At 34.0% G+C, this 1046801-nt stretch overlaps 5 protein-coding genes and 1 long non-coding RNA gene across 7 annotated transcripts; 2 read left to right on the forward strand and 4 right to left on the reverse strand.

Annotated features, from left to right (window-relative positions):
- Positions 1–51962: 51962 nt before the first annotated feature.
- lft (Limb expression 1 family member lowfat) lies at positions 51963–748460 on the reverse strand. Its single transcript, XM_085811015.1, has 4 exons — positions 748033–748460; positions 276598–276761; positions 63369–63509; positions 51963–60801 (listed from the first exon to the last, which is right to left on the reverse strand). The coding sequence occupies exons 1-4, from the start codon at positions 748214–748216 to the stop codon at positions 60382–60384; spliced, it is 909 nt and encodes a 302-aa protein (XP_085667141.1). The 5' UTR covers positions 748217–748460; the 3' UTR covers positions 51963–60381.
- LOC146998543 (uncharacterized) lies at positions 452410–458258 on the forward strand. Its single transcript, XR_015039322.1, has 3 exons — positions 452410–452483; positions 455027–455116; positions 458122–458258. It is a non-coding gene; the product is annotated as an uncharacterized LOC146998543 (long non-coding RNA).
- An 88579-nt stretch (positions 748461–837039) lies between the features above and the next one.
- jumu (Forkhead box protein N4 jumeau) lies at positions 837040–930124 on the forward strand. 2 transcript variants are annotated; one of them, XM_085811016.1, is made up of 7 exons: positions 837041–837338; positions 837551–837608; positions 879174–879910; positions 887989–888031; positions 901761–901950; positions 911368–911606; positions 916715–930124. In XM_085811016.1, the coding sequence occupies exons 2-7, from the start codon at positions 837591–837593 to the stop codon at positions 916979–916981; spliced, it is 1494 nt and encodes a 497-aa protein (XP_085667142.1). In that variant the 5' UTR covers positions 837041–837338; positions 837551–837590; the 3' UTR covers positions 916982–930124. The 2 variants fall into 2 exon arrangements, with proteins under 2 accessions (XP_085667143.1, XP_085667142.1); XM_085811017.1 differs by lacking the exon at positions 837551–837608 and having other exon boundaries at positions 837040–837338.
- Positions 930125–943956: 13832 nt separating this feature from the next.
- On the reverse strand, positions 943957–945593 carry LOC118180551 (THAP domain-containing protein 2-like). The gene is made up of 2 exons (XM_085810314.1): positions 945231–945593; positions 943957–944448 (listed from the first exon to the last, which is right to left on the reverse strand). Exons 1-2 carry the CDS (start codon positions 945381–945383, stop codon positions 944179–944181), a joined length of 423 nt encoding a protein of 140 aa, XP_085666440.1. The 5' UTR covers positions 945384–945593; the 3' UTR covers positions 943957–944178.
- A 40467-nt stretch (positions 945594–986060) lies between these two features.
- Positions 986061–1003819, reverse strand: LOC118193958 (uncharacterized). The gene is made up of 3 exons (XM_035365128.2): positions 1003668–1003819; positions 995727–996102; positions 986061–986349 (listed from the first exon to the last, which is right to left on the reverse strand). Exons 1-3 carry the CDS (start codon positions 1003710–1003712, stop codon positions 986225–986227), a joined length of 546 nt encoding a protein of 181 aa, XP_035221019.1. The 5' UTR covers positions 1003713–1003819; the 3' UTR covers positions 986061–986224.
- Positions 1003820–1017938: 14119 nt separating this feature from the next.
- LOC118193959 (uncharacterized) lies at positions 1017939–1028706 on the reverse strand. The gene is made up of 5 exons (XM_035365129.2): positions 1028661–1028706; positions 1022278–1022785; positions 1019322–1019522; positions 1018768–1019234; positions 1017939–1018052 (listed from the first exon to the last, which is right to left on the reverse strand). Exons 1-4 carry the CDS (start codon positions 1028691–1028693, stop codon positions 1018795–1018797), a joined length of 1182 nt encoding a protein of 393 aa, XP_035221020.1. The 5' UTR covers positions 1028694–1028706; the 3' UTR covers positions 1017939–1018052; positions 1018768–1018794.
- Positions 1028707–1046801: the final 18095 nt, after the last annotated feature.

The raw sequence follows: 1046801 nt of genomic DNA on the forward strand, positions 1-1046801 counted from the left end.
GTTTGTGTAATTTCCAGTTCATAGCAGTCACTACTACTGTTGCTGACAAGTTGGGGCCTCGCAACATCATAAACTAAATATTAGTAGATTGACCCGAGTTTTAAATCCCAAAACTACTCCAGCTCTTTCTTTCTCTATACATATATATTGTTGGGAAATGCATTGTAAAATCATCAGTTTATGAAGAAAAGATATTTTTAGTCCAAAGGGCCAATTTGCCTTGAAGGACTATTATTTTCGTTTTGGCATTTTGCGTTGGTTCACTATACATGTCCGATTCACTTTTCATATTGTTGCCACCAAATATTATTGTACTGTATTATATTTAAATAAATTAAATAATGAAGAATCTGCATAAATGTATGTATGTTTCTCGCATTGTGATAAAACAACGGTACCTAGAGCCATCCAATTTTGAATAACCTACGTTTCCACCCGAATATGGGAATATCTGAAAGCTTAAATTTGGAATGTGGAATTTGTTTTATTATAGATTTCATATTTCGTAAAACTTTAACGAATTTTTGATTAACAAACTCAAGGATTTCAAAGCGAGCAATGGCAACACTGTACGGAGGGGGGGGGGGAACCTTTTTATCTCCAGCGCGTGAAATTGTGTATCGGAAATTCTTAAAATATGCTCATTTTAAAATTATTTTGCGATATTGCTGTTGAACTGAATTTTATGGTTCAAGTGCGAAGAATATGATGTTTAATAATAAAGGTAACACACATAACTTTAAAAAATAAATAAATAAAAAAGAAACAAATAAAATTCCTTTGGACGTAATTTAAAATCTGAAACCTTTCAGATTAAAAAAAAATTTTTTTTTTTCTTTAAAAATATTGCAAAGTTTTATTCAGTGGTAATTTTCATCTTTACCTTAGCGTATCTTTTTGTAAATCCCTTTAATAGGAAAATAACAAACAAAGAAATTATCTTGGTTTCTATTATTTGGAGAAAGTTGTATGCAAATTTTTCGAAAACGTAGACTTTATACGGATATCAATAAATTACGGATTATTTCTCCATCTAATGTGCTTAATATGTTTATGTCCCAAAATTTTCACGAAAATACTAAGTATTGTCCTTTAACATGTTTATTTCCAAACTGTATTTTAGTACCGAATAACGTTTGCACGCCAGTTAACTAGGTTAATATTTAAATAATAATAACGGTTAATATTTTCCAGGCTAGTTCAGACATCATGACTATTATTATTAAAGAAATATATTTAATCAATAGAAGCATGATAAATGTAATTTATAAGAAATATAATCAATATGCTTTCTAATTATTTAATATATTATATACATAATTTTTATAACATATACATTATACTGAAAAGCTGTTCATCATGAAAACATTTTATTACCACATGAAGCTGGACAATCTAATACACAGCATGGAAAGTCACTGTACAGCTAGCATTTCGATCACAGGTGATGACATATTTTATTATTTTATTATTATTATTATTATTTCTGTTTTTTTTTTTTTTTTAGCTAAAAGTTTGTAACACCAATTTTTCCCTTCTTCGCTGTATATCACACCTGCTGCGATGTTTCTTTTCTTTTATTTATTGGAAAAGGGAAATTCTGTATTTTGAAGATATGTCTGCCATAAGAAAATAAAAGGCTGCTGCAAAATCCATGTTCTTAGCTGTAAAATAATTCAAACTACATGAGTTTTTATAATCGTTTCTTTGATTTTATCCGCCAAAATATAATGTAGCTAGAAATGATACGTTACTATGAAAATAACTCATAAACAAATTTGTTTTATTGCAGTAATTATTAAAAAATATGGTAAATAGTAAAAAAAATATAGAACATAGTAAATATAGTAAAAAAATATAGAATAGATTGTATAACTATAGTGTAGTAAATGTGCGATGAATAGCCCGAATTCTACGGCTTAAGGTAACAGTCAAAACGATTCGTTTCTGTAGTTCAGTAAATTTGTATTAGTAAAGCATTCTCAATCATCTGAGAATCTAACTCTGAGCTGGGGACATTTCCTCTTTTATTATTATAAAAATAAATATTAAAAATGAAACATTTGCCCTTTTATTATTATAAAAATGAACATTAATAATGAAACATTTCCTCATTTATTATTATAAAAATAAACAATAAAAATGAAATATTTTCCTCTTTCATTATTATAAAAATAAACATTAAAAAAAATTCGAAGGCTTTCAGACTTTATATTACACGCAAAGGATCGTTTTGTGTGTTAATTTTACTTCTTAAATATCATGTTCATTGAACTTAAACCATAAAATTCAATTCAATAGTAATATCAGAAAATATTTAAAAAGAGCATGTCTTAAGAATTTCCCAAACACAGTTTTCAGCGCGCTGGAGATAATGTCCCCCCCCCCGTAGTGTTGCTATTGCTGGCTTTGAAATCATCGAGTTTGTTAATAAAAATTCGTTAAAGTTTTATAAACTATGAAAAATATAATAAAATGAACTCCAAATTCCAAATATGGGTTTCCCATATTCGAGTGGAGGAATACGTTATTCAAAATTCGATGTCTCTAGGTACCGTCGTTTTTTTCACAGTGCGAGAAATAGATATACATTCATGCAGATTCTTCATTATTTAATTTATTTAAATATAATGCAGGTATTAAATATAATGCATAATATTTGGTGGCGTCAATTTGAGAAGTGAAACGTTGTTTTATAGTAGACGACAAAAAATGCCGAAACGAAATTAATAGCCCGTCTGGGCAAATTTTTCCTTTGGGCTAGCAATAAAACGTTTCCTCATTTATTATTCTTATGTATAATTATTATTATATATTATATAATAATTTATGCGCTAATAAATATCTAAATAATGTATATTTTTTAAATCTGAAGAAATTGAAGTTTGTATGCAATTTTATGTTGCGCTGAAATAGTTATTTAAAATTTACTTATTATTTGGAATCCATTTCTAGAACTGAAAAATCTTCTCAAAAAGATGATGTTCTAACACATGGTGAAAAGAGAGGAACGAAGCGAAAATAGTTGAAAAATCACTGATATCATTTTCCCTAGTTTCATTTAAATAATGAAATTAAAATTATGCAAATCTTTCGAAATTTGTATAATTAATTACATTCGAAAATTGTACTTCCTAGAAATACGTGAAAAGTCCAGGAAAACAAACCCTATAAAAATCCTAATAAAACGCATGTGATTAAATTTATAAATAGATAGCGATTCATCGTTTTTAAAAGTGTCAGGAGACTTACAATACTTTATGCTGTAAACTTTGACTGAAAAACTATCACGTTCGTAGATCACGTGGTGACTCAAAGTGGAGTCCGTGAGAAAAAATGAAGGAAACTTGGCCCCCTGCTCCCACTCTCCGAGCAGCATCCGGAGTGGGACTCCGTCGCGTCACCAGAATGGCATTTTCGCTCGCACTTACCTTACACCTTCCCCTGCCGTCTGATCACATATTTCCGCCACTACTTACCGGCAGGAAGGCAGAGATTCAATGAAAAAGAGAGGGAAAAAAAAATCCTGCTGTAACAGACACATACCTTTCTCTACCTACTCATCTTGTCTTAAGCACACATAGTTAGTTGTATTGCAATATTCACGCTGTCCAAAGCTAGTTGGGTTTTTAAACAAGCAGGAAAATTTTATGAAAAAAAAGCAAGCTTTCAAACAGAATTACTCAATATATTAAAAGATATATAAATAATGTTCCACCAATCCATTGAATTGGGCGAGAAAATTTTAGACTTTTGTTAGAAAGATAGATCATCCTTTTTAGCCCAAAGGGCTTTAGCCCAGAAGGCGTTTTCGTTTTGACATTTTGCGTTGGTTCACTATAAATGTCAATTCACTTTTCAAATGGCTGCCGCCAAATGTTATCGCCGTGTGTTACGGAAATTAAATAATGAAGAATCGATATAAATGTATGTATGTTTCTCGCATTGTGATAAAACCACGTATCTAGACGCATAAAATTTTGAATAACGTACGTCTAGACCCGAATGTGGGCATCTGCGAGCCCTAATTTGGAAATTGAAATTTGTTTTGTTATCGATTTCATATTTTGTAACACTTTAAAGAATTTTTGATTAACAAACTCAAGGATTTCAAAGCGAGCAAAACAACACTGTACGGAAAAAAAATGAAAAAAAAAAAAAATTATCTCCAGCGCGCGAGACTGTGTATCAGAAATTCTAAAGATAGGCTCATTTTAAAATTATTTCTCGATATTGCTGTTGAATTGAATTTTATTGTGTAAGTGCGAAGAACACGATATTTAATATATAAAGGTAACACACAAAACGTTAAAAAACGCACCTTTGGACGTAATTAAAAATCTGAAAGCTTTCAGATTTTTTTTGTATAATTGTTTCTTATTAATTTTTCAATATATTATGGATAAAAGACATACATGAAGTGGGTTTGTCTAATTTTGATTAATGTCATAAATAGTAGAACAAACAAATACAGATTAAGAAACTGCACTTCGATGGTTGTCGAGAATGAAATTTTTATTATTCTTAAACTTTCTTCCACTTGGTTGAAGTAGTTCGAAACGTCTGTGCGTTGATAAGTCATCAAAAAAACTACAAACATATATTGAAAAGGAGATCTGTCACAACGTCAGCTTCTGCCTTGTTAAGTGTATTAAACGTTTTCTGTACGTAAGCTTAAAGTGTTGTAAATTTCTAACTGTTTTAGTTCTTAAATGACTGAAATTAAACAAAACGTATTATGATTATAAAATTCGAAAGAATCTCAGTTTCTTTCATCGAATCTCTTTACAAGATATTGTTGCGTGGGTTAGGGTTCGTAATGAATTAAATGTACACAGAACCGGTGATAGCTTGATAAAATGTATTTTCACAAAAGAAACACTTTACTGTTCTGAAACTTTCCACAAAAATACTCTTCTGAGTATCCCACAGCACAATCAGTAGTTACTACTTTAGACTACTAAGAACGTTAAACGCAGCACAATGCAAAGAGCATCTAAAAGGCGAAGCTCACACGGAGATCTCTCAATACTTCGAACTCAACGTTGAACTAAACAACTGAGAACTTAGACTCTATAATTGACCGAGCTATTGCGAAGAGCAACATTGCCGGTTCCAGAATTAAAGCCCAAGGGCACTTGACATACAGAAATCTGGATGTGGAGAAAATCTCAGATGAGAAAACGAAGAAAAGGGGAAGAACAGAAGTACCAAGAGGAGCAAGACAATCCAATCAGACAAGTTCGCAAAACGTGGCGAGCGATCAGAGCTTTCAAGAAGAACCCAAGACAATGCAAAGCAATGACAACAATGAGAAAGATATACTAGAGCAACGGTTCCAATGACAAATTCAAATACAACAAAACAACCTCGATCAATACTACTAAATAAAACACAATTCAATACAACTATACAACATAATTTAATACAACTATACAACGCAATTCACTACAGCAACTCAACAACCTAGGCTACCTAGTTACAACACTACTATTTCATCACAACAATGCGAAAAATCTCACAGCACTAGTTTTTATCAATCTCCAAAAACAACATTTAAACTACCGAAGAACTTCAATCAAAATCAGATAGATGCATTCCAAGTATAAACAGCTACCAACTGCGGAGCTAAGTGATAAAGTTGTCGTCTCCTCCCATGAAGGTGTGAGCTGCAAGTGGTCTGAGGCTTCTATCTTCGAAGAGAATTTCATAATTAAAGACTTTGGACAGCTTTGTTGAAGAATTTTTCATTAGATTTTCTGATGTAATCTGAAATCGTCTCAAGTTTTAAGTCTCTACGTAAAAGTTCATTGCAAATAAGATAGTGTGAATCAATAATAATGCGCAGAAATTTGTTTTGCACTACTTGTAATTGATGCAGTTGAGTTTGAGTGACCGTGTTCTAAGCAGAAGCAGCATAACAAAGTATCGGTCGAATGCAAGTGGTATCAATATGTCTTTTGATGCGCAAGCTAAGAATTGAATATTTTCCAATGACCGGGAGAAATCAGCACATTATGCCCATGGCTTTGCTCTTGACACTTTTAATGTGGTTGGACCATGTGAGCGTTTGGTTCAAAATAATTCCTAAATATTTGGCCTTTGTGACCAAAGGAACAGCTTCTTGAAAAAGGTAGAGCTCTTTAAAAGCAATGTTTTCTTAGTTCTACTGAGAATTTAAAGTTGTGACTTGGTTGGACATTGGTTTTTACACGCCAGTTTGTGCACCAGTCTTCTACAGCATAGAGGTAATTTTGCATTTTGTGTATTGCATGATTAGCTTAGATAGATTTAATTGCAATCGCCGTATCATCGGCATAACATTCTAACAGAGAGTAATGGTATCATCGGTATAACCATGCTAACAGAGAGTAATTGTCCAAATCAGGGTGTGGAAAGTATGATATGTAGAAAAAATACAGCACTGGACCTAGACTTACTTGTGGGACGCTGGATCTTATAGGTCTTGAGTTAGATTTTTCATTTCCTTGAGCGACGAACAAAGTGCAGTTCTGCAAAAAGAAGAAGATCAGAAGAATGAGTTCTCTGGGAAGTCCCAAATTGATAAGCTGGAAGATGAGCCCCCTCATGCCAGACGCGGTCAAAGGCTTTTGCCACGTCCAGTATAAGGAGCGCAACACTTTGCTTGTTATGGAATGCAGATCCCACAAATTCTACAATTCTAACAAGTTGTCGAGTAGTACTGAAGTTTTTTCCTGAATCCGTACTGATCATTAGGTAGCAGGTGAAGAAAAGGTTCCAATCTTGTAAGTATAAATCTTTCATAAATTTTGCCAAGGCTGGATAACAAACTGATTGGACGATAGTCATCAGGTTTGGTCACATCCTTACCCGGTTTGGGAAGAAGAAAGATCTTGGCGTGCTTCCAAGGATCAGAGAAATAGTTGAGACTAAGACAAGCGTTGAGAATACTGGCGAATTTACTGATAAGATTTCTAGGTAAGGGTTACATGGCATTTTATTAGCAATTTGATCACTTCCAGGAGCTTTTTTTCCAGGAGCTGAGATATCTAATAATACTAGTAGCTAGCAGCTTCGCTGCCAGCCTTCGTCTGGCTTTTAAATGTACCGGAAAAATGGCTGAAGGGAACACCAAACGTTAAATTTAAAAACTGCATAATTTTACTCTGCAGAAAAACTTCATAAAAAAGTTATTACGCATAACAAAATTACAATGAAATAAGCAATATCCCTTAATACAAATATTAATTATCCTAATAAATAAATTAACCAACCTCCCTTTGCAAAATCTTAAGAAAAGAACTTTGTTTCCTAAAAAAATCACTCAAAACTTTCTCTCGTGATTTCTAGCGAGAGTTCATAGTTCAAGATGACGTCACTCAGCCATCGGATCTCAGCAAGAGTTGAGTTGCAACATCCTCCCGCCCGGAAGGACAATTGCTGTAATTGTCCTTATTACATTCCAGCTCCATCGGATATAGTAGTTGCACTGGTCTTTTAATCGTATGGCCATTGGACAAGCGGACAGCACAGGCTCTCACCTTGCCATCTCTCCCAGGAATGACTTCCATTATGATGGCCATCTTCTACATCAGCCTTTGAATTTTATCTTCATGCACTAATACAATAGCTCCTTTCTTCAAGCAGGTTCCTGTTTTCGCCAGTTTGGAATGATGAGCAGAATTTAAATTCATCAAATAATCCTGCCTCCATTTTCGCCAGATTCTTTCTACCAGTATCTGTTGATGTCTAAATCGACGTGTAAGACTTTCCTTTGTTGAAGTTAATTTAGAGCTTCCTTCGGCAGTGACAGTAATCGTCTTCCTATTAAGAAGTGACCAGGGGTCAAAGATTCTGGGTCTACTAGATCCGAGTATGTAAATGTTAAAGGTCTGGAGTTCAATATAGCTTCCACTTCTGTTATGACTGTCCGAATCCGGTAAAATATTACACGATTCTAATCCTCTAATTTGTACTTCACAACGATCATATAATTTTCGAAGTGCTGTCACATCGCAAGACCTTTAAACCGGAGTCAGAGTTAATAAATTGTTCATGTGGGTATCTATTATTAGTTCTTTGCGTCCGAAGCGATCTTTTAATATTTTCAAAGCCTTCTCGTAATTCTTCGCTGTTAACGTCAACCCTTGTATTGCAGTTTCTGCATCGGAAGTAAGAATTGACTTTAAATAGTTTAATTTATCTACTGCATGTAGTCTTTCGTTTTCGTGTACAGCTGTCTCAAATCGTGCCCAAAACCCGGGCCAACTGCACACATTCTTTCCCGAAAATGTTTCCAGGGCAAGTTTGGGGAGTTTAATTTTGTTTTGCGATTCAGTGACAGTTCCATATGAAGTTGAATTAGCGCTATGTGGATTAGTATCTAAATATCTTTTCGCGCGTAATTTCCAAACAATAATTTTAGTTTTACATTCTTCTCTAGACATTATTTCATCTTCTAAATTTGTTACATCAATTAAAGCTTCAATACCATTACCCGCTAAGATTAGTTCTTCTTCTTTACTAATTAACTGAACGACCGTTTCTTGAATTACATTTTTATCCCCCTCATTAGCAATTTCTGTTTCTATCTTATTTATCAGCCTCGTAACTATTGCTCTTATAGCAGATCGTTTCTTTTTTAATTTTTCTAAATCCATGTTTTTTCTTAAGCAAAATCTATTAAATTTCAGTTCAAATTCAACCCAATGGCTCCACATTATGGCGCCACAATATTTATATCCTTATCGTTATAGTTATTTCTAACTAATTAATCAAGGTAAAACAAAACTGCTTACCTTGTTCCAATGGGTTCTGCCAGGGCCATAGGGTGCAACTGAATTCTTCTGTGCATCTCTATCTGCAAAATCTTGAAGGGGATAATCCATAAATGATAAATACTTTCTTTACACAAACATATTTAATGAAGACGCAAACGGGTTACAGAATATTTACATAATGAAAAAGTTTAAATGTTCGCACGACGCAACGCGCGACTTCTCAGTTCCGAGTTCTCGTGATTTCTAGCGAGAGTTCATAGTTCGAGATGACGTCACTCAGCCATCAGATCTCAGCAAGAGTTGAGTTCCAACATAAGTACACGAAGCGTATTTGAGTTCTTATGTTTCATTATTTTACGAGGGCAATCCCAAAAAAAAGGTCTCCTATTTTTGGGGGACGTGGAGAAAGTTTTAATACGGTTGTTGGCAACACTGTTGTGAGTGGTGCCTTCTGCACTACCACATAAGCACGCAGGCGCTTCGCTCGGATGCTCAGTCTTGGCTTGGCAGCCATTCGAAATGGAGCTTCCGATAAACGTTACCGCCAAGTGCAAAGTGCGCGCAGTTATTCGATTTTTTAACACAAAAGGCGTTAAACCAGTTGAAATTCACTCAGAAGGGCAATTCAGAACCGGAGAAGAGGGATGTTGAGCAAGGGTGTAAGCATTCTCCACGACAACGCCCATCCTCACGTCCCTCGTCAAACCGTCGATCTCCTGCAAAATTTTGGTTGGAACGTCAACACACACCCACTCTACAGTCCGGACTTGGCACCCAGTGATTTCTATCTGTTCCCTAAGTTGAAGGAACATTTGTCTGGACGGCGGTTCTGCTCCGATGATGAGGTGAAAGATGAGGTTCAACGCTTCCTGAAGGGCATGGCGGCAAGTTGGTATGACATGGGCATTGTAAAACTGCCACAGCGTCTGAAAAAAATGCATCGACCGAAATGGCGATTATGTTGATGTGGTGTATTTAATTATGGCAAAGCACACGAGGGCTATCTGCCTAAAGGGAGGGATGCCTTTCGTGGAGGACTTTCTAAGGGAAACTGGCTCGTATACACGTTACACATGAGGAAAACCACGAAAACGCCCATGCAGCCAGCCCGTTCGCGGGATTCGAACCTCAGACCGAACTACCAGCGATTATGTTGAAAAATAAAGCATTCTTCAATCTTTAAAGTGATGTAGCAATTATAGAAAATAAACGGTTCTTTGTATATCTAAAAATATAGGAGACCTTTTTTTTAGGATTGCCCTCGTACATATCACTGGCCATGTGCAGAGAATGTTTACACATTTTTAGAACGAATTCCGGGCCGCTTAATTAAGGTTTAAAATTAAAATCGTATTTCTTTAAACGTTCGATTCGATCGTCTTTTTCCTGCACGATACATCTGCATCGTGATTTCCATGCTTCGTAAATTTTTCAGGGGTATTGATTTCCATTTCTCTTCCATCAATCGAGTGCATGGATCTTGGTGGGTTAGCTTTTCAATAGACCAGTGGCATGATAATCTGTACACCAGCGGTTCTCAGCGTACCAAACTGAAAAACTTTAGTGCCACCACTACATCTTAGAATGATTATTTTTCAATGGTTGATTTATTTAATGGAAATATTAAAAAATATATATATATTGTCATTTGCACAACTTTATTGGCCATTTTTAATAAATATGCACACATAAGAAATGTTAGATTAAAAATTGGTTACTATTTTAACTATCAAAGTTTAAGTTATAATACTTAAATTCTAAAATTTAGTGTGAAATTTGAGTCTTTTTAAGGAATATCAGTTTCTTTATGTCTGACCTTATTTCATTTAGATTTAACTGTGAATTAGGTTCCCCTTTTAATTTCATTCGGTATTTATTTTTTTATATAAAACATGGAAGAAAATCCTCGTTCACGAAAATACGTTGAGAAAAAAGGCAATAAAAATGTAATGACGTTATTTTAGACGTCTTTAAATTCTTTTTTTTTTTTTTTTCGGTTCAACCAAAAGTTAACAAGTGTGTTATTTTTGAAATCTTCAATTCAAGTTCGATCACAGGAAATTTTATCAATTGTTTCTTTTCTTTATTTTTGAACTTAATAGTTAAAAATACTTTGTTTCTTTGCGTACCATCTATTTTTCTTTTGCGTACCACTTTCGAATCACCTATTTTTTTCTTGCGTATCAGCAGTGGTACGCGTACCAATAGTTGAGAATCGCTGCTATAGGTGAAACCCAGGGAACTTCAGGGGAAACCTCTGCTCCATGAGTTTAAAGAAATTATTTACACGAAAGGCAAACAACTCGAGTACACATTGTTTTTTTACAATATTTTTAGTATTAATTTTTAATTATATATATATATATAAATAATTAAAAATTTTAAATGTGTGTGTGTAAGATAAAAAATATGCAATATGTAAGACAAAAAAATTATGTAAATCAGTTTTATAATCTAATTTAGTAGTAGCCTCTCCATTCCTCTTTCTTAATTCGGCTATTTCCTCTGTATTCTAAAAAAATTAAAAACATTTCTGGATTGCGTCATTTGTATATCAATCCATCTTGCATGGCTGCGCAATGCTGATGACGTGGGTAATTCGGAATCTAAACTCAAAATTTTGAGAACTAAAACCTTTCTGACCTAAACCAAAACCTTCCTCTTGCCGATCTTCTACACTAGATAAATGCTTCGCTTGTATCTCTGTTGCTGTTTAGACGCCATTTCATTTCGCTGTGCTCTCTCTCTACCGCAATAGTATAAAAAAATCATTCAGCACAGTCAAAGTCTTCACAGAGCCTCTTTAATAACCACAGGTCACAAATACCTAGCTTCCGAAGCAACTTTATAAATTCAGCTACAATTTTAATATTCTACAGAGATTTTTGGCTAGTCTTAGCGATAATAGAAGGCTTCACCAGTTGAGTACAAATGCTGATAGTCATATAACAGGCGGTACAGCAACTCAGCTGTTGATAAGTAAGGTACCGCAATAGTATTAAAAAATGCTAATGTTCTGGAAATCGACACGATTAGAGTGCCAAGTGAATTGTGGCCACAAATGTGAATTTAAATAAAATGAAATTTAATCTGCCTCGACTGCCAAGTTTCATATTCATTAGAAATTATCAGTCTACGCAATCACAATTCTTTCTCTTAAATAGAGATATACGTTCTAAGCTATCAAGTATCTACGTCATCGGTATTTTCTGCGTTTCTACGTTTCAGTGGTTCTACAGTCAGTGCTTCTAAAGTTTATTTTCATTACATACGAATGTATATAAAATACTATAAGGTACTTCTGCCGCCTTCTTGACATGCCTTCGTGGTGTGGCACTCTGCACGCTAGGCGCATATTCCAGAGGTCCGTGGTTCCATTCCCGGCGAGGACGTTGGTCATTTTTCATCTTTCCTGCTTCCAAAAAAATACCTAATGTCTCTACAATACAACACATTTTCTTAAAGCCTAGAGGAAGGCAATAAGGCTAGCTGAAAACAATTATGTGAAACTAGTCTAAATTAAATTACAGAAACGACGTTAAATTATTTAACTAACTGCCTCAATATAAAAGATACAAAGTACTTACTTGTCTGGTTTGTAGATTTAAAACTGATACTTGATGCTTGGAATAGGAAGATGCTATTACTACACATAGAGGACGTTTATGAACACGGTTGGTCCAGACACTTTATCGCACTTATCCAAACACCGACACCGTACAAATTTTCGGACGCAAGATGATCCAATATAACAAACTGATCACTATTCAGAACTGCACAAAAATGGGAAACTTCCATGTTTGGAAGAGGGATAACTCTCGGATGAAATTAGCTCATATTGTTACGAAATGTCCAGGCGCGGTAAGATGGCTTCCCCGCAAAGCAGTTTTAGGGTTGCCATAAAATGGCAAAGGAAGGCAGAGTTGCCACATTTGACGAAAAATCGGCCATTTGGCAACAAAATTGGCGATATACCGTGGACAGATGGAGAACCTTCTGGAACGAATTCTTACCGGTTTAGCCCAGAATGTTCTTGAACACAAGCCAAAAAGTATATAAACCCTGCTGGTACGCGGAGAGTGTGCGGAGTTAGAGAGTCCATCGAATTCACAGTCAGCGAGTGGCGAGTTGGTCGTCGAGTGCACCGACAGAGTCTCTTAAGCACCGTTCACATGCAACGCTCCTTCGCACAGCTGCCGTTCGCAAGAGGAGAAAAAGGAGACATGAAATAGTTTCGTCTTTAGGACAGCACCGTTCACATGCAACGCTCCTTCGCACAGCTGCCGTTAGCAAGAGGAGAAAAAGGAGATATGGAATAGTTTCGTCTTTAGAACCCGTTCAAAAGACCACCGTCTTCCTTCTTCTTTACACCTAAGCCTCTGTGAACAATCACGTCTCCGAATTGGCAGATTTCTAATACTGTTTACACATTTTTAACGTTGTTTGGTGTTGTTAATTTTGTAATCTGTACTTTCGCAACTGGTACTTGAACTTTCGTAATGGTTCCTGAAAAATATATGCTTTCTAATTATTATTATTTTATTATTTCATAAGCTGTTATTTAGTTCACTCTTGGTGCTTGTCGCTATGGTTAAAAGATGGTCATGGATTTTTAAATTGCTTCCCGATAAGATATAGAACTCAAACTTTGTACATACACTGCTTGTGGATGTGATGTCACGCTTTTGATTTTTAGAGGATTAGATTTTTTTCAAATTTAAAGTTGAAACGACTTTTTGCAAATGTAAACAAATAAACTGAGAATCTCAGAATATTATAGTTTGCACCATAGTACACTGTGGAGGAAAAAAAAAGTGAAATGAAATTTTTAGCGTATTTTTTTTTTTTTTTTTTTTTTTAATATTTTGGGAGAATTTTTGAAAATCGTTCATATTTTTAGACTTTTTGATGCCCATTAATTTAAAAATTTCATATCTAAAAATATATCGGTTACAAACTTCCAACATTTTCACAGCCTATAAAACAAACTTTTCGCATTTAAAAAAATTATAAAGGAAATTAATTGGATGATTTTTTTACTTTTTTGAAAGATATGCAATGAAGCAGCATGGGAAATATTGGTTCTTCTTGGGCATCAATTCGAAACATCGGTTTCAAAGTAATAATCTCATTATACTGCACGATTTTTATGACATTATTTATGCTATATAAGTTGTTATTATTGCCAGTTATTAGTTCAGCTTGAGATTGAAGATATTTCTGAGTTAACTTTCTCTTAAGATGCGTTTTGCACTCCGTTGTGTTTAACGCTCTTATTAGATTGAAGCATAACTACTGATTATACTTAGTGATATTCTAAACAATTGTACGAGTATTTCTGTGGAAAATTCCAGAACTTTGAAGTGTTTATGTTGATAAAATAAATTTAATTAAGCTATAATCGGATTTGAGTGCAATGACAATCATTTACGAACTATTATCAATCTATTACAAACCCGTACCCACGCAACAATATTATAATTAATTAATGTAATAAAATTGTTTTGAACGTGTTTTACAAAACAAAAATAGGTAAAGAAAAATTCTGCTTGCGTTTTATGAGTTTTTGCAATTTTTCTGGCCACATAAGGTTTTAAAAAAAGGGTTTGTAATTTATGTTTATATTTACCAATTGAATAAATAGCACTAGGTTTGATTTATATATATATATGTTTATTGAAATTCAGTAATAAAATTTTAAAGATTTGAAATGATTAAATGTATATTTAGACAGTTTGTAGTCTTTAAACTGCAAATGCAAACTGAGAAACCTTTTGCATTTTATCAATAAATCCTTTTACTTAAAGTCCTAAAACATATACAAGTATGGAATAAATTTTTTATTATTTTTACTGCTTATTTAAAATTATATACTTTATAGAAACAAGGATGGGTTTTGCAAAATACTGAAAGGAAACAATTACTTGAAATGAAAATGTGACTGAGATCATATTTGTTTTAAAAGATTTTAGATAAAAGTGTATTTTTATTTTTTTTCTCAGAAACTAATTCATTAATTGCAAAATCATTCCTTTAAGTTATTAAAAACACTCTAATAAATACAATAAAAAAACTGGGGGGAGACATTGAAAATTGTAGGAGAAAAAAGACATTTTAATTGTAAAATTTTTCTTCAAAAATTTAAATTAAAAAAAATACTAGCAAAAATTTTTTCCAGCTTAAAATTGTTTTGTCTCACAAAACCATTTAATAATATTCATAAAAAGTAGATGAAAAAGCTTAAATTTTTTTTTAATCATTCAAAAGGTACCGAGTCCCTTGTCGCGTTGAAGCCGATATGCACTTGTCTTAACTTTAATTTTAATTTGAACGATATTTCTGGAATACCTAGCATCAGATAACCTTGTCTTTATTTGTCTATAATTTTTGTATCTTGTACAGTTCTATCTAATTTTGGGGAGTATGCTATCACATCCCCAGACATCTATCAGCGCGATTGTTTCGCTGACAGTCCAGCGAGCAGTAACTAAAATTAAGTGAACGGCGCAGTATAGTACGGGAAATCTCCCCATTTGCCCTGCTCCCGAGAGGTAAGGAACATTCAACTAAGTTCTACCTCCAACTCGGCGAGGCAGTTAATGCTTGTCCCATGTGAACGGGACACGGTGGAAGAACCGGTCTTCGCTACCAGTCGAATCTGCTCTTGTGAACGAGGCTTTAGTGTATCGCTGTTAGTGCATCGTTGAGAGAGTGTGTTAAGTTCCGGAAACGACTGAACCGAAGAGTCGGAAGCTGTGCTCTGTGTGTCGTCGAGTGCATCGCGAGTTGTAGCGTAGAGAGTCTCGAGATTACGTGGAATTCCGAGAACGACCGAACAGAGTCGGGAGCTGTACTCTGGTGCTTTGCAGTGAAGCTGTCTCCACCGTTATAGACTGATAACCTGAGGGCTCTGGCGCTGATTGTTCCAGTGAGTTTATAGTAGATCTTCGACGACTGTAAAACGTGACTTTGGAGCTGTCCTGTTTAATACCGGCCAATAAAGTGTGTTTCGATATTCCACCAAGTGCTCTCGTAGTTATTCACAAAATAACGTAACAACTGGTGTCAGAAAATAACGCAACAATATTAACAAAACTGATCTCGGACGTTGATTTTATTTAAAAATATTTACAGACGCAGACAATCTGAGAAAACTTTATAAATGTTGCTTCGGTCAATGGCGGTCCACGTCTTAATAGATGAAATTTTTGTACTTCACTGTGCGGAAATACTTGCGAACACGGGACGGCCCAACAAAACTTTTTAAGATAGTCAATGTCTTTAGACAGTAACATCAGTCCACTATAATACACAGGACGGATGCCCAGTTTTTCTAAGACACCTGTAGATTTTTCATGTGTATAAATTGACAGCTGTACAAGATTTTTTATCTGTATAAATTTCCAGTTGATGACAGATATAAAAACTTGCTTCCGTAAATGCTCATCCCATCGCGACCACTAGCTTGATAAACAGGCTACAGCTTGAAAGGCGTGTAACAAGCCCGGACTTTTCATAAGTTGATAGCGATTTGATGTCGCCGAAAATTCTCGGATGAAATAAAAACATGTGCGTCTTTTTCTCATTTTTTTATTAAAACTCCAATGGGGAAAAACATATTACATATTTCGAGAATACCTTAGTTTTTACAGACAGAAATATACTCTGCAGACGTAGAGTATCTGGACCGTAGCAAGTCTCCAATCATTTTCATCTGCTTATGTTTTCTGCTCTTTAACGTGTAAACAAATACCGGAGAGGTCAGATCCAGAAACCTATTGGAAACTTACAGTTCCGGTTCGATTGTCCGGAAGACGCCCTTGGCAGAATAACTTGGCTCTCTCTCATGAAAAAAGAAACCCTTAATTGCAAATACATACTATAATAGTACAAAATACATGGCCAATTATCATTCGACAGGTTTGCTAAAATTTAAAAAAATCAGTCCTAAAACTTTGCAAATGCAACGTATATTAGTATAGGCTTACAGTTATACCACTGCCCCGCAAAGCATCGCGAAAGAAACAACTACTTTAACGTATAACTAAAAGTAAAACAAAGTCAAACGTTTTCAGTTTTTTCTTCTTTACTTGAATCACTTTATTCTTTTCTGTTATTGTTTTTATTTTATTTTTTCCCTTATCTTCAGTTTTTCTTTCGCTTTCTTTTCCAGAGTTGTAGCAGTAGTTCTCAATTTTTTTAGGCCTTTTAAAATACTACAAATTATCGTAAGCGCACTATATACAAATTTCTGACAAATATATTACAATAATTTAAGCCAAATATTACAGAAAGCATAATGCAATGACAAATTAAAATGAAGCATACCTTAAGTTTATTCATTCTTGTGTTTGTTAGAAACATAAGCCTGATATGTTCCAGTGATTTCTTAAATGTCTGGGCATATACTTGAAAGTCAAACTGTCATTAACTCGCCAATAAATTGAAGAATTCCTCCCTTTTTATACTTAATTGTGGTAAGGGTAGAAAATCCTATTTCATATAAATATGAAAGGCCCACCAGCGGCCGAGCGGTAAAGTCGCTGAACACTGGTAGTTCGGTCCGAGGTTCGAATCCCGCGAACGGGCTGGCTGCATGGGTGTTTTCGTGGTTTTCCCCATGTGTAACGTGTATACGAGCCAGTTTCCCTTAGGAAGTCCTCCACGAAGGCATCCCTCCCCTTAGGCAGATAGCCTTAGTGTGCTTTGCCATAATTAAATACACCACCACCATATAAATATGATGTTGAAAATTGTAGTAAAATATTCAAAGCCTTTTTGGATATTGACACATGTTCTGTAGCTGTTATTGTGATTAATCCGCTAAACATGGTAACACAGCTTAACATGGAAGGGACACCATTTGTGCAAATGTCAACTCACAACTTCCATGTTAACTGCCATTTATCAAGACAGTTATTTAAAATGTAAAAAAAACGTCCTCACCTTTTGTGGACGCACTTAATTCTTTGCGAAAAAGAAACTGATTTACTAGTTCATCTTCATTAATGAAACGGATGAATGCTAAGACTTACACCTTGTTGGTAATGTCGGTTGACTCATCAACTTGCAATGCAAAATTTGACTACTGAAGTTTATCACTATATTCCATTTTTTATCCGATATCAGAAAGCATTTCCATAATACAGCTGTCAAGTATATCGTTTCACAGAAGAATTTTGCTTATTTTCTTTGCTGCTTTATGTTTTAGCAATATGATGACCGTCTTTTTGCATGCAGGCAAAATAAGCAACTCGCCTAAAACATGAGATTTCACACTTTTTATTACCAGTTCTGAGACTGAATAAGAAGCGAACTGAGGTTTACCAGAAACAGCCATTATACTTTTAAAGATTTTATCCCTTTTATTTTCTGTTTAGCCTATCTCTTGAAAAATCTTACAGATTTACCTTAGAGTGTATAGGTTTAAAACGCTCACTCAATTTACTAAGAGCTAATGATTCATTGCCATTTTACATTCACATACTAAGCATAGCTGCAAAGGATGATCTTCACTTCCGGTCCAAGTGAAACCAAAGCTTAAATAACGTTCATTATATTTGCGAGTAGGCCGTGATTTTGTTTTCTTATTGCACTTAACGTTTTTTCACTTCCAGAATCGGATTCTTCAACATCACGCTTCATTTTGTGAAATCTCTCGATTTTATTCGGAAGTATTTGTTTGGAAATAAGCAATATGCACATAACATGCATTTTGAACAATGCAATGCCTTAAAACTTTTCAAATACTGCAAAACAAAACAAACAAACAAACAAAAAAAAAAAAAAAAAACCTGCTATTGAAGTATTTGAGAACAAATAAAATTCAACCTTTTACAGAAGCAGAGAAAGGTGAGTTCCATTGATCAACGGCATTAACACCAAATAATGTGTCTAATGAAAAGGAAAAAAACTGCCGCAGTTAGCTTCTGACAATTTAGTAATATTCCCGAAAGTTGTTCAGGCTCGGAATAATACAAAATGTGGTCAGTACGAGTTCTAACAACTCTCGAAAGTGAAGGTGCCGTTCTGACCTCTTCCTGTTTAGATGAGTAATTACTTGACTAGTTTCCGCGTTTTTTTTTTTTTTTTTTTTTTTTTTTGGCATTAGTTTGAGAGCAGAAAAGTCTGTAGTAGTTCTTATCTCGGTTCATGGCTCTGTCGGTTAACAAACGTGATTTCGGAAAAACATACACTTGCCACCCATCCGAACATTGAACTTACCGCTCATATACGCCTACACGGTTGCCAGTCCGTGTTACGTTTTAGTTTATATTCTCGAAGCAGGTGTGGCAGACTAAGGCTGCCCACGCGTATTTGCATGAGAATGTCTTTCCCCGTCGCTAACTGATAAGCAAAGGAGTCTTTTCTTGATTATTATTTAGTTATTTAAATAACAGCAGAAAGAAACATACAGGAAAATAACCAGTATATTTACCACATTGGCCTTGCGTAATAGAGGTGGCTGAAGAGCCTTTAGGAATCCTCTTTTGAAGTTTAAAATGTAATTGAAACCGTACCTGAAAATGGAGATGTTTGAACAAAAAGGCAGCTTGCGGGTAACAATGGCCTTTGAGTGAGTTTTAATACTTCTTTAGAATTAATAGTCAGGTATTGCATATGCAAATGTAAAACATTATTCCATGTGCTTCGCACATATCTTCCAACATGACCTAACGTGACTTCTTGTGTGTCTATGACTTAAAAGCTAAAGAATTGTTCAAGGGTATCATATGTTGTTCAAGGGTATCTAACTAAACAAGAACTAAAGAATTGTTCAAGAGTATCATATGTTTTTCTTCAAAACGAGAAATGCTCATTATATAAAAAAGGGGGGAGAAAGAAAGAAAAGAAAAGAAAAGAAAAGAAAAGAAAAAAAAAACGTTTTGGGAACCCATTTTGACTACGACCGCTTTTTGTCGATTTTAAAAAGCAACCGTTTAGAACAGTTTCTTACGCTTTTTTTTAAGATTCTCAACTCGTAAATAGAGAATTTTCTGTAATCTATCTATCTTTCTATAATTCTCTCTTGGGTCCCGGAAAAGGACGATGTCCACTATTTTCCAAAAAAAAAAAAAAAAAAAAAGTCTAAAATCAGAGATATTAATAAAAACTCCGAAAAACGTAATTTTCGCCTTCATTTTTACGAGAGGCAACAGTCTCGCAAGCTGGAGATGAAAATCTGCTTTATTTCGAAAGTTGTTGCCACTGCTCGCTTTCAAATCCTTGAGTTTATTAATAAAAAATTTGTAAGTTTTATGATGAAATAAAAATAGCATTGCCGAGAATTAAATACATTATTCCCGATTCCAGAAATTCGTGGGAAGCCATTTTCGACTATTCCCATCTTCGTACCACTTTAATCAGCCGAAATATTAATTAAAAACTCTGAAAGCGCTAATTTTCGCGCTCACTTTTCCGAGTGGCAACAGTCTCGCGCGTTGGAGATAAAAATGCTTTATTTCGAAAAGTGTTGCTACTGCCCGCTTTCAAATCGTCGAGTTTGTTAATCAAAATTTGTAAATTTTACAAAATCTATATGTATAAAGAAGCATGTCTGTTTGTTTTTTGTTTGTTTGTTCGCGTTATTGATTTCCAATCAATTATAATCAATTTTTGTCATTTTTAATCGATTAAAATTGAATATAGGTGAAATATTGGATGGAATTTGAGCTTTTACGACCGTTTGATTGGAAAGACGAAAATCATAAAACTGCGTGCTAATGTTGCTAATGTAATGCGCGTCGTTTTTGGCCAAATGTAATATTCAAAATTGGGTTGTGCATTAGATTCGAGTGCAAAGTTCGCCGATGACGTCAACCAAATTTAAATCGTAACAATGGATTACTGTATTTCTCGACTAGATTTACCGTTACATTTATCGTTGACACATTATTGCATAGAGGATACAAACTGCAGAGTACGTAGTCACGAAAGGGAGGGCAAACAGAGGAGAATGTCATATGACGCTACTTTCAAACGTAAAGTAATTCTTTATGCTGAAAAAAAAGGGCAATAGAAAGGCAGGGAAGAGTTCAACGTAGCTGAGAGCAATGTTCGCTTGTGGCGGCAACAGAAATTGGCACTGTTTGCAACTAAAGCTAGTAGAAAGAAATTGACTGGCCCTCGCAAAGGAAGACACCCTAAAATTGAAGAAAAAGTTTTGGAATTTGTACGTGAAAGGAAGAAAATGGAACAACCTGTGACTAGTGACACCGTAAGAAATAAAGCAAAACAGGAGGCTGAAGTTCTTGGAATACCGAAACAAGAGTTTAAGGCTAGCCGTGGATGGGTGGATCGGTTTATGAAGCGGATGGGCTTATCTCTAAGACGCCGTACAACAATATGCCAAAAGCTTCCTGCAGATTTTGAGGGAAAACTACTAACATTTCAGCGGCATGTCATCACACTTCGGAAGGAAAAGAATTTTTCAGTGGGGCAAATTGGCAACGCTGACGAGACGGCAATTTGGTTTGATATGCCTCATAACTACACCATTACGGAGAAGGGGACTAAGGAAGTTATCATTAAAATTTCGGGATGTGAAAAACAACGCGTAACAGTGATGCTGGCAATAACAGCAGACGGGTGCAAACTTCCCCCTTTCTTAATCTTCAAACGGAAAACAAGCCCTAAAACACCTAAGAATGAAAATCTGTTCTCAGATGATGTCCTGATTCGAAACCAAGAGAAGGGGTGGATGACGGAATCATTAATGCTTGATTGGCTCCGAAATGTATGGGAACGCCGTCCCGGTGGGCTCTTCAATCCACCATTATTGCTTTGTCTGGACCCATTTCGTGGTTATCTCACCGACGACGTAAAAAAGAAGACGCACAGCCTAGGCAGTGATCTTGTAATAATTCCTGGAGGGATGACGTCTGTATTACAACCACTGGACGTTAGTATAAATAAACCTTTTAAGGGGTACGTTCAGTCGGAGTACGAAAAATGGTTTTGTGAACCAAACCGTGAATTGACCCTGATAGGAAAAATTAAGCGTACTGCACCGCACATTGCTGCACACTGGGTTTCTGCTGCCTAGAAAAGCATCGAAGATCCAATGATTGAGAAATCTTTCAAGAAATGCTGCATTTAAAATTCATTGAATGGCAGTGAAGATGACATGCTCTGGAACGCCGAGGATGACGATGATGACGATGAGGAAAGAAGAAATGAATCTGCTTCTGACGAAGAGAGCTGCGAGGATTCCAGTGATGAAAACATTAGTGAATAAAGACGATTACTATTAATCACTGTTTGTAGAAACTGTTAGCTATAGAAATGTTACGATTTATTTCATGTTCATATTTTACGATACGATTCATATTGTAACAGCTTTAAATAATATTAAAATCTTGTAGTTTAAATAATTTAAATAGATGAACATTAAGGTATTTGTGAATGGCAATATTTGAAACCAGACTCGAGTGCTTCGTGCGACTCTCGCACGAAGAATGTAATTTATTTTTAAATGTTAGAATATGTTTTCTCTTTTTGCTTGTATGTCGCCATTATTTTGAGTGTTAAATAAATGTTATTGCTGTGTTCCATCATTGGAGTTGCTTCATTTCGCCAAAGAAGCATCACAGTCTTAATTATTTTGGAGGCACCGACCGAGATCGAATAATCGTGCGTATTTTTATGTTATTAGTTCATCACTGAACATAATATTAGTGATACCAGATTATTACTTTCTGTTCATAAAGAATTGCTTTATTTTATTAGTTCATCACTGAACATAATATTAGTGATACCAGATTATTACTTCCTGTTCATATAGAATTGCTTTATTTTATTAGTTCATCACTGAACGCAATATTAGTGATACCAGATTATTACTTCCTGTTAATAATAAATTATCTTATTTTATTACCGTATTTGATATTATATTTAATATTCATTTTAGTTGTCCATACGGTAGATATTAATATTGCTCTATGTTATTATTCTTATTTTAATCACAATTAATGTGGTAGAGAGAATGAACTTCATATAATTTAAATATTTCATTTTTGAGCTATTTTGAGGAAATATAAGGAACACAGTGTTCGTCAATTTTAAACATAGAAACAATGTCTTACTTAGGAAGAGCTCGTAAGGAAGATTTGCGAAATCTCGCAGCTCAACTGGGAGTTCATGTGACTGCAGATTTGAAAATAGTTGATTTAAAACAGAAAATTGTTGAAAGTAGAGATTATGATGAAGACTTCGTCAAAGGAGTCTTAGACACAATAATAGAAGAACGGAAAGAGAGGGAGGAAAGAGAAGAACGTAGGAGACAGGAAGAAGCAGAAGAGCGGAGAAGGAACGAACAGTATGAATTAGAGAGATTAAGACTTGAAGCAGAGACAAAGTCTCAAAATACCGGACAGATCCGGCCGAAAACGGAGCTGCGTCACCTTATGCAGAAATTCGATGACAAGAAAGGAGATATCAGTCTATATTTGCTATTGTTCGAAAGGCAAGCAGAATGGGCTAAAATTGATAAAGAAGAATTTGTATCTCATTTACTAGGACTACTTCCTTACGAAGTAACCCAGTTAATAGCTAGAGAACCCTCCGATAAAGCTAAAGACTATGAACACGTGAAACAATTATTGTTAAGACGGTTTAAACTGAGCCCGGAAAAGTTTAGGCAGAAATTTATGAAACATCAAAAGAGTACCGAATCCACATGGGTGGATTTCAATTATGAAATAGAAAATTATTGCAAAGAATGGGTGACTGGTCTAGGAGTTAAGAGTTTTGATCAGTTGCTAGATTTGATGGTGCTTGACCAACTTAAACGTCGAGTTCCTCCTGAAATTCGAGATCATTTTCTTGATGAATGGGTAGAGATGATTTCATCTAAAAAATTAGCTGAAAAACTTGATGCCTATGAAAACGTTTGCGGAAACTTTCAAAAAAGGCCTGTAGTGGATCGGCAGAAAGAAAGATACAATGCACTAACTCAAGGTAAATTGAGCTCAGATAATAAAAATAAAACTGAAAAAAAATTGTCATCAGGATTTAATTCGCAAAACTGGTTTCATAGACCTAGAAGTCCACGTCCAGATGATAAATATGAAAAACGAAAGACTCCACAATGCTATCAGTGTGGGTTCTATCAACATTTAAGACCCCAATGTCCAAAACTTAAGAATAGTACTGAATCTCCTGCTAATCTTAACAGAATTAGTGCAAAATCAGAGGATAAATTTCTATTACCTTATACTAGTATGGGTTACGTAAATGGTCATAAAATTCCTATATTAAGGGATTCAGGTGCTAGTATTGATATAGTTTGTCGCAAATACATTACGCCGGAAATGCTGACAGGTGAAAATGTGTGGGTGCAACAGCCATTAGATTTGAATCCAACCTGTTTACCATTGGCTGAGATCGAACTAAATTGCGATCTTGGGCGAGTAATAACTAAGGCTGCCATTATTAGAAATGAACTCGACAAAGGGAGGTATTTATTAGGCAATCGAACTTTTGCACTGTTGAATAAACAAAGAAAGGAACCTGATAGTCATCCTTATCAGGTTAATGCCGTCTCTACTAGATCTCAAAGGAAAAGAAAAATAGCTGAAGAGAAGATCTTGGAACCGATGAAGGAAGAAAATAAAGCATCCAGAGATGTCTTTGAAGAAGTAAAATCACCGGAATTAAACGTGGAAGATGTTCACGAAAAACTAGAAAACGATAAAGAAATTAATATTGGGAATCATTTTGCAATGCAGCGTTATCATCATCTTTCGGCTTTTGATTTAATATCAAAGCCGCTACTAATAGACGAAGAAAACAATTGTCGAAAGCAAATGACAAATGAATATTATCCGAAAGGCACAGATGAACTGAGGAAAGGCTTTGCTGTGAATTATAGCCGAGGAACTGGTCCACCATGGAAGAGATCTAGGCGCCGTCAAGGAAAAAAGGAAGACTAATTTAATCATTTTGCATCTTTTTCTACTTAAATGTGGTGTAAAAATATTTGTTTAAAACTTAAAAATTTTGGCCTGAAATTTGGAAACTTATAAGAGAAATTATCTTTTCTCTTTAAGCAATTGAGCAAGCAGAGTTTATTAAGCTGTCAAATTTTACAGAACTTTTCCCTTCGGCAAAAGTCTCTCCGTTGGGGGAGAGGTTGTAACAGAAATGTTACGATTTATTTCATGTTCATATTTTACGATACGATTCATATTGTAACAGCTTTAAATAATATTAAAATCTTGTAGTTTAAATAATTTAAATAGATGAACATTAAGGTATTTGTGAATGGCAATATTTGAAACCAGACTCGAGTGCCTCGTGCGACTCTCGCACGAAGAATGTAATTTATTTTTAAATGTTAGAATATGTTTTCTCTTTTTGTTTGTATGTCGCCATTTATTTTTTCGAGTGTTAAATAAATGTTATTGCTGTGTTCCATCCTTGGAGTTGCTTCATTTCGCCAAAGAAGCATCATAACATTTTACGACCGTATATACGATAGTGGTAATTAACAATGATTGTTTCACATAACAATAGCCCACTAATAGGTTAATTCTATGCTCTGCTACTTTATGTATAAATCCATTGTTGTATAAAATATGGTATCTAAATTTAAATAAAATTATCACACCACTGATTGATAGTTTTTATACAAATCCATATTTGTATAAAATAAGATTCAATAAATTCCTCATACCGTTGATGCGCATTACATTCGCCGACAAACAATTTTTTTATTATTTAAAGTTTTAAAATGGGGATGCGCATTAGATTCGATGGCGCATTAGATTCGAATAAATACGGTAGTTTATTTTTGTATCAAAAATTTTTATATGGGTTCCATATCGCATCAGACTGAAAAATGTATGACTATGAATCGTATTTTTTGCATCGTTATTAGAGAAGGATTACAACGGTATCGTTCTCTCTGTTGTTAGATACATTACTCTCAATCTAGCTTAACTGGCATCGGGTACTTTAGCTAGAGTTATATAAAGTCTTTACATTTGATAGCAAAAATTAAATGAATTTACCAAATAAAAAATGGCCTTTGTTCGTTGAGTTCACTCCTGTTAATAAGGTGTTTTTGTCAAATAAATTATTATAATCGAAATTAAAAGTAAATTGCTTTTAAATTTCAAAACTCGTATCGCAATCATCTAATCTCACCGAATATAATAATCTTCCAACTGTTCATACTAACCTCGTATTAATGTCTTTAATATTAATCTTTCTCGCAGGATCAGACAAGAGGTTCCCTTCTTCCCCAATGGTGGGCACTAGCCATTATAGGCATTGGCCTCTACTAGGGCAAGACGCAGTGATCACTTTATTGTGGAGGCAGCTCCCCAGGTGGACCACTTTTGCCTTGTATGAAGGGACTGGGCTCACCAGCGGCCTAGTGTTTAAGTACCTGAACACTGGTAGTTCGGTCCGAGCTTCGAATCCCACGAACGGGCTGGCTGCATGTGTGTTTTCGTGGTAGTCCCTCCAGACCAGTATCTGCTGACATTTACATATACTATTTTGAGATCAAATTATTTAAAAAATCGTCTTTTCGATTCAGGAATCTCTACATAGATGACACTTCCGCGCATTTTGACAACAATAAAGAAGACTCAACTGAGATGAATTCGGTTGATCTAAGCATCCGGTTCACAATTGAAATTAAATTTGCTAATTCTCTTTCATTCCAGTATATTCTAATTATCTATAATAAATCCGATTTCAATAATACTCTTCCTTTCTTTATATTCCAATTCTTCGCATTAAACATAATTTGGATAATTCTCTTTCTTTCCATTCTATTCTAATTATTCGCAATAAACCAATGGTACTAATTCTTGCCGCACATCGCTTTTTTTCTTACTGTTCGCCTGTTTTTCTCAAGTCTCTAAAACATTTTTATCTTGTCATCAAAACAGACATTACACCCAATAAACTTAGCATTCTTCTGTTTCATCGATCTGACCGTTATAAAATTGCTCAGATTCTGTAGAAGTTGAACCTTCAGGTTATTTTCTCGTATATCAGTTGTTTGTTGTTTGATTCTTTGATTTAAACTCTTGGGGAAATTTAGAGCATACCTTCTCCCTGTGCTTTGGGATTAAAAAAATAATATAATAATAAAATAATAATAATAATAATAATAATAATAACAATAATAATAATAATAACAATAATAATAATAATAATAATAATAATAATAATAATAACATTAAAAAAATCTGAAAGGTTTCAGATTTTAAATTACGTCCAAAGGGGTTTTTTCCAATGTTTTGTGTGTTACTTTTATTTATTAAATATCATGTTCTTTCCACTTAAACCATAAAATTCAGTTCAGTACACTGTAAAAAAAAATCTGTAAGGTTACTAAGAAAACTCATGGAAACTGGGATGCCATGGGTTATTTGAGTAACAGAAACAGGTGTTTTCTTTGTAACATTACAAGAGTTTTGCCTGTAATGGTTACAGATCTTTTTCTTGTAATATCACAGCATATAGTTATGTAAGTAGAACATATTTTTCTCATGTAAATTCCCAAACGATATATCTGTAATGGTTACATATTATTTGCTAGTAATATTACAGCAAATAATTATGTAAAGAGAACATATTTTTCTCATGTAAAATCTCAACAGATATATCTGTAACCGTTACAGGTTATTTGCTTGTATTGTTTCAGCAAGTTATTATGTGAGTAGAAGATACTTTTCTTACGTAAAATTCCAATGATTGTATCTGTAAAGGTTTCAGATTATTTCCTTCTAATATCTCATTAAGTAATTATATGTGTGTAGAATATATTTTTCATAGATGAAATACTAAAGGATATGTCTATGAAAGTAATAGATTTTTGTCTAAAATGATGCTTATTATAATAAAATACATTGAAATCAATATGTTTTGAGTAAAACAATGATATCTGTATGTATATATATCATTTTGATTAATAATCGATTTGAGCTTAATTTGATAATTAAGTTCAAATTGATATGCTACTCCTTACATTAAATTACATGTATATCCTTTATATAAAATAATGAAATGGCATCTGGAATTTATATTTAGCCTGTAAAATAGCTGAAAAAAAAACAATATGCTTTATTTGCATGTTTTAGTGTCAATTACTAAGATATGTTCTAGAACTTTCTTTTTAGTAATTTTAGCTAAAATAGACACATGTTGCTTTCGATTTAACTTATATGAGTAAACATGTTGCATGTTGATATGATCATATTATTACTGTAAAAGACATTTTATGAAATATTTCTATGAAGAACTCATAAAAGCTGTTCTTTATGTTTCAAAAATATTATATTCTCTCCTTCTAAAAAATGACATTTTCAGTAAATTAGAATTCAACATAGCAATGAACTTCATTTTGTTACTACAAGGAATTCAAAATTTTGTTCATAAGCTTGCATTACAACGTCCAACTAATCTTTTTATTCTTATCTGCACTTAGTGCTTGTCAACAGTCTGCTATTGTTTGAAATAATAGATGGTAAATGCATAACGTTTTTAACTTACCTTCAAATAATTTCCTTTGAATTAACAGATAGAAAGAAGTCTTTCATTAAAAGCCTAATGTCATGTTTTTTGAATAAGTATAAAACTTCACCAACTGACCTTAATTTTCAAAGCCTTGCTTCCATTAAAATTCTTAATGCTCAATACAATTATGCCTTTAACAAATTTGTTTCAAAAATTAATACTTCACTTTATCTTAAAATTTAATGCATTTTAATTTTACTTATAATTTTTTACAAACATGATATGTAATAAATTTAAGCTTAATATTTACCATTTAGAAAGTGATACTAAAAAAGTATTCCTATTTATTATAAAGTTCGAGATTTGCATACAAAATTGTGAAATATACATGTGACACCAGAAAACAAACTTTTTGCCCTATATATATATATATATATATATATATAATACAGCATGTTAATTAAGAAGTTTATTGAATTTATAATTTTATTGTGAAATATTATGAAGCAAATAATATGCTAATTAAAATACAGAAGTAAAAATAATTTATTACTTAATTCATAAACTTTACATAAAATCTGAAAAAAGAATTAATTAAAAATAACACAATACACAATATAACATTTCATAAAAATTCGCTTCGACTGCTTGGAAAAAATGAATGGTTTTTCCCTATTTGTAAACCATGCCTCCTAAATAAAGAAAAAAACATTTTTTTTAAATCATAACCATGCTCTTAAAAAGCTTATAAAAATTATTTTAATAGATGTTTTAAACGTGTGCTTATATAACACTTTTAAGCATATTTCTTTATAATATCTTAAGAAATTAAGAAAAGCTTAAATTCTTTAAAATATTGGATTACAGTGAACCGTCTCATTACGACAAACTACCCCTGTCAACCACTTTTTAAACTTACTCAGCATTCCTCATAAAATAACTAATTAGTAAACATAACTTCTCTAGGATGCCCACTATCATTGAAGATCAAAATCTTCAGGAATCACGTATAGCTAGCTTAGAGAAGGTTCATTATACAAAAACAGCCAATATGCAAATCTTTTCATATATGAAGCCACCATAGTTATTAAATATAATATACTGTATACTTATATTCAGAATTCATAACTTGAATAAATTTCTCGAACTATTGTAGCATTCGAAAAATATTGTATTTATTACCTTAAATTTCTAAAACAATATTACATATTCGTCCAAATGAATCACTGGGACTCGGACAACATTTTCCCCCTAGCTTTCTTTTAGCACAGGATTCTGAATATGTTTTAATGATTTTGGTAATGTTTGTCATCCTTAAGGCGCTCACAAAACGAGTTACCCTAAATTTTTCGTCCGCATAGTGGTCGTTTTCATCTTACTAACTGATTTGCTAGGGGATTTTGGGTGCATGGCCTATCATTGTTGAAACAATAATAGTGAACAGCTTCAAGGAAATGGGGATATCTAATGCTCTTGATGCCATATTCCCACTTATATTTACTAATTTTATCTTCCGAAAATTGAGGGGGAAAAATTAGGCGAATAATTTAATTTCCAAAGGACACAGTCACAGTAATAATATAACAAATGAAAAGTAATCATGGATAAACTACTACTATCACAATATTATTTCTTTAAAAGAAACCTATAGTTCAATAAGAATACATAAAATTGCAACATCTAATAAGTTATCTCATTTTCTACTTCTTTATAATTTGAATTTCTTTCATTCTCATTGTTGTTCTTGCAACTCCTTAGGCCTCAGATCATACATAAATAATTAGAGAAGGTGAATATGCAGCTGATATGGCAAAATTGCACAGTGAATGGCAGTTGGTATTTGCTTTAACTATCACAGATTATTTTTTTATTAGCCTGACATAATATTCAACAGTTAGAAGAGAAAGATTCAACAACGGGGCCTTTAGTGTGCAAAAGTTTGCCTTTGTTAGTATGACGAAAACAATCATTATGTCGATAAATCAATTTTAAAATCTTGGGATCTTCATTTTCTGAATGCATTAAAAAGGGGAAAATTCTGCAAATATTTTTTGAATTTTGAGAATCTGGTTCTAAAGCTGCGTGGGGTGGAAAATGCAACGCAATACTGTAATTCTGAAGATCATTGCTCGTGGTAGTACAAACTGAACGGTGATAACTTGCATGCTGTAGAAGACGACACAAATTGCAGTTCCAGATGCATTAAATGCTTTGAGGTCTAGGGAGTAGCAGTGGACAATAATAAGAAATTCAAAGTATAGGGAAGTAGGAATGAAAATTATTATTATCAGATACTGAAATGTTAATGTTACTAAGCATTCTTATTGGAATGTAGGTCTCTTTTAAATAATAATATGATAGTTACCAGTAGTTCATTCATGGATATTTTTGATTGGTTATCTTACTGTAATGATCTAACTGTAATCACATCCTGCAAAATTAAATTGATTGCTTAATTTCCCCCCTTGATTTTCATACTATAATATTAGTAAAAAGGAAGAAAAACGTGTGCAAGTAAACATAACTCCTCTTTCTCTCTCTCTCTCTCTCTCTATATATATATAGGCATGTATCTTCGTGTGCAACTAAGCAAAACAAATGTGAATTTTTCTTCTTTAAAAAAAATTGTGTTAATAAATATGATGAGAATTAAGTTCATTTTAAAGACTTATGACACATGAAATATACATGATCAAAATAAATTAGAAAATTATAAATTACGTGTTTAAGTTGCAATTAATTCAGTTGTCATAATTAATACTAACAAAACCAAGCATCATATTCCCATTCTGCAAAGTATAAAAATTCTTCTGCAAAACTGCAAAACCAACACTTTGGTTTATTTGATAACTTTCAAATTCCCTCCTTTTAGAATTTATAACTTTAATTTTCCACAGAAATTTGTTTTTGATTTTAAAAACTTTCACTGGCATAATTTCATTCACTTCTGCATGCATTAATAGATGCAGAAGGTTTTTGTAGCTTACATAATTTTAAACCTTATGTAACCTTACGCAATTAATAAATAATTTTAAACCTTATGTAACCTTACGTAATTAATAAATAATTTTAAACCTTATGTAACCTTACGTAATTAATAAAAAATCAAAACATAGATTAGAAACTGCATAAAATTTCATTAATAATTACTACTAGTGTCACATGAAATGCTATGAAATTAATCAATAACATAAGAATAATATAAAATATATAGAATTAATATTCCACATGTGTGAGTTTTGAAGTTTTACGTTAAAAACTTTTCTTTAAATAAATTATTTTTTAAAAAAGGTTTTTCGTAATTAGAACTTTCAAATCGACTTCACTAGTCTTTCATAACATTGCTTTTCTTTTATTAACAAGAAATATTGCATTCAGTTATTTAATTTAAGATTTCCAAAAATAATGCTACTGAAAGGCATGAATACTTACTTAAATTTGAAATTAATTTGGTTAAAATAATATTTAAAAAAATTAATCTTCATATCTAAAACATCAGACCTTCATAAATTTCTTTTATTTGAACGAGGGCCCACCAGCGGCCGAGCGGTAAAGTCGCTGAACACTGGTAGTTCGGTCCGAGGTTCGAATCCCGCGAACGGGCTGGCTGCATGGGTGTTTTCGTGGTTTTCCCCATGTGTAACGTGTATACGAGCCAGTTTCCCTTAGAAAGTCCTCCACGAAGGCATCCCTCCCCTTAGGCAGATAGCCCTAGTGTGCTTTGCCATAATTAAATACACCACACCACACCATTTTGGAATTATGACATTTTCGTAAGAAATTAATACCAGTGAAAAAAATAATATTATTACACTAAAGTATAAGGTCGATTCTCGACCGCGTTGTTCAAGTTTTTGTAATTTTATTTCATAACACACTCGTACATAAACATATTATTAGACTGAATTATAAACCAAGTATAATTAATCAGGTAATCCTAAAGAAAGAATAAACTAAACCTAGTGTTCACTTCCATGCCTGTCGAATTAATTTCTACCTTTTCGTTGCCCTGCGTTGGCAACATGCTTTTGAGATTTGTCGTTCGTAGGATTCGGTCGCTAAAAGCGTAGCTGGCCTGTAACGGTTGTAATTATTATTTTATGCTTATCTGTACTTCTGAATTATTACTAAATGTTTACGTGTGAATGTTATATTATTAAATGTATTCAGTTTGGTTGAAATAGACCGAGAGTGACTGAATTTATTAAGTATAATCAAAGTCGAAACTGCGTCATCCATGTCGGCGCCATTCTAATACGAAATACGTAAACATCATTTGGAGGCACGCCGACGAGATCATATCAAGAATTCGTCAGCAGTTCAAATACAGATAAGTGATGATTTTTTAGTTCGATTTACATCTAAATTTGATTCTTGAAGTTTTATATCTATTTTGTATTGATTTTGATTTTGAACTTGAATACTTCGATTACTTATTATAAATCAAGCTACTGTCATTAGATTGCGTGGTAGGGCAAAAGCGGCCTTCACAAGGCTTCAGAATACTATTTTTTCCAATTTATCTAAAAATGAAGTAATTTTGCATCTAGAGCGCTTAGAGAGGATTTATTCAGATTTTGATAAATTTGATGCCCAATTACCAGAAGAACAGTCAGAAATTGAAGATTTTCAATCGAAGTATTTTAGTTTGAAACTTCAGTATAAAAATTTATTAGATGTATTAAATGCGGCTAATGTGCCAAATGTTACAAGAAATTCTAATATTAGTAACTTTAAGTTACCTAAGTTGAATATTCCTATTTTTTCGTGTAACTTTAATGACTGGATGAATTTTAAAGATTTGTTTGTTGCAACAGTACATAATACTTCTTTATCGAATATACAGAAATTTCAGTATTTAATCGAATCACTTGCTGATGAACCAGCTTCTATAATTAAACATATTCCGTTATCAAATAATTCTTATGAAGAAGCATGGGCAAAATTGCTCGCTAGGTACGATAAAAAGAAACAAATCGTACAATCGTTAATTTAAAACATTTATGGATCAAAAATGTATTTCACAGGTTGATAATGTTAATTTACGGCAATTAGCTGATACTTCCGATGAAGTTATCAGAGGTTTAAAAGCTCTTGGTGACAAAGCAACTTCTAGGGATCCATGGTTAATATTTATGTTGCTTCAAAAGGTAGATTCAGAAACTCGAAAGTTATGGGCACAGAAAACAGCGGAAGATGATTTTCCTACATTGGAATCATTTTTTGAATTTTTAAATTTAAGGTGTTCTTCTCTCGAAATTATCATAAATAAAGAAGCGGAAGCTAAAGTTGTTGATAAAAGTAGTAATGTTAGTTCTAAAACATTACAGAATTCTAAATTTAGTAATACTAAATGTTCGAAATGTAACGGACTTCATGCGTTATATAAATTCGTTAAATTTAAGAATTTGGATGTTACTGCTAGAAAGAACTTTGTATGGAAACGAGAATTGTGTTTTTTATGTTTAAATTCACATCTAATCAAAAACTGTAATTCACAGTTAAAGTGTAATTTGTGTAATTCAAAAACGCATAATAGTTTGTTGCATGAAGATATTAAAGCTAACAACGTACAGCTTTTAAAAGCGCCAAATGAAAACGAAAGCACTCCAGAGAGAATTTCGAATGAATCATGCGAGGGTCAAGGTCAGGTAGTTGTCAGTAATACGATTCAAAATTGCAACTCGGCGATTTTGCCTACAGTTCTCGCACTCGCATTTTCATCCAGTGGCGAAACTATCGAAATTAAATTATTGCTGGATTCCGGAAGTGAAAGTTCGTTTATTTCTGAACGAGCTTTTCGAAGATTAGGATTAAAAAGGACAAATGAAAGGTTACTTTTGCGTGGAAATGGCGGAGTGCCAGCTTCCACAACTCGTGGTTCTGTTGATTTTAAAGTTCGGTCAAAATTAAATAATCAAGTAATTGATGTTAACGCATACATTTTGGATAGGTTAACTTTGCCATTGCCGGAACAAGTGATTAATGTAAAGCATATAGAATACATTAAATCTATTCCGTTAGCGGATCCGAATTTTGCTCAACCCAAAGAAATTGATTTGATTTTAGGAGCTGATTATTTTTTCTCCGTTTTAAGATGTGGCCAAATATATGGTTCGAAAAATGAGCCTGTAGCTCAAAATACAATTTTCGGTTGGGTGATTGCTGGGAAGGTCGGAAATAATATGGAAGGCCCAAAAACAGCAAATGCACACTTCATAAAGTTAGAAGATAATATAAATATTGATTACGAACTTAAACGTTTCTGGGAAATGGAGGATATTGTCGATGTTGGGAAGAAGGAATTTCTGACAACTGAGGAACAATTTTGTGAATCACATTTTCAAAACACTCATGCTGTTAATTCAGATGGGCGATTTGTTGTAAAACTTCCATTTTATAAATCGCATTTGAAGTTGGGTGATTCAAAACCGGCAGCAATTTCTAGGTTGCGTTCCATGGAACGAAAATTCAAAGATAATCCGGAATTTGAAAAACAGTATAAAGATTTCATACGTGAATATGAACAGTTAGGACATATGACCGTTATTAATGATGATTTATCTAACAGATCGGATACAGAAAAGTTTTATCTTCCTCATCATGCGGTAATTAAACCTTCTAGCACAACGACAAAATTAAGAGTAGTTTTTGATGCATCCTGCAAATCTGAAAATGGTATATCATTGAATTCTCTTTTAGGGGTAAGTCCGAAAGTACAAAGAGATATTTTTGAGATTTTGATTAATTTTCGATTTCCTAAAATTGTTTTCACAGCCGATGTGGAGAAGATGTATCGTCAGGTGATGGTAGCCCCTGAAGATCAGAATTATCGATTGATACTTTGGCGATACAATTCCAGTGATAAAATGCGCACGTACAAGTTGAAAACAGTTACTTATGGTCTTTCCTCTGCTTCATTTTTAGCAACTCGATGTCTGAAGCAGATAGCTTTAGAGTCTAAAGAGGAATCAGATGTATCTCGTATATTGCAAGAGGATATGTATATGGACGACTTATTGTCGGGTGCAAATACAGTTGATGATGCAGTATTTGTCTGCAAGGAAATATCTTCAATTTTACATGCACGTGGTTTCGATTTGAGGAAGTGGAATTCAAATTCTGTAGAATTCTTAACTGAATTTAAGGAACATTGTTCATTGAATTCTGATTTTGAGATATCTCCTAATTCGAGTTCGAAAGTCTTGGGACTTTTTTGGAATTCAACTACTGATACCTTCAGTTTTAAAGCTACACTGCACATCAACACACCTATAACAAAAAGACGCATATTAGCAGAATCTGCTCGCATTTTCGATCCTTTAGGTCTCTTATCTCCTTGCACTATATTGATTAAAATATTCTATCAAAAACTATGGTTAGTTAAAGGCGACTGGGATTCAGTTGTTCTCCAGCATATCTCAGATGATTGGTTTAAATTTCAAGAGACATTCAGTCAAATCAATAATTGTGAAATTCCGAGATGTGTCATACTTACAACGGACAGTATTATCCAACTACATGGATTTTCTGATGCATCCTCGCAGGCTTATGCAGCAGCCATTTACTGTCGCCAAAGGTGCAATGGTACGCTTAAGGTTAATCTTTTGGTATCAAAGACTAAAGTCGCGCCTATAAAGAAAGTATCCATTCCTCGATTAGAACTCTGTGCTGCGTATTTGTTGACCAGATTAATGAGATCTCTATTGAACATTTTAAAGAAGTTTGATTTTAAAATCTTTGCGTGGACGGATTCCAAGGTAGTTCTGTCTTGGCTATCAGCTCATCCACGTAAGTGGAAAACTTTTGTGGCAAACAGAACATCTCAAATCATAGAAGTGATACCTATTAAACATTGGAATCATGTTCCCTCTAAACAGAATCCTGCAGACATTGCTTCTCGTGGTATTGAACCTCAACTCCTACCAAATTGTACTTTGTGGTGGAATGGTCCACCATGGTTGCGTCAGGAAGAGGAAAAATGGCCTGAATATGAATTAAAATCTGAAGATGATGCTGAAGTAAAGGCCGAACAAAGATCTGATCCTATTTTTATTTCTCATATACGTGAACCGAATGATTTATTAGCTAATTTGTTCGAGCATTATTCTTCGCGTTGTAAAATTGTTCGTATTCTGGCTTACTGCCAAAGATTTATTACTAATTGCAAGAAGCATCATGTTACTCAGAACATTTCACGTAGTGGCATTAACTCCAGCTGCCTTATGCCGCTAACATTTCTAGAGATTCGAGTAGCAAAAAAATTCATTATTCGTTGGATTCAGAATCATTATTTCAAAGATGATTTACAATGTGTTAAAGAAGAGAAACCTTTACCCAAGAAGAGCCAACTACGTTCTTTGTATCCATTCGTAGATAAAGATGGTCTCTTACGGGTGGGAGGACGTCTTCGAAATTCATCTTTAGCATTTAACATCAAACATCCTGTCATACTTCCTTCTCGACATAAATTTAGCGAATTACTAGTGAAAGAACTTCATATTACTTACCTTCATACTGGTCCTTCTTTATTATCACACCTCATCAGACAATCTTACTGGATAATTGAAGGAAAGAAACTGATACGCAGTTGTGTCAACCATTGCTTAATATGTCATCGATTTAAAGCTGCTTCAAACCCGCAATTGATGGGTGACTTACCTGAACATCTTTGGAACGATGTGACTTTGGAACGACCTTTTTACGCATCTGGTGTGGATTACGCTGGTCCTATTACCATGAAATTTAATAAGGGTCGTGGCTCTAAAACAACGAAAGGCTATATAGCTCTGTTTGTTTGCTTGTCGACTAAAGCTGTGCATATAGAAGCAGTCAGTGACCTGACGGCAGACTCGTTTATCGCTGCACTTAGACGTTTCATTTCATGTCGCGGTGCACCACGGCACATTTACAGTGACAACGGTACCAATTTTGTGGGAGCATGCCAAAAACTACAAGAACTAAATCAGATTTGGTCTTCCTTGTATGACACGGAATCGGTTTCCCGAGAACTAACTAAGTCATCTATTGAATGGCATTTTATACCGCCTGCTTCGCCCCACTTCGGAGGAATATGGGAAGCCGGCATTCGCTCAGCGAAATTTCATCTGAGAAGAGTATTGAAAGAGACTATTTTAACCTACGAAGAGTTCTCAACACTACTTACCCAGATCGAGGCTATTTTGAATTCACGTCCACTTACTTACGTGAACGATACTGATATTGACTGTATTAATGTTTTAACCCCTTATCATTTCATTACAGGTGATACTTTAACTTCCTTTCCAGAGAACCATCAGAATTTACGCACAAGGAGTTCTAGGTGGGAACTTGTACAGAATCTACGTCTGGGATTCTAGAAGCGATGGAAAAAGGAATACTTGACTTCGCTTCAGCAGAGATCCAAGTGGCAGTACAACAGACCCAATATAAAAATCGACACGGTGGTTCTTATCATCGAAGATGGATCTCCACCGCTAGCTTGGCCTATTGGACGGATCATCGATGTCCATCCGGGCAAGGACGGCTTAGCTCGCGTAGCCACTGTCAAAACTAAAACTGGTGTTTTCAAGAGAGGAATTAATAAACTTTCACCTTTGCCTGTGTATCAGGACTAAACCTGATAGGGTGGGAGTATGTTCACTTCCACGCCTGTCGAATTAATTTCTACCTTTTCGTTGCCCTGTGTTGGCAACATGCTTTTGAGATTTGTCGTTCGTAGGATTCGGTCGCTAAAAGCGTAGCTGGCCTGTAACAATTGTAATTATTATTTTATGCTTATCTGTACTTCTGAATTATTACTAAATGTTTACGTGTGAATGTTATATTATTAAATGTATTCAGTTTGGTTGAAATAGACCGAGAGTGACTGAATTTATTAAGTATAATCAAAGTCGAAACTGCGTCATCCATGTCGGCGCCATTCTAATACGAGGTACGTAAACACCTAGTAAGCAAAAAATACTCAGAATTCTAAATATTTACATAAACTTTTCTCGCAAGGTCTGGCGGAAAAAAGATGTCAAACGTTCTTTGGTCAGACGATTGCAAACGAACGCTAACATACAATGTCTCACAAAAGTGATGGGACACTTGTGCTTTACAAAAGGAAACTGTAGTAAAATAAATTAAGAAAACATGTAAAAATTTTTTGTGGGTGTGTTTCATATTTAAATTTCGTAACAATTATAACATAACATGCATTTTCTCAAAATATTAAAATATTAATTTAATAAAAATATAATTGTTTAGAACGGAGCAAAAAATGGCTCACATAAGTGATGGGACACTTACTTTTCCATCAAATATTTATCCAAAAATTTTACTTTTTAAAAGGTTTTAATATTTTTTGGATTTCCTTTTACTTTTAAAACATGATTTAATCTTCTTGGAATGGATTTGACTAATTTTTTTGTGATTTTACCCCACTCTTCTTTAAGCACCGATTTTAATTGTTGTTTTGAAGAAATGGTGTGTTTGCGAATTCTTTATTCCAAGTCTTGCAAAATATTCTCTATGGGATTTAAGTCTGGAGATTGTGGTGGTGTTTTTTTTATTTCAGAATAGTTATACAGCAGCCAGAGTCTAACGTTTAAAGCAATGTGCTTGGGGTCATTGTCCTGGTAGAATTTAAAATCGTTAAGAAGGTTCAATTTTCGTGCTGAAGATTTCAAATTTTGATTTAAAATGTCAATATACTTGTACCAATCCATTATACTGTCAATAAAAACAAGATTATCAACTGCAGCGGACGACATACACCCCCATACCATAACTCCTCCTCCACCATGTTTTACTGTTGGCACCAAGTTCTGTTTACGAAGTTCTTTTCTGGGTTTTCTCCACACCAATATTCTACCGTCAGAACCAAATATATTAAATTTACTCTCATCAGCAAATATAACTTCATTCCAGTAATCAGAATTCTTATTTATGTTGGATTTTGCGAAAGCCAGTCTGAGTTTTCTATTCTTTTCACTTACGAAGAATTTTCCCCCGGCTGCTCCACCGTGATATCCAGCAGATCGAATTAGTCTTCTAATAGTCTCAGGATTAACAATTACTCCATATAATTCTTGTAAATCAGCAGAAACTTTAGGAGCACTCATTCTTGGATTTTTTTTAATATTTCGAACGATAATTCGCTTTATTCCATTGGATAGCTTTGATGGTCGGCCAGGTCTTCTTTTATCCTGAATCATATGATTCTTTTTATATCGTTTAATGATCTTGAAGACTGTTGAATGACTCAAGTTAACTGTTTCAGCAGCTTTTCTTATAGATTTTCCATGTTCAATATGCAAATTAATAACTAATTTTCGAACTTCAGGCAAAGTTTCTTTTCGTTTAGCATTCATGGCTGCTCAGAGCTACCAAACACAAAAATTCCAAAACAGACTGAGAAATACTGCAGACGATTTTATAAATTATTGCCAATTGCTTTTGAGTAAAAATAAAAACCCCAAAAAATATTTTTATTGTAGTACGTAGTAGTATCTAATGGTGTCCCATCACTTATGTGAGCCATTTTTTGCTCCGTTTTAAACAATTGTATTTTTATTAAATTAATATTTTGAGAAAATGTATGTTATGTAATAATTGTTACTAAATTTAAGTATGAAACACACCCACAAAAAATGTTTACATGTTTTTTTAATTTATTTTATTACAGTTTCCTTTTGTAAAGCACAAGTGTCCCATCACTTCTGTGAGACACTGTAATTAATTTGTTTTCAACAACCACGTTACCGGTTCAATTAAATACTACAACAGTGATTAAATTTTGGAATAATTAGTTATAAATAATAATACGGGCAATTTAAGGCGTAATTTATCGGATGCACAATGACAAAATACTACTATTAGATCTGCATTTGGAATAAATATTTTGCACTCTTTCAACTCATTAGACATTACGAACACTGATATTAATTAATCGCTAAGCTTAAACGTTTAAATACTTACTCAAAACATGTAACAGTGCAAAGTGCATGAGAATAATCTGCATAAAATGAACAAAAAAATATTTCAAACAGTAATTGTAAACATTTTCTTACTTACCTGCTCTATACAACCAACATGCATTCAGCCATGTTTTTTCTGCAACTAGCTTTCAAACACTTTTCTCCTGATTGGCTAATTTTCAGTCAGTCACGTGATTCTTCCGCGCGGCTTCTGAAACATTATCTGTAATGCTACAAACAAATCTGCTGTACCCGCCACAGTTTGCTTTCAACCTGTTACCATTACAGGAAATTCTTGTGTAACTTTTTGATTTCTGTAACTTTACAAAATTTTTGCCTGTAAAGAGCGAACTTTTTTTTTTACCGTGTAGCAATGTCGCAAAATAATTTTAAAATGAGCCTATCTTTAGAATTTCCGATACACAGTTCCGCGCCCGCCGTAGTGTTGCCATTTCTCGCTTTTAAACCGTTGAGTTTGTTACTCAAAAATTCGTTAAAGTTATACAAAATATGAATCGCTAACAAAACAAATTCTAAATTTCAAATTTGGTGTTCCATATGCCCATATTCGTAGGAGAATTACGTCATTCAAAATTCGATGGCTCTATGTACCGTTGTGTTATCACAATGCGAGAAATATACATACATTTATGAAGATTTTTCATTATTTAATTTCTTCAAATATAATGTAAAATTCTAATTTAAATTTGGGGGCAACAGTTTGAAAAGTGAAACGGACATTTATAGTCATTCAACGGAAAATCGCAAAACGAAAACAATAGTCCTACAGGGACAAAGTCCCTTTTGACTAATAATTATCGTGCAAATAAAAAAGCGTTAAAATTTCGCCTCGGTGAACATGAATGTTTTACGTAGAATGAAGAAATAAACACATTTTCGATAGCTAATCAAGAATGAACACTTCATTTTTTACCATTTTTTTACTTTCTATGTGAAAATTTTTACTTTCTATGGTTCCTGTAATAAATTATCCATAAATCTCTTTCAACTGGTGGGTTGGATTTCCTTGAAGCTTTTCATTTTCATGAATATTTATTTATTTTGTTTAATGACATTAATTCCAATCTAATCCTTCCTAAAGTTTAGAAGGTTATTATTTGAAACTAACCAGTTATTTATAATTTCAGCCTTTATTATAACTTCTCTTTTCCATTTCCTCGCCAGAATGTAAATCAGTTAGACAGTAAGTTAGCTGAGGTTTTAGGATTGTAAGACAGAACATGTTTCTGCGCCCCGTCGCCACATTACATAGTTCCTGCCAGCTCTGATAAGTTTGTAATTATTCGGCTTTGCTTTCTTGTTGACGATATGTGAATTGTTACGCCGGTTAAAGTTGATAGAATTGTTACACGGCTAAATGAGCTAGCTTAGATTTAAATTTAATTATGAAATCTTTGACTACTAATATAGGTTTTAAATTTTGAATTTGACTGTTTATCACGAGAAGTGCATTTTATGTTAAACGGTCTGTTTAATAAAATTGCTTATTTAAACTTTTTCAAGTCTGTGTTGTTATTTCAGACACAGCATTAATTCGCTTTAAGTCTGTTAGGAATTTGGACTAGTTTACGCTCCCAAAACTCAAACTGTTTACTTTTCAGAAATATAATATCTTAAAATTTCATATTTCATTACGGTTTTTCTTTTCTGAACAGACTATTCTACTTTTTTTTTGTGTTTATAGTATATGCATATATTTCGTTATTCCAAAACGACATTCGGATCCTTTATTTTAGATGCTGGGTTTACTGAAGTCAGTTAGTATCGTTGCCACATGTTTTAAGCAAAGACATTTCAGTACTATAACTATTTCTTGGTTATGGTTCATTTCCATTATAACAGAAATCCTAATTCTTCCCCCCCTCAGAATATCAATTAGATTATTCATGTGCATCAGTTTTCTAATATCGCAAGAAAACTGATTAAAGATTACTTGCTGAAATGTTTCCCCTTATTTTCATGTATTCAGTTAACAATGCACTTATAAGTTACAAGTAAAATTTGTATATTCCTCTGTTTAAGAAGTTCGCGGAAAATGTTGATAGAGGAAATTTACGAAAAATGTAATCACTTTGACACCTTAGAAGTAATATTCATCGAAACAGACAGACATGCGCCCAAGGGCTTTCGCTGTGCCTAGAGGTACTGGTAAAATGCCTGTTTTGGGGTTACCATATACTAGGCCCACCAACTGTCGAATGGTTAGACCACTGAATACTGAACGTTCGCTCTGGGTTCGATCCCACGCGAACGGGCTGGCTGTATGTTCGGCTTTCGTGATTTTCTCCATGAGTAACGTAAATACGCAAGTTTTCCTTAGAAAGTTTTCCACGAACGCATCCCTCCCTTTAGGCAGATAGCCGCCGTGTGCCTATATTCGAATTACCTAACATCACCTAACATTGTCAGAAACCGCTTGTTAAATCATTTTGGATAACTTGATTGTTTAAAAACGCTGATCATGTGGAACCAGTTGGACAGAAAAGAACGGAAAGCTCACAGAATAAGAAACCTGACAGAAAAAGTGATTCTGACGTAATAGGAACTTGTTTCTGACTTCAAAAACGTTTCTTTGTTAAAACGTCTACTGTTTAAAATGCGGTATCACTCCGAATGATCGAAAGATGCTTTAACGCTGCTTACACTATAGGACGAAACAAGACATCCTGAATGACGTCCCTTCGTACATTTCTTTTACAGAAAATTATAAAGCACAAATGGTTCCAACACTCGAAATGCATCGCTTTTGTCGTGAGTTATATCTCCAGACGAGTTATAAAGAAATGGAAACAACACGCTAAAAAGTTTCAATTCTCTAAGGAAACAGCAAAAACTAATAACTTCTCCAAAAAATTCCCAAGCCCTGATTATCTAACAACCCTCACAAAAGATAACAAGATTTCCAAGATTCGAAAACGAAAGAAATAAAATAAAAATATTTAACTCTTTAAAATATCTGCGCATCATCATTGATAAAAAGCTCAACTTTATAGAGCATCTAGACTGTATTATAAGCAAGACCTTCAAAATCACAACCATTCTGAAAAGAATGAATGGAATATGATGGAGAATGAGAAAAACCAACCCAAAAACTTGTAATGTTCCAACCTAGAATTTACAGCTAAATGTGTGGAACTTTAAGAACTGGTAAGCGAACAATAGAAACAGAAAGATAGAAACGTAAACTCAGGGTTAATTACCCTTTATTGCTCAAATAAAGTCCACAGTCGGTTCTCGTATAGAAAAGCCTGGTTTGAACTCAAGAATTCTAAGAAATAAAACTTAACTAAAAAGATATAGCCGAAGCTATCACAAATCTACAGGAGTTGGCCTCTTAACGCTAACTAAACGGCGAAGCTACCAAGGATCTAAAGTACGGCCGAGTGTAGAAATAGCTCTAGAGAGAGTATAGCCAAAAGGCGAAAGCGTGCTGTTCAGAATCTCTGGCTCTCTAACTCAGTAGAACTTCAACTTTAAGTACTTGCTCTTCCTTCATTTGCATTTAACCGCGAATCTGAAAACATTTTCTGGCAGGAAATTGTAAGCTGAAATTAAGAAGGATAGGAAAATGGCTTTAACTCAAAATTAACTCTTAAGATAAACCTTACAAGCTCATCTACCATACTGTAATCGAGAAGATAATCCTATACGGGGCAGCCATATGGACAGAACCGATGACAAAAAGAAAGCAAAAAAAGTTTCATGCAATCCAGTGGCCCTTCCTTCTCAACTACACAGAAAGCTAGAGAACATCAGGTTCGGCCCTTTTTCAGGTCGGTAAGAACACACCGCTTTTTATACGAGTTGAACAAGAATTCCACAAGACAGCAAGCAGTACTGTAACTATTACAGAATAGCCGCTACAACTTAATAGAACTACAGCAAAGAATTACGAGAGATCGGCACGCCCATACGAGCACCACCCAGAAAAGAAAATTAACATTCCATTTAGCATAAGAAAAAGAATCAAACGAATAGAAATCTCTCCAGTTCTATACAGATGGTTTCAACCTAGAAAAAGGTAAAGATAGCGCAGTCAAAATCTACTTATACCCCCATTTTGACAATTGAACAGCAGTTCGACTTAGACCAATAAAACAGTGTGTTCCAAATGGAATCAGTAGCGCTCCTGGAAACAACAAAATCACGAATTCCCTAAAAACATTATATATCTTCAAAGACAGTTTTTCAACAATGAATGCCATTGCGAACATGCACCACATATCAGAATTAATCCAAGGGATTACAGAAAGAACTTCAAAATCATAAAACACTTCAACACTAATTTGTCAATTGGCTGAAAGCACATGCAGGTACAAAACGCAACAAAGAAGCTGACAGCCTCAAGAAGCCCCTAGCCAAAGAAGCAGCTAAGGGTCAAAATGCACAAAACTTATCAGTAATTCGATTTACTGAAAGACATCTGGAAGTCGACCGAAGTCGCAGGCTCTTTCTTCAGAAGGTCCCACCGGGATAACGCACCAGCGAGGCGGTCCACGGAGGTACTCACTGAACATAGCATCGGACCCAAAAGTTCGACACCTCCCTCTTGTCGTCATACATCCAATGTAGAATGTTTAGTAAACACTAATAATAAAAGATCAAGTCTTTGAATACAATCTAGTACCTTAGGTTAACAATCGACTAAAAATTCTCCTGGATTCCTCATCTACAAAATATTAAACTTTGTACAACATCAATAGTTAATTGCTTACGACGTGTAATATATATAATTGGATATAACTGGGGCTTAAATCTCCAAATAACACGGACTCTTGTAAAAGCAATTACAACAAAAGAAGTCAATTACAGAGCCGGAATTAGGGCACAACCAATGAAAGCGAGAAAGATTAAATGCTTAAATTCAATTCAAAGGCATTTTACTCTTTGCAATACTCGATGATATCGCGCAACTTCAAATATAGTACGTACTTGAACTTCATATTTTAGCTGCTACCCTTTCACTATCAGTAAGTGCAGAAATGGAAAGCACCTACCTGAAAGTCCTAAATATTAACCAAGCTGTAGAATTTAAGAATCAAGTCTCTCAACCATCAACTATGATTTTCAATAGAAAAACAATCCCAATCTCAGTCATCCAGCACTTCGCTTTAACAAAATAAAATTCCCCATATCTGATAGAAATCCAAATAGTTCATCTTTAATTGCATATACTTATGGATCAAAAACTTGCAAGGTTTATCTTAAGATTTTAACAGTTCATTTTAGTTAAAGCTACTTTCCTGTCTTCCTAATTTCAGCTTACAATTTCCAACCAGAACGTGTTTTTAGAATCGCTGTTAATGCAAATGCGTAAGAGTGGTATTTAATCGAAGTTCCACTGACTTTCTTTCCACTGTTTACTGAGAGGGAGCCTCAGATTTTCTGACTAGCGCGCGTTTGCCTTTTGGCTACGTCTGTACTGTGCTTGGCTGTATTTCAGGCCCTTGCTAGTTTATTCGATATTTAAGGGCCAAATACTTAGACTTTTGATAGCTTCGGCTACATTTGTTTAGTTAAGCATTAGTTAAGTTTTATTTCTTATTACTTTGAGTTCAACCCTTAGTGGAGGCTTTGCTGTACGCTCTGAGAAAGGAGCCAACTGTTAAATTCTTATTTTGAGAAATAAAGGGTAATTAATCCTTCTTGAGTTTACGACTCTATTCCTGAACTAGAGCGATTATTCACTTAAAGGAGCCAACTGTTAAATTCTTATTTTGAGAAATAAAGGGTAATTAACCCTTCTTGAGTTTACGACTCTGTTCATGAACAATAGCGGTTATTCGCTTATCTGTTTTTCACGAGGGTCCTACACATTAAGCTGTTAGATAAAAAGGTGGAACCCCCCAAACTGAAGAAAAAAGTGGTTCAGAAGTGTATTTTCTAACTGCCCCTTCAAGTATCATGAAATGAAAAAGTCATCTTCATAATAATAGTATTTTCCAGGATGAATTGTCAGCCATAAAAGCAGCAACTGAAATAGCCATCCTCAAAAATATCAACGAATATAGCATAAAATCTGACTCCCAAGCAGCTATTTTAGTGTTTAAGAATCTCTTACCTTCCTCTACATTGATTTCCGACATAAATTCTCTTTTTGGCTAAATTCCAAACTATAAAATTCAAATTTCATGGATCAAAGAACATAGTAGCCGTTTTGGTTATGATCAGGCACATGAATTAGCCAAAGAAGCAGCTCTTAATCAAAATAGAATTTAAATCATCCTTCTATGATTTCGTTCAAATTTCAAATACCAACTAAAACAACTTGCTTCAAAATATTGGCAAGATTTGTAGAATAATGCCTCACAGGGAAGACGCACATATAATTTAATTCACAATATAAGCTCCACATCTCTTACTCGAACCCTTCGTTAAATTACTATATAACAGGACACTGCTTTTTCTCCACGTATTTCTACACAAGAAATATGGTAGACTCCGACATCTGTATATTGTTACGAAATGAACAGGCGGGTGAGATAGCTTCCCCGCGAAGCAGTTTTAGGGTTGCCAGAAAATGGCAAAGAAAGGTAGAGTTGCCATATTTGGCGGGAAACCGCCCATTTGGCGATATTTGGTGACGAAATTTGCGATATACCATGGACGAATGGAGAAACTTCTGGAACAAATTCTTACCAGTTTAGCCCAGAATGTTCTCGAACGCAAGCCGAAAGCTTTATAAACCCTGCTGGTCCGCAGTCAGTGTGTGTGTGTGTGTGTGCCTCGTCGAGAGGGCGAGTGAGTGTGTCTCGCACAGAGTGCGAGTTAGTACCGAGTCGGTGTCTCGTCTCGTTCTTCCTTCACGTTTGTACGGGGTTCGCGTCGCTTTGGAGTGAATAATGATGACACTTGATGAAGTATCGAAACACACTTTATTTACACATATTAATCAGGACAGCTTCAAAATACGTTTTTACAGTCGTCGATGAACTACTATAAACGCGCTGACGAGATCAGCGACACAGCCTTCAGGTTATCAGGCTATCACGGTGGAGACAACTTCATGGCAAAGCACTAGAGTACAGCTCCCGACTCTGCTTGGTCGTTCTCGGAACTCCACGTACTCTCGAGACTCTCCACGCTAAAACTCGCGATGGTTTCGACGACACACCGAGCACAGCTCCCGTCTCTTTGGTTCAGTCGTTCCCCGAGCTCAACACGCTCTCTCGACGATGCACTAACCGCGATACACTACGAGACTCTTTCGGTGCACTCGACGACCCATTCGGCACTCCCTGCCCGGCTGTCAACTCGATCGACTCCGCAGGGGTTGACTCGCTAGACGAGACACCGACTCGATACTAACTAACTCGCACTCTATGCGAGGCACACTCATTCGCCCTCTCGAAGAGGCACACACACACACTGACTGCGGACCAGCAAGGTTTATATAGCTTTCGGCTTGTGTTCGAGAACATTCTGGGCTAGACCGGTAAGAATTTGTTCTAGAAGTTTCTCCATCCGTCCATGCTATATCGCCAAATGTCGCCAAACGGGTGATTTCCCGCGAAATGTGGCAACACTACCTGCCCTTGCTATTTTGTTGCAACCCGAAAACCGCTTTGCGGGGAAGCTTTCTCACCGCGCCTGTACATTTTGTAACAATATGCAGAATAAAGGGAACTCCTGATCATTGCACTTTCTCATAACTGAACTTATAACTCTCTGCCCCTTAACTAACGCTAATCATACACACTCTCCCAAAACTGATCTCCTGACATATCATAGGTTTATAATTGAACTTAAACATCAATATCCTAATTTTCAAAAAATTATATAACGACTTTTTTTATATGGCCTAGATCTATGTCAAGTATAATTTCCTCATTTTGCATAAATTTAGTGAACTTTTACATCTTGTGAATACGTTGAAAAGGGTTCCACATATGAACTTTATAAACTGTGATAACTTGCTCGAACATACCATTTTAAGAACTTTTTTTAAAATTGTGTTCGTTTCTTGTCAAAATTATTTTCTGCTTTCTCAACTCCTTGAGCTCTCAGATTCTTAACTCACTTTGTTTTTTGATGATCGATTTTACCTCATAGGCACTTGAGTACTATTAGCACAGTTCATCATAGTACTATGTTCCGAGAATGTATTTTATTTATCTCCTATGTATCTGTATTTTCTCGTTACATCAAAACAAATGTTCTCAATTTAATTTGTAAATTTCAAAATGTATTGAAATTGTATTGCAATCTCATTATTCCCTAAATCAATATTTTTAATAAATGCTGGATGCCGGGTTTTCAGTATGATTGTGCGATGTACCATACATAACATGTAAACTGTAGATCCCTTGGAAAGCTTCAGATGCTCACCTCGTCAGCGGAACTCAAACGTTTCTATGTGAGCTCTTACAAAGCTTGCAATTTTCTTTAATAGTTAGCATGAGAAGGCATAACCAGTTGACCCATGGTATATAGTAGCTGTTGTTTCCCATTCTTTTACCTGTACCTATAGAATGTCTAGGATTCTATGTGGTAGCCTGCAGTTATGCAAGCCCTCAGGAACTCGAACAGCCCAAAAAACATATTCATCATTTCAGATATATCCAGAATTTCAAACATATCCAGAATTTCCTACAAAACAGGAAAAGCATATTTATTTATAACAACAGAATAACTGAAAAATACCAAGAAAGATGCTGCTCACAGGGTTCATGCCTGAATCTGGACTTATAGAACTTAACTTTCAACTCCCTCATCAACTACTACTGGCTAATCCATTCAAAGGAATAGCTTTTATGGACGATGACTGCATTTATCACAGTACAACGAACCAGAAACCGAACAGAAAAAAAAAATTACTAGGTTCTGTAAAAATCTAAAATCAACCATTAGCCAGAAAAGGTCTAAAGCCGTAATATTTCCCAAGCCTTCCCAAATCTGCAACAGAAGGTACGAAATTAAAAATTACTGATAGCATCAAGTTACCTAGCCACTAATATTTTAGCCATTGACTAAAATATTATCAAATACCTGGCCTAATCGTTGATACTAAATTGGATTGAACACTTAAAATTCTTTAGAAATAAAATCTCCAAAACTGCAAACATCTTCCGAAATACAAAAGGATTAAACTGGGGATAAGTCCATATACCCAAAAGAGTCTGTTCAATGCAATTACTGAAAAAATTGTACCATACGGGGCAGAAAACTGAGCTCAACTTCTTACCAAGAGAAAGGAAATACAGCTGCTGGTCATATACAACGCCCGTTCTTACTATTGAGGATTACAAAGTGCTACAGAACAACATCAAATGCGGCACTCTATGCGCAGGTAGGAATTCCTCCACTTAGCATATAACCGCGCAGACGGAACACACTAAAAGCACGGTTTAAGGCTCAAAAGGAGCTGTTCCATAAAAGATACAGTTTTCGAACATTCCAGTTATGAATATCCTTATAATCCATATAGTAGAAGGAATACGGCAATAAACCTAACAGACTACTACTTCTTAGCATATAAGCTCTAAGATAGAAGAAGAAGTCGGGTGCACATACAGGATTCATCGTAATTCCCAAAATACGAAAAGTCAAATTTGGAAATGAATAAAACAGTATTTTCCAAGTTGAGTTACCGACAATAAAAATGGCCTTAGAATACTCTGCCGGAAATGAACTCAGAAAAGTGAAAATAAAATATATACAGACAGCCAATACATGATTATAGCTATGAAAAATATTAAACATAATAGTTCAATCATCCAGAATAACTATCTCAAATTCCGATACGTATCCTACAATTTCATTGTGAAATCACATGTGCGTGTTTCTGAAAACAGAGAAGCAGATGGCAAAAATGCCCCTACCGACATAGAAGCAGATTTAATAACTCCATTTGGTCCAAAGTCCAGCTAAAACCATCTTAAATGCCTGCGGGAAGTATGGGAAGAAGAGTGGAAAAACAGTGGTAAGGGGGGGGAGACATTTCCAATTTAAAACTCACAAAAATCAAAACAGACAGAACCAGTACGAATCATTTGATCTTTTTTTATGACATAACATGGCACCTTTCCAACTGATTTTTACCAACAAAACATATCTCATTCCGAGAAATGTATATGTGCAGAAAAAGGTGACCCCCCAACCACTACATCATCAAGTGCCCATTAACAAGAACTATCACTTAAACCTTCCAGAGACCAACATATACGATTGCATACAAATAATATTAAAAACCAAACAACTAAAGTGAAAAATAGAACTTTCAAATCATATCCCTCGCTAGTGGTAGGGGTAGAATTGTGCAATACAAGGAATCCTTTGTCGGCTTTGGTTATGCCCGTTAAGTCTAGCCACCGTATCAGTATGGTGACTAGCGACCTGATTGCATACCGTTGCGCCAGGGTTCGAATCCCAGAGAAGGCATGTAGGAATATAGTGTCTAAGTACTTTATGTGTCTGAGAGTACTCAAAATACTCACAAGCAGAGTCTTTTCGAATGGTTTGGTGGCAAAGGCGAAGAGAGGTAGAATATTTTCGGATCCGTCTCCTGAGATGCTCTCCATGAAAACAGAGGCGGAGCTGTAAAATAAGAGCGGTGAGACTAAACAGTAAATTCCCTCTTAATCAGTTTCCAGTTAACCGAATCTCCGCTTTAACCGGCCGTAATTTAAGTACAAAAATCAAAAAATGAGCAAAAAAATTTAAAATTCCGTAATTGTGTATTTTAAATATGAATTTAAAATAAATAAACTAAAAAAAACTGTACATTAACGGTATCGTACATTCCTTTTAATTAAAAACTAAAAGGGTCCTGGAGTATGAATGGGGGAAGGTGTTGACTAGAAAGCAGTACAACCATTCGGATTTGGAAAATTTGATTAAAATGGCAAGTTGTAGTAAAAGAAAAGTCGTTGTTGTCTCGAAAGGCGGTTAGATGCATTGAAAAAATGGATCTATCTATTGTTTCCTCTTTTGGTGATGGTGCGAGTACTGTAAGTGATTGGAAAAGAAGAAGAGGCAGTCACCGCAGTTGAGGAGACCGACTTTTCTACTAACAACTTTGTGCCGTCATTCAAATGTCTTAGTATAGATGCTAAGATGTTAATGTTGGAAAAGTGGAGTGGTGGCTGACCGCTGACAGTGATCTTCGGCAAGAAACATTTTTAGATGACGACAACATTGGAGCTGTCGGCGATACATTTTACGATGACGATGACTCCGACATCGATGACAATGCGACCTCCGTCATATCACATACAGATGGACCAAAAGCATTGAAAATGTTTTCATGCTATGTGGAACAACACGCATCGGATTCCTTCCCTGCTGTGATGCTTTAAAAAAAATGGCTAAATTAAGCAGCGAGTCGACGAATTCCCAACCTTCAGCAGAAAGAAAATTACTGAATATTTTAAACATTCCTTTAATGGTATATAAGCCTTTTATAATAAATTGACACATTTAATAAATGCTTTAGCTAAAAAAAGTAAATTTACATCAATTAAATATTTTTTGTTTTTGTCCTTCTTCGCCTTAACCGGCTTAACCCCGATCCCATTTAAGTAGGGTATACTGTGCCTGTACAACCAATGGTGAAATTCTAGTTCTCCGTCCTTTCCTATAGGTGTGGTTTTATCTTGTAGAGAGTACACGAATGTTCTCTAAAAATTCAATTCAATTATTTCAAATTTAACGCACGTAATGTGATTTCGCCCCGAACATTTTGAACGGAGGAGTAGAAGATTAATTTGTTACCAATAAGAAAAGACTCAGACAAAACAAATGTAAGAAAAAGCAACTTTTATTCTTTGCGTTTCTGTACACGGTAAACAAAAAGAATCAGCATTTTATCACAGTGTGGCGCGAACCCATTTTCGCAGCACCCTACATGAAATAATATGAAAGACCTATGTACAGACACACACACATTTTTGGACATCATAAGCGAAAACTCCCGACAAAGGAACTTCGGGAACGAGGATGAAATAAAGCGAGGATGCTTGCCGACTAACATTGCCCGCAGCTACTCAATAAAATAACAGTTGTTTGAATTTTTTTATTAATTTAAAAATTTAAGTTCTCAAAGTTCATGGAAAACTAAGATTGTTAAATGACATTTAGGCACATTGTTTTCAGAAAATCGATATCATATTTGTATTTTACAGAAACATGAATTCTTAGCATTTATACGGAAACAGATAATAAGGAATTCTTATTATTCTGAAGGAAACGCGAATTACTTGTAATGCATTAAGTGACCATCTCCCTATTAAAAACTTAGAATTACGGCTAATCAAATCTCATTATTTTCTTCTTAAAAGACTTCTTAGTTTGATATACATTTATCATAACATCTGCAATTCCCAATACTTTTTCGGAGCTTTAAATTCATAAAATTGCTATGAGTAGGGAAAATTTATTTACTGGAAGGCTATCTTAGTTAATCTTAATGCTATTTGGTTAATTATTATTTATTAGAGTGTTAAAATGCAAACCTTATTTTTGTAGCAATAGAAATTAAGTAATTTAAAGAAAGTAACTTACATTTTACGATATCTTTAGCTTAATTTCAAAAAAGAGCAAAAATTATGATTTTCATATTTAAGCAAAAAGGTGTAGGGTGGGCCTAAGAGTTCTTAAAAGAGGAAATCTACATTAACCAAAAATGGCCAATTGTACGGGATGTTCATACTTTTTAAAACGTTGGTGAAATAATTAGAGAAAAAAGAGAAAGTATCGACACGAAAAGTTCCCTCTTCAGAATGCTCTTACCGCTATTTTTTAAGTAAAAGCTGAAAATGAATTTGTAATTTACCTTTAGTTCGCCTAATAGGTCTAGCTAAGTTACATTATCGAAATAGATAAGTTACACGATTGAAATTCCCATTTTTGGATATATATATATATATATAGAGAGAGAGAGAGAGAGATACATACATACATACATACATAGATGGATTTATAAAGCGATTTTAATTCGGCTTATGTATGGGTTTTCAATACTGGCTGAATTTTTGCCGTGAAATCTTACCTCTCGTTTATAGCCAAAAATATATGTTATACACTTTTAAGCTAATATATACAAAGGGATTCTTTTGAACCCAGTGCTGGACCTTTTGACAAAGAAATTAATATTTACAGAAATATTTTAAAAATGGAAACTAATGTTCAAATATCCTTCAAATTTATTAGCTAGAAGTATTTAAAGGAAGATGGAAGATAATCTACGGCGTATGAAAGGTAAAATATGTTCTCTCTCTCCTTAAAAAAAAAGTGTTTAAATTCATAAAAACTGAGCAACTAATACGTGTTATTCTCAATCTAACAAGTGGTTAGACAAGGTCGGAAGGGAAAAGCAAAAGAGGATGATTCTCGAAAGACAGATAAAAACGGAGCAATTGCAGGCCATATCTTAAAGCTTCGCACGTAATTTCATAGGCTATAAAAATTATTCAAATTATACATAATGTTATTGCCTCAGAGGCGCACGCTCCCTCTTTTTAAATGGTCCAGCATTTGGGTAATGATCCGCGTTTTCGTCCTTCCACTTCAGTCCGATTGTAAATTTTTTAACCGGGATGTTATTAAAAAATAAATAAGAAGGCATTTCTTTCTCTCAGCATAGCCAATTCTTTGTTTGGTGTACGAATTACACAATGAATACAGATAGGCGTAAACACTGTTTTGTATTCCTCTCATTGAATTCAACGCAGGTGCAACTCGCAACAGTTTAAAGAAAAGAATCAAAACAATTGGCCCTCAATCACTGCGGATGTCCTTTTTTACGAATGTTGTAACATCTTTGGCTCTATTACATTCCCAGTTATTCACTGCCATTGGCTCATTGCATATTCTAGACATTACTAGCAACTTTAATGCATTTTACCATAAATTCAAACTACACCATTCTGAATGTACACAGTGTCTATAAAAGTTCTTTTCAAGCTTTTATTTTCCAACTGTTTGTTGCAGATGTAGACTTCCATTTGAAAAAAAAATCTTTAAATAATGAAAATATTCACGTTATGGCATTTTCAAATTAAGAATATTTGATGTGGACTAATAATTTCCTTGTGAGGCCAATTAAATTATGTACACTTTTAACTGCACTTCATGTAAGCTTATTTCCTCGAATTTCATTAGAGATATATTTCTCATTCAATCATTCCAGTTCTCAATTCGCGAAATCCTATACATACGACATAAAAACTCATAACATCTTCATTAAAAATTGTAAAATACAAAAAACTAAAACACCAAAGAAAATTATCATTTTTTTTTTTTTTCTTACAATTAAAATCAGTTTCTACGTCAAAACAAGCAGTTCGGCCAGTGGTCAGAAGGACCAAATTTACGCTGCACAAAATTGAAAGAACTTTTGTCCCCACTGGGCTAAAAGACACTGAAGTAGGTGCACTAACTAACTTGATTCACTATTTTACTAAGAATTTCAAATGTAAACAAATAGCGGTCTCTTTAGGCCTAACGGCACCAAAACTTTTAAATTGGTGATAATGTTCTAACTATTGCATGCAGATTAAATAAAGACATGAAAACCTTAACCGGAACATAAGAACAACATAATTCAACAACTTTTAAAGCAAAAAATGCACAATTTATCAATATATAAGAATAAAAATACTGAACTCACTAAGCCGGGTAACAGGATGGGAATATATATGCTCGGTGTTGCCGATTTCAACGAGAACATGAGGTACACACCTAGATTTTATATCCGTACCATATACAAGATTTCAACGTTCTACAGCTATTCGTTTTTTAGCTACGCAAGACACATACGTCAAGAAAAAAAAATCTCTTCCGAGTCCATTTTACATCCATTTTATCATCCATTTAAAAAAATTGCCTTATTCTATCCGTACGTACAGATGTAACAAAAAAAAAAAAAAAAAAAAAAAATCGTTTAAAGGAATTCGAGAGTGGTCAAATGGATATTTTCGTTGAAATAGCTTTCGTTGAAGGCCATGTTGCTAGTTTCAGACAACTCATTAGACAAACTCCTGAGAGTAATATTCTGCGGCGTTCCGTTATTCCGTTATTATTTAGAATTTTAGCCAAATAAACAATTTTTTTGCTACATAGCAAAATAGCTTAGAAACAAATCTTACATTATTTAAGAACATACTCAGACAGTCACTCCCAAAACAGTCAAGTTAGGCAACGGAAATAAAGTTGGTTAAAAACTGGCCAACTGCCAGATTGCTCATATAACTTTTAAGCAGATCCTATTATTGGAATCTCAAGACCTTATTGGTTCTATCTCACGTGGACCTAAATTTGCTTACGTTCGAACTCTCTGGAATATATAACAAGAAAAAAAGTGCCAATCTGCAGTAGGAAGACTTAATGAAAGTTATGGTTTCAAATCAAACAAGAAGCAAGAAATTCATGTTAACTGAGATAATGGAAATTTTTTTTTTAAATAAAGAAGACGTTTAAGGAGAAGAAAGAGCAAATGAAAAATAAGCTACTAATGATAACCGCATCCGTAATAACTCCAAAAGTTTTAAAGGCCCACCAGCGGCCGAGCGGTAAAGTCGCTGAACACTGGTAGTTGAGTGCGAGGTTCGAATCTCGCGAACGGGCTGGCTGCATGGGTGTTTTCGTGTTTTTGCCCATGTGTAACGTGTATACGAGCCAGTTCCCCTTAGAAAGTCCTCCACGAAGGCATCCCTTCCCTTAGGCAGATAGCCCTCGAGGCTTTGCCATAATCACACACACACACCAAAAGTTTTAATCAATTTTTTTTTTCACTGACATGACGTTTATTATCTATATTCATTCTTAAAGATTCAAAAATTATATCAGAAAATATTATTATGCATATTGCATACCATTTTGTATGCATTTCGTTTTCTTTTTATTTTGCCAATTTTAAGCTCTTGCATTTGTTATAAATTATTTATCAAAATATGAAAACATAAAATTTCGAGTCTATACGTTCAATTCTTTTACAGAATTATTATTTAAATAGTGTACTTTATTGTAGTATGTGATGTAAACAGTTTGATATCATGGACCTTATAAGAGATAGACTAACCTAGTGGGCGGGGCGCGCGTCATCGACATGTCCGCAAGAAAGAGTAGGGACGATTTGGTTTACTTTAACACTGAAACCTATGGCGTTTGTATCACATAACTGTTTTTAATTATTAAATGTGATATATTGTATAGTAATGAGATTATGAAAGTCACAGTTTTTTCAAATAGGATTTAATACATCTCATTAAAGCACGTTTTACTGCATTTCGCGCATTTTTTTTTTTCATGCGTAATTCTTGTACAAACATCTTTACTCTGATAAAACGGTAAAAACTCTAAGGACAAAATTTATGAACTTAATTTTGCGTAAAAATAAAGTAAAATTAAATAAGATTGATAGTACGTGATGCTTTGAAATAAATAAGGTAAAATTAAACAAGATCTGATAATTTTTTTTTTAATTTAATGAACATTTTCAGGCAGTGAATTTCAAAACTATAATAACATTACAAAACGATTATTTATTTGATTATATCATCATTAAATTATTAACATTAAAGTGAATTATTTATTTTAGTAATTTATAAAATTCGGAGCATAAAATTTTCTAAGTGCAATGAAGGGAAAATAAAGAGATAAAATAAAATCCAGAAGCGCTCAGATTATATATTATGCCCAAAAGTAACCTTTTTTTTAACGTTTTGTGTGTTACCTATATTTATTGAATATGATGTTCTTCGCCCGTAAACTACATTTGAAACATAGCCTGTAACATTTGAAAAGAGCATATCTTTAGAAATCCCGCACTGGAGATAAAAATATTATTTTCCGTACAGTGCTACCATTGCTCGCTTTAAAATCGTTGAAATTGTTAATAAAAAAATCCGTTAAAGTTTTACAAAATATGAAATAGATAATACGGTTAAACAGAATTTTAATATTAGTATTAAATGTATAAAAATTAAGGAGTCAAATGTGTTTATCACTATGATGTATTTTGAAATATAATTGAAATAAAATTCCTTTATAGAACTCATCTATAATTTTAAAAAAAGCAGCACAATTTAGAATTTTAAACAAAACTTTCAAAAATTATTTTTTAAATATTTTAGTATTTTTTACCAATAAAAAGCACAAAAATTGCTTGTTTGAAATTTTCTATTAGTTCGGATTAAAAATATTATTTTCTAAAAGAATTAGTTACAAATTTCCTTACAGCATAGGAAAAGCTAAAAAAAAATCCAGCCCTGAAAGCATGCAATAGTTCTATATAATTCTTTGTAACGCTAATTACGCTTCATAAATATCTTAAACACTTAAAAATAAATCTCAGTTTCAAAAATTAAAATATGGAGAAATTTTAATTTGTGAAATGAGGCGCTACAACCAGCTTTTTCTTGACAATTTATTATAAAATAATAAGCAACATTGCTTGTTAACCAAGCTTGTTAAATTTCTGCAAGTCGTCCCTACTCCTCCGGATGTGATCAAGGTGACAGCCGGCAACGCCTCAGACGAAAGGGAAAACCCGTTTGGGTTAGTCTATTTCTTATAAGGTCCATGTTTGATATATGCGCAGTACGTAATTAAAAAGTAGACAGCATCCTCGCTTCGTATCCCCTCTTTCAGTTTTCCGCATTGTTTAAAAACTGATTAAAGATCACAACATTGTAAAATTGTTTTTACAATGACACATTATTTTAAATATGCAGAATTTTGCACAAATTCACCCGAATGAAAAACAAAAAAGTCGCTATAAAAATTTGAAATAAATAACTTCCTTCGTTAAAAATACTAATTATTTTTCACAAAAATTTGAAAACTTTTGAAAAACATAATTTTACATATCACTAATAAAAGAACTTAAACAACATAGCAAACACTGGTTTCTATTCATAAACTTACTTAAAAATGAATTGCTTAGCTATAATACTATTTCTGTATTGCAAATGACATACCAACAATAATGGCTTCAGTACAATGTCCGAGATCAGGAACTGTCGGGACTTCGGCGGTTCCGGATATGGAAAATTCCGGATTTAAAATGGTCTTCACTTCTGGAATCTAATAAAATGACACGCAGACGTGTCAACATAGTTGCTTCGCTTATTGTTTATGCGAGACAGAAGAATGCTAACCCCCAACAAAACCAGAGCCAGTGCGTCTGCACTGGGGGGGGGAGGCAATTTTTTTTTTAAATTTAGATGAGCACCGAGCAGCAAAAACTAGGCATGGCAAAATTTTTAGAGCTTAGGAAGGTATCTGTCTGCAGGATTTAGGACCCATATTTACGATTAGGAATTTAAAATTGCACGGAAAGGCAAATACTAAATGCATGCGAAGGCCCTGCCCCTCCTCCCCACAACCACTGAAGCTTCGAAACAGTAATCCGGCCCAAAGACAACACAACGCCAATCAGTGGATTGTTCTGTGCGATTCCCTCCCTAGCTAGCAGCGTTTTGGAAGTTAGACGCAGGAGTCTCAGTCGGAAGAAAGATCCAACTTGCTTCTCTTTGCTGAGCATTACGTTCTCCATTTCTCGATTTTATAAGCGTAGAGAGTTTTCTTATTTACTTATTTTTTAGGTGATGGTCAGGAGATTGGGATACTAAACTATTCCAGATACTGAAAGTCCGGATTTCGAATTTTGTACTGTATATGAATCTCATTGGGTGAAATCTGTACTACACACTACACATTTAAAACATAAGAATGGAAAAGAAATCACAGTAATGCGTAGATAACACATGTAGACATAAGAAAAATAATTCTTGAATAAATGAAAGCAACGAAAAAAAAAACTGGGCTATTATTTTGCAGAAAAGATAACAAAATATAGGCATCATGTGAACAGTTTTTAGTTTTAATATCTTAATTTTGAACAAACAGTTTAACAAGTTGTGAAATTAATAGCATAAAGATAAGAGAAGTAAGGGGAAAATAAAATAGATACATAACAATGAAATAATTAAACGAACAACAGTTGTTGGATTAAAACATGAATGTTCTAATGATGCTTAAGGGTCGGCCGTTTAATCTCATAAAACAACATAAAAATTAGAAAGTGGTAAAAATTCTTTTGTATGCGATTAAAAATTAAAACAAATAGTACTAGCCTTTAAGACGGCACTGAACTCAGATTCAGAATTCTTAGCACTTTCTAATCTTTACTCATGTTGAAAGCTGTAGTATATGAAGATTTGTAAAAAAGCAAACATTCCGCGAATAAAGCGAAATAAATTATATTAAACATAAGCTTAAATAATATTTTTCTAATCTCACAAAAGACCACCGAATTAAATAATTAATTCAGCACTGGTCAATAATTCGGAAGAAATCAAATCTTGCGCGTTGAAAAACCCTGTATATCAAAAGTTCTGTATCACTACAGGGTAGAACATTTTTCGGCCAATTGGTTCAGTTTATCAGTGCACCCAAAAATGCATCCGATTGTCCGACGAAACATCCAGGCCTGGTTTCATTCTCAAAAAATAATGGACATTCTTGAAGTAATAATAATAATAATAATAACAAGGTATGAAACGTGACAGACTATAAAATCAAAATGCATAATAAAAGCAAATGTTATTTTATTTACATCAGATGCTGATATCACAAGGAAGTTGAGGAAAAAGCAGCACTTGAAATAAGCTTTTTGGATAAAATTTGATTTTTAGGGGCGTGCTTAATTCTGTTGAAGCGGAGGCAGAAGTTCAAGATACTTGTGGGTGAATTATGTTCGTTACAGATGGATCTTAGCTAAAAAAAAAGCTGAAAAGCCCCTTGCCTGAAATATTACTTTGCTACATATGTCGAGAACACCTTTGACACTGAAATAAGATATAAAGTTGCTTATTTTTTAATTTTTTTTAATCACAGTGGCAGAAAACAAAGACCGGTAGTTATAACTAGCTGCATTTAGTTGGAAATCGGGCAATCTGAACTGCAAGGCACTTATCACAAAATGTCATGGTTGGGTTGGCCTGTATAACCACGTCCGGGACATGAAGATACGCGGAAGAAAACAAAACAAACAAAAAAAAAAAAAAAAAAAAAAATTCAGAAGTCTTTTATATATACAGGCTGTGTATCACGACTGGGACTAAAGAAATTTCTTCTTATTTTTATCCTAATTATATATAATATATTTATATAATATATATAATATTTATAAATATTCTGTTTTGTGCCTAATCCACTTAGCTGAGTCCATTGACAGTGTTCACCTGACTGCAAGCAAGCATTAGAATGTCTCTCTTCTCTTTGGGAAACCTTAATTCTCGACCAGCCAATCGAGCAGCCTCTAATTCTCTTTCTGCACTGGCCAGTTCTCTGGAGATGACCCCGGGAGATTCCTGCTCCCTAGCGATCCAGTCGAGGGCCATTTGAGACCTCATGTCATCATCTAAAGCGCGATGAGAATAATGAGCCACTACTTCTTGGCGCGAACACTGGCGTTCTCGCATAGCTTTTAGACTGCCATTCCAGTGCAGGAGCTGAAAGACTGTCATGAGCTCTTGGAACTCCAGCATGGTGCGGCCTTTGTTCGATTCCAACATGAACCTGAAGGCGTCGATTCCGCTATGAGATCGATCCGTGTCATCTGGGTTCGTAGGGAGCTGCAAAAGTAATGAAAAATATTGTCATAAATAAAAATCGCAGTTTAATTCACAACACGTTTCACATGCATAGGGGACGCGGAGCCAACTGATACATTACAAATGGTGATAGAAAATACATGAGAACAGATAAAAACAAGCGAAACCTCTATAACTAAGCCGAAGTATGCTATTTATAACCCACATGTTGTACTCATTTTTTTTTTTTTCAATTACATCAGGCCAAAGGCCATATTAAATCAACGAACTACTGCAACTGCGTCTGTAAATCGTCATAATAGAATTAGCCCTATAGCCTTAACTTCCCAAACAACAGTTTGAGTTCTTGAGTAGTCATGATATACCTTTGGGGTAGTTATGATACATAGTTATTCATTAACTTCCACAGATAATATGATGAGCTCTACGGGCGCATTGCACATCGGTCACACATTTAAGTTTCATTCTTCTTAAAGCAACGTTTCTTTGTAGATATTTTGAAGTCTTTTATCGAAGCAGTAGTAATGCAGAAGCAGCACTTTGTATATTTGAACGCTGCAAGAATTTGCAAAAATACAGTGTTTCAAATGTTGTTACTAAGGAAGATCATTTTGCAGTCTGAGAGAAAGGGATCGTTGACAGTTAAATCTAGAAAAAGATGTAAACCTCTTGAAAAACATATAATGGAAGTTGCCACTTCCCTTGTGGCAAGATCATTGGATAATTTTGCTGGTCTTAGCAGGGCAACATGGAGTTACAAGGGAATTGGTTAGGCTAAATTGCAATCAATGTCATAAAATGTCCTGGAAAACGTTATTAAATTTTTTCCATCAATCAGTTGCCAAAAGTTGTAAGAACTAGGGGATTTAGGAAAAACAACAAAATGTTTACTGTTATGTTATTAACAAAAACATAAATTTGGAAAAAAAAATCATTCTCAGATTTGATTTGAGATGAGTTCTACTTTAAATAATTATAAAAAGTCAAAACTGTAGAATTTGATGTTTAGACTTATCTTAAAAGATTCAACGAAATCTAGTATCTTTCCCACACACCACTGTTAAGTGGGAACTTTCACATACGCAAAACGTTCACAATTTTTACTTTTGAAGAAATCTAACCAACAGAACTTGTCCTGTTACATAACAGTGAGATCATAATACGTATACTGACCAGTTTTATCATTCCGTAACTCTAGCAACAAAGATGTAAAATTAGGACAATTTCTATGCTACGTGAAGTACTTCCTCGTGTTGCAGGGCTGACAGAGACACTTTTACAGCAGTACTTCATGGCAGGAGGTTAATTAGTTGTTATTTCCAGTTTCTTGAGTATCTCTCTCGACATCAGTCTATGGAATCTTTGGTTATGGGACTACCGCATGTCGCAGCAATTGCCTAAGAACGCCTAAGTTGACATGTTAATTTTGGCCACACATCAAGGAGTAATTACTTCATCAACAGATAGCTTAAGTAGATTTGTTGGGTTGTGAAAACTTTTATAACAAATTAATTTTTTCCCCTCTGCTATGTACTTTGAGGAAAAGAAAATTATCTTTTACTTCAAAGGTAGTCTTTCTTGTTTTTTCTTACATGTTAAATGCATATGTATGATATGAAATGCAATCCCTTTTGCATAACATGAAATATTCCCCTACAGACAGTTTCTGAAAACTTTTTTCCTTCTCCTCATCATAAATTCTTCTCCCGTATTTAAATTAGCATATAGTCGAAGGAGTAGTAAATATAGTCCTAATACTGCGTCATCCTTGAAGTTACGATACGAAATGATATGCCACTTTTGTATTGGAAAAAAAAAATTACAAACAAGCACAAAATGAATTTAAAAACAAAGATAACTTACTTTTTTGGAATAATTACATGGGAATAAAAATGAGGCTAAAACAATTTTAATATCATTACAGTAGCTTTTACGCTTTTTGTTTGAAAATAATTTGTAAAATGTTCTCAATAATATATATTTAATATTTTGTTTAAAGATCAGAAACGAGATAGTCAAAATGACACCTAAAAACAGTTGAAAACATGACAGAGGGAATAAAAAAATATTTCATTTTTATGATGGTTTTTCCAAGAAACTTAATACGTTTTTGTCATTTTAATGATATTATAATAACATTATCATATTTGTTAAAAAGTCGTCATGAAATTCGCAAATTAGTGTTATCAAATTTTTGCGGTCAAATTTACCTTAAAATCGTCAAAATGTTTATGAATCGCCGAATTTAGCACTTTATAACAAAATAATTGATACTGCAAAATTTTAACGTAATAAAAAAGAATATTCAAACTGCCTCCCCAATGTTTATTAAGGGTCGGCGCTTTAAATACACATACGGCGTCCAATAGCCAAAGCAGCACCTTTTTTGGAGCCTTTTATAAAAAAAGTAAATTTCACGAAAAACGAATTTCAAAATCGTAAAACTTGAAAAATTTTGGTAAAAACTGAGCCATTTTGGGTTTTTTCTGAAATAAAAATTAATGAAGAGTTAATTAGGAGGAGCGAAAAATACACAGTGTCACACAAAAACCAGATGCATAATACTGTGTAAAGCCAATTAAATTTACCTTGAAAGACGATTTGGCTTCTTCAACAGCTTTCTCGATGAAATCGTCTGATATCCTTCGAGAAGGGTGTTCATTAAAGACTGAATTCATTAGAGCTATCTTTGCAGCACTCCGCCTCGCTTCGGCTTTTGTTGGGCAATTCTAAAGCAAAATAAACAGGTGATTAAGTTTTGCAAGGTTTACAACATAATGAGAAAATTAATTGCAACAATTACGTTAAGATGAATTGATAAATTTTACAGCTTATTTTAACTGTTACATTATAAAAGGAAAGGATTATCAATTATCTAAAATACCGATATTATATTTTTAGAATATATCTTCGAGATATACAAATACAACAATAGCAATGAAAGGGTTAAGATTGAAGATAATCCTCACTGACGAAAGTCTTGTATAAATTTCATGTATCAACAATATTAAATATACACCCATCTATATCAAATAATAAAATATCCAATACTGTCAGCCTAAGCCGATTAAGGAGCATTTTATATACAGCATGCATTAGCATTTATATACAGTATGCATAGCATAGAACCTAGATGCATATTGAAGAGGAAGAATTCTGATTGCGTAGCATGTTAAAATATTGGATCAGTAACGACTGACAAACTTGGCAGCCAAGTAAGATTAAATAGTCATTTTTATTTCAATTGACATTTGTGGCCATAATTCAATCATGCCTATTTCCAGAATATTTACATTTTGATAATGTTGCGAGAGAAAGGAAGCAGAATGAAATAGCATCCAAGTGGCACAGAGGGTGCAAAAGTGCGCAGTTATACAATGTGCAAGCTCATCAAGGGAAGGTTTTGGTTTATGTTAGAAAGGTTTCAGTTCTCAAAATTTGGAGTTCAAGTCCTGACACGTCATTACCGTTACGGCAGCCATGTGACAAAGATTAATCTAGAAATGGCACAGTCCAGAAAAATTATTTCTATTTTTAGACTGCAAAGAGGAAATACCCAAATTAAAAATGAGGAATTAAGATTCTATATCAAAACATTTAATATTTACTATAGCAATGCTCAAAAACCCTATTTTTAATCCTATTCTATAATAATTTTTCGAAATTACTTCATTCGCGTAAACATTCTTAGCCACAATTCAAAATTTTAACGTAAATTAAAATTATAATTATTTACTTTATAATCTTCCCTAAAAGTAGTTTAAAAAATCTCAAAATTCTTCACGCAATTTAATCAAACTTAATTATGAATAATTAAATATTTAGATAATATGAATTTTTTTTAAAAATTATTTTCTTCGTATTTATATGAATATTTATGTTGAATTCAAGGAGTATGCTCAAGTTGCTGGCCGTCTTCCTATCTTGAAAATCTTAGCCGATATTTTCAAGATTCTGCGGAATAACTTTTCTGCTCCCTTTTTCCCTGCTTATCGAATATCGGCTACATAAGCTTAAGATCAAAATCTGGAAATAAAGTCTGCGGCCCATTTTTAGAACACGTGTCAAGTCATTAGGCTTTTCGAAGCAGGAAATATGAAAAAATGTGCAATGCCCTCGCCGGGATTCAAACTCCGGACCTTCCCGTTTGGTAACCAAACGTACTTTCCAGTTATACCTTACTTTCCTACTGGGCTGGGGAGGAAAGGACTGGGAAGGAAAGAACCGAATCGCCAAATCCTGGTGGTGATGAATTGTCGTCCACCGAGTCAGTTAAGCTTTCAGAAGCAGGAAACATGAAAAATCTGCAATGCCCTCAAAGGGCTTCGAACTTTGTTTCCAATTGCTAGCTTGACCAGTTTTTCAGTTATACCAAGGAGGTACGCGGTAAGGAGGGAGGAAATTCCTTATCCACTCTCTACAGACATTTTAATAGCAGGACATTTTACATTCCTCTCTCTACAGACATTTACAGACATTTTAATTAAGGACATTTAAGAACTCTCTACAGACATTTTAATTTTAAGTCTAGGGCAGTGATGGCGAACTTTTTTGAGGCCACGTGCCATTCCGTTTAAAATATTAAATTAGAATCCTTCATAAATCACCTCAAAATGCTTAGATCTGAAAACTGAAATCTATTTAGCAATGAAAGTATTAAAACTCACCGACAGTCTGCAATAAATTTGAATTCGTTTAGCAAACATTAGCTTCTTCAACTTAAGCGCATTCGTCTTAGGTCCTATGCCAGGGGCATTATGCGATAAGTAAGTGAAACGTTCTAGAACAGACTGAAACACTTATTTAAACTACATAGTATCATTTTATTGTGATTATAGATTAAGGAAGTAATATTTTAGTCGCCTGCCGGCTGACAAGGCTCTGCGTGTCGACTGTGGCCACGCGTGCCATAGGTTCGCCATCTCTGGTCTACGGTATGAATTTTTTTCCAGGTTTTAGTTCTTTTTCTTCTTAGCAGAAGAACTGCTGAAAGCAGAACTAAAGTAATCTTAGTTAACATAGTCCTATGGTTAAAGCATAACCACAGGACGAGAATCTGAAGCCGAAAGAAGGGGATTTAAGTTTAGTCACGTGACTCTTTCTCCGCTCTTAGTGGTCTTAAATGGAAAAGATCGCTTAGTTCTAGTTGTTTTTAACACGAAAAATGTGTTTTGTTAATATGTAATTTATTACATATTGAATACACTATCCCAGGATCAATTTATATCCCAAAGAGATGAAGAAGGACAAAATTTGCTAAGAATTTATATATTAAGAATTACACACACACACGCGCGCAGTATATAAACTTAATTTTTCCATCCTCTGAAATTCTAATAAATAACAAACAGGGAAAAGTATTCATCATATTACAATTTTTGTGTTATGTTGCAGTACAGTCGCGTCGACAGATTTTTAACACCCGAGGTAAACATAAAATTGCGTTCTAAATAAAAATTGCGTGATATTTCTTTAATCACTTTTGTATTTATTTAGTTAAAAATGTTTTAATTTTCCCCCAACTGTAACTCATTTTTTTTTCAAACGCGAGCGTTTTATTAACTCAAACTTCTGCTGCCATCAACATATATACATACCAGAAATTTGTAATTTTTGTTCTTTTCTTATTTGTTCAAATCTCGGGTGAGATGGAAAATTTTAAAATGTTTAAAAAAATTAAAATGAAAGTTGATACCTAATAGTACTTAACTACAAACCTGCTATTTTATAGTTAAATATTAAAAATACTAAGTATCAATTATGATTTTCAAACGATGCAAGTCGCACTGAAATATTTAAATAGAAATCGATGTTCATTTCAGGCCCCCTATTGGCAAAAATTCAAGCTTGAACTGAATGGTATTAATAACACACACAAAATGCGATCTGAAAATAAAAGTTTATATCTAATAGTACTTAATTAATTCCAGTTCGCAATTAAGTGCTTTAAAGTATCAGATCTTGTTTATCACAGGACGCAAACATTAACTGCCTCATTAAAACATTTAAATACCAGCTGATGTTTATTTTAGACCTTTAGTTGACAAAAGCCCACGTTACACGCAGCGCAATTTATGGTCGACATATCACCAAAGATTGCTTATCCACATGTACAACGTTACTGCTCGCTGTTCAAATACACGGTTCTCTCCTCTGTGAAAACATTGGGTAATGTGGTGATGCTACTAGTTGAGATCCTGCCCACAAATGAGACGCTTCCGATATACACAGAAAGCGCATCTTTTCACTTACTAATTGGACTACCCTTTCTTTCCTAGACGTGGACTAATGTTGTACCCCTGAGGCTCTTAGGTCGTTATTACACAGTCTAATACCCTTCTTTCCCCGAGACAGGTTGAGGAGTGTAAATGAAGTGCCTGAAAGACCAACTCCGTTTATCATGTAGGAAGAGATTGGACCGGCTGATCGCGGTCAGAGGTATGATCCTGTAAGATGGTTATAGTCACTTCTGGGAGTGTTCGATCGGCGGGTTAGAAAACACGGCAATACCCTTCTTTCGAGCTCGCCCCTTTGCTTTACTATTAAGAATACTAATGGCCGTCTGATGCTAAAATTTCGAATAATCGTATGATTAATTTGATTGCTCCTTTCTCCTTTTGTGCATTCAAACATCATTTGTTTCGATTTTTGTTTCAGTTCTTAGGCATATGCATTAACTTTACTAAGAAGAATTAAATTTGAAAATGTCGGGAGTATGATTCTTTTTATTTAACATACTTTGACTTTCTCTGAGAACGTAAACTAGCATCAAAATCCTAACAGACGTTAAACGAATCATAGCTGTGTCTGAAGTTATCGACAGAGATTTGAGAATATTTAAATAACCTTTTCATTAAATCAGAGCTTGAACATAAAAGCACGTCTCCTGCGTAACAAAACCACCACCACTGCTGGCGATGAAAGTAGCAAACTTATAAGTAACAGCATATGTCCTACATTATAGCAAAACAGGCACTTTTTTAGACAGGTGTTTATGAAATCAACGCTTGTTTATAAAAAAATGTCTGTGTCTTATAGGTCATATGCTGCTGAAACTTAAATAACAGTCAGAATTTAAATTAAAACGTAGACTAGTAGTCAAAGACTACACAAGTAAATTTAAACTGAAGTTGACTCGAAACTCTAACCGGCGTAACAGTTTAAATGAAGGCAGCTAATGACGGAAAGCCGAATAATTACAAACTTATCAGAGCTGGTAAATCTCAGAACGTGGCCTCGAGAGGCAGAAACACGCTCTGTCATATAATCCCCAAACCTCAGTTTAAATGCTTTTTTTTTTGCACCAGATCATTCGTGATTAATGAGCAGGCGTTTTAACCCACGTTCATTCAACTTACGTGAACTAGTTGCACGATTTCCTCTCGTATTTTGCCTTATGTAATGAGCATCGCTTAGAATTGAAACAGCTCATTCATAATTTAGTCTTTATATAGTTTATTACCAACTAAATCTTAGACAGTTATATTATCAACTAAATCTTTGAGAAAAGCAATTAATTATTTTATTCCTAAAAATCACCCCACCAAAAAGTATCTCCTCCTTTTCGTCAATAAATAGGGTAAAGTCGATTCAGTTCAAAAGATCTGCCATCGTAAATTATGATTTGGGGGTTCTTTCCGTTTTAACATCACATTTTACATTCTAAGACTATTTTTAAAATGTATAGTATAATTTACAAGTATAGCACACAGCACTGCTCACGATCAAGGAACAAACCTGGTTAGCGCTGAGTTGGGAACAAAATTGTCTAGAGTGAGTTGGGAAAAGGCTTAACAGAGACATTACCAGTGTAAATACAAGGTAGTTTCCTTTAAACAGCCTTCCATAAATGGTATTTTTCGTCTCAGGCAGACAGTTCTCACGTACTTTGCCATAATCGAGCCAATTACGAAGAGTTAATTTCCAATATGCAGAACTACATATTGGAAATTATGTGTTTTATGTGTGACCTTGCAGAACTACATACAGGAAATGCGTATGACACATATAAATTACATATTGGAAATGCACATGTCCATGCAGAGCTACATATTGGAACTTATGTGTTTTAAGAAATTATGTGTACGGAAATTACATATTGAAAAAACTGTGTTTCACATTTGAAAAAAAAAATGTGCATTTTTTTTACTTTATGAAGATCTTGATGTTCTGCTAAATTAAAAATGATAATGAAATCAAATTCTTATCCTCTTGCTCATGCGGCCTCACCAAGTGGCCGAGTGGTTAAGACCACTGAATACTGGACGTCACTAGGATTGACTTCCCTCCAGGGTGTCAGCTATACGGAGTTTAGATGCATGCGAATGCATTGGAAGATATTAGAACTATGACAGTGATATGAGTTCTGTTGAACTGACGCCAAACATAAAGGAAACAAGTTAATGATAGCAGCATTCAAAGATTTACAGATTCAGTTGACTTCTCAATTAGAATTAGTTAAATATGGGTAACAGCACTGGGAAATAGAAGGGAAATGTGCCGCTGTACTTCTGTTGCTGTGGAAAATACAGTCTATCATAAGAAAAGCTCTCGCCAGTTAGTCTGCAGCTGTCTGTTGCCGTAGAAACGAACCTTGAACCTTGAAAAGTAAATCTTCAAGACATCCCTTACTTTTCAGTTTGCCATCTTGGCGCATTTAAAAATAAATTGGCAACCGTCGGTTCGCCCTATTTGAAATATACTAGCCCTGTTGCTATAGTGAGCGCTCCTCTCCAGACACTGTGGCGGGAGATGTTCTTCTCGTAGACAGACAGTTACTTACGCTATAGACGTGTTTGGAGTAGGTTGCATACGGCTTAACCATACCGCAGAATACTGGTAGTTTTATTCAGTTTCGAACTCAGACGAATGGGCTGACTGCCTGGTGTGTTTTTGAGAATGTAACGTGAACATGAGAGTTTCGCTTGAAACGTTCTTGGTAAATATAGTTTCGCTTGAAACGTTCTTGGTAAAGGCATTTCCATACGGCTTTCCTGAGTTTTGCCCATTTTCAAATAACCTAACTTCTTGAAATATGCGCTTTCGCTAGTTGTAAATCTTGTCTTTATACTATGGCGATATTGATTCTATGCAGTGTTGTTCCTATGCCTGTATCTGCTTTATGCTGTGTTGATGCTATGGTGAAAACACAATGTCGCTTGACTTAAAGCCTATCACGACTCAAAGCAGGAGACAAATATGTATTAATCATCCTACTGATTACTACAACATTCTCACAATTCTTTTTTATCATTTCGGTTATATAGTAATGATTAGTATTGTTAGCATACCGGTGTTGGGTGTAAGCCGTACGCAGTTCCGATCATGTGAAGCCCGAGAAACTTTTATACCTTAGTTAAATGTTTAAGTATCCGAAAACTGCACCACTTTCCGCTGATTCTTTTATTTTGTCTTTCAATCGGATGGAGCGTACGAATGAAGATACAATATTTTCCATTCACGCTTTATATTGCATTCATATACCTTATGTGATTCAAATATCGACTTTAAAAACACCCGGTGGCGTTAATGCTAGGAATCGTTGCTCAGGATAATTTTTGTCTAGGATTATACCTCTCCCTACTTTTATGAAAACAAACTGCCAAGGTGTAAAAAGAAACCTGAAAGCTCGAAAGTTAAATACAATGCAATCTTCAATTCGCATTTTTTTTCCTTTAAAATATTCAGTTGTCAATAACATACTGTTTGCCCCGCCCCCAAAAGTTTGCGTTGATATATTTCCTTTTGAAGTACTACATATAGTCAAGTTCCTTGTTGACAGAAAATTTCCCTCTACATTGTCAGAAATCCCATCTTCACGTTAGCTTCTTTAATAAAGCAAACGCCTCTTGTCTAACACTTTTACGTACATGCCCATTGTTGCAGCTTATGATTATTTCTTGATCATTCTTTGTTAAGAAGAACGGCATCATCCAACCTTGAGCCACAGCAGTGCTTGGGCGTGGCATATCAAGACCATACGACATGTTGAAATCAACTTCACCTCCTCAAATGTTATGGGAGCTAAGCCAATGAACGTAGAATTACCGAATTTTTAGTTATTGTCAAATTTTCGTGTTATTGAGATATGGGAATGATAATGGATGTGAGCCATCAATAATTCCGAATTATCAGAATTTAATGATGTAAACACACGCAGAAAATAATATACGTGAAGTAAAAATATTTCACACTACGCAGTTCTCATTTCAGATATTAAAAAAGAGATCTACGAAGTATTTCCTGAGGCAAGGGCGGCGACACAAGGAAATGATGTAAGAATTATTGGTTTTCTGATAACTTTACATTATGAGAAGACAGTTTGTTTCAACTGAAGTTATAATGTTCCATTAACTTTTCTTTTTAAGACAAGTAGTTTTCTTTCCAATTTAATATATTCAGAATACAGAATACCGATGTTCAAAACAATGTCTAAAAATGGGAGCAGCTGAGTATGAATATTTGAGAAGAGTAATAATGATTTTTATGAAATTTACTGAAGTTTAAACTAAAATATGGTTCTAAGCTTCAGCATGTCGCTATATTTTTACTTCCTTCCTTGTACGAAGTAGAGGAAGTACGTAATCACGAAAAATTCCGGGTTTCATATTTCAACGAAAATATCAGTTTTGACCGCTATCGAATGCAATTTAACGATGTTTTTGCCTGACATCTGTACATAAGGAAAGAATAAAGGACTCTTTTTCCCAAAACGAATTATAAAACTGATTAAAAATGGATTCAAAAGAGATTTATTTTTCGTGCCGGCTGTGCGTAAGTATGTATGTATGTACCTCTCATAACTTAAAGACGAGTAGCCTCAGAATGTTGTATATAGAATTTTGTATATAGGACTGCAATACCATGTAGTTGTGCACCTCCCTTTTCGGTTGCAATCGCCCGCACCAAAATCATATAATTATATATATATATACCTACTCTATTACTCGGCTCAGTGAGCTCAGTTTCGTTATTCTTATATGTTGGTAAATTGCACATTTTTTTCTTTAAAAATGAATTAATTATATTTTTCTTATCTTCCAGTTAAGGTTTTTATGTCTTTAGTTAATCCGCATGTAATAGTTGTAGAGTTATCAACAATTTAAAAGTTGTTTAAGTGCGGCTGAGCGTAATATTTCTTACCACAGCCATATCTGTTTACATTTGAGCAGAATAGAATTAAGTATTTCTGGACCTCCAGTGTCTTTTTGCCAAGTGGGAACAAAATGAAACTTTTCGTTTTGTGCACCGAAAAATCTGCTTTCTTGCCTGCTGGCTGAATTGCTTGTTTTTGTGTAGAAACTATAATTTTAATTGTAAAAAAAATTTTTTTAATTGTATTTGGTGTTTTATGTTTTTCTATATCTTTCAATTTTTAATGAAGATATTGAGTTTTATCTGTTTCTGCCTTGCCGCGAAGTGAGAGCTGAATTAATTGAATGAGAAATATATCTCTAATGAAATTCGAAGAAATAAATTTAAATGAAATGCAAGGGAAAATGCATGTAATTTAACATTCCGTACAAGGAAGTCATGTGGTGTACACATCAGATTTTTTCTTTTAACTTACCACATTCGGCAAGAGACCACATATGTTTCCCTACGTAGACACAGCTCTTATGGTTTTTTCATTTTGTTCTACTTTCTACGTAACTGAAGGACATGGCTTTATTTTACTCTACAAACAAATTTCTTGACAGAAGCATACACTAGTAGACCACCAGGGTAGGTTTTCGCTGAACACTGGTAATTTACTCCGAGTTCACTTCCTGGCAAACGAATTAGCTGCTTGGGATTTTCGTTTTTTCCCAATGTGTAATGTAAATAGAATACACTGCCTTTAAAAAATGGTACTTTAAAGACATTCTTTTCCTTACATATATATATATCCCTTGTTTATTCTCACATAATCTATTGACCAACCAATCAGTTTCCGCCCTCAAATTCTTAAAAACTGCAAATTCTTCCTTACTGAAATTGAGTGTTGATACAGTAATTTTGTTTATAAACATATCTTGACTGTGAAGATCTGATTGAAATAAGGCAGTGTCATTTATGTTTCAGTTTTATTAACGAAATGTTATTTAATTTAAGTCTTTCTTTTCTGCATTTTTTTTTTTTTTTCCACGAGGTTCACTCATTCCAGAATTCATCTAAATTTTGAGTGGCAAGCAGTTTTACTGTAAAATTTAAAGATTTGCTAATACGAGAGTTTGGCCTGCTGCCTTGTCGATTAAAACACTTCATTTGTATTATCCTGCTCTGAAAACTGTATATTGAGGTTAGACCCTGTTTTGGTGAGAGTCCGTTTATGTCACGGTCTATCTAGGAAGCTTACAGTCTCTAGTCCAATTAGATTTAACTTGTTGAATTCATAAGCACTGTGAAAAGAAGCTTTACGTTTTAAACCAGGTACAAGTTACCTGGTAAATTTGTGTCTGTATATTATAATTTAATCACTCACAAATTATGAGGTAAAATTAAGTATTTTAATTTTGCATATGTTTGGCTGATGGTTAGATATTCTAGTGGTGATACTTCACCTCACAGAACACATGTAACACCTTATTGATACTGCAATTGACCTAGCTAAGCTATATATATATATATATATATATATATATATATGAAACCCACAACAGGTTTATCAAGACTTAATATTTATATGAGACATGGAGCTGAAATGATGGAGTATTTATTTTATATTCAACTTAGGAATATTATTCTTTATTTCTTACAGATAGAGCCGGAACAATGATAAGGCAAGTGAGGGACTTGCCTCAGATGAAGAGCTACAGGGAGCGCCAGACTGATTAAGAACAGCTGATTATTCATTTAAAAAAATAAATTATGTTTAGAAATAGGATATTAAAAAAATTGTTACAACTATTTACGATAACTTGAAAATATTATATCCTGATATTGCTTTAAAGTGAATGTAGTAAGTAGCAAAATTGTTTGAATATGAGTTAACTGATTTGCGTTTTTACTTTCTACAATCAAGTTTTGTTAAGCCACCCAATCGATAGTAGTGGTTAGTGACTCTGATTGCCATAACAAAGAGCTCGGGTTCGAATCCCGGAGAAGGCATGGATGTTTGTAAATGCATAGTATCTGTGCGGCATGGAGGCACTCTAAATACGCGGTGAGCCGAAAGTTATCTCGAGAGGTTGGTGGCAGGGAAAGAGTGATGAGAGACACTCGGAACCGTTCCTCGGAATGCTCTCCCTCAAAACTGGGGACGAAACTGAACCAAAATCGAGCTGTCGCCTATATGGTTCTTAAAAGTTCATGCCGACGAACGACAGGCGCATTTGAGGCCTTGCCACGATGAATGTTGCGGGCTTGTGCAGACCATTGTCAGGCAAATGAGATTATTAACAACAAAAACAAGTTTTTAGTCCAAAGGCGCTTTATCCCTGAAGGACTATTGTTTTCGTTTTGCGATTTTGCAATATAAATGTCCATTTCACTTTTCAAACTGTTGCCACCAAATGTTACCGTCCTGAATTATATTTGAAGAAATTAAATAATGAAAAGTCTGCATAAACGTATTTATATTTCTCGAATTGCGATAAAACAACGGTACATAGAGCCATCGAATTTTGAAGGACGTAATCCTACTGCTAATATGTGCATGTGGAAGCCCCAATTTGAAATTAGTAATTTGTTTTATGATCGATTTCATATTTTGTAAAACTTTAACGAATTTCTGAGTAACAAACTCAACAATTTCAAAGCGAGCAATGGCAACACTCTACGGGGGAAGGAAACCTTTTTATCTCCAGCGCCGGAACTGTGTATCGGAAATTCTAAAGATAGGCTCATTTTAAAATTATTTTGCGACATTGCTATTGAACTGAATTTTATGGTTTAAGTGCAAAGAATATGATATTTAATAAATAAAGGTAATACACAAAACGTTAAAAAACGCCCCTTTGGACGTAATTTAAAATCTGAAACCTTTCAGATTTTTTTTTAATACAGTGTTATTAATTCTACGTAAGGAGTTCAGGATTTTTTTTATTACAGAAACAATCCATCTGAATTAAAGAAAAATTAAAGACATTAATTTATTATGAAAAGTAGTGTAATTTCACAGCAATGTATACGTTGTTTTTTAACATTCAACTTTATTATTGAATCTTAAAGTACTGACTGATTTATGTAAAAGTGACATTTTACAAATTGAATTTAACCAGGAAACTTATGCCGCCGACATCTCATTAATGTAAATTAAAACTCTTTCCGCAATGACTACTGTTCGAAGTTCCACTGAAATTCAGACTGATTCAAACTTCGCAGTGACAAATTTCAGTGCTTGGACAGCGCGGCAGTTGTGTAGCAGACTCGATGTACAAAAATGCATTGGCATGACATCAAAAAATTATATAATGACTTATGAAAATGAAATACATTACATTAAAAGTTCTACTTTCGCCACCGCATCCAACCATTATTCATTAAAATGTACCTTGCTCCATTTTTCATTACAATGTTTGCCTTGTACGAGACATGTAGTCACATTTTTGTCCTGCTTTATCCATTTTAAATTCCCTCAACAACTACAATCTGAGTTTTTCTTACTCTTATTCACGAAATAGTTTCAGTTATTATTAGACTTATTCAGAAAATCGTCTCCTTAGTTCAATTTTCTGTCAAAAAGTGAAACAGTGAGACATGGTTCCACTTTTCTGAGTTTTTTCCAATAATTTAGGGTTAAAGATATTAAAAAAAAGTTTAAATTTTGAGCTTTGTAGTGCAAGAATTAATAGAATCTTTCTCCGTCAATTCTAAATTAATTGACAATAAAGACTGCAAAATCGCAGATTACTGCCAAAACAGGTAACATCCTCCGTCTCCAAAAATATCAGCAAGTATTATAGAAAGTACTGGTAAACTCAAAATAATAATAAAAAATTATTAATAAATAAATTAATAATAATAATAAATTGTTAATAAAAATAATAAATTGTTCTCAAAATAATAATAATAATAATAATAATAGCAAAGTAAGTTTTTATTCATTAATACTTTTGGTGGACAAGTAGATAAAGCTGTTAAACACTGATAAGTTCGACTTAATTCCGGTTTATATCCCGGAAAATGGATATTTTCCTGTATTTTCCTCCGCGCAACATAAATACGAGACGAGTTTCTTAGAAAACACTGTGTGAAAGCATTTCTTCTTTTTTTTTTACGCAGCTAGCACTCGAGTGTTTTTTCTTAACCAGTTAACGAAGCAGAATTAAAAGCTTAGTTCATCACTAACAATTTAAAATTTAAAGTGAAACAGAAAATCCTTATTATGTATCTTACATAATTTTTAGCTCCTCATTATCGCTTTACATTTATATAAGTGAATCAAATTAATATGAGATCTCACCTGGACTTCAACCTCGGACCTCTAGAATACACGCCGAGCGTGCTGACCGATTCACTACAAAGGCATGCTAAGAAGGCGGGAGAAGTAACTTATATATTTCTCCTTTTAAAGGGCGACTGGGGTTTTAAGGGACCCAATCGCCCAATCCTTGTGGTGGAGAATCATCATCCACCACTTTTTAGTTCGGGCGCCAATGTAGAGACATTAGGTTATTTCGAAGCAGGTGACATGAAAAATGTGCAATACCCTCGCCGGAACTCGAAACTCGGATCTCTCGAATACGCGCCCAACGTGCTAACTATTCCACCACGAAGGCATGCTAAGAAGGCAAGAGAACTTACACTGCGGGGAAAAAAAAAAAAAAAAAAAAAAAAAAAAAAAGAAGAAGAAGAAGAACAGTCGGACAATTGTATATCTCCCCTTCTATTGGGCCAATAGACGAAATTCAATTGGCCGAATTGCTTATTTTTGCGTAGAAATTGCAATTTTAATTGCAGAAATTGTTTTTTTTAACTGTTTTAACAGTTTAGTTTAAATATCACGCTGAATTTTTAAAAAATTACGCTGATTCTTAATGTTGGACTTTGATTTTTAATTGTTTTAACTGTATTTGGTGGTTTATGTTTTTCTATAGCTCTCAGTTTTTAATGAAGATATTTTGAGTTTTTGTGTATTTTTCCCTTGTCGTGAAGTGAGAACTGAATTAATTGAACGAGAAATATATCTCTAATGAAATTCGAGGCAATAAGTTAAAATGAAATGCAACAAAAATGAGCATAATTTAATGTAGACCATAGAAAGAAGTTATGTGGTGTCCGCAAGAAATTTTTTTTTTTTTTTTTAGTTACAAATACAATGCTCTTTGTAATATTATTATTATTACATCTAATTTGCAAAACTGAGTATTCGAATGACGTTCAGGTATATTTCTTTATTTCATAATTTTGTTATAATTTATTGGTTACGCTTTAATAAAGACAGATTTCATTATTGGTAACCTGTAACTGAGACTAAAAAACAGAAAATAAAATATAATTAAAAGAAATTTTTAATGCACTAAGCTTTTATTTAAATTGGATACGACAATCAATGCACTAAAAGGAAGAAATTAATTTATCATACATTTTAATGGGAATAACAGATTAAGTAATTCTATTTACATAATTCATTTACAATTTTTATATCGCGAATAATAATAGGGTGGTAGGCCATGATAAATTTGAAAAAAATCTGATGAGTACACATCACATGACTTCCTTGTACGGAATATTAAAGTATACGCTTTTTCCCCCTGCATTTCCGCCATTTAAACTTATTACCTCGAATTTCATTAGAGATATATTTCTCGTTCAGTTAATTCAGTTCTCACTTCGCGACAAGGGAAAAATACACAAAAACTCGAAATATCTTCATTAAAAATTGAGAGCCATAGAAAAACATAAACCACCAAATACAGTTAAAACAATTTACAAAAATTTTACAATTAAAATTACAGTTTCTACGCAAAAACAAGCAATTCGACCAGCAGGAAGAAGGCAGACTTTTCGGTGTACAAAAGTAAAAGTTTCGTTTTGGTTCCACTCAGCAAAAAGACACTGAAGGTGCAGAAAGACTTAAGCGGTTTTGCAGCTGAGGTTGGTGGTTCGGTAAAACCATGGAAACTAGTCCTGCGAAAATTTTGGAAATATAACGCTGATTTTTGTTGTTTGACTTCTGAATTAGTATTTATTCCGCGTGTTATTGTGTCTTACTTATTTCACTGTTTTAAGTTTCAAATGTCAACAAATATGGCTCCTATAGTTAACAAAAATTAGGCTTAGCGGCATTTAAACAACTTTTAAATTGTTAATAATTCTACAACTATTGCATGTAGCTTAATTAAAGGTATGAAAACCGTAACAGGAAACTAAGAACAATATAATTAAATCATTTTTAAAGCAAAAAAAGCACAATTTACGAACATATAAGAATAAAAATACTGAGCTCACTAAGCGGAGTAACATAGTGGGTATATATACTCGTATATATATATATATATTTGGCCGATTGCAACCAAAAAAGGGATGTGCACAACTACATGTTATAGCAGTCCTATATGCAAAATTTCAACGTTCTGAAACTACTCGTTTTTGAGTTATGCGAGATACATACATAAGTGCAGACGACAAACGCACGAGAAAATCTCTTCTGAATCCATTTTAAATCAGTTTTATAACTCGTTTGGGGGAAAAGAGTCCTTCTTTCTGTCTTTGCGTACAGATGTCACGCCAAAGCATCATTAAATTGCATTCGATAGCGGTCAAAATGGATATTTTCGTTTAAATATGAAATCTGGAATTTTTCGTGATTAAAATACTTCCTTTACTTCGTACAAGGAATTAAAAGATAATACATTTGACAGTCAATTAAATTAAAAGATTTCGTTATTACGCTTTGATTATTCGGGATATAAAATTGTAGATAAATTTCGTAAATATAATTTGTTAAGCTATTATTCCCATTAAATTATTTGATTAATTATGTTTTTTTCTTTTAGTGTTATTATATCCATTTTAAATACACATTTATTGTATAAAAACCTTTTTTAATTGTATTTGTTTTATGTAATTAGTTTTATATAGCATATTTTGTAAATTAAAAAACTGAAAAACGGTTCTTTTCAAGGTATGATATCAAAATTGAAATAAATGTTTATTTTGCTTATCTGATATATCTGTGTTATCATTTTACAATTAAAAACCCAAATTTATTGTAATGTCCCATGAAACGTTTAGAACTTAGACAGAGTTTTCCCATGAAAAACTTTTAGGAAACACTGCTCTATTTATATATTAGCTACATAACTCTTCAAGGGATGTTATCGCCATGAATGTGAGTATTGAAAAGAACTGAATGAATTATGCATAATTCTTGTAAGCAAATATATGTAGTGTTTAGATATTTGCCAAATACCAAGACGTAGTACGTAATAAAATAATACCAAAGTTCTCTAACAGCGCATAAACCGAATAAATTATTTTTTTTATTTCATTTAACAATAGAGTTTTATTAGATTGTAATAACGAGTATTATTTGATTACAAAACTGATGTGGACCCGACATGACTTGCTTGTAGTACCTTGTAGTACCTTGTACGTCACCACCAGTGGTCTGAAACTCAAACTGCTTGCGGGCCGAAAGCAGCTGAAGGATTTAATTATTTTTAGTAAAATATTTTTTAAAAATAAAACTAAATCTTTTTTTATGCTCCACTTCATTTAAACTTATTTTCTCGAATTATTCTAACTTAATTAACGGATCTCTCAAGGTAAATTTAAAATGACATCAAATATAGAAAATTTTGAAATTAATATTCCAGTTAATTTTTGTCGTACAAGAGTCAGACTTCTCATATATATATATATATATATATATATATATATATTTTCATAACGAGTATAAAACTTATTTAAATAGATGTAGAGGAACCGGGAAATTGCATTAAAAATTACTTCGTTATCTGTCAAAAATACTTTTTCTTTTTTTTCCCTTTAAATTTGACATTGACAAAACATGAATACTTACGTCATTTAAAACTCTTCTGTAACCGGAAGTACACTTGAGTGTGACCAACGATTGCGAAAATAAGGCCGAGTGACGACCTTAAGCTCTATAAAGGGATGGGTATATATAGATATGCTTGGTACTGCCGATAGCAATAAAAAAGGGAGGTGCACAATTAGATGTTATAGTTATCCCATACACAAAATTTCAAAGTTCTCTGCCTAATCGTTTTTTAATTATAGCAGATACATACATACATACGTATGTACGTACGTCATTATAATCTTCTTTGAATCAATTTCAAATACAATTTTACAATCCGTTTTGGAAAAAAGAGTTTTTCTTCTGTTCGTATACAGACATTATGCAAAATAATCGTCCAAATGGAATCGGGAACGGTCAAAATAAATATTTCCGTTGAAATATGAAACCCGAATTTTTTCGCGATTATAATACTTCCTTTACTTCGTACAAGGAAGTAAAAAAGAAAGCAAAATATTTGCATGATAGTGAATTTCGATTATCAAAAACTACATTTTTGAGTTTCTATTTAAATTTCGTGGTATGTAAGAAATGTTCTCATTCCTTATTGCATGCCTTCGTAGTGTAACTGGAAGCATATCCAGCTAGCAATCCGAAGTTCGAATCCCGGTGAGGGTAGATTAATGCTGATTTTCTGTGTTTTCGGGTTTCAAAACCTTCATAACTCAACAAGTATACGTAGATGGGTATAAATATTTTTGCATGGGTATTGCCTCTGTAGAAAATGGCATGTGATTAATGTTACCTCTTCTCCTTCTCTCTAGTGCAGTTTCTACTCATAACCGCTTTCTAAATTAATACAGGGTGATCGAAAGGTTGCGCATATGAAAGTTAGCAACGCACTATGCAATTTTTTAAATTATACGGTTCTCAAAAATTCGTGCAAGATTCGCATAATTTCACTGGATGTGAGGAAGTGATATCGTATTGCTGAAACAACACTTACATTCATCGACTTCAAGAAACGCAATAAATCACATGATGATGTCTTGATACATTACACTCACTGTTCACCGTATTTTCAAATATTCTTAAACTAACATTCGTTACTTTTGGGAAAATGACATGTTCGCCTACCAACACAAAGAGTACTAATGCAGCCGTCGACGTCACCACCAGTGGTCTGAAACTCAAACTGCTTGCGGGCCGAAAGCAGCTGAAGGATTTAATTATTTTTAGTAAAATATTTTTTAAAAATAAAACTAAATCTTTTAAAACTAAATTTTAAATTTTATTCATACATAACTATCAAAAATACATAAACAATACTAATTACACTAACGCAAAGGGAAAAATTCAAATTTACATTTATTTCCGATCTGAAATATAAAGATTGGTACTAGCTAGAAATTTCTGTAGGTTCCATTTTTAATTTCTTCAAAAAACAACATTCAAAAGTATTGGTACTGTTACGTGGTATGGGTTGGTAATGGATCGAACGCACACAGAAACAATGACACCTTCATAAAATCTGTTTTCTCAAAAGAAATACTTTAGAGTTCTGGAACTTTTCACAAATGTACTCGCACAACTCTTTTCAATATCACAGAGCACAATAAGTAGTTACCATGTTAACTACTAAAAAAAAATTAATGCAATGCAAAGCGCATCTAAAAAGCGAATCTCGCGCGAAGATTTCACAATACTCAGAACTCTAATCTGAACTAAAAACTGAGAACTGATGCTCTCTCCGGTCTTATATAGTTTTTCCATGGCCACAGAGAAATTTCCAATACCTTAGATTTCTCGAAATTGCTAGAATTCATATACAGTTGCAGTTACAGTAACATATAGGAATTAGACCAATTACAGTTATATAGGGATCAGACCAAACTGTAGACAAGTTCGGCAGCTTTTGGAAATTTCTCGCCAAATTTGGCAACAAAAAATAGTCTCCCAAACATATAGTCATCTCACTAATTTAACGAGATATCCATTTACCTCAATGTTAAACGGCTTGCTACTGTAACCTTTTTTTTTTTTTTTTTTTCCCGGCCCAGCTTTGCTTTCTTAAGACGTTTCATGTTACATTATACAAAAGGTAGTAACGTTTTAAGCATAATTTCACGAATATTATTCACAAATATAGCAAATTCAACTTTATATCGGTACTGATATAAGGCAGATCTAATGAGAAGTACAAATAAACGAGATTTATAAGTCGTACGTCAGTTTGTCTCTATAACAATATTGTAACGTTTTTCTTCTGACACCAGTTGTTCGTACGGGGTTCGTAGATTTGGATTGAATAACGACGACACCTGATGAAATATCGAAACACACTTTATTTAGCCAATATTAATCAGGACAGCTCTAAAGTCACTTTTTACAGTCGTCGAAGATCTACGATAAACACGCTGGAATAATCAGCGACACAGCCTTCACACTGTCAGGCAATGACGGTACAGCTTCTGACTCTGCTCGGTCTTTCTCGGAGCTCCACGGTATCTCGAGACTCACCACGCTACAACTCGCGCTGCAATCGACGACACACAGAGCACAGCTCCCGTCTCTTCAGTTCAGTCGTTCCCGGAGCTGAACACACTTTCTCGACGATGCACTAACCGCTATACACTAAGAGACTCTTCGATGCACTCGACGACCCACTCGGCACTCGCTGCCCAGCTGTCAATTCGAACGACTCCACGGACTGACTAATTTGAGACTAACTATCTCGCACTCTCTTTCCGCGTACCAGCAGGGTTTATATAATTTTTGCTTGTGTTCGGGAACATTCTGGGCTAAACCGGTAAGAATTAGTTCCAGAAGGTTCTCCATCTGTCCATGACATATCCCAATTTTGTCGCCAAATCGACGATTTCTCGCCAGATATGGCACCCCTGCCTTCCTTTGCCATAAAATGGCAACCCTAAACCCCTGCTTTGCGGGGAAACCATCTTACCGCGCATGTACTTTTCGTAACAATATGAACAGCGCAGCTGTGCAATCAGCCAACTAGTTAGAGATTAAATCGAGAAAAGCATACATCAATAGTAATACCTCTATTAAAAAAACAGAAAAAATATACTGAAGCGCCACTAACTGTTGGCTAGCTAACTAAATTTATTTATTGTACGGAAGTGGGAAGTTGTCCCACCTTACCTCAGTTCTGTAAAGTGGCATACAAGCATACAGTAATTAAAGCACCAACTTACTCTTTCTACCTGTTTTCCATTCTAAAGTAGTCGCGTGCATAAGCTCAATCTATAGCTTTATTGCTATAGAACTGTAAGCACGGTATTTACAATAAATACGTAACTGGAATGTATTCGCGGGCCGGTAAAATTGCTTCGAGAGCCGCCAACTTAGGCCGCTGTGTTAGACGACAGATGGTATGTTGCCATAGATGATACAAATATTACAAATGGAATTCAATGTATAATAAGACGAGTATTTGATGTGCGCCAATATGTTACCTTTCTTTATAATCTATGCCTGTTGCTGTTGTGACTAATCTCACTTGTCTTACCCACGAAGTTCATCGTGGTAAGGAGTACAAGATTACGCCTATCGTTAGCAAGCCCAGTTTGCCCAGTTCCATCCCAATTCGAAGGAGAGCACGTTGGTGGGTGGTTTCGAGGGTCATCCAACCTTCTTTCCCTACCACCACACCACACGAGAGGACTTTCGGCCTGCCATATATTTAGAATGCATACCGCAAAGACACTATACATTTACTAATAAAATGATCTATGCATTCTCCGGAATTCGAACCCGAACGCTTGGGTACGGTAGTCAGGGTCACTAACCACTGCCTCATTTGGGCGGCTAATCCATACCTCAGTTACGAAACTTTAAAATTCTGTATCGAAAAGTTGATAACTTATTTGCTTCTCCCATAAGATACGAAAACAAGCGGCGTTTTTCCGATGTCTTGTGGGGGTCCACCAGCGGCCGAGCGGTAAAGTCGCTAAACACTGGTAGTTCGGTCCGAGGTTCGAATCCCGCGAAAGGGGTAGCTGCATGGGTGTTTTCGTGGTTTTCCCCATGTGTAACGTGTATACGAGCCAGTTTCCCTTAGAAAGTCCTCCACGAAGGCATCCCTCCCCTTAGGCAGATAGCCCTAGTGTGCTTTGCCGTAATTTAATACACCACACACCACACCGATGTCTTGTGGGCACAACTGTAAGTGCTTGCAGAATTTTTACAATTAATGTTTACGCCACTATATATGTGTTTTCTGAGTAATGCTAAGGTCACCCATTTGACCCCTGATTAATTTTAAAATGAAGATGTCTGGGCCATTGCTGCTCACGAGGAAAAGGAAGCTTGACAGCAGCTTTGTGAATTTATTGCAATAGGGTCTTTGGAGTCTTCGCAAGATGAGACTAAATAAATGATGTCTAGTAAAGAAAACAAAGCGCTTTCGCCTTTATTCGTTTCCAGTTAAAAAAGACTAAAGTAAAAGCCGGCTGTCGCTTAAGAAGACAAAACAAATTTTGCCCATTCTTTATGCAACATTGAACTTGTTTGCGAATTATTGGACAACATCTGCAGCAAACGCGATTAAGCGAAACATTAAATCTTAGGTGCTTCTTTTTTAAGAAAGCAGTCTTCGTGACTTCAAAAATTTCATGGGTTACGAAGAAAAACATGTAAGTTAAGTTAGGCTAATGCATACATATCGCATTATTTTTTTTATCTATAAAAATGATTTAATTTGAAATACTTTTCTTTTAATTTTTTAATACTAGTTTTCTTTCAGATAGCTAGAAGGTGAAAATTCGGAGAAAAAACGCTTTTGAGTTGGTTTAAGTATTATTATACTTTAAGCTTTTACGGTACAACAGTAATTTTAATGCTGTAAAAGTTAATAACCTGCTCCATTTCATTAACCAAATTACCAAATTCCTCGGAAAAATAATACACATATGTAAATCAAAATTAAAATTTAAATCATCAATAGCCCTTTAAGTCCTCATTTTAATTTGATTACTTCTCATACGTAAGATAAAAAAAAAACACGTAAATCAGAAACATAATTGAAATTAGCAATAGTCCCTTAATTCCTTATTTTAATTTGAGTACTTGCCCTCTTTATTTTAAAAGTAATAATAACTTTTCTGGATTGCGTCATTTCTAGATCAATCTATATCATATGACCTTTTACATAAAGATAATGATGTAGCTAATTTCGGAACTTAACTTCTCAAAATTTGGAGAACCAAAACCTTTCTACCTTTGTTTTCCCTAAACCACTTTTTTTCTATCTCTGTTCTCGTAAGACGCTGCTTGATGATTTTCTTGCTCTTGGAACGACATCTAAAATATAACTTTTCTGAAACAGGCACCTTTAGTGTGCCCAATGAAATGTGGCCGCAAAATGTTTAACTACAATAAAACAAATATGATTTAAATCTGCTAAGACTTTGCATCTATACGACTTCCCAGATCCCCCTTCAATATGGATCATCTATGTGTACCTGTATCATCATATGAGATATATATATTACACCTGATGTTAATTTCTATAAAATATTTTGTTGTTATTTTGTGGTACTGTAATAATGTATTGCTTTTATTTATTTGTTGCATTTTATGTAATAGTTTTCGGGTGTATTTTTGTGAAACTGAATTTTGGCCACGTATTGTAGTTGCAGATGTTTACCTCTTATGCAGAATTTCAGATGTGATTTTGATAGAATTAATGTTTAAGTTGTGAAACTAGATATAGGAAACTAAGATATAGGCAGAAATTCTACTGACGAGCCTTAAAACGTCGATTTTTTATCGCCAAGCTGGCGACATTTGACATGTTTCTGACAGTTTCTAGAAAATACATTTTCGAAGCAGTAGAAGCGATTTTTCCGAAGCTTTTAGAAGGCTGGTCTGTATAAATAGGGCTTTGACAGGTGACAGTTATTTAACAGATTAGCTGAGTTACTCCAGGGACCAGTGTTGTTCAATTAGCTAGCCGAGTGAATCGTAAATTGCGTTATAAAGTTTACTCGCTGAGTGATATTGGCGATATTTCTCGCATTTTAAGAAGCCGCCGCTCTAATTGGTATAATATATAATAGGTAGCGATGCGGTTGTTATATCGATGGACTTTTCGATTCCCAGAGAAGGTTTGGATGATTGTAAATGTATGGTGTCTGTGCTGCATGGGTGTTTGGTGGCAGGAGACGAGTGGTAAGAGATCTTCCGAGCTGTCCCTTTACCAAAATATATGCGAAGCTATACAGTTTTTGCAATCAAAATTTACAATATAGTTTAGCTATACAGTTTTTGCAATTAAAATTTGCAATATAGTTTAGTTATACAGTTTTTGCAATTAAAATTTCCAATATAGTTTAGCTATACAGTTTTTGCAATATAGATTAGTTATATAGTTTTTGCAATTAAAATTTCCAATATAGTTTAGCTATACAGTTTTTGCAATATAGTTTAGCTATACAGTTTTTGCAATTAAAATTTGCAATATAGTTTAGCTGTACAGTTTTTGCAAGCAAAATTTGCAATATAGTTTAGCTATACAGTTTTTGCAATTAAAATTTGTAATATAGTTTAGCTATACATTTTTTGCAATTAAAATTTGCAATATAGTTTAGCTGTACAGTTTTTGCAATCAAAATTTGCAATATAGTTTAGCTATAAATTTTTTGCAATCAAAATTTGCAGTATAGTTTAGCTATACATTTTTTGCAATTAAAATTTGCGATATAGTTTAGCTATACAGTTTTCGCAATCAAAATTTGCAATATAGTTCAGCTGCACAGCTTTTGCAATTAAAATTTGCAATATAGTTCAGCTGCACAGCTTTTGCAATTAAAATTTGCAATATAGTTTAGTACAGTTTCTGCAATTAATTTGTAAAATCACTGGTAAAGTTCTAATGATCCATCGGCTTCTTTCTGTCCTATGTTAAAAAGCGTCCGCCTTATCTTTGCGTTCTGAGCTTTACAGCTATTTGCTTTGTTGTATGCTATTATCTAGCGCAATAAATTACCAATGTCTTCCTTCTTACTCGTATTTGGAGAGAATTATTGAAGAAATTTCCACGAGCCCACAGCTCGCAACAATATCCTTCTGGCAAGTAAGGATAATTAATGTACTACCGTGTGTATGGCAAAAGCCATTTGTGAAGCTAAACCTAATTAACTCTCTAACTGTATTTGCTTAAGGTTGCCTGATTCGACGAATTAATATTTTCATAAATAACAAGAGTCTTCACTAAACTTCTTAACACTTAAGCGATAAAACTTAACCAAAATGTTTATTGAAACTACGTCTTTGCGGCAAAATTAAAATTTAGCAAACATTAACCATACTTCTACGTGAAGTGATTTTATTAACTCAGATATTTAAATAAGTGCAATGCACAATTTAATTTTCAACTACTAAATAATTCGGCTTCAGCTAATGTTGGTTCCAACCCTGCGCTTCAAATAAATACAAAATTCACTCATCCCATTTACGGGTCGGTTAGGTGGACTAGGTCTAGTTCTGGTTTCAGATTAAAATAGCTATACTGATTGGCTGCCATAGTATTTTCTTCACAACATAAATGCACTCGTTATTTAAACTCAATTTAATTAAAGGAATAACATGCAAATAACTTGCTAGTTAAGCTAACCTCATAAGACGGAGTTTAAAAGTACAATATCCTTAAAATGAACGTAATCAATACGAAGGTTTTTAAAATCTGTTATTTAAACTCGTTATTTAAACTCAATTTAATTAAAGGAATAACATGCAAATAACTTGCTAGCTAAGCTAACCTCATAAGACGGAGTTTAAAAGTACAATATCCTTAAAATGAACGTAATCAATACGAAGGTTTTTAAAATCTGTTACTTCTGTGTGAGTTTTCGTGAATGGAACTTTCTCTTTTATCATATGCATAGTATTTTTTAAAGATAAAAAATATTGAAATGAAAAGTGAAAAAAAAAAAAAAATGTGATCTCCATTTTCAGATTCTAGTTAAACACATAAAAGTGTCCTAAACTGAAGAGTTACGATATGACTGCAAGTTAAAGAATTCATTTATAGAAATTTCAGATACAGAATTTAAAATTATATGTTTAAAACATTGATCCCTAAAGTAAGGAAAACAAATTTACTGTGATATTTTTTCATTACAAATGTGGAAACTTCTTCAGTTATCTTATAAAGATAAATTTAATTGCTCAAGAAGTATCTCTGCATCTGGATCGCTTGCACACAAGACTTGTAACAAATATTTCCCACAAATAAACTGCCAATAATTTCTATTTTGCCAGAACAGGAAATTCGCGCTGTAAAAAAATATTATTTTCTTCCATGTCTTAAAACTAATTTACCTTAAACTTTTTTTTTATTATTTATAGTGAAATAAACTTATTACAAGTAAATTAAAACGATATTTTACAAGATTTATTGCAAAGCTATGTTGAAGCAAGAAATCTTGTAAAATACCGTTTCAGTTTAGCAGAAAGAGACGTCATGCGTATAACTTTTTTTTTTTTTTTTTGGTTAAAATTGACATTGTCATTGATATGACTTAATTTGTGGCAATTAGTAGATTTATTAAATATGCTAATATTGCGTACTTTAATGCTCTTATCTATAATAATTAGACAAAAGGAACATAACAATGAGTTCACTTAACAATGCATTTGAACTGACTGAATTATCCTGTTTTCATGAAGAAATAAAATGACTTTTCCTGCAAAGCATTAAAAAAGAAAAAAAAAAAAAAAATACTGCCGTAGGCCGAGGTTAACATGCAAAACGAATCGTGAAATGGCTCACATAACCATTTTTTTTCTTAGTCAAACACGAAACAAACGTTCCAGTACACGTGTTAAGCAAGGAAAAAGAGATAATATATTATTTCTCGAGCTATACAACAAACCAAAAGCTAAACAGCTACAAAGCTAACCGCTTCTGTTATTTTGTAGTTTAAAACCATTTAACAAAGACACAATATTAGTATTTCGAAATAAATTCTTAGAAAAAGCCGTGCACTGCAGTTTTGAGCTGTTGACAGCCGATAGCTGGTTTTCTTTACTTTGGAATTTTAAATTACAATAAAAAATTATAAACAGAGTTTTACGTAGACATGCATATATTTGAATGAATGTATGCATATTTCGAACGAAAGGACTGCGGTTATTCCTATACCTTTAATTTTATTATCCCCAAAGGGACATTAGTTCCAAATGGGATATTAGTCTCGAAACTGCATTTTGCGCTGACTCACTATAAACGTCATATCACTTTTCAAATTGTTGCCACCAAATATTATCGCCCTGTATTATATTTAAAGAAATTAAATAATGAAGAATCTGCATGAATATATGCATGTTTCTCTCACTGCTATAAACAACGGTATCTAGAGCCATCAAATTCTGAATAACGCAGTCCTCCACCCGAAAAAGGTCGAATTTGTTTTACTTTCTATTTCATATTTTGTAAGATTTTTAACGAAACGCGAGACTGTCTACCGGAAGTTCCAAAGATATGCTGTTTTTAAATATTTTGTGATTTTGGTATTGAACTGAATTTTATGTGGCGTAAATGAGAAAAAAAAAAAAAAAAAGTTTTGTAAAGCCATCTTAGTAAGAAAACTGAACATTGATATGATGAATTAAGAAAAGACTGAGGAAAAAGTGGAAGGTAAGTGGAAATGTGTGTAACACCATACTGGTAGACTGCAGGTTCAGCGAGAGCATAAAAAACCTTAACAAACCCTTTTGGACGACCGTTAAAATCTGAAACATTTCAGATTTTTTTTTTCAATTACCTTCCTCATATTCTAATATTTGCGACAGAATGTCTTCCATAGAATAAACTTCCCTTTGTAATTACATAAAAATACTTCAAGCATAATAGCACAAATATTTATCGCATTCCACCTTATGTACTTTCGGTGTGTAAGCCGTAAGGACTTCCAGCTCGGTTGCGGACACGTAACCGACAAGACATTTATCTGACACGGACATTTATCAGCCGACAGGATATTTATTGATAGTAGGTTTAACTAACAACCCGTTTAGTCGAAAGCACGTTCAGCTGACAACGCGTACGTGTAGGCAAAAACATGCGACAATATCTCAATAATATTTTTCTATACTTATCTGCCCAAAAGGCTATTTTTTAGAGATATACAAAGATGATTTATAGAAAAGTGCCACATTTTTGTCTTTATTTATAGCTACAGAGATAAAGATTTTGAAAATTAGACAGAAAAGCAAACTTTTTTTGGCGTACATTTTGAAATAAATTTTAAGAGAGATAAGATATACGTCCCTAAATTTCAGCATTGGGAGGACCGAAACGTGTTATATCGAACGCAATGGAGCAACAAAGCGAAAACGAATCTAACGTAACCTGGCTAGGTAAATAGTAATGAAACGCTAAAATATTAAAATTTTGAAAGAGTTGAAAAATTATTATTATTATTAATTAATTAAAGAAGGAATTTTTTTGTTAATGTGAAAGGGTTCAAAGAAATCCAATTTATTAATTGCAGAAGGTTTACAGATAATTTACATTTAATCATAAGTCAAAATTATGATTAAATGTTTAAACGAGATTAACTATCAAACATTTATATCTCCAACATATGATCATATTCTCTTTTATATTCATATTCTCCAACATATGATCCTCGAGAAATTTCAAAGTCTTTCAGTCTGACCGATATATTCCAAGCCAAGATATGCTATAAAGATATGCTATAAATCCCAAGTATATAATCAAGACAAGATATGCTATAAATCCCAGATGAAATAAAATAAGAGATGGGATCTAGAGAGAGATGAAGAACGAATTTTCCTGATGGTTGGTAAAAATAATTTGAGAAATGAAGAATGAATTTTACTGATGGTTGTAAAAGTAACCTGAAACACCATCGACAAGATATGCTATAAATTCCAAAAGAAATAAAATCAGAGATGGGATTTAAAGAAACGAAGAACGAGTTTTATTGATGGTTGTAAAAATAACTTGAGAAACGAAGAATGACTTTCACTGATGGTTGTAAAAATAGCCTGAGAAATGAAGAACGAATTTTACTGATGGTTGTAGAAATAACTTGAGAAATGAAGAATGAATTTTATTGATAACTGTAAAAATAACCTGAGAAATGAAGAACAGATTTTATTGATGGTTGCAAAAGTAATCTGAAACATCATTATTAAACATCGCTTTCTTCGCTCTTACGCCACATAAAATTTGACAGTAAAATCACAAATTTTTTTTAAGTACTTTCAGAATTCCCGATACAGTGCAAAACATTGCCGTACATTTTTCTATTTTTTTTTCAGTCTTTTCTCTGTTCCATCATATCAATATTCAGTTTTCGTAACAAGATGACCTACATAGCCTTTTTTTTTCTTTTTAATTTGATTATTAAGCATCACTTTCTTCACACTTACGTCACATAAATTTCAACAGCAAAATCACAAATTTTTTAAAAGCAGTATATGTTTAGAGTTCCTGATAGAGTGTTAAGTGTAGTCATTAAATTTTTCAATCTTTTTTTCATATGCTTAGTTTTCTTAGCAAGACGATTTAATAAACTCTTTTTCTTATTCTTTTCATTATTACCTTTTTTTTTTAAAAAAAATTTATTAAACATTACTTTCTTGGCGCCTACGCTGCACAAAATTCAAAATTCTACAGTAAAATCGAAAAACATTAAAAAACAGCATATCTTTCGAATTTCTGATACATTTTTTAAAATATTCGCTATAATTTTTCTTTAAAAATAATGAATAGTCATAATATCCTTGTATTGGGGTGTCGCTATACATACTCGTTATACTATCATTTCTTTAAAAACAATACATGGCAATAACATTTGTTGGAATCATCCTTTTATTTAAAAAATGATATGCATAAAAATGTGAAAGTCGAGACTAATAGCACCTCTTTAGTTAATAATTAACAATTGAAATAATGTAGAAATAACGCGTAAACGTTTATAAATTAATAAAAATTAATTGTAATTAGTGGAATGATAAATTAAACTAATGCATCCTAAAAATGAACTGAAATTAAAAAAGTAAATAAAAGTTGTAGAGGATTTTTTTGGAAGCTGGAGAGAGGAAAAATTAGCTATCGCCTTCGCCGGGAATCGAACCACGGGCCTCTGGAATACCAGCGTGCAGAACCACTACACCACGAAGGCACGCTAGGAAAGTGGGAGAAATACCTTATATAAAGTGACTGAATTAATGATTACATCTCATCTCGCGGCAAGGTAAAAATACATAAAACCTCAAAACATCTTCATTAAAAACTGTAAAATACAGAAAAATATAAAACAGCAAATACAGTTAATTTTTTTTTTTTTTTGGCAACTAAAATTAGAGTTTATATGAAAAAAAAAAAAAAAAAAAAAAAGAAGAAGCCAGATAGCAGAAGACAGATTTTGTGCACAAAATTGAAAGTTTACTTTTGGTCTCTTTCAACAAAAAGACATTGAATTTGGTGCACCAACTGCCTTAATTCGCTATTCTACTAATAATTTCAAATGTAAACAGATTGGGGGGGGGCTAGAGCCATCTTTAAATTGTTGATAATTTTACAACTATTGCACATAAGTTATAAAAGCGATAAAAAACTTACCATATACCAAATTTCAGCGTTCTACGACTACTCGCTTTTGAGTTATGCGAGATACATACATACAGACGTCACGAAAAACTCTGTTTTGAATCCATTTTAAATCCATTTCTCAATTCGTTTTGAGAAAAAGAGTCCTTTATTCTGACGTACTTACAGGTGTAACGCAGAAAAATCGTTGAAATGGTTTACAGCCCGGTCAAAATGGACATTTCCGTTGAAATATGATCCCCTCCGGTTACAATACTTCTTGTACAAAATTGCTAAAAGCAGTACAAAGAACCAAGATTTATCCAAAATCGTCCTACATTCCAGGCTTAATGACAGTTCAATAGATGCATTATGTTTTTTACGAAATGATTTCAAAAATATGCATTTAATAAATTAGTTTCTGTTGATAGATTATATTATAGACTACACAACAAAAGTTTTATGTGATATTTACTCTTCTTAATAATAATACTGTGCGTTTTGTTCTTTTATCGTATTGTACTACTGTAATGGTTTATTTTTTATACTATATTTTTTGTTTCTATTGGTCTAAATTATTATTTTATTACTTTTATTAATAATATTTGACTGTAACATTTATTCTTCTATTTTATATTTTTATAGTTTATGCATTTGTTTGTATAAAATTAATAAATATCAAAAATATACAACAGTGTTTTTGTACCTTTTTTGAAAAATCTCTTAACACCAGTATTCCGGTATACAACGTTTAAAAAATTACCGAACGCGGGTAATGTGTTTTTGGTCCGGTACTGCATTCACTAGGTAATATATTCAGGATAAAAGAAAGATTCTGAACAGTATATATTCTTCGCAGTCAGAATAAAACTGCTTCCTTATATTTGCTTCTAATTCCTTTACTAAAATCTTAATGAGGTGAGCAGATTGTATAAAAATATTCCTCTTTCAAAACGGCGAAAGGAGATAATCTTTCCAGATGTGCTGAAGTTTTCCTGCGTATTTTACTCTACTGAAGGACAGCCCACCAGCGGCCGAGCGGTAAAATCGCTGAACACTGGTAGTTTTGATCTGCGTTCGATTCCAGAATAAGGGGCTGGCTAGCTGGGCGTTTCGGTGGTTTTCCCCATATATAACGTGTACACGAACTCGTTCCCTTAGAAAGTCCTCCATGAAGGCATTCCTTCTCTTAGGGAGATAGCCCTAGTGTGCTTTGCTATAATCTATCGAACCAAACCTCTTTCGAAGGAAAGTGAGCCATTAGATTCAGTCGCTAGCATCAGCGTCAGTTTATTGGAATTTTCTGTTATTACTGCAATTTAATTACACTGCAAAATACCGGAATAGTCTAATCTGTATCTAATTTAAGCCCAAATTTGTGTTTATTGCTAAAGACATAGACATTTAAAGATATTCCGATTCTTTGGACTAACTGGATTTTCTTTGAAAATTTAAGAGACTTTTATTTTTAACGCAAAAGTAAAAATATGATTTCTTCTTCAAATGTTCGCTTAATTGTTTTTTCTTATGTAAACGCAATGCTTGAGACTTTGAATAATATTGCTTATTGCATCCAGAAATACTAATGTCACAGTTTTCATACGGCTTTTTTAATATAAAACAAAATACGTAAGGTTCTCTTCGGAAAGAAGAAAGGGATAACCTTTGATCTAAAACTTGTTTACGAGTGTCACTTTTAAAACATATAATATTTAATTACAGGAGGCAATAATAATTTGGCTTCGGACGAGTGAGTTGCTGCCAAATAATTCTTTTGAAACATTTTACTTCATTTTTATTTATTTGTTGTTGTTTATCAGAATTGTAAACAGCCTCTGTGGCAACATCAGATGAACTGACAAACATGCATCGGCGTCTAGATAGCAAGAAGCTTTACGTCAATAACAGAAAATATGTCAGACACATAAAGGAAATAACAGTAGATGATGTCGACGTTGATGACATAAATAAGCCCTTTGAGCGTCATGGTGAACATATAGAAGAACTATCTGAGTAACTATCCAAAGAAGACAGAGAAAAACGAAGCCGACTCTGCAATCCTGACAGCAGATCAAAGCAAGGGAATGCTGCACTTATTATTAATTATTAAAAAGCATGACAGAATTTCTGTAGCAAAAGCACAAATTGAGAACCATTAAATGAAAATTTTCTAATTCTAAACATTATGTAATTCAGAAATGGCCGTGATGCAAATTCCATACATATTTCCATCATATTATATTATATGTTTTATCTAGATTAAGGGGTCTTCACCCTTTCTCGCTCTAGAGCCACATCAATAAATTCACAAAGATCCGCAGGCTGTCAAAAAGTAGTGTTGAAAATTTGTATGAAAAAGGGAGGTTTGTTTTGCAAGACTACAATTGATTTTAAGCAAAGAGATAGCGTTACATGTTTGTATATATATATATATACATTGGTTCCCAAAAGTCAAATGGAAATCGAATTAAAATCTTTTGCAACATTTTAAACTATGAAAAAAAAGTATAAAGACGTTTGTCCAGTACAATGTTACAAAATGCATTTACAATTAAAAAAAACTTACATTACTGGCGGGAAATGGTAATTACTTTACTTTTAATGTGAAATTGACATTGTTTTTGCTCGATTAAAGCTTCAATATCCGGTTTAATCTGTGTTGTTGCAATTCGTAAAGTTTCCTCCAAATCTCTGTCTGTCAGCCGTTTTTGACTTCAAGATTTTCATTTTACTAAAACGTTGTTGACATATGTAGGTACTGCCAAAGTTAGAAAACATGAAGAGTGCATGTTATTGAATTTCTGGATACATTTCTTCAGTCACCGTACTTGGAATAAAAATCAATTAATGTTAGATTTTCAAGAAACTTGCATATTATTGCAGTCACACTGTAAATATATAAATTCTTATTGAAGTTTGGGAGGAACACTTCCAAGGTCTACTGAAAATGGCGACATTCTCATGAACATTCCATTTTAACGGAAATCGGAAAATATGCTTTTGAATTCCTCTTTCAACTTTGAAATGCATTGTACATAATTATTTGAATTCTGTATTGCAGAGTTCACACTCTTTATCAGTTTTGGAAAGTGAGTGGAATTCTTATTTAGCAACTGACTTTCCCACAAGATTAATTTGGTTTCAAAAGCTTTCACAAAGTAACAAAGATTATAAACAAGTAGATCTTTTTCTAGTAAGCGGTAGTTGAGATGACCTGTAATATCGACAAGAAATGCAGTCTCTCTACCATTTTTCATCACTGAAGTCATGAATAGATTTCTCTTTAGATTCCATAAATTGTTGAACTTTGCTCTTCAAAGAAAACAGACGCTGAAGCATGTTTCCTCGGCTCAACCAACGTACTTCCAACGTTATACACAACATCACCATATTCAGCTTCTAAATCACTCGAGAGCTATCGAAATTGCCTGTGTTTAAGATGCCTTTGTGCCTTTAGACGGAATGAAATTAACCACTTTTACAACAAAGATAAGAATCAACCTTTTTTATGGAATTGAGATTTTACGCGTAGTCAAATTTTTAAATTTTAAAATAACATAATATAAAGTGAAATTTTTGAATTTTACGTCCTTGGTTCACATTTTAAAATTATCACTGACTGCAACGCTTTTGCGTAAACTTTAAATAAAAAGGAACTCAATTCGAGAATAGCCCGATGGGTTTTATATCTCCAAGATTTTGACTACGAAATTGAGCACCGTACCGGCTCAAAGATGGCTCACGTGGATGCCCTCAGTCGCAGTCCATGTTGCATGACTATCCAAGACAGTGTCTTTCTCCAATTTCGCAAAGCACAAGAAACCGACGAGCATATTACGGCTATTAAAGCTCTCCTTCAAACAACGCCTTTGTATGATAACTGTCTCGTTAAGAACAATCTCCTGTGCAAAACCGTCAACGGCATTGACTTACTTACGAGGCCACTTCGCCGTAATCCGCACTCAAGAACTTTTAAACAAAGAATATTTTATCCCAAATCTGAAAGAAAAAATTGAGAGGTGTATCCATAACTGCATCCCATGCATCCTCAATAATCGAAAGCGTGGCAAACAAGACTGACTACTGCATCCCATTGACAAAGACGACGCACCCTTGCACACGTATCATATCGACCACCTAGGTCACCTTGCCACCACATCAAAGAAATACAAACATATTTTGGCAGTTATAGACTCGTTTGCTAAATTCGTGTGGCTTTATCCGACAAAGTCTACAGAGGCAGATGAAGTTATCAGTCGGCTGGAAACTCAAAGATCAGTCTTCGGAAATCCTTCACGGATTATCTCTGACCGAGGTCCTTCATTCAAATCCACTGCATTTGCAAACTATTGTGACACACAGAGAATAAAGCACGTTCTTATTACAGCTGGCCTCCCACGATCGAACGGTCAAGTTGAGCGTTTGAACTCCATTATTATTGTTGTCCTTTCTAAACTCTCCATAACCAACCCTGAGAAATGGTACCGCCTATGTTCCCGCCGTGCAACAAATCATTAATTCGACTTTTCAGCGTAGCATCAATTCCACTCCTTTTGAACTTCTCTTTGGGACTAAAATGAAATCGCAAAATGACATCAACATCGCTGCTCTAATCGACGAGGAGATCAAATCTGCATTCATTCAGCAACGTGACGATTTCCGTAAGGACGCAAAACAGCAAATCTCTAAAGTGCAAGACGAAAATCGCCGTACTTATAATTTGCGATGAAAACAAGCACAAAAATTTCAACTTCATGACCTCGTGGCAATCAAACGAACTCAGTTTGGCCCTGGTTTAAAACTCAAACAGAAATTACTCGGACCTTATAAAGTCACCAAGCTCAAACAAAATGACACATATGATGTGGAAAAGTGTGCATTTTTCGACGGACCATCCAAAACATCCACTTGTGCTGAATACATGAAACCTTGGTCCAACAATATTGAACGTATCACTTGATTTTTATTAAACTGTCAGCATTATAGGTCCTCCTGTGTTTGGACACCTGAGAACTTTCTAATATTTTTTTTTTCCTCATATCAACTTTTTAATTCATTTTGTTATAACTAATGTTCTTTTTTATTTTTAGTTAACTGCTGTGGTGTGTTTAATCTATGTTTTTGCTCCATTTGTGTAAGTATCGCTCGTATATTGTTTCATTAATTGTAATATCCTAATGTAATCTATGTTTGTGAATAGTAATAAATGTGTGTTATCAACTATGGTCGTTGCCTTTCCCCACAATAATGCGAACAAACACACAGACATTCTTCTTTATATATACATAGATTTTGTAAAACTTACAAGTTTTTTATTAACAAACTCTACGATTTGAAAGCGACCAGTTGCAACACGTTTCGAAATAAAGTATTTTTACCTCCAACTACAACTCCAATTACAACAGTCTCTGTTGCCACTCGAAAAAGTGAGAGCGAAAATGAGCGCTTTTAGGGCTTTTAATTAATATTTTGGCTGATTAAAGAAAGTCGTATGAAGATGGGAACAATCGAAATTGCTTCCCATCAATATTTGGAATTGTGAATAATGCATTTAATGTTGCAATGCTATTTTTATTTCATTGTAAAACTTAGGAATTTTTTATTATCAAACTCTATGATCTGAAAGCGAGCAGTGGCAGAACTTCTCGAAATAAGAAGATTTTTATCTCCATCGTGGGAGAGTGTTGCCACTTGGAAAAATGAGGGCGAAAATTAACATTTTCAGGGTTTTTAATTAATATTTTTGATTTTAGCTTTTTTTTTTTTTTTTAAAGTGGACGTCTATCTTTCCCAGGTATTAACCACATTTGTTATAAAGAGATAATATTTTTTATTTATTATGATCTCCGTCGTTAGGCGCTACACGAAAGAAGGGATGCCGGAAGAAAGCTGCTAACATAAACTGGTAGGACTAACTGTAACAACGAGGATGCCCTCTGGTGAGTAGCCAGAAAAATACTTCGGTAAAAACCAAGTAATAAACCTCAGACTCTTGCTCTGTAATTTTCTTAAAATGTAATGCCCGTGTGTTACATAAACCTGTAAATAAATTGTTGTTAAACTATAAAGGACTCTTTTATGATCCCATACAAAACGAACCTTTTCATAATAGATAACTAAACGAATTCCAAATTCGAAATTTGGGCTTCCAGATGCCCATATTCGGGTGGAGACGTATTCGAGTGGAGAAAGATTATTCAAAATTGGATGGCTCTAGGTACCGTTGTTTTATCACAGTGCGAGAAACATACATACATTTATGCAGATTCTTCATTATTTAATTTCTTTAAATATAATACAGGGCGACAATATTTGGTTGCAACAATTTGAAAAGTAGTTCAGACTCTTAAAGTTTTCCACGCAAAATGCCAAAATGAAATTAATAGCCCTTCTGGGCTAACACACTTTGGGCTAAAAAAATCTGAAAGATTTCAGATTTTATATTACGCAACTTTTTATGTGTTACCTTTATTTATTAAAAATCATGTTCTTCGCATTAAAACCGCATAAAATTCAATTCAACAGCAATTATCAACACAAAATATTTAAAATCAACACAAAATACTTAAAAACAGCATATCTTTGGAACTTTCGATACACAGTCTCTCGCGCTGGAGATAATTCCCCCCCCCCCGTCCCTTTAGAGTGTCGCCATTGTTCGCTTTGAAATCGTTGAGTTGGTTAATCAAAAATTCGTTAAAGTTTTACAAAATCTGTAATAGATAATAAAACAAATTCGAAATTCAAAATTCGGGCTTTCAAGTGCCCATATTCGATTGGAGGACTACGTTATTCAAAATTTGATGGCTCTAAGGACCAAGAATGTATTTATGCAGATTCTTTATTATTTAGTTTCTTTAAATATAAAACATAGCGATAATATTTTGGCGGCAACAGTTTGAATCAATGCAGAAAGTGGAACGACAGAAAATGCCGTTTTTAGACAAATAACTCTTTTGGTCTAACGCCCCTTTAGGCTAAAAAAATTTGAGCGAATTTTAAACAGAAAATTGACTTATGTTGGATTATTTTGATTAATTACATGGGGAGTTATCATTAAAATTATAAACAAAAACAGAAAATTACAGAAATTAATTTTAACATATTTACACCACTCTTGCTTTTGATAACGTAACTCAAATTGTGTTTTATCAAATTTATAATCTCTTATCAAGATATACACAAATCTCCAAAAATAAAAATAAAGTCATTTTAAAATACGTCAAAAGAAAATAAAAATATTTATCTTAATGTCACATTTTAAATAATGCAATTTTAATCCATTTATTGGTAATTTAAGTAGAATATCGTAACAACGGTATTCCATTAGGCATTTTATTAAAAACATTATTTTGTTTATTAAATGTCTCCCTGATCAGTATAGTGATTAAAGCATTTTGTTGGGATAGGGGTCGAATCTGTAGGCAGGCTTGATCCGCGCATCAAGGAAGCATTTGAAATACAAGCGAGCCTATTGAAAGCTTTGATAGTACGGGAAAAGAGGTATGCGTATTTCACTTAAATTGCGGCGGAACGTCTCCTTTCTCACAGGTAATAAGCTTACTGTGGTGCAGCCTTGATAACATTCAGGGCAATGAGACGGCTAAACGACCTATAGGTATTGGTCATTAATAACAATATACTTGTTATATTGGTTTTAAAAGTCTCCAAAAGGATGAAATCACCAAACTAAGTGAAGCCCAGCATAAGAATTCATATTCCAAAAGAGGAAGAATTTATTTTTGGTATAACAAAATCGGATGTGGAGACACCATATAACTTCCTTGTACGACCTGTTAAAGGTTTTCTGCTGCACTTCATTTAAACTTATTTCCTCGAATTACTCTAATCTGAATAGCGGATCCCTGAAGGCAAGTTGAAAATGATATCAGATATTGCAAATTTTGAAATTAAATATCCCGGCTTATTTGTGTCGAACGGGAGTTAAAATTCTTATAATTTTGTTTTTATCATAAAAAGTATAAAATTCCCCAAATACAAGTATAGGAACCGAGGGACAACATTAAAAGCTAAATTTCGTTATTTGTTCAAAATTAATTAGCCGAAAGAGGCAATTCGCTCCCTTTTCGGCTAATTTCGTTTTGGCATTTTGCGGTGATTCACTATAAACGGCGAATCAAGATTTAAATTGTTACCACCAAATATTAAAGCCCTGTATTATGTTTAAAGAAATCAAATAATGAAGAATTTGTATAAATGTATGTTTGTTTCTCGCACTGTGATAAAACAATGGTACCTAGAGTCAACAAATTTTGAATAACATACGTCTCCACCCAAATGTGGGCATCTACAAGCCCAAATTTGGAATTGATTTTATCATCTATTTCATATTTTATAAACCATTTATGAGTTTTTGATTAAGAAACTCAAGGATTTCAAAGCAAGCAGTGGCAACACTGTGCGAGAAAAAAAATTAATCTCCAGCGCGCGAGACTGTGTATTAGAAATTCTTAAAATGCTCTTTTATATATACATATACAAAAAAATATACAAAAAATATAATCATTCCAAGAATTTAGCGCATTTTGCCACTGAAAATTTATCAGTAAATACATAAAGAAAGAAATTTAGAACCACTTTTTCACAAAGACCTAAAATTAAAATTCAGATAAATAAAATAAATTTAGAAAATGCTACATACGTAGAATTACTATTCTTTAAATGCTAAAAGAAAAATTAAAATAAATCATCACAGGATAAAACAAGGTTTATCAGCTAATTCTGGGTACAGAAAAACAAGAATTTTCGTATGAAAGAGGTATTGTAATCGATTTCCATGTACCCTCCTCCTGACGACGTTATATCGGAGTTAGTTGGATTCCTCTTCTTTCATGTTCTTTATAGGTTTTTCTTTGGATTGTTTACTTTAATTTTTCTTTTAACGTTAAAAGAATTCTAATTCTACGCATAGAGGATTTTTTTAAATTTATTTATTTATTTGAATTTGAATTTTTGGTCTTTATGAAAATTTCGTTCTAATATATATGTTTGGTACAGCGGTCTGCAGTGAAAAAGAGATTTACAAAACTAGAGGTTCTAGCAGTGCTATATACAAAATTTCAACGCTCTACGGCTAATCGTTTTCGTTTTTGAGTTATGCGAGATACACACATACATGCATTAGTACGTGCGTATGAGACTTCACGAAAGTATCCACTTTGAAGACGTCAGACGTCACGAAAAAATTCATTGTGGATCCATTTTACAGTCCGTTTCGGAAAAAAAGTGTCCTTTATTTTGCCCTTATGTACAGACGCCACGAAAAAAAAAATCGTCGAAATGAATTCGGGAACAGTCAAAAGGGAAGTAGGTGTTTAAAAATACAAATTTGGAGAGAAATCGCCACACTGGTATAATTTATACAGCTCTTTATTTAAAAATAAAATAAAAACTTATAAAACGTAAGCACGATAATAATAAAAATATAAAATTCCGTAAATCTGAAAATTTCTTAAAAATTAAGAATTTCCAAAAGTTAGTAGATATGCGAAGAATTTTGCTTAGAAGTTCTTGTTCGTTCCACACGCCATGACTCCTAACTGTTCAATATATAGGTAATATATATGACTCCTAACTATTCTAATATATAGGTAATATATAGGTATTAATATACACTTATTATTTTAATATATAGTTATGATATTTAACATATAGCTATTAACTTATTTCGTTTGCGTATTGAAATAATAACCTAAGAGAAATAATTCTTATGATTAGCAAAATTTTGTTGCTTTCGAGTTAATGACGAAAGTACATTTTCACTTTCGAACTATCTTCCTAGGGAAATTGTTTGATGCGTATTATTCTATAACGGAAAATATCCTATTAATTATTTTTATCAATAAAAATTTATGCGCATACATACATATACTTATTTAGTTTAAATAAATTAATTCCGCCGATATATTGACGTCAGGTATGTCTACAGCGTAGTTAAAGTATCGTTACATTAGGTTACGCAACCTGATCATTTATCATCACCTCCTCAAACGTTTTTGCTGTTGCATGAGACCTAAGATGGTTTCGGTGATTAACCATTTCCCACAGTGTGGTTTAAATAGATCTGATTTTTAATGTACGTAATTGGTTCATTTTATGATAGATCCAGTTAATAAGCTTTAGAAATATTTACAGCGTTATTGCAATTAATGAAAAAGGTTTCAACACGCATGTTACCTGTGTTGGTATAGAATAACTGTTTGATTTTATTACAGCTTTGCAGTAGTTAGTTTAATATTTTTTACTATCAGCAGCTATGCTAAAGTACAAATATCTTTGCAAAAATCTCAAAACGTTTAAAGACTACGACCTTCCCATCTTGAATCGCATCTTAATATTATTATAAAATTCAGTACTTACATATTAACGTATCCACCTTAGTAAAAGTCGCCCAATTTCCAGAATACGTCACACTCTGGCTACTGTGCGCATCGGTTTTAACAAGCAATGTCGTCATTTTCGTATGCGTTCTTTTTATTGTATTTCAAGTTCCAACGATTTTTATAAATAGATTATCATATAATTAAGACACAAGAAAACGCCGAATAAGTACTAATTCAGAAGTCAAACAACAAAAGTCAGCGTTAATTTTCAAAATTTTCACAGGACTAGTTTCGATGGTTTTACATAATAATAAATGGGTTTGTTTGACTTCTGAATTTGCATCATTTTGCAAAATAACTAAAATATTTTTGAACTAAAATCAGTACAGCAAACAATTGTTTTGAATCTACTCTTAAAAGCTATTGCTCCGAAACTTCCAGGAAATAAAAGAAATGAAAACCTACTCTTAAAAGCTATTGCTCCGAAACTTCCAGGAAATAAAAGAAATGAAAACCTACTCTTAAAAGCTATTGCTCCGAAACTTCCAGGAAATAAAAGAAATGAAAACCTACTCTTAAAAGCTATTGCTCCGAAACTTCCAGGAAATAAAAGAAAATGAAAACCTACTCTTAAAAGCTATTGCTCCGAAACTTCCAGGAAATAAAAGAAATGAAAACCTACTTTCTAAAAGGGATTTTTGAAATATAATATAATAAAATTGTTTTTTAGTTCCTTGTACGAAGTAATGACGAAAACTTCCGGCTATTATATTTCAACAAAAATATCCATTTTGACCCGCTGTCGAATGCAATTTAACGATGTTTTTGCGTGACATTTGTACGTAATAGATAGAACAAAGGACTCTTTTTTTTCCACCAAATGAATTATAAAACTGATTTTAAATGGATTCAGAAGAGATTTTTTCGTGACGTCTGCACGTACGTATGTATGTGTCTCGCATAACTCGAAGACGTGTAGCCTCACAACGTTGAAATTTTGTATATATAACTGGTATAACACATAGTTGTGCACCTCCATTTTTGGTTACAATCGGTAACATCAAAAGTATTTAACGTTTTTATGTACATAAATATGTATACTCCTAGATACGCATTATTTTATTATATAAAATTTGACTGAAGACAAATATTTGCGTAAATAAAAAAATCGGATGTGTACACCACATGACTTCCTTATATGGAATATTAAATTATATGCAATTTTCCCACATTTCATTTAAACATATTGAATTAACAGTTAACGAATTTTGAATTAAATCTACTTCGTCGATAGAGCTTAAAAGAATTTTGAATTAAATCTACTTCGTCGATAGCGCTTAGACCACAATAAATTAAATTCACTACATTTATTTACTATAGCGACACTTCGGCGCTACGTTCACTTAACAGCATTAACATTCATTTTAAAACTCAGAGTGCACAAAAATTATATCATCTGAAGAATTACCATAAGTTCTATTCAAATACAGTGCACAAAAATTATATCATCTGAAGAATTACCATAAGTTCTATTCAAATACTATAATAAATCTAAAACGATATATAAAAGAAATCAAACAAATAAAAAAAAAACTTTTTTGCAGACGATTCAGCGCCGATTACATAGTGTGCATGCGCTACTAATTAATTCAGTTCTCACTTCGCGGCAAGGCAAAAATACATAAAACTGAAAATATTTTCATTAAAATTTTACAGCAATAGAAAAACATAAAACACCAAATACAGTTAAAACAACTAAAAAAACAATTTTTACAATTAAAGTTACAGTTTCTATATAAAAATAAGCTAATAACTTAAATGTTAATTTCATCATGAATTAAGCATAATTTAATTCGCAATAATAAAATAAGACGTTACTTTGTTGTTGGGAAGCTTAGTTTCTCTAGATTGGCAACAAATCCACTATTCTGGTAAGTTTTAAATGTAAACAAACATGGACGGCATACTAATTAACAGAAATTAGGCTTAGCCGCACTTAAAAAACTTTTAAATTGTTGATAATTCCATAATTATTGCATGTAGGTTAACTAAAGGCATTAAAACCTTAAACGGAAGATAAGAGCAACATAATTCAATCATTTTTAAAGCAAAAAAATGCACAATTTACAACTATAGAAGAATAAAGTAACCGACATCACTGAGCCGAGTAACAGAATGATACTTTTGGTGCGGCCTATTGCAAGCAAAATACATCTACATTTTATAGCAGTTCTAGATACAAAATTTCAACATTCTAAGGTTACTCATTTTTGGGTTATACGAGATACGTACATACGTACGTAGGCACAGACGCCACTATAAATTCTCTTCAGAATTCATTTTAAATCAGTTTTATAATTTTCTTTTTTTTTTGGGGGGGAAAGAGTCCTTTATTCTGTTCTTACGTACAGATGTCACGCAAAAACATCGTTAAATTGCATTCGATAGCGGTGAAAATGGATATTTGCGTTGAACTATGATGGCTGAAACTTTTCGCGATTACAATACTTCCTTTTTTCTTCGTACAAGGAAGTAAAAATATGGGCTACTGTAGTTCGACAAAGAATGTTTAAACGTAAACTTGATATTATATAGAAAGCGCAAGCGCAGGGTTCCTACTCTTCTGTATTGTTTTAATGACTTTGAAGAGTTTTTTTAGTTGTTTTGTCTGATAACTAAGGAATCTTAAAAACGCACCTTCCAAGGATCATCAACTAAGTAATAGTTCTTCTCCTCCTATACTGTGATGCCTAATTATCGGCAGTGTTTATCACATCTTGCATGGAGGAAAGGTGGGGTGTAAAGGCTCTGCAAAATATTATTCAAATGCAGTTCTTGAGCGGTTCACTATCAATCTCTGTGTTGTGACTAACATTTATCATGCTAACTGTCAACAGTGGGCGCAGTACAGGCCCATGCGAATTCCACTTTCTTTGTTTAAGGCAGAACCGCGGAATCATTTATTCAAAGTTCTGGAGCAGTAATTTACCTTGTCCAGCTCTTTCGCGCCGCCATAAATCATTGGATCGTGTCATTTGCACGCTGCTCTGACTCTCCAACAAGGTCCTTTGGAATGATATTAATTACTCGTCAAGTAGAAATACCATCCCGAAGGAAAGACCTGCGAATCAGAGAACGTTGCATGGAATTTCAAAACACGCACTCCAATTAAATGGTATTAACAACATGACCCTAAAAATAATGCAAAAACTAAGCCGTCTAGGCGAGCAATTCAGCCGTAGAATGGTATGTAAAATGCCTCATCAAATTGTGCCCCTCTGTTTAATAAACTTCCCAATTTTCTAACTTCATAAATTTTCTAACTCTTTAATAACTTTCCAATTTTCTAACTTCATAAATTGTCTAACTGTTTAATAACTTCTCCAGTTAGAGTCAGTTCCCGATTAACAGCGGTATATCTACGACTAACCCGACAGCAGTTAAAATTACAGAAAGAGGAAAAATGTTTATTATAATTTGACAGAATAATACCATTTACAATTTACCGATATTTTCACGCAGTTTAATCCCGAAAATAAGTTCATCGGATTATGCAAATTAGTAATTGAAATAAGAAGAACATATTATAAATAATGGGAGAATAAACATCGTTAGAAATGAAGGAACTAAATTATAAATGACTATAAAGAACAATATTTTGTGGTGGATTGGACTTGTAAATTTTGGTCTTTTCACAGTTATCTGGTAGATGCTATTTACTGTGCTCTAGAAATAACATTTTAAATTGCGATAAAGAATGGGGAAAAAAAAAAAAAAAAAAACGCATTCATTAAGTTTTGTTATCGTATTCAAAATGAAAGGTTAAATATTTAAAAAAAAAAAAAATTACAATAGTAGACTGCGAAATAAAACGGCAGAAAAAAAATTCCGTTAAAAATTTCCGTACAATCATGCAATTACGGAGTACACTGTTCTTGATCAGTCATTCATTGGACAGTTTCGGAACTTCGTGTAATTTTTTTCACAAAGTCTTCTCCGTGTTTAGTTATGTGTTGTTTTTTTAATTACACAGCATCTTAAATAATGAAAAAATATCTTAACATACAAGATTATGTGCTGAATTTTAATATACTTTTTTTTTTTTTTTTTTGGAATTGTAAAAAATAAAAAATATGCTTTAAAGCATTTTTTTAAATTTTAAATTAAGTTAAAAATCAAAGCATTCTAAAGAAATAAAATATTTTGGATAATTTGAAAATTTCCTGTTTCCTTGCATCAGCAGTTTGTAATGGCTGATCCTTCTAAACTTTAATCCTAAGAGTAAGTGGCGCCCTCTAGGTGGAGGAATAGCGTTAGTTAGAGAATGGCTTTCGGCAGGAGAGGCCGAATGAATGTTTAATGCAGTGATCATATAATCAGCAATTCTGCTCTAATTACGATAGTTTTGTGTTTCTATAAAGTATATACAGCCTACGTTGTGTGTTGTAAATAAATGAGAAAGTTAATATAAGTGTCATTAATTATGTACAAGACACGCCATCAGCCACAACTGCATTTTACAGTGTTTTAATTAAACATGTGTTTACAGTGTTTTAATTGTTTTAATTTAATTGTTGAGACAGCGAATATTATGTGATTAATGTCCACTGACGTTATACTTAATTTAATCTTTATGGCAATCACTGTGAAGTAATTTTATTTCATGAAGTCCAATACAGTTTTAGGTCATTGCTGTCTCGGGACTGATTAATTGTTAGCATCTCCTTCACTTGCATTTTCAGTATCGCTCTCTGTCTCTTTTGCTGCTATAACATTTGAAACGATATCCGCATCAATCACGCATTGAAAGCTCGGCTCAGCTGAATCGCCATCGAACCATTCCTCGAACATTTTCGAAAAATTTATGGTGTGCAGCGCCAGTTATTGAGTTGTTTGGCATACAAATTTCTTGCACAGAGAAAGCTCTCTATGCATTAGCCCAAAGGGGCAATTTACCCAGAAGAGTTTATGCCAAAACGAAATTAACGAACGAAAAAAAAAAAACGTAATTTGGTTCAGATTAAACGGCGTTTCACTTTTCAAATTGTTGCCACCAAATATTAGAGTCATGCATTATATTTAAAGAAATTAAATAACGAAGAACCTGCATGAATGTATGTATGTTTCTCGCACTGTGAAAAAACAACGGTACCTAGACACATCTTCTGAATAACGTAGTCCTTCACTCGAATATGGGCATCTGGAATACCAAATTTGGAATTTGTTTTATTATATAGTTTATATTTTGTAAAATTTTAACGAATTTTTTAAACAAACTTAACTATTCCAAAGCGAGCAGTACACGGGGAAGGGGATTATCTCCAGCGCGCGAGTCTCAGCATCGGAAATTCTCAAGATATGCTTTTTACTTCCTTGTACGAAGTAAAAAGGAAGTATTGTAATCGCGAAAAGTTCCAGGCAGCATATTTCAACGAAAATATGCATTTTGACCGCTATCGAATGCAATTTAACGATGTTTTTGCGTAATATCTGTAAGTAAGGACAGAATAAAATACTATTTTCCTTCAAAAAAATTATAAAACTGCTTTAGAATTAATTCTGAAGAGAATTTTTCGTGGCGTCTGTACGAACGTATGTACGTACGTATCTCGCATAACTCAAAAACGAGTAGCCTTAGAACGTTGAAATTTTGTATATAGGACTGCTATAACATGTAGATGTGCACCTCGTATTTTGGTTGCAATCGGCCGCACCAAACGTATATAAATATATTTATATATATATCCACTCTGTTACTCGACTCAGTGATCTCAGTTTCTTTACTCTTATATGTTTGTAAATTGCACATTTTTTGCTTTAAAAATGATTGAATTATGTTGTTTTTATCTTCTGGTTAAGGATTTTATGCCTTTAGTAAATCTGTGTGCAATATTTTTAGAATTATCAGCAATTTTAAAGTTGTTTAATTGCCGTTAAGCCTGTTTTTAATGGCGGCCATTGATGTTTACATTTGAAACGGGAGACTAGTGGATTTGTTGCCAAAGATAACGCATTCATTTATTATTGTCAATTAAATCATGCTTAATTCTTTCTGGATTTTTTTCTAGGAAATAAGTGTTTGAGATTTACTTCTTAATTTTTAATATAGATATTTTGAGTTTTTATGTATTTTTGCCTTCTCGCGAAGTGAGAACTGAATTAATTAAATGAGAAACACTCAATCGTCTGTGAAAAACTGGTTCCTTTTTGTTTTGTTTGCTTAATTTCTTTTATACATCATTCTAGCTTTATTATAGTATTTGAATAGAACATGTGGCAACGATTAGATAATTCTATTATATTTAACTTAGTTTCCGTTATATAATTATAAGTTAACTGTTATATAATTATTAATACTGTTAAGTGAATCTAGCGCCAGAGTGTCGTTATGGTAAACAAATACTAGAGTGAATTTTAAAGAATGCATTTATTCTATTGTGGTTTATGCGCTGTCGGCGAAGTAGATTTAATTCAATCCAATAAGTTTAAATGAAATGCAAGAAAAAATGCGTATAATTTAATATTCCAATACAAGGAAGTCATGTGGTGTACACATCAGATTTTTTTTTAATATTTTGTCACATTGCTGTTGAATTGAATTTTATGATTTAAGGGCGAAGAACGTGATATTTAATAAAAAAAAAGTAACACACAAAATGTTAAAAAACGCCTCTTTGGCGCCATATAAAATCTGAAAGCTTCAGATTGTTACTTTTTTTTCCTCTGATTTCCACAGATGAAAATTAAAAATAAGAAAAAAACGATTGAAGCATTTACGATCTGCGATAAAGATAATTTCTAGTAATTTTATTTGTAATGTTTGTTTTTTACGCACACTCGTGCACAGCGTAGAATGTACGTGCACTGGCAGGCACGGATAATCCGCCCCTGGATAATCGAAAGTACACTGTACAATAAATATATATATATACGAGTCGCAATATTCACAGCTCTGTGTTATCGTAGTCTATCATTACTTAAATTCATAATAATATGTAACACAAATTCATGAATAATATGTATAGTAATAAAACATTCTTATTAATATTTTAAATTTTTAATAATTCTTTATGCATATGTTGTAAATTTGTTGAATGCGCATACACATATATGAGTTATATCCAAGGCAAAATGCATGGAATGTAATTAAAATTATATAACAGCTGACTGTGGAAGGAAAATTTTAATTAATATACTCTTAAATTTACCTTAACAGTTCTTTTTAATTGACAAATTAAATTAATTCCATTATCTGTTACAAAATAATTACAGTGAACCCTCCAGTTCTGACCTCATCTATAGGCGACACTTTTGAAAAAAGATCGGAATTTTTGAGAATATAAATAAACTTCGGTTCAACCACATCCACAGGAACCAAAATTTTCTGGAGCCGTGGATAATCGCATTTAAAGAGGCCTTACTGCCCTTTCAATACTACAAGTATATTAATCTTAATAACTGCATTTGCTGCATTGTCTTTGAGAGTAACGGAACCGTAGCTCTGTTGCTTTACTACATGAATATCTTATAAACAGGCACGATATAATAAAAACTTAACTCAATTCAGCTGTATATATTTTATACATGCAAGAAATTATTCATTATTCTGCTTAGAATAAACTTCTAAAACAAATATTTAATAAATATCAGAAACCGAAACCTATGCCAGATCAATAAGGACCACTCCGTCTAAACCCTTTATCAAATGAGTTCGCTTTATCAAAGTATTCGCTGTACAACAGATTCGTTGCGTATTAGAATTCGTGGATTTGCAGTAACTGATGAAAACACTTGATGGAGAATCAAAACACAATTTATTCGCCAGTATTACACAGGACAGTTCCAAAGACACGTTTACAGTCGTCAAAAAATTACGATGAACCCGCTGAAACAATCAGCAACACAGCCTTCAGGTGGTAAAGACAGCTTCACGGCAAAGCACTAATGTACAGCTCCCGACTTGGTTTCGCTCTCGAGCTTATCTCTGAACTCAAGCCATTACTACTGCACTCAACATACTACTCTACTAATTAAGACACAAAAACACGCCGAATAAATACTGATTCAGAAGTCAAACAACAAAAATCAGCGTTAATTCACAAAATTTTCACAGGACTAGTTTCGATGGTTTTACCGAACCATCATCTTCAGCTGCAAAACCGCAAATGAACAAGATAGGAAATAATGTTTAGATAAGATAAGAAAGCCTGGACGAGAATAAGCAAGTGGCGCCATCTGTTGGCGAAACCAGAACTAAAACATAATTTCTCTAAAAGCCGAAGGCAAATTTGGATTGGAATTAGGATCGTTAACTAGAACAGAAAGATTTTTATGAATGTGAAATGCCTCTAGAAAATCCAGTTCTCCAATGGAAGATGTTTTTTGAATAATTTTGGCAGCAGAAAAATTGAAAGTGTGATTTTCGGACCAACAATGTTGAGCAACAGAAGACTTCTGTGTTTCCTTTTTTCTAACATATGCCTCATGTTCTTTGACGCGAAATTTTAAGGCTCTCTTAGTTTGGCCAATGTAAATTAAACCGCACTGGCAAGGAATCCTATAAATACCCCAGGAATTCATATCCGGAATGGGGTCCTTGAGTATAGAAGTTGGAATTTTATTGATGGGAGAGTAAACAACACGAAAGTTAAATTTCTGCAAATATGTGCAACTTTATAGCTAATTGATGGAAAGAAGGGAATGACAACAGAATTTTTATAATTAGAATTTTTATATGGTCCTTCGTTTAAGAGTTTAGTGACACCATCGATGTAAGTGTTCTTATCCATGACGACTATCTGGCCACCTTTGTCGGCCTTTGAAATGACAATATCCGGGTTAGAATGAATCTCGCGCATTGTAGCTCTTTCTCTCGCAGTTAGATTTGGTTTCAAAGGTTTATTATTGAATTTCACATTATGAGCGATAAAATGCACACATTTTGTTTTCCAAAATAAATATTACAAGCAAACTGAGGGATTAGCCATGGGAAGCCCCCTCAGTCCCATCCTGGCTGATATCTACATGCATTATTATGAATCAAAATTGTTTGAAACTTTAAACTTCCCGGCATGGTTCCGCTACGTAGACGATACTTTTACCCTGTTTGAAGGTAATAAAAATGATTTAAATAGAGTTCTTTCAACAATGAATTCTATTGATCCTGCTATTCAGTTCACTTTTGAACTTGAGACTTGCAATTCTCTTCCGTTTCTCGACATTCTGGTCACACGTAACACATCCAACTTCAGTACTACAGTTTACCGTAAACCTTCATCGGTTTGCCTTCCACCACACTTTAAATCATGTCATCCGACTAAACAAAATTTAGCTTCATTTTATTCCTATGTTTTCCGTGTTCTTCAAGTTTGCTCCTCCAAACTAGCCCTTGATGAAGAACTAAATTATTTAAAAGCAATAGCTATTGACAGGGGCTTTTCACCCAACATTATTAATCAAGCAGTTAAAAAATTCTCATCTCAACACACTAAAAGCCACACTCTTATTTTAGGAGATTATAAAAATTCTGTTGTCATTCCCTTCTTTCCATCAATTAGCTATAAAGTTGCACATATTTTGCAGAAATTTAACTTTCGTGTTGTTTACTCTCCCATCAATAAAATTCCAACTTCTATACTCAAGGACCCCATTCCGGATATGAATTCCTGGGGTATTTATAGGATTCCTTGCCAGTGCGGTTTAATTTACATTGGCCAAACTAAGAGAGCCTTAAAATTTCGCGTCAAAGAACATGAGGCATATGTTAGAAAAAAGGAAACACAGAAGTCTTCTGTTGCTCAACATTGTTGGTCCGAAAATCACACTTTCAATTTTTCTGCTGCCAAAATTATTCAAAAAACATCTTCCATTGGAGAACTGGATTTTCTAGAGGCATTTCACATTCATAAAAATCTTTCTGTTCTAGTTAACGATCCTAATTCCAATCCAAATTTGCCTTCGGCTTTTAGAGAAATTATGTTTTAGTTCTGGTTTCGCCAACAGATGGCGCCACTTGCTTATTCTCGTCCAGGCTTTCTTATCTTATCTAAACATTATTTCCTATCTTGTTCATTTGCGGTTTTGCAGCTGAAGATGATGGTTCGGTAAAACCATCGAAACTAGTCCTGTGAAAATTTTGTGAATCAACGCTGATTTTTGTTGTTTGACTTCTGAATCAATACTACTCTACTACTGAACTCCATATACTCAAGATACTCCCCTATTTCGCGTACAGGCAGGGTATATATAGCTTTTGACCTGCCTTCGAAAACATCTCGCGAAAACCGGAAAAAATTCGTTCTAAAATGTTCTCGCTCCGTCTATGACATATCGCTAATTTTTTCGCCAAACGGTCAATTTCGCGCCAAATCTGGCAACCCTAAACCCGCTTTGCAGGGAAGCAATCTTACCGCAGCTAGGCATTTCGTAAGAATGACATTTCAAGGAGAGATGAAACAGGAAAGAGGGAATCAGTTGGAAAAGGGAAAGGACGAATCAGCATTATTTTGAATTAAGGATGAATCGGGAAAGCATGAAATGACATTAAGCCGATATTTATCACACAGCGGCTGCGAAATATTTTCTGGCACTCCCCCCCCCCAAAATAGTAACAAAGCCAAGGAGCTATAATGTAATTTTCAGTTTTCAATGCTAATCTTAATTTTTATCCAGTGTACCATTTTACATATACACTCACCAGCGATCAACCTAAAGACTGTAAAGCATTGGTAGTTCAACACAAATTTAAAAACAGACTGGCCGTATAGAAGTGCATCGAGGAGTTTTCCACATATGTAACATGAATTTAAGCCTTCAAAATCTTCCACAAAGGTATCCCTTCCCTCAGACAAATAGTCCTCGCGGTCTTTGCCAAAATCTAATCCGATTCTACAAATATATCTTCACTATTAATTATCTGTACTTGATACTTGTGGGGTTTGAAGAATTTTTCAGTTGCCAGTCAGTTAGTTCTCTTACCCGGCACACGACGACGGACCTGAGACTGACGGAGCTTTGGATTTATTTCAAATACTAAAGTTTTATTGCAGTAAGCAAACTAAAAAGATATAGTGCGAAATCTGAATCTATAACTGATTTTCAAATGCAATCTTGATTTGTGTTTGACCTACACAATAAGCTATAACGAAAATGCATTTCTGTTATCAACGCCCATATTTTATGAGTCACAAGGATGATTTTGATTACCCATCCGGGGGGGAGCGGGTCTGAGACAGTCACAACGACAATTTCGAGACGGGTACGTAACAAAGATTCACACAGTAGATAATTCTCTTAAGCTGATGATTAGTGTATTTACATACCACTTGTTTTTGAATTACATATGGCTCTACTTATACACTGACATTTATCTATGCCTGTTACGTTTTCTGTAAACATACAATAACATTTTTTTGGAAATTTTAAAAGCTTGCAATTGCAAAATTAAGTAGGTTATACATTTCTAAAATGATTCCGATAAAGAATTTGAAAATAAAAAAGCAAATCTTTTGAAATAAACATTTCTGGCAACAGCTTATTATATGAAATGAGAAATGTCGTCACTTACTATCAAATTCATTCTTCTTTTAAAATGTCGTATGTGAACAAGCTGTGGCTTGAAGGATATGTTTTTACGTTTTCCGAAAAGAAGTATTCCTATTCCACAATTCCAATACGTTGTGAAATGCGTGGTATTAAAATTTCTAAATGCAAAATTAGCAACATTATTCATGAGAATGGGAATAGTTGTCATTCATTACGTCTATATGGAAAAGAAGACTCCAAACGAATACCCCGAAGAGGTACGTATTGTTTCTAAAGTTACATTGTTGCTAACAATAGAAAAATCGCTCATGTAGAAATCAATTGCGAAGTCTTTAAATACATTTGTAGCAATAATAAATAAAATAATAAACTGAGATTAAAAACTTAAAAGTTAAAATTCACAATGTTCACCAGCTTTTGCGATGCATGTGGCTTAGCATAAAGACCAATTTGTAGAACCCTGTATGAAAACTAAATAGCAAGAAATGAATGGAACACATTGTGACACTTGCAAGCATGGATTTACTTAAATGACTGCAACAAAAAAACAAAAACAAAAAAAACAAAAAAAAAATGTTTATTTACAACCGAAAAGGAAGAGAAAAAAATATACAAACCTTATTTTGTTAATGCAAAGAAAGTTTCAGTAAGGGGGTTTTTGATTGTCGCAGGATTCTTTTTTAATGAAAAATTAAAAATAAGAAAAGCCGAAAAATGTTAAAATTAACGTACTATTTAGAGAGAGTTTTACGCGTGTTCACAGTTTTTTTTTTTTTTTCTTGTTTAGAAGAAAGTTTTGGCGAATTCACAATTTTTTAAATCATTGTTAAAAAAAGTCATTTTCTTAGTCTTAAAATACTGAAAAAAAAAAAAAAATGAAACAAATATTTTCTTCCAATGAAATTTTCCTACTTTGCTACATTATCTGAAATATCTTGTACGCCAACCATGTATAAAACTATGAACATTTGATTCAAGACGCACAGTTTCACTGTTGCTAAAGGTATCATGTTATTTTCCCTCGAAAGAAAATTAGAACTTCCTATAAAATCCATTCTTGAAATATTGGTCCTTTCTCATATAAAAATATTAGCTCATCGTACAATAAGAATAAATATTATAAGGTTGGGGAGATTAATTTAATTTAGCTAACAGTTTATTTTTATTTTAAAGCAACTTTCCTTACAACTATTTTTGAATTACTAGTAATCAAACTGCTGTGATGTTGAGTATTCTGGACATGAGGCTTGTTTACGCCGACTTCTACGAATCAGAGCCTTCATGCGCGTTAAATTATTCCGTGAGCCATTAGGCAAACTTAAAGCATTTTTATTTTAAGCCAGAACCTGTTTTGAGTTAAGCTAGAAGGCATCTATAAAATTATATTGAGTGAATAAAGGGTCTTTTACACTTTTCTTCTGAATTTCTGTTCAGTGGGGCCAAAAGTTAACTTTAAATTCTTATCCATCGAGAACTTTGTCTTCTTGCCGGTTGGACGAATTGCTTGTTTTTGTGTAGAAACTCTAATTTTAATTGCCCACTCCCCAAAAAAAAAACCTGTTTTTAACTGTATTTGGTATTTTAGGTTTTTATGCATTTTACAATTTTTAATGAAGATGTTTTGAAGTTTTTACGTATTTTTGTATTGCCGCGAAATGACAACTGGATTGATTGAATGAGAAATATATCTCTAATGAAATTCGAGGAAATAAGTTTAAATGAAGTGCAGCAAAAGTTGGGCATAATTTACACAAGGCCGTACAAGGAAGTCATGTGGAATCCACATGAGATTTTTTAAAATTTAAAATAAAGCCATTTGTGCGGGAAATGAAAGCAGAATGGGCTTTAGAAAATTATCTTTGTAGTTCATTTTAACTTTCTCCAATAAACATTAAAAGGCAAAATAAAGATGTGTATGATGATTTACACATAATCATCTTTACAGAATTAATAAATAAAATGCTAACTGGTGAATACACAAGAAACTTTTAATGACAAATACCGAATAAGATAGGACTGCTTATATACTAATTCAAAGGCCAAAAGCAGCAAAGAAAGGTAAGTCACTCTCCGAAATACAATCTACAATCCAACATTTGCTATATTAAACTGTAAAGGAATTAAGAATTTAATGTATGTCTACTTTTGGATTTGTATGAAGATAAGTAAGATAAAAACCAGGAAAAAAAATTATATTCTAGAGCTTTTAAGTTTTTAGCCCACAGGGCTTTAGCCCAGAAAGGCTATTAATTTCATTTTAGCATTTTGCGTTGATTCACTATAAATGGCGGTTCACTTTTCAAATTGTTGCCACGAAATATTATCGCCCTGTGTTATATTTAAAGAAATTAAATAATGAAGAATTTGCATAACTGCAGGAATGTTTCTCGCAATGTGATAAAACAACAGTACCTAGAGCCATCCAATTTTGAATAACTTAATCCTCCTCCGAATATGTGCATCTGGAAGCCCAAATTTGAAATTTGGAATTTGTTTTATTATCGATTTCATATTTTGTAAACCTTTATCGAATTTTCGATTACCAAAATCAACGATTTCAAAGCGAGCAATAGCAACGCTGTAAAAAAAAAAAAAAAAAAAAAAAAAAGGGGAGCATTTTAATCTTCAACGCGCGAGACTGCGTATCGGAAATTCTAAAGATAGACTTATTTTAAAATTATTTTGCGATATTGCTCTTGAACTGAATTTTATGGTTTCAGTACCAAGAAAATGATATTTAATAAATAAAGATAACACACAAAATGCTAAAAAAGGCCCCTTTGGACATAATTTAAAATCTGAAACCTTTTTTTGGGGGGGTAGCGCGCAAAGGACGTTGTTAGCCTAGAAGGGCTATTAATTTCGTTTTGGCATTTTGCGTTGGTTCACTATAAATGTCGGTTCACTTTTCAAATTGTTACCACCAAAATATTAGAGCCCTGTGCTATATAAAGAAATTAAATAATAAAGAATCTGCATAAATGTGTGTATGTTTCTTGCACTGTGATAAAACCACGTACCTTGAGTACATTACATTTTGAATAATGTAATCTTCCACTGAATATGGGGAAATTTGTTTTATTACTGATTTCATATTTTGTAACACTTTAACGAATTTTTGATTACAAACTCAACGATTTCAAAACAAGCGATGGCAATACTGTACGGGGGGAACCCACATTTTTAACTACAGCGCGCGAGACTGTGTGCCGGAAAATTTCTGAGGGTATGCTCATGCAATATTGCTGTTAAATTGAATTTTATGGTTTAAGTGCGAAGAACATGATACTTAATAAATAAAGAGAGCACAAAAAATGTTTAAAAAAACGCCGCTTGGTGTTAATGTAAAATCTGAAAGCTTTCAGATTTTATTTATTTATTTTTTAACATATAGTCTTTAATAGTGAACTCTTTTAATATCACTGCAAAAATATAAAACAAATCTCTACTAGGAAAGGATAATAACATTTAAATTCATCTGGTTTTCAGAAGAAACAAAATCATTAGCACACATTTTTAATAAATCTCGGTCATCGGCTCGTAGAACCTTTTTCTTAGAAACGATTGCGTGGTGAAATAATTACGATTAAAACAGTAACTATCTTCAGATCATTTTCATTTCTACGAATAATATTTAAGGGATCCCTTTTCTCATTCAAATACAATTACAATTCTTAGTAACACATAGAAACGAAATGTTCCTGGAATTAAACCGCAAATAAGAATCAATGATACCATGGTAATTAACGCTGTCTTACGTAACATTCTTTAAGAGTTGGTCAATCGGTATATTTTTATATCATCCTCTGTACATTTTATTCCTCAGTGCACACTACATATACTTTTTTTTTCTTAATAATACCCGACACATGAGTTATTATTCCTTCCAATAAATAGATGAGTAAATTTTTTCTTACTTATTCACATTGCATTTCAAAGAAATATCATGTTCCTCCTTTTCTTTATGAACCACATCTTTCACGTTTTAAAGATGATGATTTCAAATTATGTAATAATTTTTGACAGCCATGATTATTTGAATAAACCCTATTCCTTTACACTAGATAATGTTCACCGTTACTTTTTCTGTCAGTACGTAGCAATGCCTTTTACAGTAAATATTCTTTACTAGTCTTAATGAGGTGAATCTCTTACCTGTTAATTTTCTTATACATTCTTCGACGAATGCTTCTGAGGATTACTAGATATATTTTTATTAACACTAGCCATTGGCCAATTTTTCCACGAGTGTTTATCTTTAATACTGAAACAGTCTTATGAATTTTGTATATATGTTAATAATTTTAGTGAAACTATACGTAAATTGTAGTGTCATCTCTTGTATAATGTAACATGAAAAACCTCAACACGGAGAAGCATCGCTGGGAAGACAGAGTTACAGGGATATATCCATTTAATATTGAGGTAAAAGCGTTAAGCTGGCGATGGTTTGGGCTAATATTTTTTATAGTCAAATTTCCGATTTGGAGACATTTAAGTCCTATACCTATATAACTGTCATTGGTCCAATCCTTATATAACTATAACTTTTCTTTTCTTTTTGCCATCGACAAAACAGCTAGCCGACTGAGTTAAGTGCTCTTCAGCCTGATGGACTCGACAATAACTGGAGCTTAGTACTGTATCCTCTGGAAGCACCACAACATGAATGAAAGTGCACGGTGGAGACTAAGGGGAAGTGCATGGTGGGGACTGTTGAGACTAACGGAAAAGTGCTGATGAAAACTTACCTTGAGCACTGCAAAGTTGCTGTTGCTTGTAAGGAGGTACTGACATTATCGAGTACAATGCGCTCATAGTTGTAATACGTACTGACAGTTATACAATTAAATTTAAAAAAAAAATTGATATTGTAGATGCTCCATTACCCAAAGTTTTGCAAATTGGTACTATATTACGTAATTCTGCTAATTCAATATATATTTTAGTTACTTTTCACTATTACAGTATATGTTAGGCATACAAATATAATAAGGACAGGATATAGATATAGGTACAGCTGGTAAATATAAAATCTGTTCAAATACATTACAAATCATGAAGCAAAACAAATTACAAATGAGGTTAATAACACTTTGCATGTATACATATTGCCTTTACATTATGCAAACACTAATGGCAAGTTATACTGGCAATATTGCAGACTCCTATATCCATATTATGCACTAATAGTAATTAAGTGAGGGCTGAATCCAGAGAACTGCATTAACATACATGATGTCATAGGAACTAAATGAATTAAATAAATTCGACAAAATACGTGTGCAGACTGATTTACGGAACATACATTATACTTGTAACTGTATCCTGCCCTATGTAACTGTGTATGCCTTCCAGCAATTTAGAGAAATCGGAGATACTGGAAATTTCTCAGCGGACGGGGGAAAACTATGTAAAAGCGGAGACAGCATTAGTTTAGTTCACAGTATTGAGAGACTATTATGCGAGCTTATGCGCCGTTTATATTTTCTTCTGTTTAACGTTTTTGGCAATTCGAAGTGAGAACTGTACTGATTGTGCTCTGAAGGTGAAGAAGAAGAGCTGTGCGAATACTTTGGTGAAAAATTCGAGAACTGTAAATTGTTTCTTTTGGGAAAATAAATTTTATCAAGCTGCCATTGTTGTGTGTGTGAATTAAGACCATTACGACCTTTTTAGCACGTAGCAATAGAATTTAACTGCCGAATATAATTGTTGGAAATCATGAATATCTATTGGCTTCACAGCAAACTGAATTGTCTATCGTGTAAATAAATAAGCGGTTCTCATACTTAACAAACTTGAAAATCGCCTTTGATATTTTGTTGGATCTTTCATCATTAGCTTCATCCCTTGGCCTAGCACAAATGTCGCTAAGTTTGGCGACTTTTAGTGAATTCTCGCCAAATCAGCGAGATAGCCATTTCCTAAATGTTAAATAGAGTTGCCTATGTATTATTACTTTTCCCGCAGACCATCGTCTCTCTTACAGAAAAATACAATATCATATATAATTGCACTAAAATCATCTATCTATGCACAAAATTCGTTACAATATTATATTTTAGAAACTGTTATCCTGAAAATAAAATATGTATTTAAAATCATTATTTATATTTTTTTTTCCTGCAGTTTATTGCAATGCTAACATACGATCAATTTCCGTAGACAACATACTTGAGTATTTTTGAGTAATCTGAAATATTTTTTTGCTTTTTATAGAAAATCTCTTGACATGCTTCTTTGCATGTCATGCCATACTCGCTTACACACTTTTAGACTTTTAGTTTTAATGAGAAATATATTTATTTTCAGGTCTTTTTTTTTATATAGTTTTGAGTACAGGTTGCTATTGCTATTGCTATTAGCTTTATTGTTTCCTCTTTGATTCACAAGAGAGATAACCAGCACATGACGACGTGGCACATGGCTCAGCACATAACGTGAAATGCTCTTGTAAGTTCGCAGAAGCACTACCAAATTATTCAAAAGAAAAAGCAATGGTTTAGGCCAATAGCTCACTTTGTCTATCTCGTGGATCTTTATTTCCCCAGATCAGTGTATTGCCATTAAATTCTTAATAAAAATAAAAGCATCTGGCAGCTGCTCATAAACTCAGCCCTGTCTCTGTTATCTATGGCTTCATTCGGAAGCAGGTAAACAGGACAAACAGAAACTAATTCTTTTATCATTGTCTGAATAGTAACAGCTTGAAGGCATTTTGCTAAGGAAGAACAATTGACCTGTAATCATCGGAGGTTAGAAGAGCAGCACCTTTAAAGATATGATCAATACTACATTTATACTTCTTGGCGATTATCTTCGAAACTTCAGCAATTTCACTTGAATTCAGAAATGTTTATTGTAACCGAAAATAAACTAGGTGATGATTATATCAATCATAAAATAAATACATAAGTTATAAGTCAACTTTTTAATGCTCACAAGGCCCTGGTGGAATCCAGGATAGTTAATCCAAGATGTGGCGGAATCTAAGATGTGAGAATAGTCATTAGTATTTTTTTTTATTATTAATATTTAGACGGTGCTTTTTTTGAGGGGGCGGCAGTTGTTTTGAGGGAAAGAAGACATTTCGGAATATATAGTCCCGCATCTATAACCATTTCGGGATCCACTTCATCACAGAACATAACCTCTGCTCAAGTGTCGCTGGAGCTTCTTCATTCCGAGTTTTTAACATTATTTTTAGAATTTTCTGCTTTAATATTTCCAGTTAGCTTTAAGTTTTTTTTTAATTGCATTTACTTTATCAGTTTAGCAATTTCTTGTACAGAAGCGCGGTTTGCTTATTCTGAATATTTAACGCAGTTTAAGTGCCTACTGAAAGAGCTGCGACTCGCCTCAGGTCAACAGCTAGATAGGGCGCGAAATTGGCAATGAACATTTAAAAAAGAATTACGGTTATTTAAAAAGAATATGATTGTTAATTTTCAACTTTGAAATGATCAAGAAGCACTTTCTTAAGACACCGTTTAAAAAAAAAAAAATTTCACTAACATTTATTTGTGATAATTTTGAAATATTGCATTCAAGCTTGATGTTCTGTGTCAAGTATTAAGAAATAAAACGTTGTTAACACTATTTACAATTATTTAAAAGCATTATATTTTTCACACTGCTTTCATTCTAGTTGCTATATGCCCGATTGTCTGATTTATATTGATATGTTTTGCAGCCGTCTTCTCCAACATGACATCTTGACATGACTTTTCCCCAACGTAAGTTTCACACACACCAACTTCTCCAACACAACATGAGCTTCACCGTTAACGTATGACAGCATAGTATCAACATAATAAGCATCAAAATTATTCAAATGTGATGAAATGCTAATACAAAATATTCAGCAAAATTATCAAAATATTATATTATTATTTCACTGCTATGGGGTTCCTACTTCACATCTTTTTTCAAATGATTTTTTGGAAAGGAAATAAGGATTAAAAATAATAAAACTTTATTAAGAGAAGACGTAAGGACGTCAATTTGCTCTAAAACTTCTGTGGTTTCACAGTAATGCATACATTATTTTCTAATATTGAAATTTATTATTGCAACTGACGCAGTGAAGTTGATTTAAGTTTGTGTTAATGAGCTTCTTAGACTAAACTTGACAGGAAATGCAACATTACCTACATCAGTAATTCTCCTCTGTCACTGTTGAATTTCAACTGTAGCTCTTTGTGGTATTTACTTTGCCATCGTAAGCTTTCCAAAGTAGGTGATCTTCCAGCCCAAGGATTGTTCAAACAAATCTGACACACAGAAATCATTGAATTGACATCACGAGATTAAACACTGATGTCTATAAATTAGACGTACCTATCAAATTCTTTTTATTTCTTTCGCATAAAGCTTGGCCTTGTGCATTTTTCATTCCAAAGTTTGCCGGTGGATCAACATACAATTTTGAAATTTTGACCTGGATGCGACCATATTTAATTCTATCATTACTCTGCAGTTAGATTCATGTACTGTTATTGGCGGAATAGACTGCTGATACCTTAGAAAAAAATCTTTCATCTTCTGTTAAGTCTGAAATGTAAAGACAGAAGGTAAGGCAACAATTTTACCATTTGTTCTATTGCTTATAATGAAACAACAAAATGAATTTTTATTATCAAAAGCAAGGAACTGCTTCTGCTGCGGAAGAATTAGGACAATACATCTTGGCTTATTCTGAGATAACTGGTATTAAGACTGCGAAAACACCGGTATTTTCCGATATTAGTTATATCGGAAACCATATTACTCATATTGGTAATAATGATAGTAAATACGTATGGTTTTATTAAAATAACTGTGACAAATTGTACAGTGAAAGGTATAAGCAAGGAAGTGTGTTTTTGATATGGAAGAATTAGGACAATCCCTTTCGACTTATTCTGAAGTAACTGGCATTAAGACTGCAAAAACACCGATATTTCCCGATATTAGTAATGCTGGAAGCCATATTTCTCATATTGATAATAATGATAGCAAATACGTATGGTTTTATTAAAATAGCTGTAACAAGTTATATAATAAAATTTTTTGTTAATATTTTTATTTAAATAAAAGTAATAAAAAGTAATAAGTCATTAATGACCTGCGATAAGCAAAGGCTTCGTTGATCACCTGTGGCCGACTGAATAAGTCTGCTGAACACTAACAGTTCGATCCTGCTTATAAATTCTGTTGCGTTATTTTCTTCCTTCAGTACACTCGTTACGTGGTTCGTGATTTGGAGTGAATAACGACGACACTTGTTGAAGTATCGAAACACACTTTATTGGCCAGTATTGCCAGGACAGCTCCAAAACACGTTTTTACAGTCGTCGATGAGCTACTATAAACACGCTGACACGATCAGCGACACAGCCTTCACACTGTCAGGCAATAACGATGAAGACAGCTTCACTGCAAAGCTCCCGACTCTGCTCGGTCGTTCTCGGAATTCCACGTACTCTCGAGACTCTCCACGCTACAACTCGCGATGCACTCGACGACACACAGAGCACAGCTCCCGACTATTCATTTCAGTCGTTCCCGTAGCTCAACACGCTCTCTCGACGATGCACCAACTGCGATATACTACGAGACTCTTTCGGTGCACTCGACGACCCACTCAGCACTCGCTGCTCGGCTGTCAACTCGATCGACTCCGCAGGGATTGACTCGCTAGACGAGACACCGACTCGATACCAACTAACTCGCGCTCCAGACGAGGCACTCTGACTCGCCCTCTGGATGAAGCACACACTCTCAATACTACCACTCTCCGCGTACCAGCAGGGTTTATATAGCTTTCGGCTGGTGTTCGAGAACATTCTGGGCTAAGCCGGTAAAGCCCATATCACACGGCGTTTGTTTCACACGAACAACTGTTTCGGACAATTTTTCTGCCTGGTTTACTACTGAAAGAAAAACGTGCGACTTTTTCCTTCCTTTCGAAAAAAGTTGCAAGTTGTTCGTTTTCAACCAATCAGCTATCAGCGCCGAATGCTGTTAGCTTGTTTGTAATGGAGAACCAGTTTCCCCTGTGTTAACCCCAAAGCGAGCTGTGGTGACTGGCTGTTGTGACAAAGCAGAAAAATTGTTCCAAACAGTTGTTCTTTCGAAACAAACCGACGTGTGATAGCAACCTAAGAATTCGATCCAGAAGGTTCCCCATCCGTCCATGGTATATCGCCAATTTTTCGCCAAATGGGCGATTTCTCGCCAAATGTGACAACCCTGCATTCCCTTATTATTTTATGGCAACCCTAAAACTGCTTTGCGGGGAAGCCATCTCACCGCGCCTAGACCTTTCGTAACACTACTAAAAACCGGTGGGCTGCAGGCCTACTGTCTTGTTTTTGCTCAAGTATAGCCTGAATATAAGGCAATTTCCCTTAGAAGGTCTTCACGATGCTACTCACTTACTTTGATTTCATCAACTGACCAAACCAAATGTAAATTTTAAGTTTTCAATTTGATTTAGTTATTTAATAATATTTAAAGTGAGAGTGAAAAATCAATATCTCGTATTTTATATAATTTTCATCTCGTTTTATTACATTTATATGAATACGTGAAATTTATATAACATATCAATTGATAAATCATTAATAGGTGCTGAAATGAAGCAAATATATATAAAATCTTTTGTATGCTATTTGCATCAAATTTAACACTGCAAGAAACGGAAAAGCTAAATAAAAGCCATGGGATCAAACTCTGCAACAGCACATAAGGCTGCAGTTTTAATACTGTGAATAACATGTGTTCGAATCCCGATTAACTGGCCGGGTGCAAGGGTGTTTCCATATATTTCTGAATTTGTAACATAAATGCCAGTAGAACCAATGCTAGCACGATAAAATTTATTTACACAAAAGAAACACTTTACAATTCTAGAACTTTCCTCAAAAAATACTCTTACAGTTCTTAATACATGAGTAGCGCCGACAACAGAGGCTGGCTCGAAAGTGTGGTTGAGGAACTTAAGAAACTCCGTATGAACTCGGTGTGTAACCCGGGTGCTCGGTAAGTGAATTTGTATCATCTTCAATGCGACTTTTAATTGTACTACCACCCCTTGCCTAATATGCGGGTTCTCAGAGGACTCCAGCCCATGCAGCTGCATTAAGTTCAGTACTACGCATATAATCTGTTCTTCTCTTCGGACTTATACAGTTTTTCCCGGCCGTCACGAAATCTCGAGTACCTTTCATTCGTCGAAATTACTGGAATGCGTATATGGTCAAAGTTTCAAATAAGGGCAGGATACGGTTACAGTTGCATATATGAATCAGTTACAGTACCAAATAGAATTATACGGGAACCGGACCAAAATGTCCACAGGTTTGGCGACTTTTCGCGATTTAGCGACAAAAGTTAGTTTCCAAAACCACTACCAGCTTGGAAATATCTCGCCAATTTAGCATGACAGCCATTTATCTCAATGTCAAATAGACTTGCTCCTATAACCTATTTTTTCCAGCAGAGCTTCGCTTCTTAAGGCAGTTCATGTTACGTTATACAAAAAATACTACAATTTTACACATAATTTCTCTAAAATTATTTACATATGTAAAAAATTCGTAACACTATTTATGCGCTTTCAGTATTATTTGTTATTTATCAGGAAGGTATTTTTTAACGTTTTTCATTTTAAAATCATAAACCATTATTTACATCATTCTTCCGACTGTATATGACTCTGATTAGGATAAAAATACTGTAAGACTTATTTAAAATAATTACCATATATGAATACACAAATGCAGAGATTTTACTAATTTAATATTATATACGGGCGCAAATTTACCATTTCGTTTCCAGATGATAAAATATCTAAGTACGGCGCTGTGTACTGATGTTATAGATAATTCTAACTTTCTAGGAGTATTTCCAAAAGGGAAGGGGGTTTACTAATATTATATAAAACTTGTAACTAATTATTATAAAATGTAAGGGGATAATTCTTTTAATACTTACCAGATTTTTAGTCCAAAGGGACTTTGTCCCTGAAGGACTATTGTTTTCTTTTTGCGATTTTGCTTTGATTCACTATAAATGTCCGTTTCACTTTTCAAACTGCTGCCACCAAACGTTAGAGTCCTGCATTATATTTGAAGAAATTAAATAATGAAAAATCTACATAAATGTATGTATATTTCTCGCATTGTGATAAAACAACGGTACATAGAGCCATCGAATTTCGAATGACGTAGTCCTACTGCTAATATGGGCATGTACAAGCCCAAATTTAAAATTTGGAATTTGTTTTATTATCGATTTCATATTTTGTAAAATGTTAACAAATTTTTGAGTAACAAACTCAACGATTTGAAAGCGAGCAATGGCAACAATTTACCGGGGGGGGGGGAACCTTTTTATTTCTAGTGCGCGGAACTGTGTATCCGAAATTCTAAAGATAGGCTCATTTTAAAATTATTTTGCGACATTGCTATTGAACTGAATTTTATGGTTTAAGTGCGAAGAACAAGATATTTAATAAATAAAGGTAATACACAAAACGTTAAAAAAACACCCCTTTGGACGTAATTTAAATTCTGAAACCTTTCAGATTTTTTATTTTACTTTATTTATTTATTTTTATTCTTGATTTCAAGAATACTACTTACTACTTTCTCCTTAAATATGCATCTCGTAGATTGTGCTTTGCTTTTAATAGACTGTTAACAGTTTTTGTTTAAATAGTTTTATAAATATATTTATCAGCAGAATATCTTTACAATTAAATGTTAAAGTTTTTATATATTTATATAATATTTAGTATCATTATAAAATTAGATATATTTAATAACTAGATTTCTTCACAGTAACATTCACAACAGTTTACGAATGAATAAATCCTTCGTTTCCAAATACATTTATAATTTGATAAATATTTACATATTTTGTAAAGGCAAATGCATACTTTTAAAAAATATGCATAAATACTCATATATATTTAATATTTTTCATTTTCAGCGTGTGCAAATCTTTAATTTCTGTGTTTTCGCTATATTTTACGAGTAAAGTAATTAACAATTTAACATATATGAGTATTTTTTACGTAAGAAATGTGTATAAATATTAAATTGAATGAAAATTGCATGCATTATTTTTAATACACACTCAAAGTCAGTTTTCTTTGGAAATTCCACCACGAAGGCATCTCATCTTACCTTACGCAGATAGCTCTTGCATGTTTTACCCTAAAACTTATATTGATATACCACAAATCGCTGTCCACATGCTCTGCATGTACTCGCTTTGGAGCCCAAAGCTCAGCAGCACAGCGTCAGAAGTGCGGGGATGGCATCTCCTTTTATACTTACCTCCGTGATACACACATATACATGTACGCACATATATACATACACACGTGCATACATACATTTTTGAATCCGGTCCCATTAGCAAAAAAGTACTACTTTTTTTAGATAGTACCTGGTTAATTCGCCCCCGGTTAATCGAAAACTGAGTATAGTTGAATTTTATTCGGGAGATGGAAACAGAAGAATTTGTTCTTTTATTAAACTATTATATTCAGTTTGGTATCTTGAACTGTAATAAAAATTAATCCTTAATAACTAGCATACTACTATAGAAAACGATAAAAATGCCCCAATACGGTTATTCTTAACAGCATATATAGTGTTATTTTCCGGAGAGAACGATATAAGAATTCATGTTATTACATTCAAATGGCTGCCGTCTCTTAAAGTATTTGCATCAGCTGCTGAAGAAATCAACCGAGCGTAATGAAAAGTTCATCCAGTTTCCCATGCAGATGAATCACGGCTTTTCAGTTAGATCGGGACTTTCTAGTCAGAAGGCCAGGCTCAAAATAATACGACATAAATAAAGTTTATGCCAGAAGCGACTGTTGCTTTAATTTCGCTTCTGTTTCGCTCGGAGGCTGGCTACATGTTCCTAACATACACGTATACATTCCTCATTTTTTCAATACAATTTCTTCTGCTTGTACGACAATTATCGGCCGTACGATCGCCATTTGCATAGAAAAACAATAACACACGATGCTGCAGTCGTACTACAGACGTCCGGGCCATAAATTTCATACCTCATGTAAATGAACGCTCATTACTCCAATAAATAACAGGGGATAAATCGACACAAGTACCAATTAAATTATTAAATTGAATTCCACGAGATTTACATTCGACGTCATTTGTTTATTCCCGATAAAAATTCTCGGATCCGAGGAAGAAATAAAAAATAAAAGAAAGCTGTTCAAGCGATGGAAAATGCCTCTAAAAACAGGTTCGCAAGGGGATACCAATGAAAACCATCCGTAAATCAAGCCATCAAGAAAGCTTTCGGCACTTATAAATCTTTGGTTGGAAAAAATAAATAAAATATATATTTAGAACATTCCGCTGCTGTCACAACATGTGATTTGTGTGGTCGCTCACCCCGCATGGGGCACCGCCGGATACTGGCAGTGATGTATTGATTATGCATTTCTGCCGATTACGATGAAAATCTATTCCAATATCAATTCAAGTCGGATAATAAGCCAAAGTAATTTCGGCACTTCAGTACCAACATTAGATAGAATGAATACATCCACGTTTTGTATGTGTAACAAAATTTAAAAAGTTCACAATTTAAAAAAAATTAAGTACATAGTGCGCCATAAGGTTTAAAACTAATTTTTTTAACAGTGGCTTAAGTCTGTTAAATGATATTTCACAGCGTTATTACTATATGATATCTCAACTAGCTTTTTCTAAAATACCGTTTGTTTCGGATAGAATTTTCTATGTAATCATCGTTTGCTTTGTATGGATATAAGATAATAAAGTAAGATAACGTAAAACTAATCTGCTATCAAAGATTCCAAAGCTAAGGAGAGAATAACAGTTTTGCTGCAAAGTACGGAAAAATACCAACAAGACATTTCATATCCTTCGTAAAGCATACGCGTGTGTGTATGTATCGCGTTTAATATATGCAAATATGCATATGTGTATGCATTAAACAGGATCTATATTTCTTGTTGGTACGGGCGACTTTGGGATGGACGGGAAGATGTTGATAATGAACCTAGTAGAAGTCGCCCTCAGCAGTCTCAAATTCATCACAACACTGAAAAAATGCAAGCGCTTTTGCTGAAAAATCGTCCCTGTCTCTTTCGGTGATTGTTGATGAGCTTAACATCAGTAAAGTTACTAGTTACTGCTAAAAAAACTGTTAAGCAACATCTTGAAGGAGAAAAAAATTCTTTTCTCTCCCTGACTCATTGATTGACTCATTGATTGCAGATATGTTACGAAATACTTAAGCCCAATACAATATGCATTTAGTCAAGGGCAGTCTACTTTGCATGCGCTTAGAGAAGTTAAGAATCAAATTCTGGAAAATAGGTCTGCTGGCTATCATACAGCGTTTATTTCCATCGACTTAAAAAGCGCTTTTGACACGCTGTGGTGGCCAGCGGTTCTTCAAGCCCTGCGCCTAGCTAAATGCCCAAGAAATATCTATCTTACTTTGGAACACTACCTTTCTGACCGATTGCTAATAGTACCCCATAATAGTGGTATGGTAGTGCAAAATTAAAATCAAGGATTCCCACAAGGCTTGTGTGCTGGGCCTCCTCTTTGGAATATAACATTAAATGGTATATTAACCAACGCGTGGACAGAGCACACGCGCATCATTGCGTATGCCAATGATACTGCACTCGTCGTTCGGGGTAGAACAAGAGAACAACTTCAGACCAGCGCCCAAGAATCCTGCTCGCTATTTCATCAGAGATGTGCAGAAATTAAACTAAAGATATCTGAAGCAAAGTAAAAAATACTTCAAAATACAGTTCCCAAAAAGGGAGGTACGCTCGCAAGACAACCAAAAATAACTTTGAATAATCATCGACTTCGAATTGTAAAAGAACTGAAATACCTAGGAATAGTATTTGATATCAAACTAAATTGGATACCACATATTATGGAACTGAAGAAGAAGACGCTGGGAATAGCTCAGCAATTGAAGTTCATGAAAGGTCACAAATGGGGTCTTAACCCGTACATACAGAAGGTATTGTATAAAACAGTAATTGGAAAAATTGTTACATACGGGGGGCGTGTTTGGTCATTACCTATGCAAGGTCGCAAGATAAAACATCTCCTAAGCATACAACGACCGTTCTTACTGAATATTACTAAGGCATTTCGTACTTCCCCAACTAAAGCACTATGTGTATTGACCGGTCTGCCACCGTTGCATCTTAGTGTGGAAAAAGAAGCGACTTATCAAACAGTCGCCCAATTAGGCCAACCAGCAACCCTCCATGAGGATAATTATTTCCCAGCGGAATATGAGAAAAAGTTGATCCGGCTATGTGATCATCCAGCGAAACAGGGAAAAGGGGGGAACATTAATCTCAAGCAAAATACCAACATAACGGATGCCGATTTAGTCTATTATACAGATGGCTCCAAAATAGATGATAACACAGGCTGTGCCTACATAGCCCTGCGAAACCTGGATACGCTAACACTTTGGAAAGGTCACCTGGACACCAATAATAGTGTGTTCCAGAGTGAGGTGTTATAAATTGACCGGGGACTAACCCACATCATACAGGAGCAACATAATGGAAGCTTCATATTGACAGATAGCTTATCGTCTCTGCATGCACTCTTAAATACAGTGCACTGTTCCCCGCTCATAGCAGACATACAGTCGAAATTACATGACAACAGTTATTTAAACGTAAAGCTGCAATGGATAAAGGCCCATGCTGGCCAAACAGGATACGAGCTGGCGGATCAGCTAGCCAAAGAAGCGGCGCAAAACATAAATGCTGAACAAATTAAGATACCTTGGCCAATTTCCTGGCTAAAGAAAAATCTCACGCAAAAAATCAAATCCCTGTGGCAGGAACAGTGGAACTCTGACGACACAGGACGTCGTGTTCATTATCATATTCCCACAGTAACTTACGATCGCCTCATAATACATGCTCAGCTTGTACGGTATATAACGGGACATGGTCCTTTTCCTGTATATTATGAAAGGCTTGGCATTACAAATACGGCACAGTGCATTTGCGGTGAGTTGGGCACACCCGAACATTATGTAGCTAACTGCCCACTAACAACTGATTTGCACCTGCCGATCCCGCCAACGAATGAGCAAGCATTTAGCAGGTTCATGATAAATAACAAGCATGCAGTACGAAAGATTAACAAAATTGTTAATAAACTTATGGACCTCGGCACTGACCTGTGTCAAATCTAATTTTATATACGTCTCTAAAGTATATCATAAAATAAACTATTTTGAACTGTGCTAAAACTAATGCAAATAAAAACTAAGAATTATCCCTTTATGTGGACTCCCTCGACTACATTTATACTGAATAATTATTTTAGTACAGTAATCGTTTTGTATCAGAGAAATTGTGTATAGTATTAATTGATTGCATCATAGTTTTGAAACATTGTAATAGAGTAATCGTATTGATGATCGTATAGATGATAAGGTTATTACTTTTAATGTTTACCTAACTAGTATAATTGATAGCGGAATAGTTCTGTTACTAAATAGAGTAATCATATTGAATAAGAGTAATTGTATTGTTTTATAGCATCATTGTGTTAACTGGTATGGTATGATTAATCATTGTACTTAGTAAATGCATAGAATCACTGTACTAAATTATTATATTTTAGTAATCACAAAGAATCATTCTATTGAATCACTGAATTGTAATCAACAAATAAAGTGCAAGTTATACTGTACTGTACATATTTAACAATTGATTTCTTTACAAGTAAATGTAACATCAATGCTATAATAGGTACTTAAATGACTATACCCATATATTTAAATGTTATTAATAACATATATAGTATTACTACAAATCTGAATATATATATTAAATCACTGAATACTTGTATCGTAATCTTTATACTTCAGTCACTGCATATAATTATTGCTTTGGTACATGTTCTAAAGAAGCAGTATAATATCACTGTATTGCATCATTACATTATTTATAATATTCAGTGTGAAAGGTAAAACTGTACAGTACATAATTTATAATTAACTGCTTTCAAGTAACATGTAATATCATTGCTGTAATGATTAATTAATGGTGTAATTTAAATGTTTGTGTCACTTGGGTAGTGAGGTTTATAATATAAATGGTATTTTTATTAATTTGAGCAATAATATTGAAATTTTGAATAATTATATAGATTTTTGTTCTAATAAGCGCATAGAACTGTTGTATTGAATCATTGCATTTGAATAATCGTATAGAATCATAATATTGAATTATTCATGAGTAATCGTACGGAATCATTGTATTGAATTATTTATTTGTATAGTATTTCCAATGTGCAAGTAAAATTGTACTGTACATATCTTATTTTTGAATTGCTTGCTAGTAATATGTAACATCATTTCAGTAATAAGCACCTATATGAAAAAATTATTATTTTGATGTCAACATGGCATATATGATTAATAATATGAATAGTATTATCATTAATTTAAGTAATAGTATTGAATCATTGTATATTTATAGTGAATGATTGTTTTAATATTCGCATATAATCATTGTTTTGAATCATTGCATTTTAGAAATTGTATAGAATTAATGTTTTTATAGTGTATTTATAGTCTAAGTGCAATTATTCATTTAACTGTATTAATATCCAATTTTAATATAATAACTGTGTCTTTAGTAGTAAGCTGTAATACACTGACTACCAATAAGTATTTGGACACCTGTGATAGAAAAGAAAAACTAACTTTATTTAAAATCAATAGTCAGTAGAGCCTCCACAAGAGGTAATTACAGCGTGGACCCTCCGGGGCAAACTTTCCACAAGTCTTTGTATGACAGCTAGTGGTATTTTCTTCCACTCGACTTGAAGAAGACATAGAAGTTCCTTCACCGATTTTGCACGGGTAGTGCACCTCTGAATTCGGCGATGCAGCTCGTCCCAGAGGTTCTCGATAGGGTTCAGGTCTGGACTCTGGGCAGGCCACTCCATTCGATGAACTCCATTGGCACCATACCAAGCCTTGGTTAACGTCGAAACATGACAACTGGCATTGTCGTCCTGAAAGTAACAGGGGTCCAACCCGTAAAGCTGCCACAACGTAGGAAGCACATTGTCATCCAAAATAGTGCAGTAGGCATCGGAGTTGAGCTTACCATGAATGGGGACCAAGGGTCCCAGCCCATACCAGGAGAAACAGCTCTAGACCATAATTCCACCTCCGCCGAACTTGACTGTTTGCACAATGCATTCTGGCAGGAGACGTTCTCCAGATAGACGCCAGACCCAGACCCTGCCATCCGAACTGTAAAGGGTGAACCTTGATTCGTCACTCGAAAGAACCCGTTTCCACTTATCTACGGTCCAATTTCGATGTGCTTTGCACCACATTAACCGAGCAGCGCGGTTGGACTTTGTGATCAAAGGCTTATGGGCCATGAAAACCAAGCACGACCATGAAAACCAAGCAGATGTGCTTCCTTACGGATGGTATTCATTGAAACAATACTCCCGGATGCCTATTGAAACTCCTCGCGGATGAGGGCCATCGGTTGGGTGCGGTTCTTCCGAATTTCTCTGCACAGCACTCGTCGGTCTCTATCTCCCAGTTTCGTTGGTCTGCTGACTCGGGGCACATTCCGAAAATCACCGCTCAACTTCCACTTCTTAATCACATAGGCCACTGTCGATTTTGGGTACTTCAGATTGCTAGATATGTCCCTTAAGGATCGGCCACATTTGTGATACCCGATAATTATACCTTTCTCGAAATCAGAGAGCTCCGAACTGCGAGTCATCTTGCATGCGACTAAAGCTGATGCTGTTTCCTACACGATATATACCGGCGGAGTCCGTGACGTACCTTAGGACCGAAGATATCGTCATTTGCATAGGTGTCCAAATATTTATTGGTAGTCAGTGTATATAAGTTAACAATGACATTCAGAATAATTAGGGACTTATGTGAGATCTAAGCATTTTTATACTTCTCCACTATAAATTTTTAAGTTGGCAATGTATGAAATATAAGCATTTGTATGTTCTTCGGTTTTTGTATACTGAGTTTAAATGCTGAATTTTGCATTCCTCCTTCTTAAATTCATATTAACATAAAATTCATATTAACAATGTCGTCTCTTATCAATCACAACAGTATAATATAATCATTATGTATGATATATCTTCTTTATGTATTGAATTGTAAACTTTATATGTAACTTGCTAAAACTTCTTGCTAGGGTATTGAATTGTAATCTTATGTGCCACTTGCTAAAGTTTTGTTCATAGCTCATAAGTACTGTGTTCACACAGATGTAACCATTTTTAATATCTATGTTTTGTAACACTAATCAATGTGCCCTATGAGTGGATCTCGTGTGACCCTAACATGAGTCAGCTTTAGATAAGGGTGAACGTGGCGCTAAACCAATTAACCATAATGGTAAAGGGGTGGTGCCCACGTCCTCCGTCACTAAATTAAACTAAACTAAACTGTTGATAATTCTATAACTATTGTATGCAGATTAAGTGACCTTAACCGAAACATTAGAACAACATAATTCAATTACTTTTAAAGCAAAAAGAATCTATTTAAAAATAGTCGTTTATTCTTTTCGTACGTACAGCTGTCAGGTAAAAACACCATTTAAATGGATTCGAGAGCGAACAAAAATGGATATGTTCGTTGAAAAATTATAACCGACATTTTTCTCGACTACAATACTTCCTTTACTTCGTACAAGGAAGTAAAAATGATTCTACGCATAAACAAAGTTAACAAGTAAAGAATTATGCAAACTGATGTAATTCTTAATATTGCATTACAGATGAAGCACTGCAAGTTCTTCATGATCAAGAAACCAAGAAGGAAATTTCTTTCTGTAAAAGGGGGAGAACATAAGTAGACAATTTCAGAGCAGAACTATTATGGACCTTCTGAAATATAACATTAAGAGCCTACTGAAATAAATGGAAATTACATTGGTTTAACATAACGAAAAATTCTCAAATTGAAAAGATTGGAAGTGAACAGAGGTCGAAATCATGGATAGGCAGTGGCATATCAATAACCTCAGGTGAATAGAGTGGATTCAGCTCTTCAATGGCAACGCCGTATACTGCTTCAGGACTACCTTTAAAAAGAAGGAGGTCGCGTTAGACTATTTTGAAATTATGTTTTGGAACATGGACCTCGGATAGAACCAGATGAGGAAGAAGATCAAGGATAACCAGGTCTTTCACCTCCAATGGAAGACTAAGGAAATTCAAATTAAATTGAAACGAAAACACTTTGAAATTGTGGAGATACACAACGTGTGTAAATATTCTCATAATTAAGAAATCAATAAATTCCTATCGTATCCAGCATTGATGGTATTTTAAACATTCTCTTAATTTTCTTATGTTGTTTCGGACTGAACTCTGAAACGTAATAAAATTACTTGCATAGCAACCTAGCATTTTGCATAACTAAAGGCACTGCGTAATCGATTATGTTCATTATGCGAGGCGTCACTATACATTTCATACTGATACTTACAAATTTTAAGTCTTTCACACTTCTAACTACGCCATTAGATAAAAACAACTGCTCAATTTATGTGGATAACGTTTGATACATTGCATTGCATATGGAAAGATTTTCTTATTATTAATATAGTGTCTGGTATCCTGTTACACCATCTTAAATTTAGAAAACGATCAGTTAGCATGATCCTACTACTAGGTATTGATTGACGTCACTTTTATGCAGCATATGAATACGACTATTTTCATGCTGCACAAGTGTACCAAACCTTCGCTGGACTTGGGAAATGTTACGGAGTTTTGAAAAGTAATTCAAAGTTCCTGTAGCGAAGCGGTATCTTAACTTTAAATTAATAAACCTAAGAATACATCACTGCGAGTGGACTGTAAATTCAACCTTTATTCGCGGTTTGAACTTTCGAACACAACACAGCACAAAGTAAAAACGACAGAGTTACAATGATCGGTTTTAAGAATGCAAGAACAAAATGCGAGCTACGCATACAATCTGCGCATTGCGAAATAATATCTAACAGACAGGCAGAGAGCTCTGGTGGCCGAAACATTCCGCCCGGCGTTGAAACTTCGTTTCAAACTAAATAGCTTTTACAAAATGAAATTATCATAACAATATTAAATTATGCAATGAAACTAAATTATTCTCAAAACAGATGCACAGAAGCCTTGATACAATTCAGGAACTTATATAACTAAAGCAAAGTACAAAGTTATAATGTTTTAGGAAAAAAACTTAATCATTGATAGGCAAAACACTAAGTTTGTGAATTGGCCTTTTCAAAACTCCGTTAGCGGTTTTGATCTTCACGATACGCACAATATTATCTGAGCTAGGAAAATCTTCCTGGTTTTCCTCTTCGAGACACAAAGCGCATTAAAGCGGCAATAAATGATTCTGATGTAAGATTACCTACTAATTCAATATGTATAGCTCTTGTAGTAAAACACACGAATACACAAATGTAGCATTTCATTGGTTTTACTCCTCGACCTTGCCTGGGCTTCACTTGAAATGGCCCGGCGTAGTCAATTCCAACTTTGGAGAAAACCTTTGACGGAACGACTCTAGACGATGGTAAATCAGACATTATCTGGGTAGATGTTTTAGCTCGTACACGATGACATTTCACGCATTTCCAAATCTGTTGTCTTACAACTGACCTAGCGTGGATTATCCAATATTCTCTTCTAATTACTGATAGCAATAGCAGGGGGCTAGCATGAAGATGAGATTCATGAAAATGATTCACTATAATCTGTGTTATGTGATGTTTCTTGGGCAACATAATAGGATATTTTCTGTCCTGCGCGATGTTGGATTGTCTTAATCTTCCTCCAACGCGTATAAGTCCATTCTTATCGATAAAGGGGTTCAAAGAAAGGATCTTACTATTTGAGTTTAACGGTTGATTCTTTTTCAGAAAATTATATTCATTAAAAAACTCATCTATTTGAACTACTCTAACAATTGCATTTCTAGCGTATTGCAATTCTTCGGTTTTAAGGCAACCCTTAATCCTTGTTGCGGTAGATTTAGCTGAATTATTCGCAAACCGAAAACACCATGTGATGATTCTTTTAAGTTTCAAAAATGATGAAACTTCATTAAGGACTGGAATTTGCGAAGCGACTGTTACAATTGAACAAGAAATATTTTTCCGTTGTTCCCTTAAACACTCTTCTGAAAATGGTAAGTTGATAGAGAACGGAATATTATTTGAATTAAGCCACTGAGGACCTGTCCACAACAAGTCATGAGTAGAAAGCTCTGAAGGCAAAAGACCTCTTGATGCGCAATCAGCTGGATTCTCCTTTCCTTTTATGTGATTCCAATGCGATGAAGGTAAGACTGATTGAATTTCTGAAACGCGGTTGGCTACAAATGTTTGCCAGCGTGTTGGTTCTGATTGTATCCAGGACAAAACTATCATTGAATCACTCCATGCGTAAATACTGTCAACATGAATTTGCAATGAATTCTGCACAGCTTGAACCAAATGCACTAATAGAACTGCAGAGCAGAGTTCTAAACGAGGAATAGAGATTACTTTCAGGGGAGCTACGAGAGTTTTTGATGTTAGTAGCTGCACCGAAATTGAAGAATGATTTGAAGACTTTAAATAAATTACTGCGGCGTAAGCTTTCTCTGATGCGTGACAGAAACAATGAAGTTCTACATTTGTAGATTTGGGCAATAATACTCTCCTAGGAATATGAATGGATTCAAGATTTGCGATATCTTCACAATAGATTTTCTATATTTGATTGATTTCATCTGGCAAGGGATCATCCCACGAGATTTGTAATTTCCATATGTCTTGAAGCAAGATTTTTGCTGCAACTATAAAAGGTGCTAACCAACCAAGTGGATCAAAGATTTTCGAAATAGAAGATAAAATTATTCTTTTAGTAGAACACTCTCTGTTTTCGAGATTTCCAAAGTGACAAGTAAACTCGTCTTGCGTTGGATACCACTCCAAACCCAATAATTTTATTGATTTAGTATCAACTACTGTACATGAAGAATTTGAGTTCCGAGCACTCAAAGCAGTTTCCAAAATCGAGCGATCATTTGTACACCATTTATGCAATTGAAAGCCACCTTTTTGTAAAAGTTCACTCAGTTGTGAAATTAACTCTACTGCGTCTTCTACTGTGTCTGAACCAAATAGGACATCATCAATATAACAATTGTGTAATATTATTTCAGCTGCCTTTGGGAATTTAGTTCCTTCCTCAATTGTTAGTTGTTTGAGTACGCGAGTAGCCAGGTATGAAGCGGAAGTAGTGCCGTACGTAACTGTGCACAACCTGTAAGTTTTAATCGGCTTCGATGGATCATCTCTCCAAAATATTTTTTGGTAATCGCGATCTTCATCGTGAATTTGAACTTGTCGATACATTTTCAATAAGTCGCTAGTAATGGCTATGGGATAGCATCTAAACCTCAAAAGAATAGTAAATAAGTCGTCTTGCACCTTGGGACCATTCATTAGAGTGTCATTAAGCGATATCCCTGATGTAGTTTTGGCACTAGCATTGAAAACGACGCGTAGTTTTGTGGTAAGACTGGATTCTTTTAGCACGTGATGATGAGGTATATAATAATGAAAATTTACTTTATCTGGATTATCATCGGATAATTCTTCCATGTGTTCAAGTGATAAATATTCGGACATGAAGTCTTTATACTGTTGATATACTTCAGGAGTTTTTATTAATTTTTGTTCCAGACTAAGAAAGTTGCGAAAGGCTGATGGTCTGGAATTACCTAACTCATTTCTTTTAGGCTTGAATGGCAGTTTTATTGAGTAACGACCCTTTTCACTACGCACGTGATTTTCCACGAAATGATTTTCACACAATCTTTCCTCTTTAGTTAAAGGTTTCGATGTGGGAATTTGTTCCAAATCCCAAAATGATTTAACTAATTCCTCCGTGTTTACGTTTAGCGTATTGACTGAAACCTGCTTACGGTTTGGGAATTCAAAATGTGTAGTTCCAGCAATTATCCATCCTAACTTAGAACAACATGCAAATGGAAGATTTTTGCCCCTTTTAATTACCTCGCCATTTATTAAAGTAAGGAATACATTAACTCCAAGTAAAATATCAATTTCTCCCGATTCATGAAATGTAGGATCTGCTAAAGTTAAATCTTGGAAATTTTCATATAAATTCAAAGGTAATGTTACACTTGGAATGTTTCCTGTAATTTTGTCTATTATGTAAGCGGATGTTGAAATTCTGTAATTAGTATTAAAATGAGGTGTAAACAACAACTCAACTTCTCCAGTAGTAGTTGTATTGAAAGTACCTAAGCATGACACTAATATCTTCGAATCCTTTATGCTCAATCCTAAATTGATAGCTGTTTTCCGACGAATGAATGATTTTTCACTACCTGAATCTAGTAAACATCTACAATTTATGAATTCATTTTTTGAGTTTTGAACCTTAATTAAAGCAGTACACAAAAGTACATGACTACGTTTACCATTAGCATGAGCTCCAAAATGTTTATTTTCATAGTTGTTTGCACAAACAGTTGGAGAACCCTCACTCAAGTTGTTTTCTGGTTTAATTTGCGATTTCGGAACAAACACTTGTGCTTCCGATGAAGGGAATCTAGATGCATTTTTTGGTTTGAAATTATTTTCTAAATGCAAAATGCTATGATGATGCTTAAAACAATGCTTGCAGGTGTTTGCACTCTTACACATTTTAACTTTATGGACATTAGACAAGCAATTAAAACAAAGTTTATTAGTCTTAACAAACTCTATTCGGTTTTGCACTGGTAAATTAAAAAAATTAGAACACCTGTATAAAAAATGATCTTCTTTACAAAATAAGCAGGTAGAATTAGTAATCAGAGAAGTAACCCTATTATACACTGGTTTATCTGATTTATGCGTTTTACTAACTAAAGGTTTACTGTTCTGTAATGTTCTAGCGTAATTCTTCAAAAATTCTATCAAGTCATTCAACTTTGGTATTTCATCTTTTTTTAATTGACGCTCCCACCACAACTTTGTCGAAACGTCAAGTTTTTGCAACATAATATACAACAACAAAGTATCACTAAAATTATCTATCCTTTGATCTAATATTTCCAATGAGCGAGTTATTTCGTTTACGTTATCTACTAAAATTAATATCGAGGATGCAGATTCCTTTTGTATTTGTGAAACGTTAAGAATTCTTTTAATAAAAGCAAATATCTGTTCTCTCTTATTAGAAAATCTCTCTTCTAGTAAATTCCAAGCAATACTGAAATTTTGATCAGCTATGGGAATTGACTGAATAATGCAATAAGCATCATTTTTCAAAGAACTCTTTAAATATTGTAATTTTTGAGCTCCAGAAAGATTTGGATTGTTGCGAACACTAGCGTTAAATAAATCTTTAAATGTTATCCATTCAGTTAAATTTCCGCTAAATGTGGGTAAAGATAATTTCGGTAACTTTAAACTTTCAGAGATTGATTCAGGTACGACAGGTTTGTCGCCATTTGCATTTACTACCTTGTAAATCTTTAACTTACGAATAATTTTTAAGTGAACCTCCTCAATTTTCTCTAAAATCGACTGTTCTTCCTCAACGAAAGTGTCTATTTTTTCATCATCACAATTTGTATAAATTTCTCTAAATAGAGATCTTCCTTAAAGATTTTACATTTTTCTAAGATTAATTCAGCTTCAGCATTATCTAAGTTATCATAATTTATTCTCTCAATGAATTTAGTTAACTGTGTTTTCAAAATTTTCTTTCGCTTTTTTTCTATATCTGACATTTTGAAAATATTCTAAATTCTGGATTTTACTAATACTTTAAACACAACAATAGTAGCAATAAGGAAATCTCAAATGCAATTAAAATGCGTTAACTATTTCACTCACCTTGAACACTGTATCCATTCCGTAAGTCTTGAGAATTCTAAACCGAAATTGCATTATCAACTCCATTACGGACACGTAGAATTCTTATTCACAAGCGCGGGTTTTTCTCGAAGCTCCGGCGTATGACGACCAAATAATGTTGCGAAGCGGTATCTTAACTTTAAATTAATAAACCTAAGAATACATCACTGCGAGTGGACTGTAAATTCAACCTTTACTCGCGGTTTGAACTTTCTAACACAACACAGCACAAAGTAAAACGACAGAGTTACAATGATCGGTTTTAAGAATGCAAGAACAAAATGCGAGCTACGCATACAATCTGCGCATTGCGAAATAATATCTAACAGACAGGCAGAGAGCTCTGGTGGCCGAAACAGTTCCGGTTTGGTTTTTGGATGAGAAGACTTTGTAGCATATTTTCATGTCACATTTAATGAAGGCAGGATTCAAATTATTTACACGAGAAAAATAATTTAACCGTTATAATAAAAATTTTAAAATAATATGAAAAAAGTCCAAATTCGTGGTTTTATTTGATATTTGCAGAAAATTTTTAAGTTCTAGAAATCTGGGAAAACCGTCAGAGTCGCGAAAATAAACGTGGAAATTCGCGGCGCGACATCTTACCACAGTGGATATTCGTAACTAAATATGTACACATATTTTAAAGGTATTTTAATACCAACTGAACCTTAATTTCAGAAAAGGCAAAAGTAACCATTTTTCCTTCCTAAATTGCAAACCTCCAAAAATTAAAAGGTCAGGCGCATAATGTGTGAAGGAATGGCATGAAGTATTTTTGCTCAGACCTTCTCGGAAAACACACGTGTATCACGGAGGATGTTTCCTGCTCCTTTAACATCTCAAAACAGTATCTTACCCCTTTTTGATCTCACCTTAGCTAATACTAAAAATCATATTACCATCAGCAGGGTAAAATTTTTTACATATCGCTAAAACGTTTAAGAGTACAAAGAAATATGAGCACGTTAACAGAAAAACTTTAGTAGCTCTTTAATTTACTATAAAATTACTTTATTTAATAAGCGTGACATCGCAAGAAATTGATGTACCCTCATGCATTTGTTTTCTCCCGAAAAATTAAACAGATGCACACAGTTTAACTCTTCAGACACCTTTCGTTTCACTATGAAAAAAAAGAAACAATTCTTATTAAATAATATAAATTATTTATTTAGATATCCAGAAATAGAGGATTCATTCGCCATCCACATTCAACAGTGAATACATAAAGCAACACCTGTTATGCATACCGCTTTTGGTTTCACGGAAGCGTTAAAAAAAAATATGCGAGAAACCGATCATGGCAAATGCTAATTCCGTCAGACTTTGCCAAACTCTTTTGCTAATATTTATCAAATCAGAACCGGCAGCGGAATACTAAAGACAAAGGTCACAGACTCTTTACTCCCCCCTTTCCTGCATCTCTTAATGACAAACCTTTGTCCCCCTTCTTACCTTGATGATGACTGTTCCTTCTCACCGCTCCTCAACCCGTCAAGTCGGACGGCATGTCCAGCAAAACCAGAAGGTCACTGGCGAAAACGGCGATCGCATTTCAATGAGCATTCGAAACTCAAGTGCCAAGCTGCGCGTGACAGATATCCCGAAACGCGGTTTCCAAGCGATCAGGAAGCGATATTCCATTTCAGATGCGAGTTGCCTAATTGGTTCCTCCCTTATCAGGCTGTAAGATGATGGACTCCCTTTTAATGCATTAAGCAAGTTCCTCAAGGGGTTGCTTAACAACCGGGACAAGGAAATGGAGGAATCGAATAGGAGATCTGTGACAAGTCAATATTTTTTTAATAGAAACACTGATAGTGCAAGAAAACAACGAAGACTGCGAGACACGTGCTCTTTTATAACCAAGCCATTCACTTCGCTCATTAATATAACGTCAAGGTACGTAAAGGCGGGAGATAAGCTGGTGTACGCGAAACCTAAAATTGGCAAAACTTCCACCTTTACGTCATAAATTCAGAGCATGCCATGAAAATTACGTATTCATATATACTAAAGTACAAGGTAGGGGACTACAGAATTATATGCCTAAATAAGGTGACGTTCTTAGAGAGGATAACTGATTTCTTTATTTTTTATGAACTGCATGGTATAGTTCTCATAAAGTAAAAATTATACTTTTATTTTCTAGTTGAAATTGTATTTTTTGTTAGTAAGGCATTCGTTTTGGTTTACATGTTTTGGTACCTTTTAAAAGACACTTCGATATGCCACTGAACGAAGACTGCGCAGTGGTATCTAAAAAGGTTAGAAATGATTAAAGAGAGCTTGCAGGATAAGAAATAATACTACGATACTTTTTGCAACCTATGTGTTTATAACCTTATATACTTTTTATAACCTATGTTATTTCTGTAATAATTCGGTAAAGACTTTCGAAAAAATTATTTATAAACTAAGCCTAACGCTGCGGAATGAACCACAGATCGTCTAGTTCTAACCAATAACACTGCATGAGAATGCTCAGAGATTCCTTACACTCCCCTACCTAGCAAATGATGTGCGTAGATGAAGATTTATTAAGAAAAAAAAGGGGGTCCAAGTATCTCAAATTCACAAACTGCTTATTGTCATTGTTTTCTGAAATAGCATGTCGCTAAAAAAACTTTTCTGGAGATGTAAAGTACATGACAAATTTACAAGGATTTTAGCTACGGTTAGATGCTCACCTCATTTTCTCATCATGTACGTTGTTTTGAGGGAGACTTCTTGGTACCACCATTTTCTACTGAATGGCATCTTAATTTTAGGATGAGCATTTTTTCATATATGTCCTATTGCAGTAACAATGACATTACATAAAAAAAGTATTAATGAGAGCTATGCTTTGAGCAGTTATATCACTAAATAATTTAATGGTAACTGCTGGGATTGTATGGTAGCACATCGTTTGCTTAAACATTATGCATAACAAAAACGTGTCCATCTCCTATTTTAGTTCGTTGTACATAACAATTATTACGAGACGCAGTAGTACAACAAAATAGCGTTATTCAGTTTTCATATCCCTTGCGATTTTTGAAGGGGGGAAAAAATCTTGCTTTTACTGACCCAGTTCTTCAGTGAGATGGAGTCAAAGCATGATATGCCAAGTCCTGTTTTTGTGAGTGATGGAATTGATCCACTTCTGATAAGGGAGATATTTAAAAAAAAAAAAAAAAAAAAAAAAAAAAAAAAAAAAAAAAGAATCTGATGCGTACACCACATGACTTTCTTGTGCGGAATATTAAATTATACGCATTTTTTCTTGCATTTCGTTTAAACTCATTGGATTGAATTAAACCTACTTCGCCGACAGCGCATAAACCACAATAGAATAAATGCATTCTTTAAAATTCACTCTATTTGTTTACCATAGCGACACTCTGGCGCTAGGTTCACTTAACAGTATTATATTTCTTTCATATAATAACTCAGAATGCACAAAATTTATATCATTTAAGGAATGATCTAATCGTTGCCACATGTTCTATTCGAATACTATAATAAAGCTAGAAGGTTGTATAAAAGAAATTAAGCAAACAAAACAAAAAAGAAACATTTTTTCACAGACGATTTAGTATTTCTCATTCAATTAATTCAGTTCTCACTTCGCGACAAAGCAAAAATACATAAAAACTCAAAATATCTGTATTAAAAATTACGAAGTAAATCTTAAACACTTATTTCCTCGAAAAAATTCCAGAAAGGATTAAGCATGATTTAATTCGCAATAACAAATGAAGGCGTTATCTTTGTTGCTGCGAAGCTACGTTTCTCTAGATTGGCAACAAATCCTCTACTCTGCTGTTTCAAATGTAAACAAGCAATGGCCGCCATCAAAAAAATTATTAGGCTTAGCGACACTTAAACAACTTTAAAATTGTTGATAATTCTAAAAATACTGCATACAAATTTACTAAAGGCATAAAAACCTTAACCGGAAGATAAGAACAACATGATTTAATCATTTTTAAAGCAAAACATGTAAATTTACAAACATATAAGAGTAAAGAAACCGAGATCACTGAGCCAGGTAACAGAGTGGATATATACTATATATAAATATATTTATATACGTTTGGCGCGGCCGATTGCAACCAAAATACGAGGTGCACATCTACATGTTATAGTAGTCCTATATACAAAATTTCAACGTACATACGTTTGAGTTTTGCGAGATACGTACGTACGTACATACGTTCGTACAGACGCCAAGAAAAATTCTCTTCAGAATTCATTTTAAAGCAGTTTTATAATTTTTTTTTGAGGAAAAGAGTCTTTTATTCTGTCCTTACGTACAGATATCACGCAAATACATCGTTAAATTGCATTCGAAAGCGGTCAAAATGGATATTTTCGTTGAAATATGCTGCCTGAAACTTTTCGCGAATACAATACTTCCTTTTTACTTCGTACAAGGAAGTAAAAAGGTGTACGAAGTAATAAGGTTCTTCCCAACTTTCTTTGAAAGACTGAAAAATAAGGACTTATTGCTCAATTGTAACGTTACACACATTTTGTCCGGGCATGGAGAGTTTAATGTTTACCTTGAACGGTTTAAGCTGACGTCTTCCAACTTGTGCTATTGTTATCTGGGCATTCAGCAAAAAGTCTTCCACTTACTTTTTGATTGCCCTTTGCATAATTATGCAAGAAATTCATTAAAATATAGACTGAAATTAATTGGAATAAACTTAAAAGTCGTTACAAAGAAAGAGAATGGCATCAACTGGTGAAATCCAGATTTAGACACTCCAAAAAAAAAGTTCGGGCTTTGAGAAAAAGTTATCAACATGAAGATATACAAGATGACCTTAAAAAGGAAAGGAAAACGAAATATAAAAAGCTACTAGCTGTGTATAAAAGAAAAGTTAAAACAAAATTGAACTATAGTTACATGCTTTTTTTGATAGTACGGAATATCATGATCGGGCATATAAAACTGCTGCCTGAAAAATTAAAAAAAGGGTTATTTACACACGCCCGGAAAGAATGAAAGGGAGTCAAATTAAAGAAATCCATGAAGAGATTGTCACTAGGACCCTGGGCTTGAAAGGTTCAATAAGGAGACAATTTGTTTTGGAGAATGTGAGTGACGATGGATGTGGTGCCCCGGAAGGGGAATTCGCCACAAATGAGAAAGCGTCGGCAATTCGAAGCCTAAGGAATAAAAGCGCCCCCGGAATTAATAATATTAGCCCAGGGGTAATTAAAAGATTATTTTACTTTTACCCGGAATTTTTTTAAATTTTATGTAATTGTTGCATACATTTCAGTGTCTTTCCGAAGGTGTGGAAAATCGCCGGTTTGATCCTTATTCCAAAAGGAGAATGCTCCTCTAGACCCATATGTTTACTGAAATGCTTTAGCAAAGTCCCGGTCCCGGATAAATTGATTATAAATAGATTGAGTCATTTCATCACCAAAAATGGACTGATATCAAACCGAAAATATGGATTCGTCTTCGGATGATCAATTGAAGACGCACTGTATCAGCTTGTAAACTACCTGACTAGCCACAAAAAAAGAGTACCACGTCGCGGGTCTGCCATTCCAAGCCACGATGTGCTGTGATTATTAGCGATTTGCTTTAGCGGCGTTTTCTAGCCATTAGGCTTTTTCTTGCCGATTTCCTACAAACCATAGCTCTCCCTGCGCGTTACAGTATTCTGTGAGCCGTTAGACTAATTTATTACACATTGAAATTATTAGCTGTTACGTTATTCTGTTAAGTCAGAAGTGTTTAGCTTCTTGTAACCCAAGTTGAGTCATTTGTTAATTTTATGTTTATACCCTTCTCCTGATTTCTGTTTTATTTCACAAGACTAGAAGATAATTCTTCAAGAGTCCTTTTAAAGTCTAATTTGTATGTTCCCAAAGAGACATAGAGTTTACAAATTGGTCATGAAGATCCTTCGCATTTGATGGATTCTGTGACTAAGAATGTTGTTAAGAAAAAGCACCTTCGAAATCTGTAACCTACAGATTAGCCGATCATAACAGTTTCCAAATTTTATATTAGCCTATGAAATTAGTAGTTCTGCAATGGTATGGTGTTCTTTACGCATCGCAATTTTGTATACAGCTTGTACAGGTATGATACTACGAAAGCATTCCTTGTAATTGATACCTTCTGAGCAAAGGTATCATTTTGCTATTTTAATTCTTCTAATTTTGGGTAAAATAGTCATGAAATTTATCAACCGTGTTTCGATGACAGAATTCGAAGTGGCATTTCTGTTTAGTAGGTGGTACTCTAATGACATAAATAGTGCACAGGCTTTGGCATGCATGTGGCGCATGCTGCATTATTTACATTTCATGACAGCCAGTATCTTGTAAACTTTTAAGAAACGTGGTATCGCATTTACATGATTTTCGATTTTTAGTAGCGTTCTGGTAGATAACCTGATCCTATTAATTTGAGCTTAAAATACACGCATCAACATTATACAAATGGCCAAGTGTATAATACTTCAAAATGATCAAATAGAAACCTTGAGTCAAATAAGAATGGTGTAATTACGAGCGAAAATTTTTGTTTGATCTAATAGTAATTCGATTAATCTTCATTACAGCTGGCATTGTTACAGATTTGCATGCTGTAAGAGTTTCATTAGAGCTCAAGAAACAGCTGCTCCTTTCTCTCTGAGAGTCCGGCACAACTTTTTTTTATTCCCTTTTCGATTTTACTGATGACAACGCTGTCAAGTAAAGTAACATCTTATTTCGAGCTCGAGACAATGAGGTAAAACAGCGAAATATTGCTCGGGTCACTGACCCGCTGCTACCGCCAAAGACACAAAAGAGTAAAGTGCCATTCCGTCCCATTCAGATGTCTGTCTCGTTAAACTCCCGCTTCATTTATATCAGCCGGTTTTAATTGCTAGCGCAAAAATAAAATAAAGAAGAGGAGAAATTCGTTCAAAAGACATCGAAAAAGAGAAAAGAGTTATCCTTTCACTAACTTCTCAAAAGAATTGCATTTACGATTAGTGATCTTGATATATTTCAATCATCCCTTTTACTATTCGCAGTTTTCAGTATTCCATGAAAGGAAAAGTAGAAGCAAATTAGCTTTAGGTATAATAATATTACCAAGAAGTGATTTGAATAGAAGATAATTGCGCCACCTATGCGTAGCTGAAATAAGTAAGTACAATACGTCATGACTTAAGTCCGACAATCCGGCATGTTCGGGATTTAGGCGCCCAGCTGCAAAAATGGATTTTTAGAGCTGTTGAATGCACTGAAAAATGAACAAAAAATTGTATATAATAATTTTGTAAGCGGATTTAATGATAAGAACTTAATTACAAAATAAATTTATTCATAGTTTGTTACATCTATTTAATTTAAACTTTGAAATTATCATTACTGCCAGAGAATGAATATTTTTAAAATAAAGTCCGAATAGTTACCTTCTTCATAGATATCCCTTTTTTTTAAAAAAAGTCATTTTTAGAATAAGAATATTTATTATCTCTTCACTATCATACATAGGTCAATCTGAAATTTTTGAAATTCGCGCAAACGATAAGTGGCACAAAAAAATTAACGGTTAGTTTTAAAAATATGAACTATTTTAGCCTAGCAGAAGATTTTGTATTGGCCATTGGCAAGTAATTTAGCGTAGAATAAATTTTAGACAAAAGGAAAAATACAGTTGATGCGAGAACATTATGACGCTACGGTTTTCTATGATTTTAAAGTGAGGTTAAATAAGAAAAATGTGTTCAGTGTCTACAATTAGCATTTAAAAATGAAGATCCATCTCGTGCTTATTGTATTCAGATGGTTTACAGAAATTCACAGAGCTCACAACTCTCTTCAGGATGAAGAACATATAGGAAGGCCGTTGTCAGCAATAATCCCGGATAATGTGTCTGCTATACAGAAAATGTTAATCGATGATAATCGCTGCACCAGCCAAATGATACAGAAGGAATTAATATTGGATCTGTCGCCATACATAAAATAATTCATGAAGAATTGCATAGGAAAAAACTAGTTTGCCATTGGGTCCTTCATAATTAAACTGACCACCAAAAAGAGAAGCGTGTCAGAACCAGTAAGAAACCCTTAACAATGATAGTTATCGCCTTATTTCTAAATTTGCAACTGATGATGGATCCTACAGACCATTTTTAACGTTCCAGCACGTCAAGAAAATAAAGTATGGGTCTTGCAAGATGATTCCACGCCTTGCAATGGTGAAAAGACAACGTGCCATGAAAAAAGTAATGTAAGCCGTTTTCTTTAGAAGTACAGGACTGGTCAAAACCTTCAAGCTGGAAGACAGTCACAGCTAATTGGTACACCACAAAGTGACTTTCAGAAATTTTTCAAGAAGTGAATATTAGAGGACTCATACTCCACCATGACAATGCATCTTCTCATTAAGCAAGATTGACAGTAGAGTTTCTTGAAGAAAAACACATCAAGGTGATAGAACATTCACCCTATTCATTCGATCTAGCTAAGTGTGACTCTTGCCTATTGTTTAATCTAAAAAAGAACTTACGTGGACGTCATTTTCCTACCGAAGATGAGGATTAAGGAGGTTATAAATGCATTTTTTTCATCGATTCCAAGAAATGAATGACTTAAGGTGTTAAATCTTTGTAAAATTCGCTTACAGAAGTGCATTGAGGGTGGACAAAACTACTTTAAACCTGAGGAACGTTAGAATTACGGAAAAAACGTCAAAAAGGAAGAAGACACATCGAAAGTACATCTGAAGATCTGCATAAAAGAAAAGTAGTGCAGTGGATTTCTCCTTCGGAAAGTTCTTTGTGAGGTTGGAGTTTGCTCAGAATATCGTTTCATGTCTCGAATAATAATAAGAAATGCTTAACAGCAAGTGTACGAATGCGATAGAGGCAGGATCGTTGCCTCTATCTACACAGAATATTCGATTGCTGCCCAGGTCTGCACAGTCTCCAGATCTTTACCCATTGAAAATCATTGGTTGCTGAGAGACTGGCTCGCCACCCTTCTCCAGCTAATACAGTTGATGAAGCATGGCATAGACTTGAAGGAGCATGGTATGAGTTGCCTGTTTCTGTCAACCAAGCCCAATTCGACTCCATGCCTAACCAGGTAAGGGCCGTTTTAGATGCCAAGGATGGCAGCTGTTTCTACTAATTTTGCAACTCTGTAAACACCTAAACTGCTTACATATTTAATCATTTTATCTTCATGCCATACTGTTTTGACACAATAAATATCTTTTTTGCGTTTGCTTTCCTTCACGGTGTTGCAATTTTAATGGCCAGCAGTGTATCAATTGAAACTTTAAACAAAGAATTAACAAAAAATGAAAAAAAATATGGGAAGCAATTTCTGACCCTTACTAATGCTAGTAGCGCTGCATATTACGTTAGAATATCAGAGAAAAGGATGCCGTATCATCGGCTGAGCCGAACCACTGAATACCAGACTATCGGACCTTTATTCTCTACCAGGCTACCTCGAATGTAAGGCAGTCTTAGATGTAAGACAATCTTGTAATAGTTTAATAATGCTTTATAATGGAGTAAAAACCACTTGCATGCAAGAAAGTCTCACATTTGTAAGCTAGATATATATAGATATTGTACACAAAATAATTAAGACATCTAAATAACATACCATAGGGCAAAACTAAGTAATATATTTTAATATAAAAACTAGGGAATAAGGGATGAATTACTTTCACAGATTAAGCGTTCTAAAAACTTGATCACGAACTTTATTTCTGTAAATATTGAACTTACACAACTGTTTAAAATTATAGCATTTCGCCAACTAAGGCTGAGAACTTTACGACAATACTTTCAGCACTGGCGAGAGAAGAGGGGTTAGATTTAAGTTTAGGTTTAGTTGTTTACGGCAAAGCGCACTCGAGCTATCTGCTTAAGGGAAAGGATGCCTTCGTGGAGGACTTTCTGAGGGAACCTGGCTCGTATACAAATTACACACGGGGAAAACCACGAAAATGCGTATGCAGCCAGCCCGTTCGCTTGGAATCGAACCCAGGTCGGGACTACCAGTGTTCAGCGAGTTTACTGCTCGGCAGATAGTGGGCTCGGGAAAGGAGGTATAGAATGGTTTTGAAAACACAAATTCATAAAATTTAACTGCACTCTAATAATTTAATGCAAACCTTTCTTGAGGACTCTTAAAATGTTAATAACTAATGCTATTACAATGTTAAAAACTATGCATCAGTGTTACTTTAAACGATTTTTTTTCCTTTCTGGTAGGCTTCATAAAGTTCCGTATCTCATTTTGAGAAGCTTTGAAAACAAAGCCTGCAGCTATATTTTCTAAGCGCCTTATATGCTTCTAAATATTAGGTGAGTAGTAGAAACAAACATGCCATAGTCAGCTAAATATTAGGTGAGTAAAAGAAACAAACATGTCATAGTCAGGTAGTCAGGTGAATACAATAATTCTTTACGCCCAGAGTGGTTAAAATATCTCGCAAAAATGTAAAGCCAGACACAGGGGGCCAAAATAAATTGATTTTGTAAATAATGTGCGTGTGCGGAAATGACGGGTTGAATTGGTATAAGTAGCTGTTGAGCAGTAAGTAAAAGTTGTCTTATACAAGTGTGGAGATCGTCGATATGCATTTTATCTACGAGGTTGTGGACAGAAATGGAGGAGGTACTCATAGAAGGTACAATGAACAATTCCTAAGTATCTTCGTTTCCGTTAAAAAAATATCTGTTCACTTTCTTAATTTAGAAATTTTGTTAATTCTGCTATTTTGGAAGATTCTGCTTATTCTGTTCACAGGATAAGATTGATTTTGATTGATGTAAATGGCCAGTTAAAAATGAATAAATAAAAACTATAGTTCGCGAAGCAGCGCTGTTTTGAAGTTTTCCAAAATGATGCTACATTTCGTCAAAAGATTTGCTTTTGAGGATAAAAAATTTCATAACCAAAATAAACCAAAATTAACCAAAATAAATTAACCAAAATGCTAAGTTCTTTGCCTTAACTCTTTCACGTCGAAATCGTCCGTAACGCCTCTGAATTCAAGTATTGGCAAGTTGCCTGAATACCTATGTCCATTTTCTACTTGGTACTTCCCCCCCATCACGTTAGCGTATGACCCATTGGTTTCGGAAGTTGTTACAAGACATATCAATCATTCTTTTGAAACGACTAAAGTAACTCTCTTATTGGAATGAACCTTCTTTTATTTAGCGTCAATGTTTAGCTATTGAAGCTCGCAGTTACAGTCATGTCCTAAAGGGAAACTGCACAGTGGGTGAAACCGCACAAAGATCCCCAAGAGAGAATTAATTGCTCCACTTATGTATATTATGTTAACACTGCAGCAGTCTGCTAGGCAGGAGGAAAGAAATCCATTCCAACAGAAGTTCGTATACTCGGTCGTTTCAGATGCTTGAGCGGAGCAAATTTTGGCCTCTCGTGAAGCGAAAGAATTAACTGTCGTTCCCGATGCACATAAAGGCGATCATTCCGAATTGATCTGCCCGCACGTCTTCCAAGTTCTCCCCTTTTATTAAACGAATCAGCAAAATCTATTTTGCTCTTCATTTTTATCTTTACTGTAACTATCTTTAACGCATATATAGTATACATATGACACCATAAATCTTGTAAATGTTACGCTAACAATTATTTATTTTGGAACTCCGCTCAAGACAAAATACGTGCTTCGTGCAGTATTTTTTCATTTTTTTTAATTGCACAATTTTGAAGAATGAAATAGTAGAGCTTTATCGCAGATAATTTTAACAATGAAGAGTTCTGATGTGAACAGCTCTACTGATGCACATTTCTTTTACTGCAGTGCTGAACTATATCGAGATTTACTATTCATGGAAAAAGTGTTAAACTTTAAAAAGTGTAATTATTGATAAGACCATACGCAATTTTGTGAAAATAAAATTACCATCTTATAAGGTATTAGTACAAATTATTTACACAGGACTTGTTATTTCACAATGTAAATTCCAGCAATGAAGCATTTTTGCCAAGCTTGTGTGCATGAATAAAGTGTCAAATAAGGTAAGCAGAAGGAAAGAAAAAGTGATACATTGATGTTTTGGTTGTATATTCTGGTTTACAGTGAGAATTAATTCCGCTCTAACCAAAGCTTATCACGGAATCCCACGAGGGACCTCACATATCATCAAATTGGTCCACCATAAAGGTGTATACCTGAAAGAAAAAGTGAGTTTTAGATGATTTTATATAATTTTTAAAGCCGTACAACCGAAATAGTGGTTAGTGACTCTAACTTCAGTACCGAAGGGCCGAAGTTCGAATCCCGGAGAAGGTATGGATGTTTGTAAATGTATGTGTTAAATGTTTATCTAAAGTGTCTCTTTCTCCCCCTAGAGGGCGCCAGAGGTTCCATTAGTGAGAGAAATTAAAACCTTTTTTTTATTTTCTTTTTTTGTAAACAGTAGATAGTTCGGTTTCGAATCCGTGTGATGGACGGATAAATTGTTTCGTACAGCCATAAGAGGAAAAGAGAGGCTGTACAAGAAAATGTATTTAAATATTAATTTTTTACTTTTTGAATGTTTTGTGTAAATAAAATGTGATGTCAAGAAATAGAATTGTGGTTTTTCTGTAAAGAAGATTGCCAGCTGAAACATCACGTCAGATTCAACGATGCATCAGAAAAGGTAAATGAATTTACTTCTTGTTTTTTAATCAGTTATATAAATAGAACCTGCATACGTCAGTGGATTCTGACAACTTCGATCAACAGTAGTTGATTAATTACGTAATAGTATGTGTGTCTGCGGCATGGGAGCACTTCAAATATGTGGCGAGTCGAATGTCCTCTCGAATGGTTGGTGGTAGGCTCTTGAAAGGATTTTAGATACATTTATATTGAAGCCTTTATACGATAAAACATTATAATTTCATATGTTGAATGGAAATTTCTAAATCGCAGCTTTTGGTGACTGTATTCATATATGCAACAAAATTGTACAGGAAGTAAATTCTGTATATCAAATATGATACATGAGATATGCGGACAGTTAGGTACAAAAATAAAGGAAATGTATAGTTAAAGAGAAGAGCCACAGTTTAGCGACATTTATTGAGCAAACTTGATACGGCACAGTTGTCAATAAATAAATAAATAAATAAATAAATAAATAAAAATAAAAACTTAAATCAGGGTTGAAATCAAAATCCTTAGCTAACGTTGACATATATTAATGAATATCGATAACTTTAAAACAATCTTATTTATCTAAAGAAGGAATTACAGGATAGTTTTACCAGAAGAAAAATTTAAAAGACTGGAACTAAGCGATGCAAAATAGATAACGTATGTATGATGACAAACTCAAAAATACCATACACACGGCTCATGCAGAATAATACATAAATTACCAGTTCTTAACATTAGGAATTCAAAAACAGAATTTTGCAACGTGACTATTACAAATTTTAAACAAGTGCAATTAAAGAAAAACAAAAGCTCTAATCGCAATTGAGAATAGGAACTATTGAAGATACTTAAGGTATTTTATTCTTCCATTTGTGCCTTTTACTGACAGAAACGCCTAATGGAAAATGTCTCTTATACCGTCTAGCACCAAACAGGCTCGGCACATATAATACAACCTGAGGTTGAGAAAAACCCGCAATATGTTAATATCTACACATTAAACAAATTAGCGACGCTTATTACAGATCCACTTGAATACGTAAGAGAGGAAGTCACAATCCAGCGGCTTTTTCCAGCCCACTCTACTCTTCCTATAATAAGCTTTGTTTTCTTAGATTTAATCTAACAGAACATTTTAATTGAGTCAATTTTAATTTTTTCGTCTGACAGGACGTATAGTATTATGATATATAATCGGGTCCTAATGTCAACGTACCTGGGAAAATATCTCGCTAATGGACTGCTAGTAGTCATTAAGAGATTTCAAACTGCGTAATGATATTTGTAAAGCATTCCACATGACTGTGTTGACTGAGAAAAAAGTTTAGGAAAGTCTCCAATTATGTGAACTGCAATATCACCGTGAGACAAGTACACCATACAACTCGTTCGCATACGACTTCGGATAATCTTATAATCTTTCTCTGCTAAAATTAAAACCTATTTGAATAGAATGAAAAGTATTAGACGAACGAGATATATGCCAATTTGGTCTTTAATACAAATAAATCTAGATAGTACATTAAAGAGTTAAAGCAAGTGTCAAACGCAGGAAAAAATATAACTAAATTAGCTACTATAGTGTTTGTTGGCAAGAAAGAAATTTTAGTTTTTGATGTAAAATAAAACTCATTTTTTAATATAAAAGGTGAACTTTATTCAGTCAAATATCGTTCATTCTGTTTGGCGACCTTTTGCCACCTTTCTGGTAAATTCCTAGTTCCACGTTCGTAGAACTTCTGGTCTTCGTCAGCAAAAAAACTCAACTAAGTGTGATTTGAGGTCATCGTTATTAATAAAATTTTTATTATTTGAGAAGTTTTGTAAACATCGAAATAAATATAAAATTGACAGCAAGTGCCCTAATCCCCAATCTCCCTATAAAAGGGAAAGTTTTCTTTTCTTTCTTTAAAAAAAAAAAAAAGAGAGAGAGAGAGAGAGAGAGAGTTCCCCCCCCCCCATTTCTTCTCTCTCTCTTTTTTTTTTTTCCTCTAAAAGAAAGAAAGGAAAAAGAATATTCTATCCTAGCCTATTCCTCCAATCTTTTTCTGATGCAGTTTAGCTTTCGAGATGATTTGTGATGATTCAGCGTGCTTCAACCATGACCTTTTTCGAATGTGATTGCAGACGATAAATTTTCACCCCCAGTGATAATTCGTTTAAAAAGAAGGGTCGACTGCATTATGTTTGAAATTCGTATCGCAAATGTTGAATTTTTGAATTAAGTGAATTTCTACGAGTCCAAAATTGCTTACGTGATTTTCATTTGTTGCGTGCGATACATTTAACCCTTTTCGAAAACTCGCTCCGTAGTATGACGATTCGATTCAATTATGGCTTTAATTTTTGTCATCATCAACTTTAGAAGCGCAGCCAGAACGTTGGTCACCTTCAAGTGAAGAAATCTCCAGAAGTTAATTTTTAAACCAATTCCGACACGTGCGTTCTGTTAAGCAATCCACACCATAAACTTCACATACTTCTTTATGAGCCTCAGCCTCTTTCTTGCCTTTATGAAAATGAAAAAAATTAAATATGTCGAAAATGTTATTTTTCTATCCCGCGTTAAAACTTACCGTAAACTAACAGTTGTACACAAAAATACACAGAATTTATTTCTATAGCAACGTAAAAGTGAAAACATCCAAATCTCAAAAGAAACAAAATTATAAGATTGACAGAAGACTAACAAAACGAATATAACGCTATCTCTTTCAGCAAACCGAAATTACTTTCTTCCCAACGCAGTATTTTCGTAAATACCAGTGACATTGTAATTAAGAAACGTTCAAGGCGTTTTTAAATAAAGTCTTCTGGATTTTCTAATTATTGCGTATGAAGTAAAGAACGATATATTAGAAGTTATTATTTCTATGCGGGATAGCAGCACTTTAAAAGCAGTAACGTAAATATCGTGTTACAACTATTCGAATTACTACGCTACAGAAGTTTTCAATGCCAAAAGAGATCCAGCTTATTCAAGAAACAAACAAGAGATCACATTTCCTGAACTGAAATTATGCTACATACCCAAATAATAACAACAAAATAGTTAAAGTGGAAAAAAAAATCTGCAAGCTTTCAGATTTTTTACATTACATCCAAAGGGACTCTTTACATGTTTTGTGGGGTATTTTCATTTATTAAATATGTTCTCCGCACTTAAACCATAAAATTCAATTCGACAGCAATATCGCAATTTTTTCCAGAGCTGTAATATTTGGTGGGAACAGTTTGAAAAGTGAATCGACGCAAAATGCCCAAACGAAATTAATAGCCCTTCTGAGTTAACGTTCCTTTGATATGATAAATTATGATATGATAAATTAAAATTTGATATGAATATGATAAATTCAAATTAGTGGATTAATAATACTGAAAGAAGCAAAAACCTCATAGATTTCACGAATCATTACAGCAGCGTTACATACGACCATCGGCGTAAGATTTGATATTTTATTTCATTAATTTAGTACAGTAAATACAGCATTAAATTTTAAATTGAAGGCATTTAAATATAATCAAATAAATACCGTTTAAGTACCGTTTTAAGCAGTTCTCTAGCAAAGAAATCTACTTATTAGCATTATCCTATCCAAATTTCTAGCTTACTTTGCTTTTTAGTACATAAAAGATAATGTTTTTGTCATCAGCAGCGGCACAAACGATTTGTTCAACTGATATAAACAGCACCAAAGGGAAACTGTAGCTCAGATATTTTACTTGTCTTCAAGAATATCTGTATCTCGAACTTCTTCATGTTGGAAAAAAAAAAAACATTATTCTCGAGTTTTTAGAATAAATCCTACGACATTTTTCTAAACCTATTTTAAAATATTTTCTTTGGAATTCTTGTATTTCATATTTTCGATTCCTGTGTCATAGCACTGAATTAGTAATTGAATTTTATTCCCTCTGTCCACGCAGGGGAGAGTGGCTGAGTAGATCACAGTGGCGTTAGGACTTGTTTGTCAGTAATACTCAGGTTTTAAGTCAGTAGGAGTGTATTCTTTTTTAGTTTCTGCATTTTGTATTATATAGATTTTTATTATAAAAGGGAAGGCATAGGAGGCTTGTAACAATGCTCTGCGTGGAGAATTTTCTATCATCTTCATTCTCCAGTACAATAATGACAAGTCAGAGAAAGAAATTCTTTTCTTAAAATTATAATTTTTCTAAGTTTCTAGCTTTTCTAACTAGCGTTGAAACAGGATACAAACTGTAGAGTCATTAGCTTACATCGATGCAGGAAAATGAAAAATGAGCAAAGTCCTCGCTGCGACTCAAACTCCGGACCTCTCGAATACACGTCGAGTGTGCTTTCTGTTATAACACGATGGCAAGCAGAAAGGAAGGAGAAAATACCTTATATACTTCTCCTTTTAAAGGGCGTCTGGGGATAAGTAGACCCATTTGACAATGTAGAGAAAGTTATAGAGGGCGCTGTGCCGCCACGTATGTATAGTTAAATTAAAGAGTTTAAAAGCAGCGAGCTGATAGAGTGGTTGGGTGTGGTGATGTAGAGGAGTGGTCATGGACTCCCAACAAATCTGTAAGTATTATTTGTTAAAGAGATTTTCATTCATAAATCAGAATTAGAAGAAAGGAAGTGTATTTATTTCACCGCAGCTTGACACGATGTGACTATGAATGAAATAAATGTTTTTTATGCGAAACACAAATCCTGGTAGTGATCCTCTTTTAGTTTGGACGCCACTTTTATAGCCATTCGAATTTTTTTCGAAGTCAAGAAATTGAAGAAATACGTAATGCCCTCCTGGATGTGTTTCTAGTTACTCCACGGAGAAAGCAGGAACAAAATACCATATAAAACAAGTGAATTTGCTTGAAGCTCAAGTCAGAAATATAGCTTCAAAAGAGTGAGAAATTTCTAAAAATAAATTAAATCTAATTCACCGAATGCAAACATTGGGGCAGATATGAAACCAATTGCAGACGATGTTGACGAAACAGAATTCCAAGCAGATTATAAAAATGTTACGTTCAAAGGAAAACACACTGCATATCTTTTTAAAATTCTCTGAAAACATTAGGGCTGAATTATTCACATCGATTGATTCACGGAATATTATCTAGTCCGTGTAAGACTTTAAATAGGCGCCAGACTTTGCCACTGAATAATTTTTGCTACGGTTACTTTTATACTAGGTATCTGACTAAAAAATTTCATTTAAACCTGGATAAAGCTTGCACTTTTAGCTGAAAATAAAACACCGTTAACATATCATATGTTAATTCAGAAATCAAACAAACAAAAATCAGCGTTATATTTACAAAGTTTTCACAGGACTAGTTTCGATGGTTTTACCGAACCAAACAAGCAAACTGAGGGATTAGCCATGGGAAGCCCCCTCAGTCCCATCCTGGCTGATATCTACATGCATTATTATGAATCAAAATTGTTTGAAACTTTAAACTTCCCGGCATGGTTCCGCTACGTAGACGATACTTTTACCCTGTTTGAAGGTAATAAAAATGATTTAAATAGAGTTCTTTCAACAATGAATTCTATTGATCCTGCTATTCAGTTCACTTTTGAACTTGAGACTTGCAATTCTCTTCCGTTTCTCGACATTCTGGTCACACGTAACACATCCAACTTCAGTACTACAGTTTACCGTAAACCTTCATCGGTTTGCCTTCCACCACACTTTAAATCATGTCATCCGACTAAACAAAATTTAGCTTCATTTTATTCCTATGTTTTCCGTGTTCTTCAAGTTTGCTCCTCCAAACTAGCCCTTGATGAAGAACTAAATTATTTAAAAGCAATAGCTATTGACAGGGGCTTTTCACCCAACATTATTAATCAAGCAGTTAAAAAATTCTCATCTCAACACACTAAAAGCCACACTCTTATTTTAGGAGATTATAAAAATTCTGTTGTCATTCCCTTCTTTCCATCAATTAGCTATAAAGTTGCACATATTTTGCAGAAATTTAACTTTCGTGTTGTTTACTCTCCCATCAATAAAATTCCAACTTCTATACTCAAGGACCCCATTCCGGATATGAATTCCTGGGGTATTTATAGGATTCCTTGCCAGTGCGGTTTAATTTACATTGGCCAAACTAAGAGAGCCTTAAAATTTCGCGTCAAAGAACATGAGGCATATGTTAGAAAAAAGGAAACACAGAAGTCTTCTGTTGCTCAACATTGTTGGTCCGAAAATCACACTTTCAATTTTTCTGCTGCCAAAATTATTCAAAAAACATCTTCCATTGGAGAACTGGATTTTCTAGAGGCATTTCACATTCATAAAAATCTTTCTGTTCTAGTTAACGATCCTAATTCCAATCCAAATTTGCCTTCGGCTTTTAGAGAAATTATGTTTTAGTTCTGGTTTCGCCAACAGATGGCGCCACTTGCTTATTCTCGTCCAGGCTTTCTTATCTTATCTAAACATTATTTCCTATCTTGTTCATTTGCGGTTTTGCAGCTGAAGATGATGGTTCGGTAAAACCATCGAAACTAGTCCTGTGAAAATTTTGTGAATCAACGCTGATTTTTGTTGTTTGACTTCTGAATCAATACTACTCTACTACTGAACTCCATATACTCAAGATACTCCCCTATTTCGCGTACAGGCAGGGTATATATAGCTTTTGACCTGCCTTCGAAAACATCTCGCGAAAACCGGAAAAAATTCGTTCTAAAATGTTCTCGCTCCGTCTATGACATATCGCTAATTTTTTCGCCAAACGGTCAATTTCGCGCCAAATCTGGCAACCCTAAACCCGCTTTGCAGGGAAGCAATCTTACCGCAGCTAGGCATTTCGTAAGAATGACATTTCAAGGAGAGATGAAACAGGAAAGAGGGAATCAGTTGGAAAAGGGAAAGGACGAATCAGCATTATTTTGAATTAAGGATGAATCGGGAAAGCATGAAATGACATTAAGCCGATATTTATCACACAGCGGCTGCGAAATATTTTCTGGCACTCCCCCCCCCCAAAATAGTAACAAAGCCAAGGAGCTATAATGTAATTTTCAGTTTTCAATGCTAATCTTAATTTTTATCCAGTGTACCATTTTACATATACACTCACCAGCGATCAACCTAAAGACTGTAAAGCATTGGTAGTTCAACACAAATTTAAAAACAGACTGGCCGTATAGAAGTGCATCGAGGAGTTTTCCACATATGTAACATGAATTTAAGCCTTCAAAATCTTCCACAAAGGTATCCCTTCCCTCAGACAAATAGTCCTCGCGGTCTTTGCCAAAATCTAATCCGATTCTACAAATATATCTTCACTATTAATTATCTGTACTTGATACTTGTGGGGTTTGAAGAATTTTTCAGTTGCCAGTCAGTTAGTTCTCTTACCCGGCACACGACGACGGACCTGAGACTGACGGAGCTTTGGATTTATTTCAAATACTAAAGTTTTATTGCAGTAAGCAAACTAAAAAGATATAGTGCGAAATCTGAATCTATAACTGATTTTCAAATGCAATCTTGATTTGTGTTTGACCTACACAATAAGCTATAACGAAAATGCATTTCTGTTATCAACGCCCATATTTTATGAGTCACAAGGATGATTTTGATTACCCATCCGGGGGGGAGCGGGTCTGAGACAGTCACAACGACAATTTCGAGACGGGTACGTAACAAAGATTCACACAGTAGATAATTCTCTTAAGCTGATGATTAGTGTATTTACATACCACTTGTTTTTGAATTACATATGGCTCTACTTATACACTGACATTTATCTATGCCTGTTACGTTTTCTGTAAACATACAATAACATTTTTTTGGAAATTTTAAAAGCTTGCAATTGCAAAATTAAGTAGGTTATACATTTCTAAAATGATTCCGATAAAGAATTTGAAAATAAAAAAGCAAATCTTTTGAAATAAACATTTCTGGCAACAGCTTATTATATGAAATGAGAAATGTCGTCACTTACTATCAAATTCATTCTTCTTTTAAAATGTCGTATGTGAACAAGCTGTGGCTTGAAGGATATGTTTTTACGTTTTCCGAAAAGAAGTATTCCTATTCCACAATTCCAATACGTTGTGAAATGCGTGGTATTAAAATTTCTAAATGCAAAATTAGCAACATTATTCATGAGAATGGGAATAGTTGTCATTCATTACGTCTATATGGAAAAGAAGACTCCAAACGAATACCCCGAAGAGGTACGTATTGTTTCTAAAGTTACATTGTTGCTAACAATAGAAAAATCGCTCATGTAGAAATCAATTGCGAAGTCTTTAAATACATTTGTAGCAATAATAAATAAAATAATAAACTGAGATTAAAAACTTAAAAGTTAAAATTCACAATGTTCACCAGCTTTTGCGATGCATGTGGCTTAGCATAAAGACCAATTTGTAGAACCCTGTATGAAAACTAAATAGCAAGAAATGAATGGAACACATTGTGACACTTGCAAGCATGGATTTACTTAAATGACTGCAACAAAAAAACAAAAACAAAAAAAACAAAAAAAAAATGTTTATTTACAACCGAAAAGGAAGAGAAAAAAATATACAAACCTTATTTTGTTAATGCAAAGAAAGTTTCAGTAAGGGGGTTTTTGATTGTCGCAGGATTCTTTTTTAATGAAAAATTAAAAATAAGAAAAGCCGAAAAATGTTAAAATTAACGTACTATTTAGAGAGAGTTTTACGCGTGTTCACAGTTTTTTTTTTTTTTTCTTGTTTAGAAGAAAGTTTTGGCGAATTCACAATTTTTTAAATCATTGTTAAAAAAAGTCATTTTCTTAGTCTTAAAATACTGAAAAAAAAAAAAAAATGAAACAAATATTTTCTTCCAATGAAATTTTCCTACTTTGCTACATTATCTGAAATATCTTGTACGCCAACCATGTATAAAACTATGAACATTTGATTCAAGACGCACAGTTTCACTGTTGCTAAAGGTATCATGTTATTTTCCCTCGAAAGAAAATTAGAACTTCCTATAAAATCCATTCTTGAAATATTGGTCCTTTCTCATATAAAAATATTAGCTCATCGTACAATAAGAATAAATATTATAAGGTTGGGGAGATTAATTTAATTTAGCTAACAGTTTATTTTTATTTTAAAGCAACTTTCCTTACAACTATTTTTGAATTACTAGTAATCAAACTGCTGTGATGTTGAGTATTCTGGACATGAGGCTTGTTTACGCCGACTTCTACGAATCAGAGCCTTCATGCGCGTTAAATTATTCCGTGAGCCATTAGGCAAACTTAAAGCATTTTTATTTTAAGCCAGAACCTGTTTTGAGTTAAGCTAGAAGGCATCTATAAAATTATATTGAGTGAATAAAGGGTCTTTTACACTTTTCTTCTGAATTTCTGTTCAGTGGGGCCAAAAGTTAACTTTAAATTCTTATCCATCGAGAACTTTGTCTTCTTGCCGGTTGGACGAATTGCTTGTTTTTGTGTAGAAACTCTAATTTTAATTGCCCACTCCCCAAAAAAAAAACCTGTTTTTAACTGTATTTGGTATTTTAGGTTTTTATGCATTTTACAATTTTTAATGAAGATGTTTTGAAGTTTTTACGTATTTTTGTATTGCCGCGAAATGACAACTGGATTGATTGAATGAGAAATATATCTCTAATGAAATTCGAGGAAATAAGTTTAAATGAAGTGCAGCAAAAGTTGGGCATAATTTACACAAGGCCGTACAAGGAAGTCATGTGGAATCCACATGAGATTTTTTAAAATTTAAAATAAAGCCATTTGTGCGGGAAATGAAAGCAGAATGGGCTTTAGAAAATTATCTTTGTAGTTCATTTTAACTTTCTCCAATAAACATTAAAAGGCAAAATAAAGATGTGTATGATGATTTACACATAATCATCTTTACAGAATTAATAAATAAAATGCTAACTGGTGAATACACAAGAAACTTTTAATGACAAATACCGAATAAGATAGGACTGCTTATATACTAATTCAAAGGCCAAAAGCAGCAAAGAAAGGTAAGTCACTCTCCGAAATACAATCTACAATCCAACATTTGCTATATTAAACTGTAAAGGAATTAAGAATTTAATGTATGTCTACTTTTGGATTTGTATGAAGATAAGTAAGATAAAAACCAGGAAAAAAAATTATATTCTAGAGCTTTTAAGTTTTTAGCCCACAGGGCTTTAGCCCAGAAAGGCTATTAATTTCATTTTAGCATTTTGCGTTGATTCACTATAAATGGCGGTTCACTTTTCAAATTGTTGCCACGAAATATTATCGCCCTGTGTTATATTTAAAGAAATTAAATAATGAAGAATTTGCATAACTGCAGGAATGTTTCTCGCAATGTGATAAAACAACAGTACCTAGAGCCATCCAATTTTGAATAACTTAATCCTCCTCCGAATATGTGCATCTGGAAGCCCAAATTTGAAATTTGGAATTTGTTTTATTATCGATTTCATATTTTGTAAACCTTTATCGAATTTTCGATTACCAAAATCAACGATTTCAAAGCGAGCAATAGCAACGCTGTAAAAAAAAAAAAAAAAAAAAAAAAAAGGGGAGCATTTTAATCTTCAACGCGCGAGACTGCGTATCGGAAATTCTAAAGATAGACTTATTTTAAAATTATTTTGCGATATTGCTCTTGAACTGAATTTTATGGTTTCAGTACCAAGAAAATGATATTTAATAAATAAAGATAACACACAAAATGCTAAAAAAGGCCCCTTTGGACATAATTTAAAATCTGAAACCTTTTTTTGGGGGGGTAGCGCGCAAAGGACGTTGTTAGCCTAGAAGGGCTATTAATTTCGTTTTGGCATTTTGCGTTGGTTCACTATAAATGTCGGTTCACTTTTCAAATTGTTACCACCAAAATATTAGAGCCCTGTGCTATATAAAGAAATTAAATAATAAAGAATCTGCATAAATGTGTGTATGTTTCTTGCACTGTGATAAAACCACGTACCTTGAGTACATTACATTTTGAATAATGTAATCTTCCACTGAATATGGGGAAATTTGTTTTATTACTGATTTCATATTTTGTAACACTTTAACGAATTTTTGATTACAAACTCAACGATTTCAAAACAAGCGATGGCAATACTGTACGGGGGGAACCCACATTTTTAACTACAGCGCGCGAGACTGTGTGCCGGAAAATTTCTGAGGGTATGCTCATGCAATATTGCTGTTAAATTGAATTTTATGGTTTAAGTGCGAAGAACATGATACTTAATAAATAAAGAGAGCACAAAAAATGTTTAAAAAAACGCCGCTTGGTGTTAATGTAAAATCTGAAAGCTTTCAGATTTTATTTATTTATTTTTTAACATATAGTCTTTAATAGTGAACTCTTTTAATATCACTGCAAAAATATAAAACAAATCTCTACTAGGAAAGGATAATAACATTTAAATTCATCTGGTTTTCAGAAGAAACAAAATCATTAGCACACATTTTTAATAAATCTCGGTCATCGGCTCGTAGAACCTTTTTCTTAGAAACGATTGCGTGGTGAAATAATTACGATTAAAACAGTAACTATCTTCAGATCATTTTCATTTCTACGAATAATATTTAAGGGATCCCTTTTCTCATTCAAATACAATTACAATTCTTAGTAACACATAGAAACGAAATGTTCCTGGAATTAAACCGCAAATAAGAATCAATGATACCATGGTAATTAACGCTGTCTTACGTAACATTCTTTAAGAGTTGGTCAATCGGTATATTTTTATATCATCCTCTGTACATTTTATTCCTCAGTGCACACTACATATACTTTTTTTTTTCTTAATAATACCCGACACATGAGTTATTATTCCTTCCAATAAATAGATGAGTAAATTTTTTCTTACTTATTCACATTGCATTTCAAAGAAATATCATGTTCCTCCTTTTCTTTATGAACCACATCTTTCACGTTTTAAAGATGATGATTTCAAATTATGTAATAATTTTTGACAGCCATGATTATTTGAATAAACCCTATTCCTTTACACTAGATAATGTTCACCGTTACTTTTTCTGTCAGTACGTAGCAATGCCTTTTACAGTAAATATTCTTTACTAGTCTTAATGAGGTGAATCTCTTACCTGTTAATTTTCTTATACATTCTTCGACGAATGCTTCTGAGGATTACTAGATATATTTTTATTAACACTAGCCATTGGCCAATTTTTCCACGAGTGTTTATCTTTAATACTGAAACAGTCTTATGAATTTTGTATATATGTTAATAATTTTAGTGAAACTATACGTAAATTGTAGTGTCATCTCTTGTATAATGTAACATGAAAAACCTCAACACGGAGAAGCATCGCTGGGAAGACAGAGTTACAGGGATATATCCATTTAATATTGAGGTAAAAGCGTTAAGCTGGCGATGGTTTGGGCTAATATTTTTTATAGTCAAATTTCCGATTTGGAGACATTTAAGTCCTATACCTATATAACTGTCATTGGTCCAATCCTTATATAACTATAACTTTTCTTTTCTTTTTGCCATCGACAAAACAGCTAGCCGACTGAGTTAAGTGCTCTTCAGCCTGATGGACTCGACAATAACTGGAGCTTAGTACTGTATCCTCTGGAAGCACCACAACATGAATGAAAGTGCACGGTGGAGACTAAGGGGAAGTGCATGGTGGGGACTGTTGAGACTAACGGAAAAGTGCTGATGAAAACTTACCTTGAGCACTGCAAAGTTGCTGTTGCTTGTAAGGAGGTACTGACATTATCGAGTACAATGCGCTCATAGTTGTAATACGTACTGACAGTTATACAATTAAATTTAAAAAAAAAATTGATATTGTAGATGCTCCATTACCCAAAGTTTTGCAAATTGGTACTATATTACGTAATTCTGCTAATTCAATATATATTTTAGTTACTTTTCACTATTACAGTATATGTTAGGCATACAAATATAATAAGGACAGGATATAGATATAGGTACAGCTGGTAAATATAAAATCTGTTCAAATACATTACAAATCATGAAGCAAAACAAATTACAAATGAGGTTAATAACACTTTGCATGTATACATATTGCCTTTACATTATGCAAACACTAATGGCAAGTTATACTGGCAATATTGCAGACTCCTATATCCATATTATGCACTAATAGTAATTAAGTGAGGGCTGAATCCAGAGAACTGCATTAACATACATGATGTCATAGGAACTAAATGAATTAAATAAATTCGACAAAATACGTGTGCAGACTGATTTACGGAACATACATTATACTTGTAACTGTATCCTGCCCTATGTAACTGTGTATGCCTTCCAGCAATTTAGAGAAATCGGAGATACTGGAAATTTCTCAGCGGACGGGGGAAAACTATGTAAAAGCGGAGACAGCATTAGTTTAGTTCACAGTATTGAGAGACTATTATGCGAGCTTATGCGCCGTTTATATTTTCTTCTGTTTAACGTTTTTGGCAATTCGAAGTGAGAACTGTACTGATTGTGCTCTGAAGGTGAAGAAGAAGAGCTGTGCGAATACTTTGGTGAAAAATTCGAGAACTGTAAATTGTTTCTTTTGGGAAAATAAATTTTATCAAGCTGCCATTGTTGTGTGTGTGAATTAAGACCATTACGACCTTTTTAGCACGTAGCAATAGAATTTAACTGCCGAATATAATTGTTGGAAATCATGAATATCTATTGGCTTCACAGCAAACTGAATTGTCTATCGTGTAAATAAATAAGCGGTTCTCATACTTAACAAACTTGAAAATCGCCTTTGATATTTTGTTGGATCTTTCATCATTAGCTTCATCCCTTGGCCTAGCACAAATGTCGCTAAGTTTGGCGACTTTTAGTGAATTCTCGCCAAATCAGCGAGATAGCCATTTCCTAAATGTTAAATAGAGTTGCCTATGTATTATTACTTTTCCCGCAGACCATCGTCTCTCTTACAGAAAAATACAATATCATATATAATTGCACTAAAATCATCTATCTATGCACAAAATTCGTTACAATATTATATTTTAGAAACTGTTATCCTGAAAATAAAATATGTATTTAAAATCATTATTTATATTTTTTTTTCCTGCAGTTTATTGCAATGCTAACATACGATCAATTTCCGTAGACAACATACTTGAGTATTTTTGAGTAATCTGAAATATTTTTTTGCTTTTTATAGAAAATCTCTTGACATGCTTCTTTGCATGTCATGCCATACTCGCTTACACACTTTTAGACTTTTAGTTTTAATGAGAAATATATTTATTTTCAGGTCTTTTTTTTTATATAGTTTTGAGTACAGGTTGCTATTGCTATTGCTATTAGCTTTATTGTTTCCTCTTTGATTCACAAGAGAGATAACCAGCACATGACGACGTGGCACATGGCTCAGCACATAACGTGAAATGCTCTTGTAAGTTCGCAGAAGCACTACCAAATTATTCAAAAGAAAAAGCAATGGTTTAGGCCAATAGCTCACTTTGTCTATCTCGTGGATCTTTATTTCCCCAGATCAGTGTATTGCCATTAAATTCTTAATAAAAATAAAAGCATCTGGCAGCTGCTCATAAACTCAGCCCTGTCTCTGTTATCTATGGCTTCATTCGGAAGCAGGTAAACAGGACAAACAGAAACTAATTCTTTTATCATTGTCTGAATAGTAACAGCTTGAAGGCATTTTGCTAAGGAAGAACAATTGACCTGTAATCATCGGAGGTTAGAAGAGCAGCACCTTTAAAGATATGATCAATACTACATTTATACTTCTTGGCGATTATCTTCGAAACTTCAGCAATTTCACTTGAATTCAGAAATGTTTATTGTAACCGAAAATAAACTAGGTGATGATTATATCAATCATAAAATAAATACATAAGTTATAAGTCAACTTTTTAATGCTCACAAGGCCCTGGTGGAATCCAGGATAGTTAATCCAAGATGTGGCGGAATCTAAGATGTGAGAATAGTCATTAGTATTTTTTTTTATTATTAATATTTAGACGGTGCTTTTTTTGAGGGGGCGGCAGTTGTTTTGAGGGAAAGAAGACATTTCGGAATATATAGTCCCGCATCTATAACCATTTCGGGATCCACTTCATCACAGAACATAACCTCTGCTCAAGTGTCGCTGGAGCTTCTTCATTCCGAGTTTTTAACATTATTTTTAGAATTTTCTGCTTTAATATTTCCAGTTAGCTTTAAGTTTTTTTTTAATTGCATTTACTTTATCAGTTTAGCAATTTCTTGTACAGAAGCGCGGTTTGCTTATTCTGAATATTTAACGCAGTTTAAGTGCCTACTGAAAGAGCTGCGACTCGCCTCAGGTCAACAGCTAGATAGGGCGCGAAATTGGCAATGAACATTTAAAAAAGAATTACGGTTATTTAAAAAGAATATGATTGTTAATTTTCAACTTTGAAATGATCAAGAAGCACTTTCTTAAGACACCGTTTAAAAAAAAAAAATTTCACTAACATTTATTTGTGATAATTTTGAAATATTGCATTCAAGCTTGATGTTCTGTGTCAAGTATTAAGAAATAAAACGTTGTTAACACTATTTACAATTATTTAAAAGCATTATATTTTTCACACTGCTTTCATTCTAGTTGCTATATGCCCGATTGTCTGATTTATATTGATATGTTTTGCAGCCGTCTTCTCCAACATGACATCTTGACATGACTTTTCCCCAACGTAAGTTTCACACACACCAACTTCTCCAACACAACATGAGCTTCACCGTTAACGTATGACAGCATAGTATCAACATAATAAGCATCAAAATTATTCAAATGTGATGAAATGCTAATACAAAATATTCAGCAAAATTATCAAAATATTATATTATTATTTCACTGCTATGGGGTTCCTACTTCACATCTTTTTTCAAATGATTTTTTGGAAAGGAAATAAGGATTAAAAATAATAAAACTTTATTAAGAGAAGACGTAAGGACGTCAATTTGCTCTAAAACTTCTGTGGTTTCACAGTAATGCATACATTATTTTCTAATATTGAAATTTATTATTGCAACTGACGCAGTGAAGTTGATTTAAGTTTGTGTTAATGAGCTTCTTAGACTAAACTTGACAGGAAATGCAACATTACCTACATCAGTAATTCTCCTCTGTCACTGTTGAATTTCAACTGTAGCTCTTTGTGGTATTTACTTTGCCATCGTAAGCTTTCCAAAGTAGGTGATCTTCCAGCCCAAGGATTGTTCAAACAAATCTGACACACAGAAATCATTGAATTGACATCACGAGATTAAACACTGATGTCTATAAATTAGACGTACCTATCAAATTCTTTTTATTTCTTTCGCATAAAGCTTGGCCTTGTGCATTTTTCATTCCAAAGTTTGCCGGTGGATCAACATACAATTTTGAAATTTTGACCTGGATGCGACCATATTTAATTCTATCATTACTCTGCAGTTAGATTCATGTACTGTTATTGGCGGAATAGACTGCTGATACCTTAGAAAAAAATCTTTCATCTTCTGTTAAGTCTGAAATGTAAAGACAGAAGGTAAGGCAACAATTTTACCATTTGTTCTATTGCTTATAATGAAACAACAAAATGAATTTTTATTATCAAAAGCAAGGAACTGCTTCTGCTGCGGAAGAATTAGGACAATACATCTTGGCTTATTCTGAGATAACTGGTATTAAGACTGCGAAAACACCGGTATTTTCCGATATTAGTTATATCGGAAACCATATTACTCATATTGGTAATAATGATAGTAAATACGTATGGTTTTATTAAAATAACTGTGACAAATTGTACAGTGAAAGGTATAAGCAAGGAAGTGTGTTTTTGATATGGAAGAATTAGGACAATCCCTTTCGACTTATTCTGAAGTAACTGGCATTAAGACTGCAAAAACACCGATATTTCCCGATATTAGTAATGCTGGAAGCCATATTTCTCATATTGATAATAATGATAGCAAATACGTATGGTTTTATTAAAATAGCTGTAACAAGTTATATAATAAAATTTTTTGTTAATATTTTTATTTAAATAAAAGTAATAAAAAGTAATAAGTCATTAATGACCTGCGATAAGCAAAGGCTTCGTTGATCACCTGTGGCCGACTGAATAAGTCTGCTGAACACTAACAGTTCGATCCTGCTTATAAATTCTGTTGCGTTATTTTCTTCCTTCAGTACACTCGTTACGTGGTTCGTGATTTGGAGTGAATAACGACGACACTTGTTGAAGTATCGAAACACACTTTATTGGCCAGTATTGCCAGGACAGCTCCAAAACACGTTTTTACAGTCGTCGATGAGCTACTATAAACACGCTGACACGATCAGCGACACAGCCTTCACACTGTCAGGCAATAACGATGAAGACAGCTTCACTGCAAAGCTCCCGACTCTGCTCGGTCGTTCTCGGAATTCCACGTACTCTCGAGACTCTCCACGCTACAACTCGCGATGCACTCGACGACACACAGAGCACAGCTCCCGACTATTCATTTCAGTCGTTCCCGTAGCTCAACACGCTCTCTCGACGATGCACCAACTGCGATATACTACGAGACTCTTTCGGTGCACTCGACGACCCACTCAGCACTCGCTGCTCGGCTGTCAACTCGATCGACTCCGCAGGGATTGACTCGCTAGACGAGACACCGACTCGATACCAACTAACTCGCGCTCCAGACGAGGCACTCTGACTCGCCCTCTCGATGAAGCACACACTCTCAATACTACCACTCTCCGCGTACCAGCAGGGTTTATATAGCTTTCGGCTGGTGTTCGAGAACATTCTGGGCTAAGCCGGTAAAGCCCATATCACACGGCGTTTGTTTCACACGAACAACTGTTTCGGACAATTTTTCTGCCTGGTTTACTACTGAAAGAAAAACGTGCGACTTTTTCCTTCCTTTCGAAAAAAGTTGCAAGTTGTTCGTTTTCAACCAATCAGCTATCAGCGCCGAATGCTGTTAGCTTGTTTGTAATGGAGAACCAGTTTCCCCTGTGTTAACCCCAAAGCGAGCTGTGGTGACTGGCTGTTGTGACAAAGCAGAAAAATTGTTCCAAACAGTTGTTCTTTCGAAACAAACCGACGTGTGATAGCAACCTAAGAATTCGATCCAGAAGGTTCCCCATCCGTCCATGGTATATCGCCAATTTTTCGCCAAATGGGCGATTTCTCGCCAAATGTGACAACCCTGCATTCCCTTATTATTTTATGGCAACCCTAAAACTGCTTTGCGGGGAAGCCATCTCACCGCGCCTAGACCTTTCGTAACACTACTAAAAACCGGTGGGCTGCAGGCCTACTGTCTTGTTTTTGCTCAAGTATAGCCTGAATATAAGGCAATTTCCCTTAGAAGGTCTTCACGATGCTACTCACTTACTTTGATTTCATCAACTGACCAAACCAAATGTAAATTTTAAGTTTTCAATTTGATTTAGTTATTTAATAATATTTAAAGTGAGAGTGAAAAATCAATATCTCGTATTTTATATAATTTTCATCTCGTTTTATTACATTTATATGAATACGTGAAATTTATATAACATATCAATTGATAAATCATTAATAGGTGCTGAAATGAAGCAAATATATATAAAATCTTTTGTATGCTATTTGCATCAAATTTAACACTGCAAGAAACGGAAAAGCTAAATAAAAGCCATGGGATCAAACTCTGCAACAGCACATAAGGCTGCAGTTTTAATACTGTGAATAACATGTGTTCGAATCCCGATTAACTGGCCGGGTGCAAGGGTGTTTCCATATATTTCTGAATTTGTAACATAAATGCCAGTAGAACCAATGCTAGCACGATAAAATTTATTTACACAAAAGAAACACTTTACAATTCTAGAACTTTCCTCAAAAAATACTCTTACAGTTCTTAATACATGAGTAGCGCCGACAACAGAGGCTGGCTCGAAAGTGTGGTTGAGGAACTTAAGAAACTCCGTATGAACTCGGTGTGTAACCCGGGTGCTCGGTAAGTGAATTTGTATCATCTTCAATGCGACTTTTAATTGTACTACCACCCCTTGCCTAATATGCGGGTTCTCAGAGGACTCCAGCCCATGCAGCTGCATTAAGTTCAGTACTACGCATATAATCTGTTCTTCTCTTCGGACTTATACAGTTTTTCCCGGCCGTCACGAAATCTCGAGTACCTTTCATTCGTCGAAATTACTGGAATGCGTATATGGTCAAAGTTTCAAATAAGGGCAGGATACGGTTACAGTTGCATATATGAATCAGTTACAGTACCAAATAGAATTATACGGGAACCGGACCAAAATGTCCACAGGTTTGGCGACTTTTCGCGATTTAGCGACAAAAGTTAGTTTCCAAAACCACTACCAGCTTGGAAATATCTCGCCAATTTAGCATGACAGCCATTTATCTCAATGTCAAATAGACTTGCTCCTATAACCTATTTTTTCCAGCAGAGCTTCGCTTCTTAAGGCAGTTCATGTTACGTTATACAAAAAATACTACAATTTTACACATAATTTCTCTAAAATTATTTACATATGTAAAAAATTCGTAACACTATTTATGCGCTTTCAGTATTATTTGTTATTTATCAGGAAGGTATTTTTTAACGTTTTTCATTTTAAAATCATAAACCATTATTTACATCATTCTTCCGACTGTATATGACTCTGATTAGGATAAAAATACTGTAAGACTTATTTAAAATAATTACCATATATGAATACACAAATGCAGAGATTTTACTAATTTAATATTATATACGGGCGCAAATTTACCATTTCGTTTCCAGATGATAAAATATCTAAGTACGGCGCTGTGTACTGATGTTATAGATAATTCTAACTTTCTAGGAGTATTTCCAAAAGGGAAGGGGGTTTACTAATATTATATAAAACTTGTAACTAATTATTATAAAATGTAAGGGGATAATTCTTTTAATACTTACCAGATTTTTAGTCCAAAGGGACTTTGTCCCTGAAGGACTATTGTTTTCTTTTTGCGATTTTGCTTTGATTCACTATAAATGTCCGTTTCACTTTTCAAACTGCTGCCACCAAACGTTAGAGTCCTGCATTATATTTGAAGAAATTAAATAATGAAAAATCTACATAAATGTATGTATATTTCTCGCATTGTGATAAAACAACGGTACATAGAGCCATCGAATTTCGAATGACGTAGTCCTACTGCTAATATGGGCATGTACAAGCCCAAATTTAAAATTTGGAATTTGTTTTATTATCGATTTCATATTTTGTAAAATGTTAACAAATTTTTGAGTAACAAACTCAACGATTTGAAAGCGAGCAATGGCAACAATTTACCGGGGGGGGGAACCTTTTTATTTCTAGTGCGCGGAACTGTGTATCCGAAATTCTAAAGATAGGCTCATTTTAAAATTATTTTGCGACATTGCTATTGAACTGAATTTTATGGTTTAAGTGCGAAGAACAAGATATTTAATAAATAAAGGTAATACACAAAACGTTAAAAAAACACCCCTTTGGACGTAATTTAAATTCTGAAACCTTTCAGATTTTTTATTTTACTTTATTTATTTATTTTTATTCTTGATTTCAAGAATACTACTTACTACTTTCTCCTTAAATATGCATCTCGTAGATTGTGCTTTGCTTTTAATAGACTGTTAACAGTTTTTGTTTAAATAGTTTTATAAATATATTTATCAGCAGAATATCTTTACAATTAAATGTTAAAGTTTTTATATATTTATATAATATTTAGTATCATTATAAAATTAGATATATTTAATAACTAGATTTCTTCACAGTAACATTCACAACAGTTTACGAATGAATAAATCCTTCGTTTCCAAATACATTTATAATTTGATAAATATTTACATATTTTGTAAAGGCAAATGCATACTTTTAAAAAATATGCATAAATACTCATATATATTTAATATTTTTCATTTTCAGCGTGTGCAAATCTTTAATTTCTGTGTTTTCGCTATATTTTACGAGTAAAGTAATTAACAATTTAACATATATGAGTATTTTTTACGTAAGAAATGTGTATAAATATTAAATTGAATGAAAATTGCATGCATTATTTTTAATACACACTCAAAGTCAGTTTTCTTTGGAAATTCCACCACGAAGGCATCTCATCTTACCTTACGCAGATAGCTCTTGCATGTTTTACCCTAAAACTTATATTGATATACCACAAATCGCTGTCCACATGCTCTGCATGTACTCGCTTTGGAGCCCAAAGCTCAGCAGCACAGCGTCAGAAGTGCGGGGATGGCATCTCCTTTTATACTTACCTCCGTGATACACACATATACATGTACGCACATATATACATACACACGTGCATACATACATTTTTGAATCCGGTCCCATTAGCAAAAAAGTACTACTTTTTTTAGATAGTACCTGGTTAATTCGCCCCCGGTTAATCGAAAACTGAGTATAGTTGAATTTTATTCGGGAGATGGAAACAGAAGAATTTGTTCTTTTATTAAACTATTATATTCAGTTTGGTATCTTGAACTGTAATAAAAATTAATCCTTAATAACTAGCATACTACTATAGAAAACGATAAAAATGCCCCAATACGGTTATTCTTAACAGCATATATAGTGTTATTTTCCGGAGAGAACGATATAAGAATTCATGTTATTACATTCAAATGGCTGCCGTCTCTTAAAGTATTTGCATCAGCTGCTGAAGAAATCAACCGAGCGTAATGAAAAGTTCATCCAGTTTCCCATGCAGATGAATCACGGCTTTTCAGTTAGATCGGGACTTTCTAGTCAGAAGGCCAGGCTCAAAATAATACGACATAAATAAAGTTTATGCCAGAAGCGACTGTTGCTTTAATTTCGCTTCTGTTTCGCTCGGAGGCTGGCTACATGTTCCTAACATACACGTATACATTCCTCATTTTTTCAATACAATTTCTTCTGCTTGTACGACAATTATCGGCCGTACGATCGCCATTTGCATAGAAAAACAATAACACACGATGCTGCAGTCGTACTACAGACGTCCGGGCCATAAATTTCATACCTCATGTAAATGAACGCTCATTACTCCAATAAATAACAGGGGATAAATCGACACAAGTACCAATTAAATTATTAAATTGAATTCCACGAGATTTACATTCGACGTCATTTGTTTATTCCCGATAAAAATTCTCGGATCCGAGGAAGAAATAAAAAATAAAAGAAAGCTGTTCAAGCGATGGAAAATGCCTCTAAAAACAGGTTCGCAAGGGGATACCAATGAAAACCATCCGTAAATCAAGCCATCAAGAAAGCTTTCGGCACTTATAAATCTTTGGTTGGAAAAAATAAATAAAATATATATTTAGAACATTCCGCTGCTGTCACAACATGTGATTTGTGTGGTCGCTCACCCCGCATGGGGCACCGCCGGATACTGGCAGTGATGTATTGATTATGCATTTCTGCCGATTACGATGAAAATCTATTCCAATATCAATTCAAGTCGGATAATAAGCCAAAGTAATTTCGGCACTTCAGTACCAACATTAGATAGAATGAATACATCCACGTTTTGTATGTGTAACAAAATTAAAAAAGTTCACAATTTAAAAAAAATTAAGTACATAGTGCGCCATAAGGTTTAAAACTAATTTTTTTAACAGTGGCTTAAGTCTGTTAAATGATATTTCACAGCGTTATTACTATATGATATCTCAACTAGCTTTTTCTAAAATACCGTTTGTTTCGGATAGAATTTTCTATGTAATCATCGTTTGCTTTGTATGGATATAAGATAATAAAGTAAGATAACGTAAAACTAATCTGCTATCAAAGATTCCAAAGCTAAGGAGAGAATAACAGTTTTGCTGCAAAGTACGGAAAAATACCAACAAGACATTTCATATCCTTCGTAAAGCATACGCGTGTGTGTATGTATCGCGTTTAATATATGCAAATATGCATATGTGTATGCATTAAACAGGATCTATATTTCTTGTTGGTACGGGCGACTTTGGGATGGACGGGAAGATGTTGATAATGAACCTAGTAGAAGTCGCCCTCAGCAGTCTCAAATTCATCACAACACTGAAAAAATGCAAGCGCTTTTGCTGAAAAATCGTCCCTGTCTCTTTCGGTGATTGTTGATGAGCTTAACATCAGTAAAGTTACTAGTTACTGCTAAAAAAACTGTTAAGCAACATCTTGAAGGAGAAAAAAATTCTTTTCTCTCCCTGACTCATTGATTGACTCATTGATTGCAGATATGTTACGAAATACTTAAGCCCAATACAATATGCATTTAGTCAAGGGCAGTCTACTTTGCATGCGCTTAGAGAAGTTAAGAATCAAATTCTGGAAAATAGGTCTGCTGGCTATCATACAGCGTTTATTTCCATCGACTTAAAAAGCGCTTTTGACACGCTGTGGTGGCCAGCGGTTCTTCAAGCCCTGCGCCTAGCTAAATGCCCAAGAAATATCTATCTTACTTTGGAACACTACCTTTCTGACCGATTGCTAATAGTACCCCATAATAGTGGTATGGTAGTGCAAAATTAAAATCAAGGATTCCCACAAGGCTTGTGTGCTGGGCCTCCTCTTTGGAATATAACATTAAATGGTATATTAACCAACGCGTGGACAGAGCACACGCGCATCATTGCGTATGCCAATGATACTGCACTCGTCGTTCGGGGTAGAACAAGAGAACAACTTCAGACCAGCGCCCAAGAATCCTGCTCGCTATTTCATCAGAGATGTGCAGAAATTAAACTAAAGATATCTGAAGCAAAGTAAAAAATACTTCAAAATACAGTTCCCAAAAAGGGAGGTACGCTCGCAAGACAACCAAAAATAACTTTGAATAATCATCGACTTCGAATTGTAAAAGAACTGAAATACCTAGGAATAGTATTTGATATCAAACTAAATTGGATACCACATATTATGGAACTGAAGAAGAAGACGCTGGGAATAGCTCAGCAATTGAAGTTCATGAAAGGTCACAAATGGGGTCTTAACCCGTACATACAGAAGGTATTGTATAAAACAGTAATTGGAAAAATTGTTACATACGGGGGGCGTGTTTGGTCATTACCTATGCAAGGTCGCAAGATAAAACATCTCCTAAGCATACAACGACCGTTCTTACTGAATATTACTAAGGCATTTCGTACTTCCCCAACTAAAGCACTATGTGTATTGACCGGTCTGCCACCGTTGCATCTTAGTGTGGAAAAAGAAGCGACTTATCAAACAGTCGCCCAATTAGGCCAACCAGCAACCCTCCATGAGGATAATTATTTCCCAGCGGAATATGAGAAAAAGTTGATCCGGCTATGTGATCATCCAGCGAAACAGGGAAAAGGGGGGAACATTAATCTCAAGCAAAATACCAACATAACGGATGCCGATTTAGTCTATTATACAGATGGCTCCAAAATAGATGATAACACAGGCTGTGCCTACATAGCCCTGCGAAACCTGGATACGCTAACACTTTGGAAAGGTCACCTGGACACCAATAATAGTGTGTTCCAGAGTGAGGTGTTATAAATTGACCGGGGACTAACCCACATCATACAGGAGCAACATAATGGAAGCTTCATATTGACAGATAGCTTATCGTCTCTGCATGCACTCTTAAATACAGTGCACTGTTCCCCGCTCATAGCAGACATACAGTCGAAATTACATGACAACAGTTATTTAAACGTAAAGCTGCAATGGATAAAGGCCCATGCTGGCCAAACAGGATACGAGCTGGCGGATCAGCTAGCCAAAGAAGCGGCGCAAAACATAAATGCTGAACAAATTAAGATACCTTGGCCAATTTCCTGGCTAAAGAAAAATCTCACGCAAAAAATCAAATCCCTGTGGCAGGAACAGTGGAACTCTGACGACACAGGACGTCGTGTTCATTATCATATTCCCACAGTAACTTACGATCGCCTCATAATACATGCTCAGCTTGTACGGTATATAACGGGACATGGTCCTTTTCCTGTATATTATGAAAGGCTTGGCATTACAAATACGGCACAGTGCATTTGCGGTGAGTTGGGCACACCCGAACATTATGTAGCTAACTGCCCACTAACAACTGATTTGCACCTGCCGATCCCGCCAACGAATGAGCAAGCATTTAGCAGGTTCATGATAAATAACAAGCATGCAGTACGAAAGATTAACAAAATTGTTAATAAACTTATGGACCTCGGCACTGACCTGTGTCAAATCTAATTTTATATACGTCTCTAAAGTATATCATAAAATAAACTATTTTGAACTGTGCTAAAACTAATGCAAATAAAAACTAAGAATTATCCCTTTATGTGGACTCCCTCGACTACATTTATACTGAATAATTATTTTAGTACAGTAATCGTTTTGTATCAGAGAAATTGTGTATAGTATTAATTGATTGCATCATAGTTTTGAAACATTGTAATAGAGTAATCGTATTGATGATCGTATAGATGATAAGGTTATTACTTTTAATGTTTACCTAACTAGTATAATTGATAGCGGAATAGTTCTGTTACTAAATAGAGTAATCATATTGAATAAGAGTAATTGTATTGTTTTATAGCATCATTGTGTTAACTGGTATGGTATGATTAATCATTGTACTTAGTAAATGCATAGAATCACTGTACTAAATTATTATATTTTAGTAATCACAAAGAATCATTCTATTGAATCACTGAATTGTAATCAACAAATAAAGTGCAAGTTATACTGTACTGTACATATTTAACAATTGATTTCTTTACAAGTAAATGTAACATCAATGCTATAATAGGTACTTAAATGACTATACCCATATATTTAAATGTTATTAATAACATATATAGTATTACTACAAATCTGAATATATATATTAAATCACTGAATACTTGTATCGTAATCTTTATACTTCAGTCACTGCATATAATTATTGCTTTGGTACATGTTCTAAAGAAGCAGTATAATATCACTGTATTGCATCATTACATTATTTATAATATTCAGTGTGAAAGGTAAAACTGTACAGTACATAATTTATAATTAACTGCTTTCAAGTAACATGTAATATCATTGCTGTAATGATTAATTAATGGTGTAATTTAAATGTTTGTGTCACTTGGGTAGTGAGGTTTATAATATAAATGGTATTTTTATTAATTTGAGCAATAATATTGAAATTTTGAATAATTATATAGATTTTTGTTCTAATAAGCGCATAGAACTGTTGTATTGAATCATTGCATTTGAATAATCGTATAGAATCATAATATTGAATTATTCATGAGTAATCGTACGGAATCATTGTATTGAATTATTTATTTGTATAGTATTTCCAATGTGCAAGTAAAATTGTACTGTACATATCTTATTTTTGAATTGCTTGCTAGTAATATGTAACATCATTTCAGTAATAAGCACCTATATGAAAAAATTATTATTTTGATGTCAACATGGCATATATGATTAATAATATGAATAGTATTATCATTAATTTAAGTAATAGTATTGAATCATTGTATATTTATAGTGAATGATTGTTTTAATATTCGCATATAATCATTGTTTTGAATCATTGCATTTTAGAAATTGTATAGAATTAATGTTTTTATAGTGTATTTATAGTCTAAGTGCAATTATTCATTTAACTGTATTAATATCCAATTTTAATATAATAACTGTGTCTTTAGTAGTAAGCTGTAATACACTGACTACCAATAAGTATTTGGACACCTGTGATAGAAAAGAAAAACTAACTTTATTTAAAATCAATAGTCAGTAGAGCCTCCACAAGAGGTAATTACAGCGTGGACCCTCCGGGGCAAACTTTCCACAAGTCTTTGTATGACAGCTAGTGGTATTTTCTTCCACTCGACTTGAAGAAGACATAGAAGTTCCTTCACCGATTTTGCACGGGTAGTGCACCTCTGAATTCGGCGATGCAGCTCGTCCCAGAGGTTCTCGATAGGGTTCAGGTCTGGACTCTGGGCAGGCCACTCCATTCGATGAACTCCATTGGCACCATACCAAGCCTTGGTTAACGTCGAAACATGACAACTGGCATTGTCGTCCTGAAAGTAACAGGGGTCCAACCCGTAAAGCTGCCACAACGTAGGAAGCACATTGTCATCCAAAATAGTGCAGTAGGCATCGGAGTTGAGCTTACCATGAATGGGGACCAAGGGTCCCAGCCCATACCAGGAGAAACAGCTCTAGACCATAATTCCACCTCCGCCGAACTTGACTGTTTGCACAATGCATTCTGGCAGGAGACGTTCTCCAGATAGACGCCAGACCCAGACCCTGCCATCCGAACTGTAAAGGGTGAACCTTGATTCGTCACTCGAAAGAACCCGTTTCCACTTATCTACGGTCCAATTTCGATGTGCTTTGCACCACATTAACCGAGCAGCGCGGTTGGACTTTGTGATCAAAGGCTTATGGGCCATGAAAACCAAGCACGACCATGAAAACCAAGCAGATGTGCTTCCTTACGGATGGTATTCATTGAAACAATACTCCCGGATGCCTATTGAAACTCCTCGCGGATGAGGGCCATCGGTTGGGTGCGGTTCTTCCGAATTTCTCTGCACAGCACTCGTCGGTCTCTATCTCCCAGTTTCGTTGGTCTGCTGACTCGGGGCACATTCCGAAAATCACCGCTCAACTTCCACTTCTTAATCACATAGGCCACTGTCGATTTTGGGTACTTCAGATTGCTAGATATGTCCCTTAAGGATCGGCCACATTTGTGATACCCGATAATTATACCTTTCTCGAAATCAGAGAGCTCCGAACTGCGAGTCATCTTGCATGCGACTAAAGCTGATGCTGTTTCCTACACGATATATACCGGCGGAGTCCGTGACGTACCTTAGGACCGAAGATATCGTCATTTGCATAGGTGTCCAAATATTTATTGGTAGTCAGTGTATATAAGTTAACAATGACATTCAGAATAATTAGGGACTTATGTGAGATCTAAGCATTTTTATACTTCTCCACTATAAATTTTTAAGTTGGCAATGTATGAAATATAAGCATTTGTATGTTCTTCGGTTTTTGTATACTGAGTTTAAATGCTGAATTTTGCATTCCTCCTTCTTAAATTCATATTAACATAAAATTCATATTAACAATGTCGTCTCTTATCAATCACAACAGTATAATATAATCATTATGTATGATATATCTTCTTTATGTATTGAATTGTAAACTTTATATGTAACTTGCTAAAACTTCTTGCTAGGGTATTGAATTGTAATCTTATGTGCCACTTGCTAAAGTTTTGTTCATAGCTCATAAGTACTGTGTTCACACAGATGTAACCATTTTTAATATCTATGTTTTGTAACACTAATCAATGTGCCCTATGAGTGGATCTCGTGTGACCCTAACATGAGTCAGCTTTAGATAAGGGTGAACGTGGCGCTAAACCAATTAACCATAATGGTAAAGGGGTGGTGCCCACGTCCTCCGTCACTAAATTAAACTAAACTAAACTGTTGATAATTCTATAACTATTGTATGCAGATTAAGTGACCTTAACCGAAACATTAGAACAACATAATTCAATTACTTTTAAAGCAAAAAGAATCTATTTAAAAATAGTCGTTTATTCTTTTCGTACGTACAGCTGTCAGGTAAAAACACCATTTAAATGGATTCGAGAGCGAACAAAAATGGATATGTTCGTTGAAAAATTATAACCGACATTTTTCTCGACTACAATACTTCCTTTACTTCGTACAAGGAAGTAAAAATGATTCTACGCATAAACAAAGTTAACAAGTAAAGAATTATGCAAACTGATGTAATTCTTAATATTGCATTACAGATGAAGCACTGCAAGTTCTTCATGATCAAGAAACCAAGAAGGAAATTTCTTTCTGTAAAAGGGGGAGAACATAAGTAGACAATTTCAGAGCAGAACTATTATGGACCTTCTGAAATATAACATTAAGAGCCTACTGAAATAAATGGAAATTACATTGGTTTAACATAACGAAAAATTCTCAAATTGAAAAGATTGGAAGTGAACAGAGGTCGAAATCATGGATAGGCAGTGGCATATCAATAACCTCAGGTGAATAGAGTGGATTCAGCTCTTCAATGGCAACGCCGTATACTGCTTCAGGACTACCTTTAAAAAGAAGGAGGTCGCGTTAGACTATTTTGAAATTATGTTTTGGAACATGGACCTCGGATAGAACCAGATGAGGAAGAAGATCAAGGATAACCAGGTCTTTCACCTCCAATGGAAGACTAAGGAAATTCAAATTAAATTGAAACGAAAACACTTTGAAATTGTGGAGATACACAACGTGTGTAAATATTCTCATAATTAAGAAATCAATAAATTCCTATCGTATCCAGCATTGATGGTATTTTAAACATTCTCTTAATTTTCTTATGTTGTTTCGGACTGAACTCTGAAACGTAATAAAATTACTTGCATAGCAACCTAGCATTTTGCATAACTAAAGGCACTGCGTAATCGATTATGTTCATTATGCGAGGCGTCACTATACATTTCATACTGATACTTACAAATTTTAAGTCTTTCACACTTCTAACTACGCCATTAGATAAAAACAACTGCTCAATTTATGTGGATAACGTTTGATACATTGCATTGCATATGGAAAGATTTTCTTATTATTAATATAGTGTCTGGTATCCTGTTACACCATCTTAAATTTAGAAAACGATCAGTTAGCATGATCCTACTACTAGGTATTGATTGACGTCACTTTTATGCAGCATATGAATACGACTATTTTCATGCTGCACAAGTGTACCAAACCTTCGCTGGACTTGGGAAATGTTACGGAGTTTTGAAAAGTAATTCAAAGTTCCTGTAGCGAAGCGGTATCTTAACTTTAAATTAATAAACCTAAGAATACATCACTGCGAGTGGACTGTAAAATTTAACCTTTATTCGGCGGTTTGAACTTTCGAACACAACACAGCACAAAGTAAAAACGACAGAGTTACAATGATCGGTTTTAAGAATGCAAGAACAAAATGCGAGCTACGCATACAATCTGCGCATTGCGAAATAATATCTAACAGACAGGCAGAGAGCTCTGGTGGCCGAAACATTCCGCCCGGCGTTGAAACTTCGTTTCAAACTAAATAGCTTTTACAAAATGAAATTATCATAACAATATTAAATTATGCAATGAAACTAAATTATTCTCAAAACAGATGCACAGAAGCCTTGATACAATTCAGGAACTTATATAACTAAAGCAAAGTACAAAGTTATAATGTTTTAGGAAAAAAACTTAATCATTGATAGGCAAAACACTAAGTTTGTGAATTGGCCTTTTCAAAACTCCGTTAGCGGTTTTGATCTTCACGATACGCACAATATTATCTGAGCTAGGAAAATCTTCCTGGTTTTCCTCTTCGAGACACAAAGCGCATTAAAGCGGCAATAAATGATTCTGATGTAAGATTACCTACTAATTCAATATGTATAGCTCTTGTAGTAAAACACACGAATACACAAATGTAGCATTTCATTGGTTTTACTCCTCGACCTTGCCTGGGCTTCACTTGAAATGGCCCGGCGTAGTCAATTCCAACTTTGGAGAAAACCTTTGACGGAACGACTCTAGACGATGGTAAATCAGACATTATCTGGGTAGATGTTTTAGCTCGTACACGATGACATTTCACGCATTTCCAAATCTGTTGTCTTACAACTGACCTAGCGTGGATTATCCAATATTCTCTTCTAATTACTGATAGCAATAGCAGGGGGCTAGCATGAAGATGAGATTCATGAAAATGATTCACTATAATCTGTGTTATGTGATGTTTCTTGGGCAACATAATAGGATATTTTCTGTCCTGCGCGATGTTGGATTGTCTTAATCTTCCTCCAACGCGTATAAGTCCATTCTTATCGATAAAGGGGTTCAAAGAAAGGATCTTACTATTTGAGTTTAACGGTTGATTCTTTTTCAGAAAATTATATTCATTAAAAAACTCATCTATTTGAACTACTCTAACAATTGCATTTCTAGCGTATTGCAATTCTTCGGTTTTAAGGCAACCCTTAATCCTTGTTGCGGTAGATTTAGCTGAATTATTCGCAAACCGAAAACACCATGTGATGATTCTTTTAAGTTTCAAAAATGATGAAACTTCATTAAGGACTGGAATTTGCGAAGCGACTGTTACAATTGAACAAGAAATATTTTTCCGTTGTTCCCTTAAACACTCTTCTGAAAATGGTAAGTTGATAGAGAACGGAATATTATTTGAATTAAGCCACTGAGGACCTGTCCACAACAAGTCATGAGTAGAAAGCTCTGAAGGCAAAAGACCTCTTGATGCGCAATCAGCTGGATTCTCCTTTCCTTTTATGTGATTCCAATGCGATGAAGGTAAGACTGATTGAATTTCTGAAACGCGGTTGGCTACAAATGTTTGCCAGCGTGTTGGTTCTGATTGTATCCAGGACAAAACTATCATTGAATCACTCCATGCGTAAATACTGTCAACATGAATTTGCAATGAATTCTGCACAGCTTGAACCAAATGCACTAATAGAACTGCAGAGCAGAGTTCTAAACGAGGAATAGAGATTACTTTCAGGGGAGCTACGAGAGTTTTTGATGTTAGTAGCTGCACCGAAATTGAAGAATGATTTGAAGACTTTAAATAAATTACTGCGGCGTAAGCTTTCTCTGATGCGTGACAGAAACAATGAAGTTCTACATTTGTAGATTTGGGCAATAATACTCTCCTAGGAATATGAATGGATTCAAGATTTGCGATATCTTCACAATAGATTTTCTATATTTGATTGATTTCATCTGGCAAGGGATCATCCCACGAGATTTGTAATTTCCATATGTCTTGAAGCAAGATTTTTGCTGCAACTATAAAAGGTGCTAACCAACCAAGTGGATCAAAGATTTTCGAAATAGAAGATAAAATTATTCTTTTAGTAGAACACTCTCTGTTTTCGAGATTTCCAAAGTGACAAGTAAACTCGTCTTGCGTTGGATACCACTCCAAACCCAATAATTTTATTGATTTAGTATCAACTACTGTACATGAAGAATTTGAGTTCCGAGCACTCAAAGCAGTTTCCAAAATCGAGCGATCATTTGTACACCATTTATGCAATTGAAAGCCACCTTTTTGTAAAAGTTCACTCAGTTGTGAAATTAACTCTACTGCGTCTTCTACTGTGTCTGAACCAAATAGGACATCATCAATATAACAATTGTGTAATATTATTTCAGCTGCCTTTGGGAATTTAGTTCCTTCCTCAATTGTTAGTTGTTTGAGTACGCGAGTAGCCAGGTATGAAGCGGAAGTAGTGCCGTACGTAACTGTGCACAACCTGTAAGTTTTAATCGGCTTCGATGGATCATCTCTCCAAAATATTTTTTGGTAATCGCGATCTTCATCGTGAATTTGAACTTGTCGATACATTTTCAATAAGTCGCTAGTAATGGCTATGGGATAGCATCTAAACCTCAAAAGAATAGTAAATAAGTCGTCTTGCACCTTGGGACCATTCATTAGAGTGTCATTAAGCGATATCCCTGATGTAGTTTTGGCACTAGCATTGAAAACGACGCGTAGTTTTGTGGTAAGACTGGATTCTTTTAGCACGTGATGATGAGGTATATAATAATGAAAATTTACTTTATCTGGATTATCATCGGATAATTCTTCCATGTGTTCAAGTGATAAATATTCGGACATGAAGTCTTTATACTGTTGATATACTTCAGGAGTTTTTATTAATTTTTGTTCCAGACTAAGAAAGTTGCGAAAGGCTGATGGTCTGGAATTACCTAACTCATTTCTTTTAGGCTTGAATGGCAGTTTTATTGAGTAACGACCCTTTTCACTACGCACGTGATTTTCCACGAAATGATTTTCACACAATCTTTCCTCTTTAGTTAAAGGTTTCGATGTGGGAATTTGTTCCAAATCCCAAAATGATTTAACTAATTCCTCCGTGTTTACGTTTAGCGTATTGACTGAAACCTGCTTACGGTTTGGGAATTCAAAATGTGTAGTTCCAGCAATTATCCATCCTAACTTAGAACAACATGCAAATGGAAGATTTTTGCCCCTTTTAATTACCTCGCCATTTATTAAAGTAAGGAATACATTAACTCCAAGTAAAATATCAATTTCTCCCGATTCATGAAATGTAGGATCTGCTAAAGTTAAATCTTGGAAATTTTCATATAAATTCAAAGGTAATGTTACACTTGGAATGTTTCCTGTAATTTTGTCTATTATGTAAGCGGATGTTGAAATTCTGTAATTAGTATTAAAATGAGGTGTAAACAACAACTCAACTTCTCCAGTAGTAGTTGTATTGAAAGTACCTAAGCATGACACTAATATCTTCGAATCCTTTATGCTCAATCCTAAATTGATAGCTGTTTTCCGACGAATGAATGATTTTTCACTACCTGAATCTAGTAAACATCTACAATTTATGAATTCATTTTTTGAGTTTTGAACCTTAATTAAAGCAGTACACAAAAGTACATGACTACGTTTACCATTAGCATGAGCTCCAAAATGTTTATTTTCATAGTTGTTTGCACAAACAGTTGGAGAACCCTCACTCAAGTTGTTTTCTGGTTTAATTTGCGATTTCGGAACAAACACTTGTGCTTCCGATGAAGGGAATCTAGATGCATTTTTTGGTTTGAAATTATTTTCTAAATGCAAAATGCTATGATGATGCTTAAAACAATGCTTGCAGGTGTTTGCACTCTTACACATTTTAACTTTATGGACATTAGACAAGCAATTAAAACAAAGTTTATTAGTCTTAACAAACTCTATTCGGTTTTGCACTGGTAAATTAAAAAAATTAGAACACCTGTATAAAAAATGATCTTCTTTACAAAATAAGCAGGTAGAATTAGTAATCAGAGAAGTAACCCTATTATACACTGGTTTATCTGATTTATGCGTTTTACTAACTAAAGGTTTACTGTTCTGTAATGTTCTAGCGTAATTCTTCAAAAATTCTATCAAGTCATTCAACTTTGGTATTTCATCTTTTTTTAATTGACGCTCCCACCACAACTTTGTCGAAACGTCAAGTTTTTGCAACATAATATACAACAACAAAGTATCACTAAAATTATCTATCCTTTGATCTAATATTTCCAATGAGCGAGTTATTTCGTTTACGTTATCTACTAAAATTAATATCGAGGATGCAGATTCCTTTTGTATTTGTGAAACGTTAAGAATTCTTTTAATAAAAGCAAATATCTGTTCTCTCTTATTAGAAAATCTCTCTTCTAGTAAATTCCAAGCAATACTGAAATTTTGATCAGCTATGGGAATTGACTGAATAATGCAATAAGCATCATTTTTCAAAGAACTCTTTAAATATTGTAATTTTTGAGCTCCAGAAAGATTTGGATTGTTGCGAACACTAGCGTTAAATAAATCTTTAAATGTTATCCATTCAGTTAAATTTCCGCTAAATGTGGGTAAAGATAATTTCGGTAACTTTAAACTTTCAGAGATTGATTCAGGTACGACAGGTTTGTCGCCATTTGCATTTACTACCTTGTAAATCTTTAACTTACGAATAATTTTTAAGTGAACCTCCTCAATTTTCTCTAAAATCGACTGTTCTTCCTCAACGAAAGTGTCTATTTTTTCATCATCACAATTTGTATAAATTTCTCTAAATAGAGATCTTCCTTAAAGATTTTACATTTTTCTAAGATTAATTCAGCTTCAGCATTATCTAAGTTATCATAATTTATTCTCTCAATGAATTTAGTTAACTGTGTTTTCAAAATTTTCTTTCGCTTTTTTTCTATATCTGACATTTTGAAAATATTCTAAATTCTGGATTTTACTAATACTTTAAACACAACAATAGTAGCAATAAGGAAATCTCAAATGCAATTAAAATGCGTTAACTATTTCACTCACCTTGAACACTGTATCCATTCCGTAAGTCTTGAGAATTCTAAACCGAAATTGCATTATCAACTCCATTACGGACACGTAGAATTCTTATTCACAAGCGCGGGTTTTTCTCGAAGCTCCGGCGTATGACGACCAAATAATGTTGCGAAGCGGTATCTTAACTTTAAATTAATAAACCTAAGAATACATCACTGCGAGTGGACTGTAAATTCAACCTTTACTCGCGGTTTGAACTTTCTAACACAACACAGCACAAAGTAAAACGACAGAGTTACAATGATCGGTTTTAAGAATGCAAGAACAAAATGCGAGCTACGCATACAATCTGCGCATTGCGAAATAATATCTAACAGACAGGCAGAGAGCTCTGGTGGCCGAAACAGTTCCGGTTTGGTTTTTGGATGAGAAGACTTTGTAGCATATTTTCATGTCACATTTAATGAAGGCAGGATTCAAATTATTTACACGAGAAAAATAATTTAACCGTTATAATAAAAATTTTAAAATAATATGAAAAAAGTCCAAATTCGTGGTTTTATTTGATATTTGCAGAAAATTTTTAAGTTCTAGAAATCTGGGAAAACCGTCAGAGTCGCGAAAATAAACGTGGAAATTCGCGGCGCGACATCTTACCACAGTGGATATTCGTAACTAAATATGTACACATATTTTAAAGGTATTTTAATACCAACTGAACCTTAATTTCAGAAAAGGCAAAAGTAACCATTTTTCCTTCCTAAATTGCAAACCTCCAAAAATTAAAAGGTCAGGCGCATAATGTGTGAAGGAATGGCATGAAGTATTTTTGCTCAGACCTTCTCGGAAAACACACGTGTATCACGGAGGATGTTTCCTGCTCCTTTAACATCTCAAAACAGTATCTTACCCCTTTTTGATCTCACCTTAGCTAATACTAAAAATCATATTACCATCAGCAGGGTAAAATTTTTTACATATCGCTAAAACGTTTAAGAGTACAAAGAAATATGAGCACGTTAACAGAAAAACTTTAGTAGCTCTTTAATTTACTATAAAATTACTTTATTTAATAAGCGTGACATCGCAAGAAATTGATGTACCCTCATGCATTTGTTTTCTCCCGAAAAATTAAACAGATGCACACAGTTTAACTCTTCAGACACCTTTCGTTTCACTATGAAAAAAAAGAAACAATTCTTATTAAATAATATAAATTATTTATTTAGATATCCAGAAATAGAGGATTCATTCGCCATCCACATTCAACAGTGAATACATAAAGCAACACCTGTTATGCATACCGCTTTTGGTTTCACGGAAGCGTTAAAAAAAAATATGCGAGAAACCGATCATGGCAAATGCTAATTCCGTCAGACTTTGCCAAACTCTTTTGCTAATATTTATCAAATCAGAACCGGCAGCGGAATACTAAAGACAAAGGTCACAGACTCTTTACTCCCCCCTTTCCTGCATCTCTTAATGACAAACCTTTGTCCCCCTTCTTACCTTGATGATGACTGTTCCTTCTCACCGCTCCTCAACCCGTCAAGTCGGACGGCATGTCCAGCAAAACCAGAAGGTCACTGGCGAAAACGGCGATCGCATTTCAATGAGCATTCGAAACTCAAGTGCCAAGCTGCGCGTGACAGATATCCCGAAACGCGGTTTCCAAGCGATCAGGAAGCGATATTCCATTTCAGATGCGAGTTGCCTAATTGGTTCCTCCCTTATCAGGCTGTAAGATGATGGACTCCCTTTTAATGCATTAAGCAAGTTCCTCAAGGGGTTGCTTAACAACCGGGACAAGGAAATGGAGGAATCGAATAGGAGATCTGTGACAAGTCAATATTTTTTTAATAGAAACACTGATAGTGCAAGAAAACAACGAAGACTGCGAGACACGTGCTCTTTTATAACCAAGCCATTCACTTCGCTCATTAATATAACGTCAAGGTACGTAAAGGCGGGAGATAAGCTGGTGTACGCGAAACCTAAAATTGGCAAAACTTCCACCTTTACGTCATAAATTCAGAGCATGCCATGAAAATTACGTATTCATATATACTAAAGTACAAGGTAGGGGACTACAGAATTATATGCCTAAATAAGGTGACGTTCTTAGAGAGGATAACTGATTTCTTTATTTTTTATGAACTGCATGGTATAGTTCTCATAAAGTAAAAATTATACTTTTATTTTCTAGTTGAAATTGTATTTTTTGTTAGTAAGGCATTCGTTTTGGTTTACATGTTTTGGTACCTTTTAAAAGACACTTCGATATGCCACTGAACGAAGACTGCGCAGTGGTATCTAAAAAGGTTAGAAATGATTAAAGAGAGCTTGCAGGATAAGAAATAATACTACGATACTTTTTGCAACCTATGTGTTTATAACCTTATATACTTTTTATAACCTATGTTATTTCTGTAATAATTCGGTAAAGACTTTCGAAAAAATTATTTATAAACTAAGCCTAACGCTGCGGAATGAACCACAGATCGTCTAGTTCTAACCAATAACACTGCATGAGAATGCTCAGAGATTCCTTACACTCCCCTACCTAGCAAATGATGTGCGTAGATGAAGATTTATTAAGAAAAAAAAGGGGGTCCAAGTATCTCAAATTCACAAACTGCTTATTGTCATTGTTTTCTGAAATAGCATGTCGCTAAAAAAACTTTTCTGGAGATGTAAAGTACATGACAAATTTACAAGGATTTTAGCTACGGTTAGATGCTCACCTCATTTTCTCATCATGTACGTTGTTTTGAGGGAGACTTCTTGGTACCACCATTTTCTACTGAATGGCATCTTAATTTTAGGATGAGCATTTTTTCATATATGTCCTATTGCAGTAACAATGACATTACATAAAAAAAGTATTAATGAGAGCTATGCTTTGAGCAGTTATATCACTAAATAATTTAATGGTAACTGCTGGGATTGTATGGTAGCACATCGTTTGCTTAAACATTATGCATAACAAAAACGTGTCCATCTCCTATTTTAGTTCGTTGTACATAACAATTATTACGAGACGCAGTAGTACAACAAAATAGCGTTATTCAGTTTTCATATCCCTTGCGATTTTTGAAGGGGGGAAAAAATCTTGCTTTTACTGACCCAGTTCTTCAGTGAGATGGAGTCAAAGCATGATATGCCAAGTCCTGTTTTTGTGAGTGATGGAATTGATCCACTTCTGATAAGGGAGATATTTAAAAAAAAAAAAAAAAAAAAAAAAAAGAATCTGATGCGTACACCACATGACTTTCTTGTGCGGAATATTAAATTATACGCATTTTTTCTTGCATTTCGTTTAAACTCATTGGATTGAATTAAACCTACTTCGCCGACAGCGCATAAACCACAATAGAATAAATGCATTCTTTAAAATTCACTCTATTTGTTTACCATAGCGACACTCTGGCGCTAGGTTCACTTAACAGTATTATATTTCTTTCATATAATAACTCAGAATGCACAAAATTTATATCATTTAAGGAATGATCTAATCGTTGCCACATGTTCTATTCGAATACTATAATAAAGCTAGAAGGTTGTATAAAAGAAATTAAGCAAACAAAACAAAAAAGAAACATTTTTTCACAGACGATTTAGTATTTCTCATTCAATTAATTCAGTTCTCACTTCGCGACAAAGCAAAAATACATAAAAACTCAAAATATCTGTATTAAAAATTACGAAGTAAATCTTAAACACTTATTTCCTCGAAAAAATTCCAGAAAGGATTAAGCATGATTTAATTCGCAATAACAAATGAAGGCGTTATCTTTGTTGCTGCGAAGCTACGTTTCTCTAGATTGGCAACAAATCCTCTACTCTGCTGTTTCAAATGTAAACAAGCAATGGCCGCCATCAAAAAAATTATTAGGCTTAGCGACACTTAAACAACTTTAAAATTGTTGATAATTCTAAAAATACTGCATACAAATTTACTAAAGGCATAAAAACCTTAACCGGAAGATAAGAACAACATGATTTAATCATTTTTAAAGCAAAACATGTAAATTTACAAACATATAAGAGTAAAGAAACCGAGATCACTGAGCCAGGTAACAGAGTGGATATATACTATATATAAATATATTTATATACGTTTGGCGCGGCCGATTGCAACCAAAATACGAGGTGCACATCTACATGTTATAGTAGTCCTATATACAAAATTTCAACGTACATACGTTTGAGTTTTGCGAGATACGTACGTACGTACATACGTTCGTACAGACGCCAAGAAAAATTCTCTTCAGAATTCATTTTAAAGCAGTTTTATAATTTTTTTTTGAGGAAAAGAGTCTTTTATTCTGTCCTTACGTACAGATATCACGCAAATACATCGTTAAATTGCATTCGAAAGCGGTCAAAATGGATATTTTCGTTGAAATATGCTGCCTGAAACTTTTCGCGAATACAATACTTCCTTTTTACTTCGTACAAGGAAGTAAAAAGGTGTACGAAGTAATAAGGTTCTTCCCAACTTTCTTTGAAAGACTGAAAAATAAGGACTTATTGCTCAATTGTAACGTTACACACATTTTGTCCGGGCATGGAGAGTTTAATGTTTACCTTGAACGGTTTAAGCTGACGTCTTCCAACTTGTGCTATTGTTATCTGGGCATTCAGCAAAAAGTCTTCCACTTACTTTTTGATTGCCCTTTGCATAATTATGCAAGAAATTCATTAAAATATAGACTGAAATTAATTGGAATAAACTTAAAAGTCGTTACAAAGAAAGAGAATGGCATCAACTGGTGAAATCCAGATTTAGACACTCCAAAAAAAAAGTTCGGGCTTTGAGAAAAAGTTATCAACATGAAGATATACAAGATGACCTTAAAAAGGAAAGGAAAACGAAATATAAAAAGCTACTAGCTGTGTATAAAAGAAAAGTTAAAACAAAATTGAACTATAGTTACATGCTTTTTTTGATAGTACGGAATATCATGATCGGGCATATAAAACTGCTGCCTGAAAAATTAAAAAAAGGGTTATTTACACACGCCCGGAAAGAATGAAAGGGAGTCAAATTAAAGAAATCCATGAAGAGATTGTCACTAGGACCCTGGGCTTGAAAGGTTCAATAAGGAGACAATTTGTTTTGGAGAATGTGAGTGACGATGGATGTGGTGCCCCGGAAGGGGAATTCGCCACAAATGAGAAAGCGTCGGCAATTCGAAGCCTAAGGAATAAAAGCGCCCCCGGAATTAATAATATTAGCCCAGGGGTAATTAAAAGATTATTTTACTTTTACCCGGAATTTTTTTAAATTTTATGTAATTGTTGCATACATTTCAGTGTCTTTCAGAAGGTGTGGAAAATCGCCGGTTTGATCCTTATTCCAAAAGCAGAATGCTCCTCTAGACCCATATGTTTACTGAAATGCTTTAGCAAAGTCCCGGTCCCGGATAAATTGATTATAAATAGATTGAGTCATTTCATCACCAAAAATGGACTGATATCAAACCGAAAATATGGATTCGTCTTCGGATGATCAATTGAAGACGCACTGTATCAGCTTGTAAACTACCTGACTAGCCACAAAAAAAGAGTACCACGTCGCGGGTCTGCCATTCCAAGCCACGATGTGCTGTGATTATTAGCGATTTGCTTTAGCGGCGTTTTCTAGCCATTAGGCTTTTTCTTGCCGATTTCCTACAAACCATAGCTCTCCCTGCGCGTTACAGTATTCTGTGAGCCGTTAGACTAATTTATTACACATTGAAATTATTAGCTGTTACGTTATTCTGTTAAGTCAGAAGTGTTTAGCTTCTTGTAACCCAAGTTGAGTCATTTGTTAATTTTATGTTTATACCCTTCTCCTGATTTCTGTTTTATTTCACAAGACTAGAAGATAATTCTTCAAGAGTCCTTTTAAAGTCTAATTTGTATGTTCCCAAAGAGACATAGAGTTTACAAATTGGTCATGAAGATCCTTCGCATTTGATGGATTCTGTGACTAAGAATGTTGTTAAGAAAAAGCACCTTCGAAATCTGTAACCTACAGATTAGCCGATCATAACAGTTTCCAAATTTTATATTAGCCTATGAAATTAGTAGTTCTGCAATGGTATGGTGTTCTTTACGCATCGCAATTTTGTATACAGCTTGTACAGGTATGATACTACGAAAGCATTCCTTGTAATTGATACCTTCTGAGCAAAGGTATCATTTTGCTATTTTAATTCTTCTAATTTTGGGTAAAATAGTCATGAAATTTATCAACCGTGTTTCGATGACAGAATTCGAAGTGGCATTTCTGTTTAGTAGGTGGTACTCTAATGACATAAATAGTGCACAGGCTTTGGCATGCATGTGGCGCATGCTGCATTATTTACATTTCATGACAGCCAGTATCTTGTAAACTTTTAAGAAACGTGGTATCGCATTTACATGATTTTCGATTTTTAGTAGCGTTCTGGTAGATAACCTGATCCTATTAATTTGAGCTTAAAATACACGCATCAACATTATACAAATGGCCAAGTGTATAATACTTCAAAATGATCAAATAGAAACCTTGAGTCAAATAAGAATGGTGTAATTACGAGCGAAAATTTTTGTTTGATCTAATAGTAATTCGATTAATCTTCATTACAGCTGGCATTGTTACAGATTTGCATGCTGTAAGAGTTTCATTAGAGCTCAAGAAACAGCTGCTCCTTTCTCTCTGAGAGTCCGGCACAACTTTTTTTTATTCCCTTTTCGATTTTACTGATGACAACGCTGTCAAGTAAAGTAACATCTTATTTCGAGCTCGAGACAATGAGGTAAAACAGCGAAATATTGCTCGGGTCACTGACCCGCTGCTACCGCCAAAGACACAAAAGAGTAAAGTGCCATTCCGTCCCATTCAGATGTCTGTCTCGTTAAACTCCCGCTTCATTTATATCAGCCGGTTTTAATTGCTAGCGCAAAAATAAAATAAAGAAGAGGAGAAATTCGTTCAAAAGACATCGAAAAAGAGAAAAGAGTTATCCTTTCACTAACTTCTCAAAAGAATTGCATTTACGATTAGTGATCTTGATATATTTCAATCATCCCTTTTACTATTCGCAGTTTTCAGTATTCCATGAAAGGAAAAGTAGAAGCAAATTAGCTTTAGGTATAATAATATTACCAAGAAGTGATTTGAATAGAAGATAATTGCGCCACCTATGCGTAGCTGAAATAAGTAAGTACAATACGTCATGACTTAAGTCCGACAATCCGGCATGTTCGGGATTTAGGCGCCCAGCTGCAAAAATGGATTTTTAGAGCTGTTGAATGCACTGAAAAATGAACAAAAAATTGTATATAATAATTTTGTAAGCGGATTTAATGATAAGAACTTAATTACAAAATAAATTTATTCATAGTTTGTTACATCTATTTAATTTAAACTTTGAAATTATCATTACTGCCAGAGAATGAATATTTTTAAAATAAAGTCCGAATAGTTACCTTCTTCATAGATATCCCTTTTTTTTAAAAAAAGTCATTTTTAGAATAAGAATATTTATTATCTCTTCACTATCATACATAGGTCAATCTGAAATTTTTGAAATTCGCGCAAACGATAAGTGGCACAAAAAAATTAACGGTTAGTTTTAAAAATATGAACTATTTTAGCCTAGCAGAAGATTTTGTATTGGCCATTGGCAAGTAATTTAGCGTAGAATAAATTTTAGACAAAAGGAAAAATACAGTTGATGCGAGAACATTATGACGCTACGGTTTTCTATGATTTTAAAGTGAGGTTAAATAAGAAAAATGTGTTCAGTGTCTACAATTAGCATTTAAAAATGAAGATCCATCTCGTGCTTATTGTATTCAGATGGTTTACAGAAATTCACAGAGCTCACAACTCTCTTCAGGATGAAGAACATATAGGAAGGCCGTTGTCAGCAATAATCCCGGATAATGTGTCTGCTATACAGAAAATGTTAATCGATGATAATCGCTGCACCAGCCAAATGATACAGAAGGAATTAATATTGGATCTGTCGCCATACATAAAATAATTCATGAAGAATTGCATAGGAAAAAACTAGTTTGCCATTGGGTCCTTCATAATTAAACTGACCACCAAAAAGAGAAGCGTGTCAGAACCAGTAAGAAACCCTTAACAATGATAGTTATCGCCTTATTTCTAAATTTGCAACTGATGATGGATCCTACAGACCATTTTTAACGTTCCAGCACGTCAAGAAAATAAAGTATGGGTCTTGCAAGATGATTCCACGCCTTGCAATGGTGAAAAGACAACGTGCCATGAAAAAAGTAATGTAAGCCGTTTTCTTTAGAAGTACAGGACTGGTCAAAACCTTCAAGCTGGAAGACAGTCACAGCTAATTGGTACACCACAAAGTGACTTTCAGAAATTTTTCAAGAAGTGAATATTAGAGGACTCATACTCCACCATGACAATGCATCTTCTCATTAAGCAAGATTGACAGTAGAGTTTCTTGAAGAAAAACACATCAAGGTGATAGAACATTCACCCTATTCATTCGATCTAGCTAAGTGTGACTCTTGCCTATTGTTTAATCTAAAAAAGAACTTACGTGGACGTCATTTTCCTACCGAAGATGAGGATTAAGGAGGTTATAAATGCATTTTTTTCATCGATTCCAAGAAATGAATGACTTAAGGTGTTAAATCTTTGTAAAATTCGCTTACAGAAGTGCATTGAGGGTGGACAAAACTACTTTAAACCTGAGGAACGTTAGAATTACGGAAAAAACGTCAAAAAGGAAGAAGACACATCGAAAGTACATCTGAAGATCTGCATAAAAGAAAAGTAGTGCAGTGGATTTCTCCTTCGGAAAGTTCTTTGTGAGGTTGGAGTTTGCTCAGAATATCGTTTCATGTCTCGAATAATAATAAGAAATGCTTAACAGCAAGTGTACGAATGCGATAGAGGCAGGATCGTTGCCTCTATCTACACAGAATATTCGATTGCTGCCCAGGTCTGCACAGTCTCCAGATCTTTACCCATTGAAAATCATTGGTTGCTGAGAGACTGGCTCGCCACCCTTCTCCAGCTAATACAGTTGATGAAGCATGGCATAGACTTGAAGGAGCATGGTATGAGTTGCCTGTTTCTGTCAACCAAGCCCAATTCGACTCCATGCCTAACCAGGTAAGGGCCGTTTTAGATGCCAAGGATGGCAGCTGTTTCTACTAATTTTGCAACTCTGTAAACACCTAAACTGCTTACATATTTAATCATTTTATCTTCATGCCATACTGTTTTGACACAATAAATATCTTTTTTGCGTTTGCTTTCCTTCACGGTGTTGCAATTTTAATGGCCAGCAGTGTATCAATTGAAACTTTAAACAAAGAATTAACAAAAAATGAAAAAAAATATGGGAAGCAATTTCTGACCCTTACTAATGCTAGTAGCGCTGCATATTACGTTAGAATATCAGAGAAAAGGATGCCGTATCATCGGCTGAGCCGAACCACTGAATACCAGACTATCGGACCTTTATTCTCTACCAGGCTACCTCGAATGTAAGGCAGTCTTAGATGTAAGACAATCTTGTAATAGTTTAATAATGCTTTATAATGGAGTAAAAACCACTTGCATGCAAGAAAGTCTCACATTTGTAAGCTAGATATATATAGATATTGTACACAAAATAATTAAGACATCTAAATAACATACCATAGGGCAAAACTAAGTAATATATTTTAATATAAAAACTAGGGAATAAGGGATGAATTACTTTCACAGATTAAGCGTTCTAAAAACTTGATCACGAACTTTATTTCTGTAAATATTGAACTTACACAACTGTTTAAAATTATAGCATTTCGCCAACTAAGGCTGAGAACTTTACGACAATACTTTCAGCACTGGCGAGAGAAGAGGGGTTAGATTTAAGTTTAGGTTTAGTTGTTTACGGCAAAGCGCACTCGAGCTATCTGCTTAAGGGAAAGGATGCCTTCGTGGAGGACTTTCTGAGGGAACCTGGCTCGTATACAAATTACACACGGGGAAAACCACGAAAATGCGTATGCAGCCAGCCCGTTCGCTTGGAATCGAACCCAGGTCGGGACTACCAGTGTTCAGCGAGTTTACTGCTCGGCAGATAGTGGGCTCGGGAAAGGAGGTATAGAATGGTTTTGAAAACACAAATTCATAAAATTTAACTGCACTCTAATAATTTAATGCAAACCTTTCTTGAGGACTCTTAAAATGTTAATAACTAATGCTATTACAATGTTAAAAACTATGCATCAGTGTTACTTTAAACGATTTTTTTTCCTTTCTGGTAGGCTTCATAAAGTTCCGTATCTCATTTTGAGAAGCTTTGAAAACAAAGCCTGCAGCTATATTTTCTAAGCGCCTTATATGCTTCTAAATATTAGGTGAGTAGTAGAAACAAACATGCCATAGTCAGCTAAATATTAGGTGAGTAAAAGAAACAAACATGTCATAGTCAGGTAGTCAGGTGAATACAATAATTCTTTACGCCCAGAGTGGTTAAAATATCTCGCAAAAATGTAAAGCCAGACACAGGGGGCCAAAATAAATTGATTTTGTAAATAATGTGCGTGTGCGGAAATGACGGGTTGAATTGGTATAAGTAGCTGTTGAGCAGTAAGTAAAAGTTGTCTTATACAAGTGTGGAGATCGTCGATATGCATTTTATCTACGAGGTTGTGGACAGAAATGGAGGAGGTACTCATAGAAGGTACAATGAACAATTCCTAAGTATCTTCGTTTCCGTTAAAAAAATATCTGTTCACTTTCTTAATTTAGAAATTTTGTTAATTCTGCTATTTTGGAAGATTCTGCTTATTCTGTTCACAGGATAAGATTGATTTTGATTGATGTAAATGGCCAGTTAAAAATGAATAAATAAAAACTATAGTTCGCGAAGCAGCGCTGTTTTGAAGTTTTCCAAAATGATGCTACATTTCGTCAAAAGATTTGCTTTTGAGGATAAAAAATTTCATAACCAAAATAAACCAAAATTAACCAAAATAAATTAACCAAAATGCTAAGTTCTTTGCCTTAACTCTTTCACGTCGAAATCGTCCGTAACGCCTCTGAATTCAAGTATTGGCAAGTTGCCTGAATACCTATGTCCATTTTCTACTTGGTACTTCCCCCCCATCACGTTAGCGTATGACCCATTGGTTTCGGAAGTTGTTACAAGACATATCAATCATTCTTTTGAAACGACTAAAGTAACTCTCTTATTGGAATGAACCTTCTTTTATTTAGCGTCAATGTTTAGCTATTGAAGCTCGCAGTTACAGTCATGTCCTAAAGGGAAACTGCACAGTGGGTGAAACCGCACAAAGATCCCCAAGAGAGAATTAATTGCTCCACTTATGTATATTATGTTAACACTGCAGCAGTCTGCTAGGCAGGAGGAAAGAAATCCATTCCAACAGAAGTTCGTATACTCGGTCGTTTCAGATGCTTGAGCGGAGCAAATTTTGGCCTCTCGTGAAGCGAAAGAATTAACTGTCGTTCCCGATGCACATAAAGGCGATCATTCCGAATTGATCTGCCCGCACGTCTTCCAAGTTCTCCCCTTTTATTAAACGAATCAGCAAAATCTATTTTGCTCTTCATTTTTATCTTTACTGTAACTATCTTTAACGCATATATAGTATACATATGACACCATAAATCTTGTAAATGTTACGCTAACAATTATTTATTTTGGAACTCCGCTCAAGACAAAATACGTGCTTCGTGCAGTATTTTTTCATTTTTTTTAATTGCACAATTTTGAAGAATGAAATAGTAGAGCTTTATCGCAGATAATTTTAACAATGAAGAGTTCTGATGTGAACAGCTCTACTGATGCACATTTCTTTTACTGCAGTGCTGAACTATATCGAGATTTACTATTCATGGAAAAAGTGTTAAACTTTAAAAAGTGTAATTATTGATAAGACCATACGCAATTTTGTGAAAATAAAATTACCATCTTATAAGGTATTAGTACAAATTATTTACACAGGACTTGTTATTTCACAATGTAAATTCCAGCAATGAAGCATTTTTGCCAAGCTTGTGTGCATGAATAAAGTGTCAAATAAGGTAAGCAGAAGGAAAGAAAAAGTGATACATTGATGTTTTGGTTGTATATTCTGGTTTACAGTGAGAATTAATTCCGCTCTAACCAAAGCTTATCACGGAATCCCACGAGGGACCTCACATATCATCAAATTGGTCCACCATAAAGGTGTATACCTGAAAGAAAAAGTGAGTTTTAGATGATTTTATATAATTTTTAAAGCCGTACAACCGAAATAGTGGTTAGTGACTCTAACTTCAGTACCGAAGGGCCGAAGTTCGAATCCCGGAGAAGGTATGGATGTTTGTAAATGTATGTGTTAAATGTTTATCTAAAGTGTCTCTTTCTCCCCCTAGAGGGCGCCAGAGGTTCCATTAGTGAGAGAAATTAAAACCTTTTTTTTATTTTCTTTTTTTGTAAACAGTAGATAGTTCGGTTTCGAATCCGTGTGATGGACGGATAAATTGTTTCGTACAGCCATAAGAGGAAAAGAGAGGCTGTACAAGAAAATGTATTTAAATATTAATTTTTTACTTTTTGAATGTTTTGTGTAAATAAAATGTGATGTCAAGAAATAGAATTGTGGTTTTTCTGTAAAGAAGATTGCCAGCTGAAACATCACGTCAGATTCAACGATGCATCAGAAAAGGTAAATGAATTTACTTCTTGTTTTTTAATCAGTTATATAAATAGAACCTGCATACGTCAGTGGATTCTGACAACTTCGATCAACAGTAGTTGATTAATTACGTAATAGTATGTGTGTCTGCGGCATGGGAGCACTTCAAATATGTGGCGAGTCGAATGTCCTCTCGAATGGTTGGTGGTAGGCTCTTGAAAGGATTTTAGATACATTTATATTGAAGCCTTTATACGATAAAACATTATAATTTCATATGTTGAATGGAAATTTCTAAATCGCAGCTTTTGGTGACTGTATTCATATATGCAACAAAATTGTACAGGAAGTAAATTCTGTATATCAAATATGATACATGAGATATGCGGACAGTTAGGTACAAAAATAAAGGAAATGTATAGTTAAAGAGAAGAGCCACAGTTTAGCGACATTTATTGAGCAAACTTGATACGGCACAGTTGTCAATAAATAAATAAATAAATAAATAAATAAATAAAAATAAAAACTTAAATCAGGGTTGAAATCAAAATCCTTAGCTAACGTTGACATATATTAATGAATATCGATAACTTTAAAACAATCTTATTTATCTAAAGAAGGAATTACAGGATAGTTTTACCAGAAGAAAAATTTAAAAGACTGGAACTAAGCGATGCAAAATAGATAACGTATGTATGATGACAAACTCAAAAATACCATACACACGGCTCATGCAGAATAATACATAAATTACCAGTTCTTAACATTAGGAATTCAAAAACAGAATTTTGCAACGTGACTATTACAAATTTTAAACAAGTGCAATTAAAGAAAAACAAAAGCTCTAATCGCAATTGAGAATAGGAACTATTGAAGATACTTAAGGTATTTTATTCTTCCATTTGTGCCTTTTACTGACAGAAACGCCTAATGGAAAATGTCTCTTATACCGTCTAGCACCAAACAGGCTCGGCACATATAATACAACCTGAGGTTGAGAAAAACCCGCAATATGTTAATATCTACACATTAAACAAATTAGCGACGCTTATTACAGATCCACTTGAATACGTAAGAGAGGAAGTCACAATCCAGCGGCTTTTTCCAGCCCACTCTACTCTTCCTATAATAAGCTTTGTTTTCTTAGATTTAATCTAACAGAACATTTTAATTGAGTCAATTTTAATTTTTTCGTCTGACAGGACGTATAGTATTATGATATATAATCGGGTCCTAATGTCAACGTACCTGGGAAAATATCTCGCTAATGGACTGCTAGTAGTCATTAAGAGATTTCAAACTGCGTAATGATATTTGTAAAGCATTCCACATGACTGTGTTGACTGAGAAAAAAGTTTAGGAAAGTCTCCAATTATGTGAACTGCAATATCACCGTGAGACAAGTACACCATACAACTCGTTCGCATACGACTTCGGATAATCTTATAATCTTTCTCTGCTAAAATTAAAACCTATTTGAATAGAATGAAAAGTATTAGACGAACGAGATATATGCCAATTTGGTCTTTAATACAAATAAATCTAGATAGTACATTAAAGAGTTAAAGCAAGTGTCAAACGCAGGAAAAAATATAACTAAATTAGCTACTATAGTGTTTGTTGGCAAGAAAGAAATTTTAGTTTTTGATGTAAAATAAAACTCATTTTTTAATATAAAAGGTGAACTTTATTCAGTCAAATATCGTTCATTCTGTTTGGCGACCTTTTGCCACCTTTCTGGTAAATTCCTAGTTCCACGTTCGTAGAACTTCTGGTCTTCGTCAGCAAAAAAACTCAACTAAGTGTGATTTGAGGTCATCGTTATTAATAAAATTTTTATTATTTGAGAAGTTTTGTAAACATCGAAATAAATATAAAATTGACAGCAAGTGCCCTAATCCCCAATCTCCCTATAAAAGGGAAAGTTTTCTTTTCTTTCTTTAAAAAAAAAAAAAAGAGAGAGAGAGAGAGAGAGAGAGTTCCCCCCCCCCCATTTCTTCTCTCTCTCTTTTTTTTTTTTCCTCTAAAAGAAAGAAAGGAAAAAGAATATTCTATCCTAGCCTATTCCTCCAATCTTTTTCTGATGCAGTTTAGCTTTCGAGATGATTTGTGATGATTCAGCGTGCTTCAACCATGACCTTTTTCGAATGTGATTGCAGACGATAAATTTTCACCCCCAGTGATAATTCGTTTAAAAAGAAGGGTCGACTGCATTATGTTTGAAATTCGTATCGCAAATGTTGAATTTTTGAATTAAGTGAATTTCTACGAGTCCAAAATTGCTTACGTGATTTTCATTTGTTGCGTGCGATACATTTAACCCTTTTCGAAAACTCGCTCCGTAGTATGACGATTCGATTCAATTATGGCTTTAATTTTTGTCATCATCAACTTTAGAAGCGCAGCCAGAACGTTGGTCACCTTCAAGTGAAGAAATCTCCAGAAGTTAATTTTTAAACCAATTCCGACACGTGCGTTCTGTTAAGCAATCCACACCATAAACTTCACATACTTCTTTATGAGCCTCAGCCTCTTTCTTGCCTTTATGAAAATGAAAAAAATTAAATATGTCGAAAATGTTATTTTTCTATCCCGCGTTAAAACTTACCGTAAACTAACAGTTGTACACAAAAATACACAGAATTTATTTCTATAGCAACGTAAAAGTGAAAACATCCAAATCTCAAAAGAAACAAAATTATAAGATTGACAGAAGACTAACAAAACGAATATAACGCTATCTCTTTCAGCAAACCGAAATTACTTTCTTCCCAACGCAGTATTTTCGTAAATACCAGTGACATTGTAATTAAGAAACGTTCAAGGCGTTTTTAAATAAAGTCTTCTGGATTTTCTAATTATTGCGTATGAAGTAAAGAACGATATATTAGAAGTTATTATTTCTATGCGGGATAGCAGCACTTTAAAAGCAGTAACGTAAATATCGTGTTACAACTATTCGAATTACTACGCTACAGAAGTTTTCAATGCCAAAAGAGATCCAGCTTATTCAAGAAACAAACAAGAGATCACATTTCCTGAACTGAAATTATGCTACATACCCAAATAATAACAACAAAATAGTTAAAGTGGAAAAAAAAATCTGCAAGCTTTCAGATTTTTTACATTACATCCAAAGGGACTCTTTACATGTTTTGTGGGGTATTTTCATTTATTAAATATGTTCTCCGCACTTAAACCATAAAATTCAATTCGACAGCAATATCGCAATTTTTTCCAGAGCTGTAATATTTGGTGGGAACAGTTTGAAAAGTGAATCGACGCAAAATGCCCAAACGAAATTAATAGCCCTTCTGAGTTAACGTTCCTTTGATATGATAAATTATGATATGATAAATTAAAATTTGATATGAATATGATAAATTCAAATTAGTGGATTAATAATACTGAAAGAAGCAAAAACCTCATAGATTTCACGAATCATTACAGCAGCGTTACATACGACCATCGGCGTAAGATTTGATATTTTATTTCATTAATTTAGTACAGTAAATACAGCATTAAATTTTAAATTGAAGGCATTTAAATATAATCAAATAAATACCGTTTAAGTACCGTTTTAAGCAGTTCTCTAGCAAAGAAATCTACTTATTAGCATTATCCTATCCAAATTTCTAGCTTACTTTGCTTTTTAGTACATAAAAGATAATGTTTTTGTCATCAGCAGCGGCACAAACGATTTGTTCAACTGATATAAACAGCACCAAAGGGAAACTGTAGCTCAGATATTTTACTTGTCTTCAAGAATATCTGTATCTCGAACTTCTTCATGTTGGAAAAAAAAAAAACATTATTCTCGAGTTTTTAGAATAAATCCTACGACATTTTTCTAAACCTATTTTAAAATATTTTCTTTGGAATTCTTGTATTTCATATTTTCGATTCCTGTGTCATAGCACTGAATTAGTAATTGAATTTTATTCCCTCTGTCCACGCAGGGGAGAGTGGCTGAGTAGATCACAGTGGCGTTAGGACTTGTTTGTCAGTAATACTCAGGTTTTAAGTCAGTAGGAGTGTATTCTTTTTTAGTTTCTGCATTTTGTATTATATAGATTTTTATTATAAAAGGGAAGGCATAGGAGGCTTGTAACAATGCTCTGCGTGGAGAATTTTCTATCATCTTCATTCTCCAGTACAATAATGACAAGTCAGAGAAAGAAATTCTTTTCTTAAAATTATAATTTTTCTAAGTTTCTAGCTTTTCTAACTAGCGTTGAAACAGGATACAAACTGTAGAGTCATTAGCTTACATCGATGCAGGAAAATGAAAAATGAGCAAAGTCCTCGCTGCGACTCAAACTCCGGACCTCTCGAATACACGTCGAGTGTGCTTTCTGTTATAACACGATGGCAAGCAGAAAGGAAGGAGAAAATACCTTATATACTTCTCCTTTTAAAGGGCGTCTGGGGATAAGTAGACCCATTTGACAATGTAGAGAAAGTTATAGAGGGCGCTGTGCCGCCACGTATGTATAGTTAAATTAAAGAGTTTAAAAGCAGCGAGCTGATAGAGTGGTTGGGTGTGGTGATGTAGAGGAGTGGTCATGGACTCCCAACAAATCTGTAAGTATTATTTGTTAAAGAGATTTTCATTCATAAATCAGAATTAGAAGAAAGGAAGTGTATTTATTTCACCGCAGCTTGACACGATGTGACTATGAATGAAATAAATGTTTTTTATGCGAAACACAAATCCTGGTAGTGATCCTCTTTTAGTTTGGACGCCACTTTTATAGCCATTCGAATTTTTTTCGAAGTCAAGAAATTGAAGAAATACGTAATGCCCTCCTGGATGTGTTTCTAGTTACTCCACGGAGAAAGCAGGAACAAAATACCATATAAAACAAGTGAATTTGCTTGAAGCTCAAGTCAGAAATATAGCTTCAAAAGAGTGAGAAATTTCTAAAAATAAATTAAATCTAATTCACCGAATGCAAACATTGGGGCAGATATGAAACCAATTGCAGACGATGTTGACGAAACAGAATTCCAAGCAGATTATAAAAATGTTACGTTCAAAGGAAAACACACTGCATATCTTTTTAAAATTCTCTGAAAACATTAGGGCTGAATTATTCACATCGATTGATTCACGGAATATTATCTAGTCCGTGTAAGACTTTAAATAGGCGCCAGACTTTGCCACTGAATAATTTTTGCTACGGTTACTTTTATACTAGGTATCTGACTAAAAAATTTCATTTAAACCTGGATAAAGCTTGCACTTTTAGCTGAAAATAAAACACCGTTAACATATCATATGTTAATTCAGAAATCAAACAAACAAAAATCAGCGTTATATTTACAAAGTTTTCACAGGACTAGTTTCGATGGTTTTACCGAACCAAACAAGCAAACTGAGGGATTAGCCATGGGAAGCCCCCTCAGTCCCATCCTGGCTGATATCTACATGCATTATTATGAATCAAAATTGTTTGAAACTTTAAACTTCCCGGCATGGTTCCGCTACGTAGACGATACTTTTACCCTGTTTGAAGGTAATAAAAATGATTTAAATAGAGTTCTTTCAACAATGAATTCTATTGATCCTGCTATTCAGTTCACTTTTGAACTTGAGACTTGCAATTCTCTTCCGTTTCTCGACATTCTGGTCACACGTAACACATCCAACTTCAGTACTACAGTTTACCGTAAACCTTCATCGGTTTGCCTTCCACCACACTTTAAATCATGTCATCCGACTAAACAAAATTTAGCTTCATTTTATTCCTATGTTTTCCGTGTTCTTCAAGTTTGCTCCTCCAAACTAGCCCTTGATGAAGAACTAAATTATTTAAAAGCAATAGCTATTGACAGGGGCTTTTCACCCAACATTATTAATCAAGCAGTTAAAAAATTCTCATCTCAACACACTAAAAGCCACACTCTTATTTTAGGAGATTATAAAAATTCTGTTGTCATTCCCTTCTTTCCATCAATTAGCTATAAAGTTGCACATATTTTGCAGAAATTTAACTTTCGTGTTGTTTACTCTCCCATCAATAAAATTCCAACTTCTATACTCAAGGACCCCATTCCGGATATGAATTCCTGGGGTATTTATAGGATTCCTTGCCAGTGCGGTTTAATTTACATTGGCCAAACTAAGAGAGCCTTAAAATTTCGCGTCAAAGAACATGAGGCATATGTTAGAAAAAAGGAAACACAGAAGTCTTCTGTTGCTCAACATTGTTGGTCCGAAAACCACACTTTCAGTTTTTCTGCTGCCAAAATTATTCAAAAAACATCTTCCATTGGAGAACTGGATTTTCTAGAGGCATTTCACATTCATAAAAATCTTTCTGTTCTAGTTAACGATCCTAATTCCAATCCAAATTTGCCTTCGGCCTTTAAAGAAATTATGTTTTAGTTCTGGTTTTACCAACAGATGGCGCCACTTGCTTATTCTTGTCCAGGCTTTCTTATCTTATCTAATCATTATTTCCTATCTTGTTCATTTGCGGTTTTGCAGCTGAAGATGGTGGTTCGGTAAAACCATCGAAACTAGTCCTGTGAAAACTTTGTAAATATAACGCTGATTTTTGTTTGTTTGATTTCTGAATTAGTATTTATTCGGCGTGTTATTGTGTCTTAATTATATCATATGTTCCTTAATATGGGTTTTATGTCGCAACATTGAATGCAGTATCATTCTAATGCTAATCAGAAATTTAACCCTGATTATTTCGATTTTTTCCCCTTTTTTAGCGGGATTCGAGATATCGAAAATAGACTTTATAACTAGCTGTACAAAAGGGAAAAGAAATACGAAAGGCCAGTTTTTAGTCACTATATTAAAACTCAGTCACTTTGTTTGTCAATTACGCAGATCTCCCCCCCCCCCTCCTTTTCGAGACTTCTGACAAATTTCCAGGCATGTACGCTGCTTTCCAGAAATTCTGGAAATGATACATATTTGCCTATTTGAAAGTTAGAAAATTTAGAAAAATTAGAAAGAATTGACAAAGTTAAAAAATTGACGAAAAGAAAGTAAGGCTAGAATAATGTATAAGATGTTCGAAAAAGTCTGCTTACAGACTTTATTTTCTTAAAAATATGAAAAGAGTAAATTATCTTTTTAAAAAAATAATTTGAAGAAAATAGTTTCCGTTCAAGGAGGGAATCATATAAATGCAAAATATAACATTTCACATGAGCCCCGCACAGCAAAATGTGAAACCAGTAAAATGTTCATAAAGCTTTAAACACAAAATATTGTGCATCTTTAAGTGAAAATTTACAGGCGTTATTAGTAATTAACAGCGAGCCATGTAACAAAGCTGATAGTTTTTTTATCCAGTACAGGATCATTAATCGCTAAAACAAGGTAATTTAGTTTTTGAGCTTCTTCCTTTGTTCAGGTCGAAATCACTCAGCAACAAGCAGTGAAAAACAGATTCAGAGCCGAATACCTCTGTATATTTTACACACAAAGGAAGGAAATTTTTATGAAATTAAAACATAATAGCATAATGAATATTTTACTTCTTCCCTTCCTCCCCCATCTACGGAGATTATATAAAAAATTTGATTCTAATTTTACAGAATTCATCCATTTCCAATGCTTAAATTCCTATTCATGTCAGCTTTTACCGAATAATCAATATCGCATCTCCCCTTGCGTATTTTCTTGGTTTAAGTGATTATCAGTTCAGTTAACAACTCAGAGATTTGTGATATGAATTCCAGCGAGTCGGTGTTACTTTTTCATATTTCCTGGCCTCAAAAAATCTAATTATCTAAATTATATATGAAAGAAACAACATGTATGTATAAATTTACGTTGTTATTTTTTCTTTTCCCCCCCCCAGACAAGAAGGAATAAAAAACAACAAAGTTATTTTCCACATATTGTTGTTTTTTAATTGATCTAAAACTTTGAACAATTAATGAAAGAAAACAGCATTTAGAACCTTCGAGATTTCGCAGCACACATAAGAAGCCTTTACATGACACGCATGCGCGTAGGCCCTTGGATAAGAAACCGTTCTGTGCTTCTTTATCAAGCGAAAAAATATGACTAAGTACCGATAATATTATATATGTATAGGTAATAACAGGTGTCCAGAAGTTAAGAAAATTGGAACGGCTAAAATAGGCAATAAAACTGATCGAAATGGGCAGTAAAAACCGTTTTATTGATGGTTCAGAAAACGTGAACACTGACGACGAAGGGAAAATCAGGCATTTGTCCTCTGCGCATCGTTCTGACCGTCATGGCGAACAGATATTAAGACATCTGCTTGAGAAAGAGATTTAATCGTCTTCATTTTGCAAATGAAAATCAGGTACCATTTCCTTAGGGTATTCCTCCCCCCTCGAAAACATTTCATAAAAATGTGATTCTAGTATGATGTTTTTCCTTTCTACGTCTATTTTTTGAAGAAATCCTGTCATATCAGCGGTGATACCGTTATGCATTGATTAAAGAGTGTTGTCCAAAATAGACTGATTAAGCGCCCTTGTGTTATCCAATATTTTAACGCCTGGAATCATGTGTTATTATTATTACAAAAGAAAATTGCCTCTAGTAAGAATAAGAAATGTTGTCAAATTAAGAGCAATAATATATATATAACAGAGTCGGGTATAACTCATTTGCAATGTAATTGATTATTAGTTGAATTACAATGCAACTGCAAATACAAGTAATTCCATTGCAATATAACTGAATTACTTATATTTGTAATTACAAAGCAGTTGCGGCTACAATTACAATTAAATTAATTACAATGTAACTGTCATTTGACATCCTTCAACTACATTGTAATTGTAATCATAAATTCTGCAATTACAATTAATTCAATTACAATGTAATTGTATTACAAATCGTACAATTAGTTACAATTACAATTACATCGTAATTGTAACTGTTGTTCATTGAATTATAGTATAATTTAATTATGAATTGTACAACATAATTACAACATAATTATAACTGCAGTTATACTTCAATTAAAATGTAATTGAAGTTTCAAAATTTATAATTACAATTAAAACTACAATATACTTATAACCGCAGTTATAATTTATGCACATTAAATATAATTACAATGTAATTACAATTAAAATTATTAGTATTCGCGGTTTATTTTAATCCTGAGGTAGGAGCAATATTTTTTATTATGCTTATTTCTTTCTACCTGAAGCTACGGAAAATAGTTCACGCAAGTGCATACATCCAATTGTTAAAAAAAATAATGTATTTTAAGTATTTATTGAAAATATGGGTTACATTTAATACATGCTTATTTCAAATTAATATTGTTATCGCAAGCTGAAGTTCGCTCAATAATCATAATCTCAACAGTTGTTGTTGTTACCAATCTCACTTGTCTGACAGTGGTCAGCACAAGCCCATGACATTCATCGTGGTAAGGAATGAAATGCGCATGTCGTTAGCAAGAGCCTTGAGCACACCACACAGGTGACAGCTCGACTTTAGCTCTTCCGCCCCAAATTTTGAGAAAGTGCACCCTGGGGGAACACTGTCCGAGAGTCACACACCCTCTTCCCCTACCAGCAACCTCTCCAGAGGACTTCCGGGTCACTGCATATTTAGAGCGCCCCCATGCCACACAAAAACTATACATTTATAAACATCCATGCCTTCTTCGGAATTCAAACACGGGTCCTTCCGTTCGGCAGTCAGAGTTTTTAAATCATTATATCAGTTGGGCAGCAATCTCAATATATTGCATTGATATACAGACGAAGCTTGTAAGGCATTTTCTCCCTTCTTACCTCCTGCCTTCGCGGTGTAACTAGAAGCACGTCCTGCTAGTCCTCGGAAGTCCCGAGTTCGAATTCGGGTGACAGCACACTGCACACATCTCTACCTCCATAAAAAAAAATCTAACGACTCTACGAGCTAATTAAGCGACTTAAACTTTGTATGAATTTATTTTACAAATGAAAAAGTTAACAGATATCACAGATCTTTCTGTTTTAGGGGCATATGTGTCTGCTGTGTGTATAATAACAGCACAGAAGACGATTTGCTACGTTGCGGGTACCTCCAAAAAAAACCAGTTGAAAAAGATATATGTATATAACTGCATTAATAGTTGTATTTATAAAAACAAACTTGACTGGGAAACGTGCACCAACGTTTTTGAAGATACGGCACAAGCGATGGTGAGCAAGGCGAAGGAGGTGGCGGTTTGAATTTTGGAAGTAGCTGCAAATGCAACGAAAAGTCACTGTGTTTTGCGTAGACAGACATTAGTTACCCCCGCCCCCCGAAAAAAAAGTATCTCAGTATTTAAGAACTTCTATTTTGTAAAAGCTGTAAAGTTGTAAAAGTGATCAACTATCTAAAATCTGAAGCACTCCAATCCATATTATTTAAAATTATTTACGGTGAAATAGCACTCTACATACTGCTCTTCTTGTACAGTGAAGTAAGACAACTAAATTAGGGAAAAAGATTTGTGAGGATAGTTTGAACTGCTCTATTGCATTTAGTTTTATTATCATCAAACAAGTTGGGGCAACATTTCATGGAAATTTCAATAAATTATACATCGATAATGAGTGCTGCTCAGCAGATACATTTACTATTACATTTACTGCTATTACTATTGCATATTTACAAGCCATCGTCCTTATTTTAATTATACATATTTGAGGGCTCAGCAATTCGAACAAATTAGCTTGCTTCAATGCTGAGTTCTAAGTCTTACAAGAGCCATGTATTCGGCATGAAAAATCCAACCTGCATCAGAAGGTCTGGATAGTTTGATTTTTCTCAAGATACAAAAGTAGATGGAATTACTTAAGTTATGTCGCAGCTCGCAACAGTCGTGGACCCAGTTAGGTTAAAAGAAGATTTAATGATTTAAAATATACTACTACCTGATCTTAATACCATTTAAGTTTGTTTATTTTAACAAACACTCAATCGAGCTGACTTCAAGAAACACAAGGCTAACTTGCTTAGCTTTTATTTTAGTAAAAGAGCTTTCAGCGATTAAACGCAGATACGACAAACAGTACCCCAGCAATCTCTCCCTCTTTTACTTTACTAGCCCAAAAGGGACGTTAGTCTCCCGAATGGAATGTTGGTCTCAAAACGGCATTTTGCGTTAAATCGCTAAAAACGGCGTAACACTTTTCAAATTGTTGCCACCAAATATCATCGCCCTGCATTATATTTAAAGAAATTAAATAATGAAGAATCTGCATGAATGTATGCATTTTTCTTGCACTGTGAAAAAAAATCACGGTACCTAGAGCCATCAAATTTTGAAAAAAGTAGTCCTCCACACCCAACTTGTGCAACTGGAAGACCGAATTTTGAATTTCGAATTTAGTTTATTATTTAATTCATATTTTGTAAAACTTTAACAACTTTTTCATTACCAAATTCAACGATTTTAGAGCAAGTGTAACGTCAGTACACCCGTTACGGGTGAAAGAAAGACAGGTTGTCTTTTAAATTATTTATTTGATAAACTAAAATAGATTTCTTGATTAAAACATAAAAATAAACTGATCATTACAGCCCTAAATCATACAATATCCGCTAACGCAGATTGGACGCAAAAAAGCGTCCTTTTTACTGTAGTTACAGCATAAAAAAGCTATTGTTCTACAGAAACCACTGGCGTGGTTTAGAACGTAAAAGATGCGTCCTGTCACCTCAAAATCACATGAAGAACCCTTACACAAAGATTTCACTCGTTTTGTTATCTGCGAAGAGAAACATAATTAGTTCCTTGTGTCCGGAAACTCCCAGGGGGTTTTATCTGCAGTCCTGCTTTTTGCAGGTATGGTCCATTTCGTCCGCGAACAAACAGGAAGTTATAATTCAGCACCTGTGCCCGCGGGGGTGCTAGTAGCTGGATCGTCACACAAGCAGAGGCAACACTATACAGAATAAAGCATTTTTATCGCTAGACTGTGTGAATGACATTATATGACATTTAATAATATGACAAGATTATGAAATTTAATAATTAAAGTAAACGCAGAAAACGTTAAGAATAAAAAGATAAAAAAGTGTTTTGTAAAGCCATCTTAGTAAAAAAACTGAACACTGATATGATGAACAGAGGAAAAAAAAAATTGTATGCGATTGTGAATTCTAAACGTATACCTGTATGCTGCTTTTAAAATTTTTATTATTTTGTTGTTGAATTGCATATAGCGTTAGTGCGAAGAAAATGATGCTTAATAAGTAAAGCTAAAAAGACAAAAAAAAGGGGGGGTAGTAGAAGTGAATATAACAGCAGACTGATAGACTGCGAGGTCAGACAGAGCGTAAGAAACCTCAACAAAATTTTTGGACGATCGTTAAAATCCCAAAACTTTCAGATTTTTTAATTTTTTAATTTTTTTTTTTGTAAGTTTTGTTTGTTATTATTAACTTTCATTTCATCCAAATGAAGACAAATATCACAAATATACCACAACAATCTCTCTTTCTGTTTGTAGTACCTGTATTTCATTTATTTGTAGGTGCAGCAAGCGGTTGTATTCAGTTTCTGCTAAAATAAAATCTACATCAATTAACGTTCTTTTCCTTGCGGCCAATTTTACCGTAACATATCATTTTTTCCCACAACAATATAAATATTTAAGAAATTCTATCTAGAAGCTTCTTATACATATCACGCTGAGCAGTAAGTCTCTCCTGTAAAGAGATGGTAATAACCTTATCGCTCGTTATACATGAGTTAAAAGCCGATCATCATCAGAGGCCAGAAGTTAAATGAGGTCATGACTAGAAATCTTCGCACGATCAGTGTCAGATAAAAAACAGGGGGGGGGGGATAATTAATATTTAAACAAAAAATATTAATAACTTACACACTTTTAATAGATAATTTATAAAAACCATAAGATAGCCGTTTCAAATGAGTTCTTGTTCTTAATTAATATTTGGCTCCAAATTGGACAACTACATTAACCAATAGCTTTTTAAAAGGGGGCACGCCCACAAGCACTTTAGGACGCAACAGAGGATATTTTTTTTGATTGATGAACAAATGAAGGCGATCTCTCAAATTGGATGTTGGAATTTATTTTTTAATTTCTTTTTTATTAATCAGTTCGGTAACAATGTTCCAAAAGTTATTAATTGATGAGCGATGAAATCAGAGTAACGTCATAAAAAATAGATAGATAAATAATAATTCAGATTTCATCTCTTTGATAATTTATTTAGACTCCGTGACGGACAAGCTGTCATAATATAGAAAGCCTCACAGCCTCCACGTGTGATCGAGGGGCCCGAAATAAATTATGAGGGCCCTTTCTGTTGTTAATTTTATTATCCTCAGCACGCAGTAATTGGATACACGTGCTCGCGTGGCCAACATCACGTTTCCATCTTCTGATACTGCAAAATATGATAAACAAAAAGTGTTATGCATACAAAATTCGTAGTTTTAATTATTAGGGCCCTGGGGTAATTAAGCAAGATAAAATTTTATTAAATCTATCTATACGGCGTAATCGAGTTATGATTTGAGCACTTTATCTTAATCAATAAGCATTAAATCTCAAGAGAGCTCACATTTTTGCGTTTCTTGGAGCACGACTGTACCGACGAACAAAGATAATTAAATACTAACTTTTCCTACTTCAGAGAAAGAATATTTCAACACAAAGGAATATATAAATTCGAGATTTAAATACTGTGTATATTTACAAGTAACAAATCAATAAGTACCCGAGAAACATAAATTTTTGATATTTAAAATACGCAAAAAGAAGTTTGTGATAAAAATTATCACAAATGCAGATGACAACATTGCTGATTACAACTTTGTTGGAACTAGATTAACATAGTCAAAGTGTTGGTGTTATGTTAAACACAGCAAAAGCTTCAGTGTTTCAAATGCAAATTGTAAATAGGTTGTGGAACGAAGATAAACGGAGTGAAAGCGAAGTCATCAACTAGATTTTTGTGCAAAAAGTCTAGAAATGAATTTTGTGCAAAAAGTCTAGGGAATGATAGTCTAGAATGATGAAAGGGATAAACGGAAAAAAAAAAAAAAAAGGTTGAGAACCACTGATCTGTACTATTATTGGAACATTCAGATTTCTCTGCCAACTTCATAGATCAGCAGCAGACAAACAATGACATCGGATATAAGGATCAAAACCTCCTGACATGCAACTTGCACAGTTCGGCTCTCATTCTTTCCAGCGATATGAAGCTGACATATAAACTGTGTGTAGTCCTATAAGTTAAACCCCTAGAAAACGTATGGGTTTCCTCAACAGATTTTTGTTTCAGTCTGAAATAGTTTCACTTCTTAAACTTTGATTCAAAATATCCGATGTGGACACCACTTGACTTCCTTGTTCGACCTATTAAAAGGTACACACATTTTACTGCATTTCATTTAAACATACTTCCTTGAATTTTATTAGAGATATGTTTCTCGTTCAATTAATTCAGTTCTCACTTCGTGACAAGGCAAAAATACATAAAAACTCAAAACTTCTTCATTAAAAATTTTAAAATACAGAAAACATAAAACACCAAATACAGTTAAAAACAGTTTTTACAATTACTATTTCTACGCAAAAATAATCAATTCGGAAGGCAGATTTTTCAGCGCACAAAATTTAAAGCTTACTTTTGGTCGCATTCGGCAAAAAGACGCTGAAGTTAGTCCACCTATTGACTTAATTCACTACTCTACTAAGAGTTTCAGATGTAAATAAATGGCGGCCTCGTTAGGTTTAGCACCACTTTTAAATTGTTGATAAGTCTACAAATATTGCATGCAGATTAATTAAGGCATAAAAACCTGAACCGTAAGAAAAACATTATTCAATTACTTTTAAACAAATGCACAATTTACGAACATACAAGAATGAAAAACTGAGATCACCGAGCTGGTCAACAGAGTGGATATATATATATATATATATACACACACACATTTAATGCGGCCAAGATTATTAAGCATGACTGATAATAAATATATTACAATTCTGAAACTTTTACAAAAGCAGAAAATTTGTTGTTAACAAGCATTAACATATTGTTTACTGGTGTAATGTTAAGTTCACGAACTTCTTCAGTTCATTTGCTCGGCCAGTGTTGCCAAAATCAGACCGCAAAAATGCCCATCCATCAAATTCGCCAATGTGTACTTACAGGTGTTACGTCCATTTTTACAATCCGTTTTGGGTGAAAAAGAAAACCCTTTATTATATCCGTACGTCCAGGTATCAAGCAAAACATCGTTCAAATGGATTCGGAAAGTGATCAAAATCGATAGTTTCGTTGAAACATGATAGCCGAAATTTTTCGCGATTACAAGACTTCCTTTACTTCGTATAAGAAGGTAAAAGCGATATAAATAATAAATTTTGAGATCAGGAGAACATCGTAAAAATTAGCTTAGCAGACTGAACTTCTTCTTTCCCTCTTGCACGCTATAACATTTGACTGATTTGCAACTGGCATAATTTATGTAGTATGTGCTTAAACATGCTCGGAAGTTTCAAAAAGATTTCAACAGGGTTTCCATAATGGCAATTTTCTCTGTCGAGTAATAGACATAAAATTTGGTCATCTCCCTGAATAGATATGATACAGTACAGCTATAGGGTATTTCTCCCGCCATCTTAGCATGCCTTCATAGTGCGGTGGTAGGCACGCTTGGCGCGTATTCGAGAGGTCGGTGGTTCGATTCCCGGCGAGGGCATTGCTCATTTTTCATCTTTCCTGCTTCGAAACAACCTAATGTCTCTATAGTGGCGACCGAACTAAAAAGGTGGTGGATGATGATTCTCCACCACCAGGATTCGGCGATTGAGCTCCCTAAAACCCCAGCCGCCCTTTAAAAAGGGGGAGTATATAAGGTATTTCTCCTACCTTCTTAGAATGCCTTCGTAGTGTAGTGGTCAGCACGCTCGGCGCATATTCGAGAGGTCCGTGGTTCGATTCCCGGAGAGGGCATTGCTCATTTTTCATCTCTCCTGCTTCGAAATAACTTAATGTCTCTACGCAGAAAATCAAACAATTACAACACACCTCTAAAAACAAACATGTAAAACTGTCTTTCTTAATTATAGGATAATTATTCTCATGGAAGTGTAATTTTAATGTATTAAAAATTATATATGCAAATATATTCTTTGAATGTTTCAACGAATATCGGAAATGGTTCATTGGATTAGTGAATGCATTTTTTTGGATAAATAAATATGCAATGTTAGGTGTAACTTATGCATATATTAATTGAATTGCCAAGTTTATTCTACTACAGTTAAAAATCTGCATGATGTAATTTTTAATTAAAAAACTGATTTGGTTAATGTTATTAATATTCTAAGCCTTAAAAAATGGAAAAATTTCGCAACTTACAAGAAGTTTTGTTATAACGTCTTCTCCCAGCAAACCTGGGAGTTTCTATAAATCCTATCACGCAGCAATTCGCTTCAGAAAAACGTTCGCGCTTACGCATTGCTATCAAAACAGAACTCTTCTTTACATGATAAAAATGAAACTGGAACTAATAAAAGAAGCAAAAAGTAGTGTGTTCGAAAAATATACCAAAAAAGAAGAAGCAAGTCGGTGCAATGTCGTGGTAGAGGTAAGGCAGACACCACTCTACTGCAATTTATCAAGATCCGCAATGTAAGGTATGTGGCAAACTTCTTAAGCGAGTAGAAGTAAAAAAAATAAAGGATCATTAATTATTAAGAACAGCCACTCCCTATATTTGGGTTTTAAACACACGTCTAATAGATCCTTTAACCATTTACGTTGGACACAACAGCCTCTTGCATAGGAAAAGCTAATTTTTAAAACATTTCCACCGATGCGTCACATTTACTTACACAAAATGGCGCAGCCAGCTGCATGGATCATTTAGCATAGGCGAGTCAACATGAAATGATACACTGCAAAAGTAAAAGCAGCACAAAAAAGTAATTATTTACGATGGCTCTTGAAAGTGAGAATTGCGAAAAGATACTGCTTCTTGATTCTGCGCCTAAGCAAAACATTTTAAGCTATCACATCTAGAACAAAGTTTAAATTTTCAAGGTGCTCGAGTTCAATGTGAATTCTTGTTAGATAACAGTCTCTCGAAGTTATCTGAAGCGATCCAAAAATTTTCGTTGTCTATAACTTGGTTGTTGCGTGCAGATTTAAGTATCGTGACCGGAGCGACCCAATATTAAGGCAGTGATTGAGCAGTTGCAATAGGCAAGATACTCGCTGCACTCAAGGTTGCGTGTGGAACGCGTGTACTGATAGGACACTACTATTAGTTGAAAGACTGAACTCAAAGAAATTAACATATGAAGCATCAAATTAGAAATTAACATCAAAAGCATATGAAGTTTAGCTGCTTTCTCTAAGGATTTTCCCGTGAAAAGTAGCCTACAAGTAGAGAATCTCGAAACGCCCTTGCTATCAATATGATACTGAAAACCAATACAGGGAAGGGAGGGGGGAAAGAATAGGAGGAATAGCGTTTTAAAATATAATTAATGCTTTAACTACGAATGCTTCAAACTTAACCGATCGATTTTTCAAAGCATATAGCAGACATTCAATTGCTATCAAATAATATCGGGTTTTAACGAAAGTTTCCCGCCACCGCAAATATAGCTTGCGAAAACAGTTCACGTTGACGTGTTTAATTATATTTTGTCAAATAATTTTTGGAATTCGAAAGAAAGAGACTTTCTTTAGAGCACTGTGTTGTGAAATTTGTAAAAAAAAAAATATATAGTTATCATTAAGTACGAGGTGTCTGAAATGGAACTATCACACTACCAGATTAAAACCATTATTTACTTCCAGCTCTGTTGAAAAAAGTCAACTACGGAATATCACCAAATCATGTGTACAGCTTTAGTTACTACACATGATACAACTTATCATACTGATGTTGTATCATATGACATTGTGAAGGTTTGGTACGGAAAGTTCAAATTTAAGGACTATGACATTCAAGAAGCACAGCGCTCTGGTCGGCCTCTTGATGCTGATGAAGCCCGCCTGCGAGAACTTGTGGAAGAAGATCAGTTTGCAATTACTCGAGAGCTTGCTACGGAGTTAGACATTAATGCCATGTCCATTAGCTATGAATTGCGTAAACTTGACGAACAAGCTCAATCGATGGGTGCCGCATGACCTGAATCAAGCAGATCATGACAGACGTGTTCGGCACTGCACTAAACTGCTCGAATATCAACGCAAAGACAAAATTCTGTCCGGATCGTCACTTGTTATGAAAAATAGATTTACTTCAACAACAAAGGTGGTGTGGTGTATTTAATTACGGCAAAGCACACTAGGGCTATCTGCCTAAGAGGAGGGATGCCTTCGTGGAGAACTTTCTAAGGGAAACTGGCTCGTATGCACGTTACACATGGGGAAAACCACGAAAACACCCATGCAGCCAGCCCGTTCGCGGGATTCGAACCTCGGACCAAACTACCAGTGTTCAGCGACTTTACCGCTCAGCCGCTGGTGGGCTCTTCAACAATAAAGGCCGAAAAGTGCTGTGTCCGGAGAGCCCGTCGGCAGCGTGGCAAAGTGCAATTTGACTAACAAAAAGATCATGCTTTGTATATGGTGAGATTGCCGTGGTATTATCCACAAAGAGTATTTGGAAAAAGGTAAAACCTTCGACAGTAAGGTGTACTGCGAGATGATAGTCTGTATTGATGCTGCTAACAAGGAAAAACGCCGAACTGAGTTCCGGAGGGGGGGAAAAATTGATCAAGATAATACATGATCACATGTGTCTGCATTCACCGGCTAGAGTCTGTACGGACTCCAACTGTATTTAATTTCATATATTGTAACACTTTTAACGAATTTTTGATTAACAAATTCAACTATTTCAAAGCGAGCAATGGCAACACTGTGCGGGGGGGGATTTTATCTTCATCGAACGCGACTGTTTATCAGAAATCCTAAAGATATGCTATTTTAAATATTTTGCGACATTGCTGTTGGATTGAATTTTATGGTTTAAGGGAAAAGAACATGAAATTTAACAAGACATTAAAACACGCTTTGGGTGTAATACAAAATTTCGAAGCTTTCATGTATTTTTTTTAATTAACTTTAAACTGCATTAACTTTAAACATAGTTAAATTCATATAAATTGTTTCATACTTGTTCGACTGCTCTACAGAAACCAAGTTTAGTAAGTTATCGCCAAATGTGCAGTTGTGAGTTTGGATAACTTTGAGTAGCGGAAACTGTTTCATTCAGGCCACAGCTGATAGGAGTCGGGTTACTTGCACGTGTTCCTTAAGTGGGAGACAAAATTTTTGGCTGAGAATTCACTTTTTTCCTTTCTGGCTCAATATCCACAGCTAAAAGTGGACATCACTGGCGCGGGCAACCAACTGTACTGAAAGCATAGCCAAACGGGACTGCAGGGGATATTACATTCCTCGAACCGACATTGCGTATAGAATCAACACTGCACTAGATCCACAGCTTTTAGAGTCGGCACTGCGTAGCATCGACATGGCGTACAAGTGACACTAGCACAAAATCGAATCGCTATACACTCCACACCGTAAAAATGAAATTTTCATATTCGTTAATTCACATTTGTTGTCTGCACTGAGACAACACAAGCATAGGGCCAACACTGTGTAGAATTGACAGCGGTACAGAATCGACAGGACAGACAAAACAGGATGAAGTGACTGGAACACCAGAACGCCACAAAAGTTCGCAATGTTAACATTGTTTACAACACATTGTTAATGCGTTAACTCCTCGTTAACAATGTGTTGCAATGTTAACGCGCAGGATCTATCTAGTCCCTCGGCGTTAACATTGCAGCTCCATCCCAATTTTAATAAAAAATACCCAGAAAGATGGATCAAAAGGCTTCCTACTCCTCTTCTACTAACAAACTCCTTGACAGTACTTTCGGCTGGCTAATATTAAGTGTCCCCGTGCAGCACATACACTATAACACTTACAATATACAAGCCTTCTCCAGGTTTTGAATCTGAAAAACGATACTGCAACCAGCATGGCTAACAACTGTAGCGATAGAATCGACAGGTTTGAATATACAAGCGGACAAGGTATCAGAATTTCACCGCTGGTGGTACAAGTACAATCCTATTGCATTAACTCTGCAGCCCCACTTTTGTTTTGATGGAGAACATCTCGAGGAACGATTCAAGAGTTTCTCAACTCTCTTCTACTACCACTAAAACACTAGAGAGTCTTTCCGGCTCACCTATAAGTTGAATGTCCCATGGCGCACAGATACTGTACACTTACAAACACCCATGTCTCCGAGATTCGGACCCGGGCACATCGGCCAGCCTTTATCGCTAACCACTATACCTATTAGAGACGCGTATTATCGATCCCGGCTTAAGTTGGACGCCACGGCGTACAGTGAATAATCGCATGAATAGACATGGCTAATATTTAGCAACGGCGCATAATCAAGGGGAGTTTCATTAAATTATTATTTTTAAGGTGCTTGCTTCAAATATATCCCGCCTATTCCTGCCTTAAGTGCTTATGATTTAGTGTGCTGAACACTGGCCTAAAATCGATACTGACATAGAATCGAAGCCGGAATAGGATCTGCACTGGCGTATAATCGTCAACTACGTATATAGACAAGGCTTATAATTAGTAAAGGTGCTGTAAGAGCGCTTAGGTAAAGAAAGTGCCCCGAACACTCGTTATTGCTCGAAATGACCTCTTACGGACCGTCGGAGTTCCGTTCTTCCTGGTCGGAGTCACCTGGCGGAGCTTCCCAAAAAGAAACCCAAAAAGACAACATTAACGGAGCACGGTGATAGAAGAAAACTGGGAGACTGACTTGGTATGAAATGACGCGTCGTCATTACTCTTAAACATGTCCCCATTTCCTTTTTGGTGCGTCTTTTTTTTTTTTTTTTTTTTTTTTTTGAAATTTAACGTATTCAATAAGTTGATTGTTAAGAGTAGGTCTGTCTTCGATGAAAAAGCAAGTGCTACGGTACATAATCAAGGAGGAAAAAATTTGATTAAAATATTACTTTTAATAGTACCTGCAAAAATAGTAATGACACCGTAAGATCGACAATGGTACAGATTCAACATCAGCATAGGATGTCGATCGTGTTCTGGCACAGCTTGCCGATCTTGCGCCGCATTCCAGTTACTAATTTAATATAATCTATTGGTATAAGATGCAGCCTGAAATTAAACATAAATTTGAAATAGTCTGATCTAAAATGAGATATCCTTCTTCATACTGGTCATTACTTAGCATACTGTCAAACAGAACCTGTTATACAAAAGCACATCTACAGCTCAAAGAGGCTTATCATAGAAAACACATTAAAATCAAGTCAATAAATCTGTTTTCGAATTAATTAGAGAAGGAAAAAAAATTGTGCTTAATTTGATTTCCGTACTCTTTCGCAGACGCGCACATTTAGAATAGAAGACAAAAGATAGGATGTTTTATAACATTATACCATAACTGCTAATGCACTGCAGCGAGGAACACCAGACAGCTACAAGCATTTTAAGAGGCATCGCAAAAGCTAGTTGAGCAATAAATCTTTCTCCGAATTAATTCAGCTGCGAATTTCTCACGTCGCTCATTTTACAGTTGGGGAAGAATTTTTATGAACACCACGGGAGGCATTAAACTCTAACCATTCTGTTGTTAATGGGCTCCGAACATGAAGCCATTGTGAAGCAATACAAAGAACCGAATCCTTTAGACCAGACACGGTATCAGCAAGAGAGAGAAAGAAAGATCGTAAAGAGAGCAGTGCCACCGCCTTTGGCAATGTTTTCCTCTTAGTTGCATTCATTTATTTATTTACTTTTCATTATTTTTTCTGCTTTTTAAAAAAAAAAAAACAAGCTGCGTTTTTGGTCTTATTGATTAGCAGCCTTTTTATTCCTAAACGCGATCGACAGACTCAAACTTGTCAATCGACGAGAGGAATAGATGATTATACGGTGCAACGGAAGCTGATTCCAGTAAACCGTTTTATGCGATAACGTTTTTGCTTTTCAGCAAAGGAATGAAACTAGAAATTAGTAATCACCGTTAAAATAAAAATTACTATGGATTCTCTACGTTACCTGATTCAAATGCAGCCGCAGCTTAGAGGATCCAGCCGTCGAAACTATAAGAATGAATATAACTCGAGTTAATTGCCATTACAAACACGCGCATCAGTTTTATAACTATTGAAAGAAAAGGTATCGTATAATAACAAAACTGCACGAGGACAGAAAGAACTGAGGGTTATAAATGTAATGACTACGCGAATCTTTGTATGAATCCAACAGTTTCAATTAAAATAATTAAATCCTAAATATTTTTATATGCCACAAATAGTAATTAAGTGAAATCAACCAATGTAATTTTTTACTTACTTACCATCAGCTGAGTTGCTGTACCGCCTGTTATATAACTATCAGCATTTGTACTCAATTGGTGGAGCATTCTATTGTCGCTAGACCTAACCAAAAATCTCTATAGAATATTAAAATTTGTAGCGGAATTTATAAAGTTACTTCGGAAGATGGGTATTTGTGACCTGTGGTTATTAAAGAGATCCTGTCGAGATTTTGACTGTGCTGAATGATTACTGCAGTTCCGAATGGTCCGAGTTCGAATTCCGGAGAAGGCATGGAAGTAAATTGTTTGTCCCTTCATAAGATTTAACGGTGGCCGTATATTAAGTACCTCCATAGTAAAATGACCATCACTTCTGGTCTTTGTAGATGCCAAAGCCTAAAATGGTTAGTGCCCGCCATTAAAAACAAATTTAACAATGCTCCTGACAGTTTTAATTAATCGACTGGAAAAAATATAAGTGCTCAGTTTAAGATGAAACTACGTTTCTAGAATGATTTTTAAGGGGAAGATAACTGATAATTTGTCCTTCTTGCAAGGCACAATTGCATCTCTCTGGCTCTTTAAATGTGGTTCGCGAGCTACAGGAGGTTGTTTGGCCCCTTAACACTTTCATTATCATGTTTCTGAGCAGGTTATATTTAGGTATATCCCATTAAAAATCACTGGGACATCTCTATACCATTACCCCTAGGAAACTACTCTTAAGTAAAAGAATCAGATTTCAGTAAATGTGTGCCACATAAAATTAAAAGACATTGTATAACAACACAGAATAAATAACAATAATGTTTAAAAATAAACTGGTAGTGAACGGGTTAAATGTGGTACGCCTGTAGTAAACATTCGATTATTTCTACCTACATAATTACATTTTGAAATAGATATCGTGCAACTCCAATCTTCATTAACAATCAAAAATTTATTTTTTTAAATTTAATCCATTTCAAATAATTCCAAATGCGCTACTCGACACAGTAACAAACAAACTGGCAAAAATTTTCTTTTCTGCAAATAACTACCACGGCTATGTCACTTTTAGAGCAGGTAATGGCCAGCGAGAGAGCACAAAATCAAATACGAAGGTCAGTTTAAAAAATAATACCCTTTTTTTTTTTTTCTCTCTATTCAGTTTATTTCAGGCTGTTTCTCTTTACTTTTTTTTTTTTTTTTTAGTCTACCTGTTTTTCATTCGCTATTCAATAACTATGATGATTTGCTATTTCCAGCAAGATGCTATTTTTATTAAATTCCCAAAATAGTTTGAGTAACCAGTGAATAAACTTCTATTTGGAAGGAGAAACGTTGTTCACGCAAGAGAAGCTTTTCCAGTTTGAGAAAGAATTTGAGGTTTGTTGGTTCTGAAGCAAGGTGAAGTTCATCACGTAAGTGTATGGCTCATTGGTTTCGGGAGTTGTTAAATGACATGCCAATCATTCGTTTGAAGCGACTAATATAGCTCTCTTATTTGAATGAACCTTTCATCTCCTTTGTTTAGTGTCAACGTTTAGATATTGATGCTCGCAGTTGCAATCCTATCCTAAGGAAAAGCTGCACGTAGTGGGTGAAACAGCACAAAGATCCCCAAGAGAGAAGTAATTGCTCCACTTATGTGTTGTTAACACTGTAACAGTCCGCTAGGCTGGTGGAAGGAAATTCACTCCGATAGAAATTCGTATACAGGTGCGTTTCACATGTTTGAGGCCTCTCTCGATGCGAAAGAGTTAAGTGCCTCTAGTAAACGTTTCGTGCGTACATCTGTTGCGTATTGTCAATGGACTGGCTAATTTTTTTCATATCTAGCTCCCATTCGGTAAAAATCCCGGCACACCAATGCAGTATGTACATTCTATAACACAGAAAGCGATGCACCAATGTGTTATCAAAATGGAACGAAAACTGATAGATATAATACAAATATATTAAAAATATCCCGCTGGGCATTGACTCGTAGAGTTGGTGGATGTCCTCCTGCGAGATTGTTTTCTATATACGTTTCAACTGGCGAGTTATATTGGCACGATCCAGGGACGTTCACATACGCCTGCTTATCAAACCCCAAACGTGCTCTGCTGAGGAGAGATCTGGCGAGAGCGCCGACTTAAAAAGTATTGGAGCAGCACGGAAGACAAGCATTAAGGCCCGTCCACACGAGGACGCTCCCGACGTAGTTGACGTAACTTTTTTGACGCAGGCGTAAATTCGTAGGACGCAGAAGACGTAAAACTGAGTACGCTCCTGTTCAGCTTTTTCGCCCGTGACGCGCGCGTATAGCCAATAGCCGACCGAGTTCTTATCACGTGTCATAATCAGAAAACCTTCTTGCTTACCCGTTTCAATATGGCGTCAGAGCCACACAGAGATGAGTTTTTGCTTAGAAATATAACTGTATACAGCAATAAAATAATCAGCATTGTTCACGCCCTCTTCAGATTTCTCAAACCGTACATATTAGTATACATTTAAAATTCTCATTAAAGGGGAAAACTGTATACTTATAAAGCAATGATCCGACCAGTATATCCATATGCTTCACCTATTTATAATACCGTAAGTAATAGGAACCTAAATAAATTACAGTTTCTACGAAATCAAAGTTTCTGCCTTACAAAATTCTCCTTAATTATTATAAATATTGGCTATATCATGTGTAATAAAAACCTCTATAAATATCCCAATATTAAATACACCAAAAACTAACTTCAATATAATAACTTCTAAAATAAAGCAGTTGACTGTGAAAGAGTATTCAATAAAATACAATTACGAAATTTTGGAGGAAAGTTACAACTTGTGTCGTACAGCAATCATTTATTGAAGTTTAATTAAATTACCTTTGCAGTGACTTCTACTTGTTACATTATTTTTCACAGGCACTGCTATCACAGATAGCCGAGTGGTCAGCGCACTGCTTTGGTGGCGGAGGAATGGAAAGGTGGCAAGTTGGAGCCTCACCCGTAGACGATATAATTCAGTTAGCTTTTCCCATTTTGAAACGTGTTTCTTATATTTAATCATGAATCATTATATTCTTATTTTACCTATTATTATTGTTTTCACTTCTTATTTTATTCATTATTATTATTGTTTTTAATTTAGTTTAAAAATGTGCAGTGCAAATAGAAATCCTTATGTAAAAATATATCTGCATCTCTTTATAATATATCATCTATAAATTCTCTCTTTATTTTTACTTTATTGCATATTTTATCATGCACATAATTTCTCATAAACTGTCCAAAGTTTGAACCTCATTCTAAATTCAAAAATAAATAAAAAGAAAAACAAAAGACCAATGGAGAGCGAGTTAAAAAAATATGAAGTTGGTTTTATTATATGGTGGATGGTGTATATAAAGAGAATTAAGCAATTTAATTCTCTTTATGTACTGTATTCCAAACCAATTTTATAAATCCTAATTTTTATACGATATAGAATCTGCAAGTCTGTCAAACTGGTCGATACTCATCCTGAAGGAATTAAAAAACAAGTAATATACCCCCCCCAAAAAAAAATTAAGTCAATTCCTACTTAGGTCCACAAAGAAAAGTTTAAAAATACAAAAATAAATAAATAAATAAATAAAATACAAACATAATTTTTTTAAATTAAAAATTAAAAAAAAATTAATTTGTGAAAAAGCTGTATTAAGATCAAGTGTCATTCACTGCAAGTTTAAAAAATTGTTTTGGAACTTGAGTGGATGAATAAAAAGCATTTTATGTACTGAAAATTTGAACAAGATATAGGGAGAGTGTGAGCTCATAGTAGGAATTTAATATTTCCGGATATTCCTTTCGCAAACGAGGCAGTAAAAAAAAAAAAAAAAAAAAAAAAAAAAAAAAAAAATCTAAAATATCTTTGAACAGGTCGCTCTAAGTAAATCTTTCGGACCCATTCTTGCCATTTTTTGCGGTTTTGCCTCTGCTTAATAGTAATTGCACATAATAGTAAAGTTTCAGCTATAAAAAAAAAAATCATCTGATTCGGACAACTTGCCGCAAACATACAGAAGAACAGCGAAGTAATAAGATACAGCTCTGTTGACGCTATATTACAGCGTCAAGGGATTTTTGCGCAAAATAATTATATTGGTTAAACGCACTCTTCGTAAGCATACTCGTTTGGACGCTTTTACGTAAAAGCGCGTTCGTCAGCTACGTTTCGAGCGTACTCGTGTGGACGGGCCTTATTTAGAAAGGCGTGCCGTGCACGGTCGAGTATTATCCTGTCGAAAAGTAAGCCCAAGGGATTCGTTAAAGAAGGGCAACACTACGGGGCGTAGAATCTCGCAGAAGTACAATAATTTCACACTGCAGCCCTTCAACACTTATTGTTTCCCATAGCCAGATGTAGAATCTATTCTTTTCTTTAATGTTCAGTGTTTTTTCTTTTTAACTGTTTAACACCAGCATTGTACTTTACTATTTTTTAAAATTATTATTATTATTATTATTATTCTAATTTTTAACATCAGAGTTCTGTAACTTTGCTAGATATGTTAAAATAGCTTCTCTTTACTATTAGTTCGTTTATGAAAATTTTGTCAAAATATGTTTATTCATAAATCATGTGCTCTTTGGTTGTGGTGTATATGCTAGTTCTTTAAATCAAAAATCTCAAAGTCCAAATTTCCAACAACCATGCCTAAATTTCATATCAATGCTTTTTTACATTTTCCCTCCCAAGACATAATTGTCATCTCAAATCATTTTTCTTTTTCTAATCGTACGAAGCACCTACTGCACAAGGCACAATAGTCTTCATAACAAAAACATTCATTTTCTTATGACTGTCGTTCAATTTACCACATGTGATCCCCTACCCGTCCCTTCGCTGTGGCGTGCTGATAGTGGTTTCTTCCTTCTGTGGGATGGCATCATCCTGTTCGTTGTCCTACAGAACAGCTTTGGTCAGGAGCCGTCTCTTCGGGTAGAGCTGCCTGCTGTAAGAGTGTCACGGATAGCAACCAAAGGGTTCCGGCTATCAAATGAAATGGCATCCAGCTCCAGCTTGTCGGACTGTGTGGCGGATGAGTGGCAGGTGAGCAAACTTCCTGTTACGAGGGCAGTTGTTGCTAATATCGATCCGGAGAAGCAGTTATTACTTCACTACCTTGTTCGGCATTTCTTACAATATTTCTAGGGTTCTGAAATTGTTTTCATAGCTTAGACACTGTCTATTTATATATTTCACCGCTTCCATGATTGCCTGACTTGCTTCTACACAGCCGGTGATTTGACACTTCACAGATTTTTCTAAATGATATACACTTCGGAGCCGTTAAAAACCGTTTAGACACCTGAAATCAAACGTTGTATTGTAGAAATTCACTCAGATGTTCATTTTGCACAAAGCGTTTGATTCACTGTCAGAGGCGCAACACCTTGATTTGTATATCAGAAACCGTTTGACTATTTTTGATTAAATAATGCTAATTACGCTAGTCTTTCACATATTTCATGCAAAATGGATTACGTTGATTGGATATTTCATGGAATATCATTTTTTTGAGTATTGAAAGATAAATTTGGATATAAAAGAATTAATTTGTAGAAATGTTTATCTTATTCTTCCTTTGCAGATAAGTTTTAGAAAGTCTTATTGGTATAACATAAATTTAATTAAAATTTATGATTATACATAAATAAATCCAAACATTTATTGTTTGGATTACATGGTGTGTTTTTAACACACCATTCAATTGTTGCTTCCACCGTCGGCATTAAAGCTAAAGTCTTCGATCTGACACATCTCAGGTTTACCATTAGTTTAAGTTCTTTAATTTACTTTTCAAATTAAAACTTTGTTTAGCTACCTTAGTTAAGTCTAGCAGTTAACTAAGGTAGCTAAACAAAGCAGCTAACTAAGGTAGCTAAACTAGCAGTAATGCGTCGAAAATTTTGCAAAGACACTAATGGCGTTTTTGCTCCTACAATCTTTAATGAATTTATGGTTCCGGTACAAAAAAGTCAAAAAGGGTCACCTCTTTTGTTGCAGACGCGTGCGTATTAGCATCCTAGTATGCAATACATTGTTGCTTTCTCATTAATATTTATAGCATATATATTTGTCGAACGCCGTAAGACTGCATATTGTGCATATTCATCTACTTTTATTTAATAGCTTTTCAAAAGTAAATAATACGCTAGTAAAGTCTCACTTGTTTTGGTAACATACATTAAGTCAAGATTCCTAACTAAAACTATCAGCGACTTATTGCTAAGTCTGGGAAAGTATAACAGAGACGTGCTAACAGTGTAAAAGACCTTTTAATTAAGAACTCAGTAAATGAACAGAAGGCACTCCCGGTGTTTACAAATCAGCCAGCATTTATGGCGCGAACTCAAATGTAGAATTTTAAATTGAACTAAATCCAAGTGTTTATTAGCCAGAGGCTACGCAAATGTAGCTAAATGCGCAAGTTGGCCCTTAACCTCCCCCGGTGTGACAGCATTATTTGCAAGAATAAAGCAACGCCATAGACAGGAATGATTATCGTAGAATAACACTAGTAACATGGCCTTCTTCAGTAGGAAGAACACGTTCTCACTAAAACAATCCCAAATCCTCACTTAAATACACGCTAACTAATTTGCATTCTGGCACAAAAACGAAAAGCGAGAAGAGACAATACAGGTTCGGAACATAAAAAACATGTTAATAAACCTTACACACTGCTTTTGTTTTCCTGTTACAGTGGAAATTTTCCAAAATTTTCGGACTACTACGTTCATTTCATTATACTTCTACGAATTTATCATTTGTACTGTTTCCAAGAGCAACCATAGCTTGAAACATATTTTTAATTCATTTTCCGCATTTATAATATTCCCTCCACGCGTATTCTCGTGGTGTAAATGGTTATCACTTCTAACTGGAAAGTTCAAGATCCATGGTTTAAATCTCAGGGAGAAGGCAGATGATTTTTTCATTTCATGCTTTAAAAACCTAATGATCCTTACAAATGACAAAATAAAAAATAGGTTAATAAATAAAAAGCAAGTTTAATTTTAAAATATAATCTCGGAGAGAGGAGATATGGATAACTGGAATGGAAAAAAATCGTTTTAATTTTATGCTGTCTGCTTAAATTTATTTTAATTTTATTTCTTATGTCTTCTTAAATTTATTTTAATTTTATGCTGCCGCATTACTGCTAGTTTAGCTCATTGCTGGATTGATACCGTTAATAATTTTATCGCTTTATCAGCGATGAATTCATTATATCATTTTTATCCTAAAAGGGACATTAGCCCCGAATTGGATTTAGTCCCAAAAAGGCATTTTGCGCCAAAATACTTAAACGCGTTGTATGACTTTTCAAATTGTTGCCAAAAAACATTATCGTCCTGTATTATATTTAAAGAAATTAAATAATAAAAATCCACGATAGCGTATGTATATTTCTGGAACTGTGAAAAAAAAACAATGGAATCTAGAGCCATCAAATTTTAGTAACGTAGTCCTCCACTCGAAAATGAGCACCCGGAAGCCCGTAGTTTGAATTTCGAATTCGCTTTATTACCTACTAGTTTTACCTGCGGCTTCGCTCACGTTGATGTCCTTAAATTAGTTTCAACTCCGCATGGATTTTAAAAATACACTCCACGTAAAATTTCAAAATAAAGAACATTCGAGCGGCTTAAAATGATAAAACATAATTTTTTATCGCACACAGAAAAATGTAATGTAAATGCAATTTTTCAAGCAACAATAACAGAAATATATAACACGAATGAATAGATCTTTAAAAAAATACGATATAAAACATTAAATATATCACAAAAGTCGAAATGTTGATAATAGTTTCAAGTCGGTAAGTCAATTAGAAGTTATTAATTTTAAAATGATTTTCCACGTGTAAATCCGTGAACTTTGACTTTTCGCCAATCCAACGGTCGACTGGATACCAGTTCCCCCCTCCGTCGCTTACGAAGCACAGCTTGTCAACAAAGAGTTAACAATAGCAAGCGGAGTATTGTTTCATCTGCGATTAAGCTGGAAATAATTAAGCGACAAAAATAGTTACACCAACGTTGTTCCTATCATTCAGAGAACGACACAAGTTTCTAAATTTCGAGAAATTTGGATAATTAGATCAAAAGTTATAATTTTCATCACCAATTCATTGGACCCACACGGGAAAACTGAAGAAAAAATCCCTAATGTCGCTATTGAGTCGCATTCAAATTAGCGTTTTCAGAGTTTTTAATTAATATCTCAGTTGATTAAAGTCGTACGAAGATGAGAATGGTATCGATGAATTCCGACGAATTTTTGAAATCAGCGGAATTTTTGAAATCAGTCTCGAAATTCGACTAATCGCCGTTCCATAGATATTTGTGAAAGTATAAATTGGCGCGTAGCCAAATCCCTTTAATAGGGAAAAACCCAACAAAGTAAGTGAAAAATGTAGGGGGAAAGTAGTTTTTAATTAATATCTCGGCTAATTAAAGTCGTATGAAGACATTTTATAGACATATTACCTTTTCTAATATATCAAAAATACTTTTTGAAAATTTCATGATAATCGGTTAAGTAATAAAGGCGTGAAAGCATAACAAACAAACACACAAACGAACTCACATTCGCATTTATAATATTAGTAAAGATTTTATATTTTAGAAAACTTAAACGAATTTTTTATTTACAAATTTAACGATTTCAAAGCAAGCAGTAGCAAAACCTTACGGAAAAAACACTTTTATTTCCAGAGCCCGGGACTGTCTATCAGAAATTCTAAAGATAAGATATGCAGCTTTTAAATATTTTGTGATTTTACCATTGAATTAAATTTTATGTGGCATAAGCGCCAAGAACGTGATCTTTAGTAAATAGAGTAAACGCACAAAAAACAATAAAAAGACAGAAAAGAGTTTTGTAAAACCATCTTAGTTAGAAAACTGAACTGAGAAAAGACAGAAAAATGTATGCCAACATTTACCCCTGCATCCAGAATTCTAAACTTATATTGTTATGTTGCTATTAAAATTTAATTTTGCTGTTGAATTGTATATGGTGTAAATGCGAAGAAAATTATGCTTAATAACAAAGCTAAAAAGCCCCCCTTCCTCCTAAAAAATGGATTAGTAGGAGTGAGTGTAACAACAGACTGGTAGAGTGCGAGCTTAGCGAAAGCGCAAGAAACTTTAACAAACCCATTTGCGCAACCGTTAAAATCTGAAAGCTTTCAGATTTTTTCCCCTGTATCCCTTGAGCGCTTGGACTTCGACAGTCTTCCACGTAATCAATTCATTTCTATCTATCTATAAATTGTAGTACAGGAAGTTTCATCTTTTAAACTGCATGAAATCGTCGTCTTACTGGCAAACAGCATGGACACATCAAACGTTTCCCTTTCGAAAACATTAAAAACTTAGTCTTCTCTTCCCCTCCTCTAACCAAGCAAGCCTCAATCAAGTTCTGAATTCAACCAACACCCAACTTGCGATTTCACCACTTTTGTATTATTGTGTAATGAATCATCACTCGCTACCTCGAACTGTGATCTGCATGATGGATGTTGTGCTGCCAAAGAAGAAAGAGGGGGAACAGACAGGGAATTAATCATAGCTGGTTAATTATGCTGGTGGCTTAGAATGGTTTTTACATTGTAGGATACTAAAACTGATCTATAACAAAGCCTTCAAAAATGTGTTTTATGAATAACTAACTCTTTACATTGCTTTTCGCCGTTCACTGCAGTTATGTACGACTTGAATCTATAAACAACTTGGCTTGATAAAACATAAAAAAATCCAGGCACTTTGCCATTTTGTTGAATGTCATGCTCAATGTTCCTTGTTGACCTTCAGTAAATTTCAGTGAAGTCGCAGGTATTTTTCACTTGAGGCAAAAAGGCAAATGCGCGCCGCCCCTTAATATAGTGCAAGGTGTCCGGGTGTTTGAAAGGAGCAGAAAAAGAGATATATACACGGTGTTTCAGCAAATCGGTAACAAACTTTCAGGAGAGATACAATACACCTAGACGATGAAAAAATAGTCGAAAAGGCTTTCCTGGTGCGGTAGTGACAACACAAAACAGAAGAAAGGAAGTGTCACATTCTGCTTCTTGGGCGGGTTATGGATATATGTTTACGTAACGTGGAACGTGAACTAAATATGGGCTTCGCTTAAAACCAGACATTTAACGACACCAACACTTTATTAACAAACAAACAAAACAAGAACAAATGGTTAACGCAAAAATAGAACCCACGTTTAACATTACGCTGGCATACAAGCGGGTTACCTTCATTACTTCGCTACCAACAGTCTCTTCTCTTCCTGGTAAGTCACGTGAGAGAGAAGCGTTGCAGGCCGTTCGGCTAAACTGCGCATGCGTGGTCATCACGTCATGACAGGACGCATACGAACAGAGTGAGAATATATGTTTATTTGCTTAGTACAGCAGAAATCAAGAAATAAGAACAAAAATAGGGAACGATCGTCATCAAGGAGTTCGAAATTAGAACCCCGGACCCTGATGCAGGCTTCACATCTCCGGCACATGGAAGATCGGATGTTCTGGGAAATTCTGGGCATCCCCAGCAGTTGCTATGATGCGTGCAAGTTCCTCAGCACTTCTAACGTAAGTTTCATACACCAATGTATGTCTTGACGTACCTGCAGAGGATGTAATCAATGCAAATGAGGTCTAGCGATATTCCAGCCAATTCATCGGACACCCCTGTCCATCCCATGTTGAGGATACATTTTGACTACCTTCCTTGATGACCATCGTCTGTTTTTGTTCTTATTTCTTGGTTTCTGCTGCACTAAGCATCATAAACATACATTCTCGTCCTGTTCGTATGCTTCCTTTCTTAGGTTTTGTATCGCCACTAATGCTTGTACATTTGTATGTTCTGAAAATTATGAAATCATTTGAAGTATTTAAAAAAACTGCTTTTAATATGTATCATACAAAAGAGAAAAGTATAAATGTCTTGATGAACATAACCCATATAAAATTTACAAGGATTCTTTCTTTTCATGCAACTACAGAAAACTAACTGCGAAATGTTTTGAAACGCTGTTACGTACGAGATGATGATATTTTACTAAAAATAATGGTATCTTACTTTTCTGAAAAATAACACTGATTAATATTATTTTCGACTGGATTTTCTGTTTAAACAATAATTATTAATATTCTTGCGACACAATTATAGTCGGCAAGGTAAGAACTATCTAATTTTGTCACTTTTTTTAAGGCAAAGATCTTTCAGGACATTACTTTCATTGAATTTAAAACAGAAAGAGGGCCTCAAATAAAACCAGAAAGCTCACCTATGAAATCTTCACAAAGGTTAGCATCAAAAGAATAAGGACGGATTATTTCATTTCGCAATACGAAGGAAATTTTCTACTTATTATCAACGGTTTTTTAATAAAACCATTAAATGTTGCTGGAAAAAGGCTGTTTTTTACTTCGTTGTACGAAGTAAAGGAAGTATTGTAACTACGAAAAATTTCGGATATCATATTTCAATGTAAATATCCATTTGTTACCGCTCTCGAGTCCACTTGCATGATGTTTTTAAGTAACATCTGTACGTACAGACAGAATGAAGCTCTTGTAAAATGGGTTCAAAAGAGAATTTTCCGAGACGCCTATATGTACCTACATATGTATCTCGTATAACTCAAAACTGAGTAGCCGTAGAAAGTTGAAATTTTGTACAGGGACTCCTATAACATTGTGCATCTCCCTCTTTGGTTACAATCAGCCGCACCAAACATACATATATAGATAAGGTTAGTATAATTGTAGTAGAATGAAGTAACTTGAAGCATTGAAAATTGAATTTTGGAAAAAAGAAAAAAAAAAAAAAAATTCAGGAACACGAATTTACATCATAAAAAATTGAAGGGAAATTTTGAAACTGAAAAAGTTGAAATGGAAACTTTTTAAAATGAAAAATCAATCAATAAATGAAGTAATTATTGTCATTGCACGGAAATTGGTTGACTTTTTCAAGTGGAACAAACCATCTCCTTGTCAATCAACAATAATTAATAAATGCGAAGGTGTTTTGTCTTTTACTCAAGTAAGAATTATGATGCCAAACTGGCAAGTTGAGTTTTAGCCAATTAGTTAGATTGACGGTGAGATGAAATTAGAGGACCCTGTATAATTCATCACGAAAGTGGTGGTCCATTTCTCTTATTAATTTTTTATATATCGTGAGATTATTGTCAAATTGAGTAGTTGTAAAAATGTTTTGCCAATTTAAGAAGTAGTTGTAAAAATGTTTTCGATCTCACTTGAGTAATGTGTCCCCCGACACCCTCGCCCCCGTGAGTGTTAATTCAAAGTAAGCTTTATAAACATAATAAACAAAATATAGTCTTTGAAAAATTTATGAAATACAATTCAAACTAATCATTATAAACATAATAAACAATGCAATCTTTGCAAAATTAATGAAATAAAAAGTTGAAAAAATTTGAAAGATATTTACAGAAGATGTGTTCGTGTCTGTTGTCCTATCCAGAAGGAATCTGGCATGCGAACCAAGAAGTAGAGAGAAGCAGTGAGGGAATCCTGCACCATTACACTCGGAAATCCTGAGAAGCTATTTTTGGAATGCGGGAGGGAAATGGTTGTTGAGCTCATTTTGTGAGTACAAAAGGCGTTTGTTAACATTTAAGTTATACTGACTAGTTAAAGGAAATTAATTAGTTTCTAGCCAATTGTCGTAGCGAAAAGAGGAAAAAAAGAAGAGAAGTCATCTTTATTGCTAACGGGCTATTTAGCAGTCTTAGAATAGTGAAATAGGCTCATTTCTTCAGTAAAAGCAGTAAAGAAAAGAAAAATCCAGAAACAGCGAATTTTTACATAAAAAAAATATACAATACAATTATTTCAGTAATTACACTATTTGTAATTCCTTTAACAGACAGTCATCCAACTTATACCGCCTTTACAGATTTAGGAACAAATTTTCATATCCCTATCAGCCAAATGATTATGTTACGGTTAAGATTTTTACATCTTTTTAGTTAATTAATCTGCATGTAATAATTGTAGAATCATCAACAGTTTAAAAGTGGCGCTAAACCTAACCAGGCGACTATTTGCTTACGTTTGAAATCTTCCTAGAACAGTGAATTAAGTCAGGTGGTTTAGCAACTTCAGTGTATTTTTGCCCAGTTAGACCGAAAGTTAACTTTCAGTTTTGTGCACCGAAAATTTTGTCTTCTGCCTGCTGGCGAAATTGCTCGTTTTTGGGTAGAAACTCTAATTTTAATTGGATAAAAAATTAACTGTTTTAAAGTGTGTGGTGTTTTTTTTTTTTTTTTTTTTTTTTTTTGTACTTTGCAATTTTTAATGAAAATCGAGTTCTTATGTGTTTTTGCCTTGCCGCGAAGTGAGAACTAAATTGATTGAATTAGAAATATATATATCTCTTAATGAAATTTGAGGAAATAAGTTTAATTGAAATGCAGCAAAAAAATTTGAATAATTTAATAGGCCGTACAAGGAAGTCATGTGATGGCCACATGCGATATTTTTCAAAAGCTGTCGACATAATATATGAAATTTTAGAATCGACAAGTGTAAAGTAGATTTCCATATTATCTTTTGCATTAAAGGATATGGAGAACTGATAAGCCTAATCTGCGTGTAACATAATTATGCAATATACATCTCGTAATTCTGTAGTATTACGAATATTGTATTTCTGTTTTATTATGTAAATTGCATTTAATATTCCTATTATATATTTATCTTATGTAGGCCTATTGAATTTATATTTATACTGTAATAGTTATAATTGTGTAAAATATAATTAATCATTTAAATGATCAAGTTTTTACATGCTAAGCTTTTAGTTCAAGTGCAGCAGAAAAATAAAAGATGGTTACTTAATTCTGGCTAGAGCTGAGTAATGTACTCTTATTTCCATTGAATGAACGATTACCACATGAGATGTAGTTTTAGGTTTTTTATTTATTTTAACTAACATTTATTTTAAGTTTAAACTATCTTTCCTGTCAAGCCTTACTTTGCCCTGGAATTGCCAATGCCAGAGTATGTAAATTTTAGTAGATCGCGCAAAGTATTCAGATTTTCAGCGGAAGTAAATTTGAGTTAAATAGAACGGAAACGAGTTCGTAAGTGTGCTTTCTTGCTTCACGAGCGTGAAGGTGGCTAGGTAGAAATTGAAGAACCGCGCGTTTCGACCTGTGTGCTTGCCTCGGCAGATAGTTGAATCTTTCAACTTAATATTCAGAAGTTTGCTGAAATATCATCGGTATCTTAGAACGCGGTTAGGTTAGTTACGTTTAGAGAGCCTCGTAGGTAGTAACTTGTTATTATTCATTTTTAGTTTCTTATTTTTATTTTACCGCCGGGTCGGCGTAGTTTTTGAGCGTCAAGTGCACGCATCTGTAACTTCTAAAGTTGAATAAAAAGGAGTTAAACCCTTCTTAAGAGTTTTGTGTACTTTCCAGTTCATAGCAGTCACTATTATTGTTGCGTGTAGGTTGGGGCCGCGCAACACCAAATTGGCGCCCGAACACTTGTCGAACTGAAATGGCCGAAAACTGGATGGAAGCTTCTGGAAAAGTCCAACAACAAGAAATGGCAAGCCAATTGGAAGGATTTGGATACCTGGTCCAGACGATGAGAGCTTCAATCAAGTCAAACGTCAATTTCGACGGAAAAAATTCGGTGGCGATATTTCTAGAAGGCCTCGAAAATCATTTCCAGCTCTACCCTGTGCCTGAAAGACAAAAAGTTGCTATTGCCACATCTGCACTAAGAGGAAAGGCCTCGCTATGGTGGAAGAATATAGGTAAATTTTTATTAGGGGAATTCGGAGGCCAAACATATACCTTTGAAAATTTCAAAAAATCATTATTAAAGGCCTTCCCCATAGTGAAAGACCGAGCACAGCTAGAAGCCGAACTATATAGTTTTTATCAACGGAATATAGAAGAGTTGACGGACTTTATTCTGCGAAAGATTAAGCTGACGGATATGCTGTATGGGAAGAAACCGGACGCGGAGATTGAAATAATCTTACCAAGATAGCTGCTGTTCAAGATTACTTCGAAATTAGAAACCCAAGCACATTGCAGGAACTCTTCGAGTTGGCGGTCAAGTTCCAAAATCGCAGAATAGCGGAAAAAGCTAGAGGGGCATCGTATTCTCAAGGTCTCCGTAGGCAATCTTCAAACGAGCAGACCAGAAACGCAAATCGCTCTTATGGGGGAAAGAGCTATCAAGCTAACTCATCGAAGCTCGAAGGTCAAGGCCCAAAAAGGAAATTTGAAAACAACCGTCCGCGTACCCAGAAGGCAGAAGTTGAAAGGAAAGCTTTAAACGAGTAGAGGGGCCAGTAAAAGCGAGGGTCCAGACCCCGGAAGTTTCGAAAAAACCCTCAAGAAGATACTTAAATACGGTTGTCGTAAAAAACTCACAATTACCGATTATACAAGTCCTGGTTGGCGATGTACCAGTAGAAGCCCTCATCGATACAGGGGCAGAAGGTAACTTTATGAGTGATAAATTTTTTAAGAAGAATTTTAATAGGTTACGATTATTTAAAAATAAAAACATAGAAATCATAGCAGCGCAAGGACAAACTTGTCAATGTATTGGCAAATTATCATTAGAGATACAGGTTAAAGATGAAAGCCTTAAAGTATTAATTTTTGTAGTAAAAAATTTGCAAAGTCCACTTATTTTAGGTATGGAGTTTTTAAAAGCCGCAAAGGCCAAACTGAATTTTCAGGAAAGTTCTATTGTGCTGGAGATGGATCGGAGGGTGGTGGAACCAGTGGAACAACCGCAAGTCGACCTTAGCCATTTGAATGACCATGAAAGTCAAGCCATCCAGCAAGTGGTGAGTACTTTTTCGAATTTGTTTTCAGAACGGCCTGGTAACTGTCAAATTGTTACCCATGATATACAGTTAACTGCCGACAAACCCTGTAGGACTAAACCTTACCGCTATGATAAACAGAAAGAACAAATCATCGCAGAACACATTCAGGAAATGTTAAAGAACCAAATAATAACGCCCATAAATAGTGAGTACGCGAGTCCAGTCGTACTATGTAGGAAAAAGAAAGAGTTTCCTCCTTCGGATAAAAGGGCTTGGAGGTTTGCTATCGATTACAGAAAGTTTAATAGTGTTACTAAATTCCCAGTTTACCCTTTGCCGGTTATAGAGGAAATTATTAGAAAGATTAAGTCCACGAGATACATGACTACGTTGGACTTAACGTCTGGCTACTATCAAATAGCTATGAGACCCGAAGACATACATAAAACCGCGTTTATAACAAAATCGGGGACTTATGCATTTTTACACATGCCCTTTGGGTTGTTTAGATTCTAGAGATACAATTATCGCTGAACTGAAAGCTGATCCTGAATTTGGAAGTATCTATGCATATTTGAAAGACCCCGAAAGCTTTGAGCACACAGATATCGATGTGATAAGAAATAGAGCAGAAAACTATGAAATAATAGATAATTTATTATTTTATACGAAAACAACAAACGAAAATTTCGAATACAAACCAGTCATCCCAGCCTTGCTTCGATTATGCATTTTGAAGGAATTACACGACGCGGAAACAGCGGGTCATTTAGGGGTCAGAAAGACTTTAAAAAGGGTACGCGAGGCGGTATATTTCCCGCAATTATACAAAATAGTAACTGCGTATGTCAGGTCCTGCAATCAATGTCAGTTAATAAATGATATTAATTACAGCCCGGCCGGGTACTTAAATAGCATTCGCGCTACATTTCCGAATGAAATTTTAGGCATAGATCTTCTTGGTCCTTTCCCCCAGAGTGAGTTAAATAAAAATCGTTTTCTTTTAGTAATTATAGATCATTTTTCAAAATGGACAGAAATTGTTCCACTTAAACGCGCGTCAGCCAAAACAGTCGCAGATGCATTCTTACACAGACACATTTTAAAATACGGTGCACCGATAAAAGTCATTAGCGATAACGGTAAACAATTCGTTAGCCAAATATTTGAAAACATTTGCACTGGACTTGGCATACGCCATATCAAAATGGTTCTGTATAGACCACAGGCAAACATAGCAGAAAGAATTAATAAAAATATTGTAAAAATAATTCGAAGTTATGTTAGCACACATCACAAGCGCTGGGATGGCTACATAAATGAGTTAGCTTATGCTTTAAGAACAGCAAATCACGATACTACGGGAAAAACGTCCAAAAAGATGTTCAAAAACTCATTGACCAGGCGGTTAAAAGCTCGGATACGGCAAGAAATAGACAAAAATTGTACTATGATAGAAAACGCCGTGAAACAGATTTTAAAGTTGGAGATAAAGTGTTGAAGCGGAAATTTTCTTTATCAAGTGCCCCAGACAATTTTACTGCAAAGTTAGCTCCAAAATTTGAAGGCCCATATGTAATTCAGGAAATCAAGGGAGTCGTATTGTACCTTAAGAACAAGAGAGGGGAAATCTGTAAAGCAAGTCCCGACCAGGTGAAAAAATATTATAATCAAAATGAGTTTGAAATCCTTAAAAGTTTCTTGCAGGACTCAAGCGTAAAAGAAGTGGAAGGTCAAGAAGTAACGTCACCCGCTCCACCACCCAAGAAGCAGAGAACTGAAGAGAAACCTAGCCCTTCTACAAGTCATGCGACGGTACCGAAAAGAAGAAAGGAAAACGTTCAGACTCCAGCATTTAAGAAATACAAGAAAGCAACGTCGCCGTGTAAAGAATCTTTGGTAAAGAGGAAAAGATCAGTTACAACGTATCGCAGTAGAAATTCTGCATCGAGGAAAACACTTCCAGGGCCAGATAGTCAGGAGCAAACAAGGCCGCCGTTCACGAGAACGAAAAGACAGCAGGAGGAACGAAAAGACCACCACCAACAGAAGAAATTCAAGCACGATTCCAGACCGGAAGACGCCAAGACCAGCCGTCCAGAGGCAAAACGGAAAAGACAGCAACCCGACGACTACCACTCCAAGAGGCCTGCATACAGAGGGCACAAAAGAAAAATCAACATGGACGAAACTCGAAAAACACAAAGGAGACGACTGACTTCGATGAATTCCATAACGCGGGAGCAGTTCTGCCAGAAGAGGATGTCGGAGTTCCAATCATCGAAAACTCAAAGATAAGTTAAAATCTTCTATAATTTTTTTTTCTTTTGTTCAGAAATGTTATGCGTAAATACGAAGTTCTATGTTGTGACGGAAGTCAGTGTCTCGGTTGAGACTTAGTTTTCTTTTACTTTATTTAGCTAAGGCAAAAGTATTATTTTCTTTAAGTATAAAATCTAAGAACAAGCAGTTTCTGTTGGTCGAAAGACTAATTCTGTTATGTTAAAGCCAAAATTTGGCCGAAGATAAAAGTAACTTCGTATTCTTGTATTAATAAGAACTTTAGTTTCAGTGCCGCCAGCTTGGCGAAGAATGAGTAAAGTAAAAATTTATTTTTCTCTTATTCATTTTATGGTAAATTGTAAAAATCATATGTATTAGAATTTTGTAAATATACGTAAATACTTGAAAGTTATGTAAAAGTAGAATTTAGTCTAGAAACATAAAATTTTAGATGCTAAAAGTAAATGCACAGAAGCAATGAATTCAAATTTAAGTATTAAACTGTAGATAAAATCATGCTTTAGAGCGAAAGCCTGCATGTCTAAAGATGAATGAGGGGGAAGTTAGAATGAATGTGTTTTGTAGGCTTCTCCACCTACACTTGAATTTTAAGAATGTTAAAGTAGCTCATCGAGTTGTAGAATGTCGAGTAAGGTGTGTCTATTTGGTCGTTGAATTCTAACAAATCATTGTGGTTAGGGGAAGTGTTGCAATACTAAAACACGAATATTCCCGTTTGACACCACACATGGTGGAGAGCCAGGGTAAAGTTAAATTCATGTTTGAATACTTGAATGAATGTGAAGTAAGCAGTGACTAAGGAAAATAAATTGTTCAAAAACAAAAACTTATTCAGTGTCAAGAAAGTGTAAATTATAATGTATTTAGAAAGATACTGATACTTATTCCTTCCAGATGCTGGAAGGAAGAGAACAGATTGATTGCTGAAGTCCAGGAAAGGCTGCTGTAAGAAGAGATGATAAAATGATTATCTACAGAAATTTATTCTAATTTTTTTTTTAGAAAACTGTTTTATGTAAACGAGGCTCTTAGTTCAGAATATGGAACTTTTCAACAGGTCGTTTCTAGGACCTGCTTCCAAGTTTACCAAATTCTGGCAGCGGCAAATGTAGGGTTTATATTTATTTTAACTAACATTTATTTTAAGTTTAAACTATCTTTCCTGTCAAGCCTTACTTTCCCCTGGAATTACCAATGCCAGAGTATGTAAATTTTAGTAGAACGCGCAAAGTATTCAGATTTTCAGCGGAAGTAAATTTGAGTTAAATAGAACGGAAACGAGTTCGTAAGTGTGCTTTCTTGCTTCACGAGCGTGAAGGTGGCTAGGTAGAAATTGAAGAACCGCGCGTTTCGGCCTGTGTGCTTGCCTCGGCAGATAGTTGAATCTTTCAACTTAATATTCAGAAGTTTGCTGAAATATCAGCGGTATCTTAGAACGCGGTTAGGTTAGTTACGTTTAGAGAGCCTCGTAGGTAGTAACTTGTTATTATTCATTTTTAGTTTCTTATTTTTATTTTACCGCCGGGTCGGCGTAGTTTTTGAGCGTCAAGTGCACGCATCTGTAACTTCTAAAGTTGAATAAAAAGGAGTTAAACCCTTCTTAAGAGTTTTGTGTACTTTCCAGTTCATAGCAGTCACTATTATTGTTGCGTGCAGGAAAGGTGGAGTTTAGAGTGCGTAACGCCCCTTCATCTATTAATTACCATCTTTCTTCAAATGGGCGAGAGAAAGATGCTCTTCTCATAAAAGGTTATGAGATAATTACGTTCAAATCTGAGCAAGAAGTATTATTCTCATTGATCACAAAATGGAAACTAAGAGGAGGGAAAGAAACGAAGCAGAATCGAGAGAACCTTTCGTAGGGGGAAAAATGGCAATGCAGCGAGAGGTGAGATTGAGTTCTTCACGTGACCTTAGCTTCCGCTCCCAGTTACTTGCGCCTTTGGGCTATTTCTCTCGCCCACTCTCCCGCTCACCCGGTAACTCTTGTATTTATTTTTGTAGTCGTCGCATAATCGTGCACTGCACAAACTCTTCCGGCGTCCGTTCTCTCAGGTGAGCGTGAAGGCTGCCAATCACATCGCACATGAGTAGCTGCCGCTTTAGAAAACAGGAAAGTGACAAGAAAGTCCGGGACGGCGGTCACAAACGGATGGCCCATGTTTAAACGCAGCAGTCTATAATAATCGAAAATGAGAGTTTGATCGAATTAAGGTAGTTGTTATCCTGTCGTCTGATCTAGATGAAATATATCCCTTTTCTTGTTCTGCGAAGCTAAGCTATTTGGCGATAGGCTGTTACTTTTAAGTAATATTAAACAGTTTTACTTGTGACGATAACTTTGGTCTTCAGTTTTTTAGGTAATGGCAAAAATGGTCTTTACAAAAGAACTTTTAGCTGTTGTGATAACATTGGCTTAATAAGCAGTTTAACCGTTTACAGTAACACTGGTCTTACAAATAGTTTTTACTTACTAATGGTAACACTAGTCTAACAAACAGTTTAATCGCTAAAAGTTACATTGACCTTACAAGCAGTTATTAATCGTTAATGATAACACTGGTTTTAACAGCTTAACCGCTAACGGCAACAAATGTCTTATAAACAATTTGTACTCATTAATGGTCAGAATTTTTTTACCTGTCACTGGTAACAATGGTTTTATATGATAAGAATTTTTACTCGTTCATGAGTGCAATAATTTTATAGAATTTGTTTTACTCGTAAACGATAATACTGGCCTTACAAATGGTTTTCAAGCTTCAATCATAATAATAGCGTTACAGATAGATTTCAAGCTATATTTGTAATGATGCCCTAAAAACTCTTTTATCCATTAATGATAAAAATGTATCAAGATATAATTTTTACCCTTTAAAAATTATAACACTTTTATAAAAAAATTTTTATCCATTAAATCTAGCAATGGTCTTACAAACTTGTCATGAATATTATTGTTATAAACAGTGCTCTAACAACAACAATAATGGAATTAGCAACAATTTTTACCCGATAGAAGTAACAAAGGTTTTTCAAATAGATTTCCACAAATTAATGGTACCGATGACCTCCCAGATAGCTTTGTCAATCATAAAATAACTTGCATGGTCTTATGGTATCACCAAAGTATGAAATTCAGTATTCTATTCCTAGACATTTTATATTATTTATCCTATTCTATTCCTAGACATTTTATAGAATGCCGAAAACTGACTGGCAATGTATGAAATGATTAAACATTTCACCAATTGCCTATAGACTGCTAAATGAAAAACCTGCAAAATATGAAATACATCTCCGAATCGAATTCCTCTTCAATCAGTTACAGTTGCTCAGTCCAGTGGAAGAGGCCCAGGGTTCATCCAACATATGTAATAAAATGCCAAAATAAATTAAATATGTTTGCGTGGAAGTATTGATGAAGTAAAATTCAAAATGTCATTCAAGCCTAAAATGTTGCAACAAGTTAAATTTAATTTTTAATTTTTCCTAAAAAAATTACATTTTTATATTTTCTTTTTTAATGTATGTATTTTTTGTAAAGTTCATACAATGGACACTTTTATTTTGTTTGCAAAATAAAACTATGTGAAATTCAAAATAAAATTATTTCCTTTCTTGCAGCAACAAGTAGGTTCACATTTTATTTTATTATTTTTTAATAAGAAAGACATAAATTTTGTTTTCGCACGATTTTAATTGTAGAAGGGCTATTAGTCTCGAAACGGCATATCACTTTTCAAACTGTTGCCACCAAATATTACCGCTGTGTATATTTAAATAAATTAAAGAATGAAGAATCTGCGTGAATGTATGCCCAAATGCTCACGAAACGTGTATGTGTCTGTAAATGAAAAAAGGCCCGTTTGGGCGTAATATAAAATCTGAAAGCTTTCAGATTATTTTTTTAAACGTATTTTGAATACAAGTTTTTAATGGCAATCTTGCATTCCCCCCCCCTCCTTCAAAATAACATTTGTATCTTTGAGGAATGAACGCCTTTTAAAAAATAGCCTTATCACGACCTTTTATTCATACTGCCCTAAAGAGCATTTGTATGCTTAGGTATACAAATGAATGCCCATAGAATTCCTAGGTATTATATACAATGCCTAGCCAAAGTGTATAACAATTCTCGTATTTCATAACTTTGCCTAAAAACGCCAGCGTTTCATGCTTCGCCGGTAACATAAACAAATTTTGACCTTTAACGGTAACTCACAGCCGTCTTACTGTAAACAGGTTTTAATCATTAATTATTTCATCTTTTCAGCATGTAAAGTTAGTTTAATTATTAATGAATTATATTTTAATTTGGGATCATATGAATAGCAATCTAGTAATTACGTCTTCCGTTTTTCACTAGGACGTAAACATTGCAAACGTTTAATAAATCTCTAGAAAGTTATTCAATTACATCCTTAGAGAGCTCTGCAATAAGAAGAAATATCACAGACGCAATATATAATAAAATAACACAGTTAAAAGGATATTTTTTCTCGTTAAAGAAGAAGAACCTACACAGCCAACCCTGAAATACAGTTTTTTAATTAAAAAATATTAATCTATGTTTGAATTTCAGCCTAATTTTAGTGCCGAGCTACATTCAATGTTTCAACGTAAATATAGTTCGACCATTTCAAACGCAACCTTCGCTGGCATTCTGCCAAAACCCATAGCCTCGTGCAAAAGGGCTGTTATTACTTGCTGCGACGTGAAAAGTCACTTGAAGACCTCCGGGAAGAGAGAATTTAGATATGTTCTAGGGAAAGAAAGTCGCCATCCTTCCACTCTTATTTTGAGAACAATTCGGTCCGAATGGCGCATGCGTGTTTGTGCTCATGGTCGCGGATGAAGCGGTCGAGCTACACTGCTGGCCACCCAAATTGCAACACCAAGAAAGACAAGAGATATCACAACAAAATTTATTTAGTAGATAACATGTTGACCAAGTATCAAATTTATAGACTTCTGTGAAGTGTGGTTCCTTCCAGAATCAGTAGCCAGAGTAGACGCTTTTGTTGGAGATCACCGCTGCCACAGGCCTCGGCATTGATTCAAAGAAACTTTTGATGTGTTCTTGGGGTACAGCAGACCAAGCAGCTTCCACACGTTGCCAAAGTTGATCTGGTGTGGCAGCTTGGAATCTAATCTGGGTCAGCAACCATGGACCACATGTTTTCTATCGGCGAAAGATCCGGACAGCGAGCCGGCCAGGGAAGCAGTTCAATCTGGCTATTGACGAAGAACCCTTGGACAACGCGTGCCACGTGTGATCGCGCATTATCTTGTTGAAATATGGCTGTGGGCAAGCCCTGAAGGTAAGGAAGGACAACTGTCTCTAACACCTCGGAGATGTAGCGCTGGATGTTTAAAGTACCGGCAATGCGTATTAGAGGAGTGCGAGAGTGATATCCAATACCGCCCTATACCATAATACCCGGTGCATAACGCAGCTGTTCAGCATCCTTTCTCCACGGTGTCTCCAGACTCGAATCCGACCATCGTGGTGTTGCAGACAGAAGCGTGACTCGCCAGTAAAGACAATTTCATTCCATTCTGCCGTCCACATCCTTCTTTCATCGCACCACTGGCGGCGGAGACATCTGTGATTCTGCGTCAAGGGTAGACGAAGCAATGTACGTCTTGCGGACAGACCACTCTGCTGTAAACGGCGTCGAATGGTACGCGCAGACATTGGATGATGCGTCACAGACCGAATGTGCTATGTTTCGTGATGTGACTGAGCGATACGTCACTGCTATACGCACAATGTTCCTGTCATCACGTGAAGTGCTGCACTGAGGTGGATGCGATCGAACACGTCGGTCCGTCCTACCCTCCTTTATCCAACGATCACATATCCGCATGACAGTTGTTTGGTTTAGTCCAACACAACTACCGATTTCCTTGAAAGTTAATCCACACTCTCGGTAGGCTACTATCCTTCCTCTGTCGAACTCCGATACTTGATCAAAAGATGATCGCTGTTTACTACGAGGCATTATTGATGATCTTTTTTTTTTTTCTTTTAAACCAGAAGGAAAACGCAATTGCCGAACTCGGAATCGTCGAAAACTCCAAGCCTTAAATAGCGCTTTGAAGTGGCGGCATTGGCGCGCGTGATGTGCGTCTGCGCTGAAATTATAATCATTTGCACATCTCACCTCCGCTAATGCATGTTGTAAATTTCATGTTATTTGCATGCTTCCTTCAAGGTGTTGCATTTACGGTGGCCAGCAGTGTATATCCATGTTAGAGCAAGACTGTGAAGAGCAATTAGACGATTATTGATAGATTTGTTGCCAATGGAGAGATAAGACTCACGCTATTTGTTCACTCACGCGCAGACTATTTGTTGAATTTGTCTCCAATTCGCGAGTCCCTTATACTTTTCGTTTGCGAGAGCGCGTCTATACGCAGAGATAAGAGGTCGTATGAATTTTGCTCCCACATTTTGCTTCACGGTGAACGGAATATTCAGCCTTACAAGAGATTTTTTTGTATCTGCAGTTACAGCAAAGCACTAGGACTTCAGTAGTGTAAGTTTCATCATTATTCACTGATTATTTAATTAATTTTCTAAGTATTACTGTTCTGGCTTGTGTTCCTGACCGTTGTTACTTTAACACAGTAACGCGGTTACCCGACCCTCCTTCCTTCTGCTGATAAGAAAAAGGAACTTTAGCATTCTCCCCTCCTCTCAGTCTCGGACACAGGCAGCGCAGGGGTGCGCTTGTAATCGAATACTATTCTAAATCCACCCCTTCCAAATTCGCTTTTATTTTATTTTATTTTTTTTTTTCTTCAAGACAAGAAGGAAAAGATTGTCAATCGCCATCTTTGGCCATATAAGAGTAGTAATCATCTTACGACAGTCAGTGTATTTGATTTTTTTTTTTATTAGTACTACACATCATTCGTGCCAAGTGCGTGTTTGCATTCAGCTCAAGCAGTATTTTCCTCTATTAGTGCTACAGTGCAATTCCTCATCAAGTTCATATCTGTGAAAGTGTGTGCATTGCTTAATGCAATTTCTCATCCAAGTTCATATCTGTGAAAGTGTGTGCATTGCTTATTTTGAAAGAGATTTTAACGCTTACGAAGTATTTACCTCTTACATACCCCAGTCCGAACTAGTGCTATAGCACATACTCAATATATGTAAAGAAGATTTTTGAAATTTCACCATACATATCCTTATTCATTATTAATACCGGAAGTTTGTGCATCGTGTTCTCGCAGTACGGTACATACTTTATCGGCAGTGTATGCGATTTGATTGTACATCTCCTCATTCAAGTTTAATGCTACGAAGAGCTCCAGTATTAATCATATTATTCAGTGCTTTGATATAGTGCGTGTGAATATTATTCAGTACTTACTTAGGGCAGTGAAAAGTGCGTGTATTGTGCTCAAGTATTCATCTTTTTTTTTTTTTTTTTTTTTTTTTTTTTTCAGTGTACAGAGCGCGTAATTTTTATTCAGTGCTTACCGTGAGTGTGTGCATACGTTATTGCTCTTTCTTTTTCTTTTTTTTTTTTTAATCTTTTCTTTCATAGTGCTACAGCGCAAACTCAATATTTATGCAAGATAATTTATTTGTGAGATATCTTCATTCATCTCCTAATCAAATTTTCAGTGCTGTGAAAGTATAGTGTTTTTGCAGTTATCTCATCTTATAGTGCTATAGTGCATACTTTACTGTCAGTTTATGTGATTTGATTGCGCATCTTCTCATTCGAGTTTAGTCCTAGAAAGTGTGTGCATCGCGTTCTAATAGTCATTTAGTTATTATTCAGTGCTCTGTAATAGTGTGCGTGATTATCAGTCTGTGCTTACTTAGAACTGTTTAGTATATAAGGTTAAAGTGTGTGCGTCACATTTTATATAAAACAAATATATATATATATATATATATATATATATATATTTTCCTCTTATAGTGCTACAGCCCATACTCAATATACAAGAAAGTCTATTAGCTTATGAGGTTTCATTATACATCACCTCATTCACTTTAGTACCGTGAATGTGCACACATTGTGTTCTCGCAACTATCTAATCTATTATTGCTACGGTACATGCTTAGTACTCTAGCCCAAGTGCATGCGATCTGATCGTGCATCTCCTCATTCAAGTTTAGCGTCGTGAAGTGTGTTCATTGTGTTCCGCTACCTTTACTTACAGTGCTATCGCGTAAACTGAGTATTCCTGGAATATTGCAGGTGCATGTGTATCCATCATTTATCTCATCATTCGTTTTTTATGCTCTGAAAGCATCTTCATTGTGTTCTCTTACTTACTATGCCTTCGGATACTCCCTCATCACCAGCCGGCACGGAGCATAATATTCAACATTCTCCCCCTTCTGTTAAAGGTGCTGCTAGCACATCGACACCTAACTCCAGGTTGGAAGCAATTAACCACATCTGTAACCAACTCCAGTTATTCATCTTACAAGCAAAGGAATCTCGCAGACTAAACGCTTCTGAAAGAAAGCAATTTACATCTTTTGTGAACACCGTTCGCATAACGTTAACGGAACAAGAGGTTTATCTCGCCCAGCTACAGGGACAAGTCTTGGCTCTGCAACAATAGCAACTCGCACCCAGTTTACAGCCATCTCACGAGAATCCTCAACATCATGAGTCTTATCAAGCAGTGGAATCCTCAGCCCCAGAAGAACAGTCCACAAAAGAATATTCATTCACTGAGGTGACACGAAAGAAGCGGAAAACTTCTCCACCTTCAAGATCTTCTCCAGTTCCATCGGAGCACGTTCTATTATTAAGGTCAAAGAACTCCACACGGACACCCGAAGAGATTAAAGCTCAACTTTCGGCAGATTTGAAACCCTCCCAGCTAGGGATCACTTTAGTGCAGATTCGGCCGACAAGGTCCAGAGATCTTCTCATCCGGTGTCGAGAAAAAGCTTACCTGCTACGCCTGAAACAGGCAATCGAGGACAGGCCAGCACTACTAGAGACACTTGAATTTCGGGAGCCCAAGCCAAGAAGGGAAAGTGTAATTATTTTTGGAGTACCTGAGAATCTAGGAAAAGAAGATCTAACAGCAGCACTTGTAGACCAACTGCCCAATTTCAATCCCAGTGCTTTTCAAATACGAGCAAGCCGTTCCGGGCAAAGCGGAAGGAAAAACTGGGTGATAGACATAGACCCTAAGTCAGCAGAACACCTAGTTAAGCTAGGCCGTCTTTTAGTGGGTTTTGAGTCTTGTCCTCTCCGTCCGTACATTAGGATCATACGCAGTTACAACTGCCAGGAGTTCGGTCACTATAGCAGGAACTGTAAAAACCCTCCAGTTTGCGCGAAGTGTGGTAACAGCCACCCGACGCAGGAGTGTAGCCCGGGAAAAGCGAGTTGCACTAATTGCTGCAGTAGTAATTCTGAAAAGGGGACCTCTTTCAGCACAGATCACCCAGCTACTTCAAGTTCCTGCCCAGTGTATGGAGCTCATTTCGAGAGTCTGAGAAGGACCACTGCAAAGAACTAAACCAAGATGACACTAAACAAACATATAGCAGGTCTTCGATTTTTACAGTGTAACTTGCAGAAGTGCTATGCAGCAACTATAAATACGCTGCAAGTAATGACACATACTGCTGCCAATGTTGGAATCTTCCAAGAGCCATACGTTTACAACGGAGTGACTCCTAGTGTTCCAACACACAGCAGAACGTTTCTCTCAAAGAATCAGCTGGCTGCGATTATTTACAGTGGCCCTCTCTCCCCTCTCCTAATGAAAATCACAGAGCATACAGTCTCCATCAGACTAGACACTAGTAATTGCAGCATTGATATTATTGCTGTGTATCTACCCCCGAGCGAAGATATTACCTCTCTATTAGAGGAACTTAATTCTAACCTTCTAACTGGGGCATCACACCGTATCATAGCAGGAGACTTTAATGCCACCAGCCAACTATGGGGTGCTGACTCGGAGAACCGAAGGGGAATTGCGGTACTCGAATTTTTAGACAGTAAGCATTTCATTGTCATCAACGCTCAGGACTCACCGCCTACCTTTGAAACATCTAGAGCTCGAGGGTGGCCAGATCTAACAATATCAACTCCCAATACAACTCCGTACATACAAGATTGGACAGTGAGTGACCTGCCGTCACTCAGTGATCACAAAATTATTACTTACAGGCTGGATACTCCTATAGACTACATAATAAAGAAAAGATTCAAAACGGTATTTGGAGGACATTCCGTTTTACGGGAACACATTCGAGCGCATGTAGAGAAATTTATCAAAGATTTCAACAACTGCCAGGACAGAAACTCCTTAGATAATCTCTACGACTTACTAGTTACAAAAATAGTGCAAGCTGCCCATAAAGCATATCGTTTGAAATCTGTAAAGGCAAAACACTCGATATCCTGGTGGTCACCAGAGCTTAACACAGAGAGGAGCAGAGTTCGAGCACTTCGCAGAAAAGCACAATCCACGGTAGATCCATATCTACGGCAACTCAAAATGATAACATACAATAAAGCCAGAGCTTTATATAAAAGAAAAATTAAAGAGGCCAAGTTAATCTCATGGAGAACTTACTGTAGTAATGTCACTAAAGCCTTTGGACCTACTCAAAAGATAACATGTAACAAGGTGTTTCGTCCTACGACCCTTTCGCCTATGGTGAATAGCACTGCCTCATCCAACATCGAAGTAATCAGTGAGATCATAAATGCAGTTTTTTCTGATGATGATGAAAAAGATTTCTTAGAGGAGCAAAAGGAAGCGAGAAAAACATATAGTATGAAATTTCGCCAAGTTACCAGGTGAGACGAACTCCCTCCTACGCAAATGGAAGTGGATAACATCATACGTACTCTGGCACCCAAAAAAGCTCCAGGTCCGGATGGAATTGATAATATCATCATTAGAGAGATACACCGGGAAATCCCAAAACTATTCCTTGCGGTCATTTCAGCTTGCTGGAAATATCAGTACTTTCCTAAAAATATGAAGTTGGCAGAAGTGGCGTTATTCCTAAAATCAGGCAAAACTCCGGCAGAACCTACATCTTACAGGCCAGTCTGTCTACTGCCAGCGCTCGGTAAGGTATTGGAAAGAGTAATTCTTTACAGATTGGACTTCTTCCTGCAAAGGAACAACGCCCTGCATCCCAACCAATATGGATTCCGAATGGGCAATTCAACTGAACATGCCATAAAAGACTTAATGGCCACTATCAAACAGAACAAGGATAACAATTTGCACTCACTGGCAATAGCCATTGACATCAAGGGAGCCTTTGACTCCCTTTGGTGGCCAGACGTAATAAATTTGCTGCACAACATGGCGTGCCCAACAGCCATTATTACCATCCTTCGCTCGTACCTTCAAGATCGAAGTGTACAAGTAACATCAGACAGCGGCATTTATGTCAAAAATGTCTTTAGAGGATGCCCACAGGGGTCATGCCTTGGACCAACACTGTGGAATATAGTGGCAAACTCGGCATTTCGTCAGTTTGAGAGCGTAGAATACGCTCGAATCATAGCCTATGCGGACGATTTTATGCTAGTTGTGGCAGGAAGGAGTAACCTCGAAATGAGATCTCAATACTGTCTTGATCTGTTCTCCCAATGGGCCAGAGCACATAAGCTTCAGATTTCGGCAGAGAAAACTAAAGCTTTGCTCATAGGACGCAGCAGACAGCTAAGACGCAACCCAAGTATTAAACTCCATGAGATGCCGGTAAAATGTTTCCCCCGATTGAAATATCTTGGGCTATTACTCGACAACAGACTTTCTTGGATGCCACATGTCAGGAATCTTAAGACTTGAATTAGCATCCTAAGCAACAACATGAGACGCATGACTTCACATAAATGGGGTATCTCATCTAAGCTACTAAAAATTTGGCATAGAACCATTACAGAAAGAGTAATAACTTATGGAGCAGCAATCTGGGGTGGCGAACTTACCTCTCATATGAAAAGATCGCTGCTCTCTATTCAGAGACAGCAGCTACTTCAAGTATGCAGGGCCTACCGTACCATGTCAACACTAGCCCTACAACAACTAGCAGGAATTCCTCCCCTAGATTTGATAGTAGAAAGGGAGGCAGCTATCGTAAGGGTTACCAGGCTGGGTCAAACTTCAACACTCTGGGGTCATAGTTATCACCACTCGGACTACGAGGAGCAAAACAACTGCAATAACTTTCATCCAGCAGCTTTTAATCTCTCTGACGGTATCAGTATAAACGACCAACCAATTCAGAGGTACAGTAATAACCTTTTCACAGATGGCTCCAAAACTGAGAACGGCACGGGCAGCGCCTTCTGTAGACTAGAAAATGGAGTTGTAATTTCGAGTGGAAAAGGAAATTAGGCTCGAACAACTCGGTATACCAAGCAGAGCTTCTAGCTATCAGTGCTGCAATTAGATATGCGAACACATGTCAACAGGAGAAATTCTCCATACTCAGTGATTCGGCATCAAGTCTGGCGGCTATCGCAAGTCAAAACAGCCGGAGTCCATTGGTATACAGAATTCAGAAACAGCTTCTGACAATGCCTATTTCGCAAAGACCCACTTTAAAATGGGTTCCCGCTCACACAGGGATTCAAGGCAATGAAGCCGCTGACCTACTGGCCAAGCAGGCAGCCAACTGCACGGATATATTAGAAAGACCAACTAAACTTCCTTGGTCTCATATTAAGCGAACAACTTTGACAAGTCTGCTACAAAATTGGCAAAGTAGATGGGCAGAGGTAGGACAAAGGACATTTCGCTTACTGCCAAAAGTTAACATGGAAATAAAGACCCACTGTGCTAGCCTAACACAGTTCTTGACAGGTCATGGACCATTCCCAGTATACCTGAACAGATTCAGACTTAGGGATACTCCTTTCTGCGAATGCGGAGAGGAAGGCGACACGGACCATTATTACTTCCATTGTGTACATACAAGAACCTGGCACTTGAAGAAACCAGCGGACTGTGCCTGGGCAATGTGGACGACTAACACACTCAAAAACAGAATAGCCCTTGATAAAATAGAGAAAATCTCAGGACACTGCCTAAGCAGAAACAACCGTGGATAATACGAGTATTATAATGTTTCAAAAGTTCAGAACTTAAAGCAGATAACCAGAATAACGCTTAGTGCCTTGCAGTTAACAATATGTAAAAACTGTTATTAGTTTATAATATTCAACCTTGTTACTCTGGAGTCTTCTCCGCCGTCATGGTATATAATTCCGTTTGGTTCATGTCCGTGGTCGGAAGCCATCATAGCGGTGCACTCACTCACTCACTTTTCGTTTGCTTGTTTTTTTATTCCAAGAAAATACTAGTCTTATGTATCATAATCTTGACTTCCTTTCTTTAGAATAAGGGTCACGTTTGGCTTCGTATAATTTCGATCAGGAGTTTAAGCTCAAATTCAAGACCGAACTTACAGTTCACTTATAAATAGGGAAATTGATATCCATTTCGCTTATGCAGGGCTTAATTTCTAAGATTAGAAGTGACGGAGCTCTATGGAAGACCGTCAGTAAAGAGGAACAAGAGTAAATAAATAAATAAAATGACTATTAAACTCATTCATATTTTAAAAATTAAATAGTTAATTATTATCAAATTAATGAATAGCTATTTAATTAACGTGTATAAATTGTTATTTAATCAATAATTATTATATAATCAATTAATTATAATTTAATTGATAATTATTAGATAATTAATTATTATTTATTGAAATAATTAAAGATTGAAGTAATTAAATAATTAAAATTAAATAAAATGTAAAGAGATAAATTGAAATTAATTAAGCGATTTTTAATATAATTTTATTGTTAAAATAAAATTTTCAAGATAAAATTTCTACTGAAATTGTTATTCAGTTACATAAAAGAAGTGTCGCAGCCTTCTTATTCAGGGTTCCAGTGCGTTCCGGCTAGAATTATGATTTATTACAATACGATATCCGGTGGGCTCCGGCCCACTTTAAGCTCTGATCGTAGAATATTCATTGGTAAGAAAACGAATTATAAATGGCTGTAAATAAAATTTTCCGTGTCATAAAATGGCAAAAATCCTAGTGTCCTGTGGATTTCACCAAGAAAAGGTAAGCGGAAAGATTTTTTTATCAAATATTGTTAAATGTTGAAGGTAAAAATAAGAAATTGCAAATTAGAAACACAGACAATAATTCAAAACATCTTGAGGTAGTTTTTTTTTAACATTCGCATAAATTACTTGATCTTAGATTGAAACGAAACAGGTACCTTTCAAATTTACTGTAACCAAATAAAAACTGAAAGTAAAATTAATAGAGAGGAAAGACTCTGAATACAGTCTATGGTAAACAGAAGTAAAGAACTTTTTTGTGCCCTCAGTATTACAAGATAAAATATATTCCTCATTTCACTTAACTAAAAGCTTTTTATAATGAAAGAACTTCCAATATCTCTTTGGAATGCTAATATCAATGGATAAATGTAAGTCATCTTTAGCCAAGAAATCAGTTGCTTCATTTCTATAGAATCCGTGATGAGCATGCACAGTGCTTAAATTGCGCCGGAGTCCACCGGAGCCCGTGGAATCTTAGAAACCCAGCGCGTCTGAGCACACAAACATACAATATGTATAAAGATTTTAAAAAATGATAGAAAGCCAAGCTGTATGTAGAAAACAGCAATAAATATGTACCTTCCCGTCAGAAAATTTCAGGTTACTGTCACACCCTAAGTAATAACTTAAAAATTTAAAATATAAGAAAATATCAAACAAATATTTAAAATCTGCCGAAAAAAGCAACTTTAGATTGGAGTAAATTGTAAATTTTGAAAGAAATTTGTAACTAGGAATCGATAGTATTTTATTCAAAATCTGTGTCAATATAAGACTGTTTTAAACTAATTAAAAATTTTATAATTTGTCGTAGATTTCTGAAAGTAACTCGTAACCAGGAATCGGTAGTTTTATTGAAAATCTGCGCCACTATAAGTTTTTCCCCCTAATTTAAAATTTTATACTGGCATATTTCTATTACAATTAGATCAAAGAAATATTTAGCTTTCCTTTATTAAATAAAAATAATATATTATACGTGCATACTACTGCCGATTCATAAAAGTAAATATTTAAAGAATAACATAGTAACTCACAAATAACTCCAATTATAAAAGTTCTAACGGCACAGCTTTAGTATAGCCCACTCGGAATTTTAAACAAAACAAAACAACAACAAAAAATCAAAATCAACTTTTTAAACAAGTCAGAGGATTGCCAATGGGCTTACATTCCAGCACCTCGATCTGTAATATCTTTTTATTTGTCAAAGAATTTAACTTCCAAAAAAATCTACAACCGCAAGAGTTAAATTACTACAAACACACCTACAGATTTATTGATGACCTTATTACAATTAATAATTTTGGTAAAATTGAAAACTCCGACATTTATCCGAATTGTCTTAAACTTAATAAAACTAATAATTCACAAAATAGCATAGACTTTCTAGATCTTCAATCATTAACTACAAAAAAATTTTACTTTTTGACAAAACAAGAAACTTCAATTTCAATACTAACAAATTAATAAATTGGAACTCCAACATATCCAAAAAAGTAATTAACAATACTATAATTAATCAAATACAACGAATTAAAACTATATGCACAGATGCAGTGGATTTGCAGCGCGAGGTTGTGATCCTTATCGGGATTCTCAAAGATAATCTGGTTCCCTTTCAGTTTGTCAGCCATTGCTTTGGGAGAGCAGGCGTTGGATACTCACTCTGGGTCATTTAACTGATGGGGATATGGTGATTTGTTCCTGGACCTGAGAGGGCGGTGTGGGTTGGATGACTGTCAGTTGGGGGATTTGTATATGGTGTGATTGCTCAATTGTATGTATTGTAAAAAGCTGATTGTCTTCAGACATGTGCTGTTACTGTGCTGTTACTAGGGAAATGGGCCTATTTCCTGCCTTTGGACTGTCTGCTGGCTCTTGGACAGCGGGGATGCCTTTTTCCTTTCTTGAATTCTTGGTCATTGCGACACGACAATTGGCCAGAAATTAATTGATTTCCATTCACTGGTATTTTAAAAAAAATCTTAACAGACGGTCTCTCTCAGATGGGAACTCCACGGGATACATCCCTCGGGGGGTCCGGGTCCCGCCCACTACCATGGATTTCTTCACCCGGGTCTTGCCGACTGATATAATTCAAAGCCCCTGCTGCCGCTGAGAATTTTCGGACGCCCTGCACTTCTGGGTCGGACACGGGGAGAGCACATTACCAGCTCCCCCACTGGAGGGAATGTGAGTTGCTTAGTGCCTTTCTGGCCTTTGTGTCTTCATGTGCATTCACTGATCTTGTTTATATTGTTTTCTATTTTATTTTTATATTATTTTTATATTGTTTTTGTGTTCTCTTTGATTTGTTTTTGCAGGGTTTGCATTATTTGTCTTTTTTATAGTCTTCTATGTTTGTTTCAACTTTGCTTTGATTTCGATTTCATAGTGACGGTTTCCGGTGTTTGATTTCTATGGATAATGTAGTACTCAAATACATAAAGATGATAGTGTCGGGGACGGTTACTCGAGTTTTACAGGATTTCTCTACAGTGGTTGATTTTTACTCCGGATTGGGTTGACTAAAGTGCTTCATGAGAGTGGGTTCTTTGAGTGACAACTATTCGCGAAAATATTTGGCCTGACTGGAATTGCCGGTTTGGCTTTGACTTATAACTCGAGTAAAGACGAAACACTTTCATATTTACGTATTTTTATCAATTATTGATCGTTGAACGGGGGTTGGTTTGTTCCCCTTGAAAAGTCAACTAATTTCCGATCAATGACAATGATTACATGTTTTAATTTTTACTTTTACAATTGTGGTATTGTTCTTCGTGATGATTTGGCTCCAGTCCCCGTTGAAACATTGTTAACATTTTGCTTTCAAATTACTTCAAAACATCTTTCAAAATGTGGCTTACCAGTGTGGGTGCACACTTTTAAAATGGTTCTACTTTAATTAAACTTAGGAGATAATATAATCAATTAATCAATACTGTTTAGGAAATAAATTATTATATATATATATATATATATATATATATATATATATCGCCAAGAGCTGCGATAAATGATATGATCTGGTAACCCATACTATTCACCAAACGAAATGTAAACACAAGGAGGTTAGAATAGAAGGAGGGAAGGTTCAACTCAAAAGGTGAAGCTTGGCGGCCATGTTACTGTTATCGCTGTGACTTGTGCAAGGAAGTCCGTAATTACAATATTTTTTCTTCTTTTCTTTTTGAAGCATGTCAGCTTGTGTTGTATATGAATGCACAAACAGATTTTCGAAAAAGATTCCTGAGATTACTTTTCCCGCGTAAGTATTGATTTTCTTTTTTTTTATGTAATAAGTTAGGTAAAAAATATTACAATGTCATGTTGTTTTCTTTCCAGATGTGAAAAAAAGGACTTAATAATAATCAAAATATGTTAAATACATTTTAATGTTTCTGTTTATAGCTGGCATCTTTGTTCCTTAACATACAATGATGTATGCTAGAATTTAAACTGTATAATTTGAACGTTTTAGGTAATTCGTTTGATAATTTTCATGAAAAGTAAGACACCAATTGTTACTATTTTATGAATTGTAAAGGTGTTAAACAAAGTAATGCTTTTCTTTATGTATTAATTATTATTAATTTTTAAGTTTTGTGAACTGTTAGGAATATAATTTGTGCATTTGATTAAGATAAACTAACTTTTCTGTTGTTAAAAAAATTTTTTTTGCATAAATTTACAAATTTGTGGGAAGTATAGCGATAAAAGTAAGTAAAATATTTACACAACTGAACATGTGGGAAAGATGTATCCAAAAATATAGGTATAGGTATATTTCTGTAATTCAGCTTAATTTAAGGCAATTTCTTTGAGATTCATAAATATGAAACGCGCATAAACTGAAATCACTGAATTCACATAAATCTGTTTTATTTTATTAATATTTATTTTCTTGTTGTTATAAGGTTGTTGGTTGTGAAAAGAATCTATTTAAACTTTCATTTAAAAAAAATGCAACTTGTGACTATTTTTTTAGAAAATTATCTGCTATTAATTTCAGGTTAAAATTATTTTAAATGATTCTTTAATAAATTACAATATTGTGAATAAATCAGAAATATCACTTCTTAAAGGAAAAATTGGAAAGTACACCCAACAGGTTGCTAATAAAACCTAAACAAATTCTTGAAATATGCAGAAACATTATTTTTAAAGGCTTTAATGTTATGCACATGCATTTAGATTTCGAAGTATTTCTTAATGATGTTCTGTACGTAGTAAATTACGGATATCATCTTTATAACTTTAAAACAAAAAACTAACAATAGCGAAGCATTTCATTATAAATTTTACATATTTTTAGTGGAAAATACATGCACGGAACAGCTTAAAAACACGTACGTTTCACTGCCGTAATGCAATATTTTGAAGTTACAAATACGGACGCCGCTTGTTCGGTGAAGTTTCATTCCCTGATAGTGGAGGAAACTGCGAACCCTCCCTCCTTCTATTCTAACCTCCTTGTGTAAACAAGAGGGTGGAATTACGGTTACAGCTAATTTAGTAGTCAGTTACATTTATTCAATTTCTATACAAATTACCGACATATCCGTTTACTGAAAGTTTAAGGCACGTGCCCTTTATTCCTACTTTTCCGGTATAGATTTCTCTTAAAATTTGTCTCACGCTGCGTTGCAGGAGGAAATACAACATTTTAAATTAGAATTCTACTAAAATTAATATCTAAATACACAATTCGTAACACTGTTATTGGCGATTGTTTAACGCTCAGATACCGTGAATACTATTTTGTATATATTTTTTTTGGCTACTTGAGGTGATATTTTTGCGTTTAGTTATTGCTTGCTCTAAAACTGCTATTAGTGATGTTGTAATTAAGTATCAGGAGATTATAAAGGAAAATTTAAGGTGGGAGTTTCCAAACAAGCGTAAAATTTTGGAAACAGATATTTTATGTATGAATTAACAATAGAGTATGAACGTTTTAGAGGATTTTTGATGGATTGTCGATTATTGAAGGATAACGTTTTCTGTGGAAAATGTAAGATACCATGCTGGTTAGTTAGTCAGAAAAAGTCATCGAATGGTAGCAATGCAGAGTTTATTCAATGTCTGATTTTTAAGTGAAAAGAGATTGCTATTCACATGGGCAAAGCCAATGCAGTGCGCGGTGCCTAGTTTGTGCAATTCTAGGATGTTTTTTTAAGTGAAAATAGATCGATGTGTACATGGGCAAAACCAATGTAGTGCGCAATTCCGAGGTTGTGCACGGTGCCTAGTTTGTGCAATTCTAGGATGTTTTTTCAAGTGGAAATAGATCGATGTGTACATGAGCAGAGCCAATGTAGTGCGCAATGCCGAGGTTGTGCGCGGTGCCTAGTTTGCGCAATTCTAGGATGTTTTTTAAGTGAAAATAGATCGATGTGTACATGGGAAAAGCCAAGAATTCTAGTATGCCTGCCTACAGAGAATATAATGTGATTTAGGAATTTAAGAACTTGTTTTTCATTAATGTGAAGTTTAAAATTTTTAGAAAATAATGAAAATTGTCTACTTACTGGTATATAAGGGATTATGTTGTTACGTAGCAAAACGTTAATTTGTAAATATGATAAAATTGATATGTTCCAGAGTATTAATTAAAAAAGACTTTTTTTATTTGTATAAATGCTAAAGCTTAAAAATCTTTGAAAATACTGAAGCTGTATGAAAGACTGCGACGTTCTTTATCGTTGTAATAACTGGTAGATTTCGCTTACTGTATCATGATAATTTTAAATATAAACAATTTATTATACTTATTATCAGTTACGCCTAAGCTCAGAAATGTAAATTTAAAGAATTTGATGTTAATAATAAACAATTCATTATTTTTTTAAAAGAGAAAATAGAAATTACGCGTAGCATGGAGAATACATTGTGACGTCACACCAAATTATTTATTAAAGGTGAAATAGCTAAAGGTTTCTGATATTGTTTTTAAAATTACATCCTTTTAACCTTAATCATTTTTATTAATCATTTCTTAATATTTATTTCTTAAAAAATCGTGTATAAGAGTCGTAAACTTATTTCTATTATCCACGATTTCTGGTGAACCATTTTTTGAAACACGGAGTTTCGTCGAAAATCTGGATGGCAACGATTTTTCAAAACAACGTATTTCATGTGCTTTGGCGCCAAACCAAATTCGCCAAACTTTGAAGGTGGGCTAAAGGTGTTCCGCTCTAACAAAATTTCTACATTTTTTTAAGTTTAAAAAGCATAAACAGAATACTATCAAGCACTTACATATTAACCCCGTCGACCATGAAAGTCAGTGAAAATACCGTCAAACTTGCGCCAAATGTTCCTGCGGAATTTTGAAGGAACTGACGTCTGTTTATTTAATAAACAATCAGTATTCAATCCGTTTTGTTTTTGTACTTCGTAAAAAGGCTTTCGTCCGTTTCTACTATTTGGGTAGACCCTTTGATTTTACCAAAATTTCTATTTAGAATTCTTACAAGCGCGAACTTCCCGCAGATAATTTTTCCATTCTATTACTTTTTTGTCAGCCATATTCAGCTGACTACATCGCGTCCATTTATACGTCTTTTTTTTTTTTTTTTTTTAAATAGGATTCCATTACTTTGAGAATATCCACTGATTGTTGTTCTGTACACGACATAACCCAAATTTCAAGCTTATTTTTTAAATGTTAAAAAAAAAGTAGTAACAGTTAACTTATATTATACATGGCTTAGGGAAGTGGTCTCAAACTCAAATGCGGGTCAAATTCTTGATCTGAAAGCAGCAGACAAACTAGAAGAAAATTTATTAAACAAACTATAAAAAATTAAACATTTTGAACAAAAACATTTTAAACAATAAATAAATGAATAATAGAAAACAAATTTTAAATTTCACTTACTGAATATTTATCAAAACATGCATGAACAACAATATTAATAATAACGCAAAGGGAAAAAATTCAAATGCGCTACCAACTATCGGCTAGCAAACTAAATTTACTATTTATCAGCGTGAGAAATTCTCCCACGTTACCTAATTCGTGTGGCGTGGCAAAGACAAAGCCACAACCTATGCGTTCTACCTTTTTACTTCCTTGTACGAAGTAAAAAGGAAGTATTGTAATCGCGAAAAGTTTCAGGCAGCATATTTCAACGAAAATATCCATTTTGACCGCTATCGATCGGTCGCAATTTAACGATGTTTTTGCGTGATATCTGTACGTAAGGACAGAATAAATAACTCGTTTCCTCCAAAAAAATTATAAAACTCTTTAAAATTAATTCTGAAGAGAATTTTTCGTGGCGTCTGTACGAACGTATGTACGTACGTATCTCCCATAACTCGAAAACGAGTAGCATCAGAACGTTGAAATTTTGTATATAGGACTGCTATAACATGTAGATGTGCACCTCGTATCTTGGTTGCAATCGGCAGCACCAAGCGTATATAAATACTATATTTATATATATATCCACTCTGTTACTCGACACAGTGATCTCAGTTCCTTTACTCTTATATGTTTGTAAATTGTACATTTTTTTGCTTTAAAAATGATTGCATTATGTTGTTCTTATCTTCCGATTAAGGTTTTTATGCCTTTCGTAATTCTGGAAGCAATATTTGTACAATTATCAACAATTTAAAAGCTGTTTAAGTGCGGTTAAGTTTTAAATAACATGGTGGACATATTTGTTTACATTTGAACAGCAGAATTGTAGATTTGTAGCCAATCTAGAGAGACTAAGCTTCGCAACAACAAAAATAACGCCTTCATTTATTATTGCGAATTAAATCATGCTTAATCCTTTCTGGAATTTTTTCGAGGAAATAAGTATTTAAGATTTACTTAGTAATTTTTAATACAGATATTTTGAGTTTTTATGTATTTTTGCCTTGTCGCGAAGTGAGAACTGAATTAATTGAATGAGAAATACTAAATCGTCTGTGAAAAACTGTTTCTTTTCTGTTTTGTTTTCTTAATTTCTTTCATACATCGTTCTAGCTTTATTATAGTATAGTATTTGAATAGAACATGTGGCAACGATAAGATAATTCTTCAAATGATATCAATTTTGTGCATTCAGAGTGTCGTTATAGTAAACAAATATAGTGAATTTTAAAGCGTGCATTTATTCTATTGTGGTTTAGGCGCTGTCGACGAAGTAGATTTTATTCAATCCAATCAATTTAAATGAAATTCAAGAAAAAATGCGTATAATTTAATATTCCGTACAAGGAACTCATGTGGTGTACACATCAGATTTTTTACTTTCAACTGTAGCCGCACAGTCCATATCTTTGCATCTCTAAAACTATACATAATTTAAATGTAATCGCGGGCAGTATGAAATGGCTGAATTTAAAACCACTGGCTTATAGAATGAATCGAGGTTATATCGAGCGAAAACTCAGATGTCATGAGTTACGTCACGCTTATCTAAAAATGGTGCTAAATGTTAACTGCCACTTGGCAACAGTTTCACTGTCGACTAGATAATACGTAAGTACTTAATATAAAAACGCATGTTAGCTATTTGAATGTAATTAAAAACTATAATACAATGAAGCTTTCAATGCTTATGTCATTAAATGCTTCCTTAAAAAAAACGAAATTTATTTTGGATGCAGACGGTAGTAGTATACACAGGAAGCAGAACAGGAAATTTTGCATTCGATCTGCCATAGGAGGCTTGAAACTTATTTTATTTGTGATACTTAAGGTAAGAGACAACACTCGCTGAAAAATATTACTAAGAAATTCAAGTTGAAATGATTTTCGAAGCAATTAAACTTACGTATAGTCAGAAACGTACACTGAGGACAACAAAACAAACAAATAAATAAAAATTCTATATCTCCCGTTCTACTGGGCTGATTGACGAAATTCAAATTGCGTTTTTCATGTCTCAAAAGGGTGACTTCAGATATATTAGATGTATATATAGCATTGTTCTAATATAGGTATTTTGACACAAAATCGGACCTTTTCTGAAATGGCATGCCAATTGTTTTCCATATTTCGATTCTACGACTCGAATTGCCTAAATATTAAATTTTGTAAAATTTGGTATGAATACGGAGAAAATCAGAAATTTATCTTGGCGTATTTTTTCAATTAGCGCTATATATAATTCACTTGGTGAACTTCTTAACTTAAAGCAACTTATTTTCCTTTCCTTTTTTTCATTGTTCACGAGAGGAACAAAGGTCATCTTTCATACTTTCAAATTATTTTAACAAAGTGCTTAAATCACATTTGGAGTCATTATCGCTGATAACAAATATGCCAAAATTCAGAACGCGCCAATATGTAAATTCACGTATATCTTAGCAAATTTTGAATAAAAACACTAATTTTTTGCAGGAATACTTAGAAATACATCTACTTTAAGATGATGGTAAAAATGTTTAAAATAAATAATAAAAAAGGAGTGAATTTTATTTCGAATGAACCTAAATTTCGAAATGTGAAAGGAAGATTGAAATAAGTTTAATAAAAAAGAGACATTAATAAATATATATCAAATTCAATTAACATTGAGGTGCTAAAATTTTGAAAGCTAATTTTTTAAAAACTACTCCACGATGTTTACAAAACTTGGCAGTTTGGCATAATTTGAGTCGTAGACTCGAGGTATGGAGAAAATTGGTAGGTCATTTCAGAAGAAGTCCGATTTTTTGTCAAAGTACCTATATTAGAACAATGCAATATATAAATCTAATATATATCCTACGTCGCGCTTTCGAGACATTCAAAACGAAATGTAATTTCGTCAATCGGCCCAGTAGAACAGGAGATACAGAACTGCCCCACACTTTTCTTTCAGCAATGTACAGTTATAATACCGAAGATGAAAACAGTAACATCTTTTTTAGGTGCCAGAAAAGGAAAACTAGCTCAGATTTTTAATATTACCAATTCACGATCAAGCGCGGATGGCACATTAACCAGGCCTTGTCTAAAAGAAGATGTTTAGTTTGAGTATTTCAGAACGACGAAAAAATTACCACCGCAAATTATGAGCATCAGCCAAAACTGTCTATGGAAAATGTTAAGAACAGATACAACTTCCGTGGAATAGTAGTGATAGCAAATGATATAAGAATATTTAAGAGCTAAATTTTATCCACAACAGCATATATATATAATTTAAAACTCTCTGACCGGCGAGGCCTACGACCTAAAATATTTTTGTGATGTCTGTAAGAACGTATACGTGCATCTTGAAATATGTCCAAGAAATCAAGGTAATATAATAAATGTACATAAATCCAAGTATAAAGTACCACTGGCATTTTGGCATTAAAATTTAGAAAATACTTCTTTCTCATGGCAGTTTTCGGAAATTTGGGCTTTCTACCTGAAACTACATTCCGGTTTTGATTGTGTGTAATCTGAAATGAATAAATAATGTTAAATTATCCATTAAAAGTAAATTTAATTTTTAACTTCGGCATTGATTTATGTTATACGTAAACAAATTAATTTTTTTCCTAGAATAAACTGCTTTAAAATATAGGCAAAATATTAATAGCATTTATCGATTAATGATAAAACGGATTATTCCTATTCCCAGGTTTTTCAAACTATCCTCGAATTAGAAGTGATTTTGAGTTTAATTGTGGACATCTTTCTTCGTATTAACTCCGGTAAATCTGGACTTGGTTTATGAACCGATATGAGTTATATATAAAACAGCCAAAATGGTAAAAATGAATGGTAAAAAATACATATTAAATAAAAACTGAGAATCCGAAAATTTACATGCTCGCAAAAATATTTCTTTCCGTTGAGGCATCTAAAGAAATAACAAGAGGTCACGCAGAGATTCCATAGCTTATCACAATCGAGCAACCTGCTGTTAAGCCAAATACAAACAATAAAAACACATGCATTATTATAATAAAATGCGACGAAGGCGGTTGGAGCAACAATCTACCGAACATTGAGCGACTCATTTGGACCTCTGCAAGCGGCCGTAAAGGCTTCGAGAGTCGAAGGTCGGGGAATTTTGCTAGAGAAAAGGGGAAACGGTCGAGATTACGCAAACGTCTGAGACGCGGACACCTCCTCAGCTGGAAGTCCGTGGGAAAAAATTAAAAAGATCTGGTTATGAGAGACGTGAGGCTTGAAGGGGTCAAGAGGAGTGTAGGCAGGTGTCCGTTCTTATCCAGACAAGTCGGCGCGCTCAAACTTTGCTAGGGAAGAACTCGTAAATTTACCACCACAAATTCAACCTGAATATTGAATAAATAATTTTGCAAATTTACTCTTAGAACACCGTAATATTGCAAACAATAATTGTTTTGGACAGTTCTCTTTGACGTACCTTTTTTAATGTCAGTAAAAGTTTTTCAGCTATTTTGTTTAATACAATTATCTTCATGTAACTGAATTTAATTGTTCCCTTCTGTTCGCCGATGCCCTGACTGTTGAACCAGTTAAAACGCATATTGTTATAAATGCCAAAACAAAGGGAATGGTTTGGAGAAATGTTTATTTCCCGAACAAATAAAAAAAATTTAGCAACAAAAGTATTCATGCATAATTGACAAACCGGGACACCTATCTTATTCGGTTATCAAATACATTTGCGAGAAAATAAACGACACTTTAATCACAAAATTAAATTTAATAAAAAATTTAAGAAAATTATTCCAAAGAAACATTCTATACTGTTAATAAAGGCAATGACATAATTTACCTAATATCAACTTTTATAGTTTTGCCCCATATAGCACGGAATAGCATGTACTGGCGGCTCACACAGTATATTCATTCATTACCCGTAGCCCATGACCACCAGCGGCCGAGCGGTAAAGTCGTTGAATACTGGTAGTTCGTCTAGGGTTCGAATTCCGGCGAACGGACAGGCTCCATGGACTTTTCATGGTTTCCCCGCGTGTAACAAGTATACGAGACAGTTTCCCTTAGAAAGAGCTCCACAAAGGCATTCCTCTCCATAGGCAGATAGCCCTTGAGTACTTTGCCATGATCAAATAAACCAAGCGAAACCAAATCATTAGTAACCCATAACACTTATTTCGGAAGTGATTCGGTGTACCCGGAGAACATTTTAAGATTTTCGAGAAATACTTCTAGAATATATTAAGCATATTCCAGTTTGAAATATACTTTTACACTTATAATATATATGAATATGACATAATAGCAAAGGAAAAAGACGGAGAACTGTTGATGCATAGTTATGCTAATATTGAAGAGGAAGTATTCAGATTGCGTCGCAAGCTAATGTTTTGACTTAGTAAATAAACCTTGGCAGTCGAGGCGATTTTAATTCCATTTTCATTTCCAATTGACATTATGTGGCCACAGATCACTTGGCACCCTAATCGTGCCTGTTCAAGAGCATTTACATTATTGATATTATTGCGATAGGAAGCAGCGTAGCGATATTGCATCCAAGCACAGCACAGACAGAAGCTGAAGCGCATAGGTATGAAAAATGGAAGGTAAAATCCTAGTATACGGTGCAGCCTTGGCGCGATTTTGAAAATTATCGCCAACACCAAAAATGACCCAAAGAACGTCTAGGTATATAGTATACACTTTATACTACCACTATATACATAGTATATACTACGTATAACAATATATATTTCTTTGAATAGCCCGTTTACTATTCATCCTATATGTCCCGTTTTTACTGCTCATCATAAAGTTGCCAAAAGCCGCCAAATCTCGTGTGCACCGGATACTAGGATTAAACCAGATGGAAGCACGCGAAGAGAAAAGTTTTGGTTTACAATGGTAGTTTCAGTTCCCAATAATTACGTCATCAGAGCTGCGCCATGGACCTTATAAGACATAGACTAACCCAGTGGGCGGGGCGCGCGTCACCGACATGTTGGCAAGAAAGAGTAGGGACGATCTGGTTTACTTTAACACTGAAACCTATGGCGTTTGTATCACATAACTCTTTTTAATTATTAAATGTGATACGTTGTATAGTGATGAGATTATGAAAGCCACAGTTTTTTCCAAATAGGATTTAATATATCTCATTAAAGCAGTTTTTACTGCATTTCGCGCATTTTTTTTTCACGCGTAATTCTTGTACAAACATCTTTACTTTGGTAAAACGGTAAAAACTCTAAGCACACAATTTATGAACTTAATTTTGCGTAGAAATAAAGTAAAATTAAATAAAATTGATAGTACGCGATGCTTTGAAATAAATAAGGTAAAATTAAACAAGATCTGATATTTTTTTTTTTTAATTTAATGAACATTTTTAGGCAGTGATTTTCCAAACTATAATAACATTACAAAACGTTCATATTTATTTGATTATATGATCAATAAATTATTAACATTAAAATGGATTAGTTATTTTAATAATTCATAAAATTCGGAGCATAAAATTTTTTAAGCGTAATGAAGAAAAAGCGTCAAAAGTGTTTATCACTATGTATTATGAAATACAATTGAAATAAAATTCCTTTACAGAAATTGTGCTATAATACTCATCTATAATTTTAAAAAAGCAGCACAATTTAGAATTTTAAACAAAACTTTCAAAAATTCGTTTTTAAATATTCTAGTATTTTTTACTTATTTAAAAAGTACTAAAAAATTTTATTTACACCAATAAAAAGCGTAAAAATTCCAAGAAAAAATTGCTTGTTTGAAATTTTCTATTAGTTCAGATTTAAAATATTATTTTCTAAAAGAATTAGTTACAAATTTCCTTACAACATAGGAAAAGCTAAAAAAATATCCAGTCCTGAAAGCATGCAATAGCTTTATAATTATTTGGAACGTTAATTATGCTTGATAAATATGCTAAATTTTTAAAAATCAATCTCAATTTCAAAAGTAAAAATATGTAGAAATTCTAATTTGTGAAATGAGGCGCTACAATCAGCTTTTTCTTGAGAATTATACACGCTGCAATAGGCAACCAATGTTAAAATTTCTGCAAGTCGTCCCTACTCCTCCGGATGTGATCAAGGTGGCAGCCGGCGACGCCTCAGGCGAAGGAGAAAACCCGTTTGAGTTAGTCTATTTCTTATAAGGTCTATGAGCTGCGCAGGCCGTAGATTGATCTAGAAATGACGCAATCCAGAAATGTTATTGCGAATTTTAGACTAGAGAGGGAGAATTAATGTTTTACCGTTAGTTTAAATTATAATTTTGATTCAGACATTTTTAACCTTACATATCCCCTCCCCCTTCAAAGAGAAAAAGGCGTGGCGACAGAAAAGCCTTTTTAAAAGAAAGCATTATAGAATTAGCAAAACTAGGTAAATACAAAAGTGAGAAAAAATCACAAAATTTTGACATAAATAATTTTTTAAAGTATAAATCCTTACAGATATCATTTTAACAATAAATTCAAATTGAAAATTCTGTTGAAAATTAAAAGTTTTCAAGTTCATCGTTAAGAATGTCCTAATTTTTCTCAAAGTCCACAGCTCTGTAAAATCTTTGCTTAAGCATTAATCATAATCAATATTTCGCAGTCCTTAACCTGAAAATCTTTCATAAAAATTGATCTTGCCAATATAAAACCAAATTTTTTTTTTACAGATACATGAAATTTTAATTAATTATTTATGATCCACATTTTCTTAATTGTGAAGCAATGCAAAATATAATTTAGAACTTAATACATAGTAAGTAACAAATTCAGTGCAATAACGAAATAAACTTTGATAAAAATGGGCAAATCCTCTACAATGCAAATCAACGTGATAACTTGCTGATGGCTGTGGGATGCTTAAATACAATTGCACATAGAAATTGTATTTAAGATTTTATTGATTTTCTCCGTTCCTTAATAAAGTAACTGGCCTCTAGTATTGTATAATTATCAAATTTTATAACTATAAAAAATCTTCAAACTAGTTAATTGAAATGGAAAAAATATATAAAATTAAAGATATATTAAATCCTACACTTCCCTACAATAATAATATGGACCACATAATTTTGTGAATATAAAATAAGGAAATAAATTTCATAATCATATCCATTTAGGTGAGGCTTTTAAAACTTTTTCATATACAAAAATTTCAAACACATCCATTAATATTACAAAATCGCAAAAATTTAAAAATTTTATAATGTAATTAAATTTTTATTTGAAATAATATACTATTATTATCTAAATTTTTAATTGACTTATTTTGTACAAACTGGAAGACCCCACAGCTTTCTCCTAGCTACACACTTCCAGCTATTTGGGCAGTTACTTGGAAAGGCCTCCGTTCCTTTTATAAGGTAACTGGCCTTTGCGAACTGCTTTACAATACCCCATTTATTGAAAAAAAAAAAATAATAACCACACTCCACTACATTAAAAAATATAAATTATTATATTCGAAAAAAAATAAAAGTGGGAGCCTTTAAAGTTTATCTAAACATATTACGATAATTCCTTTTTTTTTAATCAGTTAACATAATTCCATACTATTTATGATTTCTATAATACAACTCAAAAACACTATTTGTTTATCATATTTTCTACTAATTTTTTCATAATTATTTCAGTCACTTAAAAATTTTTATCAACAATTCAAAATTTTCAACATGAATTCAACACATCGATACCATAATATGCTTCCCTATGAATAATTTAAATAGCTTAAAATTCGTTACTTAATTTGCTCACACATACTTATAAAAAATTAGAAAAATTAATGAACAAGAATTTCACATTTTCGCAAAACAGCACAGTCAATTTGCAGAAATTTTAAGCAAACTTGAAATGAAAAGTACAGAATTCGTAGCATAGTAAATAATTTTGTTCCCGAGTTAGATAGATTCACACGAATGTGACAATTTTTGAGCTGTTGAAAAAGCGGAAACGCAAATAATTTTCTGTCGCACATACTTGCAGAGCTCAAACTCGGATTAGTGAACTTAACACACAGTAATGCTGAATCTCCTAAAACGGTAATTCACTGATGATTTAGAGCACTTTTTTCCCCCTGAATACTGTAGAGATGGCCGAAGCAAATTCAATATTCCTTTTCACTAGACATTCAAACTTATGGATTTATCACGTGATTATTTTTTGAAACACTTGCAAAACACCACAACAGAAGGATGATTAGGTTATTTTTTAAACACTGAAAAAATAAATTTGACGATTCACTTCTTTCACATTGCCTTTGGATTTGTCACAAAGCGATGATTGGAAGAGATGAATAAACTTTCCATTGAGGTCTCAGGCTGCAGGAAACTATCCTGTCAGGATTGACATAATAAAAGCATAGAAAAAGACGGAGCACTGTTGATGCGTAGTTATGCTATATTGAAGAGGAAGCATTCCGATTGCGTCGTAAGCTAATGTGTTGACTTCGTAAATAAAATTTGGCAGTCGAGGCGATTTTAATTCCATTTTTATTTCCTATTGACATTATGTGGCCACAGATCACTTGGCACCCTAATCGTGCCTGTTCGTACCATTACATTATTGATATTATTGCAATAGGAAGCAGCGTAGCGAAATTGCGTCCAAGCACAGCACAGGCAGAAGCTGAAGCGAGGTAGTTATGCAAGATGGAAGAACGCGAAGTTAAGTTTTCGTTTACAAGTGGTAGTTTCAGTTCCCAATTATTACGTTATTAGAGCTGCGCAGGCCATAGAATAATCTAGAAATGACACAATCCAGAGAAGTTATTGCGATTTTTAGTATAGAGAGGGAGAATTAATGTTTTACCGTTAGTTTAAATTATAATTTTGATTGACATATTTTTATCTTACATATATATGTAATAAAACTGCTCCATTAGATGTAATAAAACTGCGTTATTACTAAAATAAGATGACTTGGTGAGAGCTGCAAAGGATTGGCGTCGGAGTGACTGCATCATAACTTGAAGACTTTGCTGCGTAGTTATGGATGCATAAACCAAAAAAACTTGCAGACATGGCCTAAATTCCACAAATAATTTTATTTCTGGATAATTATCACTGTGCATGCGCTATGCATCCGCCAATTTTGTACAGATTACATCTTGCTGAAGGACAAAAATTAGAAAAGTAAACACTGCGGCAAGGCGACACAATCGTCTGGAAGCAGAAGGGAAGACAGAAGAAAAGGGTTGCGACGCAGTTAAGCTTTTATTCCGAATTCTCATGTGTAACGTGTATACGAGCCAGTTTACCTTAGAAAGTCCTCCGCGAAGGCATCTCTCCCCTTAGTCAGATAGCCCTAGTGTGCTTTGCCATACTTCAATAAAACAAACCAAACCAAAACTACACACTAGATCACTAAAGCTAGACTACTAATAACTGATATATATTAATTAATGAAGGTTAATTTCGTTTTCACTAACGGCTTCCATGAGCTTTCCCTTTTCTCTGATCTCTCTCTGGGTCTCTCTCCTAGAAACTAAACTTTTGGCGCCCCTTAGATTGAGAGTTAGCGCCCTCTATGCATTTCGTTAGTTGACGTTACCCTTACAACACACTAATAGTAACGTATTCATTATTTACTTCTTAATATTATTCCTGAATACAAAGTGGAGTAGTTAAAATTTAATGTAAAACTGGTCGATGATATGAAAAATCACAGACGTAATTCAAAAGTTCAGCACTGATGTTTTTCGTAAAAGTAAGGTCTATATTTGAATTACCTAAAGAATTTTGGATACTTGGTTGGTGTTATGTTACGGTTGTTATGGTTGAAGAGCCGTTTCATAAAACTGAACGCTTTCTTATTTCTTTTTATATCATAATAATAGATGATATATCCTTGTCGACGCCCGCAACTTGTCGCACCGCTGTTCTAAAGACAAAAAGTTTTAGTTTTTATTGACCGATGTTACACTTTTATAAGCCACAATTTGTCACAAACAATGTAAATATGCCCAATTTCATTATCTTTAAAGTTTTGAGCAAAATATTGTCGACACAACTGATCAATCTTTTTCATTTGACAGACACCGTTAAAGAATCTCTCCACTACAGTCGAAAGGTCAAAAACTGGAAAACAGTTGCTAAAAGAAGAAGTCTGGAAAAGACTTCTGGAGAAAGCCAAGGACCAGCGTGGGCTGTCGAGCCAATGAAGAAGAAGAAGAATTTACTGCGTATTAATATAATTTCATCAAATAAAATTACTGGCACTGTGTTTTACGTAAATTTCTAGTAATATTAGTATTTCTTACATGATGGCTCAAAATTTGCTTAATAAGACTATAATTCCTACAAAATGATTGATATGAAGGAAATAAAACACAAAGACTTATATATTTATTAAGTTCCTTTTTTGTGTATCGTCTAATAATCTACAGAGAACAATGAATTTATTTTATAGTCTAAAAATAAATTTTAAAATTTCATTAAAGTGTATATTTAGGAGATAATATAATCAATTAATCAATATTGTTTAGGAAATAAATTATTATATATATATACATATGTGCGTGTGTGTGTATTTACTTTTTTTTTTTTTTTTACTTTGAGTACGAAATCAAAGAATTTAACTTCCAAAAAAATCTACAACCACAAGAGTTAAATTACTACAAACACACCTACAGATATATTGATGACCTTATTACAATTAATAATTTTGGCAAAATTGAACACTCCGAGATTTATCCGAATTGTCTTACACTTAATAAAACTAATAATTCACAAAATAGCATAGACTATCTAGATCTTCAAATCATTAACTACAAAAAAATTTTACTTTTTGACAAAACAAGAAACTTCAATTTCAATACTAACAAATTAATAAATTGGAATTCCAACATATTCAAAAAAGTAATTAACAATACAATAATAAATCAAATACAACGAATTAAAATTATCTGCACAGATACAATAGATTTACAACGCGAAATTTTGCTCCTTATTAAAATTCTAAAAAATAATCTAATACCCATTCAATTTATTAACCATTGCCTTAAAAAAGCAGGCGTTAAATACTCACTCTAAATCAATTAACTGATAGGGATATGATAATTTGTTCCTAAACCTGAGAAGGCGGTATAAGTTGGATGACTATCAGTTGAAGGATTTGTATATAGTGTAATTACTCAGTTGTATATATTGTAAGAAGCTAATTGTCTTCAGACTTATTCTGTTACTAAAAAAATGGGCCTATTTCATAATCTTTAGTCTGTCAAATAGCTCTTTGACAGTGAAAATTAATTTTTTCCTTTCTTAAATTCCTAATCGTTTCGACACGACAATTAGCCAGAAATTAATTAATTTCCATTCACTAGTATTTTCAAAAAAATTTTTAACAGAGGGTTTCACTCAAATAAGAATTCCACAGAATACATCCCTCAAGAATTCCAAGTCCCACCCACTACCATAAATTACGTCACCCAAGTCTTACCAACGATATTATTCCCCCGCTGGCTCTAAGACACACTACACTTCTGAGTCAGACGCGAAGAGAACACTTTGCCGACTCCCCACTATAAAGAACGTAAGTTAATTAATACTTTTTCTGGCCTTTATATCTTCATGTACATTCACTTTTCTAATTATATTTTTTATTTTTATATTATTTTTTATTTGTTTTTACAAAGTTTGCATTATTTATCTTATATTTTGTAATCTTCTAATGTTTATTTCAACTTTATACTTTGAATTCTATTTCAATAATGACAATTTCCAATGTTTAATTTTTACAAATAATATTGAACTCAAATGCATAAACACGAGGGTGTCGGGGGACGGTTACTCGAGTTTTTTCGAAATTCACTGCAGAAATTGCTTTTCACTCAAAATTGAATTAGATAAAATGCTTCATAGGAATAAGTTCTTTGAATATCAGCATTGGCTCATAATCCCTTCTATTTACGGAAATATTTGGCCTGACTTGAATTGCCGGTTTGGCTTAGCCTTATAGCTCGAGTAAAGACGAAACACCTTCGTATTTATTTATTAATTATTGTTCATTGAACGGGAGTTGGTTTGTTCTCCTTGAAAAGTCAACTAATTTCCGATCAATGACAATGATTACATGCATTTAATTTAATTCTTGCCTTTAATTTATTCCTTTTACAATTGAAATTTTGTTCTTCATAATGATTTAATTCCATTCCCCGTTAAAACATTATTAACATTTTACTTTCAAGTTACTTCAAAATATCTTTCAAAATCTAACTTACTAGTATGGATTCACTCTTTTAAGATCATTCTACTTTAATTAAACTTAGGAGATAATATCATCAATTAATCAATATTATTTAGTAAATAAATTATTATTAACTTACTTTGCAGCAATTACGCAAGTAACTTGTTTTCGCACTAAATGAATTTAAGATCATACAACATTTGATATATATATATATATATATATTGTAACTCCGAAAATGAACTTTCAAAAAGTACCATCCTAATTCGTAAGTAACTTAGCACGCTCTACTACCATAAAGGAAATAATAGTAAATAATACAAATTCAGATGGTGAAGGAAGATTAAGGGTAAAAAATAAACACAATATTTATTTGGTACTACTCATCTCATTATTCCAAACAGAAGCCAACCTATAATCTTGCCTTTAAGCAAATAATAATTGACCGAATTGGTGAAATACTTGGAGTCAAGTCTCGTTAGGTGACACTGCTATCAGACATAACAAAAGCTTACCTGAAAGCTGCCAAAGCAACTGCCTCCCGGTAATGTGACGTAGCATACATAAGGTGGATTTGTTGATGGCATAGATTCGTATATCACCAAGGCTCCGTTCTTTAAGTCGGCCCCCCTCGCCAGCTTCATCTGCCAAAACTCTTGCAATGCTTCCACCACATTCACTGAAATAAAAAAGCACATTATTAAAATACATTACAACTATAATTTAAAGAAAAAAAAAGACACCAGTCATAACATAGTCTGTAATTTAAAAATAATAATAACAATCAAAAATAAATAAATAAATTAGGTCATTTCATCTTTTAAATTAGCTATGTTTCTTTGTCTCCTCCCCCCGTTTTCTTTTTAGCTTAAAAGGGGCTATTAGTCTCGAAGTAGGATTTCGCGTTTGTTCACTATAAAGGGCGTATCACTTTTCTAATTGTTTCCACCAAATATTATCTCCCTGTCTTATTTTTAAAGACATTACACAATGAAGAATCCACCATCCAATTTGACGGTCAATCCATCAACAGTCATCAATTCATTGACGGTCTAGAGCCATTCACTAGCATATAACATGCATTAAAATAATTGTGTCACGGAATCAGCACGAATTCATGAATATTACTAACATGAATAAGGGCATTATAGAATATAATAAGGAATACTAAAATTAATAAGTACAATATGCACAATGAATAAGGACTCTATACATTTCCTCACATACACACATTATTGCCACAACACTTTATATAAAAATTAAACATGCTAAAACAATAAAATGGGAAAAAAAAAAAAAAAAAAGAGGGAGTTTGAGTGTTTCAGTTTTCCAAAAAATCCTGTGATCCGAGTACAAAAAAAACTATAAATATATAATATGAATCAAAGCTAACATAAAGCCTTGCATGAATATTAAAGAAAACTGTATCTAAATGTGAAAAATGATTTACTCCATACAGTTATAAATTTATATGCAAGATTATGTCCCTTTTATTACATGTATATGCAATAATGAACATTGTAGAGTTTTTCTTGTCGGAAAAAAAGGTACAGAAGCTTTTTTTTTTTTTTTCCCTGTGAAGTGCAAGGCGAAGAAAATGTTTTGCCATGCAACTGATTTGGTGAGGTAAAGGAATCATTTAAACAAATAGTATATTTGTTGTTCAAAATAGTGTAATTGGATAAAGTAGAATTTTACATTTACTTAACAGTACTTTTCGTAGTGATTGAGATAATTGAGCATATCTTTGTTTATTATTATGAATTGAGAAATTGAAAATACAGTTAATTACAGATAACATAACGATAAAATTTATAAATTTACTATAAACAAAAGGTATTTTTGTTCAGTTTAAAATGTAAACTATAAAAATCAGCATGTTTTCTTTAAAAATATACTTTTTCAAATTATCTTAGATGCTTTTAATTTAGTGCATAGAAGCATTAATTAGTTTTATCTTACTGAAAAAGGATTCTTTCTGATCACTTAAATTAAATAAATTAAATTAATTAAAAAATAATCATGCAGGAAATGAACTGAGAGATAAATTTTTAACTATGATTGACATTCCAAATCCTATACTTAGTAATAAGTGATACATAAAATATACTAAGTGATACATTAAAAAACAATGACATTTTCTTATTTCAAACAACTGGCCATTTAAATACAAAAAATTGTACTTGGAATGTTTTATTCATTAAAAATAAAAGTCAGGGTTAAATAAGCGCAGTTTTTGTCCTTGAAAACTGTCTACTGCAAGGGCAGTTTAAGACCAGCCTAATGAAGCTTTCATTTTATTAATTTTTATTTGAATTGAAAATTTTCAGCAACAAATAGTCGCTTCAAATTTACTAGTTAAAAAATTGCGAGGGCAAATAAAATCTCAGAGAAATATCATTGTAATTTTGCTTTAGATTTCTGGCATTCATAAATTAAGATATCTGAAAATTAAGAAACACCGAGAAAAAGCATGACTTTATAAAATAAAATACATTTACCAGTACTTTTGTTCTAAATGCTAAAATGATCCAAGCCGCATTTCCTAATAGATAGGCCCACCAATGGCCGAGCGGTAAAATCGCTGAACACTGGTAGTTCCGACCTGGGTTAAAATCCAGGTGAAGGGGCTGGCTGCATCGGCGTTTTCGCGGTTTTCCTAATATGTAACGTGAATACAAGCAAGTTTAACTTAGAAAGTCCTCCACGATGGCATTCCTCCTCTTACGCATATAGTCCTAGTGTGCTTTTCCATTATAAAACAACCAAACGAACCCTAAGTGGTAATTACACAACAGTTTAGCAGCAGCCATGATAAAATATCTACCTATCAACATGTAGAATAACCTTTTCACTCTAAACTGATTACTGATCACTTCCACTTGCTACGAAATGATTAACTATGTCTTAAGAAAGAACAAGAAATAATTCAACTTTTTTCATATAAAAAAATCAAAATATTAAATATTAGTAAAGGGCGTAAATAGACCTATATGTGAAAGCTCAGTTAACCCTCTCTAAGGCGACCATTTACGGTTCGAAGTGATTTTTTATTCTATGAAGCTGGTCGTCTAGGAAAGATGAGATTAAATGCTTTCAAAATAATTCCGGTCACTTATGGAGGTGAAGAAAATGGTTCTCAGTATGTTATAAAAGTTCAATCAATTACTAAAAAAAATGTAGAGTAAAATATATCCTCAAAATTAAATAAAGCCTTTTAAAGTGCTTATAAGAAATCTCGGTACTATTCCGTTTTGAGGACCGTAAAAAAATTGCATGCGCAAAAGCGCCAAATCTAGCAAACGCGCCCATTTAACAGCGCGCCAAATCTAGCGTACGCACTGATTTCAGATTGCTTAAGTTTATATAGTTCTATATTTCTTAAGGCGACATTGGAATACCAGTTTAACTTTTAAATCCTTTTTTGATATCCTACGGATTTAACAATTTGGGAATTGCCCATGACGAAAAGTCTGCAATAGAATTTTGGGTAAAGTGCAGAATCACCCACTGCTTGACGCATTTTTAAGAATTGCACATACTCGGTATCCATGTACACATCGACCTATTTTCACTTAAAAAAAAAAAAAAAAAAATCCCAGAATTGCACAAAAATGGCACTGCGTACACCCTTGACTTTATCTATGTACACATCGACCTATTTTCACTTAAAAAGTAAAAGAAAATTGACAAAAATCCAATTGTTTTTATCCTTGCAAAAAGCGTAGCAACACTGTATTGTACAACACTGTGTCCTTGTAGCAACACTGTACGGAATAAAACATTTTTATCTCCAGCGCGCGAGACTGTCTGTCGGAAATTATAATGATATGCCATTTTTAAATATTGTGATTTTGCTGTTGAACTGAATTTTATGTTGTGTATGTGCGAAGAACGCGAATTTAATAAATAATGTTAACACATAAACCGTTAATAATAATAATAATAAAAGGCATCTTACGGACCAAACTGAATATTGATGTAATGAATTGAGAAGACTGTGGGGAAAAATAGAAAAATGCGTGCCAACATTTAACACTGCATCCGTAATTCTAAACATATACTGATTTTAATTTTGTGATTTTGGTGTTGAATGATATATAGGGTTAAGTGCGAAGGAAATAGGGCTTAATAATAGAGCTTAGCACGGGTGAGTGTAGCAACAGACTGGTAGACTACGAGCTCAGCGACAACGTGAAAAACCTGTAACAAACCCTTTTGGGCGGTCGTTAAAATTTGAATTCTTTCAGATTTTTTTAAATTTATTTATTTAGCCATGTCTTTCCAGTATTTTTAGAAATATCTGCACAATTTTCACGAATTGCTCCACATCAAAATAAGAGTGTCGTCAACGTGCTGAAGACAAGGAGCGTTACATTAAATAATGATTCTAAACAAATAAAGAAGCTCTTTATAATATTTGCAACCAAACACAATTTTAAGGACATGAAATAGAACTCGATAAATTTTCTTAATCATTAAACGACATAAGCATATTGCAAAGTCATCATTCACCGTTGGTCTATCTGTTATTGGACTTGCTCTGCAGGAATTCTTTCACGATGAAGAGCGGAAGAAACACACATCTTTCTCATGCTGAAAATGTTATAAATAACTAATCCAGCATTTCATAGAATGCAACAAAGTAGTTCAAGTTCTAGATAGGAGACGACAAATGCGGAAATCGGTAGCAAAACGAGCGCTTGATTGCCACAACTGACATTGGAATCATCATATTCACATTTGCATATGAAATAAAAAGACGCAGACTAAAACCCGTAGTTGTGTGCATCAATCAACACTTAGTGACATCAATGATAGACAACCGTTATTCTTACCACTGTCAATGCCTGACGGAACAGTTATCATCACAAAACGCAGCTTGAGCTAATGACATGTCGTTCACACTTATCTAAACCAACTTACATGCATATGGATTCCTATGGTGGACCGTTCTTCAAAAAAAAAAAAACTAAAATAATACCGCACATTATAGCCTCATACGGATAAATATATCTTTTTACACATTTTAAGCCAATAAATGCGATTACATATTAAAGATAAATAAATAAATAAAAACAAGACTTGCTATTTACAACATATGTTTATTTACATGATTATCCACATAAACTGTTTTTCGGTTAAATTACACACACTGGTATTATTATGACGTGAAATACCAGCATGCTGCTTCGTATTTGCAAGGTATATGTATCTGATGGATTCAATACATTTTAGATAGAAAGAAACACGGAATTAATAATTAAATCTGTAATGTTTCTAATTACTTTGTGTGTGCTTAGTTTAGTAGAAACCTTGCTGAAGTGAGTCAAAGTGTGCAAATGAAAACTTCAGAGAAAGGTTAAATTCACCCTTTTATTATCTCAAACTAAGAACACAGATGGTCCCTTCCTCGGGCTTACGAGAAGCCTCTACTTGGGCTTTAACTCAAGAAAATAAGAAACGAATCTAATGCTTAACTAAACTGAACTTAACCGAAGCTGTACGTAGTTGGCCATTAATTAAATTGACCAGCGAGTATCAGCAGGCAGGTACAATACGGCCGAGCTTAATCAGCTTTAAACAATGAAGTAGCCCAACGGTAAACACGCGCCACTAAGGACTCCTAAGCATTTCTGCTGAAGTAAGCGAAACTACTTCAGCAGAAATGCTTAGGAGTCCTTAGTACTCTTTCTACATCATTCACATGTAACGCGATATTAAAAAAACTTATTCTGGTTGGGAAACAAGAATAGACAGCAAAGTATGTTTAAAATTCAAATATAACTGTTAGAAACTTAAAACAACCTCTACAAATTCCTTATCCATGTTTCCATTAAAATTCAGCTTTTATTTTCCATAAGCCGACCAGCGGCCTATCGGTGAAGTCGCTATACACTGCTAGTTCGACCGGGGTTTGAATCCCGGTGAACGGCTCGGCTGCATGAGCGTTTTCGTGGTTTTCCTCATGTGTAACGTGTATACAAGTCAATCTGCTTTACAACGTCCTCCATAAAGGCATCCCTCCTCTTAGGCAGACAACCCTCGTGTGCTCTGCCGTAACTAAATAAACCAACCAACCTTAATTTCCATGATGAAACATGATGAATTAGTTAGCAAATTAAATATAAGAAACTTAAAAATGTTAGGCATTTATTACAAAATATAATGAATAGTTAAAAACCTTCTTTCCTTTAGGTATTATTGCTACGCAAATGAAAGAAAAATATGAACGAAATATGAATCTAAATCCCTCAAAAACGTTGATAGAGTTTTAGTCTGAAGTTCAAAGTCCAGCTATGCAGCTAAGAATTACACTAGATATATAAAGTGTTTAATTAACATAGTTATTTATTATAAAGACGGTATAGTGTTTAGGGGAACCTACAGCGGTACCAAAGAATCGGGTTGGAATCCCGGAGAATGCATGGATGTTTTGAAATATATTGCGTCTTTGCGGCATGGGAGCGCTTTACATATATGACGAGCCCGAAGTCCTCTCGTGTGGTTTTGTGGTAGGGGAGAGGGGTGGAGACCCTCGGACACACTCCCAGAGTTGCTCTTCCACAAAATTGGAAGTGGATGTCCAACCTCCTTGAGGCTCTGACAACCATTCTTCCCTGAAATTCATAGACAAGACAACAACAACCGCATTGTGTAGTGACTTCTAAAGGGGAAGGGTACAGTTATGTCTCTACAGAGAATGATAATTAATAACTTACCACAGATGGATAGATAAAATATGGATTCATAAATAAATTTGTATATAAGGCGAGTGGCAGAAACTATTTCTGCAAGGAAAGAACAGATTACTATGACTTTTCTTTCATTTCTTTTTTAAAAAGTTTTTATTCATTGGTTGTTATAGAAAACATGAGTTATAATTTACTTGAATGCGGTGAATGCAGTGAAATTTATTTCTTGACGTTTTGAGAAAAAGTTCTGATTTTCCCTGACCTTTCGAAAAAATTTATATATTCTCTGATTTTTTAAGATTTATCATGTGAGTACGAATCCTCTTATCACACTGTGTTGTTCAAGAAATTATCATTTAACCTATGTGACAAAAACTCATCTCTCATTTCAAATGCATTGCTGATTTCTGATTTTTCTACCAATCCTTCCAGATTTCTCTAAGCACTATCTTTACGAAAATAATATAACTAGTTTTAATAACTCACTTGCAAAGCCAAACATTTAATTGTCAATAAATGCTACAGTATGATAAATAAAAGGAAAAAAATCAGATGTGGGAAACTTGTGACTTCTTTTTACGGCCTATTAAATTATACACATTTTCTGCCGCACTTCATTTAAACTTATTTCCTCGAATTATTCTAACTTAATTAACCGATCTCTCAATTGAAATTGAATATCTTGGTCAATTTTTGTGGTACGGAAGTCAAACTTCTTATAATTTTATTTCTTTATAATGAGCATTAACCTTTTCTAGATAAAATATAGGAACTGGGAGAACGCATTAAAAGTTAGAGTTCGTTATTTGTCCGAAATTAATTTTCTTTTTAAATTTGAAAATCTGAAAACATGAATATATTCGTGATTTAAAATACTTCTGTGAGTAGAAATATATGACCAACGATTGGAAAAATAAAAGCCGGGTTAGGACTTTTAGGCCGGGTAAGAGGGTGGGTATATATGTACAAATTTGGTAAAAGGGAGGTGCACAACTGGATGTCATAGCAGGCTCATATACAAAATTTCAAAGAGAGAGTTTTGCGAGATACATAAATACATACATATGTATACGTACGTACGTACACACGTCACGGAAAATATTCCTTTTGAATCAATTTATACCTATTTTGAAATCCGTTTTGGAAAAAAGTAGTCCTTTATGCTGTGCGTACACAAAGTCATCGTCTAAATTGATTCGAGAATGGTCAAAATGGATATTTCCGTTGAAATATGATACCCAAAATTTTTCGAGATTACAGTATTTCCTTTACTTTATACAAGGAAGTAAAAAGGCTTACAAATACCAGAAATTATCTTATTGCCAAAGTTTAATGAAGTCATTACAAATTTTCTCATTAAAAAAAATATATATATATAAAGACTTGCACATAGCAAAAAATATCTTGATCTTAAAGTTTCCTTTTCTCTTTTTGAAACCACGGGACAATTTCAATAGTGTAATCAAAAATATTAATAACAGGTTTAAAAACATCCACATTTTGCAGACACTCTGACACCTTTCGACTGTACTAATTTAGAAGTCAAACAAGAAAAATCAGCGTTATATTTTTAAATTTTCACAGGACTAGTTTCCATGGTTCTACCGAACCATTATCGTTCCTTTGCGCTTTTGCAGGTGAGGATGATAGTTCGAAAAAAACCATCGAAATTAGTCCTGGGAAAATTTGAAAATATAACGCTGATTTTTGTTGTTTGTAATAAATTTGATTTGCTGATTTTTGTTGTTTGTAAATAAATTAATATTTGTTCGACGTGTTATTGTATCTTGTAATTCGACTGATTAGACAATTTCGACTGATTAGACAATTTCGACTGATTAGACCTTTCGACTGATTAGACAATTCTGAAGCAAAAACATAGTTTTTATCCAATCCTATCTAAAATACAATATTTGCGTAAATCAGTATTAAAAAATAAAACCTGATGTGGACACCAGATGACTTCCTTGTACGGAATGTTAAGTTATACGCATTTTTTCCTGCATTTCAATGAAATTTATTTTCTCGAATTTCATTACAGATAAATTTCTCATTCCATTAGTTCAGATTCTCACTTCGCGACAAGGCAAAAATACATAAAAACTCAAAATACGTATATTAAAAATTGAAAGATATAGAAAAACATAAAACACTAAATACAGTTAAAACAATTTTTTAAAAAATTTACAATTAAAATTACAGTTTCTACGCAAAAACAAGCAACTAGGCCAACGTGTAAGAAGGACGATTTTTCGGTGCACAAATCTAGAAGTTTACTTTTTGGTCCCATCCAGAAAAAAGGCATTGAAGGTGCAGAAACCAACTTAATTTACGATTCTACTGTGTTTCAAATATAAACAAATGGCGTTTCGTTTAGACGTAACTCGTCACTTAAACTTTTAAATTGTTGAGAACTCTACAACTATTACATGCAGATTAACAAAAGGCATAAAAACAACCGGAACTTAAAAACCCCACAATTCAATATCTTTTAAAGCAAAAAATACAGACTAAAAATTTAAAAACTAAGGTCGTCAAGCCAGGTAATAGAGTGGGAATATATAATATATATAATATGTGATAATAACTTGGAGAGACTACTGCATAATTAGAAAGATGACATCCGAAGGAGAGACTAGTAGACCGACGTAGCCGACTGAACATAATCTCTATTCCTGGACATTCACTAATTATCGAAATATATTTTTCATCATACATGATCATGGGCGTAACACGCAAGAAACGATTTTATATAGAGTACCACATTTTTAATAACGGCATAGTTAGCAGTACGACAAAGTTTAAGTGACGAAATGAAATAGCGTCCAAGCGGCAACAAAGCTGCAAGCTAACTGCGCATTTATTCAATATGGCAATCTGTTAAGAGAAAGGTTTGGGTTTAGGTTAGTACAGTTTAAGTTCCCAAGGGTTTAAGTTTCGAAAAAGCTATGTCATCAGCGTTACACAAGCCATATGTGAGATGGAATGATCTAGAAATGACGCAATCCAAAGAAGTTAATATATTCAGGAGTAGGAATTTTGATGGCGTAGAAGTGTTGATCCATAATGACTAGAAAATTGGAGGCGATGGCAGATTAAATCTTCAGTTTTATTTTCAGCAACATGTTGCGGCTACACACAAATCGGCACATTAAATGTGCCTGTTCCAAAGGGCTTACATTTTTGATAGATCTGCAGCAAAAAAGAAGCAGTAGACAGACTGCAGTCCAGCTAAAGCAAAGCGTAGAAAGCAAGTGCATTATGTTCAAGGTGAAATCTTAATTCAGATTGAGTTAGTTTTGGTTCTCAAAGCATTTTGATTGGATGGTTAATATTGCTCTAAAATTACTATTGGCTGTTTGAGTTTTAGTTTCATTTACATCAGCAGAATTAAGTAAGAGTCATATGACATAGATTCTTCTCGAAATGACACAGTGCAAATAGAGGTTACTATTTTAGAATACAGAAGGGAATTAGCTTTCTCTGATAATTTAATATTTTACATATTCTTTATTTTTCTTATATATTTTTTTCTTTCTATTTATAGTCGCGTTTTTCTTTTCTGACACCAGTTGTTGCGTTTTTCTCTTCTTTATTTTCTTCTTTCACGTTCGTACGTGGTTCGTAGATTTGGAGTGAATAACGACGACACTTGATGAAGTATCGAAACACACTTTTTACTTTTTACACTATTTACCAATATTAATTAGGACAGCTCCAAAACACTTTTACAGTCGTCGAAAATCGACGATAAACACGCTGACACGATCAGCGACACAGCTTCTAGGTTATCAGGCTATCACGGAGGAGACAGCTTCACTGCAAAGCACCAGAATACAGCTCCCGACTCTGCTCGGTCGTTCTCGGAGATTAACACGCTCTCTCGACGATGCACTAACCGCGATACACTATAAGAGACTCCTTCGGTAAACTCGACGACCCAATCGGCACTCGCTGCCCGGCTGTCAACTCGGGGGGGGTGATCGACTCGCTAGACGAGACACCAACTCGATACTAACTAACTCTCCGCGTACCAGCAGGGTTTATATAGCTTCTGGCTTGTGTTCAAGAACATTCTGGGCTAAACCGGTAAGAATTCGTTCCAGAAGGTTCTCCATCCGTCCATGGCATATCGTCAATTTTGTCGCCAAATGTGGAAACCCTGCCTTATCTTGCCATTTTATGGCAACCCTAAAACTGCTTTGCGTGGAAGCTATTTCACCGCGCCTAGACATTTCGTAACAATATATATATAGGATTGGCGCAGCCGATTGCAACGAAAAAGGAAGATGCACAACTGCATGTTTTAGCAGTCCCATTAACAAAATTTCAGCGTTCTACGGCTACTCGTTCTTGAGTTACGGGAGATACATATATACGTAGGGAAGTCAAGGAAAAAATCTCTTCTGAACCCATTTTTAAAGCCATTTTACAATTCACTTTGGCAAAGAATAGTCTTTTGTTCCATTCGTACGTACAGATGTCACGCAAAAACATTGTTCAAATGGTTTCGTGAGAGGTTGAAATGGATATTTTCCTTGAAATATGATACCCGAAATTTTTCATGATTACAGTAGTTCCATTACTTCCTACAAGAAAGTAATAATAATTTATAATCGTTTTTGAGTTTTCCTCGCAAAGTTTATGAATAATCATAGTGGTGCCACTGTTTGATAACCAGTATGTTAAACAACGAAAGCATTCCTTCAGTCGGTACAATACAGTAAACTAGTATAATAGTGCTCATTCCAAGTTTTGCCTATAAAATATAACAAAATAATGCAGTGAAACCTCGAGATACAAGCACCTCTATATACGAGAAATTCGAGATACGATGAAAGTATGAGTGAAATATTTGTCTCTAAATACGATTATTGACTCGAGTAACGAGTGAGGCTATTGATAAGTGTGGCGCCATTTCCCGATCCGGATCGACTCGGGGAATCCCAGGGATAAATAGATCTTTTAAGTCCTGGGGGAATTCCCTCGTTAGATCACTCAGTGTTCTTTGATCTATGTGTTTGTGTGCTTGTGAGTTAATTGTTTATTACACCTAATGTGAAAATAATTATTTCACAACGCCAAGAAGATGGTTGCCTCAGATAGTGCTGCAAAGAAAAAGAAGAAAGTCATGGCCATTGAAATTAAAAAAGAAATCATACATAAACATAAGAGTGGTGTAAGAGTGACGGAATTGGCGATGACTTTGCGACCTTTCGACATCGAGGATCTACACTATTTTGAAGAAGCAAGAAGAAATTAAGAAACTTGATGCAGCCAAAGGAGTTACCGTTATTTCCAAGCACCGTCCAAAACTCCTAGAAGATATTGAGAAGCTGTTGTTGGTGTGGATTAACGAGAAGCGGTTAAAAGGTCGGTGTCAGAAGCTATCCTAAAGATAGATAAATTACGGTTATATTATTTACCAGTGTTATTTATTAGAAAAATTGATTCTTATGTTAATATTTTTGGGGGTGTGGAACGGATTAACTGGATTTCCATTATTTTCAATAGGGAAGTTTGTTTCTAGATAGAAATTTGCTATACGAACTCAATGCATGAACGAATTAAACTCGTATCTCGAGGTTCTGCTGTATCACGATAACGATCTTCAGGCGTGTCGTTCAAGTTTCCGCTGGTCTGTCGATTACGCTTTAGTAAATGGCAGTTCTCTTAAATCGAGTTTTAAGTGGCAAAAGTAGCATATAAATACGAATTCAGCTCCCAATGCTTCATACTAATATTATGTGACAGATTTATAAACAAAATATCCATTTCACTCATGTATGTTACATACAAAAACTATTTAAGTTTTTATTTGCTTGTACGAAAGAAAGGAAGTAATCACGAAAAATTTTCGGGTATCGTATTTGAATAGAAATATGCATTTTAATCGTTTCCGAATCCATCCGAACGATTTTTTTGAGTGACGTCTGTACGCACGCTTAGAATAAAGGACTCTTTTTTTCCAGAATGGATTTCAAATGGATTCAAACGGGATTTTTTCGTGATGTCTCTACATACATATGTACGATTACCTGTAGAATGTTCGAATTTTGTATATGAGATTGCTACAAACATCTAGTTGCGCACCTCCCCTTTTTTACTGCAATCTCAAATTATGGCGATGTCAAATTAAAAAAATTAATAATAATTTTCGACAAATAACGAAATGTAACTTTCATTGTCCGATTCCTATACTTATATTTGAAAAGGTTTTATACATGTTATGAAAAAATAAAATTATAAAAAGTTTGACTTCCGTTCGACAAAAATTGACTGGGATATTTAATTTCAAAATTTGCAATTTTGATATTATTTTCAAACTTGCCCTGAGAGATCGGTTATTTAAGTTAGAATAATTCCAGCGAATAAGTTTAAAACAAATTGAAAAAAGTGTTTCATTTAATAGGACATGGAAGTCTGATGTCCATATTAGATTTTTTTTAATCAGATAATTTCGAGAATGTTTCTTAGATAGTTTCATAGATTTCTTTCACTGATAACGTACTCTTTTTTTTTAAACATACAGTAATTTCTTCTCCTCCTTTTTTCTATAAAATTTACATCTTCCTTTCTTTTAAAAAAACGACAAATAAAATATGCGAAATCAGTATGCGAGGGAAAAAAATTCTACTGGTAACTAAATAGCAATTTGCGTAACAACACAAATTATTCAGCCCCCCCTAGACCTATATTAAAATACTGAGGCACTCCCTCCAGCAATTTAACGACTATTTCTATTACCTGTGACGAGTATTCCAGGATCTAACAGATACGGGAAAACACAAAAACCATAAGAAACAGAGGCCAAGAACCATTAATCATAACTTGAAAGCCACATTTTCTCGATGGTTTTCAAATTACATCGCTCCACACGCCATCTAAAAAAGAAGGCAATAAATAACAAAAATATAAATAAAAGCCCTGTCCCAAGAGTTCTCTTTTTAGCGTCCTTCGATGGAACAAAACATATTTTTATCAATTTAATAGGCTCTATTAAAAGCAGTGCAAGATCAACGCGTTCTTCTTAAGTTGCTCTTAAAAGAAAGTGAGACATTTAAAGATTTGTGCAAGTATACACCTGCTAATCTCGATGGCCACCCTTTTAGCATTCGGGAAGGAAATTCCTTGAATATAGTACGCTGAATGGAGTTATAAATCCAATTAATATGAATACATGAGTACCCGCTGTTGGTGGGATAACTTCAATTTAAATTGCACAATGAATGATGTCATCACGGTACTTTAGAGGCAGTTTTGCGAAAGAAGAATTTAGCAAACAAACAGTGATATTATTAAGAACACGAACCTCCTAAGTTAAACTGAAATATTTCTACCATCCATACTGCTCTACGCAGCTATTCATCTACGGAAATTGAATTTTTGATCCAAGACTTCGTGAACACAATAATTAACAAATAATATCGGACAATCATTCATTAACACCTCTTAAAAATTACTGAAAACAGTTAGGTACGAATATTTAATATTTTTATTGGTTTTCTTCGAATGATATATATGAAATAATTGCAGTAAGGAAATAATGGAGCAGTGTTGATGCGTACTTAGATTCATATTGAAGAATTCTGATTGCGTAGTATGCTAATATGTTGCCTTGGTAATATCTAGAGAACTTGGCAGTCGATGCGGTTTTAATTCCATTTTTATTTTCCAGTTGACGTTTGTAGCCACAATCACTTGGCACTCGGGTCGTGCCTTTTTAGAGAACATTTACATTTTTGATATTATTGCAATAGCATGCAAGATAATGAAGTTACATCCTAGCACAGTAGAGAGTGAAGCTGAGAAGTGCGCAGTTATCCTATATGGAAGCACACGAAGAGATAAGTTTTGGTTTGATTTAAAAAGTTTCAGTTTCGAATTATTACGTCATCAGCGCTGCGCAGGCCATGAAAAAGTGAATGATCTAGAAATGACGCAACTCAGAGCAGTTATTACGATTTCCAGAACAGAGAGGGAGAATTAAAGAGTTTACTGTTAGTTTAAATTATAATTTTGATTCAGATATTTTTTATCTTACGTATAATTAAAATTATAATTTAAACTAACGGTAAAACATTAATTCTCCCTCTCTATTCTAAAAATCGCAAATTTCTAGATCCTTCTATGGCCTGCGCAGCTCATGGACCTTATAAAAAATAGACTAACCCAGTGGGCGGGACGCGCGTCACCGACATGTTCGCAAGAAAGAGTAGGGACGATCTGGTTTACTTTAACACTGAAACCTATGGCGTTTGTATCACATAACTCTTTTTAATTATTAAATGTGATATGTTGTATAGTGATGAGATTATGAAAGTCACAGTTTTTTTCAAATAGGATTTAATATATCTCATTAAAGCAGTTTTTACTGCATTTTGCGCGTTTTTTTCACGCGTAATTTTTGTACAAACATCTTTACTTTGGTAAAACGGTAAAAAATTTATGAACGTAATTTTGCGTAAAAATAAATAAGATCGATAGTACGTGATTCTTTGAAATAAATAAGGTAAAATTAAACAAGATCTGATAATTTTTTTTAAAATTTTAATGAACATTTTCAAGCAGTGATTTTCAAAACTAAAATAACATTACAAAACGATCATTTATTTGATTATATCATCATTAAATTAACATTAAAGAGGATTATTTATTTTAGTAATTTATAAAATTCGGAGCATAAAATTTTCTGAGTGTAATGAAGGAAAAAAAAAGATAAAATAATATCGAGAAGCACTCAGATTTTATATTACACCCAAAAGGAACCTTTTTTTTTTTTTTTTTTTTTTTTAAACTTTTGTGCGTTACCTACATTTATTGAATATCATGTTCTTCGCCCGTAAACCACATACATTTGAAAAAAGCATATCTTTAGAATTTCCGCACTGGAGATAAAAATGTTATTTTCTACAGAGTGTTACGATTGCTCGCTTTGAACTCGTTGAGTTTATTAATCAAAAATTCGTTAAAGTTTTACAAAATATGTAATAGATTAAAATAAATTCGAAATTCAGCCGTCCAGATGCTCATGTTCGGGTGGAGGATTACATTAGTCAAAATTTGATGGCTCTAGATACCGTCGTTTTTGTCACAGTGTGAGAAACATGCATGTATTCATGCAGATTCTTCATTATTTAATTTCTTTAAATATAATACAGGGCGATAATATTTGGTAACAACAATTTGCTAGGAGACACGGCCATTTATAGTGAAACAGCGCAAAATGCCGCTTCGAGCTAATAAATTAAATTAACAGTAAATAAAAAAAAAATCTTATGCAGAACTAAAAATAAATTAAAAAAATAATTACTATAAAATACAAGCAAAATTAATTATTATGGTTAAATACAATTTTAATATTAGAATTAAATGTATAAAAATTAAGATGTCAAAAGTGTTTATCACTATACACCGCGAAGATGACATCCGTCCTAGTTCTTGCCGTACGGAATTGAACGCCATTTCTGCGGAAATCAGATACCTTGGCATACAAGGCCTGTTGTTCAGTACATATTAATTTATTTTGTTACAAGATATTTTGAAAAGCACAGTATTACATATGAACACTCTTATAACATAAATTAATACTATATATTAGTGAAATTATATTGTATGTATACACATATATGCATTTGGCAGTGCATTAAATGAATGCTACATTTGGTATATACGTAAATAAGTCAAATGTGATACATTTAAGTGATGACAATCAATGTGGAAGAAATATTTTTACACTACAGAAATATATAGTGTTTATTACTATGATGTATTATGAAACATAATTGAAATAAAATTCCTTTATAGAAATTGTGCTATAATACTCATCTATAATTTTAAAAAAGCAGCACAATTTAGAATTTTAAACAAAACTTCCAAAAATTCGTTTTTAAATGTTTAGTGTTTTTTACTTATTTACACTAATAAAAAGCATAAAAATTGCAAGAGAAAATTGCTCGTTTAAAATTTTCTATTAGTTCAGATTTAAAATTTTATTTTCTAAAAGAAGTAGTTACAAATTTCCTTACAGCTAAAAGCTAAAAAAAATCCAGTCCTGAAAGCATGCAATAGCTTTATAATTATTTGGAACGCTAATTATGCTTGATAAATATGCTAAATTGTTAAAAATCAATCTCAGTTTCAAAAATAAAAATATGTAGAAATTCTAATTTGTGAAATGAGGCGCTACAACCAACTTTGTCTGGACAATTATACACGCTGCAATAGGCAACCTCTGTTAAATTTCTGCAAGTCGTCCCTACTCCTGCGGGTGTGATCAAGGTGACAGCCGGGAACGCGTCAGACGAGGAAGAAAACCCATTTGGGTTGGTCTATTTCTTATAAGGTCCATGGCGCAGCTCTGATGACTTAATAATTGGGAAATGAAACTACCATTGTAAACCAAAACTTTTCTCTTCGCGTGCTTCCACCTTTCATAATTACGCACTTCAGTTTCTGTCTGTGCTGTGCTTGGACGCAATATCGCTACGTTGCTTCCTATTACAATAATATAAATAATGTAAATGTTCTTGAACAGGCACGACTAGGGTGCAAAGTGATCTGTGGCCACGTAATGCCAGTTGGAAATGAAAATGGAATTAAAATCGCCTCGACTGCCAAGTTTTATTTACGAAGTCAACACTTTAGCTTACGACGCAATCAGAATTCTTCCTCTTCAATATAGGATAACTACGCATCAACAGCAGTGCTCGGTCTTTTCCTTGCTTTTACTATGTCATATATAAGCAAATAATTTAACTAAATAAAAAAGGAAAAAAAAATCTGTACGGCCAAAGTGCCTTTTTTGAACGTTTTGCGTGTTACCTTTATTTATTAAATATGTTCTTCGCATTTAAACCATAACATTCAATTCAACAGCAATATCCTATGTTTAGCATAGCTTTAGAATTTCCGATACACAGTCTCGCGCGATGGAGATAAAAATGTTTCCACTCCCCGGGTACAGTTTTGCCATTTCTCGCTTTGAAATCACTTAGTTTGTTAATCAAACACTCGTTAAAGTTAAAAAAAAAAAAAAAAAAAAAAAAAAAAAACCAAAGAGATAATGAAACAAATTCCATATTTCAAAACTGGGCTTCCAGATGCCCACATTCGAGTGGAGGACTACGTTATTAAAAGTCTGATGACTGTGGGTACCATTGTTCTTTCACAGTGGAGAAACATACACACATTCATACAGATTTTTCCTTATTTAATTTCTTTAAATATAATGCAGGGCGATAATATTTGGTGGCAACAATTTGAAAAGAGAACCGACATTTACGGTAAACCGACGCAAACTGCCAAAACAAAATTAATAGCCCTTCTGGGCAAATTGTCCCTTTGGGCTAATAAAATATTTTTACGTTTGTTTACACCAAGGAAGGGCTTACATGCGTTAAGATTATAGAACCTTTTAAAAAACTAAATCTCATGTGACTAGCACATGATCTCCTGCGATGTTTTAAATAGCAACGAGCTAGTTTTAAATAGTTTTAAATAACAAATAGCAAATAGCAATTAATATTACCAATTTTGGCTGATCGCAGCTAAACAAAATCTAATTTGTTGTTTGAAGGTTCGCAAAACGAAATTTTAGATTACATTTTATTAGGTATAATTATCCATGTACAAAAACTGATTTAAAAATCAGTTTATTTCGCTTTATTAAAAATTGTATTAAACAGTTTAATAACATAATTTAATTAATTTCTCATTTAAAAAATCAAGTGTTTATAATATATTTAAATTAAACACTTGGAAACGAATACTGTAATTTAATTTTTGTTTATAATATTTCGACAGTGTCAAAAAATCTAAATTTATTTTGATCTGTTCGTATATCGCCGCGATATTAGGTATGCTCGTTAGTGCTCGTAAGCTTCCGGAATTAAGCTAAATAGTGACTTCTGCGTTTTCCAGGATCCGTGAGAGGTTAATAATAAGATGCAAATGATGTTTACGAATTTCTTATTTGCTTTTGCGCCTCGTCGTCATCAACACTACAAGAAAATTAACAAGTACATTTTTTGGTAACATGTCTGCACTGCAAGATTTCTGAAGTTCTGCTTATGGAACGCTACTAAGACAATCATTCTCTTCTACGATTTTGTCTTATAAATAAATATCATGTCTAGATATATATTAGAAATAGCCTTAATATGTATTTCATTATTTTTAATTAGTGATTCTATATTTTTCCATGAAAAATCTGTTAAGAGTTCCAAGTAATATTTTCGATTTACAATATGCAGTCAAAATGTATCATGTTGTTCTCCTTTATGATTGCATATGCATCTTAAATGCATATGTAAGTTTTAATTTGAGAAATTTTATATTATATCATAATGTAATTTTTCCAAAAAATCTGTAAAAATCTGTTAAAAGTTTCGAGTAAAGTATCACTTTCAATTTGTCAGTTTTAGTATGCCGTTCTCATTAAGTTATAAATATACTTAATTGAAAATAATAATTGCGGATTGTATTTTAATACAGTTTATAAGGTATTTTCTCCCTCCTTCTAGCATGCCTTCGTGCTGTAACGGTAGCACACTTGGCGTGTATTCGAGAAGTCCAGGTTCAAGTTCCGGCGAGGGCATTGCACATTTTTCACATCTTCTACTTCAAATTAATCTACTGACTCTATAGTGGCCTCAGAACTGAAAAAAGGTGGTGGGCGTCGACACCACCAGGATTTGGCGATTCAGTCTTCTAATCCCTAGTCACCCTTGAAAAGGGAGATTATATAAGGTATTTTCACTCTCCTTCTAACATGCTTTTGAAGTGTATAGCATACTAGGCGCGCATTCGAGAAGTCGAGGTTCGTGTCCCGGGGAGGACATAGTTCATTTTTCATGTCTTCTCCTTCAAAAAGCTAATGACTCTACAAGTTTTTCATTAAAAGCCATCATGGGATTCAAACAAAGTACCATTTTCGGTTGACCATTAAAACTGTTATCAGCTTCCCGTAAATTACCATTCCGGTTGTCTAATTTTGCCTAAAATATAATCAGATCTTTAGGTTACTACAGAAAGCTTAAATATGTAAAACAGAAATTTTTGGAATTTTGATATTAGAGCTATCGTGGGTGAAAAAATCGTCACACACATTTGCACAGACACACATGTATAAATATATACATCATAGTAAAAATAGTAAAAGCCCGTTGTGGAGCTTGTGTGTTACATTTATTTATTAAATATCACGTTCTTCGTACTTAAACCATAAAATTCAGTTCAACAGCAATATCGCAAAATAGTTTTAAAATGAGCATATCTTTAGATTTTTTGATACAGAGACTTGCGCGTTGAAGATATTTTTTTTTTTTTTTCTGTACAACGTTGCCATTGCTCGCTTTGAAATCCTTGAGTTTGTTCATAAAAAATTCGTTAAAGTTCACAAAATATGAAATCGATAATAAAACAAATTCCAAATTTCAAATTTGGGCTTCCACATGGCCATATTCGTAGAAGGATTACGTCATTCAAAATTCGATGGCTCTATGTACCGTTGTTTTATAACAATTCGAGAACTATACATATATTTATGCAGTTTTTTCATTATTTAATTTCTTCAAATATAATGCGAGACTCTAACATTTGGTGGCAACAGTTTGAAAAGTGAAACGGACATTTATAGTGAACCAACACAAAATTGCAAATCAAAAACAATAGTCCTTCAGGGACAAAGCCCCTTTGGACTAAAAATAAAAGGGTAAATATTTGATTAGGTATACATTTAGAAAAATCAGTTTTAACACATGATCAGTTATACCTAATAAAATATAATCTAAAGGGAGGTCAGTGTGCTGTCCACATCAAATTTTTACTTTCATTAAGCTGGTCCCAAATTCGATAGTAAGATTTTAATGAAAAAGCACGAATAAGGATCCCCGCAAAGCGTTTTAAATATTTTTTCAATGATGCCCTTGTGCCTGTGTATATGCATGTGTGTGACGATTTTTTGTCGAAGGTAATTCTTACATCAAACTTCTAAAAAGTTCTATTTTCCGCATTTAAGCTTTCTGCATTTATATAGATTTGACTAGATTTTGGGTAAAACTGGACTACCGGAAGTGGTACTTTACAAAAAGCCCATAACAGTTTTTGATGGAAAACTACATTAAAACATATTTAAAAAACTCTTTCCAATTTTACTATTCAAGACTTTTATATCAATGGGAACAGCATATTAGTTTCTGGTTAAAATTGATAAAACCGGAGGTGCCACTTTAATATAGTTCTGAACAGACTTTCGTATAGCAAATATAAATAGAATAGTAAATAAAAAAAAAAAATAAATAAATAAAAAAAAATAAAAAAAAATGTATGACAACACTTAACACTGTCGAGAATTCTAAAGATAAGCTACACTTAAAGATTTTGTGATCGTTAAGTCACTGATCCGTGAATCAGAACACTATATGATCAGAGGATTCAATACACTATTGAACAAGAATTTCCCCACGTGGAAAACAAAACTGTCACCTACCAAAAGCACCTTCTAGGCAGAAGCGCACTCACTAGTAGTGGCAATAACTCATGCAGCAAACAGTATACGCTACAATGCCAGCTACTACAGCGACAGCCTTTCAGTGCTCATCCCATCTGAAATCCCGTCCACAGTTCTCTTGTTATCAGTAATATTCAAAGGAACTTAGGCGCTTCAGACACCTGAATTTTCACCTCCACTTTTTGGATAAAGACAAAGGTCGGAAATCAAATAAATGAGCAGCAGATTCATAGGCAAAAGAGGCAGCTCGCAACATTAGAGCAAATTCACAACATCGACCTCTACCAAACTCTCAACTCAAAAGAGTCCTCAATACTTTGGCTAAAACAAAATGGCAAGACGAATGGGACCAGGCAGCACAAGACCATCGCGCCTATCTATTCTTTCCAAAAGTCAACAACAAAAGATGTACTTCCACTGTTCAGCTAATATGCTATATTACAGGTTAAAATCTGTTAAGAGTTCCAAGTAATATTTCCGATTTACAATATGCAGTCAAAACGTATCATGTTGTTCTCCTTTATGATTGCATATACATCTTAAATGCATGTGTGAGTTTTAATTTGAGAAATTTCTTATTATATCATAATGTAAATTTTCAAAAAATCTGTAAAAATCTGTTAAAAGCTTGAAGTAAAGTATCACTTCCAATTTGTCAGTTTTAGTATGCCGTTCTCATTAAATTTTAAATATTTAATTTAAAATAATAATTGCGGATTGTATTTTAATACACTTTATAAGGTTAGAGGAAAGAAAAAGTTGGTATTTTCTCCCTCCTTCTAGCATGCCTTCGTGGTGTAACGGTAGCACACTTGGCGTGTATTCGAGAGGTCCAGGTTCAAGTTCCGGCGAGGGCATTGCACATTTTTCACATCTTCTACTTCAAATTAATCTACTGACTCTATAGTGGCCTCAGAACTGGAAAAAGGTGGTGGGCGTCGACACCACCAGGATTTGGCGATTCGGTACTCTAATTCCTAGTCACCCTTGAAAAGGGAGATTATATAAGATATTTTCACTCTCCTTCTAACATGCCTTCGAGGTGTATAGCATACTAGGCGCGCATTCGAGAGGTCGAGGTTCGTGTCCCGGGGAGGACATAGTTCATTTTTCATGTCTTCTCCTTCAAAAAGCTAATGACTCTACAAATTTTTCATTAAAAGCCATCATGGGATTCAAAGAAAGTACCATTTTCGGTTGACCATTAAAACTGTTATCAGCTTACCGTAAATTACCATTCCGGTTGTGTAATTTTGCCTAAAATCTAATCAAATCTTTATGTTACTACAGAAAGCTTAAATATGTAAAACAGAAATTTTAGGATTGCGCATATCAGCGCCATGTTGTGTGTGATTTAATGTGCTCTTAAATTTGTGTCTATAATTTGGTAAATGTGAATCTTTTTCAAATTTATGTGCTTGTTTTACATTATATTTGTGTTCCGACATTGAAATAAATCAGTGGATAGAGCATGCAAGTCTTTTTCAAGCGATTTGGATGGTCTGAAATTCCGGGGCTGGCTAAGCCTAATCTGCGAGTTTGTTTATGCCTGTTATTTACTTGTTGTTTGAGAAACGGTATTTAGTGGACTTTCAAGCTGTATGAGGTTAATTGAATGTTTTATTAGGACTTTTCACATATATCTTGAACTTTTTTAATGTATTTTCTTCCATTCTTAATGTTTTTAAGAATCTGCTCAATTTGCATACAGCCTATCTATAAAATTGGTGTGCATTGAATTTTAATGTGGCGTAAATTAAATTGAACACTTATTTAATATTGCTTATGTATTTTCATACCTATATTTAACTTCATTTGTTTGTTAAATTCATTTGTTTACATGTGTATAGAGTTTTGCATCAGTACAAGTCTTTTGGCCCGCTGGTGAATTTTTGCATTGAGCTTACTTTTCAAATGAATTATTTTAGAATACGTTTTATTTGATTTCTTGTGTTTTTAAATATATTGTTCATCTTTGGGATTTGTTTTGCTTCCCATTATGTTTTTTTTCTTTTGATTGAGATTCTATGGGGAGCCCATCACTTTATTTTTCTGTATTTCAATAATTTTTGTACAAATTTTTTAAATTGTAGCCAGTCTTATGGCAGATATAAAACAAAAAGAGGAGTCTAGGACCGACTGTTTAGCAGAATCTGATGACAATGTTTTGCCCACTCTATCGCATGATAAGAGAAACGAAGTTGGCAGTGCTATTATGTCATTGGTTCGACAAACTCTCCAGACTGTGAACGTACTAAGAGAAAAGAAAAGGGGAAGAAATATCTAGATGCCATATCCGAAAATCTTGAAAATACTAATGCCATGGCAGCTAATCAATGCTTGAAAGTTATTGAAGCGGAAGTGTCAGCAAGGGATACTTTTGATGTTACAACTACTAACGATTTTTCAAACCAGAATGAACTTAGAGTGATGCAAAAACTGGAGCTTCTGCACGATGAAATTCTATTAATTAAAGAATTTGTGAGACCGAACGTGGCAATGGATACGGATGAAGTGTCAAGGGGTAATGATGAAATTATTTTATGCCCTTTGAAGGAAGGTGTATCTGCACTCGATGTACTGGAGAACTTACCGGCCCCTGAATCCCTTGGGGTTCATCCACGTAAGAGATTTGTTAGGAGAAATGGTGATGTACTAAGATTAGGCTCCAGCGAAGAGGTTTCACGGCTGGATGCGCAAATCCGCTCTCGAAAAGAATGTAATGAGATCATTCGTACAAGAAGAAGATTTATTACTCCTAAGATTATCATCTATAATGTGCCTAAGCACCTTTCAAACGATGATTTAGTAAAAGCCCTAAAGGGTAACTGCAAATGTGGTACTGAGAAATGTGCAAGTTTTCTTTTTGAAATTCGGAACAGGAGAGACAATGATTTGAGCCACAGGATTTTTCAGATTTTGCCTTTATGCCAAGTTGGTTTCGTGGATCACCGAAGTATCTCCATTGGATGGCGCACCTATGATGTTAATACTTTTATAAGACCTAAACAGTGCCTAAACCGTCAGGAATGTGGTCATGTTGCCAAATTCTGTGGAAATGCTTCAGTCTGTCGTTGGTGCGCTGGCACACACAGTTCGAGAGAATGCCAAAATAAGAATCAACACTGTTGTATTAATTGTATTACGGCTAATAATGTGACTCGCATTGATTCTGATACTGCTCATTATGCCAATTCAAAGGAGTGTCCTATCTATAAAAGGGAGTTAAATTTCATTAAGGCACAGACGAATTTTGACACAGGATTTTTTGGTGTGTAATGAACTTTCTATAAGTTCATTTTCTATAACTCTCTGGTATATTTGTTTTCAATAATTTGTATGTTTAAAGTTCAAATTAATTATTATTATTAAATATTTTAATGAGTTAGGGATTATTTATATTTTACACTAATATAACATGGTTTTATTTTTTATGAGTGGATGGACTCCCTCATTTTAATTTAATTGATGTATATTCTTAACATTAATCTTAACCACTGTAGAACCTCTGCGTGTCAGCTCCCGATGGTCGAAAATTTAATTTAAAGAAAGATTGATATTTTATTAATCCAGGAGCCTTATTTGGTTCGGGGCTTTTCAACCGGAAAACTGGAGAGCAGTTATCAAGGAGAGGGGAAGAGCCGCCATTCTTTTTCCAAATAGCTCTATTAATTTTTTGGTAGCCCATGTGGAGGATACTATAGTGGCAGTACGTATTTACGACGAGGGGATTGATCTTGGTGTAATTTCGGTCTACTTCTCGCCCGCCGAGGACCTTAACCCACACTTTTTGAAACTGGAAGGGATTGTTAGTATTTTTGATAATTTTATAATTTGTGGTGATTTTAATGCAAAAAATGTTATATGGGGGGCTAGATTGAACGATTCCCGGGGACTGTTAATTCTTAATTTTATAACTCAAATGAACTTGATTCTTTTTAATGAGCCGGATTCCCCTCCTACATTTGTTTCCTCGGTTGGGCAGGGGGGGACCGATCTTGTAATCGGATCCTTCTCCTTGAATCAGTTTGATATTCAGCTTGATATTCTTGATGAAGAATCACACAGCGATCATCGTTTTATTTTGATTGATATTAGAAAAATTGAAATTTTGAGTTCTGATGACTATGTTATTTCGGCTGATAGCAGGCGAATTTGCTCCTTTTGTAATAAACTGAAAAAAGAAATTACTTAATTTGAATATCTTCTCGGAAATATTGACTTTAAAAAAGACTTAAATAACTTTGTTTTTGATCTGGAAGAGTTTTTGATTCAAATATGAAAAAACTTTTAAAATCTAGGACGAAAAATAAATCTTTAGCCACTTGGTGGAATGACGGACTGGCTCGTACTCATAGGAGAGTCCGTGCTGTGAGGTCCAGATCTCAGGTCAGGGACCTTAATTGCGATGAAAGAATTAAGAGAAATATTGAATACAAAAGAGAACTTGCATTATACAGAAAACTAATTCGTAAATCTAAACGTAAGTTTAAATACATTAAATTTCAAAAAATTAAAAATTATTATGACAAACCTTTTAAAAATTCTACTAATAAGAGCAAAAAAAAATATTTTTTACTCGACAAGTGATTTTTTGAATCCTCAACATTATTACGAAAATATACTGGATAATGCTCTTGATTTTGGTTTTTTGTGATGACACAATTTGCTTTGATGATTATGCTGGCTATGAGGAAAAACAGTTCACCAGGTCCGAACTCGTTTCTGTTATTTCCGCGATTCGATTGAGGAGTGCACCGGGTCTCGACGGGATCACCCCGACTTTTATTAAAATATTTTTTGATTTCTTCCCTGGTTTTCTTTTAACACTGTTTAATAAATGTTTAGAATTACACACATTTCCTAACGCTTGGAAACTGGTTAAGATTATTTTGATACTGAAGGAAGAGAATCGTTTTCGACCGATTTGTTTACTGAAAGTTTTTGCTAAAACTCTTGATAAGTTGATTACAAAAAGGATATATCACCATTTATTTATTAATAACTTAATTTCAGAAAGACAGTTTGATTTTGTCCCTGGTAGGTCAACAGAGAGCACTCTCTACCGGGTGGTTGATTTTATAAGATATAATAAACCTAATTTGCACGTCGCGGTGGTTGGTCTCCGTCGATATTTCCGGTGCCTTTGACGCCGTTTCTTGGCCTTCTCTTCTTTTCTCCTTGTGTAATACTGGTATTAGCTCAAATAGTTTCGGACTCGTTAGGGATTTTTTGAATGATAGGATTACAATTTATAAACCGAATAACATGATTGAAATTAAAAGAAGTATCTTCAAGGGTTGTCCACAAGGGTCTTGTAGTGCTCCACTGTTCTGGGGCCTCATAGTCGATAAATTTTTAAAGACAGAATTTGATTCGGGTGTCGATGTGGTTGCTTATGCGGACGATTTGGTTTTCCTAATTACAGCTGAATCATTAGAAAAAGTTGAAAATAAATTTAATAACATTATGATAAAATTTAATTTTTAATCAATGGTGCACTGAGGAGCAAATGAAATCAAATGCTGCCAAAACTAAATGTTTGGTCGCCACACTCGGCCCCCTAGATTAAGATTTAACGGTGAAATTTTGAAAATCAATCAAGAATTTAAATATTTAGGTGTTTATTTGGATTCAAAACTCACAATTTTAATTATCATCTTAATTATATTCAAAAACGAACTGATTTAATTTCAAATTTTTACAAAAGAAATTACCCATCCAATATCTTGAATAAAAGAAACGATATTTTAAGACTTCTTTATAATAATGTTTATACCCATTGTTATGTATGGAATTACGGCTTGGGGTCGCAGGGCAGGGGAGTTACTACACTTACGTACGAAACTGAATTCCATTCAGCGGAGCTGGCTTCTCGCGCTCACCCGTTGTTTCCACACAGTCTCGAGTGAGGTGCTTTGCGTCCTGGCGGGCACTCCGTCTCTCTCGATAATCTACAAGTTTGATTATGATAAAACTATATTAAGAAACAATATTTCGGAGTTATTTAACTATGATGAAATCCCAGTTTTTGCTGACTCATTTTCTGTCTTTAATTTACATGTGATCCATCCGGCAAACCGTATTTCTATCAATTATAATATTTATGATCCTTGTTTAACGGAATACCAAATTTTTACTGATGGATCGGGTTATGAGGGCGAGGTGGGTTCGGCTTTTGTTGTATATTATTTTGATACTGAGATCTATCACTATAAATTGGGCCTTGAACAATATCACTCTGTTTATCAAGCCGAGCTCATCGCCGTCCTCTATGCCCTTAAATGGATATTGAAAAGTAATTTTGCAAGAAATTCTAACCTCTATATTTTTACAGATTGCATGTCTTGTTTAAATGCACTTTATAATGCAGAAAATAATAATGGTCTGATTATCGATATTAAAGATCTTTTCCAAAAACTATCCTTATCCTTTAATATTAAGTTTGGTTGGGTTAAAGCCCATATCGGAATATACGGTAATAAGAGAGCGGATGTGCTCGCAAAAGAGGCTGCCATAGGGAGTGTTTCGGGGACGCCTTATGTTCAGGGTTAAAAAAAAATAGCAACTAAAGTTATTTATTCGTTTTATTTTAAGCAATGCCAGTTACAATGGAATTCTTCTGAAAGGAAAAGTCGCTATTTGAAACATTTAGAACTGATTAGGAAAAAAAAAATAAATAAATATTTTTAACGATTTTGAAGTTAACCAGTTTCTGACCGGACATGGGCGTTTCCCGGGATACTTCGCTAGGTTTAAGATACAGAACGATGATAAATATAAACTATGTGATCTGTTTGGTGATGCTAAGCATTTCCTCGAGGTCTGTCCCTACTTTGATGGCTTAAGAAACAATAAAAATATTGATTTTGAAAATCCCTTTTTATGCTATAAAGATTTCGCACAATTATGTAAATCTGTGATGAAATTTATTGACGGTGAGCGCCGGGCAGTGGGAATCAGTGTATGATATTTGCATTTTATTGCCATCACTAGTTGGTATATTTTAATAATTTATTGTTACTATTGTTTGTGTTTGTTATTCGCTTTTTTGTTTTTGTCTTTAGTGTCTGCTCTTGTCTAAATGTTTGTATTTGTTCCTTTTCTTCACTTTTATGCTTATAATTATTATTTACACATGATTATTCTCATTTAGATATTTTATGTTTCATTTTTTCATTTGTTGAAATGGGCATGGCCTGTCATGACCATAAGACCAACTTGTTTGGTTAGGCGGGTCGGGCTGCGCCCGCTTCTGATACTGATACTGATATAGGTTATAGCTCATTTCCAGTCTATTTCCATAAATGATGACTGAACAATATGGACCAATGCATGTGCGGCAGCACGGGAACGTTCGAGCATTACCTGATGAGTTGTCCACTGACATCCAGCTACTATCTCAGATTTCTAAACAATGCAGATGATAGAATCCCGTACCAACCCTATATCATCAAATAAAAAGCACTCGTCGCAAAAATCAAGGCTATCGTGGATGTCCTGGCAGCACACGCGCTGGATCTCTGTGATATTACTTTAAGTTCTCCTTTTGCGTAGTCGCACAGTACAGCTCTATAGTTATATGCAGTGTTTTTGAACATCACACCCAATATTACTCCTTTGCATTCCTTGCCAAAACACAGTGTGAAGCGGATTCTAGCGCAGCGGGAAGCGTGGAACTACACCTGTCTAACTGTCAAATATGGCAGCAAAGTATTGGTGTCCCTGTCTTCCATTACCTTTTACGTGTATGAGAAGACTGAATAATAAAAAAGTGAGTAGTATTTATAACTAACATTGAGCCAGATAAACAAATTAGATTTTATTTACAAACGAGAAACCGGAAGCGATCGTTTACTTAACCCTTTCGTCCCAAACGGTACACATGTGTACAACTTATACTTAAAAATACCTGCAGGACATATTTAACATTATATCTAAACGAAAAGTGTACCACTATGGTATTTTAAGTATCACGACATCACGCCAGTGTAAACAACATGCGGATTTCAGTAAATGTAAGGTTATGTTTGTTAATAAACCAGTGAGTGCCTGTATTATATATTACTGTAAATTTATGCAAGAATAAACTTGATTTTATACATAATTTTATTCTGTAATACTTATAATGCGTTTAGAAAAGAAATAGAACATGAGGTAGGTATGAGTTATTTAGAGTCTAGAAATTATTTATCGTTTTGATTATCTAGTATATATATGTGTACCAACCGGTATTATTACCGGTACATATGCGTACTATTATTTATTACCGGTACATATGTGTACATTATTGGCACATATTATTACCGGTACATATGTGTACCCTAATTTAGGCAAATTATTGTTACAGACATTAAATTATGCGGCTTTGGCACATGCATGGCCAATCGCAATCGCCTAAGAAAAAACAATGAAAAAATAACGAGTAACCTTATAATAATATAAATTGCTTTTGTTTTTGTCTGAAAATCTATTAATCATAGTTAGGGATGAAAGGGTTAGAGTTGGGTGGTATTCCGCCAATTCTATATCTTGAGATAGGCCATGTGCTGGCCAGTTGACAGTTTTTTTTAGGTATAATATATATATGCATCAGTTCCTCCTACGAATGCGGATCTCATAAATTTCGAAATAAGTTACATATCTATGTAAAGTGAGAATTTCTTTATTTACTTAAAAAAAAAGGACATTGCAGTATGTTGTTTCTGAAAAACAGTGCAGTTCATTTACGTTAAATTATTGCGCAGTATGTAAACCAGTTGAGTTATTACAATGAAAAACAACTGAAAAATTAGAAATCTACAAAAAAGTTTCCAAAACAGTCGATCCCATTCGTTTTCTGTAATTTATGTAGCTGACCATTCAAACTATCCTTGAAACTAACATTGAAAGCTGAGAAGAAACCCAGGCCCAATCATTTACCAATGATTGCAACTTACTAAAATAATTTCGACCTTTCCTACAAAAACAAAAAATAAATTGTCATTCATTTTAATTTGCAATTTAAATTAGGTACATTTAAAAAAGTAATAATTTTAGCTTGACACCAAATGCTAATTAAAATTCAGCTGTACTTTACTTATAGTTGGAAGTCATCAGTCTTACTGTGAATGGATGAGTCGAGCTACAAAAGTCACTGATTTACTTCGAAATAAAAAGTAGCTTTCAGCTTACATGGAATATCTCTACTTCTAATCTTCTCTTGAGATAAAAAAAAAAAAAAAATCAGAACAAAGTTTAGTTTCAAAAGAAAACACTTTCGTATTATACATTTTAAGTTCCTGAATGAATACTTGAAGCAGACAAAAGATCTTCCACGAAGATAAATAATTGGTAAACAGGAGCCTAGCATATCTCTCCTTAACCCACGGGCAAGAAATCAAATTTCGAAATCCGAATTAAAGGGACGAAGGTAAACATAATTTACGTTTTTCTATGAGGCTTAAAGAATTTCTGATACTATAGCTAACAGATCTTGTAGAACGGTAGTCCTAAATACAACCTGTTAGAGGAACATTGACTTCAACAGAACACTTTGTTAAGAGCTTTTAAGGGAATGATGACCTTGGGCAAAAGTCAAGTAAATAATTATTGTTGAAGCATTTCTAGTGATGAAGAATCTCTTAAAAGGTCACCCGGAAATAGTCCGCCTCTTAGTACATCGGCTTAATGTCTTATGAAGTGGTACATAATCCAAAATCGCAGGCCTAAAAAAAAAAACTGGAATTCATTGATTCAGAATTCGTTATTTAAGTTATAAACGACTTATTTAAAAGTAGTCCAAAAGTCTTATTTGAAAAAAGTAAATGATTTTTTTTAAATTTATAAAACGCATATGAAGCAAGAACTTGTGTGAAATATAGCTTGTGGTGTTGCGTGGCCCCAACTTGCCCGCAACAGTAGTAGTGACTGCTATGAACTGGAAATTACACAAACTCTTAAGAAGGGTCTAACTCCCTTTTTATTCCACTTTAGAAGTTACAGATGCGTTAACTTGACGGTCACAAACTACACCGACCCAGCGGTTAAATAAAAATAGAAAAGTAGAACTAAAAATAAATAACAGGATGACTAAATAACGAGGTCACTACCTAGGAGGCTCTATAAACGTGACTAACTTAACCGCGTTCTAAGATACAGCTGAGATTTCAGCAAACTTTCTGAATAAGAAGTTGAAAGATTCAACTAACTGCCGAAGTAGGCACACAGGCCGAAACGCGCGGTTTTTAAATTTCTACCTAGCAACCTTCACGCTCGTGAATCAAGAAAGCACACTTACAAATTCGTTTCCCTTCTATTTAACTCAAAATACTTCTGCTAGAAATTAGAATACTCTGCGCGTTCTACTAAAATTTACATACTCTGGCATTGGCAATACCAGGGGAAAGTAAAGGCTTGACAGGAAAGATAGCTTAAAATAAATGTTAGTTAAAATAAATATAAACCCTACAAGCTACCAAAATCTTATAGAAATTATATATATATGTATGCAAGATAAAAAATATTTAAATCAAAATTATAATTTAAACTATCGGCAATCCCTTTATTCCCTTCTCTATTCTAAAAATCGTAATAACTTGTCTGAATTGCGATATTTTTAGATCAGTCGATCTCGCATAGATTGCGTAACGCTAACGACATAGCTGATTTTAAACTTGAAATCAAAATTTTGAGAACTGATACCTTTCTAAACTAAACCAAAACCTTCTCTTGATGAGCCTCCATACTAGATAACTGTGCACTTTTGCTTCAGCTGTCTTGCAGTCAAGACGCTACTTCGCTACCTTTGCTTTGTTGTGCTGCTAACTAAGCTGTTATCTAAAATGTGATACTCTGTATAAAATTGTGAGGTACGTACTGCACCCATGATTATGTGTTCCGAAAAATATGTTTTCGATAATTAGTTCGTGTCCAGCAGTAAAAATTGCATTTAATTCGTGTGTCTACAAGTCTTGTCTTCTGTTCCTTCTAATAGCCTTTGGAAACATCTGCAAATCCTGAATCGAAGCAGGGAGCTTACTGAAACTATGCTCATGTGTGTAGAAGATACGACAAGACTGAGAAGGGTTCAATTACCCTTTATTTCTCACAGTTTACAAACCAGATACAAAGACCAGCACTTATGGTCTAAATAAGAAAATAAGAAGTAAAACTAACTTAACTAAATAAGAACTAAATTAGGTACTTTACAAAGACTAGTAACGCAAAGATTGACCTTTAAATTTCACGTACGTAGTGAGCAGAATGCAGGAAATTACAATACGCCTTCAAGTATCAAAGCTAACTAAGTTCTGGCCTTAAAGGCAAACGGGAACTTTACGTGCTCGTTTATCAGACCATGACAACAAGTTTGACGTAGGCAATTGTGTCCGAAATTCTACTCGTGCGGTGCTGCAGGAACATAATCGACACGCAAAAGAGGAAAGTCTATAGCGACGTTAACATGACGTATTAAAAAAAGTACACATATAAAGAAACTAATTATGGTTACAGAAAATTTCAAAATTCCTTCCATCCATCTCAGCGCATGCTGCACAATGTCGAAGCATAGATGCACGGACTGGTTCAAATATTGGCCATGTGCGTCACGAACACGTGCCATCACTTGCACGATCCTGAAGACGAGGTCGATGTCAGATGTTAAGGGTGCCTCGTATACCAAAAACTTCACGTATCCCATAAGACAAAATTCCCGACGTGAAGTGAGGAGATCGTGGTGACTCTCAGTTTCTCATAGCACAGCGTTTTCTACGGTAGATGTGCATGTAGTACGTTGCCGACAGACGATCCTGAAGACGAGGTCTATGTCAGATGTTAAGGGTGCCTCGTATACCAAAAAGTTCACGTATCCCATAGGAAAAAATCCCCGACGTGAAGTGAGGAGATCGTGGTGACTCTCAGTTTCTCGTAGCACAGCTCCTTCGATGGTAAATGTGTATGTAGTACGTTGCCGACAGATGTGGCGATTTACTCGGAAAGCTCCAGCCTCACGTAACCGGTGGTGCAGTTGTTTAAACAATGGATGACTTAGCATAAAGCGGATGACTTCATGACTTAGCATGGATGATGGAAAAAGAAAATGGATTTCACAGTTTGGGATTTACTTAAGCTGAGGAGGAGACAGTGAAATTACTACAGGTAAAAGAATTCTTCACTGGCGAAGTTTTTGTAGAAATAATCCGGAAATGATCATGTATTTTACCAATTACTCCGATACACCAAAATGACGTTGCAACCTTAGATCTTGCCAAGAAAAAAATTGATGCCTGATCTCACACTTGGTTAGAAGAATCGTCCCTAAATTTCGTTACAGCTGTAAAATTTGTCTACTGTTGGTGCCACGAACTGAGATCAGTTGAGTTTTGTAATATGCAATTAAAAATGAACCACAATACAATCATCAAGCTGGAACAATTATATACGGGAGGTTTGCGCTCACGCCTTGTTGGGTAGACCTGAAATGGGTGGAAATAATAGAACAGTAGAGATTGACGAAAATTTAATGAATTTTTGATTAACAAACTTAACGATTTCAAAGCGAGCAATGGCGACACTGTATGGGGGGGGGATATCTTCAGCGCTCGAGACTCTGTATCGGAAATTCTAAAGATAGGCTCATTTTAAAATTATTTTGCGATATTGCTGTTGAACTGAATTTTATAGTGCAAAGAACGTGATATTTAATACAAAGGTAACCCACAAAACGTTAAAAACGCTCCTTTGGGCGTAATGTAAAATCTGAAAGCTTTTAGATTTCTTTTTAATTGTGGGTTTTTTTTTTTTTTTTTTTTTTTTTTTTTTAATATGTTACATTGATTTCGAATGTTACCCCTAGGCAAAATTTAAGTTGCTGCCTTTATGAAATACCATTTCATAATTTTTACATAATGAAATACAGTATGCAAATGCGAAATAATATTTAGCGTCCAGAACTTAGCCGCAGAAAGTTTTGAATAATTCTATAAGGATTGCAGGCAAATTAATATATTTGCCTGCAGTTTAAATATTTTTGTATACAGTGTAAAACTGGCTTATGTTTAGAGCTGGTGAATGAACTTATGGAAGAATTTAATTAAGAAAGATAATCATGGACATATTATCTAACATACTTATGTATAAAGCATAAAACTGGCTTATGTTTAGAACTGGTGAATGAACTGAATGAATAAATTACTTAAGAAAGACAATCATGTACATATTATCTAACATATTTTTGTACAGAGCGCAAAACTGGCTATGTTTCGGAATTATACTGTATAACTTTAGTTTATTACTGTATAATTTTAGTTAATTATACTGTTTAATTTTAGTAGTATTAATTCGACAACATACTCTATTGCAACAATAATTTTGTTTTTATTTTATTATAGTAAATATCCAGTTTATGAATTACATTTATACAATTATTTATAGCACAGTTCTATTAAAATTCGTTATTATATTTCATTGTAACGCAAAATAATGCATACATTTTCTGCGTGCATTGTAATCTAAATTCTGTTTCTCACTGATATTTCATCATTATGAAAACTTATTTAAGACATTGCAAATTTTGTTTTTTCCCAAAATAATGTTAACATTTATTTTTACCGTCATTCGGAAATATATATTAAAAATATAATCAATACAGTCAATACTTATCAAAGATATATACACATTATTACGCAAGACAGAAGTCGAGGTAAGCATAACAATACCAGTTTTATATACCTGATTTTATTTTACCATTTTATTCCAGTTATCATACGGCCTTTCTGAATTTAAATAAATTGTTATAATTTATATTTATTTTCTCATATCTATCTTTATTATGTCCTCATTTATATTTATTTTTCGATTTATTGTCGTTGTTGCTGCTAATGCTCACTAGTCTGACCTATAGCTAAGCCAAGCCCATGAAATTCCTCGTGGAAAGCAGCGCAAGTTACGCCTGTCCTTGATAACAGCCTTGAGCACCTTACAGGTGACAGTGCGATTTTAGCTTTTTACCTCAGTTCCGTCTTCCCCCCCAATTTTGATAGAGAGCATCCCGAGGGGACGGGTCCGAGGGTCTCCCAAACCTTTTCTCCTACCACTAACCTCTCGAGAGGATTTTCGATTCTCCGCAAATATAGAGTGCTCCCATGCTGCACGGACACTCTACATTTACAAACATCCATGCCTTCTCCGTGATTTGAACCCGGGCCCTTCGGCATGGCAGTCAGAGATGCTAACCACTATACCGGTTGGGCGGCGTCTTTCGATATATACTTCTGTATAAACCTGGTTTAATTATTCTATATAAAAAATAAATTTCAATTCATTAAATATTAAGTTTTTCTCGCTGACAAGAGTTATTCAGTAATCAAGTTATCGTAAAATCAGTAATGATAACTTTTGATAAGACAAGAAAATTATAATTTAGTTATTTGCATCAAAAACAAGATAAAAACAAAAAAACGAAATTTGAATGAAAACAAATAGTGAGTTTGAAAAGTGAAGAAAATGTGTAAAATATGAAAATTTCATATCAATTAAACTGTAACTAAATTAAACGGATCTTTAAAAAGTTTAACGATCCGTCTAGATTCTCCTTAGGACACATTAAGTACAATTACTGCAGTGACGTCACAAACTCCGAGCAAAAGTCTTAAGTTACTTCATGGGGTGCTAATTAAATTTTTATTTAATATATTTACTTAATGAGGTGTTAATTTTTACCGCTTGGCCGCTTGTAGGCCTATTACTTACTAAAAATTTAAATTTCATAAACATGCATCTTCCACGCCGTCTCAAAATTAACCAGTTCTCAGAATGTTGCCATTTAGCATATGGTAAGATCTCTAATTTTCAAAGTTAACCGATCTGTAATTACTTAACAAACTGAGAAATTTAAAAGCAATACACTCATTTTTTAATAATTTGCTCCGACGTGCAACCCCAGCGGCTGTCAGTTTGTAGGTCACCGACTGAAGGCCTTCAAGTTCAAATGTCACCTTCGATATAATTTTGTTGATATCTCTAAATTTGCTGCGTTCTTTTACACTGATAACTGTAATCTGCAAGGATCATCTTCGGTTTAATCTTATTTTATAATCTATCTGATAAAAATTTTAAATCCATTTAACATACGGTATCTCCAAACGGTAATGTTTCCAGATATTTGCAACAATATGTTAATTAATAAAAAGATTTCCTAACGCCATATACGACATACCTGATGCGAAACCTCCTTATAAGTGAGATTATTTTTATAATAATTTGCTTGCATTATTGATGAAATTTATGTTTTAAGTTCTTGCCAAAATTATGATTTATTTTTGCATTTCCAAATCTTTATACAAAATCTCCATTTAACATACGGTATTTCCAATCGATTATGTTAATCAAAAGATTTTCATCTTTTGATTAATTAACATATTGCTGCAAATGTTCTGAAACACTGATGATCATCTAGTGAATAAAACATGATCATTTAGTTAAAAAAACATATGATGATCTAGTAAAAAACAACTGATCACAACATGATCATCTAGTTAAAAATAATTTATCACAACATGATCATCTAGTTAAAAATAATTGATCACAACATGAACATCAAGTTAAAAAAATTAAATTAATAATTTTACGCTTCACCTAGGATATACTGATATTAAAGACATAACAAAATTTAAACAAGGCTTTTTTTGCGATTCTTTTTTTTTTTTTTTTTTAATCAGAAAAGGGGGTAGAAGGTAACCAATTTTCTTTATGAGCTGGAAGAGAGGGAAAAAAATTGTATATTTGATCGATGCTGAATTCACAAGTGACTTTGAAAAACTATTGCATCTCCAAATGGTTCATTGAAAGGGTGGAGTATGCAGTTTTGACTGCGGTTACACCCTGTCCTTAGATTACAAAACACTCAGCAACAGGAAAAAGAATTAAAAATACTTAAAATATATTTTATTTGCGTTGAAGGGTTAGAATTCAGCTCTCAGAAACAGTAAGGTATAAAAGATTGATATGCTGTTTATTATAATCATTATAAATTTTCAAATGTTACCGTTTTCATTTTGAAGAAACACTCGCCGAGACCGAAAACATCATTAGCTTCTGTGACAAAAAAAAATCCATTATATTTATTTTCTTCCATCATAATTACTATCAGAAAACAGAATGAGTAATTTAGTAAAACAGAATTAATCGTTAAAAAATTATACATACTTCTTAATGCTAATTTTGCGGTAAATTTTATAACACTTACATAAGAAGTGGAATTTATAAATTCAGATCTTTTGTAAATTTCTGAATGTGCAAGACAAAAACTAGGCCGTCCATCGAACTCCCTTTAATACACACGACAGATAAAAATATCAATGAACCATACGAAACAAATTGCTGAATGTATTTATTCAAACGAATCATACGAAACAAATTGCTCAATATAACTAATGCTGAATATATTTCAGAAGAGTATTTTTGAAATTAGTACTTCAGGTTACTTATGAAGCTTACGTTTCCATTTCTTTTGTTAGTCCAAAGGGACAATTTGCTCTGAAGGACTACTGATTTCGTTTTGGCATTTTGCACTGGTTCACTATAAATGTCGGTTCACTTTTCAAATTGTTGCCACCACATATTAACGCTCTGTATTATACTTAAAGAAATAAAGTAATGAAGAATATGCATTGCATGTATACTACTATACTTTCATTGTGATAAAACAACGGTACCTAGAGCCATCAAAATTTGAATAACGTAATCTTCCTTAGAATATAAGCATGTAGAAGCCCTAATTTGAATTTGAAATTTGTTTTATTATCGATTTCAGATTTTGTAACACTTTAACGAATTTTTGATTAACAAAGAAAGAAGAAGAAGAAAAAAAAAAAAAACTTTTATCTCCAACGCGCGAGACTCTGTATCGGAAATTCTAAGGCTTTGCTCATTTTCAAATTATTTTGCGATATTGCTGTTGAATTGAATTTTATAATTTAAGTGCCAAGAACGTGATATTTAATAAATAAAGGTAACACATAAAACGTTAAAGAAACGCCCTTTTGGGCATAATGTAAAATCTGAAAACTTTCAGATTTTTTTTTATCATAATACTAATAATTATTTTGTAACTTTTTATATTTGAACTAAAATATATATAGAATAAATATACATTGAAAAAAAAAAGGAATTTCTCAATAATTAGTTATAATAACTGGACAATAATAAACTGTTATTATAGATTTTTAATTCATTAAAATAAATGTATTGTAATAAATAATTATCATATTTTTTGATAAGCTACATTTGTCTGTTAATGCTGATACATTTAAGTTATAAAAATGCTATTAATTTTAACGTTAACCGTCTCGCCCAATGCATCTATAAGATATGAGTATGGCCTAAAAGCAATGTTGTAATAAGAATAAGAAGGTAATTTTTTAGAGAATATATTTGCATTATAATAACGAAATCAGTTTAAGAACTTCAATTTCTCACACCCAAACCTGCATTCATTACGTCCAAATTATCGATAAGTCATGCCAAAATAATAATAATATTGGCCTTGCTAACAAAGAATTTAATTCAAAATTTTGCTCCAAATAAAACAAAATAAGCTATCGAAACAACAATTCTTTCTTTAAGGTTCTACTGTCAGCTGTAGAAAAATAACCACAGAAAGGAACAGCGATTCTTAGTCATTTTCAACATACTTAACCTCCCGCACCTCTGACCTAGTGATACAGTGAGTTATTGGGATTTTCAGTTACTATTGTTGTTGTTGTCGTGTCCACATTACGTGGAACAATGGTTGCCACAACCTACTCCGAAGACAGGTTGGACTTCTATTCCCCCCTAATTTTGAGGAAGAGCCCCCGAGCGGAACCGTGGGTTTCTCACCCCTTTCCTCCAACACCAATCCACACGACAGGACTTTCGGCTCGCCGCATATTTAGAGTGCCGCCATGCCGCTCCGACACTATACATTTACAAACATCCATGTCTTACCCGGAATTCGAACCCGGTACCGTATTGTTCTGCTAATATTCACTTAGCAATGCAATTTATCTATGCTTTTTTATGTTCCATAAAAACCATCATGGATGAAACCATACAAATTTTTGAGCGGAATTTTCAACATTTCAGAAGGCGTATGGTTCCCTCATTGATTTTAACTTCCTTGCACGTAAAGTAAAGGAAGCACTGTAATCGCAAAAAATTTCGGGCATCATACTTCAACGAATATATCCATTTTGACCGTTCTCGAATCCATTTGAACGATGTTTTTTGCGTGGCGCACGGAGAGAATAAAGGACTCATTTTTTCCAAATCAGATTGTAAAATTGATTAAAAATGGATTCAGAAGATATTTTTTCGTGACGACTATACGTACGTACTTATGTACGTATGTATGTATCTCGCTTAAACAAAAACGAGTAGCCTCACACAGAACGTAAAAATTTTGTGTATGGCACTGCTACAATATGGAATTGTGCACTGCATTTTTTTTTTTTCAATCGGCCGCACTAAACGTATATATATATATAGTTAGATACCCACTCTGTTAACCGGCTCGGTGAACTCAGTATTTTATTCTTATATGGGGGTGAATTATGCATTTTTTGTTTTAGAAGTGGTTGAATTATGTTTTTTTTTTTTTTTTTTTTTTTTTTTTTCCCTTATGCTGCGGTTAATGTTTTTATACTTTAGTTAATCTGCATGCAATAGCTGTTGAATTACTAACAACTTAAAGGCTGTTTAAGTGGTACTAAGCCTAACGAGGCCGCCATTTGTTTACATTTCAAACTCTTAGTCAATTGGTGCACCAACTCCAGTATCTTTTTTGCCAAGTGGAACCAAAAGCTAACTTTCAATCTTGTACACCGAAAATTTTGTCGTTCTTCTCGATGGCCGAATTGCTTTTTTTTGCGTAGAAACTCTAATTTTAATTGTCAATTTATTTGTTTTTAACTGTATTTGGTAACAAATTGACAATTAAATTCAACCAAATTAAACGAAAATTTTCTATATTTTACAGTTTTTAACGAATTTTGAGTTTTTATGCATTTTTGCTTTGCCGCGAAGTAAGAACTGAATTAACTGAACGAGAAATATATCTGTAATGAAATTCGAGGAAATATTACATTCGAGGAATAAATTTAGATGAAATACAGCAAAAAATGTGTATAATTGAACAGGCCGAAGAAGGAAGTCACGTGGTGTCCACATCAGATTTTTTCTTGTGGGGATACCTTACAGGACAGGCTATACAAATAATGTGCAAACACTAGAGAGGGATATTAAAGAGAAATATTACTACGCACCAATCTACAGGTACTCCACAAAGCGGCCCCAAACATGATAAAAAGACCATGTTACATTATTGAACAGAGCTACTATTTTGAGTATGTGTCTTATGTCGAATTGTAGTGTTACGTTTTTCTTCTGACACCATTTGTTACGTTATTTTCTTCTTTCACGTTCGTACGGGGTTCGTATGGATTTTTGATTGAATAACGACGACACTTGATGAAGTATCGAAACACACTTTATTTAGCAATATTAATCAGGACAGCTCCAAAACACTTTTTACAGTCGTCGAAGATCTACGATAAACACGCTGGAACAATCAGCGACACAGCTTTCACACTGTCAGGCAATGACGGTGGAGACAGCTTCACTGCAAAGCACCAGAGTACAGCTCCCGACTCTGCTCGGTCGTTCTAGGAACTCTCCATACTCTCGAGACTCTCCACTCTACAACTCGCGATGCACTCGACGACACACAGAACACAGCTCCCGACTCTTCGGTTCAGTCGTTCCCGGAGCTCAACTCAACACGCTTTCTCGACGATGCACTAACCGCGATACACTCAGAGACTCCTTCGGTGAACTCGACGACCCACTCGGCGCTCGCTGCCCGATTGTCAACTCGATCGACTCGAGACAATAACTATCTCGCACTCTCTAGGCACACTCTGACTGCGGACCACCAGGGTTTATATAGCTTTCGGCTTGTCTTCGAGATCATTCTGGGCTAAGCCGGTAAGATTTCGTTCCAGAAGGTTTTCCATCCGTCCATGGAATATCGCCAATTTTGTCGCCAAATGGGCGATTTCTCGACAAATGTAGAAACGCTGCTTTCCTTTGTCATTTTATGGCAACCCTAAAACTGCTTTGCGAGGAAGCCATCTCACCGCGCCTGGACATTTCGTAACAGTATGATGCAAGGCAATAAATATTAATAACAAATATTCTACGTCTTATAATTTCTGCAGTAAAAACCAGTAAACGTTACTTTCTTATTGTGATGTACGAAACTTTTCAGTCACCCTGTATTGGTCACCCGATGGTACGTCACAATGACGAGAGTGTAAGAGAGTGATATATAAGGAATACAGGCAAAGAAGTAAAATTGTTCGCAGGCGCTTTATAAGCATTTCAGTGCAATAACGAATAGTTATGACACAAAGGACGCATTTGGATGATTTTTTACGTGGTAGAATTATCGGCCGTCTGGAATGTGGGCGTACCCAACTGGAAGTATCAGACGAACTTGGAATTGCCCAGAGTGTCATCTCCAGGCTTTGGCAACGATTCCAAGGTGATGGTAATGCGAGTAGACGTTACAGCACAGGTCGCCCCAGAGTTACAACGCAGAATAAGGACCGGTATTTGGCAGTTACTGCCAAAAGAAACAGGCGGAGCACAGCCTCAGACCTGTCACGTCAGCTCTCTTCAGCCACTGGTACGACAATTTCAAGGCAGACCGTGTACAGACGCTTAGGGCAGATTGGTCTATATGCTCGTAGATCTGTCAGATGCGTTCCACTTACTGCAACTCACTGTCACCTGCGGTTAGCCTGGAGTAAAGAGCATGCATTGTGGACACCGCAACAGTGGGCTTGTGTGATGTTTTCCGACGAGTCCAGGTTTAGCTTGCAGTCTGATTGGCGCCGGACGTTCATATGGAGAGCTCAAGCTACCCGTTACCACCAAGAAAACATCATTAAACGACACCGTTGCGGTGGTGCAGTAGTGCTCGTTTGGGGTGTAATTATTCTGGGTTCCAGAACTGACCCGGATGTTCAAATTGGAACCATCACAAGCCAAATCTATCGGGATGTCATTCTGGAACAACATGTACGTTTGTTTCGGGGCGCCATGGGCGCACAATTTGTGTTTATGGATGACAACGCCCGTTCTCACCGTGCAAACATCGTAAGCGAGTGCCTTCAATCGGAGGATATCACCCGTATGGACTGGCCAGGATTCTTACCGGACTTGAATCCAGTAGAGCACGTCTGGGACATGCTTGGCCCACGAGTTGCAGCCCGTCAACCTCCTCCTACATGTCTACCGGAACTTCGGAGAGCATTGCTTTTTGAGTGGTGTAATATCCCCCAAGATCAGATCGGTAATTTGATACTCAGCATGCCTAGGCGTTGTACGGACTGTATTGCATCGTCTGGGAGACATACAATGTATTAACAATCATACCAACCATGTAATATTATTTTTTTGTAAATAGTTTTTTTTTTTTTTTTTTTTTTTTTTTTTTTGTTATTTGCTCCAGGGAGGAAAAAATCGCTAATTTTTTTAATAATATCAAACATATAGCATTTTTTTTTTTTTTTGCTCTTTACCTTTTGTTTAACAAATAAGCTTTACAAATAAGTCAAATTTGTTTTGCTTCTAACTCTTCCTTTGCCTGATTTTGCATTATCCTTAATTTATGGACATGAGTGTATTTCGGGTGCTGACCATCCGAAATGATTCCATTAGTAGGTGGCCCACCAGCGGCTGAGCTGAACACTGGCAGTTCGGCCCGGGATTCGAATCACAGTAAATGGGCTGGCTGCATGAGGGTTTTCATGGTTTTCCTTATGTGTAACGTGTATCCGAGCCAGTTTCCTCAGAAGAAAGTTTCTTAAACTGTGGGTTGCAACTCCAGTTGGGGTCGCCGGACCTGCAGCTGCAAAAACTTTATCAATTTTGATTATTCTTATTATAATAATTTTACAATTACCAAATATTTTCACATAATGTATCTGAAAATAGATAAGGATACGACAATATAGAGAAAGAAAATATAAAATGTTTTGACTCATTTTTTTAAATAATAGAAACGTTCATTTTACTTTAAAAATTAAAGTCAATGACCTAAAACTGCAATAGTATATTACGGTACAAGTGAAGAAACTGACAGTTTCACTCACGCGTGAGGCGGATTTGCGCAATGCTTATGGGGTTCCTCAAAATTTTCGCAAATGTTATGGGGTACCCACGCCAAAAAAGTTTAAGAAACCCTTCCTTAGAAAATTCTCCACGAAGGTATCCCTTCCCTTAGGCTGACAGACCTCGAGTTCTTTGCCGTAATCAATTAAACCAAACTATTTATAAGCAAGACAAACGAGTAAAGTATGCATTGCTGTTAAATGTTGATAGTTTTTTTTAAGACTATTTAAAAATAAAATGCACTAATGTCTTCACGGCGAACTCACAATGGATCTACATCAATCTTTATGAATGAGTCAATTTTTTTTAATATTATTAAATGCATATTTAAATTCGAAAGCTTCGTCACACTCTAATTGGGAAACAATATACTACAGCACAATACTCAAGCCTACAGTGAAAACCGTGCATATATAAAGAAATATAAAGTCATTATTCGTTTTACGCAAACGTGAATGTTAAAATAAAAATTTAAATTCAGTTGCGTGACAAATTACAATCCTACGTGCAACTGTTATTCTAGATCATGTCTGGCGTGAGTGTATCAACAAGTCATCATTTTGCGACTTGTAGCTCTGTCCTACTAAATCTCTAAATTTTGCATTAAACAGTTATAACACATATATGCTCTACGTACCGCACTATATAAAAAAAAAAAAAAAAAAAAAAAAAAAAAATTCTGTAACGTTACTAAAAAAACTCATGGAAATTGGGATGCCATGTGTTATTTGAGTAACAGTAACAGGTGCATTCGTTGTAACTTTACAAGGATAGTGCCTGTAATGGTTACAGATCATTTTGCGACATGTAGCTCTGTCCTACTAAATCTCTAAATTTTGCATTAAACAGTTATAACACATATATGCTGTACGTACCGCGCAAAATACATTGAGCTTTTGTTGCATGATCGCCGTCTTCATGCGAAGTGGCTGATTAGTGGCGTTAGGGCTATCAGTTTCTCCTTATATCAAGGTTTACCGCGCTTATCTTTGAATACATTCAAAACTTGAAAGCTTTGTAATCATTTCAGTATAAAACTAAGAATACTGCTTTACTGCTCAATACAATGATTTGACATCATTTTTTATCTTTTCTACTAATTTAATCCTACAGTTTGGATTTAAAACCAAGCATATGGATCACTAAAATACGTCACATGCTTACGCAGAAAGTTTACAGCATGAAAAGGGTATTTACAAAAAGAAGTTACAAAAAGAAGTAGACACGATAGCTGTCTCTGTTTTGCATCTCATATCTTCCTCCGTGAGCTTGTCGAAAGAAATCGTGGCATATAATGAAGTAATTTTCCAGATATCATCACCTGCTTTCACTTTATGACGCTTGAAGAAGAAATTTAATTTACCCTCCCATGTCCAGACATATTTTAATCATTTATAAAGCTTTCTAAATTTCTGTCACTTTATATGAAATTTTTGTTCTGCCACCTAGATAATTCTTTTCATGTCATAATGTGTTTACATGGAATGTGCTATGGAATAATGCAATGTAACAACAAGTCGACAAGATCGAAAAGGAGAGGCCTAACGTTGGCCACCGACTTGACCCCTTGCAAATGACAGTCCGGGTTTTACCCAGCTCCGTTCCAGCTTTGATATAGACGGGAAAGAGATCCAAAAATCTTCTACTAGTCTTCCCTACTCCTCACCTCTTGAGGAGACTTTCCGCTCGACGATATTGTTGTGTGTTTTTAAACCGGAAGAACACACATATTTACAAATATTTTGGATCTCGTATTCAAGACCAAAGATGTGGCAACCAAACCGATTACGGTGATTTCAGGCATCGAATTCAGGATAAAAGAAAAAATGTTAAACGATTTGCTTCCTTGTACGAAGCAAAGGAAATACTGTAATCACGAAAAATTTCGGATATCATATCTTAACCCAAAATATTCATTTTCACCTGTAAGGATCTTAAGTTTGACTAACGTTTATTTTATTTTAAATCTTTACTATCACTTCGTATTTTCTAATTCCGGCCAGAATTATAAGCGTGAAGGATTTTATGCAAAGTTTGTCTGGCGAACGCCAAGTACTTAAGTTGTGGCTTTTTGCCAAGCAAGAGAGAGAGGAAGCAGTGAGTTCTAAGCAGGCCGCTTACCTTAGAAGTTACGCAGTTGCTATTTGCCTTCCAGGCCAGAGGTTTTAATCCTCTTGATAAATTAAACGTATTGTAGTGTTCACAGTCTCTGTGCTACATACGCTTCCTGTTATTATAAGGCCAATCTTCCACGTGTATTATTCTAAAGTTAAATTAGAGTTTAGTTTTATTTTTTTACTTTTACGTTAGACCCCGAGTGGCGGGTCATTGTATTCCGAAGTACGGAAGTTATTGTATATAGAGAAAAATAAAGGGTTTTGTATACCCTTCGTCTGTATCCTGTCTACGTACTACAATTAGTGAACATAGCTTTAGTAAGCTCTCTGTTCCTAGTCAGGTCCTTGTATGTTCCCGAAGAAGGTTAGAAGGAACATTGAACCTGATAGTGGCGCCCAACGAAGAAGAATAACCATGGCCGAGTTTCAAGAAGAACCTGTGCTGCCTGCAGAAACGGCTCAGAATCCAGAAATGCCAGCTGCCGCCCTGGAAGGATTCGGTTACATCGTCCAGACCATGCGCGCTTCGATGAAACCAGAAGCAACGTTTAACGGAAACTCACCGGTAACCAGTTTTTTGGAAAAATTGGATGACCACTTCATGCTCTACCCCGTGCACGAGTTTCAAAAAGTTACCTTAGCTACCAGCGCTTTGATGGGCCAAGCGCTTAACTGGTTCAAATGTATCGGCAGAAGTCTCTTGGGTCAAGCAGGAAGTCCCACCTACACTTACGAAAATTTCAAGACTGCCCTACTAAAAGCCTTCCCTGTTGTAAGGGATCGTGCGAAATTAGAAACGGAACTTTTTAGTATATATCAACAAAGAATCGAAAACCTCTCGAGCTTTATTTTAAGAAAAATTCACGTTTTCAAGCTCTTGTATGGAAACCGTCCGAATCCTGAAATAATTCAAGTGATTTTGCCGAGGTTACTGCCCCAAGTGCAAGACTTTATTGAATTAAGAAATCCGACTACACTGGAAAAGTTATTTGAGCTAGCAATCCAGTTTGAAAGTAGAAGAACGGCGGACGTCGAAAGAAGACGCCAATATCAACAGCGAAACCAATTTGGTACGCCAAGACTACAGCAAACTCAAGCACATGGCTACGGAGAAAAAGCGAATCAGTGGGCAAGGAAACCCGAGCATTCAAAAACAGCCGGCGAACGTCGACAGTTCAATAGCAACCCAGGAAAAAAGTCTCAAGGCCAGGGGAAAAAGAAGGAAAGCACGGAAAGGAAAAATAATTTAAACTAAAACGGATTTCTGCGGACGAGAGGGTGCGGAAATCCGAAGGCCACGAAAACCCCTCTTCCTACAAGTTAAATAAAGTAATGGTGAAAAATTTGACTCTTCCGAAGATTGAAGTCTTGGTGAATAATATCCGGCCACCGCACTCCTGGATACCGGCGCGCAGTGTTCCTGTGTGGCAGAAGTCTTTTTTAGAAAGTATTTTCGCAAATACCGCATATATAATGCGGATAATACGACAGTATTAGCGGCGCAAGGAGAAAAATGTAAGTGCGTAGGTAAAGTACCTTTGTATATCCGTATCAAGGACGAACAAGTAAAGGTGATGTTTTTTATAGTAAAGAATTTGCAAGCACATTTAATCTTAGCAATAGACTTTCTTTCAGACGCACAAGCTACACTGGATTTTAATGAAGCGTCCCTTAAGCTGACAATGAAACCAGTGCGTGTAGAAAAGGTTGAACCGCCAAGGTTAAATCTTGACCACCTGCCTAATGACGAGCAAGATAGAATCCGACAAGTGGTAAGTGAATTTGCTTCGTTATTTAGTGATATTCCAGGATTTACTCAGGTTACTAACCATAGTATTGACACCGGAGATGCATTGCCAGTTCGTCAAAAACCATACCGGTATGATAAGAATAAGGAAAAAATTATAGAATGGCATATTACCGATATGCTACGTAAAAAGATCATAACGCCCATCTCAAGTAGTTATACTACCCCGGTGGTTTTATGTAAGAAAAATAATGACTATCCTTTGGAGCATCCAAAAAGGTGGAGATTCGCTATTGATTACCGTAAATTAAATTCCATAACGAAATATCCGGTATATCCGTTGCCGATCATAGAAGAAATTTTAAGGAACATAAAATCAACCAAATTTATGACGACTTTAGACTTAACGACTGGTTATTTTCAAATAGGGCTGAGGCCTGAGGACGTGCCTAAGACTGCTTTAATAACCAAGTCTGGCACTTATGCATTTTTGCGTATGCCGTTTGGCCTTTCAGGCGCCCCGGCAACATTTCAGCGATGCATGGACATTGTGTTAAGACCTGTTCTTGGAAAGTCCACATTTATCTATTTAGACGATATCATTATTACTAGTGATAATCTAGACCAACATGTACAGGATTTAAGACAGGTGTTTTCTTTATTAAATGAGGCCGGTCTAAAAGTTAATGTCGAAAAGTGCAAATTTGCAGCCCCTGAATTAAAATATTTAGGTTACAAAATATCTCAAAAAGGGATCGAGACAGATGAATCAAAAATAATCGCTGTACAAAAGTATCCGACTCCAAACACGGCAAAGAAGCTCTCTTCTTTTCTAGGACTTTGTTCATATTATAGGTCCTTTATAAAAGATTTTGCGGCTATCGCTGAGCCATTGTTAAAATTAAAAAGGAAAAAGGCAAGATTCTCGTGGACGGCCGAAGCCAATAATGCTTTCGAAAAATTAAAACAAGCATTAACGCAAGCCCCTGTGTTAAAATTTCCTGAAAAGGATGAAAATTTAGAAATTTCAGCGGATGCTTCGGATTATGCGGTAGGAGCGGTACTTTCGCAAAATCAGCAGCCTGTGGCATTTTTTAGCGGAACTTTAAATCAAACACAAAGAAACTATTCCGCGACCGAGAGACAGGCACTTGCAGTTCTGTTAGCAGTGCAAACGTTCCGAGTCTATTTTGGAAAGGCGCCGATAACAGTATACTCTGATGCGGTGGTAACTAGATTGTACTCAGGGAAAAATTTATCCCCAAGGTTAATAAGATGGGCACTCAAGCTGCAAGAATATAATCTGGTAATCAAGCATACCCCCGGAAAGGAAAATATCGTAGCAGATGCCCTATCACGAATGAAATTAGACGAACAGGGTAATACCGTAAAAGTTGCAATGCTTACAGCGTGTACAATAAATTCCCGAGAAACTGTAATAACAGAACTGGGTAAGGATCCTGAGTTTGGAAGTATTTATGCGTATTTGAAGGATCCTGAAAATTTTAGCCACCAAGATATTGTGGCGATAAGAAATAGGGCGGCCCATTACGAACTAATAGATGGTCTATTATTCTACACAAAAACTACGAATTCCAACAACGAATTTCGACCTGTTATCCCAGCTAGTCTTAGATTAAATATCCTGCATGAGCTCCATGACAGCCCTTTAGCTTCTCATGCTGGTATTCGAAAAACTATCCAACGCGTACGCGAGGCAGTCTACTTTCCTGAACTGCAAAAGTTAACAAGGGCGTATGTCCAGTCCTGCCCAACATGTCAGGCCGTTAATTATATTAATTTCCGCCCGGCCTGGTTTCTAAATAGTATTAAATCCGAATTTCCAAATGAAATAATTGGCATCGATTTATTGGGCCCTTTCCCAAAAAGTCAGTTAAATAAAAGTCGCTATCTCCTTGTTATGATTGATCATTTTAGTAAATGGACCGAAATTGTTCCCTTAAAACGAGCCTCCGCGAAATTGGTTACCGATTCTATTTTAAATAAATATATTTTAAAATACGGGGCGCCCCTAAAAGTTATATCGGATAATGGTCCTCAATTTGTAAGTAATATATTTGAAGACATGTGCCAAAAACTGGGCATACGTCATTTAAAAATGGTCCCGTATCGGCCGCAATCAAATATAGCGGAACGGGTCAACAGAAATATAGTGAAAATTATCCGTAGTTATGTTAAAAATTTTCATAAAAGCTGGGATAACTATGTCAATGAATTTGCTTTCGCCCTTAGGACCGCAAAACATGATACAACGGGCAAAACTCCTGCTGAGTTATTTCTAGGCAGAAAGATTATAACACCGTTAGATAAACTATTTTATGTGCAACAAAGAGCCCCAGAATTTAAAATGGGTGATATAGAAAAACTAATAAAAGAAGCAAAAAAGAATACGGAAGTAGCACAAAGAAAACAGAAATTATATTATTATTTGAAACGACGGGGAGTAACTTATAAAGTAGGGGATGAAGTTTTAAAAATTAAGCATTCACTTTCTTCAGCACCACAAGATAAAACTGCCAAATTTTTTCCACGATTTGAAGGACCATATGTTATAGAAAAAATAACTCACGCTGTTGTAGTGTTAAAAGCCAGAAATGGTGAAACCTGTTCCGCAAACATTGATCAAATCAAGCCCTACTTCGATCGTAATAAAATGCAAATCTTTTCAGATCTTTTGCAGGATCCGGCACGGCAGACACCGCAGGTACAAGTTCCAGAGGTGAAAAAACGACAAGTACAAGGGCAAGCCAATGAGAGACAGAAGCAAGTGAAAAGGAAAATTGCCCCGCGGAAAAATGGAAGGTAACAAGAAAAAGAAGCCGTTCCACCGTCCAGAAAACAGAGTTCACGAACACCCCCAGAATGAAGAAGGGAGAAGGACGACGTATGTGAAGAGGACCAGGAGAAATGACGGCAACTATAACCCGGCTTTAAAACGGAAGATCTACTCATCCGACAGAACTCTCCGCAGCAAAAGTCGCCGAACTGCGGAAGGGCCATCAGCGGCGGAGGAAAAAGTACAAGAAAAATTTGAACGGCCAACAACGAGGCCCAAGCAGGATCACGACAGAAGTTTCCCGGTTCCGCCAAGACCAGCTGCCATCAAACGGCAAAGACCACAAGCAGAGGAGAAAAGGAAAGTATTCAAGGGCGGCCGTACTGGTGAAAAAAGGAAGCTTCCAGAGGAAAGCACTGAAGGGCGAGCCCGTACAAGAAGGAGGATAAACCAAGCTACTATCTGCAGTACCTTTAAAGACTGGGCCCCGAAAAGGATGTCCGAATATTACAAAGATAAGTAAAATTTTATGTTACTTTGCAAACTTAAGTTAATCTTTCATTCTTACTGCAAGTGGCAGATTTCAAGAAGTTTTACCTCATGCGAGGTCTACCTTTATCGCCAAAAGGGCGAGAAATGAGTTGTGACCGATTTTCGTATTATGTTTTTAAATTACTCGTGCGTAAAACTAAAGTTGATGTATAATAGCGTTGTGTAAAGACTTAAATATTGTAAAAAGTTACTGTATAAATTTTATTTAAAACATTCTAGCAAGAAAGAAGTTTTAGTCTGAAAGACTTTTTGAAATGTAGTATTATTTCAATGTAGAAAGAATTGGCACTTGCTTTGAAAAGAATAGAAGTTAACAATGTACTACTAATGTATGTTTTCAAATGTGTAAAATTAACGGCATGTTGATATGTTCTTATATACATGTGAACTGTTATTTTAAATGTTAAGAAATACCGTGATATGGTAAAAGTGAAAGTAATGTTAAAAATTTGTTATTCGTGTGACTGTAAAGATTAAATCATGGCGAATATGTGGTAAAGGTTGAATGATGTAGTTAGGCTCTCTGACGCTACACTTTAGAGTTAGCCACTTTTAGAATAGTACCTCAGGGTTTAGAGTTGAAAGTAGGGTGTGTTAAGAGGTCTCGTTCTGTTGAATTTTAACACGTTAGTGTTTTGATTGTAGGAGGAAGTGTGGCACACGTAGACAGAAACACATTCGTGTTTGGTGTTCTTTTACAACACATGTCAGAGAGCACGGGGAGAGATAATTAAAATAGTCATGAATGAAATAAGAATGTTAAGAGCAGTATAATTCTATATGTTACTTGCCATGTCATTGTGTAACATTTCATTAAACTAGTTTTCCTTCCAGATCTCTGGAAGGAACCAGAATTGAATAAAAGCTCCTGGTTAGATGCAGTACAGATGAAAAAAAAAAGATTGTTGTATATCCTGGGAGCTGCTATTGTAACAAATTTCTTTCTTTTAAATTTCTAGTTTCTAGCTAACTTGTGTTTGTAAAAGGTTGGCCTCGCGTTAGATTCTAGAGCTAAAAGTTTTCAACAAGGTCGTTTTAGACCTCAGTTTCAAACTAATTAACTCTGGCGGGAAGTATGTAAGGATCTTAAGTTTGACTAACGTTTATTTTATTTTAAATCTTTACTATCACTTCTTATTTTCTACTTCCGGCCAGAATTATAAGCGTGAAGGATTTTATGCAAAGTTTGTCTGGCGAACGCCAAGTACTTAAGTTGTGGCTTTTTGCCAAGCAAGAGAGAGAGGAAGCAGTGAGTTCTAAGCAGGCCGCTTACCTTAGAAGTTACGCAGTTGCTATTTGCCTTCCAGGCCAGAGGTTTTAATCCTCTTGATAAATTAAACGTATTGTAGTGTTCACAGTCTCTGTGCTACATACGCTTCCTGTTATTATAAGGCCAATCTTCCACGTGTATTATTCTAAAGTTAAATTAGAATTTAGTTTTATTTTTTTACTTTTACGTTAGACCCCGAGTGGCGGGTCATTGTATTCCGAAGTACGGAAGTTATTGTATATAGAGAAAAATAAAGGGTTTTGTATACCCTTCGTCTGTATCCTGTCTACGTACTACAATTAGTGAACATAGCTTTAGTAAGCTCTCTGTTCCTAGTCAGGTCCTTGTATGTTCCCGAAGAAGGTTAGAAGGAACATTGAACCTGATACACCGTTCCCGAATTCATTCGGATATATTTTTTTGAGTTCTACGGCTAATCGTTTTTGAGTTACATATTATACGAGTGAGATACATATTATACGTACCTACGTCACGAAAAAAATCACTTTTGAATCCATTTGACAATCTGTTTCGGTAAAAAAAAAAGAGTCCTTCATTATATGCGTACGTACAGTTGTTACGCCAAAAAATAGTCAAAATGGATTCAGGAATGGTGAAAATGGATATTTCCGCTGAAATATGATACACCTAAAACTTTCTATAGGAAAAAAATCTGCATGAAAAAGGCCAAATAAATAATGATGCTATTTCGTCAATCTGTACCAACTCTTTTTTTTCCCCTGTTAATGAGAAGGAGCGCCGATTATTCACTTCTAGAATTCACCCCAAATCATATCAGAACATTGTATAATGTTGTATGTCTTTCAATCGTGCTGCCTTTAAATTTCAGCTTAGAAAAGCTTTTCAGCTATTTCAGCAGAAAGTACTTTTAAAGGCTGACAGTTCCAGAATCTGATGATTACCGTCTATCTTTATATGATTATAACCCAACGTTGTAATTCATCTTACACTACATTATCTATGAAGCGGATAATATTTCTGAAAGAAAGTTTGTGTCAGGATTTATGAAGGAATGCGGTAAAAATAGTACATATAACGACAAGAAAATTCACTTAGTTTTTAATAAACATCAATCATAATCACTTTTTTACAAAGTTAGGATAAAAGGGAGTGGCAACACGTCGATAGTTCTGAAAGTCTTCATTAACACAGGTACACACTTACAATCCTTCAGTATAGTAGCCTTTCATGTCTACTATCTTATTCTAAATTAATGGAAGGCGTAATGCATCTTCACATGTCGATGACCCGCAGTGACGGCTACATTCCACGGATAATATCCCGCCCTATTGTTGTAATAGATCCTTTGCAGCGGTTATGTCATTTTGGCGAGGAGATCACAGTCACATGGATTCATTACTGGGTGAACAAGGCGGGTGTTCCTGTACCTTCCACTGACACTGTTATGATAACGCGCATAGTCAAGAAGGATAGAATTCTTCACAAACAAGTATCGTCGAGTGCTGAACAGACGATGTCTCAATTAACAAATTGTATCATTCTCTATAAGAATGTGCGGTATCATAATTGGAAGCTATGGCATGGATGTTCTACATCAATGGAGATGGGAGATACTGGAATACACGCCATACCAGCTTTTCTATCAGGGCATGTTACTCACCCGATATGTGGACGCGTAAATATGATATCTTTGCCAAAATGAAAAAAAAAAAAAAAAAAAAATCAGTGTGAAGGATCCATAACAACAATAGTCAGAAGGCTACTCTTACTTTAGTGAGGTCACTGGGAAACATGAAAAGAAGTGGACACGGTGATGATACGAGAAGCCTTTCAGCAATTTGGCAAAACTTGGTAAACATGGCAAGCAATTATATCGAGGAAGTATAAAACTATAGAAATAAAGCTTTTTAAAAAATAAATACCGATGTGTTGTCGCTACTTTAGAGGGAATGTTCAACACTTATAAATAATTAAATTTTGCACTTTTTTTAAACTTGATAAAAATACAGTTATAAATGCAAAGAATGAAGAGAAATTCAGGACAAAAAACATTTATTCATATTAAGCTAACTGATTTTAAAGCTATCATCAGTGATCGACAGCGGCTTTAAAAACATTATCGTTTCAATAATTGTATCATGAGAATGTTGTATTGTAATCAGAGAAAATTATTTAAATTTGATGATCTCGGGTAGGGTCGACACATACCATTTAACTACCAAGATTACCGTACATGAAAAGTCAGATTTGAGAATCAGACAATGGAAAACCTGCTAAAATTCATTTTAGTCAAAATATGGATTATTATATTCACTACACTTCTGCCGAAGATATGAATACGTTCGTACTGCTTTCATAGAAATCCGATTTTCTGGACTTCAGAAAATCCTTGAAGGAGTTTCTCAGATTTGCGTCATTGTTAAAGTGATTCCTTACCAAAAACGTTATCCAAATGTTTAAAAAGAGCAGCAGAGATCTGGTAGGTGCACCGGATGGGTAACAGTCTCAGAATGTAAGTTATTATTTGGACTGTTATTCTCCAGCATTATCTCAAACGAATATAACTTTACCTCTATTGACGAATATAGGCTAATTAACGCACAGTTTTGGATGCATTTCATCAGATGGGTGCAGTGTATCTCAGCGTTAATTGTTTCGACTCATTTAAAAAGGAATAGCACTAATCAGTTATTCTTTCCTTGGATAAGGTTGAATCTCGACTTTTGTTTAGTGACTGACCTCATCAGCATCTGGTCATTTAGAGAAGGCAATGATTTTTGTATAAAATCCATTTCTGTCGTACATACTAATTATTTTTCTCAAAAATTGGTGATTTTGTGATCAGAACAGTGGCATATTATCCGGGAGAAAACAGAAGTGTGAATTCCCCAGAAAAGCGTTTAGTCGTTTTCAGTGAGTTTAAGGAAATCCATTTATCAAGTTTCTGGCCTTCCAAAGGGTTTTTAAGTAGAGTCCGACCGCGTCAAACGCAATCTTGGTTGACATTCTGCCAAAACACTTAGGATCGTACAGAAGGGGTGTTAATTATGCACCACAGAGAGAGGAGGTCACACGAGATTTCGCTCTTCTATGGAAAGTAGGAATTTATGGTACTAACGAAGAAGGGAAGTCCCCGTGGAAGTCGTGGGATGATCCTGTGGTCAGTTGTCTTTCGCGCCTTTATTTACACTGATATATACACTGATGTGCAACGCTGGAAACCAAAAATGTTGAAAATTTTCCCTCGTTAACATGTGGATTTTACGTGAACAGTGCATATTTCATTGCTTACTTTTAAAAATAAGATCCTAATATTAATGGAACTACTTTTTTTCAATCGAAAAATTCTTTCTGTAGTTAAAAGGAGGAAAAAATGGTCAACACGTATATAACCCAATCTGAGGCAGGACTCCCCTAATCCGAGTTGATTTAACGTAATATTTACCAATGCTGTGATCTTTTATGCAAAAATTATTTTCGTTCTTTTTTCCTAAATGAATTCGTGTTTTTATTCCCACTTGAACTGTATATTATAATGCATATATATATTAGCTCTGAAAATAAATACATAATAAATAATTAAAATACATACATAATATATATATATATATATATAATTATTTATTATCGTATAGTTATTATAATTAATTATATTAATGTGCAAATATTTTAGTTCAAAGGAAAAATACAATTATTAATTATAGTTTCATTATAATAATTACTCACTATCGTAAAACTATTATAATCAATTATAATCATTAATATATTAGAATTCATTGCAATGAAAATCATACAATAAAATATAATAATTATAATAACAATTATTATACAATAATAGTTATTTATTCCGCTTTGTCATAAAATTATGTCTATAGCAAAATTAAATTTTGAAAATACCTATATTTTTACCAATATATAAATAAATATATAAATACACAAAATTAAACGCAAAGAGTTAAATACAAATGACGATCGACATATTGTCTGAGATTACTTAAAAGTAATTTTCTGCCACCATAAATTTGCGCTCTTTGACTGCAGCAAAAATCAGAAGGGGAAAAAAAAATCTTTACTATATGATTCATGCTCCATCCACCCTATTTCATCAATAAATAGGTCCGAATGGCGCATGAGTGTTGTGCTCATGGTCGCGGTCGGCGCGGTTAAACTACAGCAGGAAATTTTTAAGTCGTCCAAATACAATTCCTTTGGTATTTGCCTTAGAATTAAACGTGAATCAGACTTCAAAACATTCGCAGATCATCATTATCCAACTGAAATTTGAAATGTCGCAACTGCTACATTTCAGAGATCATACTATTAAGGTATTTTCTTCCTCCTTTCTGCATGCCTTCGTGGTGTAACGGTAGCACACTCGACGCGTGTTCGAGAGTTCCAGGTTCAAGACCCGGCGAGAGTACTGCACATTTTTCAAGTCCCCATCTTCAAAATAACCTAATTACTCTAGAGTGGCGCCCGAACTAAAAGGTGAATGATGATTTTTGCCCACCAGGATTTGGCGATTGGGTTCGCTGATTTCCAGTCGCTCTTTAAAACAAAGGAGGTACGATATAATGTATTTTCTTCCTCCTTCCAGTATGCCTTCGTGGTTTAACGGTTAGCATAGTCGCGCGTATTCAAGAGGTCCAGGTTCGAGTTCCGGTGAGGGAATTGCTCATTTTTCATGTCTCCTTCTTCAAAAAAAAAAAAAAAAAAAAAAACCTAATGACTCTAAATACTGCTAGAAGGAAATTTAACTAATCGTCGCTATATGGTTCCATTCATACTGTCTCAGTCGAAGTTTTTTTATGTTCGTGCTATCTCCGTTGGGTTGTGGCCAAGAAAAAGTATCCGTTTTTGCCTTATTTCTATGTTTTGCTCCATTCATATATCCATCAAGAACTGAAATGATTCCACAGACACGTGCAGGGATATTTAAACTTTAAAGTTCAAACATTGGTATTATCTGAAAGAGTTTCGTAATTCCAGAATCTGGTATTTTATGGGTAGGAATGTAAAACAGATCGCGCGGTCAGTGAACTTTATAATTTTATGAACATCTAACTCGATACTTGTTTCATAAACCGTTATGAATCATTATCGTCTTTTTCAGAGATAGTAGATGCCGCTTACTATGATCGTGGTTTATGTTATTATTTAGATATTATTATCGATTTGCCGAAGTCCCGCCCATTTGTATACGAAAACATGGAAAATATACTTCGTTTTACTGTGATCAACAATTCAGTTAATATGATCAAAATATTATAAAATATTTTTTTAACTGTAAAGTAATTATAGATTATAAAAATAGCAAATGACAGAGAAATGTCGCTAAGTATGATATTAAGTCACCAACATACTTGGTTTCGATTTTAATCAACAATTTAAAATTAAGAGCTCACCTAGCCGGGTAAGAGAAAGACTCTCTCTCTCTCTCTATATATATATATTCAAGTTTGGTTCAGCCGATTGCAACAAAAAAAAGAGAAATGCACAACTATATGTCATAACATATGATATATATAATATTTCCACGTCCTACAGCTAATCGTTTCTGAGTTATGCGAGACACATACATACGCACGTACAGACATCAGAAAAAAAATCCCTTCCGAATCCATTTTAAACACCTTTTACAATTCGTTTTGGGGGAAAATAGTCCTTTATTCTCTCCGTGCAAACAGATGTCACGTAAAAATACCGTCTAAATTCAATAGCGGTCAAAATGGATATTTTCTGTGAAATATGTACCCAAATTTTTTCGCAATTACAATAATTCGTATACAAGGAAGTCTAAGGAAGTCTATTATAAACCGATTCGTGGTGTTTCATCATGTTTAAAAAATATATCGCACAAAAGTATAGTTTATACCTCCTTTAAGAAACAGCTTCGTTAAGATAGAACAGATAACAATCTTGTCTGTAATAGAACAGACAGAACTGCTAACAGTTTCGTTCAAGAAAACGATTAATGAATATTAGATAACGCCTATCCGTCGTAATATAATTTGATATACAATATTATAACAACAGAGTTAAAAAAAGAAAAATTTTCTTATAAGATCTGAGGTACTCAAAACGCGATTAATGCTACACATATTAGCGATAATTCGATATCAAGATATTCGATATTCCAAACTATATCAAGATCATTCGATATTCCAAACTGTAAAAATGCCACAAATTTAATTTCCAATGATGAGTTATGAAGTTATACTCTACCCCAGAAAAGTCATAAATTTACGTTAATTAATAAACTATCAGTTTACTATTTCATTATTACAGTAGGTGAATCAGAGAATCCTACTGAATTATCTTCTTCGACAGACATTTCAAAAACTTATCGATAAAATAGAGAAGATTAATAATTTATTAATCGATTCTGGCCAGGGCAGAATTTGCGTATAAGCTACAGAATCTATAGCTTAGGGCCCCCGCTTTCTTGGGGGCTTCCCAAAACCCTCTAGGTATCCGAAAATAATACTTGGCACTGACATATAATATCTGGACTTATAAAGGGCCCCATATCTCAAATAGCCGAGGGCCTTATCAAGTCTAAATCCGGCCCTGATTCTGGCAGAATACAGTACTACTATAAGAATACCGCACTCTAGAAAAAAGTTTGAAAGAATACATAAAAGGACAGCAGTAGACGATATTCAGCTATTTTGAGCAAGAAAAATCCATTATTTACAAACTTATCCATAAAATGTAAATACACAGGTTTTCAATTTTTTTTTTTTATAATTTTTAATTTTATTTCCTTACTCAAAAGGCAAATTTGCTCAGAAGGGCTATTAATTTCGTTTTCTCATTTTGCGTTGGTTCACTATAAACGGCGTTTCACTTTTCAAATTGTTGCCACCAAATATTAGAGTCCTGCAGTATATTTAAAGAAATTAAATCATGAAGAATCTGCATGAATGGATGAATGTTTTTCGCACTGCGAAAAAACAACGGTGCCAAGAGACATAAAGCTTTGAATAACGTAATCCTCCATTCGAATATGGACATCTAGAAGCCCAAATTTGGAATTTGCTTTATTATCTATTTCATATTTTGTAAAATTTTAACGAATTTCGATTAAAACCTTAACGACTTAAAAGCGAACAATGGCAACACTGTACGAGGGAAAAAAATTATCTCCAGCGCGCAAAACTGTGTATCGGAAATTCTAAAGATATTATCATTTTAAAACAAGTTTGCGATATTGCTGTTGAACTGAATTTTATGATTTAACTGCGAAGATTTAATAAATAAAGGTAACACATAAAAACTTTTAACACTCCTTTAAAAAAAAATCTGAAAGCTTTCATATTCTTTTAAAAATTAAATTAAATTTCTTTTTAACTGTCTGAACGAAAACTATATTTCTTATTCCACAGAAGAATATTTAAAAAAATTTCGTAAAAGCACATATAAAAATTTAAATAACTGTAACGGAATTTCCGTAAAAAAATCAGTTATGAAAGTACTGCATAAATTTATTTCATACGATCGTGATCCCCTCTCCCTCACTTCCACGAATTCGGTTAATTCGGCAGCCTACTTTCAACTACGTCATAGCTCCCAGTTTCCTGCAGAGGGGTGACCACAAAGTTTTGGAATCTATGGGATTGCACCAGAGTTAGTTCTCTTCTAATTTCAATACTCATTTATTGATGGAACGCAACAAATTTCAGTCGCAATTTATGCAGGTTCCCTCGTCCTTTTGGACAGTTATAAATGACATGCAGTCCCCAGCTGGTGATTAGTGCTGAACCTGAACTTGGATGATAAATGGATGTCCACTTTCTAATATTCATAATGATTTGTCTAGGGCAACACAATAGACGACGTTCAATCCTCTCTACCCACCAATCAGCTCATTTCCTTCTTTTTTCTACTGCAGTTGGTGTTTCCCAAGATGCCTGCCATTTGCTTCCACTCGCTTAAAATTTTCAGAAATAATTTTGTTGACGACGATAGTATATCCTCGGTAAGCAAATACTCGATATATAATGCGACAAATTTCACAAATTTCCAAAAAAAAAAGTATGAGATACTTATTAACAAACTCTGTGAAGATTAATGATCGACACTCGCGTTACTGAAGAAATGCTTTTTTACCTCAAAAAGCCGGAAGAAAAATATACAGTAAAAATAAATAAATAAAAAAGCAAAAGCTGAGCCTTTAAGAATATAACACGGTTTCAGACACAAACAATGAAAAGAAATATAAAAACAAAAGAGGATGTTATGTAAATGGCACTCCCTTCGATGCCAGTCTGAAACTCCTGAATCTGAAAACTTTGACAGAATTTTGAATTCCAATTTTGACAGAATGAAGAAGAAAGTCATTAAATGTCATTATTCTCTCTAATTTTTCTTTAGGCCTGCCTGATGCAGAAATACAACTACATAACATGTGAAATGTATCATTTGGATTATTGTGAATGCACTGTTTATTAGATCCTGTAATCGTTCTCTCGAAAGCAGGTTGATAAGGGGAGAGAGGTAAGAGACTCTCGGATTCATTTCCGAGGTTGTTCTTTGTTGAAATTGGAATGGACCAGGGATTTTACTATTTTCAAGCCTTTGGGGACGTACGACAAACGTTATTCTTTCCCTTATTGTCGGTTCCTGTAACAGTATTATGGCAGTTGTTTTTTTTCCCAGGAGGAGTATCAATATTATTGACCATGCGTTATATTAAATAAACCCTTGCCAAAGGCGGGGTTATGTCATTAATATATTGCGCGTACTGCAAAAACATGTGCCGCAAATATAACTTCCTATAGAAAAAATGGGTTAGGTATAATTCAAGATATAATACAAGAACGTATACATAATTTAAGCAAACTCTTAAATTATTGCAATTAAAAGGGGGAAAAACACGTTAATCAAAAGGATTTTTATTTTTACTAATAAGTACGAGATATAATTATTTTTTGAAAATTGGTGATTTTTGCTTATAATTCAGAATTAGAAAGTATGCATAATTGCAAGTAAAAGGGAAAAAACACGTTAATCGAAAGGATTTTTATTGTTACTAATAAGTACGTGATATAATTATTTTTTTGAAAATTGGTGATTTTTGCTTGGGACAATAACTGACGCAAATTTTTAGAAATTTCGCGGTTAGGAGGATATAGTTTTTCAATGCTTCTCACAAAGTGTCCTCTTTTCTTCATTTGGGTCAATCTCTATTGCAAAATCAGGAAGTTCTACTGGTTTTTTCAATAATTCGCTTAACTTTTGGAAGGCAAAGGCGCTTTATCTTCATCACAATCGAGTTACGTTATAAGATCATTCAATTCTTCCTTCGCCATTTCTCGATTTGATTTCTCTTTCTTCATATCTGAAAATGCTTCGTCCCAGTTGCTTTTGTATTTTGTAGATTTGTTTGGTTTCACTTTCAACCGATGGAAATTCTCTAAAATTGTTGATAAAGTTGATATAAAATTGATATTATGAAGTATGGCTAAAGTTGGTAAAGTTGATATCATGAAGTATTCAATGCTGACTAATGTTGGACCACATACGAATGGAATTCTAGGCAAATTAATGGAAACAATTAAAATAAAGCCATATATACGAAATCGCGTTTAGAGTTAGAAATCAAGAGTTTAGAAAATAGCTGCACCGTCCCTTTGGTTGCCTCTTTTTTAGACTTTGCCTTTTACATCTTTTTTAATACGAAAGTACAACCTCTAAAAGCACAATCCGTCCAGTCATGAAAGTTGAAACCTCATTTAAGTTAAGAAGCTGTTAGTATAATATGCATGCAATTCTCACCTCTTTCAGTATCACAGTGTATTATATCGTTAATACTTGTCTTTTGTTATTGCTGCCATTATTATTAGTCCAAAAGGGCTTTGTCCCTGAAGGACTATTGTTTTCGTTTTGCGATTTTGCGTTGAATCACTATAAATGTCCGCTTCACTCTTCAACCTGTTGCCACCAAATGTTAGAACCCTGCATTATATTTGAAGAAATTAAATAATGAAAAATCTGCATAAATGTATGCATATTTCTCCCAATGTGATAAAACAACGGTACATAGAGCCATCGAATTTTTAATGACGTAATCCTATTACGAATATGGGCATGTGGAAGACCAAATTTGAAATTTAGAATTTGTCTTATTATCGGTTTAATACTTTGTAAAACTTTAACGAATTTTTGACTAACAAACTCAATGACTTAAAAGCGAGCAATGGCAAAACTCTACCGGGAGGGGGGTAAACCTTTTTATCTCCAGCGGGCGCGGAACTGTGTATCGAAAATTCTAAAGATGGGCACATTTCAAAATTACTTTGCGACATTATTACTGAAATGAATTTTATGGTTTAAGTGCAAAGAACATGATATTTAATAAATAAAGGTAACACACAAAACGTTAAAAAAGCGCCCATAATAGTTTGTTCATAACCAAATTAAAAGTGAATAAAATCCGAAGTTGGAAAAAATAATAGGGGAGTCGTTGATTACTTTGTAATCGGGGATTATGTAGTCTAGACCAGGGTACTCAACCATTTTTTTCCTCATGCATCCCTTTCAACCATTGCTAAAAGATCATTTCCAACCGTTCCAAAATTTGAAAAATGCATATATATTTATTTAAATTTAGATTATTTTTGTGTTTTATAAATAAGTAATGTAGATTATTTTTGTGTTTAATAAATAAGTAATTAAATTATTTTTGTGTTTTATAATTTTTGTGTGTGTTTTATGTGTTTATAAGTGTTTTATAAATTAAACAAGAAGAAGTATAATGCATCAAGATCTTACTGTAACAAAATTTCGTACGTAAATACCTGTTGATCCGATCTGCAAATAACTAAGTGATGGCAGTTAATGAAAGAAAAGCTGGAAAAACAGATCGTAGCAACTGGGATTCGGTTGATGTATAAAAAAGAAGAAATTCCAGTTCCAGGACGTAACTTCCCGTATTGCTGTCTTCGACTGTATAAACCCCAGATGCACCACGTTTTGCATACTGTGGACGAACCCGATGCATTCACAGTACGTGTACATGTAATCAGTTGAAAGAGGACGTGCAGTCGGCCTAAAAGAAGCAGCGCACTTAGGTCTAAGGATCACTCTTCATATGGGTCAGAGCGATACCGCCGTTCGATAGTGTTAGCAGTAGTGGTTAAACAATGACAAAGCGATAACAAAAACGTAAGGACACAGCGATCATCAGAGCGGCTCTTGCAGCCCCTAATTCGATATAATCAACGATCCGACTTCTAGACGAAACATCAGTGACCGCGCTCATGAGCTTCATGGCGTCGACGACCCTCTTCCTTGTGCACACCATTTAGTGGATATGCAGTAGTGCCGGACTCATTCGACATGGAATCGCACTCACTAGACTAATAATATCTTCAGCGATGACTTCCGCTTCGAATTAAGTTTAGCCACGACTATCAGTGAAGAATTGTCTGCAGACGTACAGGATACTAGTAGGATACTGAACTGACTGTCGCTGGTAACACTACACGATAACACAGAGTTATGGCCTGGGACGTCTTTGTGCCTGAAAAATACTTCGCTAGCCAGCTAGTTCATCAAATTTCTTCCAAAAAAAGCACGTTTGGTATCTGATGAGCAAGTGCTTCTGACTATCTCAGGATCGCCAGTCTAAAATATTTCGGTTACACTGGGGCTCATTTCAGCTAAAGGAGACTGGCCGGGTAGATGCTGCTGAAAAACAAGGTTTTCTTCAGAGCTGAGCGAGATAAAAAATTTCAACGTCAGATTTATCGAAGCTAGTCGACACGTGAAACAAACTCCGTTAGCTCATATAAACCCCCATGTGAACGGTCACAGAACGGTCTCAACAAATGGAGAAAGTTTGGCAAGAAATTCCGCAGAAGATCATCCACCAACTCTATGAGTCAGTGCCAAGCCAGACAGCAGTTTGCATAAGGGCCAAAATTGAGTCATCACCTTATTGATGTATTCGCTATATGTAGCTGCATCTCCATGAGGGGATGGACATTCAATTCCTCCTAAATTTCATTCATTTCTTTTTCCGTACATATACCTCACAGCTACGGAACTTTATTCCATCTGGATAATTCTTTCTTGGTCTCTCTTATTTTATTTATTTCTTTATTTATTGAGGAATATCTGTCCCTTAGAGTGTATTTTGCCCCTGGGAAGATGTAAGGAGTCCCTTGACTAAGAACACAGAGGGTATTTTTTTTTTTTTTAAATACAAAAGGAGAAATAACTCAAATAAATATAAATAAATAAAAATTTATAAAATAAATATAAATAAATAAATATAAATAAATATAAATAAATATAAATAATAAATAGAAAATATAATAAATAGAAAATATAATAAATATAAATAAATATAAATAAAAATAAATAAATAAATATAAATAAATAAATATAAATAAATAAATATAAATAAATAAAAGGAGAAATAAATATAAATAAATAAAAGGAGAAATAAATATAAATAAATAAAAGGACAGCACGTTAGTCTGACACTTGGAAGAGCCAGAGTTCGAATCCCAGCCAGTGCAACAATGATATTTCGTGTTTCTTGCTTTAGAAAGCCTAACAGATTCTATAAACAGAGTGTTTGGCATCTTCAGCGACAATGTCATACAGTATTTCAGGACCATCTTGAAAGCGAATACACTTGAGGTAATTTAAACCCCTTAGGCAACTTTTTGACATTTGGACTTGACCATATGGGGCAAATGGTGAATGACAGCTAGTTCTTTACCATCCAATGAAAGTCTTTTTTTTTTTTTTTTTTTTTTTTTTTTTTTTTTAACGCTGTTTCATGAATTCAAAATCTGGAATCGGTTAAATTATTCCCATGCAAATCTTACGCAAACTGTGACCCGTGCAACGAATAATTTACATAAGCAACGCTATTGCAGAGCGTAATATATCTGTTGTGGGAGACGCCACTGAATTTAAAGTAAACCACCAAATCTCATGAAATCAATCCGCTCATCCTCAGGAAACAAAACCGAGGGTGAATTATTAGTATTTCGTAACGTTAACCACCGCTCATGGACCGTTGTTGGAATACAGAATTCGGCAAACTTTAATTCTTTTGAGTGTTCCAAGAAAGAATTCAGTAAACCCTGTAAATTAAAAGTTCTACAGTGCTCTATAATGTCAGACCCAAATAAAAAGAAGTTCGGATAATGAAACGTTTCACGGACTCTGGAGTAAAGAAATAAAAGGCTTAGGATAGCGAAAAAGCATTTAAAGAATAGAGCACTTTCACGTTCAAATGAGCTGCTGGAAAAGGCCCGCGCGATGGAAATTTCCTAACTATTTACGGCGTGATTAGACACGATATAGAACTGGAATCGGGACACGCCCCGTTTTCTTTCTTCCTTCGGAGGAAGAAGTACTCTCGAAGAAAAAGCGGCATCTACGCGATCGAAGGGTGAAAAAAGAGCGATTCCGAACCTGTTAAAGACAGGGGATGACGCAAGACGTCTCGGTGTCACCTGTTCCGCCCCCTCCAGATTTACAGCTCTTTTAAAGAGCAACAACCTCTTTCTCACTCTCGTTTTGTTTGACCACCAATCTCAGTCTCAACCCCCCAAACCTTTCTTTTTCTCTTTTTTAATCTTCATCGAAGAAAAGAGAAAGGAATCGATGAAACCGGATGTATTGATTCTGTTTCATAGCTTTCAAAATTGTAGTCAAATACGCAGAGATGAGAAACCAAAATCCATCATTTCTTTACGTTTCCCACTTAGGGCCTAACTCCAGGGGTAGGGCCAAACGTTAGGCCTTGTCGGTAAGAACCGCATGTTAGAATTCAGAAAAATTGAAGAACGGTAACTAGATTTATAAAGAGACGCAATTGACTTTCATATTATTAAAAAAAAAATAAAACAGATATTTAACAGAAACTCAATTTTTTATCGAAATCCCCACCCCCAACAGAAAAAACAATAATTTTCTTCTAATTTCCAGTACTTCATTCCTTCCAATGATTTCGTTTGTCAACAGTTAATTTAAAAAGAACGAAAACATAGCGATTTTCACAATAAAAACAAAAGCTTTTTCGAGTGAAGAAACTAACATGCTTCTTTACACTTAGCTCTAAAACACGTAAGATGGAAATAAACGTTCCGCGGGTAAACTTGCAAGCCAATGTACGAAAACAAACTGACGAATCTGCGGCACTTTTGCATAAAAGATAATAGTTTCCCTGTACTTCTAACATATGATCTAGCATCCAGAAGAATTCAACCTAAATCATTTAATAAATTCCTTAAATGCATGCTGGATGATATGTCTTATTTTTTCCCATGCAAACTACAAATAAATATATTTGTAGGGCTACCCATCTTAATTTGAAGTATATCGTCAACGCAGCCTATCCTAATATAGTTAATCGTTTCACAGAGCACAAATAAAAGAGTAAGACTTTAATACGCAACGGCTTTTCTAACAATGCTTTGAAACTAGATATTAGTTAAATTATGCAGGGTGTTTTAGAAAATCGGTTACCAACTTACAGCAGAGATACAGTACACCTACATGATGAAAAACACATTGTACAGTCTGAAACGCTTTCCTGGTGCGGCAGTGACGAATGAAAACACAAGAAAGAAAGGACATGAACAGGGTGAGAATATACAAATATATGTTTATTATGTTTAGTGCAGCGGAAACCAAGAACTAAGGACAAAAACAGACAATCGTCATCAAAAAAGATGCTCGAAATTATGTTCGAAACGTATCTTCAGCATGGAATCGGAAGACGTGGTCCGGTGCATTATTAGCCAGGAAGATCGCCAGAACTCGCTTGCATTGACTACTTCCTCTGGCGGTACGTCAAGACATTAGTGTATAAAACCCCCGTTAGATGTGCTGAGATACTTGCTGCACGCATCTTGGGAGCTGCTGATGTCCGGAACGTGCCCGGTATTTTTTAGAACATCATATCTTCCACGTGCCGGAGATGTGGCCTGCATCAAAGCCTGGGATCGTAATTTCGAACACCTTCTTTGATGACGATCGCTGTCTGTTTTTGTTCTTATTTCTTGATTTCAGCTGTACTGAGCATAATAAACATGTTTCCTCCCCCTGTTCATGTTCTTCATTTCTTGTGTTTTATGTTGTCACTTCGTCTAGGTGTACTCTATCTCTCCTGAAAGTTTGTAACCGATCTTCTGAAACACTCTGTATATAATGACGTGTAATTGCAAAGCTACATATTAGCTAAATGAGAAAAGTACACAAAAAATCTGCATACTTGCCAAATGATATATGGTAATATATGGTATTCATATGATTTGGTTTGTTTTATTTGATTATGGCAAAGCACTCGAGAGCTATCTGCCTAAAGGAATGGGGTGCCGTCGTAGAGGATTTTCTAAGGAAAACTGGCTCGTATCATCGTATTCATATATGATGACAAGCAGCTGAATTAAGTGGGTTGAATACTGTGTATAAGATGCATTCTTTTGCTACAAATATATTTATACAAATAGTATATTTATAGTAAGCCAACAAACATGCCTGCATCTTATTTATCTTTATCAATTTTGTATTGGCAAATACTAGATCGATTTAACTTTTTCATTTTTTAAAATCAACAGAAAAATTAAAAACACGTAGACAATTTAGTTAAGTGGGTTGAATACTGTGTATAAGATGCATTCTTTTGCTACAAATATATTTATAGTAAGCCAATAAACATGCCTGCGTCTTATTTACCTTTATCAATTTTGTATTGGCAAATACTAGATCGATTTAACTTTTTCATTTTTTAAATCAACAGAAAAATTAAAAACACGTAGAAAATTTAGCAACAAGCTTAGCTTTAACTTAAACCATACTTTTCTGATGCTGCACTTTTAGATTACCTTTTTTACGAAGCCTTCAAAAGTTATTTTAATGGAAAAATTTTAGAATTTTTGAATTTTGGAAAAAAATTTAATTTTTTGAATTTAAATTTAAAAAAATTCAAATTTTCTGAATTTTGGTTTAATAAGTATTTTTTTTTTTTTTTTTTTTTTTGCGCCCTGTTTTGCGTAATCTATTACCAAGCTAGAAAAAATCTTACACGCGCAATTTTTTCAGGTTTGGAAAATCTTCAGACAAACATATAAATATTTAATTTTACAGAATTGTATGTCATCTGACGGGAAGAAAAGTATTGTTGTAATATAAAAACAAAAATCCTTTTAATTAATTGAAATAGAAAATCAAATAATTAACAGCGATGCTCGCTTCATGCGTACAACTTACACAATTTTATAACATATAAAGAACTTTTACAAATTAAAAAATCCTTTAACACGAACAAAGCTGAAACTCGAAAATCTCCATTAAGATAAAACTATTCCGAGAATACTTTCAATAATCGTGGTATTGGGAACAGTTTTATTGATCCCTACAAGTTTGATAGTCCATTAAATATACTATATCATGCATATTTTCCCTATTACAGACATTGTTGTTAAAAGTTACGACTACTCAAATAAAAAATAAATTAATCCCCAAACTTCACTTTCTTACGCTCACGATAATGACTTCAATATCTGAAGTTAAATGAAACATATAAGTGTTAGATAAAGTTCGAACTTTAATTTGTCAAACATCTAAGTCTCTTAATTAATGTGGTTATTAAAACTTTTTTATTCTAAAATAGTAGTATACTTATATTTCTTATATATTATTTCAACTGCAAAACTGAAACTGAAGTTTATTGCTCAACCGCCATCAAAACCGAAACTTTTTAAAACCATTCTTCATCATTGTTAATCCGATATTAATACCACACTCTTGCTGTTCTCACGCCTATCTTTGCCCAGCTAATAGCTGCAGGTACACTGCTCAAAAAAAAAAAAAAAAAAAAAAGTGACAGTGATTGATATATCTCTCATTCTACTGGGCCAATTGACAAAATTCAAACTGCGTTTTTCACGTCTCGAAAGCGCGATTTAGGATATATACTAGATTTACATATAGCACTATTCTAACATAGGTATTTTGACACAAAGTTGGACTTTTTCTGAAATAACATACCAATTTTTTTCCATATTTCGATTCTACGACTCAAATTATGTCAGAATATCAAGTTTTGTAAAAATCGTACGAGTAGTTTTTAAAATATTAGCTCTCAAAATTTTAGCTCCTCAATGTTAATTGAATTTGGCAAAAATTTATTAATATCTCTTTTTTAATTAAATTGTTTTGATTTTTTCTCTCACATTTCGAAATTTAGGTTCATTCCAAATAAAATTTACCCATTTTTTGTGTTTTATTTTTTAAATTTCTATTTTTAAATAATTTTTATAAATTTTTCGAAAAAAATTTTGAATTATAAGATATAAAATTTTTACCATCATCTTAAAGTAGGTGTATTTTTAAGCATATCTGCAAAAAATTAGACTCTTTTATTAAAAATTTCCTAAGATATACACGAATTTGCATATTTTCGCGTTTTGAAATTTGGCATCTTTTTTTTGGAGCGTTAATAACGCCAAATGTGGTCTATGGATTTTTGTTACAGTGAATTGCCACAGCTATTTTTAAGCTTAAATTTCAAGTAAAATTTTACGGAGAATTAATTATATGACATTTTTTCCCTCAATGATGCGTATCAATATTTATTAATACTATATGAAATGCTATTTTGTTAAAATTATAGATGATATTATTCAAAATTTTAACTATCTTTTTTTAAAATTCCTATCTTTTTTTTTTTTTTTTTTAAATAAGAGTAAATTTTTGTAAGTGTAAATTTTTACCTTCGGCGTTTTATCGTCAGCTACTTTACTTCGTTTAAATCGAATTGTCTAAAACTGAGAATTTTCGTTTGATGTTTATTTGAATTTTATGATATTAACTGCATAATTTATTTCTAAAAAAACTGTTGCTTTTGAAGTGGCTGAAAGAGCGGCTGATACTATCATCCATATTTTTAAAGCACTGTATATTTTTATAGAAACATAAGATTTAGAATAATCATTTTATAAAAGTCAAATTATGATATAAACATACAACCCTCTAGAGACTGAATTAGTGGAAGTTCACTGGTTATGTAGAAATGATCTGCAGCTACTTAATGGCTGGGTAAGTCAGCAGATTCTGTGGACAAGTAAGAATAATTATATAAACGACACCCAACATTCTGGATTCAATTAACAACGAGGATACGATGTTTATTAAATGAATTTAAGAAGTTTTAAAACATAAAAAATCAACTCATTTTTTATCCTAAAATGTATTTTTGTGCGTAGCGTATTTTCATTATATCCTTAAAATTCTAATTTAGAATGTAATTGTCAAGAATTGAATCCTAATCATCAGTAATATAATAAGTAATTATTACGGTTATTAATAAATCCTTCTTATAAAGTAATTGCAAATACTTCAAAAAACTTTCTGTCTGAATGCAAATATTTTTCTGTGCAAATATTTTTAATTTTATATTAATCAAGATAGCACACGATATTATTTATTTGCACTTTAATTCTTACCGTCAGTTCTAGTAGAAGTTACAAATCAATTATGTTTAATTAAGGATTGGATTGGATTATTTAATTATGGCAAAGTACTAATAATTACTTATTATATTACTGATAATTAGAATTCAGTTCTTGACAATTACATTCTAAATTATAATTTTAAGGATATAATGGATTTGATTGGATTATTCAATTATGGCAAAGCACACGAGGCTATCTGCCTAAAGGGAGGGATGCCTTCGTGGAGAACTTTCTAAGGGAAACTGGCTCGTATACACGTTACACATGGGAAAACCCACGAAAACACCCATGCGGCCAGCCCATTCGCGGGATTCGAAACTTGGACCGAACTACCAGTTTTCAGCGTCTTTACCGCTCGGCCGCTGTGGGCTATTTAATTAAGGAATGACCATCTAAGTTTAGAAACAGCGTACCGTAACAGCAATTCAATTATTGGCGCCGTATCTTTTATGTTACTCCCGATTGGCAAGCTACATGATTTTTAATGAGTATTCGGGTTTTGCTAGTAACTTCACTTGGAAATCGTGCTTAAACTAGGTTAGTTGGTTATTTGAACATAGAAAGAACATGGGAGCTATTTGATTAAGATGCTTTCATAGAGAACCTTTGTAAAGAGAACCTAGAAAACTACGAAAACCAACCATACAGCCTGGGTTAGACTTCGCAACAAACAATTAGTATTTAACAATCTTCAAGTGCTAGGCAACTGGTGAGGCTCCAATTAAATCTCCAATTTAATATTTTATTTGTAAATATTTAAAATGTTGTTGTATTCTTAGACACAAAAAGCAGAATTTAAGTTTTGTTAACTCGTTAGTAAACTACCAAGCCGTAGTGCAAATGAATATTCAATTTCTTTTGCAATAATTGTATTCTCTTAATATTCTTGGAATATGAGCTAAAGAAGGAACGTTCTCGGAAGATTAAAGAAGTGTTTAATTCCAGTGATATTAGGTTTGTCCTACAAGCTCAGGATCAAAACGATTCTGCAATTGCCCGAGTAGTTGACTTGTAAATGGCTGTGAATTAAGCAGATGACTTTTAATCGTACGTTATTCAGTCAGAAAACCTATTCCAAATGTTTTGTATTGCATGACAATGCATCTTTTCATTATTCAATAACCAGTCGGAGAACCGCTTGTGTTCCGAAAATAAGTATGTGTACTATTTCGTCCTGCATGTTCTTCAAATTTGTCTTCTTGTGATTTTTTTTTCTTTCCCAAAAACTAAAGTTGCCTCTCAAAGGAAAGTTTTCTGACATTGAAGAGACAAAAGGAGTATGACATCTACATTTAGAGGCATGTCAAAAACAGATCTCTACAAGCCTTCTCTTCCATTACATGTTGTGCAGGCAGACAAAAAATTGCATCAGCGTAAATTCTATAATCTATTTTTATTACACTCTGATTACTTTATTAATGTTTCAAAAAGTTGGACGCTTTTGAATATACTTTCAGGATACTTCAAAGAATTTAGGCGTTCAAAGAGAACACACTTGGACGTGTACACCAGCAAGTACCATCAATTGAGTTTGTGTTAGCAGAAAAGACAAAAACGATATCCTTGCAGATTAAAGTGAAGAGCGACTGTTTTTAGACTATATGGTTGTATAAATTTAAATTACGTTATAGAACATCACATCATATCACAAATGGAGAATCCCATGATTTTCTCAGTCGAATTATTTGAAGATTCAGGAGTTTATCCAGTATTGTATGTGGATGTCACCTAAAGGCGTTTTTTTCACCTCCTGATGAAACAGCGGCCGAGCGGTAAAGTCGCTGAACACTGGTAGTTCGGTCCGAGGTTCGAATCCCGCGAAGGGGCTGACTGCATGGGCGTTTTCGTGGTTTTCCCCATGTGTAACGTGTATGCGAGCCAGTTTCCCTTAGAAAGAACTCCACGAAGACATCCCTCCCCTTAGGCAGATAGCCCTAGTGTGCTTTGTCATAATTAAATAAACCAAAACCTCTTGATGAAACCAGTCTTTACTTTCATCTCATACCTTCAAAATGTTTAGCCTCTAAAGACTGAAAAAGGCTCTGAAGAAATACTTCGTGAAAAACTTTCTAAGGTAAACCAGCTGTCATACACGGTACACATGAGAAAATCTTATGATATTTGATTCTTGCGATTTCAAAAATAAAATATTTGACTAAAATATGAATAAGATTTTAAGAAACCAAATGTAGGATAAAATTGTGTAAAACAATGGGCACAATGATAAAACTGTTTAAAGCAGTGTATGCAAGTCATCCTAAGTTAAAATGTCGGTTATACATCTCTCTTATTTATACACAGTGGTGGCCAAAAATGTGGACACTTTTGGAAATTCTTATGTTTTTGAGCTTTGTATGCTTATAGAAAATGTTACCTTTCGCAAAATGCAAACTTGTATATATCATTTTAAAGAGAATTTATTACTGAATTCAATACAAAACACAAAATTCAACTATTTGCAATACAAAAAAAAGTTATATATACATTAATATAAATAAAAAACACAGTTATGAAGTGGTTTGTAAAGTCTAGCTTTCCTGGCCAATCACTGTTCTTGTTCTCAGAACCAATCAAATGTTAGTAACTGCCAGTAGAAGCTGACATCATGTTTACACTTGAAACAACTCATTATTTTGCTTTGTTCTGTAGAAGGAGGACCTGTTTCTTATACACTGCAATTACAAGTAGGAATTTTTGTAAAATTTTTTAATATTTAGTCAAGAAGCAATGACATCAAATAAAAGAGTAGATTGGACACCTAGAAAGAGATGTAATATTATTGTGTTACGAGAAAGTGGTCTTTCCTATGCTGAAATTGCAAGACAGGTGGGTAGTTCAGTGACTACATCTGGAATCTGAAAGTTTTGTTTACGATATCAGAAGACAAATTTAATAAAAAACGAAGAAGGAAAAGGCCGAAAAAGGTGCACCACATCTATTGATGACAGAAGAATAAAAAGACTATGTCTCCAACATAGAAAAATGTCATCAGCGGCCATCAAAAGTGATGTGAATGATGCTGGTGTTTCTGTCAGTTCAAGAACAATCAGGAGAAGATTAACAGATGTTGGTCTGAGAGGTAGAATTCCACGAAAAAAGCCTTATCTTAATTTTGAGCAACGAAAAAAAAGACTACAGTGGGCAAAGGAACATATTAATTGGACAGATGATCAGTGGTCACAAGTTATATGAAGTGATGAAACTAAAATATCGTTATTCGGTAGTGATGGGCGAAAATATGTAAGACGTAGAATAGGAGAAGAGCTACATCCTGGCTGCATTCAAGCAACTGTGAAGAACCCAGTTAGTGTTATGTTTGGTCATCATGCTTGTCAGCAGATGGTATTGGTCGCCTTCATGTTATCGATGGGACACTGAATGCCAGAAAATACATTGACACTATTCTAGAACCAAAACTTCTACCTTTCATCAGAGATCTCTTTCCCACAATGCTTCGTTTATTTTTCAGCAGAATTCTGCTTCTTGCCACACGGCCAAAATATCGAAAGAGTGGTTTCGTACAAAGAGCATTAAATTGTTGTCATGGCCAGAAAACAGTCCTGACCTCAATCCTATCGAAAATTTGTGGCACCGTTCGAAAACTCTTGTCCGAATGAGGCGCTCATCAAATAAAAGGGAACTAATTGAGGCTATAATTGTTTTCTGGCATCATGTAATAACGAAAGAAGAACTTAAAACTCTTGTCAGCTCAATGAAACGTCGATGTGAAGCTGTAATCAAAAATAAAGGGTACCCTACGAAGTACTGATAGCTCACTGCAATCATCACTATCTAATCTATAACTATTATCGTTTAACTTTTTTTGTATTGCAAATAATTGAATTTTGTGTTTTGTATTGAATTCAGTAATAAATTCTCTTTAAAATGATATATACAAGTTTGCATTTTGCGAAACGTAACGTTTTCTATAAGCATACAAAGTTCAAAAACATAAAAATTTCCAAAAGTGTCCACAATTTTGGCCACCACTGTATATCTTTTCTGAATGGAACGTTTTTTGAAAGGCGTGTTAACTGTGCTTTACTGTATTTTCTTTTTGAATATATGCAGTTTTCGAACGCATCGTAGTCTGGGTTACAAAGTATTCTCCCGAAAGAAACGCAATTCAAATAAATAAAATCAAATTCTGGGAAATTTACATTAATAAATATATTTAAAATGCTCAGTTCGAAGGCTTATAGAAAATTTTAAAACAATTATCTGAAGAGACAATGCAACACAAACAATTAAAATAAAAGCACAAAAATTTAAAAATTACTTAAAATAATAACTATGACAAAAAATATATATAAAGAAAACTATTCGAAAAAAAAATAAATAAATGCTGTACCTTTATTTACGCAGTTCGAATAGGTAAATAGAAATTTTTAAAACAGTTATTCGGAAAGAAACATGCAATTTAAACAATTAAAATGAAATTCGAAACAGAAAAAATTACTTAAAATAATATGTTATAATTAAAAATCTGATGTGTACACCACATGACTTCCTTGTACGGAATATTAATTTATACGCATTTTTTCTTGCATTTCATTTAAGTTTATTAGATTGAATTAAACCTACTTCGCCGACAGCGCATAAACCACAATAGAATAAATGCATTCTTTAAAATTCACTTTGTTTACCATAACGACACTCTGGCGCTAGGTTTACTTAACAGTATTATATTTCGTTCATATTATAACTCAGAATGCACAAAATTTATATCATTTAAAGAATAGAATTATCTAATCGTTGCCACATGTTCTATTCAAATACTATAATAAAGCTAGAACTATGTATAAAAGAAATTAAGCGAACAAAACAAAAAAGAAACAGTTTTTCACAGACGATTGAGTATTTCTCATTCAATTAATTCAGTTTTTACTTCGCGAAAAGGCAAAAATACATAAAAACTCAAACTATCTGTTTTAAAAATTACGAAGTAAATCTTAAACGCTTATTTCCTCAAAAAAATTCCAGAAAGGATTAAGCATGATTTAAATAATAAATGAAGGCGTTATCTTTGTTGTTGCGAAGCTAAGTTTCTCTAGATTGGCAACAAATCCGCTACTCAGCTGTTTCAAATGTAAACAAGAGCAATGGCCGCCATCAAATTAGGCTTAGCGGCACTTAAACAATTTTAAAATTGTTGATAATTCTAAAAATATTGCATACAGATTTACTAAAGGCATAAAACCCTTATGATAAAAACAACATAATTCAATCATTTTTAAAGCAAAAAATGTACAATTTACAAGCATATAAGAGTAAAGAAACTGAGATCACTGAGCCGGGTAACAAATATATTTACATACGTTTGGCGCGGCCGATTGAAACCAAAATACGAGGTGCACATCTACATGTTATAGTAGTCTTATATACAAAATTTCAACGTTCTGAGGCTACTCGTTTTTGAGTTATGCGAGATACGTACGTCCATACGTTCGTACAGACGCCACGAAAAATTCTCTTCAGAATTCATTTTAAAGCAGTTTTTTAGTTTTTTTGGAGGAAAACAGTCTTTTATTCTGTCCTTATGTACAGATATCACGCAAAAACATCGTTAAATTGCATTCGAAAGCGGTCAAAGTGGATATTTTCGTTGAAATATGCTGCCTGAAGCTTTTCGCGATTACAATACTTCCTTTTTACTTCGTGCAAGGAAGTAAAAATATAATGTAAAGAATATTATTTGGAAAAAAGGAACGATGGTGACTTTTTTTCCTCTTACGGGAAAGGAAACTAGGTTGCCATATATTAAGAAGTTCGCCAAGTGAACTATTCTTGGCGCAAACTGAAAAAAAAAAGTGCCAACCTAAATTTGTGAATTTCTCCATGAATTTCGCTCCAAATTTTACAAAATTTCATAATTTCATATTTAGGCGTAATTTGAGTTGTAGAATCGAAATATGTAAAAAAATTGGTATGTCATTTCAGAAAAAAGTCCGATTTTGTGTCAAAATACCTATGTTAGAATAGTGCTATATATAAATCTAATATATATCCTAAGTCGCGCTTTCGAGACATGAAGAACGCAATTTGAATTTTGTCAATCGGCAGTAGAACGGGAAATATAGAACTGTCCCCCCCCTTTTTTTTAGCAGTGTACAAGAGGGTGGGACACCAGGATTTGTCGTACAGGTACAGATGGCACAGCACTAGCTGTATTGTTTCACACGCATCCCAGAGGATGATCTAAGGGTACCCACCATTCTTTTCCTAGCACAAAAACACTGTAGAGGACTTTAAGCTCACCAGTATTTTAAGTGCCCTCCCATGCAACACAGACACTATACATTTACAAATATCGATGTCTTTTCCGGGATTCAAATCCTCAAACAGCATCTTCAACCAATTTCTTGATCAGAATGGCGCTCGACTAATATACAGCCGGCCGCCTCTTTTTATCGCCAGTCGTAATGTTATTAATAAGCAAAAAGTACGCTTGTAATTACTGAATAATGAGAGCGCATCTTACCCAGATTTAGCTACGTATGTTTACATTAATAACGTTGTGCCAAAAATAAAGAAATGAATCAGTTGGCAATGATCGCATCTTCCTTGTATAAAACTATCCTGCCCCATAATTTAACATCATCATCTACGTCAGACCATTTTTCTCATATATACTATAGTGGCAAATTAATTGGCAAAAAGCGATTTTTTTTAATAATTTAGGTACATACCTTCACATACAGTGATTATAATAAAATTAATAGGACCTATGTCCTCCTTCAGTGGAAGTGATATCTAGAATGCGATTGGGCATTCTCGACTAATCATGTGCATATATATATTTTTATTCTTTTCAAAGGAAACACTTTTGTAGCCTTCTTTATCATGCGCTGTTTTGCCGTGTAATCCATTTTCAAGATGTTTCTTGAGAATGTACCGAAAGCTTTCGACCTTCTGTCAAATATCGAATTGTGGCATGGGACCAAGCCTTGACGAAATTTTTCTCTAAAGGTATTCAAGAACGAAACAATCCTCGGCTTTAAAATTTCTATTTACTTCGATGCATTTATCATTCCCCCAATAAAAAAAAACCTAGACTTCTTGTGTCATCTACAATGAAGAAAACCACAAAAAAATTTGTTTTTGAGGGCATTTTACAGTTTGTTATGTTGACGTCTTAGTAATTCAACCTTCTTCTTTTAACAGCGTTAGATGTATAACCATGAAAAAATTAATGAGACTTATTGCTGAAAATGATTTATTGGCTCACAAGAATCGTTTTCGCTTCATTTGACGAGTCAAAAGTTGTTTTTTAATTGCCTTTCTCGCCTTGCATTTAGTACTGAGAAGTCTACGCCACACATTTGAAGAATGAATATGAATACAAATAGATAATAGATATCTTTTAAGGTCTTTGATAGCTTTTGGAGGATTAATACTGCCATTCAGGAGCAGGAATCGATCAGATTTTAGAGTTGTTTTCATTTTCTACTCACGTTTACCCTTCTTTTCTGGAGAAAATGATCCAATCTCATTGCGTCTCCTCAGAATTCGAGAAACATTCACTTTTCCAACACCAACTGCAGAAGCAATATTTCTTTCATGGATATATATGACAGTTTAGTGCGATCATTTTTGCTCTCTTTCCTACATTCATTTTTTGGTACAATTGTAGAGTCATTAGTATTTTTGTTAAAGCAGGAAAGATGAAAAATGGGCAACGCCTTCGCCGAGACTCGAACCACGGACTTCTCGAATACCCGGCGAGCCTGCTGAACACTACACGAAGGCATGCTAAAAAGGCCGGAGAAATATCTTATAAACTAAAATGATCGAATGCAAAACGTATTTAAAATATATGCAAAAATAACTTCCTCTTCTCACAGAAACAAGCTTAAAACTGGTAAAATAATCCTAGCATAGTGTTTAAATCAGTTCGAAGTTGTTGAAAGCAGATATTCAGGAGACATTAAGACAAATAAAAGTGCTTTTAGGGACCTTTTGATGCCAGCTGGCAGCCAACTAAAAATTCTGAGGAAAAATCACTTAGCCCCAACTAATTTGCACGCTATAGTGTACATATGATGAAATTTTTATGATGATAGTTTCACAGAAGAAGCAGTTGATACATTTCTGTTTTCTTGGCATAGCACTCTCTAAAATACATATTGTTAAATTGGCGCAAAATGCAAGCTCCGTTTTCCTTAGTCATAAACGCAGGTTCATTTAGTTATGACACCCTTACAGGTTATGAAGGAAGGCAGTTTACAATGTGTTAGTTGAGCAGAGGTAAGCATGATATGAGCGAAGATTATGTTACTGGTAAACTAGATTAAGATTAGTGAGAGCTGCTTCATTTCTCAGTATATTTATACAGATGGGATCAGTATATTTACTGCATATATTTCTCATATTTCTCAGTATATTTATAATATAGTCAAACACTGCTACGCAATGAACCCGATTCATAATACACGAACTTTTGCTCCCGTATTCCTATACACTTAATAATATTTTTTACGGGTATAGCAAACATTCAAACGTATGAAAACGTTAAAAGCGAAAAACGCTTTTAAGTTATTGTTCTTCTATCTTTTAATTTTTAGTCTCAGCCAGATACAGAATACAAATTTATTACAGAGTTCCAAGATCATCTCACTAATTTTTTTAAGTATTTTGAATAAGTTTTTTTAAAAGCAATCTTTCATTATTTTTTCAAAATAACATTTGTATTTTTGAGGAATGAATGTCTTTTAAAGCCATTTGTCTTTAGCCATACCATGGCCCTATTCTTTCATACTTTGCCTAAAGAACATTTGTAATTCTATAGAATACCTAGGTATTATATACAAACAGATAAAGTATATAATAATTCTCATATTTCACACTTTGCCTAAAAACTCCAGATATTTTATAGAATGCCTGAGTTTCATACACATACAACAATCGCATACACACAATACATACGTAACACAGAGACTTCTTAAATTTCCCTTCTAAAATCTTAACACTTTAAGAACATTTAATATCTTTACAGGGCCGAATCAAAACTGTTACAGGCTCTAAGCACTTAAAAGATTTTGGTGCCCCACATACATTTAAGCCAATCTTTTCCCTATCCCTTTTGTCTAGGTTTTGGTTAGCTGCACTATACTACACAATCAACGGAAAAATAGCGGCAATGGGAAATTCTGTGGTGCCCCTTGGCTTAATGCTATTTTACTTAGTGGTTAAACCGCCTCTTATTTTTAGAAAATTTGTAATTTTAAGATTGCTATCTTATGAGTCTTACAATTTCTAATTTTATAATTTTTTAACTTAAATACCCGCATAATCTCTTAGCTCTGTTTCACGTACAAGGCTAAAAATTAAAAACATAACTGAGAGTTGACACCAAAACAGCTGGTAAGATAAGATGAATTCCTTTCACAATTAACAGAGCCTTTTCTTTTTCCTTCGATACAATAGAAAACAAATCATTTAGAAAGCAGGAACAGATTATTAAAAGGGGGGAGGGTGATGACAGAAGAAGCAGAAAAGGAAGAAAAAAGATAATTCTATATTACAAGAGAAGTAGGTTACATTTGAATGTGCTTTGCAACAGCGGAAATTGAATTCGTAACTTTATGTGCATTGCATTACAAAATAGCTCATCTATTTGAAAGCAACAGCTGGAATAAAAAAACTAAAAGACAACTACGTTATTGGAAATGTACTTACTTTCTGACAAGAAGTAAATGTCCAGGGTTGTCGTTACTCGTTTACTTGCTTCCTTACAGCGATTTTTCTTTCACCCATATGTAATGGACGTTGTAATCTGCCACTCACGCTCTTCTGCATTTGTCCAATTATGGCAGGAGAGCAGAGGCACAAGCAAAGTCATTAAGTGTAAACAGTAATTGAATGGGGGTAAACCGACGTCAAGAAGTCTTTTGGGTCAGCCGTAAACAATAAATCTACGTACTCGGTGCGGCCAGGGACACCTCTGACTCGAAGCCGTGGTTTACCAGTTCTGACCCAAGGTGTGACCCTCCTGAATTTTCTCACGCCCGCCCCTTCTCTAGAGAGAGGATAGGTGTGTCCTTGAGCCCTCTGTCTGCCTGTCCACCAGCTTCGCATTATACGGACGCATCCGGTTGAGTCTCGCAGGTAGAATTCGTCTTTGGGCGCAACGCCGGGCATTAAAGGGGGCAGCATTTCGCGAAGTTAATAGCTCTATTAATCCAACTAGCCAATATAAAAGAGATCTGCGCAGCTAACTGCTTCCAATCCAGTCATGATAACAAATGAAAAAAGCTTAAACTCAAATTCTGTTTATGCAAGCAATCTAGCTAAGCTAAAAATTTTTCACAAAAAGAAAGAGAATGCCCTAAACTAAGAAATTAATACAATCATGATCAGGTGATGCAGATGATGTGGTGCCCTCCTCTAGTCTATCCTAACAAACTAAACAAAATTCTGCCTGTGTGACACAGAAAGACAATTAACTTCTATTTTGCTGATTTTCAAAAATACCTTAATTTCTTGCATTATTTACTGAACTATCAGGGGCACAGGTGCTGATGTACAAGAATTCCGACTCCAGGTTCATAAACCGTATCTCGGCATATGAATGTTTCAATGTGATTAATTATTTATGCGAGCACTAAGTGAAAGATGCTAATGAATTAAGGTAAAGTACATGAAGGCCGCATGCCGCCTCCATGAAGGACCGTGATTTTGTGCTCTTCTAATGCGTAACATTCTTTAATTTATAAATTTCTTATGTTTGGTACAGCGAAAGAATTTTTCACACAAGTAATTTATATGCTTTCATACCTTAAAATATATTATTAATATTCTAATAAAGTTTTAGTATTTCAGAATCATAACTTAATTGTCATACAAAAGATCCACTAAGCTAGAAATAGTTATCAATTTCAATTTATGCAAATAATGTTACGAGTTGAAATGTGCCAGTCAGAGTTGTAAACGCGCATGCGTTAAAAAAATTCAGCGCACAAAGAAAATTGACAAACACACACACAAACACGCCACTAATGAAAATAATAGATAGATAGATAGAAGTGTGTGAGGGGAAGGACACCTAATATACACAAATAGCAAGCATGCACTATCTGTTCACAGAATGTTTCTCACACAAAATACTAACTGACGGTTTATTCTATTGTAAAACACTGTAGTCTCAATTATCCGTGCTGATGACGGGGAAATAGGTCGTGGATAGTTGAAAAACATGCATGATCCAAAATATCAAATTTCACGCTTACTATATGCATTTATTTCTTTAAAAATCAGTAAATTGTTTTTGAGAACGTTTAAATATCTGTCGAATTTTACTGCCTATTTTTCTAAGTGCTATTTTATCTTTGCATTCGAAACTCCTTTGGTCGATGAAATCTGTTAGATTTGTTGTTATTCTTTAGCTTCAATATACTACTTCAATGTACTTCATTCTTTAGCACTAATGTAATTGTCAGCATCTTTTTGTACTTTCACACTCAGCCTTTTCTGTTCTTGTGATACATGAAACGATATTCGCATCACACAAGCATTAAATGCCCGACTCAGTCAAATCGCCATCGAACCATTCCTGGATGTTTTCCTAATTAACATTTTCGAAAAATTTAAGATTTTCATTTTTTTGGTATAGAATTTTAACTACTGCCTCGATTTATTCACAATTAGAAATTCAACACATGCAAAAAGAATTGTACGAGGTAATCGTTGAAACTAAACCTAAAGACGAAATTCAGCGGTTTTTAAGACAAGCGCGTGAGTGTTTTTTTATACACTTTTGCGCATAGCGTGCGTACAGCGTCCATGTGCAATGCACGGATAATCCGCATCCGGATAATCGAAAGTACACTGTACTTATTATTGCATTGTTATTATTTATTATGTTTACACAAATTCGAATAAATCTGAAAATGACATACTGCACTTTGGAAACTAGAATTTGATAACGAGTGACGAGTACTTTTCATTTGATGTGCCTTATCTTGTGCAAATCAAAAGGAAAATGACAATGATAATTATATGCGTGGATGAGGAGCGTCTTGCCAGGAGGAAAGCGTAAGCGAAAATGACGTAGCATTTAAGAGGAAGAAGGGAGGGAGTGAAAAAGTTTCAGTTCTGAGTTAAAAAGTTTTGGTTTACAATTTGGTGATTGGTCAAGAGGTATCTGCATTAAGTGTTACGTAAGATCGCATGATTAGTTTGAATGACGCAGTTTAGACTTACAGCGCTATTTTTAACATAGAGAGAGGAAGTCCTCATATTAAATAAAAAAAATATCCAATTAAAATCACAAGTTTTCTTTCATATTTTTTTTATCTTACATATATCCTATGGGAAACTTTTTAAAAAGAAAAAAAGAAGTGATTTTAAAATAGAATGGTTTAAAGAAATAGGTGAAATAGAGACACCGGTAAAAATTAATTGCAAACTCTACTGTGGAAAATATATTTTATACGTCGAAGAAAATTGGGATATTTGCATTTAGTATCGTGAAGGATACAGAAATAATTACATGTTCCTTAAAAATAATAAAGAAGCTATACATCCTCGGTCTTTTTGGTCGATTTGCATTTAATATCGTGAAGGACACAGAAATAATTACATGTTCCTTAAAAATAATAAAGAACCTATACATCCTCGGTCTTTTTGGTCGATCTGCTTTCTTCCTGCTTTAGGTGAAACTCACGAAAAACTTACCATGACTAGAATCAAATACATTAATAGAAACGAGTTCTTAAATGATCGTCAATGCAGATTTTACACACGATTTAAGCCTCTTAATGCACTTGTAAAGAACAAAAAAGTAAATGATAATAATAGAAAAGCGGGAACTCACACAGCTGTCTTAAGCCTGAGGTTATCATGAACTACCTGGAAAACCGTGAATTACTATTGTTGTTGAGGCTAATCTCATTTATCTGACTCAATCAGAACAAGCCCAAGGTTTTATCGTGGCAAGGACTGCAAGACTGCGTCCGTCGATGGCATAAGCAATGAGCACCATATAGGTGACAGTACTACTTTGCCAAGTTCCAGTACGACTTTATCAATACTCACTACTAATTGTGAGTGTGACCATATAAGTAACAGTATGGATTTCCCAATTTTGAGGATACGCATCCGGAAGGACTGTTATAGGGTCTCCCATAACTCTTTCCCTACCACTAGACCACCCAAGAGGACTTTCGGCTCGCCGTATATTTTGGGTGCCACCATACCGCATAGATACGATACATCAACAAACACCCATGCTTTCTCCGGGTTTCGAACAATGGCCCGTTGGTAGGGGCAGTTAGCATCACTAACAGCATCACCATCTGGGCAGATAATTAGTTATCATTCATAATAATGGAATAATAATAAAAAAAAAAGAGCTGTCCTCAAGAATCTAGTGCTGATCCTCTTTTATGGAATAACAAAAACCAATTTCGATTTCTCAATCATCATAACACATAACAAGACACAGTCCCTTCGCAACGTTTTAGCAGCTAATGTCATTTTTTTCAAAAGATTCTTTATTAAGAAAAGTCATCTTGTTCTTAAAATTTGTAAAATTATAAATCTACTTTATACTGTGGGAAAAATATTTGCCAATCCTCTTAAATATTATGAAATTTATAGAAGTATGTTTATGCTTCTGCTTCTAAAATACCATTATTTTATTCAAAAGCATTAGAGACATTAAGTATTTTTTTTGGAAGCAGGCAAGACGAAAAATGAGCAACGCCTTCGCCGGAAATCGAACCACGGACCTCTGGAATACGCGCCCAGCGTGCAGACCACCACACCACGAAGGCATGCCAAGAAGGCGGAAGAAATACCTTATAGACTCGCCCTTTTAAAGGACGGCTGGGGTTTTCTGGGGACCCAATCGCCAAATCTTGGGTGTGGAGAATCATCATCCACTACCCTTTTAGTTCGGGAGCCACTGTAGAGACTTTGGGTAATTTGAAGCAGGAAAGATGAAAAATGAGCAACGCACTCGCTGGGAATGGAATCGCAGACCTCTACACCACAATGGCATGCCAAGAAGGCGGGAGAAATACCTTATAAAGCTTCGACATAGTAGCTTTATTTAATGAGCATAACGTGTAAGGACTTAATTAAGACATTATTTTTTTCATAATCAAATTTATGAATGTTATATTGAACTTTATGGACTTCGTGAACTTGAACTTAATGAACTTTATTTTTAATGGAATTCCATTTCATTTAAATTTTACGCTTTTATTCCTCCTTCGTTTAAACATATTCCAAAATTCATATTTTTAAATTATGTATTATAATATGAAATACGTAAATAATTTGATTACCATCACTTAAAATGAAAATAAATCTGTTGTGCACTGATTGGATGTGGAGAAAATACCTGTTAACCACTCGTAAAAACCAAATTTCTCCATTCATAGTCAACTGAATTGCACTCATAGGCTACGGTAGCGTATTTTACTTCTTTCTCTGGCTCCTTAAAGTAGAGTCTGTACGAGAAATGCATTCTTTCAAATTCATAATCACCTATCATGAATATTCAATTCCAATATGGATATTTTCTCTCTCCCAAGAAGCAAAGCGCTTCCTAGCCTCCTTTACTTCCTTCATTATTGTTTTCCTGCATATCTCACTGGAGGTTATATAAGTTACATATTGCAAGGTTCCTTTCTCACTGGAATTTTCAAAGGCAAAAGGGAAATGTTTTTCAGCCGTAATCGAGTATTTGTATTGAGGCATGTTCTTCGTACTTACTGCGCTTCCACATTCATATTTCAACAAAAGAAACTTTAATTTAGCTAAAATCTTACATATTAATTAAATTAAATTTATTTTAAAAGCCGGCGAAATTTTGCAAGCACTTACTAAGAGGCAATAGGAAAAATAGGATCACCACAACAGTCTCTTTCAAATAGTACTTGAAACACTGCATACGCACTAGCACTAGCAAATTTGCGTAGCAAATATTTTCCAGTACATTCAAAGAAAAATCACCCCCACGTGACGAAAATTCTTTCACACGAATACCTTCATAAACCAAGATTAAATAAATAAATAAATAAATAAATAAATCTGAAAGTTTTCAGATTTTATATTACTACGTCCAAAGGGGCCTTCTCGCGCGCTGGAGATAAAAATGTCCTCCTCCCCTGTATTGCTATTAAGTTTGTTAATAAAAAATTTGTTTAAGTTTTACAAAATATGAAATTTTAAAATAAAACAAATTCCAAGTTTGGGCTTCCAGATGCCCATACTTGGGTGGAGGATTACGTCATTCAAAATTTGATGGATCTAGGTACCGTTGTTTTATCACAATGCGAGAAACATTTATGCAGACTCTTCATTATTTTAATTTTTTTACTTATAATACTGGATAATAATATTTGGTAGCAAAAATTTGAAAAGTGATACGGCGTTTATAGTGATTCGACGCCAGATGGCAAAACGAAATTAATAGCCGTTCTGAGCTAACGCGCTTTGAGATAAAAGAAAGTCTAATTCGAAAATCAACGCTATCAATCAAAATACTTTATGATCCAACAGATACGAAAGAATAACATATGGTGGTCGAATGTAAAGCTACAATTATGGACATTATTGCCCATGGTTCACATAAATAAACGATCAGGCACTAAGTTACAATGCATCATCAAAAGAAACGGTGCTGTATTTAGAGAAATGGGGAGGAGTAAGGACTCATATTCTGGTACTGCCCACCTACTGTAGATACGTTTAATGGCTAGTTCCCAAGAGAAAGACCTTCCGCTTCACAAATGAAGAAAACATTAAACACGACCCGCAAATGGATTCATCTGAGATCCTCAACAGTCTCAGGTAAACGAGATACTCCGGTCCCCTCGCACTGTTTGTATAGACTTAGAAAGCGATTAAAATTATATATTTATTTTAACGTATCCTCATTACGTAACGTAACGTATCCTCATTTACATTATATATATAATTTTTTTTAAAGCTAGGAAGCCATTGATTTAGTTCAGCTGGTCATATGGCTGATATAAACATTACAAAATCTGCACAGTTTTTAAACATTGTAGGATAAAGGAATACGTTACATAACGTGATTAATTAATTACATTGTAATAACAATAAAGCTTTTTGATGCCCTAAAAAATCTTCAGCGGATATCACACGACTTTCTTATACGGTCTATTAAATTATACGTATTTTTTGCTGCACTTCATCTAAAATTATTTAATCGAATCATTATAACCTAAATTAACCGATCCCTCAAGACCTCAAGTTGAAATTAATCGATCCCTCAAGTTGAAAGTTGAAAAGGACATAAAAAATTGCAAATTTTGAAATTAAATAACTCCATCAATTTTTTATTACTATTTTAATTTCAGTCTAATAAGAATGTATAAATTTTTTAGTCCGTTAAGGAGGTTTTAATTAGGAAGGTTAAGTTCCTTTTATGCTTATTTTATGTAGTTTTAGCAGTGTTTTATTATGATCAGCAGCGAATGTGTCGAGGAATAGTCTTTCAAGCAAGAATCTAAATCAATACTTAAATATTTAGTTTTGAATTGTACTTTGAACCAATTTTTCAAACTTCTAAATATTTACTTATATCTTCTAATAAGATTTGTACGTTACCTATGCTTCGAAACTCTTTTGGATCAATATCTTCCTGGCATGGAGTTTTACAATTGGTTCTTGCATGTTCAGACGACAAACACATTCGCTTATATTAATTATCGCTAATTGATTGGAAATTGGTTTCTTTCCCTTGAAAAGTCAACTAATTTCCGTTTAATAGTTTTCTTTACATTCGTTTTTCCAGTTTCCATAAATACACTTTTAATTAAACCAATTTTTCACTTCCTAAAGAGAATACTTGAATTTTTTACTACACTACGATTGTAGTTCACTTTATTAATTTTCCTAAGAGATAATCTAATAATTGTTCTCCTACATAAATTCTTATTTTCTTACTTAGTAGCTTTAGCGCAAGTATTAGGCTTTTTAAACACAAAGTAACCTAATTTAATTAGTTCATAGTGTTACCTTTATTCTTATTTCCATAGTCCTAACTAGTAACCAGAATACGAATTAGTCGTTAGAATCAAGGTTTTTATATGCTTTAATGTCATAGCTTTTAGCAGCCTTACCTTCAGTTTCACGTCCTATTGCCAGCTCTGCCAGTGATTATTCTGGCTGTAGCCATTTTCACTAGCCGGCGTTAAAACGCTCTGTTAAAATATTTGAGCCAACTTAAGAAGACTATTTTGTGTAGTCACCGACTTTATTATTTATTGAATTTGAATTTCAATTTATGTTAATTTAAATACCCGAAAATTACCTAGTTTTGTTTGTAAACACAAGTGCTGCCTTCTATTAAATTTAAATAGTTAATAAAAAGGTTTTTCTTACCTTCACAAGACTTTGCCATTTAAATTCAGAGTGAAGCGATAACTCGCTTTTCAGCCTAATAGGTTCTGCAAGACATTAATTTAAACTTCTACACGATTAAAACTCTACAGATTTCATAAATCTATGTTAAAAACATCATACCTAAAACAAAATCATCGTCCAAATTAACCAATGTTCAACATTTTATTTAAAGCTCATTTATTATACTGACATCTGCACCACGTTCCTACCATCAAATAGCTGCTCCCAATCCATTTTAACGATCCTGTCGGATTTAACACCAATATTTAGCGAGGCATAGTACCATTTTACTCAGACGTACTAATTATCGCAGATATGGAATTGCGTTAAATGAATTTTTCCTGCATAATGTTACGCACACAAATTATTCCAACAAAATTTATTCACTTCAAATTATTTTAGGCGCTTCTCATCTGCAGAAGCCGGATAAGACAGACAGACTGCTAAAGAGAGGTAGTTCGACTCTCCATGCACAATATAAATAGAAGATGATTTTCCTTAGAAAGTCCTAAACGGGACAAAAAAAAAAAAAAAAAAAAAAAAAAAAAACCACTTTGCTTAAATTAATTGGATAATCAATCATCATGGTAATTAGTGGAGCCGACTGCCATATTGCTTCGCCCAGTTCGAATCCCGGAGAAGGTGTTTGTAAATGTACGTGTTTTTGCAGCATGGGTATATTTTAAATCTGTCGAGCCGCAGTTTCCTTTGAGAAGTTGGTGATAAGAGAAGAAAACAAGAGAACCTCTGATTCTGCCCCTCGGGGCTTTCTCGGTTAAAATTGGAATGGTACTGACCAAAGTCATACAGTCACTAATTGAATGCAAAGGCCAACGAAAGGCGCTTTCTCGTTTCACCCATGCCATATAAAGATCTATGGCTATAAGCCAGGGTATAGAGATAAGCAGGAACTCTAACCAAGGAACTCTAATCATCAGCACTATTACTCAAAAAAGCAGCAGAAATTTCTAAACGGATTTTGGAGGCTATGGAACCAAACACCTCAATCGACGATTCCCTACCAATTCTTACAGAGTGCTTACCATAAGTACAGTAGATCGAAATTCAGTTCTATTAATTTGGTTCTAGTTAAGAGCTTGAAATTGCATAATGAGATTGAAGCTTAAGACATTGACCTTGTATTTGTTTGTAATTTATAGACTTCAAACCTTTTTTAGCTCAACACCCTTTCCCATAGATTGTTTTTACTCAACGTCCCCTTTTGAGTGATGTATACTGCAAGAAGATGTTACTCTCGTTGAATGGATATTACTGCAATTAGAGTTTTATGGTCATGTATTTAGAATTTTAGACTCATAAGTTAGCAATTTTCTTTTTTCATGTTTCTTGCACTTAAGAAATGAACATTACATTGTAGAGTCATTAGGTTATTTCGAAGCAGGAGAGAAAAATGAGGAATGCCCTCGCCGGGACTCGAATCACGGACCTCTCGAATTCGCGTCGTGCGTACTGACCACTACACCACGAAGGCATGCTAAAAAGGTGGGAGAAATACCTCATAACATATACAAAACTTGGGCCAACACATGCGACATGATTTGGTACACCTCTTTTGTAAAGACTCTAGAATCCTATCTGTGTGAATCTAATTTAAAATCTCTTTATACCCTATCAGATTGCCAAGCACGTTATCGCTCTCTCTGCGAAAAGTAGTACAAATTCCTATGAAATAATGTTCTTATTTTACACTTGAACTTAACACCGGCACAACTTGTGCGTATAAATCAAACTCTGCCACTTGCGAGTGTTAAATTACAGATATTTGAAAATATAATTTATACACTAATTTGCCTAACAGACTTCAAACTTTTTAATACCGCGATTTAACTTCGCGTGGCAAAATGGCTGATGCCGGAATACTAACTTAGTGCAGCTGGGAGAGAAAATGTATAAACAGTGCATCGCTGACAAAAGCTCTATACCTAAAAACCTTCAAAACCTTCGCCTTAAATAGTCGTGCCTCATTTGCATCTTGGTGAGGGGGAACAGCAAAAGAAGTGACAGTACACTAAATTATAAGGAAATGAATTAATTAACATAAAATATACCTTATAAATGAGAGAATGAAATGTTTGTATTATGAAGTAACTACAACTCAACGGAAGCTTTGTTTAAAAATTTTGAGGCAACTAAATTTTTTTAATGTGTCCTTACTGCTCATTTATGTAGGGAAAATCATGAACACACCCGAGCAGTCAATCCTTCACCGGGGTTTCGAGCCTGGGTCAAACCACCAGCATTTAGCAGGATAAGTTAGTCGCTGGGGAGCAGTTGTTATTGTTATTTTTCAGAAAAAGCATTCATAAACAAACAAAGTATAAAAGCAACACACATCCTGTTCCAAGTATTTCGTAAAGACCAATAAAGATTTTAACGATAATGTATCTTATGTTTCCATCTGGCATGTATTCAGTTCAGAGAAGCACAGAGATAAGTTCTACGGCATTATCGTAGGTATTTGTTCCTTCAAATTCTTTCAATAATTGATCTTCACTGCGTTTTCGTTTTCTTCAGGTATGTAATAAATAAACAAATAAACAAAATAAAAAAATTCAAAATGAAGAGATTTTATGAATACAGCAAAACATTGGCTCCCAATCTGCGCTCGGTTCACCAGCGACCGAGCGGTTAAACTGCTGAACACTGGTAGTTCCGCTCTGGGTTCGATTGTTCTGATCAGTAGTGTAATACGCTAAAGCATATAAAGCTAACGGTTTGATAACTGAAATTCCAAAGAAATTTTATGTAAGGCCAAGTTTTGATAATATTATGTGCATTCTTGGTAACTGAGAATAAACTGAACTTGTGGGAGACTGCCGGTAGGTAGCGCATCTGACTCCTTATAATGTTTAGTACATTTGTGAGGTTGCGTAATACTTACTGCATTTTTTAAAACACAAAACAATTATTACAATTACGAGAAGCTCTTTACAAATATATATATAGCATGGATAGCAAAGAACAGTATTGTAAAGAAGTATTGTCCTCGTGGCGTGAATATCCTGACAAAGAGGGTCTATCTAGAGCATTCTTGGTGTCTCTAGTCGAGAGTTTAGGAGTACTCTGACGTGTTATTCCGATGGAAAATATCTTCAGACTGAATTAGATTTAATTTTTCAGTAGTATTTTATATCCTCTGATTCGTTATATCTGGAACGATATCAGAGGAAAATTAAGATCTGTGGTTCGTCAGCCTTCCTGAAATCGAGAGACTTTGACGACGGACACAGTGAAGAACGCTAAAATTTCTTGATACTGGCCGTGAAGTTACGTCTCTTGTACTGTCAACTGGAAGGAATTACCGCGTCTGCGACATCAGATCCATGTCGTGTGACACGTCGTAAAAGCTTGAAAACAAGGTCTTGCGGGGATCGCACACACGGTTTTCTCATATCTGTGTGGTCCACCGCAAACTATTATGGTAAATTTCAAAGTTCTTAAAATATACTTTCATTCGGTGATTATTTTCATTCCTTTAAATACTGGGTAGTCCATAAAAAATACTGAGCTTCTTGCTCGCCTAATGTTCATTTCTCAAGGTATACGAGTCACAGAGGGTCATGGTGAACGTCATTTGACAGCTGAAATTTGAAGCTGCTAGCGGTGCAAAAAGGGTGTTGGAATCCTAATACTCAGCAGCAATGTCGTCAAGATAAGAGAACTTTCCGCAAAACTGCGCTATATTTTACAATTTTATTTCTATAAAGAGACAAATATTGCGCAGGCCCGTGAAGATATGGTCTAAGATGCTCAAGATGCCCATTGCTACTTTACTGCAGCTTCTCTGCGAGTTGCTGCCGCCGGGCAGAAGGACAGATTTGGATCTGTACTGTCGATAATTAGGGCAATTAGCGCACAGAAATTCAAAAGAAACAGCCGTAACATTTTAAATAGAAGGGTTCCTGTATACCCCGCTGACAATGCTAGACTGCATACATCTTTAACGACGCATCAGAAACTGAGAGAGTTTGCATCCATCGTATAGCCCGGCCTAGCAACGTCAGATTATCATTCCTGTCTCTACTGAAATCTCTGTATGGTGTTTAGTTAGTTTCAAAACAGTCCTCTGAAAACCACGAGTCACATTTTGTTTCTCAGAAAAGACAGACGTTCTAAATTGACGAGATAACGGTTTTTCCAGAAATATGGCAGAAAATCTTCGAATAAAACGGTGCATGAGAGGTTTCATAATGTTTAACTCTTTCACGTCGAAATCGCCCGTAACGCTCGTGCATTGAGACATCGGCAAATCGCCTGAACGCTTACGTCCATTTTCGATCCAGTGCTTTCCCTCCATCACGTTAGTGCATGGCTCATTGATTTCGAGAGTTGTTAAATGGCATGCTAACCATCCTTTTGAAGTGATTAAAGTAGCTCTCTTTTTTTGAATGAATCATGCCTCTCCTTTGTTTAGCGTCGACGATTAGCTATTGATGCTTTCAGTTGCAATCCTGACCTAAGGGAAAACTGCACAAAGATCCCCAAGAGAGAAGTAATCGCCCCACTTATGTTACTTATTGTTAAAATTGTAGCAGTCTGCTAGGCAGGGGAAGGAAATCCATTCCAATAGAAATTCGTATAATTCGTTTCAACAGAAACAAGAGCAACAGAAATTCGTCAGATGTTTGAGGGGAACAAATTTTGCCCGCTCTCGATACGAAGGAGTTATATGTATTCTCAGTTTTGAATTCCAAAGGCTCAATACTTTTTAGACTGAGCCTTTGGAAACAGTGACTTGCGAGGCAAAATAGTGAGCCTTTGGAAACAGTGACCTGCGGGGAAAAGTAGTGAGCTTTTGGAAACAGTGACTTGCAAGGAAAAAGATAGTGAAGAAAAGTGAAAAAATATTGAAACTTTTCCTCACTATCTTTATCCTCCCCGAACATTATTTATTTGCAAGAGTGGTCAGAGATGCCTCGCCATACAAACTGACTCTGAAAAAGGCTCCATAAGTAAAACAATTTGAGAACTGCTCCAGTAGATATAAGATAAGCCATAAATATCAAAGTTCCGCATCGTCCGAAGGAAACCAGTAAGTGTAATCTGCATTTTTTTCCCTTCCTTTTCCAGCTCATCTAAACTTTGCGATGAATATTGACTATATCGAAAATTAAAAACAAATCTACGCATAACACTTCTCATACAAATGGTATAAATATTATCAATTTTGTGCGCCGAAAATCTTGTCTTTTTACCCGTTGGACGAATTGCTTGTTTTCCCGTACAAACTCTAATTTTAATTTTAAAAATTGCTTTTTAACTGCTTCTAACTGCATTTGATGTTATAGCTTTTTCGGTATTTTACAATTTTAATGAAGATGCTTTGAGATGTTATGCATTTCTGCCTTGCCGCGAAGTGAGAACTGAATTTATTGAACGAGAAATAGATCTCTAATGATATTTGAGGAAATACGTTTAACTGAGGTGCAGCAAAAAATGTGTACAATGTAGGAGGCCGTACGAGACAGTCATGTGGTGTCCACATCAGATTTTTTCTATCCTGAAATTTGTTCATATCTTATGTTTTTTGTTATAAAAAATTTTTGTTTCCTGGTTTGGCAATAAAAGAATAATTTATGAATTGATTGCTGCATGGAAAGATTGAACTGATTTGATTTAGACTGAAATGTTTTCATACATTTGCTTTTCAGGGATATACAGAATTTATAGATTTTGCTTTGGCTGCAGCCCGCTAGTCTCTGGATGGAAATGAGATCAGTATGTCAATCAGATCACATACATGGGGAACGAAATGTCTCTCGTAAAACAGTTATCCGACAATTCATCATTGATGGATGTAGGGGATATATCTGATGTGGACACCATATGATTTACTTGTACGGCCTATTAAATTATACGCATTTTTGCTGCATTCATTTAAACTTATTTCTTCGAATTTCTTTATAAATATATTTCTTAATCACTTCACGGGAAAGGAAAGATACATAAAAGCTGAACACATCTTCATTAAAAATTGTAAAATACATAAAAACCTAAAAAACCAAATCTTGTTTTTCAACAGTTACATTTTTCAGTTAAAATTAGAGTTTCTATGCAAATGCAAGCAATTCGGCTAACGCGCAGGAAGATGAAATTTTCAGTGCACAAAACTGAAAGTTAAATTTTGGCCCCGCTGGGCAAAAAGACATTGATATTGGTGTCTTTTTGCCTAATGCAAAACGGATTTAATTCACTATAGAGTTTTAAATGTAAACAAATGGCGGCCTCATTAGGCCTGGCGCCATTTAAACCTTTAAACTGTTGAACTTTTAAACTATTGCATGCAGATTGATTACAGGAATAAAAGCTTTCACCACATAATTCAACCACATTTAAAGTAAAAAATGCACAATTTACCAACATATAAGAATAAAAATACTGAGCTCACCAAGCCGGGTAACAGGCTGGAAATACAAATATATATGTTTGGTGAATGCAATTGCAACGAAAAAGGGAGATGCACAGCTGATTATTATAGCAGTCCCATATATAAAATTTCAGCATTCTACGACTACTCGAGTTTGAATTAGCGAGATACATACATACATAGTTACGTACGTATAGACGTCACAAAAAAGTCCATTCTGAACCCATTTTACAATCTGTTTTGGAAAAAAAAGTCCTTTATTATGTCCGTACGTACAGAAGGCACACACAAAAAATTCTTCAAATGGATACGAAAGCGGTCAAATTCCATTAGATATTTTTGTAGAAATATGATCCCGAAATTTTTGGCGTGACTTAAAATACTTCCTTTACATCATACAAGGAAATGTAAAAAAAAAAAAATAAAAAAAAAAAATAAAAAAATAAAGATTTACTGATACAGAAAAAGAACCTACTGCAACTAATTGCCAAATTCTAGTTCTGAAACCGACATTTTAAAAGCAATTCTGCGCGAGACAGATTAAGCAACAAGACGCTTATCGAAAAACAAAAACATACTTGAAACATACATAAAATACAGTGTGATCAGTCTGAGAATACAGGCAACACGAAATTTCTCTTTTTTTATGTCATATTCTAGTAATTCGAGTAGAGAGTTTTAAAATTCCTTAAATGCAAGCGACTTAATTATAATAATAATATTTTCTTATTATTAATATTTAAATTGGCATCTAGCTACTGTAAAATACTATTCGTTCGTACTGAAGAGTTACTTTTACACACCCTTTCATACGCCTTTAAATATAGGCATTTCAGGGAAGTATTTGCGACATGCAATGTTGCAATATTCTATGAAATGCATCAGCGGTAATGATACTGCAAATGAGATTTATACTGTTTATGGAGTAATTGTTTAAGTGTTAAGCCAATTTTGACTTCGTTTAGGAGGTTTCGAACTGGTAATTTTAATCTAGAAGATAAAGACCGTAGCGACTGTCTACTACACTTCACATACCGATCTCATGCATTGGTGGATGCTTTCAAACCGGTGCTTTCAAACTGACGGCACATGAAACTATTTCACGTGGACCACTAATACGTTTCAACTGTGTGTTTGTTGCAAATATAGTACCTCTAGTTTTAGAGACTTATGAGATATGAATTATTTTTATGTGCACAACTGCTACTGAATGAAAAATTTGATCTGGACACCACATGACTTCTTTGTACGTCCTATTAAATTATACACATTTTTTTCCGCATTTCATTTATTTCTTCGAATTCTTCAAATTTAATTGAAAGATCCCTCGAGGCAAATTGAAAATTACATAGCAAATTGCAAGTTTTGAAATTAAACCGCCCGGCCAAGTTTTCTCGTAGGGAAGTCAAAATTCTTGGAATTTTATTTTTTCATAACGAGTATAAAACTTTCATATATATAAGTATAGGCACAGGAGACCTCATTAAAAGTTAGATTTCGTTACTTATCGAAAGACAACTTTTTTTAAAATTGCCAAAACTTGCGTGGCGACATATGGATATTATACTGCCAAAACATTGACATTTTTGTTATTTAAAACACTTCTGTAATTGGAAGTGTATGGCTCTGATCAAGGATTAAAAAAATAAAGGCCGAGTAAAGGACAAAGTATTTATATATATATATATAATTCATAAAATAAAGAAAAAAAATCTCTAATATATTACTAACTTTATTAGTAATAGCTCTTTAAATTTCTTCTGTAGTTGTTTATATGGCCCTAGCATCAGCAATGCATCAAAATTTCTCTCGACAGCGACATTTCTAGATCAGTCCATACCTACGACGTCATAACGCTGATGACGTAACTAATGACGTACCGAAACCGAAACTTTGACATAACTAATTCGGAACTTCAACTCAAAATTTCAAAAACTGAAACCTTTCTCATGGCGAGCTTCTATATTGGAGAACTGCACTCTGTTGCTTCTACCTCTATTCCCGTTAAGACGCTCCTTCGCTCGCTGACGCTTAAGACATGTCGACTAGCCTCTGCTAGCTAATGTCCACTGTTTTAAAAATATGGTCTGTATAACATTGTGGGGTGCATATCGCACCCACAATTATGATATGAAATGAAAAAGAATTAATTATCAAAGAATATCAAAGAATAAAATTATGCGTGTAATTTACGGCTATGGCTGTCTTCGAGTATCAGCTTGCTAACTACACAGCAAAGACTCTCTAAGTTATTACAACGCAAAGAACCATCGCCAATCCGTTTCAGCTTTCTCTAAGTCATATATATACACATTTCTTTCTGCCGATTGCAATAAAAAAAAAGAGATGCACAACTAGACGTTATAGCAGTCCCATATACGAAAATTCAAAGTGTCTACAGCTAATCGTTTTTGTGATATGAGAGATACATAAGTATGTATGTACACGTAAAACAGACAGCAGATGTACAGACGTCGCGAAAAGAACCCTTTGACTCTAATTTAAATCCATTTTACGATCGGTTTTGGAAAAAGCAATCCTTTATTCTCTACAGATGTCAGCCCCCGCCCCCCCCAAAAAAAAACTTTCAAATGGATTCAGGAACGGTCAAAAGGGCTATTTTTGCTAAAATATGATACCCGAAATTATTCGCGATTATAATACTATCTTTACTTCGTACAAGTTAGTAAAAAGAGACAGACTGTCTCTAAATACTTGTATACCAGGTATTACATGCCTAAAACAATGACTGAGGTTAGGTGAGAGAACTTTCCACGTCGGTGAAATCAGTAAATTTAGCTTCTCAGCCTTTCCTTAAGTCGATCACTAGCTGATTAAGTGGATGCGAAAAATAAACGAGATAGTTTCCAGTGTCTAACTGGGTCATTTAATTTACGTATTTTATTAGGTATTTTCTCCCTCTTTTCTATCTGCCTTCGTAATATAATTGAAAACACGCTCTAAGCGTATTCAGGACATCCGGAGATCGAATTCCGCTGAGGATCGGAACGGGATTGAATCAGCATCGCGGATTTCTTCAGTTTTCTGACGTCAAAATAATTCTAAAAAACTCTACATATTTTAAAAGAAGCTCATAACTAACGCTTAAATTTACAGATCACACCTCAGAAATACCTAGTTTTTTTTAAATATTTTATTATTTCAATAGTTCTAGTTACTAAAGCAAGATTACATTTTTAAAAGATAATTCAGGAATACATTTTAGTTTAATTGTATCTGAATTCGAAAAAAACGCTAAACATATATTTTTAGAAACCTGCAGCAAACTTAAAATAATAAAACATCACCCAAACTTTCCCCTTATTTAAAAAGATATTCAAACGTAGCTATTCATTCTACTGAATAAAAACTAAACAATTAAGATTGGTTCTGAAAAATTTATTAACAATTTTGCTTGTTTACAAATAACTTAAAAAAGAGGAAGTTAACATCTGAAAGGGCTCAGATTTTAACGATCTCCCAAAAGGGGTCTTTTACAGTTTAATATGGTTTACTAGTACAGATTACGGATATAGATGGCTCAGATGGAATAGCAAAATATTTTATAGCATATCAGATGAATATGCATTTAGACTAATACGAGAATGTTATACATTTTCTGTATATTTAAAAAGGGAAAAATACGCAATGCCATTCTATAAAAATATTTAATTTTTTTCCACAAAAATATCCATTTTGGCTGCTATCGAATCCACGTGAACAATTGTTTTGCATAACATCTGTACATACGGACAGAATAAAGGACTATTCATTCCAAAGCGGATTGTAAAATGGATTTAAAACAGATTCAGCAGAGATTTTGTTCATGACATCTGTTCCTAGGTACATAGGTACGTAAGTATGTATCTCGCATAACTCAAAAAAGATTACCCGTAGAACGTTGAAATTTTGAATATGGGACTGCTAGAACATGCAGTTGTGCAGCTCTCGTTTTTGGTGCAATCGGCCGCATCAAACGTGTATCTACCTACGCAGCTATATCTATGTACGTATCTATCTATCTATATATGATAAAATCCAACTGAGATGTAATGCCACGCAGGAATCTTGATAACGTAGAATTGTTGATCCACAATGAATAGGAAATTGGAGAAGGCAGATTGAATCTTCTTTTTTTATTTCAGTAAACATGTTGCGGCTACAATCGAGTTGGCAGAAAGCTTACATTTTTGGTTGGATTTGCAGGAAAAAAGGAGCAGACAGATTGTAGTTCAGCTATGCCAAAGCGTAGCAAAGAGTGCGTTATGTTCCGGGTGAAATCTTAATTCAGAATGACTGAGTTTTTGTTCTCAATGCATTTTGATTGGATAGTTAATATTGCTGTAAAATTACACTCACGTCCATAAATTAAGGATAATTCGGAGTCACGCGGAAATCGAACTCTAAAATAAATATATCACCTGTAAAATCACTACACACATCTTCAAGAATCATATGCAAATTTCAGGAAGGAAGTAACCAGATGACACCGATGGTACGTCGTAATGACGAGAGCATAAGAGAGTGATATATAAGGAATACAGGCAAAGAAGTAAAATTGTTCGCAGGCCCTTTATAAGCATTTCAGTGCATTAACCGAATAGTTATGAAACAAAGGACGCATTTGGATGATTTTTTTACGTGATAGAATTATCGGCCGTCTGGAATGTGGGTGTACCCTACTGGAAGTATCAGACGAACTTAGAATTGCTCAGAGTGTCATCTCCAGGCTTTGGCAACGATTCCAAGATGATGGTAATGCGAGTAGACGTTACAGCACAGGTCGTCCCAGAGTTACAACGCCGAATGAGGACCGGTATTTGGCAGTTACTGCCAATCGAAACAGGCGGAGCACAGCCTCAGACCTGTCTCGTCAGCTCTCTTCAGCCACTGGTACGACAATTTCAAGGCAGACCGTGTACAGACGCTTAGGGCAGATTGGTCTGTATGCTCGTAGACCTGTCAGATGCGTTCCAATTACTGAAACTCACTGTCGCCTGCGGTTAGCCTGGAGTAGAGAGCATGCATTGTGGACACCGCAACAGTGGGCTTGTGTGATGTTTTCCGACGAGTCCAGGTTTAGCTTGCAGTCTGATTCTCGCCGGACTTTCATATGGAGAACTTCAGGTACCCGTTACCACCAAGGAAACATCATTGATCGACACCATTACGGTGGTGTAGGAGTGCTTGTTTGGGGTGGAATTATTCTGGGTTCTGGAACTGACCTGCACGTTCAAATTGGAACCATGACAAGCCAAATCTATCGGGACGTCATTCTGGAACAACATGTACGTGTGTTTCGGAGCGCCATGGGCGCACAATTTGTGTTTATGGATGACAACGCCCGTCCTCACCGTGCAAACATCGTAAGTGAATGCCTTCAATCGGAGGATATCACCCGTATGGACTGGCCAGCATTCTCACCGAACTTGAATCCAATAGAGCACGTGTGGGACATGCTTGGCCCACGAGTTGCAGCCCGTCAACCTCCTCCTACATGTCTACCGGAACTTCGGAGAGCATTGCTTTTTGAGTGGTGTAATATCCCCCCAAGATCAGATCGATAATTTGATACTCAGCATGCCTAGGCGTTGTACGGACTATGTTGCATCGTCTGGGAGACATACAATGTATTAAAAATCATACCAATCATGTAATATTGGTTTTTTTGTAAATAGTTTTTTTTTTTTTTTTTTTTTTTTTTTGTAATTTGCTCCAGGGAGAAAAAATCGCTAATTTTTTTAATAATATAAAACATAGAGCATCTTGTTTTGCTCTTTACCTTTTGTTTAATAAATAAGCTTTACAAATAAGTCAAATTTGGTTTGCTTCTAACTCTTCCTTTGCCTGATTTTGCATTATCCTTAATTTATGGACATGAGTGTACTATTGGCTGGCTGAGTTTTAGTTTACATCAGCAGAATTATGTAAGAGTCATATGACATGTATTAATCTCGAAATGAGGCAGTGCAAATAAAGGTTACTATTTTTTGAATACAGAAGGCAATTTAAGCTGCTAATTTAATCTTTTACATATTCTTTATTTTTCTTAGACACACACACATATATATATGTATATATATATATATATATATATCTTAATAAACAGTGGTATTGGAATAACTGCACACTTCTGCATACTATGTCGCCAAACATTTATTTAAGAAAACATGATTAAATTCATATTCATTTGAAATACATAAATTTAGAAATCAATTATTGTTACATTTTTCTCTCGTGTGTCTGAATTTAATCTAAATTTTGCTGAAAACATGCGTTATACCCTTTCAAGTAACACATTTTTAGATCTAAATTCTTGTTTCGCTCTGTAAGCTATTTCCTTTATTGTCTCCTGATTTCTGATCAGAAACAGAATCTGGGATTAATTTTTTATAGCTCTGTAGAGTCATTAGAATATTTTGAAGCAGGAGACGGGAAAAATGAGCAATGCCCTCGCCGGGACTCGAACCTGGACCTCTCGAATACGCGTCGGGTGTGTTACCGTTACACCACGAAGGCATGCAGAAAGAAGGCACAATATGTTGGGTTAGGTGGTCGGGCTGCGCCCACTTATGGTACCTTATAGTTAACTCCCTCGTAACATTTTCTCTTGACCGCAAATAAAATGTCTGGGTTTCGTGTGTCTTCCCATTTCTTCGATTTAAAAATCTTGAAGTCCATCTGTAGTTAATTCCTCCATTAACATAGTTTATAGAGCTTCCTTTTGAAAGCGCTTAGAATGATCGAATATGGAATGATACAGCCAAGTACATCCAACTTGTGCCTGAAGGACTTCCCTCTATAGTTAATCTTTCCATTAATATACTTTACGACGTTTCTTTCCTTGAACGTATAGGAGACCGCATGCAGGACAACATCATTCCGTCGCATCAGACCTAACCATTGAATGTAAAACTTGAGAGGATTTCAATTACCAGTTCCTTGCCTGTGCCAGACCATTTCACTTATCACAGGTGATGGGGGCATTCCTCGCTGGAGTAGCGTATGGCGTGTTGAAAACGACCTCACAAATTTGCTAAGCAGCGCGTGACGAAACGTTCAGGTTAAAAGGGGTGGGAAAAGAAAAGAGAAAGAAAAAGGGGGCAGTTTCGTCAGCTACTTTTGCAAGCTGTTGGCCAGAGCAAAATCGTGATATTTGTTCTCGCCCTCCTACGCCAAATTCGAACTCGTTTCCGGACCTTTTAGAATAAATAAAAGCAACAAAGCGAACCACGAACTGGGAAGAAGCCGAGAGGGTTAACGGGCTCTCTTTGACTCCCTGAGGCAAAGTAATGTAAAAACGAGGGAAAAAAAAAAAAGAAAAAAGAAAAAAGAAAAAAAAGAAAAAAGAAAAAAAGAAAAGAACTCAAGAGCGCACTTAAGTGCAAATGCTGCATTTTTTCTCGATTTGTTACGCGGCTAAGAGAAAGTTTTATGGTTTTCTTGCATGTTTAACATCGAGAAAGGAACCCGGCTATTCGTGATGATAAATGCTTTCTAAAAGCTCTTACTCGAAGCTCAATTACGGAGCAATTATCAGATAGGTTAGCAACCAATTATCAGATATTAATATGTCCTATTCAAGGAACAATTATTATTAGTTATCAACGGGAGCAATTATTCGATTGACATTTATGAGCTTTGGCCGAGTCTAAAAGATACGTAAAGATTCTGTGAATGAACTTAAAGATGCTCATGTTTATGCGGAGTTTAGAAAACATTTTTTTTTCACGTATCTTATTTGATCTTAGAAATGTTCATGGCATAGTCGAAAATGATTACATTACTTTGCTATACCGGCCAAATATCATCCATATATCATACACTTGCCTAGCAAATGTTGCCACTTCGCGAAACATAAGATGGTTAATTTACATTCCCTACACCTCGGGCATCATCAGTTCTCAGAGTGTTGCCATTCAGTACAACATAAGTGTTTACTATATCTTTCACTTTTAATCACGTTGTAATTCATTAACAATCAGAGTAATTTAAAAGCAATAAACGCATTTCTTAATTATTTAACACGCTAAACGCGTCAATTAGTTAAGCATTCATTTTATTTTTAATGACATATTTAACTGCTATAAATTTTAAAATATTTAGTAAATATTATATATTGTTTTTAATTTCTGTAAATGTTTTAGTTCTGATTATATTCTTGTCTTCGTGAACTGTTATAATGTTATTTATTGTTTTTATATATTTGCTGAATAATTTTAGGATTTTTGTGTAATTAAATTTGTGGCCAAGTATTACATTTGTAGTTGCGTATTGCATTTGTCCTATAGAAATTAAAGATGTTGTGTATCTGCATTGATAAATGCTTAAATTATAAAAATTTTTCAATTAGAAGCTGAGATACAGGCAAAATCTCTCCTGACCGAACTTGGGATAATATTTTTCGCCAAGCTGGTTCATATTTAGCGATTTTTCCCTTCCAGAAGGCAATACTTCCAGGAAGCAATACTATGTAAACACAGCTCCGACATCCAGTAGTTTAGTTCGTTCAGGTACTTCAGAGTTCAACAGTTAATTGTTTCAGAGCCTTCAAAAGAATTAGTTAAGTGAATGAGTTTACTCTTAGTATTTTTGTGTTCTCCTTCAGCTGTTTACAGCTGTTATGTTTTCCCTGTGTATTTATTTTAATTGAAAAAAAATGTCAATTTCTTCCTACTCATATGACGCAGTTACTGAAAACATCTCGGTGAATCCGTAGCTCGTAACCACATCCAACTGATAATTTTTACGAATATGCCTCGCAGCCGGTATAGCCGTTAGTGACCCTGACTGCCGTAGCGATAGGTCCGGGTGCGAATCCCACAGAAGGCATAGTTGTAACTTTTAATGTATTCTTTTTAGGAGGCAATAGTGGCCCCTTATTAGGTGCTTCCATAATGAAATGGCCACCACTTCCGGCCCTTGTAGTGGCACAAGACTAAATGGCTATTAAATAAAGCCCCCGGTTATTAACAAAATTTTTACGAATATTTACAGCTTATTTAAATTCATAAACATATTTATAACGCCATATATGAGATACCTGATTAAGATTTACAAAAAAAAAAATTTAAGACCAAAATTTAATAATCATTGGTATAGTAGAAGAAATAGAGGTAACCGATGATGAAAAAATTCAAGCATCCCCCTACCTCAAGAAACGCATTTTGTTTACCTTTCACCCAATTTTATACGGTTACACTATTAAATGTGAAGTTACAGCTCACCAAAGCTACCATAAAAGGCTGACTTCCTAACTAGGAATGCACAACCAGACTAAAATCCAAAATAAAAATATTTATTAACACGTCAACCTGACAGTCACACAAACTTGAATTGAGCAGAAGTTTCCGGATCTAATAACGCTAGCTTCTGGGTAGAATAACAGCTTAGCACAAATTCAAAGTAAACTGAAGGTAATTCAGAATATTAGCAAAGCCTTGACTTTCACTGCACTGTAAAAAAAAAAAAAAAAAAAAAAAAGGTCTTTCTTTACTGGCAAAAGTTTTGTAAAGTTACAGAAATCAAAATGTTACACAAGAATTTCCTGTAATGGTAACAGTTTGAAAGCAAACTGTGCCGGGCAGCATGTGAGCAAAATGTACACTGCTAAGACAAGGTCTTGAGTTTGGCCAATGACAATCCAGATAAGGGTCACCATTAACTCCGCCCACATGAGGGATGTCACATTTCTGACGTTTGTTTACATTCTGCTGTTCGCCGTTACGAAGTGCGTTCTTTGAATGAAAAACATTTTTAATCTGCAATGTAAATTTGCTCTAGAGATGCTACTTTGAAAATTTTTCTTTAAAGTATTATTTGCTTACTGTTCTAGAAGGAATATAAATTTATGTCTCAAACTTTACAAAATTTCTTTCTACATGCGTGTGTGTGTATATATGTATGCATAGCACATGCACAAATACATATATTTTCAATATATAATCATATGTGAATTATATGTATCAATATATGTGTGTGTATGCATATAAATATGAGTGATTGTATGTGTGTATGCGTGTATTCATTTTACAGGATGTCAGATTTCTAGCGATTAATTTAGAAAGCTTTTTTCTCTTCATTTTTCACACCTTCACATTCAGTTTTTTTTTTAAATAATTAAGATGAATGTGTTCATATTTAATATTTCTTCACAACTTGATTTATCACTGCATTTATTTAATTTTGGATAAGGTGGAATGTGAATTCGAGCAGTATATGATTTTTAATAGTAGAATAATTTCTCTAAAGAAGCTTTTGCTTGTTTTTATTTTTTAATTCCTTTAAAAGAAAATTACTTAATAATATTAGAAATAATTTATCTATTACTCCTTACACATGTCTTAAATATATTAATGGAAATTTTCATTCAATAGCTTTATAAATTTATTTTATGCAGTATTTTAATTAAATAAGAACTAGTATTGATAGATGAATTTCCATTGCTTTCCTTATACATTTAGTTTAGAATTCAGTTTTCAGTGGATGTAATTATTCTCCTCCATGGCCTTCCACGCACAACCCAAAAGCGGCTGACTGGAACGCTGATAGTTCGATCTGAGTTTGATTCCAGGTGGATAGGCTGGCTGCATGAACACTTACCTGGTTTTCCACATGTGAAAACATGGATATGAGTGTTTCTTTTTTTTTTTTTTTTTTCTCTGCTTAGAAAATTCTCCACAAAGACATCCCTTCCACATAGAACTTGCATGCTTTCCATAATCAAATAAACCAAACCAAACCAACCGTCGAAGCAAAACAGTTCCTCAATAGACATTCTTCATATCTGTCAAGCAAATGACATTCACTAATACACACTAAATCAAACTCGGAAGTTATTATTAATTATGCTTAGAGAAACAAAATACTTAATACCAGATTTTGTTGATTAATTTGCATTTTTAGAAATAGTTGAATAAATTTGTTACCTTTAATTAATAGAGTGAACCCTCTCTAAAATGACCACCAGCAGTTCTACACGATTTTAATTTTGTGTAGAGCTTGTCATCTCAAAGAGAAGATGTTCAGTTCCAGAATTTTTTGTATATTGAGGAGAAGTAGTCAGCTTCAGAGTTGATCACAAAAAAGAGGTTTGCCATGTTATAAAATGATAATCTGTTCCTAACTTTTTTGCAGGGTTTGGTTTGGTTTATGTGATTATGGCAATGCCTCGAGGGCTATCTGCCTAAAGAGAGGGATGCCTTTGTGGAGGACTTTCTAAGGGAAACTTGTTTGTATACACGTTATGGGGAAAACCACGAAAACGTCCATGCAGCCTACCTGTTCGCGGGATTCAAACCTCAGACCGAACTACCAGTTGCTAGCAATTAATTTCCTTTATTAAAAACACATTCCGTCAAACATTACCGTTCAAACATTAATTGTTAGATACTTGCTTCATTCAGAAACATTACCGTCAACATTACTGCTCAAAAACATTACAGTTCAAATTATTAGCGTTCTAAAAAAAACTGTTGTTGCCAATCGGGAAAATACATTTTAAATAAAATTAATACGTTGCGTTTACATTCGGGCATCCTGACTTTGTTACGACCTCGGAACATTAAGAACTTATACTTAAAAAATTAAACCTGTAATAACAATGTTTATAGTTCGAAAGTCTTTAATTGTCATATAGATTCACCGTCATTTTCTATTCTTTTTCCGTGTCTTAGTTTTAGTAATATGCGGCGTGTTGTTATCGTTATCCCCAGTAACATTAATGTCATCACCATCATCATCGTCTTCTGATTCACTGCCATGACTTTAATTGGCTCACATGAGCTGTCGTACTAAAGAAATGTCCTTTCACCTTCTCTTCTAATTGAGTCACTCTATAGGTATTACTTGGTAAAACTTCTGTAACTACCAAAGGTCCTCGATACTTTTGTTGTGTTTTGGTTGATTCTACAGTTGATTTAGGTACTCTTCTCATAACTACTATTTCTCCTCGTTCGAATGTTAAAGAATTGCTTTTCTTCTTGTCATAATTTGCTTTCATTTTCATCTGCATATTTTCAATTCTCTTTCTAGCTTCATTCTGTAAAATTACTGGATTCTCCCATTCATTTGCGTCTTCATCTGTAATCATCCTCATCAATCCGTCGTTAAATTTTAGTGAATAACCGTGAAGCATTTCGAAAGGAGTTTTATTTTTCATATTGTTTAGATTTCTTTCGCATTCCTTAATCTTTTTGTCCCAGTCTCTCTGATTCGGATTTTCCATACTCGTTTTAATCGTAGGCAAAATTGTTCGATTTGCTCTTTTCACCATTCCATTACCACTTGGATGTTGAGTTGAATTGAGTGTATGATTGATTCCATTATTTTGACAGTACTCTCGAAATTCCTTCGCTGTGAAACATGTTCCTCTATCGCTGATAATTTTTTCTGGTAACCCAAAATCATCTACAAAACTCTTCAATGCAACTAACATATACTTGGTTGCAGTACTTTTTATAGGATATAAGCGTGTAAATCTCGTAAAATTATCAATTATTACAAATAATTCTGTATTTCCTCTTGAACTTTTTACGTATGGTCCTAAATGATCTATATGCATAATTGCAAAAAGTCTTCTACCAGGTCTAATTGGATGCAGTACTCTTTGTTTCTTACCACTAGGCACTTTATTTACTAGGCATTCGAAACACACCGAAATGTGACGCATAACATATCGTTTCATTCCTTTAAACCAGTTTGATTCCTTGATTTTGGCAACAGTTCTGTCTGCTGAAAAATGTCTCAAAATTTTGTCATTTTACTACAATACCTTTTCTCATCGATTTAGGTATGACATATAACAATTTCTCCTTTTCCTGATCTTTTACTTTACGAAACAATCGATTATTCTTCAAGACATAATTTTCAGTTACATATTTCTCTGCATTCGTTCTATCATTTATCTTTTTCTTTTAAAAGTCTATTAATTTGCGTAAATCTGGATCTGAATTCTGAATCATAAGAATTTGTTCATCTATCGTTAGCGTTAAACAAACTTCCAAGTTGTTTTCAATTATAGAGTCTAAAGTTTCTTCTGGTCAACTGGCGATCGGCTCAATGCATCTATGTGACTCATTTTTTTACCTTGTCTGTGCTTTATTTCAAGATTATACTCCTGGATCAGATTACTCCACCTTGCTATCTGAGGATTTGAAGTTTTCTTCGCGTTTAAATAAACTAAAGCTTGGCAGTCTGTAATTACCGTAAATCGGATTCCAATTAAAAATTGTCGAAGTCGTGTCAAAGTCCAAACTATAGCCATTAATTCTAATTTGCTTGAATGATAATTCTTTTCTGGTTCAGTTGTTCCTTTACTTACACAATAAACTAAATGCCACTTTCTATCTTCACCTTTTTGCAACAGCATTCCCACCAGCCCTTTGTTGCTCGCGTCTGTGTGCACTTCAGTCTCTGCTTCCGAATTATATAACGCTAGTATTGGTTCATTAGTTAAATGATCCTTTAAAGTACTGAATGCTTCTTCCTGATCTTCGTTCCAACGAAATGCTTCATCCTTCCTCGTCAGTTTCATTAGCGGCTCAGCTTTCTCTGCATATTTCGGTACAAACCTTCTAATGAAACTTGCAAGACCTAAAAATTGTTTAACTTCATGTTCATTGGTTGGTTTAGGAAAGTTTAATATGGCTCGTACTTTTCTTGGTCCAGGTTGCATACCATTTGATTTTATTAGAAACCCCAAATACTCAACTTCATCTTTTCCAAATTCGCATTTTGTCAGTTTCATTGTCAGCATTGCTTCTCTCAATCTATCAAACACTTTCCTAAGTTTTTCCATCATTTCTTCCTAAGATTTAGCCGGAATTAATATGTCGTCCAAATAGCACAATACTTCTTTATTAAGCAATGGACCTAAAACTTGATTCACAAGTCTCTGAAATTCTGCAGGAGCATTAGCTAACCCAAAGATCATACGTTCAAATTGACCAGTATCATCTGGAGTGATGAAAGCTGTTTTCCGTTTCGCTTCTTCAGTTAAAGGAATCTGCAAATATCCATGAGCTAAGTCCAATGTAGTGAAAACTTTACACTCACTAAGACATTCAAGAAGATCATCTATCTTAAGGAGTGGAAATTTATCTTTAATAGTTTGCGAATTCAACTTTCTATAATCTATCACTAATCGTAATTCACCTGTTCTTTTCCTTACGAGTAAAACTGGACTAGCATACGGAGATCTTGTTTCAGTAACAATTCCATATTTCTTCAATTCATTTATTATCTTCTTTATAGAAGCACGCTCTTCGGCATTGGTTTTATACGACTTCATGCAAATAGGCTTACTCCCTTCAATTTCTTTAATATCCATTTTTGTTAAGTTTGTACACCCTAATTCCTCCATATTTAATGCAAAACAATCTCGATACTCATTTATCAAATGTAAAACTTCCTGTTTTCTTTCTGGCGTAGTATTGTTATTAACTTTAATTTCTTCTAAAGTAATCGGTCTCCTAAACTTCTTAATTTCATTTATTATCAGTATTTCCTTTTGACTTGAATTTTCAGTTTTCTGATCTGAACTTGGTTCAACTAATTCTACTACTTCCGCTCTACCGATACATTGATTCTCTTTCAAAATTAGTTTTCGATCGCTGTAGTTAGTGACTAGTATCACTGTTTCTCCCTGTATTACTTCCAATAATGAGCTCAACTCATCTTCCGATCCACTTATTAAAACATAACCGTTATTTATTTCATCAATTTTTAACTTTCACGAAATTAACCGTATTACTTTCGATTTGAGTTTCTTGGGAAGCCTTCAGTTTAATTCGCGGAGTGTTGCTATCATTTTGCAACTGTGAAAATGGGCAGTCATTAGCATAGCGTATGTGCAAGGTATCACCTTTCTTGGCGTATGCAATATGTGGTAAATCAATCCATGTTCGACCAACTAATAAGTCGCATGGTTGCGTTTCATCTCCTACAATTAGAACTGTAATGTCCTTTCCTTCCACATTATCAATCTTTAAATTAGCAGTTACTTTTTCCAGTGTTCTAGCGGCTGGTTTACTCTGGTTTCCAAAGCCAAATAATTCCTCCACGTCAGGTTTTATAATAAGATTCCTCTTAGCCGCAGACTGTTTCAATAAACACGAACTAGAACCCGTATCTATGCAGTAATTTCTTCTCCATTATTGATACGAGCATGCCGTTGAGTGCGTACGGGTTCGTTACGAACTGAATGCACAAGTCCGATGAAAGATTAACAAAAAAATTTATTATTATCACAAAATTCTCAAATTCCCTCAGATATTCTTTCAGTTTTACAATATCTCACAGTAGTTATCTTCTAACTACTCAAACGTTCAAAAGAACTTAATTCAAAACAGCTAGAGAAAGCTAATCCGCGAATTCGCTACAGTCAACAAGAGCAGTTTTCTAAACAACAACAAACTAAGTAACTACCACGAACTGAGAGGTTTTCCTCCTTTTATTAGATTTTAAAATCGCGCGCGAGAATTTTCTAGTACTTTCTCGAAATCAAAAAGAGATATTTATTAAATGTTACATGCACGCGCTCTTGTATTTTCAATTTTCCGGCTTAGCTTTCTTTTAATATTCGTCACGCGCTGCACTGCGCGGGAAATAAAACCATTTAATTTACAATTCAACTAACATAAGCTATTTAAATACCAAATCCGTAACAATACTTTAAATACACAGCTGGTGAAACACCTGAATTCTGGTCCACGGATGAATTATTTTTAACATTTGTCAAGTCTGGATTCTTAGACGTACACTTTTTAAAAGTATGACCCTTTTCATTACATTTCCTGCAAATAATTTCTTTTTTAGATTGAGGACAATCCGTCGCTATATGTCCATAATCATTACAATTGAAGCATTTCGGCTCACCCTTTTCATTGCGGATGCCAGAATTATATTCCCTTTTCCTTTCGTCTGTTTTATAAAATTTATCTCTCAGATTGTATTTATTATCAAAACTGTTTTTAAAACCCACTTTGAAATTACCATCTGTCTGCATGGAATCGTTAACATTTCTGTGTCTTGAATACTGATTATAAGATCCTTCATAAAATTTAGAACAAAATTTGGGCTTAGAATTATGCCTAAAAGTTTTACTTTCTACTTGAAGTACTTTTATCCCTGCCCGAATATTTTCATAGTCATCTAGTTTTTCAGCCAACTCTTCAGGATTAATGAATTTAGACCAATCATCAATGAAATGGTCTCGGATAGCAGCGGGGACCCTTTTCTTTAATTTATCCGTAATAGTAAGTTCTTTTAAAGAGTCAAAATCTGTTACATTTAATCCAGCAAGCCACTCTTCAAAATAATTTTTTAATTCAAACGTGAAGTCCTTCAACGTATTACGCATCGTTTTAATATGATCAACGAACTTTTGCCGAAACTGTTCAGGGCTTAAATTTTCTCAGTAGCAGTTGTTTAACGTGCTTATAGTCGTTAGCTTTTTCTTCTGATTCACGGGGAATTAATTGAGTTATTTCATAAGGCAATAGACCCAACAGCTGAGAAACCCAGTTTTGTTCTTCTAACCCAATACGTCGTGCCTGTCTTTCAAATAAAACTAAATAAAAACTTATATCACCTTCATTCAAATCATACTTATGCATTAATTTACTCATATCACAAATATTACTCCTACTAACATTAGAAGGAACAGAATCATTTACATTACTACTTCTGATTTCCGCTTCTATTTTCAATTTTTCAAGTTCAAAAGTTCTTTGCTTATCTCTTTCTATAATTTCCATTTCAAATGCTCTTTGCTTATCTTTTTCTTTTTCTAAAATTTTTAACTTTTCCCTGGCTAAACGATCATTTATAATTCTATCTAGCATTTGTTTAGTAAAGGCTTCGTTATAATTCTTACTATTCAAAATCATATCTCTTAAGCCTACAATTTTAATATCAGAAGGGACATCTACATCAAGTTCCAAAGCAATTACCGTTCAAACATTAAGTCGCATTTCTTGCCTCTTGCCAAATAAGCCATCTTAGACTTCAATTTTCAAATAATAATACAATAATTATACTTAAGTTCTTTCCGTTTAATACTTAGACATAACATAAACAGTTTATAAATTCACATACCTTTCTACTTTCAGTTTTGGCGAGCTTCCGCATTCAGTTTAGGCTTAACGTACATTAAGGCAATACGTTGTTAAATCCTAGATAATAATTCTAGTTGATCCCACTTCTGAAATGTTAGCAATTAATTAGTTCCTTTATTAAAAACACATTCCGTCAAACATTACCGTTCAAACATTAATTGTTAGATACTTGCTTTATTTAGAAACATTACCGTCAACATTACTGCTCAAAAACATTACAGTTCAAATTATTACCGTTCTAAAAAAAACTATTGTTGCCAATCGGGAAAATACATTTTAAATAAAATTAATACGTTGCGTTTACACAGTGTTCAGCGACTTTACTGCTTTCCACTCGTGGGTAGCTTTTTTGCAGGGAAGGAATGGTTTTCTAAGAGTAGGACATAACATATCAGTCTAAATAGTCCATGTTAAGATTTGATATAGGAAATGAATAATGTTGAAGCTGAAATTAAAATTATATAAATTTGAATGTTATGCATGTAATGTGAATCTCAAATTTAGTTTCCTGCGATATGATTTTTTTAATGTAAAGATCAGGCTCTGGTATATTGAGATATATATGTATACATAAATTTAAATATAGCATGAAGTCTTATATTTGAGTATAATACTGAAAAATGTTAGACATATGAGAAAATAAATATATGTTTTCTTCACATATTACGGAATATTCATTCCTGACTTAAGGGAACATGAAGTTACACAATTTCAAATCCACCAGAAAAATGTATGATAGTCACAAGTTTGGCAAAAGATCCTTTTCTCAAATGATAAAAGGCTTTGGAGAACATAAATGCTAATTAGAATCCACATAAATGCACTGTATTAATTTTAATACTGTTTTAGCTTCTTACGTATTATCCCTTTGAACAGCCAAGTAGCATGATTTATTGCCAATTATGGATGACTATACCCTTTAGTAATTCCATAGAAATGATTGGCGCTTGGTTACCATAGCCCAAATTTCCACAAACGATCGGAGGGATAATACATAAGTATCCTATTTTATATTGACACGAATGAAAACTAAATTTTTTATCATATACCTTTCTATTAATTTTTTTTGTTCCTTGGTTTGGTTTATTTAATTATGCAAAGCACTTGCGCGCTATTTGCTTCACAGAAGGGATGCTTTCGTGGAGGACTTTCAAAGGGAAACTGGCTCTTATACACATTACACCTGAGGAAAACCATGAAAGCGCCCATGTAGCCAGCGCATTTGACAAGAATTGAAACCCGAACTGAATTGCTAGTGTTCAGCGACTTTACCACTTGGGTGCTGATGGTCTGGCCATCACTGCTATTAAACTAAAATTCATCTGTATTTATAAAGGGCAAATCAGAAAAATGCACACACTTTAATTAATAAAAGAAAATTCTTGTGCTTTAGTATTGAACTTAATTATAAGTTAATTAAATCATACATATCAAAGGTTAGGCTAGGTTTAACATAATATTCCTGAATATGTACCTGTACAGTTACTTAGTACCTTACAGTTAGATAGCTCAGTGTTACAGCGGTAGCCATTAACAGTAGATACATAGCACAATACTGACCAGTTATTTGAACAATGTTTAGTCGATATGTCTGAGGGGACTGATGGACATTCTGCTAAAATTTTTTGATGAAGGACCTCTAGCCTAACCGATTTACTATACTATACAACATTCCTCAAAGTACTCCTATTCCATTTTGGTTCACTGTCATGTGTCACATATATGTGAGAGTACCAACATGTTAAGGAAATATCATACTACATATTATAAAGATAATTCAACTTTGAAACCAATATATAGATATCATCTGTTAAAGTCCGTATGAATTTTTCTGACATATCTTGTATATGAAGTTGTACTTTTCATTAGTCCCACCTTTTAATTAACGTAGAGGTACAGAATATATATGAAACTGAACTGATAAATTTTCATATCTATCTCTTTCATTTGTTTGCTTTTCATATATTTTTTAATAGTTTTATTTTTGATGTTGCTTTACATGACATCAATTTAAACATAAGAAAGCAGAGAACAAAAGAAATTCACACTGAAAAATTTAAAATTAGTCTGAAGAGTACTGATGTAAAATAAATAGTGGATAATTTATCAAAATTACATAAGAAAGCAAATAAATAATTAGCATATTCAGATTTTAATTACAAGTAAAAATTTTATATTCCTAGCAGTAAAAATGCACATATTACAATGTTATTCATTTATTACTCACAACCAACTCAGCAGAACTCGTCAAATTTTTAAAATGTCCCAAATTCTGGCAACCATGCTCACAACAATCCTTTAAGAGGGCAATGTCGCCGTTTTTGTATATATTCTTTGTGTTGTATTTCAAGTTTCAACAATTTTTATGAACAAATTGTGATATTTTTTGCCTTAATTTTAAAATATGCGCTTTGGAATTTGCCAACAATGGAAATAACTACGGTGAAAATTCAAATTATAAAGAATTAGAAATGAGATAACTTATTAGATGTTGCAATTATGTGTATTCTTAGTGAACTATAGGTTTCTTTTAAAGAAATAATACTGTGATAGTAGTAGTTTATCCATGATTACTTTTCATTTGTTATATTCCTACTGTGACTGTGTCCTTTGGAAATTAAATTATTCGCCTAATTTTTCCCTCTTAATTTGCAGAAGATAAAATTAGTAAAAATAAGTGGGAATATGGCATCAAGAGCATTAGATATCCCCATTTTCTTGAAGCTGTTCACTATGATTGTTTCATGAATGATAGGCCATGCACCCAAAATCCCCTAGCAAGTAAGATGAAAACGACTACTTTGCGGACGAAAAATTTAAGGTAACTCGTTTTGTGAGCGCCTTAAGGAAGACAAACATTACCAAAATCATTAAAACATATTCAGAATTCCGTGCTAAAAGAAAGCTAGGGGGAAAATGTTATCCGAGTCCCAGTGATTCATTTGGACGAATATGTAATATTGTTTTAGAAATTTAAGGTAATAAATACAATATTTTTCGAATGCTAGAATAGTTCGAGAAATTTATTCAAGTTATGAATTCTGAATATAAGTATACTGTATATTATATTTAATAACTAACCTTCTCTAAGCTAGCTATACGTGATTCCTGAAGATTTTGATCTTCAATGATAGTGGGCATCCTAGAGAAGTTTACTAATTAGTTACTTTATGAGGAATGCTGAGTAAATTTAAAAAGTGGTTGACAGAGGTAGTTTGTCGTAATGAGACGGTTCACTGTGATCCAATTTTTTAAAGAATTTAAGATGTTCTTAATTTTTTAAGATATTATAAAGAAATATGTTTAAAAGTGTTATATAAGCACACGTTTAAAACATCTATTAAAATAATTTTTATAGGCTTTTTAAGAGCATGTTTATGATTTTAAAAGAATGTTTTTTTCTTTATTTAGGAGACATGGTTTAGAAAGAGGGAAAAACCATTCATTTTTTCCAAGCAGTCGAAACGAATTTTTATGAAATGTTATATTGTGTTATTTTTTAATTAATTCTTTTTTTCAGATTTTATGTAAAGTTTATGAATTAAGTAATAAATTATTTTTACTTCTGTATTTTAATTAGCATATTATTTGCTTCATAATGTTTAGCAATAAAATTATAAATTCAATAAACTTCTTAATTAACATGCTGTAAGATATATATAGGGCATAAATTTTGTTTTCTGGTGTCACATGTATATTTCACAATTTTGTATGCAAAGCTCGAAATTTATAATAAATAGGAATACTTTTTTAGTATCACTTTCTAAATGGTTAATATTAAGCTGAAATTTATTACATATCATGTTTGTAAAAAATTATAGGTAAAATTAAAATGCATTAAATTTTAAGCTAAAGTGAAGTATTAATTTTTGAAACAAATTTGTTAAAGGCATAATTGTATTAAGCATTAAGAATTTTAATGGAAGCAAGGCTTTGAAAATTAATCTCAGTTGGTGAAGTTTTATACTTATTCAAAAAACATGATATTAGGTTTTTAATGAAAGACTTCTATCTGTTAATTCAAAGGAAACTATTTGAAGGTAAGGTAAAAACGTTATGCACTTACCATCTATTATTTCATACAATATCAGACTGTTGACAAACACTAAGTGCAGATAAGAATAAAATGATTAGTTGGACGTTGTAATGCAAGCTTATGAACAAAATTTTGAATTCCTTGTAGTAACAAAATGAAGTTCATTGCTATGTTGAATTCTTTAATTTACTGAAGATGTCATTTTTTAGAAGGAGAGAATACAATATTTTTGAAACATGAAGAAAAGCTGTTCTGAGTTCTTCATAGAAATATTTCACAAAATGTCTTTTACTGTAATAATATGATCATATCAACATGCAAGAAGTTTACTCATATAAGTTAAATCTAAAGCAGCATGTGTCTATTTTAGCTAAAATTACTAAAAAGAAAGTTCTAGAACACATCTTAATAATTGACACTAAAACATGCAAATAAAGCACACTGTTTTTTTTTTTTTTTTTTTTTTTTTTTTTTCCAGCTATTTTACAGGCCAAATATAAATTCCAGATGCCTTTCCATTATTTTATGTAAAGGATATACATGTAATTTAATGTAAGGAGTAGCATATCAATTTGAACTTAATTATCAAATTAAGCTCAAATTGATTATTATTCAAAATGATATATATACATACAGATATCATTGTTTTACTCAAAACATATTGATTTCAATGTATTTTATTATAAAAAGCATCATTTTAGACAAAAAATCTATTACTTTTATAGACATATCCTTTACTATTTCATCTATGAAAAATATATTCTACACACATATAATTACTTAATGAGATATTAGAAGGAAATAATCTGAAACCTTTACAGATACAACCATTGGAATTTTAGGTAAGAAAAATATCTTCTACTCACATAATAACTTGCTGTAATAATACAAGCAAATATCCTGTAACGGTTATAGATATATCTGTTGAGATTTTACATGAGAAAAACATGTTCTTTTTACATAATTATTTGCTGTAATATTACACGCAAATAATCTGTAACCATTACAGATATATCGTTTGGAAATTTACATGAGAAAAATATGTTCTATTTACATAACTATATGCTGTGATATTACAAGAAAAAGATCTGTAACCATTACAGGCAAAGCTCTTGTAAAGTTAGAAAGAAAACACCTGTTACTGTCACTCAAATAACCCATGGCATCCCAGTTTCCATGAGTTTTCTTAGTAACCTTACAGATTTTTTTTTACAGTGTGTCTAATCACCTGCAAAGAATCACAGGAAGTAAAAATTTACAAGCAAAACAACAAGCTAACTACAAACGGCAGATATACAAATTCGAGTAACAACAAGCATAAGCTGCCAAACGCTTTTTGATACACCAAAAAATACTTAGTTTAAACTAATTTGCGCTCTATTAGAAATAGAGGGAAGTATAAAACAACCAAAATAATAAGATTTAAAAAATAAAATGAATTAAAATAATTTTTAATCAGAATAAAATCTTACAATCTGTTTATTTTTACAGTGATTTTTGTGTCAAAATTTCCAGATCATTAAACTTTTTTTTCTTTTTTTCATGCGTAATTGCTATCATAATTCATAAAATTCTTTGACTTTACCTGACTTCTTCACTATTAAAACTATAAACGTAAAAATTATACTTTAAATTTTACTTTAGCTAACACCTTTATTTCATGTTAATACTTTTCTCTACCACCTGTTTCTTTTGGTGGCCTTCAGCAGAATACAAATTATGATGAGTTTCAACAGCGAGTGAATTCGTAATTTAGAGAGAGAGATCTGTGGCAACTTGCTCATAAGCTTAAACGTATCTAAAAGTGTACAACACAATCCAGAGCATTCAGTATACATTAAATCTATTCAAGCGTAAGTGTTTATACATTTCAACATATACACGAATTTTTTAGAATACATCAAGGGATAAACTATATAATGAAATATTCTGCAGCATAGTTAAGTCTATTAGAATATTGTTGCGTTCTGCGGGTTCGTGGATTTGAAGTCACTGACGACAACACTTGATGAAGAATCAAAACACAAATTTATTAGCCAGTATTAGACAGGAGAGTTACAAAGACACATTTACAGTCGTCGAAAAACTACGACAAACACGCTGAAACAATCAGCAACACAGACTTCAGGCTACAACGGTGAAGACAGCTTCAAGGCAAAGCACTAAAGTACAGCTTCCGTCGGTCGCTCGCTCTCGAGCCAACCTCTGAACTCAAGACACTTCTACTGAACCCAACATACTACTCTTACTCTGCATACAGACAGGGTACATACAGCTTTTGACTTGCCTTCGAGAACACTATAGGGAAAACCGGTAAGAATTCGTTCTAGAATGTTCTCGCTCCGTCTATAATATATCGCCAATTTTCGCACCAAATCTGGCAACCCTGTTTCTTCTTGCCACTTTCTGACAACCCTAAACCCGCTTTGCGGAGAAGCTATCTTACCGCAGCTGGGCATTTCATAACAATATATATGTGTTTGAAAGTAATTTAATTGCATTTTAAATGTATCAGTGCAAGTTTTACCTGCAAGTAAGAGTAATTAATCGCATTTTGGTACGTTTCTAAATGTAAGTAAAGCCTTCTGTTCCAGCATGATTGTTTTGCAATGCATGCTGTGTAAAGTGTATTCCAGTATCTACAATTTTATAAAAGAAAAACTTGTCTTGAGCTAGAACAGCAGCAATGCTTTAAAATGCAATACTATAGTTGCCATAGTGCTTTACAACGCAATACACTAGTTGAATTTTTAAATCAAATAGTAGGGTTTAAGACAGGGCCCATTCTGATAAGGTATTTTTGTTGCTACACGGATGAGATTTGATACAGTGCCACCTTATGGCTTGTCGAAACAATGGTATTTCCGCCCTCTCTCAACTGTTCCCGAGACTTCCACCTGTAATCGATCTGCATTTATGATACGTGATTCTGTAACTGTGAGTGGAAAATGAAAGACGAAATATGGAAAATGAAATGGTGAAAAAAGTGAAAAGTGAAAAAGGTCTGAAGAAAGTTCTCAGGGAAATTGCATATATTAACGCTAATGCTGATAAAATTTAACCCTTTCGCATAGTATATGACTCCTAGCTTAAAACTGGCTACTGCGAAGTACATTGCTGAGTCTCACATAACGTTTAAAAAGTAACGCACATATTTTCTTACCGCTGCCTAAACCGTAGTTTTGTAACAGTATGTAAATATTTCTATGAATTCTTGCTTTCATATTTGCATATATTCTGTAAAAATATAGAATCATACATTTGTCAAAACATGGAATCATCTATCTCAAACACAGAATTCCATAGAATCATATACTGTGCCAGAATTCCATAGAATCATATACTGTGCCATATGGCACAGTATATGATTCTATGGAATTAATGTAAATAATCCTATAATTTATGCAGTGTAACTTCTAAGCTTATGACAGACTGTTCACTCGTAGCAACATAAGATTCCAATGTATTTCCTACAAGGTCTTGTATGCCCGTGTAACTAATATTTGTTTAAATTATGCCTTTTGTCAGCCTTCTCAGACCTTAGTCGTGGAGCAAAAACAGTAGATTTTCTCCTGCAAAGGACGCGCAAAAATAGTTTAACCATAATAGTTGTCCTCACGGGAGTGCATCCGGTAAATTGCAGTAGAGGAGTTTTATCAAATTAAAGTTGTATTACAAGATGTAGCTTTTAATAACCATTTTATTTAAGTTTTGCCTCTTGTCTGTATTGTTGCCGCCGAGAAAGGATCGCTGACTTCCGAGGACTCACGTTTGAATCTCGTACAGGGCATGGATGTTTATAACCGTATAGTGTCTACGCCGCAAGAAAGCTTTCAAAATAAAAGACAGCCCAAAACCCTCTTGATGGGCTGTTGGCAGCCCCGTAGTGCTCTCTCTCTCTCTCTCGGAACTGCAACTGGGCGGAACTTTAGCAAGGCAAAGAGGATAGATACCTTATGCCTATTAGGTATCCTCTTTGCCGATATACGAAGATATGCAAGTGCCAGCACTGCTTCAGCTTGTGCTGTGTTACCGCAGTTTAGACATCTATTAAGTGCAAGGAAGGGAAATGCATCTAGAAGTTGAGCAGATGTAATTAAACAGTAAATTATGTTTAACCTTCTTCTGCGTTTTGGCAGAGTTCTGAAAGATATGTCAAAATATTAATTACAACAGATTTCTAAAAATTTACATTATTTTTTTTAATCTTAGCTACAAATCTGTAAAGATTTTACTTTAATTAACCAATTATTATGACTGAAACCTTTATTATACCTTATTTCCGTAGTTTTCATCAGAATGTAAATTAGTTATTAGAATACTTAAGTCGAGGGTTTTGAATTTTTTAGTGTTACAGCTTTTGGCAGCTTTAACTTGCAGTTTACGTCTTATCACCAGCTCTGCCAGAAATTGTTCCGACTTAACCAATTTGCAGCCTACAAAAACGCGCCGTTAATATAATACAGCTATGTGGAGGAGTTTTGTTTGTAAATGGTATTTTCTGATAAATGAACAGATTTAATTAAAGATAATTTTAACCTTCGCAGAAGTCTGCCATCTTAATTCAGGCTGGAGCGATAAATTGCTTGCCAGTGTAGTAGAGTCTGAAGGACATTGATTAAAGCTGTTACACAAATCGAACCCAACACTCGATATGAATCGTAATATGTTGCATTTTTATGTATATTTCTTTTTGTTTGTAACCGTTCCTGTGTGCTCTGTTAATAAATCCTTTTAAAAGCTAGCCGGCATTAGTGTCTATTGAGGAACGGCTACAAAACTAAAATTTATTTTAAATACAAATCCTATTTTGACTATAGTTTCATATTATACACAAAGCAAACAGGGAAAAAGTTATTAGAGACACTGAAGTATTAATAAATTCTAAGACTCATGCAAAAAAGACTAAAAATCATAATGGTATCTGTCACGAAAGAACTTTGTAGTTGCAAGTAGGACTGGTTCAGTAAAACTTATCAAATTTAATTCACTTATTAGTGGATTAAGTAGGTGAAAACTAAAATTTATTTTAAATACAAATCCTATTTTGACTATAGTTTCATATTATACACAAAGCAAACAGGGAAAAAGTTATTAGAGACACTGAAGTATTAATAAATTCTAAGACTTATACAAAAAAAGACTAAAAATCACAATGGTATCTGTCACGAAAGAACTTTGTAGTTGCAAATAGGACTGGTTCAGGAAAACTTATCAAATTTAAATCACTTATTAGTGGATTGAGAAGAACAAATCACCTTTCCCGACCCTCCCGAACAACACTCTTTCCTTTCTGCTTGTTTTTCTTTTCCTCCCTCCTCCTTCTTTCTTTTTTGCCCCTTCTGTAAATTTTATATATATATATATATATATACAAACATATGTAAGATAAAATTATATGAATCAGAATAACTAAAAACATTAATTCTTCCTCTCTATTCTAAAATCGTAATAACTTCTCTGCATTGCGTCATTTCCAGATCACTCTATGGCCCGCGCAGCTCTGATGACGTAATAATTGGGAACTGAAATTGCCAAATTGCAAACCAACACTTTTCTCCTCGCGTGCCCCCATCTTGCATAACTACGCACTTCAGCTTTTGCTCGCTACTGTGCTAAGATGTGATTTCGCTGGCTTGCTTTCTATCCCAACAATATCAAAAATGTAAATCTTCTGTGGAAAGGCACGACTAGAGTGCCAAGTGATTGTGGCCACAAATATCAATTGGAAATAAAAATGGAATTAAAATCGCTTCTACTGCCAAGTTTTATTTACGAAGTCAACACATTAGCTTACGACGCAATCAGATTACTTCCTCTTCAATATAGGGTAACTACGCATCGACACTGCTCCGGCTCTTTTCTTGTGACTTTATTATGACAATTAAGCCGGTAGGATAGTTTCCTGCAGCCTGAAACCTCAATGGAAAATTTAATTCAGCTCTTCAAATCATCGTTTTGTGATAAATCCAAGATAATGTGAAAGAAGTTGAATCATCAAATTTGTTTTTTCAGTGTTTAAAAAAAATAACAGATCATTCTTCTGCTGTGGTGTTTTGCAAGTGCTTCAAAAAAATAATCACGCGTAGTGTTTACAGATTGAAAGTAATCTCTCGCTAAATTGATGAGAAGTTCGAATGATAGTAAAAAGGAATATTGATTTTGCTTCGCCGATGTCTACAATATTTAGAAAAAAAGTGCTTTAAATCATCAGTGTGTTACCGTTTAGGAATTCAGCATTACAACGAGTTCAAGGTCGATCTGAATTAGTGTTTGCAAGTATGTGCGACAGAAAATTATTTGCACTTCCGCTTTTTCAACAGCTCAAAAATTATTACATTCGTGTGACTCTAACTCAGGAACTAAATCATTTAATATGCTGCGAATTCTATAGTTTTCATTTCAACTTTTAAATTCTGCAATTTGTTTTGAGAAAATCTGAAATTCTTGTTCATTAATTTTTCATAATTATGTGTGAGCAAATTAAGTAATTAATTTTAAGCTATTTAAATTATTCATAGGGAAGGATATTAAGATAAGTTTTTATGTTTTTGAAATTTTGTTGAGAATTTTGAATACGAATTTTATAATTATTCTAAAAATGAAGTAGGTGTAAAAAATAAGTGAAATTATTACAGATATGTAATATGAAGTTATGGTAAATGCATGTTAAAATTTATGGGTTATTGTGTGTTAAGTATAGTATGATGAGGGTGTACTGGTTCCTTCAACAGAGGCCTGTAATTACCTCTGTACAGTTGTTCCTTTTGACCCTCTTCATGCAAGATAATGTTGGAGGCTCTCATTTTATGAATGCATGTAAATTTTTTATATTATTATTATTATTATATTTTTTTATTATGGAATGTATTAGTGCAGTTCTCAAAGGCCAGTTACCTTAATGCAAGGAACGGAGGCCTTTTCAAGTTAACTGTCTAGGCACCCTGGGCCACCAGTGCAGAGAACACACTGGTTAGCTCAAGAGGACAGCCCTATTGATGGATATGTTTGTTTAGAAGTATTGCGAGGCTTCCAGTTTGGTAAAATCAGGAATTGTAAATGAAAGATGATAAAGGTGAAACCATAAATTCTGAAAATCTTAATCCTATTATTTATGATGTTAAATTATAATTTATCAGTATGGATATAAGTATCATAAATATTTATGTGCATTACATTTAATTATAAGTAATGATTATGTAAAAGTTTATTTTGTGATATTCTGTGATATCAAGAACCTTCCCTGAAGAATTATGATTATGTGAATTCTCAAACAAAAAGACTTTTGGACTGAAATGCTGAAAAATTCAATAGGACTCTAAAAATTAAAAATTTATTTAAAAAAATTGATATTTATAAATTATACTTTACAGGACAAAAATTTTATGATTTATGTTTTTTTTTTTTTTTTTTTTTTTTTTACATTTGCTAGTGTTTTAACTCTTTCTCTTTAAAAAGGCTTCTCTGTCGCTACACCTTTTTCTTTTTGAAGGGGGGAATATGTAAGATAAAATTATATGAATCAGAATAACTAAAAACATTAATTCTTCCTCTCTATTCTAAAATCGTAATAACTTCTCTGCATTGCGTAATTTCCAGATCACTCTATGGCCCGCGCAGGAAGATGTAAAATAAAAAAAAAAAAAAAAAAAAAAATACGATGGCTTTGCTCTTTGCGAACCAGCAACCTTTAATTGCTTTTCTGCAATTCAGGATCGTCCCCTAACCCAGTACCTGCTAGAACATTCACGCCTATTACATAACCTCCTCATATAAATGCTGCGTCATAAGTTTTCTACATTTTTCTAGAAGCTACTCTGTTACATAACCATTCATATAAATGCTGCGTCATAAGTTCTCCTAGATGATGCCTTCTCGCCTTCGTCCTGCTAACGCTTCCGCTATGCTCCTCTTTCTTTGTTAGAACGTTATGATGTATTAAAGTTTAAAGTCAGTCGTATCTAATAGTTCAATTACTGAATAAGTTATTTGATTAACTTCATCTGGAAAAAGGCATCTGCTATAAATTAAAATAAAGATATGCTTGCTGTTAAAAGTGAAAAGTCCTGAGTCGTCATTTTACTCCGTGTTTCAATCACCCCAGCTTCGTTAACCATCTGCCAGAACGTGTAATGGAATAGCCTCACCATTCGCCCACGGTGTGTTGGAATAACTGAAAACATTACATATATATGCAAACATTCAAGAAGTTTGCTAAGCATGCCACCTGAACTGAAGCATTATAATTATGAAGAATGTTTAGTCTATTTATAGTTTCGCACTATAAATAGACTATTTGCCTTTTTAATGATTTGTATGGTTATGAATTACAGCTTAAGGATTTCTGAAGCTTTTCCGCGTCGCTTTCCTTTTACCGGGGCAAATAATGTTCGTTACCCTAGGTATAGATGTATGTAAATTAGGAATACGACTGGAAACAATTGCTGATAATAAATCATAAATGATATTCTAAAGCAATTCTTTTGGTAGGCATACGAATATAATTCAAGCACATATTAATTACATTTATGAGTTCAAGCACATGTTAAGCCATTTATGAGTTCGATGTGCTTATTTGTTTTTACAAACATATTTATGAGTATCTGATATTGCAAGACACAAAGCTTCTTCAGTGTTTGTTCATATAAACATTCATGGTTTCTATAGATACACACTCCAAAATTTTCTTTACATGCGTGCAATCACGGATTTCTCAGAAACTGTGAATTTTATGATTTTGTGTGAAATGATACATAATATCATAACGAATCATAAATACAAAGGAAAGGTTTTAAAAGCACTGCATATAATATAAATCTGTAGCATGAAACAATAAAAATGGCAATAATATGTTATAAAGAAAGTTAACGGTAAAAGAATTGACTCAGAAAGAAAATGGCTTACGCACATATCACAATGTATTTTCATATTAACAACAATGTTATAAACAACAGTTTAGGGAATTAAGTTCCACTCCCTCTAGCAATGTAGTTTTCAATGCATTTTCAGTTCTAGTAGGAGGATGTCTCCGTGCAACTGTTTCTCCAAAGTGATCTCATAAGTCCTTTATTGGGTTAAGACACCACCATATTGAACTTAACTCAGGTTACCCTAGAACTATCTAGGGGGTGCTGGTCAAGATCAGGCGATATTGCTAGCCACAGTGTTCACTTAGTGTCTTCACTTTCAAGGAATTCGTTAACGAGGTTTGCTCGATTAAGGAAGACCATTATTACATACTATAAATGAAAAGTCAGATCCATATGTACATCTAAATGTCTAAACAACGGTTCACCAGTTAAGAGAATGTAGGACCTTTGTTGGTCATCCAGCACAAATTAATTGTGTTGTTGTTGTTGTGACTTAGCTCACTTGTCTGACAGTAACATCAGAACTGCAAGACTGAGTCTGTCATTGGTAAGAGCCTTGAGCATCATAAAGGTGACAGGACGACTTTGCCCAGTTCAACTTTGCTCAGGGTCGCCGACCCGAGGTCCGAGGGTCGCCGACCCCTCTTTCCTTATCATCAACCTCTCAGAAGGATTTTCAGCTCGCCGCGTATTTAGAGTGTCGCCAAGCCGCACAAACATTATACATTTAGAAACATCTATATCTTCTCTGAGATTCGAAGCTGGACCCTCCGGTACGGCAGTCAGCGTCTCTAACCACTATCCCGGCTGAGAGGATCAATTAATTGTTCTTCGCACCAATTAGAGCGATCCCTCCAGTGATGAAATTGTGATCATCTTTGGTGAGTCTGTGTATTTGAGATAAATCATAATTTTAGCCGGAGTGCACCGTAGCCCTAAATAAAAGGGCTTCAGTATATTTTTTTATGTTAACTCTAAATTCGGCAAACAAACTTCATTTTAATAACAAATACGCTTTAAGAAATTGATTCTAACTTCTGAAAGCAGGCCTGTCTTTGCCTTGGACACAACTTTGGACAGAGGTTGAGACTTTTAAGGAAAGAAAAGCCCTCACCCACAGGTGACCTAACGCTTTTATTTACATTTCAGAAGCTGTTTGACACCTTTTGATTGGATAATGCTACTTAGGCACCTTTTTCACGCACTCCGTGCAAAAATGGATTCCATCGATTGGATACGTCATGGCGGTCGAAAAATTTAAGAATCTAAGTCGAGAAATTTAAGAGTATACACTGGCGGGAAAAAAAAAAAAAAAAAAAAAAAGACAGCTACTCGGCCGATTGACAAAATTCAAATTGCGTTTTCAATGACTCGAAAGCGCGGCTTAGTATATATTTTAGATTTATATATATTAGAGATTTATATATATATATTAGAGCATTGTTCTAATATACATATTTTGTCACAAAATTGGCCTTTTTCTGAAATGACATCTGTGAAGTTCCTTCCCCTAGTGGAAGACTTTTCCGAAACTTTTTCGCCTCGATGCTGAAAGACAATAAAAGGAAGTGACGTAGCTAACTGGAAAAACCGGTCGGGTCAGACTGGTGGGAGTGACAAGGAGACTTGAGAACTTTTGGAGGGGACCGGCAAGCATGCCGTTTGAAAGGAGATAACTTGAGATCTAGTGATACTTCACGAAGAGATAACAGATGCAAAAAGATATCCATGAAGGCAGAAAATGGCACGCTTTAGGCCACGCGTGCAAAGAAGGTTTATGAAATCTCGCCGTGTTATAAAGTGATCAGCCAGTGTGTGGTCAAAAGTGTTCATCAGTATTACTGTGTTGTGTGTCGGCGCAACGTGTTGGTGATTACATTTTACAGTGTGGAGTTAAAGCATTATTCGACATTTTCGACTATCGGGATCAAAGGTAAGTCCCTCTCAATTTCTTGGGAAGCACAATATATAAATGAAGAGAGCTCCCTCCCTATAATTACTATAGTAACTGAGAAAAATTTAAATTGTGTTAATGTCGGTTAATAACATGATTAGATTGCCAGGCGTTAAAGCCAATAGACACTTAGAAAGTATATTTGATATGCAAATAAGGGATTATGATTCTTTTTGTTATTAAGGAGATAGTATATGCTAAATGAATGTTAAAATAGTTCAGAAATATATCAGAAATAGTTTTGGAACATTTAACTGTATGCTCATGTTACTAATTAAGGTCGAAAAGATTATCTGTTTTTGTTGTTGCCGTATTTCGACAAAATGTTTTAATCATTAAAGTTAATGGGTTGATTAAAATTAATTAGTTTAATGATTTGAGAACAGTAAGTAAATGTTTGTTTCATTGCCAGAATATGTAAAGTATTATTACGGCGTAAGGCCAAAGTATTCAGAACTATTTCGTTTTATACTAATTCAAAAGCTAATATAATTTTTGGTATTTATGTGTTAACAATATATGGTGAAATATATGTTAATAGTGTAATATGAGAAAGGTATTATTCATGATTGTGTGCCCTAATGATAATGTTTGCTAAATGAATAATGGTAGTATTCAGTAGTAATGAAATATGTATGTTTGCCTGTAAAATCAAGTGTTATTTATGTGTTGTATGTGTAAAGCTGTAAAATGAAATATCAGATGTTAATATGAGTCCTAAAAGGAGAAATAGGGTGTCAGAAGAATCTGGTGAAATGATTAAGAACATGTAGGCTCAAATTAAGTTAAAGGAAATGGAACTGCAGCTAGAAAAGTGTAAGTTAGAGGCAGATGCGGCTAAAGACCGATTAAAAGAGATGGAATTTCCGGAAAGACAATTAGAGAGAGAACACGAGATAAAAATTAAAGAACTAGAAATTCAGAGTAAGAAAATAAATAAAGGAGGAAGTAAATCGGGCTCAGAGGATGAAGAAGTTTCAGATGCTGAGAGAAAGGGAAATGATTTTTTGAAACATTTAAAAATAATGAAAGGAGTTATGATTGACACGCCATCTAAAGCTGAGGAATGGCCGTTCTTTTTCCATCATGCCGAAATGATGTTTAATCTCTATAAAGTTCCTGAAGAACATAAGGGGAAAATTATTTTGCAGAGTTTAAAAACCAAAGTTAAAAACTTGATCGCAACTCTGGGTGAAAGGGATTTAGATAACTATATTAAGATTAAAGACACAGTATTGAAAGAGTTCCAGATTACCCCATTACAACATAAAAAGAATTTAGAAAAATGTGTAAAAAGGTATGAGGAAACGTATACTCAACACATAGCGAGGATTGAAGCAGCACTTGATTTCTACTTAGAATCCAGAAAAGTTAAGACTTTTGATAAAAGAGAACTTTGATTGTCGATCAAGTAAAAGATCAATTACCCGCAAATGTTAAGGCGCGTACACTTAAAAGAGGTAGAAAAGTGATTATCTCCGTCAGAGCTTGCTAATGATTTGGATAATTACGTTGCAGCAATGCCCAGGAATAATACGAGTGCTCAGGAAGTAAATAAAATGGGACCAAAACAGGAACTTGTAAAACAAGGGGGAAAATTAGGGCGACCAAATAAGAGTAAGGGAAATTTCAGTTCTGATTACAGGGTCAATAAAGAGAAGTATAAGGAAATAAAGACTTTAGAACCTCAAGAAATGGTGCAGGCAAATAAGAAAATTCTAAAATGTTTTCAGTGTCAGGGGGAAGGACACATAAAACGTTTTTGTCCAGCGATAAACCGGATAGCGAAACCCAAGAGAAGAAGCGAAAAAGAGGATACGGATGAGGTGGAAGCAAAGGGATTAAATAAAATATGCGTAGGGTTGAAGGTAGCTAACTATGCAGAAGAAATTCCATTAACTAGGGCAAGTGAGGAATTACCTAGGATAGATCTACAGATAGGCAACGCTAGGTTCAAAGGAGTGATTGATAGCGGAGCAGAGGTTACCGTAATCTGGAAATCGGTAGTTCCACAGAAATATTTGGAGCCTGGAGGGAAGATATGGTTACAATCCGCCGTAGGACCCCAGATGGAAACCCAATTAGTAACAGTACCTATCAGTATCTGGTCAGGAGAAGAGGATGCACAGCCTTATGTAAATGTTCATGCAGCAGTAGTGCATAATTTGAACGAGGAAGCGCTAGTGACGCCTCGAGATTTTAGACTTCTCAGGGAGCAAAGAGATCTATACTAGGGAGAAAATAAGGAAGAAAAACTAGTATTGAGAGTTGGTCAGGTATTGAGTAACTTGGATGGAAAGGAATCGACAGACCCAGAAAAGGTCCGTTACGAGGTCGAAGGTGAAACGGAAATAGCTCGAACTACACCGTTGGTAAGGAATAAAGAAGAGGGGAAAGTAGAATTGGGAGACAGTGAGCAAGGCTCAGCTGATAACCCACACCTATCGCAAACTCAACGTTTTAGACAGGAGCAAGCGGAATGTGGTTCGCTGAAAAGAGCGTTCATGGATGCACGTAATAACAAGAATGGGTATTAGCTAGAGTCAGGACTTCTGTACCATACAGGAAGTATCAATGGGCAGCGATGTAGTCAATTAGTTGTTCCTCAAAGCCGTAGGAAAGAAATCATGAAGTTGGCTCACGAAAGCTTACAAGGGGGCACTTCGCAGCAAAGAAGACGGCGGAAAGGATTAAAATGTTGTTATGTCGTTTTGGTGGGAAGGATTGTCAAAGGAGGTGCGGAAATGGTGTGAAGCTTGCAAGGAATGCCAGTTACGAAGGAAAGTTAAAGTGAAGGATAGGGCTCCAAATTACAGCCGTAGGGAGGCCAGAATTTCCATTCCAAGTCATAAATGCGGACATTTTAGGGCCGATTGAACCGAAATCTTCTAGAGGGCACCAATATGTGTTATTTGTTTGATCAACACAGCATATGGCCGGAGGCAATTCCACTAAAGGCGGTGACAACGAAGGCTACCTGTGACGCTTTCATTGACATTTTCATGCGAACAGGAGTTTCGAGAATGATCGCCATGGATAACGGAACGAACTTTAAGGCTAAGCTAACACAAGAGTTTTTAAGTAGGTTAGGGGCCTCGCCAAAATTTTCTACGCCACGCCAGGTTATCCGCAGTCAAACGGGCTAGTGGAAAGGTGGATTGGAACAATGAAGTCAATGTTACATCAAGCGATAAATACTCAAGGAAGAAACTGGGATAAGCAGTTACCATATTTGTTACGGGCTAATAGAGAGATATCGAATTCAACTACCGGAGTCTCACCATTTTTGCTAATGTATGGTCGTGTGCAGTTGGACCATTGACGATACTTAAATCGAGTTGGGTAGATGAGACGGTATTACCACAAGGAGTTGGGGAATCCGTTACTGAATATTTAATTTCTCTTCGAAATAGGTTACAGGATGCGGAGAAATTCGCTAAAGAAAATTCGGAAGCTAAGCAGCAGAAATATGTTCATCATAATTTGAGATCTCAGGAAAGGGAATTCGAGATAGGAGATGAGGTAGTAGTACTGATACCAACGTCAACAAATAAACTTTGCTCGAAATGGACAGGACTTGGAGAAATAATTAAGAAAAGGTCTCCACATTCATATTTGGTAAAATTGCCGGATGAATCTGTTAGACATTTGCATCAAAATAAGTTGCGGAAATACATACAACCCATAAATGCAGTCGGGATAATCTATGAGGCTGACACAGAATTTGGAGAGGTGCAGCATGCGCCTATTCAAATAAACCCGGAAGTAGAAAAACTTTTAGACAGGATTTGTGTTTCAGATGAATGGAAACATTTAGATAGGTCACAAAGGGGTCGGTTGAGCAAATTGATCAAATCTTTCCATGTAGTGTTTGACGCGGAGATTAAATGTGCTAAGGTAGGATCCCACAGTATCAGGTTAGAGCGGGAGTTGAAAGAAAGCAACCTCATGTTTACAAGGTACCGGAGGCGTTGAAACCACAGGTGGAAAAACAAATTGCTGATTTGTTAGAAAGAGTTTAATTGAAATTTCCACAGCAGAGATCGCTTACCCTACTGTGTGTGTGGCGAAACGGGACGGAAGCGTACGTTTATGTTGTGATTATCGAGGGCTTAATGCGGAAAGTCAGATAATCCCGTTTCCTATGCAAAACGCAGAATAGCTTCGGTATAAGGGGCAGCACGTTATTTGTCTACGCTAGATATTCTTAAGGGGTATTGAGAAATCCCTATGGAGAAGAAAAGTAGACATCTGACGAGTTTCGTTTCTCCGAAGGGTCAGTACCAGTAGAAAGTGATACCATTCGGTTTGTCAGGTGCTGCCGCAACCTTCCAAAGAGTTATGAACCAAACTCTTAGACCACATAGTGATTATGCTGAAAGTTTCATCGATGATATAATTGATTATTCGTCAACATGAGAACAACATCTTAAACATTTAAAAGCTGTACTCAGTACCTTACAGACATTGAACTTTGCGGCTAATTTAGAGAAATGCTCTTTCGGCAAGTCGGAGGTAAGGTATCTAGGTCACATAGTAGGCTCGGGCAGACATGGCCCAGATCCGGAGAAATTGCAGGTCATTAAAAATTTGAGGCCACCTAGAACCAAAAAGGCATTAAGATCAGTGTTGGGGTTATATAATTACTATAAGGATTATATTCCGAATTATGCAAAAATAGCAAGGCCATTAACTGATCTTACGAGAAAATTTATACCTAATGATATACCTTGAGGGTCTGAAGCCGAGAAAACATTCAAAGAATTAAAGGATGCATTGTGTGCGGCATCGTCTTTATATACGCCGGATATACGGAAACCTTTTGAAATTAATACAGACGCTCACTAATAGGTATTAGAGCGTGTTTACTGCAACGAGATGGATATGGGAAAGCTAGACCTATAACGTTTGCTAGCCAAAAATTAACTAGTGCTCAGTCAAAATGGAATACTATAGAAAGAGAAGCGTATGCAATTATTTGGGCATTAAACAAATTCGAAACTTAGACATATGGAAACAAAATTTTATTGCATACAGACCATAACCCATTAAAGTACTTGACTGAAGGGATACCTCGGAATGCTAGACTACAGAGATGGGCTTTAGCTTTATCTAGATTCCAAGTTACTGTATTGCATAAACCAGGAGCTAAAAACTCCGATGCAGACGCATTGTCTAGGATCCCTCACGAATGTATAAGTAACCAACAAAGGGGAATTAAAATTGAAAAAAAAAAAAAAAAAAAAGGAAGCTAATGTTTGGTATCATATAAATTTTTTTGGGTGTGTGTTTGTTATTGTAACACCAGAAGAGATAATGTTCAACGCTAATATGTCAAAGAGTACATGGATATTGTAACGTTCATTTATTTATTTATTTATTTATTTTTTGTATTACTGTGGTTACTCTAGAACAGGTAATATCACTACTAATATGTCATTATTGTTTCATTGTATTATTATGGTAGCTCTAGTAAAATAATTATTCATTACAGAAGTGTCAGTGAGTTGTTTTGATATTGCAATGTTTTGTTTGTATTGCTATAGAAATTTGGACATGTGCAGTTTTTATGTTTATATGTGTTATTTATTTATTTATTTACTTTTTTGGTTGGTGTTTATAACTGTAGCATGACCCCTTTTTTTTTTTTTTTTTTTTTTTTTTTTTTGCTCTCTGGTTCCACTGTGTTTACTTGTGCTGTGCCCAGAGAAAGAGGGATTACCTGGTAAGGTTCCAAGTAATGATGGTTTCAAATTTTTCGACTACGTCAGAAATATTTATAAACGCATGGAGGTAGGAAGTAAGATGGAGTCGCCCTAAACAAGTTTCTCCCGTACCCTGCTCTGAAGCACCGGCGATCCCTACGTGGTGACCAAAACATTGGGTCATTTACCATTGAGTTCAATGGGATTTGACGCGTTCGGATGTAAATATTTTGTAATTACGTCGTAAATATACATATAAATGTATATATTTTCTTTTTCTACAACACTTCAGAGTCCTAAGTATGTGAAAACAACATATTTTTAAACAACATTTCATTCTGAACGGAATTAAATGCTATACTTTTCACAGGACAGTTTTCTCAGAATGGTTTAATTTGAATGAAATATTTTCACAAGTTTTCGTTAATTACATTAGAAAAAAAATTAAGGTAATTCGATTTTATTCGGTTAAGGTACAAAAATTAAGATCAAAGTTTATTGTAATATTAATATTAAAATTATGCATTATTTCTTTTCTATTTATAGAGCTTCTTCCTAAAATACTTTCTTAAATATGACATGATTTTTTGGCTTCTGAGGCATCTTTTAAATCGAAAAATATAAGTCAATTTATAATTAATGCTCTATTCGTTCGGTTCATTTTAAATTAGAGAATTATTAGGAATTAGCGAAATACTTTAAATAGTACTTGACTTCCTCTGAACATTTTTGAAAGGGAATAAAATAAGTTTTTTTTTTAAGTATCATTTAAAACTTGTAACTGAGTTATTATAAAATGTAAGGGGAATAATTCTTTTAATTATACTTATCAGATTTTTTTTTACCCTTCATTTCAACAATCGGACCATTCATGATCGGACCTCCTTTGGCAGGATATACAAATGTTTTCATCTGCGTCGATTACCCTATTTTCAAATTCTTAATAAGCTGTCTTGATGATGTAGCACGTTCACATGGTCATCTTGACCGCACATGGTACTTCCGCCAAATTCGCAAATGTATCCCTCTTCTGTTCCACACATTTGTGTAAAACTGTACATAATTTTACACAAATGTGTGGTTCCAAATCAAGGGAAAGCTAACTTGTTGGCATATCTGTGTGTATATTTATTAATTTTAACGAGGGTTGCAGCATTTGATGGTAATTTTATTTTTAATTAACCCAAATAAGTAAAACGTGTAAGCCCAAAGTGATTATTTTTCAGATATATAAAATTAAAACGATGGGTTTAAAATGAGCAGCAGTAAAGCCTCTCCTCTAAAAAATTTTAAAAGGTACATGTTACAATAATATATGGATGTGAAAAAAATTTGTTTTATTTAAAACATTTTGACGTTTGGAAAATAAAATAAAAGTAGCGAATACTCTATCAAGAGTATCGAAAGACGTATACAATTTTAAATGTACCGTAAGGTATTTTTCATTCTTTAAGCATAACATTTTTCTTAAAATCTATATTTTTGTAGTGCAACAGCTTAGAATTTTATAAAACAAATTCGTAATCAAAATCGCTGTTGTTACTTATCGAAAAATAACCAAGATGTGATTTTTGCGTAAATGTCACTAAACTATACAAATTGCTATTATCTATCACACTATGAATGTTTCTTTCATGCGAAAGTGTCGCTTTTTCGATTTCTATGGAACTGTCGTGTGTCGAAATACTATCAGAATCTTGTCAAGCGAGCTTCTGAATGTAAACAAAGAACACCCCATCTGGTGACCCAAGCTTCAAAGCAGTGCTTCACTTTTAGCGCGGGTTGGCCCCTCCTCCCTTTCCTACCTCCATGTATAAACCAGAGGGGAGGTGTGAAGTTCCTTCTCCTAGCGAAATACTTTTCCGAAACTTTTTCTCCTCGAAGCTGAAAGACAATAAAAGGAAGTGACGTAGCTAACTGGAAAAACCGGTCGGGTCAGACTGGTGGGGTGACGAGGAGACTAGAGAACTTTTGTAGGGGACCGGCAAGCATGCCGTTTGAAAGGAGATAACTAAAACATGTTTTTGCGCGCTTTATATTGTATATAGTATTTTTTTTTTTTTTTTTTTTTTTTTTCTTATGGATAACAGAAATTTCGTTTTGTGGAATATTGTGTACCATTATGTGTAATAAATTAGTGGATAAAGTTTCAAAGCTGATGAAGATCATTTTCCTGTTATGGTGAATGCACGAAAAGAACCCGCCTCGTGTCTGAACGGGCGCGAGGTGTGACAACATCGCAATTTTTTTCCCTTACTTCGATTCTACAAGTCAAATTATGCCTGGATATTAAATTTTGTAATTTTTGGTGAGAAATTTATTTATGGAGAATTTTAAAAATTTATCTTGACACATTTTTTTCACTTTGCGCCAAGAATAATTCACTTGGCGAACTTCCCAATTTATAGCAACCTATTTTCATTTCCCTTTTTTCCATTGAACACGAGAGGAAAAATAGTCATCATTCGTATTTTAAATAATTTTAACAGAGTACAGTACATTTATCGCTTATAACAAATATGCCAAATTTCAAAACGCGCCAATATGTAAATTCACGTATATCACAGGAAATGTTGAATAAAAAATTCTAATATTTTGCTGGTATGCTTAGCAACACGTCTACTTTAAGACAGTAAACATTTTATCGATTTATTTTCAAAAAATTATAAGTTGCGCTTTCGAGACATGAAAAACGCAAGTTGAATTTCGTCAATCGCCCCAGTAGAACAGGTGATATAGAACTGTCCCATCCCCCCCACAGTGCACATTACAAATTTAAAATGCTTTAAATTATAGCAATTAGGTAGATTATTAAGAAAGTACTCTTTTTAAATTATTAAGAAGTGTATTTATAAATATCTTTTCCGTTCTAAGGTAATAAATATAGAGGTAAAATATGAAAAAATTTTCTCGTAGATTGTAAGGATCTTAAGTTTTACTAAAGTTTATTTTCTTTTAAAACTATACTATCCTCTCTTATTTTCCACTTCCGACCAGAATTAAACACGTTAACTTGTTTATGCAAATTGTACTTGCTAACGCCCAAGTATTTAAGTTGTGGCTTTTCGCCAAGAACAGAGGTAGAGAGAAAGTGAGCCACCTTTACAGCCAGAGGTTTAGTCCTCTCGATATTTAAAACGTATTGTAGTTTTCGGCAGTTTGCGTACTACAAACGTAATAATTTAAAAGGCCAGTCTTAGTGTTAGGCATTTGTGTAAACTATTCAAAGTCAGCTCTTATTTAAAATTTTAGTTAGTAGTTTTATATTTTTACGTTCAGACCTCAAGTGGTTGGTCTCTGTATCTCGAAGTGCGGGAGCACACAGGGATAAATAGAAAGGGCTAGCTCATTTCTTTGTTCGACTCCTCGCCGACGCGAGCCTAATGGGGGGGGGACTTAACAGGCAGTAATCTGACGTCACTGTGATGCCACCTGTTCCGATTTCCCGCGTTTAAAACTGTAGTTTCAGTCAGCTGCGTAACGATTTTCTAGAGGTTACATATCCCAAATTAATTTTAATCATATATATATATCTGTTTTCTAATAATGTATATACGAGTATTTAAAATAATTTATATATATGTAATTTTAGTCAGTTTTTATTTTAAATTCTATATTGTAAAGTATCGTTTACGTAATATGGCTTTTTGCGCTGTAGTAACGTGCCGTAGCACTTACAGAAGTACGAAAGGATGAGATATTTTATTTCATGGACCAAAGGATCCAAATGAGAATTTGCTTTTGACGAAAGAATGGATACACAAATGTCAAAGACAAGATTCTATTAATGTGAAGAGCGGAAAAATCTGCAGCGAACATTTACTATGCAGTGTTTATGAAGCTGATATGAAAAATCGCTTGTTTGGATAGCCATAAAAAGAAACTTTTGAAATGGAATGCTGTGCCGAAAGTAAATTATGATGACAATAATAAATCGAAATTGATGATGACAATAATAAATACAATGTTAATGATTTTGAAATAAAACTCACAAATGAAAATGTAGATATTCCTGAATGCCCTAAGTTTAAGGATAAACAAGAATGCATTGATAATTTGAAGAACAAAATAATATCCTTAGAAAATTGTATTAAAGTATTGAAAAATAGAGAAAAGAAAAATTTTAGAATGTTTGTTCAGCGACAAAGAAGGTGGACGACATCTAGACAGAAATTGGTATCAGAAATTAAAATCTCAAATAGCGAAATTCGGGGGGGGGACACAAATCGAAGAATTTGGAAAAATGTCTAAAGCCTATTTTTATAAAGACGCAGATTAATGCATTGCTGAAAAAGAAGTAAAAATCAAGTGGACTAGTGAAGATATTTCACGTTGCATTGTCATAAGACCTCTGTCATCTTAAAGCTATGATTTTTGGAAAGAAAAAAAAAATAAGAAAAAATTGGAATATCTTTACCTAGTATTAGCAAATTAAAGATGGTGCGCTAAATTTTAGTGTAGTCCAAGAATTCAAAGTGACGTTCTTACTCTAAAGAAGGAAAGAGGCGAATATTTGAATTCTGTAGAAAAGAAATGCGTTCTCAGTTTCGACGAAATGCATATAGATTGAAAACTCTGCTATGACTCTAAACTGGATTAAGTTCTCGGTTCTTTTCAAAATGTGCAGTTTGTTTTAATCAGAGGTCTCATTTCGCGCTCTGCCTCAAATTACTGAGAAACCACGTTTTAAATAAAGAATTTGTTTTAGAAGATGGAACTGTTTTAAATTTTGATATCATTAAAGAAGTTTTAAATAGAGATTGAGAAGAAATCAAATTGTGCCACACAAAAAGTCGCTCCAGAGAAAACATTATTTTCAAAAAGTACCGCAAAAGGTATACTCCACCTCACAGGAAATCCAAAAGCATCTGACTTCTATGAGTTAATCGATAATATCTTCGGTATTATGAATAGTACCAAAATAGTACCAACAAGAATAACAAGTATTTAACAAACTAATTTTGTTAAGTACTTGTTAAAGTTATTCTTATTGTATCCTTTGTAACTAATTCTTGATTAGATTTTGTGCTAGATTAGCATTCTAGATAAAATATAATAGTATAAAACATCAAAGTAATTGGCATAAAAAGACCTGCTTCCTTTACTCACACTTTTGAAAAATTAAATAACTGTTTTAGGTACTGTGAGTAAAGCTATTTTGTCAAAATTAAGGTAACAATCTTACATACATTTATTTAATTGTAATGTAGATATAAGTATAAATTACAAAATTATTTTAAAAATATCTATTATTATATTGAATCGGAAGAGAATTATAATAATGTAAAATTTTAATTTAGGCAAAAAATCAAACGTAGGTTAGGAGAAATGTTGCCAAATATGTCATATATGTTTAAAACTATGTCAATGTAAAGTTGTTTTTTGAGTAAATTTAAATAGCAGCTATTATAGTTATCTTAGCAATATAAAAATTCTCAGTTAGCATGCAGATAAAGAAATGATTAGAAATAAACGTGCATTGGATAAAAAAAAACCGGCAACTAAAAATAAAAAAAACCACGGAACTTTATGTTAAAAGAGTAGCACATTTTATCTATTCTTTTAAAATTGAGTAAGTATTATTAAATTTTTTAATGGTTCAGTCTAAAATGCATAAAGCAGTAACATTGTCTCTTCCAAATTATAGCTATCTTTCACACACAGCTCATTTTAAACTCTGGTTCAAAAACGCTAATTTCCAAGCTGTGAATTGCGTCTCCGCGCTCAGTGTCATCATAACTACGTCATCACTTCTCACTTTCTGCTTCAGAGGGAAAAGCTCTATCAGCTGGCCCTTCTCTTCTAAGTCCTGGGGAGCACCTGTAATATTGTGGAAAATAAAGGGTAAAGTTAACCCTTCCTGCTTTGTGTTGTCCATTCCACACATATTTGAACTTAGCTTGAATAAGCTAGGGCTAAAGGGCTATATTGAAACTAAATCACGTTTGCATAATTCGAGTTCAGAAAACAAAACATTTATTTTATATATTTTAAAGAAATAACATTCTGAAACAACATGTTTCATCTACACAATCAACCGACGCTTTCACCAGAGCATTACGCCATCAAACTTGGCACACATCCAAAAGTACAAATTGAAGAATTACAGAAGCGTTGTTGCCACACATGAAAAGACATATAGTCACAAACTTCACACAATAATAAAACAAAAACACACTTTTGAAAAATAGACAATAATAATAAAAATAGTAATAATAAAATTCTTAACAATATTTTCTAGATTATGCAACATCCTCCCTTTTTGAGTCAGAAGCAAACGACTCAAAAACATATGTTATCCTATTAAAAAGGTCTAGTACATTAGGGTTCTTAACAAGCCGTCCTGACGACGTAAATTTCTGTTTCATATGCTCTATGTCAGTCTGATCGTTTTTCTTATCGCCGTTAACGTTAGGCTCTTCAACTAAATAATTTTCATCTATTTGTATCTCTAGTGGATAAATACGCTGAACGGGCCTTATGAAAATCCCATTCTGAGTTTTTAGTTTAACTGTTCGAACTTTGAGATCCCGACCAGGAATTTTCTCTATAATTTTACCCAAAGGCCAATACAAGCGTTTTTTGAAATCATCTCCTATTAAGACTATCTCCCCAATTTTAGGCAACCGGGTTACTTTATTTTGTGGTTGTTTTATTATTAAGTGCCCCAAATAGTCTTTTCGGAAACGGTTCCTTAAATCTTTAAGAAGTTTTGTGCGGTATTTAATTCTTCTCAAAAAAATGCTCAGAGTCAATTTTATCTATATCTGCTACATTCGAAGTACAATTTTTCAATTAAAAACATTGACGGGATAGCATCTTCAGAGTTCTCCGAAATATATGTCAAAGGTCGAAAATTAATTACCGACTCACAATCGCAAATTAAGGTTTCTAGTTCTTCATGATAAAACCGATTTTCCCAAAGAACGTCTTAAAAGTTCTTTAACCATGCGAACTAGCCGTTCCCACCAACCTCCCCACCAGGAGGCTGTTGGTGGATTGAATTTCCATACTATTCCCTTTATTTTTGCCTCATTCTCTATTATGTCCCAGTTAAGTTTAGACATTTCGTTATAAGTTCCTCGGAAGTTAGTCCCATTGTAAGAATAAATGGTTCGTGGTCTGCCACGTCTGGCTATGAATCGTCTTAAAGCCAAAAGAAAAGATTCTGTTGATAACGAAGTCACCAGTTCTAGATGGATTGCCCTGTACAGAGCGCATGTGAAGAGTGCCATCCAAACCTTCTTACCGTCTTTTAAAAACAATGGGCCAGCTAAATCTACTCCGAAAATTTCAAAAGCCCTATAATCTCCTACGCGATCTTTAGGAAGAGGAGTCACTTCACAAGACATCGATTTCGCTTTATATCGTTGACATATTACACACCCTTCTAACACATTACGCACAGTTTTACGTTGTTTTAGTATCCAGAATCTTTCTCTTAAAATAGATTGAAGCATTTGAGTTCCAGCATGATAATGTTTCTTATGAACTGACTCAATTAACAATATAGTAAAGATACAATTACTCGGTAATAAAATTGGTGTTAAAAATTCAGAATTGTCTTTGCGTTCCAATATTCTAGTTTTAACTCATAATTTTTTCATTATCAATGAATACATCCAATGTTTTAAGAGCTCCAATGTCAGGGAAATTTGAGCTTTGAACCAACCGAACCAAAACTTTTTCGAAATTTATGATTTCAGCAACAGTTAGTTTAGATTCTTTACACAAATTTGAACTCTTCCTACAGTTAGAAATAAAACGTAACACCCAACCGGTTACACGAATAATTTTCTCATAATCAGAAACTCTTTCTGCATACCAAGGAGTGGTATCCTCTGAAAAGTTAACATTAATAAGTTTTACTTTCCTTTTTTCCAAGTCAGCTTCGTTCGGCTGACAAACAATATTGGTAGGCCAAAATTCAGGGCTTACTCTTATCCAGAGAGGTCACTTAAACCACTCCGACTTAATCATTTGTTTAGAAGAGCAACCCCGAGATAACACATCTGCTGGGTTCATATTACCATGCACATGCCTTCATGATTCAGGATTTGTCAACTTAGTAATTTCTTTAACACGACTGCTTACAAAGTTCGACCAATTACCAGGATTTTTGATCCACCATAATGCGACAGTGAAATCACACCATAAAGTTACATTTATATCAAAATCATTAAGAGCTTTACAAACAGACTATAATAATCGGGATCCAATGCAACAGGACATTAATGCCAATCTAGGAATCGTCAAATTCTTAATAGGAGCTACTCTAGATTTTGCTTTTAAGAGAGTAATTTTTACACTACAAGAATCAACACTTCTCGTGAAAATACATCCTGCATAAGCATATTTACAGGCATCGACAAATACACTCATGTCCATAAATTAAGGATAATTCGGAGTCACGCGGAAATCGAACTCTAAAATAAATATATCACCTGTAAAATCACTACACACATCTTCAAGAATCATATGCAAATTTCAGGAAGTAACCAGATGACACCGATGGTACGTCACAATGACGAGAGTGTAAGAGAGTGATATATAAGGAATACAGGCAAAGAAGTAAAGTTGTTCGCAGGCGTTTTATAAGCATTTCAGTGCAATAACCGAATAGTTATGACACAAAAGACGCATTTGGATGATTTTTTACGTGGTAGAATTATCGGCCGTCTGGAATGTGGGCGTACCCAAATGGAATTATCAGACGAACTTGGAATTTCCCAGAGTGTCATCTCCAGGCTTTGGCAACGATTCCGAGATGATGGCAATGTGAGTAGACGTTACAACACAGGTCGCCCCAGAGTTACAACGCCGAATGAGGACCGGTATTTTTCAGTTACTTCCAAAAGAAACAGGCAGAGCACAGCCTCAGACCTGTCTCGTCAGCTCTCTTCAACCACTGGTACGACAATTTCAAGGCAGACCATGTACAGACGCTTAGGATAGATTGGTCTATATGCTCGTAGACCTGTTAGATGCGTTCCACTTTGCAACTCACTGTCGCCTGCGGTTAGCCTGGAGTAGAGAGTATGCGTTGTGGACACCTCAACAGTGGGCTTGTGTGATGTTTTCCGACGAGTCCAGGTTTAGCTTGCAGTCTGATTCTCGCCGGACTTTCACATGGAGAGCTCCAGGTACCCGTTACCACCAAGAAAACATCATTGAACGACACCGTTACGGTGGTGCAGGAGTGTTCGTTTGGGGTGGAATTATTCTGGGTTTCAGAACTGACCTGCCTGTTCAAATTGGAACCATGACAAGCCAAATCTATCGGGACGTCATTCTGGAACAACATGTACGTTTGTTTCGTGGCGCCATTGGCGCACAATTTGTGTTTATGGATGACAACGCCCGTCCTCACCGTGCAAACATCGTAAGCGAATGCCTTCAATCGGAAGATGTCACCCGTACGGACTGGACAGAATTCTCACCGGACTTGAATCCAGTAGAGCACGTATGGGACATGCTTGGCCGACGAGTTGTAGCCCGTCAACCTCCTCCTACATGTCTACCAGAACTTCGGAGAGCATTGCTTTTTGAGTGGTGTAATATCCTCTAAGATTAGATCGGTAATTTGATACTCAGTACGCCTAGGCATTGTACGGACTGTATTGCATCGTCTGGGAGACATAAAATGTATTAATAATCAAACCAACCATGTAATATTGGTTTTTGTAAATAGGTTTTTTTTTTTTTTTTTTTTTTTTGTAATTTGCTCCAGGGAGAAAAAATCGCTATTTTGTTTTATAATAATGTCAAACATATAGCATCTTTTTTGCTCCTTACCTTTTGTTTAATAAAAAAGCTTTACAAATAAGTCAAATTTGTTTTGCTTCTAACTCTTCGTTTGCCTGATTTTGCATTATGCTTAATTTATAGACATGAGTGTACATGCAATTCAACTGTTGCAAAGGTTCCAATGAATCGGGGTACTGCCACATTTTTCAACAAAATTATATAAGATAACCACACAAAAAATTTACATACAAAATGATGCGGCAATACCTCGTCCCAAGAAAATTTCAACTTTCATGTTTCTTGTAACAAAAGTTATTGGTGCAAGTATTCCAGTTGGATCAAAAATTGATTGTAGAATAGACAGAATCAGTCTCTTAGTTACCTTATTATCACAAGTTATCATATTTACATTTATATTACACCTTAAAGTATCACTGTCTAAATTCCACAATATTCCTAAAAGGAGGTGTGTGCCCGGAATATTTTGTAGTATATTTGGAAGCAACATTGCTCTCCCACCACCGTAAATTAAATCTGCCTCTCGTCATAAGACTTTTGGCCTTGTTCCTCAATATTGTAAACAATTATCTACATAGAACGAATTTTTTAATTTGTCAGCCACATCTAAAAAATCAGGTGAACAATTATCCAAGAGATGTTTAATAGATGCACCTAGTAGATAAGCGCTGCAGGAAACTCCAAAAACTACTCTGCAGTGCCTATACACTATTTCTCCCTCATCACTTGGATAGAAAAATCGCAAGTAATCTCTATCCTTCGGAGAAATTCCTAACTGCAAGAATGCTTTCTCTATGTCTGCACTCAGACCAATAGGAAAAAATCTCATTCTGTCTAAAATATCAAGGACTAATTCTATTAAATTAGGTCCTTTCAATAAACACTGATTCAAAGACGGTTTTCCCTTTTCACAAGATGAAGCATCGAAAACGGGTCTTACCTTAGTGGTTTCACTATTCATCTTAATAACCAGTCTGTGTAATAAAAAGTGGCATTATTGTTTAATTCCTTTTCCGGAACCTTTTCTACAATATTTAAATTTTCCCACTCTCTAAACACTTCTTGATATTCCTTCAAAGAATTATTTTCTTCTGCCCTCCTAATCATTTTTTGATGACGTGTCAAAGCAATGCTTTTATTATCTGATAAATTGGTAGATTCGCATTTCCAGGGTAATTCTAATTCATATCTACCATCGGGCCGAATAGATATTTTATTCTGAAATTCAATCTCGTAGTCGCAATGAACATTTTTCATTTTACTATTTTCCGTCGGGTCGGAAATCCCGAAAACTTCAAGCTCCCATAAAGATTTCAAAGAAGCATTATTTACATGAAAGGAAAGACTTATTAGGGCATTATCTCTAACAGTATCAATAACGTAATGGCTCTACAAATTTAAAAATAAGTGCTTTATATTTAAATTTCCTTGTTATTAAAATTTTTGCCATTTTAAACCAGTTTTAAAATCTTTTAACACCTTGCAGCTCTGCTCACAGAATATTTAAAATACAGATGCGTTTTCAAATCGCATTTTTTTTTTCAAGTACACGGTTATTATTATTAAAAAAAGACAACTGATTTTTTTAAAACTTTTTTCAATTGCATTTTTCTCAAATCAGAAGATGGTTATTAATTTGAATGATAAACGATTCTTAAAATTTAAGAAGTGTTATCTTTCGCATTTTTTCAACAGTTGATTAAATCATTCTACATTGAAAAATCATATTAAAAAACAGTTCAGGTACACTGACAGAAAATAATTTCAAAAAACACTATCTATTCTGCATGTGCTTACTTCTGTGGATGATCGATAATGACTATTTTTACCAAAATGCATAAAAACATTCAAAACGCATTATCAAAGCTATAATAGTGAAGAACAGTAGGCTAAAGATGTCTACTTACAAAGCAAAGCATTAGAGTAATGGTGGTAGAACAGGAAAGCATGGCACTAACTGGATGTTTAATCAGATACGTAGCGATAGTTACCCATCAATCATCAAGAAATGCCATAAATGCATAAAATCCTGTTTGTTATAATCAGCTTATTTTAATTCATTTGAATTTATCCCTTTCTTAGCAGCTCATACTAACAAAAATGGTTTAAGTTACTATTAATATCTTCAAATCCTATTAAAAGATATTATGGCAGTTAAGCAATACTTCCTACGAATGGTGTCGAAATAAAATGTAAATTAAAGAAAAATAATCTTTACAGTGACACTGATTTTATGAAAGGCGGCTAATATAAGTTCTCCTTCTTTTTCATCTTCTAATCCGTCCTGAAGACAGAGGACCTATAGCAGTCAACTCAAATAGACGGAATTTTACATTAAATTTACGTCAATTTAAAGTTGCCTTCTCCCTTAATTTTACATACCGGTTGCCAAATTCACTATCATTTCTTTTAATATTGCCTTGCTTTCATTTCTGCAATGCTTCTAAAATTATCGCATCACTTTCCCTATGCAGTCTGAAAGTCAGTTACACGTGGGTAGTACAAAAGGGAGTTTACCCACTTTTAGAATGATTTCGGAGCCATTTAATTAACCTTTAAAAAGTAAAGAGTACTTTTTAAATATTTGGTCTGATACCTTTTCTCCTGGATTATGATGCGTGATTTGTAATTTCCATGACTACGTTCACTACGTTCCAGAGTTCATCAGTCCTGGTGAGTTTGCTCTTATAAACAGCTCTTTTCAAGAGACCAAAGGCACAACAATCCTTAATTGAAACGTCAGTGAACTTCGCAGGTTAAATATAATAAATTGTTTATAAATTGTTTTGCGCTGAATCACATGGCTCGGCCCATGAAACATAAATGTGTATCGCACCAGCTAATATAAACCCATTACGCAATTCTAAAATTAAAAAGAAAAAAAAAATCTTATGTTTACACCACATGACTTCCTTGTACGGAATATTAAATTATACGCATTTTTCTTGCATTTCGTTTAAACTTATTGAATTGAATTAAATCTACTACGCCGACAGCGCATAAACCACTATAGAATAAATGCATTCTTTAAAATTCACTTTATTTGTTTACCATAGCAACACTCTAGAGCTAGGTTCACTTAACAGTATTATATTTCGTTCATATTATAACTCAGAATGCACAAAATCTATATTATTTAAATAATTATCTAATCGTTGCTACATGTTCTATTCAAATACTATAATAAAGCTAGAACGATGTATAAAAGAAATTAAACAAAACAAAAAAGAAACAGTTTTTCACAGACGATTGAGTATTTCTCATTCAATTAATTCAGTTTTTCACTTCGCGACAAGGCAAAAATACATAAAAACTCAAAATATCTGTATTAAAAATTACTAACTATTAAAAATTAAATTACTAATTATTAAAAATTAAGTAAATCTTTAACACTTATTTCCTCGAAAAATTCCAGAAAGGATTAAGCATGATTTAATTCGCAATAATAAATGAAACCGTTATCTTTGTTGTTGCGAAGTTTAGCCTCTCTAGATTGACAACAAAGCTACTATTCTGCTGTTTGAAATGTAAGCAAATATGTCCGCCATATTATTTAAAAATTAGGCTTAACTGCACTTAAACAGCTTTTAAATTGTTGATAATTCTACAAATACGTATTGCTTGCAGATTTTCTAAAGGCATAAAAACCTTAACCGGAAGATAAGAACAACATAACTCAATCATTTTTAAAGTAAAAAATGAACAATTTACAAACATATAAGAGTAAAGAAACTGAGATCACTGAGCCGGTTAACAGAATGGATATATTTATAAATATATTTATATACGTTTCGTGCGGCCAACTGCAACCAAAATACGAGGTGCACATCTACATGTTATGGCAGTCCTATATACAAAATTTCAATATTCTGAGGCGTTTTTGAGTCATGCGAGATACATACGTACGTACGTAAGTACGTACGTACAGACACCACGAAAAATTCTCTTCAAAATTCATTCAGAAAGCAGTTTTATAATTTTTTTGGAGGAAAAGAATCTTTTAATCTGTCCTTACGTACATATGTCACGCAAAAACATCGTTAAATAGCATTCAATAGCAGCCAAAATGGATATTTGCGTTGAAATATGCTGCCTGAAATTTTTCGGGATTACAATACTTCCTTTTTACTTCGTACAAGGAAGTAAAAGCAAATCTTAAAAATTTACTTAATTCATAACTACAGTTCAATAGAATTCCATAGAGATCCTCTGAATCTGATGCGGTACTTTTAGTAGTTTCGGGATTAGTCAACTCGTCAGCATCCATTTGTTTTAAATATTCCTCCTACTTATTATTTATAACAAAATACATTGACTTTTTTATATGGCATAATTAGTAAATTAAAATGTAGGCAAGGGAGAATCGACAAGAAACACTATAAGTTCTTCTGTAGCAAATGAATAATCTAGAAATTAGAAATACACTCATGTCCATAAATTAAGGATAATGCAAAATCAGGCAAAGGAAGAGCTAGAAGCAAAACAAATTTGACTTATTTGTAAAGCTTATTTATTAAACAAAAGGTAAAGAGCAAAAAAAAAAAAAGATGCTATATGTTTGATATTATTAAAAAAATAGCGATTTTGTTTCCTGGAGCAAATTACAAAAAACTTACAAAAAGCCAATATTACATGGTTGGTATGATTGTTAATACATTGTATGTCTCCCAGACGATGCAACACAGTCCGTACATCGCTTAGGCATGCTGAGTATCAAATTATCGATCTGATCTTGGTGGATATTACACCACTCAAAAAGCAATGCTCTCCGAAGTTCCGGTAGACATGTAGGAGGAGGTTGACGGGGCTACAACTCGTCGGCCAAGCATGTCCCACATGTGCTCTACTGGATTCAAGTTCGGTGAGAGTGTTGGCCAGTCCATACGGGTGATATCCTCCGATTGAAGGCATTCGCGTACGATGTTTCCACGGTGAGGACGGGCGTTATCATCCACAAACACAAATTGTGCGCCCATGGCGCCCCGAAACAAACGTACATGTTGTTCCAGAATGACGTCCCGATAGATTTGGCTTGTCAGGGTTCCAATTTGAACATGCAAGTCAGTTCTGGAACCCAGAATAATTCCACCCCAAACGAGCACTCCTGCACCACCGTAACGGTGTCGTTCAATGATGTTTTCTTGGTAGTAACGGGTACCTGAAGCTCTACATATGAATGTCCGGCGAGAATCAGACTGCAAGCTAAACCTGGACTCGTCGGAAAACATACACAAGCCCACTGTTGCGGTGTCCATAATGCATGCTCTCTACTCCAGGCTAACCGCAGGCGACAGTGAGTTGCAGTAAGTGGAACGCATCTAACAAGTCTACGAGCATATAGACGAATCTGCCTTACGCGTCCGTACACGGTCCGCCTTGAAATTGTCGTACGAGTGGGTGAAGAGAGCTGACGAGACAGGTCTGAGGCTGTGCTCCGCCTGTTTCTTTTGGTAGTAACTGCCAAATACCGGTTCTCATTCGGCGTTGTAACTCTGGGGCGACCTGTGCTGTAACGTGTACTCAAATTACCATCATCTTGGAATCGTTGCCAAAGCCTGGAGATGACACTCTGGGCAATTCCAAGTTCGTCTGATACTTCCAGTTGGGTACGCCCATATTCTCGACGGCCGATAATTCTACCACGTAAAAAATCATCCAAATGCGTCCTTAGTGTTATAACTATTCGGTTATTGCACTGAAATGCTTATAAAGCGCCTGCGAACAATTTTACGTCTTTGCCTGTATTCCTTATATATCACTCTCTTACACTCTCGTCTTGTGACGTACCATCGGTGTCATCTGGTTACTTCCTGAAATTTGCATATGATTCTTGAAGATGTGTGTAGTGATTTTACAGGTGATATATTTATTTTAGAGTTCGATTTCCGCGTGACTCAGAATTATCCTTAATTTATGGACATGAGTGTATTTTACCATACAGATGCGAATTCTACGATCAGAGGAACACCTGCTAATCCAGCGTTTCCGAAATGGAGTCGCAAAGCAAAAATTTAATCTGCATGCATAAATTTAAAGATATATTAGATGCATTTAACATACTACATTTTCTATACAGGTCGATTATAAAATTATAATACTGCCAAAATTGAGTTATAAATTATATTTACATATTGGAAAATACTACTAAGCGCATCCTAATTGGGGTACCCCATTGCAGTTTTAACATATATGTTATTTTGAGAACCAAAACATACCACAAATGCTCAGTAAGCAAAACGGTCAGTGCAACACAAAGCGTGCAGAGAAATAACGTCGATACTGCAGTGACACAGGTTTAGTAATAATAACGTTTTTCGAGTATGGTCAGTTGTTTCAATTTCATTGCGTCAAGTGTGTGCATAGCAAAAACGATATAATATTGTATTTACTATTTTAAGGTTGATAATTATTGAAATAACTATTATGAGAAATGTTATTTTTTATATTTTTAAAAGAAAATTTTTATTTCAAAAGGCCAATTTGTCCAGAAGGGCTATTAATTTCATTTTGGCATTTTGCGTTGGTTCACTATAAACGGCGTTTCACTTTTCAAATTGTTGCCATTATCGCCCTGTATTATATTTAAAGAAATTAAATAATGAAGAATCTGCATAAATGTATGTATGTTTTCGCACTGTGATAAAACAACGGTACCTAGAGCCATCCAATTTTGAATAACGGACGTCTCACCCGAGAATGGGCATGTGGAAGCCCAAATTTGAAATCTGTTTTATTATCTATTTCATATTTTGTAACCCGAATTTGAAATCTGTTTTATTATCTATTTCATATTTTGTAAAATTTAACGAATTTTTTAGTAACACTCAACGATTTAAAAGCGAGCAATGGCAACACCGTACGGAGGGAGGAGGGGGAAAGAAACACAATTTTATCTCCAGCGCGAGAGACTGTGTATCCAGAAATTCTAAAGATATGCTCTTTTAAATATTTTGTGATATTGCTGTTGAATTGAATTTTATGGTGTAAGTAAGAAGAACATGATATTTAATAAATAAAGGTAACACACAAAAAGTTTAAAAAAAAAAGGCTCCTTTGGAAGCCGTAAAATAATATTTGAAAGCTTCCATATTGTTTTTTGATTCTGAAATATATATTAAAAAATAAATAAACAAGCGGTTGAATTTCACAAATAAAATTAATAACGCACACGGGGATGCTATTAAGTCTCTTAAAGAAAAGTGTAGTAATCAGAAAAAGGCATCTACGATGCGGAAAAGAAAGTATGATGAGAATTTTCTCCAATTTGGCTTTACTTTCAATAACTGCGACTGTAATGAATAACTTCTTTGTTTAATTTTCAGTAATGTTTTGGCTACCAAGATTATGAAACAATTAAAATTGAAATCGTTCTATAAAATATCGTTCAATGCAGATGTATCAATTGCCGAGTTTGTATCGTTCAATGCAGAAAAATGCTGAATATGCTTTGTTCCGCCACTGTTAAATTATCACACCACGAATTAAATTGTAATGCAGCAAAAACTAAGCACATCCGTCTCATTAACACGTGATTAAACGACTTATACATGAAACAAACCCCCCGAACCATTACTTTTCATATGTATATTGTCTACTAAAGAAATAATTTACTTAAGCGAAAATATTTATTATTATTACTACTGAGGAGCTGCAACGGGAACATGAGAAAGACAAGACAAAGGTTTTTCTGGAGAGGAGAAGGATATCACAAATGCTTTATGTCTATTTCAGCTATCAAGGATCTTCTTAAGTGAAAATTAGACTGATGCCAGATTTCTTAAAGAAAAAAATAATTTAATTGGAGAGGGAAAGAAACCCAAGTCACAGTTACTAGTGAGAACCCATTATGACTGAGATGAAACAGATTGGCTGGCCTGCTCAATGATAATACCATGCACTACTTCGAAACCAATTAGTGGAAGAAGGTGACTATTTCAGACAATTTTAAAAAGCAATTTAGACAACCTTTTGAAACTTCGACCTTCGAAAAATCCAAAAGCAGATCTATGAGACTACTGAATCTTCCGTTTCCACTAGATGACTCACATTAAAATAAAATTTAAAAAAAAAAAAAAGTTACCTTTTGAATACATATTTAGTGTGCATATATATTTTATGTAATTAATAAATTATTAAATTCGTGTTTGCAATAAAAAACGTGGTTCTAATATTCTCTGAATTTTTTTATAACGCTCCGCGATTCCGGACCAGAGTTGGGAAAAGATTAAATTTATTTCCAAAGTAAATTACGGGCAACAGCGTCCCACATACTGAACGATTTGCAGAACGAACGACATCGAAGAAGAGACTGCATTTGCTATATGAGACATTACTGTACTGTAAATTAAAAAAATTTACTCTAGTATAAATTAAAAAGATTTGTATACAAGCAATCACTTATGATTACGAGACTAGCTGCTCAAAAGGAAAGGGGAACTCAGTAAGAAATCAAGAGAGAATAGAAACACAGTAAAGTAACATAAAATTAGGCAAAGAAACAGCCTTGTGTTCGGCGTAGTTTTGACTAAAGATTCTATCGATTTCGAGGGTAAACAAGTATAGGTCCCTCTTCATCGGGAGCACAGAAATTTACAACGAAGGGAAAGGTTGCATACTAACTATAACTAAAACAAGTATAGCGAACAAGAAGGTAGCTATGGGTGATTAAAGCTATGAAGGATTAGCTGTGGATAATCCAGTACCAGACCAAGTTACTTGAGGAACTATCTTTCCGTCTCTGGTTTCGTTATATAGACGAGACTTTTGTGCTTTTTGATGGTAATAAAGAAGATTGATCTCAGATTTTATCTGTTATGAATTCGATTGATCCAGCTATCCAGTTCACTTTTAAAACTGAATCTGACAATACCTTTCCCTTTTTTGATATTCTTATAATCTATCTGCATGGTATCTGATTTCAGCGCTACTCTTTATCGTAAATACTTTTCTGTTTGTTTGCTTTCCCGTTGTTAATATCTTGCTATTTAATAAATAACTATATTTATTGTTGAAGTGGCAACGACATATTTATATTATGTAACCGTTGCTCAGCAACGTGAGAAATTGTTAAAAAATTAGATTCTGAAGTTTTTACCAGCTAGTAGTAGTATGAAAGTTTTTGACACTAAAGAATTTCTTCAAATTATTATTCTTCTGTGGATTAGAAATAAAATTTATGTTCTATTAAGAAGATTGCCTGTTTTGTCAATTACTGCCAAATACATTACAGTCTTAATTAATTGGAGGTTCCCCCGAGATACTGGAAATTAGGAGTGCAATTATCAATTTCGATGGTGCTGCTCTCCTAATCCCAGGAAGTTACTGAAATTTTGAGAACAAGTTTGCTAGTATCAATTGCCGAGTTTGTTCATTTAAAGCAGAAACGGATCTCAGAAGACTGCGGTTTTAAAGCCAGATTTTGAAGCGGATCAGTCAAAGGTTATCTTCTGTATTTCTATAACTTGTGTCACAGCAAAGAATTGACAGAACAGGATATTAATTATCTCTGAAGATAAGATTAACTTTTGGTTTTCTTTAAAAAGCTTTTATTGAATTTTTATACTTTGTTTCAGAATTATAGTTATAACGTGTAAGATTTTGTTTAAAATAACTGACACTAGAAATATTCAGCTTACTCTTATAATTGATATTTGTGGTAAAGAAGTATTTTAAATTTATTATTTATGCTTTACTTTTATTCGTATTGAATTTTTTTGTTGATAATTGATATATATACGCCATCCCGGCAAAAAAAAACTGCTAGCTGAGTTTTTGAATTTGTTGCCAAGCAGACGCGTGGAAAATAAATAGTTACGTCAAACTGACGTAGTGAGATTTGATTATACTGCAGAATTGGCAAAAGTTTTTTCTTAGTTCTCGCCATCCAGGCGTGTCGTAGATATTAACGTCATCCCGACGTATTACAGAATGAATATTGTAAAAATTGTATTGCCAAACTGGCAAAAACTGTTTTTGTTATCGCCAACCAGGCGTGGAGATAGGTAGTAATATCGTCAAACTGACGTGTGTAAAATTCCATTGTATTGCCTAACTGGCAAAGGTGTTTTATAGGTGTTTATATAGTTATAGCGGTATTATTCCGTTTTGAGAACCGTAAAATATCGCCAAACTATTGTTGATGCCAGTGCTGCCAAAAATAATTGCGGCAACCTTAACGCAAGAAAGGAAGTATAATAGTAAATAACTATTTAAAATTTTTGTTTTAATTTAGATGAAAGGTTAATTTCATATAATACTTTTTTATTATTATAATGTATATAAGAAAAAGGCTAAACATAACTGAATGGAAGCATAAATAAGAGTAAATGACTACTTCAAATCATTATTATAATTTATATAAAAAAAAGGCAAAATATAACTGAATGGGTTCCTGCATCGCTCTTTCGCTACCGAGTTATCGCTAAAGCATAATTTCCTCTCGTTGGTTGTTCAAACATAATTTTCTATGACGAATGATGCCTGTTCTTCGAAAAATTTCTATTGCAGACTTTTCTTCATGGGCAATTCCCAAATTGTTAAATCCGTAGGATATCAAAAAAGGATTTAATAATTAAACTAGTATTTCAATGGCGTCTTAAGATATATAGAACTATCTAAACTTACGCAATTTGAAATCAGCGCGTACGCTAGATTTGGCTCGCTGTTAAATGGGACAATTTACTAGATTTGGCGCTTTTGCACATACATTTTCGCTGCAATTTTTACGGTCCTCAAAACGGAATAGTACCGTTATAGCTAACGAAGCTTGTGAATAGTGAGTTAAAACGTCAACCCGAAGTAATATTATAGTATTTTGTGCCAACCTAGCAAAGTTGTTTAAATAATTCTCTACAATAGGTTAGTGTGAATTTCGTATTTGAGAAATTAAATCTCGCCAGAAATTATACATTTTTAATACAAGTACGATCTTTTAGATTAAATTTTAAAAGAAAGCCTATTAAAGGTAACTTGTTCAACATGTCATTCTTAGCTCGGAGTAAAAAACAGGATTTAAAAGTACTGGCAGAAGAGTTAGGTTTAACCGTGAAACCTGAATTTAAGATTGCTCAGTTGCACAAACTGATTACTGAAAGTCCCGGTTATGATGAGGAGTTTACTCGAGAACTACTGGCTGCAATTAGAGAAGAAAGGGAAAGAAAAGAAGAACGCGAAAGAGAAAAAGAACGCGAAAGAGAAGAAAGAGAAAGAAGAGAAGAGCGCGAAAGGGAAGAAAGAGAAAAGGAACGCGAAAGGGAAGGAAGAGAAAAGGAATGCGAAAGGGAAGAAAGAGAAAAGGAACGCGAAAGAGAAGAAAGAGAAAGAAGAGATTAACGCAAAAGAGAAGAAAGGGAAAGAAAAGAAGAGCGTGAAAGAGAAGAGCGAATTAGAGCCTTTGAGCTACAGAAACTTCAGTTGGAAGCAATGGCTGCAACAGCACAGCCGGTAGAAACTACGCAGTTACCTGAGCAGCCTTAAAAATCAGAATTCACGATGTCATGCCACGTTCAACCCTAAAGAAGATGAAATAAGTTTATTTCTGGTGTTATTTGAGCGTCAAGCTAAAATAATGAATATACCTGCTGAAAATCAAGTGACTCAACTTATTTCATTACTGCCTCCTGACATTGTTCAGCTTATTGCTTATTGAACCAGAAGAGAACGCGAAAAAGTATGAATATGTAAAAACTTTACTGTTACAACGATTTAAATTGAGTGCGGAAAAATTTCGACAACTATTTAATAAACACAAAAAATCTACTGAAAGTACTTGGTATGATTTCTACTATGAATTAAAGAATTATTTAGAAGGATGGCTTAACGGATTAAACATTAAAACTTTTGAACAGCTAAAAGATCTCATGTTGGCTGATCAAATTCAAAAGCGTATTTCTCATGATTTCAAAGAACTTTTTATGGATCAATGGACAACCATCATTTCACCTACTGAAATAGTTAAGAAAATTGAAGATTTTGAAGATGTGAGAAAAACAATAAAACCGAAATTTTGTGCCAATCAGATTGAGAAAATTAACAAAGGATCATTTAAACCACGTTATGATAATTTTGTGAAACAAATAGTGCATCCGCCTCATTTTAAGCATTCTGATAAATGGGATGATTCAAAATACCAGAAAGATCCCCGACAAAGAAGTCAATTTCAAAACAAGAACCAAGAAAATTTATATGGCAAAAGATATCAACCACGTTGTTTCGCGTGTGGATCATACGAACATTTCAAGCCTCAGTGTCCTCGCTTAAAACCAAATGAAAAGGTAAATTGCGTATCTTCGAATGATTATTTGTTAGAAACACATACAATTAACGGTTTAGTTAATGGGTATGAAATGCCTGTTCTTCAAGACACAGGAGCCACTGTTGATGTTATTTCTCGGAAATACATAGATAACGCAAAAATGACTAGAGAACATGTCTGGGTACAATATCTTTTAAATGACCATTTAGTGTGCCTACCGTTAGCGGAAGTTGAAATTAATTGCGAACTTGATCACATAAAGACAAAGGCAGCTGTTGTTACAAATGATCCCGGCAGATATGTATTGGGTAACAAACCTGCCCATTTGTTCAAAAATAAATCATTCTTAAATTTAGAAAAAATAAATGCAGTTTTGACACGATCTCAAGTAAAAAGATCTCATGAAGAAGATCGAAGTAGAGAAACCGAAATGGAGAAACTAGAAGAACTGACGTTTATTGAGACTGACGAAGATATTTTACCGCAAGCTGATGAGGAAGATAAGGAAATTAAGAGAGGGATTAATGTTAATTCAATGGAATTAATTGAATCTCAGCATCAAAGCAAAGACCTAGCGTCATTGCTGAACGAAGCTAAAAATGAAAATTCCAGCAAGACAAATGATTTCAAAGTAAAGGAGAACGGGTTGTTGGTGAAAAAGAAATTAGATAAAAATGGAAATGAAAGGGAATTAATTGTTATTCCTGAAAAATATAGGGATCAAATAAAGTCAATATGTCGTGATAGACGTCGTCAAAACTAAAGATAGATTAACAAGATACTTTTACTGGCCTAATTGCTATAAAGAAATAGAAGAGTATGTTAAAACTTGCGATCCATGTCAAAGAGTGGGAAAATCTAAGGATAAAGCCAAGTACTTTGACTTTAGTACCAATTATTGCAGAAGTATTTTCAAAACCCAACTCTGACGCATGAGCAACCCTGTTGAAAGATTTCACCGAACAATCAAACGAATTTTAAAAGTTTTAAGTATCAAAGCAGCCCCTGAGTGGGAGAAGCAAGTTCCCGCAGCTCTATTTGCTTTAAGAACAATAGCGCACCAGAGTACGGGATTTACACCTGCAGAATTAGTATATGGTCGAAATCTTAGAACACCTGTAACATTATTATATGAACAATGAATGAATCCTGAAGACGAAGGAAACAATGTTGTTGAATACGTTTTTCAAATGATAAATCGGTTAAAAAGATGCAAAGAGCTGGCTGGCTACAGATAAAATGCTGGAAATGCAAACCAAAAGAAAAGTGTGGTACGATCGTAAAGCTATCAAAAGAGAATTCTCTGAAGGAGATTTAGTATTAGTTGTATCAACGAATAAACCAAACAGACTAGCAGTTGAATGGAAAGGTTCTGGGAAGGTTGAGAAGAAATTATCCGAAACTAATTACGTTGTGAATTTCGAAGGGAAAAAAGACTTTAATCAAGTCTACCATGTTAATATGTTAAAAACTTATCTATCATAGGCGAGCATAATCGTTTAACCTTATGATTACAGAAGATCAATAGGAAATTGATGATATGAAGGAAAATTTCCCAACAATTGACTCTGAACCAACATTGTTCAATTTTGAGGACATTAAAGAAAACAATTCCTTAAATGATAAGCTAAATGAACAACAGATTCAAGAATTGCATCATATGCTGCTGAAGTTTTAAAAAATCTTTTCTAATAAGCCTGGAAAAACTCATTTAATAACGCATGATATTCATTGACAGAAAATACCCCAATCCACTGTAAACCATACAGAATGTCTCCTAGACAAACGGATATAGTAAAAACGGAAATTGATAAAATGCTTCAGCATAAAATAATTGAAATAGGAGATTCAGATTATACTTCTCCTATGATTTTAGTGGAAGTAGCAGGGAAGGATCCAAGACCTTGTATCGACTATAGAAAATTGAATAAGTTGACAAAAACACAATTTATTTCCCTTGCCTAACATCGAACAACGAGTAGAAACGGTAGCAGGTGCAAAATATAAGTATAATTGAATAAGTTGACAAAAACACAATTTATTTCCCTTGCCTAACATCGAACAACGAGTAGAAACGGTAGCAGGTGCAAAATATATAACTCTTTTGGATTTAACAAAGGGATACTGGCAAATACCTTTAACACCTAATGCTCAAAGATTAGCCACTTTTGTTTCAAGTTTTGGCATATTTACACTTCTACGGATGCCTTTCGGACTTAAAAATGCACCATTTTCATTTAGTAAAATGATGGCCGAAATCCTTCACGGTTGTGAAAACTTTGCTGTTCCATATTTAGATGACGTGGCAATCTTTTCAAACACCTGGGAAGAACATCTAAGTCACCTGAAAGCCGTTTTGTCCAAAATAAAGGACGCTGGTTTAACTATTAAACCAATAAAATGTAAATTTGCTCAAGATAGAGTAAAATATCTAGGACATATTGTAGGTCGTGGTATAATAATTCCAAGTGAAGTGAAAGTAAAAGTTATTCTTGATTTTCCAGTGCCATCCACAAAAAGTCAAGTCAGAGCATTTTTAGGATTAGCGGAATATTATAATTATTACATTCCCATGTTCTCATCTATAGCAGCACCTTTAACAGAAACTTTGAAAGGAAACTTAAAGAAAGGGAAAATAATTTGGACAGAAGAGTGCACAAAAGCATTTGAAGAGCTAAAGAAGAAACTGTCTCAAAGGCTTACACTACATGCACCTGATTTCAATAAGGAGTTTATTTTGCAAACTGATGGTTCAAACTCTGGTATGGGTGTCATTTTAGCTGAAAAAGATGAACGAGACAATGAACATCCAGTATTATACCTCAGTAAGAAATTTACAGAAACTGAAAAAAGTACTCTACCACAGAAAAGGAATGCGCCGCCATAATATTTGCTGTAAAGAAACTTCAATGTTATTTAGACGGACATACTGTTCCTCATCATGACCGATCATAATCCCTTAGTTTGGCTCAAAAATAATGTGAGTCTAAATCTACGACTTATAAAATGGGCACTAGCACTACAACCCTACATTTAATAAATAACTATTTATTGTTGAAGTGGCAACGACATATTTATATTATGTAACCGTTGCTCAGCAACGTGAGAATTTGTTAAAAAAATTAGATTCTGAAGTTTTTACCAGCTAGTAGTAGTATGAAAGTTTTTGACACTAAAGAATTTCTTCAATTTATCTATCTCTGTGAATTAGAAATAAAATTTATGTTCTAATAAGAAGATTGCCTGTTTTGTCAATTACTGCAATATACATTACACCATGCTGAGTCATGTTACCCGGATAAGCAAACGATGGCTACTTTTTACTATTATGCATTTCGCATTCTCAAAGTTTGTTCCTCAGAATCTTTAATGAACTCAATTATCTGAGATCAGTTGCCATTTATTGAGGGTTTCCTTCCATTGTCATCGACAAAAGCCTTAAAAGCTCCCCAAAATTTCTTTCTTGCGCTCAAACAAGACATTCTCTGTTAGGAAAACATTAATAACCTTGTCGGCCTTCCATTTCATCCTTTTATCCGTTACAACATTGTACGGATTCTCCAAAATTTCAGTGTTCAAGTAATTTTCTGGCCTATCAATAAAAATCCATGATTTGATTTTTAAAGATTTCATTTCTGACTAATTTTTGGGGATTTATAGCATATCTTTCTTGTCAGTGTGGTTTGAAATATATTGCCCAGTCTAATTTTACGTCTGAAAAGAAAGGCGAAATTAACGAGTTTTCGATAGCTAATCATAGTTGGAAATTTAATCACAATTTTGACTTCGCAAAAATTATTCAAAATATTCTTCCGCTGGTGAATTACTTCTTTTCGGTATAAATAATAACTGTGGCTTTTTCTTCGTTGGAGATTTCTTTGCTCCTGATGAAGAGCAACCTGTACCTGTTTGACCTAGAAATCGATAGCGCCTTTGTTGCTTTGCTTAATTTTATATCCATAATACATATTCATAGAAATCTGGAATCTAACGTAATAGCAAATTCTAAATTAATGCACTAGTTTAACAAGTTATAAATACTATATCAGAGTTGGCCAAGCTTCATGTCAGTAAGGGCCGCACGTTTGAATTCAGGAATGTTCGAGAGCCGCATCTAGATTTTCTAAAAGCCACAAGTTCACATTTACATCATTATAGAAGTAGTGGAGGGGGTTTTAAATAGAAAGAAATCCCTGATAACTTTGTAAAAAGAGTCTAAACTAATTAATTACTTCTTTTTGGACACTGAATAGTTTTAGTTTACCATATTTCATACATATATTTTATACGCACGAGCCGCACAAATTGACTGCGAGAGCCATATCAGGCTCGCGAGCCGCACTTTGGCCACCCCTGTTCTATATTATGCTATTGTATCATGTTAGAGCTGCTGTAGTAACCTAGAAGTCGCCGCATTATAAACGCAGCAAGCTGGAAAGAAACCTCGCAATTTTTTATATTTTCTACTTCCGTACGTTCTGACTAAATTGTATTTTATCATTCTGTCACCCTCAGGAATTTCAAACAGTATTTAGACTGCACGTGAAGGAAACAGAAACAACATATTTTTTTCATTAACGAAGATTGAAGTAACTCTGCAATTGCTTTAGGCATTTTACTGCTTTGGTTATCGCTGATCTTCGGGAGAAGGGCAAGAACTGAGAGCGGAAGTGTTTTGTGATATGGAAAGCTACATAACTAAATAACAAGCAATTTAACCTATTAAAAATTTACATATATTACTGATAAATTTACATATATTATTACAATATTTAACATGCAAGGCGTTACCATTAGGTAAAGAGGTCACTGAAATTTACTTATTTTGAGAACGGAACTCTAGCCCAGCGCTTCTTAAACCATTTCATTAGTGACTCCTTTTTATCCTCGAGATTTTTTCGCAGCACCAGAAAAAAAAAATCATGTTTTAATGAGACAGATGTGTTTATTTTTTGTTGTATAACAAATTAAATCTTGGTGCAATAGTATTTGACACTGACTTAAGTTTTGTCATCTAAAGTAAATACATGACTTTACAGTTCTTGTCTTGAAAATCTTTCCTAAAAAAATTTTTTTTCAATATAAAACCAAAGTTTTCTTTTACATAGTCATGGTATCCGTATTAAAATTAATTATATAACGCTAACAAAAGAATCTACATTTTCTTAATTGTAAAGCAATGTAAAATGTAGTTGAGAAATTAATAATAGAAAATACAATACAATAGTAGAACGTCTTTGATTCAAATAGGCAATCAAATAGGCTACAAAGAGAATCAGCGTTACAATTTGCTGATGGTTGTAGGATGCTTAAATACAACGTAAAATATATTCCATAAAACCTCCGTTCCTTAAAAACCTTAACTGGATTTTAGTATTCTATATTGATCATATGTGCATTTATAACTCACGGCATAAAAATCTTCAAGGTAGTTAATTGAAATAAAAAAATCTATACAAAAATTAAATTTAAGACAATTCTAATTTTTGTATTTTTTTATTTCAACTATCTAGTTTGAAGATTGTTTATAAGATAAGAAATACGTAAAGCAACTTTTTAATTATAATTATAATTATCAATTATATTTAATTTTAATTTTAAAAAAAAAGCTCTCTAACATAGTTCTTGCTTGATCTATTTAGGCCGTAATACATTTTATAAAGGGCAAAATATCTTGAGTATATAAATCCAACCAAAAACTATAAGTAAAAACAATGCATACGTAGAGCAATATATAAAATTTTCGGGTTCCATTAACTGTACTAATACTTTCAATAGCTATACATTACTTTCAAAATGTAAGAAATTCTAGATTTTCCGTATTTTGCCGCATTCTGGAAAGCAAGAAATTCCTTACCTGGGGGGGGGGAATATCAAAATAACCAAAAGCACTTTATACTGTAAATAGAAATAAATAAAATATAAATATAAGATCAGTTCAGAAAAACTGCAAGTTGGCTAAATATACAAAATAATTTTTTTTTTCCTAAGACAAAATAAATATTTGAATACGTATTAAAATCTTTCTAGAACTAAAGTGTTATTTAATGAGAGACTGGATTAACGTGTAGTCGTTCTTGTTTTTAAAATAATATGAAGCATAAATTTTTATGATTTTTAAAAATGAAATACCTAAAACACTTTAATATATTTAAATACCTATTTTTTATTTATTTTTTTTTTAGTTCAGAAGATTTAGAATAAGCAAACTGAAAACAAGATAAAATTACATCACTGTACTACCAATGGCATAATAGTAACAAGTTAACAGCACTAAAATTCTGCGGTTAAAATACATGTCTTGAGTTCTTTAACTGAAATTTCGATTACACGTCTTTGAACAGTCTCTCAAAAGACATAAGCAGAGCTTTTCTTGTTATTATTATGCCTTTTTGTATAACTTCGCTTTTATATATGTAAGGTATTTTCTTCCTACTTTCGTGGTATAAATGGTATCGTGGCGAAGGCATTGCACACTTTCCATGCTTCTTTCGTCGATATAACCTAATGACTCGATACAACCTAATGACTTTATCGATATAACCTAATGATTTTATCGATATAACCTAATGATTTTATCGGTATAACCAAATGATTTTATCGATATAACCTAATGATGTTAGGTAGCAGATACGTAAACATACATTTTTATTTACAGGTAGCATTTTAGGCAGCAGATACGTAAACATGCATTTTTACGTAAAACTGCATAAGTAAGTTTTACCGAAAAATATGCAAATTCTCCAAGACATCCGCTAAACTTTCACCAAACCATCTATACTAAACACAAGGTGACCTTAATCTTCAGTTATTGTGCTACTTAACACTGCTCTACACATGAGATATCAGATCACATAATATTTTTAAATTTAAAAAAAAGAAAAAAAAAAAAAAAAAAAGGTTTCAGATTTTAAGACTCGCCTAAAAGTGTTTGTTAAGGTTCTTTACGCTCTGGCTGAGCTCGTTAGTCTACCAGTCTGCTGTTGCGTTCACTTTCTTCCTTTCTTTCCTTTTACCCCCCCCTTGTCTTTTTAGCTTTATCATTAAACATCGTTCTTAGAACTTACGCCATATACCAATCAACAGCAAAAATTAAAAAAAAAAAAAAAATTAAAAGCAGCACAGCAGCGTATGTTTAGAATTCCCGAAGCAGTGTTGCCATATATTTTAATATTTTTTTGTCTTTTCTCAGTTCATCATATCAAAACCAGTTTTTGTCTTTTTATTATTAGCGTTTTTTGTACTAAATTTATTCATTAAATATCACGTTCTTCGCACTTATACCATATACGAGTAAAATTCAACAGCAAAATCACTATTTAAAAATAGTACATCTTTAGAATTCCGGATAGAGAGTTTAGAGGTTGTCATAGATATTTTTCTATTCGCTATACTATTTATTTCTTGAAAAACTAGCTACTCGTGGGGCCAGCCGTCAAAAATAGTTATCATAAAAAAGGAAAAGTATACAGTGGTGGCCAAAATTGTGGACACTTTTGGAAATTTTTATGTTTCTGAACTTTGTATGCTTATAGAAAATGTTACGTTTCGCAAAATCAAAACTTGTATATATCATTTTAAAGAGAATTTATTACTGAATTTAATACAAAACACAAAATTCAATTATTTGCAATACAAAAAAAGTTATATGTACTTTAATATAAATAAAAAACACAGTTATGAAGTGGTTTGTAATGTCTAGCTTTCCTGGCCAATCACTGTTCTTGTTCTGAGAACCAATCAAATGTTAGTAACTGCCAGTAGAAGCTGACATCATGTTTACACATGAAACAATTCATTATTTTGCTTTGTTCTGTAGAAAGAGGACCTGTTTCTTATACACTGCAATTACAAGAAGGAATTTTTGTAAACATTTTTAATATTTAGTCAAGAAGCAATGACATCAAATAAAAGAGTAGATTGGACACCTAGAAAGAGATGTAATATTATTGTGTTACGAGAAAGTGGTCTTTACTATGCTGAAATTGCAAGACAGGTGGGTGGTTCAGTGACTACATCTGGAGTCCGAAAGTTTTGTTTACAATCTCAGAAGACAAAATTCAATAAAAAAAACAAAGAAGGAAAGGCCAAAAAAGGTGCACCACATCTATTGATGACAGAAGAATAAAAAGACTATGTCTCCAAGATAGAAAAATGTCATCAGCGGCCATCAGAAGTGATCTGAATGATGCTGGTGTTTCTGTCAGTTCAAAAACAATCAGGAGAAGATTAACAGATGTTGGACTGAGAGGTAGAATTCCACGAAAAAAGCCTTATCTTAATTTTCAGCGACGAAAAAAAAAAAAAAAAAAAAAAAAAGACTACAGTGGGCAAAGGAACACATTAATTGGACAGATGATCAGTGGTCACAAGTTATATGGAGTGATGAAACTAAGATATCGTTATTCGGTAGTGATGGGCGAAAATATGTAAGACGTAGAATAGGAGAAGAGCTACATTCTGACTGCATTCAAGCAACTGTGAAGAACCCAGTTAGTGTTATGATTTGGTCCTGCATGTCAGCAGATGGTATTGGTCGCCTTCATGTCATCGATGGGACACTGAATGCCAGAAAATACATTGACACTATTCTAGAACCAACCTTCCATCAGAGATCTCTTTCCCAACAATGCTTCGTTTATTTTTCAGCAGGATTCTGCTCCTTGCCACACGGCCAAAATATTGAAAGAGTGGTTTCATACAAAGAGCATTCAATTGTTGTCATGGCCAGGAAACAGTCCTGACCTCAATCCTATGGAAAATTTGTGGCACCGTTTGAAAACTCTTGTCCGAATGAGACGCCCATCAAATAAAAGGGAACTAATTGAGGCTATAACTGCTTCCTGGCATCATGTAATAACGAAAGAAGAGCTTAAAACTCTTGTCAGCTCAATGAAACGTCGATGTGAAGCTGTAATCAAAAATAAAGGATACCCTACTAAGTACTGATAACTCACTGCAATATATGTATCTAATGTATATCGATAACTATTATCGTTTAACTTTTTTTTTTTTGTATTGCAAATAATTGAATTTTGTGTTTTGTATTGAATTCAGTAATAAATTCTCTTTAAAATGATATATACAAGTTTGCATTTTGTGAAACGCAACGTTTGCTATAATCATGCAAAGTTCAAAAACATAAAAATTTCCTAAAGTGTCCAAAATCTTGGCCACCACTGTAAAAAGGATAGATTACCATAAAAAAGAAAAGGCCATACATAATGTATGAATGTAATGAAAGCATATAATGGGAGCAGCTAGTGTAATTTCCTAAAAATACTGAATATTTCTAATTAGACATCTCATGATTTTAATACATGTTTATTTAAATCAATCACATTAAAAAGTAGAAAACAAATACTCTTAAGAACTATGTTTCTCGCTTTTAAATGGCTTCGTTTATTACTCAGTAACCTTCCAGATTAAATTTGAAAGTATCTTGAGCTTTAAGAAATCGTAATATGCTGGCGCATGGAAGATATTATTTTCTTTTCAGTCGCGGCAACATATTGCTTTCATAGAACCAAATTTGTTAATTACAATGAGATAAATTCAAGTAAGATCAGCCATCACGAGACATATATATAGCTAATATAAGCAGACAAGGTAGATAACCTCAAGCGAACGTATAGCTAATGTAAACAAACAAGGTTATTCTTCACCTTCTTCTTTTGCGGAATGTACTATCTTACGTTTCTCTGAATGGCAACAGTCTCGAAGCGCTGAAGCTAATTTTTTTTTTTTTTTTTTTTTTTTCCCGAACAATGCTGCTACTACTCGCTTTCAAATCGTCGAATCCGTTATTCAAAAATTCATTACAATTTAACAAAATCTGAAATAAATAAAACAAATTCGAAAATCAAAATTCAGGCTTCAAGGTGCACATGTGTGTGTGCTTGATTTCGTTTAATTTATTTGGTCACGGCAAAGCACGCTACTGCTGCTTAAAAGGAGGAAGGCCTTCGTGGAGGATTTTCTAAGGGCAACTGCTTCGTATGACATTATACATGGGGGAAAACCACAAAATCGCCCATGCAGCCAACCCGTTCACCCGAATTCGAGTCCCAGACGGAACCACCATTGTTCAGCGACTGTACCGCTTGGTTATTTATGGGCTCCATTTTCGGGTGACTACATTATTAAAAATTCAGTGGTTCTAGATACCGTCGTTTTCTCACAATGCGAAGAACATACATACATACAAAATGCAGATTCTTCATTATTTAATTTATTTAAAAATATCACAGAGTGATAATATTTGGTGGCACAATTTGAAAAGTGAAACGCCGTTTATAGTGAACCAACGCAAAATGACAAAACGAAATTAATAGCACTTCTGGGCAAATTGGCCCCTTGAATAATTTTTTTTTAGTTACAATCATAAAAACTAGTAATTAAAATGTAAAAACGCATTAAAAAAGCATGCATTTTTATTTTACAGAGCAGATTGGTAGACATGCATTTTTATTTACAGGTAGCACTCCATTACATTATTAGGTAGCAGATACGCAAACATGCATTTTTATTTACAGGTAGCAGATACGTAAACATGCATTTTTATTGCGAGTATGTCGAGAATATAATTACTGAGAATATCTACCCGCATAATAACAAAGAATTTTTACAATAAGTAAGGGAAATAAATGTATTCAGACATCGAATTACTTTCACAAAATACGAATTATTTTTACAAAATAATGTCAGTGTTTATATATGTTCCAACTTTTAACTATTAAAATAAATCACTGGTTTTCAAACTGTGTTCTGGGGAATGATAGGGCTCCATGTAAACTCCTCCGCAAATCAAAATTCGATTAAAATTTTACGTGATCTGCAAAACTGAGCATCAAATTAATCGATTAAATAATATTTTATTTCTGTTAATGTTACGTTAAGTAATATGAAGTAAATCTGTTTTTATAAGTAAAATTTATAACAGAATAATGGTTTTCCCCTGGGATCCCTTTGGAGAAAACAAATCCCCGAAGGGTCTTTTTTTAACGTTTTGTGTGTTACCATTAATAATATATCATGTTTTTCGCACTTAAAATATAAAATTCAATTCAGTGGCAATATCACAAAATAAAAAAGATCATACCTTTAGAACTTCCGATACGCAGTCTCATGCACTGGAGATTATTATTATTTTTTCCCCGTACGGTATTATCATTGCTCGCTTTAAAATCTTTTAATTTGCTAATCAAAAATTCGTTGAAGTGTTACAAAATATAAAATCGATAATAAAGCAAATTTCAAATTCCAGATTCGGACTTCCAGACGCCCATATTCAATGGAAGATTACATTATTCAAAATTTGATGGCTCTAGGTACCGTTGTTTTATCACAATGCGAGAAACATACATACATTTATGTAGATTCTTCATTATTATTTAATTTCTTCAAATATAACACAGGGCTCTAATATTTGGTGGCAACAATCTGAAAAGTGAACCGACATTTACAGTAAACGCAAAATACCATAACGAAATTTATAGCCCTTCTGCATGGGCTAACGCCCTTTGTGCTAAAAAGAAAGATTAGAACCAACGATTTTGTTTATTGAGATAACCAAGGCTGTTCATTCTTCCTCCCTACAGGCATTCACACATTTTATTTAAAAAATCTGACAATAATTGTTCACCATATAGTATACATTCTGGCACCACAAAAATGTCAAATGGGGGGAAAAAACCCTTTGCAAAAATATTTTTAATTTGGAATTTTCGCAAGATCAATATGCAAGTTTAAGCTTAAAGGATATGTAAAAGTCCGTTTGATTCTTTCCACCAGCAAATACTTAATAACATAAATGAAATATAATGCTTTAAAACTGGAAGAAAGATTATGTCCTAAATGTCTAGTTTTCAGTTTAAGTGTTTTTATATTATAAACGTAATTACTAGAACGCCTGGTGGATAATGACGCGCACTAATCGTGGCAAACGTTTTAAAATACAAAACTGTTGCTATTTTTTACACCCCTTTTTAATGTCCCTTCACTACAGCTATTTCTCTCCTCCTTAAATCTGACACAATATCAGATATATACTTTTCCCTTTTTGTTTCTGAAACAATGGTGATTTATGTGCCTTTCCAAGCTGCAGTGTTGAAGACAAATCAAAGAAAGTAGATATGCATCAAGATAAATTTGCATCTCACTCTCTGCATCCATATGTAAGCAGAAACTGACTTAGATCACTATGAAGTGAAGCTTCGAAAGCAAGACAAGCGTAAACCGTTTTGAGTTATTGATGCCATCGACTCAATCGTTCCCTAAGAACCTATCTATTGTGTATGCTAATTCTAGAGCAACTGCTTCATAATGTTGGTAATTTGGAGAGGGTAAGCACTTGTAACATTGTGTTTAAGAGGCAGCCGGCCTCCCGACCCACCACATTTACATATTCATGTAAGCCACATACGAGTATATGATATGGGATGCCATTCTATTGATCGATGTACGGAACGTCCAAGTCGAAAGATTTGCATTATAAAAGGTGAGAAGAACTCTCATCGTGAAAAAATTGAACTTCTCTCGCTATGTGAACAACTTAAACAAATTCGAATCTTTTTCAAAACAGAAAACATCGGATCTTTAACTTCTACGAAATACTAAACTTATTTGTACCTGGACATGGTACACACGCTGTTGATACTCTCCTCTTTTTCTTAAGCCAAATTATGAAACGATTTTTAACACTAATTTTATGTCTGTATAATGACAGTTTCTATACTGAAGAACAAAATATATCCCATGTATAAGATCATCAAAGAGTAAACCATAACAGATCGCTAATTGATTTAGGAAATACGCATATCATAATTCTGCAATATTTTAATGCTTTCGCAATAAAATTAACATTACACTAATATAAAATTTACATCTCGAAAAGAGATTTTGCGTCGAATCCCTCTAAATACGTTACTTCCTGAATGGCAACAGACGCGAAATTCATTCCCATCTGTTGCCATTCAGGAAAATGTATTATGTATCATAAAATATTTATTAGCTCAAAGGGATATATTAGTTTCAAAAAGAGATTTTGCGTTGAATCACTCTAAATGGCTGTATATGTGACTTTCTCGCACTATGTAGTTAAAGCCATGAAATTTTGAATAACGCAGTCCTCTACCAGAACATGTGCACCCGGAAGCCCGTATTGAATTTCGAATTTTATACTTTGCAAAACTTTAATTAATTTTTTGATTAACAAACTCAACGATCTGAAAGCGAGCAGAGGCAACGCTGTATGGAATAAAACACTTTTATTTTCTACGCGCAAGACTGTCTATCGAAAATTCTAAAAATATGCTGTTTTTAAATTTATGATTGTTATTTTATTGTGCTGTTGTGTTTTGTTATGTGATACGTTGTTTGTTATGTGATTTGTTTGTGATGTTATTTTATTGTGTGATTATTATTGTGTATTATTGTGTTGTTTTGTCATTTTGCTGTTGAACTGAATTTTATGTAGCGTAAGTGCGAAGAACGTAAATATTAATAAAGTAAAGTGAATACACAAAACCTTAATAATAATGAAAAAAAGACAGAATAAAAGTTTAGTAAGCTTAAGAAATTGAGAATTAATTTTTTTGCCAAGAAAATTGAACATTGTTATGTTAAACCTAGAAAAGATTTTAAAAAAATAGAAAAAAATGTATGCCGATACTTAAAACTGTATCAGGAATTCTAAACATATGCATGCGGTTATGCTACTTTAAAAATTTTTGTGATTTTGCAGTTATATTGGGTATGGCGCAAATGCGAAGAAAACGGTGCTTAATAATAAAGCTATAAAGAAAAAAAAGGCGGAGGTTAGGAGGACTGGTGCACAGCGTAAAAAACCTTAACAAACCTTTTAGGGCCACCGTTACCTCGACGGCCATAACCGGAGACGTCATTATTATTTTTCTACTTTGATTGCTGGCAGCAATTTCTTTTTTACTTCTTTATTTTTATTACTTATTTACTTATTTTTCAAAATAAAATTTCGGAATTCCAGACTTACAGAATCTATCAAAACAGCAGACAAACAACAAAGCGCAGAAAGGAAAATATGTTTGCACAAGAGTTCTTTTCGCACGATTTGTTAGTGTGCATGTGAATGAAGCCAGATAAGCATTATATGAAGTAATAGACTATTTCGTCCATTAATAAATCGTTTCACGTTAGTAATACTAGGTATCAAATTTAATAGTAGTTGTATAGATATTTTCATATAAATTCGTAACTAAAATATCATATACATTTATTTTACCTTCTCGTGACATTTTTTAACGCTGCTTATTTCGAATTTTTCTCATAAATCGATGAAGCCAAGCTTGCGATATTTCGATACGAAAGATTAATGTAGTTTTGTTTCAGTCTTCGCTTATACAACTGGCTTTAATGAAAAGTTTTCCGCCAAAAAACGTTCTTAATAAAGTTAGAGGGGGGTAACATGAAAGTAGTACTTTCGGTGCTAGTAGTAATCACCACCCAAATCTATGATTTTCTGCCAACGTTTTGGTATTTTTTCAAAGCCTTCGGCCCAGAAACTTGGTGGCGGCGAGTCCAAAAACATATCAACCTCATTTCGAACGTCCTGTACAGAATGGAAGATAGCACCTGCAAGATGTAGCTGCAAGTAAGAAAAAAGGTAGAATTTCGACGGAGCGATGTCGGGGCAAAAGATCCCATTCACGTCCATACAGAATCTAGCCGGTGAATGCAGACACATGTGATCTTGCATTATCTTGATTGGAACATTATCTTTTTAACTCAGTTCGACGTTTCTCCTCGATAGCAGCCTCAACACGAACTAGCATTTCGCTGTACACCTTACTGTCGAGAGTTTTACCCTTTTCCAGATACTCTTTGTGGAAAATACCACGGTAATCCCAACAGATACAAAGCCTGATCTTTTCGTAAGTCAAATTGTGCTTTGACTTACAAAGTTTGCCGACGAGCTCATCGGGCGCATATCAACCCCCTTTTCGGCTTGTTGAAGTAAATCCACTTTTCATCACAAGTGATGACCCAGTCCAGAATTTTGCTTCGTTGATATTCGAGCAGATTAGTGCAGACCCGCACACATCTATCCTCATCTGCTTGAGTCATCTCGTGTGGCACCCAGCGACTGAACTTGTACGCCAAGTTTATATGATGTGACTAATGGACATGGCACTAACGTCTAACTCCTTAGTAAGCTCTCGAGTGGCTGCATACTGATATTTTTCTAGAAGTTCTCACAGGCGGGCCTCATCAACATCAGTAGGCCGGCCAGAGTGCTCTGCTTCTTAAATGTCACAGTCTTTGTTTTGGAACTTTAGGTACCAAACCTTCACAGTGCCATATGGTACAACTTTAGTATCTAAAGCTGTATACATGATTCGGTGACATTCTGTAGATGACGTTTTGCAACAGAACTGGAAGTAAATGGTAGTTCTAATCTGGTAGCGCGATAGTTTCATTTCACACACCTTGTACTTAGTGATAACGATATTTTTTTTATAGCACAATGTTCTGAAGTACAGGTCTCTTTCTTTAGCCCTGTCTGAAGTAAGTCTCTTTCTTTCAAATGCCAAAAATTGTTTGACAAAGTATGATTAAGCAAGCCAACGCGATCTGTTTGCGCAGACGATATTTGCGCTGGCGGAAGACTTATTTAAAATTCGATATACATGTACGATATAGTCATTAGGAACTAGTGTATATGATTATGCTATTTATATATGCTTGTTAAATAATATGTTAGCGTTCTAGTAATGCATAGCAAAAATTGTATTTATTCCTTTTTAGTCTAATTATTATAAGTACCATGTACAGTAATTTATGTGTAATAATGTTTAGTGTCAGTGTCTATGTAACAGTTTCCTTGTTTACTTACAGTTTGTTGTAGTGTATACGCACTTTGTGTTTGCGTTGTAGTAGTTGTGTTGTAGCGTTGCACGCGATTTTGGCAGCATGATGTGCCAAAATCAAAGTATTATAATTTCTAGTGTATTGCAATGTCTAATCATTCCTAGAAGTTGTACTATGTTACGTAAAAATGTGTTCAGTACATTAAGGTCATGAAACCAATTTTATACATCTCCATATACCTCGTTACTCTCGGAAAACCAGCAATCAATATATTCCCCATAGTGAACCAGAAAAAGCAAAAACCATACTGTCCTCAAAATAAGCCTAAAATGTAACTCTAATTATTTGAACGCTTTTACCAACACAAGGCGGCAACCTGAGTCGCCATCTCCGTTCTACAGGCTGCGGGCTGCTGGGAGTAAGGACATTTCCACTGGTCTGATAAAACAGATTGTTATGATTCACAGGGCACCTATCTATCCAGTAAAGTAAAATTAAATGTTGTTCAACTGGTAGCTACATTGTGCCTCTTCTTTGTAAGTGAACAAAACTCTTGCACCCAACAGGAAAGGGACAGAAATCTAATGAAGCTTACTTAGATGGCTAACTTAGAAATGGCTTCTTTAGACGGCTTACATAAAAATGGCTTATTTAGAAATCTAATGGCTTAGTTACATAAATGAAAACTGCAGGAAGCGGTAAGGAGAAGTAATAAGAAGAAATCGGTGATGAGAAACTAATAATTGTTTATTGTTGCTTTGAGGAAATGTTTAGGATAAGGAAATAACACACGAATTTGAGTCAGTGAGAGTTACGATATTATGAATTCGCTAACTGAAAGATAAATCTGACAAACATTAGTCTCATGATTTCTGGAGTAGTTTAACCCCTTAATCATCGCTCCCATTTCACATACGGGCCGTCATTCCGAGTTGATCTTGTCCCTCCAAAAATCTTTTTGGCTCTGCTATTCCGAAAATAATCGGCAAAAACTATTCCACGAATCATTTTTGTCGTGCCCATAACAACGAGTATTTTAAATGCGAAAATGATCAACAGACATACACAAGTCCTATAAATTTCACTTTACGCTAGCAATTGCTTGCTCTAGAACAGGGGTTCTCAATCTTTTTTTGCTACATGCACCTCTTTCACCACCAGACGATAATCCTCCATTCCCAAACTCGAAAAATACATAAATATTTATTTAAATTTAAAGTATTTTAATGTGCTTTATAAATTAAACAAGAAAAACTATAGAAAATGTTAATAAATACCAAAACGTGAACGAAAGAAAATATTTTATTTATGAAATAAAATTAAATATTTAACTGGTAGATAAAATGCTCATTGCATTCCTCCCTGAAATTATAAAATTCCCCTCTGGTTGAGAAACCCTGCTCTAGAACTTTATAAAAGACAGAAAATATGCTTTGTGCAGCATTTTCTCGCTTTTCGTTTTCATCGCATATTTTTACAAAATAAGCAGAAGCTTTAGCGAAAAAGATGATTTTTGGCGTTGAAGAGTTCAGATGTGATTCTGATGTCAGTATTTTTCCTAATGCGCGTTTCTTTTATACAACTGAGATGTTGGGCCCCGTTTTAAGTACTATACACAGAAGAAAAGTTTAATTTTTGAAAACGCAATTATTGTTGAGCCAGTATGTAATTTTATGTGAATAAAATTTCTATTTTTTAAAGTTACAGCATAAATAAAGTGATCACGCGTGCCGATTTTGGCGGGACTGTCCCGCGTCCCGCCGATTTTTAAAAATGTCCCGCTTTTTAGAAAACATCTGCATTTCTTATTTTAAATGTACTGTAAAAATATATTACCTATTATTTATTAATTATTATAGTAAATATAAAGAAATAAAAATACATAAATAAAAAACACATAAAATGTATGCAGAGTAAACTAAATTAGGCGATGTAACGAGTTAGATTTACTCGGTGGTGTCCGATCATTAATGTTACGTCTCGTCAAGGAAAATGCATTGTTAACGGAGGAACATTAGCTGAAGTGCTAATGAATTAGATAAATGACATTTATATCCATATATTATGATGCTTCCAACCACAAAGATTTAACATTATTTCCCACAACTGTTAGACTTTTTGATCCAGAAACAGGAATTTAAATTAGAATATTAGATTTTGTTTCATTGCCGGGTGAAACTTCACAAATAATTTTTGATTCAATAAGTACTATTTAAAAAAAATAATAATTTGAACAATAAAATTATTCCCTATTCTGAGGATAACACTAACGCAAATTTTGGCGGAAAAGCTAGAAGAGGCATCAATAACGTTTTTACGAAACTTAACGAACATTTGAACCAATAAATTATTGGGGTAGGTTGTGCAGCGCATATTCTACATAGTACTATCCAAACAGCAACTGACTTACTTCCACTAGATCTTGAAAATATTAATGAAAAATTTTTTTCTAATTTTTATACACTGTGTTTGTTGAAAGTTTGAAAGATCTATGTGAAAGCGCAGAAATCAAATATAAAAGAATTATTGGTTACAGCAAAATACGATGGCTAGCTCTTTTACCAGCTGTAGAAAATATTTTTAAAATATACAAACCATTAAAATCATACTTTTTATCACAAGATAAATGTCCAAGAATATTGCAGCTCTTTATTGAAAATGACACATCACAAAATTGGCATCAGTTCATCCACAGCCAAGCTACATTATTTCACAATGCTGTGAAAATTATTGAAGGGGACAACATTTCAATTATGGAAGTGTTAAACGAAATCAATAATTTAAAAACAAAATTGCGAGAAAGAATTGATAACGATTACGTTCCTTTAGTTATTCAAAAGGACATCACTAGGTTGGAAGAACAAGGTGCCACTAAACGACCTGATTTTCCGAAAGAAGTCAGAAATTTTTATAATAACTGCTTGGAAGATCTTGAAGAACAGACAGTTCAATTCGAGGGTATTAAAAATTTTCATTGTGTGACATTAAAAAAGGAGATTTTATGGGGATATGTGGAAAAATCTCTTTAATATATTAGCAACCATTTTCCGAAAAATAATATTTGCTAAAATGATCTTTTTGAATTTCACTTTTTAAAAATATACATTACTGAAGAAAAAAATTAAATGTTCGTTGTCTGCAAATGTGGAAATAGACAAAAAAAAAAAAAAAAAAAAATGACGGACTTATTCCTTCATTTTAGACAGAATAATATCCCTTATGAAAATAATATTTTGAAAATTGTAGAACATGCGCTCTCCCTTCCAGGAACAGATGCAGCAATAGAACGTGTTTTTTCTAGTACACTCAAATACGGAAAATTCACCGACTTGAAATCCGCCAACTCCTGAAATTCACGTTGCCTCTCAAAATATAAACATTCAGTTTATAGGTTCCTGAAACAGCAACAATGAGTATGAAATATCGAAGAAAAAATACTTACCGAATAATCACGTCATAATTACCAAATAATAATGAGTCATAACGGAAATACCCAATTATTGACATCATGATAAAAGATTTTTCTCCTCTAATCTCTGCATCGAGGTAAGAAAGCAGACGATTCACTCAAATCTTCTTTCAAGTTCACGATTCACGTTGTATTTTCTAAGCTTTGTTATTTCACAAGATTATTTAGTGCTGCTTTTTTTTTATCCGGATATTTTGTGGATAAATTAAGAATATTTTAAATTTCAGCTCTTTTTAATACAATTACAGATAAGAAACGCACTCACGATTTTACTGCTTGCAACGTTGAAAACGTAAACACGTTGCATTGACGGTAATGCAAAAAGTGCAAATTCTGCAAAAGATGGAGATAGGTGCATTTTATAGCAGAATCGTATGAAATTGCGATACGATTGTGTATGATATACGGAAAAATAAAGAAAAGCTCTTGAAATTTTACAGCAACAGTGATTCTAATACCGTAATCCGAAACCGGAAATCTTTGCATGAGGAGAAATCGGCAAACCTCGATGCTGCGTATATATAATACAATGAATAATATAATCAATTTATATATGTAATAATAATTTAACGCATATAATAAATTATTGCAATAATGTATATAATAATTTGATTAAATGTATCTAATACGCCTTACTTATTTTGCACTTTTACTCTGAATATTATGATATATCTTTTCTGTCCTGAAATCCGCACAACCTCTGGTCCCAAGTTTTGCGGATTACTGGACTTCTACTGTATCAATAAAATATGGACAATTGAAAAAACTTTAAAATATGTATTCAGAGTAAAATATAATTTGACCAATTCATGTGAGAAATTTCACGACATTTTAATAAATGATCCGAATCTATTGCAAAGTGTTCACTCGGATATAAACGTGAAAGAAAATCATATTTTTTAAATAAAATATTAAATTAATTAAAAACATAATATTCAAATTATTGATTTTTATAAATATTTTTATAGTTACCAACAGTTAATAATAAATATATTTTTGTATACAAGTATATGAATTATATAATAAAATATATTTTTTGAATTATTGGTCTGCTTTCATAACTAAATAATAATTCTCATTTCATTTCATTTGTCCCGCTTTGTCTCAATGAAAATATGGTCACTTTAAACATAAATCATTTAAGCCATACGCGTAATTTTATAATGTTAAATGTATGCCCTAAAGCTTTCCTGCCGAGCTTGTGTGTGGAAAAAAAAAAAAAAAAAACAGGCAAAAAATGTATGTTTCAGATTATATTATTTTGCAAAAAAAATTAAATTTCATAAAACGTAAGCTGTTAATTACAACCAACGAATTCAAAATCTTGCGAATAGCAAAATAAGACAGTAAATAAAAAAATAAAGATTTTTGAAAAACAAATTATGAAAAACATGCGACCCCCCATAGCACAAAACATCCTCAGGATGTCCTATTTAAGTCGCAATATCCCGGGATATACGTAGGATGTCCTGAGGAGATCGTAATTTAACATCCTAAGGATGTCTTATTTAAGTCGCTATGTCCCGGGATATAACAGGATGTCCTGAAGATGTTGATTCTCAGATGTCCTGAGGAGTTCACCAATTTCACATCCTGAGGACATTCATTCTGCATTGTCCGGAGGACTTTCGTTGTCAAACATTTTGAGGATATTTGTTCTCAAATTTACCAGTTTTAATTTTTTGACATTGCACATCTGAAACTTGTACATTATTTTATTTTTCATATGTATTTTACTAAGTTGTTTCTAAATGCTGTACATTAAAAATATTGATATGATTGATGATTTATTCTTGTTATTTTGTTATTAATTTTAACTGCTATTTTTTTTGACTTTTTTAAAAATTTATTTAGTCATAGAAAAGATTTTTTTCAATGGATTAGCATTTTCTAGAATATTTGCAAAATTCTAAATAACACATATTTTTTTATATAAAAAATGTATAAATTACATGTATAATTACTTACAGATTACAAACCCTACTACAAATATAGGTAAAATTAGATATAGATATATTTAATTACGGAAACGAATTTTTTTTTAAATTTGGGTATAGAGACATTAGTATTTTTTTAGAAGCAGGAAACATGAAAAATTAGCAACTGCCTTCGCCGGGAATCGAAGGACGGACCTCTGGAATACCGGCCCAGTGTGCAGAACCACTACTAAGGAGAGAGATGTCTTCGTGGAGGACTTTCTAAGGGAAACTGGCTCGTATACACGTTACACGTGGGGAAAACCACGAAAATACCCATGCAGCCAGCCCGTTCGCGGGATTCGAACCTGGGATCGCACTACCAGGGTTCAGCGACTTTACCGCTCGGCCGCTGGTGGGCCGAAGACACGCTAGGAAAGCGGGAGAAATACCTCATATTACTTCTCTTTTTAAAGGCCGACTTTTTTTTAAGGGGATCCAATCACTAAATCCTGGGTGTGGATATACCTCATCCAACACCTTTTTAGTTCGGGCGCCACTGTAGAGACATTAGGATTTTTTTGGGAAGCCGTAGAGATGAAAAATTAGCAACCGCCTTCGCCGTGAATCGAACCACGGACCTCTGAAATACCGGCCCAGCGTGCAGAACTATTACACCACGAAGGCACGCTAGGCAAGCGGGAGAAATACCTCATAAGGAAAATATTTTTCCTCTAATTACAGGACAGAAAATGTTTTTCAATCGCGCGATCTGTTATTGATATTGAATTACAGTCGTGCGATAATTTCGCAGTAAAGATACATCTCTGATGACTATCCAAGATTCTAGAAACTTTGGTCTTATATAGAGATGGTCGTCTTATAGAAATAATGCTTAATATCAATATTTATTTATAATCTCAGAACTATTGGTCACTTTCAGAAGTGGTCGTTTGAGAGGCGATATTCTATATATTTATTTACTGATACTCTCAGATTCCAAAATTTGTTTATATTCTCAGAAATATTGGACGGAAGGTGGTCGTCCCATACATACAAAATTTTACATTTCATTAAAAATGAATTCGGCATTACTTAACTATTTCCCTATTAATTAATTAATTAGATAAAGAAAAAATTAGGAAATAGTACTGTTTATTACGGAATAATGTAGGAAGTTCTACAGAACTATATTCTGTCGCGTCATTGCACATTGTATCCGGCAAACTACTAGTTCCTCGTATTCTTCCGCAAATCCATAAACATCTGTCTGATTTGAAACGAAATCCAAAATGGCTGCGCCATGATGTTAACTTGTATGGATATTTTTTGTTGCATGAAAGGTAAGTTCAGTTGCAATACTTGTATGTTTACTTTTTTTGCTTTTCGAATTTATGTCATTTTGACAGTTAAATGTTTCACAGCTTTATGAATTGTTACCATTCTGTCGTGAATTACGTGTATCTCAATGGCTGGCTGTCTTTTCAAATATCTAATTTGCCTTGCTATCCAAATGTTTATGACTGAATTTTTTTTAGTCTAGTTTATGCATTCAGTTTCAAAATAATATGTGTAATCAGATTGCTTATTATTTTATTGCAGCAATACATTTATGTTAAATAGTTTGAACAATTGTATAAAAATAAGAGTTTGCATTGTTTTGTCCAAAATATGTATGGTTGAAACATTATCTTAATCTAGCTTGTAATTCAAGTTTTTTTGGGGGTACTGTTCTGTTATTGGGACCAGAATCGGAAATGTATGAACCTGTGTTCGTAAGTATGTGCATAGATGTGTATATATAGACACACAAACATACAAATATACAAGCATACATAAATACAATTCTGAACCCGGTCCTGATAACAGAACAGTACCTTTTTTTAATCTTTTTTGAATATTTTATAAAAGGATTGAGCATTTTTCAAACTGCATATCATTTTAAGATTCGACTTGCAGGAAGACAAAATATGGTCATTCAATCAAATGCTTATGATTGCTTTTAGCATTTTCTCATAAATATTGTTTGCATTTTTATTGTATTTTAGATACTTTAGTTATGTAAAGTGAACATGAGAATATTAGTAAAGCTGAAGAATATGAATAACTACCATAATACATGTATTTTTTCATCGAGCCCATTGTTTTAGAAACCAATGCACCATTATTATATGCTGGCTTATTTTATAGTTATATGCAGTTTAATTTTATGTTCATGTTACTGTAGTATTGTCATTATAATAAAAGTATTGATAATTTTTGTTGAATCTTGCAAGTTGCCTAACATTCAGAATTATTACTACCGAATTTTACCGATAGGTTTTTTTGAGTTGACATAATCTGTCTGATAAATAAAATAAACTGGTGTTTAAATTATATGCATTTCTCTTAATGTTTCATTGAAAGTGAGATGGAAATATAAATGCTATCCAGAAAAGTGAATTCTTTTTGCCTGAAATAACAAACTGTACTAAATGATTAATGTTTATATCATTTTAGAAATGCCAATATTAAAGTTTCTCCCCTTTCTCTTCTTTGATTTTGAAATAATTTATAATAAAATAATATATGCATAAGTGTAATTAATGTAAAGTGTCATTCAATAATATAATTTATTTTTACTGATATTTTTATATTTCTTATCTGGGTTTTCTTTTGGTGTTAGAAGGAGGAAAAGACTGTAATGTTTTAATTAAGGAAATAATTAAAACATTACAGTCTTTTAAATAACACAGTTACAGTAATGTTTATTGAAGCAATCAGTACTGTGTGATTGCCAGTGATTGAATAATGTTAAAATGCATTGTTCATAAGGAAATTTGCTTAGATTTGTGTTATAGATTTTATTTTGACACAAGCTGAAATTTGAATTATTGGAAGCACTTTGAAAACCCGAATTATTTCCTGAATCATTAATCAGGCCAATATATAACATACAAATTTTCATACAAAATTATTTCTTTGAGCATATTATAAAGAGCTCATTTAATTTTATTATTTGTACAAATTTTAGACAAAAGTAGCATGTAACAGTTAAAGATTTATTGAAGCCTACTTGTTACTTGTGGTAACAAAGAAGTGTGAAAGATATTGCCACATTAGCAAACTTGACGATCATTGATGCTTAGTTTAGTAATTTAATAATATATTGAGAAATGTTGGGAACTTTCAGAAGTAGACATTTCGGAAATGATGGGCTTGATAAGAAATTTACATGGTTTTATTATTTATTCTTTAGTTAAGAATGGATTTTAGATGTTCATGTGAAAGAATTCTGTTTAAGTATATGTGAAAGAATTGTTAAAGTTTGGCATTTAAAAAAATGAATTAATAATATGCAATTATCTTTTTATTATACATATATTATTATATATTTCTAATGTGCTATGTAAATGTCAGTGTTAAACAATTGAGATACTATTGTCAGGGCAATCTTTTCTTATACATGAAAAATTCTGATACTTTCTTATCATCTGCCCTCACAGCTTCAACTTATGCTAAAACAGCAAGAGTATGCACACGATAATAGCAAACTATGAATATGCATACCACACACGTGTATTTACATGCTTTATATTTAATCTTTATTTCTGAATAGTATTCCATTGGATGAAAAATATGTGAATATTGACCCAATGTATATATTTTTGTGTGTGTGCATCCTAAAATTTCTTGTTTCTTATAAAGTGCTTATTTGAATTACTACTTGTGAACAGAGCAGTAGATATGAACCATAAACTAACCATTTTGCCAATTTTCACAGCTTTGCAGATAGTCAGAAAGCACCAAAATTTGTAATAATGTTAAGTTTAAATGATGTTCTATACTTTTGTGTTAATTTTTCTATTCTATTAATTCTATTACTGTGTTATCAAACTTTCTGCAGGAATTTCAACTGGTTAAGATGTTATTTCCATGTGGAGAAGAATTTGGTTTTCAAGCTAGAAAAAATTGCAGCTGAAGGATTTTGTAGAAGGTCAGTCAAACTGGTTTTAGTTAATTATAATTTAATTTTGGGTGAAGAATTCTCAAATTTATTTATCATAAGTGTCTAAAGGTCTTCTAAATTAAATTCTGCTTGTTTTTGAAATTTTTCATGACATTCATTCTTTGATTATTATTATTATTTTTTTTAATTTACTAACTTACATCCAGGCACATAATTGCATTTAATGCCATACCTTAAATATTGTAAAATGTTAAAATAATACATTTCATTTAAAAATGTGGTTGTGACAGTAAATTTTCTGTTACATTTAATCATATCTATAAACATTGGTATACATCATTTTTCAATAATCTGTATATTATTTTGTGCATTTCTTTTACATCCAAGATCTGGCATATGACTTGCTTTTCAAACTGATAACATGGTGTAATAATGAATCTAATGGTTAAAGTTTACTATGGAACGGGCCAAATTTAATAAATTATTCTTTGATAGAAATTTATTCATTTGTTCAGTGTGTCTCATCTCTTTAAACTGCTAAAGTAAATTTTATGTACTTGCATTTAGGAATTTTGACTGTATCAGAGTAATTTTGTTTCAGTTATTATAACATGCAAGGGAAAAAATTCATTCATAGTTCTGTATTTAAAATTAGTTAATTAAAGTCCTTAATAAAGAGGGACGTTTTGTTGTTTTTAATGTCGATAGAGTTTAATTCAAAAATATGCCACATTAAGGGTTACTTTTTAACCTAATTTAAAATTTTCATTACTTTAACATGTCCAATAATTGTTATTTTAACTCCGATATTGTAATAATATCAGAATTCCTTACTTTTTGATAGGTAATCCAAATGTAAAACAAGAAAAGAAAAAATTAAAATCTAGAAGTATATTTATTTCATACCTCTAACAAATAAAAACAACACAAACACTTTTTACTGTCTATCTGCATAGTGTGGCATGTCCCGTAAGACTGAGATTTGTATGATCAAATCCATGTTTCAGTTAAAGGAAAATGCATGCACAGTCTTCTGATTTTCCCTTCGATTAAGGATTCTGTATATACTAGCATAAGAAATATATTAGTTAATGCAGTGTTATACATCAATATTTATAGACAATTATTGTGGCTATGTGCTATGTTTATTATAATTTTGTTCACTGTAATGGCTGGAGTGCCTAAACCATCATGCTGTGTAAACAAAACTCAAATCTTCATCTCTGCATACAGCTCCACTAGTGTTTAAACCACTGAAATGGTGATTATGGTAGAACATCTTTGGTAAAAATTTACTCTACTGTAACCCTTGGTGAATCGTTTCTTTTTTTTATATCAAGATCGTCACCTGAGAGGATCAGCACCAATTTCAAGGTGGCCGCTACACAAAACCAAAATAAGAAGTCAAAGACATACACAAACTCTGTGTCCATGTACACATCGACCTATTAAAACAGAGAACTGCACAAACTGGGCATTGTGCACTGCCTTAACTTTGTCCATGTACACATTGATCTATTTTCACTTTAAGAAAATCAGAAAGTTAAAAATATCATAGTTACCAGAAAAAATTCGCCACTGTCTTAACACACAGACAACCAAAAATACACAAACAGAGAGGAATAAATTACCAAAAATACATATTTCCTAACATAAAAACATTAAACAACAAATCTAACAAAAATTAACACACAGAGACAAAAAAAATAAATGAAACATCATTTTTTTTTAACATACCTTTTTTTTCACATGCATATGTTTAGGCTTCCCACCACCATCTTCCAGGTAAGCAATTTAATTAAATTTTTCGTCTCTTAGTCACTTCAGACATACTCAAACGATGGTACCCACACCAAAATAATAAATAGTATGTTCAAAATACAAGACCATACCACTTCCGTGCAACCAAACACAGCAATTGAAAAGAATGGTAAGAATCAAAAACCTGAGACCGTACAAAAGGTTTACTATTAAAAAAAGTAGCCCAAAACTAAATTTATCACAGCACATTGGCAATATTTGCAGAAATAACTCCTTTTTATTGACAAAAAAAAAGTTTTTTTTTTTTCCCAAAGGCTACTTTCGCCAACATTATCAACATTAGGGTTACCGAAAAACTTATTTGACGCAATGGGCTTCCACATTTTACAAACAACCAATACCACTTTGCGATTTTTTTTCAGACAGAAACCAAGGTGTACCATACAGTAAAGATTAGCCACATCTTCATTTACTACTGTTACAAGTACTTCTTTGGTAAATTTCTGCGGTTAAATTCAAATGTTTAAAATTGCATTAACATGATCAGATTCAGAATCATAGCTAGGGTTTTCAGCGCTCAGGGACAACTGAAGATTTCGCACCCCCTACTGCTAGCCAAGGATGGAAAACATTTAATTCTAAAATGTTCTAACATCAGTTTGGTGCCCCTTGGATTCTGCACCCGGGGACAGATGCCCCCCTTCCCCCCCTCTAGCTACACCCCTGATCAGATTTTATTTTCTGCACGTAGCTAACAATTACTTATGTGTTGTCAGATAAATGTTACCAGATGCAGTTAATTATTTTTTACTTGCCAATCTCATGAGACAAGTTTTTTTTGCTCCTGCAAGACTTAACTTTGTGTTGCAAAATAAATTCATTCTCACTCTTTTTGGACTTGCCTACACATTAAATTTAAAATAGTTTTATGAATAGGTAAGATGTGATTATCATAATTTTGTTTCTCTCTTTATCTTGGCAACTTTATATGTTGATTCAGTATCCAGGTTACCTACCAGTGGCTGATTGATAAAACTGCTCATATGTTCAGCTGGTGGTTTGAGTTTATTTTCTGACATAAAAAATTTTAAAAGGCATCCCCCATGTTTATTTTACTATAATCGAAAAATCAAATAATTGCTCTGTTTATAGGTACTAAATGTTAAAATATTTTAAATGCTTCCTTTAATTTGCATTCTAATAGTCATTTGTTTAAATTTAATTATGAATTATATTCACATATAGTAATTGTGAGTGTTTTCTTATTTTAGGTGCTGTGAAAGGCAATGACAGAGATCCAATTTATCAAGAGTTCTTATATACATAAGAATACATGGATATAAGATTGTTTTTCATGAATTCAAATAAAATGTGATAAATTGGATTAATAAAACTATTTTGAATTTTGAAAAGTGTTTTTCCTCTGTTAATCATAATATAGTGCCATAAATTCCTGAATGTGTTTATTTTTCATCCAAATAAATAGCTTTACAAAAATTTGTCATATTAATAGATATTGCATAATTTAGCATTGTTATAAATATTTATTATAGCAGATTTAGCTGAACTACTTTTTTAGTCTCTTTGCAGATGAAGTCACAAAGGTAAGTGGTTAGATATTTTTCTGTATTCCCCATTAAGTAATTTTATCTGGTAAATTACCATTACTTATATACTAAAGGTGAAAGAATAAGCTTTCCTTGAAGATACAAAAATTTGCAGATATTTCAAAAAATTGGTATACGTAAAAAAGTTCTTAAATTGCCACATATGCGAAACTGAAAATGTTATATATGAAATAGTTCAGAAATATAAATATTTTCACTATTTTTTAACTATAATTCACTGCATTTGTTATATATAATCACAGTTTAAAATAGCAGTGTTTTTCTCACTTGTGATTTCTCATGTATTTTGATTCATAAATACACGTACATAAATCCACGTATTTTGATTTCTCTTTTGAGACCGAATAAAAAATGAATTAAACATTCTCGTTGACATTGAGAGTTGAATAAAAGCTCACCTCAAAATAAAATGAATTAATAAATTTATGGAAAATTTTACATTGAATATATTGAGCAGAAAGAGTAAACTGAATATACTTAATGGAATTAATAATTGGTAAAGTTTATAGCAGAATAAAATGCCTTAATTGCATGGTAAACAGTAAATCTTTTGAAGTTTTTCTATGTTGCGTAAAATGCAGATTTAAATTTTTGATATTGATTGTCATATAAATGGCAATTACTGTTTTATTTTGCTCTGAAATGAATGTAATAAAATTCTGGATGAGACAACCTTTAACATGCGCTAGAATTTACAAAGTTTAATTTGGTGCTGATTTCAACGGGTAAATTTCATTTTACTGAATTTTGTGTAAAATAATACTAATGAACCATTGCAAATTATTTTCAGAACTATTTTTTTTTTTTTTTTTTTTTTTTTTTTTTAAATCTAAAAGGGCTATTAGTTTTGAAATGTGACTTCATATCGTCAGTCGTTAACTTGTTTCGCTTTTCATTCAAGTCTTGCCATTTGGCAAAATTTAACATATTTAAAATCTAATATATTATTGACTAACAAGCCAAGCTAATTAAAAGCATTACACACAGTTCTTAACAATGCTTTTTTTAATTTTTAATCTGATTGATTTAAAATGCATTTAATTCATGATATATCTAATTGAAAACATTTTAATATTTCTACATAATTACATGATATATTTCTTCACTTTTCAAATATATAGAAGATATATAACTTTCTGGTGTCAGTATCTTATAAAATGTTTTGCTATTTCCACTGCCTCATCTGTATTGATAATCTATGCATTCATAAACTTTTAGCCTCTTTGAGTGACTGCTAAAATCTGAGGCCTTTCAGATTTTTTTTTTTTTAATTGTGTGAGCAGAAAGATAGAATTTTAGAAGAGCTTCTTGAGTTACCTTTTGAATGATATAAAGAATTGTTAACATAATGTCAAATTTTTACAACTAAATATTAAATATATAAAAAAGCCTGCAGCATTCTCATGTTACGAAAACATATTTATTTATTCTGAGGCTAGGAATTGATTTAGTTTTAAAAATACAATTTATTCCTTTTAACAATTTCCCAACAGTGTCATCAAAACACTATAAATTCCTTACATGTTTTAAAGAAAGATGATTCATTTATGTAAAGATTATTAAATGGGTAATTTTATTATTCAATTTTTAATACAAATTAACTGAAATTAGAAACTGATTTTGTAAAATAATTTAATTATGAATAATTCAAATTGGGGGCTATTGGATGTTTAAAAATGATCAAAAGATTTTTAATATTTTAAAAATAAAAGCAAAATTTTCAGTTTTAATATTTTGTATTAATAATTCATTTTAATTTCCTTGCTCAGTTTTAATATATTCACAAATTCAGATTTAAAAACAAAATAAGTTGTATAAATATTTTCAACATTTCTGATTTTTCCATAGTAACCATAGGAGAACGATTTGAGACTATCTGTGTAAAAAAAAGTAGGTTTTAGATCATCACACCTTCACATACTACTTTCACTGGAATTTTCCTCTGTATATATACTGGGATGTGACACTAAGCAGTTGAGAATATGTATTTAAGAGGTTAAAGGGATATTGTAACTAGTGTTTCAAATCCTGATAACATCCCATACGCTGTCGGTGGGACGTAGATAGGATGTCCTAAGGATATACTGGGATGTGACATTAAGCGCTCAGGAGGATGAGTTTAGGAGGAAATTGGGATATTACGGGATGTCCTGAGGATGTAGTAAGTAGGACTTTAAATCCTAATAACATCCCATAGATAGGATGTTTTTAGGATATAATGGGATGTGCTTAGGAGGTTTGTGGGATGTCCTGAGGATGTAAGTAGGAGTTCATATCCTAATAACATCCCGCACGCTGTCGATGGGACTTGGTTAGGATGTCCTGAGGATATCCCGGGATGTGACATTAAGCACTCGGGAGGAGGTGTTTAGGAGGTTCGCGGGATGTCCTGAGGATGTGCGCATATCCCGCGAGCAACATCCTTGGGATATCCCAAGGATGTTTTTGTGCTATGTGGGACGTAAGTACTTAAGTTTGCTACTGCCGCTCGTTTTTGTCTCAATGCAAGCTGGTAGTTTTGTTTTATACTACGAGAAACCGGTTTCTTTTTAGTTTGCAGATTTTTTTATTTTAAATATTTGCCTTTACATAATAAGTAGCTAATTATAATTATATAAATCTGGGATACTTCATATTTAAGAAATTAGTATTACTTGAGGCAGCAAATCGATAAGAATACCACGCGAGATGGACATTTACGAAACGAGTTTCGAAACTATATTTAATTCTCTTGGGAGTTTCTATCACTAAACTTTCAAGAATAAGATAAAAATGATAATTCAAATTTAAAGCGATGTTCAAACATTACTTTAATGTAGATAGCGTATATTAATAGCAATTATTCCTAATATTCTGAAAATAATATATGGGAATTTACACTCTTCTCTACTACAATCGGCAAAATTTTAAACAGAATATTTTCTTGTCACCAACATAAAGCCGTAAAATTTCATAAAACACCAAATACAATTTAAAAAACAATATTTATAATTAGAATTTCTACGCAAAAACAAGCAATTCGGCCAGCGGGCAAGGAGGCAGATTTTTCAGTGCATGGAACTGAAAGTTCACTTTTGATTCCAGTCGGCAAAAAAACACTGAAGGCGCAGAAACTGACTTAATTCACTATGCTGCTAAGTTTCAAATGTAAACAAATATGGCTGCTAAGTTAGGCTTCACCGCACTTAAACAACTTTTAAATTATTAATAATTTTACAACTATTGCATGCAAATTAATTAAAGGCATAAAAATCTTAGCCGGAACATAAGAACAACATAATTCAATCATTTTTAAAGCAAAAAATAGTCAATTTACCAACATATAAGAATTTAAAAAAAAAAAAAAAATGAGCTCACCGTGCCAGGTAAAAGAGTGGATATATATACATATATGTTCACCGTGCCGAGTAACAGAGTGGGTTACACAAAGTAACTTAATATAAGAAGCAAAAATTCAAAACAAAATTTTTATACCCGTCCTGCGCTATAGTTGCAGGATTGAAGTAAAATAAACTTAAAGCATCTAAAGTTAAAAGTACATTGGAGTCAAATCAAGGCAATTCCTCAACAATATTAATAATTGCATCCTTGTATAAGAGGTTTAACACAATATCTAAACAATTCAAAATAAAAATGATCATAGTAGTACAAACTCGAAAACTAAAAATGCAAAAGGGAAAATATATACAAGATATTAAAAATATAAAAATTAATCTCTCTTTATTAAAACTCCAATTCAGAACTCATCAGGGAAAAATAAATTAAAGCTTCATAAAAGTTGATTAATATGCTTCGAAAACTTATTTCGTTCTCCTGATTTATTTGAGATCAAAAACCGAAAAAAGAAACAAACAGTTTTGTATTGATTTTGATTTTTTTCCATGAATTTAAATATTAATTTTAAAATATAAACGTGACTGGAGTCGAATTAGAAACAAGGTTTATTTATCGTCTGCAGCATTAAAAATATTCTTTTCTTTAAAATGTCACTGAAAAATAGGTAATGGATCGAAGACTATATTTGTGCGTTGTGAGAAGAGAAATAGACTAATTCAATTACTAAAAAAAGATGTGAAAAGCATGGCTTTAATATTTCTACACGTAAAATAAGTGACATAATTAATATGAAAGGAAAGAAACGTCAAAGTTTACATCTGACTAGGAAAAAAGTGAAAAATGGTACAAACAAAGGTACGTGCAATTCTTATTAAATCTAAAGTCGCATCTCATGTTTTAAAGGAAAATCAAGAAACCCAAACGGCTTTGCAAAATCTTTAAACATCTCTGCAGGAACTGTGAACAAAATTATAAAATCTGATTTAAAGCTAATCAAAACAAAAACACATGATGATCATCGCCTAACGCCGAAGCATGTTTCTCAGGATAAGACTATGTGCAAATTGCTGTATGAAAAATTTTGGCAGGTGAAAAATAGAAATATATGGTTACATTTGATGATACTTGGATATATTTATGTAATTGCAATAGGAAAAGATTCATTTACTACTGAAAAAGAGGAGGAAAAGACCTAGTATGTTGGTTCAGAGAAAACAAGGAAAGTTTTTCTAAAGGTTTTATGGTTAATACTGGATTCTCTCACAACGGAAAACTGTAATGAAAGTAGAACAAAATTAATTCGGATTACTATCAGAAATATTTTTAACACCTATTTTTAAAGAAGAAATTCTATATCTTCATCCAAATAATCTTCACTGTGTTAAGTTCCATCAGGATAAAGCTCCAAGCTATACCTCTAAATCTACTGGTCTATTTTTTGAAAAAAAAAGAAAAGAGAAATGAAACCAGAATTGAAGCTATTCCCTTTATGTGGATCTCACCCAAGACCATGATGTGTCTCTTCAGGATTACTATGCATTTGGACTTTAAATCAATACCTTTATAAGAGGCGTTCCAAAACATTGGATGGACTCTGGAAGATAGTGAAGGAGGAGTGGAATAAAATCAACCTTGATGTTTTAAAAAAAGGAATTTTATCTTGGAAATCAATATGTAATATGATAGTTCAACAAAAGAGCTATGAGACTGAAGATATTAGAAAATAAAATTCTAAGGTTTGTTTATATATAAATCTTTGCAAAATCGTTACAAAAATGTGTGAACACTATCTGTATATATGCTTTTTGCGCGGTCAATTACAACCAAAAAGGCAGATGCAAAACTACATGTTACAGCAGTCCAATATACAAAATTTCAACATTCTGAGGCTTCTCGTTTTTGAGTTATGAGAGATACACACATACCTACGTACAGACGTCAAGAAAACAATATCTTCTGAATCCATTTTGCAATCCGTTTTGGGGAAAAGAGTCCTTTATTCTGTCCTTATGTACAGATGATGCGCAAAAACATCGTTAAATTGTACTCGGTAGCGGTCAAAATGGATATTTTCGTTGAAATACGATACCCGAAATTTTTCGCAATTACAACATTTCCTTTACTTCGTATAAGGAAGTAAAAATAAGATTTAAAAAGCATAAATATTATTTGTAAGAAAAACCAGAACACATCATATTTAAATACAACTGCTAATACTTTCGATACTGAAAGACAAGCTATTGATTGAGATGTACGCTGGGAGGAAAGGATACTTGCTAATAAAAAAATTAGCGAAAAACATTGTTACATTATTAATTAACCCATCTGTCATTGAAAACAAAAGGGAAAAATGAAAAGAGAAAATTCTATAAGCTTGATTTTAATAGAGAAAAGCAAACTCTAAAAAAACTAAGATATAAAAATAATATATAAATGAAAATGTGAATTAAAGTTTATACAGGTAAACGAGGAAATTGTAACAAAAATGAAGCTTAAAATTAATTAATGATAAAAAGTGCCCTAGTCAAGTTATAAGTTGTAGCAAATACGACAACAAAAGCATTATGGTCCTCTAAGCCTGACGACGCCTCCCTTTGAAACTTGGTAGCATAGTGTGCATAGTCAATTTAGCATAGTCAATTTCAATAGCATAGTCAATTTTCTGCACCAACATCAATATCTTTTTGCCGAATGAAGCCAAACGTTTTGTGCGCCGAAAAATTTATCTTGCTGCCTAATTTCAATTAATTTAAACTCTAATTTTAATTGTAAATATTTTTGAACGGTTTCTTTTTAACTTTATATGGTGTTTTAGGTTTATCTGTATTATATAATTCTTACTGAAGATGTTTTGAGTTTGTATGTATTTTTTTCTTTGCAACAATTTTAATTCTAAAAATTGTTTTTTTTAACATTTTTTAACTCTATTTGATGTTTTAATAGAGTGTTTTTCTGTATCTCATAATTTCAATGAAGATATTTTGAGTTTTTACGTATTTTTTCCTTCAAAGTCAGAACTGAATTGATTGAATAAGAAATATATCTATTATGAAATTCGGGAAAATAAGTTTAAATGAAATGCAGCAAAAAATGTGCATAATTTAATAGGCCGTACAAGGAAGTCATGTGGTGTTTACATCAGATTTTTTACACTTAGTTTTATATCATGTAATAATATTCTTTTTATGCATCAAGATGCAGCATTCGTAAGATACTGCTGTTCGGCAAGCGAATAATGTTACTTAACTTGAAAAAACAAAATCTATATTATTAAATCTTAAGTTCCACCTCACCAAAGTAACCGTGAAACGAATTCTCCGATCCTTCTTCCCGTCTGGCTAGCACAACTAAAATAGAAGCCAAATAAATATATTTATTTAACATGTCGACCTGACTCTTAACGCAAATTGAAATTAACACAAGCAAAACATCTTAAAGGTAAAATAACAGCTTCTTAATACAAATTCAAGTTAATCGAATATATTTCATAATATATGTCTTAACTTAAACCTTAGCGACGTCTAACTAATTAATTTGTATTCTGGTGTAAGTTGTTGAAAGAAGCCTAGGAAAGAAAAAAACCATAAGATAACTGGTTAGTTAAAATAAAATCTTATAACCTTGCGCAGTTTTAATAGTAAATTAATGAAAACGTTTAACGTAATAATTAGTACAAATCTGCGAGAACATTCGTTGTAACAGCAATGCTTTGTTAAAGTTGGACTGAGTTCCAAGGAAATTGCAGTCAGTGATAATTTTTTTATTATTTGTGTTAATTATTACATTGAACTTCTTCATTTGTTAACTAATGTCACTTTCCTTTTTCAATGCCAAATTTCATTTATTTACAAGTGTTACTTTAGTTTTTAACTGTCAAACTGAAGTCCTTTAACTGAATACTATATTTTGTTCAGTTACACATTTCTAAACAAAGAGCTACCTCTACTCCTTCTAACAGTTAATTTATCTTTTTCTCTGTCTACATATCAAACAGAAACTCGTTATGGAAAAAGGATTTTAAAACGTGTGACGTCAGAAGAAATTAGCAGCTCCTAAATTTGTCGCCCAAGTTGGATTTGGCAAAGCGTATTAATCAGACCCATTTGGATCCCTCCAACACTTTACCTCATTCTTGTGGGGACGGGCTCGTGAAAGGGACAGACATCACACTCTCTCCCAAGTGTCAAGTCTGGGCAAGTCGATGAACTTGGTAAACGGAACCCGTCTGATGAGGAATGGGAGAGGGGATGAAAGTCGAAGGAAGGGGGCAGGAAATCGGTCTGGTCCGTTTCTTGGCAGAGCTAGGCCCTTGATGGACATCGGGGGTGGAGAAATCCTTGTTAAAGGCCATGGGAGGAGACGTCACTCCTCTGGGTTGTACTCTTTTGATCCCCACTTTTTTTTATTGCTGCTTATTTATATTTTTTATTCTTAGGTTCTCGGAACCGGTGGGTCAACTACATATTGACACAAGAGTGAAGACAGTCACTCGTGGGCCAAGAGGGAAAGTCCCGTTTGATCATTATCCCATCTTGATGTTGAAGAGTGCGTCGCTGGAGGGTACAAACCGGTACCACACTGCATTTGTTTTCCAAGAACTGAGGCAAGTTTTGCAAACAAAGTGGATTTTGATAAGTTTCTTTTTCCCCCTTCTTATTTTTTCTTTTCTTTTCTTTTTTAAGTAAATATTAGGTTGGTAAACGCTAAACACAAACTCTAGTAAAAAGCGATTTCTATTTATTTATTTTTGGTTACATATCCCTATATAATTCAGTAGGCTGGGTTTTTTACGTATACCGTAACACTCTCTTTATATTTTTGAATAAATTTTAAGAAATAAAAATGAAGGTGACTATTTTGTCTTGCAGTAATTCTGAGAAAGAGAATTTTTTCCTTCTTCATTCACAAAACCCGGGAAAATGCAGAAACTATTATTTTAGGCACACCAGTGATAGCGATGAATAGCAGATGCAGACCTAAACAGAAGTAGCTAGATCTAGCTATTATAGTTAGTGATAGTTATGGAATTTATATATATGTTAATTACCGATGTAGTTTATTCAATGTTCAAACAGTGTAATTATTCTTTATATTAGGTAATTAAACTTCTTCCTCTCATTTTGCAATTTCATTTATCAAAATATTCATTTTAAGACAGCTCTCAATAGATACTACATTTCTGCACGTAGCAATAAGGTTGGGTATTCGGAACTCACAATTCTGTAAAGATTTGAAAATAGACGATCGTTAAGGTCTCCGTTTTTCATGAAATTAGTGATTTAATAGCAGCGCAAAATATATCATTTAAATATGTTGATTATTTTTTGGCTAAGAGTGCTTCTCAAAGCATCATGCAATGAGCAAAAACATAGTCATTGTGCTAGCTGCAATTTCTGATACATATCCAACTGCGCAAACGATTAGATTGAATACAGCTCCTCAGCTGACTACATTGCCCTCCCTTTGATAAACACAGAAACAAGGTTATAGGGAAATTAGTAATAGTAAGATTTAAGGTATAGAACTTACCAACAATTTCCTATAAATTAACTGTACAACACAAAAATTGACCAAATTATAAGCTAATAAGATACATGGAGAAGCGATCCACACTTTGAAAAGCTCTGAGCTAGATAACATCTGTCCGCACTTGATGCTTATTTGATCATTGTTTTCTGTTTTTAGACAACCTGCTTTCGCATGCATTGTAGTAATACGCCACAGTATCTCACTGATGTAACGTCTTTGCTTCTCTTTCAGGGCAATCAAGTTTTTTTCCCTTTCTTTTAAACAATTTTAGACGGAAAAATCCTCTTAGTGAAAACAATGAAATACTAAGCCATACATAATGAAATACAAATCTACTTAAAAGTTTTCAGAAAATTTTGGAATAACAAAAGAGGCTGCGAATTGAATAGTGAGAATAAAGTCAAAATTTGAAAGTCTTCCTAAAGCGAGAAATTGAGACTTCTGCTTTCTTCATGTGTATGATTATGTTTAACACGTCCTTTTATATTGAACATTACAAAACCAATAGGCGAACCATAACTGGAGTCATTAATACTAAATAAAAGATTATCACGGATTCGAACATTTACACGTTCAGCTACAGGCGTTGGATGAAACGCAGTGGCGACACATCATCCGAAAAACTTTTATTACCATAGGTATAAACACAATCCTTCAAACTATAATAGCCACCCATGCTTTTTACTTTCTGCCAAACCATTGAAGCAACCACAATGGATCTACTGCCATGTTATAACGAATCCTTCGCAGTGATTCTTTCATTTTGCATTATGATCACGCGGACTCATATCCGGTAATCTGCAAATTCCTCAACACCTCCAATCGCTTACAAGAGATCCGTCAGAATGCTCACATTATGACATCGCCCACTGTCATTATTGAGGATTCATTCCTTAACACATCATCCACGTCTAGCACTCATGTGAAAAGTAATGTCACGTGTTGGTGAAAAATCCCATCATTCCGCCATGATAATGTACGTTGTCAGAATGCCAGCGCTGCCACGGCTTTTCCACGATGAGATATACTGAAACCTCCACAATACTGACCAGATGTGAAACCGTGTGACTATGATCTCTTTTCCAAAATCAAGGAGCCACTGCGAGGAATCTATCAGAACAACAGAGAATAAATAGATTATCCGTGCTATAGAGCGGGCGCTGCGCGATATTTAAAAAGCGGACGGGTTGAAAGTGTGCGACGCCTGCCAAGAATGGTTACGGTTATTAAATAAAATACGGCAAAGTACACGAGGGTTATCAGCCTAAGAGCAGGGGTGCCTCCTTGGACACTATCTTAAGGTAATGTCTTGTATTCACGTTACGCGTGGGAAAAACCAAGAAATCCAGCCATGCAGCCAGCCAGTTTGCCTGGAATCGGAACCGGCTCGAACTCCCAGTACTTAAGTAGTCGAAAACTCTGCTCCTGGTGGCGAGGCCTTTTCAAAGGCGAAATAAATTTCTTAACACATAAGAAAATTAGAAAATTCCTAACACATTTTGCTGAGGTGGAATATTGTAATCCATTGGAAAAACGACGTTATTATTTCATCTTCACTCCTAGTTTAATACAATAATCACAAGCAATAATTCCCAATAATCATAAGCAATAATTCCCAATAATCATAAGCTATAATTCCCAATAATCACAAGCAAGGATTGCAAAAGAGTGCAAATAATTCGCTGTACTAAATGATAACATTCAAAATGCAAATAACATTGTATCAAATGAAAAATTTCCATGACGAAAATATGAAATGCTTTTAACCGTTTACGCGCATCACTAATGACTCTGCATTTAGAACACCAGAGTTTTGTCACTAAAGCTATTATAAAGATTAAATAACTTACTACTTACAAACCTATTACAAAACGTTTTAAATCTAACTACAAAAAATAAATAAATAAATAAATAAATAAAAATAAATAAATTAATTAATTAATTAATTAAAAAATAAATAAATAAAAATAAAAATCATGCTTGGAAATGCTACACATTCTTTTTGCACAATTAAAAGAATATAATAAAGTAAATATACAATGAGCTTTATTTCCCTTCTTAAATAGCCTTCTTTCTGAAAGAGACTACACTTTTGGTTCAGCCAGTCTAGCTGCTTGATGGTTCTGTTGATTTCTAACATACTGCAGAAGAAAAAAGTATTTCTTTTCTCACCCCCCAAATAATGAAGCAAATGAATTTTAAATTAATTTACAATACAAAATCCCCTCTCAAGGCGAGACGTGAACTTCTATTCTTATTTTAGAAACAGCAATTGCATTTGAAATTACGAAAAGAGAGCAACCTTTGTTTGGCGCAGATACTGAATAAGTGTTTTGCTCCTGTAGGAGAGGGACCTGTGTCCCGCCTTCTATGCCAAATTAAAGTTTTCTTGTTCTGTCTAGCTTTTAATTTCCTAAATATTATTGAAAATGCAAATATAATCATTTTTCATCTATACGTTTGCTTTTCATATAATCAACAACATCATTCCTGTAATTAATTTTGCTACAGACTTTCTGGTAATCGTGAAGTGTACTCCCATTAGATGGCATGCTATCCTGCATATTACACCTACAGTCAATGTAAGTTACTAAGGCAGCTGAATACAGATGTAACTGCCTAACACGACCAGCCTTACATTCTCAAATAAACTTCGAAATTTATCCCACTCGCGTTCAATCGTTTAATGTCTACTCAAACGTTTTTTTGAAACACTCACAGCATTATGATAGTTTTCACTACGAGGTTGTCAAAGCTATCATAATATAGTGAGTGACAGCTATTCCGTTGATCAATCACTCTATTTAAAAAAAGAGATTTTGCTTACTCTCAGAATGCCTCTAAGTAACATATAACTGCGTACCCTCGTTTTTGCACTGACTTGAATATCAAAACGTATTTTGTATTAATATTAAAACAGATCAAATGTCAGTGATGACATGGGTGTGTAGTGCAGAGTTTCATGAAAACTGTTGAGCATTAAACAAAAGAAAAAGAGTCTTTGAACTTTTAAATTAAACTATATGAGACTAGAACATTGTAACAGACGTCCTACACACATTTTTTTTCAGTCTATAAGTCTTTCCTCTGCTTATGATAGTTAGTATGAGCCCCGATGCGCTTCTTCAGCAGGATATAGCTACTTCATATACCAAAAGAGTATACCAAAAGATATTCCATGTAAAAAAAATACATGGAATTTAGGAATAATTCTTCGTATGAAAAACAAAATCTAGTCGCCTGACAGTTACAGTTTAGTTTTTTACGCAAAGCCAGAAGTTAGTTTTGGAGTATATTCATTTCTGTATATCTTAGTAGTTTTCACTAAATATTAAACTAGCGAAGTAAACTTTAACAAGGAATTTTTATTTCGCGGCTCTAGTACTTTCTCTTCTTTAATTATAATTTGCGCCACAATAGAATAATTATGTTACAATAATACATAAGTTAAACATAAAATTTAGGTACATACATATGAATTGTCGCGCTTTATCATACGTTTTTACTTAAAATTTTCGTATATTTCCAGGAATTACGCATATTTTTGGTGAAAACTCACATATATTTATCGCATATACGAATATCTCCAAATTTTTTTACTTCGCATATACGTATATTTTTAGTGAAAATTTAAGCAAATTCCCCTTAATTGCGCATAAACGCAGATATTAAACGTTTTTTCGCAAATATTAAACAGTATCGTGTTAAATTTTCTATCTTGTATGTTTATTTTTAACGGGGAAAAGCATTAAAAAATATTAATGATTAAAATATCGGAATACAGTAAGACGCCCGATTAATTTGGATAATTCCGTGGACGACTTCCACATCTAACCAAAATAATGGTTAATCCGACAGCAGTAACGGAAAAAAAATTTATTCAGTGCCACTACACTAAGTAATAAAAATTACCACTCTTCGCTAGCCCAGAAGGGCTATTAATTTCGTTTCGGCATTAATTTTGCGTCGAAAACTTAAAAAGGCTTATCACTTTTCAAATCGTTGCCACCATATATTATCGCTCTGTGTTATATTTAAATAAATTAAATAATGAACAATCTGCATAAATGTATCATCTATGTTTCTCGCATTGTGATAAAACAATGGTACCTAGAGCCATCAAATTTTGAATAACGTAATCCTCTACCGAACATAGGCATCTGGAAGCCCTAATTTGGAATATGTTTTATTATCGATTTCATATTTTGTAACACTTTAACAAATTTTTGAGTAACAAACTCAGCGATTTAAAAGCGAGCAATGGCAACACTATACGGGGAGAAAAAAAAAATTATCTCCAGCGCGAGAGACTGTGCATCGGAAAATCTAAAGATATGCTCATTTAAAAATTATTTTGCGATATTGCTGTTGAACTGAATTTTATGGTTGTGCGAAGAACATGATATTTAATAAATAAAGATAACACACAAAACGGTAAAAAAGCGCCTTTTTGGGCGTAATGTAAAATCTGAAAGCTTTCAGATTTTTATTTAGTTTTATTTAATATTGTCGTTTTATTATTGCTATTTGTCCTAGGTCTGATTTGAAAAAAAATATTTTTGCTAAAATCAACTAAATTGTCAAAATTTTTATTTTATTTTTTTCATTAACTTATTATCATTGTTGTTATTTATTAATTTATTATTAATATGATTATTATTATTCATTATTTTGCTTATGATGAATGAATAGTTATGCTATAAAAACCAACAGTTACAATCAAGAAATCGTAAATATATTAACATTTTTTAACTAGCTTTCTAGCTATGAGCATATCTTTTAGAGCGGCTGTCTAGGTTAGACAAAATTTTAATGGGAAATTCTTACTGATCCGCCTGAAAAGTCTACATATTGCATATTACAGTTATTACCTGTTAAGTCACTGCAAAGTTTCATGTTGGAAAAAATTGCCACAGTAAGCAGGAAGTCGAGCATATAACAAATAGATACATACTTAAGATGGAAAATCAAAAGTATTGTTAAAGATGAGAACTGAAAAGTTGCTTGAAAGATGGGCAGGGGTCATAGAAATACATACATATTATATTAACAAATGAATTTTTGTAGCAATTTTTTTTTATTTGATGTCGTCTACATCAATCTAGATTACTTCCCAATCAACTTTATATAGTATACAAGATAAATAAATACTGCGCATATTTAAAAGATTTTCGTGTTTCATTTTGAAATTTTTGTAAAATGTAAAGAATTAACTAAATGTCAAATCACAATTATAATAAAATTTTGAATCTATATAGTTAAATGTGCATTCTGATTGAATTACAATTATATCAACCAGTGCCTATATATATTCAACACAAAAAGATTAAACAATTATAAATTACTGTTGTTGTGTCCATATTACATGGAACAATAGTTGCCAGAGCTTACTCCGAAGAGAGGTTAGACTTCTATTTTCCGCCCCTAGTTTTGAGGGAGAGCGCCCCGGTGGGGGATCCAAGGGTCTCCTACCCCTCTCCACTCCCACCAATCCACACGAGAGGACTTTCGGCTCGCCGCATATTTAGAGTGCCGCCATGCCGCACCGACACTATACACTTACGATCACTCATTATAACGGCTATTCCATTACAACGATATGTGCAAAAGACCCCAAATAGAGAGAATATATTAAATCAGTTTATAGCGAGCGACCTCTCATTATGAGGAGGGAAGAAAAAGGTTGTTATAACTAGTGTTTGTAAAGTTTTATTTTAATTAACCAATCATCACATTATTTTGCCATATATATATATATATATATATATGCTTCTGTCAACTTTTATCAGAATCCAAATTAATTTAAAATATAAATAAAAGGTCGTTTCAAAGTTTATCGCAGAGATGACTGCTTGGCGGTTTAGGCTGAGGGCTTATTCATGCTCATATTTCTGCAGTTTTTATATTAGCTACTGTTTACATTAGCTGGGCAGAGACTTATTTGCTGTGATTCTATGAGAGTATTTATCATGAACTACATTCAATTTACCTTGAATCCGCATTGAGAAGCTGTTATTCTATTCGCAAATGAATGGAGTTCTGTTTCTCTTAATTTCAGTACGTGTAACAGTCGGGTAGATGTGTTAATAAATATTTTTTTTAAATTTTGTTTAAATGTGGCCATTTCTATCTAAGATGGGTCGCTATTCGCTCAGCAATCTTTCACGGGTACTTTTGATTGGTTGATACTTTAGATTTAATAGCGTAACCGTGCACACCAATTAAAAAAATTCATCAAATAGATAAATTAAGAAAATGCACTAAATCAAATTTCACTAGAAGCATTACGTTAGAAGAAAAAAATTATGTAAGAAAACATGCATTTGACTATTTTTCTATAGCATCAATTTGTGTAACATCCCTTTGTAAACATATAACTGTTAGATTCATTGATGAGGGGATAAAATGAAATAAATAAATAAGAAAAATATTTCGTAAAACAAATGTTATTATTCTGAAATCTCAATTACTGAAAACCTTACTTAGATCTATTGATTCATTGATTTCTTTTTTGCCTTATAGGAATTTCAATAGTAGTAAAATGGGACGAAAAAAGAAAACAAAAATTTTCTACCCTATCCAGAAACATAAGTAATCTATAATAGTACGATTATAAAATATTTTGTGATAATTAACCATTTAATATAGTTTAAAACCTTTATTATAATTTCTCCTTTCCGTAGTCTTTACTAGAATGCAAATTAGGTGCTAGTCCAACTGTTCTGAATGTTTTAGAGTTAGAGATTTTGGCAGCATCGCCAAAAATTTATGTCCTATCGCCCAGCTCTGCTGTAGCCATTTCACTAGCCAACGTTAAAAAGCGCAGAAAATAACATTAGCCTCCTACTACGTTACCTCGAATTTAAATTTCCACTTATGTTATTTTAAATAACCGGAAAAGGCGGATGTTATTTGTACGCACAAGTGGTGCTTTCTGCTTAATTTAGGTATTTAATAAAAAAGTATTATTTTAAACTTTTCAGGATTTTATATTACTAATTCAGACGGAGCGATAATTCGCTTATAAATCTAGTAAAGTCTGAAGGACATTAATTTAAACTTTTATACAAATAGAACCCTGCAAGATATCCTCGCTATATTATCTGATAATGGTTAGAAAAGAAAAGACGGAGAAACATTTATAGGTCAACGAATTTTTATTTTTATGAAACATACTAATCTAATCAAAACAATGCGTATGTAAACGACATGCTCAACATTAAAAAAATGGACGCAGTGAATCGATTAAATTATAAATAAAACGAAGTATTAAAAAAGGGGGGAAAGGAATGCAAAAAAGAAATAAGTGGTATTTACAGCTCAACATCTGAACAAGAACAAAAGAATTTTTCAACTTCAGCTGCATTCAAACATTGACAAGCGCATGAATGATGCATGCCTATTAAATTCATACATACATGCATAATAGACGAGATGGTGTGCATTGCCTATTCATGCCAACAGCACAGACTACATTTCATGGACGTCTTTTCTATAATTTATGTTAATGCAGTGTTTTTCTTTGTTATGACAGTCTTCGGGGTTCAAGCCTTTTAATCTCCGAAGGCTGATATTTGATACGCTTTGAAATATTGTTACGAAAGATCGAAATGAAATATAGGAACCTTATTTCGGAGCCGTAGAAAAATGTAATTCTTCAAGAGTTTTCCAGGAGAGTATGGACAGGACATTTTGAATTTGCCATGACGAACATACTAAACGTGTCCTCTACTATACTGTACATAGATAGTGCAATGTGTGATAACATGCAGAAGACAAGTGAGTTGGATATCTGACCAATCAGGAAGCATGCCGTACCATACTACAGCATAAAAAGGAGGAAGTACTATATACTGTTGCGTAAGTATGGTATTGTAATGGATTGAATGCACACATAACCCATGATAGTTTGATAAAATTTATTTTCCCAAAAGAAACACTTTATAGTTCTGTAACTTCGCACAAACGTCCTCGTACGGCTCTTCTCAGTATCACAGAGCACAACCAGTTGTTGCCACTTCAAACTATCAACAACATTAAGCAGAACACAAAATGCAAAGGTCATCCAAAGAGCAAAGTACGCACCATCTATCAATATTCCGAAGTCAGCTCTTAACTAAAAACTGGGAACTGATGCTCTCTCTCTGGTTTTATATAGTTTCCCACCGACCACCGAGAAATCTCCAGCATATACGGTTAAAGTTATATATAAGGGCCACATATATTACAGTTATACACAAGAATCAATTACAGTACCAATTAAAGTTATGCAAGGACTGGACCAATATATCGCCAAACTTGGCGACAAAAATTTATCGCCTAAACCACTGCCATTTTGGCAATATCTCGCCAAATTAACGAGATAGCCAATTGCCTCAATGCTAAATAGAATTTCCCTGTAATCCTATTTTCCGGTAGAGATTCTTCCCTTCAGACTTTTCATGTTACATTATACAAAAGACACTACAATTATACACATAACTTCACTAAAATTATTTACGTTGTAAGGATTATGTTAATTTTATTAACAGTTAAATTTTAAGTTAAAGTTCCTTTCCTGTCAAATTCTTAACTTCAACTTACTACTTCCGGCCAGAACGTAGTTTTGGAATTTGCTGAATATTTAATGAGAAGGAGCGGTATTTAAACCACGAAGTTACTTACAGAGATAGAGAGAGAAACAGAGTTTCTGAATTACGCGCGTCTGCCTTTTTGGCCGCTCTCTCTTTCAAAGCTGTTTTACGCTCGGCCGTACTCAGGCCCTTGCTAAGCTTCGTAGTAAAATAGGTTAAGGGGCCAACTTTCATTGTACCTTGATAGCTTTGGCTATACTTAGTTAGTTAATCTTAGTTTTAGTTTAATTCTTAGTCTTTTAAGTTCAAGTCCAAAGTGCGGACTTTATTTGTTCACTCCCAGGCGGAGTTTTGTGAAATCTTATAGAAATAATAAAGGGTTATTTACCCTTCTCTCTTGTTGCTTCCTGTCTTCGAACTCTAGCGATTATTCGCTTATCAGTTCCTAGGTTCCTCACTTCCAACATTAACTTAGATTTCAAGTGCGGGACCTTACAACGTGTCTACAAAAATTCGTAAAAATACGTATGTGCAGTTCAAGTTTTATTACAAGAATACATTAGAGCACAAGGAAATAAAAATATACGAGTACAACTTAAAAGAGTTCTTTAATGTGCACATGCTTGCAAACTCGTAAGAATCTAATGATTCTGTAAGAATTGCATCGTCTTAATGGAGTAAAATCGGATGCGCAATTAAGGCGTAAAGAATCGCAGGTTCTTGTCTCATTTATCTACAGTGCAGAATTTTAAATATACACCGAATCATTAAAAAAATAGGGGAGGGGACAGTTCTACATCTCCCTCTCTACTCGACCGATTGAGGAAATTCAGCTTACATTTTTCCTGACTCGAAAGCGCGACTTAGAATATATATTATATTTATATATAGTGTTGTTCCATCATACGCATTTTGACAGAAAATCGATTTTTTTTTCTGAAATGACATGCCCATTTTTTCAGTATTTCGGTTCTACGCCTCAAATTATGGCAAAGGGCTAAGTGTGGTAAAACTAGTAGCAGCAGTTATTTTATTTTAAAATTAGCAAGTTTTAACCCTGCAGTGTTGATTGAATTTTGCATAAGTTTAATAATATCGATTTTAAATTAAACCTACTTAAATTCTTTTTTCTTAATTCGAAATTTAAGTTGCATCAAAATTAAATTCCTACACTTTTTTCTGATTTACCTTTTAAATTTGTATTTTTAAATAATGTGTATAGCTTTTTCGAAATAAAATTCTGAATTGTAACTTATAAAGACTTTTCATCACCTTAAAGTAAATGTATTTCTAAACATACCTGCAAAACAATTAAGAGTTTTTTAATTAAAATTTCAGAAGATATACGTGAATTTATATATTGGCGAAATTTGAAATGTTGCATATTTGTTATAAACGTAATAATGCCAAATGGGATTAAGCAGTTTATTATAATCTTTAATGAACTGGAACAGCTAATTTGAACCGTAATTTTCCAAATAAACATTTACTGGGGATTTGTCATATGGGATTTCTTTATTCTCATTTTTATGAATAATATTTTATAAATATTTATTAATAACATATGAAAACTATTTTTAAATTCATAAAGAATATTAATCAAATTTAATTCATATAGAATATTAATTTTTTTTTCTTTGATATATAAGAGTAATTTTTTTACTTCGCCGTTTTATTGTCTGCTATTTTACTTAACTTCATTTTATATGGAAAGAAATTTATTTGCATATTTCAAAATCGTGCATTTGTGTATTCAATACCTCTGAGTGGGTCAAACAATGAAACATGCTTTCTTCTACTACAGAAATGTTTAGTGCGGTAAAATTCGCTATAACATAAGATTTTTATCTTCTTTTCTGTGTATAGCAAAGGCAGCAAATAAAAATGATTCTGAAGATGTTCTATGTTCAAAGGTATTTCTTGACATTAACTGCATAGTAAATTTCTTAAACAAATTGTTCTTTAAACTTGAAAGGGCCGCTAATATTATTACCAAAGACCCTATTTTACAAAGCATAATAAATTTTGTAGTAACACAGGATTTAAAATAAACACACTTTTAAAAGTAAAACTGTTTTATGGTAACACAGGATTTATTAAAAAACAATTTTAAAAGGGAAACTATGATTTGTCAAGATCTGAATTCTAATCATTGGTGATATAATCAATGATCATTATTGTTACATTTATTTCCATTTTATTATTTCGGTTACATTTTTGTTATATTATAATTTATTAAAATTTTTCTTGTAAATTAATTTCAAAAATTAAAAAGTTATCCTTCTCGGTGGATATATTGCTAATTTTATATCAATCAAAATTTTAACACTTGCACTTCTACTCCTTCAGCAAACTCTAACGAAAAGTATAAATTAAGTGAGTTTAACTAACGAATAACACTCTAAGTTCGGAAACAAAGTATTGGCAGTTCAACCATTGGTGCTTTCTGTATCTATCATACTCCTTCCGATTGGATAACTACACGTGTTTTTCAGTGAATTTCTGGTTTCCTTAGTTTAAAAATCTGAGTTAAGAAATCGCGCATAAATTAGATTGGTTGATTATTTAAATATGGCAAAGGACTTGGAAACTATCTACTTAAGAGGACGAATTTCTCCATGGAGGACTTTTCCAAGGAAAAGTGGTTTGTATTCACGTTGCACATGGGGAAAATCCCGAAACCGTGCAATCAACTTCTATGCCTAATCTATACTCTTTGACAAACTGCTAATACTCAGCAGTCTTTAACAGCTGGTGGGACCGCTTAAATTAGGAGCCAGGTTATTAGATTCTAATTTATTATTTGATTCGCAAATATTCAAACTATTACTATACTGTGTGGCACAAAGAGCAGACTTTTGCTAACGCGTTAGTTTTTAGACTACCCAAGCCGTAGAGAAAATGAACGTTCAGTCACATTTGCTAGGTCTTTCATTTGCTAGTTGAACGTCGTACAAAGAGAGCACACATGGGGGGCGACCAATTCCTTACACAGTACGATATGGAATTTCTTTTATCTATAAACACAAATATTTAGATAGATTGGTACAAGTATAATATCCATTACTGTTTAAAAAGAACCGTTCTTCTTTAATACTGAAAAATAAATGACACTTAAAAGTGTTTTCGCTGGAGACTTTAAGAGACAGCGTCTGGAATTCGGAAAAAACAGAACGGAAACAGAAGTCTTTCTTCATTTTAGAATAAAGTAAATTTATCTGTGCACATAATAAAAGTCGTTTAATTGAGAAATGAAAATTCTTGTCAAGCTATATTTTACTGGTCAAATACTAGAGTTAAAATCATATATACAACATGTTTATTAGCTTCCAATTAATTACTTTTAATTCGTAGCCAGCAAATCTTAAAACCGATTCAGCCTGTTTCTAATTCACCCTTAGAGGAATGGCTTCAGCTAACGGCAGGGAACTGGGATCAGAAAGATTTGGACCCTTTCCTTTTTATTTTCAAAGTTACACTTTTCCTTTAAAATTTCCTTTCAGACCCTCATGCTGTTAATAGCATTTTTACGATTCTCCTCTGTGAAGTTTTAATTGTTTTATCTTTTTCCATTACAGTGCTAAAAAAGAACGGTTTTTTTTTTAATCTATCATCCCTTGATATAGTATATTATATATATAATTAGGGCTTAAATTCAGACAGAGATCGGTTGAGCTACTTCTTAGCTTCTGAGTGGAACTGTAATTCCAGCAGGAGCCTCAAATAAGACAAAGCCCGACAATTTATTTTTATTTAACTATTTATAATTAATTTAATAATTTATTAAATTTCAATCTATCTCTTTATTAGTCCAAAGGGGCGGCAGCCAGAAGGGCTATTAGTTTCGAAACCCCATTTTGCGTTGTTTCATTTTTCAAATTGTTGGTACCGAAAATTATCGCCCTGTATTATATTGTTACGAAATGTACAGGTGCGGTAAGATGGCTTTCCTGCAAAACAGTTTTAGAGTTGCCATACAATGGCAAAGGAAGGCAGGGTTGCCACAGGCGCGGTAAGATGGTTCCCCCGCAAAGCAGGGGTTTAGGTTTGCCATTTTATGGCAAGGGAAGGCAGGGGTGCCACATTTGGCGAGAAATCCTCGATTTGACGACAAAATTGGCGATGTTTCATGAACGGATGGAGTTCCTTCCGGAACGAATTCTTATAGGTTTAGCCCGAATGTTCCCGAACACAAGCCGAAAGCTATATAAACCCTGCTGGTTTGCAGTCTGGTAAAGAGTGTGCCTTGCATAGAGTGCGAGTGAGTGTGTGCCTCGTCTAGGGGCGAGATAGTTAGTCAGTCCGTGCGGAGTCGAGTGGGTCGTCGAGTGCACCGAAGGAGTCTCTTAGTGTATAGCGGTTAGTTCATCGTCGAGAGAGCGTGTTGAGCTCCGAAAATGACTGAAACGAAGAGTCGGGAGCTGTGCTCGTGTCTCGTCGAGTGCATCGCGAGTTGTAAAGTGGAGAGTCTCGACAATACGTGGAGTTCCGAGAACGACCAAACAAAGTCGGAAGCTGTACTCTGGTGCTTTGCAATGAAGCTGTCTCTACCGTTATTGCCTGACAGTGTAATGGTTGTGTCGCTGGTTGTTCCAGCGTGTTTATAGTAGATCTTCGACGACTGTAAAAAGTGACTTTGGAGTTGTCCTGATTAATATTGGCTAAATAAAGTGTGTTTCGATACTTCATCAACAAGTGCCGTCATTATTCACTCCAAATCTGCACGAACCCCGTACGAACGTGAAGGAAGAAAATAAAGTAACAACTTGTGTCATAAAAGAAAAACGTAACATTATTTAAAGGAATTAAATGATGGAGAATCTCCAAGAATGTTTCTCGCATTGTGGAAAAACCGACGGTACCTACAGCCATCAAACTTTGAATAACGTAATTCTCCACCGGAACTTGTGCAAATGGAAGGCCGAATTTTAAATTTGTTTTATTAACTATTTCGTATTTTGTAAAATTTTAACGAATTTTTGTTTAACAAACTCAACGATTTCAAAGAGATGTTAACAATGTACGGAAAATAATTTTTTTTTTTTTTTTTATCTCCAGAGCGCGAGATTTTCTATCAGAAATTCTAAAAATATGCTGTTTTTAAATATTTTGTGATATTGCTGTTAAACTGAATGTTATATGATTTAAGTGAGAAGATAAATAAAGGTAACACACAAAACGTTAAAAAAGCGCTTCTTTGGGCGTAAAAGAAATAAAAAATAATAATAAAATCTGAGAGCTTTCAGATTTTATTATTATTTATTATTTCTTTTATTTTTAATTTTTTTAATTTTTAGTTATTTATTTATTAATTTTTTCATTCCTTCCTGACAGTCTATAGGGCTCCGACACTTCTAAATTTAGAAATTAAGCCTTGGTCTACCGAACGCAACAGGAATAAAGCTTTCAAAGAAATACAATCAAGATTTCGAAGAGAAAAACAAATTACACATGATAACAGATAAATTAATTTAGCTCATCCAAATTAAAAATGAGCACAAAATGTGTAACTACGGTCCATTTAGTTTCACCACTTACACAAGTCACTACCGCTAAGTAGTTGGAGTAAACAGTATCCGAGCTGTAGAAAAGACTGATTTCGGTAGCGGGTGAAGGTGAAAAAGTTGAAATCACGGTAAACTCATCAATTTGTTGACCTTCTTGGAGTTGCTGGACTTCGTGATCCATTTGCGCGTAACGTACACATTCGGAGGCTGGTACGATATCACGCTTTACCGCCTCTTCGGTTCTTCTTTTTCTTTGTAAGCTTCTTTTTCGTGTTTATCCTTTGTAAATAGGTGTTCTTTTCTCGCCCCCTCGCCGGAAGGCTGGAAAGATAGATGAGGAGTGAAGAACGTCTCTCACAAGTGCGTCGCTTCAGAGAAACTCATGCAGTGCAAGCACGGTTATTGCATTCAATAGCAAGACTCGGTGGTCATTTCTCATCTAGACGTCAAAAGGCAGAATTTTTTTAATCAAGATACTGTTTATATGACTTCAAAAAATTTCATTTTAGAACTAAAGAAAACATAAATCTCATCTATCGTTCACTCTATTGGATTATTAATGATCTTTCTCAAAAAAAAAAATCACACAAAATACACAATATATTTCCATGTGCAAGTTTTAGCAATGTTTTCCAGCTGAAGTTTAGTCGTCGGCTTATCTACGAGTTCAATAATATTTACAAAAAATTTGATCACAAAAATAATGCTATATAATAAATAACTGGAAAATATTATTACATTTTTTAAATCCCAATGTATATTTCATAATATCGATATATAACACGGAAATTTCTTGCTATTCATCGAAGTCTTTGTTTGAAGAAGATCAAAATTTAAAATTTTTGTGATTTTGCGTTGATTTGTATATGGTGCAAGCACGAAGAAAACGATACTTAATAATAAACTTAAAAAGACTTTTTTTTAAAAAGTGGTTAGCAACAGTGGATGCAATGACAGATTGGTTAGACTCCGAGAGCGTAAAAAATCTTAACAAACGCTTTAGGGAGGCCGTTGAAATTTGAAAACTTTCAAATTATTTTAATTATAGTTTTGTGTTTATTAGGGAAAAAATCCCTTTTGAGAATCCGTCATTGATGAACATGCAACTGAGCACACACAAACTAATTACTTTATATCAATATAATTCTTTTCAAGAACTATACTAACAATATCGAGTAAATAATTGCCTTTGTTTTGAATGTTCATACGAAGAAATTTCAAAATATATTCCTGAATTAAATTCTGATTGCTGCCGTATCGAACGAAAACGGAATTCTGTGGTATTGATGAAATACTGGTGCTAGAGTTAAAGGTCAAATTAAAATTTGCGCAACATTTTAAATCTTCTGAAGAGTGATCAAAAATACGTTTTGCAATACTTTCAGTACGCCTAAGTAATTCTGAGAATAGATTTTTTTTTTTAAATTTGCGCAATCATTTGAATTTTGATTTCTAAATTTATAAAATAATATATAAAATAACCCATCAGAAGCACTGATGAAAGATTCTTTGACACTTTCAGAGTCAGAAGATAGTTTCATATGTTTCTAAAAAAAAAAAAAAAAAAAAAAAAAAAAAAAAATATGTAGCAAATTGTATATGATCCTGTTCTTACTGCTGTATCTTGTGAAATTGTCCTCCACATCGTAATGCTGCAACTCCTGTAAGTATTTCTCGTAGAAAGTTAGTTTTGCACTCCTTACAAAAGACCGACAAGGAAATAATGACGATAAGCATTACGTTTTTTCAATATCACACCTTCACAAAGCAAACATATTGCTGAACCATGTTCATTTTTTGTAATATTATATTCTTCCTACTTTTTTGAAATATTTACTCTTTGTCAACTACCTTTCATTTGCTTTTAGAACACGTTCATGTTATAATAAATAAAATTCTACGAATGTGCACTTGAAATAAAAATAATCGAAAGGGCTAAAGCGAAAGCGGTACAGAAAAGTTAAAAATATATATATATATAAGCATCATTAATGTTGGCCATACTAATTTGGAATAAGCAAATCTGACTAAATAGATGTGCTACTTTATTAATGACCAACTGCTTTATTAATAACGTTTACAGTGCTAAGAAAAAAGTACAACATTTGTGAAAAACAATACGATGCAAAAGTATAAACATATTAGTGAATTTGAATAATAAAAGTACAAAATGAATAATATAAATTATGCTTATACAAAACAAGTAATATAATCATATAAGATAAGACACATAATAATCAAGATAAAGCGAGTTTTTATTTTCATAGATGTTTTTCATAAATGTAGCAAGATAGAGGTGCATCTTCCAGTGAAAGTCTGGTTTTCAACGGTCTTGCTAGATCCGTAGGTTCCGTTGTTTGATTTGTAATAGTATCAAACTTATCGGGACTTTAAGGTTTCCAAAAGGACCCAATAAAATTCCATTTTTTTTTGGGGGGGTCAATTGGTCCGCTTTTCCATTTCCTGTTATTCCACTATGATATCGGATCCAAAAGAGGAATGTTTTAGATTTATGGATGGCATGTCTTAATTGTATTATATTGTTATTCAAAATATTGAATTTTTGTAAAGCTTTAAATACTGATTGACTATCAGTATAAAGCTTTATTTTAACTTTCTTGGACAGCTTGCATACAGCAGTACAAGATTACTTTGAGTCATGCATACATGAAGGGTGACACATTTATAATCTGTTACTTTAAAATTACGCGCAATGCAAGATTATTTTGAGTCGTGTACATTTATAATCTGTTACTCTAAAGGGTCTGTTAAGTTAAAGAATGACACATTTATAATCTGTTACTGTTGTTAAAATTACGAATCTAGTTTATATGAACATAGAATAGTCTACACAACATCATATACTTTGGGCTATGGAACTATCAACTGCCTGAACTGATGTGACTGGCCTACTCTGTGGATAACTGCAACAATAGTACGGACACACATCATTAAGTGTGTAACTGATAAGAATATGAAGTTATGACGTATTGAAGAAGACATAGGTTTAGAAACTGGTTAATATACAAGTTCCACTCTCCACAACATACGTAGATCCTATTCATGACAATGTAGTAATTAATTGATTGTATATTTATTTTTCATACGGATTATTATGTAACAATTATCGTATTGTATAGATGACATTGTCAATTTAGCATTGTAATATTACTATCATTGATTCAGTGAATGCCGCCGGCGGTGGATGGTAGATTCTTTTCCGTCTCATGGATATAAATCTGATTGATGTAGAACCTTAGGTCGCAGGTCCATGCGACCAGTCACTAAGCAGTATTACCGCCTGGGCGGCACTGGAAGGAAAGTTGACGTCTTAAATAGGAAACAACGAAGAAGCGAAAAGTGCAAAATGTTAATGTTTTTTGAAAGGGAAATCCTATTCCGTAAAAATATCAGCTCACTGCTGTCTTTCTAAGATTTTTTTTTTCTTTCTCTCCCCCCCCCCCCACCTTTTCCTTTCTTTTCTCTTAACACAGCTCGCTTCTATTTGAGAATTGACGAGCCTTCGTTTCATTAAAACTTTTTTCATCATGATTTGTTTCTATCTGTGTTTTAAACTATTTCTAAAGCAAGACATGCTAGTGTCATTGTAAATACGTAAACTACGGCTAATTAACGTTTTATCACGGTGATAACATTCCATGAACTTTTGCACCTTATTCGATTTTGCACTAATTTCTCAGATCAAATAACTAGGAACATCTTCTCTTACGTCTTGTTCTTCTGAAAACATTTTCTTCACTGCATTTTGGAATAGATTAGTTCCCGGCTTACTTGCTCATCGAGATATCTTTCGTAATCCAAGACATTTTTCGTTAGGAAAATTTGCTGGCAAACCTACTTTTTTCTGATGCAAGGTGTTCGTCCACAATTGTATTTTAAATTATATTAACTAATAAAATTTTTCATTATATTAACTAGTAGAATTTTAAATTATGTTAGCTAGTAGTCATTAATTATTGAACAAATTTCGACAACGAATAGTAAGTCAGCTAGACAAACCCATTGGCATTCTAAATCATACTATACATCAACTCAAACAGGGTTAATTCAGTTGCACATACAATTCTTTCAGCCGACATTTATCTTTCGCGTCTAGGTACATTTTCATCGTTATTATTTATCCGTTGTATAAATTTAACACCGTCTGCAAAGTCAGCAAGCTGAAACATCGTCTTTTACAAATTCTCCACTCAGAGAAACTTAAAGGTATTATGTAGAATAATTCCTTAGTGAGGGCGAACTCCTGCCAAAACAATTTCAGACATTTTTATATAAGAATTCGTAAAACAATACGTTTTCACAACTACATTATTTGACAGTTTTGAACTTTTAAATTTTGAAAATGATCAGAATGATAAAGCCTAAAATACTGGGCAACACGTCGGAAGAGCTTGAAAATCGTCTGGAATATTGCATATGTCTCAAGTGAAGTCCATATTGAATTGCTTCATTTAACTTACATGAAAAAAGAAAGGGGGTAAAAAAGCTTGAGTTGCTACTTTATACTTCAATATATATTCTTTAGCTCACTTATTATTAGTCAGTAAAATTCATTAAATAATTTATGGCCAGTCTCAGATTACTAGAAATAAAATCAAGTGATTCTGTACTGAGTCAAATAACATAAGGTATTATAAATTTTTTTAATCAGTTATGCGGAAAATACTCATAATTATCAGTTAGGCATATCATAAGTTAAATGTAATTTGCGTTATATCAAACATAAAAATAAAATAGAAATTTAAATTATAAAGAAAAGAATTTATATTTACTATTTTTAAATAGTACAACATACTTGCACTGTTTACCGAATTAAAAATCTCATGTCACAGCAAATGCCAAGAGTCTGTGAAAACCGCTTACTTGCATGCCACATGGAAGATAAATTAAAGATGTCCCTTGCAATAGCAACAATTTTCAAATCGCAGGAATAAAAAAAAATCTGATGTGGTCAGGGCATGACTTCCTTGTATGGCCTATTAAATTATACACATATTTTTCCGCACTGAATTAAACTTGTTTCGTCAAATTATTCTAACCGATCCACTCGAGGCAAGTTAAAAATGACATAAAAAATTGCAGAATTTTAAATGAAATATCCCAGTTAATTTTTATGGCACGGGAATCAAACTTCTTATATATATATATTTTTTATAACGAGTATAGAACTTTCGTAAACATAAGTATGGAATCGGCAGACAGCACTATTTGTCGAATTTTTTTTTCTTAATTAGCCCCCACCCCCCAAAAAAAGTCATCATTTAAAACAGCACTGTAACTGGAAGTATATGACTATGACCAACAATTGAAAATATATAATTAATATATTAATATATGTAAATTCAAAGTGAAGTAAAAAGTCGGAATGTAAATTAAATATAAATTTAGTTCCAAAAAATACTAAGGCCAACCTATTTTTTATCCCCGTGAAATTGGTAACAAAAACCAAGTAACGTCTATTGAAGGGTATTTAAAATAAATAAGTGATTCAAAGAATATCTAAAAAAAATACCATGTAAGAGACTTGAAAAAATAACAAAATGCTATACAAATGCACGAAAAATTAATCTCCTTCATATAAACGCTTCAAACAGAACTCGTAGAAGGAAAAACTGTATATATATATGTAATAGATTCTATAGTAGAATGCAGGCAAGAATTTATATGCCGTACAATGCTGAAACGCCGATCCACAAGAAATAAGAAATTTGGCAGTGAAGGTATATTTAATTCAACTTTTATTGCAGTAAGCATGTTGTGGCCGCAATCCAGTTGGCACATTAATTGTGCCTATTTCAAAAAGTTTACATTTTTGATAACTTTGTGACAAGAAAGAAGCAGCAGATGGACAGCAGTCTAACTAGGCCAAGGCGTTGAAAGCACGTGTGTGATGTCTAGAGTGAAATCTTAATTCAGACTGAGTTAGTTTTGGTTCTCAATGCATATTTATTGGATGGTTAATACTCGTACTTCTTTAAATTATTATTGGCTGCTTGAGTTTCAGTTCCATTTACATCATCAGAATTATGTAAGAGTCGAGAAACATAGATGTTTCTCGAAATGACGCAGTACAAATAGAGGTTACTATTTTTAGAATACAGAAGGGAATTAATTTTCGCTGCTTTATTTTTCTTACACATATATATATAATACGTTTGGTACTGCCAATAACAATAAAAAAAGGGAAGTGCACAAGCAGATGTGGATGTTACAGTAGCTCCATACACAAAATTTCAAAGTTTTACGGCTAATCGTTTTTGAGCTATGGAATCCCTTTTGGGAAAAAAAAATCCCTTTTGAATCCATTTAAATCCACCCTACAATCCGTTTTGGAAAAAGAGTGCTTTATTCTAAAAGTACGTACAGACGTGAAAAGAAAAAAAAAAAAAAAAAAAAAAACAAGCTCAAACGGATTTGGAACGATCAAAATAGATACTTCCATTGAAATATTATACCCCAAAATTTTTCGCGATTATAATGCTCCCTTTACTTTACAAAAGGAAGTGAAAATAGCTCAATGTAACGCAACATAACGACTTAAAATTTCGAAATATTCCGTTAAAGATGTTTCGTACGTCGAAAAATTATTTGTATTTATTCCTTTATTTGTTATTTTTATTAGTCCAAAGGGGCTTTGTTTCCTGAAGGACTATTGTTTTCGTTTTGTGATTTTGCGTTGAATCACTCTGAATGTCCGTTTTACTTTTCAAACTGTTGCCACCAAAAGTTAGACTCCTGCATTATATTTGAAGAAATTAAATAATGACAAATCTGCATTTCTCGCATTGTATTGTTTCTCGCATTGTGATAAAACAACGGTACATAGAGCCATCGAAATTTGAATGACGTAATCCTACTGCGAAATAGGCATGTGGAAGACCAAATTTGAAATTTGGAATTTGTTTTATTATCGATTTGATATTTTGTAAAACTTTAACGAATTTTTGATTAACGAACTTAATTAAAGATTTCAAAGCGAGCAATGGCAACGTTGTACAGAAAAAACATTATCTCCAACGCACGAGACTCTGTATCGGAAATTCTAAAGATATACTCAATTTAAAACTATTTTGCGATATTGCTCTTGAACTGAATTTTATGGTTTAAGTGTTTTTATGGTTTATGGAACGTGATATTTAATAAATAAATGTAACAGACAAAATCTTAAAAAAAAAAAAAAAAAAAACGCCCTTTGAACGTAATTTAAAATCTGAAACCTTTCAGATTTTTATTTTTTTATATTTGTTTTTATTTATTTACTGAAATATTTTTTGCTAGCGGATTAATTGATTTGTGACTATACCTCTGGGTAAAAAGAGACGCTCAGCCTCTTTTACCGTAATGAACACCACACAAGACTGAATTTTTAACAACACTCCGAATCCGAGACGATCCTGCATCTCTTGTCATGAAAGAGTTACGAACTATAGCCTGATATGAAATGAAGGGTAAATGATACTATGATATAACAAAGCGAATATGTCAAAAGCAACACAAGTTACTCGAGTTTAATCACTCAATCATTTTTGTCAAACATTACAAGAAAGCGACACTCGGTTTTCTCACCAAAGTATGTCGCACCATGCCAGATCAACCACCCCGATGCGAACACCGGCATCTGACAAGTTGACTAATACGAAAGAGTAGCGATGGCTGAGATAAGCTATTATTATATCCCATGCCCATAGTTCAAAACGTCCGATCTGAGGCATCCTGTCGATTTATAGCTCTGGTCTTCGGGTGATTGAAAACAATGGGCTCCAACTAAAAGAAGGCAGGGATTAAAAGGTTTCCACAGGCAAACGCAAGTTATAAAAAATATAGCAAGAGTAAATGCTCGAAAATTTCTGTGTTATTAAGTCCCGAACTTGTACTTTCAAATGGCCGACGTGCATTACACATAAAAAAAAAAAAAAAAAAAAAAAAAAAGATATAATCGATTATTCAGTACCAAAGTATGTAAAAGTTTTACCACGTGCACCATTTTATTTACTTCTTTCCACGTGGCCATCATTTTTTCGGATTTGGTTTATGCTATCAACCGGCATTTTCGAGGTAATTCTATATTTTTTCGGTTTACCACGTGCACGATTTTGACTTTCGTTGCTTCTTTCCACGTGGCTATTGGTTTTTCAGTATTGGATGTTTCTCTCCTTTTGGAATGTTTTTGTCATTTGTTGATGAAAATTGTCTTCATTATTTATTGGTGTTTTTTTTTTTCATGTTATAAGTAATTACTTGTTTGGACTTTCGGAATTACATTTCTTTTGTTCACTTGTTTCTTGCTTGTGCCCTTTTCACAATATGTCCACTGACAGGAACCGATTTTGTAAGTTACGCCTTAAGCGTACGAAATTCTTGAATCATCTACAGTTTCTACTTAAATGCAAACATCAAAATTTCATTCCCAAATTTATACATGTGAAATGTAGCCTTAAAGCTTCCGTTCACGTTTCAAAAATTTTGCATAAATTCAAATTGGCACTTCTTCGTCACATTATAAGGGACACACGCAAACGTTTATCTAAAATTGAATTTGATTTATATTACCTCCATTTAAAAATTGCTAATTCCAGTGAAAATTTTTCCTCATTTGAACATACATCCTGGTCTAGAACCGATACCGTTTGTCAACGGCATAAAAATGTGCTCATTTCTAAATTCCAAAAACTCACACACCAGTCGGATAGTCCCAATTATCTAGCTGATCTTCCCACTGTAAACGTTAACTCCATCGTTAATATCTCCAATAGGAATCTTTCGGAGGATCAGTTAAAAGTATTAAAATATAATTTCAACTTTTCAAAGACATCTAAACCTTCAATTCCTCAAATCATCGCCCCTATAGAGAAAGCCTTTAAATTCTCCAAAATTTCGGAAACGCAGAAGGATACAATCCGCCACCTAATTACTCATAACGTTAATTTTAACAATAAATCTTTGGGTTCTAATCTTAGCAAAAAGGAAAATGAGATCTTACGTGAAATTAATTCTGATACTAATATCATTATCTCTAAAGCTGATAAGGGCGGACAGATCGTTGTTATGGACAAACACACATATATTACTGGAGTCTCTAAATTGATAAATGAAGGCCCATACTGCTCGATCCCTAAAGATCCTTCAACTTCGGACCTCATGAAAGTAAAAAGTGCTATTAAATCTTCCCACATTCTGCCAACTCAGTTGAAGAAATCACTTATTCCGCCTATTACTAATTGCGCTAGACTTTATGCTCTTCCAAAAGTCCACAAAACCGGTATTCCTTTTCGACCAATTGTTTCCAACATAGGTACTGCTTCATATCCTTTGGCCAAATATTTAGTTTCCAGATTTTCTCCTCTACTTGATAACAATATTCACACTGTAAAAAATTCTGTTGAAGTCATTGATAAACTTAAAAATATTTCCCCACTTCGTTCCATTATGGTTTCATTTGATGTCAAATCATTGTTTACTAATGTTCCGGTCGAAGGAGCACTAAATTGTCTTGAAACTAGGCTTCGGGAATTTCACTTCACACATACTGAAATTAATGAGTTGGTTTCGCTTACTAAAGTTTCTCTAAGTCAAACCCACTTTGTTTTCCAAAATGCATATTTTCGTCAAGTTGAAGGATTGGCTATGGGTAATCCTCTCAGTCCGGTACTTGCTGACATTTATATGCACTATTTTGAGATGAAATTATTTGATAAATTATCTTTTCGTCTTTGGATTCGGTATGTTGACGACACTTTCGCACTTTTTGACGGTTATAAAGAGGATTTATCCGAGATTCTATCTATTATGAATTCAATTGATCCAGCCATCCAATTCACTCTTGAAATTGAATCCAACAATTCCCTCCCCTTCCTCGATATTCTTATAATCCGCAATGAAACCGATTTTAGCACCACTGTGTACCGTAAACCCTTTGCAGTTTGTTTACCACCCCATGCCAAGTCATGCCATCCTGTTAAGCAAAAAATGGCTTCTTTTTACTATTATGTTTTCCGCGCGCTAAAAGTTTGTTCCTCTGAATCTTTGCTTACCAATGAACTTAATTATTTGAGAGCAGTTGCGATTGACCGTGGATTTTCTCCCGTGATTATTGATAAAGCCGTCAAAAAATTTTCAGATTCCCATCAAAGAAGACATTCCACTGTTAGAAATAATATCAATGACCTTGTCGTGCTTCCATTTTATCCTTCTGTTAGCTATAAAATTGCACGGATTCTCCAGAAATTCAATTTTCAAGTCGGTTTCTCCCCTATTAATAAAATTCACCCTTCGATTCTAAAAGATTGCGTTTCTGTCTTGAATTCTTGGGGAATTTATAGTATATCATGTCAGTGTGGTTTAAGATATATTGGCCAAACAAAAAGAGCGTTGAAGTTTCGTATCAAGGAACATGAATCTTATGTCAAAAAAGGGGAAATTAACAAGTCTTCAATAGCGTATCATAGCTGGACTTTTAACCATAATTTTGATTTTGGGTCTGCAAAAATCATCCAAAAGGCTTCTTCCATAGGCGAATTGGATTTTCTTGAGGCTTTTCACATTCACAAAGATTTAGAAAGTTTAGTTAATGATTTGAAGTCCAATCCAGTCCTTCCTAATGCCTTTAAAATTCTACTGTCTTAATTCAATTATTTTTGCCGATAGATGGCGTTACCTCCTCGCACTTAGTACTACCAGAGGGTATAAAAATCCGTTCAGTGGTTGCTTTCCATTATTTGAAGTTCAGATTTTGAGCGTAATGTGCATTTGCCCCTCGCTCCCTATTTTAACTTCGCTAATATTTCTTTATGCTTGATCAGACAGCCTGGCTCAGTAAAAGTAGGCGGCCAGTGCAACTCTGATTAAAAATCTAGTTATAACGACGTGCAGTGCTGATAAGCACCACGTGTTTCTGTGATTCCTATTTTCTTCTTTCTATGTATTTCTTTCTCCTGATGAGGAGGGACCTTTAGCTGCCCTCGAAATCGATTGAGTGTTTCATTATACCTACGCTAAATATAAGGTTGTTTTTCACGGTTTTGATTGTCACATTAGCGTGTTTCTCTTCTAGTTCTAGTCTATGTAAAAGTGTTTTAAAGTTACCAGGAAATTTTCTTTTAATTAAAGAAAGGATGCAAGTGTTTATAAAAATTATAAATTAGATATATTTATTTCCAATGAGTTAAACGTATCATGAATTACATTAGTATTAAAAATTAATAAAAATACATTTTCACTGCTTTTAAATTGTTCAAATTAGTTAAGTAGCTTTAATTTGAAAAGTAAATTAACATGTACCACATTTAATGGTAAATCCCTGAGATATAGCGATTTACCAAACAGTGTCTGATACTTGTAAATTAAAGATCAGTACTAGTTTATAAAAGGGCAATATTTTGCCAGGCTGCGTAAATAATTAATGCTGCTGCAACGGTGTAAACGAATGTAAATAAGCGATTGTGCGAAAATTCAGGACAAAATTTATGTATGCACAATTTATATACAGACAAAAAGTAAAAAATTTAAAACCAAATCTGCAAAGACACAAAAGAAATGAAATTCAAAAGCAGTAAAATCCAAAATTCCGTATAAATATGTAAAAAATACTCAGCACACACCACAAGAATATCCGAAAATTAAAGAAATAAGAAATACAAAAATTACAATATATATAGGGAAAGGAATGCAAACAAGATCTGATTCAACGTTATCAGCATGCTGAAATCATATTGGGATAATTTTGTTTTAATATAAAAATTTATGATACATACATATCTCAAATGTTTCATACTTTTAACGGTCGCCCAAAAGGTTATGTTAAGGTTTTTTTGCACTCTCACTGAGCTCGCAGTCTAGCAATCTGCTCTTGCACTCACTCCTGTTAACATTTTTCTTTTTTTTTTTTTTTTTTTCCTCTCTTTAGCTTTATTATTAAACATCGTTTTCGTCGCACTTACGGCACATACAGTTTAACAACAAACAAAGTCAGAAAATTTTTCCCGGTGCAATGTTAAGTTTTGGCACACATTTTTATACTTTCTTTTCAGTCTTTTCTCAGCTCATCACATCAAAATTAAGATTTCTAAATTAGATGGCTTACAAAAACATTTTTTGTCTTTATTATTTACCTTTTCATGTGTTAATTTATTAAATATCACGTTCTTCGCACTTACGCGACATAAAGTTTAATTCAGCAGCAAAATATCGAAGTACATCTTTAAAATTCCCAATTAAATGTTACAGATTACCATACCTATTTTTATATTATTTCTCTAAAAACTAGTCGTTCGCGAGGCAAGCCGCCTAGAACAGATATCACAAAAAAGCTGATGTGTACACCACATGACTTCCTTGTACGGAAAATTAAATTATACGCAATTTTCCTGCATTTCATTTAAACATATTGAATTAACCATTAACGAATTTTGAATTAAATCTACTTCGTCAATAGTATACTTATTTACCACTGCGACACTTCGGCACTGGGTTCACTTAACAGCGTTACATCTCATTCATTTTATAACTGAAAGTGCACAAAAATTTTATATCATCTGAAGAATTACCAAGAGTTCTATTCAAATACTATAATAAATCAAAAACAATTTATAAAAGAAATTAAATAAATAAAAAAGAAATAGTTTTTCACAGACGACTCAGCGAGGCTTACCTAACTCGCATGCGCTACTAATTAATTCAGTTCTCACTTCACAGCAAGGGAAAATACATAAAATATTTTCATTAAAAATTGAAAGATACAAAAAAATATAAAACACCAAGCTCCGTTAAAACAATTAAAATAACAATTTTCACAATTAAAATTACAGTTTGTACGCAAAAATAAGCTAATAACTTAAATAATTCCAGAATGAATTAAGCATAATTTAATTCGTAATAATAAAACAAGACGTTACTTTGTTGTTGCAAAGCTTAGTTTTTCTAAATTGGCAGCAAATCTACTACTCTACTAAGTTTCAAATGTAAAGAAATATGGCCGCTATGGTAAAAAAAAATTAGGTTTAGTCAGACTTAAAAAAACTTTTAAATTGTTGAAAATTCCACAATTATTGCAGGCAGGCTAACTAAAGGCATAAAAATCTTAAACGAAAGATAAGAACAACCTAATTCAATCATTTTTAAAGCAAAAAATGCACAATTTACAAACATACAAGAATAAAGAAGCTTTTGTGCGGCCCTGCAACCGAAAAGGGAGATGCAGATTTACATGTTATAGCAGTCCCACATACAAAATTTCAACGTTCTGAAACTATTCGTTTTTGAGTTATGCGAGATGCATACATACCTACATACGTACAGACACCACGAAAAAAATATCTTCTGAAGCCATCTTAAATCAGTTTTATATTTCATTTCAAGAAAAAGAGTCTTTTATTCTGTCCTTACGTACAGATGTCATGCAAAAATTACATACAGATGTCACGCATCGTTAAATTGCATTCGTTAGCGCTCAAAATTGGATATTTGCGTTGAAATATGATAGCCGAAATTTTTAGCGATTACAATACTTCCTTTTTACTTCGTACAAGGAAGTAAAAAGGAATGATTTTAATGAGTGATTTCATTAAAGTATTGAATATTTCTAATTATATATCTCATGATTTTAATGCATGTTTATTTATGTCAAACACATTAAAAAGTAGAAAAAATATTCTTAAGAACTGTTTTTATTGCTTGTAAATCGCTTAGTTTATTTACTCAATAACTTACCAGAATAAGTTTCATAGTGTAGAGTCATTAGGTTATTTTGATGCTGGAGACGTGAAAAATATGCAATGCCCTAGCCGGAACTCGAACCCGGACCTCTTGAATACTCGCCGAGTGTCCTACCGTTACACCACGAAGGCATGCAGAAAAGCAGGAAAAAAATACCTTATATACTCACCCTTTTAAAGGGCGACTGGGGATTAGGAGATCCAATCGCTAAATCCTGGTGGTGAAGAATCATTATTTACAACATTTCAGTTCGAGAGCCACTGTAAAGTTATCAGATTATTTCGAAGCAGAAGACATGAAAAACGAGCAATGTTCTCGCCGAGATTCGAACTTGGATCCCTTGAATATGCGCCGAATGTGCTACTGTTGCACCACGAGGCCATACAGAAAGAAAGGAGAAAATAAAGTATCTTAGGTTATATGGAATGACAACACGCTGGCGCGTTAAGTTAAATATTTTATTTCTGCTCGCGGCAACACACTTTCATAAATCCGAGTTAGTAATTAAAACTGAAAGATATTACATTTTTCTTAATGGCAACAATTTCGCGCGCTGGAGATAAAAATGTTTTGTTTTGAAGAGTGCTGCCTTTGCTCGCTTTGAAATCGTTGATTTTGAGAATAAACAGTTCATTAAATTTTACAAAATATGAAATAAATAATGAAACAAATTCGAAATTCAAAATTTGATGACTCTAGTACCGTCGTCTTTTCGCTATGCGAGGAACATACATAAATAACGTAGATTGTCATTATTTAATTTCTTTAAAAATAATACAGGGAGAAAATATTTGGTTACAACGTTTTGAAAAGGGATTCGCCGTATTTGGTTGCGACAATTTGAAAAGCGATTGGCCGTATTTGTTTGCAGCTGTTTGAAAACTGATTCGCCATTTACAGTGAACCAACGCAAAATCCTATTTAGAGACTAATAGCCCCTTTTCGGTTGAAAGAAAATATGAATGGAGTATTTAAAATATAAAGTTTCTAAAAAATTTAACAACATAAAGGAGAAAAATTTAAACAGATCCAATAATTAATAGGTTTTCTAATCATGGTGCAAAACAATTATTACTAAATATAAAAACAATCCCTTTGCAAAAAGGTATATTTCTCCCTCCCCAACCCTATCTTCAGCTTTCAGTAACAGATAAATCTTCTGAATAATGCATTGAGAAGTTCATTAAGTTAAACGCTTGCAATATGGAATTAAAATTTCGGAATTAAAGCGTTAAGTATATTAGAAGAAATTTATCCACACTTTAATTTACTTATTATTCCTTATGATTGGGAAAACAATGGGACAAGATGTCAATCGTACAAACTAAATTAATTTTATGTTTATTATTAAAGGGATATGCAAAGAGATAAGGTAAGGTGAAGATGAAAATTACCACTGCATAAAATTTTGAATTTGTAAAAAATATATATTACCACAAATACCAGAGCTTTTACTACGCATAATAAATGCATTACTTCCATATTAAATATATACAGAAGAAGAAAGAGGTCTTGATAGGTTTGTTGGCAAAGCACGCGACGGTTCTCGGCCGGTTACGGATGCCTTTGTGGAGGAATTTTTAAGAGAAACCTGGATCACATGCTTGTTACAAATGATGAAAACCATGAAATCTTCCATGAAGCCAACCTGTTCGTCAAGATTTAAACCGGGTTAATCTGCGAGTGTTTAGCGACTTGGTCAAGACTGAACGTATAGAGCTACTGCAATTAGTCTAATGAAATGTTACGTGTTGAACAATATTTTTCCGAAACGCCCAGCTGCCGTAAGATAGCTTCCCGCGAGGGCGGAATTAATGTTGCCAGATCTGGCGAGAAATCGCCTATTTGGCGACAAAATTACTGATATGTCATGGACGGAGTGAAAACATTCTAGAACGAATTCTTACCGGTTTTCCTGGGAATGCTCTCGAAGGCGGGTCAAAAGTTATATATACCCTACCTATACGCAGAGTAAGAGAGTATGTTGAGTTCAGAGATCAGCTTCAGAACGACCAAACTGAGTCGGGAGCTGTACTTTAGTGTTTTGCCGTGAAGCTGTCTTCACCGTTACAGTCTGATAACCTGAAGGCTGCGTTGCTGATTGTTTCAAAGTGTTTGTCGTAGTTTTCCGACGACTGTAACGCGTCTTTGACACTGTCCTGTATAATACTGACGAATAAATTGTGTTTTGATGCTTCATCAATTGCTGTCGTCAATCACCGCCAATCCACGAACCCGTAGAACGCAGCAATATACTAAAGAAAATAGAAGGTGCGGTACTAGTAAACACAAAAGGATTAAATTAAATTAAAAAAAGATTTACATGCTAGCTTAAATGAGTTAAATTTACGTTAATGCTATTATAAAATATTATGATTATAATATAAAAATGTTGATGAAGAATGAAATGTAATAAGAACAACTGTAATCTTAAACGTATAGTATTAGGAGCATCTGCTATTAATTCTAATACTGTCGAACATATTTATAATAATTATAAATCAGATTTATTCTAAATCACACTAAATGTTGCATTATAACAATTAGAGATATTATTAGCATACCTTAAAAACCATCTCTCTTTGCAAATAAAATAATTCATTGAAGCCTAAAACTAGACTGGAAAAATAGTTGCATGCTTAAGGTTAACCCATACTAAGGCATAGAAACATCTTCTGTTACTGAGTCATGATGCAAAAGTTTATCATTTAAATATAAATTGTTATCATTTAAATATAAATTACATAAATAAAAAAAACCTATAATAATTTTAAAAAAAAACCCTAAAGGTTTCATATTTTAAATGAAGTCCAAAGGGGCGCTTTTTAACGTTTTGGAGTGTTACCTTTATTTATTAAATATTATGTTTGCACTTAAACCATAAAATTCAAGTTCAATAGCAAAGTCGCAAAATAATTTTATTAAGAGCTTCTCTTTAGAATTTCCGATACACAGTTTCTCGGCGCTGGAGATAAAAAGGTCCCCCCCTCCGTAGAGTGTTGTCATTGCTCGCTTTTAAATCGTTTAGTTTGTTACTCAAAAATTCGTTAAAGTTTTACAAAATATGAAATAGATAATAAAACAAATTTCAAATTCGGTCTTCCACATGCCCATATTCGTAGGAGGAATACTTCATTCAAAATTTGATGGCTCTCTGTACCGTTGTTTTATGACAATGCGGACATTTATAGTGATTCAACGCAAAACGAAAACAATAGTCCTTCAAGGACAAACGAAAAATCTGAAAGGTTTCTGATTTTAAATTACGTTCAAAGGGGCGTTTTTTAAAGCTTTGTGCATTACCTTTATTTATTAAATATCATGTTCTTCGCACTTAAACCATCAAATTCAGTTCAACAGCAATACCGCAAAATAATTTTAAAATGAGCATATCTTTTGAATTTCCGGTACACAGTCTCGAGCGCTGGTGATAAAAAATTTGCCCTCCCCTCCGTACAGTGTTGCCATTGCTCGCTTTGAAATCTTTGAGTTTCTTAATCAAAAACTCATTAATGCTTTACAAAAAAAAAAAAAAAAAAAAAAAAAGAAACACATAATAAAACAAATTCCAAATTTGGGCTTCCAGATGCCCATGTTCCGGTGGAGACGAACGTTATTCAAAATACTGTCTCTAGGTACGGTTGTTTTATAACAGTGCGAGAAACATACATACATTTATGCACATTCTTTATTATTTAAGTTCTTTAAATATAATACAGGGCTCTAATATTTCGTGGCAGCAATTTAAAAAGTGATTCGCCGTTTATAGTGAATAAACGCAAAATGCCAAAACAATTACAATGTCAAATTCAAAGGCAGAATTCCGATTGCGTAAAATGCTAAAATGTCGAATTTATAAAGACTAGGAAACTTCGCAGCCGAGTAAGATTAAATATTCAATTGCATTTCAATTGACATTTGCGCCACTATTTATTACGCACTCTAATCGTGCCTATTCAAGAACATTTACATTTTTGATACTGTTGCGAGAGCGAAGAGAAATAGCGGTTTTATAAGAAGAGAGGCAAAAGCTTAAGTAAGCAATTATCCAATAAGGAAGCTCACCCAGAGAAGATTTTGGTTTAGGTTAAAAAGGTTTCAGTTCGCAAAATTTGAGTTAAAGTTCCGAATCAACTATGTCATCAGCGTTAAGCAAGCCATGTGACATAGACTAATGTATTAATGGCGCAGTCCAGAAAAGTTATTACAGTTTTTATAACAGAGGGGAAAACCCAAATTAAAAATGAGGAATTAAAAAGCTGTTACTAAATTAAATCATAAAGCTGACTTAGATATTTTTAGTCCAAAGGAGCTTTGTCCCTGAAGAACAATTATTTTCGTTTTGCGATTTTGCGTTGAATCACTATAAATGTCCGTTTCACTTTTCAAACTGTTGCCACCAAATGTTAAAGACTTGCATTATAATTGAAGACATTAAATAATGAAATACTTCTGAGAAACTTCACGTGCCTTCGTCATATACGTTGAAAGTCAGGGGTCGAAGCCAAATAGTCGAGACGTTAAGGAGTGTGAGAGGACATGTTTTGACACTAGGGAAGTAATAACTTCCCCAATAATGTCTTTACTTGGCATTATAAAAAGATAAACTTAAGATTATAAAAGTCGAAACTTTACGACCAGCCTTAGATGGGTGCAACGGCCTGCAATGTGCCTGTCAAAGTAACAGCTCGATTTCAGAAAGGTCGTCGACCAACAATTCCGCAACTTCTATCTTCAACATTAAATACAATACAAAAATTAAAGGTGTAACTAATTCAGTTTGCAGAGTATACCAAATAGAGCAAGTGCCCAGAGAAAGTTCAGAAACTGGAGAGAACTCTTAAAAAACTTGCAGCTAAGAACTCTCTCTTCGGACAATGGAGAGAATTAATTATCCTTATCTTTGACAGCCCACAGGCTAACTCATTGCTCCGTCTATGTATATAACATCTGATTTTTAATTTATGTTGCTGACAGTCTTCAAAAAAGATTGCTATGTTTTTCTTAAATTCTTAATATGTTAGATTTCAATGTAGCAGTTGTTCAATAACCTAAGACACACCATTAAACATCAGTCGGGAGTACGTTTACATAAATAGGATTCGATAATGCGCGGGAAAACTACTGAAATTTTTTGTAAACTTAAAATTGGCTTAAATCAAGATCTATTCATTAAAAATTAAGAATTAAATAAAAATAATTAATCGTTAATATTATATTTCATCAGAAATATAATATTAACGATTAAAAAGAAAAAAAAAAAGTACATTTTCCAAGTTGCCTTAAAAAGAAAGGTTATTTCCCAAATAGGCAGAAAAATATTAAGCTGACCCTCAGCAGCGAAAATAATTATGATTATGATGATGACAAGGTAGATACTCAATTAATTCCATTTAACATATCAGAAGTATCGACTCTTCAAAATCAAATTTGCCTATTTCTGAAAGCTTAGCAAAATTGACATCTGATTTTAGTGATAAAATTCATTATTTCAGTTACAAATTTAATAATTTTGACATGACTAGCACCCAAACTTAGAACACTGAATGCTATGTTGCTTATATCAGTCTTATTTCAACGCATAATGAACCTATTTTTCGGGTTGCTATTGATTTTATTCTTAAAATGTGAAGTCGAAAAGCCTAATCAACTCTGATTACTTTATGTTAAGGGGAGAAATATATTATAAAGTAAGTAAATACAAATGTCATAGATTAATAGGTTTGTGTCTACTAATTGTATTCTAAAATCAAAATAATGCCCTTATTTAAACAATCACCCCCGTTCACTACTATTTTTTTCGTAGATGAAGAATCTTATGACACAGAAGAGCAAAACAGAATTTGTCACGACCTCACAGAACTTGTTACATCACAGGACGTAGCTTTCACTTTTCAGCACTTAAGAAATTACGAATATTTTCAGATATCTTTAAAAAAAGCACTACCTACAACTTCTGCCCGTTATTTTCTATAAATTCTTCAATAACTTTCTAGCAATAAATATATTTCCTAAAACCTTGAAAAAAATAAGTTGGATTTTGCTGTTTTGACTTCTGAATTAATCTGAATCTCCTTGTCAAGAAAAACAAGGAACGTGCAGACCCAAATTCACTGTATGGCTTTTATCTGTTTTGGCTAAAATTTCTGAAAAGCTTTTAATAAAGAGGCTCAAATATTACACACAGTAAACAAACTTTCTAAGTTCCATTTCAATGGGGTTTCAGAGCCAGTCGATCAACTACTCGTGAATTGACGAATATACATACAATGGTTACAGTCAACAAGGAAAATAGTCTACACACAGCCATCCTATCACTTACGTTAAAAGCGCCTTCGATACTCTCAGGTGGCCAGCTATTAAGCAATCATTCGACAAGCAAAATGGCCTGTTAATATAAGACTTTGTGGAGCTACTTGTCAAGACGTGAACTTATGGTCTTTTAGAACTAAGGAATAAAAGTCACATGTTGTCCACAAAGTTCCAGTGCAGGTCCAGATATTCGGAATCGTATATTCAACTAAGTTCTCTACTATTCCTGACCGTTATATACTAAGCTAGTCTCATAATGCAGATGATGTTGCTTTCAGCATCGTAGACAGTACATGTAAAGAAACTGAACTATGCGGAAATTATATATTTGCAATATCTTCGCAAAACAATGCAGTAGAATCAAACTCACAGTATCAGTAGCAAAATGAACTGCATTTCTTATTCCATCAACTTTTAGGCAAAACTTTATCAAGGAAGGTTTGTATTTCACTTAATACAGGTAACTTAATGAACCAATGAACTTAAAATATCTTGGCCTCATATAAGATAAATAAATTATTTGGCTCCCATATTGCACAACTGAAAACTAAAACGCCTCAATAGCCAATAACATGACACAACTTCAAAGTTCCAAATGGAGTAGAATTACGCATGTACAAAAGCTCCTTTATAAGACTGTAGTTGAAAAGGTATTTATGCGGCGGCTATTTGGACACTACCGATTAGCGGACTTAAATCAAAACATCTTCTAACAATACAACGTCACTTCCACTTACCATCACTAAGGCATATATAACTACTTCCACTGACACCATCAATGTTCCAGCAGGCCTGCTACAACATCCACGAATTACAACAGTAGAGGACCTAGATTAGATATCTGTACTAACGTATTCCAAACGGATGCTGGTGTTGGATGTGACTTAATGCATATGATGAAGTCTTCAGAAGTATTTATTGTGAAGGCCACCTGGCAGCTGAATATGCTTGTTCGTAAATAGCTTTTATTTTAAAACTTCAGTTTGAATTTGTGATTCCTGTAGTTTGAAGGTAGATAAGATAATAAGACTTCTGACTGTTTCTACTGTTCTAGTAGATTTGGCACTCTAAAATATTATAGAACTCTGCAAAACATTTAAATAGCTGAAAACAAAGAATCAAAATGCAGCAAGCAAATACATTCCCTTTAATTATTTAAACATCCGCCACCAATAAAATTAAATTGAATTTAAATATATTCATTAATGATAATAAATTTCTCCAGAAATAGAGATCATTCTAGATTACAGAAGCATTTTAAAATAAATAAACAAGCAACGTGTGAGAGTACATTTTTTGTGTATTTATTTGATGTTACAAAATATGCGAATATTTATTTAAAATAAAAAATTTAGAGCCAAATAAATGTACTTGAATTTTTTAATTACCACATTTCCTTTGTATTCATTTAAAAACAAAGTAATCAAACATCAGCTTTTTACTTTTAATGATAATTTTTTACTTAATGACAAATTAATGAAACGTTAGCTTACTACTTGCATGTTTATTGTACTTAAATATCGATATATATGCAGAATGTAACAATAGTTTTCATTTATAAAAATAGAACATCAGAGCGCAGTAAATAATAATAAAAAAAATAAATAAATAAAAAATAAAAAAAAAATAAAAAATTACGATTTAAATATTCACCGACATAATATAAAACTAAATTCAACTTTGAAATTTAGATATATAATATTACCATAGATTTCTCGAGAATACTCCAGAAATACAAAATTTCTTTAAGAAACAACAAATGTCGAGATATAATAAAATTATATCGTAAAAAGTATAGATGAGACGAAACCTAAATTTTCTCAAATCTGAATCCTAAAAGATTCTCAGATCTTTCGTATATAAGGAATATTTCATATAGGGAAGGGGAAAAACTTCTAATCAATAATAAAAGTCTTCAATTAAAGTAAAATCTGAAACATGCCTTTAATAAAAAGACACTTTTTTAAGAACACAGGTTTTAAAAATATACCTTATTTATTAAGAAGACACAAATAAAACTAAATAAATGAAATATACGTTTTAAACGCTTGAGCTTTTTTTTAATTCATTTTCTCGGTATAATTTGACAAAAGCATTTGATTAACAATTCATTTTCAGAATCTTTTTATATCAAAAGAAGTTTTGACAGAGAAGAATTACTTCAAGAATTAATACATATAAGGTCTAATAGAATTTATGATCGCAATTTTAAGGGCTGTCAGAACATGGCAAATGTAACAATTTTCGCAATAGATTGCGTGATGGGATGTGAAATGTGAACGTGGAAACGCAGTAAGCACGAATAAATGAAAACATAAACCTACATATATCTATATAAATAATACTTGAAATGTAATTTACGAAAACTAACCAGAAAATTCGATGCTTCATGAAAAGAAATGCTTGCCTGTAATTAATTTCATTAAACATTTTTCAATCAAAAGCCTATCTGGTTGAGCAAAAAGATTGCGTTATCAGCGAACCACAATGTGAATGAAACCTGTTTAACTCATATAATTCTCTTTGACGGATTTAGAGAATAGAGAGAAAAAGGAAGAAAAAAAAAAAGGGAGGAGCTAAAATTAGGTCACTTCTGACAAGTGTCGTAAAAAAGATGCTGAATTTCTAGGTAAGGTCTTCAAAAAAATAGACAGTGGTAGTAAAATCCTAGAACTATGTGTAGCAAAAAATGAAGATAGACACTCCGACAGAGAAAGGAAATAAAAGAAAGAAGTGAAGTGTAGAGGGGGGAGTAAGATGCTATCACGAAAACCTCACAGGCAGGCAATGATACGGATGTAAAGGTCAAATAAAGACAATTTCTTTTATTCAGCTTGTACTTTTATGGCAGCGTTTGTACGGTGATTACGGTTTTAAAAACGAGACTTATCTAACCAATGGAATTTCCTGTTTCTAAAACTCTAGAGATATACTGTGATAGAAATTTACCCTAAACCGAAGATTAAAAGATACGGAGCACTAGCAATCCCCCACTCTCAACACGGTGAGTAAGTCATTGTTAGTTTTGTGGTGTCACAAGGTTCTTTGAGCTGTCCCTCGAAGTGTTCGTGACGCTTTTTTATTCCTTCTTCTAAACTTGTGTCACGGAAAAAATAGTCTTCATAATATTTACGATATTTAGAATTACCCGGATTTATTTTCCCCGACGCGGAAGGTCTTCCTAATAATTTACAAACTCCATTCTTAACGTTCTACGGATGCTATTATTCTATGAATTTCTATTAATATTATTGCTCTATTTGACTTCATGCTGCATTCAGCTTGATAATTCTTTTGTACTCAGCTGTCAAAAAAGAAAATAACGGCAATAATAATGCTTTTAATATACTTGTGAGTTTTAATGTTTGGCGTCTTAAGGGTATATAATTTTACTGCACCGCAAAATCACAATTAAAACTAAGGTTAATCTTTAAAGTTTTCTTTTCCCTCCTCCCCTCCATTCAGCTGTAAAGAGAAAAGAAACAAAACAAAACAGAACAGTCAGTATTTCTTACATGCTGTTTTGTAAATAGGAACATTATGTATGCAAAAGTAGTGATCGCCGCTTTAAAACTTACTGGTTAATAAACTCAGCCACTTATTACGTTCAAATTTTCAGAAACCAAAATAAATAAGCACAAATCAATAACTGTCGTTTATTAAACTCATCTTTCCCGTTTAATAAATTCAGATTGGCAAAAGACTTATTCTTAAATGCCAGAATATCCTATTTTTACATATCAAAGTGTCCATCCATTATTTAACGTGTTGTAGACTCTAGCTTTATCGTTCTGGCGAAGAATTTACAATTCGCATTATAAACTGTTTCAGATATTTAATGCGTCAATAAAACAGGTTTGATGAAAATTTCCCCACTCCCTACCCCTGTATCTATCTGTGAGACACTATTTTAAGAGCTTTTGTCCGAAATGTACTTCAAAGAGGAAAAATTTCTTTATCTTAATGTTAACAAAAACAATCTTATAGAAGTATCGTAAATAAATGATGATTTCTTCTCGAAATCCAGTTGATAGTATAAGGTATTTTTCCCGCCTTCTTAGCACGCCTTCGTAGTGTGGTGGTCTGCACGCTGGGCACGTATTCCAGAGATCCGTGGTTCGATTTCCGGCGAAGGCGTTGCTAACTTTTCATCTCGCCTGCTTCCAAAAATACCTAATGTCTCTACAGTGACGCCCAAACTAAAAGGGTGGTGAATGATGAATCTCCCCAACCAGGATTTGGCGATTGGGTTTCCTAAAAACCCCATTCGCTCTTTAAAAGGGGGAGTATATAAGGTATTTCTCTCGCCTTCTTAGGGTGCATTAGTGGTGTAGTGGTTTGCATGCTGGGCGCGTATTCCAGAGGTCCGTGGTTCGATTCCCGGCGAAGGAGTTGCTCTTTTTTCCTCACTCCTGCTTTAAAAATTACCTAATGTCTCTACATTAGGAGGTACATGTGCAACTTCTGTACTCCATCTTTTGAGGTTTCCAGATTCAAAAGCTTCCCTTTGGGATACACACATTATGTTTACAGAGAATTATATATATATATATATATATATATATATATATATATATAAAGCAAAAGAATTATATATTAAAAAAAATACAAAGCGAAAAGATTTCAGCATGAAAGAAAAGAATCAGTTGTTTAAAGATTTCGATGTTCTTGGCAATTGCAGCTACAGAAGAAAACTACATTTAAACTCTGAATTTACCAAATGGTACTCGGCAGTTTACATAAAAGAGCATTTATAATTAATGAAAAAATAATAAACAATTTGAAAAGTGAAACGCCGTTTATAGTGAATAGCCACAAAATGCCAAAACGAAATTAATAACCCTTTTGGGCTGCCCTTTGGGCCAAAAATGCAAATAACTCAAGGAAGGGGGAGCACAAATATTAAAAGGCGTTGAAACTGCTTTTCTAGAATAGTTTCAAGCTATAAAATTAAAAAGTGTTTCTGTTTTTCTTTCAGTTTCTTTCACTAATTCATTAAATGCTCGGATAGAATTCTATATCAACTGACGGATAGATAACTTACAAGTTGGAGAAAGAGAAATCCAACGTTTTTCATCAAAAACACAGCACGATAAGAAAGAAGAGAAGAGGCAGATAATCATGCGGCTGATAACTGGATAAAAGACATTTTACTTGAACAACTGAATGAATACAAGCCATATGAAATTTATAATACAGCCGAAACAGTTAAGGAACAAATTATTACGTTATTAACGTGCAGTATTCTATCTAAAAAGTAAGAAAACAGTACTGGTTATTGGCAAAAGCAGAAATCTTCGGTGTTTGAAAAGAGTCGAGACTTAACCATAGCAACTAGAACTTATGAATGACAAATAGTATTTTTACAGAATTTCTTTTGAAACGGGACAGCGAACTGGAAAAAAAAAAAAAAAAAAAAATTATTAATTAGATAATTGTGCAACATAACACACCTCTGATGTCTTTCTGAAAAACATTAGCTTCTTGCAAATACAGCTTCTAACATTCAACCAAATACAGCTTCTAACATCGAACCAGGGTATTATAAAAGCTTTTAAATGTCATTACAGAAAAGATGTTCAAAAAATGGTCAACAGAATTAAATTTTTGTGGAAACGTAAGCACTTTGAAGGAGATATCTTACCGAAGATACCGAAGGAGATATATAAGTAAGTCTATATCTCTGCTTGCGGCCATGCATATTACATTCAATGCACGGGGTTAAATCTCATAAAATCAATTAAACCACTCTTAAATTTCTTAACCGTTTGACTGCTACGCTGCGTTCATTTTAGCTGCAAAAGCGCTGCGTTCATTTGTCTCGAAAACCTCGATGCAGTTTGTTATTTTAGAATGCACTCGTGTTACAAAGTACGCGTGAGGTCAGAGTACGTACGTTAACACCCACGGAGCAACAAAGACACACTGAAACTCGCAGCGCAAACTACGTACGTTAACACCCACGGAGCAAAGCACTACGTCGCGATTTTCGAGACAAATAAACGCAGCGCTTTTGCGCCGCGTAGCAGTCAAACGGTTAAAATTAGTTAAAAATTTTTCTCGAAAACGTACAAGAAGCCTCAATATTAAAAGAATTGCAGAAACGGACAGCGAAAATGATACAGAAAACATTCATGATGTGCCAACATCAATCTAATTTTAAAAAGTACTGTAAATTCTAAGAAAAACTCTTGAACTAAAACGTTGATCAAAAAAGCTACTAGCAGTTTTACAGAATTGCGAGTATAATTGAAAAACTACTGTTGAACAATGTGAAACAAACACAAACAGAATAGGTGGTTATAAAAGCTAAAATTTCAAAGTAATTATAAAAATATTTTTTATAAAAAATGAATTTAAAAACTGCGTAAATATTTAAATTTTACAATTAATTTTTAATTATTATTTTAGGATTACACTTTAAAATTGACATCACGATATGTAAAACACAACTTACTTGCTATTTATCAAACTCAGCCGCTTAATAAACTAGATATGTTTGGAACGGAAGTGATTTTAAGTCGGCGGGTACTGTATTCCTCTTTTCGTACCACAAGCACAATTTTTTATAAAAGAAAAATTATCAGAAGCAAAATTACGAGCAATGTGAAAATACGTTATTATACACAAGAAACCAATGTAACATTAGGTATCACAACTATGAGGGAAATCACAAATATAAAAGATTTGTTGAATCTTCCTTCGATGTCAGAGTGCACGCCGAGTCAAATTAAAACGTTTAAAAAATTATTAAACGGAACCCTGTTTTGTAGCTTCTAAAATACTTAAATAAAATGAAAGCAAAATATTATCCAGCGCCAACAAGAAAATTCAAGGTTTCATTTAGTGATCTATTTAGTTCATCATTTGCCAAAAGTTTTCTAAAGTCACTTATTACTTAATCACAGAGCATTCAATTTACTACCATTGTTCCTTGAAACCACAGCCTTTTGATTTGCTCTTTTAAGCTGCGAAAACAAAGCACCAGTTCATTCGTGCGCAACAAATAGCAGCTGCTCCTCGTGTGACGGCGCTCCTCACAATAGTAGCTCCCAACATTATTGTGACGCTGTATTGCCTTTTAATAGATTTTTTATGAGCTACAAAATAGAAACATTACATAACAATTTTATTTTTCGCAGATTTTATCAAATATTGATTCATGCTTCATTTGAGTTGTAGGAAAGGATTTAAAGTAAAGTAGTTCATGTAAATGAATGTACACAGTTTTAATTACACATTCGCATTTAGCGAAATTTTAAATAATGGTTTCCATGTATTCCTAAGCTTTTTTAAGAAAGCTATTACTTTTAAAACAGGTTGGACTTTCATATACAAACGAATGCAAGGCTTACTTCTTTGTTATAAAGCAATAAACGCATAAACTGAATTCGTATTGAAACTGAAATTTGAAATTTATATGTTACAAATTGTAGATAAAGTGCTAATTACGTAATAACGTATGCATTTACGTATGCAAAAATGAATATAACAATCACAGTACGCAAAAATTCAGTTCCATTAGAAGAAAAACCATGCTGACAGTGGGTTTGAAGTTCTAAGAAAGTTTTATTGATTTAAAACCGCATCTGCATCGGTAGAACTTGATTTACAAACCTGGACGCCCAGGGGAGAACCATAGTAAGATTAAGTAGATTCTTTTAACCTTCGAAATATTTATTAGCATAGGAAATATCATTGAAGCAAATTATATATACATTTTAAACTAGGGTCTTGTTTTCTTATTGATCAAAGCCTTAGTAATTAAATTACATAGACTATAGATCAAATAAATGCAATTAAATTGTTATCAGTTTAATATACATGCATAAAATGTAGAATTAAATGATACAGGTCCTCCCCACCCTAAACTCATTGAAGAAATTCTTTTCTCCGAGCAGTTTTTTTTTTTTTTTTTTTTTTTTTTTTTTTTTTTTTTCCCACCATGGAAGATAAATTACCCATCATAGGTTTAAAAACGATAAAAATACATAGTAATTTAACGATATCACTCACAAACAAGATTGCGACAAATACCCATTGCTTAATTTTTGAAGAAAGATACAAAAGTAAATTACGAAGTTCAAACTATTATATCTTTTCCTAATTTCAAAGCTTATAGTTATAAAATGTATTAAATTTCACAGATTTTAAATATTGTAGAAGACTCTGAAGATACCCTTGACAGTGGAGACCAGGGCCCCGTTTCCGTCGGATAAACCAGGCCCTATGCATGGTTCAGTATTAAATTTTTATATTTCTATATTATGAGTTCCTTTATTCTTGATAAATTCTGTATTTTATAATAAACACTGATAATTATTTCTATTTTCAAATATAGCAGAGTCCAAAGCTTTCTTTAATCAAATTTTACTGTCGCCTTTTGAAGACACAGCCTTCCATTCTCGAAACATATTGCAGACACAGAATAAACGAATGCTACTTTTTTAAGATTCAAGAAACAAGAAAATACCTAGATATTTACACAGAACGTAAGCAACACAAAGGCATATAATGCAAACAAAAGAAGTATCTACAATGCTGTCTGCAATAACACAACGTTCAGACTAGACAGACGAGTGGCCGCCAGATTTCACTCATTGCTACCATATTCAGACGTGAAAGGGTTAAAGTCGAAGTTCGAGGCTGCATAGCAGGGAGTCGTATATCAGGTTGTATTGTAACAATTTGCAACTGGCAATACGAATGAAATAAAATTATTATCGTATGTATTTCAGCATCAAATAAGGAGGAATATTATTTTACGAACAGCTCCTCAAAATATACCAATAAAAGTACTTTTTCACAGCCTCATTAGCGACAAATATTTTAGGTTTTCCTCCGATGGCTGACCTTTACAAAAATTCAATGTTGTAGTAAATTCATGGGTTTTGTTAGCTCAAAAAGGGATATTAATTTTGTTTCGGCATTTTGCATCGAAAACTTTAAATGTCCGTTTCACTTTTCAAATTGTTGCCACCAAATATTATCGCCCTGTGTTATCTTTAAAGAAATTAAATAATTAAGATTCTGCATAAATGTATGTATGTTTGTGATAAAACAACGGTACCTATAGTCATTAAATTTTGATTAACGTACTCACTTTCAGCCCGCAATTGTCTCCACCCGAATATGGGCATTAGGAAGCCCAAATTTTTGGAATGTGAAATTTGTTTTATTATCTATTTCATACTTCGTAGAACTTTAACGAATTTTTAATTAATAAACTCCACGATTTCAAAGCGAGCAATGGCAACACTGCACGGGAAAAAAAAAAAAAAAAACTTTAGCTCCAACGCGCAAGACTGTGTATCGAAAATTCTAAGATATGCTCTGTTGAACTGAATTTTATGGTTTAAGTGCGAAGAGCATGATATTTAATAAATAAAGGTAACACATAAAACGTTAAAAAACGCCCTTTTGGGCGTAATGTAAACGCTTTTAAGTTAAGTCTACGTTGTTACCTTTGTAAACAAGAATAACACAGTTTTTATCCAAAAGCAACTTAGTAACACAATTTTTACGCAGTTTAACTACAACTAATTACAGAAACGTTGTGTAGATCATTAGATTTTTTTTTTTGGAGTGGGAAACATAAAAATTCATCTGTTGTCTTATCGATTCGAGCCAAGGATTTTGCAACTGCTAGCTGAAAGTAAGAACAACTTACACCACAACAGCACGTCAGCACGGAGGAATGCGATAGTTCCTTACAATGCACGCCAAAAAAAATTTAGAAAAATACACAGATTTTGTGATCTAGAAAATGACTTCTGGAATTCTTGGACAGCTTAACGCAGAAAAATCCAAATTATTTCCTCTAAAATTTAAGCGTGAATCAAAACTACGAACGTTTCAGAATTTTCTTCACCGAGTTAGTGATGAGTTTCATCATTAATATAAAAATATTCACGATTAACATACTAATAAATGCATGGATAACATGTATAATCTAAAAAATAAAAACTTATGAAAAAGTAAAAAGTAATAATAGTAAAAAAGTAATATAAAAGTAATAATAGTAAGTAAAAAGTAATAATGGTAAAAAAGTAATATAAAAGTAATAATAGTAAGTAAAAAGTAATAATAGTAACTTCTAAAGTAATAATATGCTGCATAGTGTTTAAAACAGAACTTAAAACAACAATAATAACACGTACATTTTTAGGTTTTTGAGGGGGAGGAAAGGGCAAGCCATTTTGATATTGTTGCGTTTTTTTATTCTTCTGACACCAGTTTTTGCGTTATTTTCTTCTTTTACGTTCGTATGGGGTTTGTGAGGATTTGGAGTGAATAATGACAACACTACTTGATGAAGTATCGAAACACATTTTATTGGCCAGTATTTTCAGGACAGCTACAAAACCCTTTTTTACAGTCGTCGATGAACTCTATAAACACGCTGACACGATGAGCGACACAGCCTCCAGGTTATCAGGCTATCACGGTGGAGACAGCTTCACGACAAAGCACTAGAGTACATCTCCCGACTCTGCTTGGTCGTTCTCGGAACTCCAGGTACTCTCGAGACTCTCCACGCTACAACTCGTGATGCACGCGATGACACACAGAGCACAGCTCCCGACTCTTCAGTGGTTCCCGGAGCTCAACACGCTCTCTCGACAATGCACTAACCGCGATACACTACGAGACTACGAGTGTACTCGACGACCCACTCGGCACTCCCTGCCCGGCTGTCAACTCGATCGACTCGCAGGGACTGACTCGCTAGACGAGACACCACCTCGATACTCACTATCTCGCACTCTATGCGAGGCACACACTCTCGCTCTCTCGACAAGGTAAACTAACTGACTGCGGACTAGCAGGGTTTATATAGCTTTCGGCTTGTGTTCGAGAACATTCTGGGCTAAACCGGTAAGAATTCGTTCCAGAAGGTTCTCCCACCGTCCATGGTATATCGCCAATTTTGTCGCCAAACGGGCGATTTCTCGCCAAATGTTGCAGCCCTGCCGTCCTTTTTCCATTTTATGGCAACCCTAAAACTGCTTTGGGGGGAAGCTATCTCGCCGCGCCTGTACATTTCGTAACAATATTTTTTCGGATAGCATGAGAATACTGCCTAGTGCTATGACATCGCTTAATTAAAACGCAACCGAATTTTTGATTCATATAATCTAATAAGGCAGAACAGGAATAAGGAAAGTGTTTATCAAATATATTTGGAACTCGAGTTCATTTGTGATGTACTTATGCTATAATTGACACGAGAAGAGAGAGTACTCTGGTTTGCCGGCTTTCCCGCAAATGAAATTATCTCTGCAAGAGATATTTTTTCGGCAGTAACAACTGGAAAAGGGATTGTATCCTCATATGGATTGGTTGTTTATTGTAGATAATAAATCTTCAAAATTTGTTACCACCCGAAATGATTTTAGTAAGTCCTAATACTGTTACAATTTTTGGTTCTGAAGTAAAGAGTAGATCGGATCAAGAACCTTTCTGCCGACTCAGATACAACACAGCAACTCAAAAATATCGATTAATACCGGCGTCGATTTTTAGCAAGCAACCTGATAATAATAATAATAATTTAATCAAATTTCTTAACTCTACATCAAGTCCTGCCTCTGCATAGTGCCTGAGAACTCTATGCAGTGCACTTTCGTATTAATTTTTACAACATTATCTCAATTTCTTTATTTTTGTGTCTATTGGAATGCCAGTAACTAGTGCCGACCTTATGTCGATTTTACATAATGTCTAGGCGATACAGCAGCTCTCGATTCTACTCAGTGCTGACCCACTGAATATAAGCCGACTCATTTTTTCACTTTACATTAATAGGAAGCATTTTTTTTACTTTCATTGGCATTAAGCTTGTAGAGTCATTAGGCTTTTTTGAAGCAGAAGACATGAAAAATGAGCAATGCCCTCGCCGAGACTCAAACCTGGATCTCTCGAATACGCGCGAAGTGTGCTACCGTTACACCACGAAGGCATACTATAAGGAGGGAGAAAATAGATTAAAATTTCTAAGCGTGAATGTGTTAAAAGCAGTCCCTTGTATTTCTTTACTATTATTATCATCAGTGTTGCCTTTTCCATAAAGTCAGCATCTGTACATTGGTCTAAGAGGTACTTAGCGTCTTTCTAGTTAGAGCTTATTCATCTGTCTACTTCTGTTTGGGAGGATTGCAAATCTTTTGTTTAAGTTTGTTTCATCTCTTTTTTAACTGTAAAGGAAATATTTTTGTGATCCGACTTGGTTGGATCATCTAGAAGTTTCCAATTACTGATTTTGTTTGTGATTCCCTTTGTAGATAAAGTCTGGCCATTCTCTATGGCCGTCTCATATGTTTGGTATACCTAAAATTGTGTTATGAATGTATAAGAAGTTTGCTGTGACGCAATCTGCCATATTCTGTCCCCTTAGATCCGAGACGTTATAGCGAAATGACGGGTAGTGTGCGTTGAATTCGCCAGTAATGATATGATTCGTGTTGCGGAGGTTTTTCAGGATTGTTTCCAATCTTTGCAGATGTGAATCTATTTCTCCTTGTAAGGAGCAGTAGATTGAAGAAATTGTTAATTGTTCATTATTATCATTGATGTTAATTACTATTAAATCTCTATGGTTAAAGATTACTGTAGGAGACCATTTAGTATTGGTAATAGCTAGTATTGCTGTAGGATTTTCTATGTTATCATTGGTGGTGTGCTGGATTATCCGCTATTGTGGTGACATACAACGGACTTCTTTCTTTACACAGAAGGCTCTGTTGCACAGATAATGTCACGGTAGTTGTTTTGAGTGAATTCGTTGAGTTATTCAGACGCTTTTTTGGCTCTTGGTAGTCTGAGTTGTGGAATCTTGATACGCTCAGCTTTTGAGCTGTGACTTATAAATGATGTGGAAATCACTCCTGGGGGCTCAATGGCGACGTTATAGATATATGCTAGGAATTTGAAAGGCTACACTCATTAACGACTTCTGGAGATGAGTAGTTTGTTGTGCTGTGAAGGGGAATTCTGAGATTGAGAGTTTTGTACTATTGTGATGGTTTAGGTGCGATTGACAGTGATCGTTTCTTCTTTTTGACATCTCAATTTTTTAAATCATAATCTGTTCTTTCTTTAACATTTTGCATTTTAAAACTTAACCTAATAGATAAAGACTACACAATTTAATTTAAAAGTAAACTGGCTCGCAACTTTTCAACGGCGTAAAATTTAAACGACGGCTATACCGCAAAGCCGAATAGTTTCAATCTTATCAGAGCTGGTGAAACATAGTAACATGGCCACGAGAGACAGATACACGCTGTGTCTTAAAATTCAAAAACCTCACCTTAAATATTCTCTAAACGATTTGCATTCTGATGAGGGAACGGAAAGGAGAAGTGATAGTAAAGGCTAAAATTATTAATAACTGGCTAATGCAAAATAATAGGAACCGGAAATTTGTTTAAGGAAATTATATCAGTATTCAGAACAAAAAAGGGTAGTGTAAATAACCGAAAAATATGCATTATTGAAATGGAAAAAACTAAGTTATAAATAGCATTAAAGAATAATATTCTGCAATTTTTCTTGTTTCCATGCTTCTCCGTTATTTCGCGGTGCATCTGCTGTTTGTGTTTTTTATTTACATTTTCCTTGCACATGCACATGTAAGAAATATTTTAATTTCATAACAGTTATTTTAATTAAATGAACTTTTCCTATCTCATCTCGCTTCAAATTGCAACTCTCTACCAAAATGAGTTTTTAGAATCGCGTTGAATGCAAATGAGGAAGAGAACAGCATTAAAGTCAAGTTCAACTGACTTTGAGAGACAGAGATATGATTTCTGAGTAGCCTCTGGGCTATGTCTCTCTAAACTGTTGTTACGCTCGGACGTACTACGTGCCTTTTCGCCGGCTAATTTAAGATTACTGGCCAACTACTTTAAAATTGTATTAGCTTCGACTAAATCTCTTAGTTAGTTCTTATTTCTTACATTTTGAGTGTAAGCCCAAGAGAAGGCTTTTCTGTACGCCTGAAGAAAGGTGCCGATTAACCCTTTTGAATTTACGCTTTCTATTCTTTGACCTAAGCGACTATTCGCTTAGCAGTTCACTAGTTTTTCTCGACATTTAATTTAACAGAATAAAAGTAAGGAACTCTGTACACATTTGATTTACTTTTATCATCAATCCCTTTATTTTTAAAGGATGATTTAGAAATGCTAATACATTACAGATTACTTACAATTAAGTTACGTACTGTTGTGGGTGGAAACAACTCCCAAATAATACAGTATCATCTGCTACAGTATGCTGTTATGCCACGAAATTTTCTTTTCTCGTTTGTGCATTTCGTAAACATTTTTGTTTTACGTTGATGGTTTGTAAAAGCGATTTTCTCTTCTTTCTTAATAAATAAACTTTTTTAAGCTCCGGTTAACATGCTCTCTGTAAATCGGAAAGCGACTGAAGATTCAGTCGCACTGAATCATAAATTCCAAAATCCTTCGTAAAATTTTCATGGTCATTTAAAGAAAATGTGAATATACTATGCTTAATGAATACGAAAGGCGTATTGATTTTTCATATAAATGGACCGGTAATCATGGAGAAATTATATTTTATCAGCGAGAACTAGAAACTACGCTTTTTGCGAAATGCTATCTACCGTAATATACAGCAGCTTTTATAGTTGCCGAACTTTAAATATCGAAGACCGAAAGGCTTCACACTGCGCGATTCCAAAGGATTTCAAACTGACCAAATCTGCCTCTAAAATACTTTACAGTGTACAATTCAAACACATTTTGTATAAAATATAATAAATTAATATTTTAATCACTATACAAAAATTTTAATTTCGCTTTATGTTATATGTTTTGAATAATTTCATTCAATTTTGTAATTTTCTTACAATTTTATGTTGATAAAATCCCTAATATGGGAAAAAAACCCTTTTATTTATCAAAACATAAATTAGTTTTAAACACGATGAAATGGAATTAACAATTAATATGCACATAATCATGTCAACTAAATTAGTAATAAATTATTTACAGAGTTAAAGCAAAATTAAACACTACTTAAATCTCCATAAAGTGCTCTACAAATCTCTATAACAACTAAAAGTAAAACAGAACAAAAGAGCAACACGCCAAAGTGAAACGCAAAATCAGAAAAGCAATAACCTTGTATCTGGCGTAGATTTACTCAAGAACTCAAACGATTTCGATGGCAAACAGGTACGGTCCTTTTCATCAGGAGCAAAAAGATCTGCAAGACGACAAATGCAGTTTTTTTTTTTTTTTAATTTACCATTAAAGTTTTCTTTAATGAACTTTCTTTCCCTCTGTCACTTAATGACCAACAATTCTGCTACAACTACATTTAAATAAGATGATCTAAATTCAGGTAAATTAAAAATCAGGATGTTGGCTGATTTAGCAAGACATGTTGAAAAAATACCAAACGTCAGGTTTCGCGCGGAATGTTGGTAGCTCCTACCAACCAAATTTACTCATTAAAAACAGCACGAATTCATAGACAGAGAAAAATTACTAGGTAGTAAGTCTTGCCATTGCGACATTAAAACATTTCCAAATTGTTCGGATAGACGAACTGCAAACAATTATAAAGGGTCTATCGTTATAGTAATAGATACCAGCAAGCCAGAATACAAAGGGACAAGCTAAAAGACTGTAAGGGCGGATCACGACATTCAATCTGATGGACCAAGCAAGTGAACAGGGTATACAGACCTTTTTTATTTATTTATTTATTTTTGTTTAAGGGGGAAAAAAATCGCAACAAAAGCCGATTTGAAAGACTGTGAAGGAAAATTCGATTGGCTATATCCGGGTCGGTTACGAAAGATTCAAAAGGTATAAGGATGTTTGGTTCTTACCCCTTCTGTTTTTGTTATATTCTTCTTATTAAAAGAATAGGGCCAGCGTGAGGAGTTGGGGGGTATTCGCTTAAGTAAAGGATGTTCATCACACAACGGCTGTATAATTACATAAATATTCTGATCATTAGACATAATAAAGAGTGTGTCGAGTTATAAGTAGTTAGGAGCAGTAGTTTGAAGTTGTTTGAACCTTGTATGCATAGATTTAAAAATGAAACGCGTATAGTTAACTGTGGATAAATTGATTAAATTGCGCATTTTTGAACACTGTTATTAAATGTGCTTCATGATGAATTTTAAGTACAGCAAACTTAAGTTAAACAGAGCCAGCCTATTGGAAAAAAAAGTTTCACATCCATCACAGATTTAGAACTCGAAGGAAAATCAGTTTTTGTTGAAAAAATTAAAAGAATGTTTAGTTCCTTAGGTAATGACCTCAGAAACTATATACGAGTTCATACCAACACAGCGCTAGAGCAACAATCCATAAAAACGTATCTAAGAGGGACAACAGTCTATCTCAAAAATCTTAACTCAAAAGAAACCCAGCGTTTAATAGGTCTTTCCCGGAAAAGACCATTTTTCAACTCAGTCGCATATCACAATTAAAGAATTTCAAGAACTATACCTAGATTTCTCAGAGAAGCAGTAGACATCTACATTGCGTTATTACAAAACATTGCTGTTTGTTAGATACAAATCTATTTTATTAGACATACGCAGCGGTACAGCTCAGTCCATAGCACACTGTAAAAAAAAAGTTCGCTCTTTACAGGCAAAAGTTTTGTAAAGTTACATAAATCAAAAAGTTACAGAAGAATTTCCTGTAATGGTAACAGGTTGAAAGCAAACTGTAGCGGTAACATCTGATTTGCTTGTAACATTACAGATAATGTTTCAGTAGCCGCGCGGAAGAATCACGTGACTGACTGGAAATTAGCCAATCAGGAGAAAAGTGTTTGAAAGCTAGTTGCAGAAAAAAACATGGCTGAATGCATGTTGGTTGTATAGCGCAGGTAAGTAAGAAAATGTTAACAATTACTACTTGAAATATTTATTGTTCATTTTATGCAGATTATTCTCATGCACTTTGCACTGTTATACGTAGTGAGTAAGTATTTAAACGTTTAAGCTTTGCGATTAATTAATATCAGTGTTCGTAATGTCTAATGAGTTGAAAGAGTGCAAAATATTTATTCCAAATGCAGATCTAATAGTAGTATTTTGTCATTGTGCATCCGATAAATTACGCCTTAAATTGCCCGTATTATTATTTAAAACTAATTATTCCAAAATTTAATCACTGCTTGTGGTATATAATTGAAATGGTAATGTGGTTGTTGAAAACAAAACTAATCATTTTAGCGTTCTTTTCCAATCGTCTGACCAAAGAACATTTGACATCTTTTTCCCGGCAGACCTTGCGAGAAACGTTTATATAAACATTTAGAATTCTGAATGTAATGTATATATTTTTTTGCTTACAAGGTTTAATTTATTCTTTTTCTAGGATTATCTGATTAGTTATACCTGGTTTATAATTCAGTCTAATATGTTTATGTACGAGTGTGTTATGAAGTAAAATTACAAAAACTTGAACAACGCGGTCGAGAATCTCGTTTATTCCTTTAGTGTAATAATATTTTTTTCAGTGGTATTAATTTCTTACGAAAATATTATAACTCCAAAATGAAGTAATTATATTGATTAAAAATATGCCGTATCATACTTTTCATAATGTTTTGTTGTACTAACTAGATGCAACTTAATTATTCCATATATTTTAATATACCAATATCAACAGGGGAAAAATGGAAATGACCTAAAATATTTTTCTAACAATTCGTTAAACTAATTATAAAACAAAACTAAAATTTTGTGCATTATTTCCAAAAATATCATTTCATTAATATTTTATAAATGACAACATATATTATATTGTATATATAACTACCATTGCATACTTATAAGTTTTTAAACATTTAATGTAGAATTTATGTTGATTTTATTTTGCCCAGTTTTAATACAGTTTTGAAGTATGATAATCTTGTTACTAGGATAGCATGAATCTGCTAATACAAGTTTAATACATTTCTTGACAAATATTTCTCTTATTCATGTAATATAATATATAAATCATAAAATAAGTTTTCTTAAAAATAAATTATTATTGTGTATTGGAATTTAAAACAATTCTGTATCTGTATGTTGTATTAAAATTAAATAATAATGAATTTTTAATGAAGCATTGATTTTAGCATTAACAATGTAAATATATATATATATATATACACACATGAATAAATGGAAATGCAAGCTACTTTTCCTTACAAAACCGCCCATGAATATATACTTCAAGTGCTTCCATACTTCCCTTTAGGCTGATAGCCTTTGCATGCTTTGCCATATTCTATCAATTCAAATGATGCAAATATGCAGAAAATTTTACCTTCTTTGAAAGTTAATACCGGAAATAAAATTCAGTGCATTTGTAAACTACATTAGTTTTCTTATAGCTTGGCATTTAATTGCCCAATGATTTACTAGTCCAAACTAAGGCAGAATTCAGATATCGTTCAAATAAAAGAAAATTAATAAGGTCTGATTTTTAGACGTATATATGAAGATTTATTTTTTAAAATATTGTTTTAAGTCAACCAAATTAATTTCAAATTTAAGTAAGTATTCATGCCTTTCAGTAGCATTATTTTTGATATCTTAAATTAAATAACTGAATGCAATATTTCTTGTTAATAAAAGAAAAGCAATGTTATGAAAGACTAGCGAAGTGGATTTGCAAGTTCTAATTACGAAAGGTCCCATGCTTTAAGGGGTCATTTTTAAAAATATTTAATTAAAAAAAATTATTTAACGTAAAACTTCCAAACTTCACACATGTGGAATATTAATTCTATATATTTTATCTCATTCTTATTTTATTAATTTCATAGCATTTCGTGTGACACTAGTAGTAATTATTAATTAAATTTTATGCAGTTTCTGATCTATGTTTTGATTTTGTTATTAATTACGTTAGTTTACATAAGATTTAAAATTATGTAAGATACAAAAACCTTCTGCATCTATTAATATATGCTGAAGTGAATGAAATTATGCCAGTGAAATTTTTTAAAATCAAAAACAAATTTCTGTGGAAAATTAAAGTTATAAATTCTAAATGCAAACAAAGGAGTGAATTTGAAAGTTATCAAATAAGCCAAAGTGTTGGTCATTTTTTCAGTTTTGCAGAAGAATTTTTATACATTGCAGAATGGGAATATGATGTTTGGTTTTGTTAGTTTAATTATTACATACATTATTGAATTATTGCAACTTACATTGCAACACATAATTTAGCTTAAAATTTATTTGAAATTAATTTTCTTATTTATTTTGATCATGTATATTTCATGTGTCATAAGTCTTTGAAATGAACTTAATTCTCATCCTATTTATTTATACAATTTTTTTTAAAGAAGAAAAAGTCACATTTGTTTTGCTTAGTTGCACACGAAGATACATGTCTATATATAGAGAGAGAAAGAGGAGTTATGTTTACTTGCAGACTTTTTTCTTCCTTTTATATTATAGTATGAAAATCAAGGGGGAAATTAAGCAATCAATTTAATTTTGAAGGATGTGATTACAATAAGATCATAACCAATCAAAAATATTCATGAATGAACTACTGGTAACTATCATAGTATTATTATTTAAAAGAAACCTACATACCAATAAGAACGCTTAGTAACATAACCATTTAAGTTATCTGATAAAAGTAATTTTCATTCCTACTTCCCTATACCTTGAATTTCACTCTTAGTATTGCCCACTGCTACTCCCTAGACCTCAAAGCATTTAATGCATCTGGAACTGCAATTTGTGTCTTCTTCTACAGCATGCAAGTTATCACCGTTTAGTTTGTACTGCCCCGAGCAATGATCTTCAGAATTACCGTATTGCGTTGCATATTCCACCCCACCGAGCTTTAGAACCAGATTCTGAAAATTAAAAAAATATTTACATAATTTTCCCCCTTTTAATGCATTCAGAAAATGAATATCCCAAGATTTTAAAATGGATTTATCAACATAATGATTGTTTTCGTCATACTAACAAAGGCAAACTTTTGCACACTTACAGCCCCGTTGAATCTTTCTCTTCTAACTGTTGAATATTATGTCAGCCTAATACAAACAATGATCTATGATAGTGAAAGCAAATACCAACTGCCATTCACTGTGCAATTTTGCCGTATCAGCTGAATGTTCACCCTAGCAAGCATCGGACCACAACCTTCTCTAATTATTTATGTATGATCTGAGGCCTAAGGATTTGCAAGAACAACAATGAGAATGACAGAAGTTCAAATTATAAAGAAGAAATGAGATAACTTATTAGATGTTGCAATTATGTGTATTCTTATTGAAATAGAGGTTTCTTTTAAAAAAATAATATTGTGATAGTAGTAGTTAATCCATGATTACTTTTCATTTGTTATATTCCTACTGTGACTGTGTCCTTTGGAAATTAAATTATTCGTTTAATTTTTCCCTCTTAATTTTCGGAAGATAAAATTAGTAAAAATAAGTGGGAATACGGCATCAAGAGTATTAGATATCCCCATTTTCTTGAAGCTGTTCACTATTATTGTTTCATCAATGATAGGCCATGCACCCAAAATCCACTAGCAAATCAGTTAGTAAGATGAAAATGACCACAATGCGGACAAAAAATTTAGGGTAACTTAAGTGACAACTTTAAGTTAAAGGGGCCTTAAGTGAGCGCCTTAAGGAAGACAAACATTACCTAAATCATTAAAACAATTTCAGAATCCTGTTGGTAAAAGAAAGCTGGGGGGGGGGAATGTTGTCTGAGTCCCAGTGATTCATTTGGACCAATATGTAATATTGTTTTAGAAATTTAAGGTAATAAATATAATATTTTTCGAATGCTAAAACAGTTCGAGAAATTTATTCAAGTTATGAATTCTGAATATAAGTATACTGTATATTATATTTAATAACTATGGTGGCTTCATTTATGAAAATATTTGAATATTGGCTGTTTTTGTACAATGAACCTTCTCTAAGCTAGCTATACGTGATTCCTGAAAATTTTGATCTTTAAATGATAGTGGGCATCCTAGAGAAGTTATGTTTACTAATTAGTTATTTTATGAAGAATGCTGGTTAAATTTAAAAAGTGATTGACTGAGGTAGCTTGTCGTAATGAGACGGTTCACTGTAATCCAATTTTTTAAAGAATTTAAGCTGTTCTTAATTAATTAAGATATTATAAAGAAATATGATTAAAAGTGTTATATAAGCACATGTTTAAAACATCTATTAAAATAATTTTTATAAGCTTTTTAAGAGCATGATTATGATTTTAAAAGAAATGTTTTTTTCTTTATTTAGGAGACATGGTTTACAAAGAGGAGAAAAACCATTAATTTTTTCCAAGCAGTCGAAACGAATTTTTATGAAATGTTTATTAAATTATATTATGTTATTTTTTAATTAATTCTTTTTTTCAGGTTTTATGTAAAGTTTATGAATTAATAAATTATTTTTACTTCTGTATTTTAATTAGCATATCATTTGCTTCATAGTGTTTCACAATAAAATTATAAATTCAATAAACTTCTTAATTAACATGCTGTAATATAGAGAGAGCATAAAGTTTGTTTTCTGTTGTCACATGTTTATTTCACAATTTTGTATGCGAATCTCGAAATTTATAATAACTAGGAATACTTTTTAGTATCACTTTCGAAATGGTAAATATTAAGCTTAGATTTATTACATATTATGTTTGTAAAAAATTATAGGTAAAATTAAAATGCATTAAATTTTAAGCTAAACTGAAGTATTAATTTTAGAAATAAATTTCTTAAAGGCATAGTTGTATTAAGAATTTTAAGGGAAACAAGGCTTTAAAAATTAAGGTCAGTTGACAAAGTTTTATGCTTATTGAAAAAGCATGACATTAGTTTTTAATGAAAGACTTCTATCTGTTAATTCAAAGGAAATTATTTGAAGGTAAGTAAAAAAGTTATGCATTATTTCAAACAATAGCAGACCGTTGACAAACACTGAGTGCAGATAAGAATAAAAAAATTAGTTAGACGTTGTAATTCAAGCATATGAACAAAATTTGAATTCTTTGTAGTAACAAAATGAAATTCATTGCTATGTTGAATTCTTTAATTTACTGAAAATGTCATTTTTTAGAAGGAGAGAATATATTTTTGAAATATGAAGAACAGCTGTTCTGAGTTCTTCATAGAAATATTTCACAAAATGTCTTTTACTGTAATAATATGATCATATCAACATGCAACACGTTTACTCTAAAATTAAATCTAAAGCAACATGTGTCTATTTTAGCTAAAATTACTAAAAAGAAAGTTCTAGAACATATCTTATTAACTGACACTAAAACATGCAAATAAAACATACTATTTTTTTCAGCTATTTTACAGGGCAAATATAAGGAGTAGCATATCAATTTGAACTTTTAAATTAATCAAAATGATAATATGAAAGGCCTTTCAATAATATCAGACATAAGTTTCTCTTCATAAAACAAAAATACTCTGCAACAGACTAATGTTACTTTTTGAAAAAAGAACATTGCTGTTGAAAGTGCATCTTTTAAATTAATGCTATGAGGTCAAATTGACTAATTTAAAAAGCCAAACTATTATGCTTCACTTGCATATATCTGTATAATGATATACACATGCGGATATTGTTTTACTCAAAACATCTTGATTTCAGTATATTTTATTATAATAAGCATCATTTTAGACAAAAAAATCTATTACTTTTATAGACATATCTTTTAGTATTATCTATGAAAAATATATTCTACACACATAATTACTTAATGGGATATTAGAAGGAAATAATCTGAAACCTTTACAGATACAACCATTGGAATTTTACGTAAGAAAAGTATCTTCTACTCACATAATAACTTGCTATAATAATACAAGCAAATAACCTGTAACGGTTACAGATATATCTGTTGAGATTTTACATGAGAAAAACATGTTCTTTTTACATAATTATTTGCTGTAATATTACACGCAAATAATCTGTAACCATTACAGATATATCGTTTGGGATTTTACATGAGAAAAACATGTTCTTTTTACATAATTATTTGCTGTAATATTACACGCAAATAATCTGTAACCATTACAGATATATCATTTGGGAATCTACATGAGAAAAATACGTTCTACTTACATAACTATATGCTGTGATATTACAAGAAAAAGATCTGTAACCATTACAGGCAAAACTCTTGTAACGTTACAAAGAAAACACCTGTTTCTGTTACTCAAATAACCCATGGCATCCCAGTTTCCATGAGTTTTCTTTGTAACCTTACAGATTTTTTTTTTTACAGTGCATGTTACCTAAAAAGAACTACATTTTGTCTAAACAGTCTCGACATCAAAGAAACAGAGTGCCTGAAAAATTAAGAGCAGGAGTGGTCAACCTTCATTTCAGTCACAGTCGCCTAGAAAAATCCAGAAATTTCAAGAGCCATGACTAGATCGTATTAAAAATAGCAAAACAGTTTCTAAATACAAAGAAATGTTTCAAGAGCATTAACAAAGGTTTCGAATTTTTAATTCATTTTTACTTCCTTGTACGAAGTAAAAGGAAGTATTGTAATCGCGAAATGTTTCAGGCAGCATATTTCAACGAAAATATCCATTTTGACCGCTATCGAATGCAATTTAACGATGTTTTTGCGTGATATCTGTACGTAAGGACAGAATAAAATACTCTTTTCCTTCAAAAAAATTATAAAACTGCTTTAAAATTAATTCTGAAGAGAATTTTTCGTGGCGTCTGTACGAACGTATGTACGTACGTACGTATCTCGCATAACTCAAAAACGAGTAGCCTCAGAACGTTGAAATTTTGTATATAGGACTGCTATAATATGTAGATGTGCACCTCGTATTTTGGTTGCAATCGGCCGCACCAAACGTATATAAATATATTTATATATATATATCCACTCTGTTACCCGGCTCAGTCATCTCAGTTTCTTTACTCTTATATGTTTGTAAATTGTACATTTTTTGCTTTAAAAATGATTGAATTATGTTGTTTTAATATTCCGGTTAAGGATTTTATGCCTTTAGTAAATCTGTATGCAATATTTTTAGAATTATCGGCAATTTTAAAGTTGTTTAATTGCTTCTAAGCCTTTTTTAATGGCGGCCATTGATGTTTACATTTGAAACGGGAGACTAGTGCATTTGTTGCCAATCTAGAGAAACTTAGCTTCGCAACAACAAAGATAACGCATTTATTTATTATTGCCAATTAAATCATGCTTAATTCTTTCTGGAATTTTTTCGAGGAAATAAGTGTTTGAGATGTACTTCGTAATTTTTAATATAGATATTTTGAGTTTTTATGTATTTTTGCGTTCTCGCGAAGTGAGAACTGAATTAATTAAATGAGAAATACTCAATCGTCTGTGAAAAACTGTTTCTTTTTTGTTTTGTTTGCTTAATTTCTTTTGTACATCATTCTAGCTTTAGTATTTGAATAGAACATGTGGCAACGATTAGATAATTCTATTCTTTAAATGATATAAATTTTGTGCATTATGAGTTATAATATGAACGAAATATATACGTTAACTGTTATATAATTATTGGATTATATAACAGTTAACTTAGTTCCATATAATTATTATATAAGTTAACTGTTATATAATTATTAATACTATTAAGTGAATCTAGCGCCAGAGTGTCGCTATGGTAAACAAATACTAGAGTGAATTTTAAAGAATGCATTTATTCTATTGTGGTTTATGCGCTGTCGGCGAAGTAGATTTAATTCAATCCAATAAGTTTAAATGAAATGCAAGAAAAAATGCGTATAATTTAATATTCCAATACAAGGAAGTCATGTGGTGTACACATCAGATTTTTTTATTTATAAACCTAAACAGATAATTCATCTAGCTCTGTATTAAGGAAAGTATATACGAATTTTAAGTTTTCTAACTGCTTTCTATTTTTTATTTCTAATATGATATACGAATTTTAAGCTTTCTAACGATGCACTGAATTATTATCACTAGATGATTATAATTATCAACTGATTTTAAAAGAAACAGAATGAAATCGGGATGGGGGAAGATATGCTTGTCTTCGCAGTATTGCAAAAATGTTTCATTCGAGTGAAGAATAAGGCATTAAAATGAAAAATAAAAACAAAGATTCTTCTTGATTTTTAAACCATATACACTACTCTAGAAAGAATAAAAACATCTGTGATAGAAGAGCGTGCATTAATGGGAATCTGCAGTTGAATTTCGGAAAAGGAAACTGTCAACTCATCACAATTTTATGAATAAAATACTAGTTTAGTTTGTTTAGGTAAAATTAATATGAGGATCAAAGCAGACACAAATCACTCCTCAAAACCCTTTAATCAAGTAATTAGCTGCGAAAGAAATCATCAAACACTCAATGAATATCCCCCCAATGAAGCTGCATCCAAAATTATTCGTAATTATCATTCGGCAAATTTGAATGTACACAGCATATCGTTAAAGCAGCGCATTGCAGATATGTTTATCTTTTCTACTGTCCACCATTAGCTCTTACATATCTATCTACCCTCCACCATTAGTTTTAAAAATAACTCATGACGGTAAATAACACAAACGCATTTAATTATTTTTTGTTGATTACTTGTCGATTAAAGCGCGACAAGCATTTTGAAAATTATATGAAATCATTACATGAGCAGTAATTAAAAAAATAATTACTAAATGTTAATAAAATGGGTCGTAAAGGGTCATTTCAAATTAAAATTGTAGTTAAAAATAAAACGACTGCTTTTTACAAAGAGAGGATTTATAAAACGCTATTACTTTTTACATAAGACAACACTTCTAAATCAGTAACAAAGTCTGATGTTCCCAGTTATGTTTTGTGTAATGAATGAATTAATCTCTTATTTATTTCCTTGTTATTCTTCAAACCTGAAGAAGATAATGCTGAAAAAAAAAATGATGAGGACACGACTTCCTTGTACGCAATATTAAATTATACGCAATTTTTGTTGCATTTCGTTTAAACGTATTACCTCGAATTCCATAAGAGATAGATTTCTCATTCAATTAATTCACTTCTCACTTCGCGGGGAGGCAAAAATACATAAAACCTCAAAATAACTTAATTAAAAGTTTAAAAATAAAGAAAAACATAAAACATCAAATACAGTTAAAAAAAAATTACAATTAAAATTGGAGTTTCTACGCAAAAACAAGCAATTCGGCCAGCAGGTAAGAACACAGATTTTTCAGTGCACAAAACTGAAAGTTTACTTTTGGTCCCAGTCGGGAAAAAGAATTGAAAATTCAGAAGCTGACTTAATTCACTATTCTGGTAAAGTTCAAACGTAAACAACTATGGGTGCTATGGTAAAAAAAAAATTAGGCTCAGCCGCACTTAAACAACTTTTAAATTGTTTATACTTCTACAACTGTTGCATGCAGATTGACCAGAGGCATAAAAACCTTAACCGGAAGATAAGAACATCATTCACACATTTTAAAAATTATTATATTTTCATTTAAACATAATTCTATTTTTAAAGCAGAAAAATGCACAATTTACCAACATATAAGAATTTAAAAAAAAAAAAAAAAAAACTGAGCTCACATAGCTGAATAACAGAGTGGGTGTATATATACAGAGTATCTCGTAAATGTTGCGTCAAAATTTTGGGGAAGGTAGGGCACATCATAAGGATTAAGAATTGCAAAGGAGCCCATGCCTAGAAACGTCACGGTACGCCGCCAGGGCCTGAGGTACAGGACAGTGCTAGTGGAAAGTGAGGATCGCCTCATTAAGAAATGGCAGGACAAGTGAGGGCAGGGCACGATCGATTCGCTTGGTAGTTAGGGAAGAAAGTGTCTTGCATACGGTGGAGAGTAATCCAAGGACCAGCGTACGTGCCATTGCCTCTCAATTAAGAATGTCTCGTACCAGTGTCGAGCGTGTCTTAAACGCCGAGTCCTTCCACGCCTTTCGTCTTCAAAGTGTTCAGTTTGAACGTGTACGTTTCGTACAGTGGTTTCTGCAAGAAAGTGCCCGTGATGTTAATTTCCCAGCTTATGTGTTGTCTACGGATAAGGCGACATTCAATAGGGATGGCGTATTCAATCAGCAGAATCAGCATTTCTGGGCTCAAGGCCCCACGGTATGTGGCACCACGCGGCACAACAACGCTTCAAAGTTAATGTGTGGGCGCCTCTCATTTTGGATTGGATGTTCGTAGTTATTTGAACAGATCATTCCCACATCGATGGATTGGGCGTGGTGACCGATTGCTGGCCCCCCACACTCACCGGATTTATCGAGCCTTGATTTCTTTTTGTGGGGAGCCATCAAAAGTGTCGTATATCACGATCCTGTTCTGTCTGAAATGGATCTCGTGGCAAGACTAGCCTGAGCGGTCTTGCCAAAGAAACTCCCGTGTGTTTGAACATGTCCGGCAATCAAATGTCCATCGGTGTCAGGCATGCTTGGCGTCTCATGGTGCAAACTTCGAGTATCTGTTGTAACATTCAAGCTGACGTACACCATATATATATATATATACACACACACATACATTCATTTGATATTGCCGATTGCAATAAAAAAAGGAAGGTGCACAACTAGATGTTATATCAGTCCCGTATACAAAATTTCAACTTTCTATAGCTAATTGATTTTCAGTTATTCGAGTTACATACGTATGTACACTCCTCAAAAAAAAAAAAAAAAAAAAAAAAAAAAAGGGGGGGCTGTTCTATACTTCCCGTTCTACTGGGCCGAATTGCGTTCTTCATGTCTCGAAAGCGCGACTTGGGATATATATTAGATTTATATATAGCACTACTCTAACATAGGTATTTTGACACAAAATCGGACTTTTTCTGAAATAACATACCAATATTTTTACATATTTCGATTCTACAACCCAAATTATGATTAAATATTAAATTTTGTAAAATTTGGTGCGAAATTTACGGAGAAATTCAACAATTTATATTGGCGCTTTTTATTCAGTTTGCGCCAAAATTAGTTCACTTGGCGAACTTCTTAATATGTAGCAACATATTTTCATTTCCATTTTTACATAGTGCGTGAGAGGAAAAAAAACCTCAATCGTTCCTTCTTTCAAATAGGAAAAAAAGACTCAATTGTTCTTTCTTTCAAATAATTTTCTTTATATTATATTTTTAATTATAACTATTATTAATTTTAAGAAAGTTTTTTTCTTTTTCGAATTTCATTTTACTTGTTTACGTTGGTTGCATAGTTTCTTTCGAATAACTGTTTTGAAAATTTCTATTTACTCATTTGAACTGCGTAGTTTAAATCAAAAGTTCATCGTTTATTTATTTTTTTTTTTCAAATACTTTTCTTTATACTATATTTTTAGTCATAGTTACTATTTTAGGTAATTTTTAAATTTTTAGACTTTTATTTTAATTGTTAGTGTTGCATTGTCTCTTCAGATAATTATTTTAAAATTTTCTATTTATTCATTCAAACCGAGCATTTTAAATGTATTTATTAATATAAATTTTCCAGAATTTGATCTTATTTATTTGAATTGCGTTTCTTTCGGAAGAATACTATGTAACCCAGACTACGAGCATTTTAAAACTGCATATATTAAAAGAGAAAATACAGTAAAGCACATTTAACACGCCTTTCAATGTTCCGTTCAGAAAAGATATACAAACAAGAGGAAATGTATAACCGACATTTTAACTTAGGATGACTTGCATACACTGCTTTAAACTGTTTTTCTTCAGGCAATCTGCTTTATTCTTACTCTTTTTCTTCAGGAATACTGCAAGTATATTAAAAAGCATCCAACTTATCGAAACATCTTGGTATTTCTGACAATTATTTTAAAGTTATCGCCTTCCATTTCAAAAAGGCCCACAAACGGCCGAGCGGTAAAGTCGCTGAACACTAGTAGCTCGCTCCAGGGTTCGAATCCCGGTAAACGGGCTGGTTGTATGGACGTTTTCGTTGATTTTCTCATGTGTAACGTGTATGCCAGCTGGTTTCCCTTAGAAAGTTCTTCTCTAAGGCATCCTTCCTTTTACGCAGACAGCCCTGCTTTGCCATAACTTAATAATCCAATTCAATACATTTCATCAGTATTTGCTCAGAGCCTTTATCAGTCTTTACATGCTAAGCATTTTGAAGGTATGAGATGACACGAAAGACTGGTTTCATCAAGAGGTTTTGGTTTATTTAATTATGACAAAGCACACTAGGGCTATCTGCCTACGGTGAGGGATGCCTCCGGGGAGGACTTTCTATGGGGAACTGGTTCGTATACACGTTACATATGTGGAAAACCATCAAAACACCTATGCAGCCAGCCCGTTCGCGGGATTCGAACCTCGGACCTAACTACCAGTCTAAAACCGAGTCTAAAACCAGTCGCTCTTCACTTTAATCTGCAATTTTATCATTTTTGTCTTTTCTGTTAACAAAAGCTGAATTGATGGTATTTGGTGTACACGTCCAAGTGTTTTCTCTTTGAACACGTAATTCTTTAAAGTATCCTGAAAGTATATTCAAAAGCGTCCAACTTTTTTAAACAGCTTGGTATGTCTGACAGCCAAATTTCCCTTTTAATTTTTGCTTACTTCTCTCCCTAATTTTCTTCTTTCGTTCTACAGTTATTTTCAGTGCTCACACAAGAAAATTAAGATTTTTCGATTGCTACACTTCCATAAATTTTGCATTCTTGTCAATTTTTTTAAAATATCAATTGCATCAACTGCGTTTCAGCTCAAGACAGCTTTTCATTTTCTAGACATTAAAGTGTATACAAACAAAGTATAGAGCAAAGTCCAAAGGATAAATATTTTAATTAAAAGATTTTTTGCTAAATGATAAAGAAATAACACAATCCAGCAGTGTTTATTCTGCATCACCGAGTCACCCGATTCTTATATCGGTTGAAACAATCTAAATCATATTAAAGATCATGTTTTTTTATACAATCTATAACGCGAGAGAAAAATTAGCTTCTTAAAACATTTTCTAAGATGATTAATATAAAAATTTATATTTATATACGTGTATATTTTTAAAGCTGGGACTTGAACCAAACTGTCAAACTTTTAAAGTTTAATTTACATGGTGATTATAATTAAAGTTAAACTTTGAAAACTACCGGACCAAATGTTATCAAACTTGGGAATCGTATAAAGGAGAATATGGGAATTTATTTTCCGCGGGGGAAGAAAAGAGTTCAAAAACTCACCACCAGGGGCAAAATGGCACTGTATGCAATATTGTTAAATGAAATAAGACATGAAAACATTGGTTTAAAATGTGTTTAATCTTTTCTGAAACGTGTTACGAAGCATGTTCAATGTAGCGTCCAGCATTTTCCGAAAGGAAGTTAAATCCTGATACTGCATTCTCAACAGCAGCTCTTAGCATATCAGGAGGAATGTTACGGACATGTCGGTGTATCACATTTTTCATTTCAGCCAAATTGTTTAGATTATCACCATAAACAGTGCTTTTGAGATAACCCCATAGCCAAAAGTCACAGAAGTTGAGGTCTGGTTGGAAGAGGGGAAGTGTTGGCCTATAAGACGTTCATTCGTGAAATGTTGTCTAAAAACTGTGCGACACACGTGAGGTGGGGCCCAGCCCTGCATAAAAATCGTAGTATCTAAAATGCCACGTTACTGCAGTTCATGTATCACGAAACATTTTAACATTGGCCCTAAGCGAGCTGCAATCACAGTGATCCAGCTGTCGATTTCTCTTCAGAGAAAAATGGTTGAGTTATGAAACTAGCTGTCAATCCACACCAGATGAGGTGGAATGACTGCTATGCAATCGAGTGCAGTAGGAGAATGCAATGGAACTAGGTAGATAACATGAGGGATTTCTTTGGCCCAAATCGATTAAAAACTTTTTGAATCAGTATCTTCATGTTTTAAGGCCGAATTCAGGTTTCAAAAATTACAAATTAGCGATCTGTAAGAAAACGATTTCCAGATTGTATGCACTTGTGCGAGTGATTTGCGATCTCTCATTTTCTAATTGCTAATTCGTGGTTTTCACGGACGAACTTCTCACTTACACGGATGGCGCACTCGACTTTTATCGAATTTAACGATTTTAAATGGTAATTCGGTTACTTCAAAGTTTCTTAAGGATACACAACATATTAAACCCGTGTAACAAAAGATTAAGTTAGATTCCGACCCATATTTCGTTTATCATTATTGCATACAGCGCCTTTTCCCCCCAGGTTGTGAGGTTTCGAACTTTCTGTTTTTCGCGGAAAATAAATTTCGTTTACACGGTTACCCAGTTTGATAACATTTGATCCAGTAGTTTTCCTTTTATGACCGTTTCAAAGTGGAACTTTAATCATAACCACCAAGTATATTATTAAATTTTAATTTGAAGCTATGCGTTACATGTATACCATGCGTAAGATTTTCGCTTTTCTGAACAAATTAAGAATCGAAGCAAATATACTTAAGAAAATGCACCAAAATTGAAAAAATTTCCCCTCCATCCGAAAATAAAATATTGAAACTTCGACCTTGAATTTATTGGATTATCCGAAATATTCATTTTGACTTAGAAGATAAGTCCTAGTTCCGACAACAATCCCGTCAAAAATTCCGAATTACTGAAGCTGAAGTAAAAGGTTTAGTATATATTCAATGTATGTTAATAAAGTAATCAAAGTGTAATAAAAATAGGTTATAGAATTTACGCTGATGCAACTTTTTGTCTGAATGCACATCTGTTTTTGACATGCCTCTAAAAGTGGATAGCCCACCAGCGGCCGAGCGGTAAAGACACTGAACACTGGAAGTTCGGTCCGAGGTTCGAATCCCGTGAACGGGCTGGCTGCATGGGCGTTTTCGTGATTTTCCCCATGTGTAACGTGTATAAGAGCCAGTTTCCCTTAGAAAGTCCTCCAGGAAGGCTTACCTCCCTTTAGGCAGATAGCCCTCGTGTGCTTTGCCGTAATTGAATAATCCAATCCTAAAAGTAGATGTCATACTCCTTTTGTCTCTTCAATGTCAAAAAACTTTCCTTTGAGAGGCAACTTTAGTTTTTGGGAAAGAAAAAAAATCACAAGAAGACAAACTTGTAGAACATGCAGGACGATTGCGTACACATGCTTATTTTCGGAACACAAGCGGTTCTCCGAATTGTTATTGAATAATGAAAAGATGCATTGTCATGCAATACAAAACATTTGGAATAGGTTTTCTGACTGAATAACGTAAGATTAAAAGTCATCTGCTTAATTCACAGCCATTTACAAGTCAACTACTCGGGCAATTGCAGAATCTATTTGATCCTGAGCTTGTATAAGACAAACCTAATGTCACTGGATTTAAACACTTCTTTAATCATCCGAGAACATTCCTTTTTTAGCTGATATTCCAAGAATATTAAGTGAATACAATTATTGCAAAAGAAATTCAATATTCATTTGCACTACGACTTAATACTTTACTTACAAGTTAACTTAACGAGTTAACAAAACTTAAATTCTGCTTTTTGTGTCTAAGAATACAACAATATCTTAAATATTTACAAACAAAACATTAAATTGGAGATTTAATTGGAGCCTCACCAGTTGCCTAGCATTTGAAGATCGTTAAATACTAATCGTTTGTTGCGAAGTCTAACCCAGGCTGCGTGGTTGGTTTTCGTAGTTTCCTAGGTTCTCTTTACAAAGGTTCTCTATGAAAGCATCTTAACCAAATAGTTCCCATGTTCTTTCTATGTTCAAAAAACCAACTAACCCAGTTTAAGCGCGATTTCCAAGTGAACTTACTAGCAAAACCCGAATACTACATTAAAAATCATATAGCTTGACAATCGGGAGTAACATGAAAGATACGGCGCCAATAATTGAATTACTGTTACGATACGCTGTTTCTAATCTTAGATGGTCATTCCTTAATTAAATACAATTGATTTGTAACTTCTACTAGAGCTGACGGTAAGAATTGAAGTGCAAATATAACAACATCATGTGCAATCTTGATTAATATAAAATTAGAAATATTTGCATACAAAAATATTTGCATTCAGAGAGAAAGTTTTTTTGAAATATTTGCAATTGCTTTATAAGAAGGATTTATTAATAACCGTAATAATTACTTATTATATTACTGATAATTAGAATTGAGTTCTTGACAATTACATTCTAAATTATAATTTTAAGGATATAATGGATTTGATTGGATTATTCAATTATGGCAAAGCACACGAGGGCTATCTGCCTAAAGGGAGGAATGCCTTCGTGGAGGACTTTCTAAAGGAAACTGGCTCGTGTACACGTTACACATGGGGAAAACCACGAAAACACCCATGCAGCCAGCCTGTTCGCGGGATTCGAACCTCGGACCGAACTACCAGTGTTCAGCGTCTTTACCACTTGACCGATGGTGGGCTTAAAGATATAATGAAAATACGCTACGCATTAAAATAAATTTTAGAATAAAAAAATGAGTTGATTTTTTATGTTTAAAAACTTCTTAAATTCATTTAATAAACATCGTACCCTCGTTGTTAATTGAAACCAGAATGTTGCGTGTCGTTTATTATAATTATTCTTACTTCTCCACAGAACCTGCTTACTTATTCAGCCATTAAGTAGCTTCAGATCATTTCTACATAACCATTTAACTTCCATTAATTCGGTCTCTAGAGGGTTGTACGTTTATATCATAATTTGACTTTTATAAAAATGACTATTCTAAATCTAATGTTTCTATAAAAATATACTGTGTTTTAAAAATATGGAAGATAGTATCAGCCGCTCTTTCAGCCACTTCATAAGCAACAGCTTTTTTAGAAATAAATTGTCCAGTTAATGTCATAAAATAGTTTGATAAAATTCAAATAAACATCAAACGAAAGTTCTCAGTTTTAGACAATTCGATTTAAACGAAGTTAAAGTAAAGTAGCAGACGATAAAATGCCGAGGAAAAAAAATTTACTCTTACAAATATTTTTTTAAAAAAAGGAAGAAAGAGAGAAATTAAAAAAAAAAAAATAGTTAAAAATTTGAATATCATCTATAATTTTAAAAAAATAGCTTTTCATACAGTATTAATAAATATTTATTACACACGATTGAGGGAAAAAATTTCATATAATTAATTCTCCGTAAAATTTTATTTGAAATTTAAGGTTAAAAATAGCGGTGGCAATTTACTGTAACAAAAATCCATAAACCACATTTGGTGTTATTATCGCTCAAAAAAAAAAGATGCCAAATTTCAAAACGCGAAAATATGGTGTGGTGTGGTGGTGTATTTAATTATGGCAAAGCTCACTAGGGCTATCTGTCTAAGGGAAGGGATGCCTTCGTGGAGGAGTTTCTAAGGGAAACTGGCTCGCGCGAAAATATGTAAATTCGTGTATATCTTAGAAAATTTTGAATAAAAAAGTCTAATTTTTTGCAGGTACGCTTATAAATACACCTACTTTAAGATGATGGTAAAAATTTTATAGGGCATAATCCAAATTTTTTCCGAAAAATTTATAAAAATAGAAATTTAAAAAATAAAACCCAAAAAATGGGTAAGTTTTATTTGGAATGAACCTAAATTTCGAAATGTGAAAGTAAAAATCAAAAAAGTTTAATAAAAAAAAAAAGAGATATTAATAAATATTTGCCAAATTCAATTAATATTGAGGATCTAATATTTTAAAAACTACTTGTACGATTTTTACACAACTTGGCATTCTGGCATAATTTGAGTCGTAGAATCGAAATATGGAAACAAATTGATATGTCATTTCAGAAAAAGTCCGATTTTGTGTAAAAATACCTATGTTAGAATATAGCTATATATAAATCTAAATTTAAACAAATTTAAATTTTAACAAACATGTATATACGTAAAAAAGCAAATTTAAAGTTAAAAAATTAAAAAATGTGCGAACATATAAAAGATTTAATTTTCGAACTAATCTACAACATCATTTAAATTCAGATAGCATAAGTAAATCAAGTGCAAAACCAAACCATGAACTAGTTCGAAGACGTATTAAATATGAATACAACAAGACAAAGATTTGAACTGTTAATCTCATTCAGCAATAAACTTAGAAGCCAAAACTCATACGGTACATTTCGTTTTTGATCTTGCGCAAGTTATACAATAATAACTGGCTCATATTTATGGTATTATTCGTAAAAAGTAAGATAATTCAAGAAAGTAATATAGTTTCTCAGTTAATTCATACTTTATTTTACGTTTATTAGTTTTGAATCTACGCCGATTAAAATAGAAACTGCGAAGCGACAGTCTAAATGAGCGAATAAATCAGGTTAAGATTAGAATAAAGGGCACAAGGGCTATCTCCTTAAGGGAAAGGATATTTTCATGAAGGACATTTCAAGAGAAACTGGCTCATATTTATGGTACTCAAAAGAAAAAACCGAATATGCACATGCAGGAAGCCTGTTCGCCACTGTCTGAATCCAGGCCACATTACCGTCGTTAATGATCTTGGTGGCAGCAGATAATTCGAAAAAAAATGAAACAAATTTTTGTTTTTATAAGCCGATAATGTCTTCCCATGCTAATTTATCAGTGTTCATTGAAATCACTGAACCAATGTTCAGTTCTTACCGAAATTGTAGATGTTACACGGATATCATGTTCTATATAGCGTTCGCTGTTACCCGCGGCATGTCTTCTAACAAACTGCCCACGGACATGGAGGTAGTATTTAGTGCCCGATTGAGCCCTTAACACTTTTGCTCCTGTTTGGAATTAAAGGCGAGAATTCAGTAATTTTATTCCCTATTAAGCCTGCTCGAAAAATTCCCCTATCACTTCATTTGGAATACAGTGTGTGGTTTTACACCCTCTTCTAAAAATAAGAGAACAAATTCAGGGCTGTCAATGGCGTAACACTTCTTTATTTTGTATTATTTTAGTAGAACATTTTAACTTTGTTTTTGTTTGGTTTCCAAGATATGACATGAAGAAGCATGTTATTCGTCTCTCAAAAGTCTTAGCCATTAATAATATTTTATCATAAGTAAGTTTGAAGCTAAAATATAACTTTCTTGAATTTCATCTTTCACGAAATTTAAAATGTCGAGTTTTGAGAGCATTTCCATACTCTCAAAACTTTGAGAGACTCAAGACTCATTCTGTGAGACCATCTACATTAAATTCGATGTAAAAACTGCAATGATCTACACTCATGTCCATAAATTAAGGATAATGCAAAATCAGGCAAAGAAAGAGTTAGAAGCAAACCAAATTTGACTTATTTGTAAAGCTTAATTATTAAACAAAAGGTAAAGAGCAAAAAAAAGTTGCTATATGTTTGATATTATTAAAAAAAAAAATTAGCGTTTTTTCTTCCTGGAGCAAATTACAAAAAAACCTATTTGCAAAAAACCAATATTACATGGTTGGTAGTATTGTTAATACATTGTATGTCTCCCGACGATGCAATACAGTCCGTACAACGCCTAGGCATGCTGAGTATCAAATTATCGATCTGATCTTGGGGAATATTACACCACTCAAAAAGCAATGCTCTCCGAAGTTCCGGTAGACATGCAGGAGGTGGTTGACGGGCTGCAACTCGTCGGCCAAGTATGTCCCACACATGCTCTACTGGATTCAAGTCCGGTGAGAATGCTGGCCAGTCCATACGGGTGATATCCTCCGATTGAAGGCATTCGCTTACGATGTTTGCACGGTGAGGACACGCGTTGTCATCCATAAACACAAATTGTGTGCCCATGGTTCCCCGAAACAAACGTACATGTTTTTCCAGAATGAGGTCCCGATAGATTTGGCTTGTTCCAATTTGAACATGCAGGTCAGTTCTGGAACCCAGAATAATTCCACCCCAAATGAGCATTCCTGCACCACCGTAACGGTGTCATTTAATGATGTTTTCTTGGTGGTAACGGGTACCTGGAGCTCTCCATATGAAAGTCCGGCGAGAATCAGACTGCAAGCTAAACCTTCACACGTCGGACAACATCACACAAGCCAACTGTTGCGGTGTCCACAATGCATGCTCTCTACTTCAGGCTAACCGCAGGCGACAGTGAGTTGCAGTAAGTAGAACGCATCTCATAGTTCTCCGAGCATATAGACCAATCTGCCCTAAGCGTCTGTACACGCTCTGCCTTGAAATTGTCGTACCAGTGGGTGAAGAGAGCTGACGAGACATGTCTGAGGCTGTGCTCCGCCTGTTTTTTTTGGCAGTAATTGTCAAATAACAGTCCTCATTCGGCGTTGTAACTCTGGGGCGACCTGTGCTGTAACGTCTACTCACATTACTATCATCTTAGAATCGTTGCCAAAGCCTGGAGATGACACTCTGGGCAATTCCAAGTTCGTCTGATACTTCCAGTTGGGTACGCCCATATTCCCGACGGCCGATAATTCTACCACGTAAAAAATCATCCAAATACGTCCTTTGTGTCATAACTATTCGGTTATTGCACTGAAATGCTTATAAAGCGCCTGCGAACAATTTTACTTCTTTGCCTGTATTCCTTATATATCACTCTCTTAACACTCTCGTCATTGTGACGTACCATCGGTGTCATCTGGTTATTTCCTGAAATTTGCATATGATTCTTGAAGATGTGTGTAGTGATTTTACATGTGATATATTTATTTTAGAGTTCAATTTCTGAGTGACTCCGAATTATCCTTAATTTATGGACATGAGTGTAGATGCTAAAATGACCTAGAAATTGGTTTGACAGGTCAAATGCGAAGATAACGTAATGCGAAATTATTTTGGTATAACAAACGGACGATGAAGTGCGATGAACTCACCCTACGTCACGTTTATACGAAGAACGGAAAAAACGCAGGCTAGTATAAGAAGGATGGTCAACAGCTATTTCTGATTCGGGCTAAATCGGGAATAAAATCGTGAAGGCTCTTTTGGGACAAGGCTATTTTGGTCCAGCACCCGACAGTACAACTATGAAGCGTTTCTTGCTTATTTGAGTGATGAATAACTAGAACATTTTGGAAAATAGAAATCGCCTTACAAAAATCCAGACCGTCTTTAGTTCTAAAATGCATTCTGGTGTATGGAAAAATTAAATAAGGCAATAACAGCCGGCTCTCTTGCCACTATGTAAGCAGCAGAAAAGAATGGACTAAGAGGTAATTAACGACTACGTGCGATTTTCAGCCCAGAAATGAGACAAAATTTGGATAACTCAGATAGTAATTAACGCAAATCATGAAAGGAATCTGTAACCCCTTTCAAATAACAGCAAAGAGTATCATTTATTACAGCCACTAGAAAAGATCTCATTCATTAGAATTAATCATACTGTTGCTGAAATTATTAATTTCAAAAAGCCTGAAAAATGTAAATCAAATTTACCACACAATCTATAGATGGAATTTTCCGTCTCAAGTTTCGGTAATAATAATACATCGCTACTAACTGCATTAATCATAAATATTGAAACATGAAGTTATTTTATAACCATAGAAAAAAATAAGCACATTTTTAATTCCACAAAAATTATGAATTATAATGAATTACAATAAATGCATTAAACTAATAACAGCATTTAAATTTAGATGAAATTAAGGGGGGGGGAATCCCGTATCTTATTAATCTGAGGAAAATTAAATTATAGCACTTTTAAATGAATAATGTTGTTTCTATCACTGAACATTCTTTTGCAGCTACAGGACAAACAGAGAAGATGAAAACTTGGAACATAGTTATTTAATTTAAATTTTTAACTAATTTTCATTAAAAAATCGTTTATAAATTTATAAAATGTATGCTTAATAAACATAATTTAGGGACACACTGAATAATGTTCCCCCAAATCGTAATACTCATTTCATAATCTTGATTTGTCTCTATCTTGGTTGATTGCATAAGAATGTCGGCAGCATCTTTACGCATGTAAATCGAGACAGAACCTTCACAAGTTTCCCGGCATAGGTTTCGGCACTTTACAAAGATCAATTTTTAACTTGAAAAACGGAAATTTAATAAATGAGCGGGGGCATTTCTTCACATAGGATTCTCATTTGCAGTATTAATCAAGATAGTAAACTTAAACACTACTACAGAAAAGTGCCTGGCGAAAAAAGTCTGACAACTTTATGAAAGTGCCTTTCCTTATGTTAAAAATGATCTTTATAATTCTGTAATACCTTTCTGACGAAAGATTCCTGAGATTACGATTATTCGGCGATTCGTGTAGGAGTACCAGAAACTTTATAACGGGCGCCCTTATGTCCTGAAGTAACTAACTTTCGAGAATAAGGACATAGATGTTATCCTTTAATGTCCTTAATCCTTTAGTGTCCTTTAAAGCAGTTTCAATTTTCAACAATACTCCATTAACATTTGAATGCATTTCAGAGTATCGTTTCTTGGAACTTTGTGCCCCGCTAAAATCATTAGAAATTCCATTAAAAAATGCTGATAAATATGCTAATTACGCATCGATGTATGAAAAACCATGAATATTTTTTAAATCAGATGGAAAATTATATATAATTTTTAGATTAGGGTTCCTAACATCATTTTAAGTATAAACAAACTGAGAATGCTGCTCTAAGGTGTACCTACAAAATAGATTCAAATTATTTTCTTTTTTAAAGAGTATATGGGTCTAAAAAATATTTCGAAAATTATTCACTTTAAATCATTTTAAACTCATAAATTTTAAATTTTAGGATTTTGATTATTAAATAATACTATAGAAAAATGCCTGTAGCAGCATCAGATTTTCGAAGCAGAAAACAGGAAAGATGTGCAGTGCCCTCGCCGGAATTCGAACTCCGGATTTCCCGAATGCTAGTTGGACTTGCTTCTAATTATACCACGAAGGACATGGTAAGGAAGGCGAAAAATCCCTTTCAACACAAGTGCTCTTGAGATTTATTTTATTTCACGCTAATTTTCAAAAATTTAATTGCAATATAGAATTCCGATTACTTAATATATTTCCTTACAAATTAAAAAGATAAAAAAAATTATTGCCTTTCATAAATTCATATGTTTAAAAAAAACAAAATGAAAAATCATTAATACTGTAAGTGGCAGATAAGGGATTAGATGGGAATTTCAAATCTATAGTCTGTTTCAGTGTTGAACCCTCTTCATGTTGTAAATACTACAACATCGAGTGCAGTATTATTTTCTGTCTTTGGAGAACTTCAGCAGGAATTTAAACTTTTTTTAACTCTCAAATCTATGATTAACTGCTCTTTCACGACTTTTGTTCTTGACGACAAGCATACCGTCTCCTAACAGCTCCTTCAAGAACCAACAAACTGAGCCAAATCGCACTGTCACCTGTTAGGTGCTCAAGGCTGTTGCCAACGACAGGCGTAATCTAGCGTTCCTTGCCACGAGGAATTTCATAGGCTTGGGCTGACTAGGTCAGACAAGTTAGCATAAGCAACAACAACAGAACCAACGGGTATCAACTGGGCCACAGATTCAGAACACTAAAACAGTGGCCTAAGTTGTTTCAAGGTTCAGCGATAGTTATCGAACTTTTAGACACACATTTTACACGAAAAGAATAATATTTCGATTTATTTTATATTAAGCAAAATGCATTACTATAGAAACTTCCTTCTATCTACGATTCCGAATACGAATTTTGATGGACAAATATGAAGGCCGACTGAGACTAAATTTGCAACTAAAACTTCATATGCACCTCCGTCTTATTTTGGTTGGTACTTTTCGTCATGTTTTCGATAGAATTTTTATTATCTTAGAAGTATTTATTACCTTATTGAATGCATCTAGATTTTTCACTTTAATCTCGTGCTACACTACGACATTGAGAATTGCCTTCTCTATGTGGTAACTGCTGTTTAAAAATGATGTCTTTGAGCTTTTATCATCTTTCTTACAACGATTCAAATCAATTCCAGGAACATGCACTCAGAATTTACTGAAATCTGATTACACCACGATTTACAAAATTAGCCAAGATTTACAATAGTATTTTTGAAAACTACATCCTAAAACTACAGGTATCCTGTCTTCTTGAAATAGAAGACAGGATTGACATTTCAAAAAGAAATCACTCATCACTTTGCACGTTGATGGAACAAATTTAACCTTCTTCAGAGAAGAGGAGAGTTTCGAGAATTTTTTTCTTCCTATTTTTCTAATGATAATAATGATACAGCCAATCTACAGATCGTACATATATCTATAGTACATACTGCCATATTTCATTGCCCGTGATATCGACAGAAGCAAAATTTCAAAGTAAAAATAAGAAATTTTCCCGTCAAGAATGACATGTTTCATGACAAAGAAAACAATGGATTACCCAGTTCACTGGCTCAGCAAAAGTTCCAGAATGATTCAGTATAATTTCTCTCTTTTAACCACCAACAAGTAGATATGAAAACATTAAACTAACCATTCTTCATTTTCTTATACAGAGAAAATGCATCAATCAGCCTTGACCTGCCTGCGCAAATAACTTCTAAGCTCTAATACTAAAATTTAGCGAAGAAACTGCAATAGATCAGCAACTAAAAGCTACAAACTTTCTACTATTGCAATTCATTTCGATAAAAATTATTAGGATATTCTCTTAACAACGCCAGTCAGCAAGGAAATTAATAAACCTAGTTTGTCACAATTTTATTTTCAGTATCAAACTCTTTGACAAGCCGGATGTGACACGTTCCTTCGTCCTCCTCACGAAAACGAGTTCTCGGGCTACGCCCACGAAACGAGGAGTCGAAGCACGGATGAAGCTATAAAGACGATTATCGATCGAAAAGCTTGGCTAAATTAATTGGCATCGATGATGGTAATAGGTTACAAAAAAATTCTCTGCCACCAAAAAAGACATAAAGAAGCTAACAAGGGAACAACGTTTATGACCTCTCCCGCAGAACCGCCGATTAAAATAATTATTCAGAGCGCCGAGCTATCAATAACGTCTGGATAGAGACGGCAATTAACTATTATTTTCCTCATTTCCCCCCATTGTACGTGATGAATTCATTATAAAAGGGGCATTCGTCGAAAATAACAATTACCCTGCAGCCATGGTTTGTCTAATTTTAAAGCGGCACTGTAGAAGCGGGAGGAATTTAGAATGAAAAAATTGTCTAAATCGACAAATTAGTCATGATTCAGTCATGGAAAACTGTTCGAGACTGGAAAAATATTTAAAAAATGAAATGCTCAAAGACTCAGCGTTACGAAATACCTTTGTATAGCGATGGGACATTCGAGCTTCGAATTCCAGAGAGGTATGTCATTACAAAAATATAAATAAATAACTACTCATGCACACTTTTTTTTTATTATACAACCTTAAAACCTGTTCAACGTTATTAAAGGAAAAAAAATCGACTGTTTTATTTTTAGTGCAGATGGATCACCGGTAATACCTCATAACGTACCTGACAAATCAATTCTTAATTTTCAAAGAGAATTTAATGTTATACGTGATTCATGTTATAATAGTTAATTCTTAAAATAATCTTCTACCATTCTTACACTCGGTTTGATTTTTTTTAATGAAGTAAATATGAAAACACGGAGCTGTTAAACAATTTTTGACAAAAAAATTATTTTGCACTTCATTTACAAAATTTCATTCGTATTTTCGCATTAAATGTATTTTCAAAAATCGTATTCATAAATTTGTTTTCCTTTAAGAGCATATTTCAAATTTTGCTTTAATTAAAAACTTTTAATATTAAGTAAAAAATCTCACTCTCTTTTCTTTCAACTTACTATAATTCTCCTCCCACCCCCAATGGCGGGCACTTGTCTATAACGGCATTGGTCACAAATAAGACCAGAAGGGGTGGTCATTTTATTATGAAGGCACCTAATAGGCGGCCACTGTTATGTCCTATGAAGTGACAGACAATTTTTACATCCAAAGCCTTATTCGGGATTCAAACCCGGGCCCTTCGATATCGCAGTCAGGCTCCCCTAGCCAATATACCGTCTGGGCGGCATTTACTATCATTCTTATACGTGTTATTCCAGAACTCTTAGAATGGGGATCTGAGAAATTTCAAGATTTCTTGTACCTCTGCTTTGTGGCTATTACTTTTATGTCAACCAATCACCTTTACAAGAGTCATTAATGTATGCCTGAATCCGGCTGTAAATCAGTGACGCTTGTGAAATTGACAGATGTCGAGAGAGCAGCGTGATCATCACATCAGACATTCATGTGCTCAGAAAATGTTTTTACGCTACTTCTGAAATTTTCCCTAACTGGTGATCTCTCCATTTTCCTTTACAAACATTTAGCTTTTAAAAAAATTCCGATCTTGAAAGCGTGTAGAATCATAAGGTTATTTTGAAGCAGAAGACATAAAAAATGAGCAGTGCCCTCGCCGAGACTTGAGCCTGGATTTTTGAAAGCAGGAAACGAGAATAATGAGCAATGCCTTGCCGGGACTCGAAGCTGGACCTCTCGAATATGCGCCGAGTGTGCTACAGTTACACCACGAAGGTACGCAAAAAAATAGGGAGAAAATACCTTACAAGCAGTGATTTGTTTCCTGAAAATTCAAAACTTTTTTTATGATATAAATACGCTTTTCTTTGAACATCGTGTTAGGATTGATAATGATGCTTACAGTCACATATCATTTAACATTCCAATACATTTTTAAGAGTACGATTTAACGATCAACAAAAGCAAGTCTTAGAGCTATTACTAGCAGCCATTTAGAAGCCTGTAACTCAAAATAACAAACGTTTAAACCTTCGATCGCAGATTTCTTTGTGAATAAGACTTAACAACAAGACTTGTAATTTTTAGCGTATAATAAATTTCATTCCTTAAGTCCCGTCTACAAGAGGAGACATATCTCTGTACGTTTGCGGTACTTTCGTCAATCCGTCTACACAGGGAAACATATCTCAAGCGTCTCAAACGTGTCTGCGGCGCCTGCACCGAGTGGCACGAACATTTCGCATGACGGAATACCTTTTCGGAGATATATTTGGCGACAAGCCAATGAAATTGCGTATCGAAATCATGTCTCCGTAAAGCAATGGCGGCTACTCTCAGCGTTTAGATTACTGAACAATATATAATATTAGAGCTTTTGTTATTAGTTTAACAAACTGAATTTGTGATGCCATACTTGTTTAGGATCATACTTTCCGAGGAGATATATATATCTCTCCTCGTGTAGATGGGGCTTTACAAAGTTACCTCAAGTTCTCGTGTACCCTTCAGCATTGAAGCTCATGTGCTGGCCAAAGGTTTGAAACTACTGAAACTGTTGTAGTCCCAATAGCAGGTCGTCTTGATTTCTCACTCCGTCTTAATACGCAATAACGGAATTTTGATTCATAATATGTATCTCTTTATTATAGCAAATTTCAAATATATATACGTAATGTTTTTACGTGCTTAGATGCCACTGGAACTTTTAGCAGATTTCGATGGTCGCTGGAAAGGCAGGAAAAAAATGTTGACAAAATCCGAGTTCAGCTAATTACCACCTTTATTTCCAGGCACATTAGAATCATTCTTCGAAGACAATATACCTTTTGATCATAAACAATTACAATACTTTCTCATATATACAGCTTAAAGGAGGCGACATCAAGCAGAGCAGCGGGGTGATTTTCGTCAGTAGCGGAAGCTAGGAAAGGAAGATGACGTAGTTACTTGCTGCGGTATTTGTACCGAGTACATGCAGAAAGTACTCTAAGCTATGATTGGTTAATTTTTAGTTTCGTTACTTTTTTTCAAGTAGCGTTATGTAACATGGAAACATGGAAAGATCTCGAATTGGGGAAAACAGATGAATTTAGGGGGACAACACCAAATCTAGACTAGTTAATTTTGAGGTAGCCATTCGTATTTTGTTACAGCTTATATATATATATAACTAATTAAAGTAAAAAGAACAAACGAAAAAAGACATATGTGGTCAAAAAACTTTGCGCATTGTGCTGCAAAATTTAGAAAAAAGTTAAAAGAAAATTCCTAGTTCGTACGCTAAAAAGTTGCTTAAATACTGTGGTTCCGTGAAAATATTAACATAAGCAAAATAAGGTGCAATGAAATGTGTTACAAAGATAAACAATACAAACACTTGAATATTTACAAATAAATTCAACACTAATAGTAAGCAATATGCTAATCAAAGTAAGGCATATTTAAAACATTAGAATAAAGTACGAACAAATGATTTAAGCAAAAATATAAAAACTAAGCAACAGTAAATGGTAGATTAGCATAATTCGAATCTCATTATGGCTCTTCAGGGGAAATTATTTTTAATGAATTTCGAATCAAGCTAACTCCATATCGCGTTTCGCCGAAACAGACTTTTTATAAATTAATTGAAAAAAATTTGCCAAAATCTTTAGTCTCAATTCTCTGTTACAATTTCCCGACGCGTCCGCTTGAAGAAACACATTAAGGTGTATAATAAAAACTATAGATAATGGATTGGTAATGCTGATGTACAAAATAAAATAAATAGCGATTTGCTGTTAGTCAAAATATACAAGATTTTATGGGAGGACTTACTAGCTTATAGAGTTTATACTTTGTAAAAGTACCAAAAATTAAATTTAAAATTTAAAATAATAATAATAAAACAGAGGAATTTAAGTAAGGGTCTTGCTAAGACCAAAAATCTATATAAGAGAAAGAAATATTTTTTAAAACCAGACCTGGAGAGGAGCCGTCTTCACAGTAGTAAGATCAAACTCAAAAGGGAGGTGCAGACCTCGAGCAAGCAAACTGCTAACCAACAAGGCAGGATGATGTAAAAAGGGGAAAACGTCATGAGGAAAGAGCCAGTGAAAAATGACTGACCGTTGGCAAAAACCTGACTCAGTGCAAGTGGGGGGGTCAATGCGTTGAAATATGCTAAAACTGTTCAAGATGGCGTCTTGCTTTAGTAGTTTGAAGAAATTTGGGCGCGGGTGAAAGAAAAAATGGCTAATTCAACAAAATGTTATAATATGGCCACAAAAGTGAGAAGAAATAATGAAAAATAGCTATTTGTTAATTAAAGTCGAAATTCTTCAAGCTAGAGGGCGATCAAGCTTCCAGAAACGAAATGGCCCATAAGTCAATAACAGGAAAGAATTGGCCAGCAAATACTTAAAATCTATTTAAGAATAGAATTAAAAGTATTGTGCTAAATTTTAAGAGGAAAAATTGAAGCTGGGAGAGGAACTATTTGTACATTTATACATTAGATCTTCTGAATCAGCCATCCATTTTACACCGTCCCATAGGGCTTTAAGCATAAAATTTCATTATCTAACTCAAAAAATCTAAAAAATAAAGTTAATGCCAGCTTTTTTTAACGTATTTTTAATTACATTTTTAGGAATCAGGTTATTCTTCAAAATTGTTACAAAGTTTAGTACTTCTTCTTGGAGGTGTTTTGTTGTATTTCAGATTCTTTTAATTCTAAGCAGTTGTGCGTAAATTGTATTGAGGACGACTCTTTTAGAAATATTGGAATTCCAGTTGGTTAATTTAAGTGTTTGAAAGTTAAATTGTCTTCGTTTATCGTAGATTTTCAAAAAATTGTAATCTATAATATGCAAATCAAGGTAGACAATATCATGTTGCACTGTATTTGTAGTATTAAGTTGTAGGCATGAAGGGTAGATAACTCGATTTTTTACCACATACAGGATATAGGAGGAAGATATGCGGGGAACATAATGAATGCTGAAGTATTTCCATATGTAACCATACGGCTCTCAAGCGCGCCTTCGGAGGGAATGACGGCCTAAGAGACAACAGCTTTTCAGTCGGTGTGTTGGGAGTCACGGAGTTAAAGATGGTGTTCTACACTGTTATTTTGTAACTTTAATGTTTAAATATTATTACCTTAAATATTTTGTATTTATAAGTTTTATGTCTCTATTTGTAATGTCCTTAATTGTGTTTAAAACTCAAGTGGAGTTTTTGTACAGGTAGCTAGCTGCTAACCCTAAGAGAATCATTGCGCCTCACTTATACATACTTATTTCTAGACCAAATAGGCAAGGCAATTTAATGCATTTTTATTTAAATCAAAAACATTAAAAAGGAAAAAAACAAATATTATTAAAAGCTGCATTTATTGCTTTTAAATCGCTTAATTTGTTAATCAGTAATAAACAAATTAATTCTGAAATTTAAATATATTATGTTTTGCCGAATGGGAACACATTGGCATATGGAATATAAAAGTATTTGATTTATATTAGAGTAAAGCTGCGGGTAGAAGTGGGCGGAACACCAAAATTTCATTAGTATAGGTATAATCTCACCGCATTAATTATGTAGTTAAGCAATAATTTTGATGGGAAGCAGCATGAGGATTGTCCGGGGGTCTCTCATCCTTCTTTTCCTATCATGAAAACATTCGAAAAGACTTTCGACATTAAAAGGCTTCTATGCCGCACAGATACTATACATTGTCAAGTATCCCATTCTTCTCCGGGACTGGAATCCGGGCGCATTGGTACGCGAGCCAGCGTCGGTAAACACTATACCGATAAAGGTGGCTATTTATGGCCGTAGCAGCACGCTGCTTTAAAAAGAGCCGACTTTGTTCATTAAATTTGAAAGATAAATATTTTACACTTCATACAACTTACTGGCACGCGGTAGATAGAATTGTTTTCTTTGGAACAGTGGCAACACACTGCTTTAAAATCGCTGAGTTTGTTAATCAAAAATTTCATGAATTCGTACAAAATGTGAAATAAACAGGAAAATAAATTCGAAATTCTATGCCGCACAGATACTATACATTGTCAAGTATCCCATTCTTCATTCAAGTTTAGGCTTCGAGGTGCACATGTCAGGATGGATGACTACGCTACGTGTGTTCAAAATACAGTGGCTCTAGGCATCACCTTTTTCCAAAATGCAAGAAGCAAGTATGCAAATATAAATGAAGACTTCTTTATTATTTAACAATAGAATTAAAGACTGAAAAATTATGAACAGGTGTAAAATCAGTCTATTTTGCATATTTTAGAATTCAACATTGCTGAACGTTTTAATAATTGATTTCTACAATTTATTCATTTGAAATCAATGTAAAGAATTTGTAGAAATATTAAGTTCATCACAACATGAAACATGAAAAGCAAGGGATGCCTTTGCCGGGATTCGAATTCTAGACCTCTCAATTGGTACGTGGATATGCTTCAAATAACACCACGGAAGCACACAGTAAGAAAGGAGCTTACCAACTTAGCACATTAACAACTCAACATTCCCAACTTAACACAAAAGCATTTCACTAACTTTTCTCTCTGGAATTTCTTTTTTATCCACACTCATTTGAAAAGAGATGGCTGAATTTATCAGTTTATTTGATGTTATTTCTAACAATTTAAGGTTTCATAGCATATATGATGATCATTTTCATTTTATTTCTTGATGAAATCTGAAGAAGAAAGTAATGCTCATCCAAAATCAACAATCTAAACTCAATTTAATATCTGTAGTAACGTGAATATTAAGAAAAGAAAATGTGACATCATTGTGGGATTTTGTTGTGTTATGTTGTAAAAACTTATCCAGTTTATTAAATACCATCTTCTGTACTGAAGATGAAGCATAAATTCATATGACCAACTATCTCATTTTATCCGCCAGAAAGAGCTATTCTCGAAATAAATTTTGCATTGTTTCACTTTAATACGTTGTTTCACTTTTCATTCGCGTCTGTTGTCATTCGAGAAAAAGTAAGATATCTCTCTTTCATATTTAATCTGTCCTTTATTAATTAAAAAACTAAATTATTTAAAAGAAATAGATGCATTTCTTAAAAATATTACTTTCTTTACATTTAATTTGATTGATCTAAATAAAAATGCACTTAATTCATGATCTATCTAGTTTACAACCTTAATTTTTTCACAGAATTATATTACGTATTCTTCACTTTACAAATATATAGAAGACACATAATTTATCCATGTTATCCTATACACATATTAATCTAGTAGCCTATAAAATATTTCGCTATTCCACCGGAACCATCTTTTGGTAATTTTCACTTATAAGCCACACTAAACTTTAAGAGAGTCCCTTTGGGTGACCGTTAAAATCTGAACTCTTTCAAGTTTATTTATAATATTTCTTAATATTTATCACTCTGTAAGTGAAAATACTAGACATGACGACAAATAAACAAAATCTGAGAGGTTTCAGATTTCAACGGTCCCCTAAAAGGGTTTGTTACGGGTTTTTACGCTCTCACTGTGTTCGCAGACTATCAGTCTGCTGTTACACTCCATTCCTACTAACCCCCCCTTTTTTTTTCGTGTGTGTGTTTTCAGCTTTATTATTAAGCATCATTTTCTTCGAACTTTTCCATATATTCAACATCAAAATTACAAAAATTTTAAAAGTAGCACAGCAGCGTACATTTAGAATTTGCGATGCAACATTAAGAGTTGGCTCACTTTTTTTAAAGTCCAGAGGGACTTTTTGTCCCTGAAGGATTATTGCTTTCGTTTTGCGATTTTGCGTTTTTGCGTTCGTTCACTGTACTATAGATGTCCGTTTCACTTTTCGAACTGCTGCCACCAAATGTTAGAGTCCTGCATTATATTTGAAGAAATTAAATAATGAAAAATCTGCATAAATGTATGTTTATGCAATTATCTGCAAAATGTATATTTCTCTCATTGTGAATAAACAACGGTACATAGAGCCATCGAATTTTCAATGATGTAATCCTCTTACGAATATAGGCATGTGGAAGACCAAATTTGAAATTTGGAATTTGTTTTGTTATCGATTTCATATTTTGTAAAACTTTAACGAATTTTTGATTAACAAACTCAGAGATTTCAAAGCGAGAAATGGTAACACTCTACGGGGAAAAAAAAAAACCTTTTTATCTCCAGCGCGCGGAACTGTGTATCGGAAATTCTAAAAATAAGCTCATTTTAAAATTATTTGGCGACATTGCACAGCCAGTTTAAAGAAAAACTGTGCCCGGAAAGCAATACAAAAAGGGAATGAAAAGCGCATGAGGTAACAGCGCTGAAAACAGTTGATGTCAAAATCAATAATAACTCAGTTTCTTCATTTCTAATAACGCTTGATCTGTTATTTACAGTGTCTTCTTTTTGTTTTGAATATTGAGAATTTGAAAGCCTTTTAATTTGAAAGCCTTTTGAATACATTTTATTTAAAACGAAATGAACTTAATCTGCACGTTAAACTGTTTGAAAATACAAGTAAATTGTTAAAAGTTTCTTCTAATTACAATATTTCTGTCTCCTGTGTTTTTTTAACTGCCGTCGGATTAACCCCAATTTTGACGTTAACCGTGAACGTCGTTCCAGTTATCACCTCAGTTAATCGATAGTTGACAGTATATTATAGTATCCATTCTAATCATGAAGTGACTGTTTATCTTAATTAATTAGCAGTTTTCAAATTATATCTTTAATAAATCGATAATGAAATTAAGATCTGCTTTAATTTTTTCCTTCCTCGAGTGTTCACTACAGTGTTTCTACTCTTCCCCATCTTTAATGGAGGGGGGTTAGAAGATTAGGTAATTATATGACAAGCTACAAAAAATATCTATGTAAATATTATTAAACACCATAAAAAAACATGCTTCTATAATTTTTAGAATTTTATATTTCTATAATTTTTAGAATTTTATATTTCTATAATTTTTAGAAAGTTGATTTGTTAAATAAATACAAAAATTCTTCGAAGAGAAATTAAAATATCATCGTAGTATATGATAACCCCTGCAAGTTTCTGTCGCTTTCCTCTTAACTCGGTAATCTCGCCTCATAACAACAAGGAAGGTATGGTGACTATTTACACGAAGGCACCCTTAACTGATGGCAATTAAAAACATGTTCTGTTTGCGCAACGCGAGATTAATCCATCATCATTTCTTGCGCGATTAGTGGCCCAGAACGTTTAGATGCCTAAAGAGCCTCGGAGACAAAAACCCACTAACCCACAACTCGGGAATGGAAAGTGAACCTGCTGCCCTCTTTAGGAAAGGTTCACACTTTCCGAAAACATTCAACTACCGCCTTTTCTGTAACCTTGGGGCTTTCGATGATGACCGATTACAATGAGATACACGACCTTGGAGTGCTACTATTATTCTAGAATAATCTTATTTTATTTTAATGATGAAAATAAAATACAGTAAAAATTTGATAATCTAGCATGTTCGAGACTTCGGCAATACTGTACTATCGAAAATGCTAAATTATCGTACTCATAATTGCGATATATTGATCATATTATTTTCTTAAGTCCGATCATTCAACAGTACCAAATAACCAAACTGGAAAGTGCGGCATATAATTACATTAAATTTGGTAACCCTAGATATATATATATATGTGTGTGTGTAAATTTCGTTTAAGTTATGGCTTTTCTTAAAACCATTTTGTGACTTACTAACTTAAGGGTACTCCTGATAAGGGTACCTAACTTAAGGGTACTCCTGATATATGCATGTATTTAAATTTTAATATTCAAATGTTAGATGAGAGAAAGGCTATTTCGAAATTTAAATTTTAAGAAGAAATGAATTTATGAAAAGAAATGATTAAAGTATGATGCAAGGCAAAATCCATTTTTTTTATTTTTAAGAGACCTTGAAATTTGGAAAAGCGACCAAAAAAAAAAAAAAAAAAAAAAAAAAAAAAAAAGGTAGCGCGGCAAGTTGAAATCTTTTTATGCGTTTTTCCATCCTTCTCAGTCGTTGAACAAACATTTTCGCTATAAAATGGAACTTCCACAATGTAAAAAATTGAACACATAAAATGGATTTCAGACGAGAAAATCAAGCTGTTAGGTCGATGTCAAGTTCTTTTCCATATTTAAGAAGATAAGATTTACATCTTAAGTTCCCTAAACATTCAATGTGAAACTGTGGTTTTGTTTTTTAATTAGAAAACTAAAAGTTAAAAACAGTAGTTTATATCATCACATTTCTTGCAGTTCGCATTATCAACTGCAGCACACATATATATACAATCGTGAGCAAAATTAAGAAAATTTGCATATTCTATTGAAATTTTTAAAAACCGATTGGTAGATTTTAATGAAATTTGGCATGAATACTCATTTATAACAGAGAAAGAGAGGAACCATTCAAAAGTAACTCAATGTACTCATGATTACAGTAAACCTCATAGTGCTGGGGATGTTCAAAATCCACGTTGTGGTATTGAACTATAACAAGACAAGAGGCACAGGGGGACGGGAATACTGGAAAGGAAGCAGTTCAGGAGTTCGTGTGGCAGTTGATCGCGCTCCTAATGCAAGGCAGTTTTCAATTCCGGGATGGTTAGGAGAATCGCCAGGTGAAATCGCCCTCCTAAGAGCATCCCAGACATGCTATATACAGTTACGGTCAGGAGATCTGGGCAACACATGCGGTGAATATTCTCAATTTCCAGGAAAATCGTCGACCAGCTGAGCCCTAAATTGATCAGTGTTGTTGTCTATTAACAGCAACACAGGACCAACTGCAATCCTGCAAAGTGTCTAAGATCTCCTCTCTGTACCTCATAGCAGTCAGAAACTCTATGTATTAAGCACATGCAGGAGTGTGCAGCCGTACAACATAAAGCCTGTCCAAAACATTACACCTCCTCCACAGTACAATTACACCTCCACCTTTTCCCTGATAAGGGAAGGACGGTATCCTGTTTCAGGCTCTCTCCAGATACAAGTACGCCGAGAATCAATGTCCAGAATTTCGACTCATCTGTAAAAAGCACAGTGCTGTACTAAAGTCTGATCCAAGACACATGTTATCCGCACCATGCTATACGCGTTGTCTTGTGTGCTGCGAAAAGACTCAAAAAGCGAATCTTCCGGCATTGAACCCTCTCTCATGAAGCCTTCTACAACCCTGTAGCAGTCGCATGTCGCCGCGTTGAAAGTGCCAAAGAATTATCCCTCATTCGTCGTTGCAGATCTTGGTAGACCTCGTTCGCGTCTTTTCGATATGAATCCTGTGTTCTGAAACTGTTTCCACAAACTGCAGAGGACACCGGGCGTTACACGGAGCTCTGTAGCCACCTGCGCTTGTGACTGACCTGTCTCCAATCTACCAATACTTCTCCATATCACTCCGTCATCTATATGTTCGAGGCTACTCATTTTACCAATACCTTGTAAAAGTTACCCAACTCTTGCCAGAAACACGGCGAATGTGATGAAGGAGCATGAGCACACAAATCGATGAAAACCCCTCGTGCGCTTATATCCTCTTCACAATCAAAACTCCGCAGATACGCGCATGTACTCCTACATAACCGAATTTTAATATTTATATAATTTTCAGCGGCATAATTAGTACCTAAAGTTCAATAATTTTCGTAAACGTAGATATAATGAAAATGCTTTTAATTTTGCTTAAGAGTTTATATATTTCTAAGGAGATGTATTATACAAATACACTCATGTCCATAAGTTAAGGATAATTTGGAGTCACGCGGAAATCGAACTCTAAAATATATATATCACCTTTAAAATCACTACACATATCTTCAAGAATCATATGCAAATTTCAGGAAGTAACCAGATGACACCGATGGTACGTCACAATGACGAGAGTGTAAGAGAATGATATATAAGGAATACAGGCAAAGAAGTAAAATTGTTCGCAAGCGCTTTATAAGCATTTCAAGGCAATAACCGAATAGTTACGACACAAAGGACGCATTTGGATGATATTTTACGTGGTAGAATTATCGGCCGTCTGGAATGTGGGCGTATCCAACTGGAAGTATCAGACGAACTTGGAATTGCCCAGAGTGTCATCTCCAGGCTTCGGCAACAATTCCAAGACGATGGTAATGTGAGTAGATGTTACAGCACAGGTCGCCCCAGAGTTACAACGCCGAATGAGGACCGGTATTTCGCAGTTACTGCCAAAAGAAACAGCCGGAGCACAGCCTCAGACCTGTCTCGTCAGCTCTCTTCAGCCACTGGTACGACAATATCAAGGCAGACCGTGTACAGACATTTAGGGCAGATTGGTCTATATGCTTGTAGACCTGTCAGATGCGTTCCACTTACTGCAACTCACTGCCGCCTGCGGTTAGCCTGGAGTAGAGAGCATGCATTGTGGACACCGCAACAGTGGGCTTGTGTGATGTTTTCCGACGAGTCCAGGTCTAGCTTGCAGTCTGATTCTCGCCGGACTTTCATATGGAGAGCTCCAGATACCCGTTACCACCAAGAAAACATCATTGAACGACACCGTTACGGTGGTGCAGGAGTTTGGGTGGAATTCTACTTTCTTTATTTCGTTTGGGATGGAATTATTCTGGGTTCCAGAACTGACCTGCATGTTCAAATTGGAACCATGACAAGCCAAATCTATCGGGACGTCATTCTGGAACAACATGTACGTTTGTTTCCGGGCGCCATGGGCGCACAATTTGTGTTTATGGATGACAAAGCCCGTCCTCACCGTGCAAACATCGTAAGCGAATGCCTTCAATCGGAGGATATCACCCGTATGGACTGACCAGCATTCTCACCGGACTTGAATCCAGTAGAGCACGTGTGGGATATGCTTGGCCGATGAGTTGCAGCCCGTCATCCTCCTCCTACATGTCTACCGGAACTTCGGAGAGCATTGCTTTTTGAGTGGTGTAAAATTTCCCAAGATCAGATCGATAATTTGATACTCAGCATGCCTAAGCGTTGTATGGACTGTATTGCATGATCTGGGAGACATACAATGTATTAACAATCATACCAACCATGTAATATTGGTTTCTTGTAAATAGTTTCTTCTTTTTTTTTTTTTTTTTTTTTTTTTTTTTTTTTTTTTTTGTTTGTTTGTTTGTTTTGTTTTTTTGTGATTTGCTCCAGGGAGAAAAAATTGCTATTTTTTTTTAATAATATCAAACATATCGCATCTTTTTTTGCTCTTTACCTTTTATTTAATAAATAAGCTTTACAAATAAGTCAAATTTGTTTTGCTTCTAACACTCCCTTTGCCTGATTTTGCATTATCCTTAATTTATGGACATGAGTGTAGTATATGTATACATAGATATATACTAATAATTAAATAAAAGATTAAATCAAGGAAGGGGTTAACAGAATTAATCTAGCAGGGATTCTAGGTTAATCTAGCAGGGAGTACACATTTTAAATGATTATTTAATTAATTTCGTAGCAAACTAAGCACCTTTAATAATTTATTATCTTGATTTAAAAATTATAAACTTTTGTTTCATATATATATATGTCTATGTTAGAGAGAGATGTAGATTTTCTTTTTGTGACGTTGTAGTTTTGACAGAAGATGAAACCAATTCACGTTTTAGTCATAACCGAAATGCTGTAGAGCAGCGGTTCTCAACCTCTTGACTACCGCGTACCATCTAAACAAAAATTGAAAACCTTTAGTACCACTCCTACAAAGTACTACTAAAACCACCACTATTGAACAAAGCTCAGATCGCATAAATTTACGAGTGTTAGAGAAAAAAACTCAACCAGTATGTTGGGTTTTTAATTTTTGAATTTGATACTTACTTTGCTCCTTTGCGTACCACCTATTTTTCTCTTGCGTACCACTAGTGGTACGCGTACCGCCGGTTGAGAACCCCTGCTGTATAGACATGTAACTCGCACTGATATAAGATGAGTCATGGAAGATAGCTTTAAAATTTACGTAGACGGAAAGATGGAGTTGCAGACAAACGTGTCAAGTTCAACAAATAATTTATTAATTTCCTGGCACATATCGTTGACTGATGCAATACTGGGGGTGCTATGAGACCTCCGCAATTTCTACATACGCAGCTTATATTTTAAATAGTAGAAAAGTACAGTTTAGCGAAGAGCTATGATTTAGCAGGACAGTGCAAGTGGCGAAGGAGCTTGCGCACAAGGCAGCTAAGTATTTATAGCTTGGGAATTCTTTGTTTGAGTTCTGGATAGCTACTGAACAAGAGTCTTCGCAATGCGGAATACTGCAGGCGTCAATGCAGATGCAAAGAGTTTGTATTTAAATTTTAAATCAGAAACTTAAAGGTCTGTTCTCAAAATTTTAGTGATTGTCTTTCATATTTTATATATCCCCCCTTCAAGGAGAAAAAGGCTTGGTGATAAAAAAAAAGCTTTTTGAGCAGAAAGCTTTAGAGTGTTATTAAAGGAAGGAAAATTCTGTACAATATTTACAGTTTCAATGATAAAACAAAATGGCTCCAAGAAGTAATTTAGAAATACTAGAGCAAAATATGATTCGGTAAATTAAATATAGAGTCCAGTTTGAAAGTCTCCAAAGTTTGTAAAGGTCTTGAGGTGGCTTAAAGTTCATATAATACATTTTACGTTCTTGTGAAATGCTTTCATAAAAAGTATGTAATCAATATAAAATCTATATATTCCTGCGTCACATCCATGAAATTCTATTAAGCATAATATTTGTTTTGCAGTATAAAACTCATGTTCTTATTGTAAAGCAATATAATAATATACAAAAATAGTTCTATATATAAAATCTATATATTCCTGCTAGACATCCATGAAATTCTATTAAGCATAATATTTGTTTTGCAGTACAAAACTCATGTTCTTATTGTAAAGCAATATAATAATATACAAAAATAGTTAATACACAAAAATTAAGAAAATACGAATTTTTCGAGATACGAACAGTCGCTAGGTTCCGTTTTGGCCTGAGTTAGCATTTGGCGCACGCAAACTGGCAGTGAATGAGAAACATCACCACTTCTCAGACTCACCCGCTATTTCAATTCACTTCGCTGGACAAGCATTTCCATCGCGTTGGTTTTAATTTTATGTTTTTTATGGGATTTGTTTGTCATATAACAATAAGTCCTGAGAAGATGAATGTTAAGAATAGTGGTGAGGGAAAAAAAGGATGACATCTATGAAATTAAAGCGTGAGATAATAGACAAACATGAGCAAGGTGTAGATAAAGGGCTTTGCAATGCAGTGCGATCCTATAGCTTCCACGATATGTACTATTCCGAAGCAGAAGAACTCGATAAAGGCTATTATAACTCCAGCTAAAGACGTTAAAATTACTTCAAAGCTTCGCAATTCTGTCCATCAAAAGATGAAGAATCTGCTGTTATTGTGGTTGATAGAGAAGCAGCTCGCAGGAGACACTGTAACAGAGACTATAATCTGCAGAAGGCACGAATCATTTACACAGATTTCCTGTAATAGAGCCCAGATACTTCACAGGAGCAGTTCAAAGCCAGCCAACGGTGGTCAGAGAATTTTCGAAAACGGTCTGGCATTCACTCCGTTGTCAGACATGGTGAGGCAGCCAACTGTAAGGCAGCTGAACAATTTGTAAAAGCATTTGCTGAATTGGTCGAATCCCAAAGAATATATTCCTCAACAAGCATTCAACTGCGGCGAAACAGGCCTCTTCTAGAAGAAGATGCCAAGAAAAACGTATTGTAGCTGAAAAAGACACAAGCCGCTGCAATAAATTTACGATTACAGATAGAAATCATAAAATCAGAAGTCGAATAACTTCAGAAGAAAAGATTATGCAGGTCACAAGCCTATGAAAGATAGGTTAACTCTCGCACTGTGTGCAAACGCAAGTGTGCAAACGCATTCAATCCATTACGGACCCGGACGCACGTAACAGTCCTAAGAAAACAAGTCAAGAAAAGATACGCATAGCGGCAGTTTTATTGTAACTGCATTAAATGTATGGTGTTAACAATAAAAATAAGTTGCTCAACTGACTGTGAATGCCAGTACTTTCCACATTTAAAGTATTTCGTGACTATATATTTCCTATTTATAAGAATGTTATTTGCAGTCACCAAACTCTTAGAGCTCTGTATAATCAATAAATTTGCACTTATTACTTTTTTTTCGCAAACAAATGACATCATTTTTCACGTTGTAAAAATACAAATATTTAGATGAAGCGCAACACAGAGTAACTACACAAATACATTTAATGATTGAAAAAACAACAGAAGATAAAATTACAGAATATTTGTAATTTAGCATTTTTAATCAATTTGGGTTTTGAAATCGCCTGTACTGCTATTGCATGAAGATTTTTCACACTCTATGTTCTTGTCAAAAAATTTTAAGGAGAATATCCCCATTGTTTAATAGTTATTTATGCTCCACTAATTTCAAAAATGCTTCGGTAACCTTAAGCAAAGTAATACTAAACTTTCTTTATTGTCAATCTTCAGCTCTATTGATGCCAGCGGGATTTTCAAAACTGGCTGGTTCAGCAAATTTAATCTTCAGAAACTGTGACTGAAGAAGTTTTCACTTGGGATGGAGTTTAGCAGTTTAGGAGGATTAATTACAGGATTATCAATACTTTTGTTTTCTTCAACAGAATTTTGTTATGAAAGATTCAGGTATAATTATGCTAGTCTCAAATCAAATGTCGAAAGTTTTCTATCATTTCTGAACAACACGCTCGTAGCCTTCATAGAAAGTATTGATATCGGATGCCGGCATTCCAGATTATTGGGTGTGTCAAAACACTGGGTGCCAGATTTTATTGTAGCTGAAAAAGACACAAGCCGCTGCAATAAATTTACGATTACAGATAGAAATCATAAAATCAGAAGTCGAATATTACCGTTAACGGTAGAATAGTATATGGTCAGCAATTTAATCTTTTCGGTCATTAATCTTGATTATTACCGAAAACATCGATTGCTCTTATTTCCAGTTACAAAGCAGAATTAGGCAAGCATCATAATAAACGAGTATAATTAAGTTAGCGAAAAAACATCTTTCGTTTAAAAAAATTCAATTTTTCATATTTTTCCGGCCCACCAGAGGGCAAGCGGTGAAGTAGCTGAACACTGGTGGTTTAGTCTGAAGTTCGAATAGATATATGTCTGTGTATGTAATAATTTCGTTAATACGTCGCTAGAAATTTGAAGCCAATCATTTTTTAGTCATGACCGAGCAACTGCTGAGTAGATGATGATTGGTGCGAAAATCACAATGGTTACTTGATGGTTAAAACGTCATTTTTATTTTGCACACGAAAAATTCTACAGAAATGCATTTTTGCTTAATTGTTACAACACTAGGGATGCTAAACACGCAAAGCTTAGCGAAGAGACTTGACTTTCTTAGGCAGAACAAGGAGCAAAAGAGCGGCGCAGTAAGTTGCTTAGCACTATTTATAATCTCGGAAAGCTTTGATTTAATCTTGAGCAGCGACTGGGCAAACATTTACAGCAATGCGGTTACTACAGGGAAAGGTTTAGTTTGGTTTATTTAATTACGGCAAAGCCTCGAGGACTATCTGCCTAAGGGGAGGGATGCTTTCATGGAGGTCTTTCTAAGAAAAACTGGCTCGTACACACTTTACATATGAAGAAAACCAAGAAAACGCCCATGCAGATAGCCCGTTCGCGGCACTCGAATCTCGGATAGAACTACCAGTGTTCAGCGACTTTATCGCTCGCCGCTGGTGGGCCTCTGCAGGGAAAGAATGACGTAAAATGGTTCAGTACGCATCCTTGAAGAGGGGATTCCTTCACTTGCAAATTTAAAGCTCTATTTATTAAAGACTTGAAATTTAAAGGTCTACTGTCAATTTGTTCCAATTTTAATTTAATTGTCAATAAATTTCTGTCATATTTCAATATACATATCTATAAAACTTTGTATATGTATATTACAAAGTATATGAATGTATATATACATTTGCGACGTGCAATACCCTGAAATAGTATATAACTAGGGCTGTGGAAATCCGCCAAACTTTAAAAATTGTTTTCAGTTCTGAAAAAGAGTAATCCACGTCGTTTTGTTTCGGAAGAACAACTGTTTGGAACAATTTTTCTGCTTTGTCATAATAGCCAATCACCATAGATGCTTTGCGGTTAACACAGAGGAAACTCGTTCGTCATCACAAACAAGCTGATAGCATTCGAAGCTGATAGCTGATTGGTTGAAAACGAACAACTTGCATTTTTTTTTTTTTGGAAAGGCAGGAAAAAGTCGCACGTCTTTCTTTCAATACTAAACCAGGCAGAAAAATTGTCCGAAACAGTTGTTCGCCATTTGAAACAAACGCCGTGTGATATGGGCCTAAGCCTACTAGCGGTAAGATCGCTGAACACTAACAGTTCGATCCGGCTGGCTGCAGGAGAGTTTTTGTGGTTAAGGATTCTCGGCCAACAATGGGGGATGCAAAGTTGTCCTCCCCACAGGAAGACTAAGATTTTATACAAGACTGAGTGGAACAGAAAAGGATCACTATACTTACGTTCATAAATGAACAAAACTTTTTTTTTTTTTTTTTTTTTTTTTTTTATCCGTAGCAAAATCGGCGGCACAATATTCTCACACAAACGTATACATACTTCTCGTACAGAAACGCGCACTTAAATATGTATATAAGCACCCTGTATCGCGGAAAAAACGCTATTTTCATTCATACTTTTCTGTAGCAAAAAAAGAAGAAACTCTGTGTTAGTAAAGGATGCGTGCAGAATCAGCAGTCTGCACGAGATACTCTGTGTATCATTTCAGACAGACGCAGTATAAAAAGTAACAACAATTATAGCCTGTGTGATGGAGTAAAATTTATATCGCTCATAAAAGTCAGGAAGCAGCGACGTCGTATTTGTTGCCATTCGTGTGTACTGCTCAGAGCAGGTTTTGTGGCGAGATGGCCATACATTTCGCCATTTTGAAATGCGTTGCGGGAAGAAATGGTGTAGGCTTATTTTGGTTGCATTAAATCGGGCTTCCTGTTTCTTGTTCCACGTCCCCCCTCTCCAGTTCTTAACTCCACCCTCAGTTTTATTCAATCTGCATTAAATATCAAATAAATCGAATGAAAACCTTCCGTCGCCTATGGCATGAACTTGTAACCAGAAGAAATTTCGATATCGTAAGAGCAGGCATGGCTTAACTGTAGCTTGCGAGACTCATGCGATTCTTAGGTCGGCCAAATGCGAATGATGTTGTAAGAAACTGTAGTTTTATTTTCAAAGTATAAATAATATTTGAAACAAAAGTCATCTTACATCATATTTTTCTCAACAACTGGCGGTTTATTTTATTTTATTTTATTTTTTTTTTAATTTGTGCAACGGGTTTAATTATTTAAAAAGTGTGAAACTGGATGAGAACACGCCGATGTAATACTCAAAATCAGAAAAAAAAAGACCTTAGGCTAGAGTAGGTTTCGAACAATTTTATTCAGAACAGTCTAGATAAGAGTTTCAGTCAAAATCTGTGCTATCTTAAGGTGTAAGATTGCTTTTCTGCCTAATTTTAAATTCAGACTGTGTGCCCCACGGTACTTATCAAAGTAATGTGAAAAGGCAAATAATTTTCTTTCTGGGATTCATTTCTATGGCGATGCTTCTTTTAGAAAAAGCAATGGCTATTGTGACAGCCGATGTACGCGGATGATGACCCACCTCAAGTCTTTAAACAGTACTAAGAATATGTATAGCTGCAGCCTGCACTGACAAAAAACAAAGACTATCTGACAATACAGTTTGCATCTAGCGCAAGAACTCATTCAGTACGGTTGGAAAAAAGATACCGGAACAAAATACCGTGAGAAAATACGGCGAACCTTTACTCAGAATCGAATACCAAGAAGGTCAACTTGTTGGATTAGTGGGCCTGGGCCATCTGTTGTACCATAATAGCACACAGGAAGAAAGATGTACCATAACACCACAACAGGAAGAAAAACATACCATTACAGCAAACATAAATTTTTGACCCTTTACAAAATAATTTACTTTATTTAATTAGAGAATGAATTAATTAATAATTTATTTAATTAATTTTATGATTTAATTTGAGAGAAAAATTAACACGTACAATGCTATGTGATACAAACCCTAACGTCGAGAATTTTTACAAGAAAAACCACTTGAGAAACTTTTTGTGTCAATACAAAAATGAAGCCCTGTTACTTAGCCCTTGTTATACTCACGCTCAGGGCCTCATTTACAAAACTGGAAGCCCGGGACAAAACTTCACATAGAGGGATCTCTTGCTCTAATTCTTTTCAATGCAGTTTGATTGATGCAAATTATATAAAATATTTTACGAAGTGACCTAACATTTTATAATTTTTTTATTTAGAGTTATTTAAATAGAAATTATCTTTCAACCTACTGTACGTTTAATTTTCAGAGTTTAACTGTCCATTGTATAAAATACATTACAAAGTTAGCCACTAAAGGCTTTTAAAGCAAGATCTTGTTATTTTTTCTCACAATCTTGAGATATTAAAAATTTTTATTCATCTTATTACAAACCTTAATTAATTACAGACATAAAGACCAATACAGTGAAATTCAACTATTTATCACCTTTCTATGGCCATGCCTACCAAAGGTAAAAGACAGTCACATTCATTTGGCATCATGAGCTTCAAATGTAGTGGTCGACATAATAGTAGAGACTCATTGTGCGAGTCGGCATTAATACAAATTAAGGTTACGCTCAGCAGTATCAGTCGTTAATGAAAATACAGCCCAGAGTCTTATTTATGAACAACTACATAAAGAACGAAAATACGAAATTTAAAATTGTGATGTTGATTCCGATTTTTCTATTTCAAAATCACGGAATTTAAAAAAAAAAACTTAAATTTAACACATTTTAAAATGTTATTGAGGGATTTGGAGGCCAAATGAAAGTGGAGTCGAGGGGCATGTGCCCTGTTTCACTAGCGTAAATCAGATACTGCTCACAGCTTTAAAATGTGGTAGAAAATAAATTACGGCAGTATAAAGATAACGCCACAAATATAATTTGAAATTTGAAAGTTTCCAAAGTCTATTTTAAAGTCAATTAACTAACTAAAAACATTTAACACTTGTCCCGCTAAACAATTAGCACACAAATCAATCAGTTAATAAGAAATAACAAAAAGTTTGTGTTCTGTAGAAATTTTATGTTGGCCTCACCATGAGGCCAAGCCTTACGGCTGCAATTTAGAATTTTTTGAAGATCCGTGATCCTCCCTCCCATTACGGCATTCTAAGACGCTAAATATCTTACAACATGGGTTGGAAGCTATGCTATCAAAAAGCATTGTGAGTCGAACAAATACAGATAATCGGAATTACGTCATTAAAATGTTTGATATGAAAAAAAGGGGGGGGAGAGAAATGTAATTTTTTTAACAGTTTTGTGTTCCTCCTCCGCCCTCGAAATATACATTTCCAGAACGGAAGAAACAAAAGAACGGATGAAAAGATTATTACATTTTAAGTGTTAAAACTGCACAATCAAAGTTTTTCTTTGATGCCACCGATTCGAGCCAAAGCAAAATAATCTAACGTAGAGAAAGGGGCAGACGACACTTCTCCCGTAAACGATAAAGAAAGAGGGAAGATTGATCAGCAACAGTGTGTTTGTTACTTTGTTAAATTCCTTTTCTGCTTCGCTGAAGCTCGCAGCAACCTCTCTCGATATTTATGTTATATACATATTTTTTCTCTTGCTTCATTTCTTTTCCTCTTTTTATTCGATTATCGAAGCGTTCAATCAAAAGATCTGGGAAGGCAAACTGTTTCATTTTTACTTTCAGACATCGACTGCAAAGCGTCAAGCTGCGGTATCGGGGAAAGGGAGGAAGTGGGGAATGCCTTTAAGTCAAGCTTTTATTCACCTTTTCTTGTTTTTTTATTCCCCGAGTCGTCAAGTTTTGAAATATGTTCCGATTCTTTCGTTCGAAATCTTTGTTAAAATTCATTAAGAGCCTTAATTATTTTCCTTTCACATCATATCCTGTAAGTGTTTAACGTAACGAATATCTTATTTTGGGCAAACCAAGGACATTGAAAATTAGACAATGCAATATATCTTTTCAAGTGGTAGCGCGGCCCTTCGGGTGTCGGGGGAAGGAGACTTCGACGTAAAAGCCACTTATGGTACTTCCCATCAGCGAAACAGATAAACGTATGTATAAAAAATAATTTTATTGAATTGACTGTCATTAAGGTCTCAAGTCGTGCCATCATGTCAGTCTGTTTCATTCTGTAAAATAAAACAGAAAATTTGAGCGAACTGATATGAAAATAACAATATGAAGCTCACACAACCGCAAGAAAAAATATTAGTTTGAATTTACTCTCCTAATTATTATAAGAGTCTTTTGTTGACAAACAATCACGAAACACTTAAAAAGATAAAACGGTCTCCTACAGCGATGATAGAATTATTTAATAAATGAATTTAAATGCTTATTTGCTTTATTAAAAACATACACACACACGCTGATGTGCTGCGTAGTTTCAGTATCTAATACACCGTAAGAGAGTGACTATCCCAATAAAAGCGTTATACGGTTTCCCTGTATAATGTAAGTAAAGAAAACGGATTCTTTAGCTGGGTCGTCATCTGTAAATTTGATGGAGCAGCAATTAATTTCCCGGAACTTTTCATTAGCATTCTTAACTGGATAAAATCTCTACATAGTGGTAGTTCGACAGACAAACTTGACGAACAGGTAGACTACATAAAAGTGTTCGCGGTTTGCGCCCTGTGTAAAGTGAATACCAACTAATTTTCCTTTGAAAGTTCTACAAGAAGGCATCTCTCTCCTGTAGGCAGATAGCCTTAGTGCGCTTTGTCGTAATCTAATTAAGCCAATCCAGAATTTCACTGATTATCTGATGCAAGAGGCCTAATTTCCAGCTTTCGACATTTCGCATATCTTCGCTCTCGAATTCAAATAAAAAACTATACCCGCCCTAGATAAAGCAATTGTTGCCGTTTTTCGGTTAACGAAAGAAATCCAAAAAGGAATTTAACTTTTGCAAAATGGTGAAAAGCTAAGTAAGAGTTCAGTGTTTTTATTATGCAATGATTGCAGAAACGTATGCCTATAGCAGGCACGTCTAAACTGAGGCTCGTGAGCCGCATGACCTTTTTTACTCCCCATTGGCGGGCACTTGGCGGACTTACGCTTGGCCACTATTAAGGCCAGAAGTGGTGGCCATTTTATTGTGGAAGCACATAATAAGTGGGCCATCGTTATCACCTCCTATGAAGAGACGGACAATTACAGCCATGCCTTCTTCTGGATTCGAACCCGGAGCGTTCGCTACCGCAGTAGGTTCCCCTAACACTATACCGTCTGGATGACCGCATTGATTTTTAACAAGAAGAGTCACCTTTAACAGACCAGCAGTTAAGCGTACTTTGCTTCAGCATAGCATTTCGACTTCCGACAGGCAGGCATGCTGTTATATCTCTAAGAGATCACTGTCACAGCCACGACCTTTTAAGCCTTCCAGTGAGCATTAGTACTCCTAATTTTAATACATCTGAGGGGAAATATTTGAAAAATTCAGAAACTAGTCCGCTTTAAATTCATTAAATTTATTGAAACACGAAGATAATACAATAATAAGAAGAGAAAAGAAAAATATTTATAAAATATACCATAAGTGTAATGAAAGATAAAATTAAATAATAATCTGTCGAAGACTTCATTAATAAACAGAGTATTATAACAGAATGTTTAAATAGCATTGCCCATCTATTATTTTTTCTATTTTGCTTAATAATAATAACAATAAAAGTGACATATAGTCAACTTCAGATTTACCGAAGTAACACCAAAGACGCCTTTGTGGATAGCTCAGAATCACAGTAAATACAAGAAATGTTTAAAAACACACAGGAAAGAAGGATAGCCGATATTAAAATACTCGTAATAGAAAATTTACCATTATTTTCAAGTAGTTTAATCTGCAGAAAAACTTTATTGGTTACATAAGATAAACCAGTTTTCAAAATATACAGTACACACTGTAAATAACGGAAGCTTAAACATCATTAGAACTGAAGGAAATGGAATTAAAAATAGCACTAAAATAAAAGTTTGCAAGATAACTTTAAGGGTGCTACTGAGTTCAAATTCATGTAAAAACGTCAGTCAGAACTTTTTTTTTTTTTTTTTTTTTTTTTTTTTGACAAAGTTCATTTGGCCGACATCCAACTGTTCCTTTTGCCATTATTCCGTACATTTACTCCATCTTTTTTTGTATTTTCCACTGGCAGGTTTTTTTTTTTTTTTTTTTTTTTTTTTTTTTAAGCTGAAACTCTGATTGTAATATTCTCGTCACTCTGCAATAAATAAGCTTAAACCTTTTTTTTAGACAACACAGTGTTAATCTGGAATCTATTTAATCCGCTTACGTTTAATCTACAGTACAGTTGACTTTATGGTAAGAATTATCAGAATAAAAACACACAAAACAAGATAATGCGGTTGGAAAAAGAATGCCGCTTGGCTGCCCTGATGTAAGATGACCGCAAATCTTGGATTTTTAAAAAAATATAATACTTAGGATGCGCAATAAAAAAGTAAATCTGCACTAATAGAGAGTTTCCTGGTTAGTGAATCCAATACCAAACTTAATAATTGGCAAAAAAAAAAAAAAAAAACTTTCGATTTCGAAACATTTTATTCAAGATTTTTTTAAATCCCTGATTTTTTTTATTTATTTATTTTGGGTATAAATACACTTGCGTCTATTAAAAAATTATGAAAAATTTTTATACCAGAAGCATAATTAAAATAATCATTAAGCATTCATGAGGAAAAATTTACGCACAAGTACCACTGTTCTCTCTCTCTCTGTTTTTGGTATTTTTCTTTCATTTAATTGTAATGGAAGACGGCTGTAATATTCAGTTGCTGAAAGCACTTCAGCTAAAATAAATTCTACGACTATTAAAATTGGTGATGATTGGCTAACGTTGCTTGAATGTGAGAAAAAGAGCAACATAATGATTTAAAGAGGTTTTCTTAACAGTAACATGTTTGTTGTGTTTGTGTCTAAAATGCACTAGAGTTAAATAAACGGTGCGTACACACTTTTTTTAACATACATCATTTTAAAAATTGAATCAAGATGCCTCATATCGACATGCTAATAACCCCTGGTTTAATATTTTCTCTTAGTCCCAAGGAAATCTCTGTTGAATTTTACTTTCTTTTCTATATGACGCTTTTAAACAAACTTAAATTCTGTTTATTCTTATATATGATTAATTTTAAACACTTTTTTTCGTTATTATAGTAGCATGTTAATATACGCATAAATAATGCGATATATATATATATATATATTATTTCGCATAAATAATGCGATATATATATATATATATTTCGCATAAATAATGCGATATATATATATATATATATATATATATATATATATATATTTAAAGTAATAAGAAAATTTAAAGTGGGGCTGCTTTGCCGGAAAAGTACAAATACAGGGGCAAGTCCATTTAAAATTAAATCAAAGGCCTTCTGGCTATTTTGGCGAGATATCGCCATCATAAAGACGGATTTGCTGAATCAGTTTTATCGCCCAATTTGGCGACAAATCGCCAAAGACATTTTGGTCCGGCCCTTGTTTTACTGTAATGGGTATTTGTAATTGAATAACTGTAATTGATCGTCTATGTAGGTGTAACCGTATCCGTTACTGAAAGACCTCATATGTCTTTCAGTAATATGTACAAAGTTCCTTTTTACTCTCCTCTGAAATAGAAAATTGCCCCCCTTTCTATATACCTTTCCTTCGCACCTAAGCTTGATTTTTCGCCCATCGGTGCAGAAAGACTTAGCGGGAGCAAAACAAGACATCTGTCTACTTTGTCTTTGAGTAGTAGCAGACTTAGTTCCGATGTTTATGCTGCGTGTTTGAAGTTAACTCTCTAGTCGGTGTTAGACACCTTTCAGTTTATACTGATATTTGTAGGCTCGGCTTTGCTGTGTGCACCCGATTTAGCGTTTAGTTAAGCTAAAGAGCCAGTCGTGAGCCCTTTAAATTTATTAGCGACTTGTAACTTTTTTATCTCCTGTTAATTTGAAGTGGTGAATTGTCAGCACCAAGTGCATGTATCCGCCCATTTTAGTTTAACCCTTTCCGGCACGCTACCATTTAAAATTGGAGTTTTTATTTAAAAAAAAAAAAGTAGGCTGTCTAATTAGGCCTAAAGGAGTACACAAGTAAAATTTTGTAAAGATAGCACTTACTTTGTCTGTGGGTGTGCCCAAAGTGGGCACACTGATTGAATAAAGCTTCGAAAAGAGTGCTGAAACGAGCATTGTTGTCAATGAACTGACCGATGAGATGCGGAGAAACAAAGAATACAGACTCTCAGTTGTCCTAGATTATCGGTGAGCCCGGTCTGGGCACACCTAGGTTCGCCGTTTGATTATAGGCAAGATTTCTAGGTAAAAATTTAAAACTAATATAGAATAAGGACATTAGCATACAGCCAAAAAAATAACATAGAAATTTCTTTTCAAATAAATTCCTTTTATACCCTAAAAAAAAAAAATCTGGAAGATTTCTTTGAAAAATGAGGGTCTTAAAAAACTAAACATGGCTAAAATATATGGGCTGGTTTGTGTTGAGCTGCCATCTACTATAAATAAAGAAGGTTCAGAGTAACCTATAAATCAAGGTACAGAAGATGTGTCCAGACCGGATACACTGTGCCGCAAAGGGTTAAAATAAAAGGTTATTTAAAACCTTCTTCTGGAGTATTTATTCTCAACACATAGCGAGTAAAGATAGCACTTACCTTGTCTGTGGGTGTGCCCATTGGGCACACTGATTGAATAAAGCTTCGAAAAGAGTGCTGAAACGAGCATTGTTGTCAATGAACTGGCCGATGAGATGCGGAGAAACAAAGAATACAGACTCTCAGTTGTCCTAGATTATCGGTGAGCCCGGTCTGGGCACACCTAGGTTCGCCGTTTGATTATAGGCAAGATTTCTAGGTAAAAATTTAAAACTAATATAGAATAAGGACATTAGCACACAGCCAAAAAAATAACATAGAAATTTCTTTTCAAATAAATTCCTTTTATACCCTAAAAAAAAAAAATCTGGAAGATTTCTTTGAAAAATGAGGGTCTTAAAAAACTAAACATGGCTAAAATATATGGACTGGTTTGTGTTGAGCTGCCATCTACTATAAATAAAGAAGGTTCAGAGTAACCTATAAATCAAGGTACAGAAGATGTGTCCAGACCGGACACACTGTGCCGCAAAGGGTTAAAATAAAAGGTTATTTAAAACCTTCTTCTGGAGTATTTATTCTCAACACATAGCGAGTATTCGCTATTTCATCTTCATGTTGCATACTACCAAAAAGAACATGAAGACTCTATAAAGTCTTATAAAATATGAAATAAATAATTAAAAAATATATAACATGATTCTATGAAAATATAATATTTTTCTTGGCTAGATCACGAATTAAATTCATTTTTATTATTTAAATCAATCTGATTCAAAAGTAAGAAACGAATATTCTTAAAAACTACTTCTATTCCTTTGAAATAAATTAGTTTATTAATCACAACATGAAGATGCAATATTTGGTCCTCACCTCTTAAGGAGAGGTATCACAAGAGCCATAGGCCGAGGAATTTTACTATTTAAAAGCATAAGCTCAAAGATAAATTTATTATAGCCGAATTATTAATTTTAGAACACCTAGTATGAATTTTGATGTCCTCTGACTAAGATGTGTTGGCCTCGCCAACATCTTTATTTAAGATAAATTACAGAGTACAATTGATCATAATACAAAGTTTATAAAGAGTTATTAAGACAATTATTAGATAATTAGAATTACATTCTAGAGATTATTGAACATTGATCATTTACAATGAATAATATAGAACATTAATACATCAATGAATAGAATTAAGGATTACAATGAATAATTTATTAATCACAACAGACAGACTACACAAATATCTGACATTTTTGCGAATGGTAACAGACTCGAATCAAAAGTGAAACAACGCACTTTATAGTGAATCGACGCAAAATCCCTTTTCGAGACTAATATCCCCTTTCGGGCTAAAAACAAAATGATGAAGGGAGAGACATTTACTACAGTGTCAAAACTCGCTCTCGACATGGCATTAAAGAGTAACATAGTTATTTGCTCTACAATCAACAGTTGTTTCGTGGAAGAGTCCTTAACATGGTAGTATTTGTTTCGATACGCAAGGTGACAACGATTTCTTCTGAAGTAAGTGATGTCTACGACGTGATGCATGGATTTTCTTCCACCAAACAACTCGTAGCTAGTTAAATATACGGTAGTTGTTGTTCATGCTACATAAAAATCGCTGTTTTCCAAGTTGCTGAAAATCTTGTAACATTCAACAACGAATTATGGTTCAGATTATAAATTCACTGTTATCCAGACTTCAGAGACGCCACGAAATTTAATGAAGAAGAAAAGAAGGGATGTCTTACCAAATATTTTTGTTGTGACAGCCAGATTTAGACTTGAAGTTATTCGAGTAAAAATAAGCCATCTTATGGTGTGGTGTATTTAATTATGGCAAAGCACACTAGGGCTATCTGCCTAAGGGAAAGGATGCTTTCGTGGAGGAACTGGCTAAGAGAAACTGGCTCGTATACACGTTACACATGGGGAAAACAAGCGATCTTATGAAAAGTAAGAATAGGTAAGAACAGGTCTGTGATACGCATGACATATTCAATGATAAGACATTCAGCAACAATTACACATATACGTGTAAAATTTAAACACAAATGTAAAAATTATTTGCTAAATTTCTTAATACCGTCTATAGAACTTAGATTCAAAGTTCTTTCCATTCTTTTATTGCCGACTAAACCTTTCACGGGGAAGACTGAAAGCAAAGATGATATTCAGAGCTAAAAATAAGATCAGATACCATAAAATTATTCATAGCACCCAACATAAAACGCTTTGCTGTAGTAAGAGGTAACAACGGAACTCGAGGGGAACAAAGTGTTGTGAAGAGTGAAAGAAGATAAATCGGTCTTTTTATGCATGGTTTCCATTTTGAAACCTGCTGCTTTGTAGAGCACTGGAACGGAAAAGAAAATGAGGCTTGAAAGTGTTTCAGATAACTTTCATTCTCCTCTTTTGTTAACCACTGCACGACATGCCACAAGAAAGCAAAATATATCGTACCCGAAAGATTTAAAATTTTGACTAGCTGAAGCACACGACGTTACCCGAGCTTGCACCGAATACGCAGATTGAAGAGGCATCAGTTAGGAGGATGGGATTATTTTTTTCGAAATCTCAGGTAGACAGTGATTTTTCTCTTACGGTGGCTCGAAGTGAATTGTGCAAAATTTTCCAACCTCCGAATAAAAGTGTAGAACTATGTAACGGCGCCAAGTAACGGTTTTTAGTAAGAACTTGCTTGTTATCGGTTATATCTTTCTTCGGAAATAAGATTTCGGAAAGTCATCAACCGCCTTCGCTGACTTCTTCACCGTTTTCGAATATTCGCGAAAAACTGATAGGCAGCGCAATTAAGTTACGCTTTAAAGGTTTTTATCAAGGTTACTGACATTGTTCTAAAAGGCAAACGAATACCGCATCATCTAACGGTTTTAGTAAGAATTGATAGCGGGAAAGGAACAATGGCGAAGTGAACGTAAGCCGAGTGATGTAATTTCAAAATTGAAATTGTGCAGAAATATTAATATTTATTTTTCATTAAAAAATTATAAATTTCTTGCGTAGCATAGATGACTTCCACTGACAGCGGGAACGCAACAATTGCGACGTAAACTTAAGATGGGTGAAGCGAGCGCAGTGTTCTAATACAAAAGCCCTGAATAAGTATCCCCAAGGGAAAGTTTTTCGAAATCTTATGCGAACATTGCCCAACCTCTTTTAAAGTTCAAGTGCGCAAAATTTCATCACGATCAGGAAAAAAAAAAAAAAAAAATTCGGATTTGTATGAATTACACACCAAACAAAGGGACAACTTTCGATTTTTATACAGCAAAATCTCTCGTAACTGGCCCCCAATTTTAACTGTAAATATCAAAATAACGGCATTTTTGAAAGTTTAAAATTCGAAACCTAAATTTAGGTCAAAGGAAGAAAAAAATACGTAATGGATTAACAGTCTGACTACTTAAATATACAAAACATTTGTGCCATAATTTTGCCGCCAGACGAAACAAGCCTTATCAAATCAATGAATTATCCAAAATATAAAGATGAACTACCGATCTCTTTTTTATACGTTGATGTATGAACTTTGAAGGTTATGTCCCCTTCTTTGTGACTTTCAGACACAATTCAACCAAAGTTGGAAGATCCGCTCCAGAACTGATTCAAAGAACCGATTCACTTTACTGAAGGAATTTACTCTGATTCTAAAAAACGAAGTTGTACCTCTTTTATAGTTTACCGCCAGCTCTTGTTGTAAGTGTGTCAAGAACAGAGATCTGCTATTCGTTCATGAACCAATTCACTTTACTGAATGACCCATGACATGACTGGCAAAAAACGAACAGAGCTTTTGTTGGAAGCGTGTCAGGAAAGTTCGATCGATTCTCTTTTTAGGGAAGAAAAGAATGTTTATCGTCCCATATTAAAAATGAGTTAAATTTTTTTAACGTTTTCAAACTTTTCGAAAAAAATTTATTCTAGAATTTTATTGTTAGTTCTGTGTTAGAAGGGAGGCTTTAGGAAATCTCAAAACTACAGCTGGAAAAAATCAGTTCTGGGAGATAGCGTTTGATTGAATGGACTGTGCCGATCTCACGGCTCGTTCGATCCTTTTCGCTCTTCGCTCCATCCTCACAAATCACTCTTCATTCACCCTCGTTTCAGATCTTTTCTTATCAAGAGGATGTGACAAAGAACAACCAATTCATTTTAATGCGCGAACGGCTCTGATCCGATCCTTGAAAGAACGGTTTTATCCATCTCTAACCGAAAGACGGCAGATTTAGTTTGTCTCTCATTTGGGAAGATGTAAAGAAGCACTGCTTTAAGGTGCCACTGTGCGTAAATTGTAGTATAATATCATGTTCGTAGATGAAGATTCGACAGACGAAGATTCTCTTGGTTTTAAAACACATCCGACAACTATAGCTGACATCTTCCATTTACTTACAAGTTCAGGTAAGATTAGTGTTAGTGTGAATGTAGACAATTCTGTTCCTGTTTTACTCTCCCGAAGTGGCAACGAAATAATTCAACATGCACTGGGAGAGGAGAGAGAAATGAGGGGAAGGGTAGAAGGAATAAGGATAAAGACGAACAAGCACAGCAAGAAAATTATGGGGATAGAATCTGACATAGGATTACAGATCGTCAAGTAAGATTTACTGAGAAATGCTCATCTATGTCCCCACATGATATTATGAAGCTTCATTGTATACACAACGAATTTTTAAAACTATGGCAAAATCTTGTAAGCAGGTAGACAATCGAAGTTTTATGCCAGCAGGAATTCTATAAATCATGTGATAATTAGGAATTTCTGTGATAATAAATATGGTAGTTTTAAAATGTTTAATTTTGTTTTTCTGACATTTTAAATCATGTTACGTATTTTAATTTTGAATAATCTATACGACTTCCGATATTATTTATTTAATTGCGGCAATTATCAAAAACACAGCCTACGGTCTTCGCATGCTGCTCTTTCTACACATGGCATTACAAAATATGAATAACTAATTTCTAGAAAAATATATTCAATTATCCGTGAAAATATCTTCTCCGGAGTCGGTCAGATCCTACTGCTCGGTTAAAAGGGGTTCTGTTGTTCACAGATGATTTGATGAACCCAGCTGGTGTAATTTCATGGGTCCAGTTAGTATTTCATAATAACTTATATCAATCTGCGTTTATTGTATTTTAAATCGCTTATTTTGTTAATTAATAACAAAATAAATTTGCAAGGGGAAAAAATTAAATGTCAACGGCAAAACACGGATGCGAGGGAAAAAAAATATTTCAATTCCGGCAGTCAACGCAAATCACTGAGTTTGTTTATTAAATTCAAAAGACAAAAATATTCAGAATGGCAACACATCTTTATATATATATGTATTGCGAGATATCTGAATAAATTTGTTGCAAAACAAAAAAGCTTTACCCAGAATATACTATCTTTACCGCGTTATTTTATAGATTTACGACGGAATTTTCGAAATGTTTGCTTTGTTTCCAGTGACGTGAATAACTGTTAGTAATTAATTTACTAACCGAACTAAATTATCTCTATAATTAAAACTATAAAAATATATTTCAACATTTTTACTAAAAGCTTATTTCTAAAACATGACGAAAAGCGTCATTTTTGAATTTTTGCAGAAATATCCAATTTAAATTTGTTTTGAATTAGTTTTGCATCCATTTAAAAAAATGCTATTCACAAGGGTATAAAACAATATTCACAAGGGTATATCAGTATAAAACTACATAAATTCATTAAAGGCATGCAAAAGACAAAAAAGTGTACTGAAAAAAAAATCGTAATTTAATAGTTACTTCTATAACTAGATAAAAACGGAGAGGCACCAATTAATAATTCACTTAGAGAACTTTCCATACAGATCCTTAATAATGACAATTTATCAAACATAGTAAAAAAAAGGCCAGAAATAGCATGTTCGGAAAAACTACAAAATAATAATATTGATAGTAATATTAATAATTGTTTAAAAATGCTGAGTTCAGTTTTTAAATAAACACAAGTTGCATTTTTTTAAAGCCGAGGTTATTTACTAAAAAATATAATTTGTTGTACAATGTATTAACAATGTAAATATAATTTGTTGTACTGGTTTGGATATCACCTAAAAAGCAGAGTCGACAGTTTGGATTTTAAAATCGTTCTGGCAATCAAGGAATATAATGGCTGATGGAATATTCTTATATTCTTAATAGAAGTCACTTCTTCGTTGTTTTACTTCCTTTCTACCATTAGAAGAATGCCAAAATTTCTTACCTAGAAAAGAAAAAAAGAATTAAATGTTTTAAAATTTACTCATATATATTTAGTACAAAAGTAAATAAAATATAAGTGGAACATAAACTTGAAAATGAATCAGCTTCAAAGCATTTATTTTTAGGATTATTAATTAACCCCTGACGAGAAAAAAAAAACTGGTACAATCATTCATATGCAGTGATGGAAAATATACAAGAATTTCTATGTACTTCCTAAAAAGGTCCTTTCTTAATATAAGCGGCGTCAAGATTATCCACAAATCGTAGATGCATGTCGCAAACGGTCGGCAAGCTCACCCACAGCCACTAATTGTGCGCCCATTTTGCTAAAAGCTTTGAGTGTGCCATGTGCTAAAGCGATATTTCTGTCCAGTAACTTGGGGGGTGGATTAATCATTAAGCAATATAAGCAGGTGCTTACGGCATCAAGGAAAAGAGACACCAAAAAATTTTCTATTGCCGGTTTTTCCGTGTGGTGCGGGCTAAACCAAAACCGAGTGAGAGGAAAGGTATGAAGATAACGCTCGCGTAATCATATGTGAAGGCACCAAAACTTTTAAGCGCTTAGGGCACATAAAAGTCTTAATCATGCCCTGCTTTAATTGTTATAAATTTTGGAGTACATTTGATCATCATTTTTTCGGAAAAAATTTTAACATCTTTTGATTTATCAAAGGGAGAGGAATATGCTAAGGACTGCCTGCGGTCAGACGACTATTTCTGACATACTTTGTAGAGACATTATGTATTTTTTGAAAGCAGGAGAGACGAAAAATGAGTAATGCCCCGCCGGAACTCGAACCACGGACCTGTCGAATACGCGCCGAGCATGCTGACCACTACACCACGAAGGCATACTAAGGCGGCGGAAGAAATACCTTATAACCTTACCAGCTCATCGATAATGTTGGTTCCGTTTAAATAACAAGGGCTGAAATAATAACGCAAAACCTGTAAAACTATCTATAGCTGTACCTTAAGAAGTATTTATAAAAATTTCCATTTCTAAAACATACCACCAAAAAAATTTTATGTGCGCATTAATACTCCTTTCGTATATTTAAGCATAATAATCACGACTCTTATGCTAAAAGAAAAAAAAATTGATGTGGACACAGCATTACTTCGTTGTACGGCCTATTAAACTATTAAATTATACACATTTTTTGCTGCACTTCATTTAAACTTATTTGCTCGAATTTCATTAGAGATGCATTTCTCATTCAATCCTTTTAGTTCTCACTTCGCGGAAAAGTAAAAATTTATAAAGCCTGAAAACACCTACATTAAAAATTATAAAATGCAGAAAACCCTAAAACACTAAAGACAGTTAAAAATAGTTATTAAAAAAAAACAATTTTTATGCTTAAAATTAGAGTTTTTACGGGAAAACAAGCTATTCAACCAGCGGGCAGAAAGACAAAATTTCAAATGCACAAAAATTTAAGTTATTTCCGGGTGCCACAGAGCAGAAAAACATTGAAGTTAGTGCACGAACTAACTGAAATCACTGTACTACTAAGCCGCCACTGAACCTTTTAAACTGTTGATAACTCTACAACTACTGCACGCAGATTAACTAAAGGCATAAAAAGATTCACCGATACATACGAACAACATACTTCAATCAATTTTAAAGCAAAATATGCACAATTTACGAGACCCAACAATTTGCCCACGTTCGAATGAATTTAGTTCCGACGCGATGCACTTACAAATGCAAAGAACTTTCTCGATAACGAATGACATTAATAACGTATTGAGGATGTTGTATAGGTGGCGTTTTAATGAGCAAATACAGCACCGCCACCAATAACTTTTGCAAGAATAAACATTTCAGTTCAAATTTGCATTTTACGAGGTGTTTCCATATTTTTGTCCAAACCCTACATACATCTATGTATATCCATATAAGTCTGATCGACCTCCTCTTGATAACGCTGAATCAGATTTAATTGCATTCCTCTTCCTATGTATCTTTTGTAGTTTTTGTACTTCACATTTTTTTTTTTTAATTCTTATGACTTTTGGTTGATTGTTTACATATTTATAGAGGAAATTTGAAATTTTACTGGTTTTAAATTTCATTTCTCTTGGGTCTTTGTGGATCTGGTTCTAAATTTCTTACTTTTTCTTTGCATATAAGATACAGATATAGATACGCGTTTACATAAATATACGTCAATATAGATATACGTTTGGTGCGGCGGATCGCAACGAAAAAGGGAGATGCGCAACTACTTAGTACAGCAGTGCCATATACAAAATTTCAACGTTCTACGGCTAATAGTTTTTGAGTTATGCGAGATACATACATACGTCACGAAAAAATCCCTTCTGAATCCATTTTAAATTCATTTTACGATCAGTTTTGGAAAAAATAGTCTTTTATGCTGTCTGTACATACACATGCCACGCATTCAAATGGATTCGAGAGCGGTCAAAATGGATATTTTTGTTGAAATACGATACCCGAAATTTCTCGCGATTACAATGCTTCCCTTTACTTTGTACAAAGAAGTGATTTAATATAGTACAAAATATTCGACTAAGTATTTTTCATACTCAACGAAGTATTTGCATATATACTCGGCTACGTATTTTTCACTTCTCAAAACCTTTCATACCCATAATTTTCAACTCAAAATATTTCTCGTGCAAGGAAATAATGTTCATGCACTCCCGATGTTAAAATTCTTTGCTTAATAAACGGTTAAACTTACAGCATTCTGCTCCAGAATTTCTGCTACATTTTATATACAGGGTGTTTATAAAGTCCCGGACCCATTTTGATGTTTAATACCTCATAAAATAATGAAGATATAAACAAACTTATGGCATTTATTGATGGAATAACTTATATGTTTTCCTTTTCAGTTTTGAATATCTTTACTTTTGTAAATATCGTCTGCGCGTGTGGTTAATTTCAGATAATTTCATTTTCCAGTCTAAATATCTATACTTTTCAAAATATCGTTGCTTATTAATTGCATTTTTCTCTCTTTTATTTTTGTCACCTATTGCAATGCTATGGACTTTATCCTTTGGGGATTTGTAAAGGACAACGTTTACAGGAGGAGAGTGTCGAACATTGATGACCTAAAAGTCAGAATTACAACTGCAATAGCCTCTGTGGATGCCGACATGCTTGCCGGTACCTGGCGTGAAATTGAATATTGACTTGATATTCTCTGTGCGACGAAGGGGGCACACGTGGGAGTTCACTGACGAGGGTCATGAAACTTTCTAAGTCTTTTAACCATTTATGTTATTAATTTTAATCTATCTTTATTATTTTATGAGTAATTAAACATCAAAATGGTTCCGGGACTTTAACTCAGTACTAAAATATTTAACAAATTTTCATTCATTCGGCGTTGCAGATAACACGGTTCCATATAGAGCTCTAATAAGCATATGAATTACAACGCTGCAGTATTCATAAATAGTACAAATAATACAGATTACGTGTACGTACAGATGTACGTTTTTGTTAGAAAATGCTGCGTGATATTTTAATTATAAAGCCAAGAGCCATTCCGGCAGATTTATGAGGCATACAACCGTACAGCTCATTTCCGTTTAATCCATGATTAACTCAAAATCACTATTAGTTCGAGGGTAATGAAAAAAGTACAGAAAAAAGGAATAACTCATATTAACAATTTACTTACATTTTCAAGCAGTTTAAACTGAAGAGTAAGTTTATTTAGTTACGCAAATCAAATCAGTATTTAAAAAAAGAAAGAGAAAAAATAAAAGAAAAAGAAAGAGAAAAAAAGAACACGCTGTAAATAACGCAAGAATAAACATCATTACAAATGAAGAAATCAAGTTTTAATGCCATTAAAGAACAATAGTTAAAAAAGAACGAGAACAATGACAGTTCAAACTTACGTAAAAAAAAGTCGATCAGAAATTTTTACCTTTTATATTACGATGATCAAACGCTGATGATTTCTTCCACATTTTTCCCCATCGTTTCGCAATAAACAAACCTTTTTTTCTTTTCATTTTTAAGCCTAAAAGGGCTATTAGTCTCGAAATGGTAGTCTCGAAATCGATTCAGTATAAACACGTCATTTCACTTTTGATTCGACTCTGTTGCCATTCAGCAAAATGTAAGCTTTTGCTGAATGAAGTATCTTTCAAGTTACATTTGACTATTATGGATTAACAAATTAAGATATTTGAATGCAACAGATGCAGTTCTTAAGAATATTCCTTTCTTAATTTCGAGTCAAATTGATTTAAATAATAAAAATGCATTTAATTCATGATCTATCTAATAGAAAATATTATACTTTCATAGAATAATTTTATGTACTTTTTAATTATTTATTTCATATTTTGTAACACTTTAATGAACTTTTGATTAAAAAACAAACATTTCAAAGCCAGCAATGGCAAAACTGTATGGAATAAAACATTTTTATCTCCAATGCCCGAGGTCTCTCCGAAATTCTTATATTTGATTTCAGCTCGAAGTACAGAACTAAACTAACACAAACTTACTTTAGCTTCTTGCCGGAATGATAGCCTATGATCTAAATTGTGGTACGATTCGAAAATTTAAATTTATATCTTTTGTTGGCTTCTGTCATTGCAGGACCTCTAGTTAATATTTAAACAAAAGTAGAAATTTTGCTGACGCCCTACAGCAGCGTAGAAGCTTTGTTATCGCCCGCTTAAGAAAAGCTGTTAATCTTTTTTTCTAAAACTTAGCTCCTCTTATTTATATATATATTCTGGTGGAGTATACGAAACAGTAAGAGTATAGGACAGAGTTTAACTTAAACCAAAGACGCTTTAATTAAGCGTTTTAATCAATTAGTTAGATTGGGCAATTTTCGTAAAATTACTTAAATGGCTGATATTTTAAACTGATGTGTACATTTGCGTGTTGAAACGCAGGAAAAGTAGTATTACATTCTGGCGATAAAGCATTAATCTTCTTATAGAAAGGGAGTTAGTATAAAGATTTTGAAATAGACATTGGAATTCTATGATAATTAATCTAGACATATAAGACGAATAATCTAGAAATAATATTATTCATGTACAAGGCGTCCCAGGGCACTGCGATATCGCAGGAAAGGAACAGGCGGACGCACTCGCAAAGAATGGATACTGTATGCATCAGCCAACGCACTCTCATACAGAACCATATGCAACTAAATTACATCAACAGTCGAGAAGACCGTGGGTGAGGCGTGACGGGTAGCTGCGTTGGTAAAAGATGGAAAACAATAATAACAAGATTATCATCTAATTATCATATCCTTATCAATCTACCCCGAGACGTCGACATGGCCATCTTCAGACTGACCAAGATTCATGGCGACTACATAATAACAAGATCCTTCCGTAACAATCTACCCCGAGACGTCGACGTGGCCATTTTCAGACTGCCCAAGATCCATGGCGACTACCTCCAGAGCCATTTCCATAAAGTCGACATTGTCAGCTTCCCCATATGCCTCCTATATAACTCAGAAGAGGGGAACAGGTGAATGTAGGGCCGGACACTCGGACGGCTTTTTATGACAAATCGTGTATCGTCCGTGAGCATATCCTTTAGAGTTTCCGATACACAGTCTTACGCGCTGGAGATATATATATATATTTTCCTGCACAACGTTGCTATGGCTCACTTTGAAACCCTCGAGTTAAAAAAAAAAAAAAAAAGTTTAATAAAAAATTCAATAAAGCTTTATAAAATATGAAATCGATAATAAAAAACAAATTCCAGATTTCAAATTTGGGATTTCAGATACCCATATTCGCAGTAGGATTACGTCATTCATACATACATTTATGCAGATTCTTCATTACTTAATTTCTTCAAATATTATGCAGGGCGATAATATTTGGTGGCAAGTAAAGCGGACATTCAGAGTGATTCGAAGCAAAATCGCAAAAAGAAAACAACAGTCCCTCCGGGACAAAGGACTAAAAAATCTTCAAGCTTTCAGATTTTACATTACATCCAAAGGGGAGTTTTGCTAACGTTTTGTGTGTTACCTTTATTTATTAAATATTACGTTCTTCACACTTAAACCATAAAATTCAATTCAACAGCAATATCGCAAAATAGTTTTAAAATGAGCATATCTTTAGAATTTTCGATACAAGGTCTCGCGGTCTAGAATAAAAAATAGATAATAAAACAAATTCGAAATTCAAAATTCGGACTTCCTGGTGGTCATGTTCGAGTGAAGGATTACGTTACTCAAAATCAGATGGCTCTAGGTCCCGTCGTTTAGTCACATTGCGAGAAACATACATACATTCTTGCAGATTCTTCATTATTTAATTTCTTTAAATACGAGTATAATAGAGGGCGATAATATTTGATAGCAACAATTTAAAACGTGATTCACTGTTTATAGCGAAAGGCCAAAAAAAATGCCGTTTTGAGACTAGTAGCCCTTCAGGGCTAATAAAAAGACAAAAAAAAAAAAGTTTTGCGAGTATCTAATCTTACTAAGAAAACTGAACACTGATATAATGAACTTCTAAAATTTTTGTAATTTTGTTGCTGAATTATATATGGCGTAAGTGCAAAGAAAATGATGTTTAATAATATAGATATAAATATTGTTGCGTTTTTTTTTTTTTTTTTTTTTTTTTCTGACACCAGTTGTTACGTTATTTTCTTCCTTCACGTTCGTACGGGGTTCGTGTGGATTTGGAGTGAATAATGACGACACTCGATGAAGTATCGAAACACGCTTTATTGGCCGGTATTAATCAGGACAGATCCAAAATCTCGTTTACAGTCGTCTAACTGTTATATACACGCTGGCACGATCAGCGACACAGGTTTCAGGTTATCAAGCTATCACGGTGAAGACAGCTTCACAGCAAAGAACCAAAGTACAGCTCCCGACACTGCTTGATCGTTCTCGGAACTCCACGTACTCTGGAGGCTCTCCACGCTATAACTCGCGATGACACACAGAGCACAGCTCCCGACTCTTCGGTTCAGTCGTTCCCGGAGCTCAACACGCTCTCTCGACGATGCACCCACACCGATATACGAAGAGACTCTTTCGATGCACTCGACGACCCACTCGGCACTCGCTGTCGGGCTGTCAACTCGATCGTCCGCACGGACTGACTCGCTAGACCAGACACACTATCTCGCACTCGACGAGGCACTCTGGCTCGCCCTCTCGACGAGGCACACACACTGACTGCGGACCAGCAGGGTTTATATAGCTTTCGGATTGTGTTCGCGAACATTTTCGGCTAAACCGGTAAGAATTCGTTCGAGAAGGTTCTCCATCCGTCCATGTCATATCGCCAATATTGTCGCCAAATGGACGATTTCTCGACAAAAGTTTCAACCCTGCCTTCCCTTGCCATTTTATGGCAATCCTAAGACAGCTTTGCGGGAAAGCCATCTTACCGTGCCTGTAACGCTGTCACCTCCCAAAGACTACCCGTCCCGGGCAGTAAAACCTTTGGTCAGAAGCCAAATTCGATACAATCAAATCGCTTTAAAACATACAGATAACATAACTAAAGAAACAAATATTTACACTATATACAAGTTACATACACAAATTAAACACATCACAATTTTAAATTATACAAATTAAAGTTAAGAATGAATTTCAGTCTCAGTCTTTTCATTAAGTTATACCCGGGTCAAATACTTTTCCACTGCAGTTCTCAGATATATTTATGTTTTGTATATGACAGTCTGAAGATTCAGTCCTTTCAGACTTTTCATCCAGTGGAAATATCTAAAATAGTTCGTTCACCACTCTGTAGATCATTCGCAACATGCGTATAGTTCACCTCGGTATTTTTAGCAGATTGTACATGCTTATTTACCTCTATTTCCTGAAAGCATTCCCGATGCTTGCATCAGGGTCATGAATAGAATCCGATCCTTTACAAGCAGAAGTATCCAGGTCTAGAATCAAGTCCTTCTCTGCAAAACCTGCACTATGAGGCACACACTCAGTTTGTGAAGTGGGTGAATTTTCTTGCAATACTGGAGTGCACTGCTAAGCTGCACATCAGCAATAGCATAGGTTGATCATCAGCTATAGGTTGATCATCACATGCACTTTCAGATGGTTCAACTCTTGCTAACTGCGACTTTGTAATTTCACTATCAGTTTCGTTGAACTTAACAGTCGCATTTTCACTTTCTTCTATCTCTACTTCAGGCACGTGAGAATCGAAATCTTCCTTACAGTCTTTTATTTCTTTATGTTTTCGTTCTTTTTCTTTAATGCCGTTACATATTTCATCGATCATTTCTGGATCTTTCTCAGGCAGTTCGTTAGCTACTTCCTTCATTTCTTCATCCTTGGATTCTCCAGATGCCACTACTGTCATTTTCACATCTTCTTTTATGGCTGCAGTTTCTTCTGTAAGCTCCACTTTCACCTGTTGGAGTTGCTCTCGCACCTTTTCTTGGCCGACATTTACTTCTTCTCGTCGGGCTTTCTTCTCTTCCAATCCAGCTTTCATCTCTTTCAGTCCGGCTTTGATATCAGCTGTCATCTCTAATTAATATTTTTGCAAGCGCTACTTTTTCCCCTTTGTTTAGATTAATGAAAGCGTCTTTGGTTTATGTTAAATTCTGTCCTATACTCTTACTGTTTCATATACTCCTTCAGAATATACAAATAAGAGGAGCTAAGTTTTAGAAAAAAGATTAACACCTTCTTCTTAAGCCGGCGATAACAAAGCTTCTACGCTGCAGTCCGGCGTCAAAAAAATTTCTACTTTTGTGTAAATATTCAGTAGAGGTCCTGCAATGACAGAAGCCAACAAAAAGATCTCAATTTAAACTTTCGAATCCTACCATAATTTAGATCTTAGGCTATCATTCCGGCAAGAAACGGGAGTAAGTTTGTGTTAGCTTAGTTCTGTACTTCGAGCTGAAGTCAAATATGAAACCTGGTTGCTTTCATTTCAGATGTAATTACTACGTTTCTTTTTTAAATACTAAATGTTGATAATTAAGTCTAGAAGGTTAAATTAGTATATTTAGATTAATCCCATAGTTAGGTTAAACTTAACCTTGGCACCTGAAAGATAAGCTTATTTCCCAGCTACAAAAGAAGCCATAAAACGAGACGATGACGTCTTTTTTTTACTTCTTTGTACGAAGTAAAGGAAGTATTGTAATCGCGAAATATTTCGGGTGTCATATTTCAACGAAAATATCCATTTCAACCGCTCTCGAAACCATTTGAACAATACTTTTGCGTGACATCTGTACCTATTCGGGCAGAATGAAGAACTGTTTGTGCAAAAACGGATTGTAAAATGGATTTAAAATGGATTCAGAAGAGATTTTTTCTTCACATCTGTACGTACGTACATATGTTTCTCGCATAACTCAAGAACAAGTAATATATACCCACTCTGTTACCTGGTTCTGAGCTTATTACCCTTATATCATATTTTATTATCCTTATATGTTGGTAAATTGTGCATTTTTTGCTTTAAACGTCATTGAATTAATGTAGTTTTTATGTTGCGGTTAAGGTTTTTATACCTTTAGTTAATCTGCAGGCCATAGCCATAGAATTATCAACAATTTAAAAGTTTGGCGGGGCGCTAAGCCTATAGAAGGCGTGATCTGTTTACATTTGAAACTCTTAGTAGAATAATGAATTAAGCCAGTTGGTGCACAAACTTCGGTGTCTTTTTGCACAAAGTTAACTTTTAATTTTGTGCACAGAAAATTTTGTCTTCCTACCCACCGGCCAAATTGCTTGTTTTTGCATAGAAACTATAATTTTAATTGTTACAATTGCTTTTTCTAACCTCTTTTCCCCGCATTTGGTGTTTTAGGTTTTTCTGTATTTTACGGTTTTTAATGAAGATTTTTTGAGTTTTTATGTATTTTTGCCTTGCCGCGAAATTAGAACTGAATTGATTGAACGAGAAATATATGTAATAAAAGTCCAGAAAATAAGTGTCAATGAAGTGCAGAAAAATATATGTATAATTTAATAAGTCGTACAAGGAAGTCATGTGGTGTCCACAGCAGATACTTTTAATCCAACTTCTCAAATCTAATATTATTGGGAATAAATAAAACTATGGAGTAGATGCAAATATATGATATCGTAAACGCTCTCTACTCAAAATACACATTTCTCAGTCTCTCACGTTAAATTACAGACTGAGAAAACTTTCTACGAATAAAGGCAGTTAAATCCTTATTTCCAAAGACAATGACCAACAGACGCATATGTTTCTCATAATGGTTTAGCTACATCGGCCAAGAATTCCACGCTCATGAAGCTCCGAACAAAGACCTCGCATCAAAACAGTCTTGTTCGAAGTTCGCGTGTTTTCGTATCATCAATAACCGCACGGACAGTAAGTACATGATGATACGGAAACACCAGATATGAGGCAGCTATAAAAAATAAACATACGAAATTGAAATAAAATAATGACAATAATTCGAAAACGGAATTATGTAATTAATATACGATCATGTAATTAACTTAGAATCTCGGAATCCTAACCTCGGGAATAAAATGGATTGCACATTTGTGGAAGTCTTCACATTACTAGGAATTACTGGCTGATGAGAACTACAGAAGGAAATGCTTTCTAAACACACCAGAAGAGACGCAAGTCATCATAAAGGAATTAATAAATAAATATATAATTTTAAAAAATCTGAAAGGGGCATTTTTTAACGCTTTGTGAGTTACCTTTATTTATTAAATATCATGTTCTACGTACTCAAACCATAAAACTGTGTTCAATAGCAATATCGCAAAATAATTTTAAAATGAGCATATCTTTTGAGTTTCCGATACACAGTCCCTGTGCGCTGAAGAAAAAAAATCCCCCCCCTCCCCTCTTCCCGTACAGTGTTGCCATTGCTCGCTTTGAAATCGTCGAGTTTGTTAATCAAAAATTCTTTAATGTTTGACAAAATATGAAATTGATAATCAAACAAATTTCAAATTTGGGCTTCCAGATACCCATACTTGAATAGAGGACTACGTTATTCAAATTTCATGTCTCTAGGTACCGTTGTTTTTTCACAGTGCGAGACATTCATGCAGATTCTTCATTATTTAGTTTCTTTAAATATTATGCAGGGCTCTAATATTTGGTGGCAACAATTTGAAAAGTGAACCGACATTTACAGTAAACCGACGCAAAATGCCAAAACGAAATTAAAAGCGCTTCAGGGTAAATTGCCCCTTTGGGCTAAAAATAATATAGAAAATTAACTAAAAATGCGCAGTTTTAAGAATTTTTTCCTACTTTAAAACACATGAAATGCGACGAAATTTTGAAATAAAAGTGCGTGGCTATATTTTATTTATTATTATTTTTATTATTTATTTAAGATTATTATTATTTTATTTTATTTATTTAAGATATTATTTTATTTATTTAAGATTGCTTTATCTATTATTGTGGGCTTTTATCCATACGGGCTTTTATTCGTATGGCTTTCATTAGTGTGCGCTTTTATCTATGCGGCTTTTGATCCTTGTACCCGTATGGGGTTTTATCTGCGGGCAATCATGACTAGGGGTTTTGTCGTCTAGGCTTTCATGTGACCTACCGCTCCGACTACCCACCCGGGCACCGCCCGAATCCGATGCTATAAAGGTTAAGAAAAAGTGATGTAGATGAGAAATTAAACGAATAGTCTTAGTTCAATAATGCAGAGATAGACTTTCAGAAATATCCCCCTATACGTGAGATAGACTTTCAGAAATATCCCCCTATACGTGAGATAGACTTTCAGAAATATCCCCCTATACGTGAGATAGACTTTCAGAAATATCCCCCTATACGTGGTAACCAGAAACAGCCCCAAGATTTCCTCCTGTCTCTCTCTCTCCTTTTTTTCTACCATGACCTATGAAAAGCGGCATGCATAAACAACACGCTTTTATAGGACAAACCCGTTAATATTTCGACGAAATCTTAAATAATTTGGGGAAAACATTCATTATTTCATATATACACAATAAAAAATAAATATACCTTTTTTTATTATTACAAATGGAAGTCCAGGAACAACAGAAGTTAGAACTCTTAGCATTCCTCCCTTCCTCAAATTTGTTTATGTTTATAAAGTATTTTTACAAGAAAAAGTACTCAAATACAGTACAAAGCTACTTACAGAATTTCGTATTTAAAACTTGGTTTTTGCTTTTCAAATTAATTTTCTCCTGGTTAGAATTCATTAACTTCGCAAATACATATTATTGAAAAATACACGTATACTAATCTTAAATTTCTAAAATACCACACATTAATAGTGAAACAGATGAACTGCATAAATCACTTTTCTTGTTTCTCCCAAGTCCAATCTCCAAAACTCTGTTCCCGTAATTCTGCTCTATATTCAAGCGGATATTCAGCTTTGCACTAACGCTATTTCATTCTGAATGGCTCATGCGTAGCTAATTCTTAATTGCTCTCTCATCTTCCCAGAAATGGAATGAAAGTGATGCTCATTAATTCGCTTTTAGGTATTACGCGCAGCGGTCTTTTCCTATTTGCCAGCCATAAACAAAGAAACGAAGTGGTAGACAACTTTGAGTTATTGCAAAAACAACCTTGAATTCTCTATTAATCTTGGGTAAAAATAAATCACTCGAAAAATTTAGAACTTCAATTACCAGCAAATTATTTTCGACACACCTCACAACTGATCACGACATCCCAATGATAAATGTCGTTGAAAAGCACTGCACTAATCAATTTCCCCGTCATGTTCCCAAGTCGAGTTCTGAAAGGCACACGAGTAGGATGACCGACATTGCATGGCCATGAAGATGAAATCCAGGCTACGATGCTCACGTAAAGAAGATCCAGCCTTCTTGATCCGAGAACTCGCAAAACGAAAGAAGGGAGGGCCGAGAAGGCTCGAGTCATGTTCACATTAATGTCGTCCATTCTGATTGGCCAACCCCGGGCTATAAAATGGCAATGACCCTGACCAAAAGGCTTACGTCCACGGCATCGCAGACAGGTAGGCAGACGCTACGATCCAAAATCGGCCCTTCCGCTCTCCTGCGGAAGAAAAGGCTAGGGCGTGGAAACAGGGGAAGGAGGTTGCGGGGGCTATTAAGATTGCTAGACCCCAAGGGCGACATGCGGTATTAACAGAATCAGGTTAATCTCGCTCCCTCTCGTCGATCATATGATCAGAAATAAACACGTTTAGAATTACGAAGGAGTGAATTAGGACAACTGATTACGTCTATATATACAGCGTTCGCACGTAAAACACGATATCCTGGATAATTCGTCACGTGACGGAAATACGCGAGTTTATTGCCAAACAAAAATTAGATTAGTTATCCTCGATGGACTGATAGCCTTGGAAACTGAAAGCAGTTTATTTACTTTACGTTTCAGTTCTTTAAAATGATCACGATACGGTAATTAAAATCTGATACATTATTTATGCGTCAAATATGGAGCGAAATTATTGTAAGCTGCATGCTGAAATTTAATAAAAAGCGATGTAATGACAATTTAACAATTCCTAAAAGAAAATTTGCCTCAAAATTTAGCAAAATATCAAAAACTTATAATTGGTTTTTCACGTTCTCTAAACAGTTTTTCAGCATCGATGGCTTTTTTAAGCGTTAATATTATGTAGTTGAAAAGCAGTAGGATGGCCACTACCTTTTCTTTTAGACCATGTTATTTTTAGGATGATTTTGCCAAGAGAAAGGAAATCAGTTATCCTTCACGATGAATCCGATGCGGCTACGAGAAAAGTTCCGCCACAGTGTCTCCGCAACAGGGCTAGTATATTTCAAATGGGGACGAACCAAGGGTTGCCAATTCATCTTTAAATGCGCCAAGATGGCAAACTGAAAAGTAAATCTTCAAGACACCCTTACGGAAAATGGGTCAAGGCTCGTTTCTATGGCAACAGACAGCTGCAGACTTACTAGCGAAAGCTTTTCTTATGACAGACAGACTGTACTTGATGATTTACCCAAGAACACAACAGAACATTCACCGTCATGGCAAATTGAGTAAGATAAAAGCCAGGACCGGATGGAGCTCGCGCTGATGCGGGAAATTTTACATGGCGCCGGTCGCCTGGTCGTCTAAAAAGGAATAAAACATTAATCATAATTACAAAATTCATGGAAAATACCAGTAAGGTTTCAGTTTTAACCATCGCCCAAAAGGGTTTTCGTTAAAGTTTTTTACGCTCTCGATGAGCTCGCAGTCTACCACTTCGCTCTTGTACTCACTTCTGCTAATCCATTTTTTTAAAACTTTATTATAAAGCATCGTTTTCTTCGCACTTTTGTCACAAACAGTTCAACAACAAAATCACGAAACTTTTAAAAGCTGCATAACAGCACATGCATAGAATTCCCTATGCAGTGCTGATGTTGGCATCAATTTTTATATTTTTCTTAGTCTTTTCTGAGTTTATCATATCACTATTCAGTTTTCTTAGTAAGATGGCTAACAACAGTTTTGGGTTTTTTTTATTATTAACTTTTTATGTGTTAACTTTATTTACTAAACGTTTGTAGGTTATTTACAAACGTTATTTACTAAACGTTTGTAGGTTATTATTTATTACTTAACGTTTGTAGGGTTTGCCTTATTTTGCATAACAAATTTATTTTAAGTTTGATACCTTTCCTAAACTCCTGAACAAACTTCCTGAACAAAAATGGGAATAAATAACATCATTCAGTTTAAAACTTTAACTAAATTTTAAAATCAATTATTCTTTAAAAATATTAAACTCAAAAAGGTGCCTAAAAAGTGGTCAATAAGTTTTTAATAATTGTTCTGTAGATTTGAGTAGAAATATCCATAAAGTTAAATTTTAGATTTTTCTAATACTGTAATTTAGAATTACAGAAAAAGGCAGAAAAGGAACTATTGTTAGAAAAGTAAAAATTCTTCATGTCATGGGCTTATCATTCCGACTCCTGGCTCGATAAGCTTAGGGTGGTTTTTTTTATAATATAATATATATATTTTTGGTAAATTGTGCATTTTTTGCTTTTAAAGTGATTGAATTGTGTGGTTTTTATGTTCCGGTTAAAGATTTTATGCCTTTAGTTAATTTGCATGCAATAATTGTCGAATTATCAACAATTTAAAAGTTTAATTGGCGAGTTAAGCCTAACTAACTGCCATTTGCTTACATTTTAAACACAGTAGAATACTGAATTAAGCCAGTTTCTGCACCTTCAATGTCTTTTTGCCAAGTGGGATCAAATGAAAACTTTCAGTTTTGTGCACCGAAAGAATCTGTCTTCTTGCCCACTGACCAAATTTCTTGTTTCTGTATAGGAACTCTTTTTTTTTTTTTTTAATGGTAAAAATTGTCTTCTTAACTGTTTTAACTGTATTTGGTGTTTTATGTTTTTCTGTATTTTACAATTTTTAATGGAGATATTTTGACATTTTATGAATTTTTGCTTTGTCGCGAAGTGAGAACTGAATTAATTGAATAAGAAGTATATCTCTAATGAAATTCGAGGAAATAAGTTTCAGTGAAATGCAGCAAAAAATGTGTATAGTTTAATAGACCATACAAAGAAATCATATGACGTCCAGTTGAGATTTTTGTAATTAAATACGAAGAACGGAATACTACTTGATATTGTATTTAGAGGGGATACACGTTATGATTGTGTCTTTGAACATACATCTCAATGAATTAAATAACTATAACACATCACACTTTATAGATGATTAGTTAACGCTTAGTTTAATAAGCTGCTAAGAAAATTCCACATAATACCTATTATAATTATCACTCTCATTTCAAAGGTTCAACTGACTTCAGATGCTTACTGACACCCTGAATTATCGGCTTTTAAGAACTGACAATGCGTTCTGTGAATTTTCCTTTAGTCTTTCTAGTCTAGTTTTTTCCCACTACAAGTATGCTTTGGCATAATAGCAGCGAGGAATGCATTTCGTAGACATTTACACCTGTTTCGCATAGCCTTTGTTTAGAAGGCAGAAAAAAGGGGCCGTGAAGAGAAACGAAAAGTGCTGTAATGGTGTTTTCCTTTATGGATGAACTACGGATCCTAACACCGTAAACGTGAATGATTTTGACAGTTAGTCATTCTTTCATTAAAAATTGCAGGATTTCACGAAAAATACGAAAAATAAAATATAATTTATAATAGTAAGAAAATTTAAAAAAATCTGCACGTTTTGAGATTTTATATTCCGCCCCAAAAAGACTTTTTATTTTTAACGTTTTGTGTCGTACCTTTATTTATTAAACATCACGTTTCGCACTTTACCATAAAATTCGATTCAACAGCAATATGGCAAAATAATTTTAAAATGAGCACATCATTAGAATTTTCGATACACAGTCTCTCGCACTGGAGATAGTCCACCAGCGGTCGAGCGGTAAAGTCGCTGAACACTGGTAGTTCTGTCCGAGGTTCGAATTCGTTAAAGTTTTACAAAATATGAAATCGATAATAAAACAAATCTCAAATTCTAAATTAGTGCTTCCAGATGCCCATATTCTGTGGAAGATTGCGTTATTCAGAATTGGATGGCTCTAGGTACCGTTGTTTTATCACAGTGCGAGAAACATAGATACATTTATGCAGATTCTTCATTATTTAATTTCTTTAAATATAACACAGGGCTCTCATACTTGGTGGCAATAATTTGAAAAGTGAACCGACATTTATAGTGAACCAACGCAAAATGCCAAAACGAAATTAATAGCCCTTCTGGGCTAACGTCCTTTGGGCTGATAAATAAGTTTCAATCGAAGTCCGATTTTCATACGCTTGGAGGTTCACTTTAACTATATAAAATAGCACTATAAGAAACTGGACGGAAGAGAAAGTTTCATCCGTTATATCTGGGGTTTCTTTCGCTATAGCAGGATTCAAATGCATTTGTAAGGCGATGTTTATTTCTGTCGCGAGATCGCGACATTTCCGCTAATAGTGTTTTTAAAGCGCGTTGGAAATATACACACGAAGTAGTCAAAACAAACAAAATAAAAAAGGAAGTCCAGACGATGGATTTGTTTTCAACAGTTTTTCTCATCTTTCAGCATCATTTGTAAAACCATACGCTTTCGACAGCAGTTTATCAGAAAAGCATCTTTTCTCTTCTAAGCAACCACTCTTGAAATCAGAACAAGGATGGCTTCATGGTGGTAATTTGCAGCAAGTTAATGATGTTCCGATGTAAATGTCTGGCCTAATTGACCTGCGAGACGGCCATAATAAAAGTACACTGATCCCAGGCAATACACCCCGTTCATCCGCTTTTCTTAAAAACTATTCAAATTTGAATAATTTTGTAATTATACACTGGCAGAGACACTACCACTATTAGCATACGACAGCAGTAATGAACTGGGGATGAATAATAATGCCGGTCATGGCGCTGAAGGGTTCAAAATTCAGCTCAGCAGAGGTGGTTTTTTGCACTTACCTGGACAGAATTTGGCCGTACTGTATTAGCCAAATGATGTTGGAACTACCTGATGAGAAGAATATGACTGTACTATGTTAGCTGACTGAAATAATTTTAAAACATCTAGTGTAAATAAAAATCAACTATTCAGTTAGATGCACATAAAATATTTCTTGCTTCGTGTTGTCCACTGACAATAAGACAACACGGAGAAACACGGTAGTTCCTTTATATTCCCCTCTGCCTACTTTAAAGACTCATTGAGAAGAGGTGTGAAATCTAGTCGACAAAGTACTTATGAATTATCGTGCACCATATTTTAGTTCCTGCACCATTGTAGAAATCATAAGGATTGTCGGATGAAAACACTCGAGAAATCAAGCACTATCACACCGAAATTTGTATCGCCGAAATTCCAACTGCTACCTAGACAGGATACCTATTTACACCTCGACAGAATACACTGATTCCTTACACAGTTAAGACAGGAAAATCTTCACCATCGTTATAATTTTCCCTGCAAAAGGGCCGTGGTAAGGTGCACTCTGCACCAAAAAAAAAAAAAAAAAAAAAAAAAAAAAAACTGGGGGTAGGAGACAGTTTTGTCTCTCATTTTACTGGGCCGATTGATGAAACTTAATTTGTGTTTTTCATGTCACGAAAGCCCGACCTAGGATATACATTAGATTTATATGTAGTATTTTATAATATAGGTATTTTGATACAAAGGTCGTATATTTTTTGAAACGATACAATGATTTTTTTCCCATATTTCGATTCTACGACTCAAATTATGCCTAAAGATTAAATCTTATAAAATTTTGCGAGAAACTTACGGAGAAATTTAAAAATAAATCTTCACGTACTTTTTTCAATTTGCACCAAAAAAATTATCTTGGGGAAATTATTAATTTTTGGTAACCTACTTTCCTTTCCCTCTTATTGTGCACGAGCGGGGAAAAAGGATACATCGTTCATTCTGTCGAATAATTTTAACAAATTTCGTAAACCACATTTGGCGTTATTATCGCTTATAACAAACATGCTAAATTTCAAAACACACCGATATATAAATTCACATATATCTTGAGAAATGTTGGAGAAAAAACTCTAATGTTTTGCAGGTAGGCCTAGAAATACGTCTACTTTAAAGTGATGGTAAAAATTTTATAGGTTATAAAAAATTTATAAAAATTACTAAAAAATACAAATTAAAAAAGTAAATCAGAAAATATCTGTGAATTTTGTTTTGATTGAACCTAAATTTTGAACTGTGAAAGAAGGAATAGCGTAAGTTTAATAAAAAAGGTAGAAATATTAATAAATAGATACCAAATTCAATTAGCATTGAGAAGCTAAAATTGTGACAGCTAATTTTTTAAAAACTACACGTACGATTTTTACAAAACTTGGCACTTTCGCATAATTTGAGTCGCAGAATCGAAATATTATAAAAAAAGTGGTATCTCGTTTCATATAAAGTCCCAATTTGTGTCAAAACAGCTACGTTAGAACAGTGTTATATATAATTCTAATATAATGGTATAAAATTAACACTGAAGTCGTGCTTTCCAGACCATGAAAAACGCAAGTTAAATTTCGTCAATCGGGCCAGCAGAACAGAAGATATAGAACTGTCACTTCCTCCCCCCTAGAGTGTACATTACAGGATGGTGGAATTTTATGGAAAAATTCCCCTCTGTATGTCCTCCATGAAGTCCTCTGTCCCATCAAACTGATAATTTTTTCTTTGTCATAATTAAATAATCTAATCCTAAGAACAGGTCAAGATTACTTCGTTTTGAGGTTCACGAACGATTTTAAGTTCATGAAGGTTTCGAGGCTCATGAACGAAGCTCGTGGAGCTTCCAATAACCAATATTCGGCTGAAATTGAAAAGAAATATAATGCTACATTGTTGTAAGTAGCATAGTCAAAGTTGTTTTCACTCCTGCTGATAAAATTAACATCTATAAAAACTTTCTTTATATAAAGCCAGAATAGAAATGACAATATTCTAAAAATTTAAACATATCAATGGAAATTAGAAATTAACGAAACTATTTAAAATTGATAATTATACATAATAGGGACAAGAATAATGAAATTATCTTTCACTACAAAAGGAAACTAAGATGCCGATTATTGGGCGGCACTGCACAAAAAAAAGAATTAATAACTTCTCAAAACTTTGATATAGTTTCGTAACAATTTCTTGAACAATTACACTCGGGAACAGACTCATAATATACTAAAATGATAAATTCAGGAATAATTAGTTGCAAATAAATCTCTGATTTTTCTTACTACGTAATTTAACGTTAATATTACTCTTAAATGTTAATAAACAGATAATAAGACTTTCTTCAGAAAATCGAGAAATGTTATACTGGCTTGCAATGGATTTCAATGTTCGTCTCTTGCAGCGCAGAATCCGTAATCCTATGGAATTACTTCATACACCAAAGTATCGATAAAAAAAAAAAATCAAACCTCGATTTACTCGCGCGTTCAAAAAACGCTACCTAAAGTTTTTTTTTTTTTTTTTTTTTTTTTTTTTTATTATTATGTGTATGATTTTAGATGTAGATATCTAGGTTAAGCAGTAACTTTTATTCCTATTTTAGCTACCAATAATCATGTAAAAACAAAATATTAGGTTAAAAAAAGTATATATATATATCATAAATAAACTTTATTTTATAAAAGAAGTGGAATAAAAGCGTTTATCTTAACGAACAAAAGAGATTTTTTATAAACAAACAAAAAATAAGTTTATTTCAGAAAACAATGAAACGAAACAACAAAATAAAAATTTTTCGAAAGTTTTTTTATATTTAATCAACTTTTTTTTGGTCGTTCAAATCTTATCAATGTTTTCATTATTCACAATTTCTTCATAGTTATCCTAAGTATTCAATTAATGTTCCTTCTCGTCATCGTTCGCCTATAGAGTCATTTTCTGAGTCGTCTCCAATCCATTTATAATTGCAAACATTTTAATTGATTTTATTTCAGTTTTTAACTCTAATTTTCAACCACTGATTTAAAACGAATTCATGCAAATTATCCAGTGATGGAGCTGGCATAACTTCGGATTTTTGGTACGATTTTTTCACCTTGTAAATTGCAGTTAATCTATTCTTACCCTACAGATCAATGAACTGTTTGTTAAGAAAGACGTAGTATGTTGTTGTTGTTGTTGCTTATGCTCACTTTCTGATGTTGTCAGCCTAAGCCCAGGAAAATCCTCGTGGCAAGGAGCGCAAGATTACGACTGCCGTTGGCAACACCCTTGAGCACCTAACAGGTGACAGTGTGATTTTGGCTCAGCTTCAACCCCCAGTTTTGATGCATGGAGGTAGGAAGTACCTCCATGTTTCCTACCTCCATGTTTTGATGGAGAGCACCCCGGGGGAACGGGTTCGAGGGTCTCCTACCCCTCACCTCTTCCACTAAACCACACGAGGACTTTCGGCTCGTCGCATATTTAGAGTGCCGCACCGACACTACACATTTACAAACATCCATCATGCCTTCTCTGGGATTCCATACCGGGCCCTTCGGCACGGCACGGCTCGGCAGTCAGCAACGGTAACCACTATACCGGTTGGGCGACTTAATAAAAAGACGTCTCGATGACTTTAAAATCGAAGTAAATCCTCCAGGTTTTATAGCTGCTTTCGTTTTATTGTTGAAACCTATAATCAACCTCTTTTTGGAAATCAAATTTTATTGATAGCTACAAAACTTTCTCCTGGAGCTGATGCATTTAGCGGCGAAGACGGAAAATCATTCTCATCTAAACATTCCGTACATTTTTCCATATAGGACTCAGCCCCGGACGTAATTAGATATCACGGACGTTGTCTAGTAAGCTTATCTTTAAATGGGAAAGATCCCAAAATTTTACCACAGCGGAGGATTCGAACAGGTAAGGAAGAAAAGCGTTTCATGGATTTTGGAGGGTATCAAACGAATAAATCTCCTCACAAATAAACAAGATAAAAACGCCAAAACGCTGCACGTGCCACTTTGTTATCTGGTAAGGAGGTAATAAAGAAACAAAACTTGCGTTGGGAAAGACTTCCAACAAACGAAACGAACATGCACAGGCTTAACAGCAGAATGAAATACAACGAGCCTGAGTAAAGTTACGACTAGGGGAAAATTGCGAAAATAATCACTCAAGCTTTTAAAGACTACAACACCGTGTCCAGAAGAAGAAAAAGAAAAAAAGAAGAGAAGAAAAAGAAGACTCAAAGAAATTATAATTCTTCTGCTCAGAAGCTGAGTTTTTTGTGTGAATTTCGGTGTTAAAAATCTGGTTTCGTACTCGTGTCGGTGCATGTTTCACTGGCGTCGGGTACCTCATTCGTTTGCCACTCCAGTCGTTGGAAGTGTTGAAGGATCTTTATTTGGGAGATTACGCTTTCAGCACATGTGCACAGAATTCGAAACGCCAGACTTTGCGTTATATATTAGGCCAGTGAGGCAAATTATGGTCTGCTCTTATTTCATATCAAAAAATATGCGTGTAGACAAGCACGAAGCCAACGGTGGCAGTTTGTTCCAGCGCCATAGATAAAAATCAAGGATTCCTCTGATGAAAGCTAAAAAGGCACGTTTGCAGTTAGGGTTAAAAAAGTGCACATTACAACTGTCAACATATCTGCACTCTTAACGAAGTGAAGAAGTTGTCATAAATTGCAGTCCTCCATACAACAGTTCTGTGCAAATCACCAATTATCTATTTCTCTTGAATATATAATAGGGGAATACGCAGTTGACTTTGATAAAAATGTATCGGAAATAGCCGATTAGTTTGAGAAACGGATATAAGCTAGGTTTTTAAATTAATTATGTAATATCTGTGTTACGGCAAATAAACGGACGAGTTTACGGCTAATTTGCTTTTTACTTCCTTGTACGAAGCAAAAGAAGTATCGTAATCGCCAAAAATTTCGGGTATAATATTTCAACGAAAACATCTATTTTGACAATTCTAGAATCCATATGAACTATGTTTTTGCGTTAACGTTGTACGTACGGCCAGAATAAAGGAATCTTTTTCCCAAATCGGCTTGTGAAATGGATTTAAAATGGATTCAGAAAAGAATTTTTCCTGATGTCTGTACGTACGTATGTATGTATCTTGGATAACTTAAAAACGAGTAACCTTAGAACGTAGATATTTTATGACTACTATAACATGTAGATGTGCACCTCCCTTTTGTGGTTGCAGTCGGAAGCACCAAAAGCATATAAATGTATATGTGATAAAAACAAACTCAGAAGTAATAACCAGCAGGAATTTTGATGGCATAGAAGCGTTGATCCATAATGAATAGGTAATTGGAGGCGAAAGGAAATTAAATCTTTATTTTTTATTTCAGCAAACATGTTGCGACCACAAGCAAGTTGGCATATTAATTGTGCCTATTCCAAAAAGTATACATTTTAGATAAATTTGCAGTAAGAAAGAAGGAGCAGACAGACTGCAGTCAATCTAGGCGGAAGTGTTATGTTATATGTGTTATTCAGTGAAATCTTAATTCAGACTTAGTTTTGGTACTCAATGCATTTTGATTGGATAGGTATGGCTGTTTGAGTTTTAGTTCCATTTACATCATCAGAATTACGTAAGAATCATATGACATAGATTAGTCTTAAATGACGCAGTGCAAATAGAGGTTACTGTTTTTAGAATAGAGAAGAGAAATGAATTTACGCTGTTAGTTTAATCTTTTACATATTCTTTATTTTTCTTACATATACCCATTCTGCTACCTGGCTCTGTGAGCTGAGTTTTTTATTCTTTTGTTTCATGTTGGTAAATTGCGCAATTTTTACTTTAAAAGTGATCGAATTATATTGTTCTTATGTTCCGGTGAAGGTTTTTATGCCTTCAATTAATCTGCATGCAATAGTTGTAGAATTATCGACAATTTAAAAGTCGTTTAAGTTCCACTAAGCCTAACGACACCGCCATTTGTTTACATTTAAAATTTAGGAAGATATTGAATAAGGCCGACTGCACCAACTTCAGTGTCTTTGTTTCAGTCAGTTTGCCGAGTGGAGGCCAAATGTTTCGTGCACCGAAAAATCAGACTTTCTGCCTAATTTTAATTAATTTAAACTCTAACTTCAATTGAAAAAATTGTTTTCAGTTGAATTCGGTTTTTAACTCTATTTGATGTTTTAGGTTTTTTCTGTATTTTACAATTTTTAATGAAGATGTGAGATTTTAAGCAGTTTTTCCTCGCCTTGAAATGAGAACTAAATTCATTGAATGAGAAATATATATATAATGAAATTCGAGGAAATAAAGAGTAAATGAAATGCGGCAAAAAGTTGCATAATTTAATATTCCGTACAAGGAAGTCATGTGGTGTTCACATCAGATTTTCATTGTTGTAAATTAGCCTGTATTTTATTATTTATTTTTACTTTTTCAAATCTATGTGTATAACTGCTTTATTACGCACGGATCAGCAAAATTCTGTATAAACATATATGCTAACAGCCTGTAAACGGCAGTCAATATTTTGCGTTTTAAAATGTGCTGCATTTCGTGGAAAATTTGGCGACTTATATGAACTTTTTAAATGCTAAAATTTTTTATCTGGCAGCTTTGCTAAGGATAAAACAGCGTACGCAGGAAAACGTCCATGCATTAAGAGTCCGTTATTATCCGAATGGATGGAGACCATTGAACACTGGTAATTCGAGCCGGTTTCAAATCCCGCAGTAAGGGGCTGGTTGCATAGGTCGTTTTGTGATCTTCCCAACGTGTAGCATGAACACAAGCTACACGTTTCGTTTCTAATAATTTCATTACAAAATTTCCCTAAGAAGACACCCCTCACTTTAACAGACAGCCCTCGAGAGCTCTTCCACAAACATGCAAATAATTGTTCAACAAAGTAAGGTTTAAAATGTAAATATGTTTCTTAAAAAAGTAATTCTTTTCTTTATTTTTCATATATAAGGAAAAATACACTTCCATCGATCGTGCTTTCGTGTTGCATGTTATTAGCAGTCCATCTGGCACTTAAAACTCTATGGTTCTAGTTCTGGCATAATACATTACTAATGTCCTCCTCCTCCTCCTCCTCCTCCAAAAAAAAAAAAAAAACCTTGAACTTATTTCCTCGAATTTCATTTAGAGATATCCTTCTCATTGAATTAATTCAGTTTTCACTTCGCGGCAAGGCAAAAATGCATAAAAACTCAAAACGTCTTCATTAAAATTTGCAAAATACACAAGAACCTAAAACACCAAATATTGTTAAAAACAGTTACAAAAAATTTGAAATTAAAATTAAAGTTTCGAAGCAAAAACAAAACAACTCAGCCAACGGGCTGGAGGAATAAATTTTCGAAGCACAAAATTGAAAGTTAACTTTTGGTCCCACTAGGCAAAAACACACTGAAGCCCGGTGCACAAACGGATTTAATACTCTATGCTACTATAACAGTTTCAAATGTAAACAAATAGCAGCTTCGTTAGGCTTAGTACCACTTAAACAACTTTTAAATTGTTGATAATTCCACGACGGACAATTTACTAATATATTAGAATAAAAAAACTGAGCTCATCGAGACGGGTAACAGAGTGGGTACATATACGTATATACGTTTGGTGCGGCCGATTGCAAAAAAAAAGGGGGGAAGGCGGTGCACAACTACATATTATAGCAGTCCCTCACGGAAAATTTCAACATTCTGTGGCTACTCGCTTTTGTTTTAATGTGAGGTACGTTATTCTGTCCGTACGCACAGATGTCACGTAAAAACATCGTTCAAATGGATTAGAGGTCAATCAAAGGGATATTTTGGTTGAAGTATGTTAATCGAAAACAAATAAAACACCACCTGAATTTCTATGGCCAGGTCTCGAACTTTTTCACAATCGTCCTTAGAGAAAAAGAGAATAAAAGAAATTATAGCATCTCTCCATGTCTGCTGTTGTCATGTGAGCGATTAGTCCAGCAAAGTGGTTTTCAATCTTTTTTTGCTCCATGCACCCCTTTTACCACTGTTAGAAGATCATAATCCCTTGCCTTTCCAAAACAAGAAATATACATGTATATTTACTTAGATTTAAATAATTTTTTAACGCTATAGCAGAAAGCATGTGAAACTAGGCTGACTGTATTCCCCCCTCCCTGAACTATGAAATCCCCCCTTGGTTGAGACCCCGTGATCTAGCAACTAGCATTATTTTGTCTTCTTCGCTTGAACAAGTTGTTTTTCTCGTTTCCTGCTTCAACAAATTAATAGTCTTTACAATTAACGTGTCTAATTATCACTGGGCTAATCTCTCTCTCTTGAATGTCTACTATAAATATGATATTTCTTTCTTAAAAACGTGATAAAATACAAACACAAGTCTTGTATGTAAAGACCTTTACTTTCTGTCTAACTTAAGTTGCTTACAGACGGCCGAGAAGAAGTCGCCAAATACTGGTGGTCGACCCATGTTCAGAGCTGAGCAAACGGGTACATCAGATTTTCGTGGTTAATTACTTTTCATTTATGTATTAGCGCAACAACCTTAGGGCAGTTTAACGGTTTTTTACAGAAAAAAATGCGTTTCGGTAATTTTCAGATTGCAACCTATAACAATGGCTATGATTACCTAAAAAACGGTTATGCGCACAGTTGTCAGAGTCTGGTGACTTCTGAAAATTTGGCGATTCCTCTTTAAGAAGTTTATTTGCCAAAGTTCCAAATATTCCCCTATTTTCATATATAATTTTTTTTTTTCCATAATACGTTTCATCTTGAAAGACGTTTCACACTTACAAAATTCGCACCAATTTTTCTTTCGAAAAACACTCATTTAAGAAATTCTTAGTGAATGTGTTTATTTTTCCCAGTTTGAAGTAAACAGTGAAGTTATGTCTTCATTTTAAACAGGTTTTAGGTTTATTTTACTATGGCAAATCACTCTAGGTTACTTACTCTTGTCGTTTTAATCTAAGATCAAACAATTTATGTGAATGTTCAAAAATAGTGCCTCAGGATGTGGAACATTTGATTTTCTCATACCCTACATTTGATGGGATTATGCTTACAGAAGATTATGCTTACAGAACGATTTGAAAATTTTCGGAGTAACTTGGCGAGTGAACTTATCTGTTTTCGTGAAGTCCAGACTGTTGTTCTCTGCTTTTGTTCGTTTTATTTATGCATGTAACACATTTAAGGTTTTAGTTAACTTACTTCTGTAAGCCCCATGTTGTACATATGTGGTGCACGGGGAGTTTGTATGTTTTCAAAGAAAAAAAAATCACTCTAGGGCTATCTGCTTTAGGGCACGGATGTGTTCGTGGATTATGCTGGATATATGCACAAAATTCGGCGAATTAAATTCTAAGATGATTTAATTGAAATTAAAAGAATTAGGTTATAAGGTATTTCTCCCACTTTCCTAGCGTGCCTTCGTGGTGTAGTGGTTCTGCACGCTGGGCCAGTATTCCAGAGGTCCGTGGTTCGATTCTCGGCGAAGGCAGTTGCTAATTTCTAAATCTCTCTGGCTTCCAAAAAAAATCCTAATGTCTCTACAAGGTTTTAACATAGTAATCTAATATTAATTATTTAAATTTAGTTTTAAAATGAAAACTATAGCACTTAACATCAGAAAAATTAGTTAAGTTATAAGCTTATTATGTTGCTAATAAACTGTTTTATGAATAACTATAATTTTGTAAAAGGATGCTTTAGAAGTTTTTTTTTAAATTTTATTTTAATACATTGGAAAACTTCTTAAATGGGTTCTGCTGTACCCTAGTACAAAATTCAGTTTATAAATAAGTAAAACAAAAATTTAAAAAAAAAATCTGAGATCTCTCAGATTTTATATTACTCTCAAAGAGGCTTTTTTTGACGTTTTGTGTATTACCTTTATTTATTAAATATCATATTCTTCGCACTTAAAACTATAAAATTCAATTCAACAACAATATCGCAAAATAATTTAAAAAGAGCATACCTTTAGAATTTCCGATACACAATCTCACGCACTGGAGATAAAAATGTCCCCCCCCTCCTCGTGCAGTGTTGCCATTGCTCGCTTTGAAATCGTTGTTTACAAAATATTAAATAGATAATAAAACAAATTCCAAATTTGGGCTTCCATATGCCCATATTCGAGGGAAGGTTCAAAATTTGATGTCACTAGGTACCGCTGTCTTTTCACAGTGCAAGAAACATACATACATTCATACAGATTCTTCATTATTTAATTTGTTTAAATACTATAATGCAGGGCGCTAATATTTGGCGGCAGCAATTTTAAAAGCGAAACTCCTTTATAGTGAACTAACGCAAAATGCCAAAACGAAATTAATAGCCTATCTGGGCAAACTGACCCTTTGGGCTAAAAAAAAAGTGTGAAAGAATTCAAATTTTAACATCGCACCAGAGATGTGCGATGCTTTGTGTTAAGGTCTTTTGTGCTTTCGCTGAGCATTGCAGGATACACATCTGCTCTTCGGCTCTCTTCTGCTAACAGCTGCAAAACGTTTTTTGGAGGGGGTCTTTATATCTTCATTACTAAGCATCGCCTTCTTTGCACTTATGCCACAAATAGATCAACAGCAAAATCGTAGAACTTTAAAAAGCAGCATAGAAGCGTATGTTTAGTATTCCTGATATAGTGTAAAGCGTTAGTATACAGTTTTCCATAATTTTTCCGTCTTTTCTCAGTTAAGATAGCTCAGAATTATTTTTCTCATTTTTATTTTTTACTTTTTGATTGCTGCACATTATCTGCTATTTATCATGTACTTCGCATTTACGACACATAAAATTCAAGAGCAAAATCACAAAAAATCTGCTACCTTTAGAATTCCCCTACAGATTTTAGCCTTTTATTATTATTATTATTATTATTATTCGCTACATTATTTCTTTAAAAATTAACAGCAAGCCGCTAATTTTTTAAATAAATAGCCTGGTAAAATAGTCATTATAAGACACAAAAAGTATATAGTGATTTCAATGAGTCCACCTATAAAATATTTAATATATTTTATAGGTGTATATTTCGTAAAATATTTAATATTTCTAATTAGACGCTTTATGGTTTTAATGCAATTTTATTTAAAACAATCATATTAAAAAGCAAAAAAAAAAAAAAAACAATATTCAAGAAGTGTGTTTATTGCTTTAGATCGCTTAGTTTTTTACTTAATAGCTTTCCAAATTAAATTTGAAAGTTAAATGTCTTAAACTTTACTGAATTGTAACAACCTGGCGCATGGGAGATAACAGTGCTTTTTTCGCAAGCAGCTCAAAGGTTATATCATTTTCTTTAAAGTTATTTTTCACGATTTGGGAACACTGTATTATTTAGTTTCAAGTTTTTATTTAGAATATTGAAAAGAAAGGCGGAAATGTGCTATGTTTTAGTGCTGAGGTGGATTTTCTAATTTATTTTTATTATTTACTTTTTTTTACGTTTTATTTTACTGCAGAAACAAATGAATGAATGAAATCAGATAGTCTCACAGCAATTTGGTTTCCGGCACTGGCAGCACATTGCTTTAAAATAGCTCAGTTTATTATTTAAAATTTCATGATAAATATCTTACATTTTCTGAATGACAACTCTCTCGCACGCGATAAAAATGTTTTATTTCGAACAACGTTGCCACTGCTCTTTTCCAGATCACTGAGTTTGTTAATCAAAAATTCATAAAATTGATATAAAATATGAAACACATAAAAAAATTGAAAATTTCAAAATTTGGATATTTAGGTGCACATGTTCATGTGCAGGACTATGAGTGTTCAAAATCTCACGGCTGTAGATGCTCTAATGTTCCCACAGTACGAGAAACCACACGTACATACATATATAAGTATAAATTCTTCATTATTTAATTTTTTTTTTAAATTCTTAGAGATAACATTTGGTGGCAACAATCTAAAAAGTGATTCGGACAAAAAGTGCATTTTGAAACTACAAACAAGTCTGGTAGTAAAAACTATAATTTGTGTTTTACAGAAAATTAAAATTTTCGCTGTCCACAACAGCAAACAAACAAAAATCGGAAAGGTTTCAGATTTTAAATTACGTCCAAAGGGGCGGTTTTTTAACATTTTGTGTGTTACATTTATTTATTAAATATCACGTTCTTCGATCTTAAACCGTAAAATTTAGTTCAACCGCAATATCGCAAAATAGTTTTAAAATGAGCATATCTTTAGAATTTCCGATACAGAGACTCGTGCGCTGGAGATAAAATTGTTTTTTCTGCACAACGCTGCCATTGCTGCTTTGAAATCCTTGAGTTTGATAATCAAAATTCGTTAAAGTTTTACAAAATATGAAATCGATAATAAAACAAATTCCAAATTTGGACTTCCACATTCCCATTCGTAGAAGGATTACGTCATTCAAAATTCGATGGCTCTATGTGCCGTTGTTTTATCAGAATGCAAGAAATCTGCATACATTTATGCAGATTTTTCATTTTTTAATTTCTTCAAATATAATGCAGGACTCTAACATTTGTTGGCAACAGTTTGAAAAGTGAAACGGACATTTATAGTGAACCAACGCAAAATCGCAAAACGAAAACAATACTCCTTCAGGGACAAAGCGCCTTTGGACTAAAAACTGAAAGGTTTCAGAATCCCAAAAGGGGTTGTTAAGGTTTCTTTATACCAGTGCTCCGCAACCTTTTCTCACCTGCGACGCACAAAAAAATCTTTCTGGAATTTCGTGGCACACCAAAGAGTTCCGAGTTATCAAGGAAGTGCCGAAAAAATTCAAATGCTGACACACTTACAATCACACACACAACCACACAACAGTGAAATATATAAAAACATTTAAAATAGACATTATTAAGGAAAAAAATTGTCATTGTGTATTAAATACATGATAAAAAATTGAAAAATGTCAAATACATGTATTTGATTGCGGCACACCTATATCCTACTCATGGCACACCAGTGTGCCGCGGCACACCGGTTGCGGAGCACTGCTTTATACTATCGCTGAGCTCGTAGACTTGCATTCAGTTTTTGCACGCATAGTTTTCTTCAATTTACGCCACATACAGTTAAAAAACGACACCACAAAGTTTTTCAAAGCTGCATAGCAGCGTATGTTTAGAATTTCCGATGCTAAGTGTTGCCATGCATTTTTATATATGTCTTTTGTCAGTTTAACATATGATAATTCAGTTTGCTTAGTAAGATTGGTAATGAAATATTTTTGTCTTTTTATTATTAACTTTTACGTGCTACTTATTTTTTATTAAATATTGCATTCCTCGTACTAAGGCGACATAAAATTCAATTCAGCAGCATAATATTAAAATATTTAAAAACAGCACATCTTTAGAAATCCCGAATGAATGTTAAGAGGCCGCCATACATATTTTTTATTTCCTGTATTATTTCTTTTAGAACTAGCCGCTTGCGCAGCCATACGCCTAAACTAATTGTTATAAAAAAGGGGAAGTATGTAATGATTGTAATGAGTCCAGCTAGTGTAATTTCCTAAAAATATTGAATACTTCTAATTAGACAGCTCATGATTTTAATACATCTTTATAAATCGATTATTTGATTATTAGCTCACGATTTTAATAGTCTTTACAAACACTACCAAGCAAAAAAATGATAGGGATCAAAAACGTTTCAGTCATTAAATTCTATTTCAACTATTTAATAATCTTTAAATGAATTTAATAATCTTTAAATTAAATGAACTTTAATTAATTTAAAGTTTTAATAATTTTTAAATGAACTTTTTGAAATTGTAACTAAATAGTAATCAACGAACAAAAATTTTAATGTAATAATTTAATAGTAGTAAATTAATTAATATTCCTCATAATTTCTTTACAAATCGTACTTTTCTCGGCGATGTATTTTTCATAGCTATCCGTTATAAGGTATTTCTCCCACCTTCTTGGCGTGCCTTCGTGGTGTAGTGGTGGGCCGGTATTCCAGAGGTCCGTGGTTCGATCTGATTTTTCATCTCTCTGGCTTCTAAAAAAATCCTAATGTCTCTACACCGTATAAAATTTAATAACCGATGAACGCTAGTAATTATTTCGCGTGCAAATGAGGGAAAGAGGCTTGTTGCAAGTGTGTTTTCATGGGTTTTCCCATGTGTAACGTAAATAACAGCGAGTTTTCTTTGAAAGTCAGACTCGAATGCATCCCTCCCTTATAACAGATAGACAATAACATTAAAACTCAATCACATTATAAAGAGGAATAAAATACTCTTAAGAACTGTGTTTACTGTTTTTACATCGCTTAGTTTATTACTCTATAACCTTCTAGGTTAAATTTGAAAGTACAGAAGGCTGGCTTCTTTATTCACTACACATGAAAATTTCTGCTAGATTTTAATGTATCCGATTTTGGTTTGGATGTATATGGGAAAAAAAGGAATCAAGGTACAGAGTGAGATTGTCATTATTTAATTAAAATGAAGAAAATACCACTTATTCATGACATTTTGAGGAACTTCGAGATTTCAGAGCTAAACCTGTAACGCTCGGAGGGTTAGGCTTTTACTGAACGGAAACACGCTGGCGAATGGAAGATAAAAGTATTTTATTTCTGGCTGCGGCAACACATAGCTTTCATAGAGTTGAGTTTGTTAATTAAAAGTGAAAGATAAATAAATACCTTGTATTTTTCTGAATGGCCACAGACCCACACTCTGGAAATAAAACAGCGTTTTCATTTCCAGAGTATTGCTACTGCTCGCTTTCAAATCGTTGAGTTTGTTAATCTAACATTCAAAAGTTTATTCACAAGTTTTACAAAATATGAAATAAATATGAAATAAATAATAAAACATATTCGGGCTTGCAGGTGGACACGTTAGGGTGGAAAAAAACGTTATTCAAAATTTAATGGCTCTAGATATCGTTGTTTTTTCCCAATGCGAGAAGCATACGTACCATATACATGCTGATCGCCATTATTTAATTTCTTTAAAAATAATACAGGCGAGAATATTTGGTGGCAGCAATGTGAAAAGTGATACACTGCTTATAATGAACCAATGCAAAGTTCCATTTCGTGAGTAGCTTCTTTTTGGGCTAGAAAGAGGAAAGCAAAATGGAACAAGAAACAATATAAAGATTCACAAAGAATTTCTCAAAACCTACTGCGCTTCTTTGTCCTTTCTACTAGAAAATTCTGGACAGAAACCCGAACACGGTAAATAAAGTATGGCCAGACTTAAGTAACAAGCTTGTAGCTGTTGTAATTCACCAAAGTGATAAGATCAAGCGTGTCGCGACAAAGTCTTGGTCTCCCGTAAGAGAACATAAATTTCGCAGTACTTTGTCGTAAAGTTAAGTCTTTATTATTACTGCTGGGACGTCGAATACTGGACTGGGGAGCGACTCTGAAAATAAAAAGGTTATTAAGATAAAAATTTTCGTATGCCAACGGAATGATAAATCGAGAAGAGGTCAGAGCACTAAGGTGCATGAGGTTGCTGCTCAGGAGGTGATCCTTCAGATATGGTCGTGCACGACTAATTCGAAATTTCGACGCATTTAAATCGTTCTTCATCCTCAGGCAAGAGATAAGAGTTACGTTGCCTGGTAAACTGAGAAAGGATGAATACAAGTTTCCTCTCACGGAATATAAAACTGGTAATTATTCTCCATAAAAATGCCCAAACTTTGCAAACGGAAAAAGATGAAATTTCATTTAAATCAAATTCCTGTACCTTAAATTTAATTTTGGTATTTTTATACACCCATAATTTTCCCAGTAGTTTCAGCATTTATATCAAGTTCGAAAGCAAGTATTTATCTAAACACAGTTCGGAATAGTTAGTCGTTAACTTTATGCCACGAAAATTAAAAACTATTACAACAGCTTAATGAAATGAGAACTTGCAAAAACGAACATCAGTATGCAAATCTTGAAAAATATTTTAAACTTTCTTTCAAAAGTAAATGAATATTTAACAAAAGCGCCTTCCAGATTTTAGTACAAATTGAATGACGAAGCCTCATCCAGAAGAAACCAGTTTAATGAAATTAGAAGCAGTTCTAATGAGAGTGATATAAAAAAACACAATTGATAATGGATGAATTAAAACAACTGTAGAAACAATTTACAGAAATTCATTTACTTCTGCCAATGGAAGAAGATTTATAGGAAATCTTCATTCTCCACTTGCAAATTTTTTAAAGGGGCGGTAGCCCAGAAACCCTATTAATCTCAAAACGGCATTTTGTGACGTTTCACTATAAACGGCGAATCACTTTTTAATTGTTGCCGTATCATCACCCTGTATTATATTTAAAGAAATTAAATAATGAAAAATATGCATGAATGTATGTATATTTCTCGCATTGTGAAAAAACGACGCTATCTAGAGCCATCAAATTTTGAATAACGTAATCCTCTATCCGAACATGGGTACCTGGACGCCCGAATTTGGAATTTCTGTTATTATTTATTTCATATTTCGCAAAACTTTAACGAATTTATGATTAACAAACTCAAAGATTTCAAAGCGAGCAATGGCAACACTGTACGGAAAAAAAAATTTATCTCCACCACGCGATACTGTCTATCGGAAATTCTAAACATACGCTGGTTTTAAATATTTTTAGTCCAAAAGGAACACTAGCCCAAATGCTCTCGAAACGTGTACGGGCATGTAAATGGGGAAAAAAAGAAAAAAAAAAAAAAACCTGCAGTTTTGCCTTGTTAAGCAATTAAACCTACATCTGAAGCAATGCAATAAACGTTTTCAACTGCTGGAAACGTTTTGGAATCTTTTCCGTTACAGGACAATACGCGGCAAACTATTTTCTCCATGGAGGTAAGAAGTAAATAGAGTACCCCGCAGACAGCAACAATACAAGCAACCCTCGCTATACCACTGTTTGAAGCCTTCCCGCTATCAAGCTTTCCTACCCGTTTTTATCGTTTTCCAGTCAGACTGCTATTTACTTGTAACTGTATGCGGTTTTAAAACATCGCTTACAAATAAATTAAGCATTTTTTGCTTTCACTGTTAAGATACTTTTTTAATCTTGTCACAATTAAATTTAATAGCATTAGCAGCTTGCAATAAGCATAAAATAAATTATTAATAAATGTCTTTAAATAGGGAAAGTACTTCAAACCAATTAATTCTTATCCTTGCTATTTAAGGATGCATAATTTAAGCGACAGAAGTAATGTCGAAACTGTTGACAGATATAGCACTAATAAATAGCATTTTAGTAATAAAAAATTACAGTAAACGTGATACATGCAGTTTCTTTCGGAACTCTCCAAATGGTAAAAATCGAGAAACAAAAATTGAAGGAAAACTTCAAATTCATTTCTGTATAATATAATAAAAATTCTAGAATTATTTTCTGTACTTAAAACCAAATGGTAATAATAAATTATTCCATGAAACTTGCTCAATAGTGCTGATTTATAAAGAAATACGATTTTCATCAGAAATTCCAACAATTAGATTCTACGAGGACAGTTTAAGTTACACAATCTCTGGTGTCCTTGTATTTAAAGACATATTTTATAATACCTCATTCATGTTAACAGCTTCAAAACTTATTTCATTAATATATTATAATAATCACTAACTAGTGATTGATATTTAACACACAAATTATTTGATTTTACTATTAAAAGTTTTTTGTGTTTAATAAGAAAACGTGATCGAAATGTAATGAATTCAAATACTAAAAAGTGAATTTTATAAAATAAAAATCTTCTTCTCCTCAAACATTTTTATTCTGCTGAAAAATAAATGTGTATTAATTAAAATCAAATATTAATTTTACTCCATTTAACACAAAATTAAACACTAAATTAAAACACTAATTTTAACTCCTTTAAAATTATGTAATTAAAGTTATTCAAATAATAATAATTTAACCACGATGCAATTTTACGTATATTAGCCTTTAAAATGCTAAGAAATAACATTTATATAACCTAACGAGTGTGGGGTTGTATAAATTTTTTACCTTGGAGGAAAAGAATAGGACTATATTGCCATTCTTTTCTTCCAACGTAAAATATAAAGAAATAATCCAAATACAAAGGTACTTACGCTTAGGGAATTCGAGCACAAAAGAAAGCAAAAACAATGTAAATTGAAAGGTTGGTTTTGGTTTTATGAGATTACGGCAAAGCCTCGAGAGTTATCTGCCGAAGAGGAGGGATGCCTTCGTGGAGGAATTTTTAAGAAACTCTGGCTCGTATATACATTACACACGGGAAAACCACGAAAACGCCCATGCAGCCAGCCCATTCGCGGGATTCGAACCTCGTATCAAACTACCAGTGTTCAGCGACATTTATCGCTGGTGGGCGCGCAAATTGAAAGGAAAGTCTAAATTACTTAATATATTAAAATGACTTACTTATGGCAGCTTAAATCTCTATTTTTAGATGCATCAGTTCTTTCGGAGCTCCAGTATTCGAAAAACAGATCTTGTATCACTTTAAATAAATTAATAAATGAGTAAAAAATTCGGAATTATTGTCGACGCCCCTAGCGTCCCATTGTAACGAGGGGGGTCAATAAAGTACCCCCTGCTTTGCTATCAACAAACTTTCTGGAGGATTTTCAGCTCGCAAGTATTTTTATGTGCCCCCATGCTGCACGGACATTATAGATTCAGAAACATTCACACCTTCTCCGGGGTCGATACTACGCGCCCACCGGTACGGCAGCCAGCGTCGCTAGCCACTATACTAATCAAGACTGCCTTATTTATATATACTTGCCAAAAAAAAAAAAAAATCTCAAATGTTTCAGATTTTACATTACGTCCAAAGGGGTATTTTTTTAACGTTTTGTGTGTTACCTTTATTTATTAAATATCATGTTCTTTGCACTTAAACCGTAAAATTCAGTTCAATAGCAATGTGGCAGAATAATTTTAAAATGCGCATATCTTTAGAATTTTCGATACACAGTTCCGCGCGCTGGAGATAGAAAGTTTTTTTTTTTTTTTTTCTTCCCTCTCCGTAGAGTGTTGTCATTGCTCGCTTTGAAATCCTTGAGTTTGTTAATCAAATATTCCTTAACGTTTTACAAAATATGAAATCGATCATAAAGTAAATTTCAAATTTCAAATTCGGTCTTCCACATGCCCATATTCCTAGGAGGATAACGTCATTCAAAATTCGATGGCTCTATGTAGCGTTGTTTTTCACAATGCGAGAAATATGCACATATTTATAAAGATTTTTCATTATTTAATTTCTTCAAATATAATGCAGGACTCTAACATTTGGTAGCAATAGTTTGAAAAGTGAAACGGACATTTATAGTGATTCAATCGCAAAACGAAAATAATAGTCCTTCAGGGACTAAGCCCCTTTGGATTAATAAATTAAAAAAAAAAAAAAAAAATTGTATACAAAAATTTGTCTATACAAATGTTTTAGTATAACTCAAATTCCTTTTTGTATAACTCAAATATATGCATAATGAGACGCAATAGCGCGTAATTAGTGTTACGATTTAAACAGCAAATTGCTTTTTTTTCCCCTCGTAAAATACTTTTTCTTTTTAGGGCTGTATTACAGTCACAACTTGGCTATTTTAAGATGGAAAGTTTCGCTACGAAGTAAAAGAAGAAAATGGCTCAATTTTACTTCGAAAATCAACATTCTATTATTGTGACGTAATGAGTATACCAACTTTTTTTTTATACTCCGAACGTTCCTCATGCTCCAATGTTTTACGGATTGGTTCAACATTTTCAGAGAAAAGCAATGACGGATGTTGACGGAAATGTTTGACAATCCCGAAATGTTTGGCACCATTTCCCGACTTTCGAACTTAGCCGTAGCTGACCTTTGCAGTCGACACATTTAAAGGCCGCACACATTTTGTTAGTTCAAAGGGACTTTGTCCCTGAAGAATTATTGTTTTCGTTTTGCGATTTTTGTGTTGAATCGCTTTAAATGACCGTTTCACTTTTCAAACTGTTTTTACCAAATGCTAGAAACCTGCATATTATATCTGAAGAAATTAAATAATGAAAAATCTGCATAAATGTATGTATATTCTCGCATTGTGATAAAACAACGGTACACAGAGCCATCGAATTTCGAATGACGTAATACTCCTACCAATATAGACATGTGGAAGACCAAATTTAAAATTTGAAATTTGTTTTATTATCGATTTCCTGTTTTGTGAAACTTTGACGAATTTTTGATTAACAAACTCAAGAATTTCAAAGCGAGCAATGGAACATTCTACGGGGGGGGGGAATCTTTTTATCTCCAGCGCGCGGAACTGTGTATCGAAAATTTTAAAGATAGGCTCAATTTAAAATTATTTTGCGATATTGCCATTGAACTGAATTGTATAGTTTAAGTGAAAAGAACATGATATTTAATAAATAAAGGTAACAGACAAAACGTTAAAAAAAAAAAAAACGCCCCTTTGGACATAATTTAAAATCTGAAATCTTTCAGATTTTTTAAAATTATTATTATTTTACATTTTTGGCTCCCAACGTGGGGCACGAACAGTTTTTTGATTTAAAAATGCAATTTTTTTTTTTGGGGGGGGGGTCTTTTTACTCTTTTACTCTGGGATTACTTAAAAAAGATGCATACCTAAAGAAGCCGTGAAACATACAACAGCGCAGTGATTCTCAACCTTTTGTTGTTGTTGTTGTTGTTATTGTTGCTGTTGCGGTACACTTTAAGAATTCGGCGGCACACAAAAGTACCCTGGCACAGTGGTTGAGAATCAAGTCAATTTACGAGAAGACGTTCAAGAGACAGGTCCCGAAATCCTAACACGAGTTATAGAGATTTTCCAATTGCAGCTCGTCAAATAAAGGGTAACAATGGGTGCCAATAGCCAGATATAAGTTTTAAAATATAATGCAAACATATTTCCGTAAACTGTGTAGAGTCTCGCGTGCTTGGTAACATACATTCAGTCTAGACTTCTGCTTAAATGATTTATCCCTATGCCTATATAAACAAAGAGAAACGCATGAAGGTCGTAAAAGACTCTTTTATTTATAACTAAGTTGAACAGAAGACACAGATAGTGCTTACACAGGCACATACAGTGGCAGCATTTACGGCGCGAACTCAAAAGCATGATTTTAAATTAAATCTAACTATAAGTCTTTATCAGCCAAAGATATTTAAACGCGCTAGTTGGCTTAACCTATACCGGCGTAACGCGGCCTTCAGCAGGCGGAACACGCTCTCACTATAACAATCAAATCTCACTTCAAAACACGTGAGCTAATTTGCATTCTGGCAAAGAAATAGAAAAAGAGAAGTAACAGTACAGATTCGGGACATAAAATAGCTGGTTAATTAACACAACTAAGATTTATAATTGTATTTAATATGAGGAAAATAAATAATACGGAAAGAAAAGATATTATAACACTGATTATACTCCATCTACAGATATAACCTAAAAGGAAAAGACTTATTAATTAGTTAACTTTGCTAAAATCCTCGATTTGGAACGTAAGAGGTATGTAAGCGATTGAATGGGCCTAAACATGGAAGAAGTTCCAACACACTGTATAAAATAGTCATAGCCGAAACGATTGGAAGTAAATTGAGCACCGTTCCCTCTTCTTCGCTTTGCTCAGTACTTCGGCAGCTATTTGTTTCGAGTAGAGCGTCAAAATAAATGAAAAGTGTGATGGATGATCTTGTTCAGGTAATTAATTTTATGAAATCACGACTAACAAATTCACGCATGTTTACGTGATGCACTGTATCCGGAAATAGGCAGCCAGTGTATCAATTTACTTTTCTGCAGTAAAAAAAAGATAAGTGAAGAAGTAACGAGCCGAATTGTTTCTTTCTTTACGTTACAGCTTCCATAATTCCTCAAATATTGCATACTTAATGAATAAATACCCTCAAATAAATTACAGCAAAACAATGTATAAGGTAGAAAAAAAATTAATACTTATCGCCAATTCAAATCAAACTTTAATTTTAAAAAAAATTGAAAAGTTCAGATTTCAAATTACGTCCAATGAGGCGTTTTTTTAACGTTTTGTGCGTTACCTTTATTTATTAAATATCATGTTCTTTGCACTTAAACCGTAAAATTCAGTTCAACAGCAATATCGCAAAATTGTTTTAAAATGAGCATATCTTTAGAATTTCCGATACAGACACTCACGCGCTGGAGATAAAAATGTTTTTTCTGTACAACGTTGCCATTGCTCGTTTTGAAATCCTTGAGTTTGTTAATCAAAAATTCCTTAACGTTTTAAGAAAATAGGAAATCGATAATAAAACAAATTCCAAATTTCAAATTTGGTCTTCCACATGCCTATATTCATAGGAGGATTACGTCATTCAGAATTCGATGGCTCTGTATACCGGTGTTTTATACAAATGCGAGAAATATACATACATTTATGCAGATTTTTTATTATTTAATTTCTTCAAATATAATGCAGGACTCTAACATTTGGTGGCAACAGTTTGAAAAGTGAAACGGACATTTATAGTGATTCAACGTAAAATTGCCAAACGAAAACAATAGTCCTTCAGGGACAAAGCTCCTTTGGACTAATAAATAAAAATAAAACTCAAAACAAAGCAAAACAAAAATCTGTAGAAGTTCAAAAACTAAAATAACGTGGAAAACTACACTAACGTAATCCTCTAAAAGCATTTAATGTTTTTAATTAGATATATCTTGAATAAAACGCATTTTTACTTAAATCAATCAGATTAAAAATAAAAAGTATTATTCTTAAGAACTGCACTTGTTGCTTTTTAATAGCTTAATTTGCTAATTAATAACAAACGGATTAAATGCGAAAGATGCCCTTTTAGACTCAAAAATACGGCAAGAAGAATGTATGAGACAAGAACAAATGTAATAATTATCACTAATAAAAAATTGCATTTAGAAAGAATCGTAAAGAAACAGATAAAAATTTAAGACATTTAGAAAACAAAACATAAAAATACAGCAAAAAAATACCGTAGACTGACAGCGAATGTAGTACCTATCGCCAATTAAAAATCTCATTTGAACTTGATAAAAAGTAAAACAGCTCATGACGTTTACAATAAAACACAAATTTAAGACAAAGCGAAATCGTCACAACAGTTAATTGCTATGCCAGTTTTAATGGATTGAAAAATCTGTACTAATAGACGTAATGTATGGCATTAGAAAATTTTTTATGAAATGCTACAATGCCGCAAATACTCATAAAAGTTAGTTGGATATGTTTAGAAATTTAATGTGTTTTAAATTATGCAAATTACATATATCATCAAAAATATATAAAAAAACATTTAATTTTTAAAATATATGAATTGCTTTTAAACTGTTCTTCTTTACGTAATTACATATCGAATATACTGGAAATATAAATTAAAGATTTTGAACTTTAACGAATGGCAACGCTCTCAATTGCCCAGGAGCCGATAATGCCGGAGCTTAGCTGATCACGATGAACAGTGTACACACGATATGGATCGGTGTAAGATGGATCTAGGGTCATTGGACCGTTCTGATGTTTTTATTAACCTCTTTACTTTACATTGTTTACAAGAAATGAAGAATAAAGTAAGGAATAAATTAAAAATTTACCTATTAAGAAAACAAAATCTAACATCTGTTTTAAGTATTTTTGGCAGATAGCGAACGTAAGCCACACAGCCAAAGATATTTACAATACACATAAGATTAAACAAAGTTCTGAAACCTCTTTTATCGTATACTAGCCGCTATGCGGGCAGCCTTCATCTGCTTTTTAAATGTACCGTAAAAATGCCTAAATGGAACACCAAACATTAAATTTAAAAACTGCACAGAATTTTACTTTGCAAAACAACTTTATCAAAAAAAATCAATAAAAATGTATCGTATATAAAAAAAATTACAATGCAATAAGCAATATCCCTTAATACAAATATTAATTATCCTAATAAATTATCCGTTGCCAAATCTTAAGAACTCAAATGGTATAAAGGAAGTTAAAAACTTTGTTCCCCTTGTAGGGTTTATATTTATTTTAACTAACATTTATTTTAAGTTTAAGCTATCTTTCCTGTCAAGCCTTTACTTTCCCCTAGAATTGCCAATGCCACAGTATGTAAATTTTAGTAGAACGCGCAGAGTATTCAAATTTTAGCAGAAGTAAATTGAGTTTAAATAGAAGGGAAACGAGATTATAAGTGTGCTTCTTGAATCGCGAGCGTGAAGGTTGCTAGGTAGAAATTTAAGAACCGCGCGTTTCGGCCTGTGTGCCTATTTCGGCAGTTCGTTGAATCTTTCAACTTCTTAAACAGTAAGTTTGCTGAATCTCAGCTATATCTTAGAACGCGGTTAAGTTAGTTACGATTATAGAGCCTCGTAGATAGAGACTTCGTTATTTATTCATCCTGTCATTTATTTTTAGTTGTACTTTTCTATTTTGTTTAACCGCCGGGTGGGCGTAGTTTGTGAGCGTCAAGTGAACGCAACTGTGATTTCTAAAGTGAAATAAAAAGGGATTTAAACCCTTCTTACGAGATTGTATAATTTACAGTTCATAGCAGTCACTACTACTGTTGCTGACAAGTTGGGGCTACGCAACATCATACCCTAAAAAAACTTTTTATATAATTAAAATATAATATAAAAAATTACAATTAAATAAGCAATAAATCTTATATTTTCAAGAGAAAACAGTCAGCAATCCAGTATCCAAAGCAATGAATGAAAAGCTGTTGCCCAAAACACATTTCTAAAAGAATGTAACTATCATTAGAAAGCAATAACCAATCAAAATTGTGCTTTGTCGGTGATATAATTCAAAACATAAAACTGATTTCCCATTAGCTAATAATGAGAGAGAGGGGGGGGGGAAAAGGAAATTCTTTCTGTTGTGCTTCGCAAGACACATGCGCGTCAGAATAAGAAGATTGCGATGTGCGTGTTGCGTGTATAATTAATAATATGCAGTATACAAAGCATTCAATGAAAAACTGTTGCCAAAACCACATTTCTAAAAGAATGAACCTATTCAAAATGATGCGATTTCAACAAAAAATATAAAATTTTAAAAAAAAAATTCATTCGAATTTTGAAAACATCGAGGTGCACTGGCTCTTGTCTAGATGCACCTATGTACCAAATTTCGTAGCCCTGGGTCTATTAGCTTACGCGCAGCACGAACGAAGAATACGCACACACAGACAGACTCTTTCTTTTATTATATTGTTGCGTGCGTACGGGTTCGTTATGAAGTGAATGCACAAGTCCGATGAAAAATGAACAAAACTTTTTATTATCACAACAAAAATGCTTAAATTTTCTCAAATTATCATGCAGTATTACAATATCTCACAGTAGTTATCTTTTAACTACTCAAATGTACAATAGAACGTAATTCAAAACAGCTAAAGAACGCTAATCCGCGAATTCGCTATAATCAACAACAGCAGTTTTCTAAACAACAACAAACTAAGCAACTACTACAAACTGAGATGTTTTCCTCCTTTTATAAGATTTTAAAATCACGCGCTAGAATTTTCCAGTACTTTCTCGAAATCAAAAAGAGATATTTATTTATTTAATGCACGCGCTCTTGTATTTTCAATTTTCCGGCTTAGCTTTCTTTTAATATTCGTCACGCGCTGCACTGCGCGAGAAATAAAACCATTTAATTTATAATTAAACTAACATTAGCTTTTTAAATACCAAATTCGTAACACTATGTATAGATATCAGGATTTGTACCTCTCTTTCAAAGAGAAAAATAATACGCGTGTATTTATCTATACATAAATATATTGTTGCATGCGTACGGGTTCGTAATAGATTGAATGCACACACAGCCGATGATAGCTTGATAGAATTTCTTTTATCCGAAACACTTCACAGTTCTGGAACTTTCCACAAAAATACTCGTACAGCTCTTCACAGTATCACAGAGTACAATCAGTAGTTGCACTTCAAACTACTAAGAACGTTGAACACAATGCAATGAAAAAGCGCATCTAAAGAGCGAAGCCAACACGAATATCTCATTACTAAGAATTGAGCTTTGAACTAACAACTGACAGCACATGCTCTCTCCTGTCTTAGTTTTCACCTGACCGCCGAGAAATCTCTAGTAAATTCCATTTCCGAAAACCATACCTACTTACAGGGTTAAGGTATATACGGTTCAAGTTACAACCAAGGGCCGGCTACGGTTACAGTTGCATACAGAGATCAATTACATTTATTCAATTACAATACCCATTGTAGTTGTACAGAACCGGACCAAAATGTATCCAAATAGTCGCTACGTTTGACGATTTCTCGTCAAATTTCGGGACAAAAATTAGTCGCCCAAACCATCGCCAGCTTGACGAGATCTCGCCAATTTAGCGAGACTCAATGTTAAATACACTTGACACTGAACTCTTACTTTTCCGGCAAGGCTTCGCTTTATTAGATTTTCATGTTAAATTATTTAAAAAAAAATACGCTTCGCACATAATTTCACTAAAATTATGTACATATATACAAAATTCATAACAATATATATAGATATGAACAAATGTACCTTTTTCTGACTGTAACAGACAAGCTCGTTCGAAAATGAGACTGTCGTCTCATGTACACTGCGCACAAAAAAAAAAAAGTAGGGACCGTTCTATATCTTCCGTTTTACTGTGTCAATTGACGAAATTCAAATTGCGTTTTTCATGTCTCGAAAGCGTGACTTGGGATATATGTTAGATTTATACATACGGCTTCTTCTAAGATAAGTATTGTGACACAAAATCGGACTTTTTCCGAAACGACATGCCATTTTTTTTTTTTTTTTTTTTTTTTTTTTTTTTATATATATATATATATATATATTTCGATTACACGACTCAAATTATACCTAAATATTAAATCTTGTAAAATTGGGTGCGAAATTTACGGAGAAATTCAAAAATTTGCATTGGCGCATTATTTTTAGTTTGCGCCAAGAATAATTCACTTAGCGAACATCTTAATCTATAGCAACCTATTTTCCTTTCCTTTTTACTTCTTTGTACGAAGTAAAAAGAAAGTATCGTAATCGCGAAAAATTTCGGGTATCATGTTTCAACGAAAATATCGATTTTGACAGCTAACCAACGCAATTTAATGACATCCGCAAGTATGGACAGGATAAAGGACTCTTTTCCCCCCAAAAATTATAAAACTGATTTAAAATTGAATTCTGAAGAGAATTATGCGAGACGTATCTCGCATAACTCAAAAACGAGTAGCCTCAGAACGTTGAAATTTTGTAGGACTGCTATAACATGTAGATGTGCACCTCGTATTTTGGTTGCAATCGGCCGCACCAAAAGTATATAAATATATGTGTAAGAATAAATTGAATTTAATTAAATTAATTTAATTTAAATAAATTTAAATACAAATTTAATTAAATAATTCTTTGCGCCATTGCTGCAAGGAATAAAATTTAAATTTAAACAAATTAAATTTAAATTTTAACAAACACGTATAAAAGTAAAAAAGCAAATTTAAAGCCAAAATTAAAAAAAGCAAATTTAAAGCCAAAAAAATTTTATATATATATATATATTTAAAAAAATGTGTAAACATATAAAAGATTTAATTCTCGAACTAATCTACAATATCATTTAAATTCAGAAGCATAAGCAAATCAAGTGCAAAACTAATCCACGAAAATAAATTCACTAATTTAGCAAATTAAAATTAATCCATACAATTTTTTTAAAAAATGCATAAGTGAATGACTGTTGAGCAGGCAGGAGACAGACTTATCAAGGGGAAGTTGCCTCCAAACCTAACTCTCTAATCATTTAATTCGTGTTTCGTCATTCATGCAGGCAACGGTAAAAGTCAAAACCAAAAGTAAAAAGTGAAGAATGTCCAAAAAGAAATACCAATAAAGTGGTACCCTTACAAATTAGCATTTAAGAATTAAAGTTAGAAATGGAAAATACTAATGAAGTCTTTTGAGAAACAAGCAAGTAAAGTCAAGTATTAAATTAAACTTTTTTTAAAAATTAAATTAAAAAAAAAACTAATTTTTTATAAAAAATAATCAGAAACTAATGTATTTTAGAAACCCTTGTCTACAGAAACCTCCCCGACACGAATATGCATATCAATAAAAAGAAACTAAAAAGAACTGACATAATCCATATAAACCAATAAGAAACATAAAGAACAAATTTATAATTTTTAAAAAAACAAGTATATACTTAAAAATATAATTTCATATCTAGAAAATACTTAAATACTACATAAAAAAATTTTAAAAATACTTAAAGCAAGTAAATAGTAAGTTTTAATTCTAACTTACCTACTAAATGAGCGTTGGGGGTCTGCAAAAGTGTTTTTAAAGAGAAGTAAGTGTGTTCTTCAAATTAACTATATAGATGGCGCTTATGTAGGTAAAGTTGAGTGCCAAGCTGCTATCTTTGTTATATTAAAACTTTTTTGCAAGCATTAATATTAAAAAATATATCTAGAAAAAAATTAATTAAAAATTAAAAAACCTAAAGGTATGTAATTCAAGTTTAAATTTTAACGATAAATTATTTAGGGAGTTAAGCCAATCAAGAGAGATAAGTTAGCTTGAAGTAAAATAGAGTTAAGTGATACTGTGAATTAATAAATGTAAACTGTTTTTAATGTGAAAGTGTGTTCTGTTGAAAAATTGTGTAAAAATTGCAAGGCAAATAATTAAAGTAATTAAGTAAAAATGAAATGTTTCAAAATGAAAGTTTTAAAGCAAAATTTAAAATGTCAAAAAATTTTCCAAAATTTTTTGAAACGAAGTCCTTTAAAACACCTCTAAAAAAATTCCCAGTAATTTCCCAAAAATTCCTTAAAGAAGTTAAATTTAAAGAAAGAAAATATTGAAAGTTTAATTAACTTAATTTTAATTAACTTTTTTAACTGGTATATCAAAACTTAACCAAATACTGGCTAAAGTATGGAAAATTAGAAGAAGATTAAAATCCTCACTCAATTCGGGCTATAATTGAGACTTTTGAAAAGAGTTGGCCCTTTATTAGTAAAAGGAAAGAATCCAGTATTGATTAAATATACATATTTACAAATTTATTTACAATAAAAATTTACAAATAATTTCTTTACTCTTCTTTATCCTTCATTACCCTCCAGCTAAGGTTTAAGGTAATGTTATCATATCAAAAAAGAGTCAAAAAAATTATAAAGTAAAGTTAATGCCTGCCTTTTTAATATATAAATTAATAAATTTTGGTGGTACTTGGTTATCAATTTGAACATTAATTAACTTTATTGTTTCTTCCTTTAAATCGTCTATTTCAGTACATATATTTTTTATTCTGATTATTTGGCTATGAAACGTGTTTTCTATTACTTTTCTAGAGATATTAGAGTTCCAATTAATTAGTTCAATAGTATGAAAATGGAAATTCCTTCTTTTATCATATAATTCAATTTTGCTGTAGTTCGAGAATTAAATCTTTTATATGTTTACACATTTTTTAAATATAGTTATATTTTTTAAAATTTTTTGGCTTTAAATTTGCTTTTTTTAATTTTGGCTTTAAATTTGCTTTTTACTTTTATACGTGTTTCTAAATTTAAATTTAATTTTTTTAAATTTAAATATATGTGTATATATATATATATCCACTTTGTTACTCGGCTCAGTGAGCTCAGCTTCTTTATTCTTATATGTTTGTAAATTGTGCATTTTTTGCTTTAAAAATGATTGAATTATGTTGTTCTTATCTTCCGGTTAAGGTTTTTATGCCTTTAGTAAATCTGTATGCAATATTTTTGGGGTTATGAACAATTTAAAAGTTGTTTAAGTGCTGCTAAGCCTAATGAATTTTGCGGGTGGCGGACATGTTTGTTTACATTTCAAACTTGGCAAAATAGCGGATTTGTTGCCAATCTAGAGAAACTAAGCTTCGCAACAACAAGAATAACGCCTTCTTTTATTATTGCGAATTAAATCATACTTAATTCATTCTGGAATTTATTCTAGGAAATAAGTGTTTCAGATTTACTTCGTAATTTTTAAATATAGATATTTTGAGTTTTTATGTATTTTTAAATTGTCGGGAAGTGAGAACTGAATTAATTGAATGAGAAATATTGAATCATCTGCGAAAAATTGTTTCCTTTTTGTTTTGTTTGCTTAATTTCTTTTATACATCGTTTTAGATTTATTATAGTACTTGAATAGAACATGTGGCAACGATTAGATAATTCTTCAAATGATATAAATTTATATGCATTCTAAGTTATAATATGGACGAAATGTAACGCTGTTAAGTGAACCTAGCGCCAGAGTGTCGCTAAACAAATATAGTGAATTTTAAAGAGTGCATTTATTCTATTGTGCTTTATGCGCTATCAACGAAGTAGATCCAATAAGTTTAAATGAAATACAAGAAAAAATGCGTATAATTTACTATTCTGTGCAAGGAAGTCATGTGGTGTAAACATCAGATTTTTTTCATTGTAAACGAATGGGAAAAAGTCATCGTTCATTGTTTCAAATAATTTTAAAAAACTGCGTAAACCACATTTGGCGTTGTTATCGCTCTCAACAAATATGCCAAATTTCAAAACGCGCCAATATGTAAATTTATGTACCATATGGTAGGGAATTTTAAATGAAAAACTCTAATTTTGTGCAGATATGCTTATAAATGCACCTACTTTGAGATAATAATAAAAATTTTATAGGTTATAGTTCAAATTTATTTTCGAAAAATTTATAAAAATTATCTAAAAATACAAATTAAAAAATAAATCATAAAATGGGGACGAATTTATTTGAAATGAACCTAAATTTCGAATTCTGGAAGAAAGAATAAAGTAAGTTTAATTAAAAAAAGAGATATTAATATATATACAATATTGAATTTGATTTCATCGATTAAATTCAGATAATATTGAGGAGTTAAAATTTTGAGAGCTAATTTTTTAAAAACTACTCGTGCGATTTTTACAAAACTTGGCAGTTTGGCATAATTTGAGTCGTAGAGTCGAAATATGGAAAAAATTGGCATGCCATTTCAGAAAAAGTGCAATTTTTTGTGTCAAAATACCTACATTAGGACAATGCTATTATTAAGAATGCTAAAATTAATCTGATATTTTTATCAATCTGAAAAATCCGAGATAATATGTAATTTTTATTCAATTGATTACCATTTTTATATTCGAATTAACTATAACATGAGCAGGATTTCATAATTTATTTTTAAATTAAAACGTCTGGAGATGAATGCTATCCAAAAGCCATCTTTTTAAACAATTATTCAACAAACTCACTGTACGAATTTTTTTTCTTTGATGCGGTTTGGTCTTTTATGGCAAGAATGTTTATTTTTAATACGATATAAATGTTTTTTTACTCGCTTGATGAAAGATGAAAGTCCGGACACCAACGGTGAAATAAATTGCTTTCTTTCCTACTATAATAGAATTTAAAAGTGTATAAAACTGAATCATTCTCTACTTGCACTTAAAAAAAATGGGAAAAAGAAAAATTTTGAGACTTGCTTTTCAGCAAAAAATTGCTTACGTAGCTTTTCTTAAAAGGTAAATAATTCTACAGAAACAGGAAAAAAAAAAAAAAAAATCGAAAAAATGAAGGTCATACTAGTAGGTTTATTTTCTTAATATGTATAAAATGAAAACTTTTTATTCACAAAATGTTTCTCTGATAAAAATAAAGTAAAATAATAATAAATAAATAAATAAAAATTAATACTGGTGGGAAAATTTAACGCATATCTATTATTATCAACCAAAATGGTAAAAATTTCTCCTGTTACTTTGCGGTGAATACTGTAAATATTATTTTTATGTAGTTAATCAATAATTTACTTTACTTCTTTTATTGTGATGATGCTATTTTTAATCACTGTCCATCTACTAATGCTGATATTAAAAAAAGATTTTAAAAAAATTAACCCATCAATATTCTCTCTTCCTAAAGGCATTTTAAAGAATTCATTACTTCTATGTTTTACGCAGTGATGCGGGGAAGAGGAGGGAAAAAAAAAAGACTTAATACTATATCTTTAATGCTTTTAGTGATGCGGGTAAGAGGAGAAAAAATCTATTTCATATTTGACTTAATACTATATCTTTAATGCTTTTCACTTAATGCTTACTATACGCACAAGTCGTCAGCTTCCATTTCACAGATTACTCCAACATACCAAGCAAGTGCTTAAGAGGATAACTACTTACAGGCATTATGTCACCATATCACAAGAACTGGGCTCGCACATATGCAATCTATTCTTTCACAAACAAACACTTATGCTAAAAAACTGATATATACTAAAGGGCGTTTCCACGCACAGAGAGTTACACTCCCAAACTCAATGACTCCATTTATAAAGCAATGCAGCCCTTATTTGCTCTACACCATTAGCTGTATCTCTACTACATAAAAAAAAAATTGCATTTATACGTTCTTGTTGTGTACGTGATTGACGAAGCAGCGATTAAAAATGGCGCAGCCGACTATTCAATATACTTTTACAAAAGAAAATTTTAAAGCGGAAAAAATATTGTTGTCTAGATTACGTTTTAAAAGAAAATTAAAGCAGAATGGAGCGTGAGCTAATGCTAATTTTTAGCCCAAAAGTATTGTTATTCCCAAATGGGATATTAGTATTGAAATGGCATTTTGCATTGAATCACTATAAACGGCATATGACTTTTCAAACTGTTGCCACCAAATATTATCGCCCTGTATTATGTTTAAAGAAATTAAATAATGAATAATCTGCATGAATGTATGTACGTTTCTCCCTTTGTGAAACAACAACGATAACTAGAACCATCCAGTTTTGAATGGCGTAGCCTTCCACCCAAATATAGGCACTTGCTAGCCCAAATTTTGAATTTCTAATTTATTTTATAATCTATTTCATATTTTGTAAAACTTGAACGAATTATTTTATCAAAAAATTCAGCGATTTCAAAGCGAGCAGTGGCAACACTGTACGGGAGGGGAGGGGGGGCAATTAACTCCAGCGCCAGATTGTCTGCCCAAAATTCTAAAGATATGCTGTTTTTAAATATTTTCTGATTTTGCTGTTAAATCGAACTTTATGTGGCGTACACGCTAAGACTTTAGCATATTTAATAAATAAGGTAAACACACAAAACGTTCATAATAAAAGGACAAAAAACTTTTATAAAGCCATCTTATTAAGAAAACTAAACATTGATATGATGAACTGAGAAAAGAATGGAGGGGAGGGGGAAAGAAAACGTATGCCAACACTTAACGCTGAGTCGGGAATTCTAAACGGAAACTTCTGCTGTACTGCTTTTAAAATTTTTGCAGTTTTGATGGTGAGCAGTTTATGGCGTAAGTGCGAAGAAAATGACGCTTAATAGTAAAATTATAAAATTAAAATGACAGAGGGAGACAAAAAAAAAAAAAAAAAGAACATTTGAAAGCATTCAGATTTTATATTAGGCACAACGTTTGGTTTTATATTACGCACAACGTTCAGATCTTATATTACGCACAGTTATTAACGTTTTGTGTGTTACTTTTATTTATTAAATATCATAATCTTCGCACTTAAACCACATAAAATTCTCTTCAACAGGAATATCAGAAAATATTTAAAAACAGCATATCTTTAGAATTTCCGATAGGCAGTCTCGCGAGCTGGAGATAAAAATGATTTTTCCGAACAGTGTTGCCATCGCTCGCTTTGAAATCGTTGAGTTTGTTAATCAAAAATTCATTAAAGGTTTGCAAAATTTGAAACAGATAATAAAACAAACCGAAAATCAAAATTCGGGCTTTCAAGTGTCCATGTTCGGTTGGAGACCTACGTTATTCAAAATGTGATGGCCATAGATACCGTTGTTGTTTCACAATGGGAGAAACGTTCATGCATTCATGCAGATTCTTCAGTATTTAGTTTCTTTAAAAATAATACATGACGATAATATTTGGTGACAACAGTTTGAAAAGTGAACCCACGCAGAAAGCGAAACGACGCAAAATGCCGTTTTGAGACTAATAGCCAATTGGGGAGTGCGAGCTCAGCGTGCGCCTAAAATACCTCAAGGAAAAAAAAATGCAGGAATGTAGATTCTCTTTACAGCGTAGATAAAAAAAAATAGTTTAGTTTGAAAATAGTAGTTAAGAAACACTTTTGGGCAACCGTTAAAATCTGAAACCATACGATCCTTTAAAAGAAGAAAAATCCCCGGTACTCCAGTTCTCTTCGACTTCTCATAAAATACTCTTACGAAATGTACAAACGCGGTAAGATGGCGTCCCCGCAAAGCAGGTTTAGGTTTGCCATAAAATGGCAAGTGAAGGCAGGGTTGCCAAATTTGGCGAGAAATCACCCGTTTGGCGACAAAATTGGCTATATGGCATGGACGGATGGAGAACCTTCTGGAACGAATTCTTACCGGTTTAGCCCAGAATGTTCTGGAACACAAGCCAAAAACTATATAAACCCTGCTGGTACGCGGAGAGAGGGTGCGAGATAGTTAGTCTCGAGTTAGTCAGTCCGTGCGGAGTCGATCGAGTTGACAGCCGGGCAGCGAGTGCCGAGTGGGTCATCGAATGCATCGAAGGGTCTCTTAGTGTATCGCGGTTAGTGCATCGTCGACAGTGTTCAGCTCCGGGAACGACTGAACCGAAGAGTCGGGAGCTGTGCATCGTGAGCTGCAGCATCGAGAGTCTCGAGAGTACGTGGAGTTCCGAGAACGACCGAGCAGAGTCGGGACTTGTACTCTGGTGCTTTGCAGTGAAGCTGTCTCCACCGTTATTGCCTGACAGTGTGAAAGCTGTGTAGCCGATTGTTCCAGCGTGTTTATAGTAGATCTTCGACGACTGAAAAAGTGACTCTGGAGCTGTCCTGATTAATACCGGCCAATAAAGTGTGTTTCGATATTCCATCAAGTGCTGTTGTCGTTATTCACTCCAAATCCACACGAATCCCGTACGAACGCGAAGGAAGAAAATAACGTAACAAATGGTGTCAGAAAATAATGTAACAATACGTTTTTGAATTTCTAATAACCTCTTTCATTTTAGTTTTCAACGATGACGCTTCACAACTTTAGAAAATTAATTTAAATAAATACTTGTTTAAAAAAATTAGATTTTTAAAGAAGGATTGGATAAATTTTACTGGAGTTTATATCTTTATCATTGATAAAGAATTTACGCACAAAATTTACAATTCAGCATTATTGCCCTGCATTTTTGGTTAATTTAACTTCAATACAAAACACGCTTCTTACCTGTGTACCGAACTGATAATAAATAAATCGAAAAAAGCGGGCCAAGAAGTCTCAACTATTAATTTCATGCGTAAATTATTTATGAAGTTTCGGTCTATGCTCTTCACTAAATCAGACCCATCTCTAGTAAAAAAGCAATATCTAGAAAGAAATCATTTTAAATGCCTTATATGTTTTTAACGATTTATTCTGAATTCAGTAACTACTAATTACTACATACTTGCCACAGATTGTAAATATATACTTAAGCCGATTTTAAGCAGAAATGTTTTAAGCTGAAATTGTTTTGAGTATTACTTTCTGGTCAAGTCATTACAAGTCAGTTTTTTCCAGCATACGACTGAGCAAAAGAACCTGCACAAGTTCCTGTCTTAGAAACCCCTCTTCAAAGTAGTTAAAATATCGTATATCATATGACTTATCTCATGTCTGACAGTGACTTAATTAATTTATGATTAGAAATCATAAATTAATTCTTTTTAAATTTGACACTGCCACAGCGTAAATATTTCCGTCATTTAAAACACTTCAGTAATTGGAAGTATATGACTACGACCAACGATTGCGAAAATAAACTTTTCAGCATGGTTAAATGGGTTGGGTATATGTATATGTAAGATATAACAAAACACGGTGGCTGCTTTAAAAAACAATTGGCGACCTCAAAATTAACATTCTAAATTTGGTACTCTCCCCCCTAAATTCATCTGTTCTCGCAAACTCGAGATCATTCGAAATTACATAACACTGCTTGAAAAAGGTAACAATAACTAATATTGACCAGTCATAGCTTAGAATATTATCTGCACCTACGAAGTATAAATACTGAGTCACGAGCACAAAGTTTCCCTTTTATATGACAGAAAACTTATAAATTTTGTAACAGTGAATCACGTGACTAAAAGTGCTCAAATATTGAACTTAAAAGTGATGCTTTATACTTTGAACTGCTTTATAATTCCTATCTAAAAAAAACTGCATTGTTTTTAATTTACGAGACAAATACGATCTAGTGTTTTGATAAACTGTGAAGTTTGAAATTTCTATTTGACTTTTTATTTGGCAGTCAAAGTGACTGCCACCACTACGACTAAAATGCCAGACTTCGGTCAATATAAAATTCATGTCTCCGGGTGACAGGTAAACGCAAGGTTTACCTTTTTCGAACAGTAAAAAGATATACTAACGGCTATATAGAATGATTTGTAAAAGCTCTTTGAAGCTGTGACCAGATGTTGAAGGATGACAATGACAATGAAGCTTCCCTTTTTTTCCTGACATCTGTCATGGAAATACCTGTGCGCCGCTTATGCTTCCCTGCCTGAAATGACGTCGCATCTTTGCATCTTTACATTCTTCGCACCTCTGCATATAAGAAATTATCGTAATTGCTATGATTAAAGGGTATCTTGTCTACAAGGAATTATTGTAGTGTGTTTGAAAATCTGCAAATAAAAATGTTAATTGACTAAATCTGGTTTGGTGTCAACTCCTTCTTCTCGCCGTGCCACTCAGCCATCGCGACTGTGCTTCGAAATTATGACATATATACTTTTGATATTGCCGATTGCAATAAAAAAGGGAGATGCACAACTAGATTTTACAGCAGTCCGATATACAAAATTTCAACGTTCTACGGTTAATCGTTTTTGAGTTATGCGAGATACATACGTACGTACGTATAGACGTCACGGAAAAATCCATTTTACAATCCCTTTTGAAATAAAGAGTCCTTTATTCTGTCTGCACATACAGATGTCAAGCAAAAAAGTAGTCAAAACGGATTCGGGAAAGGTCAAAATGGATATTTCCGTTGAAATCTGATAACCGAAATTTTTCGCGATTATAATACTTCCAGACGCAAAGTGACCAATACATAACTATTTTTAAGTAGTTATTTATATGTTTTATAAAAAGCAAATTCATAGACGTGTGTGCTAAACAATGAGAAAGAAATTTAATTCATCAACGATCAAGATATAATTTCCCACCAAGCGTCAATAACCATTTTTTCTAACGACATATTAATGAAGTTACGAGATGAGGTGGAGCACTTTCTTGAAACAAAACAACGAAATTAAATAAGTAGAATAATAAAATATGGGTTAAATTCATAAAAAATACAGTTAAAAAATATGGCATAATGCTGCACTCCTACGAGCAACAAAATCCAGACAGTTTTCCGTCCACAATTTTTTTATATGTAGACAAGACGAGACAGAAGAAGGCATTTTCTTTGCCTTCGTCTAACATATATGGGATGTGGATTTGCCCACGCTCTTCGCTGAATCACACGCCTACATCTCTAGTTTCGCCTTCACATATTAGCCTATACTTTTGTGCACTAAACGTGTAAGCATTCATGTAAAGAGAGTTCATTTTAAATAGTTTTATATATTTTCTAGTTATTTATTACCAGGAATTCGCTAACTGGATTTAAACCTGAAAGGATTCAGATTTTTAACGTCGCATCAGAGGATTTGTTAAGGTTTTTTAAACTCTCGCTCGTTACCAATCCGCTCTTCGACTCAATCATGATTTAAATGCATTTTTATTTAATCAATCAGATTAAAAAGTAGAAAACATGTTTTTTAAGAACTGTGTTTATTGCTCTTCAATCACTTGATTTGCTGCTCAGTAACAAAGATTAAACACCTCTGCTGCTAATAAATACTCATTAAAGCAAACACTGCATTTTTTTCATTACATTTTTTTATAAAAAGAAATTAAAAAAAAAAAAAACTCACATCTCACATAATTTTATTCTGCTTTTTCCTATGCTAAACTAAAAGGAAAGGTAATTAATTACCTCTTATTTGAGTAAAAACAAAACGCATAACCAATGTATTTTGGGGGGGGGATTAAATTTAAGACAATGCTTCTTAATATAATCTCTAAATAAATAACACGGACTGGTACAAAATAATGATAATTTAGCCTTTTACATTACATTTAAACTAATGGCAGGAACTGAAAACACGAAAATAAATTAATAACTAGTTTACTCAGTTATTAAAAGCAACAAGCGATCCAATTAATTTAATTTCCAAATAACAGATAACTAGAGTTCTGCTGCACAGTAATGACATCACTAATGACGTTATACGGTATTTTATCCCTTCTTTCCTTACTCCTGTATGGTATAGCCGGATAGCATGTCCGGTTAGTAATCGGCAAGTCCAGTGTTCGAATCCCGACGAGCATGTTGCACATTTTTCACGTCTCGATATAAAGTAATTGATAACTATTAATTGCTCAAATACTACTACTGAATACAAAGTAAACACACAACGTTATGGTAAATCTATATAAATGGCGGTTTTCTTCCAGTATAATAAAAAATTTAAATCTAATGAGATTAAACACATCTATTTTTATATTAAGTGGTTCCCTGGCAATTTATTTCAGGGTATGTATGACATGTAGTTAAAAAGGAATTTATTACAAACATCAGAAGCAAAATATAATCTAGAAATTAATAAGTAGTATTTTAATCTACATTCTTAAACACAAATCACAAAAAAATTCTTTTACTATTGCCACTCATTGAGGTAAAAAAGTGAATGTCTCTTCAGATCAGAACAGCGAGAAAGATGCGCAAGGGAACCGTCTCTTCTTTTCATGAAAAATTCAAGTTTAGATCAGTTTAGATAGACTAAACACACATTACATCTGTTAAACACACATTTAAAAAATTATAATCAGAAAACTATACATTATAGGCTAGTACTCAATCTCGAACATTTTGAGTGTCGAAGTCAGTATTTTCTAACTTAAAATTTAATTTGCTAAACCAATGCCAGTTTTCTCCTTTGTTATTATAAAATCAATAGAGCTATATTCAATAGTCATGAATTCGCTTTTTATGAACACGTATCTAATAATCAATTGTTCATAACGTTAAACTTCCGCTATACAAACAAATATCAAAGAATCTATTTCTCTTCCTTGGTCTAGTAAACATAATTTGATACTACTGTGAAAATCAAGCAGTACCAAAATTTCGCTATAATAGCGAACTGATAAGCACAGTTTTTGATGTTTCTATATTTTGCATTCTTTCCAGAAATATTTTTATGCTGATTTCAGAAATATAAATATTGTTTTCCTAACGTAAGTTTTTTTATTGAATGGTTTATGTGGAAAATATGTATTTGCGGTTAATTTTCTTTCTAATAGATGGCAACACTTTATATTTAGAACAGTTTAACCATGTGACTCTTTTAAATTGCCATTTTTTCCCCTAATCGTTAGGTAAGTTTCAAGTGTTTATTTTCAATGCTTTTTAAGTTGTATTTTATGAAATATGGCTTCCCGTACATGTGCAAATGATGCCGATATATTCTGTTATATTTGTGGAAACTATGCACCAGTAAACCAAAAGCAGAATACCACAGATTTTGTTAAAAATTCATACTTTGCATATTTTGGAATTAAATTAGGCGATCAAGACAAGCTTTGAGCTTCCCATAAAGTGTGTCCGCATAAAGCGTTGAAGCTTTGGACCTTTGGAATAAAAGTAAGAAAAATGCATCGCCTTTTGAAGTTCCAGTGGTGTGGAGAAAATAAAAGAATCATTATCATGATTGTTCTTTTTGTGTGACAAATGTTACTGGTTATAATGCAAAAAATAAAGAACGTATTGTATATCCAAAATTACACTGGTGTGCAAAAATTAAGGACGAGACGGTTTTTTTCAATATAACTTTGTACAAAAACTTTCCAAATCAACACATTTAATACAGTAAGATCCCCAATACGTAAGGACATGAGTAATGTAAGCAACACTTACTAAAAGAGAAATCAGAGGGATAAAAAGAAGCTTTATTGAAAAAGTAGCATGGAGCGCAATGCGACTGAAGGCCGAAACATCCCTGTGATGGGTGTCCAGCAAGAAACATCCGGTCTTTAATAGAGGATACGATCTCCCCTGACTACTAGGCAGCTTTCACAGCGTCTGCCCATGCTGAGAATGAGGGTGTCAGTGAGTTGTTGAGGCATTGCTGCCCATTCGTCTTGCAGCGCCAATCGAAGCTCCGGAATCGTTACTGGTGGTAAGGTACGAGCTGCCAAGCATCTGTCCCATACATGCTCGATGGGATTGAGATACGGAGATCGTGCCGGCCAATCCATACGTTCAATATCCTCACTCTCTAAGAGCTGTTCGGCAGCTACTGTGCGATGACATGGTGCATTGTCGTCCATGAAAAGGAATTGAGGACCCATAGCGCCTCTAAAAAGACGCACATGGAAGAAGAATCTCGTTACAATAACGGGTCCCGTTGAATGAACCTGCGTCGAAGATGTGAAGGTCTGTACGACTACCAAGCATGATGCCTCTCCAAACGAGAACACCGCCACCTCCATACCTGTCCCTTTCAATGATGTTCGAGGGATGATTGCGGCTTCCCCGTTCTCTCCAGATGAGTATGCGATGAGAATCGCTACTCAGACTGAATCTGCTCTCATCTGTAAAGAGTACTCGTCCCCATTCATTGTCTCTCCAATTCCGGTGTTCCCGGCACCACAGAGAACGCCTTCTCCGATGGGCAGGCGTTAGAGGTACACACCGTACAGGGCGTCGTGCAAACAGACTACCACCGTGCAGTCTTCTGGTCACGGTAAAACGCGATATCGGTCGTCCAGTCGCCTGTGTCGTGTGTCTAGCGATTTCTCCCGCTGTCTGCCGCCTGTTTCTTCTGGCCTGTAAGGCAATATACCGGTCATCTGCGGATGTAGTTCCTCGTGGACGACCACTACTAAACCCCCGGATAGCTGTTCCTGTAGTTTGAAATTGTCTCCAAAGTCGTGAAACGATGCTGTGAGCAATTCCGAACTCTGCAGCCACACTTGTCACACTGCGGCCTTCCTCCAACTTCCCAATGATTCGACCTCAGGTAAAAGCATCCAGATGTCGTCTAACAGATTGATTATTCGCCATTTCTCGCTGAGGCAGCAACTCGGTGTGATTTTAACTGCTATACGGCGTGCAATCTCTTTGCCAGAAATACTGATCTTACACCGACAACATGCTTTATACTACTCAGACACTCCCCCATAACGTCTACCTGCATATCTGCGCATGTGCTACCGTACATCACCTTACTTAATCTCCTGATTGGTCTTTCTGTCCGCTCTGCCTCTTCGTTCAGCTGATATGCTAATTTTTCGACTTCGTCCTTAATTTTTGCACACCAGTGTATCTTCAACAATAAGACCTATAGGTCATAATGCAAATCTTCCTGTTCCTCATCCTCAAGCTAATACGAAAAACATAAATGATATAGAAATTTATTCAGATTTGCAAGTAACTGAAGAAGAGGGAGATCTGTATATACTTCAAAGAAATGAAACGATACCAATATTATTTAATCAAAGTAAGCTTACTGATTTAGTAAGAGAAGTAAGCTTTCCAAAGCAAAGTGCTGAACTTCTTGGTCCCCGCCTTAAAGCTACAAATTTACTACTGCCAGAAATACACTTTTCATGGTATAGGCATCGTGGAAAAGAATTGGTACAATATTTTTCGGAAGAAGGCTCACTTGTGTTCTGCTATGATGTCAATGCAAAAATGAATTTCTTTGGTATTAATCACAATTCTTCTGACTAAAGACTATTTATAGATTCCTCAAAAAGAAGCTTGATGGGAGTTTTACTTCATAACGGAAACCGATATGCATCGATTCCAGGGGCACATTCTGGGGAAAAAAAAAAAAAAAAAGATCGACCTTCCCAAAAGTCTTTATCGCCTTGTTTTAAAAATATTCTTCACAAACCACTAGTTGAACCCAAAAATATTTTGTTTCCTCCCACTTTACATTAAATTTGGTAATATGAAACAGTTTCTCAAAGCTTTAAATAAAGAAAATGGTAGCTTTAAGATTAAAATGGTAGCTTCTATTTCTGGTGCTGAACTTAAGGAGGGAATTTTTGTTGGATCTCAAATTCAAAAACGTATGTTAAATTACAAATTTGAAGCAAATATGAATGATTGAGAAAAAGAAGCATGGCTGAGTTTTGTACAGGTGATTCAATAATCTGTATTGCTGTATACAACGGCAAATGTTAACAAGCAGACGTATATAAAGTGCCTGCTTAGTGATGTACGTTTTCATAACGATACCTCGTCATAAGGACGGAGGTATTTTTATGAAATTTCCAATTTAATTTATACTTTTTTTTTATTATTATTATTTTTTTATTTAAAGAAAAAGAAATCCTCGTGCACCACAAAGTATCGCACGAGACTTACAAATCGTAAGTGAAAAAGGCAGAATAGTAAGTAATATCATCAGTTTTCAACAATACAATGAAATCATAACAAATAATTTATACTTCAATTTCCAATTTACCGCCGCATTCTACCTGCATAACGGTGCCTGGCCGCATCTTAGGCTGCTTTTTTCATGTTAATAAGGTTGCTTTTTTCATGCGAGAAACTCATCAGGTATCTTTAACCCGGGCACCCTTATGTTATCAGGTTCAATATTCCTTCTAACCTTCTTCGGGAACATACAAGGACCTGACTAGGAACAGAGAGCTTACTAAAGCTATGTTCACTAATTGTAGTAAGTAGACAGGATACAGACGAAGGGTATACAAAACCCTTTATTTTTCTTTATATACAATGACTTCCGTACTTCGGAATACAATGACCCGCCACTCGGGGTCTAACGTAAAAGTATAAAAATAAAACTAAACTCTAATTCAACTTTAGAATAATGCACGTGGAAGATTGGCCTTATAATAACAGGAACCGTATGTAGCACAGAGACTGTGAACAATACAATACGTTTTAATTTATCAAGAGGATTAAAACCTCTGGCCTGGAAGGCAATCAGCAACTGCGTAACGTCTAAGGTAAGCGGCCTGCGTTGACTTACTGCTTCCTCTCTTTCGCTTGGCAAAATCGCCACACTTAAATACTTGGCGTTCGCCAGACAAACTTTGCATAAAAACCTTCACGCTTATAATTCTGGCCGGAAGTAGAAAATAAGAAGTGATAGTAAAGATTTAAAATAAAATAAACGTTAGTAAAACTTAAGATCCTTACATACTTCCCGCCAGAGTTAATTAGTTTGAAACTGAGGTCTAAAACGACCTTGTTGAAAACTTTTAGCTCTAGAATCTAACGCGAGGCCAACCTTTTACAAACACAACTTAGCTAGAAACTAGAAATTTAAAAGAAAGAAATTTGTTACAATAGCAGCTCCCAGGATAGACAACAATCTTTTTTTTTCATCTGTACTGCATCAAACCAGGAGCTTTTATTCAATTCTGGTTCCTTCCAGAGATCTGGAAGGAAACCTAGTTTAATGAAATGTTACACAATGACATGGCAAGTAACATATAGAATTATACTGCTCTTAACATTCTTATTTCATTCATGACTATTTTAATTATCTCTCCCCGTGCTCTCTAACATGTGTTGTAAAAGAACACCAAACACGAATGTGTTTCTGTCTACGTGTGCCACACTTCCTCCTACAATCAAAACACTAACGTGTTAAAATTAAACATAACGAGACCTCTTAACACACCCTACTTTTAACTCTAAACCCTGAGGTACTATTCTAAAAGTGGCTAACTCTAAAGTGTAGCGTCAGAGAGCCTAACTACATCATTCAACCTTTAACACATATTCGCCATGATTTAGTCTTTACAGTCACACGAATAACAAATTTTTAACATTACTTTCACTTTTACCATATCACGGTATTTCTTAACATTTAAAATAACAGAACATATCAACATACCGTTAATTTTACAGATTTGAAAACATACATTATTAGTACATTGTTAACTTCTATTTTTTTCAAAGCAAGTGCCAATTCTTTCTACATTGGAATACTACATTTCAAAAAAAGTCTTTCAGACTAAAACTTCTCTCTTGCTAGAATGTTTTAAATAAAATTTATACAATAACTTTTTACAATATTTAAGTCTTTACACAACGCTATTATACATCAACTTTAGTTTTACGCGCGAGTAATTGAAAAACATAATAAGAAAAACGGTCACAACTCATTTCTCGCCCTTTTGGCGATAAAGGTAGACCTTGCATGAGGTAAAACTTCTTGAAATCTGCCACTTGCAGTAAGAATGAAAGATTAACTTAAGTTTGCAAAGTAACATAAAATTTTACTTATCTTTGTAATATTCGGACATCCTTTTCTGGGCCCAGTCTTTAAAGGTACTGCAGATAGTAGTTTGGTTTATCCTCCTTCTTGTACGGGTTCGCCCTTCAGGGCTTTCCTCTGGAAGCTTCCGTTTTTCACCAGTTCGGCCACCCTTGAACACCTTCCTTTTCTCCTCTGCTTGTGGTCTTGGCCGTTTGAAGGCAGCTGGTCTTGGCGGAACCGGGAAACTTCTGTCGTGATCCTGCTTGGACCTCGTTGTTGGCCGTTCAAATTTTCCTTGTACTTTTTCCTCCGCCGCTGATGGCCCTTCTGCAGTTCGGCGACTTTTGCTGCGGAGAGTTCTGTCGGATGAGTAGATCTTCCGCTTTAAAGCCGGGTTATAGTTGCTGTCATTTCTCCTGGTCCTCTTCACATACGTCGTCCTTCTCCCTTCTTCATTCTGGGGGTGTTCGTGAACTCTGTTTTCTGGACGGTGGAACGGCTTCTTTTTCTTGTTACCTTCGAATTTTCCGCGGGGCAATTTTCTTTTCACTTGCTTCGGTCTCTCATTGGCTTGCCCTTGTACTTGTCGTTTTTTCACCTCTGGAAGTTGTACCTGCGGTGTCTGCCGTGCCGGATCCTGCAAAAGATCTGAAAAGATTTGCATTTTATTACGATCGAAGTGGGCTTGATTTGATCAATGTTTGCGGAACAGGTTTCACCATTTCTGGCTTTTAACACTACAACAGCGTGAGTTATTTTTTCTATAACATATGGTCCTTCAAATCGTGGAAAAAATTTGGCAGTTTTATCTTCTGGTGCTGAAGAAAGTGAATGCTTAATTTTTAAAACTTCATCCCCTACTTTATAAGTTACTCCCCGTCGTTTCAAATCATAATACAACTTCTGTTTTCTTTGTGCTACTTCCGTATTCTTTTTTGCTTCTTTTATTAGTTTTTCTATATCACCCATTTTAAATTCTGGGGCTCTTTGTTGCACATAAAATAATTTATCTAACGGTGTTATAATATTTCTGCCTAGAAATAACTCAGCAGGAGTTTTGCCCGTTGTATCATGTTTTGCGGTCCTAAGGGCGAAAGCAAATTCATTGACATAGTTATCCCAGCTTTTATGAAAATTTTTAACATAACTACGGATAATTTTCACTATATTTCTGTTGACCCGTTCCGCTATATTTGATTGCGGCCGATACGGGACCATTTTTAAATGACGTATGCCCAGTTTTTGGCACATGTCTTCAAATATATTACTTAGAAATTGAGGACCATTATCCGATATAACTTTTAGGGGCGCCCCGTATTTTAAAATATATTTATTTAAAATAGAATCGGTAACTAATTTCGCGGAGGCTCGTTTTAAGGGAACAATTTCGGTCCATTTACTAAAATGATCAACTATAACAAGGAGATAGCGACTTTTATTTAACTGACTTTTTGGGAAAGGGCCCAATAAATCGATGCCAATTATTTCATTTGGAAATTCGGATTTAATACTATTTAGAAACCCGGCCGGGCGGAAATTAATATAATTAACTGCTTGACATGTTGGGCAGGACTGGACATACGCCCTTGTTAACTTTTGCAGTTCAGGAAAGTAGACTGCCTCGCGTACGCGTTGGATAGTTTTTCGAATACCAGCATGAGAAGCTAAAGGGCTGTCATGGAGCTCCTGCAGGATATTTAATCTAAGACTAGCTGGGATAACAGGTCGAAATTCGTTGTTGGAATTCGTAGTTTTTGTATAAAATAATAGACCATCTATCAGTTCGTAATGGGCCACCCTATTTCTTATCGCCACAATATCTTGGTGGCTAAAATTTTCAGGATCCTTCAAATACTCATAAATACTTCCAAACTCAGGATCCTTACCCAGTTCGGTTATTACAGTTTCTCGGGAATTTATTGTACAAGCTGTAAGCATTGCCATCTTTACGGTATTGCCTCGTTCGTCTATTTTAATCCTTGATAGGGCATCTGCTACGATATTTTCCTTTCCAGGAGTATGCTTGATTACCAGATTATATTCTTGCAGCTTGAGTGCCCATCTTATTAACCTTGGGGATAAATTTTTCCCTGAGTACAATCTAGTTACCGCCGCATGATCAGAGTATACTGTTATCGGCGCCTTTCCAAAATAGACTCGGAACTTTTGCACTGCTAACAGAACTGCAAGTGCCTCTCTCTCGGTCGCGGAATAATTTCTTTGTGTTTGATTTAAAGTTCGGCTAAAAAATGCCACGGGCTGCTGATTTTGCGAAAGTACCGCTCCTACCGCATAATCCGAAGCATCCGCTGAAATTTCTAAATTTTCATCCTTTTCAGGAAATTTAAACACAGGGGCTTGCGTTAATGCTTGTTTTAATTTTTCGAAAGCACTATTGGCTTCGGCCGTCCACGAGAATCTTGCCTTTTTCCTTTTTAATTTTAACAATGGCTCAGCGATAGCCGCAAAATCTTTTATAAAGGACCTATAATATGAACAAAGTCCTAGAAAAGAAGAGAGCTTCTTTGCGGTGTTTGGAGTCGGATACTTTTGTACAGCGATTATTTTTGATTCATCTGTCTCGATCCCTTTTTGAGATATTTTATAACCTAAATATTTTAATTCAGGGGCTGCAAATTTGCACTTTTCGACATTAACTTTTAGACCGGCCTCATTTAATAAAGAAAACACCTGTCTTAAATCCTGTACATGTTGGTCTAGATTATCACTAGTAATAATGATATCGTCTAAATAGATAAATGTGGACTTTCCAAGAACAGGTCTTAACACAATGTCCATGCATCGCTGAAATGTTGCCGGGGCGCCTGAAAGGCCAAACGGCATACGCAAAAATGCATAAATGCCAGACTTGGTTATAAAAGCAGTCTTAGGCACGTCCTCAGGCCTCACCCCTATTTGAAAATAACCAGTCGTTAAGTCTAAAGTCGTCATAAATTTGGTTGATTTTATGTTCCTTAAAATTTCTTCTATGATCGGTAACGGATATACCGGATATTTCGTTATGGAATTTAATTTACGGTAATCAATAGCGAATCTCCACCTGTTTGGATGCTCCAAAGGATAGTCATTATTTTTCTTACATAAAACCACCGGGCTAGCATAACTACTTGAGATGGGCGTTATAATTTTTTTACGTAGCATATCGGTAATATGCCATTCTATAATTTTTTCCTTATTCTTATCATACCGGTATGATTTTTGACGAACTGGCAATGCATCTCCGGTGTCAATACTATGGTTAGTAACCTGAGTAAATCCTGGAATATCACTAAATAACGAAGCAAATTCACTTACCACTTGTCGGATTCTATCTTGCTCGTCATTAGGCAGGTGGTCAAGATTTAACCTTGGCGGTTCAGCCTTTTCTACACGCACTGGTTTCATTGTCAGCTTAAGGGACGCTTCATTAAAATCCAGTGTAGCTGGTGCGTCTGAAAGAAAATCTATTCCTAAGATCAAATGTGCTTGCAGATTCTTTACTATAAAAAACATCACCTTTACTTGTTCGTCCTTGATACGGATATACAAAGGTACTTTACCTACGCACTTACATTTTTCTCCTTGCGCCGCTAACACTGTTGTATTATCCGCATTATATATGCGGTATTTGCGAAAATACATTCTAAAAAACTCCTCTGCCACACAGGAACACTGCGCGCCGGTATCCAGGAGTGCGGTGGCTGGGATATTATTCACCAAGACTTCAATCTTCGGAAGAGTCAAATTTTTCACCATTACTGTATTTAACTTGTAGGAAGAGGGGTTTTCGTGGCCTTCGGATTTCCGCACCCTCTCGTCCGCAGAAATCCGTTTTAGTTTAAATTATTTTTCCTTTCCGTGCTTTCCTTCTTTTTCCCCTGGCCTTGAGACTTTTTTCCTGGGTTGCTATTGAACTGTCGACGTTCGCCGGCTGTTTTTGAATGCTCGGGTTTCCTTGCCCACTGATTCGCTTTTTCTCCGTAGCCGTATGCTTGATGCTGTAGTCTTGGCGTACCAAATTGGTTTCGCTGTTGATATTGGCGTCTTCTTTCGACGTCCGCCGTTCTTCTACTTTCAAACTGGATTGCTAGCTCAAATAACTTTTCCAGTGTAGTCGGATTTCTTAATTCAATAAAGTCTTGCACTTGGGGCAGTAACCTCGGCAAAATCACTTGAATTATTTCAGGATCCGGACGGTTTCCATACAAGAGCTTGAAAACGTGAATTTTTCTTAAAATAAAGCTCGAGAGGTTTTCGATTCTTTGTTGATATATACTAAAAAGTTCCGTTTCTAATTTCGCACGATCCCTTACAACAGGGAAGGCTTTTAGTAGGGCAGTCTTGAAATTTTCCTAAGTATAGGTGGGACTTCCTGCTTGACCCAAGAGACTTCTGCCGATACATTTGAACCAGTTAAGCGCTTGGCCCCTCAAAGCGCTGGTACCTAAGGTAACTTTTTGAAACTCGTGCACGGGGTAGAGCATGAAGTGGTCATCCAATTTTTCCAAAAAACTGGTTACCGGTGAGTTTCCGTTAAACGTTGCTTCTGGTTTCATCGAAGAGCGCATGGTCTGGACGATGTAACCGAATCCTTCCAGGGCGGCAGCTGGCATTTCTGGATTCTGAGCCGTTTCTGCAGGCAGCACAGGTTCTTCTTGAAACTCGGCCATGGTTATTCTTCTTCGTTGGGCGCCACTATCAGGTTCAATATTCCTTCTAACCTTCTTCGGGAACATACAAGGACCTGACTAGGAACAGAGAGCTTACTAAAGCTATGTTCACTAATTGTAGTAAGTAGACAGGATACAGACGAAGGGTATACAAAACCCTTTATTTTTCTCTATATACAATAACTTCCGTACTTCGGAATACAATGACCCGCCACTCGGGGTCTAACGTAAAAGTATAAAAATAAAACTAAACTCTAATTCAACTTTAGAATAATGCACGTGGAAGATTGGCCTAATAATAACAGGAAGCGTATGTAGCACAGAGACTGTGAACACTACAATACGTTTTAATTTATCAAGAGGATTAAAACCTCTGGCCTGGAAGGCAATCAGCAACTGCGTAACGTCTAAGGTAAGCGGCCTGCGTTGACTTACTGCTTCCTCTCTCTCGCTTGGCAAAAAGGCCACACTTAAATACTTGGCGTTCGCCAGACAAACTTTGCATAAAAACCTTCACGCTTATAATCCTGGCCGGAAGTAGAAAATAAGAAGTGATAGTAAAGATTTAAAATAAAATAAACGTTGTAAAACTTAAGATCCTTACAATGTTATTTCTGTTTTTCAAACAGTGGCTAACTTGAAGAAAGATCTGGCATCTTAATGACGGGGGAAGAGCTAGCTTCTCCTACCAAATTGAAAATATCTGATGTGGACACCACATGACTTCCTCGTACGGCCTTTTAAATTATACATATTTTTGCTGCACTTTATTTAAGCTTATTTCTTTGAATTATTCTAACTTAATTAACAAACTCAGCAGGTCAAATTGAAAATAACATAAAAAATTCCAGATTTTGAAACTGAATATCCCGGTCAGTTTTTTTTCGTACGGCAGTCAAACTCCTTGTATATCCATTTTTTCATAAGAGTACAAAACTTTCCCAAATATAAGTATAGGAATTAAAAAAGTATTAAAAAGTTCATTACGTTATTTGCCAATTTTTTTTTAAATTTGAAATTGCCAAAAAAGAAATATTTTCATCATTTAAAATCCTTTTGTAATTGGTAGTATATATAATGAAGGCCGGGTAGAACATTTAAGCCGGGTATCGGAGCAGGTATATAGAAATATTCTGCCGATTGCAAAAAAAAAAGGGGGGGGGAAGTGCACAACTAGATGTCATAGCAGCCCCATATATAAAATTTCGACGGCTAATCGTTTTTGAGTTATGCGAGATATAAAAGTACACTGCACAAAACAAAAGTGGAACAGGTCTACATCTCCAGCTCTACTGGGCCGATTAACAAAATTCAAATTACATTTTTCATGTCTCGAAAAGGCGACTTAGGATATGTATTAGATTTGTATATAGCATTATTCTAACATAGGTATTTTGACATAAAATCGGACTTTTTCTGAAATAGCTTATCAATTTTTCCCATATTTCGATTCTACGACTCAAATTATGCCTAGATATTAAATTTTGTAATTTTTGATGAGAAATTTAAATACTTATCTTGGCGGAATTCTTAATTTGTAGTGGCCTACTTACTTTCCTTTTTTTTTTTTTTTTTTTTTTTTTTTCATTGATGCAACGAGAGGAAAAAAGGTCCATCGTTCATTCTTTCAAATAATTTTAACAAAGTGCGTAAACCATATTTTCGTTATTATCGCTTACATTAAATACGCCAAATTTTAAAGTGCGCCAAAATGTCAATTCACGTATATCTTAGGACATTTTGAGTAAAAAAACTCTAATTTTTTGCAGGTATGCTTAGAAATTGCTCAAGATGCAAGTTGCTTAGAAATGGTTCAAGATGATCTAGTTCAAGATGCAAGATGATGCTAAAAATGTTATAAGTTATAATACAAGTTATAATAATGTTATAAGTTATAATACAATTTTTTTAAGTTTGCGCCAAGAATAATTTACTTGGCGGAATTCTTAATTTGTAGTAGCCTACTTACTTTCCTTTTTTTTTTTTTTTTTTTTCATTGATGCAACGAGAGGAAAAAAGGTCCATCGTTCATTCTTTCAAATAATTTTAACAAAGTGCGTAAACCATATTTTCGTTATTATCGCTTACATTAAATACGCCAAATTTTAAAGTGCGCCAAAATGTCAATTCACGTATATCTTAGGACATTTTGAGTAAAAAAACTCTAATTTTTTGCAGGTATGCTTAGAAATTGCTCAAGATGCAAGTTGCTTAGAAATGGTTCAAGATGATCTAGTTCAAGATGCAAGATGATGCTAAAAATGTTATAAGTTATAATACAAAAATATTTTCGAAAAATTTATAACAAATATTTAAAAGACAAATTTTAAAAACAAATCGTAAAATATATTTGGAATAAACCTAAATTTCGAATTATCAAGATACATTCGTTTTGAGTCTCGATTTTCGAAGAACTGTATATTAACACCTGTCGCAAAAGCTTTTGAATTAAAGCGCAAGGAAAGGTGGAAGTGCAGTGAAGCAGTGGTTCTCAACCTGTGGTACGCAAGAGAAAAATAGGTGATACGCAAAGAAACAGTGTATTTTTAACTATTAAGTTCATAAATTAAGTACCCCTAACATCCTACTTAAGTTTTTTCTGTAAACACTCGTAAATTTATGCGATCTGAGCTTTGCTCAAGGTCAATAGCCGCTCATAGACTTTAGCAAAATAATCTATTTATCCCTGAAAATAATCCGTTTTTATTTTCAGAAATATTCTCTTAGTTATAGACATAACAAAAGTTGACATAAATGATGTTTTTAAAAGAAGTAATAGATTGGATGTTGTATTTAATAGGAAATAAAAAATAAGTTCCTATAAAATGATAAACAGTATCTCATTAATCCTTTTATTAAATAAGGCCTGCTTAGAGAATTTTCTCACTTGTTTTGCTGGTGCAGCAGAGGCAGCTTCGCTGTCGTTACTCCATTCAACCTTATGCTCAATTCGTTCAGTGTTAATCGCTTTATTTAACTGCAGGTATTTTGTCTTCTTGTTGCTTTGTATTGCTTACTTTTCTACGCGATTTGAGAATATCGTCGTTTGTTTTTCAAGAGCTCGCAATATATTATGCATTTAAATATTTCTGAAAAAAATAATAAAACAAACCTAGATTTTCAAAAATGGAAAAATGGCTAGGATTTACTAAGCGGAAAACTGATGATTCACAGGTGACGGATCCAGGAGAATCTACAATCACTACGCCTATTGAAAAGAAAAGAAAAATTGTTTATGGAAAATATAATAAACGTTATTTATCATTTAAGTTTACTTGAAACGGAGACGAAACGAACCCTCAACCTCAGTGTGTTGTTTGCAGTGAACTATTATACAATGACCGTATGAAACCATCTTTTCTTAAAAGACATCTTGAATGTAAAGCATGGCAGTTTAAAGGATAAATCTGAAGAATATTTTAAGAGGAAATTATCGGAGTTCAAAAACAGTAAACAAGTGATGAAAGCGAAAATGCTTTAGAAGCTAGTTAGCTAGTAAGCTTAAGAATTGCCAAGACTGGACAGGTTGAAACTTTTGAAGAAAACCTTTTATTACCAACAGCTAAATATAACAACAGTATTAACATTATTCAAGGAAAAAGCGGCTAATGAACTTAATAATATTCCGTTATCAAATGATACAGTTAAGTCGACGAATTCATGAAATGGCAAATTCCATAAAAGAGACACTTATTCTAAAAATAACATACAGTGAGCATTTCGCATTGTAGTTGGATGAAAGATATAACGAACTTCAATTATTAGTTTACAGTTTCGAAGAAGATAAGCGAACTGCTAAAGAGTATTTATTTCGTGAATCTTTTCATGATAGAGCAACTGCAAATGAAATTTTCAAATTGACAATTTTATGTCTGAGAATGATATTCTTTGGAATAAGTGCATTGGCGTATGTAATGACGGATCTCAGGCTTTAACAGGGAAACATTCCGATGTTATTTCTCCGATAAAGAAAGTCGAGCCTGAAACTAAATTGGCTCACTGCTCCATTCATCATGAGACTTTAATAGCAAAAACAATCCTCAAAACTGAAAATCGTTTGGAATCAAGCTGCGAAAATTGTTAAATTTATTAAAACCCGAGCTTTAAATTCAAGAATATTTACGATTTTATCCCAAGAAATGGGCAGTGAGCATGAAAAGCTTTTGATACATTTCGGAGTTAAGGTGTTTAACCAGAGGTAAAGTTTTAAATCGTTGTTTTGTACTTCGATCAGAAATTCAGATTTTTCTCTGTGATTTAAAATTTGAATTGCAAAAATATTTATTTAGTGAATTAAGGTTTGCACTTTAGCATATTAAGCTGCTGATATTTTTGAAAAGTTAAACGAATTAAATTTAGGATTACAAGGACAAAGTGTTAATTTGTTTCCCATTAGAGATAAAATACATAAATGCAATGATAAAAAAACTCGAGCTAATAATGAAATAATTGAATAATAATATTTTAAGCTTTTTACCATTTTTAGAAAGTTTTCTAACCAAAAATTAATTAATTTGAAAATAAAAAAAGAATTGGCATTAAAAATCATTAGTTTCCATTGATAAATAATTTCAACATGTATTTTCTCGAGGATTATGAAAAAGAAAATTGAATTAGAAATCCATTTTATTCAAATGTACCTGAAATTTTATCTCATGAAGGAAAAGAACAACTGACAGAAATTTCCTGAAATCGAACTCTAACTGAATATCTCGTTAACTTTTCGCTGAACCGAAAACTAGAATCTAAAGGCATTGCAAATAAAGCTATTAAACTTTTATTGACTTTTTGCACAACCTATTTGTGTGAACAAGGATTTTCATCCATATTATATTTGAAAAATAAATACAGAACGAAATTAAAAGTGGATCCCAATTTACGGTTAAAACTAAGTGAAATAAGACCAGACGTAGACAAACTGATCTCTCTTAAACAGGCCCAAATTTGGCACTAAAATTTAGAATTAAACTATTATAACTTAAATTTTAATAATTTAAAATTGGTAAAATGGTAACCAATTTTCAACCTAACATTTTCTTCTGTGTGCATATTGTTACGAAATGTACAGACGCGATAAGATGGCTTCCCCGCAAAGCAGTTTTAGGGTAGCCATAAAGTGGCAAGGGAAGGTAGGGTTGCCATATTTGGTGCGAAATCGCCGCGATATGCCATGGACGAATGGAGAACCTTCTGGAACGAATTCTTACCGGTTTAGCTCAGAATGTTCTCGAACACAAGCCGAAAGCTATATAAAACCTGCTGGTCCGCAGTCAGTTAGTGTCTCAAAGTTTGCCTCATCTAGAGTGCAAGATAGTCAGTATCGAGTTGGTGTCTCGTCTAGCGAGTCAATCCGGGGAGCGAATGTCGAGTGGGTCGTCGAGTTCACCGAAGGGGTCTGTTAGTGTATCGCGGTTAGTGCATTGTCGAGAGAGCGTGTTGAGCTCCGGAAACGACTGTGCCGAAGAGTCAGGAGCCGTGCTCTGAGTGTCGTCGAGTGCATCGCGAGTTGTAGCGTGGAGTCTTGAGAGTACGTGGAGTTCCGAGAAAGACCAAGCAGAGTCGGGAGCTGAACTCTAGTGCTTTGCCGTGAAGCTATCTCCACCGTGATAACCTGGAGGCTGTGTCGCTGACCGTGTCAGAGTATTTATAGTAGATCTTCGACGACTGTAAAAAGTGTTACTGGAGCTGTCCTGATTAATATTGGCTGAATAAAGTGTGTTTCGATACTTCATCAAGTGTCGTCATTATTCACTCCAAATCTACGAACCATTTCGAAAGTAAAGGAAAAGAAAAATTTCTATTGAGAACTGAAAATTATTCATTGTAAAATGGAGTGGTGGTATAAGGTTCCAACCTTAAAGTTACACCTACGTGGTGTGGAATCTTGAGAACTGGTAAGCGAATAATCGCTTTAGCTCAGGAAACAGAAACGTAAACTCAAGAAGGGTTAATTACCCTTTATTGCTCAAAATAAAGATTCACAGATGGTCCTTTCTCAGGACGTACAGGGGGACGCCCTCCACTTAAGCTTGAACTCAAGAGTACTAAGAAAATCAAACTTAACTAGAGTTTAACTAAAAAGATATAGTCGAAGCTATCAAAATCCTACAGTTAACCAAATGGCGAAGTTATCAAGGGCCTGGAATACGGCCGTGCACGCGTAGTAATAGCTTTAGAGCGAGTGTCGCCAAAAGGCGAACGCGCGCTAGTCAGAATCTCAGGCTCTCTAACGAAGTCAGTGGAACTTCACTTAAGTACTGCTCTTCCTTCATTTGCATTTAACCGCGATTCTAAAAACACATTCTGATAGGAAATTGTAAGCTGAAATTAGGAGGAATAGGAAAGTAGCTTTAACTAACGATAATTGTTGAAAACTTAGGATAAACCTTACAGTGGTACTAAAGATTTTCAAATTTTGTTTAGATGGTACGCGTTAGTGAAAAAGTTGGGAACCGCTGCATTAAAGTATAATACAGGAAAGATGTGCTCCGTGCGTAAGAGTTCGTGATAGATTGAATGCACACAGAACCGATGATAGCTTGATAGAGTTTATTCTCTCAAAAGAAACCTTTTAAATTTCTGGAACCTTCCACAAAAGTACTTGTAGAGCTCTTCTCAGTATAGCACAGCACAATCACTAGTGACCACTTACAACCACTAAGAACATTACACAGAATGCAAAGCAAAGCGTATAGATTTTTCTCTGTATCTACAGAAGCGAAGCTCGCACGAGATCTCTCAATACTTCTAAAGTCTACTCTGAAGTGAAAAACTCAGAACTCACGCTCACTCTCTCCGGTCTTATATAACTTCCTCCGGCCACCGGGAAATCTCTAGTACCTTCCATTTCTCGAAATTACTGGAAGGCATATACGGTTAAAGATACATATAAGAACCGGATACAGTTACATATAGGGATCAATTACAGTTATACAGGGACCGGACCAAAATGTCGCCGAATCTGTCGATTCTTCTCCAAATTTGGGGGACATAAATTTGTCACCCAAACCATTGCCAGCTTAAGGAGATAGCCATTTAACTCAATGTTAAATAGACTTGCCCTTGTGGCTTTACTTTTCCATCCGAGCTTCAGTCTCTTTATACTTTTCATGTTACATCGTGCAAAATTCACAACAGATGTTTATCGCTATACTAAATAATTTACACATAGATAATTTTGAGGGTTCATAATTTTTCTGCTATAACTTGCAGAATTTTTTTTTTTAATTATGAAAAATGAAGAGAGAGATTCAGTAGAATGTACAGTAAGTACTGAATACATTAAAAGTTCCTAATCACTTAATGTATTCAATAGAAATAACATTAAGTGATTAGGAAATTGTACGGGGCCAAAAAGGTTTGTTTGTTATAAGCGAGGGTTCGTTATAAACCGGATTTGCTATGATGGGACTTGTCACTTTATCAGTTTCCCATATTTATAACACTTTACACAAAATTTTATGTAATTTTAAAACTTCTTTTTATTTTGGATACATTTACATAGCTATTTATTGGCTTAAGTATGTCTCTACCATTTGCCACTTTGTTTAACGTTCCCATTCACAGTTTACTATGCTTTCAAAAAATTGTACTTGATTTCTTCGCTTTAAACCTGAAAACAATTATTCTCTCCATTGTAAAGAGAGCAGCAGATGGGATTGTTATCACATCAAAGGTCAAAACAAGAAAGAACCCTTTGAATCTCATCATGAAAATGGAATCGCTCCCAACCTCTTGGCAAATCAGAAATTATCCACGCATAAGAGGGTTACTGCACCTTGACCATATAAAGCGGAAGGTCTTCAGTTCAAATCGCAGTTGGAGGACAATGACACGCAATTTAAAGGTGCTACGGTAAATATCCCCGCTCTTCGAGAGTTAGTGACCCCTGCAAAGATAGCGAACATGGCTTGGGTACGTCCTACATCAAAAAGAAAGGTGAAGAGTCAAGGGATGCATCTTGTAAGATCACATCATATCCAACGTGGGGAAAAAAAAAAAAAAAAAAAAGAATCACTCAAATCAGTAAAGTAAAATTTATTATATTGGTAATTTGAGTGTGCTTCACAAGGTCAAATCTCAAGTCAAGGTACAAATCTCAGGAATTCTTAACTTACGATTTAATTTACGATTAACTTGCGATTTAATTAGGAATTTACAATTTGGGGTATTGACTTATCTTTTAACTTTCCTTTTTTTTTTTTTTTTTTTTTATCAGAAAAGATCTATTAGTGTCAAAATGGTATTTTGCATTGAATCGCTATAAATGCGTCGTTTTACTTTTCATTCGAGTCTGTTGCCTTTTGGCAATATTTGTTTTTCATATCGAATCTGCCGGTTGCAGATTAACAAACTAAGCTATCTGAAAGCAATAAGATGCAGTTCTTGAGAATATTCGTTTCTTACTTTTGAATGGGATTGATTTTAATTCATTTAATTCATGATCTATCTATAATTAAAAATGTTCCGTATTTTCATAGAATGAAGTTCTACTTTTTTGTATAATTTATATCCCATTTTGTAAAATTTTAATCAATTTTTGATTAACAAAAATCAACGATCTCGAAGGTAGCAGTAATAACACTGCACGGAATAAAACATTGCGCGCGAGACTTCTAAAAATTCGGAAATTCTAAAAATATGCTGTTTTAAAATATTTTGCGATTTTGTTATTGAATTGAATTTTATGCGGCGTAATTGCGAAGAACGGGATATTTAATAAATAAAGTTAACACACAAAACGTTAATAAAAAGACAAAAAAAAAAAAAAAAAAAAAAAAGGGTTTTTCAAGCCATCTTACTACAAAAACTGAACATTGTTATGATTAACTGAGAAAGATTGAAACAGATAGAAAAATGTATGCCACCACTTTACATTGCATAGGGAATTCTAAACATTATATAAAACATGCTGGTATTAAAACTTTTTCAGTACTGCTGTTGAATTATATACGGCGTAAATGTGAAGAAAACGATGCGTTAGCAGAAGTATGAACAAGAACAGACTGGTAGACCACGAGCGCAGCGAAAGCGTAAAAGACTTTAAAAAAATCCTTTTAGGCGACCGCTAAGTTTTTTTTTTCCCCCTTTTTTTCCAGAGGGTTTTTTTATTTTAGCTTCCAAGAAGAATCTTAAAGATGAACTTCTAATTGAAGAAGGAATGTGTTTTTTCACTTGCTTTTCAATGCAGAGAGGATCAAGCTGAAACATCAATGAAATTCTCATATTCGAGATTTAAGCCAAAAGCACGAATTCCTATCTACTATCCCCGAAATAAGCACAATCAACTGCCGATTTATCAGGTTAATACCAGGATCCACGTCGGGGGTTAATTCGAAGACAGTAAGACTAATGAAACACAGAAGAACCTATATTACAATTAACTGAAAAATGCTATAAAAATTTATTGGTATTTCTAAGCACTATAACCTGACTGATTTGGATTATTTAAATTAAATCCGTGTTCAAAACAAAAGTAACACACTTCAACAAAAAAATAACGATATTTTTGTTTAATTACTCTTGTAAGAATAAATGTGGGGAAAAAAAAAGTATTAATAGCTTTACAGTTGGATTTATTTTTATCACTCAGCAATTTGCATTAATCAGATGATTTTAAAAATATTCCGTATTATGTACTATAATTTGTAAATACTATGGAAATCATCTGTTGACCCTGCCTTTGCCACTCCTATTAAATTAAGCATTTCCTGTTTGATATTATTTAATCATTTGCTTTGCTATTTGTTTGATCTATGAATCTGGCAACCCAGTTGTGTTTGGAATTTTGTGATCGAGAAATTATTGTTCTAAGATAAGCTGCATTTAATTTACATTACACAAATATTGAATGTTATTCATTATTAAGATGTATGCATCATTTGATCAGTATGCTAAAACATACACATGAATAGTATCATTAATCTCTGTGTGTTTATAAAATGAAAAGAAGTCAGATATTAAACGATGCTGGAATTTCGAGTTAAAGCAAAAATGGCGTACGTGACAGGAGACTTTGTACTCAATATTAAGTAGCGAAACAGAAGTCGTCAAATTTCCGAATTGAATATTACTTTATTGGAGGTAAACCATATAATTTATGAATTTATTTAATTATGATATGTTATTTGTGAAGAAAATGAAAATATCAAAAATAACTTTTATCACTTAATATTTCTTCAAATTTAAAGGTACTTGTATTAGAAGTTTCTTCTCACACCTCAGAGACGCTTGACTGGCTTATACGTGTATTTAAATATACTTAAAAAAAATAAAATTCAAATAAACATAAGATTCTATATTACGTCCAAACTGTCGTTTTTTTTAATATTTTTTTAATTGATTTATTTATTTACAGACACATACACGTTTCGACAGCACTTGGACTAACGCCGCACTGTGCTAAAAATATTAAAAAACAACATAGCTTTAGAATTTTCAATAGACAGTCTAGCGTGCTGGAGATAAAAATGTTTTATTCCCGACAGTGCTGTCACTACTTGCTTTGAAATTGTTGAGTTTGTCAATCACAAATTCGTTAAAGTTTAACAAAATATGAAACAGGCAATAAAACAAATTCCAAATTCGATCTTCCAGATGTCCATGTTCGGGTGTAGGATTATGTTATTCAAAATTTGATGACTCTAGGTACTTTTGTTTTTTCACAATGCGAGAAACATACAAGTACATACATTGATATAGATTCTTCATTAATTTAGTTTCTTTAAATATAATACTGGGCGATAATATTTGGTGGCAACAATTTGAAAAGCGATTCGGACATTTGAAGTGATTGGAATCGAAATGCGGTTTTGAGACTAATAGTTTAAAAAAAAGGGGGTCTCAAATGCTATATTCCATTTTGTCCTATCTGCACCGATTCAATCTCAGGAATTTACCGTCGCAGCTATGGGATTCGTTAAAATTTGGTATCGTTGTCAAAAGTCCTTAAAGCTTGTCTGGCTTCATCATATCTCACCAGTTGCCAGATTCTTATCGGGTAGTAGTCTTCTATTTGTCGTTTGGCGAAGATTGAGCTTCAGATAAGGTGAACCGTCGCATTATTTCAGCTGCTTCCCTTTGTTTTTGAACGCATCGGTTGTCAAGTGGAAAATAGCCAGAATGTGACTGGAGATAGTAAACAGAACAATCCGGTATCAAATCACCGCTAGTGTCGGAATCTTCTGTTTTAGTTTTTCACTTGGCATTTTCTTACAAAGTACTTTCTATGTTTTTAACAAGATGAGAGATATGCTGACATATTTATCGGGAAGTAAGTCGTAAAGATACTGGGAAATTAGAATTCAGCGCAGTGAATACTAGTTTAAATATGTTAAAAATAGCTGACTGAAGTAGAATTTTAATAAGCTGCGAATAAGATATTGAGATAAATTTGAAATTATATTATTTTATATAATTAAATATTCGGGGTTCTTTTGTTAATGCGGTGCACTAATATAGAAATCCCAATTTTTTTTCAAATATTCGCTCATTGAAGTGCGTTCATGCGGTGCACTACTATAGTGACCCCAAATTTTTTCAGATCTTTGCTCATTTAATTTTCATTCATGCGGTGTACTATAGGTCTTTATTGGAACTCGGTGCACACTTTATTTCTGCTAGAATATCTTGTGATCCTTTTTTTTTTTTTTTCCCCAAAATCTTTATTCTTTAACTTCTCGTTAATGTCTGCGGTGCACCAGTGTTGGGATCCCAAATTTTATCAAATCTTTACTCTTTTCATTTTCGTTAATGCTGTGCACCATTGTAATGATCCTACTTTTCTCTAAATCTTCGCTCTTTCAATACCTGTTAATGTGAGGCACCACAGTAGTGATCCCAACTTTTTTCAAATCTTTGTTCTTTTAATTCTCGTTAATGTGGTGCACCACTGTAGTGATCTAAATTTTTTCAAATCTTTGCTCTTTCAATTTTCGTGCACTACCGTAGTGATCCTAACTCTTTTTTCAAAGCTTTTAATTCTCGTTAATGGGGTGCATCATTGTAGTGGTCTTCCCCCCCCCTTTTTTTTTTTTTTTTGTCAAATCTTCGCTCTTTTAATTCTCGTTAATGCAATGCACGACTGTAGTGATGCCAATTTTTTTCAAATCTTTTCTGTACCAATTTTCGTTAATGCAGTGCGCTACTGTAGTGATCTTAATTTTTTTCAAAGCTTTGCTCTTTTAATTGTTGTTAATGGGGTGCATCAATGTAGTGATCCCAATTTTTTTGTCAAATCTTCGTTCTTATAATTCTCATTAATGTGTGCACGACTGTAGTGATGCCAATTTTTTTCAAATCTTCACATTTTTAATTCTCGTTAATGCGGTTTACTACAGTACTGATTTTTTTTTTTTTTTTTTTCAAAGCTTTGCTGTTTTAATTCTCGTTAATGGGTTACATCCTTGTAGTGGTCCCATCCCACCCCCCAATCTTCGCTCCTTTAATTCTCTTTGATGCGGTGCACCACTGTAGTGATCCCAATTCCCCCCCCCCAAATCTTTGTTCTTTTAATACTTTAGTTTATTCCTTATAATTTTAGTAAGCAGTTTATAATTTAAATGAGTGAGAATAGGAAGTTTTGCACACAGGGAAACCAATTTAAAAAGCGCGTTGTTGCCGCTGGTAGCAAAATACACCTTGTATAACCCTTTCCGGCGCAGTGTTTTCGATGTGAACACACCAAAAATATTCCCTCTTTATACACTGAAAATAATCGATAAATATCACGAAAACTACACTAATGGTTACTTTCAATCCCTTTTATGAATAATAGATGGCAGAAACACACAAGCAAATCATTAACGTTGAGATATATTCTGTTTTTAAAGACATTGATTTTTCAAAGAAATGTTTCATATTTTTTTTTTAATATAAAGAATATCAATGAAAAAAAAATCTTTATATAGTTTTGTTGTTCGTATGCTAATCTGCCTATTCTGTATTACTTTTAATTTTTACCTTTGAAATATTGCGTATAGTGAAGCCTTCAGTGTACTGGTAGCGCCTGTCACGTGGGAGTATGTCACAAAATCTGATCTCGTGCTTCAAACACGGGGGAGGCTGAGAGCGCAGATTTATTTATATTTGTTTTTATTCTTTTCTGTTTTTGGTTTTGAAGACCCCGGTGCTTTGTTTTCACTTAGCTATTTGATTTTCAGCGAGAGCAGACCCTTTTTTCTCTTGCTTTCATCGTGCGTAGTTTGCTTAGTTTTGATTTCTGTAGTCTTTTTTTTTAGTCAGTAATTAATTGTAAATATTATAATATTTTAATTATTTTTTTTATAAATTTTAAAATTGTGTAAATGGTTCGGAGAGGCCTCAGCATTGCCGAAGCAATGAGAGTTTCCCTTTCCCCCCTGGTTTTTTTTTGGGGGTGTAGAGTAGCAGGCCTCCCCGTGGTGCACCCTGGGTTATGCTAAATCTGCTACAGAGATCATATTCTACTGTTTTTAAATCATAGACAAAGTATTTTACTGTAATACGTGCTTCACAGCAGTGCTCACCTATCACAGCTCGTGCGACTCAGTGTGTTTGTTCGCTTCGGACACACCCACAAAATGGAAACGGCTTGTGCAATCTTTGCAAAATTATACCTGCATACTCTCCTAGGTCTAAATAGACTGCCTACAAATTTTTTTGGTAAAATTCTAACTTTAAAGAGTAGCGTGCCGAAAAGGGTTAATACTATTAAAGAATATATTCTTAAATAGTAAATACGGATCATTTCAAGACACTAAAATATTGTTTCGAATACATTTTCCGATATCATATTTATGTTCCTAAAATATAAGTTAGCAAGAGTATTATGAAGCAACAATTTACCAAACTATTTTCACGTATAGATAGATTTTGGTGCATGTTATAAGTAGTCATATACCAAATTAGAAGAAGGCTTGAAATGCTGTCAGAAGATAGCTCGAATATACTATATATTAATCAAACAGTCCACAGTTACTAGTAATCAGATCTTTTGTTAATCTTGCCACGAGAATAGGAACTCAAGGTTCTCCATGCGGCCCACAAGACATCTACCGGTCACCACTGAAGTTATGAATTCTTTATGTTAAGCTCTTGCAACAGGTTTCGTTAAAAATATATTAAAGACACTTCTCTCTCTCACACACACACAAAAAGGCTATGTTATTTTATTTAAAATAAGACGATTCTAAATTGATGTTGGTTTCATAGAAAAATTATGTACAACAGGAAGGAGTGGTACTAGCTTCTTCTTCTTCGAGGAGCAGAACTATTCTATTTTACAGATGTTGTAAAAATCACTGGAAATATAAAAGACAGCACACTTTTATTTATTTAACATTCTTGAATGTCCGCAAACGCAGCACCACCGTTTGGAAAAAACCAAAAGTAAGCAACTGGCTAGGATTCCAAAATAAAATATGTATAACAGAGCAAAAGTCTAACTCTGTAGAAGTAATTTAGTGCTCTGCTAGAACATTCAATAAGGACTAAATCTATGTCTGGACAACCCGCGTTGTAACACTGAAATTTTAAGGGATTTTTGTGCTTTTCCGCGTAAACGTTTTGTAAATTTATAAACGATGCGTTTTAGAAAGTCATTCACAGGAGTTAAGCAACGAAGAAAATCGTTAGGATCACCATGAAAGTGTGAAAAAAAGAGATTGTTGAAACGTATGAAGATCATATGCGTATACGGGAAGCGTAATGGTAGACCACACATTCAGTTAATCAATGTTAAACGAATTTAGCATACTGCGCATGCCCAGAACAGAATATGGCGCAATTACGATTTTGATGCAACTTTAAAAGAAGATAAATACTATATATGGTTAATATCCTGTTATCTGGGCATAAACAGTTCGGAGTTTTAGAACTTGTTAAGTTGTAAGTTGCTTCATTACTTAGTGTGAATCTCGATTGTAAACTACGCAAATTTTCGTTTAAGAAGGATTACAAAACAGGAAATATTATGAGATATATTAGCTTAATGTTTGTTGATTATACTTCTAAGGAATAAAAGCAACTGAGTATTTACAATACGATCTATTCGTATATGTACTTTAACAACTTAAAGAATAAATTCAGTTTGCGCAGTTCGTGGATTAGATAAGAGGGGGTAGGAGATCTTCAATCAAATTTCGCTCAGTTCGTACCCCACCCTAGCACAAACTAGGTGTCCAGTTTCATACAACAAGCCCATAATTTTTTTTTTTTTTTTTTTTCCCTAGATTACTTATTTTTGCTTTTCGAATTACCATGATACTTCTTCGCGCCCAGTTCTTTTTCTATTTATGCGTAAACATGTTTCCTTAAAACGTTCCAAAGTTTACGTCAATATTTAAGATCTTTGGCATCTCCACTTGAGTTTCCCTTGCTTGTTTAAAAACAGGACTTGCTGAACATTTAAGTTCTCTATGCTTTGGGTATTTTTTGTAAGAATTACTCTAATTTTTAAAATGATTAGTTAAGTGATAATATACGATAAAGCACAATAATGAAACTTCTATTACAACAAAGTTGCTTGCCAATTTTAACAAAGCTCGTTTTATCAGGTTCAATGTTCCTTCTAACCTTCTTCGGGAACATACAAGGACCTGACTAGGAACAGAGAGCTTACTAAAGCTATGTTCACTAATTGTAGTAAGTAGACAGGATACAGACGAAGGGTATACAAAACCCTTTATTTTTCTCTATATACAATAACTTCCGTACTTCGGAATACACTGACCCTCCACTCGGGGTCTAACGTAAAAAAATAAAAATAAAACTAAACTCTAATTTAACTTTAGAATAATACACGTGGAAGATTGGCCTTATAATAACAGGAAGCGTATGTAGCACAGAGACTGTGAACACTACAATACGTTTAATTTATCAAGAGGATTAAAACCTCTGGCCTGGAAGGCGAATAGCAACTGCGTAACTTCTAAGGTAAGCGGCCTGCGTTGACTCACTGCTTCCTCTCTTTCGCTTGGCAAAAAGGCCACACTTAAATACTTGGCGTTCGCCAGACAAACTTTGCATAAAAACCTTCACGCTTATAATTCTGGCAGGAAGTAGAAAATAAGAAGTGATAGTAAAGATTTAAAATAAAATAAACGTTAGTAAAACTTAAGATCCTTACATACTTCCCGCCAGAGTTAATTAGTTTGAAACTGAGGTCAAAAACGACCTTGTTGAAAACTTTTAGCTCTAGAATCTAACGCGAGGCCAACCTTTTACAAACATAACTTAGCTAGAAACTAGAAATTTAAAAGAAAGAAATTTGTTACAATAGCAGATCCCAGGATATACAACAATCTTTTTTTCATCTGTACTGCATCTAACCAGTTGCTTTTATTCAATTCTGGTTCCTTCCAGAGATCTGGAAGGAAAACTAGTTTAATAAAATGTTACACAACGACATGGCAAGTAACATATAGAATTATACTGCTCTTAACATTCTTATTTCATTCATGACTATTTTAATTATCTCTCCCCGTGCTCTCTGACATGTGTTGTAAAAGAACACCAAACACGAATGTGTTTCTGTCTACGTGTGCCACACTTCCTCCTACAATCAAAACACTAACGTGTTAAAATTCAACATAACGAGAACTTTTAACACACCCTACTTTTAACTCTAAACCCTGAGGTACTATTCTAAAAGTGGCTAACTCTAAAGTGTAGCGTCAGAGAGCCTAACTACATCATTCAACCTTTAACACATATTCGCCATGATTTAGTCTTTACAGTCACACGAATAACAAATTTTTAACATTACTTTCACTTTTACCATATCACGGTATTTCTTAACATTTAAAATAACAGAACATATCAACATGCCGTTAATTTTACAGATTTGAAAACATACATTAGTAGTACATTGTTAACTTCTATTCTTTTCAAAGCAAATGCCAATTCTTTCTACATTGGAATACTACATTTCAAAAAAAGTCTTTCAGACTAAAACTTCTCTCTTGCTAGAATGTTTTAAATAAAATTTATACAATAACTTTTTACAATATTTAAGTCTTTACACAACGCTATTATACATCAACTTTAGTTTTACGCGCGAGTAATTGAAAAACATAATAAGAAAATCGGTCACAACTCATTTCTCGCCCTTTTGGTGATAAAGGTAGACCTCGCATGAGGTAAAACTTCTTGAAATCTGCCACTTGCAGTAAGAATGAAAGATTAACTTAAGTTTGCAAAGTAACATAAAATTTTACTTATCTTTGTAATATTCGGACATCCTTTTCTGGGCCCAGTCTTTAAAGGTACTGCAGATAGTAGCTTGGTTTATCCTCCTTCTTGTACGGGCTCGCCCTTCAGTGCTTTCCTCTGGAAGCTTCCTTTTTTCACCAGTACGGCCACCCTTGAATACTTTCCTTTTCTCCTCTGCTTGTGGTCTTTGCCGTTTGATGGCAGCTGGTCTTGGCGGAACCGGGAAACTTCTGTCGTGATCCTGCTTGCACCTCGTTGTTGGCCGTTCAAATTTTTCTTGTACTTTTTCCTCCGCCGCTGATGGCCCTTCCGCAGTTCGGCGACTTTTGCTGCGGAGAGTTCTGTCGGATGAGTAGATCTTCCGTTTTAAAGCCGGGTTATAGTTGCCGTCATTTCTCCTGGTCCTCTTCACATACGTCGTCCTTCTCCCTTCTTCATTCTGGGGGTGTTCGTGAACTCTGTTTTCTGGACGGTGGAACGGCTTCTTTTTCTTGTTACCTTCCATTTTTCCGCGGGGCAATTTTCCTTTTCACTTGCTTCTGTCTCTCATTGGCTTGCCCTTGTACTTGTCGTTTTTTCACCTCTGGAACTTGTACCTGCGGTGTCTGCCGTGCCGGATCCTGCAAAAGATCTGAAAAGATTTGCATTTTATTACGATCGAAGTAGGGCTTGATTTGATCAATGTTTGCGGAACAGGTTTCACCATTTCTGGCTTTTAACACTACAACAGCGTGAGTTATTTTTTCTATAACATATGGTCCTTCAAATCGTGGAAAAAATTTGGCAGTTTTATCTTCTGGTGCTGAAGAAAGTGAATGCTTAATTTTTAAAACTTCATCCCCTACTTTATAAGTTACTCCCCGTCGTTTCAAATCATAATACAGCTTCTGTTTTCTTTGTGCTACTTCCGTATTCTTTTTTGCTTCTTTTATTAGTTTTTCTATATCACCCATTTTAAATTCTGGGGCTCTTTGTTGCACATAAAATAGTTTATCTAACGGTGTTATAATCTTTCTGCCTAGAAATAACTCAGCAGGAGTTTTGCCCGTTGTATCATGTTTTGCGGTCCTAAGGGCGAAAGCAAATTCATTGACATAGTTATCCCAGCTTTTATGAAAATTTTTAACATAACTACGGATAATTTTCACTATATTTCTGTTGACCCGTTCCGCTATATTTGATTGCGGCCGATACGGGACCATTTTTAAATGACGTATGCCCAGTTTTTGGCACATGTCTTCAAATATATTACTTACAAATTGAGGACCATTATCCGATATAACTTTTAGGGGCGCCCCGTATTTTAAAATATATTTATTTAAAATAGAATCGGTAACCAATTTCGCGGAGGCTCGTTTTAAGGGAACAATTTCGGTCCATTTACTAAAATGATCAACCATAACAAGGAGATAGCGACTTTTATTTAACTGACTTTTTGGGAAAGGGCCCAATAAATCGATGCCAATTATTTCATTTGGAAATTCGGATTTAATACTATTTAGAAACCCGGCCGGGCGGAAATTAATATAATTAACGGCCTGACATGTTGGGCAGGACTGGACATACGCCCTTGTTAACTTTTGCAGTTCAGGAAAGTAGACTGCCTCGCGTACGCGTTGGATAGTTTTTCGAATACCAGCATGAGAAGCTAAAGGGCTGTCATGGAGCTCATGCAGGATATTTAATCTAAGACTAGCTGGGATAACAGGTCGAAATTCGTTGTTGGAATTCGTAGTTTTTGTGTAGAATAATAGACCATCTATTAGTTCGTAATGGGCCGCCCTATTTCTTATCGCCACCATATCTTGGTGGCTAAAATTTTCAGGATCCTTCAAATACTCATAAATACTTCCAAACTCAGGATCCTTACCCAGTTCGGTTATTACAGTTTCTCGGGAATTTATTGTACACGCTGTAAGCATTGCAACTTTTACGGTATTACCCTGTTCGTCTAATTTAATTCGTGATAGGGCATCTGCTACGATATTTTCCTTTCCGGGGGTATGCTTGATTACCAGATTATATTCTTGCAGCTTGAGTGCCCATCTTATTAACCTTGGGGATAAATTTTTCCCTGAGTACAATCTAGTTACCGCCGCATGATCAGAGTATACTGTTATCGGCGCCTTTCCAAAATAGACTCGGAACTTTTGCACTGCTAACAGAGCTGCAAGTGCCTCTCTCTCGGTCGCGGAATAGTTTCTTTGTGTTTGATTTAAAGTTCCGCTAAAAAATGCCACGGGCTGCTGATTTTGCGAAAGTACCGCTCCTACCGCATAATCCGAAGCATCCGCTGAAATTTCTAAATTTTTATTCTTTTCAGGAAATTTTAACACAGGGGCTTGCGTTAATGCTTGTTTTAATTTTTCGAAAGCACTATTGGCTTCGGCCGTCCACGAGAATCTTGCCTTTTTCCTTTTTAATTTTAACAATGGCTCAGCGATAGCCGCAAAATCTTTTATAAAGGACCTATAATATGAACAAAGTCCTAGAAAAGAAGAGAGCTTCTTTGCCGTGTTTGGAGTCGGATACTTTTGTACAGCGATTATTTTTGATTCATCTGTCTCGATCCCTTTTTGAGATATTTTGTAACCTAAATATTTTAATTCAGGGGCTGCAAATTTGCACTTTTCGACATTAACTTTTAGACCGGCCTCATTTAATAAAGAAAACACCTGTCTTAAATCCTGTACATGTTGGTCTAGATTATCGATAGTAATAATGATATCGTCTAAATAGATAAATGTGGACTTTCCAAGAACAGGTCTTAACACAATGTCCATGCATCGCTGAAATGTTGCTCAGGTCCCTGAAAGGCCAAACGGCATACGCAAAAATGCATAAGTGCCAGACTTCGTTATAAAAGCAGTCTTAGGCACGTCCTCAGGCCTCACCCCTATTTGAAAATAACCAGTCGTTAAGTCTAAAGTCGTCATAAATTTGGTTGATTTTATGTTCCTTAAAATTTCTTCTATGATCGGCAACGGATATACCGGTTATTTCGTTATGGAATTTAATTTACGGTAATCAATAGCGAATCTCCGCCTTTTTGGATGCTCCAAAGGATAATCATTATTTTTCTTACATAAAACCACCGGGCTAGCATAACTACTTGAGATGGGCGTTATGATCTTTTTACGTAGCATATCGGTAATATGCCATTCTATAATTTTTTCCTTATTCTTATCATACCGGTATGGTTTTTGACGAACTGGCAATGCATCTCCGGTGTCAATACTATGGTTAGTAACCTGAGTAAATCCTGGAATATCACTAAATAACGAAGCAAATTCACTTACCACTTGTCGGATTCTATCTTGCTCGTCATTAGGCAGGTGGTCAAGATTTAACCTTGGCGGTTCAACCTTTTCTACAAGCACTGGTTTCATTGTCAGCTTAAGGGACGCTTCATTAAAATCCAGTGTAGCTTGTGCGCCTGAAAGAAAGTCTATTCCTAAGACCAAATGTGCTTGCAGATTTTTTACTATAAAAAACATCACCTTTACTTGTTCGTCCTTGATACGGATATACAAAGGTACTTTACCTACGCACTTACATTTTTCTCCTTGCGCCGCTAATACTGTCGTATTATCCGCATTATATATGCGGTATTTGCGAAAATACTTTCTAAAAAAGACTTCTGCCACACAGGAACACTGCGCGCCGGTATCCAGGAGTGCGGTGGCCGGATATTATTCACCAAGACTTCAATCTTCGGAAGAGTCAAATTTTTCACCATTACTGTATTTAACTTGTAGGAAGAGGGGTTTTCGTGGCCTTCGGATTTCCGCACCCTCTCGTCCGCAGAAATCCGTTTTAGTTTAAATTATTTTTCCTTTCCGTGCTTTCCTTCTTTTTCCCCTGGCCTTGAGACTTTTTTCCTGGGTTGCTATTGAACTGTCGACGTTCGCCGGCTGTTTTTGAATGCTCGGGTTTCCTTGCCCACTGATTCGCTTTTTCTCCGTAGCCATGTGCTTGAGTTTGCTGTAGTCTTGGCGTACCAAATTGGTTTCGCTGTTGATATTGGCGTCTTCTTTCGACGTCCGCCGTTCTTCTACTTTCAAACTGGATTGCTAGCTCAAATAACTTTTCCAGTGTAGTCTGATTTCTTAATTCAATAAAGTCTTGCACTTGGGGCAGTAACCTCGGCAAAATCACTTGAATTATTTCAGGATCCGGACGGTTTCCATACAAGAGCTTGAAAACGTGAATTTTTCTTAAAATAAAGCTCGAGAGGTTTTCGATTCTTTGTTGATATATACTAAAAAGTTCCGTTTCTAATTTCGCACGATCCCTTACAACAGGGAAGGCTTTTAGTAGGGCAGTCTTGAAATTTTCGTAAGTATAGGTGGGACTTCCTGCTTGACCCAAGAGACTTCTGCCGATACATTTGAACCAGTTAAGCGCTTGGCCCCTCAAAGCGCTGGTACCTAAGGTAACTTTTTGAAACTCGTGCACGGGGTAGAGCATGAAGTGGTCATCCAATTTTTCCAAAAATCTGGTTACCGGTGAGTTTCCATTAAACGTTGCTTCTGGTTTCATCGAAGCGCGCATGGTCTGGACGATGTAACCGAATCCTTCCAGGGCGGCAGCTGGCATTTCTGGATTCTGAGCCGTTTCTGCAGGCAGCACAGGTTCTTCTTGAAACTCGGCCATGGTTATTCTTCTTCGTTGGGCGCCACTATCAGGTTCAATGTTCCTTCTAACCTTCTTCGGGAACATACAAGAACCTGACTAGGAACAGAGAGCTTACTAAAGCTATGTTCACTAATTGTAGTAAGTAGACAGGATACAGACGAAGGGTATACAAAACCCTTTATTTTTCTCTATATACAATAACTTCCGTACTTCGGAATACACTGACCCTCCACTCGGGGTCTAACGTAAAAAAATAAAAATAAAACTAAACTCTAATTTAACTTTAGAATAATACACGTGGAAGATTGGCCTTATAATAACAGGAAGCGTATGTAGCACAGAGACTGTGAACACTACAATACGTTTAATTTATCAAGAGGATTAAAACCTCTGGCCTGGAAGGCGAACAGCAACTGCGTAACTTCTAAGGTAAGCGGCCTGCGTTGACTTACTGCTTCCTCTCTTTCGCTTGGCAAAAACGCCACACTTAAATACTTGGCGTTCGCCAGACAAACTTTGCATAAAAACCTTCACGCTTATAATTCTGGCCGGAAGTAGAAAATAAGAAGTGATAGTAAAGATTTAAAATAAAATAAACGTTAGTAAGACTTAAGATCCTTACAGTTTTTTAAAGAAAATGATAAAAATGAGATTAAAAACTGATTCATTTGTTTCATTTTATTTATTTATTTTGCAGTTTGGTTTTAATTTTTATACAACTTTAAAAAGAAATTCATATTTTTATACCTGACTACTAGTATATAAATATTGGAGTGCCTAATATTTTAGACCAAGGTAGTATTAAGACAGCGCATAAACTGATAAAAGCATTCACTTTTGTAAAATCAAACTACAGTTACACAAAAAGCAAATCAGACGGTAAATCAAAGGGAATGGTCCATTGCTCTGCTAACCCCTGCTTAAATAAGAACTGTGCAACCAAATAAGCGACGAATGAACATTGAATCGAACGTCCTTGAACGCACGAACATCAGCTACAAACTGAATTATAGACCCCTAGATAACATTAAAAAATAAATACTAAATAAATAAATAAAATGAAGGAAGAAAGAAGAGAGACTGGATCCATTTTGACCTCTCATCTGTAAGTAGAAAATGTAACACAATGTAAGAACCTGTTGTGTAAGTGATTTATGGGCGTGTGAAAGGGGAAAGAATGCTTATAATGTGTGAATTTTCTCATTCGTTGATCAAGTTTTTTAAGGAATTTCGATCAAAATTATCAAGTGAGATTTACTGGGTAATTAGGGCATCCAAATGTATCTTTTTAATATCAAACAAAAATATATTAATATTATTTACACAAGGCTTCGGCAACCTAGAATACGGGTCACCAAATGGATGACCCAATCCATAATTTCAAATGACCCAATTGAGGTCCAAAAATAAAGTACAATATATAAAAATAAATTATAAAACATAAATATGAAACGAGCACTTGAAGAATAAATAAAAAAAAATAAAGTGAAAATAAATAATAATTCCGTTTGATTACAAATTTACAGTAAAGAGTAATTAGAGTTAACCCCTCCGCTCCCAAATAAAAGATTTCAGATTTTATACTACGATAAAGGGGCGTTTTTTAACGTTTTGTGTGTTACCTTTATTTATTAAATATCATGCTCTTCGCACTTAAAGCATAAAATTCAATTCAACAGCAGTATCGCAAAATAATTTAAAAAGAGCACATCTTTAGAATTTCCGATACACAGTCTCGCGCGCTAGAGATTAAAAAGTTTTTTTTTTTTTTTTTTTTTTTTTTTTTTTTAAACCTTTACAGTGTTACCACTGCTCGCTTTCAAATCGTTGAGTTTATTAATCAGAAATTTGTTAATGTCTTACAAAATATGAAATAGATAATAAAACAAATTCTAAATTCCAAATGCTAATATTCGAGTGGAGAACAACGTTATTCAAATTTGATGTCTCTAGGCACCGCTGTTTCTTCATAATGCGAGCAACATACATACATTCATGCAGATTCTTCGTTATTTAGTTTCTTTAAATATAACGCAGGGCTCTAATATTTGGTGGGAACAATTTCAAAAGTGAAACGCCGTTTCTAGTGAACTAACGCAAAATGCCACAACGAAATTAATAGCCCTTCTGGGCAAATTGTCTCTTTGGGCTAAAAAAGCTCGTCGTGGTTTACAAAGCTAACAAATGTATAGCTTAATGACAACTCTACGATCCGCTTTACCTGGGATGTTAAGGTTATTCATGAATCAGTAAAAAATCGATAACGGCACTTGAGAAAACTGAATCACCACATGCCATCTGAATTGCCATTTACGGAAATCTAAATTTACGACGGATATGGAATGCGTGGCTTCGTACTGAAGAAGAAAAAAGCAACAACGTTTCCAGACAATAATTTACGTGAAATTAAGCGCCAAACGGACGAGTTTTGCAGCATGTGTGAGTAGTAATTACTACAAAGCAGGCGCAATTAAAACGTCTTCCCGGGTTTAATAATGACGCAAAGATTTATAACAAGATAAACCGGATAATCATATGCTAAGTTTTATAAAATAAATAGCTTCTACGGATGCCAAGCTGTGCTGCATGCTTTAATAAATTCATTTTTCAAAGCTGTTATTAGAATCGAAAAAGTAAAGAGAATACACTCACATAAATAAAGACGCTATAATGGATTATTTAGAAGCTAAAATTTATCATGTCTGGTTACACTATTTAAATCATTTAGAAAAATAAGCCACTATTCACTTGCTTCCAAGGACCACATCTCTGGTGAAGTAATTTCGTTTTTATTTCGTTCTACGAAGTAAAAAGGAAGTATTGTAATCGCGAAAGATTTCGGGTATTATACTTCAATGGAAATATCCATTCCGACAGTTCCCAAATACATGCACACGATTTTTTTTTTTTTTTTTTTTTCCTGCGGGACACGGACAGAATACACGGCAGTACACACGGACAGAATAAAAGACTATTTTCCAAGACAGACTGTAAAATGGATTCAAAAGAGTTCTTTTCATGATGCCTGTACTACTTACGTCTGTATGTTTCTCAATAACTCAAAAACTATTAGTCGTAGAGCGCTGAAATTTTGTATACGATACTGCTTTAAAATATAGTTGTGCACCTCGCTTTTTGTATTGCAGTCCGCAATATATTAAAATTATTAAGGAAATGACGGAACACTGTAGATGCGTGATTAGACCCATATTGAAGAAGAATTTTGATTGCGTAGTATTTAAAGAACTTGGCAGTCGAGGCAGTTTTTAATTCCATTTTTATTTCCAATTGGTATTCGTGGCCACCAACACTTGGCACTCTAGTCGTGCCTTTCCACAGAAGATTTACATTTTTTATATTGTTGAGATAGAAAGCAAGCCAGCGAAATTACATCTTAGCAGAGTAGAGGGTAAAAGCTGAAGTGCGTAGTTATGAAAGGTGGAAGCACGCGAAGAGAAAAGTTTCGGTTTGCAATTTGGTGATTGGTCGAGAGGGATCTGCATTAACGGTTACGTAAGATCGCATGATTAATTTGAATGACGCAATGCAGATAAGTTATTACGATTTTAGAATAGAGAGGAAGAATTAATGTTTATAATTATATTATAATTCTGATTCATATATTGTTATCTTACATATTTCCCCCCTTCAAAAAGAAAAAGGCGTAGCGACAGAGAAGCCTTTTTAAAGAGAAAGAGTTAAAACACTAGCAAATGTAAAAAAAATAAAAATAAATAAATCATAAATTTTTTTTCCTGTTAAGTATAATTTATAAATATCATTTTTTTTAATAAATTTTTAATTTTTAATGTCCTATTGAATTTTTCAGCATTTCAGTCCAAAAGTCTTTTTGTTTGAGAGTTCACATAATCATAATTCTTCAGGGAAGGTTCTTGTTATTACAGAATATCACAAAATAAACTTTTACACAATCATTACTTATAATTAAATGTAATGCACATAAATATTTATGATACTTATTTCTATACTGATAAATTATAATTTAATATGATAAATAATAGGATTAAGATTTTCAGAATTTATGGTTTCACCGTTATCATCTTTCATTTACAATTCCTGATTTTACCAAACTGGAAGCCTCGCAATACTTCTAAACAAACATATCCATCAATAGGGCTGTCCTCTTGAGCTAACCAGTGTGTTCTAGGCACTGGTGGCCCAGGGTGCCTAGGCAGTTACTTGAAAAGGCCTCCGTTCCTCGCATTAAGGTAATTGGCCTTTGAGAACTGCACTAATACATTCCATAATAAAAATATATAATAATAATAATAATAATAATAATATAAAAATTTTACATGCATTCATAAAATGAGAGCCTCCAACATTATCTTGCATGAAGAGGGTAAAAGGAAAAACTGGTACAGAGGTAATTACAGGCCTCTGTTGAAGGAACCAGTACACCCTCATCATACTATACTTAACACACAATAACCTACAAATTTTAACATGCATTTACCATAATTTCATATTACTTATCTGTACTAATTTCACTTATTTTTAACATCTTTATTTTTAGAATAATTATAAAATTCGTATTCAAAATTCTCAACAAAATTTCAAAAACAAAAACTTATGTTAATATCCTTCCCTATGAATAATTTAAATAGCTTAAAATTCGTTACTTTCGTGTGACTCTAACTCAGAAACTAAATCATTTAATATGCTGCGAATTCTATAGTTTGCATTTCAACTTTGGTTAAAATTTCTGCAATTTGTTTTGAGAAAATCTGAAATTCTTGTTCATTAATTTTTCTAATTTTTCATAATTATGTGTAGGCAAATTAAGTAATTAATTTTAAGTTATTTAAACTATTCATAGGGAAGGGTATTAAGATAAGTTATTACAATTTTAGAATAGAGAGGAAGAATTAATGTTTATAATTATATTATAATTCTGATTCATATATTGTTATCTTACATAGGAAAAGACGGAACACTGTAGATGCGTGATGAGACCCATATTGAAGAAGATTTTGATTGCGTAGTATGCTAGTAATGCTAACTTGGTAATATCTAAAGAACTTGGCAGTCGAAGCAGTTTTAATTCCATTTTTATTTCCAATTGATATTTGTGGCCACAATCACTTGGCACTCTAGTCGTGCCTTTCCACAGAAGATTTACATTTTTGATATTGTTGGGATAGAAAGCAAGCCAGCGAAATTACATCTTAGCAAAGTAGAGGGCAAAAGCTGAAGTGCGTAGTTATGAAAGATGGAAGCACGCGAAGAGAAAAGTTTCAGTTTGCAATTTGGTGATTGGTCGAGAGGGATCTGCATTAACGGTTACGTAAGATCGCATGATTAATTTGAATGACGCAATGCAGATAAGTTATTACGATTTTAGAATAGAGAGGAAGAATTAATGTTTATAATTCTGATTCATATATTGTTATCTTACATATTTTATTTATTGAAGCACTTGCAAAACACGACATATACATAAATCTACACCCTGATCCGGCTTAAAAGTCCCTAATCGGCCTTTATTTTCGTAATCGTTGGGTCACAGTCATATACTTCTAGTTATAGAAGTGTTTTAAATGACGAAATTGATCAGGATATTTAATTTCAAGGTCTGAAGGTTCGTTATGTTATTTTCAACTTGCTTTGAGGGTCGAAATAACTAAACTAAGTTGAAATAATTCGAGGAAAAACGTTTAAATTAAGTGCAACAAAAATACAGAAGTGTTAAATGACGAAAATTGGCAGTCATATATATATTTTTTTTAATTAATTTTTGACAAATAACGAAATTTGAATTTTAATGCGGTCTCCCGGTTTATTTACTTATATTTGGGAAATTTTTATACTCGTTATGAAAAAGTCAAATCACAAAAAGTCTTCACACCCGGAAAAAATTTATTAGGATATTTAATTTCAAAATCTGATATTTTTTATGCATTTTTAACTTCTTCGGGAATCCGTTAATTAAGTTAGAATAATTCGAGGAAATAAGTTTAAATGAAGTGCAACACAATGTGTGTACAATTCAATAGAATGTACAAAGAAGTCATGTGGTGTCCACATCAGATGGTTTATTCTAACACTTACGTTAGGTAAAGATTTTTGACGCATGTGTTGGATAATCCACCGGAATAAAAACTTGATCCCTATTTACTGCTTCTCAGTGTCGGGAAAAGACAATATAAAAATGATAAACATACTTCTTAGCAATACTTTGACACTTTTTGATAGCACTAAGCTTATTAATAGCATTTTTACTAGAACCGTTGTTTCTGTACATTTATTTTGATAAACATTTATATTATTAATACGATTAATAAAGCATTTCTAAAGTTTTATACTTTTTTTATAGATATATATTTGAGAATTTCTATGTTACACATGTTTCTATGTATATTTCGAAACACATGTTAAGATACTTTGCTCTGCTATTGGACACTTTGAACCTTATAAGGGATTTCTCCCGCCTTCGTGCTGTAATGGTCAGCACGCTCGGCGGGTATTTAAGAGATCCGTGGTCCGAGTCCCGGCCAGGGTAGTGCTCATTTTTCACGAATCCAGTCTCTACAGTGGCTACTACTATCTAATATCTCTACAGTGGCGCCCGAACTAAGAAAGGTTGTGGATAATGATTCTCCACCACCAGGATTTGGCGACTGGATTCCCTAATCCCTAGCCGCCCTTAAAAGGAAAAGGATATAAATTATTTCTCCCACCTTCTTAGCATGCCTTCGTGGTGTAATGGTCAGCACGCTCGGCGCGTATTCGACAGGTCCGTGGTTCGAGTTCTGGCAAGGGCATTGCTCATTTTTCAAATCTCCTGCTTCCAAATAACCTAATGTCTCTACAATCTCATCGCAAACTTTTTCCAAGAAGAACAAAATTTTTGCTTTTCACGAGTAGCCTTGAATTCAGCTTTCTTTTGCAAGGAACACAGTTTGGAAAAAGGATGGTCGTCCTTACAATTCAATAAGCTTACGCTTGTTTTGTTCAATTGATTTCAAATAGCTTTTGAGTTTTTAGCTATTTAAAGCTTAGATTTGATGTTATTTAAGAAAAATCTCTTCTGAAAAGTTTTCGTTTTCTTGGTTTTGAAAGTTTAGGATCGCATAATCGGGGACCACCCAATTTTTTAGTGTTGTTTAAATGACAATTTGATTTAAAGTATATTTGTTTTGCTCTTTAATTTGTAATTGGTTGTGAATGTTCGACTTACATATAATGTCATTTGACCAATCTGTTTTTTTTTTTTTTTTTTCAATGGTCAATTTGCATAATGTAGGTGGTTTTTTTTTTTTTTTTTTTTTTTTTCCCTCCTTGAGTAGTTAATTTGGCACAATGTAATGTTTTATTATTTTTTGTTCTGTTTTGTTTTGTTTTGCAAATGTTTCGAATATGTGTACGGAAAATTCTGGATGCATTTGAGATTCGATTTTTCAGTTTTAAATGAATTTTAATTTCTTTAATGAAAATTTAATTGAATCTTTTTTCGGTTTTTGATCTCAAATGTACCAGAAGATCGAAACATATTAATCGGCTTTTATGAAACTTTAATTCATTTTCCCTTGATGAGTTAGTTCTCAAATAAAATTTCAGTAAAAGGAGATTAATTTTTGTATTTTTATTTTTCCAGTTTATTCTACTGATGTATTCTTATTTTAATTTTGATATGTTTAGATACAATGTTTAACCTCTTAACTACCGTTGCAATTATTAATATTGTGGAGGAATTGCCTTGCTTTGATTCCAATTTTATTTTAACTTTAGATGCTTTAAGTTTGAGAATTTCTATCTAATACGATGGAACTGAATGCGTGAAATATAAGGAAGTACATTTCTAATAGAAAATGTAAGGATAAATTTTTTAATAGGATAATCAAACTCAGCTTTCATTAAGTTCATTTAACTTTCTGTATTTTAAACATATATCTTCTTCTTTAGCCAACGCCCGTCTTTGCAGGTCTCAGCCATTTGACATCTCGCCATCCAGTATAACCGTGTCCATCCTGCCATTGTGTTTTCTCGGGTTTCCTACCTCCACAGCGTGGCAAGTGCGGAGATAATCAGCATGCACTTGTATCAAGCACCCAAATCTATGTAAATCTACGTTTTGTGGCAGTCCCTATATGACCATGTATGTACAGTGTTACAGTCAATAAACTCCCGATGCGCCCTTATTGGACGCAGGGAGGGTGTGGTTCAACTAGTAGATAGTTGCGGGTACCGGACGATACCCGATTTGTCATAAAAAGCCGTCCGGGCGTATGGTCCTGCATTCACCTGTTCCCTTCTCCTGAGTTATATAGGCAAAGAATTTCTAAGGAAATTCTCTAAGGAGACTCCTTAGAGATTCTTTGTATATAGGAAGCATATGGGGGAGCTGACAATGTCGACTGGCTCTGGAGGTAGTCGCCATGGATCTTGGTCAGTCTGAAGATGGTCACGTCGACGTCTCTGGGGAGATTGTTACGGAAGGATCTTGTTATTATTGTTTTCCATCTTTTATCAACAACAGCAGCTACCCGCCACGCGTCGCGCAAGGTCTTCTTGACTGTTGATGTAATTTAGTTGCATATGGCTCTGTATGAGAGTGCGATGGCTGAGGCAAACAGCATCCTATCTTTGCGAGTGCATCTGCTTGTTCCTTTCCTGCGACATCGCAGGAAAGGAAGTGACCTGGGACCCATTGTACATGAATAATATTATTTCTAGATTATTCTTTTTATATGTCTAGATTAATTATCATAGAATTCCAATGTCTGTTTCAAAATCTTTATCGTAACTCCCTTTCTCTAAGGAGATTAATGTTTCATCGCCAGAATGTAATACTACTTTCCCTGAGTTTCAACACGCAAATGTACACATCAATTTAAAATATCAGCCATTTAGGTAATTTAACGAAAATTGCTTAATCTAACTGTACTACGTGTCCACTATCAATTGCCTAATAAGATTAATTTGTTTTTCTTTTTCTTTCCTATTTTTCCTTTCTTTCTACTTTCACCTTTTGTTATTAGTCGAAAGGGGCTTTATCCCTGAGGGACTATTTATTGTTTTCGTTTTGCGATTTTGCGTCGAATCACTCTGAATGTCCATTTCACTTTTCAAACTGTTCCCACCAAATATTATCGCCCTATATTATATTTGAAGAAATTAAATAATGAAGAATCTTCATAAATGTATGTATGTTTCTCGCATTGTAATAAAACAACGGTACCTGGAGCCCTCAAATTTTAAATAATGTAATCCTTATTCAGAAGTCAAACAACAAAAATCAGCGTTATATTTTCAAAATTTTCACAGTGTGAAAATTTTGAAAATATTACGCTGATTTTTGTTGTTTAACTTCTGAATTAGTATTTATTCGGCGTGTTATTGTGTCTTAATGTAATCCTTCTCCAAATATGGGCATTTGGAAGCCCAAATTTGGAATTTGTTTTATTATCGATTTCATATTTTGTAAAACTTTAACGAATTTTGGATTAACAAACTCAAGGATTTCAAAGCGAGTAATGTAATACTACTTTTCCTGCGTTTCAACACACATATAGACAAATCAATTTAAAATATCAGCCATTTTGGTAATTTTACGAAAATTGGCCATCTAACTGCACTACGTGTCCATTATCATTTGCATTGCAGAGAAAAAATATTTTTATCTTCGCGCAAGACTGTGTATCGGAAATTCTAAAGATATGCTCAATTTAAAATTATATTGCTCTTGAACTGAATTGTATGATTTAAGTGCGAAGAACATGATATTTAATAAATAAAGGTAGCACACAAAATGTTAAAAAACACAGATTTTAAAAGTAATTTAAAATCCGAAACCTTTCATAATTTTTTCTTTCTTTCTTTCTTTTAATAAATATTTACATGTTTTTACTTAACTTAAATGATTTAATACTGTTAATTCAAACTTTTATAGTGTTTACTAAAACATCAAGCAAAAAGTAAGGAATTATTTAATCATCCTTATTCGATCCTTCTTAAGATTTACTTAAGTGTAATAGCATTACTCTGTAACCAGGCGTCGGCAACGTTTTGTACGTGGCAGAATTCTAAGCTGTACTCTCCACCACTGAAACAAAGATAAATCGTCCTGTCTCTCCTGTCTGCGCAGTTAGGTAAGTTTAGTTGCAAAAATTTTGTCACAGCGCTTCATTTCTGTAATGAAGACTGTTGTGAAAATAGTAAATTTCACATTGTCTCGTTCTTCATTAATTTTTGCAATTTAAAACACTTTTAGAGGAAATGGAAAGCGAATATGTGAATCGTCCCTTATACAGCCATGGCTTAGCTGAGGCAATATCTTGAATAAGTTTGTGTCATGTACAGAACACATTAAAGTTTCTCTTAATGAAAAGAATCAACATTTCCCTGAATTGAAAGATAAAAAATAGTTATGCAAATTGATGCGTTTGACTGACATAACTAAACATCTCAATGAACTGAGGCTTGCAAGGAAAGGGCGAAAGAGTGTTTGATCTTTTTGAATATTGCCAAGGCTTTGGTACAAAATTAAATATATTTTCCCGTGATATTAATGCTAGAGTACTTACAAATTCTTCCCAAATGTTAAAGCGCTTGCAAATACATCGACCATAGACGAAGATGAACTTCAAACCAACGTTAAAGTACTTAAAGGAAAAATTTTCCAAAAGATGCAAAAACTTTGAAGTTTGTATGCCTATATTTCCCTTCCTAATAAAAACCAGGTTTAATAGATCCATTAATAATCCCATCAGATTTTTTAATTTTTGAGAGGATGGAAGCTGATAATTTTGAAATGGAACTTATTGAACTAACATCTTCAAAATTATGGAAAGCAAAATTTACGAAATTACGAAAAACTCTAGAAGATAACTCTAACGATAAATCTACAGTTATTTTAAATTGCTGGATGTCATTGCCAGAGGGATTTAACTGTTTGAAGAAAATTGCATGTGATCTGCTTTTCGCTTTTGGTTCCATATACGTAAGTAGAGAAAAAATGAGAGTTCTGGATCGGGAGCTTAGGGAGCGGGAGTTGAGGGAGCTCCCGAGAAGGGACGCTTATCTGAAAATGGGGACAGGGGAGCCTTATCGAGCTGCTACGTCACAGAAAAAGGACGTGTGCTTAGATTCTTTTCTTTTTTTAATTTGGTGATTTAAGCATTTAGTAGTTATATGATAATTTGTAAACTTGCTTATTTATATTGAGTTCTTAAAAACGTATATCAAGTAGGTGTTTTAAGTGACTGATACAGTTATTATCTTGAAACAGATATTAGCATATAATAAAATGTTTCCTTCACAGTATAACCTCTTCCGAACATAATTATTTTCTTACTTTTATTTATCCTATGACTCAATATCTGCAAAACTGCTACATGTCATCACAATTTAATAAGAGATTATATTTTACTGATTTATCGGAGGTGATTTCCCTTCGTTAATAAATATTTAGCCTTTGTGTGTTTTTTTTTTTTTTTTTTTTTCGCATTCCAACTGTTTTACTACGTATATGATGATTATCTCCTAGTTACCCTGAACGAGGATTATTTTCGAATTTAATGACTGAGTGATCCTATACACTCAGAATTTTACCTTATTTCTTAAATCTTCTGTACATAATATCACATATACTTTCCCTAATCTTCATTACATTACTCATTTTTATTCTTAAATTCATTTTACCCAGAGTTTTTTCAGACTTGTTAGGCAATACTTTTAACTTATTCGTTATATTTTATGAGTGTAATTACTAAAACACGCATTTTCGTGTATTATATTATTCAATGCTAGATGTAATTTTTAACTTTTTTCGTTCTTTTCAACGTTAGCGATCTTCAACATATTCTCTATTTTAACTTATTTCATACATTTTATAATCATATAGATGACTTGTATTTAATTTTAGATGTAACATTTCCAGCTTGTTTTGTACATTTTAACCTTCACACTATTTAATATACTCAAATTTTTAACCACTTTATATTTTCACATTATATACATGACTTTTACTTGATTTCTCCCATACATTTTAACCTCCATGATTTCCAATATAGTCCTAATTTTAACATAAATCCTGCATTTTCATATCATATACCTGACGTTTATTTAATTTTATGTGTAAATTTTAACTTATTTTCTATTTTTTAACGTTTTTAGTTTCCAACATACTCTGAGTTTTAACTAATTTGCTATATTTTCACACTACGTACATGACTTTCATTTAATTTATAGCTACTTTCATATGTTTTAAACTTCGTAATTTCAAATATACTTTACATTTTAGTTTAATTCCTATATTTTCTGACCATATACATATGAATTTTGTTTAATTTTAGATGTAATTTTTAACTTGTTTCGTACATTTTAAACCTTCGTAATTTTTAAAGTACTCTAATTTTGAACTTGCTTATTACATTTTTCTACCATATACCTGACTTATTTAATTCTAGATGTAAATTTTAACTCCTTTTCTATTTTTTATCGCTTTTAGTTTTCAACATACTAAGAATTTTAACTAATTTCTTATATTTTCACATGACTTTCCTTTAATTTGTAACGACTTTCATACGTTTTAACCTTCCTAATTTCAAACAGGCTCCTAATTTTAGCTTAATTCCTCTAATTTCTTACCATGTATATGAGCTTTATTTAATTTAAGATATTATTTTTAACATGTTTCGTACATTTTATATCTTCGTAATTTTTAAAGTACTCTAATTTTGAACTTGTTTATTACATTTTCCTACCATACGCATAAACTTTAGTTAATTTTAGATGTAATTTTCATACTTTTCTGGCACTGGGTTTCATTCTAGTTTCCAACATACTCTAAATTTTAACTCTGTTTTATAATTTTTGATTGTAATTGCGCTTGTGATTTTACTATTTCAGCTAAATTAACACGCTTAAATTTCTTGAAAATAGAGATCGATTTCAATTAACGATTTTATTTTACAACCTTTAACTGTTATTCATATCCAATTCGTTGAATAGTCCTTACTTAGTCCATATTTTATAGTACTATTTTAATTTGCCAATTCTACAATTTATCATTCTGTAGTACTCTTACCATGATTTATTCTACTACTTTACTTCATTATTAACTTCATTCGCATTTTCAAACTTTAACATTTTCTGCATATTCTGGCATTTCCTTTTAATTCTTAATGCCCTTTCAATCTGAATATATGTTTTTAAGCTCTTCCGTGTTACCAATGTTCAGTTTTGAATCTTGATTTTCATTAAGCTAGTTTGATAGATTCCGAATTTTTAGAATGAAATCTCAACTTTCATCGAAAATTTTAGACCTATATTCATTCTTTCATGTACTCATGCAAAATTCTTTCTTATTATTTTGAACGCTCAGTAACTTTAAATTCAGTAATTTGTACTAATTGAATGCATTCTATATCACTTTAAATGTCTCGACTATGTAAATTTTCACTTTATTACCTTTCCCTACACTAAGTACGAATATTTCTGCCTTCATGAATGGCTTTCATGTTAAATGGACGAAATTTGACGTTACGTGTATAAAAGAAATTTCTAAAATAAACATTTCCAGTATTGAATAAGAGATGAATGACCATCGATTTTACCCATTGGTTACAATTTCATCTCTTGAATGTTTGTTTTATTTATATGCATTTATTTCTAACGCATAGTGTTAATACATTTTTTTAACTTAGCCCAGTTCCAACTTAATTCACTATACAATTTCATATATAGACTATTTTTCAATTTCTTAGACTAAAATGTTCTTTTCGCAAATGTCAGTTTGCATTAATTTATTTACCAATTTTTTTCTTATTAATGTAATCTTTTGAAGTACTTTAAAAAACATATATCATTACCAATATACCTATATTTACAGAAGGAACCAAAGAGTAAGAGACCTTTTACCCAAATCTCCACTACAATTTCGAATATTTTAACCTTCTTCATCACAAATACAGAAATTTCTTCGTACAATATCATCATAGCAGTTAAATATTCCTTACTAATACACGTTTAATAAGGAATAACTCATTTTCAATAAAAAAATTACACCCAAATAAGTATTACGTTTTCTTATAATTGTACATATATGTTTGCATTACAGGAACTTTCTATGCATTTTCGAGAACAGTAATTTGCTAAATATTACCTTTTACTGAGTGAAAAACTCCAAAAACCATCTAAATCCTTCATCTTTTCCTGCAGTATTCCCACAGTATGCAATAACTATCTTAGAACTATTTTCTTAATATTAAGAACTAAATATGAAATAAACATTTTTCACTGTAGAATATTTAAGGTTTTACCCAAATCAGGATATAATCTTTACTGAATTTAAGTTATTTACCCAGAATTCCCAACAAATGTTTAGAAAATGTGCTATTGAAAGCAATATATTTACCTAAAAATGAGTCTTAATACATTTTTATTGGTTCCAGATTTACTATCAGTGGGAAAAACCTGAAGTTCACTTTATATACCCTCGTCAGTATACACAGAAAATTCATGAACCTTTCTGTAGTACAATTAGCCCTTTACATACATTTAATATTAATCTAAATAATTTTAATTAACTTTCAACTAGGATTTTTAAAAGAAAATAATATTTATGCGATGCATTATTAAATTACTCCCACGTGTTGTTAAGGAAAATGCAATTAAATATTCACGTACACACTAAGAAAATTCCACTCGTTAGAAACAGTAAAACCTTACCAATACTTAAACGAAATGTAAAATCGTGTAATGCATTAATATAAAACCTGAGTAACAAATCATTTCTTATAAGCAGTATACGGTTAAAAAGAAATTTCTTATAACTTATCAACTTTTAAGAAGTACGATTAAGTTTAATGAACCAACTTTTTAGAAATGCTCTTTTATTTTCTAAATCTACCCTTTTGTAGTAACAAGAAAATTCAGTGATACCCCTATTTTATTTTTATGTAGCATGCGCATTTCTCCTAACAGATGAAAATCCAGATATCTCACTTTTCCAAAGATTTAGCTTTAGACTTACTTTCATAGAAAAAGGAAAATAATTTTACTTAAAAAACAGGATATCTTCTAGTAAAAGACCTTGAAAAAATCGCGATCACATCTGTATGTAGCACTCAGTGATTTAGTTTCAAACCAAATTTTGATATTGTTTAATCCTGCAAGCAACAATTTTTACTTTCGAGTTAAATTTTATACGACTGCAACAGATTTTTCAATGACTTTCATACTCACATTGTGTAAAAAGACTTCTAGTTTCGACTATTTTAATTTATAATATTGAGAAATACGCTGATTAGTTTCAGAAAACGCCATTTCAGAATCATATTTTACCACTCTGAAACTTTTGAATAACACTTTCCACCATAATAACAACCAGATACTTCATCATTTTTTTATAAAAACAGGAATTTTTTTTTTTCTAATTCCTCTTCTAGAGATACTAATAAATTCTGCTATAGAAAGAAGATTCAATTCCTATTGTAACTCTATACACTATTTGCAAAGAGAAAATACACTCTAGATGATAACATAGCATCATATCACCCATATATTTTTAAAAATTTAGAACAATTTCAGTAAGGCAAATTATCTACAGAGTTTTCAAACACGGATATATTTCTGAAAGAAACTACCTAACATACCGCTCATTTACTTCTAAACCATTTAAATAAAATCAAACAATTAATAAAATATTTGAATTTTCGATAAAGTTTAGTACATCTATACAGTTATTTAATTCATGAAGTACCAAATTTTGAAAATAATAAGAGTAAAAACATCACTATTTTAGAATTTAGGAAGAGATCTTCAATAATGAGAGTGAACATATACCGAACTTCATGCAAGATTTTTATCGTTTCATACCAAACATTTCACTATTTCGTAGATTCTAAGAACATAACCCAATCTTTTTCAAAGAATATATATCATTTCACATTAATTAGAGAGTGCCAGACGAGTTTAATTGCAGGTGCTTACTGAATGACGCTAAACCTTTCAAGGAAAAAATCAAATAATTTTCATCTTTCATGAAAATTTGTGAATAACAATACTTCATAAGAGCTAGAAGACTTAGTGCAATGAAACTGTATCAAAAATAAAAAACTATTTTCCAAAATATGAATTCCCATTGGAAATTTTAGATATTCATATGTAAAGTTATATCCGAAGTTATATCACTTCAGTCGAACTTGAAGACCAACCAGATTTATTACATGATTTGATACATTTCTCGTATTTTTTCCGAAAATAGAAGTTTATATTTTTCATACGCAAACTATTACAACGAATTACTGACATTTTATTCCCATATTACTTACAATAGTTTTTTGCAGTAAAAAATGGTAAGTTCCATGTTCGAAGCTCAGCATCCATAAATTTCACATAATACTGCAGTTACACAGTGCAAATTATAAGAAAAGCTAGATAGTCTATATTGGATACAGAACATAGACTACAATACTCAAGGACCTAATTAAAGAATACATTAAACTGTTAAAAAATTAATCACATTTTATATAATTCTATGCATATTTCATATTAATATATGAAACATTTCACATTTCACGTTTTTAGAAATGTAGCATTACATTTCCCAAGACAATGGCCAATACATCCATCCTTATGAAAAGGAATCATCTAAAATAAGAAGGGGTAGTTTTATTATCTTAAACTGGTAAACAAGCGATTAGGGAAGTGAGGCCTTGTTAAACAAGGATATGTACATATCCTAGTAGTGGTAAGTTTAACAGGCTGTCACTTTCCTAATCATTTGTTTACCGATTTAAGATAATAAAACTACCCCTTCTTTTTTAGATGATTCCTTTTCATAAGGTTGGATGTATTGGCCATTGTCTTGGAAAATGTAATGCTACATTTCTAAAAACGTGAAATGTTTCATACATTAATATGAAATATGCATAGAATTATATAAAATGTGATTAATTTTTTAACAGTTTAATACGAAAAGAACATTTTAGTCTAAGAAATTGAAAAATAGTCTATATATGAAATTGTCTAGTGAATTAAGTTGGAACTGGGCTAAGTTAAAAAAATGTATTAACACTATGCATTAGAAATAAATGCATATAAATAAAACAAACATTCAAGAGATGAAATTGTAACCAATGGGTAAAATCGATGGTCATTCATCTCTTATTCAATACTGGAAATGTTTATTTTAGAAATTTCTTTTATACACGTAACGTCAAATTTCGTCCATTTAACACGAAAGCCGTTCATGAAGGCAGAAATATCCGTACTTAGTGTAGGGAAAGGTAATAAAGTGAAAATTTACATAGTCGAGACATTTAAAGTGATATAGAATGCATTCAATTAGTACAAATTACTGAATTTAAAGTTACTGAGCGTTCAAAATAATAAGAAAGAATTTTGCATGAGTACATGAAAGAATGAATATGGGTCTAAAATTATGGATGAAAGTTGAGATTTCATTCTAAAAATTCGGAATCTATCAAACTAGCTTAATGAAAATCAAGATTCAAAACTGAACATTGGTAACACTGAAGAGCTTAAAAACATATATTCAGATAGAAAGGGCATTAAGAATTAAAAGGAAATGCCAGAATATGCAGAAAATGTTAAAGTTTGAAAATGCGAATGAAGTTAATAATGAAGTAAAGTAGTAGAATAAATCATGGTAAGAGTGCTACAGAATGATAAATTGTAGAATTGGCAAATTAAAATAGTACTATAAAATATGGACTAAGTAAGGACTATTCAACGAATTGGATATGAATAACAGTTAAAGGTTGTAAAATAAAATCGTTAATTGAAATCGATCTCTATTTTCAAGAAATTTAAGCGTGTTAATTTAGCTGAAATATTAAATCACAAGCGCAATTACAATCAAAAATTATAAAACAGAGTTAAAATTTAGAGTATGTTGGAAACTAGAATGAAACCCAGTGCCAGAAAAGTATGAAAATTACATCTAAAATTAACTAAAGTTTATGCGTATGCTAGGAAAATGTAATAAACAAGTTCAAAATTAGAGTACTTTAAAAATTACGGAGATATAAAATGTACGAAACATGTTAAAAATAATATCTAAAATTAAATAAAGCTCATATACATGGTAAGAAAATAGAGGAATTAAGCTAAAATTAGGAGCCTGTTTGAAATTAGGAAGGTTAAAACGTATGAAAGTCGTTACAAATTAAAGGAAAATAATGTGATTTTCACATGATTTTCCTTTAATTTTATTATAAGAAATTAGTTAAAATTCTTAGTATGTTGAAAACTAAAAGCGATAAAAAATAGAAAAGGAGTTAAAATTTACATCTAGAATTAAATAAGTCAGGTATATGGTAGAAAAATGTAATAAGCAAGTTCAAAATTAGAGTACTTTAAAAATTACGAAGGTTTAAAATGTACGAAACAAGTTAAAAATTACATCTAAAATTAAACAAAATTCATATGTATATGGTCAGAAAATATAGGAATTAAACTAAAATGTAAAGTATATTTGAAATTACGAAGTTTAAAACATATGAAAGTAGCTATAAATTAAATGAAAGTCATGTACGTAGTGTGAAAATATAGCAAATTAGTTAAAACTCAGAGTATGTTGGAAACTAAAAACGTTAAAAAATAGAAAATAAGTTAAAATTTACACATAAAATTAAATAAACGTCAGGTATATGATATGAAAATGCAGGATTTATGTTAAAATTAGGACTATATTGGAAATCATGGAGGTTAAAATGTATGGGAGAAATCAAGTAAAAGTCATGTATATAATGTGAAAATATAAAGTGGTTACAAATTTGAGTATATTAAATAGTGTGAAGGTTAAAATGTACAAAACAAGCTGGAAATGTTACATCTAAAATTAAATACAAGTCATCTATATGATTATAAAATGTATGAAATAAGTTAAAATAGAGAATATGTTGAAGATCGCTAACGTTGAAAAAAACGAAAAAAGTTAAAAATTACATCTAGCATTGAATAATATAATACACGAAAATGCGTGTTTTAGTAATTACACTCATAAAATATAACGAATAAGTTAAAAGTATTGCCTAACAAGACTGAAAAAACTCTGGGTAAAATGAATTTAAGAATAAAAATGTGTAATGTAATGAAGATTAGGGAAAGTATATGTGATATTATGTACAGAAGATTTAACAAATAAGGTAAAATTCTGAGTGTATAGGATCACTCAATCATTAAATTCGAAAATAATCCTCGTTCAGGGTAACTAGGAGATAATCATCATATACGTAGTAAAACAGTTGGAATGCGAAAAAAAAAAAAAAAAAAACACACAAAGGCTAAATATTTATTAACGAAGGGAAATCACCTCCGATAAATCAGTAAAATATAATCTCTTATTAAATTGTGATGACATGTAGCAGTTTTGCAGATATTGAGTCATAGGATAAATAAAAGTAAGAAAATAATTATGTTCGGAAGAGGTTATACTGTGAAGGAAACATTTTATTATATGCTAATATCTGTTTCAAGATAATAACTGTATCAGTCACTTAAAACACCTACTTGATATACGTTTTTAAGAACTCAATATAAATAAGCAAGTTTACAAATTATCATATAACTACTAAATGCTTAAATCACCAAATTAAAAAAAGAAAAGAATCTAAGCACACGTCCTTTTTCTGTGACGTAGCAGCTCGATAAGGCTCCCCTGTCCCCATTTTCAGATAAGCGTCCCTTCTCGGGAGCTCCCTCAACTCCCGCTCCCTAAGCTCCCGATCCAGAACTCTCATTTTTTCTCTACTTACGTATGTGAACAAACCTTTTCTCATACGAAAAATATTTTGATCCACCAAGAAGTTGCTTAACAACTGAATCTCAGAATCATGTGTCAAACAGAAAGTCACAAATTATGCCCCTGATATTGCGATATTATGTAGAGCGAGCAGTACAGGGAATAGGTTCGCATTAAAATTCTAAGTTTTTATTAACCTCTAGTGAAGGAATACTCATATTTTATGTCCTTTATTTTTTTATTTTAATAAATATGTTCAAAAAATACATAATACATAGCTTATGTACAAATTTAATTTTTTATTTATGTTGAAGGTATGGTTATATTTATATTTTTAATTTTTGTGTTAATAAATACCTTTAAATGATGCGTAATTAATATATAATAAAAGTGCAAATCTGTATTCTTCTCATCTGTTCCCTAACTTTGCTTGCATTGCCGCGGAAATCGAGTTGTTTCAAATATTTTCTACAGTGTAACATCCTGAATCACATCGGTAGGTTAGTTTGGCACACCACAGCTACAAGGTTGCCGAACCCTGCTCCGGACGTTTCTTCTCAGTGTGTTTTTACCAGCGTTTTTATCTGCCGAGGTCCTTCTCAAGATAAGTATATTTCAAACATTCATGTATTTTTAAATCATATTAACATTTAAAGAACAACTGGTAATAACTATCACTATTCAAAAACGAGCTGAAATTTAACGTGGTTCATCTCTATAATGAAAAATCTCGGTATATGTTAGCCAAGTTTATTCTTAATACTGTAAAGAAAAGACGGCATGACGTTTCGTCAAATTTTCAAAAAAATATACTCTTCCAACCGAAGCCCAAATTTCCATATTGTTTTATTCTATGTTTTGTACGAAATTAACGAACAAAGAAATGTACTCCCACTACCCGAAATAAGATATTTTTATCTTCCTTCAGCCAATATGTAGACATTTGGCAAAAGTAAAGATATTTAAATTGTCTACAAAATTTAATCTGTCTGTTATTGATTAAGGAATTATACTACTTGTTGTTGGGGCTAATCTCGTTTGTCTTCACTAATCAGAACAAGCGTCTACCAGCGGCCGAGCGGTAAAGTCTCTGAACGCTGGTAGTTCAGCCTGTGGTCCGAATTCCCCGAACGGACTAGCTGCATGGGCATTTTCGTGGTTTTTCCATGTGTAACGTGTTAATACGAACCAATTTCCCTTAGAAAATCCTCTACGAAGGCATCCCTCTCTTCCGTGAAGTACCTTAGCTCGTAACACGTAAATAATAATAATAATAATCAGTACAAGCCCACGTATTTTATCGTGCAAGACTGTTTCGTCTGCATAAGCTTTGAGCACCATATGAGTGGCAGAATGACTTTGCCCAGTTCCACCCCAATTTTGAACCACAACACCCCAACGGATGGGTCCAAGGCGTCCTTACCCTACCACCAGAACAATGGAGAGGACTTCATGTTCGCCGCTTATTTTGAGTGCCCCCATGCAGCACAGACATTGTACGTCTACAAAAATCCGTGCCTTCTCCAGAATTCGAACCGGAGCCCATTGTTACGGCATCACTATGTAGAGAATTTTTATGTATAAATAGTGCTATATGCAGACAATGTTTGATTAATATTTTGATCAGTTCAAAGTATGAAAGAAACTCTAATTGAAGTCTCAGTGTGTGAAATAAATACTATTCAAAATTTCATAATTCAAACGCTATTCGAAATTTGATGGCTCTAGGTACCGTCGTTTTTCCACGAGACACATGCATATATTCATGCAGATTCTTCATTATTTAATTTCTTTAAATATAATACGGCAATAATATTTGGTGGCAACAATTTAAAAAGTGATTCACCGTTTATAGTGAAATGCCACAAAATGCCGTTTTGAGCCTAATAGCTCTTCTGAACTACCGCCCCTTTGGAGCTAAAAAGGTTAAGAAAAATGCGCTGAAGCCAGTTAAAAAGGATTTGCTGTAATGGACGAAAAGTACAATAAAAGTGTCCCTTAGCTTAAAGCTTAGCTTTCGAAAGAACCGACATCACACTAATTAATAGTCATATGGCGAAGTTACTAAGGCTAGACTCAGTAAACCGTGCTTGAGATATCGTAGCCCTTCGTATATGATCAAGCAGAAACTAATATTCGATCCCTGGCTAGTTTAAATGTAGTACGGTCATCTGTTGTGTCCGATTTTAATGAATTAATTCCGGAAGTGATAGCTTTGGAATATAACTGGAAAAGGAAATCAAAAACAGAGTTTACGTTTTGAAATTAATTGAATTTTAAAAAATTGAAATGGAACGCCGCGAAGCTTCCAAATTATTACACTATTCGAAGAAATCTAAAAATATGACGGTTTCCAGCAACTACTGTTTTAAAAGCGAAATAAATAAAAAAATTAAAAAAAAACAGTTAAATCCAAAACCAGTTCCTTTATCGTGAAATCATAAGAGGACGAATTAAACTTCCAGTTAAAGGAAAAGCGAATTTAATTATTTATATGGTTGGAAATCGCGATCCAGAGGGGAAATTATTAGAAGTAAGAAGAATCTAATTACAAAAGTGTAATGACTAAAAAGTAAATAGAACTTGAAGTATTAAACATTTATAAAATTACAAATGCATATGTTTGTGCCTCGAAGAGATCAGTACAGGAAATGTTAAAATGCCGTTACGAGTTTGCAGACCTATGCTTCAAGGAGAGGGAAAAACTATTTGAAGTTTTGATAAGCGCAGAACACTTTTGGGAAATAAATGCGGGTGTAAATGAAGCAAGAATTTAATAGTTGTGAAAACTTTGTTTTGGAGTGTGTTGAAGGTCATTTAATTAACAGTCATTCTAGTGAAATACTCGAAAAGGTCTGTGTGGCATTGATGCCGACAACCTTCGAACATGGCTACGAAAATAAACAAGAGACTATTAATGAGGGGTTCACTGACTGTCAAGTAAATAAAGAATTAAAAAGGTTTGGCCAAATTGATACCCTGTATGTTGAATTTCAATTAGAGCAAAATTAATTGAATCACTGTGATGTTATGATACAACCAGAAACAGAAATAAAATTTAAGGACAAAAGATATGAAGTTAGGTTACCATTCAAAGAGGAACCACAATTAGACGAGAATTTTAATACAGAATAATAAAAAAATGGCTCAGTTTATAAAAATCTCTCAGAGGGACCAAATTTGTAACCTAACATTTCGTCACTACTTGTAAATTTCAAAAAAAGTAAAAACTGCCTTCGTGGTTGACATCAAAAAGGCTTTCTTACTAACTTCCGTAGCGGAAACCAATCGGGACTATGAGAGATTTCTATGGTTTGATGAGTTGACATCTAGGGAACAGAAAATTTACCGAATCACGAGAGTCACATCTGGAGTGACTTCCAGCCTTTTCCTCTTAGCGGGGACAATAAGCAACAAATAAATAAATACAAGGACTCGAATAAAGAAGCATGCAGGATTTTGACTGAATGTTTATAAATTAATGATCTGTTGGCAGAAGCAAACTGTGTATTTGAAGCTCGAAACTGATGAAAATGACGAACTAATTCAAAGGAGCTTTTAAAAATTTGGAATGATACAAGATCTGAAAATCAATCAATTTCTAAAAACTGTAAAGTACCACTGAAGGTATTAGGTTTTGTTTAGAACATCGAAATCTATGAATTTAGTTTTGACTTTTCTTCTATTTTGCCACTGTGCCACTGTTAGTAGACAGACAGAACACAAAAAGAAGCATTTGAAATTATCATGTAAAATTTATCACCCGGTGGGATTAACTACACAATTTGCAATTAGAGTGAAGATTTTATTTCAAAAATGGAGGTGTACGATGGGATAAAGAGCTAAGAAAGAATTTGAAAGTTAAATGGAAGAACTGCTTCAGGGACATTTTTTAATTGGAATATTTGTCAATACCTAAATGTTATTTGGAAACAAACCTCAATGAATTTTAGTTACACATTTTTCTCGACGGTAGTGAATTGTTAACTTAAAGAGCTCTCATATATATCCGCTGCAAAAAAACAGATGAAAATTTTGAAGTTAGCTTTGTAACATCTAAATCAAAAAGTAGCACTAGTGAAGGGGAAGCCTTTCGTTGTGAGCACAGTTAAGAAATATCCGATTCAGCGAAATAGACAACAAATATTGCAGCAGTCCGGATAATCCAGCGGATGGAATATTAAGAGGGTGCAGATTTGACAGATGCTGATCGAGCTGCAGATCGGTGATAAATATCTTTATAAAAGACAATATTTATTAACTGGAATAATGTTACTGAGTTCAAACTCATGCAAAAAAAAATCGGTTAGAATTTATTGTTTTTATCGTGCAGTAGCTACATGTTTCGGATTACTTACAATAAGCCTCCAAAAATGGATAAAAACAATTCCGCAATACTCTAACATCATCTGCTCTGACTGATGTGATCCTGTACATTTTTCTTTTCCTTTTGTATTTTAAGTGAGCAGTTTTCTTTACGCTGATGGTCTGCAATCGTAACTTTTTCGTCGTTCCGCAAGAAACAATCTTTCCGGGACAAAAGGTACGCTTACATATATCTCACTGATTATTTTACAAATCTTAATCATTTAAATTGATGGAAAAAGAACAAAATAACATTATTAAATAATTATTTATGAATTTTACAAGTGTGTGATCATATCTACAATAAACAGAAGACTCTCATATTTACGTGACGTCATCAGTTTCAGATGTGATGGTCACACAATAGGAGGGATTGGTTGTACAAGTTAGCGTTATACCTTTGTTTTGTAAACGGACTTAAAATGCATAACCAAATAAATTTACTCTAGAGATTAAAATGTCTTAAAACACAGATAAAGTGCTAAATATTACAATACGTTATTAATTACAATATGGGGTATTCCTCTTTCCTGTATTTTTTTAACTGCCTCTCATTGCCAGCGATCTTTTTGTTAACCATAGATTTTTTTCTTTTGCTAACTAGACAGAATATTTATTCTAGACAGAATCCACGGTATTACTCTAGTAAATCTGGAGTCGATTAAGTATGGGATACAAGTAGTTAATCATTTAAAAAAATCTGTTTTTGATTATAAATTGCACCTTACACAACTACACACCGACTTAAAACTATCTAACCCAGGAGTATCAAGCACGAGAAAGAGACACTCGCGATTTAATTTGTCGTAGGTCCCGAAAAACAAGTTTCTCACCTACACGTGAAAATGATGAAGCACTCTTGTTTGGAGCAAATCGAAAGGAGCAGAACAAAGGGTGTCTGCCGACAAAAGATCGGAGAACCCCTGCCTGGAATAAACCTCATCCATTCTACAGAAAGCAGCAAAACGCAACTTGTCACAGAGAGCTGTTCTGAGGTCACGTCCCTAAGCGACAGCCCTCGAAGGTCACGGTTCAATTGCGTGTAAAGAACTGTTGACATTAGAGGACGGCGAAGCACTCTGGAAACCTTAATTCATTTCTCATAAACGCACAACAGCACAAAGAACCAACGTCGTGGGGTAGGAGGTAAAAACCCCTGAACAGTGGGAGGAAAACTACAGATGGAAATACGATTCGGACATTCCAATCATTCAATGTTTGGTTTGTAAGTTTCTGCTTTCGTCTTGTTTTCATATTTAGCGGGTGAAAGCAGAATAAGCAAGACCAAGTATGTCTGTCTGTAAACGGCTGCAGTATCTTTTATAAAACTTCTTTTTGATGCAGAACTGAAGTAGAATTAAAACAGAATACGTCTAATATAATAATTTTTTAAAAATTAATAAATTATAGCAAAGCCACTAAACGATATTTTAAAGCATTTATTAAAGTGAAATCTCAGACTGCCGTTCCGAAAACATCGTCTGCCTATGGACAGAATTTTTTGCGCAGTTAATCGTACGTTTTGATCCAAAGTACATCTACTGTCATGGGCTCAAAAGAAAGCAAAGAACACAAATAAAGTTGCTGTAAATCGTTGAACGCAGCAACACAGGCATATGAATTGTGTATTATGTATGGCATTAAAACACCTTTCAGCAGTGACGTTTTTCGTTACTGAGAATGATTTTTTCTTGGTGGACACAAAAATGTCGGTGATGCACTCAGCAGTGCTCATTCTTCACAAATATAAAAAATATTCGACAACTAGAGCTGATAAATTGTCAGCTATTCCTTTTGATGAGCTTAACATGAGTAAAGACACTCCTCTCAAAACTGCCATAAAAGACTAAAAAAAGAAAAGTTTGTTCTAGCTTTTCTACTGCCGTTACATAATTCCAGTCTCATTAAACAGTTTCTTAAAAAAATTCTCAATAATCCCTTTTCACTAGACTTCGCACCTGAAACTATTTTCTGACGTGAAGTCTTCCCTCAAAGGACACTAGCAGCAATAAGAAATTAAGAAAACCGTAACATAAGCCTTTAACAACACTTGAAAAGGTAGTTCTACCGAAAAATTAAAAAGATGTATGAACGTGCTAGGTGCTGTATAGACGACTTATAAGGATTGCACACTACAGAAATATGAATACTGTCCTTTGAACTTTAGATTTTGTACAAATTTAGTGCTAAACCTTTGCAGACGCACAGTGCACATAAGATTACCAGACGTCTAGAAATGACACAGACAGACCTCGATTCATTACTGTATTTTAAATTATGTCCAACATTGAAAACGTCCGCGATTTTTAGACGAATAGTCACAAAACTTGAAGGATGATTAATTTACAGAAAAGCGACAAGGCCTAAAGCTGAAGTAACGTATTCGTCAAGAACCAGGTATTTTGGGGTAAGGTAAAGTACTTTTTTTTTTTTTTTTTTTTTTTTTTTTTTTGAATCATGATGGTCAATTTTTATGAAACTGCCCACCATGATCTAAAAAATTTATTTCACACGTTTTCACAACACATTTTGAGATTCAACCGGGTAGCACTAGTTCAATAGAACCGCTTTTAAAATATCTTCAATTCGGAGAAACAGTTGTTAAAATTAAATCATAATATTTATTCAAGCAATTTATTGCTACTAAGTTAGTAGATAATTATCGCTAGCTGAAAAAGTGATCGGAATCATCCATTGTAAAAACAGTGTCCTGTAGCGTGGAATGTATAATATAATATACCATGAAATATCCATTTTAAATTGCAAGACAATTTCATTACACAGCAGTGTACGTTTTCATAGTACTTTTATGTCATTTGTTAAGCTATGGAAAAATTTGACACTTTTATTTAATATATATTAACTAAAAGGATACATTATTACAAATCTGGGGTTCTTGTTAAGGTTGACTTGTGAAACCTTAAAAAATTTTCAAAAATATTTCTCTTCGCTAAGATTGATCAGAAAAATAAATATGGATTCGTATTTCAGTTCCTGATTCAATTCTCAGGTCGGAGAAGTTGAAGATTTCGGGGCTTTCCTGGTAGTATAATAAAATTTTCAGGAACTTTTCTGAAAAACTCTTCAACACTTCTTTTATTTTTATTTTAGCGGCCTTTGTATACAATATCCCTACGTTTAGGGAATATTATGTACTGAAACACGGGAAAGAAGGGAAAAAAAAAAAAAAAAAAAAACAGCCGGTATTATGTCTTTTCCTTCTCAGTAAAGAACAAAAAAAATTATGCTCCAAAAGGAAGGGGCGAACAAAAGATGACAGACATAAAGCTTCTGCAGCCAGGGTATACAGGACTATTTCAAACACTGATACAGTTTCAGATATGCTTTAAGTTCATAACAACTATAGCCATTCAACGAAGTACGCGTTGGTGTGCAAGTTTTCATATATTTGTTCTGAATTTCAAATAACCTTCAAATGGTTTAGCATCTTATCTGAAATTTAAAGATACTTTTCCAAAAATCGAGGGAAAATGCATCAAATATAATGCCAAACTGACCACAGATTCCTTTCGATTGATGATCTGCTCGCATATTTAAGTTCGATTGCACACTAGCCAATCTCTCACGTAGACTGTCATTTTAACTTAAGTCCAGAAACTCCGATTTTCGGTCCTTCTTCTGTGGGCTTTGTAATTTGCATAATATTATGTAAAAGCAAGGAAAGCAAACTGGTACGTCGCACGAACTAAAACATATTCCTTTCTTACCAGCATAGACTCCACTTACTGAAAGTTTAAACTAGACTAAACTTTCCATCATAGATTATGATGATTAAACTTTTGAACCATATGAATTGTTGTATTTGTTAATCTAATCCACTCGTTTAGTCTAAAAAACAGAAGTCGGAAGAAATTTCTTTGCTATGACCTTTAAACAGTTAAGCATGGAAGACTGATGAAACTTATTCAAAACCTAGTGTCTGAGGATATCCAAGAGTTAAAAAAATGTATATCTATATTTGCACAGTGAGAAGTCCGCATTAATTTTTTTTCCCACACATACTTTAACAAAAATACAATTTCACCAGAATTATACGGTTAGAATGTAGTTGTTGTTTCTGCTTTTGTTCTGGCCATATTAAATTATTTTGCCTAGTTCTGTTTTGTATCAAAATGGCTAAAATTTAATCATGAAATCTTTTCAACTATTTTCAAATTGGATGAGACCGGAAGTTCTATTACTAACAATACAGAACACACTAAAATGAATACAAGAAGCTGCGTTTCTAAATGAAATGTGTGTTAATAATTATGTACACACATCTCTTCCGAGATGAGCATACACCAATAAAAAATGTTCAGAACTTGAACGATGAAAAAAGCAACGGCCATAAATGTTTTCTTTAGAATCAAATATATCAAGCAATTTGGCTGTTTGCGATTCTAGAGCACAGTGTAGGAAAACACCCCAAGTGGGTCGATTTGTCATAGCGACATGGTCAGAGAGACACTCTTAAAAGTTCGGTTTAAATTCCATTACCGTATGTGATAGATAGTGTAATGAATGACTCGAATGGCGCTTGTCGAAAAACCGGTTCACTCAAAGTAAAGTATCCCGAAACGCGTTAAGTACGCTCTTAGCATAAGTCTTCTCAAAGAAATAATTGTTCATTTTATTTCATCTAAACTTATCAAATATTACTGACAGTTATTACAGCCTCGATTGAAATTTGCTGGCTCCCATCAACAACAAAGGTAAGCTGACTATGTTTTCAGACAAGCGAAGTACTTAAAATTCGAAAGATAGCATCAGGTTGGAGAAGTAATATTACCTGGTACAAGGAACAATCCATCACTTATTGATGGCAAATAACTGCTGTGATTCCGAAATTGACAAATGACTAGAACAACGAACATTCATTTAAATCAATCCGCTATCTTATTTTGTACACACTGTATCCAGTTGGTGGTAACAAATTAATTATCCAAGAAAATTTCAACGAGAGATTTTGATAGATAAGAAGAACATTGACGTGAAATTCTAGGGTGTGGCAGCGAAATTGCAATTCAACTTTTAATTGGGAGTTATCGTTGTCTTGTTGTATCACACTTTAGAATACCTTAATTGCTTGAAGGTCGATTGGAAACGAGCAATTATTTTTTTAAGAAAAAGGAACAAGCATAACGTAGGATCAAATAGTGGAGATGAGTTAACTTGTTATTGCACGAAACTGGCTTTATAGCCTGAAGAACAGCAAATGTGGAACTCTGCAAAGAACACAAACACCAAACAACCACTTTCTTTACCCCAAGACGTGTTACGTATCCATATTTATTAAACTAGTTTGGGTAAAAAAAAAATTTTACTTGAAATGGAAAACAAAATTTATTAAGCATTAAAGCAAAATTCATCCTTAGATGAAAACAATTTTTACCTAAAACTACCTACCCTATATCCACAGATCGGTACAAACTTTCTGAATTTGCCGTTGTATGCAATGAAAATATAAATTGATGTAGAATAAAGTAACGTAGAGTTGAAAACAAAAACACTACATTTTGCAGCTGTCCTGTAAATGTATTCCTAGACGGCTTCCAACTAGTGTTTGCTTAATTGCATGAACCTTCGCAAAACAAAACATATCATATATTTAAGGAACTAGTGTCCAAAGACATTATGTGCTTATTCATTCGATAGAAATTTCTAACTTATAATCATAACATTTTTATAATATTTAAAACTCCAGCTAATTCCTGTATCTAATCCAGTAACATATTCTTAAATCCCTGATTGTATGATAAGACGAAATGATTTTTAGCAATGCATTTTCCGAAACAGAAAAAAAATACAGATTTCTCTCCATCTGGCACGAAGATTTTTCCTCGTACAGCGAAGAAGTAAAAGTGCATTTTAAAATCTCGTTAAAACGCCTTCCGCGAAAGATACCTTTTCGATAGCTTCAGGCTGAAGCACCGCCTTGGAAGGTGACAAATGCTTTATTGTCGGTAGTCTGCCATCCGCGACTATCGATACATCAAAATTCCTATCGTTAGCTTAATCGATGTCGACTCGACCCATAGGACCGCAGAGGCAGCAGCGTGTCCATGGCAACGCAGGCAGCTGCCATAGCAGCAGAAACCAGTTCCTACATACGCTTTATTACGTAAACATTGAGAACGAGTTTGAGAGCGACGTGCCAGGCAAATGACTTCGTTTTAATTCCTCATCCGATGCTTTTCGTTATTTTTTATGATTATGTACATATTCAAGGTTGCCTCTGCATTTTCATCTGGCCACGCCAAGGGTCTGGTCCGCTGTGAAGAGATGTATGGCACTTCCCCTCTCGAAATTCGCTGCCAAAGAAGACGGGGAAAAGCATAACTGGTTGCTAGCGATGCGAATTCTCCCAAATTCAAATCTTGGAAACCTTCTCGAAGCAATGAATCATCTTGAAATGAGACACTTCCAATTCATCATCACTTTCGTTATAACATTCTGTGATATGAATGTACAAGCTATTTTTCTGAGGCTGAGAATAATAGCCGACTTATCGATCTCACACATATATAAGAAACATTTGATTTAAAATCGTTTTAAATGTTTACCAGGAAGGAAGTCACATAATCTACGGGGGAGCGGAAGAAAAAGGAAAAATTAGCGTCACCGGAAATAGATGATGCGAGCTCTAATGTGGTCTTCGAATTGTAACAGTTTATTATTTGTAAGTGCAACAAAATCAAGAATTTTGCTTTTTAGTAATATTTGGATACTTCTCAGCCATGATTAGACTACTTCTAAAAATAATCTTCATACAAATAAGCTGAGCTTCAAATAGAGGCTTCCATGCTGTGGTTTCATTACCATTTATAAATATTAGTGTTGTACTGATATATATTCTTCAAACGACTTTGCATAAAAATCAAAGCAAGACTTGAACTCAATTGAAGGAGAATATAAATTTCATATGAGAAGAATCATTAATCTGTGTTTGAAGATGATATATTACACGAAAGAAACATGTTATCAGCGTACATATGCCAATAAATCTGAAAGAAAGCAATTAGTTCATCCCAGTGTTAATTTTAACAAATTATGCTAATGAATAAACTTAAAAAAAATAATAAATAAAAATAAAATAAAATAAAAGATTTCTTATTATTTTACCTTATTTTGCTGCTCGTGTTTATAAATAAGCACAGTGATATTTAGCATTCTGTTATTAGCTGCAAGCATGGATCTCCTTTATCATAAATTGTAATACTCTTCTATATCTTAGATTGTGTAACATTATTCTCCCACGCATCTACTTCTTAAAATGTTATATTGTAACCAAAACGACTTAGTGCCAATTTAGGCCATTCTCATATCAGCTTCCATAGTTTTATTTTTAACTCAGCCTCAGGAAGAAGGATTCAGCAATTTTATTCCTAACCGAAGCCAATCTGAAACTATACCCTCACTTCAGTTATATGTTTTGTGAGTCATTAAAGGATTTTCGATGCTAGAGGCGTAAAAAATGTGCAGTGTCATCGCCGGTATTCGAACTTCGGACCTTTCGAAGACGCATCGAGTGTGCTTCCATTATGCCACGTAGGCATGCGGAAAGGAAGAAGAAAACACCTTATTAACTTGAAGTGACATTGAATTGAGGACACCTGATTAGTAACAATATATTGCTCCTATGGTCTTGATAATAGCTATCACATGACGAGGCATGAATTCAGCAAGTCTACGGAAGTGCTCCGAAGTTATGGCCAGCCAAACACTATCTAGAATTTCCATTACAATCAGTTAAGGATGCTGGTGGTGAATGACGAGTTTGCATGGCTTCTTTTACCAGAGTATCCCAAAGTCCGGTCTCCAGGGGATTTAAGTCCGGTCTCGGTGGCAATTTCAGAGAAAGAATTCAACAGAATGCTCTTTGAACCACGTGAAAGGCCAATCGAAATCTATGACAGCAGCAACTTTCCTCTAGAAACATCCTTTTTCATCCGAACAGCAGACAGGCCTGAAGGGATGAATGTGATCGTCCAGCAGATTTATGTACTGAGATGCAGTGAGGATATTTGAAACAAGTACCAAAGATTCATAGCACTGCTAACAGAAAATACCCCAAACCATCGCTGAGCTGACACGATCTTGCACAGTTTCAACCTGGCACACAAGATCCACGGTTTCATGGAGCTGAAGCCAGATTACCATCAGTGTGATGCAGTCGAAATCGAGACTCATCATTCTGTGTTGCTCGCTTCTAATTATCGATGGTCTAGTTACGATGTTCTATGGCCCATACAACAGCAGACTTTCAGCATGATAGCGTGCAGTGAGAAGTAAGGCTCTTGTGGATCTCGGCTTCTGAAGCTCGTAGGGTCAAACGAGTGCTACACAGTCCATCTACTGACTTCCGACTGGGCCTCTCATTCATTTGGATGGTTACCCGAGTTAGGGCTTGGTATCGCCCGCTTGTAAATTAAATAGTAAAAATACCAGTGGTTTGCTGTATAATTATATTTTAAATGTTAGATAAGAGTAGGTTTGCCTTAAAATTATCAAAATGGCAGTATGTTGGAAATCGGTGTGATATGGAAAACAAAAGAGCGCGAAAAATGATACATGAACACAAGTTGAAGCTTGATATAAGTTAGTAATTAAAACAAATTAAGAACAGATTGTACGTTTAGGTAAAATAAGATTCTAATGCAAGAATTTAAGAAATTATCACATTTTCACGTGCGTGATTTTGTGGTGTAAGTGGTTAATATGGTCCAGCTTGCAACTGAAAGTTCGTTTAGTGGTTCGAACTCCAGTGACAGCACAGTTAATTTTTCACTTTTCCTGCTTCTAGAAGTTTGATGATCTCTACAAGAATACTATGTTTATATAAGAGAGATATTTTAATAAGTACGCTTAATACAAGAATATATATTTTTATATGTTTTATATTGTATGCATGATTAAAGCGGTAGACGGTCTTTCGAAAAATAAAATACGGCGTTTCTATTGAGACTGACGACTTAAAATCCCTGATGCGTACATTACATACTGAGTTACAAAATAAAAATAACGCAATATCGTACAATCAAAAATAACAAAACATTAAAATTCTTATTAAGTGATAAAGGAGAATGGGGTTTTCATTACTACAAGAATATAAGAAAGCCAAAATAAAGTCAGCGGGAAAGTGTAATAGTTATTTTTTTTTTTTTTTCCTTTATGCATAGTTTATATATTTGAATTATGATGCACTATATCAGTGTTTGAAACAAACGTGTAGATGGAAGGGGGATGTCTACATCCAAGAGAAAACCTTGTGTAATATAGCAACTAAATTTTTAAAATGCAAATAATTTTAGCGTTTTACTTAGCCTTAAATACTATTAAAAAAGGTATTCTATTTTACAATTACTTTTTTGACACAGTATAATACGAAGTAAAATTTTAACTAAATATATGTTTTATTTAAATGCACTTACGAAGTCTTATCATTCCCCATTATACTTGTCATCTTACTTTCTGCATTGGCGTCATACACTGCGGCAAAGCATTTTCAAAACCAAAGATGTTTTGAGTACTAATTAATACAGATTAGTACATTTTATCCATTACGGAACAATATGAACACCAAAAACTGGAAATTTTAACAGCATTTTTCATTAAATTTAAAAATAAAAGAAAAATTTAATACCCAAAAATGAAATCTAGCATGTGTTATTGCAAATCATAATGATAAAGGAAACGATTTACCGAATACTATTATTCTTATGCTCAAATATAATAGTAATTAAAAAAACCTCTTCGTTGAAAGCTTGTTAGTAATTAAATATAATCATCATGCAATTGAAAATAATTTTCAAACACTAAAACGCAGCTGAAACTTCTTAAAATTGATTTATTCATTCTCCCGCCTTCCTAGCCTGCCTTCGTGGTGTAGTGGTTCTGCACGCTGGGCTGGTATTCCAGAGGTCCGTGGTTCGATTCCCGGCAAAGGCGAGTGCTCATTTTTCATCTTGCCTGCTTCCAAAAAATCCTAATGTCTCTACAAAGTGCTAAACATGGCTGATGTCGGCTTGTATAACCTTCATCATTTTTAACTGTATAACCTTAATCATTTTAACTGTATAATCTTATACAGTTATTAGGATTTTTTTTTATGATGGAGAAGTGAGCAATGTGTAATGTCCTCGCCGGGATTCGAACTCCGGACTCATCGAATACGCGTCGAGTGTGTTTCCACTTACACCACGAAGGCGTGCGGAAAGGAGATATAAAATAACTTATAACCTTTTCATCAGTATAAACTTAATCATTTTAACTGTATAACCTTTCCATCTCTATAACTTTAATCATTTTAGCTCTATAAAATTTCCATCTATATAAATGTAATCATTTTTAACTATCGGTTTAAAATGACAGGCGTAGTACATACTTGACTGAATATTTAAATGAAACTGTGCAGCAAGTTATTGCTTTCTTCTTCTTCGAAGCAATATTACTAATACTCGAAGCAATATAACTTAGTATTGAAGTTTGCCGATAATATAAGTGTATGAAATTTATAGAAACACTATAATATTCTGCAAATTTCGAAATTCATGTATAAAGGAGTATCGCATTCTTCCGTGTGTGCTCTCATGGTATAAGTGGTTAGCATATCCAGCTAACATTAAAAGACCCGTAGTTTCGTATCCCGGTGAAGGCACAGTTAAATCTTCTCATCTCCTGCTTCGAAAAAATCTAACGGTCTCCGCATATGAAATGGAGAGTTTTAACAATAGAGAAAACAAAACAAAAAAAAAATGTATTAAAAAACTAAATGCATATTATCGTTGAAAAAAACTCAGATCATATCAAAACTATTACTTGGACTTAACAGTCAATATAATTATTTGAACTATAACAGTCAATATAATAACAATGAAAAAGTTTAAAAATACCTACATCTGATACACAGATACGAAGCGAGCAAATATGGCTGATTAAACAGAATCTATCGATTGGATAAATGAAAAAAAATGTCATAAAGTTTCTAAAAAAAGAGGAATACTAGAAAAATGCGATAAAAATAGGTAGGTTGCATATCATTTGCGAATAGTTAACGTTAACGTTAGATAAATATGGCGTTAACGTTATTTAAATATGGCGAAGCGCATGAGGACTATTTGCTTAAGGGAAAGGATACCTTCGTGGACAACGTTTTAAGGGAAACTGACTCGTATTCACATTACTGCATACTATTCACGTATATTATTCATTGGTACTGAACTCCCAGTATTCAGTAGTCTAGAAGAAGTATTACATACCTATTCAAATTATTCGTTATTAAAATTATAATGTTAATTTGGTAATCAGTAATTTTAGTAATCAGTCGCTAAGCACAAATTTAACACAAATCTTCACTCTGTTTTTATGAAGCGCTAATTTACTATGTAATAGCTATTCTAAGCTTCTTGACAACGATTATCATATTGAATAAAACAACATCCGTTAAATTCTGATGTCATAGAATTATATACATATAAAATGTATAATAAATGGAATAAACTAAAAAAAAAATCCAGTAATTAAACAATACGCTAAAGATACAATCAGTTTAGTAAGAGAACACAGCCAGATTTAGGTTTGGTTTATTTGATTATGGCAAAGCACTCGGCGCTATCTGTCTATGTGAAGGGATACCTTCGTGGAGGAATTTCTAAGGGAAACTGGCTTGTATGCACGTACCACATGGGGAAACAAAGCTGGAACTTGTTACACTTAAGTAATAAAAAATAATGATGCAAAACAGCTTGAAGAATATAAAACAAGGTGTTAATTTCTTGCATTTAATTTATCTATTTCGTTGGTCGCATTTCTGTTACATTATTGTTTCGCGCGATAAATTTATTCGCATTAAACATTTTTAGTGGAATCTGCACCGCGTACTTACCGTGCATTTTAGCCACTGGACTATATCAATAAACAATCCGCTACTTTTCACAACTTTTTACTTATGCCGCTTTTCTTTCTCATACTTTAATGTATCGAAACCTGGCTGAATCAATTTGCTTTTTTACTTCTTTGAACGAAGTAAAGGAAGTACTGTAATCGAGAAACATTTCAGTTGACAGATTTCAGCTTCAGAGGTAACCCGAATCGATCGTTCCCGAATCCATTTTGACCTTTTTTTTTTCTTTTTTTTTTTTCCAAGACGTTTGTACGTACTGACAGAATAAAGGACTCTTTCTTCCAAAATGGATTGTAAAATGGATTTAAAAAGAACTTTTTCGTGATGTCTGTACGCACGTATGTACATTTGTACTCGCATAATCAAAAACGATTAGCCGTAGAAGACTGAAATTTTGCTACTGCTGTATCATCGAATTGTGCACCTTCTTTTTTTATTGCAATCGGCAATATAAAAAATATATATATATAAAGAGGCTAAAAATTCGAATTAAAAATTAGAACAAAACTTTTTTAAAAACCCGTCCTGCGCTATATAGCTGCAGGATTAAAGTAGAATAAATTGAAAGCATCTAAATTAATTAGTAAATTGGAATAAAAGCAAGGCAATTCCTCTATAATATAATAATTGTAACCATGTATAAGAGTTATAACATAATATCAGGACTAATAGAATTAAGGACAGAATTCATAGTAGAACAATCTCGTAAAATCAAAATACAAAACTATACAAATAAAAAATGAATCTCCTTTTATTGAAACTCCAATTGAGAACTGACCAGGGAAAAACGAATTAAAGCTTCCTAAATGTTGATTAATATGTTTCGTTCTCCTGGTCCATTTGAGATCAAAAACCGTAAAAAGATTTCATCAAAGACTTTAAAATTCATATAAAAACGAAACCTCGAATCTCAAATGTCCCTGAATTTTCCCTGCAGATTTTCGAAACATTTGGAAAAAAAGCATAAACATACAATACATAGTACCGAGTTGACAGTTAAAAAGCGTAAACATACATAGTACCAAAATGACAGTTAAAAACCATAGAACTTACATTATGTACATTAAAATTCAACTAAACTTTAAAGAAAAATGGTCTATAAACAATATATGCTAATCCGAAATTCAAAGCAAGTGTAAATAAAGAGCAAAACTAATAGTCATTTAAACAAACTAAAAATTGGGCGGACCCCCATTATGCTAAACTAAAAAGAGTAGTTAATACCAGCTTTCTTTAAAGCTGTAGAAATTTTGAATCGAGATGTTTTACTTTCTAAGAGAATATTGACTAATTTAGTGATTTCTTCTTGTAAGTATTCGACTTCGTTGTAAATATTCTTTATTCTAATTAGTTGAGTATGTAAGGTATTAAGTTTTACTCTTTTGAAAATATTGAAGTGCCAATGGAGGATTTTTATAGTAGGGAAATCAAAATCTCTTCTTTTGTCGTAGATTAAAATAATATGCAAATCTAGGTAATTATTAAAATGATAATATGCAATATCTTCTTGTTGAAAGTTAGTTTTATTTAGTTTCAAACATGAAGGATAAATGGGATCGTATTCTATTTGATTGTAATAACATCATCCATGTATCTGTAAATGTTAGAGTAATATGAACACTGTACTTGAGATATTTGCTGTTGGAAATGAAATTCCTTGGTGAAAAGGTAAATATTACAGATCGAGAAACTCGAGATACCGTTGATTTGTTTAAAATAAGCATTATTAAATGCTATGTAGTTATTAAATAGAATACTTAAATACAGTTGCCACTCTTTTTTGGAAATAACAGTAATAACTTGTGGAAATAGATCTGGTAGAGTAATAAGACTGTTAAAGACTTCTTGTAAAGGAAGAGTTGTGTATAAATTCTCAAAATCGTAACAGTAAATATTATCAATCGTTAAATTGTGAAGTGTTTCTATTATTGGTACGTTATTATTTATTATCCAGTTGAAAGTATGGTCTTGCGTCTGTTCATTTTTAATAAAGTAGAGAACTTATTAATTATTTTCGTGAAACGGTAGTCTATTTCTTTCATGTAATTTCTGGTCCCGTTAGCTATGAATCGAAATTTGACAGGCGGTTTGTGAAATTTAGGCAATGAATCAAGGTTAGAAAATCTGTCGTAAAATTTATTAGTAGTAATTTTAAGTCTCCAATGTATGCCGTGCAGAGCCGTGCCTACATATTTTTTCACCTGAGGCAAAGCGGTAAATGTGCGCCCCTGTATAGAATGCAAGATTATTTATTTACCTGTTTGTGGTGGTTGGGGGGGGAGAATAAATAAATAATACTAAATGATGTTTAAAAACATAACATTATACAAACACGTGCAATATATAGAGAGAGATAGATAGCTACATACATACATACATATAATCATACATATAGTACAAATTAACTATATTTATATATATTTTATGCTCATTAAAAGTAACTACTTCAGGTGGAACTACGATAAACTCTTACAGTAATATTTAATTATAACTTTGTATATTCCACAAAGTGAAAAATATATAATCATTAACAATTTTGTAATGGAAAATATTAAAAATACGCTTTTTGAAAATTGGCAAATAATATTAAGCAGTATAAATAAAACATCTGCTCAAAAAATTCTGGCATAAACTTTTCAAGTATATTTTAATTTAATTTTTCTCATTTTAAAGAAGCAAAATCATAAATAATTTTTCCAAAATATATTTGATTATTAAACTCATGTTCTATAGAGAAAATGGCGATGTTTGAAAGTTTTTCCTGGCCTAGTGAAGATCTCGTATAGTTCTTTATTATTTCAAGTTGGCTTCTTTTAAGCTTCTTTTGCCACTAGCTACAGTAACTGGCAACGTTAAAAAAATTCTTAACGCTGCTTCCAAATTCGGATAGAATTGAACTAAATTATAATCGTGAATTATTTTTTAAAGTTCTAAACTTGTAACTGCTGTGTCCGGAATTATTGAAATAACATGGTTTTTAAAACTAGATATTTCTGATTGAATTACTTCAGCGTTCATGTCATTCGGATATTTAGGTGCTAAGTTATAAGCTGCTGCCTTTAAATTACTTAAATCTAATGATATTAATTGTTCACTTAGAAACTGAAAATCAGAAGAGATTTCATTTAACTTTTCGTATCGCCATTTTCAATTGTGAAATTAAAACATCAAGTACTTCTTTAAGTTCTATAAAAATATATTTTTCTAAAAAACTACAATTTATATCAATTGTTTCCTCACAATTTGGTTTATTACTTTTCGCTTCTCTTCAAATTCTTCAAATTCTAATGATATATTCATCTCTAAAGCTGAAGTTTTACACTTTTCAAAAATGCACTGAGAAATATTTTCTCTCATTTCCTGTAATGAAAGACAATACAATTCCTGTAATGTTGTCCCTTTGTTATGCATGCGGCTTTATAGACAGAATTAATTTTTGACTGCAAGGTTTTATTTACTTTTTCGATTTCTTGCAGTATTAAATTGCACCAGATAACATACATAAAAATTTTAAATTGGTTTGTTTCAAAATGCTGTTATTTTCAGCACATTGCAAAGATTTGCGATTTAATGCCATATCTTTCAATAATCTATGTACTTCTGTTATTTGTAGATCTAATTCTGTAACAGCATTTGCTCTTGATGATAATCGTGTATCCGTATGACCTTTTATTGTTGTTTTCAAAATGGACATAAGTACACCCCATCTACTCGTTGAGGATACAAAAAGTAATTATAAATCCTCTGTACAATGCCAAAAAATATTAACATACTTGAATTTGTTGAAGCGGCATTTTTGCATACTAAATTTAAACTATGAGCCAAACAAGAAATATATGTAGTTTGATCATTGTTTTGGCAAATAATGGATTTAGCTGGATTGTTTATAACACAAAATTCTTTTAATATTCACTGATGTATTCCGAAATTTAAAGTTAACACTTTGTTGCATCATGTCCACTCTAGTAGACAAAAGTTTAAATTTGATTATTCTTCTGTAAATGCCTTAACAGATTCCATTCCTTTGTTTATTCATTCTATATTATTGGAACGTTTCAACTGCCGATCATAGATGGCTGTATAGCATCACTCAGTAAAGCATTGCTATTTGGAAAATGGCTGCTACTTCTGTTTCCAAGTTAGTACAATTTCTTATAGCAAACATTATATAATATTGCTTACATTTTCTTATACTGCCATTTTTTATTCATAATTAGTAATTTTAGACATTTTATTTTAAATGTCAGTTTGAGAAAATTGTGGTGTGATTAGATAAAGATTTACCGAGAAGAGTGAATTGAAACCCAAATGGACTGCTTATCAAGCCAAAACACCACTGGAAATGTTTATGTTCGGCAAGGAATTTCTAGAACATTTGACATATGAATCCAATAAGTACAAGTTACAAAATCGTAGTAAAATGAATTTAATCACAATCGACGAAATGAAGGTATTTTGGGGAATCTGTATGTACATGTCAGTTGTAGATTTACCATTTAGAAGATGGTAATGATCACTGCATACAAGGCAGGAAATGATTTAAAATGCAATGACCGTAAATCGTTGGGAAGAGATTTGTATACATGTACGTATATGCATGCTGTCCACTGTAGTGAACAAACTGTAGCAATTATTTAAAACGAAATTTGAATAAAATTACTTTTTATTATTATTACTAAGGTATTTAGGTATTGATTTAAGTAGAAAAAATACAAACATTTTCGTTTAACTTCTCTAGATTATTTGTATGCAACAAAGGGTTAAAAATAATAAGTTTTAAATAAATTTCTGAATTTTTGATTGAATAGCTAATTTGGCGCTCCTTCTATTTGTTCACCTGAGACAAGTGCCTCACCGTCGTCCCGGCCCTTATGCCATGAAACATTTTTGCAGGATATTCACCGTAGTTTTAATTGTATGATAGGTAATTGCGCTATTGAGTCCTTTTTTGATCAGACTGTAGTAGAAAGCCTTTCAAATAATACTAAAGTTTTTACTGGTTTTGCCTATTTTTCGTAATGGTGAACAAGAGCCTGTAAAATTTTCACTTTCTTGTCTAAATCTTCCTTATTATATTTGTTATTACCTACTTGTGCTTTAATTCGTTTTTTGAAGTCGCTGAGCATTTCCTCTTTCCATTCCAGGTAAGTCGTAGTAGGTAAGTTCATTTTGTAGCTGGAGAATACAATGAAAGCTCCTAGACCTTTTTCGAATTGTTGAATGCAGAAATTTTTGCTAACTTTGAAAGTGGGTCGAAATTTGGTGCCGAGATTCATCAACTGCCTTAAATTTCTATCTTCTATAATTTCTAAATTTCCTGTTATAATATGTTGATGATGTTCATCTACATAAGGGCTATATTCTGGGAGTTTGAAATTTCAAATATCTGATGTATTATCGATCTCATGGTGGCTAATTTTAAGTTGCTTAGTGTTCTTTCATATCTATAGCTTGGTATTGCCTGTACTTTGTCTGGAAATAGATGTTGGTGTAATTTAAAGAGTGTATTAATTTTTAATCCGTCATAAACAGGACGTTTGAAGCGGGTAATAGAGAAATGTTTATTTTTAATTGATTGCTATGCAGTTTGTATTTACAAAAGTCTATTATGTCTTTTAGTAACCGGAAGCCTTCGTATTTAAATTGAAAGTGGTAAAGCAATTGGTTAAGCATTTTGTGTTTGAAGGTGTGTAGTAAATTAATAATCCTCTTTGTGAAAACTATTGAAAAAGAAATTTTAAATTTTGTAATAAACTTTTCAAAATCTACAGCAAAAAATGTCTTTTATTTCTATCTCCCCCTCTTGTTCCTCTTTTTGTTTTGGTACAGAATCCTCCAAATTGACTATAAACTGAATTTTCCTTATCTCTTAAATTAGTCTGTAAATAAGACTAACGTATTTACAGTGCTTTATTTTGAAGTACGTAAATGGACTCTTTTAAAAAAGCTTATTTTGGTGTTGGGAATAATATCCCAAATAAAAATACTATTTTGTTGAAAATCGTGCAATTGAAAATGTTCAAGAATCGCAGTATTATTATCTGCATCTTATGCTTATATATATATTATAAGGTATTTCTCCCGCCTTCTTGGCATGTGGTGGTCTGCACGCTGGGCGCGTATTCCAGGGGTCCATAGTTCGATTCCCAGCGAAGGCGTTGCTCATTTTTAAAATCTCTTGCTTCCAAAAAATACTTAATGTCTCTACAACATATATATAAAGATATCTAAGATTATATTTATATACATATCCAATATTATTACTACGAGTATATATATACCAACCCCTCTTACCTGACTTAAACGTCCTTACCCGGCCTTTATTTCCGCAATCGTTGTGACATACTTCCAATTACAGAAGTATGTCAAATGATGAAAATATTCATGTTTCGACAATGTCAAATTAAACAATAATAATAATAATAATTTTGGACAAATAACGAAATCTAATTTTTAATGCGGTCTCCAGGTATCTACACTTACACTTGGGAAAGTTCTATATTCGTTATGAAAAAATAAAAATACAAAAAATTTGACTCCCATATGACAAAATTTGACCGGGATTATTTAATTTCAAAATTTGCAATTTTTGATATCGTTTTCCACTTGACTCGAGGGCTCGGTTAATTAGAATAATTCGAGGAAATAAGTTTATATGACGCGCAGCAGAAAATGTGTATATTTAACAGGCCGAACAAAGATGTCATGTCATGCATTTTAGTCTAATGAATTTATATGGTTACTGCTTCTGGCATTACATAGAAAAATATAAAAAAATACATTTTAATACAGCATAATTCATGATTATTATCTAATAATAAGTTAGTAAAGCATAAAATATAGAATTTTTGTGTAGAATGGCGCATTTCATGTGTTTTAGAAGAAAATACCATATTTTCAAAACCTCTTTGGTGTTGCCGTTTTTAATTCATTGCATATATCTTAACTGTTCCAGAATTAGGGGCGCCAAAATTTATACCGCTTACATAAAAACTCTTAGAGAATAAAAACCCTGGTCGCAGTTCCAAAAAGGATTTAAATGTTTTTGACTTTAAATGTCATTAAATGAATTTAAATGTTTTTTAATAATACTAGATAAGATTTTAAGTTTTTTTGTGTTCCTTATACGTGTATATTATACAATATATTACACAGAATCTTAAACTGTGGTCCGCGAATCCCTGGGAATTCGTAAATTAAAAATCAGCAGTTAAGTAAAATTTGATTCGTTATTTAATTTTATTATGACAATAATAAAAGTACCCCATTCAAGTTAATGGTCAGGGATCCAGCAAAACGCAAGTAATAGAAAAAGTGTCCTCGAATTCGTCAAGTTTAAGGACCTCTGGTATCGTAAATGAGTATTCTTAAATATTATAAAACCCAGTTTTGGAAAGGTGTTGATGGAAGAATGAATCAAGAAATAATGCACAGCAGAAGTCCAAAGGACGGACATGCACATTTTGCGGTTGCCCCATTCCTTTCGAAAAAGAAAGAGCGGCCTTCTATTTTAGAAAATATGCAAAAATATTTGCATATTTTCTAAAATAGAAGAAATCTATTTCCCATATGCAAAAAACTTCAGAGAGCTTTCATAATTATAATTCGAATGATGGGCGAATCATGGATCATGGATATGTCCGTGTGACGAAACAATACAGAAGTGAACTGTATGGGTCTTCCACGGCGAGTCAAATCCAATAACAGCTGTTCTCGGAAGATGCACATCGTAGCAAATGGTTGCCTGCTTCTTCGGCATTACCGGCCACTTGGCGACAGTGGTGTTACAGCAAAGCAGGGCGGTCAATTCCGAATGGTACACGACCATTTGTTTGCCAGAAGTAATCAGAAAAATTCGAAAAGAGACGAATCATTCTTCATAATGACAATGCGAGCTCTCACACATCAGTTCAAACAAAGGAATTTTTGACGGGTCAAGACATTGAATTGATGAGTCATCCGCCGTACAGCCCTGAATTGGCACCCAATGACTTTTTTTTAATGCCACACATCAAAAATAAATTAGGAGGTCAGCGATTTGCGACACCCGAAGAAGCGGTTGATGCATTCAGCGCGTACGTTTTGGAGCTACCTCAATCGCAGTGGGAAAAAAAGCTTCGAAATTGGTTCAAACGCATGCAAAAGTACATTGATCTTCATACAGAATATTTTGAAAAACAATAAAACCAATTTCCATCATAAGCATCTGTTTTTTCATTATTGGGGCAGAAATATAAACAACAACCCTCGTATTGTAAGGAGCAAACGAAGTCATTTCCGGCTTCAGATTCGAGGCGCGATGTCTATCCCATCCAGAGTTTCTCTAATCGTCCTTTACTGTGGTCAAAATCCGCTGCTAGCCCCATCCCCTTTATCAATAGCCCCCTACTAACAGTCTTTCAGTATAATTAACTTCATCCTTAAGAATTTTAGTGTTGTTTGAGTTATTTTATTCATAAATCCTCAATCAAAAACAATTAAATACTTGTATTTACATGGCATTAGAAAATTAACTAAAAAGTAGCAACCCGCAATGTATTTGTAATTTGGTAAACTGTCCTTAGACGTGAAAAGGCTGAAAGATATTTGAGTTAAGACTATTTTCTAAAATACTCAGATACTTCACAACATATAACATAGCATTCGAAATGCAAACTCCATATTTACACTACAAATTCATTGATGTAACAAATATGTGTTTTTCTACTCCTATGCTTTTAAAGAAAATGTTGCTTGCCTTACATTTTACCGTTCAATACCATTTTCATGGTAAAACATCGCATTCATTTAAAGAATTCGTTTTCTTAGTTTCCTCCCTATATAACCGAACGCAGAGAAATTAGACCTTTAAACAACCCCCACATTTTCCCAGAACTCCAAAGCTTATAGTCTCCCTTTTTTCAACATCCTCTGAGCTTAAGGTTGTTTGTAATTATGACTTGACCACATTTGATCAGTATTCGTCTGCTGTACCGAAGAAGGAAATGCTGTTAATTAATAAGACAAGATTCCTAAGTTATCGTCAAATGTGCAGATAATATACAAAAATCGAACTTTGGAAGAGAGTTAGAATAAGAAAAACTAGAAGAGGAAAACTGAGAATACCTGGCCGAAGTTCGTAATGTTCGGTTATTTGCGTTTAATTCTTAAAGAAATGAGAGATAATTTTCGGCTGAAATGACATTACTTTCCATTTCGGCTGATCTGACACACTTGATGAAATTGGACATCACTAACCAAGAGCATCCACAGTGTCTCTCCCAGTTCTTCATCACTGGATGAGCCTCAGTGATGACCAATTTTAACTTGGTTGAGTAATATTGAGCACCCTTGCTCAATGACGTCTGCGCAATTGCGCTATGAAAAACTATAGTCCACTTTTAGATACTGACACAAGAGATGAAAATAAATATGTACAACCCATTAGGATTTTTCGGAGTAGGAATGATGGTCTACTGGGTCCTCATTTGGAGTAGAATCACTTTGTAACTTGACATGCGAACCACTTACATCAGGAGACGCTTGGGGGCGGGGGGGAGGGTATTTGATAATTCTTCTCATTCTTTCCCACTTAAAGGACGACTTAAAGAACACACATCAGTAGACAACCAAAATTCAAGTCGCAAAGAATTATCATCCACCACATTTTAACTAAGCACTTCTATAATGAGCATTAGGTTTTTTGAGCGGGAAAACTCAGTTGTGCCTCGACGACTCGAACCACGGATCTTCTATTTATCAGCTGAACATGCTAGCCACTTACTTCACAACAGCATGCGCAGAGAAATATGATAAATACTTACAAAATTAATTTCAATCGTAAAAATTTTGTATCAACAGAAATGCCAACATTACTAAAATACATTTAACAATTAACTTTCAAGTTGCTTCAAAACATCTTTCAAAATATAACTTACTAGTATGGTTTCACTCTTTTAAGATAATCCTACTATAATTAAACTTAGGAGATAATATAATCAATTCATCAATATTATTTAGTAAATAAATTATTATTAACTCACTTTGCAGCAATTGCGCAAGTAGTAGTAATTTGTTTTCGCACTAAATGAATTTAAGATCATACAACATTTGATATACTATATATATATATATATTTGGATTAGTACCAAAGTTATGTTTACATTACGTTTTAGCTGATTCAATTTACAATGTGCAGTTAAAACGTAATACTGCTGAGAAGTGTATATCTGCAGAGAGAGAGAGAGACAGTAAAAAAGAGGGTTAAAACTGTTAACAGTACCACCATAATAAAACGAATCTCCAGCAAGATTTTTTGAATTTTCCCCCGTGTTTTCTTTTGCCGTAAAGAAAATAAATGTAAAATTTACGAAAGGAATATAAAAACATTCCATAAAACATAATAGAGATTATATTAAACCAGCATTTTCAACCTGTATTTCGTTGCTTTAAAAGGTACTGAAATTGAAAAATTTGTCTTTTAAATACCGAAAAGTATATGAGTGAATTTTTAATATTAAAAAATATTTTATGCGTGTAACTGTATTGTAAAATATACATAATACGTATATATATATATGTTACAAAATAACATATTAAACATTTATTAATAAAAATATGAGCGAAGTTTGATCAGGTTGAGACCGTTTAAAAAAGAGCAATGGATTTAAAAAACGGAACGCAAAAAACACAGTTATACACAATACTTGAGCTAGTTTTATATGACGGAGTAAGGAAAAAAATTTCTATCACTTTAAGTTAAAGAAATCTGAACTCAATTAGCGAGAAAACCCTAATTATGCCCTTCAAGTCGGTAAAATGCGCACTTTTCGCAAACAAAACAGGACAATAATTGCTTTATAGCGTCTGTATAAAAACTAGCTTTGTTTAAACACTTTTAATTTGTTTCTCATAAAGAATTTTAACTTAACCTGAAAATAAATGGTGAGCACGCATTTGATTCAAACAATAACCATCCTCTTTCTGTCGTAAATCTAGATCTCTACTAGCCTATTCCTTTTCCCTGTTATATATTTTGTATCATTTTGGATTTCTCCCAAAATTCAGCATTGGTTTAAAGATGCCTGGCTGTATTACCAAGAAAGAAAAACTACAAATTTTAAAATGTGTGTGCAAAAGAATTCAGCCACTGCTCGTGTATGTCGTTGAAATGTTTGTTGAAAATTTGATTGGATAAGCAGAGGGAAGGTTCCCAATGTTCAAATCCGAGCAAAAGCTTGATGTACTTTTGTACGATATTCTTTCAAAAACTAATCTCTTTAAACTTAAATAGTTTTGTAATGAATAAATAGTTAAGATATATTACTATTATTATAAGGGCACAACCCCGATCCTCCTAGCCGGCACAAATCGGCCGTATGATCAAAAAATGGGACTGGCCATGTTAAGACATACTACAGATTTTAGAGATTTTGCTCTAATTCCAAATATGCACTGAATTTTAAATTTGCATTGATTTAAAGAGCGCTGAGTAGTTTTTTTTTTTTTTTTTTTTTCCCAAACAGAGATGATGTTTGTCTTTATCACATGAATGAATGTGACAGAAGAATTTTTGTCGTCTTTCTCTTTTCGTCTCGTCTTTTCACTATAGTATTTATTCCAAAAAGTCAAGTACTCAATCCAAAAAATGTTCGTCAAGAGACGGTTAGTTAGAGATGTTTGTGACATGTGAGCAGTAAACCGTATTTAGCTAAGTAATTATAAATTTCATTTTTCACTTTTCAGATGATTTTTTTTTAATATCAAACTCATTCGATTAGCAATTAAATTTCTACTAGAACTGGAAAGAAAATAGAAAAGATAATCTGAAAGGTTTCAGATTTTAAATTACGTCCAAAGGAGCGTTTTTTAACATTTTGTGTGTTACCTTTATTTATTAAATATCATGTTCTTCGCACTTAAAACATAAAATTCAGTTCAACAGCAATATCTCAAAATAATTTTAAATTAAGCCTATCTTTAGAATTTCCAATACACAGTCTCACGTGCTGGAGATAAAAATGTTCTTTCTGTGCAACGTTGCCATTACTCGCTTTGAAATCCTTGACTTTGTTAATCAGAAATTCGTTAAAGTTTTATAAAATATGAAATCGATAATAAAACAAATTCCAAATTTCAAATTTGGTTTTCCACATGCCTATATTCGTAGGAGGATGACGTCATTCAAAATTGGATGGCTCTAGGTGTCGTTTTTTTATCACAATGCGAGAAACATACATACATTTATGCGGATTCTTCATTATTTAATTTCTTCAAATATAATACAGGGCGATAATATTTGGTGGCAACAGTTTGAAAAGTGATACAGCTTGATAAAGATTTCAACGCAAAATGCCATAACGAAAACAATAGGGACAAAGCCCCTTTGGACTAATAGAAACCACCCATGCATTATTTATTTCGTTTTAGTGGATAAGCATTGATAATATTATTTTACAAACTGTCTTGAAACACCTCGAAGAGGTTTCTTTGAAGGTATTTATTGATTTCAGTAAGCATCATGAAAAGCGTTGCCAATTGAGAGAACTACTTCTTATAAGCTTCATGGGCAAGTAAATTGATCCCGTAAAATAAACTTACAACGAGGTCTGAGATAATTAAGTCTTCGTTTTAGCCCAAAGGGGAAATTGGCCAGAAGGGCTATTAAATTCGTTTTGGCATTTTGCGCCATCCACTATAAAACGGCGTTTCACTTTTCAAATTGTTGCCATCAAATACTAGAGCCCTGCTTCATATTTAAAGAAATTTTGCGCCATCCACTATAAAACGGCGTTTCACTTTTCAAATTGTTGCCATCAAATACTAGAGCCCTGCTTCATACTTAAAGAAATTAAATGATGAAGAATCTGTATGAATGTATGTATGTGTTTTCGCACTGTGAAAAAACAACAGCACCTACAGATATCAAATTTTGAATAACGTAGTCCTCCACTCGAATATTGGCAACTGGAAGCCCAAACTTGGTATTTGTTTTATTAGCAATTTCATATTTTGTAAAACTTTAACGAATTTTTGATTAACAAACTCAACGATTGCAAAGCGAACAATGGCTTACCGTACAGGGGCGGGTGAAGCGCGGGAGACTGTTTGGAAATTCGAAAGATATGCTCTTTTTAATATAAAATCGTAATATAAAATCTGAAAGCTTTCAGATTTTTTTAAAATTAAATTAGTGCAAAAGACTCCTCGTGGCATTGATTTAAAATGAAATAAAACGCAGTAACTTGTTCTTACCTTATTTGAATAAGGTCATGATAAATATGAGATTTTATGCTCACTATCTTTAATTATTTCAGCATTCATTCTTAAACTAATAGGGCTAGCATAACTCCTTAACTTAAAACTAAATTCTTTATTAAATTAGATATTATCTTTGCAGCAATAGCGCAGAATTTTACTTTTTAGTTCTATTAAGTAAATTTTAATATTCACTAATTTGAAAATTTTTCTTCTTGTTTTCTTTACTCTATATATAATGGAACTGCAATTGCAATAAAAAAAGGAAGGTGCGCAACTAGATGTTATAGCAGTCCCATATACAAAATTTCAACGTTCTACGGCTAATCATTTTTGAGTTATGCGAGATACATACGTACATACGCACAGACGTCACAAAAAATATCCATTTCACAATCCTTTTTCGGAATAAAGAATCCTTTATTCTGTCCGAATGCATAAATGTCACGTAAAAATATAGCTAAAATGGATATTTCCGTTGAAATCTGAGAACTGAAATTTTTCACAATACTTCCCTTATTTCGTATAAGGAAGTAAAAAGGCGAAAATATTATGATGATCCAATGACCAACTACTTTGAGCGATTAAAAGCAAAGACTTTCTTGAAACAATGCATTAATCACGCTTTCACAAAATTAAATTTCTGAAAGGATTGAATATGATAAAAATTAATTGTGAAAGAGTTAAGTGACGACGTCATAATTCAAAGTTTGTTTAATATTCAGACAACACTTGATCTTCATCACTTCATCATTCAGATGAGAGTGATGAAGATCATTTCTCATAAGGTCGGTGAAGCGTTAAATACATTTCTGAAACTCACCAGAAAAAAAAATAAAGAATATAATACTGAAAAATAAGTAAATACGCACGCTCCCATGATTTTTCTTTTTAAAGCGGAGTCCATGAAGCATGTGTATAATCGGGAATCTAACTTTGAAAAGACTTCATTGGCAAAAATGATGACTTCAAATCAAAAAGTAATTAAACAATGAATAAATTCATTTACTAATAAAGTTTTAATCTTCGAATGTATTTGCAAAATTACTGTCATTATTTTTCATTCTTTAATGCAGTCACTAACGCGAAAATAACCAGCATCTACATGCTGGAAAAACCAGTTTTCGGAAGATCCAGATAAATAGATCCTCCTTCCTGCATTAAAAATAGTATACACCAAGATTTTGAAGACTGCATCGTCAGAGGGAATTAATGAAAAATGCAGATGCTAAATTATAGAAAACTGCTGAAGAATATGCTGAAAACGACCGTTTAGAATGCAGAGACATAACCATTTTCATTTGAAAAAATCCATATTTTCCTAATACTTTATTATTATAAAAATCTGTAATTAAGATTCCTCAAACTTATCTGCAAGGCTCAATAAATTGTACTTTTGAGCTTTAATCACAAGTGTCCACCTATTTTGCGATAGTACAAAACTGCTTGTTTCCATCTTGGAATATACACTTCATCGCCACAACTCCTCATTAAAAATTAATGTTGCTATATTATATGAAGGTAGGAGGCCTAAACACATTCAAAATCTTCAGAAAAACTGACATCTGTATTGAAATTTTACCATGTAAAGTACTTTCTATTATTACTTAGAATTAATTTCAACAGTGTGAAATTTTACAGTATTGGGGGATGGAGGGAAAGCCGATTTTCTAAAAGTTGATTTTTTTAAAGTTAATCTTAAAAAAATTAACACAACACTCTAATGCAGGGTTTCTTAAACTGTGGGACCTACAGCAGGGAGTCGCCAAAAATTTTAGCACTTTTGATATTTCTTTAATTTATTATAATAATTTTACAATTACCAAATATTTTTACACAATGTATCTGAAAATAGATAAAGATAAGGCAATACAGACAAAGAAAAAAAAACGAAAACCTTTCAACGCATTCTTTTTATAATATAAACGTTCGTTTTCCTTGCTTTGCACGTGATGCTGCCATTTCGTCTTATGTAAAATTTTTTACTCATTTCATTCACATTGTTCTATGTCTTAAAATTAGAAATTAAAGTTAATGACCTACATATGCAATAGTATATCACAGTACGAGTGAAAAAATAGACAGTTTCACTCGCGCGTGTCGGATTTGCGCAATACTTATGGGATCCTCCAAATTTTTGTAAATAATATGGGGTCCTGGGGGTCGCGAAAAAATCTCAATGATAAAAAGAGGTAGCAACTGAAAAAAGTTTAAGAAACCCTAAGGTCAAATTATATGATTATACGATCGTAATATTTTCTTGTTTTTAATGCAAATACGTTATCTAAAATACCTTCCAAAACTTCAGAAATATTTCTCCCCCCCCCTTTTTTTTTTCTTCTTCTTTTTTTAAAAAAACTAAATTTGAGCTTCACTCAAATAACTGAATGCCACAAACTTTGAACAAACAGCAAACATACCCCATGCTGAAAGATATGATTGATATATCCTGGATAATGTTTCACACGGCTTTTGCTCATACTCTCCTTGACAGTTTTTCTGTAAGCAAAATCAAAACACTTAAAAATTACATACAGAAATCTAAACTGGTTTATTCATACAGCGCAGAGGTTGAACAGAAAATAAGAAAGTGCAGTAATTAGCGACTACTTATCGGTTACCAGTTTTAATCACCACACTAACGATGCTTTTTATTCATTATTTCCGACATTAATATGGTGATGTGACACACGATTACGATATCACCACAGAATCACAGGTTGGAGTACATGACATTTTCTAACAATCGGAACAAACCACCAATAATTCCGCACAGCCGATCAGAAAAAATCAATCAACCCATGATTTTAATCCACCCATTTTTTTTAACAATGTCCCTTCCAGCTCTGGCAACTTTTCTCAGTGATGCTCGTGAGTTTTGAGTTTTCCAGCGTTCCTTTATAAAATTTACGTTAATTAATTTCGCCCTTTTTAGAACATTTAAAAGAAAACTACGAGCAAGTTCACAGCCACTATAGATATCGATAATTTCGTCTGAATTAAAATTACTTAAAAAATAATAATAAATAAATAAATAAATAAATGAAAATAAAAATAAAAAAATAAATAAATAAAATTTTTAAAAAATGTGATAAAAGCGAAACCGAAATATGCAAAAGGTGAATGCCGACTCAAAATGATGCAGATTTGAAAGTTACATAACATATATGTATGTCTAACGCAGCTGAAACAGAAGTTAAAATTGAGTCATTGAATACTCGTAAACGAATCAGAGAAGAAAATGCCTTCGATACCACAATATTTTATTACTATTACATTATTATTAGACTATCGTCATTAAAACGATATAAATGAATCGGAGAATACGGAGAAAACAGAATACGGAGGAAAAGAGGTATCAATCAGTCTGGAACCAATATCATTGGTGGTTTATTTTCCTTAGAGATTTTACTAACTCTTTGTGCGCTAGCAAAGATATGTATATACTGAGTTATTTCTCCCCACTTTCCTAGCGTGCCTTCCAGACGTTGTGGTTCTGCACGCTGGGTCAGCATTCCAGAGAACCGTGGTTCGATTCCCGGCGAAGGCGGTTGCTATTTTTCATATTTTTAATCTGCCGATATACACTCTGCTGAATTTGCGGTTTCTTCTGAGGAGTAAACCATGAGTGTTGGCCAAACTGGTTCGCACGTTCTTCTCCGAGTTCCTTCGGCTTTGGAACTTCACCGCAAGCTGAAATAGAAATTCTAATGTTTGCGGGTTACGAACTTCGAGGAAACCTTGAGCTTAAATCTCGAAATAAGACGCGGTAGAATTACCTCGATAAGTTTCATTATCGGGCTTTTTCCCGTATAATAAATTTAAAATTTGTAATTTTCGTACAATAAATTCCGTCAACTCATCGAAATTGCTTTGATATTTACTAAACAATTCTGATTCAAACTTCGCACGATTTTTAACGACTGGAAGTGCTTTCAATAATGCCGACTTGAAATTTTCCCATGTGTACAATTCCGATCCTCGGTCCCCTAACAAGAATTTTCCAATGCCTTTATACAAGCTGAGGGCTTGACCTTTTAAGGCTGTAGTAGCTATGGTCACCTTTTGCAGCTGGTTCACAGGATGCAAAGTGAAATGTAGGTCCAGTTGGTCCAGGAAGGTTATTACTGAATCTTTGCCGTCAAATGTTACTGTTGGCTTCATGGAGGACCGCATCGCTTCCAAAATAAATCCGAATCCTTCCATTGGATTCGTGGACGTCTGAGGGACCTGAAAGGTCGGAGAGGTCAACGTAAACTTCCCGGATTCTAACGACATGGTCCGTTGAAAACTTTTCAGGCGCCACTGTAGAGACATTAGGTATATTTTTGGAAGCAGAAATGATAAAAAATAGCAACCGCCTTCGCCGGGAATCGAACCACGGACCTCTGGATTACCGGCGCAGCGTGCAGAACCACTACACCACGAAGGCACGCTAGGAAAGTGGGGGAAATACCTTATAAACATATTAACAGAAAAAGACAGACAGGCTTTGAAATACAGCCGAAATTATTTCATAAATGAAATTTCAAATGTAGCTGCAAGCAGTTTTTGGTTGTATCCCTCTCATGCAGATTTAAGTAGCTCTCAGTGGATAAGCATTAAGTAGTAATTGTAGAGCATGTTCTGATGACCGACAGATAGGTTAGGGGTAAGTGTGCAGGGGGCCACCTATTATTTAACCTAAGTAAGTAGGTAAAAGCCCGGATCCCACTATCTATCCGGATTAACATCGCCTTCCTGGGGCCAACTGTACCGTTTTTTAGAGAAGGCGCTACTGCTATTTGCTGCAAACGACATCGCAAGCTCTGACACCGCTGTTGCTGTAATGATGGTTGTTCCCTTTTATATTCGGACTTGTGCAGATGGGGCATTTACACCACTGCATAGGCTTGTATTAAAAATGCAGGATCATTAAACGCTGCCTAGGTCATTAAACATTACCCACCCGCAATAGTTACAACAGGTACATGACATTGTTGCTTAAGTAATATGTCTTGCTTGGACTGGTCAGGCATGGCATTTAACCACACTTAACTGCTAACACAGTACAAAATGTTTGTATCTTAACCACACCTGGCCATTTGTGGCTTAGAGATACGTAAGCTTAGCCCCTTGCACTACTCGTGAGTGCTCTATGTCCTGCTTCATGTTGTTAGCGGTGCTTATTGCTTTCCTGTAGAGTTTTACGCGCGTATATTGTGTCCGCGTTTATTTACTTTGTTTCACTGTTATTGAAGTATTTTTTTGGGGGGAAAGCGGTTAATTTGCGCTGCATAGCTCTTGTTTGCTGATAGCCAGAAAGTCAATAACCTTCGCAATTTTATTCTTTAAGTGCTTATTTTTGAGTGCATATCTTAGGAATGGGAATAAATCCCCTTTTGAATTTGGCTTCTTTAAATGAAGAAGTGACTTTGTTACGGGCAGAAAAAAAGATAATGTTCAGAGTAACCCCTTTCTTTACATGGACAGAATCTGTTTAGGAGATTTATAACAAAATCTTTGAAGATTTAAAGGAAAAAATTGGTTAGAATTCGAAACACATTACAATAGTCTTTCAACAAGGGACAACTAATGTAATTTAAAATGCATACTTCCCATTACAACTACCTTCGGGAGTACCGGGCATTTTACAGAAGCAGTACGGCAATGGTTTGGTTTGATTTATTTAATTATGGCAAAGCACACTAAGGCTATCTGCCCTAAGGGGAGGGATGCCTTCGTGGACGATTTTCTAAGGGAAACTGGCTCGTATACACGTTACACATGAGGAAAAACACGAAAACGCCCATGCAGCCAGCCCGTTCGCGGGATTCAAGCCTCGGACCAAACTACCAGTGTTCACCGACTTTACCGCTCGGCCGCTGGTGGCAGTACGGCAATGCGACCAAGATATTCCGTAGTAAATTTATATTGCGAAAGTGAAAACAACCGCCTCAAAACTACCACAATATTTAACATACTTTCCTGAGAATCCATTATAATAATAAGGTATTTGCGAAATTCCATCTGCTAAGTCATATAAATAAGTAAACGAACAACTAAATAAAATTCTCCCATTATGAAATAAGGCAAAAAATTTCTAACACTGGTAAACAGCATCACAATAGATCTTTAAATGCTAAGTTAACTAACCCAAGGTTCATCTGGATAATCCAAATAATTAAGTTGTTTTTTCCCCTCGTACTCCAAATATGCATTAAAAAGAGTGAGAGAATTTTTAATAGAAAGTAAAATAATTTAAAATTTGGCATAAAAGCAACCTTAGTTTGACGCCGATATCGAAATAAAAAAATAACTCAATCGATTTCGAATGCAATCAGATATTAGTTCCGTCTTCATAAGAAGCAAAAAATATTTTCGGCACAATTTATAACTAAAACTTCTTTTATTTTTTGAACCAAAAGGGCTATTAGTTTCGCAATGGGATTTTACGTCGAATCACTATAAACGCACCGTTTCACTTCTGATTCCAATCTGTAGCGCCAAGTGGAATAATGTATCTGAATCGGAAATAAATAATAAAAATGCATTTAATTCAGAATCTGTCAAATAAATATTCAATAATTTCATAGAATAACATTATAACTTTTTTGCTACTTATTTCATATTTTGTGAAAACGTTAACGAATTTTGATGAACAAACTCAACGATCTGAAAGCAAGCAGTGGCAACACAGTACGGAATAAAACATTTTCCCTACAAACACTCAAGCACGCCAGACTATATATCGGAAATTCTAAAGATGCGATGTTTTTAAATATTTTGCGATTTTGCTGTTGAATTGAATTTTATGCGGCGTAACTGCAAAGAACGTGATATTTACTAAATAAAGTTAACACATAAAACATTAATAATAAAATGATGAAAAAAAATTCTGTAAGCTTTCTTACTAAAAAAAAACTGAACATTGATATAATGAAGTGAGAAAACACAGAAAAACAACATAAAAATGTATGCCAAGACTTGACACTGCATCAGGAATTCTAAATATATGCTGCTTTTAAAACTTTTGTGATTTTGGTGTGGAATTGTATATGGCGTAAGTGCGTAGAAAAAGATGTTTAATAATAAAACTAAAATGACCAAAAAAAAAAAAAAAAAACGAATAGCAGAAGTGAGTGCAACAATAGGATTGGTAGACTGCGAGCTCAACAACAGCATAAAAAAAAACTTTTGAGTGACCGTTTCAAATATGTAACCTTTCGGATTTTATTTATTTATTAAAATAAATTTATAAAATTTTATGTTAGTTATTTTAACAAAGATAACATACAATAATAATATGTTACTTCACTTAGTTCAAAAGCAAAACACACATTTCATAATCAATGACAGTTTTTATTTACCTAAACACACAATCGTTTCAGCTTCAAGTAAAATAAGAAATGATACTCATGTTTATTCAGGCTGACACTAAAACTAAACCTCTTCTTTTTTATCATATTAAAACAAAGAACTTTTTTCCCATGAAACGAACCTTGCAAACTTTTTTTGCTCCTCCTTCAATGAAACAACAACGTTACGTTACCGCTATTTGACTAAAATGAAAATAACTCGGTGCTAGCCAAGTTTGTTTATCCGCTCTTTTTTTGGGTGAAGAGGAGATCTTTTAATGGGTAAGCAATGATTCGCTGGATAAACAAAGCTTAGTAGCCTATGACGACACGTAATTCTTTTTCTGTTAAGCTATATATTTGCCGAACCTTGCGTTACTTTCCTGCCTTACTCGAAAACAACTTAAAAATAGGTAAGCTTAAATTTGATTGGATTGTAGAGAATAAGAAATACGGATAAGTGGCGCTTCGGATAATTTTAGTTTGGATAACTGTAACAGTATAATGAACTTTCTCACTGTAACTGTCACCACTTTACAATTTTCTTCATAATATATGTAGGAAATGGTCATGTAACTGTACCTGTAACTGAATTACGCAACCATAATGCGACACACAGATCAGAGCGTAGAGAGACGAATAAGAGCGATGACGACGAATGTAGACATGTTATGATGATCTTTTTTTAATCGCTTTTCGTCCAGGCAAATGTATTGTAGTTTAGTAATAACTCTGTAAGGATTCTGTTAATTTTATTAACAGTTAAATTTTAAGTTAAAGTTCCTTTCCTGTCAAATTCTTAACTTCAACTTACTACTTCCGGCCACAACGTAGTTTTGGAATTTGCTGAATATTTAATGAGGAGTGGTATTTAAACCCCGAAGTTACTTACTGAGGCAGAGAGAATCAGAGTTTCTGATTTAAGCGCGTCTGCCTTTTTGGTCGCTCTCTCTCTCAAAGCTGTTATTACGCACGGCCGTACTCAGGCCCTTGCTAAGCTTCGTAGTAAAACAAGTTAAGGGGCTAACTCAAATTGAACTTGATAGCTTCGGCTATACTTGTTTAGTTAATCTTAGTTTTAGTTTAATTCTTAGTCTTTTAAGTTCAAGTCCAAGTGCGGGCTTTACTTGTACACTCCCAGGCGGAGTTTTGTTAAATCTTATTGAAATAATAAAGGGTTAGTTACCCTTCTATCTTGTTGTTTCTTGTCACCGAACGCAAGCGATTATTCGCTTATCAGTTAGTTCTTAGATTCCTCACTTCCAACATTAATGTGTAATATGTATACGAGCCAGTTTCCTTTAAAAAGTCCTCCACGAAGGCATCCCTCCCTTAAGGCAGATAGCCCTCGAGTGCTTTGCCGTAATCTAGTAAACTAAACCAAACCACTTCCAACATTAACTTAGAATTCCAAAGTGAGGAACTCTACATTTGGCGCCCGAAAAGTTTTCTTAACGGACCATGTCGTTAGAATCTGGGAAGTTTACGTTGACCCCTCCGACGTTTCAGGTCCCTACAACATCCACGAATCCAGTAGAAGGGTTTGGATTCCTCGTGGAAACGTTGCATGCATCTATGAAACCAACAGCAACTATGACGGCAAGGGCTCAGTCCTGACATTGTTGGAGCAATTGGACCTACATTTCACCTTACACCCTGTGAATCAGCTACAAATGGTGATCATAGCTACTACAGCCTTAAAAGGTCAAGCCCTTAGCTGGCAGAAGAGTATAGGAAAGTTCTTGTTGGAGGACTCAGGATCTGAATCATATAACTGAGAAAATTTCAAGTCTGCATTACTAAAAGCATTTCCAGTTGTTAAAGATCGTGCGAAGCTTGAATCAAAATTGTATATTAAATACCAAGGCGGTTTCGAGGATTTGACGGAGTTCATTTTAAGAAAAGTTCATATATTTAATCTATTATACGGGAAAAAGCCCGATAAAGAAATTATCGAAATAATTCTACCGCGTCTTTTACCACCAGCGCAAGATTTTCTCGAAGTGCGTAATCCGCAAACATTAGAAGTTCTATTTCAGCTGGCAGTGAAATTCCAAAGTAGAAGAAACTCGGAGAAAGCGCGTGCAAGTCAGTTTGGCCAGTACTCAAGATTTACTCCCCAAAAGAAACCACAAGTTCAGTACAAGGCGTATCGGCAGACGGGAAAAGGTGAAAAGTTCAAGAAAAAGAGCGCAGAAAAATCTAAGGGCGATAGATATAAAAATCAGCGAAAAGAGGCGGCAGGTAACCAGAATTTAAACGCAAACCGGTGATCGAGAAGGGGCAACGGTCACCGAGTGGGAAAGAAGACCCCTCAGAAATTTGTTTAAATACAGTAGTACTACAAAATCTAGCTATGCCGGAGGAACAGATTCTGGTAAATAATGTACCAACCACTGCACTCCTGGACACAGGGGCACAATGTTCATTCCTATCGGAGAATTTTTTTAAAAAGCATTTTCGTCGTTGCAGACTGTTTAAAGCCACGGGACAGAAAGTAATTACCGCCCAAGGCAAACAGTGCGTATGTTTGGGGAAAACCGCACTGCATGTCCAGATTAAAAACGAGGTCATAAAAATAAATTTTTTAGTCGTGAAAAATTTACTCACGTCAGTTATATTGGGGTTCGATTTTACGCGCATTCGACGCAATTAATTTTCAGAATTCTACGTTTCGGGTGCACATGGACCCGGTAGAAGAAGAGGAAGTTTCTATGCCGGAATTGCATTTAGAACATTTGAAGCTGGAAGAGAAAAAGAAGATTGAAGAACTGGTAAAGAAATTTAATTCTTTGTTTAACGACAAATCTGGTTTTTGTCAGGTAGTTAATCATTCTATAGACACTGGGAATGCCCCTCCAGTCCGGTCGAAGCTCTATAGATATGATAAAACGAAAGAAAAAATTATCAAGACGCATATTGAAAAAATGCTAGAAAACAAAACAATCGTGCCTAGCACGAGTTCGTACGCAAGTCCGGTGGTCCTTTGTAGCAAAAAGAACGGACTACCCCCTGAACAGCCGGACGTGTATAGGTTTGCTGTTGATTATCGTAAGTTAAACAGTATAACAAAATTTCCCACGTATAACCTACCAATAATTGACGAAATAATTAGAAAAATTCGCTCGACTAAATTCATGACAACCCTAGATCTCACTTCGGGTTACTTTTAAATCGCTGTTAAGCTAGAGCATGTCCAGAAGACGGCGTCCATAACAAAATCAGGCGTCTATGCCTTTTTAAGAATGCCTTTTGGTTTAAGCGGAGCGCCAGCTACGTTCCAAAAAGCTATGGACATAGTCTTGAAGCCAGTTTTAGGTAAAAGTACAATTATTATCTTGATGATATCATAGTTACCAGCGAAACATTAGAGGAACATTTGAAACATTTGGAAGAAGTTTTTGCCTTACTTAACGAGGCCGGTTTCAAAATAAATGGAAGAAAATGCAAGTTCGCGGAAAGGAATTGCGATACCTCGGGTACAAAATCTCTAATAAGGGCATAGAGACTGATGATTCAAAAATTAAGTAATTTAAAAGTTATCCTCCCCCAAATACGGCTAAGAAATTGTCTTCACTTTTGGGCTTATGTTCCTATTATAGAATGTTCATAAAGGACTTTGCGAAAATAGTTGAGCCTCTGCTAGTGCTAAAAAGAAAGAAAAGTAAATTTTCATGGACAGCCGAGGCGAACAAAGCGTTTGAACGACTAAAGAATGCCCTAATCAATGCCCCAGTCCTTAAATTCGCAGAAGTCGAGCAAGGTCTAGAAATTTCAGCGGATGCATCCGATTATGCAGTTGGAGTCGTGCTCTTCCAAAATGGGCAACATATAGCTTTTTTTTTTTTTTTTTTTTTTTTTTCGAAAACCTTGAATGCCACTCAGAGGAACTATTCCGCTACTGAGCGAGAAACGCTCGCTGTGTTATTAGCAGTTCAGAAGTTTCGTGTCTACTTCGGAAGTTCACCGATAACGGTCTACTCAGATCATGCGGCAGTGGGTCGCTTGTATTCAGGAAAAAATTTATCGCCTCGCTTGATACGGTGGACTTTAAAATTACAAGAGTTCAACTTAATCAAAAAACACACTCCAGGAAAAGAAAACTTAGTTGCCGATGCCCTTTCGCGAATAAAAATTGATAAGAGGGAAACATAATCAAGTGTGTTATGCTCACCTCAAGAGTTACTCAGTCCCGTGAAACAATAGTCGAAGAATTGGAAAAGAACCCGGAATTTAAAGATATTTACGCATACCTGGAATACCTTCAAAACTTTGAACATATAGATTTAACGGCTATTCGCAATAGGGCACAGCATTACGAAATAATCGACAAATTGTTATTTTATACAAAGGTAACCAATGAAAATCAGGAATACTGACCAGTAATCCCAGCGAGTCTACATTTAAGTATCTTAGAGGAGTTGCACGATCTACCATCTGCTGGACATTTCGGAATACGAAAAACACTAAAGAGGACACGCGAAGCGGTTTATTTTCCGCAGTTACAGAAAGTTGTTACGGCGTATGTTAAGTCGTGCCATATGTGCCAATTAATAAACGATGTTAATTACAGCCCGGCCGGGTATTTAAAAAACATAAAGACCACTTTTCCAAATGAAATATTTGGCATAGATTTACTCGGACCCTACCCTAGGACAGAAATAAATAAAAACAGATAACTTTTAACAATCGTTCACCATATTTCAAAATGGGTAGAAATAGTCCCTCTTAAACGAGCTTCAGCTAAAATAGTCGCAGAATCGTTCTTAAATAAATATATATTAAAATACGGGGCCCCACTAAAAGTAATATCAGATAACGGAAATCAGTTTGTTAGTAGTATATTTAAAAATTTGTGCACACGACTTGGCATACGCCATCTAAAAACGATACCATATAGACCGCAGTCGAATATAGCGGAACGCGTAAATAAGAATATTGTAAAAATTATCAGGGGATATGTGAAAAATTTTCATGACCGCTGGGACAGCTGTGTCAATGAGTTAGGTTTTGCCTTGAGAACCGCAAAGCACGATACTACGCAGAAGACCCCCGTGGAGTTATATTTAGGAAGAAAAATCATAACGCCTTTGGATAAGCTGTTCTTTGTACAACAGAAACAAGAAGAATTCAAGTTAAAAGACATTCAAAAATTATCGACGAAGCAATTAAAAGCTCTGATATAGCAAGACAAAAACAAAAAAGTGTATTACGATAGAAATAGAAGGGAATTTGAATATAAAGTGGAACAGAAAGTTCTTAAGTTGAAATATTCGTTATCATTGGCACCAGAAAACAGAGTTGCGAAGTTTGAGCCCAGGTTTGAAGGGCCGTACATGGTGGAAAGAATAAGAGAAGCCACGTTTTATTTAAAGGTCGAAAATGGCCAACAACTGGTTGCAAATATCGATCAGTTAAAACCTTATTACAGCCGCACTGACTTTAAAATATTGCAGGGTTTATTACAGGATCCTGGAAGTAAGGAGAGAAGCCAGCCAGCTCAAGAGCACAGCTGGAGTCCCCCCCCCCCCGAGGATTCTGCAAAAACTCAAGTACCATCAGCCAGAAGAGGGAGGCCTGCTGACAAGGTTACAGGAAAGGAGAAAATTCAACGACGAAAGAAAACTAGACGTAAAACAGAGTATCCAGCATCAACAACTACAAGGGAGGCCGAAGAAGGACCAGCGTGGAGACCGAAAACTGAGAAAAGACCTGTAGACACAACTGTGCCGGACCAACAATTTAGAAGGGCCAAGAGAAGATTCAAAGACCCTGAAGTACGGATATTCCCACCGGAGCAAAAAAAGGAAATTGGCATTCCAGAATCCGCAACCCGCCCGCAAGAGTCCCAGATTCCTAGACAAGGGGAAAAAAAGGGAAAAGGGTGGAATTAAACGGAGCGGAACATCAAAGCTCAAGAAGATTGGAGGTCATCAGGTTCCCTACATTTGAACAGTTCTGTAACGTCAGGATGCAGGAATACAGAAAAAGATAAGTGAAAATTTCTTTGTTTAATTTTCTTTGAAGTTCAAATCATATTATCTTGTTATAAGTTGCTAAGGATGTTTAGAAAAGTTAAATCGCAGATAGCGAAAGTTTGATTATAAATGTTCGCAATCATAGATTTTTATGTTAGTGATTTTGTGAGAAGCTACTAGCGTTAAATACCTTTTGTTAAGAACTCGCAAGTTGCGAGAAGTAAATTGTGAATAAGTTTAGTCGGAAGACTATTGGAATACTAAAATCTGTTAATGTTAAGATTTCGTGTAAATATTAGTAAAGTGTAATTAATCAGCTATGACTGTTGATGTAAAATGAATTCAAAAGTAATGTGTAAATATTTAAATGTTCATGTTCACGTAGAAATGTTTAATCTTTGTGTCGAAATATCGTAAAGTTAAAATGACATAGAAATTAAATTTTGATCTCTATGTATTGGAAAATATATATATGTGTGTGTGTTTAATGTTAGGCTCTCCAGTTAACACGCTTAAAAGTAAAATATAAGCTTTCGCTTACTACAGTAGGAAAGAGTTTCGTGTAGGGAGTCTTGTAAGGTCTGGTGTGTCAAATTTAACAAAGTTAGGTGTTGTGTAGCGGTAGTTTTGTTCGCGATAACACAACATAGAAGACCCTAAGTACATTTCAGTACATTTGCTGGAGAGCGTGGGTGAAATAAAACTGTAGTATGAATCAATGTGCATGAGAGCCAAATGATGAAATAAAAGCGTAAAGTTAGGATTTAAAGAAAAGCTTTCTAAAATGCATTACTAATGACATTTCCTTCCAGATATGGAAGGATCAAGACCTGACATAGTTATAACAGAATAAAGTGTCCATTCATGAAGATGTATGTCAAGATATATGTCCAGAAAGGATCAATTGTAAATTTTATTTTTCCTAGCTTTAGTCTAGCTTTTAGAATTGTTGTAAAGTTGGCCCTAAAAAACGAAACTTTAAAGTCATTTACTTAAATTAAAAGTTGGAAGAGTGTAGTTAACGTAAGTTTTCAGACTTTAAAGTCTTAAACAAGATCGTTTTGAGACCTTATTTTTCGAGTATTTAAAGTCTGGTCGGAAGCTATGTAAGGATTATTTTAATTTTATTAACAGTTAAATTTTAAGTTAAAGTTCCTTTCCTGTCAAATTCTTAACTTCAACTTACTACTTTCGGCCAGAACGTAGTTTTGGAATTTGCTGAATATTTAATGAGGAGGAGCGGTATTTAAACCCCGAAGTTACTTACTGAGGCAGAGAGAATCAGAGTTTCTGATTTACGCGCGTCTGCCTTTTTGGTCGCTCTCTCTCTCAAAGCTGTTATTACGCACGGCCGTACTCAGCCCTTGCTAAGCTTCGTAGTAAAACAAGTTAAGGGGCTAACTCAAATTGAACTTGATAGCTTCGGCTATACTTGTTTAGTTAATCTTAGTTTTAGTTTAATTCTTAGTCTTTTAAGTTCAAGTCCAAGTGCGGGCTTTACTTGTACACTCCCAAGCGGAGTTTTGTTAAATCTTATTGAAATAATAAAGGGTTAGTTACCCTTCTATCTTGTTGTTTCTTGTCACCGAACGGAAGCGATTATTCGCTTATCAGTTGTTAGATTCCTCACTTCTAACATTAACTTAGAACTCTACAACTCACTAAGTATTTTATGATATTAGTTAAAAAAAACTAACTGCTAAAAAAGGAACAAGTTACGTTTATTAAAAATCTCGTCTCCGATTACAAATCTCTCAAAACCACAACTACGAATACTGAGCTGCCCACTGAAATGAAAGATAAACAGCTGTTTTTCGCAGACCTGGACGATTATCTTTTGTCGAAAGAGACACTGTACATAACAAGTACAAACTTGGTTAGCCAACGGCATAATTGAACCATGTTCTTCCAAATATAATAGTCAAGTTGCAGCATTAAAAAAAAGGTAGGTAGCCCTAGAGTATGTATAGACTACCGTAAATTAAACAAGAAGATAGTTACAGATTTGCATCCTTTACCGTTAATAGAAGATTTACAGGATAAACTACAAGATGCTCGTACGTTCAATACCATCGACTTAAAAAAGTACTGTTTTCCATGTTAGTGTCGACAAAAATAGCCGACATTACGCTTCTCATTCACACATAATTAACAGTATCAGTTGCTTCGTGTACCTTTCGGTCTCTGAACCTCAACTTCTATATTTCAAAGATTTGGAAATTGTTTTCATGGATCTCATTTTGCAAGGTCATGTTTAGATTATATCATAATTCTTATTAAAGATGAAAATGAAGGCATTAAACGTTTAAAATCTGCAGGACTCGTAATTAATTTTACGAAATACAAATTTTTACGTTGTAGAATGGAATTTCTTGGTCATGTCATCGAAAATGGTAAACCGTTCCCATCTCTTCTTAAAACAGCTGCTGTTATTAACTATCCTGAACTTAAAAGTCACAAAGACATACAAAGATTTTCTTGGTCCTGACGGATATTTTCGTAAATTTATTCCAGAATTTTTCAATGTTTGCTCAACCATTAACAAGTCTCCTCAAGAAAGGTAATGACTTCCGCTTTGGTGACAATGAGAAAAAATCTTTAAATCTTTTACAAACACATTTATATGAAAAACCCGTGCTCGGCATTATTAATAAGCGCCACGATACTGAAATACACACTGATGCCAGTATCCATGGTTATAGTTATATTTTCATGCAAAGATCCATAACTGATAATTGCCTACGTTTTTTCTGAGGCCGAAAATAAATTTACCGCTTATGAACTTCATGTATTAGCTATAATTAAAGCTTTAGAAGACTTTACAGTTCATCTTTTAGGCAAACGCTTCAAAATTTTACTGATTATAATACTTTCAAAATAACGATAAAGAAGAACGACTTAAAAACGCAAACATCACGTTGAGCATTGATGTCAGAAGATACCAAACAGACCACCGGACGGTAACACAAATGAGACATGTTGAAGCACTAAGCAAATTCCCTGTTATGATCATCATTCACGATAGCTTTAGTTTGAAAGTATGAAATGCTCAAGAGCAGATGATCATATGAGCAAATCTCCTGTTATGGTCAAGATGGTTAGCAAGATGAGCAAATCCCTGTTATGGTCATCATTCAAGATAGTCTCATTTTGAAAGTATGAAATGCTCAAGAACAAGATGATTATATTAGAGCTATCAAAGAAGTCTTAAATGTTAAGTATTGTGATGACTATTGGGTAAAAGCCGATATGCTTTATAAATTTGTAAACAGTAATAAATTACTTGTTGTTCCAGAATCAATGCAAACCGATATAATTAAGGACGCACATCTTCATGAACATTCCGCTTCTAAACAAACTGAAGAAATTATCAAACACGAATAAACTTGACATAAAATAACATAAACTTGAGAGAAAATTGATAACTGTGTTTCAAATTGCGTTTCTTGCATATTACTTAATCGTAAATGTGAAAAACAAAGCATGTTCCATTCCATACACAAACAAGATGTTCCACTTCATACATATGACACTCATCATCGGGGACCACTAGCAAGTACTCATAAAAATTATAATATATTTGCTATCATTCATTCCTTTACAAAGTTTGTATGGCTTTACCCAACAAAAACCTAGTGATAGATCTGAAGTAATATCAAAATTGGAAAATCAAAAATTTGCCTTTGAAAATCCTTCGCGTATAATTTCCGATAAAGGTGTTAAACTAAGGTGATAAAGGTGCTTACTTCTAAAGGTGTTAAAGATTACTGTTCAACGAACAATATCCAGTATATTCAGGCCCACCAGCGGCCAAGCGGTAAAGTCGCTGAACACTGGTAGTTCGGTCCGAGGTTCGAATCCCTCGGACGGGCTGGCTGCATGGGTGTTTTCGTGGTTTTCCCCATGTGTAACGTGTATACGAGCCAGTTTCCCTTAGAAAGTCCTCCACGAAGGCATCCCTCCCCTTAGGCAGATAGCCCTAGTGTGCTTTGCCGTAATTAAATACACCACACCACCACCTCCAGTATATTCAAATTACTACCGGACTGCCTCGTGCAAATGGACAATTTGAGAGATCAAATTCTGTCATAATCTCTATTCTCTCCAAATTATCGATCCGACAAAATGGTATACACGTGTTGTTGAAATTCAGCAAGTTATTAATTCAATATAACAATAGAGTATCAGTACAACTCCATTTGAACTCATGTTTAGAACTAAAATTAAATCTGCTAATCTGATGAAAGTATATGGCCCAGCTAGAGAAAATAATAGATGGAGAATTTTGTTTAACCATGAAATATATAGAAGATACCAACAAACTAATATTGTCCGAGTCATCAAATCTTATCGTACCAGGTGGCTTGGACATATTTTCAGTAGATGTAACAGCTTGAACTCTTGTTAAAAAGATGACCTTTGCAAGTGTAGAGGGTACAAGGAAGAGAAGACCTCGCATAAGATGGATAGACTGTGGCATAAGATGGAGGCAGATCTCAGGACTCTAAAAATCAGTCGTTGGCGGACCGTAGCGACTTGTTGAGACGGGCTTGGTCTGTTATAGGCTATAGTGTAACTGAAGAAGAAGAATCGTGATGAAATCACAAACCTGCTAAATGTGGAGGTTCAGTTAGATTTTGTCGACGCCCATGATGATCTTCAAAAGAAGGCTAAAATAATTGTGAAAGTACAAGCTGAAAATCTCAAAACCTACAATTTAAGACAAACTGTAAGTTCCAGCTTCATGATTTAAGTCCATCAATCGTACACAATATGAGCCTGGTATTAAACTCAAACCCAAATTTTTCGGACTGTACAAGAGCGTGAAAATCAAGCCAATCGACACTTATGATATTGGAAAATGTGGTTTCTTCCATGGACCTACGGAAACAGGACTGGCGCCGTGCTTATGAAACCTTAGACTGGTTCATCAGAACATATTACCTGGACTTTATTGCTTTGTAGATATTTTCTCATATGAACTAACAATATTGTTTTGTAAACCTTTGGACTTTACCCATATCAGACTTTTCTTTGATAATGATTACTTATTTCTTCAGGTGTTATTAGAAGATCATGATTCAATACTATTTTCATTTCCTGTAGTAGTTTTACTATTTTCTTTTAATAGTATTAATATTTTTAATTTTAGTACATTTTGTATGTTAAATTTCACTGTTTGCTCTTGTCATCTTGGCATAGGACAATATAGGATGCCCGAATTATGTAGAAAATGGCTATTAAACTGTAACTCTCGCTGAATTATTTAACCATAATACGCCATCCAGATGAGTTCGTAGACATAGCGACGATGACAAATACGAGCGACAAATGTAGACATGTAATAATGAGAAAAATGTTCTTTTCTTTTATATCATTTTTAGTTCACGCAAATGCATCGCAGTTTAGTAATAATCCAAAGATTATTTTACGATATCAATGATGTTTTTCCCATTTATGATTCAATTTCAGATTAAACTATATATTTTACAAAGATACAGAAAACAAATTCAGGAAATATATTCATCAACGATTCCCAAATACTAAAACTAATATTAAAAACTACTACTACTAATAATAATAATAATATAGACATAGATAAAAATAATAGAGGGGGAAAAAACGAAATAAATGAAAAACATTTTTAAAACTATCATTCATTTCAACAGCCGCTTTCGTGTAGCGGGAACATATCACAAAGCTTTTCAAAGTAAGAAAACGTTAAAAAAACTTTAAAAAAATCAAAACACTTTTCAGGCAAAATGAAATGATGCGCATAAATGAAATGGTCTGCGAAAGATTCAGAATTTAAACGACGAACAGCGTTCGATTTTGTTGGGTAGACAAAAGATACCTGTCTACCCAACAACAACAACAACAACAAAAAAAAAAAAAAAAAAAAAAAAAAAAAGAAAGAAAGAAAGAAAGAAAATTGATTAAGTGTGACTGAGAGCACGCAATACATCTCCTCACCCCCCCCCAAAATAATCCGTATAATAACTTCTGAATCGCATGCACGACAGTAAAGCATTTTCAGCTCACTCTTCCGTTAAAACACGGCTATAATCAAATATATAAGTAAATTTTGCGAATTTCCAATTGTGCGCGGAAATGTAATGGATTCTGAGAATTGTAGACAAAATACAGTAAGTTAATAAATAATGGGAAATATTATAAAATTTTAATACTTCAGCCCTAGTATAAAGTTGAGACAGTTGAGAATTCAATGCCCATAGACACATATACGGAGTTCATTACACCATGGTTAAATTACCGGGATGACGTCCCGGTAATTTAGTGGCACTTGCACAGAAATCGATAAGCAGGGACACTTGCGCCCAAACAACATTCATTGTTGGATGGGTAATAGTAGTTAGCACATTTTAGAGGCAGTTCTGCTGATTACTTTTCAATAACCTGGAACGGCGACTTGAATTAAAAAACCTTAATCTACTAGATTGTCTGTATAAATATTGGTTTATACAAAATGTTTACATTATGTACGTGTCAACGTGCAAATAAAGATAAATACATCAAAGAGACAGGCACCTTTAACAAAATCTCAAAATACCCCCAAAATACAACACATTTAAAAGCTCAGTATCATTATAATTGGTTTATGAGTAAAATTTCGTATACTTATTTCAATATTCTTAATAATCTATTTGCTCCATGTAATACTTTAATATGTACTGCGCAGAGCATTATATAAACAAATATCTGAATAAGCTTAGTTAATCTGCGATTCCACTCTTTTACAGTACTGCTGTACTGTGTTTCTCCTTATATTAATTCCATATTCCAAAAGAACATTTTCATTATCCAGCCATTGACTGACAAAACAGTCAAAAAATTCTTTTATATTCCTGTGAAGAAATAATAGAAGGCTATTATTAACCAGTCTTCATTGACGAGTTGCGGAGAAAGATGTACTAATGCTGCTTACATTTTTGGCTTAGTTCAATTTCTTTATTCTTCCGATACAGATTGACCGTTCCCATGTGTTGGACGCAGAGTCAAAGAACTTGTGTAAAATGGTAATTGCACCCGATTGTCCGTATTGGGAAATAGGCATCTTATGACATTAATTGCTGCTTGCTCAAAATCCATTGTAATGATATTCGTATTCCCCAAAGCGTCTTTCTTGAAAATTTTACAATAAAGTTCCTTCTTTCTACAGGGCATCAGAGTATATGCTACAAACACCACTTTATGTTGCCCACTGAGCTACCCGAATTTGTCTGCAAGGAATACAACTGAGAAAATTGATTGCAGCTGCTTTTGAATGCTTCATCCATGAAAGTGCCATGTTTGAAAAGTTGCCTTCCCTTTTCAGTGCTAAAAACGAGAACTGTATGTGTTTTTGCTATCGTAAAAAGAAAGTTGGTAAAATCGTTAGGAACAATTAATTTATCAGCATTTCTGGTTCCAGAATGGAGCCTTGAGCTTTTCCTCTCTATTCTACAGATAGGTGGTAATATTAGAAGTAATGTTAGACTGACTTAAAGTAATAATCGTTGTCAAACAGTCCATTGATTTCATCGTTAAAAATTTTTAATATCGAACCATCTTCTTCACTTGCTCGTTTACATACATTCGACAACTGAACTTCTACTTCGCTCTGTCAGACTTATAGACATGTTCTATCACTTTCAAAACCACTTCTTTTTACGTCATTTATCCTCTGCATTTTCCTTTTTTGCTTTTAATGCATCTCCTCTTTGTCACTTTAGACGTTTGGCTTTAACAAGAAACTGCCGTTACCGAAAATGGTTATAGATAGCGTAAAGTTTGCCTTCAGATGTTTCAATAAAGAGAAATTCTTTTTATGTAAATGCAGTTGAAAGAACTCATGGCGTTGAACGATTGGACCGTCAGAGCAGAAATGGCTATTATTTAAGGAAAATCATGTCAAAATATCATAAGATTGATTGACTATTTCTGACATTCCGTGCAGAAGTGTCACATTTGGTCCATAACCGGTTACACCTGTTAGAAAATTTCGTGTTTCCGCAGGGCTGGTGTGCGCAAATGCCACTTTAGCAAAACTGCCATATGCGCAAGTGTCACATCACCTTCAAAGGTTAATTAAAAATCAAAGTTACTCCGAGAGAAGTCGAAAAACAAGAAAAAAAGAAGAATTTGTATTTTGAAACAGTTTAATCTATAGAAAAAATTAACTTGAGTATACTCGTATAAATTAAATCAGAGATCAAAACAAAAATAGCACACTCTGGCATAACAGGAGGATAAACATAATCAGAAATGAAGAAACTAAATTCTAAATAGCTTTAAAAAACAATCTTTACAAAATAGCTTAAACGATGTTATTGTGTTCAAATTCCAAAAAAAAAAAAAATATCAGAACTTTTTGTTTTTTTTGCATTCAGTTAGTTGGCGTGATATGCAATATTTTTTCCTTTTCCTGGTGTGTGTGTGTGTGTGTATATATACTCTCCATATGAAGTTTTTTTAATATGATTTGAGGCAGCAATTTTTCCATCGTTCCCATAAAGAAGCAAATAATACTTTTTTTTCCTTTTTTTCTTTTTATTTTTTTATTTAGACAGGACCAGGTTAATCCGTCCCCCGGTTAATTAAAAGCTCACTGTACCTCCTAAAGACGTAATTTATTTCTGAAGAGAATTAAGAGAACTATACGCTAAAGACATGAAGATAATCGGATCCATAATATATAATCAGATTATCAGATCTGGGTATGATAATCTGATTTTGATTATCAGATCAAAAACGTAAATAATCAGTCAACTAGAATTAATGATTTAAAATTAAATCCCTTCTACGTCTCTTGCATAGCAAGGCTTCGGATTGCTTTAAATATTTCATCTAATTGATTATGTTATGTTACAAAACTTTTTAGAGCTTTGCTTCATAAAATATTTTTAAAACATACTTTAATAACACTCGTGATTTTCTCTTTCAAAATTCTTAGAAGTAATAATTTAGAAGTTGTTGACTCATCGGAGAACATAATTAATGGGGTGAAGAAGCTTGGTCCGTAAAAGATGTTACTGGTAGTGGCCGATTTAACACTTTTTTTTTATTCTTGAGGAGCACATTCATAACATGAATTACGTAGTGTGATATAGTTCCAATCCGCTCGTCGCAATCGCTTTGGCTAGTACTGAGAGGGTGTGCGATGTGTCTAAGATGAAATTCCTGTTCAGAGTGATTTAATTTTGGTTTAGCTTTATTTTGATTTTTAATCTTATGTTTCTGTTAACAAATTTGAAATCATTACTCGCTGAAGCTTTGTGCTAGTGCCTATATCATCAGCGTGCCACAAGAATTATATGGCATGGATTAAAATTGAAATGAAGCAGCTTAGAGCGATTTATTATAAGTAATTAATATTTTTAACACAGAAAGTGGAAATGGAGAGCCAAAGGATTATTGTAAATTACAGTTTTTATCTTGATTTAAATACTTCTTCTCTTACATGTACCTATGCTACAAATTTACAACACATTAATAAAATTATATAAAGGTAATTATGCTGACTCATAAATGCCTTAAGACAAGCACTGGGATAATTATAAAAACAAAGGTTAGTAGGCATTACAAGAAACATTGCTTAAATTTTGCCAGAATCCTGAATATTTTTGTTTGTTAACAAAATCACTTTGATTAATGTAATACTTGCTGAAATAATTAATGGTTTGTATGGCTTTGGCTTGTATACTTGTATGGCTTTGGCTTACTGGCTTGTATACTCATCAATTCCAATTTTTGCTTCATGAAACATGGAAATTACTAATTTTCAGTGCAACTTAAGAATTTTCATGCGATAATTAAAATGAAAACTTTATTCAGCAAAAGCTTTATTCTGCTACGGAATTCAAGCTAATCTGTTATCACAGAAATGAATTCTTTTTTTTTTTTTTTTTTTTTTTTTTTAATTTTCTAAAATTCAAAAAATAGACTAGTATATTCTGAAGTTTGCTCATATGCATTTCATCTCCGAACAGAATCTGTCACATTTTTCTATAAGAGATGTTTATACATAATTTAATATATATTTATGAACATTCTTAGTAAAAAAGAATTTTATAGTTCAGAAAAAAAAAATTCTATCAGTGAAATTTTTAAAAAAATATTGGTATAAAATGTGCTAGCCGTAGTATCACATCAAAAGAAGGATACGTTTCAAATCTTGTTATTTTTCCAAATAGCTTTAGATTATTTATACTTAACCGTTTATAGTCACAAACGTTTTAAAGGGTGTCAGAAAGCCCTATATCTATAATGTTAAATTGGTTACAGCCGAAAACATCGCGGCAAAAACATCGCAGACGAAAACGTCGCGGAGAAAACAACGCAAGGCGAAAACGTCGTGCTACGAAACATCGTGGGAGAAAACATCGCGAAGAGAAAACATCGCAGATCTAAAACATCGTGGTACAAAACATCGTCGTCGAAAATAAAGCGCTTCAAAAACTTCGCAGTTTAAAAACATCGTCGTCGAAAATATTGTGGTAAAAAATAAAGTATCTACAAATTATCGCATGACGATAACATCGCAAACATGCTTTTTTCAGGCTTTAATAACTATACATGGATATTCCCGTAATGATTTGTGAGCACAAGATGGAAAGAAGGATAATTTTTACTTTCATATTTTTTATTAATCAATAAATTTTTGCTGAGAAAATAAAAAAGAAACTTAAGCATAGAAAATTAATGCAACTTATAGCATTGAATAGAATTTTAAACCGACATAGTTAACTAACAAAGGCCATTAATAAATCATTTTTTGTAAAGTTTTCACTGGTAATTTTTCATGAAAAGTATAATCTATAAGTTGCATTTAGTTTTCTATGCTTAAGTTTCCTTCTTACTTTTTCAGCAAAAATTTATTAGTTAATAAAAAAAATGTGAAAGTAAAAATTATCCTTCTTTACATCTTGCGCTCACAAATCATTATGGGAATATCCATTTACAATTATTAAAACCTGAAAAAAGCATATCTGCGATGTTATCGTCATGCGATGATTTGTACATACTTTATTTTTTACCACGATATTTTCGACGACGATGTTTTTAAACTGCGAAGTTTTTGAACTGCTTTATTTTCGACGACGATATTTTGTACCGCGATGTTTTAGAACTGCGATGTTTTGTAGCACGACGTTTTCGCATTGCGTTGTTTTCTCCGCGACGTTTTCGTCCGCGATGTTTTTGCCGCGATGTTATCGGCGGACACCTGTTAAATTGGCCATTTTCGATGTACACGCTTGAAATTTTTTTGTGTAACTAAAGTATACCTATCTGATTATACTGAAATGAGCTTTTGAAACATTTTTAGAGTAATTTACAGAATATTTTGTTAGGCATAGTAAAATTTAGCACTTTTCTCACATAAAAAATTTTAATTTTTTTTCTTAGTTTATCACAAAAAGCTCAATTCAATAAATATTAGGAAACCTAATAAATAAGCCATGAAAATTTTAGATACCTGTGAGCAGTAGTTCCTGAGAAAAAGTACATCCAGTATAAAAAAATCATGTTTGGAGAAAAACGCGTTTTTATGAAAAAATTCTCATTTATCAAAGCATTCGATGACAAATTAAAGCTAGATTTTTTACAGTTCTATTTAACACAGAGATTAAAGAATGGTATTTTTAGAAAGAATAAAAGTGTAGAGAATTTGAAAATGCAAAAATCCAAAATCACCATTTTTCGAAAATTTTTGGGTTCCAACACCCTTTAAATTAGTTACCACATAGTCACCACTACACTATCCCACATACAAAACAAATGAATCAATTTACCTCTTAAAACTTTTATCTAAAACATTTTATATTATTTACTAAAGGGAAATGATACTAATCGTTTACTAAAGGGAAATGATACTAATCATTTACTAAAGAGAAATGATACTAATCGTTTACTAAAGGGAAATGATACTAATCATTTACTAAAGGGAAATGATACTAATCATTTACTAAAGGGAAATGATACTAATCGTTTACTAAAGGGAAATGATACTAATCGTTTACTAAAGGGAAATGATCTTATAGTTTAGTTAAAAAAAAAACTTGCCGAAGAATAAAAGCTCATTTGCATCTTAATTCCCTTGAACAGATTTAAAAGAAGAATGTTTTTTTTTTCAGCTTAAATTTTATAATGACTTTTTGATTATTTATAATCATTATTCGGAGAAAAGTATCTTACAGATTAGTAAAAAAAAAAAATTGTAGAACAAGAATTTGTAGAATTTTTTTTTTTTTTTTTTTATCCCAATTGAGCAATTTGCCCAGAAGGGTTATTAATTTCGTTTTGGCATTTTGCATCGTCCACTATAAAACGGCGTTTCACTTTTCAAATTGTTGCCACCAAATATTAAAGCCATGCATTATATTTACAGAAATTAAATAATGAAGAATCAGCATAAATGTATGTATGTTTCTCGCACTGTGAAAAAACAACGGTATCTGTAAACATCATATTTTGAATAATGTAGGCCTGCACTCGAATATGAACATCTGGAAGCCTAAATTTGGAATTTGTTTTATTATATATTTCGCATTTTGTAAAACTTTAACGAATTTTCGTTTAACGAACTCAACGATTTCAAAGCGTGCAATGGCAACACTGTACGGAGGGGAGAGGGAATTATCTCTAGCGCGCAAGACTGTGTATCGGAAATTCTAAAGACATGCTCTTTTTAATTATTTTGCGATATTGCTGTTGAATTGCATTTTATGATTTAAGTACATAGAACACGATATTTAATAAACAAAGGTAACACACAAAAGGTTTAAAAAAAAAGAAGGGGGGAAAAAAGAGAAACTTCTTCGGGCATAATATAAAAGCTGAAAGCTTTCAGACTTTTTTTTTTTTTTTAGTTTAATCGTGAAATTTTATTTTGATCGATTTATAATTTTGATAAATATAGCTCACAGAAAAGAATTCTGAGCAGCAGAATAAAAGTTTATTGATATAAAATATCTAATCCCATAGTACTATATCAAAAACAGAATAGGGTTTCATTTTAAATTTTTATCTTGATCGCTTTAGGGAAAAAAAGAGAAAAAAAAACCCTTTAAAATATCGCACATAATTTTCATAAGTAAATTTTGAATAAAACTTACGCCATCTATATCTGCGGAAATGGAAAGAATTTTAACAAAGTGATAAAGACACAATACTCTTTGGATATCAATTTCAAAATTGCTGTCTGTTACAACTGTATTGTCTATGCAATGGCTTCAGTCTATGCAAATTGGCTTCAGTCTATGCAAATTCTTATAAAACTTAATTAACGCCCCTTTTTTTTCAAAGAGTTAGTATGGGAAGGCGTTACCAGCTGACCTATGGTACATCGCTGGTGTTCCCCATACTTAACCTTTACCTGTTACAACTGTATTCAGAAAATTCGTTCAAACTTCCTGAAGAAATCAATTGTATTCAATTTGTCCATTTCAGGGTGTCCAAACTTATTTAAAATTTCGATCACTCGATCTGAAGTGCGTTTTGGAACTGGTCCCCAAGCGTAATTTACTGTAGTTAAAACAAAAGTTTGACAAAAGCCGATACGAATCAAACGGATCGATCATCATTTCCTATTTCTGACTTAAGGCTATTTTGCATGCGCTTAGTACAAAACATGGAATCTTTATATTAAAACAATATCACTTCTATTGATCTTAACTTAAGAAAGGAAAGTAATTAAGGTAGCAAAGTGTGAAAGTTCAAAAACGTGTCATCAGTGTACATATTTAAAATCAAATAACAGAAGACACGCTGAAATTCATAAAAAAATTATGGCTGAAGGTGCTGCATAACACAGTTATTAGCTTATAGCTGGAAAATATCTAACATATTTAACATATTTACATATATTTAATCAATACTGGATTATTTCCTTTTACTAATAAAGGGCTAACTGTTTTCAAAAGTCTCAATTATAGCCCGAATTGAGATTTTTATCTTTCTCTAATTTTCCTTTGGCCAGCATGATTAAACTTGTTGAAATTCAATTTTAATAAATTAAGACTATTACAAAAAATTTCTTACTTTAATTAAAAACATTTTTAAAAAAATTCAAACTTAAAATTAAATTTATTTTACTTCAAAAAAACTTTTTTGTACTTTGTTTCAGAAACATTTTCGATTTTTTACACTCCTTAATAGTTTGCAACTCCATTTTCACTTAACTGTAACAGTTAGTAATTTTTTCAATTTTTTACACATTTTTACAATACTTCACAGTTAGCATCATTTTTGAACACAGAACACACATTTTACTTAAGAGTTTTCAGAATAGGTTTTTACAATAGATCTATCTAACAGGTAGCAGCTTAACGCTCAACTTTACCTTATATTAGCGCCCTTTATTATAAAGTTAGCAGAAACACACTACTCAACAGCACTTAGTTCGGCAAATGCTGCTCCACTCTCCAAATACAATATAGTTTTGTAAGTTAAATTAAAACATACTGTTTATTTGCATTTTTAGTATTATTTATGCATTCTTATAGATTGTATATAGTTTATTGATTTATATGCATAATTCGTGTCGGGGAAGTTTCCAAATAGGCAAGGTTTTCTAAATTACTTTGGTTTTCTAGAAAACTTTGATTTCCTACTCTTTTTACATTGGAAATTTTATTTTAATTATTTTGATTCTTTGTCAGTTTGTTTTCTAAATTTCTCAAAATTCCTTTTTTTAACATTTTTTAGTAATTCACTACTTTTGATTTACTTTTGGTTTTAAATTACTATACCCAAGCCTATATGGATGATGAAACACGAATTGAATAATTGAAGAGTTAGGTTTGGACGCAACTTCCCCTTGATAAGATCTGTCTCCTGCCTGCTCAACAATTATTCACTATGCAAATTTAGTCTTAGAATTTTTTTTTATAAAACGTGTTAGAATTTAAAAAAAATTTTAATGTTATATATTTATTGGTGGATTTTGAAACCTGCACTTAATTTACATATCTCAGAATTTAAATGATACTGTAGATTAGTTCGCAACAATCATTAATCATTTATTTGTTTGCAATTAAAATTTTAATTTTCGGTAACTTTAAATTTGCTTTTTACGAATAGAAAATGTTTGTTAAATTCAAATATATATATATACATTCGTTGTTTTCCACTGTCCGCTAATTTTCGGACTCATTTTTTCGAGTGGAAATAAGTCTTGGACGCTGGAGATAAAAATCTACTTTATTTCGAAAAGTGTTGCCCTTGTTCGCCTTTAAATTGTAGAGTATGTTAATCAAAAATTTGCAAGTTACAAAATATGAAATAAAAATAGCATTGCCAAATATTAAATATATTATTAGTCCAAAGGGGCAATTTTCCCAGAAGGACTATTAATTTCGTTTTGGCATTTTGCGTTGAAATGTCGGTTCACTTTTATAATTGTTGACACCAAGTATTAGAGCCCTGTATTATATTTAAAGATATTAAATAATGAAGAATATGCATAAATGTATGTATGTTTCTCACATTGTGATAAAACGGCGGTACCTAGAGCCATCCAATTTTGAATAATGTACGTTTCCACCCGATTATGGGCATCTGGAAGGCCAAATTTGGAATTTGTTTTATTATATTTTTCATATTTTGAAAAAACTTTAACGAATTTTTGATTAACAAGCTCCACGATTTAAAAGCGGTAATGGCAACACTGTACGGGGGAAAAAATTTTTATCTCCAGCGCGCGAGACTGTACTGGAATTCTAAAGATAGGCTCAATTTAAAATTATTTTGTGATATTGCTATTGAATTTTATGGTTTAAAAGTGCGAAGAACATCATATTTAGTAAATAAAGGTAACACACAAACCGTTAAAAAAAAAGGTTCCTTTTGGGCGTAATATAAAATCTGAGTGCTTCTAGATTTTATTTTATCTTTTTTTTTTTTTTTTTTTTTTTTTTTCTTTATTACACTTAGAAAATTTTATGCTCCGAATTTTATAAAATACTAAAATAAATAATTCACTTTAATATTAATAATTTAATGGTGATATAATCAAATAAATATGATCGTTTTGTAATGTTATTATAGTTTTGAAAATCGCTGCCTGAAAATGGTCATTAAAGTTTAAAAAATATATATCAGATCTTGTTTGATTTTACTTTATTTATTTCAAAGCATCACGTACTATCAATCTTATTTAATTTTACTTTATTTTTACGCAAAATTAAGTTCCTAAATTTTGTGCTTAGAGTTTTTACCGTTTTACCAAAGTAAAGATGTTTGTACAAGAATTACGCGTGAAAAAATGAGCGAAATGCAGTAAAAAGTGCTTTAATGAGATATATTAAATCCTATTTGAAAAAAACTGACTTTCATAATCTCACCTCCATATAACGTATCACATTTAATAATTGAAAACAGTTATGTGATACAAACGTCATAGGTTTCAGTGTTAAAGTAAACCAGATTGTCCCTACTCTTTCTTGGGGACACGTCGGTGACGCGCGCCCCGCCCACTGGGTGAGTCTATCTCTTACAAGGTCCATGACGTCGAAACGTTTTTCGTTAATGTCAGCATTTTGAATAAATAGCCGCCTTTTGGCAACTTTTTTGTTTCAGGTTAGTATAATTAATGCGATATCTTATTGCCATGTTAATTCTTTTATTGAGATTGAAAAAAAAAAGTTGTTACATTACATTAAATATAAATCTTGACGTCATATGTGTTCATTTGAAGAATCAAAAGCTTTTTGTTTCCAGCTTTGGCAACAAAAAATTATTTACGAATTTGTTGTTGCTTGAAAAGAATGAACTGATTTATTACTACTGAAATGTTTTTTATGCATTTTCTTTTCAGGTGTACACAGAACTTATAGATTTTGCTTTGGATGCAGGCCGCTAGTATTAATATAATTATTAAGAGATTTTTCTAACGCAATATAATATGCATCTTGATTATAAAATTTCTTACTCTATTGATTGACTAATAATATCGTTTGTAACTAAACAAAATTTTAATGATAATGGTGAAATTCTTTAGTACCCAACAGATTACATTCACCTATATAATTATTTCGATTTCCAATTTTTTTAATGGTAATGTACTTTTTAAATATACTTTCATCCTTTCTTATGTACACATTTGTGCTCTCAAAAGCGATTTAGAGAAACGAACGCTCGAGCTTTAATTCTATTTAATGATAAAGATTTGGCTTTATAAGGTAACAGCAGGTACTCCTTTAAATAGGTGTTATTACAATAAGGATAATTTTCAGTTTATAAAGAGAAGCGATGTATTTTTATAATGGTTTTTCTGGCGGTCTGTGTTTCAGCAAAGTTTGATTAATAGACTTCGGAATGTTCATAACTCCTCATTAATTCATGTGTCGTAGGTATACAATATTTCTCTGTTTTTCCCAAATTTTATCATATGTTTACAAGTAGTTTTTTTCTTAATGAAAAGATCAATTGTTTCGTACTGACTCGCATATTTCCCATCGCTAAGATACAGAATTACTTCAGTTTTCTGGTATTAAAACTAGTAAATGATTGCATATCACTTAAACAAAAAGTGGATTGTTTTAAACATCTGCATTTAATAACAAACCATTACACATATTGAAGACCGATTATCGTTTAGGTCTACCAAATCTGCGCCTAGGTCTACAGATGTGAAAAGACCCAGAAATCTTATACATTTTAATAGCCACGATTTTCCTGCATAAAAACAAGAAAAAGAGGTGCTGGAGAATGCCTAGAATTCCAGAATTTCTTAATCGGGCCTGCACAAAATTAAATATCCTGACAATGTAAAAGAAATCAAGCTGTTAGTACAAATAAACTAAATGGACATTAATGAATTCATTTGTATCGTTTGACCATGAATCTCAAAAGAGTGCCATCACGGAATTACGATGCAGTTTACATATTATTCAGAATTTTTAATTTAATTAAGCCTAATTTCCGCAGTTTCAATTTCAGAAGAATTTTTAAAAAATTCACAAATGTCTGCAATGTTTACTTATAATAAGTAAATAATAATAATAAAATACTAATAATATCATTAATAAATTAAATACTTAATAATAAAAATAATAATAAATAAATTAATAAAATACTAGAAATGATATTTTGCTTGCTCAAGCAAATCGTTTCTAAAGTCAGATACAATCAAGTTAATACCTAACATACGAGAGTTAACGCACAACATATGAAAAATAAGTAATTTAAATATTTTTATATGCGTACGTAAATATTTCTAATTGCATTGATAAGCAAGTGGTTAAGGTGAAAAGCCATATAAAACGTATATTCTGTATTGATGAATTATCAATGGCAACAAATATTGCTGCGTTTCTTATCACTGTATAACATTAATAAGATTCCTTCATTAATATGGTTTCGATTAACGCATTTTAGACAACTGATATAATTTTTTGCGTTCAGCATTCTCAACTTAAAACCACAGCTGACTGCGTCAAAGGTTTAATTCACGCCAAGTTAGATACCCCTGAAAAGCGGGTATTGATTGTAGTCTGTTTACCATCTGAATTCAAAGTAATGTTGTTTTGCACAATTGTGACAGACAGTACATTATCATGCTTACATTTAACGAGTAGGTTTACTGTAGAAAATGCAAAGTAAAGCCATCATTTTAGATGCTAAGCTAGAACTTATTACATGATCCGAGCGTGATGAAAATAAAACTAAAATCGGATTTAGTTTGGCTTATTTGACCATGGCAAAGCATACAATAGCTATCTACCTAAGAAAAAAGATCAATTCGTGGAGGACTTTCTAAGGAAACTGGCTCGTATTCATGTTGCACAGGGAGAAATCCACAAGAACGCCCGTACAACCAGCCCGTTCGCTGGAATTTTTGCCGAAATTGGGAAAAGGGCTAGTTTTATTTTCAGACATCAAAATATAATGATCAGATTAAATTTAAAACCTTTCAACGATGAAACGATGATTTTCGCGCTGTTTTGATAGCGCAGCAAAGCGAATATTATGTTGTAGATTGTCTTTGTAATCCTAAGTTTAATTCATTTAACATTCCAAAAGTATCATCTAAATATGCTAAACGCGCCAACCTGAATGAACTAAATACGCTTCAAATAAAAGAATACAAAATTCAAATGTGGTAGGTTGATATCAAATACCTATTTAAACTGTAGATAGACAGCTTTTATTACCGAATGCCGTTTATAAGAACAAAAATCACAGTCAAGGTCACAGTCAGTTTTCATGGTCGAAGAAAACAAACATAAAGAGAATAAATAATACACCTTTTTACAGTTAGCAACGCAAGATTTGAAAAATTTAAATCTAGATCAAGAGTAAAAAATTTTGACACAATAAACGTTACCAGTCAGTGGAGGAAGATATAGCATGAAAATATTATTTTGTTGAACGAACTGGAAATAAACGCTGCAGTATTGAATATCAGTGTTTATCACTGAGTATAATTACTTGAAATTAAGATAAATAGTATGAAGCCACATTGTTCATACTACGCTTGTTGCTCTTAAATGGCAAGTTTTTTTATACAGGGAACAGATATTCGAAAAAGCTGACTTGTATGTTTCTTAGGAAAATACCTTACTAGCACCTGTAATATAAAATCCAAAAAAAAATCTCTGTTTCATTGATGAATTAAGTCAGGTTTTCAAATTTAGACTATACAACGTTTTAAAGATGTTAAAATAATAATTTCACTTCAGTTTTAAAAAAAAGAGAGAGAGAGAATTTATAAAAGTTAATACCACATAAAACAACGTTTTTTAAAATTTCAGTAAACTCCTACAATTTTCTAAATCACTGTCTTTTCGAATTCTGTTAGCAATAAGAATTTATCGTATTAAATTAAATATCAACTCAGAGTTGAACTTATAAGAGAAAATTATTATGATTTGGGGGGGGAATATTTTAAAATTTACAAATATAAGAAACTTTCTTGAAATATGAAATTTAAAATGTAAATAATGATTTCAAAAGATACTCACTAAAGAGAACTCAGAGAACACTAAAACTTTGCATCCGAAATATTCGAATTATAACAAAAAAATAGTCTTTTATAGTTATCGAAATTCCTTAAACTGATCATTGATATTCTATAAAAATATAATGAAATATTTTGGGGAATTTCACAAGCATGTACTTTCAAAAAATGAACCAGACATCGCGATGATTTGAATACCAATGCGAAATAACCATTCATATAAATTATCAACTTCAAGTATACTGATATTTTAAAAATCGTAAATTTCCCTTAATATTTGGCAATGACATTTGAAGATTTCCATGTAAATAAAAAACATACCAAAATAAACGTCACATACTGGTATACGTTTTTTTATCTACATATAAATCTTCAAAGTTTCGAATACATTTTCATCCCATGAGCAAACAAGGGACTTATGATATTACCTGCCCCAAGAAATGTTCAGTTTGTTAAACAAAAAGGAGAAAACTGTAAAGTAAGAATTCATAAAATTATCATTTTAGCCGCAATAAAATATATCTGGAATAATACACAGAGGAGAGGTTTACTTGTATTTTACTCTCTCAGTTTATATTTTAAACTTCAGTTATCTGTAAACTTATGACTCAGATAAAATAATACATCGAACTGTGTTTCTTGAGAGTGATAGCTTTTCGGATTTCGCACCATGAAATTCATATATTAATTTCAATTTGCATGAAAACTGATTTGTCGAAAATTTGTCATCAGTATATTTTACATTAAATGTCTGATTTTGTTTAGTTTCATTAACAGGTGCTGTGAATGAAGTAACCCATATGCTTGCTCATTTTGAACTTTTTCAAATATTCTAACCGCCACCGTCAAAGGGGGGCGTGTCAGGTGAGCTTCCCATCGGGCAAGGTCAACTTGTATTAGAATATACTTTTTTCTTTGTATGGTAATAAAAAGAAGAAATTTTTGGGCTCACCTCTGCCATATCCATGCGTGTGTTTGGCGAAACTGTTAACGACAGCGTCAACAGCTTCCTTCAGGATGGTCTTGGCCCGCGCGTCGGACACCGAACCCGTCACCGAGGCAGTCCGCCGGCTTGGGGGAACCGGGGGTGCAGCTTTCGTCTTTGAGTGCGTGTGTCTCGCCATGTTAGACGTCATTCTATTTATGTCTATATCTCTCTATGCACAGATCTGTGCTCTTCTGGAGATGGTCACAGCAGTTGGAGACAGGCACAATAAATCCAGCCTTCCTGCCGCGTCGGGCACAGAGAATGCGCTGCCTCTTGCACGTGCAACAGCTTGCCTTCAGCGAAAGTACAGGTTTGGTGGGGTTAGAAGAACGATTAGTTGCTGACGGGACGGTAGCCACGACGTTTATGTCACGGGAACAACCGCTCGCTCCGCGAACTTTCCCCGCGACCAGATAGGTGGCGCCCGAGTAAATACTTTCTATTATTATTATTCAAGTTACAGAACAGGCAGATCGACTTCGGTTACCGTTCATTGGCTAAGTATCGCTGTTTGTTGGCGTGAAGGATACAAAAGCTTCTTAATTCATATACATACAGCTTTACAAAATTTTGCATATCTCTTTCATTAAAATGACATGTAACGCTGGCCAATGATTTGCACGTCACAACTGTATATGTGTGTCTTCCCAAAGTGGTAAGCGGAAAAATCGTATTAAAAAAAAAAAAAAGATAAGTTTTTTAAATACTAAAAAGATTTACATTGAAACAGATTTAAGAAAACTTCCTTTTGATGGAAATTTTAAACTGTTTAGCAGTCAACTCCAGAGTTACTGAGCGCCGCCTGAGATAACCACTGACCTGACTTTGTTGTGAAAGTCATGCAGTGTTAGTCATCCTGGCAGAAGGGATTATTTCTTCCGTATAAAAATAAAAATATTACACGGGAATACGAGACCTGCGTATAAGCATAGATATGTTAATTACAAACATTGTCTTGTACAAGTTGCATGTGACAGTTACATAAAATCATGACAGTTATGAGCACGTTTAAACATTATCCGAATTCATATTTACAATACTTTTACTAAGGTAATCAAAGTAAACTTGTAATTCATTTACACATTGACTAGATTTTCAATGTCATGTTCAACTGCTTTACATTATTTTTAACAAGTACATACAAAATGGATAGTAACAAGCGTACATTACAATAGTTATTGCTCTTACAGTCCTGTTATTGTTCTACGGAGTGAGCTATTTTTCTAGTGTTGATTTTCAGTTGTAGTACTATCTGGCTTAAACTGGGTAGAGAGTTACGTGACTCAATTTTCTGGTACTTTAGCTGAATTGCTTGGAAAAGTTCCAATTGCTATTAAAGTTGTAGTACCTATCAAGGGAGTATCTTTATTACTGTTCAATTACTTGGATAGTATTGCAAGAGTCAACTACACTAATTTGCTGCTCCGGTAACTGAGAGTTCTCAGCTCAATGTACTAAACTTTTGTAAAGCCTTTTTCCACCACTTACTCAAAAGTTATTGGAGTAATACAGGGGCACATAACCAAAAACCACCGAGTTCACCCAAAAGAAAAACGCAAGAAAGAGGAATAACCCATATTATAATAAACAAAAACCACTTCTAAAATTTTACTTATATTTTCAAGCAATTTAAGCAGCATATCAAGCAAGTTCCATTTGGTTATAGAAGTTAAATCTGTATTCAGTGCAAAAGAACAACACATGGAAGAATAAATTTTAAAAAAAGGAAAAACTAAGTAGCATTAAAGAAAAAGATTTACAAGAAAACTTAACCAATATCACTCAGTTCAGACTCTCGCAAAAAAGTCGATTAGATCGTTTTGTTTCCTTATACAGTGGTCTCAAACTGGCGACCCCGCAGCAGTTTCATGCGGCTCGCAAATACATTTCTCTTAAATTTATTAGCATTATTATGGGGGTTGAAAAATATCTAACTCCATGCTGTAAATAGTTGCCAGTGCAGCTTAGCTCTTAACTGCGCATATAGAAAGAGAACTTCGGTTAGTCTTAAGAAGTGTAAAAAGTTAGTAAGATCTACAATGTTTCTGCAGCATGATAAGACGCCATTAATATTATATATATATTGTAAACACCTTATCTGTTATTAAATATGTGTTGCGAATAATAACATGAGTAATAAGTCATATATTATTAAGACATTAACTATTAATACAAGAGTTCTGAAGAAAGATTCGAGATTGTTACCATTTGGAGTCCAGTTTTACATTATTTTCAGTATGATTAAAAACGAATGTGAATATATGCATCAAAAAATCTACAGTGCTGCTAATTAATTTACACTGCGATTTAAATCATATTCAAATACTGAAGATGCAGATCTGATTAAACATTTCTGTTTCCCATTTTTTCTTAGTCTGAATACTTCAGTTCAGACTAAAAGGAGATGCGAAAGAGAAGTGTCTAGTAATAACAAAACTGATGAATTCTATTTTAACTTGCTTTCACAGGCCTTTTGTAGAAGGTGCATATAGGGTGATATTATGACAAAATATGGACCATCCTTTAGCTAGCCATTATCATAGCCTAGATGCTAACTTTTTTTGTTACTTGTCAAAACATAAATGAAATTTGAGACCACTTTCCGGATCATGTCCGATTACATTCCGGATTATAAGTAGAATTAAATTAAATTACATACTCTTGCGGATAAAAAGAACTTTCGAATATTATCATATAAATCCTTGCAGTTATGCCACACACTTTTTCTTGTCATCCTTTTTATTTCTTTCTTTCTTTCTTTTTTTTTTTTTCCTTTCTTTTTAGCCCAAAGGGGCGATAAGACAGAAAAGCTATTAGTCTCAAAACGGAATTTTGTGGAGCTCTACTATAAACGGCGAACAGCTCCTTAAATTGTTGCCACTAAATATTATCGCTCTGTATTATATTTAAAGAAATTAATTAATAACGAATTTGCATGAATGTATGTATGTTCCTCGCAATGTTAAAAAACGACGGTACTTAGAGACATCACATTTTGAATAACGTAATTCTCAGTTTGGAAAACCGAAGTTTGAATTTCAAATTTGTTTTATTATTTCTTTCATTATTTGTAAAACTTGAAGAAATTTCTGATTAACAAATTCAACGATTTCAAAGCGAGCAATAGCAACACTTGTACGGCAGAACATTTTTATCTCCAGCGCGTGAGACTGTGTATCGGAAATTCTAAAGATATGATTTTTTACTGTTTTTAAATATTTTGTGGCAACTACTGTTGAATTGAATTTTATGTGGTTTAATTGCGAAGAATATGATATTTAATAAATAAAGGTAACACACAAAGTAATAAAAAAAAACGCCCCTTTGGGCATAATATAAACTCTGAAAGCTTTCGAATTTTTTATATATATATATATTTATATTTATATAATATATATATTTTAAATATATATATATATATATATATATATATATATATATATATATAATATATTATAATTAATTTTTAATGTAAATATTGAAGCCCAAAAGTGTTATTAGTCTCGAAATGCGATCTTACCTTGTTTCACTTTTTGCTTTTTATTCAAGTCTGTTAAAATTCGTTAAAATGTAAGTTATTATTCTTTCATATTTTTGTCTGTTATTAATTAACAAACCAAATTGTTTAAAAGCAATAGATGCAGTTCTTAGAAGCTATTTTTTAATTATTATTTTTTTACTTTTTAATTTGATTGATTTAAATAAAAATGCACTGAATTCATTTTATATCTAATTCAAACATTAAGTATTATTTTTATAGAATTATGTTATATATATATATATATATATATATTTTTTACTTTTTAAGTGGACGAAAGATATATAACGTTCCCGTGTTAGTCTAAATGCATATTCATTTAATATTCTATAAGATGCTTCGCTATTCCACCTGGACCAGCTCCATCAATCATAGTTAAACCATATTAATCTTTAAATGAGACCTTTTAGACGATAGTTAAAACTTGAATAATTTCATAATTTCTTTTATTAGCCCAAAAAGGCTTTAGTCCGAGTGGGCTATTAGTCTCCAAACGAGATTTTGCGACGTTCACTATAAACGGCTGTATCACTTTTTAAATTGTAGCCGCCAAATACTATCGACAGGTATTATTTTTGAGGAAATTAGATAATGAAGAAAATCTGCATGTATTACCCAGCCATTAAATTTAGCCACTAACTAGAGCCATTAAATTTTGAATAGCATAGTCCTCTATCCGAACATGTGCACCTGGAAGCCCAAATTTTGAATTTCATATTTCATATTTTTTTAACTTTAATGGACTTTTGATTAACAAACACAAGTATTTGAAAGCCACCAGTAGCAACACAATATGGAATAAAACGTTATTTGTACAAACATTCCAGCGCTCCAGACTATCTGCCGAAAATTCTAAAGAAATACTGTTTTTAAATATTTCGTAATTTTGCAGTTGAATTTAAATTTTATGTAGCGTAAGTGAGAAGAAATATCACTTTCTTCCCTCAAAACGTTAAATATATATATATATATATTTAACGTTTTGAGTGAAGACAAACTCAAAATACACAAAATGACATACATACACACACACACACACACGTATATATATATATATATATATATAAAGCGTCTTTCTAAGAAAACTGAACATTGATATGATGAACTGAGGCCAATGAATCTGGAAACTTTCAGAGTTTATATTATGCCCAAAGGGACTTGTTTAACATTTTGTGTGTTACCTTTATTTATCAACTATCATGTTCTTTGCACTTAAATCACGTAAAATTCAATTCAACAGTATTGTCACAAAATATTTAAAAACAGCAAAACAGCATATTTTTAGAATTTCCGATACACAGGCACAGTAAATCCAGCCTTTCTGCCGCGTCGGCCTTTAAGTTAACATTCAAAACCTTAAAAATAAAATGACATACACACACACACACACACACACACACACACACATATATATATATATAATATAAAACGTCTTTCTAAGAAAACTGAACATTGATATGATGAACTGAGGCCAAGACATAACATTGTATCAGGACTTCTTAACATATGCTGTTATGCTGCTTTTAAAATTTTTTGTAATTTTACTGTTGTAAGTGCGAAGAAAATGACTCTTAATAATACAGCTAAAAGGACAAAAAAAAAAAAAAATGGAAGAGCAGTGTGTGTGCAACAGCAGACTGGTTGACTGCGAGCTCAGTGAGAGTGTAAAAAAACTTTAACAAAACCTTTTAAATTAAAATTAATCTGGACCCTTTTTTAAACAAAGGACCATTAAAATCTGGACCCTTTCAGATATTTCCTTCCTTCCCTCTTACCCCCCCCCGCAGACATTATTATTTTTCTGGGGTGGCTCTATCGCTCTGCAATTAAGAAATTTATCCTTTTTTTAACAGGGTCCAGTTAATAATCTGTCCCCCTCCCCGATGAATCGGGAGTTGACTATATTAGGGTGTAGATGTAGAGAATCGAAAGCTAAACAGAAATATATATAATTTAAATTTCAACAGAGAAATATATATAATTTATTTTCATTAATTAAAATTTCAACATACTTTCTGAGCTCCACCTTTATGAAACCTCGGGATTACGAATTCATCTTTTGAAAATTAAAAAATAAATTTGTTTGAAAAATAATTAAAGTTCAAATTATAATCTAATAACTCAAAAAATGAGCTGACTTTTAAAAATATGTAAGAGCTAAAAAACATTAAAGAAAAAATTGTGAAAATTACTTCATTTCTTTTTCTAAGTAAAAACGCTAGATATAGTTCCTAAATGATGAAACTAAATCATTAGTGGTAAATAAAAGTTAAAATTTATCTCGAATGAATTTCAATTTTTAAGCATTCTCTGTTTGTTTCTTCATTTGTTTTTGAATATACAATGGTATGAATTAAAAAAATGTCAAAACATTTAAAAAGTATGGTTATAGATAGGGTTTTACTGTGCAACATTAACTCCGTATTTTTCGGCTTTGATGAGTTAGTAGCTGAAACTGGTGCCAATCAGATGTCATACATGAATACAAGTACCGTATTTTCAGGCGAATAAAACACACTTTTTTTTCTTTGAAAATAGTGCGTCTTATGCGTCGATACTCAGTTTTTGATTACACTCATTTTAATTTGTGAATGGGTCAAAGCTTCATGGGATGCTATGAAAACAGAGACAGTGGTTAAATCATTTTAAAAGTGTGGCATTAGTAATACACTGGATGATACAGAGGACAGTTTGTTGTATGAGCACTCAGATGCTGATGTAGAAGAAATTTCAAGTGACTCTTCATTTAGCTCTGGAAATGAGTGTCTGGATTTTGACGAAAAAGATTAAAAGGTGTTCTTTCGCAGATAGATTGGGTATTTGCAGAAAGTATTACTTTATATTTAAAATACTGTAAATTCATTATAATAATCAGTAATAAAGTTTTATCCTTCAAAAAGTGTATGAAAAAGGGGATGCGTCTTATAGGCCGGTGCGTCTTATACGCCGGCAAATAGGGTAAATCTAAGCAGTCCAAGAAGTATGTGGGTAGCAAATGGTCTGATCAAACTATCTTTTGGACTGATTTGGTAATTAAGGACTTCTGAAAAATTCGCATCATCATAGCTAAGTCCAGTGTTGAAGAAGCTCTTGTTAAGTTTAGGAATGTGGTCCACTAAGTCATCATGGGATCAGTTTATTTCTAATCAAGTAATGAACCTTGGAATGGAACCTTGGTAATGGACAGTTCTTCTCAGAATCTTGTTCTATACTACCTGGAGTTTGTGGAAATCTGCATTTGCGACTAAGGCTTAGGCTGGAGATGCATAGCATATAATTGGCTCTATAATTCAGATATAAATTATGGAGAGACAGTTCAGAGTAGTTTTCGAGGAGTATAGAAAGCTGGTTGGCGATATCACAGACTTTTTCCTATGACGTATTTTGAATATGACAAGTTCATGGGAGGCTTTGGTTAATGATAACCCTCAAATAACTTACATTATTTACACGGTTCACAATTTCTGCAAACAAGTAGAGGTTGTTCAATACTATTTGCCGAATCTTGAGCCTCCTGACCAGTTGGAGCTTTGAGGCATTTTTACCTGATCCTCCATTTTCTACACCAATCCTCAGTATCTAAAACAAATTCCTCAAGTTTCGAGACTACATTATTGGGTTAGAAGCAGTTGATGGCTACCTCCATATTGTTAGCATAGCAAGCTAATATAGACTTACAATCCAGTTTGTCTTTGGAAAAATCGATTGCGTAAAAAAGGTGGAGAATGGGCCCAAGATACGAGCTCTGGGGCAACCCTGCAGTGATGTTTTTGAAAAGTGCGTCGGCATTTCTTTAACTGACCCTAAAATTCCGGTCGGTAAGGAAGTAAGAAAAATTTCTCGATTAAAGCTCATTTTGATCAGTTTGTAGATATGCATATCTAAAGTATTCTCCTTAAATACTCTTTAATCTCATTTGTATTCTGGTGAGGGCTAACGGAAAGGAGAAGTTACAGTAAAGATCCAAACAGTAAAAATTGGTCAATTAAAATAAAATACCTTATATGGTGATATAAATAAAATTTAAAAAAGAAATGAAGAGATTACAATCTGTAGTCTCTTGTTTACTCTACTACAAAATTTTATCATCATCATTCAGTTTCTGTTTCTTATGCAGCCGAAAGAGTTATAAGGTATTTCTGCCGCCTTGTTAGCATGCCTTCGTGGTGTAGTGGTCAGCACGCTCGGCGCGTATTCGAGAGGTCCTTGATTCGAGTCCCGACGAGGGCATTGCTCATTTTTCATCTCTCCTGCTTCGAAATAACCTAATGCCTCTACAGAGTACGAAACAATCAGAGTTAGAAATTCTTTTGCATTACATATTAGAGGCTATTTGTTGCCACACTTACGATGTAAATGTATTTCATTTTTCACATTTACAATAATGCTTGTTGCAACTAGTAACACTTTTGCAAATTTGTTCAAGTACAGGGAACTAATTTCTAAATTAGTCACTTAAGATTATGCTGATGAGCAACGTATTTCTGTTACATAGAAAATAAAATAAAAGATTCAACGAATCGCCGATGAAATACATTTCGATGACCTCAGAGATCACGTGATGTACGTATAACTAATGTAAACAAACAATGTAGCTGACCTCAGGTATCACATGACTTACGTACAGTTAACGTAAACGAACAAGGTCATTCATCATCTTTTTCTTTTGCGGAATGTATCTCATCGGTAATAATATGTTCTCGTTTTCTAATTTTTATTTGTAATAAAATTTTATCTTTCGTTAGAAATCACAGTACCTTTTGGAAATGTTTAAAAAAAATAGACTAAAAATTGTCTAAATTTTTCCAACCAAAGGAAACTGATTATGTGCAAGTGTTTTGCTGTCGTAGCAACAACATCTCGGAAGTAAAAGTCCAATTAATTATTGTATTTTACTTTACGGATTCCTGCCCTATGAATTGCTTTTAAGAGTTTATTCGTTATGGCAAGGTATTTCTGCCTTTACGAATTATGCAATTACGATCATTTTTGCTTTCCGCCGCCGTAGGCAACGACGGCGACGACGGAAGTTGTCAAGGACGGCGGAGAGCAAAAATTTCTTGTCCTTGAATTACGGTGTTAGAGAGGTTTGCATCGAGATATAGGATAAAATGTAAATTAACTTTTATGTTTTCTTTATCGTATTTTGAATATAAAGTTGATTAATTAGCCACCTTGGACGGTCCAGAGATTGGCGAAGGATGACTCTTTACCGAAAACGAAAGATAAGAGGTTCGATTCCCGCGTAAGGCTTGCTTGTCTGAGTGTGATCGTCCCTTCTTCTCGTGCATGTACCATGAGTCTAAGTTTTGTGATGCACCAGAGCAACGTTCTCGGTAATGAGCATCTATAAGAGCATTGGGTTCAGCACTATCCGATGAGCTGCCTTCCAACAAGTGCCCGGCCTTTGGAAAAAATAAATGAATAAAAAAATTAAGAAAATCTGAAAGGTTTCAAATTTTAAATTATTTCCAAAGGGGCTTTTTTTTTAACATTTTGTGTTTTACCTTTATTAAATATCATGTTCTTCGCACTTAACCATAAAATTCAGATTCTTCATTATTTAATTCCTTCAATTATAAAACACCGCTATAATATCTGGTGGCAACAGTTTGAAAAGTAAAAGGCCATTCAGAGCGATTCGACGCAAAATCGCAAAACGAAAACAATAATCCCTCAGGGACAAAGCCCCTTTGGACTAATAATAGCTATAAATTGATTAATAATCATTAATAAGTATTTGTTATTATATTAAAAAGCAAAGGGAAAATAAACTTCTCGCGACCCGCCGAAAAATATTTCTTGATTCGCTGGTGTACCACAATCCACACCTTGGGAGTTATTGCTGCAAATAACTCCCAATGAAACATAATGAACTCAACATAAGGAAACATTCAGTGAAAAATAAACAAATGCAAATCACATAAACAATCTAATACTATTATATAATTGTATATTGAACAAATATAATTGTTTGTTGAACAAATATAATTTTTTGTTGAACAAATATAATTTTTTGTTGCTTTGCTAAAAAATAGATTCTTGATCATAAATCAGTTGCAGAATATCGGCCTATCAATGAACAGATACTACGTATTAAAAATTTCGAAAAATGTTATCCGTGCAAGCTTTTCATTTGTATCGACATATCATTTTTTAAAAGATCTTCTTAAGTTGTACTTATACTCAACCGAGTCTGATCTTTGTAAAAGAAACTAGTGTTTTACTTCTCGCGTATCAACGTATGAGGATTTACAATACCGTGCAAATATACAGTAAACCCTTGCCGAATGCATCAGTAACAGATTCCGAGTACGACAAAATCGCGATCCGCAAAGTTAACTGTCTCGGAAAATAAACAGGTTAGACGCAGATCAAATTTAGAAGGTGTGTATAATTTACAAAACTTAAATATTATTATAACAGAAATGAAAAAATCAAAAAATATTAATTGAAAGGATTTCTGTTACTACTTAATAAATAGATACATGATACAATTATTTTTTTAAATAGCTGGTGGTTTTTGCATGGGATAGTGTCTGATGCAACTCATTTAAAGTTTTGCCGTAAGGAGCGTAACGATTTTCCGTATCTCTCATAAACTGTCCTCTTTTTTTTTCCTCCTTTGGGTCAATCTCCATTAAAAAGTCAGGCAACTACCGTGCCTTTTTTAACAATTAGTTTAACGTCTAGTACATTAAACGCTCTTTACCCTTATAAGGTATTTCTCCCGCCTTCCTAGTATGATTTCTTGGTGTGATGGTCTGTACGCTGGGTGCGTATTCCAGAGGTCCGTGGTTCGATTCCCGGCGAAGGCGTTGCTCATTTTTCAATAATCTTTCTTGCTTAAAAAAAAAAAAAAAAAAAAAAAAAAAAAAACTTATTTTCTCTACAATCTTCTTTACTATTGTTGCTTTCACTGACTGCTGTTATTATAAAATCACCCAGTTCTTCATGTTTCATTACCCGATCATCATCCTTGACTAATTCTTTGATTTTTCCTTGTGAAAATCCCTTCGCTGCCTATTGGTTTTGCAATTTGTATGGTTTCCTTGGGTTCAGTTTCAATCAGCGGAAACCCTTTAAAATTGTTGGGAACTTCTGGCCAGAGCTGTTGCTAGCAAGCATGCATTTTTAATGAATTCACTTGCCCCCTTGTATTAATCATTTCTTTTGTTGTTGATTAATGCTCACTTGTCTGACCAAGCCCACTAAAATCCTGGTGGCAAGAATACGCCTGTCGTTGGCAACAGTCTTGAGCACCTTACAGGTGACAGTGCGATTTAGCACAGTTCCGCCCCCTATATTGATGGGGACACTCCACAGGGAGCGTCTCCCACTCCTCTTCCCCTACCACTACAACCTCTCGAGATTTCGGCCCGCATCATATTTAGAGTGCCTCCATGCCACACGGACACTATACATTTACAAACATCCATGTCTTCTCCGGAACTCGAAACCGGGCGCTTCGGCACGGCAATCAGCGACTCTAACCACTATACCGGTTCAGCGAATCTTAATCATTTCTATGCGGTGTCTTATATTCATCTGCTTCCAAAATGCCATTAGTGCTCGGGCTTTCCTTCGTCTCGTGTTTTATTTTCAGAGGTGTAAGCATAGTAGGTTTTTGAATGTTTTTTTGATTCCTTGATCCATTGTTTGGATTAAGGAAGTGGTGTTCGGTGAAAGAAATAAAACCTTTACATTTGGATGCAATGTATAAGGTCTTCAGCAATGTGTCCTAGAGCATTACTGAGAATTAAGAGAATTTAAAACTCTGGTAATGTTTGACTTCTTTAATGAATAAATTTTCTAACCTATCATTAAAGAGGACATTCTCAACGCAGCCGGCGCTCCACACAGTACCGCGTATAAATGTGTGTGTGTGTGATTATGGCAAAGCCTCGAGGGCTATCTGCCTAAGGGGAGGGATGCCTTCGTGGAGGACTTTCTAAGGGAAACTGGCTCGTATACACGTTACACATGGGGAAAACCACGAAAACGCCCATGCAGCCAGCCCGTTCGCGGGATTCGAACCTTGGACCGAACTACCAGTGTTCAGCGACTTTACCGCTCGGCCGCTGGTGGGCATCCGCGTATAAATGAATTTCTTATATTTGACAAATTAAATGGAGACAATTAAGAAAATGCGTATACTCAAAATCGCATTCCGCAATCCACGTTCGAGGATTTACTGTACACTATCTTCACAAAAGTCTTTACCTGGCCTTATTTTTGCAATCGGTGATCCTAGAATTACACTTCCGAATGTTAACATTCATGTTTTTGTATTTTTTAACTTAAAATACTACTTCGTGAAAAATTACGAAATCTAACTTTTTATATGTCCTCCTAGTCCCTATACTTATATTTAAGGAAATTTTGTACTTGTTATAAAAAATAACATGCATAAAGTATGACTCCGATACAACAAAAATTGACCGAGTTATCTGACATTAAAAAATGTGGCTCATATTCAGGGCTCGCACACAAATTGAATAATAATAAAAATAATTGAATAATAAAAATTGAATAATAAAAATAAAAATATTAGTTAACAGAAAACATTTCTGTTGCTAACAAATTAAATGAATGGCATTTCTGTGCAAATTTTCGCGAAAAATATTCATCTGAAAATGGAGTTCTTATCCTCAAAGTTGTATAGAATTCGTGTTTTAGAAAGAATTATCAGTTTTCAGTACGGGCTTAACCGACTAATAACATTTGCATTAATTAAAAATACAAATATTTCTAGTTTAATTATTCTTTCGTGTGATTATTACATTATGGTTCTAAAGTAATAAAACTATATGAGAATACGAATAATGCATTTTTAACGTTTGAAAACTTACGTATTACTTGTGTGAAAATTCTTCATACCAATGGTAGCTAAATTATAAATTAAACGCACTAGTTGCCATTAAGTGACATTTAAGGAGGAAAAAAAATCAGTCTCAAATTATTATAATTTATTTATTAACCGTCCCTTAATGTATATTGAAAATTACATTAATAATTGCAAATTAAAAAATGTGTAGAAATAAGCGCATAAAAGTTTGATTTTAAAATTTTTAGTTTTGTTGATCCCTGGCGGCTGCGCTTAGCAGGAGGTAAAGTATATAATCTAGCAGTAGAAACCTTCCGATGGTGGAGAAAATGTGTGTCCTCCCGATTGTGGTAAAGACTGTATTCTTCCAATTTGCCTTATCGACGTGGCTAACAGCCGTGAATCATTCCAGCGTGGTTTAGTAATTTAGAGGTGTGGAGATTTTCAGTGGAATATAGCTATGCAAGGATAGATTGTAATAGGAATCTAGGAATAATAGAAATAAATAGTATCCCGGATAATTTACTAAGCCGCTAAGTATCTGCCTGACTGAATGAACTGTCAGGGAGACTCAACTAACTCATTGTACCAGTCAAGTATACGGGGAAAAAAAGTGACAGTTCTATATCTCCCGTTCTACTCGGCCGATTGATGAAATTCAACTTACGTTTTTCATGTTCGAAAGCGCGACTTAGGATATGTATTAGATTTATATATAGCATTGTGCTAACATAGGCATTTTGACACAAAAGGGACTTTTTCTGAAATGACATGCCGATTTTTTTTTTTTTTTCCATATTTCGATTCTACGATTCAAATTATGCCAAACTGCAACGTTTCGTAAAAATCGAACGAGTAGCTTTTAAGAAATTAGCTCTCAAAATTTTCATTCCTCAATGTTATTTGAATTTGGTATATCGGCATATAAGACGCACTGGCATATAAGACGCACCCTTATTTAGACGGCCACACATAAGGAAAAAAGTTTCAATAGCGTGGTTTCTTTTAGTTCTCACGTTTCGTAAAAGCCAAATAAACAATTATTGAATGCAATTACCTTCACATATAAGACTGTGTCCTTCACGTATAAGACGCAGGTAACTTTTTTGAGACCAAATTCAGGAAAAAAAAGTGCGTCTTATATGCCGTCAAATACAGTATTTATTAATCGCTCTTTTTTATTAAATTTATTTGATTCTTCACTTCCTATTTGGAAATTTAGGTTCCTTACAAATAAAATTCCCTAATTTTTATGATTTATTTTTAAAATTTGTATTTTTAAATAATTTTTATAAATTTTTCGAAAAAATTTTGAATTGTAACCTATAAAATTGTTACCATCATTTTAATGTAGATGTATTTCTAAGTATACCTGCAAAAAATCAGAGTTTTTTATTCAAAATTTCGGAAGATATATATTGGCGCGTTTTTTAAATTTGGCATATTTGTTGAAAGCGATAAAACATCAAATGTAGTTTGAGCACTTTGTTAAAATTATTTGAAAGTAGAAACGATGAGTCGTTTTTTCTCTCGTGCACAGTGTAAAAAGGGAAAGGAAAATAGGTTACCATAAATTAAAAAGTTCGCGAAGTGAATTATTCTTGGCGGAAATTGAAAAAAATACGCCAGGATAAATTTCTCACCAAATTTTACAAAATTTAATATTTAGGCATAATTAGAGTCGTAGAACTGAAATATGGAGAAATATTTTCATGTCATTTCAGAAAAAGTCCGTTTTTATGTCAAAGTCCCTATGTTAGAACAATGCTATATATACATAACCTAAGTCGAGACATGAAAAACGCAATTTGGATTTCGTTAATCGGCCCAGTAGAACGGAAGATATAGAACTGTCCCCCCCTTTTTTTGTGCAGTGTACATTCATCTGTTATTAATCACATGCTTTTAACGTGTCATAGTCTGATATGATATGTTTATCTATTTTGTCAAATTCAAGGAAAGCACCCATTAAATCTTATGTTTTCAGCTTGAAAGCAAGTGTACTTACTCCTTCGGTAGGGATCCACGTTTTAACTAATGCGTATCACTCTCAAGAACATTAAAAAATCCAAAATAAAAAGTTTATAATTTTAAAATACTAAAACTTGAATGTCTACCCCATTTAATTTTTTTTAACTGGAAGTATGTATCTACGAAATTATAGGCCGGGTAAAAACATTATGGAAACGGTGTACATTTACGCTTCACACTGCTATATCACTGCACAACGTAGTTGTAAGAGAAATTACAAGGATTATTAGTTTTGAATCACATTTTTCAATCAGTTTGAAATAAAAACGTACCATTAAAATATTGTTACATGCGTATCGAATGCACACACAACCGATGATAGCTTGGTAAAATTTATTTTCGCAAAAGAAACACGTTACAGTTCCGGAACTTTCCACAAAATCACTAGTACAATTCTTCTACGTATGACAGGGCACAATCAGTAGTAGCCACTTCAGACTGCTAAGAATGTTAAACACAAAACAATGCAAAGGCCATTTAAAGAGCGAATCTCGCACAGAGACCTCTCAGTACTCCGAAGTCAGCTCTGAACTAAAAACTTAAGGACCGATGCTCTCACCGGTCTTGTATAGTTTTCTCCCGGCTGCTGAGAAATTTCCAGAACCTTTCATTTCTCGAAGGCATATACAGTCACATATAAGGGCCGGATACAGTTACAGTTACATCGACATTAGGCCATTTGCAGTTGTACAGGGACCAAACTCAAAATGTCCCCACGTTGTAGCCAAGTTTGGCGATTTTGGGGGATTTTTCGCCAAATTTAGCGACGAAAATTATTGCTAAAACCATCGCTAGCTGGACAGTTTCTAGGCAATTTAGCAAGATAGCCATTTACCTTAAAAATAGACTTGCCCCTGTAATCTTAATTTTTCTGAAAAATCTTCATTTCTTTGGACCTTTCGTGTTACATTATGCAAAATTCGTAACAGTATAATAGAAACAAAAAAGTAATTATTTGTGGTGTTTAGAGCATGAAAAAAATCAATACTTTCACGAAATTCTCATTTCTGTATGTAATTACTTCGGCGATCGATATTGTTATAGCAACTTAGAATTTGAATTCATTTAGTAGAATAAAGAATTGTTAAGAATGTCTTATGATGCAACAGTTAAAGAAGTTTAAACAGCATGATATATTTCCCTAAAAATTATATTTTTGTTTATCAGAAATTACGAGTTCTATGACTTCTAAGAATGCATCTGAAATACATGCAAACTGCAATTATTTATTATACGTGCAGTAAGCAAAGCAAAATGTATTTCAAGAAATTCTCATTTGCAAAGGGCGAATAGCGATACTTTAAATCAAAGAAAGTAAACAGTTCATAGAAACAATTACAGATTAGAGATTCTTTCTTCTTTCTTTGCTGACGTTCTTTTTATAATGGCTTTTCAAATACTGGTATTTCCAGGTAAGATTTGTCTTTTTTATGAACTGGGTATTTATTCCAAAAGGTATATTTGTATTGTTTCCTGTTCTTAAAATTTTATCAAAAGCTTTTTCAATTCTGAAGCAATTTCAATTCAATCATTACTTCAAAATATTTGAATTGCAGCAATTTCACCTCAGCAATAATATTATGGCACCCAATGTTAGATTTAAGAGTGTTTGGGTTATTGTAATCTTTACAGCTACTCTATGGGTTCTAATTATTAGGTGCCACTGATTTCTTTGAACGAATTATCGTGATGGAAATGATATTTCCAGGTTCATGAAGACAAGAACTCAGTAACTTAAACTTTAATGAGCTAGAGTATTAAGTTGAGATACAGGTGACAGTCTGCTTGACTAAGTTCCCGATAAAAAGTCACAGATTCATATTACTCTAGCTCTAGGGGAACCATAATTCTATCTAATTTTAATGTGCTAAGCTTTCAGCCATAGCTTACCGTTTTGGACAAGACTTCTTCAGAATCAACTCTACAGGCGGTATTAAATATGGACGCAGTCCGACCCCCCTGTCAATCTTAAGATTGACTCAATGGTCATAGGACTACGTCCAATCCAAAACCACAAACGAGGACAATCAGCGGCCCGAGCCCCCAAACGACACCCCATGTTCCGGGAAACCAAGGCCCAGAGCCCCGAGTAACTAAAAAGTTAGAAATAAAGCAAAGAAAAGAAATTAAAAGAAACAGGCAGATCTTTACAACAGAATGAACATCAAAATACAAAGAACAAAAACACCACATATTTTAGATCTGCCTTTAAACGGCACAAAAGGAAAGAAGAGAAGAACAAAATATAACTAACAAAATAAAATGCATGTTACGAACAAAATAATATATAAGGAAATGGACAATACTACATAAAACACATAAGAAAAACGAGAACACACCACCAGGAATGTTTCCAAACAATCAATGAATCATTATACCAACCGCTCGCCGCTCACTGTTTATAATTTTCATAATCTCCTTACAACAACTACTAAAATTATTATAATTTGCAAAAGGATCACCACCGATTTCATATTTTTTAACAATGTGTAAAGTAAGTTTACAGTCGCAGAGGAAGTGCTGAGCGTCGCCCAACGTGTTATATGTCATACACATATTATTTGTTTGTAATTTAAATCTTGAGAGATAGCCATGCCCCGTTAAAAATTGATTGGCATCTATGTTATTTATTGGAAATAATGATTTATGTTTCACAAAATCCAAATTGTTAAGATACTGATTTCTTTTTTCAGAGTTTAACCATTTATTATACCATTTATTATAATAAAACCTTTTTATTAAATTACAAGTAATTCTAACAGAACTAGGAAGATTGGCGTTTCCCAGCCCATCCCCAGATGCAGCTTCCTTGGCGAGGATATCAGCCCTCTCATTTCCAAAAATCCCCGCGTGTGCTTTAACCCAACCAAAAATAATATTATATTTAAATTTCAACAACCAAAATAAATCTTTAATAGAATAAACCAGATCATTAGTACTGTTAAACGATTTCAAAGCCTCCAAAGAGGACATAGAATCAGAAAAGCCAAATATATTGCAAAAATCCAGGTTGCAGTTTTTTATCCATTTTAAGGCATAGAATAATGCAACGAGCTCAGCCTGAAATACGGAGTTAAAACTCTCGAGAACATATTTTTCAAAGTGAATCTCAGTTCCATAATATAGAACAGTAAAGGCCGAGGCCACGCCTCCATCCATGCCCGAAACATCAGTATAGATTTCGCACTCTCTAATATCTGGAAAGAAATAAATATATGGAATAACAAAGCGTTCCTAAGGATGTAAGAAATGATAATTAAACTTTTGAAAAGCCGTAGAAAAAACCGGAATGTCATTATAAATAAGCACATCAACTCTACAGGCCAAAGATTTTAAACATCAATATTCATCAGCAGGTATTTGTTCGTGGCTCACTCGTCTAGTTCATTCAACCTAGGCACAGACTCGGACTGATATTCTAACAATTTCAGATATTGATAGACAACCCTATGCTTCCAGTTAACCTACTTATACTCCTACGCTCGTTTCAAAAATCCCCATAATCATCTAGAGAGAAGAAGTTGCATAAGTAAGTCTGAATCCACAGAAAACATGCAAATTAGAAAACGAACTTGCTACTTAAAAATAAATTAAATTAGCGCAATATGTATCTTTAATTTCCAGAAGTTATACATTTTGCTTTCTTAGTATTCTAAGCAAACTGGAAAGTAAAATGAACAAGAAATAGGCATCTCAAAATTCTTGCTTTCTCATGAATTTCTAAAATAAAAATTCATAATAATGCAAAGTACGCAATGCGTTTATGAAGTTTTAGGACTAAGCGAAAGTTCAAGATGATAACATTTTTACTTCTCAGTTTGAATACGAGTATATAATCTTTTTAAGTCTATATGACGCTTGACACGTTCATGCAAATGCTTTTTTTCCTTCGTACATTGCTACCCATTAAAAGTGAGATCATTGAAAGTAAAGCAAATAGCAAAATATCATTTTCTGCACATATACATTACGATGGGAGGATGTCAGGATTAAATTTGCAGGTAGTTTGGAGCATGCAGATTTCAGTACACAAAGCTGACCCCTCTGACAGCAAAAACGGCTGTAATCCAGTTGAGCATCGAATCCAACTGAGCTTAGATGACAGATACGAGTACTTCATTCCATGCAATTTCAACTGTATGCCAGAATTCATCAATCGTAGTGAGTGGCGATTGGTGGCTTGTCATTCTCCCTGCAACCTATAATCAGATGTTGTCAATGGGTGACAGATCTAGAGAACATGCTGGCCATGGCTATAATAGAACACTCTGTATATTTAGAAAGATCAAGACAGCACGGTCAACATGCGATCGTCATTATCTTATTGAAAGATAGAAGGTCTCCAATGTGAAAAGCCTCTAGTCAATAGAACAATGTAGGTAAGGGAAGTCGGCAAGTTCGATCCGTAACTTCGGGACAAGGATTGGCTCTGAGGACTGGGCCCGTCGGGCTGGAGTCCGAAGCAGGTGTGGCACTGCACCGGGTCTGGGCAAGACTGGCCGTGAAAGCGGTCCGGTCCGGCCCGGACCAGCGTAGGGGCCTTCCCGTCGAATGCCTCAACTGCGCGGCGCACCGGGCACAAAGCTTGGGGTGACCGTTTCGGCGGGCAACTAACAGCCGACTGAGAACTGGCAAGGAGTCACGCAGGCCTCGAAGGCAGAGCACAGCCACTTGCCTTAGCACACTGCAAATGTAACGGTGGCTGTCCACATAACAAGAAGTGATCTAAGGCTATGCTAACAAGAAGTGATCGGGATGCTTACCCAATGGCAGTCCATACCTGCACTCCACGTGACAGGCTCATATTACGATGACGAATGCAAGTTTGCAACATTTATTCCTTACGCACATATACATATCATGACAGAGTATGCAGAATCGGGATTCGTCTAAAAATAAGACTTAATGCCACTCCTGTGTCCAGTGTCATATTACGTCACATCACGGTAAGCTCACCTGTCTTTGCTGCAGCTTGAAAAGAAGCTGCAACAATGCTAGCCGTGGTGCTCCAGACATCGTCGCACTGTCCGTGCGGGCACTTGTCATCCTGCACACGAACAACGATATTTTTCTGACTTAGTATGTGACGTGGCTGTACGCGCCTGCAAACCCAAGACGACAGCATATCTGTTCTACCGGGCGTTAATGATCCGATGCCGCTGAAATCCTGTTTATGTCATATTCGCCTGACAGTCAGGGAATCCCAAACAACACAAGCAGCAATGTTCGCGGAACGATAAGCCGCAGTCCCGATAGGCCACGATATTGCGATGGTCGGATTACCGCAAGCCCGCTGGTACGGGTTTCTTCTAGTATTTATAGGAGGTATAACACAACCTTTACACAAACAACAAACATTTAAATGAAATTTCCAAATGAAAAATCCACCGTGAAATTTTCCCGTTTATGTAGAGTGTATATGGCTTTACTCGTGTACCTGCTTTTGTGATCACACGTTGAAATACTAATCACTTGCATACCTCAGCATGTAATACCTTTCATGCAAATTGGACGTTTTTGTATGCCGCCTTCACCGTGTGAAATTTTAATAGTCAGTAGTGCGCAAATTATAGTTTATTGTCCAGTTTCATTCATTAAATGTTTTTGTATACTTACGAGATTGATTTCTTTAGCTTTTGCAATGTATATACTTTCTCTCTCTCTCTCTTTTTTTTTTTTTTTTTTTGATATATCAACTTAAAAACTTAAAATAGCAAATTTATTAAGAAAGATATCGAGCTTAGAAACTTCTTCTTTGAACTGCATTCGGTATCATATTATTATTTTCAATAGCTATATCTATATCATATACAGTAGAACTCCAATTATCCGAATCAATTGGGACCCGACCCCATTCGAATAATAGGATTTTTTCCGACAAAATGGTCTAGATACAATTTAAGGAATTACTGTGTGTACTGTATGTTGAAAATGGGAGAAAAAAGTATTTTTTAATAAAGAGGTTTTAATTAATTGAAATGAAAAATCAACACTTTTACTTACATGTTATAAAGCGTACTGTACAGTTCTTACAAGTGCTAAAAGTCACTGCTTGCTGAACATCTTGGTCAAAGTAAGCTGCTTGTCTGTCTTCATCCGTTTTCGGGCAGCCAAGTCGCGCATCCGCTTCACAATGAGAAGTTGCGTGTGCTCACTCTCGGGCTGAAGCTCCATCTACTTTCCACTTCAGCGCAGTTTCAAGGCAGTTGAACGCTTTACTAGCTGTTTGGTTCCGTCTCTGCTTCAACTTGGACATTAAGGTTACTTTCTTCCTCGACACTTTTTTCTATCACGTTCATCATCATTTAGAATTTTAAACCCAGGGTCTGACGAATCACACAACATTCATTTTGCTGTATCCTCAGCACTAACTTCTGAACATCCAGGAATTTCCTAAAGAATGTTTCTTAATTCCCCAAGTGACACGTCATCCTCATCTTCTCCAGTCTTTTCCCCTTCCTTTTCTTGAGCTTCTTTCTCTTTTTTCTTCTTTTCCTTCTCTTCTTCAGTTGATATGCCTTTCAACTTGTTCTCCACGCACGTCTTAATGCAATTACCTTAAACAAGTTCCAAGCATCCGCCATTATGTAAGCGCAATCTTTCAAATTTATTTTTCTGTAGTTGGTTAACACGCCTTCTTCGTCTTCTCTGTCTGCAAAAAGTTTACTTAAAGGTTGCCTTCTGCAATGGCGTTACATGGTTTCCATAACAGACTGATCCATTGATTTCAACAAGCTTGTGACTGTTTGGCGGTAAAATGATTGTCGTAAACTGGCCATTTCTCTTTTCCAACAATTCTCCGGTGGGGTGAGTTGGTGCATTATCAGCAATCAAAAGCACTTTACTCCCTTCTTTTCTAACAGATTTTTGGTGCTTTTTCACTTCAGAGATGAAAATTTCGTTTTACTACTGCCTAAACAATGCTGCAGTCATCCAAGCTTTGGGTTGGTCCTTATAAAAGAGGGAAAGCTTTTTCACATTTTTAAATGCTCCTAGGCTTTTTTACTTCCCTATCAACAGAAGGGGTATTTTGTTGCTTCTCGTAGAGTTCGAACAGGTAAGTAGCCTAACACGGTCTTCACTAGCTTCATGTCCTGGAGCACTACAGCACCGTTTTAGGCAGAGCTTTCCAAACCAGACAGGTTTCATCGGCGCTGTAAAAAAACATAGGATCATGGTCTGCTACAATTTAAAATTTTTCAATATAATCTTCTGCAGCTTTGGAGTCTGCTGATCTCCACTTAACTTCTCGCCACTTAACTCTAATTCACAGACACCGTTCCTGCACTTATTATTTCTTATTCAGCCAGTACTTGCTTCACAGGATGAACAACCAAGCTTCTGAGCTAAGATCTCAGTATTTTTACAAAGAATCGAACCCGAAATTAGGTTTCTCATAAAATGTTGTTGCAAAAACCTCTTGAAAACGGAACCTTCTAAAATTTTATTTATTTTTGCCTTCACTGATTTTATTGAAGAACTTATATCTTTGTTTTCAAGCAGTGAAACGAAGTTTTAAAGTGCAGGTTTGCTCCTTTTAATGTCTGAAATCGTTGGTTGTCCAACACCGTACATCTCAGTCGACTGTTTACCCGTAACTCCTTTATCTGATTGCTCTATAATTTTTAGCTTATTCGCTAACGATAACACTACACGTTTTCTTTTAGAAGGCGTTGTGAACGATGAAACGCACCCACAAACAAAACAAGTCACCGCCGCGAAAGAGTACCGTCACAGTACTGTAACAGGTCAACGACACACTGACTGAGTAATTAAAACGAACAGTAGCAGGTGGGCAGAGGCGGCGACCAGGCGACGGACGACAGTACTGTAGCCAATAAATAGAGCTGCACTATGAGACGGTGACTCATCGTCCCAATAATGTTCGCGCTGCGTCTATACTAGCTTCGCGGAGTGAAGGATATTAGCGCGCGTAGACAGAATCATTATTTTGCGAATAGTAGTACATTTCAGTCTTAATTAATTTTTTTCTTAAATTCTGAAAGCGATTCGGATAGTCGGAGTTCGGATAATTGGAGTTGTACCGTATTATTATTGTCAATACTCATTGTCTATATACCGTATACGCTCGTGTAATGTCCGCACCCCAATTTAGCAGATAAAATTTATGAAAAAAAAAGTGCCTCGCACAATGTCTGCACCTCAAAAACTAAAGAATTTCTTACTGTAAAATATATTTTTTAACATCGCTTTCTTCCCTTTAGTCAATAAACATCTTTAAAAAAGAATATGCATTTGTTTTGTCTTTGGTTGGCGCTAGGATGGAAAGCAGACACTTTCCTTGCATTCTGGTGCAGTCATAACATCGACGCGAGCAATCCACTCGGCAGACGCGATAATAAATGGAAGCAGTCCAAACATGTTTTCACCTCACTGCCTTCCAGTAAATACTGTTTTGTAATGAAATTACTTTCCCCTCCTTCCTCCTTGGAGCATTCGCATATTTGAAGCTTTCTCTTTGCATTCATAGTATCATTTGGAATTCGTGGTTAGCAAGTAGCGTGCTTGAAATGGAAAAATACAGCAGCTATACAGCGGCTTTTAAACTGAAAGTCGTAGAATTTGCGCAGGAAAGTGGAAAAAGAGCAGCAACAAGAGTATATAAGGTGGACGAAAAGTGTCTGCGCATTTGGAGCAAACAGCGTGATCAACTGGCGGCAACGAACAAAACAAGACGTGCGTTTCATGGTTCGAAATGTAAGTTATCGATCTTAGAAAATAACGTAGTTGTGCATATTTGTGATATGCGTGCTTAAGGGTGCGCAGTAACACGGGAAATTTGCCAAATAAGATTTAAATTTTTTCAATGTAATCTTCTGAGACACGAGAAGAAGACATTCCTACATCGTAATTCAAGGCGAGTGAAGGCTGGTTGCGGCGAATGATGAAATGCAATGGATTTTCATACAGTGCGTCAGAACAGATTAAAAAATAATAATAATAATGTGTGCAAAATATTAAAAGAACCAACGTTTATTTTATTTGTGTAAAAGTAAGTATTAAAATTGCAAGTGTTGGTTAATTTGTGCTTCTATACTGTACTCCTGTGCGAGCGCCGAGTGTTGATAACGTAAACGGGGTAATTTATATTATATATGTGAATGGGAGAAAGTGAGTTTGTAAATTTTAGGTAGCTATTAGACAACTTTAAATTTGATACTTTTATTACTTATGCCATTTTCTTCCACTTAGATCTTAACTTGGCTGTTTGAAATGAAATTTACACCCAAAATTACTCACGAAAAAAAGCGCGACATTTGAAAGACCAGCGTTATGACCGCACCTGCATTTTAGCGATGCAATTTTATTAAAAAACGTGCGGACATCACATGAGCGTATACAGTAGTGTGATATTATTGACAGCTATTGACAGTAATATCTTTATCATATTATTGTCAATTAACTCCTATTTAGATTTCACTGTCAAGCTATGATTGCTTGTTCTTGTTATTTGTTTAATAAGGAGCCTTTCGAATTCATCAGGGGGGCGAGCCTAATTTCACATGAATTCAAATCCACACAAACGCATTGGCTGTATATGAGTTTTCTTGGTTTTCTCTACATACGTAGCGTATTCGGAAACTAAGTACCGTTTCATTCTAGCGCCGTCGCAGCGCTGTGGTAGGCGTCCCGCGCATGCGCACTAGTCTTTCTTGTTCACTGACTTTCAATTGTCGTCATTTTGGTTGCTCTATGTTGTGTTTTCAGTTTGCTGTGCACTTTCAAAATGTTTAAGACAATTAGTTCTCCCGCTGACTGTGAGATTCGTGCTGTGATTAAATTTTTGAACGCGAGGAATGTTAAACCGGCCGAAATTTATCGTCAAGTGACAGAAGTTTACGGTGAATACGCGATAAGTGATGGAATGGTGAGAAAGTGGGTAAGAATGTTTAATGCAGGTAGAACAAATGTCCACGCCGAGGTTCGGAGTGATCGGCCTTCTGTTGTCACCAATGATTTGGTAAGGAAAGTTGATGAAGCAATTCATGAGAACAGATGCTTCACAATGACAACTCATTCAGAGGCATTTCCACAAATTTCACGTACTGTTTTGTTCGAAATTGTGTCTGACCGCTTGAATTATCGCAAACTGTGTTCCCGATGGGTTCCAAAAATGCTCACTGATTTTCACAAAACAAAGCGACTTGGTAGTGCCCTGACATTTCTCACGCGGTACAGTGATGAGGGAGAAAACGTTTTAAACCAAATTGTGACAGGAGATGAAACTTGGGTGTGTCATTTCACACCAGAATCGAAACAACAATCGATGGAGTGGAGACACACTCATTCTCCGAAAAAACAAAAGTTCAAAGTGACAATGTCATCACAAAAAATCATGTGCACTGTCTTCTGGGATAGGAAAGGCGTTTTGCTTACTGAATTTCTTCCCAGAGGTGGAACCATTAATGCGGCACGATATTGTGAGACTTTAACAAAACTAAGGCGTGCCATTCAAAACAAACGAAGAGGAATGGTCAGTAAAGGAATTGTGTTGCTCCATGACATTGCTCGGCCCCATACTGCTGGTGTCACTCAATCGTTAATTCGACAGTTTCATTGGGAGCAGTTCGATCACTCGCCGTACAGCTCGGACTTGGCGCCGTCCGACTATCACTTGTTCCTGCACATGAGGCGCGAGCTTGGTGGCAAGCGCTTTGGATCTGACGATGACACGAAAAATGCTGTGGAGTCATGGTTATCGAAACTGGCGAGAAGTTTCTTTGACGATGATATACAAAAACTGGTCACCCGCTATGACAAGTGTTTGATCATTGGCGGAAACTATGTTGAAAAATAGTTTAAGACATGTATTTTCATGTAAAAATAAAATTGGATTCGAAAAAATTGTTTTACTATTTTTTTTTTTTTTTTTCAAAACGGTACTTTGTTTCCGAATACGCCTCGTATAATGTAAATTCGAGCGAATAGCCTTTAGAATATCCCCGCGGAAGTATTTTCTCTTCGATGGATAACGCTCACATATGCTTTGCTAAAATCCAAATGATCTTAATCCAAATATATCTATTTTTTATTTTCTACATTTCTGTCATTTCATCCTTAAATCCTAAGTAAACTGTCGTATAATCAGTTTTTAATATGTATTTTATAATGGGCGTTATTGCGATACAGTTTAGAAAAGATTAGTATCATTTCCTTTCTTAAATCTTGATTTCTTCTAACCCATCATTTGGAATACTGTTCAAGTTTCTGGTTACGGTTTTCTGAATTTCTTCAATGCTAGCAAAATAATGACCTTTGAGGCAAGACTTCATTTGAGATATGAGAAAGAAATCTACTAATGGGCTGTCTTGCGACGGAAATCGATTATTCGACTGAGCTTCTTCAGGTTTAATGAGCTGAATTCTTCTCATAGTACGTTGTATCTTTGTAAAACTTGGAGTTTGTCTCTTGTTCTCCAGGAACATCTTGTGAACTATCTCTTTCCAATCATAAAAGATCAACATGATCTTCACTCGAGATCTCTGGAATCAAAGTATCTGCAGCTGTGGGAATCCTTCTGCATTTCAAGCAACAAACTCCTATTTAGATTCCAAAGGACAGAAATCCAAAGGACACTTTGGTCCAAAGGACAGTTAATTCAAAGGGATATTTTTGTGACATCTGTACGTACGTATGCATGTATCTCACATAACTCAAAAATGATTAGTCGTAGAACAAGCGAATTTTGTATATGGTCCTGTTATAAAGTCTAGTTGTACAACTCCCTTTTGTATTGCAGCCGGCAGTACCAGATATATATATTTGTAAGAAATATAAATTTTAATTTAAATAAGCAAAAACCCCATAAAGCTTAAATTTAATTTGTTTATTTCCTATTCTTCTACCCCTCTCTATTTTAAAAATATCTAGTAATCTCTTTCTGCACACGTCATTTCGAGATTAATCCATTTCATATGACTCTTAAATAGCGCTGGTGATATAAATAGAAGTAAAACTCAGACAGCCAACAATAATTTTACAGCAGTTTTAATTATCTAGTCAAATAATTGATAAACGAAATTAACTCATTCTGAATTAAGATTTATAAAACAACTTTGTTTTACACTGACCCAGAGCCACATGCTGAATGCTGCTGAACTTCATTTTGAATTTCCGTTTTCAAAAAACCATAGTATTACTGTAATCGGGGCCTGACCAGTGTTATAAATGAGATTTTTTTCCTTCTTTTCTCAGCTTCAGTTGCCAAAACTGGATTGCAAGCTGCATGATATTATTAATACAAAATATAACTTTCACTTCACTAGTTCTGAACGGTGACCAGACAAAAGCCCACTGGACGAAAGCGCATGCGACAAAACCCCACAAAAAAGAGGTGGCTTGGCAAATGCGGTCAAGAGCAGGAGACTGACGTTAATTACGGAAGGGGAAAGTAAACGGCTGTCAGGGATCATAAGGGGAGATATATTTTTTTTTAAAAAGTGTTTTTTGGCTAGTTTATACATTCAAAGGAAAATACAAGTTACTCATGGAACTTCGCACATTAGTCTGAATAACCTTTAAACCCGATGAACAGTACATTTGTGTGACAAGGCGAGCTTTCTGACTGTACAACCTGTTTCACATTTAGCGAGCTTGTGCCGAATAAGTTTATTCGCTATTTTATGTAATTTCTGCAATATTTTGTAATTCTTTTATTTTTTCATTTAAATTTTATTTTTTTAAAGATAATTTCTTTTATTCACAAATATTTATATTTTCTATTTTTCTAATGAGTGAAACATTTAATTAGATTCTGATATTTTGTTTTCATAAGATAAAGTACGAAACCTTTGTTAAAATTTACATAGCTCACTGTAGTTCAGTGACCGTATTTTAATGTGCTATTTTATTCGCGAGTCCATTCATCCGATTTGAAACTTGGAAATGAATTAACAAATCGATCTTTCCATTCAATTGGACCTATCGACTTGAATACAGTGAGCCTGAGTAAAGGGGAAGTATCTTTCGTAAATATAAAAACAATTATAAGCGCATTTCTAAATAATAATTTTAAAATATAATTTTCACAGCTGTTTGACGCTGCTTTCATTTCTTAATTATGAATACAAATATATGTACTGAAAATTACGAAGAGAATAACACATACGTATCTGTTATTACGAGAATAAGTATTGCTAATGTATGCAATAGGGCTTGAAAACTCATTTTGATTCACCTTTCTTTTCTTTATGAATGACGAATATCTGTTTGCCATACACGTGATCAAATAGGGAATAAGTGTTTAATCCGTAAGATTATAAGTATTGATTAACATTTCATATAGCTACTTCTAATTGAGGCTTCCTAAGAGCAAACCCCTTAATTTTGACTCGCAGCTTTTAATTTTAGACTAGGATATGAGCATAGAATCTACCTTTAAACAACAGGATTTTTTTTTTTTAAACACTGTGGCATGACACCTAGTAATAGTACACTGGTGTGCAAAAGTTAAGGACGAAGTCGAAAAATTAGCGTATCAGCTGAACGAAAAGGCAGAGCGGACAGAAAGACCAATCAGGAGATTAAGTAAGGTGATGTACGGTAGCACATGCGCAGATATGCAGGTAGACGTAACGGGGGAGTGTCCGAGTAGTATAAAGCATGTTGTCGGTGTAAGATCAGTATTTCTGGCAAAGAGATTGCACTCCGTATAGCAGTTAAAATCACACCGAGTTGCTGCCTCAGCGAGAAATGGCGAATAATCAATCTGTTAGAAGACATCTGGATGCTTTTACCCGAGGTCGAATCATTGGGAAGTTGGAGGAAGGCCACAGTGTGACAAGTGTGGCTGCAGAGTTCAGAATTGCTCACAGCATCGTTTCACGACTTTACTCTTCTTACCCTTAAATTCTTCAAGAAAAAAACTGCATTTTCAGCTATAACCAAGTGAAATAATTTTCTAAATATAATTCAAAGCATGAAAAATAAGGTACATAAACAGCTTGGAAATGGAGCATTGAGATTCTCTTTAAGAAATATGGTGAAGCTTAACAAAAAGTCTACGAAGTGAAGTAATTCCGTAGAATATTTTCTAACTCTTTATGATTAAATTGCATTCAATTATACTTTATAAACGACATGTAAATACTATTTAATGTATATGTGTGGATGTGTGTGTGTGGCTCACTAGCGGCTGAGCGGCTGCCAGAGTTGAACTCAGGCAGGTCGTTCCGGGGTTCGAATCCGGGATGGCTGTATTGGCGTTTTCGAGGTTTTCCCCACGTGTAACCTGCATAAGAGTCAGTTTTGCTTCGAAAGTTCTCCACGAGGCACCCTTACCCTTAGGCAAATAACCGTCGAATGCTTTGCTATAATCAAACAAACAAGACCAAACAATAGATATATAAATAAGTACCTTAAAAAACTGCTATATTTTATGTATACTTATCAAGTAGTATTTAAATATATATAATGATTAAAAGAAAGGAAAAGTCGGATCCTAACTGATTGTATATAATGTAATCCCTATGACGGCCCTAACAATTCTTTCTCACTTAAAGTCGTAACCCAAAAAGAGAACAAGTAAAATTAAACTTCAGATACGTATACAATACTAAATCTAATACAAAAAATACAAAATATAAAAATAAATTATATATGTACGAAACCTAACTAACTATTTATATTGATATTACGTAAATATAGGTATGGTAATGAACATTGTATAATAAAGATATTTTATACCTTGTTCTATATTTGGTTCCATTTATATATACCTATACATAGATATATATAATTTAAGGATTATAGTAGTAGTTAATACATATAAAACCCAAAAGTGCATCAATAATGTATTTTTCAGTATTATTTAATTTCATTCTTAAGAATTTTCTGCAGTCTAGTTTGCGTTATTTTATTCATAAGTCTCAAATAAAAACAATTATTGGTTATATGTCATTAGAAAATTAACCAAACAGCAGCGACCACAATGTAATTGAGAAACAGTCCTTAGCCGTGAAAAGGTTGAAAGCCATTCGGTTATGACTATTATCTCACATACTCAGTTACTTCGCATACATGGAACATAGCATTCGAAATGAAAAACTCAATATTTACTACAAATTCATTCGTGTAACAAATATCTGTCTTTCTACACCTATGGCTTTAAAAAAAGATGTTATTTAGTATCTTACAGTTTATCGTTAAGTAATACATTTTCATTCTACAAAATTGCATTCATTCGAAGAATTCAATTTGTATTTTCCTTTGTATAAAACTGAATGTAGAGAAGGTAGATGTTTAAACAACCCCCACATTTTCAAAAGATCTGGAGCAAGATTGTCCCCTCTTTGTCAGCTCTGGCCCTGAAAAAAAAAAGGGATTGTAAATTTACGACCTGACCGCATATGGGGGTATTTCAAAAAAAGACCCCACTGCGATAATTGCCTACACGACTATTACCCAAACCGATGAAAGAGCACATTGATAAAAGCCCACACAGATAAAAGCCCACATTAATAAAAGCCCACAAAGATCTAAGCGCACGCTGATAAAAGCCCACACTGACAAAAACCCACACCGATATATATGCTAAGTTAAAATTAATATTTTTTCCCTTTTTTCTTCAGCTTCACAAAGCAGGTTCATGAATAAAGATAAAATAAAAAATAAATTAAATTAGAAACAAATAATTGAACAATAAATTTAAATAGCGGAACACATTTCATTTTGGGCTCCGGCTGAATTAAAATCCTATATGTATATAGAACAGAGAGTCAATCAAAATAATACAATTAAAAACACATACATGTACGTATAACTTTGTGTAATTTCTCTACTTAATTTATTACCTTTAAATGTTATTATTAGTTGTGCTGATACTTTAGCAACTCAATATTTTGTTGATTGAGTTGTTAAAATATCAACACAACAATTTAAGTATTATTGTTTGATTATACTGATACTTTAGCAACTCATTCCTCAATACTGAGAAGCTAAAGTATCAGCACATCTATAATGTAAGCAGTAAGCATAAATATGCAGAATGAGTAAGCATTGTAAACAATTTTATAGTGCTAACTTAATTTTGATAGTAAACACTGATGTGAACAGATCATGTGTGCAAACACGCCCTGAAAGAACACCATCTACATCACGCCTTTATCTACTGCAATATGTAATGTCCTGAAACATGATGCCTGTACCCATTTCAATAAATAACGCCATGATACATGCACCTGTACAACTATGTATCTATGTATATATATATATATAATAATTTATTTCCTAAACAGTATTGATTAATTGATTATATTATCTCCTAAGTTTAATTAAAATAGAATTATTTTAATAGTGTGCATCCATACTGGTAAGTTATATTTTGAAAGATGTTTTGAAGTAATTTGAAAGCAAAATGTTAATAATATTTTAACGGGGACTGCAGTTAAATCATCACGAAGAATAATATTTCAATTGTAAAAGGAAAAATTAAAACATGTAATCATTGTCATTGATCGGAAATTAGTTGACTTTTCAAGGGGAACAAACCAACTCCCGTTCAATGAACAATAATTGATAAAAATACGTAAATACGAAAGTGTTTCGTCTTTACTCGAGTTATAAGTTAAAGCCAAACCGGCAATTCTAGTCAGGCCAAATATTTCCGCGAATAGTAGGAATTATGAACCAATGCTGATACTCAAAGAACTTATTCTTATGAAGCATTTTAGTCAATTCAATTTGGAGTAAAAATCAATTACTGTAGAGAAATCCTATAAAACTCGAGTAACCGTCCCCGACACTTTCATTTTTATGCATTTGAATACTATATAATTTGTAGAAATTAAACATTGGAAATTGTCATTATGAAATCGAATTCAAAGTAAAGTTGAAATAAACATAGAAGATTATAAAAAAAAATAAATAATGCAAACTTTGTAAAAACAAATCAAAGAAAATATAAAAATAATATAAAATAATATAGAAAATAATATAAATAAGATCAGTGAATGTACATGAAGATATAAAGGCCAGAAAAGATATTAGGTAACTGACATTCTTTCTAGTGGGGGAGTTGGCAAAGTGTTCTCTTCGTGTCTGACTCAGAAGTGTAGGGTGTCCGAAAATTCTTAGCGGCAGTAGGGGCTTTGAATAATATCAGTCGGTAAGACTTGGGTGAAGTAATTTATGGTAGTGGGTGGGACTTGGAATTCTTGAGGGATGTATTTTGTGGAGTTCTTATCTGAGAGAGACCGTCTGTTAAATAAATTATTATTAACTAACTTTGCAGCAATTGCGCAAGTAATAATAACTTGTATTCACACTAAACGGATTTAAGATCATACAACATTATATATATATATATAATAATTTTATATATATAATCGAAATAGAAATTGAAAACCTAATTAGTAATGAAATGTAAGACCTATTTGGTCTACTTACTTCAGGTAAATATTATGTAGCTCCCTTCACTTCTACTTAATATAACACCACAAGCAGTGGTCTATATGTTAAGCACAAGGTGGACTCTTGTAAATAGTTAAAAAATAAAGGATAAAAGGTTTCAACCTTTATCCTTATTCTGTTGTGACTGAACATCAAGTTGATTAGTGAGTTTGGTTTGGTTTGGTGTATGTGAGTACGGCAAAGCCTCGAGGGCTATCTGCCGGGGGAGATGGATGCCATCGTGGAAGACTTTCTAAGAGAAACTGACCCTTATATATGTTACACATGGGAAAACCCATGAAAATCTCCATACAACCAGCCCATTTGCGGGACTCGTACCTCAGACCGAAGTACCAGTGTTTAGTGATTAACTATTTTTAAGGTAATATGGCTGAGATTATGGTATTTTTAAGGTAATATGGTCGTCAATAGATATAATTCACTGTAATTATCTTCTGATGGATAATGGAATTAATTTAATCTAATGCCAATTAGAAAACGGCTATTTACAATAGGGAGATTTAAAAGCACTATAACTGTAATTAAGAGCACTGTAATTTTTCTTTCACAATCAGCTGTTATGTAAGATTAGCTGCTTTCTGTGTATTTTTCATGTTATATAACTGATATCCATACGTCTTGAACAAATATACAGCAAATGCAAGACAAATTATTAAAAATTACAATTTGAAACATTAATACTAATTTTCTATTACTATACATAATACTATTAATGAATGATGAATTTATACTATAATATGCATACTTAGAATCTAAATACGATAAACTTTGAATCTGATGACTCTGTAAATAAATATTTATGTAGTTACAAAATTTTATTAGATGTTATTTATATGCATAGTTCTTTGTAATCTTTACAATCTCTAATAAAATGCTACATATTTATTACTATAGTTTGAGATGATTGTACTTAAATTTATAGATATGTTCACTTCTAAAAGTTGTTCCATTCCCCCCCCAAAAAATAAATAAATAAATAAATAAAATTAAAATTAAAAACACTATTCCAAATTGCTGTAGTTGAAAGATTAAGAGGTTACATTTGGAATTCATTTTCTGACAGGGTGTCAGCTGACAGTTTTAATTTATTCAGAAATCTAAAAGAAAATATGTCTAGAAAATCGCCAAGTTATAATTGTTACATTCAAAAAAGCTTTCAATGAGAAACATGTTTAAACTTTGATAATAAGCTCAGTCTAAAGTAAAGAATAAAATATCTCTTTGCCAAGTTAAGCTTAACTGTTTTAATATTCCTAAACTAAAAAGGAACTAAAGAAAAAATTAAAAAGAAATAAAATAAAATTCAAGTGTTTTTAGTTAAAGAGTTAATAGTTTTAATAATGAAACATAATTATATTTAATCTCAGTCATATTACCTTAACGATAGCATGCGAGAAACTCCACAATGATATTTTTCCTTTTCACATACACATACCAAAGTTAAATAAGTAAATAAATAATAAAATGCAATTTCAGATTTATCATCGAAACGTTATAGCTAATCACTTAATCAGAGAGTAGAAAGTTTGCTTTCAACCTAGTAAATTAAACAAATAAAGTAGTGATAAAATATACAAACAGACATAAAACTGAGACATTAAAATTCAGATTTGAATACTCCATTTATTATAATTAAAATTATAAATACACGGATTAGTAATAAAAAAACCATTAGTCTCTTTTGATTATGTGCGCTTTTATCAGTGTGGGATTTCATCAGCGTGGGCTTATATCTATGTGGGCTTTTATCCGTGTGTGCTTTTATCAATGTGCGCTTTCATCGCTGTGGGTATTTGTCGCGTGGGCAATTATCGTAGTGGGCTTTTTTCTGTGGGCTTTTGTCGCGTGCGCTTTCGTCCAGTGGGTTTTTGTCTGGGAACCGTTCTGAACAGTTCAAGAAAGAATACACGAATTCTTTCAATGGCATCATATTTAACTCCAGCGAACTGTTTTAATTTGAGAAGTGGAAAAGTGATGCCATTCGAATCTTCTTTCGTCTTCAGAAACATCTCTTGACATTTTCTTTAAGACATTCACAAATCAACCAATGTTTAAAATTAAGGTTAAAGTTTCTAAATTCAAATTCTGTTGTACAGGTGGCAGTTCCGAATATTAAGCTATTTTAAAAGTGCTTTTTATTTATTTCTAAAATTATTCTATTTTATTAGTTTTTTAATATATATTATTCAATAAATATTAACGACTAATATTTATTATTTTATTATGCTTAACATTTATTATTTCATTGTGTATTATCTAATATTTATGTGATTGGCAACAGCGATTTGAAAAAGTACTTAACATTTACAGTTTTTATTCAGTTGGTTTTGGATGCTATGAAGGTATGAATAAAATTCAGATTGAAATAAACTTTTTAGTATGGAATTTGTTTATATTCTGAAAAAGTAAGGGCTTAATCCTAGTACACGGTACACATGAAATATGGCGGCATTATGATGAGCAATTAACGCAGTATTTATAATAAACAAGAGTCATTTTGGTGTTGGTGACAATTTTCAAAATCGCGCGAAGGCCATATCGCATGTTATGATTTCCCAAGGTAAGTACCTTCTTTACTTTATTCAAGTCTATTCAACTGAAGTCTCGTGAATTTCCAACTAAATTAAATTCATTTTAGATTTTAATTTTCATACAGTCCACTGATAATATTTAGAATATTTTAATCCATAATCAACAACTGGTATATGTGATAGTTAGCTCCCCTTTTCTATAAATATTCTGCGATGACTCAGAAGCAGCAGAATCCTTTGCGTAAACACAAAACAGATTTTTTTTTCTTTTTTTTACAGCTTTAACATTGATGGGAGAATAAACTTCTTTATTTTTTTTTCTGAGTTTTATTCGATCTACGGAAGCGTTCGCAATTATTTTAGGAGGGTTTTTTTTTTTTTTCATTTATAGTGGAAAGTGTTACAACATTGTTTCTCACTTTTTTATTTTATATTTATTTAGTCTTTTCGCTCAGGCCCACAAGGACTAGTATCATCCTGTGGCTCTCTAGATTCCCTTTTAAATTTTTACTTCATCGTACGAAACAAAGAAAGTACTGCAATCGCGAAAAATGTCGGGTGTCATATTTCAACAGGAATATCCATTTTGACCGTTCTCGAATCCATTTCGACGATTTCTTTCAGTGACTTCTATACTATAAGTACGGTCAGAACAAAGGCCTTTGTTTTACAAAACCGATTGTAAAATGGGCTCAAAATGGATTTTTTCGTGACGCCTTTATGTACGTATTTATCTTGCATAACTCAAAAATAGTTAGCCATAGAACGTCGAAATTTTGTACAGGGGACTGCTATAATATATATTATAACTATATATATTGTGCTTCTAAAGAGTATGTTTAATTGCATATTTTTTAAATAGCTAGTGCCTTTTGTTGTTGATGCTAATGCTCACTTGTCTGACCTACCGTCAGCCCAAGCCCCCGAAATTCCTCGTGGCATGGAGCGCAAGTTTACGCCTGTCGTTGGCAACAGCCTTGAGCACCTTACAAGTGACAGTGCGATTTAGCTCAGTTCCGCCTCCAATTTTGATGGAGAGCACCTCTGGGTTGGACGGATCCGAGGGTCCTCTTCCCCTTCTTTAACCTCTCGAGAGGACTTTCGGCTCGCCGCATACTTAGAGTGCCTCCATGCCGCACGGACACTATACATTTACAAAACATCCATGGCTTCTTCGGGATTCCAGCCAGAGCCCTTCGGCACGGCAGTCAGCGACTCCAACCATTATCATCGGTTGGGCGGCTGTTGGTGATTTTTGCTTATGACAATGTCTGGTGCAACTCATTAAACATTTCGCGATAAGGAGTGCAAAGTTTTTAGATGCTTTTAATAAAGTATCTTCTTTTTTCTTTTGGATCAATGTAAATTACAATATCACATTATTCCTGTGCCTTTTTGAACAATTTGTTTAACTTGTTGTACACTGAAGGCTCTTTATCTTCTTCTTCACAGTTGCTTTCATCGTGTGCTTGTGTTCTACCTGTGTTATAATATCATCAAGTTCTTCACTAGCCATTTATCATGATTGTCATTTTCGATTAATTCTTTGATTTCTTCTTCTTCCATGTCAGAAACATTTTTGCCGCCTATTGCTTTTGCAACTTGTACAATTTCCTTGGCTTCATTTTCAATCGATGGAAGTCCTTTAAAATTTTTGACAGTTTCTGGCCAAGATTGATGCCAGCAAGCATTCATTGTTCATGAATTATTCACTTATTCCCATGCGAGTGTAATCCTTTCTTTGCCGTATGTCATGTTCAGTTGCTTCCGGAATGCCCTTAGTGTGTCATCCTTTCCTCCATCTTATTTACAGAGATGTAAACAGACCTAATATAATATGCTTTGAATGTTTTTATGATTGCTTGATCCAGCTGGTTGGATGAAGAAAGTGGTAATCGGTAGAAGGAATAAAACACCTATCTTTAAATGCAATGTAGTGCGGCTTCAGTACTGTTTCCTGGAGCATTATTCGGAATTGGAACTTTAAAGCTCAGGTTTTGCTATTCTAAGCTATGTTTCATTTCTTTAATGAATGAAATTTCAAATCTGCCATTAAAGAACTTCAACCCGGCCGACGCTCTGTAGCATACTGCGTATAGTTGGAATTTTCGCTTGGGATAAATTAAATGGCGACAATAAAGAAAACGCAGATACGCAAAATCGTGTCTCGGTAAGCATTATAAAAGTGACAATAATTCGAAGAGGGAATTTGTTCAGAGTTTTTCTATGTCTGGTAGGCTATGCCTGAAAAATGTAAATAAATTAGCAATAAGCTTAATTTTGCGTAACATAAAAATAACAAGCGATCTGGATAACTGGAATTTTGGGTTTGATAACTGGATTCGAGTTCCGCTCGCATCATTTCGAACATGCACCCCCCCCCCCGTCGGTTCTGCCTTATTACCCAGAGAAGAGTAACTGTAGCAGCAACGCCATCTATCAAAGGCTTTCGAAAATAAAGCGGACGAACCGGGTGAGAAATATGCTTCGTTTTTTGGCTGCCTCTTTTAACATTCGTTTTAAGCTTCGTTTAAAATTGGTTGAATTTTTTTAAAAATTTGATGAAGGCTTTGCCCTTATCAAGTTATTACCAAGAGAGAAAACCGACCTATGACATTTCTTTGCTAGATCCATACGATTAGAATAAATTTTGCTTATTGAAAAATGCCGAAATATTTCTTTCTGATTTCTTTTCTATGGTAATATGTTAATGTTATACATAATTTATACAAGAAACCTACTTTGTAGAGAGAGACCGTTATTTAACAAAAGCTAGAAATTACAGATAGGACAGAACATCGTTTACCCGAACTAATTCGGTGAAACTATTTCGGATAACTTTTGAGTAATTCGTGTGTACGAAGTCCTTATATTTAGACATACTATTCTTGACAGTTGGTTTTTACCCCATTTTGTGAAAACACAAACTTTAAAATTAGCTTTTTAATATTTTAAGTAACTTTGTTATAATATAGCAGGTATAGGTTATTAATATGTTAGAAAATTTTATTTTTAGTACAGTTATCACTTTTAAAATCTTACACCAGTATCCAAATAAAAGCCAAAAAAAGCCAAAAAATACTGCGTATAGTTTGAATTTTCGCTTGGGATAAATTAAATGGCGACAATAAAGAAAACGCGGATACGCAAAATCTCTCTCTTTTTTTTTTTTTTTTTTTTGGCTATTACAAACAATAGCAAAAAAAAGAGAGAAATGTTCCATGAGAATTAATAATGCTGTAAAATAATTGCATGAATTAAAAAAATGGGCGGCTTTGCGTAAAAATATGAAATTAAATAATTTTGTAATATCCAATTAGTAACTGCTATTCTTGTCGAATATGATTAACACTAGCAGTGGTCTATTAATAAGTTTCCTAGCGGAATGATTAAAAGTTCTACTTACCTACTTTCTTTACTACTTACTATATTATTTATCCCCCGGGGGGTCGACGTAGAGAACTCTGCGAAGCTACTGGCTAGGATCTGTACCTAGGCAGTCTCGGCCACGGGGGTATAAAATTTATGAACTTGGTGGTTCTGAAGGCTCTGGGAAAGGTCACTTATTGGCCGGCCCTGGAGTCTGGCACGTCCTAGCGCGGCGTGGTTCTAGTAACCCGGGGTTCTCCCCCGGGGTCGCTGGGTAATGTCTCGCTGCGACGGGCTCGCCCAAGCGACTGGTAGGAGCATTAGACGACCGGTGCTGCCTGGGGTGCGTCCCCAGGTGGTGCGCTGCTCTCCTGGAGGGTAATAGTGGAGGTTGAACCACCACGACGTGCCCAAAGGGGGAGTGGACCCGGAATGAGATTGAGTTCTCGATACGGGGAATGCCTTAATCTTCTTCTTCTTACTATATTATTTACATACTTTCAAGTATCTCTTTTCATGCAAAACAAGTTTTAGTTGACGTAATTCACGAATGAATATATCCTGAAAATCAATTCCTGGGGCAAAATTTTACGTTTCATTAATTCTTATACAGAAAACAGGGATATACTGTTATATTTTTCGGACTCGTTGATTTAATGCGAGTTCGAATGTTTCTCTACTGTTTAGATTAAATCGGATTTTACTAAGCGGAATACGGTTATGCGGGGTTTTCTGTATTTGTGTTCTATGATTACGTTGTTTGAAACGTGCTGATACACTTCCAGCTCTGTCAAGTTATCAAAAGAAAGTAATAGATCGAATTTGATTTAGATTATTTAGATTACAGCAATGTCCAAGGAGACGGATGCCTTCGTAGAGAAAATTTTCAGGAAAAGTGGCTCATATTTAGGTTGCACAGGGGCAAAACTACAAAAACTATTCAATCTGCCCATGGGCAGTTTGAATAGTCTGCCCGACGAATGCATTCGTCGGGCAGTTGAAAGGAGATATTCATTCCTACATGCACTTATAATTTTTAGAATTCAAATTCAAATAACATTGCCAAACTTTAATGTAACCATTAAAGAAACGTTTATGCGTTTAAAATACATTTATCTGTGCTTCGCCATCTTAGATAATATAAAGTCAATTAATTGCTGTATAAGACACAGTTGAACGCCAATAAGACATTTGCTACTAAACAGTCATATTTATTATTGCTTCATGTTAGGAAGGCACAATAAATATGATCACTTAGTAGCAATTCTAATTCATTTCTGACAGGTTGGAGAATAGCCATCGCAATAAATTACATAACAGTCTATTCACTTCTGTAACCTACGATTTTCAGAATTCTACCGAAAGAAATTATATAATTAGAATTCCGGTAATTCAAAAAGGTTGAGCTTCCACGCGTTCATAGATTCAAGATATTCTTCAGTTTGCAAATGCAATGTGTTTTAGCTGCAGATGTTAAAAAAACATTGCATCTGCAAAATGAAGAACTATGCAAATCCAATATTGCTTAACATTTGTGTAAAACTTTTAAATTAAAAAATTTCTAATATCCAGTCAATAAGCGCTATTTTTCACTTTTACCAATCTTCTTGTCGAATATGATCAACACTAGCAGTACGAAAAGTTTCTTCACAGAATGACTAAAATTCTCTTGCGACGTTCTTAAAAAATTCTATTAAATAATTTATTCAAATCTTTGATACTTCCATTTTCAGGGGTTTACCTACTTTTAAGGTTCTCTTTTCATACAAAACAAATTTTAGTCAATGTAATTCAAAACGCATGTCAGTTTTACGCTCATGTCCATAAATTAAGGATAATGCAAAATAAGCAAAGGAAGAGTTAGAAGCAAAACAAATTGGACTTATTTGTAAAGCTTATTTATGACTTATTTATAATTTATTAACTTATTTATTGACTTATTTGTAAACTAAAGGTAAAGAGCAAAAAAAAGATGCTGTATGTTTGATATTATTAAAAAAAATAGTTTTTTCTTTTCTTTCTGGAGCAAATTACAAAAAAACCCTATTTACAAAAAACCAATATTACATGGTTGGTATGATTGTTAATACATTGTATGTCTCCCAGACGATGCAATACAGTCCGTACAACGCCTAGGCATGCTGAGTATCAAATTATCGATCTGATCTTGGGGGATATTACACCACTCAAAAAGCAATGCTCTCCGAAGTTCCGGTAGGCATGTAGGAGGAGGTTGACGGGCTGCAACTCGTCGGCCAAGCATCTTCCATACGTGCTCTACTGGATTCAAGTCTGGTGAGAATGCTGGCCAGTCCATACGGGTGATATCCTCCGATTGAAGACATTCGCTTACGATGTTTGCACGGTGAGGACAGGCTTTGTCATCCATAAACACAAATTTTGTGCCCATGGCGCCCCGAAACAAACGTACATGTTGTTCCAGAATGACGTCCCGATAGATTTGGCTTGTCATGGTTCCAGTTTGAACATGCAGGTTAGTTTTGGAACCCAGAATAATTCCACGCCAAACGAGCACTCCTGCACCACCGTAATGGTGTCGTTCAATGATGTTTTCTTGGTGATAACGGGTACATGGAGCTCTCCATATGAAAGTCCGGCGAGAATCAGACTGCAAGGTAAATCTGGACTCGTCGGAAAACATCACACAAGCCCACTGTTGCGGTGTCCACAATGCATGCTCTCTACTCCAGGCTAACCGCAGGCGACAGTGAGCTCCAGTAAGTGGAACGCATCTGACAGGTCTACGAGCATATAGACCAATCTGCCCTAAGTGTCTGTACACGGTCTGCCTTGAAATTGTCGTACCAGTGACTGAAGAGAGCTGACGAGTCAGGTCTGAGGCTGTGCTCCGCCTGTTTCTTTTGGCAGTAACTGCCAAATACCGGTCCTCATTTGGCGTTGTAACTCTGGGGCGACCTGTGCTGTAACGTGTACTCATATTACCATCATCTTGGAATCGTTGCCAAAGCCTGGAGATGACACTCTGGGCAATTCCAAGTTCGTCTGATACTTCCAGTTGGGTACGCCCACATTCCAGACGGCCGATAATTCTACCACGTAAAAACTCATCCAAATGCGTCCTTTGTGTCATAACTATTCGGTTATTGCACTGAAATGCTTATAAAGCGCCTGCGAACAATTTTACTTCTTTGCCTGTATTCCTTATATATCACTCTCTTACACTCTCGTCATTGTGACGTACCATCGGTGTCATCTGGTTACTTCCTGAAATTTGCATATGATTCTTGAATATGTGTGTAGTGATTTTACAGGTGATATATTTATTTTAGAGTTCGATTTCCTCATGACTCCGAATTATCCTAAATTTATGGACATGAGTGTAGTTAACGTAATTCAAAACACAAGTGAAAATGAACTGTCTGACCTTCATTTAGTGATTTGTGTGCTCTCTAATGACAAGCTATTGTTGAACATGGTTTTCCCACCTGTAACATAAATATAAGTTTTGAATAAAAAATCTATCCTTCACCAAAACCAACACTATATCAGTTTTCAATGCAAAATTCTCCCCGAAGGCATCCCTTTCTTGAAGCAGATAGCCTTTTGTTATTTTGCCATAAACTAATAAATTTCTGAAGAAAGAGTCAGATAAATACTTGGATTCATTTGTGATGATAGCGAACATGAATCATTGGCCTCGATGGAACTAAAATACTCTCCAGAAGCAAAAAGAATGTTAAGTTCTTCTTAAATATAATACGAATGGTAAATTAGTTTTACACATTTCATGTGAGGAAATATGTGATGACATAAAGAAATGTTTTTTATTTTTTGTAAGGTTATTTTCTCCTTCGTTTCTGCTTGCCTTTGTAGTGTAGCTGGAAACATGCTCGACGCGTGTTCAGGAGGTCCGGAGTTCGAATTCCGACGAGAACATTGCGGATTTCTTTAGTTTCCTGTCATACAAAAAGTTCTATAAGTATCTACATACATTTTAACTTAAATTTTACGTGTCAGTCCGCGAAGCCTTAAAACTATCTATCTTATCATCGGTAAGCAAAGTTACCGACAAAACAACCAAATAAAAGTTGATATAAATTCATAAAAAGGGGCTAAACAATGATGTTCGAAGGTTTATGAAGGAAATGGCAACAACTCTCTAAAACACCAAGAAGTAGTGTCATCCTCATTTAAGTAGGTTTAATTAATTATGGCCAAGCATATGAGGCTATTTTCCCAAGGAAAAGGATGCCTTCGTGAAAGGTTTACCAATATTCAGCCTTCTCATCTTCTCGGGCACAGATCGATTGTTGTCTGATTTAACGCAGCATATTTATACTGATGTAAAAAAAAAATCATTATGTACTTAAGGTGGCAAAACAGTATTTTAGAAAGGAAAATTACTATATGAGATAAAGCGCATTATAATACAATGTCCGTGTATTATAATGTGGCTAACAGTATAATACACTGGCTGTGTATTATAATGCTGTAATTAAAATAAGTGTGGTTACCCTGTACATAAATTCACGCAGTTAGCGATTGGAAAAGCAAGTATGAGCTATTTGAACAGAAAGTATAATACACTGGCTGTGTATTATAATGCTGTAATTAAAATAAGTGTGGTTACCCTGTACATAAATTCACGCAGTTAGCGATTGGAAAAGCAAGTATGAGATTTGAACAGAAAGTGATTGTCATCGGACATGTCATCGCTGCTAATGGTGTGCATGTATCCAGAAAAGGTATCAACAGTTAAAGATTGGGGACGCCCCGAAATTGTCCATCAGCTGAGAAGTTTCCTGGGGCTTTGCACCTATTATCGTATGCTTAACGTTTAGAGATTGTGAAGGACTTATCTTTCATCACAAGACCTCATCAAAAACTGACAGAAACCAAACAAAGTTTCTTGTGGACAAAAGAATGCGAGGATGCATTTAACAACTTAAAGGAAGCTTTAACATCTGCTCCAATCTTAACGTTTCCTCAGCTCGACAGACAATTTATTCTCGATACGGACGCGAGCAATGAAAGTGTCGGTGCTGTTTTGTCCCAAGAAATAGATGGTCAAGAACGTGTAGTGGCTTACTGGAGCAAGTCTAAACCGAAGAGAAATTACTGTGTCACTAGAAAAGAGTTGCTCGCCATAGTTAAAGCCGTAGAAAATTTCCAGCATGATGTCTACGGCAGAAAATTCATACTCTGCACAGATCATGCATTGCTGACATGGCTATTAAATTTCAAGAATCCAGAAGGCCAAATAACCAAATGGATACAGATACTCCAGGAATATGATATAACTATTCGTCATCCTAAGGGATCATCGCATGGAAATGCCAACTTCCTGTCTGGAAGACTTTGCCCAGAAGAACACTCGTAATTTTTCCAGGTTCTAAGCGAAGTACCAGCTGCTTAATCCTATTCTACGTCAAGATACGAATTCAACAGCGTCTGACCCGGACCCATGGAATGAAGAAAAAGTCAGGAAAGACTAGTTAGAAGACGGTGACATTAAACCCATAATTGAATTTATGGAGTCTTTAAATAGGAAACCGGACGTTTCCATCTATAGCACTACGGCAAAACAATATTGGGCTCTCTGAGACTCACTCCATATTCGAAGCGCTCTCTTGTACCGGATGTTTGAATTAGACGATGGAAAAGCATTCCGATGGCAGCCGATAATTCCAAGATAGCGGAGCACGGACATCCTTAAAGAATTAAATAGTAGTCCAACAGCAAGCCACTTCGGAAAAATGAATATGTTACATAGAGTCGGAGAGCACTTCTACTGGCGTAATGCAAGGGATGACGTGCAATATGGTGCCAACCTTGCGATGCCTGTGCGGATCGGAAACCACCGAAGAAACGCAGTCGAGGGGAGATGCAACGTTGCAACGTAGGAGCACCTTTTGAACACATCGCCTTTGACAATCTGAAACCTCTGGCACGAACTGCAGTTGGCACCATATACATCCTGGTTGTCAATGATTACTTTGTCAAGACTTGTGTTTCTCTTGATTTGCTTTGGATACATGGAATGCCCTGAATAAGAACAGGGAGCTTACTCAAGCTATGTTCAAGATTTGTATATAACAGAAGACACAAGCAGGAAGGGCAAACGAAACCCTTTATTTTCAATACTTTACAGGCACTTCCGAACTTCGGAATACAGAGACCAACCACTTGTGGTCTGAACGTAAGAATAAAAAACTAAAACTCTAACTAAAATCTAACTTTGAATTAGTATACAAATGCCTAGCACTAAGACTGGTCTTTATTTAAAAGGTGCGTATGTAGTACGCCGAGCTGCTGAAACTACAATACGTTTGCACATATCAAGAGGGCTAAACCTCTGGCCTTAAAGGCAACCAGCAACCGAGTGAAAACTCGTAAAACTGCAGTGGCAAGCGGCTTGCTTGGCAAAAAGCCACAACGCTTGGCAAAAAGCCACAACTTAAGCACTTGTGCGTTAGCAAGACAATTTGCATAAACAAGTTAAAGCATTTAATTCTGGCCGGAAGTAGAAAATAAGAAGTGATAGTACAGTTTTAAAATAAAATAAACGTTAGTAAAACTTAGGATCCTTACATACTTCCCGCCAGAATTAATTAGTTTGAAACTGAGGTCTAAAACGACCTTGTTGAAAACTTTTAGCTCTAGATTCTAAATCTAACGCGAGGCCAATCTTTTACAAACATTCCTCACTAGAAACTATCTAATCTAGAAATTAAAAGTCGTTTTTACATGATCAATTCCATGGACAATTACTTTTCATCTGTACTGCATCTACAAAGAAGAGGTTTTCTTAGTTGAATCTGGTTCCTTCCAGAGATCTGGAAGGAAAACTAGTTTAATGAAATGTTAAATAATCAAATGGCAAGTAACATGAACACGTATATCTTTCTTTTAAAACTATTATTATTTCATTTATGCCATTATTTAATTATCTCCCCGTGCTCTCTGACATGTGTTGTAAAGAGAAACGCCAAACACGTGCGTGTCTATGCACAAGTGTTCAACACTACCGCCTGCAATCAAAACACCGACGTGTTAAAATTCAACATAACAAGACCTCAAAATACACCTTATATTCATCTCTGAACCCTGAGGTACTATTCTCAAAAAGTAGCTAACTCTGAAGTGTAGCATCAGAGAGCCTAACTACGTTCATTCAACCTTTAGCAAATATTCACCATACTGCGCTCTTTTTTCCAATCATACCAATAAGTTAAAATTTTGGCATTACTGCAACATTTTTATTTCTAACGTATTACAGTACTTCTTAACTTTTAAAATAACAGTTCACATTGTACATAAGGACATATTAACATGCCGTTATTTTAATTTTACACATTTTAAAACATACATAATAGTACAATGTTTGTTGACTTTTATTTCTTTCAAGTAAGTGCTAATTCTTTTATATTTAAATACTACATTTCAAAAGTCTTTCAGACTAAAATTTCTTTTCTTGACAGAATCTTTTAAATAAAATTTTATAAAATAATTTTACAATTTTCTTAAGGTACCTTTCTCATAGATTACCAAAGTTTTTACAATACTCAAGTATTTACACATTCCTATTATACAATAATTTTAGTTTACTCGCGAGTAGTTGAAAAACATAGTAACAAAATAGGTAAAACTTATTTCTCGCCTTTTTGGCGATAAAGGTAGGCCTCACATGAGGTAAAACTTCTTAAATTCTGCCACTTGCAGAAAGAACGAAAAGTTAACTTAAAGTTTCAAAGTAACATAAAGTTTTACGTATGTTTGTGTAATTCCGACATCCGTTTTGCCGCCCAGTCCTGGAAAGTGGCGAAGACTACAGTCTGGTTTATCCTGCGTCTTGTGCGGGTTCGCCCTTCAGTTCCTTCCTCAGTGAGCTTTCTTTTTTTTCCTGTTTGATGACCGTTGAAAAACTTCTTTTTAACATCTGATTGTCCTCCCGGACGCTTGATGGCAGCTGTTCTTCGCGGAATCGGGACAACTCTCTCCCGTTGTTGACTGGATCTAGTTGCTGGCTGTCTAAACGTTTGTTGCTTCCTTGCATCTGCAGCTGGTTTTCCTTCGTCGATTCGTCGACATCCAATAGGTACATCTTTCGTTTTGGAGCAGTGTTATGGTTGCTGCCATTTCTCCTGGCTCTCTTTGCATTATTAGAACTTTTCCCTTCTTCATGTTGGGGGTGGTCGTGCCCTCTCTTTTCTGGTCGGTGGAATAGCTTCTTTTTCTTTTTACCTTCAGTTTTCCAACGGGGGAACTTTCTTTTCGTATAGACTTCTCTACTCCTGGCTGGCCCTTGTGATTGTTGTTATGCCACCTCTGGAGATTGTGCCTGCCGTGCTGGATCCTGCAAAAGATCTTTAAATATTTGCACTTTATTACGATTATAGAATGGCTTGATCTGGTCAATGTTTGCGGTGCAGGTTTCACCATTCTTGGCTTTTAACACCACTACAGCCTGAGTTACTTTCTCTATTACATAAGGTCCTTCAAATCGTGGATAGAACTTTGCAATTTTATCTTCTGGTGCTGAAGAGAGTGAATGCTTAATTTTTAACACTTCATCCCCTACTTTATAAGTTACTCCCCGTCGTTTCATGTCATAATACAGCTTCTGTTTTCTTTGTGCTACTTCAGTGTTCTTCTTTACTTCTTTAATTAATTTTTCTATATCGCCCATTTGAAATTCAGGGGCTCTTTGTTGAACATAAAATAATCTATCTAACGGCGTTATAATCTTTCTGCCTAAAAATAACTGAGCAGGAGTTTTGCCCGTCGTGTCATGCTTTGCGGTCCTAAGGGCGAAAGCTAATTCATTGACATAGTTATCCCAGCTTTTATGAAAATTTTTAACATAACTACGAATAATTTTCACTATATTTCTGTTGACCCGCTCCGCTATATTTGATTGCGGCCGATACAGGATCATTTTTTTAATGACGTATGCCCAGTTTTTGGCACATGTCTTCAAATATATTACTTACAAATTGAGGACCATTATCCGATATAACTTTTAGGGCGCCCCGTATTTTAAAATATATTTATTTAAAATAGAATCAGTAACTAATTTCGCAGAGGCTCTTTTTAAGGGTACAATTTCGGTCCACTTACTAAAATGGTTAACCATAGCAAGGAGATACCGACTTTTATTTAACTGACTTTTCGGGAAAGGGCCCAATAAATCGATGCCAATTATTTCATTTCGAAACTCTGATCTAATGCTATTTAGAAACCCTTGCGGCCGGAAATTAACATAATTAACTGCTTGACATGTTGGGCAGGACTGGACATACGCCCTTGTTAACATTTGCAGTTCGGAAAAATAAACTGCTTCGCGTACGCGTTGGATGGTTTTTCGAATACCACCATGAGATGCCAAAGGCGAATCGTGCAACTCCTGCATTATGTATTTAATCTAAGACTAGCTGGGATAACAGGTCGAAATTCGTTGTTGGAATTCGTAGTTTTTGTATAAAATAATAGACCATCTATTAGTTCGTAATGGGCCGCCCTATTTCTTATCGCCATAATATCATGGTGGCTAAAATTTTCAGGATCTTTTAAATAATCATAAATACTTTTAAATTCCGGATCCTCACCCAGTTCGGTTATTACAGTTTCTCGGGAATGTATCGTATATGCTGTGAGCATTGCCACCTTTACAGTATTACCTTCTTCATCTATTTTTATTCTGGATAGGACATCTGCTACCATATTTTCCTTTCCGGGAGTGTGTTTGATTACCAAATTATACTCCTGTAACTTGAGTGCCCATCTTATTAACTTCAGTTTTCCAACGTTTCCAACGTACCAGAAGTTTTTCCCTAAGTATAATCTAGTTATCGCCGCATGATCAGAATACACTGTTACTGGCGCACTTCCAAAATAGACTCGGAACTCCTGCACTGCTAACAGAACTGCAAGTGCCTCTCTATCACTCGCGGAATAATTTCTTTGTGTTTCATTTAAAGTTCTACTAAAAAATGCCACGGGCTGCTGATTTTGGGAAAGAACTGCTCCTACCGCATAATCCGAAGCATCCGCTGAAACTTCTAAATTTTTCCCTGAAGTTTTTCCCTGAGTATAATCTAGTTATCGCCGCATGATCAGAATACACTGTTACTGGCGCACTTCCAAAATAGACTCGGAACTTCTGCACTGCTAACAGAACTGCAAGTGCCTCTCTCTCACTCGCGGAATAATTTCTTTGTGTTTCATTTAAAGTTCTACTAAAAAATGCCGCGGGCTGCTGATTTTGGGAAAGAACTGCTCCCACCGCATAATCCAAAGCATCCGCTGAAACTTCTAAATTCTCGTCGTTCTCAGGAAATTTCAAAACAGGGTCTTGCGTTAACGCTTGTTTTAATTTTTCAAACGCATAATTGGCTTCGGCCGTCCACGAGAATCTTACCTTTTTCCTTTTTAATTTAACAATGGTTCAGCAATAGTTGCAAAGTCTTTTATAAAGAACCTATAATATAAACAAAGTCCTAGAAACCTAAAAAAAAGTCCTAGACAGCTTCTTCGCCGTATTTGGAGGCGGATACTTTTGAATAGCGATTATTTTTTATTCGTCCGTCTCGATTCCTTTCTGAGATATTTTATATCCCAAGTATTTTAATTCAGGGGCTGCAAATTTACATTTTTCAACATTAACTTTTAGACCGGCCTCATTTAATAATGAAAACACCTCTCCCACATCTTTTATATGTTGATCCAAATTATCACTAGTAATAATGATATCGTCTAAATATATAAATTCGTTCTTTCCTAGAACAGGCCTTAGCACAATGTACATACATCGCTGAAATGTTGCCGGTGCCCCTGAAAGGCCAAACGCATACGCAAGAATGCATAAGTGCCAGACTTCGTTATAAAAACAGTCTTAGGCTTATCTTCTGGTTTTACACCTATTTGAAAATAACCAGTCGTTAGATCTAACGTAGTCATGTATTTCGTGGAAGTTATGTTCCTTAAAATTTCTTCAATAATAGGTAACGGATATACCGGATATTTAGTAATGGTGTTTAATTTACGATAGTCAATTGCAAAACGCCACCGTTTTGGACGTGTAACTGGATAATCGTTATTTTTCTTACATAACACAACCGGGCTGGCATAACTACTTGAGATGGGCGTTATGATCTTTTTACTTAACATATCTCGAATGTGCCACTCCATAATTTTTTCTTTAATCTTATCATATCTATACGGCTTGTGGCGAACTGGCAGTGAATCTCCTGTGTCGATTTCATGGTTCGTAACTTGATTAAATCCGGGAATATCACTAAATAAAGAAGCAAATTCACTTACCACTTGGCGAATTTTCTCTTGCTCTCCCGTAGGCAGGTGGTGGAGATTTAACGTGGGTGGTTCTATTTTTTCTTCGAGCACTGGTTTCATAGTCAGCTTAAGGGACGCTTGGTTAAAATCAAGAGTTGCTTCGGCCTCTGAAAGAAAATCAATCCCTAAAATTACATGTGCTTGTAGATTTTTTACGATAAAAAACATAATTTTTACCTGCTGGTCCTTAATACGGATACAGAGTGGTATTTTACCTATGCATTTGCATCGTTCCCCTGGGCAGCTAATACTGTCGTATTATCCGAATTATATATTCTATATTTACGGAAGTATTTCCTAAAAAAAATCTTCTGCCACACAGAAACACTGCGCGCCTGTATCCAGGAGTGCGGTGGCTGGAATATTGTTCACCAAAACTTCAGTCTTTGGAAGAATCAAATTTTTCACAATAACTGTATTGAGCTTGAAGGAAGAGGGATTTTCTTGGCCTTCGGAATTCCGCACCCTCCCGTCAGCAGAAATACGTTTTAGTTTAAATCTTCTTTCTTCTTTTCCATGCCTTCCTTCTTTTTCCGCTGGCCTTCAAACTTTTTTTTCTGTCTTATTATTGAACTGTCGAAGTTCGCCAGTTGTTTTTGGATACTCGGGTTTCTTTGACCACTGATTCGACTTGCTTCCGCAGCCGTGCTCTTGCCTTTGCTGTGGTCTTCTCGCACCAAATTGGCTTCGTTGCTCGTGCTGGCGTCTTCTTTCAATGTCCGCCGTTCTTCTACTTTCAAACTGGATTGTGTGCTCAAATAACTTTTCCATTATCGTCGGATTCCTTAATTCAATAAAGTCTTGTACTTGGGGAAGTAACCTACTAAATTACTTGGATTATTTCAGGATCCGGCCTATTTCCATACAAAAGTTTAAAGACGTGTATTTTTCTTAAAATAAAGTCTGAGAGATTTTCAATTCGTTGTTAGTATATGCTGAAGAGTTCTGCCTCCAATTTGGCACGATTTCTTACGACAGGGAAGGCTTTTACTAAGGCGGTCTTGAAATTTTCGTAAGCGTAAATGGGACTTCCCACTTGACCCAAGAGGTTTCTTCCTATACATTTGAACCAATTGAGAGCTTGGCCCCTCAAAGCGCTGGTAGCTAAGGTGACTTTCTGGAACTCATGGACTGGATATAGCATGAAGTGGTCATCCAATTTTTCCAAAAATTTAGTCACCGGTGAGTAGCGGTCAAAGCTTGCTGCTGGTTTCATCGATGCACGCATGGTCTGGACGATATAACCAAATCCTTCCAGGGCGGCAGCTGACATTTCTGGATTCTGAGCCGCTGCTGCAGGCACATCAGTTTGTTCTTGAAACTCGGCCATGGTTGTTCTTCTTCTTCGGGCGCCACTGTCAGGACTTGTGTTTTTCTTGATTTCCTTTGGATACATGGAATGCTCTGAATAAGAACAGGGAGTTTACTCAAGCTATGTTCAAGATTTGTGTATAACAGATGACACAAGCAGGAAGGGTAAACGAAACCCTTTATTTTCAATACTTTACAGGCACTTCCGAACTTCGGAATGCAGAGACCAACCACTTGTGGTCTGAACGTAAGAATATAAAACTACTAACTAAAACTCTAACTAAAAAAACTAACTTTGAATTATATACAAATGCCTAGCACTAAGACTGGCCTTTATTTAAAAGGTACGTATGTAGCACGCCGAGCTGCTGAAACTACAATACGTTTGCACATATCAAGAGGGCTAACCCTCTGGCCTTAAAGACAACCAGCAACCGAGTGAAAACTCGTAAAACTGCAGTGGCAAGCGGCTTGCTTCCTAAAACTCCTTCTCTCTCTCGCTTGGCAAAAAGCCACAACTTAAGCACTTGTGCGTTAGCAAGACAATTTGCATAAACAAGTTAAAGCATTTAATTCTGGCCGGAAGTAGAAAATAAGAAGTGATAGTACAGTTTTAAAATAAAATAAACGTTAGTAAAACTTAGGATCCTTACACCTTCACCAACTGGTCTGAGGCGTACCCTGTTCCTAATGAAGAGGTTGTCACGGTAGCAGAGGTAATGATGCAGAATTGGGTTTTCATGTTCCGAGTGCCTCTTCAGTTACATTCAGATCTAGGAAAAATTTTGAATCGGCTATAATTACACCCGATGCAAAAATACTCGGCAGCGATAAAACCCAAACGACATCTATACATCCCCAGTTAGACGGCATGGTCGAGAGATCTAATCGAACCATCCTTAATAATGTCTCGTTGGGGGTTTCCAGAAACATACAGAACTGGGACAAATTGTTTCAGTTTTCACTGACCTATCGCAGTACTGTCCACGTGACTGCCGGCTATTCCCCATCCCAGATATTCTTTGATCGTGACCTTCGTTTGCCGTGTAATCTGTTTGGTCACTTTCCGGATGCGCTTTCATCGCCTGATGAGTGCACCCAAGATCTCCAGGCATGGTTTGAAGTGATGCACAGTTTTGCATGAAAATGAGTCACCTTGGCGACCCGATACGACACAAAAGCATCGATTCAACGAAGCGGACATGGTGTGGTGGTTATGGAATCCGAGCCAGCAACGACGTCTTTCAGCCTCTTAGGACTGCATAAGAACCCTTCCAAGCTGTCTGTAGTTTAGGATAGAGTCTTTTCCTTCGACTCTCTCTTGGATGGCCCTTATACAGTCCTAAACAGGATGAAAATCAGCGTAGCTCAGATCCGTAAGTCACCAAATTCTAAGCCTAATGTCGTTCATTAGTCGTTATAGCCCCTTACTATGGCCATAGTACGTAGTCCCCATAGTATATATAATGTAAATAGTATAAGATCATGGTCTTATTTGTTTCTAAATTTGCAAGTTTATGCACTCATCCATTGATTTAGTACCTGAATTGTTAATTACTGAAATTATTGTTTTAGTATTACGTTGATTTGCCTTACTTATAAGTATGGCTTCCTGTCCACGGACTGCACTGCCGTGACATGCAGGTCTCGGGAGGGGGCAACTTTATGAATTATGTACATAGATAGATGATTTTAAAGCACTAGTTAATAAAATTTTGTATTTCTTTTGTATATTGTAACATGAAAATCTGAAGAACCAAATTGCTGGAAAAGTAAGACTACAGCGTAAGTGTATTTAACATTGAGTAAATGGTTATCTCGGTAATTCAGCGACATATCGCCAAGCTGACAACGCTTTTGGCGTTTAACTCGTGCAGCCAAATTTGGCGAGAAGTCACCAAAGGTCGCCAAACCACGAAAACAACGATGCAGTCAGCCAGTTCGTCGATATTCAAAACCGGGTCGGACAACTAGCATTCAGTTATCTTGTTCCCATGGCTATAGATGGGTAAGGAAACAGAGATTTTAACATTTCTAAATCTGATAGAGAAAGAACTGAATTTGAGAACTTTTTAGAGAGTACAATCAACATTTTTACCATTCCTAAACCTTTGAGAACGTATTCTGTTGAATGCGTTTTCGAAGTAAAAGATCATTTAAAAAGAATTTAAACCTCTGTTAACGCGAAGCCAGGAACATTTAGAAAGGATAAGACGAAAAGACAGAGACAGGGGGATCCTGAAATATTCTAGAATTCCATGATGAAAGTTTTTCTATGTATATTATCATTATATCAACATCATTCATCATTCAATAAGCAAAGTGACAGAGTATGTAATTATATCATTATTTATTTGAATTTTCTAGAAATATAAAATTTTAAAGAAAACTTGGGTTGGTTCAATACATGATTCACATTTGTTGTTAAATAGACTACATTATAATTAATAATTTTTTTCTTAACTAAATCAGTTACACAGTTAAAGAAATGAGCATTATATGAATCACCCTTTTAACATTTAAAATTCTAAATTCTTAAAAATAATTTTCATGAATTACTACGAAATTTATGTATAGATTGATGATTTTAGTGCAATTATATGTGAAATTGTTGAATTTTTCTGTGTAATGTAACATAAAAAATCTGGACAGAAGCTATGCCGGAAATGTCCGAGTTACTACTGAACTCGGACATTTCCGGCATAGAAGCAACTATGCTTTCATATACTAATTAACATTTAGTAAATGAGTATCTCAATTATTTGGTGAGAAGTTGCCAAAAGTCGCCAAAATTGGCGACCATTTAGTGCTATTTTGGTTCGGTCCCTGCACCATCGTAATAGGTATTGTAATTGAATAAATGTAATTGATTACTATATTAGCTGTAACCGCAATTCGGTCCTCATTGCCTTTCAGTAATTTCGAGAAGTACTAGAAATATATCAGTAGCTGGGTGAAAACTATATAAGGCAGACGGAGCATTTACCTTCAGTTGTTGTTGTTGTGAACCGTTAGAGCGACCTCAGAACTTTGGGAGCTTTGTTTTTAACGTTCTTAAGTAATTTTAAAAACTGATTGAATTATTATCTTCGGTTTAGCTTCGCTCTTTGGTTGCGCTTTGCATTGCGTAGTGTTTAGCGTTTTAGTAGTTTGAAGTGTCACTACTGATTGTACTCTGTGACAATGGGGACACCTGTACGAGTATTTCTGGAATGTTCTAGAACTCTGAAGTGTTTCTTTTGATAAAATAAATTTTACCAACTTTTCATCGGACCTGTGTGCATTTAATCGATTACGACCCTTATGTAAGCAACAATATTTCCAAATTTCGTACAAGGTATAAGCCAAGTACTGCCAAATACAAGTTTAAAACCACAGGTGACTTATAAAATTAAATGAAGTAATAAAAGCGACGAATGCTGGGATGAAAAGGCATACTAAATTCAGATGATAATAGATGCGAATCAGGAATAAAATCAAAAAGCCTGAGATACTTGAAAAATAAGAAATGTACATTAAAAAAAAGGGCGAATGTAAAAAAGGGGAATTAGAACATACAGTTACACTTGAGGTAGATGTTGCATTGCCGAATATAAATTTGTGAGCAAATTTAGCATAAAATGCAATCTGGCAGTCACACCACAACCTTTCGCTATCCTCTATTAATTTCTGAAATTTATTTTATTCTTTTCCTTTCAACAAATTCTTGAACAATAAATAAGTACATACGAATACATAAACATTTTTAGAATGTTGTAAATGGCATTTGAAAAAATCCTATTTTCTGTTCCAAATTAAAATGTCTTTCCCTCCTTAAAATCCATATTACCAGGCGTATGTATGAAGTTGCCGTTAATGTTAGCGATATGTGAAAATTTCATTTGTTGGACACCGCTCTCACTTAATCGGTAGTTAATATTTCAAAGTACATGGTGGTTATAATTTAAGTTCCACTTTGAAATGGTCATAAAAAGAAAACTACTGGATCAAATGTTATCAAACTTGGTAATCTTGTAAATGACGTCATGGAAATTTATTTTCCGCAAAAAAAGGTTAAAAACTCACCACCAGGGGGAAATGGCGCCGTGAATAATAGTATTAAACGAAATAAGATGTGAAGACATCGGTTTAAAATGTGTTTAATCGTTTCTGAAACGTGTTACAAAGCATGTTCAATGTGGCGTCCACCATTTTCCAAATGCAAGTTAAATCGTATTACTGCATTATGAACAGCAGTTCTTAACATATCAGGAGGAATGTTACGGACGTGTCGATGTATCGCATCTTTCAATTACACCAAATTGTTTAGGTTGTTTGCATAAATAATTTGCTTCTTCCTGCCGTAAGCCAATTTCAAGCCATTGCGGTTTTGCCTCACCCTACAAACAGCTTTATTGATGACAAATCCATTTCTAAATGATAATTTTAAAATTTCTGACTACTGTTTGAAGCTTGTTTTAAAATATTTATCAATTATGAATATATATATATATATGTAATGATAGCTTACCAGTATTTGAATAATTGATAATATCTTTTAGAAGGATGAATTTGAAGATACTATTTTACAGAAAGCCAACTGAGCAGTAAATGCTCCATTGAAGTTAGTAGCACGTATATAATAAAAGCACAAGTTTGGAAGCACTGAGACGTAGAAACACAAATGTAGATGCGTAGAAATATTGATGCGTAGATACTTGATACTTAGACCGTCTGTTCATTTTGAAGAAGAAACAGTCGAGCCGGATTAACACATCTAATGGGCCCGTTTTATTGCATATATACATTGCAAATTACAAAGAGAATAACATATAGGTATCTGCAATTACGAGAATAAATATTTCCTATGCATGCAATAGGGTTAGGAAGCACATTTTAATGGGATAATTATAGACTTTTACTTGGTAAAAATTAAGTTTGTTTAAAAGCCCTAACAGACGTGAAGCAAATTATTGCTAGGCCTGAAGGTCAGGGAAAGGTTTTAAATAAATCTTTTTATTTAAATAGAATTTAGAACATAAATGCACTTTCTTGTGCTAGCAAAATCACTACACTCGTGGTGATGTAATTAAAAAAATAGTCAATTTCAAGTTAAAAAGTGAATTGGTATTCACAGACCATGCAAATTAAAAGTACTCTAAGCTGGCTGAGAAATTCTACCGACATATCAAAATCAAGTGTCGTCAGTCATATAACGCAAAGCCGAATAATTACAACTTATCAGAGTTGGCAGGAACTAAACGTAGCCTGCATGCGCATACTAGAAACACGCTCTGTCTTATAATCCCAAAACCTCAGCTTAAATGCTACCCTCATTATATTCTGGTGAGGAAAACAGAAAGAAGTTATAGTAAAGATCCAAATCATAAAAGTCCTGGTTAATTTAAATAATAACTGTATATACTTCAATCTTTTTTCTTCAAATAAATATTAGAACAGACTGACTATCAGCTTCTCATTGACTTCTCATTGACGGTATCTATTCTCATCTATAAATAATAACATCCTGGGTTTTAATCCCGTTATAATTCCTTAATTTGATAATGAAATTTTCCCAAATATCAGCAAATAATTCATTTCTTTTATTCTTGCATATTATAATAATTTATTGCTTATCAGTACAAAGCCTGAACTAATTAAAAAATAAGCTTATGTACTATATTTAATTATATAGTACATAAACATCAATAATAAAGTGTTTATAACAACTGTTTTTACTAAAAGTTTCAAGAAATATTGACATCATTAATGTATTTAATGAAAATAATTTGAAACCAAAATAGGATTTACATTAGTGAATTATAGTTCAGAATATTGGCTCCGTTGTTCTTACTAATATAGGAAAGATTTGGATACTTACATCCGATAATCTCTTAAGATAGTTTTACGGTTTGGTTTATTTAATTATGGCAAAGCACTCGACAGCTACTATCTAAAGGAATGGATGCATTCGTGGAGGATTTTTCTAAGGAAAACTGGCTTGTATACATGTTACAAGCCACTAAAACGCCCATGCACCCAGCCCGTTGACCGAGACTCGAACCACGGACCGAAATTCCAGTGACCATTTATGGGAAACTGGCTCGTACATATGTTACACCTAGAGATAGGTAAGAAAACGCCTATGGCGATAGCCCATTCGCAGGAATTTTAAGTCAGGTCGAACTATCCATATTCAGACGTCTTGACAACTTGGCCGCTGGTGGACTAACTTTCTCAGAGAACCTGGTTCCTCATGTTTCAATGTTACACATGGAGAAAACACAAAAACAATAATGCAGTCAGCCAGTTCGTCGATATTCAAAACCGGGTCGGACAACTAGCATTAAGTTACCTTGTTCCCATTGCTATAGATGGCTAGGGAAACTGAGATTTTTGCATTTCTAAATCTGATAGAGAAAGAACTGAATTTGAAATCTTTTTAGAAAGTGACAGAAGTATGTAATTATATCACTTTTTATTTGAATTTTCTAGATGTATAAAATTTTAAAGGAAACTTGAGTTTGTTCAATGCATGATTCGCATTTGTTGGTAAACATACTATGTTGTAATGAATAATTTTTTCATAACTAATTCAGTTACACAGTCAATCATGAATGTTATATGAATCACTCTTTTAACATTTAAAATTCTAAATTCTTAAAAATAATTTTCATGTAGTGTTACGAATTTTCTACATTGAGTGATGATTTTAGTACAAATATGTGAAATTGTTGAATTTTTCTGTGTAATGTAACCTGAAAAATCTAAACAGAGATGCTATGCCGGAAAAATCCGAATACAGGGGCAACTCCATGTAACATTGAATAAATGGGTATCTCGTTTATTTCACGAGAAATAGTCAAAACTCGCCAAAATTGGCGACCATTTGGCGATATTTTGGTCCGGTCCATGTATCACCGTAATAGGTATTGTGATTGAATAAATATAATTGACCACTATATTAACTCTATTCGTAATTCGACCCTCATATTACCATCCAGTATATTCAAGAAGCAGAAAGTATTAGAAAATCTCGGCGACCAGATGAAAATTATATGAGGCCGGAGAGAGCATCTGCTCTCAGTTGTTGTTGTTTGCTGTTATCTCAGCGTTAGTTCCGAGTACTATCTCCGGTTCAGTTTCTCTCTTTAGCTGCGCTTTGCATTGATTGTGTTTAGCGTTGTTAGTAGTTTAAAGAGTCACTACGGATTGTACTCTGGGTTACTGTGAACGAGTGTACGAACTGTGTGTACGAGTATTTCTGTTTAAAATTCCAGAACTCTGAAGTGCTGTTTTGATAAAATAAATTTTGTCAACCTATCATCGGACCTGTGTGCATTCAACCGTACGTACGCAACAGTTTTAGTGTCAGGATGCCAGTGGCAAAAGCGATGGAGAAGCAACTAAGACAGTTCGCAACTACCTTTGCTGCATTTCAAGAAAAGATGGAAGGGTCCGTCAACTCCGTTAAAGAAGAGATGCAAGCTTGCCAAGATTTCGTTAAAAAAGCGATGAAAGCTGTTCAAGTAAGATGGTAGCTGGCCGAGAATCCGTTAAAGAGGAGATTCAAGTTGTTTGAGAAAAGATTGAAGCATATTAAGAGAAAATGAAAAGAGAAAATACTTGCTTAGTAGACAACAAATTTGAGGCTATGGAAGGCAGAATACAGGCGGTGGAAATGAAAGTTGGAGAAACTGAAGAACGAATTTCCTCTGTGAAAGAATAAATACAAGGGAGAGCTTCTACTGTGGAACACCAAATCAGAAGAAGAATATCTGCCATCCAACAACAAATCGAACAGCAAATTGATGACAGGGTTTTTACGTTCACCAAAGAAGTTGGCAACCTAAAGAAATGCCTAGCGATAGAAGGAAGCAATTCTGGTGGTTTTAAATTTTCCCATTCCTTATCGTGCCTACCTGAAGCTATCCAGATATGATGGTAAGACCTTTTGGTAAGCGTATAAGACACAATTTTCTAGTGGCGGACGCAAGCTTCAACTAAAATCACGTATACAGAAACACTCCAGGAACTTGCCACAGATGTTAAAAGCCTGTCTCATCTCGTCCTTTTGGGTACCGGACAGAAACAAGGGTAATCCTGTCCCTGCAATACTTCATCGACAGCATCCGGGATCTTGAAATACAGACAGCTTTGCGAATAGCGGATGTTAAAGATTCGAAAATCGCTCTAGTGTATACCATGAAATTCGAGGCAGCCCAGCAAGCAACTCGTAGAGACCACCACCTAGTCAGAGCTGCTCCAGACTAAGAGCCAGTGTGTCAGTTGACTGCTCATCTAGACGATTTAAACAAGCAAATTAGTGCCTTGACCCCGAACAACAGTGGCAACAAAGCGACTCTAAAGTATTAGAACTGCGGTGGTGAAAGACATGTACGAAGGAAGTGCAGAACACCCCAGGGCACGGAAAATAAGACAGACAATTTAGCCAGACAAATAATGCTTTTCGAGGTAATTCGATTGGCACAAACCTACCTTAAGCTGCTCGAACTATGGTGGTGAAGGCCACGTACGAAGAAACTGCAGAACAGACCAAGGCACAGAAAATAAGCACTCCCCAGCAATGACGCAGGAAACAAATTAGTGGGTATTTCACGGAGCAGATAATGTCAGATATTGGGAAGCCTCATTTTAAAGCGCTTCAGGTTTCTGCAGTGATTGGCGGCAGAAATGGACTTTTTTTTACGAGACATATCAATGGAGTTCCTTGCAATATGACTATCGATACAGGAGCCAATGTTCATCATCCGAAAAGATTTGGCTCAACACCTAGAAGGTAAACTCATCTAGTCGCCGCCCTACGTTACCCTCCAAACAGTGTCCGGTGATAAAATCAAATTTGATTGGGAAGTTAAATGTTAACATCACGTTTGGAAATGCCGCCTATCATCACAACGATATATGTGACAGATACAGGTATTACAGACCCTAGCATGTTTGGATTGGACTTTCTAAGGAAATATTATTTTTCCTTGACCTTTAAAAATAACGAACTACATTCAGCTTCTGAGGACATAAATATCCATCATCGGAACGGATCATCGTATGGAAACGCAGATGCCCTGTCTAGAAGACCTGTCCTGAAAGCTGCTGCTATTGTTCCAGGATCGAAACGAAATACAAGCTGCTTAACCCGTCTCACGACAAGTTACAACGTCAACATTGACCAATCGAGACCCATGGAGTGACCATGGAGTCAAGAAAGACTAGTTGGAGGACAGCGACATTAAACCCATATTTAAACTAATGAAGTCTTCAAACAGGAAACCTACCTGGCAGGGCATTTCAATCTATAGCCCTACGACAAGACAGTATTGGGTTCTCTGGAACTTATTCCACATGCGAAAGGGAGTCTTGTACCGGAAGTTCGAGTCTGATGGTAGAAAGGCATTCCGATGGTACCATCGGAATTTCCAAGATCCTACATGCCAGACGTGCTTAAAGAATTATATAGCAGTCCAACAGGAAATCACATCAGGATAATGAAGACTACATAGAGTTCGAGAACGCTTCTACTGCAAAAATACAATGGCTGATGCCAACCTTCCGATGACTGTGCGGGTCGGAAAGAACCGAAGAAACCCAGCCGAGGGAAGTTGCAACGTTACAACGGAGGGAAGCTGCAACGTTACCTTTTGAACGTATCGCCTGTGGCTTTTGACAGCCTGCGACATCTGCCACGAACTGCTGGTAGCAACAAGTACATACCTGTTGTCATTGATTACTTTCCCAAGTGGCCTGAAGCGTATACTATTCCCGATCAAGAGGCTGTCGCAGTAGCAGAGGTAATGATACAGCCCTGGATCTTCAGACTTGGAGTGCCTCTTCAGTAGCATTCCGATGAATGAAGAAATTTTGCACCGGCTGTAACTTTGCAAGCTACATCAACAAAACCCAAGCGACACCTTTACATCCCCAGTCAGATGGCATGGTAAAGAGGTTTAATCGAACCATCCTTAAGAAACCCTCTTTGGTGGTTTCCAGAAACCAACAGGATTGGGACAAGAAGTTACCTCTGTTTTTAGTGGCTTATCGCAGTGCTGTGCAGACTGCTAGCTATTCCTCATCCCAGATGCTCTTTGGTCGTGATCTTCTGCCTTATGATTTCTTGTTTGGTTGCCCCTTGGATGCGCTTTCATCGCCTGAGGAGTACAGCCAAAGTCTCCAGGCACGGTTTGAAGTGATGCATAATTTTGTACGAGAGCGAGGCAACTTGGCGACGGGGAAGGTGAAGACGCGGTAGGACACGAGAGCTACAGGACATCGGTTCAACGAAGGGGACAAGGTGTGGTTGTGAAATCAGATTCTACGAAAAGGACTCTCTCCTAAACTTGTCACCTTGGTATGGTCCTTACAAAGTTCTAAAGAGGGTGAACGACGTCGTAGTTCCAATCTGTAAGTCATCGAATTCTAAGTCTAAAGTCGTTCATTACGACAGGACAGCCCCTTTCTATGACCATAGTATGTAGTCCCCCTAGTGTACACAAGGTAAATAATATACTAAGACTATGGTCCTGCTTCTTTTAAATTTATAAGCTCATTTATTGATTTTGAATTTGATTTGTTTTATGTCATTTACTAAAACTGTTGTTTAAGTATTGCCTTAGTTGTAAGTATGGCTTCCTGTCAGGAATTATACTGCGCGGGACGTGCAGTCCTTAGAAGGGGGCATTGTTTCGAATTTTGTACATAGATTGATGACTTTAGTGCAATTATACGTAAAGTTCTATTTTACTGTGTAATGTTACATGAAAAATCTAGAACGACAAGGTAAAGATAAGGATACCGGAAAGGTAAGGATACAAGGGCACGTCTACTTAACATTGAGTAAATGGGTATCTCAGTTATTTGGCAAGATATCGTCAAGAGGGCATCGGTTTTTGTGACTAATTTTTGTCGTAAATTTTGCGAGAAATCCCCAAACTTGGCGACATTTTGGTCCTGTCCCTGTATCATCGTAATAGGAGCTGTGATTGAATAAATGTAATTGATCAATATATTAACTCTAACCGTAATTCGACCCTCATATTGCCGTCGAGGAACATCTCAGCGATCGGGTGAAAGCTATATGATGCCAGAAAGAGCATCTGCCCTTACTTGTTGTCGTTACTGTTATCGCAGCGGGAGTTCCGAGTACTACCTAAGGGTTTAGTTTCGCTCTTTAGCTGCCCTTTGCATTGCGTTGTGTACAACGTTCTTAGTAGTTTCAATTGTAACTATTGATTGTACTTTGTAACACTGTGTAGACCTGTACGAGTATTTTGGGGAAAAGTTCCAGAACTCTGAAGTGTTTCTTTTGATAAATAAATTTTATCAGCCTATCACCTGACTATTGCGAACTGGTACGCACGCAACAATGTCTTGAAAGCTGGTTGTAGGTTCACAGTTACGACAATAATTTTATCGTGGGCATTCCTGCAAATTTTCTGGAGAATTCTAAAATTTCGTGAATATCCGATTTTTTTGCAAATGTTGAATGAATCATGAAAAGTTCGGATTTTCCCTATTATTATTTTAACTTTTGTAATAATTATTAGATTATTTTTACATTTAAACAATTTCTATGCTATTTTCCATTAGAATTTCTGCAAAAATACACTGCAGAGTTATCCTACTCTAAAATACAAATCAGAGAACTTTGAATTAAGTTTTGGTAGACTTGTTAGACTGGAATGTGAATAAAAAGCTTTTCCGGAAGTTACTACCCACCGATGCAGTGGTTAAGACCGTTGAATACTGGAAATTCGATCTCAAGCAAACGGCCTGCTGTACAGTTAATTTTGTACAGCACAAGTATGAGCGAGTTTCCTTTAGTCCTTCAAAAAGGCATTCCTCTCCTTAAGCAGATAGCTCTTGTGAGCTTTGCTTTATTCAGTTAACCTAAGCTAACCATTTAGCCCCACCCATGGCCGCATGATTAAGATGGAGTTGGACTCAGCTTCGATCTCAGGCGAAGGGGTTCGCTGTATAGTTCATTTTCCCCAAGTGCAAAGAAGCCGGCTTTCCTGCATTGGTTTACAAACATAAATTTTAATTTAAATGAAATTATTACAAATCATTAAAAATGCATCATATAATTTTTATTTAGTTACATATGAGTTATTTTTATTACAGCTTCGTTTCTAGAATACATACCTCCCAAAACGTCAATGTAAATCATTCTCAGTCATGAACTTTTTCGCATTCCAACCAAAATATCAAGTTTGCCCTTTCCTCCTAGTAAAAATCCTTTCCTCATTTCAATATAATGAATATTGAATCTTGTAGGAAGAATAAAGCTAATTTTTCAGAATAAACAAAATACCTTTATTTAAATTTTAAAACAGAACAAAAAAAAAAAAAAAAAAATAAATACTGCAGCTCTAAACTATCAAAATTTTAAACTCTTAATTACTGCAGTTAAAACTCTTATAACTATTAAAAATACTCAAAAAATCTTAAACTCTCTAAAACAAAATATATCAAAATCTTTCGAATCCTCTTCTTGTTGCCACACCGTAAAATGCAAGTTCTTGTCCTATTATTTATATTTCACGTTCTCTTTAAGTCTCGATCTTTATAAGTCATGATCTTTACAAGTCCCCCCACAAGAAGCACATTCGTCACCGTAGAGACAATGTTGCTCAGAGTTCATTGAGAGAGAAAGAGTTAACAGCTAACCTTGACAAAGCATCAGCATTCCCATGTGAACTCCCTTTGCGGTATGTCACAGTCATGTTATACCGTTGTAACGCTAAGGCCCAACGAGACAGTTTAGCACCATGAGGGTCGCTTTGGGTCAAGTAGGTGAGGGGATTGTGATCAGACACAATCTGCACTTTGGCACCGAAAATCCATGTGTCAAATTTTTTCAAGGCTTCGATGACACAAAATGCTTCTCGTTCGACGGTTGATCATCATTGTTGACAGGGCGTTAGTTTCTTGCTGAAAAATGCTATGGGCAGTTCTTTTGTAAATGGCCTATGTTTATTATCATTCTTACCTATGGTAGGCAATCCTAGTAGCTGTTGTTCCTTATCATCTTTCCTCTGTTCTATCTTTCCAATGGCTTTGTCAAGTAGCTCATACCATTTATCAATTGTTTCAGCTTTATTAATTTCTTCAAATATGGGATTTCTGTGCTTGCTGAAAGTCCTATAAACTAAAAAAATCTCAGCAATTTTTTCTACTGCTTTTTCTAATAATTCTTCATCAACATGATGTAGATCGTCTACCTCGGACTCGGGCTCTTCTATTAATTCAGCAATTCCTTCCGTTTCTTTCTCGTCTTCCAGTTCTTCGCTGTCATCCGAATAACTTTCTGTTCAATCTTCCATGTTTTCACCCTTAAACTTGAAAGGTTTCTGTGGTTTTCAGTTTCATTGTGGATGACATTTTCCTTTTCAGTTTCAACTTTTGTTCTATAATCCAGACTTTCTTTTTCATCTCCCAGTTCAACAGTATCTATGCTGCCCTTATTGTACTTTTTGTTTCTGTTATCATCCAGAATTTCTTTTTCAGTAAATTGTAATAGTTCACTGTTATCTCCAAGTTTATTTTCAGTTTTAAGATCTGCAGCTTCTGTGTGATTTACATTTTCATTTTCAGTTACTAAGTCAGCTTTCACACTTTCCTTATGGATTATTAAGTCATTCTTTTTATCATCTACTTTTTCCTTCTCGTTTCCAATTTCAGCAATATATTCTTTCTCTTCTATGTTTTCATAATCAAGATTTACTTGTGTTTTATTGTCATCTGCAATTATTTCTTTTTCAGCTGCAGTTTCAGCATCATCAGTATTTTCTGTTTTGGTTACTGGCTTCACTTTAGTTTCACTTTCATTGACAGTTTCTTTTTCAACTGGGATTTCAGTCTCACCCATAAATTCGTTTTTACTTTCAGGTGGAATAATTTCTACATCTGTTATTTTGCTGTCAATTAACTTTTCCTCTTTGAGTTCATCTTCTGTTTCTACCCTCTTAGTTTCTTCAGTTATAATTTCTTCCTTCTGTGCTTCCTGTTCAACAATTTTATCTTCTATCATTTCTGTTTTCTCTATTTCTGTAAAGGGCAGTTCTTTACAACTTTCACATAATTTTTTAACATCTTGCTTAATAGTAGGCCAAAAGAATGAGTACTTGATTCGTTGAATTGTCTTTTTCTCACCGAGGTGGCCGGCAAGAGGGATTTCATGTGCCATTCTTAGGACTTCCCTTCTTTTTTCTAAAGGTAACACAACTTGCTTAATGTTTTCACCACAGATATATTCGGAATGAAGTAATATGCCATCATCGAAAGTATATGAATTTTGATTTTTATTTGCCCATTCAAAGCATTTTTTCAGAGTTTCGTCTTGTTCTTGATGTGTCTTGAATTCTAGTCTTACTCTATTCGTTGTTTTCCCAGACTCTATGTTTTCTTGGGAAAGCTGATTAACAACAGCCAAATTGGTAGTATTTTCTTCAACTGGTAACGGTTTATCATCTGTCTCTTTGTACTCTAAGGGGGATGCATCCCAATGACGATCACAGTTCCACAGTTCGATATTTCCACAGAGTGTTTCATAAGCTGAAGAACTCAATAGCAAGTCCGTAACTAGCTTTTTTGAAACAGCACACTTAATGGACACTCTACCGTGAAAATCATCGTCAATTTTCATCTGGAAAATCTTTAGTGGAGTAATTTCGTTTTCACCAAAAGCAGAAGATATCTCTATTTTACTTTCTCCTTCGCAAGGTATGTTGTCAACCAATTTCTCACGGACTACTGAAATTTGTGCTCCCGTGTCTACGATTCCATTTAGAATAATATCTCCACATTTAACTTTGACCAGTTTTAATTCATCTATGTTTCTAGATACGTCTACTGATTTTGAGACAGGAATAGAGATCTTGGCAGTTAGCACTTCTGGTTTTTCTTTTTCTGTAAGGGGTGCTTGTGTTTGTATTAAGTTGTTTTGTGCTATTACAGAAGCACTTCTTGGTATCCGATTTTTGGTACATAACTTAGATGTATGACCTTCTTTTCCACAATTATAGCAAGTTAGTTTGAAACTAGGCTTTTGTGGTTCGTCACTCTTACGGGATGGGTACACTCTTGGCGTGTTTTCAGCGGACAGCGATTTATTTCTGAAAGCTCTTTCTGGAAGAGGAGAATGAGGTTGCCATTTTTTATTAGTTCTGTCTGCTGATGGATTACCACCAGTCCGTTTTGAGATATTACGAACACTGTCATATTCGTCAAGTTTATCAGCTAATTTGGTTGGAGAAACGAACTTCGCCCAGTCGTCCAGAAGATGGTCTCTTACTTCATAGGGTACTCTTTTCTTAATTTGGTCAGTAATAATCAAGTCTTTTAACGCGGCAAAATTTGTGATTTCAAGACCATTGATCCATTCTTCAAAATAACTTGTAATTTCGTAGCAAAAATCTCTCCATGATTTTTCAGCGCTCTTTTGGTGCATCACAAATTTTTTTCTAAAGCTTTCAGGATTTAATTTAAATCTCTTCAATAAAATGGCCTTAATGTACTCATAATCTTCAAAATTTTCTTCAGATTCCCTACCAATTAATTGAATGATTTCAGATGGCATTAAAGTCAATAAACATGAAACCCAATCTTTAGGATTAATCTTTGTCCTTTTAGCTTGTCTTTCAAATAAGGATAAATAAATCACAATATCATCGTGTCTTAAATTGAATTTGGGAATAAGCTTAATTAAATCAAAATTATGATGTCCATTTTCATTTGTTGGTGGAGTTTGTGTTAGTCGAACACGAGATTCAATTTCGAGTTTCCTCAATTCAAACTCCATTTGCTCTCTTTTCTGCTGTGCTTCTAATTCTTCTTTCCTTCGCCTTTCCTCAAGCTCTTCTTTCTCCTTTCTTCGCTGTTCCTCAATCTCTTCTTTTTCCTTTCTTCGCTGTTCCTCAATCTCTTCTTTCTCCTTTCTTCGCTGTTCCTCAATCTCTTCTTTTTCCTTTCTTCGCTGTTCCTCAATCTCTTCTTTCTCCTTTCTTCGCTGTTCCTCTTCTTTTCTTTTCCTCTCTTCAATAATCGTTAAAAACACTTCTTTAGCAAATGCTTCATCATATGTATCACTTTGAATTATTTCATTTTTTATCGCCTCGATTTTCATACTTGGATCTACTTGAATTTCTAATTCAGCAGCTAAAGCCAGCAAATCCTCTTTTTTCCCACGTCCCATAAAAGCCATGTCTCGATTTTATTTAGCCAATAGACTCTTAGTTTTATGAAAAGCTATTTTTTTTCTTTTCTTTTTCTATTTAAATATAATTCACAATGAATTTAATTTTATTCGACACGAAAATCAATCAGTAGAATCAATACTTAATGTGTTGTTCACCTACTCTGGCGAGTCAAACGAAATTACATTTGAACACTGGCGTATTCATTACTTTGAAAATTACATTTGAACACTGGCGTATTCATTACTTTGAAAATTACATTTGAACACTGGCGTATTCATTACTTTGAAAATTACATTTGAACACTGGCGTATTCATTACTTTGACAAGTAAATAAACTAAGATTCCATGACGGAAACAATAATTAACTTTTCATAATCTTAATTAACTATTTTACGTTTCCAAGGTAAATTGAGCTCTCACCTGAGTTATTTTGGTTCGTAATTATATGCGGGGAAACTCCGATCCTACCGGCTGCGCCAGTAAAAATCCTTTCCTCATTTCAATATAATGGATATTGAACCTTGTGGGAAGAATAAAGCTAATTTTTCAGAATAAACAAAATACCTTTATTTAAATTTTAAAACAGAACAAAAAAAAAATAAATACTGCAGCTCTAAACTATCAAAATTTTAAACTCTTAATTACTGCAGTTAAAACTCTTATAACTATTAAAAATACTCAAAAAATCTTAAACTCTCTAAAACAAAATATATCAAAATCTTTCGAATCCTCTTCTTGTTGCCACACCGTAAAATGCAAGTTCTTGTCCTATTATTTATATTTCACGTTCTCTTTAAGTCTCGATCTTTATAAGTCATGATCTTTACACTCCTGCTGATCTGATAGTGATTCCAGCGTACAGAGTTAATAAAATAAGGTAAAACCTTCCGGTAGCCGCGGTTAGGGGACCCTACTGCGGCACCGAAGGGCCTGGGTTCGAATCCCAGAAAAGACAAGGATGTTCTTAAATGTAGTGTCCGTGCTACACGGGGGCCTTCTAAATATGGAGCGACTCGAAAGTTCTCTCGAGAGATTGGTGGTAGGACAAGAGAGGGTGGGAGATCCTCCAACCCGTTTTCCCGCGGTGCTGTCCGTTAAAATTGGGAGCGGAACTGAGCGAAATCATACTATCACCTGTGTGGTGTCAAAGCTCTTGCGTACGTCAGACGCAGTCTTACACCTTTGCAACGATGAATTTCGCGGACTTGTTCTGATGTTACTGTCAGGCAAGTGAGATACGTCACAACACAACAGCTCCTTGAGGTTGTAAGGATTATGTTAATTTTATTAACAGTTACATTTTAAATTAAAGTTCCTTTCCTGTCAAATTCTTAACTTCAACTTACTACTTTCGGCCAGAACGTAGTTTTGGAATTTGCTGAATATTTAATGAGGAGGAGCGGTATTTAAACCCCGAAGTTACTTACTGAGGCAGAGAGAATCAGAGTTTCTGATTTAAGCGCGTCTGCCTTTTTGGTCGCTCTCTCTCTCAAAGCTGTTATTACGCACGGCCGTACTCAGCCCTTGCTAAGCTTCGTAGTAAAACATTTGGCGCCCGAAAAGTTTTCTTAACGGACCATGTCGTTAGAATCTGGGAAGTTTACGTTGACCCCTCCGACGTTTCAGGTCCCTACAACATCCACGAATCCAGTAGAAGGGTTTGGATTCCTCGTGGAAACGTTGCATGCATCTATGAAACCAACAGCAACTATGACGGCAAGGGCTCAGTCCTGACATTGTTGGAGCAATTGGACCTACATTTCACCTTGCACCCCTATGAATCAGCTACAAAAGGTGATCATAGCTACTACAGCCTTAAAAGGTCAAGCCCTTAGCTGGCAAAAGAGTATAGGAAAGTTCTTGTTGGGGGACCCAGGATCTGAATCATATAACTGGGAAAATTTCAAGTCTGCATTACTAAAAGCATTTCCAGTTGTTAAAGATCGTGTGAAGCTTGAATCAGAATTGTATAGTAAATACCAAGGCGGTTTCGAGGATTTGACGGAGTTCATTTTAAGAAAAGTTCATATATTTAATCTATTATACGGGAAAAAGCCCGATAAAGAAATTATCGAAATAATTCAACCGTGTCTTCTACCGCCAGCGCAAGATTTTCTCGAAGTGCGTAATCCGCAAACATTAGAAGTTCTATTTCAGCTGGCAGTGAAATTCCAAAGTAGAAGAAACTCGGAGAAAGCGCGTGCAAGTCAGTTTGGCCAATACTCAAGATTTACTCCCCAAACGAAATCCCAAGTTCAGTACAAGGCGTATCGGCAGACGGGAAAAGGTGAAAAGTTCAAGAATAAGAGCGCAGAAAAATCTAAGGGCGATGGATATAAAAATCAGCGAAAAGAGGTGGCAGGTAACCAGAATTTAAACGCAAACCGGTGATCGAGAAGGGGCAACGGTCACCGAGTGGGAAAGAAGACCCCTCAGAAATTTGTTTAAATACAGTAGTAGTACAAAATCTAGCTATGCCGGAGGAACAGATTCTGGTAAATAATGTACCAACCACTGCACTCCTGGACACAGGGGCACAATGTTCATTCCTGTCGGAGAATTTTTTTGAAAAGCATTTTCGTCGTTACAGACTGTTTAAAGCCACAGGACAGAAAGTAATTGCCGCCCAAGGCAAACAGTGCGCATGTTTGGGGAAAAGGTATATCGGAAGTCGAATTTTACGCGCATCCGGCGCAAATCTTAATTTTCAGATTTCTACGTTTCAGGTGCACATGGACCCGGTAGAAGAACATGAGGTTTCCATGCCGGAATTGCATCTAGACCAAATAAGAATCGAAGAGAAAAAGGAGATTGAAGGACTGGTAAGGAAATTTAATTCTTTGTTAAACGACAAACTTGGTTTTTCTCAGGTAGTTAATCATTCCATAGACACTGGGAATGCCCCTCCAGTCCGGTCGAAGCCCTATAGATATGATAAAACGAAAGAAAAAATTATCGAGAAGCACATTGAAAAATGCTAGAAAACAAAATAATCGTGCCTAGCACGAGTTCGTACGTAAGTCCGGTGGTCCTTTGCAGAAAAAAGAACGGACTACCGCCGGAACACCCGGACGCGTATAGGTTTGCAGTGGATTATCGTAAGTTGAACAGTATAACAAAATATCCCACGTTTTCCCTACCAATAATTGACGAAATAATTAGAAAAATTCGCTCGACTAAATTCATGACAACCCTAGACCTCACTTCGGGTTAATTCCAAATCGCTGTTAAGCCGGAGGATGTCCAGAAGACCGCGTTTCATAACAAAATCAGGCGTCTATGCCTTTTTAAGAATGCCCTTTGGTTTAAGCGGAGCGCCAGCTACGTTCTAAAAAGCTATGGATATAGTCTTGAAGCCAGTTTTAGGTAAAAGTACAATTATTTATCTTGATGATATCATAGTTACCAGCGAAACATTAGAGGAACATTTGAAACATCTGGAGGAAGTTTTTGCCCTACTTAACGAGGCCGGTTTCAAAATAGAAACAAGAAAATGCAAGTTCGCGGCAAAGGAATTGCGATACCTCGGGTACGAAATCTCTAATAAGGGCATAGAGACTGATGATTCAAAAATTAAGTCAATTAAAAGTTATCCTCCCCCAAATACGGCTAAGAAATTGTCTTCATTTTTGGGCTTATGTTCCTATTATAGAATGTTTAAAAAGGACTTTGCAAAAATAGTTGAGCCTCTTCTAGTGCTAAAAAGAAAGAAAAGTAGATTTTCTTGGACAGCCGAGGCGAACACCGCGTTTGAACAACTAAAGAATGCCCTAATCAATGCCCCAGTCTTTAAATTCAAAGAAGGCGAGCAAGGTCTAGAAATTTCAGCGGATGCATCCGATTATGCAGTTGGAGTCGTGCTCTTCCAAAATGGGCAACATATAGCTTTTTTTTTTTTTTTTTTTTTCGAAAACCTTGAATGCTACTCAAAGGAACTATTCCGCTACTGAGCGAGAAACGCTCGCTGTGTTATTAGCAGTTCAGAAGTTTCGTGTCTACTTCGGAAGTTCACCGATAACGGTCTACTCAGATCATGCGGCTGTGGGTCGCTTGTATTCAGGAAAAAAACTTATCGCCTCGCTTGATACGATAGACTTTAAAATTACAAGAGTTCAACTTAATCATAAAACACACTCCAAGAAAAGAAAACTTAGCCGCCGATGCACTTTCGCGAATAAAAATTGATGAAGAGGGAAACATAATCAAGTGTGCTATGCTCACCTCAAGAGTTATTGTGTCCCGTGAAACAATAGTCGAAGAATTGAAAAAGGACCCGGAATTTAAAGATATTTACGCATACCTGGAAGACCCTCAAAACTTTGAACATATAGATTTAACGGCTATTCGCAATAGGGCACAGCATTACGAAATAATCGACAAATTGTTATTTTATACAAAGGTAACGAATGAAAATCAGGAATACGGACCAGTAATCTCAGCGAGTCTACGTTTAAGTATCTTAGAGAAGTTGCACGATCTACCATCTGCCGTACATTTCGGAATAAGAAAAACAATAAAGAGGGTACTCGAAGCGGTTTATTTTCCGTAGTTACAGAAAGTTGTTACGGCGTATGTAAGTCGTGCCATATGTGCCAATTAATAAACGATGTTAATTACAGCCCGACCGGGTATTTAAAAAACGTAGAGACCACTTTTCAAAATGAAATAGTTGGCATAGATTTGCTGGGACCCTACCTTAGGACAGAAATAAATAAAAACAGATAACTTTTAACAATCGTTCACCATATTTCAAAATGGATAGAAATAGTCCCTCTTAAACGAGCTTCAGCTAAAATAGTCGCAGATTCGTTCTTAAATAAATATATATTAAAATACGGGGCCCCACTAAAAGTAATATCAGATAACGGAAAACAGTTTTTTAGTAGTATATTTAAAAATTTGTGCACATGACTTGGCATACGCCATCTAAAAACGGTACCATATAGACCGCAGTCGAATATAGCGGAACGCGTAAATAAGAATATTGTAAAAATTATCAGAGGATATGTGAAAAATTTTCATGACCGCTGGGACAGCTGTGTCAATGAGTTAGGTTTTGCCTTGAGAACCGCAAAGCACGATACTACGCAGAAGACCCCCGCGGAGTTATATTTAGGAAGAAAAATCATAACCCCTTTGGATAAGCTGTTCTTTGTACAACAGAAACAAGAAGAATTCAAGTTAAAAGACATTCACAAAATTATCGACGAAGCAATTAAAAGCTCTGATATAGCAAGACAAAAACAAAAAGGTGTATTACGATAGAAATAGAAGGGAATTTGAATATAAAGTGGAACAGAAAGTTCTTAAGTTGAAATATTCGTTATTATCGGCACCAGAAAACAGAGATGCGAAGTTTGAGCCCAGGTTTGAAGGGCCGTACATGGTGGAAAGAATAAGAGAAGCCACGTTTTATTTAAAGGCTGAAAATGGCCAACAACTGGTTGCAAATATCGATCAGTTAAAACATTATTACAGCCGCACTGACTTTAAAATATTGCAGGGTTTATTACAGGATCCTGGAAGTAAGGAGAGAAGCCAGCCAGCTCAAGAGCACAGCTGGAGTCCCCCCCCCCGAGGATTCTGCAAAAACTCAAGTACCATCAACCAGAAGAGGGAGGCTTGCTGACAAGGTTCCAGGAAAGGAGAAAATTCAATGGCGAATGAAAACTAGACGTAAAGCACAGTTTCCAGCATCAACAACTACAAGGGAGGCCCAAGAAGGACCAGCATGGAGATCGAAAACTGAGAAAAGACCCGTAGACACAACTGTGCCGGACCAACAAGTTAGAAGGCAAGAGTCCCAGATTCCTAGACAAGGGGAAAAAAAGGGAAAAGGGTGGAATTAAACGGAGCGGAACATCAAAGCTCGAGAAGAAGATTGGAGGTCATCAGGTTCCCTACATTTGAACAGTTCTGTAACGTCAGGATGCAGGAATACAGAAAAAGATAAGTGAAAATTTCTTTGCTTATTTTTCTTTGAAGTTCAAATTATATCATCTTGTTATAAGTTGCTAAGGATGTTTAGCAAAGTTAAATCGCAGATAGCGAAAGTTTGATTATAAATGTTCGCAATCATAGATTTTTATGTTAGTGATTTGGTGAGAAGCTACTAGCGTTAAATACCTTTTGTTAAGAACTCGCAAGTTGCGAGAAGTAAATTGTGAATAAGTTTAGTCGGAAGACTATTAGAATACTAAAATCTGTTTATGTTAAGATTTCGTGTAAATATTAGTAAAGTGTAATTAAGCAGCTATGACTGTTGATGCAAAATGAATTCAAAAGTAATGTGTAAATATTTAAATGTTCATGTTCATGTAGAAATGTTTAATCTTTGTGTTGAAATATAGTAAAGCTAAAATGACATAGAAAATAAATTTTCTGTTTATTGGAATATATATATGTGTGTGTTTAATGTTAGGCTCTCCAGTTAACACGTTTAAAAATAAAATATAAGTTTTCGCTTACTACATTAAGGAAGAGTTTTCGTGTAGGGAGTCTTGTAATGTCTGGTGTGTCAAATTTAACAAAGTTAGGTGTTGTGTAGCGGTAGTTTTGTTCGCGGTAAGACAACATAGAAGACCCTAAGTATATTTCAGTACATTTGCTGGAGAGCGTGGGTGAACTAAAACTATAGTATGAATGAAAGTGCATGATGGCCAAATGATGAAATAAAAGCGTAAAGTTAGGGTTTAAAGAATAGCTTTGTAAAATGCCTTACTAATGACATTTCCTTCCAGATATGGAAGGATCAAGACCTGACATAGTTATAACAAAATAAAGTGTCCATTCATGAAGATGTATGTCAAGATATATGTCCAGAACGGATCAATTGTAAATTTTATTTTTCCTAGCTTTAGTCTAGCTTTTAGAATTGTTGTAAAGTTGGCCCTAAAAAACGAAACATTAAAATCATTTACTTAATTTAAAAGTTGGAAGAGTGTAGTTAACGTAAGGTTTCAGACTTTAAAGTCTTAAACAAGGTCGTTTTGAGACCTTATTTTTCGAGTATTTAAATTCTCGTCGGAAGCTATGTAAGGATTATGTTAATTTTATTAACAGTTACATTTTAAGTTAAAGTTCCTTTCCTGTCAAATTCTTAACTTCAATTTACTACTTCCGGCCAGAACGTAGTTTTGGAATTTGCTGAATATTTAATGAGGAGGAGCGGTATTTAAACCCCAAAGTTACTTACTGAGGCAGAGAGAATCAGAGTTTCTGATTTACTCGCGTCTGCCTTTTCGGCTACTCTCTCTCTCAAAGCTGTTATTACGCTCGGTCGTACTCAGCCCTTGCTAAGCTTCGTAGTAAAATAAATTAAGAGGCCATCTCAATTTGAACCTTGATAGCTTCGGCTATATTTCTTTAGTTAATTTTAGTTTTAGTTTAATTCTTAGTCTTCTAAGTTCAAGTTCAAGTGCGGGCTTTACTTGTACACTCCCAGGCGGAGTTTTGTTAAATCTTATTGGAATAATAAAGGGTTAGTTACCCTTCTATCTTGTTGTTTCTTGTCACCGAACGCAAGCGATTATTCGCTTATCAGTTCTTAGATTCCTCACTTCCAACATTAACTTAGAATTCCAAATTGAGGAACTCTACAAGGTTAAAATTTTAGTGACGTGATGTCAACAGACTGGCATTTTTTAATGTAAGCAGAACGAATAATATGGTGTCCACAGGAATTTGAATAACATATTTCATAATAAATATTCAATTGATTTAAAAAGAAAAGATTAATTGAATAATGTTTGCATTATTAGAACGCATAATTTTATGAGCGATGCGACTGCTAATTGTGAAATGCATCCCATTAAAAATAACTGAATTCGCAAATCAAATATATTTTCCTTAATATATCAAGAGTTTTATACATTGCATTTATACGTAGTACAGATTTATACTGTGCAAATTACATTTTTTCCATAGCTTGCAGTAGTCTTCGGGGAGGAGAAAGACCATTTCGTATTTTGAAGCAATTAAAAAATTATCTGCTTATCATCCTTAGGAAAATCTAAATTAAATTATTCAACTATTCTTTGATCAGAATATGGTATATTAGAAAGGAAGAATCATAATGAAATTATATATGGACCTATAGAAAGTAAATGTAGTAAATCAGGAGGAGTGGTGAGGAAGAAATTAAAAGGTTTCAAGCATTTATTTTTTCAGTAGCGGCAATTTTGAAAATAGTAAAAACTTACTATAGTGTAAAAATCTTTGAATTAGATAAAAATGGTAAAACTGATATATTTTGTAATATTCTTTTCCAATGAGAGTTATTTAATGAATCATACTTAATTGTTTTTACTTAATCATTGCTATATCTAAGCTGATTAAGGTGCTCTTTTTTTTGTGCAGAGCGTTTCTAATGGCTAAGATGCAATTCATTTATTCTATCAACAAGCTGATAAAACATGGAATAAGCATGCCAGAGTTCTACGTGAGGAAGGAGATGCTACTAGGGACAACTTTGTAGAGGAAACCGGCTTGAATTTGTCCTATGGAGAAAACACTTTCATCGCCAGTTTTCATCATGGTCATACTGTTTATTGGATGGATGTGACCCATTCCATAAGAGAAAATCAGTTACGAAGACTTGTTGAAGACGAACTGGTATGAAAACCATTTCTCGTGTGATCAAAATTTCCTGATATAATAATTTATTAAAATTTTGAAGGATCATATACCTATACTAATAAATATATAATCTTTTTCTATAAAACAAAACAAAAACCTGATAGTAATACCTTTGTTAGTTGATTTTTAAGCATCTTAAACAGGAAAGCATAGCAGCGCAGAGATGTTTGCACGGCAGAAGTTAGGAAAAGGAATGACATAATTGCTCACAAAGCAGTATTTATACAGTACAAAGTCCGTAATCCGGACTCGTCGGGACTTCGGCGATTCCAGATTAGGAGTTTTTCCGGATCATAAATCATCAATTTAAATGTGGTAAGATGGCATGCAGAAATTATACAATTAAAAATATGAAACCGTAATTTATGAAATAAAGAGCAATTATGATCTAAAGGGTATCAAAATTTACAAAAAAAAGCTTAATATTTGTTTACTTTATTAAACAATTCTTTCAACGCGCGTATGCGTAAAGCATACATTACGCATAGTCGAAATTAGAAAATTGCAACCAGAAAACTATTTGATGTGTATTCGTGATATTTATAATGACGCTTTGTAGATCCTTTGGCAGCTCCAGAATTGGAAACTCTTTTTGACATAATCGAAAGTTCAAGCTTACTTTTTATAAAATTGCTTAACAGTCTGCAAAAAATAATAAGCCGGATCCAATTAGAAGATTAAGGAACAACGCAATCTGCAACATTAACTGAAATAGATAATTAGATCATCATTATCATCATCAGTATTGCCGGGATATTGCTGTTTTGATGCAACGTTTCCGGCTCTTGACACTTTGGCCCGGAGGGCACATGACGGTGGGTAGCGATGACAAGTGAAAGGAGGCTTGGTAGTGGGAAGAAGGGATGACTGCAAGACGTCACAAGTGTAGAGAATCATACAGACGCAGCCTAAGACCAGGAGAGGCGATGGCAGGGTGAAAATCTGACGTGTTCAGTTGTTCGTGATAAGTGTGTGGTATAATAAAAGTTACACAAATTACATTACAATTTATTAGATTAGAACAAATACATGAGATTATACATCGAAAATGAATACATAAAATTACATACAACTAAATAAGGTTTATATACATATATAACAGTGACATTGCACTCGTGATAAAGTTACGTAGGAAAGTTTGAGTCTCGGGTGACGAAGGCCGCGAGTGGTCTGATGCGTGAGTCCTCTGCAAAGATGTGATAGTCAAACACTTTGAAATGTTGCATATGAGAACATTCTCTCGCCTTTTCAAAAAACTTTTTATTATTTTTGTGAAGGAATTCTTATACTCTTTCGATATGTAAGTCCCTGTGCAAGGTCTCATTTGATACATAGAAGTGCGCATTTGTAATAATTCTAAGCAGCTTGTTCTGCGTGACTTGTAATTTTTTCATTCACTTGTAATTAATTCAAAAACCTGAGTGTAGGTAGCCCAGGCGGGAGAAGCATAACAGAAAATTGGTCTGATTATTGCCGTATAAATATGTCTTTTTCTTCTTAGATCTAATCTGGAATTTTTACCTATTAGTGGAAGTAGATTTTTGATGGTGTAAAAGGTCTTGCATTTAATAGTGTGAATATGATCTTTCCAGGTGAATCTGTGGTTTAAAACCACCCCAAGGTAAGTAGCTTTCTTAACTAACGGAACTTCTTCGTCAAAGATTTTAATTTTCCTGTCAATGGGGATTCTTGAGTGTTTTTTCCCAATGATAATCAGCTGTGATTTTTGACCGTTAATTGCAATTCTCCATTTTGTACACCATTCCTCAATGGCGGGAATTTTCTCTTGAAGTTTTACTAATGCATGCTCCTGACTATGAGACTTCACGGCAAGGGCTGTGTCATCAGCATAGCAACCGAGGTAAGTATTGAGATCTGCACTAGTGTTGGGGAAGTCGGAAACATAAAACAGATATAAAATTGGGCCAAGAATATATCCTTGTGCTACTCCAGCTTTGAGATATTTTGTCTCGAAGTGTTCATTACCAAAATTTACAAAGAACTTACGGTTTCGTATGAAGGAGTTGATCAATAAAATTAAATCTCTACTGAAGTCAAGCGTAATGAGCTTGAGAATGAGCCCCTCATGCCAGACGCGGTCGAAAGCTTTCGCCATGTCTAGCATGAGTAAGGCAACACTTTGATATCTGAACAGAGCAGATCCAATGAATTCGCAGGGACGAACAAGCTGTTTAGTCGTGGAGAGATTTTTACGGAAGTCAAATTGTTCCAGTGGGAGCTTATCCATATGCGGTTCAATTCTTTTGTAGATGACCCGTTCAAAAATTTTTCCTAGTCCTGGTAGTAGACTAATCGGTCGATATCCCTCCGGTTTGGTGGCATCTTTTCCCGGCTTTGGCAAAAAAATGACTTTCGCCTTTTCCCATTTGTCTGGAAAGTAGTTATTTTCAAGGCAGGCATTAAGAATGCTGACGTACTTTGTGACAATGTTAATAAGCATATTCTTAATTGCTACATTCGTAATTTCATCATAACCAGGGGATTTCCGGTTTTTCATCTTTCTGATAATATTCCTAACCTCCGTAGGTGATGTATATTCTGTGCGGTTTTTGGCTCCGGGTCCTTCCAACCAGTCTTTGATGAACTGCCGTGTATTATAAGAGAAATGTGGATCACAAGAGCCTTGATTTGGTACGAATTGTTTTTCTAAATGCTCAGCCATGAGGGCGGCCTTATCTTTGTAAGTGAGCGCGATTCCGCTGTTGTTATAAATTGGTTTGTTGCAGGGGGGCTTGCGTCTAAGATTTCTCGCAAAAGACCAGAAAGCCTTTCCAGATTCATTAAAGCTCTCTATTTTATTGTTCCTAGCCTCGTCCCGATGTTTTCGAATCTTGCTTCTAATTTTATTATTTAGCCTATTTAATTCCTTCTTGACCCCTGGGTCCCAAGAGATATGCCACCTCTTTCTCAGTCTGTTCCTCTGTTTGATCATATCTTTAATTTCTCTAGGTAACCTCAAATTGTCTTTATCTGCTGGGATTTTCTTGGTAGCGGTGTTGTAGGCGCCGAGGATATTATTGTTAAGAATTTCAATCGCATTTTCTATGTCTTCCTTGTTCCTAAGAGAGCTGATAATTGGGTGGTTCTCTAACAATTGGTTGTAATACTGCTGCCAGTCGGTGACTCTTTTAAACTTGTCGTCGCATCTATTGGTACTTAAAATAGCTATTACAGGCACATGGTCAGAGGTTAATTCGACTTTAACATCTAAATACATTGGTATGGAGGTATTCGAGAGGACGATATCTAATATGTCTCCTCTTCTAGGATTATCCGGGAGATAGGTATAGTCAGTTGGTGCATAAAAGTAAATAGGATAGTTATTAATGAATTCAAGCAGGACTTCACCATTGTTGTTTGTCCTTCGGCAACCCCATTCTGTATTTTTCGAGTTCAGATCTCCAGCCAGGATAATGTGTTTATTATTCGGAAGAAGTTCTGCGAGCTTGTCTATGCCAAGAAGATTATTCGGAGGATTATAAAGTGCAATAAAATAGACAACTCCGTAGTATGGAAGTAAGACAGATGCTGTAACTGCCTCGTAGCCATTATTGCGTTCTTCGCTGATAAGGCAGGATTGCAGGGAGCTTTTCACATAAATCGCGACCCCCCCACCTCTATGACTTAGTCTGTCACATCGGTAACACCTATAGTTTGCGATATTCATATTGTAATAGGGAGTCGCAAACGTTTCTGTGATGAGTGCAACGTCAATATCATACACTAGTAGAAAGTTATGTAGTTCCGTAATTTTATTCTGGACGTTATGCGCGTTCCAGGTTATGAACTGAATGGGGGCACGACTATTCCCGTGTTGGCCCATGATTTATTGTCTGTGTTTTTGTATTTTCCGGATTGGTTTGAGTAATCCGTTTGGTTTGTTGTGTTAGTTGTAGGAAGCCAGCGCCTTTAATGATTTTTACTAGCTCTGCTAGATTAGCAAAAACTGTTTTGCTTCGTTGATAGTTTCAGAGTAAAGTCCTGATGATATGGCCTGTGCATAACTTTTACCTTCTATGATTCGATTTGAGTATGTTTTGTTTTTCGCAGTATTATTTGTGTTGTTATTGTTCTTGGGATACTTTTCACAACCCTTAAAACTAGATGTGTGAGGTCCCCCGCATTTCGCACAAAATAGGGGCTTATCAGGATTTTTCTGTCAGGGCATTCTTTTATTGAATGGCCTCCGCCACATCGGACACATTTCGGAGCATAATTGCATCCGGCTTGGGTATGATTGAAGCCCTGACAGCGAAAACACTGTATGGGCCCCTGTCTGCCTTTGTATTCAACTACTTTGATTTTCATATGACAGAGTTTATATTCATTATAAATTCGTTTCGAGTCGTCGTTCTTTGGTAATGTTACAAGAAACAATGGGAGTGGGATGACTTCCCCACCCCGTCGTCTTGACATTTGCTTGATTTCAATAATTTTGTAGTTTAATTCCTCTAATTCAGTTTGTATTTTATCTACATCTGAAGTAGTAGTGAGTTCATTAAGTACCACTTTTAAGTTTTTATCTTGAGGCAATATGTATGAGTGGTGCTCGACTTTGAGCTCGAGTACTTTGACCATGCCTCTATAGCTATCAGCGTCTCCTGCAATGACTTTTATACCATCATCCCGCAAATTTTGTCCGATAAATGAGAATTTTTTGGTATGAAATACTTTTTTAATATTTCCTTAAGTCATGACATTTTCTTTAAGAATTAAAGGTGGAAGTTTTCTTTGTGTGTTGTTCACTGAATTTTGTGTATTGCTGTCTGTGTTTTCATTATTTGTTATCATCTGATTATCTGAGTTAGCATTATATTCTGTTTCGCATATGTTGGTATCCGTGTTGTTATCAGTTTCATTTTCCTGATTAGATTCAGAATGTGTTTGCACATCATTATTTAACTCTTGATCATTTGTGCTAATGCTAGCTTGATTAGCCATAACGATCGGTGAGATTATTTGTGTGTGCGTACTGAGTTTTACTTTTTTAGCATTTGGTTTGTGGGTTTTTGTTCTTACGGTCTGGTCGCCTCTGCGGCGTTTAATGGGTTCTTCGTCTGAACTCGTGTCTTGATCTAGAGTTTTTTCTTCGGTATTAGTAGTGTAGTCGTCATGTAATTTTATTGGACTTCTAGCCCTGCTGTTTTCATCATAATTTTTATTTGTGCTAGACGCAGGTGTATTATCATTGACATTATCTTTTTGTTTTTCATTACTTTGTTCCTTTAAAGCATTCACAATCTCAAGGGAGCTAAGCAAAAAATTGTAAAATGTTCTTTCAATGTCAGATAATTTCCCTTCATTTTTGTCTCTGATTTTATCTAATTCCTTAAGCTGATTTGTGTAAATTTCCACAAGCCTCTCCATGATCCGCTACGCAGAAATTAAACGCAACAAAATCAAAAAATCCAGCGCCCATAAAAATGGAGTCCTGCACCCTGGAATGGAGCCCTGGCTCGACAGCCTTCTCCACAGACGGATGTGCAGGCGAAGAACACACGAGGTCCCTGACAGTCACCTGAAGCGAAAGCTTGGGGGTAACTACGTGTGTTATCCAATCCAGTAATCCAAAGTCTAACGCGCAAAATTACTTTTAAGTTTATCCAATTAATTATTCAAAACGCACAGTTAAGCTTAATAAGTTGCAAAATGGCAGTATTAGTCGCTTACCAGCAATCAGGCAATTTGGCAAAACACGTGGTAATGTAAATCAAAAATTTGCGTAATAATCCAAAAATAATCTAAAATAGTAAAAGTATATAAGCATTTCACAGGTAATACTAACCGCAAAATAGCATTAAAAAATGCTGATGCAATAAGATTCGTAGGAGCACGTGGTCGCTCAGGCAAACCACGCAAGACGGACGTACTTGCTAACCGGATCTGAGAGGCAGGCACAATCTCCGACGGTGAACCTTCATCCACCAAGTCCCCGCTCCGAATGATAATTAGATCATTTTAGCTTAGCGGTACTTTTCCGTTTCGCCGGCGCAAATCTCGCCAAGCAGACTTTATTAGCGACAACATACAGTATACACATAAAAAATATTTAAAAAATGTTAGTTCTAAGAATTTTTTTTTTCATGGCATAAACATTTTAATATCGTTTAAATTTTATAAAAAGCCAATAAATAAAGACAATAAATTTGTAGAAAGACATTAATTTAAGAATTTAATTTGCTTTCATGGTTCAACATCCTGATTCGCCGGTTCATATCACGTGACCCCAAGCGATCTCATCTCGCGTAAACTACTCTACAAAAATCTAATGCTCTCAGTAATTATCTACATTAACTTCAAGTTAAATCTTAATTTGGAACACAAGTTTAAATGCAAGAAATATTTCAATTCGTACGAATAGCTTACTCAGAAATTATATAAAACTGCAGTGCTTTACTTCGCTAATGCATTCTCATTACAATTGATGAATTTAACCCTTGACTTTACCTTTTCCATATTTTCGGCTTCGGGTAAGCGCTGTGATTGCATCCTAATTTACTTAATTACCGAAAATGGCCTTAGACATAAAACTGAACTATCTGATAAAAACTCTATGTAATTATATGCCAGTATTGAAAGAAAAAATCAATCTGATAAGAAAAAGCTGCGACTCGTTTTGAAAATGAGGCGTAAAAGGTTACCAGCAAGAATATTCCGTTTGGCATCGGTTGTACCATTACTGGCGACTTTATCGCTTGCGCCGGCAAAACGGAAAAGTACCAGCTTAGCTTATACCATCCGTTATACATTAAACGCGCATGCGTAAGGTATTACGCGCATGCATAAAGGTATTATATGCGCATGCGTAAACGCATATGTGTTTAGGCATGCGAAGAAAGTTTGTAGCTTTGAGGTCCGGATTATAGATCATTCCGGATTATGGACTTCCGTAATAAAGACTATACTGTAATTGGCATTTTCTTTGTAAAACAGCACAATTCTCACAAATATACATTGATTTATTGAAAAAATATGTAGATTTATTGCACATATTATTCTTTCAATCTCTGCATAAGATTTGGAAACTTTCAAATACACCATTCTAATTTATAAAAAGAGGCACTCCAATCAAAGCATACAGATTTTGCTGGGATTTGAAACCAAATCTGAAGACATGATTCTTGCTTCCTCTAGTATTCCTCTAGCAACAACGAATTTCATTTTAATAACTGAGGGCAGGGGGAGGACTACAACTTGAAAGCTTTAGATTACAATCTAACACATCAATATTGCAAAATGCTAAGAAAGATATTAAAAAATACAAAAATTATATGATTAAAAAAGAAATTACAATTTGATATGGGTATGCATATTTCAATTTAATACCTGAAGCAATTTTAAGCAAAACAGGATATGTCTTCAAGTTTAAGAATTAGTCTCTCAGAAAACAAAGACTTAGAACTCTAGAACATAAAATGTTGCATTTAAAACAAACCATTCAAAATAGTAGTGCTGAAATGTAGAATATTTCATTGATTTATTACTGTAGTATTATTTCAATATGAATTAATGCCTTATAGAAATTTGTGCACTTATTTAATGAAGAAAAGACATTATTCAGGACATAGCTGTTTATTTATTTCACTTGATCACTAGACCATGAAACTTGCAATAAATATTTCCCTCAAGTGGAGTACTTTTTATTAGGCCAGGACCCAAAATAAGCTTACTGAAGATGATAAACACCTCTTCAATTCTTCACGAATGAAATCAAATTGCAGTCTAAAGATTTCAAATTACAGTCTAATACCTCAAATTGTTTACTGTTAAAATTTATAAAAATTGACAAAGTACTTAAAATTTCAAAAATCTTAAAATTAAAAAAAAAATTAATTTTGTGCGATGTTTCTAGTTTAACACTTAAAACAATTTCAAGTTAAACAATTACACTTAGCCTACTAGTTTAGGATTTAATACCCAGAAATGCTTTTAAAAATAGCAATGCCAAATACTGTAACCTACTTTAAAATATGCACTTCAAGGTCATAATGACTCTCCCCCGATCTAAGACTGTAAAGTGTGTTTTATTACCACACACAGAGAATTAAGAAATTTTAACAAATTAGAGGATTCGAAAATCTGTTGCAGTAATCACTAACTTGGTTAAAGGGCAAGTCAGAAGGCAAAAATGGCCTTGAAGTAACGGACTATAGTAAAAATCTTGCTATCAAAATATTTCTTCATAAATTAACATCTCATGAAGATTTGTGCACTTTTCTAAAAAAGGTTGTAATAAAGAAGAGAGTTAATTATTCAAGATGTAGCTGTGTATTTATTTCATAAAATCACTTGCACACAAGACTTGAAATAAAAACTTTCCGCAAGAGGCAATCCTTTTTATTTTACTGTGACAGGATGCTAACAAACTGAAGTCAAAAAATACCTGTAATATTTTTTTTTTCTTCAAGGTATTTAAAATCTCATCTATGGGACCCAAAGCAGCATCAGTGTTGGCATTAATACTTTACTGATTAACATTCATTCATTTTTTGCTGTTTAAAAGAGCAAGAATAATTTTTCCAGAAATTATTTCTAAGAAAAGAAGAGTTTTTAGATTAAAAGGACGTTTTAAAGTTTGTATTCATTAATGTTTGCATTCATTCATTAAAGTACATTTAGAAGTAACTTAGGTTAGTTATTTAAATATGGCAAAGTATACACGGGCTATCTGCCCAAGGGAAGGTATGCCTGAATGGAGACTTTTCAAGGAAAACTGGATCATATTCACATTACCATGGAAAAAGCTATGAGAGTCAACGATGCAGCTTGCCCATTTGACAGGGATGAAACTGGGTCAAACTACTTAAAAGTAATATTATTTATCTAAACTGATGCTTAAAAAAATTTATCATTTTCACTTTTTATAAAAGCTAGCCTAATTAATATGCTGCATACTGAGCTGCAATCAGGGCTAAAAGAAAATTAAGATTAGCCAAAAGATCCTCATTTTAGAAAGTTGAGAGTCTATATATACAAAAAAAAAAAAAAAAAAAAAAAAAAAAAAAAACAGAATTAAATGATTATTTGTTCTTTAAGTAATATTAATACTACTTAATACAATATTTATTAGCTAATTTTTAAGGAGTTCATTTAATATGGAGCTGATTCATACTAAAGAATTGATATCATATTTATTTACCCATACACTGTTAGGAGTTATTTATTTGAGCTGTAAAGAAAAGATTCAAAATTTATTCAAATAATGTAGATGGAGTAAAGAAGAATGCCCTTTAGCAAAGTCAACAATTCTAATAAGATATGTCTGGTAATTTATTCAAAGTTATTTTACCTTACATAGAATTAAATCCTTTGAAAAATCAAGCAGTGCTTTATATGTTGTTGGACTAAATGTTTATTGTTCATCAGTGGCATAGCAGATAACATTGCTGAACACTGGGACTTCAGACTGTGCTTGCATCTTGGAGAAGAAACTCAATAAAGAAGGGTGTATATTTTCTATGAGGACCATAACATCAAATAATTAAAAAATTATAGTAATGAATGGGAATTAGTGTTATATGAATTGAGCAGCCATATGTATTTACAATTTAATATTGTTAATTATTGTTTAGCATATAAAAATAATGAAATTTGAGTAATGGAAATTTAAATGCACCAATTTGATATCAAATGTGGAAGTGTTTATAAAATAAGTTTATATTTATAGAGTTTTTATAGATTTCAGAGATCCATAGTTTAAGACAGATAAGAAACTTTTTTAAAAAATCAAATGGCAGGCAGTTGCATTTTCAGCATTGGTCACACCTAAGGCCAGAAGTGGTGGCCATTTTATTATGGAGGTGGACCTAATAGGTATTCATCAATACTTCTTATGAGGGAACAGACAATTTACATCCACGGCTTCTCCAGGATTCGAACCTGGCCCTTCCGTTTCGCAGTCAACTCCCCTAACCACTATATCATCTGGGCAGCCAGAAGAGAAACATGCCAAACTAAAGCATAAAATTAGCAAAACAACAACCTTGTGTTTGGCATAGATTTTAGTCAAGCCTCTATTAATTTTGAGGGCAAACATTGATAAGCAAGTCACAGGGCATTCCTCGTTCCATCTCAATGAAGGGCACTACAGGTCCTCATCCCTGCCAAACCAGGCCCTTGGCACCAACGCACCTGGAGTAACATGGACCCCAGGACATTACTGGTAGTAAATTTGCTAACTACCAGTCACATGAGCTGCCCGTCACCCAAGGACATTACCCAGGATGCCACTCTGGGCTACTACAGCCTTAAGCTCTAGGACCTGCCAGACCACTGCGCCAACCAATAAATGACTTTTGTGTGGGCCTTTAGAACCACTAGGTTCATAATTTGTATACCCCCCCCCATGGCTGATACTGCCTAGGTACAGATCGTAGCCAGTAGCTTTGCAGAGTTCTCTATGTCAACAAACAGGTACAGGTCTCTCTTCATTAGGAGAAAAGAAATCTGGAACGACCGAAATTCTTTCTCCTGATGAAGAGGGACTTGTACTTGTTTGCCCTCGAAATCTATAGTCTTGACTAAAATCTATGCAAAACACAAGGTTGCTGCTTTGCTAATTTTATCCATAGTTTAATTTTGCAAGGTTTATACAGATAACATTATACAAAAGTTCAGGGCATAATCAGTTATATTAGTCAATTATTGATTAGTTTTAATTGCTAAAAGGGCAATGTTAATACTAGTGCTGCCAGAATTAAAGAATGAAATTTATAAGTTCTACTCATAGTATAACAAATATTCCCATTTTTTTTCTATGGTTCCAATTTACATACAGACATACTTTCCATCTCAAGGGCTGAATAGAAAGCAGTCAGCTGTTTTTTTAACTTTACAAAAAAAAAAAAAAAAAAAAAAAAAAAAAATCTTTTTACACTGATGGCTAATAGATAGATATTTAATAGAAAAACTTTTGGATTATTTAAATGAATACATTATAGCCTCACAACACATTTGCTTAAATTCTCATTCTTAATGCATGTTTACTTTACGAAAAAAAATATTTTTTTATCTGCTGCTCTTAGCCATAGTGTTTTAAAAATCTTTATATATATATATATATGTAATATATAATAAAATATGATGGCTACCCTAAGAAATGATTGCCAACCACAAAATTAACTATTCTAGATGTTATGTTCTCCTCTTAAGTTCATCTGTTCTCGCAAATTCGAAATCTTCCCATGTTACATAACTCTGCTGCAAAAGGGAACTAAAATCTAAAACTAATCAATTGCAGCTTAGCTGTACTTATGCACCTACGCAGTGGCGTAGCTAGGGTGGGGCAAGGGGGGACATCCGTCCCCGGGCGCAGCATCCAGTGGGCGGCAAATTGATGATACACATTTCAGAATGAAATGTTTTCCATTCTTGGAACACAGAAAGGGGCGCAAAATTTTTAGGTGTCCCCGGGCGCTGAAAACCTTAGCTACACCTCTGCACCTTCGTAGTACAGTACAAAGTCCGCAATCCGGACATCCATTATCCGGAATGATCTATAATCCGGACCTCAAAGCCACAAACTTTTTTTTTGTATGCTTTACGCATGTGCATTTAATGCGTGCTTCCGATAGTGAAGAAAGTAACAGAGAGGTTATTGAAGACAAAAAAATTTCGATTGACAAGTTAGTCGGTATTCTCGACACAGCAATTACAGGACTTGAACAGTAGAACTTTGTAACTGAACAAGAAATTATGTCTGTTTATAGAATTAAAGAGAAAGTATTAGCACAAAAAACGAATCAACTTAAACAACTTACATTGAAAGAAATGTTTAATAAAGTAAACAAATAAATATTAAGCTTTTTTTTGTAAATTTTGATACCCTTTAGATCATAATTGCTTTTTATTTTATAAATTATGGTTTCATATTTTTAATTGTATAATTTCTGCATGCCATCTTACCAGATTTAAATTGATGATCCGTAATCCGGAAAAACCCCTAATTCGGAATCGCCGATGAGTCCGGATTACAGACTTTGTACTGTATAAATACTGCTTTGTGAGCAATTATGTCATTCCTTTTCCTAACTTCTGCCATGCTAACATCTCGGCTCTGCTATGCTTTCCTGTTTAAGATGCTTACAAATCAACTAACAAAGGTATTATTATCAGGTTTTTTTTTTTGTTTTGTTTTATAGAAAAAGATGAGTGGTTATTTATCTTTAAAACTTATTTCTTTAAAAATATTCATGTTTCATTTTCAGCCATGCTGTTCAAATTCCTCGAAGATACACTCTGTAGTCTTACATAGTTAATAAATATCTCTGAAAGAGGCTCAGAAATATTAATAAGCCAGAAGCAGAAAATAAATCTTTGCATAGCTGAAAAATAATAATAATTTATGCTGCATTTAATAGAAAACTTTTTTTTTTTTTTTTTTCAGTAATTCAAACACATGCAACTTGGGTGAGATTTTTCTTTCCCAGTAAAATGTTTTGTCACTTATCCAGTCCACTTAACAGCATGTATGTACTGCCCTCATTAAATATGCTAAAAAAAAGACGACATAGCACAAAACTCATCTTGCTATAATTAAGACACGATAACACGCTGAATAAATACCAATTCAGAAGTCAAACAACAAAAATCAGCGTTATATTTACAAAATTTTCACAGGACTAGTTTCGATGGTTTTACTGAACCACCATCCTCAGCTGCAAAACCGCAATTATATAAAAGTATTAATGGCACATAGAAGCAAATTTAAAAACAAATTGCTAATTCTAAAACTGAAGATTTAATTCACAGCTATAAATCAAAATTTATAATTATGATTTTACTGTATGAGTTTTTACTCACAGTTTTAAATTTAGTGATATATGTGGCATGATTTAACACTTCTATATAGGAGCATTATCCTCATGAAGCAGTCCCCATTCGAATGCCCTCTAAAAAGGCATTCCTACCCCTAGCAAGATAACTCTTGTGCACTTACCTATAATCAACTAGGCAAACAAACTAATATTTAAATATCACCTGACAGTACAATTCCTAAATATAGAAATAATTTAATTAATTATTTCAGAGTTTAAAACACATGCTACATAATTTACTATTTATTTCAGAATTTAAAAACACTGCTGTAAATGCAGGGAAGGTAATTTTGCGAATCGTATTCCAATATTTTTCTGTTTACTTTGAATACATCAAACCCCTTTAACACCAATTTCATATTTCATTTATTCATTAATGACATTTTCATATTTTACTTTTTGCAAAAATTTAAAATAAATTTACACTTGAAATGTTCAACATATCTGAAGACTAATTTTATTTTTAAGTATAAAATTAATATTCAACAATTCACATTACCTATGCAAAAGCCTTAATGAGAAATCATGAATATGCTTCCAAAACAAGTACAAACATAATTAAAAATACCTCCCAATCTAATTTTGTTGAATTCAAGAAATTGCTTGTTACAAAATGATTTCTAATGTAGTTTTTGAACTCAATAAATAATTTTAATTAAATTAAACTTGCTTCTCAACTTGATCAGAACAATTCTCTGGGTGGTACAATTACACCAACAGTTGATTAATTTTTTTCACGTTTCACCCACTGACATCAATGGATCTAATATAAATAATTAGAGAAAAATATGTTTAATATTTATTGGAGATAGCTTAAATGATTGTAAAATGAGCGCGATACTTCGAATCGATAAAAGCACGATGTAAACACAAATCACGAGGCGGAACGTCCTCAGAATAGTGCATGGCTACAGAGAGCTTCGGAGACAGCTGTCAAAAGCAGCATAGCAACCCTGTCTGATGCCGTTAGATATTAGAACTCGCCATCATGCTCGCTCCTCCTGTTTTCTCCAATCAGAGAAGACCTTCTGGAACATGTGTTCAGTCTCGACCAATGGCTTTCTTGATAGTTCAAATGTCTCTGTCTCTTTGTCCTAGGATTTTGGAGAATGTAAACTTTGATATTTTCCCTCGTATTTAATGATTTTCTTATTAAATATTTGTCATAGCTTAGAATTAATTATGCCTTTGACAGCTATTTAACTCCTTCGCACTGTTAGACTGGATTTTTAAGTAAGTATTCATTGTTCATCACGTGTTTTAATGTCACTGACCAACCACAGCCGTGGTACTAAATTTTTAAAATTAAACATAAATATTAGCTGTCGTCGCCAGTTTGCATAAAATATTATTTAATTGAATACAAACTACTGTTCTGATGGTGATAGTTAACCTTTTCTATTTCACTAATTTGTATAATGCTGTATTGTGTTTCTTAAACATAGGTATTTCGAAAATGGTTGAAAATATCGTTGTCATCGTGTAATGTTTATATCCCAAATGGTAAGATTTAAAAAATTCTTTTGTCAAAATAAATTTTTTGGAATCAGTAAGATGGCACAATATGCTACTTTATGCTATTATTCAGCCTGGTAAATGTTCATTTTACTGTGCTTCATGTATCTATTAATACTGTTTATGTAATTCTTGGTTTCCACAGTGAGTATTCTCTGTTAGAGAAGACTTCTTAATTGTTTTTAAATGGGTTGATATGAATTTCATTACGATTTCGTATCAGTAAAATATAATTGAAATTATATATTTCGTGAAATGTTCCAGTGAAATTCTTATAATTTTAATTAAATGTTTAGTTGAAATACATGGAAAGTAGTGTACTTTATTTTTGTTGCTGATTTGAAATAAATATTGTGTAATTTTGTGACTTAATTGCATCAGAATTATAAAAAGGTATTAATGGCACATAGAAGCAAATTTAAAAACAAATTGGTAAAGAATTATCAATATGTGTTTTGGTATTGTGTGAATTATCAATATGCATGTTTTGATATGGAAATCATTTTATAAATTGACATGTAAATAAACTGAATTATATGAGTACTTTAATAACATTTGTATCTGTTCTGAGTTTAGTTTTTGAAATTTAGTTATATATTATTGTATTCATAACTTAGAAATACTTCAGAATGTTACTTTTTTTCTGGAATGCGGGTATTGTTATATAATAAACACAAATTCATATTACTTTAATAAATTTAATAATAATTTGATAGAATTTTTGATGATTTTTTGTTAAATATTTGGTAAATATTTCCTGGCATGTAATGAAATGTTGATATTTAAGTGCAATTTATCGTAAGAAGTAAATTATTATGCGAGAGTTTTTGTTAAAAGAAAGATTTCTTTTGAACCTTCGGTATATTATTAAGTAATATCTAGTACTGTTATAGAAATTTACTTGTAAGTACTCAGGAAGTTAATTGCTGTTCAAACCAAGTCCTTACTTACCAGAACATTCTCATTATAATCTTGTTTTTAGCCATGCATATGAAATGAAATTCTTATAATTATGTATAATCGTATCCCATTTTTAAAATTCTCATTAAATCTTGATAGACATTTATTTCTAAAAATAAAAGTTTACAAAAGATTTAAAATTGTCCACATTTTTCATTTAATGCAAAGTAGTAGTCTACTAATTTACTATTGTCACGGCAATTATGTCTTGGAAGCAAAATTCAAATTAATGATTATACTTAACTTTATGAATGTTTATCATCAGTGCATGTTTTGTAAAAGAGAAATATTTATGTGTACCAGAAAATTGTTAGATTATATTATTACGTAATGTCAGATAAGAGAAATATTCCGAATAATGAAAATATAAATATTTTATCCTATATGCTAAGAATTTTTGTGGACCAGTATACTTTTGAAAACTGTGATTTATGAAAATATTGATAAATGGGAATGCTTTTTAAATTATCCTTGTTTCTTGATTTTGGATTATTTACACATAAATAACTCAAATATTAAGAATTCTTAATACAAGATATTATATTTCAAATATGCTGAATAAGTTATATCAATACGCTGAATCAAGTTAATTATATATTTACATTAATGGGTACTTCCATAATTATAGCGGCCCCCAAAATTTAATTGCATATCAACTGAGATGTAGCATGTAGTGTAAGAACACGTGGTGAGATTTTGTCAAGTTATCTCGGTTGATTAGCGATTCAGTCTTGGGGTCTCTTATAAGAAGAAAGGGCTCTAGTGTAGAATTGGGTGCCCCTTCAATTAGCGACAATTTTTTTCAAATTTCGGCGATGAAACCTCACTTCTGGTTACCATGATAGTTTTAACTTTGTTTTAGCTTCCTGATTTTATTTAAATGAAAATAGATTGATGTGTACATGGACAAATTTAAGTGAGTGCGCAATGCCTAGTTTGTGCAATTCTAGGATGTTTTTTTAAGTGAAAACAGATCAATGTGTACATGGACACAGAGTTTGTGTAATTCTTTGACGTCTTATTTTGATTTTGTATAGTGGCCACCTTGAATTGTGCCTTCCTGGTGCCGATCTTGGCGTCAAAAAAGAATTGCCAAAAAACAAGGGGCACCCAATTGTAAACTTTTACCGAAGGAAGTATCCATAATGTTATCCATGATTATTTTATGTTTCTAGAACATAATTTTTATTGTTGCTTACTCTTTCTTTTTCATTACTTTTTCTTTTTTGAAGTTTACATGTTCTGTTCTTGCTGTATTATGAAGTTTTGTTTTTCTAGAAAAAGTTTAGGTATTGTTGGCCTCTCGTGACAAATAATTTTTGCTTTATCATTATCAGGCTCATTGTCTAAATTTTTTTTGGTCTCCATTTCATACATAGAAATACTTATGTCAGTAACTCAATTGTCAGGTAATGGGAGCCTCATCTTTGAAAGTTATTCAGTCTAAAATATTATCTTTTCTTAAATATTCAAGGAAATCTGAAGTTTCATTTTTTTCAAGCAGAAACAATTCTGCTGCTATTGTGTCGGATAACAAATCCTGAAAAGTTATTTTCAGTTCAAAAGCGCAACGATGGTTTACAAACAGTTTTTTTTAATAACTCGGGGGGGGGGGGGAATATTTCATTAACAGGCATGAGACAAAAAAAAAAAAAAAAAAAAAAAAAAAAATCATGTATTAATTCACTAATGAATGAAGCTGCAGTGTTATTCAAACTCAAAAGTAATTAAAATCAGTGTATACTTTTTTATGATAATTCTTTTAGGCGTATGCTGCTCAAGTGGGTAGCTTTCAAAGAAATAATATAGCAAATATTAAAAAAAATATTGCACCCCTAATTCTGTGTTAGAATTCTAAAAATCTGCTGCTGGTAAATCTTCGGATTATGGTAACTTGGCAATTTTTTTGTGAAAATTTGGCGACCAGGTTAATTATTCAACATTTTTTCCAACAATCTGCTAGCCGAATTACGCTTATGCTAGAACTTTTATGGAACAAAAGTGCTTAATCATGATGAAGATTACGTGCGAAATTGTTTCTAAGTGCTTATTAGCTAAAATCACAAACGGAATTTTCCAGAACGTCCATTTTCACCAGATTTCTTGCACCACCATTCAAACTTATCTGTAATATCCTTCCTTTCACACAATCTCATTTCATTCCCACATGTTGGACATTCATACTTATCTGCAATTAATCCTACACTCATACACCACTCAAGCAACTCTTTTGGATGATCGATCACATAAATGCAATATAAATTTGGAATTTACTTTAGAGAGGGTCATGGGATCCAAATAGTAAGCAACACTGTTTCACACAAGATATAAGATAGAATGTACTTCTCAGATTATTGCTAAAATCTTAGCTACTAACCTTTATCACCTTACCAAAATGTCGCCAAACTACCTGTTACCATATTCCAAAGATTAACCCTGCTGTTTTGTAATATTTTGTGAATTTGCTCTTGAGTTTTACATCGCATAAGTGTGAAGAAAGCGATGCTGATTATTAACCACTTGCGCTATGACTTGGCACGTACGTCGAGATGTTTTTGTCTCAAACTGCGAGCGACGTGAACACCACGTCGATAGGCATTTATCGCAAAAATGAAAATAAAGTGGTGCACACGTCGTCTAACAACGAGATTGTTTATTTCTCGAGTTACAGCTCTGGATTGCACTCGCAGACGCAGAGCGGCGTAAATGAGACACTTTACCACTTGTTATATTGTAGCGCACAGCACCACAACCGTGAAGTTTAGTCATAGTGCAAGTGGTTAAAGCTAAAAAGAAGAAGAAAAAAAAAAGTTAGCAGGAATGAGTCTAAGAGCAGATTAGGAATCTGCAATGCTCAGCAAGAGCATAAAAAAACTTTTAACAAAATCTTCTGGTGTAATGTTAAAATCTGAATACTTTCAGGTTTTCTTTCTTTTTCTTATGATCTTTTTTCATAACCTTCCTTCCATTAGGATTATGTTTAGATGATTAATGAATAAAAATTTTAAAAAAGTTTGAAATAAATTAATACAGTCAATAGTTGTTAATCCGGACTCGTCGGGACTTTGGCGATTCCGGACTATCGATTTTTCCGGATTATAGATCATCAGTTTAAATCTGGTAAGATGGCATGCAGAAATTATAAAATTAAAAATATTAAACCGTAATTTATGAAATAAAGAACAATTATGATCTAAAGGGTATCAAAATTTTCAAAAAAAAAAAAAAAAAAAAAAGCTTAATATTTATTTGTTTACTTTATTAAACATTTCTTTCAATGTAAGTTGTTTAAGTTGCTTTGTTTTATGTGATAATACTTTCTCTTTACTTTATCGGAAGCGAATTATAATGACGAGGAATTTGATTTAAATCGTATCAAAGACGGAGTACACCAAGATGAAATATACATTTAGTAAGGAATTATAAGCCAAATAAAATAAAAACATCTGCCCTGAAGATAAGGATAGTGCTGACAGATCAATACCTTTCAATTCATTGCGCGTTGCAGCGTTTCGGCTGCCCCCCCCCCCCCACCGGGCCGCAGAGCAGCGTGAAATTGATAAACAGATTTTTGAATGGTTTGAGGAACGAAGGATATGCCTTTATCCATTTTTTGCAGCAATTCCACTTTTGTTTAATGGACTTTTAAACATACTTTCGCTTTGTAGATCCTTTACATATTCGGAAATTCTATTTGACATAATCGAAAGTTCAAGCTTACTTTTACAAAATTGCTCTAACAGTCTGCAAAAAATAATAAGCTGGATCCAATTCGAAGATTAAGGAAAAACGCAATCTGCAACATTAACTGAATTAGATAATTTTAGCTTAGCTTATACCATCCGTTATACATTAAACGTGCAATCGTAAACGTATTACGCGCATGCGCACATGCAAATTCGTAGCCATAAAAGTCTTACGCGCATGCGTCGACTGCGCAGAAAGTTTGTAGCTTTGAAGTCCGGATTATGGGTGTCCGAATTAACGACTTTTGACTGTATATACAGCACAAAGTTCGAAATCCAGATGTTCAATATCAGAAATGTTCTAAAAATCCAGATCAGAAGCAATATTATTTTTTTTTTAAATTGTTGTTGTATAATTTATGTATGCACATTTACTGTTTTTTCATAATGTGGAGAGTCTTAATTTGACTTCAGCGCTAAATAAAATATCTCCGTATTGAAGAAACAGTCATTCATTAGCTTAAATTGTAATAATGATAATAATTTGGCCTAGTTATTTATTGGTCTAAACTGTATGATTTGGCTCCACAGTCATCATTTTGCTTAGTATACACCTCAAACTGAAACATTCTATATCATATTTCGATGTAGATTGATTGTATTGTGTTGATTTTACATTTACTGAATAATAGAGTCAAAAGTCTTTAATCTAGACGTCCATAATCTGGACCTCAAAGCTATAAACTTTCTGCGCTATAAACACATAATGCATTTACGCATGCGTGTTTAATGTATAACGGATGGTATAAGCTAAGCTAAAATGATCTAATTATCTATTTCAGTTAATGTTGCAGATTGCGTTGTTCCTTAATCTTCTAATTGGATCCGGCTTATTATTTTTTGCAGACTGTTAGAGCAATTTTATAAAAGTAAGCTTGAATTTTTGATTATGTCAAAAAAAATTTCCGATTTTGGAGCTGCCAAGGGATCTACAAAGCGAAAGCATGTTTCGATGCCCATCAAACAAAAAGTAGAATTGCTGCAAAAAATGGATAAAGGCATAACCTTTGTTTCTCTAACCATTCCGAAATCAATTTCACGCTGCTCTGTGTGTGTGGGGGGGAACGATGCAGCGCGCAATGAACTGGAAGTTACTCTGTCAACACTATCCGAATCTTCAGGGCAGATGTTTTTATTTTATTCAGCTTATAATTTCTTACTAAATGTAGTAAGTCAAAAGTCCCGACGAGTCCGGATTATAGATCATCAGTTTAACTCGAGTAACATGGCATGCAGAAATTACAAAATTAAAAATATGAAACCGTAATTTATGAAATAAAGAACAATTATGATCTAAAGGGTATCAAAATTTACAAAAAGAAAAAGCTTAATATTTATTTGTTTACTTTATTAAACATTTCTTTCAATGTAAGTTGTTTAAGTTGCTTCATTTTGTGTGATAATACTTTCTCTTTAATTCTATAAACAGACATAATTTCTTGTTCAGTTACAAAGTTCCGCTGTTCAAGTCCTATAATTGCTGTGTCGAGAATACCAACTAATTTGTCATTCGAAATGTTTTCGTTTTCAATAACCTCTCTGCACTTTCTTCACTCTCGGAAGTGAATTATAATGACGAGGAACTTGATTTAAATCATATCAAAATAGTTCATTAACAGGCATGAGACATAAAGCAAAAAAAATAAAGAAAATCATGTATTAATTCACTAATGAATGAAGCTGCAGTGTTATTCAAACTCAAAAGTAATTAAAATCAGTTTATACTTTTTTTATGATAATTCTTTTAGGCGTATGCTACTCAAGTGGGTAGCTTTCAAAGAAATAATATAGCAAATATTAAAAAAAATATTGCACCCCTAATTCTGTGTTAGAATTCTAAAAATCTGCTGCTGGTAAATCTTCGGATTATGGTAACTTGGCAATTTTTTTGTGAAAATTTGGCGACCAGGTTAATTATTCAACATTTTTTCCAACAATCTGCTAGCCGAATTACGCTTATGCTAGAACTTTTATGGAACAAAAGTGCTTAATCATGATGAAGATTACGTGCGAAATTGTTTCTAAGTGCTTATTAGCTAAAATCACAAACGGAATTTTCCAGAACGTCCATTTTCACCAGATTTCTTGCACCACCATTCAAACTTATCTGTAATATCCTTCCTTTCACACAATCTCATTTCATTCCCACATGTTGGACATTCATACTTATCTGCAATTAATCCTACACTCATACACCACTCAAGCAACTCTTTTGGATGATCGATCACATAAATGCAATATAAATTTGGAATTTACTTTAGAGAGGGTCATGGGATCCAAATAGTAAGCAACACTGTTTCACACAAGATATAAGATAGAATGTACTTCTCAGATTATTGCTAAAATCTTAGCTACTAACCTTTATCACCTTACCAAAATGTCGCCAAACTACCTGTTACCATATTCCAAAGATTAACCCTGCTGTTTTGTAATATTTTGTGAATTTGCTCTTGAGTTTTACATCGCATAAGTGTGAAGAAAGCGATGCTGATTATTAACCACTTGCGCTATAAAGACTTGGCACGTACGTCGAGATGTTTTTGTCTCAAACTGCGAGCGACGTGAACACCACGTCGATAGGCATTTATCGCAAAAATGAAAGTAAAGTGGTGCACACGTCGTCTAACAACGAGATTGTTTATTTCTCGAGTTACAGCTCTGGATTGCACTCGCAGACGCAGAGCGGCGTAAATGAGACACTTTACCACTTGTTATATTGTAGCGCACAGCACCACAACCGTGAAGTTTAGTCATAGTGCAAGTGGTTAAAGCTAAAAAGAAGAAGAAAAAAAAAAAGTTAGCAGGAATGAGTCTAAGAGCAGATTAGGAATCTGCAATGCTCAGCAAGAGCATAAAAAAACTTTTAACAAAATCTTCTGGTGTAATGTTAAAATCTGAATACTTTCAGGTTTTCTTTCTTTTTCTTATGATCTTTTTTCATAACCTTCCTTCCATTAGGATTATGTTTAGATGATTAATGAATAAAAATTTTAAAAAAGTTTGAAATAAATTAATACAGTCAATAGTTGTTAATCCGGACTCGTCGGGACTTTGGCGATTCCGGACTATCGATTTTTCCGGATTATAGATCATCAGTTTAAATCTGGTAAGATGGCATGCAGAAATTATAAAATTAAAAATATTAAACCGTAATTTATGAAATAAAGAACAATTATGATCTAAAGGGTATCAAAATTTTCAAAAAAAAAAAAAAAAAAAAAAAAAAAAAGCTTAATATTTATTTGTTTACTTTATTAAACATTTCTTTCAATGTAAGTTGTTTAAGTTGCTTTGTTTTATGTGATAATACTTTCTCTTTACTTTATCGGAAGCGAATTATAATGACGAGGAATTTGATTTAAATCGCATCAAAGACGGAGTACACCAAGATGAAATATACATTTAGTAAGGAATTATAAGCCAAATAAAATAAAAACATCTGCCCTGAAGATAAGGATGGTGCTGACAGATCAATACCTTTCAATTCATTGCGCGTTGCAGCGTTTCGGCTGCCCCCCCCCCCACCGGGCCGCAGAGCAGCGTGAAATTGATAAACAGATTTTTGAATGGTTTGAGGAACGAAGGATATGCCTTTATCCATTTTTTGCAGCAATTCCACTTTTGTTTAATGGACTTTTAAACATACTTTCGCTTTGTAGATCCTTTACATATTCGGAAATTCTATTTGACATAATCGAAAGTTCAAGCTTACTTTTACAAAATTGCTCTAACAGTCTGCAAAAAATAATAAGCTGGATCCAATTCGAAGATTAAGGAACAACGCAATCTGCAACATTAACTGAATTAGATAATTTTAGCTTAGCTTATACCATCCGTTATACATTAAACGTGCAATCGTAAACGTATTACGCGCATGCGCACATGCAAATTCGTAGCCATAAAAGTCTTACGCGCATGCGTCGACTGCGCAGAAAGTTTGTAGCTTTGAAGTCCGGATTATGGGTGTCCGAATTAACGACTTTTGACTGTATATACAGCACAAAGTTCGAAATCCAGATGTTCAATATCAGAAATGTTCTAAAAATCCAGATCAGAAGCAATATTATTTTTTTTTTAAATTGTTGTTGTATAATTTATGTATGCACATTTACTGTTTTTTCATAATGTGGAGAGTCTTAATTTGACTTCAGCGCTAAATAAAATATCTCCGTATTGAAGAAACAGTCATTCATTAGCTTAAATTGTAATAATGATAATAATTTGGCCTAGTTATTTATTGGTTTAAACTGTATGATTTGGCTCCACAGTCATCATTTTGCTTAGTATACACCTCAAACTGAAACATTCTATATCATATTTCGATGTAGATTGATTGTATTGTGTTGATTTTACATTTACTGAATAATAGAGTCAAAAGTCTTTAATCTAGACGTCCATAATCTGGACCTCAAAGCTACAAACTTTCTGCGCTATAAACACATAATGCATTTACGCATGCGTGTTTAATGTATAACGGATGGTATAAGCTAAGCTAAAATGATCTAATTATCTATTTCAGTTAATGTTGCAGATTGCGTTGTTCCTTAATCTTCTAATTGGATCAGGCTTATTATTTTTTGCAGACTGTTAGAGCAATTTTATAAAAGTAAGCTTGAATTTTTGATTATGTCAAAAAAAATTTCCGATTTTGGAGCTGCCAAGGGATCTACAAAGCGAAAGCATGTTTCGATGCCCATCAAACAAAAAGTAGAATTGCTGCAAAAAATGGATAAAGGCATAACCTTTGTTTCTCTAACCATTCCGAAATCAATTTCACGCTGCTCTGTGTGTGTGTGGGGGGGGAACGATGCAGCGCGCAATGAACTGGAAGTTACTCTGTCAACACTATCCGAATCTTCAGGGCAGATGTTTTTATTTTATTCAGCTTATAATTTCTTACTAAATGTAGTAAGTCAAAAGTCGCGACGAGTCCGGATTATAGATCATCAGTTTAACTCGAGTAACATGGCATGCAGAAATTACAAAATTAAAAATATGAAACCGTAATTTATGAAATAAAGAACAATTATGATCTAAAGGGTATCAAAATTTACAAAAAGAAAAAGCTTAATATTTATTTGTTTACTTTATTAAACATTTCTTTCAATGTAAGTTGTTTAAGTTGCTTCATTTTGTGTGATAATACTTTCTCTTTAATTCTATAAACAGACATAATTTCTTGTTCAGTTACAAAGTTCCGCTGTTCAAGTCCTATAATTGCTGTGTCGAGAATACCAACTAATTTGTCATTCGAAATGTTTTCGTTTTCAATAACCTCTCTGCACTTTCTTCACTCTCGGAAGTGAATTATAATGACGAGGAACTTGATTTAAATCATATCAAAATAGTTCATTAACAGGCATGAGACATAAAGCAAAAAAAATAAAGAAAATCATGTATTAATTCACTAATGAATGAAGCTGCAGTGTTATTCAAACTCAAAAGTAATTAAAATCAGTTTATACTTTTTTTATGATAATTCCTTTAGGCAATCTGCAACATTAACTGAATTCAGATAATTTTAGCTTAGCTAATACCATCCGTTATACATTAAACGCGCATGTGTAAACGTATTATGCGCTTGCCAGGGTTGCCACGCTACCTGGAAGTCAGGGAATTCGAAAATTGACCAAAAAATTCAGGGAAAAGTCAGGGAATTTAAGTATTTTTGTCAAAATCTGGAAAAGTCAGGGAAGTTCATACCATGATCCCGCCAAAAAAAGCGATTTTTGCGCTGACGTCGGAAGAGATAACTTTTTTGGCGAATTGCGTGTCACATGAGTGTCATTCGGGCAGCTGGCATAGAGCCAATTTTCGCAGCTCCAATTTGATAGTCTTTTAGAAAGGCAAAGCAAGTTTCCCGCAACTTTTGGTTTCCAGTATTCTCGAGAATCGCATGTGCAGTGCATGAACTAAAGAAAGTACCTGTTCTCGTATAAAACAAAATGGGTTTAATCTTAGTATACGGTACCATGGAGGTTAGAATCAAAGAATATGTATTGTAAAGAAGGAAAACCTTTCTGCAACAGACGTGGCTCCGTTCCATCATAGAGGGAAACAGCTGTGCATGCATGATATATCTGCTGCCAAAGCTCGGAACCGGTGTCGAAGTTCGAAGGTCACGTTATCAAGAGTTCATTAAATGAATATCCTTTAAAATTTCTGTTTATTTCTCGAGTTACAGCTCTGGATTGCACTCGCAGATGCGGAGCGGCATAAATGAGACACTTTACCGCTTGCTATATTGTAGCGCACGGCACCGCAACCGTGAAGTTTAGTCTTAGCGCAAGTGGTTAAACTCTAAAGGAAAAGAAAATATTTTTTGGTGCAAGTAAATTAATTCATGGGTTAGTAATTTTCAGGGGGGGGGAACTACGAAAATCCGTTTTTAAAATTATTGCGAAAAATCTAAGAAGAAACGTCCTTTGATAAAACCTTTCTTCTTGAATTTTTCGCAGTAATTTAAAAACAGATTTTCGTAGCTTTCTTTTTGTCAAAGAACGTTTCTTCTTAACACGTTTCTCAATTTCCGGTACACATCGCGGAGAGGGAAATTCTGGCCGCCAGGTTCCGTCGCCAAATCCCTTGGCATATTTTCCCTCCGCATTCTAGCGGCGTAATAGCATTTTACTTGTATGGAACCTTTTCTTCTTTACATAGACCAAAGAATTAGAGATTCTTTGCATAGACGTTCTTTGGTTAGAATAATCTCCATGTATGGTACAATGGGATTTGGCGACATGATGATGCGCAGTAAACGGGTCACTTTGGTCTTGGCGATAATTTTCAAAATCGTGCCAAAGCCTTACCGTATACTAGAATTTTACCGCAAAATCTTTTTCAACTTTTTTTTTTTTTTTTTTAATAAATACCTTGCCATTTTGCAGTAAAATAAAAAAATAGTAATCTGTCATCTAGGCTAACCATGTAATATAACTATATTCGCTAAAATATCGTTGATTATTCTAATTCAATTTTTAATTATCTTTATTTTTATGTTATTCGTATAATTTAATGATGCTTCTTCCCTCTAAATTTATTTATTATTAGTAAATAATATTTCCAAATTTCAGGAAATTTTCTCTGGCATAATCTTGAAATTAATTCTAGCAGTATGATGACATACCATCACGAAATTTAATGCACATATTTTTTCCTTATGTATGCTGCGAAATAAATATAAAATACCTCAATTTATTAAAATAGATTTCTTTCTTTCGTTTAGCTGCAGAATGTCTGCAAAAAAAAGCCTTATTTTATTCCAGATTGGGAAGATTCTAATCTCAATCTTCAATGGAGAAAACAACAACTATTATAATTATATTTGTATTTTCAAGTGTTAAGGTGCTTTTTAAGAACATACCTCACACAAATTAAATTTACCTAAAATCTGACCTAACTATTTAGCATTGCGTTGTGATTTATAAGGACCGGATTAGCCTCGTGTTGAACTGGTGATGATCATGAGTAATAATTAAATAAAACATACATTTGTTATCCAATTTATATATCTTAAATTTTATTAAGTTTCTTAGGTGGAAAAGTAAACAAAATTATCAAACAAAGTATACCAAGAATAATTAAGAATAAATGTCCTCTGGGATTTATTGATTAATTAAGTGAATTTGCTACACAATACAAGTAATACCATAATTAATTTACCTCTTAGCGTAGCCAAAGTACATTACGCGAATAGACTTGAATTTTCTTGAAACACACCTGGAAAAGTCAGGGAATTTCATTCTCCTGTTTGATTGGCAACCCTGGCTTGCGTACACGCATATTTGCAGCCGGAAAGGTCTTACGCGCACGCTTAAACGCGTATGCGTCAACGAGACGCATGCGCAGAAAGTTTGTAGCTTTGAGGTCCGGATTATAGATCATTTCAGATTATGGGTGTCCAAATTAACGACTTTTGACTGTCTATGATATGATTTAAATCAAATTCCTCGTCATTATAAATATCACAAATACACATCAAATAGTTTTCTGGTAGCAATTTTCTAATTTCGACTATGCATAATGTATGCTGTACGCATGCGCGAGTTGAAAGAAATATTTAATTAAGTAAACAAAGAAATATTAAGCTTTTTTTGGTAAATTTTGATACCCTTTAGATCATAATTGCTCTTTATTTCATAAATTACGGTTTCATATTTTCAGTTTTATAATTTCTGCATGCCATCTTACCAGATTTAAATTGATGATCTATAATCCGGAAACGCTGAAGTCCCGACGAGTCTGGGTTAAAGACTTTTGACTGTACATTAATTTATAGACATGAGGCCAACCTGATGAATCATTATTTATTATTTTAAAACATGGCAACTTGAGAAATGACTCATTCAGCGACCTGTAAACAATTAAAAAAAATATATATATTAGCAATCCAATACCAAATAGCATAGTAACCTTTTTAATTGACGTTACACTTGGTGATGATTACAGACTTCCAACAAACTGCACTATGAAGTGTTGATTGTATTGACCAGGAGAAGTTTAACAGAAATTTTTTTTCGTATGCAAAAAATAAATTTTGTAAATGATATTCTTAGCAGAAAAATTACGTTCATATAAGTCCAGGACGTGTAATGGCAAACCGCACATTGAGTTGAACAGTGTTAAACGAATGTCGCATACTGCGCATGCCCAGAAACAAATTTGGCGCGATTTGAAAAGAGGATAAATACGGTATGTGGTAGATGTACCGCCATCTGATTGTAAACAAATCCGGCGTTTAAGTCTTCGTAGAGTATATGTGCAATGTAAAGTAATTACTGTGTAAAATTAGATTTTTTTCCTGTACTGCTCCAACAACTGGAAAGTTGAACGATACGATCAAGTTTAAATTCGATTGAAGAGTACACAAAATGGGTAAAGGAAGTAGCGTAAATGCAGATGCTCCAGTGGATAGCGCGAGCTTCAAACCAAATGCTATTGCGAGATTGCTTTCAGGTATGTATATATTTTCCCATTTCAGTAAATTTGATATATTGTATTTTAACACATATACAGTTCATTAACATTTTTTAACATTTCCTAAATTTCTATATAATGTAGCATTAAGAAAGATGTTTTAAGAAATTTGTTTCCTTACTGTTTTAATTTTTTCGAAAAGAAACATCATTTTCGAGAAACTTCAAGAAGAAAGTTATTAGCGTAATTTTATTACAGCTAAAACTGATGCAAGGTACTTGAGTCTTTTATCTCAAAATGTGCTGAAATGTTTTGGTTGAAGTTAATATAAAATAATGTAATGAATTGTGGTATAACTGTAAAGAATTGGTAAAAATAAAATATAATTAGCTCAAATTTACTTAACTCCTTATATTATCAAATATTTATTGAATAGAAAAACCTGTTGAAATATTAAATGTAACAAGTTCTATTTTTAAAAGGCAGATGATTGTACAGCATGTAGGAATTGATGATGATTTTTAATAATCCTAAAGTAATAGTAAAGTCAACAATAAAGTATATTTTGATGTATGTAATTTTCATCAATGATTACATAAAATTGCACTTTGATATAAAGTATGCTTGGATTGTTTTCATGTATGCTATATATTGTTGCAAATTAGTTCTTCATAAAATTGTATATTTCTGCTGTGAAAAAGTATGTATGCAATCATGCAAGTTGTAGGAAAACATGTATGTGTACTGCACATGTACCAGGATGACAAGATAACAATTATGACTGTCAATCATCCTTTACTGACTGTATCTGTCAAGCTGACTACACAGACTATAGTAGCCAAAGATAAGTTGTAGAAAGTGTGTTTCAGAGTTGAATATATGAATTAAAGTTAGTAGGATAATTATTCTTAACTAAATAATAAAAATTAAATAAAACCCCTTATTTCATTTTTTATAAATTCTCTTATTATTATGATGTGATTTCACAACCATTGACCCTCTCCTATTGTTAAATAATTCATTCAGCACTGAACAGCATATTATTTTATTGGTATAAAAAATAATATATTTTGTGTGTATGACCAAGTTATGATCTAAGATTTTTCAATACTTGAATCATCCTTTTAAAGATTTTTATAAAATGATTTTTTTAATTTCAGGCATTGGCACAGTGAATGGCAGCTGAAAAATTTTGACCCTTGTTTCTGGAAGTGAAATGTTAGATGTAAGTAATGATGTCTGAGACCCTTATCACACAACATTTGTTTCACATGAACAACTTGTTTCGGACAATTTTTCTGCCTGGTTTACTATTGAAAGAAAGACATGCAATGTTTTCCTTCCTTTCTAAAAAAATTGCAAATTGTTCGTTTTCAATCAATCAACTATCAGCTTGTTTGTAATGGGGAACCAGTTTCCCATGTTAACCCCAAAGTGATCTATGATAATTGGCTGTTGTGACAAAGCAGAAAAATTCTGCCAAACAGTTATTCTTCCGAAACAAACTGACGTGTGATAGCATCCTTACTGTTAATAATACTGTGAAGCACTTAATTGTATGCTTTGCTAATGAATATGTACTAGGCAATTGTGGTTATTATGAAAGAGGTGAAATTTCAAATACAATTGTTTCAGTTACAATTATTACAGATATTATTTAATTTTGTAATAATGCTAATTAAAAATATGAATTAAGAAAATGCAAAAATTGGTGTATAAGCATACTAAATAGTTCAGAGTAAGACTTGTACTTAATTTATAGTACGCACTCATTCACACATATGATGACTCGTACACTGATATAAATTTGATATGCTTTTATACTGTTTACATGTCTTCTATATTCAGATTTGAATCATCATCTGCCAACAAATTCAGTTAATCAGGCATTGTTGACCTTATTAGTTTCTTGCAGATGTGTGAACTTTGGAAACATTTTTAGATTTAGTGTAGTTTTTGTTTGCTTTTCAGGTTTTCACATAATATTAACTAGAAACATTACCTCTTCATTTTAAAGGTCAAAGAGATAAAATAAAATAAAAAAAAAAAAAAAAAAATTATTTAGTTAATATCAAACCTAAAATGTTCTTTTATTACACAACTATTATTTAAGCCATCCAAATGGGTGTAATATTTTTATAATACTTTTATTTAATTTTCCAGTATATGTTATTGAAGCCATTCAAATCCCACTTGGGCATTTTCAAGCATATTAGTTGTTGAATATTATGTCTGACTGTAAACACACAGGCAAAGTATGTATAATTATTATGTAATTTAACCTATCTTTCCTTCAAATATTTCTTTAAAATTACACGAGACAGGCATACATTTGAGCTTTGATTAACAGACTTAGTGTAGTCGCCATGACGGATAAGAAAACAGATGAATAATAGACCACCCATAATCACCAACATATATTGCAAGGATTTGAGAATAAAGATTGCTTATTAGCATAATAGTGCACTGAATATTAGATATAAAAATTATAGAACTGAAAGATTTGTCATGTATCATCTTTTCTTATTATTATATATATTGAAAATAAGCAGTTTGCTTCTGCAACAGAATAAATATCGAGTGTCTTGAAATGTTTTGTATACCTGGAGCTTTACAGTTCAGTACATTATACAAAGAGCAGTATATATAATGATTATCAGGTCTGTACAGAAATTTTTAATGGAAAATTCTTGTGTATAGATTTAGTTGATATTTCTTATCTTGTGTACAGATTTAGTTGATATTTTGCAAGACACGGCAATATTTTAGACTTTTATTATAATTACCGTGACAAAACAATCATTAGAAAATGATACACGTATGAAAATTATTAATATTACATTATGTAACTTATATTAATAATTTTCATACATGTATATATAATATTTTGGCAGGCACAGGAATGACCAAAGCTTGACAATATAACTACATCATAGGCCAGGCATTGTTATGGCTGGATAGAAGGTTGCAAAATGACGACACAAAGAAGGATTTAGCTTTTTAGATCCCACATCTTTATTCAATTCTCTCAGCAGATCATTTTGCCTTTAGATGAAATTCTCAAAATTATATATTCAATATTGATTTAAACTAAGTAAGATTAAATTTAGACTTTACGTCATATCTGCTTTAACAAAGGAAAGAACAAGATGGAAGGAGCAGCTGCAAGGTCTTGTAGCAGCGGTAGAAGAAAGCAGTCTGACGAAAAATGCCACGTATTCAGTATGTGTACTAGCGGTTATATAACATGCCAGAATGTTCTCGAAAGTACTGGTCTAGGATAAGATCCTGAAACTGCAGTAAGTTAATTATAGGTTGCATGCTCGCGCAGAGCAAAGCCACTGTATTTTCTATATTTTACATGTATATAATACATATTCTTTGTGTCTTGGTGAATACATTCTACCTCGCTGGCAGGTAACAGAAACTGACGATCAAAAGATTGATGAATATTTAATAATTTTGATGAGATTATCTAGGAAAGTAAAATAGTTTAAAACGTATTAAATATGGTTTTCCAGAATGTTTCCTAGCATAGTTTTTAATCTCAGACTAAATGATACACATTATCTGGAAGTTCATATTCTTGTGTCATAAAGTATGCTTTATTGTAATTAGTCTTAGATTGTAAAGTTAAATTTATGAAAATATGATGAGTTAAAAATGTATTGCAGATATTAAACTAGATTTTTATATGCAATTTTGAAATTTTAGAGATCTTGATTCATGTAATTATTTTTAATGTTTTTATTAAATTCTTAATTAATACTATTATGCATGCATTAGAAAGTGAAATGAAATAATACTTAGGGATATCATTTGGCTGCATTCTGTTGTTTCTCAGTTAAACTATTCTGCATTCAAAAAATTACTCAAGGGTTGTTTCTCAGTTAAACTATTCTGCATTCAAAAAATTACCCAAGGATTCTCACGAATACCAGCTCAAACAGTTCCAAAGTATTTCTGCAAAATATACATAATTACTTAAGAATTGTATCTTTTTGATAATATTATTTAGCCTTTACAAGTTACTGCCAAAATTATTTTGTAAATCAGAAATCTTCGAGGGGATTAGTGTGTCTCGCATAGTTACCCTGGTGCCACACTATAACACTGAAATTGATAGATGTATAATTGAATGTTTAATAAAAAATGTCTAATTCCTCTTTTATGATATTTCAATAATTGATACTACTGAAACAAGAAATATTGGTACATTAACATTTTCTTAATATTCATTGTGTATTTGTTATGATGCATGTATTAATGTCATTACAAGTTAGCATTTGATAATGTCTGTTTCAACAATTTAGGGTTTGATGAAGTGCCACAGAGATTATCGCTTAAAGAATGCGTGCAGGCCAACCACCAACACAAAATATTAAAAGAGCAATGAAAATGAAGATTTAACTATAAAGAAAAATCTGACTAATATTATTACTCATAACACTTTATTATTTCGTATTATTGTAAATTTATGGGAGTTTACCTGTATTCTGTTTATTTTGCAACTTATGTTATTGTAAATTCATGTATGTTTTCATTCTTGCTCTGTCATGCATTTCATACTAATTGTTTGTTGTGCATATTAATTATATGTGTATATTACTTCATTGAATTACTGTATTTGAATTTTAATAAACCTTTTTACCATTCAGTAGTACTTTTCCATAAAACCCTGAACATTCTAAACATCCCATATCACTAATCCTCAATTCTAAATAATACATGAGTTTACTTAATTCATGTATTAATAACGAATTTGAAAAATAATACAATAGTGACATATTTTGAGGTAAAATAAATACTGCTCAATTGGACATTTTAAAATGTTTTTCCTTTTAATAGAGGAACATTTTTTAAGGATTTAATTATTAGTATTTGAATATTGTATTAATATATGATTAATTAGAATATGAATATACTGTGTGTAATGAATAAGTAAGGCAGTGAATAAATTTTGAACAATAATTTCATATGAAGAAATATGATCTGCCTGGGTTAAAAAATTAATCTTTAAATCCTATTTATGAGATTATATGGCTGGAATCTGTAGCCCAAAAGCAGTTAAAGCAACCCACCTCCAAAAAAGAAGACATCTTAAATAGTTTCTTCCAAAACTTGAAATATTTAAACATTACATGACCCTAAATTTCTAGTGAATTTAAAATACTCATTTCATTCAGTTCAGCTACTAGCCATTATATGAAATTTTCCTATATTATTAAAATGTTCCTCATGATTTTGCAAGGTGAAGACCACAAATGTTCTGCCCTCATAACTAATGATGATATAATCAGCATGAAGTAGACTTCAGCATAAGGAATATGGAACTATATATTTTGCTCTTTGTTTATTAATTAGCTCACTTTTAAAAAATTCATATCATATAGTAAGTAGTATTCATAATTTTTCTCATTTTCTTAATATTTCATTGAAGTATTTAAATGTTAAATTAATTAGCAATACCTAATAATGTCAAATGCATATATTATTATACAGAATGGGATTCTGACCATAACACTCAGGCAAAGTGATATACATGTTAATTTTTCAACAAGTTTCTGCGTTATGCTTTTTACTCTCTACACAATGTTTAATTTTTAATTATTATTTTTTATTATTTGTAGGACCTTAGGTCCTACAAATAATAAAAAATAATAGTAATACCAGAAAGTGTGACTTTTCTTATATTATCCAACAGGAGACCTATGTTCACATCTTATATTTTGAATTTACAGTTTTCTTTTGTAGATGACAGACACCATATATTCAAAAGAAATTAACATGCTGCTGGATATATGCATGTGTTTTTCATATTTACAGCTTTTGCATGTGATGTTATGTAATCGGGTAAAAAATGAAAGAATTAAGTTTATTGACACCAAAACAAATGCGTACTTCGATATAAAGGCTGCATAAAAATGAAAATGGCTAAATTAAAATAGTGAATTGAGGTTGTAGAGTTCTCATTTATTTTTATTAACCAGCTATTTTACGATAATTAGCTTTTCTTTCTTCCTTTCCATTTTCCTGCCAGGATGCTAATTTTGAGTGTATTCAAATGAGGTGAATTCATTTCGTTACTTTTGATTTACGCCATAAATGCTAGCTGATTCTGTATGAACAAGCTGTGCACTCTGTTAATTTGTCCAAGTCTATAAAAGGTTTTTTTTACACCTATTCCAAACCTCTGTTGTAATTTCCAAAACATAACGAGAAGTTGCTTAAGTTTTCCAGAGTTCTCACACAGTATATATTACCAAAGTGGGTGAAACTCGTATAAAGTGTAAGAAAGACCAAAAGGAGGTTTATTAAATCAAGAAAAGTAATCGTGGAAAAGGCATTTAATCTTAATAATGAAAAATCGAATTTTACACCAAATATTCAGACTTTTGTAACTGTTTTATATTTAATTAGCGAGAGTTTAAAATAAAAATTACCTTTATATTCATAACATAGGTTACATTCTGTTAATTTCCCATAAATAAACATAAAGAATACATTGACAAAATCATTGTACTAAGCTATTTTCATTGTACTTCAAATTTAGGTTGTTTTCATGAAATTCTTTTATTAAACATTAACGTATACTTGATAATCAATCTTCAAGTTCGAAAATAAGTTAACTGTAATTGCATTTGTTTTATGATCAAATATTTTAATTTGGCATTTGAGCATTTCTAATGGCATTTCTTTTTCTGTTTGACATCTCTGCTCTGTTAAGGTTATAACCAGTTAAATTGTTACTGTGTCTCTGAAAAATCAACAGCATTCTTAAACACCATTTTAAAAATATTTCTGTGTGTAGTATTTTATCAAAAGAATTTTTCCTAAATAAATACAGAAGTTGTTATGAAAACATTTGAGAGTACATGTCTTGAAAGAGAAACAGTATTCGTAGTGTTTAGTTAATTATGATATATTAACAGCTATCATAATTGCATGTATGTTGTATACGTTATACATATATATATGCATAAAGACCCAATTTTGGCAATAAGTAGAGCTGTTACAAAATAATCATGAAGTCTAATGGAACGTACTCGTCACACATACTGGGGAGGAATCAAATTTATGTACGTATTTGCCACTCTTAAAGAATTTTTTGAGGGAATTACAAATGTACCAATTTCTTATTAATATACAATCATTTGTTAATATTAAAGAAAAATGTATTTCTTAACTTCACTAAGCCAGCTAAGTCATAGACCGAAATATGTGTTTCTGCAGATATTCAGAACTTCCGGAACTACGAATACATTCACAGTTACAAAATATGTAAAATATATTTCTTTTAAATGCTTGGAATATTCGGAAAAATATCTAAATTCAAAGAAATGGTAAAATACGTTTCACTTGCAGATTCTTTGTTATTTATTTGATTATATCACCATTAATAACAATGTTCACCCCCCAGAATAAAACATATATTGTTTATGTACTGAAGTCTTGGTTTGTTTCCCTTGACAAGTCAATTAATCTATCATCAATGACAATAGCTACCTTTTAAATACTTTTAATTTTGGCACTTAAAATGTTTGCATTTCAAAATAATATTTCTATGCAGCTTTTAAATAATTTTTAATGCAACAGAAATCTAAATAACTTCAAATGCTGGCTATAATTCATTCCAATAATTCATCGCTTTAAATTTCTGTTCCTTGCAGATGATACAGGAAAAACCTTTTCTAATAATATATTTCTAATTCTACTAGGAATTATTGATAAATAACCCGATGAAAAAATTGATACAGGCATAGATGGAGAAGATGTAAATAATTATTACGAAATAATGTGAAGCAGTGTTTGCATTCAAAATGTAAGATGTTATACATATGAAATTCTGCACTTCACTTTGGAACTGTACGAATTTTCGCTCAGAAAAAGACAAATTCAGGATATATTAGTTACACTTTTAAGGAATAAAAACAATTCAGAATTTATCGTACGTTACATTCGTACATACGTAAAAAATATAGCAAGTGTTTGCAAATAACATTGAAGAAATTTTACAATTCCTTAATGCTGTTTATTTAATTCTTTTAAATAAGAAATAAAAGCGCGAATATACATTAACAAACTAAGCGGGAAAATTCAGTTTACATTACTGAGAATTACAACATGTAAACAAATTACATCTAAATAACGAATTATTAAGCACAATATATGGTAACAATTATTAAATGCACTGTTAGACAAATTAAAATGAAACATATATTAGAAAAATAAGCAAGTGCAATCGGTATGAACGTTAAAATAACTAATAAACAAAGTTCCACAACATTGCAGTTGTACACATCACTCGACAGCCATGGAGATCACGAATGAGCTAGCGTAGGGTTGCTTTTAGTCGCCAATATTTCTTCCCGCGCCAAAGGTACACACGATCAAGCATGCGCAGTACGCGAAATTCGCTTAACACTGTTCAACTCAATGTGCGGTCTGCCATTACGCGTCCAGGACCAGCATTTAAGTTGGTGCAGCTGAATTTATAAGCAGGCAAAAATTTTAGAATTTAGGGAGGCACTTAACAACATAATTTAGGACCTGCAGAGTCTGCCACAGGGGTGAAAATGTTTACTTTTAGCCTTTGAGTCTTAACTGCATTTGACAATTCATTTATTTGAGACTCAAATAAGCACATGTGGGAAATAGGTATATATATATATATATAATGAATAATTCAGCTAATATAGTTCAGGCTTAACTGCATCGGCGTGTGATAGAAGCTAGATAAAATATAGCAGAACAGCATGCTTGTAGTCGCCAACAGTGTATAATGGACACAGACTAAGCTTTATGATAATAATCATAAATATAAATGTTTTTCAGATATTGCAAACAAAAAGTGGAACTTGTGAAGAAGTGGTACAGTGATTCATTGCAATGAAAAGTGACAGAGGTTATTGAGAATAAAAAAATTTGGTACTTTGTTATAGCAGTCACCAACCATATTTTTCGATTTTAAATTTGTGCCAAGATCTCGACTGTAATTTCACCTAGCTTGTGAAGTACAAATGTAAAAATTAATAACAATATATAATAATAACAATTATACTCGCATGTTGTTTGCTAAGAATATTTTTACAAATCTTTATCCTTATTATTAATATCACATGTAATTAATCAAGTCATGTGGAGCACTTTTACACATATTAAGCTGTTTTTCACACCATTTTATGTATGGCAATTCTTCTGATCAAGAAATATAATAGCAGTGATGAACGATATTCTGGAACTGCTAAACCAATTTCCAACACGGAGGCCTTCTTTTTGCAATTTTTAACATTGCACCTCCAAATGATTTCATGATTAATACAATGTGTCATAGTGTGGCAATTTTTGCATACTCGTTTGTCAGGCAAAAGACCTATTTCTTGAAAAAATTATATGATATCCACCTTGTTACTTCGTAAATTAAAGATTGTTGTTCACAAAACAATGAATATATTTTAAAATAAATAATGTGAATTTGAAAATCTCATAAAAATAAATAATATAAGAACAAAAATGCAACATGGTATTAATTATATGATTGCATGGCGAGGTGCAAGAATATACAGCCAATGCTAATATATGATCACACAGCCAGATTTTGGCGAGATAACTCAGTTGATTGGTGATTCAATCCTGGGGGGCTGCTGTAACAAAAAGGTACCAAAAATCTTGATTGTCAGTTTATTGAAAATTCTCTACTTGGCAATTAAGACTTAAGCATAGACTCCAACTACCACGGATTCTCCGTAGTTTCTACGGAAATTCATGAAAAACTACGAGCTACGAAAAGTATGGAAAAAACTATGGATTTTACAGAAACAAGAGCAGGAGAACCAGTACGCAAAACGGAACCAACTAATTCATTCATTCATTCATTACAAATTATGCCGAAATATTGCATGTGATGCAACGTGTCCGGCTCATGACAAGTATGCCCATAGGGCACATGACATAAAAAGTGTCTGGACCGAGTGATAGGAGGCAATAGGAAATGAAAAAAAGAGGGGGTGACTACATGACGCCACAAGCAGAGAATCGAACTTAAAGCCCAAGACCAGGAGAGGCAGCAATGTGTGGAGTGTCAGGGTTAAAGTTGTTCCTGATAGGTATGTTACGATAAATCATGATATATTAGCAAAAAACAATTTTTATTACATACGATAAATACAATAAGTGAGCAAATACAATACAAAATACAATAGAATACGAGTTATAATACGACAATTTATGTACAATATATACAAAAGATGAAGTTGCATGAAAGATAGTTTAAGTAGGAAAATTAGTGTCCCTGGTAAGGAAGGCCGCTAATGGTCTGATTTTAATATCTTCTGGAAACACGGTGTAGTCGAAAACCTTAAAATGATTCATGTACGAGCAATTTCTCGCCTTATCAAAAAATTTCCGATTTGCATAATGGAGAAAATTCTCGATATTCTCTATTTTTAAGTCTCTGTGCAGAGTTTCATTGGAAACATAAAAATGAGCATTCGTGATTTGCCTTAAAAATTTGTTTTGAGTGATCTGTAACTTCTTGATTTCATTTTTCGAATAAGTCGCCCAGGCTGGAGACGCGTAAGAAAAGATAGGCCGAATAATGGCAGTATAAATATGTCTTTCTTCGTAGGTCAAGTTTTGAATTTTTTCTGATTAATGGAATAAGATCTTTGATAGCCGCAACTGTTTTGCCTCTTATTTTTTGGATGTGGTCTTTCCATGTGAATTTATTGTTTAAAATAACTCCAAGATAAGTAGCTTTGTTCACAAGCGGAACTTCAACATTAAAGATTTTAATTTTGTTTACAAATGGACTTCTAGAGTGCCTTTTTCCAATAATTATAAGCTGGGATTTTTGTGCATTGATGGCTATGCGCCATTTCGTGCACCATTGCTCAATTTCTGGAATTTTATCCTGCAATTTAGAAATGGCAAGTTCTTGATTGTGAGACTTGTATGCAAGCGCCGTATCATCGGCGTAACATCCTAAATAAAAATTAGAGTCTGTGCAAATTTTAGGGAAATCAGCAACATAGAATATAAAAAGAATTGGTCCCAAAATTGATCCTTGAGCTACATTAGCATTGAGTCTTCTGGGATCAGAGTTGTCGTTACCAATATTGACGAAGAATTTTCTGTGTTTAATAAAAGAATAAATGAGTAATATCAGATCTCTGTCAAAATCCAAGGATATAAGCTTGAGAATAAGCCCCTCATGCCAGACGCGGTCGAAAGCTTTCGCCACATCTAGCATGAGTAAGGCGACACTCTGATGTTTGAAAAGTGCAGAACCGATGTATTCACATAGTCGGACAAGCTGCTTGGTCGTAGACAATTTCTTACGGAAGCCAAACTGTTCAGGAGGTATCTTATCCATGTAAGGCTCGATTCTCTTATAGATAACTCGTTCGTAGATTTTGCCCAGACCGGGCAGTAAGCTAATTGGTCTGTAACCCTCCGGGGAGGTAGCATTTTTACCAGGCTTGGGTAATAAAATTACTTTAGCAGTTTTCCATTTATCTGGGAAATAATTATTTTCAAGACAGGCATTTAAAATGCTGACATATTTTGTGATAACATTAATAGGCAAGTTTTTGATGGCGACGTTGGTGATGTTATCAAAACCGGGAGCTTTTCTATTTTTCATTCTTTTGATAATCTCCTTAACTTCATTAGGTGAAGTATAATTAGTCTTGTTTTTGGGTCCCGGGCCATTAATCCAGTCTTGAATAAAATATCTAGTGTCATATGAAAATAAAGGGTCGCTTGGATCTTGGTTAGGAACAAATTGTTTTTCTAAAAAGTCAGCCATTACATTGGCTTTGTCTTTATTAGTGACAGCTATAATATTATCACCGTAAATTGGTTTATTGTTCGGTTTTTTGCCTCGAAGATTCCTTGCAAAAGACCAGAATACATTATTTGGCTCATTGAATGTTTCAATTTTTGCATTCCAAGACTCATCTCTGTGTTTATAAATTCTTTATTTCTCTGTTCAGTTTATTTAACTTTTTTGATCCTAGGATCCCAGGCAATATGCCATCTTTTGCGCAGTTTGTTTCTTTGTGAAATCAGGTTTCTAATGTTACTAGGCAATCTAGCACTGTACTTATCAGCAGGAATTTTCTTAGTAGCCCTGTTATATGCACTAAGTATGCTATTATTGAGAACATCAATTGCATAGTCAATATCAAATTTTGTTTTAAGTTGCTTAATAGCCGGAGGGTTTTCAATGAGGAAATTATAATATTTATTCCAGTCCGTAGTGATTTTAAATCTTTCGTCAGTGTTTTTATTTGTACCAAGCGTAGCTAAAACCGGCACATGATCTGAAGTTAATTCAACTTTCACATCAAGATAAATCGGGATTGAAGTGGTGGTAAGAAGAACATCCAGGATGTCTCCTTTTCGAGGGTCATCAGGAAGATAGGAATATTCAGTAGGAGCATAAAAATGAATAGGATAATTATTAATAAATTCTAGTAAAAGTTCTCCATTTCTGTTGGTGCATCTGCAACCCCACTCTACATTCTTCGCGTTGAGATCGCCAGCTAAGATGATATGTTCTGAATTAGGCAGCAATTGAGCAAGTTTATGCTCATCAATAGGAATGTGTGGAGGGTTATACAATGCAATGAAATAAATTACGCCATAATTTGGTAATAAAACAGAAGCTGTAACAGCTTCGTAGCCGTTTCCTCTATCTTCGCTAATCAGGCATGATTGCAAGGAGTGCTTAATGTAAATAGCGGCCCCCCCACCACGGTGACTCAGTCTGTCACACCTGTAACAGTTGTAATTTGCGATCTTAATATTCACACAAGGTGTCGCAAACGTTTCGGTGACAAGAGCAACATCAATATCGTAGGTTAGTAAGAAATTATGAAATTCCTGGATTCTATTTAAGGTGCTATGAGCATTCCAAATCATGATTTGGATAGGAGCTCTATTAATTCTGTGTGGGCCCATTATCAATATTGTACGTATCCAAATGATCAGAAGGTTGTTGATGCTTGTTCCTTGATCTATTGCACCAAGATATTTTACTGTACATTTATTTACAATTTATTTACAAGTCGTATGCCACCTGGCATGTTTACAAGCGTTATGCCTCCTGGCATGTACATGATAGACATATTCTGCCACCTGGCACGTGAATTGATGCATCATATTAGTTTTCTGCCACCTGACAGATACGATGCAATTACCTCAATTAGCGGTAATACGCCCGACATTTTGGCGTGTCCGCTTCCCTTACGTTCTGTAACGCAACTAACTTTTTGTGCGGTGCGCCCTCTGGGCACAAATCACCGAGGAGGCCAAAACATTCTCTCCCCCCCCCCGATGAATTACATTCATCTTAATACAATCTTCAATATATGCAAACAAGTAAATGAAAAATATAGAAAATGAAAACTTACAAGAACCTTCAAAAAGTATAAAATTACATATTACACTTACCAATCTTCTAGCAAAACATCTTATATCTTACTATATTGAAACGTTAACTATGAGGGTTAAACTAGAACAAACAAATAAAATTATTAGTACAATAAGAAATGAAAATAATAATAAAACATATTCAATATAAACCAAACACTTAAGTTAATGTTCTTCAACTGGTAAAAGACACAGTTTGGTAATAAAACGTTTAATGTCCCCGTGCACAGTTTTTAGTCTAACCACTCGGACATTATTGTCTCTTCCAGGAAACACTTCTATTACTCGCCCGAGTTTCCAACGTAATGAAGGCATATTATCTTCTTTAATGAGAACCAAGTCATTTAGGCGAATATTTCTGCTAGGCTGTCTCCATTTTACCATTAGATTCTATCAACTATAATAATCACGAAGATTTTTATTTAACAATTCTATTCAAAACTGGAAAAATGAAAAAGGGCCTACCTCGAATTTCTTCGCGTTAAATCCTGGCTTTTCAGTCATGAACTCACTAATTTTCTTCGTCCATTCTTCATCTCCACAAATCAAGTCCGGTGTCACCAGAAAAAATGTACGTATCCAAATGATCAGAAGGTTGTTGATGCTTGTTTCTTGATCTATTGCACCAAGATATTTTACTGTACATTTATTTACAATTTATTTACAAGTCGTATGCCACCTGGCATGTTTACAAGCGTTATGCCTCCTGGCATGTACATGATAGACATATTCTGCCACCTGGCACGTGAATTGATGCATCATATTAGTTTTCTGCCACCTGACAGATACGATGCAATTACCTCAATTAGCGGTAATACGCCCGACATTTTGGCGTGTCCGCTTCCCTTACGTTCTGTAACGCAACTAACTTTTTGTGCGGTGCGCCCTCTGGGCACAAATCACCGCAATCACCGAGGAGGCCAAAACAAATATTGTTGGGTTGATTGCTTTCATGATGATTTTTGTTCAAGTCCTTAACTTGTTGTGTGAGCTGGAAAAAACCAGCGGATTTTATTGCTGAAACCAGTTCAGCGAGATCAGTGAAAACTTTTTTTGGCCTCAGTAATTGTATCTGTGTAGATACCAGTCGAAAGAGCAGCTGCGAAAGATTTACCTTCAACTATTCTGTTAGAAAAAGTTTTAGGCTTTTCAGTTTTATTTTTTGGAAATTTTTCACATCCTTTGAAACTAGATGTGTGGTTGCCACCGCAATTTACACAAACTAAAGGAACATCTTTCTTATTTTTGTCCGGACAGTCTTTTACATAATGATTTTTACTACACCTGACACATTTCGGTTCATAGTTACAACCCGCCTGAGTGTGGCCAAAACCCTGGCATCGAAAACATTGCAATGGTCCCTGTCGGCCTCTGTATTCAACAATTTTGACTCTGAGGTCGCATAAATAGCGTTCATGATATATTTGTTTAGAGTTTTCATTTTTAGGTAGGGTAACAAGGAAAAGTGGAAGTTTCTGAACTTCACCGCCTCTACGTCGTGACATTTGCTTTATTTCAATTATTTGATAATTTAATTCAGTTAAACTTTCCTTAATTTCAGTCGTGAGAAGTAGTCCATTAATTACTACCTTGAGATTTTTATCCTCTGGCAAAATGTACGAATGATGCTCCACTTTCATCTCTTTTAAGATCCTAACAATTCCCTTATAACTGTCAGGATCAGAAGTAATAATTTTAACACCATCCTTAATATTCTGTCCGATGAATTTATATTTGTGTTGATGGAATAATCCTGTTAACGCTTTATATTTGAATTTGGTTTCTTTGAGAATTATCGGAGGGAGTTTGTTCTTTTTAGGTGTTTTGACCTGTGTGTTGTTATCATTTGTGGAATTTTGCTGATCATCAGCATTAGAAGTACCCATTTCAATGTTATCAGAGATAGTGTGTTGTTCAGGAATGACTAATTCTTGACTAGTATTCTTTGAATTTTCCTGCGGTACTATCGTACCATTGTTATCTTTCTGAGTAATAACTGGTGAGGTGATTTGCGTGAAATTATCTAATTTAATCTTTTTAAAACCCTGTCTGGGATTTCTTGTTCGGACTGTTTTGTCTCCAAAACGTTGTGGATAGTCTTCGTCAGAGTTAGAATCTTTATCTAATGTTTTTTCATCATCAGTAACAATTGTGTTATCATGAATACTAATTTGGCTACGTGCCCTCTCATTTTCTTCGTAATTTTTACTTGTGGTTGGAATTTGAGGTTGTGTCTTATCTTGATTTAAAACTGAGTCAGTTTTACTTTGAGTAAGTAGTGCATTGACAATTTCAAGTGAGCTTAACAAAAAATTTAAGAATTTTGTTTCAATTTCTGTGAGTTCACCTTTATCCAATTTGAGTTGTTCCAACTCATGTATTTGTAATTTGTAACTTTCTACGAGCCTCTCCATGGTCGCGCTAAGCCAAAGCAAAACGCAGAGAAATCCAGAAATCCAGCGCCCATAAGGCAGTAGTCCTACACCCCGGAATGGAGCCCTGGCTCGACAGCCTTCTCCACAGACGGATGTGTAGGCGGAAAACACACGAGGCCCCTGACAGTCACCTGAAGTGAAAGCTTGGGAGTAACTACGTGCGTTATAAAATCCAAAAAATTCGCGCAGAACAGAGAAAATTTATCTGATTAATTTAAATCGCGCAGTAAAGCGAAATTTATCGTAATATGGCAAAAAACAAGTAACCAGCAATTAGGCTATTTGGCAAGACACGCGGTATTAAATTTCATAATTAAAACTCAAAAGGCCAAAAATAATCGAAAATAAATTAGTGAAAGCGTATCAGCATTTCACAAATCATACAAACCATAAATAGCATTAAAAAATGCTGATGCAGTCAGATAAGCAATGCACGTGTTCGCACAGGCAAACCACGTTGAACGGACGTACTCCAGAGACAGATCGGAAGCAGGCACAATACCAAACGGTGAACCTTCACCCACCAAGTCCCCGCTCAGAATGATATACTGAACTAATTCATCCGATGATTGGCTGAATACTCGTGTTATCATATATCACGTGCTGAGTGCGTTCCTAGTTTTGAAGAATTAGCCAATCGTAGATCAGTAACTCCAACCGTTAACGACTTATCAATAGTTCCACCCAAGGCTCAGGTGCTGGGCACTTCTTCAGGCTCCTCGGCTGGAAAGCCGTATCCTGTGTATATCCCGTTTCAGTTGCATATCTTTTTCTGGCATATCGTGGCATAAATACTTGGGCGAGGAGAATTCCTCATGATAAGCAGTATGGCGTGATGTTCGTTGAATGAGCCTTTCGCATAAACGCTACGGGTTCATGTCGCGTTCATGTCAGGGGAGCAAGGCCTAAGTGTTGCTGCTTCTACGATGTCCGACGCTCAAATGTCGATGGAGTGGCATAGAGATGGTCGAAGAGGTGGAGGGAGGAGCTACTGGTCACGTGCGCCATTGATTGGTCTGAAAAGAAAGTGCACAATCTTGTTTGTCAGGCATTGGTTGGGGGGCTGGGCTGAGCTAAAGTTGATACTTATTGGGGGTATGCTTTAATGTCAGCACTATGAATAAGATATGAGAGTTACAAAACTAGTTATAATAAAAATATAAGGCTAAAATTATGCAGAATGCAATAAAGTGAAAGGACCATGTTCTGAGATAATCTGTGGCCTAAGTAACTATTGTATTCGTGTGTGTGCACATAGATGGCGCCACTTATGTGGGTCCTAAAAAATTCGTAGAAGAGTATTACAATATACTTGGGATTTTATGAGATATAGCGTGCGAAGTTAAGTTAAAATTTGGTTGACAAACTATAATAAATGCCGGAGGACGGCTCCTGGTCTCTTTTTGTTTTCCTCAATCGTGTAGTCATAGGTCAGCCTGGGGATGGAGCTATTGTTGACTTTTTCGATATTGTTAAAGAATTTTTTTGCAATTTTGGCAATACAAATGCTTATGCTATCAATATTCAACTCATTGTGTATGGCTTCGTTTCTGAACTACCAGGGACTGTTAGTAATTCTTCTTAAGGTAATATTCTGGCATTGTTGGATTTTTTGCATATGCGTTTTACAAACATAACCCCAGATGGGACAGGCGTAAGTAACAATTGGTCGCAGCATGGATCTGAATACATGAAGTTTGTTATGAATAGATAAAACAGAGTTTCGGGCAGTTAGGGGTTTGAGTAATGCTTTAGTTCCCCGAAACTTATTCAGGATATGTGTGATGTGTGGGGCCCATGTGAGTTTTTGGTCCAAAATGACACCAAGGTATTTGACTTGCTTGGCCCAGGGGATGGCGACTTCATACATCTGAAGGGTGATATTCAGATCAACGATTCTTTTTTTTTTGTGAAGTAAACTGCTTCGGATTTTTCCACATTTATTTTGATTTTCCATTTTATCATCCAGGACTCTAATGCATGGATGTGTTCTTGTAGTGTATGTACGACTGCGGCCATGGACGCATCGTGGTATAGGATCTTAGTATCGTCTGCATAAAGTGCGAGTGTAGTGTTGGGGTGGTGTGGGATGTCGTTCGTATAAATTGAAAATAATGTGGGCGAAAGTAAACTTCCTTGAGGTAAACCCGCTAGAGTTACTTTCCGTGTGGAGTGCGTATTGTTATATCGAACGACAAAGTGTCTATCGTATAGATAGGAATTGATGATGTTTATGATGTAGTCTGGGAATCCCAGAGTGAGTAATTTGTAAGTGAGGCCCTGTAACCATACGCAGTCAAAGGCTTTCGAAATATCGAGAAAGAGAGCTCCTGTGATTTGCCTCCTGTGGAAGCCGTCAGCGATCATCTCAGTGACTCGGTAGAGTTGGTGCGTCGTTGAGTGCTTCCTTCTAAATCCATATTGTTGTGGTATGAGGACGTTGTTGTCTGTAAGGAAGTCTTCTATTCTTTTTAGGATAACTGCTTCTGCAATTTTGCTGAGAGTTGATAGTAAGCTAATAGGTCTGTAAGAGGTAGCCAGGGTAGGATCTTTTCCTGGTTTTAAAATTGGCGATATGATAGCTGTTTTCCAATTGGTCGGAAAATACTGGAGGCGGAGCATGGCATTCAGTAGCTTTGTAAATTTGCATATCATTTTTACTCCCATTTCTTTGAGCATTTTATTACTAATTTTGTCCAGTCCAGGGCTTTTTCGATTTTTTCTCTTCTCGATATAACTAATAACCTCTGAAGGCATGATTATGGGTGTGTTGTTTGTGTGTGGTTTTGTTTGGAATTGTGTGATAAGTGATGCGACTGTGAGTTCTGTTTGTGGGTTAGATATGTTGTGAGTGCGAAATTGAGAAGCGTAGTGATCTGCAATAGACTCAGCTTTCTCAAAATCAGTGTATGCGATCCCGTTGGGGCCATTAATGGGCGGAATATTAGTGTTGCGTCTTTTAAATTTAGAAACAGCGTTCCACAGAGAATTATCATCCGTGGAGAGTGATTCCAAGTGTTTGGCCCAGTCAAGTTGTGCATGTTTTTTGAGTAGAGTCCTGACTTGCTGGTTCAGTTGATTTAATAGAGTTTTGTCCGTAGGGCATCTGAATTTCTGCCACTGCTTACGGATGTGGTTCCTTCGCCTGATAATTTCTCTAAGTATCTTATTCTTGTACCGTTTATCTTCTCTCATAGTTTTACTGTTTTTCAGCAAAGCATCATGCAGTTCATCTGTGAACTCTTCCGTGAAGGCGTCTAACTCATCCCTCGACTGTATCGTGTGGGTAGGGTACTGCGTGTTGTTGAGAGCTTTGGCATATCCTGCCCAGTTTGTAATAAGGGCTCGTTTGTGTGGTGTACTATAGGAGTCGGTAGTAATATCCATCAACACAGGGTTATGGTCTGATGATAATTCCGTCAGACTTTCTACATAACTAGGTGGGTTAATATTTTTTAAGATAAAGAAATCCATGACTGACGGTCTACCTATCCCATAGTGTGTTGGTTTTTCCGGAACTGCGAGGTGAATATTGGCCGCTTGAGCAATGGTGTGAATGACTTTTCCGTGTTGGTTAAAATCCCAGCAGTTCCACTCGCGGTGGTGTGCATTAAAATCTCCACCTATGATGACCCGATTGTTAGTGTTTAATAAGGTTTGCAAATCTGTCTTGACAGAATTTGTAGGTGAGTGTATGGGGAAATAGGTGGAGATGACTGTGATTGGTCGTGAAGTGTTTGGCGTGAGTGTAATAGCTAGGGCTTCAACTGCTAAAAGCTGTGGGAGTGTTATAGCATAATGAGGGATGGAGCGCTTGATTAAAATAAGCAGCCCTCCTCTTGCCTTGCCTCTTGGAGCATATCTGCCTTCTGTCGGTCTGTCCCAACGATGCGTCACGTAGTTGCAAGCTCTGAACTAGTTTTGGGGGCCAAGCATGTGTTCTTGTAGGAATACAATATCAGGGGAAACTTCATGTAAAAACTCCTTAAGCTCGTAAGCTTTTGGGAGCAATCCATTTGCGTTCCAGGTAACACAAGTTAAATGCATATTATGGTTTTGCTGATACATTGTTGTTAATTTCATTTACTATTTCATAGAACGTAAATAATTTATCAACAGGGTCACTTAATTCTTTTAACTTTGGTAAATAAGTTTTAAACACATTATTCATTAATCTTATATTGTTAATTCCTAAAATGCTATTAAATTCGGAAATATTTTTCATGAAACTCAAAAACTCGGAGCCTCGTGGCTTCTCTTGATTATCAATTGAGACATTTTCAACAGATTTGTTTACATTAGACATGTTTAAATTTTTTAATGCATTACTAAGATCAGTTAACTTAATGCTTTCACTGTTTTTACTATGTGCAGCAGAAGCCGATTTAAGGACTGGCATAGCCGGATTTTCTGCGAATAAATTCGCCTGGTTTTTCAGCATGTCTGCAAAAGAGATTCCTTTTTTTACCATATTATCCTTTTTTGGGGGATTGATTTTATTTTTGGGAAACTTTTCGCAGCCACGGTAGGAAGCCACATGGTTTTTTAGGCAGTTGGCACATTTCGGTTCCTCCATTTTTCCTTTCGTTGGGCAGTCCATCGTTTTATGCTCTTCTGAACATTTCACACAACGTGGAGCAAAATGACAATTATCTGATGAGTGGTGCCATTTTTGACAATTATAACATTGTGACACCTGATTTTTTGAGATGTATTTTTCCACTGTGACCGCGAAAAATAATAAATCACTGACATTATAAATTTCTTCTGCAATTTCATTTTTAATAACCTGCACCAAAAAGAGAGGCATTGGGGCTTTAGTTCGTCGTCGTGTGAGCTGGGTTACTTTGCTAATTCCAAATCCTTTGGCAGTAAGGGCGCCGGCAATATCATCTGTATTTGTGGTTATGGATAAACCCCTAATAACCGCTTTTATGGGTCTAGCGTAATTTGCACTTATAATATAATGCTCCACTTTCTTTTCAAGAAATAATGCTGTAAGCATCCGATGATCGTCGGCTGTCCTGGGTAGAACTTTCAGAAGTTCCCCGTTCACTTTTCCTAAGAACTTAGCCTCCGTTTTCAAAGATAATTCTTTTAGAAAAGCCTCGTGAGTTAATTTCCCAGGGTTAACCATAATTGGGGGAATAGTTTGGGTGTGATTACTAGTCCGCTGCTGCTGCACTACCTGCTCGTCTGGGGTAGCAATAATGTTTACATTATCAATCTCAGCATTATCATTAAGAACATTAAATCTATTAGCATTTTCCAAAACAACAGGAATTTTTTCAAGTTTTTGTTGTTTAGCAGTTTTACTAGGAATTTTAAAGCCATCACTATCCATTAAAGCAGAGTTACTATTATTTTTCCTTTTGTTTTCAAAATTTTTCCGTTTAAGATTAGGGTTAACAGGGGGGACAATGCCTGAAAAACAAGAAAAATCGCACTTACTTCTAATATCCGCCGCTTGTGCTTGAAGGGTTAGCAGATTCTTCTTCATGATATCCGTGATGGTGTCAGGATCCGAGACTGGTCGAAGACGTTGGCACGCTTTCATCGCTGTCTTAATTCCATCTATTTCTTTTTCCAAATCCATTAGTTTTTCACGGTAATAATCCATATTCATTTCATCAATCTGAGTGTGCGAGGGAAGTCCGACGCAGCTCTCCGTAGTGGTAGTCGCCGCTGATGAATCACTAGTATCCATCCGTGCGCCATCTTCGGCTGGGGTACTCGCTTCCGTCGGAGCGCTCATGGCACGCAACCTACACGTCTAGTTCCACCCAATTGTCTGTCTCCCAGGTTCCTCGCTGATGCGTGTTTAGGCTGCATTGTGTAGTTTACAGCGAGAGCTTAGCATGTGTCTTGTGAACTGTGAATCAGGTGAAAGATTTTTAATCATAATGCTGCCTCGAACGAAGAAGCCAAAATTATCAAAGCAGAAGTTTAAAGATTCATATTCTTCAGAATTTCCATGCATTAAAGCGTCCGAAATTTCTGTGAATCACGCACACTGCAGTGTATGCAACAAAGACTTCTCAGTTGCTCATGGCGGAAAAGATGACTGTAAACGGCATGTGTTTTCTCAAAAGCATATAGAACTTGGCACCGTAAAATCTAAAGAAATAACAAATTTCTTAATAAAAGATGATGAAACAGATCCTATAAAAGCCGAATGCTATTTTGTTCGTTTTTTAATTGAACATAATCTACCGCTTTCTGTTTCGGATCATTCCAAAGAGCTTTTCAAAGCAATGTTTCCGGATTCTGCCATAGCAAAAAAATTTAGCTGCGGTCATACCAAAACTGCTGCTATTGTGAAAACGCTTGCAGAAAATACTGTTTGCTGATATTATAAAATCAGTGTGCAGTACATCATTTTCTCTAAGTACTGATGGAAGTAATGATAACAAACTGTACCCATTGGTTATAACATACTACAGTAAAGAAAAGGGAGTGATAATTACTTCATTGATTTCTATTTTAGAATGCACGAATAATACAGGAGAAGGTATTTTTAATTGTATAAATGAAAACTTTAAAAACAAAGGTTTAGAATGGAAAAATTGCTTATCATTTTCTTCAGATAATGCTAGTAATATGATTGGAAAGTTTAAAGGTGTAGCATCATTTATCAAAATGCATCAACCAAGTATAATCACCCGAGGTTGTCCGTGCCACCTCTTGCATATAGCTGCAAAAAAAGCTACTGAAAAATTAATTGGCTTAGAAATTGAAATGTTGATAATAGATATATATTTTTACTTGGAGAAAAGTTCGAAACGGAAGCATAGCTTCAAAGTTGCTCAACAAATTTTGGGACAGAATGCAAAATCTCATAAAATTTTAAAATATTGCAGTACGAGATGGTTGTCTCTTTTAGAATCTATAACAAGGATTTTGGAACAGTGGGATGCTGTGATAAATTTTTTTCGGAGATAAACCAGATAACAGTGAGAATGAAGGAAAGAGATTGCAAAACATTAAAAAAATTTTACAGTCACCGACCACCAAATTGTACTTGTTATTTTTGAAAAATACTTTGCCTTTGTTTATAGCAGTAAATATTAATTTACAACAACAAGCTCCTTATATACATAAATTGAGAAGAGAACTTTTTGAACTTTTAATGAATTTATTTGTTAGATTCGTAAAACCATCAGTAATTTCTAAAGAAAATGAAGATGTTACTCTAACGTCTATTCCATTTCAGAAGTATAGTAAACAAAAAGAAAATGAAAATTTAGTGATTGGTGCAGAAACAAGACTATATTTAAAAAATGCCAAGTTGAATGAAAGTGAAGTGAAATCATTTTTCAATTCTGTGCGAGCTTTTTTTGTAACTGCATGTTCATATATAATTGATAAATTTCCACTGAGTGATCCATTTCTAAAACATGCTGAAGTTGCTGACATCAACTTGAGAACTGAAGTCTCATTTTCATCTGTTCTTTACTTGATGAATACTTTTCCATCCATTATTGATGAAAAATGTCTTAATCAAGTAGAAATTGAATTTTCCATGTATCAAGTAGATGATTTGAAAGAAATTGTAGATTTGCGTATTGATATAGCATGGGGAGAAATTGCCAAATTAAAAAATATGAATGGGTGTATTAAATACAAAGTATTGCCTTCTGTAATGCTTGCTGTCTTAATAATACCTCATTCAAATGCAGCTTGCGAAAGAATTTTTTTCTATTGTTAAAAAAAATCAGACGGAATTTCGACCAAATTTAGGTCTTAAAACTCTTGAAGCAGTTTTGATTGAAAAAATAAATATGCAGGCAAATGAAGAACTGTGTTATAAAAAAAACATTCTCAAAATCAGAACTTAAGCTTGCTAAGCATGCTACATATAAATCTTTGCATTCATAAATTATGCATATTTTGTTTAATACTTATATGTATCATTCTTGGTTATTTAAATTTTATTTCCCTGTAGAAATCATATCCAGAATAAAGATATGATTTATAGCTTCTGATTTTTTCTATGATTAGTAGTGATTTGAAGTACTTTTTATTAGTGAATGCTTGAAGAGTTAAAAGAAAATTTCTAATTAAATGTGCATATAATTTACAAGGTATATTTTTAATTATTCAGTTTTATATGTATATGGATTTTAAATGTAATAAAATTGATTACAATTAATTATTAATTTAAAATTAATGAATGGTTAATTACAACATACGCTACGCACACATTTTCAAAGTTGTAAAAATGTCGTTCGCGCATTGACTACTGACAAGGTTTGCTGAAGGTTGGAGTCTATGCTTAAGCAACAGAACTTTGTAACTGAACAAAAAATTATGTCTATATATAGAATTAAAGAGAAAGTATTAACAACTTGAATAAATTAAAGCAATATTGACTTAATAGCAATATTGTAAATTTCGATTCTCTTAAGGTTCTAAATGCTTCATTATTTTAGTATTTTAATCTTATAATTTCTGTATGTCATCTTACTTGATTTAAACTGATGATTAAAACCAAATTATTTAAACTGAAGTTCCGACGAGTCTGGATCATTGTACGGTACATTCCCGATTATCCACGGAATTGGGTGGCGCGGCTGCCGCAGATAACAAAAAACGCGGATAATCCGAAAAATGCTAAAAATGGGTATAGCAAAAGAGAAAACAGTCATTCCAACTTTGAAAAATCGTTTTATGTTCAATAAAACGTGAAATAAACAGAAGGAAATGTTTAACTAACGCTTATTATTTTAGTATATCACTCAAAACTAACCTAAAATGCATTTTGTTAATGAAAACAGAAAAGTGCTTTGTACTTACGAGAGGTGTCAAGGATACACAAAAAAATTAATACAGTCAAAAGTCATTAATCCGGACTCGTCGGGACTTTGACGATTCTGGATTATAAATCATCAGTTTAAATCTTGTAAGATGGCATGCAGAAATTCTAAAATTAAAAATAGGAAACCGTAATTTATGAAATAAAGAACAATTATGATCTAAAGGGTATCATAATTTACAAAAAAAAAAAAGGCTTAATATTTATTTGTTTACTTTATTAAACATTTCTTTCAATGTAAGTTAAGTTGCTTCGTTTTATGTGATAATACTTTCTCTTTAATTCTATAAACAGACATAATTTCTTGTTCAGTTACAAAGTTCTGCTGTTCAAGTCCCGTAATTGCTGTGCCGAGAATACCGACTAACTTGTCAATCGAAATTTTTTCGTTTTCACTAACCTCTCTGTCACATTCTTCATGTTTTTATCCATTTTTTGCAGCAATTCCACTTTTTGTTTGACGGACATCGAAACATACTTTCGTTTTGAAGATCCTTTGGGAGCTCCAGCATCGGAAATTCTATTTGACATAATCGAAAGTTCAAGTTTACTTTTATAAAATTGCTCTTACAGTCTGCAAAAAATTATAAGGCGCATCCAATTCGAAGATTAAGGAACAACGCAATCATCAGAATTAAGTGAAATAGATAATTAGATAATTTTAGCTATACCGTCCGTTATACATTAAACGCGCACGCGAAAACCTATTCTGCGCTTGCACACACACATATGCGCAGTCGTAAAGGTCTTACGTGCACTCGTAAACGCCTATGCGGATGTGTCAACGCTGCGCATGCGCAGAAAGTTTTTAGCTTTGAGGTCCAGATTATGGGTGTCCAAATTAACAACTTTTGACTGTATATATGTACTGTTTTGATACTGTAATGTATTATGTAATTACAAAAGCATAATTGTAAAACTATACCTTTCTGAAGAAATCAGTCATTTGTGTTTGCTTCTTGCTTTGGAAGCATTTTCTCTTGATCCAAGATTGCATTTTTCGTAACATAAGTTTCTCGGCCAACTCCACGTCGTCTTGTTCTCCCAAATAGCTCAGCAGTTCGTCGACTTGTTGCAAAGCCGCTTTTTGAGTCTTCCGTATCTGCACAGTGGGCTCTTTTTCGCTCTCCTTCATTCTCAGTCTCTCCCCTTGCTTTCTTCACAATTTCATCATCTGTCAAGTGTTCGAAGCCAGGTTCGTTGATGTCACACTCCAACCACTCGTTAATGTTTTCAGCATGGACGTTCTCACAACCCAGAACTGTTTTCACCATATCGGCAAGAGTTGGCATAGGCGTGTCTACATCTTCATTCTCTTCCTCATAACTCAAAGGGGTTAGGTTGTTGCTGGCTTCAAGATTAGGCATGAGTTTTCTCCATGATATTATGAGGGTTGACGGTTTAACTGAGTCTCATGCAGATGCAATATCGTAGATGCTGTCCTAGGTTATGTAGTGCTTCCAAAACTCTTTCAGATCATAACTTCTTCAATTTTGGTCATTAGCAGCTTGGTTCGGTATGTTCTCTTCATTGTTGCAATGACTCCTTGGTCCATGGGTTGGATTAGCGCAGTAATGTTTGAGGGGAGAAACTTTGCAAAAATTTGTCCATCAGAAGACTTAAGCAAGCTTGTTGCTGGGCGAGAAGGTTTGTTGTCGATCAATAGCGCAGGTTTTTTTATTTAAGATGTTTACGCACTTGAAGAACAAAGATTTTTTCGAACCATTCTTGAAAAATGTTTCGGTCATCCATCCATTTTTTTGGTTAAAGTAATCAACGGGCAAATTTTCTATCCTTGTGCCTTTGAAAGATCTCGTTTTTTTTTTTTTTTTTTACTTTCTAATGACAACAAGTCTAAGTTTATGTCTACCGGTAGCATTAGTGCAAGACGTGATAGTGATCCTTTCCTTGCTGCTTTTATGACCCGCCGCTTTACTTTCATTTTCAAATGCTAAAGTGCGAGTGGGAAGACATTTCCACAAAAGTCCCGATTCGTCGGCATTGTAAATTCGTTCAAAAGATAGCTCTTCTTTTAAAACAAATTCTTCAAATCCATGGTGGAAATCGTCGGCTGCTTGTTGGTCACTACTAAGTTTCTCCCCATGAAGTCCAATTTCTCGAATTCCATGTTGCTGCACTAAACGAGTCAACCAGCCAAAAGACGCATCAAAATTTCCTTTGAGGCCTAACAACTCAAAAAAGGTTTTTGCCTTCGCCACAATGATAGGACCATTTACAGGAGTATCCTCTTTTCGAACTTCAGCTAACCACTCTGTCAGTGCCGTATCTAGCTCATCCAAGGTAGAACCCTTCATAGTTTTTCGCGTTTTCATTGCGGAAGTACTGTCCGACATTGATGAAAAGTTCACCAGTTTGTCTTTTTGCTTTAGAATCTCACGCATTGTTGTTTCCGCGATTCCGTAATCCAATTCCATCTGCTGCCTTGTAGCGCTGTTTGCTACTTTGGAAATTAATTATAATTTTTGTGCAATCGTCAACACAGCTGTCTTTGGCTTCTTGACATTTTAAATCGGTAACAAAAGCACAAGCACTGAACACAATAATTAACTCCGACCAGTTCGCAAACACTATCAGGCTTAAGCTAACAATGGCGAGTGAGAGGAAGTGGACGTGTCAGTAAGATTAAGACGATAGAGGGGGGTGGAGCAGGCACTGCATGGGTGAGTAAGAAATCACTTACTCATCAGAGAGGAAGGTTCCGAGAAGGCCTGGGATAATTTTGCCATAAATAAGCACGACGGTAGCAAATTTAACGTTTCACTCAGTTTCGTGAACATTTTTATTTTCTTTGCTTTACGCTTGTAAAAAAAAAAAAAAAAAAAAAAAACCACTTTGTGCGGCAGGTGCGGATAATCCGTCTGCGGATAGTCAGGAGTTTACTGTACTGTGCAAAATAGCAGAAAATTTCATAAACGTGTCTAAAGCTTCATGCTGTTCAGAAAGTTGAAATTTTTCTCCAAAAATTGGTTATGAAATTCTTCATCTGTATGCCATTAAGAAAGGCTTAATTCTTTAAATTTTTTTACAAAAATTAATTCAATGAAATTCTATCTGTAGGTTCATTAAAAAAATGCTGTAATTATGTTTTGCTCACAGAACTATATCGGAAAATGCCTGAATGATTTATTCCATTTATTTTTGAAATTTGCAGCTGTTTCAATAATAGTATAATGTGATATATATTTTTTGAGGATATAATAATGTGACATGTATATATTTTCAGGACAGCATGGATATTGACAGCTTCAAGATTCAGGAAATGATCGAACTTGACATGAGGAGCCTAGGGGAATACTCAAATGATATATCATGCTTTCCTGAACCTACATCTGCCATGGCAGATGCATTAGACTCTGCCTTAGATTCTGATCTATCGAATGGTTGTAATACATGGACATACAGTTCATCAAATTTTTTAAACTCAAGTATTGATTTGGATAGTATAAGTGGACTGCTAGTTAATCCACAAACTGCTTTACCAGTGTCAATGTCTGAATCATTAATTCTGCCTACATCTGCGCCATCTTCTGTTACTAATTCTTGTCATGACACATCGGCATCTGGGAAGGATGAATCTACATCTCTTTCTACTTCTGGCAGCATTGCTGTAACTTTACCTTTACAAGTTATAACAACAAATGCATTAGTTACTGAAATGGCTGATGTGCAGTCACATGTCAACCTGACTGTTGCTGTGCCAACTCCGTCCCCTACCCCGCACAATACTGGTTCATCACAAGCACAGCAGGGAAGCTTAGTGCATGACTCCGAGATGAATCGTGAAAGTAGTGAAAGCCCCAAACCCAAATCTAAGGGCAAAAATGCAAAGTCCAACCAACAAATTAATATTGAAAATGCATATCCAAAACCAGCATATTCCTATAGTTGCCTCATAGCAATGGCCCTGAAGAACAGCAAAACTGGTAGTTTACCAGTTAATGAAATTTACGACTTCATGACGTAAGTACTATGTAATGTATTTAGTTATAGATTTTTATTATAGTAAATAAGAGTTACTTATTATCATTAAGGATTTTAAAACATAAAAACTAAATTAAGTGTTTGATATATTTTGTGATATAAATTTTTATTTAGATCATTGTCAAGGAATATTTTCAGAAAAGCCTAGTTTTTAATATGAGGTAATGTGTAGTAAATCTTCAATGATATGTGTATTTAACTGGTATAATGTTTTAAAATCTATAGATAATTTGTTATTTTTCTGTTGTTATCAGGACCATATTTAGAAATGTATGTAATTAGTAAAATTGGGTGCCCCTTCGATTAGCAACAATTTTTTTTTTTTTTTTTTTTTTTTTTAAATTTTGGCAGTGAAACCTCACTTCTGGTTACCATGATAGTTTCAACTTTGTTTTAGCTTCCTGATTTTATTTAAGTGAAAATAGATTGATGTGCACATGGACATGTTTAAGGCAGTGCACAATGCCTAGTTTGTGCAATTCTGGAATTTTTTTTCAAGCGAAAACTGTAATTACATATGTATGGATAGGTGTATATACATACATACAGTTTTGATAATGAAAATTACCGATAATTTCATAATTGATGAAATTTTTGGGCACTTCATATAGTTTTGTCATCTCTAAATATTTTCTATAAAGTAAACAGCAAAAATAATTGGTGAGTAGAATTTTCACTTCTAATTGATTATTTAGAGTGTATTTAAGAATTTGCAGGATATTGAAATATAGTTACAATCGTATCAAAATGTGATACGAGAAAGGCTTACTACAAAGGCTAAAAAAGAGTACTAAATTTTACCTTATTAAGATGTGGCGACTATTGCCCTTCCTTCGTTAATCAAATAATGAGTCTAACATCAAATGGAAAACAACAAACCACACTTATCTGCATTAAGACGAAACCAACATGGATTTGATTTACGTCAATACAGACGGGGGGGGGGATAGTGTCACAGAAGTATAAACTCTTTGCAAACGTGACCTTCGACACTGGTTCGACAACTATTCTGCACATGCGCAAAATGGTATTAACCCTTTAACTGTCAAGTTATTTTGATGATTTAGGTACACAAATTGTCACTTTTTTTATTGCAAAAATCAAATATTTAGTACAAAATAAAATATACTTAAGTAGTTAAAAATTGATATTTTGAAGTACATGGGTAAAATTTTTTAAGTTTTGTAACCACTGCATATTTGCTTGAGGCGGCTGCCACTCAACGTGGCATTTGTAAAGTTCAATTTTAGTGGAGCATTATTTTCTAAAAATGAAAAAAATTATTTTCTAAAAAATAAATTAAATAAATAAAAGTGAATACCTGTTAGTAGTTCAGTAATTCAGTCTTGTGTGGTACAACTGGAAATACTTTTCGAAGCACAAACCAACTCCACAATCACTACACCAGAATCATGTTTCCTTCCTTATCTTTTTTCCATTTTTATCCTTTTTCGAACAACACACTTTGCACTTTCTTGTTTCTTGTAGGCTCATGTTTCGCAGGAGTAGGAGGAATATGGGATATAAAATGTCGTTCAGTAAGACGGGCAGGGTTATCTATTGTAGGTGGTCTGCCAACATTCTTTTGTCCAGAAGCTGCATTATCATATTTATGTAAAAGCTCTTCTACAACTTGGATTCGAAATTCTAAAAATGTAATACATTTCCCTACTACATTTTTATAGAGCAAATATGAGTTCCAGAGTACCTTGTCTAGTAAATGTAAAAATATCTTTTTATAATATTTTTTCTGACGTTTTCGGATTGTTGGATGAAAGGATATTTCCTGATCACAGTGATCAATCTACACCACCCGTAGTTAGACTGTAGTCAGAAACAATCTTAGGCTTGAGTATATTTCCATTTTTTTTATTTTAGAGGCTGACCATGGAAGTATCATGAATACTGCTCATCAAACACACATCCTTCATCTTCGATTGAAGAATCTAAATCATCTATATAACTTTTCAAAGAACTGGACGCCATTTTACAACAAAAAGATCCCGTGCACTTTGAACCAAAGAACTTATAACCTGTAACCTTTAAAATCTTCAGTAAAGTGCTGTCATCTATTGAATTGATCGCACATTAACTTTTCCCGAGATACAGTCGGGTTTGACAAAAAGATGAAGCCGAAATAAACGTCTCCCGATATATATTCGGGTATAACAATACGATGCACTAAAAAAAATTACCCCGAGTAATACTCGGGCGTGACATTTTTGAACATCAGTGCTGTGTCCGAGATTATCTCGGGCATGACAGTTAAAAGGTTAAGGTTGAATTTACTTCGACAGCTATTTCGCGCATGCGCAACTGCTCACCTCTGCAATGTGATGAAGCCACTGTTGCTTTCGCGAAGCTTTCCTTCTTAACAATACATATTCTTTGACGAGATAAAGACAATGATCGAACACCACCAAGTAAATCTTACTTGCTACATCGCCCAATTTAGTTTACTCTGCATGCCTTTTATATGTTTTTTATATTTATGTATTTTTTATTTCTTTATATTCACTATAATAATAAATAATAGTTTATATATTTTTACAGTGCATTTAAAATAAGAAATGCAGATATTTTCTAAAAAGAGAGACATCTTTAAAAATCGGTGGCATGCAGGACAGTCCCGCCAAAGTCGGGATGTGTGGTCACTTTATATATTTACTAAGTGCACATTTCATAGGAGAAGGGTATGGCTGTCTCTGGAAAAATTTGATGTTTGTATGAATTGTTTGTCCTGATAACCTATAAACAAGGAAAGGAGTAAAATGTTATTTCTTTCTTGCACATTAAAAATGGATCTTAAGACTATTGCAAATATGATACTCACTCTTTCATATGACATGTTTATCCTATTTGCACATCAAAATTTCATACAGAGAAAAGGTAAAGGTTAGAGTCTATTTAAGAGTGCCCCTCAGATTATCGTTAAGTTGTTCCATTTATCGCCAAGTTGTTATTTCATTTATGGTAACCTGAGTAGTTGAATGTTATGGAAACCCTATTATGGCATAATTGGTTAAGTGATTGCAGTGAATTTGAATGATGGGAAAAGATTTTTAAGGGCTTGTGTGTTGGATATTGGTTATTTTGTGGTTTACATGGTAAAATGGATGAATGTGGGAAGATTAATTTGAATTTCTGTACGATTTGGAACGAAAGGGAAAAAAGCATTAATTGAATGGTGTATAAATGGGTACAACTCTGATAAACGCCCTAATTTCACCAAATAAAGGTTAAGGTTGAATTAACCTTTATTTGGTGAATACCAGCGCAAAACACATATCGACAGAAAAGACTGAGAAATCTCCAGTCATGTTAAGAGAAGCTTCAACAAACTTCATAAGATCTTCACGTTTTGCATGGCTATTCTCTGCATAGAATATGAATTAATCACCAAAATAGAATTGAAAAAAGTACTCATGATTTTTCTTAGTTAAAGGCGGGAAAAATTGAAATATTAAAAAAAAAGTGTTTGAACCCATAATAAAATTTTTTACGTTATGTATGTTGTTACAGTGTTACCTGCTATTTATCAGAAACACATATTTTAATGTTCTTTATAAAAATTTTAAATAATTATCTAACATTCTTCTAATTATAATAAGACCACAAAAATATTGTAAGGATTAGTTAAAATAATTACCTTTTATGAATATAAAATCATAGAGATATAACTAATTAAACTTTATATAGGGGTGCAAATTTACCTTTCTGCCTCAGGTGAAGATATACCTAGGCACAGCTCTGCTTTTCCTGAAGCTTTATGCTTCATTAGGATTGCTGAAATCTAGTTAGAAGTACTGTTGTATATCAGGACCGGATCCAGAAATTGTGTGTATGTGTACATGTATATATGTAAGCATGAATATATGTATGTGTATACCATATGTGCATATACATTATATACGCACACATATACGTTCATATATTTCTGAATCCGGCCCTGATAACAGAACAGTACCCTAGTGAGATTTTGTACTGTGTGTCATTAACAGAAAAGAACACTGAGTTGTCATGTAATTTTATGGAAATTATTAGATGTTTTAAGAAAAAGGGAAAGTGCCATCTTGCTTTTGCACCAGAAGTTACAATATTGGTTAAAAATACATAGATTGGAAATAAAGTTTGGTGGTTGTTCTAGTTATGGAATGTGTTCACTAAGTGATTAATTTTGTGTCGTTGTACATTGCTTAAATGTGAAAATATAATTTATTTACCAACTGTTGCATAAATTTGTTGAATTTTTTGGCTTTATTAAAAAAAATATGATTAGTTTAATTATAATAAACATTGATAATGTCAAAAGCATTCCAAACTCGAAAGTGAGAGAGGTATTTTCTGTGCTAGTTGCATTTTCATTTGTTCTGTTAAGATGATTAATTATTTAAAATTATAAATTTTTGCACTAAAAATTGGATACTTTTCCATTAAAGCCATACCGATTTCAATTGGTTTCATCATTGAAACCCTCTTAAAAAGTGAGAGAAATATGAAATAAAACAAATATAGAAAAAATATAGTTATATTTATTCCTTGTTAAATAACTAAATATACAAAACTAAAATAAAAAAGGTAATTAATAAATGTTTCATTAAAAAAAGTCGTATTAGACTTAGCCTATATAAAAATGGCATTTAGAATTACAAAGAACATTTCTTCTTTGCAGTTCCACACAAATTCAATTAAATAAGATAAATGTTAGTGGGCAGTACTTCTTTATCAGTAATTGTGATGTTTTGCACTTCCTAATAAGCACTCATTAGATTGGGTATGAATGAAATGATAAGCTTAACATTGATTTACTGTGAAATAGTCCAAAACCCAAATACTAAAACCCATTGCAGTTAAAAAAGACAATGAGCCTGAGCAGTGGTTATAAAGACAAAAACCAAACTAGCATCAATAAAATATGCCAAAACAAAAGTGTGCAAAGTGGTATGGCTGTATGTTTTGTTTATACATGTAATCCATATCCATTAATATCATGAGACTGAAGATTACAGTATTTGGTACTGGTTGTGCTAATACTAGCACAACCAGCCTTAGCAGAGCTTGCCAGATTCTAGGAATCATGCACATAAGAGTTCAGTTTTAAAAGCAAGGTTACTGTTTTTTTTTTTTTTTTTTTTTAAATTTTATTTTTTCTTAATTCAGAGTTGCCGTTTCAGGCGTAATTTAGTGAAACGATTAACGGATGAGGGCATGATAAACAATGCAGAAAATCAAACTAAATTAACTAAGCAATAATAAAGCACACACAAAACAGCAGAAAAATCCCTCACTGAAATGACTAGAATACAAAAATGGTTTGTAAGCAAAATGCACGAAATCATACAAGAAAAGCACAATATACAAATATAAACTTAGCTTGAAAATTGCAAAAAAGTACTTACCGAAACTCTTGCAATCACAAAATGGCGGCCACACCACGCGCAAAAAGAAAGTAAAAAGTAAGCCTGTTTGGGGCTTCTATAATTAAGACACAATAACACGCCAAACAAATACTAATTCAGAAGTCAAACAACAAAAATCAGCGTTATATTTACAAAATTTTCACAGGACTAGTTTCGATGGTTTTACAAACCCATAATCCTCAGCTGCAAAACCACAAATGAATGAAACAGGAAATAATGATTAGATAAGATTAGAAAGCCTGGACAAGAATAAGCAAGTGGCACCATCTGTTGGTGAAACTAGAACTAAAACATAATTTCTTTAAAAGCCGAAGGCAAATTTAGATTGGAATTAGGATCGTTAACTAGAACAGAAAGATTTTTATGAATGTGAAATGCCTCTAGAAAATCCAGTTCTCCAATGGAAGATGTTTTTTGAATAATTTTGGCAGCAGAGAAATTGAAAGTGTGATTTTCAGACCAACAATGTTGAGCAACAGAAGACTTCTGTGTTTCCTTTTTTCTAACATATGCCTCATGTTCCTTGACGCGAAATTTTAAGGCTCTCTTAGTTTGGCCAATGTAAATTAAACCACACTGGCAAGGAATTCATGTCCGGAATGGGGTCTTTGAGTATGGAACTCGGAATTTTATTGATGGGAGAATAAACAACCCGAAAGTTAAATTTCTGCAAAATATGTGCAACTTTATAGCTAATTGATGGAAAGAAGGGAATGACAACAGAATTTTTATAATCTCCTAAAACAAGAGTGTGCCTTTTAGTGTGTTGAGATGAGAATTTTTTAACTGCTTGATTAATAATGTTGGGTGAAAAGCCCCTGTCAATAGCTATGGCTTTTAAATAATTTAGTTCTTCATCAAGGGCTAGTTTGGAGGAGCAAACTTGAAGAGCACAGAAAACATAGGAATAAAATGAAGCTTTGTTTAGTCGGATGACATGATTTAAAGTGTGGTGGAAGGCAAACCGATGAAGGTTTACGGTAAACCGTAGTTCTGAAGTTGGATGTGTTACGTGTGACCAGAATGTCGAGAAACGGAAGAGAATTGCAAGTCTCAAGTTCAAAAGTGAACTGAATAGCAGGATCAATAGAATTCATTGTTGAAAGAACTTTATTTAAATCATCTTTATTACCTTCAAACAGGGTAAAAGTATCGTCTACGTAGCGGAACCATGCCGGGAAGTTTAAAGTTTCAAACAATTTTTATTCATAATAATGCATGTATATATCAGCCAGGATGGGACTGAGGGGGCTTCCCATGGCTAATCCCTCAGTTTGCTTGTAATATTTATTTTGGAAAACAAAATGTGTTTGTTTCAAACAGAGTTGAGTGAGAGAAATTAGCTCATCAATTTCGATGCAAGAGAAATGAAATTTGCGAAGTCTGGTTTCTAGACATCTTAATGCACCCTCCACTGGAACATAGGTGAATAATGATTTTACATCAAAAGAAACCATGAGTAAATTTCTAGGAGAGATGTTTTTAACCTTTTTTACAAACTCTATTGAATTTTTTATGGTGTAAATGTTATTTTCTAATGGAGTTGAAAATCTAGATACTAAATATTTAGCTAAGGGATACGAGGCAGTACCTAAATTTGATACAGTAAGGTGGAAAGGAATACCACTTTTATGAATTTTGGGAAGAGCATATAATCTGGCACAATTCGCAACAGATGGGATAAGCGAATGTTTTAAGTTGCTTGAAATGATTTGTGAAGATTTGATCGCAGTTTTCATTTTTGACAAGTCCGAAGGTGATGGATCGTTAGGGATCGGATTATATGGTCCTTCGTTTAAGAGTTTAGTGACACCATCGACGTAAGTGTTCTTATCCATGACGACTATCTGGCCACCTTTGTCGGCCTTTGAAATGATAATATCCTGGTTAGAATGAATTTCGCACATTGTAGCTCTTTCTCTCGCAGTTAGATTCGGTTTCAAAGGTTTATTATTGAATCTGATGATCTATTATCCGCAAAAATCCCAAATTCAGAATCACCGAAGACCCGACGAGTCCGGATTTTGGACTTTGTACTCTATATATTTTTAAGGGATATGAAGAACCTATATGTGAAAAATTAAAAATTAGGCAAATGAAATTTCATTTATTTACAGTAGCTTCTGTTTTTAAGTCTTTGTTAAAAAATGAATTTAAAAATTGTGCTGTGAAGCATTCTTGATCATTATGGAATAGAAATGCATGAATGAAAAAATGTAAAATTAGGGGGGGAGGGGAGGCGGAATTTTCAAATTGTATAGACGTTAATGAAAATTCAGTTGATTTTGAGGTGAAGTTATATACATCCACATTGTGCAGGAGCCAAAAATATTTTGCAAAATTTTTTAGAAATATGTGCAAAGAATGTCTTTTATTTATTTAATTCAGTATAAAATAAGATGATGTGACATTTTTACGTTCAACTTTTTAATTGTAATATTTTGTCCCCAAAGCATTTTTAAAGCGATGCAAGAGAGTACTAGTAAAAGCAGATGTAGTTTTTGTAAGCTTTTCTATTTATCTAAGTTTCAACATCAGAAATTTAAAAGTTTCATTCTAACCTATAATCGCATCTTAATAGTTCTAACCTATAATCGCATCTTAATAGTTTAATACTAATATTTCTGTCTCTTCTAGGGAGAATTTTCCATACTTCAAAACAGCACCAAATGGATGGAAAGTAAGTTTTTAAATGTAGTTTTATTGTTCATGAAATTTTTTTTGAAAATTTTGTTTTAGAATTATTTATGTTAAATTGGTTATTATTGTTTATTAGTTTTAACTGATAATTTATTCATCATTATTTATGGCAGTATTTTACATGTATATGTGTATTTCTTAATAATTTTAAATGAGAGACATGAAAGCAAAGATTAGATTTTTTAAATTAAAGTTAAAATCTCCCCCCCCTTTTTTTTTGACAGGGAGCGGGACTAATATTTAAATAATAATTCTATGTTATAAAAATACATAGTAAGAATAATAGTAATATGTATGTGTTAAAAAAAAATTCATTACATTTCAACTGAAAATAATCTTGTCGGTGTTGTCTGACATAAAAGGATAAAATTATAACAGCTTTAAAATTTCACTTTGAAGAATTACCTCCCGTCTCTGTAAAAAAAAAAAAAAAAAATTTCCCTGTGCGTAAGAGGGAAAAAGCCTAATTACCTTATGTCGGTCATTTTTTTTTTAATGGTTGAGCGCTTTATTTAATAGCCATTAGCCTTGCACCACTACAAGGGTCAGAAGTGGTGGCCATTTCATAACAGAAGCACCTAATAAGCGGGCACCGTTGCCGCGTTTGAAGGGATGGACAGTTAACAACCCCGTCCTTTCCAGGATTCAAACCCTGGGCCTATCACTACAGTAGCCAGGCTCACTAACCACTATAGCAGCTGGGCAGCCCTGTGAGAATTTTTCTTTTTTGAAAAAGTTTCTTTTTTGCCTAATTTTAAATTGTACTCTGCCAAGAACATCCAGCTTTTCAGCATATGAATAGTTTACACAATTTATAAGGTGAAGCAAATGGCTGCATGTTTGTCACAGGGTGTAACAGAATTGACGTTCACAACTTCAAATAATTATAAAACATGGCAATAGTTGCAATTTTTATAATAAATTTTGTGGTGAAAGGTAAGTAAGAGAAGCGTTGTAAGAATAGATGATATGGGAAATGAAAAGACAGTATAATCATGCATGTTTATAAGAAATAATGTTTGATATTTACTTATTCAAAAGAAAAACTTCCATTTGCAATGCATGCATCAAAATGATGATAAATTTATTTGCATAAATTGTGGGAGATCTCTCGCATATTTCTGCAGCAGTATACGACTCATAAACAAGATCCATCACTATTGTGATGCGTGTCTTACAGTTGATAGTCATTTACTTGAATAGGTGTTTTAAATATTGTGGTTAAAACAACTTTTTGTTTCCCATTCTCTTCATACGTACTGCATTTCTGTGTTCATATTTCACATTCCACCCCACTTTGTTTTGGGAAAATTATTGCTTTTGCCATAATCTATTGCCCCTTAAAATTGTGAACATCAGTTCTGTTACACCCTGTATGATATTGGATCATCCAAGAAGTTCTGATGTTTTTTGAAAAATACAAATGAAACGATATAAAGGATAAGAAAATTACATAATGAAATACATAAGCACCATTTTGTTCTATGATTTTTGTCATCTCTCTGACTGCTGGAAAAAATGTTTTGAAAAAAATCATTTGTAAAGAAGTTATCAAGATGCCGTTTGATGTTCCCCAAAGAAGTGAACTCCTATGCAGAGAATTTTGAAGTGACCTGTGAAGATGAAAATCTGATGAATATGGGGGAAACAATATAAAAAGTTCCAATCATACTCAATAAGTCTTTGTCCAACATTCATCAAAATGTAGGTCCAGGTATTGTCATGATCAAAGACAATAACTCAAGATTGGTCAGTTGTAGGTGCTTGTTTTGATTTCTGCTTTTGGAACTGGCATTTGGATTTTTTCTGCTTTGATTGGCGGCAACAATTCATAATGTGCAATTACTTTTTAGTTCCTTCATAGGCAAAGTATTATTTTGGGCGGATGCAGCCTCACTCTTGATGCTATTAATAGAGATTCTTTTGACTTACGTCTTGAAATCTGAACATACTACTGCTTTCACTTTTTCATAACAAGACTTCACTAGCTAACTGTTCTCTAAAGTGCCTATTGCCATTTCAGTTTAGTCCATTTTAGTGGTTTTAGGAAATTAATCAAGAATGACTGAAAATGGATGTACTGTATTATCAGTTCTTTCTCCACATGCTGTAAAAAGTCTGGTTAGCTCATTTTTCATTAAAGGTCGAAAAGCATATTATTGTGTTTTTGTTTTGATGTACTCACATTTAATTTTCTGAGAACTGTGCATTTACTTTCATTTACGGATATTCCTGGAAAAGCTATGAATGTTGCTAAATGTATTGAAAGATCGGCATTTTGGTTTCATTTTCATTTCATTAAGACTGGAATGTAAATGAATAAGACAAGACTTTTCTGTGTTGTTCTGATGTTTATATTGAAATCATAAAATGAAATACTTATTGTCAAAGAATTTTGAAGATGAAAATTACTGGCATTAATATTGCAAAAACACAAAGCAATCACACCAAAGCTGAATGTTCCTAATAGCAGTAGTAACAGTAGCAAATGAACGTTGTTTTGTAAAAGTAGTACAGTCAAAAGTCGTTAATCCGGACTCGTCGGGACTTCAGCGATTCCAGATTATCGATTTTTCCGGATTATAGATCATCAGTTTAAATCTGTTAAGATGGCATGCAGAAATTATAAAATTAAAAATATGAAACCGTAGTTTATAAAATAAAGAACAATTATGATCTAAAGGGTATCAAAATTTACAAAAAAAAAAAAAAAAAAAAGCTTAATATTTATTTGTGTACTTTATTAAACATTTCTTTCAGTGTAAGTTGCTTCGTTTTATGCGATAATACTTTCTCTTTAATTCTATAAACAGATATAATTTCTTGTTCAGTTACAAAGTTCCGCTGTTCAAGTCCTGTTAATTGCTGTGCCGAGAATACCGACTAACTTGTCAATCGAAATTTTTTCGTTTTCACTAACCTCCCTGTCACCTTCTTCATGTCTTTATCCATTTTTTGCAGCAATTCCACTTTTCGTTTGATGAACATCGAAACATACTTTCGTTTTGTACGATCCTTTGGGAGCTCCAAAATCGGAAATTCTATTTGACATAATCAAAAGTTCAAGTTTACTTTTATAGTATTGCTCTTACAGTCTGCAAAAAATAATAAACTGGATCCAATTCGAAAATTAAGGAACAACACAATCATCAACATTAGCTGAAATCGATAATTAGATAATTTTAGCTTATACCGTCCGTTATACATAAAACGCTCACGCGAAAACGTATTCTGTGCTTGCGCACACTCATATGCGCAGTCATAAAAGGTCTTACGTGCACGCGTAAATGCCTGTGCGGATGTGTCAACGCGGCGCATGCGCAGAAAAAGTCGTTTTTAGCTTTGAGGTCCGGATTATAGATCATTCCGAATTATGGGTGTCCGAATTAACGACTTTTGACTGTAATGCATTTGAAGATATGGTATCTGAATCTTTAAGTTCAGATAGTTTGGAAGTAGAAGAGGGGTTAGATGTTCCCGAGCATCTACTTCCACGAAAAACAAAAAAGCAGCACAGAAAAAACAAACATAAATCATAATGCCCACCCTGGTCTCATGGAACTGTTGCTGATTCCACCAAAATTTTCTTGACATCAAAAGTGTAGTCAATGCTCATCGCCTGTGTCTTTGGGTATACAGGAAACACACTTGAAACCAGAACAAGAAGCAAAACTTCGGAGGTTTTCGTTTGTCAGGAAAGACAGTCTTGCATGTGAACGTGCTAGTGGAGGTGGAGGTCACCTCACCTCACTTGACTATCCATCAGATATACTTCCTTTGGCAACATCCCTCCAAGTTCTCGCTATATGGGTAAATTTTCATATTGTGGTTTCAGTCGTTTCTCTTTTTACTTGCCTCCAAATGAGCACGTTGATCAACCACATTTAAGTGATCTCATACATCAGCTGCCTGAGCCCTTTTATCTTAATAGGGGATTTTAATGGCCATAGTCCGCTCTGGGGAACTAAAGACACAAATTCTAGAGGAAGAAAAATTGAGCGAATGATTGAAGATCATAGCCTTTGAGACCTAAATAATGGGCAGGATACTTCCTTCCATGAGCCTTCCAGGACATTCCACGTTATCGACCTTGACATCTGTTCACCGTTTCTGTTGCCATTTTGCACTTTTAGTGTGGGAAATGATCTTTACAACAGCGATCGCTATCCTATTTTAGTATCTCTTGCACGAAGAGAAGCAAACCCCATGTCGAGATCCCCTCGGTTCATACTCAATAGAGCAGACTGGGAACTCTTCTCTTCTACTGCAGAGCTCTCAGGGTACATGGTAGAAGATGGGCATATCAATGACACTGTTGAAGTTGTTACTAATACTATTATTGAGGCAGCTAAATCCTAGAAAATCAGGAAAAATACTAAAATATACGAAACCATGGTGGAATCGGGACTGTCATGAAGCACGGAAAAAACAGAAAAAAAGCACGGGGAATTTTTCGTAGATATCCTACTCTGGGAAACCTCATAGCATTTAAAAAAGCCAAAGCAAATGCACGAAAAGTAAGTAGGCAGAGCCAGAGGGATTCCTAGATTTCATGTGTGTCATCCATTACATCCTCTACGCCTAGTAAGTGGGTTTGGGAAAGAGTTAAAAAAGCTTGTGGAATATATAAAGACCACTCACTTTTCTTTCTGAAAAAAGATAGCCGAGTGATTAGCTCCATAGAAGAAATTGCGAATACTATTGGTGAGACATTTGCTGCTGTTTCTTCCTGCAGAAATTACACACCTGCATTTCTTTCTATCAAGCAGCGCTCTGAAATTCGGAGGCTTGCAAGCCTCCGAATTTCATCTACCTTCTACAATCGCAACAATGTCCTTTGAATTTAGATACATTTTGGGTGGGATCTGTAAACTCTGACTGAATTCCCATTGAAATTTGTGGGCATTTATTGCACATGAACTACATCTAATAATTAATAAAAACTTATCGTATAATACGGAAACAGGATGGTAAAGTTTACAGAATTTTCAAGGCATTTATAGTAAACAACTTGCCAAGTACAAGCAAAGTCCTACTATGGTACGTGCAGTGGCGTGTATAGAAAAAAAAAAAAAAAAAAAAAAATTATAATGTATACAGAAGAACATACTACTTGCACATTCTGGATGTCGTTATAAATATGCACTGATGGTGGGATTAGAATTTTAGATAAGTAAACTGTAACTTGCATTCTTTGGTATAAGCAATTGAGCCTACATACTACCTGAACTAACACGTGTGAAAGATGGAATAACAAGATTTGGTATGATTCCTGTACAAAACCGAGTCTGTGGTATTTTATAATATTATGCAACCAAGTTTTTCAAGAGTGCACTTATTCCCATTTACTTCTCAATATCCCCTTACTATGCCTTGGATACAGTCTACTTTGGGTTGAGAAAAGCAGTTTGCACATTATCTTAGTGCTATTTTGCTTGTACCTAGATTTATCTGCTCATTGCCACCGCAGCATATTTTGAATCGCTAACATTTTTTGGTTCAACTAAGAATAGCTGCAAACGTGTTTTTTCCTGGATTATTTCTGTTCATGTCTGCGTTGTTTTATATACCTTTATATCTTTAATGTTTAACTTTTGTTAGGGTAATAAATTGTAAGCTGGGGTTTCGTTTATCTACTCAACAACAAGAAATTTAAAAAAAAAGATCCCTTTGGCAATCCCGAGGTACCCTAGCCTTTCAGGGGATCATCTTCTTGGTAAGATGAGTGTCACGATCCTGGGGCCCCAATGATCTATCCTCTTTTCAGTCTCCTCTCCTCTGAGCTGAAAGTTTTTCTCCATTCTCTCTCCCTTGTGGTTTTCCTCTTCGGAGGTTGGGGCTCGTCACGAGAAACGGGAACAGCTCTTGTTTCTTGTTTTCGACTGGCGAGAAAACTGCCCACGTGTTTTGCCGTGGAGACCCGTGTCGCTCGATAAGAGGGTCCTGGTAGTTGAGAGGCAAGATACTATCCTCAACACCCTGCTTTGGCCTCTGTTTCAGCTAAACTGGAGGCACTTTAGTCGTCCTCACGTGTGTAAATCGGCTGGTCACCAGTCCTTGTATCAGTGGCTTCGAGATAAGCTCTTGGGAGTATCTGCTTTCGGGAAAGCCGACTGTGGGGCTTCAGTTTTAGGTCTGGCTAGTCCTAACACAGGAATCTGTGTTCCCTTGTTGGACTCCGTGGTGGTAGGGGCCGTTGGAACTGAATCTTTTCTTTCTTCAATATGGCCAATTCTCACATTTATCTAATTAAAGACTTCGAAATCAGTCAAGTCGCTCAAAGCTCTAGTTTTGAAAAATCTACTGCTAAAAAAGTACGTGCAGATGCAAATTCAAGTAATCCTAATAATAGTCCCCGTTGTTTATCTCTTGTTCTTTGTTATCTCTAGAGTTTCTGGTGAGCTGCAAAAGATGTCTCCTTTTGTGATAAATAAATACATTCATTCTTGTATTGGTGAGCCCAGAAATATAAAGCGTCTCCGCTCTGGAGACTTGCTTGTTGATACAAATTCAGCCACCCAGTCTGCTTTTTTACTTCAAGTAACCAAACTTGGGCAAGCGAATGTCACTGTAACATTGATAAATAAAGATATATAAAACAAAAGTAAATAAAACAAGACATTAAATTATTGTCGCTGTGTAATCTTGGAAATCGACCTTATGTCTGCTTCCGAAGAAGAGATCTCATCCGAGCTGTTTGGCCAAAATGTCTGTGGTGCTAATCGGATCCAGAAGCGTAAGGAAGGTTGGTTGATCGATATTAAACACGTGATTCTGACCTTCAACTCGCCTGACCTGCCTAAGAATATTAAGGCAGGATACCTAAATTGTCCTGTAAGACTTTTTATTCGCAACCCTATGCGATGCTTCCAATGCCAGCACTTCGGCCATTCTAAGATATCTTATCGTGGCAACCATACATGCGCCCGATGCTCACAGATTGGTCACAATTGTAAAAATTGCACTGCTGCACCTTTATGTATAAATTGCAAGGGGGAATACCCAGCATTTTCTCATTTGTGCCAAAAATGGAAGTCAGAAAAAGAAGTGTAGAATGTAAAAGTTACTAGGAACATCACGTATACTGAAGCCAGAAAATTAAACCAAAGTACACAGGTAAATACAAAGGTCCAAATACATCTTATGCCAATGCTCTTAAAACATCTCGTATAGTTGCTACCCAAACTTCAGTTGGTATGCAGACTCCACGAAACAAAGCTCAACAGATTACAAGCAACAAGAAAAAGAAAACGCAACACATATAGTAAAAAAAAGAAACAGTAATTCAAACCAAACCAAAAAATGTCAGTCAGAAAATAATAAATAAAAATAAAAGCTCCAGCAATAACTCTTTTGATAGGATGATTTCTGAATTTGTGGATTCAGATAGTATGGAAGTAGAGGAGGGACTGAAAGTTCCTAAGCATCTGCTTCCATGTAAAACCAAAGCGCAGCACCGAAAGAACAAACGTCAATAATAATGGCCACCCTCGTTTCATGGAACTGTCACGGTTTCCACCAAAATTTGCTCGACATCAAAGCTATAATCAATGCTTATCATCCTGTATGCTCAGCAATACAGGAAACAAATCTGAAACCAGAACAACAAGCAAAACTTCGGAGGATTTCTTTCGTCAGGAAGGATAACTTTGCAGATGAGCATGCCAGTGGGGGTGTAGGCCTCCTCACCTCACTGGACTATCAATCAAATGCACTTTCTTTGACGACATCCATCCAAGTTGTCGCTGCTCAAATAAATTTCATACTGTTGTCTCAGTCGTTTCTCTGTATTTGCCTCCAAATGAGCATGTTGATCAGCAAGATTTAAATGGTCTCATAGAGCAGCTGCCTCACCCCTTTATCATAATAGATGATTTTAATAGGCATAGTCTGCTCTGGAGAATGTAGACATAAATTCTCGAGGAAGACAAATTGAGCAGATGATTGGAGATCATAGCCTTTGTCTCCTGAATAATGAGCAGGATACATACTTCCATGAGCCTTCAAGGACATTCCACACTCTCGACCTTGCCATCTGTTCACCATCTCTGTTGCCATTTTTCACTTTTAGTGTGGGAAATGATCTTTTCAACAGCGATCATTATCCCATTTTTGTGTCTCTTGCGCGAAGAGTACCAAACCCATGTTGAGAGATCCCCTCGGTTTATACTTGATAGGGCAGACTGGGAACTCTTCTCTTCCACTGCTGAGCTCACAGAGAACATGGTAGAAGATGTGCATAATGCAGTTGAAGCAGTTACTAATACTATTATTCAGGCAGCTATGCTCTCCATCCCTAGGACATCAGGAAAAATGCTAAAGTATTTGAAATCATGGTGGAATCGTAACTGTCATGAAACACTGAAAAAACAGAAAAAAGCATGCAGAATTTTTCTCAGATACCCTACTTTGTGAAACCTTATAGAATTTAAAAGAACCAAAACGAGAGCACGAAAAGTAAGAAGGCAGAGTCAGAGGGATTCCTGGATTACATATGTGTCATCAATAGCATCCTCTATGCCTAGTAAGCAGGTTTGACAAAGAGTTATAAAAGCATGCAGAATATATAAATACCACTCACTTTTCTTTTTGGAAAAAGACGGCTGAGTAATTAGCTCTATAGAAGAAATTGCGAATAGTATTGGTAAGACATTTGCTGCCGTTTCTTCCAGCATAAACTACTCACCTGCATTTCTTTCTATCAACTGAGATAAATCCCATCGCTTTCAACTCTTCCAACTTTTAGCCTTATAATAGAGACTTTACTGCGCTAAAGAGAGCTTTGTTACAGACTCGTAGGTCTTGTCCCGGTCTGGATGGTGTGTATTATGAAATGCTGAAGCATCTGTCCTATAAGTCACTAACTGCCTTTCTCACTTTTTACAATAGGGTGTGGAAGGAGCGTACTTTTCCCAGTGCATGGAGGAGAGCTGTTGTGATTCCTATTGTTAAGCCAGCTAAAGACCTGAAGAATCCCTCGAAATGTCGGCAAATTGTCCTTACCAGTTGTATATGCAAACTGTTTGAAAAGATGGTAAACAGCCGCCTAGTCTACTTCTTGGAATAATATTACAAGGTGTGTTCGAAAAGTTCGGTGATTGGTCTCATAATTAAAAAACCTCGCCGGTTAGGATCTTGCACTCATGCAGACGCAGGGAGAGAAATGTCATCTAGAGCCATTTTACGACAGATAAGAGGAAGCGCACGCTATGAGCAGTTTAACAGTCAGTGTGAGAAAGATTGTCAGTGTGACATGGAGCAACGCATAAAGTTTTGCTTCAAGTTAGGCTAAGCGGCGACGGAGACACATGACATGTTAGTGAAAGTTTACGGTCAGGAAGCAGTGAGTATAGTGTGTTTACGAGTGATTTAAACGCTTTACAGACGGAAAGGAGGATGTCAAAGATGAGTCGCGGTCAGGGTGCCCTACAACAAGCACAACTCCAGACAATGTGGAACGAGTTCAATGGATGCTTGCGGTAGATTGACGACTATCTTTCAGAATGATAGCTGGTGAATTGCAGATAAGCCTAGACAGTATGAGCACCATTGTGCACAAACATTTGCATAAACATAAGATATGTGTCCAGTTTGTATCGCACTCACTGTCAGACAAGCAAAAGCAATACCGGATGGAAACCTCTGGAGATTTTATCGACATGTGTGACCGGAATCCGCAATTCTTGGAAACAATAATTACAGGGGATGAGTCGTGCTATCAATATGATCCGAAGACCAAGTGACAATCCATACCATGGTGTTCAATGTCGTCACCCCCTCCCAAAAAAAAGTCGTTTTACACAATCCAGGATCAAGACGTTGTTGGTCGTCTTTTTCGACAGTAAGGGTTTGATCCATCGTGAATTTGTACTCGCGGCTACAACCGTCAATGCGGAATACTACGAGGGGGTTTTGAAACGGCTGATGCTACGCATACGCCGGATTCGGCCACAGTGCCGGAATGGACAGTGGAATCTGCTCCATGACAACGCCCGGCCGCACACTGCGATCCATGTAACCCAATTCCTTGACAGGCACCAAGTTTCAATTTTGGATCACCCTCCATATTCTCCAGATCTGGCTCCCGCGGACTTCTTCCTGTTTCCCCGCCTTAAAGGAGTTCTGAAAGGCCAACACTTTTCCGACATTACTGAGATCCAACAACGTGTGACAATGGGGCTTCGAGCTATACCAAAAGAAGCATTTGCAGACAGTTTCCAACAATTGTACACCCGATGTCAAACGTGTATTGTTGCTAATGGCGAATACTTTGAAGGCCAGTAAAGCTATTTTGCTTGTTTCTCTTGTTTCCTTCTATTCGAAAAGCTTTTGTCAGAAGAAGGTCACCTTGTCTCAATATTCTTTGAGATTGTGAAAGCTTATGCTAAGGCATGGAGATACGGTATACTTTGGGATCTTCACGAGAGTGGCTTGTGCGGCAACCTACCAATTTTCATTCAGAATTTTTTGAATTCTAGGACTTTTCCAGTAAGGATTGGCTCTGTTTTGTCGGATGTTTTTGAACAGGAAGAGGGTATGCCTCAAGGCTGTGTGCTTAGTATAACCCTGTTGATTTAAAAATAAACTCTGTATTAAAAAAACTTCCTCCCACCATCTTGGGATCTCTATATGTTGATGATCTACAGATTAGCTGTCGAGGGGCAGACATGAGATACGCAGAGAGGCAATTGCAGGTGGCTCTGAATAAGATCCAAGAATGGTCAGCCAAACGGATTTACATTTTCGAAACAGAAAAGTTTGTGCATGCACTTTTGTAGGAAGCGAGGTCTCCATCCTGAGCATGAGTTATATCTGAATGGTACAATTATTCCAGTTGCGCCTGAAATAAAATATTTAGGAGTGACGTTTGACCGAAAATTGACTTTCCTTTCTCATGTTTTAAACCTGAGAAAGAAGTGTTTAAAAACAATAAATATTTTTAAAGTGTTGGCAAACATCTCCCGGGGTGCAGAGCATTGCTCAATGCTTCACATTTTACAGAGCGCTTGTTCGCTCTAGACTGGACTATGGCTCAGTTGTTTATGGACCCGCTCGATCATCAGTTTTGTTAAAACTAGATCCTGTTCACCATCAAGCTCTGCAGATTTGTTCAGGAGCTTTCAGAACTTCTGTGCAGAGCGTGTATGTTGCCTCCAACGGACCATCACTTTATCTGAGGCGTGAGCAATTGTCCCTTTTGCAACATTTTAATATTTTATCTCAACCTGAACATCCTAATTAGCTGTGCTTACTTGATAATGTATGTAACGCATTATTTGAAACACGTCCATTCTGTGTTCCTACCTTTCTTTTAAGAGTTCGCCCCGTCATTGAGGAACTTTCTCTCTCCGATATGCGCCCCCAAGCAGTGCAGAACTTTGAAATCCCACCTTGGGAAAATGCACGAATTTAGCTTCTTGATGTTTTCAAGCATCACGTGAAGGCAAGTACTAAAGAGATCATTTACAGAAAACACTTCGCTGAGCACAGGCACAAATATTGCAGTTATTACCCGATATATACAGACGGATCCAAGTCAAATGATCATGTCGGGATGGCATTTGTATTTGAAGATTGCATAGAGGGCAGATGTCTGCATCATGCTTTCTCAGTCCTAACATCTGAACTAACTGCAATATATTATGGTCTGTTGTACATCTCAAAGCTCTGCCACAAAAAAGTTCACAGTTGATACAGACTCATATAGTGCTCTTAAATCGTTTGAAGCTTTTCCCAACACTCGGAATCCTGTGGTCGAGGATGTGATGTCCTGTACTGCTGGGTTCCTGGACATGTGGGAATAAAGGAAAATGAGCTTGCAGATATCGCAGCAAAATCTGCTGTTGAACTGTCCAGTCGCCTCATCTCTTTTAGAGAAATCTGCTGTGTGATCAAGGGAAAAGATCTGGAAAAAATGGCAGCAAATTTGGGACGTTCAGCTTAACAACAAGTTAAAAATGTAAAGCATAGAATTGAGCATTGGGATTTTGCTGGAACTCATAAGGAGGAAGTTTTTTTGACTCGCTTCAGAATTGGTCACACTAGAGTGACACATAACTATCTTCTCAAAGCTGAAAATGAGCCTATTTGTTTTAATTGTAACGTTTGTGTATCTGTTCATCATATTTTAATTGAGTGTCCATGTTTTAATAGTCTTCGCCAGAAATATTTTAATAGCTGTGACTTACCTCTCGACCGTTTAATCAGAAGAGAGGTCAATTGTAATTTATTTTATTATTTAAAAGAAACTGGTTTTATTACCTAATGTAATTTGTTTTGAAGATTGTGTCTTGGATTTTAAATGTGTGCTTTTAACTTGTTTTTATGACTCCATCCTCTGTATTTGGTACATTTGTCCACTTGTTTTTATTTATTGTATTTTAATTTCATCAATTGTAATCACCCCATCTCGTGTTTGGCGTGCTATAATCATCTTTGGTTTTGTGCCATAACCTCTCACTCACTCTCCCTTGAATACATTAATATAAACTTTAGCAATAATTACATTACTGTTTATGTTGTTTTTCAAAAAGTTATTTTTTAAATTTTTTATTTAAAATCTATAAATCATTATTTGTAATATTTTTCTGACTAAAAATATTATGAAAATATTACACTTTAATACAGTTACTTTTGATGAATACAAAATTGTGCAGATATAGTGAATTTGACTTAACTTAGGGCACGGGTTTACCTCATTGCCTAAGGTGAAAATATATCTAGACACAGCCTTCATCACATGGATAATTATTTTAATAATTAATAATATCACTATAATAATAACATTCTCTGCAGAACTATTTCATACTGTTGATGTGGCTTATCTCTTTTATCTGACAATAATATCAAAAAAAGCCCCCGAAATTCATCATGGCAAGGAGTGCAAGATTGCACCTGTTGTTGGCAAGAGCCAACTATACAGGTAACAGTACGACGTTGCCAAGTTCTGTCCCTGATTTTGATAGAGAGCACCTCTAGGGCATGTATCCGAGGATCCCACCCCTCTTCTCATACCATCAACCTCTTGAGAGGACTTTCACCTTGCCGCATGTTTAGAGTGCCCCCATGCCACTTAGACAGTATACATTTACAAACATCCATGCCTTCTCTGGGATTTGAACCTGGACCCTTCAGTACAGCAGTCAGAGTCACTAACCACTATTCCATTTGGGTGGCTGAAAAGAAATTCATGTTGTGATCATTCTGCATTTTCTACTGTTTTAAACATAAAAGTGTTAAAAATTTTAGATTGTAATGTTTATGAGTGTATCTATTATCTAAATTGTCTATGTGTATTATCTGTGATTTGAAATAAATAGTATAGAGATTTCGTAATGTCTTAACACAGATCAGTATTTTTTCTGCATTATAATCTCCAGAAGTTTTATTACAGAACTGAAATTTTAAAAATATAAGTAGGTAGGTTTCTCTCTCTCTTTTTTTTTTTAAGTTTGCAATGTGTTAACATTCCTGCATCAAGTTTCCTAAATTATTTATTATTTATTTAATCCTAAATTGTTTATTATTTATTTAATCCTAAATTGTTTATTATTGCTAAGTATTGCTAGCAAAAGTGAATTATAGGTATTATGTGTAATTCAGTTTATCCATAGTCTCTTTTTTTATAATCATGCCAGTACAACTTTTTCTGCTTTTTAAAAACTGAAATACATGTATCTCATTATTGCTCATATTTGTGTTTGTTTTAGAATTCAGTCCGTCATAATCTATCCTTGAATAAATGTTTTGAAAAGATTGAAAAGCCATCAGGTAACAGCGCACAAAGGAAAGGTTATCTGTGGGCAATGAATCCTGCCAAAATTGAAAAAATGGAGGAAGAACTTCAAAAGTGGGGTAGCAAAGATCCTGCTGCAATTAGAAAAAGCATGGCAAATCCAGGTAAGACAAAATTAACAAAGTTTATGTCAAAGTTCAGTGTTCTTTTTCTTTTTCTTTTTTCTTTTCTTTTTTTTTTTTTTTTTTAATTATTAATTTTTCCACCTTTAAATTGTAAGGCACATAAATAAGTGTCCCCAGAAGGAGCAAATTATATAGTTGGAGCTTTATTTTAACCTTTTGACAGTCAGGGAAATGGGCAGTTTTCATATACTTAATTCGCGCAGTATTACGAGTCAACAGTAGTCGAAAGTGGCAGCTGTTTTCCCCCCGCCGTTCTTCCGAAAATATCACCCTTGTATGGCAGTGCGTACATGGCTCGCCTCACGCATTAAAAAAATTTCTTTAAGCATATGTAGTACATAAATAACAGTTTTTATGTACTTTAAAATAATTAATAAATGATAATTATTAAATAGTAAATTATAAATGATTATAATCAGTTATATAAGACAAATATTAAATTGAAAGGACTAAATAAATACAACTAATGTAAAACTTTATGAAGCATTTAAATACAGTAATTACCTTAAAATCTTTTTGTGTGTGATATACGTTAAAACTAAATCGTAAACTAAACTAACCAGTACAACTAAGTCGGCTAGGAGCTTGAGAACTTGAATCAATTTTACACCACTGTCGAACACTCGAAAAATCTTCCTCATCACTTGAATCATCTTCTGAGCTTGATATGCTGTGAACAAAGTCTTCATCAGACTCAAAACTTAATAAGCTTTCTGTATCACAATCATAATCACCATCATAATTATCTAACTTTTGCTTTTGAGCCATTTTACTTTATAAAAACACTAAAAAAATGCGCGAAAACACATGAAAAAGAAAAGGTAAAAATTACCCCTTCATTATGAAAAGAAATTCATAAAACCCATACTGCCATCTGTAGACATTAAAATTAACTAAATTTTGTGAGTAGGATTCCTTTGTGACATAATGCAGAATAATAATGGCGAACGAGCTCAGTTCATCAGCGCTCATTGAAGAAACATTTCGCTACGCGAGTAGTGCTCGTTTCTAACCTTTTCGGTCGAAATCTTGCTCCCGAGCAGAACTCGTTTGTGCACATTATGAAGCATGAATCGATTGTGAGCAGAACTTGTTTGTGCACACTATGAAGCATGAATCGATTGTGAGCTGAACTCATTCATAACCATCAAAGGGTTAATTTGTTTTCCAGTTTTTCATACAGTTCTCAGCATTTCATTTATTCAGTCAACCTCAGATCTTCATTGTTGTGATGAAGTGAAGTAAGGGAAGAAAATTGAATACTTTGTTTTGCTTTCTAAATATGAAGCCACTGTTATTTTATTATTTATAATTAGTATAATAAATCACTTATTTGATAGCCAGAAGATTTTGGTTATATCTTAGAAATTGCTTAAAAGTTTTGTAATTATATTTCATTTAGTGTGATTTGTTTTTCCATAACAAAATATTGCTAAAAAGATCATATAACTAAAACTAAATAAAAAATAATCATGAATGCATAAACACAAAAAAACAGAGCTACAGGTTGTCATTTAGATATATAAAGTAAATGCTTATCATTTTAAAAATTATCATAATTCTATATTTTGGGCCAAAGAAACATATAAATGCTTCACAGGGCTTAAGAAGTAGACCTGGCTCGTATTTGTGGGCATATCTGTCTTGTCGTGGGCCTTTCTCTCTGAGGTGCAAAATTTCAGAGAAATATCCATCAGAATGAGCAAACTTATCCCAGCATTTGTGCTATTACTGAAAGCATCAAGGGAATGCCTCTTTATGTGTCTGTAGTTGATTGGTTGTTACATCATTTTAGAAAGTGTGCATTGTCTTTGTCTCTAAACATTGATGAATTCTCGTAGTAAAAGAGAACAGCAGAATCAGCGGTTGGGAAATCTGGCAAGTGAGGTCATTGTGGTCTGATAAGGAACTGTTCAAAATGCTACTTTTTGCGTATACTTTTGTGCCAGTGGGTGTACTGTGTCATGAACTGTGCTGTCCCAGATGATGTCATTTCACATGTGTTTTCTATAGAGGTGTAAAAGTTAAAAAAACAAAAATAGGTGTCTTTGGATGGAGCAATGTAGGATTCATGTAGCACACGTTACGTAAACATGCTGTGAAATTTCTGTTAACTTTTTAAAACAAAGCAGTATTTGGAAATGACGAAGGTGAAGAGGACTTCAGTTTCTGGTATTAACCTTTTGATGGTCATCAACAAACTCAGCTTGCATTGCAGTTACGCATCACAGTGGGCAAAAACAAATATCACATGTATTTGGAAAGAAGAAATTGAATAATCTTGTAACCACAAAAAGGACAGTTTAGAAAAATGTGATGGCTACCATCCATAGTAATAAATGGCTACTGTTGTCACTAATAAGTATATTGAAATAAGGCTTGAGGTATAAAATATGCCTCCTTTTTCTTGAAATCATAAAGCAGCAGAATAAACAAGAGGTCGGTTTTATGCAAGTCATCCCTTTCTCATTTAGTGATGTGTGAGCTGGGTCATTCAGATTTTACTAGTGTAGTGCTGACAGAGAGATAGGAAAGTGGGGAGGAGCATTTTCTGTGTCTGGAAGATATGGAGATCAGATGTGTTTTGTAATCGTGAACAGAGGAGGAAGTGGAAGTTTTTGTGTAGTATGAATGGGTTCATGAGATATTGAGTGCTAAAATGCATAAGTGGCTTGTAAAATTTATTATCCAAATGTCATGTGTAAGCAAATGATGTGGTTAAGGTGCTGGCAGCTCAGTGAGAGGTAATGTGTTGGACCTGGCCAGATATCAGCAGCCACTGCAGAAGAGAGCGTCAGTCATGAGAAACAAATGATTCAGATGAATAGGCATGTAATAATCGGTGAGATCACCATTGTACTCAAAAATGAGTCATACATCAGCTTACCAAATTATTCATATCACTTTGAAGTATTTGAAATAGCTTCCTTGTCAATTAACTACATACCACATGGTCTAATGATTGGGCATAAGCCTGAAACATCTTACGCAGAGTCGTCAGCATGCAGATGAGTTGTTTATTTTTTTCTCCACCATCGCCCAAAAAAATTATAAGGGGAAACGAAACCTGGGTCCATCATTTCTTGCCAGAGACCAAATTTTTTAAGTGGAAACATCTGTTATCCCTTATTGGAAAGAAAAGGCAGTACTTTCTGGTGGCAAGTCGCTCTTGACAGTTTTCTGAGATGCTCATATTTGTTTTGTTGCTGGAATTTTGAGGAAGTGGATGTTGTGCTGTGTTGCAAGTCATATAAGACTGAAGACTAAGGTGCAAAGTGGCTTCCACCATTTTCCGATTTTTGTAGAAGACTCAGAAAAAGGCACCAGTTAAGAAGTACAGGAAGTTAAAACAGGTCTTCTTTGTTTGTGGAACACACATTTTTTCCAACAAGGGTTTTTTATTTCCTTGTACGAAGTAAAAAGGAAGGATTGTAATCGCAAAGAAATTCGGGTATAATGTTTCAACAAAAATAGCCATTTTGGCCATTCTCAAATGCAATTTAATGATGTTTGTGCGTGATATCTGTACATAAGGACAAAATAAAGGACTCTTTTGCTCCCCCCCCCAATTGCAAAACTGATTTAAAATGAATTTTGAAGAGAATTTTTCGTGATGTCTGTACATACGTATGTATCTAGGATATGTTATGCTAGATAGCATAACTAAAAACAAGTAGCCTCTGAGCGTTGAAATAAGATGTAGATGTGCACCTCCCAATTTGGCTGCAATCGACCGCACCTAAATATATAAATATATATACATATGTAAAATGTAAAAAATAAGACAGCTTTGCTCTATACGAACAAACAACCTCTAATTAACGTTCTGCAATTTCAGTATGAAATCACCTCCTAGACCATACTTTCGAGAACATTCAAGCCTATTACGTAACTGCTTCTATAAACAGAGAACTCACGCCATTTTGCGTGGGAAACCACTTTTGCCTTTACTGCTCTCATCTGCTACCCTTTGTTAGAATACTATGATGCATTAAATTTAATTTTATTTAGTAAAGAATGATAATATGCCTTTTGATTTGAATAAAGATATGGGGCTGTAAATTTAAATCCTTCTGTGTCATCATTTCATTGCCAAGCTTCATTCATGTGCCCGATTGCCAAAATATTACATATATATGTGTGTGTGTGTGATCCAGTCAAAAGTCGTTAATTCGGACACCCATAATCCGGAATGATCTATAATCCGGACCTCAAAGCTACAAACTTTCTGCGCATGCGTCGCGTTGATGCAAGACCTTTACGGCTGTGAATATGCATGTGCGCAAAATACGTTTACTAATGCGCATTTAATGTATAACAGATGGTATAAGCTAAGCTAAAATTATCTAATTCAGTTAATGTTGCAGATTGCGTAGTTCCTTAATCTTCGAATTGGATTCGGCTTATTATTTTTTGCAGACTGTTAGAGCAATTTTATAAAAGTAAGCTTGAACTTTCGATTATGTCAAAAAGAATTTCTGATATATATTTACTAATACGTAAAGGATCTACAAAGTGAAAGTATGTTTCGAAGTCCATTAAACAAAAAGTGGAATTGCTGCAAAAAATGGATAAAGGCATATCCTTTGTTTATCTAAACTTTGTTTATCTTTAACGGATCTATCAGCACAATCCCTATCTTCAAAGCAGATGTTTTTATTTTATTTGGCTTATAATTCCTTACTAAATGTAGTATTTCATCTCGATATACTCCATCTTTGATATGATTTAAATCAAATCCCTCGTTAGTATAATTCGCTTCCGATAGCGAAGAAAGTAACAGAGGTTATTGAAAACGAAAAAATTTCGATTGACAAATTAGTCAGTGTTCTCGACACAGCAATTATAGAACTTGAACAGTGGAACTTTGTAACTGTACAAGAAATTATGTCTGTTTATAAAATTAAAGAGAATGTATTATCACATAAAAAACAAAGCAACTTAAAGAACTTATATTGAAAGAAATGTTTAATAAAGTAAACAAATAAATATTAAGCGCTTCTTTTTGTAAATTTTGATACCCTTTAGATCATAATTGTTCTTTATTTCATAAATTACGGTTTCATATTTTTGATTTTATAATTTCTGCATGCCATCTTACCAGATTTAAACTGATGATCTATAATCCGGAATTGCCGAAGTCCCGACGAGTCTGGATTAACGACTTTGGACTGTATTTGCAGTAGATCGGCATTGGAAATGGTGAAGCTTGGCATCAAACTGGACATGGCTGAATGGCTTACAGCAGAAATGATGACACTGAAAGATTTCATTTTTTAAAACTCCATATTTTGATCCACTTAATGTGGCAGATTATTATTCTTTGATTCTCCAAGATTGCATATGCGATATTAATTTAGACTAAATGCAATTAACTTTAAATTAACTGCGTCGTACTATTAAAGCAAAGAAAAAGAGATGGGAAGAGCGGCTGGCTGAGAAAAGCAATCTGACAAAAAATGCCGCGAACTCATCATTTATAGCAGTGATTATGTAACATGCTAGAATGTTCTCGAAAGTACTGGTCTAGGGGGAAAATCCTGAAATTGTGGAAAGTTAATTAGAGGTTGCCTATTTGTGTAGAGCAAAGCAATCTATTTTTTATATTTTACACATATATATATATATATATCCACTTTGTTACTCGGCTCAGTGAGCTCAGTTTCTTTATTCTTATATGTTTGTAAATTGTGAATTTTTTGCTTTAAAAAGGATTGAATTATGTTGTTCTGGTTAAGAGTTTTATGCCTTTAGTTAACCTGCATGCAGTAATTGTAGAATTATCAACGATATATAAGTTTCGTTGATATAACGAATGCTGACGAAGTGCAGCGAAGCCATAGCAGAATAGTGAATTTTTTGCCAATCTAGTGAAACTAGGCTTCGCAACAACAAAATAACGTCTTCTTTTGTGATTGTGAATTAAATTATGCTTACTTCATTCTGGAATTATCATTTAAGTTATTAGCTTGTCTTGTAGAAATTGTAATTTTAATTGTAAGAATAGTTTTTTAAAATTGTTTTAACTGTATTTGGTGTTTTATGTTTTTCTATATCTTTCACATTTTAATGAAAATATTTTGAATTTTTATGTATTTTTGCCTCGTTGCGAAATGAGAACTGTATTAATTAGTAGCGCATGCACATTAGGTAAGTGGCGCTAAATTGTCTGCGAAAAACTGCTTCTTTTTTATTTGTTTTATTCCTTTTATACATCATTTTGGATTTATTATAGTATTTGAATAGAACTTGTGGTAATTCTTCAGATGATATAATTTTTGTGAACTCTGAGTTATAAAATGAATGAGATGTAACACTGTTAAGTGAACCTAGCGGCGAAATGTTGCTGTGATAAATAAATGTAGTGAACTTTAAAAATTGCATTTATTCTATTGTGGTTTATGTGCTATCGATGAAGTAGATTTAATTCAAAATTCGCTAAGTGTCAATTCAATATGTGTAAATGAAGTGCAGGGAAATTGAGTATAATTTAATATTCCGTACAAGGAAGTCATGTGGTGTACACATCAGATTTTTTAAATTAAGAATTATGACAAATGTATCAATCTCCTTGGTAATTATGTAAAACAATTAAGTAAGCCTACTCCTTTATATTTGCAGTCTTAAATAAAAAATCATTGTTCATAGCAGCTCAAATGGAAATTTATTTTTCAACTTCCATTTATAAAAACGCAAAAAAATTGTTAGCATTTAATTTTTTTCCCCGTTTTCAATGAAATTTATTTTATTTTGTAGCAGATAGCTTTTAGAATTTAGTGCATACAATTTATGTATTTTAACTGTCAGCTAAAAATTTTGTTTTGCTTATGAATCCTGTATTTGAAATCGGCGCAACATGCACAATCTGGCAAACCACCCATGAAGTTGGATTTTAGAAAATATGTAACAAAATAATGAATATTGGGAAAAAAATAACTGAGCAAAAATTGGAGCTTAAGCATAGATTGTTTGTTGTTCAAATATTTATTAAAAATGTAACACAGTGAATGCAAATCATTTGATGATAAATAGAAAAGTATCCTTTTTAGGGCATACTTGACAAAGTGAACCTATTCTTACTTTCCTGATCGCTGAGAAGAGCTGCAAATCATTGAAGCATTAGCTGACATGACAAATGGAAAGCAGTTGCTGTGGTATCTGCCGAAAATTTATGTCATTAACAGCCATTATTATACATTTGAGTCTTGATTAACTGAAATAATATGAAGTACAATGCCACCGTTAACCTAAAATCACAACTTACAGTAGTTAGAAAATAAGGGAAAGAGGAATAACTTCATATTATAATTAAAAGAAAAATATGCTAAAAATTAATTAATCTGATTAATTTGAAGACTATAATTTTATGTATAAATTAAATCAACGTTCAAAACAAAATGAAATTTTTTTTTTTTTTTTTTTTTTTAAATTTTGAAATTTATTAAGAGTCATTGGGAAAACAGAAGATTAATGGCTGTATACTTGTTTTCACACTTTAAATATTTCTCTTCAATGGATGATTTACCAATGTCTGTCAATACAACAGTAACAAATTATATACTGATGTGGCTAAAAACAATTCCTGAACATTGTAACATCATCAATCGCTGCTGCTATCTTACACATCCTCTTTCAGTTTTGTATATCTGATTTTAAAAAAAAAGTTTATTTACTCTGATATTTTGTTATAATAAATTTCTGTGCTCCCGCAATCAACAAACAGGCTTAACTGTTTTTAGATACGATTCCCCATTAATCAAATGTTGATTGTTATTTCTAAGCTTATGAAATTACTCAACCATCTGGAGAGCTGTAGAAATTTCACTCCTCATCCCTAAAATTTTCTTATTTAAATTTTTGTTTTCTTTTCTTTGTGGCATTGGTTATGTTAGTAGGAATATGATTAAATCAGCTGGAAGGGCTGTGTTTTAAGAATATGTTCCAAATCATATTTTGCCATTTTATAACTGCCTCTATCTGTAAGCAAAAGGGTGCCAGAAAAGCAGTCAAAACATTGAATGGAAAAAAAAAAAAAAAAAGAATGATTAATCATAGGATAATAATTATTTCAGTTACTAAAAATTTCCAAGAATATTCTGAAACTTCTTGGCCTATAAATGAGAGTGACCAGAAAGAACATCAGTATTGTTAAAATTAACAATACTGATACAGTCAAAAGTCGTTAATCCGGACTTATCGGGACTTCGATTCCGGATTATCGATTTTTCCGGATTATAGATCATCAGTTTAAATCTCGTAAGATGGCATGCAGAAATCCTAAAATTAAAAATATGAAACCGTAATTTATGAAATAAAGAACAATTATGATCTAAAGGGTATCATAATTTACAAAAAAAAAAAAGGCTTAATATTTATTTGTTTACTTTATTAAACATTTCTTTCAATGTAAGTTGCTTTTTTATGTGATAATACTTTCTCTTTAATTCTATAAACAGACATAATTTCTTGTTCCGTTACAAAGTTCCGCTGTTCAAGTCCCGTTAATTGCTGTGCCGCAAATACTGACTAACTTGTCAATCGAAATTTTTTCGTTTTCACTAACCTCTCTGTCACATTCTTCATGTCTTTATCCATTTTTTGCAGCAATTCCACCTTTTGTTTGTTGGACATCGAAACATACTTTCGTTTTGTAGATCCTTTGGAAGTTCCAGCATCGGAAATTCTATTTGACATAATCGAAAGTTCAAGTTTACTTTTATAAAATTGCTCTTACAGTCTGCAAAAAATAATAAGCGGGATCCAATTCGAAGATTAAGGAACAACGCAATCATTAACATTAACTGAAATAGATAATTAGATAATTTTAGCTTACACCGTCCGTTATACATTAAACGCGCAGGCGAAAACGTATTCTGCACTTGCGCACACGCATATGCGCAGCAGTCAAGGTCTTATGCGCACGCGTAAAACGCCTGTGCGCATGTGCCAATGCGGCGCATGCGCAGAAAGTTTTTAGCTTTGAGGTCCGGATTATGGGTGTCCGAATTAACGACTTTTGACTGTATATAAATATCACATTGTGTGCAATAAATTTAAATACTGAAGTCATATGTATTTGGCAAGGAATTTTTAAATGTGACAGTGTGTATCTGGTGATGCTCTTGTTGTCCTTATAGAAGATTTAACTGTTATTTTGAAGTGCATGATTTTTAATATGGATCTGATATTCATTTGGGATGTAACAAAAAAATAAGTTTGCTGTAGGAAAGAAATTTATATGAAAAATATAATATGATAAATGAAACTGTGTTAATTTAATAAAGCTCTTGTATACAGTTAAAGAGGAGTAATCATTTTTGTTCATGAAATGTATATCTGTAAGAATTCCTTAGTTTGAACTAATTATTTCATCTTTATCAATTGAAAAATTTTTAGAGCGTTTAGAGCTGATTGAAAAAGGTGAATTGAGGAATACTGATAGTGATACAGAAATGGAGAACATGAGTGTTTCTGACTCTGAACAAGAAGTAAAAGATATCAAAAAAGAACATGAGAAGAGCAATGAGGTCAAAGTGCAGGTTACCAGTTTATCGAATGATCTACTTAGTAATGATTTTTCCTCATTAGGGGATTCGGTCAACATAGATCCGTGTCTTCCTGAATTAGATATGCAGGTTTGTTTATATTATGCATATTAACCGTATTTTAAAGTATATTTTAGTGAACATTGATGCTTTTAATTTTATTTATTTTTGGATATTAATATACAGTTTTAAATATTGAACAAAGTGTGGTGTTATTTTTAAAATTATGGATTGCCCTCTTAATACATATGTATAGGGTGTCCGAATCAAATGTATCTAATTTGGAGAGGTCGCTATACTTAAAAGAAAGTTTAAAAGCATAAGAAAAATGTAAAATTAGATACCAATACTCAGTATACAAAGTTTTTGTTAAACAATCAGTACAATTCCACATGAGCTTCCTTAGTAGCTTTGAAAATGTCCAGCCGGTAGTCCAGTTCCAGCCATGTTCAGTGTAACATTTCTGGAGTCGCAGTAGCAATAGCCTTGGTTATGGAGGCACGAAAGTCGTCAATATCACAGATGTTCCCTGAGTAGACTGTCTTTCATGTAGCTCAAAAAAAAAAAAAAAAACCAAGAGGTGTCACATTGGGAGATGGTGGTGGCCAGGGAATTGGGCATTTTATATCTGCATTTTACATGCATGCAACCTCAGTTTTCAATGCAGCACATCATGAATAGTTGATCAGGGTACAGCTAATTCAGAAGCCGACTAATAAGGGCTCCAAACGAAAGCTAGTCAAACATCTTCCACATGTGAATCAGAATGTGAAAGCCGATCACCTCCGGGTCTACAGATTTGCGTTCTGCATACCAGAGAGCAGTTTATGCCTTCTCTTGAGGTCATGCCATTTTTCAGTAAGCATGTGTGCATTAGAGACAAGAAAAAAATATTGTCACCAAACTTTACAAATTCAGCTCCCACGTGTGGCTAATAATGCCAGCACTAAAACTTTGTTTTGAATCGGCTGTTCAAATTGATTCACATTCGGACACCCTGTATTGTGTGATGTTTTTTCATTGATGATTCTCTTCCAAAATTTTGATTTCTAAGTAAGTATTTCTTAATTTATAAACAATTTTAAAAAAATCTCATGAAAGCTTTCTCAGCAAGATTTTTTTTTAAAGTATCTAAATAAAGGTTACTATTCCTTTTTTATAGTGAAGGAGAAACTATATAAAATTAATCTTAGTCTTTTGTGTACTGAAATTAATTTGATTTTATATTTTACTGAATATATTAAATGCATTTGATTTTTTACTCTTCAGTAAAATAGTGCAGTAATTTTATAAAATGCGATTCATTGTAAAGTTAAAATTATTCATAATCCTCTGTCTTCTCTTTAAGAATGAATTCTCAGTAGCCACCCCTAGGTAAATTGCTTTTAGTGAAGAGCAGTTATCAGTATTTTGAAGCTCAGGTTTAAAGAATTATTTTTTCCAGGGAGTGGACGATTAATGAATTTTGTTTTCACGTATGGGATTATATTTTTACTTTCTTTTAATTTACCTTAAATGTGGTTTAATAAATAGTATTGCTTCTGTCTGAACTCTTCTATCATACATAGCTAAGTGTTTGCATACTACTTAAGCTGTTTCTCATTGCCAGTTTGATCTATTGCCTAATAAACATAGCTAAGTATTTTGCATGATTTATAAAAGTTTATAAATATACGTGAATGCAGTTAAATGAAATTATATTCCAGGAAAAGATGACTGAAATTAAGGTATATTTTTATAATAAACATTTGCTAATTTTAGCAGACACATATTTATGTTTTAAAAGTTTGAGAAAAAGAGGAAAAGTAACTGCTTTTACTTTTAAATGGTGCAGGGAAAAGTAGAATATTGTACAGCACAAAGTCCAAATTCGGACTTGTCAGGACTTCAGCGATTCCGGATTATAGATGCAATTAAAAATATGAAACCGTAATTTATGAAATAAAGAGCGATTATGATCTAAAAGGTATCAAAATTTACACACACACACAAAAAAAAAAAAAAAAAAAGTGCTAATATTTTCTCTTTAATTCTATAAACAGACATAATTTCTTGTTCAGTTACACTGTTCAAGTCCTGTAATTGCTGTGTCGAGAATACCGACTAACTTGTCAATCGAAATTTTTTCATTTTCAATAACCTTTCTGTCACTTTCTTCACTATCGCAAACAGTATTTTCTGGATCTCGAACCATACTACAGATTTCACTGTAATTAATTTAATTGATTGATGATTGGGACATTGTCGTCGCAATGAGAAACTTCTGTTATATCATCTTCATTTATTACCGCTTCTTCACATTTCTTTACAAAATCCAATAACTGGAAAATTTCACCTTTAGTTTGCGATGTCCGAAAACCTTTAGATTCGCGGCTATCATCTTCATCGTCCTCACCATGAAATATGGTAGCTGGCCATAAATTATGTTAAACATTTTTTAACGTATCTGGAGACACACCCTCCCACGATCTTGCGATGCTCCACACAGCAGATTTTATGCTAAAAAATTTCAAAAAGTCTTGAATAGTCTTGCCATTGTTCAAGAAATTTAACATAGATTTTTAAAATGCTACGTTATATTTGCATTTCAGCCCATGTACTATTCCCATATCCATAGGCTGAATGATAGATGTACAATTTGGAGGGAAGAATAATACGGATACAGTCAAAAGTCGTTGTCGGGACTTCGGCGATTCCGGATTATCAATTTTTCCGGATTATAGATCATCAGTTTAAATCTCATAAGATAGCATGCAGAAATTCTAAAATTAAAAATATGAAACCGTAATTTATGAAATAAAGAACAATTATAATCTAAAGGGTATCAAAATTTACAAAAAAAAAAAAAAAAAAAAAAAAAAAAAAAAAAAAAAAAAAAAAAAAGCTCAATATTTATTTGTTTACTTTATTAAATATTTCTTTCAATGTAAGTTGTTTAAGTTGCTTCATTTTATGTGATAATACTTTCTCTTTAATTCTATAAACAGACATAATTTCTTGTTCAGTTACAAAGTTCCGCTGTTCAAGTCCCGTAATTGCTGTGTCGAGAATACCAACTAACTTGTCAATCGAAATGTTTTCGTTTTCACTAACCTCTCTGTCACCTTCTTCATGTCTATCCATTTTTTGCAGCAATTCCACTTTTTGTTTGATGGACATCGAAACATACTTTCGTTTTGTAGATCTTTTGGGAGCTCCAGCATCGGAAATTCTGTTTGACATAATCGAAAGTTCAAGTTTGCTTTTATAAAATTGCTCTTACAGTCTGCAAAAAATAATAAGCCGGAAAGGAACAACGCAATCATCAACATTAACTGAAATGGATAATTAGATAATTTTAGCTTATACCATCCGTTATACATAAAACGCACACGCAAAAACGTATTCTGCACTTGTGCATACGCATATGCGCAGTCGTAAAGGTCTTACGCGCATGTGCCAACGCGGCGCATGCGAAGAAAGTTTTTAAGCTTTGAGGTCCGGATTATGGGTGTCCGAATTAACGACTTTTGACTGTACATTATCTTTCACTAAAACTTTAAGTGAAGTACGTGCCGAACATTTGTCAACAATGAGGACTATTTTTGAGTCATCAGGTAAACCAACCAAATTCAAATGTCACCGAGCCGGGGTTATAAAATGATTTTCAAAGCAATCATTTCATGAATGCTTGTGTCATTCATGTTGTTTTATTTGCTCAATATATAACAGGGAAAATCTTTACTCCTTTAAATGCTCGAGGTCGTGCATGTTTTCCGATTACGAAAAGTTAGCATTTGTGCATGTTTTTTGTCCAAACTATCGATCACTGCGGCTCGGCTTGGCTATTGGGAAAATGAATATGTAGTCTATTGGCCGCTACATGTCAGTTGTCTTTTGTTTTGCATGGTAACCGTCACATGTTTAAAATGGCTACTCCGCAGTAGAAATCATTTTGTGTTCTCGAGTTTGCGAAGTGCAATTCCGTGATTACAGTGCAAAGATGTTTCAAGTTGAGGTACCAAAGTGATCCTCCGAATGGGTGGAACATTTACAGATAGTATTGACAGTTTGTAAATACAGGATGTGTATGTAAAGGAAAGAGCCCTGGTCACCCTCATGTTCCCAACGATAATGTTGCATGAATTCAAATTGCTTTCCAACGTAGTCCTTCAAAATTAACTCGTCGTGACAGTCAGGAGGTTCAACTGCCTACAACAACAATTTTGTGTGTTTTTAGTTGTTGGTTGGTTATGGAGCCGTACAAGTTACATTTGTTACAGGCTCTGCATCCTGAGGACAAACGCAAACGTGTGGCATTTTGTAACGAGATTATTGATGCTATTGACAATGATAACACTTTTGCACAACGCATCGTGTTCAGTGATGAAGCGACTTTTCATGTTAGTGCTCATGTAAACAAACACAATGTTCGAATTTGATGCCTACAGGACCCACATGCAGCCATTGAACATGTACGAGATTCACCCAAAATAAATCTGTTTAGTGCGATATCCCGATCATCTGTTTCTGGCTTATTCTTCTTTGATGGAAACACAGTTAACGGTAAGTAGTATCTCCCTATGTTAAAAAACTGGTTGTTTCCGTGGCTGCATAAAGACAACTTCATTTTTCAACAAGACGGGGCACCCCCTCACTGGTGTCGCCAAGTGTGTGATTATCTGAATGAAACTCTACCGAACCGTTGGATTGGTCGTCAGGGGGCAGGCGACTTAGCATGTCTCCTCAGCTAAGTCGCCAGCCAGTCAAATCCGGTCGCCTCCACAGTCACCGGATTTGACACCTTCCTGTGGGGTTTCATTAAAGACAATCTTCATGTACCACCACTCCCACAGAATCTAGAAGAGGTGAAGAACCGGATCTGTACTGTCACAACATCAGTGACAACGGACATGCTTGCCCGAGTGTGATAGGAATTTGAGTATCGATGTGATATTGTTCGTGTCGCTGATTGAGAACATATTGAGCATCTGTAATCTGAAGTTGAGAGGGTTCATGCATATGTATGTAAAGTTTCATATTCGTATGTCATACATTTTAATAAATATATGCATTCAAAATACGTATATTCTTTTTGAAACATGCTGTATTGTATCTGAATGTCATATCTGCTTGAGTTTTCATGGAATATTTTGTATTATATATTTTTCTAACATCATGATTTTGACAATTGCAGTTAGAATTAATTTATATTTCAGAAAGGTATATGGGAAAATCTATGTGAAGATAGACTCCAATTTATGAGTGATAGTCCATTAAATCCTCTGTCACCGAAGAATTCTGAAAATATGGATGATGATTCATCACTAGAGTCTTCTCCGTCCTCTCAGCGCTCCTACATTCAAGCTAATCATATTTACAAGTGTGCCCAACGTGCCTCATCTTCTGAGTCCAGTAAAAAGCGTGTATTCTCACATTCCTCTATTAGGTCTGGCACAGAGAAGGGTACTACTTGTGACGCATGACATTACAGAGTATAGCATCATTTCTTCATTTTTATATCAGTATTGTGACAATTAGTGTCTTTTCTTATGCAGATATTGCAAAGAAATGATATAGTTCATTGTTTTAAAAAAAGCCACCTTTTCATCTAATGCAAAGTATATTCATTGAAAATTACATGCGAACCTGATCTGAGGTCCATGTCAATTTGAATCCTGAAATTTTTAAAATCTTAATAAGCTATTTCTTTAAATTTGATTTTATCTGTCATGATTATTATTATATAATTAATTTTTGTAGCTTCTACGATAAATGGTTGTTTTTATTTTTTAATAGACATACATGTTAGTATGTTTTTATATCGGTCCAGCAATGAATTTTAAAAAGGCATTGTTTATAAGTGAGTATTTATATTTCAAAAGATGTACTTGATTAATTAAGAAATATTTTGCACTTTGTAACAATTTTGTGTATGGAATTTTAATCCATGTTGTGTTTTGGATAAACATACCATCATTTGTCAGACTTGTGGGTCTTCTTCTTCCTTTATATATATATAATTTTAATAGAAAGATGTTGCTCTACACCAGGCTAAAACTCTCTTGAAGATCAGTGTATTCATTGTGAAATCTTTGTTTTGTGGTGTTTAAACCTAAAAAACTGGTTTTTTTCAAATGAAATTTGACATACCTAAGATAAATAGGTAATAAGGCTGTACTATCAAGATTTTTATTTGATTAAATTGGATTTTGTATGTTAAGTTGATTTAGTAATTTAAAATGTAGTAAAATTAATGCATCAATGAGTAAGTGAAACACTTTCTAGAATATTGTAGCACCATTTGCCATACTTACCTAAATGCCTTAGCTGAGAATATAATTCCAGCCAGTTACTAATATGTAAAATGTTAGGTTATATCTATGCAAATTTTTTACCAGTGTGAATGTATAGAATGTGCTTCACTTTTCATGATAAGTATTTTAAACTATTAACTTAAAAACCAATAAACTGTTGCATCTTTATTTCTTTACTACTCATAAGAGCAAAGAGGGGAAAATCAATTACAAATATTCTAGAATTTTATCACTATCTCTAGTGTCTACTACCTTCAGCAGTCATCAGATTTTTAGATGTCTGCTATTTCTGCCCTGAACATTCAGCTGTATTAAAGACCATCTGTTGACCAATATTAGCTGTATATGTATTGCCATTATTATTATTATTATTATTTTGTGTGTGTTTGTGTGTGTGTGTGTGTGTGAAACTCAGCAGTGAAGCTTCATCTTTTGTGATGTTTTTCTATGTTTTGCCCTGTGCATAGTTGTCTGTAATAGGGAATCCTTGAGAAGTAAATATAATAGCAAAAGATGACCTGCTATTATATTACATTGTAAGGATTCATATGAAAAACATAGTTGCAGCTGGAGAGAATCACTCTTGATAAAATTAATAATGTTTCACAAGGGGGTAATATCTTCTAATATGTGAACATCATCAGACGGGGGACATTATAGCAGAAAATAGTGCAGTCGATTACAAATCCTTGTGGAAAATTTTAGAAATCTAGCAGTTGGAAGCTCCGGGGATCCTGCAACCAAGCTGACCACTTATTCAGGCTATATTCTTATGCTCCCTGGGGTCCACGGTCTAGAAAGCAGAAGATATCAGGGCCCTGCCGGCCATGGCTCTCTAATGGTTGTTTGTGCCGCCGAGTTTATTTTAGCAGTTGGAAGCATTGCAGAAATATTAAAAATTCTTGAATAACCTTAATGTTTTCCTCCCTTTGGTTATCTTTGACTGTACAAATGAGTAGTGACTAATAAATCATATGAATTTGACAAAAAGGATTTTGTATTGTTTATTTAGGGAAAGACAGCTGTAGTCCTTTGCATATTAAGTTATATGTGTGTATTTTTACTTTAAGATAACATGTCATTAATTAACTTAAAAGAAATGCTTTCTCTCATTCTAAAATTTTTATTCCTTTATTTTTCTTTAAAATTATTTTATTATTGAATATTTTTCTCAGTTCTTTTTTTTTTTTTTTTTAAACCATTCTGTAGTTAAATGTAAATCTTAATTTTATTTTTGAATATTTTTCTCCATTCTCTGTCTTTCTCTTTATTTTAAAGCATTCTGTATTTAAATGTAAATCTTATTTTTATTATTTATTTGTGTTTATCGTGTAAAATATCAGATTTTAGTTGATAAACTAAGATTTTGTATAAAAATTAAATGTAAGTTACTGTCCCTACTTTTCCGCATTATGTTTTGCATATAAATTGAAATAATTTTTACATGCACTTTTTTTTAAGTAAATTTAAAACTAGATCAAGATAGAATAACTTTTATAATTAGAATACTCTTGGAGACCACCAAAACTATTTAAATGTGTACACACTGAAAGCCTTAGCATTAATTTGCAAAAGAGCAATAACATACTTTCACATAAGACAATTTCAATAAAAATGCAATAATTGTTATTGTATTGTAATTATGCACATGTTGCAAGAGTTAATACAGTTGCATTATAAGAAGTATTGCAGGTCCTAATGAAAAATCACATATAATTTTTACATGACAACTCAGTATTTTGTAACCTTTTTCCTTTTTAGGATAATGTGTACCAAATGATCTTCTACATATTGATATATGTGCCACTATTGTTAATTGGCTGCAATTAAATGTGTTAATCTGTATTATAACAGTATTTCACTTTTAAAAGTACAATATTTAAGTGATGTAAAACTTTTTAAAGCGTGTCATTCTACTTTGTATACTGAATTAAATATCTAAAGGCATATATATATCACGTTTAGAAAGTTTTTATCAGAGCCAAAATTAGCACATTCTCTGGCTGTGAGTATCAAGTAGGTGCATGTATCTTTCTGAGAAAATTGTTTTGCACATGTTGTACTAAAACATAAAAGATCTCACTTTCATGTTCATCCAGTTTTCATGTGATCAACTAGTCTGGTTTTAAACAAAAGGAAGGATTAGAATGCAGTCAATTTTAAAGTTTGGAGCAATTTCATATCTAATATTTTTTTTTCCATTATAATAACATCATTCATATCTGATATATTTTAAAATTATATATCGCCCTGGATTATATATTTGCTTCTATTATATAATATTTTCCTTGGGTATAAATAATTCCTTTCTTCGAAATAGGTGTATTAATCAGACATTATCTCTCTCTCTCTCTCTCTTTTTTTTTTTTTAGTAAGACTGTCAAGCATGAAAATTTCTCATTCTTCACTAGTGATGTAGAGGCACATTTACAGTTATTTTTACAAACTGTACAAGTACCTGTGTTTCCACTTACTGTCTTTTAAATATCAAATATGACATTAATTTATTAAAATATGGTATTTATGATTGAATGAATTTCTTCACTTTGATATTTGAAGCCTGCCAATGCCAATGATTATAAGTTATGAAGTGCCTGTGGTTCAAAACCTTGTATCTCCACATCAAAAAAATGTCTTAGTAGTGAGCAGAAATAATTAATCATAGATGACAGTACTTTGTTTTAATTTAGTTCATTTTTTTAAATAATTGTTATTAATTTTTAAGTCTTAATTTTTTTAATTTGCTTGTAAACGTTTTTTAATAAAATTTTACTTGGTTGTAAAGAAAGAAATAATTTATGGAAGGAGGCATTAAACCACAAAAAATTCAACAGTTTGTTTTCTTCCTATTGAATTAATTAGTCAGATTTTTTTGAAGAAGTAAAAATATTGCATGATATGTATTGTATTATTTATGTATTCTTAGTTGGAATGTAATTGCCGTTTAATTGAGTGAACTGAATTGAGCCAAATTCTGATCTAAGAACTATCAAAGGACTATTAATTATCATTAACTCAAAGGATCATCTTTAGTCAGTTTTAAATGCAGAATATATTATCAATTGCTGAACTGTTCATTTGCATTTGTTAGTTATCTGGTTATTTTATGTTCTAAGTGCATGCACACATTAAAAATATTACTTTGTTAAAAATGTTTAAGAAAAGATAATTATGGAAAATTATCTTTCCTTAAATATTTTTTATACTTAATATTTATACTTCTCACAATGAACCAATGAAAAATGGTCATTAAATTGAGGCTGAGGTATATGTAGCCATTTTACGAGGAATTAAAATTTTCCATGCATCTTCTCTTTAATTTCTTAAAAATTATTTTTAAGTAGGTTTTATATTGCATGAATCTAAAGAAATATTAGAAGTAATATTTCCAAATGTGAAAGATTTTGATTGTTGAAGACTACTAGAAAATCTGTCAAACAAATGCTAAGAACATTGAATTTAATGATGTTACCACTTCTTTCTGAAGCAGTAATATGTTTTGGTACTAATATTTCTAAATGCGGAAGAAATATCGAAAGAAAATAAACATAACTTTAGAGTTTTTTGTCTGTTTATACAAAACTTTCAGAAATATCTTCTCAAAGCAACAAGTTTGGGAAATGAATAATGTCCTTTTAAGTTATCAATTTATTAGTAATTTTTTAGCTCTAATTCTCTCAAAAATTTAGTGAAAGCAGTTTAAATAGCTGAGTGATGTAAACAGATGCAAAATGAGTGTGTTAAAGGGGGGTTCATATCTGATGTAATTTTTAAACTTTTATATTGTAATGTTCTTGTAATTGATTTTTTTCCCTTTGTTCTTCTCATCTTTTTTTCTTTTTTAAATACATCAGTTTTATTTCTTTTCCTAAAGTATATATAGTTAAAATTTCTTTATCTTCCGTGATTTGCCTATTTTAGTAGTCAAACGACAAATTAATGATGCCATAATTGCAAATAAAATTCTGATATTGGATACTGAGAACACTGGTTATTTCTGTGGTTTGTATACACTTTTGTATATATCATTCTATCAGTTACCTTTTCTGAGAAAAGTTTTTTTTTTTTTTTAAATAAAGATTTAAAATGCAATTTAAGTCTATTGTTCGTATAATTACAATATTATCATGTATTTGTTATCTATAAGAATCCTTAATGTTGAGTGTGGTAGATTTATGCAGAAGTTTTTAAAATTGGTTTTGCAAACACAGTAAAAAAAAATTTACCCTTGTTTTTAAAGGTTTTGTTTATAGAAGAAAATAATGACACATTTTTGTTAAACACATTAAAATGCTAATACTTGCACTTTTTAAAAAAAAATTCTGTAAAAATTTGTGAAAATGTTCAGATTTTCATATTTGTATTTGCAGCTAATTAATTATCAGAACTATTGAGAAGCACACATATATCAGTTCTATCAAAGCAATTGTTTCCTCCCTGGGAGAATTTATTACTCGTTTATATTAAATGAGTTTTTCTAGAAATTGTATAATTATTGGATATTTGTAATTTTAGGGGCATTATGTTTTTATTTATGTGGTTGTTATTTTTTTATGGGTATATTTTTTTGTTGTTTCAATTTTACTTTTTATGTGTGTAGTAGGTAGGTATTGTAATATATTTCAAATCACGCCTGGATGAATTTTTTTCACCTCATGTCTTTTAATTCTCTAAACTTATTATGGACTTACTGATAAATGCTGTTTTTGGGTTTACTAAAGTTTCTTAAAATGAGTACAACATAGCTGTCAACTCTACCGGGTTTTTGTCACATCTAATAGATTACCCGATTTCCCAGTTTTTAATTTTTAGACTTTACCAAGGAAAGCGTTTTTCAGCAATAAATGATGCTTAAATTGTGCAGATTTCATTCCCCCAGCCACCAAAATAAATTCAAATATTTGTAGTGTGACTGAAAATATGTTTTATTTATTATCTATAGTTCAGCATTAAATTATCTTATGCCAATTTTTTTTTCCCTTTGATCATTTTAAGTAGTGAAACGTAAATTTTGTTTATAAATATGTACTTTAAAAATTTCAAATGTGATTTTAGTGAGTTTGCTTATTTTGCCTAATTACCTGACTTAGAAAATTTCTAGTAAAAGCCATTTGCAATTACATAAATTTCTTTCTGATAACAACAACTGGACAAATTTTCATTCTGCATTTCAGGCAGTTCATATGATTTGTGTTCAAGATGTATAATCTGTCAATTGTTATATTCTTACATGCTGATACTGATCAACAAGCTGCTGTTGCACAGAACATAAATGAGCTGAAAAATTATTGCACTTATACATAATTATTTGTTCCTAAGGTTTTGTTTTCATGTACTCATTTATCTGTTTTCACTTTCCTGTGTATATTAACTTGTGTCTTGTTTGTATTATCTATGTAAATGTTGGAAACTGAATTCTCATGCTCATAAAGTAACACATCTATGCAATGATGAGCCTGATATCAGCCCTTGACACTGCTTGTGTTGTAAATAATGTGGTTGAATTTGTTCATCAGTATTTATTGAACAAATGCTTTTGTAAATAGCAAATTCTCAATCATTACCAAAACAGTTTTGTATATAACTATTTTATGGTGATCATCTTATGAGTGACTGCAGCTCTTATAATGGGATGAGTGATTTCATCCATAATTTATTTTGGATAAAATTAGTGAAACTGTTGCTAAATCATTGGGGCATTTATAGCTTGCATATCATTTAAAAGTTTTTGTTATAGATATTTGGTAGTTAAAAGTTTCAGAAACATCTTTTAGCTTAAGGCCTTATTTTATGGTATCGTTTTCATTTAATATGCTACTCGGTTATTTGATGTATAATTTTGCTGGTTTTAAAAGGATTCAGTGATTTTATATCATCTTGAATATTTGAATCTAATGTTTTTCAGTTACCCTACACCTGCAGCCCTCCTAAAATTCATTTGGTAATGATGTTATGATTTTTCATTTTATAGTTTTGAGGTAGTTTGGAACTTAAATTATTTTTAATAAGCTTAATATTTAATATATTAATTATAATTAATTTCTGTTTTTGATTTTAGCTCAGTCTCCCTTATAATATTTATTATCCATCTTTTCCTAAAATTTGGTCATACATTGTTATTACGTTTGAATGCCACTCATATACTGATTTAGTATGTTATGAATAAAAACCGAGTTTGGCCAAAGCGGTATTAAAAAAAAAAAAATCGCGTTTATTTAACATGTATTAATGTTATAGTTGGAAAAGGATGAAATCACTTTAAACAATTATATGCTTGAGTGTTTATTCTTCTTCCACATCCACACAACAAGAATAGATGAAGTAACTTTTAAATAAGTAAAATATTTTATTTTCTCCTTCCTGTATGCCAGTTTTTATTATAGTTTATAAGAATTAATGCTTTAAAATGATTAATAAATTATGTTTCAAAGAATTAATGATCTGAAATTTTCCTTTTATTTTTCAACTTTAAAAATACATTAATGTGTGAAGTTTTTAGATTAAGCTATGAGAGAGCTTCAAAGCAAATATGAGTGTTGTTGACATGCATCTTAGTATGCTATTAAAATGTAGTTTTCTAATTTGTCGCAGTTAGTATTGAAGTTCACATTTCTGATATACTTTGTTTGCTACTAGAAATTATTCCTGCCCTTCATTTTTCTGTTTAGTGATCCCATCAGCTTAAATCCAGTACTGTAGAACAGTTTCTAACATATAAGGAGAAAATATTTAGTATATAATTTTTTTAAAGTAGTAGATTAACAAATAAAAATGAGTATTGTGTTTCTTATTTTCTTTCAATGCATAATATTAATTTCACTGTTTTTGTAATTCTGGCCTTTTTTTAATTAATAATAATAAGAATATTTTTGTTTATAAAACGCTGATTGAAAGCATATCTATATAAGAAGCTTAATAAATGGTAACTGAACAAATGAACTTTTCTATTCATATCAGTGTGAAAATCCATGGAATCAGGAAAAACATGTGTGGGGGAGGTAGCATTACATATGCAATAGAACCTTGATTAACTGAAGTATTTGGGGCATTAAATCACCTTTAGTAATAAAAAACTCTGTTAATAGAGACTAAATTTTAAATCATGCCATTTTTTCCCCAGCAAAATTTTCTAAAAACAGGTAAACAAATGCAACTAATAATGTTTTCACAAGCTCTTTTATTTACTAAAATTGGATACAATTTGTTTCCTTCAATTAACAATAATTTAAATAAGATTTTATTTGTGGTAAAAATGTTAATGAAAAAAAAATTTATTTTTTCCAATTTTCTTACATGCATTTTTGAGAATTTTTTAATATTATTCATTTATTTTTGAAAATGTATGTTAAGCTTTTTATAATAGTCCTATAATTGTATTAGCTACCACATGTTCATGCTAGCTTTAAAAAACTCCTCATGAAGAAGTGTGTGGTTATTGCTTTAAATATTAAAGTTTCAACACCTATTAGTGTCTGAGCTGTAAAACTGGTAAATGCTGTTGTAGCTCAGTACAGATACAAGTAATGGTGAATGGTTTATCTCGATTGAAATATGCTTTTCCCTATACATTATGGATACATGAGCCAGTTTTACTTTAAAAAGTCTTCTCCAAGGCATCTCCTCTTTTAGGCTAAGAGCTCGTACATTCTTTGCCATAAACAAAAACCAGCATGGCTAATTTTCACATTTTTCATTTTATCATCATCAACTTTACTGTAATTTTTATTGTTCTGCAAATAATTTTTTCATCATTCATTGAAAATTTGCTTTCTTTTTTCTGTATTTAACTGTTCTGAAATGCCATGCTTTTATCCTTTTAATCATATCTACTAATTAATTGTCAGTTAGCTTTTATTTTTAACAGATGTAAATCACACTTTTTACTGTAATGCAAAATAGGAAGGCTGCCAATGACCATTAATGAAGAGAAAAGCCATAAGTTCAGTCACTGATAAAATTCACAAATGTTACTGATTTTTGCTACACTCGTTATAACGTGCTACATTTTCCTAATTCATTAGTTAACATAGATTTTGGTTGATAGAAGCTCAGTTAACAGAGGTTCTACTATACTTACTGTGCATATCAAATAATATAATAATAATAAAATTATTATATGTACAAAATTCTAAGTATTATTAAACACAATAGTAATGTTAAACAGCATAGTAGGTAATAAAGTTACATAAAAATCAGCAGTTAGAGCAAAACATTATATAAATCAAATTTAATGAAAAACCAAAAAATGATAACATGTTGGTAATAAAAACATAATTGGAACAATATCTTAAAATGGAATTGAATGCTAAAAAAAGTTGCTTGGTTTAACTAATTAATTGCTATTAAGGAGAAAATAAATTATTATGCTTGCATTTGGAGTGCATATTTAAATTTAATTTGCTTAAAATTTTTACTCCACATTGAAAAGTTGAATATCAGAAGAAGCATTTTGTTTTGATTATGCACTTTAAATCAAATAATAATGTGCATAGACTGTTAATGTTATTGTGGCATAAGAGTACAGGCACAAATTTTATAAGTGTAAATCAAATATATATTTAAATGTCATATGTAATATATCTCAGATATCTTTTATTTATGTTTTTAAAATTTACAATATTTTTATTTTGACATTTTAAAAATATCAGCATATAAATAATTATTCCGGTGATTCTAATACTTTTCTAAATTTATATTGAATAGCAACAATATAGTATTTAGATATGTTTTTAGCATGGCGACTTAATTTTATGCTTATAATTTTAGACTTATTACAAAGATGTATTCATTATAAATAATTATCCAGTGAAGTATTTTATAATAGTCTGTAATATATATTTCAGTTATTAGAAGTATTTGTGCAGCAAAATATAAAGAATTTTATTTAGTCTCTGTTACTTAAATTGAATTTTGCTTTAAATAATAATTTTTAGTTACAGTGTACTCTCGATTATGTGGGCTAATGCTAGGGAAGCAGATCACAGATAATTGTAAAACACATTTAGCCAAACTATCAATTTTCATGCATATTGTATGTGTTTATTTCTTTAAAATATAGTAATTTTTCTTTTTCTTTTGAGAATGTTCAAACATTTGTCGAACTTCACTCTGTATTTTTAAAAGTGCTATTTTATCATTGTATTTGAGTTCCCTTTGGTCAACAAAGTCCCATAGAGTTTCGATAGAAGTCGTTGCTGTTGTGGGAGTAATTGTCAGTATCTTACTCACTTCAGTTTGCACACCAATTCTGTATTTTTTGGCAAGTGTTATTGCTAATCTGCTGTGTTCAAATTTCTTCATTAAGTTCAGTGCTAAAACAAGTTTCATGCACTTAGTACTTCTAGCATCATCTTTACTCCATATTTAGTTTTAAAATTTTTTATCAGTTTTTAAAAGAATTAGAAGAAAATATGTACGAAACGAAATAATCCCAGTGACCAACCAAAACGATGCCCCAACTATGCATATGGAGAATGAATTGTACAAAGTTGAAATTAAAGATGCAATTCAGTGGGTTTTTTAGAGCATGCTTTTTCTTGCATGTGTTTGTTTTTTTTTTTTTACATATTCTCGCACAGCATTGAGTGCACGTGCATAAGCACCGCCACACATGCATAATCCAGAGTACACTGTATTTTATAAACCTGATTTGAATCAGTCTAACCAATTTTGTATAAAAGTGTATGAGCCATAACCCTCAAGATGCATTTCGATTATTCGAAGTATGCAAAATTTTTATTATTGTGTATTCCTTTAATTGTATGCCTTTTTATATAGTTGTTTTAGATTAGTTTTTATTTTATAATGGGTATATTGAATTGGGAAATCTTCCATTATTAATAAGTTTTCAATCAAATTCTCATGCTAGTGTCATATATGAGCAGCATGTTTGAAAATAAATTTAAGTTATTGTTTGCAAATCAGGATTTTTAATTATATTTTGTATTTATAATGAATATGTTGGATCATAAATATTCATTATCAATATTGCTTATCCAGTGAAATTCTTTTATAATCAATAATTTATCTCAATTATTGTTGCGATATTTGTATTGTAAAAATGTGCAGAAACTTATTTATGTTTTTAACTTTGTTTATAAATATATTTTGTATGTAGATTGTTATGCTACACTTTTCTGTAGTTAAATTATGAGTTACTATTTATTTTCATATTGTTAAATGTTTGTTCACTTAACCTAGTCAAATGATTTGGGTTTAGTTGCCAATATGATTTTTTTCCACCTTTTCTGTTCATAGTAACCTTTTTCTCCTCTCTCATTAAAAGTGTATTAATACCTATTTGTCATATGCTAATTTTAATATGTGCATTTCTTTAAAGGAAAATAAAGAAGTTATTGTCTATTGCTGCATTTTTTCACATTTGAATGTTGATCTGTAACTTCAGAAAATTACATTTTATATGAACTACTCAGTGCAAGCATTTTCAAATAACATTTTGTCTGATCATTTTCATAAAAATAAAATTAACTTATTTTCATAGCCAACATTCTTGGAAATAATAATATTTTTAAGTACATTTAGAATAAAATAAGCTTTAGAATTTGAATTTATTTCATTTAAACCATAAAGAAAATAATATATGTAATATAATTTTTAAAAATTATTATCACATTTAATCTGTCAAACCAATATTCTATAAAATTAATAATAATGTGGGTGTTAAAAATGCAGTATTATAGATATATAAATTATCAAATATGCAATTAAAAAAACATATCTAATAAACAACGGAAGTTTCCGGCTTTAGAAATATTTCACAGAATTGTGAACAAAATAATAGTCCGCTCTCTGATTTCCTGACAAAGCCAAAAATTCACTTAAATGTACTCCAAGTTTTCCCCTAAATTTATTGAAATCTTTAATGCTTCCTTTTCTAATAGTCATGAGAGTTGCAAATCTTTCATTGGAGCTTCCCCCCCCCCCCCGCCCCCCAGAAAAAAGAGCTATGAAATTATTTTGCTGTGATCTGTCATTAGCCGATCATATTTATTGTTTAAACATTTTCTAATTAAAATGTTTTAAACTTTTTTTCCCATGCCGTCCATCATTTAAAATATATCAGCATTCATTTTATCTCATTGTAGTTCAACTCAACTGTATAATAATGAATTCTTTGCTAGAAGGAAGAAGCTTTACTTTGCTTGTATAATTTTGAACACTTGTAGTAGTCATTATATGTACTTGTGCCATCATCCTCCACTTCTATTTACTATAAATTTTTGAAGTTGTGTGTATTCACATAATTTTTAGCTATTTAGACAGATTGCAGCAAAAATAACACTTGCCTGTGTTTTGGAAATAAGTTCATTGTATCTTATGAGGAAAAAGAGTATTTAAGCAGATTAACAAATTGAATTTGAATTGCAGCAAGAATAACACTTCCCTGTGTTCTGGAAATGAATTTACTGTACCTTATGAGTGAAAACAGTTACTTGTGAGGGAAAAATTAAATATTTAAAAGTGCTGTATGAGCATTTCTATTGTTAGATTTTTGCTGTTTTCTTTAATCCCTTATTGAATTAAAATTGGGATAATATTTTTTGATAGGGTGAGACTAATTTTTATCTTACACATATTTGTTTTTTTAGTTATTGTTTAATCACATTTTTTTAGTGATACTATATGATCTCTATTCTCACAAATGCAATTTTATGAAGATTGTAAAATTGGGAATAAATCAACTTATTAGTAGTTGTATTACCTTGTATTCATAGTGAAAGTTTATTTTTTTAATATCCAAATAACTGAAATTTAACATAATAGCAAATCTGTAATGAAGTTATAACTAAAATTTTAAGAACAAATCTCATTGACAATAAATAATATCTGATGCATGCTTAATTTCATCGTTAACTGATCTCATTTTAAAGTTATTTACAGTAATTTTGTGATATCATTTGTTGTAATACAATGCATTTATTGATTGTATATATGCCAAGTATTTTAAAATATGATTGAATATGAATTCATGTTTTTTGTACCAACTCTTCTGTTTTTGCACCTTCTTAATTGTTTGCTTTTGCATATCTGATCCAGAATTGTAGAAACAAGCATTGTGTTAAATGTGTACCTTTTATTTCTGTGACTAAAATACCTTTGGTTGTAAAGACCAGATCTGTCAAGTTTTATTTTTTTTTAATTTTGCATCGACCAGGTATCAGAATGAAAAGTGTGAATACGTGCAAAGTGTATCATAATTTGTGCTTTTTTAATCATGTTTTGTTTATTTGTGTGCTATGTAAATAATGTTTCGATAGTGGAATGTGATTCAATAAATTTTTTTATCTTTTCTCCCGTGCTGCATTTTCTGTACATATACATCTACATTAAATAAATGTACTATTTGCATTTAGCATCACATTTCTTTATTGTGTCTTCTGTACTTCAGTATTAATTCTATTCCTTTTACTTTAACAGTTATTTTATGTTTAGAAAAATGAATATTCCAGGGATATATGTGCAGTTTTTTAAGAATCACTGGATGTCAATAATTGTAATACTATTTTCAACATTATGATATTAATTCAGTTATGAGTGGAATTTTACTCTTTTTTTATATTTAATCTGTGACCATCTAGAGGTTACAGAATAGAAAAGTCAAAAGTTAAGGTTGATAGTTAATAAATAAAGTTAACACACAAAACGTTAAAAAAAAAACCTGCCCCTTTGGGCATAATCTAAAATTTAAAAGTTTTTTTTGGGGGGAGGCGCTATAATGTTACTTTGCTGAAAGTTTTTTAATGCAATTGAGAAAATACATATAAAGAGAGTGATAAATTTTGAGGTGTAGAAGCATTGAAAAAAATCGAATTCTTGGGTTTGGGGAATAAAACTTTTAAAAGTAAAATGCTTAAGAGAAGAGGTATTTACTAATTTAATTACTATAGTTAAAGCTTCCCTTGTTCATTAGTACCTAAGATATTCATCTCTGATTATAAATAAGAATAAAAGTAAGATATTATCGTACAACTTTGCTTAATGAATGGACAAAAGGGGGGAAAAACAGATTTTAACTATGTGTTGTTAGCAGTTAGTTAATGAATAATAGAAAATGATTAAAACTAATGATAATATGTTTATTAAGTGCTAGAATTGCAATTGGGACTTCTTTTATAACAATTCACAATTTCGTAGATGACAGTTTTATGGAATTTTGACTTTCCATATTTGTCTTATATATTAATTAAATGGTGAAAATTATGATTAATACATCCTGTTAGTAGCAATATAAATTCTATTTAAGTGGTCTATGTTTTCGCAACTGTTAGTTGTTAGTACCTACAAAAATATTTTTATTGATGCAGATATTCATGTTATGTTATTTTTGAATTTAAAGAATCAGTTTTGCAAAAGTTTATGTAATTTAACTTTTAATATTGTCATCTGATCCATATAATTGCATGTAATAATAGTTTATACTTGTTTTTGAATTAAATTGCAGAAGTTTCGACTCTCATGCGGCAAAAATCAACTTAAATATTTGATGGCAAAATTCGGGTTTTTATTATTATTATTATTGTTAAGATTTTTCAATGTCAAAAAGCAAATTTAATTGCTTTTGTTGAGAGGTCAGCTAAAAAATAAATTAGTTTAATTTGAGCTTGAATTTTCCCCCTAATTTAATGTCAGTCAGCGATATTCCTTTGTGATTTACTAGTAAGTAACAATCTTTAATTTATAATTTTGTTACGTTTGATATGTAGAAGCATTTTCATGTAAGTAATTTATAAGTTTTCAGTTGCTTAAAATGTGTCACTAATATTCACATGCAGTTTAGGATCATAATCTTCAAAATACAGGTGGTCAGAAAAATGTATAGACACTTTGGACAGTCATAGGAAATTTATTTTGCAGCCTACAAGTTTAAATTTCTGGGAAAACTAATTATAAGTCCAATTTCGAAAGTATGTCTACTTTTTGGCCAAACTCAATGTTCCAAACGGTAGTCTTCATCATCAACTCATATCATATCTGAGTCATGAATGTGTCCATTGGGATATCTGCGCACACCACTTGAACCCAAAGCTTATCGAGTTTGCGATGGTTCACCTTATCTTTTACTATGACCATAAGAAAACAATCGAACAGTGTAAAGTCTAGGGAGCATGCAGAAAACTCTTATGGTCTCCTGTGTCCTATGCACTGGCCTGGTACATTTTGATCCAGGTATACTCGCACACCCCTATGATAGGAAGGAGAGGCACCATCTTGTGGGTGATAAAAAGCTTTCATTACCGAACATTGCTCAAATGGTAAGAAAAATGAAATCAGTAAGCAATGTTAGGTACTTCTCTCCAGTTACAATACCTTCAAACCAGAAAGATCCAGTGAATCCCTTAGGAGATAAACCATACCACAAATTTACAACAGGCAAATTCTCTGCCTCTTCAACAGTAATTAGTTAAAACCAGAGCACATAATTATACCTATTGACAGCTCCATTAAATTTAAATTGTGCTTCATTCGACCAAACAATGCTATCCATAAATCTGATTCACGTGTAATTATATGAACACATTCACAAAATTATACTGGTGATCACCACTTAGCTGTTCCACTGGCCGTGGAATGTACACATGCAATTTGCCTTTCATCAGAATGTGTAGCAAACTACTAGCACCACTCTCACCCTTTCCTTAAAGTTTTTATTTTTTAGTGAATCCTGAAACAGTTCCAGCACCGCAACTGAGGATTCATCACACGTAGGCGTGCAACGTCGGCCTTTATGCACATCACACGCTGTTTCATGAGCCTCGAATTTTTCTTGCAGACGTAATTGTTAACTTTGAAGGTTGATCAGTCCCATACTCGCATCTCTACTAACTGCAGAAACATTAACTTCCAATACCACTTAATAACCTGCTTCTGCTCTTGAAAGGCTTCTTCTCAGGCGTATGTTCGGCCATGTCGATGTTACTCTCTGCGTACTAACTAGGTTGTGCCGCTAGATCGATGATTTGCTGCTACCTCTTAAGGAAACTTTTTTCTTAGAAATTTAACTTTGTAGGTAGGAAAATAAATTTTATGTGACAGTAAGAGTGTGTACAAATTTTTTTGATGAACCCTGTATACCACTGGAATGATCGTCATACAAATATTCATTCAACAAAAAATATTTTTAATTTTTTAAATTATTTTGAGAATAGTCTGTATGCCAGCCTACCACTATTTTCTAAAACACAAATTCTATAATATTCTGAGACTAAAACCTCATTTTTGAAAAAGATGTACCCATCAAATACATCAGTCTACTTGTTGGTGCACATAATTCAGTCTTTTGACTTAAAAAAACCTCTTCCTAATGGTATTTACTTTATAGTTATATCAGATTTAAATATTTTACTCCCAATTTTCAGGAACATGATCTCAAACTTTAAACATATAAATAAATTTGTTCTTTCTGGAAATCGAACTTTTTGGTTTTTATTTTTTTTAATCAGCATAGATCTTTACTACAAGTTTAAAGATAAAAAGTAAGGTTTCGTAGTTTTTACAAAACTCATTTTTTAAATTTAAAACTCAAAAGCATGAATATTTGCCTCATTTAAACATTTTTAACTGGAAGTTATATGCATATAACAAATGGTTGCAAAAATAACAGCTGTTAAAGACTTATTGTTATGCTATATGATTAAAAATATAACAAGACGTAAACACTGTTATATACTATTTGTATACTACCTTAAATTAATAGATCAAAAACAGGATAAAAAATATCTTGTTACAGTCTTGCAATTATCTAGTTGCAGATGGAATTTATTTTCTCTGATTGAATGGAATTATTTTCTCTGAGCAATTGATCATTGAGATACTGAGCTATACTCTGAATTCTTCAACTAATAGTGTTATTTAATAAAGGTACCTTTAGAAAATGAGTTTTTTTCACATTCCCCACCATAATATTAACCAACAATTTATGAATATGTCTAGACTGGATTTGAAATAATTTTGAGAGTGCTAATGTAAAGTAAACATACAATCTCCGAGTTAGAATATATAATTTCTGTAGTACAGTTGGATCTGAGAGGAGAAGTCACAGTTTAATAAAAGATAGTCAATGAGAGTTTGTGGTTTCTGTCGAAGTATTTTACTTCGAAATAATTGCAAAAACCATTCACAGAATTTTCCTTTTCTGAATGGTCATGGAAGTGTTAAGTCTTGTTATGTCACATTCGAAGAAGGGATCCAAAGTGCTTGTTATACCATAAACTGAGATATCATCATATGGTATTATGTAGGCCAAAACTGAAAAGATACAGTTTGGTATCCTTGTAGACCAAAACGGAAAAGGTAGGCTACAAATGGACCATGAACTGCAAGGAAGTAATTAATAGCTTGATTAAGTGGAAATTAAGGTTCTTGAGGGCAAAGGCAGGAAATTAAATGGGCGTCTTCCTGTGCAACATGCTAAACAAATTGGGAGTTTGCCTACCAAGTTAGGGTGAAATGTTCTCGAGATAGCTTACTTGGGAGGATACTTCCTGCGCAAAGATTTTTTTAAACAGATACTACATCTGCCATCGATGTCTTGCATCTTTGTTTTCATCTACTGAAGTAAAACCAAAAACAAAGTAACTTTCTTTGTAGTTACGAAATTTTCGCTGCTTTTCTCCTTCGCTAGTTGTTGCCTTGTCACTCAAACTTGAACTGTAGTTACTTTAGTTTACTGGTTTAATAATAATCTTTTCATTTTATGAAATATTAGTAAGGACTCTCGATTTATTGCAATCTTTCTTATTGCAGCAACGCTTTTTTATAGACGTATGAGACTGTAGTCCTTTCCCCAGCCGTTCATGAGTCTGATACTGACGGTCGCGAACAGTAAAGAGGAAAACTCCAATAGATATCAATGCTGAGAAGCCAAATATAGTAATTTTGTGACAGAAAGTAACAGATGAAAAACGTATGAGAATAATCGAGTACAAATCTGATGCACCAAAATAGAATTATTGCAAATTGAAAGAACTAGATAGAATAAAATGGTGATTTAAATAACGAAACTGAGAACAAGATAAAAAATATAATTTTAATGAAATTAGATAAACAAGTGAACTACAAATTTTGAGAAAAGTTGAAGGAACTGTCATTTTGAATAATATTATAAAAATAGATAAGAAATGGAATAAAAATTAATGAAAGTATAATTAATGAGAAATATGGCCCAGCTTTCAACACAAGTCCCTTTGTTTCTATATCACATCATGCCAGAGCGCCGCGGCGTACACTTTGGGAGCCCTGCCCTTATTGATTCAAGTGCCGATTATTCCTTCATAATCGAAAAATTACGTGGAAAATTAAATGAACCTATGTTTACTGAGAATAGACCTATACTGGAAACTGCGTGTGGTAAAATGTAGCCGCCTCGGGACGCTGTGTATGAAAAGTTGGCTTGAATGGAACTAAACGGCCGTTTGAATTCCTTGTGTATGTATGTATGTATATTTTAATTATGGCAAAGCACACGGGGGCTATCTGCCTAAGGGAAGGGATGCCTTCGTGGAGGACTTTCTAAGGGAAACTGGCACATATACACGTTACACATGGGGAAAACCACGAAAACGCCCAGGCAGCCAGCCCGTTCGCGGGATTCGAACCTCGGACCGAACTACCAGTGTTCAGCGACTTTACCGCTCGGGCACTGGTGGGCCCGAATTCCTTGTGTTTCTGCAGTGTAACCATCAAATTATGGAACTTTTTCCGTGTCACCGATGCCGTTATCGCTTGCAGGAATCAAGAACATTCACTTGCAGAAATCCTTCCAGACAATGAAGATTTAAATACTTGTTCTTCGTTTGCCGCAACAGATTACTTAATTGAAGCAAACTCGACAAGGCACTATGTGCCTTGAATCCAGACGTGAAGGAGGCAGATGGAGCTATGATCATTGGGAATGAATTTCTGATGTGCGAAAGGAAGCTATTGATACCAGCTTCAATTGTCACTAATGAGGATGGTTGTAGAAAAGCATAGGTAATAAATTGTTCTCGCAGAAATCAATTGATACCGAAAGGAATTAGGCTCTTTAATGACCATAGCAAATGACGCTATATGGTCCCTGAGTGGTCAGATTGCAGAAGGTTGCGATGAACATAAGTACAGAAAATGGTTAACTCGAGAAGCATTAAAAGAAATTCTGGATAGTGATCTGACCAATGCTGGAAAAGACGAGCTGTTGAGTATACTAGAAGAATTTAGTGACATAATTTATTTTAATACTAGAAGAAATCCCAATGCAACGCGATGAAGCACAAGATCGATACAAGTGACAACGTGCCAATCAAGAAAAGGCCGTACTTAGAGCTACTACAGATACAGGCTGACTCGTCAGCCATTTTGAATCTAAGCTTTAGGGTTGCAATTTAGGTGTGGAGCAGCAACTTTGGCTCTTTAGCGCTGTCCGCTAAAATTTAACATTCTAGAAAATCCGAATTTCATCTTTTTTCTGCACTCCTATAAAGATGTGTGGCTTTTCCCCCTTCTTTTGTCTGCAGTTCAGATTCTTTCTCGTATTTTTTTTTTTTTAAATTGCTAAATTTCTCGTATGATTCAAGTTATTTTAAAAGTTTTTAAAACATTTTCACATATCATATTTCAAATTTGTATTTTTAGTTAAAAATACTTTCTTTTTGAATTCCTTTATTGAATTTTCAATTTTTCTTTTAAATACACGTATAATGTTATTTATCTCAAAATGTATTTTTTGACAAGAGCTCATTCTTACACTTGACAAGAGCTCAACCACATTCTTAATATGGTTGAGGGAAATCCCTCAACCTCCATTAATTCAGGATAAGTTTTAATCTTTAATTTTTTTTTTTTATTTTTAATATGTTATTTGAATTTTGCTCACATGGAATCAAACGTCTATTACTGTAGCAAATTTGTTAAAAATGTTATTTTGTGTGTGTTTCCAAAAAAAGCTGCTAAACACTTTATGATTTTAAATACTGATTCAAAATATACACATTTAAATTATAATGCTTTTAGAATGAAATGCAGAATGCTATAAAAATTACTTCAATGCTCAGATGACTGTGGGATTCATAGATTTAATAGAGTAAAAAATTCCATTAAATATTTTTTTTTCTTTATTTAGCTAAAAACAATATTAAAATAATACACAAATAAATAAAAATAAAAATAATACATTTACATACAGAATTTACAGATACTATTTACTTATAAGTTTATTTGTTGTTGATGGTTACTTTTTATTATACTTGGAAAAATTATACTTACATACATATGCTCTTAATATTACACGTATCTGAATATTTAAATGATAATTCCATAACATAATAAGATTCAATCTATATCACAGCAAAGACAATACTTAAATCACAGTTCTTTTTATTAATTAATTTGCATAAGTAAAAACATAAAAATATTATTTAGCTTCAAATCTATAAAAAAAGTCCTCCAGTAACAAACATATGACAAACACATATAGTGAAAATAAAGATAAATAAATAAAAATGTTTTGCTTTTTGGTCTAATGTAGTGCAATTCAGTCTATTACATTCAAATTTTATTAAAACATACTGCAGTAATTGAATTTTTTCCATTATACATCAAACAGCTTTATATAGAATGATATTATATTAGTTTTACTTTTAAAACTAATATAATATAATTAATTCTCATTTATATGCGGAGATGTTTGAATAAATGCAAAAAACCATCTGAATAAATTTTAGCCAACACTATTCAGATAGTATTCTTCTTTTCAAGGTATATCATTTTTATTTTGTTCTTTTTCCATTAAAGGAGCTAATCTAAGACCACAAAGGTTCAATACTATTCAGGTCTGGTGACTGTGGTGGCCAGGGAAGATGGGACAACTCATCCTCGAGCTCAGAAAACCAGTCCTGGACAATGTGAGCTGTGTAAACAGGGGCTTTGGCGTCTTGGAAGACACCATCACCATCGGGGAACAAAGTTTGTACCATGGGATGAACTTGATCAGCTAAAATGTTCACATAAGTCTTGGCAGTCATGTGCCCTGACACAGTTATCATGGGGCTAGCAGAGAACCACGATATGGCTGCCCAAACCAGAACAGAACACCCGCCATGTTTCACTCTTGGCAACAAACAGTCTGTATTATAGGCTTGAGGTGGCGTTCTCCAGACGTAAACTCGGCCAGAAGTGGGAAACAATGTGAAAGAAGACTCGTCAGACCATATTACTCGCTTCCACTGCTCTATAGTCCAGGCTTTATGACTTAAACACCACCTTTTCCTGTTACGGGCATTAACATCACTGATGAGTGGCTTCTCAATTGCAGCACGGCCAGCAATTCCCTGTTTATGAAGCTCCCTTCTAATTGTTTTGGTACTCACAGGGTTCGGTAACACAACATTCATTTCAGCAGTAACTTTTGCAGCTGTGGTCTTCTTATTTTTCGTCACAATTGCCCTTAATGATCGTCTGTCACGATCACTCAGTCAGTCAGTCATAGTCAAAAACGCCAGCGCCACCTACATATTTCATTAAAATCAATCTTTCTTTTCAAACATGCATTTCACAAGGTGTTTCCATATTTTTGTCCATCCACTGTATCTCATTGATATATTATAAATATAGCTTAAACATGTTTTATGTGCATACTCAAAGGGGGTGGGAAGTAAGCCTTGATTCAAAATCTGTTTTAAAGCAATAAGTAAATAAATAAAATACACTGGTTCTATTAGAATGTCAAAAAATACTGTTATATATTCTATAAACAAATCCAAATTATCACATCATATTATATAACCCTGGTACAAAAGAAGAAATGTCTGATTAGGAACATACTCTATTTATTTGGTAAAAAAGAAGAGTAAAACATATGCAACATCCCATTATGAAAAATCCTGCAAGCCATTACAATACTATAAGACATTGATTAGTAAGGTAAACATCAGTTGATCATTCTTTCACAACAGCAATAAATGTTTCATTTAAAATTCCTAATAACATGCCAAAACAGATTCACAATTGATGCCTCATTTAAGGTCATACAAAAGTAAATCCGATTTAGCTGACTATGAGATCTTCTATTGCAGAGGACTTTCTAAGGAGAACTGGCTTGTATTCACATTACACATGGGGAAAAACCACAAAAAAACCAACCATGCAGCCAGCCTGTTCGGAAATAGAACAGAAGATAGAACTCCCAGCATTCAGTAACTTTAACCATTCAGCTGTTGGTGGGCCTAATTATTATTCGAAGAGACAAACAGCAATTTTTCAGTGACAACTACTCTACTTTTTTACAGACAGAACTGAACAGCAAAAACTTCTTAAACTCTTGATTAGATTCTAGTTTACTTTCTTCCTTTTAAAAGCAGGAGATGCAAAACTTTGCCGCTGCTGCCTTTTATTTTGAAGAAGCTTCTTGAGACCAATTCCACGGGCAGTCAAATAATATTTTATTATCTTTGTTTTGATATTGCAACAGGAGGGAATATTTACCTCACCTGCTTTCTTACAAATCATTTTAACAAATTCCACATCCATAGTTACATTTCCATGTATTATTTCGTCTCGAAAATTTTGAATTATTTTTTCACACAGAAGGCACAATTTAAAAATTTCTGGAGAAGGACATTTAAGCCCACCTAAATTTGCAAAATTAATTATGTACTGCTTATTTTCATCAATGGAAGGAGTATTTTGCTCACAAACTAAGAGAAACTGTGAGCATGAATTACAAGCATTTTTCAAAACAGAATTTATTGCAGCTCCTGCAATATAACAGACGTTATTTTCCTCACTAAGAGTGAGATTCTGTAGAGATACATCAGAAACTTCTGGTATGGTAACAGACTCTAAAGCTTTTTTCTCCTTCAGAAATTCAAATTCATCTTTTGCATAGTTTAACAAGTAAATATCTGAATCAGTAGCATAACTGGAGTTCTTAATGTCAGATATAAACTGAGATAAACAGATAAGCTTTAATGCTTTCAGAGCTTGCAAAGCACTTGGCCTCAAACCAGCTTTTCTGCGTATCTGAGAAAATACATTTTCTAGAGCATCTTGTGTCAATCTGCTCGTCAAAATAAACTGAAAATCATTCAGAAAACATGCCTCTGCTAACTGTATGGCTGATAAAGTAGAAAGAATCAAACCAGTATGTAATGGTTTCCACCCTTTACCAATTTCTATAAGCTGTATAACATTAATAAATTCAAAAAGTAACTCAATTTTTTTGCTTTTATTTGTCACAGAAATTGAGTTCTTTCTACATCTAGAGGATAGCATTTGAAACCACTGACATATAAATCTTATCCACCATGCTGTTGTAAGAGCATTAGGGCTTATCTCTTTTAAAGCTACTGCCTTCTCCAATCCCACAGCTGTTTTAATTGAAAAAAACTTCACAGCAGAAGCAACATTCATTTTATCAAAATGTGAGGGGAAGAGGTCTTCTTTGCTGAGATGATGCATAGTTCTCAAACCACAATTTTGGTTTGTTTCAGTAATCCAGATATCTTTTATAAATCCTGCAGATACATGCAAAGTAACCAAATTTTCTTTATTGCAAACATAACTGGGCAGTTTTATACTATGATTAAGAGTTGCAGACCAGAGATTTTTTAAAAGATGTGGCACATCTGCAAATACATAAATAATTTTGCCCTTAATTTCAGTAGTGAAATTATTTCTTTGGTTTCGAGAAACAGATATTCCCAAAGAATTCCACAGGCTTCTATTTACTGCTGCCATATCGCTAACAATACCAACAACATTAAATCCAACAGAATTGACAGCTTCGATAACATTGACAACAAGTTGTTTGAGCTGGCATCCTGTTACCTGTCCAGTTATCTCATGGGCAACCACTTGCTTCCATTTCAGCTTCAAACCTCTTAGTAAAATAACTAAATAGTGATTTCCTGCACCCTTTTGATTTCCTAATGTACATTCACCAATAAATTTACGTTTTGAAATATCAAAATCAGGATTGCCAGAAATCTCCATTTCATACAATGATAAAATACAGTCTTTATCACTAGCATTCATTTTTTCTTCTTTAATTTTCAAAAGTTCAATCATGTCACTGATGACTCCAAAATTCATTTCAAGACCTTGAAGTCTTTCATTTAAAGTGCTGTATGAAGGCACAGGAAAACCTATTCTGTGCAAGTAATTATAACCATGCTTGCCCAAGGCAAATCTAACTTTGAGGCCTTTTATTACTCCCTCGTTAGACCATTTTGCAATGCTTCTATGAGGAATTTTCAACATTGCTATTTGTTCATCTGAAAGAAATGTTTTCACTCCTTTCAGCAATTCCTCATGCTGTACTTGAAGGTCATGAAGTTGAATTTCAGTGCTATGCCATTTTTTTAAAACATTAATTTCATTTTTTTTTTGGTTGCTGTAAGTTCTTTCAGTAATATTTTGTTCTGGCATTGCAGAAGCGAGATCAATTCAGTCTGCTGTTTTATAAAATTCCTTAAAAGAACATCCTGGAATAAAGAAAAAATCTATATGAATAATCATCAAAGAAGGGGGGAAACACAACAAACAAAAAAGATCTGAAAGGTTTCAGATTTTAAATTACACCCAAAGGGGCTTTTTTTTAACATTTTGTGTTTTACCTTTATTTATTAAATATCAAGTTTTTCACACTTAAACTATAAAATTCAGTTCAACAGCAATATTGCAAGATAATTTTAAAATGAACATATCTTCAGAATTCCTGATTGATTGTCTCACACGCTGGAGATAAAAGTGTCTTTTCTGTACAACATTGCCATTGCTCGCTTTGAAATCCTCAAGTTTGTTAATCAAAAATTCGTTAAAGTTTTACAACATATAAAATATATATTAAAACAAATTCCAAATTTCAAATTCGGTCTTCCAGATGTCCATATTCACAGTAGAATTAAGTCATTCAAAATTTGATGGCTCTAGGTACCGTTGTTTTATCAGAATGCAAAAAACATTCATGCATTTATGCAGATTCTTCACTATATAATTTCTTTAAATATAGTACAGGGTGATAATATTTGGTGGCAACAATTTGAAAAGTGATGCAGCCGTTTATAGTGTTTCAATACAAAACAAAAACAATAGTCCTTCAGGGACAAAGCCCCTTTGGATTAAATGCCAAACTTAAACAGATAATAAATCCACAAAATAAAAATGCAACTTCCAGGTCTCTTTTCCTATACTGTGGTGGGTTTTTAAATTTGACTCTATTGTTTTCAGCATTTTCTAGATTATTTTTGTTTTATTTTCTAATATTTAAAATTTATTTCACTTAAAAATAGATTTTTAAAATTTATTTCCAGCTTTTCAGGGGATCGATTATCTCCATAATCATGAGCAATTTAATAACACAAATTATCAACTTATATCACAGCCTTCACAAATGCTGATGAAATTAATTAAAATTAATTACAATTTGGCTGCAAGATGAATCTAAAGGTTGTTTTTGCAAACAAAACTGAAATTTACATAGAGAATTTGCAACTATTAATGAAATTAATTACATTCCTTTTACCAAAAAATTACTTTATAGAACATTTTAAATGTATATAAGGAAGCAATTTAATTATACATTAGTTATCAACTTACATCAGAGCCTTCACAAATAGATGGTATTTCATTGCAAAATGAGGCTAAAGGCTGTTCTTGCAAACAAACCCGAAATGTACACAAAGAATTTGTAAATGCTGATGAAATTAATTACATTCCTTTTACCCCCCCCAAAAGTTAATAGAAACGTTTTGTATAAGCAAGCAATTTAATAATACACTAATTATCTACTTACATGAGCTCCTTCACAAATAGATGGCATTTTATCACAAGATGAAGTTGAAGCTTGTTCTTGGAAACAAACCTGAAATATATATATAAGAAATTTAGAAATACAGATAATATAAACTACATTCATTTTAAGAAATAATTATTTTACATAACATTTTATAATTCAGAAATAGATAATAAATTGTTAACGCTCAAAATTCAAAAATAATTCCATAGCACAACAGCCAGATATAGTACAGCTGTTTAGCAACCATAAGACAAACAATTTCATATTTCAGAAATCGTATAAAAATTCATTAATATATGTAAAACATATGACATTTAATAGCTGCTCAAATGAAAACATAGAATAGATTCTTTACTAGCAGCTGTTATTTAATCAGAAGGTAATGCTAAATGTTGTTGCAAACACACCTGAGATGTACTGCAATGTACACATTTGCAACCACTGGTGAAATGAAATAAAGTGCATGATTATGAAGATGGAAACATTTAAAAAAACATAGTACAGTTTACGAATAGATGTTAAAAAACTATTAAAATTTTTTAGAAGTGCAAAATGGCAATTTACATCAGATACTTCGGCAGCAAAATTTATTTCTCCAAAATATGAAGCTGAAGGTTGTGGCAAATGAACCTAAAAGAAATTATAATATATGAAATATGTGGAAGTGAAAGAAATTATAAATTCTGATCGGATAAAAATAAATACAAATAATCATTACCATTTTAAAAGTAACTCGACTTATAAAAAAGCATAAATACATTGGACTGTTCATAGCATTCATACTTCTTAAACATAAGTAAATATTATGTTAATATATTTTTAAATTTTAGAAACAGTGTTAATACTTTTTAGAAAAAGTTTATAATACTAAATATTTAATAACTGTTCAAATGAAAACTTACAACAGATGGTTCAGCAAGAGAAATCGCTTCAGTTGATAAAGGTAAACTGTGCAGCAAGCCACCCTGAAGATGCAAAAATTATGAAACACATATAAGTAAGGATTCCTGAAAATGCTGATAAATAAAATATACTTAATGTAATTTTAATAATAAATAATATAAATAATCCTAATAAGTTTTGTAAATCTTTAAACAAAAAATAACAACATTCAGACAAGACATATAAGACATTAAAATATACATTTAAAACAATGTATTATAACTATATTATTGTATTACTCAAGATTAAAGTTATTAATTTCAATATTATTTCTTTTACTTACTCCATACATATTTCTCTCTATTTATCTGGAATTTAAAATTAAGCAAAAAAGCAACTTTAGTTTAATACAAATTTTGATTTAAACTCTTTTGACTTTGAAGGCAATCAGATACCGGTTTCTTTCTTTTAGGAGCAAATCTGAAGAAACCAGACCCATGTATGACCGTCCTCGAAAAACTACAAAAACTTTATCCAAAAACTACATCAAATTGAGGTTTTATGCTTAATTTTCAATATATGATTATAATAACAAAGTACATACTTAATTATATATATAACAACAGCAAAATTTTAATTTTTTAATCTAATCTTAGGGACTGTAATTACAGCTTTATCACATAATGCCTTAATTTCAATATTTTGATTCTTTTATAAAGCAATTTAGTCCATTTGTAATAAAAACATATTTTTTTATGAAAAACCATAAAAATAAAAAAACACATACATTACAAAAATTGGATGTAACTGAACGGTGCTTTGGTAAACCAATGCCTTTTAGACGCTGTGGGGTCAACAGTTGTGGGGGATTAGGCACATTGAAAAGAGTTGGCACAGCATTGGGCTTGAGTTTTTTACGCCCATCTTGCCTAGAGCATTCAAATTGATTTTCTTCAAAATGTACCTGCATATTTAACAAAAGCATGCATGAAATTTAACATTAAAATCAAAAGCACTAGTATTTAATTACAGTTACATATATTATATTAATTTAAGAATGTAATTTTCTGATAAATTAAAATTTTTTTTATGAAAATAGAACAAAATTTTTAAAAAGTAATCATGTTTGTAAAACTACTTAAAACATATTTCCTGCTCACACACTAAAAATAAATTTAAAGTACCTATAGTTAAAAATATAACATTAAGATTTACTACTACAATAAAGGATAATAATGGGATCAAAACGATTCATCGAATATTTAAATTAATATTTAACTTCTTAAAAATGTCTAAAAATACAGAATATATTTATCTTACTATAAAGAAAAAACAAAATCATTTATTATTTGAATCATACCATCCAGTTTTTAACATTGGCGCCAACTATCCGATTTGGCGACAATACATCAGAATCAAAACATAGAATGCTACTTTAAATCACCAATCGTACAGTAAAATTAAAGAAAAGAAAAAGGCACATCACATTTCTAACTGAGCACAAAGTTTACATGAAATGTATGATACAAATTTCACAAACGGTATAAACTTTTCACGATAACAAAAGAAACAACATGAAACAACGTTATTTTACTGCACAAACACATACACATTCCGCAGTTGATTTTGTACTTATAAAATCAGTTGATCGTCAATAAGTGACAGTTAAATGAAAATAAATATTTTAAAGTACCAAGAAGAGTAATTTTTCTAACATTCTATGGAAAAATACGAAGCTGAACTTACCTCACAAAGATACGCTCCTGGGCCCGGGATCCATTGATCTCGACGAGAATTAACTATCCATTTTCTTCGTCTTTCTTCATTTCTAGGGAAACGAAACATCCTAAAATTATTTTTAGATTGATTCGAACAATTTGGTGCAGCACAACCACCCATTTTTCTGAAAATTAGGTCGGAATCGATCCACAAATATGTCAAGAAATCAGTGCTAATCCAATAGCGAATACCAACAAGTTAGATTCAAAATGGATGATGATTCAGCTCCTCTTTATAGTAGCCTTAGCCGTACTGTATATCAATCACTAGGAGACGCGTGATTGCAGGGAAAGTGCAATGAATGCTAAAAGAAGACGTGATGCAGCCGTCAGAAAGTCCATGGTAATCTCTAGTCATACTTGTGAAGAACGGAAATGGTAAATGGCGTTTTTATGTCGGTTGTAGAAGATTCCTTCCAGACAATGAAGATTTAAATAAATCCTTGTTCTTCGTTTGCCGCAACAGATTACTTAATTGAAGCAAACTCGACAAGGCAGTATGTGCCTTGAATCCAGACGTGAAGGAGGCAGATGGAGCTATGATCATTGGGAATGAATTTCTGATGTGCGAAAGGAAGCTATTGATACCAGCTTCAATTGTCACTAATGAGGATGGTTGTAGAAAAGCATAGGTAATAAATTGTTCTCGCAGAAACCAATTGATACCGAAAGGAATTAGGCTCTTTGATGACCATAGCAAATGACGCTATATGGTCCCTGAGTGGTCAGATTGCAGAAGGTTGCGATGAACATAAGTACAGAAAATGGTTAACTCGAGAAGCATTAAAAGAAATTCTGGATAGTGATCTGACCAATGCTGGAAAAGACGAGCTGTTGAGTATACTAGAAGAATTTAGTGACATAATTTACTTTAATACTAGAAGAAATCCCAATGCAACGCGATGAAGCACAAGATCGATACAAGTGACAACGTGCCAATCAAGAAAAGGCCGTACTGTATATCAATCACTAGGAGACGCGTGATTGCAGAGGAAGTGCAATGAATGCTAAAAGAAGACGTGATGCAGCCGTCAGAAAGTCCATGGTAATCTCTAGTCATACTTGTGAAGAACGGAAATGGTAAATGGCGTTTTTATGTCGGTTGTAGAAGATTGAACAAGGTAACCACAAAATGACGTCTATGCGTTATCTCGCATCGATGATGCTTTGGACTGCCTGGCTGGTGCAGAAGTTTCTTTATGATGGATCTGAAGTCAGGCTACTAGCAAATAGAGATCCATCATAAAGACAGAGAAAAACAGCCTTCGTGACGCCAGATGATCTTTATGAATTTTAAGTCATGCTATTCAGATTATGCAGTGACCCAGCCACATTCGAACACATGATGGATGCATTACTAAGAGGCCTCAAGTAGAATATTTGTCTTTGATATCTGGGTGACATAATCACATGTAACTTTCTAATTTCCAAGAACACCAAAAACGCTCGAGGAAGGTTCTGAAATGTGTCCAAAGGGCAAAACTGAAGTGAAATTCCAAGAAATGTTCATTCGGCAGAAAGAAGCTGACGATACTGGGACACCCAGTCTATCAACATAGGATCTATTCCGATCCACAAAAGATATAGGCTGTATCAAAGTTTCCTGTTCCAGAAAATATCGCCGATATCCAAAGTTTTCTAGTTTTGTGTTTTTACTGCCGAATGATGGCTGATGTCGCAAAACCTTTGCATGACTTTTTGGAGAAAGATGCAAAATTTTCTTGGAACATGTTGTAGAGGGAATCTTTTACAAGGCTTAAAATGTTACTGTCCAGTGGCCCTGTTTTGGAATATTTTAATCCAGACATCGATGCTGTGTTGGTTCAGATCCAGGACGACAAAGAAAGACCAAAGCCTAAGCATCCAGGTCCCTTAGTGCAACCGAAAGGATCTGTTCTACGTGCCTTTCTGTCATCTGGGCGAACAGTAAATTCAGGCCATATCTCTGTGGAAAACCCTTCACAATAGTCACGCATCTTTATGTTGGCTGGCCAATGTTAAGGATCCATTTGAAAGACTTCCACGTAGGGCTCTCACGTTGCAGAAGTACGATATCAATATCGTTACAAGAGCGATCGCCAACACTCCGATGCGGATTTACTACTAAGGAAGGCCCTTGTCGAACCAATAATTGAGAGCAATGACGACATCATTTTCCTTTCAGTAATCGCAGATTACGGTAAAGAGCAGTTAAAGGATAAACAATTGAAGTCCATCACTGGAACTCTCAAGAGAGGTGACGCGTACCAAAATTATCAAATAAGGAATGGTATACTGTAGAAAAGAAGCTGTGAATGTCTAATGGTAGTACTAAGATAACTTCTAGCGATGTTGTAAGAAGTCTTCATGATGCTCCACACGCCGGTCATCTCGGATTTGCCAATACGTACGACAAAATAAGGAGGAAATATTATTAGCCAGGCCTATATGGGAGCACACGACGGTATGTATCACACTGTCAAGAATGCGCAACACGGGAATCACCACCGCGACGTCCACTAAGATAGCTTCATCCGGTAAGTCCCTCTGACATACATTTTGCTATAATTATGTAGATTTACTTGTACACTCTCCTGTTACTCGAAATCGGAACTTGTGCATTGTTTGCATAGATTACCTTACTAGATTTATAGTCATAAATGCAGAACCAACTGCTGAGACCACCGGAGTTGCAAAATTTATAGTTGAAGAAATTATACTGAAGCACGATGCCCCAAAGGAATGATAAGTAATCAAGGACGAAACTTCTTATCCAATGTTGTTAAAGACATCAATAAATTATGCCATTCGTCTCGTCGTCTGACGACTGCCTACCATCCAACAGACAAATGATTTAACAGAAAGATTTCTGACTTTTGCCCATAATTCTGCTAAACAAGACGCAACAGGATTCAGCACATTCTTTCTCACTCGCGGAAATATCCAGACTCTTATTGACGTAATTCCTCCATCCAATACCGAACATCCCGACGACAGTTATGTGCAACATCTGATATTCAGAGCTGAAAAAGTTAGACAGCTTGCAAAACTCTACATCTTCAAAGAGCAAGTCACAAACAAACGCCGATACGATGAGAAACAACGACTTGTCAACTGGAATATCGGAGACTTAGTCTGGGTTTTCTTCGAGTACAAAAGGTTGGATTATCCAAGGAGCTCTTAAGACGTTACTTTGAACAATATTCCAAAACACGACAACTATCTGACATGACGTACGAACAAAAAAGTGTGGAACAAAATAGAAGACGACGGAGTTCAAAAGACATCGTTCGCGTATTGATATTGAAACCCTTGTCAAAATTATATGTTTTCCCCTCCGATGGAGTCAGTTTTTCTTTTATTATTTATCTTGACTGTCACGTGACCGGCGGTAGATAAGAATGAAAAAGCTTTTTTTTTTTTTTTTTTTTTTTTTTTTTTGGTTTGTTTGTTTGTTTAGTTTAAGTGTGACGCTTGAAAATGATCTTGGCCGCATGGCGGTAATCAATAGTTATATTTGTTCTCGATAAAACTAATCTTGGCCCTATGATGGGGAAATTTATATTATATGTAAATCTCGTGTTTGAGTAATGTAAATAGTGAAAATAGTTTCTTCATTAAATATTACTGCGTTTCAACTGGAACTTTTGATTCTTGAGTTAGTTGAGTCCTTTACGTGAAAATTTTCCTGGAATAGATATATTGACTCTTGGTATACTCGTATATGCTAAATTTAATTAATGATCTCTCAACTCGTGAATAAAATAGGATCGTGAAAACGTGATCATAAATTCAATTTACAACCCTATCTTCATCCAAAAGGACAACTAGACAATGGAAGAACGCCCAATATTTCCAGGAAACCTGTTACAGGAAGGCAGACTAGTGGATTTCTTCTTATTCTTAAGAAGGAGGAAATGTAGCGAGAATTGTTTCTTCCGACTGAGCGTGTGGTGACTAAGTGGGTAAGACTTCTTGAACCGAGGGTCTGAGTTCAAAACCTATCAGAGGCAAATCAATTCAAAATTGATTTTTGTTTAAATTTCCTTTATATTTCATTTATTGAGAATGTTCCCATTTTCTAGACCCTTCCAAGTCCAGAGTGTTCCAACTCATCAAGTGTTTTTAAGTGGTTACTTATTTAGTTCGAATAATAAAGTGTTGACTTGAGACTTGATTAATTTTCTTCTTCATTTGTTTTAATATTAATTTTATGTAAGTTTAAAACTTATAATATTCACCTTTTTAAAAATTATATTGTGATACATACATTCACTCCTGTAAGAGATCGAGATAATTAAGAAAACTATGGAGGTTCAAATGTTATTTAGAAATCATCCACAGTTATTCTGAATTCGATAGGCAACATGAGGGCTTTTCTTCTTATTTTATTAAATAAATATAAGAAGATGTTTTTTAAAAAGTAAGTTCATTTTTGTTCTAAAATACATTTTCCAACGTAGCGAATTCACGTGATATGCTAAAATTCTAATTTAGAATGCATTTGTACTCGGGTAAAAGAATAAAAACAAAATTTTCTGCACTAAATATAACTAAATGATGGAATAGATGGGATAGTCAAGCCATGTAAAGGAAGATTCACACCTTTACTCTCCTTCATAATTTCTTACAGATGAGGCTTTGTATAATCTAAATAATCCTATCCAATTCATATGATAGATTAGATTACTTATATTATTCCGGAATTCGCAAACCTCAGAGTATATTCAAAGTGTGTAGTGAAATTATCTTCATGCGCTAATGTCAATGAATGATCTTAAGAAACATTCAGACGTACACTGGTGTGCAAAAATTAAGGACGAAGTCGAAAAATTAGCATATCAGCTGAACGAAGAGGCAGAGCGAACAGAAAGACCAATCAGGAGATTAAGTAAAGTGATGTACGGTAGCACATGCGCAGATATGCAGGTAGACGTAATGGGGGAGTGTCCGAGTAGCATAAAGCATGTTGTCGGTGTAAGATCATTATTTTTGGCAAAGAGATTGCACGCCGTATAGCAGTTAAAATCACACCGAGTTGCTGCCTCAGCGAGAAATGGCGAATAATCAATCTGTTAGACGACATCTGGATGCTTTTACCCGAGGTCGAATCATTGCGAAGTTGGAGGAAGGCCGCAGTGTGACAAGTGTGGCTGCAGAGTTCGGAATTGCTCACAGCATCGTTTCACGACTTTGGAGACAATTTCAAACTACAGGAACAGCTATCCGGGAGTTTAGTAGTGGTCGTCCACGAGGAAACACACCCGCAGATGACCGGTATATTGCCTTACAGGCCAGAAGAAACAGGCGGCAGACAGCGGGAGAAATCGCTAGACACACAACACAGGCGACTGGACGACCGATATCGCGTTTTACCGTGGCCAGAAGACTGCACGGTGGTGGTCTGTTTGCACGACGCCCTGTACGGTGTGTACCTCTAACGCCTGCCCATCGGAGAAAGCGTTCTCTGTGGTGCCGGGAGAGACAATAAATGGGGACGAGTACTCTTTACAGATGAGAGCAGATTCAGTCTGAGTAGCGATTCTCATCGCATACTCATCTGGAGAGAGCGGGGAAGCCGCAATCATCCCTCGAACATCATTGAAAGGGACAGGTATGGAGGTGGCGGTGTTCTCGTTTGGGGAGGCATCATGCTTGGTAGTCGTACAGACCTTCACATCTTCGACGCAGGTTCAGTCAACGGGAACCTTTATCGTAACGAGATTCTTCTTCCATATGTGCGTCTTTTTAGAGGCGCTATGGGTCCGCAGTTCCTTTTCATGGACGACAATGCACCATGTCATCGCACAGTAGCTGCCGAACAGCTCTTAGAGAGTGAGGATATTGAACGTATGGATTGGCCGGCACGATCTCCGGATCTCAATCCCATCGAGCATGTATGGGATTTTCTAGGCAGACGCTTGGCAGCTCGTACCTTACCACCAGTAACGATTCCGGAGCTTAGATCGGCGCTGCAAGACGAATGGGAAGCAATGCCTCAACAACTCAGTGACACCCTCAGCCTCAGCATGGGCAGACGCTGTGAAACCTGCCTAGCAGTCAGGGGAGATCATATCCCCTATTAAAGACCGGATGTTTCTTGCTGGACACCCATCACAGGGATGTTTCTGCCTTCAGTCGCATTGCGCTCCATGCTACTTTTTCAATAAAGCTTCTTTTTATCCCTCTGATTTCTCTTTTAGTAAGTGTTGCTTACATTACTCATGTCCTTACCTATTGGGGATCTTACGGTATTAAATGTGTTGATTTGGAAAGCTTTTGTACAAAGTTATATTGAAAAAACCGTCTCGTCCTTAATTTTTGCACACCAGTGTAGACTACACAAGCAGAAGGAATCGAGTATAATTAAAAATGTGGCAGATTAATTGAAAAATGGAGATTTTTGCTGTTTATACACGCTATATGCATTTTTGGTGTTTCTGTCGTGGTCATGAATTATGTCATATCTTTCGGTCTAAGTCAGTTTGGGGATTGGACCAGCTAGGTTCCAGAATTGATGACACAATCACAAATCTTCCAGTCGATTTTAATAGATGCGATTCGCACTTCCTTTTGGATGTTCAACACTAATCCCTGTTAATCTTAATTATATTATTATCAATCAATTTCTTATTCACAACTGAGTGTTTGAGGTTGAATAAAGTGTCCACCCGAGTATTTTACAGCAGAGCATTTTCAAATAAAATGTATTTGAAATGAAGTCTGCAGACGTCTGATATATACTTTGGCTGTACGAAATCAAAAATTTCCTTCAAAATTGTTAGCATGACAGTGGAACCTAGTGTAATTTTTATTTGTACTCACTTTTGCGAATGACGTGTCAAGAGTACAAAATCGCAGTACGACTGGAAGATAAAAGCGATATCAGATGAAGAAAGTCACTTTTATGGCTGGGACAAAACGCAGAAGATTGACGAAGAACATGTCAGAAAATATCAAAAGTTACAGGAATTTACCTACATTGAAACATCGTATTCTTGCAATAACATTTTAGAAAAGTTGCGTAATATTATGCCCATTGAGACCTTCATTCTTTGATGCAACATTATTGAAACGATGATTGGATGATGAAAATGAAGTATTTTAGTCTCGAATAATCGGTACTGACGGGACATGGAATTAGAGATTTTAATACAGAACTGAAATCGCTGTCAATCCAGTAAAAGAAGTCTGGGATCTTAAAATATCTACAATGAAGTGAATGAGGATTTCATCGCAAAAGATAAAATTCCATGCAAAAAATTGTAACGTCATGATATTATTGTGAATGATTATGGTACTTTTGAAAAAAAAAAGAGGGGGGGACGTACAAAACAACGAGACTTGTTTAAGAATGGGCAATTCAATTTTGTACGTTAATGCTTACCTGTATGTAGGAAGCTGTGATAGATCTACAAGGGGTGATCAAATGAAAAGGTACGAAACGACGTAAAAACGTAACAGTTAAATATTTGCATATTCCGCCATAGGAGAACGTAGCGAGACATCTCGGGATGCGATTGGTGTCTTTGACTGGGATCGGAGCATGCGCGAGCGCCCGCATGCACAGGAAAGAGCAGAGGCTCTTATCAAAAGCGGCGTCCAAATGATGCGGCAGGCTTATTCACAAAGCCTACAGACCGTTTCTGCTGCTGTTTGCTCCGATTGGTTAAAACAGGAAACGTAGGGTTACAGAATCTAGTGCTTGGCTGGCGACTTTTGGTTCATCCACCTTTACAATTTGTATTTGAGCGTCGTGTACCAAAAAGTGGGCATAATCCAACGGAGAAAACGCAGCTCAGCGGTAACGAGCGCGGGAAAAAATCGCAGGCTTCTAGATCGCCGGTTCTATCCACGCTCGTAGCTTTCATAAACTCTGCTTTGTACGGATTTAGTTTTATTTTAACATTATTAAATGACTTTGTCTTTTCGCCTTCGGGTCCGGTGTTAAAAATTAAACGCCTTTATTTTTTTCTATTTTTGTTAATTTTAATTTTTCTTATTTTTATTTACTGGTTTGTACTCTTTGTAGTAGGTACCAGTAGCAAGATTACTATCCAAGATCCCGAAAAGCATTTCAATAGAAATAGCGCATAATGGAATAAAATATAATTTTAGTTATAGTTACTCATAATTTAGGTAAAAAGAATAGGTATCCGACGCCCTTAAATGTTTACTGAATGTTTTCTTTTGGTTAATTTTTTAATATTCCTTTATTTGTATAAATTAATGCGCTATGGAAATTTACACAACACAAATGACGAAAAAGTGCATATGCTATCTCCATGTAAACACCTTTTCTTGTAAAACAATTACGTACTTTTAAAAGTTTAAATTCAAATACAAATAAACTATTAATAAGGTCAGTAGGTTATTTAAAATATATTCCACACAATTCCTATAAGCTTTCATTCATAAACTAAAAAAATATCGAATGAAATAACGAAATTTTGCGTTAATTACCTCGCCTACAGAGTGATAACTCGCCATTCCAAATATGACCGCCAAGCAGATGTTTCCTTCAATGAGAGCAGCCCGTAGAGAAATGGTCTGTAGGCTTTGTGAATATGCATGCGGTAGTCCGTATGAGGACAGGATGGTGTTCGCGTTGCAAAATTCGACGACTGAGGAGCAGCGAGGTGTTATCCGATTTCTGAGAGCGGAAGGTGAGAAACCGGCAGCTATTCATCGTCGAATGGTGACAGTTTACGGGGAGAATTGTGTCTCTGACAAATCTGTCAGCGAATGGAGTGCTTGTTTTCGTGCAGGCCGTGAGAGTGTGGCTGATGACCCGAGACCAGGCCAGGCAAACACTGTCATCACGAGCGATCTCATCGACAAGGTGGACGACCTAGTGAGAAGTGATCGGCGTGTCACATTGCGAACGTTGGCAGTGAAGGTGGATGTCAGCTATGGAGCCGTGTGAACAATTTTTCAAGACAGGTTGCGATATTGGAAGGTGTGTGCCGCTTGGGTTCCGAAGCAGCTCACCGACCAGCAAAATGAACTGCGTATGGGGCTAGCACTTCAACATCTGTTTCGGTATCAGGAAGATCCCGCTTTCATGGAGCGGATCATCACAGGTGATGAGACCTGGTGCCATCACTACGAGCCAGAGACAAAGCAGGACAGCATGCAGTGGAAGCATGCGTCGTTACCTCCCCCTAAAAAGTTCAAAGCCGTGTCGTCAGCAGGCAAGGTGTTGCTCACCGTCTTTTTCGACGTTCAAGGTCCGCTACATGTGGAATTCTTAGAGGAAAAAAAAAAAAAAAAAAAAACATTAACTCCGATGTGTATTGTGAGACACTCCGACGCCTACGCAGATCCATCAAGAGGAAAAGACCGGGGCTGCTCACGGAGGGTGTGGTTCTGCTCCATGATAACGCTCGTCAACACGTCTCCAGAATCACACACATGGAACTGGCCAAGTTCAAGTGGGAGACGTTGGACCATCCGCCCTATAGTCCGGACATGTCGCCCTGCGATTTCTACGTATGTGTTTGGTCCACTGAAGAAACACCTGAAAGGAAAGCGCTTCAACTCGGACGACGTACTCAAGGACGCTGTGAAGGACTGGGTCTCGACACGGCCACAGGAATTCTGGGAACAAGGAATTCTGCGGCTTGTTCATCAGTGGGAATGTTGTGCTCAGGCCTATGGTGTATATTTTGAATAAAGTCTGCATTTGTACCCACCGTGTCGTTTCGTACCTTTTCATTTGATCACGCCTTGTACTGACAACTGCGAGTTGCAAATGTTGATATCAAAATTAAAAGGACTGATACTTGAACAACAAACTTACCAAAGTTAAAAGGACTGATACTTGAGCAACGTTCGAGACAAGAAGTTTTTCTTACTGAAACAAGATTCTTCGGCGGTTAGCCAAACAGTCCAAGAAATGACTGAATGTACTACCTTCTAAGAAATAGCAAATTTTCCGAGATACTGGATTACGACCGTTGAGAAAAAATGGAATTATATAGGACTGTGAGGAGAAATTGTCTAAAAGAAAGTATGCTTCAGAAAAAAAATATAGTATTATTTCATAAATGATTCAGCATTTATCATTTGTGCTATCTCGATGATCATTACCGTAGATTATATTACTCTAAAAGTAATCTGGTCATTGCAGTAATACGCAGCAACAGAATTTTTTGACATTTTGTTTGTTACACTGTAATTAGCTCATAACGAATTGTTTGAAACTGGTTACATTAGTACATATATAATCAAGGCCGACGCTGAGCCTTTTGCTTCCCGGTACGGCCGTATTGGTTGCACCAGCTCTGATGCCGGCCCTGCGTAGAATATATGTTAAATTACTAAATAACGAAAAGCGTGTTGTTGCACGATTTCTGTTTCAAAATTCAATTATGTTAAAAAAAATAAGATAAAGATAAAAAAAGGGGGAATAGCTATTTACTGCAAGAAAATGTCATTTAAAGTGCCAAAGAATTGCAGTTAAGAAACCAGATAGCAGCAATATGGCGATACCTATTATATAAGAACTATAACTTCGCATACAGAGCTACGTGTTTTGATCATCGTCCTGTTGGAAAATAAACTATTTTTCAAATTTTTTCTTAAAATAACTTAATATATACATATTGACCCATAATACCATCAATAAATTCCAGTGTAGTCGCTCCAGCCGCTGACATGTATCTTCATATTTTTATCAAACCGTCTAGATATTAGCCAAAGATGGTCAAACTCTGATATGAGCTTTCGGCCAAATTATTTTCCTCTTGCTCTATGATACGAATTTTGATTCGTCGCTGAAACAACACCGTTCCTGGAATCCTAGTATTTATTAACAATAATTTTCGCAAAACCTAGTGTCTTTCTCATTGCTCTCAGTAGTCCACGGCTTCATTCTCAGCTTTGCTTTCTACCATTTTGTAGTGTTCAATGCTCTGTTTTAGTTTCTCTATTTTGTTTCTTATTAGAAAATGAAACAGTTTTAGAAAGAATTTTTCTAACTGGTTCAGTGAAATACCTCCATATGCGGTCAGGTCGTAAATTTACAATCCCTTTTTTCAGGCGGAGAGCTGACAAAGAGGGGACAACCTTGTTCCAGATCTTTTGAAAATGTGGGGGTTGTTTAAACATCTAACTTCTCTACATTCAGTTTTATACAGAGGAAAATACAAATTGAATTCTTCGAATGAATGCAATTTTGTACAATGAAAATGTATTACTTAACGATAAACTGTAAGATACTAAATAACATCTTTTTTTAAAGCCATAGGTGTAGAAAGACAGATATTTGTTACACGAATGAATTTGTAGTAAATATTGAGTTTTTCATTTCGAATGCTATGTTCCATGTATGCGAAGTAACTGAGTATGTGAGATAATAGTCATAACCGAATGGCTTTCAACCTTTTCACGGCTAAGGACTGTTTCTCAATTACATTGTGGTCGCTGCTTTTTGGTTAATTTTCTAATGACATATAAACAATAACTGTTTTTATTTGAGACTTATGAATAAAATAACGCAAACTAGACTGCAGAAAATTCTTAAGAATGAAATTAAATAATACTGAAAAATACATTATTGATGCACTTTTGGGTTTTATATGTATTAACTACTACTATAATCCTTAAATTATATATATCTATGTATAGGTATATATAAATGGAACCAAATATAGAACAAGGTATAAAATATCTTTATTATACAATGTTCATTACCATACCTATATTTACGTAATATCAATATAAATAGTTAGTTAGGTTTCGTACATATATAATTTATTTTTATATTTTGTATTTTTTGTATTAGATTTAGTATTGTATACGTATCTGAAGTTTAATTTTACTTGTTCTCTTTTTGGGTTACGACTTTAAGTGAGAAAGAATTGTTAGGGCCGTCATAGGGATTACATTACATACAATCAGTTAGGATCCGACTTTTCCTTTCTTTTAATCATTATATATATTTAAATACTACTTGATAAGTATACATAAAATATAGCAGTTTTTTAAGGTACTTATTTATATATCTATTGTTTGGTCTTGTTTGTTTGATTATAGCAAAGCATTCGACGGTTATTTGCCTAAGGGTAAGGGTGCCTCGTGGAGAACTTTCGAAGCAAAACTGACTCTTATGCAGGTTACACGTGGGGAAAACCTCGAAAACGCCAATACAGCCATCCCGGATTCGAACCCCGGATCGACATGCCAGAGTTCACCTCTGGCAGCCGCTCAGCCGCTAGTGAGCCACACACACACATCCACACATATACATTAAATAGTATTTACATGTCGTTTATAAAATATAATTGAATGCAATTTAATCATAAAGAGTTAGAAAATATTCTACGGAATTACTTCACTTCGTAGACTTTTTGTTAAGCTTCACCATATTTCTTAAAGAGAATCTCAATGCTAGTTCCATTTCCAAGCTGTTTATGTACCTTATTTTTCATGCTTTGAATTATATTTAGAAAATTATTTCACTTGGTTATAGCTGAAAATGCAGTTTTTTTTATTGAAGAATTTAAGGGTAAGAACAGAGTTATGCCCTTTTCTAATTATTTTTGAAGCATTTAAATTTTTTTTAAAAAAGCGCACATTAATACGGATTACTGAACTAAAGTGCTCGATACAAGACAGATTAATTAGCTACTAAATTTTGATTTTCATTGAGTAAAAATGAATTCATCTGCATTCTATAAGAAAGTAAATATTCAAAAAATGTTTTTTTTTTCCTATTCTCGCAGTCATAATATTTTTCTTATATATTCAGCTAATTCATATTCAAATATTCCGATCCATTACAATTAGTTATAAATCAATACAGTAAATAAATAATTAAAATCAATTAAATGGAATTTTAATTGATTTTAATTTCCATTTTCCCTCGGATAAACCACTCTTTAGAGTTTAATAGCAGTCGATCAACTTTTGATGGGGTTCATTTTTCTTTATGGTATGCTTACGTTATATATGTATGTATTATGCATTGCTGATACTCGTCAATTGCAGCTTTTAATATCTTTTGGAAAAAAATCAATATGAGAATCCAAAAAATGATTCTTAGGGACGCTAAAACTACACTGGTGTGCAAAAATTAAGGACGAGACGGTTTTTTCAATATAACTTTGTACAAAAGCTTTTCAAATCAACACATTTAATACCGTAAGATCCCCAATACGTAAGGACATGAGTAATGTAAGCAACACTTACTAAAAGAGAAATCAGAGGGATAAAAAGAAGCTTTATTGAAAAAGCAGCATGGAGCGCAATGCGACTGAAGGCCGAAACATCCCTGTGATGGGTGTCCAGCAAGAAACATCCGGTCTTTAATAGGGGATATGATCTCCCCTGACTGCTAGGCAGGTTTCACAGCGTCTGCCGATGCTGAGAATGAGGGTGTCAATGAGTTGTTGAGGCATTGCTGCCCATTCGTCTTGCAGCACCAATCGAAGCTCCGGAATCGTTACTGGTGGTAAGGTACGAGCTGCCAAGCGTCTGCCTAGAAAATCCCATACATGCTTGATGGGATTGAGATATTAGCCGATACAGCGGCCGAGCGGTAAAGTCGCTGAACACTGGTAGTTCGGTCCGAGGTTCGAATCCCGCGAACGGGCTGGCTGCCTGGGCGTTTTCGTGGTTTTCCCCATGTGTAACGTATATACGAGCCAGTTCTCCTTAGAAAGTCCTCCACGAAGGCATCTCTCCCCTTAGGTAGATAGCCCTAGTGTGCTTTGTCGTAATTAAATAAATCAAACCAACAAATATGCCAAATTTCAAAACGCGCCAATATATAAATTCACGTATATCCTACGAAATTTTGAATAAAAAACTCAAATTTTTTGCAGGTATGCTTAGAAATATATCTCTTTTAAGATGATGGTAAAAATTTTATAGATTATAATTCAAATTCTTTTTCGAAAAATTTATAAAAATTATATAAAAATTCAAATTTTAAAAATAAATCATAAAAAAGGGAGAATTTTATTTGGAATGAGCCTAAATTTCGGAATGTGAAAGGAAGAATCAAATACGTTTAATAGAAAAAGAAATTAATAAACATATACCAAACTTAATTAACATTGAGGAGCTAAAATTTTGAGAGCTAATTTTTTAAAAACTATTCCTGCGATTTTTACGAAACTTATACCAAACTTAATTAACATTGAGGAGCTAAACTTTTGAGAGCTAATTTTTTAAAAACTGCTCCTGCGATTTTTACAAAACTTTGGCAGTTATATTTAATAATTTGAGTCGCAGAATCAAAATGTGGAAAAAAGTAGGCATGTCATTTCAGAAAAAGTTGTATTTTGTGTCAAAATACCTATATTAGAACAATATATATACATCTAATACATATCCTAAGTCGCGCTTTCGAGATATGAAAAAACGCAAGTTGAATTTCGTCAATCGGCCCAGTAGATCTGGAGATATAGAACTGTCCCTTTATTTTTATTTATTTATTTATTTATTTATTATTATTTTTTTTTCGCAGTGTACGTAATGTAAAAAAAATCTGATCATAAAATTACTTTCACCATTATGAAATAAATGCCTTTCTTAGAACATAATTTATTTTTGTAACACATCAACTTTGCTCTATGTTTGCAAAAATATTAAACAGATAAAGCTTTTTAAAAGGATAAAAGTTACGTGCTAAAAGTCATGTTTAATCTAGTAATGTTATTCATTTTACAAGCGAAATTTCATTTGAAAATGATTTAAGAGAAACTTTTTTAAATATTTACAAGGAAGGTTTTACAACGTTGAACTCTAAATTTTTTTAAATATATGTATACATACAATAATTTATTTCCTAAACAGTATTGATTAATTGATTATGATGTACACGTCTAGAAATACACAATAATTAAACAACAAAATTCGTTAAAGTTTTACAAAATATGAAATAGATAAAAATCTGAAAGGTTACAGATTTTAAATTATGTCCAAAGGGCGCTATTTTAACGTTTTGTGTGTGACCTTTATTTATTAAATATCACGTTCTTTGCACTTAAAAAGAAAAATTCAATTCAACAGCAATTCAACAATTCAACATAAAAAAAAAATTCAATTCAACAGCAATACCGCAAAATAATTTTAAAATGAGCATATCCTTAGAATTTCCGATACACAGTTCCGCGCGCTGGAGATTAATTTTTTTTTTTTTTTCCCCCCGTAGAGTGTTGCCATTACTCGCTTTTAAATCGTTGAGTTTGTTACTCAAATGTGGTCTTCTACGTACCCATATTCGTAGGAGGATTACGTCATTCAAAATTCGATGGCTCTATGTACTGTTGTTTTATCACAATGCGAGAAATTTACATACATTTATGCAGATTTTTCATTGTTTAATTTCTTCAAATATAATGCAGACTCTAACATTTGGCGGCAACGGTTTGAAAAGTGAAACGGATATTTATAGCAATTCAACGTAAAATTGCAAAACGAAAACAATAGTCTTTCAGGGGCGAAGCCCCTTTGGACTAATTATCTACTAATATTTTATAGAAAGGCTCAGCAATATAGTGCTATTTAGTGACTTTTAAAATGCAATTTAAAAATTTTCAAAATGCTTTTGAAAATTTAAAAAGTAACCAAAGCTGATCGATTCACTCAACGAAAATATAAAATATTGAACGAAGAGATAAAAAGGGAAAGATACATATTTTGGCAACATGGCAGGCTGATGAACAAAAAATTAAAAATCAGGCTTTTGAAGTTAATTCTTACATTTTCATCTACTTATACGAAATCTAACTATTCTATCTAACTATTCTATTCTGCACACTATAATGCTCGAGCATGCATCTTGGCGTATTTTATGCGCAGCTTGATATGTTTTACGCTGTGTGGGAATACTTGAGCTCTTTTTTCGTATTTCTTCGCCAAACAGCAAGAATGAATTTTGATTAATGAAATACTCATTAGTAAATTTATTATTTGGCTCTTTCAATATCAGTATGACGAATTCGGGATCACAAAAATCTGCTCCTTAAACGTCTGTTATCGGGATCGGATTTAGAAATATATGCATGTATGGATATGTGTGTTCATGTATGCATGCATGCATGTATGTATGTATATGTGTGTAGATACGCACACACATTTACTCACATACATACACACGTGCATACATGAATACATTTTTTAATCCGGTCCCGATAACAGAGCGTATAATTTGTTCTGCGGGTAGATATATACAGTTTGTTTGGACATAATCTCTTTCTCTGAAATTTAGTCTGACATATTTATCACAGTGGTGAATGGGATAAATTTTCCGTAAATTTAAATTATATAGTATTTTATAATAAAATACTTATTGGCGTAATTCAAATCGATGAAATTTAAAAAAAAGCATTCATCGAGTTTCTTTGATTTAATAATCTGCTTTCCCACTTTCTTTGTTCGATAATTATTTAAATGTTGATAGTGAGGTTAATGGTAAAACTGGAGATGAGACGAAGCCACCCGAACCTTAAAAAGGTCACAAAATCTTCACATAAAAATAATAAGAAAAAGTCAGATTAAAAGCTGTATTAATTATAAAAATACAAATGAAATTTAATATAGGATGTATGTAAATACGTATTTATGTATTAGCTCAACCATCTGAGAAATCGTCAAATTTTCATAATACGCCAAAATAAGGCAATCGTGCGAATAAAAATTCTTCAGTTTTAACAAACAATGCTGACATTTTCGTAGGCATTTTTTTTTTTAAATGCAAATTACATCAGTTTTTATAAACAAATTGTGAGACATTTTTTTGTCTGTGCTTAAGGAATTGCTCCCACTGGAAGAAATTCAGTAAAATTTACTGAGGGATACAATATTTTCTCACAAAATTGTAACAGGAACAATTGTTTTTGAGTCACTTCTTAAAATGATTCTCGCAAAATTTCTGCGGGAACAAAAGGAGAAAAAAACCGCTTTTAAGTAGCTTTATTGATTGATATTTGTGATAAATACCTAATTAAAAGGTAAATATGTAATAAAATAGTTTTCTCAATTTTAATTTTTTTCCCCGTATAAGAAATCATTAAACTGCGCCAAGTTGGTTGCACTTTCATGTGAGTATTAGTAATTAAAGCTGTCATTAATTACTCGCTAGTAAGTTTAATTTTCTTTATATAATTTGATAAAAATATTTGGGTAACATTTCACACTTTTTACATTTTTCAGAATCTTTTTAATTCAAAAGCATTATAAACAGATAGGACTATTTTAAGAATTATCAAATAAGCACTGAACATGAAACGCTAAATTCTGCCCAGAAAAACGATATGGCATTCAGAGAAGCCACTAGACTACATTGGGTAGCTAACACTACTGAAGTCGAACAATCTAATTTTAATTAAAATCTGTATTTGAACATGAATGGAATTTCTCACCATTGAGTTAAAGCTTTTAAGTGGCCTGCCAGCGGCCAAGCGGTGTAGCTCGAGTCGCGGTGAACGAGCTGAGTGCATGGACGTTTTCGTAGTTTTTCACCATATGTGTAACTTGGATAGGAATCAGTTTCTTTTAGAAAGACATTTCTTCCCTTAGGCATATAACCCTCGAGTGCTTTGCCATAATCAAATAAAACACAAAACTTTTAAAGTTTTTCTTAGGATTGAAATTTCTATAACGAAGATTTCTATGACCAAAAGAAAAAGCCCTAAAATTTAAGTTCCGTATTTCGATTCTTTTTCTCAAGATTCATGGAATCCGAATGTCCCACCACCTCCATCTAGACATACCGTTCTATGGTTCTGTTGTAGATGTTGAGAATAAATTTCTCTCAGAAACGTTAGCAATGAAAACCTCAAAGCATCCTAAATGCTTTGCTATAATCTCGGCGGTAGGAAGATGTGCTTCTAAATTAAGCGAAAACATATATTGCAAAATAAATAAATAAATCATATTTACTTTTAAAGCCAAGAGCAGGTTTAGAAAAAAATTATGATTTTTTTATTTCAGCTAAAAATGCACTAGATCGTTAGTTAACATATTCATCTGATAAATCCACGTATTTCTTAATTCTTAAAGTGTATGTTAGCGATTGATTTTATAAGTACTTGGAATAAATTATTTGTCTTGAATTTCGGCAGTACATTAAACATCGTTTTTAAAGCAGGACAATGAAGACAAATTTTAATGGGTTTAACTTGTTAATTCTCAACAGGTTTAACTTGTTAATTCTCAACAGGTTTAACTTGTTAATTCTTAACAGGTTTAATTGAGTTTTAATTCCTTGCACAGCATGTGGAAAACGTAATCTTCTTTCCTAGCTCAAAGGAAAATCCACGTATCGGATTTGGGTAGCGCTCACTAACAGTCGAGCGTTAAGATTGGTAGCTCTAAAGGATTCAATTCCCGGTGAACGTATTTTATGGTTTTCCTTATGTGCAATGTGAATACGAGTCAATTCCTTTTAAAACATCAGTCCCACAGTGACCGAGTGATTAAGACCTCTGAATGAAAGGTCCCACAGTGACCGAGTGATTAAGACCTCTGAATGAAAGATCGATTCAGGCTCGATCTCAGGAGAGCGAGCTAGCTGCACGATTGATTTTAGTTTTCATCCGTGTGTAATGTGAATGCAAACCAGTTATCCTCAGAAAGTCGTCCACGAAGGCATTCCACTTCTTAGGCAGATAGCCCTCGAGTGCTTTGCCACAATCCGAGTAATTTAACTTATGCATATCAGATTTGTGATGCATTTAACACTACATCGAGCATTTGTACCCGAAAGGAAAATTACTAATATTAAGGCCACTGCAATTTAAAAATAAATCGTTTCATGTGTATATATATATATATATATATGTTTATTTTTCTTACATTAGGACTAAGCATTTACCTCCCGAGCATTTATTCTATTTACAACAATTTTTTTTAGAGAGAGATTTGGGTCATTTCCGTTGTTTGACAATATGCCCCCAAACGATTTTCTACAGAATGATTCATGCGCTAAAGCTACAGTTAAATTACACACGCCTTAAAGCTATGGTTAAGCTACGCATGACACATTAAAATAGCTTTGGTGCATGTACAGTTGCTACGGTTAAATTAAAAGCTTGCTCTAATTTCCTTATTTTCAAAAAAAGTATTATCAATAAAAAGTTAACTGTTTCATTTTTTGTTTGTTGAAATAACTATCATAAGACATAAGATACTTTTCGATTAACAAGGCGCCAGGCTTAAATGTTGAGAAGCGGAATCTAACTAGATATGAATGGAAATCCTAATGATATACGTATAGCCTCGTGAATAGAATAGTTATTTTATTAAATCCAAAATAAATCCGAAAACCAAGATAAACGAGTAAGGTTACTAGTAAGCAGAACGCATGTAATTATTTCAACCATCTATTTGCCCGATAATTCATTCTTAGTTGCATTTCGTAAATTCTACACACGTGAAATATTGACGCCAAAAGAAAATATATTGAGTAGGTGTTAGGAAAAGTATGCACGAACCTTCAAACTAATATTTCTTCTGTAAATCTTCCTTCTAGCTGCACAATTGCAAACCATTTTGCTGCTTTGGCAGTAATAGTCATTTTTTGGTTTTGAATCAGGGTCTTTATGTGGTTAATACCTTGTTTTGGTAGAATTTAATCGCAACTGTCAAAATAATGTAATCATATTGATACTTTGCCCAAAGAAAAACGGTAATATCCATACTTAAAAAAAATCTCAGATGGAAAATCGGTAAATTTATTCTCATTATTTCTGCTTATTCACAACGATGTTAACGCTACATGTGAAAAGAAATAAACAGTTTATCACATTTGGAGCTCTAACGCAAACACTGGAATCCCGTTAACTGAGAAGTGCCAGATATACTTCTTTTGTTTTAAAAACTTTTATCGCAATTGAGCTATTTGAAAACGGCAAAGCACTCGAGGGCTCGCTGCCTAAGGGAAGGGATGTCTTTTTGGAGGACTTTCTAAGAAAAACTGGCTCGCATACAAGTTACACATGGCGAAAACTTGAAAAGGCCCATGCAGTCAACCCATTTGCGGGGATTAGAACCCTGGAACAATCTATCAGTGTTCAGCGGCTTTACCGCAATTGAAATTAACTAGTTACGAAAATGTTTTCTCGCTGGAAGTATCAAGTTGGCGTATGTAATTTTTTTTGGAGAAACTCTTTTGATATCTATTGTTCTATACAAGAAATTCTCAAAGCGTAATTTAGGGTTTAAAAAAAATAATTTTAGATAGTATAATGTTGCTTATATTTAGCATTAGAATTTACTTTAATTGTAGTTAAAAAACGTTCTGCATCATTAGCGGTGAACTTAAACCGTTTCGCCAATCAATATTATGTTCTTTTAACAACCAATGGTTATAATTTTGAAGAATAATTTGTTCAAAATATTCTTCAAAGTAAAAGTTTGTTTTATAATTAAGATCAAATGTTCACTTACAGTTTCACGAGACTGTGGACTCTGGATCTTATGTGGAACTTACTGTTCTTCCAAGACTTTTGAAAAAGCTACGATTAGATGCACAGTTTCAAGGCGTTTGCTGAAATACAGTGGGTACAAAAAGTATTTGCACACATACATTTTTGTTCACAATTTATAAGAAAATGCATTAATAAATACAAAAATTGGCATTTAAAAAATAGAATAAGCCTATTCATTTAAATTAATTACAAAAACTACAATAATATTAATAAAAAACATTTTTTGCAACAATATTAAAATAGCTTATGTCAAAAAAAAGTATTTGCACACTCAACTCAACTCTAGCAAATTTGCATTTTATGCTATTATTTGACAGTCATCCCGCAGTAAATAATATATGTAAGACGACTATAAAAGGATGTGTTGTCGAAACGTTATCAGTTGATTGCCGATTCAAATTGTAATGGCACCTAAGAAATCTGAATTATCGATTTCATTGCGAGAAAATTTTTTTTCTCTATGTGAAAATGGCCTAAGTTATCGAGAAATAGGTAAAAAAGTAAATGTTTGCTTCTCTACTATTTGGTATGTTATAAAGAAAGAGGATCTACATCAAATAACTTGCGCTCTGGACGCCCAAAGAAACTTTCACTGCGAATGAAGCGAAAAATCATAAGAGAAGCATCAAAAAATTCATTTGTTAGTGCAATTACTTTAGCCAATGATGTCGCTTCAACATCTGGAGTTCAAATCTGTGCCCAAAGTGTTCGAAATGTCCTGCACGATGCACACATTTATGGGAGATCACCAAGGAAAAAACCTCTCCTAACTGAACGAAACAGACTGAAGAGACTTGAATTCGCTAAGGAATATATCAATAAGCCAATCGATTTCTGGAAAAATGTCATATTCTCCGACGAGAGTGAGTTCAATATCTTTAAATCAGATGGCAGAAAATTAGTTTGGAAAAAACCTTGTGCTGCTTTTCATACCAAAAATGTGTTACCTACAGTTAAACATGGAGGAGGTTCTGTTATGATTTGGGGGTGCATGGCTAGCAAAGGAATTGGTAATTTGTGTTTCATTGATGGGAATATGACAGCTCGAACCTATATTGATGTGTTGCGAGATAACTTGCCACAAAGTGCAATAAAATTGGGTATCAGTAATTCGTACTATTTTCAGCAAGACAATGATCCCAAGCACACTGCCTGTATAACTCGTATGTGGTTGCTTTATAATGTACCCACAAAACTTGCCGCTCAACCGCAATCACCAGACTTAAATCCTTTGGAAAATCTGTGGAATTCTTTGGATTTAAAAATAAGAAAAAGGAAGATTTCAAGCAAATCTGCCCTTAAACAAGTCCTTATTGAAGGGTGACCGAATACTGAGCCTACTGTTACAGAAAATTTAATTAAATCAATGCCAGCAAGATTACAAGCAGTAATAGATTTTAAAGGCATGCATACTAAATATTAGTTATTTGAAATTTGCTTATATATTTTATTTCTTTTGTATTCATGCACGTGTGCAAATACTTTTTTGATACGAGATATTTTAATTTTGTTACAAAAAACCATTGTTATTTATATTATTGTAATTTTTCTGTTTGTTTTGGATGATTAAACTTATTCTGATTTGGCAATACCAATTTTTTTATTTCTTAATGCTTCTTTTTATGAATTACAAACAAAAATGTAGGTGTGCAAATACTTTTTTTACCCACTGTATTACCTTTGTTCGAATAATCCTTTACAAAATATTGTAATTTATCAATTATGGATGATTATCATTCGTATATAGGAAACTATTTCTCCTTCATCATATCTACTTATAAATTTACATGTTATATGCTATGTCAATCTAGAAAAGCTTCGAATCTGAAGAATATTTACGCATCCCTGTGAATGACCTCATTTTTTTTTAGTTCTGAAGAACTTTGTTTTAATTCAAAATTATTTCATAGTCTGCATATTTTGCATTTATTCTACTTGTCTTCTAATTAGAGTTGGAGAAAATTTAAACTGCATGAAAGATTTTGAATGCCGAAGTTCATATAAATGACGCGTAATGACAATAAAATCCAGCATTTTCTCTCAATACTCTGAATAATGAAATTTAAAGAAAACATCACTTTCATTCGCGTGAACAAAACAAATATTTATTTCCCCAAACATTCATGGACGTTGTCGTGGTTTTCCACATGTATAACGTGGATACGAGTCAATTTCCTTAGAAAGTCTTCTACGAAAGCATTCCTCCCCTTAGGCAGATATCCCTCGATGCTTTGCAATAATTAAATGTGCCATATTAAAACATTTAAGAAATATATCACAATAACCAATATAAACGATCCCTAAATATATTTTTTAAACATTTCTAAAGCATCATAAGCTGAAAATTAAAAAAAAAAAAAAAAAAAGCAATGAAAAAACAGAGCGCGCAGTCTCAAAACTTTTTGCGAAAACAACAATACCTTAGATATGTAAATTTTGCGTAACATAAAAGTATCCTCATATTTTAGACCCAAAACTGAAAGCTAAGTTAGAACAAAAATTGGATATTAGTTTCTAATTCAACAACAAGAATATCATTAACTGAACAAGATTTTCTCAGGCCAGCTGCTCGGAAAGAGTTATAGTATATGTCTGCTCTAGATCAGAGCTTAAATTACGCCCAAATTTTTTAGATAAATCTTTATTTCTAATCCGAACGTACCGGAGCCCTAAATTCTTTCTGAGAGCATTTTTACTTTCTTCTACGAAGTAAAAAGGAAAGTATTGTAATCGCGAAAAGTTTCAGGCATCATATTTCAAAGCAAATATCCATTTCCACCACTATCGAATGCAAGTTAACGATGTTTTTGCATGACATTTGTACGTAAGGACAGGATAAAGGACTCGCTTCTCTCAAAAAAAAAAAAAAAAAAAAAAAAAAAAAAAAAAAAATTAGTCTAATCTTTGGAATATGGTAACAGGTAGTTTGGCGACATTTTGTAAGGCGATAAAAGTTACTAGCTAGGACTTTAGTAGTGTACATGGATAAAGTCAAGTATGTGCGCAATGCCATTTTTGTGAAATTCTGGGATTTTTTTTTAAGTGAAAATAGGTCGACGTGTACATGGATGATACCGTGTATGTGAAATTCTTAAAAACGCGGCAAGCAGTTTGCGATTCTGCACTTTCTTCCAATTTCGCACGTAATCTTCGTCATGATTAAGCATTTTTGTTCCATAAAAGTTCTAGTATAAGCGTAATTCCGCAAGCAGATTGTTGGAAAAAATGTTGAGTAAAAACAAAAATGCCTTTACTTCGTGAAAACAAAATGGCGTCCAAAACAAAACTAGCAGGTTGCTGTAGCAGGGTTGATTGCCAAATTTTCGCCAAAAAATCGCCAAGTTACCATAATCCAAAGATTAACCAAAAATTGTAAAACTAATTTAAAATGAATTCTGAAGAGAATTTTTCGTGGCGTCTGTGCCTACGTACCTATGTATCTCGCATAACTCAAAAACGAGTAGCATCAGAACGTCGAAATTCTGTATATAAGACTGCTATAACGTGTATATGTGCACCTCGTATTTTGGTTGCAATCGACCGCACCAAAAAGTATATAAATATATGTATATATATATCCACTCTGTTACTCGGCTCAGTGATTTCAGTTTTATTGTTCTTATATATTTGTAAATTGTGCATTTTTTGCTTTAAAAATTATTGAATTATGTTGTTCTTATTTTCCGGTTAATGTTTTATGCCTTTAGTAAATCTGTACACAATGTTTTTAGAATTATCAACAATTTAAAAGTTGTTTAAGTGACGCTAAGTCTAATGATTTTTTTCCATGGCGGCCGTTGCTTGTTTACATTTGAAACAACAGAATAGTAGATTTGTTGCCAATCTAGAGAAAGTAAGCAGTAACAAAGATAACGCCTTCTTTTATTATTGCGAATTAAATCCTGCTTAATCCATTCTGGAATTTATTCGAGGAAATAAGTGTTTAAGATTTACTTCATAATTTTCAAAACAGACATCTTGAGTTTTAATGTATTTTTGCCTTGTCGCGAAGTGAGAACTGAATTAATTGAATGAGAAATACTGAATCGTCTGTGAAAAACTGTTTCTTTTCTTTTTTTTTTCTTTTTCGTTGTTCTTTGCTTAATTTCTTTTATACGTCGTTTTAGATTTATTATAGTATTTGAATAGAACATGTGGAAACGATTAGGTAATTCTTAAAATGATATAAATTTTGTGCATTCTGAGTTAAAAAATGAAATCTTAATACTCAGCTTCCGACTAACCCAAAAGATTAGAAAACGAAATCCCCGATAAATTACTCGGGGATAATTACCCGATATTTCACTCAAATTAGAAAACGAAATCCCCGATAAATTAAACTGTATTGAGTCTATGAAAACATTACCCTCCCCACCAGCGATAGAAATGCGTTCAAAGTTACAAGAAGAAATTCAACAAAATGAGTTCATTTTAGCAAGCATTCAGAACACCTCGAAGCTCGCAAATTCTAAAACAGATGATAAAACAATAACTCAGAAGGATTGGCAAACTCCAGAGAAAACAGCAACAGTTTCCGAGTCTATCCCACCACCAGATATTCCGCAAAATAACAGATTTGAAACTCTTAACGAAAATAACGAAGCTATAGAAGTTACAGATGAAATGCAGACGACTACAACACAGAAAATAAAACGAAAATTTTCCCATTAGTCATTTCAGAAAACGATGTTGATTGGCCTGAAATAGACAAAATGCTCAGAGAAATATGTAAAAACGAATTTGAAGTTACAATCAAAGCCAGACAGATTTTCCTTTGCGCTGCTACCGAAGCCGATCATAAAGCTACAGTTGATAAATTTCAGAAAGCACAGATTTTTATTATGTACCAAATTTCCTCAGCCTCTTCAATTAAAGTTATACTTAAGAATGTTTCAAAATTCTACACAGAGCAAGCAATTCACGCATACTTAGAACGCAAAAGCTTCCCTATAATTAAAGTAAAGCAATTCACGAAGAAAGCAGAAGGCCAAATTATCCGTTTACCCTATATTTTTCCTTGAACTAAAAAGAAATTCTGCAGGAGAGCAGGAAATCAGAAAAATTCTGCAGGAAATCTTTCATCAATTAAACAATATGTTCGGATTCAATATCACAACAGAAAAATATCAGTCCAGAAAACGCCCAATTTAATGTTTCAATTGCCAGGAGTTCGGGCGCTCCCAAAATAACTGCTTTAAAAAGGTCAGGAGCTGTAAGTGCGGACGAAATCACAGATCGAATACCTGTAAATTAAAACCAGATGAAAAACCAACTTGCATTTACTGTCACGAAAATCACATTTCTTCGTATCGTGGTTGTAAGGTATACGGAAAAGGATTCAATCATTTAGAGAAGATAGAAAAACCACAAGAAATTCCCACTAAGGATGACTTCTCCGAATTCATTCAAACTTCAGGCCAAACTAATCAAGAAATGCCTAAAACCCTTTACCTTGACAAAGTTAAGCAGAAAAACTCGCAAGAAAATTTAGCAGAAATCATTAACATTTTCAAAGATAAGAAAACCCTTTATCTCATGAAATGAATAACCACAATAGCTCAGAGAATTAAATCAGCTAAGTCAAATATGCAGAAACTTTGTCTAGCTTTTCAAATTATCGAGATTATTTTGAACTTTGCAGATCAAGATTAATTCGCAGCTTCTCTCAAGACAAGCATAGCCTGGCGGCAGAAATCCTGAAGCTGCAAACCCTCCACATTGTGGGGCCACGTTTACTTCTCTTCTAGAGACTCTGCACTAGGTGCAAAAAGTACGTTCCATCTTACTGGATTCAACTCATCATTAAAGACACCCTACTTATAATATATTGGTAAAGGCCGCACTAGGCCGATTGCCTCTTAATTGTGTTACGACATAGACATAGTTAAAAAATTAACGAAATGTTAAGTGAACAAAGGACCAGAGTGTCGCTATGGTAAACAAATATAGTGAATTTTAAAGAGTGCATTTATTCTATTGTGGTTTATGCGCTAAATGGCGAAGTAGATTTAATTCAATCCAATAAGTTTAAATGAAATGCAAGAAAAAATGGGTATAATTTAATATTCCGTACAAGGAAGTTATGTGGTGCACACATTACATTTTTTTTGTGTAACTGAACCACAATTTCAGCAAATTTTTAATCTCAAATTGTTTTAATAATAAGTAAACCTTAAAAATTGATTGCAGCTTCTAAATGTATACCTGTCTTTCCCTGGGAAACGAGCCGTTGTACAGAGGTTGAGATTTTTGAGAAAAGAAAAGCCTCCATTCATATATAACATCCTTTTTCTCCAAGAAGTTAAATTAGTTTATGAGAGTGAGTAAAAAAATACTAGAGGTAATAACCCTAGCTCTGCATATCCAACGATAGTGGGCGAATTCATTCACCCTTTCATGAATTGCTTAGCAACTAGAATTATATCGGGAGGACACTGTGGTCAGAAAGTGTAGGACTTTAAAATTTTTTTTATATACTATCATACTGTTTCTAACATTCACTATATTCTCACTAGTGATTTTCAATCGTTTTTCCTTTTTTTGTCATAGGAGTGCTGGAGAAAATTATCTTTGTTTCTATAATTCCTTAAAATAACACATTATATTGTATGTTCAAGGCGCTTAAATTTAGCCAGAGACCGCCTAAGATGTTTCTTAATTTTTGAGTGAAATAGCCACAAATAAGATGTAGTCCGGTATGTTTTTTTTTAAATTTTTAAAAATATTTTTCATTGATTTAATAATTTATTACATTTTTATATCTTTTTCCATATGATTGAATTTTAATTTAATTATCAATTATTATTTTATTTATTTATTTTTGTTCCGCTGTTTTGATGGCCTTCCATACGGCTCCGGCACTTCTAATTTTAGAAATGAAGCTCTGCTCTCAGTGCAAAGAAAAGATTTTGTAAATAAATATTAAAACTGATCTCTAAAATTTTAGAATAAGACAACGTTCAGTGACGAATATAAATTTAATATTTTGGACATCGCTGAAATTTTAAAATATGGCTTAAGCCAGGAACAGCACTTCAAAGAAAAAAAAAAAAACATATTAGCCAAAGTAAAATATGGTAGTGATAGAATACTTGTTTGGAGGTGTACGTCTGCTTATGGAACAGGCAAATTAACATTTATCGAAGGAAAAATGGATACATTTAAATGCGTAGACATACGTAACGTGTATACATGTATATGAGTCAGTTTAGCTTAGAAAGTCCTCCACGAAGGCATCCCTTCTCTTAGGCAGATAGCTCTAGGGTGCTTTGCCATTATCAACTAAACCAAACCAATCCAGCGGCCGAGGAGTAAAGTCGCTAAACACTGGTAATTCGACATTGATTCAAATCTCCGTAAACGGGCTGGCTGCATGGAAAATCTTATGGTTTTTACCCATTTGTAACGTGGATGTCAGCCAGCTTCTTTTAGAAAATACTTCACGAAGGCATCCCTCCCTTTAGGGGAATATTCTATAATTGATTTTCCTTAATCAAATCGCTTAAGCTTTCAATATACGCGCTCAATATTTCAAAAGAAAATGTGTACACCCCATTTTAATGTTTTGAGAAAATAAGGTGGATATAGGTTTTGTGTACTAGAATATTTTAGATTCCCTAATGTACTGCTTAATAAATGAATATTTATACTTTATTTTCAGATTTCTGCCTTACGTCCTTCGAGGTTTGTAAGTTATACACTAAAAATTTTTTAACAAAACAACATCTGACGAAGAAATTCCATGTGAATTTAGAAAACATGCCAAATAATTATGCTGTATATTACATTAAAACCAGATGTAAATCTTCTAAAGACTATCAAAGTAATATTTCGGTTGAGAAAATGGAAAGCAGTTCAGCATCGCAAATGAATTCAGCAGCAACAGCTGAAAGGCATGATTTGAAAAAAGATAATGAAATTATTGCAAGCCATGATAGTTTCGGGCTCGCCGTTATAGGCTTAAAACAAGCCGCATCTCATCTTCAAGACAAAATATCTTTTGGACAGAAGAATTCCTTTCAGAAAATTCCAAAAACGAAGATTCACCACAAATTATTTCAATCTGCAGAAAAAGAGCTGAATTTTCTGGCACGAAGTATAAATCGAAGGAAATCAGCTAACGAAAAATCGAAACATATTCCAGTAGAAAAAGAAACATTAGAAGAATTCTTGCAATTCATCACTGTAAAAAAATTCTTTATCCCCAGTGGACTCTAAAATATGTGATTCTGGTCATAAAAGTTTCAGCAATTTTGAATTTGCTCGAAAATATTCCTTCTATTTACATGCATCCTAACATGAAAAAAATAGCTTCCAGATTCCTCTACTTTAAACCTCGTCTGCAAGAAGTAATACTTAATGGAACAATACTAGTGCGTTTTGAACACTTCGAAGCGTCTTTAAAACAATTGTTTTCAATTTTTATAAAAATTCAGCAACTGAATAAAGCCATTAATTGTAGTATGTTGTCACACTATTTAAATTATTTAAAAAGTGAAGAAAAAGCGTTAACCCAAACAGTTAATAATTCTTACTTGACTGGTGACTTCCAGCGTGTATTTGTGCAGATCCTGAATGATACCTTAGAAGAACTTGTAGCATTACGCGACTAATCTACTTGATAAAGTTGTCGAATTGTCAGCTTTAAATCTTAGTCATTCAGGAAATTCTCTTACATATAAAGAAAAATGTGAAGTATATTCTAAGTTAACATTCATATCTCCAGACACAGAAGTAAATTTAAAGTACAATAAAGAACATTACAGTGAAAAAACTGTTTCTTTATCATTAGAAGAAACAGTATCACCAAATAAAGAAGCTTCACCTACACAAACCGGTAAGATGGCTTCAAATTCATATGCTGAGAACCAGTGCATTAGAAATCCAAACAAACTACAAGGCTCAAATCCGATCGTCACATTCTCAGCACACAATTTAGAATGTATTCCAAGTGGCAAAGTAGAACTTTAGAGAATATAACGTTATGAACCACATCCGAGTTTAGCTCCAGCTCCTTGTAAAATTAAAAATGACGATTATAAAAAACAATTGTGTAATCGAAACAGAGAAATGAAAGAAAATATAGAATCTGGAAAAGCAAATTAATTTGTAAGCGACAGCAGAGAATTTGTGACTGTGTCAGGCCATTACTTGTCAGCCAATATTACTTCAGTTCCCTTATTACCATGTCTTACAAAATCCCATACCTTAAATATTTCTGAAAAATTGCACTCATCAGAAAGAAGTTATTGCGAAAACTAGGAGAAATTAGATAAGGTTAAGAAACTAGGAGAATAAGAAATAACAAAGAGGTTATTGATAAACTAGGAGAAATTAGATATATAATTAGAAATTAGATACTATAAATACCTATAAATCATGTTCGGAAGAAAATGACATACGCAGACATAAGACGATTGATATGGAAATTGAGAGTGATGATGACCAAAACCCTAGTAAGATCCAGGAAACTGATTGCATAATTATGGTGCTTCCTTTCTTGTCAGAAATTGTAAACCAGAATCCACTTATGTACTACAGAAATCTTTCAGGCGATTCATTTGAAAGTTCGAGTAATAAAATTATACTGAAACCATCTCTAGAAGTAATAGATCATGCATGCAATCAGAATCCCAGAGACACCATTAAAAGAATATTTAACTGCAGTTCGTGAGCTCATTACATTATATGAGAAAATGAAACTTTATGAAAAGAAAAAAGTATGTCTTCCTCTTAAGTAACACGATTGATACCAATTAAATCAACTGAACAGAGCGCATAAAGGACGTGTAGTTGTAGTTCGTTCAACACATTTTTAGTTATAAGGAATTCTAGTTCAATATGTCATCAATGTGGTATCCACAGAGTTGATAGTACTATTGGAAATGATGCAGCAAACAAGAATTGTAAATGAAAAAAAAAAAAAATAAATAAAAATTAAGAGCCTGTAAATAACAATAAACCTGAAAGTATTTATTTTCTGGAATGAACAATTATGCAGATAATGTCTGAACATGATAACGACAGCTGCAGCATCTATGCAAAAAATTGAACTTTCAGAATATAATTATATTCTACTTTATTAGCAATAATGATTTGTTTCTAAGCTTTCTATGGATATTAGTTTCCTAATTTAAACTTTAAAACATTTATTTATACATAACATGAAAAAGAACATTGTTCAAAAAAATTATTCACATAATAATAATGTGAGCTATAAACAGAAACAATAAAAAAATTCTTCTTAGGGTATTGCCTATAATTTTGGCGAAGGTAAGACCGAAGGTTATTCTGCGACTAATATGGTAACACTGAGAAATCACCTAAACGGAAAAGATTCCTTTCTCCACTACCACATTTTCATCTATTCAGTTTGAAAAATTTTGTATGAAGCAACGCTTTCAATATGTTTTGTTCCTCCTCTGAGCATAATCTTACACCCATAAGAAATAATGCTAATTAGCGTTATCACTGTATAGTTAGCTGAATGAAAATAGCAATCATTTGCGAATTACTTCCCCTATTAGGTACCTGCCACTGCATCATGAAGAACGTGGCGGAAATCCATTTCTAAAAACTTCTCTTTCGAAAAGAAAATGGTATCAGTTGAAAGTAGTCTCTTTATCTGATAATGTTAGCATTATCCGGAAACAAAACAAGAATTCAAGTGTATAAATATCTTTTTGACTACTTCAATAGTGGCAAATTTATTGCCTATTTATAAATCACTATTTACACAGCACAGTTTTACAAGAAACTTTAATGTAGTTAATGATAGAATGCATTTGTGTAATAATGTTTTTACTTTGGTTTTGGTATTTGATCTTTGCACCCCCCCCCACCGAAAAAAAGAAAAAAAAAAAAAAAAAAAAAAAAAAAAAACGCCTGAGCAGTGCTTTTACGTGCGATTCTTCATATATTCGTATTTCAGATTTTAAGCTTGGGTATTCCAAATTAAATTGCGTGCATATGTGTAAATATGAATGGAGGGAAATAATATGTACTTGAAATAGTTAATCTCTTGCAGAGCATATTTACAAAATTATTATAATATTGCTATAAATGTTTAAAAATAGTGAAAGCCCTTAAAGTTAGGTTAGGTTATTTAATTACGGCAAAGCCTCGAGGGCTATCTGCCTAAGGGGAGGGATGCCTTCGTGGAGGACTTTCTAAGAGGAACTGGCTCGTATACACGTTACGCATGGGGAAAACCACGAAAACACCCATGCAGCCAGCCCGTTTGCGGGATTCGAACCTCGGACTGAACTACCAGTGTTCAGCGACTTTACCGCTCGGCCGCTGGTGGGCCTCTAAAGCCCTTAGATAGTTACATTTTTGATAAAAAACTTCTTTTGACCGGAAGTAAGACTTCAATTTACACTGGAGAAAATAACGCTAACCATCAGATTCCAGTAATCAAGTTATTGCAAAACGTACAAAATTCTGTATTTGTAGAATGGGGATATCTGAGTAAAATCGATCTAGTGTCTCCAAATCAGAGGTTAAGAATCGGACTTGTTAATGTACACTGGTGTGCAAAAATTAAGGACGAAGTCGAAAAATTAGCATATCAGCTGAACGAAGAGGCAGAGCGGACAGAAAGACCAATCAGGAGATTAAGTAAGGTGATGTACGGTAGCACATGCGCAGATATGCAGGTAGACGTAATGGGGGAGTGTCTGAGTAGTATAAAGCATGTTGTCGGTGTAAGATCAGTATTTCTGGCAAAGAGATTGCACGCCGTATAGCAGTTAAAATCACACCGAGTTGCTGCCTCAGCGAGATATGGCGAATAACCAATCTGTTAGACGACATCTGGATGCTTTTACCCGAAGTCGAATCATTGGGAAGTTGGAGGAAGGCCGCAGTGTGACAAGTGTGGTTACAAAGTTCGGAATTGCTCACAGCATCGTTTCACGACTTTGGAGACAATTTCAAACTACAGGAACAGCTATCCGGGGGTTTAGTAGTGGTCGTCCACGAGGAGCCACACCCGCAGATGACCGGTATATTGCCTTACAGGCCAGAAGAAACAGGCGGCAGACAGCGGGAGAAATCGCTAGACACACGACACAGGCGACTGGACGAGCGATATCGCGTTACGTTAAATGAAGATCCATCTCTTTCTTAATATTCAGAATCTTTTATTCTGTTTCATTATTTAAATCTTTATTATAATAGGAAAGATTTTCTCAAATATTTCAGTAACACTAAAGGGTCTAAAAATACAATGTAGTGCAAAAATTTCTGAGACAATAATTTTTTTGAACACATGCAATCTTCCCATGCAGCACAGATGTATAACGTGGGGCTTGCAAAAGTAAGTCAATTAAAACATTAAATAATACATGCATAAATAAACTAACAAAAACATAGAAAAGTAGTCTGGACTTCACGAAAACAGATAAGTTCACTGACCTAGTCACGCCGAAATTTTTCACATCGTTCTGCAAGCATAATCTAGGGCCATCGAAGCATAATCGGGCAATTCTGTAGGACAATTAGCGTCACTAAGCCGGACTATCCCGGTTGGGCGGCATGCATAAGTGACCGAAGGATAATTTTTCTGAACAATACTAGTTCGAGTCTCGGTGAACGGGCCGGCTGCATGGACGTTTTCATGGTTTTCCGCATGCCTGAAATGTGAATTCGAACGTTCTTCTCTTGGAAATTATTTCACAAAGACATCTCTTCTGTAAAGCAGATGGTGTCAACGGCTATACCATGCTGAAAGTACTGGTTCTCGTACCTGTAAAACAGATAATCCTCGTTTGCTTTGCCGTAATTAACTAAACAAGCAAACACAGTGTACAAGGTACTCAAAGTAATACCGAAATCAGTTATGATCAAATTTATGCCTAACAGAGGTCGAATGATTAAACCATTAAGTACTGATAGATTCGGAAGCGAATACCGGCGAAAGGGCTGGCTGCATCGGTCTCTGCATGGATAACATGAATACTATAGAGCGTCTCTTAGAAAATTCTTCATAAAGGAATTACTTCCTTTAATCCTTTGACTACTAACGCGACATATATGTCCCACTAAAGGTTTAAAAATTACTACTGGGTTAAAAAGTACTTAGAATCTCCGGAACGGTAGTGATCATCTTACAACTGTTGGAAAATCCAGACGCCGCTGTACTCGTTGTACACAAACGAACATAGAGAAAAGAACAAATAAGTTGCCCAATGTATAATGTTGGGATATGCAAAAAATGCTTTACCCTGTACCATATGATGTAAAATCTATTTCATGTAATAAAGTTTAATAGGTGTGCTTACAGTAAGTCGATCGCGACGTATGGGACATACGTATCTCCTCATCAACTACGGATAGAACATATGTGTCCCAGGCTTTGGCTCGAAAGTCATTTATCAAAAAAATCCCAAATGGTAAATTTATCTTATTTATAATATATTTTGTTCACTTGGATAAAAAAACGAGGGAATTTTTTTTTAAATTCGTATTCAGAGGATTAAGGGGACAGTCCTCGCGTGCTTTGCTGTGCTCGAAAAATCAAGCTTGATCCTAAATAATCTTATACACTCATTTTTGAATTGGCAAAATTTTTTATTTCTTCGCTAATACAACTTTTACAATCCCTCACAAAAATTGGCTTTCCCAGAAATCTAACAAATTTAACTTGCTTAAAAAATTTTGTGCCGTTTATGTGTTAAATTTCTTAATAATTTGGTAATTTTTTTTTTTTTTTATATATAAAAGTAATTCGAAGAATGCTCCAGTCGCATTCTTTTCTGTAAAGAACATTTCCCTTCTCTCCATTCTCATAAAATTTTGTAGACAAATTTCTAAATTCACTGCTTGTTATTCTAAACCTATTTTCAAACTGTACCAGAAAGTGTAAATAATAAATTATTCTACTTCACGATATATTTGGGCTTATTTTAATTTTAAAAAGAAGCAGATATAATTTGCAGTGAATTCAAACTTTTAATTGCATGGCAAAACCCTTAGAGCTTTAGTGCTATTTCAGTCGATCAAACAAAAATTTCGGTTATGTCCCATTTTGGGTTTCCCAGTTCAGACTTTCTTAAAGCTCGTGCCATTTCAGCCCCCCTTGATAGCGTACGCAAAAGCGATTCCCGTTTCAGCCTCGCTCGGTAGCGTACGTAAAAGCGATTCCCATTTCAGCCTTTTCTCGCATGGGCAAAGCAAAATGCTAAACCGCGATAGATGATCACGTGACTCTGTAATTTGTATACAGTCATGTCACGATGACACTTTGATATTTATACTTTAAACTATTGATATAAAATATTCATGACACTTGTGATTATACATAATACTGAAAAAAAAATTTTGAAATTTAATAGCAATTCAGTATTTCTGTCACTCGAAATAAAGTTCTAAATCTTGGAAATTAAAACACTAAAAGCGAAAACTCCGACTATAAAGCAAAATGAAAACTTTCCAAGATTTGGCTAGCATTAAAACTGTATTAAAAACGTACTCCAAAGAATAACGAAAATTTTGAGATTTACTATTTTAATAGTTTTTAATATAATAGGTTTATCCTGGGAAAGAGTTCATCGTAGAGCACTAACGGTAGAGCAATAAAATTTTTGAATATTACAGTATTCGATCTGGGTTAGATCAGGTGAACGGGCTGCCTGCATGGGAGTTTTGTGGTTTTCCACATGTGTAAGGTATAAACAAGGCAGTTTCTCTTAGGAAATCCTCCACGAAGGCACCACTTCCTTTAGGTTCTGAGCCATAGCGTGATTTGCCACAATCAACCAAACTAAACCAATCTTTCCGGCTGAAAATAAGTGAAAATAAATCTCCCTTTTTGCCTTTCCTTATATCGGACACAATTTATTTTAGTGTAATTTACAATGAACGAATTTTATCTTACCGTTATAGCATGATTCCTCTATAAGATTTCATAACGGGCCGGATTAAGCACTTATAAGGCCGGCATTCGGCCTGCCGATCAACTTTTCTCCACTCCTGCTTTAGATGGAATGCAGAGAGTTTTTGGATGCCATCTACAGTCAATATCTCTTTCCATGGCTGCGATCCATGCAAATTATGCAAACCACTTTTTCGTGAAATGTAAAGAGCTGCTGTTCAAGCATTCATCTTAATTTTCAATTGATTGAATTATCATACTAAAGTATTTTTTACTTGTGGATCAGTGACATCAATGACTTTCCCAAACGAAGAATGTTATTTTACCATATTAAAAACAGTCAGGCTATGTTGCAATACAGTATAATTTCGTGTTGCTTTGTGTTGTGACTTATCTCACTTGTCTGACAGTAACATCAGAACAAGCCCACGAAATTTATCGTGGCAAGGACAGCAAGGTAGTATCTGTCGTTGGCAAGAGGCTTGAGCATCATACAGGCGACAGAACGACTTCCCTCAGTTCCGACACCAATTTTGAAGGATAGCACAGCGGGGGAGGGACGGGTCCGAAGGTCTCTCACTCCTCTCCCCCTAGCACTAACTTATCGAAGGGACTTTCGCTTCACCATATATATATATAGAGTGTCCTCATGCCGTAAAGGGCCCACCAGCGGCCGAGCGGTAAAGTCGCTGAACACTGGTAGTTCGGTCCGAGGTTCGAATCCCGCGAACGGGCTGGCTGCATGGGCGTTTTCGTGGTTTTCCCCATGTGTAACGTGTATACGAGCCAGTTTCCCTTAGAAAGTCCTCCACGAAGGCATCCCTCCTCTTAGGCAGATAGCCCTCGAGGCTTTGCCATAATCACATACACACACACACACACACACACACACACATGCCGTAAAGACACAATACATATACAAACATCTATGCTTTTTCCGGGATCTGAACCCGGTCTCTTCCGTACCGCAGTAGGCTTCGCTAAGTTCTATACCGTTTGGGCGACGCAGTACAATTTTTCAAGCTCTTGATTAGTCTCACCAGCAGCCGAGCTGTAAAGTGGCATTTCGACTGGGGTTCATATCCCGACGATTAGGCTAGCTGCATGAGTATTTTTATAGTTTTTCCCATGTGTAACAATTTTCTTTAGAATGATTTCCACGAAGGCACACAGCCCTTTCCTGCTTTGCCACAATCAGACCAAACACAAAATAAACTTTTGATGAATTTTTAGATTTTCAAAGTTGTGAATGGAATCGCATATACGTTGTTTGTTGATAAGTATAAATTTCGTTGTTAAGCTTCATATCAGTTGATAAAGTAAACTGTAAAACATGTATATCTCACTTCTAAACCCACAAACCTTATCGAGACTGCGACTTTTGCATTCGGCTAAGTCCACATATATATTCAAATAAGGGCGAAGTTACTCCAGTTCATCCTTAGTAATTGCTATTCGTCACACTTTATTGTGCCATACCTCTGATATCTAGTTCCTTGTTTTATATCTTTTCCTTATGTACTATTTAAATAAACCTTATTCGGTCTAAACGGAGAACGTCCGATTCGTTACCGAATGAAAACCATGATACCATAATTAAATTTAACATAAAAATCAGAATGTAAAGTATTCTGATCGTAAGCTTCCTTATTTAATCCCCTTTTTTTACCCTAAATAGTACTAATTTTAAAGAAAAAAAATTAAATATCAACATTAGAAATAACGAAATGATATTATTTTGAGAGTCGTATGCGCATTCTACTGTAGGCGTGCTCTTAAGTTCTTGATCTTGTTGTTCGCTATACTAGACACTAAGTTGTGTGTAATTTCAATGAAAGAAATTATAATTTTGCAGATTACTAAAGGAAAATCTTATACAAGTATAACACAGGAGATATATGTACACTTTGCACAGAAAAAAAAGGCACAGTTCTGCATTTCCCGTTCTACTGGACCGACTGACGAAATTTAGCTTGCGTTTTTCGTGCCTGGAAAGCGCGACTTAGGATATGCATTATATTTATGTGTAGCATTATTCTAACGTAGGTATTTTGTTATGAAATTTAACTTTTACTGAAATCCATATTTTCCATTTTTTCCATATTTCGATTTCACGATTCAAGTTATGCCAAAGTACCAAGTTTTGCAAAAGTCGCACAAGTATATTTTAAAAAATTAGCTCTCAAAACTATAGCTTTTCAATGCTAATTGAATCTTTTTTATTAAACTTACTCGATGACTTCTTTCACAAATTAAAGTTCAATCCAAAACAATTCTCAGCTATTTTGCGATTTATTTTTAAAATTTGTACTTTTTAGTAATTTTCTTTATTTTTTTCGAAAAATATTTAAATTATAAAATTTTATAAAGTAAATGCGTTTTTAGACATACCTGGTAAAAATTCTTTTATTCAAAATTTTCAAGAATTCAAAATTTATATATTGGCTCGTTTTGGGTTAATAAGAAGGAAGGATTCACCTCTGTTAGTGAACGACAAAAGAGAAAGGAAAATAAGTTACCATAAATTTAGAATTTCGCGAAGTGAATCATTCTGGGCGCAAACTGAAAAATTGAGCCAAGATAAATTTCTGGATATGTTTCTCATCACATTTTGCAAAATTTAATAAGATCAGTAAAAATTGCTGTATAGTTAGAATGACTTCTATGCTCTAGGAACATTTGTGGATATTGGACATCATTGGTAATGCTCTTCTTAAGTCCTCCAAAAATGTCAAGTAGGTGAATATTCATTTCATGCCAAGAAGAAATACCGAAAAAGTTAAAAGCTTTTGGGATCATTTAGGTTGAATTCTTCGATTAGTGAGTGAATGCGAAGATCAAAATGTTGGATACATGAAGAACGTGTTTGATAGACACGCCAGTACCGATCAGATGTCATGAGTCGGACAGGATGTTCGGCTTGCGATATTACTTCAAGGGCTTGCTATATTACTAGATAATGAAATTCAAGGGATAACTGCTTAAGTCTGAATTCCAGAGATGGTTTAAAACAGATGACATATAAACTTTGGACTGGAGATGTTCTGAAAGCTTCACAGCATATCTGTAGAGCTTGATGATGGACTAGATCCAATTTCAGTAGCACAGGTGGTCTTGCTGATCTATAGATAACACAACTATAGTCAAGTTTGGAACGAATTAAAGCCCTACATATGCGGAGCATAGAACAATGTTCTTGTCCCCATGAAATATTTATTAGCTAGGACGTTCAGCATTTTGAGATCTTTAGCACATTTTTTTCTTTAAATTTAAAATATGCGGAAGAAATGAGCTGTCTGTCAAATAAGACTCGTAGAAGTTTTGATTTTTTCTCAACTCGGATCAAGGAGAGTCAAGATGCAGCCCTCGTTCAGGATGTTGATTTCTTTTGCAACAGAAATGCACGCAGACGGTCTTCTGGCTAGAAAATTTAAAACCATTGTTGTTGGACCACTTCATTATTCTGTTTAGAGGAATTTTCAGTCGTCTCTCATTATATCTCATAGCTTGACCGTGACAGTAGATCATCAAATCATCAACATACAGAGAACCATGTTCTGTGGGGGAAGTTATCTTAAAATGAAATTAACTTTCAGGCTGAAACGAGTGACACTTAGCACCGAACACTTGGGGACACCTTGTACAAATGCACGAGATAGCAGCGATCCAATCTTAACTTGGAATGTGTGGTCCCTCAGAAAATTTTTAATGAAGGTAGGTAAATTACCTTGCAGCCCAGTGCTATAAAGGTCATGAAAAATTCAATGCTGCTAAGTTCTATCATACGTCTTTTCCATGTCAAAGAAGATTGAAACCATACGATTTCTTTTCACAAATGCATTGCGTACTGCGGTTTCTAAGAACAGGGCATTGTCAAGTAAAGATCTTCCCTTATGGAAATCACTTTGGTAAGCGACAGGCAATGATTATTCTCCAGATAGTAGGCGAGACTGATTTACTATTTTTCCACAATCTTGCAAAGGCAGCTAGTGAGCGCGATGGGGCGATAATTCAAAGGATTTTTCGGGTCCTTGCCGGGTTTTGCTATAGGGATTATAAAAGCCCTGCACCAAGCAGTTTGAAAAATTTGTTCCTTCCATACCCTATTATAAAAGAACGAGAAAGACCACTAGAGATTCATGGGGCAGATACTTTATCATCAAATAACTTATGCCATCAGGACCAAGGCAAGTCCTACCAGTCCGAGATATTACACTTCTTAATTTTAACATGTTAAGATCTTTATTACAAGATTCTGCATTGGGATAGGAAAAGTCAATCTGAATCCTTTCCAACCACGAAAACGCCCATGCAGCCAGCTGTGTTGCGGGATTCGAACCTCGGACCGAACTACTCATGTTCAGCGACTTTACCGCTCGACCGCTGGTGGATCTTTCTGTGACGGCCTACATAACATACTATTGCAGTTACACATGTACCTATATACTGTAAATAATTAATGAGCATAAAAATATTTCCAAAAATAAAATTTGGGACCCCAGTTAACACCAATTTTTTTAAATATGACCTCGTTATTTTTGGTGACTAAGGATTCGTGTTAACGAGGGCTTGCTTTATTTTTCTTTTCGGCTGACCTGCCACTGCACAAAATGGGACTTCACCGTCCGAGCTATCCTAACATTCAGGGGATGTTTGTTAGCTTCAGCTGCCCTGAAAAAAGGCGGTAATGAGTTTGAAACCAAAATAAGGAAGTAGTTTTATCTGCTTACTAATAGTACTTCTAAAAAACTTTTCATTCAGTTTTTGTGATGCATTACTTTCTAGCTATTTGTCGTTGGTTGAACTTCATTTTTTGGCACTTTTATTTATTTTGTAAAATTTTAATTTTGCATCGTTTCGTTTTATTTGCTTACTTCTGTTCAACGTTTTCAAAGTCCCTTCTTCGCTCTAGTGCCCCTAATTTCAGTAGTTATGCCCCGACATTTAGGAATTAATTTTTTCCTGCAGATGAAGATTAAACTATATCGTAGAGCAAACAAACTTCTGTTTATTTTAGAATAGTGAATAACAATAAGCTCATGGTTTCTAAAGTGGTGGAATTTTATTTTCCTCACTTGAGAAAAGTTATGAATTTACTAAATAAGAAAACAGAACATTCCATTCTTAAAAGTTAATAATTCTCATAACCATGCTTATGGTCAAAAAGTACATTTAATTTAACAACGATTTTTCAAATTAAAGAAAAATACTGTTCTTTAACCTGGCTGCCGATATAAAACATCGTATAACAATTAAAATTTCTCTAATTTATACTTATTCTTCAGCTCAATTCTTTAATCAAGAATTTAATGTTTTCAATAAATCAGTAAAGTTATCAATGAATAGCAATTTCAGCCATTTGAATGAATGTCTACATTATGCAGTTACAATAGTTGGTGTGCAAATAAGAAAAGCTTATTTACTATACGTTATTTCATTGCCATAGAAATTTTTTTTTATTTTTTCCTTCTGTGAAAGAAAGACATGACAAAAAAGCATCTGAATGGATTAAAACGTATTTAATATGAAGAGATTGAACAACTGTACAAAATCTGCAATAAGCTGGCACTATAAATAAAATTGCAGCCATGCACACTTCAGGTGTTTAAAAAATTCTAAAATGATGTACATATTTAGCGTAGAGCTTAAAAAACGAGTTAAAAATTACACATCCGTTTCTTGAAGTCCTTGATATTCAACAACCTTCTTTCCAAATGTTCGAAAGTCGTATTTGGAACTACCATCTACCGTATTATCTTCAGCCAACGGTTCTTCTGGCATGAACGAAGCTGGAAATTTAATCATTAAAAGAAAATTTTAATTTGAGAATGTTTACTGTAATATAGGTTATACAAAGAAATGAATTATTTAAAAGCATACAAGTTATAAATTGAAATTAAATATTTTAATATTTTTTCATTTTGTTGTAGTTATACACATAACCAGTTTTAAAACTATTTTTTGCGTCATTACTCTTTCTTTTGTGTAATAATTACCAAAGATAGCAAGTATTCAGCAATTCGAAGATGAACATGAAGCTTTTAATTACCTGGTTTCAGTTGATTTATTGCTACCTGACCACGACAAAGAGTACAAATTCTCTGACTTAGACGTTTTCGTACAAAACTCTTAAGACAAGTTTGCTGAGGGTTCTTTCAGATGACTTTTTTTTTCGTTATAAAGGATTTCAGCTATTATGAAGCTCTGATATTAAACAGAAAAGGTGGTGTTGTGGTGGTGTATTTAATTATGGCAAATCACACTAGGGCTATCTGCCTAAGTGGAGGGATGCCTTTCGTGGAGGACTTTCTAAGGGAAACTGGCTCGTATACACGTTACACATGGGGAAAACCACGAAAACGCCCATGCAGCCAGCCCGTTCGCGGGATTCGAACCTCGGACCGAACTACCAGTGTTCAGCGGCTTTACCGCTCGGCCGCTGGTGGGCCTTAAACAGAAAAGGAGTGCAGAACACGGAACTTAAGTCTAATACGTAAAAATTTCTTTTATAGATGGTTTTATAAAACGTTTAAAAGCACAACACTAAATTGTCTAAATTCTTGGCCTTCATATCATCATACAATGACAAGATTCTCGTAACTTATTACAAATACAAATTTTGCAAAAAGCTATCCCACACCCCTAATGAGCACAGACTTATGTAAAATCGTATATGTGGGCTATTAGGTCTCATTTTGACCAGATCAAGTAATTTCTGTATTTATATGCGTTAGAAAGAACGAATCCGACGAGTTTAGAAATTAAATTTTATCATAACCAGATTTGCATGTTTTTAATGAAATGAAATAAAAATTTGGTCAAATAAATAAATTGCTTTTCCTTTCCTTTCCCTTCCCTCTAGCTTCTCCTCCCCTAACAACTCGTATGAAATAAATCCATTAATTGTTTTTAGTCCAAAGAATCTTTGACCCTGAAGAACTATTGTTTTCATTTTGCGTTGAATCACTATAAATATCCGTTTCACTTTTCAAACTGTTGCCACAAAATGTTACGAGTCCTGCATTATATTTGAAGAAATTAAATAATGAAAAATCTGCATAAATGTATGTATTTCTCGCATTGTGATAAAACAACGGTGCATAGAGCCATCGAATTTTGAATGCCGTAATCCTCCTACTAATATGGGCATGTGGAAGACCGAATTTGAAATTTGGAATTTTTTTTATGATCAATTTCATATTTTGTAAAATTGTAACGAATTTTTGATTAACAAACTCGAGGATTTCAAAGCGAGCAATGGCAGCGGGGGGGGGGGAACCTTTTTATTTCCAGCGCGCGGAACTGTGTATCGGAAATTCTAAAGATATGTTCATTTTAAAATTATTTTGCGACACTGCTATTGAACTTAATTTTATGGTTTAAGTGCGAAGAACACGATATTTAATAAATAAAGGTAACCACACAAAACGTTAAAAAAATACCCCTTTGGACGTAATGTAAAATCTGAAACATTTGAGTTTTTTTTTTTTTTTTTTTTTTTTTTTTTTTTTTGGGGCAAGTATGTATAAATAAGGCAGTCTTGATTAGTATAGTGGCTAGCGACGCTGGCTGCCGTACCGGTGGGCGCGTAGTATCGACCCCGGAGGAGGTGTGAATGTTTCTGAATATATAATGTCCGTGCAGCATGGGGGCACATAAAAATACTTGCGAGCTGAAAATCCTCCAGAAAGTTTGTTGATAGGAAAGCAGGGGGTACTTTATTGACCCCCCTCGTTACAATGGGACGCTAGGGGCGTCGACAATAATTCCGAATTTTTTACTTATTTATTAATTTATTTAAAGTGATACGAGATCTGTTTTTCGAATACTGGAGCTCCGAAAGAACTGATGCATCTAAAAATAGAGATTTAAGCTGCCATAAGTAAGTCATTTTAATATATAAAGTAATTTAGACTTTCCTTTCAATTTGCGCGCCCACCAGCGATAAATGTCGCTGAACACTGGTAGTTTGATACGAGGTTCGAATCCCGCGAATGGGCTGGCTGCATGGGCGTTTTCGTGGTTTTCCCGTGTGTAATGTATATACGAGCCAGAGTTCTCTTAAAAATTCCTCCACGAAGGCATCCCTCCTCTTCGGCAGATAACCCTCGAGGCTTTGCCGTAATCTCATAAAACCAAAACCAACCTTTCAATTTACATTGTTTTTGCTGTCTTTTGTGCATCGCTAAGAAAGCCTTTGTCTTGTCTTTAACGTGATGAAAAGCTAGGAAAAAAAACCAGTCAGGTTGTGCAATAGCTTACAAAGGACACTGCAGACAATACATAATGCATCGTTGTCAAAAACCGACAAGACTAATCTACTCTACCCTATAGACTGTCGCTAATCAGCTTATGCGATAATGGCGCTAATTAGAAGCCAGAAGGTTACTGAATATTTTGAAATCGCAGAACTAAATTTTGAGCTCGGGAGCTCCAGTTTAATCTTTAAACTTAAGGTCCTAAATATGCTGACGCGGTAGAATTATTTCCTTTACATTTACTTTACTCCATCGTATTTTGAGCACAAATTTCGATGAAGACATTTAGTCTTATGGTTAAAATACTATATTTATAGTGCTCTACATTGTGCAGAAATTAAATCAAAGTCTTATTGATCCTAGTAGATGAACGGGCAAGTTCTAAAAATAAGCCCTACGAAGGTACAAATAACCTTTTTATTAACTCCTTAACTGAACTGAAAGCTCAACTTTTCTTGTGCATACAAATATACTCTGCCTCTTGTGCATACGAATAATCTACCACTTGCGGACATTTAAAATAAATTGAACTTTCAAATTAAAATTAGAGTAGTGGGAGACTACAGAAATTGGTGTACTTAAGCTGGCTCAATATTTTAACGATGCATTTTAACGTCGGCTAGCAAAAATAGCTAAAGCCGGGATATTCATTGGTAGAACTGGGTGGGTGATATGACAAACTGCAGGCGACGCTGCTAAAAGCAACATTAAAACATTCAAAATCCTCAATCACGCTACCACCTAATTTGTATGCTGGTGAGGATTACGGGAAAGTTATAGCGAAGGTTTAAATCATAATAATTGTTAACACAAAATACTTAATATGTTTAAATACTTATGTTACAATTATCTATTTTATGTTTAAGAAATCTGAAATATTGTTCGTGATGTTCGACTGTGTAGACTGAACATATTTTTTCACATTGCAAGACCTCCTTTGATCAAATATACGAACCTTGAAAATCTTAGGAAAAAATTTACTAAATTATCACAAAGGATACCGATTCTATCTGCCTAAGAGAAAGAAAGTTTTCGTGGAGAAATTAAGTGATGGGCATAAGTGAAGTCGCATTTTCATTTTCTCAAGAAGTGGAGAAAAATTTATTTTTACAATTTATATATTTTTATCAACACATTTATATAAACTGAAGAAAGTTACACAGATAAATACAAAAATTTAAATTTAAACTAATAAACTTACAAATATAAATTAAACTTTTAAACCAAGCAAAATGAAAGACAAAAGTGAAAGTTCAATGCAGAGTTTTGGACAAATTAAATTATATTTTGTCATTCCATATGTTGAAATCGGAGCAAGTGCAAATGAATTCAGAAATGTATGGATGTATGTGCTGATATGGCCATGTACGTATATATATATATATATATATATATATATATATATATATATATATATATAGTATATACACACACGCATATATGCTCAAAGTTATACACGCAGTTTAACATACATTTTTTATTCCAGTCCCGATAGCAGAACAGTACCAAATTTTGAAATGGCTAGTAAGGGTGTGAAAACTACGACTGAAGAGAGAAAAATAATGATCCGTTTAACATGATCAGAATAAATCACTTCAAAGAAATGAAGAAGCGAACAGGAGTCGATACACATTAAAACCTATGTTAAAAAATTTAAAATAGTCTAGTAGTGTGATAAATGAACCAAGTGGTCCCCTCCCCAAAAAGAGCTGGCTTTTAGACAAGAGAAAAGTTGTCAATATTGTTAAATTAATCCAAAAATCTCAAGTGCTGTCATAAGAATGCTCAATGATGACTTGAACAAAATAATTCACCCCAAAACTTTTCACCGGGCTGATTATAAAAACTGGAATAGCCAGAAGAAAAACCATATCATCAGCAAAACTAATTGAAAGAAAAGGTCTTTTACAAGGCAGCATTTTAATAAAGAGTGCATTTAGGTTGAATATGATGTTTTCCGATTGAAGTAAATTCTCATTAATTCGTAATATTAGGTATTCAGTTTGGAGAGCATTAAAATCGAGCAAGATAACATGTTCAAGCAACCATAAAATAAGGGGACAAAAATGTGATGGTATGGAGCTGCATGTCAGGTTCAGATGGCGAGAATCGTCAGTTCATTGATGATTCAGTGAATCAACATGTCTGAATATTCGAAACGTAATGTTTAACAAAACTTCGGTAAACTTCATTTATGCAGCAACTTCTCCTCCCAATAGACAAAGATCCCAAGCATGCAACACATACAGTCCGACTATGTGGGCTACATCATACATCCCCATACTCGTAACTATCGAGCTCACACCCTTGACTTAAATCCAATTGAATAACTTATGAATAGTGTATGGAAATAACGGAATACGAATGTGGACCATTTGAAAAGGCTTTTCCATAGAAATGGGGAAAATTTCTTTTTAAGCAGTGAAAAATTTGGGGAATTCTATGCCAGATAGTCTCAAGGCTGTTATCAAAACAGAGCATCCACCACAAAATATTGACTAAATTTTATTGATATTTTCCTCACCGATTTCAACTTTGTCCTTCATTTTGATTAGTTGAAAAGTTCTATTTTAATTGTTTGAAAAGTTATATTTTAATATTTGGTTATCTTTTTAATATTTCAAAGATTATATAAACACATGTTTTGATAAAAATGGTTTTCAAAATTTTCCCCTTTTTTAAGAAAATGCAAATTATGCCTTCATTGGGTTCCATCACTATACCTAAAGCACACCGTCTACCTAAGGGAAGGAAGGTCATTGTGGATCCCTAAGGGAAACCGAGTCATATTCGACGTTTCACATGGGGAAAACCACAAAAATGCCAATGCAGCCAGACCTGTTCGCAGACAGGATCGACTCGCCAGTATTGAGCTTGACGGTTAGTGAATTCGCGCTGCCTACGGAAAACTGATTTGCATTCGCGTTACATACGAAGTTCACCATATTATACCATATAAAATAAAACTGGTAATTCCGATCAGATATCGAATCCAGGGGAACAGGCTGGCTGCATGCGAGTTCTCGTGACTTTCTCCATGGGTAATGTGTATAAGAGACTAAAGGCTTCCCCGCAGGCATCCCTCCCCTCAGGCAGATAACCCTAGTGCGCTTTGCCATAATCAAGTAAACCGAAATTTAAACCACGCTACATTTGTAGAAAACTACGAAAGCGACCATCCAGCCAACCCATTCGCAGATATTTGAAGCCGTGTCAAATTATGAGCGTACCACAGTCTTCTCACGCCGCCACTAATGGGCTCAGAAAAGAAATTGAAACAGATCCATCGCGTAAAAGGCTAAATTCCATCCCGCCTGCATTTTCTAAAGTCGCATCTGCGAAGTAGTATGCTGCCACAGAGGTTTACACGTTAAGATAATGAACATTTTAGGTCTGACAAATTAAGCTGTCTTTGAAGAAATTCGCAATTTATACCCCAAGCTTTTGTAAATTACATTTTGAATTCTGTACGAAATTCTTTTATTGTCGATTAATCTAAATGCAGGCATCAAGCTAAGACATGCATTCTTTTCAGATTAGTTGTTGTAAACTTGCAATTTTCGACATGTTGCTAATTTAAAGGAACAAATTTTTAGTGTATTTCCGAATACAATTCAATATTTCTTTAAAATGACACTGTGTTTTCCATTTAAATTTCACAAATTTTAAATTACAACATTTGCTATTTTACTTAGAATAAGCCAAATCATCCAATCCCACTGAATCTCCCAACGTTCATGAAACTTGCCAATTTCCTTGAGAATATATTTTATAGCTTATTGATTTGCGCACTTTGAGTTCTGATTCAGCGCACTTCTGGCTTCAACATTTGATAAAGCTGCTGTTATGGGAGCGTTTTTGAGTATGCATGCAATATACATGTGACAATTGCTAATCCAGGCATGTATGTATTACATTACACGTATTCTAATACACATGGATCTATGTGCTTTATATTTAAAGCCCTTTCCCCATCGGCTAGAAAAATTTAAATATCGTTTTTACAGATTTGCTTCTTTTAACGAGGCCAGAATTCTTTTATCTAAACATCGTGTGTATAAAAAATGTTCAGGGGGTTTGGTTTGCTTCATCGTGGTAAAGCACTTGAGGGCTACCTGTCTAAGGGAAGGAATGCCTTCTTGAAAGATTTTCTAAAGGAACAAGCTTGTATACATATTACAGATGGGGAAAGCTACGAAAACGCCAATGCATCCAGGCTATTCGCAATTATTCGAACATCGGACCGTACTACCAGCCTTCAGCGACTTTAGAAGGTCCAGGCGGAATGGAATTTAACACGTTCACGCAGGCGCGGGCCACCGGTGGCTCCGCATTCTATTGTTTTATTAGACGCTGAAAATTAAAATAAAAAATTAACGCTTATTATAAAAACTTTTTAATGACAATTATAATTAATAACTATTAGCAAACGTAAATGTACAACTCGTATACAGGTTTGAACAGGTAATAATCGCGCGCCGGCAGATGAAACGTGGCGAAAATTCGAGCGCCGTGTCACGGCGAAGAACAATTTGGCCCCGACGTGAACGTGTTAATGTAACCCACATTTCTAAGAAACTAGAAAATTAGCTGCCTCTTCTGAAGGTATCTTTGAGACGATGAAAGTGAATTATACCAATTAAGTTTGAATTCAAATCTGAATGAACCATCGGAGGATAAGTACTTTAAACAACTATAAGTGAATTTTTAACACCAGAAATGCTGAAATCATGAGACGTTTAAGGCTTGTTTAAGAATAGGAATGCCTTCGTGAAGCACTTTGAAAGATAATCTAGCTAGCTGAAATTCACGTCACATACACTCAAGAGCCAAAACATTATGACCATCTGGCAATAACAAGTTGGGCCACCTTTGGCGCGCAAAAATCCTTCAACTCGCCTTGGCATGGATGCCACAAGTCCTTGATACATGGCTGGAGACAGATTGTACCAGATGTTGTAGCAATGGTCACGCAAATCCGAGATATTGCAAATTGGTGGTCTTTGACCCTCTGAGCTGCCGTCCCATGACATCCCAAATGTGTTCTATCGGATTGAGATCCGGTGAGTTAGGCGGCCAGGACATTGACTGGAAATCAGCATCATGTTCCTGGAACCACTCCAACACAATTGTAGCCTTGTGACACGGGGCGTTGTCCTGTTGGAATATTCCATTTCTAGCTGGAAAAACAGAGGCCATGTAAGGGTTCAACTATTCCGCAATGATGTTTAGATACCCTGTAGCATTCATGGTCTGCTCTACCACAATTACGGGTCCCAGAGACGCCCAAGAGAACGTCCCCCAGAGCATAATACCGTCACCACCGGCCTGTGTATGACCTACTCTGCATTGAGGGAGCAACTATTCGCCTGGAAGACGGCGTACCCTGACACGGCCATCGGCGTGATGAATGACAAACCGTGATTCATCTGACCAGGCAACTCTCTCCCACTGATCCATGGACCATTCGAGATGTTCCAGGGCCCAGCGCAGGCGCAGTTGGCGATGACGCTTGTTCAGCAAAGGCACACGAGTGGGACGTTTGCTACGTAGCCCCATATCCAACAGTGTCCGCTGAAAACAGTGTGCTCCAATACTTTTCTACTTGGCCCTGCATTGTATTCGGCTGTCAGCTGAGCCACTGTCTGGCTTCGGTTTTGCTTCACCATGCGAGCGAGATAGTCTACGACGACGTTTTTCTTTGGTAACGTGTGGACGTCCAACACCGTGTCGTCTACTGCTGGTTTCACCGTCATTCATCCACTTTTCATACGTACTAACAACTGTAGATCGCGAACAACCCACGAGTCGTGCAGTTTCGGAAATACTTATTCCGAGCCTTCGAGCCATTACAATCTGCCCTCTATCAAAGTCGCTTAGATCCGCAGCCTTTCCCATCACATACAGAAGCAAGTGAAAGAATGATTCTTCAGACTCTCCAGCAGCAGTTAAATACCACTTCCACCTGATCACGTGCCTTCCACGTCATCCAGGCGCGTTCATCGCAAAATGTAGGGCTGGTCATAACGTTTTCGCTCTAAGCCATGAAATCTCCCATGCTAACAATCCGTTGAATTCATAAAATTTATAAAAATAAAAGCATAAGGCTACAATGCCTAAGGGAAAGAATGTTTCACAGAGAAACTGCTGGGAGAAAATAGGGTCATACTCACGTCAGAAGTCAAAAAGCCCACATTACCAACATGTCGGCAGAGCTTTAGAACACGTATCAAACTACTAGTGTTCGGCGATCTTTTCCACTCCGACTCTTGTGACCCTCGTAATGCATGAAAAGCAAGAATGTTATAGGAAAAAATCTAAAAGCTGTGATTAAACTTTTGCGAAGATTTTAAATGCAAATCATTTTCGAGATTATTTAGGCTAAGGCATTTTTAAGGGAGCTGAGAATTATTACTGATTTTACCTCAAGTTTGAAGCTTTCATGAATTCTGCCGTAACGCGAAGATTCAATTTATCTGTTCATAATTCTAATTTGTTGCAAAATACAAGCAAATGAAAGGTGCTTTTGTGGAGTAATTTCTACAGGAAATTGGTTTTTATTTCAGTTATATAAGAAAAAATCCCCTGAAACTCTCATTTGATTAAGTCAAACTACCAGTTAGTGGTCTTACTCTTCGGCCACTGTGAACACGAACACGAATTGTAACGAATAATTTGTTACGATCAATTTCCGTCTAAATTCACTAAATTTGCATCTACATTGAAGTTTTTCTCCCAGGAAAGATTACTCCAAATATTTTAACAGCTTAAGCAATAACAGGTAATTAGTAAAGATTAAAAATTAACATCAAGCGACGAATTTAGAATGGAGCAATAGGGTACGTAAATACCCTCTTCACTACGCAGAGAACTCTTCGATTCTACAATAACTAGCTGTCAAGACTTACTTTGTAGACTTTCTTGGTAATCATGAAGCTCCTCACTAGATTGGTCCAAATCTTGTAGCTGCATTTCTGCAATAGATTCACTTCTGATCCAAATATCGTCGTATGCTTTATAAGCATGCCTACCTTTGCAACATATTTCCTTCCATACAGGAATTGAAAAGATTAAAGCAATTACTACGAATGCCATTAACAGAGTTATTACCAAGTAGAAATGCTGCATATTTCGTCCATAATAAATAAAGATTGCTAGAATGGTAATACAATTTGTTTTGAAGATACTAGCGAATACAAGAAATTTTTTCCTGTTCTCTGGACTGCGGCACTTTTTCCAGAAGGATGCAACATCAGAAGAACTGGAAGTTAATCTTGAATGTTCCTGAAAAAATAAACTAATGTAAATGGTTTTTGTATCTCGTGATGAAAAAATAATCTGAAACATTAGTTCTTTCAGTTTCATTTTAAAAACAGACGATTTCGCAAAAGCTCTTGTAAAAAAAAGGTTTTTGTAAAATATCATTTATTTCGGAAGATGATAGACTCGGAACCTCTAAAAACAATAAATACATGATAAAACATTGGGTTTGGATCACTTGTAAGAACGACCGACATTTAAAAATACACGTTAGTTTTGTTTTGCAAGATTTTAAAAAAAATCGTAAAAACACTATGTGTTTGGAAACAAAGAATCGTAAGAAGGCGAAACAGTTTAGTTTCAGTAGTTTATTTTCAAAACGAGATTACAGAAATCTATTACAAATATGAAATGGATTTCTTCTCCATATCAGTATACTGCTTCAGTTTGGTAAAACAGAAATCTCATAATTTTTGCGAATTTTATGACGTCAAGAATGGCACCAAAAAGCAATGTTTCCAAGGTAGCCGTCACCCAAAACTGCGTCGAAAACATACGTTACAAAAAAAAAGTCTGAATGCTTTACATTTTATATTACGCCCAAAAGAGCGTTTCTTTTAAAATTTCTGCGCGTTAGCTTTATTTATTAAATATCAAGCTCTTCGCACTTGAACTACATAGAATTCAATTCAACAGCAATATCAAATTATTTCAAAACAGCATACCTTTAGAATTTCCGATAGAAGTATCGCTGGCTGGAGATAATGTTTTTTTCGTAGTGTTGCCATTGCTCGCTTCGAAATCATTGAATATGTTAATCAAAAATTCGTTAAAGAGTTACAAAATATGACAGATAATAAAACAAATTAAATTCAAAATACGGCCTTCCAAGTGCCCATGTTGGGATAAAGGACTGTTCAAAATTTGATGGCTCTAGGTGCCGTTGTCTTTTCACAATGCTAGAAACATTAATGCAGATTCTTCATTATTTAGTTTCTTTAAATTTAATACACGGCGGTAATATTTGGTGGCAACAGTTTGAAAAGTGAACCAACGCAGAAAATGAAACGAATCAAAATGTCGTTTTGAGACTAACGGCCCTTTGGATCTAACGCCCGTTTGGACTAAAAATACTCATGTTCTCTTTTCTTGGCTACATTTCATCGCCAGCGTCGGATGATTGTTACACACACATAATGCAAATCACGTATTCCCAGAATTGATCCTCCTCTTCCTAATTACGGTATTGGCGACACCACAGAAACTCCGCAAAGCAGGAATACAAAATGTCATCTGACTACTGCCGAAGAACTCACGCTTAATGTAGGTACACACATGCTCTCAATGGTGTTGATATGAGAGCCAGTTTCGCTAGAAATTCTGTCATAGACATCTGATTGATCCTTAAGTTCGACTAGATGTATACAGAACTTAAATTGCCGGTTCCGGTACTTCTCAGTTTAAGATAAATTATAATTTCAGCCGAAGCGCACCAGAGCCTTAAATAAAAGGTCTCCAGCATTTCTTTTATGCAAGTGAATCACAATTTTAGCGCATAAATTTTGTTTTAATGGTAAACATGCATTAAAAATTAATTCTAACTTCTGAATGCAAGCCTGTCTTTACCTCGCACTCGAGCCCCCTTGCACAGAGGTTAAGTCCTTTAACCCTTTCGTGGGCCATTTATTTCTCTTTTGAATTTCTCCCTTTTTTTTATGTTTTATTATCAATTAAACAATAGCATTTAAGGAAATATATTTTATTTTGCCAAATTTTTTGTTTATATTTAAATTCTAGGGGTGGGACGTATACTTCCCACAGGACCTTTTATGGTCATAGAGAAAATTCAATTTAAAGGCGATTATTTGCCGTGAAAAGATGAGAAACATGTTGCAATGCACAAGGGTACTTCAGATACTGCTCATATATAGCGGGTCCTCTTTTCTTGGGCCTTTGTGCTACATTTCTTACATCGTCCATAGTTGGAAACCATCTTTGGCATATGATTTCCCACATTGACTAAGAGTACATCATCCGGAACTGCACACCTTTTTGCTTGGAAGCTAGCAGGACGGCCTTTCTTTTTTCAAGGAATATTCGTCTATTAGTTTACGAGTTAATGCTATACGGAATGTTAGCTGGTTTAAACTTCTGTTTCTCTTGTTTCCTTGCCACAGTATAAAACTATTTATGATGCAAAGATCAGTAAGAAAATAAAAAATACTATGCCACCATTCTACAGATCTTCTCCCTATTTGGTACCTTTCTTTTCTTTGATCGAAGCAATCAACCCCTCCCATGATATCGTTATATACGGCAACAGCTTTAGGGCAAGGTATTTCTGTTTTAGTACCATCCTGTTTTGTACGATTTACAGATGTAATAATCGCTGAATTATGTGCAGTAGTCAACAATGTAACAGCCTTTTTGTCCATCCACTTTATTGCAGCAACTCCTTCCTTAGTTAGGAACACTGATTCCCCTCTTTGTAGTTTGTTATTAGCTTTCAGTATTGACGGAAGATCCTTCCTTTGCGGCCTCAAAATCCCCACAGAAAACAGACTAGTAGACTTTTTGCAAGCCTAAAAGATGTCAAATAGTTATCATAGGCTATAAGATAATCGGTCTGTTTCACATCTTCCGTTAGTTTAGTTATTACAGTTTCCCCTAAGATCAATATTTTATCCTTATTATCAGAAGTTTCTTTTCCACAATAAATTTCAAATTTTTGAATATATCCAATTTTAGAGTATGCTAAACACCACACCTTGTAACCTCTTTTTATAGGCTTCATTGGCATATACTGCTTCAATGAAGTTCTCCCTTTGAAAGCTATCATGCATTCATCTATTAATAATGTTGACGAAGGTTCGTAGACTTTAGGTATGGAATAATTGAGCTGTGAGAGGATTGGCTTGACTTTATGAAATTTATCATGCCCAAATTGCCCACATTTGTGCTGTTATCGTTTACATGTAAAGTCTCAGTTATTTTTTTGAACCTCTTTGCGATTATTATTCTTGCTACTGATTGAACATTGAGAATAGAGTCTGTGCTCCAGTAGTTTTTCAGTTCAGGCAATTGATGTATATACCCATGAGTATATGCATACCTACCCACGCTTTCAATTCTTCTGATGCGATTTCTTTCCAGTTCAGGATAATGTCTTTTGTGGTATGACCCAATCTCTTCCTTCTCTTAGGCTTCTTTGCATATGAGTTTATTTCGTCAACAATATTCTGTAAAATTTCCTCGGTAAAAATCATGCCAAAATAATCCTTTTTCTTTCTCGGTAGAATTGAATAATATTTTCAAATGTATTTTCAAAAATATTCTAATTTTTCCAACATACCTTTTGCACGTGGCTTTTATACATGATGCAACAGTATTTTCACTTTTCACCCATTATTTATTATTCAATATTAGATAGTTACTGCAGAAATATACAAAAGAAGGAAACGTTATTATAATAAAAACAGCGTTTTACTTACATTTGTCGCAGAATCTTATAGCAATGCAAATGTCAAATCAAAACAGGTGTCTCAGTGGAACAGATCTCACACAACGCGTTCGAACTTTCAAAACAAATGTGGTAATTCTGTTTTCAATCGATTGAACACTATGGCAGCACAATACTGAAGTAGGAATTAGAGTTCCCAACGTTATAATAGCAAAGTCAATATATTATAGTGGGTTTTGCGCTTCCCACAGGTGTATTTCCCAGGAACATACAGGTGGGAAGTAATCTTCCCACGGCCCACGAAAGGGTTAAGGAAAGAAAAGCCCCCTCCAATATGATAGGGGGGCTTTTATCCAGGATATGCAATGAATTTATGATAGAGGGCAAATTTTGTGTTCCTCAAACAACTAAAAGTGACACCCTGGTCGTGCACGTTCCACGCCAGTGAGCTCCAGTAGACTTTCTGAATGATGTAACCAAACAGGGGGGGGGGCACTGCTGGCACTTGTACAGAGAAATCTTATGTTTATGCTCACGTTGTATACAGGAAAACTTCATAAGGGAAAATTTCTGCTTGACGGCTAAAATTATTTTCAAAGCTACACTTTTCAGTTAAATTTCTTTCCACATCTTTATACTGTTTCTAGAATTCTTATTTTTCTCCATAGTGAAGCTTTAATCGTTTTATCTTTTTTCCTTGGTGCGCTGTAAAAAAATAGCGGTACCTGTCATCTCTTAGAATAGTACATTATACGTGTAATCAGGGCTTAAACTCTGACGGAAATCATCTGAGCTGCTTCTTAGCATCCAAGTGGAGCTGTAATTCCAGCCGGTGCCCTAAATAAGATAAATTAGATTTCTCCGTACTATTCGGTTTTGAGGGCCGTAAAAAATCGCCAAACTATTGTTGATGCCAGTGCTGCCAAAAATGAGGCAACCCTAACGCAAAAAAGGAAGTATAATAGTAAATAACTATCCAAGATTGATGTTTTAATTTTAGATTAAAGGTTAATTTCATAAAATACTTTTTTATTATTATAATTTATATATAAAATGCTAAACATGACTGAATGGAAGCATAAGAGTATATAGCTATGCAAATCATTATTTTAATTTAGTATATAAAAATTGCTAAACATAACTGAATGGATGCCTGCAGCGCTACTTCGGTACCGAGTTATCGCTAAAGCATAATGCCATCTCGTTGGTTGTTCAAACATAATTTTCTATAATGAATAATGCCTTTTCTTTGAAAACATTCTCGGTAAAGTGCAGAATCGCCCACTTATTTGTTTGCTTTTTTACAAGGGTAAAAACAGTTGGATTTTTGTCAATTTTCTTTTACCTTTTAGGTGAAAATAGGTCGATATGTACATAGATAAAGTCAAGGGTGTGCATAGTGCCATTTTTGTGCAATTCTTGGATTTTTTAAAGTGAAAATAGGTCGATGTGTAGGATATCGAGTATGTGCAATTCTTAAAAACGCGTCAAGCAGTGGGTGATTCTGCACTTTACCCAAAATTCTATCGCAGATTTTTCGTCATGGGCAATTCCGAAATTGTTAAATACATAGGATATCAAAAAAGGATTTAAAAATTAAGCTAGTATTTCAATGGAGTCTTAAGAAATATAGAACTACTATATAAACTTGGGCAATCTGAAATCAGCGCGTAAGCTAGATTTGGCACGCTGTTAAATGGGCGCATTTGCTAGATTTGGCGCTTTCGCGCATACATTTTCGCTACAATTTTTTTACGGCCCTCAAAACGGAATAATACCGATTTCTCTTTAAACTTTTCTTAATTCAAATTAATTAAATTTAATTAAGTAAATCAATATTAATATTAATTTAAGGTACTTTTCTGTTTCGCCGGCGCAAGTCTCGCCAAGCAGACTTTATTGGCGACAACACACAGTATACATATAAAAAATGTTAACTAATGGTAGTTCTATAAAATTTTTATTTTGAAGGCATAAACATTTTAATACCGTTTAAAATTTTGTAAAAAGACAAATTTAAGAATTTATTGTGCTTTCTAGGTACAACATCCTGATTCGCGGTTTTATATCACGTGACCCCAAGTGATCTCACGTAAACTACGCTACAAAAATCTAATTTTCTCAGTAAACTATTTACATTGATTTCAAGTTAAAACTGGCATTCCAAATTATGATTTAAGTGCAAGAATTATTTCAGTTCGTACGAATAGCTTACTCAGAAATTATGTAAAACCGCAGTGCTTCACTTCACTAGCGCATTCTCATTAGAAATGATGAATTTAACCCTGGACTTTGCCTTTGCTGTGTTTTCGCCTTCGGGTGAGCGGTGTGATTGCATCCTAGTTGATTTAATTACCGCGAATGGTCTTAGGGCATAAAATTGAACTATCTGGTAAAAATTCTATGTAACTGTATGGTGGTATTGAAAGAAACAATAAATCTGATAAGAAATGGCTGCGACTTGTTTTGAAAATGTGTCGTAAAAGGTTACCAGCGAGGATATTCCGTTTCGAATCGGTTGTACCATTTTTGGCAACTTCATCGCCTGCGCCGACAAAATGGAAAAGTACCTAATTTAAATTTATTATTTTAATTTTTAGCTATTTTACTTTAAATTTTCCTTTCCTTCCTCTCAGTCTTCATGGGCTCCGGCACTTCTAATTTCAGAAATTAAGCCCCGGATGTAAACCTTTCGTACAAACTTAACATTCATAATGAGAACTAACTATACCTTCATCATTACACCAACCAGTTATAGCTTTCTTACTCTTTCACTCTAAATCATGAAAACAACAAGTATTTATCTTACTGAAAATACTTCTTTGTAGACGTGAAGGGACAGTGATTAATTAGTACCAACCAGTTAACTAAAAGCAAAGGTCATTTAACTGCAATTAAAATTCCAATAATTCAAAGTATAGTCAAAATTCAAAATACTGTCAGTTGATTTGTAGTTATTGGTAGCCCTCAATCACTAAACTAAGAAGTTGCAATCAGATTAAACTAAAGGAAAACATTGACACGTAACAAAAAAGAAAAAGGCTGCTATAACGTTGGCGAAATAAAACCCATTTCGAGTTACCCAGAAAACCGGTAACAGCTTCAGTATTGAGCATTTTTCTACAGTAGAACCCATTTGTTTCATTGCATTTACGATAGTTAAATTAGGGAAGCAAGCGATGGCTATCTGCCGAGGGACATGTCTTCCTGTAAGACTTTCCTAGGAAACACATTCATATTCATTCGCATGCAGAAAAATCACCGAAATGCCCAATACATCAGAATGCTCGCCAAAAATCAAACTCTGTTCGAAATATGAAATACGATAGTTACAAGGAAGCATGCGATGTTGTATATAAAATTTAATAAATTAATGATAAAAATAAAAAATTTTAGCCCTATTCTAACTAAAATAAAATGCCAACCCAAATTGTATACGAAAGATTAGCTTAATTGATTAAGGCAAAGCACCTTCTAAGTATGTAAGCTAGAAATGCTTACATGGAAAACTTTCTGAAGGAGATTGGCTAGTATTTCCGTCAGACATAGAAAAAATCAGAAAACTCGTGCCATCAGCTCGTGCCGGATTTTGAGCTTGAGTGAAATACCAACATTCAGCAATCTTATTCGCTAGGCGTTGGTGGACCTTGAGACCATACAATTCAGTTTCTCATTTTTAAGTACTTTACATAAATACATTTCTCTTATGTAGCTGAAAACTTAAGAATAACAATATCATTTTTCGCAAACCATCACGCTTAGGATTTCGTATTCCAAAATTTAAGTTTTATTTTGAAAATTTTAAAACATGAAATTAATACAGGAAAGTATGCTAAAAATCAAGGACTGAATATTGCAATCGTGAACTTATTACGTAACAGTGATATTTTCATTAAATACATGTTTAAAAATTTTATGGATCCAATGCATTTTAAATGTTCTCAGTACAGAATTCTTTAACACTTAATTTACTGCAAGAGAAAAAAAAGGTTTGTTTGGTTTAAATTAATTCTAAATTACAATTTCACGTCATCACATCTATTATTCTTACTTCTAAGAATAACTAATTCTAAAAGCATTTACTTTCTAAAAGAAATGCTTTTTCAAAAAATATTTTACAAAATATTACCGGAAGATTTCTATCAGCAGAAGGCACACAGTTCAGACCTCCCATGTCAAAGATTATAGGCTTATTACCAATAAGCTTCGTCACTCTAAAATAGCGGTTACTGAAAACGTCGTTTTGCCTCAAGTGACGATGAAACTCCCATGGAAATAAAGAAAAAGAAGAAGAAACGGATGCAGTCACAGTTATTTCCTTGATTTTCTAATGATATCGAAATTTAGTTAAATTTCGTTTGACGTCCTTACGGCACTGTCAAGTTTATCACGCTTGAACTTTCTCGAACATACAAGAATGATGAATGTATTGGTTTTCCCACTATATTGTTACCTTTTTAAACGCGTAAGAAAGTGCATTGATTATAATGTCTTATTATTCAGATTCAAAATGAGTAATTGCATTAAATTAAAAAAAAAAAAAAGAAAAATCTGAAAGGCTCAAAGAAGCATATTTTTTTTTTTTTCATTTACATATACATATATGTTTCGAAAGCATTTAGGCTGAAAATATTTAAAGACTGCATATCTTTAGAATTTTCGATATACATTTCTCTTATGTTTCTCTTATGTCTCGCGAGCTGGTAATAAAAAATATTTTACACCGTACAGTGTGTTGCCACTGCTCGCTTTGAAATCGTTAAGTTTCTGAATCAAAAATTCGTTATAAAGTATACAAAAGATGAAATAGATAATCAAACCAATTCGAAATGCAGGAACCAGACGCTCATATTCGGGTGGAGAACTACGTTATTCAAAATTTGATGACTCTAAGTATCATTGCCTTTTCCTAATGTGAGAAACACACATACATTCATGCAGACTCATCGTTATTTAATTTCTTTAAATATAATACAGGACAATAATATTTGGTGGAAACAATTTGAAAAGCTATACACCCGTTTATCGATATTCGATACAAAATGTAGTCTCGAGACTAATAGCCCCTCTGGGTTAACGTCTCTTTGGGCTAATTATTAGCAAAATAAAATAACTTATTTTAGCAGTTTAAAAAGAATAAAATTTATTATAGAATAATTAATATAAACGATTTAAACCACCCTTTTCGTATAGTGATAGGGGAGCTGATAGCCATAGTATTAGTCTTCATCGAAGGTTCAAGTTGAGGGGAAAACACAGACGTTTGAAAATATAGTGTCTTTTTTGGTACAGGGCAGTTGAAATGCTATCAAAGTTTCCTTTAGAATTTGGTCGTATGAAAAGAGGTTTAGAAGACCTTTGTATCCATCCTAAGTGCTGACCCTCAAAATTAGTACAGAGCTGTTCCTTTCATGCGGATATAATTCGCCCCGCTGGTACACCCTGGACAACGCTTTTGGTAATAACATGCTTAAATGAGAGAATGGTTTGGTTTTTCCGTTCCTGCTTTCTCAGTTTAGTAAAGTGTCCGCCGTTTGAGGAAAAAAAATGTAAATGGTTTTATCAAAAAAGATGTGAGGTCTCTATTAAAATTAATCTAACTTTAATTGAAAAGATTAAAAACTTATATTCTATCATAAGTAATCTGGCGTTTGCCTTTTAGAATAGTGCCTTTTCGTGCCATAAATGCAGGTCTACAGGTGAAAATGAGACACTTGTCAAATGCCCACGAAGCGTTTCTTTGCATTGTAATGATTACCTAAGGGAGAATTGGGTTTGTTTTTTAAAATGCGATTTGAACTTCTGCATAAACACAGATCGCACAGCAACAAATTTTATAAATAATAATTAGCCAACTAAAGTTACGAAGATTCAGTAAGAACTTAGCTAACACTTTCTACATATAATAAAAGAAAGAGTCTGTGTGTGTGTGTGTCTTTCGTTCGCGCTGCGCGTGAGCTAATAGACCCACGGCTACGAAATTTGGTACATACAGAGTTAATAAAGTCTGCGTACATCAAGAAAAGTAATATCAAATCCAAATTTTAAGGTGCGAAAAGGGTAGTTTCTTAAAGTTTTACTTTTTAAATATTTAGTTTCAATAAGGGACTTTGAAATTATTTAACTGTAATATTTTCATACCTAATAATTTATGCACACTAATTTTTAAAAGATAAGTGGCCAGAAATCAAAGCCAATAAAGTTTGCGTACAACGCGAAGGAGGCGGGGGATTTCTTATCTAACTTTTAAACTTCAAATTTGAGAATGCAAAGAAGGTTACACTTTCAAGGTCATTGACTTCCGAAGCAAATTTCATGTTGATTGGAAGTTGCTATTTCTATTTTCTTTGACGAAAATGACAACCAATAAAGAAATTCTTTTAGTTACGAGACAACTAATTATCAAATTGAGAGATGAAGGTAAAACTCTTTGTTATATTGGTAAAACCATTGGAAAACCATTTTCTTGTGTACAAAGAGTTATTCAAAACTATCTTGACACTGGTAGTCTTACTGTAAAACCAAGATGTGGGAGACAGAAGAAGCTAACGCAGAGAGAAGGAAAAAAAATTCTTTTACGAATTAAACAAAATACTAAACTTTCTGCTGCAAGCATTGCAAAAGACATTTTTTTAACTAGCAACAAGGAAATTTCTCCTGAAACTGTACGAAAAGTGCTGCGAAAGTCCGATTATCGTGGACGCAAACCTAGGTCTAAGCCATTTTTTCGAAATTCGAATTATTATTATTATTTTTTTTTTTAATGTTTTGTGATGAAATCGCGTCATTTTGAGACATAATGGGCTATAGAAAAGCGAGATTTTCACATCGTCATGAAACGTAGGAACTTAGCTATTTTACGAACTTAAAATAAATTTAGTGTTTTAATAAAGCGATTAAATACGAATTTATTTAACAAAGTGGACTTAACACCTTTTCAACGGGACTTTTTCTAAAAAAGTTTATTTTTAAAAATGTACAGTTTATTTTTCTTTGATTTTTGGACGCATTAAACTTTCATCCTTGCGACTGCTTTTACAAAAAGAAATATTTTTCGGAAAATGATAATATTTTGTATTTTTAAAATTTTTTTAAATGAAGCTTCCGCGTACACTTCTCACCTCTTTAAAAATGTCATTTTGGCAACAATTTTCTTTTCTTATTGTTGTTGATAGATTTTTTATGAAAGTTGCATCATTTTGAATAGTTGAATTCTTTTAGAAATATGGGTTTGGCAACAATTTTTCATCGTATTTTCTTATGTCACTGTTTTTAAGAGAGTAGCATATATTATTGTCATTTTTTACATATATAATACATTTTTATTGATTTTTTTTTATAAAGTTGTTCTTGCAGAGTAAAATTGTTTTTGAATTTTTGTTTTTTGAGTTTCTTTCGTGTTATTTTTTACTTATTTCACTATTTGTAAGATATTGAAAAGTTTTGCATGATTTTTTTTCTTCAACGGAAAGTTGGTTAATTTTTTATTAAGATAATTAATATTTGTGTTAAGGGATGTAGCTTATTTTATTGTAATTCTTTTCTCTTGAAAATATAAGATAAAATATCATTAATTATACTTTGCTTTTCAGAATTTTTTTTTTTATTCTTTTATGTTATTTATTGCTTGCTTCCCTGTTTTTAAGATATTGAAAAGTTGAGTGATTTTTTTTTCAAAGTTCTTAACCTCATTCCACTTAAGGTCATAAGATTTTGCAAAGAGAAGTTTGTTAGTTTATTTATTAGGATAATAAATATTTGTATTAAGGGATACTGCTTAGTTCATTGTAATTTTTTTAATATACAATCCATTTTTATTGAACTTTCTTTCTTTTTTTTTTTTTTTTTGATAAAGTTGTTCTGGAGAGTAAAATTCTGGGCACTTTTTAAATTTAATGTTTAGTGTTGCCTTTAGTGAAAACTATTGGTTCTGTAGATGAGGCTATTATTACCGAAAACTCAGTTGGAATTCTTTGGAACTGTAGTACCTTCGCATATTCTGGTGTTGAAAGTTGGTGCACCCATAATTCTGTTGAGAAATTTGGATCCCCCTTCACTTTGCAATGGTACAAGATTATCTGTCAAGAAGCTCATGAAAAATGTTATTGAAGCAACTATTTTAACTGGTCATGCAAAAGGAAAAGACGTGTTCATCTCAAGAATTCCCATTATACCATCTGATGTACCATTCATTTTAAACGGCTTCAGTTCCCAATATCTAAGTTTTGCAATAAGTATAAACAAGGCACAAGGACAGTCTTTAAAGGTTGTTGGGATAAACCTACAAAGTCCATGTTTTTCACACGGCCAGTTGTATGTTGGTTGATCTAGAGTGAGAAGAAAGGTTAATCTTTACATATTTCTGAAACGTAGCTCAAAGACTTTGCTTTACAAATTAAATGGTTCGATGTGACTACTGACACATTTTCTCGGAAGATTACCTAAAGTATCATAACATTTCAAAATTTCAGAAAAAGAATCATTCAAACTATCGAGTAAGAAACTATTTAAAAAATTTTAATTTTATTGTAGAAGCTTTACATAATTTTTATGTAGTTGTGGTGGTGGTTAAGAAGGGGATATAAATTATGCTTCAACAAATGTATTATGCACATCTCAACGTTTTCCTCCTTCACACTGATATTTCATCAATATAAACACTTCTCAATAGGAATGGCTAAAGTACCTTTATATAGATTGTACATGACTTAATCGGTCATTTCCAAAACGAATCGCTGTAATCTTCAAAAAAGGGCTAAAATTATATTGAAGATTTACAGTGAAACTTTGATTCACAAACTTAATTCGTTCCTGAAGGTAGTTATCTGAATATTCGTAAACTAAAACAACTTTCCTTATAGGAATTAAGGTGAAATGAATTAATCCTTTCCAGGATCGTACATGAGTGATTTTTATGCAAATTCATAATGCAAAACCTATAGAATTCATTAAATTTAACGCATACACAATATTAACTTTTACACAGTATTTAACCCTCCCTTATGCGGCCTATTACACATTTTTAGCTGCATTTCATTTAAACTTACTTCCTTAAATTAGTTTTACTAAATTAACTGCTACCCGAAGTTGATAATGACATCAAAAATCTCAAATTTTAGATTTTAATATCCCATTCAATTTTTGTCGTACGGCATTCAAACATCTGATAACTTTGTAATGAGTAAAATTTTCCCAAATGTAATTTGTTATGTAATGCAGATGTAATGCATTTTTGCAAGTTAGGGTTCGATTTCATTGTGTAAGGGCTCAAAATGGTTTGTTACGGTTCCAAAGTGTTATTTTTGAGAATGTGGTGGAAAATCTTCTGTCGTTTAAAAGCTGGATAGAAAACCGTGGTTTGGTTTAGTTACTGCGAAGCACTCGAGTGCTATCTGTCTAAGGGGAGGGATACCTTCGTTGAGAACGTTTTAAGAGAAACTGGGTCATATATACGTTACACAGGGAGAAATCGCGAACACCACATACAGCCAGCCTGTTTGACGGGGTTCGAACCCCCGACCTAACTACCAGTGTTCAGCGAGGTACCGGTCGGCCGCTGATGGGCTTGCAGAAAATCATTGAAGCAGTGAGATTGGATTGGATTATTGTAATTTGGCACAAAACCTGTCAAGGTTATCTGCGCCAGACAAATGGTAACAATGCAATTAGTCATTTGTAAAAACTTCCAGCTTAGGTAAGAGACAGATTACAGTCTATGATAAGAGCTCATATCTTTAAAAAAAACAGGTTAAAATCTATTACAAAAGCCAATATCTTTTAAAAACAGAAACAAATTACGATGATGTGCTTTTCCAATTAAATTTTTTAAGTCCAGTTAAGAACTATTAAAATGTTTTTGGCGAAAATAATTAAAACTCTGGCATTCCACCAAGATATGATGAACTGTCAGATCTGCGTTGCAGTTTGGGCAGCTGGGATTCTCTTCTCCCTTCAGAAGATATTCATGGGTCAGGCGACAATGGCCAATTCTCAGTTGAGTCAAGAGGACATCTTCCTTTCTATTAACCATACATGGCCAGTATCCAATGGTGGGTTTTACATTTCTCAGCTTGTTACATACTCTGTCATCCCATTGCTTCTGCCATTTGCTGAGGATTTTGCTTTTGACAAACCCTTTGATGTCTGCTAGTGGAATCTGAAGATTGTACATTGTGGTTGCAGTTTTAGCTGCAATATCTGCCAATTCATTCCCCTTAATGGCAACGTGTCCAGGGATCCACGAATATAGAATCTGGTATCCCCGAATTTTTAAAGAATGATTCAACTTTAGGATTCTGATTGCAACTGGATGAGTACATTGAGCATGATTTTTCAATGACATTAAGGCACTCATGGAATCTGTGTAGATAATAAATTTTGTGTACTTTTGTTTTGAAAGGTAAGTCAAAGCCAGATGGATTGCAGTAAGCTCAGAAGTAAGCACAGAACAAACTGTATGTAATCGAACCCCTACTATTGTTTTTTCTGTGACGAAAGCAACGCCAACATGATCCTGGGATTTTGATCCGTCTGTATATAGAGGGATATATTTCCTATATTTGTTTCTATGTTGAAAAAAAAATCTGCTTGTAGATGATTTCATTAGTTTGTGATTTATTCCAGTGTCGAAAAGTATCCAGAGAATGGATTCTCCTATCCTCCCAGGGAGGAATTCCAAAAAAATCCTCCATCTGTATATCTATATTAGATAAATTATACTCCTCCACCAGAGCACTCATCCGCAAGCCGAAAGATGGGACACATGATGGTCGTGCCTGATATAAACGGGAGTATTGGTCATTAAGCAATATTGACCGTGTAGAATTTTCGGTTTGTGATAAGACTTTGAAATAATGCTAAGACAAAGATTTTCACGTCTTAACCGCAGGGAGGTCTCGTTACTTTCCACATATAAGCTTTCCACTGGAGAAGTTCTAAAGGCACCAGTGCATATCCGAAGTGCATGGTGATGTATCGGATCAAGTTTGGCTAATACTGAAGGCCATACCGACCCATAAATGATTGATCCATAATCTAGTTTCGAACGAATGAGAGCTCTATATATAAGAAGCATTGAGCTTCGATCAGCACCCCAAGAAGTATTTGACAGTACTTTCAGAATATTCATAGTTTTTAAACATTTCTTTTTTAGATATGTAATATGGGGGAGGAACGTAAGCTTATGGTCAAATATCATTCCTAGGAATTTTATTTCCTTTTCTACAGGAATCAGCACATCTTGCAGATAAAGTTCCGGGTCAGGGTGAAGAATTTTCTTTCGACAGAAATGTACACACAGTCTTTTGAGTAGAGAATCTAAAACCAATTTCCTGTGACCATTTAACAATTCTATTGAGAGATGTCTGCAATTTACATTCGATGTCTTTCAGGTTTTCTCCCTGGCAACTGACTTGCAGACCATCGACATAGAGCATACCCTGGACTGCTAGAGGCAGTTGTTTTAAAACAGAATTAATTTTTATACTAAATAATGTAACACTTAATACACTTCCTTGCGGAACGCCCTCTTCTTGATGGAACATGTCAGAAAGTGTATCGCCTATCTTCACATGAAACTTCCGATCCTGTAGGAAATGTTTGATGAATATCGGCATGTTTCCTCGTAAACCATTGTTATATAGGTCACGAAGGATGCCGTATCTCCAGGTGGTATCATAGGCTTTCTCTATATCAAAGAAAATGGAAACATAATGATTTCTTCTAACGAACGCTCTACGGATACCTGTTTCTAAGAGTAGGATATTATTGATAGTTGCTCTTCCTTTTCTAAAACCGTTCTGATAAGGGGAGATACAGTTATTTGTCTCTAAATAATAAACCAGACGAGTGTTGACCATCTTTTCAAAGAGTTTGCAGAGGCAGCTAGTAAGGGCGATGGGACGGTAATTCGACGGATTAGTAGGGTCTTTTCCTGGTTTAACAATGGGGATGACAAAAGCTATTTTCCAGTCATTTGGAAAGACTTGTTCCTTCCATACTCTATTAAAGAGAAAGAGGATGGTTGCCAATGACTTGGAAGGAAGATGTTTCAGCATAGGATAGGCAATATCATCTGGACCAGGACATGAATTTTTTGTCTGCAGCAGAGCTCTTTTCAGTTCAAGCACAGTAAAATCCTGATTATATGGTACAGTATTGGGAGAGTTGAGATTAATTAGTTGTTTTTCAATGCATTTTTTTGCGGAAAGAAATTCTAGAGGGTAGTTACTACTGTGTAAGACGGCTGAGAAACTCTGTCCAATAGCGTTGGCAATTTCTTCCCTACTAGTAACTGTTTCACCACTTGTCTTTAAAATGGAAAGTGTGTGCTCTTTGTAGATACCGGACGCTTTCCGGACTCTCTCCCACACCTTCTTACCCGAAGTTGAAGAGCTAATCGAAGACACATACGAGATCCAAGAATTCTTCTGACTTTTCCTTCGCACCTGCCGAGCTTTTGCTTTAGCCCTTTTGAATATTACGAGATTTGATTCTGAAGGATATCGCCGAAAAATGCTCCAAGCTTTTCTTTGTTTTCTGATGGCGTCCTGGCATTCAGGATTCCACCAGGGTTTTGGGTATTTTGGCTGTTTTACCGACGTTTTTGGTATACATATATCAGCTGCTTGAATAATTTTATCTGTAATGATCTTCACAGCCTGATCAATGTGCACATTCTTTATTATTTCTTCAGTAAAAAGAGCATAATGTAAGAAAGAGTACCAGTCGGCTTTGTCCAACAAAAAGCGTGGTGTTCTAGGTATAAACACACTCCTATTTTCTGTAATGCTTATGATAATAGGAAAATGATCGCTATTATATAGATAATTCTCGACATTAAAAAAACAAAAAGGCAAAAGCTGTGGAGAAACAATAGCAAGGTCAATGGAATGGAAGGTCCTTGTTGGCTGATGAAAATAAGTGCTTTCTGTGTTGTTAAGGATACAGAGACAGTGGTCGTGGAGTAGCTGTTCAATTTGCTTTCCTCGTGGGTTGGTGTCTTTACTACCCCACAAGGGATTGTGTCCATTGAAATCACCGACTAGAATAAACGGAGCTGGTAATTGGGCAATTAGATCCTCTAAATCTCTTAAGTTAATGTTCTCATTAGGCGGGATGTAAATACTGCAGACAGTAGTCAGTGTTCGAATGCTCAACTGTACTGCAACTGCTTGGAGAGGAGTATCCAAAGGGAGAGCACTCGAAGGGCAATTAATTGAGGTGAGTAGACAGACACCACCACTTGCGCGTTCACTGAATGTCTTATCCTTTCTTGTCATCGAGTACCTAATTAGCTTTGCAAAATTACCAGGTTTGAGGAATGTCTCTTGTATCGCTATACAAATAGGTCGATATTTATTAATAAGTTGCTTAATGCCATCAATACCCTGATAGAAGCCCCGGCAGTTCCACGAAATGAGAGTAGCCATTAAGAATGTTTATTGCTTCGATGCTGTTTCTTTGTTTTGTGAGGTAGAACATTTTTCGAGAGATCTCCGCCTCCATCTGTTTCCATCTCAGATTCGATAAAGTCTGAAAAGGTCCCTTCAATAGAGCTTCGGCTTGAGCTTCTCTTTTCTGAGCTTTTGATTTTCTTTTTTGAACTCTGTTTCTTGTGTTTTTATTTCTCGACTTTCTATTGTCTGTTTGGGAGGAGGTAGAAGAAAGACTTTCTTTGTCATTTGTTTTTGGTTCAGGTATCTTCTTCGGTGTGCTATGCGATGTTTGTGTACTTATTGACCGATTAGTGGCTTGTGCATAGGAGACATTTGCTTTTGACTGACCCGTGCTAAAAAGTTTCTTAGCTTCAGGATAGGAGATTTTTCTTGTAGTCTTAATATGCTGTATTTCTCTTCTTTCCACTTAGGGCAGTTTCGTGAATATGCTGGATGATTGCCATGACAGTTTGCACATTTTGGATCAGCTACACAATCCTGACTTTCGTGACCTCCTGAAGAACAGCGAGCACATGCCAGGTTTCCCCGGCATGTGGCCTTCGCATGGCCAAACCGTTAACACTTGAAGCAGCGCAGTGGGTTCGGCACGTAAGGTCTGATGGGGCAATTTAGGTAACCTGCCTTAATGGCTTTCGGTAGCTCTGGAGAGGAGAAAGACAGAATAAGATGTTTTGTGTTGACGAGTTGCCCGTCTCTACGGACTTTTATTCGGCGGACGCCACATACATTTTGCTCGGCGAGTTCTTTTGAAAGTTCATCCTCAGAGACTGATACCAAGTCTATTTCCGAAATGACACCTCTTGACGTGTTCAAAGACTTATGTGGGGATACAGTAATAGAATGTTCCCCCATTTTTGTCATTTTTTGGAGAGAGGAAGATTGTGCATCAGATGTAGTCTCGATGAGCAGAGATCCTGAACGGAGCTTTTTTATGTGTTTTGGCTCGCCTACTGAGGCCGCAGTATGCTTATGGATGAAGAATGGTGATAGATTTTCTAGCTCACCAGTGATAACTAAGAACTTTGGATATTTGTTTGTGCTAATTAAGGTCGAAGTACAAATTCTTTTAGCAGCTCCAGAATTTTTCGTATCCATATGGTTAGGAGAAGTTAAAGTATTCATATTGAAAAGAGAGAAGGTTTCGGGCCCGACCGCTCCACCCACCATGGAGCCCAACAAGGGAACACAGATCCCTGTGTTAGGGCTAGCCGGGCCTATACGCAAACTGAAGCCCCCACAGTAGGCTTTCCCAAAAGCGGAGACTTCCGAGAGCTTATCCCCTAGCCACTGACCAATAGGACTAGTGGCCAGCCGATTGACACTAGCGGGGACAGCTAAGTGCCTCCCGTTTTAAGTAGAAGCAGAGGCCAAAGCAGTGTGTTGGGGACAGTACCTCGCCCCTCAACTGCCAGGATCCTCCTTTCCTACCCTACGGGTCACCATGCACGGCAAACGCATAGGCGGTATTCTCACCATGATGAGACAGAGACCAAGAGTAGTATCTGCATCTCACAGTGAGCCCCAACCTCCAGTAGAGGAAACCACAAGGGAGAAAAAATAGGAGAGAGAGCTAGACAAGAGGAGAGGAAAGAGAGGAGGAAAGGTCACTGGGGCCCCGGGAGTGTGATACCCGATCACCAAGACGGCAATCCCCTGAGGGTTCTTCACCTGCTATGCTTTAGCTGGGCATGTTGGAACGGCCTTCACGCCTAGGGTGGCCCTACCAGGAGCTATGCTCCCGACGTACTTCGCCCGTTCCGCCCAGTGACACCCCCCCGCCACGTTGAGGCAGCATAGCAGGACTTTGGGGGGGGTTGAAGCAGTGAGATGTGAATATTTCAAGACTGAGTCTACGCAAGGAGAAGAATTTCAGATTTCTGGAAGGTTACGAACGTTTGAGAAACAAACCAGGCCAAGGTCGTAAACGAATAACTGCTTTTCAAGACCAGCATCTGAAAATAACTGCTCGTCACCAACAGGAAATCTTCTGCTCGGCAGTTAAAATTCAGAGTTGATCGCAGCCACTGAATCTGTTGTATCATGACAAACTGTATACGGAAAGGTTATCGTAAGAAAGCCTTTATGCGAATAAGGGTATATAGGTTTTAACACCTTCACAACAGAAGCAGGTATATCATTTCAATTGGTTAAACAAACATCAGAACTGGACTGAACATCCATGATCCCATGTTCTCTTTACTCACGAGTCAGTTTAATTAGAAATATGATTCTAAACATTTGCCTCTGAAGAAAGTCAGAAAGCAGAAATTTTTCTTCAAATATTGTGGGAAGTAACCGCTTTGGTAATGCAGGTTTGAAGAGGAATAATTGGGGAACATACGTGTTAGACAACGGATCTGTGACCGGTCGGATATGGGGCTGAGGTCTTAAGAGCTGGGATATGGGGCTGAGTCTTATATGAAAGACTTTTCGGAGGTGCATGTGGATCTGACTTTTTATTCATCCACGATAATGCTCGTCCACATCGACGAATTGAAAGACATTGAGAAAATACCGTGGACAGCAAAATCTCTTAATCTTATCCCGATAAATAACTTACGAGACTACCTTGGAAAAGCAAGTGCAAGTGAGATATGTAAATATCCTGGAGACTGCTGCTGTAGGAGTTGAACAGAGTTCTGCAAATTATGGCTAACATTATTACCAGCATGGACATCCGTTGATATATGTGTAAAAATTCAAGGTAGATCCCACTCCATGTTAAATTCCTGAGCCTTAATTTTTTTTTGCCTAGTTACTCTTTTCATGTTTCTGCTATTCCCGTTTTTGTTTTATATACAAGGGTCTTAAATTGTTTCCTTATGTGTTATGATATGCCTTATTCCACATAAATTTATATAGTTCAGTTTATGAGAAATCCATGATTTCATGCATGAAAGTATTTTGGACACGAGTGCAATATAAAGTAATCCTTACTAATGTTATAATCCTATTACCGTTTAAAAACTAAAGAGCCCATATGCCACGTGCAGTTTGTAACCATGAACCAAGTTTGATTCTGTTTAGTTAAAATAAGAATTCAAACTTTTATAAATAGAGAACTCCAAAGAATATTGCTTCACATAAATTCGCTTAACGCCTAACTTTCTGAATAAATATGTAAACATTTAATATATCGTAAATGTAACTATCTGAAATGTATTCAATTTAATTCAGTAATCAGATTGAGTTTAACATAAGGTAACGGAAGTATTCATCACCTAGAAATAAAACGTACTGCAAACTTGCAGTAATCGCGCTTTCGATATAGCTTTTTCGTTAGAACTTTTAATACGTATTTTTTAAACACATTGAGAGTTAAATAACGGAAATATACGCGGGGGGCGCAGCCTGAACCTCCTGGCAGACTTGCCGTCGCACTATGATCTTTTTATGGACTGCGCCACAGCAAGTCAGAAACAACGGCCCCGATAAAACAAAAGCTTAGAAAACATAACGAAAGAGAAGTCATAAAATACAACCAGAAGGTGCTGGTAATATAGACCTAGTTTTTTTTTTAGATTTCACGCACCATCAAAGGAAAGCAGTGGACTAGGAACCAAACTAAGGTAATAGAAAAAGACTCAACACCAGTACCCACGTGCAAACTTATATGCCTATTTTTTCATCATTTTGACCTATTTTTTCCCTGCTACACTATTGTAATGCAATGTTTTCAAGTCTATCTGCTTCTATATCTCTAGTGAAAGGACAGTCTCCAACAAAATGACGAATGAATGAAGTCTGCAACAAACGAAGCCCAAACCTTTTAAAATAAAAGGGAGTTCCGTGGCCGCTTATGATTTCATCGACATCTATGCTTGATCTAGGTTTTGCACTTTTAAAAATTATGCATACTTTTTTTTTACTTCTGTCCTGGCATAGTCCATCCCAATTCTTGTGCAAATTATTTAACATAAATTGGTATGGCCTTTCTTCTTGAACTCTGAATTTCCGTTTTTGAAGTATTGGGCTTTGCAGTTGCTTCTTTAGCAAGGACATCCGCCTTCTCAACGCGAAAGTACTCGACATGCGTTCTAATCCAGTTAAACCTAATTTAATGTTTCATAAGAAGGCTTTTATATAGTTCAGTTCTTTGGTCGCTTGAATCAAAATATCCGGTTGATCAGAGTTTAAGAGGGCTTGTAAAATTGAGAGACAATCAAGCATATATAGCAATTTCCTTATTATACGGGTTTTTTGGTACTCACTGCAGGTTTTAAAACTTGCAAGAAGTTCCGCTTGAAATATAATTACAACTTTCCAATACCATAATAAGCAACAAAAGCACTTGTTAATTTCTCCCCAATCCCGGATCAGTCCAAATATCAAGCTCATTCTCTTTTAGCTCAGTCTTATGATATACTAATAAGTTTTGTTCTTGGAATAAGTTAAGTTCACATCTATGGTTTTAAAAGTGCAATTAGTAATGTATCGAAGCTCGTAACCGGAATTTAAGTATACAAAGATACGATTCCAAATTTTGAAGGCATTAAATTATTTGAACCAAAATATTCTTTCTGGGGGGCATAAAGATAGTTTGCTTTGCTTTAACCAAAACAAACCAAACAGGGCTATTTGCCTAAGCTGAGAAATGACTTCGAGGAGGACCTTCAGAGGTTAACTAGCTTAATGAAATTCGTAGAAGACCCCTTGAAAGCAGGTCACATGACGTATCATCTGGTTTCAGTAACCATCACAGATATCGGTATTGCCATATTGAGATTAAAACTGGGACGACTATGGTTTAAAAGCTAAAACTTAATTCACTCATTTTCGTTAAGTACTTCGCTAGTTTTTTTCCGACTAGTTCCTCGATACAAAATATTTAGCAAAATTCCAGTAAGTCGCTGCTGAGGTTTAAAAATTTGGGATACTGTGTTAAACATTAAAATTTGTTTTCAAGATCGGTGGATATGAAAATATTCCAAGAAAGGTAGACATTTGCTAAAATTATTTTATTCAATTATTAAAGATAAATTCGAAAAAGATGTTAAAAAGTAAAGGAACAGGAAGATAAATATTCTTGAGTATAGTTCTCGATGGCACGGCAAAACCTAGAAAATAAAAATATTTTTCAAGTAAAAAGTATTCGTAATGTTAGTTTCATGATGAGTTTAACCTCACTTGCTATAGGGGAGGGCTTCAATTTCAATAGTCTTCATTGAAACATTACCATTAGTTACTTTAATTAAACTTGTATTTAAGCTAGTGTTAAATTAAGTATTCATATATAACTGCAAGTTTCGGCGATTTAATTTTACTCTTATCGTTAAGCACACTAGGGCTGCCTGCTTAATGGGAGAGTGGACCTTTCTAAGGGAAACTGGCTCATATATAACTACCACATGGGGAAAACAAACGCCCATGCAGCCAGCCCTTTCGCCTGGAATTGAACCCAGACCTGAAGTACCAGTGTTCAATGATTTTATCGCTCGCGCACAGATTTCAGTAGTTAATACAAATAAGGCGATCTTGTGAAATAATTTTAGTACTCTTATGTGAATTACCAATTTAAAACTTCAAGTACTCATTTTGGGGAGGGGAAAAGTTTAAATTCTAAACTACAATCTGCTTTTACTTTCTGCCGATTACACCGGAGATCGGCATTCTCAAACGCAATTTTTAAAAGTTAGATAGCTGAAAAGTTACTCGTAAGTATAGAATTAATCTTAAATTTACTGCAAGATCCATTTGCATTACCAAGCTTTCCTGCAGAGCTTATTGAATAAAAGTAAAAATTTGATTTAAAAATTATGTTAATACATTTACCAGTTTCATATGTCCGACGATTCAAATTCAGCGTTCAGGTTCATCATCCGAACCTCCAGAACTTAGGGATTTCTCATCGTTTCCTCCATCTCCCAAATTTGGGTCTACAATCGTATCCTCGCTAGACTCTTCTCTGTGAACGTCGACTTGAACTACCATCACATTAGATGAACCCGAAGATGAGCTCGAAGCAAAGTCAAGTGGTCCGACCGCTGGGCTGGAAGCAACGTCACGCTCAAATAGTCCGACCGATAAACCCGGAGCAGAAACGACGTCACGTTCAAATAGTTCAGCCGATGGACCCGAAGCAGCGGCGACGTCACGTTCAAATAGTGCAGTCGATGAACCCGGAGCAAGAGCGACGTCAAGTTCAAATAGTTCAGCCGATGAACCCAAAGCAGCAACGTCACGTTCAAATGGTCCAGCCGACGAACTCGAAGCAGCGGCGATGCCACGTTCAAATATGACTGCAATTAAATTTTTAATGTATACATAGAGGCAGCAATACAAAATCATACACGATTTAATACCAGGAACCAATTAATTAATCGAACCTTCAGGTCTTTGAGTGGGAGGGTCTTGATAGATTCTTGCTCTTCTAGACTGCGGCTGATGTTCCCCTCTGGGCTCTTCTTGGCGAGGGCCGAATTGCTCCATTAGCCCACGTAAAGCATCCATCACGCTAGTGTTAATTGAAGACCAAGAGAACTGGGAACTCGAACGGAGACTGGAGGGGGGCTGTTCAACAACTGGAGCTGTGATTAAAGTTCAGTATGAAGATTGCAAAGCGACTAGACGAAATTATATAATTTATAATACATTAAAGCTATTGACCTAAAACCTCATTCTTCCCAAAATATCAGATATTTAACACGTTGATGGCCGCAGGTTCTGAATTAGCGCTCGGTTAGTTTTGCGAATCCCCTAGTGAAGTAATAACAAAAAGGAAAACATTTAAAATTCATACGAAGGATCCGCGAGGAAGGGGAGAAAGCGATGCAAAAAATGCTGTAAACACTTAGCAAGCCTAAAGGAGCAAAGAAAGTAATATATTGCGATAATTGTAAGAGCAAGCCGGCACTTTGTTTAGCCAGCTTTAAAAATTGCACAGAAAAATTTATTATGTTCAATTTAGAACTTACATTTAAAGTTATTTGTTTTATAATGAATGATTATAATGTTGAAATGTTAATGTATACTGCTGAATTAAAATTTTGTACTACGTATTTTTCGATATACTATCATGACCCATCGGTCAGTGATCCGGCGGGCGGAACAACCAAGCATGACCCATCGGTGTACTATGCCGGCGTCAACGTGTTAAAGGACTACTATGAACAATCTCCTTCCTAAACGGGTGATTGAGAATATTCATTACACACAGGTTCAAACCAAATGTGAAGTGCATTTGTATTTTTCTTCCCCGATATTTGTTTCATCTGGATAATTCTATATGGGGATTTCAATAAGAGTTAGGTCCAATTCAGGACCATCATGAACTGACAAGAGCAGGACTTTTTCCCCCCAGCCGAGTGCCAGTATACTCACCGAAGTACCTTACTCTTCCTCTCGTCTGTTTGATTTCAAACAATCGCGACGCGTTATATCAAGACATTTACATTTAAGGAGCTGCCTTGAAAAAGTTCAATATCAAGTTCTTACATGGTTTAGAGAAGCAAGACTATCAGCCACATATTTAAAGTACTCTTGCCACATATTCAAAGTACAGAACGCTTTGCAAGACCGATATTGGGAGAACCAGAAATAGTTTTCAGAAGTTACATTATAGCACTATGCAGAAAAACTCATCAAGCGTTTTCTACGCTGGCAAATAAGCACATGCTCCAAGACTCAAAATTCTACTGTACTTAAAATACGTGAAGATATGCTTTAATTCTATGTTTTAAAGTATAAAATTAGAAGCAGAACTTTGCTGCAAAAATGATTTCCCCGTCTGGAAGAGAGCAAAAGTTTTAATTGTGCATTTTATTCAGAAATTGAATTGATAAATAATACAACTGCATTAACGTGGACCACCTTCATGAATTACGATTTCTAGTGAACAGTAAGAATTCTTTACATTCTTTCTGCTTCACAAAAATCAAGACCCTGGTTTAAAATGTGCAAGTTTATATTTTATGAATGCATGTCGCCCAGATGTCAGTGGTTAGAGGAGCCGACAACAATGCCGAAGGGTCCAGGTTCGAATACTGGAGAAGGGATGGTTGAAACTGTCCGTCCTTTCATAGGTAACAATGGCGGCCTATTAGGGGCCTCCACAATAAAATGGCCACCACTTCCGCCCTTCAGAGTGGCCAGTGTAGGAAAACGTTAGTGCTCTCCGTTCAAAAATTATGAAGGCATACTTAAAAGTAAATGTTAAACGGACAGTCGGCTTTAATAAATTAATGGAAAATGTTCAATTATAAGTCTATTTAATTTGCATCAGTGGCAACACGGTTGACAAAATTTGAAGGTCTCAGTACGCTTAGGTCAGAGCCTGAGGTTTTTAAATCGGGCTTGAGAACTAGCATGGAATCCGATTGCTCAAATTAGAAATTCCGTCTTTTAAAAAGTCATTCTTTATCCAAAATATTTCAGAGCTAGGAAGTAGCTCACATTAACCGACACAAGTGAACATTCAGAGCATCAACAGAATCCGACAGTTTACGATATTGTCATTCAAGTTTTGGTTTAGTTCAATGGAAAGTACACGAGGGGTGTCTGCCTAAAAGGAGGGCAGACTTCGGGAAGGACTCTCCAAGGGAAACTGGCACGTATGTTACACATAGGAAAAACACGAAAAAGCCCATGCGGCCAGACCGTTCGAAGGGATTCCAGCCCCGTACTGAATTAGCAGTAATTCAACGACTTTACCGTTGGTGGGCTCTTGCCGTTAAGAAAATCGAGTGAGCAGATTTTAGACTTTGAACAACGTTGAGGACGTACAATTTCTTGGAGTTTCGGCTTATACAACTGAACATTAAGCTCACGTTCTGATACACAGTTGTGCAAACTTTCGATAAAATTTTAGTTACAGCACGCTGAAGATGGTACAGAAGCAACTTTTAAATCATGAACAGCATAATCTGCGTGGCTCCTTATGCAGGTCACATACAGTGCACATTTAGATTTGACAGAAGGCAAATAATAACTCGTTAATGCAAACTTACGCATTATCATTAATGTTCTCGTTAATTTGCTAAAAACTTAATTTAACGAAAATTTACAGATGTTTAAAAAATTATAAACTACATTTGTATATGCACGATATCAGTATCTGCGGAAATCGTTAGAGAAACTGAAAAACTGCTTGGTCAATATACCTGGAAACTGGTCAACATGACCAAGAACTGACAAGACTTCCATTTAATTGAACGAAACCCAAACACCTACAATTTAAACATCGAAAAGCATATTTAAAATTTCTCGTTTTGGAATGTTTCAAATAGTTTACCGAAATTGATTTCAGAACATTATAAATATGCTTCAGAAGGCTACGCATCTTACCTTCAATATTAGGCGATTGCCTCAGTCCTCCTTCAAGAAGCATCTGCTCAGACCCTGATGACTGAACACTTCTAGTCATAAAGAAACGAATTCCACATGCTGTGCAAACGGCAAAAAGCAGAGAGATGCCGGCGCAGAGCAATGTTACCGCAAAGGTTACGAAAACGGCCGCTAAACCAAGACACACACCACCTACAATTGCTAGGCCGCCTATACACGCCGACCAGGCTGAATCACTCCTGATATGCTGCAGAATTTCTCGTGCAGTTCGAGTTATTGCATTTATGTAGCCAGATGCAGCTTCCTCTGGAGAAGAGGCATCTGTGCGCGAAACAGTCTCAAGAGTGGGGACAACGAATGAAGTGGACTCAACTACCAACTCTGGTTCAGTTTCAGATGCTTTCGAGGTTTGGGGTTCGGTCTTCTGGGAACTTTCTTCGCTGTCTTGCCGATTAGAGGTTTCGGGTTCGGTCTGTTCACCTGGACTCGGCACTTCAGAGGGTAGATCCTGTAGAAAGAAAATCTTATAAGTGATAAGAGCGAAACTACAGTATGTAGGTACTAGAAGTATCCAATAAGCTTAGACTTCGTTAACCACAGCATAGTGAGATTTTCAAAGACTGCGTAGCTTCGCTAGGCAAAAATTTCGAAGAAAAAATGGGAAAATGAGCTGAAAATTATATTTTGCAAACCAACAGCAAGAATGAAAGGAATCTTGACAAATATTTCAATTTTGAGTAACCAAATTTTAATTTTGCATGACTAAACCACCTGAAAGAATCGGTCAAACGAAAAATTCTTTCAAGTTCTTTAATCTATAGAATATTGGAGTTTTTTTTTTGAAAAGGCGGTACTCGCGTATTATCGAAACTACTTTGATGGAATACACCACATTTTCACAGACTGTACGACGCTGTGGTAACCATGCACATAATCTTCAGACAACCAACATCACCATTTTGAATGTATTCTTTTTGTTGTATTCCAGGTTCTAACAGGAGATGTGATCACAGCAAAGTCTCGAGGGCTAACTGCCTGTAGGAAGGGATGCCTTCGTGGAGGGCTTTCTAAAGGAAACCGATTCGTATACACATCATACATTGGGTAAACTATGAAAATGCGCATACAGCCAGCCCGTTCGCTTGATTCGGACCTTGGACCAAACTACTAATGTTCGATGAGTTAGAAGCTCATGAGCCTCAATGGTTCTTATAGACAAATCATGATGTTTGCCTTAACTCTATCCTTTGTTCACGAAATTTGACACCAATTGAAAACACTGCAGCCAAATTACTTCAGGAATATAATATTCTGTCGCGAAAAGGAATAACGATCAAACTGGTAGGTTGCCAATACACAGTTCTGAGTTTGTTTTCTTTTTAAAGCTTCAGAGAATTACAAACCACTGACAGCGCTGTAAAATTGAGAGAATATGGTGAAAAATGTGTTCCTTTCAAAGTAATATAATCTGCAATTATAATTTTAAAATGTTCTCGTGACACGTTGATAATATTTGCAGACTTATAATAATTAGTTTCGAAATGTTTTTGAAAAAGTTCCGAAAATCATCAACTTGCGTTTGAAAAGTACTTTTTAACCTCTTGATCTGTAAATGACCAAACTGGACCGAGGTGGCTGAGTTAATACGCAAGTACGCCAAAGGCTTACTCTAAAAAATTTACTTACGTTGCATAAACAGAAATTGATTTCATTCTTGGTTAAAGTAGCTTTTATTAACTGGATTAATTTAAGGAGTACGCAAAGAAACTAGAGCATGGAAAATGGAGGATAGAAAAGAAATTGCAAATTCAGAATAATCAAGATTATGGTATTACTAAAATCAGCACTGAAGATCGGATTTGCGGAGCTTAAAGAGAGATATTGAAGTTTACCATTTACCTTGAATATGCTTTTACGGAAGATTGCACAGGAAATAGTCCAGCATCATGTTGAGCGCGGTGCCGAATTTGCTGTCCTTTCCGTTCAGCCGGCAGCGAGCTAAGCCGTATTTTTGTTTAGAATGTTTCAATACATTTCATTAAAACTAAATTTCATCGCATTTCATTGAGACTATTTTTAACTTTAATACTGTCGGTCCCGCGGACCGACGCCAGCCAAACGCAAATTCCTGTGCCGGTCATCAGGGACCGACGCCGGCCACACGGAAAGTTCACTGCCGGTCCCGCGCTCAACGTGGTATTCATTATATCCCAGATTGTAATTTAACCAAATTCTCAAAGTCAGCACCTTTCACTGATTTACTCTGGACAAGTGCTCCTTGATTTCAGTTTCCAGTGAGCGTTGGAACATTCAGTCATAAGTGTAACTAAGTTAATGAATCGTATATAGCTGGGTGAGGGTTTCGTAATATAAGACAACAATCATTAAGGCTAAGTTATCTGAATACAACGCATACAAGGGAGGAACTGCGTAAGGAGAGCGATGTCTCCATAGAGGGCTTTCTAGTGCATACCGTTTCTTATTCACGTCACACATGGGCAAAACTATAAAAACCAACCATGCAGCAGTCAGTTCGCCTGGGATGGAATTTAGGTCAAACTTCCAGCATTCGGTGGTCTTAAACATACGGTCATTAGTGGGTTCTTAATATTAAGATATTCATGCTGATGTGTAAATCAGCATGAAGTTTAACAAAGAAACACGGCAGATTCTTTTGCAAGTTAAAATGAAAGAATCGTACTTTTGAATTTGTGAATGACTATTGACAAATTTAAAGATGTTACCCTACCATGCTAGACTCAGAAATAATAAAATACATTACTTATTCAGTGCAATATATTTCAGAATGCGTAGTTAAGAAGGTTAAGTAATTGTAAAAATATTTACCAATGGTTTTCAGAACTATATAAATGACAAATTTTCCAATGTTTAAATAATGGGTACTTCATCAGCCCGCAATGTACAAATCTTGCGCCAAACATCCGTAGGATGCTTCGCGTAAATAGTTCTTACAATCAACTATAGTATTACGCAACATGGGAAATTAGTCTCGTCAAATTTCATTGAAGTCAGTTCCTTAGACCATAAATAAATCAGAGTTAGCATGTAGAAGAAATACGAAGTGTTTCAAATCAGTTACCATTTTTAACGCTGACATCTTCTCGGCGGCCATTACAATCACCAGCTAATCCTATTTTATCTGCGGTATATGCATTCATATCATGAAGATATGGAATTCTAAGTAATCGAAGATATTCATATTGCCGGAAATATTTTATCCAATCATTTTCAGTGGATGATAATTCAAAGATGGCGAGACCAAACAACGCGGGACTAAAAAGAATTTAGTGATTAAAAATCCCGCCAAAACAATTAGATAAGACTACGAGATTTGCGAGGAGATTAAGTACCAAATAATGCATGTTAGGAAAATTGTGACAGTTCTTTCCCTTGGGCTGATTGATTTAAGTCAAGGCACACAGAATTTCTTATTCGCCGATAGCTTCTTTCATGAAGGTCTACGATAACCGTCCTCTAGTCATTTCAGTCGTGAAGTAAATCACAGAACCTTCATGCACCCAGTTGGCTTGTAACTCTCTTCAGTCTCATCCTTCTAAACAGCAAATTCCAGTGTGGTCTGTTGAGCCTTCTTATAATAAATTTGTTAGTTAAACTGATGCTTGCGTAACGAATGCTTATTCGTACCAGTTTAAGTGACGACTTGGAGTTAGTGTTAAATAATTACCAAAATGCATGTCACACTTTGATGTAAAGCTGCACTTTATTCGGTTAGATGAAAGTACTTTCACAAGTTAAATTTTGAACATAACGTCTAATAGAAGTTCTTAAACATGAAAGCCAAAACAGTAAAAGCATAAACGTCCTTCATTTTGTCTTAGCACTTATGCCAAATAAATTCCTAGAAACCTTGCTTTCAGCACTGTTGATTAGGTATCTAAAAACAATTCACATGTAAAACATTAAGAGTTTTGATAATATTAATACCCGATAGGTTACGAAAGCCTTGTAACTTACATTTAGGTTTGCAAAGTTTAAATTCCGTCACTACTATTCTTATTGATACAGTACATGTTTCATGCATACTTGTATTCAAATCCCTGGCAATTAAAATAAGGAAGTTTGCTTAGGTAAGCACTGAGAAATCGTGGTCTGATGGATAGCTGTAAACTGAAATAAAGACAACGAACTATTGTTTTCTTAAGAACATCTTAGCAACATTTACTTCATGGGTAATAGAATCCAACAGTTGATAGCAAATCATCAACATGGTTTTAAATGATAAACGCGGTACCACCGCTTTACGCCTTCATCGGAGAATTTTAAAATCATGAATACATTTTCATTTTGTCGCAGGTACATTGCGTTAACCAGCAGTAAATAGAACTCGAGTGTGTCGCTTTTGTATAAAGTGTAATGACAAATATTAGCTCCTTTAGTTGCAAGTCGTCCGCTGATGAATTAATTGCAGCTTCGTCAAGTTGGAAAGCTGAGCAAGTACTGTTAAAAGTCATAATCAGTACTTATGAAACAAATTGGAGCTAGAGCTGCTACTTCTGAAGGAATTAAGGATACGATTTCCCTGATCCTGTTTAGCAGTCCATCTCCTATAGCTTTGCCGAATTTTTTATGATTCATATGGCAGCTGTCCCAGCTGAAATATTTCGATTTTAGAACTGGTATACGTACAATAAACTTTTGAGGGGACCATAAATACAAGTTCCACGCTGTCCGGCGCGTTTCGCACGCGTATAAGTGTTCATGAAAAGTGTTTAACCATGATCGAAAAACTGGGATTGAGGGCACTGTGTTGGGCTGACTGCATTTTATATGATTCAGTATGAAATATTACGTCAATAATGTTATTTTAGATCTTCTTAGCGTCGATGTTTCATTTGCAAGTTACAAAATGCATCAGAATTTGAGATTTTAGTCATAAGCTTCACTTTTATAACTGGAATCCTTCAGAAATTAAATTATTTTAAACAGCTTCTATAAAAGTATCTTTAGCTATTCACATGAGATGATAAAAGCATTTGAAACTAAAGTACGTATGGTACAGAATTTTTAAGTCTAACATACGAGTGGTTTTCCTAAAGTGGTTGGGATCCTATACTTGAATACGCAGTATAGTCGCGTTTCAAATTTTCTTTGAATTCGCCGAAGTACAAGTCCTTCAAGCGCTCTTCGAGTTTACTTCAGTCCATATTGAAACCGAAACTACAACTGGTGAATTGCAACCAGCAACTTTGGTAAGCAAGATGAACCTTGATCAAAATTCTCGTTTGTTTTTGGTTGTGCAAGTCATCCGCTGATGAATTAATTTATTGTCCTTAGCAATATCACCTGGAGGTGAAATACTTACCGTGCATTTTTGATAGCTTTCCTGAGTTTGTCAGTTTTTATTTCCACCGGTTATTTTCATCCATAACTGGCTGCGGATTGTCGGGTTCCCTGCAACATTTATTTTATATGCTAGTTATTTTATATGCTAGTTAGTTTGGCTGTCTTGGGTTACAAATATACATTGCATATTCTTTTTAATTTTCTGTTGAATCACGGTAACTAGTTTAACTTTAATATATTTCTCGTCGGTTAGCAACAGACCTTAAGAATTTGGTTTACATACAATTTCAAATGATTGAGCATAATGTTTTCACAAAACCACTGAAAGTTTTGTTTTAGGAGGTTTTTCTTGGTATTAGTATTAAGAGATGACTAACTAGACGCCACTGTTGATGTGCGGAGTTCAAAAACAATTGGCGAAAACACAGTGGCAAAAAAAATTTAAAAGAACATTTAGTACCTCTCCAAAATTCTCACCTCCACTGAGGAACCTGCTACTGAAATCCAAATACTACTGGTACCTGCCAGTAAAACGTAATCCTGAAATCTGAACTTTCTTACCATATCGGCATACTTCCGAGAAACAAATATTTGCTAAAACCAACTGCTATATACGAATCTCATTGGAACGAAATTATGTGGAAGAAGTTATTATGAAAGGGGAAACGTGAATGATAAAGTAAATCAATTTTTTTTAACTTTAATTTGGAGTAGTGCTTTAAGCCTCCATTTTAATTTCTATAAAACAAGCATTAAATGCAGTCTGCCTACTAAGAATACAGGAGACGTTGTGAGTTTAACTACCAATTCAAATGTATTTAAACAAATTTCTAATTTAATGATAATTTTCTCCAAGGTTATAAACTATTTCCCTTCTAAAAGTGAAAAGCAGCATTACAAAAATATTTTCGAGAGAATTACAATTAAACTGAAGTACAAACTAAGCAACATAGGAAACTGATACAATTGTATTTAAAAGTGCATCTTAAACACGAGTACTTAACATTAAAAAGTAGACTAAAGCTACAAACTTAAAATTAAAACAATGAAGAAATTACCTCAGTCTTTTGCTCCTTAGAATCGGCCATCATTTCAAACCAAAGATACAAACGGGCAGTGATTTGAAACGTGCAAGAAGCAGCTTATAAAGGACAATTTAGTTCAGATTTTCTTAACTGCGTGATCTTAACAAATGAAGGTCTTGAACAGAAAACAGCAAGTATGCCCCATTACGGCACGTTGGTGAAGCAAAATATGATGCATAATAATTCAGGAATTAATCCATGGGTCATATAAATAACTTTTAGTATGAAATATTTATTCTTTGTTGGCTTTGAGAACTATATAATACATATACCTCTTAAATGTTAATTTTCCTATTAACTGCACTCCATGAGAATTAAACTGTAAGGCACAAAGCAGTGTCTGATTCTAATGTTCATGACTAGAATGCGACTTATCTCTATGGATATTATACCTGCAATGATACATTTTATTGTTCATTTTTATGTTAGGGAGACAGAGATGGTTTCTATCCAAGGGATAGAGACGGTCCGTTCTGCTGTCAGAGGGACAGGATTTCTCATGAGATGGGATAAATTTACCATTTGAAATTTAGTGATGGCTTGAGAGATTTAGCGAGAACAACCGTTTCAACTACATAAAGATGAAAATCATATTATTTATGAAAGTAAATTTCTTTAACTATAAATTGAATAAAAGAACACCAAGGAATAGCCTTTCTGGATTTTTAGTTTTGTTGTTCTAAAACGGGACTTCCTCTAGCCGGGATTTGTTTTCTCACGTAGGTAGCGTATTAAATTTTTACGTTATGAGTAAATTTACGCTATGTTACGCTGTTTAAGCACTTATCATGCATGTAATTTGAGAAACTATCTTTTCACATGTTACACAATATTCATTTTTCATTCATGTCTGACAAATGAAAAGTTTGCAACAAAGTTGCAGTGCAATGAGATATTTTTTAATAATGATCGTCGATAACATTACGGCAAAAATTTGGTGGAAGAAAGAAAGCAGAGAAAACAACGCAAGGAGCAAATATTGTGGCAGTGGAGAAAGAGACAAGAAGAAAACTTCGCAGTTCTAAAACAACCGAGATACAAAATATTGGCGTCGCAAATGAAGTAGTGACAATAATTCGCAATTTGAAAACTTTGTCGTACAAATCATCGCGGTAAGATATACAGTACTTATAAAATATGTAATGTTAAAAGTCGTAATATATGCATTTTAGATGTCCAAGTAATTCAGAATTCTGTGAAACATGTTTTTTTTTGCAACGGTGGTATTAATGAGCAAAGCGAACCATTTCTAAGTAGGTCACTCACGGTTTCAGATGTTGGTCTTCTACCGAAATGGTCATTTTAAGAAGGTGATGTCTAATTAACATGTGAATTTATTTTTTGAAGAATATTTATTACTATTTGCGGTGGTCATTTTGGAAGATAGGCTCTAAGACAAACTTCACTGCGTTTTATTTGGAGATATATACGACGCGTAGTCAAAAAGTTCAGGGAATTTCGCTGCATTTTTTTATGACTACATACGATACAGGTACACATTTACTTAATCACCTTCAAAGTAGGCTCCGTCAGAACACACACACTTGCTCCACCGCTCCTGCCTTTGCTAGAAACAACGATGAAAGTCCAATTGTGGTGTCTTCCGAAGTTTAGCCGTCTCGTTGGTTTTGATGTCTTCTACGGTGTCAAAACGGTTGCCTTTGAGGCCCATTTTGATCTTGGGAAAGGGCCAGAAATCCGATGGCGCAAAATCCGGTGAATAGGGAGGCTACTGGAAGATTGGAATGTTCTTCTCTGCGAGCCATGTCTGCACAGCAATCGAATTGAGGGGGGAAACATTGTCGCGATGCAATAACCATCCTCCTTGATATTTGGCGGGACGTTTTCGTCGGATTTCCTCCCTCGATCTTTTCAAACCTTGCACGTAAAAAGGGCCATTGACAGTTTGAGCAGCTGGTACAAATTCATGGTGCACGACACCTTCTTTGTCGAAAAACGCAATGAGCGTCACTTTTGTTTTGGATTTGATATGACGTGATTTCTTTGGAGGAGAGGACGTTGTGTACCATTCTGATGACTGCATTTTTGTCTCTGGGTCGTAAGCTTAAACTCAGGCCTTAACACCGGTAACAATTGTCTCAAGAAACTTCGAGTCCCTTGTGCTTTTTTTCAAAACTTTCGGCAGCAGTAACTGCCGAGTTTCCATTTGATCAGGTTTCAGCAGCCGCGAGACAAATTTTGCACTGACACGTTTCATCTTCAAATCATCTGGCAGGATTGCGTGAATGGATCCATGAGAGATTGTAAGGATCTTAAGTTTTACTAACGTTTATTTTATTTTAAATCTTTACTATCACTTCTTATTTTCTACTTCCGGACAGAATTATAAGCGTTAAGGTTTTTATGCAAAGTTTGTCTGGCGAACGCCAAGTATTTAAGTTGTGGCTTTTTTGCCAAGAGAGAGAGAAGAAGCAGTGAGTCGAAGCAGGCCGCTTACCTTAGAAGTTACGCAGTTGCTTGTTGCCTTCCAGGCCAGAGGTTTTAATCCTCTTGATAAATTTTAAACGTATTGTAGTGTTCACAGTTCTCTGTACTACATACGCTTCCTGTTAATATAAGGCCAATCTTCCACGTTTATTATTCTAAAGTTAAATTAGAGTTTAGTTTTATTTTTATACTTTTACGTTTTGACCCCAAGTAGCGGGTCGGTGTATTCCGAAGTACGGAAGTCATTGAAAATAGAGAAAAATAAAGGGTTTTGTATACCCTTCTTGTGTATCCTGTTTACTTCCCACAGTCTTGAACATAGCTTTAGTAAGCTCTCTGTTCCGAGTCAGGTCCTTGCATGTTCCCGAAGAAGGTTAGAAGGAACATTGACCCTGATAAGATCACCCCCACCTACGCCAACTAGTCGATGGTCTGATCTGATTAACTCTTTCACTTACACGACCATTCCTTCGTTTCTATAAGTTGAAGGTCTCCCACTGTGAAATCTCAGTCAGTGTTCCCTTTAAGACGGGACGATTTTTTGAAGGACTCTTCTGCCTCTAAGCAGAAGGAAAATTCTAAAAGGTCTTCGACGCCCAGAGCTAATTCGGAAGGAGAAAAGAATGTCGTACCTGTACCCGAGAAAAGTAATGAGAAAAATGAACGTGATTTATACTTGATGATATCTTTGATTAAGCAGTTTAAGGAGTTGATGGAGTTCTCAAATAAGTTACGAGTATGAACACTCCAGGAAATATCCACGCAAGCCGTCTCTGATGACCAAATCAAGTATAAAAAGCCCCACAAGGAATCATCAGTTTCAGAAAATGTAGAAGAGAAAGAATGGAAATTTCCGAAGAATACCGCCAAAGCTTCTGTAAATGCCAAACTCATGGGCATTACTCAAGTTAACCTTTTTCACACACTGGAGAATGTAAAATAACCTAATAAGAATCTAAGTGACTGATGACAATATTCCACGAATAGTTTTCTCCCAGGAGTCAAGTAATTCGCTAAAAATCAATGATCTTGCCTTATCCAATTCTTGAACTGTTAGAAAACCCTTGAGTTTTAAAGATGTAGGTTTAATATTGTGGCAGAATCTTAAACACCATGCAGTTACGCGTTTCAATTTTTTTCCAGGATGAAAACCTGGATGTTAATTCAAATTCAGCCTCTTGGCTAATAACAGAATATACAGTAGTTTGACGCTGTTCTACCTGTACCTCCTCCACCATAGGCTCGATCAAAGGATCAAAAGATGATGAAGGTAAATTTTTCTCTTTTAACCCCACTGGTCCATTGAACCAAAGTTTATTTTCCACTAGATCAGAAGCTCTTAATCCACGTGAAACTATGTCAGCCGGATTGTCATTTCCCTTACAGTATTTCCATTGCAAAGGTGATACAACATCTTGTATTTCACGTACACGATTAGCAACAAAGAGTTACCATTTATCAGCGGTACCCATGATCCAGTGAAGAACAATTTTAGAGTCACTAAAACAAAATACATTATCTTCTTGGATATTAAATAATTTCCTTAAATATTTAACTATTCTTGCGGCAATAACGGCTCCCAAAAGTTCTAAACGAGGCAAGGTTAATTTTTTAAGTGGGGATACACGGCTCTTTGAAAGAACAAAAGACGTACAGCAAGAATCGGAATCACGAAAATATGCAACAGCTCCATATCCCTTGAGGCTGGCGTCACAAAAGACAAAAAGCTCTATTTTATCAAAATTTACACATTCATCATTTGATATGTTGTATTTTCTAGGAATACACAAGTTGAGAATAACTTCAATTTCAAAGTACCAAGTTTTAAATTTTTCACTCATAGCTGGGCAAAATTGCGTCCCAATCAATACCCAATTCCCATAATTCTTGTAATAAGAATTTTATTCTGATAACAAAAGGTGCAATGAAGCCAACTGGGTCATAAATTTTTGCCACAATCTGTAATACCTTTCGCTTCGTAACGTGTTTCCAGTCAACTGGTTGTAAAGGTTCTTGTACATCTAATTTCAATGTGTCCTCATCCAAATCATAAATTATTCCCAGCACCTTTAACGTTTTCTTATCCAACTTATCTTCGTTATTAATTAAACCAATATCTTGCCAATGATTTTTTAAAGATACGGAATTTGATTCAAAATTTTAAGTTCATACCAGCGTCTTGAAGAATTTTAACTGCATCAGTTGATAATGAGAAAACTTCTTCAACGGAGTCTGTTCCATGGATAAGGTCATCAACATATAAGAACTTATTTAACATGTCAACAGCTTTGCAATATTTCTTTTCATAACCCTTAATATGATGCTTGATAGTGGCGGACAAAATAAACGGACTTGTTGTCATTCCAAACGGCACTCGGCACATTCGGAAAACCTTAAAGCCTAAACTATTGTCACCACTGTCGTAAGAATGATCAAACCACAAGAACCTTAAAAAATTTCTATCTTCACTATCAATTTGAATTTGGTGAAAAGCCTTCTCTATGTCTGCACAAAATGCAACTTTATGTACGCGAAATTTTAGAATTATATCCAACAAGTTAGGATTTAAATTAGGGCCTGATATCAAACATTCATTTAACGATTTAGCTCCTTCAGTTCTAGAGGAGGCATCATAAACTGTTCTTGTTGTTACTTTTCCTTTACGTATAACGGGCCTATGAGGCATATAATAACAGTTAGGTTCATTTTCAACAAACTTACATTGTTCAATAATCCCCTTTTCAACTTGTTCTCTAATTATATTATCATATTCATTATATAGGAAATAATTTCTCTTTAATTTATGCTTTAGTCCTAGAAATCGTTGTTTAGCAACGAAAAAATTATCAGCGAGTTGTGATTTATTGTCCTTCCAAAAGAGTTTTGTTTCGTACCTGCATTTATTAAATTTCAAACTGTCGTTAAAATGCTTAATAGTATCCAAATCAGTTTCCGAAAATGTTTTGTTTTCATTTTCAATTCCTATCGAATCCAATTTCCAAAATCACTGCAAATCAAATGTGTTTCCTTCAACGGTAGATAAAAACAACGCATTAATTCGAGTATTATTATTTTTTACTTTACCCATCACTGTGTATCCAAGTATCGTCGGTACTATAAACAAACCATCATTTATCATTGAATTACTTCCTGTTTGTATATACCAGAAATGCTCCTCGCCAAGCAGAATATTTATGTTCTCATTAACGGGACTTGCATCCGAAAGTTCCAAACCCTTTTTAGTCATAAATTTTTTAATGTTTTGACATGTTGATGGTGCCTGGAATTCTATTGATGATATTAATTCTATCCCGATAGCTTCTACAACAAGGCAGCGATCATCGTTTTTATTTTTAGACTATATACATCAAATTCTTGCGAGTTACCGCGCTGATTTCCAAACGAATAAATTGTTAGAGATTCTTTTCTAATGACTTGCAATTCTAAATCGCGCGCTAACTTGTGGGTGATGATGTTTCGTTCACTACCTGAATCAATTAATAATCTTACGATTCTTGATTTATTTTTGCTTTGAGCAATAACAGAACATGTCTGTAAAAGCACATTATTTTCAGGTTTTAGAGTGTTACAGTGGGAAGTAGATACTAAAGTTTTATTTTGCGTATCTGCGGAGTTAACATCTTCCATTTCTTTCGATTTCAAACGGCAGAAAAGCTTATTATGATTTTTCTCGTTACAATTTTCGCATGGTTGTATTTTTGACCGACAATTCGACGATAAATGTGATTTTAGAAAGCATTTGTAACAGCGATCTTCCCGTTTTAATTTGTTTCGTTTTTGTTCGTCGGAAAATTTCAAATATCCGGCAGATGTATGTTTGTTTGATTTGCAGAATATGCAAAACATTTTTACCGATGTGTTAAAAGCAGACTCTTGTGATTTGACTTTATAATTTTTGCACCCTTGTTTAGGATTAACCTTTTGAGCTATTAATCAAAATACTTGCTTCTCGGCATTCAGTTTCGATTTTAATGAACTCTATTAATTCACTTACTTCTATATTTTGGTTAGATGTTCTTTTTCTATGGAATTCAAGAGCTAAATCTTCAGGTAACAATTTAAGAATTACTGGGTTCAATAACTGTCCGTATGAACCGCTAGTAACATCTAAACTACTTAAATTTCTAACGCAGATTTGTAACTGATCATAGAGCTTTCTTAACTCAAAAACATTTGAAGAACTTTTAACTGGTTCTAACTGTAACAACATCTGCTTGAATTTTGATATAATAACATCTTTACGACCAAACCTCTCTTCTAAACTTTTAATGCATAGATCATAATTTTCTTCAGATAAAGCATAACTAGAAACACAATTATATGCTGAACCAGATGATAAACTTTTATTAGAATGAATAGCATTATCATACGAATTAAAGAATTCGAGCCATTTACTGGGATCACCAGCAAATTTTTCAATATTTAATTTAAGTAACTTTACTGAAGCACTACTTGTAACAACATTATTACCATTCAGAGTACTACTAATACCATTACTAGTTGTAATTATACTTCTTTCAACAACTTCATTACTGTTAATTTTCTTTACTTTACTAACAATCTTAGCTTTAAACGTTATAATTTTTTCATCATACTCTTCACATGCAACTAGTTCGTTATCATATTCTTTTTCATCAATTATGAGAGCATCGATCTTTGAGTCAAGACTTTTAAGTTTCTCATGGTATTCAATTAACAATTCATATGATGAATTTAGATCTTCTAGATGTTCTTTACTTAATTCTTGCGATAATAATTTCTCAAGTTTATTTAGAAGTGTAGTAACTTTACTACGTACAATAGCACGTTTCTTTTTCTCTTTTGCTAAATCATCCATTATGTTTCGTTTTCAAAGATCGATACTAAGAACAAATAAATCCAAATTCTTACCTTTCTAAAAGTAATTCCCCTTTTCCCGGGTTTCAGACACACACACACACACACACACACACACACAAAAAAAAAAAAAAAAAAAAAAAAAAAAAAAAAATGAATGATGTCTCTTCATGAGTCATAATTTGTCAAGTTTATTTCGTTTTCAGGAAACAGGTTGGGAGAGCATCAAAACTTCAAGATTTCACAGAACATAGAAATAACATTTATTAACGATAAACTTAATGATATAGTATATTGCTTCCGCCTATAGCGGCCATGAAAACATAATCAAGCATAAAAAAGGTATGACATGCGTCATTCTTCAAGTTCAAGCGTCAAGTAAAAATATTTTTTATCGGCGCGCATCAAGAGCGCCACCTATCTACCGAAAAGACGGAACAATATCCATTGTTAACATTAAAAGTTATATGCGAATAAATTGAATATATTCGTTGGGAAATTTATTCTGTTTGATGAGTATGTCTTGTGTAGACAGTACATTTAAGAGCAGTTATTAAATGCAAATTAGTTAAGTTCACGTTGAATAAAATTCTGCATTGGCTATTATTATAGAACATCTTTTTCATATAGACTGCAATAAAAAGTGCTGACTTCTATTTACATATATAATTGGAGTAAATATTTTTCTCGTACGCATAGTTTTGTAAAGATAGCATTTGGGCTCAGATGTTTGTCACATATTTTTTCTTCTTATTTTCCACTTGCTAAGTAATATTTCACATGGATATTTTTGCGAAGTATCCAACATTTTTATGTATTGATTTCAATTTCTTTCAACCAGGTATTGAAATCTTCACAATTGCTTATATTTGATCTAACAATGAACAGTTTCAGAAGAAATCGACCATGCTTTGATTATTTTGTACAGAAAATTGCGTGGCAGAATATTTTCAACCATCTCGCTTAAATCTTAAAGCACTCGAAAGGTCATGTGACTTGACAGAAATATTACTGGATGCCCATTGGTCCATCCTAGAAGCCACTCCCTCGGTCGCTGCACAGATGTGCACTTGTAAAATATGCTTCCGGTTATGTTAGTTTTTGAACAGGTAATGGTCATCGGAATACACTAATATAAAGTTAATACATTAATTTAAAGTTAATCAATGCTAATATTTTTGTTTAATTAGTCTCCCTAAAATTCTTTTACCCTCAAGTTAATTTTACTGCAGGCAGTACTGCCTACATTCTATCTGTGTTATCCCATTGTTCACAACAGTTCTGATACACTTGAAGGACTTCCTATTCGTTGTAGGGTACTACTTTTATTCAGTCCTTGAATGACGTGAGTAACGAAGAAACCTGTTTTGCTCATATAGACCTCTTTTAATCTGTAAAAGAATTTTACAAGGATTTTATTTTTGGTGGAGTGAACATTCCCGCTCTTCCGGAACTGCTTCAAAATTAATTCCATATCCCTAAGCACGTCAGACATTTTTATTCAATACGTCACAGATTTCGCAACCATGACAATAGGATGCTTAATGAACACTTTTTTCGCATGAAACTCTTTCATAATAATACCTTGGTAATCCTAGGTAGAGATCATAATTTATTTTACCAAAAATTGTGCGGGCTGAAGTTGAAGTCGTGGAAAGAATCAGTGGTTTGACAACGATTTCAATTTTAGTCAAAGTTTTTAAATCCCATTTTATCAAATATTGTTATAGATAGAGATCATTCACCTTAATCGTCAAATCTCTTCGTATCAATAACTCTGCATCGAGTAATGAGGGATCAACGGAACACAAACGTCTCCAACGTTTCTGTCAAAATCGGCATATTGATATTGGTGAAATCCCTAAATCTTGTGATATTTTTTCGTATTTTTCGATTTCTTGTTTGATGACCTTCTTTCTTCTACCTCGCACTAGGTTAGAGTCACCGGTAAATATCGCACTAGGTTAGAGATTTTGCTGCCAGGCATATCTAAAAATTTTCACTCCTTAGTACAGCCACTCTGCGGCTGCACCGGTTGCCAGCATTACTCTTCTTTTAGTCTGTTGATATTTTTGCATTCCTAATTTTCGATCATCGTGTACGTCTGACACGTCCTTCACAAAAGCTTAGCAGTCCAACGAAAAGTTGTACAATGATATACTGCTTAATCACTATAACTTTCAGTGTGAAATTCACTACAATGTGAAATTTTGCTCCCCGTAAAGGTTTAAAGTCTGATCTTTTATTTTCTAAAGTATACTCTGCTGCAGACTCCATTTCAAACTACATTTGGGATTTATTTTCTGTTACACAGGTTAGGTAACCCAATGGAAAGTCGTACTATGTATAACCGTTAGGCTGACAATAATTTATTTTAAACTTTCTTCTGAGCGGTTTTAGTTAGAGAAATTCAAGACGAGACGGTAAGTCATTTGATCACCTTTATGAGTCCAACAGTTAGAATATGGTGGATTCGTACACCTATTTGGCAAGAGCTTAGGAACTAAGCTATTGTGAAGACATCTGCCGTGTTTTAAAAGGCCTCCACACCGCCCATCTGTGCAAGTTCATAGAAATATGAAGAGTTACGCATTCATATTATATCTGCATTTGTGATGAAATATATTCATTGTAGTATATATAGGCATGTTTTCTTTCCGTAACAATAGTTTTTATTTGCCATGCATTTGAAAAGCAGTTAGGTTGAAGAGTTCGACTAGTAGACCAGATGGAATATGGGCTCAACGAAGCATTTATATAGCATGTAGATTCATTGGCAATAGGTTATACATGCCGAGAATTATCGGAACTATTCAAGAAGTGGTTTCGAGAATTTTCAATGATGCGAATGAACTTCGTTATCTATGTCCAAAATCATCGGGACCATCGCAGAGATAGTTTCATGAATTTTCAGTGATGCATAGTGTACTGATTACTAAAACATTCTGGGAGATACTGTACCATCAGGTCCGTAATAAGTGATACTGTTTATTCAAATACTACTGAAATTGCAATTATATTCTTTTTTAGTGATTTCTTCTATACTGGGCATCAGTAAAAGTAGTTATTACAAAGTTTGGGGGAAAATGTTTAACGATTTCTTAGGTTAGGATCCAAAGATTCGAATGATCTCAGTATGTTGGTTGTCATGTACTCTATCTCTCCTGAAAATTCGTCATCGCTGTACTGATACACCCTGTATACATAATTATATGAGAGATACAGGTATGATCATCTAGGTCATGACTAAATATGTGATTGGCTTCATCTTATCTAGACAACTCTAAGCTCAAGTTCTCTTGATGTATCAACAAAAATATGCAAGACAAAAAATATGTAAATATAAATTATAATAATTTATTTACTAAATAATATTGATTAATTGATTATATTATCTCCTAAGTTTAATTATAGTAGGATTATTTTGAAAGAGTGAATCCGTACTAGTAAGTTATTTTTTGAAAGATGTTTTGAAGTAACATGAAAGTAAAATGTTAAAAATGTTTTAACGGGGACTGGAATTAAATCATGAATAAAAAAAATTCAATTGTAAAAGGAATAAATTAAAGGCAAGAATTAAATTAAATGCATGTAATCATTGTCATTGATCGGAAATTAGTTGACATTTCAAGGGGAACAAACCAACTAATGTTCAAAGAACAATAATTAATAAATAAATACGAAGGTGTTTCGTCTTTACTCGAGCAATAAGGTCCCCGTTAAAATATTTTTAACATTTTACTTTCATGTTACTTCAAAACATCTTTCAAAAAATAACTTACTAGTATGGATTCACCCTTTTAAGATAATCCTATTATAATTAAACTTGGGACACAATATAATCAATTAATCAATATTATTTAGTAAATAAATTATTATTAACTTACTTTGCAGCAATTGCGAAAGTAGTAATAACTTGTTTTCGTACTAAATGAATTTAAGATCATATAAATTATAATAGATATATTGCTGTTTGTTTCTCTCTTCTTACTGCAAAGGTATCAAAAATGTTAACTCTTTCAAATAGGCACCAAATTAGAATGCCAAGTTGTTTGTCCCAACATGTTTACTCTAATAAAAAAAATGAATATTTAATCTGTCTCGGCTGCTAAGTTGCTTTTCTTTATGAATCAACATGCTGTGCAATCACTATTTCTACACCTTCTAAAATTCATTACTTCTACATCATTACTTCTTACTTTCATCACAACGAAACGACAGTCGACCTTCAGGAAAATGGTGCTAAAGAATATTTGTCTCGGCAAAAAGTTTCCGTGCATCAATATGAAACTAAGGCCCCATTCTTCAACACGAAATGTGTCTACAAAATGGATGTATGAATCTTCGAAGTAATGCGATTAGTCGATAAATTCTACACTCAAGCCCCATTCTGTTTAGCTTTTCCCCTTGTTAAACATTTATTTTCCACCTTCATAATATTTTGACCATCTAATCAAATCCTTGCTTACATAAGATGCTCACTGGCAATACATAGAATTGAAAAGTGAGAAAAACATATTCTATCATCGTTTTACTGCGCTATATTAGTATAAGTGCTTAAAAATTCAAATGTTTATGATAAAGTGATTTCAAGGATGAGGCCAGCTGTACTTCATTTTTAAATGTACATTAACGGAAATGTCATCCATGAAAATAACCTGCGCTTCTTTTAAAAATTAAAAATTGATAAAAGTGTTACAAGTTCTTAGCTTAGCATGTCTTCGATTTAAATTCATATTTAACAGGTTTGATTTAACGATTTCAGATAAGCATATTAATTGTAGTTTTAAAATATGTAAAATTAACAACATTTTCATTTCTTTAAATGATTTTGCAGTCATAAAATGTGTTAAGTACATTTATTGGTAACAGTACATGCTAAACTTTTTCTATATCTTTGAAGTAATTTATTCACCTATTAGAGCAGTTAAGAACATTTTGTACTGTAATTGAATTGCAATCTGAAAATGTTTTATCATATTCAATTTAAAATATAAAGCTGTAACCGTTCTTCTACGAACACAAACGCCGGCTAGCATTGAAAGTATTTATTAGCAGAGCACAGGAACAGTTACAAAGAAAATATACAACAAAACTGAACGTACACCAAAATGAAACACCTAACATTTAGAATTAACATTCGAATCACGGAGACATAATCCTTTAGTACTTATCTTCATCGCAGCTGGAGGTCAACTATAATTTATTCTCGTTGTCACTAGATGACGTTCGATAAAATAGTTCGGTTAAATCCAAATAGTTCTGTTACATCTTCCTCCTCCTCTGACTTCGTAGTCTTCTCGGCAAGAAGTTAGGAACTGGCATTTTTCTACTTTGTGCAGTAAATGGAGAACAAAGTGGAAGGCCTCGAGTTTCATAAGTAGTAGGTTTAAACTCAGGAATATCTTTTGAAACGGATGCAGGTTCGGTGGGTATTACTTGTTTTGGACGTTCCCTTTTCTTCAAGAAAGCCACTCGTTTGGCATTGTAGAGCTTTTATGAAAATAAAATTAAAATTTTATGGCATAAGAAATAAATTTAAATAAACATTTTTGAATTAACATGTGTCAAGAATATTAATATTTTTTTCAAGGAAGATTACTAAATTGTAATCTGATTAATCATTTTGTTTTTGAATTATTTTTAAAATGCTTGAATTAATGTTCAGAATTTTATAAATATTCTGAGAATGAAGTAAATATAGAATGCAAGTTAAATAATTTTGCATATTAGCATACAAAATGGTAAAGGAATGCGTTTTGAGTAACAATATAGAAAATACAAGTAGTGTAATTTTCATCAATATCGTAGTGATTATTAAAAACAGTAATAATTTAAGAGTATAATTGTAATGAAACTGAAAGTGTGTAAAGTAATTAAAATATGAAATGGGTAAGAAAAACGTAATTTCAAGTTGTGGTAGAGCAATGTTATAATTATGTAATGAATGATTGAATGTAAAATATGTTGAGGGAACACTGGTTCAGAAACTGAGGCCTACTATTACCACTGTAGAATCGTTCTTTTTACACTCTACAAACAATATATAAACTTTGAAGACTCCCACCTTATAATTTTTCATGTATAATTGTTATTTTTATTTGTTTTATATACTATATATATAATGAGGAGTGGTTTTTTTTTTATGTGCAATGGAATGTTTTAGTGCAGTATACAAAGGCAAGTTACCTTATATAAGGAACGGAGACCTTTATAAATAAATGCCAGAGCAGCCCTTAACCACTGATGAATTATTACATCAGTCATTGTAAGTGGATATTCCTAACGGATGGATATACGTTTATATTTGGAGAAAGCCGTGAGGTCTTCTAGTTATGTGTAAGAGGAAAACATTAGAAATGTAATCATAACAGTAAAAACCATAATTTCAGTAATACTATTATAACATTTATGATGTTAAAATATAAGTTATAATAACGAAAATTAGTTATGTTACAAAATTTTGAAATTTATTGTGATTACTCAAAATAAGTAATGGGTGTATAGAAATTTATAATTGTGATACTGTATGCAAAGTTTTGAAAAGCCTTCTCTGAAAAAAATCGGATTATGTGGACTCTAAAATACACAGAATTTTGGACTGAAAATTTTCATAGGCCTCTGAAATATTATCAAAGTTATCAATTATTTAAACAATCATTGTTGACATAATTTTATTTGTATATTTCATATTATTTCTCTTCACTTGTTAATTCTTTAGCACTTTATCTCTAAAAAGACTTTTCTGTCGCCAAGCTTTTTTTTTTTTTTATTATTATTTGAAGAAGGGATATGCAAAATAAAAAACATGTAAATCAAAATTATAATTTAAGCTGGCCCCTTAATTTTCCTTTTTTAATTTGGGTATTTGCTCTTTTTAATCCCTTCTCTTCGAAGAATTTCTATCCCTTCTCTTTGAAAATATGTAAGATAAAAAATATGTAAATCATAATTGTAATTTAAATTATCCCTGATATTCCTCATTTTTAATATGGGTATTTCTCCTTTCTAGTCCAGAAATAGTATTTCTATTTTTAGATATAGAGGGAAAAGAGGCAAATTAACATTTAGCTTTAAGGGGCTATTCATAATTTAAATAGTAATTTATATTTGCATATTTTTATCTTACACATACGCACACACACACATATACATATATACACTGGAGTGCAAAAATTAAGGACGAGACGGTTTTTCCAATACAACTTTGTGCAAAAGCTTTCCAAATCAACACATTTAATACCGTAAGATCCCCAATACGTAAGGACATGAGTAATGTAAGCAACACTTACTAAAAGAGAAATCAGAGGGATAAAAAGAAGCTTTATTGAAAAAGAAGCATGGAGCGCAATGCGACTGAAGGCCGAAACATCCCTGTGATGGGTGTCCAGCAAGAAACATCCGGTCTTTAATAGGGGATATGATCTCCCCTGACTGCTAGGCAGGTTTCACAGCGTCTGCCCATGCTGAGAATGAGGGTGTCAATGAATTGTTGAGGCATTGCTGCCCATTCGTCTTGCAGCGCCAATCGAAGCTCCGAAATCGTTACTGGTGGTAAGGTACGAGCTGCCAAGCGTCTGCCTAGAAAATCCCATACATGCTCGATGGGATTGAGATCCGGAGATCGTGCCGGCCAATCCATACGTTCAGTATCCTCACTCTCTAAGAGCTGTTCGGCAGCTACTGTGCGATGACATGGTGCATTGTCGTCCATGAAAAGGAACTGCGGACCCATAGCGCCTCTAAAAAGACGCACATATGGAAGAAGAATCTCGTTACGATAAAGGTTCCCGTTGACTGAACCTGCGTCGAAGATGTGAAGGTCTGTACGACTACCAAGCATGATGCCTCCCCAAACGAGAACACCGCCACCTCCATACCTGTCCCTTTCAATGATGTTCGAGGGATGATTGCGGCTTCCCCGCTCTCTCTAGATGAGTATGCGATGAGAAACGCTACTCAGACTGAATCTGCTCTCATCTGTAAAGAGTACTCGTCCCCATTCATTGTCTCTCCAATACCGGTGTTCCCGGCACCACAGAGAACGCCTTCTCCGATGGGCAGGCGTTAGAGTTACACACCGTACAGGGCGTAGTGCAAACAGACCACCACCGTGCAGTCTTCTGGTTACGGTAAAACGCGATATCGGTCGTCCAGTCGCCTGTGTCGTGTGTCTAGCGATTTCTCCCGCTGTCTGCCGCCTGTTTCTTTTGGCCTGTAAGGCAATATACCGGTCATCTGCGGGTGTGGTTCCTCGTGGACGACCACTACTAAACCCCCGGATAGCTGTTCCTGTAGTTTGAAATTGTCTCCAAAGTCGTGAAGCGATGCTGTGAGCAATTCCGAACTCTGCAGCCACACTTGTCACACTGCCGCCTTCCTCCAACTTCCCAATGATTCGACCTCGGGTAAAAGCATCCAGATGTCGTCTAACAGATTGATTATTCGCCATTTCTCGCTGAGGCAGCAACTCGGTGTGATTTTAACTGCTATCCGGAGTGCAATCTCTTTGCCAGAAATACTGATCTTACACCGACAACATGCTTTATACTACTCAGACACTCCCCCATTACGTCTACCTGCATATTTGCGCATGTGCTACCGTACATCACCTTACTTAATCTCCTGATTGGTCTTTCTGTCCGCTCTGCCTCTTCGTTCAGCTGATATGCTAATTTTTCGACTTCGTCCTTAATTTTTGCACACCAGTGTATATATATATCGCCTTGCTTTGACTCCAGTTTACTTTTAACTTTATATATATATATATATATATATATAATTACTGAAAATTAAAGTTAGAATCGAATTTCTAACTTTAATTTGCAGTAATTCCTTAAGTTTCCCTTTTTATTTGGCTGTTTCTTCTTTCTGGCTTAAAATAAGTAAATGCTTATAATAAATCGCTCTAAACTTGAACACATCGCACTTTTCTCTTGAGCACGTCGCATTCGCTCTCCTGCTTCCGTCCTGCCAAGTTTTTTTTTTTTTTCTTTCAAATGTATTTTTATATTGTAAACGGTACCGATATAGGTAATTTTCCAAAACAGACGCTTACCGCGCCTTTTTATCTGTGTTTAACGTTTGTCAATGACAACAGAAAGGAATATTTAAAACTGACCATTAAGATTATTATCTTTTATGCGATAAGCTCTATCTCTCTGTTAGTCATGTTCTCCGGTATGTCGTCTATTTCTAAATCATCACGCACACACACATGTATGCATAACCCGTTATCTATCTATCTCTCTCTATATATATGTATGTATATAGATAGATAAATAGATAGATATACATAGATAATTTTTAATAAGCATTTGAAGGTCATAGCTTATATTCCATATTATGCCTTCACGGAAGACTCCAAACGAAACTGTTAAAGGAAGGATATCATAATTTATAGAAATTCATTTCAAAAGTCAGTGACGTTATTTTATTGACATAATGATATCTCTTTAAGCCTACATTCCACGGTTCCAGATGGTACTAATCTACTGCAGAAGTGATAATTTCAGAGATGTTTATTACCGAAATTGTTTCATGTCCTGCAACATATTAGTCACCTTCAAAGGTAGTCAGTCCTCTGTGGAAGATGGTCCCCAAGAGAGGGCTCGCTATATTTTATTTGACGTGGGTATGCTTCAAATGCGCGAATCAAAATTTCTTCTCCTCCGCCGTCGAGGCACACTCCAGGTGACATAAGTCATCAACCTAAAATTAATTCCATAATCAAGAAATAAATTTAATGTAACGTTGTTTTAAAATACAGAGGCTAAATATCTAAATTATCACCTTATAAATTCTCTCGCGGTAACCGCCTGTCAATACGACCAGTATTTTGGAAAAATTTTAAATTTACATATTTAGTAAGCAATATCCTACTATGAGGATCTTCTCCATTAAAAACTAATTTAATTTAGAGCTGTCAATAATCGAGTAAAAAAATCACTCTAATTAATTTACTGTTAATTTCCAACAATTCGAAAAAAGATAACTATAATATGCGGCCATATTCAGCAAGGCGAAACGAAGAGGATCTTCTTAGAAGGATTTGTTGCAGCTATAATTCTTCTTCAGTTGATAATTGCAGCATGCTAAACCCATTATTTTTATAAATCATAAGTTTCTGGACACATATAATCAACTCAGAGGAACACAGGAATACTCATTTTGTTGTTAAGACACTATAAAAACGCGTATAAACTGCTGATGAGACACTATAGCAACGCTTGTAAAATTCAGTGGCGCAGATATTTGTTGAATCATTTATGGCAAAGTCAGCAGGGTCTATCTTTCTAACAGGAAGGATGCCTTCTTGGAGGACATCACAATAAACCCTCTTTTATTGGTCTTTCTTCACTTAAGGGGAAAATCCAAAAAATGCACCTGCAACCAATCAGATTAATACATATTGAAAAAAAAATCGAAAACATTGTAATAATTTTGGATGAATCATTGAATTAATTTAACAGATTAATTTTTGAATAGGCTGTTGTTTTGCTAACATTAACTTCACATTTATCTTTCATTGATGCAAGAAATTTCTGTCGATGTAGACATAAGTTTCAGGGTTTTACTTAATATAATTATTGCTTCCGAAGAAGATGTTATTTCTTTTTATAAAACACTTTCTGTAGAATTTAATCTTCTTTATACTAATGCTTATTTAAAGCTGAAGAAAACTGCCGGAATGAAAAATTTAACCTTTAGTCATCCTCCTTCGTTCTTAAGTCATGCACTCTAAACATTGCACAAAACTTACTTGCCTGCAAAATTTCAATAAATCATACAAAAGTTTTAATTTTTTTA

This window comes from Stegodyphus dumicola, chromosome 2 (genome assembly GCF_044657685.1).
Source record: "Stegodyphus dumicola isolate Sdum_Otavi_A_Nest chromosome 2, ASM4465768v1".
In the NCBI taxonomy this organism is placed as follows: domain Eukaryota; kingdom Metazoa; phylum Arthropoda; class Arachnida; order Araneae; family Eresidae; genus Stegodyphus; species Stegodyphus dumicola.

Bases quoted from the DNA above. Each gene is read 5' to 3' on its own strand.
- LOC118180551 (XM_085810314.1), bottom strand. From the start codon at position 945,383: ATGGGTGGTTGTGCTGCACCAAATTGTTCGAATCAATCTAAAAATAAT. The intron at 944,449-945,230 runs GTAAGTTCAGCT...TTAAATATGCAG, and splicing joins CAGGAGCGTATCTTTGTGAG to GTACATTTTGAAGAAAATCA.
- LOC118193958 (XM_035365128.2), bottom strand. From the start codon at position 1,003,712: ATGGGAGGTCTGAACTGTGTGCCTTCTGCTGATAGAAATCTTCCG. The intron at 996,103-1,003,667 runs GTAATATTTTGT...TTATTTTTTCAG, and splicing joins CTGCTGATAGAAATCTTCCG to GAACATTCAAGATTAACTTC. The intron at 986,350-995,726 runs GTAAGTCTTGAC...TTAAATTTCCAG, and splicing joins TTACCAAGAAAGTCTACAAA to CTTCGTTCATGCCAGAAGAA.
- lft (XM_085811015.1), bottom strand. From the start codon at position 748,216: ATGACGTCTAACATGGCGAGACACACGCACTCAAAGACGAAAGCTGCA. The intron at 276,762-748,032 runs GTGAGCCCAAAA...TTTTTATTTCAG, and splicing joins CACGCATGGATATGGCAGAG to TGAATGTGGTGGAAGCATTG. The intron at 60,802-63,368 runs GTAAATTTAATT...TTACTTTTGCAG, and splicing joins AAGCCAAATCGTCTTTCAAG to CTCCCTACGAACCCAGATGA.
- LOC118193959 (XM_035365129.2), bottom strand. From the start codon at position 1,028,693: ATGATGGCCGATTCTAAGGAGCAAAAGACTGAG. The intron at 1,022,786-1,028,660 runs GTAATTTCTTCA...TTCTTTCTACAG, and splicing joins CTAAGGAGCAAAAGACTGAG to GATCTACCCTCTGAAGTGCC. The intron at 1,019,523-1,022,277 runs GTAAGATGCGTA...CTTTAATCACAG, and splicing joins GCAATCGCCTAATATTGAAG to CTCCAGTTGTTGAACAGCCC.
- jumu (XM_085811016.1), top strand. The intron at 879,911-887,988 runs GTAAGTACTATG...TGTCTCTTCTAG, and splicing joins GAAATTTACGACTTCATGAC to GGAGAATTTTCCATACTTCA. The intron at 901,951-911,367 runs GTAAGACAAAAT...AAAAATTTTTAG, and splicing joins AAAAAGCATGGCAAATCCAG to AGCGTTTAGAGCTGATTGAA.